At 40.1% G+C, this 1153433-nt stretch overlaps 2 protein-coding genes and 1 pseudogene across 4 annotated transcripts in view; all 3 read left to right on the plus strand.

Annotated features, from left to right (window-relative positions):
- Positions 1-25628: 25628 nt before the first annotated feature.
- On the plus strand, positions 25629-513130 carry LOC114668740 (MICOS complex subunit mic25-a-like). Of its 2 annotated transcripts, XM_028824653.2 has the most exons (9): positions 25629-25882; positions 27573-27675; positions 28120-28189; positions 31856-32000; positions 120715-120735; positions 139688-139771; positions 243696-243766; positions 341187-341322; positions 512840-513130. In XM_028824653.2, the coding sequence occupies exons 1-9, from the start codon at positions 25796-25798 to the stop codon at positions 512861-512863; spliced, it is 741 nt and encodes a 246-aa protein (XP_028680486.1). In that variant the 5' UTR covers positions 25629-25795; the 3' UTR covers positions 512864-513130. The 2 variants fall into 2 exon arrangements, with proteins under 2 accessions (XP_028680486.1, XP_028680487.1); XM_028824654.2 differs by lacking the exon at positions 120715-120735 and having other exon boundaries at positions 25630-25882.
- Positions 465720-466131, plus strand: LOC114668741 (protein mago nashi homolog; annotated as a pseudogene).
- A 476083-nt stretch (positions 513131-989213) lies between the features above and the next one.
- LOC114668853 (plexin-A1-like) overlaps positions 989214-1153433 on the plus strand; it is a 727343-nt gene continuing 563123 nt past the window's right edge. For both annotated transcript variants that reach the window (XM_051921286.1, XM_051921287.1), the window contains exons 1-3: positions 989214-989640; positions 1081908-1083272; positions 1144321-1144503. In XM_051921286.1, the coding sequence (XP_051777246.1) occupies positions 1082100-1083272; positions 1144321-1144503 (1356 nt within the window). In that variant the 5' untranslated portion in view covers positions 989214-989640; positions 1081908-1082099. The remainder of the gene's footprint in view (positions 989641-1081907; positions 1083273-1144320; positions 1144504-1153433) is intronic.

The following is a 1153433-nucleotide window of genomic DNA, read 5'->3' on the forward strand; positions in this document are numbered from 1 at the left end:
TGGTGGTTCCCTACAGGGTTGGGCTGCATTTCCATAAACACAGTTGATGCTTTGATTAAAACTGATGGACCCCATGCTACTGAGCAGAACAGGCAGGTTTTATCCATCATGCAGTACCATCAGAGAGGTGTCTGATCTGTCCCAACTTCATTGTGCAGCATAATAATGATCCCAAAGATGCGAACAAAATCACAAAAAAGATCTGCAGCAACCAGAGGGTCAAGGAATCCAGAAGCAGATGGTATGGCTCCCACTGAGCTCTGATCTCAACATCAGCAAGCCAGTCTGGGATCACAAGTAAGACCACCAAAGACTTCATTGGAACTGTAGCAAGTTCAACAAGAGGCTTAGAACAACCAGCCATTGAGGAACCTTCAGAGGCTCCAGGTAAATGGACCTAAGAGAATTGCTGCTGTTTTTAAGGCAATGAGCTGTGGCACCATTTGTTGATTTCATGTATGGGTTTTTTTCTGTTCTTTGCACTTTCCAGGAAGTTTAATAATTAATAAAAATGATTCACTTTACAGCATTTTTGTCAAGTGTCTAAGAGTTCTGCATTGTTCTGTATAGATATATACACGCACACATTTATATTTATTTATATACAGTACTGTGCAAAAGTTTTAGGCAGGTGTGAAAAAATGCTGTAAACAAAGAATGCTTTCAAAAATGGAAGTGTTAATCATTTATTTTCATCAATCAACAAAATGCAGTGAATGAACAAAAGAGAAATCTAAATCAAATCAATATTTGGTGTGACCACCCTTTGCCTTCAAAACAGCATCAATTCTTCTAGGTACACTTGCACACAGTTTTTGAAGGAACTCGGCTGGTAGGTTGTTCCAAACATCTTGGAGAACTAACCACAGATCTTCTGTGGATGTAGGCTTCCTCACATCCTTCTGTCTCTTCATGTAATCCCAGACACACTCGATGATGTTGAGATCAGGGCTCTGTGGGGGCCATACCATCACTTCCAGGACTTCTTGTTCTTCTTTACGCTGAAGATAGTTCTTAATGACTTTGGCTGTATGTTTGGGGTCATTGTCCTGCTACAGAATAAATTTGGGGCCAATCATACGCCTCCCTGATGGTGTTGCATGATGGAGAAGTATCTGCCTGTATTTTTCAGCATTGAGAACTCCATTAATCCTGACCAAATCTTCAATTCCATTTGCAGAAATGCAGCCCCAAACGTTCAAGGAACCTCCACTATGCTTCACTGTTGCCTGCAGACACTCATTATTGTACCGCTTTCCAGCCCTTCAACGAACAAACTGCTTTCTGCTACAGCCAAATATTTCAAATTTTGACTCATGAATCCAGAGCACCTGCTGCCATGTTTCTGCACCCCAGTTCCTATGTTTTCGTGCATACTTGAGTCGCTTGGCCTTGTTTCCACGTCGGAGGTATGGCTTTTTGGCTGCAACTCTTCCATGAAGACCACTTCTGGCCAGACTTCTCCGGACAGTAGATGGGTGTTCCTGGGTCCCACTGGTTTCTGCCAGTTCTGAGCTGATGGCATTGCAGGACATCTTCCGATTTCGCGGGGTAATAAGCTTGATGTGTCTTTCATCTGCTGCACTAAGTTTCCTTGGCCGACCACTGTGTCTACTATCCTCAACATTGCCCGTTTCTTTGTGTTTCTTCAAAAGAGCTTGAGCAGCACATCTTGAAACCCCAGTCTGCTTTGAAATCTTTGTCTGGGAGAGACCTTGCTGATGCAGTAGAACTACCTTGTGTCTTGTTGCTGTGCTCAATCTTGCCATGACATGAAACTGTCTTCCACAACCTCACCTTGGTAGCAGTTTGGCTGTTCCTTACCCAGTTTTAAGTCTCCTACACAGCTGTTTCCGTTTCAGTTAATGACTGTGTTTCAACCTACATGTGACATTGATGATCATTAGCTCCTGTTTGGTAGAATTGGTTGATCATACACCCAACTATAATCCTACAAAATCCCTGACTTTGTGCAAGTGTACCTATAAGAATTGATGCTGGTTTGAAGGCAAAAGGTAGTAACACCAAATATTGATTTGATTTAGATTTTTCTTTTGTTCGCTTACTTTGCATTTTGTAAATTGATAACAATAAACAATCATTATTTATATTTCTGAAAGCATTCTTTGTTTACAGCATTTTTTCACACCTGCCTAAAACTTTTGCACAGTACTGTATATATCGTGGCAGACAACCAGGGACCTTGCCCCACCGGGACGCCTGGAGAGTGGAAGGACCGGGAGAGAGGCAATACCTTCCCCGAGAGACGAGATGGCAGTCCCCCTGGCTTGCATCGGGGCCATGGGACTGGAGCTTGGAAGCTAGATCCTGTTGGAGACTGCGGCCACTGCCAGGGGACACTTGGACAATCCCGGAGCCTTGGAAGAGCGTCAGGGAGCACCTGGAGCACAACCGGGTGCATTATAAATGGGGCTTCCACACTCCATTCGAGGAGCCGGAGTCGAGTGGCAGAGGATGGAGCTTGCATTGTGGCTGATTAGTGCATTGTGTGCTGTGTAGAAGGGAAAAAATAAGCGTGTGTGTTATGGGACATTCTGAGTCAATGTCGGTCTGTCTGTGTTGAGGCTGATCCTTCCACAATATATATATATTAATATATATATATATTTATATATATAGTAAGAAGGGAAACACAAAAAGAAAAGGGTGTATGTTGTGAAGCAGAATTATCAATACAGTATGACACCAAAGTAATCTCAAAAGGCCGAGTCCCAAGCAGAGCTAAAACAAAGGTGAGGTGGTTGGTTGGATTTTTATAAATGGTGGACATGAAGAGGCGGGTCCATGAGGGAGCTGGCGGAAGTGAGGTAAGTGGGAGAGTGTGGTCTGGAATGGAATGTGGAAGTTAATCATGGTTTAACTGGGTTTCCCTTCTGATGATCTGCAGAAGAGGGAGAAAAGACATTAGTGCACTTTATCAATCCCCAACTTGGCATCTTACTCTTAGTTAAGCCCTTTGACTGCCTCCTATGTGCACGTGTATGACTGCCTGTATACATATATATATATATATATATATATATATATATATATATATATATATATATATATATATATATATATATACATGCATGCATATATGTTAAATAGTACCTGCCAAATAATACAAGGAGCACACAACACGTTTCGCCCTAATTGAGGCACATCAGGTGTATGCCGGCTGGCCGACCAACCACATGCGTTACGTGGTAGGTAACCTTACCTATGTATATATATGCACAATAAACATAGGAGATCAAATCTTTGCACTTACGTATCCATCTCCTGATGGTGTTTCAGTGAGGGCAGGTGGTGAGATTTGTAATATGTTGTCAATGCAAAGAAAATGAAATGCAACACCAGTTCAGTTGTGTATGTTTATTCTATAAACATCTGAAAGTGGTCAATTTATAAGCAATGCCCTGCAGAGCCATATATTTTCGATTACCACTGAGTTGCTTATTTGCTTTTGTTCATGTAAAGTAAGACACTCCTGAGTGCTCAAAAAATCTTCATCCATCTTTGCAAAACGATCTAAAGCTGCCCCACAATTCTAGCCTAATTTACAAATGATTGAAAATTTTCCAGCTATTCACGCTTGACGCTAGGAATGGTGCCTGCAGCTTGTGTATTTTCTTCTCTTTTCAAGCTTGATGCTTATTGCTTTATAATTGCTTTCTGTAATTAACGTTTCGTGATTTTTACAAGATAATGGGTGAGCAGCTTCAAACGTTTTGGAAATTTGCTATGCATTTTTTTTTTACATAAGACTAATATAAATAAAATTTGTTTATTTTCTAGGTTTTCTGTGCCATTGCTGATGAAATGACAGGTTCATGAGTTTAAGACATAAAATAACATGAGAGTCCCAATAAATAAATCCTTTGAAATGAGGTTAAAATACTGGCTGGAAGCAGACCCTTCTTTAAAAACATGGTGCCTTGTTTAGCTGGCAGCTCCCCTGCGTCTCCCTTCTGGGTCCTGCAACAGGGGAGTCACCCTACCTGCAGCTGACCTTCTCCTTCTGGTCTGGTAGCCTTTCGATCCCTGGCTCCGTACGGCTCTTGCCAGGCTCCGACTCCCACGGCCTTCCAAGGCCTTCTGCTGTAAGCCGTCCTCGATTGTGGTCACTCCGGTTCCTCTGCAAAACTCAGCAGGAGTAACCCAATCCATCTGCCCCCGAGTTCTGGCTAAGCACCCTGAGAGGGCTCGCTTCCCAGCTGCTCTCCTTATTACAGTGAGCCTGCTCTTGCTCGCTTGTTCATTCACTCGCTCCTGCACTGGTTTCTTCGCCTCCTACCTTCTTCTCTCTTAACTTCCATCTTTCTTTCTTTCTTTTCTCCCCTTTCTGCACTTGTGCTTCTCCTATTTATCATGGGGACATGGCACAGGTGCGGCGATCAGCAGCTCCCGGCTTCAGTTATGGACATGGGCATTCCCACACCAGTGCACTTCAGTTCAGAAATGCCCAAACCTGTATCGCACCCAGGAACCACTCCGGCCACACTACCACACCTCCACTTTAAGCTGCGAGTGCGTCATTTATTTAAAAACTAGCCTTTCCTTCTGAGCCGTGGACCCTCTATATCACATCACCACATAGCCCCCTATTAGGTTACCACAGGCCCAATGAAACTTACTTTTTCACACATCCTGAGGTGGAAGTTGTTTTACTGACTTTAATTATAACATGCTTAGCTTCAAAATTAACATGTTGCCTAGAGTACATCTTTTGTTCTTAGTTGTTTTTTTCTCAGCCCCCAGGAATTGTTTCTGTCCTATCCTGCCCTGCAACCGCCCTTTAACCCCTACCCCACTGCCACCACTGTCAAAAACTTCTGCCATTGCCATGATAAAGAGAGCTTTGTGAGGTTTGTGAGACTTACCAGGAATGTTTACTAGATTCATATGCTTGAAGATTAACACACACACATACTCATCGTGATCCTAACCAGAAAAAGTCTCAAGTGGTACCAGTTGCCAGTCACTCCACAATACTCTGCAAAGGATTCTCTGCATTGGGACTCATCATCACCAGCAATAACAAACATGTGGGTGTCATCGCGATGCACGTAAAAGCACAACTCTTGTTTATATGCCACTTTCCAACCAAACAATTTCTTACTTTTACTGCAGTTGTTCTAATTATTGAGGAACCACCTCGGTAGCCTTGACAAACCCTGTGGGCAAGAAAGAATACAGCAATCCTCCCCACACTTGGTGCCCTTATATTAATTTAGTCACTCTCGATAGAAGACACAGTACAGAAAATATAAAAACATTGTGATATTTATTAAAGTCTAACACAGGGGTCTCCAACACGTCGCTCGTGAGCTACTGGTAGCTCGCCACCCCTTTCCAAGTAGCCTGCCAAAGGGTTAGTGAATCCTACATAAATTTGAAAACTTGATTAGTCAAATTAGGGGTGGGCGATCTTTCCAAAAAATCATATCACGATCCTTTTAACATAAAATCACGATCCACAATCTGAATTCCAATCTATCTTTTCAATGTGGCATACACTTAAGAGAATATCCAGACTCAAACTCATCAAGACCTAAGTCACACTTTATTTTAAATATCAAGCAAAGTTGAATTCAGTTGTTTGTCGTTCGCTAGCTAAGCGGAGTTAAGGAAGACGCCCCGAAGCTGGTGAGTGAGTGAGGATTGCCCCTTCCCTTCGGCCTGCTGCGTGTTTCTGGGATTCGCGCAAATAAATCGGTACCACAAGCAAACTATGACACATAGCGAAATGAGAAAAGTCGCAAAATCAACCGGAATGTTCAAGCAAATTACTGAAAAAAACCCGATCTAAATCCGTGAAGTAGTTCTCTCATGAAAAGTGGACAGACATACAGACAGACAGTCGTTGGATTTTATATATTATATATTAGTAAACCTTCAATATAATGTGCAGTTAAAAGTCTCAACAGCATTCTCAGTATTTCTGGAGCTTAGTAGAACCTGATAACTATAAGAGACTTCACCAAGCAGCTCTGAAAATGTCTGCTTTGTTTGGGTCTCCATACCTCTATGAGTCTGACATGAATGCCATGAAATCAAAGTTCAGAACAAGACTGACAGACGGACATTTAAATGACTCCATCAGAGCGAACCTAAGTGGCTCCACTCCTCCATACACCTGCCTCTCTTGTTGACTCCATGCAGTGCCTTTCATCTGACTAACTAAACAACACATCACACATCCAACTGGACCTGTGAATAAAGTGACACAGTGACATGGAACAAAATGACAAATGAATAGGTCAGATCTTTTGTCACAAGAACGACACAAAAGACATTGTGAAGGTTTGGGGCAGCCACCCGTATATTTCCTGGCTGCAAAAATGCTTATCACGAACAGACATGTTCACACAACGGAGTCCAAAACAGAACTGATATACTGAAGGCAAGATGGCAGTTTTATAGACCAGTAAGGGAAGTGATGTCATCAGGTCTGGAACTGGAAGTGACATTGCTGGCTGCCCCAGAAACAGGCAGGATTTCCCGAGAATGATCAGCAAGGGATTGAAGGAGAGAATTAGTACACTTCGCCACCACCTGGCCCGGCGTGGAATTACATTCATTCAAGCCCTTTAGTTGTCTCCTAAACACGCGTGTGTGACACTGTGTATTTGGAATTGAATTGTTTTGTTTTGACAGCATTCATGTTTTAATTCAACAGTGTGAGATACTCTAGAAAATGCATACAGACATACAAAATTCACTTGCAGGTGAACTAAATATTTTTTGTGATGTTTTAATGCAAAATGTGAGTTGTGGATACCAACGTTTTGTAAATGTTCAGGCAAAACAAGCTTGCTCAATTTGTTTGGGTTGAAATAAGCTATGAGAATAAACATTAGAAAACGTGAGTAGCTCTCTGCCATTTTCATTTTGTAAAAGTAGCTCTCAGGGGAAAAAAAGGTTGGAGACCCCTGGTCTAACAATACCAAATAGAAGAAAATAATAGAAAGTAAAATAGATAGCAAAGTCTGGATATAAACAGTCTTAGAAAAGCTTACTGACAATCAGAAATGTCAAGGAGTGGATGTTGTCCTGGGCGGTTTATGATTTAGCGATCAGTGTTATTCATAGATTACGTCCAGATGAAATGGTCACACGTGTCCTGATCTCTGACGTCACTTCCTCCATCACTATCCTTCTGTCACCTCTGAAGAGACGTATTTATGTGAAAATGCACACGTAGGATTCCCAGACACGTGACGTTATACTCTGTAGATGCCACATTGGCTGGACAGGCATCCTAGCCAGGAGAGGGAGCAGACCTGGAAGAAAGGACAGGAAAGGGTGGAAGGACAGCCCTTTTAAAAGAAAAGATATTGCAAGGTTTTTTTTTAATTGTAGTCAGCAGGGCATGCTGGGAAATGTAGTCCGGCAGGGCAGCCCTGCTGGGGTCACTGGGTACCGCAAGAGGGTGTTGCAGGGAGACAAGCTCCTTACTCTGATGGACTTCCATGTGACCTGGAAGTACTTCGATCGGGCAATCACCCTGGCACCGGAAGTACTCCCGGGTCTGTAGTAAAAGGGGTCGCACTCCCTTATCCAGGCAAGTCGGAGCTGGGAGGTAGAGAAGCAACACTCGACTGGAGGAGGGCAGTGCAGTGGTGAGAGAAATTAGAGTAAGGAGAGAAAAAACCTGTGTTTTGTGCTTTTTTGTAACTTATAAAGGAGTGTGGTGTAATAAGTGTAATAAACCAACCTTTATTTGAACCCAGGACTGTGCTTGTGTGTAAGTGTTGGGGTTTGGGCTTGCTGATGGTTTCCTTCACAACACATTTAATTGTCTATCTTGTCCTTATGATGAACGACTCTCCTCTTAAAAGTGTAATCCGTTTTTTACCACTCACAGTATAATCACACGTATTTGTGAGTAAGGTCCTTACTGCAGAATGTGGGATGGCGCAGGGATGGACATCAGAGGGTTGCATTTGCGGCCATGTGGCTGCAGAGAAAAAAAATTCAGAGAGGCCTGTCGTGCATGCGCAACACGTGAGACTGAGCAACAACAGGTCTGTGATGCCCTAAGATGTCCGTGTGCCATGTGACACCTAGTCCAGGTCCCTCCTGGCCAGCAGGGAGCTTGACCTTCTCTATCAATCTGCACACTTCTGACAGTTAAAGTAGTTTTTCAGAAACAAATATTCATTAGTTCATTAAAGCTATCGACATAATAGATGATAGACATTACATTCAGAGGTTTTTATCTGAGCCACAGGAGATCCAACAAGTGCTGCAGCTTGCCTTGCAGGCTAAATGGTCAATTAATTGTGAAGTAATTGGAGTGTGTAATACTTTCACAATGGGTGGTCTACATTTACACCTATTAAAAAAAAAGCTAGCAACAACAAAGGCCATTAATATTTGTTAAACAGCTGTCAAGCATCTCTGCTTTTGGGAAACCAAGCAATAATTGAAACTTAAATTATTCAAAGCTCTTGGGTACTGTCAACCTTTGAATGCACGTGATTGTGCTGTTTTGGGGCTCACATTGTTTGATTTGCATATCCAAAGACCTTTTGCCTGGGCTTGTACAACGATGAAAACAACTACATCGATAAAGGTGGCGGGCAGAATTATCAGCCAAGCACAGCAATGGGTGTGTGAGCAAAACCACACATGAGTTTCAGATGCTGCACACTGAATGTAAATTGGTTGACAGTGTTTGTGTGTGTGCGTGTGTGTGCGTGTGTATATGCACCCAGACCCCTGCCTTGTATTGAATGCTACTGAGATAGATAGATAGATAGATAGATAGATAGATAGATAGATAGATAGATAGATAGATAGATAGATAGATAGATAGATAGATAGATAGATAGATAGATAGATAGATAGATAGATGTAAAAGGGAATCCATATTACTAACCGAGAATAGACCGGATATGGACGCAGGTACACGGCGATGGGACCATGAGACGTACTGCGCAGGCGCGCGTTCCATAAACCGCAAGCAAAGTCTTATCCACCGCGAACGAAGGAGTCATGGCCCAAGAACGAAAGAGCTCAACTAACGTGAATGAGAAATGAAGCAACAATGTGCCAATAGCTACCACTAACGACACAACCACACAGAAAAGAAGATTCTGCGCTGCACCCCATAGTGAAACGTGAGAGGCTACGGAGGCTCCACAGGTCCACAAAGATAGTACAAAAGGCGCAGGCGTCACCGCCATATTGTGTGTGGCACTACTGCGGAGTGAAGGCGCAGGCATCACCGCCATATTGTGTGTGGCACTACTGCAGAGTGAAGTTAGGATTAATGTGCTGCTTGGGATTGTACAAACCGCTGAACGCTTTACACCAAATTCAAACACAATACAGCTCAATGATACAAACACGAGCCCACCTAGATAAGATCAATGAACGCAGACGCCTACAACGCGCATCTGAAACTGTGGAAGGAAAGCAGGCACGGGTTCAAAACGAATGACCTCGACTGACGGATATACAAACACGAGCCCGCCTGGTATATAATAGATAGATAGATAGATAGATAGATAGATAGATAGATAGATAGATAGATAGATAGATAGATAGATAGATAGATAGATAGATAGATAGATAGATAGATAGATAGATAGATAGATAGATAGATAGATAGATGTAAAAGGGAATATATAATAGATAGATGGATAGATTTTTATTTGTCCCCAGGGAGAAATTTGGCTTTTTACAAAAGCTCTTTAAATAAATAAATAAGCACACACACTATAGTCTGACCATACAGTATACCAGAATGACTAGAAAGCAGGAATATTGATAAAGAAAGAAAATGTCTGGCTTGGCCCTCACAATCCCAGTGAAGCGTCATGCAGGCGTCTTGCCATTGGTATAAAGGAGCCCCCATTGTGTTTTTGACAGACTTTTAGTGAATGGTTCGTTGGCTAAAAGTCCTCAGTGTCAGTGTGTCACAGAGAGAGGATGTGCAGTATTGTTCATAATGGCACTCAGTTTTGTTTTATTTCACTCATTTGCCGCAACTTTCTGGGGGTCCAGAGTGCATTCTATAACTGAGTTTACCCTTGTAATTAGCTAGTTGACTCAGTGGGCCTCTCTTAAAGTGATATTACCAGTCCAGCACACCACAGCCTAGAAAATTGCACTGGCCATCACAGAGTTGTAAAAAATATGGAGGATGTTTCTTCCCGCATTACAGGAATGCAGTCTCCTAAGGAAAAAGAATCTGCTTTGCCCTTTCTTCTATAGCTCCTGTGTGTTCTGTGACCAATCCAGCCTGCCATTAATGTGGACCCCCAGGTAGAGGAGTGGACCACCTCTACATCCACTCCTTGACTACTGTAGTGAGTGGACATAGAGGCTCTTTGGTGTGGTGAAAGTCAATTAGCAGCTTCTTTGTTTTGCTGATGTTAAAGTGCAGATGATTCACTTTGCATCAAGAAGCAAAATTGTCCACCTGACTCCTATACTCTGTCTTATCCCATCAATCAATACACCCCCCCCCCCCCGTCTCCAGTCCCTGCTGCCTCAACTCAGTTAAGTCGGCTCAACTTTCGTCTTCACTACAGCAGCATTTTTAACACTGGTAAACAGAGACTAATGTCTGTGTTTTAAATGAAAAGCTAGTAGTGTGGGTGTAGCCTCAAGTCTTGTGCCTCCAAGTGGTCATTGGCACTCACGTGCGTCTAATGGAGCTGCTGCAACTCGAAAGAAAATAAAAGAATCAGCTCTTTACTGTGACATTGTCTTTGGGCTCTTCGATGAGTAGATCATTGGTTGTTCTAAAATATCTTATTTAGTTTGAGTTTACTGGGTTTGACTTTTGCCTTGTTTATTGGTTATATAGTTACTCCCTATGGATTTTTATTGGTAATTATTGTAGTTAGAATTTTCTAATTGAGCTGTTTCAGAATTTTTACCATTCCTTTACTTAGTAGATTTTAATTTTTTATTTAATTTTAAGTCAAGTTTAATAAGGGTTCTCTTTCTTTTAATTGTATTTTTTTAAGTGTATGTATTTTTTAATTACATTTTTTTCTTTTATCTTGTTTAATTATTCCTTATTATCCTTTTTTATTTAACGTTTCTTAAATAAATCTATTGTAGAATGAATGGAAGAGGCTGATTGAGTCCAAAATAAATTGGGGTGCCAACTGTCCAACCCTGTTTAACACAATGAGCACATTAAATAAACCACCAGGCGCTTGATGGCTCTCAAACACAAACCATCATAAGCAATCACCTCAAGTCTTGCCCTAGAGCAGCATTGAATTACACAAAAGGGTCAGGATTTTGGGGAGCTGCAGCCTCTCAGGTGCTCAGGTCCAAAATGTGACGTCACTTTCCAAGGGATCTCTGCTTTAATATGGTCTGGACTGGTAGGGGTGAGGCTTCTCTGACTTAGTTGTCCTCACTGGCTGTCTTCTTGGAACTGTGAGGGAAATGAAGACTGGACCATTTGTGACAGTGCCCTCTCTCGTCCCGGGGTGGTACTTGGAAGGCAATTCTCTGTCATGCATGTGTGATAGGATCAATGAAGTATGATTGGTAATTCAATTCTAGGATAGTGTTTTTATGCTTTTGTCTGCCCTTTAAGCTAAAACGCTAAACCTATCTGGACTCGTTCTCGGGCTTAGAGTTAGTGCTGCCAGCCACCCCGACCATGACCAAAACAAAACCATAATAATAATAATTAATTACATTTATAATGCTTTTCATATTAGTCAAAGTGGTTTACATAGACCATGGGGAGCCACTTCAACCTCCACCAATGTGCAGCATCCACCTGGATGATGTGATGGCAGCCTTTTTTGGACTAGTATGCTTACCACACACTAACTTTTAGGTGGTAAAACGGAGAGAGAAATAGTTAACCAGTTAAAGACAGGGGATGATTAGGGGGGACTAGAAAGGATCAGGGTATCTTTACTCTGTTCAAAAGATCACAAAGAATCAGGGCCTCAGTTTTGCATCTCATATGAAAGACACCCAGTTTTTCAAAACAATTTAAAATGGTATCTGGTATAAAACATGCTATTAAAAAGGACATAAATTAAAGAGTCCAGGTACCAAAAGAAATGGAAGTTAAATCAATGACACTGTTTTAGGTACCAGTCGTTTATGCTCCATTTATGAACTTCAGGAAAGAAATCTCTGTCCACTTGGCCAGTCATTCAACAACTAATCCTGAACACCATATCTTGTTGCCTTCATTTTTACATCCACTTTTCCCTTCTGTGAATTACAAGGAACAAGAATGGGCACAAAACTGGGACTAAGGACAAAACTAGCCCAATGCTGGGATTTCCTATTATTTTTACTGTTTATTCTTAGTGCTTTCGAATGGAGTGCCTTCATACCGTGTTGAGACAGATGTCATCATCTTTATGTAGATACCAATCCCCCTAAAGATCATCATATAGTTCATCTTATCTTCATTGTGGTCTCAATGGATGGAGTTTCTGCACTAACACCTGGACTCTGTTCTCTCACTGTTTCTTTGCTATCATGGATTGTTAATAGCTATTGAGGCTTGAACACATTAGCTCCTTTCTTATTGATTGTTTTTGCTATCAGAAGCACCAGAGACCCTCAGAAACACCTGATGGTTTGAAAAATGGCTCATTGACTTTGACAGGAGCCAGTGACAGACAGAGATGATGAATCTCTTCGCGCTTCCAAACAAATTCACATTGCAATGAGATGTCACTTGACAGAAGGTCGTTCAGGATCAGTGGATTTGGAAGACAAAAACCCATCTGGATCGATATGTGATGGATAGCTTGCCACCATATTTCTGGAACAGTTTGTTATACTGACTTGAAACTAGAAAACATTAGGCTCACCTTCAGGAAATTGAGTGTACTGCTTTCTTCTACAGTTTTTGTCTGGTTGGCTTTGACCTTGGAGATTTTCTTAATGTGCTAATGTGTTTTCTTTAAAGGTAACTGAATGACCTGTCTTCACTTTTGCACTGTTGAAATGGAATACAGACATGAATGTTGGCGATTGACATTTGGTCTGAAGCCTGCGTAAGGTCAGAGTTTACAGAGATTCTGTCAAATAGTCACATTACTGTATATTGTGATGGTCCTCATTGTTGCATTGTCGATGGACCACCTTAAGCAAATAAGCATTGTGATAGTGTCCGCTCTGGAAATTGAATCGTAGACAGGGTAAGCTACCGTTATGGATTATTGGCTGGCAGACTTCATTTCTCCATCACACAGGGCCACCTTAACAGCATCATAGGCCCCCGAGCAAAGTAATGCACTGGGTTCCCTTTTTGATAGCAAAACAGAAACATGCATAGGCATCAGAAACATCATGGGCCCCTATGCTGCTGTGGCAACCATTGTGCCCATACATTAAGATGGCCCTGTCATGTCCTGAATAAGATGTAGCAGAAAATAACTGGATTAATTCTACAATGGTATACAATGATTGGAAGGTGGCATTGCTACATCTTGCACCCTAGCACAATTCCTAGTATTTTGTTTTGAATTTGCTAGTTTATATTGTGCAGACCAAGGACATGCTGGTGCCCTGTGATGGGCTGATATTGATGTGCCCTGTGATGGATTGGTAAGAAACAAACCTTCTCTCCAGTTTTGTGTTTTTACCTTGAATAAATTACAGGCTCCAGCTAGCAGTGGAAAAATATTTTTCTATTACAGTACTTATCATTGAACCCTTTTAATTCAGTGCAAGGTCACAGGCTATCCTGCTAATATCACGACAACAACAACAGCAATTTATAGTCATATGAAAAAGTCTGGGAGCCCCTCTTAGTTCTATGGATTTTTGTTTATCATTGGCTGAGCTTTCAAAGTAGCAAATTCCCTTTAATATATGACATGCCTTATGGAAACAGTAGTATTTCAGCAGTGACATTAAGTTTATTGGATTAACAGAACATATGCAATATGCATCATAACAAAATTAGACAGGTGCATAACTTTGGGCACCCCAACAGAGATATTACATCAATACTTAGTTGAGCCTCCTTTTGCAAATATAACAGTCTTTAGATGTCTCCTATAGCCTTTGATGAGTGTCTGGATTCTGGATGGAGGTATTGTTGACCATTCTTAGATACAAAATCTCTCCAGTTCAGTTCAATTTGATGGCTGCTGAGCATGGACAGCCTGCTTCAAATCATCCCATAGATTTTCAATGATATTCAAGTCAGTGGACTGTGACGGCCATTCCAGTACATTGTACTTTTCCCTGTGCATGAATGCCTTTGTAGATTTCAAACTGTGTTTTGGGTCATTGTCTTGTTGGAATATCCAACCCCTGCGTAACGTCAACTTTGTGACTGATGCTTGAACATTATCCTGAAGATTTTGTTGATATTGGGTTGAATTAATCTGACCCTCAACTTTAACAAGGGCCCCAGTCCCTGAACTAGCCACACAGCCCCATAGCATGATGGAACCTCCACCAAATTTGACAATAGGTAGCAGGTGTTTTTCTTGGAATGCGGTGTTCTTCTTCTGCCACGCTAAGCGCTTTTTGTTCTGACCAAATAACTCAATTTTGGTCTCATCAGTCCAAAGCACTTTGTTCCAAAATGAATCTGGTTTGTCTAAATGAGCATTTGCATACAACAAGCGACTCTGTTTGTGGTATGAGTGCAGAAAGGGCTTCTTTCTCATCACCCTGCCGTACAGATGTTCTTTGTGCAAATTGCACTGAATTGTAGAACGATGTACAGATACACCATCTGTAGCAAGATGTTCTTGCAGGTCTTTGGAGGTGATCTATGGGTTGTCTGTAACCATTCTCACAATCTTGCGCATATGCCGCTCCTGTATTTTTCTTGGCCTGCCAGACCTGCTGGGTTTAACAGCAACTGTACCTGTGGCCTTCCATTTCCTGATTACATTCCTTACAGTTGAAACCTCTGAGATAGCTTTTTGTAGCCTTCCCCTAAACCATGATACTGAAGAATCTTTGTTTTCAGATCTTTTGAGAGTTGCTTTGAGGATCCCATGCTGTCACTCTTCAGAGGAGAGTCAAAGGGAAGCACAACTTGTAATTGACCACCTTAAATACCTTTATATCTCATGATTGGACACACCTGTCTATGAAGTTCAAGGCTTAATGAGCTAATCTAACCAATTTGGTGTTGCAAGTAATCAGGATTGAGCAGTTACATGCATTCAAATCAGCAAAATTACAAGGGGACCCACATTTTTGCACAGCCAGTTTTTCGCATTTGATTTAATTTCATATAACTAAATACTGCTTCACTAAAAATCTTTGTTCGGAAAACACCCCAGTACTCAGATGTTCCTAGGAAATGAAAGACATACCACTGTTATCTTTTTTGTTGAAAGCAGAGTCAATTAGTATGCAGGCTGAGAGGGGTTCCCAAACTTTTTCATATGGCTGTATTTCTTATATAACCCAAAATCCCACAAGGAGTGCCTCAATGGGCTTTAACAGACCCTGTTTTGGCACTCCTTAAGAAATCAAGAATAATAAAAAAACACTTGTAGGGAGAACAAATGCAAGAAATAATATGAGGCTCAAGACAGCAGGGAACCCTGGAAAAAGCAACAGTCCATCACAGAGAAGACTCACAATTCAAAGCACCAATGAGCCTAACATGACTGTTGTGTCTGCTATGAAAAAACACACGAGACCAGTTGCTTCTCCAAACTCCAAACTTTTACTACTACCGTTTTCTTACAGTACGCATCCTCCAACTGTCACAGGAGCAAATCAACAACCAATCCTCTCTGTGTATTTTAATGACCCTCCCAACATCACAATAACTGCCTTAGGTATGAGGCAGAGTACAGTGGGAAGAGGATCTCTCACTCAACATTTCAGAAACGGAGTGCACTGAATTCACTCGAGCTCCATATGTGCAAAGCATTCAATTATTCATCTTAAAATCTTTTATCAAGCACATCTGTATCGTTTAAAATTGTCTAAAATGTTTCCAGGGCAAGATCCAACCTGTGAACATTGCAATCGAGCTCTAGCCTCACTGGGTCACATGTTTTGGGCCTGCACCAAATTAACATCTTTCTGGACCAAAATCTTTAAATGCCTTTCAGACAGCCTTGGTGTCACAATCCCTCCTAATCCACTAACAGCTGTGTTTGGTGGACTCACAGAGGGGTTTGAAGTGGAGAAGGACAAACAAACTGTGATTGCCTTTAATTCACTATTGGTACGTAAATTTATCTTGCTAAACTGGAAGAATCCTAGCCCACCTCTTTTAAGTCAGTGGGTAATTGATGTTATATACTATTTGAAATTGGAAAAAATCAAATTCTCACTTAGAAGATCTGTACAAAACGTTTTAAAAACCTTGCAGGCTCTAATCAATACCATTTTAGAATAAGAACTTAAATTGAGGAAGAGGATTTTCTCCCCCTTTTTTTTATTCACAGAGTTTTTCTCTGCCTGTTGGCCTTCCTCTCTTTCTCATGGGTGATGTTTGATTTGAACTTAGTTTTGTCAAGCTTGACTTTCTTGTATGGGATGTTACTTAGTTTTAATAAATTCAATAAAATGTTAAAAAAAGGGTATGGGGCAAAACAACTAGAGAGCACTATATGGATATGTGTAAACTCCACATGGAGAGACTGCAGGCATTGTGCTCAAACCCAAGACAGTGGATTTGGGATTCTCCATCACTAGCCACTATACTACCCAAGGTGATTCAGTCTATTTACTGGGGTCTTCTCTTCAAACTGCACCAAAGTCAGACCTTATCATGTTATTCTTATTTAACATGGAGAGGATGCTTAATGGATAGATTTTCAAAAATTAAGTTTATTTTAAACTGAGCATGGTGCAGTAGTTAGTGTCTCATAGTGCAATAAATGACGTTTTAGTGCCCACACCTCTGTCTTTTTGCATTATCTTCATTCTCCCTGTTTAAGTATTATGTTTTCTCATGGTTTTTCATTTTGCCATCACATTCCCAAAGATAAAACAGGTTTGGTGAAATAGCAACCGACTGTACAGTGGAACCTCAGGTCACGACCGTAATTCGTTCCAAAACTCTGGTCGTAACCCGATTTGGTCGTGACCCAAATTAATTTCCCCCATAGGATTGTATGTAAATACAATTAATCCGTTCCAGACCGTACGAACTGTATGTAAATATATATTTTTTAAGATTTTTAAGCACAAATATAGTTAATTACACCATAGAATGCACAGCGTAATAGCAAACTAATGTAAAAACATTGAATAACACTGAGAAAACCTTGAACAACAGAGAAAACTAACATTGCAAGAGTTTGTGCTATAGTGCTACGAACCGCTCACTAAAAACACTTTTTTAATGAGTTTTAAGCACAGGGAAAAAATGAACATTTGAAAAATCCGTAATTTAATAAACAACCAAGAAATGTAACATTGCAACAAAACACACTACGAACTGATCGCTATAAACAGAAGTGAAATGGAGGTTGAAATCCAATAGAAAAAAGTCCTCATTAAATACAATGAGGTTAAAACAATGCTCGAATTAGTCTCTTTAAAAACAAGCCCGGTGCATTCTTTAACTGCCTTCTCGGCCTTATGCGGCCAGCCATCTCTCTCATGTGCGTGTGTGTGTGTGTCATGCGCGTGTGTGTGTCTCTCTTGTGTGTGTGTGTGTCTCTCTCGTGCATGTGTGTCTCTCGTGCGTTTCTGTGTGTGTGTCTCTCTCTCTCTCTCTTGCGTGTGTGTGTCTCTCTCATGTGTGTGTGCGCGTGTGTGTGTCTTTCTCTCTCGCACATGCTCTCTCTCTCACGCTCACTGCACAGGGAATGCACAGGGAGAGACTGAACACATACGGAAATCATCGGCGCGCACAAACCGAAAGGGAAACTGGCTTGTTTGTATACCGAGTGTGTGGTCGTGAACAGATACAAAAGTTTGGTGAACTTTTTGGTCGTAACCTGATTTGTATTATAGAAGAAAAAAATTTTTTACATTAGGCATAAATAGCATATTAGCATAAATAGCCATAAAAGTAATTAAAAGCTTCTGAAACATTAGATTAAGCATAAATTAGAATGTTAAGCAAATAAGATAGATCAAGCAAATGGTTAACTAAAAAATCAGTCATATTGCATTTTCTAGTAAAAAAGGAAAGTTACCAGTATTAAGAGAACAAGAATAGAAAAGGACAAGAATGACGCACAGAAACTACCCGAGGACAGAAGAAGGGGAGACCAGGACACCTGTGTTCGAAAGTCAGAAAGCTGAGAAACGATATCAGTAAAAAATAGGCCCTGGTAGGCACGTAAGAAGCCAGCTGGAACAGTGAGTCAGCAGAAACAGCAAAAGGAAGATGATGTAATGTATGGAAAGTAATATTAGTGTACAAGTAAACCCCGCGATTCGCTAGCGAATCGGAAATCCTAGAATGGCAATCAGTTTCTGTTCCGTCCGATATGTGGATGAATGACATATCATGGAGGGCGGGTGCGTCTGGGGAAATGTCATTTAATCCAATAGGCACATCTGTACTAAAGCGGTTTCGTTTTGTGGAGACGTGAGTCTGTTGCCTTCGCTGACACCGACCGCTTGAACAGGTTGTGTTGTTTGGGGGCCACCTACTGACTCTGGGAGGCCGCTGCGTCTGACTGTGGGGCGAGCGCCACAGCGCAATATGCACCTCGGTGGGAAGCCGCTGCGTGAAGACATATCATGGAGGGTATATGCGGTGGTGTGGGCGGTCGCGTCTGGGCGGCCTTACAACCTGGTGTGCAAGCTTTACCTCAGGTGTAGCTCACAGGTCGTAGTCTCGTTTCTGTGTTTTCTTTGGTTTGAGCCGCGACTCCTTTCGCAAGCGCGTTGTAGGCGCGCGCGTTGTCACAGCATGGACCTTTGGTTTGAGCCGTGACTCCTTTCGCAAGCGCGTTGTAGGCGCGTGCGTTGTCACAGTCGGCTTGAGCCGTGACTCCTTTCGCAAGTGCGCTGTAGGCGCGCGCGTTGCCACAGCATGGACCTTTGGGGTTTCCGTACATCCGGTGAGCCCTGAGCCCTGCGCCCATCTGGTTTGCGCCCATCCGGTTTACAACCTTCGGTTAGTAATATGGATTCCTGTATTAGCATAAATAAATATAGACAAAATATATAAGCATTAACCTTAGTGTAGATATTACTGCAAGTCAGGCCTACCAAGCAAATAATTAAATAAAGGCACATGCCATATTTCTTTTTAAATTAAAGCTTGGCTTTGACCACCAAATAGGCTAGGAAGGGAAAATGACAAGAAGAAGTCCATATATGGGAGAAAGGCCTTGGCCAATGAAAGAAATAAGCAAAAACAGAAACTAAAGATGAATAATAGACAGTAGAAATACCGAGGGGCCAGCTGCAGGAAAGTCAGGAGATAATAATGGTTCCCATGAGAACTCAAGGTATCGGCCGGACAGGAGTAGAGGGGAGTCAGAGAAAAAGAGCAAATGAGCTAATCTGAATAAGGTCGGAGTTATAAGAAATGACTATATAAGTTTTGAGTCTGGAACTGTTCAGGGCTCAGCTCAGTTTGGCCGTATTGGGTTGAGTCCATGTTATTATTATGGTTATTTTATTGCAATAAAACTATAGACTCTGTCTGCCTATCCTGAGTCCTAATAGCCTTGATTTCAGGTAAAAAGCCTTCTGGTGATAATTTTTCGCCACGACATATTGTGTTCAGAGACGTTCATGAACCAAAGTTCCACTGTATATGAGTAAATATGAGTGAGGGTTATTTATTTGCCTTATACAACTTCTTGTATTAGGAATTTTTTTTTTACTTACTCCTTGGCGTTAGAGCACAGGGTCAACCATTGTACAGCACCTCGGACCAATTGCAGGTTAAGGGCCTTGCTCAGACCCTTTTGGCAGTAACGGTATTCAAACCAGCAACCTTCCAGATACCAGTGCAGATCCTTAGCCTCGGAGCCACCACTCCGCCTAAGTGGGCCCTGCAGTGAAGGGTTATCCCATCCTTATGGTCAGAACTGTCAGAACAGACTGCGTCTCCCTGTCAAATTGCGTTGGTGTTAGCAGGATCTTAAGGTGAAGGAATACATGATTAACGGCCTGGATGTGTGCAGTGACCTGGCCCAGTTTACGGAGACACCGCTAGGGAAGACTTTGGCTCCCATCTGGCTTTACGTAGATACCCCCATTTCAGTAATCCAATCTATTCAATTAAATAGCATAATATACCCTATTGAAATTAAACATTTAATAAAAGCTTCAGTTTTTGAAGATGTGCTCATTAGATTGTTAAAATGACCTCTATGCTTCTGAATTCTATCCTGATTATTACAATATACTAAATCTAGTATTTTAACATACAGGTACTGTGTTGAAAACAGCCTCTGACAATGCCTATAATGCCTGTTCTTCTTCTCCACAATTTTAAAATTATTCTAGTTAATATTTGGGAAACTGAAGTCCCCAGGGTAATAAGAGGTAAAACAAGTAAGCTGACTGATGTTTAAATAAAATTCATTTTTGTATTTCAATACATTCTTGTTTGTCATGGCAGGGTGTTGCATGTTGGTTGAATATGTGAATTTCCCCTTGGGATTAATAAAGTATCTATCTATCTATCTATCTATCTATCTATCTATCTATCTATCTATCTATCTATCTATCTATCTATCTATCTATCTATCTATCTATCTATCTATCTATCTATCTATCTATCTATCTATCTATCTATCTATCTATCTATCTATGCAAGTAAGGGTTTCACTGTACACTATTCCACAGCATAACACAACCAGTCCAGGAGTAATGTTGGCAGAGTACTACACCAGCCACCTTGTATTTATCTGTTCTCATCCTGTTAGATCTGAGTGCCGCATTTGACACCATTGATCATAATATTCTTAGAAATCGCCTTAGTCAATGGGTGGGCCTCTCTGGCAGCGTCTTAAATTGGTTTGAATCCTACCTGGCAGGGAGAAAATTCTTTGTTAGTTGTGGTAATTACAACTCAAAGACACATGATATCCTATATGGTGTTCCACAAGGCTCTATCCTGAGTCTGCTGCTCTTCTCAATCTACATGCTTCCATTAGGTCAGATTATCTCAGGGCACAACGTGAGCTACCACAGCTATGCTGATGACACACAGCTGTATTTATCAATTACACCTGATGACCCCGATTCTCTTGATTCACTAACACAATGTCTAACTTTTATCTCAGAATGGATGAATAGTAACTTTCTCAAGTTAAATAAAGAGAAAACTGAAATCTTAGTGATTGGCAATAATGGATACAATGAGGCTATTAGAAATAAACTGGATGCATTAGGATGAAAAGTCAAAACGGAGGTAAAAAGCTTAGGGGTAACTGTTGACTGTAATCTAAATTTTAAATCGCATATTAATCAGATCACTAGGACAGCATTTTTTCACTTAAGAAACATAGCAAAAGTTAGACCTCTTATATCATTGAAAGATGCTGAGAAATTAGTTCACGCGTTTGTTTTCAGTCAACTAGATTACTGTAACGCACTCCTCTCAGGACTACCCAGAAAAGACATAAATCGTTTGCAACTAGTACAGAATGCAGCTGCTAGAATCTTAACCAGGAAAAGAAAATCCGAGCACATCTGTTACCTGTGTCATTCAGAATTGACTTTAAAATTCTGCTTATGGTTTATAAAGCCTTAAATAATCTCGCCCTATCTTATATATCGGAATGTCTGGCGTCTTATATTCTAAATCGTAACCTCAGATCCTCAACTGAGTGTCTCCTTAGAATTCCAAGAGCAAAACTTAAAAGAAGTGGTGAGGCGGCCTTCTGCTGTTATGCACCTAAAATCTGGAATAGCCTGCCAGTAGGAATTCTCCAGGCTAATACAGTGGAGCACTTTAAAAAACTACTGAAAACACATTATTTTAACATGGCCTTCTCATAACTTCACTGTAATTTAAATCCTGATACTCTGTATATCCAATTCATTATAATAAGTATTCATGGTGGCTCTAAAATCTGTACTAACCCCTACTCTCTCTTCTGTTTCCTCTTTCGGTGTCCTTTTGGTGGTGGCGCTACTCAAAGCACCATGATGTTCCAACAATGATGGATGGATTGATTAAAAGCCAGAAGTCTGTATGACCATCAGCATCAAGTGACTCCGTGAGAACCCTAACTACAAAGAGGACTATTTCATTTATGTTAGGTAGAATGCCCAGAGGGGACTGGGCGGTCTCGTGGCCTGGAACCCCTACAGATTTTATTTTTTTCTCCAGCTTTCTGGAGTTTTTTTTTTGTTTTTTCTGTCCACCCTGGTCATCAGACCTTACTCCTTTCTATGTTAACTAATGTGGTCTTATTTTAATTTCTTATTTTGTCTTTTATTTTTCTTTTCTTCATTATATAAAGCACTTTGAGCTACTTTTGTATGAAAATGTGCTATATAAATAAATGTTGTTGTTGTTGTTGTATTTAAGACAGTCACAAGATCTATGCCTACAGCTGCCCTGCTTATTTTGCCTTGAACAGGGTCTCGTGGGGTGCTGGGGACCATCCTAGCTAGCATAGGGCAGAACACACCCTGGACAGGAAGACACCAGTCCATCACAGGGCGTACACACACATCGGCCAATTTAATGTCACCAATCCACCTAATCTGCATGTTTTTGGACTGTGGTAGGAATCCAGAGCACCTGGAAGTAACTGACACAGACATGGGGAGAACATGCAAACTCCATGCAGGAAAGACCAGGGACACAAACTCTGGTCTCCATACTGAGAGGCAGCAGTGCTCCCACTGTGCCGCCCCTGCATAACATGTATTCAACTAAAAAGAACTTAACTGATGCTATAGGCATACCTTTAATCTTGCATGTCTTGGGGATAAATTTAATTTGCCCAGTTTAGGGTCACAGGGAAGCAGGGATTATCCCAGTCACAATAGGTGTAAGGTAAGAAGCAGTCATGGTGGACATCATGCCAATCCTTTGCAGGGCTCCATTGCACAGCCAATCAGTAAAAAGTTTTCTGTGTACAATGTTTGGTTTTAATCCAGTTGTTAATTATTTTTTGAAACGGTGGTGCAGTGGCTAGCGCTCATACCTCATATCTTTGGGGGCTTGGGTTGGGAATGGAAAAAGGAGATGAATAATTATTTGCTTTACAGTACATGAAGGGGTGGCACGGTGGCGCAGTGGTAGCACTGCTGCCTCGCAGTAAGGAGACCTGGGTTCACTTCCCGGGTCCTCCCTGAGTGGAGTTTGCATGTTGTCTGCGTGGGTTTCCTCCCACAGTCCAAAGACATGCAGGTTAGGTGCATTGGTGATCCTAAATTGTCCCTAATGTATGCTTGGTGTGTGTGTGTGTCCTGCGATGGCCTGGCGCCCTGCCTAGGATTTGTTCCTGCCTTGCACCCTGTGCTGCCTGGGATTGCGTGACCCTGTATTAGGATTTAGCGGGTTGGATAATGACTGACTGACAGTACATGAAGGACTAAACATATTTTGTTAATTACTAACAAATACTTTGTGATATAACAGGTAATCACATGCAGCTAAACAAACTCTGATACCAGCCAATCCAAAAATGTACAGGGAGAATATCCAAACTCCATGCAGTCCCTGGAACTGTGAGGCAGGAATGAAAGCTCTATGATATCACTCTGCCAATGTTTAAACACCTGTACTAAACTTATTAAACTTTAACCTGATTAAAACGAAATGTAAACCAGTAGTATAACTATTTTTCAGTTCTTGTCACTTGATTGCACGCTTAATCTCTCGCTCAATAGCTGTCATTATGCATGACGATAATGGCAGCCAGCAGCAGGCTGTTCCTTTGCGAAATGATGCAATATGTTTTCAAAATAACGCAATAATTATCGTGAAAAACCACAATACTTTTGCAAAATAACTTTTCTTTTTTTTGTGGCGAGAATAAACTTATACACTTCAGATACTCGTTTTTATTCGGTACTGTTTATTAATCGTTTTCAGTTCTTCTGTTCTTAATGTCTCTTTTTAAATATTTATATTGGAATATCAAATAAATAAATAGAAAGAATTTTCTCAATCAAAATATAGTGTCTTCGTGTTGGTAATGACATCTGCACAGAGCAGTGCTCTTCAACGGTGCGCCATGACAGCGACCCCAGGTGTGCCGTGGAAATAATAGTGTAGCGCACTAGGGTGGTCGAGACCTGTCTGAGGATGACAGAACTACCTGGCATAAAAGCAGCTCCGCAATCACTATGTTAGAGCACTTCGGACTTGTATCCTGGCTGCTAGAGTCCATTCGCCTGGATGTGTTGTCGCCAGCAAGGCTAAATGGCCTGGTGGATAGTGGGCGTACGAGTTGCCTCTGAGGAAGAGGGGGGTGGGCAAAGGGACGAAGCAGCTGGGAAATGCCACCAAAGCGCTCACTAAGTGCCATGTCTGCAAACAGCGTGCTCGGATTTGCTTTTTTACAGGCTTCTATGTGGTCCCAGTACTTCGGTCATTTGAGCACGTGTATGAGATATGTTTTTAGTTAGTAAAATAGTGGTGTGCGTTGAGATGATTTTGGTTACAAAAAACTGTACCACCACAAAATAACAAAACGTTCGGAAACGCCGTGCTGGATTAAGTGATCAATAAATAGGAGAACACCAAAATGTTTGTTATTTTTTAGGAGAACCCAACACTTTGCAGCATATTTATGAGCCCGAAATTGAAGAAGAAGATCTGATATACGGTGAAAAAATGGAAGTGCCTTTTTCGCGACCTAAAATGTACTTGAAGTGTCCTAACTACGACTGGCCAGTATGTTTATTTGCAGCGCGACACCCGATCGTTGTTAGCAGCTCCGTCTCCACCTTCACACCCACCAGATCTGCCAGACTTCTAAAAAAAAAACAAATCTCATTCAGAAATCACACTAACCTCTTTAAAAGGGGCACTTCACAACCTATAATGAACTTGTTCTATCTCTATAATCGAATCAAACCGAAAGAGCGGGGTAATGCATTATCCTAATACTACCGAGTATTGTACAGTACTAGATGAGCCCTTATTAATATTCAGTAGAGGAAAGGTGTGTACCTTATGCAAAACAGAACGTTTTAAACTGCGGTGGGTTGGCACCCTGCCCAGGATTGGTTCCTGCCTTGTGCCCTGTGTTGGCTGGGATTGGCTCCGGCAGACCCCCGTGACCCTGTGTTCGGATTCAGCGGGTTGGAAAATGGATGGATGGATGGAACGTTTTAAAGAAGGAATTTACCACATTCAAACGTTAAAAATGACAAACAAGAATAGCAACCATCTCATCCTTCAGAAAACTTAAGAAAATAACCAACTGGCATGTAAAACCATGCTGTTCGTAGCAGTGGCTCAAAGACTCTCACGTAAAGGGAGCAGCTGTCAGAGGGGCTGCTTTGGCAGCACTGATTAAATAGACTCGGTGCACGCTTACTGATGCTTCATTTTCTCCTCTGTCTCTTTTCTTCAATTGATGTTATTGTTATCAAAAGAAATCTGGTATCTTTGCAATTAAGGTGTGCTTTTAAGGACTACTTAACAACCTGGGAAGTTTACAACTTTGATTTAAACCTTAAGCTGGATATACAGCAACTACAATCCCCAGCACGCTCTACGTTTCTTTTCTAGTAAATTGAATTGCGATTGGTCAGTCAGTTGCTACTCACCAATCACAGGAGGCGCTGCTTCGGTATACGTTTTGACGTTTGGCACGCTGAATACGAAACCTGTATTTCTATAGAAATCGTCAGCTTCTGAAGGAGTATAAACAATAGAGTATTTTCAAAAGAAATAAATAAATCAGTTTACGTATTTTATCAAGTCTGTTTATTTAGGTTTTCTGAAGCCATGGGAGGTAGCGAAAGTACAGTTAGAAAGGTGTCGTTTGCCATGGATGAAGAGGACAAAGTCAGGGTGCTGCCCGCCGGCGTTAAGGTAAGTGTGTGGGTTAAGTATAGCAGCCACCGAAGCGGAGTTGTGGAAAGATGCCCATCCAAGGGGCACCGAAGCAATCTACTGAAGGATCGCGAAACGGACCAGCCTCAGTTTTGCAGCCAACAGGCCGTAATGTTTTTCTCCCATTGCTCGAAACATATTTAAATAAAAGTCCCACAGTGCACTTACAAATGTCATTATAAGCGCATATACAGTCTCGCCTTGCGGATAACGCTATTTTCTGACTTTACCATAGGTGCATATTTGTACTCTAGCAGATCACCTCTAATTGTTTTGACTCTTTTGCTGGTGTATGCATGGATGCCCAGAAGAGAAGTAATCTTTTGCATAAATACCTTATAAAAGTCGCCAAACTTATTTTAAGCATGATAGAAAACAAAATAAAATATGATATGGCTTTTGTGCATTCCTCTTTTAGAATTCTGTGTTTCCCCAAAAGTAAGTAAAGTTCCATTTGCTGACAAGTCATCAGTCATTCTGACAAGGATAACAGAAGGACATCCGTCACTGACGTCGACCACGGTCATGCTTAGCAATTTGTCCATACTGTACTTGAGTTTGTCATAAATAACTTTCGTGGGCTCTAGGTTTCTCGTCTTCATGATTTTTCTTACGGGAAAGATCGGTCTCAGAAAGGGATCGTTGCTTTACTAAACACATATGAAGAAATAATTGATTTAGATTTAAAAGGTTTTCTCCTTCGGTGTGTCAGCAAGAGGGAATATACACATACTAAAAGCCAATTTGAACACCTTTGCTGCGGTTTTAGTTTTTGATCCACTGCATTTTGTTAAATATTAAAATTATGATGGACTGGTATGCATTGGTTAGTGTTGCTTCTTCACGAATACAAGAAGTGGGGCTCAAATGCCGGCCCTGTATCTGTGTGTACGGAGGCTGCATGTTCTTCTCGTTTCTGCTTGAGATTTCATCCCATTTCCTTTTACAACTCAGCAATGGGCATCATCTCTTATATAAGCTGTCCCTGAATGAGTGAGCATACTGTAAGTGCATTAATGAACGGACTATGTGATGGACTCATTCTCTATCAAGTGAGGGTCCCTGTATTGAGTTTAATACCAATGAGATATGCTCTTGCACCCTGTGAGCCTAAAATTGTTTTAAGCAGGTTTGATGAATGGAAATTAATATATGGCTCTTAGTGCTACTGGATCACAGCTTCAGGGACTTAGGTTCAGTTCCTTCCTTGTCCCAGTCTATGCATGGGTTTTCTTTGGATGCTTAGATTTGTTCCTGCACTCAAATAAATGCTTGGTTAGTTGGTGACTGTAAGATTATTATGACTATGCCCAGCGATAGTTTGGTGCCCTGCCCAGGGTACTGCCTGCTTTATATCCAATTCTGCCTGATAGGTTATGGCTACCTGAAACCCAGTTATGGACTAAATGTATTCAGAAAATGACAGAATTTTATGCAATCTGTTACATTTAACAATTGGATAAGTTTTGGCTACTTGAATCCCTGTTATGGACTGTTCAGAAAATGATGACATCTAATGCATTCTGTTCGTTTTTATCAATTGCGTTGGTTTTGGCTACCTGCAACCCCATTATGGAGGGCATGTGTTCAGAAAATGGTGGAATTTGATACAATCTTTTAATTACGATATTATGATATATTTAATTATTCTCCATATGTTTCATTGTAGTTGTCAGATGCTGTTATACAACGTGCAAAAGATCGGTCTCATTCTTTACCTGAGTCAAAGCCACCCCCTTCAAAAAGGAGTGAGGGGGGTCCAAGTGCAACAGGTATTATTTGCTATCTATCTATCTATCTATCTATCTATCTATCTATCTATCTATCTATCTATCTATCTATCTATCTATCTATCTATCTATCTATCTATCTATCTATCTATCTATCTATCTATCTATCTATCTCATATAGTGCCTTTCTTTCTTTCTTTCTTTCTTTCTTTCTTTCTTTCTTTCTTTCTTTCTTCAGAAAAAATCCAAGTCCAGGACTATAGCATGTCAGCTTTATGAATGCTATATGGATTGTTTAGTTTTATTCACTTAATGTGCATCAATCATTGACTTGTAAGCAGTGTTTACTATCTCTCTTAATTAATAAAAAAAATCTATGCAAGTAACCTTGTAACTCTCTGAATTATGAAAACATTAATTTATTAAAATATAGCAGTTTAAACTTAATTTTGTGAAAGTATCTAATTATCTTTAATATTTTTTAAGGTCCTCCTAAATCACAAGAAGGTCGCTCAGGCAAAACATACACAGAACGAGAAGAAGAGCTATACCGAAGGTACGATTCTAGTGTTTTGTTTCTGTTTTTGGCCACCTTTATGAATTGTCACATTAAGTACACAAACAAAATTGTCCTCTCTATTTAGTATTCATTTCTGTGCTGAAAGAATTGCACTGACATCTTCTGGCCAACCTTGAAAGTACAGGCATGTTAATATTCTTTACACTCTAAATCGGTGATTCCCAATGTGGAGCAATTTGAATTTTTAGGGGGGCAATTCGAGAATTTAGGTACGTTAAACAATTTATAAAATGAGAAAACAGAAATTCACTGTTAAAAATGATAGAAAAAAATAAACAAATGTTTTTTATTTTTATTTTTTACAGACACATTGATGTATTTATATAAACATAGAAGGGGTGGTGAAGAACCCTTTAATTTATGATTTTACAACCGGCTTGGGTTTTTCTACTTAGAAATCATTTTTACCATTAAAGTAATATGAATTGTAACAATGATTATAAAATTTTAAAATATAACAAAAATATAAAATGATCAAAATATTACAGAAAAAGCTGTCATTAAAGTTACTTTATATTTATGAATATCATGTTTCTTATTATATGTTTTCAAAACTGTATTTTCTGTATTTTCATATTACTTCATATTATATTATTTTTTTAACAATTTCTTAGTGATTTCTTTGTCAGTACTTCAACTATCCTTTCCCTCTTTTGTTTCCATGTTCTTTGGAAGCTTGTTTAGACCAAATTAATGACATAATGGGCTTTCTCCACATGAGTAGGAGTTCACTTTTTGAATAGGTAATAAAAAGAATAAGATATATGTTACAGTGGGGGACATCATGATTTTAGAGAGGCCTAGGTGGGGCATGGCCAAAAAAAAAGGTTGGGAACCACTGCTCTAAATGGTATTTTACATTTTATCTTTGAGCCACAAAATTATTATTTGAAATTATCCATTAATTCCACCATTGTGTTAGCCAATATTATGTATGTAGTGAAAAAATGTGGCAGCATTTAATCTGAATTATTAAATTTCAGTAAATATGTAGGTCATGTTAAGTAAGTTTACCTGCTTTAAATTACAAATTTTGTGTATCAAATGAGCAAGAAGGGTGATGAACTGATAAAGAACAACAGTAACAGTACAGAATAACAAGGAACACTTGCACATATGTAAAAAGCATGCAGGCTGTTTTGTTGAATTAAAGAAGTGCATTAGCATACCGAATACATTTAGACACATTTTAATAAATAATATCTGTTTGGTTAGTCGTGCTTAAAAATTATATGAATTTAAGTTGTGTGAATTATAGTTAATAGTTGACACCATGCCACAAAGTATTGCTTTTGTTATGGGGAAATTAACCACAGTAGCCCTCCACGTTACGCTGTTAGTTGATGTACAGTGCAGTTTCTTTGTTACAGTGATTACTGTAATAGAATTAATGAAACATGGATATGTTTCTGTCTTTTCAATAAATTGTTTTAGTAGTTTTCTGATTCACAAAGCCTCGGCACTTTACTTCAGCTCCATGTTGCAGTCTTCTATAGAGTTTCCTTCTCTTTTTTCTTGTAAAGGTTTCTCTTGTTGGTGGCCTGGTGTGATTTATTCCCTTCTCCGCAGGACATAACTTCTGTGCTTTGCGACTGAGGATTTGTTTAAATTGGTACCACTCCAGGGAGACATAGATGAAGCTTGCTTTCCTCATTGGCTGTATCTTAACAATATACAGTAACTGGGGATGAATTCAGAATATAGCAAAAATGATGTTAAAAATGATTTGGTCAAAGATTGAAAGCAAAACAAAGTGTGTTGTTTCAGAGGATGTATGAATGAGGTGATTGAGTGATCACTAGGGAATACAATCAGGGATCAAATGAAAGCCAGCAAATTGCAGCTTGGTCTCATACCTGGAAAGGGAGCAACAGATGTGATCTTCTCCATCGGCCAAATGCAGGAAAGAAGCCGCATTATGCATTTGTAGATCTACAGAAGACATTTAAGAAGGTGCCATAAACTTTGGTGAGGTGGATATTGAGAAAGTTAAGTGTGGATGATTGCTTAGTATGTCAATGTATGAAGAACCAGAGACGGTGGGATAGTGAAAGTTCAACGGCGAAGGTGGGGCTGCTCCAGGAGTCCATTCTGAGTCTACAAAGTTATAATTTTTACTTTGTGTAGTAGTGATGGAAGTGATAACCAGAGAAGTGTGTGAAGGACTACCGTGGGAACTCTTGTAAGCTGATAATCTTGTATTGATAGCAAAGAAGCAGATTTGAAGGTGAAATTATTGACATGGATAACTAGCTTGGAAGTAAAAGGCCTCAAGATAAATGCAGGAAGGACCAAGGTGATGGACGGAGACGTATGCAGGAGGTGTAGAAGAAGTGATTGTGTGACCGTGCAGCATGTGCAACAGAAGTGTTAGAGAAAACTCAATCCAATGCATGGTTGGTCAGAAGTTGGCTCAAGAAGCCCTATCCACCTCCTGTACCTCAGTGAGGAAGCAATGTATTATATTATTTTATATTAGAAAGAATTAAATTTTGCTTAATAAGATCTGTTCAGAACATTTTTAAAACATGTCAAGAACCTATTAATATAATCCTAAAATAAGCACACTGACTCTGATGAACTCTTTTTTAAAGCATACCTTGTCTTAATTATGAAGCATACTGTTGTATTTGCTATGCTAATCTTATATGCTAGATTCAATTGTGGTCTTAACAAAAAAGATGTGAGTGCATACAAGGAATAGTGGTGTGAAATGTAGTAAGCAGGCCGTGGGTACAGCATTTGTGTGTGAGAGGATTGTGGAATGCTGATGTAGCACATATAGATCTAGATATCAGCAATGGAGGTGTTTTGGAGAAATTTGTGATGCTCTGCTAGTTAGTGACATGCTGAGTGCAGATAGATGTACCGACATGGCAGTGATAACAAGGGGGAAAGGTGCATGGAAGAAATTCCGGGAGCTGTCCCCCATTCTGACTTCTGAAGAGGTATCTCTGGCATGAAAGATGAAATATTTATGAAAGTTGTGTAAGGAGTAGAGTGAGCTATGGTCGATGAAGGTAGAACAAGAAGCAAAAAGGAAAAGACTGAGAGAATCACAGAATGAGTTGATTGTTGAGTTAAGAGTCAGACTTGGTGTGGAGGCAGTAGATGCTATGCTGAGGAGAAAGGAACTAAGGTATGTGGAACGAAAGACGAAGGATGATTGGGTGAAGTGCTCCATGATGGAAGTGGTGGGGACAAGGAGCAAAGAGGAGGTTAAAAAATATATGGTTGAAAATGTTATCAAATGTTATGAAAAAAAAAATTGATCTCATCCCAGAGGATGTTCAAGACTAGTGAGTATGGAAGAAACAGATTTGAAGGGCAATTAGCTAATCTGCTGTACAGCACGGTAGATGAAGATGAGTGATTATTTCAAGATGAAACTTTCAGAATCTGGTAGGGGAAGTATTGGTTGGATGAGCTGTTCTGAAAAAAATTTTATCTTCTTTGTTACCACAGTAATATTTTAAATCAGTCTCATTTTACTATCCGGGCTGTGAGGTAAGTTTAAATAATGTAAAATTCAAGCTCTGCTTGCAGCATCTAAAGATATTGTGCAGGATGCTCTGTATATTGTATACACATGCTCTGTATAATTATACTTTTGTGTTTGACTAAAATGTATTATTTGCATAGGTATGAAAGAGAACAAGCACTGGTACAAGAGGAGCTGGCCAGAATTGCTCAAAGAGAGAGAGCAGCTGCCCGGGAGAACCTGAACTTTGCCATTTTACAAGAAAGAGCTTCCACTGTCGAAGAGATTCAAAAGGCCAAAGTGCTTGTAAGTGCTGTAATACAGCAAATATATATATTTTTTTCTTCTAATGTGAATCTCTAGGCATTACAAATATCTATACAAATCTGTTTCGATACAGCAGTATTTTGTAAACTGTGTATTAAGAGTTCTGTTTCAATCATTTGGAGCAAAGAAACTCCAGGCAATGTTATAAGACATTTGGGTTTTTGACATTCTTGAACACAGTCTTTCTCCTTTTTGGACTGGTTACGTATCACTGTCTGATTGTTTATATTTTTTGTTGTTTTTTTTTTTGTGTAACCGCCCTTTTATAACCACCTTTGAATGGCTACAGCCATATTGTTTGCAGTTATTATGCCTCTTGGCATCTTGTGTCATTACTTATTACCCGTAAGGCCAGGTTTATACTTCACGTGATGCGACACATGCTCCAGCAGATGCTCCTGGTATGCAAACGTTTTCCTGTTTATACTTGCGCGCGTACTTTACTTAAATCTGGAGGAATCCACCAGGTGGCAGTGAGAGATATCCTCACGGTGAGAACAGGTTCGGCTTCACTGTGTTGTGAACTGCCTGGAACACCCATTAAATTCCGATGACACCTCACCGCAATATCTCTAAAAAGGATGTTTAATCATTCCATCAATCCAGCAAGCATTGGGCATGAGGCAGAAACAATCCCTACACGGTGAATATCCCTACATCACAAGGTGAATACAAGCACTCACATACACTAGCGTCATTTTATTGTCACCAAATCTGCATATCTTTAGAAAGAATCCGGAGCACACTGTGGAAACCCAGCAGAAAAACATGCAAACTCCAGGCGGGGAATACCAGCGATGTGACTCCCTGCAAGACAGCAGTGCTACCTCTCCGCCACCTTGTCACCCCCATGTGTGTAATTATTAACAGAAATCGTTAATTTTGTTTAAATAATGAATAATCTGTACAATGTAACATACACACTTTACTGAATTTCATCATGAAAGTGATATCAACTATAAATCTAAGGATTCTAAATGTTCAGAGAGTTGGAATATCATACATTTAATGTGTTCTGTGTGGCGATCTATTGCTGTTTGCCACTGCTGTCAGGTCAGGAGGAAGCCCCAGAAAAAAAGACGGCGTAAAAGATGGTATGTGAGACTTTTAAAATGTATTGTGTCATTACGATCGGGAATATGCGACGTTTGAATATAAAAGTAACACGAATGCATCTGTATGTCGGCATTTGGCTTCACAACATCGAGCCATTCATCAAACATCAAAGCGCGCCCGTAGGATCTGCATAGCAGTTTTCTGTCACATGTAGATAGTAAACAAAGACTCTGACGTCACATTTCGACTTTTATCACACTGCACCCACTGACGTTTTGCAGGTACTGCAACTCGCACTCGCGTCGCATTAATTTCTGAGGACCTGCTCAGAGGACACGTCAAATGAACGCTGGGAACGCGTGGCAGCCATGATGTATGCGCTTGCGCGTTCTGAGCGTGAAGTATAAATGAGCCCTAAGGGATGGCAGTGAACAGCTAATAGCATTCAAGTGTTTGGATTTGCAAAGGAAAAAAAATGTGACATGTAGTGGTAGTTTGGGGTAATTTATACCAGCTAGTTTGATAATGTGTGTGATATTTTTTCTGACTGTGCTTCTGGTTTGGTGTTTTGGTTCTTTCAATATCTTTTAGTGGTGTGACCAAGTTTTGTGTCTGCTCCAATTTGCCTAACTTTTTGAATCTCCTAGTCATTAACCCTCCTTCTGCCACCATGTGGACTCCTTTCTTGTAGACATGTCCATAACAAATGCGACATAACAAATGTCGGTCCCACGCTGATGGTGATGTACAGTCTGCCTGCCTAACTTAATAGGTGGTCTGAACACAAGTCTTCGTTTGAGCATAGAAAGTTGGCATGAGATTAAAAGTGACCAATTGAAATTTAGTCATAGTCTGAACACTATGAATAGCTTTATCAATGATTTATTTTTTTCTACATAGATCACAGTTTATTCAGATCTTTGGCAACAGAAAACTTCATATTGCAGTTTAAATGTGATTTGTTTATGTGGTTATTTGTGTAAAATGAGTAGCGTCACAAAGCTGTCACTTCTGTTCAAGGTCTGCTTACATATATTATCTTAGTGTTACCTGACTGTGGGCAAATCGACCATATTAGTTTTTTAAATAAAGGCACCGTGAACTTCTCTGCAGCTTGATCATTGCTGCAATTTCATCCAAGCCTTTAAAGTTGAATCCATGTCTTTCTACTGTATTTTACCTTTCCTTATAAGTTATCTTTCTATTGACATTTTTTCCCTAGAGATCTGCACAGTCTTGTTTCTGTTTCCCTTCATTTTTTTTCATTTTGCTGCATGTTGATTATCAAATGTAAGTAACAATTTCGCTATCCTACTATACATTCCTATTTCACTATACATAAATGACCCCATAAACCTACAAAGGAGGCAGTGACAGCTAAAATATACTGACGGATTGCAATTACAAGTTGGAGATATGGCAACATACAATAAATACATGTTGTAATGGAACCAGGGGCGTCAGTGACCCCCAAACCCCCAATCATGAACACACAGTGAGTCCAGCGTTCTAATAATGGAAGATTTATTATACCGCTTTTTCCACAAACTTGCAAAAAGCACAAAGGCACAAGTCTTCTCTCTCCTCAATACCTTTTTCTCATTACCACCACACTGCCCTCCTCCAACCAAGTGTTGCTCCACGCACTCCCAGCTTCGACTTACCTAGAAAAGGGAGTGTGGTCCCTTTTATTATTGACCCAGGAGTACTTCCAGTGCCAGGGCGATTGCCCAATGCAAGCACTTCCAGGTCACGTAAAAGTCCATTATAACAGGGAGCTTGTCTCCCTGCAGCACCCTCTTGCAGCACCCAGTCACTCCAGCAGGGCTGCTCTGTCAGACTACATCTCCCAGCATACCATACTGGCTTCCCACTGGGCACTGATATCCAGGCCGCTGCCATCTAGTGTACTGGGGGAGTAAAAAAAAAAAACCCAGTGACATCTTCTCTTTTCAGTGGGCTGTCCGTCCATCCCTTTTGGTCCATTCTTCCTTCCAGGTCTGAATCCTTTCTCCTCCTCAGCCAGGATGCCTATCTGCTTGTTAGGAGCCTCCCATCTGGGTAAGGAACCATCCTCTCTTCTGGCCAGGTTGCCCATCCAGGCCATGTGGCATCTACAATGTTTAAAGTGCAGAAAAGTAATTCAAGTGGCTGAACCAGAGACAGAGTACAGTAATCCCTCGCTATATCGTGCTTCGCCTTTCGCGGCTTCACTCTATCGCAGATTTTATATGTAAGCATATTTAAATATATATCGCAGATTTTTTGCTGGTTCGCGGATTTCTGCGGACAATGGGTCTTTTAATTTCTGGTACATGCTTCCTCAGTTGGTTTGCCCAGTTGATTTCATACAAGGGACGCTATTGGCAGATGGCTGAGAAGCTACTCAACTTACTTTTCTCTCTCTCTCTCTTGCTCTGACATTCTCTGATCCTGACGTAGGGGGATTGAGCAGGGGGGCTGTTCGCACACCTAGATGATACGGACGCTTGTCTAAAAATGCTGAAAGATTATCTTCACGTTGCTCCATTCTGTGCAGCTGCTTCGTGAAGCGACATGCTGCACGGTGCTTTGCATACTTAAGAGCACGTATTGATTTTTGATTGTTTGTTTTTCTCTGTCACTCTCTCTCTCTCTATCTCTCTCTCTCTTTCTCTGCTCCTGACGGAGGGGGTGTGAGCTGCTGCCTTCAACTGCTTTGTGCCGCGGTGCTTCGCATACTTAAAAGCCAAACAGCCCTATTGATTTGTTTGCTTTTCTCTATCTCTGACGCGCACTCCTTTGAAGAGGAAGATATGTTTGCATTCTTTTAATTGTGAGCCGGAACTGTCATCTCTGTCTTGTCATGGAGCACAGTTTAAACTTTTGAAAAAGAGACAAATGCTTGTTTGCAGTGTTTGAATAACGTTCCTGTCTCTCTACAACCTCCTGTGTTTCTGCGCAAATCTGTGACCCAAGCATGACAATATAAAAATAACCATATAAACATATGGTTTCTACTTCGCGGATTTTCACCTTTCGCGGGGGTGTCTGGAACGCAATCCCCGCGATGGAGGAGGGATTACTGTACAACATTAGTTATGATGTTTGTAAACTGTGGCAGTGTTTACAGATGCTTATGGATTACAAAAAGAAGTGTGCAGCCACATCCTCTCTTCTATATGACCTTAATGCGCAGTGTCACAGAGCTGCCACTTCTGTTCATGGTCTGCTTACAAATCACATCTTAGTGTTACCTGACTGTGGGCAAATCTACCATATTAGTTTTCAAAATAAAGGCACCGTGAACTTCTCTGCAGCTTGATCATTTCTGCAATTTCATCCAAGCCTTTAAAGTTGAATCCATGTCTTTCTGCTGTATTTTACCTTTCCTTATACTGTAAGTTATCTTTCTATTGACATTTTTTCCCGAGAGATGTGAACAGTCTTGTTTCTGTTTTGCTTGATTTTTTTTTTTCGTTTTGTTACTTACAGAGACAACTCTCGTCTTGGCGCTGCCACTAAATAATATTTGTAAAACATTATTTCATTGTCATTTTTAATGTGATAATTATCTGGTCCACACTGTGGTACAGTGTTTTAAACAAGACATTCTTGTTTTTTAAAAATGCTTAATTATATGTAATTGTTAAAACTTCAAAATAGAACAGTACACAAAGCGCGAGTGCCATGGAGGACAGACAGTTTCCCCGGCTGGATGACAGCATGACCTCTTGCCAAGATGGAAGGTGCCAGGGGATGCTCAAGCAGAAACCGGAGGCCAGGAGCAGCACCATCCATCATACATTAGGTGGCAGTGGTACCGCTGGAGGCTTCCCAGCTTAGGCCCCGACAGATTTGCACTTCTGGACTCCTGTTCCCATGAATCACTGTGGGTGTCCAAGCTGGGACGCCCCCTAATGGACCACTGCCACCTAATGCATGGGGGATAGAACTGCTCCTGGCATTGGTCTTCTACTTGTCCATCCCCTGGCACCTTCTAGCTTGGCAAGAGGTCATGCCGTCGTCCATTGGAATGCCCGTCTGTGCTCCATGGCACTTGCAAAAGGACTGTGATTTCTTTCTGCTATAAATACTAGATGAAGTTTCATTATTCCAGATCACACTTGGTGTAGATGCAGCTGTTGCTTATTTTTTTACTTGTTTTGTTCAGTTGTTTTCCAAACAGATAAAACTAATATAGATGATATATTTAAAATTTTGGGACAACCTCTTTTTACTACTTAATTGTTAATAAAGAATCTATTAAATTTATGTGAACCCTAGGAGAGAATCTGCATAAAAAAACCTTTGCAGAAACAAATCTCTATTTCTTACTTTTTCAGTGCCTGACCACAGTAAAGTTGATTTTTGTTGAAATTCCATATATTGATATCAGCAGATATTCAATTACTGGTCTACCTTGGATAAGAAAACGCTGTTTTGCCTTCTTATATAAGACTCGAGGTGTTTATTACATTTTGCTGCACAGCTGGGAAGTGTTTTTCACTTTAAAACTGGGATCAGGTTGTTCTTTTTATGCCTGATGTGCTGATTATTCAGTCCACTGGTCTGTAATTCAGAAAACTGCAAAAAATCTGCTCATCAGTAACATTTGCGCTTTGGCAATTGCAAATGGATGTAGTGATATAAACTACGAGCCAGGATTTTGATGTTTATTTTACTTATAGCTAATCTACATAACATAAAACCAGCACCTGCTTAATCTAATTCTGAGTTGCGGGAGGCCAGAGCCTATCATGGGTTCAAGCCAGAAAACATACAATATAGCAGGAATGGGTGACAGTCCATGGCAAGACACACTCGAGCTCACACTTACATGGTAATTATTTGCAACTGTCAGGCCACCTGGCTAACGCATCTTTGGAATGTGTTTGCTAACGTGGCGCAGACACATGGAGAATGGGCAAACTCCACCTGCCGGACCACCACCAGGTTTGAGTTAGGAACCCAGCACACTAGATCCATAAGGCAGCAACACTAATCACTGTGTTGCCTTGCTGTCCAAACAGCCATGATGTAAAAGAATTGTGTACTTAGTAGCATTAGATAAAGAGACATTATCAATGCAAACAACTTGAAAAATCCTTTAGGGCATTTTGGTTGTGTGCCCAGTTACCGATGGTATGAAGTCTACAAAGACAAAATCCACAGTCAGACTGCTTTGTGAATGTAGCAAAACTTCCAAGAAGTTAAATATAAGATCTTAACATCTTTTGCAATGACAAAAATGTGTTATGGAATGTTTAAATTATCATTCCCAGTTATTATTATTATTATTTAAAATGTCAGTTATTGTAATCATTAACTAAAACTGAAAAGCCCTCTGATTGAATTATAATTATTTTAGTAGGGGGAATCACCTGAAACAATACTTAAGATTTAAATGTGTTATACTAAAAATATTTATTCATTCATATTTATTCATATTAGAATAAAGAATTCTGAGGGCTCATTTTATGTTCTAGTTTGACTTATGTGACACTGTGATTGTGCTGTTTTCCTAATGAAATATTTATTAGGGTTTCACAGAGCCTGAACTCTGTTTGGTACTCCGTTACAATAAAAGTGTTATGTTACTTAACTGTTGCATAAACAAACTGACAAATTCTGTGGCGATCAGCACCTCTCCTACTTTAGGTGCATTAACATATACCACCGACTATCCCGACATGTATGCCAACCCATGTGTGCCCTCCATTAAAACAGTAATGTTAGATAGATAGATAGATAGATAGATAGATAGATAGATAGATAGATACTTTATTAATCCCAAGGGGAAATTCACATTATTAAATTCACAGTAGCACCCCCTACTGGTTCCAACATGTGTCACTACTTGGGTTTCCTTTATCTTTGTATATAATACGCTACTGTGGCTGTCTGTTTGTCTGTCCAGGATTTTAAATTAGCTGTAGCTCACAAACTGTTTGACCTATTGACCTGAAATTTGGTACACATATACTATGTGACGTCTACTATTCTCTTTCGGGGTGATGATTGACCTCCAAGGTTATTCCTCTTTTTATTTTTATTTTATTCTATTGTAGAATCAACTCTCGGCAGCGGCCAGCAGGGCAGCCATGCGGCACATGCATACTGTCACCGTTCTCATTCCCTACCACCTTCGTCATCACTTCCCCTACCTCTTCATATCTTAAATCATTCTTGAGGCAGATTGAACATTTAAGTGCCAGGTTAAACGTAGTAAGTAATTGCAACACAAAAACTGACTTAATCAGTTTTAACGTGAAACGATGCCGACGGAAGAAGAGAAGAAGCTGGCCACTAGGGTGGAGAAAAGAAGAGCTGCTCAGGAAGCAGCAAGTGCATCAACATCTGAGCAAACGAATGGTAAACGTACAGAGAAAGAGGATGAAAACTATTAGGCAAGTGTATTCACTGCACGTCATTGTGCAGTACGCCGTTACTGGTATTTCATATTTCATTACCTTGTACGGTTTTCTTTATCTTACAATAAATTTAATTATTATTTGTAGAAAATATGTCTAATTACTTGGGTCATTTTTAAGAAATCTGTAATGGTTTACCCAGAAATTAATAGCTGATTACATTGGTAGATCTTATACTGTTAGAGCACAGTATATAGTAAATATGAATTTTCAGGAGAGGTTACATATTTCAAGATTATGCTAATCCATTTAAATAAATGGAAAATAAAGTACTAGGTGGATTTTCATTGTGATCTGTAGAAACTGGTATAAAAATCATAACCAGGTCTCATGGTGCTTTAGCATGTTTTCAAAATCTGGTCACTATGTGTTTCTTAACTGAATGAGTTTTACAATGAAGATTCGGAGAGGTTCAGAATTTCACAGCCTTCCTTAAGTCATAAGTTACTGGGCTTCCTAAATGACATTCTGCAACTAATATGGAATTGTATGCTCTCTTCTTTTGTAGAACTCAAATAGGCAGAAATCAAGAAAAACTTCTGTTAAATGTTTGGTATAAATTGGGTGTCAGAACATCATGCTTCCCTTCAGAATGTCCAGCAGGTATGCCTTAGTGTTGATTGGAATGTTTTAACTCTTACCAATGGAAAGAAAATTTATGCACAGCTTTCTAAGCATTAAAAATGGTTGTTTTCGCCAGCTGAAGTAGAAAATACAATCTTATCTCCGAAGACATCCCCTTGCACACAAAGACATGGTGTCTTACTGATTTATTACGCTTAGCAGTGGCCATGTCCTTTCTTATGCCACGTGACTCACTAGCATCCTTTCCAAACGCAAGTGGTTAAGTTATAATCTTGAGGGTTGAAAATTGTGTGCTTGTCTTTCATACGATTGGACAATCTGGACTTCCCCAGGTGACAGCTTGGTTTTTGTTGTTTTCTTGTGGAGCTGCCCCATTGACTTTACTTCAGCATCAGCTTCTGCGTTTCTTTCACTCTGCCTTGTCCTCCTGTTACAGATGAGAAAACAAGTCCTCTGCATATATAAATTAAATTGTGGAGGAAAAATAACAAAGTAAAAGAACATTTTGGTACTTAACACCTGCTAAGGAAGAATGGTTTTTGAAGTATTAACAAAATCAAAAAATGTTCATATTAATTCTCTTTTCAGGGAGGGAAGACAGAATTTTTAAGGTAAGATACTGTAGTTATTTAAGGTAAGGAGAACAGTAATTTCAAGGTAAGCTAGTTATCTTCATTAATCGTGGTGCCAGTGAGTGGAGAGTTGCATGTTGATTAGCACATGCAAGTAACAATTTCACTATCCTACCATACATTCCTATTTCAGTATACAGTACATTAATGACCCCATAAACCTACAAAGAAGGCAGTGACATCTACAATATACTGAAGGATTGCAATTACAGGTTGGAGATATAATAATAATAATAATAATTCTTTACATTTATATAGTGCTTTTCTCACTACTCAAAGCACTCTCCACACAGGGAGGACCCAGGAAGCCACAATCTCATTAGTGCAAAGCAGCGGTGCTACCACTGTACCACCTGCACCACATATGGGATGGCAGTGAACAGCTAATAGCATTCAAGTTTTGGATTTGTAAAGGAAAATAAATGTGACATGTAGTGGTAGTTTGGGGCAATTATACCAGTTAGTTTGATAATGTGTGTGATAATTTTCTGACTGTGCTTCTGGTTTGGTGTTTTGTTTCTTTCAATATCTTTTATTGGTGTGACCAAGTTTTCCGTCTTCTCCAATTTTCCTAACTTTTTGAATTTCCTAGTCATTAACCCTCCTTCCGCCACTATGTGGACTCCTTTCTTGTAGACATGTCCATAACAAATGCGACATAACAAATGTCGGTCCCACGCTGATGGGGAGCTACCTGTCTAACTTGATAGGTGCAGTGGTTTGAGCATAGGAATTTGGCATGAGGTTAAAAGTGACCAGTTGAAATTTAGTCATAGTCTGAACACTTTGAATAGCTTTATCAATGATTTATTTTTTTCTACGCAGATCACAGTTTATTAGCAAGAAAGCTTCATATTGCAGTTTAAATGCGATTTGTTTATGTGGTTATTTGTGTAAAATGAGTAGCGTCACAGAGTTGTCACTTCTGTTCAAGGTCTGCTCACAAATATTATCTTAGTGTTACCTGACTGTGGGTAAATCGACCATATTAGTTTTTTAAATAAAGGCACCGTGAACTTCTCTGCAGTTTGATCATTTCTGCAGTTTCATCCAAGCCTTTAAAGTTGAATCCATGTCTTTCTGCTGTATTTTACCTTTCCTTATAAGTTATCTTTCTATTGACATTTTTTCCCTAGAGATCTGCACAGTCTTATTTTTGTTTCCCTTAATTTTTTTTTTCGTTTTGTTGCATGTTGATTAGCAAATGTAAGTAACAATTTTGCTATCCTACTATACATTCCTATTTCACTATACATAAATGACCCCATAAACCTACAAAGAAGGCAGTGACAGCTAAAATATACTGAAGGATTGCAATTACAAGTTGGAGATATGGCAACATACAATAAATACATGTTGTAATGGAACCAGGGGCGTCAGTGAGCCCCAAACCCCCAATCATGAACACACAGTGAGTCCAGCGTTCTAATAATGGAAGATTTATTATACCGCTTTTTCCACAAACTTGCAAAAAGCACAAAGGCACAAGTCTTCTCTCTCCTCAATACCTTTTTCTCATTACCACCACACTGCCCTCCTCCAACCAAGTGTTGCTCCATGCACTCCCAGCTTCGACTTACCTAGAAAAGGGAGTGTGGTCCCTTTTATTATTGACCCAGGAGTACTTCCAGTGCCAGGGCGATTGCCCAATGCAAGCACTTCCAGGTCATGTAAAAGTCCATTATAACAGGGAGCTTGTCTCCCTGCAGCACCCTGTCACTCCAGCAGGGCTGTTCTGTCAGACTACATCTCCCAGCATGCCATACTGGCTTCCCACTGGGCACTGATATCCAGGCCGCTGCCATCTAGCGTACTGGGGGAGTAAAAAAAAAAAAAACCCAGCGACATCTTCTCTTTTCAGTGGGCTGTCCGTCCATCCCTTTTGGTCCATTCTTCCTTCCAGGTCTGAATCCTTTCTCCTCCTCGGCCAGGGTGCCTATCTGCCTGTTAGGAGCCTCCCATCTGGGTAAGGAACCATCCCCTCTTCTGGCCGGGATGCCCGTCCAGGCCATGTGGCATCTACAATGTTTAAAGTGCAGAAAAGTAATTCAAGTGGCTGAACCAGAGACAGAGTACAACATTAGTTATGATGTTTGTAAACTGTGGCAGTGTTTACAGATGCTTATGGATTACAAAAAGAAGTGTGCAGCCACATCCTCTCTTCCATATGACCTTAATGCTTTCTATGCTCAAATTGATTGCATTAAAAATCTATCTTCCATGAGACTGCCTGTACCATCAAGTAATTCATCATCTCTGTGAATGGCTTAAGGAGGACTTTTAATCAAGTCAGCATATCTAAGGCATTTGATATAAAAATGTTTTAGAAATCTGACATCTATGAAGTGATGTCCAGTTTATCATCTTTAATATCTCTGTAAGGGAATCCGCATTTACCATCTGTCTGTGGGAGATATGGGTATCTGGGTGGAAGTATGTGAACATCACGATAAACTCAAAGTAAATCTGGATGCCATGTGAGTACAATGGACATCCATCCATGCTTGTTAATGGATAACATTAATCAAACAAAGGTACAGTCAGTACATGTTGTATACCAATTTTCTACATACCTTTTAAGGTTTTCTAGCTTACTGTTCAACTGCTGTAAGAAGTTGGCACTATCTCTGTATTTATATTGTCAACAACTTATAGCTCTTCTAATCCAAAAAAAAAAACTGTGAATGACAGAATTTATATCTGCTGCTACAAACTAGTAATTATGTGGTGATTAAAACATTTTTAATGTACTGTATTTTTAACCCGCTCTAAATGCTGTTTGTTTGAATAAAAATAAAACAAATAGGATACGTAAGCTTTCTAATGCAAGATTAAACATTTAATTTATGAACATAAGTGCAATTTTTTTTTTTTTTGATAACATTGCTTTTCTGGACACCTCATCGTAAATTTCTCTTTGGATCCCCTGCCCTGCAAGGATGTTATCAGCTGTCCTGTATGTGAGTGGTAAATTGCACAGAAAATGCTTTCTCAGGATTTAGATACAGAAAGATGCTTTACACTAAGTTCCATTCTCTAACTGACTGGTAAGACATGCTGTCAGCATCTTATCTGGGCTCCGACATACACTGGACATTAATGGAAATTCATTGGAGAGGTGCGTGTATGGAATGTGCAGCCAGGCAACAAGCTGAGCCTCTGTAGTCGAGAGGTAATTGTGGCTGTTAACCCCAGGAAAGAAAGCTTTTATACAGTTATGTGCTTTTTTGTTTTATTTTAAGGAATGAACATTTCTTTATTTATTTATTCTATGATATAATGCATATCAAAAGAGCTATTACAGACTTTAACACAGTACCATACACTTACAAACATGCAACCCTTTTATATACATACCACACTGTTCAAGATGAATTTATATAGAACAACAGTAGAGGATCCATATTACTAACCGAGAATGGTAAACCGGATGGCATGGACGCAGGTACACGGCGATGGGACCATGAGACGTACTGTGCAGGCGCATACAGCGTGTGTCTCATAAACCGCACGCGAAGTCGTATCCACCGCGCACGAAGGAGTCACGGCCCAAAAACGAAAGAGCTCAACTGACGTGAATGAGAAATGAAGCAACAACGCGCCCATGGCTAACGACTAATGACACAGCCACACAAAAAAGAGGACTCTGCGCTGCAGCCCAGATTCAAATGGAAGAGACTACGGAGGCCCCACGAGTCCAGAAAGTACGGAAGGCGCAGGCATCACCGCCATATTGTGAGTGGCACTACTGCGGAGTGAAGGCACAGGCATAACCGCCATATTGTGAGTGGCACCACTGTGGAGTGAAGTTAGGAATAATGTGCTGCTTGGGATTGTACAGACCGCTGAACACTTTACACCGAATTCAAACACAATACAGCTCAACAAAACAAGCACGAGCCCACCTAGATAACATCAATGAACGCAGGCGCCTACAACGCGCGTCTGAAACTGCGGAAGCAAAGCAGGCACGGGTTCAAAAACGAACGAGCTCGACTAATGTATTTCAGGATAGCCAACGCCGGGGGTAGGTGAGCGAAGCGAGCAGGGGGCGGAGCCCCCCTTGTTAAGTATAAACTAGAACCCTGTATGCCTGTTTGACTTGAGCCTTTAAAACATCTTAATGAGAAATAAAAATTACTTTATTTAAACAAGTAACAGAAAAAAAATACAATGTTGAGTTCATATTACGTAGTTTTAGAAAGTATTCAGACCCCTTCACTTTCTGAACGCTTTATTGTGTTGTAGGTGTAATTTTAAATGGACAAACTTTCCATTTGTGTCCATTGTGGTGGAAATTTAACATCTTATTAAAGAAAGAAACATCCCCTAACAGGACAAATCAGTTATCAGGCAGAAGAAAAGCCGTTCATTGTATCTTTTAATTACTCCTCGGCAAAATGCCTTAGAGGGAGTATTCTTCAAAAGCAGTCTGTTACAGCCTGGTCAGAATGATCAGAGAAACAAAGAATAGAGGTTCATTTTATAAACTGTTGAATTTACATACAGTGTCAATCAATGCATACATTTTATCCTGGTTGGTTCATTGGTTTACACCCAAACGACTTATCTCTGTATGTCTCTCTGCTTTTCATTACAGAACTACTTAGCGGACTTAAATCGTTTTTTTTTTTCTATAATTTGCTTGAACATTCCGGTTGAATCTGCGACCTCTCTCACTGCGCTAAGTATCATAGTTTGCTTGCATTACCGATTTATTTGTACAAATCTGAGAGAGACTCAGCAGGCCCTCCTCACTCACGCTCCAACCTCGGGGCGTACCTTACCTCCGCTTAGCTAGTGAACGAGAGAACTACGTAACGGATTTAGATCGTGTTTTTTTCTATAATTTGCTTGAACATTCCGGTTGAATCTGCGACCTCTCTCACTGTGCTAAGTATCATAGTTTGCTTGCATTACCGATTTATTTGTACAAATCTGAGAGAGACTCAGCAGGCCCTCCTCACTCACACTCCAACCTTGGGGCGTACCTTACCTCCGCTTAGCTAGTGGACGAGAGAACTACTTAACGCATTTAGATCAGGTTTTTTTCTATAATTTGCTTGAACATTCTGGTTGATTTTTTGATTTCTCTCATTGCGCTAAGAATCATAGTTCGCTTGCAGGAGCGATATATTCACTCTAATTCCGAGACAGAGGCTACGGGCTGAGGGGAGGGGGAAACGTGACGTCAGGAGTGGGGAGTCGGTCTACTTTTGTGTTTTGGAGTGCAACTTGCCTCCACTTAGCTAGCGATACCTTTTTCTTTATTGATTTTTAAAGTTTGTCCTGTTTCACAATTATGTGCCGCAGGAACGACTAGCATAAAATGAAAGTGTATTATATTCTGCTTTTTCTTATTCATTTTGAGATGAACTACCACCCTTGAAATTTCTGTGAATATAACAATTGTCCATTCTGCTTGTTTACATGACATCTGCGGATTTCTTAGTCATCTCTTAGTCGTCTTTCAGTATGTTTTGTTGTTCACTTGACCCCTATCTGGCCTGCCCGTAAATGTTTCTGACATGTATTAACCCTTTATGCTGTTTCTTTAAGATGAAAGCTATGCTACCATAAAATTATTTTTCTACACCATGAATCTACAGTCAATAACCTATAATGACAAAGTGAAGACATATTTTCAGAAAGGGTTGCAAATTTATTGAAAAAAGAAAAATGTGATATCTCTCATTTATATATACTGTGGAATATGGCCGGCCAGTCATCCCGGCCAATACCCCCAAGCCGCCAGGTGGAGCCCTCCATGCAGTACAGAGGTGCCCCGAATGCCAGCAGGGAAGCATGGACAGTGGAGTTTTCCTTTACAGCCCTGCTGGATACCTTGAGGGCCAACAGAGGACGCTGCAGGGAGGCCCAGAGACTCGTATGTGCCCTATAACCCAAAAGTACATCCTAGTCACATTGATAGGAGGAATGACGTACTTCCGAGATGAAAAGAAGACTTTTTGATCTGCCACTGAAGTGCTAGGAAGTCACATGGACTCAGGGTTCAGAAGCACTTCTGGGTCACGGACTATAAAAGGACTGTGGGAGATCCCAGACGTCCAGTTGAGCTGGGTGGAAGGGTGGCAATGCGTCTGAGAGAGTGGAGGATGGAGGATTGTTTATTATTGATTATTGTTTATTGGAGTAGTGTGGAGTAGTGATGCTTTGTGCACAGTATTATTATAATAAGTTCAATATTTTGGACTTTTATCTGGTGTCTGGCGTTTGATCCGAGGGTTCAAGGGAGCGATAACGCCCCCTACCTCTTCATATCTTATATCATTCTTGAGGCAGATTGAAAACTTAAGTGCCAGCTTAAGTGAAATATTAAAGAAAACGTACTAAGTAATTGCAACACGAACATTGCCTTAATCAGTTTTAACACGAAAAGATGCCAACGAAAGAAGAGAAGAGGGTCGCTAGGATGAAGAAAAGAAGAGCTGCTCAGGAAGCAGCAAGCGCATCAACCTCTGAACAAACGAATGCTAAACGTACAGAGAAAGAGGATGAAAACTAGGAATGTTCAAGTCAAGTGTATAATGTGCAGCACACCGTTATTGGTTTAAAATATTCCATGTTTTAGCACAGAAAGAGGGCTTATTTATTGTTGTGTTCATGTAATTGTACTGCAGCTTGAGACACACTCTAGCTGCTTAAATCATCAATAAAAGGTTTAAAGGTAGTGTCTGCTTTCAGCAGTGTGTTTGCATCTTAGCTAAAGGTTAATTCCAGTGCCAATAACTGATCATTTAGAGTAGTTTTAGGCCATTAAACAGCAAGCTGCAGAATAAATATATACACAGATTTTGTATATTTACAACCAAAACTAACATACTTAAGTCAAAAAGAAGAAAAGGGTTGTGCAGGCTGCTTAATTATTTCTTTAACATTAGTAAAATAAACTAATGATTGCTGATGTGATGTTTTTTTTCTTTACAAAGATAACGTGCATGGCGTTTGTCTTTCATGATACTTTGGCTTCTTTTTTTGAGATATTGGTGTCTCTGGGCTAGGTGTCAGCACCACAGGATGTCACAGGCTGGTTCAAGCTTTCGGTTGTTTTGTTGTAAGAATTTTTGGAATGTAGCCGGAATCTGTCCTTGTATATTTTATCACTTCCCAACACCTAAGGTACCAGGATCCAGCAGAGATTTGTAGGTTTCCCTTGAATCAGTGTGATGTCCATCTAGTTTGTTGCAGCTCTTATTAGAGAGTTAATATAAAACCTCTGTTTGTCAGTGGCTTTCAAGTGCTAGTTGGTAAGTTTCTAAATTGACCATAACAGTACACTGCTTTCTGTTTATTTTTTTCCAGCATCTAACTGGATAGTGACCTGCCAACTGTCCTAAGGGATTAGAGTTCAGAAGTGCATATTATATAAGGAAACACATGTGATTTATAAGTCTTGTCAGGTCACAGCGTCTGCTCCTTCTCGCTGACTGTACTCCACAGTGCTTTTTCTCTTGCTGTGAACTGGTTGACACATTGACCTGTGTGGGTGGAATTTTGGAGGGACCTTAACATATGTTAAGTATCATTTATTGGTTTCATAATCACTGACAGGAGTGCTTGCTTTCAAATTTTTCAGTTAACTTTTTATTTTCCTTTGAACGGGGAAGAATGCAGAATATTTTCTCATCACCAAAACTGACTTATTGAAATGAAAGCTGAAAGTATCATTGCCGTCCCATTTGGGATTCTATATCACGCAGTCCCATTGTTGTTTTTCTATACCCTAGTGAATTATTGATTGATATGCCATACCCTCTTTCCTATTACAGGTTTGTGTGGAGACCTTCACAAAAACATCAGCCACAGGAAAGGAAACCAGTCAAGTGCAAGGCCTAGTCCCACTTATCTTATGCTCAGGCATATTACAGTAATATGCCATAGATATGTCAGGTTAATATAAATATGTTTTTGAGTTGAGAGTAAAATACATTATGTGAAAACCTTTGAACTGGATGCTGGTTTCTAAAGTAGAGAAACAGCAACACAATCCATCATACCTGCTGATCACTTAGTGAGCGATGTAAAAAAACTGGAAAAAATGTTTTATGAGTTTGTAGGTTTAGTGGTACAAAGTGGTAGTTTTTCTTTGAGGTGGTATGTTTTATTTTTTTTTTTTAACTTGTATTTATATTCTTTGAAGAAAATAACATTACATACAATCAAGTTGAACTTATATAACAAATGACTTGTATAGAAAAATAAATACATCACAAAGTTAAAAAAAGACACCAAGACAAAACCTAAAATAACAGAATTTAACTCCCACCTGAGAGAAAGAGAAGAGAGCCAAGAGCCCATTCCTGGCCGGCACGCCCCTGCACCATATATACCAGGGGGACAAAGGTGAGAAACCCAGTATCTCCCCCTGGCCACTAGATGGCAGCCTCTCTGGGTTGCAGCAGTGCCTCGGACTCCCCCAGGGCTTCATGGGGGTTGGAGTTCTGTGCAGCCCTGTTGGGTCCCGCAGGCGCTGCCAGGGGGTGCTGCAGCAGGAGCTGCTGGCCCCTTTTGGGCATTGGTCTCGCCACACCTGAAAGTGTAGCCGGGTGTCAGCAATCAAACACCTGGAGCACTTCCGGGTGCCCAATAAAGGGAGCCAGCGACCACCACTCAGGGGCCAGAATCGGGAGGAAGAGGACGAGGTTGCCAGGGAGGAGTGGTGGAGGAAGAGAAAGTGTTTTGTGTTATTAGTGTGCTGTGCTTTGGGACTGTGTTTTGTCTGTGGGTACGAGGAAGGCGTAGCCCACAGACGAAGAAAAATAATATTTGTTTTATTTTACCCGTGCATCCCGTGTGAATCTGTGTCGGGTCGGGCACAATTCTTACAACAGTTACAAAAAAAAAAAGGAAAAATGACTTTTTGCCCTCGATATAAATGCTTATTGTAAAATGTTATTAATTGAATCTTTCCATATTAAAAAAAGTTCTGAACAGATCCTCTAAATGAGAATTTATTTTTTTCCAATTTCAAGTAATATAGAACATCAGTTACCCACTGACTTATAAACGGTGGGCTGGAATTCTTCCACTTAAGCAAGATAAATATGAGCGCTAGTAGTGTGGCATCATCAGTTACAATCAATTTGTCCTTTTCCACTTTAAGCCCATCTGGGAGCCCACCAAACACAGCTGTTAGTGGTTTACGAGTTATTAAGTCTGTCTGGTAAGCAGTCAAAGAGTTTTATCCAAAATATTCTTAATTTGATGCACTTTTAAAACATGGGGCCCAGTGAGACTGGAGCTCGATTGCAATGTTCACAGGTTGGATTCTTCCTTGGATACATTTTGAGCAATTTTAAATGAGATAAATGTGATTGATGACACATTTTAAGTTGAACGACTGAATGCTTTGCGCATCAGGAGCTATAGAGTATTCTATATATGGCTGCCTTCCACTACTTTTCTGAGATGTTAACTGAGAGGTCCTTTCCTCACCATACCTTGGGATCTTTGAAAGCAAGAGACTTTGAGATGTTTATATTGTTAAGATGCTGTCTTCAAGTCTTCAAGACTGATCCGTATTAGGTAGGTTTCTTTTAGCAAAATTTCTGATTTGAAAGTAGTAGAAAAATTGTGTTGCTGAGAAGCTGAATTTGAAGCGTAATTGTTCATATCATGCAAAAACATTATCTATACACAGTTCAATTGGTGCTTTAATTCTGGACTTTTTCCAAAGATTAAAAACTTTTCTGAGGGGGTTGGAAAAGGTGATTATCATGTAGAGGAGCAACAGATAAAAACTTCTCTGCTTTAAAGTACATCCTACATTCGTTCCATATTCTGAGTGATTGACGGACAATTGGATTATTGGTATGTTGATGAACGATAGTATTTATTGGGGCACAAAGAAGGGCTATGTTTATAGTAAGATTTTATTTTCATTGCAGACCAGACTTGTGTATTTTAATCAGCTTTTCCTGGTCTTTATAGCTTGTATGTTTGCTGTCCAGTAATAAAAGTGAAGGTTAGGTAGTGCCATGCCACCTTCTGCTTTAGGTCTTTGTAGAGTTGCCTCGAATCCAGATAATTGAGGTTATAATTGAGTCTAATTTCTTAAAGAACAGTTTGTTAATGTATATAGGGATCCTCTGAAATAGAAAAAGAAGCTTAGGAAGGATGTTCATCTTGACAGTATTGATTCCCCCTGCTAATGTGAGATAGAGGGTCGACCATCTGTTCACATCTTGTCTGATACAGTGTGTTTTAAACGATAATGGTGAAAAGCAGACTCTAATATACCATTCACATAGCGGAGTAAATATGAATGTTTGGTGAAGGGTCTTAATATATTCAGGAATTCATTTCAAGTTCATCATCCTGTGTGCAGAGTCTCCCACGTACTAGTGAGAATAATAGTATTTTACCAACAACAGAAAATTAATACAATAGCATACATTAACTACTTCAAACAGTATATAAAGTGTGAAAAACATGCATTAGGTGTGCTAATGCTGTAGTCAATATGTGTGGAATTACAAATTCACAAAGCTATTACTTGTTGATGAAATTTAAAAAAATAAAGTGCGATTGTCAGACTTACGTTTAAATGTGTGCATGTTTTTTTTTTTCTTGTGATTGACAGTGATAATGCATTTTAATTAAAATTAACTGCACTGCTATCATTTTATTAATTTATGTTTTACCTTCCTGTGCTCCTGCTAAACTACTGTACATCATTCAACTTTAAAGTTCTTTAAAGTAGTTGCCATTCACATAATGTTTGATTTGAAGGAAACAACATGAAAAAGCTGTCAAGTTTGGGCTACAGAAAATGTTTCTCTCTGTCTCCTCTTCTTTTCCTGGAAAATTGAAACAAGCAGCACTACTTCCTCTGTCTTCTGTTCGTTATGACAGAAATGTTGGATGTAGGAGGTGATGATGCTTGCAGCACCCTTCTGTTTCAAACAACATTTTTGATCTTGCTATAAGCAAGCTGCTTTAAACAAGCTTTTGTTTTATTTTCTGTTGATTACGAGTGTCAAAATTGTTTTGACATGAACTTCTAGACGTTAAAACTATATAAAAATAGTTATCATTAAAAAAAAGTGTTCATAATTTATTAATGATCTACTTCACAAGATAGAATTAATTAACTAATTAATTAACTTTATTTGCTATTTACAATTTCTTGCATACAGTATTTATTTTTCTGCATACCCCAACTTACTCAGAGTTTTAGGGGGCCAAAGCGCAGGGTCAGCTATTTGTATAGCGTCCCAGGAGCAATTGCAGGTTAAGGCCCTTGCTCAGGGGCCCAACAGAAAAGCATTCATCCTTTCACAACTGGAATTCAAACAGGCAAACTTTGAGTTACCAGCCCAGGCCCATTAGCCACAGAGCTATAATAAACAAGATTAGTTGCAACAGATATTAGAAATATTAAAACGTGTGCTTCAGTTTAAATGTTTATAGTCTAATTATTTTCAATTGTAAGTGGAAAAAAAGCCAAAACTAAAATCATATTTATAATCAGTCATCCATAAATGCAATTGCATTGTTTATTCAATTCTTCAGCATTAAATATATATATTTGTAGGAAAATGTATATATTCAACAAGTTTAGGTTAGTAGTTGGTTGCCTTACTCACAACTGAAAAACACAGGTTTCCATCTGTTTTATAGTGCAGGTAGACTCATTAATCTGGCACCACTGTAACCTGAAGAGTGCCAGATTAGTGAAAGGATCACCTCTAAATGGTGTCTAAGCACCACGTCATACCTTGAAAATATAATGTAAAGTAGTTTAAGCCTGCGGTGGGTTGGCACCCTGCCCGGGATTGGTTCCTGCCTTGTGCCCTGTGTTGGCTGGGATTGGCTCCAGCAGACCCCCGTGACCCTGTGTTCGGATTCAGCGGGTTGGAAAATGGATGGATGGATAGTTTAAGCTGGATAATAAAAGAAATAGAAAAGCAAGTGAAATTTAAATGAAATAATGTGCCATACAAGCACAGGTAATTTAAGTATACCAGTAATGGCGTACTGCACAATAATGTGCAGTGAATACATTTAACGTATAGTTTTCATCCTTTTTCTCTGTACTTTTAGCATTCGTTTGCTCAGAGGTTGATGCGCTTGCTGCTTTCTGAGCAGCTCTTCTTTTCTCCACTCTAGCGGCCCGTTTCTTCTCTTCTTTCGTCAGCATCTTTTCGTGTTAAAACTGATTAAGTCAGTGTTTGTGTTGCAGTTGCTTAGTACGTTTTTCTTAATTTTTCACTTAAGCTGGCACTTAAGTCTTCAATCTGCCTCAAGAATGATATAAGATATGAAGAGGTAGGGGAAGTGACGGCGAAGGTGGTAGGGATGAGAACGGCGCCCGTACACATGCGCCTCATGGCCGCCCTGCTGGCCGCTGCTGAGAGTTGATTCAACAGTCAGTCAGTCATTTTCCAACCCACTATATCCTAACACAGGGTCACTGGGGTCTGCTGGAGCCAATCTCAGCCAGCAAGGCAGGAACAAACCCCAGGCAGGGGGCCAGCCCACCACAAGGCACACACACACACACACACCAAGCACACACTAGGGACAATTTAGGATCGCCAATGCACCTAACCTGCATGTCTTTGGATTGTGGGAGGAAACCGGAGCACCCAGAGAAAACCCACGCTGACACGGGGAGAACATGCAAACTCCACGCAGTTACTTAGTACGTTTTTTTTTAATTTTTCATTTAAGCTGGCACTTAAGTCTTCAATCTGCCTCAAGAATGATATAAGATATGAAGAGGTAGGGGAAGTGACGGCGAAGGTGGTAGGGATGAGAACAGCGCCCGTACGCATGTGCCGCACAGTCGCCCTGCTGCACGCAGCCGAGAGTAGATTCTACAATAAAATAAAATAAAAGTAAAAAGAGGAATAACCTTGGAGGTCAATCATTACCCCAAAAGTGGACAGTAGATGTCACATAGTATATGTGTATCAAATTTCAGGTCAATAGGTCTACAGGTGATTTAAAATCCTGGACAGAGAAATGAACAGCCAAAGTAGTGTATTATATAAGAAGCAAGGGTACAGGTAAACAATAGCTAACCAACTCAACCCACTTTTAAAACATCAAATAAATCAGTAAAAGCTGAATACTACCTGAAATAAAAAAGAAACATTTAAACAAAATTTTAATGAAGTAGCTAATGCGCTGTACAGACATACTGTAGGTAAGATTTTGGAAGGACTATCTTACTCAGGAGTCATGACAACTATCGAATTGGGTTTCCGGCTGCGTAAATCTGGTCACACAAACATAAAACCAGATTAACAAAGCAGCAGAGACTCGGGAGCCATATCAGTTATAGAAATGTGGTTTATGAACTGGGTAAAGCACCAGACCCATAATGACGGAAATCACTTTACAATCACCTGCTCGGAATGAGATGGTCAGCGGTGTGTATCAGTAAATTTAGGAAAACAAGAAGGTGTTAACTTGCCTGTGTTTACAAGAGCGTGTCAATGCATAACCTGATTCCCGGGCCACTGCTACCAAAACAGAGCGCACCCGGGAATCGATCAATGCCAGATTAGTGAAGGTCTACCTGTAGTAAAAGTAGTAGTAGTAATATTATCATGTGTACAGACCACAGTGAAATTGTCAGACCAACTGATTCATGATATTTGATAATTTTAATGTTATCTACTGTATGTTTTTTCTTCTTTTGCTTAAGTGAAAGTGTTAATCTGTTCAATTTTACAAGCTTAAAAATCAGAAGCAGTTCCTTCAAGTGTACATTTCAAGAGAAATATTTTGAAGAATGAGAAAAGTGGTATAAGAATCATGTTTTCATAATATATTATGGTCACATTAGAAGGTTCAGTCTTAAAGGGAATAGTTCTTTAATGGCACTTTATGGTTCTTTAATGGGTTATGTGGTTCTTTGTTGAAGCTTTTCTTGACAAAACACCATTTCATTCTGCAGGGGGAAGGATCTTTGCATATGAAGTTGGCTGTTTGTGCTTTGAAAAACTTCCCAACATGGGGCAAACAAAAACAAAAAATAAAAACAAAATCTTTTAATATATGGGAGGCTACCTAGCAAGACATTAACAGGCTAACAAAACCTGAAATTAACCTGTGTTATTGTATGAAGCCAAAGTCCTTTTAAAATCGGGAACCCACTGGTATTTCACACATCAGCATTTTCCCATCTAGTCATGGTCATTTACCTTATGGAGCCTGTTATGAATCTAAATAAATGAAGGTTCTTTCTGGAATCTTCATTTGGATGGGTCTTTAGGGAACCAAAAATGGTTTCCCTATGGCATTGCTCAAAGAACTTTTGGCACCTTTATTTTTAACAGTGTTTAACTAATGTAAAGTATGTCAAATCTGAAGGCATCTAGAGTCCCATATCTCCTAAAATGTATTTTTCTCTAAAAAAATACAGCACAATCATCAGAAATAAAGCCCTATTTTCCAGGAGAAGTCTATCTTTTACATAAAAAAGCAGATTTTATTATTTTTTTCTATTTTTGTGACCTCTTGAAAATGTAAACCTTTCAGTTTGATTTGGGTATTCGACTTAAAATTCAATACTTAATAAAGCTGCTAAAAGAAGAGGGCTGTGTACCAGTAACCTTAATAACCCTATAAACCCATTCTGAGTGCCACTCTCTTACGGTCCTGAGATGAACAGGTGCCGCACCAGGACATAATGCAGCCTGTGAGGATGGAGCCCACTGTGTCCCTATAAAAGTTGGGGACCACAGATGAAGACAGTCAGAGTACAATCCAAATGAATGCTTCCATTGTACCAACAACACTTTTTAAAAGCCCATGTTCTATGTTACCTTTTTACTTAGCTTTTACAGATTACTTAATTACCGTATATACTCACATATAAGCCGAGTTTTTCAGCACCCAAAATGTGCTGAAAAATGTCACTCTCGGCTTATATTCAAGTCAGGTCCCGCTGCCCCCGCCAACCCGACAGAAAGCTGGAGTGTACAGTACACACATGCGTGCGTGAGAGAGAGACACACGAACACATACACACACACACACACACATGCGTGAGACAGACACACATACGTGCACACGAGAGAGACACACACACACATGCGTGAGACAGACACACATACGTGCACACGAGAGAGATACACACACACACATGAGAGTGAGTGCGAGCGAGAGAGATACCATATTGTTTTTGTTGACCCTCCTCTCCACTTACAGAGCTAGTTTACTGTTTTTCTTTGAAATAAATACTCAAAAACATTTAACCTACTGATGCCTCAATTAATGTACGGTAATTTCATTGGAATTTATTTTGATTATTGAAACTTACGAGTAGCTGCTGCATTTCCCACCCTAGGCTTATACTCGAGTCAATAAGTTTTTCCAGTTTTTGTAGGTAAAATTAGGTACCTCAGCTTATATTCGGGTCGGCTTATACTCGAGTATATATGGTATGCATTTTTAATGGTTCATGTTATCATAAACATAACAGTAATAATTATAATTAATTTTTAAAAAAAAAAAAAAAAAAAATTATTATAAACATAACAGTCAGAGTTACTTGCAGCTTTCTCCTTGTTTTTGAGCTTGAGGAATATACAGCGTCATTCAAATGGAAAACTTAACATTTTGCTACATTTCATCTCATACTACACTAGCAAGTGTCTCGATGATTCCATATTTTTTAGCTCCTGGTGCCATAATTATGAATGAGAAATTCAGGTAATTCTGTTAAGTTCCCCTCTAAGCATCAGTGCCAAAATGGTGAGTGTGTGCTGTGTTAGCTTGCCCTCTATATCTCTGGATTATGCCCAAGAAACATACTGGCATAGTAAAGGCTCACGGCTTAATGATACGAATGGTCCACATATACAGATGGCCGGAGGCTGTTGTCCATTCGGCTGTTTTCTTACCTGGCAGATCTAAGCAGCGACTGTTTCCAAGCTGCTGAACCATAGAAGCTCATGCTGTGCCTGACTGTACTCTTTTTCATGAGAGTTTCGTGCATGACATGAAGATATCCTCCACTGATAATTGTTTTCTTTTTCTTACTCTCTGCCCACATGGAGCTTAAAGGACAGGGTAAGATCCATTTGACTACATGGTCTGTTTGTTCACCCTGTGCTTCTTTCTTTTTGTTTGAACAAATTAGGATTCTTGTGGGAAATGTGACATATTTTGAAAGAAATGTATTCTGTTGCAAGAGATTCATTTATTATGTTTTGGAGTGTGTAGTTTTATGAGAACACAGTGGTGATTTTGTTTATGGACAGATCTGACGAAGCTAAAATTCTTGGGTGAGCTGAGCTGAATACTTAGACCAGAGAAAGGTCTTTATTTACATGTATGTTTTGAGTAATGAGATTATAACCTTTACTACAGTATGTATTTGCCATGTAAATTATTCACTTACATATTAATTTAAACAAGGTGTTTCAACAAGGCAGTCTTCAAACTACATACAAATAAGATATATTTCATTGTAAATGTTGCTAAGGTTTAACCAAATACAAAAAACAAATAGTAATCATCTTTTGTGTTGTTTATGATGTTGCTTTGAAGCATTTTGATACTGTACTAGATGTGGACTATAAACCATTATTTTCCCCACTTGATGAAAATGATACATTATATTTTAAGTGTACTCTTGATTAAAAAAAGTACCCTTTTTTCCCTCTTTTTTTATTGAAACAGTCTTTGGCCCCGTCCACACTAGTATGTTTTCATTTAAAAACACAGGCATCTGTCTCCGATTTTTGCTTTCGTGCACACAACACCAGGTTTTTCAATCGCTGAAAGGGAATACTTTTGAAAAACGCTCTCTAGAACCAGAGACGTTTGAAAATATCCATGCGGTGTTTCAGTGTGGACACAAATCCATTGTGATCTGGTTGGTTCATGCTTGTGGCTGTTCCCTGACTGAATCCTGCTCATTACAATACAGTATATCATTCCAGGACTGGTCACCATTTTCTGACATAGCAGGCATTTAAGAGCAGCATTCCATGGAGTCTGCTGTTTTGCATTCCTGTAGGCATCTAAATTGCATTATGTGTGGCTCTTAAAAATCACAGTTGTGAAGTAACAATGAGACAAGCACAAAAGTACCTTACTCAGCCTGTCCTCCTGAGCCAAGTCAGTCATAGTAGGTAGTGGAATGAATTGAAGCTCACCTGGAGTAGAACGAACGAACGAACGAACGAACGAACGAACGAACGAACGAACGAACGAACGAACGAACGAACGAACGAACGAACGAACGAACGAACGAACGAACGAACGAACGAACGAACGAACGAACGAACGCACGCACGCACGCACGCACGCACGCACGCACGCACGCACGCACGCACGCACGAACAAGGTAGTGCATTAAATTTTATTATATTGTGATAAAGTAGTCTGTTCAAAAGGAGTATAAAAGGCTTATTTGAACCTGGGACTGTGTTTAGCATAATTATTGAGATGCCCCTACGGGTCACAGCACATGATATGTAAGTTATTGAAATTTTAAAGAGTTATTCTAAATTTGCAATGACCACTCTCACATTTTTAGCATCTTTGCATTTTTTTAGGAAGTTTCCCTGTGAAACAAGTCTGAGATCTGAAAAGTAAGCAGCCCAATGTCAGGATACCATACAGGCAGATTTATAATACATGTAATTGGTGTATTTTTGGTTCCTTACTGGGTTTAGTCTTAGCACAAGTCCTGGCTGAGCCACAACCAAGCAAGTAATTCAATCACTGGAGCTGAAGAACTTCTTTAGTTTGGCTGATTAGGCTGCCTGCATATCTGGTCTAAGGGGGTGTGTTTTGTCTTGGTAGAGAAATACAATATATTACTCTCGTTTCTCCTTTTGTAATATTAATATGTAGTCTTGGTCAGAATGCCTCAAATCTCACAGACTTTCACCTGTTTATAAGGTATTGTACCATATAACATCTCCCCACCTTCCCTTCTACATTTATAGCTTCAAGCAATTAGGTGTAGTAAATGATAAGCAGGGGTTAAGTTACACTTTAAATAATGTATTATTGATAATATTAATAAATAATAACAATAAGAAAACTACATTTGAATATTGGCAACCATACAACCTGATAAATGCTGATGTGTAGTTTCAGGCGGCACACAGACATGTAGTTACTTAAAATGTCTCTCGTTAAGTCCTCATTTTTGGTCAGCTTTCTTCAGAACTGACCACATACCTTTCTCAATATGGCTGCCGAGTTGTGCTCCTCATGGCAATGGTGTGTGAGATGCTCCATCAGTTGGTAAGAAAGAGAGAGGGAGGGGTAAAGTAATCAAATTTATAGATTCTCTGTCCAAACCCTACAGCCAATAGGGCGTCATGGTACTTAAAGGCTTCTGATACAAGACAATTCCAAACAGCCATACTTCGTGACCAATGGGGCACAGAATATCTTCACACCTGCCTCCAAAACCATTTGTTAAGGTGAAGCTTGCCAGCTAGATAGTTGGCGTCCATGCGGGGGTTGACTGAGTGAGTCCAGCAGGGAATCACTTAGCCAAACTTGTTTGAGGCATCTCCCTCCACAAAAACCTGTCGTAAAAGTGCAAAGAGACTCAGTCCTAAAAGGAGGTAGGGGTACTTAACCATCCAACCATTGCTGTTCTTATCAATGACAGACATTAGTGTTATAAGTTACAAATAAAGACATGCAAAATATTTGTCAACTTATATGCAAAATTTCTAACCACAACAGGGTGCCGCAAGTTTAAGGCCAGGATTCAGTAGGCAAAGGTGAGCTGATACAGAAAATCCACATCTCTTTTACGGTATATTTATTCAGCACATATACATATTTCACTCAGCATGTACCCATTGTAATTATTTTAATAGGTCTGAATTTGCTATGTAAATTATTTGCTTACATGTTAATTTAAACAAGGTGTTTCAACAAGGCAGTTCTCAAACAAAAAATGTACCCAGTGTAAGAATTTTATTAGGTCTGAATTGCAACTGTTCCCAATTTATTTATCTTAAGTGTGACACAGAAAGCATTTTTTATAAACTGTTAGTCAGTATTGAGAAAGGGTCACTCCAATTACCAGAACCCACTCAGCAGTACAGGCAGTGGCAAAGCCTTACTGATCCTCCCTGTACATGATAAAATACAAATACAAGTACAGTTGTGGTCATTTTGTCTATATAATGAAACTCCATTCTCTACATCACTTACTTGAAAGAAAAAAAAAATCCACCGACTAATATTTCCAATAAATTGTGCACATCACTTAGGCCCCCCAATTGCACTAAATGATTATGGAAACTGCTTGAAAGAAAAATGTACTGGGCTTTGTAATCCAAAAGTTGAAATTACATCTTTATTTTTGAACAGAGAGTGAAACAGTATAAAATTCATAAGACAGGAAACTTACAGTGATAAAGTTGTGATTTGGTAATGAGCAGTTGGTTTTTTTTTTGCTTAGAATTTCATTTGAAGTAAAGCATTGAGGTGGCACACTGCTTAAACACTGCTGTCTCACACCTTCAGGGATGCAAGTTCAGTTCCCATCTTAGATGGCAGCCTATATGATGTCTGCACACAATACGCTTATCCGTTTGGTTTTCTCCTGGTACTTGGGTTGTCTCCAACATCATCATTCCATGTACATGTTTGGTTAATTGACATCTGTAAACTGAACTCTAATGGCTCACTTTGAATTGTCTTTGTTCATATGTGTTTTGAAGTTATGGAATGTTAGACAGTAAGAAGAGTTCAATAAAAGTGCAATAAAAGGCACTGCAAGGTGTAGAAGTAGTGGCTATTGCTAGTTGCGTGAAAGTTGTAGGAAGTATGCTTCGGGCCAGGAGCCGTGTCTCTACCAGATGTGGGTCCAAAATGAATGTCCCTTTCCAGTTGTCCTTTTGGCTTTAAAGTACACTCCCAAAAGGGGTGGGGCCTGGCTGGGCTGCTGTGGAAGTGATGTCATTTGCCTTCTGGCTGGCATCCCTCTGAACTGTGGAGGAGAAGGAAGACTGAGTTGATGACAGTGTTCCAACTCTACCCAGGGACGCATTGCTTACCTTATAAGCCTTGAGGATATCTCCTGCTCGCCTGTGCTTGACAGTGTGCTCAGTGATATTTTTGGCATTTTGCTTGAGGTTGGTTCATGCTCTGTGCTCATTAATGTTACCGTAGGTCCTGTATTCTTTTTTCCTTATTTATGATCACTTTTTTGAAAAAATTTTAAAACAATGAATATACTGAAATAAACCTATCACAACTTGTCCAGAAAAGTGCACACCTTCACCATCTCATTCATCCCACGCATCCCATATAAACCACCTAGTGTTCCAGAAAGAGAACAATTTACAGATCCAAACCAAAAAACGTTGTATATTCCCTTGAGCCACATGTTGTAAATAAGTGAGTTTAAAAAAAAAAAATGGATTTCACTCAAAAATCATTTAAAAGCACATAGCGTGTGATTAAATTGCTGTGAATGAAACGGATCAGTCTGTAAACGGTGTAAATTAATTTTATTATGTTCATTTACGATTGTTTTTCACCTGATTCTTGCATTGCCCCAGCATCCCCATCTCCACAACTAACCAAACAACAGTAATATATCCCAAGAAAGAAGCTTCTTCTGCTGTGTTTAATATTTTCTTGCACTGCCTGGCTTTTGGATTTGTCTGTTGTAAGTATCTGAACTATTATTATTATTCCTTTCTTTTCCTCTCTGTTCTTTCATCTGCCATTTTTCTGACATTGCTTTCTTATCTATCAGTTCTCCTTCACATCCTATGAATAGTTTTACGGAGATTAATTTCAAAGCCTAAGACTGACGACTAAAGGGATTTTTTTTAATAATGCTCTATGACGAGTGCGTGGAATAGGTGATAAAGTGTCATTTGCATAAGATTTTTTCCTATTAATTAAACTCTGTAAGGTTAAGCTTGCCAGAAAGGGCTTTAAGGCAATCTCATGCAAACATTTTACCTAATATTTTACTGAAAACAAAAGGGTAAAGTTTCTAAGTCTGACTTATTCCAATTAAACAGCAAATGTGCAAAATCTGTTTATAATAAAAATGTTGTTATTTGTTTTAAGTGTGAAATGTGTGTTTCCTTGATAACGTAAACTGAACTGCTTATGGAATTTTAACATGACCAGAAGACATCCAGACACTGGTTATTATGAGTGATCGGTTTTAATACTCATAAGTGCATAGTAAAATTAAAATATATTTGTAATAATTTTACTTACAGAATGACTGATTTAGCCACTGAATAGGTAGTAGCAGTAGTAGAAGAAGTAAAAGTCATGTTTCATAGTCCATAGCAATTCTTACATCTCATGTTTAGCTTTACTAGACTGAAATGAACAATATTTCCATAATGGCCTCCCATCGAGGACTACTGCAGTCCATAGTAGATTGTATAAGATTGTTCTGACATTACACACTTCTTTTTGCAAGAAATTTGCACTTATTCAGCATGTTTACTGTACTGCAACATCTTCATATCCCGATTGCAGATGAAAGACAGAGAAGCAAAGAGGACTAAAACCTGGATGAACAGTAAAGTTGAAATTCACTTTGAGCATATTAAACCTCCACACTCTAGGCTTTCGGTGTAGTATACTTGACTGCAGTGGTTCAAGTTATTATGGTATATGCCATCCAAATTATGAAGCAATTTGTGAATTAAATTGCTTATGGATAACTTAGAGGGATATTGGTTTCACAGAATATTTCAAAACAAGGTACACAAAGACTCTCAAAAAAGGCAGGTGCACTCTGAGTTCACATCTACTGTATATTCAATTCAGTTTATTTTTATATAGCTCCCTTCAGTGAGTGTAGACTCAGACCACTGGAACAAGTTAACAGGTAAAATACAATTAGAAAATTTGCAAATTAGTAATTAAGTAATTCACACAAAAATATGCAGATCATATTTAACATACAGTAAAACAAAGCAATTTCCAACTGAATGATGAGAGTGAATCCTAATAACATGTGGCCAATAAGATTATCACTCTACAAAGTGCTTTGAAGACAATGGGGAAGGAGGAAATTAACTAAATTTGAGTGCAATGGTGTTTTGATTGTCCATGAGGGCTAGGGAAGCATCTACCAACTATGCTGGACCAACTATCATGGCCAAAAATGTGATCTGAGCTGTAACCCTAACCCTAACCTTAACCATAACCCTCAAACAACAAAAGACGCAGATGGAACGATAAACACAATACAACAAATGGCCACAAACTAGCAATAAAGAAAATATACTGTATATATATATATATATATATATATATACAGTGATCCCTCGCTATTATCACGCTTCGACTTTCATGGCTTCACTCTATCGCGGTTTTTTTCTCATACACGCTTACGTCACTGCGCATGCGCTTTCTGAGAACTTTTATCTAAGCCCCACGATGGCTCCTAAACGTGCTGCTTTTTCTAAGCCTTCTGACAATGAAACTAAGCGCCAGAGGAAGATGCTTACCATCCAGGAGAAGGTGAAACTCTTGGATATGATCAAAGATGGCAATACCCTACAAAAGCCTCCTCACGCATATGAAAAGACAGCACCAGCAACTGCCTATCAAGATGTTCTTCAGCCGCGCACCCAGACACCCACTGCCTACTCCTAGTACACCTTCAGCAGAAGAAGACAGCGACGCACCTGCTGAAGATACTGCACCACCTGAAGACTCTCCTACTGAGCTCGTGCCTTCATAGGTTAGTGGTTGTGTGTAAGAACTGTGTGTGTGTGTAATTAAATGTACAGTAATATAATAATAATATGATATTTGTAACATCTAATATGTCTTGTTTTCTCTTATTTTGTCTAATATATTGGGTAATACGAGTGTAATGGTGACTAAAGGGTGTTATTTCAAGTGTAGAGGGCTCTAATAATGTTAATAAATGTATTTAGAAGGTCGTAAACAGGTTTTCTATATTCTAACTGCGAAAATATTCGATTTATAAATAAAGAATCCTACTTCGCGAAAATTCATTTATCGCGGTAGAGTCTGGAACGGATTAACCGTGATAAATGAGGGTTCAGTATATATATTTATATATATATATATATATATATATATATATATATATATATATATATATATATATATATATATATATACAGTATAGCAAAAAAAAAGCTACTTCATAATGGATTCACAGTTCAAGTCAACAAAATTATTTTATAAATTTGAAATTCTCATTGCTACTTGAGACCAGCATCAGATTTAGCCTTTGAAATAGTCTATGCTTTGAGTTTCAAAACTGAACACATTTCAAAATATTGATTGTATGATCTTTAAAACATTTGAGAACATCTCTCCTTGTTTATTATTTATGTTTAACCTTAAATATTTTCAAACATTTTAGTCTGAGTTCTTATACTATAGTACTATAGTAATTGTAATAACTGCTATAGTCCACTGGGTGAGGACAGTTTTGGTCCGGTGTTTTGGAAATCCACTGTTATAATGCGGACTTTATGATACCAGTATTTAATGTGCAGTACATCTCTAGAATTGAAGATGAGCCAAATCACAGGACTTCTGAACAGATGGCACGGCCCTTCTAGCCAGGCGCTCTATTATCACACTAAATTGTCATATTATCGTTCACTGCGTTTACTGTAGAGCATGGCATTAAATCATTGTATTCACTTAACCAATTGTATATTTCTTTGGATTTGTCAAAGGGAAGGTCTCCTGGTCCATCTTTACTGTGGGTAACTCAAGGATTGTGAGACAGCTAACAGTTCCATAATATTGTTCCATCTTTACAGACTGATGAAATGTTGTTCTGAATGAGTTTTTGTCTTGGTGATATCCTGAGGCAGGTCATTGTTCTGGAGAATTTAAAAAATTTTTTTTTTTTTGATTTACAGTCTGATTTCTGTATGTGATTTTGTTATTTTGGTTAGTCTGTGCACTTATCATCACATCATTAACAAATTTTGGATGTAATTTTGGCTGTATAGATATGGGTCAATAGAAAGGCTAGTCTGGGGCAGAGGCAGCAGCTTTGAGGATTTCTTGTGTTTTTTTTAATGAATAACAGGGAGGTTTTAGTGACGATCTTTATCGATGTTCACATCACCTGTTATGTCTTACACAATTTTATAATTTTGGGAATTCATAACACAAAATTGAAGATTTTACTTGCTGAGTTGGCTGAGTAAACAATAAAAAGAGATGTGGAATTTGATCCTGAATGTAATTAGAGATTCACATGTAAATATATATGGTTCTTCATTCTAGTACATTTCTAATTCTCAGAAGTGACCAATTTTCAAATATGATTTTTGAATTTCTTTTTCTTTTTGTCGAAGTCTCTGTGTGACATAGCTAAACAAAGACAGATGGAACATTGATGTGTAATATAGTTTACTGCCATTAAAAGAATTCATACGTGGATTAATTTAACACAATTAATCCAATTTTAAGGTCACAGAGTGTGAAGCTTATCCCAGCAGCATCAGGTTCATAACACAAGCCAAACCTCAATGTAGTGCCAATCCATCACAGGATAAGAAATAAACCTATTTGACGGTACAGCTGCTACCTAACATGTTCAAAAAGAACTGTAAATTATTATATCTATAATGACAACTAAAAATAAATACATTTAATTGGCAACCAGAATAGAATCTCTTGCTTTCATGTCATCAACCTTATTTATATCAATGATTATATTATGATCTTTGTATAAATATGATGCTAATAATTCTATTACTGTTCATCTGCACACAACTGTTGTTTGAGTGGGCTGCCCGTGTAAACACAATAAAAACAATTGGATTTATAGTACGTTGATTGAAAGTGTTAACTACAAAGAAAAAAATCAAATATAAAAAATATTGGAATTATGTTTGTTTTTTTTTTTTAATTCATATAATCAGCTGTGGTTTGCTTGTTACTAAAATCAAACATCTCCTTCTCCATGAGGTCATACTGATCTATCACCTGCCAAACCTAATTGTACATATACTGTTTTTTTTATTTAGAGTGACTTTAACACTTTTCTTAAATCTTTATCTTTTTATCTTTTTTGATGCTTGAACTAGTTAATATCACTCATGCATTATCCTGTGGTGCTTTATCATTTTCTAGGTTTATGATGCCTGTGATGTTTGTATGTGAATTATATTATGATCATCTGATCAATTAATCCATTGCAAATGGAAACTGCAGATATTTATTCATAAACTTGACGAAGAGGTTTAAAATAAGGAATGGTGCTGATCAGTGAAATTCGCCAAATCATTTTTCAATATGCTGTGCTCGACTGTGACCTAGTTTGCCAAATATTTTCCTAGAAACTTACCCTGCAGCCATCTTAGGTGAACTTTTTTTTTTCCCAGCACCCCATGATGCTTTGCAAAGTCAACATGACATCACAGAGCTGTAGCAGTCTTGCACAGAACTCTCACGCATGCATGCTGTAGGACTGTTGTGATCTACTGATGTCACACCCCAATCAGTACTCCAGCCTGATTTCCACCCCACATGCCTTTAAAAACAACAACAAAAAAAACTTGTACTGTTTTCATTTGAGGGGTACATTACCCTGACCACTCTCTCTCTGCTAGTCCTTCCAGGGCCATCCATGATACTTTATATTTATTTTTTGATTCTTCTTAGCAAAATTATTTGTCTCCTCAAAATGTCTTGTTGATATTTCCTTAAGTCCAATCCAAAACTCTTCCACATTATTAGAGTTAGGAGACTGAGATGGCTAAAACAGAACAATGATTTTGTGTTTACGTAACTACTAATTTACCCTATACTCGCATACAAATCGGGTCTTTGAAACCCGAAAAATCGATCATAAAATCAGACCCCGACACATATGGCCATTCAAAAATACGACACTTAATTTTTTTTTTTTTTTTTACATCTTCTTGCCTCCTCCAATCTCTCATCAGTTTCTCAGACACATCAAATTTTGTTGCAGCAGCACAGTTTCCAATTTCTTTTGCCACTTCAACAGCTTTTAATTTAAAACCAGCTTCGTATTTTCTTCTGATCGAATGCTTCATCGTAGATAACGGATGCTCTTACGATAAAGGTGTATGAGGGTGTGAGATACAAAAAACACAAAACAGTGCAATCATCAGTTTAGAATAGTTTGGGTATTACCGTGTGGTCACGTAGGCACAATACATAGGAAACAAAGGCATTGTGCTCCACGGTTACTCTCTCAGGTGGGCATTAGCATATCATAATCTCTTGGATCAAAAGAGTGAGTTTTCTGCATTCAACTTATGTGACCGACATTATAAAATGTTGGAAATTATATGGTAAGATCAAGCCCCGACTTATCTGCGGAGAACGTAAACGCGAGTATATATGGTATATATTTTAAACTATATTTAATGTCACAATCATAGTGTAACATCCTCTTTTATCACAAATTAATTAGCTGAAGAGGACAGAAATCTCTCCTTGTTTTAACGAGCAAACTAGAGAGAGAATGTAAAGCATCTTAAATATAAGTGCCACCTTTTCAACATGAGCTTTAGAAATGGACTTATTGTGTGTCATCCAACTAAATTTTATAGTTCTAAGTGTATTAATGAAGATCACTTATCACTTTCATTTTTGCCACGTTCACAGAGAGGCCTTGTCTTTCTGCTGTGCTGTGAATGCCAAATTGATACACCAAACATTGAAAGTTTGTTTATTTCTTTCCCCAAGTTAGGTTGAATAAAAAAAAAATAGTACATTACTGGGAATGTCTTATAGGAGATACAAAAATTGAGTCTGCTTAGAAAAGTATTTCGCTAACAGATTGATGTTATGGTACAGTTTCGTTACATAGAAATAGCTCTGTATATATAAAATCCAATGTCTGTCTGTCTGTCTGTCTGTCTGCCTGCCTGCCTGCCTGCCTGCCTGCCTGCCTGCTTTTCACGAGAGAACTACTTAATGGATGTAGATCAGGTTTTTTTCTATTATTTGCTTGAACATTCCGGTTGATTTTGCAACTTCTCTCATCGCGTTAGGTATCAAAGTTCACTTGAAGGTGAGATTTATTTATGCTAATCTGAGACAGAGGCTGCGGGCCTAGGGTAGGGGGAATCGTGACGTCAGGAGTGGGGAGCTGGGCAGGGCCCTCCTCACTCACGCGCGCCAGCCTCCGTTCGAGTTTCTCTACATCTCGCGACATGTTGGAGTGTACCTTGCCTCCACTTAGCTAGCAATACCTGTTTGTTTATTGCTTTTTAAAGTTTGTCCTGTTTCACTACTATGCCGGCAGAGCCGTGGGGGACAGCTAGTACTGTATATGCCATACAGGAAACAGGTGCGTTCAGTTGAAATTGTATTATTTTGTGTTAGCCTAACCTACAGAGGCTACTGACTTTGACTTTGAGCAATATTATTATATCTTCATGTGAACTACATAAAAGCTTGCTACATTCCAACATTTGCAAGCCTCCTTTATAAATTTCTGGTGTCAAGCCTTTCACCCTTGTGTGCCAGCTGCCCTGTTTCTTACTTCTTTCCTTGTTAATTGTCATTATTAGGATACCATTAAGGAAACAAACATCACCAACAAAAGTGAATTATAAAATGGGCTAATAATTTAAAAGTATGGAACAAATATGAATATTAAATTTTTTCTCACGAATGTAAACCTCACAATGCTGCTTTTTTTGTAAATGCCGAGTAAGAGAAGGAAAACCAGACCAGCTAATTAAAAAAAGAAATACATTAGAAATGAAAGAAGTTGCTGATTGTGGAAATGGTTGGAACAAAACCCTGCAGACATAGGGGGTCTCTCAGGACAGAACTTGGATGCCACGGGTGTAAGGTCAGGTGAAGAAAAGAAATCAAATCTTCAATGTACTCAAATTCTAGAGAAAATATTCCTGTAGGGTCGCATGCTTCATAGGAAAAGAGCAAGCCAATGTTAACTGACCACCCAACCCTTTTTTGAGCTATATTGCAGAATATTTGAATTTCAAATATAATATTTTCACTTCAATAATATTTTATAACCTTTGGGAAGTAGTGGAGTGTGGAATTGATGCTGTAAACATCACGTGTTGAAGTATCTGAAGGCGCCCAAGGCATTTGATAAGCAGCGTATTTTTGTATATTTAGGTTTCGTTTTTTTATACATAATGAGGCCTGGATTCTGTCACGTTTATGATGACCTACTGTCCAGTATCCCTAATCTAATAAACATGATTATGGCTGTCTACAATATCAGCAGCATTTTACCCATAGTCAGAGATTTAAAGTCATAAGTAAATGCTTTTCACAGATAAAACTGAATACAAATCTTACAAAACTGTCTGAATTGCAAGTCTGCTTGAAACATTTGACTAAGTCTGTTTATCATCTGGCACAATTTCAAGAAAAATATTACAACAGCAGAGCCACTCACCCCAATCCCGAGTGTTCACACTTTATCTAGCAACTACTGTCTTTACGGTTGTAAATATTGAATGAGAATATAAATTAAACAAAAACTCATTATTGTCATGTTTTGCTTACAGTGCCAAATTATGTGTGTGTGTGTGTAATTTTTCTTTAATCATTTTTTTTTTAATATCTTGGTACGAATATGAATTGGTGTGTAGAAGCATGTCTTGTGGTGTGGCAGCTGGTAGGTTTTAACTACCTGATACAAAAAGATATCAAATTATATAAGCTTTTATTTAGGGGAAAATCCTTGCTGTATACACCATACATTAAGTACATACAAATAACCAGTTAGTTATGGGAGTCCCCGCTATCGGTCTAAACATGTGAAATAGTCTTCTAATGATGTCTGTCTGGTTAAATGGTCCATACTCTGAAAAGAAAAAGAAACTTTACATCTGTACTCTTCAGCCTGTCTTTATAAGTGACTCAAGGACTGTCAACTTTCTTTCCTTTCATACAACATGGCTGCCATTTATTTCCACCATTGAGATATCACTTTGTATTTCTACTCCGGATAGTGAAATGATTTTATCAAAAATGTGTTGTCTGATTTGTCTGAAATGGTATTTATTTATTTATTGATTGATTTTGTTTATTTTGTTTTCCTTCATGTCTTGTGTAAGTGATTAGGGAATTGATGCGACTGTTGTTTTGGTGCTTTTTCTAAACTTTTGGCTTTTAGGATTAAGTTAATGTGTTTGAAGAATTACTTTGATTCAAAGCTAAAATGCATGCTTGTATGTCAGTACCTTCAAAAATATGAATTTCATAATGCAGAAAAACAACTTCCTTTAATGTGTTTTACCATAATAAGTAATTATATAATGACTGTGCAGCCCAGTATACCAAACACTGTATTGAAATGCCTTAATGTTTGTATAGTTTACAAAAATATGCCAGCCTGACTATATCAAAACTTGCTTTATACATCCTTTGTGAGCTCGTATTGGAAGAATGGGGGCTCATTGATGAATACGTTCACATTGTTTTACATTTACATGCATTTTTTATGGGATTTTGAGAGAAGAGTAAGAGAAGGAAAACCAGACCAGCCAATTAAAAAAAGAAATAAATTAGAAATAAAAGGAGTTCCCGATTGTGGAACTGGCTGGAACAAAACCCTGTAGCCATAGGGGGCTCTCAGGACTGAACTTGGATGCCATGGGTGTAAGGTCGGGTGAAGAAAAGAAATCAAATCTTCAATGTACTCAAATTCCAGATAAAATATTCCTGTAGGGTCGCATGCTTCATAGAAAAAGAGTAAGCCAATGTTAACTGACCACCCAACCCTTTTCTGTGCTGTATTGCAGGATATTTGAATTTCAACTTCCTTTAATGTGTTTTACCATAATAAGTAATTATATAATGACCGTGCAGCCCAGTATATCAAACACTGTATTGAAATGCCTTTATTTTTGTATAGTTTACAAAAATATGCCAGCCTGACTATATCAAAACTTGTTTTATACATCCTCTGTGAGCTTGTATTGGAAGAAGGGGGGCTCATTGATGAATACGTTCACATTGTTTTACATTTACATGCATTTTTAGGTGATTTTATTTTGATGCTGGAAAGACAGACAGGTTTTGTGCCCCTCTGCAGCTTTAGGGTGTTTGAATCAAAGCGGTTTGGTATTTGTGATTTTGTTTAAGAGGGAATATGAATAAGAAAACTGCTTATTGAGGTTTAAAGATGTCAGTTTTCAGGTTTTACTGTTATTTATAAAGAAAACATTAATCAGATTAGCAGTGTGTTATGTCACACACTGAGATTTAATGATCCCATGAGGAACACTCAATGTCATTAACATTTTTAGAACTCTGGCGTATGCACTATGACAAATGCTATAATGTCTTCTCATTTTAAAAGTCCATATTTTCAAGAGAGGGTGTGCGATTTATAGACTGCTGTAGAGTTTTGTGAAGCAAGTACAAAATTTAATTTGTATGACTTTTGTTGCCATTTTCCTTGGATGAAAAATTATAAAATACTACGATGGAATTATTTAATAGACCAAAAGGGATTTAAATTGGCAGTGTTTTTATAATGCACAACATCACAGATACTTTAAGTAGAGAATATAAATGAAAAATTACTGCTGTGTTGTTCCCATGTACAGTATTTATAGTGTTGGGCTTAGTTTTGTTGAGATTTGTACCACTGAGTTTGTGGGTACCAGCCCGTGTCACATTTATCATTTTGAACAGAGAATGAAAAGCAAGAAGGTCTCTCCTGCCAACAATGATCTACGAAAGGCAGAAAAACATTCTTCCAACAAGTATTTATTATCCATGCATTTTTAATATGATCACACAAAGTTATTCCTTTATACCTGTGCTTGTGTGATCCCTGATTGAATGGATACGTGGATTTGTGGTACAGGAAGTTATATAAAATATCAAGAATTCCATTATTTGTGACAAATCATAATTTGTGTCAAGGGCTAACCCCATAGGAATAAATGCTTACAACTTTAGAGGTCAGAAAAGTGGCTCGGCATCTCTTGAATAAACGGTGGAAGAAGCCGAGAATACAGAACATAACCAAAATATAAATAGTTACACAGCAGACTTCATTCTGGGCACTAAATATATAAAAATATACATTTTTGGTTGTAGTTTAATCACGCAAGTGGTATGCTGCATATTATGTATGTCTTCATGTTCTATATATTTTATATACAGTATATGTATATATTTTTATATATATTTTTAATTAGAAATTTTTTTGAGAAAAACTTTTAGTATAAAATAAAAAAAATTGATGAGTTTTATCATCTAACCAGTAACGGCGGACTGCACGATAACATGCAGTGAATACACTTGACTTATAGTTTTCATCCTCTTTCTCTGTACGTTTACCATTTGTTTGCTCAGAAGTTGATGCGCTTGCTGCTTCCTGAGCAGCTCTTCTTTTCTCTGCCCTAGTGGCCCGCTTCTTCTCTTCTTTCGTCGGCATCTTTTTTGTGTTAAAACTAATTAAGTCAGTGTTTGTGTTGCAATTACTTAGTATTTTTCTTTAATTTTTAACTTAAGCTGGCACTTAAGTCTTCAATCTGCCTCAAGAATGATTTAAGATATGAAGAGGTAGGGGAAGTAACAGCAAAGGTGGTAGGGAATGAGAATGGTGCCCGCACGCATGCACCGCATAGCCGTCCTGCTGGCCGCTGCCAAGAGTTGAATCTACAATAAAATAAAAAGAGGAATAACCTTGGAGCTTAATCATCACCCCGAAAGCGGACAGTAGAGGTCATGTAGTATATGTGTACCAAATTTCAGGTCAATAGGTTAAACGGTTTCTGAGCTACAGGTGATTTAAAATCCTGGACAGACAAACGAACAGCCACGGTAGCGTATTATAGAAGAAGATGGGAATGTTTTGCTGAGGTGTATTTGCCGAAGTTGATTGGTTTGATGTCATCATTAAGGTTTTGTCTACGTTTTACAGCTGGGTACCCTTCCTGACACTCACTCTGTCTATTTATCTGAGAAACTATAGAAAGATAAATCTGATGTCATACAAAATGAAAATTTAGGAAAGGGTTATATAGGGAGGGCTAAGGGAAGAGACCACCTTGCTGTTTGGTTCTATGAAACAACTGGTTTAGTTTTTGTGTTGATACAGCTCATAGAGAAGCATGGAGACTAACAGGAAGGTCTGGCTATGGTGTTTATTGATATGGAGAAGGCTCATGATGGAGTGCCATGTCAAGAGGTCTGGAGGGACATGAGAGAGAAAGAAGTAGCAAAAAAGAATGTGAGAATTGTCCAAGATATGTATGAGGGAGTGAGGACTCGGGTTAAAAGTAGCGTTGGAGTAACAGACAAGTTCCCAATTTGAGTAGGTCTACACCAGGGATCTTCTTTATGTCCTTATCTATTTAATCTGGTCATAGTTTGTTGACTTGTGAGATAGAAGACCCGTTCTCTTGGTTCAGGCTTTTTGCTGATGACATTGTGTTGTGTAGCGCCAGAAAAGAGAAAATGAAAAAGAAGGTGGAAGAATGGAGAAGGGCTTTGGAAGATAGAGGACTGAAGATAAATAGGAAGAAGAAGATAGAATATATGAGGTTTAATGATGATAAGGATTCAGACATTAACCTGCAGGGAGAGCTTTTGAAAAGAGAGGGTACATTTAATTATCTAGAATGAATGGTAGCCCAAAATGGAAAATTAGATGCAGAGATAACCCATAAAGTGCAGTGTGGATTGAACAATTGGAAGAAAGTATCAGGAGTTTTGTGTGATCGAAGAATTAAGGTGAATGTTAAAGGTAAGGTCTTTAAGACAGTGGTAAGACCAGCAGAGATGTATGGAGCCGAGACATAATAATAATAATAATAATTCTTTATTTATTTGTCACATACATAGTTATACAGGACAACACGCAGTGAAATGCATCTTTTTGCATACCCCTTGGGGTCAGAGCGCAGGGTCAGCCATTCTACAGCACCCCTGGAGCAATTGAAGGTTACGGGCCTTGCTCAAGGGCCCAGCAGAGTAGCATCTCTTTTGGCAGTGGAACCGGCAATCTTCGGGATGCCAGCGCAGACCCTTAGGCTCAGAGCCACCACTCCACCCCCATGGACAGTAAAGGGAGAACAGCAGGGGAAGAAGTTAGATGTGGCAGAAATGAAAATGCTGAGATGAATGTGCGAAGTACCAAGAAAGAGATGACAAAGAAATGAGGCAATCAGAGGTACGCTAAATGTGAGAGAGACATCTAAGAAAGTACAGGAAAGTACGGTGGAGTGGCATAGGCATGTAGTAAGGAAAGACGATGAATAGGTGAGCAAAAGTGCGATGGAAATGGAAGTACAGTAGAAGAGAAAGCAAAGGTGGCCAAAGTGCAGGTGAACAGATAAAGTAAAAGTTGATTTGAAGGAAAAAAATTTGACTGAGGAGGAGATGCAGGACTGAACTAAAAGGCTGATTAAGCACATCGACCTCACATAGAAGTGGGAAAAGATGAAGAGGAAGAAAAAAATGTAAATTTAGATTTATTAATTAAAATTCTGTTCAGGTACTATATATCCTATGTATATTGTGCCTTATCTATCTATCTATCTATCTATCTATCTATCTATCTATCTATCTATCTATCTATCTATCTATCTATCTATCTATCTATCTATCTATCTATCTAATCTATCTATCTGTCCTTCTGCTGGTCACCACTAGATGGTAGTATAGTCCTCTGCATTTTCTTTAGATTTCCAGATGGAAAATGTTTCTGGATTTCAGAGTGTTGGGAAATCGTGCTTCTTACCAAGCTTTAAGTAATGTCTGATTTTACTTTATTTTTGGCAATAATCTTAAGAGTACAAAATGCAAATAATGCTTGGAATAAGCTATGCTTGAAACACATGCTAAGAATAAATATCATTTGATCAATTTCTTTCATCTTAGGAAATGTTTCTCTAAAATTTAACATGAAACACTAAGTGAAAAGAAAAACATATTGTTGTTACATCTAATTCATATATGTTTTGCTTAGTTTCATCATAGTGTGTTAATGAAGCTTTCACTTGCAGAAGAAATTTAGGAAATTTATATATTTGCATAGTTTCATGAATATCTTGTTCTAATGCTTTATGCTTTCATATTACATAATTTTTCATTTTGCAGTTTCAGTGGTGCTAGCTGACTGCTCAGACTGTATTGCTTAGCCATATTCATTATTTTGACCCATTCTTGTTTTATTTCATAACAGAATATTATATTTAGTATGATCTTTTGGTTATGCTGTTATTGGTCGTATACTATAGTTGCTTTTATATTTTCTATCTTAATGTAAAATAATATTCTTATATCTGTAACACCCCCAAAACACCCATGTGTCCCGATATGCGTAATATGTATACAATTCGTACACATTATGCGCTATATAAATGTAATGAATTATTATTATTATTTTTATGCAAATGTAGTGTGGTTACAAAGCTGCTTACTCTAATTCATCCATCCATTATCCAACCCACTATATCCTAACTACAGGGTCACGGGGGGGTCTGCTGGAGCCAATCCCAGCAAACACTGGGTGCAAGGCAGGAAACAAATCCCAGGCACCCCGTGACCCTGTGTTAGGATATAGCAGGTTGGAGAATAACTGACTGACCTTATGAGGTATAAGGTGTCAACAGAAAATAAAACCCTAAAAACTTATTACACAGTTTGTAGTTTTAAGCAGTTTGCATTAATAAAAGATACAAACTGAGGTATCTCCTTGGAGGTTGCCACTAGCCACATTTTCCAAGTATCAGCAGGTTTCGCACAGCGGAAGCTGGCACTATTAATATTCTTTGTCCTTTTACATTGGCCCCTGCAATTTGCTTCATTCTGCACAGACATTGTTGCTCTTCATTTTCTCTCAGCCATGCTACCTTGTTGATATGTTTTCTTATGCGGTTTGCCATAGGAAAGACATGAACCCCTATTACTTTGCAGGGGTTGCTAGCAGCCCTACGTTGTTCCTTCATCAGCCCCAAGACCAACATCAAGGTTGCAGCCCCAGTGGTTCATGATGCAAAAACAACCTCTTAGCATTTTATACATATATAATTTATGCAGACTTAAAGGTCCATTTAAAGCGGGTCATTTGGGCATATATCAGATTGACTGTATGTTGGTCACAAATTGTACAGGTCATTGCAACTGAGGATTTGTGGGTCTGGTGTGGGTCACTGGTACACATACTACCAGTATGGAGTAGCACAAACCATTGTTCAAGTCTGGACAGAGGCATGCCTGGTCTGTGTAAGGGATGGCGAATGAGCTGAATGCATAAGTGTGGAGCAGCGCCAGATCAAAACAAGCCGTAAGGGGTCCTCCAAGAGTCAGAAAACCTATGAGACCCTGCAAAGTAATAATAATGAAAGATTAATTACTATTTACAGTGAGTTTTTATCTTCTTGATGCAAGAAAATAATGAGAACCATCTACACATATTAGAAACAAAAAAGACGTGCATGCTTTGTGAAGCACAGCTTCAGAAAAATGCCACGTAAAATAGACAATCTTTGCATCGAAGATGGAACTCAGTGAGCACAATGATTTTTTAATTTTTTTTTATTTATTGCTAGTTTTTGGCCATTTATAGGTTGCAGTTTTGGCCTGTAGTGGCTTTTGGTAACTTCTAGAACATTGTTATCGCATTGCTTTCCTATGGCCCTTGGCTGTAAATATAAATGGCCTCAAATTGGTCAGTTGTAAATCTGTATAGATAGATAGATAGATAGATAGATAGATAGATAGATAGATAGATAGATAGATAGATAGATAGATAGATAGATAGATAGATAGATAGATAGATAGATAGATAGATAGATAGATAGATAGATAGATAGATGGTTTTCTTACATCACAGCCAATTTCAGATAAAAAGGTGCACATCCACCTGCTTCGACACTTGAGGGTATTCATTTTCATTGATTGTTATTTCAGCTAAATCAAAGACACCGTCTGTAATTATAGATGTACAGGGCAACAGTTTTAGGCCTATGTGGGAGCATTTCTGATTTCAGGATGTACTGTATCATTAGAGTTAGAACTTGAACTTTACTGCCAGGTAATATAGTTGCAAGGAATTTTCCTGGTGTTCCATTCATGCATATAACAAGGTTAATATAATTAACGTAATATGCAATACTTGACACCACCAAAGCAGTATATACAGTAGAAGTGAAAAATATATTGCACAAAACCCAAATAATATAAAACAACTATACACACCTGCCCAGTAATATATCAAGCAAACATTTATAAAATAAGCATTAAATAAATGTAATTTAGATGGGATGGAGGAGTTTAGAAATCAGTTAAAGAAAGAAATGAATCAGAGACTGTGCTTAACCAGAGTGACTGAAATAGCTGTCAAAAAGCTGTCTATACAGTCATATGAAAAAATTTGGGAACCCCTCTTAGCCTGCATAATAATTTACTTTCAACACAAAAGATAACAGTGGTATGTCTTTCATTTCCTAGGAACATCTGAGTACTGGGGTGTTTTCTGAAGAAAGATTTTTAGTGAAGCAGTATTCAGTTGTATGAAATTAAATCAAATGTGAAAAACTGGCTGTGCAAAAATTTGGGTCCCCTTGTAATTTTGCTGATTTGAATGCATGTGACTGCTCAATGCTGATTACCTGTGTGAAGGACAGCCAGGTCTCATGCCCGGCAGGGACGCCCCTGCTGCATCTGTTCCGGGGGAGCCACCATGGGCAGTTCAGTACCTCCCCCGGGACGCTTGGTGGCAGCCTCCTTGGTGGACGATGATTCCCCAACCTGGCACAAGGCTCCATGGGAGATGGAGTCCTCCACAGCCTGGTTGGGGGCTTGGATGGCCGCCAGGGGGTGCTGCATGGACTTTCCAGCCCAGCTGGTCGACTCGTCAGCCCCACCCGGAAGGTCAATTAGGGCCAGGTAATCAAGCACCTGGAATGCTTCTGGGTGGGGTATAAAAAACGCCAGCCACCACCACTCGAGAGAGCCAGAGTTGGGAGGAAGGAGGACGAAGTTTGTGGTGGAGTGGTGGGAGAGAAGAAGTGTGGTTTGTTGTGCTATATATTGAAGTGCTTTTGGGACTGTGTTGGGCCTGTGGGACACGGGGAAGGCGTGCCCCACGGCTGAAGAGAAATAAAGTGCATTTTATTTAAGTACGTGCCTCTGCCTGAGTCTGTGCCGGGTTGGGCGCTATATAGCACCTTTTACACCTGCAACACCAAATTGGTTGGATGAGCTTGTTAAGCCTTGAACTTCACAGACAGGTGTGTCAAACCATGGGAAAAGGTATTTAAGGTGGTCAATTGCAAGTTGTGCTTCCCTTTGACTCTCCTCTGAAGAGTGACAGCATGGGATCCTCAAAGCAACTCTCAAAAGATCTGAAAACAAAGATTGTTCAGTCTCATGGTTTAGGGGAAGGCTACAAAAAGCCATCTCAGAGGTTTAAACTGTCAGTTTCAACTGTAAGGAATGTAATCAGGAAATGGAAGGCCACAGGCACAGTTGCTGTTAAACCCAGCAGGTCTGGCAGGCCAAGAAAAATACAGGAGAGGAATATGAGCAGGATTGTGAGAATGGTTACAGACTACCCACAGATCACCTCCAAAGACCTGCAAGAACATCTTGCTGCAGATGGTGTATCTGTACATCGTTCTACAATTCACAAAGAACATCTGTACGGCAGGGTGATGAGAAAGAAGCCCTTTCTGCACTCACACCACAAACAGAGTCACTTGTTGTATGCAAATGCTCATTTAGACAAGCCAGATTAATTTTGGAACAAAGTGCTTTGGACTGATGAGACAAAAATTGAGTTATTTGGTCAGAACAAAAAGCGCTTTGCGGAAGAAGAACACCGCCTTCCAAGAAAAATACTTGCTACCTACTGTCAAATTTGGTGGAGGTTCTATCATGCTGTGGGAGTATGTGGCTAGTTCAGGGACTGGGATTGCATGAATTCAACCCAATATCAACAAATTCTTCAGGATAATGTTCAAGCATCAGTCACAAAGTTGAAGTTACGCAGGGGTTGGATATTCCAACAAGACAATGACCCAAAACACAGTTTGAAATCTACAAAGGCATTCATGCAGAGAGAGAAGTACAATGTTCTGGAATGGCTGTCACAGTCCCCTGACTTGAATATCATCGAAAATCTATGGGATGATTTGAAGCAGGCTGTCCATGCTCAGCAGCCATCAAATTTAACTGAACTGGAGAGATTTTGTATGGAAGAATGGTCAAAAATACCTCCATCCAGAATCCAGACACTCATCAAAGGCTATAGGAGGCGTCTAAAGACTGTTATATTTGCAAAAGGATGCTCAACTAAGTATTGATGTCATATCTCTGTTGGGGTGTCCAGATTTATGCACCTGTCTAATTTTGTTATGATGCATATTGCATATTTTCTGTTAATCCAATAAACTTTATGTCACTGCTGAAATACTACTGTTTCCATAAGGCATATCATATATTAAAAGGAAGTCGCTACTTTAAAAGCTCAGCCAATGATAAACAAAAATCAAAAGAAAACTTTTTCATATGACTGTATGTCTAGTAGTTCTTGCTTTTACTGACTAATAATTCTCAATCACTGAAGGAAGTTCAGGTGAATGTAAGTCTATTCAGTACATATCCTGACATGTTTCCTGACCCTTGAGGTAGACAGGAACCAAATGGAGTCCAGTTTCAGGCCTACAATGTTTCTACTGTCTGGACAACATGCTGCAGGTTATGTTTCGAGTCACATCCTTAATCTGTTCCTCACTGGCCTTCAACATGGCATTCGGTGCATGCGAACCTGTGCCCATCACCAAAGCAGGTGCCCACTCACCATGCTGCTTCTTTTCAAAGCCATCCATGCTCAGCACACACATTAGGTGGTCTTAACATTATACCATGACCCAACCAAACAATATCACTATTGAAATGAAACAAAATGAATACAATTCAGTTGAAAGATTAGCAGCAAAAGTAAAAAAAATGTATTTAGAAGATTATTTTATGGATACTTTCTTTAAAGGTATGGATGATGATGAAGATATGTCCCTTCAAGCCAGGGTGTATAGCTGCTTCAGAATTTTCTTCTGTCTGCAGAAGTCTTGTATTTTGTCAATTAAAGTGGATGGTGATCTTCTCTCCTTGATGTTTCTTTTCTTTTCTGCATCCCAAACTTAAAAGCCTCACTCCACACGGACTTGACAAAGATTACGCAGATGATTTATAATCTTAAAACCGTTATCATGTTTATATGTTCATTTCCCGGGCTAATTGACAAGGTTGTTTCACATTCCAAAAATATGTCTAGCAATCTGTTTTTAAGACCTTTCTAAAAGAATGTTATGAAAGATGCATAGTTCAAGCTGATAAAGATACAGAGTTAAAATACCTAGCAGTCTGCAACACAATCAGTTAGAGGATGCAAACAGTCCTGACTGCTGGCTGGTTAGTCAGTGTTAGTTTCATGGATTTCTGTCTAAGAGGTCAAATTTGCAGATCATATTTGGATTTGTGTTAAGTGCTTGCAGTCCAAGTTCCTTTTTTCTTTGTTGTTTAATTCTTAATTCATTATTGTGAGTTTGAACATTTATTAAAGAAATTTTTATTGTGGTTTGTTTCCATTACTATACATACACTTATGTTGCTTACATAAAAGCATTAGTGTTGCATGTTATACTGATAATAAAAAGTGCAGCACTACCAGATTTTAAAAAATCACACTATACCAGCATTATGCAACATTCAGTAATCTTAACTACATGAAAATGTGACTAAAATTGCTTTACGTTGCCTTTATTGAAAAGTAAGTGCTGTGTCTTTAAGAAAGGCAACAGATGGCATGGAATAGGCAAATTGATTTCTTTGCATTTGGTGATGCATCTTTGTGACTACCACAAAACTAAATTACATAAAAATTAATTGTTCTTTAGTGGCATTTTATGGTTCCTTATAGGGTTGTGTGGTTTTTCATAGAACCATTGCTTGACAAGGCACTGTTTCATTGTGGGAAGGATCCTTTGCATATGAAGCTGGTTCTTTCTGCTTTGAAAATTCTTCTTCTTCTTCTTCTTCTTCTTCTTCTTCTTCTTCTTCTTCTTCTTCTTCTTCTTCTTCTTCTTCTTCTTCTTCTTCTTCTTCTTCTTCTTCTTCTTCTTCTTCTTCTTCTTCTTCTTCTTCTTCTTCTTCTTCTTCCACCTGCTCCCTTTAGGGGTCGCCACAGCGTATCATCTTCTTCCATATCTTCCTGTCCTCATCATCTTGTTCTGTTACACCCATCACCTGCATGTCCTCTCTCACCACATCCATAAACCTTCAGTTAGGCCTTCCTCTTTTCCTCTTCCCTGGCAGCTCTATCCTTAGCATCCTTCTCCCAATATACCCAGCATCTCTCCTCTGCACATTTCCAAACCAATGCAATCTCTTCTCTCTGACTTTGTCTCCCAAGCATCCAACTTGAACTGACCCTCTAATGTCCTCATTTCTAATCCTGTCCATCCTCTTCACACCGAATGCAAATCTTAACATCTTTAACTCTGCCATTGAAAAACTTTCTAATTTATAGAACAAAACAGAAATCTTTAATATTTGGTAAGCTACAAAGCAGGACACTAAAATATTAAGAAAACCTGAACTTACCTGGAGTTAGTGTATGCAGCAAGAGTCCCTTTAAAATCATGAGCCACTGGTATTTCACAAATCTTTTACCATTTATTCATTGTTATTTACTGTAAGGAGCCTGTTACAGATCTAAATAAATAAAGCTGATTTCTGGAACCTTCATGTGGATGGGCCTTTTGTGAAGCAAAAATGGTTCCCCTATGGCACTGCTGTGAAGAACTACTGTTGGCACCTTTATTTTTAAGAATGTAGCTAAGCTTTGTTACATTTTTGTCAATTCAGTTCACAAAAACAGAGATGGATGTGGTTGATAACACTAGTCGTCCCCAACTTGTTGATAAACAGGGCAGTCAAAGGCAAATGATAAAAGTGAATCTGAAGTTTGCCAACAGTGTTACAAGACTTGTCTTGCCAAAGGAGGTGACCATGTAACCCTTACTCATTCCAAATTCTTACAAGAGTTCATAACTCAACAAGGTCTAAAATGTTAAAATAAGAAAAGATACGGTTAATGTATTTCGATGGGTTAACAACAGCAACATTTTCACACTGCGTGAGTTCACAAAGAATGCTTTCTGGAAGCTTCTTTGATACACAGACACAAACAATCATTGTGATTCTGTAAAATGCATTCCAAAACACCATACTAAATAGTGTCCATCTCCAATTTAGTCTATACATTGAATACACCTTTTTCATTAATGTGTATTTCACTAATAATATTTGTCATTCCAGATTAATGTTTAAGTTGACCGGAAAGATTTTCCAACTGTATTTTGCTTATTGTTTCGAAACATTTCTGTTGAAATATTTCAGACACTAAAAATATTTAATAGGATTAGTCTGTTTCATAAATAATTTTTTGGATTTTTCTTTGTGCTTTATTTTGTGAAAAATTCCAACTTATCAGTTATTTGGTTTGGTATTGGTATTGATGTGTGAAAGCTGGTATTAGCAGTAAAGTCAACATTTTGTTTCAGTCCAGCAGTAACAAGGATTGTGCATTTTTCTTTTCCTTTTGAAACTCAGAGTTGAGATAATGGACACCTTCCTTTTGGGAGCATTTACATTTTAGCATATGCTGTATTTACTCAGACCAAAAAATCATCATTGCAATTTCAGTAACCCTAACCCTAGCTGTTCTAATGTTCTCTTATCATGTGCATCAAAACAATACTCAAGGTTTTTTACCCTCCTACCAATAATTAATATTTATTTTGGCAGTGCACTGCATATGTTTTATTTCAATGGACATTCTTCAATTTGTTTTATTAAATGTGGTGATGTAGTCAAAAAATTGCTGTCGAGTTAAGTTCAGATTGTGATTCTTCGATGTTCAAAAAATGTTGATTTTATCATGGTGTCTCTGTGTGTATGTGGGAATTAGTTTTAATGTCTTTAAAGTATGCTTTTCATCTAAAAATTGTGTTGTGTAGAGTTCCTGGACGACTACATCCCAGAAAAAAGGACATTTTAGAACAAGCGGTTTCTGAGATATCCGCCCTAACACTGAGACCTACATACTGCGATAACTCCTGATCAGTCGCATCATCTTTGTCTTGTTACAAGCTCCAGGCCTGTTGTGTTGGGTCTACTTATTCCAACACTTTCAAGAAAGCTTTGACCTATGTCCAAGAGAAATCTGCTGTAGAAGTTGTTGAATTCAATCAGGAGTTTTGTAGTCTGCACCATTTGGTCATGGGACCAGGTCTATTAATTTGCAGATTTTTTGCATGAGTATTTTTTGAGATACACAATTTGCTTAATTATACTTTATATGTCTGCATGCATATGTCAGAGTCTTGTATTTTAAATATTTTTTGCATCTCACCTATATAACCAATATAAACCTTTGCCTCTTTTGGAGTATTTTTTACCCCAGGGAATTGATTGGTTTAATTTATTATTGAATAATGCTTCTGGTTTTGATTTTGATTTGGACTGTTTTATCACCACCATTTTAATGGCGCTATTGTTGAGTCCTGTTGCCAGGACTATCCTATAGTGGGTATGTTCTCAGAGATCATAGTCATGCCGGTCATGATGTGACGGGATAAATGGTCATGTAACGGTATAGTTCCTCATCCAACTACGTAGATTCCAAACCCATCAAATCTTTCGAAGAAATAATCTTTGTTTTTTTTCTCTTGTTTTTAAACTCTCTGCAGTCCTTCTGACTTTGATTTCATTTCTCTCAATTCTTGGTCTTAGTTACTGATAGTTGTTCTCCTGGTTCTGACCCTCACTCTGTTTTTTTTTGACTGTGTTGTTTTCTTCCATTTGCCCTCTGAAATCTCGTGCCTGCTGGGCATAGCCGACATACACACTCCAAGAAATATATACACGAACACAGTAGACAGATTGTTTGCTCTACCAGAGCATATGCTTAATAATGAAGAGAAAGAAATGATCAGAGAGACATACACACACCCGCACACTTAGATCTGTAAAGGTCAAAGTGTATAGAGGCATTAAGACACCCTGTACCAATGTGATGGTCTAGGCAGCTTGTGTTTAGTTTCAAATTAAATATTATTGAAGTTGTTCATTTGATTCACTGATCTCCACTTTGCTGACGATGCTGTGATCTTCACGGAGTCAATGAAGGCTCTGATCGGGGCTCTCGAGAGACTGAGTGAGGAGTCTGAGTGTCTGGGCTTGCAAGTGTCCTGATAAAAGATCCAGGCCTTTAATGACCTCTTAGGCACAGCCATCAGCAGTGTGTCTGTTTGCAGAGAGAGTGTCGACCTTGTTGAGAGGTTTACTTACCTTGGCAGTGACATTCATGTCTCTGGTGACTCTTCCTATGAAGTCAATAGATGGATTGGGAGAGCATGGGGGTCATGAGGTTGCTGGAAAGGGGTGTGTGGCGCTCCCGATATCTATGCAAAAGGATGAAGGTCTAAGTCTTTAAAGTCCTGGAGCTTCCTGTTTTGTTATATGGTTATGAGACATAGACGCTATCCTGTGACCTGAGATGAAGACTGGACTCCTTTGGTACTGTGTCTCTTTGGAGAATCCTTGGGTACCACTGGTTTGACTTTGTGTTGAATGAGCAGTTGTTCATGGATTCCCGAATGAGGCACATTACCTGCATTGTGAGGGAGCGTCAGTTATGGCACTACGGCCATGTGACGCGTTTCTCTGAGGGTGATCCAGCTCGTAAGATCCCCATTGTTGGAGTGACTGGACCAACCCAGGGGGTCGCCCACGTAATACCTGGCTGCAGCAGATAGAGGGTCATTTCTGGAGGGTGGGACTGGACCGCATGTCTGCCTGGGGGGTTGACAACCAGGATTCTGAGCTGTTTCATCGTGTGGTGGGTGCAGCAACGCTCTGTACCAGTGCATGCTCCCCAACCTGACCTGATCAGTTCATTTGAATCAAGTACCTGTTCATTTTAATTTACATTCATGTGTGTACATGAGAAATATTATATAAGCTAATGCCCTTGATCGTATATTATTGTACTGAACAATAGGTTTTACTGTATTATAAAATATTTCATTGAGTGATTTCCTGCAGTATTACTACAGTGAAATTTACATGGAGATATATGGACTATTCCAAGCTGATTTTTTAGATATGTGTGTCAAATTTCTGAAATAAAAAAGGATATTCTGTATATGCCAAAACGTTTTTTTGACATTCAAAATTGCTTAGTAAAGTATAATACTAATACAACATTTCTTAAGTTTTATGAAACTTATTATTTTGTGTTATATAAACCACTATGCTGCACCACAATGCCATAACACTTTAATCCAATTCATTTTTATAAAGTATGTTAACACTTAAAAGCACTGTGTGCTGTTTTTTGTTTGATATTTACCATATTTACTTTTATAGAACACCCCCTTGAAAAGCTATAATTTTCTCCCGTTCCATTCCCTCAAATGAGATATCTTATTGGATCCTCTTCTCATCACTGATAGAAATACTGTATTATGCCTTTAACGTGCCAGTATCGGCAAACCACCTATTTGTTTTCCACACTGAGGGTGCTTCTTCCTAGGAGAAGCAGTTCATTTGTCCACTGACAAATAAATTCTTACGTATCTCTCTGACTTTACAATTAACCTCGTGCGTTTTTCTGTTTCTGGTAAAATATACAACTGGTGACAGATAATAGTTATTAGCCTATTACCATGTGTGATGCGATAAAAGAGCATCGGGTGCGTTTGAGTGATTTGTTTACCTCTGTTTCCTCCAAGCCTTTGGCTTATAACGCTACATTTTTAAACTGCATATTTTGTGTATCTTTAATTACTTTAAATTATTTTTATCAGTATGCTGCTGCTGGAGTATATGAATTTCCCCTTGGGATTAATAAAGTATCTATCTATCTATCTATCTATCTATCTATCTATCTATCTATCTATCTATCTATCTATCTATCTATCTATCTATCTATCTATCTATCTATCTATCTATCTATCTATCTATCTATCTATCTATCTATCTATCTATCTATCTATCTATCTATCTATCTATCTATCTATTGATTAAAAGTATTGTGCTTGATGGTCTATGTTAGTGCTTTTATCATTGGAGTAATGTGAGGAGTGCTATATGAACATCATACTGTTGCACTGTTTGCAGAATTAAGTCCCAGATTTTGTAGTTAGTATCCTGTAGTACTAGGGTGTTGTACCGTGTTAGCCATTATGGATGAAATGAAAAGTCAAGCAAAATGACACCTTTTATTGGCTAACTAATAAGATTACAATCTGAAAGCTTTTGAGGCAATTCAGGCCTCTTCTTCTTGACTGAGCTTGACTATACATATACTATACTGTATATATTCTACTATTCCACCTAATTTAGTGTATTTTGAAAATTTCACTAGTTTGTTAGTTATTGATATCATTTACAGTAATCCCTCCTCCATCGCGGGGGTTGCGTTCCAGAGCCACCTGCGAAATAAGAAAATCCGCGAAATAGAAACTATATGTTTATATGGTTATTTTTATATATTTTAAGCCCTTATAAACTCTCCCACACTATTATAAACATTTCACGCACAATTATACAGCATAAACCCTTTGTATTCTCTTAGATATTAGGTAAGATTCGTTGAAATTATGTATGTAAACACAGTTTACATACAGTAAAACCTAAATATTATTTTAAAGATATCGAGCATCTCCGATATCACATACGTTACAGCCATTACGACAGACAGGCCACCAGCAATAAATACGTACAATGCAAGAAAAATTGTATACAGTAAAATGTGTGTACAGCGACACTAAACTATGTACATGTAATAAGTACTGTACATAAATAATTAATTATGGTTACTCACCAACAATGACACGACGACTTGTCCGATAACGATGAGTTTAATTTTACTGCACAACAAAGGATAGCGTTACAGCTCTTCTAAAGGAGCCTCTTCAGGCGACTGTGTAGCACCGCCGTTGTTCTTCTTCCAGCACTCTTCAATCCAAATCCCTAAAGCAGATTTCATCCAGACTACTGCCTTATCACGTCCACTTGCAACTCGTTTTGCGCCCTGGTTAAAGGACACTGCGGCCGTAGATCTTATATGCTTTTCCTCCTTTTTAAATAAAAAGAATCGTGGACTCGTTGATGCTGTAATTGTGTCCTGCAGCAGTGTAGCTGTTTCCTTCCTTCAACATATCCAAAACTTTTACCTTTTCTGCAATCCTGAAGCAGTAGCAGTAACGTGCGTTAATGCTGAATGAGTGAGATTAGACTTCCTGGTTAATTCAGCACTCCGTCGCTGAGCCAATCAGCAGCACACAACTTAACCACATGCTCTGATTGGGTAGCTTCTCAGCCATCCGCCAATAGCGTCCCTTGTTTGAATTCAAATGCGTCCCTTGTTTGAATTCAAATGGGCAAATCAACTGAGGAAGCACACGTACTGTAGACCGCAGACATCCGCGAAGCAGTGAAAAATCCGCGATATATATTCACATATGCTTACATTTAAAATCCGCGATGGAGTGAAGCCGCGAAAGACGAAGCGTGATATAGCGAGGGATCACTGTATATAAATAAAAATAGCAGTGAACGCAAAAAGAATCGTTGAGGGACCCCAATTTTTAACATTACCTAATTTGAAAATGTTCCTTGTACCTCAACTCTTTTTTTTGTTGTTTTTAAGCCAATATTATCTGCATACTTTTTGTTAACTTTTGTTTTTCTTAGTCTGATAAGTTAGAACAATGGGCTAACCACACTGACTAGGTGATGCCACTCTCCTTTTCCTCTTCCCTTGAAATTTTTTTTTTCACATTAGTGAAGAGGAACATTTCTGGATTCAACTTGTCTGTAATGTTTTAAAACACATTAACGACATGTGATGATACGTACATTATCAATTTTTCTGCTGGCGTTGGCAATCACCACATTTCAGACCGCAGAAAGCATAATGCAATCATTGTTAACAAAATTAACACGGTCTCTTCCAAAACACACTAACAAACCTGTTATTTGAAGTAAAAAAGGAAAATTCTTTGTTTATGCAGGGTTGTTGTGATGCCCCTGCTTGCTCTATGGGTAAGTTACCAATGTCTGACAAAATGTACTTTTCTTGCCTTTTTTGTAAATGTATTGAATTAAATATTTCATTACCAGTAATGGTGCACTGCACGATAACGTGCAGCAAATACACTCGACTTGAGCGTTCATAGTTTTCATCCTCTTTTTCTGTACGTTTAGCATTCATTTGCTCGGCGGTTGATGCGCTTGCTGCTTCCTGAGCTGCTCTTCTTTTCTCCACCCTAGTGGCCCACTTCTTCTCTTTTGTCGGCATCTTTTCGCGTTAAAACTGATTAAGTCAGTGTTTGTGTTGCAATTACTTAGTATGTTTTCTTTAATTTTTCACTTATGCTGGCATTTAAGTCTTCAACCTGCCTCAAGAATGATTTAAGATAAAAAAGAGGTAGGGGAAGTGACGGCGAAAGTGGTAAGGATGAGAACGGCGCCCGTACACCATGCACCGCATGGCTGCCCTGCTGGCGGCTGCCGAGAGTTGATTCTACAAATAAAATAAAAAGTGGAATAACATTGGAGGTCAATCATTACGCTGAAAGCGGATAGTAGACGTCACATAGTATATGTGTACCACATTTCAGTTCAATAGTTCAAACGGTTTGCAAGCTACAGGTGATTTAAAATCCTGGACAGACAAACGAACAGCCACAGTAGTGGATTATATATAAAGATATTTGAATCTCTAACATAATGTAAAAGCCAACTTTATATGAGGCTAGTGTGAAGGCAGAAGCTACATGTATGTAAAAAAAATAATTTCCGTGTTACACCCGACTTATAATCAACTTCACCTTGCATTTTCTTCTCAGTGAGAGTAATCTGCATATCACTGTTTTTATTTTTGTTGTAGTTTTCCATTTGTAGCCCTGCTCTCTCCTGGATACAGTGTCCTGAGTTGGAATCCTCTGCCTAGTCGTCGTTTGTGTTGAATTACTACATTCTTCACATGGCTGGGTAGGCCGTCCTCTGTCAGTCTGGGTAGTTTTTCATCCGACATGCCCAGAGTTGTGCAGGTCATGTTAACTAACAGTTCCAAAATGGTCGTTTGTGAGTGTAAGAGGGTCCTGTAATGGACTGGTACTCCTTCCAGGGTTGTTTCCTGCCTTGAATTCAGTGCTGCTGGGATGCCTCTGAATTGGATTAAGTGGGCTTGAGATTGTTATGTTACGTTGCCCATTTGTGGAAAATATGATGCTGAGTAAAATGTTATCACATCACAATTTCTCCATTTGTGTAATGTTCTTATTGTTATTGTGATCGTAATTGTTCTAATTATTAACGTAATCTGCATTAAAACTGAGCAAACTCAAATAAAAATGGGTAAATTGTTACACACTGAACACTCTATTTTGATTTAATCTTTTCCAACATAATTTGTTTTTCAGCCTCATGACTAAAGGCCACATTTTCTATTTACCGTTTGTCTTTTCGGGGGGAAGAATAACCATGTGGAGTAAAAGAAACAGATATATTTATTGGTCACATTTTGCTGTGCAATTAATGAACAGTGATATAGATAGCGATTCGCATCTGTTTCTGAAATAATTATCTGTATAGGTTCCAGTGTCCAGGCTTCCCCATGCGCTGTTAGCTAGCAGGCACCGAGGCAGTTTAGTAAATTTGGTTTGTTAGAGGAATGCTGCAACACAGATAACTGTCTTTTATCAGTAATTGTAATCACAGCCTTGACACCTTTTTTGCATGTAAAGCTGTTAAGCCCTTTGCCTTGCCGTCACAATGGCTTGACTCCTAGTAACTGCTGACATGACAACCACAGATGTTTGAGATTTAATCCTGTGCCGATGAACATACACACTTTTAATTCAAACTCTCCAACACCTGATACGGTTTATAGCTTTTTCTATGGAATGAAATCTCGAAAAAAGGTTGAGGGTTGTTCTTTTTATCTTGTATGTCATCATTCCTTTCAATAAGATAAAATTTGCTCTTATAGGTTTTTCTTATAGTGTAACAATAAACTAAAATGAATTGGATTCTTATTTTGAGAGAGATGACTGTTTTTCATAATAACTTAAAACTCAATAGGAGAGCATCCAAATATTATAAATGCAGCAATCCTTTAGAAGGGGTAGAAAATAGCTTGGGGGCAACAGAAGTAGTGGTGAAATGAAATACTATGTGCTGTGAGGAATAGTACCACAGTTTACCAAAACACAAAGTAAATTTAACAAAGATGACTTCAGAACACAGAGTAATATTTTCCTTTTGTTCTTTGCTGAAAATGTAGAGCTCATTTGAACTGGTTAACCATAAGAAAAATATAAAGTTGAGGCTTTTGTTTGATGATATTTGACATTCTGTTACTTTGCTTTCTGCCCCAGAATATGTTCTGTACAGCTAATTAAGGTTTTCATTTCATGGTTTCACTTTGAAGAGTGAAAGGTCGGCCCTTAGAGCTAAATTTGATCTTTATATGAAAAATACATCTTCTTTGCATTGGCTTATTAAATGGGGTGGCATAATAAAGTAAGTGTAAGTGTCACTGCCTCAAAACTCCAGTGTCATGGGTTTAAGTGCAAGCCTGGACACGGCCTGTGTAGAACAGACAGACAACATCACAGCAGTCATCAAGAAGGCTCAGCAGCGGTTACACTTCCTGAGGGTCCTCAGAAAGCACAACCTGGACTCCAAACTGCTACTGACCTTCTACTGCTCGTCCATCGAGAGCCTGCTGACGTACTGTATCACAGTATGGTACGGCAGCTGCACCATGGCAGACAGGGACAGGCTTCAGCGAGTAGTAATGGCAGCACAGAAGATCATCAGCTGCCCTCTCCCCTCCTTGATGGACATTTACATCTCCCGCTGCCTCAGCAGAGCAAAAAACATCATTAAGGACCGCTCCCACCCTGGCTCTGATCTGTTTGACCTGCTGCCCTTAGAGAGGCGCTACAGGTGCATCACAACAAGGACAAACAGACTCAAGAACAGTTTTATCCCAAAAGCCATAACCATTCTAAACTCACACATGCACTGACTACACAGTCTAACCCCCCGACCCCTGGACTTCCTTCTATCCATCAACTGTGCAATATCCAATATCTAAATGGTACTGGTAATAACTGCAATATCTGTATACTGTACAATATCATTACTCTCAGGGTCCAACATCCACTACTCACTGCACATGATCATCATTATTGTGCAATATTTAAATTATGTGCAATAACCCAATAGGGCAATAGTTATTTATTCTTTCCAGTATTTAAATAATGTGCAATAACTCGATTTAGTTATTATTCTTTCCATTTGTATATAGCGTCGCAGAACTTTTTTTTGCAACTTTTTGCACCATTTGTTTATTTGTTTATTTACTTGTTGTGTTCTACATATATGTCTGCACTGAAGTAGCTGCTTTTAATCTCATTGTACATGTGTATAGTGACAATAAAAGGTATTCTATTCTATTCTATTCTCTCTGTGTCTGCATCGGTTTTGCTTTCTGACTTTGCTCCCACATCCCAAACGTGTTTATCGTGATTGTTAGATGAATATGACAGTGTAAACTGGAACGACAGGTAGTTGGTGTGTTCGTGAATGTGACCAGTGATATACACGTGACTGTTCCATGTTAGCAAGACGTTAGCGAGACAACAATGCTAATCCTACGATTGCTGTTACTGATACTAAGTTCACCTTGTCCAGGTTGATTTCTGCTTTATGACTGATGCTGTCGGGATGATCTCTAGTACCACATGACCTTGAACTGGATCTTCTGTTGGTCAGAAAGACTATTTTGAGCTGTTAAAACTTTGTTTTTATGGAATTTTTCACATCATGGTCAATTAAAACATTTTCAAACTCTAAATACAAATTACCGCTAGTGGAATGACTATGAGTTTCATCATACCATTTAATAATAATAATAATAATAATTTTTTGCATTTATATAGCGCTTTTCTCACTACTCAAAGCGCTCAGCAATTGCAGGTTAAGGGCCTTGCTTAAGGGCCCAACAGAGCAGAGTCCCTAATGGCATTGACGGGATTCGAACCGGCAACCTTCCGATTGCCAGTGCAGATCTCTAGCCTCAGAGCCACCACTCCGCATTTACCCTTCTACTGTAGATTATATTGTAATTTTCTGTCCATTAATCTCCTTTGTAACTCTTTATTCAGGCAGCAGCCAACCCTTGATGGTACATCTGTGCTCCCTGGACTTTAACAAACTCGACTTCATACATCCCCACAATTGGGGAAAAAAAAAATAGAGAAACCGTTCAACTTGAAGGGCTTGTCTTTGGCTTGAAGGTGGAAACTCTTGTCCTTGGAGGAGAGCAAAGCAAATCATACAGAAGGCACCTCAGGCAAGAACTGAACACAGTCAGGTGACGATGCTCCCCAACTCTCCTCCATGATATCAAGTGCATTCTCTGCTGCTGTTAATCCTGTCCGTGGTCACAGCAGATGGGAGCCTAACAAAAGTAGACACAATGCAGGTATCGTAAACTGTGAGTTCCAAAAGCACATAATACTTCCAAAAATTGCCCTCTAGAAACTAGAAACAAAAGGGGCCTTGAAAAATCTTTATAAAATGAAACATTTATTTTTAACAAAAAAGAAGCGCCTTAGAGCATAAAAGGAATTGACTGAGAAGACAAGGCAATCCACAGCTAACGCAGTCCCAATAGAGAATCCCAAGGTGAAGTCAAAAACAGAGCACAAATTCAAAAATCCAATAAATCACAATAAGCACAAAGCACGGTAAACCACAAGTTCACACTCCACTCCCTAGCCCTTTTGAAAAGGAACTGCCAGGAACAATGGAGGGCCATTCATAGGGTGGAGGCCGGTGCCTGGCGCTGATTGGCAGTTGGGTAAACCACCTCTAAAACACATGTTGTACAATACAGGCTATATACTGTATAAACATACACAAAACTAGAAATTAACAATGAATATTATATAAGAAAATTAAAGAATCAAAAATGAGCAAAAGGGAAATTAAACATGAATTTCAATCACAGCCAGAGGAGGAACCCAGGCTGAGATATGACAGCAGGAACCAGCTTCAAAGGTGTCAGTCTTTTGGTGGACCTTACTCACACTCACACTCAGGCTCACAACAGGTCAATTTCAAATAAATATACAATTTATATTATTATATGTAATAATATTATCAAATAAACAGTATAGGGCTATGAGACATTCAACCTAAATTTAAGTAGTGCAACATTCAAATTTGAGAAAGGAGTAGTAGCTATGGGGTGATCATCTCACATCTTCTCAGTCAGGAGAATGCATGAGTTTCATGAGAACTGTATAAACTTTATAAGTCTTAATATGCAGGAACCGGTACTTCAGACTTAGTGAACTTATGTTGTACTAGCTGTCCCCCATGTAGTAGTGAAACAGGAGAAACTTTAAAAATCAATTTAAAAAATGTAATTTGTATAGAGAAGAATTTATATTGATAGCTTTCTTATCCCAGGGCCTCTTCATATACAATATTTTTGGTTTTGCTATCAGGGGTGAGAATGTAGCTGTGATCTCTTTGTCAAAAGTTGGGAGATGTTAGGTACGCTCCAATGTCAAACATTGGCACTGTATCTGATCGTGTTGAGCTCTGATGGGAGAGAACCCCCGCGTAGGGAGAAGAGCACATGGCTGTGATATCTCTGGTAATCAGCAGCTACCCTGTAAAACACACATAGCTCTGATCTGTCTCTCAAAAACGTGAAACGTTACTCCTTAACAATCTCTAGATGGTAAACAAATAGGTATCGCTAGCTAAGCAGAGGCAAGGTGTGCTCCGACATGTACACCGAATCGAACGGAGGCAGGCACATGAGTGAGTTGGGCCGTGCCCGGCTCCCCATTCCTGACGTCACACTTCCCCCTCCCCTCGCCCACAATCTGTCTTTTGGATTCTCGCTAATAAATCACTGCCGGAACCGAACTATGATGCGTAGCGCGATGAGAGAAGTTGCAAAATCAACCGGAATGTTCAAGCAATAGAATAGAATAGAATAAAACCCAATCTAAATCCTTTAAGTAGCTCTTTCGTGAAAGCAGACAGACAGACAGAGAGACAAACTTTTCATTTTTATATATTTTTATATATATATATATATATATATATATATATATATATATATAAATATATATATGTATATATGTATATATATATGTATATATATATATATATATATAAATATATATATGTATATATGTATATATATATATATATATATATATATATATATATATATATATATGTATATATGTATATATATATATATATATATATAAAATGAACAGCACTCCCCACCCCAACATGGTATATATATATATATATATATACAGTATATATATATATATATATATATATATATATATATATATATATATATATATATATATATATATATATACCATGTTGGGGTGGGGAGTGCTGTTCATTTCATATTATTCATGTTTAAAATGTTACTTTTGCAATTTATGTTTTGTCATAACCACATACTCTGGGTTTTTCTTTGTGTTCATTTCAATTTACATCATTGACATCCTACAGGGACAGAAGGAGAGGATTAAGGAATACTTCACTGAAAGTGATGCTTTATTTTATCTGTTACTTACCCCATGTTGTTTGTAGGAATGGCTGACAAAACTTTTGAAACTTTTCATGGAGAACAGAAATTACAAATTGTATGATAAAACTGGCTTCAATGGGAGCCAACATTGAAAAACAGAAAACTGTATTGAAACATCCATGAAGAAATCTTAAGTTACTTGTGTCCTATAATCCATACATCGGTTATCCAGTCATTTACTCATAAAACGTGTACCTTTTGCTAAAATATCATTAAATAAATAGTTCTGGAAAAGTGAGAGTAGTGCATGAAAATGAAGTCGAGCTTTTGAAAATGACTGGAATACAGTGATCCCTCGCTATATCGCGATTCGCCTTTCGTGGCTTCACTCCATCGCGGATTTTATATGTAAGCATATTTAAATATATATCGCGGATTTTTCGCTGCTTCGCGGGTTTCTGAGGACAATGGGTCTTTTAATTTCTGGTACATGCTTCCTCAGTTGGTTTGCCCAGTTGATTTCATACAAGGGACGCTATTGGCAGATGGCTGAGAAGCTACCCAACTAACTTTCTCTCTCTCTCTCTCTCTTGCGCTGACGTAGGGGGGTGTGAGCAGGGGGGCTGTTCGCACACCTAGACGATAGGGACGGTGCTACCTTCTGTGTGCAGCTGCTTCCTGAAGGACATGCTGCACGGTGCTTCGCATACTTAAAAGCTCGAAGGGCACGTATTGATTTTTGCTTGAAAAACAAACTCTCTCTCTCTCCCTTTGTCTGCTCCTGACGGAGGGGGTGTGAGCTGCCGCCTTCAACAGCTTTGTGCCGCGGTGCTTCGCATACTTAAAAGCCAAACAGCCCTATTGATTTGTTTGCTTTTGTCTCTCTCTATCTCTCTCTGTGACATGATCTGCTCCTGACACGCACTCCTTTGAAAAGGAAGATATGTTTGCATTCTTTTAATTGTGAGACGGAACTGTGATCTCTGTCTTGTCATGGAGCACAGTTTAAACTTTTGAAAAAGAGACAAATGTTTGTTTGCAGTGTTTGAATAACGTTCCTGTCTCTCTACAACCTCCTGTGTTTCTGCGCAAATCTGTGACCCAAGCATGACAATATAAAAATAACCATATAAACATATGGTTTCTACTTCGCAGATTTTCTTATTTCGCGGGTGGCTCTGGAACGCAACCCCCGCGATGGAGGAGGGATTACTGTAGATGCATCATAGTTCAAAATCCCCAATGGAAAGAGAAAAATTGTGTGAAACAGAATCAGAAAAAAAATAAAAATGCAAAATAGTGACTGTAATTCAGAGCAAACAACAAGCTCCAAAAAACACAAGGAATACAACATCAGAGATTAGATGCAACATTTGCTATTACCGATAAATCTTATGATTTACAGTAGTTCTAGGATCCATAGTCAGCTGCTTTACTGTTTATGTAAGTCTGGTTCTGTAATCTTCCCTGTATTTCTCTGTATTGTTCATCTCACCAGTCTTCCATTTGCTTTTCAGCATTTATTCTAATATATTTGTCATTTCTTGATATGTCTTCCTTTATTCCTTTGGTGTTTCCATTTCTTTCGGTGTTTCATTTCTGGCGGCTTTTATTTGTTTTTCTTTGCTTCCATAAATGTTTTCTTTCTGGTCATATCCTAAAACCTTTTAACTGAAGATGTCCTTTGATTAATGGAACTGTAATATATTGAATAGTATTCATTGCTAATTCAGTATTTCTGAGGGGGTAGTTGCAAGAAAGTGTATGGCTTCTGATGAATAAGGTAGGTCAGAGGATATAATTTTTTTCTTTGCGCTTTATAAAAGGGATTTGTTTGTGGTCCTTATTATTTGCCTAATCTTATATAGAACTAACCATTTTAAATGATCCTGTTTCTTGTTCTGTGTGTACCTTCAGCACCTTTCCTCTCTATTTGTGAATATCTCTTCACTGGCACTCACTCTCTCAAGCGCGTTCCTGTAAAGCGTATTTTTTAAATTCTTGTTATTACCGAAGCACATTTCTCATCTCTTATTTGGTTTTATACTTTCAGTCTCTGACGGCGACTGTCAGCGTGTGTCTTACTCATTTACCGACATCTCTTTACCAGTTCTCCCTCTCTCAAGTGTCTTCCTGTAAAGCCTGCTTCCCAGATGCTGCCATTAATTTTGAGGTGTCTTTCTCACCTTCTGTCCAGTTTTATACTTGTATCCCCTCGAAATTGTCACTCTCAGCGTGCCTCGTTGGCTTTTCTCTTTCTCGCGTGTCTCACACTCGCACTTCCTCTTTTGATCACATCACCAAAGCCAAACTGACCAATCACAATGTAGCCAAACTGACCAATCATATTTACAGTATCAGAGAGTCTGGTCACACAGACCTTAGTGTTTTATTATATAGTAGATTAAGCCTCATTAATAATAATTAATAAGAAACACATTAAAGGGGAATCTTAACGATTTATTTGTAATGACAAAAATGGTTACACCTAGTTAAAAGAAATATTCACACATTTTGTTGTATTTTTGTAAGTACAATTTATGTATAAATAGCCAAGCTGTAAGCTGTTTTTTCACAGGAGTGCCCTCATAGAAGTACAAATTAGCTATGAGAAATTTCTTGTAAGAAAGTCTAAACACATAATATTTTTCAAGATGCAGAATTTGGCACCCTGCAGCATACATTTTAGTTTTCCAGGAATATTAATGACGTCTGCTGTAAAGTAAGTCAAATAAATATGAATATGGTTTAATTTTAAACCTGTACTTGTGGCCATTCAGCCATCCTGACATTGATATTCCTTAAGTATGTTATTCGTATTTTAACTGCCTGCAGTCTTACTGTATGTAAACAATTGGTGCACTTTGTGCTTGTGTACATGTTGAAGCATCTACATTGATTAGTTTACTATTCCTTATTAAAAGGATGATGTATTCATTTTAAAAAGCTGCTTATTTTGTAAAACTAGATGCATGCATAAGACAATCTTTTACTGTATCAATTATAAGGAGAACCTCTGTTAGGAAAGAGCAATGTGTTTGAATGTGCCATGCATTATAACTCCCATTATAAACCTGCCACTGTGCACAACGTCTGTACACATGATTAACTTTCCTTTTTAAATTGTAATTATGCCACCCAGCACAAATTGCAAACATTTAATTTACAATTTGCCGCGTGAATAAGTAAATAATTAGCCTTTTCTGTGAGGGGGGAAAAAAGAAAAGTCTCCAATCCTGTACCTGACAAATAGCAGTAAAGTGTTAACTTCAATCCAGGTGTAGCGGACTGTAAGGCTGTCATTTCCTCCCCTAAGACAAGGATTTACCCCCTAGGGGACTCATTTGCATTGCTTACTTAAATAACTTTCATTAACATAATTGATTTTAGAGATGACTTGTTTTTCCTAACATTACCACAAACCTTGGTCCTTAAGAAAAGGAGCAAAAGTCAGAATGCTTTTTTTGTAAGTGTTGCATATAGTACTTTATATTTTATGTCTACTGTAATGTTTGCTCATTTTTAGTGTCATTTGTTTGCATCTTTTTTATCTTAATCGCCGTGTCTAAGTTTCAATGATGCTTTTATGGTGTCATGTACTTCAGACTTTTTATCCCTGATTAGTATTACGCATGTGTAAGTGTAAGTAGTGAGAAATTAATGGTCACTTTGTGCTGTCTTTAAGATTAAATGAAGCGGTTGAACTGTCGGTAAGACACGAACATAACGGTATAAGAAAAGACAACTCAGCCTTGATGTAAGATTTTAGGAGGAGAATCTCAAATGTCAAGCACGTGGATAAAGTGTGGGATTGCTGAATATACCAAAGGTTGCTGATTCAATATGGCCCATTAATTCGTTGTCCTGAACAAGTCCATTGATATGCTTATACTCCAACTGTAGAAAAAAGAGAAAACATTTGTCTGTGAAACAAATTAATAGTACACAGCAAGAATATGTCTGATTAGCTACCTACAGTGATGTCCAAAGTTCTATATTTATTTTTTGGCAATGTAAATGTGAATAAAAGTGTGAGTTGCTTTATGCACCTTTTAAGAGGATTACTGTTTAATATTGTGGGGACCATGTCATATACTTTTTGTACTCCTTTTGCTATTGTATTATATTTTGTCCCCCTCTTTCTTTGTTTTTATTCTTCAATGGTTATAATTTTATCAAAATGAAAGATCATTAACGTCTGTAAAATGAGATGTATGGTAGACTGTTTATTTTTCCTGACATATTTTTTGCTTGAGAGTTTAATTCTGTTTCAATATAGGCACTGTGTCATTCAAGTTCATGTAAATAGATGCACTGCATAATTGCCTACACTGGTGAATACAAGCAAAACTCTTACATGCAATATATGCAATAAATAAATCAAATGAATAAATAAATAACATGCAAGGAAAGAATTGAGTGCATTTTGTTTATCTATATATACTGTATAAAAGCCAAATACCACTGACTCACTCATCACGAAATCTCCTGAACCATGAGGACTTGGGACTTGAAATTTGGAATGGAGATTACCTTTGGCCCATAGGTGCTCGCTAAGAAATTGTTTTAAAAATTTCGTAGTCCAAGTGTGTTCTGTCTGTATGTCCATCCGCTTTTCACGAGAGAACTGCTTAACAGATTTAGATTGGGTTTTATTCTATTCTATTCTATTGCTTGAACATTCCGGTCGATTTTGCGACTTCTCATTTCGCTAAGTACCATAGTTCGCTTGCGGAAGCGATGTTTCATTCCCCGAAGAATTTCTTAAGAGTCTTACTCCCACTGGCATGCCTCCGCATAAACTCAAAATTAAAATAGGTTCAGTCGTCATGCTTCTCAGAAACCGTCCATGGCAAGCAAGACACACACAAGACAGAGCCACGCCCGCCAACTCACAAGGCCCTGCCCACCAACAATAATTCACTAAGCAGCCGTGCGTGCCGATGATTTCCGCATGTGTTCAGTTTCTCCCTGTGCAGCGAGCGGGCAAGCGAGAGAGAGAGAGAGAGAGAGAGAGAGAGAGAGAGAGAGCGTGCGCGTGCGGGACACACACACACACACACAGGCGCGAGGGACACACACACACACACACACACACGCGCGCGCGAGAGAGACACACACACACAGGCGTGCGCGCGAGAGAGACACACACACACAGGCGTGCGCGCGAGAGAGACACACACACACAGGCGCGCGCGAGAGAGACACACACACACACACATACACGCACGAGAGAGACACACAGAGGCGCACGAGAGAGAGACACACACACAGAGGCGCACGAGAGAGAGACACACACACAGGTGCACGAGAGAGAGACACACACACAGGTGCACGAGAGAGAGAGAGAGAGAGACACACACACACACAGGCACGTGCGTGCGCGCGAGAGAGACACACACACACACACACACAGATGCGCACGAGAGAGACACACACAGAGGTGCACGAGAGAGAGAGACACACACACAGGTGCACGAGAGAGAGAGAGAGAGAGAGAGAGAGAGAGAGAGAGACACACACACACACACACACACACACACAAGAGACACACACACACACACACACACACAGATGCGCACGAGAGAGACACACACACACAGAGGCGCACGAGAGAGAGACACACACACACAGGTGCACGAGAGAGAGAGAGACACACACACACACACACAGGCACGCACGCGCGAGAGAGACACACACACACACAGGTGCGCGCGCGAGAGAGAGAGACAGACACACACACGAGAGAGAGACACACACACACACACACGCACACACACGAGAGAGAGACACACACACACACACACACAGATACGCACGAGAGAGACACACACAGAGGTGCACGAGAGAGAGAGACACACACACAGGTGCACGAGAGAGAGAGAGAGAGAGAGACACACACACAGATGCGCACGAGAGAGACACACACACACAGAGGCGCACGAGAGAGAGACACACACACACACAGGTGCACGAGAGAGAGAGAGAGACAGACAGACACACACAAACACAGGCACGAACGAGAGAGACTCACACACAGGTGCACGAGAGAGAGAGAGAGACACACACACACACACACACACACACACGCGTGAGAGAGACACACACACAGGTGCGCACGCGAGAGAGCGAGACAGACACACACACACACAGCGCTCAAGAGAGAGGGGGCTGGACGCATAAGACAGAGAAGGCACTTAAAGAATGCACCGGGCTTGATTTTGTTTTCACTTCTGTTTACAGCGATCGGTTCGTAGCGTGCATTGTTGCAATGTTACTTTTCTTGGTGGTTTATTACATTACGGATGTTTCAAATGTTCATTTTTTTCCCCGTGCTTAAAACTCATTAAAAAAGTGTTTCTCAACTGTGACTCTGGAACAACTCAGTACGCGAGCTATATTAAGCGTCAACAACGAAGACTTGCTACACCTTAATGATCAAGTACTGAAACTTATCCCTACCGATGAAGTAACTTTCACCAGTGTTGCCTCCATCGTCACAGATGATCCCGGATATCAAGTTTCATTCACCAAAGAATTTCTTAACAGTCTTACTCCCACTGGCATGCCTCCGCATAAACTCAAAATTAAAATTGGTTCAGTCGTCATGCTTCTCAGAAACTTCATGCCAGCAAGAAGTCTCTGTGATGGCACTAGACGGACTGTTACCAGCATTCACCGCAATGTACTGGAGTGTAAAACTATCGCAGCTCCTACCTCACAAACTGTCCTTATTCCCCGGATATCCCTGACCCCATCAGATTCAAATTTGCCTTTTACTTTTACACGCAGACAATTTCCTGTTAGATTGGCCTTTGCAATGACAATTAATAAGGCACAGGGACAAACTTTCAAAAAGATATGCCTGTATCTGCCAAACCCAGTTTTCAGTCATGGACAATTGTAAGTTGCTCTATCCAGAGTTTCATCTTTTCATTCACTCACAGTCGTATCCTCAAACCCACCCCATTTGGACAACTGTATTGTTCAGGAAGTGTTCACCCATCAATAAATAATTATGCGGCGTATGCTACGCTGCGGGTTGGCTAGTATTATCTATTTCCTATCAGGTCAGAAAACATCACTATAGATGACCAGCTTTTCCTTTCATTGCAGTTAGCATATGTGGTCGTTGCCATTTCTGAAACATTTTTGCTTTGAATTTCTAGAAGAAAGACTAAAATGTCCAGACACATCAGAATGTTAGCTATGTATATGATAATAAATGGATAAGTGTCTGGGTGTCACTCTAGTTGCTACAGCTCTGTCATTCCAAAAGATAGCGCATCAAAAACATTCATAGTAATAAAGTCATTCCAGTAGATGGCGCATCACAAACATTTGTAGTAATAAAGTCATTCCAGTAGAATCCCATACTAAATTACATATAACAGAGACAATTGCGTGGCATAGTGCCATGCAAACGTTACTGCTGAGGCCTACATTGATTACTTGGATTTCAACCCATCTTAGACGGGTAGCACAGCTAGCATTAGATATATCTGTGTTGCAGTTTTTAATATTTGTGTGAATGGAAAACACAGCACTGCCTCACAGCTCCAGGAAACTGGGGTTCAGTTCTCAATCTGGACCTTGTCTGCATGTAGTTTGCGCTTTCCCTCTAACTTTGTAGTGGTTTTCATCTTGATCTCCAGTTTCCTCACACACCTCCAATAAGTGTAGGTTAGCTTAACTGCCATCTCTAAACTGAGCCAGTATGAGCAGTCATGAGTGTGTTAAGTGAGTGTGTCCTGCAGGAAACTGGCATTCATTCCACGGATGTCTTCCACCTCTTGTAACCAGGATGCAGTTTCCCTCGGGTTTGTAAAAATGAATAACCAAATAATTATTTATCTACTAATTGTCCTTGTTACAGTTTGCTGACATATTCCTTAACATCCTGACTTAAACAACCATGTTCATCATTTCTTTTTAAACACTTATTAATGGCAGCTGTCTGGTTCATCTCCAAATGCTGTCATTTCTTAACAATTTGGATTTAGTTGGAGAACCAAGAAGAGGTTATGCACTTAGATGCAATCCACTCTAAAAACTCTTGCAATTGCATTCCTGTTCTTAAAGCAAACACTCGAACCAGAAACTTGTACGATAGATGCAGACAAATGCTGAATTGCGTCGTTGGTTTCAACTCAATAACTCAATTTAATATTTGCCCTGAAGCTGTCACGCAGTATATAGCAGTACATGCCTCAGACTGCCCTGCCAAGTTCCTTAAGACAGACAGTTAAAGGTAAAGAAAAAAAAATGTACTGTAGGTAATATGGCTATTGGAAGCACATTGTATTTAGCAGAGTTGGTTCTTTAGTATTGGACAGAATTGAAATAAAGTACTGAAGTAACTTTTATTATAAAATATGAATAAATAAAATAATTTTAAACATCAAGAATACATAGAGAAACTAGGAACATGCAGAAATACTATATGGTAAGTAGAAATTAATAAATAGACATTGAAAACCAAAAGGAAAAAGTATTCCTGATGTTAATACAATTTTATTGGAGAATTTAATATAGAAACATTTTATAGTTTTTTGTCACTGAATATGTTAATTGTTACTTGAATCCTGGAATTTGTAATTAGTATGAGTTTAAATATATAAACACATAAATAAAATCTATAAACTTAAATGAATCTAGTTTCATGTAATTGCTTTACATTTCTCTAGTATAAATTACAGCTTGGAATTAAGTATATTTCCTGTTTTATTGTAGTTTGTATTACTTTTTCAATTGTTTTTCAACTTCCTATGTAATTTTTTTTAAGTTTCTGTATTATTTAGTATTCTTGTACTGCCTTTAAATGTGTTGGCATTCCATGTATTTTATGGGTGTAATCCACAAGAGGCGGGGTCACTGTGACATCACACCCCAAGGACCGCCCTCCACCTATAAAATTCTGGTGGATAAGACGGCTTCACCCAGATTTTCATTGGTACTTGTTTGCAGTTCATTGCCAGTAATTCTTTTGTTTTCTCCTGTTACTGTTTTTACTTTTTTTTTGGATTTCTGCTTTGGATTGTGGATGGAGTCTTCTTTGTCATTGGATTGCCTTTTAGGCAAATACTTTTTTGCTCTTTTGAATATTTTCTTGTATTTTTCTATTTTTGTTAATTCATTCTTCATTTTTATAAATTGCTTTTTGGTAACAATCCAGAGGTTTGCAGTTACCGTTTCCCTTGCAGGGCATTTTTATATCTTTTAGGACTTTTATCGTATTATTGAACTTTTTAAGCCAGCATCTCTTTTGGGGACTTGCTTAGGAACAAGCCAGCAGGTAGCAGTTGGAGGCTGGCAGACTTGGGGTGAACCTCTTCTGGGAAGGCTGGTGAAAGTTCTGACCTGATTTTGTGGCTCTTTTTGGAGGCCTTGTGCCTCTTTTTTGCTATATTTACAGTATGTTTCCATTTCACAGTATTCTTCTTATTTAATCAAATGGGACAATTTTAGACAATGTTGCTTACAGCTTTCTACTTCTTTACAGTAAAATGTTAGGTAACACTAGGTTTTCTGTTAATCCATCTGTCTAATGTTTTTCGGGGGGTGGTGATTGATGACCAGCTCCTTCACTCACCTCTCTTGCTTGCACAGATTCACTCTGTTTAACATCAATCATATCAGGTATTACCAGCTGGAATATGAGGCACAACTTCTGGTTCAGGCATTGGTCTTGTCATGTCTGGACTGCTGAAGCTCTTTATTGGCAGGAGTTACCTGCATGTGATACCAAGACACTTCAGATGATTCAAAATGCAGTGGTATGTCTTCCTGTAGCAGCATTAATGGTCATAGCTGGTCATCAGTCACCATCCCAAAAAAGATGAGATAGACGGATTAATAGACAACCTAGCGTTACCTAACATCTCATTGTAAAGAGTTAGAAAGCTATAACTAACATTGTCTTAAATTGTCCCATTTGATTAAGTAAGAAGATTGCTGTTCAAATGCTTGATGCTTGCCTACAAAGTAGACAGTGGATCAGCACCTACAGTATGTGTATGGAGGCACTTAAGAGGTCCTGTGCTTCTTCTCGCCCACTCAGATCTGCTAATCAATGGGGTCTGGTGATACCACCTCTACATGACATCAAAGCTTTTCATTGGTAACTCCTACAGTACCTGGTGGAATGAGCTGCCAACCTACTTCTCAACTCTCTCAGTGTTTAAGAAGCGTTTGAAGTCCCTCTTGTTCTGTGAATATTTTTCTTTTTGATAGTGGCTTTATGCTAGGTTTTTAGTAGCTAAGAAAAGAGTATGCAGTCTTTCATTGTTCTGTTTTGTCTAGTGCTCTTCACTTGTAATGTTCAGTTTTGTGAACTTGTCCTATAACACCTGTTTCACAAAACACTTCCCAGGTTGACGTTACTTAATTATGTTTGACCCCTTTTGTAAGTTGCTTTTGATTAAAACATCTGCTAAGTGAATAAATGTAAATGTAATGTAAAATATTCTTAATCCAGGCAATGATCATGGGAGCCTAAAACCTATTGTGACATCACTGGGTGCAATGCTGGAAAGAACTCTGTAAAGGATGGTTTGATTGTTTGTGATTAATATATTTATTCTGTGCTTCTTCTTAAGTTAATAGGGGTCTTTTGTAAATAATTTAAGTGGGCATCATTAAACTTTACTGATATTGATAGCTATTTATCTTTACATATGCTTCTCCAAAACATTGTACTATGTTACTTTCAATAGACTGCTAATACATCTGGACACACTCTGGTTTGTCTTATTCCTACTCCCATATTCTACAGTAGATTTGGTTTTCACAGTAGAATATGGCAGTTGCGCTTGTAACAAAGGTTTTAGCATAGCTGAAGCAAAAAAAGGTAAACTGACCACAGAAACTTCTTATAGTAAGCAAGCTGTGAATTTAACGTGAATACTTTTAAATATTACTTTTGTTTTATCACTCCCTAATGAAACCTAGCCTTGCTAATTAATACGTGAGCACTGAGCAATTGTTGTATATCCAGTTTTTCCCATTTCAGCTTTGTAAAACGGCATTTTCTTTCATTTTTATAAGCCACTAGCTTGTCTTTCTTTTTCATTTGGAGAATGTTCTATTTTTACACACAAATTTTCAGTTGTGCCACATTTCTTGACTTTTTTGGGAGGTTTTGTAATGCATTAAAATTTTTCCCATAACCCACTTCTGCCTGATTTGATACTTTCTTGATAATTAATTGTGGGGCTTCTACAATGACTTGATTATTGTCCCTCAATGTGTGTGAAACATCTTATATGTCCACAGGTGAACTTTGTTCATCTAATTATGTGAGATTCTTGATTGAATTCCATTTAGTACATAGTAATTAATTAATTCTTCTATACATGTGGTGATAATGAACATGTAAACCTGCAAATTTACTCATACATCACTTCTTATATCTAAAAAGACCTAATTAATCATAAACTTTTAGTAGATCTAAACCAATCACCAAACATTTGAGACCAATCTTTCCATCCATTCACGGATAATTTTCATCCAATTCAGGACCATGGATTAATATTAATTGATCCCATCACAGGACACTCTATGCGTGCATCCACAGTGTCCTATACAGAGACATTTCAGACTTACAGGGTTGGATAATGGATAGATAGATAGATAGATAGATAGATAGATAGATAGATAGATAGATAGATAGATAGATAGATAGATAGATAGATAGATAGATAGATAGATAGATAGATAGATAGATAGATACTTTAGTAATCCCAAGGGGAAATTAACATACTCCAGCAGCAGCATACTGATACAAAAACAATATTAAATTAAAGAGTAATTAAAATGCAGGTAAAAACAGACAATAACTTTGAATAATGTTAACGTTTACCCCACCGGGTGGAATTGAAGAGTCGCATAGTTTGGGGGAGGAACGATCTCCTAAGTCTGTCAGTGGAGCAGGACAGTGACAGCAGTCTGTCACTGAAGCTGCTCTTCTGTCTGGAGATGATACTGTTTAGTGGATGCAGTGGATTCTCCATAATTGATAGGAACCTGCTGAGCTCCCGTTGCTCTGCCACGGATGTCAAACTGTCCAGCTCCATGCCAACAATAGAGCCTGCCTTCCTCACCAGTTTCTCCAGGCGTGAGGCATCCTTCTTCTTAATGCTGCCTCCCCAGCACACCACCACGTAGAAGAGGGCGCTCGCCGCAACCGTCTGATAGAACATCTGCAGCATCTCATTGCAGATATTGTGGGACACCAGTCTTCAAAGGAAGTACAGCCGGCTCTGTCCTGTCTTGCACAGAGAATCAATATTGGCAGTCCAGTCCAATTTATCATCCAGCTGCACTCCCAGGTATTTATAGGTCTGTACCCTCTGCACACAGTCACCTCTGATGATCACGGGGTTCTGGAGGGGCCTGGGTCTCCTAAAATCCACCACCAGTTCCTTGGTTTTACTGGTGTTCAGGTGTAAGTGGTTTTAGTCACACCATTTAACAAAGTCCTTGATGAGGTTTCTATACTCCTCCTCCTGCCCACTCCTAATGCAGCCCACGATAACAGTGTCGTCAGTGAACTTTTGCATGTGGCAGGTTGTTTTGGAAGTCTGATGTATATAGGCTGAACAGGACCGGAGAAAGTACAGTCCCCTGCGGCGCTCCTGTGTTGCTGACCACAATGTCAGACCTGCAATTCCGGAGACGCACATACTGAGGTCTGTTTGTAAGATAGTCCACGATCCATGCCACCAGGTATGAATCTACTCCCATCTCTGTCAGCTTGTCAGCTAGAACAATCTAGATGAGAACAGGCCATTCAGCCCAACAAAGTTTGCCAGTCCTATCCACTTATTTCTTCTAAAAAAACATCAAGTCGAGTTTTGAAAGTCCCTAAAGTCCTATTGTCAACCACACTACTTGGTAGCTTATTCCAAGTATCTATCGTTCTTTGTGTAAAGAAAACTTCCTAATGTTTGTGCGAAATTTACCCTTAACAAGTTTCCAACTGTGTCCCCGTGTTCTTGATGAACTCATTTTAAAATAACAGTCTCTATCCACTGGACTAATTCCCTTAATAATTTTAAACACTTCAATCATGTCACCACTTAATCTTCTTTTATTTAAACTGTAAAGGCTCAGCTCTTTTAATCTTTCTTCATAATTCAACCCCTGTAGCCCTGGAATCAGCCTAGTCGCTCTTCTCTGGACCTTTTCTAGTGCTGCTATGTCCTTTCTGTAGCCTGGAGACCAAAACTGCACACAGAACTCAAGATGAGGCCTCACCAGTGTGTTATACAGCTTGAGCAGAATCTCTTGTGTCTTGTACTCCACACATCGTGCTATATAACCTAACATTCTGTTTGCCTTCTTAATGTCTTCTGAACACTGTCGGGAAGTCGATAGCTTAGAGTCCACTATGACTCCTAAGTCCTTTTCATAAGGCGTACTCTCGATTTTCCGACCTCCCATTGTTTATTAAAACCTAACATTTTTACTTCCTATGTGTAATACTTTACATTTACTGACATTAAATTTCATCTGCCACAAATCTGCTCATGCCTGTATGCTATCCAAGTCCTTCTGTAATGATATAACGGATTCCAAATTATCTGCTAATCCACCTATCTTGGTATCATCTGCAAACTTAACCAGCTTGTTACTTATATTCCTATCTAAATAATTTATATATTTTAAAAATAGCCGCGGCCCTAGCACTGACCCCTGCTGGTCACCACTCTCAACATCGGCCAGTTCTGATGAGGTTCCTGACACCATCACCCTCTGCTTCCTGTGTCTGAGCCAATTCTGCACCATCTAAAAACATCACCCTGAACTCCCAACCTCTCATGTGGCACCTTATCAAATGCTTTCTGAAAGTCCAGATAAATAATATCATATGCTCCACTTTGATCGTATCCTTTTGTTGCCTCCTCATAGAATTCCAGCATGTTAGTAAAACACGATCTCCCTCTTCTGAACCCATGCTGACTGTTCAGAATAACTCCTGTCCTTGCCAGTGTTGCTCAATCTTATCCTTAATAATTCCTTCCATTAATTTTCCTGTGATGCATGTTAAGCTTACTGGCCTATAGTTGCTTAGATCTGCCCTGTCACCCTTTTCATATATTGGGATGATATGTGCCTTTTTCCCGTCCTTTGGAATCTGTCCAGAGCGCAGTGACTTCCTAAAAATATGTGTCAAGGGTTTATATATGTACCCACAAGCCTCCTTAAGAACTCGAAGGTAAACATCATCTGGTCCTGGTGATTTGTTTGATTTCATCTTATTTATTCTGAGCAGCACTTCTCCCTCTACAATTTCCAAATCCCTCGGTACCTCCTTAGTAGTTGTGTTTACCGCAGGGAGGTTATTCACTTGCTCACTTGCTGACCTAGCATACAGATCTTTGAAATACAAGAGGAAACCCAGACTGCCAAAGGAAAAAAAAACACGTAAATGTGAAAGCTCCACATACAGTAGATGTTGGCCAGGCAGGATTTTGAACCCAGAGAATGGGAGCTGTGAGGCTGTAGTGCTAACAACCACTGACGGAATGTGAAGTGCTGCTGGTAATTCTGCATAAATGATTCCTCATGCGTGACATTTTCTTGAAAATACTGTTAATGAATAAAATTGACAAAATGTTTGTGCATTCTAGGATGTATTAAGTGCTTGGAGCATTGATTTATGCAGATTGCTAGCCTAAGGGAACATAATTAGTGTAGATTTCTTCAATAGACACATAGATGTATTGACATTATAAAGAAACAATAAGATATTTAAGAAGTCTTAGATATATTTTTGCAATGCTGTAAAACACCCTTCTGTTACGTTGATGATTAATTGTGCTAAAGTGTTTAATTATAATGATTACCACTTTCAATATTTTTATCATACAATAAAGAATTTAGCATTAGGTAGCACTTCTAACTCTAAGAAGAGATCTTGTTCTCCACTTTACCTATTATTAACCTTGCATTGGTTATAGAAAATGATATTTCAGATTTAAGAAATCTTTCCTTTTCCTTTTAAACAGTAGTTAATAATGCCTATTGTAATATGATATACATGTCACACCAAGTGCTTTAGTTTCCAAAATATTTTCAATTGAGCTGCTCCGATTCACATATTTTATCATCCTCCATTCTGTAAATTTATACATTTTTTGCTGTTATAGCCAAGTTGAAATGAGCAATTAAGATCTGCATGTATTTGGCACCTTTGACATCTTTAAAAAGGTGTTTGATGATTAAGTTTAAACAATTTCACTAATTCATAATTAAGAAAATTAATGTGAATAACTGACCTTGACAACAGATCATCCTTTTAGAAATTATAATAATCTGTGTGCTTTCACATTTCTTTTATTAAATTCCAGCAGTATTCCACTTGGTTATTATTGTCCTATTCATAACAAAAAATAACAATTTTATCTTGCCATGCAGTCAACATTAATATACAAGTTATCTGCTGGCACTGCTTAAGGGTCTATTTTGTACAGCTGGACTCGACCATACATAACTACTTAGACAGTAAGCCACAACAGTAAATTAAATTGTTGTTGCTCGTCTTCTGCATTTAAGTAAAACAAGCATTTATTTTATGCATTTGTTGGTTTTAATATATGTGCTCTAGACATTTTAATGTTACACAGTTTAACTATGTTAACATCAGTGCTTTGGTTTGTTGTACCATAATATTTATCAGTGGTATTCATTGTACTTGCCCTTTTTATACATTAAACATTTTCGGTCCACTCTTAAAATCATTTCGTTTATGATGAAAGTATCCCTTCAGTATTCCTTATGCTTTTTATTAAATCTGGAAAACAAAACAACATGCAGCATTTTGAAAGAGGTTTCATTTCCTACATCTTCCTCATAAAGGTATAGTTGCTATTGGCAATCCTTCATTTTGCACCTATCCACGTAATCCAATTTAGCATCATAGGGCCGATCCATGCAGTATCAGGGGCAAGGCAGAAATGATTGCACATACACACATATGAGGCTAATTGAATAACACAGTGTTTTTAAAACCCTAACCCTCAGAAAACAATGAACTAGAGCAGTGTTGTGTTAAGGAGTGGGTCAAAATACCCAATGTATGATTCGGGTAAAGTCATAGAGAAAAATCATTTATTTAAGTTATTTCTGGTAATCTTGATCAATGAAATCAGCCAAAGCATTTTTCACAGCGAATATATCAGCTCACTGGTGACATCATACACTGAATATTTTACTGGAAATTTGCCGTGTGGCCAACTTTTTTTCCTAACACCCATAATGTTTTGCGAGGCCAGTGTGATATCACAGAGCTATAGCAGCCAATGTTGGATGGGATAGCCCCGCCTCTGAGTATATAACACTGATCCAAGGAATGGGGCAGAGTGGTAACTCTGAGGCTAGGCAATCGGTTTGAATCCTTTAAATGCCAGAAGTGACTCTACTCCGTTGGGCCCCTGCAATTGCTCTGTTCTGGATATGACGTTAATCTGCATCCAGCCCTGCAGGGAAAACTTGGACGTTGGTGGCAGGATTGACACTCTAGGCACCGTAAAAAACCTCACACTGTTCAGTGTGGTGTTGAGGTGTCACCTGTTAGATAGCTGCACTCGGATCTCAATCAAAGTGGTTTGTCGTGTGGCAGGTGTGGCAACGTGCTGTGATCAACGCATGCTCCCAACCTCCTCCTCCTCCTGCTCCTTCTAGGATTGGGTTAAAAATTAGTGAAAAATTTATGAGTGTATTTAAACACAAAATGCACATGCAGAAGAAAGCTGAAAATGTGGTGTTGTGTTCGTATCGTAAAGGTAAGGTCTTTTGGACTTAAATGTGACTTGTATGTTAGTAATGCATGAGCCTACTCCTTTAATAGTATTACCCAGAGTGCTGTGCAGATAATGCAAACAGAAAGGAGTTAAGAATCCATGAATGAACAAAAGCGTCAGGGGGATAAAAGAAACAAATTCTACTTAGTTTGAAAGAGGTACCTGCTCTTGAATCTGTGGGGTTCAAACCTTAACAAAATCATGTTAAGAAAATGTTACTGTTCTGTTAAGTAATTCTATTAATTTTATTTCAAGGGGGCACGGTGGCAAAGTGGTTAGCATTGCTGCCACATAACTTGGGTTACATTTTAGGCCTCAACATTTAATCCAACATAGTTGTCAGATGTTTCCCAAGCTATCAGGGATATGTAAAAGACCATTTCCCTGTTATGATCCACTCCTAACTAGTTCATTTTCTCCTTCTCAATTGACCTCAGTGCATTTTGTTGAGTTTGGCAAAGTTCCTTAGCTGTTCTGCAACTTCACATTTACATTAACATATCTGGCTGATACCTTTATCCAAGACAACTTACAACATTTGAGATACAACTGGTTAAATTTCCTTTGTTGTTCCAACTGGAGCACAAGCAGGTGAAGTGAGTTGCTTCTGGTCACACCACGTCAGTAGTGGAATTTGAATCTACAATTGCAGGGTTCAAAGTTCAAAGATTTAAGTGCTTCTTTGGGCTAAGGAAGCGAATTTAGTGGGGTTCACTCATCACTAAGTGCTAGTAAAAGGTGATTCTACAAGCTACTGAATCATGAGGTATACTTACTGTTATATACTTTTTCACTTTGGCTGTGTTTTTTTTTTTTATTGAACTAGCGGGCTCTGCCCCCTGCTCGCTTCGCTCGCCTACCCCCGGGTTTGGTTAACCGGATATACAATTTAAAGAGATTGTTATTTTCATTTCATTCATTTTCATTCATGTTTTATTTTTTGATATTTGCCAGTAATAAAGCTGTAGTGAATGAGTTATCCCCCTCCCCCGGGCTGCTAGTGCTGTGCTGCATGATCTGCATGTCGCGCTGTGCATCGTTCATTTAAAAGCCTGTAGAGCAGCTGTCCTTTTGCCTCACTTTTTTATATCGTGAGACGTTAAAGTGTCTCCGAGAAATTGTTTGTAAGTAGGGCGTGATGTGCAAGTTGTCTCCTGGGACTTCAAAGTATCTACCATGCAAGTAGTCTCATGGGACTTCAAAGTGTCTTCCAAGAAGATCCAAGAAGACCTCCTGTGCATGTATACCATGCCATCTTTATGACGTTCTACTATGTCATCTACTCTTTGTCCTTTATTTCCGGTCCTGGGCATGGTTAAATGTCTTTCTTGCGGGACATATAACGCTACTTGTGTTGTGAGGAGGGGGTGGGGGGGGGGGGGTGCTGAACGCACGCAAAAGAGATGCAGTCGGATCAGCTGTTGTCTTTCTGCTGCTGCTGCTGGTGAGCTGTGTGTTCTGCTTGTCGTGCTGCACATCAATCATTTAAAAGCCTGTACAGCAGCTGTCTCTCCCGCTCACGTTGTGAAGGGGGGCTGAACATACACTAAAGAGATGTGGTCGATTCATCTGCTGGCGAGCTGCGTGTTCTGCTTATCGCGCTGCACGTCAATCATTTAAAAGCTTGTATGGTTACTGTCCTTTTGTCTCACTTCTTTGTCTCGTGGGACATTAAAGTGTCTCATAGAAATTGTTTGTAAGTAGGGCGTGATGTGCAAGGACACAAAGTGTCTTCTATGCAAGTAATCTAGATAGATAGATAGATAGATAGATAGATAGATAGATAGATAGATAGATAGATAGATAGATAGATAGATAGATAGATAGATAGATAGATAGATAGATAGATAGATAGATACTTTATTAATCCCAAGGGGAAATTCACATACTCCAGCAGCAGCATACTGATAAAGAAAATCTCGCGGGACTTCAAAGTGTCTTCTGAGAAGATCCGAGAGGACCTCCTGTGCATGTGTACCATGCCAACATTTTTTAATTCTTTACGAAGTTCTACTTTGTCATCTACTCTTTGTCCTTTATTTCTGGTCCTGGGCAGGGTTAAATGTCTTTCTCGCGGGACATATAACGCTACTCGCATTGTGGGGGGTTTGGGGGGGCTGAACACACACTAAGGAGATGCGGTCGGATCATTTGCTGGCTTGCTGCTACTGAGCTGCGTGTTCTGCTTGTTGCGCTGCGCGTCGATCATTTAAAAGCCTGTACAGCAGCTGTCCTTTTGTCTCACTGCCTTGTCTTGCGTGACGTCAAAGTGTCATCTGAGAAGATCACGTCCTGTCTCCCTCCCAAGATATTTTTTTATACTAGAGAGATAATGAAAATTGAAAATCTCTTGCTTGTCACTCAAAACTCACATTTAATTTTGTTTGAGGACTGAGAGAAGACTAGATGAGTGTTGGTTCTGTCCTCTTGACCCGTAGCATTGAAAGAGGGTGTACTTTTTCATATCATATTATCGTGAATTTACAGTACCACATATTCTCTCTAAGCTCAGTTCTGTCATAGTCTATCTGTAGTAACTGTAGAATATGCGGTAATCCGGCATGTTGTCCTTTACATTTGTATCAAAGTCTTTAAGAGCAGTGGCTTTACCACACTAAAGGAAAAAAAAACACATTCTAGTCACTCTTAAATCACCCTTGCTTTCTTTTATTGAGTTTGGGTGAGAATAATGACTATATATTTTTTTTTTATATAAAATTAATATATTGCCTCTAAATGTCACAACAGTATAATACCTAGCAGAGAAAGAGAATGAGAAAGACTTAGTAACGGTCTATCAAAATGATTACTAAAGTTAATTTAATAAAAAGAATTATAGGCAGCCTCAACAGCCTCTCTAACTAGGAAGAGTTGTTCTAAAATACGGAGCCTTTGGCCTAGATTTAAATTTTGAAGCTAATGAATCCTCTTTTAATATTGGCAAGTAGATCATTCTAGAATTTGAGGGCCCTTTAGCAAAAGACTGTCCTTTCTACACAAATCTAATTTATCCTTGGAATTTTAAGTAGGCTTCCATCTTCAGTTTCAGTGTACAGTTTGGAAGATAAGTGTTAATAAAGTCTGGAAGGTGGAGGAAGACGTAAGCCATTTAGCACTTTGCTTCTGTAAAGAAAAATTTAGAAGAGTCTGGAAACTTAACTGGAAATGTATGTAGTGAACCAAGACCTGGTGTTATTTGGTTGCAGTACATTGTTTTGGATTACAGAAGTGTAAGCAAATGGTTTTAGTAATCAACAGAGCATTACAATAAGTATTTTTCATACAAATGAATGAACTAGTTTTTCACAAAAATTATGAAAATATGGGAATTTTGCAAAATTCTATTTCCATTCAATTTTATTACCATCCTATTTTATATCAGGGTCATAATTATGTTAAAACATGCAGGTTACTGCAGTAAAATGTGTTTAATCAGTGCTTCAATGGATTTCACATTGCATTATTTGTAGTGCAAAAAAATACAAACTGCAAATATGAATTATGAGAGGTTAAGACTAATACAACACTTAAGAAACGGGCTGTTTTTCTGGAAAGTTTGTTTTGCCTTCCCGAGGTTGTGCTTCAACTGACATTCTGGTGTTCATCAGTTAAAAATCATTTATTTTGTTTCCAGGTGCAGGTGCTTCTGTTCATTAATAATAATAATGGGCACTCTGGCTTGAATTAGGTCTTCTGCCTAAATCAAGTCATCTGATTTGATCATTTAATTCATTGGAATAATTATTTTATAAAGAGCAAACTGTACATCACAAAAGCTGTCTGGCAGCTGTGTTTCAAATTCATTGTGCGGCATTTAATTACTGGGATTGGAAATCCGTTCTGTCTGTGATTATATGGCAAATTTGAACACCATTACGAGAGTGTAGCATCTCATCTTTACAGAGCCATCTGGTCACACTACTTAACTTCACTCTGTTGGTTGCGCTAGGAGTTATTTTTGTCAAAAGTCTACAGTAGATGATCACAATATGCAACATTAGTTCCAGCTAAAAAATGATTTGAGATGAATGGTGTTTTTGCTTTTAATTTCCAAATTCAGGCTATTTGAAAGAGTTGTACTGCATGTGTTCATTAGTCCAAAGTTTTCTTTATTTTTGTTTGAACTGCATGGTTCGATAAAATATTTGGAAGGAAACTGATAAGAAATGAGGGAAGGACTGACAAATTATTTGGATGATGTACTTGAAAATGAAAAAATATTCGCTATAAGAATGACCTGACATGGCAGAATGATAACAAGCCATCCAATTAAACACAATTTATTAATGGCTAGGACTGGTTTCTAGGTAAGCAACTGAGTTAGAACAGAAACTTGCCGCCCCACCAGGACCAACTTATTCCTGCTCTAATGCAGTGTTTACATCTTGAAATTAATGTTCAGTTTATACTAGGAAATTTAGCTTAAAAGTCAGAACTGTTGATATTTTTTACACACAATACAACCATTTTAATAGGAAAATATTTACAATGTCAGTATTAGTGCACAATCGTTTAAAGATTATATTATAAGCAACACAAAATTACTAAGCTGTGACTAAAAACTAACTCCACGTACGCAGGTGGGCCTTGCAGCTTGGTGTGTTTCTGCATTACATCTTTTGCTGTCTGGCAGGTTGAAGTTAGCTATTAGTGAAGAACAAAGGTTTATACGCATGATGACCAGGTTTCATTTTAAGAGTTCATTTCTTTTTTGTAATCTTTCTCATGCTTTGTTTCAGAGGCTGATAATTAATTATTGATCTGTGCAATTGCCTTATTCAGTGTCTTCGCCTGACTTAATTTTTCTTATTACGAAAAACAAAAATCAGTTTGATTGTAATTCACGGTTATATATGTAGCAGCTGAAAAATGTAAAAGTGCTTTTTTTTGCGCAGTATACAAGTTGAAAACAAACAACATACATTTTAACAATTTAAGTAATTTACTTGGTTTGGTTTCTTTATGTGATTTTTATAGAATATTTATGGAAGCGAAGGTCTGTGATACGGTTTGCATATTTGTAGCTAGAAATCCACAAAGAGAGAAAATGAATCACGTAACTTGAAATAGTTTTTTACTCCTAAGCTTTCGACTCCTACCAGGAATCATCATCAGAGGAACATGATTAGACATACAGGAATGCAAAGCAATATACAGCAAATAAGGAGGGAAGGGGAGGCATATGTGGTGGGGTTCACAGGGAGTTGGTCATATATATAGTGTATGTATGAATGTGTGTGTACTGTATATACTGTACATATACATGTGTGGAGAGAATGATGAGGCAGGGCAAAAGCCAAATGCTTTGGGTGCCAACTGGCAAAACCCTGTTTAATTCTAAGAAAAAATAAGGAAATTAATGAAAAATATGTGCTCTGCTCAGAGTAATTCCCTTTAATTAGAACTCATTCCAGTCACACTTTCTCTACTTATCACTTATCTCTAAGTGTTTGCTTTCATGGTCAGGCCCAAAATGAGACACTACCTTCTTGGAGTGGCTTCCCCAAGGGATGGTTTCTCAAGGCTGTTAGGGATAAAGGAGACAAGACTGTTAGCAAGCTTGCTTCCTGTCTTTTCCTGGGGTGGTACCACATACTGTACCTTAGGTGAGCCTGGTGTGCATGCCTGACAACATTTATATACTGTGTATATATTGTAGGGAACAACAGACATGGGCTGGCATCCCAAATGGGATGGGGCATGATTCATTACCTGGCTGGGAGGCCAATATAATTAAGGAGGGGAGAAATGGTTGGAACAGGGGTAGAAATTGTATTTGGAGCACTGGCTTCCCTGATGCGCTAAATGCAGCACAACCAGACCAGGACTCCTACAGGGATATCCACAAGGCATGATGGGAGTTGTAGTCCCTTGGGGCAGCCAGGTTGGGTTCTGTGGGGCCGGCCAGAGGGAGCTGTTGTGAGTAGTAATCCCTGCTGTACAAGATTTCCCATCGACCCGGAAGCACATCCATCGGGCTGTGCCCTGGCACAGGAAGTACTCCCAGGTCCAAGGTAAAAGGAGCCGCTCTACCATATCTAGGTAGTAGGAGCCAGGAGAGGAGAGAGGCAACATTTGCCTGGGAGGAGTGGAGGAGAAGGAAGAGATGGAGAAGAAGAAGAATAATTCATAATTGTGGTAGCTTATATGGATGAAGAAGCCTTTTGTAAGGTAACTGTGAATAATGAAACTTATGTTTTCGATGAGGACTTGCATCTGTGCCATTGTGTTTGTGGATTTCTGGCGTCCCCTCTGGTTGACTATATATATATACTAGGGGGCTTTGCCCCCCTGCTCGCTTCACTCGCCAACCCCCGTGTTTGGTTTTCCAGGTACACACTTTTAAGATTTTTTTTTTCTTTGAATTGTTGCTATTTCATTAGTTTCACTTTTATTTCAGAACTTATGTAAAAACAATATTTGGAATCTTTCGAGTCCAAATATGCTGAATCTTTTAAATGAGGTCAGTGAGACATGTGTTTAATGACTTACTCAGGTTAGAGTTAATGAAAACTGGAATTCAAAAGACTCAAAAAAAAAACGTAGGCGCGGAACATATGCAGAGCAAGATACAGAATATGAAAGCAGAAAAAAACTAAAGTGTCAAAAAAAAAGTAAACATCGCATTAGTGCAAAAAAAGAGAAATTATTACTCAGAGAAATAACGAAAAGGCGAATATAGATTGAATATATGGACACAGGTGATATGTCAGAAGTATGTAAATATTGTAAGGCTTTGAAGTTTCAGTCAGAGAATTTCAAAAACGGGGTTTACCTCACATGCATTTATTGGTTACTTTGCAAAAAAAATTATTAACTGATGATGTCGATCGCTTTGTCTATGCTGAAATTCCAAACACAGAAACCTATCCTGAATTATCTCTGCTCTGCATGTGTTTGGCCCTTTTGTTTTTTAACCTCTTTATGACGTTTTACTGTGTTTTCTACTCTTTGTCTTTTATTTCTGATCTCGCTTTGTCCTGTTTTTTTTCCAATGACACCTGGTCCGTGGTGATTATTTTCCCTTTTTCGAGTATTAATTTCTGTTTGTTTGTGCTACTGCGATCTTTACTTTCTTTTTTTATACTTTCTAATTTTCCTACTTTCATATTCTTTAACTTTCTCCACATTTGTATCGCGCATACATTTTTTTTTTTTGGAGCCTTTCGAATTTCACTACTTTCATAATCTGCTCTGCATGTGTATAGCGCCAACGTTTGTGAACGTCTTTATGAAGTTCTACTTTGTCTTTTACTCTGTCTTTTAATTCTGAGCCCGATTGGACGTGCTTTGTTTCAATTCCATTTGTTACGGGCTGATAAGTACTTGCCTTATTTTCTGAATTTGCACCTAGATTATTTTTTCTCTTTTGCTCTTTTTTCTCTCTTTCTCCGCGCTGCTTTCTTCTTCTTTTAGTCGACGTTTTATTTATAACGTATTGTCCTTATATGTTTTATATGCGCTGAGACCCTGGATCTGTGTGTGCTCAAATCCTTCACAAGACTGAATGTTTTGCTGCCCTGTTGTCTTATTTGATAGATTGTAAGTAGGGTGTGTCTTGCAAGAATCTCATGTTCTACATTGTTAACATGAAGATCACGTATTGTCTCCTAGTCATTCCCTCCCACAGGATTTTTTTTATAATATATATATATATATATATATATATATATATATATATATATATATATATATATATTGTGGAAGGAGCCCCCGGCACAGGCAGGCAGACATGTTTTAAGCACCACCATATGTTTATTTACACTACTAATATTTACAAGTGTGCACCATAACCCCGAAATCTCCAACAATCCAGGCCAACAGTCCAATGCCTCACTTTCTTCAGGCCGCCTCCTTGCCTCTCCAAGACCTTGTCTTTCTCCTCACCCGACTCCAGCTATCGAGTGGAGGGAGGCGGCCCCTTTTATAACCACCCGTATGTGCTCCAGGTGCCTCCCGACAATCTTCTGCCGGCACACCCCAGTGTGGCGGAAGTGCCGGCTGCGTACCCGGAAGCACTCCTGCTGTCCCTGGTCTTCTTCCCCCCAGCACTTCCGGGTGTGGCGAAAGTGCTGAGGGCCAGGGCTCCAAAGGCATCGGGGCGCTCCCTGGCGGTGAACACGGGCCCCTATAGGGTTGAGCTTCAAAGCTCTGTACACGTGGTCCCCAAAGCCACCAGGGCGGTCGCCCCCTCGTGGTCTGGAGGAGGCATGAGCCCTTCTCCGGTCCTCTTGGGCATCCCGGCTGGGTACCACCCCCAACCGCGTGCCACAATATATATACAGTGTGTATATATATATATATATATGTATATATATGTATATATGGGGTGGAAAAAGTAGGTTTATAGTTGTTCATATGGAAAAGATGTTTAGGTTGTGAGTGCTACACTCAACCACACTTTAATAATAAGAAGATACAGATATAAATAAGAAGAAGACAAATAATACAAATAAATAATACAATCATTAATAAATAATAATACAAGAATAAACTCTATGTTTTGTGTACTCTCATATATAAATATATATCATGGATGTTTGGGTTCCCCTTTTAATTCTTAGGTAAATTATACACAACAGAAAGAACGCTTAATGGTGTTAGTTTAAATTAAACAAAAAGAAGTCTTTGTGACATTCTGTCTATATGTATATGGTAATGGATAGCACAAATGGGCTGTCATCCCTGCCATGGTTAAGCAGTGACATTTACCCTGCAGCATCCCTGGGCTTTAGTATCCATTCATATGCCCACAGGGTATGATGGGAACTGGAGTCCCAGAGTACAGCCCTGTAGGGTTCCATGGGCACTGCCACGGGGTGCTGGAGGGTTTTACAATACCAAGTTTGTTGGACTTTTGCCTGACCTGGAAATGCTTCCATCAGACTATGTCCTAGCACCGGAAGTCCTCCCGGGTTTGAGATACAATGAGCCACTTTACCTCACCTCAGTGAGTCAGAGTTGGAAGGCAGTGAGTGACACTCATCAGAATGACAGAAGGAGGAAGAGAATCACAAATTATACTTGTGTGATTTGGCTGGTGATTATAGTTTCAAATAAAAACCTTTAATTTGATCCTGGAATTGTGTTATTGTGTTGGGTGACATTATGTCTGTAGTTTGGTCCCATTACGGTTTATATATATATATACTGTATATATAATACACACACACACACGTCATAGATCAAAAGTTGTATTGTGACTTGTCTGTCTCTTTATTATTCTGATTTGCCAAAAGCCCAACCTTATTAAAGTGCATACTCTTATTTAATTAAAGTTTTTTGGTCCTGAGGGGTTTTGCTATAATGAATTAGCTTGTGTATATTTTACTACAGTTAATTATTTTATTTTGCAGCCTTCAGTGATTGGTTAGTTAAATTATACAATTATGTGGAAGACTTTGATGTAATTGTTTGATAAACCAAAGAAAGGAGCTGTTGTCTTAATAATGAATAAAATCATCTTCTTTGCATATGTTTTTCTCCTGCATTGCAAACTTTGTTCTTTACTGTAGCTCACATTCAGCCAGGTCCAATTATTTTTTCTTTATACAGTACTGATATTCTTTTTCCTCTTTTTATCATTCCTAGCCTGCTGATTTGGATGCTTGGGTAAGCCTTGTACATTTGTTGTTAATCTTACTTTCTTTTCATTTAAATGTCATGTTTTCATTGTGCATTAAAATCGCTATGTGAACATGTATATAGCATTTTCATCACAACGTTTTAAGGGTATTCAACTAGAAAATTGCATATCATCTGTGTGCCGGTTGAAGTTAGTCCTTTTGTCATCTTAGGTGGTTTTAAATGAAGGCCACATCACAATGCTTTTAGCTGAAACTGATGATATTTGTCAGTATTCTTCTTCATAACGGTCTTGAGCGTTTATCAGGCCTTGCTTGCCCTTTGCTCATGACCTTAATTACTTCTGGAATAAAGAGGACTGTTAGGGGCTGTAGTGTTTTCAATGTTAGGCATAAATTCAGACAACAATAGACCCTGCCTACACATTTCAGAATGTGTTTGAGAAGCATTTGCAGGCCTTGAAAATGTCCCATATTTCATTGTTACTATGTTGTATTTCTAATATTTCTCATCGTGTTATCCTCAATTTCTGCACCCCTTTGTACTAACTCTACTATAATTACAATTTGGTATCAATTAAGTTTCTCTTGGAGACTGGGTTCAATGTTAGTGTTGAGGATGTGCACTCTCTCCATGTCTATGATTTGTTTTGCCCTTGTAGATTATCTATAATTAGACGCTGGTCTTCCTTTTCTCTGCCTCCTCCTGTGTTTTTGTGGCGGTAGATTTTACAACCTGCAGTATTTTACCCAGAATGAGGAATTCTGCACAATCCATTGACATAAAGATAATTCTGGTGAACATCAAGGACATTTAATTGTTAACGCTCACAGTGATGAACATAATTTACTAAAGAAGCACACACATTGGGATTTACTTGGCAACAGTTTAATAATGTATGAGTATAATGATTAAAAGACGCTCATGTCGTAGTACTGATTCAGCCATTTTGCACATACGGTAGCATAACACACTAGGGTAATATATTTATTTATCTTTTATTATTCTTAACAGATAAAAGCTATGCTAAAAAGCAAAGAAAAAGAATGGCACAGTGGCATAGTCATCAGTGTTGTTTTATCACACCTTGGGCACCGATTTAATTCCCAAGATGAGTATTTACATCTTTGTGTTAGTTTTCTCTTTGGGGCTCCAGTTCTCTCTCATAGTCTAAGGATTTATTGAAATTGAAATGAAGTTGATTTGCGGCTCATATTTGGCCTTGAGAAAAAGCATTGGCTAAAGATGAATGTCTCCCTGCAAAGGATTATGGGGTAAGCCAGGGAGACCAGCAGTGCTGAGCAGTATGTTTGCTGAAGAGTTTTCCAGGTCACACAACTGAGGAAAGCCGTAGCCACTTGCAAAGATCTTTCTAAAAGTTTTCTTTAATTTAAGTTAGTACAGGTTAAGAAGTTATTTCTATAAAGTTATACAGGTGAAATTCAGTATAAATATGGAACTGCAACCATTAAGCCCCAACAGCCCACCATCAATCCATTTAACACAAATAAAATCAAGGCATTTTAAACGTTAACATTTAACATTATACAAAGTTATTGTCTGTTTTTCACCTGCATTATTATCATTCTTTAATTTAATATTATTTATTGTATCATTATGCTGCTGCTGGAGAATGTGAATTTCCCATTGGGATTAATAAAGTATCTATCTATCTATCTATCTATCTATCTATCTATCTATCTATCTATCTATCTATCTATCTATCTATCTATCTATCTATCTATCTATCTATCTATCTATCTATCTATCTATCTATCTATCTATCTATCTATCTATCTATCTATCTATCTATCTATCTATCAGATGCTAGGGTCACGGTGTTGAGTTCATGCATCTCTGAGGAGGAGGATACATACTTGTATGAAATCCATTAGTCCTGGTCTTGATTGACATAAGCCATTTACAAGATGAAACGAGAGTGAACAGAGGATGGGCAGGGTGTGACAGGTCAAAAAAAGATCTCGATAGCTTTATATTTTAGTCAGCAACAGTAGAGTGAAGCCGTATTGGGAAAAGGTAGCAATCAGTGATTATAGAAGTGTTGCTGATGTTATCAGAGGGAGCGATTGCCATACTAAACTATAATGAAGAAGGCCAAAACACTTCCAGCAACTGACTCACATATGATATACCATTTCACTCATCTGGATGTCTAGTTATGCAATATATCAAGCTTTTTGGGGTTCCCCCGTTTTTTATTTTTCTTGGACGTTTGTTTTTGGACCATATTTTGTACCCTTTTGATAAAGAGTAAACCAAAAGCAAAAATGATCAGTTGGGCTTGAAGTTTTTGCATGCCACATCAACCGATCCCAGGGGTTGGTTCACCCCCTAATGGGACATGAGAGGTTTAAGTTAGTCCTTTTGGCAAAATTTTGAAAAAAATGGGTACCGTATATACTCACGTATAAGTCGGGTCTTGAAACCCGAAAAATCGATCACAAAATCAGACCCCGACTTATATACCCGTTCAAAAATGCAACACTTAAATTTTTAATTTTTTTTTTTTTTTACATCTTCTTGCCTCCTCCAATCTCGCATCAGTTTCTCAGATGCATAGAATTTTGTTGCAGCAGCACAGTTATCAATTTCTTTCACTACTTCAGCGACGTTTAATTTAAAACCAGCTTCATATTTTCTTTTGATCGTAGATAAAGGATGCTCTTATAATAAAGGTGTATGAGGGTGTGAGATACAATAAACACAAATCAGTGCAAATGTTGCTTCGAAATAGTTAGGGTATTACCGTGTGGTCACTTAGGCACAATACATAGGAAACAAAGGCGGCGTGCTCCGTGGTTTCTCTCTCAGGTGGGCGTTAGCATATCATAATCTCTTGCACCAATAGCGTGAGTTTTCCACATTCGACTTATATGACTGACATTATAAAATGGCAAAAATTATACGATAAAATCAAGTCCCGACTTATCCGCGGGAGAACTTATCCGCGAGTATATACGGTATTTGGAATATGAGCTTCTTTTTGTGCTATTTTGAGGTTGCTGGTCACGAAATATGATAATATTTTTCATATTTGATTCTTCACTGGTGGTCCCAGCCCTTTAAAGAGACACGCTCAGAGGATTACAAATGACATATTTTAAACATAAGCATGTGGGGTATCGTTTAACACAATTTCAAGGGTCATGATTACAAATATGATGTTATTTTTGAATTTTTTCTAGTACATAAAAGAATATTGAAACTGAAGTACACATTTTAATTTTTCAAATATCTCATGCAACTATTTTTTTTTATTATGTTCTTGTACCTCATGAAATACATTTGTTATGAACACCCCAAATTATGGTGGCTTACCTTAATTCAGACTTTTTTTGTAATATTTCAGAATTATTCAGAAAGAGCTAATAGCAGAGTTAATGTAGGTTTTGTCAGTATGGACTATAAGAGGAGCTCATGCTTTGTCCCTGAACCGAAATGACAGCCAAAAAAGATTTAAAGTGAGAAAATAAAAGGATTTTATAACCCAAACATTCAAAACAGTGCCCCATAAACACATAAGGCCTTACAAATAAGAAAGAATCAATGCCTTCTGGCCATTCTATTTACCCTCAAGCCTACATTCCTATCCTAGATATGTATCATTGTCTTCCTCCCAACTCCAAGGCCCCCTCTATACTGAATGCAGGAGCCTTTTATATCTGTGCTAGGAAACCCATGCAGGTGAGTCATCACTATGGTTTCCAGGTTATATGACCAGGGCTCAAAAGTCTTCATGTTTCCCTGAAGAGCATCTCTTACTGGCACTAGGTGACCCCGCAGACTTCTTTCTCCAGCAGGGTCACTTGCACCCTGGGATTGTGTTCTTTTGATACAGAACAGACTCGAGCCTTATGCACATCCCTTTAGTAACCAAAGCAGAAATAATCAGACGAGAGACATATGGTGCAAAAATAGATATATGCTTAATTGCTTTAAAACTGTATTTATACGTACATATCCAGGCCAAAGAGAAACCAATGGGACAGTACAGTCATCGTCCAGTTCTTCATTGGGGAATGCTGACGACTATACGTATCCAATCCGGCAGAGTGGTGCAGACATTTGGACGGCTTCTGCTTTCTTGATTGATCCTTGCCATTGTAAATACTCACATGTTTGCATATTCATTGAGTTTTTTGAGGAAACTTGCCAGGTATGGTTTTGTTAAGTATGGAATGAGTTCTTCCCAGACCCATGGTCTCTGCCTGAAAGTAATGGGTCAGGCCTACTTTAATCAACCAAAATCCATGCCTGAAAGAACTATCAAATGGAATTCGCTCACAGAGAGAACTATACATAACAGACAGGGGCCCCTGGCTAATATCACCAATTTGGGCAACTAGCCTGCCTGAGTCGTCTTCTACTTGCTTATGTCTGTCTCCTTGTCAATTTCTCTTGCACGGTTTCAGCTGTAGTTTTTCCATTATTTAATAACATAATGTGTTTGGAGTAAACTTCACAGATGCCTGTGGCACACTTCAAACCTTGGCTACAACTTCTCACACCACAGAATGTAATTGGGGAGTCGATGCTCCTGTGATTTTTAACTCCCAGTGTGCTCTAGAGGCCGGGGGACATTAACAAGGGTAACAGATTGGTCGTTCCTCATCCTACTTTCACAACAGATGCTGAAATTGTCTAATCACCAGTTTATCGTTATTAATCTTAACTTAAGTTTTAACTTTAACTTACAGTTAGAGTTTGTGATATATTCAGATGTCTACGCAAACATAACATAAATAAGAATAATAACTTTATCCTTTGGTTGTTTAGTCTGTGTTTCAGGCCTTGACCAAGTAAAACTGGCTTTGGATTCATGGCTCCACACTTCAGACATTCTCATAGTTGGAGGCTATGGTATGTAATATTTGAGATATCAGACAGACAAGTCTCTGTTCTGTTTATAAGGTACATAACACCTGCGTTCCCCATTTCTCATATAGCAGCTGCGTTATATGGAATGCACTTCCCACTGAGCACTCATTGGTTGTTGGCTATCATTCACATGGAACCTGCAACTACAACTGAAGACAAGATTTTGTTTAGGCAAGTTGCAGACTAGTTGGACTGAGGGGGATGTTAGACCCCCAGTCACGAAAGCACACTGCGACTGCCCTCAACTCACGAAGGTTATAAATGACATATGCGACTGAAGATTGCTGGAAATTTCTGGTAATGTGACAAGGCCTTTAGAAGAAGACACTTCTCCCACTATACTTTTTCCTAACCTGACACACCTACTTTATCGAGTCTTAAATGTCGGTGAATTAAAACTGACGCCATCTAGTAGCTTATACAATTCAATTATTTTTCGTTATTTTCTAACATATATGTTCATATAAGCAGCTTAATTCTGGTCTCCCTAAAACCCTTCCAATTTGTTTCTGAAAAAGAAAAATGTCTAAGGATAACGCTGTCTCTCTGACTGTAAAAGATCTGCTTGAACACCTTGAAAGGTGAGACACCTGTGTTAGATGGCTATTTATGGATTACAGCTCTGGCTTCAACAAAGTTTTTCCCCAGTGTGCTGGTCCTGAAACTTAGAGATATGGGTTGTTTAAAAAAAAATCTATCTGCATTTGGATACACTTAATGGACAGATCACAGGTGGCACAGATAGATAACAAACTCTCAGTCAAGCAGATTTTAAACAGCAGATCCCCTCTGTGGCTGCTTGCACACTGTATGGTCCTCACGTTTTACACATAACTGTACAGCTAATAGAATAACAACCACAGCATCACATTTGCTGATGACACAACAGTGACCGGGATGATCCATCACAATAATAAGACTGTATATAGGAATGAAGTGGTGGATTTGTTGAAATGAGGTTGTAATAACAATTTGTTCCTAAACATTACTAAGACAAAACCATTCCTAATGAACTTCAGAAGACACAAAAAGATGTACATTTTTGGGTATAAAAGTAGCCACCGTCAGACCTGTCAGCAGGTTCAAATTCTGAGGATTACAGATATTGAATGAATGGAAGTGAACCCACATCATCAAGGTTAAGGGTAGTGCCACTGTCTAAGATGCCTGGCATATGCTAAGAGAGACTGTCAATATGCAGCATCATTAGATTGCCTTAATTTAATCGTAGTTTATTTAAAAAACAGCCAGCTCATGACAGCACCTCTGTGTGTAGTATGTATAAAACTGATTCATACAGAATATGGGAAAGGCTTCTTTCCTAGCACATCTTATAAATAAATACAATGTAATTATTTGCAATGAAGTAAGTGGGCAGGAAGCATATCTTTGATAAGCTTTGCAATAAAAACCAGTGGGTTAATTAGCAAACCTCCTTTTATCACCTGCTTTTATTGGAGAGCTCTACATTATTAGTCGGCAGAGTCTCAGCTAAATCCTTTGAGGTCTGGACGGAACTGGATCTGTCCTTTACTTTACATCCTGGAAGACTGTCACGATGTGATGCCAGTCCTCCCCAATCCCCCCCAAATACTGCTTATTGTCTTGAGTCTCAACCTTCATTCTTAAGGCGGCTCAATGGGTGGGCATATGTAAACTTATCAACTCAAGATGGAATGAGGAGGGATGGGGTTGGTTTGGAAAGAGAGGTGGGAGTGACGGTCGGGCATTGTGAGGATGATGGATTATTGTGTTTCTGACATATCGCTTCATTTATGGACCACTTTGTTATGTTACTTGATAAATTCTCAATAAATAGTTCATCACATAGAAACAAAGAAGACAAACCATGCATAATAAATAGTATTCATTTATAGACTGTGGTAGGAGGAAAGCAAAAATATCTGTACAGATTCGTTTACAAGCTCAGTTTGATCCAGCAGCTCATGATTTTGTCTCAGAGGGAGAACCTGATGAGCCATGTTTTTTATCTCGGTTAATTATGGTATCTTTATCAAATACATAAAACTGTAACTTACAAATGCCAAGTAGAAAAAGAAATGGTGCGTAAGTCACGCAAAGATCTGAAGCAAAAGGTCACAATGTAGATAAACACAGTCTCTTCAGTACAAGAAATGATCTTTGATACTTTTAATAGAGGTAGATTAAATTGTGCAACATTCACTAGATGCTTGTAAATTAGTTACTCAGAATTACTGCTATGTTTTATGTTGTTTAATATTTTTCTAGTAGCAGTATATATATATATATATATATATATATATTATGAAAGAATGAGTCTCAACACACTCAGCCACCCGTATATTGTTCCTGGCTGCAAAAGACTTAGATTGAACACAACGATGTTGCTAGTTTGAGTTCCCAGAATGAACTGAATTAGTTTGGCAAGATGGAGATTTTATAGTCTCTAAACCGGAAGTGACGCCCGTCTGGGCACCGGAACCGGAAGTGACGTCAGTCTGGGCGCCGGAGCCGGAAGTGACATCAGTCTGGGTGCCGGAGCTGGACATGATGTCAGATCAGGCAGGTTTTCACGTATCTGGTCTGCAGAAATAACAGAAATAGGTTTAGAGCACCCCGCCACCCCCTGGCCCGGCGGGTAATCACCTCCACTTTGTCAACTCAGCTCACTCCTAGTCGCACGTGTGTGACAATATATATATATATATATATATATATATATATATATATATATATATATATATATATATATATATACTGTATATACAAGAGTGGCATTTGGGTGTGGCATGTGGGGTGACAGCCCCAGGCGTCACACATAAGGGGGCCTCTCTTTTGAGGTCCACGTGTCCCGTTCGAGCAGATTTGTCAAGTTATATTCTCCAGTTATATTTTGATAAAGTCCGTGTGTTATCTTGCAAAAATTTAGCTGAATACTGTAATGAGAAAATCCAGTGTATGTTAACATTATTTTTATTACATTTTCACGCAAGTTTATACAGTCCACACATACCAGTAACAGCGTTTGACATAACTGGCCCCGCGTGGGGTTGGTCAGATCCTAGGCCCCGCACACCCCTAAGGCCACCTCTGTGTGTGTATATTGTCACACACACATGTTTAGGAGACAACAAAAGGGCTTGAGTACATGTAATTCCACGCTGGAACAGGGGGTGGTGAGGTGCACTAATTCTCCCTCTCGATCTTTTACAGACCATTCTAGGGAAATCCCGCTTGGCTCAGGGGCAGCCAACGACATCATTTCCGGTTCCAGTCCTGATGACATCACTTCCTCCACTGGCCTTTTTATCATCCTGCCAACTACACCACTGTAAGAAGAACGACCATAAGACATTGCAAAGGTTTGGGGCAGCCACCTGTATAATTTTTCCCGGCTGCAAAATTGTTGACAAAGCACAGACATGCACAACAGAGTCCAAAACAGAACTCCCTAACTGGGAGCAAGATGGCGGATTTAATGACCAGTGGAGGAAGTGATGTCATCAGGACCAGAACCGGAAGTGACGTCTTTGGCTGCCCCTGAGCCGGGCGGGATTTCCCTAGAATGGTCTGTAAAAGATCGAGAGGGAGAATTAGTGCGCCTCGCCACCCCCTCGTCCGGCGTGGAATTACATGTACTTAAGCTCTTTAGTTGTCTCCTAAACACGCATGTGTGACAATATATATCTAAAAAATTTTATACTATCTCTCTGTTGGAAATGATTCTGCACTTATTAGCAACCTTTCTTCAGTAAAAATCCTGTTTTAAAATTCAAATACCTAAAACTCAGCTTACAGGGAGGTCTCAACCCCTCTGCTTTATGGTAGAAATTTCTTACTTTCTTTAATCATAGTGTGATTTTCTTTGTTCCAGATTAGATGAGGGTCCCTGAAGGATCACACCTGGGCCACTATTCTTTTTAATTTATAATAATGTCCTTGATAAAAATTTAACTGGCTTTTTAAGTTGGCTGATCTCACTAAAATATATGGATTGACAGATAATTTGTGGTCTTTAAAATCATTACAAGTGGACCTGGACAGTATTCAAACTTGGACAGATGTATTACAGAGAAGGCTTGCTAGAAATACATGTTTTACACATAAGGAAGTATGAATATTGTATATGATCACACAATCAAGAGATCGAAGCTTGAAAGAACATTGTATAAGAAGAGCTCATTGAGGACTCATTATTCCCTTCAACCAGGTGGTGTACAGACGTAATTATGTAACATAAGAGAATGTTGCACCGCATGTAAAGGAAAACGCTGTTATTCATTAGCAGTACAATGCATTTGTGAGTACTCATGTGGAATATTATGTGGTTTTGGACAACCACACTCATTTCTTGGCTGTGGATATGAGGTATGAGATCTTTAAAAACGTGAACATAATGTTTTTGCAAATGGAGATTAATAGGTGACATGATAGGAGTGGTAGAATTATAAAAGAACTTAGCAGGAGAAATGCGAACTGCTACTGGTAACTGAGTAATTCAATCAGAACACAAGGGCACCGGTAGAAACCAGTAACGGTAACTTTTCTGTAGTAAATTTTGAAAGTATTTATTGTTCTTGTTGAAGAATACATCTTAAAGTAACAGATGAGATTCATTGTACTGATTCCCTTTGTAATGTTCTAAAGTTCTATAATGCTGATGACATAGCCGTAGTCGGCCTGATCTGGATAAAACAAACAGTCTGTCATATTGATGTCAGGACAACAGTCTTCTTTCGAATGTCAGCAAGACAAAAGAGTTGATTGTAGACTTTAGGAGAAAACAGCAGTGCTACTACCACACTGTCAGTATTAAGATGGAGAGGTTGGGCTGTTTCAGATACCTCTGTGTCTGCATCACAGAGGCTTAGTCCAGGCATTTTGACACTTTAGTAAAGACAGCACAACAATGTCTTTACCACCTCAAACACCTCAGGGATTTTTGGCTGCCCTCCAAGATTATTATTTTTTATTCAACTGATGCCTTTATCCAAATGAACTTACAGAGTAAGTTAAATGCATGAAAGAATGAAGGTAGCAGCATCAAAAGCAACAGAGATAAAAAATCAAGTACTAGGGAATTAGAACAATTGCATAATTATACCTGAAGCTAGAATACTACAAAAATCAGTATCCTAAACTCTTTGTCATTTTAGTAGCAGCAACCACGTAGGAGAGAAACTAAGCAGTTCCAAAATCTATTATATATATTTCTCTTCTGGTTCGTCCTGCTTCCACTTCAAAACTGGTCCCGCCCACATGCAGCTGACACGGCATTTCTCGATTCCTATTCGTCCTCTTCCATGTCATGCACAATACTGGCCTGCTGAGCGTAATACATCCAACAAGTACTCAAGGTGCTGCCACAACGGTAAAGTAGCTTTAATACTTTTGCGGGAGCCACCTGTGTCTTTACAACAGCTTCTTACACAGCAAACATCAGAAGCTAAAAAATTATCGTGAACACATTCGAGAATACAACCCTTCTCTAGCGTTTGCTTCCATGGGTGCACAGATAACTCCTGTAAACAGATTTCCACGCTCAATTTGAATTGCGATCCTATGGTTTACCCACTTATATTCCCTTATGGAGACATTGGCTGGCACAAAGATTTACATGTTCCCGATAAAAGAACAGCCAAGCGAATAAGGCTTACTCAATGCCAATTTTATGCATACAGATTAGCAATGAGGAATACATTTAGTATTTTGCACTCCAGCAGCAAACTATTCCAACAGTCCGTCGTAGATGCGTATGTTAAAACAGAGGCGCGCGTCTCAACTATCTCAGATTACATCAACAAGATCTGCGCTTGGAACAATACAAAGGACTTTCAGACGCACTGCAAGCAAACGCTGAAAATAACGTACGTGTAGGCAAAATTATCATATTACCATCCACATTTCCAGGAAGTCCAAGATACATGCAACAAAACTATCAGGATGCCATGGCCATAGTATGTAAATTTGGAAAGCCTGATTTATTTGTCACTTTCACATGTAATCCTGCTTGGCCGGGAAATTCTACATGCACACTGCGTCTTCAAGAAGTATTTATTTCTCTTGATTTCTGAATTTCTTTCTCACCGTCTTCCGTTCCTATTCTTACACTATTCTATAATGGCACCCAATTTACTTGTGTTTTAATTAAATACTAGCCGACGTCCTCCAAATCTGGAGAATAAGGAGCAATACCTCAAACTTCAGCTTCTCCAGACAAGTCTTGACATTCTTATAGCAGTGTGTGGGTGGGTGTATTCTTGCAGCAAAAGGACTCCTTGAGACAGCAGTCCTCACCGCTTGGATCAAATAGCATTGGTGAACTTGACTAGTGACTGTAGTACCCTTTGGCATGTAGTATTTGACTGTAACTCGGGTGCATGAGTGGTGGCGAGGACAAGACAAAACCTTTTATTCTACTGGAATCCAGGCACTGCCAGGCAGGTGGCGCAAGTGCATTGAGAAATGATATTATCAGTTTTGTTAAGGTTTGTTCCACTTTCTAATAAATCCTATTTTTTAACTTTAGCTTGACTCCCCCTCGTATAATACATGTTGATTTTTTATTGATATTATTTGAGTTTTTTTTTGTTGTTGTCTTTTATATATCCTTCTTGTATTAATGCACAGTCTTGGGGCTTAGCAACTAAGCATTTCACTACATATTGTACTGTTTGTATAATTGTATGTGACAAATAAAATTTGATTTGAGTTGATTAAATAATTTAACATTCTATTAGCCCCGTTAATGACTTCTGTATACTGCCTAGATTCAGACAGTGACAGTCTCCACTTTGGCTCCCAGATCGTTCTCATACATTCTACTTTCAAGCATTACATTCTTTACACTTTTACTTCCCACTTGTAATACTTTGTATCTATTTACATTTAATTTCATCTGCCACGAGTTTGCCCAAGTCTGAATTCTGGCCGTGTCCATCTGTAATGCTTCAGCTAACATAGGGATGTCTGCTATTCCACCTAATTTAGTATCATCTGCACAGTATACCATCTTGTTATGTGTTTTTATCAATATCATTTACGCATATTAGAAGGAGAAGCAACACTGGCCCTTGAGAGACACCACTTTTAACATCACTAAAACCGTCACCAATTGTTTGTGATGTTTAAGCCAAGCACGCACCCACCTACCCACTGTGACTTGAACTTCTAATTTGATTTAAATTTCATCATTAGCCTCTCGTGTGGAATTTTACCAATAGCTATACGCACCTTTCTGTTCACGTGTTATTTTGCTTCCTCATAGTGCATCACTTCACTGTAAACATTTTTAAATCATATACTTTTTACTCCTCGTATCTATCATAGCTAACAGCTATCTTAAAGAAGGAAAATCATGGCCAACAAATTAATTGAAACAATTGAAATAAATATTGCAAGAGTTTAGATTAATGGGTACTACAAACTGTCAGAAATCTACTGCACTTCTTCCTTAATTTAATTGAAGAAATTAAAAGGCACATTGTCGGATATTGGGCGGCACGGTGGCGTAGTGGGTAGCGCTGCTGCCTCGCAGTTGGGAGATCTGGAGACCTGGGTCCGATTCCCGGGTCCTCCCTGCGTGGAGTTTGCATGTTCTCCCCGTGTCTGCGTGGGTTTCCTCCGGGCGCTCCGGTTTCCTCCCACCTTCCAAAGACATGCAGGTTAGGTGGATTGGCGATTCTAAATTGGCCCTAGTGTGTGGTTGGTGTGTGGGTGTGTTTGTGTGTGTCCTGCGGTGGGTTGGCACCCTGCCTGGGATTGTTTCCTGCCTTGTGCCCTGTGTTGGCTGGGATTGGCTCCGGCAGACCCCCGTGACCCTGTGTTCGGATTCAGCGGGTTGGAAAATGGATGGATGGATTGTCGGATATTTGTGTTTGTACCAACCAAAAGAAAAAATGACACGTCTAAAAGAAAAGCAGTAAAAGCATATAAAGTAGTTGATGAATCAGAGAAATTTAGTTTAATTAATTAGAATGTATAAATGAATACAAAGTTTATTAATTTAATTCCATTTGAATTTAGACAGTTGGCATTTGTGACAAATGAGTGGTGCATTTTTGGACCCTGCATGCAAGTTTAGTCAACTTATTTTTTTTAGTTTTACAGAGACTTTTACATGACTTGAAAGTTTAAATATGAGTCACCCATTTTCCGGGGACCACAAATTTATTTGACTCAAGAAGCAGACATATGACAAATAATGTAACGCCTTGCTGTCTCATCTCATATTCCAGTAGCTCAGTTGTCATGAAGGCTTGCAGTTTTATCACATTTGGTTTTTTTTCATAAATGTCATTTTTCTTCTTTGTGAAAATTGTACATGTACAGTATGCACATATTTTGTTAATGTAGCATTTGTGTTCATAAAACTTTCTTTACATTATTATACAGTACACTACATGAATGCGACCTGGGAACTGAAACTGCTTGGTCCCAGTCAAACTTGACTGCACATTTCTTGCTGTATTAGTTGTTGGTGGGAAAAAGGTGGTTCATAAAGTGGAGGGGTATACGTTTATAAGAGAGTATAATTGATTGGGATAGCTTTTGAACCCAGTTTCTTGGATCTGTGAGGCATTAGCATTACTCACTGTACCACCAGGTTGTTACGGTTAACTTATAATTGAACATAATATGATTAAAAGGTGCTTGAAATTCACTGGAAGAAGTATATGGTGTATCCTTTTCCTCTCAGATGACATTTCCAAAATATGCAGGATAAAAATATCTGTGAGAAAGTTTCTGCGACAGGAGAATTCCTGTAGTGAGCAGGACATGGCTGCCCACCAAGTGACATTATGTGTAATTGACAAAGGCATATTAGAAATTGTTTGTAGTGCTGGAGCAGAAAAGTAAACGTCATTTAAATTAGGTTGCCTAATTTGCTCTTTACGTTGTTATAAAGACTTTAGTACAGTACACCCCCAAAATTCATGGGGGTTACGTTCCTAGAGCACCCACGAATTGTGAAAAACCGCAAATTTTGGATGTGGTTAAAAAAAAATGCCTATTTTTATAGTTTAAACCCTAAATATGCCCCCAAAACACTTTAATTTAATTCAATTTCAAACTCAGCTTAATACATTACCAAAAATAAAGAATGTAAAGGTAAACCCGTATACTGTACAGTACTGTACTGCTATGTCTCTCGCAGTGCTAGAATGTAAAATACTAATGTTACCGCTATATGTACTGTAATTCATGCAATTTCATTGCCAGAAGCCTTAGAAGGTGCAGGGTATTTCAACGGCATCTTGGGGCTTTAAGCCTTAAACTGCCACATACTTGGGAGTTAATGCATCCCTGGACGCCAAATACTTTTTTGCTGCACTTTAAGTAAACGTCACAATTCACAAAGAAAAAGTGAAATTTTAATGGAACACATTTTTTTTCATGCAAAGAGTATCACAATTACTGCAATACTAATCATTTTACACACACTGCTAATGAACTGTAAAAACTATTTAAAAAACTATTGGAACAATATGTACAAGGTGCAACTGACACCATTGATAAAATTCAGTAAATCACCGAACCAACTGCGCTTGAACTGGCAGCACGCAAGCACACAGAGGTAAACGCTGACGCTGGCAGGCTAGTCTAGTGCAGCGGCTCAATCCCAGGGACAGTGAGGCTACAGAATGTCATGCTTGGGTCACAGAATTGCACAGAAATACAGGAGATGGTAGAGACAGGAACTTTATTCAAACACTTCAAACAAATATGTCTCTTTCAGAAGGAAAAACAAGCTCAGTATGCAGTTCTCGATTAAAGAATAGACAAACATCATAGGGGAGCACAACAGGAGCAGAGGATGTCTGGGGGAGTAGAGAGAAACAATGCAATTGGCCAAAAAGGACAGGTGCTGTTCAGGCTTTTAAGTATGCGTAGTGTTGCGCGAGAACCATATCATGTGACAGAGCAGCTGCAAGTAAGCCCAGCAAGTAAGGGAGCAATGTGAAGGTAGTCTATCAGCATTTTTTAGAAGGTTTTATTTGAGGAGCGCCCGTGTCTTCTAGGGGTGTGTTCAGCCCCCTGCTCACAAGGGGCTGGCAGTGGTCATGAGCTGGCTGCTCAATGAATGTACAACACTGACTGATCAGCTCCTGCGTGCTTGCAAATGGCACTGGGAAACGACTATAGCCGGTTGTGGCAGTTTAAGGGTTAAGAGGAACAAAATGGAAAACACAAGAACACTCAGCTGGAGATGCATCACAGTCAATCAGCAGCAAGGAGAAATGAATAATGCCGTAGTGGTCCGGTGCCGCTAAGATTCACACCGTCGAGAAGACGGCGATTTATTTATTTTTTATGGTGGAGATTCCAGGGACGCACCCAGCCTTGACCCGACCCGCACACACTCATAAACAGAGACAAAAACAAAGCAAACCGGTAATCAAACAGCAAATAAAGAATGTAATAAAAACAAATGAAATAAATGAAAACAACGATACCACCCCTGTTCACCTTACGGCGATTACATATTAAATACACCAAAGAACAAACAAAACACACACAGTAAATCATGAAAACGTTCATGAAAATTGGCAGTGGATGAAATGTAATAATGAAAATAGATAGTCCAGAGATCCGCATGTTGAATGGGAATGTAAAGATAGTCCTACCGCTAGTTCCTGTAATGGTGAAGACGGGTGCACGGGTTCAGGAGCGATCTTTTCTTTGTAGAATTGCCATGAATCCACTTACAGCCCTCATGTACACAGGCAGACGGCAGACAATCCTGATGCACAAAACGATCCAGGACAAAATGAATAAGTACAGGTAACCCAACAGAAGGCAGACAGAGAGGAACTTGTAACACAAATTACAAAAACTTTTTATTTGCTTTTGGTCACCGGCCCCATTTTTAAAAGCCATGCTGACATCCTTTGACCCCAACAGCCCCAGCACCCTCAGCAGAAGACCAATCAGAGCCACTGCAGGGACTGCTGGGAGTTGTGGTTTCAAATTCTATTGGCTACTTTCACCATCCCAAGCCGCGTTTTCCTCTACAGTTGCTTCCTGTTCTCTCTACAGTGCAGTACTGCCACGATAAAAGCCATAAAAATTGCAGAGGATATTTGCAGTTTCCGTTAACAATTATTAGATAGGTTCTAAGGAAAAATCCGACTTCGCAGGGGTCTACTGTACTCTTAATCATCAGACGTGTGGGATGATTGACTAGATTGTGGCAGTAATAAGAAAATAAATTCTCTTCTGTGCTGGAGCAGTTCTAGCTGATAGCTGTATTTACATGTTACTTTGCAGGTTTAGTGTTTTGTAACGGGACATCACAGTGTCTTTGCAAAGTATTGAGACCCCTTCACTTTCTACACTTTTTTATTATGTTTCAGCCTTATGTTAAAATTGGTTAAATTATTTTTTGACTTCATCAAATTGCTCTCAGTACCCCAGAATGACAAAGTGGAAACAGGATTTTAAGAAATTTTTCAATTTTATTAAAAATATAAAACTTAAATATCACTTTGAAACAAGTATGCAGGCCCTTTACTTTGACTCTTGAAATCTGGTTCAGGTGCATCCCTTCATTGAGCTGTTTCTATGCCTTGTTTGGAGTCCACCTGTGGTCAATTCAATGGATTAAAAATGATTAGGAATGACTCACACCTGTCTATAGAAGGTCCCTCAGTTGACAATGAGTGTCAGGGTAAAAACCAAGCCATGAGGTCAAAGTAATTCAGAGAGAGTTCAGAGACAGGATCGTATCAGGACACAGATCAGGAGAAGGCTACAAAAATGGTTCCTCAGGACACAGTGGTCTCCATAATTCTTAAATGGAATAAGATTGGAACAACCATAAGCCCTTCCTCAAGCTGGCTACCTGGCCAAACTGAGGAATAGCGGGAGAAGAGCCTTGATAAGTAAGGAGACCAAGATCTCAATGAGCTCCAGAGAACCTGTGTGGATTGGGAGAAAGTTCCAGAGTTCCAGAAGGGTATCCAACATTGCAATACTCCGTTATTCTGGACGTTATAGCAGAGTGGCCAGACAACATATTAAAGCCCTCTTGTAGTTTGCAAAATAGTACCTAAAGGATTCTCAGACTATGAGAAGCAAGATTCTCTTGCCTGATGATACAAAGATTGAACCGTTTGGCCTTAATACTAACCGTCACGTCTTGGGGAAACAAGGCACTGCTCATCACTTATGCAATATAATTACACCTATGAAGCATGGTGGTGGGAGCATAATGCTGTGGGGATATTTTTCAGCGTTAGGGACTGGTAGATTAGTCAGGATCGAGGGAAAAGTTGAATTAAGCAAAGTACAGAGATATTAATGGAAACCTACTCTAGAACGCTCTGGATCTTAGACTGGGCTCAAAGTTTACCTTTCAGCAAGATAATGACCCTAAGAAGAAAGCAAGGAGTGGCTTAGGGTCAACTCTGGGAATGTTTTTGAGTGGCCCACCCAGAGCCTGGCCTTGAATCCAATTGAACATCTCTGGAGAGTCCTGAAGGTAGTTGACTCCCGAAGGAGTTTGATCTGCAGAAAAGAATGGCAGAAAATCCCTAAATTGAAGTTTGTCATGTCGTACACAACACGACTGACTCCAGGCTGCAATGGCTGCCAAAGGGGCTTCATCTACATACTGAGTAAAATGTCTGAATACTCATGTCAGAGTGATATTTCGGTATTTAATTTTTTAATAAATTTGCAAAAATTTCTAAAATCTTATCATTTTAAAATTCCTTATAGATTTCTGATGAGGTGAAAATGAATTGAGGTCTGCAACGTAACAGATTGTGACAAGTGAAGGAGTCTGAATACCTTTTGAAAGCTCTGTATTTTCTTTGATTCTTATTTATTCCTGAAAGTTACAGATTCTGAAAATATCGACAGCCTTTTATACTCTACTAGCTGTGTAAGCCTCTGCTGTAAAAAGCCCGATGTCCTAGAAACTATTGAAATGGTCACAAAATAATCGAAATGTAGAGATGTCAGGTAATTGAAAGGAACTACTCTGGGCATCTCTCTCCTAGGAGGATTCGTTTTGCCAATGTGCTCGACTCGCTTGTGCATTAGTGATGGGAGGAAAAGTAAAAGGGATACCGTTTTGCCGATGTTAGCAGCTAAGCGACTTTCTCTTTCTTCGGAGGTTTTGTTTTGCTGACGTGCTCGCCTCACTTGTGGTGTTAGCGGCTAAGCGAGTTTTCTGTTTCTTTGGAGGCGGAGCCCTCACCCTGACTCCACCTCTCACTTCCAAGCCAGACAGACACACACACTTCATCGCGCAGATATTTATATATAAAATAATTAGAACTGCTGTATAACATAACAAGTCATGAAGAACTTTTGGGCAATGTCCCAGATTGTGGATGTAGTTTTTGAAAATAGTTTCCAAAACAGACCAGTTAAGATGAAGATGCAGGTGCAGATCCCATTGTTCCTGGTGCTTTTAATTCACATTAAAGTTACTGGTTCATCTGCATTACATTGGCACAGTTTTACAGGTTATTGTATTTACTATGCAGTATATAAATAAATATTCATAGAAGAGAATTATTTATTAATACAAGATAAATGTGGTTTCTGAGGACGAATGTGCTCCTTCATTTCTACTCATTGTGCATTTTGTAATGAGTTGGCGGTGTAATTTTTTGTGGTTCTGAAACTGCCATCTGATAACTCTTCCTAATTTAATCAGATTTCTAAGTAGATTGTAGAATAATATGATGCAGTACGCGAGTTTAGCTTTCATCCTTTTGATTACAAGAAACATTTCCTAGTATATGTTATTGGAATGGCAAGTCTTGTATTTTATTTGCATAGTAAAATATGTTATACTCAAACATCTGTTGGTGTGTCTGTTGTGTGAATATTTCATGTCATTGTTTTCTTTATGTTGATTTGCAAGGAAAAATTTTCCTTAAGTGGTGATAAAACTAAAAAAGTATTTTTAGGCAGATCTGTCAGGTAGCAGTATATGTCCTTGCTTTGAATTATTACAAAGTCTCGTTCACAGCGTGATGGAAATCTGGCAGCATTTGTTTGAAATGGATTTTCCAACAATATGTACTGTAATTCTGCTTCTTGGTCTCTTTACTGAGTCTTTTATATTATTTTTTCACAGGCTAAACAGTTGGAAAAGAAAGAAGCTGAGCTGAAACGGCTGGATACTTTTTATAAGGAACAGCTGGCACACCTTGAGAGGAAGGTATGGGATTTTTCAATTGAAATCTACTGTATTCAGATACATACGGAGTTATAATCCTTAGTCTGGATGCAAGCTATTACTGGATAGACGCCATTCCTCACTTTAAACTGCTACTAATCTCTAATTCAAAAGCCAGTGCATGCTTTAGCTTAAGTGAGGCAGATACCTTCTGCAATTCAGAAGTCTAATGCAAGATTTCATTCCAGTTATCAGGCACAGTTTTCTTTTATTCTATTAAAATGCACACCATTAGAATTTTGCTTGAGACCTGAGTTTTCAGCAATGTCTGTTTTTTTTACATACAAGTGCATAAAACAATAATTCTAAAATTGCACATTAAATTTTAAAAAGCAATTTGATAGGCATGCCTGGTCTTCACCAAGTATTTTTATTTATTTGCTTCTTCTTTTGTTTTAATGGTTCATAACTTTTTGCTTATTCTTTTGGTTTGTGTCCAGGTAAGGCACTTGAGGAAAACAAAAGCATGTCATTATCACTGGCAGGGTATAAATCCCATATCAAGTCCAAGTGAACTGTTTTATATGGATTTATATTTAATTTTTGAATTTTAAGACTTGATCTATTAGGACAGATTCCTTTTTTGAATTCTTCTGTATTAAATCTGGTCATTTGACATATATTTCGGGTTTTTTTGAGTCACTGAGTTTGATTCTGACATCCATTTATGGTGATTCTCATTTTGTCTATCATTTTGTCTATCATCTTGGTTTTCACGCTTCCTGCTGTGCCGAAGCTGCTGCCATTAGGGTACCCAGAGGTCGTGGCACAACACGACAGGTTAAAAGATCCACTTGGAATTCACTTCCTCATCTGAGTTGAGGATTCAAAACCCTTTTCTAATTGCTCTTTCAAGTTCTTTTGCTAACAAATTTTTGGTTAATGACTTAGATAAATTTAGATTATTAGATTAGATAAAGTTTATTAATCCCATGGGGAAATTTAGATGCATACAGCAACAGAAACATAAAAACAAAAACAATGATATAGACTTGCAGGGCAAATAATACAGCCAATCAAGCAATCTATAAGTAAATAATTAAATAAAAATAAACTTAACAACTACATTGGGTGCAAGCATTGAATTTTCTGATAGCAGTGGGCAGAAAAGACCCCCAGGGCTGGTGGAATAATCCCGTTAGGCTTCTTTGCTCTTATTTGTTTTGGTTTTGGTACTTGTACTTTTTGATCTACCGATATTTTTCAGCTTTTGGATATACTGCTGGCTCACAATTACATTTTGCAGTTATGTTAATGTAAAATAAATTTTGCTAACAAATTGACAAAGTATTAATTATAGAAAGAATGATTATTGGAACTTGTTAATATTAATTTTCCAGAAATTTCAATCCCTAACTAAATTAAATCACAGTTTTTAGTGACTAGAAAAGAAAATTTGTATGTACAGCAGAGATTCTTAAACTTTTTAAGCTGGGAATTCAAATGTAAGAAAATCGGTACCATACTGGGACCCGAGAACAGGATTATTACCATAATGTAAGTACAGCCATACGTAGAAAAATAAAAATCACAATATAATAAAAAATAGTAAAAGCTTTTGTTTCCATTCTGAGATATTTCTCTCATGAATAATAATAAATAAGAAAAGAGTATAACAAACATCTATATATATAAAACGGCAAAACACTTGGAGTCCATGCCTGGGTGTAATGTCGTTCAGCACCCACAAGCGGGCTGCAATGTCTAATGAACAAAAGCAGCAGGACTCACAAAGAAAGAACGACGTCTATTGAACAGAGGTTCCTAAATGCACGATGTGACTGAAACTGATGGATTTACCGTTAGACCAATGTGCCCAATTGAATAAACGGGTATTTCTCAATATTATAATCTACAGTATAACAAAACACTAAGATCTGGGTGCCCGGTCCTTATGTGCAATCCGACTAATCACTTCAGTCTTAGTGTGATTGGTCAGTTTGGCTTTGGTGATGTGATTGAAAGAGGAAGTGCAAGTTGGAGATGCACAGGGAAGAGTAAAGGATGTACAAGGCATGCTGAGAGTGTCACCATCAAAGACAGGAAGTGTAAAACCGGACTGGAGGTGAGAAAGACCCCTTGAAAATAATAACAAAGTCTGAGAAGCAGGCTTTACAGGAACACGCTTGAGAAACAGGACGCCGGTGAAGAGTTTCACACACACGCAAATACAGCAGAAAGGGGCTGAAGGTACACATAGGGCAGGCAAGAGATAGCAAATATTTTTTAATTATCCTATTATCTGTCTTGGACAGGTAACGTGGCCAGATGTTAATAAAACAATAATTATGAAGGTTGCGCCAAAGAGCTGTACAAAGAAGCATTAAAATAAACACAATGCAAACAATCATGCAGAAGCAGATTAATAAAACAACCAATTATAACATCCACCATAATCCCATTATGCATAGTGAAAGGCAGAAGAAAACAAGTAGGTCTTATCATTCCAAACAGTGTAAAGTGTACTGCAAGCGTAACTGCTCAGTGTAAGCTTTAGTAGAGCTGGGAGAATTTAATAATAATAATAATTATTATTATTATTATCTGAAGATATAATAATATTTGAAAGGACTGTCTCAATGGTCACTTAATTTAGTCACTTGACTCATTGCTCCAGATAAGTTATAAAGCAGTAAAAAAATAATTAATTGATGTAGTTTATCTACCTTGTCTTAAACAACATTATTTAAAAAAGAAACAATAACCTCTTCCAAATGAACTCCACCGTTAACAGTATGTTCTGCTAAATGAATTCATAAATTGTTCAGCAAATCCCAGTTTTCATTTAACAATTAAATAAACTTAAAAAAAGTTGATTCACATAGCTAAACTAAAAATGTATGGGCTTATTTGTATTTTGTGGGTGATGGGATAAATCTTAATAATGAATTTGGTATACGGCTTAGTTCCAAAATATTTAAACAAACACATTGTGCCAAAAGCTCTACTCTCAGCTTTCTGTTCTCGGGTGACAGGAACCCGACGTGGTCTTCTGCTGCTGTACCCCATCTGCCTTAAGGTCCGTCGTGTTTTGTATTCTGAGATGGTTTTGTACCGTGTGGCTGTCGGAGTTACTGTAGCCTTTCTGTCTGCTCCATCCAGTCTGGCTATTCTCCTCTGACCTCTCCCATCAACGACGTGATTCCCTCCCTCCACAGAACTGTTACTTGTTTTTCATTTTTTTGCACCATTCTGAGTAAACTATAGAGACTTTTGAGTGAAAATCGCAGGAGACCAGCAGTTACAGAAACACTCAAACCAGCCCAACTGACATCAACAACCATTCATGAACTGAAGCTCCTGATCTGCATTTGTATGGTTTCATGCATTGTACTGCTGCCACATGATTGGCTGATTAGAACAATAGAACATTCTAGACAAGAACAGGCCATTCAGCCCAACAAAGCTCGCCAGTCCTATCCACTTATTTCTTCCAAAAAACATGAAGTCAAATTTTGAAAGTCCCCAAAGTCTTACTGTCTACCACACTACTTGGCAGCCTATTCCAAGCGTCTGTCGTTCTTTGTGTAAAGAAAAACTTCCTAATGTTTGTGTGAAATTTACCCTTAACAAGTTTTCAACTGTGTCCCCATGTTCTTGATGAACTCATTTTAAAATAACAGTCCTGATCCACTGGACTAATTCCCCTCATAATTTTAAACACTTCAATCCTGTCACCTCTTAATCTTCTTTTATTTAAACTGTAAAGGCTCAGCTCTTTTAGTCTTTCCTCATAATTCAACCCCTGTAGCCCTGGAATCAGCCTAGTCGCTCTTCTCTGGACCTTTTCTAGTGCTGCTATGTCCTTTTACTGCACACAGTACTCCAGATGAGGCCTCACCAGTGCATTACAAATGTTGAGCAGAACCTCCTTGGACTTGTACTCCACACATCTGGGTGCTATATCACCTAACATTCTGTTTGCCTTCTTAATGGCTTCTGAACACTGTCAGGAAGTCGATAGCTTAGAGTCAACTATGACTACTAAATCTTTCTCATAAGGTGTCCTCTCGATCTTCCGACCGCCCATTATGTATTTTCACAAGAACGACCATGAGACATAAAGAAGGTTTGGGGCAGCCACCCATTTAATCGATTATGGCTGCAAAATTGATCTAATATGGTAGACATGTTCATTCAACCGAGTCCAAAACAGAACTCACTTCTTCAGGCAGTATGGCAGCTTTTAAAGGCCAGCTAAGGAAGTGACGTCATCAGCCCCGGAACCGGAAGGGACGTCATTGGCTGCCCCAGAGTCGGACAGGATTTCCGTAGAATGGTCTGCAACAGATCGAGAGGGAAAATTAGTACACTCCGCCACCCCCTGGCCTGGCATGGAATTACCTGTATTTAAGCCCTTTGACTGTCTCCTAAACACACGTGTGTGACAGTATTCAAACCTAACATTAGATAATTACATGGATAAGCAGGTGTATGTGTGTTCTTAACAGCTTGTATTTGTAATATACTGTATGTTAAAAATGTTTTGGAGCAGCTACAGCTTAAGAGTCCTCAAAATGTACTGGTCATTTTAATTAATACTAACCAATGCAGTTATTTAAAAGAGACATTCACATTTTGATTTTTTCTTTTAAATATTGTTAATAATAGCACTTACACTATTTTCCCATATAGAAGAAAATTATTTCTAAATTCTCAATCCAGCAGTTGATTTTTTTTTTTTTCTGACCAACAGCAGACTATTTTGTTTTGTCACTCAGCATTTGTTTTTATGCTCATTTGAAATGTTAGAGTCATTGGCTATTAGAGCTTTTTGAAAGAAGCAGTCGTTATTCATCTGTGAAAATGAAAGTAATCCATACTGACCCTGAGAAGCAGTCTTTGATAATAAAACTGTATATATCACTGAGCATTTGCTGAATGCGCTCAGACCCGCTTTAATAAAAGGCAAGGAGCCTTGAAACAGCGCTGACTACTGGAAAGTTTTTTTTTACACTTTTTCACATCTTTATAATAATATGGGACTGGACAAACCGCCATTGCAAATCTTTTTCATGCTCTTAAGAACCTGTTTTTCTAAGGGTTTGTTTTATCATGTCCTTGACATTTTCAGCACATAAAAGTTGTAATATATGGTGCTAAATCAGCCTCTACAGAGACTCTTGGAGGAAATTGAATTTGTTTCTTTAAAAGCACATGCATTAGGAAAAAAAAAATCCAACCTCAAAGGTCACTGTTAAGGATTAGTTTAGTAATTTGTTTATTATTAGTGTTGAATTCAGCAGTACAAAGAAATGATGAATCAGAAACAACTTTCTCTAAAGATTCAGTGTTTAGCATATTAATAACTGCATACAAAAGACAAGACATTCATCAGAGTCAGAGGCCAGGAGGCTGATTTATATGGCAACGGCCATCTGCGTGGCGCTAGTGTTACTCTTGCTTTAATAAGGCTCTTTTTGCAAAGCAGACCTCTTTCTGCTTATCTGATATGGCCAGCTTGGGCATATTTTTAAGATGTAATAAAAGAAAATTGCTTGCCACATGTCTGGCTACATTTCAAACCTGACTTTCATCCAGAAGGAGTTAACCTTTAGTCTAAGATGTGTGTTTTCTATCATTACCTCACAAATGGTGGAGTATTAATGGATGGTACAAGGTTCGTGTGTCATTTTACATTGTTTATAGGTGACACTAAGTCATTCAGTAATTGGGGTGGCTCCTGACGTTCTTCTGAGTATGTTATGATGCAGTTTATGTGACTCACGTTTACTCTAGATATTTATCAGTTTCTACATGTTGCCATATTTGCATTTGCACGTATTTGCTTAGTAGATGCTGTTATCCAAAACAACTTACAAAAGAGATCAACATAGTCGAGTAAACATCAATCTGGGACTGTTTGAAGACAAGTGTTACGGGATGAGGTTACAAAATTGAAGCGCTCAGAACAAAATGCAAGCGAGTTACACTTTACTTGGTTACAAAAACCTAACTAGGCCATTATCAGATTGACAGATATTCACCAAATAAGAAAATCGCTTCTTAAACACACTGAGGGAGCCAGCATTTCAAACAGAGGTGGGCAGCTTGTCCCACTAGCTTGGAGCTACACATGATAACAGTCTGAGCAGACATCACTAGATGCTGTTCAATCATAGACCTGTTTGGTTGAGAAGGGGTATAGGAGCTCACAAGCGCCTCCATATGTACACATGTGCTAGCCCATCGACTGTTCTGTAGGACTAATACCTTGTCTCACATGTGTGCTTAGGAGACTTCAAGGCTCATGTGAATGTAATTACACTTCCAACCAGGGTTGGCATTGTTGTCTGTCTGTCTATCTATCTATCTATCTATCTATCTATCTATCTATCTATCTATCTATCTATCTATCTATCTATCTATCTATCTATCTATCTATCTATCTATCTATCTATCTATCTATCTATCTATCTATCTATCTATCTATCTATCTATCTATCTATCTATCTATCTATCTATCTATCTATCTATCTATCTATCTATCTATCCCTTCCTCCCACTGCAGAAGCGGTGATTGACAGTTCCATCCCTAATGATGTCACTTCCAATTCCCGATCACCTGTTCTCCAGTTTGAAAAATGGTTCCACTGCCATCGAGCCAGTCAAAGATTAACTCACATCTACAAGGACCAAAAACGTATTTTACATATTTTATTGTCACTATTTCAATTTGCCACCTATAGGGGGATCACTGCCCCAAGTGTTTATCTGTTTCTGTTCTCGTTATTAGGAGACAAATCTGAAATGGCTGGGGCACTTCCGTGATCAAGCGATATGTCTTTGTAGATGGGAGTCCAAGATCAAATGTGGGTGTAGGAGGGTGTTGTATGGAATCCAGTCAGGAAGAGACGGGTCCAGAAGGGCATATGGCGGAAGTGATGTCAGAGGTGGAATGGGTGTCAGACTTCCATCATGCAGAGAGAGAAGAAGAAAAGCCATTAGGCAACAGCACCAACCCCTGGTCTGGAGAAGAATTACCATCATTGGGCCCCTTCATTTGTCCCCGAAACACACAAGTGTGACAGCGCTATCTTTATATATAATATGCTACCGTGGCTGTTCATTTGTCTGTCCAGGATGTTAAACCACCTGTAGCCCGTAAACCGTTTGAACTATTGACCTGAAATTTGGTACACATATACTACGTGACCTCTACTGTCTGCTTTTGGGGTGATGATTTTTATTCCTCTTTTAATTTTTATTTTATTTTATTGTAGAATCAACTCTCGGCAGCGGCCAGCAAGGTGGCCGTGCGGCGCATGCGTACGGGCGCCATTTTCATCCCTACCACCTTTGCCGTCACTTTCCCTACCTCTTCATGTCTTAAATCATTCTTGAGGCAGACTGAAGACTTAAGTGGCAGCTTAAGTGAAAAATTAAAGAAAATGTACTAAGTAATTGCGACACAAACACTGACTTAATCAGTTTTAATGCGAAAAGATGCCGACGAAAGAAGAGAAGAAGCAGGCCACTGGAGTGGAGAAAAGAAGAGCTGCTCACGAAGAAGCAAGTGCGTCAACCTCTGAGCAAACGAATGGTAAACATACAGAGTCGAGTAAACATCAATCTGGGACTGTTTGAAGACAAGTGTTACGGGATGAGGTTACAAAATCGAAGCGCTCAGAACAAAATGCAAGCGAGTTACACTTTACTTGGTTACAAAAACCTAACTAGGCCATTATCAGATTGACAGATATTCACCAAATAAGAAAATCGCTTCTTAAACACACTGAGGGAGCCAGCATTTCAAACAGAGGTGGGCAGCTTGTCCCACTAGCTTGGAACTACACATGAAAAGAGTCTGAGCAGGCATCACTAGATGCTGTTCAATCATAGACCTGTTTGGTTGAGAAGGAGTATAGGAGCTCACAAGCGCCTCCATATGTACACATGTGCTAGCCCATCGACTGTTCTGTAGGATTATTACCTTGTGTCACATGTGTGCTTAGGAGACTTCAAGGCTCATGTGAGGGTTGGCATTCTTATCTATCTATCTATCTATCTATCTATCTATCTATCTATCTATCTATCTATCTATCTATCTATCTATCTATCTATCTATCTATCTATCTATCTATCTATCTATCTATCTATCTATCTATCTATCTATCTATCTATCTATCTATCTATCTATCTATCTATCTATCTATCTATCTATCTATCTATCTATCTATCTATCTATCTATCTATCTATCTATCTATCTATCTATCCCTTCCTCCCACTGCAGAAGCGGTGATTGACAGTTCCATCCCTAATGATGTCACTTCCAATTCCCGATCACCTGTTCTCCAGTTTGAAAAATGGTTCCACTGCCATCGAGCCAGTCAAAGATTAACTCACATCTACAAGGACCAAAAACGTATTTTACGTATTTTATTGTCACTATTTCAATTTGCCACCTATAGGGGGATCACTGCCCCAAGTGTTTATCTGTTTCTGTTCTCGTTATTAGGAGACAAATCTGAAATGGCTGGGGCACTTCCGTGATCAAGCGATATGTCTTTGTAGATGGGAGTCCAAGATCAAATGTGGGTGTAGGAGGGTGTTGTATGGAATCCAGTCAGGAAGAGACGGGTCCAGAAGGGCATATGACGGAAGTAATGTCAGAGGTGGAATGGGTGTCAGACTTCCATCATGCAGAGAGAGAAGAAGAAAAGCCATTAGGAAACAGCACCAACCCCTGGTCTGGAGAAGAATTACCATCATTGGGCCCCTTCATTTGTCCCCGAAACACACAAGCGTGACAGCGCTATCTTTATATATAATATGCTACCGTGGCTGTCCATTTGTCTGTCCAGGATGTTAAACCACCTGTAGCCCGTAAACCGTTTGAACTATTGACCTGAAATTTGGTACACATATACTACGTGACCTCTACTGTCTGCATTTGGGGTGATGATTTTTATTCCTCTTTTAATTTTTATTTTATTTTATTGTAGAATCGACTCTCGGCAGCGGCCAGCAAGGTGGCCGTGCGGCGCATGCGTACAGGCGCCATTTTCATCCCTACCACCTTTGCCATCACTTTCCCTACCTCTTCATGTCTTAAATCATTCTTGAGGCAGACTGAAGACTTAAGTGGCAGCTTAAGTGAAAAATTTAAGAAAATGTACTAAGTAATTGCGACACAAACACTGACTTAATCAGTTTTAACGCGAAAAGATGCCGACGAAAGAAGAGAAGAAGCGGGCCACTGGAGTGGAGAAAAGAAGAGCTGCTCACGAAGAAGCAAGTGCGTCAACCTCTGAGCAAACGAATGGTAAACATACAGAGAAAGAAATACTCAAGTCAAGTGTATCCACAGCATGTTATCGTGCAGCGCGCCATTACTGGTATAACTATAATGTGCATCCAGTTACAGGTATGTATGTAGTAACTCTGGCCTATCAATTTCTAAACCTTATCATATTCTGATTTGTTTAAATGCATTTCCGGCAGGCCTAGCCTAATAAATTACAATTATAAGAATTAAATTCAACTTCAATGCTAAAATCCTTTATTTTATGTAATTGATTTATTTATTTCTCCAAACTGTTGATGGTCCTTGTCCCACCTTTTGATGCTGATTGGTCATTTGATTACTTTTAGTTTTCGCACGATTAAAGCATTGTCTTGAATCGGTACACACGGATCTGCCACTAAGTGAAATGCAATATGTCAGATTTGCTTTTAGTTATGACACACGTGAGCTATAGACTTGAATTAAAATGCAATATGCTTTTGCATTGCATTTTATACTGACAGGAAACTTGCACGCCTTAGGTGAAAAGCAATTGATCATTTGATTGATATGTTTTTAATTATAAAAATGATAAAACCGTGCCAAAATTAAATGTCCCACTTGCATATGTATTGCATTGCAATGTAGCTTACATATTAAATTGCATTTAATTTTGATACAAATAGTCTTCCATAGACATCAGGGTAGCTGCATGTTTAAAAAAAAAATAGTTGAATTCCCTTTTCTAGAGAATGGCATTCAAGAGTTGACATGATCCGTTAAAGTTAGTAGAGAAACGAGTGTTTTTTCCATCCTTTTATGAACTATTCTTGCATTGAGATAAACTTTAAAGTAGAGGCATATAAGAATTGAGTACACGGCATTTTTTGTTATATTATCTTAGCATTCTCTCTTCATTTATCTAATGTGTGAGGTCTGAGCCCTTCAAAGCATGATATCTCCTGAATAGTGTGCTTGTGATTTGGAAGAGCAGATCTTCTACATCGGACCCCTCTTACATTCTAAAGCCCCTTACCATATCACGGTAAGTGAGGCCTGCACACATTGCATTAAATTTCAGCGTTTTGCATGCTCATTTTATAAATGATGCCCCAATATCCTAGAGGTTTACTGCTGCCCATAAACATAAAAAGTTATAAGCAATTAATTTTAAGCAGTTGTATGCTTCGGTGTAAACAATAGACTGAAAGGTCAGCGTGTGAGTGATGGATTACGACCTTGATTAAAGAGTTTGTGGTAGTGTAAATCCTTACTGCTATAGCTTACTTAATATTTTTAGTAGGCTGTCATCAAAGTGAAGAAGGAGCAATTAATTAATTTATCAGCAGGAAAATAAGGCCAGCATACTTTTGCTCACAAAACCTCAAATACTTGTTCCTGGGAACAGCAAGCACAGACTCTGATTCCGATTTGAATAAGTCCAAGAATTATTCAGTTCCTAAAAAATCTTTTCTAAAATCCCATTAAGTAGTGGTTATGTGAGATATGTATAAAAGAAACCTATGGCTTTGTTTTGATCTTAATTTTTGATTTTTTTAGACATGCAGTCATAAAAGCAACCCCGCAGCCCTAAAATGGAATATGTGGGCTAAAAATTGGATGTTTGGAGCCTAACGAGAATACTTATTGAGATGACTGAAACTCATAGTTTGAAATCAAATGTGTTACTAAATAAATGCTAACTTTATCATGCATATCAAAAGCCTCGATACAGTTCTTTGTAACTTTGCTGGTGGTTTAAATAATGCTACCTGAAACAAGGTATATTTTTGGTGTCCCCTCACCTTATCTGAGGCTAGGGATCTGTGCCGGCAATCGGAAGGTTGCTGGTTCGAATCCCGTAAATGCCAGAAGTGATTCCACTCTGTTGGGCCCTTGAGCAAGACCTTTAACTTGCAATTGCTCCATCCTGGGTATGATGTTAACCAACTTACAGAGAAAACTCGGGGTTGGTGGCAGTATTGTCACTCCAGCCATCTAAAAAACCAAAAAAAATCCTCACACTGTTCAATCCCATTCAAACTAGTGTGGTGCTGAGGTGTGACCCATTGCACGGCAGCATTCGGGTCCTAATTTGGGATCCTGAAGTGGTTTGTCGTGTGGTGGGTCGGCAATGCGCAGTATCAGTGCAGCCTCCCAACCTCCTACTCCTCACCTGATGTATACTTACTAGGAATGATACAGTACAATTAATCCACATGCAATACGTACTGTGATACAGACTTCATAATACAAAATTCCCATCATACAACACATCCTTGTAGCATCAGACAAATATAATAATTTGATGTTATAAATTATTTTTGGAAAAAATAATCTCTATAAACCAATAAAAACACAAAATATGATATACCAGTAATGGCACACTGTACAATAAAGTGCAGTGAATACACTTGACTTGAGCATTCATTGTTTTCATCCTCTTTCTCTGTGCATTTAGCATTCGTTTGACGCACTTGCTGCTTCCTGAGCAGCTCTTCTTTTCTCCACCCTAGTGGCCCGCTTCTTCTCTTCTGTTGTCGGCATCTTTTCACATTAAAACTGATTAAGTCAGTGTACTTAGTACATTTTTCTTAATTTTTCACTTAAGCTGGCACTTAAGTCTTCAGTCTGCCACAAGGTAGGGGAAGTGACGGCGATGGTGATAGGGATGAGAATGATGCCTATACATATGTACCACACAGCCGCCCTGCTGGTCGCTGCCAAGAGTTGATTCTACAATAAAATAAAATAAAAATAAAAAGAGGAATAACCTTGGCGGTCAATCATCACCCCGAAAGCGTATTGTAGACATCACGTAATATATGTACCAAATTTCAGGTCAAACGGTTTGCGAGCTACAGGTGATTTAAAATCCTGGACAGACAAACGAACAGCTACTGTAGCGTATCTTTATATATAATCTTCATTTGGATCTTGATCTTTGTTTGTCCGCGAATTCACTGCCTTGTGTGGTGTTCCTGCTGTGTTCAGTAGAGGGCAGTAGTGATGGAGGAGGAGAGGAAGTGAGGGGGAGGATCGTTGGATGAGGTTGGAGTGTGGTGATTAAAGAGGATTGAACTAAAGGAGACTACGTGCTGTTTGTACTGGCTGAATACACAACACCTTGGTTGTTACTTTTAGTTTACAAAAACTGTCGATACCACTCTTTGTGTTTAGATCTGGCGTCGACACCGTGCTTTGTGTTTAGATCTGGCGTCGACACCTGCTTCGTTGTCGAGACTGTGGTTTTTTGTGTTTCTATCGACCGTCATTGGCAGCACTTCGTCCAAATCGAATGTTCACCCACTTCTTGGAGTCGGCATTCAGAGTATATAAGTCAGACACACTTCTGTGATTTTCCATCAGTCGGCGTTTGGAGTTCAAGAAAGAAGCATAGCTTCTTCCTTACTCTTTGGATTGCCACAAAGCAACCTGCGAGATTGGAGAAAGGTTGAGAAGAGATCGTGACAGGAAATGACAGCGTCGTGAAAACGAGACGGACTGTGAACGGAAATGCTCCTCCACCACCACATAATTACTATTTGGACAGTGATTCCGATCAGGCCGTTCCTGTCGAATCAATGTCCAAGGGTTTTGTTTTTTAATTTTGTTTCCCTTATAAAAAATCATAATGCTGTGCAATGAAGGGCCCAGTTCACGACTGGCAGCCGTGTTTAAACAGGGAGCCCTTCACAGACAACTTTAACACGCGCAACGTAGTTGGGCGCACATGGCTAGTTATATATAAAGATTAAAATCAATAGAAATTTATGAACTCTTACTGCTTCTGTTTGTCTGCCCAAAAAATATACAGTAGTTATTCAGTTTAGCGAATGCAAAGTTGAATGTGATGTAAAACTCGGATGTTTCACTCATTCTGTAAGCTTCCCCTACTTGGCCCTTTTTAAGTAAACTCACACAATGCAAATTTAAGAGGCTTTTAGCGGACAGTGTACATATGAATGACAGTTTAATAAAATTTCAGAAACTAACAAAATTTTTTATATTAATGACGTAATATATACTGTATTTACTATATGATATATTAATGATAGGAAATCAAATGCCAATATCATGTGTGGATATGTGTTCTCGAAATATGCAGGTACCGTTTTGATGGTCAGATGCTCATTATGCAAACTGCGTTATATGAAGTTTGGAACTTTTAATATTAAAATATTTCTCACAGTTTTTTCAGGTAATGTATAAATATGGAATCGGGTATTTAAATATAAGGCTTATAATGTTAAATAAATAATACTGCTCTTACCAAAGAGCTGCCTGAGGTGATCACCTTGTTGTGTCACCCCATGAGTCGGCCATGTTTACCAAAAGGAATTTGTTTAAGCACACTGAAATATAAGCTAAAGTAATATTACGTGACTTCTAGTGACAAGGTGTGCCAAGCTTGCCAACTGAGGTTGCTGATCTCGTTGCCGGACTGTGACAGGATTTACATGACTGATAATCGTTGGGTATGTCAAATTTAGCAACCATTGTGCTCACCCATTTTTCTGACCACCAATGGCTTGCTGCCTAAAGGAGCTGGTGCTTTATGAAGGCTTAACAGGTACATCAAATTTAGTTGTAGTCTCAACTCTTTTTTCTTATTTTTCATTCTGTTGTGGTACATAAAACATAAGTAATCAGACAGGCGAGCTCCTTTTCTGTTTTTGAGACCTAAAAGATCCGCGTTTCTTATTCCTGTTGATGCATTATACAGTGTGTTCTTCTAGATGAGCGTTTTCATTGGTTGTCAGCTCTCATGCACACAGAGCCCACCTTACGACTAAAGACAAAATGAAACCAAAAACAAATCTCAAATGCCTGCACCATACAGTTTTTAAAATACCTGCACAGCTAACCTTCAGGAGAAAAAGAATAATAAAGTAAATGAAGATTCAACATTTTTAGAAGAATATGGTAGAAAATGTAAGATGATACATTATGATGGGTATTGCTCAATCCTAATGTAAAATGTTTACTTTAGAAAAAAATTGCCTTTAGGGAACTTGTTTTAAGTATAATCTGGTAAAAACCCTGAATCATTGAACTAAATGTCATGGTATTCACACCATGGTTGCTAAATGCTTTTTATCTAGAGAATTCACTCCACTTCTTCACTGCATGGCTTCTCCTGGCTGGCAGGAAGTCTGCCTTGCTGCACTTAAAACTAAATACCATATTTTTGAAAAATACTGAAATAATTATCTGCCAATTGATGCAGAGCAATTAGATAATTTTGTATTCCAATATCAAGGAAAAAACAGTGTCATCAAAAAAGATGGCCAGGATTTCAGTACTTATTATGACAGTAGGTTTGAGTTATTATAATGGTAATTTTCATATTTGACTTACTTTATGTCAAATTCTCTGTGTTTTTATCCTTGCTTTTCTTGAGAAAGGAAAGTGTCACAGTAATTCTTAATTAACATTATTAGTTGCTGGCTCATACTTATTAAAATTTCAACATCGATTAGTAAGTCCTCCCTGCCCTTATCCTTTCATAAGTGGAAAATCACACTCAAACAAGTAAAGCTCAGCATGCTAAAAATGGTAACAAAATGACGAGATATCCCCTGAACAAAGTTTAAGGTGCACCATCTCCTTCAGACCCCTCCACGGTCCTCAATTCCAGTTAGCATATCACTCTTTGCATGTCTCTGAAATTCAACAACAACATTTATTTCTATAGTACATTTTCATACAAACCAGCAAGCCCCTGATTTCTCGAAAGAATCACAAATCCAAGAATGGCAATCACTTTCAGTTCCCGCTGATACTTGGAGGGATGAAATATCATGGAGGGTGGGTGCGTCCTGGGACAGTTCATTTAATTACATAAACATATGTGTAGTAAAGCGGTTTCTTTTTGGAGCTGTGACTCAGTTGTAGGCGCCTTCGTTTATTGTTTTCAGCCATGCAGTCGCGCGTTTGTTTTTCTATACCTCAGGTTTAGTGCACAGGTTGTAGGTGTCATCTAATTAAATAAACATATTTGTACTACAGCGGCCTCTTTGTGTGGTCACCCTCGTACATTCATTTTATTCATATGGGCTCGTTTACAGGTCGTAGCCATACGGGCTTGTGTTTGTATTTAGTTGAGCGCTTTCATTGTGGATTCCGAACTGTAATACTTTAATGTGATTCAAATATGCGCTGAATCGTTTCAGTCTTGTTTTCTTTGTGGCTGTGTCGTTAGCTATGGGCTCGGATTTGTACAGCCTAAGCAAACGGCCGAGTCTAGTACATCTAGTCTAGCGGGTCATCGTGCGTGTGCCAATTAACCGTTATGTAAAATCTATATAGGTCTTGAAAGCGATCACACTGTTAGGCGGGCGATTCGTGACATCCAGTTTACAACGTTCTCGTTTCTGTGTTTTCTGTGGCTGTGTCGGTAGCTATGGGCGGGCTCGTTGCAGTGCGGCAGTGTGCGTGCGTCTCGATGCGCCCTGCGCCCATCTGGTTTACAACCTTCGGTTAGTAATATGGATGATGTAGCTCAAAGTGCCTTACATAATGAAGAAAGAGAAAAAAGACAAACTAAATAAGAAAATAGAATTCTGGAACACTAATTAACATAGAATAAAAGTAAGGTTCTATGGCCAGGGAGGACAGAAAAAACAAAAAAAACTGCTAGCTGGAGAAAAAAATAAAATCTGCAGGGGTTCCGAGGCCACAAGACCACCCAGACCCCTCTAGGCATCCTACCTAACATAAATGACCTCAATCAGTCCTCAGGGTATTCAGGGTTCTTATGGAAGAACTTGATGATGATGGTCATGTGGACCCTGGCCTTTAATCCATCAATGTAGGGATAGCATGGTGCTTTGATTGTGTGGTGGTGGCGCAGAACACCACCACAGAAAACCGGAAAAAGAACAGCAGAAAAAGTAGGGGTTAGTACGGATTGCGGAGACACCAGGAATGATAATGATAATTAAATGCATATACAGAATATCAGGATTAAACTAAAATGAAGCTATGAGAAAGCCAAGTTAAAATAATGAGTTTTCAGCCATTTTTTAAAGTGCTCTACCACATTAGCCTGGCAAATTTCTATCAGTCAGCTATTCCAGATTTTAGGTGCATAACAGCAGAAGGCCTCCTCACCACTTCTTTTAAGTTTAGCTCTTGGAATTATAAACAAACACTCATGTGAAGATCTAAGGATACGATATGGAGTGTAGGGTGAAAGACATTCCGATATATAAGATGGAGCGAGATTATTTAAGGCTTTGTAAACCATTAGCAGTATTTTAAAGTCAATTCTAAATGGCTCAGGTAACCAATGTAGTGACATCAAAACTGGAGAGATGTTCTCGGATTTTCTTTTCCTTGTTAAGATTCTAGCAGCTGCATTCTGCATTCAGCATATTTCACGACACACAGCCTGAAGTTGAGATAGGACATTACATTTTCAAAATGTTTTCTGTTTCTACAGAGCTATAAAATTTTGAAATCTCTGCTATCTTTTTCAACGAATGTGTAGATGAGCAATTTCTCAAAGCTATAAGAAGGAATGTCATACTTGTTAAAGTACTGTGTGCACGTATTAACATTGAATGATTCAAGGCAAAAATGCCACATTCTGAAAGCTGTGTAAAGGCCATGGCTCCTTTTTTAATGTGTGGGTGGCTCTTGAAGTATAAAAAAGAAAGATAAAGCAAGGGCATCATACCACAAACATAACTGACCTCATCCTCAGGCTAGAGCACTTCAGGTTCTTAGTGTTGTGATTACTTACATTAAATAGCCAAGGTAATGTGAACTCTTCAAAAATAGCCAGGGAAGCAGGCCAGTCCAGAGGAGATGCACCAAAAGGCAGCCCATCTTCTGCTTGTGCCACTGGTTTTCACCTTGTGATGGATGGCTGGAACCCTTGCCCGGCCAGAACGCCTCCACACTAGTTGGACCCAGGGAGCCAACCTATCCAGAATGTTACCTCCCCCGGAGTACTAGATCACAGCCCCACTGGGTTGCAGTGGTGCCTCGTACTCCCGCAGGACGTCATGGGAGTTGGGATCTGGGGGTGCTGCTAGGGGGTGCTGTAATGGCTACTGAGCCCTGGCGAACAGCTCCTCCACCACACCCAGAAGTGCTGGTGGAAGTAGGGCAACAAGCACCTGGAGCACTTCCAGGTGCCTTATAAAAGGGGCCAGAAGACACCATTCCAGGAGCCAGAGTCAGGAGGAGGGAGATGAAGCTTGCCGGGAGGAGTGGAGGAGAAAAGGAAAAAAAGGAAAGAGTATTGTGTCATGCTTGGGATTGTGTTGAGCTTTTGGGAACAGGGAAGGCATTGCCCACAAGGTAAAAAAGAAAATAAAAACTCACGTTTGCTTGAGCTTGTGTCCTACTCCTGTCTGTGTCAGGGTTGGGCTTTACAGCCTACACTGGGCTAAAATGTGCCAACTCTCATAGTTTAAAAATATACTCACTAGTGGCCGAAAATACACTCAAAATACCCCACTTGGGAGGGGATCACCGTCAACCCCTGGCTTGTACAGAGCAAGGTAACAAAAAATCTGTATAAAAGAAGGATTTATTTGAAGAGAAGGAAAAAAATAAACAACAAAAATTGTTAACTAGAGCAAAAACAAAAAGGCACTTGCCTAAAAGGCAATCCAAAAGCAAAAGAGACTCATAACAACGTACACTAGAATGATCCAGTAAACAGAGGAAAGAAAATAAGTTGAGAAATTTCAAGAAAACACAAATACTTTCAAGGCCCACCAAAATCCACCAGTGCTGATTCAAATGAGCCACTGAGGGGCTTCTTTTTCCATCCTGCACTTATTGGCTAGTGGCAGTCCCTTAATGGTGATGGAAGGGTGGCCCACCTCTTGGGCATTCACCCACAAAATACAAAGAATATCAGAGAGCATAATTACACATAGAAACTAAATTAACGGAAAATACACAATTAGACAAAAAATGTAAATAAATTACAATAATAACAGAATCTGTAGGATCACAAATGAACAAAAAAAGACATAAAAAAAGTAGTGTAAACATAAGCCAAAGGAGGAACCCTTGCTTAAACATAACACTTAATTCCTGTACTGCTGGCTGCAGTGGCTCTTTCTTCATTTTCTGCTCCTTTCTTTGCCTCATTTTACGCTATGCTTCTTTAAATTTAATTAAACGTGTTCCTTGCCAGTGAGCATCCTCTCCATGTTTGACCCTAGAGTCATTGAATAGATAGAAAGGACTTTTTAAATTTCTCATTCAGAATCATTTTATTAGTGATCTGGATTGCTTGTATGTATCAAAGGTTCGACCTGTGGCCCTGGCCCCATCTTTCTCTTCACTATTGTCCGTGTGAGTTGTCATCAATAGCAATAATCACAAAACCACGGTATACCTAATAAATGAATGCTGTTTGTGGTGGTTTTTTATAACATTGGTGCAGCCCATATTGTTAACTGGTTTCTGGAGCACCAGCATATACAGTAATTGGATTATCACCATACACTTTCACACATTATCATCAAGCAAAATAACTGATGGAAAAAAGGTTAAAGGTTATTTCCATGCTGAAAAGAAATATTAAAACACACCATTTCAGCTGCATAGCTTTCATCAGGTGTGCAATTGAAAAGGAAAGAAAAAAATAACATATAAGAGAGGAAGGAGGGAACAAACCTGGAGCAGATGAAAGGAGAAACAGCGAGAGTAGATGAGAAAAACCCACCATTTGAGAAGATGAAGGGAGAGGTTAAAAAGTTAGTCAGTCGTTAATGGAGAAATATGTGATCCCAGGCTCAGAATGAGCTTAGTGTCTGATTTTCTTTGAAACATGTCTTTGAAGCTCTGTGAAAGAACACACACACACCGAAATCAGTGTGGCTATGATCAAGGGATGTGAAATGTTCTACGATAGGCTTTGTAAGGTCTTAGATATTAAAGGCTTGATTATGCTACCTGAGATGGACTGCTATTGGTCTCCTTTTTACACCTATGTAGATGCCTGGACAATTCCTACAACAGATGCAGTAAATAAGATTTTTAGTTTGGCAAGCGGCCAGTTGTTAAATAGGGGACATACCCGATGGTCCAAATACAAAGGTTTTGTTGGTGACATATTTACAAGTGAAACAGCAGCTCCTTTTACAGCTCCAAGCGCCTGGTGGGGAATATCACTCTCCTCTGTGAAGTGAGCTGCAGGATAGGTGGTCGACAGAGAGAGTTCAAGGGAGGGAAAGGAGAAATGAGTCCTGTGGAAGGATCAGCCTGCAAAACTGCGAAGTGACCTGGGGGAAAGAGATAAGGTTTAAAGATGATCAGGATTCAGAAGTTAGCCTGCAGGTAGGATACATTTAAATATCTAGGATCAGTTGTAGCTCACGATGGAAAATTAGAGATAACTCGTAGAGTGCAGTGTGGATGGAACATTTCGAAGAAGGCATTAGGAGTGTTGTGTGATCGAAGAATTAAGGCAAAAGTTAAAGGTCAGAATTTTAAGACAGTGGTAAGACCAGCAATGATGTGTGGAGCTAAGACATGGACAGTAAAGGGAACACAGGAGAAGAAGTCAGATGTGTCAGAAATGAGAATGTTAAGATGGATATGTGGAGTTACACAAAAGGACAGAATAAGAAATGAGACAATCAGAGAGGCACAACAATAGTGGGAGAAATGTCTAGGAAAGTACAGGTTGAAGTGGTATGGACATGTGATGAGGAGAGACAATGAATATATGGACAAAAGAGTGATGGAAATGGAAGGACAGGGGAAAAGAAAGTGAGGGAGGCCAAAGCAAAGTTGGAAGGATAAAGTAGAAGAAAATGTGGAGGAAAAGGATTTGACTGTGGAGGTTCAGGCTGTCTGGAGAAGATTGATCAAGCACATCAACCCCACATAGAATTGAGAAAAGAAGAGGAAGAAGAAGACAACCTGGGAGACAGAGAGAGAGTTAGGGTGGAATGGGAGGACCAATGGGATGCAGGTTTCATTACTGGAGTTTGTCTTGAAGTGGATAGTACAGTATGATGTCTACTCCAGGCTTGATTGAGGGTCCACTCCACAATATGAGAAAGGTATCTTATGTCAATGAAGAAACTCTTCTTTCTGAGTGCTATATTACCAAAGTCCACCTCATCACTGCAGAGTCTAAGAACCTATGAAAAAAAGCAGAGTGTTTTTAGCATGCCAGGGATGGAAGGAGCTATAGAGAAGATAACTCTATGAGTCAGTTGGCTTGTAATAGACAGAGGTTTTAAGTTCTGGAAAACTGATAGAGAGGCTGGTATCTAAAAATGGAAGAGCTTTGATAGAAATGTTGACAGTAAACCTGAGAGATGGCTGGAAACTAGTAAAATCATTAATGAATTCCTGTAATTTGTAAACAAAGGCTATATAGAATTATGTACAATTCTAAAAACATGACCCATTTACAAGTAAGTCTTTAAGAATTTCTCTTTTCGTTCATCCATTCCTTCAACCTGCTTATCTAGTACAGGGTCACAGGGCAGCTGGAGCCTATCCCAGAAATCATAGGTCGCCAGTCCATGGCAGTGCCAACACACACTCACACCCACATACACAAGGGCCAATTTAGCAAAGCCAAAAATTTTGCTAAAAAATCTTTAAAAAGCATGAGGAAGTAGTGATAAATTATAGATTAATTTAATACATCCCAACAATAGTTGTTATGCAAACTGCATAAATAGATTAACTATGCAGGCATTTTTGCTTATATTTATTTCTTTAGTTCACATTTTTCATGCCCAAACTATTTGCTGTTTTTTTGTTTTAAAAAACCTAGTGTTTCTCTTGAGCACATATTTTCTTTAAAACACAGAAAGCACAGTGTGAGCTGAGAATGATTAATGATTTTATTCTCTGTGGAAGGGGAAGAGTAATGGGAGAATAACACCTTAATGATATACTTGTAAGGGCTTATGAGGAGGGAGTGCAGTTTAGCCCATCGATGCGTCTTCATTTCTTGACTCTTAACTCTTATCACCTTAGGAGGCTTATTGCAATGATTCTGGAGTTAGGGGCAAATTGTTCTGCTCTTCCTCTGTTTTCACTTCTGTTGAACAATTTCTGTTAAGAAGATTATAGCAAGGGATCTTCAGTGTTCTTAAATGCTAAAGGTAAACTATCTATTCACGCAGGCCATAGTACTTGTTTATTTTTTTTAATCTGTTGCTCTTTATATCACATTTTTTTAATAAAATGCTTTAAAGGCCTGTATAATATTTTGTTTATAACTCAATGATGAAAAATAATTTAATTAATTTTTAAATTTTTGTCTAAATATTATTTTTTCCTTCCTTCTTTCTAATTATATTTTGTTATTATACTTATACTTAGCACCAAGGTTGAATCATGAAAAGTTCTGGGATCCCCTGAAAGACTGAAAATGAAAATTGGGTTGCGGTCGCGGGGTCCCTTGAAATACATTTTAAAAACATGATATGAAGTTATAATTCACTCAATATACCTTTCAGAATTAGTGTGAAATCATTGCTGCAGTTGTCAGACAGCACTTCTCAAACATAGTGGAAGGCAGCTGTCTGCTAGCACTTCACAAAGTACTTGAGTGTCAGTAGCCCGACTGTCAGGGAGAGAAGACAGTGGGCTGCCAGCTTCTTAGACTGACCGAGCCCAAATGCTTGAGTGTCAGTAGCCCGTCCAGCCATGAATGCAGTGCGTCATTTGACAAACCTCAAGAGGATTGGAGAAAGGGATGGAGACTGTGAGAGAAAAAGTATAAGTAGGAGTGTTAGAAATGTAATTTTTATTTGTGTTGTAAATGTGCTTTAATTTTCTTTCTTTCATTTAGGTTTGTTGGTGAAAAACAATTTTGTATAATAAGTGCAGCTTTTAAAGTTGTAACTTTTTTTACTTTAACTTTTGATCTTTGTAGTAATAGCTTGTCTAACATCAGTGTAGCTGCTGAAATATATGAGGTGTCATCAGGCACGGGTAAGACGCGTGTCAAAAGAATTCTCAGAGTCCAAGAGTTCGTTTTAAAGGTATTTAGTGAAAAGCAAAAGCAAATAATCCACACAAGAATGAAAGAAAAAATAGTTACGTAAAATAAAAGGCAAAAAGGGGAAAAATGTATCTTCTTTAAACTTAGCTTTTCTTGAAAGACTTTAGTTATTTCTATGCTTAAAGGTTCTTAATTTCTTCTTCTGTACGCCTTGGCATACGGTGCAGTACTTAAGTAAATAAGTTTTCTTTACTTGTTATTTCTCACATTTATACTAATAAAAGGCAAAGCCCTCACTCACTCACTCACTCACTCACTCACTCACTCACTCACTCACTCACTCACTCACTCACTCACTCACTCACTCACTCACTCACTCACTCACTCACTCACTCATCACTAATTCTCCAACTTCCCGTGTAGGTGGAAGGCTGAAATTTGGCAGGCTCATTCCTTACAGCTTACTTACAAAAGTTAGGCAGGTTTCATTTCGAAATTGTACACGTAATGGTCATAACTGGAACCTCTTTTTTGTCCATATACTGTAATGGAGTGCAGCTCGATGGCCGTGGGAGGCGGAGTCGCGTATTGCGTCATCATGCCTCCTATGTAATCATGTGAACTGAAAACAAGGAACAGCCACAAAGAGCGCTGAAGAAAACATTCATTACACAATTGAGAAGGCAGTGAAACAATAAGAAGCGAGTGAGTGACGCATATGTAAACCGTAAGTTTAAATTAAGTTTATAGAAACGCTCCCCCTGCCATTTGCAATACCATATTCGCGAGATACAAGTTTAATGAGAAGACACGAGGTATAAACGAGACTTTGGATCACTTTGAAACAGAGTTAAAATTGCTGTAGCGAGAAACTTTTAAGTGCCGGGTCTTAGCTAACATTAAATAAAGCAGTGGACATCACACAAGAGAGCGGCTCACGTGAAGTGACTGAACACAGCACGAGTGATCACTTCGATGAATCAAACCTGTTCAAAAAACACATTACACTATTGATAAGGTACGAAAAGAATATGAAGCGACTGACGCATTCAGGCATAAATTAAGTTCATAGACCTACAAAAAATTGCCATTTTTCTCCTGTACAACTATACGCTGCATTCTCAACAGTAAGCTTCCACGGCTTGGTCATATTCCAACCGAAGTGCTCAACTGACAACGTGGTATACAAAGACAACTATAACAATCGTAATAAACGAACAATGAAACAACGGAGAACCCGTGCATTAAATAAAAAGGCTGCTTCCTTGGCAAAGCAAGGAAAAAGGATGGCCTTATATGGCGTTCGTTTATAAAACAGCGGAGAAGCTGTGTAAAGACTGCTTCACAAAAAAACAGCAGAGCGCCTTATATGAGCAGGCAGTCAGCTAAAGAAGGGAATCAATAAATAACTATAATCATAATAAACAAACAAAAAATAGCGGAGAATCCGCGGATTACATAAAGGAAATGGGTACCTGAACAGAAAAGTGAGTCTCAAATACCTACACAATAACTATAACAATCGTAATAAACGAACAATAAAACAATACAGAACCGCTAAGCAAGGAGAAACGACGGCCTTATATGGCGTTCGTTTATAAAACAGCGGACAGGCTATGTAAAGGCAGCTTCACAAAAAAACAGATCCTTAACAAATTGTTATTGGTATATTTTCCCTCAATTTAAAAAGGTTTTCTTTTCTTCTTTAATTAAAATTTAAAAGCAATACTTCACGGAATTTGGCTATATGCAGTGAGTATGTACGCCTGATAAGCCCAGAATTAGGGCGAAACACGTGTTGCGTACTCTTTACATTATTTGACAGTAAACTATTTTCAACCATTCTATGATCTGCTTCTCACAACTGAGGGCACCGTGGCGGATGTTAGCTGACTTGCTGGCCAACCACAAGCGTTACCTGGGTGGTAACCACCCATACAATCAGATTGTGATTCAGACTACGAATACCGTGAATGTAATTACCCCGATCTACATGCTGTCAAATAAACGAACCACACGCTGTGGCGCAATGTTAGGGGCTTCACCTCTAGCGCTGACGTCCAAGGTTCAATTCCCGTAAGGGAGTGCAGTGAGTATGTACGCCTGATGAGCCCAGAATTAGGGCGAAACACGTGTCGCGTACTCTTTGCATTATTTGACAGTAAACTATTTTCAACCATTCTATGATCTGCTTCTCACAACCACAAGCTTGCCTGGTAGGTAACCACCCATACAATCAGATTGTGATTCAGACTACGAATACCGTGAATATATATATATATATATATATATATATATATATATATATATATATATATATATATATATATATATATATATATATATGTAGATATGTATATATATATATATATATATATGTGAATGTATGTATGTATATATGTATGTCTATATTTATATATATATATATATATATATATATATATATATATATATATGTGCATATGTATATATATGTGTATATATATGTACATATGTATATATTTATGTTTATATTTATATGTACATATGTATATATATATATATATGTAGATATATAAATTTGTATATGTATATATATATGTATATGTGGATGTGTATATGTATGTATATATATGTATATGTAGATATGTATATATATGTATATATGTATATGTATATATATGTTTACATAACCTCTTTAACACACTACTTCTCCGCTGCGAAGCACGGGTATTTTACTAGTCTAAGAAATATTCATGAATCTTATAGAACAAGGAAAATGGCTCTTACAATCAGAAAGAGGAAATGTTAGCGGTGGCAACAGAACAAGGGCTACTGTAAATTAGCCAAAACTAAACTTTTCATCATAAAAAGTACAGTCTAGCAACATGATAAGGTCAGAGTTTTAAATGATAAATTGATCATTTTCTGGCCTTTCCACATACAGTATGTAAAAGCGAGGCCCTCAAAACCACTGGTCATCTGGTATGATCTGTTGAATATTACATTGGAAAGAGAGGAGCCACGGGTGACAGGAGCCTTGGTCCTGACAAGCTTTAAAAAGTCATCGGCTTAAAGGAATATTCCACCCAAAAGTGATATTTGTTTCTATGTTACTTACCCCATGTAGTTTGTGGTGGCGGCTGAGAAAAAAATTTTAGTCTCATGTTTTAGTGGAGGAAAGACATACAGTAATGAAGATTCAAATTGAGTTGGGACCCAGTGATTACCAACTCCGAACAACACAGTGGCAAACAAGGTGGAAAATGTCCATGGAAAAAGGAGCAGTAGTTCTGATGTAACTCAGTTTGCATAATCCACATGTCCGTTATCCATTTGTATTCTAGGAATGTGCAAAATACACGTGTTTTCTTCTAAAATACTATTGATATTTATTTCCAGAAAACTCACTGTTAACAATGAACAGGAAAGGCACATTCTCCACAGTACAGGTCATGTGGATCTTCAGTTCAAATGCATATTATTTTTGGAATGTGCCTTTCATTTTTATTTTTTATAGTGAGTTTTCTGTAAATAAGTATTAATAGCTTTTTATCAAAAAAATTGATACATTTTTCATTTTCTGAAAATACAAATAGATAATGAGACACAAGTTACATAAGAATTTTAGTTTTCTTTTTCTATGGATGTTTTTCATATTGTTTACCATTGTCCACAATTGGTCACTGCTGGGTTCAGTTCAATTTGAATATTTGTTATGTTCGTTCTTCACTAATGCTGGGCATAGACTGTGCAGTTTTGGCATAATTTTTAAGCCTGATTTGCAGTCACAAACTGATTTTCTGAGTTGGACAGAATATTAGCTTCATCGGCCATCATTTCACATGCAGTGTGGGAGGAGTTGCGATGCCCAGTTATGCATTAAAATTGGGCTGTTGTACGATTAGAAGAATTTCTGTAATGTCAGAAATTTCAGTCGGCTGTCTTGTAGTGTCGGAAGACTCACAGCCCAATCTTGTGATGTCACTGTAAAATTTCATTGTGCATTGATCGCGGTATATTGTGCATTGGGTACTGCCATCTTCATGTTCATTTTCACAGTTTTGTTTTCAAAAATCTAATACCACATATTAAAGCACATACAAGTAAATAGCCAATGACTAAAGCATCTTAGGAAACGTTTACTGTAAGAACCTGTTAAATTACACAGACTACATTCCTCAAATTCTTACTGTAAAATAGATAGACTGTAATGTCCGTGCCTCAACCATTTCCATGTCCAGCTACACCTTTTTATTTTCTTTGTAGTTACAGACCATAGTACAGCAAGAGTGAGGAATGCATCTCTTTTCTTTGCTGACATTTTGAGAAGCCTGTGGCCATCATGTCCTTTTAATTGGGTCAAACTGTCTGTCAGGGCCATGTACACATGTAGTCTGAGCACCCACATCGTGGCATGTGAATCAGCCTGTACGTGTTCATACAGTTTGAACACACATATATACAGCTGGCGACTCTGTCTTGCAGTGTGAGTAGCTGCTTGCCAATAAATCAAAAAAATCGCTCTGCATAAAATGTAACATTAAACATTTTTCTTGGCCACCACTACAAACTGCAACATTAAGTAACATTAAAAAATATTATTTTTGCTTGGCGTATTCCTTTAATACTAGAATTACCAAAGCCTACAAAAAAGCTTGTATTCCTGGCCCACCTTAAATCCATTCGCACCTCTGTATTCCAAATGACGATATATTATTTACCCTCCACAACTCCTGGCAATTCACTCCAACATAAACATTGAGCACTGAGAGCCTTCTTTGTGAATTGAGCCACGGCGGTGAATGGAGGGATGGGATAGCAGGCTGCTTGCTGCTTGTGTTGATCGACACATTTACAACACAAAAGACGCTGATGGAGAGGTGCGAACGGATTTAAGGTGGGCCAGGATTGTGAGATTTTTTTTCTTAGGCTTTGGTAATTCTAGTGTTAAAGTATTGAATTGAAGAGAAAGAGAACTGAGAAGAAGGATAAGAATGGTGGACCAAGAAACCCCATAAAGTTAAACCCAGCAACAAAACCTTAGGAAACTCAAAGCTACCCATATTGAGTGTGTTGACCAGCATCATCTATGACAGCTCTTGAAATTTTCCAGGTTGTATTAGTTGATTTCCCCACCCATTTACTTTTATTTGATATTGCTTTTTGGCACATTAATGAATGAATACAAGTTTTTTGCCTGCTCCTCTTGCTTACCTTGTTGCTTTCTGTTGCCACCTGAAGGGGAGAAGTGAAATCCAGTATCAGTCAGTTCTGGTTGTAGATCAGATCCATAGTCACAGCAGCAAGTACATTGTGACTTCCAGGCTGTCTATTTTCTTCCAGGTCAGGTGAGTGCAAGGATAAGAGAACAGCAGTTGGAGTGTAGAACATATGTGTGGGTCTCTATGACAAAGAATATGGGCATGGGAATAAAAGTATCTGTGTTTTTAGGATAGGGTAACTCCAACACCCTACCACGAGGAAATAAAGAGCCTCGCCCATCCATTAGAGCTTGCCTTGGTCTCAGTACCTGCTGAAGAGTGTGGTGGTGGATAGCAGAATGTGATAGAGCGATACCTTGATGTTACCAGTGTTCATGTTCATGTTGTCACTTCAGTATCCTTTAAATAAAATGCATGTGCCTTCCATGCTCTTAACTGACTACAGTTACAGTGAGGGTTCTGTGACATAGTGGAGACTTGGTTCAAAGCATACAGTTATCTTAATCCTTATGGTCTTGTTCAAGAATCACGTCTGGCCCTGCAAGACTACCATTTCAGTTGCAGCGTAAAGCTTGCTGTGTGACCCACAGTGAGTTACTTGGTTGTTGTGACCCATCTGTTTCAAAATGCAGTATATATAAAATAAATGATCTGTAGCTGTTTAACTGTAAAATGCTTTCTGTTGGTGTTCACTGTAGGGAGGTTCTTTTTTAATTTTTTTTTTAGAATCTGAGGCTACCCGTATTTGCCATACACAAGCTCCATACAGTGAGCAGACTACAAGCTTAGAACCTGGCCTTTTTAATTGTGAATAACTCTCCTTCTTAATCTTTGGTCTCCAGATCTTTTACACTGACCTTTCTTATTCAGAAACACCAGGTTGTGTGTGTTAATAATCAGATGTATGTATGTGTTCCTTCAGGGCATGGGATTTTTACAGTTCTTTCTTGTGAAATACGCTAACATTTTGCCAAAAAATTCTTCACCAGTTTTTTTTTAACACTGCCCATACACCTACTCCATTCAGGATACACATTTGCTGAATATTTCTAGTAGTAACAACTGTGCGCTACATAATTGTGGTAAAACACAGCTTGTAACAAAATTAAACTATGAGAAAGCCCTTTTGCTGCAGATCTCGTCTTACTGTTAGTTTCTTAAGCAGTGATTGACCCCTTCTGTGTAAAAAATGCTTGGCTCACCATGTTCAGTGAAATGGTGTGGAAACACTAAAGTAACAATTGGTAAATTAAGTTAGGCACATTCTCTGAGATTTATGTTCTTCCACTATTCTCTTTTCGAAGCCTGGCCCTGACGGTTCCAGCTCCTTTCCCAGTCCTGCAGCCTTATCTTGTGCTCACAGCACTCGTGGTATTTAACATTTTAAGTAAACGTTTTACATGCTACACTAAATGGTGCTGTGTATTGCTGCCATGGTTGAGGGAAGAAGGTTATTGGAAATGTATATATATCTATATTTATATTATATTCTTCCGAGGTGACCTGAATTGTTATGAGTGCTATAGAGGTTTTAATGAATCTGATTTTATTTTAAAAGTCCCTCTCTTTATATGAAAGGGTCTTTTTTTTTAGATTGTGCACGTCAAAAAGTGACTCAGTTTTATACTGTATATCTGATTACAAGGACCAAACAAAAAAATAGGGCAAAGTGTATGGAAAATCCTAATTTGGTTGATACTTTAAATAGAGGCCCTTGACAATATTGTTAACATACCTGAAACTTCTTTTTACAACATCTGTATAACTTGGAGTTGAAAATTAAGTAATAGATTTTTTCCTTTCTGTATTTACCCTGTCTTGTCTCCATGTTTTGTAGCCTGAGATGTTCCTGTCTATTTTGGAGAGCCTCTCAATATTTTACATCAAATGCATTTCAGATTTAGAACTACACTATATAGGGCGGCACGGTGGTGCAGTGGGTAGCGCTGCTGCCTCGCAGTTGGGAGACCTGGGGACCTGGGTTCGCTTCCCGGGTCCTCCCTGCGTGGAGTTTGCATGTTCTCCCCGTGTCTGCGTGGGTTTCCTCCGGGCGTTCCGGTTTCCTCCCACAGTCCAAAGACATGCAGGTTAGGTGGATTGGCGATTCTAAATTGGCCCTGGTGTGTGGGTGTGTTTGTGTGTGTCCTGCGGTGGGTTGGCACCCTGCCCGGGATTGGTTCCTGCCTTGTGCCCTGTGTTGGCTGGGATTGGCTCCAGCAGACCCCCGTGACCCTGTATTTGGATTCAGCGGGTTGGAAAATGGATGGATGGAACTACACTATATATAGAGGTGTGTATTTGAAATTATTCATTTCAATTGACTTTCCTTTATTGTTCTTCTTATTTGCAAGCTTGGAATGCTCGTCACTTTTATAAATATTGTGAGCCTTTTGAACTCTTTTGAGACCCTCCCCAACGGTGCTGCACACCAAAACGCAATTGACGCTTCAGTCAAAGGTTGTTTGTCTGTTGCTGAGGCAACTGCTGGTTTGCAGCTCCACTGAGGTAAGTACAAGTTTGCAGCCTCCCCGCGTAATATGTCTGTTGCCCGATGGGTAATGCAGGGAACATTATAACCCAGCCACTGACCTGGCCTCGTCCCTTCTAGTTTGCTGTGTCTGTGTATTGAAGTGGTAGCTCCGGTTTGAATGCATAGCCTGTTGTTCTTTATTTGATTGGAGTAAAGTTGGTTTGCTTGAAGCCTTTGGACTCAGAGTCTTCACTCAGGTGCAGGACAGTGACTCATGCGTCACAGTATATCGCTGAAAGGCAGTTTTTACCACAAAATAACATTGAAGGAAGAAAACACACAAAGTGCTATACAAGGATTACATGTATACAGAAACACCCATGTATAATTAAAGTGATGTCGTGGTACAAAGAATAGACAAAGTCCAAAGAAAAGTTGATGGGCCTACCCAGTCACCCCGTAAATCAACAAAGTTAAAAATAAACAGGTGCTCGATGGCACAAGCACAAAATAAAGATATAAATCACAGCCAGTGATGCCTGTTCGATAAGGGCCTGAGACGCCACATTCTGGGAACAGCCACCTTTATATGGTTTGGACCGAAAGGGGCGGGGCATCTCAGAGGCAGGAAGGCGGGATCATTTGCCCTTTTTTGTAAATAAATCCTTAATTTATAAATATTCTTTGTTTGCCTTGTTAATACAAGCTGAATGTTGATGGTTATCCTTCCTTTTTTGCTTTATTGTGGGTCTATTATATTGGTTTTGCCACCTCTCCATTTTTGAGCTGAAGCAAGGAGGTAACCCCAAGCCTTGTTTATACTTACCGTGTGAAGCTTGAAACGCAAAGTGCGTGCTATCAGCGACCAGAACGTCTCATTGATCAGCATGTCGATATTCTCCTAGGCAGTAGATGGCAGTTTTTGGCCAGTGTTGAATACCTAACAGTTTCACAGCAGAGGATATGAATTGTTTATATGATTGTTCAGTGAAAGATATCAGTGGTAAGAAGTGCATATCAGGTAGTGAGAAATGCCCGTTATTACTGATTTTTAGAGAAAAAAATACGAAGGTGGAGTATAAGACCAATGAACCAGAAGCAGCAAAGGGAGAAGCAAGGATGATATTCATGTGTGTGGGTGGTACACATAAAGAGTGATGCACTTCAAATATTTTTGCATATCTTCCTTGTACTTTGATGACCTGTTGCATCATATTCAGCCACATCTACCACCAGCCTTTCCTCGAAATGTATCATCTTGGATATATGATGACATGCCGGCATCACTGCACAGTAAGGAAAATGTTTGTGTGAGGTGTACAGTAACAACCCAGTGTGCAAGCTGTGGTGTTTTCACATCTGACCATCACAATCAGTGTGGATGTGTCAAGCATAAACCAGGTTTTAGGGGCTTTGCTGAGCTCAAGGTTGCCTCTACTGGGCAGACTAGGTAGTGCTTCTGGTCTGCTTCCTAGCTTGTTTTGGAGATCTCACCCAATTTTGGAGGAAATTCCCATATCATGACACAAGCCAATGGTAACTTATGCCGTACAATGCCAAGTAATATGAAAAACATCCATGGGGTGAGTGAAAAAAATTAATGTTACTTTTGTCACATAATGCACATGTCAGTTACCTGGTCATTTGCACAAAACATCTGCATTTTTTGCAAAAATATTGTTAAATATTTCCAGAAAAATCAGTGCACATCACAAATGTCACAATGAAATGTTTTTTTTTTCAACTGAGGACAGGACTTTTGACCAATGAATAAAGGGGACATTAAAAATTGCTCATCACTACAAAACACACAGGTTAAGTCACATATAAAAATGCATCATATTCCTTTTAGACATCATGCCATTTAATGAGACTTCAGACAACCTTAGAAGAAGTGTTGTAGTGCTCATTAGTCTAATATGATGTTTCTTAAACTTTTTTTCTTTCTTGCAATCCAATCTTGACCTTCTTTGTGTCTTCAAGACCCAGTCCATGGAATTATCAGATTTTCCTCCTTGGAGAATTGCCGCCTATAGTCATCCCCTGTCCTCCTATGGGGAATTGATACCGACCGTCATAGCAGAGCAATATTAATTGCTTAACATGCTGCAGCAACCCATCATGAAACACTTCCCATAGTTAAAGAAACTATGGTCTAGAACAGGGGTGGGCAATGTCGTTCCTGGAGAGCCAACCCACCTTCTTAATGAGAAGTCAGTTATTGCGGATGAAGTACTTCTTGCTTAAGTGACATTTTGATTCTTCATTTTAGTGGTCTTGCTCATTAAGGGTCCTCAACCTTAATTGCTTGTGTCAATCTTAAACAGCTACGTTCGCTGTTTTAATGGATCCTTATTGCCAATAAGATGTAAAAGGAGCCAGCAGTTCTCCATTTAGCTTGTTTCCATTTACATATGTGTGTGTTCATCATGCACTGTTTGATGTAATAAAATACTTAATAGAAAAATGTGACCGAATTGAAAATGATCAGTTTTAGGCTTCAAATCATTTGGATGATACCCTTGGAAAGGAAAAAACTCTACGATATAAAAACCTAACATTGCAGACAAACAAGCCATAAAATGAAATAAGGTCTGAGATTGACAAGGATTGGTTTCTGATTAAGCAATAGGGTTGGAAAGAAAACCTGTAGCCACTGCGGCTCTCCAGGACCGACATTGCCCACCCCTGGTCTAGAAGAACATAATACTATAGCAAGCTGTTTTGGAATCCATCTAGCTCTGTAAAGTGGATGACTTGTGTTCTGTTTGGTGTATTGAATTTACCCCGATTTTTGACACCTCTGCCCAATCGACCTGGAAGGGGGTCTCTCTCTGAACTGCCTTTCCCAGGATTTCTTCCTTTTTCTTCCCTACAAGGTTTTTGTAGGAGATTTTTCTTGTCTTCTTAGAGAGTCAAGGCTGAGGGGGTGGGAGCTGTCAAAAGACAGGGCCAGTTAAAGCCGATTGAGGCATTCCTTGCGTGATTTTGAGCCATACAAGAAATACATTGTTGTTGTTATTGTAAAGAAATATAAAATCATTTTAAGATGTCTTATAAACATATCCCCAGAGCCACAAGAAAACTCATAAAGGATGTTCAAAAAAATCCTGTGATCTTCACAACACTCTTACTGACTTCCATGTTCATACTTTGATAATACAAAGTTCAGACTTCAAAACAGTTTAAACTGAGGCAAAACATAAAGAAAAAAAACACATTTGGAGCAGATGAAGCAGTTTTGTTAAGAAGATTGTGCAAAAATTATTCAAAGCATGAGAGGCTCATTAGTAACTGTAGGAAGCATTGGGATGCTGTCAGAGACGCTTGAGTAAGTGCCAATGCTTTATTGAATGAAAAGGTTCACTTTTTCACATTGCATATCAGTTACTTTAAGAAGCTCTATTTAACAAGCAATGAAACAACCCGTTTCTTTGGGTTGTCTTCATCAGATATTGGATTTCACATAAAAGAGTTTTCTTGTTTTAGTCAATATTTTTGTAAGCTGTGGAAAGTGAATCATCCACATGCAATACTTTCAAGCAACTGTAAGACAGATTATATTTCTTTTTTATTTTTTTAATATTGTAATAATATGAATGAATAGTAATGCATACAATTATAAGTTAAAGTTATTGTGATAAGCAGGCACAAGATAGCAAAGCGAGATGTGGAGGCTTCAAAATACACATAAAGCTGACCAGAACCTCTTTATAGAGCCTCAGAAACAAACTTCACCCCAGGCAGCCAGACCCCAAGCTTAACAGGCAGGCGTTCTATATTATATAGGCTCAAATCGGGGCACTGGCTTTAAAAGATCCCAAAAACACAAAAGTGCTCTTCAAGGCATTTGAAACCTTGAAACATGTTGGCTGGAACGACAGAAACAAAGCTATGCTGTTTAAATTCAAAGAATTTATTACATTCAACAAAATGTGAACAAAATATGCCAAAACAAGGCACACTAAAGAGGCAACTCAAGGCTAACAAATCCAGAAATGAGAAACCAGAGTCTAAGCAAACACCCACACTGAACCAGTAAATCCCAGAATGGTACATAAACAAGAAAAGCACTCCATAACAGTCACAATGAACCTTTGAAGGAGGGACCTTAAATCGGTTATACCTTCTAAGCTTTGACTACATGATGAATCACGTACTTGTGGTCATCTGTGGAAGTTTGCCAGGAAATACAGGAGTCCTGAAAGCACAGCTTCAAAATACTTTCAAAAATTGCTCACTTTTGGGGGTGAAAACACCATCAAAACCCCTAATTAGAAACCCAAAGGTCCAAGGCAAATCTTTATAAAATAAAAAGTTTATTTTCAAAAGGCTCTGAAATGCACAAAGCTCCGTTGAGCACAAGGATTTACATGAACAGACAGGGTGATCCACGGCAAATGAAGACCCAATACAGTAGCCAGAAATTGTGATTGTAAAATGGAGCAGAGGTTCAAAAATATCAATAAACACAGTCCCAACATGAAATCCAGAGACGAGGTCAAAAACAGAGCAAGAGTTCAAAAATCCAGAAAATCACAATTAGTAGCAAAAGCACAGAAACACAAGAAAACCCTCCACTCCCAGTGCGTTCAGTGAACTGCCAGGAACTATGGGAGGCCCTCCCTTAAATAGGATGGCGGGCCATTCTTAGCAGTGATGAGCAGGTGGCCCCGCCTCTTGTGGGACTATCCACAAATCGAAAAGGACATAACTAAGCGACTTCCCCTTTTCCAACGTGCAACCAGAAAAAACATACATCATAAATAAAAATAAACATTAATAGAAATAACTGATAGAAAACTTGACAAAATAGACCCAAGACATGATTTTGAACCCCAGCCAGGGGAAAAAGCTTCGTTAAACATGACAAAGTTAGTGAGAGGTGAATTTAAGACTGAAGCCAGGAAGCACTTCTTTACTCAAAGAATTGTGGGAATCTGCAGCAAACTACCGAGCCATGCAGAACGTGTTCCTTTTCACAAGTTATACTTAAAGTAGATAGATAGATAGATAGATAGATAGATAGATAGATAGATAGATAGATAGATAGATAGATAGATAGATAGATAGATAGATAGATAGATAGATAGATAGATAGATAGATAGATACTTTATTAATCCCAAGGGGAAATTCACACACTCCAGCAGCACCTTACTGATACAAAAAACAATATTAAATTAAAGATTGATAATAATGCCGGTAGGAGGAGGAACGATCTCCTCAGTCTGTCAGTGGAGCAGGACAGTGACAGCAGTCTGTCGCTGAAGCTGCTCCTCTGTCTGGAGATGATCCTGTTTAGTGGATGCAGTGGATTCTCCATAATTGATAGGAGCCTGCTGAGCGCCCGTCGCTCTGACACAGATGTCAAACTGTCCAGCTCCGTGCCAACAATAGAGCCTGCCTTCCTCACCAGTTTGTCCAGGCGTGAGGCGTCTTTCTTCTTAATACTGCCTCCCCAGCACACCACCACGTAGAAGAGGGCGCTCGCCACAACTGTCTGATAGAACTTCTGCAGCATCTTATTGCAGATGTTGAAGGACGCCAGCCTTCTAAGGAAGTATAACCGGCTCTGTCCTTTCTTACACAGAGCATCAGTATTGGCAGTCCAGTCTAATTTATTATCCAGCTGCACTCCCAGGTATTTATAGGTCTGCACCATCTGCACACAGTCACCTCTGATGATCACGGGGTCCATGAGGGGTCTGGGCCTCCTAAAATCCACCACCAGCTCCTTGGTTTTGCTGGTGTTCAGGTGTAGGTGGTTTGAGTCACATCATTTAACAAAGTCATTGATTAGGTTCCTATACTCCTCCTCCTGCCTACTCCTGATGCAGCCCACAATAGCAGTGTCATCAGCAAACTTTTGCACGTGGCAGGACTCCGAGTTGTATTGGAAGTCCGATGTATATAGGCTGAACAGGACCGGAGAAAGTACAGTCCCCTGCGGCGCTCCTGTGTTGCTGACCACAATGTCAGACGTGCAGTATGTCTAGTCCCTGTCGTCATTGGGGTTGATAACAAGCCTTTATTCTGAAGTTCTTCAGTCCCCACTGGGAGATTTTAGATGCACACTCTGAAGGAGTGCACACTGTTTTGTGGTCCTTCTTTCCAAATTTTTTTTGCAGTATTTTGTGCCGTCTGACAGTGTGTACTGTAGGTTCTCTGGAAATATCAAGCAGTGGTATTTTCTTGTTAGAATGAATATATCTTCTAGAGCATATTTATCAAATACTTCTGTTGTTTTTACATCTTTTTCTGTACCTCTTTGTTATTTTGTAACGTGAAAATGGGCATTGCGACATCTGAGTCAAAATACATTAAAGGCTGTCTTCTGCTCTAATGTCTGAGCTCCAAGGCTCCTTTTCAAAGTTAAATTGAGTTTAATCCTATAGTTCAGGACTGTGCCTTTGCCAAGCAGTGGCATCAATTGTTGTTGGCATAGATCTTTAAATGCAGGTGTTTATCTTTTCTATTGGACTGTAGCCAGTTTCTTGGTTCTACTTACTGCCAGCACTAGTCCTTCAAGGTTTTTAAAGAAGAATTTTTGGTTATTTTCCTTGCTGACAAGTTTGAAAGACATGGTGGCTGAGTTGTCTTGATTAGGATTAAAACATACAGGTGCCACTTTAGGTTGATAAATAGTGTTTTGATCCGGTTGGTGGGGGAAGATTCGATCTTATTTACTAGATTTTGTACTTCTTTTAGTGTAGACATGTTAAGATGCCCATGGTACAATTTCTCCAAAAATAAATATGTACATAGAAACAAAATAATCTTTTAAACTTTCTAATGGAGTTTTGTCTGCCTGTATTGATAATGGAGTTCAGTTTACTATAAGCTGTAGCCTTCAGCTGAAAAGAAGGTCTGCTTTGCCTTGCCAAAGAAAAGAGAAAAGGACAGTGCCAACTTGCTCTTACAACCGTTTTGTTGATTTTGACCTAAAATCATTTTCTTTCTTTTTCTTTTTGACCTAAAACCTTTTTCTTGATTTTTGGCCTTGCCAGTGACTAATGGAATAGCAAAATAATTTATTGCCTGACTCTAAAATGTTCTACATTTAATATGCAGTAAGACATTACGTGAAATAACATTCTTTATTGGCTAACTGAGTGGATTATAATATGTAAGGTTTCAAGGCAGCTCAGGACCCGTCTTCAAGCAAAGTGTAATACAGAATCTGGAGCTGCCCTGTGTTGATATACACTTTAGGAAAGAAGCACAATTCCAAAACCCTTATGTGAGTCAGGTAGGTACTGTAAATTATTTTATTACTCCATTAGGCACGGGTAAGATCAAAATCAAGAAAATGGTTTTAGGACCAAGCTGGCATTGCCCTTTACTGGCTAACACAGTACATCCCTCTACTACTACGTTTATTATGGATTTTGGATTTTCTGCACTTCTTAAACACTTCTTGAACAACTGACCAACAGGGCACCACTCTGCTTTCTGCCTGTACGACAGGAATTGACTTGGCATTGTGGTGATGTGTGATTAATGTGCCTTTAAGGTGCAGTCAGATAATTTGAGCAGCGATTCCTTTACTTCCTTGAAGAACACTTTTAATTTTAGTCAATGCCTATATGGCACCTTTTAAGGGTGCACTGCCTTCAATCCCAGAAACTCAAATACACTACATGTAAGTGCTCTCAGACACGTTATGACATACTGGCACTCAAATATAATTTGTATACATTCTGATTAGTAAAAGTAAAAAGATATTTGAAAATAGCTTACTGTGACAGTGCAATCAACAGCCGTTGGGTTCGTTGATGTACAAGAACCATTACCAAGCAAATGTCAGAACAGCTGAATTAATATTCTGATAGGAGGCTGCTGTTGAAGTCTGGTGATGGATTTTAGATTTGTGGAGGCTGACCTTTGATGTTCAGCTGATTGTTAGAATCTGGATTACAAATTGGGAATGCTGCCAGCATGTGTGATATTACAAGTAAATTACAGGGCGTTCATTCTAATTACCTAATCATTTTTGCTGCTAGTGCTGAATGGACATTTTTAGCTTTTTACTCAGGTAACTAGAGAGAAGTATTTTTGAGATGCACATGTTCAATGTATCGTTGACCATTAAGACTATAGTAAGTACACTGAATATTCTCTGATATATCAGCATGTGGCAGTAGTCAGCTCATCGCTGTGTGGTGATAGTTACTCAACATCTGTTTCTTCTGCTTAAGCCTTGCTTCTTTTCTATTTTTGAGCAGGTACAAGTGGTTCTTTAAATAACTTTAACATCCTGATATAAACTGAAGCCATGCCAGCTTGATAAAATGTTCATCATTTTAAGTTTGAAGAACAAGATGTTACATCTTATTGAAATTAAAAATTGGCATGGGAATAGAGTTTGTATGAGGTTTTGGAAAAAAATGGCCAAGACTATGAATCTTGCCACGCCTCAGAGCAGTGCTGGCCCTCTCCTGTGATGTTTGCTGGCTCGCCTGCCTTGTAACAGATAGATACGAGGGGTACTCACTTATAAACAGGAATTTTCATGCTCTGTTCTTATAAATAGTGCAAGGTAGACCTGACTCCTTGGACAAACACGTGCATATATGAACTTGTCGTTAGTTGTGCTAGCTGCTCTTTCCCCCCTTCTTGTCCGTTGTAATCAACATGTCAGAGCAGGAGGTACACAGTAGTGTTGCACAGCACATTATTATTCAATTTTTGACAAAGACTTCAAAAAACAGTTTGGGGATGAGTGTCTGGCTCTCTCAATTTAGAGTGTATGATTGGGGCAAGTCATTCAGAGAGGGACTATCATCTCTTCGGTCCACTTTAGGAGGGAAGAAATTCAAGCTGAATGAGGAGGTTATTAACGCTGTGCAAGAATGGGCCAACATGCAGTCAAAAGTCTTCTATTCTTCTGGGATTAAGAAGCTTCCTGAGCACTGGAACAAGTGGATTGCAGTGGCAGGAGATTATATAGAAAAATAGTATGTAAGTTGCTTCATTGTATTTAATACATAAAGCATCTTAATACATAATTCGCCAGTCTCCTCACTCACGTCCGTCCAAAGCCGAATGCGCAGTCACCTTCTGCGCATGTCCGAAGCCGAATACGCAGTCACCTTCTGCGCAGCAGGCCGAAAAACCTTACGAGACCGACATCGCGGCAGGCGGCGGATTTACGGCTGCGAAAATTCAAAGAGAAAGGCGACTTCGACCGACATCCAACCCCAACATCGTGGCAGGCGGCGTATTTACAGCCACAAAAATTCAAAGAGAAAGGCGACTTTGATTAAAGCTCTAGAGGCCTGAAAGGTGATTTCGACTACAGCTCGAGGCCTAATTATGCATTCATTCAATACACCTATATCAGGTTTGTGGTGCTTATGCTTATTACTATTCCACTTGTGCCCGTTTCATCTTACGTTGTCGAAACGGGCTCTTTGTCTAGTAGCTCATAAATTCCTGTTTGTATTTGAATGCCCCTCTTAGAAAGAAAGAAAGAAAGAAAGAAAGAAAGAAAGAAAGAAAGAAAGAAAGAAAGAAAGAAAGAAAGAAAGAAAGAAAGAAAGAAAGAAAGAAAGAAAGAAAGAAAGAAAGAAAGAAAGAAAGAAAGAAAGAAAGAAAGAAAATGAACACACAAACTAATTGACTAACTTTATTTGTCCCCAGGGTTACAATTAGGCTTTTTACAGAAGCTCTTCAAATACATAAATTGCTCTAATTAAACATTTTCACCTAACTGTCAACCATATCAACTGCACTTTAGAATAAAGGAAATCCACCTGAAGCTAAGCCTGTTTGGGCCCAGCCAGCTAGGAGATGCTTGGGGTTCTGCTCTAAAAGTTATTGCTTAGGCCATCGGTGGGTGCTTACCTAGTGGTCTATGTGTGGATCCCAATGCCCCACTGCAGTGACAGGGACCCTCTGCTATAAAATTTGGTGGCATTGTTTGGATGAGACATGAAACAGAGGTTCTAACACTCTGGTCATATGAGATTCCTGGTCATCATTTGAAAAGATTAAGATTAGATGTACAGGCTAAACTGCTTACAATTCTGTCATTCTGCCCCCCTAATCATCCCCTGTCCCTAATTGCCTAACTATCCCTCTCTCCTGTTCACCACCTAATAATTCATGTGTGGTGAACATACTGATACAAGAATAGCTGGCATTGTATTATCCAGGTGGATAATACACATCGGTGGTGGGTGAAGTAGTTCCCCACTATCTATGTCAAGTGCTTTAAGTAGGTTAGGAAAATGCTATATAAATATAATTAATTAATGAATGAGGTCATAGCTTTCTCTTTGCTGTCCTGGATCCCTTACCTGTTGCCCTTCTGGGTGTGAGCGCTGAAGCCGAAATCAACAACGGGAGTCTAAAACCAATTTTAATAAAAACAATTTCTTTATTAATAAAAACAATTTCTTTATTCTTTTATTCTTGGTGAGAAACAAAACTGTGAGACTGCCCTGGTGGAGAATGCAGGCAGACTGGAAAAAGAAAAAACTGTTCACCCTTTTATCACCTAGCTTGTTCATTAGCCAAAGAGAGAACAGAAAAAAACATAACAGTTCATTTTGAGGTCATACATGAATTAGGGTTACATCTGAATTTATGACAGGAGTACAAGAAAACAAAGCAGTACCAGGTGCCTACATTATCTAAAGACTGTAACCTTCTCAGTACCCACACAAACCCATTTTAAGCAGTTTTCTTAAAGTTCATTGCATGAGTTATAAAGAGATTACATTCTTATAATTTTAATATCTTCATTAGATTATATTTGTTTGATTAGATTAATAATCCTTATTTATTAATTCATAGATGACAATTTTCTCTTATATTTTTAAGCAAGAGTGAAGAAAACGATCACATTGATTCATAATATCACAGGGTGTTCTGTTAATATCAAGAGGTTAGCATTTTCACATAGAAAAATTAAATCAGTTTCATATTCTGTGCATAAACATAATTCCTTTCCTACCTAAATGCAGATCAAATCATATAGAAGTATAAAATCATATAGTTCTCTGCAGCATGATTAATACAAAATACAGTCATTGGTATTTGTAAATTAAATACTTATAATCATCAGCGGTGTCCTGCTTCCTGCCCTGCGCCCTGTATTGGCTGGGATGGGCTCCAGCAGACCCCCGCAACCCTAGAGTTAGGATATAGCAGGTTGGATAATGGATGGATAGATGGATACTTATAAACATTACAGTTAATAATGCTTTCTCATGGGGCACCCAACATGAATGCTGGGGATACCATTATGCACTCTTTCAGTGATATGAATAGCAGTAGAGTGTTGTACCGTGTTAGCTATAGATTGAAACAGGAGAATGTAGGGTGAAATGACACCTTTTATTGGCTAACTAAATAGATTACAAATGCAAGATTTCGAGGCAGCTAAGGCCCCTTCATAAGGCAAGATGTACACCTTAGCTGCCTCGAAAGCTTGCATTTGTAATCTATTTAGTTAGCCAATAAAAGGTGTCATTTCACCCTACTTTCTCCTGTACTGATATGAATAATAAGTCTTCTGCCTACTAGAAGTCTCTCTTTCTTTCTTTATCTCATTCTGCCTTTCCAGTGTTATGAGGTGTTCATTTTAAAAATGTATTTCTCTTAGAATATGTACATTTTTCTAAGCAAACGTATACATAGGAATAAGGGTTTCTGTATTTCTGTAATATTTCTGTGCATTTACTTTTACATTATAATGTTTCCAGTTCATGGTGCCACAGTACTGTTTCGTTTTCCATTGCCATGTTACACTGTAACTCCCCTTACCAGCACACTGCTCCCAGTTGCTGTGGAACGTGGTTTCAGATGGCGCCTTGTCTTAGGTCTCCCCTTAAATATCAGCATAACGATTCATTTGTGTCTGTGATTTGGATAAAAAAAAAATTAAAAAAACAGCTAAAACAAACGTTTCTAGTTTCTGAACTTTCGATTTTCTCTTTAATGCTGTTTTCTGATTAGTGATAAGGCCTTGGTGCAGTAAGTTTTTTCTTCTCAGCTTTTACTTCTTTCTGTTTTGACCACATTATAATAATAATATCCTGGTGGCTTTATGTGGAATTTTTAGATACCCTGTACCCATTTAGTGATACTTTCGCCAGTAAGGCATTTTTAACATAAGTTTACTTTAACGACGGCTTTAGCTCGATTGTACCAGGAATCACTTTCTCAAGAATTTGTATTGAAAAGTCATTATTGTTTCTAACAATGTTTATCATAAATGATTTCTTTTATTGAGCACCTTCAAAAAGTAAGAAGGGGTTTCTTCTGGCCTTAAAACATTTTAGTAATTCTATGACCAGATAACCAGATTTCACATAAGATATTATGCTTGAGGAAAGATCTGGAAAGTCCCAAAAATGTTGGAGTGCTAGCCCGGTCTTTCCTTTAAATACTATATTTTTCGTACAACAAAGAAACAAGCAAGCATTGACGAGAAAGCGAAATAAAACAAGAGAAAGCAAAACAAAACATGATGCAAAGCTGCCATTGAAAAGAGGTCAACGCTGCTCAATAAACAGAATGCGTCTGATGTGACAGAGCTCCTTCCTGCGTTCAGCTCTGGTCCAAGTGAGATTCCATCTTCTGGAGGTGGTCGGCTTTTATAGGACTCTGACCGGAATGGGTGGAGTCTGTTCTCCTCGTGAGGTATCTTCTCAGGGCTGTGGAGGTGAAAAGAGATGATACTGTTAGCAATAGTGCCTCCTCCTGTTCTAGAGTGGAAGTATATAACTCTCATGAGCCTGGAAGGTAATCCTGCAACGTGCATGCATGACCTTATATACAGTTAAAGTAGATATTTTCCTTCAAAAAGGAAATTTAAGATTTTTACAGGAAAATGAGAAATCAAAGCAACGTTGAATTAAAGTGTGTGCATATTTACGTTGACAAAATTGAGTACTTCATACTGTATGCTGTAAAATCTTCTGTATAATGCGCACAGTTTTCACTCATTTTACTTCGTTAAAAATTGGGGTGCACATTATGCACAAGACATCATTTTAAAGCTATAGTTTCTCACATAAATCAACATAAAACATTTGTTGCTCTGTGCAGTGCGTTGTCGCTGCATGTCTCTGGCTGCACCAGCACCGGCAGTGGCAGCGCTGGGGGGGGGGGGTGAAAAGGGGGACTATTTTCTGAAATGCATACTACACAATAATTTCACACATAAATCAACATTAAACGTTTTTTGCTGGTTCTATGGCCACTGTTGTTGCATGTTCGCCATCTCTGGCTACAGTACCTATACGGGAGCGGCATTGGTGGATAGACAGCGTCGTTGGCGGTCTCAATGCGACACAATCTGGTTTGTACCTCTTGTCATTGCAAGTGGCAGTCCTCCCAGGCGAACATTGCCATAGGTGCATCAGCTACATGAACGTGTTCAGCACCGCAGTCAGCTGATGCCAGTACCTCACTTTCATTTTCGATCTCCAGATCACTTGCACCAAAATCAGAGTCCGAAACGTCAGAGTCCAACTCAAAATAATAGAATATATGCAAAGTATTGTTCACTGAGTATTTTGCTTTGTGCATTCACTTTGCACTCTTGCCAGATGTCGATGTCATTTTTGCCATTGTTTGCTCTTCACTGTTCATGCACACACGGGGATTAAACATCACAAGTCAATGAGTCCAGCATTCCTCCAAGCAAAGAGAGTCTACCTATACCTTAATGGCGAGTTTTTTTTTGACGCTTACAGCTGATTATCGCCCTCACTCTTCCTGTCAACAAATGTCTACATCTGCCCTAAAATCTTGAAAAGTTAAGGCTGCACATTACATATGTTTTTTTTGTTTTTTTTTACCTTAAAATTTTGAGCTGAATCAGAATGCGCATTACACACAAGTGCACATTATATGGGAGATTTTATGGTGGATTTGTTAAAATGAATGCCGTTATTAACTGTTACTGTTTTAGAGTGTTTTAAAGCTTTACTTAACAAGTAATATATCTAAGAGCACATAAATAACTGTTCCATAACACAAACAACTATTTATTACAGCACACCATAACTATTTTTTCCTGTGTGCCTTTGCCTCCTTGCTCTTTTGTCACAGTGCTTTTATTGTCCCAAAATTTATTACAATGCTGTATTTAACTGAGTTTTTTAGAACTGTTCTTTTGTACTTAGCATGCTGATTTTCCTTCTGGGCCAACTTGCTCTTTTTTGTTATATGAAAGTGAAGAAATACAGTGCTTTTAGAAAGTATTCAGACCCCTTTATTTTTTTCCATTTTGTTATGTTGCAGCCTTATGCTAAAATCATTCATTTTTTTCCCCTCATCAAAAGAATGATGACAAAGCGATTTTAGATATTTTTGCAAATTTATTAAAAATAAAAAAACAGAGTCCTGCAGTGGGCTGCCGCTGTGCCCGGGATTTGTTCCTGCCTTGCGCCCTGTGTTGTCTGGGATTGGCTCCAACAGACCCCCATGACCCTGTGTTATATAGCAGGTTATAAAATGACTGACTGACTGACTAAAAAAACAGAAATATCACATTGACATGAGTATTCAGACATTGTGCTATTGCATTTGAAATTTTTCTCAGGTGCATCCATTCCTTTGATCATCGCTGAGATATTTCTAGACCTTGTTTGGAGTCTACCTGTGGGTCAATTCAGTTAATTGCACATGATTAGCAAAGGCACACCCAGCAACAAAAACAGTGTATTTCTTGTATAGCAAAAAATGACACGAGGAATGCCTCAGTGGGCTTTAACAGGCCCTGTTTCTTGACAGCGCCCCCATTCTTGACTCTCTAAGAAGACATGAAAAAACTCCCTAAAACAACTTTGTAAAAAAAAAAAAAATTAAGAAATCTTGAGAAAGGCAATTCGGAGAGAGACCCCACCCCGGTAGGTTGGGCGTGCAGTGGGTGTTAAAAAATGGGGTAACTACAACACACAAAACAGAATACAAGCATTCCTTTTCACAGAGTTAGATGGCCAATCGATTATTGCCACCTCAGAATTACAATACTGCTGCACACACTGCTTTGTTCTTGCACAGCCCACCTCACCAAATGCAGGCGCAGAACGCCACGGGAAATCTCTAGGCGAAATGCAAGAACAGATGATGCCATTCACTAAACACAGAACATTCACAATATAAGGATACAGATTTGTTAAAACACCTGTCTACAGATGGTCTAACACTTGGAAATGTGTATCAGAGTAAAAACCAAGCGATGAGGTCAAAGGAATTACCTTCAGAGCTTAGAGACAGAATCTGGGAAAGCCTACAGAAAATGTCTGAAGTGTTAAAGGTCTGCAAAGAGTACAGTGGCTTCCATAATTCTTAAATGGAATACGTTTGTAACATCCATGACCCCCCTTAGGGCTGGTTGCCTGGCCAAACTGAATAATCAGGGGAGGAGAAGAGCCTTGCTAACTCCAGAAACCCTGTGTGGAGATAGGAGAAACTCCCAGAAGGACATCCATCACTGCATCACTCCACTAAATCTTGGCTTTATGGCAGAGTGGCCAGTCATGGAAGTAAACTTGGAGTTTATAAAAATGCACCTAAAGGACCCTCAGACTATAAGAAACAAGATTTTCAGGCCTAAGATTGAACTGTTTGTCCTCCATTCTAAGTGACATGTCTGGAGGAAACCAGGCCTCGCTCATCACCTGTGCAATACAATTCCAACAGTGAAGCATGGTGGTGGCTGTGGGTTTGGTGTTTAGTGGCTGGGACTGAGAGACTAGTCAGCGTCAAGAGAAAGCTGAATGGTGTAAAGTGTACAGATATCCTTAATGAATACCTACTCTAGAGCTCTGTGGACCTCAGATTGGGCCAAAGGTTCACCTTTCAACAGGACAGTGACCCTAAGCACAAAGCAAAGACAGCACAGCAGTGGCTTAGGGACAACATTGGGAATATGGCCCAGTCAGAGCCTGTACTTGGACAATCCAATGTCCCGGGAGAGACCTGAAAACACAGATGGTCTCAATCTAACCTGATGGCGTATGACAGGATCTGCAGAGCAGAATAGCAGAAAATCCCTAAATCTGGCTTTGTGAAGCTTGTTGCATCAGACCCAAGAAGTCTCCAGGCTTCAATCTCTGCCAAAGGTCCCTGAACAAAGTACTGAATAAATTGGTTTGAATGCTTGTGTCTCTATCCAGCAGGGGGCACTAGCTCCCTTGTTGGAATAAGTTCTTTTGTAATTGCAGCATGTTACATAACCCAAAACTACATAGATATAATATAAAAAGGCGATACCCCTCCCTTAGTGATACGGCGGTAAGAAATCACATAGGAGAAATAAGCTTTCTTTAATGACGGTTTATGTGGCCTAACAGATGAGGAAGGTAGTTTGTATAAAGTCTGCCATTTTTGTTGCTGCACTGAAAGGATTTTCAGGATCGGATGCTGGTATCTCCCATCCGTATGTCGGCTTCAAAGGTGTGCCGGGCAATGTTCCAAGGTTTTATACTCTTTCTCCATGTGCAGACCCCTACTTAGGTAAATCATGCCATTCCAAACAAGGAAAAGAAGATCCGATGTCATGCTGACTCTGACACACAGAAATAGTACAATGTCCATTTCGCATTTGTCCCTTTCTTGTCTTCTAATGCTCGCCTAGAAGTTCTAAATTATGAGCCCCTGTGTGCTAAATCCGGCCTTGTGTTAGCTGTACATGTGAGTGGATTTATAAAATATTTTTTGTACAGAGCACAGTGGCATATTAAACTTATGTACTTATTACAGTGTCAACATGATATTCAATTTTTTTTAATTTCAAGAAATATGCAAAAACGTACAAAATCTTGTTTTTACTTATCATTCTGGGGTATTAAGCACTTTTGATGAGGGGAAAAAATGAATTTACATGATTCGGCATAAAGTTGCAACATAACAAAATGTAAAATGTTGAATAGTTTGAATACTTTCTGAAGGCACTGTAAGATGTAACATGTAATTTCATTGCAACCTGAAATTAAATGCTTTAACATTACATGTTAATAGATTTCAGAGAACATTTATTCAAATTTTTTTTTTAATAAAAATGTATTTTTTTGCAATAAATGATGATATCATTAGTGAGCATTCCAGTGAAGAGAAGATGATGTGCAGAACAAAAAGATACATGTTCTCTTTGCTATCATGGTGTGTTGATGGAAATGATTTGCAGAGTTTGCATATAAAGAGTTGTAGCCCATTTTAAAAAAAGGTAAGTAGAACCAACAATAATCAGCATTTATAAGTAGAAATAAATCAAGATATGTGAAACACTGATTCAAAATCACCAAGACATAATCGGATCTGCGGCGTGTCATGCTGAAATTAGTATATGATTGCCTGGTATATGGCTAGAAATCTTAAGGGCAGTCATGGAGGTAATGAGGCACATCACAGTGCGTTGCCTGCTAAGGTGCTTGAGTAAGCAATAGCTACTTTTTTAGATTTTTTTTTTTAAATTTGATGGTTCTCCTATTTTAGATTTTCTATTCATTCTTCAGTGATGCAAACATGAAACTCACTCATTTTAAATTTGTTGTTAAAAATGAATATCTCTCTATTCTAAAAAAAACAATCTTGGGACAAGACAAGACTTTTTTTCCTGCGACGAGACGTGATCTTTTGAAGAAAGACAGAGAGACACTTTCACGTCCCGTAAGACGGTCAAGTCACGCCCTACTTACAACCATTTTCAAACAAGACCACGGTCATCTAACCTCTCAGTTGTTGGAATGCTTCTGGCAGACACACTTCCTGTGCTCTCAGCTCTTAAAAATGTTATACGTTCTAGATGACACGTCAGTGACTAAGCAAAGAAGAAAGAGCTGTGCTATGAAAAGAGACCCAAAGTGTTGGAGAGAAAAGAATGCAGAATAGAAAGCAAAAGCAAAGACAAAGACAAAAACAAAGACAAAGTAGAACGTTGTAAAGAATTCAATAACGTTGGTGTGATACACATGCAGAGCAGGTTAGAGATAGTGGAAGTAGAAAAATTCGAAAGTCTCAAAAAAATGATAGTAAAGATCGCATTAGCGCAAACAAACGGAAAGTATTACTCGGTGAAATAATGGAACAGCGATAAGAGATTGAATATTGTTCGAGGATGTCTGAGGGACAAGAGAGACAAGGCAGTGAGACAAAAGGACAGCTGCTGTACAGGCTTTTAAACATTCAAAGTACCACACGAGATGCAGATCACGCGGCACAGCAGCAGCAGCAGCAAGCCAGCAGCTGACTGAGCAAAGAGGAGGTAAAAAAACAACTGTATTTGTTTCCCATTGTATCACGGTTTAAGAGGGGTTTCGGAGGAGCGAACGCGTCTCCTTGGGGTACGTTCAGCCCCCCTCTTCACAACTGCACGTAGTGCTGGCAGTTGGCGAGCAAAGGGAGCAGGCCTAGTCTTTAAGGAAAAACAAAACAGATCTTTACCTTTTTTGACATTATTGAGTGTAAATTAAAAATGTATGAAGAATAAAGGAGATCTACATGTGTACCTGATTATATTTGCTTTTTAGAGTTGGTTTTCAGAAGTTGCAAAGCTAGCATGAAGCACAGCACTCACAATCCATGACCTGGCTGAATAATTTTCAACTGAAATATATAACTTTATTTTTTTGAAGATCCTTGATGTTTTGTTCCCAAAGAAAGGATCTAAATAATATGGATTAAAAGAGCTGAGGGAATTAGTTAATATTGCAGAGCATCTTTATGTTATAAATGCGGCTTGTTGATTCTTAATTCTTAAACTGGAACACTTCGAAAAATTAATTTACGTACTTTATCATTCAAATTGTTATAGTGTCACTCTTTCAAGGTGTGGTAAATAAAAGGGATGGCACAGTTGGCGGTGATGGTGTTTCACATAGCTAGTGATCTTTGTGGGATTCTTGGCTGAGTTTCTAGTCTGCATCTATCCATGTTCATGGTGGTTTGTCTTAAGAGGCCTGCGGATTGGGTGTTTGCCGACCGATGCAGTAAGTGTGAGTGCACAAGTCTGGAAAGACATAAATTTGTTCTGAAAATGACTGGACTGGTGAATAACATGGTATGGTATCTTTATCCTCTCAACAATACTGTGCACTAAACTGACAAATAAATTCACATGTCCTTTTTTAATGATCCAAATGACCAGGGGCCTCATGCATAACGCTGTGCGCAGAATTCACACTAAAAGACAGCTTACGGACAAAAGTGGAAATGTGCGTCTACACAGGGTAAGGCTGGCGTTAGAATGTGCGTGGCTTTACACCAAGTTTAGTTTTTGTACATCTCGAAGTGAGCGTGGAAACAGCCGTACGCAACATTTTTGTGCGTACGCACCGTTTATACAAGAGGCCCCAGGACACACATAATATTTACTGATAATTTATTTTTTTCATTTTTCATGGTAAAACAAATTGTGATCTGTTACCTGGCTGGCAAAGGGGCTTTTAGGGACAGATGTAATAAAAGACAAAGGCACAATAAGTGCCAACACTTTTAAAGAAAAGCCCACAGTGTTTATCGGAAACCCCCTCCAGATACCACTGTGTATAAATGGTTGCCATTGGCCATATATATGTGTGCCCAGACATAATTACTTTCTGAGAGAGAACATGAGGGAATAGGCAGAAGGCTATGAGAGCTCTGCCAAGACAATGGTTGCAAGAAGCGGCTTCTTAAATGGTGAGCAATGTCATTCCTGGATGGCCGCAGTGGTTTTTGTTCCAACCCCGTTTGCTTAGTAAATAACCAATCCTTGTTAATCACAGGTTATATTTAATTTCATGGCTTGTTAGCGTTTAGAACTCTGCCATCTCAGGTCATTTTTATATCGCGTATTTTCTTTCTTTTCCAAGGATATCGTCTAAATCAAGGGTCCCCAGCTCCGGTCCTGGAGAACCACAGTGGCTGCAGTTTTTCATTTTAACCCTTTTCTTAATTAGTGACCTGTTTTTGCTGCTAATTAACTTCTTTTGAATTCATTTTAATTGACTTGTTTTTTAAGGTTTGTTCCCCTGAATTTCTTCATTGTTTCTCTGAATTGCTTCATTTCTTTCCTTAAATGGCACCCAAACAGAAATAAAAATTGAAGTGAGTGAGCCAACAGAGTCAGGGCCTCAAACTCCAACCAGTCCCTTAATTAGGTGCCGATTCTTGTTGTTAATTAAACCCATTCTTTAATTCCGTGGTGTGTTGTCGCCCTCATTGCGCAATAGCGTACATTTCTGAATTGTTAATTTTCCCTTTTTTAAGAGCTCTGTTAAAATGTTTTGTGGACCTGAGCAGATCAGCATTGCCGAGACCTTCATCTTTCTTTATTTTCAGATATAGTATGATGGACACGGTTTGCTGATCATGTTTTGGAAAAAGAAACAATTAAGGGGTTTAAGTCTTCAAAAGCAAGTCAAATAAAATTAATTCAAAAGAAGTTAATTAGCAGCAAAAACAGGTCACTAATCAAGAAAAGAATTAGAATGAAAACCTGCAGCCACTGTGGCCCTCCAGGACCGGAGTTTGAGAACCCTGATCTAAATGATTTGAAGCTTTAAGTGGATGATTAATTTTAATTCATTCTCTTTTATCTCTTCTGTTTCCTTTATAATATTAAACCAAATAGTTCATGATGAATACCCACAGATATAAATGGAAACAAGCTAGATGGAGAACTGCTGGTTCCTTTGCCACTTCCATCTTATTGTTGATTAGGAACATTAAAACAGTGAATGCAACTGTTTAAGACTAAAATAGGAAATTAAGGGTGGGAAATCTGAAGGAGCAAGACAACTAAAATGAAGCATATAAATTTTACTAGAACAGTAAATGCTTCAATAGCGATAACTGACTACTCATTAAGAAATTGGAGTAAAACAAAAACCTGCAGCCACTGTGGTCTGCGATGACTGATGCTGCTCAACCCTGTTTAATGGCTACATAAGAGATTGGTTGGAGTGAAAACTGTGGACCAGGGGTCTCCAACTCCAGTCCTGGAGAGTTACTGTGGCTGCAAGTTTTAATTCTAACTCTTTTCTTAATTAGTGACCAGTTTTTGCTGCTAATTAACTATTTCCCTCTATTTTAATTGACTTTTCTTGAGGTTTTGACCGCTGAATTGATTATTTTTTGCTTAAACAGCACCTAAACATAAATTTGATGTGAAGTGAGCCAACAGATGACCAACTAAGTTGGCGCCTCAAACTCCAACCAACTTCACTTCATTCAGTTTCTTAATTTGAAGCCATTTCTCGTTGCTAATTAAACCCGTCATTTAATTCCATGGCGCTCATTCTGCCATGGCAGACATTTTCAAAACTGTTGATTTTCTTTTTTAAGAGTGCTGTCAAAATGTTTTGTGGACCTGAGTAGATCAACATTACTGAGGCCTTCACCTTTCTTTACTTTCAGTTATTGTGTGATGGACGCAGGTTGTTGTTTATGTGTTGGTTCATTTTGTGTCTTAATATTGTTTGGTTGCTAATTAAGGAAAAAAAATAATTAAGGGGCCTGAGTCTTAAGTAGTGTATCAATTAAAATTAAGGCCAAGAGTTAATTAGCAGCAAAATCTGATCACTAATTAAGAAAAGGGTTAGAATGAAAAACCTGCAGCCACAGTATAGCTCTCCAGGACTGGAGTTGGAGACCCTGCATGTGGACTGTTTGAGACCACTGAGTTAGCTGGTCACCTGTTGGCTCTCCTTGTAGCTCAGGGGTGGGCAAAGTCATTCGTGGAGGGCCGCAGTGGCTGCAGGTTTTTGTTCTAACCCAATTGCTTTATAAGAAGCACGTATTGCTAAAGTAACACTTTCTTTACTTGTCTCACTTGCTAAGATTTTGAACCGTTATTGATTATTTTAGTCCTAAACAGTTGTATTCTCTGTTTTTAATTGCTCCTTATTAGTAATAACATGCAAATTGCAAAAGAAAGCAGCTTTTCTCCATTTAGCTTGTTACTATTTACACCTGTGTTTATTTATCATGCACTGTTGGGTTTAATTAAATACTTGGAAGGAAAGTGAAGAGAAAAAAGTGAAGGACTGAGAATTACTCCTCCATTTTAGGCTTCAAATCATTTAGAAAGGGAAAAAAAATCTAGGATATGAGAATGACCTGACATGGCAGAGTTAAAGCACTAACAAGACATGAAATTAAATTATTGGCAAGCATTGCTTCCTAATTAAGCAACTGGGTTAGAACAAAACTCTGCAGTCATTGCGGTCCAGGACTGACTTTGCCCACCCCTGTTGTAGCTCTTTATTATTTGACTGCTGGTTAATGACAAACACAATTAAGCAAATCTATGTATATAAAATTCTTTTCGCGTTTGAAACGGAAATTACGTATGAGCGCTTGAAACGGAAATTACGTATGACCACAGAGGAACAGGAAAAACATTCTTAATAAACCTGATTCTTGGCGAGAGAGCGAATGGTGACATAGCTCTGGCTGTAGCGTCATCGGGAATCGCTTTTACATTAATAGATGGAGGCCATACAGCACATTCAGCATTGCAATTACCATTAAACCTCGCTCACGACGAAAATCCAATTTGCAACATACACAAGGGCTCTGGAAAGGCAAAAGTCTTGCAACATTCAAAGATAATAGTTTGGGATGAGTGCACCATGGCACATAAAAGAGCTTATGAAGCCTTGAACCGAACAATGCAAGATCTCAGAGATCCTACCAAAATAATGGGAGGCACTGATGTTTTACTCGCAGGAGATTTTCATCAAACATTACCAGTTATTCCACGAGGCACACCAACAGATGAACTCAACGCGTGTTTAAAATCCATCGTTCTCCCACGGTCAGTTATATGTCGCGTGTTCTCGGGTAGGTACACCAAAAAATGTATACATTTATGCACGTAATGGGCAAACAAAAAATGTAGTATATATCCGAAAGCACTGCAGTAGTACTCAATGTATCTTTACTTCTTAAATGTTAATGTATTACTGTTTAATAATTTATACCCTTCTTATATGTTGTTCAAATTCTTTTATCAAAATACCAGTAACGGCGCACTGCACGATAACGTGCAGTGAATAAACTTGACTTGAGCATTCATAGTTTTCATCCTCTTTCTCTGTACGTTTAGCATTCGTTTGCTCAGAGGTTGATGTGTTTGCTGCTTCCTGAGCAGCTCTTCTTTACTCCACTCTAGCAGCCCACTGCTTCTGTTTCGTTGGCATCTTTTCTCGTTAAAACTGATTAAGTTAGTTTTTGTATTGCAATTACTTAGTATGTTTTCTTTAACCTTTCACTTAATCTGGCACTTAAGTCTTCAATCTGCCTCAAGAATGATTAGCAAAGGTGGTAGGGAATAAGAATGTCGCCCGTACGCATCCGCCACACGGCCGCCCTGCTGTGCGCTGCCGAGAGTTGATTCTACAGTACAATAAAATAAAATAAAAATAAAAAGAGTAATAAAATCATCACCCTGAAAGCGGATAGTAGACGTCACATAGTATATGTTGTGGGACATGGCCGGCCTTTTATCCCGGCCAATACCCCCAGGCCGCACGGTGGAGCCCTGCCTGCAACATAGAGGTGCCCAGAGTTCCAGCAGGGCATCATGGACAGTGGAGTTTTTCATCACAGCCCTGCTGGATACCATGGGAACCTCCAGGGGACGCTGCAGGAAGGCCCAGAGACTGTTATGTGCCCTATAACCCGGAAGTACGTCGTAGTCATAGCGACGGGAATAATGACGTGCTTCTGGGGTGAAGAAGAAGAGTTTTTATCTGACCCGGAAGTGTTCCAGGTCACGTGGACAGAGAGGGCGAAACACTTCCGGGTCAAGGACTATAAAAGGACTATGGGAAATCCCAGACGTCGAGCTGAGCTGGGTGGAAGGGTGGCAACACGTCTGGGAGTGTGGAGGATTGTATTGTAGTGATTATTATTGATTTATGAGTATTGTGGAGTGGAGGGTGCTTTGTGCACGTTATTGTCTAAATAAAAACAATATTTGGACTTTTACCTGGTGTCTGGAGTCAAGTCAGAGGGTTCAAGAGGACGACAGCGCCCTGTATCTGTCACAATGTGTACCAAATTTCAAGTCAATAGGTGAAACGGTTTGCGAGCTACAGGTGATTTAAAATCCTGGACAGACAAACGAACAGCCACGGTAGCATATTATAGAAGAAGATTTTACTGTTTAATAATTTATATTTATATGCAATGTGCTTCTTATATATTACTTCATATTCTCATATGATAATGATGTTAATAGTGTTGTTTATATTGATTTCTATGTTATTGTAAGTGCTCTTTATTTGTTGAAAAATAAAATTGGCAATTAACAAACTTATTTCATAAATACTACATTTTATTTTTTTCCCTTGCACTCAGTGAGCGAAGCCACTGGGTAATCAGCTAGTAAATCATAATTAAGGCATAAGTGTTCTGTTAAATTAGCAATGTTAACTGGTCAGTAATTAGGAAAGTGGCTGTGATGAAAACCCACAGCCACTGTGGACCTCCAGGATAGGATTTGGTCCACCCTGGTATAGACAGAACCTTGACGTATATTATGGAGGGCAAACAGTTGTTTTTATTTTTAGACTATCTGTTCACATTTACAGATTAAAATTTGTTAAAAAAAATCTATCTATCTATCTATCTATCTATCTATCTATCTATCTATCTATCTATCTATCTATCTATCTATCTATCTATCTATCTATCTTGTTTGTTAAGTGTTGATCAGATTTGTATAGCTAATGAGTTAAAAGTTCAAGCTTTTGTTGTTATAGCCTCGGTATGCAGAAATGAATCAAAGTAATGTCATTTCTTGAAGGTGATGCATCTGCCTGTTGAACACACTTATTATCCATTCTTTATGTTACAACATATCCATTATTAAAAACTTCAATTTTATTCTGTCAAAGGGACAATGTATAATAGGTTTCTTATTGATGAAAGAAAGAAAAAGAAAAAAAAAATCCAATTAAAACCAGCTTTTTCCATGTCAGCGAGTTGTTTATACAAATTCATTCAAGCATAGCAAGTAAGGGGAAAGCAAGTTCGGTCTGCTGGTTTATCCGGTCGTTCTGATCCTCCCTGGTATCAGGTTAGACAGCTGATTCAGCTTTCGTTAGTCCCTTGATATTTCTCAGCCAATGAATTCCAACCAGGCAGGGCCAACAAAATAAGAAAGATTTACATTCACCATTAGTTGTCTTTAATTCCCTTGAAGAAAGAAAAAGAGATTTCTAATCGTGTGCTCATTTTGCTTTTTTATTGTTGTAATTATTAAACTAATCAGTCATATAATCATTTTTATTATTTTTCAGCAAAGAAAAAACTTTTTTATGCTGGTACATACATTTAAATTTAACAACATGTACCATATTTGGCAAAATATATAAAGGAGTGAAAGTATCAACTTACATCTTGGCCTTTCATCTATTGACTTGCTTAGGATATGTGTGATTGGTAAACCATTTATAGTGTTTGGCTTTTCATTAAATGGAAAAAAAATTAATGTTCTGTCAGTTTTGATGCAAACTTCACTCAATATGTATTAATAGTTCGTGGATATTTGGCCAAAGAAGTAAGAGATGCATAGTGGGATGGCCCATGAATTCTTGCGCATCTGTGTGATCCATAGCTCAAAGTAAAGTTACGCAGTGTGGAGGGAACTCATGGGAGTGCAGTTTCCCCTAACCAAACCTTAAATATGGGTATGTCCAGGAAGGGGGCATTAGCTCTTTCTGAATAGAGTTGTTTTAAAGAACACTAGAAAACACACAGACCTTCTGTTGTCCCATAATCAAGGCTCCAGCAACAGTAGTTTGCAACTACCGGCAGATTGTGCATAATGAATGTCAAGGCTGCCCTTCTTCTTCTCTCCCTATCATATAATTGGCTTCTGTAATTTGCTTCATGCTCAGTAGATGTCACTGCTCTTCTTTTTCTCTCTGCCATGTCACCCTTCTCGTTCGGACCGTAAGAAAGACGTGAACCTCGATAACATTTTCACTTCACCAGCACATATCACATCATAAGCTTTTGATTACGACTAAGATCAAGGCTCCAGCACTAGTAGTTCGCAAGTACCAGCAGGTTATGCATAGGGAATACCGGGGCTGTCACTGTTCATTTCCCTATCATGTAGTTGGTTTCTGCAGTTTACTTCATGAGCAGCAAATGTTGCTGCTCTTCTTTTTCTCTCTACTGTGCATCCTTCTGTGGCTATTTGTTACCAGCTCTTTTATCGGCAGTTACCTTTTGATGGGGTGTGACACACCGCTTGTTTCAAGTGCATATTTTACAGTTCATACTTTCACGAATAGAGCTGCCAGTTCTTCCAAGCTTACATCATCTCCTACACTTTTGTCGTAATGCTGAACAACAGAGAGTACACACTGCATCATTGACAATGCATCGTTCATGTTCATCGTTGATACCGTTGTATGCCAATGTATAACCTGAAGCTACAGAAAGGTTTTTCCCTAGCATCAAATTATGCTTATTTTTTATGTTTATTTTTAAGACATGCAATGTGCTCAAGAATTACTTCTTTCCTGTTTTGTGTGTTGTATTTAACTCATTTTTTGATACCCATTGCACGTCGAACCTACCTGGAATGAGGGCGGGTCTCTTTCTAAATTGCACTCCCCGAAATTTCTTGCATTTTTTTTCCAAGTTATTATTTTTGGTGGGGGGAGGGAGTTCTTGTCTTCTTATAGGGTCAAGGCTGGGGGGCTGTCAAAAAACAAGACTTGTTAAAGTCCATTGAGAAATTCTTTGTGTGACTTTGGGTTATACAATTGCTGTTGTTGCTTTCTGCACACATGACACACATTTGTATGTCTGATAGGGTTTTTTAGGAGACTTTTTGACTGTAGATGGTTCATCGTAAGCAGAAGCTTTCTGTCTCTTAAACCAGGTTAATGAGAGCACCTCTGATCTTTGCAGTTCAAAATCACCATGAGCATTGCCTTCATGAGGCATTGGATTGGTTTAGAAATGTGACAATCAGTGAGCCTTCCAATTGTTCCCACCCAGCCTTAAGTACATTCCCTAGTGGTTGTCTCCAGACATACAGTACTGTGCAAAAGTTTTAGGCAGGTGTGAAAAAATGCTGTAAACAAAGAATGCTTTCAGAAATATAAATAATGATTGTTTATTGTTATCAATTTACAAAATGCAAAGTGAGTGAACAAAAGAAAAATCTAAATCAAATCAATATTTGGTGTTACTACCTTTTACCTTCAAACCAGCATCAATTCTTATTGATACACTTGCACAAAGTCAGGGATTTTGCAGGATTCTAGTCAGGTGTCTGATCAACCAATTCTACCAAACAGGTGCTAATGATCATCAGTGTCACACGTAGGTTGAAACACAGTCATTAACTGAAACAGAAACAGCTGTGTAGGAGGCTTAAAACTGGATGAGGAACAGCCAAACTCTGCTACCAAGGTGAGGTTGTGGAAGACAGTTTCATGTCATGGCAAGATTGAGCACAGCAACAAGACACAAGGTAGTTATACTGCATCAGCAAGGTCTCTCCCAGACAAAGATTTCGAAGCAGACTGGGGTTTCAAGATGTGCCGTTCAAGCTCTTTTGAAGAAGCACAAAGAAACGGGCAACGTTGAGGATCGTAGACACAGTGGTCGGCTATGGAAACTTAGTGCAGCAGATGAAAGACACATCAAGCTTAATACCCTTCGAAATCGGAAGATGTCCAGCAGTGCCATCAGCTCAGAACTGGCAGAAACCAGTGGGACCCAGGTACACCCATCTACTGTCCGGAGAAGTCTGGCCAGAAGTGGTCTTCATGGAAGAGTTGCAGCCAAAAAGCCATACCTCCAACGTGGAAACAAGGCCAAGCGACACAAGTATGCACAAAAACATAGGAACTGGGGTGCAGAAAAATGGCAGCAGGTGCTCTGGACTGATGAGTCAAAATTTGAAATATTTGGCTGTAGCAGAAGGCAGTTTGTTCATCGAAGGGCTGGAGAGCGGTACAATAATGAGTGTCTGCAGGCAACAGTGAAGCATGATGGAGGTTCCTTGAACGTTTGGGGCTGCATTTCTGCAATGGAGTTGGAGATTTTGTCAGGATTAATGGTGTTCTCAATGTTGAGAAATACAGGCAGATACTTATCCATCATGCAATACCATCAGGGAGGCATATGATTGGCCCCAAATTTATTCTGCAGCAGGACAACAACCCCAAATATACAGCCAAAGTCATTAAGAACTATCTTCAGCGTAAAGAAGAACAAGAAGTCCTGGAAGTGATGGTATGGCACCCACAGAGCCCTGATCTCAACATCATCGAGTGTGTCTGGGATTACATGAAGAGACAGAAGGATATGAGGAAGCCTACAACCACAGAAGATCTGTGGTTAGTTCTCCAAGATGTTTGGAACAACCTACCAGCCGAGTTCCTTCAAAAACTGTGTGCAAGTATACCTGGAAGAATTGATGCTGTTTTGAAGGCAAAGGGTGGTCACACCAAATATTGATTTGATTTAGATTTCTCTTTTATTCATTCACTGCATTTTGTTGATTGATGAAAATAAATGATTAACACTTCCATTTTTGAAAGCATTCTTTGTTTACAGCATTTTTTCACACCTGCCTAAAACTTTTGCACAGTACTGTATCTGTTCTGTGTTTAGCTGTAGTATGACTAATATATATATATACTGTATATATATATATATATATATAGTCACACATGTGCAAGTAGGAGGCAGCTAAAGGGATTAAGTAATGGTAATACCACATCTGACTGTCTTTCTCAGTTCCCTGCAGACCTTTCCCGACATATCCTGCCAGGTTCTGGCCCCTTTGACGATGTCACTTTCCAGTCCAGATGATGTCACTTCTGGTCCAGAAGATGTCACTTCTGATTCCGGACCCTTCGATGATGTCACATCCAGTTCCGGCCCCTTTTGATGACGACACTTCCTATATGGGCCTTTATAGCCGCCATCTTACCAGCAATGAATCAGTTCTGTTTTGGACTCAGTCTTGTGAACAACTCTGTTCTTTTCAAAATCCTTTTGCAGCCAGGGTTATTATACGGGTGGCTGCTCCAAACCTTTTCACGATGTCTGGACTGTATTTCTATCACAATATATATATATTTATACAGGTGTGTGCCAAGCAATGTCCAATCAATTCAGTTTGCCACAGGTGGACTCCAATCAACTTCTAGACACATTTAAAGGAGGATTAAAGTGTGCAGGATGTACCTGACCACAATTTGGAGTGCCACAGCAAAGCGTCTGAAAACTTATTGTCAAAGGAGAGACAAGTGAGCGACAAAAAGAGTTGGGGCAGCCAACTGTATATTGTTTCCTGGCTGCAAATGAGTTACGTTTTTTGCACAATTGAGTGCAGATTTGAGTCCAGAACAGAACTGTCTTGATGAGGCAAAGATGGTGGTTTTAAAGGAGAGGACAGGAAGTGACATCCTCAGAACCGGGAGGAATTTCCCATAATCGGTCTGCAGTGGAAAGAGAGAAAGGGTCAGTACACTCTGCCACCTCCTGGTTTGGCGTGGAATTACCCTCATTCAGGCCCTTTAACTGCCTCCCATGTGCACGTGTGTGACACATTATATATTCTTTTTTATAAATGAAAGATTATAGTTTTTGATTTTTAATACATTTGTAAACTTTTCTAAAAATATGTTTACACTTTGTCATTGTGGGTTATTGAGTGTAGTTTGATGGGCAAAAATGGCAAATGTGTCCACTTAAAATTAACTCTACAACACAATAAAGTGTGCAAAAAGTGAAGGGGTCTAAATACTTTTTGAATCAACTGTATTTGGATACACATATCTACTAAAATACACATACATGTATAGGGTTTTCTGTAGGGTTTTAAAATGCACTGCTTCTCTATTTTATTCATTTTTGTTCTTCCTCTAGATACCAGTGATATGTTGTCACACACGTGCGAGTAGGAGACAGCTTAAGGGCCTAGGTAATAGTAATTCTATGCCAGACCAGGGGGCGGCGAGGTGCACTAACTGTCTTTCTCAATCCCCTGCAGACCATTCTCGGGGAATCCTGTATGGTTCCCACACCTTCGACGACGTCACTTCCTGCCCTGGCCTTTAAAGCCGCCATCTTTCCTCTACATCATCAGTTCTGTTTTGGACTCAGTGTTGTGAACATCTCACAAATATTTCAAAACTTTTTTGCAGCCAAGGTATATTATACGGGTGGCTGCCCCAAACCTTTATTTATGATGTCTTTGTGTCTTTCTTATGACAACGTGTAGATTTTCATGTGATGACAGTTTCTTTTTTCTTCTTTTCATATCTCATTTTTCATAGACGGCGTTGAACGTTCAATCAGTGGTTTTGCACTATTTGTTATCTGTTAAGCTGTCTGTTATCTTCCCTGAGGGATGCAGATAGAAAGGCTGCTTCTCAGTTTAAGTGAGAATATTCCCTTTAACAGAAAAAAGGCTCAATTTTCTTGTTTGCCCATCTTACTTCTTTTTTTTTATAGTAGCTTTAAATAGCAAAGGAGAAACAGTGACCCAAATATTTAAGAACCAAAACCCCTGGCAATTCCCTAATGGGTCCATTTAGACAGCCCCTCATTCAAGTGATACTGTATAGTTGTCCTTGAACTGTTCATTTTAACTGCATTGCAGTACCCAGTGACATTGAATTTTTGCAAGCCAGGAAATTAATTGGACATGAGTAAAAGCTCTGAGTAGCAAACTTGCCCCAACACTTTAATGCATCTCTAATACTGCTGTAATTATAACAGAAATGTGCATTAATCTGTAAAATATATTTTAATTTCAATAAAATGTGTATGAAAAAAGGGAGTAAAAATCAATTCCGGACTCCTTATACATTATCATTTCACTTTGTAATATGACTATGCTGCGGTGGGTTGGCACCCTGCCCGGGATTGTTTCCTGCCTTGTGCCCTGTGTTGGCTGGGATTGGCTCCAGCAGACCCCCGTGACCCTGTGTTTGGATTCAGCGGGTTAGAAAATGGATGGATGGAATATGACTATGCAATCATTTTTATGCACAGAAATCTATTTGTGTATTTTTGCCATCTTATAGATCACCTTATATAATGCAAAACTACTTAAGTAATGATATTTGGGCCAAGAACTCTTAATATTTCAAAAGGTGAATCAAATAAAAATGTTGTTTAGGATGTGTATATTTAGGTAAGTAACATTTTTCTATTGCAAGTTAAATACATTTCAACGGAGAGAAACTTTTGATTACTTTAAACAAGGTGTATGTTTACTGTTGTAACTTTAGTCTGATTGTAATAAAGTCTGATTTAGCTCTGTGGCAGGCCCAGCGGCTGTCACAATCAGCAGTGTGAAGGATGCTGAATTTGGGGAGAATTGATGGAGTTATGCTGTGTAAAACAATATATCAAAGTTTGTGTTATTTAAAATCAAAGCGGCATTAAGGAAATAAAATGGAAATGATTAGCTTGCCCCTTGCCATGCAGTTTGGTTGGTCACAGCTTGAAGCTGCGTTCGGCAAAGAGGAGTATGATTACAGTGCACATTATGATTTGTTCTGTGCTTTTTTTTTTTCTGTTCATTTGAAAAATTTTACTTACCTCACAGTGTCTCACCTCCTACACTAACATATCAGCTTATCATGCTGCGTCGGGGGAGTTTGGTGTTTTTCAAGGCATTGAAAGAATTTCTCTTTCTGATGGGTTTAGCAGGTTGTTACTGAACTCTGACTCTTGCAAGGTAAGCTTTACTTATGAACTGTTTTGTTTGTGAAAAAACATAAATTCAGGCCCCTTTAAAGTCTTAAGGATTTATGGAGGCCATGTTTTCACAATTCTGATATAACTTTATGACTTTATCATAAGCTCGGTTCATCCTCTTTATTTGCCTTGTGATATATTGCCTTTTTGCAGGTAAAGCAGCTCCCACTGCATGTCTTATTACTGTATGGGTTGCAAAAACATCACATAAAGCCCGGATAAACTAATGCCTTTCTTTCTATTTTACTGATTAGTGTATTTAGATTGTACACTTTATTACATTTGTGTTCTTCTTTAGTTTACTGCTTCAGTTTAGTTCTGTCTAGACTGAATTCAGTTCATGCATTTACTCGTTAGATTTGCTTTTGTGCAGATGGATTTGTGTACATTAATTTGTCTCTTCTCTTTTTAACTGGTTTTGTGGACTAAAAGCTCATTAACTCTTTTTCTTTATCACTGTTTCTGTCCGATATCATCAAGTGCACTATAGCTATCCATGACTTAGTTTAGTTCAGGGGTTCCTCCAGTGTACCACATGAATAAGTGAGGACCCCTCTATGCAAGCCACAGTATTTACCTACTTCAGCTTTTCCTACAGTCTTGTCAAAGGTGCTTGTTTTTGGACTTAATACTTGCTGCTACTGCTTGTACATTGTATGTGTGTTTTTTTATCCCCTAATATAAAATAAATAGGCCTTTTCAAAAACAAGCCTGTATGTGTTTATTTACACTAGAATGCCTGAAGCCTACGAAAAAACTTGTAATCCCGGGCCACCTTAAACTCCTTCACACCTCTCCATCTGCATCTTTTGTGTTGTAAATGCGTTGACCAGCACAAGCTGCAAGCGGCCTACTGTCCCATCCCCGCCACTGACGGAGCTCAACTCTACCAGCTCAAGCCAAGGCTCCTTATCTGCATGTGAGGTGAGGTTTCTGGAGTTGTATAGGGTAAATAATACAGTAGATTGTTATTTGGAATATATGCATTTCATGTGTGTTCCATGTCTACAAAGATCTGGGTAAGTGTAGGATGAAAGGAAATGCAAGAAATGCTGAACACATACCTAAAGCAGAAACTTTTTCCATGTTATAATAATAATAATGACATGAAGTGTATAATGTGTGAAGACTTTAATCCAAATAACAAATAAACACATGCACTTTTCTTCAAGAATATAACCAAAGGAAAAAAAAGCAGTCGATTTACATGTGGCTGTCAATGAGTTTAAAAACTCAAACTCAAATGTCGAATGGCAGGGAATTTACACGTATTCTTGAATGGTGTAGAGATAAGAAATGTTGCCTTATATCCCGTTCGAGACTGGGCACTCCGTGTTTTCACTAGTGAGCTGCTCTTATTATATTATTTCTACAATAAAATAAAAACATACGTTTGATTTGAGTCTGTAATACCCAGTGTAAATTTTGGCTATTTGTAAAAGTTAGCGCTTGTTTTTTTATTATTCAGTTTTATTCTCTTAGTGACGTTCACGTGGTGCAATGAACTTGCCTCTCTCTCTTTGAGTTGATGGCATTTATCTCCATTCTTTTCACAAGGGCAGTGCTGTGGCTGATACTTGCTCAGAACTGTTTGTTGTAGTGGCAATCAAAGATATGATGTCCTGTGACCGCTATCAGACTCGACAAAGGCAGGACCGTAGCAACAGACAGTTTCTTCACAGCAATTTTGCCGAATAATAGACGGCTGTAACACAATTGCAACTCTGCTTGGCACCATAAAGTAAAATGGGACTTCCACCTGCAGCTAAAGTCACTTCAGTACGTGAGCAATTCGTGCTTAGATCTGACAGTGCCATGCTGACAGTGTATGTGCCCAAATCTTTACACTGGCTGTTACAAACTGAAATCAAAGGCTTCTTCTTTTTCATCGTCAGCACGGCGCTGATAATATAAATTGAGTAGACATTTTTTAGGGATAAATAATAACCTCTGTAGGGAGTTTCAAGCATGATAATATACAAACTATTGCTTTGAACAAGAGCAGAATGTCCCCCTCATTGTTTTGAGTGCAACGATATATGTATATTACTGCAGAGATAGATGAGAGTGCCACTAGCGTATCTGAAGCTTATTTCACCAATTTACACATGAACTTGATGTTAGCACATTCGAACTGCGACATTGCACCGCATGACTATGCACATGTCTAACTCAAACGGTAATTAAAGCAATACTGCACACCGAAACCAATCCAGACCTGTTGTAACTGGTCTACAGACATGTTTTGCTCCTCTCCACAGCAATGTGTGTGTAATCTGATCTCTCACTGTCCCGCTATATCACACTTCCCCCCCATAGGGTTCCCATCGCACAACCATTTATTTCCGGTGAAACCAGCATAATGTTGGTATTGTACTGTTTTAAAAATCAAGTATTTTGGTACTTCTTTAGTACTGGTATACCATGCAACTCTAGTCTTGACCCTCCAGGTCTACTTCTGCTGACTTCTGGTCCTTCCCCGAGCAAAAGGCAAAACTCAGTTTGTGGCATCTAGAGTTTCTTATTCCAGCCCGTGGTTATTCTCTGTGTTACTAACCCAGAAACCACAAGTGGTAGAGTGAAATGTGACAATAGTTAGAGTCTCAGTGGGTGACACAAAAAGTACAAATATGGAAATGGTCTAAATAAAAATAGTTTAAAAATCACTGCCTTCAAACAGGAGCACAATTTCAGCAGACAACATCCTACATCCCATTGCTATAGCAATGTCTGTCTGTCTGCAAGAAACAATTCGGGCCCTTGTGGACTGATTTTGATTAAAATTGGCACACTTATTCTTCAAGGAAATGAGTCTTGAAAATTCAATTTCCATTGATACGCCTCAAACAGATCTCACTGTACGTTTTGAATTTTCAAAATCTCCCATTGAAAAGCATTGGTGAATCTTCATACTCCTCTGTCTTAAAACAGAGAAGCACTGTGTGCAACTTCAAGTATGAATTAGGTTACTCTTTCAATTTTACCTTGATAGTGGTTACACCAGCTTGCATATTTTGTATATTTTCATCTTTTATTCATCAGACAGCCACTCGGATGCTCAATACAAATGATATCAGATGCCGGGTAGGGCACGCACACGTAAGCAGCAAATACAGCAGCACCTTCTCCTACTGCTTTAGGTAAATTAACCAAAAAAGTCACTTCTCTGGAAAATGAATAGAAGAGGAAAGTAACTATGTAAGCTTATATAAAACTGAATTAGCTGAACTAATACAGTACTTCCTGCAGATTATTTTTGTGAAGGAGTGATGTTGTCAACTATTTAATTACACGTAGAACGTAGACGTTGATTGTGACACAAACAGCAGTGACATGCCAGGGTTAAATATTGCACATACTGAATGATTACTTAGCAGTTAAACACACAACAAACTGAGCTGGGGGTTAAGGTTTATCTGGACCCAAATATCCATTTTTGCTTCCATGTATTTTCAGACTGGAATTAAATCTTCAAGGCAACATTCATCTTTGGTATTTCTGTAATAAATCAGTTCCTTTCCAAGTTCTTAGTTATTTCTATAATCTTAACAAATTACTAGGCTTTACCAAATATTAATAGCTAGATGCAGATCTTATTTTTTTTTTTGATAATTATTATTACCAATCTATCTTTATGTATAATATGCTACAGTGGCTGTTCATTTGTCTGTCCAGGATTTAAAATCACCTGTAGCTCGCAAACCCTTTGATCTATTGACCTGAAATTTGGTATACATATACTAAGTGACATCTACTATCTGCTTTCAGGGTGGTGATTGACCTCCAAGGTTATTCCTCTTTTTATTTTTATTTTATTTTATTGTAGAATCAACTCTCGGCAGCGGCTAGCATGTCGGCCGTGTGGCGCATGCATACAGGCGCTGTTCTCATCCCTACCACCTTCGCCATAACTTCCCCTACCTCTTCATATCTTAAATCATTCTTGAGGCAGATTGAAGACTTAAGTGCCAGCTTAAGTGGAAAATTAAAGAAAATGTACAAAGTAATTACAACACAAACACTGACTTACTCAGTTTTAATGCAAAAAGATGCTGACGAAAGAAGAGAAGAAGCGGGCTGCTAGGGTGGAGAAGAGAAGAGCTGCTCAGGAAGCAGCAAGCGTATCAACCTCTGAGCAAACTAATACTAAACGTACAGAGAAAGAGGATGAGAACATTCCTAGCATTCCTAGCTCAAGTCAAGTGTATTCCGTGAAGTGTGCCATTACTGGTTGAGTATATTTTCAAAAATGTTATGTTTAAGAAAATTGAACACTAGTTAGTCACAGACCCTCCACCACTAATACACATCAGTCAATGCCATTTTTACATAATTTGACTTGAAATCTGCTGTCTATTAAAGCTATTGAGCCACCACAAGCCTATTAAGGCTACATTTTTAACTACACAACATTATAAAGTGCTGTTAAAAAGCACATATTTATTATAGTCTACAAACAAATTTAATTACATTCTATTTTCACTGTTATTTTTAAGTATGACTTATTATCATAAAAATACTTCATAAACAAAAGCATGAGAACTGACCTTTGGATGAGGTAACTAAAAAGATGTGAAATACTCTAAATTTCATATCGCCAAACGCAATTGAATATTTTGCCATGCGGGCACCAGCTTATTTTTTTAACTGATTTTTCAAATTAATCATTGCAGGCATTGGAGTGCATAGCAGCTTACCAGGCAGAGAAGGCATTGTTGAGACTAGAAATAGACCCTATGCACAAGACGGCGCTGTTCAAAGGCCTCCCTTCAGACACTGACATACAACTTTAGTTTTTGTTTGCTCTCAACTTATTCATTTTTGCATGCTTCCCATTAACACTGCACTGTAAAACTGTTACTTTTTCTGTCAGTGCTTTACCAGCAGTCTTTATTGGCGTGATAGGCCAAGTCTGTTCAGATTGTGTTACTGTCATGTACGGGTTTGTGTTAGCTGCTAGCACATACTGCTGGTGCCATCTGTTTAATGAACAAGTAACCCCATTTCCCCCAAGAACGAGTGTTGTTACTTGAACAGCTAACTGTATTGGAGCGCAAGCCCAGTGTATTACCTGAGTAAATGCTTGTGAAATGTCAGAGCCATGATCCTGGTGTCCATGATGTGGTTGTGTGAGTGGCCCAGTTTTCTTGACTACCAGTTACTTCCAAATGTGCACTTACTGAATTTCTTGTTTCAGGCTGCCACACAATTTGAAAGAAAAAGAAATAGAATTTTCCAGTTCAAGTGTGATCTGTAATGAGGGATTATACAGTCAGACTACTAACAAGGTATTTTGAATGTGAAGTAATTTGTAATTGAAAACTCTTTTCAACTGGACTGTGGATAAAACTAAGATTATCTGCACAAGCTGTTTGGAAAGTGCAGTTAATTTTGAAATTTCTTGTTGTGCCAAACACGCAAATAAAGTTTGTGAGGGTAAAAGACTCTAAAAATGATTGTATATCAGTCTGTATGTTTGTAAATGGCAGCTAAATAGTTTTGTGTGTGATGTCGGGACATTTCATTTACTCTTTTACCTCTATGGATTCCTAAGTGATAATTTTAGTTTTGATTGATCTTCCAAATTATAATGGAAAATAATGACACTGGCTATTTATTTTGCTCAAGATGCATTTTCAGCAACTCTTAGTGGTAGCCACTGGGACAATGTGGAAGTGTTCCATCAGCCTGGAGCAAATGTCACAATTTCAGAAATACAAAGCAATTGACCTTCGAGTGGGATTGCTGACTGACCCTCCCTAGGAAGTTCTTGTTAATGTTGTGGGAGCTTTGGGTGAGTGAGCCCAGGAACAATCCAACCATGCCATCTTTAGAAACTGTGATGGCATCCAATCTCTTGTTTTTCTAATGACTGCTACCATTCAGGCCCTTCTTTTGAATGTTACAATAGAAGTGGGATCCTGTGTGATTGATCCTGAAAATATGACAATAATAGACCATATAGATGGATTTCACTTACTTTGGTCCTTGTTTTAAAAATTTAAATCCAGATGTTGAAGCAAGTGCCTTCTGAGCCATATGTTTTTTGAATCGAAAATTCTAAGGATGAATGTGAAATGGTGTGTTCCTTAGTCAAGGTCCTGGAACTCATTGTTAATTTCCTGAAGTCTGACAAAAAAGAAGTACTTGCAACCATTGCTAAGACAACTTAAGGTGAAGAAAACTTTGCTGTTATAATGGAGTTGTTCCAATGTTAGCAAAACTAATTGAAGCAACTGATGTTAAGCTGTGTTGATACTCATCTGAGACCATGGCAGATGGCTGCATGGATGGGGGAGCAATCAAATGTCCTTTGGAGAGACAGGGGCTGTGGCACCTCTAGTTCACTACTTAAAATCAAATGACGCTATGGTCTACCAGGCAACTTCTGTGGTCCTGTTTCAACTTTTAAAAAGATGTAAACAATTGCATAACCATGCATGAAAAATGGAGCCGTTAAGCTGCTCCTCGGTCTAGTTGGGTATACAGATGAAGTGTCGCAGGAAGCCACAGCTGGCTGAGTGGCCAACATTTGCAAATTTTCTCTTCCCAATGAGAAGGCCAAGTACTATGGTTAAAGCATCCGGCATTTCAGCTACACTTGCTTCACCTTCCAAATAGACAATATCCATCTTGTTGTCAGCAATTAATAATTTCTCTCTATTATAAAAGAAAATCTTGAGATGAGACAAGACTATTGCCAAGAGATTTCTTAAAGTCCCACCCTCCTCTCAACCATTTCAGGCTAACTGCCCACGCCCATGGTCCCCTCACCTCTCAGTTGTGTGAATGCTTTTTGTAAGACACAGTTCCTGCGCTGTCAGCTCTTATATATTTTTACGTTTTCCTCACTTTAAGTTCCCAATAAAAGAAGACTTATTATGTCCAAATCTTATTGAAGAATGTCATCCCAAGGAGTCATCAACAGAAGAAATGAGTATACGGGCAATCCTAGCACAGAGAAACGATGAATTCGAATGAAAATTGTGAATCGGTTACATGGCAAATTGGTTAAATGCGTTTCAATAGACTCTGCTGAAATAGTTGGTGGTGATGGTGCAGAAGCTGAAAACATCAACTTACAATATCCCGTAGAATATCTACAACTGTTAACACCATCCAGTCTTCCACCGGCAGAATTACTGTTGAAAGAAGGATGTATCGTAATGTTATTGTGTAATTTATGTATGAGTGATGGGCTATGCAATAGGACAAGATTAGTTGTATTCAAAATAGGTTGAACAATTATGACAAGAAAGGTAATGTAGTACATCTTCCGCGAATAACACCAAAGGAGATCTTGATATGCCATTTGTATTAAAATGTTTACAGTTTCCCGTTAGAACAGCTTTTGCTTTGACAATTAACAAATCACAGGGACAAACATTCAAAAAAGTCGGTTTATGTATTAGAGAGAAAGAAACGATATTCACTCATAGGCAGTTATACCTTGCGTTGTCAGAATGTAACTCCAAACACAGAATTAAAATTCAATGCGATATTGATGAAAAGTTCATTCCAAATATAGTTTTTACTGAAGTTGTACAGTAAACGTGTAAGTTTAAAAAGTATCTGAGTGTTAATTTCAAAGCCAAACAGAACAAAAACGTATAATGCAACAAATACCTCTAACGCAACATGAAACGTAATTTTCTTTTAATTTATTACATTTTACTATTTTTTACTATGGTTACTCACTGTAATGTAAAATAATTAGGTCTATTATGCATATGTAACAATTCCCATGAAAACAACATCCATCCATCCATCCATCCATCCATTATCCAACCCGCTATATCCTAACTACAGGGTCACGGGAGTCTGCTGGAGCCAATCCCAGCCAACACAGGGCGCAAGGCAGGAAACAAACCCCGGGCATGGCACCAGCCCACCACAGGGCACGCACACACATACACCAAGCACACACTAGGGACAATTTAGAATCGCCAATGCACCAAACCTGTATGTCTTTGGACTGTGGGAGGAAACCGGAGTACCCGGAGGAAACCCACGCAGACACGGGGAGAACATGCAAACTCCACGCAGGGAGGACCCGGGAAGTGAACCCGGTCTGTTTAAATTGTACATCCGCTTCCCCATATGTGAGCGGCAGAGCCACAAAGTGGCTAGCACATATCGCCCCCTAGGGGTTGGTGAGCGAAGCGAACAGGGGGCAAAGCCCCCTGGTACTTAAAAACATTAAAGCTTTTGGTAAAAACCTGAAATATGCAGATAAAATAAAAATAGCTTGTTCCAGTTAGAATGATGTTTATTTATGTAATTTTTATGTTACTATAATTTTAAGATAAATAAATGACAGTGGTTGCAAACTTAGTTCTTTAGGGACTGCAGAAATGCTGTTTAATTCAAAGTCGGTTCTTACTGCTAATGCAATGCGTCATTTTAATTGTATAACTTGTACACAATTCTGTGTTTCATTGTACATCATTGTACATCATCAAAAAATGTCTAGCTGTTTATATGTTATTTCAAATAAAACCCTCAATATATAAACTGAAATGGATTCTCCCATTTTCTAGTATTGTATTTAAACAGATGCTTTGTGATGATCACACAGAACCAAGTTTCTTCCACTGCTGGCTGTCTTGTTATTTGAAGTTCATTCTTGTAACATCAAGGGGAAAAAAAAGAAGCAATCAAGACTTTTAAGTAAGCAAATTAAATGAAAAAAGTGTAGTGATTAAATAAATACCCGCACACTAAATGGTTTGACTACAATCAGATCCTTTGTGAAGCTCACAGAGAAGTAAAACCTGCACTATTAGTAATTTCTGAGATTGTGGACAAAAAGCTGAGGCAAGTCATCTCTAAATGAGCGAAGTGTTCCTTTGGCAACAACAATTGGCCAGCAATTAAGAAATTGGTTGGAACAAAAACCTGCTGCCACTGCATCTCTGCAGGAAGTGAGTCAGAGATTGCAGGCTTAGGTAAATCTTGTTTACAGACCCTTTACATTTGCTATTTTTCTTTAGTGAAAAAAATACAGTTCCAACAATGTTATTCTATTTGAACTACAGTTATTTCTTTTAACTGTCACCTAAAATTCTTTTTTTTTTTGCTTCTTTTAGTTGAAATCATAGCTGAAAAATAACTGCAATGCTGAGATTTGTGAGCTTATGTTTTGAACACATACACATGTACATTACTGCAGTATAATGTAATGAGGAGATAAGCAAAATGACACCTTGTATTGGCCAACTGAACAGTGTCACAAGAATGGACAGGAGACATAAAAAGGTTTGGGGCAGCCTCCCATATATTATGCCCTGGCTGCAAAAGGGTTTGATTTTGTGGAGTTGTGTCTGGTTCAAAGTCCAAAACAGAACTCATACCATGTGGCAAAGATGGTGGCTTTAAAGGTCCGGATAAGAAGTGACGTCATACAGGAAGGCAGACCCAGAACTGACATCATGACGGCGACAGAACTGGAAGAGATGTCGTCTGGACAAGAAGTAACGTCATCATCGGAGGGTGGAAACGGAAGTGACACCATCACAGGCGATGGAACCGGAAGTTGCATCATCTGGGCAGGAAGTGACGTCATCACGAGTGCAGGAACCCTGTGGAATTTCCCGTGAATGGTCTGCAGAGGATTGAGAGAAAAAGTCAGTGCACAGACATGGAATTGTCACTATTCGAGCCCTTTAGCTGCCTCCCATGCGCACGTGTGTGACAACAGATTATAATACCCAAGCTTTCGAGGCAACTCAGGCCACTTCTTCAGGCAGTTTGTAACTATTGCAGTGTAATGTATAAGACTTGCTAAAAGTTGAAGATATTTTTCCAGGCAATGTGAAGACTGAGAAATGGAAAGGCCTTTAATTGTTAGAGGAGGTGCACGGTTAGGTTACAGCAGGTAGTGGCTGATAATGAAAGAATGTGTTACATGGTGGAAGAGAGCTAAATCCATACATAGCATTAGTCAGTAGAACATACAGATTACTCACTGAATGAGCTACACTGGTAGGGAAGACCCTAATCCAAGCATTGTGGGTATAAAAGGCTCGTCAGAGAGCATCAAATCCAGAAGCCCCGTCAGCACGTTGTAATGTCAACTCTATGCCAAGAAGAATGCCTCCACACTCCACTGACTAATGGAAATATAATCGTCAAGGACCTCATCAAAGATATGTAAGACAATAGTACTATGCCAACGGCTGAATGTACAAAATATGATTATACTGCAATGTATGAGGGGGGAATCAAAAATAACGATTTTTTTTTTTAAATCGTATATTTCTCAGAACATTTTCAAAATGTAATCACCCTCAAAATACTCTCCCTGAGACGCAATACACTTTTTCCATTGTTCAAAACTGTTCTAAAACCTTTACAAAGTGATAGTCTTCAGTGCCTCGTCGTTTGCTTCTTGATCTCCTCTACATCCTGAAAATGGATTCTTAGAAATAAGAAAAAATCGCAGGGTGCAAGGTCTGGGGAGTAGGCGGGTGGGAAACCTTTGTCATCCCTTTTTTCATGAGAAACTGCCGCACACTCAAAGCTGTGTAGGCAAGAGCGAAGTGATGCAGAAGCCACTCGCCTGATCGCCACAATTCAGGTTGTTTTCTCCACACAGCATCCATCACACAATCGCTTGAGCACTTCAAGGTGAAACCCCTTACCTGGCTCAAAGCTTCTTCTTTGAAAGCCTCTCGAAGCATTGTGACAGTTTCTGCTGCTGTTTTCCTCAAAAGGAAACAGAACTCGATGCAAACACATTATTCTTTCAAGTCTACCATCACAAAATCAACGAAGATGGTAACAGCGGCTCAGGAAAAAAATGACGCTGACCTTACAGACCTTTCCCCAAGGATGCCGCTTGGCCAGATGATGCAGAAGGCAGTCTAGTACACACACCTAGCGGAAAATATCGGAAATAACGCCCCTCCAGCCTCCAGAAAAAAACTATTGTTATTTTTGGGCCCCCTCTCATATATTAGGAGTGAAAGCTGAATTTTAAAAGCAAGTTAAATAAATCCTTTCTTCTGTACCATATTTCTTTTTTCCACCCTGGTTCCTGAAAGAATTGTGTAAAGGTCCAATATGATATGCAGTTCGTAAAAAAACACATTTGTATGGAGCATGTGCCCCCAGTTGGATACAAAAACACTTAGCTTTGGGTTTATTTGAATGAATTTACAAAATGCAGTTCGATACAGCAAAGTTTTTACTTACTTCACGCAGTTTAAATGTTGGTTTCTAAGTTTGGAAAGAGATTTCTATTATCTAAAGCCTGAAGAAACAACAAACCAACAGAATGCATAAATGGGATGCAGTAAAGTTGAATGGAATGACCAGGAGTGGAGTTGTTAAAACAGGCAGACTGAAAGAGAGAGAAGAAACACAATTGAAAGCAAAAGCAGTAAGTCAGAAGCTATAAACTCAAAAAAGGAAATAAAGGAGGCTTTTATTTCATACTAGCTTTTTAGTCCAGTGCTGTAAAATGCCTGGGTCCTGGAAATTATTGAAATTGTCAGGAAAAAAAACTGAAATGTAGACATGTCAAGTAATTGAAAGGAACAACTCTGGGCACCTCTCTCCTCGGAGGATTCGTTTTGCATACGTTCTCACATTGCTTGTGCATTAGCGGCGGTAGGAAAAGTTAAAAGGATACCGTTTTTCCGACATTAGCGGCTAAGCGACTTTGTCTTTCTTCTGAGGTTTCGTTTTGTTGACATGCTCGCCTCGCTTGTGCATTAGCGGCGGGAGGAAAAGTAAAAGGGATACCGTTTTTCCGATGTTAGCGACTAAGCAACTTTGTCTTTCTTCTGAGGTTTTGTTTTGCTGACGTGCTGCCCCCACTTGTGTATTAGCGGCTGAGCCAGTTTTTTGTTTCCTCAGAGGCGGAGCTCTTACCCCGACTCCACCTCTCACTTCCGGGCCGGACAGACACACACACTTCCACACGTAGACGTTTATATATAAGAATCTGTCAAACTTGGATAACTATGATTCCATCGCACCAATCTTTATACCATTGCAGAGATGACATGGTACATGCGATATATGGGGCCGCTCTCTTTGGTAACCACTGTCACGAAGCAGCTATCGTGGGGTGAAATGGCGGCAACCAGAAGTAAACCAAACTAACAACGAATCATTTGAAATTGATAGTCATTGTCCAACCCGCTATATCCTAACACAGAGTCACGGGGTTCTGCTGGAGCCAATCCCAGCCAACACAGGGCAGGAAACAAACCCCAGGCAGGGCGCCATCCCACCGCAGGGCACACACATACACCAAGCACACACTAGGGACAATTTAGAATTGCCAATGCACCTAACCTGCATGTCGGATGAAACCCATGCTGACACGGGGAGAACATGCAAACTCCACGCAGAAGCGAACCCAGGTCTCCTTACTGCGAGGCAACAGCGCTACCACTGTGCCACTGTGCTGCCCATAGTAAACCATCACAAGCAAAAAAATTATGAAACGAAGAGAAGAATCTTGACAATTGGGTCCGTTCTTCTTATACTGAGACGGAAAAATGGATTGTAGAGTTGTTGAAGAAAGCTTCTGATTCCAGATTTAGTATATGCTAAATTTCTAACTATATTTTTTGTAGGAGGCATCACTCTTCTGTAATGGTTGATGGGTAATTATTAACTTATAGTACTGTAAATTGCATTGCTCATTCTTTTCACATTTAGGATATAGTGAATATGCTAGCGAATGAAAAAGTGTGTTAAAAGGTGTGTATTGGGCAACAGAACATTATTAGCAGATCCTTTAACTCCCGTAAGTTATGAGGTGGAGCTGCCGTGGATCAGACTTGTTACTCCAACAAACCCCATAAATGCTCATTTGGATTATTTGAGAAATTTAGAACCAGGGCAAGACCTTGAACTTTTCATCATGTTCCTCAAACGATTCCCAAACAATTTGTACAGTGCGACAGGATGCATTATACTGCTGAAAGATGAAAAATGCAACTACCACTGGGGAACGCCATTGCTAACATTGGGTGTATATGGTCAGCAATAACGTTTAGGTAGGTGGTATGAGTCAAATTAACATGCATATGAATGGCTTGTCTTCATTCCACACTGTATCCTAGTGCCATCTCCTTCTGACGTGAACGATGCTAACATATCTTGCAGCCCACATGATGCAACAGAAAATAGCATACATTAGAACAATCTAGACGAGAACAGACCATTCAGCCCAACAAAGCTCACCAGTCCTGTCCACTTAATTTGTCTAAAAAAACATCAAGTTGAGTTTTGAATATACCGAAAGTCTTCATGTCCTACCATGCTACTTGGTAGCTTATTCCAAGTGTCTTTGGTTCTCTGTGTAAAGAAAAACTTGTACAGTATTTTCCAAGTGTGTCCCTATGTTCTTGATGAACTCATTTTAAAACAACAGTCTCGATCCACTCCACTAAATCCCGTCATAATTTTGAAAACTTCTATCATGTCACCTCTTGCTTAAACTGAAAAGGCTCATCTCTTTTAATCTTTCTTCATAATTCATCCCCTGCATCCCTGGAGTCAACCTAGTCGCTCTTCTCTGGACCTTTTCTAGCACTGATATGTCCTTTTTGTAGCCTGGAGATGAAAACTGCACTCAGGACTCCAGATGAGGCCTCACCAGTGTGTTATAAAGCTTGAGCAGAACCTCCTTTGACCTGAATTTCACACATCGCGCTATATAACCTAACATTCTATTTGCCTTCTTAATGGCTTCTGAACACTGTTGGAAAGTTGATAGTGTTGAGTCTACTACGACTCTAAACTCCTTCACATAAGGTGTACTCTCGATTTTCAGACCTCCCATTGTGTATTCAATTCATTTGGAGCAGGTGACTTTCTTCCATTGATTCAAGGTCCTATTCCAATACTTATGTAGGCACTACCCTATCGGCAATTTGTTTTTTTTTTTCTTTTCTGGACCACAGTTGGTAGGTACATACCACAAATGACCATGAGCACCCAAAAAGCTTTGGAGTTTTGGAAATGCTCTGACTCATTAGTCTGGACATAATGATTCGGCTCTTCTCTAAGTCAGTCAGATCTTTACACCTGCCCATATCTTCTGCATTCAACATGCCAATTGCAAGTAACTAATGTCAGCGTACCATATATTATATCCCTGATTTTAAGATGGTAGTTGACATCATTTACTTCATATGGCCGTGCTCATAATGTTTTTGCTCATCAGTGTATAGTTGCACTAGCAAAAGCCAGATATAGATGAGCACCTAATCAGTGCTCTGTTTTGCATCTCTTCTGAAGAGCAGCCTTTTTTATGAATGCAAGTCTTGTACACCAAGATATGAGTTTTTCTCAGTGTGCAGGCAGATCATTTTGTAGGCTAAGCTCAACTTTCCTGATTCAGTGCCATTTAAGGTAGTCATATTTAATACAGGTCCAGCACGCTGTAAACATGCCCAAGTCCACAAGCACTGACGTAATTTTACAGTCTACTGATGCTCCAAATTCATATGAGCTAAGAACCAATTTCTTCCCCCTAACATGTTTTCTGTACCACTAAACTCACTGGGTTCACAAAGTAAAGAAATACTGCAGCACAAAAATGAATTGTTTCTAGTAAAGATTTGCATCAAGAAATAATACAACATGAACAAACTCTTGAGGTCAGGATATTATTGTTGCATTTTTTCCCAGACTGCAGCAGCGGTTTGCATCAGTGGAAATTAATAATTATTCACTGGCACCACTGATCAGAGTAATTGACAGATTCAGGGAGTGCTGTAAAAGTTAGTGTACTGACACTGTGTGTTCACAGTGCGGCATCCAGTGCGATACAGCTTGTTTTGAAATCCTTTTAGTTATTAGTGATTCATCCTGACATATCACACAAAAAAAAATTAGAATGTTGTTCAACAGGAAGCATCTAACAGGCTTCATCATATTTTAAAGTGAGAAGCTTTGCAGTAAAACAGGTGCACTCATAGGGATGGCACACATGCAGACTTTTTGTTTTCAACTACACTACGAAGGCAAACAAAATGACACCTTTTTATTGGCTCACTAAAAAGATTACAATATGCAAGCTTTCGAGGCAACTCAACTCTAATCTTTTTAGTTAGCCAATAAAAGGTGTCATTTTGCTTGACGTCTCACTACATTCATAATGGCTAGCACGGTACAACACCCTAGTACAACTACAGTACTTAACTCAACTCTTTCAACTCCTGAATTGTTCACAGATGCCTCTTTCAGTGTGTTTTCTCATCGGGGATTATTTACATCCCTCTGTCAGTCAGCCTTTTTGTGAATCTACCAAAGTCCAACCACTATGAGTTCATCTCACCATCAGTGGATGCATGAAATAAATCACTTTCGGACTGGCCAATTTCTATTGCACTTTCCACTTTTCACTCATTCACACCAACAGCTAACCCATACCAGATGTAATACAAGGCAGGGTGGGATGTGCTTCCTGAATGGGATGCCTGCAAGACCCTTATAATGGGTGGAAAAGGGGAGACCATTTATCAGGCTATGGACTCCCTTGCACTCTAGTTGGCATTATCCCTTTGTTGGATCACCTGTGTATATACCTGCAGGGTAACCTGGGAATTGTAGTCTCATTGGGAAGCTCTGTGAGGTGACATGGGTGAGACATGAGGTGACACGGCCGCTTTCGGGGAGATGATTGACCTCCAAGGTTTTCCTCTTTTTATTTTTATTTTATTGTAGAATCAACTCTTGGCAGCGGCCAGCAGGACTCCTGCAAGCAAACTATGATTCTTAGCTTGATGAGAGAAGTCGCAAAATTAACCGGAATGTTAAATCCGTTAAGTACCGCATATACTCGAGTATAAGCCGACCTGAATATAAGCCGAAGTACCTAATTTTACCTACAAAAACTGGAAAAACTTATTGACTCGAGTAAAAGCCTAGGGTGGGAAATGCAGCAGCTACTGGTAAGTTTCAATAATCAAAATACATACCAATAAAATTACCATACATTAATTTAAATCTTTAAAAATAAGCCGGGTGCATTCTTTAACTGCCTTCTCTGCCTTATGCAGCCAGCCCTCTCTCTCTTGCTCTCTCTCTTAATCAGCGCGCGTGTGTGTGTGTGTCTCTGTCTCTCGCGCGCGGCGCGCATGTGTGTGTCTCTCTCTTGCTTGCGTGCGTGTGTGTGTGTGTGTGTGTGTCTGTCTGTCTGTCTCTCTCACTCTATCGCGCTCTCTTGATCGCAGCGGGACCTGACTCGAATATAAGCCGAGGGTGGGTGCTGAAAAACTCAGCTTATATTCGAGTATATACGGTAGTTCTCTCGTGAAAAGTGAACAGACATATAGACAGACAGACAGATGTAGGATCTATACTAATAAAAGGCAAAGCCCTCACTGACTCACTCACTCACTCACTCACTCACTCACTCACTCACTCACTCACTCACTCATCACTAATTCTCCAACTTCCCGTGTAGGTGGAAGGCTGAAATTTGGCAGGCTCATTCCTTACAGCTTACTTACAAAAGTTAGGCAGGTTTCATTTTGAAATTCTATGCGTAATGGTCATAACTGGAACCTCTTTTTTGTCCATATACTGTAATAGACTGCAGCTCGATGGCCGTGGGAGGCGGAGTTGCGTATCGCGTCATCACGCCTCCCACGTAATCACGTGAACTGACTATGAATGCAGTACGTAGAAAACAAGGAAGATCCCCAAAGAGCGCTGAAGAAAACATTCATTACACAATTAAGAAGGCAGCAAAACAATAAGAAGCGAGCGAGTGACGCATACAAGCATATTCATAAGTGCAGCTACTGCGGAAACAAAGCACGGTGTAAACTGTAAGTTTAAATTAAGTTTATAGAAACGCTCCCCCTGCCGTTTGCAATACCATATTCGCGACATACAAGTTTAATGAGAAGACACGAGGTAGAGAAGGGAATCAATAAATAACTATAATCGTAATAAACGAACAAAAAATAGCGGAGAATCCGCGGACTACATAAAGGAAATGGGTACCTGAACAGAAAAGTGAGTCTCAAATAGCTACACAATAACTATAACAATCGTAATAAACGAACAATAAAACAATAAAGAACCGCTAAGCAAGGAGAAAGGACGGCCTTATATGGCGTTCATTTATAAAACAGCGGAGAGGCCGTGTAAAGGCAGCTTCACAAAAAAACAGATCCTTAACAAATTGTTATTGGTATATTTTCCCTCAATTTAAAAAGGTAGATATGTATATATATATATATATATATATATATATTATATATATATATATATGTGTATATATATGTCGATATGTGTATATATATATATATATATATGTAGATATGTAAATATGTATATGTATATATGTGTGTCTGTATGTGTATATATATATATATATATATATATATGTGTGTATGTATGTATGTCTGTATATATATATGCATGTGTATGTATGTATGTGTATATGTATATATGTATATGTGTGTGTGTATGTATGTGTGTATATGTATGTGTATGTATATGTGGATGTGTATATGTATATATGTACAGTATGTGTATATATATATATATATATATATATATATATATATATATATATGTATATGTGGATATGTATATATATGTATATATGTATATGTATATATATGTTTACATAACCTCTTTAACACACTACTTCTCCGCTGCAAAGCGCGGGTATTTTGCTAGTTTTATATATATAGAGATGATTGCTTTTCAAATGTGGTCAACATTGGTACAGGATGAGGGTAGGCTGATTAAGTCATAATCTTTCAAACTTGTAGCTTGCAGTTATTTTAATGGATAACAGCAATTCATTTCTGAAAACTGAGATACAACGTTACCTAATATCATGTTGCAGTGGATGCCTTTACAAAGTGAACATTATGCTTTTGTGTCATTGTAGCGTGCAGCCACCTTTTGATACACCTAGTACTTTCCCTGCAGAAAATTGTTTTGTTTTATTTTCTTAACTTAATACAATTGTTTGTGTCCAGAGTGCTAGCATATATTCTGAAACCACATGAAGGCCCTGATGCCCCAAACCTCTGTCACCACTAAGGCTATCGCAAAGTGACGATCACCTTATGTAAGCTTAGTTCCTTGATGCTCTATAAAATTGCTGAAATCACAGAAACATGTGAAGTACCATCTGTTCAGCACACCGTTAAATCAGATCAACTACGGATAAACAAGTGATCTGTAATTTACTTGTCAGTGAACATCCTGCAAGGAGTGGCATCTTGCTACGAAGCTACACTTAAAACATATCGAGTAGGTCCCCAGACTTTTTGATCACACCTGCCACAGTTATCGCTTGTTTATGTAATAAAAGTCTTGCAGCTTCGCTCAGCAGTTTCACAGGAGGACACTTGTCAGCTAGGTGCAGAGCAGTTATTTTTGTACATGAAACGGAATAAACAGAGATTGACTGATGTCTGACTGAGCAGGTAATGCAGCACAGAGAGAAACTCAGAATGAGGAAACAAAGCCTGCCGTTTCAGTTAGTATTGACAGTCTACTGATGATTTACATATATTGACAACAGTTTGAAATGAGTGTGACATGCTTTTCATCTCATTCCTCTAATGATGTTTCTGTCATTTTCAGCTATGACCTAAAATCAGTATAATTTTTGGCTGAAACAGAAGGTTTTCGGTAATCCACACAGCGAAGTAGAAACCTAATTGGATATTAATTTTCAATCAGTTTTTCTACTAAATGAAAAAGGAAAACATGAAGATATTCTGCATTACACATCTTTTTTTTTTCTTGGTTGTTATTTTATCAAAAAAGTGTTACTTTTTCACAAAAGGTATAATATCACCTCTTTGATTCTTTTGTAATTGGTGGAGAAGAGAGGCCCCTAAACAATACCTTAGTCTGGTAACCTTGTGTCACATGAACACCCACCATTGACAGTGTTATGAATTGGAGTTTCCTCCAAAGCAAAGTAAGACGAGACCTCCAAAACAAGCTAGGGAGCAGATAAGAAACTTAACTGGTCTGCCCAGCAGAGGTTTACTGACTTCAGAAAGGCTTCTATGGCACCTGCTGGTTTTAGCTGGAGCAGGCCCAGAAACGAGCAGCTGGCAAAACAACTACTAAAATCTCAAAATCTACAATGAGAGCCTCTTAAGGAGAAAGGTTACTGTCAACCTTCGGCAAGTATAAATAGGGCAAGCAAAGTATCTTCATAAAAATCAGATTAATTAACAAACAATTTCAAAAATACTAAGAACAGCTCAACAGTGACACAAAACTCTAAAGTAAACAAAATCCTAAAACAAAATCAAATAATTGCAATCCTTTAAACAGATCCACAAAAATTCAAAAAAGCCTGCTAAAACCAAGACAGAAAACAGAATACTTACAAACTCCCTAACCAACAGTGATGGTTCCCACTCTCAGGCCTTGACACTTAGGCTTGAAGGAGGGCCTAGAATGGATGACATCAGGGTGGGCTTACTTCTTGGGGCTCCACCACAAAGAACATCAAGCATCAGTACATTAATTATACCTAACATAATTATAATAAGTAACTGACATAAACAACAAAGACATAAGAAGTCATTTTACATGGTGAACAAAAACAAACAAACATATAATTCATGACAGACAGGCTGCAGTCTTCTGGGACTTCGGCTTACAGTCACATTTACCTTTGCTTTAGCTTAATCCAGTTTTCTACCATTGAGATGACTATGCAAAAGTGTCCTTCTGCAGCCCCACTGGACCTGAATAAGGTGGGAAAGTGGCCCCTAAACCCTTGGCAATTGCTAATGTCAGGTTGTTTCATTGATATAATTAATAGACTTTATTTATATTAAACTTTCTCTGTCTCCCTCTATATCTATATCGATATTACAGTATATATAAAATCCAACGTCTGTGTCTTTCTGTATGTCTGTCCGCTTTTCATGAGAGAACTACTTAACAGATTTACATCAGGTTTTTTTCTATAATTTCTTCGAACATTCTGGTTCATTTTGCGACTTCTCTCATTGTGCTAAGTATCATAGTTTGCTTGCGGTACCGATTTATTTGCACTAATCTTAGAGAGATGCAGCAGGATGGAGCCCTCCTCACTCACGCACCATCCTCCGTTCGAGTTGTTCTACCTCTCACCACGTGTTGGAGCCCACCTTGCCTCCACTTAGCTAGTGATACCTGTTTGTTCAGCAGACATTATCATCTACAGATTGTTAAGGAGTAACGTTTGATGTTTTTGAGAGAGACATCAGAGCTATGTGTGTTTTAGAGGGTAGCTGCTGATTGCCAGAGATATCATGGCCATGTGCTTTTCTCCCCACGCGGGGGACGCTCTCCTGTCAGAGCTGAAAATGATCAGATACAATGCCAACGTTTGACGTTCAAGCGCACCTACCTTCTGCTTGGCCAGAATTACATTTTTTTGCTTTAAATTTATTTTTATAGTTTGTCCTGTTTCACTACTAGGTGGGTGGAGCTGCAGGGGACAGCTAGTGTGTGTGTATATATATATATCCCATCCATTTTAAGGTTCTATGTGTTGTGCATTCTGGGATTCTTTTCTGCTCACCAAAGCAGTACAGAATAGTATCTGAGTTACTGTAGTCTTTTCTGTTAGCATGAACCAGTCTGGCCATTCTCCTCTAACCTCTGCCATCAACAATGCATTTCCGTCCACAGAACTGCCTCCTGCTAGAGGTTTTTTTTTTACTCCATTCTAATTAAATTATAAAGACTATTGTACATGAAAGTCCCAGAAGATCAGCAGTTACAGAGATACACACACCAGCCCACCTGGCACCAACAATCATGCCATGGTCGTAATTACTGAGATGACATTTTTTCCCCATTCTGGTGTTTGATGTGACTATTTACTGAACCTCCTGACCCATATCTGCAGGATTTTATGCATTGTGCTGCTTCCACTGGATTGGCGGATAAGATAATTGCACAGATGAGAAGGTGTATGGCTGTTCCTGTTAATGTGCTCTGTATAAATACTGTATGTGTGTGTGTGTGTATATATAATAAAAACAATACAACCTGAACCATTCAAATCAATGTCCCCAGAGCAAACATCGTATCAGGTGGCCCACCTTGACCACTTGCAAACCTCCTGTAAAGTGCATACTATGGTCAGACAGTGTTTTTGTCTTTTGCCAGCTAAGTTGTTCCTGTAAAGTGAATGTCATCATTTGCTCAACCATTTTCTGTGTAATGCTTGTGTCCAGTGGTGTACATTTTGTAGGTGACAAGCTTAACCAAACCTTTCCAAGCATATCAAACGCAGTCTCTCTCTGTCAACGCTGTCGCCTCTCTCGTGTCTCCAAGACGCTGTGTCATCAAGTGCTCTCAAGTCCTTCTTTTTTATGCAGTGCATGATGGGGTAATTCTGTTGGGAAGTGACTGGTAAACAGGATGACACAGTGAATCACGGAGCTTCAGCTAAACTCCGACTTCTGATAACTTGTCAATGATATTGTTACTTACACATGGTGAGACCACTTGGAACATTACCAAGTAGCTAAATGCAATGACATGTTAACTGAAAGGTCCCAGTTGCTTATTTCACGTCAGCTTACAAACACACACACACACAGGTTATTGAATTTGAGCACAAATCTTGTATAAATCTAATAGCTATTTTAGAATTTGCTTTTACACCTGCAGGTCTCCCATCATCCCTCAGATTATTCTTTAATTTCTCATATGCCTGTTGACTAAACATTCCTGCTTATAAATGTGCTTGCCCATTCATAATTGGGTGATTCTTTAAACATTTACCTTGTTTTTGTGTTGTCTCAAAATGACTCCAGACAATTGCAAAAGCTTGGGGCAGCCACCTGTACATTATGTCCAGGCTGCAAAAAGGTTGAAATAAAACAAAGTTGTTCACAAGACTGAGTCCAAAACAGAACTGAATATGTGGAGGTAAGATGGCGGTTTTAAAGGCTGGTGGAGGAAATGATCCGGAAGTGACGTCGTCATAAGCAGCAAGACTGGAAGTGACATCATCAGAAGCACCAGAACCGGAAGTGACTTCATCATAGGCGCCGGTAGCTGGCGGGATTTCCCGGGAATGTTCTGGAAGAAACTGAGAGAGACAGTCAGCACACTCCGCCACCCCGTGGTTTGATGTAGCATTACAGTTACTCAAGCCCTTCAGCTGCCACCTATTCACACGTGTGTGACGGTGTGCATTCTTTTAAATAATGACGACATGAGGTTTGCCAATAAGTCCAATGGTTTAATATGAAGTCGTATTTTCCCTCTTTGAAATCTCTCCTTCAGCAATGAATGTCAACAGCTTAAGACAGTCTGCTTCTTTAAAGATTAGTTCAGCACACTCTGTAAAGGTGTGTGATTTAATTCATTGCCAGATTTCATTTTTTTCATTTTTTCTTTGGTGCATCTGGTAAGTGAAATGGCACGTTTTAATGCACGCTCTTTTTACACTCAATTAATGAAATCACACGAGGATTCATCTGCAACGACATGGAAAAATAAGGATCCTTTGTTTTTTCTGATTAGGATGCCAGATTTTTTGACAGCAGCCTGTGCATGAAAACAATATGTAAATCATTCAAAGCAAGCTATTTAATTGAAAGAGTGGGCAATTCCAAAGTATCAAAAGAGAGAAAATAATATAAGGAGTAATTTTGTAGGGACAATACTACTTCTCCTTTCTTCAATTCAATGCACTGAGTTTATAAGCAGATGTTGCATTTTTCCTGTCGCTGGTATAGTAAAGTACTTTGAGGCAGCTGAGCATACGTAACAGATAATAATCCCCCACAAATCCTAGCAGTTTGCTTGACATACCATTCACAAATCCACAGGCTTGCTGTCAAACTGGCAATTCTGAGAATATCTGTACCTTGACAATAGCTTGAAGTGGTATTAACTGAACAGAGAAAACCATTAGAATCCTTTGTAGCCTTAAACAGATACAGAAAAATATGCATTAAATCCTTTTTTTATTTTAAGCTGCTTGGAAAGAATACACAAATTATGTGTTTCTATAGCTTTGTTAAACGGAATATACCATATGTTAGAAACGTAGCCTTATTGTACTTTGTGTCATCTTGAGTAGTGTACTGTATACTTTGGTTAAGGCCCATTTGTTTGTGACTTTTTTAGCTATTTGTCCGGGTTCAGTTTCCAGGTGACATTCATTTTCACATTTTTCTCATATTCCTACAGTTTTTTCATAGTCCGCCGTCTAGCACATGATGTCCATCGATACTAAATTGGCCCAATGACTGCAAGTGTGGATGTGTGTGTGACGGAATTTGAAATCGGGTATGGAAAGGGGGCTTCAACAGCACCTCCTTTTAGAGGATGCAACTCCCATTTATGACTGGTCATGCTATGAAGATTCATATTAAGTGATTTTGAACTGCTGTGAATTACAACACCATATTGGCATCACAGCCAAAATCAGAGTACCCTCATCACCTACTAAAAATATTTTGTGTTATGTAATTTTTTAACAAATCATTTTTTCCCTCTCCATCTATCCTTTATCACACCCACACGAGGGTTTAATGAGGACCAGAGTCTGCAATGTTAGCAACTGGTGCAAAGCACAGTTCAACTTTAGAGGCAAAGTACACCTTACTAGAAGGGTCTTGGAGTCTTCAAGGACGTGTCACTATCTACATCAGGCAGAAGCTCTCAAGAAGGCTAATAGGATGTTAGGTTATACCGTGTGATGTGTGGAGTACAAGCCACTGTATAAGTCACTGGTGAGACCTCATTTGGAGTACTGCATGCAGTTTGGTGTCCATATTACAAACAAAAAGACATAGAAATGCTAGAGGAAGTTCAGAGGAGAGCAACTAGGCTGATTCTGGAACTAAGAAGTATGAGCTGTGATAAGAGATTGAGGGGATTGAACATTTTTAGTTTAAGAAAAGAGAGATGAAGAGGTGACATGACTGAAGTGTTTAAAATTATGAATGAATTTAGGAAAGTGGATCCCAGCTGTTACTTTAAAAGAAATTCTGCAACAAGAACACCAGGACACAGTTGGAAACTTATTAAGTGTCAGGTCTTAGGAAAGATTCCCCCCATTTGGGGTTCAAATTAATGTTTTATGTCTCTTATGTTAGTTTTTTATGCTTTGGTTTGTGTTGATTATGTGCATCACTCGTTATCTTTGGTTTTGTCTATGTATATGTTTCATGTGTTTTGCGGGTGGGGCCACCTGCCAATCACTACCAGGAACTGAGGGTCTTCCACAGATCCTGGCAGTTTGTTGTGAATGTGCTCTGGAATCGGGGAGTTATTTGTGTTTTGCTGTGCCTTTTTATATCTTTTGGAATTTTGACCATTTTTGCTGTTTCTATGACCAATCTTTTTGAATTGTGCATTAGGACTTTATTAGACTTGGAATGCTTTTGTTACAGTCAATTCCATTTCGCCTTTGTGCTCCATGGAGCTTTATTGATATGGGAATACCTTTTGTGAAGAATAAATCTTTTCAAAATAATCTTTTCTTGCCCTTATTACTAGCTGGGGGTTGACAGAGAAATCCCCCCTCTAGTGGGCATTATTGGAAGTGTTTTGAACTATGTGCTTTGGAACTCTTTAGTGGTTGTGACCCCTAGTCCATGACATTAACGGTAGTTTTCACACAAATGTTAGAAATGTTTTCTTCACACACAAAACCATAGAAGTATTGAATAATGTAGCATGTAGTGTGGTGGTGAGTAGGGCTTTGGAGACCTTCAAATCTCAACCTGATGTGGAGAATCTCGGTAAATTGGATGCTCAAACTTGTTGGGCTTAATGGCCTGTTCCCATCACAGTTGTTCTAATATTTATAACTACCGAGTCCTTGACAGCGCTCTCATTATACAGCCAGCGAAGGAAGTGAGCAGAATTCCAATAAGAATCTGGCTCTTCCCAATCTCCATCTGACCTGAACATGTCCGGCTTGTACTTTGTAATGAGATCATAAAGCTCAGACATTGTTTTACTGAAGACAAAGTCTTGGGGTTTAAAACCAGCTTTCTTTGTAAGATTGGTAGGAAGGATGAACTGTCTTGTAAAAAGAATGATACCCCCATAGTGCAGGCTCCTTTTTTCCACAGTATCTTCTAATTTACTAAGTAAGTCTATTTTGTCTAACAAGGTGCAAAACAATGGTTACCCCAAAATCCTGCCCGACTACACCAATTGTTTTGTCTTGGTAGAGTAATATATATTGCTCTACTTTCCCCTATTGTATTATTAATATGTAGCCTTAGAATGCCTAATCTCACAGACTTACCACTGTTTATAAGGTATTATTGTATATAACTTATCCCCACCTTCCCTTCTATATCTATAACCTCAGGCAATTAGATGTAGTAAAAAGACAAGCAGAAGTTAAGTTACACATAAAATAATGTTTTACTGATAATATTCATAAATAATAACAAAATGCAAAGTATATTTGAATATTGGCAACCATACAACCTGATTAAATGGTGATATGTAGTTCAGGCGGCACACAGTCTTGTAGTTACTTAAATGTCTCTAGTTAAGGCATCATTGGTGCTCAGCTTTCAGCCACATGTTTGTTCAAAATGGCTGCTGAGCTGTGCTCTTCATTGTGTGGTCTTCATCATCAGGTTAGCAAGAGAGATGCTTATTTCAGATGTTGGTTAGTAAGAGAGAGAGTATGACGTTAAACAAGTAAATATATAGATTTTCTGTCCAACCCCTACAGCCAATAGGGCGTTGTAGTACTTAAAGGCCTCTGAGACAAGCCAATTCCAAACAGCCATACCTCAGACCAATGGGAGAATAAAACATCTTAACACCTGCCCCCAAACCATATGTTAAAGTACACCTTAGCCTATTTGCGGGGGTTAGAAATGACTTTAGCAAAGAAACACTGCCAACTGGTTTAAAACACATCCCCCAAATCCTGTCGTAAAATTCAAACAGACCTATTCCTAAGGGGGGGGTAAACACTAAATTACATTGATTTGTCTAAATTACAAATACAGATATACAGTACAAAATATTCATCGTTATATGTAAAATCTCACATCACAACAAAGTCCTAGTGTGGTTCTACATTAGCTGCATTCCAGTTCCATAATGTGAGTGAGCCCTACTTAGTCAGTCATTCATGGTTCTTGGTAATAAGGACAACATATGTGACTCCAGTGTCCTGGAAAAGGTCCCCCCACTGCTCTAGGTTGAAGGACTCCATTTAGAATGTGGTGCCGAATTTTGCATAGCTGAACATAAGAAATTTGACAAACAAGAGGGCACAATTGAGTCCATCAGACTTGTTTGTTTGCCTAATAGCTAAACTGTCCTGATATCTCATCAAGGTATGTCTTTAAGGTTGTCAAGGATTCTGCTTCAACCACATGACTCGGCAGTTTGTTCCACATTTCCACAACTGTTTGCATAAAGAAATGCTTCATGGCTTCACTCCTGAATTCACTTTCCCTTTATTTCCACTGATGTCCTTGAGTAAGCAATTCACCATCCATTCTTCTGGATCTACTTTATCAATGCCTTAGAGGATTATGAAGACCTCATCTTCTCAAGACTTAATAGGTTTAATTCTCTGAACCTGTTGGAGAAGATCATGTCCTCAAGTCCTGGATCCACCTGGTTGCTTTGGTCTGCCCAGCTTCAAATGCTGTTGTGTCTTTCTTGTAGTGTGGTGACCAAAACTGCATGTAATACTCCAGATGCAGCCTCACTAGTGCATTATATTCTCTGAGCATAACATTCCTCATTTTATATTCAACAGTTTCTATGATATAACTTAGCATTTTATTTGGCTTCTTTAAACTTGTGGCCTTTACTTAAATGATGATGTCTATTGAATAGTTCTTTTTTCATGATGTTCTCTTAAGATGAATCTTTTCACTCATGCCAGTTCCGCCAGAACCACTCACTGCTACAACCAGGCATCGCAAACATGCCTTCTGTAATATAACAACATTTTATTTGGCTTTTTTTTAACTCTGAGGGCTAAACATTTTTTGCAAAAAACAGCTTTTTTAAAAGTGCACAAAGCAATGGCTTCACACAGAAACCAACATAAAATGTCTGTTGCTGTGTGCTGTGGCCACCAATTCAAGACAAATGCTGCCAGGCTATCTTCGGCGTTGAGAGTGGCAGCAGCAGTCGTGGTCACAGTTTATCACAATCTACTTTGTAACTCTTGTCGTTGTAAGTGGTGCTCCTCCTAGGTGAACTTTGCCATAGATGCGTGAGCTACACAAACCTGCTCAGCACCACAATCCACTAGGGACTGATCAGCTGATGCTGGCACCTCACGTTCGTTTTGATCACTTGTATCAAAATCTGAGTCCGACAAGTCAGAGTACCATTCAGCAATAATATGCAAAACATTATCCATGGAGTATTTATCTCTATGCATTTATTTCGACCTCTCACCAGATGTCGATGCCATTTTTGCCGTTGTTTGCTCCTCGCTACTCACGTGAGCTCATGGAATTTCAGCCAAACTAATGAAGCTTAACTTTCCTTCTGTCAAAGAGAGTCCTACTAGAACATAACGGAGGGTTTTGTCACTGTTTACAGCTGATTGCTACCATCAACCCTTCCTTTTGACAAAAGACAACATCCAACCTGAAAGAGTTAAACTTGTGGGCTTTATTTAAATGATGATGTTCTTTTTCATGACGTTTTTATAAGATGAATCTTTTCGCTTATGCCCATGCCAGTTCCACCAGAACCTCTCACTGTTACAATCAGGCATCACAAGCACCCAAAGTGGACAAAAATGGTGAATCTGACTAGATTGTACCAAGAAGGCAGCAACCGCTGGTCCAGACTCCACCAGTAATGAGCTTATAGGAGCAGCGAATGAGTTGGGAAGCAGCAATCGCAATAAGAAAGAGAACCACTCATAACGCCAGCATGGTGTATTTTTTTTTCCTCGTGAGCACTCTGAGACACATACAACTTCTGCAAGAGTTTGTTTCACGCCACTACAGTACAAATTCTCACAGATTTCACTGGGCCTCCAAATACAGTGGACCCTTGACTTACGAACTCAATTCGTTCGCGAGGGCTGGTTGTAACTCAAGTTGGTTGTAAGTCAAGACTATTTTTCCCATAAGAAATAATGGAAATACGCATAATGCGTTCCGAACCTCCCACAGCAACACTTACTTAACCTTTTCATAATAAAAAAGGGTTGTATAATGTGCATAATTTACCAAAACACCAATAATTTTTCTAACGTACTAACCAAAAAGTTATAAAAAGTGCCTAGCCTACCAGAAATAACAATTTCATACTGTACTCACCATTTAATTTGACATCTTTGGGCTGCAGGAAGGGAGGAGGAGGAGGAGAATGAAATGGAAGGTGGTTATTGTTTGGAAGGAGCCTCCTTATACAAATCTTTTCTTTGTAAAATTGTTGAGATGGTGGATTTCGACATGCTGTACATATTAGCGAGATTGGTCACACAAACACTACTCTAATATTTCCGCACACTTTCCTTCTTCGTTTCGATTATGATCGCTTTCTTTACCTTCGTTACCTTCTCTTCCTTCCTTAGCAATTATCGAAATAAATTATATAAATCACTGCACTGACCGAAATTACGTCCACAAACACATGTATCTGGGCTCCGACTGATGCTTACAAACGCTCTCGGCTGTTTGTTTACAATCGCGCAAGCAGATACACGTGACCGCATTCAGGTCTTAACCTAAGATGTTGGTCATAAATCAAAACAAAAATTTTGGTTGTAAATCAAGTTGTTCTCATGTCAGGCCGGTCGTATATCAAGGGTCGACTGTACTTGCACTTTTACTCTTGCATTTTATTCTAATGTTAAAAAAAAATTGTTGCCAAAATAACAAAGAGAATAATGTAGGCCTATCCATTAAAATCACATTTACTGAAGCTAGCTGCGGACCATGAAAGTTGGGAAGTTACAGCCTCCTACTTGCACGTCTAGCATCCACTGTATGGTGACATTTGCCCTTTCAAGCGAGTCTTCATTTTGTCTCTACTCCATACACACTTCATTTCATTTCAGCCATATCCTAAACTGAGTTACTGATCTGGTTACGTTCATCACTTGAGTTTACTTTTTTAATTTCTTCTGATAATTCCTTCCTACATTTTAGATGCTGACAGCTTTTTTTTTTTAAAGTCTCTAGGTAGGCCACTAAATAAATCTGAAAACCAGATGACACTAATATAATGAAATGAAATGTTGCTAAATACAAAACGAACACAAAAGGAGAGAGATGCACTAGAAGCTTCAAAGGCACTAAGATGTTTTTACAGCACTGTGGGAAAAAAAAGGGCATTGATCAGACAGCCGTTAGCGAGTTCTTTTGACTTGTCAGCTTTATGCAATTCAGCAGCAGTAAATACATTATTAATACATATGACACAGGAGACGGGCTTTGCAGACCCAGGAACTCTCTTCGGATGTGGTATGGATAATAAACAACTTCTACTTTTATAATTATTTTATTGTTCTGATAAAACACCTAACTTCTTTGCTCCCTAAAAATATGCAATGTAATGATTAGTTATAACATATTCATCTTGATTAGATTAAAAAACTTATAAAGTACAGTTTGCCTTCAGTTGAGTAGTCAGTATTTACAGTACATTATATTTTATTTCTTCCACTAGAGCACTTTACAGGAGCATTACAAGACATTCATCCATTTAATGAACCCTCATTTTTCGTTATGTTGTCAGAAAGCTGGCCCTTATTCTGGCAACAATAGTCGCTAAGCAGGTATGCCCGTCCATTGTAGGAACATTTTACAGAATTGTTATATTACATCCAGGGCTGACCAACATACCAACTCATGCAATCTTTTTTTTTTGTTGTTTCTATTGTTTTGAATTATTATTTTACAGGCAGCATGCTGGCACAGTAGTAGTTCTGCTGGAATTCGTGTCCCTGGTGATCACTGTGTGGAGTTTTGGATAAAGGTTAAAGATCACAATACATACTACCAATCTTGCCAGTCCCCACATGTTGTTGTATGCTGTTTCTTTTGTACTCCAGTACATGCAGAGGATAGAATATTACAGAGCAGTAAGTTCAGCACTATATGCAAGTTCAGCACTATATGCTATTCATCAGATTCAAATGTTAACTGTTCACACACACGCAAGGATCGTCTTTCCTACATTTACAACGTGTGTACCTGTTACAATGTACACGCTTCTCTCTATGCTGTGGTTCCTATTACACACCTGAAAGAGACAATATATGTGAAAACATCATCGCACTAATGCAATATTATTTGAAAACGAACAGCGTCAGATCGGGTGTGGATTTTTGTTGGCGCTATTACTGAAAGAAAAAAAAGATCAACGTGTGCGTTGATTCTGCAGCACTGAATAAGCTCACGCGCTCTAACATCCCCCCCCCTTCCCCCCCACCCCCGATCTGACTCTAAGAAACAGCGCAAGTACGGATGCAAACCAAATGTAATCAAGAGTCCCCGGTTCGATCCCCACTCACTCCTATATTTGCTGTTTTCAGTAGTAAGCTGCTCTTTTTGTTAATATTATACAGTACACACATACACTTGGTCTGTATTTGCGCTGTTACTTAGAGTCAGATCGGGTGGGGGGGGGGGGAATGTTAGAGCGCGTGAGCTTATTCAGTGCAGCAAAATCAACGCACATGTTGATATTTTTTTTCTTTCAGTACATGTGCCTTCCCAGTTTATTTATATATCTAGTGACTTTTCTGCCTGTCTGTCTCTCTATTACGCAGTGCTCTGTCTGTCTGTGTGTTATGGACTTAAACATAACAGTTATAAGGACAGTTGTTCATGTTAATTGCAGTCTCAATTGTTAAAAAATATTTTAAAAGGAGCATCCCACATGAAAATATAACAATCTCATTAACTGACAGTGCATACCAATTTATAAATTTTATGTCCATTTGAGGTTAAAAAGAAAAAAAAAAGAACACTTTCTCCTCAACAGGGAATCGAACTCAGGTCTCTGAGGGACAGTAAGCCTGCAGCACTCTGAGACAGCAAATCTTACTGCTACACCACAGAAGCTGTTGTATTGTTCCTGAACCTTTTGTGAAAGTGTTTATTTGATGTTTGGACTTCATGCTGCTTCACACATTCAGTTTATGCCTACATTTTGTAACATTTATTACTAAAATATGAAAAAGTTTCTGTTTTAACAATATGTTTACACAGATTACTGTAGAAACGGAATACACATGAAATGCGTGTGTTCCAAATAACGATCTATTATTTCCACTCTAAAACTCCACTTCACTCCCAGATAATCAATCAAGGCATGAGCAGGGAGATGCTCCTGCACGTTCTAAGTCAGTGGGGGGATAGAATAGCTGGCTGCTTGCAGCTTGTTTTTATCGGCACATTTAGAGGACAAAGGACGCTGGCAGAGAGGTGCGAATGGTTTTAAGGTGGGCCGGATCTACAAGTTTTTTTTATAGACTCTGGTAATTCTAGTGTTAACAGTGATAGAGAGGTGGCCCCGCCTGTTGGGGAACCACCCACAAAACACAAGGAACAAGACAGAACATACTCTCATACATAGAAGATAAATAGTACTCACAACTGACAAAAAAATACAGTATTATACAAATAATAACCGTAAATAACATTGTGGTATAGCGGGTCCACGGTGTCCAAAGAATGGCCAGTTTTAAATAAATCCAGATAGCAACGTCAGTCTCCGTGGGCATGATTGCACAACCTCGGGGAGTTAATGAGGTAATTAGGGTGATTCGCACCATTGTTCTCAATTGCTTCATCAGCTTCCTGTGGTGTGTGATTAAGGTGCTGCGCCCACAGAGCCGTATAAGTACGGGGGATGGAGGATCAAAGTTCGAGAAAGAGAATTGAGGTTAGACTACTGAAGAAAAAGTCTCAGGACGATGATCTGGCCACCTGGAAGGGAAAGGCAGCACAAGCTGGGGCCCATGAAGGAGCGTCTGCTATGGTGCTCTAGGGGCTAGCTCACCCCATTGAATAATATTGTCTAGTGGGGCGAGCAGGAAGGATGACCTCCCTATGGATGTGAGGAATGACTGCGGGTGCATGAAGGAAGACGGGAGGAGAGCCGACCTTGGACGGTTTGGCTGCATGGTTTGGTGGCAGCCAAGACGGGGGTCGGAGGAATGAAGTTCGTGGCTGCTGAGTCTCTGCCGGCTATGCGAGTGATGGGTGAGCCTGGGAGATGAAGAAGGTGGTGGGCTGAGATCGTGAGGAGTTAGTGACTGTATTTTAACCTCTGATTTTAATGGATTTATTTATTGTGGTTTTTATCCCTCACTTTTCACTTGGTTTTTATGGCTTTATTTATGGACACTTGGAACACTGCACTGTGGACACTTTTTGTTTGGATTTAGTTTTTAAAAGCACATTGGCACTTTTCCACCATCCCCTTGCTCTTTGTGAGATTTGTCCCCATTTGTCAGCTCATCTCGGTCATAACTATTAATGGTGTTGGGTTCTAGAGGCTCTCATACTGTATGTGAAGAAAAAGTCTGGAAGGGACCTGCACCGTCACAAACATCATAAACAATAATATTAACCATGAGAAAAAAAAAATTTAAGGATAAGTAAAACGTAACAGCCAGTCACCCTAACCTGCATCTGTTTGAGATCAGAATGAACAACAGCTCGGCCACAAGGAGAACATGCATCCTTTGCATTAACACTCTTAAATGTACTTATGTGTGTTGTTTAAAAGTTACGTCATGCATTCCTTCACCAATTACTTTACACAATGGGAATTCGAAAGTGTTTTATAATTAGATAGTTTAGTGTCCACAGATTAAAAAGTAATTATAACCCGCATGTGGACACACCTCTCATTACATTTCATTAAATCCTTCCTAGCATTGTTTAACACCTTATACACTTAAATTCTGCAAGTTGTCACTGTCATTAAAGTATGGATTGGATTATTTTAAGCTCTTATATATGCAATGGATCTGTGCCAGTGATAGCCTTGACTTCAGAGAGAGAGGAGTCTGTGTAACCTGGCAGACGACAGCTGCAGGATTAAGAGTGGCAATCTGGTTAATACTCTTTAGCACCTGCCTGAATCTTTTGATTTCATTTCAAAATGGTAGCAGGTATTTTTCCCGATTTCATTGGGTTTTAAAGAAGATGTGCATATTTTCTCTACTCATCTCAAGTGTTGAAGCTGAAGCATTCCTTAGGCATAAGCTCCTTATGTTTGTAGACAATTTTGGCAAGTTCATCCTAACCGCATTCAGTTCCAAGTGTGTGCACTGTTTTGTTTGCTCTGGAGAATTATTTGAGCAAAATGAAGTCTTTCAGGTGATTTATTTGTGGAACCACCACTTATAATGTGTAGTCATTTCAATTATGGAGTATAATGTACAGTACGTTTTCATCACATAATTAAGGCATATTGGAGCATGTGAAGTGGGATGATCATGTAATGCAAGCTAATATTGGCTTTAAATAATGGAATTGTAGTTTCAAACATTGAATCTCACAATGTCCAACCAATTAGTTCCAGTACTGACTCTAGCGATTAGCCATTTCGGCCCTGGATTTTCTGTTTTTATGGGAAAAATTATTTTGTGAGATAGTCTACCTTTGGGGTGTCTAGAAAGCTCAAAAATGAAAAAACAAAAAATATCACTGTTATTATACAGTAGCTGCCAAATACTTCAATTCTCGTGAGGAAATAAAATTGTGTAGCAGTAGGTGGCACTACCGCTCCCTTGAACCCTCAGGTACCACGCCAAACACCAGGTAAAAGTACAATTCTTATTTATTTTATAATAATTACGTGCACTAAGCACCCTCCACTCCACACTACTCATACAGTAATCAATCACCAATATTCAATCCTCCTCTCCCAGACACTTAGCCACCCTTCCTCCCAGCTCAGCTCAGTGTTCTGGTCTCTCACAGTCCTTTACACAGTCCTTCTCATAGTCCGTGACCCGGAAGTGTTTCTCTCTCTCTGTCCATGTGACCGTGAACACTTCCGGGTCAGATAAAAGCTCCTTTTCTTCAACCCGGAAGCACGTCGTTTCTACTGTTCATGTGACCAGGAGACATACTTCCAGGTTATAGGGCACGTAGCACTCCCCAAGCTTCCCTACAGCGGCTCCTGGTGGTCCCCATGGTATCCAGCAGGGCTGTTTATAAAAACTACAAGGTCCATAAGGCCCTGCTGGAATTCGGGGAACCTCCATGCTGCTGGGAGGGCTCCATCTGGCGACTTCGGCTTGGAGGTGTGGGCCGGAGTAAATGGCCGGCCATCCATCACAATTGAAAGTGGTGCTCACAGTCTGGAAGCGTCCATTTTCACTTCCGTGTTTCGTGGACTGTATGCCAGTCTCTCCAGTCTGTGCTAATAGTAGCACACCTGGTTCCAATGTCTGCAAACGTATCTGTCCTTTACAAAAACAGCTGCATATATATGTACTAGTAATAGGATGTCAGGGCCGAAAGGGTTAGTAGGAACTTTAGGTGTATTTTAGTTTTATCAATGGGTGATTGTGACATACCTGTATAACTCATCCTTTGTGCATATCTGAGATGCTTCATCAAGCAGAAGGTCAACTCACCCATGCAGTTTCCCAGACCACCACTAAATTATCCCGAAGTACTCCAGTTGTGAATATGAATTTTAAATTTAACAATTGGACGCAGGTCTACAATTTAAATGCTTGTTCGTGTCACATTCCATTTCTGTCCAAAAGTGCCTTTTCAGGAGGTGATTCATTTAAAAATATCTTACTAAAAACACATGTGTTTGGAACTTTCTCATCATATAATTGGGTGACTTGACAGGTGGATTATGGGGCAGGAATAATGAGAAATTTTTTGATGAATGTTATAATGGTTACCATTGACGTCTATTCTGTCGGAAACTTTGTTTTCTCTATTTTGCATGAAAACATGAGATTCAAGTTTTTCTTGGCCATTTCTACAAAGTACATGGGCTAAATAACATATAAAAAACATTATTTTGGGATGGAGTATTCCTTTAATATTCCTGTTTTGGCTCACCCTTCATAGAAAAAATTCCAGAAGCTCATTAAAATTGAATTTTAATTGCATTAATTTGCAAAAGTATTATACTATTTTGCTAAAATATTGCCTGCTGCAGTCGGTGTCATCAGGCATGCGCATGCTGCACCACTCATCTAGTGTCAGTTACAGAAGGGGGGGGGGGGCATGCATAGCATGTGATCAACTGGCAAGAACTGAACAGACATTATCAGGGTACATATTTAATCCTGCATGTGCTGAGGTGTATATTTAATCCGTCCAGTTTAGGGTTGCAGGGAGCCAGAGATTATCGCAGCAGCACTGGGTGTAATGCAAAAAGGAAACATGGTGGATAGTATACCGGTCTTTTGCTGGGCACAGTCGCACAACCAATGAGAAAAGAGTATGCTGGATGCAATCCACTAACAGAAACCTATAAATAAAATATCTGTATCTCGTGAAAAGCAGACAGCCATAGAGACAGGTAGACGTTGGATTCGCTCGCCAATCCCCGTGTTTGGTTTTCCGGATACACACTTTTACGATTTTTTTTTTCTTTGAATTGTTGCTATTTCATTAGTTTCACTTTTATTTCAGAACTTCTGTAAAAACAATATTTGTAATCTTGCAAGTCCCAATATCCTGAATCTTTTTAATGAGGTCAGGATAGGTTTCTCTGTTTGGAATTTCAGCACAGACAAAACGATCTACATCATCAGCAGTTAATAATTTTTTTTTACAAAGTAAAAAAGTAAGTAGAGTTCTGCATTGGACTCCTGTCTGTAAAGTCGTGCTATTTTCCTGTCACAGTTCCAAAAGTACATGGGGTTACCAAGGTGATACTTCAGCTTTTGTCTAGGTTTTTGTACAAGGGCTAGGCAGAACGTTTTTGACTCCTGGGGTACATGTAGCTAATGAAATAAGCAGACAGATAAATATATATACATGAACAAAGTAACCAATAAACGCATGTGCGGTAAACTCTGTTTTTGAAATTCTCAAAATTCTTTATTTGTCACATGCATAGTTATACAGGACAACACGCAGTGAAATGCATCCTGATCCGCTTATCAAAAACTGTGCAAAGTTAGAAGAATATCAGTTAGATTAACAAAAAGTCATAGATTGAAAGATAACTGTATAGTAGAACATAATAAATAAGTAAAATTATGTGAATAAAGTAGAATTAAGTGTTAAGGTGCAATAGTGTAGTAATTATTGTGCAAAACCAAAGTTAGACTGGTGCATAGTTAAATGAGGCAGTTTGTTTGTTTGCGCTACTGCGATCTTTACTTTCTTTTTTTATATTTTCTAATTTTCCTACTTTCATATCCTTTAACTTTCTCCACATGTGTATAGCACCATTTTTTTTTGAGCCTTTCTAATTTCCTTGGTTTCATAGTCTCTAACCTGCTCTGCATGTGTTTAGCGCCAACGTTTGTAAACGTCATTATGAAGTTCTACTTCTTTTACTTTTACTGTACTTCTTATATCCAAAGTGTTATATCTACCAGGATCAATTCATAGAAGCTGATGCTTCCAACACTGAATAATTAAATCCAAGGAATGCAGCATTTTGTCCTCTGCAAAGATCATTAGACCGGTGGTATCCTTTGTCAAGGAGCTTCATCAGGGCAGAATCAAGGAAGAGGTGACTAATTGTTATGGATGTGCTTAACCTTTTGTGTGAAGCCAATAATTTCTGTCCCTGGTTTAAAATTATATTCAGATATGCTATTGACTTTTGTATTATAGGTTCATTATATTCTCCTGTTTGAGCCTTATTTAAAAAAGTAATATGCAATGCTATACTTTACATTTTCATTAATAAGTCCCTTACATATTGTGATATTTCAAAGAAATAAACATTCTTCTTTGTCACATTCATAAAAGCTTTTCCTCTTCTCCTCTGAATATAGATTCCTATAAACTGCTGTAATTGACAGGATCCACATTTTTAATTCACCCACTTATGCAAAGGTTCCCTCATTTTTACTTGAAGTGTTCCAGGCATTCTTAACATCATTAAAAATATTCGCCACCATAACAGAATTGCCATTGTTGCAATTTATTCATAAAGTAGATTAATGGTGAAAATACTCTGAGGTATGCTATGTAAAATTTTGATAAAAATAAATATAAAGGCATGATAGAAAATCATTTATATTTGTCCCCCTTAGTAGGCCAAAAATTGTCCATAATGCTGCTGGAAATTATTCTCGCAATTCACCCTCTTTGCTAAATCGGCTCATGCAGAAAGAAATCAGATAGTGTGAAATATGAAAATTGCTCGTTAAGCACTTGGGAACACGATGGGATTTTCGAAAGTTCGCCTGTGATCCCATCAGTACCTACTTAGTCACTTAAATTAATTTTTGCAAAAAAAATATATATTAATTAATGAAAACTCTTACTCCCCTAGTTATTGGAATGAAATGGTGATTACTGAACTAAATCAAGGCACTTAAAAAAAAGTCTTTGAAAAGAAATATCTGCCTTAATTTAGGAATAGCAAGATAGAGGTTTAATTCCCTGTATTATTTTTATTATTGCAAATTAAGTTGGCACAGTGGAGCTGACTTAACTAAGCACAGAATGAAGCTTCGATCTCACAGGCTGCATCACAAATTCAGGCATTCAAAACTTAGCATTGAATGTCAATAAGAAAGCAATGAGTGGTGTCCATCATGTGTTTTTTTAATACATATACTGTATATCTGTATATATATATATATATGTGTATATATATATAAATATGTGCCATATTTATGAATCCTTGTTGCAAGTATGCCTTCAACCACTCCTGTTCAGTTGCTTCCAGTTTCTGGTTTTCTCAGGACTCAGAGCTTTGTTGGGTCATCAGATTCATTTTCCCCTTCTTCAGATTTGCATAACAAGATAGGTCTGCATAATGAGATATCATGCAGCTTACTACTACTGTTATGCAAATCTTATTTTGACGAGCAGTCATAGTTAATCAGTGTACTATTTCCTATTTCACCGCAGGCACTGTGTTTTCCTCAGTGCAGGAGGTAGAACTAAGATACACGTGGCTGGCTTAGGCTAAAGCTAGGTGGCTCAGCACACAACTGAATTAGTTACAATCACTGCATGGCAGAGATTATAATTATCTTGAGCAAAAATATTACCTAATTTTGATGTACTTAAAATATGCAAGCAGTATCTGTACACCAATTACTTTCAGCAATTTAATAAATATGCCTGGAGAATATTATGAAGCCTGCATGAAAATTGAACCCACACATTACCTCGGGCTGAGTGTCATTTATTGGAACACTTTGTTCATTTAGGATTGCGTTGGTGTTTGAAGACATGGTAAAGATTCAGGGCTCAGAAGAGTAAATGCTCAATGTCTGAGTATTTAGATTTGCTTTGTGAAACTTTTTTTATGTCACATGCACTCATTTCTGGAAAGCACTGAGTTTAAAGGACTTAGAGCAAGGCAAAGATGAAATTGCCAACCACCTGCACTTTCAATTTAAAAACTATTCAGTTCTTCTCTGATGCAAGAAATACTGGACTTTTTAAGGAGACCATCTACTTAGATGATCTTTTTTTTGTTTTTCTTGCTGCCCTGAATCTGTTCTTTCCACCCCTTTGGTTGGGATGGTGGAGCTTGGCTTTTTTAGCCAGTGATGTAAAATTAAACACCTGTGCCCAATGATGCAGTATTATCTTTATCATAAAAATGATAATGAAAAGGTGTGTTAGACTGCTGGTTAAAACAACTTTCCCACATTCTGTGTTCCTTTAAACACATTCCCCCATAGATGCTGACTGATGGTCTCATTTTTTTTAGGAATTCTCCCTTAAGCTTCTGCGTGAAGGTAGAGAACTTATCTGACTATGAGGTTGTGATCCTCAAAATAAAGCATGTACTTCTGTGGCTCATGTGTCACCATTTCACAAAGCAAGCCATTTTCTGCAATAAGCAACGGTATTGTCTGCTTGTACCTGCTCTTTTGGGGTCCTGAGTTGCTGTTCTGCATATTTTGAACAAGACATCAGACCATTTTTTTCCTTTTGAGAAGCACTGGATGAATATGGATACTGGCAACACACAAGGGACCAGGACCAAAGCAGGTGACATTAAACGTCTTTGCCACATGTGACATGTGCAGTTTATTGGTTACATTGCATAATGACACCCTTTATACCTACTTAAGTCTTTAAGTTTTACACCATTAGGTGGGGTAAAGGACCTCTCTAATTTTGGTCCCGCCTGATTGCTCATGTCAGTAACTTTTTACAGACCTTACATTCACATCTTATTAAAGATCATGAAGCCTTTTACCATTCATAAAAAATCCGTAAATATAACCCCAAAGTTAAGCCTATTCCCAAGGGGAGCACCATTTCAGTAAAATTGCATCATTTGAGCGATTTGGATGGGACTAAAATTAGAGAGGTTGTTGTGTGTGCTAAATAACGGTGCAATGGAGTATCTCTGAGTACTGAAGGTGCACTGATATGCTCAACTTTTATTGAAAAGCGAGGGTTTTTGCTGTTTCAGGTGCAAAAGGACATATTGTTGTTATAAAACAAGGTTGCTAATATGGTCTGAGCAGACAGTATGAACCAATATGCATAAGTTAACTGCTATTACTCAGAAGACAAGAACGGGGAAATGTTGGTATGGAGCACTGGTGCGTACTGCCACACTTAAAATTACTAACATTACCCCACCTCCTGGTGTAAGCCTAATCCTGTTTGAATAGGACTTCAAAATTACTGAGTTCCTCTGGTAATCTTTACTTCACTTCACCTCCAGGTCTACAACAAATCTTGTCTGAATAGGACTTGAGTTACTCTGTTTACTGGTATGCCGGTATGATGCACCAGATTAATTTCTTCCTGTCCATTCACTGTAGGAGCTTCAGGATCTCAGCAGGTTTATCAGGTCCTTCCTGGCAGCACAGATTCACTTCTCCTGTTGCTAAATTCTGGTCAGCCATGACCTAAAGATTAATATCATCCAAAAGCTCTGTGCCAGACCTGCAAATGCCAAATGGACTTTGGCAGTGTCATCACAATAAGTATCCTCAAGGACACATCGTCATATTTCTTTACACCTTGTTAGATATGTCACTAGATATGTCACAGTTCAGTAGCTTGGTAGTAACAGAAATAGTGTTTCTACCAGGAACATGTGTTTTCCATTATGTTCGCTGAAACTAGCGGACTTTTATATTGCTGTGGATATTCACATAAACGCCATTTTCCCAAGAATGTTTCATTATTCCAATTGTTCATACAGTAGCAATTAATCAGTACAATAAGAATATTTCTTTCTTCACCCTAACTCTCCATCTTAGATCATTTTGCTAAAATATTAATAGCTGCTTCCTAGAAAAATGAACATACAACATAAACAGGAGAAGCATTCCCATAATTCTGTGAAGAAGATCTGCCTCTCCCCCTCATTTGTTGGTCAAGAGTCCTGTCTTCCATTCAAAAGAACAGTATTATGGGAATGCCTTTGTTGTTTATATTTTATACTGAAAGAAGTATTAATAATATTTTAGCTAAAACGCCTGCATTTTGCATGGTTGGAGCATACTACTGGATAATGGAGATGTGGATTTTGTTACACGAATAACATTTTTTTTTTTTCTTTTTTCTTGGACTTTCCACATCGTTTGAATTGTACAGTGATAGTCACTATTTGGGTCTGTTAAATCATAAACTTTTTTCTCTCGTTCTGTATAAAAACTGCATGGGGGTAAGTAATGTATAAAAATAATATTATTTAACATTTTGAAAAACAAGCTTCAGTTCCAGAATACAAACTGAAATACACATCGAGAAGTCAAGGAAATAACAGTATGTGCTCTAATGAGGCGTCAGGTTTGAATTATACACTGACTCACATAGTTGGCTTTGCTTTTTATACCATGTATTCAAGACTAGCATTTATTAAAATAAACTCAAAACGCAATCTGCAGTAAGATGAGACAATCACAAACATCCTGTCTAACTTTTGTCTTAACCGAAGCAGCTCACGTTCAGTTAATTATTTAAATGAATTTCATTCTGTACGTTAGCAAAGTCTTAAATCGTATTAACTGTAATAATGGCAGGTACTGTTGTGCCATTTAATGGCAGTCTGCCAGGCACAAAATGTTTTCTATTTTTTAATAATTTTGCAGTCTAATTGTCCACAGGTCAGTCTTTTGTTTAAAGTCATATCACACATTCACTGCAGATGGAGTAACAAAGCAATTGTAACCAAGGATAAGCTCAGTCCAGCCCTTCCAAATGTCACAATTCACCTCCAGACTCTACGTTTCAAGAGCAAGGATTGCAACTTTCATATGAATATTTTATCATTAATATTTGTTTGAGGCATTGCTGACTTATATAAATATGTTAATTATTAGCTTTGCATTTATGTATATCACAATTCTTTTCGTTAATAAGAAAACTTCAAAAAATGTTGGGAGATATTTGTCTTAAAGTTGAGACTTACAAATATGGATATACATTATTACGCAATAGAGCTGTAAGCCAGTGCCATATTTTAATAGTATTGGTACAGCAGATTCAGAAGGTACTCAAGTTACAAGATGCCTTTATTGTCTCTGTACAATAAAATGAAATATCATTTGGTCCAAGCCTATAGATATAAGAGTAGATAATAAACTAAGTAAACATTAAACTATGAGGAGCACAGTTACTATTAATGGTTCCAAATATACAACAGAATAAAAGTAAAGGTAAACATGTAAGCATAAATAGATAAATAATAAATGTCACAGTGAAGATTACAGTCAGTGTAATGATCATGATTTCCACATCATTTGCTATTGTTGCCCAGCAAACCGCACTCAATACCCACAGTGCCAAAATGAAAACATGTTTTCAGAAAGGTGTATAAATGTATTAAAAATACAAAAGTGAAACTTCTCATTTATGTAATTATTTACACCCTTTGTGATGGGTCTAAATACTTTGTGAGTCCACTGTAATTTATTGTTAATATAGTTAATATCCCCCAAAAAATTATGTAGTAAAACATACAGTGCTCTAGTAGCAGTAGTGTTAAAATTGGTAATCAGTAGGCTGAACATTTGTAGATAAAGCAATATAAAGCCATTATAAAACACTTTTTGTTTCATTTGCTTGGAGCTTAATCTCACCTCCATTCTGAAGTTCTAGATCTGTAAATTGTCGTGGATTTTCATGTTTATCAATATTGAAGTATTTACTGAACTGTATGTATCTGCAGTTTTGTTTAGATTGATGTCATGACTGGGAAATTTGTACAGATAACTATTTTGTAATGAATCCACTTGTGATGCTTTTAAGGAGCTCCAATCACCAAAGTAATAGATCTTTTTATTATTCCTTTTAGAACGTGGAGTATTACAAACTAACATCTGAACAGTTCCATGAAGCCGCCAATGAAGCAGAAGCCCATATAAAGTAAGTTGTTTGATAGTCAAGAAAGTCTTTGACATTTAATCCTCAACTTTAAATTAGTGAATGGTGCAACAAGTGAAGTTTTAATATATAAACTGCTCAAAAAATGAAAGGAACATGGGAAAAAAAATCTTGCTGGATATCTCTACTGATCTGGACTGGGTAATGTGTTAGGAATGAAAGGATGACACATCGTTTGATGGAAATGAAAATGATCAACCTACAGAGGGCTGAATTGAAAGACACCTTGAAAATCAAAGTAAAAAAAATAATGCGGTAGGTGAGTCCATTTTGCAGAAATTTAATTGCAGCAACTCCAAATTGTACTCAGTAAATTGTATGGCCCCCATGTGCTTGTATGCATGTCTGACAACGTCGGGAGTGGGGGGACATGCTCCTAATGAGATGACAGATGGTGTCCTGGGTGATCTCTTCTCAGGGCATCACTGAGCTCTTGGAAAGTTTGAGGTGCAACCTGGCGGCATCGGATGGACTGAAACATAATGTCCCAGAGGTGACACCACCAAACGATTTTCCAGGTAGCATAACATTCTCAATGGCTTCTCTAGACCCTTTCACATCGGTCACATGTGCTCAGGGTGAACCTGCTCTCATCTGTAGAAAGCACAGAGCGCCAGTGGTGGACCTGCCAATACTGGTATTTTATGGCAAATGCCAATCAAGCTCCACGGTACTGGGCAGTGAGCACAGAGCCCACTAGAGGATGTCGGGCCCTCAAGCCACCCTCATGAAGTCTGCTTCTGATTGTTTGGTCAGAGACATTCACACCAGTGACCTGCTGGAGGTCATTTTGTAGGCTCTGGCAGTGCTCATACTGTTCCTCCTTGCCCAAAGGAGAATATACAGGTCAGTCCTGCTGATAGGTTAAGGACCTTCTACTGCCCTGTCCAGCTCTCCTAGAGTAACTGCCTGTCTCTTGGAATCTCCTCCATGCCCTTGAGACAGTGCTGGGAGACACAGCAGACCTTCTAGCAATGGCACGTATTGATGTACCATCCTGGAGAAGTTGGACTACCTGTGCTACCTTTGTAGGTTCCAGGTATCGCCTCATGCTACCAGTTGTGATACTGACAGTAGCCAAATGCAAAACGAGTGAAGAAACAGATGAGGAGGGAAAAATGTCAGTGGCTCCACCTGTTAAACCATTCATTCCTGTTTTGGGGGTTGTCTCATTGTTGCCCTTCTAGTGCACCTGTTGTTAATTCCATTACTGATTAACTGATTAACAACCCCCTCTGCTACTGAACTGACCAGATCAATAGCCCAGAAGTTTCACTGACTTGATGCTATTCTCGGATTAAAAAGTGTTCCTTTAATTTTTTTGAGCAGTATATATATATATATATATATATATATATATATATATATAGACAAAAGCAAATCTAATATATTGTAAACTCTTATCACCTTTTTAGATTATTATCACCTAGCAAAACTGACTGTGTTATTTTTCGGATACGTTTTTGAGTGTGTTCCTATAATATGATTGCCATGTCTGTCTGTCCGACACACTTAGTCTTCAATAGAATTTGTCACGCCAACTCCATTTTCATTGAGATATCTTGAATTGAGAGTGCTCTACAAAGTTTTCAAATTTCAAAATCTCCCAATGAAAAGTATTGTTGAATTTGTAAACTCGTCTGTTTTAAAACAGAGAAACGTTTAGAGCAACTTCAGTTGCGGAGTTGTTTACGGTTTCATATTTACCTTGAGAGAGGTTACTTCAACTTGAATATTTTGTACAATTTTCTCTTTCACTCTTCCGAAAGCCAGAGGTTGAAATATAAGAAGAAAATGAAAGCCACAGGGTGTACAATAAAGACTACACTGTGCTATGAAATTTCTAAAGACACTGTGCTGCAGACAGCCAGATTGGAGCAGGATTACAGCTTGCTGTTGTGCTGAAAGAGTCCGTAAAATGTGCAATAAAGCTGAGGTTAAGGTTCATCCACGCTAAAGAACATGCTTTTGTGTGTCTGTTTATCTTGAAACTGAAACAAAATCTTTAAGTTAAGTGTCCACATTCGTATTCCCTTTATACAATACATTGGGTCCTTTCCAAGTTCTTAGTTATTTAAATCATTTTAATAAATTATTCTCTTTAACTAATGTTAATAGCTGCATAGGAAGCCCAGTGCAGTTGCATGTTTCCTTGCATAGGTTAATTTTTATTGTGATCTTATCCTATTACTGTTTATTTATTTGGATCAATTTATTTTTTTGGTAATTTTACTTTATTGTTGATACAAGTTGGCATATATTGGGTAACTTAGCAGTATTGTTACTAATACTGGGAAAGAGGGAATTGTATTTTCTTCACTAAATACTTGCTGGGGTTGTTATTTGACTTTTAATCTTTCTATGACCACTTTTGTTATTTTAAATAAAGCCTTTGATATTTTAAATAAAAAAAACTTTGCATTAAATAATGATTTAATGTTTGTCTGACACTACAGTGTATCGACAAAGTTCCAGATCTTCTCTTCATCATGCACCAAAGCAGACAACAATTTTACCTTGAGATTTCAACAGATATTAACCCCTTTTTGAATATATGTTATGTTTAAGATATCTAAATTACATTTAGTCATAGATCCTCTACAAATAACAACAGCACATCAATCAATACCATTTGTACATCACTTGGAATCTGCTGTTTTTTACTACTATTGAGCCACCACAAACCTAGTTGGGCTACGTTTTTTAACTACATGGCATTGTAAAGTACTGTTAAAAAGAATGTACAATGTTTAATATAGTCTACTAGTACATGGGATTACACTAATCGCCATCACCACAGTGAAAGTTTAAGATTGTACACGCACACTCACATCCAAGGCTATAGAGCACACTGCAGGGCCAATTGGTCCAGCACCTCAGCCAGACTCAGACTTGTAGCATCCAGCACAAAGACAATTTCACCTTCTACAAGAAGCAATACTTTTCCTTATAATTAATTGAGATAAGATAGAAAATTGAAAAAAGAGAAGACAAATGTGTTACAAACATTTTAATTATATGTTAAATATTAAGTTTATTACTTATTTTGCACAACATCTTGTTCTTAAAGTACCTGAATGTTACACCATGCGTATATTTTCTAACTTGTTAAATATTTCAGTTTGCAATATTTGAGGTCACTCAGTGAATTTCATTGGTTTAAGCATTTCAGCTGGTATTTCAGAACTTTTAGAACAGAAAAATAAAATATGGTGGAACCTCGGTTTGCGAGCATAATTTGTTCCGGAAACGTGCTTGTAATCCAAAGCACTCGTATATCAAAGCAAATTTCCTGATAAGAAATAATGGAAACTCATTTGTGGGTTGTGAAACGAATTATCTATTTACATAAAAATGATTAATACAAAATCTTCACTCTAACTAACGGAATCACTGCTATCGGTTGGCTCACTGGAATCTTTTTCTTTTTTTGCGACTTTAACAATGAAACCTATTCAATGACAGTTGCTTTTGCCTGAAGAGTCACTACACTTGGACACAAAATAAAAAAAAATGCTCTGTAAGGTTTCTAAACTCTTTTGGGATCCCCCCCCAATGGGACAACATGTGAGCATCCCGAAGCAAGCAACCGCAGGCTCCCAGCGCTGTAGCAGTTCACCATAAAAGAGAATCAGAAAAGATCGCGGTGAAGCTATAAGCGCCTGCCTTCAATGGGTGATGCAAGGAACATTATAAATGCAAGAGTGCAGTATTACTTAGCCACTAACCTGGTCACGACCCTGCCTGACTGCTGTGTCTGTGTATAGGAGAGAGGTAGATCCCGCTACAATAAATAACCGTGCTGTTCCTGTTTCACACTGAATAAAGCTGGTTTTACTAAAGTACTGAGACTCAGCCTCGTGTTTTGGTGTGCATGACAGGGACTTGCACGTTACAGCACATACACACATGCTCACCATGCTATAGTAAACAGTATACGCTCATACGGATGTTGACTATATGAGTAGGGCACGCCGACTGAGAACGAGCATGGGAGACGATTACCCACAATCCCCATGTGACGCTCGGCAGACAAAACGTACACGTACTACTCGTATTGCAAGATCTCGCTCGTTTATCAAGTTAAAATTTATTAAAAATTTTACCTCGTCTTTCAAAACACTCGCAAACCAAGTTACACGCAATCCAAGGTTTCACTGTATACAGTATAAATGCCTAAAACAGGGAAAATCCTTAATCCAAAGTGTAAGGTTTTCCATTATAGATTTTACATTTGTGAATGCAATGATGAGTTTTACAATATATTTATTGCTGCTAGCATCACCTTCAGGCATTAGTAGTCTGGTCCAAACAAAAAAAAATAAAGCTTTAAGCAAATTCATAAGTCACTCAACACTTTACACATTTTTATATAATAGTTATGTCTATTTATTTATTACATTGCGTTATTATACAATTACGTATTACAGTAGTTAATAGATACATTTAAATGATTTAAATAAAATATTAGTAAAATTGGCAACAAATTTCATTAAACTGCTTGAGCAAAAAATAATGTGTGGATTTCAATTGTGTTTGTTAGCAGCGACCGCAAATGCACTCAGAGATGTGCTTAGTATTGTGTGTCTGATTATGCAATTATATTTAATTATGTCCATTGCTCAGCACTAGAGAACAATAGTATAATAATTCAATTGACGTAATTATGCTCCATCATTTATATGGGCTCCAGAATTAACTCACCAGTTTTTCTTCAGAGCTTTTGGAACTTGACAGCTTCATATATGGTTATGATTACTGTTGTTTTATTGCATTTGTATTTCTGTTTTGCACATTATTAAAGTGTAATTTCAGCATTCTTTACCAATGCTTATACAGATTTAGCTAATTATGCTTCATACTCTTCTAACTTCAAAATGATTTTGCCGTTTTAGCAGTTCGGTGTAATTAGGGTTGACCATACCTTAAGATATGAAAAAGTTTGAAAGATTACAGAAAGTTATGCAGATTACAATTCTGGCTGAACCTGGAATTTATAAGTTTGTGTTACCTTTGAGCTAAGAAAAAAAACTATTGGTTTACTTTCCATTGATGTTAATTTAATGTGAAAATGCAGCTCTGTCTCTCTCTGGTAACCCTGTTAAGCAGAACACCTTGGGGTTCTGAGACATAGCTTGAGGGGTGTTTAGAAGGTAATGTTCCAATTTTAACTTTTTGCTCATAATACAAATCTTGACTTGTGCACAGTTGCTAAAAATCCTTCAAATGAATGTGACACTTGAAAACACAGCCCTTCACAAAATATGGGATTCTCTGCATGTATAAAGTAATGCAATTATAGAGAAAGCAGCCTGGGGCACACTTCATACTGAGTTATACTAACTATAGTGCACATAAAAAAAAAAGAAAATTGTTGGTTATTGCTTAAACATACCTTAACATAGTTATTACTCATTTCTTCTTTTTTGTAACGGTCTAAACAAAAAAGACAATGCCAGCCAATAGAATACTAATTAAGGGCACAGGCAGCGCCAGAGTTTTTTAAGAGATGTAGCAATCATACTTTGATTTCAAAGTTAAACATTTGCTATATGTAAACTAAATAAAACACATTTTTCCTACAAAATGTGTGAAAGGACATATTTTAATTGTGCCTGTGGAAGCCAAATAAATATTATATCTGGTGGCTTTTGTTTTGGTGATGGGGTAATGTGGTGGATTTGGAATTTCTAAGCTCCCCCAAGGTGCCACACCCGTGTGCAGAACCCGATTTCATACTTCGTAGTTCAGGATGCCAGTTGAAGTGTTATAGGAAGAGAATTACAAAGAACAACTGGTGGGACAAAGATTACACTCTCTTTTTTCCTGACCTTTACAATTACACAGTGTTCTACACAGAAATTTCACCAAGCAGCAGGGGTCTCCTTACTGGGTGGCTGGGGTCACCTCGAAAACTTTCACTGTTTTGGCCACATTACCATCTAGATTTAGATTGTGTTTTTTTCTATAATTTGCTTGAACATTCCGGTTGATTCTGCGACCTCTCTCATCATGCTAAGTACAGTATCATAGTTTGCTTACGGTAACTATTTATTTTTGCGAATCTGAGAGACAGGCTGTGGCTGAGGTGAGGGGCCCTCCTCACTCACATGCCAGCCTCGGGGTGTACCTTATCTCAGCTTAGCTAGCGAACGACAGAACTACTAAACGGATTTAGATCAGGTTTTTTTCTATAATTTGCTTGAACATTCTGGTTGATTTTGCGACTTCTCTCATTTTGATATGTATTAATGTTTGCTTGCAGTACTGATTTATTTGCGCGAATCCGAGAGACACGCAGCGGGTCGAGGGGAGGGGGGCCTGGCCCTTCTCACTCATGCGCCAGCCTCGGGGTGTACTTTACCTCTGCTTAGCTAGCGAACGAGAGAACTACTTAATGGATTGAGATCAGGTTCTTTTCTATAATTTGCTTGAACATTCTGGTTGATTTTGTGACTTCTCTCATTACGTTAAGAATCATAGTTTGCTTCCAGGAGCGATATATTCACGCTAATCCGAGACAGAGGCTGCGGACTAAGAGGAGCGGGAAGCGTGACATCAGGAGTGGGGAGCCGGGTAGGGCCCTCCTTATTGTCCTCTTTCACTACTATGCGGGCGGAGCTGTAGGGAACGGCTAATTTTCATTATATTTTGGTGTTTATGATTACATTTTTTTTTGTGTGTATGTGTTAATTCAGATTCTTTCATGTGCTTATATGGTAATCATTACTATTTTACATAGTACTATTCCGGAAAATGAAAAAAAAAAACCAGAATATGTAAATTCTCCCAATTTTTTTAACAACGTTGATTTTTGTGGAAGGATTTTGAGGTCACCCTATCATAGATTCCTTTATACTCATTCCCAGCTTCTTTGTTACTCAGACCCACACATATGTTCTCCACCCCAACTCTTGTTCTCGTATCCATGCATTAATGCAATACTGGAGCTATGGATGTGTGCTGCATCTGAAACTGACTCCTGTTGTGCTTCACTTCCCAAGAGGACATCTGCTGTTTTTTTATTTATACCCTAAGTGGCAGGATAGAACAAATACTAAATACAAGCCAGGTGGAGTTGGCAATACAGTTTTATTCGGTCATTCTAGTCTTTAATATTCTTAAATAACCTTAATGTGCCAAAAAGAGAAGAAAAACCAAATGGATGTGGCAAATGACCAGCACAACTTTGATGTTTCAGGAGCTGTCATAGACGATGTTGGCCGACACACCCAATGTGTGTGGCATTCAGTCTGTTGAGGTTACATTGCTGCGTCTCACAGCATGGGTCTTCTTGGTGGCTGTGTTCTTCTTACTTTACCTGGTTGCTGATTTTTCTTCATCTTGCTGACTTTTGAATGCTTGTCAGGGCCAAGGTGAACACCCATGACCCCTCTCTGTCATAAGTCTTTCGTTAGACACTATCAGTACATTTTTATGAAGTGTGCATGTCCTAAGAAAACCAGTGGTTTATGGGTTTGTTTTTTTCACACAAGTGGAAAGTCCAGAAAATGACCAGTACAGGTTAGCCTTTCTTAAAACTATACTTTCGCAACATTTAAAGTTTTGACCTTTCTGTAAATCCAGCTTGTCTGCCTTCTCTGACTTCAAAAATCCGCTCTCTGTGAGAGTCCCTCTGTCTCTGTCTACTAACATTCTCTTTTTTCTGTGTTTAAAGCTTGCTGCTGTTTTAGAAATCTAAAGTTAAAGTGAAAAACAAAATAAAAGAACTTACAGTTTTAACATCATACTAGCTGTGCTACCAGTCCAAGACAGGTTGAAATCTAAATAACCAACGTAGACCTCAACAGTAATGTAATGTATATGTCTGTTATATGGTATTGGGTGTGAGATTTATAGAAGCAGAGTTAATATCTGTGATGCACCATCTATTGGAATGACAAATGCAATGCATTTTATTACTAAAAACGTTTGTGATGTGCCATCTGATGGAATAGCAGAGATATAGCAACTGAATGGACACACAGACAGACACACAGACACTTACCCTTTTATTAAGGTGGAAAATGTTGTCTGTAATGCTTTTAATGCTTTAAAGTACAAGAAAAATATAATAAAATCACTTTGCCCTACAAACATCCATCCATCCATTATCCAACCCATTATATCCTAACTACAGGGTCACAGGGGTTTGCTGGAGCCAATCACAGAGCGCATAGCAGGAACAAATCCCGGGCAGGGCGCCAGCCCATCGCAGGACATGCACACACACACACACACACACCAAGCACCCACTAGGGACAATTTAGGATCACCAATGCACCTAACCTGCATGTCTGTGGACTGTGGGAGTAAACCGGAGCACCCGGAGGAAACCCACACAGACACGTGGATGACATGCAAACTCCATGCAGGGAGGACCTGGGAAGCGAACCTGGGTCTCCTTACTGCGAGGCAGCAGCGCTACCACCCTCCCCTGCAAACATTGGTAGTAAATTACATTGATAAATAAGTCAAAACATAATAAATTACAATGAATAAACACAAAAAAGAAGTTTCAATTAAAAAAAAAATATTTCTTTAAATAAGTAAAGCTGAAAGAATCATTTAAAGATGATTTTAGACAGGGCTCGTTACTACTGAATAAGGAGGGGAGGCATGGAGGCACGTTTTCAATTCATGTGAAAGAGCTTTCTGTTGATGGATCACTTTCATTTTTATTTATCAGACTTTTAGCAAAAACAGCATGCTTTTTGAATTTTGTGAGCATACAACTGGATGACTTAACACCGTATGGATTATGCGACACGAGTAACGTGAGATTTAGGTTCATGTTCTGTTGAAAACATTCCTTTCTCATTCTGCAAAAACACATGAGGTTAAAATTTTGTTTTTTTCGTGGCCATCACTGCAAATGACATGGGGTAAGTAATATATTTAATACTTGTATGCAGAGCCAGCCCGATGCATAAGCAAACTAAGTGACTGCTTAGGGTCCTTGAGGCCACCAGAGGGCCCCAAAGAGCGCTTGAAATGTCCCATACGAGAATTTTTTTTTTTTAAATTATTATTATTATTGGAATTACAAGGTTCTAACTTGCAAAACATGAAAAGATAAAGCATTACATTTCAAGGAACACAAACCGTTTATTCATAAATTGTTACCAAACGCAAACTGTTGTTGTAGCAGTGTCTGCATGTATTAGATATCCGTAGTTATGGATTGGGTTATCATTTTTATGCAGATGATACTCAGCTCTACTTCAATGTTAAAAGTGGAACTTCATCAGAGCTTTCTCAGCTCACAACCTGCCTTAGTGAAATTAAAACCTGGATGGAGCAGAACTCTTTAAAATTAAATTGCAATAAAACTGAACTCCTGCAAATTGGGACTAAAATGCAACTTAATAAAATGAGCTCCTTCCCAGTCCATCTTGGCAGTGATCTCATCAGACCTGCCTCTACTGTAAAAAATCTTGGTGTCATTTTTGACTCCTCCCTCACTTATTCCGCCCACATAAATCACATTAAGAAACTTTCTTACTTTCACCTCCGTAACATATCCCGTGTTCGCTCCTTCCTCTCCTTCGCTAATGCTGAGAAACTTGTCCATGCTTTTATCACATCCCGCATCGATTATTGTAATTCCCTACTGGCAGGTGCCCCTTCTAATCTTATATCACAGCTCCAGCTTATTCAAAACTCAGCTGCAAGAGTCCTTACTCGAACCAGCAGCAGCGAGCACATCACACCCATCCTGCTCCGCCTTCACTGGCTCCCTGTGTCCTACAGAATCGAATATAAAATCCTACTAATAACCTACAAAACTTTAAATAACCTCGCGCCAAACTACATCAGTGACCTTCTCCATCACTATGTGCCTGCCCGCCCACTAAGGTCCTCTGATTCTGGTAATCTTGTTGTGCCCCACACTAATCTACACTCCATGGGTGACAGGGCCTTCAGCTGTATAGCGCCCAGACTCTGGAATGACCTACCAAAATTAATCAGGTCAGCTGACTCCATGAATTCTTTTAAAAAACAACTCAAAACTCATCTGTTCAGGAAGGCTTTTAGCTCTACTTGACTTTATTACCTTTCTCTCAGTTTACTTCTCTGTCAAGATGCTCATGTAACCTGTATGTGTGTGTGCTAGACCATCAATTATGTTGTCTGTTTTTTTTTCAGAATTTACTGTCTTAATCTTCTTTGTTTATTTATCTGGTTTGTACAATGCTATATACTGTATATTCTGCCGTTCTTTATTTATTCTGTAAGTGCCTTGAGCATGGGAAAGGCGCTATATAAATAAAATGTATTATTATTATTATTATTATTATTATTAGATGCTTCCTACAGTTTAACTGGTCTGATTGTCTGATAGGACATACTTTTCTGTTGTCTATACGTTGTCACCAGCCTGAAGAAAACGAATACTTATTTTACCATTCTCATGACAGTACCTTCCCAAGTCCAAATAAGAACGACATCCTTCGTTTTCTTCTTTGAGGTGGAAAAAATATTCCAATGCATCAGGTCATCTTTCATGGCGACCCTGCCGTGTCATTTTCAACAAATTGTCAGTTTTGACAAAAAACAAGTTCAATGAGCAATCTAACTACAACACAGGTAGGCTACTTCTCAGGTCTCCCGCTTTGCCAGGATTACAGGGCACCCATCATGTTACTAAAACGAGAAAATAGTTTGGAGGGCACAGATAAATGCTATTCCCTTATTTCTGTATGATGCAATTTACCTAGAATATACAGGAAAAGAGCTGCATTTTAAAGTTAAAATATATGTAATTCTGTCGGACATAAAGTGTGATGTATAAATCTTGACCTGTTGTATTCTGACATGGATCCGTGTTGCTCAAATTTAATGTACGAGATTTATCCGAAATCTCATTAATTATACTACGTGTTACGGCCCCGCAGTGAAGGAGTGTGGGCACATGACAAAGAAATGGGAGAAATGACAGATAGAACTTTACAATCTTAAGGAAACATATTAATATTTTGCGATATAATATGTCTACAGTAATCACAAAAAAACACAATGTTATGTTAAGCTAGTGCCACGAATCATGTACATGAATGGGCATTGTAAAGAACATTATCAGTCAGACTAACAGTAATAGGTTACAGTGTTCTCGCATCGAAAAGCTGCAAAAAAAGTTATGTCACAGAAGAAGGACATATCCTTCTGGACCAGAGAAAAGAAAGTAGAAGAAAACAGAAGATGAGAGAAAACAGTGAGATAAAGGTAAGTTACATGACAAATTTCAGCATTTCACCATAATCATATTAGCGTTATTCAGTTCAGTCAAGGAATGTTCGGCTAACATTAGCTAGTTGGGGGGTGAGGGGGAGCCATTCGTGACAAAGATGTAAATGCATGTGTGTCATCGTAAAATCAATATATGCCATAGACCCATTTTCTAAAAACAAAAACGTAAGTTTATATATATTATTTTACAAAAGATGCGTCGGTTTAGAACGGCATTGACTATGTCAACTAACCGTTGTAGCCCTGCTATTCGGGGTATAACGATACGAGACACGATGCTTGGTTTGGTTCACATTGTGATCGAGTGAATATAAATAAGCTTTAACGAAGTGTAATATTTTTTTAAATATTCCAGCTTCAAAAATAATACATTCATAGAGAAACTATTCAGCATAAAATCAAGATATATTTGGATAGCTCGCCGGATAGCCTGCACTATCCCTGTGACTTTTGCGTCTGCAGAGTGGGGCTTTTCTAAGCTCAAATTAATCAAAACTTACTTGAGATATTCCATGGCACAAGAAAGACTGAGTGGGCTTGCACTGATTAGCATCAACAACAAAGTTGGCCGTCAGATCTCTTTATAATGAGGTCATAAATGACTTTGCCTCCAGAAAAGGCAGGAAAGAGAGATTCTAAGGTGAAAATGTAATATTGGGGTAGTGTGAAGGACAGCCGGGTCCCATGCCTGGCAAAGACGCCCCTGCTGCATCTGTTCCGGGGGACACTTCAATACCTCCCCCGGGACGCTTGGTGGCAGCCTCCCTGGTGGACGATGATTCCCCAACCTGGTGCATGGCTCCATGGGAGATGGAGTCCTCCACAGCCTGGTTGGGGGCTCGGATGGCCGATAGGGGGAGCTGCATGGAGTCTGAAGCCCGGCTGGTCGAATCTTCAGCCCCACCCAGAAATGCAATTAGGACCAGGTGATCAAACACCTGGAACACTTCCAGGTAGGGTGTAAAAAGGGCCAGCCACCACCACTCAGGGAGCCAGGGTCGGGAGGAGGAGGAGGACTACGCTTGTGGAGGAGTGGTGGGAGAGGAGAAAGAATTGTGGGAGTGTGGAGAAGAGTGCTTGTGGGACTGTGTATTGCCTGTGGGTCACGGGGAAGACGTGCGCCCACGGGTGAAGAAGAAAATAAAAAGTGCTTGTTTTATGCGTGCCTCTGTGTCTTTCTGTGCTGGGTCAGGCGCCTATATAGCGCCTTTTCTACAGTAGATTGTAAGAGGAAGAAATAAGGATATCTGAAAAAAAAGTGCCTTAAATTTTACTTTTGGAATTTCTTTGCACGTCTGTACATATTTTTCATAATCAATCAGCTTTATATTTTGTTCTTGAACAGTTATTGTAATGTTGTTAGAGGTTCATCTTTTCATTTTATGTCATTATTTAAGTGTTTATTTAATTTAATTGATGTTTTTGTTTTGGGTTGCGATTTTTATTTTTCAAATATGTTCTTTTATTTCATTTGAAGTTGATAGTTGTTGTGCACTTTTACATTTTGAAATTTTTTTAACAAAAAGCAATTGAAGTGTTTAAGATGTTTACAGTAAATGCATGGCCTACTGGTTAGTTTGGTTACTTTTCAACACACCACATTCAGTGTACAACTTATCACTGTACTGTACTCCAAGTACTATATCTCTTTGATTAGGGATTTTCATCCCAGCCCTCAGGCCCCTCCATTTGCTCTTTTCTAACTCCCCTCTACAGCAGAGCCAAGCAATCAGTAACACTGGACAGCTGGTTCAGGTGTGCTGAGAGTTAGGAGAAAACAAAAAGTTGAACTGTCTTGGGGAGCCTGAGGACTGGGTTAGGAAAGCGTCACTCTGAATATTAAAGTGCACATTAACACAAGACTACTTTGGTGAGTTTAATACCTTTTAAGATTAAAAACCACAGAAGGGTGAAAACATGTATAATGTAAACAACAGCAACAACTAATAAAAGTGATAATGGGTGTGTTAAATTTATAGTAAGTGTGCGATTGATCAGGCATTGACGTTAGTACTCTTGGCAGTGCCAAGGCGGTAGGGGGCCCTCAGATCTTGTTCTGCTTAGGGCGCCATAAAGGCTTGGGCCGGCCCTGCTCGTATGTATAAAGATTAGTATTCACTATTTAGATATACTGTATCAGTGCGAAATGAGTATGCAGCTATTCACTTAGCAGATACTGTATTCAAGAAGCATAAACTTTCCAACAAAGAACCAGACTTTTTAAGAACTAGATATCAAAAACTCTGCACTGCTCTGATTTGGATCCCTGGGGCATCCATGGCTGGTGTTATAACATTCTTTGTGTCTTCCAAGGTAGCAGCCCTGCAACTATGAGTAAAATCTTTTATACCATAGCATACAGTCTCTGCCTATGAGCCAAGGATAGTGAGTGCTGTGGAACAAACACCTGGAGCTTTCAGAGATGTAAGAGCTATTTTGACATCCTCATATTTCATATGATTTCCTGTCTCAAACATCTAATGGATGGACTGAAAAAAATCATTAATGGACTGGAAAAAAATAAAATACCCTTAAGAAGTAAAAATAGGTGCTCAGGTGCAAAAAATCCCATTGCAATTCTGGGGCAGATGATCTTCTATTACTCTCACTTATTAGATCTCTTCATCTCTGCCTATTTTAAATATTCAATAACTCTTCTGCCTGCATTTATTACTCTTGACATTCTTTCCCAGATTAATATTGTTATTGTATCTCTGAATCTTCATTCTGTTGCCCTCAACGCACTGTCTGTCTCTTCTTCTGGTTCACTTGTCGCTCAAAGGCATACGGTGACTCTGTGGACCGGATAAATGCCAAGGTGTGTGTGTGTGTGTGCTTTAATTATACGAATATTCCCTCATCACTTCATAATTATTCTCCTGAGATGATTTCTTTTTATGTGTTTGGGATTTTGAAACTGAAGTACTTCTCTTTGACAGCATTTAACAGTCATATTGCAAGGAGGTACATATACTGTGTATGTACAGTGTTACGTCTATATATAATGTATGTGTGTATATTGTATATTTATGTTTGTGTGGTACAGCTATTGAAATACAATGTTTTATAAAACAAGTAAAATTGTAGTGAAAGTAAATTGAATCAGCCCTTTTTGTTAATGTGCTTGGGCTTTATTATCAGTATACAGTATGTTTGTAAATATAATGGGGTCATCATCCCAGTCCCTTGACTGCTTATTACTGCCATTGTCTGAATGGCAGCTACTGTCATAATGGTGACTTATGCTCTCTAAAACCTTCTATAATTGGGCTTAATGAAATCAATTTCAGAGGGTTCTGCACACCATCAGTGTTTCATTAATAAATTCACCAAACCTCAAGGGTGTTCAACAAAAAAACAGTGTCCCAAAGCCAAGCTTCACCCCACCCTACCTTCTTGTTATCATGAATTGGAGTCTAAACAAAGGCAGATCGGATGTGAGACCTCCAATAATAAATCAAGAAGCATGGCAGGAAATAAGTAACCAGCACAGAAGATGCTCGCCTAAACTCAGCCAGGCTTCAAATACTACCTGTTAGCATCAGCAGGAACAGGCCCCAAAAGGGAATGCTGGCAAAATATCATGGAATGACTACAATTCTAACAACCCTCCCCCCCCCAAAGAAGATAGAAGGTAACCGTCAACCATTAACTCGTGAATGAAAGGGGGAGTTAAAGGATCTTTATACAGTAAATAATGAAATATCACAAAGGCTCAGAAAGAAGTAAAAGGAGTTGCCTAAAAAGGCAACAAACAAGTCCAAATACACGATCCATAAGCATAATCCAATAACAGGGAAAAAAGTCCAAAAGAGAAATTCAATATTTACTAAACTTCCGCAATAAAAAAAGAAATGATCTCCAGCACCAGAGCCTTCTCACCTGACTTAATTAGCCAGAGGCTGGGCCCAGGAATGGTGACATTAAGGTGGCCCCGCCTCCTGGGGCACCACCCACAAAGAACATAAGTAAACTAAGAGATGGTACACAATTAACCATTAATAAACAAAATCAACAGAAATTACATAAAAAATGTGACCACAGAATGGCAGCCACACTGAAAATTTCCAGAAAAATATTCAGTAAACCAGGTCATTAGCAAGCACATCATATTCACTGTGGAAAACGCTTTGGTCAATTTCACCCATCAACGGTGGTGTTTAACTCAGCAAAATATTTTATTCCCTCCTGTATTTTGTCTCAGTGTTTCTTCTCTGCTGCTTCCTTTCATCCTCCCTTTCTTGGTAGAAAGCTTTTCTTGGCCCGACTCAGATCACCTCTCAGAGATCAAATGCCTTCAAAGTAACTGTTTTGAGTTGCAGTTTTCTTTAGGGTCTCGGCTCCTGCTCCTCTAATTTGCCTTTACCTGTAATAAGAGTAATCATTTCAGATCATTTCACTTTTTAGTCCATTTATCATGATGAGGGTCCGTGTGGTAATGTGCCGACCAGGTTAGCCTATTTATAGCAATTTTATCCAGCTCCAATTGAAGGAGATTCTCCTTCAGGCATTTTCTTTGTCTACATTTGGGTGTTCTTCCAGCGGGCACCCCAGAGGAAATGTTAAATATTCCTTTAATAGTTTTCCCAACGTGTTGCATATTGCTTTTGTTTAGCTGTTCATCCAAGAGACTGGGGGTACGGACTGGAGTCTGTCCCAGCAAGCAACGAGTATAAGGTGGTAGCACCAGTAAAGGGTGCCAGTCTATTGCAGGCTTTGGAGAAGAAAGCACTTAAATCTATAAACAGTGTTACAAAAATATTATCAAAGCCATGACGTTTATGGTCACAGTGGAAAATCATACTGCTTACCACTTGTAATCTTCTACACTTGTAGTGCATAGCTGAAGCTCATTTATCACGGGCTTCAGGAAATGATTTTCTCTATTATGTTTAGTATATATTTTACCGTAAATAAATACATATAGATAGCCTTTGGCCTCACCGTCCCTAAGCTGATTGAATAATGGATGGATCCATCCATCATCCATTCTGCTTATTTCAATTCAGGGCAGTGAATCCAAGAGCCTGTCTGTATATATTTATGTATTTATACATTGCAAAAAAAAAAAGTTGAAAATTTGTGTGTATAGGTACAGTATGTAAACTACTAATTAACAGTTATCCATTGCAGATTTATTGTTTTTGTTAAATACTATGTTATATATTATAGTTTTCCTTTTTCCTTTTGCTGTTGTAAAAAGGAACAGACTCGACACACGTAAAAAGGTTTGGGGCAGTCACCCATATAATATTCCTGGCTGCAAATGGTTTTTTTTAAATAGCACAGAGCTTTTCACAATACTGAGTCCAAAACAGAACTGATGAGAGTTGGAAAAGATGGCGGCTTTAAGGGATCAGACTGGAAGTGATGTCCTTCTGATGTCAGCCTGTGCGCCGGAAGTGACGTTCTTCTGGGTGCTGGAACCGGAAGTGACGTTCTTCTGGACGCTGGAACCGGAAGTGACGTTCTTCTGGGTGCCAGAACCGGCATTATCAGCACTGAATCGGATAGGTTTTCCTGTGGCTGGTCTGTAGAGATAACAGGAGAAGGTTTAGTGCACCCTGCCACCCCCTGGCATGGTGTGGAATTACCTTTGCTTGGTCCATACAACGTCCCCCTACTCGCATGCGTGTGACACTGTATATATGGTCATCATTAACTTGTTGAATTATTTTGTCTTCTGAAATGTGTACCTCTGTAATGCGATAGGCTGATGTCCTGTCTGAGGTTTCTACCTTGCAGTCAATGCTACCAGAAATGGCTCCGGTTCCTCAGTCCTAAACAGGATTTCAGTGCTTTTAAAATTGGTGTGTGGATATTCAATTAAAAAAAAAAGTAATAAAATTAGCTGCAGAAGCTACAATATTATTGTTTAAATGTCTGAAAATATGTTGTATTCTTTTTTTATTCGGTTTGATTAAGCACAGAATCTAACAGCATTTATAGAGAGTCAGGACAATATTGGCATTTCCAGAGCTTTATATATTCTAGTTAAGTTGAAGACATCATTTTCACACTTTATGAATGATAATTCAAAAGAAACTGGTGACCATAATAATAACATGTAGCTGAGACATGCTGTACAAGTACCCATTTGTATATTAAAGATATATCAAGTAATCAGCTTATCTATAATAATCACGTTTTCTGTACAGAGTTAACCATAACTATGCTAAGGTGTTTTTATAAGATATAGAAACTGGAGTTCGCTGTCACCCTGTTAATACTGAACACCAGATACAGAGGATAATCTAAAGCTTTAACTGAGGATCAGACATCTGAGCAGCATGCTGGTAGATACATGCAATTTTTCTCCCATGTGCCAATAACAGTATCAAGTGTTGGATTTAAAAGCCTTTGTAGTAACTATTATACAATTTTGGCCATGAGATAATATTATGAATGAAATGAGTAAGGGAGGGTTATGTTTGGACTTTCTACGGTGAGTAGGTGAGGGCGTCTAAAATTTGAGTAATCCAGTCCATGAAGGCTGCGTTTCTTGTGTGGTGTCAGTCCTTGTCTGTAATCGTGAATATCTACAGCTGATCTAATGCTCTTCCACTGAGGTGTCTTAGCAGTGCTGCACCCTTTACTACAAGTCCCTTTTATATGATTTTAGCGTATTATTGTAAAACACCCATTAGAATTAAATAAATTAGCTACTTTTTAAGTACTTTTTAAATACTCATACAGTATATAAATCTTCCTTGCCCACTATACAGGAGAAAGGTAGAGTGGAGCAGAGCATAAATAAAAGACAGCATGGGAAAGGCATATGAGCTGATTCAATAATCACAATAAAGAGGGCTAGCTGAAATTAAAATTAATGAAGAACTGCCATATGCTGAAAAAGATGAGCTCTTCCACTTAATGTATCTTTAATTTTCTCGATTTTAAATAGTAGATAATGTTGTTTTCCAGTCACATTAGTAAAAGCAAGTTTGAATTTTTCCAGCTATGAGGAAGTGGTGTAATGCAATGTACTTTATAGCAACTGAGTGATCCTTAAGCACTGGTCCTTCATCTGGTTTATACTCCAAGAAGGCCTTTTAATGCATGAAGAGTGTGGACCACCAAGGTGGGCACCGTTGTCCCAACCTGACACCGACACTTACAGAGCTACAACTTCAAAGTACACAGGAATTTTATTTTTCCTTTTCTCTTGTGGGAAACGCCTTCCCCATTTCCCACAAGTGTAGCACAGTCTCAAAAGCACACAGCACAACACAATTCTCTTCCTTTTCTTTCTCTTTTCTCCTCCACTCCTCCTGACTCTGGCTCTCTGAGTAGTGTCTGCTGGCTCCTATTATATGGCCCTCGGAAGTTCTCCAGGTGCTCTTTGATGAGTGTGGTGGAACACCCCCTAGCAGCACCCACAGATCCCTACAAGGCTGTATCCAACTCCAACTCCTATGGAGCCCTGTGGGAGTCCGAGGCACCGCTGCAACCCAGGGGGGCTGTAACCTAGCACGCCAGGGGAGGTAATGCTCTGACCATGCTTCCTCCCTTGGCCCTTCTAGCGTGAAGGTGTCCCGGCGGGAAAAGGGCCCTGGCTGCACTCCAGAAGAGTTCTAGTGGACCTGAGGTGAGGTAAGGGTATCCGATATGAGCACAACTAAAACACTTGGTAGTGCTAGGTAGGACATTCTCAATCCATGGGAATGAATGCACCATAAACAACTTTATATTGAATTAGCTCAAGTTGCACACAAGTTAAGAAAAACTGTGTTCTGTTAAACTGACAAATTAAATGCGTTATCTGAGATTCTAATTGTAAAGTTCAACTCCCATGTGCCGTTTTGGATTATCAAGTAGTATGTCATTGCAGATGGGCTGATGTGAGTTCCAATATAGTGGCACAGTTGAATTATCATTTCTTGTTCAACCAAACTGTCTGCTCAGTTACTTATATTGTTCAATAGTTATTTGTTCTGCTGGATGCATATTGCATAATTATATCTAATATTTATTTATTTTTGATTTTTTGCATATTTATTCATATTTATTGCTTTTTGTTTTATTGCTTTGTTTAGTAATTTGTGACTGCTTGTGTCATTATAAAGTGTACCGTATTTTCACTGCATTTTGTTGCACCAGTGGGACTACCCAAAAATATTCTTCATTGTACTATAGGATATAATAGCAATAAACTCAATTGAATTGGATTATAGAAGCACTGGGACAGTTATTTCATTCATCAGAATTACTAGTATGAAGTAGTACTGCATAAATCAAGTCAAAAGGGAAATTAGGAAAGTTTGCAGTTACGTATAAAAGCCTCTGGCTTGTATGTTTTAGTAGAAATGTTTTGGTGATAAGTTATTTAAAGGATGCAGGGCTGATAATATAAGACTCCCTAAAGATCTTGAAGCTCACCTCGATCCGAGTCCCATAGATGGACTTTCACTGCCTAGTAGTGAGAAGTCAAGCAAAATGACACCTTTTATTGACTAACTGAACTGATTACAACGTGCGAGCCTTCAAAGCAACTGAGGCCCCTTCTTCATAAAGATTACAACCTGCCTGAAGAAGGGGCCTCATTTGCCTCAAAGGCTTCAGTTAGCCAGTAAAAGGTGTAATTTTGCTTGGCTTCTCATTGCATCCGTAATGGCTAACACAGTACAACACCCTACTACTACTGCCCAGTAGTCTGCTTCTTCTTCTTCTTTCGGCTATTCCTGTTAGGTCTTGCCACAGCGGATCATCTTCTTCCATATCGTGATATCTTCTGCATCTTGTTCTGTTACACCCATCACCTGCATGTTCTCTCTCATCACATCCATAAACCTTCGCTTAGGCCTTCCTCTTTTCCTCTCCCCTAGCAGCTCTATCCTTAGAGCATCCTTCTCCCAATATCCTCAGCCCAGTAGTAAAGCTGAAAATTAAAAAAAAAAACACCTCCCTGTTTTTAGCTTTTATGATAGTAGTTATAACCAATGCTTTTAGAAAAATCTTTGTTAATAAAGAGAATAATACAGTACAGAATATATAGAAATTAAGGTAAAATATTTATTGGAATGATATTAAAGGATAAGTTTGGTATTTTTCAAGTGTGATATTTCTTCACAATCATTGTATGTATTAATTTGCCACATGAAACTGTGTTCAAAACTGAAGCGTATTTTATAAACTCTAAAAAATAACTAGCCTGCACTTGCATTTTATAATGGAGCTAATGGGTACCGGGGTTGCAGTGTAAAAAACAGCCTGGACGTCCACTTTGAAGTAGCCAAGGTTTCTGTTTAATGAAACGTATCTTCTGTTGGCTTATGACAACAAACGTAATAATACATTTCATCACAAATTCTTAGTACAGTTTTCTCGAGGTAGAGATATGTTTCTTGCCTACTTGTCTACCTGTAGTATGCGTTGTGAGTGAAGTTATGACAACCCCACATATCCCAGCACCCCTGCACCCCCTTTAGCCAAGCTTATTATCCGATTTTTGCTTCTGCTGTTCTGTTTCTTCAGCAATTATGTTCTGCCATGGCTTGTAACAACGGGCAGATGCACAGTCCTATCATCTGATTGCTTTTTTCCTAAACAGTACTTTTCCTAAATTGCTTTTCACCTGTTACATTCTGTGTTGTTATTTTGCATAGCTTACTGAGTGAGATTCACACCAAGTAACAGCATTGTGAGGAACAGTGCAAGCAAGAGTTTCATTGTACTTTATACGCATAACAATAAATTTAAATTTATTAATTTCAAAGAGAAATACACGGCGACAACTTACCTCCATGTTGGCCCAGGCACTGTGAGGCAGGAATGACAGCTCCGCACTACCACTGTGCCAATGCTAAAAGATCTGTACTAAACTCACTAAACCTCAAACTGATTAAAACTACATGTATGGCTATAACATCTGTTTAGTTCTTACCACTTGATTAGAATGCATCTGTCGTTAGACCACCAAAGCTTGTACTGTACATTATCATTCCAGCAGGCAATATCTTTGCAAAATAATAAATAAATAAGCTTATATAGTGAAAGAATTAAAGCAATCGTGTGACTTTTCATGGTGATTATTGTTCAGATGTTCACAGAATAGTGACACCTGGACATCTTAACATTCAGTGTTAAAAACGGCGTCAAGTGATGACTTCCCGAAGGGAATGCACACCCCTTGACTTTGAAAGATGTGCACCGAAGTCTCCTTTTAAAATGGCTCTATCTCACAACATTGGTTGCCCTTTTTCCTTCTTAAAACAATATCGATATGCTGTTTTGCAATATGTATGCAATCACAAGATGCTCCTTGACACTCAGTAACATTGTTGGCTTAGAAAACGGACATATTCAGTTAGCTTTAATGCTTTGTTAACGCTAGGACACCAGTACCCATTAGCTCTATTATAAAATGCAAGAGCAGGCTAGTTATTTTTTAAAATGTATAAAATATGCTTCCACTTAGAGTGCTAAGTTAATATAAACCATGATTGTGAAGAAATATCAAACTTATACTTTAAATCTCTTTGGTAATGTGAGGTGAAGCTGAAATTACTTAGAATGTTCTTGCCCCACATATTACAGCACCTTATTCCAATTAAGTCTGCCATTTGTGTAAACTGCCCAGGCCATAGAAAGTTGCGCATCAGTAAACTCATCATCCGTAGAGTGGCCTATCACTTGAGCTTCTCCCAGGATGTGGTTGGCTGCTTTTTTCTTTAACCTTTCCCGTGATCTGTCTGTTTCAGCATTGTTTGCATTTCCTTTCTGTACTTCTTACTCCCAAAGTTTACTTTTGTTCTCTGCCATTGTCTTTGCTATTCGCTAATCGGATTCAGTCGCCTCTGCACATTGTAAGCACCAGATGATGCCTAACGATGTATGGACCTAATTGGAATGTTGGCTGACATTTTAATTGGCCAACTGACATTTCAATTACTTGATTACACACATACAGTAAGACTGTGCAAAAGTCTAACCAAGAAATCATTTTTAAAGTTAATTATATGAACAGTAAGCGTTGATTTGCTCATAGCAACACTGAATAAAATTTTCCCAAACATGCAGCATGATAAATCAAAATATGCACTTTTGTGTAGTTGTCATGACATAGATTTTGACCAGATCCTCTTCACCATTGGCTGACATCTTTGTGAACTAAAAAATGTAATATTGGACTTGTCTTTCCATAAAACGTTCTTTCACTATTCAATGCTGTATTCTCTTTTGCACACTGCAGTCTGTTCTGTTTGTTGTGTTTCTTCAGTAATGGTGTCTTAACTGCAGCACACCCTACATGGTCATTTCTGTCTTATGACACTTAACTGTTCCACCTGACCCAGAAGTGTTCCCTTGGGGAAATGTGATGGCACAAGAAATGCTCCTGGGTCCAGTATAAAAGAAGCTGCTTCATCTCACCCAGTTGAGCCAGAGTTGGGAGCGGAGTAGGGCAACACTCACCTGGAATGAAGGTAGAAAGAGAGCAGAGTTTATTATTTGTACTCTTTGTAGTGGATAGTGTGCCAGAGTCTGAGGGAAAGAATGTGTTTTTGGTAAAGAAAAACAGTTTATTTGAACCCAGGACTTGGGTCTGTGTAGTTGTGTTCTTGGGTTGGGACCTCTGATGCCCCCTAGTGTCCACAAGAGTTCATGAATTTATCTGCTAAATTTCATCACTCACACACCAGTTTCGGATACTCTTGACCGGATTAATATGAATAATGTGCTGTTGGAGGAATTTAAAAATACATGCAGTAGAAGGAGTGCTTCAAGTCTGTGTTGTTCTAGCTGTGAATACATTTTTGGCAAAAATAATTTATTTTTGTTAGTTTTTATCACATTAATGTTAAAGCATTTATTTTAAATATATGAAGTATTTTTGTAGGTGAATAAATACTTGTTGATTGATAGCTAACTTCAAAAATTATATATATATACACATATATATAGTTAGGTCCATAAATATTTGGACAGAGACAACTTTTTTCTAATTTTGGTTCTGTACTTTACCACAATGAATTTTAAATGAAACAACTCAGATGCAGTTGAAGTGCAGACTTTCAGCTTTAATTCAGTGGGGTGAACAAAACGATTGCATAAAATGTGAGGCAACTAAAGCATTTTTTAACACAATCCCTTCATTTCAGGGGTTCAAAAGTAATTGTAATAACTGTATATATATACACACACACTAGAGGGCTGTGCCCCCTAATTGCTTAGCTTGCCCACCCCACAACCCCCACCCCTGGGGGCACACTTCACACTAGCCGTCTCTGCCACTCGCGTTGTGAATGGGGGTGGGGTGGGGCTGAACGTACACTAAAGATGGATCAGCTGCTAGCTGCTACTGAGCTGCGTGATCTGCATGTCGCACTGTGTGTTGATCATTTAAAAGCCTGTACAGCAGCTGTCCTTTTGTCTCACTTCCTTGTCTCGTGAGATGTTAAAGTGTCGTCGAGAAATTGTTTGTAAGTAGGGCGTGATGTGCAAGAAGTCTTGCGGGACTTCAAAGTGTCTCTCCGAGATGATCACGTCTCAACCCAAGATTTATATATATATATATATATATATATATATATATATATATATATATATATATAAAATATACTAGCTGTTCCTCGCAGCTGCACCCACATAGCGTGGGTAGAAAAGCACTTGGCCATGATATCTCTGGCAATCAGCAGCTACCCTCTAAAACACACGGAGCTCTGATCTCTCTCAAAAACATCAAACGTTACTCTTTAACAATCTGTAGATAATAATGTCTGTTGAACAAACAGGTATCATTAGCTAAGCGGAGACAAGGTATACACCAACATGTTGCCAAAGGTAGACTGACTCCAACAAAGGCTGCTGCATGAGTTAGGAGGGTCTCTCTCACGGATTCACACAAATAAATCGGCACCGCAAATGAACTATGCTACTTAGCACGATGAGAGAAGTTGCAAAAGCGACCGGAATGTTCAAGCAAATTATAGAAAAAAAAATGATCTAAATCCATTAAGTACTTCTCTCGTGAAAAGCGGATGGACAGACAGACAGGCAGGCAGATATTGGATTTTATATCTATAGATATACACATACATATACATAGTAATACTATGAAAACAAAATGAGAGGGTGAATGGTTTAATACCATACAGTAAAAGAAGAAAAGAAAAAATACAAATAAACAAAGGGAATTGTGGACATTGCCCTTCAGCAGCTGCCTCTTCCTAAGCTTTATTGTCATCTCTTTACTGTCATCTTATTTGGTTTGCAATTGAATGGCAACTTCCATCACCTTTGCTCTTTAAATTTCCTGTGGGGTGAAAGAGCTGGGAGCCTCTGGGCTTCGCCATGTTGGCTGCATGTGAAAAGAAAGATGCAGGTAGTGATTGTGTTCCTTACCTCTAAATTGCTGTACCCCGTGACCCTGTAGTTAGGATATAGCGGGTTGGATAATGGATGGATGGATGGATGCCTCTGATACATTGTTACATTATATATTTAATTATATTTCATTGTAAAATGATACAAAGAACACAGATAAAGAGTTTGAATACCACATTGATGACCCTGTATAATTTCAAAGGTTTGAGAAAAATAAACACTCAATTAATTGCAGAGATATCTTTGCAATCATGAGTCGAAAACAGAGCTAAAACAGGTAACTGGTTTTCTGGGTTATGAAAACTGACGGCAGAACGGGACTTTTTGAAGGAGATGGATACCAGAGATGACGTCAGTAAAGCAAGGGCCATCAATCACCCAGTCGTCTGCAGAGGCAGAAAGAGTTAAAGGATCAGAAAGCAGTGTCAGCCCCTGGCTTAGTGGGTAACTACATTAACCAGAGCCCCTACGCCTCCAATGTGTACACCTGTGACAATATAGACACACATATAGTACATACTTACATATATACTGAGACCACCAAGGGGGCACAGTAGCATCCAAAACCCCTTCGACACAACTACACAACGCTGGGTTCAAACACAAGATCCAAATTCTCTTCTGGAAATACACAATAATGACAATAGATCTTTACCCTCCTTCCATACCACCCTGAAGCCTCGTTCACACTCGTACCAGTCCTGAGGGTACTTCTGGTGCCACAGCATTGCACAATGGAAGCACTTCCAGGTTAGGCAGAAGTCTATTAAAGAGGTCGTAACGATTCTTTGTAGCTCCTTCTGGTGGCACCCAACAACCCCAACAGGGCTGTCCCATGAGACTACAATTCCCAGCCTGCCCTGTAGATATTCCTATGGGTGTCACACCAGTGGGATGCTGCTACAGTGTGTATGTGAGAAGAATATAACTTTGGGCAGCATAGATACCTCTTGTCCTTCCATTGTGGCTTCCCTTTCTCACTGGAAACCACCCTCCATCCCAGCCAGGACGCCCGCCTGTCCCACACGGCACACACAACACATACGTGGACACACTGTGTATAGTGCTTTACATGTTTGCCTGGGTGTTTTTTTCCATGTATGGGTAGACTATTGCCAACTGGATTGGCTCATCAAGATATTTATCCTATGCTAGATTTCTTGGCCAATGAAACTTAATTTTTTATTTTTTTACCAGTATTAGCATCCTGCTGGATTAAATGCTTTGATCTTCTCTGCTTCCACCACGTCTAAGCATTTCCCGTGTATGTGTAACATAGAGTATGTATTCTGTGAGTCTGAAGCTTAGCTCGTAGTTTGGTGGTCATTTAAGAATTCTGTACTGTGTAACGGCTTGAAAAGTACAATAATAAAAATAAATTGTGTACTGCTGTGCTGTGCAGATTATAAGAATATTTTACTCTGCAGTATCCCCTAATAACAAAAGAGAGAGTTATCATGGAGGTACAGTACAGAAGAATAATTTAAATAGTGGCATTCATGAAAATTGATTATTTTTATTATCTGTTTTATTAAGAATGCACTCAGAATGAAATCCTGACAGTGGTGATTCTCTCCAAGACTAGAGTACCCTACAGATGATCCTGCACTGCCATTATTAATATCTTTTTGTGCTGTTGTATACAGTACGATGTGATTTTTCTAATACCCAGTATGCTTTGAGAGTAAAGGGTAAACTTGTTAATGGCCAAAATGAAGTATGAGAGCATCCAGAACTCTCCATGTACTTGTACATTGCTGTTTATATAATGTAATTCTGTTATTTTTCTTGATTTGCATTTTATCATTTCACATGAACAACATTTTGCATTCCAGCTGCAATGATGCAGGAGGTCCTTTTTGGTAGCACAAATAAAAAAAAATGAAACTCACCTAAAATAAATACATCTGATTTCTACTGTGCCTTTCAAATATGTGAAACGTGGCTGCAAGTCACAATGTCAGGTGTGGCCTGCAGAGGGCTTCTTCTGCTGCCCAAACCTGACATAGACAGATGCAGGACACAAGTTCGGCACACACATTTTATTGGTTTATTTATTTTTTTCACGTGGGAAATGCCTTCCCCCTTCTCGAACCGGCACAGCACAATTAAAGCACAGTACAAAACTCAGCACATAATACAATTCTCTTCTTTCTTTTCCTTTCACTTCTCTCTTTCTTCGCCCCTACTCCTCCTCCAACAAGCTCTGTCCACCTCCTTCCGACTCTGGCTCTCGGAGTAGTGGTGGCCGGCTCCTTTTATAGGGCACCCAGATGTGCTCCAGATGCTTGAGGACCTTCTTCCGACAGTACTTCCGGGTGTGACGCAAGTTCTGCAACCAAGGGCTCCCCGATTCTCCAGGTGACCCATGAGTTTCCATAGGATGCTGCCCTCTAGTGTTCCGGAGGAGGTAATGTCCTGGATAAGCTTTCTCCTCCAGGCCTTCCAGTATAGGTTAAATAGTAACAGTTTGTTTCTTTGAAGAATGCATTTGTATTTCTCTCTGTAAGAGTCAGACCGAACAGCATTTGAAATTTTTCCAGAAAAGTAATTCTAATATTTGTAAGATTATAGAGTGAAGCAAAAGAAAAGAGTATCACATATTGTTCTTGTAATACACAGTGTGACAGCCCTAAAATGTTCCTACTCTTACACTGTTAAAACATGAATATGGCTTTTTATTGACCTTTTCTAATAAATATACATTTACCTACTTAAGACATTAGTGTAAGAAACACTGTAAAATATGTGTATTGTGGTATACCATCCACCTTTATAGGGAAGAGGGCAGGACCTTGTGGTGATTGTCAGGTGACCTCACCTCCTTTGGTAACTCTTAACATACATAGACCAAATAAAAAATAATGAATGGTCCAAATAATAAACACAGGCAATATTAACATAAACAAAATAATCAAAAATGAACAAAGAAGACATAAAACAAAGATTTGAATTCTATCCAGGGAAGGATCCCTGGGCTATAATATAGTACCACAAAAGAAGAGGACAAAAGACTTTAAACTCAAAACCTCAAAATTCAAAAAGAGAAAAAACATGAAACATCTGCCCCCCAAAAAATGATACTTAATTTTAAGAGTTTACTAAAAAAAAATTCAAAAGACAAATACAAGATCAAAAAGAGGCAGAAAGGTGTCACATATTTTTCTTGTAATACCCAGTGTGACAGCCATAAAATGTTCCTACTCTTACACTATTAAAACATGAATATGGCTTTTTATTGACCTATTGTAATAAATATACATTAACCTACTTAAGACATTAGTGTAAGAAACACTGTCAAATATGAGTATTGTGGTTTTTCAAACTGGAGAGAGATCATTTCATGCACACAGTTGCCTATCTGTGCAGAACTGACCTTGCCCTATTGAACGCACTCTCAGTTTTAAATAATTCTAAATCACACAAGCAGCCTAGTAGTACAGTCTGTATTACCAGCTGAAGTGTGCTGCTATTTCTTAAATTAGCTTTTTGCTGCCTACATGACAATTCCAACAGCAGAGCAAATTACAGCATATATTTTTAAAGCCTTTGTAGTAACATTTGCCAAATCAGGTATTTTTTTTTTTATTAAATTGATTCTGTTAGATTTAGTCCTTTTTTTATCCGTGCAGCATCTGTTTCAATGTTAAACAGTTCATAAGAACTAGATAAAGTTATTTTTAATTTAGTTACAACCACTTAGAGGTCTGGGATAACGTACAGGATTTAGGAAAGACAACCGCGTAATCTCACTGTGAAATAGCATCACATTGTGAACTCTATTAATAAATAAAGATTCCCAGAAGGCTGGAGTCCAAATGCTTACCATGCTCCATCATCTCCCTGAACCCTCCTTTCGCTCTCATTATCCAAAATTATTTTTAACAATAACATCATTTTCTATTAGGGATTAGAGGCACTTAACGGTTTTCTGGCCTCTATAACAGTAAGGAATGGTTGGTGGACTTATACAGATGTGACTTGCTTGTGTACCTTCTTTAGTGCTTTTTAGTTAAGAGTTGTTTAACCCACTACCCTTTTCAGCCTAATTAGCAGAAATTAAAGATGAAAGGCTTTAATTTATAGCCTGGATGTGAGAAGTTATGAAATATGATGATAAAGGGTTTCAAGCATTTCAGCAGCAGTCTTTGCATTTGATTGAGTCTGAAGTGGTCCCTGTGGTGTCTTAAATATAATTCTGTCCTGTAGTTCTCATTTTTTTCAGTAAGTAAGATGAGAGCCACTGCAAAGCTTTTGCAGCATGCGTGTATATGAGGTCTCTTTGCAATTAACAATGAATTCACACCCATTTTATATTGTAAGCCTAAATTAAAAATGTGTGCTTTTGTCACACTTCCACATAAATTGCAGTTTCTAGATTGAGGTGATTATTTTTAACATACAAATTGTAATGAAAAAGTAAAATGTTTTAATTTGAATAGTACGCTCTCCCTTTCCTATTACACTCGAAATTGATTTTCTCCTATTCCTTTGTGAGATTACTCAGAATTCACCTGTGGTGGTCGCTGTAGTCAGTTGACAGGATATCACTGTAAATATGCCTGTCTGTATCAGGGTCCAGAGAGGCAGAGGGTGGCATAGCGGAAACTGCATTGAATTCAGTTGTATTGATGTAAGGTTTTCAGAACATCATCAAGTTGTAACCTAAGGTCCTGATACAATGCTTCTAGTGTACTGTTTCTTACAGTATACAGTGCATCCGGAAAGTATTCACGGCGCATCACTTTTTCCACATTTTGTTATGTTACAGCCTTATTCCAAAATGGATTAAATTCATTTTTTTCCTCAGAATTCTACACACAACACCCCATAATAACAACGTGAAAACAGTTTACTTGAGGTTTTTGCAAATTTATTAAAAATAAAAAAATTGAGAAAGCACATGTACAGAAGTAGTCACAGCCTTTGCCGTGAAGCTCAAAATTGAGCTCAGGTGCATCCTGTTTCCCCTGATCATCCTTGAGATGTTTCTGCAGCTTAATTGGAGTCCACCTGTGGTAAATTCAGTTGGTTGGACATGATTTGGAAAGGCACACACCTGTCTATAGAAGGTCCCACAGTTGACAGTTCATGTCAGAGCACAAACCAAGCATGAAGTCAAAGGAATTGTCTGTAGACCTCCGAGACAGGATTGTCTCGAGGCACATATCTGGGGAAGGTTACAGAAAAATTTCTGCTGCTTTGAAGGTCCCAATGAGCACAGTGGCCTCCATTATCCGTAAGTGGAAGAAGTTCGAAACCACCAGGACTCTTCCTAGAGCTGGCCGGCCATCTAAACTGAGCGATCGGGGGAGAAGGGCCTCAGTCAGGGAGGTGACCAAGAACCTGATGGTCACTCTGTCAGAGCTCCAGAGGTCCTCTGTGGAGATAGAAGAACCTTCCAGAAGGACAACCGTCTCTGCAGCAATCCACCAATCAGGCCTGTATGGTAGAGTGGCCAGATGGAAGCCACTCCTTAGTAAAAAGCACATGGCAGTCCGCCTGGAGTTTGCCAAAAGGCACCTGAAGGACTCTCAGACCATGAGAAAGAACATTCTCTGGTCTGATGAGACAAAGATTGAACTCTTTGGTGTGAATGCCAGGCGTCACGTTTGGAGGAAACCTGGCACCATCCCTACAGTGAAGCATGGTGGTGAGGCATCGTGCTGTGGGGATGTTTTTCAGCGGCAGGGACTGGGAGACTAGTCAGGATAAAGGGAAAGATGACTGCAGCAATGTACAGAGACATCCTGGATGAAAACCTGCTCCAGAGCGCTCTTGACCTCAGACTGGGGCGACGGTTCATCTTTCAGCAGGACAACGACCCTAAGCACACAGCCAAGATATCAAAGGAGTGGCTTCAGGACAACTCTGTGAGTGTCCTTGAGCGGCCCAGCCAGAGCCCAGACTTGAATCCAATTGAACATCTCTGGAGAGATCTTGCTGTGCACCAACGCTTCCCATCCAACCTGATGGAGCTTGAGAGGTGCTGCAAAGAGGAATAGGCGAAACTGGCCAAGGATAGGTGTGCCAAGCTTGTGGCATCATATTCAACAAGACTTGAGGCTGTAATTGCTGCCAAAGGTGCATCGACAAAGTACTGAGCAAAGGCTGTGAATACTTATGTACATGGGATTTCTCAGTTTTTTTATTTTTAATAAATTTGCAAAAACCTCAAGTAAACTTTTTTCACGTTGTCATTATGGGGTGTTGTGTGCAGAATTCTGAGGAAAAAAATGAATTTAATCCATTTTGGAATAAGGCTGTAACATAACAAAATGTGGAAAAAGTGATGCTCTGTGAATACTTTCTGGATGCACTGTAATAGGACAAGCATAGACACATAGAAATAATACAAAAAATTGATAAAAAAAAAAACACAGAATGCAAATAAACGCAAAAGTAACAATATGAACATAGACAAACGAATCAAAAATGAAGAAAAAAGACCTTGAACAGGAACACCCTGGCTGAACTGTAACACTACTTTATCACTAAACGCTTCTGGATAAATTGCCCACCTTGGCCTAGTCATTTTACCCCCCTAATCATCTCCTGTTTCTAATTGGCTAACATCTCTCTTACGCCTTCACCTCCTAATAGCAAACGTGTGGTGAGCGTATTGGCGCATAATGACTGCTGTTGGTTGAGGTCACTCTCCACTCACCATGTAAAGTGCTTTGAATAGCGAGAAAAGCCGTCTATAAATGTAAAGAATTATTATTATTATTAATACTAAAAATGTTGAAGACCTGGATTAGGTCCCCATATAATCTCCTCCACCATTTTGGGGGAAAATAACGGTTCGGCTAAAAACAGGCTGCTCAAAAAAATGTTGCATATACAGGTGTTCAAAATTTGAGAAAATCTATTTTATTTTCATTATCTTCTATTGTGTGGTGTACAGCCTGTGCATCTGCTGTACTGCGTTTTCATGTCTTCATGCCAGCTGCTTCTTTTTCTTAATTCTAACCTGCCTACCACCTCTTTTCATTGTAGCACATTTTTGCTGTACTAAAGTAAAGTAAAATAAAGTAAAGTGAACATTCAGGAAAAAATGGAAATGTTAGTGCAGGTAGGTCAGAACTCCTGCTGAAGTCAAACTTTTAAGAGTACCCAAAATTGAATTGATTCCCTGTTGCTCAGTAGAGCACAGAAGAGATTTTAGTAGCAAAAGTCTGAACTTTTCTTGCGCTTTACTGTGTTCACTGAGCAGAAACAATTAAGATGAGTTTTGCCCCATTCTGTTATGATTATTATTTTTTTGCATATAAAATACATTTTTTTCTAGTGTTTGTTTTTAGTGATTTCTGATAGTTTTTAAGGTCAGAGAACACATTTGTGTTATTAGTTTCTTGTTTTTCACTTTAGGGAAAAGGTTAAAATTAATTATAATTAATTTTTAATCACAAGGTAATGTTTTTTTTGAAAGTGGCCAGTGTGGTTCTCTTTAGTCTGTTGCTGCTATGCGATGAGCCGTTGTTAAGATTGTGGCCCTGATCGCCTCTTGTTGTTACGTCATTAACACTTTATAATCTTCCAATGGCTTGAGAGTGGTGTTCATATAGATGGATATTTCCCAAAAGAATAAAACAAACGTTTTAAATGCAAATTCTTAGCTGTTCTGGTTAATGGCTTTCCGCTTAGCTCCTTCAACTAAGAGCCTAGCTTTTTGTCCTGGGTTTTGATGCACATTTTTTTGTCTTTCCAGGTTTGATCTCTACTTGTTTACTGATTTCATTTCATCTCATGATCCTTCCCCTTGACTTTTGGCCTGCCAGCTACCAGAACACATGCAATACATGTTTCATCAAGTTGTTCTTTGCATTGACATTTATCAAACTGCATGGATCCCCACATACCAAATGAGAGCCATCAGAAGGTGCTTTTCAAAGATGGCATAAGTAGAAATCTAAGCAATAATGCATGTGTGCTGTAATTCTACTCCACCTCACAACTTACATATATTGCTTCCCAATCTGTGTTGCCTGTGCGGGGTGTCAAGATATGGACCCCTCGTGTGTTTATTAATAAAAAGAATAATAATTTAAGGGACACTTTAGCTAATTATAACTAGAATATTATAGTCCTGCCATTGCACATACTGTGTATAACACTGATCCCTGTGCTCTCAATCATCTCACCACCACACCTCAGGGCTTATTATGCTGGCTGAATGGCATGCGGTGCACTGATTAGTCAAAACTATAACACTCTCCCTCCCCAGGTCAGAAAACAGATCAGATCCTGTGAAAAAATAACATAATATTTGTTAATATTTACAAGGAGTTTCCATCTCAACAAAATGCAAAGCATCTGTACAGATAGACTGGAAACAAAAAAGACGTTCCAGCTTTGTGCATCCTCAGCTTCAAATAATGTAATGATTCAGTCCCATGCCACCATTTCCTGGCATGGCCAATATGTGTGCCAAAAACAAGAACTTGTTGAGCCCAATGGTGTGTGTATATATATGTATATATATATATATATATATATAAAATATATAAAAACAAAGAAAAGTTTTATTTTTTTTGCCAGTGGACCACGTCTTCCCCGTGTCCCGCAGGCACAACACAGTCCCAAAAACACAAACACAAATAAACTCTTTTCTTCTTTTTTCCTCCTTCACTCCTCCTGACAAGCTTCGGCTCCCCCCTCCTGACTCTGGCTCTCTGAATAGAAATAGGTGACCTCTTTTATAGTTCACCTGGATGTTTTCCAGGTGCTTTCCTGATGATCTTCTGGCAGCACTTCCTGGTGTGGCGGAAGTGCTGCTTTCCAGGGCTCCATAATTATCTGGGCGCCCTCTGGCGGTGACCACGGGCCTCAACAGGGATGAGCTTCCAAGCTCTGTTCCCGTGGCCCCCACGCAGACCAGGGCAGCTGACCTCTTTTGGCGTGGAGGAGGTATTGTCCATCTCCCGGTCCTTCCAGGCGTCCCCAGTCGTCTGCCACAATAAATATATATACAATGGAACCTCGGGTCACGACCGTAATTCATTCCAAAACTCTGGTCACAACCCGATTTGGTCGTGACCCGAAGTAATTTCCCCCATAGGATTGTATGTAAATACAATTAATCCATTCCGGACCGTAGGAGCTGCATGTAAATATATATATGCGCGCTCTCTCTCTCTCTCTCTCGCTCGCTTGCTGCACAGGGAATGCACAGGGAGAGATTGAACACGTGCAGAAATTATCGGCACATACGAACTGGAAGGGAAACTGGCTTGTTCGTCACCCAGGTGCGTGGTCATGAACAGATGCAAACGTTTGGCAAACTTTTTGGTCGTAACCTGATTTGTACGTGGTCCGAGACGTTCGTGACCCGAGGTTTCACTGTGTGTGTGTATATATATATATATATATATATATATATATATACTAGACATTAAACCCGTTACAATAAAGGGCACTAGAACAGTAGTCCATAAACATTAGTAGGAACAGTCTATATTAAATGGCAAGGGACCTTTTACCTCATTAAATTTTTTCTCTGACAGAAATACTGGTTTTGCTGTCCATAATATGCGTTTAATTTTCTGTCACAACAGTGAGCAATCAGCAGATTCTCCCCAGCAACTGATGTAATGTGCGCGAAAATAAATCTACTTTTACTTTACACTTTACCGGGCCAAGCTTCGTAATCGCAAATCTGACATCCTCGGAGTGAACACTTGCACAACAATGGGGAAGCTGGTCTCCGCATCTCAGTATTTTTCGTGTTTTCTGTTTTAGGTCTTTCCTCATTTACCAAAATCCGATTGGATCTGCCGCGCGATATTTTATAGGTCCTGCCCTCTCTATCTTGTGTGACGCGTCAGGCGGCCTTTGAAGCATCTGCTTTGAAGCATTGCACCGTGCCCCGTGCATGCGCACTTCACCGGAAGACACAGACACACTGTCTTCCTGTCCTAGCTCCAAACGGTTCAGAATGCATCTCATAACTGAGCCTGCCTTTTTAATTAGCATGTTGATTCGGTGGGCCTTTCATGAAGTGATGTTACCAACCCAGCACAACACAGTGTAGAAAACAGCACTGGCCATCACAGAGCTATGGAAGACATGAAGGATGTCACTTTCCATATTAAAGGAATGCAGTCTCCTAAGGAAGAAGAGCCTGCTCTGCCCTTTCTTCTATAGTTCCTGTGCATTCCATGAGTAGTCCAACCTGTCATTAATGTGGACCCCCAAGTACTCATAGGAGTAGACTACCTCCACAATCACTCCCTGAATCGTGACCAGACATAGAGGCTCTTTGGTGCTGTGAAAGTCAATAAGCAGTTCCTTGGTTTTGCTGATGTTAAGCTGCAGACAATTCTCTTTGCACCAAGAAACGAAGTTCTACCCCGACTCTTCTGCTATATCTCACCCCCCTTATCAATACACACCCCATAAGCGACAGATGAAATATTAGATGGCAAAGGTAGGTTTTCATTGGCACCTTCAATAGTATCGTTGACAGTGCCTCTCACAAGGAGCTACAAAGATCAATGAACCTTCTACTGTGGCAATGCCTGTAAACCGAATTATTTTAATGCTGAAATTGTGTATTATAACTTACGATATTCCAAAAAACATATCATATTTTAACTGTTGTTTTAGTTAAATCTTCAAACATCAATTTTAAAGAATTATGCTAAATATAAAATAGTCAAAATGATCATAATTCCATGCTTAAAGTTATTGTGATGTTTTGCCAAAACAATTTGCTTTGACACTGAAATAACGACTCTAAGCTTCTGCACGTAACCTTTTGACTTCTGCTCTGTTCTGAAGATGCCAGAGTTTGTACTTTGATTATAGGATTACAGACAACAAAGCAATGACTTAATAACACTAAAGTAAAAAGCATTTTAATTTTGCTTAACTTGAAACTGGCAGAATTCACAGTATTTTATTGAAATGTATTTGTATACAGCATGTAATTTCAAAATATAATGATATGTTAAGAGCTGCCCTGAAATAGATTAAGTAGGTTCAATAATGGATGGATGGATGTTAAGAGCTCTAGGAATGTAGCCAGAATTAGTAGAAAGTCTTTTCTTTGCAATTAACATTTTTTTTCCAATTATAACTGAATTGTTGTGGTTAATTCCCAAGGTTATCTGTATGGCAGCAATTATAAAGCATCACATTCAGTTTTTGGAAGAATTTTTTCTTAATGGAGTGTGAGTTTTGAATAATTGCCTTCATGCATAGCTGTAACCAGCACAGCATTTTCTTGCTTTTGGTGCTTTTGACCCTTTAGAAACCTTTAACTTTGCAACCTATTAGTTTAAATTGCTGTTACCAGGCAGCACTGACATATACAGTAGTTTCCCTCGAACAAGGCAATAATTAACAGTTTTTGCAGCTGTAATATTTTTTTTCTATTCTCTCTCTCATTTTTTGAAAAAAACATTTTGAAATCCTTCATAAAAAGCAGCTACTGTATACTGACTTGGAGAAATTAGCAATCAAAATGTGGAAGTACTTTTTATTTCTGTATATGCAATGAATTCAGTATTCAGACCCCTTTGCTTTTTTCAAATTGTGTTATGTTACAGTTTTTTAAACTCATATAAATGCATTTTCTCTGAACATCAAGCTGGAGTATTCAGAAGATGAGCATCAAGAGGACATGCAACTTCTTAATAATTGTATCTTAGCCAGCAATTGCATTCGTATTTCTGGAGTTTTGCGGCAGAAGTTCCAAACACTATGCCAAAATACTTCCCTCACATATTGTCGTTATTTATTTATTTATTTATTTATTTATTTATTTATTTATTTTCTATAAAGAACAAAATAACATTTTATTGAATTATAGTGTTGTTTGTGTACTTGCTTAGCCTCAATTGTCTGGCATGCTAATGCAGTCTCTGAAGCAGTGGTAATGTTTTAGATGTGCCATCTGCTGGAATGTACGTAAGCTTATTCCCCCCACTCAATAACAAAAAAAATTACATTATTTTGCAAAATTATTCCCTTATTTCACTATATAAAAGCGGTCGGGATTGTCCTTCCGTCCCGTGATTCGCAGTCGCCTTCTGCGCACGTCCGAAGTCGAATGCGCAGTCACCTTCTGCGCAGCTGCCCGAAAAACCTTACGAGACCGACATCTCGGCAGGCGGCGAATTTACGGCCACGAAAATTCAAAGAGAAAGGCGACTTCAATTAAAGCTCTAGAGGCCTGAAAGGCGATTTCGACTACAGCTCGAGGCCTAATTACGCATTCATTCAATACACCTATATCAGGTTTGTGGTGCTTATACTTATTACTATTGCACTCGTGCCCGTTTCATCTTACGTTGTCGAAACGGGCTCTTTGTCTAGTATTGCAATAATTATTGCATTATTTTGCAAAAGTATTGCAATATTTCACAAAGACACTGTGTGCTGCTGTTGTTAACTTTGAGGGAGAGATTGAGCAGGCATGTAGCAATCAAGTGACATGAACTGAGCAGATGTTATAAATATACTTTTAGTTTTAATCCGGATGAAGTTTAGGAAGTTTAGTACAGCTGCTTTTACACACAGTGGTAGTGCAGAGCTGTCATTCCTGCCTCACAGCACCAGGGTTTACATGTCTCTCCATGCGCTTGTGGACTGATTAGTACTAGTTAATGTGCTAAGCCGTGTCATAATTTACACTGAATGCTGGAAATGTGTCAGTAATAATTCTGAATGAACAGTATATGTTTAGCCTGTCATGTGCTGTGAAGTAAATAATATCTACCACCCAAACCTGCAAAGGTTTGTAGTATGAACACTAGACACTGTGTTTCTAGATCACACTATTTCAAAATGTCTATTTGCGAATAACTTGTTTGACTGGAACAGAGGAGTAGAGTTGCCATGAATGCTGGGGTGTCAGTCATGTGACCCCGTTTAATAATGAAGTAAACATAAACAGTGCCCAATTACGCAAACACAAAAAAATGGACAGCTAAGAAGCCCCAATAAAGTAATATCTCTCAGGGTGGTGAACCGCAGGGTCTTCTTATAAGCTCTGTCCAAGTCAGGTTGCAGATCTGAAGTCAGATGCTATCCTCTGGGGCCAGCTCTGAAAACTGTGGCTGGATTAAGTTGCCCTAACTGGGTTGGGTGGGTTCTCAGGGCTGCTGGCAGAAAAGGAGAGACTGTTAGCGTGAGCGCACCTATTGTCTGGGAGAGATATTGCTTGGCAGAGCCAGGAAGGCTCTTCTGAATGGCTGTGTGTTTGTTCTCTGCAAAAGACCAGTGTATCATCCACCACATTTGCTTCTTACCTTACACTCAGTGTTGCTCGGATGATCACAGGCTCCCTGTGACCCTAAACAGGACATATTAAATATACCTCTCAGCACATGCAGGATTTAATGTATACCTATAACTTTTGTTCTGTTCTTGTCACATGATTGCACACCACACATGAGCTCAACCATTGTCTTCACTAACTAACTAGACAGCTGGAGCATGTGCATGCACAATGTGATTGCCAACCTCAGAAGGTAGCATCTTTGAGAAATAATGCAATACATTTTTTTGTAAAATAACACAATAGTTTTGCGAAATAGCACAGGTAATTTAAATGCCTGCAAGAAGTCAATATAAAGTTAAAAAAAAAAAACGTTGATAGCCCTTATTCATAGTCACTCAGTCAGTCATTTTCTAACCCTCTTGGTCCTGAACAGGGTTGTGGGGGTCTGCTATTCCAGCTAGTATAGCGAACAAGACAGGAACAAAATATAGACAGCGCGCCACATCACAGGATAAACACACACACACACTCTCCTCAATCACACACTAGGGCCAATTGAGGATCGCCAATTCACCAAACCTGTGACAGGAAACCTGAGCACCTGGAAGAAGCCCACACAGACACGTGGTGAACATGCAAACTCCATGCAGGGAGGATAAAGAATGCGAACCCTGGACTCCTTACTGTGAGATAGCAGCACAACCACTGAACCACTGTGCCGACCCCTAATTGATAGTATATCAATACATCTCTGTATATATAAAATCCAACGTCTGTCTGCCTGTCTGTCTGCCTGTCTGTCTGTCTGTCTGTCTGCCTGTCTGTCTGTCTGTCCACTTCATGAGAGAACTACTTAATTGATTTAGATTGGGTTTTTTTCTGTAATTTCCTTGAAGATTCCAGTTGATTTTGCAACTTCTCTCATTGGAGTAAGTATCATAGCTCACTTGCGGTACCGATTTATTTGCTCGAATCCGAGAGAGTGCCTGTGGGCCGAGGGCAGGGGGGTTGGGCCCTCCACACTCATGTGCCAGCCTCCATTCGAGTCACTCTACCTCTTGCCATGTGTTGGAGCGTACCTTGCCTCTGCCTATCTAGAGATACCTGTTTGTTCAACAAACATTATCATCTACAGATTGTTAAATGGAGTAACATTTGACGTTTTTGAGAGAGAGATCACAGCGACATGTGTTTTAGAAGGTAACTGCTCATTGCCAGCGATATCACGGCCACGTGCTTTTCTCCCCATGCGGGGGATGCTCTCCTGTCAAGCTGAACACGATCACATACAGTGCTAACGTTTGACGTTGGAGCGTACAAATAGAGGCACTGTCGACCCCTTGAACCCTCAGACCAGACGTCAGACACCAGGTAAAAGTCCAAAGATGAATATTTATTATAATAATAAAGTGCTCAAAGCACCACCACTCCACTATACTCAATAACAAATCAGTAACCAAATAACAATAACCAATCCTCCACTCCACTCTCCCAGACGTTTAGCCACCCTGCTTCCCAACTCAACTCATCATCTGGGATTACCCATAGTCTTTTTATATTCCCTGACCTGGAAGTGTTTCCAATCCCATAGTCCATGTGATCTCCTATCACTTCCAGGTCAGATAAAAATCCTCTTTTTCATCCCGGAAGCACGTCATTTCCCTTGTCACTTTGCCTATGATGTACTTCCAGATTATAGGGCATGTAGAATTCCCTGAGCCTCCCTACAGCATTTCCTGGAGGTCCCCATGGTATCCAGCAGGGCTGGTTGTAAAAACTACAAGGTCCATGAGGCCCTGCTGGAATTCGGGGAACCTCTATGCCGCAGGGAGAGCTCCATCTGGCGACCTGGGGGTGTTGGCCGGGATGACAGGCCGGCCATCCCTCACAATATATATACTAGCCATCCCCCACGGCTTCACCCGTGTATTAGTGAAACAGGACAGAGAGGAGGGCCCAACTCAGCCCTCTACTCCTGACGTCACTCTTGGCCCGCAGCCTCTGTCTCAGATTAGCGCAAATATATATCGGTCCTGCAAGAGAACTATGATTCTTAGCGCAATGAGAGAAGTCACAAAATCAACCAGAATGTTCAAGCAAATTATAGAGAAAAAAAGATCCAAATCCATTAAGTAGTTCTTTTGTTCGCTAACTAAGCGGAGTTAAGGTTACGCCCCGAGGCAGATGCATGAGTGAGGAGGCCACCCCCCACAGCCCAATGAGTCTCTCTCGGATTCGCGCTAATAAATCGTTACTGCAAGCGAACTATGATACTTAGCACAATGAGAAAGTCGCAAAATCCACGGAATGAATTATAGAAAACAAAACAGATTTAAATCCGTTAAGCAGTCCTCTCGCGAAAAGCGGACAGACATACAAATGGGTCTAAAAAACTATAAGAAATTTCGCGCTTGGACCACAAAATATTTAAAACCGTTTCTTGTTGTTAATCTACCCTATTAGTGCACAGTCCTATAATGGATAAGGCTGATTTGGAAAATACAACCTATTCATTGTATATGAAGTTTATTCAAAAGAAATTTATGACATTTAGCTGAACAAATCACTTGGATTGAGGGTCTGCACAATAATGAATGAATAACTTGACCATTTTATTGATTTGGGAGGATCACAAGAAGATCTGGTTATAAAATCAGTGGCTGCGTAATGATACAATACACAAAACAATAAATAGATAATTTCATTAGTGATACTAAATATATTTAATTAATGTATGGTATTACATTCATTTTATGTGGTCCACTTAAACACCCAAAGTAAACAGTGTTACCTTTAAAGTATGTCTTGTAAAAGAAAAGAGAGCACACCACATGAAGTTTGGTGGTTACTGTGTGTAGCTCCATGTATTTGTCTTGGCAGTGCAAACAGAAAAATGATTGAAACGAGGGTAGAGGCCATTGTGGTCTTGGAATAACGAAGCTTCAGTCATTTTTGAGGTACTGTATGTATCTTGTCACAGTCACTCACTGGTTCATAAGTTGCAGGGTTTTGCTTTCTTATATAGTCATCAAGGCAAAAAGAGTGTGCCGTCCACCGTGGCACTGGAAGTGACGTCATGCATCCTCTCGGGAGTCGTCCTCCTTTCCGTGGGTAAAAAAGGAAGAAGTGATTACTGGCTGCATGTTTCATTTCCCCAAGGGCATTGTGTCTACCTGCTTTTAGCGTTGAAGGTGCTCCTGTAGTGCTTCTATATGACAGGCACACAAGAGCTCTAACAAATGATTTAAACAAAAAATAGCTCTCTCCATGCACAATTTTCATGGCATGAACTTCAAAAAGCATTATGTACTGCATGAAAAACGGTGATGGATTTTTATTATTAATATAATTTCATAGAAGCAGCGGCAGCCGAAACTTTTACAACAAATGTCTGTTACTAAATTTTCATTGTGTGGGAAACGCCATGCTGTGTGACTTGTTCAGAGGCTTTGGGGTTTAGGTCAAGTGCCTGAGTTACCACACCACAATACCTGCTAGTGTGTACTGCAGCTGTAATAGCGTCAACTGACAGTGTAGTAATGTAATTTAGACATTGTAATATACTGCCATCCATCCAACCATTTCTTAACTTGTTTAACCGTTTTATGATTGTACGTGGATGACAAATTGGCAAACGTGTGGTATTTTAGGCTGGTTTGATTTAAGTACTGGTACATATTCCAGTAGGTACCACAGTGAGGTCACAGTCCTTGTTTCAGGACTAGTCACATTATTCAGTCATGAGAAAATTTTTACAACTGGCTCTTGAATGTTGAAGATTAAAGAGATTAGCTGCACTGCACTGCATTATCCTGAAAAACAAAGACAAAAGAAAGTAATCTTTATAGAGCCATTGATATAGACGGGGGATGAGGTCAATTATTATAAATTGGATTCATATTTAAATTATCTTTTAAATTCAAATTATAATTAATTCTTTTTACATTTACATTTATGTGTTAGATTAAGCCATGCTTGGATTACAAAGGTTAATCTTTGAAAAGAAATCAAAACCAACATTGTTTGATGTATTTTTTCCCAGGTGTCTGGGATATGACGGCAATGTCTGCTGTCATTTGTTCTTTCTTTAATGTGCTTTTCCTCTTCTTAAGTTTTACTTTTTGTACAGTGTATGAAGATGGTACTGACTGAGGGAGCCGCTTTCATCCTTCAACACTTTCAACTTTTCACCCCTTGAGTTCTTTTTCTCTAATAAATATATTCAAAAACTGATATTAGCCTGTAGGGCGAGTAGTTTGAATTTTCTTCCTGAAGTTAAATCCAGCCAGTCAATTCATGGTGAGCTTGTAAACTCTGCAAAAAATACTTTTTCTTATTTTAAAATCCTTATTTATTTATTTTCTGTTATGGGATTGTAAGATGCTGAAGCCTATTCTGATAGCAACATGCATACTCCCACAACATCTCTCCAGTTAGCTGAACATGCATTGTACAGTATAATTAAATGATGATTTTGTTAAAATAATAGATGTTTAAAAGAAAGACAGGTGAAATAACAAATATGAAATAATAATCATTCAGTGGCCAGCATTTTTGCCCCTCTAAACAGCATATCTTATGACACAAACTCACAGACCCAGGTCCTGGGTACAAATAAGAATTTATTAAAAAAACAAAATACCCCCATCAAACATCTCTCTTCTTTTCTCCTCCAAGGTGATTGTTATTCTACTCATTTCTCATGTCTCAATTCCAGCTCGCCAATTCTGTAGCTACCACATTGCACCCAGGAAGCACTTCCGGATCAGGGTATCCTCCTGCATGCACTCCCATGATGACTCCCAAGAAACCCCACTGGGCCGTCAATCAAGATTAGATCTCCAATGCAGCCCTGAGGGTGTGCAAATGTGAGATCCACCAGAGGGATGCTGCCACCTATTGTGTTGGAGGACCACACGTCAATGGGAGGCAGTCTCCTTCCACTCTTCCATTATAAAGCCTTCCCGACTGAGTAAGGAGCCATCCATCCCAGACAGGTTGCCAGCAGACCTGTGTCCTCTATGACTATATGCGTAGTCGTGTTCTGGACTCACAAACAAACAAAACTAATAAACAGTTTTCTTCCAAACTCTTTATTTTTGAATTTGTAGAAAGAGTGTTGGAGTCTTTCAATAGCAGGTAAAAAAAATAAAATAAAACTTAATTAATCTTCAACAAAACTCTTCAGCCAAAATTTGGATGCATTTCTGCTTTTCCAGCGTGTTGGTGTACCATATGTGTTATTGAAATGCATTTATTCAGCAGCAGTAATCCTAATTCATAATTCGCCTGCCTCCTCACTCACTCACTCACTCACTCACTCACTCACTCACGTCCGTCCGAAGCCGAATGCGCAGTCGCCTTCTGCACAGCTGCCCGAAAAACCTTACGAGACTGACATCCAACCCCAACATTACGGCAGGCGGCAGATTTACGGCCGCAAAAATTCAAAGAGAAAGGCGACTTCGATTAAAGCTCTAGAAGCCTGAAAGGCGATTTCGACTATGGCTCGAGGCCTAATTACACATTCTGATTCAATTACGCATTCATTCAATAAACCTATATCAGGTTTGTGGTGCTTATACTTATTACTATTCCATATTGTACTGGAACATTCATCATTCAATATTATACTATAGGCCTGGAAAATTCATCAACTAACAGTACAAGCCTGTACAGTAATGAGTAAAGAGGACTACAATCATTACAAAACAACTTGTTCGTTACTTATCATTTGTTCTTCATACACTGCTGACACAAACTCGTGCCCGTTTCATCTTATGTTGTCAAAACGGGATCTTTGTCTAGTTAATAATAATAATAATAATAATACATTTTATTTATTTGAAGGCGCCTTTCTAAATACTCGAGGACACTGAACAATAGATAAAACAAACATTATAAACAAAATTAAAATTACAAAAATTTAATACCAGACAGAGCAATTGCAGTCAAAGAAAAAAGTAGTCTTAAACAAATGAGTTTTAAGTTTAGATTTGAAAAGTGAGAATGATTTCAATATTTCTAAGCTCAGATGGTAGTGAGTTCCAGAGTTGGGGAGCAGAGCAACTGAATTCTCTGCTCCCCATGGTGGTAAGACGGACGAAGGGGACAGTCAAGTGGATGGAGGAAGAGGATCTAAGGGTACGGGATGGAATGGCAACATGGAGGAGGTCAGACAGACATGGAGGGGCAAAGTTGTGGAGAGCCTTAAAAGTTAACAGAAGAATTTTGAATTGAATGTGCCAGACAGGAGTGATATGGTGAATAGAGGGGGTTCTAGTAATGATGCGGGCAGCTGAATTCAGGACCAGTTGAAGCTTATAAAGAGAAAGACCAAAGAAAATGGAATTGCAATAATCCAGACGAGAAGTGACAAGGCTATGAACAACAATAGCAGTGGTGTGGGGAGTGAGGGAGGGGCGAATACGATTAATGTTACGCAAGTGGAAATATGCAGACCGGGAGATGTTATTGATATGGGACTGAAAGGATTAGGTACTGTCAAGGATGACACCCAGACTCTTAACCTGTAGAGAAGAGGAGACAGAGGAATTGTCAATAACAAATGAAAAATGATCAGTTTTGGATAATGTTGATTTTGTACCAATGAGGAGAACCTCAGTTTTATCAAAAGCAGGAGACAGAGCTGGAGGTAGCATAGTTAAAGATGCTAAGATTTGCACTGGGCATAGCGGGGATGGATAGGAATAGAAATGAGTACATTAGAGGGTCAGCTCAAGTTGGACAGTTGGGAGACAAAGTCAGAGAGGCGAGATTGCGCTGGTTTGGACATGTGCAGAGGAGAGATGCTGGGTATATTGGGAAAAGGATGTTAAGGATAGAACTGCCAGGTGAGGGGGAAGGTTTATGGATGAGAGAGGACATGCAGGTGATGGGTGTAACAGAACAAGATGCAGAGGACAGAAAGATATGGAAGAAGATGATCTGCTGTGGCAACCCCTAACGGGAGCAGCAGAAAGAAGAAGAAAAAGAATCAATAAGCGAGGAGGATGGAAAGTAAAAAGTAGGTTTGCTAGTGATGTAGAGCTGGGTGTCATCAGCATAACAGTGGAAGCTAATTTTATATTTACGAAAGATATTGCCAAGGGGAAGGAGGTAAATAATGAAAAGGAGAGGCCCCAGGACAGAGCCCTGTGGCACACCTGAAGTAACAGCAGTGGGTTGGGATGTGAAATTTTTAAGCTGAACAAACTGAGTGCAGCCTGAGAGATAGGATCTAAACCAATCTAGTGGTGTGTGGGTAATGCCAATCGAAGATAATCTATTAAGAAGAGTAGTGTGACAAATAGTATTAAATGACAGTTGAATAAGTTAGTTCTTGAGACATTGTACTACTAAAGGTCATATCACATCAGACGGCTTTTCCATCGATTTTCAGTTGTCAGCTTCATTTACATAATCTTAGCAAGTCGGAGGCAGTCAGTGGTGTGCTACTGCGAAGGCCAGTCACGTAATGTGACATGCCCAGCGACTCACTACCACTAGTCCACAACTTGCTCTGTCAAAAGATTTTGTCTTGAGTCGAAGGGGCGGACTCTGCATGACGGCTGATAACCAATGAATGCTCAGCTGGAAGCACAATGCGTATAGTGCAGCAATGAGGAATAAGGAATCCGTGTGCTTCAAACCTCACGAACAGAAAAGAAGCTCCTGTATCTGATATATCTAATTTTTTACATGCCATGGCAGAATGCCTTACCTGTCAACACATCGTAGAGAGTCAGCTCTGTTGGGCAGCACATTATCGGCAGTCACTAACAAAGGGCGAGCACAACTGTGCTGGAACGTCATCACACGGTCACTAAATGTGACATGCCCAGTGGTTTGTCAGTCATGTAAACTGACATGGTCCGGCGACAAGATCTGCAATGGAAGTCTGAACATCTAACAGACCCCACGTCTAGAAGTCATGTAACGTGACATTGGGCTTAAGTGATGTCAATCTATATGTTTGTAATGCGACTTTTAGGCATTTGTCATTTCGTACAACAGCAATTTATAGCATTTAAACATTTAATATAATTTTTAGCATCTTTCAGTATGTGCCTTGCAGTCAGTGATTTTTTTTTTATTAGAATTAAAACAATTTTCAGCAATCTGAAATATAAGTAGTTGTTAATTAAGTGAACAAGTCCTCATTTCAGAAGTCAGATCATCCTTCATATTTTTCTCAATGAAAGGAACTCCGAGACTGAAGACGCATTACAAAAAGCAGTACATTTTTCATACGCTATTGCAGGCATATCAGTTCCTGAGTTAAGTCGTTTTGCACACACTTAACAACACAGATTTATATTTTATTTTTTAAATTATAGCTCATCCTCCTTACCCAATAAATAGTACTTTATTCTATATCATCATTACTAAATGACATATATATATTTATAGTCGCTGCATAGTATGCAGTTTATAATTAGTCATGTTTCAGTGTTGCTAACATGAAGGTACAGCTTTAGCACCAGAAAGCAATTCATTCCCTGAAAATGAAAAGAAATCAGACTTATCTTGGGAAAGGATCATTTCTGTAATTTATATATTTTACAACTTTTTTTTTTTTAATGTAGAATATATCACAGATGAACTGGCACCTCTGTGGTGATTGTATTGTATGATTTTATTTTTTTATCCTACTAAAGATACATGTGTGTCTTATTGCTTGCAATGCAGGATACCACTGAGCTGTCTGGGATGTTGTGGCCTGAGGTGCATTTATACCTTTGAGAAATCACTTTTAATACATCTCCTTTCAAAATGTATAGCTTAAGATGATCAAGTGTCTATAAAAAAAAAAATCTTTTCAGAAACAAAGGATAGACTTGCATAGTTAAGCGCTGACCTTTTTTTCTTTGTTTTTTTCATTGTAGATTTTCTTGTATGCCTATTCGATGTTAACCTACTGCACGTTTGATGCTGTACATTGAAAAAGCCCAGCATTCTAAAAAAATCTCTTTTAGTTTGTCGATTTGAAGTTACTTGTCATATGGTATTTCATAACCGTTGAGGTTATTCCTTGTATTTTTAAATTGATCTGTTCCCAGCTGACAATAAGAGTACCTTAGGTGAGTGTTTTCAGTAGTATAGTTTGCTTCTAACGATATGTTTGTTCCCCTTGACAGTTTCAGCCTGGCTTTTTTTTTTTAAATGAAGAAAAGCCAATCTGTCTGAGAAGCTCATTTGTTTAGCAGCTACTAGCTGTGCTGTTCTAATATATCTTACAGGCAATTCTTATGCCCTGTTAGAGCAGCGGTTTTGACTAATTTACTGTGTAGTTAGTTCCTGGAGCCAGGCTTGAACATGTGTCTTCTTTTACCCATCTTACTGTTTAAAGAAAATGTACAGACCTGCAAAACCAAGGCCCACTGGCTGCCTTATCCATTGGGTCCTCTTGAATTGGAAATTAAAGAATAAAGGAAAAAATGTACAGTACTGCATAATGTTAATGCACCACTTTAGAAACTGGACTCCTTGGGCCGACCCTTTTTAATATCTATATGCTACCCCTGGGTCACATCATCCACAGGCATGGAGTTTCATTCCATTGCTATGCTGATGATACGCAGCTCTTTGTGAGACTGGATTCGACTTCTTTTACACCTCTATCAACTCTTTACTCCTGCTTGGAAGTCCAAGAACTTTCTAAAGCTGAACAGCACCAAAACTGAAGCTTTTAATTGGTATACCCCCCATCAACTTCGTTCCCCCTGGAAATTATATTTCCTTTTCTGGTCATACCATTACTTTCTCCCCTTCTGTTACTAATTTGGGTGTCAAATTAGACTCCCATTTGTCATTTGATACACATGTCCATCACTTCTGTAAAATTGCATTCCTTCATCTTCGAAACATAGCCAAACTCCATCCCTGCCTTTCCCTTTGTGATGCTGAAAAGCCTTTTCATGCCTTTGTCTCCACCAGGCTGGACTATTATAATGTACTCCTCATCAGGATCCCCAGCAAGAGCCTTCAAAAGTTCCAACAAAACCAAAATAGTGCTGCAAGGATCCTAATGAGGGTGCGGAAATATGAACATATTTCACCAATCCTTCGGTCACTTCATTGACTCCCTATTCACCTCTGTATTGAATACAAACTTTCTTTGCTCACTCACCAGTGTATCCATGGAAATGCTCCACAATACCTTAAGGAACTTCTTATATTACAATCCACTACAAGACACCTTCATCTTGCAAATACCTATCACCTTCGCCCCCCTGTGACCAAACTTCATACAATGGGTGACTGAGCCTTTGCAGTCTCTGCTCCACGGCTCTGGAATGCCCTACCAGAGAACCTGAGAACACAGCAGATTGTGGGCTGTTTTAAAAAACAGTTAAATACTTTTCTATTTAGGAAAGCATATTAACAAAATTGCCTCTAATTATTGTTTTATCTTTGTTTTTATCTTGTTGTGTCTTTGTTTACATTTTTATGTAGCACTTTGAGGTTTACTATAAATGTAAAGTGCCTTATAAATAAAATGAATTATTTTATTATTATTGTACCACTGGTCAGGAAACCCTCTAGAAAAATAATCAAAGACTACACTCCCTTGGGCAACCATCTCTACAGTTATTACTATCAAGGAAGCATTACTAAACACAAGATCTACTAGACATAGAAAGAGTTTCTGTCCTACTGCAGTCACTCTGGTTTAAACGCAGTCTCTGTTTCATCTCCATCTTTTGCTGATTTCTTAAATCCTCCGTCCTCTAGATTAGGCTAATTTCTGAGGATTTACTTGATATATTACTGGGCAGGAGTGCAGGTCAGTACTGCTATATATATCAGTTTTGCGCAATAGATTTTTAACTACTACTGTAGACTGTTGTGATGGTGTCATGTATTGTATTGTGTTGTTTAACTGTATTTACTTTGTTATGTGTATGGATGTAACACCAAGAGAAATGGCTGGCAATACAAAATGTTCAAGTTCAAGAAACATATTGGGAAGACAGTTTTACCTCCTCTTTATTTCAAAGCCAAAAGGAATTATTATTCCATAAATGATTTCCAGTATTCTGCACACTATAGGAATAAGTGCTGAGAATCACGTTGTAAAAGTAGAAGAAATTACTGTGTCATGGTGTCCTGCCACAGTCCTGCCTCCAGAAATGCCCTCTTAGTGCTAATTAATGTTGACCACCCCTTCCTGTACCTTTAGCATTTTGCCTTGCCCCTCTCACATTGCTTACCCTGACACTGCTTTTCTCTGTTTGCTTCTTTCTTTCTTTTTCACAATCTAGATGTTTATTTTTTTGCTGTTTCAGCTTTGCTCCGGCCTAACATTATTTCACTTTGACTCATCTATTCTTAAGTTTTAACTTTCTATCTACTTGCTTACAAACCTTTTGCTTCTTCTCAGCTCATGGCTACTGACCCCCTGCTGTTTTTGACTTTAGCTGCTAATGAAGTGACTCTGAAAATCACCAAATCAGTTCCATTTGTACAGTTTACATCATCTTCTCTTGCATGTTCAAGCAGCATCACTTTCTACGGCCTCTCATAGAGCTCTTGTTCCAGGAAGAACATCCATAAGGAAATGTGGATGGGTGACACATGCTGGAGATTTGTACATGTGACAGTAGCGTGGCACCAATGACCCATGAACACTTACGTCTGTACTCCAAATTGTTTTAAATACACCTATAGTGGGCTCTGATTAAATAAGCAAATCTACTGTACTGAATGAAAATACCTTTGGGACTGTAACTTTTTTTTACTATGTTAGTTATGCTGTCATGCTATATTATTTAATTTTCTATCAAGATTACTATTTCTTATGGAATATATTCTATCTATCTATCTATCTATCTATCTATCTATCTATCTATCTATCTATCTATCTATCTATCTATCTATCTATCTATCTATCTATCTATCTATCTATCTAGTATATAGTGCCTTTCACATTTCTATCATATAGTGCCTTTCATCTATCTATCTATCTATCTATCTATCTATCTATCTATCTATCTATCTATCTATCTATCTGTCTGTCTGTCTGTCTGTCTGTCTGTCTGTCTGTCTGTCTGTCTGTCTGTCTGTCTGTCTGTCTGCCTGCCTGCCTGCCTGCCTGCCTGCCTGCCTGCCTGTCTGTCTGTCACTACAAGACAGGTGACTTAATTATTTTACTGTTAATACTAGGGCATAAACTATATATATATATTAAAAAAAATTGCAGTTTACTAAGCATGAAGTATAAATGAATGAAATGCAGACCTGCATATTTAGAAGAGTTTTCTTCATTAGCAGATATGACTATGTGAGCAGTGAGGATCTTAATCCATTAGAAACTTTCCATTGTAGGACTGACTTCATTCCCGGAGAGGTCACATTGGATGTGATGCTGTATGTATTGGTAGCAATAATCTTGAATGTCAAGATAAAGTGAATCTGCTCCCACTTTACAGATAATTGATTACTTTCGTCTTTGTATGTGCATTCACTTAGTGTTTTTCTGTTTATTGCTATCATGCTGCTTGACAGACTGCTGGCTAATGAAATCTTTGATGCGCATATGTCTGATAGGTATGTTAATGATAAAGTGCTCTGTTACTGATTTATTTTGTGCACTTTAGTTGTTTGGGAAATTGTCCATCTCACAAAATAATAGTTCTTTCATATATTGTTTTAAATATATACAGGGCCTGTTCTGTAAATTTAAATACAGCATTAGACATGTTTGAAATTTTTCCTATTTTAAAATGCATACTACAAATAAGGAGTTACCTGATTCCATGCATTAATAAAAGCACATCTTCCTTTGAAACAGTTGAAAGTGAGTCATGCACAGTAGCGCTAAGTAGCTTAGTCAATTTGGATTTACCCATGCATGTTAGGATAATACATCAGGACTGTAGGAAGAACGCTGTAAGGATGAAGGTGCAGAGAGTTGCAAAGCCATAATAAGGAACTTAGGAGTTCATCAGTCCACTGTGTTACAAATGGCCTTTCAATGAAGATTGTTTACCTTGCTGTGGACATAATAAACGTTATCTCACAGGGTACTAACAAAGGAAAAAAAAATGTTTGAATTGTTCAAATGCTCTTCAGGACAACGTCTAAGAATCACCAGACTTTCCTAGATCGACAACACCAAAAAGGCCGGAATGGTAGTAGCATTCAAGGGAGTGTTGCCAGGGGAAGGAGGTTGGGAGCATGCACTGATTTACGTCCTGGGTGTTGCCAGGATTAAATCAAAATGAGCTTTGCTGCTAACAATATGTTTTGGTAAAGGTCATGAAAATGAAATTGTGCTTTTCTGAAATTTTTTTCTGTATTTTTGGCCACACAAAACATGCCATGCCTACAGCTAGATAGTGTGGACGATAGAGACCGCTATGACCCGATACACACAGATGCAGGAGGCACCAGTCCAAGCACATGTGATTTATTTTTCTATTTACACAGTTCCAGCAAGCACAAACACACTTTCTTTACTTTTCTTTTGCTTTTCTTCTCTTTAATTTTTCTTTCTTCTTTTCTTTTCCTTCCTTCTCCATTCCTCCTCGGCAAGCTTCATCCACCTCCTCCCGACTCTGGCTCTCTGAATGGAGTGAGGCGGCCCCTTTTATGTTATATGCGGATGTTCTCCAGGTGTTCTTTGATGACCTTCCTGCAGCACTTCCTGGTGTGGCCGAAGTGCTGGATGGGCACCTGGAAGCACTCCGGGTGTATCTGGTTCCTGTTCTGGCAGCACTTCCTGGTGCGGCCGAAGTGCTGCAGTCCATGGCTCCGGAATCATCCGGGCGTCCCCCTGGTGGTAGCCATGGGCCCCAACAGGGTTGAGCTTCTAAGCTCCAATCTTGTGGGACCGGTGCAAACCAGGGGGCTGACCTCTTGTGTCCCGAGGGAGGTACTGTCTCTCTCCTGGACCTTCTATCCTCCAGGTGTTAACAGGACTCCTGCCCAGCCATCTGCCACAATAGGTTTAGGCCCACTGTTAAGCATGATGATTATGATGACAGTATCATGTTTTGAGTTTGCTTTTCTGCTCATCAACCTATAGAAGTGGCGTTATATAAGACACTTTTCTCAATATTAAGCAGAGATTTTTTTAATATGTATTTAGTCAAACAATTGTGTGAACAATAAAAATGAGGGGGTCAAAGGACTTTTTAGATGGCAGTGGAAAATAAGATGACCCTTTTGTGTCTTACCTTAAGAAGACTCTTTGTTTTCCTTTCCTGGCAATCTGCATGTTGTTTCCACATTCCCACTGATTTTGTCTCCAGGAAATTAGGTTGAAATTCAGCCCATGTTTCATTTGCGAGAATTTTGTACTTTTTCTCAGTGTCTGGGTGTTTTTTTTTTCTCCAGGTACTCCAGTTTTCCTCCCATATTAAAAAGATACGAGTTTTACTTTGATTGGCAACTATAGATAATGTCTTTAGTTAGTTATTACAGTACATGCATACATGACTGTGACCTTGATTAGGCTTTTGCTTTTTCCATGGTGTGTGTTTGCCTCACACAGAGTTCTGCTACGATAGCAGCTCCCCAAGATCCACAAAAGAACTTTAATTATATATTAAATATATTAAATTATATATATTTATATATATTCTAAGTTTGCTTATTCAATAGAGTTGTTAAAAACTAAATAAACTTTCACTGATGAACTGAAGTGGGCATGACATGTTTTAGCTCTTGTCAAAAAGGCCTCTACTTCCTCAGACATCTGAGTGTAGCTCGCATTTCACCATCTTTTCTCATGGACTTCTACAGGTGCACAGTGGAATACATCCTCACTGACTGCAACTCTTCCTGGTACAGCATTTGCTCCAAACACGACAGTAAAGCACTGAAGGTTAAAGTTTATAAAGTTTAGCAGAGTGGTAGCGCTGAGCTGTCATTCCTGCCTCATAATTTCAGAATATGCATGTTCTCCCTGTGCATGTTTGGACTGATTGGTATCAGTGAGTGTGTTTAACTGCAGATGATTACCTGTTTAAAACTGAATACTACACATGTGTCAGTAGTACTTCTGAATTATCGGAACGTTTATTCCTTCATGTGCTGTAAATAACATCCATCTCCAACCTGAAGGTATGAACATCACCCAATCATACAGGTTAGAAAAATCTATAGCAAATAATTGGATTAAAATTAAACAGATGATTTATTTATTGGTTTCTCTTACTGGATTTCACATAGCACAATCTCCTTTGATTGGTGGTGAGAATGAGCCCTGTATAGGATCAGCATACCGTCCATCACATTTGCTCCTTGCCTTACACTCAATAATGCGATAATCATTGGTGCCCTGTGACACTAAACTGGACAGATTAAATTTACCCTGAGCACATATAGGATTAAATGTACAAAATGTGCCTCATTACGTGAATGCAAGCTATGCACGTACAGTATTTAACCTCTCACTCATTAGCTGTTACTAGGTGACCAGAGTATGTGCGTACATAATGAGACTGACCAAAGTGGCAATAACTTTGAGAAATGACACAACATTTTTGCAAAAGAATGAAATAATTATGCAGTGGGCTGGCACCCTGCCCAGGGTTTGTTTCCTGCCTTGCGCCCTGTGTTGGATGGGATTGGCTCCAGCAGACCCCCGTGACCCTGTAGTTAGGATGTAGCGGGTTGGATAATGGATGGATGGATGGATGAAATAATTATTACAAAATGACACAATTCGTTAGCAAGATAATGCAATAATTATTGTGAATATAACACAGTTCTTTTGCAAAATAATGCAATAATTGCTATAAAAGAGCAATACTTTTGCAAAATAACACAGTAATTATCATGACTATAGCACAGTTCTTTTCAAAAGATCACAAAAATTATTACAAAAAAGCACAATACTTTAGCAAAATGATGCAATAATTATTCTGAAATAGTAAAATTATTTTGCAAAAAAATGCAATAATTATCGTGAAATAATATAATTGTTTTGCAAATAATATAACAATTATTGTGAAAAAAACAAATACTTTTGCAAAAATAACATAATTATTGTGAATATAACACAGTTCTTTTGCAAAATAATGCATTAATTATTATGGAAAAACAATACTTTTGTGAGAAAACGCAATACTGTAATTATTGTGACAATAACACAGTTCTTTTGCAAAACAACGGAATAATTATTGTGAAAGAAAATGCAATCATTTTGTCAAATAACGCAATCATTTTTTTTGAGAGATGGGAGTAAGATTTCACAGTATTCTGCATTTGGAAAAGAGCAGTGGTGTGAGATTAATATTTGAAAGAAATTTAGAAATCTTTGTGCTTTTGCTGTAGTTTTAAGTTCCTAACTCACTTTGTCATTCGTCTATGAGTTCATCTTTGTCTTGTGGTGTTTTCTTTCTTAATTGTATGCTAATAATGACAATTAATGGTGATTGAAGCAGACGCCGGGGTCTTCATAGCTCTCTGCCCAGTTTCCGTGTGTCAAATTCATTATGTTCCACCTAATAAAATTTGAAAGTTCATTTGATTTTTCCTAATAATTTTCCGTTTACATTGTAATTCTTAGGCCACATCAGAATTTGCAGGTTTGACTGACCTTTGGAAAACTAGTCTAAAACAAAACAAAATTGAAGGGTTTGTTCATCATGCAGTTTTCATTTCTATTTGCCTTTTCATGTAACAATGATATCTTTGTTATATCATATACTTTAGTTTATTGCCAATATACAGTATTTGAATTTTATTAAAATGTATCATTTGCTTTTTCCAGTTTAGAAGTTAATACACTGAAATATCTCACTCGCTGTAAGGTGAAAATTGCTATAATGTCCTTTTAATAATTTTGATAAACAAAATGTAAAATATGGATCTCCTACTTAAAGGAGGAGAATCCCAATTCAGGAGAATAGTTCATTTAATTCTGATGGTTATTTAAATGTAGCTGTAACATAATATACCTTAAGTATTAGACTTATAGGCAACGGCTCTTTGTTTGCAGGGTATGCTGTATAAAGTAAATAAATCAAAAATCAATATGAATCGATTTTGAGACTGAAGGTCTTTCATGCAGGTAACCATTGTACCCCGCAGCACGATACAGTCATACACTGACGGGAGTTCACATGACATGCTTGCTTACTGCATGAAATGACCAGTAGGCTGGTGAGAAGAAAGTCTGAGCCATTTGAGATTTGATCTGATTCACGTTAAAAGATGCAGTTCTTATTAAAGTGACAATTAACAAGGAGAGATCTCTCTGACTGAAAATAAAGTCTAGAAGGGAAAGTGAATATGAAATGTGAGAGCAAAATTCACTGGGAAGCCGAAAAGAATTAAGACTCCTGAGACAAAAAACATTAAAAAGAAAAAAAAAGATTTAAAACAATAAGAGGTCAATCATCGTGGCAAAGGGAGGCTTAGGAAGCAGGTGTGTGAGTGGTTTTGCCAGCAGGTTGCTGTACTGAACAACAACCCAACTTCATCTTAGGGTTAGAAACGGCCCCGGGTGGTTACTAAATCAAGACTGATGTTACCAACTAAAATGTTGCCAGAACCATGGAGAGCAGTGGAGGTTATACTTTTCAACAGGCTACACTAATCAAAGGCACTCTTTTTAAAGATTGACAATTTAGCATTGTTTTTGCCATAAATGCTGACAATTGGAAGTAAAATTTGAGACAGCTGCTTTTTCATCTTCGCTATGCTGGCTCTTTCTCGGTGGGTGAAGTGGCTGCAGTGATTAAAAAGCTCTGTAGTGCGAAGGCTTCTGGGTGGACGAGTTCAACCATAAATGGTAAAAGCACTGGATTTTTGCTAAGATGTTTGTCTCGCACACCTCTTAGTGGTTGTGTCGAAGGCAGCAGACAGGAGTGGTGGTCCCTCTTATGAAAAAGGGAGACAATGGGGTCATTCCCTTTTCCACAGCAATTCACTTTTCTACCTTCTATTGAAAGCGTATGCTAGGGTCCTTGAATGGAGAGTCCATCCAATAGCTGAACCTCAGATTCTGGAGGAATAATGCAGTGTCCTTCCTGGGCCGTGGACCAATAGGCCCAACTCATTATTGCTTGCCAAGGGAATTTGCCAGTACTGTTTTGAGGTCCTTATTGGATTTTAATGTTTTTTTTGTACCAAATTGTAACCCTCCATGACCTTGTAACCTATACTGTTTGAATGAAGAGTATTGGATTCTGGGTTCACCATGTCTACTATTCAGTACCTGTACTGTTGGAGTGGATGGCACGGTGGCGCAGTGGTAGCGCTGCTGCCTCGCAGTAAGGAGACCTGGGTTTGCTTCCCGGGTCCTCCATACGTGGAGTTTGCATGTTCTGTGTGGGTTTCCTCTGGGTGCTCCTGTTTCCTCCCACAGTCCAAATGAAGCATTTGATTTAACGGGAAGCCTCTGTTCCCTTCACCACCTATGGTCACAAGCTCTGGGTAATGACACTAAGAACAGGACAACAAGTATAAAGAGGATAAAAGGAGGATCCTACACGCGGGGCTCAGTCTCCGTGATAGGGTGAGGTGCTCACAACCACAGGAAACTTAGAGTAAGTCAAGTGCCTATCCAGTTGGAGATGTTTGGGTATGTATTTGAAATGCCCCTTCAGTGCTTCACATGGAAGGAGGACAAGGCATGGCCCACTGGAAGAACTTGCAGGAGACATTGGTGAGATTATACCTCTCAGCAGGCCTAGTGGTTTCTAATAGTTTCCTGGGAGCTTTTGGTGGAAGTTACTGAGGATAAGGTGGCCTGTTAGCCCAGTTCAGCGTGTTGCTACTGTGGCATTCATCAGGATAAGCTGAGTGAAGATGATGATAGTATTAGCAACTACCTCTATATTTTGACCATACCCCTTATATCTTTTCATTTGGCAACACTGAGCACATGTCAAGAACCAACTCTGGATACAGAGTTCATCGAAGGGCAGTCTCACACACATATCCACACACAATTTAGCATGAACAGTAGTGGTAGTATTGTGAAATACACAGCATACAGTGACATTTTTATTTGCATGTTTGACAAACGTGCAACATGTCACCGCTATATGCTACCCTGACAAACAAGACTGTATTAAAGGACAAAACTCCATTTTGTATGAGAGAAAACCCAAATCAGCATACCTGATGTATTCCTTACCCCTCTTTCTGTATCACTTGTTCAGGTGTACTCTTAATTTCTGAACCCTTATAGAGTATTTTGGAAATACAAGTCAAATCAGAAACTTAACACTGCCAAAGTGTTCCAGTCCGGTGGAGTCCCTGCTCTCTTAATCACACACACACACACACACACAGCTTTGGCATGACACAGAAAATCCAAGCAATCATTGAAAGGATGGACAGGCTCTGAACAGACTACGCCTAAGCAAAGATTGCAACTTAGGATTCTGAACCATTGTGACACCATGCTGCTTATGCTGTGCCTCAGGAATACTTTATTTAAAAAAAAATGTGTGTATGATGTTAAGCTTGCGTTTTAAAGTACTAAACATTAAAAGGTGTTTTTAGATCAAAAGAATTAATTTCACAGAGGTCACCACATCGTCAAGAGAGAAATAATGCTGTCATTACTGACAAGCAAATCAATTGAACCAGTGACCCAAAGGTGACAGGCTTCATATCCTATTACTGATCTTCACAGCTGTCAAATCTGGTCAGTACTTAGAATCAAAGTGCAGAATTATGTTGGGGAGGTTAAAAGAAATCCTTAATCGTTTTAACATTTCAAAAATATCTGTCCATTTGAGACAGGAAGAAGCAAGTATTTTAGCAGAAGTTGTAATAATTTAATTAGAGTCCTGAATTGTAAATAGTGAGCATCTAGTTGTGCACCTCTGATGCTCATAGGACTTTGATTTAGTGATTTGCTGCTGGATTGTCTTCTCTTTTCATTTATGTGGAATTTGAGAAGGGAAACAAGGTTTAGTGGAAGTTGGAAACATTTGTCAACACCACATTTCTGCACAATTGTTATTCCATACTGAGAGTAATAAACTGCTTTCACTTGTAAGATGTCAATTTTCATAGGAGACTACATTCTACAGATTCTCCTGTATCTATAAAACATATCTTTATATTGGTGTGTGAGCTTGCTGGTCTAAAAGTGTCAAAACTGTGTTTTGTAAAGCTATGATGCTTATATATTTATTGAAGCAGCAGCTCCGCTAACCGCATTATCCTTTGTGCTCATATTGATTCCACCTTGATTTGCCTTGTAAGAAAGAAAACTGAATACAGAAAGCCGTAGAATATGTTAATATCTGTCAGTGAAGTTAAAGTATTTATTCAAGAAGTTATCTTAGCTGATCAGTACTATATACCTGTAGATCTTGTTAGAATAATGTGGAAAAAATTAAATATACAAAGAATAAAGGTGTGTTTATGAATTGCGTCAAAACACAAGGCTGGCCACTGACTTAGTTCATTATAAACAGTGAATAGTTTTGAAAAGTGAAGTCTTATTGAGCTGCTTTCAATACTGTCGTGATAAACCATTTGAAAGGGACTCTCGCTCAGGTGTAGAATATAATTAACAAGAAAGGGGAGCCATACATTGTTCTTGGGTGAATTCAGAGGGTCATGGAAACTGTGGCATTATCTTCACTACATTCAAACTATAACTGCCTCATCTGTGATCTTCTGCTCAAGGGAAAAAAAAAATACTTCATTAAAAAAACGGCTTAATCCCAACTCAAATGGTTATGCCGACTACAATGTGCTGCTTTTGAATCCAGTCAAAGTACCGACTGGAACTTGAACCTTGATAAACCTACCATACAGCACATGTCACTCAAGTTACAATTTCTTTCTCTGTCTTGTTTTATGAAGGGAATTTCAAAGACAGTATAATACAATTGATTCAGTATTACTCAATCACTCTGCCATTAGTCTTGTAGTTTATTTATTACTAGCAAAACACCCACGCTTCACAGCGGCGAAGTACTGCCTTAAAATTGTTATTAAGAAGAAAAGTAAACATTTTTAAACTGAGGGAAAATATACAAATAATTATTTGTTAAGGATCTCTTTATATACCACGTTGTCAGTTCGGCCCTCCGGTTGTAATATGACCAAGCTGTGCGCTGAGCTTACTCTTGAGCATGCAACGCACAGTTGGCCATGTGAAAAGCAATCTTGCCTCAAATCAATGCCAACCTTTTGTAGGGTCTGTCCCTGAGACTTATTAATTGTCATTGCGAAGCAGAGCCTTACTGGAAATTGGAGGTGTTTGAATTGAAATGGGAGATCAGAGGGTATAACGGGGACGCGAGGAATAAAAACTCTCTCCCCTGAGCCACTGCCAGTAAAAATAGTTGCCTCAATTAGGCTCTTTTGCAGACACGTGACCTGAAGTCTCATGCCATTACAAAGTTTCGGTGGCTGTACGCAAATCCACGATCGTTTTTTTTTGAGCCAAACCTGTTGTTTTCGTATGAGCCGCTTTTTATTATTAGGATCGTACCTAGAAACAGAAGCTTTATTAACTTGTGGATTTGCTTGCGAATATTTAGCGGCAGCGTCTCTATTAACTTGTGGATTTGGCTGTGAGTATTTAGCGACAGCGTGTCTATTAACTTGTGGATTTTTCTGCGAGTATTTGGCGGCAGCGTTGTTGTTGTTTCCGCCTAGCTGCATCCGAAAATGTACCACGACGTCTGACACGCCTCCTTTTTACTGTTTTCTCACAGCTTGGATTGCTGCTGTCATAATCGGTTTGAGTTTCATGGTTTGTTTCAATTACGTTAGTATTTGCAGGACTTGTTGTGTTGAAGTGACATTCGGCATCTGTCAAGCGTTGTAAGCATACAACCGGTTTCATCGATAACTTCGCATCCAGCTTTTGAGAGTTTAAACATTCATAAACAGCAAAGTGTCCACTATTCAAATCGTCACCTGTGAATCTAAGATTTTTAAGAGTCATTGGCAGTTCTCCAAATGTGTAAAATAGGCAGGCAGCCAACTACATGGGAGGCGTGGGGATGGGGGACGCAATATAGGCAGGCAGCCAACTACGTGGGAGGCCGGGGGACGCAGAACACAGGACGCAACCCCGCCTCACACGGAGACCGAGCTGCAGGCTATGGATGTCTATATGTACGTAAGTAGGATTCAGTTATGACTTTCACGCGTAGAATTTCGAAATGAAACCTGCTTAACTTTTGTAAGTACGCTGTAAGGAATGAGCCTGCCAAATTTCAGCCTTCTACCTACACGGGAAGTTGGAGAATTAGTGATGAGTGAGTCAGTGAGTGAGGGCTTTGCCTTTTATTAGTATAGATTTACTCATTTAATACTCACATACTAGGGTGTTATACTGTATTAGCCATTATAGCTGTAGTGAGACGTCAAGCAAAAAGTTTACATCTCGCCTGAAGAAGGGGCCTGAGTTGCCTCAAAAGCTTGCAAAGTGTAATCTTTCTAGTTAGCCAATTAAAGGAGTCATTTTGCTTAACTTCTCAATAATCACATACAGAATTCTTAGCATGTACAGTGGACTCAGAAAATTTTGAGACTCTTTCACTCTTTCCATATTTTGTTATGTTGCAGCCTTGGGCTAAAATCATTTAAATTCATTTTCCACCACAACAGGCAGCACGCAATACCACAGAATGACAATCTGAAAACAGGATTTTAGGAATTTTTAAAAATGTATTAAAAATAAAAAACTGAAATATCACATTGACCCAAGTAGTCCAACTCTTTACTTTGTACTTAGTTGAAGCTGATGGATGTTGTGGTGGATGTTATAATTAGTTGTTGTATTAATCTGCTTTTGCATGATTGTTTGTATTGTGTTTATTTTAATGTTTCATTGTACAGCACTTTGGCTCAGCCTCTGCTGTTTTAAATGTGCTTTTATAAATAAATAATCTAATCTAATCTAATCTGAAGCTGCTCTGGCAGCGATTCCAGCCTGGAGACCTCATGGGTATGACAAAACAAGTGTTGCATACCTGGATTTGGGGATTTTCTACCATTCTTCTTTGCAGATCTTGTTAAGCTCTGTCAGGTTTGATTGGTTGAGACCATTGGTTAACTGCTACTTTCAGGTCTCTCCAGAGATGTTTGATTGAGTTCAAACATCTGAGCCTCTGGCTGGGCTATTCAAGGACATTCCCAGAGTTGTCCATTAATCCCTTCCTCTCCTCCTATGATGTCTTTGCTTTGTGCCTAGGTTCATTTTCATGATGGAAGGTGTCATTCTGCCCAGTCTGAAGTCCTGCATGCTCTGGAGCACATTTTCAAAAAGGATATTTCTGTACACTGTTCTGTTCAGCTTTCCCTCAATTCTGACTAGTCCAAGTCAAGTTGGAGAGCATGCACTGCTACAGTGCGTTGCCGCACCCACTACACAGCAAAACAACTTGGGATTCCGGTTTGGGACCTGAGTGCTGCCGTGCAGTGGGCGACGTCTTAGCACCACACCAGTTCTGATCCCCAACAGACACGACCCTGTTGGCTCTCCAACGGTTTCGACTCTTCTGGAGATGGGGCTCCTGAGGGCTTTCCCCCATCCCCTTCATGATGCGAGCAGCCTTCCTTTGGGCGGCTGTAGCAGAGCTACTCCCGCGGGGAGCAAAAAGGAATCCTTTCTGTAGTCTCGGAGCTTTGTGAAGTTTTTTTTTACGGCCAATCCTGCCACCAACCCCCATGATTTCCCTGCAAGTTGGAGGACTGCTTGCAGGGCCGGATGCAGTTTAACGTCATACCCAGGACTCTGACTAGTCCCCGTTACTGATAAACAAACCAGTACCATAATTCTGCCAGCACCATGCTTCATCCTTGCAATGGTATTGTGCATGGTGATGAGCGGTGCCTGATTTCCTCCAAACATGATGCTTATCTTGGTTTCTTCAGGCCAAGCAAACTCCAAGTGTCTGGACACTCTTTATAAAGCCAAGATCAGTGGAGTGTTTCAGTGAGAGTTGCCTTCTGGAAGTCTCTCCCTTCTCCACACAGGTTCATTGGAACTCAGCCAGAGTGACCATTGGGTTCTTGTCCACCTCCCTTACCCTTCTGGCCCTGTTTGTGCAGTCTGGCTGGGTGGCCTACTCTAGTACGAGTTGTGGTTTTGTTCTGGACTTCCTCCATTTAAGAATTAGGGAGCCCACTATTCTCATGCGAGCATTCAATGCTACAGGATATTTTTTTGTATCTTTCCCCAGATCTGTCCCTCAACACAATTTTGTCTTTAAGGTCTGTTGGCAGTTCCTTCAATGTCATGGCTTGGTTTTTGCTCAGCTGTGGATATCTTATACAGACAGGTGTGTGCCTTCCCTAATCCTGCCCAATCAGTTAACTTAAGTGGACCCCAAACAAGGCATAGAAAATATTAACAATGGTCAATTGAATCCATTTTTCACCTGAGCCTGGTTTCAAGTATCATAGCAAAGAGTCCGAATACTTGAGTCAATGTGATATTTCAGTGATTTATTTTCAATAAATTTCTAAAAGCTTCCAAAATCCTGTTTTCGCTTTATCGTTCTGGAGTATCAAGTGATGCTCGATAAAGGAAAGAATAAATGAAAAAAATTTTAGCTCAAGGCTGCAAAATAGCAAATGTGTAAAAATCAGGAGTGGTATCCCCTAGACTTTCTCGTATACTCAGATATGGGGAGGAGCAAACCGCAAGACAATGATTATATTGTTATATTATGTACGTTAAAGAACCATCAACAACAAATCAAATCAAACTAATAATGTATTGAAAAATTATTATAAAAGTAAAGTTGAATAAATTGGACTCTGCAGCTGCATGAATAAAAAAGTACCACTTCCGGTTAGTGGAAATAGCTCAAAAAGTTGATAGAAATCTACGTTTTGTACCTAATACTTGTATGTAAAATTTAGTTGACCAACGTGAAAGCATACTCAAGTTACCATGTTTACACACACATACACACAGATAGACACACAGACATACTGTAATTCCAAAAATTGTATTTTCAGACTCAGGGAGGTCTAAAATATCAAGATTCATCAAAATCTCGAAGTCAAATTTTTGGATGATTACCATACTTTTCCTATACTTCATATATGAGAAAGTAAAAAGTGAAGAAGTCTGAATATTTTCTGTGTCCACTGCATTGCCTGTTAATTATAGCAGTCTCTGTCTCTGCTTGAGAAATATAAGAGGAATGTAAAGTGTGAGGCTTCTCGATTGAGCATCTTATACCGCAGTTCAAGAAGAAGATGGTGTACAGTAGTAGAATACCAGGGTACTGTCGTGATCTGGGGAGTCCCGGAAGCACAATGTGGTATAGCGAGTCCACAACTCAGATGAAAAGGCCAGTTTTTAAATAAATAATCGCCGCACTCGCAGCTTATAGAGGGGAAGTGGTAGTGTGGCCGGAGTGGTTCTCAGACACTACATGATGCGGGAGTTTCCTCACTTAAGTGCACAGGTAGGGAATCGTCCGTATCTATAATTGATGCCAAGAGCTGATAATCTCCACACCTGTGCCACATCTCCATAATAAATAGGATAAGCGCGAGTGTGAAGGGGGAGAATGTTGATTGAAAGAACTCAGGTTGGAGGTGACAGAAGAAGATGCTGGAAGTGAAGAAGTCAGTGCATGCGTGTGTGCTTGAGAGAGCAAACGAGAGGGCAGGCTCGCTGATCAGAGAAGGCAACTGGGAAGTGAGCCCTAACGGGGTGTTTGGCCGACACCCAGGGGACAGCACGAAGCGGTTGCTCCTGCTGAGCACTTTGGAGGAGCAGGAGTGACTGGAAGGTGGTTGGATCGCTGCATAAGGTAGCGGGAGTCAGGAGACTTGGGAGGTGGAAGCCCCAGCGTGAGCGCACTGGTCACTGGGGAACCCAAATCAGTCTGGAGAGCCCTATGGAGCCATGGACCTCAAGGCTACAGACTAGAACAAGAAGGTCAGCTGCAGGTAGTGTGACTCCCCTAGTGCATGGCCCAGATGGGAGAAGCTGGGGAGCTACCAGTAGAAGGCAGCACCGGGTTTTGTTTTTTAAAGGAGCGCTTCCAACCATTGTTTTAACCTCGTTTTTAAATGATTTATTTATTGGATTTTAACCTCCACATTTCACCCTGTTTTTAATGGATTATTTATTTAATGGAATTTTAGAGCATTGCACTTTATTTGAACACTTTGTTTTGGTTTTGTTTTTTGATAAAAGCAATTCTGCACTTTGCACCTTCCCCTTGCTTTGTTGTGATGTCTTCATTGTCCGGCTCATCCGGTGACATTACTGACGGTGTTGGGTTCGAGGGCTCCCAAAAGTGAAGTGGAAGCGTGAAGCAGAACCCACATCATCACACACAGGTACAAAATACTTCCAAGGCTGCTCACTAAAGGGGGAAAACATAGTCAAAATACCCCAACTAGAAACCCAAAGGGCAGAGACGAATCTTGATAAAAATAAAAGGTTTATTTTCACAAAATGGCTGTGCAAGCACAATGCTCCGAAAAGCATAAAGGTCCCAAAACAGAATCCCAAGGCAGTGATTGAAACAGAGGAGAGGTTCAAAAATGTCAAATAACACAGTCCCATATGAAATCCAGAGGCGAGATCTAAAACAAAGCACAGGTTCAAAAATCTGGGGAATCACAAAACAGTAGCAGCAAAAGGCACAAAAACACTCCACTCCAAGCACAATCAATGAACTGCCAGAAACTATGGGAGTCCCTCCCATAAATAGAGTGGAGGGCCATTCCTGGTGGTGATTGGCAGGTGGCCCCGCCCCTTGGGGAGCCACCCACAAAACACAAGGGTCATAAACTAGGCCACACCAATTTACCAACACACACATAGAAAACTATACATTGTTAACAAAAGAAACATTGATACAAATAAACGATACAAACTTAAACACATCAGACAAGAAACACAACTGTGAGCAACAGCCAGGGGGAAAATGCTGGCTGAAACATGACAGGACCCATGCAGATCCACAAATCTGCAGGCATTCTGTACATGTATTGACCTTCGTGTCCCCTGCTGGCTAACTCTTTGCAGACTTTAGGATGGTTTGTGCCACTGCAAATAATATTCTTAGAAGTAGTTGCAAGTGGTGACTGGTTGTTTAGTTTTTGCATATCCCAGTGACTTTTATAGTGTCAGCTCTTTGGTTTATGAAAACTGGCAGCATGCTCTGTTTATACAGCAGTATTGATCGGTACATCATCAAAATATAAGCTGCCTGTGGTCAAATATATAAGCAAAAAAGGTCAAACAATGTAAGCACAGTGGAAAAGTGAGAAATAAATGAGCTAGTTACAGTACATGGCATAAAAAAAGAAAATCCTAATAAAGAAACAAGCATGTACAGAGTGCAAATGAAGACTAGTGTTTATTTTTTGTTTATGTTTGACATGGCATTATGGAGAATATGCTAATTAAATCAGTACAAGATGACTTCCACTAGCAGCCATCTGAAAATTCTATTTGTTTTATTAATAAACATGTGCTATCTCACTAAGGGAACAACATGGAATGCTAGCATGTAAATTAATCCTAAATAATTAAAAATATAAGTACACTCTTCACTATCTGCTCAGCAGTAGCTAAGGGTTTATGTTTTGTGATTACGTTTTTTTTTTTTTTTTTCAAATTGCAAAGTGTTTCTGATGTGGTTTTTGGAGTACAAAAAGTAGCTCAACAAAGTATAGTCATAGCTTTTAAAAATTTGTGAACTCAAAGTCTTCTCTTTTGAAGAATTCTGAAATATTAAATGTGTACTGGATATCCATATTTCATTTCATACCATGTAGTGAAGCTTGATTTAGTGCACTGATGCACATTTCCGCAGTGCTTTTAACTATCCATCCATCCATCCATTTTCCAACTTGCTGAATCCGAACACAGGGTCACGGGGGTCCGCTGGAGCCAATCCCATCCAACACAGGGCACAAGGCAGGAACCAATCCCAGGCAGGGTGCCAACCCACCTCAGGACACACACAAACACACCCACACACCAAGCACACACTAGGGCCAATTTAGAATCACCAATCCACCTAACCTGCATGTCTTCGGACTGTGGGAGGAAACCGGAGTACCCGGAGGAAACCCACGCAGACACGGGGAGAACATGCAAACTCCACGCAGGGAGGACCCGGGAAGCGAACCCAGGTCCCCAGATCACCCAACTGCGAGGCAGCAGCGCTACCCACTGCGCCATGCTTTTAACTAGAGTTTTAGAAATCAAAGGCAGAGGACAAAAAGTATCAACTTAATTTTTTTGTGTGTATTCATTAAAGTGGAATGAAGGTCAGTAGGAACAATACGGCATACATGTATGTGAATGAGAGGGAGGTCAGAGGAATGGTGAGGATGAAGGGAGTAGAGTTGGTGAAGGTGGAGGAGTTTAAATACTTAGGATCAACAGTACGGAGTAACGGGGAGTGTGGAAGAGAGGTGAAAAACAGGAGTGCAGGCAGGGTGGAGTGGGTGGAGAAGAGTGTCAGGAGTAATTTCTGACAGGTGGGTACCAGCAAGAGTGATAGGAAAGGTCTACAGGATGGTAGTGAGACCAGCTATGTTATCTGAGTTGGAGACGGTGGCACTGACCAGAAAACAAGAGACAGAGCTGGAAGTGGCAGAGTTGATGAGGACGGACAGGATTAGGAATGAGGACATTAGAGGGTCAACTCAGATTGGACGGTTTGGAGATAAAGTCAGAGAGGCGAGATTGCATTGGTTTGGACATGTGCAGAGGAGAGATGCTGGGTATGTTGGGAAAAGGATGTTAAGGATAGAGCTACCAGGTCAAGCAAAGAGAGGAAGGCCTGCGAGAAGGTTTATGGATGTGGGGGTAGAGGACATGCAGGTGGTAGGGGTGACAGACCAAGTGGCAGAGGAGAGGAAGATATGGAAAAAGATGATCCACTGTGGCGACCCTTAATGGGAGCAGCTGAAAGAAGAAGAAGAAATAAAATGGAATAATGATAAATCATTGTATGGTGAACAGCCTTTTCATATTGTATACATTTTTTTATCAGCACTGAAGTAGAATTGTTTCCTGCTTTACATTTGAAGTGTTCTCAAGGATAACGCACAACTCACAATGGTCTTGAGCCTCCCTGCTCCCCTTCCGTGGCCCTCTTCTACTCCAGGGCGGTTGCACCCTCGTGGCCCGGAGGACAAATATGCCACAACCCAGTCCTTCCAGGCGTCCCGGCCGGGTCTGAGCCCCAGCCATGTACGACACCATATATACTCAGTGTTCATCTTATTTAAGAGTTTATCATTTAGGTTTAGTAGACAAAATATCATATACTATATAAATCTGACAAACAGATGCTGAGTCAGAGATAATATTTTAGGTAAATAAGCACAGAAAGGCATCCTAGCAGTTGTTTCCTGAAAATATGTCAGTGTTTTTATAAAAGAGTTCACATTCAGCTTGCTTTAAAGATGCACAGTGGTAAGTTTTGTGGAAGGTAATTTTCTGCTTGAGCCTCCATTATTAAAAGCCTCTGCTATCAGTTCCCTTTTCTCTCTGATGAATGTAGAGTTTATTTTAAATTAAAGGAGAGTTTCTTATCTAACAGGAGAAAGAATTTGGGTATTGTATCTTTTTCTGAGTGTAATTAAATGGAAAAAGCTTGTTCAGTTGTTAAAAATTAAAATCTGATACCATGTTGTTCATTTACAATAATATACAATTCTTTCTTTTCAAAATAGCCCCCACTGTTGCTTTAGAAGGATCTCTTTGCTGTAGGAAAATATTAAACAGTGAATTATTTGCCATTCCTTGTACTTTTGCTAAAGTAAAAATTGTAATATGGTACAACTGAGAAGGAGCTACTAGCATAATAATGATTAAAAATATAATTTGTGGCTTAACTTACAATTCAATTAAATGAGACATTGAATATTATTGAAGGTGATGTGTATTGCATGGTAAGGTTGTAGGGAGGGTATGGAGCTGCTTTTTGTAATTAAATTTTACAGGAGTAAAAAAACACATTTGAACACATTTGGCCTTTATATCTGAAGCCGAGTGTCTTCAAATACGTTTTGCAGTCGTTGGCTTTAAGATAATTACTTTTGTGATTTTTTTTTTTTTTTTGTGGTTCATAGTTTTTTTCTCGCATTCTTCCGTCATAAAGGTGAGTAACAGATTTACTTTATGTCAAAAAGTGAAGAAAATTGCATGATATGGATATGAGATAACATGTACTGAAGGACATCAGTGGAAATGAAGGTGAAGTACATTTAAGGCTGAAGTCAGGATGCACGTCTTTATGCTAAGAGTTGTGGGACTCTGGAACAGACTACCAAGACTTAGAATTGAAGCAGAAACCTTGACAACTTTTAAAAAGAATCTGGATGAGGTACTGGGACAGCTTAGCTACGAGCTAAACAAACAGGCTTGATGGATTGAATGGTCGCCTCTTCTTTGTCAAAGTTCTTCCGTTCTGAATCATAAACTTAGCTATGACAGAAAGCCACTAATGTACAGAGGAGAGGTTGGTAGCAAGCATTGATACAGCATGTTGCCGCACCTACCACACAACAAACCACCTCAGAATCCCAAATTAAAATCCAAGTGTAGCTGTGCAATGGGTGACACACCTCAGCACCACACTAGTTCAAATGGAATGGAACAGTGTGAGGTTTTTTACGGTGCCTGGAGTGCCAATTCTACCATCAAACCCCAAATTTTCCCTGCAAGTTGGAGGACCTGCTTGCAGGGTTGGATGAAGATTAACGTCATACCCAAGATGGAGCAATAGCAGGTTAAGGGCCTTGTTCAAGGGCCCACATTTATGGGATCTGAACTGGCAACCTTCCATTTGTCAGCGCAGATCCCTAGGCAACTCAGCCCACTAATGTACAGTATACATATTATTTTTTGTAGAGGTCAGGGGTGTCCAACTCCGGTCCTGGTTTGCTACAGTGGCTGCAAATTTTCATTCTAACCCTTTCCCTAATCTGTGAGCAGTTTTCACTGCTAATTAAATCCTTTTCCCTTCATTTTAATAGCCCTGTTTTTATATGAAAATGTGCTATATAAATAAAGATTGTTTTTAGTTGTTGTTACGATTTGGCACAGGCACACTAAGGTGGGATCTCCTTGTGCTCTGGGTGACCTCCCAGTTCTCCCAAAACAGAGTTGTCCCTGCTTCTATGTTTGATCTCAATCGGCCAATCAGAAAGCTCACCAAACAAGCTAGTATGTACAGTAAGTGAAGAAGTAAAGCACACTACCTCGTATAGCACAGTTCACTCAACTCAAGTCCTTTCCATTTTCCGTTATAAGTGACTTCAGCTGGCAGTTTTCTGACTTACAGTGAAGTGGAGCTGCGTTTGTCAAGGGTTCCCAAATATTTCAAAATGAAACCTTGGATCTTAGTACATAAGGTGAAGACATTTCGGTCTAACAGGTCTTGCTTCTGTCTAGCTGTCCAACTACAATCTCAATAGCCCTGTTTTTAAGGATTCAGTCCTCTGAATTGATTTGTTTCTTCATTAAATAGCAGCCAAACAGGAATGAGATGTGAAACGAGCCAACAGATGACCAGCTAAATTGGAACGCCAAACTCCAGATAATTTTGCTCCAACCAGTTTCTTAATGAGAAGACAATTCATGCGGTTAATTAAAGCTGTTATTGAATATCGTGACTTGTTGCTGCTCATATTCTGCCACAGCAGACTGTTGATTTTCTGTTTTTTCTAAGACCACCGATAAGACGTTTTGGTGGCCTGAGCAGACCAACATGACCGAGACCTTCACCTTTCTTTATTTTCAGGTTAGCTGGTCATGTGGCGGCTTGTTTTGTGTCTCATTATTGTTTGGCTGCTCATTAAGGAAAAAGAAACAACTAAGGGTTCTGAGTCACGTCAATTTAAACTAAGGCAAAACAAGTTAATCATCAGCAAAAATGGCTCATCAATTAAGAAGATGGTTAGAATGAAAACCTACAGCCACTGTGGCCCACCAGGACTGGAGTTGTACACTCCTGGTATAGGTGTTATTGTGACCTGATAGGGTTAGTGTATTTGACTCTGGTAAAGACTCTCACAAGCTTTACAGTCTCCAATTTGGATAAAACAGACAGGTTTATGAGACCTCAATGATAAATGCAGCTTCTGTAAGCTTATCTTCAAGAGCTTTGCTCCTCAGACTGGTTCTGTGTTATATCATCCATGAGACATGAGTGAAGGCACAGTGATGTGAAGTGCAAAAGACTGCAGGCATTGAAAGAACTTATAAATATCACCCGACGGTTAACCTGTTTAATATAATCAGAAAATCTTCAGCAGCATTTAATAGATGGATCATAAAAAGCTTTAATTCTGTGAGCAAAAATTAAAAGTAAATAGATCATGCCCTCTGTAGGAGAGGAAAATTCACTTCAGAGATTGAATTGTTTTTTCTTCTTGTCAGGCAGTTTCCAGTATACTGTATATTTACATAGTACTGCTATTAATAAATTGTGCCTTTTTTTTCGATTACACTTTGAAAAAGTGGTGTGAATGCCAGAGGTGCCCCCATAACGATAGAAAAAAGGTCAGAAACCCTCCTCCTCCATTCTCCAAGCTGCTGCACAATTTTTTAAAGCAATGAACATTATTTGTTAATCAGTTTAAGAAGAGTTCATTGGTTTGAAACAATTCCTGGAAAGAGGTGCTGCAATAGTGAAGGTTAACTTGCAAGTGTAGGTGACCATAGGTGACCCCATTTTCCCTTTCTGACTATTTGTTATGTAGACCTGAACAGAATACCCAAATTCCCATTTGTAGCACTAGTATGTTTACTGTTACCAGTCTCGTCTCTGTCAGGATTAACTGCTATTGTAGTTCAGTACTTACTTCTTCCTTTTGCTTCTGTAACCTCAGGCAATTCGCTAGGTCACAAGAACAGGCACAAGAAAAAAAAGTTTAACATTTATTCATGAGTACAATGAGTGTGACAAAATAATACAATCTGGATAATAGGCTACCAGGTGGCTCTTTGTCTTAGTATATTGATTGGTCTGTGGTCCAGTGTGTTCTGGTATTGCCCTTGGATGGAATGGCTGTCTTCATATGGCAGCAGCAAAAGAGAGAGATACAGAGAGGGACACTGACGGCCTCTGACGGCCTCAATTGGATCCATTTCTAATGGTCCTTAACATGCCTCTTGCACCAGTAGTTGCCAATTACTCAGCTCAGGCGCTACCCAGAATTTGCAAGTACCTGTGACAGTATAAAAGATCTGCATTGTGAATGAAGCACAATTCTAATTTGTGAATTCTTCCTCTTTCGCTGCTCCCATTAGGGGTTGCCACAGCGGATCATCTTTTTCCATAGCTTCCTGTCCTCTGCCCCTTGTTCTGTTACACCCATCACCTGCATGTCCTCTCTCACCACATCCATAAACCTTCTCTTAGGCCTTCCTCTTCTCCTCTTCCCTGGCAGTTCTATCCTTAACATCCTTTTCCCAATATACCCAGCATCTCTCCTCTGCACATGTCCAAACCAACGCAATCTCGCCTCTCTGACTTTGTCTCCCAACCTGAGCTGACCCTCTAATGTCCTCATTTCTAATCCTATCCATCCTTGTCACACCCAAAGCAAATCTTAGTATCTTTAACTCTGCCACCTCCAGCTCTGTCTCCTGCTTTCTGGTCAGTGTCACCGTCTCCAGCCCATATAACATAGCTGGTCTCACTACCGTCCTGTAGACCTTCCCTTTCACTCTTGCTGATATCCGTCTGTCACAAATCATTCCTGACACTCTTCCCCATCCATTCCACCCTGCCTGCTCTCTCTTTTTCACCTCTCTTCCACAATCCCCATTACTCTGTACTGTTGATCCCAAGTATTTAAACTCATCCACCATCGCCAACTCTACTCCCTGCATCCTCACCATTCCACTGACCTCCCTCTCATTCACACCCATGTATTCTGTCTTGTTCCTACTGACCTTCATTCCTCTCCTCTCTAGAGCATATCTCCACCTCTCCAGGGTCTCCTCAACCTGCTCCCTACTATCGCTACAGATCACAATGTCATCAGCAAACATCATAGTCCACAGGGGCTCCTGTCTAATCTTTTCTGTCAACCTGTCCATCGTCATTGCAAATAAGAAAGGGCTCACAGCCGATCCCCGATGTAATCTAACCTCCACCTTGAATGCATCTGTAACTCCGACCGAAGTCCTCACCATGGTCACACTTCCCTCGTACATAATCTGTACAACTCTTACGTACTTCTCTGCCACTCCCCTCTTCCTCATACAATACCACAACTTTGTGAATAATTTAAGGATAAAGGCTTTTAGAGTGTTCCTGTCTAAATTCTGGTTTCAAAATCTGTATGTCTTACAAGTTTGATTTGCTTTCTCACTTTAGCTTTGGTTGCAATTGGTTTCCCTGCAGTTTGTTGTAGGTATTCTGTTTATCCTTACTTCCTGGCATTTCTCCCCTTTTCTCTGTGCACCTTGAGGTATCATAACAGCATGCAGCGGTCTTTGCTGAGAAATGGACTGGCTTATGTATTATTAAAATTAAAATTAACATATAAACAGTTTTACAAATAAAGAAAACCTACAAAATATTTATATGCTAGAAATTTCCAGTGTTTTGCTCTCCATTACAACATCCTAGTACAACCAAGAATAAGACATGCATACAGTTTGATTGCCAATGCTCACTCAAAAATGAATGTGCATTTGCCGTAGGTACATTGATCAAATGGATTTTTTCAACCCTGTTTGGCCTATGAACTTTCTCTTTAAATAAGAGAATGTACCAATGAACCCAGGCCCGGTCTTAGGTGTTATGGGGCCCTATGCGAAAGGGGGGTCCAGGGGCCCCCTGAGGGGGGCAGAGCCCCCCTGGAAGCTCTGTGAAATGCGTGAAAATTAGACCAAGGAGTCGATCTGGGGCCCCCCAGACACCAGGGCCCTAGGGGGTCGCCTACTTCGCCTATGCCTAAGGCCGGGCCTGATTGGGACAAATAATGCTGTAGTATATTAAAGTATATATGACAATTGCTCACTTGGACAATTTGTTTTGGGGGCCCCAAGAAGGCGGGGGCCCTAAGCTATAGCTTGTGTAGCTTATACGTAAATCCTGCACTGAATGAACCCCAGCTTGAGATAGCCAGCCCCTCCTGCCATGGCTACAGCTGTTTGCTCATTTCCTATCTGCTACTGAACTCTTATAATTAGTAAACCTCTGGCCATGTCAGGGGAAAGAATGTGTCATATAAATGCGTAGATGCCTCTAGAATTCCCGTTGACTATAGAAGTGGTGTTTATTTGTGTAGGCCTGGTGTATAATTGCTGCTTTATTGCTTGTTCTGTCTAACCAGTCTTGGAAAAAATGTTTACGAACAAATACGTTAAAACTAGGGAACAGCTGAAGTGCGCCAAATAAGATGGAGTGTGTCCTCAGAAAATAGATATTAAAAAGTCACTGCAATGTTGAAACAGCTTGCTATATTTCAAGTAAATAGATAAACGTTTTTACCTTTTAAATGATGCAATCTTGTTAAATGATTTAGTTGAGTATTTCCTATGCTCAGCTGTACTCTGGTGTACTCTGTGCTGTGCCTCTCTGATAATGGCAATTCCACAAAAGAGGCATTTGTCTGGGTTTTGGTTTTAAATAGGGTGACCAGATTGTCCAAGTTCCAAACTACAACACTTGTATATAGGCCACCCAGACTGCCATGGTTCCAAAATGACACACAACTCATTAATCCAGCCAGTGTGCCAAGTGCAAATAAAATTGTAGACAGGTGGGGATTTTCCCATGAAGTATGGTGTGCCTTGTAAAAAATACACATGAAATCAAAGTCGGATTGGTGTTGGTTTGTCCCCTTCTCATTTTGGCCACCTAAAGATGGGAAACTTTGTTCAATTCTAGTCAGGATGCCATGTATAAAAATGGGATGTCTGATCAGCCAAACAGGGACACATACCCTGAAACTGGGACTGTGTCAGTCAAACATGGGTGTCTGGTCTCTTGAGTTTTAGAAGACCTTTTCACCCAGAAGAGTTTCCTTACTGCAAGGTCTGTTGTTTTTGTATTGCCTGTTAAACAGTATCTTTGGGTTTCACTCCAACACGAAAAATATGTTGGGAAAAATAAAAATCATTTTTCACTGTGGTCTTTTTTGGTTTCAAAATTGATGGGCTCCAAATCTAAAGAACACAAATTTATTCTAATGTTTTCAGTACTAGGGTGTTGTTCCATGTCAACCATTATGGATGTAGTGAGAAGTCAAGCAAAATGGCACGTTTTATTGGGCTAACTAAAAAGATTACAATATGCAAGCTTAAGAGAGAAACTCTGCCTTAAGAAAGGGCCTGAGTTGCCTCGAAAGCTTGCATATTGTTATCTTTTTAGTTAGCCCAATAAAAGGTGTCATTTTGCTTGAGTTTTGTAATGTTTTCCAAATACAGAATGTACATACATGTAAATACATTAAAATAAGAAAAATCAGAATTTTCACAAATGTCCAATGGACCAATAGGTCTTGGTAACATTGCAAAAAGCATCCTCTTCACAAAGGCAATTTTTCAAAAATAGAGGGTTTCGGCAGATGTCATATTAAATTGATCATAAAATCCATCACATTGTTATTTACAGAAAGGTCATTATAAGTACAAGAAAATGTCATCAGAAATACAAGACATAAATATTTATTTAAATATAAAATAAAAAGTGGGACTGCAGATAGGACAAGAGAAATACTTTTAAAGGCGAATGTCACAAAGTGATTTCTTTGGAAGCAGTTTTGATGTATGAAAGAAATGGCTGTGTGTTTTGGCAGTGACAATTTATTATGTGAGAAAAGTGCTGCCCATCTTAAAATTGGTACTTCAGACCTAAACGCTGATTTGATTTATCTGAAAATGTTGCTGTGTGTATTGTCTTGGGTGTTCATGATGATACACATTTTCAGTAAAGTCATTCTAAGAAATCAGACATACCTTTTGTTTTCAGTGATGGTTCTTGAAGAAAACTTCAAATTATCTAGCTGCATTTTGATTAAATTAATAAGCATTTGGGATATGGTGCTTGGAAAAGAAATGTTAAATGCATTCAGTCTGACGTGTTAGCTGTAAAAATAATTGCCATTCTTGTCCATATAGTCTTTGGGTATGATTTGGGTCTTGTCCTGGGGTGTTGTGTTTTGCTTCTTTAGTACAGTGGAACCTCGGTTCACGAACGTCTCGGTACACGTACAAATCGGTTTACGACCAAAAAGTTCGCCAAACTTTTGCCTCGGTTCACGACCACACACTCGGTATACGAACAAGCCAGGTTCCCTTTCGGTTTGTACATGTTCAGTCTCTCCCTGTGCATTTCCTGTGCACAAGAGAGAGAGCGAAAGAGCGTGACACACACACACACACACACACACACACACACACAGGCAGTACGAGAGAGAGACAAACGCACACACACACAGGCAGCGAGAGAGAGAGCCGCGCGCACACAAAGGAGCGCGCGAGAGAGACACACAGGCGCTCCAGGCTTGCAAAAGAGAGACACACGCACACACACACACAGGAAGCACCAGAGAGAGAGAGAGAGGGAGAGAGACGCACACACACACACACAGGCAGTGCGAGAGAGAGAGCCGCGAACACACACAGGAGCGCGCTACAGAGACACACAGGCGCTCCAGGCTTGCAAAAGAGAGACACACGCACACACACACACAGGAAGCACCAGAGAGAGAGAGAGAGGGAGAGAGACGCACACACACACACACAGGCAGTGCGAGAGAGAGAGCCGCGAACACACACAGGAGCGCGCTACAGAGACACACAGGCGCTCCAGGCTCGCAAAAGAGAGACACACGCTCACACACACACAGGCGCGAGTGAGCGAGAGAGGGAGGGACGCATAAGGTAGAGACGGCTTGATTTTGTTTTCAGTTCTGCTTACAGTGATTGGTTTGTAGCCTGCATTGTTGCAATGTTACTTTTCTTGGTGGTTTATTAAATTACGGATTTTTCAAATGTTAATTTTTTCCCCTGTGCTTAAAACTCATTAAAAAAAAGTGTTTTTTGCGAGTGGTTCCTAGCACTATAGCGCAAACTCTTGCAGTGTTAGTTTTCTCTGTTGTTTAAGGTTTTCTCAGTGTTATTCAATGTTTTTACATTTAGTTTACTATTGCGCTGTGCATTCTATGGTTTAATTAACTATATTTGTGCTTAAAAATTAAAAAAAATATATATTTACATACAATTTGTATGGTCTGGAACGGATTAATTGTATTTACATACAATCTTATGGGGGAAATTGCTTCGGTTCATGACCAAATCGGTTTATGACCAGAGTTTTGGAACGAATTATGGCCGTGAACCGAGGTTCCACTGTATTTTGTTCCTTTTTTATAGGTTTATAGGGTCATTATTTTCACCTATCGAGACTGTAGTGAAATATTTTTGCATCTGAGATCAACATGCAACATGTTAACACTCGCTGGCAGAATGATTATATTTGTTACCTGCAAAATCTCAAAACGTATTTGTTAATTTTTCTATTTGAATTCTATTACTGTATATTATAATGCATTTATTACATACATCAAGTTTAAGGTTGCTGTGACCAGAATTCATTCCATTTAAATAACCTCCTCTGATGCCATGACATATCCATTGTGAACTGAGTCCTGCTTTAGTGCAGTTGTCATAGGTTAAAGGAACACTCCACCCAAAATGTTATATTTTTTTATATGTCACTTAACTCACATAGTATGTAGCCGAGAAAACGTTTTAAACTTTTGTTTTCATGCAGAGCGGAGAGAAAAAGTTTTTGATATAATAGAACCCAATGGTGACGATGCTGTCCACAAACAGTATAAAAAACGGTCACACGTCACTCGTGTCGCATAATGCACATGTTATTTATCCAGTTGTATGATCAAAATGCATTTTTTGTTAAAATATTGTTAGCTGCATCCTTCCAGAAAAATTAGCACACATCACAAAAAGGAAACATGTTCCCTTAATACTGTGCTTTTGAACTACAGACAGGACTCTTGACCAATGAATGAAGAGGGGAGGCGGACGTAAATATTTAACACTAGCAAAATACCCGCGCTTCGCAGCGGAGAAGTAATGTGTTAAAGAGGTTATGAAAAAAAAAAGGAAACATTTTATAAATAACGTAACATGATTGTCAATGTAATTGTGTTGTCATTGTTATTAGTGTTGCTGTCTTTTATATATATAATATGCACACACACACACATAAACATATATATACATAAACATATATATATACATATCTACATATACACATATCTACATATACATACGTATATACACATCCACATAAACATATATATACATATACAAATTTACATATCTACATATATATATATATATAGACATAGATATATACATACATACATTCACATATATATATATATATATATATATATATATATATATACTATATATATATATATATATATATATACTATATATATACATATCTACTTATTGGCTCCTGTATTTAGGATATGGCAGGTTGGATAATGGATGGATGGACATTTGTATGCATAGCCCTATTTGCCCATTTTCGTTTTTTTTCTTTCTTCAGTAATATTTCAGCAAACCCGGAGCTTGTCAGTTCAAATCCTGGTACTGACACCACTGTGTGACCCTGAGGAAGTCACTTCACCTGCCTGTGCTGCAAAAAACAAAAGTAATGTAACAAATTGTATTTCAGATGTTGTAAGTTGGTGGAATAAAGGCATAAGTCAAATAGATAAATATGTATTATACACATAGGAACTATTCATTTATTTTCAGTTAAGTCATCTGCAGCAAACTTTTATAAATGAGGGTTTCTCCTTTTTAGACGTTTTCTCTTGGAGAGCTTTTTTTCATTTCATTGAAAATGAAAGCAGCAGCTGCCAAAATATGTAGCTTTCTTATTAATTTTTCAACATTGTGTAAAATAAATGTATAAAGTAACATAAAAGGTTTAAATACTGGTTATTCTTTTACACTAAAATATTACTACACAGATACAAAAAAAGTAAAATGGATATGTTCTTTTTCTTTAAGGAGATTAAATATTACTGAAGAAAGAAAAAAAAAATTAAACAGCCAAATGGGGCTATGCATATGAACTTAAAAGGTTTAAATAAAACAGAAATATATATTTTATTTTTACTTGGTTAAGTTGTGGAGGGTGTATCCTGTAGCAAAGCCCTAACTGTTTTCGTGAAAGCCCGTTTCAGTCAATAAGTCTTATGTGTGTGTTTATGTATGTGTGTATATATATGTAGATATGTTTATATGTAGATATGTATATATATGTATATGTATATAAATGTTTATGTGTGTGTGTATATTATATATATAATATATATATATATATAAAAGACAGCAACACTTATAACAATGACAACACAATTAAATTGACAATCATGTTACGTTATTTTTAAAATGTTTCCTTTTTTTTTCATAACCTCTTTAACACACTACTTCTCTGCTGCGAAGCGCGGGTATTTTGCTAGTATATATATATATATATATATATATACACATACATATACACACATACATGCAGTTTCAATAACATAGAAATCAATATAAATATTAACATCATTATCATATGAGAATATGAAGTAATATATAAGAAGCACATTTCATATAAATATAAATTATTAAACAGTAAAATCTTCTTCTGTAATTTGCTACCGTGGCAATTTGTGTGTCTGTCCAGGATTTTAAATCACCTGTAGCTCGCAAAACCGTTTCACCTATTGACTTGAAATCTGGTACACATATAGTACGTCACGTCTACTATCCGCTTTATGGGTGATGATTGTATTACTCTTTTTATGTTTATTTTATTTTATTGTAGAATCACTCCTATCTGCGCACACCAGGGCGGCCGTGGGCGGATGCGTATGGTGTATTCACTCCATGTTATCGTGCATTGCGCTGTCACTGGTATTTTGATAAAAGAATTTGAACAACATATAAGAAGCGTATAAATTATTAAACAGTAAAACATTAACATTTAAGAAGTAAAGTTAGATTAAGTACTACTGCAGTGCCCTCGGGTATACCTCATTTTTTGTTTGTCCATTACATGCTTAAATGTATACATTTTTTGGTGTACCTACCCGAGAACACGTGACATATAACCGAGCGTGGGAGAAGCATGGATTTTAAACACGCGTTGAGTTCATCTGCTGGTCTCCCTCGTGGAATAACTGGTAATGTTTGAATAAAATCTACAGCGAGTAAAACGACATTACCTCCTATTTTTTTTTTTACGATCTCTGAGATGTTGCTTTTTTCGGTTCAAGGCTTCATAAGCTCTTTTATGTTGTATGGTGTACTTATCCCAAACCATCATCTTTGAATGTTGCAAGACTTTCGGCTTGTATGTAGATCGGGGTAATTACATTCATTCCATTCCTAGTCTGAATCACAATCTGATTGTATGGGTGGTTACCTGGCACTGTAGGGTTGCCACCCGTCCTTTAAAATACGGAATCGTGCCGCATTTCAGAATGAAATTGCGCGTCCCGTTTTGAATCAATACTGGACGGGATTTCTCCCGTATTTTTTTTATCATTTTTTTTTAAAGCAGCGTCTCATGCAAATCATCCCACACGCATTTTATGAAGATGCCTCCTTTCCTACTTTTGATTGGGTAATACTTGATGTCATCGTTAGTTTGATTGGTCTTTTTAACTGTCCAGTGAGGAGGGCGTGTGTTTTAAGTAGAGTCTGGAAAGTGTTGGCACTGAGATGTGGCGTCAGCGCCAGAGTTGAAGCCCCTAATGTTGCGGTCAGCAAGTTGGCTAACATCCGCCATGTGCCGTCTTTCAGTTGCGAGAAGCAGATCATAGAATGGTTGAAACTGTTGCCCCTAACGTTGCGCCACGGCGTGTGGTTCGTTTATACCTCGCGAATATGTTATTGCAATCCGCAGCAGGAGCGTTTCTATAAACTTAATTTAAACTTACGTTTTACACCGTGCTTTGTTTCCCTTATGAACATGCTTGAATGCTTCACTCGCTCCCTTCTCAATTGTTTAATTAATTTTTTGCTCTTCGCTGTTTGCGGCTCTTCCGTCATTTCCCCCTACTTCGTTGTTTTATCTCGCGAATATGTTATTGCAATCCTTAACGGGAGCGTTTCATTAAACTGATTGAAAATAGTTTTGCATTTACCTTTTTAGTAAAAGGCGAGCTTTTAGGCCTGAGAAATCACCCCGTAAATGCACACGTTTAATTGCACATGTGTTAATATGTATGCTTACACAGTATTAAAAGACAGTCAAAAATTAACGTCATTTACCTTCGTTCCTGCGTTTGACTCGTGCTGTAAATCTCTTCCTTGTTTTTAGTTCACGTGATTACGTAGGAGGCGTGATGACGCGATACGTGACTCCGCCTCCTCCATTACAGTGTATAGACAAAAAATATGTTCCAGTTATGACCATTACGCGTAGAATTTCGAAATGAAACCTGCCTAACTTTTGTAAGTAAGCTGTAAGGAATGAGCCTGCCAAATTTCAGCCTTCCACCTACACGGGAAGTTGGAGAATTAGTGATGAGTGAGTCAGTCAGTCAGTGAGTGAGTGAGTGAGTGAGTCAGTCAGTGAGGGCTTTGCCTTTTATTATTATAGATTTTGAGCATTCAACTAGATAACTGACATGTGGACATAAGTAATGTGAGTTTTTCTTGTCTTTTTCAAGGACTTTTTTTTACATTGTTGCCACTGTATAGAATTGGACATGATTGGCTTGTATTATATCATTAACTCTTTGCTGTCCATTCCACATAAAAACAGATTAAACATTTTTCTGAGTCATCAAAATAAACCACATGTGGTAAATAGTGTACTAAAAAATCATTCATTTTTGGATGGCATATTCCTTTAAACAGCAGAAGTGAGTCAATGAGCTTTACAGGAGTTCTTTCACACCTAAGATAATATACATTTAAGAGGCCGCACTGTGATTATTTTATAATTGTTAATCATGTAGTTCTTTTCTCACTGTTTTTTCACATTAATTATTTTATGTATTTTGTAATGTATGTTAACTTTTAAATTGTGGGCCAGGACCCCAGATTAGATAACAGGTGCTGCCCATTAGGCCTTATGGTAATACCTGAGGCCTATAGTTGGCACCAGTTACCACTGCTTAAGGGCAGTGGCATTAGTTAACTCTAGGTGTGTCTTCTTCTCTGGATTTCATGTGGCGGGCTGACCTTCAGATATGTCTTTTTAGATTTTTAATTTTTTTATTTTGTCTTTTGAATTTTGATTTACATATTAGGATTTCTTATAATAGTGGTAATATTTTGCCATTTTGTGTTCTTTGCACTTTTTTTGACTTTATATTTTTTAATTTTCCTTTTTTTCTTCCCTTTCAGCTATTTTACTGTATGTATTTCAGGTTTTGTATTTTAGCCAATTAGACTTTGTTTTTTTTCCCTTTTGACAACTTCCCTTTGCATGTTATGTCAGTAAAATTACAAGGTTTGAGAAATAATCGGTAGAATAGATGAATAAACAGAAAAATAGCAAAAACCGGGGAATCAAAAACAAAAGAAGAGCTGAAACAAGAATTGTGGTCAAAACGTCAGAACCAGGAATGATGGGACTGTAAAACTTTCAGAAGGAGTGATTTAGAAAAGAGTTTTGTATCCGCAATTCATTCAAGGGTGACTCTTTATCCCATTGTGTCATGCTTGAAGGTCACAACCTCCGAGGACACACACCCGGCAACAGCAACAAGAATTTATTCCTTGTATTGCCCAAAATCACAGAAGGAATGTCTCAATGGGCTTTAACAGGCCCTATTTTGTGATAGCCTTGAATACCTATGAAAACGAGCAAAGACTTCCAAAAAAAACTTTAGGGGGCAAAAAAGGAATAAATCTTGACAGCAACGTGTGAGGTGATCCTAATAATGGGAACTGAACACAGTGGTGATTACGAAAAATATATAAAAGAGAAGAATGAAACGATCAAAAAAATATAAGCGATTGGAATTTCCAGACATTCATGTCAAATTCATATTCCAGATCCTTAAAAGCCTCTAAAATGAACGTTTGATCTCAGAAATCTATGAGGAAAAAGTGTGAAAATGAAAACAGAAACCAAAACCCCATCATTGCCTTTGTAGTAATATTAGGATTCTGGCTCTGCTATTACCAGGGTTTCTGCTTGATTGGTAGCTTGATAAGGAAAGCTTTTTGTAGTTTGGAAATTGTAACATTTAAATAAATGGAATGTAGAGCAAAACCTGTTCAACATCTGGTAGTCATTTGTAAAATATTTGTTTTTGATAGTCAGAAGTATCTGTGCCTGATAACACATTTAGTTACTTCCTACAGTATTACAGCTGGCAAGGCATTTAAACTACTATAACATTTATGTGAATTATGACTGTATTTTAGTGGGAGAGAATAAGACTTAAAGTCTGGAGTAATTTCATACTTAAAGTAATGCCTTCTATCTTCCCGTATAAGTAGAAGAAATACATTTAGATTGCAGAGAGTGAGGTTTATCTTGTTTTCATTTGATATATGCTGCCATGTCTGGGTCTGTGTCATGCTGTTATCCAAATAGACTTGAGAACAGAGCATGCTGATGAAGCAGTGGGTTTTCCATGTACCTTTAACAATAGGAGGGGGAGGAGGATTTCAACTAAGGGTTAGTATAACGGGCTTTGTTTCTGTGTCTGTTTCTAAGATTTAAATTAAAGTCAGTGTTGATGCTTCTCCATGAATAAAATGCATATCTCCAAAGTAAATACCTCTAGTGACTAATCTATAGGGTGCAAATCTTCAAAACTGAACAATCAATTGAAAACCCATCAGCATAAAGCATCTCATCTCTATAATGCGAAAGGGAAAATTTGTAAGTTTCTGAACTGAAGATAAATTAAGGTGAGGCACTAACAATATATGCATTTTAATTCAGCCGTTAGAGTTGAACGTGATTAGTTAGGACAGCACAATCAATATTTAATTGTATAAGAAACTGTATCAAGTTGCTGAAAGAAACCCGGAAGCTGTATAGGCAGTATCGTCATCCAGGGAAGAGAAGCCTAAGTTAATGAAAGACGGCTTCTTATGCAAGTATACTTCTGGGAAATGTAATCTCCTAACCTGATTCATTATTTATTTCTTCAGTTCTAGGTCTCAGATTGTTTTAAATGTACATAATGCTTAATTAAATAATATTGTACTGTATAGAATAAATTATAAAGCTAAATAAACATCATGACATTCTTTAACAAGCTCTTGTGGAATGCTATCCCAGATGCCACGTACGCCATAGCGGTTGCAGTTTTACACCGTGTGCCTTCCTAGTCACAAAATGTTGTCACCAGGGAATACAAAGCCAACCTGCTTTAATAATACCAAGCATGAACACATCCTTCTTCTAGATTCTAATCAGATGATAATTCAAAATACAGAAATGTTAACATATCTCCGCAGGCATGCTGAACCCTCCAAGATCTTTAAATCCTTTAAGCCGGGTTAATTGGTTTAAAGAAAAATAAAAAAAATAAAACTCATTTGTCCTCTGATTTTATTTTTGCAGCTGTTTAATTCAGTTTGATGACTGCTCCTGGTGTGCTGCAAATGTGTGAGAAAAGAGTAGCATGGTGGCACTTCGGTATAGCTCTGCCACCTCAAGACACGTAAGCGCTGGCACGATTCTTGTGTGCTCTTCCCAAACTCTTGGAAGAGTTTGCCTTTTGTATGTCTGTGTAAATTTCCTGCCATTGTTCATTGGAAAGGCAGGCAAAGTGGAGACGGACAAAGAAAACATGTTATCAACGACAAGGATGCAGGATCAGTCCTCACTTGTGACTCACGGTGCATCCCTGAGCACATTATTTCAGTTGCCCACACTCCAGCAGTAAGAATGGAGAAATAGCTTATTCTAAACATGCATATTTTTAACGTGCCATAGAATTCTGTCCTTATTTAAAAGACTCTGTATCTTTATACATAATACGCTACAGTGGCTGTTCGTTTGTCTGCCCAGGATTTTAAATCACCTGTAGCTCACAAACCATTTGATCTATTGACCTGAAATTTGGAACACATATACTATGTGACGCCTACAGTCCACTTTCAGGGTGATGGTTGATCTCCAAGGTTATTCCTCTTTTTATTTTATTTTATTGTAGAATCAACTCTCAGCAGCAGCCACCAGGGCGGCTGTGCGGAGCATGAGTATGGGCACTGTTCTCATCCCTACCACCTTCACCGTCACTTCCCCTACCTCTTCATATCTGAAATCATTCTTGAGGCAGATTGAAGACTTAAGTGCCAGCTTAAATGAAAAATTAAAGAAAACATACTAAGTAATTGCAACACAAACACTGACTTAATCAGTTTTAATGCAAAAAGATGCCAACAACAGAAGAGAAGAAGCGGGCTGCTAGGGTGGAAAAAAGAACAGCTGCTCAGGAAGCAGCAAGCGCATCAACATCTGAGCCAACGAATGCTAAGCGTACAGAGAAAGAGGGTGAAAACTAGGAATACTCAAGTCAAGTGTATTCACGGTACGCTATCGTTATAGCAGTGCACCTCTACTGGTAACATATATTTGTTTGATGATACGTTGATTTGTGAGTCTGAATCCGTTCCGAGTGAACTTATAGAATAAGTCTGACATTTTTCAAGTTAAAGTTAATTTTCCACATAATATTGCATTTTAAAGTGAAGCATTTTTATAAACATTAAAAAACAACTAGCCTTCGCTTTTGTTTTTTAAAAAAGCTAATGGGTACCTGAATCCCAATATGAAAGTAAGTCCACTTTGATTAGATTAGAAGATTAAAGGATGGACAATTAAAAGTAAACAGTGCCAACTCATAAGATTAGAATAGAGCATTCTAATCTTACATTAGTTATACTCACATAAGTAAGTAAGTGCACGCATTCCTTGGAAAAGTAGCAGCACTTCTTCACAAAAATATGAGCCGCTAAAACTGAGAAGCAGTGTGGTGATGTAATATGCCCGTCTGTATCATATAGATATACTGTATATGTGATGTAGAGCATAGAGTAGACTCTGTGTCTAAATAGATAAGGCATTGAACATGAAACTTCAGGGTTCCTTGTTGAGTCCCCACAGCTAACCACAGTAAGACCCTGAGCAAGTCTCCTAGCCTGTGACTACTGTTATTACATTAGTAATATACTTCACACTTGTGATTTGTAAAGTCAATGCTCCATTACGCATCTTCTAGCACTGTGTATATTTTAGACTCGCCGACTGCATTCTGTCGCAAATCTTGTCGTCGAACTCTGTCAATTTAAACCTTTGAAATTTGCTGGGCATGTCACATTGCACAACTGTGTGCCGGCTTCCCAGCACAGTTGTACTCGCTCCTTTTTTTCTGGCAACCAGCATGCTGCCTGACAGAGCCGAAGCTATACAAAGGGTCAGCAAGTACGAGTTCAGCCACAACCTTGGCCCTTTTTTTTCAGTTTTTATTAAACACGAGACATCAGACAGACTAGCCTCTCTTCTGTTTGTAAGGCTTTGTTATTTATACTTTGTTTGCTGTAATTTCAGGTGAGCATTCATTGATTATCACCTCTCATGCCCACAGAACCCACCCTTGCAACTTTTGACAAATATCAAACCTATTTCATTTTGTCGAGATGAGTTGCTGAGTAATTGAATGAGTCACTGGGTATGTCAGACTAGACTACTGTCCTTCACAGGTGCCCACTGCCAACTGAGTATGTAAATAAAGACTACAACTGAAGATCCCTGAAAATGTCATCTGACTTCACATGGCCTGTAATAAGCATAAGTTTAATATGTCACTTTTGTCTGTGCAAATATATCTTATAAATCTGCCTTTTTCTACCAGAATTAAGCACAGGGGTTCATCATATCGAACTGCTAGGCAATCAGTATCACATAAGACAGATTGGAACAAATGGAAAGTGTACAGATGCTGTGTACTATTTCAATATGTTTAAGTCAGCAAGGAACTGTTTCCTTGTTTTAGCACTGTTGCCTTGTTTGGAAGTGCATGCTCACCTAAAGGAGGCCCTGCACGTGAAGAAAGAGTATAAAGCCTTGGAATATTGCCTGCCACATCTTTGAAGCCAACGGATGGATGGGAGATATCATCATCTAATTCCGAAAATGCCTTCCACTGCACCAACAAACATTGACAGACTCAACACCTCAGGCCCTAACTCCCGAGCTGGGTTTTGTCGTTGGCTTCCGTCATCTGTTATGCAGCGTAAGCTGACAGTAAACAAACTAAGTTATTTCTCTTGTGTGGTTTCTTACCGCCGTATCACTAGGGAGGGGTATCATCTTTTATTTTATATCTATATAGATTTGGGTTGCGTAACATGCTGCAATCAAAAAAGAACTAGCGCTCCCTGCTGGACACATGGCCTTAACTTGCTTTGCATTTAATCTCCCATCAGATATGTAAAGATAAATACAGCTTGCATATGCATGTGTGTGGTTAATTTTGATTCAGCTGAAACCTTGGCAGTCTTAATTTTCTTTGTAATATGCCTGGTAGGGTTTTTTCAGTATTAGTTTCTTGCCGAAATTCCTTACCTAGGTTTGCTGTGTTACCTTAAAAGATATACAATCCATGCTGTTTTGAGATTAATCTAGGACATTCTGCTGGACTGTATCATCCTATTTAGCATTGACTCCAGGAGCCCATCTTGACTTTTTTTTTTCATTAATATGCCTGTTTTCAGATGACTGAAGGGATTCCTTGAAAATCGCCATATGGATGCCCACACAGTCTCTGTGATGCCAAGAGTATATGCAGCTTGTGCTAAATAGAAATACAACAAAGAGAGGCATTTTGTTCTGCTAACCTGACTGTTATTGAGCGTGCATGTATTCATTATTATATTTTCCATATATTCTGTTCAAATCATGTTTGCGGCAATACGTTCATTCAGTAATAAAAACTGACTGTAGCCTATAATAATCTAAATAATAGGACTGGTGACTTGTGACAGCAAATGAGTGGCTTGTTGCTATGGTTTCTATCAAATTTATCTCTGACCACAGACTTTTTAGAGCAGGAACATCCTTCTTTCAAACATGAATGACCTTTCAGGTCTCTTGACATTTAAGGTTACAGTTCAGATAAAAAAAATAAAAAATATAGATATAAACCATGTAAAGCATTCTTTACAAAAGTATGCTTCTTTAAAGTTGTTTTCTACTATTTATAGATTTTAAAAAGTGTTAAAGTAACAGTAAAGAAAAATAAACCCATTGCAAGGTGTATATTACAAGACATATTGTATATTGTGTTCAAGGCAAGTTAATATTAAATCAAATTTAATATACTTGTACACTGTTTGATTTATGTATTTGTACTTAGCTGCAATTTTAGCGTATGAAAAATAAAATATCATCTCCATTTTAAAATCTTTAAAGAAAGATTTCATCTTTATGGTATTCATCCTTAAGAGTGTTCAACGTGAGAAAGGCACGTTTTCTAATTCTAATTCATCTTGTCCCACTTCTATGTGCAGTTGATGTGCTTGATCAACTTTCTCCATACAGTTTTGTCCTGCAGCACCTCCTCCTTAGTAAAAGCCCTTTTCCATCAGATATTCTTTTACATTATCCATCCAGCTCTGCACTGGCCTCCCATGTTTTCTCTTCCCCTGTACTTCCATTCCCATCACTCTTTTTCCCATGTTTTCTTTGTCTCTCCTCATCACATACCCATACCCCTTTAACCTTCTTTCCTGTTTTTCTTGGACATCTCTCCCATGTTTGTCTCATTTCTTATTCTGCTCTTTTTTTGTAACTCCACACATCCATCTCAACATTCTCATTATTATCCCATCTAACTTCTCCTGTGCTCCCTTCAGACAGAGGAGCAGCATCAGCGACAGACTGCTGGCACTTTCCTGCTCCACTGACAGACTGAGGAGATCGTTCCTCCCCCACACTATGCGACTCTTCAGTTCCACCCGGGGGTGTAAAGATTAACATTATTCAAAGTTATTGACTGTATACCTGCATTGTTATCACTATTTAATATTTTCTTTATCAATATGCTGCTGCTGGAGTATGTGAATTTCCCCTTGGGATTAATAAAGTATCTATCTATCTATCTATCTATCTATCTATCTATCTATCTATCTATCTATCTATCTATCTATCTATCTATCTATCTATCTATCTATCTATCTATCTATCTATCTATCTATCTATCTATCTATCTATCTATCTATCTATCTATCTATCTATCTATCTATCTATCTATCTATCTATCTATCTGTCTGTCTGTCTTTACTGCTTATGTCTCAGTTCCATTCATCACTGCTGGTCTTACCGCAGTCTTCTAAACCTTTCCTTTAACCTTCACCTTAATTCTTTGATCACAGAATACTCCTGATACCTTCTTCCAATTGTTCCAGCCACACTGCACTCTAAGATCTAAGGATTGAGAGAATGTTGGGAGCCACGACTAGAGTTGTGCCTGTGTTGGCCGGGGCTCTAAGTGCCATCAAGAACAGGTTCCAAAAGAGAGTTGCAGGAGCTTCCAGAACGTCATATATCCCAAGAAGTTCAGAAGGTTGCACTGATGGGAACTACTCACATTTTTCATATAGTTCTGGGTTGATCCTTAGGTTAGGTTAGGCTTAGGGTAAAATAGGGTTAGGTTGTTCCTGGTTGGGACAAAGATACCACAGCAGCTGCTGGCATATTGCTGTGATAAATAAATATTAATAAAATAATCCTCTCTACTCCAACACCTTGGCTACAATATATCCCACTATTAGGAGTTACTTTATCTAATGACAATGTGCGTTGAGAATGGCCATTTGGACTCACTGTTAGGTTCACTTCAAGTGAAGTCAGGGAATATCTTATATGTGTTTGTAGTTCCCATGTTGCAGTGACCAGGCACTTACTGACAGTCCTTCACTTTTCCTTCACTGTTTTGTTACATGCAGTGGTCTCCAGTAAACCTTTTGAGGTCTATATTGTACACTTCAAAAAAGAGACATTGTCCTCTAGTTAATACCCTTCTCTCAAGCCAAACACTGAGCAATACAAGACATCTTGTTCTGGCCTGAAAATCCCTAGTAATATTGTCATCTTTAACGAATAATCACTCTAATATATATATATATATATATATATATATATATATATATGGTAAAATATTAAGTAGCAATAAATGTTCATAATGTTATACAGAAACCCACACTAAGCTATAAGTGATTCTTCTCATGGACTTTAACTCACTACAGCTTAGCTAAAAACAAAATGTTATGTAGTCTTGGTTTGAAATTCTTAATGCTAGTAGCAAAAATAAGTCAAATCAAATTGTAACATAGAGAAGTAAAATAATAAGGTCTCTTCAGCCATATCTGACTGACATAAGTGTTTAATTAGTTTTGTAGAGAGCAAAGCATTTTGTCTTAGACAGAACTCACCCACCACATTCACAATTCCAGTTGTTTCCATCAGGTTAGAGATGTCACTAGCATAACATAAATGATCTCAGTCAGTCCTCATGGTTTTCAGAGTTCACATGGAAGAACTGGATGATGACGGTCATGTGGACCTCTGGCCTTCAGTCTATCAATGTAAGGACATCACGGTACTTTGATCAGGTGGCGGTGGTGGCGCAGATCGCCACCACAGAAAACCAGAAAAAGAACAGCAGAGAAAGTAGGGGTTAGTATGGATTTCGGAGCCACCATGAATGATAATGAAACCCATGTTAAAATAATGAGTTTTTAGAAGTGTTTTTAAATTGTTCTGCAGTATTAGCCTGGCTAATTTCTATCGATAAACTATTCCAGGTTTTAGGTACATAACAGCAGAAGTCTGCCTCACCACTTCTTTTTAAGTTTAGCTGTTGGAATTCTAAGCAATTACTCATTTGAAGATCTAAGGTTACGATTTGGAGTCTAAGGTGTAAGACATTCTGAGATATCGGATGGAGCGAGATGATTTAAGACTTTGTAAACCATAAGCAGGATTTTAAAGTCAATTCTAAATGGCACAGGTAACCAATGTAGTGACATCAGAACTGGAGAGATGTGCTCGGATTTTCTAGAATCCTATGTGGTCTTTGTAATTCCAGAACACTTTTTTTGTACTGTTAATGAGCTCCTCAAACTTGCAAATACTTTCCCTCTGATTGCCTACTCTCACCTCTATCAGGAATTTATGTTCTTTTTTAATAACAAGATTCAGTAGATGTGATTTATTCAGAGTTTCAAAAGTTCCAACTGCTCAGACAGAACTGTTTTTCATCTTCTACCGTGACCAGTAACTGTTTATCTAGTTTTACAGTGTTGGATGATCTTGTTGTCCATAAGCTTACAATAACTACCTACTGCCTGTCTTCTGGATCCTGTACCTTTTTTTGATTAAGGCTACTCTACCTTTTCTTCTCTCTTGTATTACCAGTATCATTAGCACATCCTGGTCCCTTTCTGCCATAAGATGGCTGTTGTTACACCTGTCCTTAAAAAACCTAGACTTGACCCTGGGGACTTTAAAAACTATAGTCCTATTTCTAATCTCCTGTTTCTTAGTAAAATCTTAGCATGTGCTGATAAGGGTCACTTGAAAGACCATCTGTCTCAAATAATCTGTTTAAAGAATTGCAGTCTGGGTTTAGGACCAATCACAGTATAGAGACTGCACAGGTCAGGGTGACTGATGATGTACTGGTTGCAGTGAATTATGGTCTGGTAGCATGTATGATCTTTTTAGACCTCACTTTTGATATTATACATTATGATATTCCTTTGTCTAATTAAACATTACTGAAGTGTTCTTGGTTGGATTAAATCACACCTTTACAGACCAACAGCAATTTGTTGCTGTCGGTAAATTTAGGTCTGACTCATCTTATGCGTCTCATGGTGTCCTTCAGGGATCAGACCTTGACTCTTTGCTTTTTATTATGTATTTCCTTCCTCTTGGTGTCATTACTGGATGGCAGGGTTTACAGTTTCACTGTTATGCTGATGACACTCAGGTCTATCTACTGTACATACAGGACTCACTCAAACATTTTATTAGTCACCTGTTTGGCTAATTTGAAACACTGGCTGAATGAAAATTGTTTTAGATTAAATAGGCCATAATTATTTTATACCCAGGTACTATGAGGAAAATGGACAATGTTTAATTAAAAATCCAAGGTTTATATCTTTATCTGCCCGAGTTAAAAATCTTGGCATCATTCTTCACTCCACATTCTCTTTTGAATCACATGTGAATATTATCACTAAGGTAGCCTTTAAGGCTGCATCCTTCTCTTTCAGATGTTGTCACTGAGATCTGTATTCATGCTTTTGTCACCTCATTATTTGATTATTGCAATGCAGATGTTTTTTGGTGTCTCTGCTAAACTGACTACAGTATGTGCAAAATTCATCCGCAAAGGTCATGACAACATTTTAAACCTTTACTCCTACGCATCGAAAATTACATTGGTTACCCGTCCTTTTTCGTGTTCAATATAAACGTCTCCTGTTAGTTTTTAAGGCCCTTTATGATCTAGCCCCACCTTGTCTGTTATACTCCATTATACTCACTTTGTTCTGCTGACTCTGTGTTGTTAACCATTCCACAGTGGAGATTCTAACTATTGATGACAAAGTAAAGCGGGCCCATGGTTGTGGAATGTCCTGCCTCTGGAGCTTCATACTTGTACTACACTTTCTGTGTTTAAATATTGTCACGCTTGGGTCACACAGTTGCACAGATTCATTCAGGGTTTTCAAGAAACATGAACTTTATTCGTAAACAGCATAATAAAGCATAAAGAATAAAGCAGAGGATGTCTGAGAGAGAAGAGAGACAAGCCAATGAGACAAAAAAGGACAGCTGCTGTACAGGCTTTTAAATATTGGAAGCGCTGCACGAGATGCAGATCATGTGGCACACAGCAGCAGCAGCAAGCCAGCAGTTAATCGGGCAAAGAGGAGGTAAAAAACTGTATTTGTTTCTCATTGTATCAGTGTTTAAGACGGGGTTTCGGAGGAGCGGCCGTGTCTTCTAGGGGAGCGTTCAGCCCCAATCTTCACAGTATAAACTTAATACTTCTCTTTTTAACATTGCATTGTGTTAGTTCTGGATTGTTTAATGTTTAATTTTTTTTATTCCTTTTCTATATTCTCTTTATTCACAGTGTGCTTGGGTATCCTGGAAGGCACTTTTAAATAAAATTAATTACTATAACTGTCTATGATGTAGCATATGTTTTTTGATCCATAACCCACCCTACCAAACCAATGATTATGACAAGCCGTCGTCCAAAAGTAAAATGAAAAAATAATATCAAAGGAAATAATAAGTTAGTGGCACTCTGACAGTTGCATTGAGTCTGTATGTTCATAGGTCTATATGGCTTGAAAATGTGGCACCGTAAGGGATGACCTAGTTCATCGAAATGGCGAATCAATTGCTGGTTCAATTTCTCCTTCTTCCCAACTGCCATTAATCTGATAAAAATGTGTAACTTGAATAGATATCATTTTTGTCAATTATTAGATAAATCTTAATGTTGGTTTAATTCTCACATGTATTATCTGATACCAGTAGCGGTGCCCTGCACGATAACGTGCAGTGAATACACTTGACTTGAGCATTCTTAGTTACTCTTCAGACTCTTTCTCTGTATGTTTAGCATTCGTTTGCTCAGATGCGCTTGTTGCTTCCTGAGCAGCTCTTCTTTTCTCCACCCTAGCGGCCCGCTTCTTCTCTTCTTTCGTCGGCATCTTTTCGCGTTAAATCTGATTAAGCCATTGTTTGTGTTGCAATTACTTAGTACATTTTCTTTAATTTTTCACTTAAGCTGGCACTTAAGTGTTCAAACTGCATTAAGAATGATTTAAGATATGGAGAGGTAGGGGAAGTGACGGCGAAGGTGGTAGGGATAAGAACAGCGCCTGTATGCATGAGCCGCCCTGCTGGCCGTTGCTGTGAGTTGATTCTAAAATGAAATAAAATAAAAATAAATAGAGGAATAACCTTGGAGGTCAATCATCACCCAGAAAGCAGATAGATAGATAGATAGATAGATAGATAGATAGATAGATAGATAGATAGATAGATAGATAGATAGATAGATAGATAGATAGATAGATAGATAGATAGATAGATAGATAGATAGATAGATAGATAGATAGATAGATACATACATACATACATACATACATACATACATACATACATACATACTTTATTAATCCCAAGGGGAAATTCACATACTCCAGCAGCAGCATACTGATGCAAAAAACAATATTAAATCAAAGATTGATAACAATGCAGGTATAACAGACAATAACTTTGAATAATGTTAACATTTACCCCCCCAGGTGGTCGCATAATGTGGGGGAGGAATGATCTCCTCAGTCTGTCAGTGGAGCAGCAGTCTGTTGCTGAAGCTGCTCCTCTGTCTGGAGATGATACTGTTCAGTGGATGCAGTGGATTCTCCATGATTGATAGGAGCCTGCTCAGCGCCCGTTGCTCCGCCACAGATGTCAGACTGTCCAGCTCCATGCCAACAATAGAGCCTGCTTTCCTTACCAATTTGTCCAGGCATGAGGCGTCCTTCTTCTTAATGCTGCCTCCCCAGCACACCACGGCTTAGAAGAGGTGGATATTATATATATATACTGTATATATATATATATATATATATATATATATATATATATATATATATATATATAATAAATCAGGAGGATAGTAGATTTCACGTAGTATATGTGTACCAAATTTCAGGTCAAATGGTCAACAGGTGATTTAAAATCCTGGACAGACAAATGAACAGCCCCGGTAGCATATTATATAAGAAGATTATGTCATAATATTAAGTTCACTGCTCTAGTTTATTTCTATTAATGTATATTTGATAATTGAGTTGGTTTTTTTTGCTGTGTTTTAATGTGATGTCTGACAAACCACATTTCTCTCTCGGGGCAGTAAATATGAATTGAGCTGAAATGTGTTGTCTGGAGTATAGATCCCCTCCGTTGGCCTACATCACACCGTAGAACGCATAATTGACATCAGTGTTCTGAAATGTTCACTAATGGTCTTTGAAAATCAGTAATGCATTTCAAAGATCAAGGACCTGACTTGACTTTTTGTCAGAAATATTAACAATATTCCATTAATAAGAAACCCGCAGCAGTCTAGTGGGTTGCATTAGCCTCTTGCCTTAGTGAGGGTAAATTCTCATGTGCTTTCTGTCTCATGGGAGGTTGGCCTCAAAATTATTGAAGTGCCTCCCCATAGCACAAATGAACAAATCAATCCCATAATGCCGGTGCCACTACCAAAGGGTCACAAAGGGTTAAACGTTTGATTAATCTTATTGGAAAGCCCTAGATTGGTTGTGACTAAGATGAATGTCTAATTTACAAGGGGTATCTATATTGTTTGTAATGAGAAAACTGTCTATATATTCATCTTACTTCTGCATGTCCCATCTCAGGCCTTTCTCAATTCTTTTTTAGTCTCCTGTGTATCTGTTGACCTCTTCATAATATAAATACAGTACCAGAGGATTGTAAAGTAGCCTAGTCCTAAACCAAACTAATATTATCAAATTGATGTCGGTGGCAATGCTGTTAAGATAAGTTGATGAAATTCTGTTTATTAAATAAAAGGTGTTTGTGCTTGTTGGTGGGAGTCTGCGGGAGTAAATATAGAATTACGAAATCTGGCATGGATTTAATATAGTGAGCTCTTGCTGATTCCCCCAGGGACTGAGGAACACAAGCGCATGTGATAATTTAGCAGAAAGTTGTACAAAGACATTCTTAAAATGTCAGCAACACAATGTACATCCCTGTATTTAATTTGCTTTAATCAAACTTGATTGCACGTATAAATATATAGTTTAAAAAGGAAGATGAAAGTATAACTTCACTTACTGATTTTACACATTAAGAGATGTAATAATTTATGATATAGTATAAATCTGTAACATCATATGTATTAATTTACCCCTCTTTAGTTATAGTGTAATTGCTTTAAATGTAGATTGAGGAAAATCCCAGAATAGCTTGGCATTTGCTGATTGCAACTGAGGTCTGAATGCTTCTTGTATTAAATGCTTAGCAACATTTTATTTTCTTGTGTAGATCCTGGCAGACCCCAAAATGCACATGAATAAATTGATACACGAGGAATTGACTGCATCAGTCTCCATCTGATCAGACGACTTGTGAAATTCCCTAAAGTGCGATTATAGCAAAATACCTTTTCAACAGAGATGAATGGCAAAATGTAAGAGAGATGGCGTGATAATTATCACAGCTATTTAATGATGCTACACCATTTCCAAGTTAACCTGAAACTAAATAATTGTTTTCTAAAGTAGAATTTTCTCATTGTTGGATTTTATGATAACCTACACAATATTATGACCTGTCAGTATATGACAAAAACCCACTATGTTACCTTAATGACACTTTGTACCTGCTGCACTTCCTGCAAAGATGTATTGGATTTATATATATATACATGTACACATACATTGTGTGAACACGTTTTTTAGACCTTCCTTCTCTTCCCATGCAATTTGTAGCTCAGCGAGTGACAGCATCATATAGGCAGTCAGCGTCATTTAAAGCATGTAGGCATTTATGAAAAATGGGTGCATTTCAAAGGAGAAATGAATAAGATTAAAGGAAAAATTCAGTATTTTTCATGTCAAACTTATTTCTTCGCAATTATGGTATACAGTATATTACTTACTACATGAAATTGCATAATAAAGTGAAGCATGTTTTATGCATTTTTTGTAATAAACAGCCTGCCCTTGCATTTTATAATGGAGCTCACAGGTACTCCCTAAAACTTATTGAATACATCCTCTTTGAAGTTGCAAAAGTTTCAATTTAAGAAAATGTGCCTTCTGCAATTTTAAGATAGATAGACATTTTTTTAAAAAGCAACCTTTATTGAGATAATTATGAAAATAGTGTTTAACATCACACAACAGGCAAAAAAACCTATACTACAGAAAGCATAAAAATAATATTTTTCATTGTACCAAATGAAGAAACATTTCAAAGATGTCCTAAATCACTCTAATTAAGCATAATTCGGGGAAGGAAAAAAAATCTATATAACATCAAGTGTAACTCATATTCTTCACATTCACATACTGTAGCACATTATTTATACACCAGACATACATAAACCTTTTCATATTCTTTATAGATTTATAAAAATTAAAATCCACTAAGATTCTACTTTCGCATAGCCTTTTGAAAAACCTAACCTTATCCTGGAGCCCAGACCCAGTGATCTAATTTTTGTGAATTTTCCATCTACATTCACATTGTTCACATTGTTCCCCATTCTTTTTGTTAACTTCCACCCAAACAAGAAGCCCACCCGTTATATTCAATGCCCAATCTTACAATTAGATTTTTGATCAGAATGAAAAGAGGCTGAGGCCTATCTATCTATCTATCTATCTATCTATCTATCTATCTATCTATCTATCTATCTATCTATCTATCTATCTATCTATCTATCTATCTATCTAGATAGAGATAGATAGATAGATAGATAGATAGATAGATAGATAGATAGATAGATAGATAGATAGATAGATAGATAGATAGATAGATAGATAGATAGATAGATAGATAGATAGATAGATAGATAGATAGATAGGTGAAAGGCACTATATGATAGATAGATAGACTGCAGTGGGCTGGTGCCCTGCCCGGGGTTTATTTCCTGCCTTGCGCCCTGTGTTGGCTGGGATTGGCTCCAGCAGAACCCCGTGACCCTGTAGTTAGGATATAGTGGGTTGGATAATGGATAAAGGCACTATATACTAGATAGATAGATAGATAGATAGATAGATAGATAGATAGATAGATAGATAGATAGATAGATAGATAGATAGATAGATAGACAGGCGAAAGGCACCATATGATAGATAGATAGATAGATAGATAGATAGATAGATAGATAGATAGATAGATAGATAGATAGATAGATAGATAGATAGATAGATAGATAGATAGATAGATAGATAGGCGAAAGGCACTATATGATAGATAGATAGATAGATAGATAGATAGATAGATAGATAGATAGATAGATAGATAGATAGATAGATAGATAGATAGATAGATAGATAGATAGATAGATAGATAGATAGATAGATAGATAGATAGATAGATAGATTATACTTTCTTATCCCCAATAGCATTCTTTAGTGTTGTTTGCTGACAATGAATGGATTACACTTAAATTAGAAGTAGAAAGAAAAAATGATACAATTGTACTCTTTATTCATCTGAAGTATATTTAGTTAAAAGTATGCCTCTGCCTTTCTTCTTTTCTATTTTTATTTGCCTCAAAAGCATGAATGAGTTTTTAAAAATCATGCACTGGCAGTAATGAAGCTTAGGAATCATTTGACAACTGGTATTTTAAACAGTATTGTCTGAAAAATCTGAAGCTTGCATCCACATCTTTTACTATTTATTGTACATTCAACATTTATTTAATTAGACGTTTGGAATCTTGAGCAGTCACTGTAGTTGGAACTCATTTCCAGCAATCAGAAGTCAAACATTTCATGAATTGCATGTGTGGCCTGCTGTAAACTTTAAAGACATCTGAACAGGTGGGATTTTAACATTAGATTTTCTTTTTTCTTTCACACAGAAAGAGAAGAACTGAACCTTTGTGTTCAGACTTGCAGTCGGGGATCTTAAAGTGTTACAGAGACAATCAGCAGCAAACACTAAACTGTTCTGATTTAGCAAAGGAGTACATGCAGTGCATCAACGCGGCTAAAAAGGTAAGACCATCATGAATGTTACATTTGTGGGTATAAATTGGACCAGGTTCTTTGCAAGCGGTGTGTTTACTGATGTTCTGAATATGATATTTAGTGTGGCATACATATACCATTATTTGAAATAACAAGAAGGAGTGTTGTATTGTACAAATAAAGGCTTATACTGTATGGTCAAAATAATAAGAATTGTTAATAATTAGGCATATTTAAAGTAACAGTTTCTGAACCTGAGGAAGCAAAGTCATTAGCTATTACTAGTTATTAAAAGCATTTAATGCAAAATATGAAAGAAATCTTTTGAAAAGCACCTTCAGATGCTCCTGTTTTATAGCAGGAGGGCTCCCCAAAGTCTCTACATGAAAACTGAAACTAAGCTGAAAAACTCTGATCATTGTCTGGGCAACGATGGCAGAGATGTTCTTAGGTTTGACAGCACAATTCAAGTCGTGTACTATGCCTATACTGTTTCTTTTTTTTCCTTCTTTTTATTATTGCTGCTGTATATTCTGCACTTGGAAAAAGTCAAGTCATATATTCAATGATGTGTTGTGACCCATTTATTAATTGACCAGCTGTGCTACCCATCTATGATGGGTTGAAATCTACGTATTCAATGTAGACCTGAGCGTTCACATTTGCAGTGCACCATGAGATGCCTATGTCTCTGTTATATGCCATTTGGTATATGATTCATAATAGTAGTGTTATTGTTTGTGATGTGCCATCGGTTGGAATGACTAATGCAGTGCATTTTATTACATGTGATGCGCCACCTTTTGGAATTACAGAGACATAGCAACTGGATGGACACTTTTATTAAAATGGATGTCAAACATTTGTACAATGACTTGTTTCAGTGAAAACTGCATGTATTCTGTGCCTCTGATCGGGGATAATATGTAAGTCACATTAATTGTTCAGTTTCTTAAGCACAAACTCTACATTCATTACATTCCATTTCCATACACTTTAGTAAGCGTCTGCTATCAACTAGTTTTTCACTACCAAAAATAGCAATATATAATTACAATTTATTTTAAAAGTCTGATATCTAATAAACGAGACGTGCTTTTTGATTTAAAACATGAGAGACCGTATGGCAGGGAAAATTTAAGGAAGCCATGATTTATATAAGCCCGAGTCATTAGCATAAAGTTGGAATTCAGGTCTGCTTTAACATTGATCATTTGTTTTCATTTTTCATTCTTTTTTAACTTAGGAGAGGAAGTATGCATTTCTGCCTAGAAGAGAACAGGGAATTTAATGATGGACTGTTAAATAAAATACTAGAAAGAATGTTTTCACTTCCCTGCTACTTCAAGAGATACTCGTTCATTTGATGATATTCCATAGTGGCTCAGACTCTTATGAAGAAAAACAAAAGTTTTTGATAATTTCAGGGTAATGTGCTGGCCTTTGTATAGCATTCACTTTCATGCTGAGAAGTCAGTAATGTCGGCGGCTAAAGAATGCAAAAGTTCCCTTAAGATCACTATCCTAGGGTTGAATTGAAGACTTTCTTTGTTTCAGGCATAAAGATACTGTACATCGATACGTGACATTATTACCATTTATAATATTTCTAACATTTTTTGCATGTTAATAAATTTGTGTGTGTGTATATCCTTTAGATGCTGATACAGGTGTCAGTGCTGTATGTGAGTTAAATAGCTGAACAGATGATACTACATTAGAGCAGTCGGATCTGCGGCTTCCACACTGAAGTCTTTTCTTTGATCTGCTATCCATAGCTAGAAGTCATAAATAGTTAATCTGCAACTGATAACATTAGCCAGAATGATTTTGAGTTCTTGTTCTATTTACTCATTTTATTTGTCTTATTTTCAACTCTTGAATATTTCAGAACAGTCCATTTTATTTTCCCAAACATACCATAGTTGAGTGACTTTAGTGCAAAATACTAAACAAGACTGCGGTGGGTTGGCACCCTGCCCGGGATTGGTCCCTGCCTTGTGCCCTGTGTTGGCTGGGATTGGCTCCAGCAGACCCCCGTGACCCTGTGTTCGGATTCAGCGGGTTGGAAAATGGATGGATGGATACTAAACAAGATCAGACCCAAGGGTGTAGTTGGAGAAACTTTCACTACTCAGAAGAAAAACTTTTCTTTTACCCTTCCATGTATCAGCGAACTGTCTGTATACCTGCATTGTTATCGGCATTGTTATCACTCTTTAATTTAATATTGTTTTTTATCAGTATGCTGCTGCTGGAGTATGTGAATTTCCCCTTGGGATAGTGCCTTTCATCTATCTATCTATCTATCTATCTATCTATCTATCTATCTATCTATCTATCTATCTATCTATCTATCTATCTATCTATCTATCTATCTATCTATCTATCTATCTATCTATCTATCTATCTATCTATCTATCTATCTATCTATCTATCTATCTATCTATCTATCTATCTATCTATCTATCTATCTATCTATCTATCTATCTATCTAGATAAGGTAGACCTTGTATGCCTATTGTCCTCAGAGAATACCAGCATCATTCTGAATTAGTAGCAGACTGAAGGACATACGTCATGATTGCCCAGGATTGATCAAAGGGCAAGAGGCCTGAACACGAGTGGGGTGTTGATCCCTACATGATGACATCCCATTGCTACAAGAGGTGCATCAGGGAAGCTCAAAGCCGACATAAATTCAGAGCCTAACAGAAGACTAATGTCTCTCTTATTCCATTCTTTTCAAATAGAGACCACGCTAAATCAGAAACTGACCATCTCATAACATGACTAAGATCAAAGAGCCACCTGGCCATGTAGACACATTGGAGGCCTTGACTCCTAGAAAGAGGAATTACTGTCCATCCGGGTTGTATTGCTATGATTAGTCACACTCATCTGGCTTTGCTTCTGTTTTAGGCACATTAGAAACCTTAAGTTAAAAAACATTAATCTATAATGTATGAATTCAGATACCGGCTTGTAGTCACTTGCTTGTTTTGGTGCTCTATCTTGTCACCTGATAGTTACAGACGTAAGAAATCAGAATCAGAATATCTTTATTGTCATTGTAACAAATACAACGAAATTAGGTGCAGTCCCTGCGGTGTCAAAATATAAATAAAATATGATTAAAAAAAGGATAAGAAGAAATAAGGTAGAACACAAACATTCAACATAAGACCTTAATTGCACATGATTACTATTGCACAAGATGTCATCTATTGCACTGCTGCATTGGAGGGAGCCTGTACTGTAAGTGGAGCTACAGATTGCAGCGGCATCTTTGTGACAGACTGATGTATATAAATATATGAGGGCTACAGTGGGGATTTTGGATACTAAGTTTAGGTCAATGAAATAAAGAGCCCCAGGAAATAGCGTCACCCCAGGATACTTCCATTATTGAACAACTGGAAAGTTTGACTCGGTAGAAATAGGAACATTTTTATTTAAAGATTGTGTTTTGCATACATTGACGTCCAACAAGGATATCTGTTTCTTTTGCTCTGGAGAGCATCAAAAAAAAGAAAATGGTGTCCCAGTTAATACTTGAACACCCATTAGTGTTCAGTCAGACCACAGGTAACAACAAGATGGTAGCTATTTACAGTGGGTGCTCAGAAAAACAAAGAGTCTTAACAGTTGTACGACACATGTAGTAGTGTTGATGGCTGAATGGGTCATTACACTGCCGCATCGTAATGTGGCTTTACCAGTGTGATTGGTTTGTTTCTGTCATTTACTCTTTTAAGAGTTACATTCAGATCTCAAGCATTCTGAAGGAAATACTGAAATCATATTTTTACACTATAGGCAGTTGTTTTTGTTTATTATGATTTTGTTTGGATTTTCTATCTTTCTGATTAGATACAAGTATAATAAACTGATATTTGGTACTTTGGCAATTGCAGTTGCTCACTTACCTCAGCCACATGCATAACTGCTAAGCAATATTCAAGATGTGAATTTATTTCATGTACAGCAAATGAACCATGATGATGATCTGTTTAAAAATGAGAGAATGCATTGAGTATTTTCCCTGGGGCATCTTTGTAAACCTTTGTTTTTGTAACTTCAGCAGGCACATGCTTCTCTGAATCTGCTATACACTTGTACAGTATATCTCCAAACGGTTCATGCTTTTCAGATTATCAGTTTATTAAAATTGTGAAACAAGGTGAGCCTTCAATGAGCCCCTTTTTTAGAATTCTGTAACAACTATTAACTTCATTGCATTTCAGTAGAGTAGTTTTGATGAAGGGGTCAAAAGGAGCATTTATAAGGGTTTGCAAAAATGAAATTGGACAAGTAGCTCCACTACTGAGAAGCTTAGAGTTCTGTACACATTTAAACATATGGTGTCTATAGAAAGCATTTATACTTTGGAAGTTCTCACATTTTATTATTATTAGATTTAATTTGTGATTCAGTGTTGTAAAGCAGTACAGTGCACAAACTTCCAAGGTAATAAATACTTATAGGCAGTGTATATATAAATATGCAGTATATGTACTATACAAAAAACAATAGACTAATGAATATAATATCAATTATGATCTTAATGGTTCAAGTGTAGTTGGTATATAACGTGGTACTCTATAATAATAAAGAGCACTTTTATCTTTAGCACTGTAGTCTCGCTGCTCCAGGGTCATCAGGTCACATTTTGGACATCTTTTTTTTTTTTGTGTGGGTTTTCTCCATGTGATTACCCATACAGTATCTCATAGAAGTGGCGATTAGGTTGAGTGGTGACTCGAAACTGACATGCTATGAGTGATTGTGTTCATGAGTGAAATGAGAAATGGCCCCCATTCCAAGGTTAGTTGACAGTGCAGATCATAGGCTCTGGTCCCTCATGATCTAGTACTGGAATAAGCACTTTGGAAAATGAATCAATTAGTGCCATTGAACTTTAAAGGATCTATCAGACTGGCACAGTTTAAGCAGTGAGGACAGCTGTAAATTTGGTCAAAGAATTAAAACCTTCTTGTATTATTGTGAAGTTTGTGAGACTTACCAGGAACATTTATTCAGTTCATCTACTCCGGCCCTTGAAGATCAACACACACGCACACGCATATATACACAGAGACCCTATCCAGACAAAGTCTGGGGTGGTGTCAGTTTCCAGTCGCCCAGCAAAATTCCACATAGAATTCTTTCCACGCACATACATATAGAGATCCTAGGCAGACAAAGTCTGGGGTGATGCCAATTGCCAGTCACTGCAATGTTCTGCAAAGGATTCTTTACATAGGAACTCACTATCACCAGCACTAACAAACATGCAGATGTCATTGCAACACACATAAAAGAGCAACTCTTTTGTTTATATGCTACTTACTAACCAAACTATGTCTCATTTTTACAGCAATTGTTCTAATTATTGAGGGGTGAACTCAGTAGCCTTGTGAACCCTGTGAACAAGAAAGAGGCAATTGTACCCACACTTGATGCCTTCTTATTATCTCAATCACTCCAGATAAAAGAAAGTATAGAAAATATAAAAGAAATGTGGTATTTATTAATGTACTAGCAAAATACCCACGCTTTGCAGCGGAGAAGTAGTGTGTTAAAGAGGTTATGTAAACATATATATACATATACATATATACATATCTACATATACACATATCTACATATACATATATATACATATATACATATATACATATATACATATATATATATTGTAACAGATGAAGCGCTTGTCCACCTCTCGAACCCTCAGGTACCACTCTGATGACCAGGTGAAAGTATAATAATAATTCTTTTTATTATACAATAGTAGTGCACCAAGCACTCTCCTCCACACACTCATAAACACAATTCTCTCTATAAACCACAATCCTCCACTCCCAGACACTTAGCCCACCTTCCTCCCAGCTCAGCTCAAATGTCTGGGCTTACCCAGAGTCCTTTTATAGCTCCTGACCCGGAAGTGGTTCTAAGCACAACCCACAAGTCCATTTCCTTCCGGATCAGGGCAAACAGTCCTCTTCTTTATCCCGGAAGCACGTCACTTCCTCCAGTCACGTGACTGATACGCACTCCCGGGTTATAGGGCATGCCAGAGCCCACTAGCCCCCCTACAGCGACTCCTGGCGGCCCCCAAGGTATCCAGCAGGGCTGTGTCACAACACTACAAAGTCCATGAGGCCCTGCTGGAACTCGGGGCACAAATATGCTGTCCGGAGGGCTCCTCCTAGCGGCCTGGGGGTGGCGACCGGAGTCCATAGCCGGTCGTCTGTCACAATATATATATATATATATATATATATATATATATATATATATACACATATACACATCCACATATATACATATATATATACACATATCAACATATATATACACATACATATACACCCATACATACACACACACATATACATATATACATATACACATACATACATAGTGCGTTGTAACACGGGCTGTGATTGTTACATGGGAGGGAGACGACAAATCACAGCTTCCCGCTTTCTAATCGGGCCTGTGATTGGTGCTTTGACTGATGCCCAGATTCCACAGTGTCTCCCCTTAGGAGAGGCGTTAGGCAAGTGCAATTGAATAGCGGTGCTGCAAGTTTAGCTTTACACCTGTTTTTAAGGCTTATTGACTGAAAGGGGCTTTCATGAAAAAAGTTAGGGCTTTGCTACAGGATACACCCTCCACAAGTTAAGGAAGTAAAAATAAAGGTATATATTTCTGTTTTATTTAAACCTTTTAAGTTTGTATGCGTGCGGCATGGTGGCGCAGTGAAAGGTGCCAGTTAGGAGACCCGGGTTCGCTTCCCTGCGTGGAGTTTGCATGTTCTCCCCGTGTCTGTCTGGGTTTCCTCCGGGTCCTCCGGTTTCCTTCCACAGTCCAAAGACATGCAGGTTAGGTGGATTGGTGATTCTAAATTGGCCCTAGTGTGTGCTTGGTGTGTGGGTGTGTTTGTGTGTGTCCTGCGGTGGGTTGGCACCCTGCCCGGGATTGGTTCCCCGCCTCGTGCCCTGTGTTGGCTGGGATTGGCTCCAGCAGACCCCCGTGACCCTGTGTTTGGATTCAGTGGGTTGGAAAATGGATGGATGGATTTCTGTTTTATTTAAACCTTTTAAGTTTGTATGCGGGCGGCATGGTAGCGCAGTGAAAGGTGCCAGTTAGGAGACCCGGGTTCGCTTCCCTGCGTGGAGTTTGAATGTTCTCCCCGTGTCTGTCTGGGTTTCCTCCGGGTACTCCGGTTTCCTTCCACAGTCCAAAGACATGCAGGTTAGGTGCATTGGCGATTCTAAATTGTCCCGTGTGTGTGGATGTGTGCGCCCTGCGGTGGGCTGGCACCTTGCCCGGGGTTTGTTTCCTGCCTTGTGCCCTGTGTTGGCAGGGATTGGCTCCTGTATTTAGGATATAGCGAGTTGGATAATGGATGGATGGACATTTGTATGCATAGCCCCATTTGCCCGTTTTCATTTTTTTTCTTTCTTCAGTAATATTTCAGCAAACCCGGAGCTTGTCAGTTCAAATCCTGGTACTGACACCACTGTGTGACCCTGAGGAAGTCACTTCACCTGCCTGTGCTGCAAAAAACAAAAGTAATGTAACAAATTGTACCTCAGATGTTGCAAGTTGCTGGAATAAAGGCATAAGTAAAATAGATAAATATGTATTATACACATAGGAACTATTCATTTATTTTCAGTTAAGTCATCTGCAGCAAACCTTTATAAATGAGGGTTTCTCCTTTTTAGATAGTGCAAACTGTTTCTTCTTCATTGAGGTTTTCTCTTGGAGAGCTTTTTTCATTTCATTGAAAATTAAAGCAGCAGCTGCCAAAATATGTAGCTTTCTTATTAATTTTTCAACATTATGTAAAATAACTTTATAAAGTAACATAAAAGGTTTAAATACTGGTTATCCTTTTACACTAAAATATTACTTAAGAGATACAAAAAAAGTAAAATGCATATGTTGTTTTTCTTTAAGGAGATTAAATATTACTGAAGAAAGAAAAAAAAAAAAAACTAAACAGCTGAATGGGGCTATGCATACGAACTTTAAATGCATATGAGGCTATGCATACAAGGTTTAAATAAAACAGAAATATATACCTTTATTTTTACTTCCTTAACTTGTGGAGGGTGTATCCTGTAGCAAACCCCTAACTTTTTTCGTGAAAGCCCGTTTCAGTCAATAAGTCTTAAAAAACAGGTGTAAAGATATTGACAATAAGCTACGCAAACCCACTAAGACATGGAATTGTTTAAATCAAGGAGCTGCGCTACCTTCTTCCAGATCGGCCCCAAGGCGTTCATATTTTTCCAAAGCAGTTCTGGTCTACATCGGCATCTGTAGCTGAGTCGAAAAACACCATCCCATACTATTAGTTAACGATTAACACATTTCTATATGTATTGTAAGCATACAATACAACTGATAATATGTTGCGCTTATTTATCTGGTGTACCGACATTTTTGCGCGTTTAACGGCTGAAATCCAACGTGGTTTGTGCCCTTCAGAATGAAAACAGTTTGCATTTACCTTTTTAATAAAAGGCGAGCTTTTAAGCATGAGAAATCACCCCGTAAATGCACACGTTTAATTGCACATGTGTTAATATGTATGCTTACACAGTATTAAAAGACACTCAACAATTAACGTCATTTACCTTCATTCCCACGTTTGAGTCGTGCTGTAAATTCTTACTGTGAAATATAATTGACAAATAATTTGGTGAACGAACTTGTGAAGAAGGTGGAGCTGGAGTATTACTTCACTTCATTAACGAAAATGCCGTGATGTGCGGAAGGGCGGGTGGAGTGTGGGGGTTGACGGAGAATGTTTTCTTCAGCGCTCTTTGAGGCTCCTCCTTGTTTTCAGTTCACGTGATTACGTAGGAGGCGTGATGACGTGATACACAACTCCGCCTCCTCCATTATAGTCTATGGACAAAAAAGAGGCTCCAGTTATGACCATTACGCGTAGAATTTCAAAATGAAATCTGCCTAACTTTTGTAAGTAAGCTGTAAGGAATGAGCCTGCCAAATTTCAGCCTTCCACCTACACGGGAAGTTGGAGAATTAGTGATGAGTGAGTGAGTGAGTGAGTGAGTGAGTGAGTGAGTGAGTGAGTGAGTGAGTGAGTGAGTGAGTGAGTGAGTGAGTGAGTGAGTGAGTGAGTGAGTGAGTGAGTGAGGGCTTTGCCTTTTATTAGTATAGATAACAATACCAAAATTAAGAAAATATAACAGAAAATAAAACAGATAGCAAAGTCTTGATATAAACAGTCTTAGAAAACCTTACTGAAGGTCAGAAATGATTTTCTTGCATGGTTTCACATCTCTTGATCTATAATGTCATATCTTACATTGCATTTCTATTGTTTTTTTCTGTTTTGGCCCATTGGACGAGCCATATTTATGTTCAAATTTTACACATGGGGTTTCAGGACATGTGACATTGCACATATTTGATTGGCTATCTTGTCATGATGTTGAATGATCCTGAACAAAGCGTCACAAGTCACAGGGACGGGAGCCCAGAAGCACTACCGGACTGATTAAAAAGTTAAGTACTCCATCTGACCCGGAAGTTCTGGCAGGTCACGTGGAAGGGAGAACATAAGCACTTCCAGGTCGGGCACTGTATAAAGGACTGCTGTGACCCAGCAGGCGAGCCAGAGTTGGGAGGAGATGGACAACGTTTGCTGGGAGGTGCGAACGAGGAGAAAGAGAGAGAAAGAATTGTGGTTTGTGCTTATTTACTTGCATGTAAACCTGTGGCTGAGGTGCTTGGAGGGCACTATACAATTAGAAAAAGAATTAAAAATACTTCTTAGTGCCTTTACCTTGTGTCCTACGTGTCTGTCTGTTGGGTTTAAGGGGCAACAGTGACCTGTAACGTCCACATTAGATGTCGCCGTGGGGAAACCGGAAGTGAAGTCATCACAATGAGCCAGATGAGGCGTCATCAGTGTGGGACCGGATGTGACGTCATCTTCTGGAGTCGGATGCGGAAATTATGTTTGATGGCCATTTTGAGAACCCGGGAATGGTGGAGGTAATTGAATGGGATTGTTATTTTTCTTCTTTGGGTTTGGTGTAAGAGAGAGAGAGAGAGAGACGTTACTACCTGAAATCAACCCTTCATCTCACGATGGATCACTCACCTTAGGGCTTGTTGACTGCCTCCTAAGTGCAGGTGTGTGACAATGGAGAATTCCTTTAAAGTCCCTTTACTAGAGGCAGCTGTACTTCCATCTTTTTATTTATCGACATAACAATATATGATAACAAACATTTTTAAAGTGTCAGTGTCTTTGTTTCCAAGTACAATTACATGATGATATGGCTATAAACAATTTCTTTTTGGTGGTACACTTTTCCTGTCCTTGTTTCTGTCTTTGTACTTTATTGTCTAATGATTTTCTTGCTGAATTTAGACAATTGCTAGCATAACAACACACATATTTTCACGTTATTCCTATTAAAATGGATTTCATCTTAATAAAGCGTCAAAGCTCTTGTTGTAAACAGTCATTGCCTTAACAATCCAACAGGCAATGTGATAATAAAGAGGTAAGCAAATACAGTGTTACAGCCCACCACCTTTTTAAATGAAATGTTTACTAAATTAATCCAGTTTGAGTCTCTGCTGCATTTTGCATTTCATTAAACACTGTCTATGACTTCACTTTCCAGTTTCTTCACCGTTTTTCTTTCTATGTATTGTGTTTCTTCTGGTGGGATTAATTAAGTAAGCAGAATGTCGGCTATATCTTCTTTTTCTTTTTTTTAATTCTGGGTGCACTGTCAGTTCTGGTCCAGTGATTTATATTCTGCTAGCTGACTGGAGTCCTAGGAGAGTTGTGAAAATGTGGTTATATGCCCTCCACAACCACACTATTACTGACATATTCTTGGGGAAAAAGTAACTAATGGTGTTGCCTGTGCTGGTGGAAAAAGCATCGAGCTTCATAGGACAGCCGTTTGTCTTTTTTCATTTCTGCAGCTCACTGCGTGTGTTTCATATACAGTAGTCACATCTGATCAGGCTTTAAGTGTGAAAACAGCAGGGAAACAGAATAAGCAACACATAATGACAACACACTCTCTATAAGTTAAAAAAATAGGAAAACTATTGAGTTGTTTTCTTTTTTTTCTTGGTTTTGTTAAAAAAAAAAAGTTAGAAATTTAATTGGTTAGGGTCCAGAGCATCCCATAGCCCCAGATTATTATCTTGGCTAGATTGACCTTCAGCCTATCAAACTGTCCTCTGTCTGGTCTATTTCTGTCAATTCTGATTACAGTTCTCTCATCTGGTTTGGAATTTTATTCCTGTCTTTCTACCCCCTATTATTAGAGTCCACAGTGCTGTCCATCAGGGCACAGTTTGTCAAATTACTGAGTGCATTAGCTTCGATCTGCTTCAGTGGCCGCACAATGAAATTCTACCAGTCCCAGTCTAACAAGCCCATCTGAAAATTTTCAGGTTTATTAAATTGTAAAAATAGCATGCAGCTTAGTCTGACAGTGTAGGTGGAGCTGCAGAGCTCTGTGCACTACTCAGTCTCCGAGGTGAGCTAAGCCTGTCCGCATATCGATCCATACGGAATGGTAATTTAAAATTGTGTTACTAGCAAGATGCATGCTTAAAAGAGAGAAATGTCTTTTACTGTAACTTCCCTTCTGCGCTTACACCCTTAAAATTAGCAGCAAAACTGTCTTTGAGGACACACGTGTATGTATAGCCATACGATTGCTCATGTTCAGTCTAAAACAATTTAGGAAACGTCTAAGAGATTTTTTCTTTACGAGGTCTGCCACTACTGCAGCAGGGAGCTGTCTTTCACCAGATAATGCATGTTACTCGTAATGGAGATCTCTTTTACATTTACTGTAGCCTTAGCTATCACTTTCTTTAATTTGAGTTTTGTTTTTATTTAAACTAATGCTCAGAATATTACATAATTACAGTTTTGGTTTCACGTTGATTTGAACTAATTTTGCAGAATGTTCATAAAGGGTATGCTAGATACTGCAAGTGATCACATTTTTCGTTGGACTTGGTGTTTCATTATGCCATGCTTTGTAGATTCATATTTGTAATTAAAGCTAACATTTATTTTTCTTTCAGAGTTTAAACTGCTTAGGTGGTGCAACCCCAGTAGCACCAATCAGAGAGCAAAGCAGCCGTCCATTGCAGGACATGCTCATTCGGCACTTTAGACAGGACAAGTTTAGAATCCACACTGCAAAAAATGAAACCTAAGCAAGTGAAAAGTACTTATACCATCACATTAAATCTTATTTTTCCTTATTGTAAGATATATTAAATTTATATTTATGATTATTTAGCTGACTTTAAGAAATCATGTCAAGTAAATTTTGCTTACCCCATTGGCAGGTTTGTTTGATAAATAAAAGCAAAATAACTCCCATATGAATTTTTTTTTGGTCTAGTTTTTGCATTTTGTGCAGTATACAGTCAACCTAACCCAGTAGCGTAGCGTGGGTGTCAGCCGCCCAGAGCAGAGGAAAATTCCGCCGCCCCCTTATTTAGGTATGGTTCAAATTTTTACAAGATATTATTATTTATTGTGAAATTTTGCCGCCCCCTAAAAGTGCCGCCCGGGTTGGGCCGCCCCTGCCGCCCCCACTACGCAACGCCACTGACCTAACCAATATTTACTTGGGGATATGGGAGGAAAACTGAAGCACCTGGAGGGAAACCCAAGCAAACACTATGAGAATGTGCAAACTCGGGCCAGACAAAGTGAAGGTGTGGGATTTGAACCTACTGTAGGATGCTTGAACCATTAGGCAGCAGTGCTACCTCATGTGGAAAATGTCATCAGTCAGTCATTTTCTAACCCGCTTAGTCCTGAACAGGACTGCAAGGGGTGCTGCTGCCTCTCCCAACTAGAATAGGGCACAAGGCAGGAATAAACACTGGACAGGGCAAACACACACACACACATGCAAAAACATGCAAACGCCACACTAGGAGTGAACCCTGGTCTCTTTACTGCAAGTCAGCAGCACTAACACTGCGCCACTGTGCCGCCATATTTGAAAAATGTGCAGTACATTTTATTATACCAGTAACAGCGTAATGCACGATAACGTGCAGTGAATACACTTGACTTACAGTTTTCATCCTCTTTCTCCGTATCGTTTGCCATTCGTTTGCTCAGAGGTTGACGCACTTGCTGCTTCCTGAGCAGCTCTTCTTTTCTCCACCCTAGCGGGCCGCTTCTTCTCTTCTTCCTTCAGCATCTTTTCGCATTAAAACTGATTAAGTCAGTGTTTGTGTTGCAATTACTTAGTACGTTTTCCTTAATTTTTCACTTAAGCCTTCAATCTGCCTCAAGAATGATTTAAGATATGAAGAGGTAGGGGAAGTGACGGCGAAGGTGGTAGGGATGAGAACTGCGCCCGGAATTAACTGCACGGCTGCACTGCTGCCCGCTGCCGAGAGTTGATTCTACTATAAAATAAAAAGAGTATAAAAACCATCACTCTGAAAAGCGGACAGTAGAAGTCATGTAGTATATGTGTACCAAATTTCAGGTTTCAAACGGTTTGCGAGCTACGGGTGATTTAAAATCCTGGATAGACAAACGGACAGCCAAGGTAGCGTATTATATAAGAAGATAGCATAACCTCATTTATTGCTTTCCAGTTCAGTTTGAAAGGAAATTTCGACTGTAGACCTGCTTTTTCTTAGACGCGGCTGAATGGAACCTGACCATGGCCAAGCAGGATTTAGTTGACAATGGGACTGCTGTCTGTCATAGATGAAGAGTAATTGATTGTTTAGCAAAGCTGATCGAGGGAGACCTTGTAAGATTTATGCTGGCAGCTGCTATGGAGATGATCTAAATTTCAGCCGATATTGCCTAGTGCAACTGCCCTCTGTATCAAGGACAAGAGTTTCAAGGAGAAAATAGGGTGAAATGACACCTTTTATTGGCTAACTAAATAGATTACAAATGCAAGCTTTCGAGGCAGCTAAGGTGTACACCTTCCCTTATGAAGGGGCCTTAGCTGCCTCGAAAGCTTGCATTGGCCGGAGTGGTGGCTCTGAGGCTAGGGATCTGCACTGGCAATCGGAAGGTTGCCGGTTCGAATCCCGTAAATGCCAAAAAGGGACTCTGCTCTGTTGGGCCCTTGAGCAAGGCCCTTAACCTGCAATTGCTGAGCACTTTGAGTAGTGAGAAAAGCGCTATATAAATGCAAATAATTATTATTATTATTTAGTTAGCCAATAAAAGGTGTCATTTCACCCTATTTTCTCCTGTATCAGTCTATGGCTAACACGGTACAACACTCTACTGCTATGGATATACCAGACACCACAATTGTACCGGATTCACATGGAACTGAAAACCCGATGGAAGAAACTAGCCCACTTGGACATCGATATCTTCTTCTTGACCAAATGCAAAAAAGAAAACCTCATTCCTAAAGGCCTCTTGATACAAAATCCAACCATACACACTTATGACAGCCGATTTGCAGAACAGCTATGCATCAGAAGCTCAGAGAGGCTACAAAACCATCTAATACAAATTTTCTACAGTCTCAAAAAGAATATCCAAGAAGAGGTCTACAACTTCATTCTTGAGGAAACACCTGACAAGATATGGTTAAAGAGTTGCAATTATATTACAAGAGACTCCAGAGACTTCTGATCAAAAACAAAAAGAAGGTTACTCCTTGCCTGATGAAGGGGCCTTAGCTGCCTCAAAAGCTTGCATTTGTAATCTATTTAGTTAGCCAATAAAAGGTGTCATTTCACCCTATTTTCTCCTGTATCAGTCTATGGCTAACACGGTACAACACTCTACTGCCAAGAGTTTCAAGGGTAAGAGATATTCAAAGTGTTAAGGAAAACGCTCAAAGCGCTCAAGACCATGAAAGCTCTGGTTTCTTGCCTGAACCCTTTGTAATAACACAGATGAGCTGCTCTGTAGTCTGCGGTAATGTGTCTGTTTCACTATTAAAACTCAACAGGTTTAAAATTAAATCTCATTAGAAATTTGTTGCCACTTTTATTTCTGTGATGAAACACAACTGCTGCATGTAAATTCTGACCGACTGACAACCTTCATTATAATCTTAGTGGAGGAAAAGAGGATTGTGCTTGTTTGGAGGCCTTGAAAAATGCGTCCTTTTTTTAAATTATAAATAACAGATGCATTTTTTTCATTGTTATAGACTGCAAGCAGATGAACCTCAGGCTCAGTCATACCTCTGGCCATTAACAACCTTGTCAGGGGAAAAGGATTGTTTTGTTTTTGTCAGACTGATTAAAGCAAAATCGATAAGCTATTTCTACACATTTAAATATTGCAAACAGTATATTATATAGAGTATTAGGGATCAGTTTTTATAACTACGGTGGGCTGACAGAAATGACACCAGATTGTAAAAATTCTATGGCTCAGTTGAATCACTATATCCAGCTGGGGGCACATGCTTCCTGGAAATGCGTTCTTTTAAAATTTTTGTTCTACTTGGGACAGTAACCACAGTGGAAATGTTCAGACAAGGAAATTATGATACAAAGGAAAAGATATATTTAAATGATGCATTTACTCCTGTGAACAAACAACTAAGGAAGTATATAGGACGGCAAAATTGTTTCAGTGGGGTCTTCAACAACTGGATGCCCATTTTTTGGAAGAGTTTGTGGCATGGTCCTAAGCAAAAAGCGAGAGAGAGAGCAGGAGATGTCTTCCATCTGTTCTGTGGGAAAGGTTTCAATGAGTGCGTTTACATGCGCACATAACAAGGTGAGGTAACCCAGTATTTTGTCTTGGTAGAGTATTACTCTACTTTCCTCTTTTGTATTATTAATATTTGTCAGAGTGCCTCAAATCTCCCAGACTTACCACTGTTTATTAGGTATTGTACTATATAACGTCTCCCCACCTTCCCTTCTACATTTATAACCTCAGGCAATTAGGTGTAGTAAAAGACAAGCAGGAGTTAAGTTACAATTTAAACAATGTATTATTGATAATATTCATAAGTAATAACAATATGCAAAGTGCATTTGAATATTGGCAACCATACAACCTGATAGATGGTAATGTGTAGTTTCAGGCGGCACACAGACTTGTTATTTACTTTAAATGTCTCTAGTGAAGTCCTCATTTTCTAGCTTTATTCAGAACAGGCCGCATGCCTGTCTCAATATGGCTGCCAAGCTGTGCTCTTCATTGTGTTGTCCTTTTCAGTTCATGGTGTGCCAGAGAGATGCTCCTTCATCAGTTGGTAAGAGAGAGAGTTGGAGGGGTAAAGTAATCAAATTTATAGATTCTCTGTCCACACCCTACAGCCAATAGGGTGTCATGGTACTTAAAGGTTTCTGAAACAAGACAATTCCAAACAGCCATACTTCGCGACCAATGTGGCACAAAATACCTTCACACCTGCCCCCAAAACAATTTGTTAAGGTAAGGCTTGCCAGCTAGATAGTTGGCCACCATGCAGAGGTTGACTGATAGAGTCCTACAGAGTCCTCCCAACCCTGTTGTAAAATTCACTATCCTGACTTAGTCTAGGGGGGTGTGAGGTTAAAAATGAATGCTTCTCACTAATGAGATACTCATATTACATTGCTTTGGCTAAGTTACAAATAAAGACATACAAAATATTTATCAACTTGTATGCAAACTTTCACACCACAATACCCAGCTAAAGCAGAAAACCATTTTTTCCATAAATCCCACATTTATGTGTGCGAGTCCACTTAAGGAATTATACCTTGACAAAACACTCCAATGTCAGTGAATTGTGCAAAACAAAAAGAGTTTAATTTAATCAACAGCCACCATGAATCTGAAAACATGCATAAAACCTGTGTCTCCCGAAACTGTGTTGCTGAGCTTAGCACTGTACATTCAACTCATCAACATAAATTGAATATTTAAACCTGGAGAAGGAATAATGTGACCAGCCAAGCATTTGCCCCCAGAAGTTTGTCTTTGTTGGTGCTTACAGCATTTTCAATTCATGGGTGCTTGGTGTGTGTGTGTGCGTCAAGCAAAGACCAATGGGACAGAGTTGATAAAAGTGTTCGCTAGCAATGAATGGAGAGAAAATGTCAGGATGTCAAGAAGAGCATTTGTAAAATTGTACAGTAAGATGAGTGATGTGATGAGCCCAGATCCAATCACCTGCACAGACTATGAAATCCTTAACTGTAACCCAGTGAAGGGTTTCCATGGCCTCATAAATGTGTTACTCATGGAATGTTAACTGAGTTTCTCTGAGATAATTAACCCAGTTTCTCTAACGGGAATAAGGGTACACATGGAACTTCTTAAACTGGGTTTCTGTTGAAGCACATGGAAACACACTCAATGACTGGCAGAGCTGTATGATATTTTATAACTTTACTTGGTGATATTACGTCATCTTCTATTAAGACATTGCCTAGTATTAACTATTAACAGACCATTTCTTATTATATCTCTAATTATTAGCTCTTACTATTGACAAGAAATATACTAATTAGTTCTGTTTCTTTTATTCATCTTGTTGACCTTCCATTAAGCCCAGTTAACCTTTTTTCAATTTCTTGCTGACCATCTGCCCTTTAAGCCTCCATTTACAATGGTCATTCTACATTTTAGTGGTTACTGGCTAAAATGTATTCTTGTATGCGTATATTGACTGAACCTGTTTTCTTTAAAACAATTAAAACAGTGACGTTTCTTGAAGGAAAATGACCCCGTTTGTAGCCTAGAAAGTTTGCATGTGTTAAACTGTAGTATATTCGTAAAATATAATTTTTATTGAAAAACATAAAAACAGGCTTACAGATTCCATCCATCCATCCATCCATTTTCCAACCCGCTGAATCCGAACACAGGGTCACGGGGGTCTGCTGGAGCCAATCCCAGACAACACAGGGTACAAGGCAGGAACCAATCCCGGGCAGGGTGCCAACCCACCGCAGGACACACACACACACACATCAAGCACACACTAGGGCCAATTTAGAATCGCCAATCCACCTAACCTACATGTCTTTGGACTGTGGGAGGAAACCGGAGCATCCGGAGGAAACCCACACAGACACGGGGAGAACATGCAAACTCCACGCAGGGAGGACCCAGGAAGTGAACCCGGGCCTCCTAACTGCGAGGCAGCAGCACTACCACTGCGCCACCGTGCCGCCCTTACAGATTCCAATTAAACACTAATTATAAGTTATTTTATATCTCTGACTACAATCACGGAAAATGTTTTTCCTTGTTAGAACTGCTGGATAACTAAGTCTTTTAACTTTGTAAATGCATTAACGTGTTCCCATCTGGTTTTCACAAAAACAGTAAAATGTTAACATCTTGCTTTTTTCTAATCTCACCTACTGATGTTTCACTTCAGGGGTAAACATTACAGTACATCACACTTGGATTTGCCTTTATTTTCTGCTTCCGTAACCATGACAGTGGATCTGAAGGTGTTCAAAGCATGGCATAGCTGGGTCTTAGGCCATGTCTCAATGGAGCCTGCGTGCGGAGTTTGTTTGCTCGGACTCACGGTTTAAAGATTGGATCTCTTTCCACACATTCTTCATCACTGAACTAATTGTGTCTGGAGATTAACTGTAGAATCATGCCAGAAGATCGCTGGCCTGCAGTATATTAGTACAACACTTAGAAGAACGTTAGACAGTTCCTAATCTGTTTTCACCTGGATTGCAAGCCCTCCATTTAATCACGAAAGATGTTGTTTTTCAGTCGAGAGTCTTAAAATTTATTTCCTGCATTAAACCGCCCTGAATCCTCCAAGTAAGTCTAAGTAAAAGACCGTCTTTAACAGCATGTCATAATAAACACTAGGGAGCTGACATTTCCTGGGATAAATGCCCAAAACTATCAAAGCTTCACTTCGCGTGGGTGACTCTGAATCTCAGCACTGTCATTGATTAAAGTCTTACTTCTTGTAGTATTAGAGATTTCCCATACCCCTGTCTCCAGCCCATGGTGGTGATATTAAATGGTGTAATTTGGGCTGGCCAGCTTTGTGGCTGATATTGGGAGAATAACTGTCATCATAATGCCCTTGTGTTGAGGGGGTTACGTGGAGATTTTTTTCCTTCTGTTCTTACCCTTTTTAAAATTGCTCATTAGAAAGAAAAATGACAACCTTGGAGAGTTAGCAATTTTGCTGCTACAACTGCTTGTACACGTTCAGCCAAACAGAGCTCATCGAGTCATATATTTAAAAGAACAAAAAGGAATGACTGATCAGTTTCTCTAGAGGAAAATAAAATGGCAGAATTTTTTTTTAAATTAAATACACTTAACTTGGCTATATTTTATAATGGCTTTTGAAAGTATTTTATCGAAAGACCTTTTCATTGGAAAAAAAAATCAATTTTATGTCCCCATGTCCATTAGTTTATTTTAACCAAAGCTGGCTGCCTAATAGTGTCATGTGCCAGCCCCATGTTTTGATTGGAAGAACTTACTTAAGGGGAAATGTGATTAGCCAATCACAATGATTTAGATCGTTACAAACAGTCAACTAAGAAAAACTATTTATTGTATATGTTTAAAGCCTTGCTCTTCAGTACGTGGGAGTGCTACATATTTATTTATTCATACAAATATAACATGAGAGTGTAGAAATAGAGACTGAAACCTTTCACTTTGCCTATTGTGATTTTCAATGCACTTACTGTACATGATTTGTCGATTAATGCAAATCAGTGTCATTATGCAATTCCAGATTACTGTATTCTCCAAAAATTAAATCATGAAGAAAACTAAAAAAAATAGGGCATTAACTTTCCAGACAACAACAAAAACAAAATACTTAAGCGGAATTTGAATGAGTGATGTTTCACGATTCAGATTGTGCGTAATTCCTGCCACATTAGGAAAGCTGGAAATGGGTGCACTTGCTTTTAAACTAGTAGAAAACGTCCTTCCAATAAAACTGTTAACTGAGTAGCAAATTGTTATTTATAGACATTACCTGTGCACACAAAGAAAAGCATGAATGTTGAAAAATCCGTAGGACGCTCTGGGCCGCATCATCAGTGATGTATCCTGGGGTCATTGGGTGTTTTATGTCTTACAACATCAGACATTCTCGCCTAGGTGACCCAGCCAGAATGATCATTCACCAACTTGCACCTCATTAACTGTCATCCATGGATCAACCCCCTTTATCCAGAGCCATCTGGAAGCTCTTTCTGGTGCTTTCATGATAGATTTAATGGCTTGTCTCTTTCCGACCCCTGTGATGCCAAGCAGAGTGAATGCTCTACAAAATGAGCAACCAGCAAGGCCTGAGCAACCCACTTTCACAGGCGAGCAGCAAGCTCACTGTCCTTGTTACCAGCTATGTTTCTGGTATTTTGCACACTTCCTCTCATACACCTCCTCCATGGTACAATACAATCAAAAGAAGACAGATGATGAGGGGAAAGCAATTACAGTCATTTCATCTGAGATATTTTAGTCAAAAAGAGTGCAGACAATTTAAGTTTTACAATATTTAATTAGATATTTGATGTGTAGAGCAACAACGTTCTTCATTTAGATTGTATTTTGGAATTACATGCCCATTCAGAACACCTGCCTTTTCTCATGATACCTCAAAGTGAGGATCAATCTCAGCTCCTTCAACTCTTACCTGACAATCCTCTTTTTTACGACTCTAGAGTTTTAGTGTGTCTCAAAGAAGACGCATGCAGAAGAAGTTTTAGTGATTATGATAAAGAGCTCCATGCTGAACACAAATATAATTTCAGATTGACTGTAATTACATAGGAGTTTGGAGAAACATGAAATCAACCTTTATTGAATTTAGCCTGTTTAATTGCTGAATGATGTGACAAAATGTTTTGTTAATTATTTTCTCATGTCCTCAGCATCTGATGCTTCTTGTTTTAGTGTCCAATGATAGTTAGCCAGCACTGAAGGATTCCACCTAGCCTGATTCTGCTTTTCCATCTTTTCAATGTCTTAGTGAAACATTTCACCATGTTCAGCATTCAACTGCACCAAGATTAGCAGGGAAGAAGTCCAAGTGTGAATCTAGAAAATTAATCTTTAGCGACATGTTGTACTTTATGGTTTGGTAGACTTAAAGCATGTTATCAACCAGATGGATGTAGTCTGGTGCTCTGTAATTGCCCAGCAATATTCTTAAAAAAGACTCTTGAACAACTTCCATGTGATTTCCTCTGCCCCACTTAAAAGCTCTTCGAACTCTTTGACATTGATGATGTGTCTGATTTGTGGACCAACAAAGCTGCCTTCTTTAATCTTGGCATCAGTCATTTGTGGAAACATCAGTCTCAAACATCGTTCCTTCCTTGTTCATCGCTTTAACAAAATTTTTTTCAGTCCAAGTTTTATTTGCAGAGGAGTCAAAAATCTCTTTGTTGGGTCAACAAGTGCTTTATGTACCATGCTTTTCTGCCTTACAACAGCAATAACAAGAATATTTATTTCTATAGCACATTTTCATACAAATGATGTAGCTCAAAGTGCTTTGCTTGATGAAGAAATAGAAAAAAGACAAAATATAAAAAATAAAATTAGGTAATACTAATTAACATAAAATAAAAGTAAGGTCTGATGGCCAGCGAGGACAGAAAAAAACAAAAAAAAAAAACTCCAGACAGGCTGGAGAAAAAAACAAAATCAGCAGGGGTTCCAGGCCACGAGACCACCCAACTCCCTCTATCTATCTATCTATCTATCTATCTATCTATCTATCTATCTATCTATCTATCTATCTATCTATCTATCTATCTATCTATCTATCTATCTATCTATCTATCTATCTATCTATCTATCTATCTATCTATCTATCTATCTATCTATCTATCTAAATGACCTCAATCAGTCCTCATAGTTTTCGGGATTCACATGGAAGAACTTGATGATGACAGTCACGTGGACCTCTGGCCTTCAATCCATCAATGTAGGAACTGCATGGTGCTTTGATTGGGTGATGGTGGTGCAGATCGCTACCACAGAAAACTGGAATATGAACAGCAGAGAAAGTAGGGGTTAGTACGGATTATGGAGCCACCATGAATGATAATGATAATTAAATGCATATACAGAATATCAGGATTAAACTAAAATGAAGCTATGAGAAAGCCATGTTAAAATAATGAGTTTTTAGAATTTTTTTTAAATGTTCCATTGTATTATCCTGGCGAATTTCTATTGGTATTTATTTTCCTATATATATATATATATATATATATATTGTCACAAGAATGAGTCTGAGACATCATAAAGGGATGGGGCAGCCACCCGTATATTATTTTCTCGGCAGCAGAACTCGTTTTTTATGGTAGCACAATGTGCCTACAACAGAGTCCAAAACAGAATTGCCTATACTGAGGCAAGATGGCAGTTTTAAAGGCCTGGAAGGGAAATTATGTCATCTGTGCAGGAACTGGAAGTGGCGTCCTCGTGCCCGTAAGTGACATCATCATTGCCAAAAATGGAAGTGTTAATCATTTATTTTCATCAATCAACAAAATGCAGTGAACAAACAAAAGAGAAATCTAAATCAAATCAATATTTGGTGTGACCACCCTTTGCCTTCAAAACAGCATCAATTCTTCTAGGTACACGTGCACACAGTTTTTGAAGGAACTAGGCTGGTAGGTTGTTCCAAACATCTTGGAGAACTAACCACAGATCTTCTGTGGATGTAGGCTTCCTCACATCCTTCTGTCTCTTCATGTAATCCCAGACACACTCGATGATGTTGAGATCAGGGCTCTGTGGGTGCCATACCATCACTTCCAGGACTTCTTCCTCTTCTTTTCGCTGAAGATAGTTCTTAATGACTTTGGCTGTATGTTTGGGGTCGTTGTCCTGCTGCAGAATAAATTTGGGGCCAATCAAACGCCTCCCTGATGGTATTGCATGATGGATAAGTATCTGCCTGTATTTCTCAGCATTGAGAACACCATTAATCCTGACCAAATCTCCAACTCCATTTGCAGAAATGGAGCCCCAAACATTAAAAGAACCTCCACCATGCTTCACTGTTGCCTGCAGACACTCATTATTGTACCGCTCTCCAGCCCTTCGATGAACAAACTGCCTTCTGCTATAGCCAAATATTTCAAATTTTGACTCATCAGTCCAGAACACCTGCTGCCATTTTTCTGCGCCCCAGTTCCTATGTTTTCGTGCATACTTGAGTCGCTTGGCCTTGTTTCCACGTTGGAGGTATGGCTTTTTGGCTGAAACTCTTTCACAAATACATGAGACAAATTTTCTCAAATTGAAACCTTTGCTACTTCAAAGAGGACATATTCAGTAAGTTTTGTAGTGTACCCATGAGCTATTTATATGTATTTATATAAAATCCCAAAAATAGGCAGTTAAAATTAAATGATACATTAAATGATACACGATAAGAAAATTTAAAGGTGATTTTTATAGTCAGCAGGCCAAAGTCCAGAAGTTACACCCACAAGTGTTCAGGAAGCACAATCATCCTTTTTCAGGTGTAATCAATTCATTAGTCCTTTTTCTCTTTTTTGTTTCTCTTGTTTCCAAATTTGTTCATGTAGCAATAAGCATAAGTTAGGAATCAACATAAACCAATGGCAAAGAATGAGAAGCAGGCAGAGTAATGGAGCACTGGTGAAGAGAGGTTCAGACACATTCAGATACAGAGGTGAAGTGTTAAAGATACACGGAGGGCAAGAGATAGCAAATATTTTTTAATTATTCTACTTTCTGTCTTCCACTGGTTGTATGCCTAGTATTAAATAAAATGGACATGATACCAGACTTTGCTACACCAAGCACTTACCTATGCTAATAAAACTAGAATAAGTAAATAGAAAATATGAGCATAAATTAGTGCAACTCCAGGCCTATCTGTCACAAGAATCAACACCCGGTAACCTGATGTCATTGTTCTCTCTAGTAAACAAGTATTGTAGTTGTGATCATCAGTGTCCAGCAGTTTTTAGTGATGAAAATATTCATTAAGAATGATACTTTCATTGACGGAATGGCTAATGGGTTGGTGAAGGGACAAAAATATTGTAAGTGTTGTATCACATGGTGGTGGTCAATCTGCATCCTCATCCTCCTCCTTGACAGGGCAGATGCAAGTATCTGAGTTGAGGAGCTCACTTCCTGTTACTGGGTGAGCACCTGAAATCTGTGAGGACTCTGCAGTAAAAATGCCATTAACTTCAGATTAAATGGAGTCTTTAGAGCTGGCGTACACATTTAGTGGGGTTACTACCAGGTTGCTTTCTGTATGAAGTGTACCGGTCACTGCATGCTGGGAGGACACACAGAGGCAGGCCCAGGACACACGGCTGGGACTTCACATTTTCCCTTAGCTGGTCTTGGATCATTACAGCAGACAGGTAATTCTGGCCTCATTTCTTACTGGTGAGAATGGAATGAGTTAACAAGTAACACAATTATTGTGAAATGAACATTATTTATTATGTATTCTGTTGTTACTTTTTTTTTTGTTAATTTATCATGAATATATGTATAGCTTATTTGAAGTTTGCTATCACTTATCTTACATATACCTAATTTACATTCAATGATAATTTATTTGAGCCTACTTGCATTTGTGAAGTCTTTTTTTAATGGAAAACAATGGCTAATTAAACTTTAATAATTTACCACTAATATGTAAATATTAAAATATTATGCAAACTCAATGGCAGAGCACGCCATCTTACTAAGGTCTCTCTCATCATGTCGACTGCTTGAGGAAGTTTGTCCCCTTCTTAGGCTGCCCACTCCTCACTGTGTGATGCTGCCATTGTCAGTTGAAGCCCATTTGAAACCCTAGGCAAAGTTCAACGCTAGCATCCACCCCAAAAAAAATAAATGTACTAACAATAGATGCAACAAACACAGACACCTTCATTTAATACAATAGAGCTAAACATGAGCAATGTGCACGCAAGGTAACTTTAAATAATGATAATACCACCATAACATTGTCTAAACCCATCTAATCCCGAGCAGGGTCATGGAATGCTGTAACCTGTCCCAGCAAACATATAACATGTAACCTGCATGTCTTTGAACTGTGAATGGAAAACAGAGCACCTGGAGGAAATCCACACAGATGCAGAGAGAACATGCAAACTACATGCAGGGAGGACCCAGGACACAAACCAAGGTGTCTTTAATGCGAGGCAGCAGCGCTACCACTGTGCCACCTGATAAAATTAATAAGAAGAAATATCATGTGACCAGTAGGGGGCATATCAGTGCCCTCTAAACTCTGAACACAACCTCACTGACGGATTCTCTGGTTCAAATACACAAGTACTTCTAATAGGCTTCTCCTTTTATAGCATAACATAGCAAAACAAACTCTTTCTCTTCTTTCTCCTCAATGCCTCCCAGGCGAGTGTTCTCCAGCTTCTCTACCAACTCCAAATTTGCCTGGATAAGATCGAGCAGCTTCTTTTATTAATGAGCCCAGGAGCACTTTGGGCACTAGGGCATAGCCCACTGGAAGCTTTACCGGGTCAAACAGAAATCTCTGAAAGCAGGGATTGTGAATTCCAGCAGCATCCTCCTGCCAAGTCCCCCACGGAACCCTACAGGTCTGCCCTATGGGACTACAAGTCTCAGCATGCCTCACTGGTGTCCGTGTGAGAATTCAAACCAAGGGATGCTGCCATCTAGCATATCGGAGGAGGACTACCCTGGTCCTTCCACTGCACTGGCCTCCTGGCTGGATAGTGGTCCCTGTTTAATCGAGGCTGGGATGCCAGCCCATGTGTGCCATTCATTGCAATCATAAGCAGGTGCTCTGAGGTAAATGCACAACTACTAGTATATGAATGTAAGAATCTATATATTTAATACACTAAGTCAAGCAAGCAAGACACACGCAAGACATGGCAAGCAAGATGCACACAAGACAGAGCCACGCCCGCCAACTCACAGAGCCCCGCACACCAACAATTCACTAAGCAGCCGGCCATGGCACACACGACAGAGCCCTGCCCACCAACTCTAACACTCCTCCCACATCCATTACCTTCACATTGTTTTCCTTTTATTTCTGATCCCGTTCAACAACTATATGGCGACATCGACTTCTCAACTGTGACTCCGGAACAACTCAGTACACGAGCTACAGTAATCCCTCGCTATATCGCGCTTCGCCTTTCGCGGCTTCACTCCATCGCGGATTTTGTATGTAAGCATATTTAAATATATATCGCTGATTTTTTGCTGGTTCGCGGATTTCTGCGGACAATGGGTCTTTTAATTTCTGGTACATGCTTCCTCAGTTGGTTTGCCCAGTTGATTTCATACAAGGGACGCTATTGGCAGATGGCTGAGAAGCTACCCGACTTACTTTTCTGTCTCTCTTGCGCTGACTTTCTCTGATCCTGACGTAGGGGGATTGACCAGGGGGGCTGTTCGCACACCTAGACAATAAGGACGCTCGTCTAAAAATGCTGAAAGATTATCTTCACGTTGCTATCTTTTGTGCAGCTGCTTCCTGAAACGACATGCTGCACAGTGCTTCGCATACTTAAAAGCGCGAAGGGCACGTATGGATTTTTGATTGAAAAACAAACTCTGTCTCTCTCTATCTCTCTCTCTCTCTCTCTCTGCTCCTGACGGAGGGGGTGTGAGCTGCCGCCTTCAACAGCTTTGTGCCGCGGTGCTTCACATACTTAAAAGCAAACAGCCCTATTGATTTGTTTGCTTTCCTCTGTCTTTCTGACAGACTATGCTCCTGACGCGCACTCCTTTGAAGAGGAAAATATGTTTGCATTCTTTTAATTGTGAGACAGAACTGTCATCTCTGTCTTGTCATGGAGCACAGTTTAAACTTTTGAAAAAGAGACAAATGTTTGTTTGCAGTGTTTGAATAACGTTCCTGTCTCTCTACAACCTCCTGTGTTTCTGTGCAAATCTGTGACCCAAGCATGACAATATAAAAATAACCATATAAACATATGGTTTCTACTTCGCGGATTTTCTTATTTCGCGGGTGGCTCTTGAACGCAACCCCCGCGATGGAGGAGGGATTACTGTATATTAAGCGTCACCAACGAAGACTCTCTACACCGTAATGAACAAGTACTGAAACTTATCCCTACCGACGAAGTAACTTTCACCAGCGTTGCCTCCATCATCACAGACGATCCCGGAGATCAAGTTTCATTCCCCAAAGAATTTCTTAACAGTCTTACTCCCACTGGCATGCCTCCGTATAAACTCAAAATTAAAACTGGTTCAGTCGTCATGCTTCTCAGAAACCTCATGCCAGCAAGAAGTCTCTGTGATGGCACTAGATGGACTGTTACCAGCATTCACCGTAATGTACTGGAGTGTAAAACTATCGCAGCTCCTACCTCACAAACTGTCCTTATTCCCCGGATATCCCTGACCCCATCAGATTCACATTTACCTTTTACTTTTACACGCAGACAATTTCCTGTTAGATTGGCCTTTGCAATGACAATTAATAAGGCACAGGGACAAACTTTCAAAACGCTATGCCTGTATCTGCCAAACCCAGTTTTCAGTCACGGACAATTGTATGTTGCTCTCTCCAACTTTTCATTCACTCACAGTCGTATCCTCAAACCCACCCCATTTGGACAACTGTGTTGTTCAGGAAGTGTTCACCCATCAATACATAATTATGCGGTGCTACACCGCGGGTTGGCTAGTAAATTAAAGAACACAATTATCACTGCAACTATATACATTATACATTATATCACCTGAACATACCATAATAATTGCAGAGCATTCACAACTGACATTTAACAAAATTGTCCCGGACACCCGAGGAAGATGTGTTTGTTGATATTGTAAAAGTGCTATAAAGTACACCTAAGTAGTTGCCTTTTTACTTTAATATTACTGATCCATGTAACTGATTGCAGCCATTAAATGATCAGGGATACGGTCATGGGAGCCTACCTAAGTAGTAGGATTAGTTAGATACAATAAGTACCATGACATTAGACTAACTTCAGAGTGAATCTGCTATCTTTTCCTTCAAAAGTTTCTGATCACTACAAAACTTGGTGATGTCGATGATGTCTAAATAGCACTGTTGTGAACAAAAAAAAAAAACATTGTGAAAGAAATAGCCGGACACACAACAAAGGTTTGGGGCAGCCGCGCGTATAGTTTCCCTGGCTGCAAAAGGCTTAAATTTGCGTACAATGAGTACAGGTTAGAGTCCAAAACAGAAATGACTAAGTATGGAGGATGAGGGGTTTTTATAGGTGGTTCACAGGAAGTGACGTCCTTGAGGCCGGGACAGGAAGTGACGTCCTCGGGTCCGGGACAGGAAGGGACGTCCTCGGGGCCGGGACAGGAGGGTTTTCTCGTGATTGGCCTGCACAGAGAAAAGAGAGAGGCTTAGTGCACCCCACCGCCCCCTGGCCTGGCATGGAATCTGCGTTTCCTGGTCCCTTTCATTGACTCCCAAGCGCTCGTGTGTGACAACACACAGGTAACTAAGTACAAGCAGATAGTTAATAGCCTGCATACTAACTTTGCAAATCCTCAGTGAGCTTTTTTGTCTTACATCTCTACTAATAGTGATAGTGACACTGCTAGTGAATGCTGCAATAACACAAACATAATTCACGCAGTGGCAGAATGTCTGTACCTCTGTGTTTAGTTCACTTCTCCTTTTCTTCTTTTTGCAGTATTGCACCCCTGATGGCTTTTTCCTTTTCATTTTGAAACACTCTTTGACAAGTCCTCATGCTCTTCTCATTACTTCACTTGCAATGTATTTTTGGTAAGGAGGGGTGGGTGGGTCACACCAAGCTAACCTAGCAGCGGCCCTGACACTTTTCCCTTACCTTCACATTGTGTAGTTAATCTGTGCCAGAACTGCAAAAGGCTCACACTCTTAAGTGTGCAAGGAGCATGATAATTTCGAGACAATGCTAAAATGATGGCTGCCAAGTTCACCTAAGGGATTTGGCCAGCAGTGGGCATTGCCATCATTTCTGATCAGTTGGTCAACAGTGAAATGCAGCCTGAATACCAAAAGAGGAGACAGTTTAAAGGGTTGGGCAGCACTGGGCAAGAAGCTGGTCCACTGCAGTGGCATCTTTGAGTTTGTCAGAGGAAAACCAACTCACAGGACACAGGAAGAATGTGCGGAGTTCACACAGACAGTATCTAGGCATGGATTTGAAAGCAAGGAGGTGGGAAAGATGCTTCACCTCACAATACCAATATGTGGAGCAAACAGATGTTAAAACTTTAAAAATATGAAACAGTTCCTTTAAGTAATGGAGGATAAACAAGTATAAAATTAAGGGATGAGTAATAGAAGGTTTACTTCATCAGTAAGTACTAGAGGAAATAATTTGTACTGATTTCACAATAATGCCTCCAAATGCTGCAAAAAAAACGCTGTTAATGACATTTCCAAATTATACAGCTGGCTGTGTACTGTACTGTACTGTGATGTACATATTTTTAAGAGAAACTTAATATCTTGTCTTTACCCCAGCTTTTAAGTGGCAGTGCTTTTTATGTTCTGCTTTGACTGCAGTGATAAGAGAGTATATGGCAGGCAACATCCTTGGATAGTCTCTCAAGGTTTGAGGTGACCTGATTAGGTAAAGAAAAAATTTAACTGCTGCAGGCAACATCATATTTGACATAGATGCAGGTGAAAATTCTGGATGAGACATTTTTATTTTTTTAGCAAGCTGTGAATGGAGCACGGTGGTTAATGCTGTGCTTCCCAGCTCTTGAGTCCTAGGTTCAAATCAGAGCCCACGCACCGTCGCTGTGAAGGTTTGCAGTGTCTACTTACCTGTGTGGGATTTCGAGACAGTACTCTTTCATATTCAAAAGACATGCAGTGAAGTGTAATTACCACTTGTAAGGCCTCCCATTTTGGGTGGCTATGTGAGTGAACAGAAGTCCTGTCCAGGTTTGGTTCACATTGTGCACCCATGAGATGAGCGATGGCTGTCTGTGATGCTGAACTGTGTGAATGGGTTAGAAAATGAATGAATGGATCAGGTTGAGAACTTGATATGAAGAAAGATTTTTCTGTTTCTCTCTTTGTTTTACCCTCAGTCTAAGTAAATTAAATCTTTAAAGTTCTTTAGGTGTAGATGAGAGTACTCCTGTACAGGTTCGAAATTCTTACTACATGGTTTAATCAAGAATGTGTGGTATAGTAAGCTAAGGTGTTGTATTGCCACTTTATTTCTCTTCAGTGATACAGTGTGTGAGTCATTTAGCCAACCAAGCGGATGTAGTGTACATGCAAAGTCCTTGGGAGTGGCCTTCATCATGAGCTGACACCATATGTAGTCAAATACCTGCTGTTACTGAAGCTTGTTTTCAATTGAAGCCTATTCAACGGTTACCTGAGTGGTGGAGTGATGGCTCGGAGGCTAGGGATCTGCACTGGCAATCGGAAGGTTGCTGGCTCGAATCCCGTAAGTGCCAAAAGAGGCTCTGCTCTGTTGGGCCCTTGAGCAAGGCCCTTAACTTGCAAATGCTGAGCACTTTGAGTAGTGAGAAAAGCGCTATATAAATACAAAGAATTATTATTATTATTACCTCCATTTGTCAATTATCAAAGCTCCCCTGTTCCATTAGCTCAAAGGAGTCCAGCCTGGATGCATTGTGGCACGTTTTAGTTGTTTTAAATCTCTTAATAGCTCTTGGAGTCTCTTAGGGTAGATGATGTCAATAGGGGGTTTAACATTCGGTGGAAGAAAATTATGAATACAGACGAACCCCTCATTGTAATGCCCCGATTTAAGCAATAAAACACAGACAGGAGAAAGCGTCAATCATTATTCTTTATCTAAATCTCGCAAGAGGCAAAAACTTGTCATGTTAGTGATTTTGCAAAGAAAAAAGTGTCCTCTGTGCTATACTTATACAATCCATTGATTAGGCCACTACTCAAAAAAGGAATTCATTAAATAATCAGAAAACTTTTAACATGTGTGAACACCAGGGGTCGCTGTTGCCCTATTAAACCCAACAGACAGATACCGCAGACACAGAGTAAGAGCACAAAGAAGATCTTTTACTTATTTTTTTCTTCTTCAAAGTGTCCTTTAAGCACTACAGCCACCATACACAAATAAATAAACAAATCAGTGCAATTCTCCTTCACTCCTCCCAGCAAGCTCTGTCCTACTACCTCCCAACTCCGGCTCGCTTTCTGGGTCTCCACCAGTCCTTTTTATAGTCCTTGACCCGGAAGTGCTTTTGTCCTTCCAGCCATGTGACTCATCTGCACTTCCGGGTCAGATGGAGAATTATATTTTTCTTCAGAAAGGATGTACTTCTGTATTTCCGTCCCCGTGACTTGGGAGTACCTCCAGGCTATACGGAAAATAAAGATTCTCGGGTTTCCCTGCAGCATCTCCTGGCGGCACCCACGGTTCCCAGCAGGGCTGTGTAGCCCAACTCCAAATCCCACGTTGTCCTGCTGAATTTGTAGTTGGGTCCTTTTTATAGTCCTTGACCCGGAAGTGCTTTTGTCCTTCCGGCCATGTGACTCATCTGCACTTCCGGGTCAGATGGAGAATTATATTTTTCTTCAGCAGGGATGTACTTCTGTATTTCCATCCCTGTGACTTGGGAGTACCTCCAGGCTATATGGGAAAATAAAGGTTCTCGGGTCTCCCTGCAGCATCTCCTGGCGGCACTCACGGTCCCCAGCAGGGCTGTGAAGCCCAACTCCAAATCCCACGTTGCCCTGCGGGAATCTAGGGTACCGCTATGCTGCAGGGACATCTCCATCTGTCGTCCGGGGGGAAGTAGTGTCCCTCAGAAGCTGCTCTCCCCCATCTTTCTCCTCTTTGGGCAACCCGGCCGGGTGCCACACATGATTGGTTACACCTAGTTGCTAACAGGACAGGACAAAGTCAATGCCTTAAATGACCACAATTTGATTGATAGTCCTGTTAGCTCAGGATGTACGTGACATTTTAAATGTATTATTTTTATTCTTATTTTAGGAGACATGTGAGTTCTGTCCAGATTCATCCTGTTTTTAAAAGAAAGAGGAAGAAGATCTAATTTTTTTTATGATTCAGCTGGGTTGAAAACAGGAAACTTAATACTAAGTGGAAATGTAGAAAAAAATATTATGCCATAAAATGTAATATTTTCTCTTAAGGGGCTATATAAATAACAAGAAATGCATTTATTATAGTGAATAATAAAATAACAGCATCAGCTTTTAAGCATAAGCTCAGAAGGATATGAGACTCAGACACATGCTAAGTGCACATTGGACCAGGATTCAACTTCAGCTCTTACAATTTCTTTCAGTAACATATAATATCTACTTTATTTGCTGCTGCATGCCAGTGTACACTGTTTGATCCATTCGTTACTACTTTGTGCTCCAGTATTTTTAGGTGCATTCATATGTAATGTGCGAAACACCTATTGTGAAAGTCCATGTCCATCTGTCAGTTCGCATGAAACAACTCGGCCCCCCATAGATCAAATTTTGATACAATGAGGGGCATTTATTCTTCAACGAAATTTGTCAGGACAGTACAGTGTTTGTTCAGATATCTCAAACAGATCGCGCTGTACTAAATTTAAAAATTGGTACATTTCACTTTGAAAACCATTGCCGAATTTGCAGACTCTACCATCTTAAAACAGAGAAACGTTCTGTGCAACTTAAACTAGGAATCTGTTTACTCTTTCAATTCTACTTTGAGAGTGGTTTGCTTGAACTCGTGTATATTTTGTCGATTTTCCCCTTTCACGCATCTAACAGCCGCTCGGATGCCCAATGCAAGTGAGTCAAACACTGGGCAGAGGGAGCGCAACACAAACAACTCACATTGCAGTGCCTTCTCCCACTACTTTAGGATAGTTAACCATTAGAGCACCAAAAATGTCACTTCTCTGGAAATAAATGGAAGGGGAAAGAAATTACGAGGAACATTCCACACTTTTTGTTAACTCTGTTTATTAAGAATTTCAACAATAAATGACATCACTTTCCTACACAGTCACCTTCATTTACGATGCAATTTTCCCAGTCACATGACACTCTCAGACACGACCAATTACTACTCTTCCCGCCTTCACCGCTTCCAACGGAAATATAAAAGTGCGGAAACTTTTCGAATGTCCCTCGTATTTAGGAATACAGTGATCCCTCGCTATATCACGCTTCGCCTTTCGCGGCTTCACTCTATCGCGGATTTTATATGTAAGCATATTTAAATATATATCGCGGATTTTTTGCTGGTTCGCGGATTTCTGAGGACAATGGGTCTTTTAATTTCTGGTACATGCTTCCTCAGTTGGTTTGCCCAGTTGATTTCATACAAGGGACGCTCTTGGCAGATGGCTGAGAAGATACCCAACTTACTTTTGTTTCTCTCTCTCTCTTGCGCTGACTTTCTCTGATCCTGACGTAGGGGGTGTGAGCAGGGGGGCTATTCGCACACCTAGACGATACGGACGCTCGTCTAAAAATGCTGAAAGATTATCTTCACGTTGCTACCTTCTGTGTGCAGCTGCTTCGTGAAGCGACATGCTGCACAGTGCTTCGCATACTTAAAAGCTCAAAAGGCACGTATTGATTTTTGCATGTTTGTTTTCTCTGTCCCTCTCTCTCTCTCTCTCTCTCTCTCTCTCTCTCTCTCTCTCCCTGCTCCTGACGGACGGGGTGTGAGCTGCCGCCTTCAACAGCTTTGTACCAGCGGTGCTTCGCATACTTAAAAGCCAAACTGCCCTATTGATTTGTTTGCTTTCCTCTCTCTTTCTGACTCTGTCTCTGATCCTGACACGCACTCCTTTGAAGAGGAAGATATGTTTGCATTCTTTTAATTGTGAGACAGCACTGTCATCTCTGTCTTGTCATGGAGCACAGTTTAAACTTTTGAAAAAGAGACAAATGTTTGTTTGCAGTGTTTGAATAACGTTCCTGTCTCTCTACAACCTCCTGTGTTTCTGCGCAAATCTGTGACCCAAGCATGACAATATAAAAATAACCATATAAACATATGGTTTCTACTTCGCGGATTTTCTTATTTCGAGGGTGGCTCTGGAACGCAACCCCCGCGATGGAGGAGGGATTACTGTATATGATGCTGTAGTATTAACTGCAGATTATTATTGTAAAGTATTGACATTATCGAGCTGCAGCTGAACAGTGTTTGAACTAATTAATAACACGACAAAGCTGCAGCTGGCCAAATTGATATAAACAGAGGATGGGTTTGAAAATGGACAGTGGGGTCCAGAGGTGGGGGGCTACAGTGGCTTATCTTTCAGTCCAAGATGTACATGAACAATTGCAGCATGTACTATTTGTATTCCCGTTATACAATATATCAGTTCTTTTCCAAGTTCTTACTTATTTAAGTAATTTTAATGAATTACTGTGTTTTAACTAATATTAATAGCTAGTTCAGTTCATTTTCTCCTTTCATAGGTTAATATTGATAATGAGTTTATGCTAGTATTGGTCATTTTGTTTTGATATCTGTTTTTCAATTGCTAATTATTGGATATTACTCTATTGGGTATACTTTCGAAAATGTTACGTTTAAGAAAATTGAACAACAGTTAGTCACCACTAACACACATCAATCAATGCTATTTTCACGTCACTTGAATTGAGCTGTTGAGCCACCACAAGTCTTATTTGTGCTCCGTTTTTAATTCCATTGTCAAGTGCTGTTATGAAGCATGTATTAAATTGAGTTTACTGACACATGGAATTGCATTCTATTATTGCTATTACTTTTGAATATGACTCGTTGTTACAAAGCTATTTAATAAACCAAAATGCATTACCAGACTCTTGGATGAAGTACTTAACAATGTGAAATGCTCCAACTTTCATATCAGTTAACTTAGTCGCTGAATTTTACGTCATGCCTACAGTGGCCATGTCCTTTTGTTTTCTGTGACACACTAGGCAGTTTTCTGAAGGTGCTTACATAGTACTGTACTTTTGCGAAAAGTATACCTCTTCACAACAGTTAAACTTGATTTTGACATTTTTGTTTTTGTTTGAAGTAAGCAAAATACAGAAAGAATAAACTCATCTATGTATTGATTTCTGTGCTCAGATTTTAACAAATGCTTTCTATTTATCACATTTTATTTCTTTGTTGAACAAAGCTTTAAAATGTTCGGTCGCTACTGTAAATAGATTAAAGTTGTCTACAGAATTTGTCATTTTTTTGGTCCGTCTTGTTTTCTTTTTTAGAAATCGCTTCAAAAATGTTGATGTAACCGCTATTGTTAGTTTCATTGAAGAAATTTCCTTTTCAGATATATGTGTACTGCTACTGTGGATTAAGTGACAGTCACATTTATTAGCCCACCTCAAAAAATGTTGTTCAGCTTTCTATTTTGCAAGTTTGCTTCTTGCCTTATTAACAGTCTTTTTTACGAAAATGTAATGGCTACTTGACATCGCCACATGCTGACTTCCCCGAGCTGTTTGTGTGTTTCATCCCCCTCGGTTTTCAGCTCCTTCCGTGCTTGAGATTCCGCCGATGGCTTTTGATGAGGTCTTTAGACAACATTGCAGCGCAGTGCTTGGCATTTCGGAGTTTCTCAGTTTTCCTCTTCAGTGCACTGGCAGAGGACAACCTGGGTAATTTTTGGGGAATCTCTCTAAAAACTTTGCTCGTACCTCTGCTGCTCTTTTGCAAAAAGAACTCTTTTAGGATGGGACTAAATCCTACATATTCAAGTCTCAAGTACGCTTCAAGTGCTGGCCTTCAAGTTTCCAGTCGTCTTAAGTTATAATGATTACATTCAAGCAGGTCAAGTTGAGTCGCCTAATTTAATCAAGTAAGTGAAGTCGAGATACAGTTGAGGGGACTTGAGTTAAAATAGCGCTTACACTTCCACCACTATCTATAGTTAATCTAATTATGATAATGTCAGAGGTAGACTAACAAATAAGCTGAGAATAGACTTTCTCTAAGAAAACTATTTTTAATAAGAAGTAACAGTGACTGGTCTACTTTAAAATGATTGACATTAGTATTATCAGTTTTCCACAGTTTCCTTGTAAGTGCACTGTGTCTAAAGCTCACTGTGTAATAAATTTTGAAAGGCTATGCCACTTGAGAGTAATGCAGCTACTCTGATTTTAAAGGAACTTCTTTCATATTTATAAATTAACAAAATATTGTAAGAACCCCCTCATCTTTTACAATGCAAATTTGCAAAATTACATTTGATGGAATTTTATCACTTATTTGTTATCAATGACAATGTCGGTCAAAGCCCATTTGGAGCCCTAGACAGGAAGGGTGGACTGCACCCCTCGGGGTCCATAGCGGGCAGTCAGTATTAGACATGGAACGACCAGGGAGGGGGTCCTCCTCAATGCTAAGAGCAAAAGCCCCTTCATTTACATCGATGCCGCCCCTCTGTGTACATACCCAGGAATGTATGGAGTGCACACCCCTTAACTTTCATAAAAGGTGTCACATGGGTGATGATGTGCAAATAGTATTACTGCTAGACTTTGACAACACCTCAGGGGGAGCATACACCACTTAACTTTCATAAACGGCGCCCCAAACGACTGTAATCAACATTTTGAATTTTTTGGATTGGGCACCCTGTGCCATCCCTAGAAAGATGCCCATTTCTAAATCCACCACTGGCCGCATTATCACCCCTCCATGACTAAACACCTACTTAACAAGGTAACTGCCAGTATTCTCATTGTCACGTTGAATGATGAGGGAGAGTCGGTTCAGTTACAGCCCATAATAGTAGAGTCCCACTGAACCAGAACTCCACAACCTTTATCCTTTTTTCTCTTTTTTTAAAGCTTGGGTCCTGTTCTTCATGTAAAGCAGAAGTAGGATGCACTTTGATCTGCTCAACCCACTCTGCTTGTTCGTCCATCAACTCTGCTGAACAAAAGTATATAGAAATATCGAAGGTAGTTATAAAAGAATAAAGATGTTCGTTAAAACTGAAACAGTTCCTTGCATACATCTAGCAGCAAGCAACTATGGAATGGCATGCCAGCTGTACAGTTTGCTGTATACCTTGGGCAGTGTTTAGCTTGTGTAATTGTTGTTTGCAATAAGCAATATTTTCTCATCTCTCTATATATATAAAATCCAACATCTGTCTGTCTGTCCGTCTGCTCTTCACGAGAGAACTACTTAACGAATTTAGATCTGTTTTTTTTCCTATAATTTGCTTGAACATTCCGGTTGATTTTGCGATGTCTCTCATCACGCTAAGTATGATAGTTTGCTTGCAGTACCGATTTATTTGCACGAATCCAAGAGAGACACAGCGAGCAGATGGGAGAGGAGTGGGGCCCTCCTCACTCACGTGCCAGCCTTGGGGCATATCTTACCTCCGCTTCGGCTAGCAAACAAGAAAACTACTTAACGGATTTAGATCGGGTTTTTTCTAGAATTTGCTTGAACATTCCTGTTGAATTTGCGATGTCTCTCATCACGCTAAGTATGATAGTTCGCTTGCGGTACCGATTTATTTGCACGAATCCAAGAGAGACACAGCGAGCAGATGGGAGAGGAGTGGGGCCCTCCTCACTCACGCGCCAGCCTCGGGGCGTATCTTACCTCCACTTCGCTAGCAAACAAGAAAACTGCTTAACGGATTTAGATCGGGTTTTTTTCTAGAATTTGCTTGAACATTCCGGTTGATTTTGCGATCTCTCTCATCACGCTAAGTATGATAGTTCGCTTGTGGTACCAATTTATTTGCACAAATCCAAGAGAGACACAGCGAGTAGATGGGAGAGGAGTGGGGCCCTCCTCACTCACGCACCAGCCGCGGGGCGTATCTTACCTCCGCTTCGCTAGCAAACGAGAAAACTACTTAATGGATTTAGATCTGTTTTTTTCTAGAATTTGCTTGAACATTCCGGTTGATTTTGCGATCTCTCTCATCACGCTAAGTATGATAGTTCGCTTACGGTACCAATTTATTTGCACGTATCCAAGAGAGACACGGCGAGCAGATGGGAGAGGAGTGGGGCCCTCCTCACTCACGCGCCAGCCGCAGGGCGTATCTTACCTCCGCTTCGCTAGCAAATGAGAAAACTACTTAACGGATTTAGATCTGTTTTTTTTCTAGAATTTGCTTGAACATTCTGGTTGATTTTGCGACTTCTCTCATCGCGCTAAGAATCATAGTTCGCTTGCAGGAGCGATATATTCATGCTAATCTGAGACACAGGTTGCGGGCCCAGGGGAGGGGGAAGTGTGACGTCAGGAGTGGGGAGTCCGTCTACCTCTGTGTTTTGGAGCGTAACTTACCTCTACTTAGCTAGCGATACCTTTTTGTTTATTGATTTTTAAAGTTTGTCCTGCTTCACTACTATACGGGCAGAGCCATGGGGAACGGCTAGTCACTTTTAAAACAAATCAAAGTTGCCACGTTACAATGAAACAGCTTGAGGGTCGCGAGTGTAAGTTCTTCACAATGGCTTGCAGCCAATAAGCAAAAGAGTTAAAGCGATCTTAACTCTGATATCACTTATCTGCAAGTCAACAATAAGCAAGTCTATGTAAAGTCAAGTCTATTTTTTAAATATTGTAAAGCAAATCACAAGCCACTACAATTTACTCTTCATTCCAGGTCGCGTCAACTCAAATGGCTCGAGTTGTCCACCTCGGCTACACCAGGCATCAGCTATTATTTAGAAACACCTTCTTACATTCTTCTCTTCAAATGAGTTCATGAATAGGGTCCCACCTGATTCCATCCCTCCAAGTATAAAAGAAGCTCTTCTGAGGGTGGATATTTGATTTGTTCCAATGAGAAGGGATCACTTGGTGTTCTCACAGTAGTCATTTGGATTTCCTGGGTTTGTCTCGCCTGACCAAACTCCTCCTCCTGTGGTAATTCAGCATTGGGCTGATAGGCCTGTTTGCAGCCATAATGGTACTTTGAGTTCCCTTATAATGTTCCTCAAGAAGTTTGCATTCTGCTGCACTGTGTGAAGAGTTTCAATGGAGTCATTGGTGTTTTTTTTCTAGTTGTTCAATCACAAAAGTGTTTTTTTTTTTTCCAAAAAAGGAACTGCTGCAGTTGCTGTGTTTGCTTGAATAGTAGCATAATTACTTTATTTGGTTAATTTTTTTATAGAGCAGTCCAAAAGTATATAGTTCATAAAATTATATCAGTTTTTGTTTTATATAAATTACCTCTGTGTAGTTTGTGTTCCAAGAAATGTAACTGCACTCATTCAATTTATTTATTCAGTTAATGGTGTGATATAGAACTGAAAGGAAATTTCATTAGTTTAGGATATTTTACGTCTGCATTAAGGTTTTTATGTTGTGTCTTACAGCTAAAAAGGTAAATGTATTGAAACGTTTTATGTAACAAGTTATATACTGAATTATTCTGTTGAGTAATTATAGACCCAGTAATACTCTAATTAATGTTTAATCTCCTAATGCTGTAACTGCAAGTTAGACTGCAGTTTGAATTTGTTTCTGTACAATTACAATCAATCATTCTATTTATTAATAGACAGAGTAGGAACGCTATGTACCCTTATGATACAGTTTAAGTGTATTATTGTAATTTTAATTTGCAATTCACATAAGCAAATGACTTCCAGACAAACACATAAAAGTATTTTATAAACTGTTATGCTGAAGGTCTGAAGCAGTCTTTGAGTGTTTCATTGACGTCGCTTTATCTCTTTTAGCCACAGGAATAAACGTCTACACCACTGACAGTCCAGCTGCTGCCGGTTTTCAGCTTACCTTTCCTACTTCACAGAGGATATATTGCTGTTAACTTTGTGTCAGAAAATGGAATTAGATCATAAATACAGTAAAATGCAGTACTTCAACTTATCACTGTCATTTCTTGCCAAATCTCTTGCTGAAGTTGAAAAAATGGACAAGTAAGTGGGAGTTTAAAGTTGCTATGGAATGGCTAGCAACTGCCCATTTTCAGAAACAAATGCACATATTTTTGATGTTTTTGAAATAAATGAGTAAAAGCAAACATTTTGCCAAGTATGAGCATTGAATAAGCATGATATATGTGGGCATTTTTAAAAAAAATAGGCATATTTGATTGGTATTTTTTAAAATGTAATTACAGACACTAAGTCAGATTCTCAGTTTTGTACATGCAGGTGTTTATGTTAACTAATTTTACAATTTGAATTGAGTAGATCTTAAATTTCTGGACAGGCATCTTATGAAATGCCAAGCTGCATACTTTATTTCCATCCATCCATTTTCCAACCCGCTGAATCCGAACACAGGGCCACGGGGGTCCGCTGGAGCCAATTCCAGCCAACACAGGGCACAAGGCAGGAAACAATCCCGGGCAGGGCGCCAACCCACCGCAGGACACACACAAACACACCCACAGCACACACTAGGGCCAATTTAGAATCGCCAATCCACCTAACCTGCATGTCTTTGGAATGTGGGAGGAAACCGGAGCGCCCGGAGGAAACCCACGCAGACACGGGGAGAACATGCAAACTCCACGCAGGGAGGACCCGGGAATCGAACCCAGGTCCCCAGATCTCCCAACTGCGAGGCAGCAGCGCTACCCACTGCGCCACCGTGCCGCCCCGCATACTTTATTTGAAAATTTTAAAATATAAAGAAAAAAAAGGTAAATGTGTTTTGTGCACCGGCCATTCATCAAACGATTTAAGTAGCTTACTTTATTTTTGGGTCACGAGGAGCCTGATCTACCTTTGGCAACACTGGTCACAACAGAGGATGGGATGCCAAGCCATTGCAGGACACAACTATGTAAACATCTCCAGTCATTAATAAATGAAGGAAGAAAAACGAGAATTCTATAAAAGATCCTCACTGACATGGAGAAAATAAGTGAACTTCACACAGACTCAGACTCAATTGACATGAGGCAACAACACAATGTAGCTTGACACTGCCTTAAACTCAAGAATAAAATATCTATCTGTCTGTCTCAGACCCCCACACCCCAGACACAACTCCTCTTAAACAAATCCCAAGTTCAAATAGACTTTTGATTCAGTGAAATGCCTTATACAAGGCTTCTTTCCCACCACAATCACCACAACTATTCTTTTTCTCCTCTTCCCAACTCAAACTCACCAGGGTGAGGTCACAGTGTCTCCTTTTCATGATCCGGTAGAACTTCCTGTGTCACATACTTTCAGGTCAAGTGTAACCTCATTAGGACAGGGGAGCCTTCTGTTGGCATCACCCTCTGGTAGCACCTACGGATCTATCTATCTATCTATCTATCTATCTATCTATCTATCTATCTATCTATCTATCTATCTATCTATCTATCTATCTATCTATCTATCTATCTATTGTGACAGATAGAGGCACTGTCGACCCCTTGAACCCTCAGACCAGACGTCAGACACCAGATAAAAGTCCAAGTACTTATTTTATTCAGACAATACAGTGCACAAAGCACCCTCCACTCCACAATACTTAATAAACAATCAACAAACTATAATCACAATAATCCTCCACTCCCAGACGCTTAGCCACCCTGCCTCCCAACTCAGCTCAGCTCAGCGTCTGGGATTTCCCATCGTCCTTTTATATTCCCTGACCTGGAAGTGGTTCCAACCCTACAGTCCATGTGATTCCTTTTCACTTCCGGGTCAGATAAAAAGTCCTTTTCTTCATCCCGGAAGCACGTCATTTCCCTTGTTGCCTTGCCTACGACGTACTTCCAGGTTATCGGGCACAAACAGCTCTCTGGGCCTCCCTGCAGCATCATCTGTTGGCCCCTGTGGTATCCAGCAGGGCTGTAAAGGAAAACTCCATCGTCCATGATTCCCTGCTGGTATTCGGGGCACTTCCATACCGCAGGGAGAGCTCCATCTGGCAGCCTGGGGGTGTTGGCCAGGATGACAGGCCGGCCACATCCCACACTATCTATCTATCTATCTATCTATCTATCTATCTATCTATCTATCTATCTATCTATCTATCTATCTATCTATCTATCTATCTATCTATCTATCTATCTATCTATCTATCTATCTATCTTACAGCCCGGCATTTGAATATGTTACAGTAGGGCATAATTTATTTATTTTTGGTAAACAGTAGTATGAACGTTATAAAAACGCATCTCTGTTTTAGGTTTTTGTTTAAATGTCCTGTGTCAGGAGTTTGTCATGTTCAGGGTTGTTTCTTGTACCTGATAATGTCATGACTTACTCCAGCCCCCATAACTCTGACTTAGATCAAGTGGGTGGGAAAATGCTTTTGTTATTTTAAGCATTTTTTCTTTTGGCTACTAATTTTTAAACTTCATTGGAATGGTATTTTAGATCCAGTAATTCATTAACTGATATCTCCCAGTCCTCCTTGCCATATCACTCTAGCTTTGTCAAGTCAGGTTGGGAATGTTGATAACAGATCCTTTGTGGCCTTTCCACAGATTTGTATTGAAATTAATGTCACTGACTGGGCATTCAAAGGTTTCTGTTTTCTTCATTTTAAGATGGAGCTCTTCAATTGTGGTTTGGATCATTGTCCTCTAGTAACAAAAGTTTTCTCCTCCAGGTTTTTCTGTCTGGCACAGCGTTTACAGATTTCTGTCATATACGTTTTTCTTCATACTTTGACTCATTAGCCTTTTTATCAATCCTAAAAAGTTTGCCAGTCCCGTTAACACTAACACACTTTATGATCGAGTTTTAGTGACATTTGATTGTTACCTCAGATGCTACTTAGTGTTCAGGTCCAAAAAGTTCCACTTTTCATCAGACAACAAGACTTTAGGATGTTCTATGTGTTTATTTTGCAAATACTGTGTAGTGTTTAGTGTGTGTGTTTATATAATGCATATAAATTAGCCGGAATAGCTTATTTTCTCATTATATAATAATGGTTGTTCTTGTAGCTCAAGGGTATTATTTGAATGTGTGACTGTGATTGTAAAGATACAGAGTTTATTTCAGTACACAGCATTTAGTTAAGAATGCAACAAACTAGAGTTTGTTTGAGAAAAGATTTCGAGTCCTGAGCTCAAGGATTTGTAATCAGTCTTAGTTTATGGAGGCTTTGTTTAGAAAAACATTGCAGGGTTCCTAATTGCTGGCTGTTTAATCAGTGTTAGTTTCATGATATTTCATCTGAGTCATTGGTTCGGTTTTGAATTGCAAAGTTCTTAGTTCAGCATTGTGAGTTTAAACATTTATTACAATTTTTATTTGGCTTATATCTATGATCATACAATTCATTAAATCTGTTCGGGATTTCTGTATAAGATGCAAAAGGTATTGTTTGTTGAATGATTAGCTACATACAGAAGTACAATATATATAGGCATTTATGTTTAACCAGAGTAGCTTATTTTCTCATTATATACAAATCGAGAGTCGTCTCCACTAGACTTTCTCATATACTCAGATATGGGGATGGATATTTGAGGGGTAAACCCCAAGACAATGATTATATTTTTATATTATGTGTATTAAAGAACCATAAACTGCAAATCAAATCAAATTTATCAAAATATATTGAACAATTATTATAAAAGTAAAGCTGAATAAATTGGACTCTGCAGCCACATGAACAAAAAAGTACCACTTCCGGATAGCAGAAATAACTCAAAAGTTGACAGAAATCTATGTTTTGTACCTAATACTTGTATGCAAAATTTGGTCGACCAAAGTGAAAGCGTACTCAGGTTTTTGTGTTCACACACTGTAAAAGGCGCTATATACTGTAGGTGCTTGACCCGACAGAGACTCACACCGGAGACACGTATAAAAACCACAGAAAGTTTTGTTCTTCTTCACCTGTGGGGCACGTCTTCCCCAAAATATCCACAGGCACAACACAGTCCCAAAACACCACCACAAACACTCTTCTTTATTTGCACCTTCACTCCTCCTCCAAGCGTAGTCCTTCTCCTCCCGACTCTGGCAATTGAGTGGTGGTTGCTGGGCCCTTTTATAGTCCACCCAGAAGTGCTCCAGGTGGTTGACTGTCGAGTTCCGGCTGCACTTCCAGGTGTGGCGAATACGCTGCCCATACAAGCTCAGGAGTCCCAGCTGCAGCACCCCCCTGGCGGCGCCTGTGGTACCCAACAGGGCTGCACCCAACTCCAATTCCCATGGAGCCCTGCGGGAAACCGATGGCACCGCTCCAACCCAGGGTGGTGGCCATCTAGTGTCCAGGGGGAGGTATTGCACAGTCTATGGCTGCTCCCCCTGAATATACAGCAAAGGGACGTCCCAGCCAGGCATGGACCCCGGCCGTCCACCACAACACACACGCACGCACGCACACACACACACACATAATTTCAAAAATGGTATTTTCGGACTCAGGGAGGTCTAAAACGTCGAGATTCATCAAAACCTCTAAATCGAATTTTTGGACGATTACAATACTTTCCCTACACTTCGTATACTTCATATAGCTCAAGAATATTACCCAAATGTGTAACTGTTACTGTAAAGTTCAACATTGTGAGCCTGAACGTTTAATAAAGTCCTCATTTGGTTTATATCTGTATCACACAATGGATTAATCTATTCAGGATTTGCATATAAGATGCAAAAGTTTTTGTCTGTTGCAAGTTTAGCTAAATACAGAAGCTTCTAACTGGTTAGCTAGCAAAGAAAGCCGTATTGGACATTTGACTGCTAAATGGTTCAATGCGCAGTGACACACGAAAAAAAAAAAGGAGAAAGGCAAAGAGCAGAACAGTGAGGATGATGTGAGTTCTATAGTAAGCCTTCTATAAATCTGAACTGGCGAAGCCTGGCAAATGAAAAACTTTGTTTGCTAAAAAGTAAATTATGTGTATATTAGTGCATTTCTATTGAGTGAGGTTCTTGTGTTAGTGTAACTGAGCCCACTACCAGCATGCTGTCACAGCAGGTAAACTACAAAACCCAGTGCAGCAGAGGTTAGACACTGCTCAATTCTGCTTAAATTTTAGTGAATCATGGTTATGTATGAGGATTTCAGTCTTCTCTTGTCATTACTATGCATGTTACAGCACTTTAGTGCCGCCCACAGAGGCACAGTTGATTGATTTAATTTAAAAGCTTAGTATTATGCCTGTTTTTGGGTGAGTTCTCTGACTTTCCTAGTCTTCCTTTTACAATTATTTTTGAATATGAAGTGATTATATTTGCATTCACTGTTTCTTTATTTTTATGGAAATTTGACCTGACAAATTGCAAGCTAGTGATTTACCTCTTACTACCGTAGTCAAGCTATTGATTATTTTCTAAAATGCATAGCAATCAATTGACAGTCAGTCATATGATTTGTTTTAGTGCACACTTATATTTGTAGATTGAGAGATGAGTGAATGTACTTACAGTTAAGTTCAGTCCATTTATTGTTGACATCAGACTCCACCTGTTTATGATTTTCATGTGTAAAACATCAAGATATGTCCAAGGCTTGTAGGGTATCCAGTTTTAAAATGTAAGGGTTGTGTCTTTGCTTTTTGCAGATTGTGCTATCCTCCTTGTCTCAACAGACTGACAGCCCAGTCATGCATTGGAGTAGCCCAAAGAAGACTTAGATAGATAGATAGATAGATAGATAGATAGATAGATAGATAGATAGATAGATAGATAGATAGATAGATAGATAGATAGATAGATAGATAGATAGATAGATAGATAGATAGATAGATAGATAGATAGATAGATAGATAGATATTCATTTTAGTAGATAGTAAAGAACAATATTAAATTAAAGAGTGATAACAATGCAGGTATACAGACAGACAATAACTTTATATAATTTTAACGTTTACCCCCCCTGGTGGAATTGAAGAGTCACATAGTGTGGGGGAGGAACGATCTCCTCAGTCTGTCAGTGGAGCAGGACAGTGACAGCAGTCTGTCGCTGAAGTTGCTCCTCTGTCTGGAGATGATCCTGTTCAGTGGATGCAGTGGATTCTCCATGATTGACAGGAGCCTGCTCAGTGCCCGTCGCTCTGCCACGGATGTCAAACTGTTCAGCTCCGTGCCTACAATAGAGCCTGCCTTCCTCACCAGTTTGTCCAGGTGTGAGGCGTCCCTCTTCTTTATGCTGCTTCCCCAGCGCACCACTGCGTAGAAGAGGGCACTCGCCACAACTGTCTGATAGAACATCTGCAGCATCCTATTGCAGATGTTGAAGGACGCCAGCCTTCTAAGGAAGTATAGTCGGCTCTGTCCTTTCTTACACAGAGCATCAGTATTGGCAGTCCAGTCCAATTTATCATCCAGCCGCACTCCCAGGTATTTATAGGTCTGCACCCTCTGCACACGGTCACCTCTGATGATCACGGGGTATATGAGGGACCTGGTCCTCCTAAAATCCACCACCAGCTCCTTGGTTTTGCTGGTGTTCAGTTGTAGGTGGTTTGAGTCACACCACTTAACAAAGTCTTTGATTATGTTCCTATACTCCTCTTCCTGCCCATTCCTGATGCAGCCCACGATAGCAGCGAACTTTTGCACGTGGCAGGACTCCGAGTTGTATTGGAAGTCTGATGTATATAGGCTGAACAGGACCGGAGAAAGTACAGTCCCCTGCGGCACTCCTGTGTTGCTGACCACAATGTCAGACTTGCAGTTCCTGAGACGCACATACTGAGGTCTGTGTGTAAGATAGTCCACGATCCATGCCACCAGGTTTGAATCTACTCCCATCTCTGTCAGCTTGTCCCTAAGGACCAGAGGTTGGATGGTGTTGAAGGCGCTAGAGAAGTCTAGAAACATAATTCTTACAGCACCTCTGCCTCTGTCCAAGTGGGAGAGGGATCAGTGTAGCATGTAGATGATGGCATCCTCCGCTCCCACCTTCTCCTGGTATGCAAACTGCAGAGGGTCGAGGGCGTGGCGGACCTGTGGCCTTAGGTGGTGAAGCAGCAGCCGCTCCATGGTCTTCATCACATGTGACGTCAGAGCGACAGGCCGGAAGTCGTTCAGCTCACTAGGACGTGATATCTTTGGGACTGGGGTGATGCAAGATGTTTTCCAAAGCCTCGGGACTCTCCCCTGTTCCAGGCTCAGTTTAGTGTAGTACTAGTACTAGATAGATAGATAGATAGATAGATAGATAGATAGATAGATAGATAGATAGATAGATAGATAGATAGATAGATAGATAGATAGATAGATAGATAGATAGATAGATAGATAGATAGATATTCATTTTAATATAGTAGGCAGGATTACATGGATGGATGGATGGATGGATGTTCTGTAACCCTGTGGTGGCCATTGTGATTTTCTACATTGTGTCACATTATTTCAAGTGAGGCCAATTGAATCAACAAGCTGCTTAAGAAAGCAGGCTCAGTTATGGGATGCACTTTCAACACCATGGAGGACAGAATGAAGACAAAACTGATGTCCGTTATGCACAATGCTGCACAGCCTCTCTCTGACAGACTTGCTCTGAGTACTTTTAGCTAACAAATTATTCAGTGAAAGTCTGTCAAGAAGCATCACAGGGGCTTCTTCATGCCGGCAGTGATGTGTCTGCATAATGCCTCACTGGGACTGCTCTCTTATCCTTAGAAAAGTATCTGTATGAAGATTTTAAAGTGTCGGAATATGTAATTTCTCTTAATTTACCTTTGTAGATGGAATAGATACATTTCTCATAGCTGTATGCAGGCAAAATATTTGATCGCTCATCTGGCTTGGAAGCAGAGACAGCATGACAGCCGCAATACGCTTACTGCTGGGATGGTGGATCCAGTCTACACCCATTACTAACTGTTACTGTGTTTAACTTCTTCTATTATAAAACGTCTCCTCTTTAGTCATTTAGTGTTCTACATCCTCTTAACCTTTACATACTATGTGAGCAGATGCATTTCTTGTGTAGTATTCCTGTTAAGCGTCATTTGATTTCTTGCCCATGATGTAGTGAGTCACCTGTACTCACAAAGGGGAATCCTATCAGGTAATCTGTGTCTTAGTTACTGTACATACAGGTACCACTTTGTTTTCAGCTGTTGAAGTCAGTAGGATATTTGTTGACCACTGGAAATTTTCAATACATATGCAACCATTTTCTGAGGCACTAGTTCTTTTGTAAGTGTTCCACACCAACAAATTCAGGGCTGTCAGTACAACTTCTTGTCAATTGTTACCCATGGCAACATTACTGGATGATCCTCTGAGCGTTGTCTTAACATTTGCATTTTATGCTTTTATAACTTGAATTGATTTTGGATTACACTGTTGATCTTCTTCTTTAAATATACCTTAATGCGGTCAGCAGGGCATGTCAAAGTAGCCATCAAATTAGCTATTGAACAAAGAAGGAAGCATTACTTGGAATAACAGATTTGTAGTCTATAAATAATTTTTGATTTAAAAATGTGTTCACTCTACGAATTTGCATTTCATATCCTAATTAAAAGTATCTCAAAAATGTATAAAGTTATAAATTAAACAGGAGTAAGCCATTATCAAAATATAAATGGCTTTTACTTTATAATGTTCTCAAGTCATGTACAAAAAAATAAAAGCTGTATACTGAAATTACTTTTAAAGCAAATTCTTTTTATTTCAAATTTTGTATAAAATATAAGTACTTAATAAATAGTGTTCTTGTCATGATTTCACTCAAAACATTAACTTCAGTGTGCATATTCTTATGTTGAAATGATTTAACAGAACTGAATTCAAGCAGCTTGCTGCTACTGTTTTCATACCAGCTGCTAAAAACCTGGAAGGAAACTAAAACTCAGCACATACCTGTAAAGAAGAGGAGAAAGTACTTGAATAAGCAAGCGTCAAACGGCAGCGGAAAACATTTAAGGACTGATTACTTTAGGACCTCATTAGCTGATCGTTTACTATAATTATTACATTAAAATAACTGTTTGCAGTCATTCTGCCCATCTTAAGTTTGCCAGTGAACATCCGGGCCTGTATGTGTGCTTTCTTGAGCAGGGGGACCTTCTGCACCATTACAGTGTAGTGTGTTAGCAATGGTGTTCTTGGTGACTGTGGTCCCACCTGCCTTCAGATCATTAACAAGCTCCTCCTGTGTAGTTCTGGGCTGATACCTCACCTTTCTCATGACCATCCTCACCCCATGAGGCATGGAGCTCTAGACCGAGGGCGATTGATGGTCATTTTATATTTCTTCCATTTCTGAATAGCCGCACCAACAGTTGTCACCTTCTCACCAAGCTTCTTGCTGATCGTCTTGTAGCCCACTCCAGTTTTGTGCAGGTCTTGTCCCTGACATCATTTGACAGCTCTTTGGTCTTGCCCATGGTGGTGGAGAAGTTGGAATGGAAGAAATTGATTCTGTGGACAGGTGTGCTTTATACACATAATGAGTTGAGATCAGGAGTATCTGTAATTGATTGACTGATTGAGTGATTGTAATCGCCAATCTGTGGGAGCCAGAATTCTGGCTGAGTTGTAGGGGATCAATAACTTACTTTTCTCAATGATATGCAAATCAATTTATAACTTTTATGTAATGTGTTTTTTCTGGTTGATATTCTGTCTCTCTCCATTAAAATGAAACTACCATAAAAATTAGAGACTGTTCATGTCTTTGTAAGTGAGCAAACTTACAAATTCAGCAGGGGATCAAATACGTATTTTCCCCACTGTATTGATGTACCACATTTTCATAGAGCACAGCTCAAAGTGCTTTTCAAGTTGATAAAGAGAAAGTTACAAAACAAGAAAAACAATTAATATTAGGTAGTATTAAAGAATAAGTAACAAAATAAGGAAAGGTCAGATGGCCAGGAGGACAGAAAAATCCAGATGGGTGGAGAAAAAAACAAAATCTGCAGGGGTTCCAAGGCCAGAAGACCACACAGCCCCCACTGGGCATTCTACCTAACATAAATGTTCCTAAATCAAATAGTTTTCATGCATCACATGATAGAATTTGATGAAGTTGGTCTTGTGGACATCCAAGACACCCACCTTCACTGGGTGTGACTGGGGTCACCTGTCAGTGTGAATATGACCCGAAGCATAACCAAACAATGCTGGAGTGCATTTGGGACAAGTTTCTGACTGTCCTTGAGTTGTCCAGACAAAGCCCAGACTTAAACTCCTTAGAACAGCTTCAATATATAGAGACCTGATGATGGCAAGTTTACACACGGTTCCCATCCAAATCCAACAGAGCTTGGGAGGATCTGCCAGGAAGACCGTAAATAAACTACCCTAATCCAGGTGTGCCAATCTTGTAAAGACTTTCTCAAAAAGATTTAAAGCTGAAATTGCTGTCAAAGTGGCTTCCACAAAGTACAGAATTAACAGTCTGAATATTTTAATGAACGAGAGATTTCAGTTTTTGATTTTTAATTAATTTGCAAATCTTTCTGACAAACATGCTTTCACTTTGTCATTATGTGTTATTGAGTGTAGGTTGACAAGCAGAAATAGCAAATTTAATCATTTCAAATTAAATCTAAAACACAATAAAGTGTGCATGAAGTGCAGGGGTCTGAATACTTTCTAAATCCACCTTATTCCATTTGCTTAATTGGGTTTGCAGGACTGAAATTGTTGCGTTGGCCTTATAGATAAAGCACCAGGAACTCCATTTCTGAACACAGGCATCACTTTAAACACACACACACACACACACACAAAAGGCCCTTATGTTTACTGTTATCATGTTCTAAAGTAAAGAAGAGTATTCTTAAACTGTATGTCTGTTTACTTGCCTATATTTTTATATTCCCCTGCCATGGCCCCCTGTGTATTATGAAGCATGTCATTCTCTGCAGGATTACTTATTTGTTGTTTTCTTCTGCACTGTTTCCACACTGCTGATCATGCTGTCGTTTTTACTCTCAGTAAAGCTTGTTCCATCTTTTAGATGACCTATTTTTGTGACCAACTCCTATATAAAGTTTACTTTAAGGGAAATAGTTGTCTTTACATGGTCAGAATCAAATGATTACTCCCAAAACAGCAGAAGTGTACTTTGTAGGTTTACACTGCTTCCATATTTCATATAAAGGCAAAATACTGTATGTCTCGAAATATGTCATGGTTGTATTCTTTTTGCGGATGTGATCTTTAACGTCTGCCTTAATGCTTAAGTCTAATAGCATCCTCCATGGTGAGGGCTGAGGTTAACAATATAATGCTAGTAATACTTGTTTTAGATCATTTTGTGTGGTAGATCTATAGCCATATGTATAAAACTTGTGTACGCACAAGAAGAGGCTCAAAATGTATGTCCACAACTTTCTATGTAAACGTCAAGATTTTTTAAAGAAAACCTGAAGGAGAACTTACAAATATTTACAGCATTTCTGACTGATCTGTACGTGAGATTTCAGAGGAAGTGGAAAATGACGCAAACCTTGAACAAGAAGGGGAGATGCAGCCAAACCAGCGAAATGACAACTGTCATGCACCGGTATGTAATTCTACTGCAGGCCGAAAGGAGGCGCTACCGCTACCTGTGTCGTCATCCTTTGCCCCCACAATGCCAAGAAACCGCCCCAGTGAGGGCAGTTGACTCCGCCCCTTCTTGTCCCAGGACCATAAAAGTCCAGCCGTCTGGAAGGAGGTGTCACTTCTTGACTGGAGGACAGAAGAGTTGGAGCTCCTTCAAGCCCAGAGCAAAGAATTTAAAGAAGCCTTGCTAGGCAGTAATTTTGTTTTTCAGAACACCAGAGAGTAGCATTTTGCCTTGTATTCATGTCATTGTGCGTTGTTTCATTTATAGTTTTCAAGTAAATGGGGAAAGCCAAGTTGGCACCCCAACATTCATCTCATCTTTCGATCCGTCATTCTCTCGGACGACCATACAACTCATGCATATTATAATTTATATCATTGAGCCGCTATTCTAGTGTGGTTTGACCTGACAAACATATTAAAGCTCAAAAGTTATGAATGTGTGATGTACAGACTCTATTTTAGTTACCTTTTAAGAGGGCCAATGCTGTGTATTTGCACTGAAGAAGTTTTTTTTCATTTTTTTCCTCAGTTGGTATAACCTACCTGTTGTCACTTCTCAGGATTAGAAACCAAAGCACAGTAAAAACACGTATGTGCTTTACTCCCTGCGTTTGGAATGTCATAAATATCATGCCCTATAGCCTATTCATAGCCTAATGGTTTGACACAGTGTGTCTTGTTTGGTGCTGCTTGAAAACTAAGAGAATGGCCATATATGAAGGGAATGAGCTTTTAGGGATCAACAGGATTTTTTTTTTGTCCATGAAGATGGCTCACTTATGAGCCGATTTAGGCTCCCAATAGCATTAAACATGGCAATCAGAATCTGGTCAAATCTTGGTGCATAAATGGCAAGGCCGAAATCCATTTCTGAATGTACATGATCTGTAAATGTTTGGACGTCAAACACTAACTTAAAAGCCGCCATGCTTCGTTAATAGATATGATGAGATGGACTCGGGAATGCTTCAGCCAACACCATTCGCAATTTGAGACTTTATTGTCCAAGGCAAAAGCCATACATCAACACTGTCCAGAAGCACCACTGACTTCTCAGGCCTCAGAGTCTCATCTGAGATAGAAAGTCGCACAGTGGAGTCATGTTTTGTGGTCAACATTTAAAATAGTTTTTGGAAAAAACTGCTGCTGTGTTCTTTAGGCCAAAGAGAAGAACAACCATCCATGCTGTTATTAGCATCAAGTCCAAACGCCGGCATCTGTCGTGATATGGGGGTGTGTCCAAGACCATGGTGTGGGTAACTTGCATGTCTTTGAGGGTACAGCTTTTCCCGGATAAATATGTACAAATTTCAGAGCAACTTATGCTGCCGTCCAGGTGCCATCTTTTCCAGGGATGTCTCTGCATATTCCAGCATGACAACACCAAGCTAAATTCTACCTGGATTACCAGTGCATGGCTACATAAGCAGGGAGTGAGGATACATACTACACTAGCCTGCCTGAGGATCTCTCCATTTGAGAACGTGTGGCGCATTATGAAGCGCAAAATTCAATAACGATGGCCCCGTACAATTTCACAGCTGAAGATCTGCGTCATGGAGGAAAATTCCACATCCTAAACTTAACCAACTTGTACCTTCATTGCCCAAACACTTAATAAGTTTGACTGAAAGAAATGGTGATGTCACACAGTGAGAAACTCTCGACTGTCCCTTTTTTGGAGCATTCAAGCTAAAATAGAATGTGTTATTGTAGTATTTTCAATATATTTACTTTTTATTAGCATTTTCCATGCTGTCCCACCTGTTTTGAAATTGGAGTGGTATATAATAGGCACCAGCAGGGCCATTTCTGACCTGTTTGGTGCCCCAGGCAAGAAAATCTGTAACAACCACCTAAGCACCATTTCGCACCACCATACCCAGATATTCACACACACACAATATACTGCTAACACAGGTTAATCACTTATTTAATTAAAAATAAAAAATGTAAATAGAATAATAAAATAGCAATAATATAACAATAGAACTCTTTTGCATTTAAATTGTGTATGTACCAAAACATACATAACTTATATAGAACATTAAAATATCAAAATAGAACCACTTTGCATGTAAATAACTTATTTATCAGACTCTACAAACTTAATATAGAAAAGAAAATACAACAAATAAATTATATTAGAAGCCTATCCCTGGTGAATGGAGGGTCTTAACATTGCAAATAAAAGTCTTTTTAAAACTGGACATGCCTTGACTTTCTTGCAGCAAAATCATTGCTAACATCATCATATGACATATTCCTAGTGGCCACAGTACTCCTGCCCCCAAGACCTTCTCTCCTCAGGCTCACTCTCTCACCTTAGTACCCCATGAACCGAAGAACAAGCCAAGCAGGAGGCGGCGATGATAGGAGGAAACTGCCTGAACTCAGTCACAAAGTGGAGTCTGGACTGCACCCGGCTTGGCCATCACTCACTCTGCAGTGCTGCACTTGAAGGGGAGGAGGAGGGGACTGGGACCTAGCAGTGTGTCTGTCTGACAGGCTGCGTGTCACCTGGGAAGACCAGGGGGTGAGTTCTGACTCCTGGTCCTGGCAGCGGCCAACTGTCGAAACTGAAGCGGCTCAGCCTCACTGCCACGCGTGCAGCGCACAGGTAGCAAGGAGAGCACACATCGCATGAGTGGCCTGGCACTCTGCCTGCACTAGTGCATGTGACAGCCCACCGATAGTGCTATGCATAGTGCAGGCACTGCTGAGGTGCACAACATAAACATTTCTTTGTGTTCCGGTCTGATCCAGACAAATTTATCTAAGCAAAATAAAGATAGGAAGCCCCACAGAGGGCTGCAATAAGGCAGTGTGACCACTAGAGGGCACCCTAGGCCATCACCTGGACAGCCTATGCCCAAGAAATGGCCCTGGGCACCAGAACTTGTTCTGTGTGTACTTATAAAAAGCACATAACAAAACACTGTCTGAATGTCTTTTGAGAAACTTGGGGATTGCTAAAGTTAAGTAATTTTGATTCATTCCTTGAGTATGTTTAATTTTTTTATATATATATATTTTTCTAAAGTTGTTTTAGGGTCTGTGGCTTTTTTCTCGTAATTACCACTGGTTGTGAAAGAATGAACACACCTTTTGAAAAGTTGTCTCACTATTTAACAGTGCGTGACAATTATATTCATCCACTCATTTAAACTGCAAGAAACACAAGGTATATATAAAAAAAATCAACCTTCAAGACCTTTTTGTCTTGAAGCTTTCAGAAATAATTGGAGTTTTATCATGAAGAAAAAAGTGTGATCGAATTCCTAAGGGCCCTGGCATTTTCTGCTATGCGGAGTGTGCCTAACTAGACTCCTTCAACTTGTACCAGCGCTGACGGTAGCTGTTGACCAGACAAAGTCAGCGAAGTGTCACAACTCCAAATGGTTATGCTTTTGGAGAGCCTAGAAGGCAAAAACAAAAACTATGGATGTGTGGTACAGCTACAGTAGAGATTGTTTTAAATTTTAACTTTTTACTATTATTCATTTCAAAACTCTTCACAGAGTTTAACCATTCATCAAGCACACAAATTAGGCAGAACACATAGTTTGATTATCATTAAATTTGACAACAGACGTCCATTAACATTATAATTGAGATATTGTCATTTGGCAGCAGGGAGGCAAAAAAGAAAAACTCAATTTGACAGAATGCTTGGAGAAAATAAACCTCTGCTGCAAGGCTGAATGAAGATCGGCGGACACCAGGTTGTTTAATGCAGGTTTTTTCACTTTTTGATTTTCGGCCTAAGGCTTGATTGGTTTGGGGTCCCCCTTGATTATTTTGGTGTTGTGGATACTACCTGTATTTTACTGCTTTGAGTCGGGGTGTCTTGTTGAAAAGGCTTCCCCACCCTTCCCATCATGGGACCTGCATGAGTGAGTGAGTGTGTGTTTGTAGGTGTGTGTACCCTCTCACAATCCACTGCTGGTTCCTGATGGACACCTCATAATGCCAGAATAACAATGAACTATGTGATTGGGTGGGCTCTTGACTTCCTTCCAGTGTTAGTGCCCTCTGCCTTCCCACAACCCTCATTTGGACTCCATGGGCTTTGGAAATGGATGGAGAAAGGAAATAAAGCATTACTTTAGATAGATAGATAGATAGATAGATAGATAGATAGATAGATAGATAGATAGATAGATAGATAGATAGATAGATAGATAGATAGATAGATAGATAGATAGATAGATAGATAGATAGATAGATAGATAGATAGATAGATACTTTATTAATTCCAAGGGGAAATTCACATACTCCAGCAGCAGCATACTGATAAAGAGCAATATTAAATTAAAGAGTGATAACAATGCAGGTATACAGACAGACAATAACTTTGAATAATGTTAACGTTTACCCCCCTAAGGGGTGGTATTGAAGAGTTGCATAGTGTGGGGGAGGAACGATCTCCTCAGTCTGTCAGTGGAGCAGGACGGTGACAGCAGTCTGTCACTGAAGCTGCTCCTCTGTCTGGAGATGATACTGTTTAGTGGATACAGTGGATTCTCCATGATTGACAGGAGTCTGCTCAGCGCCCGTCACTCTGCCACAGATGTCAAACTGTCCAGCTCCAAGCCTACAATAGAGCCTGCCTTCCTCACCAGTTTGTTTAGGCGTGAGGCATCCCTCTTCTTTATGCTGCCTCCCCAGCACACCACCGCGTAGAAGAGGGCACTCGCCACAACCATCTGATAGAACATCTGTAGCATCTTATTGCAGATGTTGAAGGACAACAGCCTTCTAAGGAAGTATAGTCGGCCCTGTCCTCTCTTGCACAGAGCATCAGTATTGGCAGTCCAGTCCAATTTATCATCCAGCTGCACTCCCAGGTATTTATAGGTCTGCACTTATTTATTTATATTTATATTATATATATATATATATATATATATATATATATATATATTAAAAATTATTATATATAAAATTAAATATATTATATATATTTATATATATATATATATATATATATATATATATATATATATATATATATATATACTTATTTATAGGTTTACACACCCAACTGCACTTTTGCTACACCCACTTTAGCAATGAAATGGTAATCGCACTCATTTTTCCTTCAACCAAGTTATGTTCAGGAATTATCACACACAGGATTTAAGCAGGCACGTCACACTAGCTGTTTTCAGTCAATGTTCTTGCTTCTGATGCCTCTCAAACTTCTTTTTCTCTGGTACTACCAACCTCGTGATTTTGCTTTGCCCTTGTGGAAATTGTTGTTTGCAGAAATGTGTGTATCAGCCTAATTTGCCTGAAGATGTCTTGAATTCAGCTGCACATTTTTACTAAAATGGATCCACCTACACTGCTTGCAGATTTCAACTCCTTGTGCCAGGAAAAGTCCACTGACTCACTGTCAATCTGAGGCCAAGCTGATGGTTAAGTGTGGGCAGGTAAGAGGAGGTGACGATCTGGCATGTGGCAGCATTGGCGTACGGCGGTATGGCATGGAGAATTATGAATCCTAAATTGTAACCAGGAAATCTGTGTATCTACATTTCTGTATATTAACACAAAATTCTTAAGATATTTTTGTTGAGGAGTGAGTGAAATGTCTTTTTCATTTATTATTTTATTTATTAGTTCATTTTTATCTTAACTAGCTTAAAATTAAAATGAGCCTTTGTATATTTTAGAACAGGGGCCCATGTGATTTTTACCATAATGAAATACTGGCTTACTTCTGAATATTCATAATTTCAAAGATAGTGATGTGTGATTTTATAGTCTATGGAAGAGAGTGACAGAAATAGACACTTTTATAAAAAAAAAATTAAAAATGAAACCAAAGATTAAAAGATAATTAAATCTAATACTGCAGGCTAACTAGACAGCTACATGTACAGAGTTTGTTGATGCATGTATTCACGGTAGGCATTATTTAAATTCACTTAGGATATGTTGTAGTTTCTTTAATTCACAAATTATTCAATCAGTCAACAATACAGAACGGAATATTTCAAGACCTTCTGTTTTATGAGATTGTAAAATTAAATGGCACTATTCGTTCTCTTGCAGCACCAAATGTTTCATTGTGGGGAAGGCTTTTGGGGACACCTGTCCTTAAAACATAAATCCCCTTTGATTGAAAGCGCAGATCATTTTCCTGTAGACTACAGTTATATGCTACACCTCTGTGGCTACTCCTGCTTGTTTAGTCTTAAATTTACCAACCTTTAGAGATCTACAGTTCACAGTTCCACCCAGGACTGAAATTCACTACCTTCAGACTTCACCCAGGTATGACTGTCACGTTTACATGCGCCTCAAAAACCCGTTAATTCACAGAAACCTGGTTTCTAAACTATCCTGTAAACCCTTATTTCGGTTAGACAAATCAGATTATTGTCCTCTGAGAAATCTGGTTAACACTGGTAGATTTCACCACGAATAACCTGTCATACATGTGCATCAGTAGACCATCCTCCAGGCTGTTCTGAGGTATGAACTACCACCCCGGATCGAAAGGGGGCGCTGGTGCCAACCTTAACCTCTTCTATTTTCTCCACAGTGCGGAGAAGATGCGCAGAAGGGCAATTGACTCTGTCCCTTCCGGTCCCACCGCAGTTATGAGGGTACACTGCAGGACGGAGTGACTTAAGCAGACTTTGTTAGCTGAGACAGGTTCCTGAAACAAGAAAACCCTGATTTTCATTTGTTTTGGTACCATCAAGTGTATTTTTCACTTGATTAAATGGGGATGACCAGTTACGTGGCTCAACATTTCAGCTTGTGGACCTGCAATTCCTTTCATTGACCACACTTGATTATGTGGCCATGTAAACCCTTAACCCAGTTACTGTTTTCAGGATTTTATAGGGTGCGCATGTCCACTCCATTCTACTGCCTGTACATATATTTGCTTCACACATGCTGTCAGCAGCCATGGATAGAAGCGTCCATAAAATACATGTATGGAGTCAATATTCCTTCTCCTGGCTAAAATAATTTGTCTCAATAGTTCAAAAATCATTAAATTTGTGTTGATGACTGTGGTGGGCTGGTGCCCTGCTGGGGATTGTTTCCTGACTTGTGCCCTGTGTTTGCTGGGATTGGCTCCAGCAGACCCCCGTGACCCTGTAATTAGGATATAGAGGGTTGGATGATGGATGGATGTTGATGAGCAGAATGTACTGTGCTAAACTCAATAACATAGTCTTAAGAACAGTACGGCAAAACACATTAAAAGTAACACACATTTTGTAGTCCGATTACTTTTTAAATTAACAAGTAACCTAACACAGTGCTTATCTTACTGAAGTAAAATTTATTATTATTATTATTATAAGTAGAAATACCTGCATTGTTGTTATTCCAGCAGCACTGGGTGTCACTGACACTGTGTGACCATAAGCCACTGGACTGGCCTGTGTGCTCCAATTGGAAAAGCAAAAGAATTGTAACTAATCTTCTTATACAAAACGCTACCATGGCTGTCCGTTGGTCTGTCCAGGATTTTAAATCACCTGTAGCTCGCAAACCATTTGACAAATTGACCTGGAATTTGGTACACATATACAATGTGACCTCTACTGTCCGCTTTTGGGGTGATAATTGACCTCCAAGGTTATTCCACTTTTTATTTTTATTTTATTTTATTATAGAATCAACTCTCGGCAGCGGCCAGCTGTGCAGTGCATACGTACAGGCTCCATTCTCATCCCTACCACCTTCACCTTCACTTCCTCTACCTCTTCATTGAGGCAGATTGAACAGTTATGTGCCATCTTAAGTGAAAAATTAAGGAAAACGTACTAAGTAATTGCAACAAAACACTGACTTAATCAGTTTTAACACAAAAACGTGACAAAAGAAGAGAAGAAGTGGGCTGCTAGAGTGAAGAAAAGAAGAGCTGCTCACGAAGCAACAAGCACATTCAACCTCTGAGCAAACGAATGCTAAATGTACAGAGAAAGAGGATGAAAATTATAAGTCAAGTGTATTCACTGCATGTTATCGTGCCAGTCCATCGTTACTGGTTGTATCATAAATGTTGTAAGTCACCTTGGATAAAGACGTCAGCCAATAAATAAATGTAAATGTAAGGCAAGACCCACATGAGTCCTTTACCAGGCTCAATCACCGAACCAAGAAGAAAAGAGTGTGCTGCATGCAATCCGATAGCAGAAACCTATCAATAAAGCGTCAGTTTGACTAAATCTACTCTCTATATATAAAATCATAAGCCTAAAAGTGCAATGATTTTATGTGACTTTTTATGTCACGTTTTTTGTCATGCTTTAAATCAGGCTTATTTTAAAACCTACATATATATGTTTATATCATTCTTTTCAGAATTTATCAAACTTTAATGTGATGTTAGAGTTTCAGATTCTTATTCCATTTTTAAATTATAAACTAAAAAATATCCAAAACTCACATCCCACGAGACAAGACTTTGTGCCAAAAGATTTAACAACACCTGGGGCCAGAAATAAAGGACAAAGAGTAGATGACAAAGACAGCTGCTGTACAGGCTTTTAAATGTTTGAAGTGCCACGCGAGATGCAGATCACATGGCACAGCAGCAGCAGCAGCAGCTGATCGAGCAAAGAGGAGGTAAAAAAAAAACTCTATTTGTTTCCCATTGTATCACCATTTAAGAGGAGGTTTTGGGGGAGCGACCACATCTCCTTGGGGTGCGTTCAGCCCCCCTTTTTACAATGCGAGCAGCAGAGACGTGAAGTGGGTGGCACGTTGCGTAGGCCAGGGGGGTTGGCGAGCGAAGCAAGCAGGGTGGAACCCCCTAGTATACTTATAAAACACACAGAAATGATCACAGGCGTCATGCTTATTTTTGAATGCAAGGTTAGCCAATGATGATGTTTCACTTTTTTGCATTTTTTAATGATGTCGGAAAGTTTCAACAAAGCAGAACTCCAGAAGATTACTTGTGTATGTAAACATGGATTTTTAAGAAACCAGGTAACTGCCTTAATACAGTTACGTGTGTGTATGTAAACACACTGACTGAGGGGCTTGTCAGTGAAAATATACATTCCTAAAAACACTTAAAAAATGTTTTACACTTTCACTTTGGATATATGCTAACTGTCAAAAAGCTGCTTCCTTCTTTTAAGCACACAGTTCAAACCCATCTTTTAAAGAGATTATACAGACAAATCTCACAAATTGCTAGATGTTATAAATACACAGCAACAAAGTGAATCAATAGCAAAAGAGCAAGAACAAAAATCAATGTCAGAACACATACTGTATGTCTTTAGTGCGGTTTATTTCTCATCATTCCTGAACATTTTTAGTCTCCAATTGCACCTTCTTAAAATGTAATGTCACGGAGTGTGGAGCCTGTCCCGCCAATATGAACTGCAGGGCCCAATCCCACCCATGCCCACACTGATATGGGCCCAATTTAGAGTCACCAGTTAACCTAACAGACATGTGTGTGGGAGGAATGCCAGCAAATCTCACATAGACACAGGCAAATTGTGCAACTGGACTTGGGATTTGAACCCAAGATGCTGGATCTGTGCAACCGTGTTGCCTGTGAATCAAGCTGTATTTTAGAAATCCATTTTCACAGCGTTCACCATCATAAAGCCTCTTAACTCTTTCAGGGCTGATGTCAACTTTTGTCAAAAGGAGGAGTTGATGATGGTAATCAACTGTAAACTGTGACAAAACCAACTGTTATGTTTTAGTTGGACTCTCATTGTCTGAAGGAACATTAGGTTCATTGGTTTGACCGAGATTTCTTGCGCTCGCATGAGTAGCAAGCGCAAACAACAGCAAAAATGGGACTGACATTTGGTGAGAGATCAAAGCGAATGTGTAAAGCAAAATACTCCGCAGACGACATTCTGCCTATTATTTCTGAACTGGACTATGACTTGCTGGACTCTGATTTTTATACAAGTGACTGAAAACGAATGTGAGGTTCCAGCTTCAGCTGATTGGTCCCCAGCTTATCGTGGTACTGACAATGTTCACCAGGTAGAACTGCCACTTAACAATGATAAGAGGTAGAAACCACATTGCAATGCACTGCGACTGTGATCATTGCTGCTGCTGCCCCAGCCACACGAAGACAGCCTGGCAGCAAACCTGCTTCACATTCTTGGCAAACTGGCAGCCACAGCATGCAGCAACAGATGTTTTATGTTGATTTCTGTGTAAAACCATTGCTTTTCACAAACTGCTTTTTGGAAAAAATATTCAGCCGTCAAAGAGTTAAAAGGAAATAAAAATGCCCAAATTACGAGTCAAACTGACCCTCAGATGCAAGCATGAGGCTAATGAACGACAACTTTGCTCCCAGGTTGACTGCCACATGTGTTGTTTCAACTTCAGACAAAGCTCCCCCCCCCCCCCCCCCTTTATTTTTTCTCTATTTACAATTCTTCTTGCTGTTTATTCAGCCCATTAATATCTGATAACAGGTACTGATGAGATGCTGTCATTCACAAGGTGAGTCACTATCCAATTTTGTTAAAGACTGTTACAGAGCAGTGTGTGTATAGAAAAGCCCAGATATGCAATACTCCTATTGTATTGAAACAATTCCTGCTTTTATTAGTTCTGCTAATAATAAAAGAATAAATGAAAATTGCTTTGACAGATATTTGTATGAATGTCTTTCATCTTTGTACACAGTAACACTGAAAATTAAATTCTGTTGTTAAAGTGTGTGTACAGTATATAAATGGGAAAAATGGCAACTTAGAGTCTGAGCTCTGTATAGTATATTTGTTTTTATTATTTTTATTTCTCTTCACCTGAAGAAATGCTTGGAACATAAGACATGATAACACAGCAGAAGTTAGCAATATATAAACCCAAATCATTTAATCCTTGCTTTCCTTTGCAGGCAAAGCTACCCCTGCTTTTCCCTTCCTTACCATATGGAGCACAATGGCCTCTGCTTGCTCTGTTAATCCCAAAAAAATGCAATTTGCTCACATAACTTCCTTCATGTCATCCACTTAACAAAGCCAAAAATGTTAAGGTTAATCCAAGTGGTGCAATATCTTCCAGAGGTACTGCCAGCAACCTTTCCCCAGGTGCTCAGTAACCCCTTCTAGTGATGCAGTCACATTCAGGAGGACGTGAGATCTGGGAAGAGCCATATTCCAGACTTTTTGTTTGTTTCCTTTACATACAATAATTGTTATCACCGCTGATGTTAGCCGTGCGGGTTACTGTTAAGGGCCCAGGTAAGATCTGAATACTGTGGATGAGCCTTAGCTTGAGAGTTTTAGAGAGAGACGTAAGTGTCATGCGTCAGAGTGAGCTCCACCAAGAAGGGTGTGCAAATACAGTGGCCTTTAACAGAGGTCTGGTAGATTCTCAAACTCACCTGATCCAGGTTATGGTCACTGTGGGTCAGAGTCTACTCTAGCAACACTGGGAGCATGACAGTGACCAACACCGAACATGGCACCTAATGTTGTGCACTCTTACACTCAAATGAGCCCAGTTTGAAACTTCTAAGTAACCTCACATGTGTGTCTTCAGAATGTTTGAGGAAAATCTATTCACACACAAGCAGAACATGCAAACTCCACACAGACAACAACTGGCCACAGGTGTTAACCAGCAGCACTTTGGAAATAAAAAAAATATTTTAGTTAGATAAAAGGTTAAGCAGTTGTAGTATTTGGTACATGGCAGGTCTCAAGGAGAAGCATATTCCAGTGACTGCACTCTCTTAACTGGTCCTTACAGGAAGACCTTGTAAAAGAGACATACGCAACAATCTACACCCACTGAGCAAATTATTAGGAGCACATGTACACCTGCCTGTCCATGCCATTATCTAATCAGCCAATCATGTGGCAGCAGCACAGTGCATAAAATCATGGGTCAAGAGCTTCAGTTGATGTTCACATCAAACACCAGATGTCACGTCTCAACCAGGGTTCCTGGCCATGATTCTAAATTAATGTGTTATGTTGTTTTTGTTCATTTTTAATTCTTTGATTTATGTTGGTTGTGTGCATCATTCTTTATTTTTGGTTTTGTCTATGTATATAAGCTGCAGCTGTGATGTTCCATGTGTTTTGTAGTTGGTCCTCCAAGAGGCGGGGCCACCTGTCAATCACTGCCAGGTGAAATTAAAGGACCACTTTTTGAACAGAGTATAGCATCGAGTCAATGAAACTTCTGGGCTATTGATCTGGTCAGTTAAGTAGCAGAGGGAATTGTTAATCAGTTTCAGCTGCTTTGGTGTTAATAAAATTAACAAGAGGTGCACTAGAGGGGCAACAATGAGACGACCCCCAAAACAGGAATGCTTTAACACAGGGGTCACCAAGTGCGGTCCTGGAGGACCACTGTGGTTGCAGGTTTTCATTCTCACCTTTTTTTTTATGAGTGCCCTGTTTGTACTGATAATTAACTTCTTGTATATTCATTGTAATTGAATTGCTTTTTTAAGATTTGCTCCCCTGAATTGCTTCATTTCTTTCCTTAAATGGCACCCAAACAGAAATCAAATGTGAAGTTGAGTGAGCCAACAAAAGACCAACTAAGTGAAAGCGTCAAACTCCAACCAGCTTATTAATGAGGTGCCAGTTCTTGTCGTTAATTAAACCCATTCTTTAATTTCGTGGCTTGTTGCTGCTCTCGTGGTGCATTAGCAGACATTTCTGAAATTGCTGATCTTCTCTTTTCTAAGAGCGCTGGTAAAATGTTTCCTTCATCTTTTTTTATTTTCAGATATTGTACTTTGGACACCAGTTGTTTTGGCTCATTTTGTATCTCATTATTGTTTGGCTGCTAATTAACAAAAAAAGAAACAATTAAGGGGTCTGAGTCTTCAAGAACAATTCAGTTAAAATTAGTTCAAAAGAAGTTAGTTAGCAGTAAAAACAGGTCACTCATTAAGTAAAGGGTTATAATGAAAACCTGCAGCCACGGTGGTCCTCCAGGACTGGAGTTGGTGACCCCTGCTTTAACAGGTGGAGGCCACTGACATTTTCCCCTCCTCATCTGTTTTTTCATTAGTGTGGCATTTGGCTATGGTCAGTGTCACTACTGGTAGCAATTAGGCCATACCTGGACACTACACAGCTCGCACAGGTAGTCCAACTTCTCCAGGATGGCACATCAATATGTGCCATTGCCAGAAGGTTTGCTGTGTCGTCCAGTACAGTCTCAAGGGCATGGAGGAGATTCCAGGAGACAAGCAGTTACTCTAGGAGAGCTGGACAGGGCCATAGAAGGTCCTTAAATCATCGGCAGGAACCACCGGTATCTGCTCCTTTGGGCAAGGAGGAACAGGATGAGCATGGCCAGAGCCTACAAAATGACCTCCAGCAGGAAGGCCACTGGTGTGAATGTATCTGACCAAACAAACAAAACAGACTTGATGAGGGTGGCCTGAGGGCTTGACGTCCTCTAGTGGGCCCTGTGCTGTCATTTTCCATAAAATACCAGAATTGGAAGGTCCACCACTGGCACCCTGTGCTTTTCACAGATAAGAGCAGGTTCACCCTGAGCACATGTGACAGATGTGAAAGGGTCTGGAGAAGCTGTGGAGAATGTTATGCTGCCTGTAACATCGTTCAGCATGACCAGCCTGGTGGTGGGTCAGTGATGGTCTGTGTAGGCATATCCACGGAGGGACACACAGACCACTACAGGCTAGACAATGGCACCTTGTCTTCCATTAGGTATTGAGATGAAGTCCTTGGCCCCATTGTCAGACCCTATGCTGGTGCAGTGGATCCTGGGTTCCTCCTGGTGCACGACAATGACCGACCTCATGTGGCGAGAGTATGCAGGCAGTTCCTGAAGGATGAAGGAATTGATACCATTGATTGGCTCCCACGCTCACCTGACCTAAATCCAATAGAACACCTCTGGGACATTATGTTTCGGTCCATCCGACGCCTCAGCTCAGTGATGCCCTGGTCCTGATCTGGGAGGAGATCCACCAGAACACCATCCGTCGTCTCATTAGGAGCATGCCCCCATCCCCCACCCCCCCCGACATTGTCAGGCATGCATACAAGCACGTAAGGGCCATACAAACTACTGAGTACAACTTTGAGTTCTATCCATCCATTTTCCAACCCACTGAATCAGAACACAGGGTCACGGGGGTCTGCAGGGAGCAAAGCAGGAACCAATCCCAGGCAGGGCGCCAACCCACCGCAGGACACACACACACACACCAAGCACACACTAGAGACAATTTAGAATCGCCAATCCACCTATCCTGCATAACTTTGGACTGTGGGAGGAAACCGGAGCACCCGGAGGAAACCCACGCAAACATGGGGAGAACATGCAAACTCCACGCAGGGAGGACCCGGGAAGCGAACCCAGGTCTCCTTAATGCAAGGCAGCAGTGCTACCACTGCGCCACCACAACTTTGAGTTGCTGCAATGAAATTTCGGCAAAATGGACTAGCCTGCTGCATCATTTTCTCACTTTGATTTTCGCGGTGTCTTTGAATTCAGCCCTCTGTAGGTTGATAATTTTCATTTCCATCAAACGATGTGTCATCCTTTTATTCCTAACACATTACCCAGTCCATATCAGTAGAGATAGCTAGCAGGATTTTTTTTCCCATTGAGATCTGATGTGTTTTCAGAGTGTTCCTTTAATTTTTTTGAGCAGTTTATTTATTTGTGTAGACAGGCAAAAGGGTAGATATTAAGGAGTTGTTAAGTCATTAGTAGCAGGAGCTGCAAATCCAGATTTGGGCTGTGTTACATTTTGCACTCTCACTTAATAATATCCAAAACATATAAAGTTTGCATCGAACAAGGAAATCATTATGTGCATTACCCAGCTATGAAAAACAGAGAGCTGAGTTTGAATCAAGCTGTTCTCTTTGATTCGTAGTAAGCGAAGTGTGTGGTTTGGATTGGAGAAATCGCCAAAACTTAAAGATATGCTAGCATCTTTGGGGAAAATCTGTTCTAAAATATTTCCCCAGATTAGTCCGATCAGGCATTGAATGAGAAGGTAGCCACAGATTTTGCTGTGGTTAGTGAGGCATTTTTATAGATCGAGATCTAATTGTTAAAAAAACATTGGGATACAATATGCAGTCCTTATTAAGCTTCTGAATGTGTTACTGTATATCTTAAAACAACCTACATTAGATATGGCAGCAGTCACTATTTATATTATTTCTGGCTTTACTGTGAGCATATTTTAAAGTGAGCTTTAATTTCAAGGTGAAGGTAAGTCATTTGGGAACCTCTCCAGTGTAACATGGATTTCTTGTGGCAAATAATTAAGCTATCGGGGCTGACAGCAGTGTGTGTTATTTACTCCAATGTAAAGATCCATTGAAACTTTGTTTCTACCTCAGAATGTGGATTAATGTCAGCTTTTGACAGGTACAATTATCTTTAGTCCTGGCGTGTCAGATTCATAACTGACACTTCAGGTGTTCAGCCAGACACTTCACATTTAATACAGCACATTTTGGTTTTAATGCAGACATATTATTTTTCGGTATATAAATCCAGGAGTGGGTTCGGGGAGGGCACATTGACATTGTTTTCAAAGCATTTCCCAGACAGACAAGGTGATTGTCCAACAAAAAAGTGAATTCTTGTTTGATTCCTTTCGGTAGACAAAACGGCAGCTGCAGGAAATAATGACAGAAGATTAGAGAAAATTGACGTTTTTTTCTTCTTTTATCTATTCAGCTCCCTATTTTCACGATATGGCAGTTCTTTCCATTGTTACATTCACAATTGTGCCTGAAAAAAGTTTTGGACATTGTAGGTATTCAATAACAATTTTGAATTTTATAGACTTCAGACTGGTGCTGTATTTCTTGGATTTGGAACCATTATGGGTAAAAATATATAGAGAGAGTTTTATTTATTTAATTTTTTTTTTTTTTTTTGCCTTGTAAGATAGTTTAATCTTTTCGTAGTGTTCCGATGGGCAGTCTGGTTTTATGTGTTTGATGATGAAGAACAAAATGCAGGTTGTGTCCCTCTGAACAAGTCATGTCACTTGTCTGGGCTCCAATTGTAGGAATGCCTAAACATTTCTATTAAGCTGTAAGTATAAAGTTCTTTGTGATGGTATTCAATGTCAATAAGGCTGTATAGAAATGAAATTTGTGGATGTGTTAATTATATTGTTTTTCTCTGTTTTCCTGCCTTTGCTTTTCTAGTTTTCAAATATTCCATCCATTAAATTAACCATTTGGTCTTCAATTGTGCTAGCACTCTTCGCCTTCTGGTTTTGTTACTTTCTGCAAAAACCCTTTGAATGATATCACTCAGCACTTTACACACCTGTTAAGAGTTATATTACAGTTGTAACAGAAAAAAATCCTTATGAATACATGTGGTCCATATTTATTGTAACTCATACCAGTATGTTTTTAAGATTATAATAGTAAGGAAGATATTGTAGTTCCCGAACAGAACATCCAATGGATTCTTGCTCTTTACATTGCTCTTACATGTAGTTCATGATCCTTAAAAGGACTGCTCTCTGTTTCCGCACTAAATGGAATTAATTTACGGCATTGCAGGCTTGCCATTTTTACAAACTACCCTGCAGCTGGCTCTGTCCTTTACACGATGGATTTATGTTGGTGACTCATCCCCAGGATCATACAACCTCTTAGCACCATTACATAGAACTCCCTTCAAAGTTGCTCTCCCAGGTGACCACATCCATCTCCTGTTAACAGCAGGGTGGTCTTCGTTTCCACAATGGTTTGGCACCTGGTGACAAAGAAACAACAGTGGGAGTTATTGAGCACGTCGTTGTTAGGTTGCACAACAGGGATATTGAGTGCTGTGCTGTCATGCATTGCAGAAGAGGTATTTAACACTGCACTTCTGTTTAGTGATCCGTCCATTATATTTGTGTGTTGCTGCAGATGTATCGCTTAGCTGTCTTCCTTTACTGAACTGACCCTGCAAACAGTGTTACAGGTCTGGATCTCAGCATCAAAACTCTCCAGCAACTTCTCAGAAGAGCCCAAATTCCATTTTAGGTTTCTGCGACACTCAGCGATATGTTCAGTCAGACTTTGGATCTTCTCTCATCCCACTTCTAACACCAATGTAACACCAGCACCGAGTGCCAAACTAATTCTTTGTTCTTTACATGATTCCTTTAACTCTTTGAGGGCTGAATATTTTTTTCCAAAAAACAATGATTCCACTCAGAAATCAACATAAAACGTCTGTTGCTGCATGCTGCGGCTGCCAGTTTGCCAAGAATGTGCAGCAGCTTTGCTGCCAGGCTGTCTTCGCAAGGCTGGGACAGCAGCAGCGGTCACGGTCACAGTGCATTACAATCTGGTTTCTACCTCTTATCATTGTTAAGTGGTAGTCCTCCCTGGTGAACATTGTCAGTAGCACGACTAGCTGGGGACCGATCAGCTGAAGCTGGAACCTCACATTCGTTTTCAATCATTTGTATCAAAAACTGAGTCCGACAAGTCATAGTCCAGTTCAGAAATAATAGGCAAAATGTCGTCCATGGAGTATTTTGCTTTATGCATTCGCTTTGATCTCTTACCAGATGTCAGTGCCATTTTTGCCGTTGTGTGCGCCTTGCTACTCACGAGAGCGCAGGGAATCTGGTGAAACCAATGAATCTAACTTTCCTTCTAGCAACGAGAGTCCAACTAAAATGTAACGGTTGGTTTTGTCACCGTTTACAGTTGATTACCATCGTCAACTCCTCCTTTTGACAAAAGTCGACATCAGCCCTGAAAGAGTTAAGTAGCTCATCTCCCTTAATAACAGGATAAGTGTCTGTATATCTTTCTGTGTGTCCGTTCGGTTGCTGTGTTATTTTATTTTAATTCTTACTTTGTCTTTTATTTTTCTTTTCTTCATTATGTAAAGCACTTTGAGCTACATTTTTTGTATGAAAATGTGCTATATAAATAAATGTTGTTGTTGTTGTCGTGCCATTCCAAAAGGTGGTGCATCAGAAACATGAACACTGCTTTCATAAATCCGATACCAAATGGCATAAAAAAAAGAGACATATGCATTCCCTGGTGTACTGCAAACATTAGGTCTGAGGTCTACATTAATTACTTACCAGTAAACCCCTATTCTCTAAAGAATCGCAAATGCAAGAATGGCAATCAGTTTCTATTCCCTCCGATCTGTGGAGGAATGAAAAATGATGAAGGGTGGGAGCGTCCTGGAAACGTTTTCATTTAATTAAATAAACATATTTGTACTAAAGCGGTTTCTTTGTTGGGCGCCTTCGTTCATTGTTTTTATCCATACGGGCTCGTTTACAGGTTGTAGCCATACGGGCTCGTGTTTGTATTACCAATCGTTGAGCTCCTTCCATTTGGAGCCGTGACTCCTTTGCCTCTGCTGTGTCAGAAGCGCGTTGTGGGCGCCTTCGTTCATTGTGTTTATCCATACGGGCTCGTTTTGTATTTCCGTTAGTTAAGCTGTTTCATTGTGGAGCCGTGACGTCTTTGCTTCTGGTGTGTCTGAAGCACGTTGTAGGAGCCTCCGTATATTGTTTTTATCCATGCGGTCTCGTCTTTGTTGTTCTGTAGCTGTGTCGTTAGGTAGAAGTCGTTTACTGTTAGGAATCATAATCCAACTTACATTTAATACTGAATTACCATCATGTGATTCAAATATGCCACACTGACTGCTGGCACAGTTATTTTTCATTTGCTAATTATTGGGTACTACTCTATTGGGTATACTTTTAAAAATGTTATGTTTAAGAAAATAAAACAACAGTTACAAGGCCCTCCACCACTAACACACAACAGTCGATGCCATTTTCACGTCACTTGAATTGCAGTCTGCTGTGTATGCGAGCTATTGAGCCACCACAAGCCTATTTGTTCTCCATTTTTAACTCCTTTAAAAGTGCTGTGAAAAGGCACATATTTAATGTAGTCTACTAACACATTTAATTGCATTCTGTTGTCGCTATTATTTTTGAATATGACTAATTGTTACAAAAATATTTAATAAACAAAGATGTGATAACTGACTCCTGGATGAAGTAAATAAAAATGTGAAATGCTCCAACTTTTATATCAGTTAACTTAGCTGCTGAGCGCATCTGAATGCTACACCAAGCATACATTGTGTAAATTGTTTAAATCTAAAACCATATTTGTAAATTGTCAAAAGTGTGTCAACAAAAGCCAGAGTTGATATTTGTGGGAAACTTTATTTCCAAGGTAAGAGAAATCAGCCAATTCATCTTTTCTGTGAACAAAGCAATAGAGTTAGGAGGTCTCACACACACTCCAAGTATCAGATGAGCTCCATATAAGACATTCTGATGTTACCCTGAGTAAAACCATCAAAGCAGTCATATCATGACATAAAAAGAGAGGCACTCTAAACAAAGGCCAAGAAAGGAAATGACTAAACAACCGTCAACCAGACATGATTGTGCGCCATTTTATTCAGTCCATGTTCTATATTAGTAAACTAGCTGTGTAAGCCTGTGCTGTAAAAAGCCTGGGCTCCTGGAAACTATTGAAATCGTCAGAAAAAAAATTGAAATGCAGAGTCGGTGGCTTCGTTTTGTGGACGTGCTCACCCCCCTAAGCGAGTTTTTCTCTCTCATTTGTTTTTCACCACCGGTTTCACTTTGACGATGGAGTCGCTTTCTTTCAACTTCATGCTGTAGCCTCGTCCTTCTTTCTTCTTCCGACTTGTTAACTTGGGGCCGCCTTGCCGGCTCTTTGAGCTTCATGCTGTAGTAGCCTCACAGTTCCGCGCCGGACAGACAGACACACACGCACACACTTCCACAAGTAGACGTTTATATATAAGATAAAACTGAATCCAAACAGCAGTGTGCTCAGGTGGCTCTAACCAGGCAGCTGAATGTGGTGCTCATCAGGTTGAAACCAGGCTTTATGTCTCTCTCAAGAACAGTATAAGATGTGAGAGTGTGCTTGTTTTGGATCCTGTCTGATGATTTTTGGTTATAATATTTTCTGCTTCTCATTTACAATATTTTTTTTGTCTGTGATGAAAAATAGTCATACAATAAATACATCATGTCCTGACTAAAATGGCTGACATTTAAGTTTTCTTATCCGCACTGCATTTCTCCAGGATCTTCTCTCCATTATGGGGTTTGTCAACTTAGATGCTCTTGATGAAGTTCAGATGAACAAATTCCATGCAGTTCCTGAACTGCTTAACACAACATTTACCAGTAAAATTAGATGTCAGGTATACGTGACTAGTAGAGACCTGAATGAAAATTTTAATAAAAAAGAAAATTAAGATTTTAATAAAAAAAGAAAATTAGATTTTAGAATTTAGGAAGAGGAAGAAACAATATAAGAGGAGAGCTGAGAAGAACAAAATGTGCCAGTCATGCTAGCAGCACAGTGCAAAGCTGCAAAAAGAACAAAACATAGATGGAAAAAGACAGCAGGAATAGGTGGCGTCTCCGTTGTGCGCAGTGCCTTTTAGGCAAAAGATATTTGGCAAATCTACAGACACAACAAACGTGTTGTTAAGGAAATGGTTTCATTAGAAATGGCTGATGTGCAGCTTCAGAACAGGCTGGATTTGTGGTCTGTGATTTCTTGGAGACAGCCAGGGGTTTTGTTCTTCTCTGCCGGTATTGTGGTGTATACTTCAAAATTAACAAATCAGGTCTACGGGTGGGGGCTACTTGAAATTTTTCATGCGTTTATTTAATTTTTCTTGGTGTTGTATTCAAGGTCAGACACAAGAATTTGAATGCAAAGCCTTCTGATATTCTGTTTTAGGATTTGCATTAGGATTTTTGCCATGTGTTCATTTATGAACTGTTTTGTTGAACATTTTTTCCTTCCTGTTATCAATTAGAGAGTGAACATATAAAATTCCTTACACTGCAATTCAGGATTTGAATCCCTTGCTAACTAATATTTAATGTTGAACAGTCAGAGCACTGGAAAGGAGCCATCGTCTGAATGTTGCAAGAGCTGGCAGATTTGCTTGTTTATCTGTACTTGTATACTTTTATTTTATTAAAATGATATGTATGAATACAAGCATTCTCCAGACTCCTTTTCAAATAGCAAAATGGAACTTGTTTACTCATAACAACAAATCAAGCCAGAAAATCATTGCATTTATTTGTGTAGACATCTTTGGGTTTATTTGACACACTGAAGAAAGTCAAAATAGAGTGTGAGCAGGTTGTTTTTGTTCGTTGAATTTCTCCAGTGTAATAATCTATTAACTTCAGTATACAATGTCAAAAATATTGCAGAGACTTTGGATTCAAATTTAATATGAATAAACGTGTGCTTTTCCCAGTGAAGTTTCTAGCACATCTTACTAGATTGGACATCTGTTCATTCATAATATCAAAACAGTTTAAATGTCTGGGGATAACCATCACAACTAAATATAAGGATCCTTTCCAATGCAATTTTGGAAATACTATAGATAAAATCAAACGAGATGTTAACAGATGGTCTACTCTCCATCTCACCTTAGCAGGGAGAATTAATACCATCAAAATTAACATCCTCCCCAAGCTGCTGCAGTATATCTATTCTACAGTATCCCTATATACATAAACAAATCATTCTTTAAGAAATTAAATTATAACATCATTCATCTGGAATTTGAAGAGGCCACACATGTCCAAAAGGCAACTCAACCAAAATCTAAAGCAGAAGGTGGCATGGCACTACTTAACTTTCAGTTTTACTACCGGGCAGCATATACATTATACCCACAACAAAAATCTTGGAAATCAGCAGAAACTCATGAATTCACATGCAATAGAAAACAAATCCTATTTGAATGCTCCAGTCAATACTGGCTATTGTAAATTTACCAGCAGTCCATTCACCAATTACATAAAATATAAACCAATGCAGGACGCATGTCAAGGCAGAGAGCTCTTATCTGTTGCTCGTATTTATGACCATCACCTTTTTCCACCTTCACAGACCTGCTCGGTGTTTAGCCTATGGAAAATGTTAAGGATTAAGACACTTAGAGATCTTTATATGGACAACATATTTGCATCATATGAACAATTATACTCCAAATAACTTTCCATCTACAGAATTCTTCCTATGTTCAAATTAGAAATTTTATTAAAAGAAGCCTACCCACATCTTGCACCACATCGCGTTAATCATGTTGGAAATACTGGTTAATCTGGATGAAAACTCAGCCAGCATTTCAATAATATATATGAATATTTCAAAGATCGTAGGGAACACTCTAGTTGGTAAAACTTTAGGTACTGCAAAAATGCGTCTATTACTCATATACTCTTATTTAACAAGACCGGAACAAAGGCCTCTTTTGAATTTAATGAAACTTACAAAGCATCAGTAAAGTGGTTGTTCATCTGTGCAATCTGACCTACTAATAAAAGTGAGACATTTTTTCTTTAATATTCCATGCTCTAATTTACTGTATGGCCTGAGAATCCTTCGTATTCAGAATTAATTTTACCAGCATATCAAATGCCACACTGCACAGAGATGAAAAAACACTTTACTGATGCTTTGTGAATGTCATTAACACCTAAAGAAGCCTTTGTTTAGGTCTTGTTACATAGCGTAAATCAGTCAGTCAGTCAGTCATTGTCCAACCTGCTATATCCTAACACAGGGTCACAGGGGTCTGCTGGAGCCAATCCCAGCCAACACAGGGCGCAAGGCAGGAACAAATCCCGGGCATGACATCAGCCCACCGCAGGACACACACACACACACACACCAGGCACACACTAGGGACAATTTAGGATCACCAATGTACCTGATCTGCATGTCTTTGGACTGTGGGAGGAAACCTACACGGACACAGAGAGAACATGCAAACTCCACGCAGGGAGGACCCGGGAAGTGAAATCAGGTCTCCTTACTGTGAGGCAGCAGTGCTACCACTGCGCCACCACGCCGCCCATGTAAATGAGTAATAGATGCATTTTTGCAATACCTAAACTAAAGTATTACCCTTTAGTTTTATATGTGTATGCACTCCATAATTTAACTAATGGTCTTTTCATCAATCTCATTTATCTTGTTTAAAATTGTCCAAAATGGGTAAGACCCAATCTGCAAGTATTGCCATCTAACTCCAGCTTCACTTGGCTATATGTTTTGAGAAGACGCTAGCTTAACATCATTTTGGACAAAAATCTTTACATACTACTCAAATGGCCCTGGTGTCACCCATCCATTCATCCATTTTCCAACCCGCTGAATCCGAACACAGGGTCACGGGGGGGTCTGCTGGAGCCAATCCCAGCCAACACAGGGCACAAGGCAGGAACCAATCCCGGGCAGGGTGCCAACCCACCGCAGCCTGGTGTCACATTCACTCTTTATCCATTAATTGCAATATTTGGTGCAGATGCGTCATTAGACTTTGCAGAGATTGGTGTCTTAGCCCCTTGTGTGATTTTTGCATATAGTCTTACTTGGATTAAAAACTGAAGTGTGAATTTCTACTTGGCCTTTCCTGCTCTGCTCAGAGTCTCAATCAAACACGATAGATGAAAAGACCAGGGGCTTAATGATATCATTCTTGTACATTCCCGAATTAAGATCAAAAGGCTTGGTGCAATTGGTCAGGGGATAAAACAGCTAAAGGTTCTGATGTAACAAACAACGCTACTGATTTTGTCTGCTCCAGGTTTGGCTTTAAAATACTTAGGGATAAGTCGATTGTAATGGCCTACACCACACTACTTGCACACATGGTTATCCTACACAACTGGAAGAATCCCAACCCACCATCTATAACTCAGTGGGTAAGCGAAATTCTATATTACCTTAAATTAGAAAAAAAAATGTGATTCTCTCTTAGAAGATATGTTTTAAAAGCATGGCAAGAATTCATTAATATTATTTAAAAATAAACATGCTGGGCTTGTGATTGACTGCCTTATGCTATTAATTGTTCTCTCATTTTTAAAAGGTTAGATGAGGTTTCGTTTTTTGTTTTTTTCGCTTGTACCTCTCTTCTTTTTCTCTTTTTTCTTGGGTGAAGGTTGAATCTTGTTTTGATTATTTTTTTTCTTTTGTATGTACTTGTTATTTAGCCTTTGTTTTCCGTCTAATCATTTTGAAGTAAATGGAAGTATCTATCATGCTATTATTAAATGTGTGATTTGAGTAGCAAGCCATTTTAATGTTCTGGTTTCAGTGCATGAAATTTAAAATACCAGACTGAAACTTATTCTTACTATGCAGCCTATTATCCCTAGATGTTGAGAAGGATTTAATTTTTTTTTCTCCTAAAGTTAAAGAAAAAAATTCAGAATTATTCAGGTCATCAGATCAATTATTTTACATCAGAGTATCTTCTCTGCCAAGCTTCTGATGGAGCAGGCTTTCCTGATAAGTTTGTTCAGCCATTGCACTTCTGTAGAGCTCAGGTTGCTTCTCCAGGAGAACACCACACTGGCTGCTATTGACTGGTAGAACATTTCCAGCACTTTAGCAAGTCCAGTCTGCTCTGGTCCCTTCTTGTCTAGCACCAGTGTGTTGTCAGACCAGTCCAGTTTGTTCTTCATGTGAACCTCCAGGTGCTTTTAGTTCTGCACCACTTCCACATCTTCTCATGTGGATGGATTGGTGACTGGTCTCAGAGGCTTTAGGAATGCCAAAACCCCACCACCATCTCTTTTTGTCTTGCTGATGTGGAATTGTAGGTGGTTCTTACTGCACAATTAGACAAAGTCCTCCACGACTTTCCTGTCCTCTGACTCGTCTCTATTATTAAGACAGACTGTGATGGAGGAGTCATCTGAAAATTTCTGTAGATGGCAAGCGCTGGTATTGTACTGGAAGTTTGTTATGTTGAGGGTAAACAGGAAAGGAGACAGGGCAGTTCACTGAGGAGCTCCAGTATTACACACCACCATTTCTGAGACACAGGCCCTCAGCCTCACAAACTGCTGTCTGTTGGTCAGGTAGTCCATTGATTTGTGGGATTGTGGCAGAATCACATTTCAACGCCTTGACCATACTCAAGATACTACAAAGAAGCCTAACTGATCATTTTTGATAGAAAGACTACAATAAAATGTAACTATCACAAGAGCTTTAAGTTGACTAGTAAGTCAAACTTTAAGGCGACCAGTGAGAAGACTAGTGAGCTTTAAGGTGGCCATTTTTATTTTGCTCTAACTGACAGACCCATCTTGAACTATGACTTCATTATCAGTTAGAGTTTAAAGTTTGAGAATTCAATTAATGTCCAGATGCATACTGTATCATCAAATTTGCACTTTAATTAATACGCTCATACTGTATGAGAGATCCCCTGGCCTGCTTGTGTGAAGTTGGCATGTTACTCATCGTGTCTGCATGGTTTTTCTTACTCCCGTTTTCCTCCCTCAGAATATTTTATCTGTGAGATTAAAATGAAACAATATTGTCTTTAAATGGCATTTATTTTTTGATTAGAAAATGCAGTTTATTTCTTCATTTTTTCCTTCTTATTATTGAATTGAAATTGTTGGTAACTTTCATTATTACATTTCCCAGATAAACACTGTGTTTGAAGCTCATGTTACTTTTTATAGCTGACAGAAAAGTGCACATATTGTACTAAATATTGTGCTAAAGCATACTAAATTTCTGATTGCAAATTATTGTTTAATATAATTTTCAAATGTACTGCATTAGCGTTGAAATTTCTCCTTTCTTGGTATAAATCTACAGGAACATTTTCCTGGCAAGCTTTAAACATTGCAATTACTTAAAACTTTAATTTCTCTCCTCATATGAGCTTTTAAAAAAAAATTTAAAAGGCTTGCTGGAACTGAGATGCAGACCTTTCTTTGCATGTCTTAATGCATTTCATTCATTCCTAAGCCTTTCATTGCCATTTAAGAATGGTTTTTAATTATGTTATATAATATTAAAAGGTAACAACACCCAGGGCTTCTCAAGTCCAAGGAGGTGCAGCAATAAATGGATATATTATCATTAATTCAGGTGTGTGACATTTAAAATATCAAACTGAAAGTTGTTCTTACTATGTTGTCGAATATCCCTGGATGTTGAGAAGGATTAAAAGTTTGTTTTGTTTTTTGCATTTTTTTAACATAAAATATTAAGATTTGCATTGGGTGTGACAAAGATAGATAGATAGATAGATAGATAGATAGATAGATAGATAGATAGATAGATAGATAGATAGATAGATAGATAGATAGATAGATAGATAGATAGATAGATACTTTATTAATCCCAAGGGGAAATTTACATACTCCAGCAGCAGCATACTGATAAAGAAAATATTAAATTAAAGAGTGATAACAATGCAGGTATACAGACAGTCAATAACTTTGAATAATGTTAATGTTTACCCCCCCCCCCCCGGGTGGTATTGAAGAGTTGCATAGTGTGGGGGAGGAACGATCTCCTCAGTCTGTCAGTGGAGCAGGATGGTGACAGTAGTCTGTTGCTGAAGCTGCTCCTCTGTCTGGAGATGATACTATTTAGTGGATGCAGTGGATTCTCCATAATTGATAGGAGCCTGCTGAGCACCCGTCGCTCAGCCACAAATGTCAAACAGTCTAGCTCTATGCCAACAATAGAGCCTGCCTTCCTCACCAGTTTGTCCAGGCGTGAGGCGTCTTTCTTCTTAATGCTGCCTCCCCAGCACACCACCGCGTAGAAGAGGGTGCTCGCCACAACCGTCTGATAGAACATCTGCAGCATCTTATTCCAGATGTTGAAGGAGCCTGCTCAGCGCCCGTCGTTCTGCCACAGATGTCAAACTGTCCAGCTCCATGCCTACAATAGAGCCTGCCTGATTAGAAATGAGGACATTAGAGGGTCAGCTCAGGTTGGACGGTTGGGAGACAAAGTCAGAGAGGCGAGATTGCATTGGTTTGGACATGTGCAGAGGAGACATGCTGGGTATATTAGGAGAAGGATGTTAAGGATAGAGCTGCCAGGTAAGAGGAAAAGAGGAAGGCCTAAGAGAAGGTTTATGGATGTGGTGAGAGAGGACATGCAGGTGATGTGTGTGACAGAACAAGAGGCAGAGGACAGAAATATATGGAAGAAGATGATCCACTGTGGTGACCCCTAACAGGAGCAGCCAAAAGAAGAAGTAGAAGAAAGAAAATAATTCAAAATTGTTCAGGTCAGCAGAACAGTCGAAGGTGTTCTACACATATGAGAGCGGTCTCTCTTAAGGTTCTTATTGGCATAGCCAACAGCATACCGTATGCTCAAAATTTCATTCAAGCCTAGTTTACTCTTATCAAAGTCCTTACTGTAACTTTCTTTCTCTTCATTCATTAGAATCTTTTTTTCTAAATCTAATACATATTTCTCCAACAAAATTGGTTGTCTTAATCTCCAAAGGAGAAATCCACCCAAAAATGATATTTTGTTATTGGTTACTTACCCAGTGTAGTTTGTGGTGATAGCCGGGAAAACATTTTAATCTGACATTTTAATGCAGAACTGTAACACTGTATTTGCTTATTGCTTTATTATCACATTGCCTTTTGGATTGTTAAGGTAGTGTTTACCTACAACAAGAGCTTTGACGCTTCATCAAGATAAAATCCATTTTAATAGCACTAGTATGAAAATACATTTGTTGTTATGCTGGCACTTTCTAAATTCAGCAATAAAAATGTTATTATAAAGGAAACAAGGACAGGAAAAAGTGTACCACCAACAAAAAGAAATAGTTTCTAACCATCTTGTCATGTAATTGTACTTGGAAACAGAAACACTGACACTTTAAAAATGTTCTTTGATCTTACCATGCATTCAATATTCCACTCAAAAGATATTACCACATAATTATATCTGATAAACTGATCAGCATGCCTAATAGACAGACAGACAGACAGACAGACAGACAGACAGACAGACAGACAGACAGACAGACAGACAGACAGACAGATAGACAGATAGATAGATAGATAGATAGATAGATAGATAGATAGATAGATAGATACTTTATTAATCCCAATGGGAAATTCACATACTTCAGCAGCAGCATACTGATACAAAAAACAAAATTAAATTAAAGATTGATAATAATGCAGGTAAAAACAGACAATAACTCTATAATGTTAATGTATACCCCCCCCCCCCCCCCCCCCGGGTGGAATTGAAGAGTCGCATAGTTTGGGGGAGGAACGATCTCCTCAGTCTGTCAGTGGAGCAGGACAGTGACAGCAGTCTGTCGCTGAAGCTGCTCCTCTGTCTGCAGATGATACTGTTTAGTGGATGCAGTGGATTCTCCATAATTGATAGGAGCCTGCTGAGCACCCGTCGCTCTGCCACAGATGTCAAACTGTCCAGCTCCATGCCAACAATAGAGCCTGCCTTCCTCACCAGTTTGTCCAGGCGTGAGGCGTCTTTCTTCTTAATGCTGCCTCCCCAGCACACCACCGCGTAGAAGAGGTCACTCAACACAACCGTCTGATAGAACATCTGCAGCATCTTATTGCAGATGTTGAAGGACGCCAGCCGTCTAAGGAAGTTTAATCGGCTCTGTCCTTTCTTACACAGAGCATCAGTATTGGCAGTCCAGTCTAATTTATCATCCAGCTGCACTCCCAGGTATTTATAGGTCTGCACCATCTGCACACAGTCACCTCTGATGATCACGGGGTCCATGAAGGGTCTGGGCCTCCTAAAATCCACCATCAGCTCCTTGGTTTGGCTGGTGTTCAGGTGTAGGTGGTTTGAGTCACACCATTTAAAAAAGTCATTGATTAGGTCCCTATACTCCTCCTCCTGCCCACTGCCCACGATAGCAGTGTTGTCAGCGAACTTTTGCACGTGGCAGGACTCCGAGTTGTATTGGAAGTCCGATGTATATAAGCTGAACAGGACCGGAGAAAGTACAGTCCCCTGTGGCGCTTCTGTGTTGCTGACCACAATGTCAGACGTGCAGTTCCCAAGACGCACATACTGAGGTCTATCTTTAAGATAGTCCACGATCCATGCCACCAGGTATGAATCTACTCGCATCTCTGTCAGCTTGTCCCTAAGGAGCAGAGGTTGGATTGTGTTGAAGGCGCTAGAGAAGTCTAGAAACATAATTCTTACAGCACCACTGCCTCTGTCCAAGTTGGAGAGTGATTGGTGTAGCATATAGATGATGGCATCCTCCGCTCCCACCTTCTCCTGATATGCAAACTGCAGAGGGTCGAGGGCATGTTGAACCTGTGGCCTCAGGTGGTGAAGCAGAAGCCTCTCCATGGTCTTCATCACATGTGATGTCAGAGCGACAGGCCGGAAGTCATTCAGCTCACTAGCACGTGATACCTTTGGGACTGGGGTGATGCGAGATGTTTTCCAAAGCCTCGGGACTCTCCCCTGTTCCAGGCTCAGGTTGAAGATGCGCTGTAGAGGACCCCCCAGGAATTTAAAGGAATGCTCCAACCAAAAACTTATATATTTTTTTAATGTTACTTAACCTGTGTAGTTTGTATTAGTGTAGTTTTAATCTCATATTTTCCAGCAAAATGGAGATAACAAAGTTTCTAATATAATAAACATTGTGGCAGACGACCAGGGATCTTGCCCCACTGGGATGCCTGCAAGAGGGTTGGACCACGGGAGGGGCACTGTTTTTTCCTGGGTGCAAGAGGACAGCCCCCCTGGATTCCATCAGGGCCACGGAAATGGAGCTGAGGCGCTCAACCCTTTGGGGACTCGTGGCCACCACCAGGGGGTGCCTGGATGGTCCTAGAGCGAAGGAGGACAGCAGTTCCACCACACTAGGAAGTGCTACTGGAAGACCATTACCGAGCACCTGGAGCACATTCAGGGCATGATAAAAGGGGCTGCCTCACTTCCCTCAAGGAGCCGGAGTCGGGTGGAAGAGGACGGAGCTTGCGAGAGAGGAGTGGAGGAGGCTGGAGGTATAAGGACTGAGTTTAGTGTGGTGGTTGGCATTGTAGTTGTGTTGTGGGTTGTGTCGCAAAATAAAGCATGTGGTGTAGACATCTGGTGTCGTGTCTGTCTGTGGCCAGGCTATCTTTTACAACATCTATAGTGACCAATGCTGGACAACAGCAAATGATATCAAAACCGTTTCTCACGTCACATAACCCAAATGTGAAGTCGTCCAGTTGTATGCTCACATGTATTTTTACTAAATATTATTAAATAAATCACTTCCAGAAAATGCTGTCGTGAACAATAATGGAACACACTCAGCCGTGAATGAGCATTTAAACTGTCTCTCACTGTTACATTTATGTCCATAGCGGTAAGGCACAAGTGGAGTACCACAGGATTATTTAGCGGCAGTCTGTGAAACTGAACGAGTGAATTGACTGTCTGCTTGTTGAAGCATCTTCTGTTCATGCAAGTCTGAGATGGATTCTCTTCCTGGTAATGTCTTCACTCACTTTTCTTTAACGTTCAGTCTTTAGTTTTACTTGTCTCTAACTGCACACTTTTTGTTGATATCAAACAAAGTGCAACATTGGCCAATTAATGATCTGCTACTGGGCTGGACTCCTGATGAATGAATAAGGCGGTGAGGAAGATCTTTCATTCATAAGAGTGTTTTCCAGAAGTGGTTAGGTTAACAATATGAATAGTGAAAATGCATGCGTTTGGGATGTTGTGAGCATACGACTGGATGGCTTGTCATGTGGATAATGCAACACACATAACGTGAGATGTTTTTCATGGACTTTTTGATAGTGTTTGTTGTTGTCCAGCATTGTTCACCATTGATGCCTGTTATATCAGAAACTTTGTTATCTTCATTTTGCATCAAAACATTATTTTTTTACTTGGCCATAACTGCAAACTGCAAGTACTACAAGTATTTCTTCAAGAGTAGTGATTTAAACATTTCCTTATGTGTGAGTGTGTGTGTGTATTTGTGAAATTAAACTTTTTCTATGATCTTTACATTCCATCCCATTTGATTTCTTCGAAAAGGCAACTAATATTTTATGTTTGTGCATTTTGTAATTTTTAAAAGTTTGTTACCAGTGAACTTGTTACGTCATTCTGAACTCGCATTCAGTGAAGAGTACTATACAAAACTAAATTGACCTTACTTGAATATTCCCAGAATCCCACTTATTACCCTTTTTATGTTTCTCTGTATAGTGTTTTCAACATTATCTGAACATTTATGCATATTTTCTTTTATTCTATGACGTGAATTATCAATGTTAAGAACACAAACATCATTACTGTGTGCAGAGAATAGTCGCAGTAATCCCGGGAAGTCTTATAAGTTTTAGTAGAGTTTTGGAAAGTCAGGAAAAATGTACTGTGTGTAATCTGGGACACCAATTTCTTCTATCCACCTTTTAATAAGTTATTTTTTATAAGACATCTTCCACATAAGGCAACTGCCCATCATTAATTTTATAATGAATATCAACATGGGTGGCGCAGTGGGTAGCGCTGCTGACTCGCAGTTGGGAGACCTGGGGATCTGGGTTCGCTTCCCGGGTCCTCCCTGCGTGGAGTTTGCATGTTCTCCCTGTGTCTGCGTGGGTTTCCTCCAGGCGCTCCAGTTTCCTCCCACAGTCCAAAGACATGCATGTTAGGTGCAGGTTAGGTGGATTGGCGATTCTAAATTGGCCCTAGCGTGTGCTTGGTGTGTGGGTGTGTTTGTGTGTGTCCTGCGGTGGGTTGACACCCTGCCCGGGATTGGTTCCTGCCTTGTGCCCTGGGATTGGCTCCAGCAGACCCCCGTGACCCTGTGTTCGGATTCAGCGGGTTGGAAAATGGATGGATGGATGGATAGTCGACTCCTCTTTTGTATAAGACAAAGTGACTTGGTTTAAAATATACTGTGCCTGCATTTCTGAGGTTTTGCCTGAATAAAATGACTACCAATTTTAAGACAATTTCTGTGCCTTATGTAAAAGCAGTTCATTTTAAAGCACTTTTTCTTGACAGCCCTGTTGGACCTCTTCATTTTCTTGGTGTTCACCTATATTTCTCTACTTCATTAATGCTTTTCATTTTTAGAAAGGCTTTCAACCTTTTTGTTGCTTGAATTTCTTAAACAAGCATAATTTTCTAATGCAGCTGCCTCCCACCAGCTATTCCAGAAACAAAAGTAAAGAAAATTGTAATACTTAAGATTAGTATACTTGTGTACAACATAAAATACATTGAAGAAATAAATCGGGTGTCTAAAAACATCACTATACAAACTTTGTATTACAGCTTTAAAAAGACTGGAACCTGTCATTTTGCAACAGATGCTGAAATGCTTCTCTTCAAAAAGAGAATAAAATACGCTGTTGCATTTAACGCAAATGGTATTGGGAGTGCTTTGGAAATCTGCGTTGATAATAGTTTTTATTCATTGAAACAGTGCAGTAAAGCAGCAATTTTGTCAAGTGTTAGAAACATCGACTATGTCTGCATTTATTATTTTTCTACTTGGTAACATGTTTATCCACCATTATAGCTATAGGACTTGAGTTTAAAAAATTACGGTACCAGATTTAATTCGCCCAGTCCTGAAATGAAAAAAGAAATGAATGGTTGGATTTGAAAATTAAAAATCTTAATATAATTAAGAATTTGATGTATTATCTAATCTTTTATTGCTTCTATTATAACTATGCACACAAATACAATGAATCTCTGATCAAATAGTATTGATCAGCAGCCATGATGAGCCTGCATATAGGCATGAAGTGGAAGGCTTGACAAAGGAGGGTCCACATTGGCAATGAATGTCACAAAGACAAAAGAATTCATTAAGGACTTGACTTAAATAATAATTTCGTTGTTCTGTGCACACTTGCCAATATCGTTGAACCTGACCGCTGCACAGAGAGAACCACATCCTCGTCAACATTAGACTGCTTTGTTTTCATCAAAATACCGAAATCTCAAGACCTCAATTGGACCCAACATGGAATCCATACGGAAAATGAAAAGAGAGCACCTTCAATTTCTAAGCTGTTATCATTTTTGCCTTCTGAAGTCCTCAATGTTTTTTTTGTCTTTTTGATATTCAGTGCCAAGTAGTTGTCACAAACCAATTTGTTCGTTCTGCAACATTTCTGATTATTATTCAGCTAATTGAGATGAGCACATTCACTGTGGTCTGATCACCAGTTGCTTTTATAAAACTTGTCATATTGTAAGTTATATGTGGTTTCTGTACTTTGAGGCATCAGTGGGGCTGAATCCTGGTGACTTTCTTTACGTGTGCTCTGCTGTTTAATAATCCCATATTAAATTACTGTTAAAACATTATCCCTTTGTTTTGACGGATGAATCACGTGTTAACTGTATCTATAGTTAAAATATTTCCTCAATTCTCTAATCTCTAGACCCAGATGGTTCCTTAGAAAGAGTTCTAGGCAAGCAGAGAATAGAGTCAAACGTTTATTCACACAATATACAATAACATTTTCTAAACTAAGATTCTTAATTTGCCTAAAGCAGAAGCAAAGCAAAATGAGTGAGCAAACTCATAACATTACACCCTGGATGGGTAGCAGCTCTTCTTGATGGAAGTCTAGAGACCCATGCGCCTAGAGATTGAGGTGGCTCTTCAAATCTTTTTTTGTGCTTCTGAGCTGATTGATCCTTTGATCTGGGATGGTTTGTAGATGAAATCGATAGATAGAGAGACACACCGCTGCTGGCGAACCCTCTGTTTATGCCAGTCCTTACTGTACCTCTTGGATTAACGAGGGACTGTAATTTACAGGGAAACTCCGTTCTCATGGGCTTGCCCTTGAACCAGTTCTTGCTAAACACCATCTATGTTCTGTAAGTTTTTACCTATGGCCATGGGCTAGGTTAACAAAATGTGTTTTTTATCTTTGTAGACCCCAATCTGTGGTTAATGTCTCTGTTTTACTGACCTGAACTTCATCTTTTAATGGTTTCTGGCTGTTTTTGCAGTAAGCAGAACAAGCAGGCAGGATCTTATTAACTAAAAAGTTCCAGTCAAAAGTTTTCTTCTTAAGTGTAACGTTTTTCCTACTACGTGCTTTATCACTTGAAGAATGGCCCTAAAATGGCCTTACAATATGAAAACAGAAACAACAAACACATTTTCAAAGTCCAAAAGTCCATCTTCATTACAGGCATCTCTTCAGTTTGGACTTCATTCACTGCTATAAGATATTTTCAGTGGTTATGAGCTGTGGCACCTGACCATGGACCTTGCCCCACCAGAGAGTGCCTGAAGAGCAGAAGGACCGGGTGAGAGGCAATACCTTCCCTGGGACATGAGAAGGCAGCCCCCCTGGTTTACATCGGTGCCACGGGACTGGAGCTTGGAATCTCAATCCTGTTGGGGACCGTGGCCACTGCCAGGGGGCGCTTGGACAATCCCGGAGCCTTGGACTGCAGCACTTCCGCCACACCAGGAAGTGCTGCCAGAAGAGAACCCAGATGCATCAGAAGTGCTTCCGGGTCCCCATGCAGCACTTCCGTCACACCAGGAAGTGCTGCAGGAAGAGCATCCGGGTGCATTATAAAAGGGGCCGCCTCACTCCATTCGAGGAGCCAGAGTCGGGAGGCAGGGAACAGCTTGCAAGAGAGGAGTGGATGCGGCATTAAAGAAAGAAAGAAAGAGAAAGAAAGAAAGAAAGAAAAGGACTGAGCATTGTGGATTTGTGCATTGTCTTGTGCTGAGGATTGAGAAAAGTAATTAACGTATGTGTTTTTGGGACTTCTGAGTCTGCGTGTCTGTCTTTGTTGAGGCTGATCTTCCACAGAGCAAACAAATGCCAATTAGCACACAGTACCAATGTGCTGTTAATAAACTGCATGTCAAGTAAGCCTTGAACTTTAACTAATAACTTCTGTAGAAATGCACATCTTTGACAATCTGGGCAACACTCTAATCCAAGCCAGAGTGAAGAATCTTTAATAAAATAAATACAGTAAAATTTTGCTTTCTTCCCACCTACCAAAGACATGCGTGTTACACTAATTGGCTTTAAATTGGTCCTGTACAGTATAAGTGAGTGTGTCTGTTAGTGTTCCCTAATAACGAGTTGGATTAAGGAGGTGCCATGACGAATGGATGCAGTATACAGAGCCTATAAATCGTATTCATTCCCATAGAAGTTTTCACATTTTATCACATCACAGTGGATTTAATTTGGCTTTTCTGATGTTGGTCAGCAGAAAAAGAATCTATAATGTCAAGATGAAAATAGACCTCTACAAAATGGTCTAAACTAATTACAATATGAAACACAAAATAAACACATATGTATTCACGCCCTTTAATTTGACACACCTACATCATCACCGGTACAGCCATTTGCTTTTCTACATCACAGAATTAGTTCAATGGAGATCAGCTGTCTCTAGTTGAGGAGTTTCAAATGATTGTAGTATAAATCAGCATTTCTCAACCTTTGGCACTGCAGGTGGGCTGTGGCCGAGCCCTGACAAAACCCCCAAACCCTGACCCTCCCACCCACCACTCCGACAATTGCACTCGATTCACAGTTGCAGCATCACAGGTGGATCATGTCTGATCCTGGACAAAAACCCATCCACCGGTCCGATGTTTGCTCTCAATTGACAGTGGCACCATCGCACTCAGTTCACTGAGGGGGATCAGCATACTCTAAATTCACGGTTTGGGAGGTCGAGTGTTGGAGTCGGTGGGTGGGATCACCCACCATCCCGGTGGGTCATTGAACACGCTGGCATGTGCATGAAAAACTGGGTCTGACATCACAAAGGTCGGCAAACAATGGTATAGATGCATCTTATATGGAAGTCCAACTTTTGATGAGTCAATTGTGGCCCAACCTACACAATGAAGACAAATGAACACCCCAAGCAACAAGTTGGGTTGGATGCAACAAAATATCAGCATCACTGAAGTAATGTTAAGTCTAGTTAACTCAATTATTAAGATTTAGAAAGAATATGGTACAAAAACTGCGTGACCATATAGGAAGATGACTAGTGAGGGAGGCCACCAAGAGACCTACGAGAACTTTGCAGGAGTTACAAGCAACGTTCCCTCTAAGCTGAGCGCGTGAGCGATCGCTCACATGAATTCAGAGCGTCGCTCATACTTCCCGCACGATCGCTCATTCCGACGGCGTCGCTCGTACTTATCGCACGATCGCTCACTCCGACCGTCGGAGTTGGTGCTCATAAATTTTTGGCTTAAACGAAATGTCGCTCATAAACAATGTTTTTTGCTCACTATATGCTACTCCTTAGAGGGAACATTGGTTACAAGCTGAGATTGGGGAGACAACTGTTGCTCAAGTGCTTCACCAATTGCAGTTTTATAGGAGAGTGGCAAAGAGAAAACCACCATTTAAAAAAATTACAAATGACATCTCGGCTAGAATTCGCCAGAAGGCTTGTGGGAGACCTTGACGTCAGCTTTAAGTAGGTTCTATTGTCTGATAAGACAAAAATTGACCTGTTTTGCCATCAGACTAAACACCATGCTTAGAGCCATAAGACAAACACTGCACATTATCAAAAACACACCATCTGCGCCAAGAAGCATCAGGCTGTGGGGATGCTTCTCTGCAGCAGGCCCTGAAAGGCTTGTGAGGGTAGATGGGAAAACAAATGCAGTGAAATACAGGGAGATCCTGGAGGAAAACCAGAAAATGTCTCACCTTTGGAGATTTACTTTTCAGAAAGAAAAAAAAACCCTAAGAATAAAGCCAAAGCAACACAGTAATGGCTTCAAAACAACAATGTTAATGTTTTGGAGTAGCTAAGTGAGAGTCCAGATCTCAATCCAACTGAGAATTTGTAACTGGACTAGAAAAAGGCTGTTCACTCACGATTAACATGCAGCCTGACGGAGCTTGTGTCCTGATGGGCAAAGCTGATCGAGAGAGAGACCTGTGCACGCAGACTCAGGGCCGTCATGGCTGACAAAGGTGCATCTACTACATAGTGGCTTGAACAAATCATATACTTATGTGATCAATTATTTAGTGTTTTATATTTGTAATTAATTTAGACCACTTTGCAAAGATGTGTTTTCACTTTGACATTAAAGAATAGTTTTCTGTTAATCAGTGTCAATCAAGCCAAATTAAATCCAATATGATTCAATATTGTATAATAATAAATATGTAAAAACTTCCAAGAGGGTGAATACCTTTAATAGGCAACATGCAAGGCAAATCTAAGGCAAGCATTGCGTACTATACCTTTGAATTATGTAACTTTTCCAAGTATTTACTTGTAATTTATTGTTTCTTGGCCAATCTGAAATGCATTGAGATCATACTACACTATATCTCCACATGCAAACTGAGCGGTGATCTTTATTTTAAGACTCTTTATGTAACATTATTTGCAATTTGTGGTTCCAGGTTTATTGAACAGTCGGTGTCTCCTGTATCCTTGGCAGCGTTCTTGTTTTGAGATTATGATCCTATGATTTATTTTCCTAGTTTAAAGGAGAAGTCTTTTTCTCTACCTCAGTTCCCCACGATAGAACTAATCAAAGTAATAAACGAAAATGGGGATTTGTTTTAAACGTTTTAAGAAATATTTCAGGGTCTGTGCTGAAAGAATTGTAAGCACTGAGTATGTCCATTAATAAAAACACAAAATTAATGTTAGTAAGTGTTCTTACTTATCAGATGACACAGAATGTTTTACAATTAGCTTTTGAAGAATTTCCTTAAGTAGTAACAAATCTCCTTTAGTGGTGTATTCCATTATTTATTATTTACACATCCTACTCATTTTGAAGAGTCCAGAGAATAACAGAAAGAGAACAAAAATAGATACTTTAGTTACATATACGTATATTCCTCCTACCTGATTCAACACACGGTAGAGCAGCTTTGAGTGCAATTTCGGCTGCAACGCTGTTTTCGTGATTCTCTCAGTCTCTACTGGATGTACAGAATGGATTGTGGAATTGTTTCCAAACTGTTACATTTATTTTTAAATTAGACAAAAACTGAAAGACAGGCATTTCCACAAGTTTCAGTTTTTTGCACAGAATACTAAGCTGGGGGCGGCACGGTGGCGCAGTGGTAATGCTGCTGCCTCGCAGTTAGGAGACCCGGGTTCTCTTCCCGGGTCCTCCCTGCGTGGAGTTTGCATGTTCTCCCCGTGTCTGTGTGGGTTTCCACCGGGCGCTCCGGTTTCCTCCCACAGTCCAAAGACATGCAGGTCAGGTGGATTGGCGATTCTAAATTGGCCCTAGTGGGTGCTTGGTGTTTGTGTGTGTCCTGCGGAGGGTTGGTACCCTGCCCGGGATTGGCTCCTGCCTTGTGCCCTGTGTTGGCTGGGATTGGCTCCAGCAGACCCCCGTGACCCTGTGTTCGGATTCAGCGGGTTGGAAAATGGATGGATGGATACTAAGCTGGTCTTTGGCTTTCGGATATTTTTGGAATTTTGTGTTTGATTTCTTTTAAAGTTTGACTCTCCATTAAAATCATAAAAGTTTTGGACACTGATGGAGATTTAGCTCAGATTTTACCTGTTTCTAGCACCATCTCTCTTCCTGGACCAAGATGTTGCCTCCAACACTCTAATCGGTTTTAAATAAATGACATACTGTGCTGAGTTTGACTTACTGTACTGTATGTGTCATACCCTGCTTTAAGGCCATTTCTTGTTTTATAAGACCATAAAACCTTTTTCTACATACAGTACAGTGCTTTGAACTCAAAGCAAGATTTAGTAATTTTTTTTTCTTTTCTTTTCTATGTGCCCAGGCAGAGGGCACTCACAAACAGACTTTGGCCCCAATAAAATAAAGGCCAAACTAGATCAAAAGAATAATTATAAATGGCCCTACTGTATAATAAAACACTAAGGTTTGTGTGTTCAGTCCCTCAGAGAAGTCTGATTAGTCAGTTTGGCTTGTGGCGAGCGGCTGGGGGTGGTACCCAGCCGGGACGCCCGGAAGGACCGGAAGAGGGATTACGCCTCCTCCGGACCACGAGGGGGCAGCCGCCCTGGTTGGTATGAGGACCACGGGAACAGAGCATGGAAGCTCAACCCTATAGGGGCCCGTGGTCTCCGCCAGGGGGCGCAGAGATGCCTAAAGAGCCCTGGACGTCAGCACTTCTGCCACACCCAGAGGTGCTGGTGGAAGGAATACCAGGGACACCCGGAGTATTTCCGGGTGCTCAGCCGGCACTTCCGCCACACCAGGATTTCATCGGGAGGCACCTGGAGCACGTCCGGGTGAGCATTAAAGGGAACGCCTCCATTCAATAGCTGGAGTTGGGTGGAAGAGGACAGAGCTCAGAGGAGAGGAGTGGAGGCAGTCAGAGAGAGAGAGAGGCATTATTGGAAAGGCCTGGACTGAGGGTGATTGGTGCAGGGGCACTGGGTTATACGTTCACTGTAAATAATAGAAAATATGAATAAACGTGTGCTTGGGTTTGAACAATCGGTGTCTGCCTGTCTGTGTCCGGGCTGCTTTCCTCAGGCTTAGGAAGTGACTGGTCAGTTTGGTTTTGGTGACATGACGAAAGAGGAAATGCAAGTGTGAGATGCACAAGCTGAGGGAATCGCCTTCAAAGACAGGAAGTATAAAAGCGAACAAGAAGCGAGAAAGTTGGCTTGAAAATAATGACAAGTCTGAGAAGCAGGATTTATAGGAACACGCTCTAGAAAAGGGAATGCCAGTGAAGAGAGGGTCAGACCAATGCAGATACAGAAAAGAAGCGCTAAGGTACATGTAAGGCAAGAGACTGAAAATGTTTAAAAATTACTCTATGACCTGGCTTCAACAGGTACCATGGTTAATCTGTTATAAATGGTAGGCTATTAGGTAGGTTACCTAAAACATTTAGCTGCATAGCTGAACCTCCACCCGTTTACTTCTTCTGCACTTTGTCCATGCTCTGTGGCCTCTCTTCCTCCCACCCGTTGCACTGTTGCTACTACTAGACCTCTCAGTTCCATGTACCACTGGTCAGAAGAACCTTTTAAGTCCCCTCATGGAACCACTTCTGAAGAAAATCCACCTACCGGGGTCAAGAAAGGTCTAAGGAATTCTTGGGGTCATCCTATCAATCCTTGACCCCAGCCTTTTACTGAAGGACCAGACAATTGCTAAGACAACTGATGATGATAATAGAGAGAAGGGACATAAATTAAAGATAATAAGCTTCATTGCTGCCACATAACCACATGGAGGATTTAATGCATTTTTCCCTTTGTACTCCAATATCCTGAATTTACATTGGTGGCCCAGGAGTTGCTTACTCTGAAGCTCAGTGCTCAAATTCCAGGACATATTTTCCCCAGTTGATGGTGATCTCTGGCCATAATAACACCTCTAATGTGTGTGCCACAGTCTGATTCTTGTCCTGCACAATGACAGCCTTATTTCACTCACAGTCCCCACCAGACCTTCTTTTAAAGTCGGCTAGATCTTTGGGGCACTTAAGGTCTTATCAGCATGTAGACAGTTTATTCCATCTCTGCCATAGAAGTCTCTCATTGTCATCTTTCTATCCTCTTTCACTACTGTAACCGACATTTATAAACTACTTTACTGCTCAGCATGGTCTTTCGTTATCACCTAGGGATAGTTAATGCCCTTGAAATACTTTTATACTAACCCCCTTTAAAGCGTGCAATTGAGCACATCCTGGAGTTGTTTTCAAATCTGCATCAGAACATATTTAGTGGTGTCATATATTTCAATCCTTAAACATGCATACTGTCCAGGGAGTGATCAAAAATTCTTGAGTCTGACCTATTTAGAGAAACACCAGTTAAACCAAAGCAGTCCTATTTTAAATATACACCTCATGAAAAATGACACAATTGCCATAATGTTCATAAAGCTTTCCTAGATAGATAGATAGATAGATAGATAGATAGATAGATAGATAGATAGATAGATAGATAGATAGATAGATAGATAGATAGATAGATAGATAGATAGATAGATAGATAGATATTTTATTAATCCCAATGGGAAATTCACATTCACATTCTATGCAACACATATGCAAATTATGTCTTGCTTATGCTTTCAGTTGTTCTTTTATAAGTAGTATTTGTTCCAAATCTATGATTTACAGACGTTTTATAATATGACAATCAAACATAAGTATTTTTTTAAGATTTTTTTAAGATTTAAAAAATGTGTTCAATGAAAAAAATGATTGATCCCATAACAATGTGGTTTAGGAAAAATGGTCAAATTATCACCAGAAAACATGGATATTTGTCTCCATTTTTACATTTAGCCCAAACTACTCCACTGTTTTTAACACTTGAAAGAAAACATACAAAAATGCTCTCCAGTGCCGTATACTTCTGAAAACATAGCCTTGGCATTATAATGTGGAAGGGTGAAAATGCAGACTCTAATTGCACTCTGATTTGTTTGTGGCTATTACGCGGCCCTTCCCTGATTGGATCCAGATCATTGCAATGTCTCATTCCCTTATTTTCTCCACTGAAGAAAACAATTTTCCAGAATAGCAGACATACAGGCGTTACTTTTCATGTTGTTTGATGAGTTGCTTTAATGTATCTAAATTGCGTTTTGTACACTTTGACTGCTGCATACATGTACAAAAGGAAAATGATTTATTGGTGGGTGCAGTTTTGTGTTAAATCCCATGGCCAACTGTGTTACCACCCCTTCAAGGATTTTTCCACCAATGCACACATGCTCAGTATGGGCAAACATCTACGTCATATGCGTTTTCAGTCTTCTTAGTGTGGACAGAGATACCGAATGAAAATTGTTTAAGTAAAAAACTTATGGATTTAGCCTAAACTGGTCTGAAATAACTCCAAACAATACTGTAAGAGGGTTTGCAATGATTGTAAATACTACTGTATACTATCGGATAGATAAGGAAAAAAAATCTTTTCCCTAAAATGCTTTATTCTGGACTGTTCCAAAACATATTCGTGTGCAAGGCTAGAGCTACTTAACATTATTCTCAGTTAAGGTCCAATGCCTAATATATTTTAGACAGTTTAAACTTAAAGATATGTGTCCGATGTATGTTTTTCAGAAAAATAACAGCATGTTTTGCACAAATTGAGGAAGAATGTCTATTAAGAGATTACCTGTTGGATCAAAGTTTCCACTTTTTGTGCCTTCTTGTTAATGCTGGAATTAACTGCTTGTCCAATACAGTCTCTTTTTAATCAAACCTGATCCCTGGAAGTTAGATGTGTCTCTTGAAGAAATATTGCATCAGGTCTCTTGAAACTGAGATGTGAGAGCACTTTTTTCTCTTAGGCTCATGATTGACACCTTTAACATTCCAACTAACTAACTTTAAAAAACAAATATATTGCAGTTATTGTTTCCTAGGGTTATTTCTCTTCATATATGGGAGCAAAAAACACACCCCAAGACTAGCTCTGAAAGATAGGATGTGTGTGACATCTGTTTGCACCCACAATTTTGTAGAGCAGCCTCTGAAGTCCATGTATTGTTTGCTGTGTCACACTACATGAAGCAGAAAGAGGATAGTTTACAGGTTACCGCACCGCTTTTCTCTGATTTACTCAAATCATTGTAATATTATACAATAATATTTGACATTTACATTTATTTATTTGGCCAACTCTTATTTCCAAAGCAACATACAACATTCACGCTACAATTGGTTAAAGTTCTTTTGTTATTCCAGTTGGTGCACAGGCAGATGAAGTGGGTCACACAGTGTCAGTGGTGGGATTTGAACCCACAACCTCAGGGTTTTCTTTTTGGCTGTAGCTGGGACTTTCAAGTGTTTTAGTGTTGGTGAACCACCGTCCTTCTATTTTTAAAACTGTTGTCTGTATTCCAGGTCTTACTTATGTATCCAAATTTTACCCAGAGTTACATAACTAATTTTTTCCAGGTCTGTCTTCATTATTTTCATGAAACATTGGGTGCAGTGATGTGTCATTTCAGAAGTCAACATTATGGGCACCCAAAGTACATAGACCTTGCTCAACTAATTCAACTAACCTGTAAATAAATTGAATGCCATCTGTTGTCTCAAGCATCATTACTATTTGATTCTTTATTGTCATTAATTTCTTATGCTGTCAGTGGCAATTTTGGTTAATCCTTGTGTCATCTTCAAGAGACATCATACTGGGACAGAATTCTGAAATCAGTTCTTTTTACTTATATATAAAGGTGACTGGTCCTGGCAAAAGATTGACTCAGTGAGAATGATTCTCAAAAGGAGTATTATTCTCTAGAGATACAAATTCAGTGATAGAATGATTCTTGAGTTTGCGGTTATCAAAATCTATATTAACTTGGTTCTGAAGCCAGAAATGTATACTATAAATGACAAATGCTAGGTGCTTGTCTTTCACATATTTTAGTAAACAGGAGATAATCTTTAGCTGCTTAAATCAGCACCAAAGATGACTACTACTTTCAGGTTCCGGCTCAACATGTTTGTAAAACTCCACTCTTAAATCAGATTTGAATGTTTTAACGTTTTTAATGTTTGCTGCTTGGATAATTGAATAACTAGAGCTTTTCACTCTAACCAGTCTAACAATTTATCCCACATTAATTTTGTTATTTAATCATAGTTTGCAGTAATCTATTTTTCTCATTTGATGTTTCTTTTATTGGCTCTCCATCCTAGCATTTTTTAGATTCAAATCAAGAAAAGAGTATAAGCCATTAGCTTTTCAGATAAGTCACACTCTCATTGTCACTTACATCTTATAATGTTCATTTTAGACTCCCTGCAGATAAAAGACCAAAATAACAACAAAATATGAATGGGTATGAATGCTGCAAATTTTGCACAGAGTTGCAGATTCATTCTGAATTGATGGAATTGGTGCAGAAAAATGAAAAGAGAAAATTAGACTGAAGAAGGCATTGTGCAGTTACAGGTGGCTTCACGTTAAGATATAAAGTGCAATTGAAACTTGCAATGTCTGTGGTCCTTAATGAACTGAAATGAGTTGCTGTGCATTATTTGTTGCTGTCCCTTATTGTTCTCACACCTCTGAACAATAATTAGTTCAGTCATTATTCGTAGTTTCAGCTACTTTAGACTTTTAAACACTTCAATAGGCTGAGGACTAAAATATGCACAAAAATCAAAATACGAACAAGAGAAATTAGCTGCATTAAGAATTACACAAATGCGAGTGTTTTCGGAAACTTTGATTTGCTATATTCTTTTGCAGTTGTTTCACTTTGCTGTCTATTACTAATATTTAGTATAACTGATAACTGGATTATGTAATGTCATTTAAAGTGTTAATTCATAATGTAAATTCTGAAAAGTTTTATCAATGTTGTTACTAATAAGTATTTGTGTTAAGTGCTCTGGCCATCTGTGACAGGAAGGGGGAGAACTGACTAGAGTAGGACATGTAGGAGGCATTGTTTTAGTTGGCATGAGCTTATCACTACAGAAAGAAAGCCTGGACTATAAGGCAGGTTTGACAAGGCAGTTTACGACTTATTAGATAGATAGATAGATAGATAGATAGATACTTTATTAATCCCAATGGGAAATTCACACCTGTATATACTTTCTTTCTTTTTTGTGTAAAACTTCATTTGTTCATTCCTTGGGAGAAAATGCTGACAAAAATAGTAGGCTAGGTTTGGTGGGAAGGAGGGCTGAGCAGGAGGGCATGAACTAAGTCCACAGCTGGACCGGGCCTGAGATGAGCCATTCGAAATTGCAAACCCACTAGTCCAAGTGGTGTGTCAAGAACTGGATAAATAAGGCATTTAAAGGCATGCTGCTCTCTCTCTCTGCGCCATTCTCCATCCTGAAGAGAGGTCTCTCCAGTGTTCCCTCCATGGAGGATTTCAGGCCATTTCTCTCTCCATTTTCAGATCAAGCCAATCTAGAGCCCAATCAATATAATAAGACAGAGAGCAACTTGGTAGCTTATTATCATGTATTATTTTATCAAGATTCTTTGTTCTCTGCTATTTTGGGTATATTATGCTCAAATTATAGTACAGTATATGAATTATAAAATTATAGTATATGAATATTATCATTTTATTAAAATTATAAGTGAATTCTAAGTAAAATTATAGTATATGAGTAAATGTGTAACTGTCAGGTACTCCATCTAATTGCCTGGAGCCTACCACAAAAAAACAGTTTTCTAGATTTCCTTATTGCTTAGTAAAGAAAATCATTAGGTGACTTCTCAGAGTTCTTCAATTTTATTAACTTATTTAGAAGACATTTGTTTTGGCCTTCAAAGCTTCATCGTCACCTATCCTTTCCCTGGGAAAGCCTGTTTGACATCATGCTATCACATATTAAAAGAGACATGCTCCACTGGTTTTACTAGTCTCTGTGTTTTTGTTGTGTACGTATATTTGTCTGCCTGCTCTATTATGCTGTCATCTTTCAGCATTTTCAACTTCATCCCTTGATACTGTGCATTACCTCAAGAGGATCATTGCTTTGATGTTCTATGGTTTGATTCTGTATGTTGCATGTGTTTCTTATGAGATATATTATCACCATTTGCTCTTCCACCTGGCCATGTACAGTATTATCTGGGGCTACAATTATTATAAGTGCATCATCATCATCTGCATAATTCAAAGGAGTTGTTTGTGTGCTGCTTTCATTATTCAGTGACAAGGCACATTTTCTCTTTCTTATTTGTCACATTGTGTTCCATATGCGCACCATAAGATGCTGCACTCCCAGCACTCCTTGATGCTTTTAGTTTAGCTGAGAATTACCCTCTGCAGGATGCATTACTCTCAAAGCTCACCCATACTGCATGCACAAATTGTGCCTGCTGGAATATACCAGGATTGATTCTGCCAGAAGCCTGTCCTCTTTGTGCATACCACACAAATCACCCCTTATCACACTTTGCTCACCTCTCTCAGCACCTCTCTAACCACCCAATCATATATGAGCAGCTTGTCATAGTTGCACATTGCACTCATGTCGACGTTCCCAGAGACCTTTTTATATACACTACTGAGCCAAAACATTATGACCACCTTCCTGACATGCTGTTGCTCTTCCAGATGCTACCAAAACAGCTCTGACCAACTGAGGCATGGACTCTTCAAGACCTCTGAAGGTGTCCTGTAGCATCTGCCACCAGGATGCTAGCAGGGGATCCTCTAGCTCATGTAATTTGCGAAGTTGGACTTCTTGTTCTAACATATATGACAGTCATTGGCCTCATCAAGGACAGTGACGAGTCTGTATACAGACGAGAGGTCGAACAGCTGGCCCTCTGCTGCGGTCAAAACAACCTGGAGCTGAACAAGCTTAAAACTGTGGAGATGACAGTGGACTTCAGGAGGAGCCCCCAGTGCTGCCCCCTCTCACACTACTCAACAGCATTGTGTCTGCTGTGGAAAACTTTAGGTTTCTGGGATCCACAATTTCCCATTACCTAAAGTGGGAACTAAACATAAACACAATTGTTAAAAAGGCCCAGCAGAGGTTGTACTTCCTGCGCCAGCTCAGGAAGTTCAAGCTGCCTCAGGAGCTGCTCATCCAATTTTACTCTGCAGTAATCCAGTCTGTTCTCTGTTCATCTATCACAGTCTGGTTTGGCTCAGCCACAAAACAGGACAGGAACAGACTTCAACGGACAGTCAGGATTGCAGAAAAAATTATTGGTGTTGATCTGCCCTCCATTCAAGACTTATACAGATCTCGAGTCAGGAAACGGGCAGAAAACATCATTGCAGATCCATCACACCCTGGTTACAACCTTTTTCAACTTCTTCCCTCTGGTAGGCGCTACAGAGCACTGTACGCCAAAACTACCAGACATGTGAACAGTTTCTTTCCTCAGGCCATCACTCTCATGAACACTTAAGTCAATCTCACAGCATCAGGGACAATACTAGGTAAAACCGGTGTCCAATTCCTTGTATGTGTACATATACTTGGCCAATAAAGCTGATTCTGATTCTGATTCTGATATTCCAAGGATTCTCAGTTAGATTGAGATCTTGGAAATTTGAAGGCCAGGGCAACACCTTGAACTTTTCATCATGTTACCTGAAACATTCTCAAATGATTTGTGCAGTTTGGCATAATCTGCTGAAAGATGCCATCGGAGAATACCTTTGCCATGAAGGGGTGTGCTTGGTCTGCATCAATGTTTAGGTAGGTGGTATGCATCATATTAATGTCTACGTGAATGCCTGGACCCAACAGAACAGAAGAGCCTTTTTCCCACAGTGCATACTGGTGTCCTCTCTTCTGAAGTTAAACGATGTACACATTCCTGGCTGTCCACATGATGCAAAAAAAAACATACAGGAACCATTGGACCAGACATCCTTCTTTCAATGATCTAAGTTCCATTATAGCCACTTTCTACAGTGAACAGGGGTTAGCATGGGCACTCTGACATGCCCACAGCCATGCAGTCCCATACAGAGCAGAGTTCAATATACTGTGTGTTGTGCAACATTACCCCCATAACAGTTATTAAAATTATCTGCAATTTTTGTCAAAGTTGCCCTTCTGTTAGTTCATATCAGACAGTATAGCCTTTGTTAACCTCATGTCAATGAGCCTTGGCCGCCCAACACCCTGTGAACAGTTCATGGTTTTTCCCAACTCAGACTACAATCAGTAGGTACTCACCATGGCAGACCACATGCACCCAACAAGTCTTGCCATTTCAATAATGCCCTGACTCAGCCATAGTTATGTGGCCCTTATGAGAGCAGTATGAATGATAAACTATTGATGACACTTGTTTCATTAGATCTTCTAGGATGGTGCATCATAACAAGGGCAGCCGGTGTGATGTAGTGGTTAAGGTTTGGACTTCAGATCTTGAGGTTGTGGGTTCAAATCCCGCTACTTACACTGTGTAACCCTGTGAAAGTCACTCGACCTGCCTGTGCACCAATTGGAAAACCAAAAGAAATATAACCAATTGTATCATAAATGTTGTAAGTCACCTTGGATAAAGGTGTCAGCCAAATAAGTAAATGTAACAATAATGAGTAACTATGTCACATTTGTCTACTGTAGGGTGGGATGAGTGATCTTTTGCTTTGCAAGACTACAGATTTATTTTCCAAGAATCCCACTGGCTGGAGCTTTTGCTTTCCTCACTGACCAACTAATGCTACACCATCTTGTCAAATCCCACTCTGATGTTTGCCATTATAACTATTGGAGAATTAACCGCCTATAGTCAACAGTAATTTATGTTTAATTCTGCTAAGGACTCTCCTGTTTTTGTTTATTTTTTCATTCCTGTTTGTTTATTATTTTTATAGTTCGAATTTTTCTTTTACTTTTTGTAAAGCACTTGAAAGCTACACGTTTTGCATGAAAATATGCTGTATAAATCACTGCTGTTGTTGTTTGTTGCATATCATTCTGATAACACCTCAGTCATCAACAACGTCTGTCAGTCTTTGAGCGCCTACGCTATCATTGTGTTTTACTTACACAATGCAAAGCATCTCCTCGTGTTTCTATTTGGTTACACTGTACATGCTTGGCAGGCAGCCAATGCCAATCTCTAGGCAGGAAGTGTGGCCTAGTAGAAAGGGTATTAGAGGGAGGCGCACAGACACACTTTGAGCAACCTTTAACACTCCCGCTATCCAGGTGCCCTACCTTTAAAGCACTTTTGGATGTTACACACCCAAGAAAGATGGCACAGGCAGTGGTAAGTCTTAGTGTTTGATTAGTTTTACCAGGGACTGTTCCTAGCTGGATACGTATTCTGTAGGTGTACAAGCTGGGTGATGCCTCGCCTCTTCTGGATGCCACAGCACCTGAAGATTGTTGTTGATTATATTATAAAGATGACCTAAAATTATTCAAAGGTTTAATAAAATGTTTGTTAATTGTAACTGATAATTTGCTGAAAGAACATATGTTTATAATAGCCAATCACAAACTCCTATTGACAACAGATTGTGATAACAGTGTAGACTGATCATACGCTGGACGTTAAAAATGACCACTAGCCAGAAAGGCATTATATGTTATTTTACAAATTGTTGTATCCATTCATGAACGTGTAATGTCTAATACCCTTTCAGAAAGTATTCTGTTCAGGACTATGCAAGAAAATGTCTGAAAGTGCGAATCGTGTCATCCTAGGATAATTCCATGATTCCATGAAGATTGTCCGTATTTTTTTTTCCCATCACTATTGGCCAGCAGGTCAGTCATTTTACTAATCTTAATTTTCACTAATGTGCCATGTTTTTCCAAATATAATATCTCACTAGTAGTCAACTCAGAACGGCTAATTTCTCGTTTTTCCCTCTTCTCATTTCGCTTGTTTTCTCCTCTTCTCAGTTATTTTTTTAAACTTCCACCATGCAGCCAGAAATTTTTATTTTATTCAGATTCCTTGTTTTCCTTGTGCCTATCTTGCCTGCCATGAAAACCATTTTACACTGAAAAAAATTCTGAGCCTAAGATTATTAGCTGCAGCTGCAGCCGGGCTCATCTACTTGTGACTCTCTTGTTCCTGTACTTGATCTTTGACCTTCAGTATACTCTTCTCTGCATGTTATTATTTCTGCCCCAAGACATTATTCTCAGCTGTTAGGTTTGTTCTAAGAAACCTTTTTTTTCTTTGTTCTATTAAAAATATGTTTCAGAATCTTTTCCAGTGATTTCTAACCAAAAAGGCTTTATTTTTTTTATTTTTTTCATAAAGTGTTGACCCATCCTTCTCCCTAATGGCTTCTTCCCTGCAGTCAAGTTAGAATATCTCTTCTAAAAGAAAGCTGAATTGATCACGCTGTATTTACTTGTAACTAGCCTTTGTCCATCCAGTTCCAAACTGGTGTAATCATGAGGACTAAATCTAACAGAGGATTCATTGAACTGCAGAATACCAACAAATTGTTCTTTCCCAATCTTAATTTTTATTCTGCCATTTTGTCATCATGGTGCCACAGTGGTTAGCCCTTCTATTTTATAAATCCAGCTTTCTGGGTTAACTCTCGAAACGTCCGGTTTTCCATTCCCAAATATGTGCATTATCTTAAAAGGCTCTTCTAAACTGGTCTTGTGTGAGTATACAGGAGTGAGTGAGTGGGACCTTGTATGTCTTACTCTTCAAAGTGTTCATTCAGTACTATAATATCTTTGCTTTTTTTAATGGCATTGAGTAAATGCAAATAAGCAAACAATACCAGGTTACTGATTACATATGTTAAGTAAATCATGAATGTCAGCTGATAGTTTCTGCACTTGTTTGCATTTGACAGTGAGCTGGCACCCTCTTCAGGGTGGTTTTCAGCCTGGCACACAATGTTACTGGGTAATCCTGTGGCCCTGAGTTGGATTAAGCAGATTAGAGAATGGTATTTTGGACCATATTTCCAGTCTAATTGCCTCATTTCTCTTTCTCTTATTTTGGTGTACTTTGGTAATTTTGTGGGGATGTGTGTTAGGGGCCCATGTAAGCACAGATTTTGGGGAGGGGTTTAGGGGTGTAGGTGTGCACTGCAGTGAAGCTAACTGGCTCTGGGGTGCTGATAAAGAGATTGGCTGATTGCGCATTCACATGCAGATGTGATCGGTTCAGCCGGTTTTCTCATTAGTGTTCTCTTGGTCGTAACTGAGGCACCTACACCCACAATAGTTTAAAGGAGCTTGGGAAAGAGCATGAAGGAGCATTTGAGAGGAAAGGAAATAAAATGAACACCAGGAAGTGAAATCAAAAGAGGAAAAAAAAAGCAAAAGAGAAACATCAGGATTGTTGTAAAGGGGGTGCTGCAGAGAGGAGAAATGAGGGTCAGGGAAGATGCCCCAAATGAAGCAGTGATGCTTGGGCATTACGGTCGCACCTACTTAATGCTGCAGAGGAGCAAAGGTGACTGACCACTACAAGAGGTCTCACAGAAGCTGAGGGATGGCGGTGGGAGAAGGGAGCAAGACTCGATCAAAGCACCATCGTGTCTATTCAAAGAAGTGAGGCTTTCATACGAGATAAACAGGAAGCAGTCTTTATTCTACTGTCTAATTGCAATTACTGCGGCATTTTGTCTTCTGAAATCAGCTTAGATTTTAGTTAGTGCCATGAACTTCCTTAATCAAACAGTTAGCAAGTTATCTACGATAATACTAAGATATTCATGGTGTATGTATTATGAAATGTTACCCCTTTGTTGTGTGTAAAATCACTGTGTATCATTATTTAACTGTCAGTACAAATTTTTCATCCATGGGTTACATTTTTTATGTTTAATGTTTACAGGTTTAATGATGATCAGGATTCAGAAGTTAGCCTGCAGGGAAAGCTTTCAGAAAAGAATGGATAAGTTTAAATATCTAAAATAGGTGATAGCACAAGATGTGCAGTGTGGAGGGAACAATTGGAAGAAGGTATCAGGAGTATTGTGTGATTAAAGAATTAAGGTGAAGGTTAAAGGTCAGGTTTAGAAGACAGTGGTAAAACCAGCAATGATGTATGGAGCTGAGACAAGGACGGCAAAGGGAGTGCATAGAAAAAGATGTGGCAGAAATGAGAATGTTGTGATGGGTGTGTGGAGCTACAAAAAAGGACAGAATAAGAAATGGGACAATCAGTGGTACAAAAAAAATGGGAGAGATAACTAAGAAAGTACAGGAAAGTTGGTTGAAGTGGTATGGACTTGTGATGAGGAGAGACAATGAATATGTGGGCAAAAGAGGGATGAGAATGGAAGTACAGGGGAAGTGAAAACAAAAGAGGCCAAAGTGGAGGTGGATGGATAAAGTAAAAGAAGACCCTGAAGGAAAAAGTCTTTACTGGTGAGGAAGTGCAGGACGGAACAGTTTGGAGAAGGTTGATCAAGCACATCAACCCCCACAGACAAGTGGGAAAAGATGAAGAGGAAGAAGACTGTCTGAAATAATCTAAAACAATCTCTCACATGTTTATGATTGAAATTTGTCATTGTTAACCTTCTGGGAGTAGTTCCTAGAGGGTTAGGACCTCCAATAGAGAATCAAATAACAAAAATATTATCATATTCATGATCATCAACCTTGAAATAACATAAAACACCACTCTGCATGCCTTTATTACCAATAGAAATACAGGGAAAGAGAAAATGAGGGAGGCCAAAATGGAAGTACAGTGGTGTGAAAAACTATTTGCCCCCTTCCTGATTTCTTATTCTTTTGCATGTTTGTCACACAAAATGTTTCTGATCATCAAACACATTTAACCATTAGTCAAATATAACACAAGTAAACACAAAATGCAGTTTTTAAATGATGGTTTTTATTATTTAGGGAGAAAAAAAATCCAAACCTACATGGCCCTGTGTGAAAAAGTAATTGCCCCCTTGTTAAAAAATAACCTAACTGTGGTGTATCACACCTGAGTTCAATTTCCGTAGCCACCCCCAGGCCTGATTACTGCCACACCTGTTTCAATCAAGAAATCACTTAAATGGGAGCTGCCTGACACAGAGAAGTAGACCAAAAGCACCTCAAAAGCTAGACATCATGCCAAGATCCAAAGAAATTCAGGAACAAATGAGAACAGAAGTAATTGAGATCTATCAGTCTGGTAAAGGTTATAAAGCCATTTCTAAAGCTTTGGGACTCCAGCGAACCACAGTGAGAGCCATTATCCACAAATGGCAAAAACATGGAACAGTGGTGAACCTTCCCAGGAGTGGCCGGCTGACCAAAATTACCCCAAGAGCGCAGAGACGACTCATCCGAGAGGTCACAAAAGACCCCAGGACAACGTCTAAAGAACTGCAGGCCTCACTTGCCTGAATTAAGGTCAGTGTTCACGACTCCACCATAAGAAAGAGACTGGGCAAAAACGGCCTGCATGGCAGATTTCCAAGACGCAAACCACTGTTAAGCAAAAAGAACATTAGGGCTCGTCTCAATTTTGCTAAGAAACATCTCAATGATTGCCAAGACTTTTGGGAAAATACCTTGTGGACTGATGAGTCAAAAGTTGAACTTTTTGGAAGGCAAATGTCCCGTTACATCTGGCGTAAAAGGAACACAGCATTTCAGAAAAAGAACATCATACCAACAGTAAAATATGGTGGTGGTAGTGTGATGGTCTGGGGTTGTTTTGCTGCTTCAGGACCTGGAAGGCTTGCTGTGATAGATGGAACCATGAATTCTACTGTCTACCAAAAAATCCTGAAGGAGAATGTCCGGCCATCTGTTCGTCAACTCAAGCTGAAGCGATCTTGGGTACTGCAACAGGACAATGACCCAAAACACACCAGCAAATCCACCTCTCAATGGCTGAAGAAAAACAAAATGAAGACTTTGGAGTGGCCTAGTCAAAGTCCTGACCTGAATCCAATTGAGATGCTATGGCATGACCTTAAAAAGGTGGTTCATGCTAGAAAACCTCAAATAAAGCTGAATTATAACAATTTTGCAAAGATGAGTGGGCCAAAATTCCTCCAGAGCGCTGTAAAAGACTCATTGCAAGTTATCGCAAACGCTTGATTGCAGTTATTGCTGCTAAGGGTGGCCCAACCAGTTATTAGGTTCAGGGGGCAATTACTTTTTCACACAGGGCCATGTAGGTTTGGATTTTTTTTTCTCCCTAAATAATAAAAACCACCATTTACAAACTGCATTTTGTGTTTACTTGTGTTATATTTGACTAATGGTTAAATGTGTTTGATGATCAGAAACATTTTGTGTGACAAACATGCAAAAGAATAAGAAATCAGAAAGGGGGCAAATAGTTTTTCACACCACTGTAGGTGGATAAAGTAAAAGAAAATCTGAAGGAAAAGAATTTGACTGGCGAGAAGGTGCAGGACTGAACTATTTGGAGAAGGTTGATCAGGCACAGCAACCCCACATAGAAGTGGGAAAAGATGAAGAAGAATAATAAGAAGTAGATGTGCTACATTTTTGTTTTTATTACACTTGCTGCTATCTTGACACTGCTATCGTGGGCTGCATCAGGAGTGGGCAGGAGGAGGAGTACATGAACCTAATCAAGGACTTTGTTAAATAGTGTGACTCAAACCACCTACAACTTAACACCAGCAAAACCAAAGAGCTGGTGGTGGATTTTAGGAGGCCCAGGCCCCTCACAGACCCTGTGATCATCAGAGGTGACTTTGTGCAGAGGGTACAGACCTATAAATACCTGGGAGTGCAACTGGATGATAAATTGGACTGGACTGCCAATACTATGCTCTGTGTAAGAAAGGACAGAGCCGCTATACTTCCTTAGAAGGCTGGTTTCTTTCAACATCTGCAATAAGGTGCTGCAGATGTTCTATCAGATGGTTGTGGCAAGCACCCTCTTCTACGCGGTGGTGTGCTGGGAGAGGCAGCATAAAGAAGAAGGACGCCTCACGCCTGGGACAAACTGGTGAGGAAGGCAGGCTCTATTGTAGGCACGTAGCTGGACAGTTTGGACATCCGTGGCAGAGCGACAAGCACTGAGCAGGCTCCTGTCAATCATGGAGAATCCACTGCATCCACTGAACAGTATCATCTCCAGACAGAAGAGCAGCTTCAGCGACAGACTGCTGTCACTGTCCCTGCTCCACTGACAGACTGAGAGAGATCGTTCCTCCCCCACACTATTCGACTCTTCAATTCCACGGGTTGTAAACGTTAACATTATACAAATGTTATTGTCTGTTATACCTGCCTCGCACTCCCACCTTGCATTTTTTAACTTGCACTGCATTTTTATTACTCTTTAATTAATATTGTTTTATCAGTATGCTGCTGCTGGAGTATGTGAATTTCCCCTTGGGGACTATCTATCTATTGTGACGCCCCTGCTGTGTATGTTCCGGGGGAGCTGCCATGGACAGCTTAATACCTCCCCTGGGGCGCTTGGTGGCAGCCTCCCTGGGTGACGCTTATTCCCCAACCTCCCGCAGGGCTCCATGGGAGATGGAGTCCTCCACAGCTTGGTTGGGGCTCGGGGTGGCTGCTAGGGGGGGCTGTCTCCTTCCAACAGCCCGGCTGGACGAATCTACAGCCTCATCCGGAAGTGCAATTAGGACCAGGTGGTCTAGCACCTGGAATGCATCCGGGTGGGTTGTAAAAAGGGCCAGCCACCACCACTCGAGAGCCAGAGTCGGAGGAGGAGGACTAAGCCTGAGGAGGAGTGGTGGTGCCAGAAGAAGGGTTGTTGTGATTACTTTGAGTGTTTTGGGACTGTGTTGGGCCTGTGGGACACGGGGAAGGCGTGCACCACGGCTGAAGAGAAATAAAAGTCTATTTGATTAAGTATGTGTCTCTGCGTCAGTCTGTGCTTGGTCGGGCTCTATATAGCGCCTTTCACACTCATCTATCTATCTATCTATCTATCTATCTATCTATCTATCTATCTATCTATCTATCTATCTATCTATCTATCTATCTATCTATCTATCTATCTATCTATCTATCTATCTATCTATCTATCTATCTTCTCTTGTCAAAATTCACATACAACAAATTTAAAATGAAAATTTGTCTTCCTTACTTTGCATTCCTTTTTCATTTTAACCTTAGAATTAAACCTGTGTTGGGGGTGTATAAAAAATGTATGTATTTGACTAGAGAGTATAAGAAATCATGAATCCAATTACCAAATTTTTCATCTGTTTTGCTGTTGCATAGAGCTGTCATAAAAGCAGTAAATCCACAGCCCAATGAGTAAGGTGAGAAATACAGGATATCATAGTGGGGCATCCTGGACCCTCTAGTTAAGCATTTTGACCCTTGTAAGCCTAAAATTTAAATTGGGGAGGGGGGGATCTTGGAAAAATAATATTAAAACATGGTCTTAGAAATTATCCAGTGCTAGCTTTGCAGAAAATATTGTAACAACTGGAAGCTCTTCACAGGCGGCACTAGATGCTTGAGAGGTAGCAGCCCTTCCACCAGGGAAAGAAATCGCATCATTTGACAAACCTTGGGGGAATTCCAGAAAAACCACTGAGACTTTTAGAGGAATAGCATAGACATTAGCCTAACATAGCCATTAGTGCTTGCTTTGGCTTCAGAGACTCTGAAGAGCGTGAGAGTGGATAGCAAAAAGAAATGGAGATTGCTGAAACTGAGACCCCAAGATTGTTCCTCTTGCTATACCCTGAAAATGGCATGCTTCTGCCTTTTGTGTTGTTAACCAACTAGAGCTGTAGCGATGATCAACGGCAGGGTAGTGAATTGGATTATGTCACAAAATTCTTTAATCTCCAAGATGAAATTGTCAATTTAGCATTGCATACACCGTGTCCAAATGTGTGTCTGTCGTATGAAAGGTGGATGTGTCTGCATGATGCTGGTCAGGTGACGTGACTTTTGTTTGCAGATTTTGCATCAGTCTATGATACAATTCTTTATTAACTTAAGATATACTGAACATATACTAAGTGATAGCATTCTCCATATCTGATTTATTGTATCCTCTTTAATAAAACCCCTGAGTGCGTCCATGTGTTTGTGTGTGTGTGTCTTCTGGTGAAGTGCGCATGCATGGGGCACTCTTTAATAAAGGACATCATTGCTGGGGAGAGTGCTGATTGGGTAGTTACGGCCAAGGCGGAAGTATAGGGAAGGGCAGAATGAGTGGCAGAGTCACCGGCCTCTAGCAGATGCTTCAAACACAAGACAGAGAGGGCAGGACCTATAAAATATCGCACAGCCGATCCAATTGGATTTCGGTAAATGAGGTAAGCAACATCTCCTGGAAGAACGGTCAGCTCAGCAAGTAAACATCAACAAAAGAAAGGCTGAATGACAAAGAAAAATACGAGCAAATAGATCGATTTAAGAAAAAGAAAATGAGTGTCAGAAAAACGCTAAAAGAGAAAGACTCAGAAGAGCAAATAGATCTATAGAAGAACAGGAAAACACATCAATCAGCAGCCACAGAGGAGAAGATAAATGTAATATTAATTATACTTACTGTATTGTCATATACGTTTCTATTTTATTTTTATTATTATTTTACATTTAATATAGACTGTACCTACTGATGTTTATGCACTACTGTTCTAACGCCCCTTATTGTAACGGGCTTAATGTCTAGTATTTTATAATACTACAGAATGATTTCATTGCATAGCCAATAACTGGAGCACTGATGGGACTCCGAGATTACTACAGGGTATTTTGTACAGTTCCCATGAGATCACTTCAGCCAGGCACTTTTTAATTGAACAATTTTTTTTTTTTTAAACCTTACCTTAAATTGGGGGCAAGATTTTGTGACGCACAAACATGATCTATATCTATATGGCTTGCAGGGATCAACATTTGATATTACTTAATGAAATGCCCTGAGTTTGGAAACAAGTCGCTTAGGATGCTAGCTTAAGCCTAGATCAGGTACGGCTGTTTGTGCTGTCCGAGAATAACTCAGCCACATTAATAAAATACACTTCAAAAGCAATTAAGATTTGACATTGCTCTCTGCGGCGGAGGAGTAATTATTGGACTGTTGATGCAGGGTATCTCTGCTAGAATGACTCTCATATCACCCATAATTGATTTTCTGTGGCAAAAACATACAGTGAGCATAACTGGTGTGAATATGTTGATCTGTCCTTGATAACGGCCTCAGTGTTAGGTGTCTTGACCTTTTTCTTCTCATTTAGGCCAAGTCTGAACTCTGAAGTTTGTTTTGAATAAGAAATGGAATGACTGCAGTGATCTACTGTACAGTATGTGTCAGTTTTAGCAAATATACAAATATATCATCAAATTGTCCTCGTTGCATGCACAGCTTGGACAACCATACATTTGTGCTAGTGGTTAGTCTTACTTCATCCCAGTTTTCCAGAGGACTGAATTCAAACTCCAAGCTGTCTGCTATCTGTGTGCTGTCTGCATGCTCTCCCTTTGTCTGTTGTTTTTTTTGCTACCAGTAATCCAGTTTTGTTTTCACATCTTGGAAGTCATTTATGTTTGATTAATTGGTGACTACAGTGAATTAGTGAGTGAGTGTTGCCTGTGATGAACAGGCACCACACCCAGAGCTTGTTCCCATCCTGTGCCTGATGGTACTAGAAATGGCTGAGGACCACTGTGGCCCAAAATTGGATTATTCAGCTTTAGATGGATGAATGTGTGCTTAACCACATGCTACTGACTGTGTGAACCTTATGAACCTCTGTTTGTGCTGATTATCTGAAGATTTTTGGAACACAGAGTGTCTACAGAGACCCCTGGCAAGTGCCTGCTGAAATGTAACTTAGTGCTTGACAACCTCATGATAGCCAAGTAGAGACTCTTATTTATGAAGCATTTGTATAAGTGTTATTATTGCAGTTACGTTCTTGATTACTTTGTAAAGTAAATGAAAGGTTCTCTATGTCAGGGGTTCTGAAAGTCGGTCCTGGGGGCCCACTGTGGCGTCAGGTTTTTGTTCCAAACAGATTCATAGTCAGTGACAACTGCTAACACTGATCTCAATTAATTAGCTGGTATTTTTTTCTCTTCTCTTATTCTACTTTAAGAAAGCACAGCAGCATGGTTTTTACATTTATAAGACATTTAGAAATATTTTTGCTTTTGCTCTAGATTTAAATGCTTAACTCTCTTTTGTTGCTTTCATTATATTTTACCCTTTCTCTGGGCAGTTTGCTCCCTTCATTGTATCTTATTAAAGACAATTAAAAATGAGCAGAGCAGAGCAGACACCCAATAGGCAAACAACACTGAATAATCAAAGGCTGCAACTACTTTAGCGTCAGACCCACTAATTAGAAAACAATAGATTAATTAAACAATTAGAACACCTGGAAAAATAGAATGAACATCAAGATGAACATATTGTTAAACAGAAAAAAAAAATGTTATTCCCATATAGCTGCTTAGTACATTTAAATATATATACATTTTTTTTTACCAAACTTAGTTTCCTAATTTCTGTATTATTTCCAAAACACAGAATCTGGGCAATAACAGTTCACTTACAGTAATTAGCCCAGGATTCCAATTAGAAACAGAAGCTGGTTGGAAATAAAACCTGCAGCCACAGGAGGTCCCCAGGACCGACGGTTGAGAACCCCTGCTGTATATTATGAAACAAAAGGTGCCTGAGGATTATTGCAAGATGAAAATGAAAAGATCAGGAGATGATAACGTGAGACAAAAATCAGAGTCGGGGAGGCAAGGTCAAAGTCTCGAGCACCAAAAGAAAAGGAAAACACAACACGAGGGGAAAGCAAGAATTAAAGCCAAGGAAAAAAACAGGAGCTCAGAAATAACCAGAAGTAAAACCTGACGCTAAGTCCAGCTTGGCATAGAAACTAAATGTCATTAATGAAGATTTGGACTTTGAGACATGAATCTACCAACGGATAAAGTCAAGAGGAAATGCTGTCATATTTAAAATGTTACCTGTCGTGGCGTGAGAGATCGACAGTCGTAATCACATGATGTATCCCAATCTGTCGAGGTAACAAACAAGTGGCAGGCGGGCAGACAGTGTGGTGTACTGGTTAAAGCGTTGGACTTCCAACCCTGAGGTTTTGGGTTCAAATGACACTTTGTGGTCCTGAGCAAGTCACTTCACCTGCTTGTGCTCCTATTGGAAAACCACTGATTGTGTCTCAAGTGTGCTAAGTCAGAAGTTAAGCATGTTTCGGGCTTGGCCAGTACTTGGATGGGACACCATCTAGAAAAAGCTTGGATTGTTGCTGGAAGAGGTGTTGGCAAGACCACCTGGGGGAGCTTACTCAATGGTGTGTTTGTGGATCCCAAGTTCCCAGTGCAGTGACGGGGACGCTGTGCTGTATAAACTGGTGCTGTCCTTCAGATGAGACATAAAACCGAGGTTCTGACTCTCTGTGATAAAACATCCCTGGGTATCCTTCGTAAAGAGTAGGGTGTACCGCAGTGTCCAGGCTACATTGTCCTCCTTGGTCTGGTCATTCTGGTCCCCTAATCATTCTATCTCTCTCTCTCTCACAAGTTCACCACCTAATAGCTAATGTGTGATGAGCGAACTGCCACAAAATGGCTGCCGTCGTATCATCCAGGTGGATGCTGTAGATGGGTCAAGTCAAGTCTTGAAGTGGCTCCTCATTCACTATGTAAAGTGCTTTGAGTAGTGAGAAAAGAGCTAAATAAATGTAAAGAATTATTATTATTATTCATTACTAAAGGCATAAGCCAAATAACAAGTCACAATAGTAATGGGAAAAACAGGACGGGAACAAATAAACTTTGTTAAAGTAATTTGAAAGTATTAATACATCCTTAAAACAGAATTTGAATAATAATAAAAAAAAAACGGCAAATACATAAAAATTCACATATAAAATGTGTTAACTGTTAAATTAGAGACACATTAATTTGTCATTTTTTTTTTAAATATCAGCAAACAGCCAGCTATTTGTCATTATTAATTTTTGTTTTATTATATTATTGGCAAGCAGCCAGTTGGATGACATGTACTGTGTAATAACCCCTCCATGCAGATTTCTTTACTTTTTTTACCATTATTCTAAATCTTTGAACATACAAATTGCTACTTAATTCACATTTACATTTTTTAATTATTTTTTAAAATTATAGAAATATTTAGTTGTGTATGTATTAGTCTGTTATCTCTCTAGTATTACTTCACTAAATAGCAAATAGTTTCCTGAGTTTGTATGTTTCAATGGCTGAATAAAACTAAGAAAAAAAACCCTGATACGGTTCACTTTTTTTCAGTGCCTTATCTGTGTTGTTTGGGTCAACATGGCGGTGTGCCCAGTATCAGTTATCAATGCTTGCCAATACTGTGATCAGAGGCTAAGGTGTCTTCCATGCTCAGTATGCATGTGTTTCTTGTAGTTGTGTAGAGTTCTCTCCACAGGATGTAGACAGTTGAATTGAGATCCATGAATTTCCCCGATGTGACTCTTTGCCAGTGAGGTTCACACACTATACGGCCAAATGTACGTGGGCGAAAATGACTGAGTTCAGGTGTTTCAGCCACACCCATTTTTAACAGGTGCGTAAAATCGGCTCACGGCCATGCCATCTCCATTGACAGACTTTGGCAGTAGGATGAGTCACACTGAAGAGTTCAGTGAGTTTGAATGTGGCACTGTTATAGGATGCCATCTTTGCCACAAGTCAGTATCTGAAATTTCAGCTAGATGTACCCCTCTCAACTGTTGGTGCTCTTATTGTGAACTGAAAGTGTTGAGGAGCAACGACAACTCAGCCATGAAGTGGTAGACCACTCAAACTCACAGAGTAGGGCTGTTGAATGTTGATGCATATAAAAATTGCTCACAACAGAGTTCCAGACTCGCTCTGGAAGCAACGTCAGCACATGAACTTTGTGTCGGGAGCTTCATGAAATGGACTTCCACAGCTGAGCAGGTGCACACAAGCTGTACTGGTGTAAAGCACACTGTCAATGGACTCTGGAGCAGTCAAAACATGTTCTGTTGACTGATGAATCACTCTTCACTATCTGGCAGTCTGATGGACACATCTGGGTTTAGCGACGACCAAAGGAATGCTACCTTCGGACTGCATAGTGCCTACTGTAAAGTTTGGTGGAGGAGTGAGAGTGGTCTGGAGCTGTTTTTCAGGGTTTGGGCTAGGTCCCTTAGTTCCAGTGAAGGGTACTGTTAATTCAACAGCACACAAAGACTTTTTAGACAATTGTGTGCAACCAACTTAATGGCATAAGTTTGGGTAAGGTCCTTTTCTGTTTCAGTATGGCTATGCCCCTCTGCACAAAGGTCAGGGGCCTAAACAGAGGAACTTGAATGGCCTGCACAGAACACTGACATCCTCAATACACACTAAAAAATAAATGATGCCTTCTTCAGAATGATGCCACAGTGGAACCATTTTTGGTTCTCAAAAGACCCCTCCTCATGAAGGGTCCAGAAAGAACCTTTATTTATTTGGATCAATGACATACTCTATACAGCAAATAACCATGACTAGATGGTAACAGGTTTATGAAATACGAATAACTCATGATTTGAAAAGGACTCTCCCTGCATACAATACTACAGGCTAAGTCCACATCTTCTTAAATCTGTTAGTGTCCTGTAAGGCAGTATGTGAAATTTCAGCTCTGCCATATCTGCCCTGCTCAACCGTTAGTGCTCTTATTGTGAAGTGAAAGTGTTGAGGGAGCAATGACACCTCAGCCGTGAAGTGGTAGACCATGCAAACTTCACTCACCATACATTCAAAAATTTCATTGTTTTCCTACTTGTACATCTTAGGAAGTTTTTGAAAGTGCAACCAACATGATATGCAAAGAACCCATCCCAGAATGAAATCGTGATTTGTCAAGCAATAGTTCTATGAGGAACCACACAACCCAGTAAAGAATCATAAAATGTCATTAAGGAAACCCGTATTTTTAAGAGAGTATACTGAACACATTTTGGGAAGTCGATTATGATCCAGGTCTTCTCATCTGACATCAGTTCCTGACCTCACACATGCTCCTTTGGTTGAATGGGAACAAGTTCCTAAAGACACACTCTAAAACAGGGGTCCCCAACTCCAGTCCTGGAGAACCACAGTAGCTGCAGGTTTTCATTCTAACCCTTTTCTTAATTGGTGACCTGTTTTTGCTGCTAATTAACTCCTTTTCCTTTCCTTTTAATTGACTTGTTTTTTAATATTTGTTCCCCTGAATTTCTTTATCGTTACTCTGAATTACTTCATTTCTTTCCTTAAAACGGCACCCAAGCAGAAATGAAATGTGAAGTGAGTGAGCCAACAGAAGACCAACAAAGTCAGGGCCTCAAACTCCAACCAATTTCACTCCAAACAGTTGCTTAATTAGGCACAGAGTCTTCTTGTTAATTAAACCCGTTCTTTAATTCCGTGACGTGTTGCTGCTCTCTTTGTGCAATAGCAGACATTTCCGAAATTGTTGATTCTCTCTTTTCTAAGAGCTCTGTTACAATGTTTTGTGGACCTGAGCAGATCAACATTCCTAAGACCTTCATCTTTCTTTATTTTCAGATATTGTATTATGGACACAGTTTGCTGGTCATGTTTTGTCTCATTTTGTATCTTATTAATTGAGGAAAAAGAAACAATTAAGGGGTATGAGTCTCCAAGAGTAAGTCAGTTAAAATGAATTCATCCATCCATCCATCCATCCATCCATTCATTATCCAACAGAAGTTAATTAGCAGCAAAAACAGGTCACTAATTAAGAAAAGGGTTAAAATGAAAACCTGTAGCCACTGTGGTCCTCCAGGACCTGAGTTGGGGATCCCTGCTCTAAAATCTTGTGGCAAGCCTTCCCAGTAGAATGGAGGCTGCTATAGCCACAAAGAGAGGCCAACTTCATATTAGTCCCCATGATCTTGGAATGAGATGTCCAACAAGCTTGTGTGCTGTAGATGTAATGGTCAGGTGTCCATAAACGTTTGGCCATATGGTGTAGCTGCCCAGTGTTCATCTCATATTCTCTCTCCGTTGACCTCCAGTTGGAATTAGGCAGGTTTGGAAAATGAACGAATAGTTCAGTACCCTGTATAAAATTTGTTATTCATGTTAAACGTGCAATTTATTCTCCTATAAGCTTTATCTGTTGTCATCTGTTCACTCTGTGCAACTGTAATTTAGTATCTCTGATTCTTATTGTTTTATCTTTCTGATTGCTTGTGATAGATGCAATAATTATAAAAATGTGTCTCCACTAACAGCTGCAGTATGTTGTCTTTTCAAATAGATTTAGCAGCTTTTCATTTGCTTTTAAAGAGGAAGAGATGCAATCAAGCTGTAATGAAGCATTCTTATAACCGATTACAGTTTAATAATGGATACATTATTTTATATTGATTATAACAACTGGTACCCATATTTCAGATTATGTTACAGTGATCTGAATGTCTTTTCCATTTTACAGTTAAAAATCCGCTTAATTGCTTTGCAGTCAAACCCAATCAAGTAAAGCAACTATCAATACTAAGATGCTGTTTTGCTAAATATAATATAGTGTGAATACGACCGGGGTGTGCTCACTTGCTTTACATCTGTATGTTTATTTTTTTAATAGATGACAGTCATGCCGTTCAATGAGATGATAAAGGATAACTTTCAGTTTTTTGTTTTTTTTGGAAATTCACATTCTATAAATAATTAGTTTACTTTAGAAATCAATCTGCCATATCAAGCTGTTGTCCTTGCTGCTCAACAAGTCATTTTCTTGGAATGTCTTCTTTTTGGAGTCGAAGCCACTAAATCCCTGATGTTTTTTCAAGTCATTTTCTGTAGCTGTAGGTGTGTATGCACTCCCCTTCACTTCAAAAACCTACAATGAATGTATCAGAATTAAACTACATATGCCTTGTTGTGTCCACTATTATCTTTTCTCACAGATGAAAATAAGATTTCATTTTTGCTCCTGTTACTGGTGTTGCTATCGGCCCAAACTGTTTGATCCTCCAGCTGTTTTCCACTTTTTTGCTTAGGTGACTTAATATTTCATCTGCCATATAATGCACACTTTAGAAATATGCTTACATCAGTGTTTTCCTTCATTTTGAAACTAACTACATCATATGCGAAAGCAAACTTTTGCCCATACAAAATAAAGCTAAAAATTAAATTTATAACAGTATTATGCAAAAATTCTGCATGGTGAGCCAGTTTGGGAGTTGTTATTTACAGTTATTAATCTATTTATTTATTTTACTCCCAAGTTACCAACATTGTTGCCAGTACCCGATATCTGTAGTAACCATAGCAACAGATAACTGATAGCAAGGAGACTCGAAGCAGCAGTTAACACAGACCCCCATTTTCAGATGAATTATTATGTCCCATTGAGGGATTCAGTGAAGCAAAGTACCTGTCAGCAGCACTTGAAGCATTAATGCCCTTGCACATCTTTAATTTCTTAATCCACCACATGCTTCATCTCCCTACACAGATAAAGAAAACATATTTATGCCAAAGTGTTTTTTTTTTGCTAGATTAAATCTAGTAAGTGTTACTGTCAGCAAGTAAGTCAGTTCAATTTTATTCTTCTAATAAAGCACACTTATATGCCCAGAATGCTGCACATACATTACAAATATAGCAAAATAATACAAAGAAATAGTTTTTAAAAAGTTTTTAAAATCATCACAAGGTCTTCAGGTACAGGTTTCGCTCTGTTAGGTCAGCTGCACTCAAATAGGCCGCAGTGCAATCGAACGAGTACAGTTAAAGCAGAATATAAGAAGAGTCTAATAATGAATTAATCATTAATGATGACACCTCCAGTCCAATTTACACCGAAGATGCTGTGATTTGACAAAAATGGTAATAAACTAAGCCAGTTCTACAGTTTTACAAAAGTAATATCAAGAACCTACTCAGCACCTTTAACAAACATTGACGATAGAATGTAGACATACACATGGAGCGGTGACAGTGACATCAAAACTCACACCATCAGAAACACAATGATTTATTTATTTTACGGTGGGGACACACCCACCCTTGACCTGGCATGCACACACTCACTCACAGAGACACAGTTATTGGCCCAGTGAATTGATAAATAAAAATGAAATATATTAATCAAATGAAGAAAAAAGAACATGCAATATAACAAAAACACATATGCAAAAAGGCCCTCCCCAGATCCCTGAAGGCGATAATAAATCCAAAGACAACATAACAAACAGTAAACACCTAACAATAAACACTAATGACAATTTCCAAAACACAGTCCAAAATAGCAGAGGTAGTTGACAATAGCTGGGAGAGTGAAAAAATCCTGTGAACAGTTCACTGTAAGCAATGTAAAATTTTGTCCTACCAGTTTCCTGATACGATGTGGGATGAGGTGATTGGGAGCGCTCCCTCTGATGAAGACTCCCATGAACAGGCAGGCACAAAACAGACCATGCATCCAGACAGGAACGGTAATCCAAGGTAATCAACGGGTAATCCCAATGGGTGAACAGCATATGAGCAGTCAGAGCGTTTTGCCGGTTCCCCTTTTAAAGATCCCACAGGCTCAGTCTTCTTCCCAGCAGCCCCTTCCGCCCTCCAAAAAACTGTCCAATAGCATTGTACCCCCGGGGCCACCTGGATATGTAGTACCCTTTAATGTAGCGCTGCTACACACATATACTCAGAAACCAAATATAGGAGTCCCACTATAGCATCTACCTCCTTGTGGTGTGTGATGGATATCTGGCCAAGTAACAAAAAGATTCAGTTCACTAGGTACAATACAAACACTTTACTGTAGACACCAAACAGAGAAAGAAAAAGAAATCTTACAATAGTGAGTAGTTCTACAATGCTGTAATCCCGCAGACAAACGTCCATATTCATTTGACCTTGGCCTCAGCTTGACTGAAGTCAGAGTCCTGCGCTGCATGTGTTTGAACTACCCATAAGCCATTGCAGACATGCTGTATTGTCTCAGCTTCCATGTGTTTTTAAATTGCCTTTACTTTTTGATGTTCTCCCATATATTCAAATATATCTTTAACCGATTATGAATCACTTATGTCCAAGTGCCATATCATATTTTTTTTATGCCACTTTAATAGATGGTATTAAAACACATGCTTACAGTCCTTTTGTTCTTTTTGTTTTTGAGCTGTTTCAGTCTTACCTACATTCACATATTTTTAGCTTTATTCTTTAAACTGTAAAATTTCTTTTTGCCATGTATATTCCATTAAAATTATTAAAAGAGAGAGATGGCAGCTGAAACGTAGTTCACTATCATATTATGTGTTTGTCTTCATTTTCAAGGCTTTTCAGTTATTAAAAATGGCACTATTTAATGAGATACACATTTGGAGAGCCAAATTTCATTTTTTTATTGTATAATATTTACTTTTAGTGCTGGGTCCTCTAGTTATGAGCAGAGTTTTTATTGCTAGCATATCTGCTTTATAAAGCCCACTTGTAATTATGTTCTGCTAAATGAGATATACCATAGATGACTTGATTGTATTTCTAGCATAATATAGCACACACTGTTCATGTTGTCATTCAAAGTAGATGCATTTGCATTAAACAGTTAAAATGGTTGATGTTGTGCTTACAGTATCTGTTATTTATCAACTCTTTTTGCATTCATCTATAAATGTCCATCTCATAGCTGAAGTTACATCTTTGGTCAGTTGTACTAGATGTTCACCCATTCGTATGAGACATTGTTGTAGTACACTAGCCTTCTGCTTTGTTTTTCATACTGACACACATAATTAAATTTTGCATATTTTTGATTCTTCTCAAGAAAACGTGCTCTTGTTGACCAACAGGAATTCCATTTTATTGTACTTTTATTTATCTACGGTTTTTAGGTGAGCAAATTACTATCAGGAGACTATTATTGTAGCTGCAGTGACATGAGGCTTAGAACTAGAAGTAGCTAATGAAGTGATATGTCATAACCATACTGTGGTTTATGGTTGACCTATTATAAGAAGAAGAATAGTATAAAGAGGACCCTGACATGAAGTAAGCCTTCTAATCTTAGATACAAAACACTGTTCACTCACCCATGACACTTCTTTTGATAGATTAAAAGCTGCTTGTACTTTATCTAATCTTCTTGTGACAAGTCTTCATTACACAGCAAGAATTCAGGATCATTTTCTTATTCTGCCATATGCTTCACTGAAAGTAAAATTTCAGAAAGCACTTGGTTAAGATCCTAGCAGTAACATGTCAGCCCCATTTTGCTCATGCTGGTTTTCATTTTTCACTTTGTATGTCACTTCTCAGTTATTAGGTCAACTTCACCTTATTAGACTGGGCAGCAATCTGGGTTTAACTTTTATGGGAAACCATTGAGCTGTCCGTTGCCTGAACTTGCTCATTTAGATGGGGCTTATGGGATTATTTGTTCATACAGCACAAGTCTGGAAACAAGTCTGTCTGGAGGAGGCATCGGTTTTTCACAGGGCACAGGGAATTTCAAGTCTCCAGCTAAAATTAACTTGTTTGGAATTCGTAAGAAAAACCCAGGGATCCAGGGAAAAAATCCCGTGTAGAACATCCAAGCTGCAAATGGCCAGTCACTATGCTGGGATCTGAACCCAGTCTTCTGGAGATATTAGTGAATAGCTAGCCACAGTGCATGTTACTTTAAGAAAATGGAGAAATTGCATTCTCGATAAGTGATTTCTTCATCTTACTAGTTGTATGCTGTAACTTGTTAGGCTAATGTTACATAATTAGGATGGGGCTTAGAATGGAGAAATAATAAACTGTGTTGTGTTTTTCAGTCATTGAATAGCATCAGGATTATAAGTAGAATATATATTTGAAATTATAAATCCAAATGGTATCTAACATGACGTTATTGTAATTTAGGGTCGAGAGAGCCTGGGACCTATCCCAGCAGAACACGAGAAGAAGCAGCCCTGACCAGTCCATCACAGATCCCTCACACACACACACACACACACTATTACAGGGGTCAACCACACAGACATCAACCAGGTTTGGGTTGAGGAGACCCTGTGTAGGGTCTTTAAAATGTCTGCAAGTGCATCTGTACAGCGAAATCCTAATCCAAGCACTTTTTCATCAGAGGAATCCACAAATATACACTGATCTTTCTGTGTTTAGACAATATACCGTATATCTGACCATTGTAAAACACTTTGAAAGTAATAATAATTTTTCATTAATATAAATCTTTTTTTTTTTTTTACTTTGTTTGAAGAAAATAACATTGCATATAATCAAGTCAAATGTATACAACCAATGACTTCATAGTCATACTAGAAAAACAAATCGGCAAGCAACAGAATTCAACCCTAACCTGAGTAAGTATATGAATAAATTTAATAATATAAAGCTTAAATTATTAATTATTGCTTAAGATAAACCTGTGTTTTAATCATTTTATTATAAACTAGCCGTCCACCGCGGCTCCGCCCGCTTAGTAGTTGAACAGGTCAGTGAGGAAGGCCCCGCCCAGCTCCCCACTCCTGACGTCACGCTTCCCCTGCCCCTCGGCCCACAGCCTCTGTCTCAGATTAGTGCAAAATCAACCAGAATGTTCAAAGCAAATTATAGAAGAAAATCTGATCTGAATCCGTTAAGTAGTTCCCTCATTCGCTAGCTAAGCAGACGTAAGGTACGCCCCGAGACTGGTGCGTGAGTGAGGAGGGTCCTGCCCCCCTCACCTTGGCTCACTGCATGTCTCAGATTCGCGTAAATAAATCGATACTGCAATAGTGTGATGAAAGAAGTCGCAAAATAAACTGGAGTGTTCAAGCAAACTATAGAAAAAAACCCGATCTAAATCTGTTAAGTAGTTATCTCGTGAACAATAGACAGACAGACGTTGGATTTTATATATAGAGAGAGCACTTACAGGGTTTTCCACCCAAAAATATTTTCCTTGTAAAAAAGTTTCTTTGTTAATTAATTTGTAGTGATGGCCGAGAAAAATGTTTATTCACATGTTTTCATGCAAACATACAGTATTCTGATAGAATAAGTCCCTATGGTGACAAATGCTGCACAATAGTAAAGAGTATCAAAAGGCCCATGAAATGGACTCGTGTTACTCGTGTCACATAATCCACATGCTGTTTTATGCTCACAAGGTCTTGTCACAAATGTGCATCAGAAGACCTCCCCACAGGCTCAGTTGAGATTTGTAATTACCTGCTAAGATGAGAGATGACACTGCTGCTAACATTGTCATCTCCTTCTTTCTCCACAGCACTGAGAAGCCCTCCAAGTGAGGCCATTTGACCCCGCCCCTTCCAGTCCAGCTGCCATAAAACCCCAGGCCTCCTGGAAGGAGGTGTCATTACTGGCTCGAGTGACCTGCCTGACGGAGCTCCACTAGCAGCAGCTAAAGCCATCCAGTAATTTATTTGCCTGATTTTTCCCACATATGGGACATAGGCTGAAGAGAATCTTTTCTACTCTGTTTTAGCTTTGTCCTTGGACAATAAAAGGGCCGACCCGTTTGATGTCCCAGAATTTCTTCTTTTTTCAGAACTCTCATTCCCATACTTGACACAGTCTCAAACACATGCATTTTTACTAAACAATTGTTAAGTAAATCACTTCCGGAGAACCCTCTTGTGAGCTAAAATAGAAGATGCCCCGATGCAAATGAACATCACTGTGCTTTATGTGATATCAACAGTGCAAAGTTCACAGAAAGACGTTTAGAACTAACGATTAAAAGTTAAAGAAAGGAAAGTGAAAACATTATAAGGATGAGTCCAGTAACACCTCATTTATTGTTTATCCAAGTATCTGTTATTTATTTAATCATTACATTTATTTAATGTTTATTGTTTATTAAATAAATAATGTTTATTTTAGTATTTATTTATTAAGAATTTATTATTTATGTAACACCTTATTTATTGGCCATCATTGAGCTTTATGTGATATCAATAGTGCAAAGTTAATAAAGAGACGTTTACAACTAAAGGTTAAAGGTTAAAATAAATTGAAAACATTATCAGGATGAGAATGTGCCTTGTGCAGGTGCGTTCAAAAAGCAGTTCACCTGGGCATTTTCAGAGATCACTTAGGTAGATCCATTTTCTACACTGTGATGTGTTGGGCTGGTAACATCACCTCAAGAACCGAATCAACCAACCAATTAAAAGGGAAGGCTTAGTTATGGGACACACACTGGAGCCCCTGGAGGTCATAGGGAAGGAGACAACTAAAACAAAACTGAGTGCCATTATGAACAATGCTGCACATCCTCTCTCTGACACACCAACACTGAGGACTTTCAGCCTACAAATTATTCAGCAGAAGTGTGTCAAGAAATGAGACTGGGGACCCTTCATAGCAGCAATGACACGCCTGCATAATGCCTCACTGAGACTGGGACATTCAAGTCACAAGTCTTTCTTTTTCATTATCTTGGTTTTCAGCCATTCTTGGTGTGTGTTGAGACCATAGTGTGGGTGTATATCTATTTATTCATCTACCTCTTTATTGATTTAAAGAGCTTATGTAAAAATCCAAATTTCCCCCTGGGGACAAATAAAGTTCTATCTATCTATCTATCTATCTATCTATCTATCTATCTATCTATCTATCTATCTATCTGTCTATCTATCTATCTATCTATCTATCTATCTATCTATCTATCTGTCTGTCTGTCTGTCTGTCTGTCTGTCTGTCTGTCTGTCTGTCTGTCTGTCTGTCTGTCTGTCTGTCTGTCTGTCTGTCTGTCTGTCTGTCTGTCTGTCTAAATAATCGTGAAGTACTCCTTCTTTGGATACGAATATACAGGTAAATGTCACAGTGTCGGGCAGGACTACAATTCAAGTGCTCGTTCACGTCTGTGCATTCCATTTTTGTTCATGAGAGCATTTTCTGCAAGTGGTTTATTTAACAATAGTAAATATACATGTGTTTGTGACGTTGTGACTCGGCCCCTTGACGTGTGGATTATGAGACACCCTAACTTGAGATTTTTTCATTGGCCATTTTGATATCATTTGCTGTTGCCCAGCATTGGCTGCCATAGACCCCCTGTCATATCAGAAATTTTATTATCTTTGTTCTGCATAAAAACAGGACATTGAAACTTTCTCGGTAATTACTACAAACTACATGTGGTTGGTAACATATCAAGAAAATATTAATTTTGGGTGGAGTTTTCTTTTAAAGTAAATAATTCATAAGTTTAAAAGAATTCAGATATCTTTTTACTTTTAAAGTAAGTGAAGACTGTTGTAAGAGCCATTTTCCTAGTTCTATAAGATTCATGAATATTTTATTAGATGACAATGCATAATCTATGGGAGGTTCCTATAACCCCCATAAATAGAATTGTATTGGTATATTCTTGTCATTTCTAACAGCTTGGAGTAAACATTATTCTTCAGTTAGTTAGTGACAGCCTCGCCATGAGTAAGGTGTGGAAGGCATAAGGTTTTAAACCGTTAAAAACCGTATGCCTCTATACCTTACACGTGGCAAGGCTGTCACTAACTGAAGAATAACTGAGTCTGTCCTTTAAGTCCCCTACCCCCAGCCCCCCCAGAAGGACATGTGTGGAGCTGCTGGTGATAATACAGAATCAAAGTGCTGTGCTCGGACATCGGCCTGAATATGTGAAGCTTATCTTACACTGTGGTGACATCATTGAACAATACAGAGGCGTAACTTCAGAGGTGTAGTGTCTGAAATCTAATCAGGGGTTTGGCTGATTTTCTCACATACAGGCTGTTTGTTAACAGTGATACATTGAATGACTTCCCTTATTGTTATATGTAGTTTGTAATTTTCTGTGTTAATGTGACCAACAGCTTCAAAATATATTAAAATCTTATATTCTGAGAATGAAGTAAAAGCCATTTGGCAGGTGTTCAGTGGATGGTGTGAAAAACTGATAGCTAGCAATGTTCTCTTTCATATTAAGAAAAAAATGTCACTAAGTCCACATTAGCTCAGTTTAGTCTTAAAAGAGCAAAAATATAAGACAGCATTGGTTTTCTCAACATTGGAAGGCTGCCTCATCTGTTATGACGAGCTGCCCAACTGGCAATGGAATTCCCGTGCAGGTTGAAGTCCAAAACAGAATTGATTTCGGTTTGACAAGATGGCGGATTTAAAGACCATGACAGGAAGTGATGTCATTGAGGCCGGAACCGGAAATCGATGTTCTCTGGGGGGTGAGGGGATTGGGGTGATGTGGGCCGGAAGTGACATCATCCATGACACCAGGACCGGAAATGACGTCATCAAAAACGTCGGCACCTAATGGGATTTCCCGAGGATAGTCTGCAGAGGATGGAGAGAGAGAGTTAGTGCAGCTCGCCACCCCCTGGTCTGGCGTGGTATTACTATTATTTAAGCCCTCTAGCTGCTTTTCATGTTCACGTGTGTGACACCAGTAAAATGCCTTATTACCCTAGGGAACAAATTCCCCACCCTGCCACACATTCAAGCTCCAAAATGTAAATTTTGCATAAATTCAAGGTATGAACATTTCAAACTTTCTCATTTTTATACAAGATCAAGCTACACTATTGTTAATAGATTAAAAGTATGTAATTAGAAACACACTTGTACATAACAAAAATCAAAAGGCACACACACAAGGGCAGCACAATGGCACAGTGGTAACTGCCTCACAGTAAAAAGACCAGGGTTCGGTCTAGCTGAGGTGCTCGTTGCTCATTTTGATCCTCTCATGGTTCATTTTGGTGCGTTGTAGTATCAATTTGGTATGTCACCAGTTCAATTAGATACGTTTATGTATTATTTTGCGACACGTTCATCTCCAGAAAATGTCCAAAAATTATTACTTACGTTATTGTGTTGGGCAGAAAGGAAAATTTGGGCACAGGTTTTTGGAATTTCAGTTCCGGCCTGATGGTAAAATGAGATATGCCAACAACAGCAATTATAAGAACAATTTAATGATTAGGAATGAGGCCTACATCCATAAAATTGTAATGGAAGAAGTCAAGAGGATAATTGAGGACATTGAGCTTTGTGGCCCCCACCTGACAGAGTCGGATGTCAGGAGTCGGAGATAGTAATCGGAGATGAGGATATTTCGTTCACGACTTCCACGATTGGGTCTATGATTGATGTATACCAGTCCAAAGATCCTGAAGGTCTCAGAGTGTTTTTTGAGATTTGAAATGTCTAGTGTTCAGTCTAATTGGCTTGCACTTCAAGATTAAACCAATTTAAGAACAACTTTACAGTAGCTGTGAGAAGTTCTTTTTTTATAGCTTTCTGTTTAGAATTTGTATTTTGTACATTATTTTTGTGGGGAAAATGTTTTTTTTATTTAAAAAAAAAGACGAGAGTACACATCCCGAATCTTCCCTTTGTGGAGTTTGCTTGTTCTTCCCGTGTCTGTGTGAGTTTCCTTGGGATTCTCCAGCTTCCTCCCACAGTCCAAAGGCATGCAGGTTAGGTGAACTGGTGTGTGTTTGTGTGTGTGTGTGTTTCTCCTGTGATGGGCTACTGCCCAGTCCTGGGTTTGTTTTTGCCTTGCACACAATGCTAATGTAATGAAGCTTAAGTGGCCTTCCAATAACAGGCATCCGGTGTTATTTATTTTTGATTGTAAGGGACAAATCCCATTAGTGTTGTGTTAAGATGAATTTTAATAGGAAAGAGAGCCATTGCAAAGCTGGAGGTAGTTAACATCATCTAAACCCCTGTTATGTAAATGGTATATTCCCAACAGGAAAAGGGGCACACACACCTGTGTGAGCGCTCAGTTCTTTAATGGCCGCTGGGAGGTGAGGGTATTTTTTTTCTTTTGGCTTCTTACAGTGTTTCAATTGTTAATCATAAAGTACCGTTTCAATATCTAAATGTAAATATATTTTCTATTACAGGACATGCAGTTGATTAGGCCCTGTAAACATTTTGTATTACAGGTATCTGTTATGTTTCTTCTTCTTCTTCTTGTTCTTTTGGCTGCTCCCGTTAGGGGTTGTCACAGCGGATCATCTTCTTCCATATCTTTCTGCCCTCTGCCTCTTGTTCTGTTACACCCATCATCTGCATGTCCTCTCTCACTACATCCATAAACCTTCTCTTAGGCCTTCCTCGTTTCCTCTTCCCTGGCAGCTCTATCCTTAGCACCCTTCTCCCAATATACCCACCATCTCTCCTCTGCACATGTGCAAACCAACGCAATCTCACCTCTCTGACTTTGTCTCCCAACCGTCCAACTTGAGCTGACCCTCTAATGTCCTCATTTCTAATCCTGTCCATCCTTATCACACCCAATACAAATCTTAGCATCTTTAACTCTGCCACCTCCAGCTCTGTCTCCTGCGTTCTGGTCAGTGCCATCATCTCCAACCCATATAACATAGCTGGTCTCACTACCGTCCTGTAGATCTTCCCTTTCATTCTTGCTGATACAATAAAAGAGTTTTGTAATGGCCACTGTGAGGGCATACAGGTGATGAGACCCTACAAACATTTTGTATTACAGTGAAATAAAAAATTACAGATATGTTTGAAGAACCCCTTTTTGTGGCCTCTGTCTGCACATAAACCATAACACAGAGGCCAACCTGACATGGAGGTTAAACTAGTAACCCCCAGTTACCCCCAAGACCCTGGTCTGGATTAAGCAAGTTAGAAAATGACATGAGACACAGACAAATTATCCATTACATCGCGTTAAAACTCCCAAGTACCGTATTTTTGGGCAGATGAAGAAATACCACCTTTAGTTTTACATACAAACAATTCAGTATTTAACAATGTAAGACAAAAAATGGTGGTACTTCAGAACATTTCATTACCTGGAGGTGGTACACCAAGACAAAAGGTTGAGAACCCCTGGTATGGACAACGACAGAATAATAAAGTTATTCTTTGCTTAAATATTTTTCAGATAGCCTCCTGAGTTGAAGGGGAAAAAGTAATAACTAGACATGATGGATATAACACAGCACATCTCATTAGCCCTATGGCACTCTAGTTAACCTCTCAACAGTACCTTTAACGTATCTAAAGGGTAGCAGAACATCTAGTGAAATCAAACCATCTACCTTAAATTTGACAGCTAATGTGTGACGGTATAACTTCAGTGCTGTTCCCATTTTAAAAAAAAAAAAAACTTTCTAAGTGCTTTTTATATCAAACTAGCTGCATAGTTTTGCTTCATTGCTTCTTGAGAACAATACTTTCCTTTATCCCAGTGATAAATTAAGTGGAACCTTTTTAATGGGAACAGAGGTGTGTGTGATTACTAAGTGTCTTTGACAGGGGAATTTGAGATTGGAATGTGAGCTGGCTCAATAGTTTGATAATTAAAGCGACCCTCTGGAGTATTTAGAGTGCCACCTTAGGGGCCAAAGATGTTTGTGAGTTACCATTTTTGTCATCTTGAAAGAAAGTCACAAAAAGAGACAAGATGCATTTTGTCCTTTTCAATCAGTAATTGCAGCTGGATCAAGTTTATTAAGGAATCCCTGCCATCTCATCAAGTGTCCAGGAGTGAATAGTTTGAATGAATTTTATTTAAAAGAAAGCAAATTTTACTATGTGGTGGGATTACCGTAATGTTCAGTATGTGTGTATATACTGTATATATATATTGTAAGATGCAGCCCGGACACAGACAGACAGACATCATATTTTCACCCAACACACGTTTATTTACACTATTTACAGTTCAATTATGCACAAACCCAGTGCCTCCAGCACCAATCCCCCAAAGTCCAGGCCTCTCTTCTCAGTGCCTGCTTCCTTCAGGCCGCCTCCACTCAGACTTCGTCCACTCCTCACCCGACTCCAATCTTCTTCTGAAGGGAGGCGGCCCCTTTAAATAAGCACCCGGATGTGCTCCAGGTGCTTCCCGACACTCCTCCGCTGACACTCCCCTGTGTGGCGGAAGTGCCGGCTGTATCCCCAGAAGCACTCCAGGTGTCCCTGTTCCTCTTCCCCCCAGCACTTCCTGGTGTGGCGGAAGTGCTGAGGTCCAGGGCTCTCTAGGCACTGGGGCGCCCCCTGGCGGTGACCACGGGCTCCTACAGGGTTGAGCTTCCCAGTTCTGTACCCGTGGCCCCCAAAGCAACCAGGGCAGTCGCCCCCTCGTGGTCTGGAGGAGGTACAAGCCCTCCTCCGGTCCTCCTGGGCGTCCCGGCTGGGTACCACCCCCATCCGGGTACCACTATGTATATATATATTTTGTATAAAAAAACTGAGAAATCCCATGTACATAAGTATTCACAGCCTTTGCTCAATACTTTGTCAATGCACCTTTGGCAGCAATTACAGCCTCAAGTCTTTTTGAATATGATGCCACAAGCTTGGCACACCTATCCTTGGCCAGTTTCGCCCATTCCTCTTTGCAGCACCTCTCAAGCTCAATCAGGTTGGATGGGAAGCGTCGGTGCACAGCCATTTTAAGATCTCTCCAGAGATGTTCAATCGAATTCAAGTCTGGGCTCTGGCTGGGCCACTCAAGGACATTCACAGAGTTGTCCTGAAGCCACTCCTTTGATATCTTGGCTGTGTGCTTAGGGTCGTTGTCCTGCTGAAAGATGAACCGTCACCCCAGTCTCAGGTCAATAGCGCTCTGGAGCAGGTTTTCATCCAGGATGTCTCTGTACATTGCTGCAGTCATCTTTCCCTTTATCCTGACTAGTCTCCCAGTTCCTGCCGCTGAAAAACATCCCCACAGCATGATGCTGCCACCACCATGCTTCACTGTAGGGATGGTATTGGCCTGGTGATGAGCGGTGCCTGGTTTCCTCCAAACGTGACGCCTGGCATTCACACCAAAGAGTTCAATCTTTGTCTCATCAAACCAGAGAATTTTCTTTCTCATGGTCTGAGAGTCCTTCAGGTGCCTTTTGGCAAACTCCAGGCGGGCTGCCATGTGCCTTTTACTAAGGAGTGGCTTCCACCTGGCCACTCTACCATACAGGCCTGATTGGTGGATTGCTGCAGAGACGGTTGTCCTTCTGGAAGTTTCTCCTCTCTCCACAGAGGACCTCTGTAGCTCTGACAGAGTGACCATTGGGTTCTTGGTCACCTCCCTGACTAAGGCCCTTCTCCCCCGATCGCTCAGTTTAGATGGCCGGCCAGCTCTAGGAAGAGTCCTGGTGGTTTCAAACTTCTTCCACTTACGGATAATGGAGGCCACTGTGCTCATTGGGACATTCAAAGCAGCAGAAATTTTTCTGTAACCTTCCCCAGATATGTGCCTCGAGACAATCCTGTCTTGGAGGTCTACAGACAATTCCTTTGACTTCATGCTTGGTTTGTGCTCTGACATGAACTGTCAACTGTGGGACCTTATATAGACAGGTGTGTGCCTTTCCAAATCATGTCCAATCAACTGAATTTACCACAGGTGGACTCCAATTAAGCTGCAGAAACATCTCAAGGATGATCAGGGGAAACAGGATGCGCCTGAGCTCAATTTTGAGCTTCATGGCAAAGGCTGTGAATACTTATGTACATGTGCTTTCTCAATTTTTTTATTTTTAATAAATCTGCAAAAAACTCAAGTAAACGTTTTTCACATTGTCATTATGGGGTGTTTTGTGTAGAATTCTGAGGAAAAAAATGAATTTAATCCATTTTGGAATAAGGCTGTAACATAACAAAATGTGGAAAAAGTGATGCACTGTGAATACTTTCCGGATGCACTCTATCTATCTATCTATCTATCTATCTATCTATCTATCTATCTATCTATCTATCTATCTATCTATCTATCTATCTATCTATCTATCTATCTATCTATCTATCTATCTATCTATCTATCTATCTATCTATTCTGTAATATGACTTTAAAGCGGCCCGTGTTTTGTCATCCCTACCTCCCGAGTACTCTGCAGCTGCTGGCTTTCTTTTAAACCAGATCATTTATTAGAGTTGTGCTACTGAAATTCATTGCAGTCCCAGTTGATTCCCTGGCCTAGTTATGCTCACAGACTGAAGAGAACTCAAAATTCAGTTTCTTAGACAAGTAGCCTGTTCAGTTTTTTTGTAGTATTTGCTTTGCTATACAATTTTGAAACTTTTAGTTTGTGTGACCACTTTTTTTTCTTTTTCTGTTTTGCGGGTGTTTTCTAACCTGAACAAAATAGCTTCTATTTAATAATTTGAAACTGCTGTTCACAGGCTAATTTCCAGTTTTAACAAAGAAAAATATTTTTGTCTTGTTTTTATTATAGCTAATAAAAAATGCAATTTATGCCTGTTTCAGGATTCTTTCTCATTATACAAATATATATGGGTGTGCAAATAATATTCCAAGCATTTATACCTTTACTTTGATTTTTTTTCTCCCTTACTTTATAAGTAGAACAATATAACATTGTTGTAAGTGAAATGCAACTTTAGTTTTTGGAAGAACAAACACTTTAGTTCTGTTTGGAGGTAGAAATGACTCAGGGGTCCTCCAGTTGAAAATTCTTACAACTGATTGGCAATAAAGAGAAGACATAAGCGTCAGTAGCAAACTGTGTACTGGGGTGCTGTTACATCATTTTTATAAGCACTGAAGATATTCAATGTGCATACACACACGCACACACACACGTACACACACACACACGTGTGTATTGCAGATTGGCGTACTTGACTGCAGGTGTTTCACTGTTTTGCCATCATGAGCAGCTGGGAAACAAGCAAAAGGAAACATATAAAAAATACACCACTTAAAGTAGCTATTCTCAAGGTAAAACTGAAACAATAGTGTAATTAGTACTTGAAGTCACACTGAAGTTGACTGTTTTAAGATAGACGAGTTTACAAATTCACCAGTACTTTTTTTTATGGGCGATTTTGAAGTTTAAAAAATATGTACAGTGCACTGTATTCAAGACATCTCAATAAAAATGTAACTGTCCCAACAAATTCCCTTGAAGAATCGATGGCACGTTTTAACACATTTGGAAGTCACGTTGTTAAATGTGAACAGACAAGCAGATACAGACAGACAGAAATGGCTATCACAGCAGGTGCTAATGTCGAATCGGTACTAAAATTTGAACACCAGTATCAATACCGGTTTTTGGACCTCAGTACTCATACTGGAATGATAACTCCAGAACCTCTCCATCTTACACCATACTACACAACACTTCCCTCTGGATAGCCATGAAGTCCTGATCACATCAAAGCAATAAGGGGGGAATGGTCTGATCGTGTCATAGCATGTAAAAACGGATGATCTTCCATAACTGCAATAGCAAGTGCTGAGGCTTGATTCAGAAGAAAGCTGACATGTACGTCCAGTATGGAAAATCCCATTTTTTGGTATTTTTCCAGTACCGGTATACCACACAACCCGAGGTACAAATGCACCTAAAACCCGTTAAATTATCTACCAAGTATCACACATATTAGGAAAATACAACTTGCTTAATTCAGCTAAGAGTCCAATTAAAAAGAGAAGCTGAGTGGAGCAAAAACCTGCAGTCACAGGGGGGTCCCTAGGACGGAGTTTGAGAACCACTGGCACTATCAGGTATTTACATAACTCAACTTAAATCTTCTTTTAACAACTTTGATGAAAGTCAAAAAGAAAGTTAAAAAAAACAGTGTCAACTTTAAAGATATCATACTGTGCTTTTACCAACACTGCGGTGGGCTGGCGCCCTGCCCAGGATTTGTTTCCTGCCTTGCGCCCTGTGTTGGCTGGGATTGGCTCCAGCAGACCCCCGTGACCCTGTAGTTAGGATATAGCGGGTTGTATAATGGATGGATGGATGGATGCTTTTACCAACAACATGATCTGACTCATAACAGGCCCATTACAGTCAAAACATGGATGCTGTAGCACACCTCCCCCTGACAAGTCCCAAATCCCACTGCGTTTACCACTCCAGCCATCCAAAAATAAAATGAAAAGCCTGCAGTTAAACATGCAAGTTCAAAGTGTGTTTTATTGGCGAACACAGTAAACAAAGACTTCTTATTTTATTTTATTTTCTTTTAAGTTTTCTTCAGCTGTCCAGGACTGGCTAAATTGTGAGCTGTGCTTTAGGCCTGGCTTGCAAACACATTCCGAGTTACAAACCCTGTGTGTTTAGCAGCGATTAGCACATTCCTGCTGTTATCTTTGCTTCACTTCATATTAAATCACAACTCACTCAGTTGACATGTGTCCTGGGGATGGTGGGCTCAGATTAGCTGAGGGTCTTTGTGTTGACTGGTAAGTGTTCCAGTTGAGGGCTAAAGTTAACAAAATTGTCTTCTTCTTTCAGCTGCTCCCGTTAGGGGTCGCCATAGCGGATCATCTTCTTCCATATCTTTCTGTCCTCTGCCTCTTGTTCTGTCACACCCATCACCTACGTGTCCTCTCTCACCACATCCATAAACCTTCGCTTAGGCCTTCCTCTTCCCTGGCAGCTCTATCCTTAGCATCCTTCTCCCAATATACCCAGAATCTCTCCTCTGCACATGTCCAAACTAACACAATCTCGCCTCTCTGACTTTATCTTCCAACCGTCCAACCTGAGCTGACCCTCTAATGTCCTCATTTCTATTTCTGTTTCAATTTCTTAACAAAATTGTAAAGTTGCAATTATTACTCTTTGCTGTCAGTAAAATAAATGGATTAGAAAAATAACAATATAATGTTTCAAAGATGCTGTCTTCATTAGTACACTTTTGTGTCATAATCTACTCATGAGCTTGACGAGCCCTCTTGAATAAATAAATATTTTTGTTACTGTCTTCAGCATTCAGGCTGCTATGTGATGCAGCTATAGATAGCTATTAAAAGTAAAACCAGCAGGTGGCAACGTGAGTCGTAGATAAATCAAAGCGTTTCATTCCGGCATTACATCTGTAAAAGTGTAGGCTCAAAAATATTGTTCTCATTAGTCGTGTTTTAAAAGCACTGCTAAACTTACAGTACATCTGACTTCAAATTGTATGGCTATCCCTCATTCTGCACTCTACCTAAGCAAACATGGCCACTCTTTATATCTCCTTAATAATGTAAGGAAATTGTCGCACCAGCACACTTAAGAAACCCTCAGTAGCATGTCTGCATGTTTATATCTCAGGGTGGGGAAGCTAAGATTATTAACAAGTGTAAAAGAAGCCCGGACACAGACAGACACTGAAACAGCCAGATATCCAAATGCACACTATATTTGTTTTAGTTCTTCACTACACACTCCCTTACACCTCACACTATCGCTCACAGTCTTTTCTTTCCTTCTTCTCTGCCCCTCTCACTCCTCCACTCACAAGCTCCGTCCTCTTCCACCGGACTCCGGCTCCCTGAATGGAGTGAGGCGGCCCCTTTTACAGTGCACCCGGAAGTGCTCCAGGTGCTTCCCGATGAACCTCCGGCACCACTTCCGGGTATGGCGGAAGTGCTGCTCTTGAATCCAACTCCTCTTCAGGCAGCACTTCCGGGTGTGGTGGAAGTGCTGCAGAACTTATTTCCCGAGCTGCCCAGGCACCCCCTGGCGGGGGCCACGAAATTCCAACAGGTTTGAGCTTCAGAACCCCAAGCCCGTGGCCCCGATGCTACCCAGGGGGGCTGCCATGTCATGTCCTGGGGTTATAAATTGCCCTTCCCCTGGTCCCCTATTCCTTCAGGTCTCCTGGTAGGACATCACACAAGATAGACATTAACATGGACCGGGGATGTGAATGATGGTCCAACCCTCATGTGTCTCATGAAATGAACAGTGTTATTCTTAAAATCTGTCACACTTTCCTTTTTCTGTTATCCCTTTACAAAAAAAAAAAAAAACAGGTGTAAATTCAGTTGTAACTGGGTCTAAGAAAACATTCTGTGTGATACTATCAAAACGCTCCAACAAGAGACCAATAATACAATACAATACAATACAATTTCAATTAATTAAATTTAAATTAATTAATTCAATTAATTATCCATCCATCCATCCATTGTCTCCCGCTTATCCGAGGTCGGGTCGCGGGGGCAGCAGCTTGAGCAGAGATGCCCAGACTTCCCTCTCCCCGGCCACTTCTTCTAGCTCTTCCGGGAGAATCCCAAGGCGTTCCCAGGCCAGTCGAGAGACATAGTCCCTCCAGCGTGTCCTGGGTCTTCCCCGGGGCCTCCTCCCGGTTGGACGTGCCCGGAACACCTCGCCAGGGAGGCGTCCAGGAGGCATCCTGATCAGATGCCCGAGCCACTTCATCTGACTCCTCTCGATGCGGAGGAGCAGCGGCTCTACTCTGAGCCCCTCCCGGATGACTGAGCTTCTCACCCTATCTTTAAGGGAAAGCCCAGACACCCTGCGGAGGAAACTCATTTCAGCCGCTTGTATTCGCGATCTCGTTCTTTCGGTCACTACCCATAGCTCATGACCATAGGTGAGGGTAGGAACATAGATCGACTGGTAAATTGAGAGCTTCGCCTTGCGGCTCAGCTCCTTTTTCACCACGACAGACCGATGCAATGCCCGCATTACTGCGGATGCCGCACCGATCCGCCTGTCGATCTCACGCTCCATTCTTCCCTCACTCGTGAACAAGACCCCGAGATACTTGAACTCCTCCACTTGGGGCAGGATCTCGCTACCAACTCTGAGAGGGCACTCCACCCTTTTCCGGCTGAGGACCATGGTCTCGGATTTGGAGGTGCTGATTCTCATCCCAGCCGCTTCACACTCGGCTGCGAACCGATCCAGAGAGAGCTGAAGATCACGGCCTGATGAAGCAAACAGGACAACATCATCTGCAAAAAGCAGTGACCCAATCCTGAGCCCACCAAACCGGACCCCCTCAACACCCTGGCTGCGCCTAGAAATTCTGTCCATAAAAGTTATGAACAGAATCGGTGACAAAGGGCAGCCCTGGCGGAGTCCAACTCTCACTGGAAACGGGTTCGACTTACTGCCGGCAATGCGGACCAAGCTCTGGCACCGATCGTACAGGGACTGAATAGCCCTTATCAGGGGGGCCGGTACCCCATACTCTCGGAGTACCCCCCACAGGATTCCCCGAGGGACACGGTCGAATGCCTTTTCTAAGTCCACAAAACACATGTAGACTGGTTGGGCAAACTCCCATGCACCCTCCAGGACCCTGCTAAGGGTATAGAGCTGGTCCACTGTTCCGCGACCAGGACGAAAACCACACTGTTCCTCCTGAATCCGAGGCTCGACTATCCGACGGACCCTCCTCTCCAGGACCCCTGAATAGACTTTTCCAGGGAGGCTGAGGAGTGTGATCCCTCTGTAGTTGGAACACACTCTCCGATCCCCCTTCTTAAAGAGGGGGACCACCACCCCGGTCTGCCAATCCAGAGGCACTGTCCCTGATGTCCATGCGATGTTGCAGAGGCGTGTCAGCCAAGACAGTCCTACAACATCCAGAGCCTTGAGGAACTCCGGGCGTATCTCATCCACCCCCGGGGCCCTGCCACCAAGGAGTTTTTTGACCACCTCGGTGACCTCAGTCCCAGAGATGGGGGAGCCCACCTCTGAGTCCCCAGGCTCTGCTTCCTCATTGGAAGGCATGTTAATGGGATTGAGGAGGTCTTCGAAGTATTCCCCCCACCGACCCACAACGTCCCGAGTCGAGGTCAGCAGCGCACCATCCCCACCATATACAGTGTTGACACTGCACTGCTTCCCCTTCCTGAGACGCCGGATGGTGGACCAGAATCTCCTCGAAGCCGTCCGAAAGTCATTCTCCATGGCCTCCCCAAACTCCTCCCACGCCTGAGTTTTTGCCTCAGCAACCACCAAAGCCGCATTCCGCTTGGCCTGCCGGTACCTATTAGCTGCCTCCGGGGTCCCACAGGACAAAAGGGTCCTGTAGGACTCCTTCTTCAGCTTGACGGCATCCTTCACCGCCGGTGTCCACCAGCGGGTTCGGGGATTGCCGCCACGACAGGCACCGACCACCTTACGGCCACAGCTCCGGTCAGCTGCCTCAACAATAGAGGCACGGAACATGGCCCATTCGGACTCAATGTCCCCCACCTCCCTCGGGATGTGGTCGAAGTTCTGCCGGAGGTGGGAGTTGAAGCTACTTCTGACAGGGGGCTCTGCCAGACGTTCCCAGCAGACCCTCACAACACGTTTGGGCCTACCACGCCTGACCGGCATCCTCCCCCACCATCGAAGCCAACTCACCACCAGGTGGTGATCAGTTGACAGCTCCGCCCCTCTCTTCACCCGAGTGTCCAAGACATGTGGCCGCAAGTCCGACGACACGACCACAAAGTCGATCATCGAACTGAGGCCTAGGGTGTCCTGGTGCCAAGTGCACATATGAACACCCCTATGCTTGAACATGGTGTTCGTTATGGACAATCCGTGACGAGCACAGAAGTCCAATAACAAAACACCGCTCGGGTTCAGATCAGGGGGGCCATTCCGCCCAATCACGCCCTTCCAGGTCTCACTGTCATTGCCCACGTGAGCATTGAAGTCTCCCAGCAGAACGAGGGAGTCCCCAGAAGGTATGCCCTCTAGCAACCCCTCCAGGGACTCCAAAAAGGGTGGGTACTCCGAACTGCTGTTCGGTGCATACGCACAAACAACAGTTAGGACCCGTCCCCCCACCCGAAGGCGAAGGGAGGCTACCCTCTCGTCCACCGGGGTAAACCCCAATGTACAGGCTCCAAGATGGGGGGCAATAAGTATACCCACACCTGCTCGGCGCCTCTCACCGGGGGCAACTCCAGAGTGGTAGAGAGTCCAGCCCCTCTCAAGGAGATTGGTTCCAGAGTCCAAGCTGTGCGTCGAGGTGAGTCCGACTATATCTAGCCGGCACCCCCCCAACTTCGCGCACTAGCTCAGGCTCCTTCCCCTTCAGAGAGGTGACATTCCACGTCCCAAGAGCCAGTTTCTGTAGCCGAGGATCGGACCGCCAAGGTCCCCGCCTTCGGCCACCACCCAACTCACACTGCACCCGACCTCCTTGGCCCCTCCCATAGGTGGTGAGCCCATGGGAAGGGGGACCCACGTTGCCTCTTCGGGCTGTGCCCGGCCGAGCCCCATGGGTGCAGGCCCGGCCACCAGGCGCTCGCCATCGAGCCCCACCTCCAGGCCTGGCTCCAGAGTGGGGCCCCGGTGACCCGCGTCCGGGCAAGGGAAAACGCCGTCCAAAATGGTTGTTCTTCATAGGAGGTTTGTTTAACCGCTCTTTGTCTCATCCCTCACCTAGGACCAGTTTGCCTTGGGTGGCCCTACCAGGGGCATAAAGCCCCGGACAACAGAGCTCCTAGGATCATTGGGACACGCAAACCCCTCCACCACGATAAGGTGACGGTTAAAGGAGAGGTTCAATTAATTAATTAATTCAAATTAATTGTGAATTTCCCCTTGGGATTAATAAAGTATCTATCTATTGTGGTGGATTGCCGGCTTCTTTCTCCGGCCCTCACCCCCAGGCCGCCAGGAGGAGCTCTCCCAGCAGCGTGGACATGCCCCGAGTTCCAGCAGGGCCTCATGGACTATGTAGTTTTTATACACAGCCCTGCTGGATACCTTGGGGGCCACCAGGCGTCGCTGTAGGGTGGCTCGTAGGCTCGCATGTGCCCTATAACCCGGGAGTACGTCACGGTCATGTGACAGGAAGAAACGACGTGCTCCCGGGTTGAAGAAAAGGACTGTTTACCTTGACCCGGAAGGGAAAAGGAACTGTGGACTGTTGAACGGGAACATCTCCGGGTCAGGGTGTATAAAAGGACTCTGGGAAGCCCAGTACACTGAGCTGAGCTGGGAGGTAGGGTGGCAAAGTGTCTGGGCGAGGAGGATTGTATTGGTTATTGAATAGTTTATTGTGTTTATGAGTGTGGTGTGGAGAGTGCTTTGTGCACGGTATTTTTATAAAATAAAGAATATTTATACTTTCACCTGGTCATCAGAGTGGTACCTGAGGGTTCAAGAGGTGGACAAAGCCTCTATCTATCTATCTATCTATCTATCTATCTATCTATCTATCTATCTATCTATCTATCTATCTATCTATCTATCTATCTATCTATCTATCTATCTATCTATCTATCTATCTATCTATCTATCTATCTATCTATCTATCTATCTATCTATCTATCTGTCTATCTGTCTATCTAATTTACTTTTGTATAGCCCAGAATCACACAAGGAATGCTGGGATGGGTTTTAACAAGCCCTGTTTTTTGACAAAAATGCCTTGACTCTCTAAGAAGACAAGAAAAAAAAAACATTGTAGGGTAAACATGGAAGAAATCTTGGGAAAGACAATTCAGAGAGAGTCCCCTTTCCATGTAGGATGGGTGTGCAGTGGGTGTCAGAAAAGATCAAACCCATAATGTTACACCACAAAAAGTGATGAGCGCAGTGGCGTGTCCTCTCAATGTCAGCACATTTCAGATACGATTCAGTTATGAAGACTTACTAACTTTGATAGACTGTAAGAAGTAAATGTTTATCAGTCATTCCAAAATGACTGACTTCATCTGACTTCAAAATGTATGGCTATCCCTCATTCTGCACTTTACCTAAGCAAACATGGCCACTCCTTATATCTCCTTAATAATGTAAGGAAATTGTCGCACCAGAAAATCTCAGTAGCATGTCTGCATGTTTACATCTCAGGGTGAGGAAGCTAAGATTATTAATAAGATAGACATTAACGTGGACCGGGAATGTGAATGATGGTCCATGTCTCATGAACAGTGTTAACCTTGAAATCTGTGACAATTTTCTTTTTCTGTTATCCCTTTACAAAACAAAAAAAAAGGTGTAAATTCAATTGTGACTGGGTCTAACAAAATATTCTGTTTGATATTATCAAAACGCTCCAACAAGAGACCAATAATACAATGCATCCATCCATCCATCTATCCATTTTCCAACCCGCTGAATCCGAACACAGGGTCACGGGGTGATACAATACAATACAATACAATTTACATTTGTATAGCCCAGAATCACACAAGGAATACTGGGATGGGTTTTTCTGTTGACGCCCCAAGCCTTGACTCTCTAAGAAGACAAGACAAAAATCCCTAAAAAAAAACCTTGTAGGGTGAAAATGGAAGAAATCTTGGGAAAGACAATTCAGAGAGAGACCCCTTTCCAGGTAGGATGGGTGTGCAGTGGGTGTCAAAAAAGATCAAACCTATAATGTTACACCATGAAAGTGACGAGCACAGTGACGTGTCCTCTCATTTCGGATACGGTTCAGTTATGGAGACTTACTAACTTTGACAGACTGTATGTAGTAAATGTTAATCAGTCATTCCAAAATGTATGGCTATCCCTCATTCTGCACTTCACCCTCCTTACATCTCCTTAATAATGTAAGGAAATTGTTTCACCAGCACACTTAAGAAACCTTTCAGTAGCATGTCTGCATGTTTATATCTCAGTGTGAGGAAGCTAAGATTATTAACAAGATAGACATTTTAAAAAGCTAGACATTAACATGGACAGGGGATGCGAATGATGGTCCATCCCACATGAACACCGTTAAATAATGTATAGAAATTGTCGCACCAGCACACTTAAGAAACCTTTTAGTAGCATGTCTGCATGTTTATATCTCAGGGTGAGAAAACTAAGATCATTAACAAGATAGACATTAACATGGACTGGGGATGTGAATGATGTACCGTCCCTCATGAGCAGGGTTAATCTTGAAATCTGTGACACTACTCTTTTTCTGTTATCCCTTCCCAAATCAGACACCTACAGTATCTGCTAGTTGTAGTGTGCTGCTCCTGTTCTATCAGTCACAATCAGTGTATGTCTACAGTACGGTGCAGACGTGTTCTTCTAGATGCTTGTCTTTCCTGCACTACAGCAGCATTCGTCTTCTCCTGTCAGATGTCTGCAGCACACATTAGTTTTAAGATGGCACAGGTATGCAGTGCTTCTTGCTGTTGCCCTCACACCTTCAGCAGAACAGGTTTGAATGCCGTTCTAATCATGGTGGGGTTTTACGTCCTCTCTATGTGATTATTGTGGTTTTTTTTTCTCTGAGCACTTGTTTTCTACTTACATTTCCAAGACCTCTAAGGTGTTTTCTCTTCTAGTCTTTTTGAAGTGTTTTTTTTTTTTCAAACTCTGGTGCGATTTACCTGAATGTATAAGGTGAGATCAAGCACAGGTAAAATGCGTGCCGAAGAAATCTCTCAGTCCAAAAGTTTGTTTTAAAAATATTTAGTAAAAGTTAAAAGCAAATAATCCACACAAGAATAAAGAAAAAAGTAGTGTGGACGGTAGAGGCACTGTTGCCCCGTTGAACCCACCAGACAGACGTCCAGGACACACGTTAAAAGCACCAAGAAGAATTCTTTATTAATATTCTTTAATAACAGTGCCCAAAGCACCACACACTCCACAATTCTTAAATCAATAATCAATAATACAAATCAATAACAATACAATCCCACTCCCAGCAGCTCCGTTCCTCTAACACCCAACTCCGGCTCCAACTGCTGGGCTTCCCACAATCCTTTTAAAGTCCATGACCCGGAAGTATTCCTTCTCTGGGTCAAACGCCTTCAAGTATCCTGGAAGTACTGTGGGTTTCCGTCCTCGTGACTCCGAAGTACTTCCGGGTTAGCGTCACGGTAATATTCCCCGGGTTCTTGGTGAGCTCCCATGGCACCCAACAGGGCTGAAGAAATGGACTCCATGTCCCATACTGCCCTGCAGGAATCCGAGGAACCATTTCCATCCAGGGGAGCTGCCATCTAGCGTCCCGGGGGATGTAGTGCCCTGAAAAGGCTGGTTTCTTCAGTTGAGGGACGTCCCGGCCGGACTGAAACGCCGGCCATCCATCACAGTAGTTACACACGTAGAATAAAAAGGCAAAAAATGGAAAAATATATCTTCTCTAAACTTGGCATTTCCTGAGAAACTTTAGTTATTGCTGTACTTAAAAGTTCTTTACTTCTTCTTCTATACTTAAAGATTCTTAACTTCTTCTATACTTAAAGATTCTTAACTTCTTATATACGTAAAGATTCTTAACTTCTTATATACTTAAAGATTCTTAGCTTCTTCTTCTGTACGCTTTAAACGTACGGCACAGCACTTAAATAAGCACTATTTTCTTAGAGTTACTTCACACACTCAAAAGATCCATAGGCCTGTAGGCACAGGCACGGTATAAAACCTTGTGCCCTCTACACCTTACACATGGCAAGGCTGGTCACTAACTGAGAATAATGTTTAGTCAGAGCTGTTAGAAATGGCAAGAATATACCAATTCAATTCTACTTATGGGGGTTATAGGAACCTCCCATAGATTATGCATTGTCATCTAGTAAAACATTTATGTAACTAGGAAATGGCTCTTACATCCAGTTTGTTTAGGTAGATGTGAACTTGCCAGCTGCACTTTGGTGTAGATCAAAACAACTGTACCCAAGACCCTTTGGAAACAGTGGGCTCTTTGTGGTACCAAGTGAACTTTGGAGTGACTCAAGTAAGATGTAAATGTAGTCTGACATGGGGCTGATCTAACTACAGGAAATATTGTGCATTATGGGTGAAATTGTGCATGCTCTGGTTGTCACGGTAAGCATCTGCTGTCAGTAATCAGGGAATCTCATTCACAATACAATAAGTCGAGGGTTAACATGGAAAATTTAAAGAAATTAAAAAGTCAAAATAAATACACAAATAAGGGTGGCACAGTGGTACCACTGCTGCCTAGCAGGAAGGGGACCAGGGTTCATGTCCCGGGTTCTCCCCGTGTCTAAGTGGGATTCCTCCTGGTTCTCCGGTTTTCTCCTACTCTCCAAAGACATACAAGTTAGGTAAACTGGCCCTAGTGTGTGTTTGGTATGTGATTGTGTATGTGTTCACCTAGTTCCGGGTTTTTTCCTGCCTTGCCCCCTATTCTAGCTTGGATAGGCTCCAGCCCACTCCACAACCATAGTCTGGATTAACCAGTTTAGAAAATTACCTGACATGACACACATAAGTACAAAAGTTAGACAATTCGCATCAACCAACTCACACAATTACCAGTTAATCAGAGCGAGCCTGGCACCTATTCAGGCTCAGAGCCCTGATTGGACAACAAATGGGGAAGAAAAAGTGTAAATTCAATTGTGAGAGGGTTTAACAAAATATTCTGTAAGAGATTATTGACATGCTCCAAGAAGAGACCAACAATCAACCCCCTAACCTGACACCATGAAAATGATGCATGGAGTGGGGTGTCCTCTCAATGTGAGCGCTTTCTGGATATGATGCAGATAGAGAAACATCCTAACTTTGGCATACTGTATGTAGTAAATGTTAATCAGTCATAGCAAAATAAACATTATTAAGACAGTTATAAGAGTTTAAACATTAGACCTGATTTGAGATAAAATTTACATATTTGGCTGATGCCTTTATCCAGGATGAATTACAACATTTATCATACAATTGGTTACATTTCTTTTGGTTTTCAATGGGACTACATGCAGGTTAAGTGACTTGCTCAGGTCACATAGTGTCATTAGTGGGATGTGAACTCAAGACCACAGTGTGTTGAAGTCCAAAGCCTTAACCACAACATCGCACTCCCTGCCTAATTGAGGTTATGTTCTTCTGGTGGCTACTGGAGAGTAAATATGCAACCTCATACTGTGACAGGAAACTCACCTGATACGTCTACAGTCATAAAACTGAAGCTCACCAGCATATGGCTCGCCAGTTTCACTCACCTGTTTCATGTGTGTCCTATTTTACCAGGCGTAGTAATACATCATTTTCAAGTAGCCTTCCAGTTATCTGATAACAGGCTTTTTTTCTTATAGAGCAGCTGTGGTTGGTAAATAAATCAGATCACTATAGAAAATGAGGCACAACACAACCATAGTCGATCTTCCATGGTATTTCTACCTATGAAAAGCAATGCTTCTGTCCAGTGAAAGAAGTCCATGACTCGCCCCTGGGATGTTTATTGATATGTTTAGCTCAGTTGAAAATGCTCTCATTAGTTGTGTTCAAAGGCACTGCTAAACTTTCACCTGACTTCAGAATGTATAGATATCCCTCATTCTGTGCGTTACCTAAGCAAACATGGCCATTCTTTTTGGTACTGCTCTAAAATCATCTTTAGTAGGGAAACTCATAACATAGGCATTTTGGAACTTATACCATCAGGGAGGACAAGATGAACTGCTAATCCATCTGTAGTCATTATAACTATACCAGTTACTTACCATCCATCCATCCATCCATCCATCCATCCATCCATCTATCTATCTATCTATCTATCTATCTATCTATCTATCTATCTATCTATCTATCTATCTATCTATCTATCTATCTATCTATCTATCTATCTATCTATCTATCTATCTATCTATCTATCTATCTATCTATCTATCTATCTATCTATCTATCTATCTATCTATCTATCTATCTATCTATCTATCTATCTATCTATCTATCTATCTATCTATCTATCTATCTATCTGTTGAAATTTTTCAGTGTAGAACCCATCCAAACTAACTGGAAATTAAAACAAAGTTACAAGTCATGCCCTGATTTAGAACAAAGCAAGTGGACTAGGAGTGTGAAGACTCCCTTAGATTAGGCCGAGCTGGCATCTCAGAATTAACCCGGTGTGAATGTGAGTGTGAACTTGATGGTGTTCAGCAACTGACCGACCCTCCACCTAGAAGACATTGAAGACATGTGCCTGTTGTTGGAGGGGCCAGCTCGGGATGCAGTACTCATCAACTATGAAAAACCCTAGTGTGTCACATTTTTCAAGTTTTTGGCAAATTGAGAAAATGATGTCACCCCTATAATCTATACTAAAAAAAGGCAAAGCCCTCACTGACTCACTCACTCACTCACTGACTGACTGACTCACTCATCACTAATTCTCCAACTTCCCGTGTAGGTGGAAGGCTGAAATTTGGCAGGCTCATTCCTTACAGCTTACTTACAAAAGTTTGGCAGGTTTCATTTCAAAATTCTACATGTAATGGTCATAACTGGAACCTCTTTTTTGTCCATATACTGTAATAGACTGCACCCCTACCTTATAACATCAGGAAAGACCTAGAACTCCAAAAACTAAAAAAAAAACCTAAATTTTCAAAACAAATGGCAGTTAGTAGGTTTTTCCCTTGCATGTGAGAGTACAGGAAATGACTGAGTGGATGGATATTTTTATGTACTTTTGGGCACGGATGAGACCAGGAAATATGAATCAATCATCTCAGCTAAGCACTACCAGTCTATTCAAATCAGGACTTCCAGTCACAGGGTCTTTCCCAATACATTTTATTTTATTTATTAGTTAATTGCACTTTGTATGAGATGTGAAGTCTACATCCTTGTATGTGTTACACCTGTTGTTTTATTTGCTTCTCTATAAGGGTCCTGATTTTATAATGTACAGCCAAACCTCACAAATTCAATACATGGAACATAAGAAAATGAAGGAAAGGAAAGCAAAAATCAAAATCAGTGCTGCAACACGCATTTTCTTTCCTTTTCAAAGAGGCTCCTCAGACTTGCAATCTTATCTGAGTCACTGAAATATGCAGTAGCAAAGGAAAGAAACAGGTGCATGCCTGAAAACCAGGCCTCCAAAGTCTTCTTCAATCAAATCCACAGCTGCTTTGCCTTATACTGTCGCTCTGTCTCATACGTGTTGGTTTGCAGTGGCGGAGTGAGAAAGAGTGAGAAGCACACTTCATGGACCTTCATTTGGTTCCTCTATGCCTGGCATGGAGTAGTGCAAGGAAAAGGGAAATGTATGCCAGCTGTACTCTGGTTCTTTCACTTGATAGCAAGAGTGAGACACACACCTGCTGTACTCTCGCTCTCAAACTTGCCGCCTTAACAGTGGCACGATTTCTTCCCGTACCCCCCTGCTGTATCCCACCCATCACAGCAGGTTCTATCAGTCGTCTTACTCACTGCTTGTACCTTCTCATTTGCAGATCTCGCCTGACTAGCTGTGATTTTTGTGAAAAACCTACTGTTTTGAAATTAAAATTGGGGCTGCGTCTGTTTCTTCAGTGGCTTCATGTACTGTATGAAGTATTAGTCACTAACAAAATAATATAACTGGGCATGATATATTTAAAACTGTTAATGTAAATTTATATTTGAAACTATTGATGCTACAGTGGCTTAAGGAAGTATTTGGACACCAGCAGGGGATGCTGACTCCCCCTAGGATGTCTCCTTTCTTGATGCAAAATAGACTAGAGTCAATACACATCCCTTTTGTAACCATGGTGGAAATAATCAGATGAAAAAATATGGTATAAAAACATATATGTATGTTCTGATATTCTAAAATGTAATTTCCACCCCAAAGAATACAATGCATATGTCATTTATACATACATATCCAGGCCGGAGAGAAGCCAATGAAACGTACACTCAGTCTTCAGTGGGGGATGATGACAGCTAAACAAATCGGTCCAGCAAGGTGAAGAGCAGCATTTGATGAACTTCTTGCTTCGTGATAAACACTCCCATATTTACATATTTGCCAGGTATGGGCAACTTCCAACAGAGCCGTCCATGTTATATTCGGACAATGGCCAAATAACACCTTCCCCTGTGCTTCTACAGACAGTAGCTGATGGTCATTCTGGCCATATATGATTTAGCAAACGTCAGCATTTTAAAATGGCCTGCCCGAGTTGTCTTTTCACATATTTCTGTCCATTTTCCTAGCCAGTCTCTCCGTGTTAGCTGGTGTGTGGCTTTAACTAATAAAGGAATAATCTTTTATAAAACGAATGTGTTTGTAATAAACCTCACAGATCACAGCGACACATTTAAAATCTTTGCCTACACCCCTTCACTCATTCATATTTTATTATGTTGCAGCCTTATGCTAAAACCATTTAAATTCATTTTATCCTTCAGCAAATAACACTCGATACCCCAGAATGACAAATCAAAAACAGGACTTTAAGAATTTCTGCAAATTTAATAAAATAAGAAAAAAACTTATGGCACTTGAAATTTGGCTCAGCTTCATCCCATTCTGTTGATCATCGTTGAGATCTTTCTGCAGCTTGTCTGGAGCCCACCTGTGCAAGGATTAGGAAAAGCACAGAGCTGTCTAAAGAAGGTCCCACAGTTGAACAAAACCCAAACCAAGATATCAAACGAATTGTCAGCAGACCTTACAGACAGTGTTGTGTCGAGGCACAGACCTGGGGAAGACTACAAAAAACTTTCCGCAGCATTGAAGGTTCTCAAGAGCACAGTTGCTTTCATAATTCTTAAAAGGAAGAAGTCTGGAACAACCACGACTCTCCCCAGAGATCGCTGAGCAATCAGGGGAGAAAGGGCCTTGGTAAAAGAGGTGAGCAAGAAGCTGGTGGTCACTCTGGCCGGGCTCCAGAGAGCCTTTGTGGAGACGGGAGAAACTTTCAGAAGGACAACCACCACTGCAACACTCCACCAATCTGGGCTTTATGGCAGAGTGGCCAGACGACACATGAAAGCCCATTTGGAATTTGTAAAAGTTATCTAAAGGACTCTCAGACTGTGTGGAACGAGATTCTGTAGTTTGATGAAACTAAGAATAAACTGTTTGGCCTCCGTTCTACACGTTACACCTGTAGGAAACTAGGTGCCGCTCATCAGCTGCTTATGGTGGTGGTAGCATCAGGGACAGGGAGATTAGTCAGGGTGGAGGGAAAGCTGAACAGAGCAAAGTACAGTACAGAGATATCCTTAATGAAAACCAGATCCAGAGTACTCTGCACGTCAGAGTGGGCTTTTCAAGCAGGAAGCAAAAAACATTCTGAAAGGATTTCTAATCTGTGGGAAAAAAATATTCTGTCCCAATTGGAAAAATCAGCGGCAGGCATGCCAAGAATAAAAAAAAAAAGTTAAAAAGCTATTTTACTAAATATAAAAACTGATCAGGCCACATTGGCAGCCTCTTAAGTAACTTTCCTCAAAGAGCAATGCAGTCCCCCGCACCTTGTGCTCTTAAACAGTATGCCTGCCAGACCTTAATCTTAAAAAGGAGAAGATGGCCCCATTTGTCTTGTCTCGCTTCTGACACTCCAAGGCTGTTTCTTTAACTCCACAGAGTTAGGCAGTTACTTGGTGGAATACTCAGTGTCCTAACGATATTCTTTTTTTTTTTTGCTTATAAATGTTATAATCTTGGATTTTGGATTATGGCAAATCAATTTCTATGCCTAATTTTCTTATTTTATGTAATGTTGATGATATTAGTATGTTACCCATAATTTTGCATTGTTTTCATGCCACCATTCTGTGTCACTGCTTGGATAACTCGGCACTGCCATTCTGTGAGTATTTACATGGCTACGGTCATATTGTTTATGGTCGTGTAAGTCAGAATGTTCTGGAAACTGCCTGGCTGTTTAACTTGGACATCCTGACATTATTTATTATATACCTACAGCTGGTGCAAAATGCCGCTGCTCAGTTTTTAACTGGCACAAGCAAGCATGAGCACGTTACCCCGATTTTGGCTTCCCTTCACTGGCTTCCAGTTCGTTTTCGAATCCATTTTAAGATCCTTGTATTTGTTTTTAAATCCTTTAATGGTTGTGCCCCATTTAATCTGTCGGAACTGTTGCACCCTTATGTACCGTCTCACTCTCTCAGGTCAGCAGACCAGATGCTTTTACGTGTTCCTAAGGCACGATGCAAACTCCGAGGTGATCGGGCTTTTTCAGCTGCAGCTCCAAAACTCTGGAACGATTTGCCATTGCATGTTAGGCAGGCTCCTTCACTTGTTGTCTTTAAATCTTATTTAAAAACACACTTTTACTCCCTGGCCTTTAACTCAGTATGATATGTTGGCTATTATTATGAATCTCTTCAGCTCTTATGTGTTTGTGTTTCTGTTTCTTTTACCCTTTGGTTATTGTGTGTCTGATATGTTGGGTTTTTATTGTACAACACTTTGGTCAGCCTTGAGGTCGTTTTTAAAGTGCTTTATAAATAAATAAATAAATAAAATAAATGCAGTAAATAAATAAATATTTGTACCAGGGCGGCACGGTGGTGCAGTGGTAGTGCTGCTGCCTCACAGTTAGGAGACCCGGGTTCACTTCCCAGGTCCTCCCTGCGTGGAGTTTGCATGTTCTCCCCATGTCTGTGTGGGTTTCCTCCGGGCGCTCCGGTTTCCTCCCACAGTCCAAAGACATGCAGGTTAGGTGGATTGGCGATTCTAAATTGGCCCTAGTGTGTGCTTGATGTGTGGGTGTGTTTGTGTGTGTCCTGCGGTGTTGGTTCCTGCCTTGTGCCCCATGTTGGCTGGGATTGGCTCCAGCAGACCACCGTGACCCTGTGTTCGGATTCAGCGGGTTGGAAAATGCATAGATATTTGTATCAGCCCATTTGATAGATAGATAGATAGATAGATAGATAGATAGATAGATAGATAGATAGATAGATAGATAGATAGATAGATAGATAGATAGATAGATAGATAGATAGATAACTTTATTAATCCCAAGGGGAAATTCACATAATCCAGCAGCAGCATACTGATAAAGAACAATATTAAATTAAAGAGTGATAACAATGCAGGTATACAGAGAGACAATAACTTTGAATAATGTTAACGTTTACCCCCCCGAGTGGAACTGAAGAGTCGCATAGTGTGGGGGAGAAATGATCTCCTCAGTCTGTCAGTGGAGCAGGATGGTGACAGCAGTCTGTCGCTGAAGCTGCTCCTCTGTCTGGAGATGACACTGTTCAGTGGATGCAGTGAATTCTCCATGATTGACAGGAGCCTGCTCAGCGCCCGTCGCTCCACCACGGATGTCAAACTGTCCAGCTCCATGCCTACAATACAGCCTGCCTTCCTCACCAGTTTGTCCAGGCGTGAGGCGTCTCTCTTCTTTATGCTGCTTCCCCAGCACACCACCGCGTACAAGAGGGCGCTCGCCACAACCGTCTGATAGAACATCTGTAGCATCTTATTGCAGATGTTGAAGGACACCGGCCTTCTAAGGAAGTGTAACCGGCTCTGTCCTTTCTTACACAGAGCATCAGTATTTGAATTAGAAAATGAAATCATATGGAACATTTAACTTTATTTTTTGTTCTCTGATAACAGTTTCTATATAAGAAGTCTTATTGAATCAGACATCTACTCAAGACTTTTATTTATTTTCTTTTTGGAACCTTGGAATGATACTTAATGGCAGAGAGGTGTTACCAGAGTGTACCATTTATCTGTGTGCTCATTGGTGTAACTGCAAGGCTGCCTAGCTGTTAAATGTAACTGAGCCTCCATGACAGAAGGACTGTATAAGAAGTCTTATTCCTTTGAATCAGATATCTACTCAAGACTTTTATTGATTTTCTTTTTGTGTCTTTAGAATGGTACTTAATGGTAGAGGGGTGTTACTAGAATGTGCCATTTATCTGTGTGCTCATTGGTGTAACTGCAAGGCTGCCTAGCGGTTAACTGTAACTGAGCCTACATGACAGACGGAGCTGTTCTCATAGGACTAACCAGTGATGCTATAGAGAACCCTGCTGTTTACATGGAGCATCTTCACTGGCCAGCTTGTGAAAAGGATGTCCATTTCTGGAATTAATTTGTAACAATGACTCAAGACTCTTTTAAGGTTTCCGACTCTCTGTGGTTATAAAAGATCGCTGGGCAAATGGGATAAACTGGTCAAATCTAGGTGTGCAAAACTTGTGGAAACTTACCCAAGAAAAATACTGTACATAAGCTATAATTGCTGCTAAAGTGGCTGGTACAAAGTACTGAATTAAGAGTCCAAATATATAGCTTTTGATCTTTAATAAATTTGCTTTCTGTAAACATGTTTTCACTAGGTCATTACGGATTACTGAGTGTAAATTAACAGGCAAAAATGTTTTCATTTAAAATTAATTCAACAACACAATGGGCAGAAAGTGTAGGAATCTAAACCGTATCATGAACGGGTATAAAGCAGTGCAGACATTGATAGAAAGGTTAAGCATTTCTCTCAACATCTTGCCAAGAGTGACTGCCTTTAACTCTGTGTACGTGTCACCATCTTGACGTCACCACGAACAGGTGCTGAATGGCAATATTCACATTTGAAGGGTGTCATTCAAATATCAGCATGGCCAGATGGATATCTGGACATGGGAGGTAAAGCGGCTCCATCCAAATTAGGATGTCAGAGACAGACCATTCAGTTTATCTGCTGCCAGATCTGTCTGCTAAGCCATTGCTCACAGCTGACTGGATTTAGTTTGAGGCATGTTAAAGAGGTTGCTCTTGCAGTAAATTACTTTTTCAGGGTTTTATTTTTACTTCAGCTACATTCTTAAAGCCTACTTTGGCGTGGCAGAAAAAAAAAAATAGTAAATGCTTGGGTCATCCTTTTCTACCAACACAAAACACGTTTAGCTACTTGTACAAATTATAATGAACTATGAAATTGTAAAATCATTTTTTTTCATTACTCAAAAAATGAACTATTGGGGATATTCGCTTTATGTACCTAAATGAAGTTACTTTAACTTAAAATAATGATGTTTTCTTGTATTACTTACCCGTTTCTAGTTACATTAACTGAAATCTATTAGCTGTCACACTAACACAATTTATGTTAAAACAACACCATCAGATTATCTTATTTCAACAGAAACATAACCTGTCTCAGGGACTGTTGTCAGTAATGTCAATGTCAGTGTATTTATAGAGCACATTTAAAACAACATCTTTAAAGCTGTAGCCAAAGTGCTTTACATTAAAATAGAAATAAATAAAATAAGGGGTGGCACGGTGGCGCAGTGGTAGCGCTGCTGCCTCGCAGTGAGGAGACCTGGGTTCGCTTCCCGGGTCCATGTTCTCCCTGTGTCTGCATGGGTTTCCTCCGGGTGCTACGGTTTCCTCCCACAGTCCAAAGACATGCAGTTTAGGTGCATTGGCGATCCTAAATTCTCCCTATTGTGTGCTTGGTGTGTGTGGCCTGCCCGGGGTTTGTTTCCTGCCTTGCACCCTGTGTTGGCTGGGGTTGGCTCCAGCAGACCCCCGTGACCCTGTAGTTAGGATTTAGTGGGTTGGATAATGGATGGATGGATGGATAAATAAAATAAAGTACAATAAAATGAAATACAGCCAGCGGTGTGTTAAAGAAAAGAAAGATGACGACTAAGAATAAGGCATTACTCACTAATTTTATGGTGATCTTACTCCGAATTAATACTTTTGTAATCCTCTAAACATGGTTTTACACCTTTCCCTATGCACAGTTAAATTAAGTTGATTTCATTTTAAATTTGTCAAGTTTTATGTTCGTGACTATCCTATATTTGCATAAAAATCTGCCCCATTGGTTGACAACACATTGCGAGGGGTCCTCACACCTTTGTATACTTAGGAAGAAAGTTGAAGACTTAGTACGTTGATTTCCTTCCAAATGCGGTGGGTTTTATTGAGAGGTGGAAGCCAATTTATTAGACTTTTTAAAAAATATGTCACCCACACTACATCAGAAAAGCATTTTATACTTTGTTTCCAAAACAGCAATTTAATTAATGTTAAGACTGCATGAAAAAATGCAATCAACCAAATATAACTTGATTACCTTATGTGGTAATAACTGAATGACTACACACTTAATAAATTTAACAGTGCTGATATAGTTTGAATATTTATTACACAAGATGTAATTCATTAGAATTGCTATCTACAGCTAAGTAAAGACAAAATGCCGTGATGTATCTTTTATGCAAGGCCATTTAGTTCATGCATTAAATCCAGTAAAATAAAGCAATGTTGAGGTTGTGTTAGTTAGTTTAGTTTAGTTTCTTAAACATAAGGAAATGTATTTAATCGAACTTGACCTCATTGTGTTAATTAAATGTAACTCATTTAAGGAGAAAATACTAAATACTTTTATTTATAATTTATACAACTCAATTGTTGACATAACATGGTTAATTAAAGAAATTTTTAGAAATTAAAGAAATTAAAGTATACTCCATCCATAATCTACTTCTCCTTTCCCCATTTTTAATTTATATATAATAATTAGTGTTAGTAAATCAATGGCGAATTAAACTTTATTTTTCACCTGAACCGGCCCTCTCCTCACCAGTGAACGGCAGTCTTCACCTAATAGATGTTTTGAGTGGGGTCGTCATTCATAATGGCAGTGTCGTCATGTTGGAGGGGAGGAGGCTCACCTGCATGTTTCTCTGTTTTTCATTGATGCTACAGAGAAGGGTACCAGTTATTTCAGTGCGAGCGAGAGTACAGGTGGGCTACATATGCAGTGATGTGCAACCACATTGTGGGGTAGGCTCAGGAGGACCATGGAAGATAGAGATACATTTCAGGAGTTTCTCCACAGATTTTTTTGTTTCCTTTTCTTTCTTCTGTTTGTCTCACCCAGTCTGATAACTACATTTCATTTTGTCATTGTAAGGCCATGCTGTTAGCCTTTTGGTTTCAACGTTCGGTTCATGTGAATGCTTCCTGAGTTTTTTTGAATTTCTTGCACCTTAACCTACAATTGCTTCATGATGTTAATTCTGGGTAATCTGTATCCAGCCCTGTAAGTGGGTCCTCTAGCTTACAGGGAAAACATGGGTGTTGGTGGCAGGATTGGCACACCAGCCACCATAAACCCTAACCCTACCGTTCCATTGCTGGTGCTGAGTCCCAATTCTGGTGGTTTGGCGTGTGGTGGGTGCAGCAAAGCACTATCAGCGCCTGCTCCCAACCTTGTGACTATTCTAACTGGCCATCTGCTACAAGGAGTCTAGGGAGGGTGGAGCAGTCCATTTTTCCCCACAAACAAAGGGGAAGGTATATTCAAACACGTGTTAAAACATGCACTTTCATTTAATTTTGTATCAATAAATCCAGAAAACATAAGTAGTAATCACCAGTTGATGTGTAACTTTCATTGACAGTTTTGACGTTTTAGTCTAGGGCCCTAAGTTCAATGTTTCAGACATGGTATCCCCCTGGCTGGGGTCTAAAGTCTTGTATCATGTCTGTTTTGTTCATTTAAATGCCATTGACTTAAGTTAATGTTGCTTTGTTGATTACAGTACATACGTTAATCTTTGTTTTTGATCTTGCCTTAGTTATGTCCCATGTGTTTTGTGGGTGGACCCCAAGAGGCGGGGCCACCTGTCCTCTGCCCTATAAATCCAGAGGGTCTTCCACAGTATCTGGTGGGCCATTTTGAATGTGCCTGCAAATGGTGAGATTTCTTTGTGCTTTGTTTGTGATTTTATGCATCATCTGACTTTCTGCTCTGCTCTTTTTGGTCACATTTCTGGATTTCTGTATTGGGACCTTATTTGCCTGAATTACATTTTGTTTTAAGCAACTCCATTTTACCTTTTGTGCTTGACAGAGCTTCATTCTTGATAGAAGCATTTTTGCAGAAATGTTGTCTTCATATCCCCCTGGAGTTTGGTGGTTTACCCCCCTCTAGTGAGCATTTTTGGAAGCGTTTTTGGAACTTACTGGGATTAATATGCTTTGGGACTCCTAGCTCATGACACAAAGTGGCTTCTTACATCAATTACATATTATAAGTGCAATTCAGAAAGCAGTGAAAGAAATCCTAAAACCCTGGTCTGAAATGAGAAAAAAAAACCTTGTAGCTGCAAAGTTTCTTTCACCTGAAATCAGTGAAAATGATCATTAATGCGTTTTAGTTAGAACAACAAGGGGGCTCTGCCCCCTGCTCGTTTCGCTCGCCTACCCCCGGCGTTGGGTATCCTGAAATACATTAGTCGAGCTCGTTCGTTTTGGAGCCGTGCCTGCTTTGCCCGCGGCATTTCAGACGCGCGTTGTAGGCGCCTGCGTTCATTGATTTTATCCAGGCGGGCTCGTGTTTGTATATCCGTCAGTCGAGGTCGTTCGTTTTGAACCTGTGCCTGCTTTGCTTCCGCAGTTTCAGACGCGAGTTGTAGGCGCCTGCGTTCATTGATCTTATCCAGGTGGGCTCGTGTTTGTATCGTTGAGCTGTATTGTGTTTGAATTTGGTGTAAAGCGTTCAGCGGTTTGTACAATCCCAAGCAGCACATTATTCCTAACTTCACTCCGCAGTAGTGCCACTCACAATATGGCGGTGACGCCTACGCCTTCACTCCGCAGTAGTGCCACTCACATTATGGCGGTGACGCCTGCGCCTTCCGTAGTATCTTTGTGGACCTGTGGGGCCTCCGTAGCCTCTCACGTTTGACTCTGGGGTGCAGCGCAGAATCCTCTTTTTTGTGTGGTTGTGTCATTAGTCGTTAGCTATGGGCGCGTTTTTGCTTCATTTCTCATTCACGTTAGTTGAGCTCTTTCGTTCTTGGGCTGTGACTCCTTCGTTCGCAGTGGATACGACTTCGCTTGCGGTTTATGGAACGCATGCCTGCGCAGTACATCTCATGGTCCCATCGCCGTGTCCCTGCGTCCATATCCGGTGTATTCTCGGTTAGTAATATGGATTTATCCAGGCGGGCTCATGTTTGTATATCCGTCAGTCGAGGTCGTTCGTTTTGAACCCATGCCTGCTTTGCTTCCGCAGTTTCAGACACGGGTTGTAGGCGCCTGCGTTCATTGATCTTATCCAGGTGGGCTCGTGTTTGTATCGTTGAGCTGTATTGTGTTTGAATTTGGTGTAAAGCGTTCAGCGGTTTGTACAATCCCAAGCAGCACATTATTCCTAACTTCACTCCGCAGTAGTGCCACACACAATATGGCTGTGACGCCTGCGCCTTCACTCTGCAGTAGTGCCACTCACATTATGGCGGTGACGCCTGCGCCTTCCATAGTATCTTTGTGGACCTGTGGGGCCTCCATAGCCTCTCACGTTTGACTCTGGGGTGCAGCGCAGAATCCTCTTTTATGTGTGGTTGTGTCGTTAGTGGTAGCTATGGGCGCGTTGTTGCTTCATTTCTCATTCATGTTAGTTGAGCTCTTTCATTCTTGGTCCGTGAGTCCTTCATTCGCGGTGGATACGACTTCGCTTGCGCGTTTATGAGACGCGGCCTGCGCAGTACGTCTCATGGTCCCATCGCTGTGTCCATATCCGGTGTATTCTCGGTTAGTAATATGGATAGAATAACGCGCTAAATGAGTTTTGTCAAATCTAATGACACAAAACCTTGAACGCCATTCCAGCATTCCTAAAAGCATCATTACATGAAGGTAAAATGTAATTTGTACAAGTGTAAAAGACGTGATTTGGTGACATTTGAAACCACCCAACATGAATCTTATTGTTCTGAGTTAATAATTAAAGCTTATTTATTCAGCCTTAAATTAAAAGCAATGCACCTGGCTTAATTAGCAGTACAAAGAATATACTGTAGGTAAGAAAGAAATGCTCCTTACTAGATAAATATTGATGTTTTAAACTTAATGTGTGCTTCCAACAATCTGCTACTGTTGTTTTATTTATGCTGATAGATAATTATTATTTTCCGGTTAAGTAGTGCTTTTAAACAGTTTGTCCTTTTATATTTTTTTTATCTATGCTGTACTTTATATGACTTAATTTTTGTTCACCTTGTCAAAACAATTCACACACTTCTGGCTTGCTAGGCTGAAGTTCACTTGATATCACCGCAGTACTCCATAATGACTGAAGGCACTCTGTGGGTGACCGGACATGGCACCATGTCGCAGGCTTCCTGGGTTCCATGTTCAGTTCTGAGTTACACATTTACATGTTTAAAACTTGAATGTTTAGACTACATGTCTTCGATTTTTGTCCCACTGTCCACAGGTACAGTATGAACACCGCCTGGGTTACATTGACAAGCCCATAAATCGCCTTCATAATGAATGAAAGAAATGGCAGCTGTCTTGTACACTGAACAAGCACTTCATAAGAGTCACAGTTTAAGGTGCTGTCACTATGGATGTCTTGGCTGCACACGACAAGCTGAGCTTTTTGTCACAGTATAGTTGAGTTACTGAAACTCTGCTTGAAGCGTATAAAAAGGCAGTTGTTGTCAGGCTTACAAACACAGCAGAGTTCAGAATGTGAATCTTAAACCTGCTGGAAACTGCGCGGCAGTTATGGCTGAGCATGCTGCTGTCATCACCAATGATGTCTTAAATGGTTGTAAATATTTGAAATGAAGGGATTGTGTTAAAAAAAAATGCTTTAGTTGCCTCACATTTTTATGCAATCGTTTTGTTCACCCCACTGAATTAAAGCTGAAAGTCTGCACTTCAACTGCATCGGAGTTGTTTCATTTAAAATTCATTGTGGTAATGTACAGAACCAAAATTAGAAAAAAGTTGTCTCTGTCCAAATATTTATGGACCTAACTCTATCTATCTATCTATCTATCTATCTATCTATCTATCTATCTATCTATCTATCTATCTATCTATCTATCTATCTATCTATTGTAAGTTAATGGTGGCTAGGTGGCACTATTGTCCACCTTTTTCCCCAACAGATAGACGCTCCGAACACAAGTTTAAAAGCACTAAGAAGTATTTTTTAATTTTCTTCTGCTTCTAAAGCACCACAACCACAATAAACACACAATGAATAATCACAATAAATTTCCTCCTCTCCTCCCAGCAGCTCTGTCACACTCCCTCCCAACTCCTGGGTCTCCACCAGTCTTTTATATGGTCCTTGACCCAGGAGTGCTTCTCCTCTTCTGTTCATGTGACTTGTCAGCACTTCCGGGTCAGATGGAGAATTACATTTTTCTTCAGCCCGGAAGTACTTCTGTTCTTCCGTCCCTGTGCCTTGGAAGTACTTCCGGGCTATATGGGAAACGAAAATCCCCACGTCTCCCTGTAGCGTCACACGGTGACACCCACGGTACCCAGAAGGGTTGTGAAGCCAAACTCCATCTCCCATGATGCCCTGTGGGACTGATTTCACTGGACTCTAAAGGATATTCACTGACTTTGAATATCTTCTTGTTTCCATCCCCTGACTTGTGTTTTTCAGTCGACTTTTCATAGAGTTTCTTGGAGTATCCTGTTGTCTTCACCGTGTAGGTTAGGCCACCATAATGACTCAGTACAAGTTGGACCTTCCAGATAAGGGGCATTTAGACGACAGCCATCTGAATCGCCAGACAGGTGATCTCCACTGAACTAATTCTGAGATTTCTCAAACCACCTGGCTACCCCAGTGATGATCTAGAGGTATCATTTTAAAAGGAGTGACTCCTTATGTGATTGGTTATTTTGTGTTTTACATTTGTAATTCATTTTAGACCACTTTCCAGAGATCTGTTTTCCCTTTGACATTAAAGACTCTTTTTATGTTGATCAATGTCAAAAAAGCCAAATTAAATCCACTGTAATTCAGTGTTGTATAAAATGAAAATGTATAAACTTGCAAGGGCTGAATACTTTTTCTAGGCACTGTTCATCTCGTATACCAAATCAGTATATTCCATCTATTCTGTAATAAATTATGCAAAATCATGTGTTGCAAAACTTTCTTGCTAACCTTTTTGGTTTGTAGCATAGCATTATTTTTATTTTTCAATCTACTATTCAAGTTTATTTATTAGTTTTAATTACAATAGAACATCTTGTGACATGTGAGTCCCTGTCTTGCACCCCAAAACACGAGGCTGAGTCTCAGTACTTTAGCAAAACCAACTTTATTCAGTTTGAAACAGGAACAGCATGGTTATTTATTGTAGTGGGATATACTACTCTCCTATACACAGTCACAGCAATCAGGCAGAGTCGTGGCCAGGTAATCCTGTTCCCTGCATTTATAATGTTCCTTGCATCACCCATCGACAACAAGCACTTATAGCGCGACTGTCCCAATTAGCTGCGAGCCACTGTAACGTTGGCGGCTGATAAACTGTCTTCCACAGACGTAGCGATTGCTCTTCGGGACGCTCTTCAGCATGTCGTCCCATTGGGGGGAGTCCCAAAAGAGTTTAAAAACTTTACAATCTATTTAAGCTAAAGTTATTGAAATTAAACAATGAACAGACTACACTTACACATTTGAATGTCATTCGAGCTCAGTTTTTGACTGAGTCAGTAAGATCATTGAAAAATAATTGTCTTCTGACAAAACGCCTTATGACGTACTGAGTGTATCAAATATTCAGATTCAGGGAAATACCTAAAGTCTTCTTGAGCTAGATAAATATTTTTATTAGATACATATCCTTATATAACAGCAGGTTCCTATCACATTTGCTCACACAACAGCTTGAATTTATTTAGAGTATAAACTCAACAAGATGTCAGATAGGCTGACGTATTAGGACTTTAACCTTTTCTCTACTTACTGAAAATTAGGTAATGGTAGGTCTGTACACCATATGGCTTGTTCCATCTTATCTCACAGATGTTTGAATGGATTGAGATCTGGTGACCGATGAGGCAACTACATTAAGCCGTTCCAAGAATTGTGCGTGCTGATTGCTTGAAGCCTTACCCTCTTGACACAACTATCCATAATCGGCGCACTGCTGCATGATCAACAACAACAATCATTTATTTCTTGTATTGCCTAAAATCACAGAAAGGAATGCCTCAATTGGCTTTACAGGCCTTGTTTTTTGACAGCACCTCCCCAGCCTTGACATCCTAAGAAGACAAGAACCAAAAACAAAAACACTTCTGACAAAAGAAATGGAAGAAATTTTAGGAAAAGCGATTCAAAGGGAGACCAGCTTCTAGATAGGTTGGGCATGCAATGGGTCTCAAAAATGGGGTCAATACAACACCCAAAACAGAATACAAGTCACTGTCACCTCAAAAATGCAATACAGTGGTAAAAACTACTTTGTTCTTGTGTAGCACTCCTCACCAAATCCAGGCGCATTGCACTGCCATGACTCTCAAGGCAAAATACAAGAATAAATACAGAACTTTTGACCATATAGTGATGGCATTCTGATGTACCTCTGTTAATACTGTTGAGGTTTAAATCAAGGATCAATATGCCTTCTTATTGGTTTTAGAACTATTGACTATTAAAAGGAGTTGCTTGACATCTTTTTAAGTGGCTTAGACAGGCACTATTATTTTACAGGCCACTGCTTTTGTTTTTAATGTGGCCTGTTTGCTTTTTTACTTTCCTTGTTTTCTATGAACCAGGGATGCTGTGTTTTTTAGGGAACTGAGTAGACAAGCTTTTGTTTTGGGACATGGCAGCTTTGTTGGGCCTTCTGGCTGACTAAAGATCAAACATGTTTCTGCAAATACTCAAGGCTCTTAAACTTAAAGAAAACTACCATATTTTTTGCACCATAAGACGCACCTGACCATTAGACGCACCTAGGTTTAGAGGAGGAAAACAAGAAAAAAAATATTCTGAACCAAATGGTGCACTAATATGTTTAATAAAATATAGCAGAATAATATTTCAACCATGTAAATTCAACAGCGGAATTAAGAAACATCATCACTGTCATTAACAAATAAGGAGAGACTTTAAGGTTCAAGCACTCTTCTAGTTTTATGGAAACCCCAAGAAGTCCTCATTGCTAGTGTCAGAATTTATTAAGCTCAGTTGCTCACAATCACTTTGCAGGAGCACATACCTATCATCACGCGGCAGCCACCAGGGAACAAAGTACGTTTGAACCAATGCTCCCTGAAGTTATATCGCCAGTCTAGTCCCATCTATATTTGTAATGCCACAAAGCCCTTCATGTCGTGTTTTGTTGTGGGTTTCCAGTTTGAAAAACAAGAATGCGGTGCAAGCACAGCCCTCGATTCAAAAAATTGCTCTGCATACCTGTTTGTCTCGTCTGACAGTAGCTGAAAGGCAGCTTCAGGAAAGAACAGCCTGAAGTAGTCCAGCGGCTGGTAATCTGACGAGTCCAACAGCAAGCCATACTGTCTTGTGAAGTCCGGTAGCCAGTTTGGCTCCCACGGATCAATGTCTAGGTATTCCTCCCACGTGAACCTTGCCGTAGGTGCATTCAGGTGGCAGCCGATCAGCTGGCGCGGCATCGGCTGGTGTCCGATCAGCTTATGCCGGCTTCTCACTCTCTTGTTCGATCTCCTGATCACTCTCAACAAAATCAGATTCTGAAAAATCAGAGTCCGACTCAGTGATAATGCGCAAAACATCGTCTGCTGAGTATTTTGTTTTCTGCACTTGCTTCACTCCTTCGTGAGATGTAGATGCCATCTTGCCTTTGCTTATATTTGTTTACATTTCGCAACTCACGCACACGCAAGGATTAGATGCCAAGTCAATGAGTCTAACATTCCTCCAAGCACAGAGGGAATGCCTGTAACGTAACAGTGAGTTTTGTCACCCTCTACCCCTGGATGTTGACTTTTGTCAGGTAATACACATCATGGTCTGTGACGCAATATTCGCTCCATAAGACGCACAGACATTTCCAACCTTCTTTTGGGGAAAAAAAAGTCCGTCTTATGGTGCGAAAAATACGGTAAGTAAACTTGCATGCTAGCACATAAACACTTTAAACATATAAACATTTTTGAAATGGCATTCGATTTTATATTTTAAGGCTTATGAATATTCTAGATGATCAAGTTGAAAGCAAGCTGCATTGTGTTAGATAAGATTGAGCTATACAGGAGTTTAAGAGTTGATTATCATTATTATCATTATTATTATCATTATTACAAAGTTATTGTCTGTTTTTCACCTGCATTATTATCATTCTTTAATTTAATATTATTTATTGTATCAGTATGCTGCTGCTGGAGAATGTGAATTTCCCATTGGGATTAATAAAGTATCTGTCTGTCTGTCTGTCTGTCTGTCTGTCTGTCTGTCTGTCTGTCTGTCTGTCTGTCTGTCTATCTATCTATCTATCTATCTATCTATCTATCTATCTATCTATCTATCTATCTATCTATCTATCTATCTATCTATCTATCTATCTATCTATCTATCTATCTATCTATCTATCTATCTATCTATCTATCAAAACAGCCGTCTGCATTTAGCTCTAGCAGTTTAGCTCTTAGCTCTTACCAGCACAGCTGCCAATGATTTTAGTCTTACTGGATGATGGTACAACAAGCAATTATTAATTGAATAGTTCAGTTTCTCATATGTTGATCACCCTGGTTCCAACTTAATGATGAGGACTGGTCAATTAAAAGGCATCCAATTTTTATTAGCTCAAGATGTAAAACATGATCAGATGATGGTCATCTCCAGGCCAGGAGGCAAGCACGACCTTCGAGTCCTTATGATTGTTATGAAAAGATTGATGATTATTACGGCAAAGGAGTTTATGAGGCGGGGTAACTGTTATGAAAACAGGTATAGCGTGAGATCATTATTACGAAGATAGCATGTAAAGTGAATAACGAGAAATATGTACGAAATGGGGATGTTTTGTGATCAGAACTGAAATAAAAACAAACCGCGGCCAAACCACTGGGCTCACTTCATGAACTGAGACAGCTTTATGTGCTCTGCAGTTGTTTCCTATGCTGTGCAATAAAGTCTAAATTCTGACTGCCTTTCTGAACACTCTGCTCATTTTTTTTTTTTTTTGCTGAAGATTTCTAAACAACAATACCACCATGGAATTCAGGCATTATCTGGTTGATAATAACCTGTTGCACTGTACAAGTCTCATTTGTTCCATTTAATTAATGGACCCCTTTGGCCTGACGTTTGACGTGTGATTGCTGTTTATTGATGCACTAGTGACAACATTTGTAAACCCACACAAAAAACCCACAAAGCATTCTGTTTGTGATTCACTCATGTTGGGCCATCTGCTGCCCACTACCACACCCCTCTAAGCCACTTGTATCATTAGTCTTGGCCATTCTACCCTTCTATCCACGTACCTGCTTTAAATAGCATGGTCTGTTCACATGGCGCCGGCCCTGAATGAGCAGGTGGTTATGTGGGAAGTGCAAGTTTACCTCATAAGTTGGCCTCTTGGTATTTTGCTAAAGGTTTTGTAGCTCTCCCAATGATCTCTTTCACTGATTTCTTCAACATTTAGGCACACAATTAAAAAAATAACATTAGGATGAGTTCTGTAATACAGTTAGCAACTAAAGGTTTCTTATTTGGCATTACTGCCCATGCTACCCTCAATCTCTTCAGATAACCCTCAAAAGATAGTCTTGTTCAAGTTTTAGACATGCATTTTATTCCTTATCTTTAGGTAGTGAGTTTATTATTTCCATAATTTGGTATGCAGGAATTTGCAGTGTCTTTAGCACTTGGATTGCATTTGAGTCACCCGAAGTGTACTTGTTGGTTTTGCAGATAAAATTCCATTGCATGGGTTTGTTTCCACTACCCTAGGCTTTGCTTTTCAATTTTTCTTGTTTTTTTTTTTCAAATGTATGGAAAATATTTCATTATGTGAAATCATCTGTTTTAAAAAATATGTAAGTTGCTATAGACAAGTGAAAAATCCTTCCCCAAGTTACTTGTGTTACAAAGCCATTCAAAGCCTCACTTGCTTTGTGTTTATTTTGTTTGCCTCTCTTGTCATTTCTTAATGGAGTTAAGCGGCTCAGAAAAATAAAAATAAAAAAAAAATAAAAAAACAAATTCAAGAACTGGCTAGCAGTGGCCAGATTCATTGAAGCAGTTGCACATTGCAATTTTGCTTTAGCTGGTCCTGATAGAACAGAAACTCTGATGGGTCAGAAGAAATTTCATCTAGCACACCCCATTAATCATGATGGATTGTTTTTGAACCTGGTAAAATTTGTGTAGGGAGTGCAGTGCTGCCCTAAGCCCCAGTGCTTGAGGGATCGATTCCTTTCCCTGAGTGTCTTTTCCTTCCTTTCTTCAGTCTCATTGCAGCACATTAATCTGCCACTGCTAAAGCACACCAGTTTTACAGCTGAGACGCAGGGTCAGATAACTTAGAAAATGAAGCGAGAGGGTCTTCTCTCTCTTTTTTGTAGGTGTTATCTCAATCAGGAGGCTTTTCTGTTTTTCCTGCCTAGCAAACCATTTCCAAGTCTAGACTTCCGGACATCATAATTGTTATGGTTAAGCCATGGTTCCTCCCCGCGTTATGTTTCATTTTCTTTTTTCTGTCTTCTTAATTGCTATTAATTTTTTCCATTTTTTTATAATATTGTTCTGTTCATTCACTTGTTTATATATTATTTATTGCTTTTATTCGGTTTGATTATTGTTTAATATCTATGTGTATCTTGCTCTTCTCCTATGTACCGTGTATTTTGTGGGTGGTTCCCCAAGAGGCAGGGTCACTTGAACATCTCTGCTGAAGGACCGCCTCCAACCCTATAAAGGCTTCTGGGAAATGCAGTCCCTCACAGTTATTTGAATGTGCTCTGTGCTTAAAGCTAGTAAAAATAAGTATATAGACAAATTAATAAATGAGTAAAGATAAATGGAGTAAAAGAGAGGAGAGAACCTGCTTCCTCAATTTAAAGGCTTATTCTAAAATGTTATTAATCAGATCCTGCCAGGTTTTGAAAAAGTTTTGTACAGATCCGAATTTGATTTTTTCCAATTTCAAATAGTATATAACATCAGTTACCCACTGACTTAGAATAGGTGAGTTAGGATTCTTCCAGTTGAGCAAAATAAGTCTATGTGCCAATAGTGTAGTAAAGACCATTACTGTTTGTTTGTCCTTCTCAATTGTAAGTCCCTCTGTGAGCCCACCAAACACAGCTGTTACTGGATTTGGAGGAATTGTGACTGTCTGAAAGGCATTTAAAGATTTTGGTCCAAAATTATGTTAATTTGGTGCAGGCTCAAAACATGTGGCCCATTGAGGCTAGAGCTCGATTGCAGCATTCGCAGGTTGAATCTTGCCCTGGAAACATTTTGGACAATGACAGAGATGCATGTTTTCTTTGTGTTTTGATCTCTGGTTTTTTGACTTATGTTGCCCTTAGGATTATTCTTGTGGATTTCGTTTATGGACTTGTCTACTTTAGGCCTTAGGCAACTCCTTTTGCATCCTTTTTTGTTGTTTTGGAATACTTTGCTATTTTTCGACATTCTACCTGTTATACACTTCTTTGGGAATGTGACAGGAAAGCCAGGGTACCCAGAGTAAAACCCATGCAAACACAGGGACAACATGCAGACTCTACCCAGACATCAGAACATAGGAAATATGACAAAAGAGAGGAGACCATTCAGTCCATTAAGCTCGTTTGTTTAGCTAATAACTAAGATGCCCCAACATCTCATCCAGATACCTCTAAAAGTATGTCAAGGTTTCTGCTTTATCTACTTGTAGTTTGTTCCAGATTCCCACAACTCTTTGCTTAAAGAAGTGCTACCAGCCTTCAGTCGTAAATGCACTTCCTCTTAATTTTCCATTGGTGTCATCGAGTATGTGATTCCCCTTAAACTGAAAGATTTCTGTTGCATCTACTTTGTCAACTCCTTTGAGTATTTTGAAGACCTGGATTAGGTCCCCACACAGTCTCCTCTGCTTGTGGTAAAACAAATTTAATTCTCTGAGTCTGTCAGACTATGACATGTCCTTAAGTCCTGGAATGCTCCTGGTTGGTTGTTCACCTCTGCACAGCTTCAAGTGTTGCTATGTCTTTTTTGTAGCGTGGCAACCAGAATTGCACACAATACTCCATATGTAGTTTCACTAGTATGTTATAAAGTCTGAGTATTCCATCTCTTGATTTTTGATTTTTGATTTCCACTAAATAATGTCATCTCCAGACAGAAGAGCAGCTTCAGTGACAGACTGCTGTCACTGTCCTGCTCCACAGACAGATTGAGGAGATCATTCCTCCCCCAAACTATTCGACTCTTTAATTCCACCAGGGGGGGTAAACGTTAATATTTAACATTATACATAGTTATTGTCTGTTTTTTTTTTTTTTTTCACCTGTATTATTATCATTCTTTAATTTAATATTATTTATTGTATCAGTATGCTGCTGCTGAAGAATATGAATTTCCCATTGGGATTAATAAAGTATCTATCTATCTATCTATCTATCTATCTATCTATCTATCTATCTATCTATCTATCTATCTATCTATCTATCTATCTATCTATCTATCTATCTATTTATTTATCTATCTATTCATTAGTGTTTATGATATAATCTAACATTTGTTGCCTTTTTAACTGCTTTTTGTGCATTGCTTAGACTATAAAAATCTGTCAATATCAAATCCTAAATCCTTCACAGAGGTTGCTTCCTGTAGGACAGTGTCCACCATCTTGTGTTCATAATTGATGTTGAATTTGCCCACATGTAGCCCATTGCACTTATTTTTGTTTAACAATAAACTGCATTTTCCAAGTGTTTGCCAAGTCTTTCTGAATTGTTTTTTGCTGCTTCCTTGGTGTCTGCCATTGCTCTCATCTTTTTGCTATCATCTGCGCATTTTACAAGTTTACTATCTATACCAGAATCAACATCATTAATATAAATCAGAAACATTAAGGGGTCAAGGATGGACCCCTGAGGGACCTCACTGATGACCTGACTCCATGTGGATCATTCTCCTCTTACCTTTTGTCTACTGCCGGTTAACCAACTTCAGTTACAGTTTTGTAGGTTACCCATGATGCCTATGGCTTCTAGTTTCAAAATTAATCTTTGGTGTGAGACTGAATAAGAGGCATTTTGAAAGTCTTAAGTAAATTATGCCATATACTTTGTTTCTATCAACTACTGCAGTGACTTGTTTAAAAAAATCTAAAAGATTCAATATTAGAACGTAGTGAACACAGGTACTAAACATTAAATAAACAGCATGACTACTCAAATAATATGTGCAGTCAAAAAATGAAACCCCTGGGTACGTTGCTATTACTCTGATATTTCTCAAAGTTCAAATGCTTTATGCACCCACTTTTAGTACAAGTGGCTGAAATTTCTTTGGTGTCACATTAGGAAGTATAATTTTTATAGAATCATTAGGAATGGATTTCATTGCTGTAATTAGCACCACCACTCACAGACATGTTTACTTTAAGTTGACTTTACTCAAAATGAATGAATATGTTTTTAAGCTTTAAAAAAGATTTTTGGGAAAATCTATCATTGCACACTTACTTTAAGTTCAAACAACAATGAGCATGTGTGTAGGCTTCATGTTGTTTCTAGAACAATAAACATAATTGGTTGGATGTGATAAGAGCATTTATGCTTTGTGATAAACCCAAGGGCCTCAGTGAGCCCCAAACCCCAACACGAACACAGTTGTACAGTCCCAGGTTCAAATAATCATAGGTTTTTATTTTAAATACCTCCAAATGTGACACAAGCACAAGCAAATACAGGTCTTCCTCTCACAATATCTCTCTTTTCTCCCTACCACACTACCTTCTCCACTCAAGTGTTGCTCCTCTATCTCCCAGCTCCAACTCGCTTGAATAAGGGAGTGCTATCCCTTTAATTATAGACCAGGGAGCACTTCCGGTGCCAGGGCAATTGCCCAATGAAAGCACTTCTGGGTTGCATGGAAGTCCATAATAGGAAGCTTGTCTCCCTACAGCACCCTCTCGTGGCACCCAGTGACCCCAGCAGGGCTGCTCTACCAGACTACATATCCCGGCATGCCCGGCTGGCTTCTTACTGTGCACTGACCTCCAGGGCTGCTGCCATCTAGTGTGTTGGGGGAATAAAAAACCTACAGCAACTTCTTCTCTTTTTAATGGGCTATCTGTACACTCTTTCCAGTCCTTCCTTCCAGGTCTGCTCCCTCTCCTGGCTGGGATGCCCGTCCTGAATCGCCAATCCTGTCACAGTGCCACACACCAAAGTTGTCAGATCCGGTTATATTTAATTTTATTTGACATTTTCCATTGGAAGAAAAAGAGATTTGAACAAAAGTGCTGTTTTTTGGGAAATTTAACAGAATGTTCTTGTGGTTTGGGGTTATTTAATTTGCATTAAAGGAAGCACCTTTTTTCTAAAATAACCTCCATCCCCAAGATGTAGCTCAAAGTGCGTTACAAGATGTCAAAGGAATCATTACAAGAAAACTAATTTAAAAAATTTAATTAGTTAAGAATAATAATAAATAAATAACATACAAAAATAAATGATACATACTTGCATAATACAGATATATAATTAATCCTTATATATAGAAACAGCTTTTAAGTCCATAAGATACAATACAATAAAATACAATTTATTTTTATATAGCCCAAAATCACACAAGGAGTGCCACAGTAGTCTTTAACTCTTTGAGGCCTGAATATTTTTTCCAAAAAACAGTTTCTGAAAAGCAATTGTTTCACACAGAAATCAACATAAAACGTCTGTTGCTGCATGCTGTGGCTGCCAGTTTGCCAAGAATATGCGTCAGGCTTGCTGCCAGGCTGTCTTTGTGTGGCTGAATCAAAGTCACAGTGCATTGCAATCTGGTTTCTACCTGTTATCATTGTTAAGTGTCAGTATAACAATTAGCTGGGAACCAATCAGTTGAAGCTGGAACCTCGCATTCGTTTTCAATTACTTGTGTCAAAATCTGAGTCCAACAATTCTAGTTCGGAGATAACAGGCAAAACATCTTCCACGGAGTGTTTTGCTTTATGCATTCACTTTGATCTCTCGTCAAATGTCAGTGCCATTTTTTTGCCGTTGTTTGCGCCTTGCTACTCACACGGGCACAGGAAATCTCGGTTGAACCAATGAATCTAACTTTCCTTCTAGCAACGAGTATCCAACTAAAACAGAGCAGTTGGTTTTATCAAAGCTTACAGTCGATTACCATCGTCAACTCCTCCTTTTGACAAAAGTCGACATCAGCCCTGAAAGAGTTAATAGGCCCTGTATTTTGACAGCCCCCCAGCCTTGACTCTCTAATAAGATAAGGAAAAACTCTTGTAGGGAAAGAATGGAAGAAACCTCGGGAAAGGCAGTTCAAAGGGAGACCCCTTTCTAGGTAGCTTGGGCGTGCAGTGGGTGTCAAAAAGAAGGGGGTCAATACAATACAATACACAGAATAGAATACAAGTAACCCTCAATACAATATAATAGTACCATAGAAATATTACAAATCTAGAGCAGAATTCAACAGTAGATGATATCACATAATATGATTTGGATTTGTTCAGAGTCCTGGAGACCTCGCCCATCAAGCTGCCTCCCCCTATTAGCCATTCCACTGCTGAGTCAGTGCTGAGCCAGCCAATCTGATGAAGGACCCCTCTACTCAATGATTCCTGCGATCCTCCATCAGAAATGACGTTAATTTAGGCAGGCAAAACAACTTGGCAGGTGGCCCGTGGCACCAAGTGCACATTTGAGTACCGAGAAGAGGAACAGAATAGGTGAGGGTTAGTTACAAATTAGAACTATCATGTTACTTATGTTTTAGTGCTAATGACTAACAACAGAGATGCAGTCTGTACAGTTAATCAGCAGCTCTAGTCAGGGTATGCTAAACTGAAGTAGTGAGTCTTCAGCCGGGATTTGAAAGCTGAGGCCGAAGTAGCAGGCAGACCATTGCACAGTTTAGGGACCCTGTAACTAAAAGCTCGACCTCCCACTGTTATTTTATTAATCCTTGGAATCATAAGCAGACCAGCATCTTGAGATCTTAATGTATGTTCTGGTTTGTAAGTTATGATAAGTTCAGACAAGTAAGTCGGTCCTCAGCCATTTAAGGCTTTACATGTTAAAAGGAGGATTTTGAAATCTGCCCTAAACTTAACTGGTAGCCAGTGTAAGGATTTAAGAACTGGAGTTATGTGTTCGTATTTTCTGGTTCTTGTAATAATTCTTGCAGCAGCTTTTTGGATTAACTGGAGGATGTATAAAGAACAGTTTGAACATCCAGTGAACACCGCATTGCAGTAGTTAATCCTACTAGAAATAAATGCATGAATTAATTTCTCATAATCCTGGTTATTTAGAAAACACCTTAATTTCTCAACATTTTTAAGATGGAAGAAAATGATTTAGACAACTTTGTAATGTGAGCTTTAAAAGACTTGATAGACACGATAGAGACAAAGATAACTCCTAGATTGTGGGCTAATTCAGTAAAATTAATGGTTATTTCAACCGAGTTAAATGACAAAATATTGTTGCAATCAGCGTCATTCCCCCCAATAATTAACATCTGTTTTATCAGTGTTTAAAGACAAGTAGTTCTCATCCATCCACTCCTTTAATTCACTAACACAACTAATTAAAGAAAACATCAGAGAAAATTTATTTGGTCTTAAAGAAAGGTATAACTGAGTTTCATCTGCATACAAGTGAAAATTAACATTATGTTTTCTTATGATAGATCCCAATGGAAGCATGTAAAGTGAAAACAGTAAAGGTCCCAGTAGTGAGCCCTGCGGGACACCATATCTCACTTCTGTGTATAATGATGGAGTACTGTCAGCACCAAATCAAACATAATTAAGTAGTGATCGGAAATAACTTCATTTAATGGAGTAATATTTAAATTATGAATTTCAAATTTATAAGTTATGATTAAATCTAATGTGTGGTTATGATTATGAGTTGGACCTTTGACAATCTGACAAAATCTTACTGAATTGAAAATATTTGCTAAAAGTGTCAGTTTCCACATCAATGTGTACATTAAAATCCCCCTTCAATATTACATGATCATAATTTATAGCCAAATCAGATACTGTAAAAGGTTGCCAAATTCAGTCATGAACAATGAATATGGCCCTGATGGTCTATAGACTATCACTATAATTGTGTTGGAATCTGTTTAAATAATTTAAAATGAATGCCTCAAGGATGTGAAGTCGTCTAAATTTTTAGAAATGATTTACATTTTCTTACAATGAATTATTCCAAGGCCTCCTCCTCAACCAGGATGACTAGATTTATGAAGGGATGTGTATCCATTTGGGCGGCACGGTGGCACAGTGGTAGCGTTGCTGCCTCGCAGTTAGGAGACCTGGGTCTGCTTCCCGGGTCCTCCCTGCGTGGAGTTTGCATGTTCTCCCCGTGTCTGTGTGGGTTTCCTCCCACAGTCCAAAGACATGCAGGGTAGGTGCATTGGCGGTCCTAAATTGTCCCTAGTGTGTGCTTGGTGTGTGTGTGTGTGCCCTGCGGTGAGCTGGCGCACTGCCCAGGGATTTGTTCCTGCCTTGTGCCCTGTGTTGCACAGACTCCGTGACCCTGTGTTAGGATATAGCAGGTTGGATAATGGATGGATGGATGTGTATCCATCTGGTGACACCTCAGCTAAGGGAACAGTGTCAGATTTACTAAGCCAGGTTTCAGTGAGAAGACACAGATTAGATTTTGTACTTAATATAATATCATTTACCAAAACAGCTTTACTTCCAAGAGAGTGAATGTTCAATAAGCAGCATTTAAAACTTCATACTTCTTTCTGAACTGGTGATATATTTTTTGTTTTAATGTGAACTAAGTTTCTATTACAGGTGCCCCTGGTGGAGGTTCTGGTTTTATCTCTTGGTTTAATTATACACCTTATTTTTTGTTTATCAAGTAATTTGAGTCTGGTGAGAAAATAAAAAACACCAGATAAACTGGAGGAGAAAAATAAAACATCTGCAAGGGTTCAAATGTCAAAAGAGCACCCAGCCCCCAAGGCATTTTACCTAACATAAGTGTTCTTAAGTTGTTCCTTATTGATTTTTAGGCCTCAGTTCAGAGGATTTGATGCAGTGGGTCTCATGGGAAGTTATGGTATCAGCTTTTATTCAAACCGTACAGGCAGCTGTACAGGACTTTGACCAGGTGGTGGTTGTGCAAAATGCCACTGCAGAAGAACCAGAGAAAAGTAATGGCACAAAATCATTTTCGATGCTTTAAGTCTCCAATTGTCATGTGAAAAGACAATTTCCCCTTGAGGATTAATGCAGTATACCAATAGTACTAGGGTGTTGTACCGTGTTAGCCATTATGAATGTAGAGAAAAGCCAAGCAAAATGACACCTTTTATTGGCTAACTAGAAAGATTACAATATGCAAGCTTTCGAGGCAACTCAGGCCCCTTCTTCATCTTGCCTGAAGAAGGGGCCTGAGTTGCCTCGAAAGCTTGCATATTGTAATCTTTCTAGTTAGCCAATAAAAGGTGTCATTTTGCTTGGCTTTTCTCTACAGTATACCAAAAAATACTTACTGAATTCAATTACTAATAGCCGATTTAGATTCATTTGTGCTAACAAAACCCTGTAGGTATAAAAGGTCCATAAAAAACATGACTACATCTTGTAATAAAATTAATAAGAACATCATAACACTTCTTTGGCTTCCCACAGCCAGTTCTGGAAAAGCAGTATGGATGAATGAATGCTAATAATGAAGGATCTCCTCTAAAGGCAAACAACACTTCTAAGATTTTTGTATAAATTCGCTTTTATATCACTTGACAAAGCAACACACGTTGCTGATGATTTTCCCCTTCCTCTGCAGTGAAACAAAATATTTATATATTCTGATTACTGTTTAAGAAGATATCAATTTCTCCAGTTGCTTCTGTAGAAATATATGTATTTTTGAGTTAGACAGGGTCTTGTTCTGTCCCTGCTGATTAACTAACTGTCCATTAACCTGTTATCCACAAGGATTTTGATGGCTTCTTATCTGCCATCTTCATAGCTGCCATCCTTGAGTTATTCACAAGACATCACACACAGCAGGGTCGAGTGTATCTCAGCTCTGTGTATTCAGTCACTAAAAGTGTACCAAAAGTACAAACAAGACCATGAAATGCTTGTCAGCCTCCCCTCTAAAAACAACAGAGCATTCCTCAGTTGAACGGACACAATCATGGGCTCCCCTGTGCGTTGCCCTGGCCCGTCTGTGTCAGGAGCTAACATCTGAATTGTGCTCCCTGTGGAGTCCACTGACTGGCCAAGACAGAGGGTTTGGCAAATCCTGATTTGTCTTAATTCACTGATCATGTCTCGGTGACTCTCGGAGATGGCAGTGGTCTCCAGAGAAGAAGAGAATAAGCAATGGAAGGTGACAAGATGAGGCCTGCATTTCATGATCATGATTCTGTTGTTAACTGAATGTAAGGTGACATTGTAAATTCGGAGATTTCGATGGTTTAATAAGCTCCATATGATTCAGCTTTTATTTCTTTTTGCTTAAATGTTGGCGGGCAGCATACTAGTATTGCCAGTCGAATGACTAACACTTTTCCCCATTTCTCTTTTTCAGAAGCTGTTGGTGAATCACGGATAAAAATGGCCGCACACCAGAACTTCAGGAAGGGGTCCAGTTTTGTTGGTGCAGGTTTAATTGGTTTGGAAGAGCCTCTACAAGAGAATAAAGTACAACACTGTCAGCATTTCAGAGCTGGCATCTTTCATTTTCTCTCTTTATTACTCTTTCTTACTTTAATTTCACTCTGGTCTGTACCTTCATTCTTCTGACATTAATGTAACCACTGAGTAAGAATATAAAAAAATACCAAATGATACTTAAAGAAAAGCCGATCTTTTTATTATTGCTTTAGTGCAATGAGTAGAGTTTATGAAATGAGTGTGGAACATGACTTGACGTTGAAGTGAACAAAAACTTTTCTTTTAATAGTGAGTCCTCAGATTCAATCTGGCCTAACCTGGTAGAAACCCTTAGTGCAAGCCCTTTGACCACACTTTGTTATTTCATTTGAGCTTCTGCTTTGTAATAAAATGAGCTTATGAGTCAGGTGCAGAGCTACAAGCACCTGGGCGTTCATATAAACAGTAAGCAGGACTGGTCTGATGACACACCAGCACTGGACAACAAGGCCCAGAGGAGACAGGACTTCCTAAGGAGACTCAGGTCTTTCGATGAGTGCAGCAAGCTGATGGAAATACAGTGGTGCCTTAGTTTGTGAGCATAATTCGGTTCCAGATTCGTGCTTGTAATCCAAAGCACTCGTATATCAAAGCAAATTTCCTCGTAAGAAATAATGGAAACTCAGATGATTCGTTCCACAACCCAAAATATTCATATAAAAATTAAGATTAATACAAAATATAAAGCAAAAATACATAAAACAAATTAACCTGCATTTTACCTTTGAAAAGAATCGTGGCTGGTATAATGGAGATGACAGAGAGGAGAGGAGGAGGAAGAGGGTTATTGTGTGGGACGACTTTCACTCTAACTAACGGAATCACTGCTATCTGTTGGATCACTGGAATCTTTTTCTTTTTTTGCGACTTATAACAAGTGTGAAAAAGCACACGATAACACAGGTAAAGGGTTGGGGAACCATCCCCATATACTATAGATTCAGGAATTGGTCTGGTACGTTTGTTACAGACATGTGTAAAAACATAGAAACAAGACAGTCTTTAGGTGGAAAGATGGCGTATTTATGAAGGAGGGGATGGCAAAAAGGATGTCGGGAACAGTAGGGAATCCTGGGAAGGTTGTGATGTCATTGGGAAGGGACGAGACGTGACTAAGGAATGCGGAAGTGGCACGTCCGTCCGGGCGAGCAACTGGCGATACTATTACGGTGTCGAACTCTTTTGTGGCTCGTCCTTCCTGTGAGAGAACAGTGAGATGGGTTAGTACACTGGCTTTCTCCTCCGTCTTGCGGGTTCACGCGGCGCATCGGGTCCTTTGGTTGTCCCCTAATCGCACGTGTGTGACACAAGGAACCTATCCAATGACAGTTGCTTTTGCCTCCTTTTGAGGATTTTGCGGAAATGTGACATTGCATTGTCGTTAAACAGATTCATCGCTCGTACACAAAATACAAAAATGCTTTACGCACACACACATGGTCATAATGCTACAGTAAACAGTATACACTCGTATGGATGTTGATGTTGACTATATGAGTGAGGCATGCCAACTGAGACCGAGCATGAGAGACAATTACCCACAATCCTGCAGTGAGAGAGAGAGAAGAACCATCAGCTCAGATGTGATCATGTGACGCTCGGCAGACAAAGCGTATATTTACTACTCGTACTGCAAGACCACCCCCGTTTAACAAGTTAAAATTTATTACAAATTTTTGCTCTTCTTGCAAAACACTCGCAATCCAAGGTTTTTCTGTATTCTATCAGTCCATAGTAGTCAGTGTGGAGTTCTAAGCTGCAGTCTCCTGGGGAAGCAACTTGAGCTCAAATGAAGCACAATGCCTGAACAAACTTAGAAGGAAAATCTGCTCCATCCCATGGTGAACACTGGATGTTCTGTAAACTGTTGCGGAAAAGAGGATGACGGAAAAATTGGATGCTGCCATGATAAATCCCCTTCTTCCCCTCTAGGAGGTTCTCTCATCATTCCACCATGATGTGCTAAGATGCGCCTCTGGGGGTCTTTTCTGCCCACTGCTATCAAGTAACTCAATGCTTCCTCCCGAAGATCCTAACTAAATGGTGGTACTCTTTAAGTTCATTTTGAAATTTCCAAACAATGTACATTATTTATTTATTGAACATTAGAACAATTTATATGAGAACAGGCCATTCAGTCCAACAAAGCTCACCAGTTCTTTTTAAAGAACACCAAATCAAGTTTTGAAAGTACCTAAAGTCCTACTGTCTACCACACTACTTGGTAGCTTATTCCAAGTGTCTGTTGTTCTTTGTGAACAAAAAAGTTCCTAATGTTTGTGCGAAATTTACCCTTAACAAGTTTCCAACTGTGTCCCTGTGTTCTTGATGAGCTCATTTTAAAATAACAGTCTCGATCCACTGGACTAATTCCCTTCATAATTTTAAACACTTCAGTTATGTCTCCTCTTAATCTTCTTTTTCTTAAACTGTAAAGGCTCAGCTCTTTTAACCTTTCCTCATAACTCATTACCTGTAGCCCTAGAATCAGCCTAGTTGCTCTTCTCTGGACCTTTTCTACTGCTGCTATGTCCTTTTTTTAGCCTGGAGACCAAAACTGCACTCAGGACTCCAGATGAGGCCTCACCAGTGCTTTATGAAGCTTGAGCGGAACCTCTTATGACTTGGACTCCACACATCAAGGCGCTATATAACCTGGCATTCTGTTAGCCCTCTTAATGGATTCTGAACACTGTCTGGCAGTTGACAGTGTTGAGTCCATTATGACTCCTAAATCCTTCACAGGTGTAATTTTGATTTTCAGACCTCCTATTAGTAGTACTAGGGTGTTGTACCGTGTTAGCCATTATGAATGTAGAGAAAAGCCAAGCAAAATGACACCTTTTATTGGCTAACTAAAAAGATTACAATATGCAAGCTTTCGAGGCAACTCAGGCCCCTTCTTCAGGCAGGATTACATCTTGCCTGAAGAAGGGGCCTGAGTTGCCTCGAAAGCTTGCATATTGTAATCTTTTTAGTTAGACCTCCTATTATGAATTCAAACCTAACATTTTTTACTTTCTGATGTAATTCTTTACATTTACTGAAATTAAATTTCATCTGCCACAAATCTTCCCAGTTTGGTATGATGTCCAAGTACCTTTGTAACGATTCAGCAGATTCTCAATTATCTGCCAATCCACCTACAGTAAGTAGCTTGGTATCATCTGCAAACTTAACCAGCTTGTTATTTATATTCCTATCCAAATCATTTATACTTATACTAGCTGGGTAAGCAGTCCCAGAAACTATTGAAATCGTCAGAAAAAAAATAAAATGTCGAGATGTCAAGTAATTGAAAGTTTCTTTGGAGGTTTCGTTTTGCTGATGTCCTCGCCTCGCTTGTGTATTAGCCACTAAGCGAGTGACTCTTTCTTCTGAGGTTTCGTTTTGCCAATGTGCTTGCCTCACCTGTGTATCCTCGGAGGTGAAGCCCTTACCCTCACTTCACCTCTCACTTCCGGGCTGGACAGACAGACACACACACTTCCACGGGTAGACGTTTATATATAAGATAAAAACAGCAGCGGCCCTAGCGCTGACTCCTGCAGGACACCACGCTTAACATCAGCCAGTTCTGATTTGGTCCCTAAAACCATCACCGTGTGTTTCCCGTGTCTGAGCCAAATCTGCACCCATCTACAAACATCACCCTGAACTCCCACCTCTTTTAGTTTGATGCCCAACCTCTCATGTGGCACCTTATCAAATGTTTTCTGAAAGTCTAGATAAATTGATTGATTGATTGTATTATTTGTCCTATTAGTCTGTATCCTTGTTTCTTTACGTTTGCTGCTGTATGCATCTAAATTTATCCCTGGGATTAATCTAATGTAATCCAATCATTGCCATTTCCACAGAAAATATTTATAAAAAATGTATCCCGTATAAAAGAATCTTTTTCAGTCTTATTTAAAAACAGTGAATCTATGTCACATGCATCTATTTCAACTTAATGTGTGACTTTTCAGATTTATATTTTAGTTTTTAAACTTAATCAGACCACTTTTCCAAATTATGTACCAAAACATCTTGCAGTCAAGCCTATCCGACCCACAACAGAGGGTGAGTGCAAACTACTCTCCCTGCCTTATGACAGTTTCGTGACAATAAAATAAACAGATAAGTATTAAAGTCTATCCATCCATTTCTGAAACCACACAATTCAATAAAAAGTGGTAGGAGATCAGAACTGTTACTAAAACCATCATGGCAATTCATCCCAGGGTACACTCACACACACTGCTAACCAAACAGACACTTGTCTTTGTCGTGGGGTGTTAGCAAAACCAGACACAAGAGAACACGCAAACTCCACAGAGATAGTGGACAAGGTGGGATTTGAACAGCAGTGCTAACCACTTTGCCATCCAGCTAACCTCTAATAATGAATTTTGAAATTTAAAATAAAGCATTCCTTTTATCAGATGGTGTAACCGTGATCGACCTTTTAAGTTTTAGTGGATTTGTGGTTTAGTTATGCTCGATAGCCGAGACTAAACTGACTGTCTGAAGAGTGATAATTACTGTATATAACAGAGTGAGTCTGCAAGGTGGACACAGCTAACCCTCCCAGAGCCCTTTGATTTCTTTTTTCCTGATAGTTAGATTCTTTAAAATATGTCCTGTTTTGGGCATTCAATTCCATTCTCAGCACAAATAACGTGTAGCATTTTCTGTAATTTGCTACATTAATCAAGACTGGCATACAAGTTCTCGCTTTACAACACAAATGATTAAACACTCTAATTATTCATAATGCATTTTTTAGATGCAAAGCAAGTTTCCCTCCGTCCTCTTCTCTCATTGAAAATGTGCAGCTTTTTTTTTTTTTTTTTTTTTATAGTCATCAACTGAGGGTATATCTGTTGGAATGCTGAATATATTAATTAACTATCTGCTTGTTAAAAGCAATCATTGTCCTGAGAAATTAATAAATGAAGATTTAGAAAATGAAAACACTGCAGTTAGTTACCTAATTCTTGATTATTAGAGTGGCTAGGGCACTCTTTATTTTTATTTTCATAATTTTGCCACTTTACCGGCTGTCATTCATACTGATTTTACTCCACTGTTTCTTGGGTGCCGTACGGTGTGGAATGGCACGTACTTAAATAGCTTGTTAAGCAGTTGTGTTTAGTGAAGACTAAGTGATATCATGTCATTAAACAGGCTCTGAAAGAACATGTCTGACCAGAAATACTTGCTGATCACGGTGCTGGAGAGTGATAATGTGTTGCTGTTATGAAACTTTACTCTCACTGTGGTGATGTCCACCCTCTTGTGCCATCCTCCTCAGCCTGGTAACTCCGTAGGAAATAAGAAGGTGGCAGTCTCCACTACATGGTGTCCCGTGTTTACTGTATTACTTTAATCAGTCTAGATATAAAGAAAGCATAGAGATGTAAAAAACAAAGTGGTATTTATTAAAACAGAATAATACTAGAATAATAGAAGAAAAAATAATTAAAAATTAAAAGATAGCAAAGTCTGGATATTTATATTCCTAAAAAGCGTACTGAAAATTAGCAGCAACGTCAAAAGAGGATATTGACCCTGGCTGCTTTCAGATGTAACAGTTGGGCTGATGAATGACTTGTGTTTTCCAATGTCCAGTTGAAATGGTGTCACTTCATTTGACATCTCTCTGTCTCAGACGTCGCTCCCTGGTCTCTCGGATTCACCATTATTTATGTTAAAAATTCACATGGGCTTCCTGGACCTGGGGCCTCATGTATAAACGGTGCGTACGCACAGAAATGTTGCATACGAACCTTTCCACGCTCAAATCGCGATGTATAAAACCTAAACTTGGCGTAAAGCCACGCACATTTCCACGGTAACTCATACCTTGGCGTACGCAATTTCTCCGCTCGGTTTTGCAGACTGGCGGCACCCAGCGTCAAAACAGTGCTACTGTTCCTGTGTGATCACCCTTTCTTTCTTAGCTCCACATTCCTGACGCGGCTTTATAAATACACTGAAACTAACTGCATATTGTTTATTAGTGTAATGCATCTGATTGTAATTAACCTGTAGCAATATAATGGTCTAGGGAATAGCCATAGTATTCCAAATACCATAACTGCTTTAGCGTTGTAACTCTCACTGCATCTTCTTCTTCTTTCAGCTGCTCCCGTTAGGTGTTGCCACAGCAGATCATCTTTTTCCATATTACTCTCACTGCACCACTCGGAGTATTTATATCACTGTATCTGAGTGGGAAATCACAGCAGCAGCTGATTGGAAAGAGAAATATCGGTATACAGCATAAAGCAGACGCTGCCGGAGCCAAGGCAAAACGCTTCAGAGACTTCCCTGTACGGACTTCGCAGTTTAGAAAAAGTTTCATCCCAAGAACTATAAACGCACTAAATCAGTCCATCAAGTGCTCCTTGTAGAACTGTTTGAACTTATAAGTACAATTACCTCACTGTAAACTTGCACTACAGTTATAATATTGCACAACCTGCGCCACTTTATGAAGCGTGTATTTACATATGATGATATCATTTTTAAGATGAAATGCAGCAAAATATGTTGATTATATTATACAGCTAAAATTTTAACTTCATTTAAATAATCTGTATTGTTAATAATTAAACGTGTGAGGACACGGTGCCGCAGCGCTAGCTAGTTCAGGGATTGTTCCTGCATTGCGTTGTATTCTTGCTGGTGCTGACGCGACACTGGAAAGATAGACGGATAGAATAATTAAACATGTACTACGAAGATATTTCAGTGTTCCTTAAAAGTTTTGAAGAATCGGCGTTCTAAGCTTACAGATGGCTTAACGTCTATTACAGAGCTGATTGTGTGGCGATTGGGTATTTGGAGAAAGAAAAGTACGTTTGAAAGAGACAGTACTTCTGTAATAAATTATTTAATCGAAGGTCGCACATGGTGCAGCAAGACTCTTGCGTGAGATATGAACAATCACTGCGCCACCGTGTCCCCATGTTTAATAACATGCTTTCATTCCTATCATCATGAAAATGATATCACGTATACATCTCAGTATTTTAATTATTCAGAGAGCTGTAATATCACGAATGTAATGGATTCTGTGTCCTGTCGGAGAAAGAGAAAGAACGGAAGCACGTAGTGATTCACACACATAGAGCACATAGAAGATCAAATACAGAACAAAGCATTTAACGTGCTACTTGAGAAACTAGTAAAATAAACGATTTTAAGATGAAGTTTGTGATGTTCTACTTTAATGGCAAAATAAACTACGTGATTAAAGTGGAAATTTCGAGATTAAAGTTGACATTTCGTGCTTTTTTCCCACTGTGTGCCTATTTGTTTTGTCTGTACCCTAATGAGCTTTCATATGACACTCAGACGGTGGGCTACGAGTCGCCTTTTCACGGCGACTTTGATATGTGATTTCTTTTTTATTTTGGGCACTGTGCGACTTTGTGAACTTGGATCTTTCGGGTTTCTCTGACACTCTGTCACTCGATCAACTTTCTTTTGTTGATTATACCACTGTTTAAACCAACAAATAGTACGTTTTTTCTTTGCCTCCACTTGGTATTCGCTGAAATTCTTATATTTTCCCCCGTGCTTTTCCCATTGTCTTTTCATAGAAGGCTATTTATATAGATTTGCATATTCAAAGAGGCGTAATTCTGGGAGGAGTTGGGGCGGGACAGAAGGCGCGTGCACGTACGTTACTTTTCACGCTGATCGGGATTTATGTAGTGGAAGAACGTGAAAGTTTGCGTGCGTACAAATTCCTGCATCTGGATTTTTCTGTGCGTACGCACATTCCCGCTTTTGTGCTTACGCCATGTTATAGTGTGAGTTCTACGCACGGCGTTATACATGAGGCCCCTGGTGATGTTACACACAGAGGACTGGTTAGCTATCCTGGTTTTGGATGGCTCTGTCTAAACACTTTGATCCTCAAACTATTTCTGGGCAATTTCTTGCTCTCTACAGGTTTTTTACTATTAAGTTGCAAATTGTTCGATCATTTTAAACTAAGAGGACCATGAATTATTTAGATAACAATAAAGAAAGAATGTCCAGATGTAGTTAGATGAACAAGAAAAAAAGAATTCACAAATATATTTGAACCGGTAACGGCGCACTGCACGATAATGTGCAGTGAATACACTTGACTTGAGCATTCATAGTTTTCATCCTCTTTCTCTGTACGTTTACCGTTCGTTTGCTCAGAGGTTGATGTGCTTGCTACTTCCTGAGCAGCTCTTCTTTTCTCCACGCTAGCGGCCCACTTCTTCTCTTCTTTTGTTGGCATCTTTTTGCGTTCAATTGATTAAGTCAGTATTTGTTTTGTAATTACTTAGTACATTTTCTTTAATTTTTCACTTAAGCTGGCACTTAAGTCTTCAACCTGCCTCAATAAAGATTTAAGATATGAAGAGGTAGGGGAAGTGACGATAAAAGTGGTAGGGATGAGAACGGCGCGCCTGTACGTATGCACCGCATGGCCACCCTGCTGACCTCTGCCGAGAGTTGATTCTACAATAAAATAAAATAAAAATAAAAAGAGGGATAACCTTGGAGGTCAATCATCACCCCGAAAGCAGACAGTAGACATCACGTAGTATATGTGAACCAAATTTCAGGTCAATAGTTCAAACAGTTTGCGAGCTACAGGTGATTTAAAATCCTGGACAGATAAACGAACAGCCAGGGTAGCGTATTATATATAAAGAAATTATGAATTGCCTTTAAATGTCCATTATCGTTCATTGCAGTACATTTAAAGAAAAGCTTGTAATTGATACAGATTGTAGCTTGTTTATCTATTGTGACGTGTGAGTCCCTGTCTTGCACCCCAGCACTCCAACCTTTTTTTCAGCATGAAACAGGAACAGCATGGTTATTTATTGTTTGTTTTAGCCGAATCTACCGCTCTCCTATACACAGACACAGCAATCAGGCAGAATCGTGGCCAGGTAATCCTGTTCCCTGCATTTATAATGTTCCTTGCATCAACCATCGACAACAAGCACTTATAGTGCAACTGCGATCGACTCGGATCTGCTTTAGCTGCGAGCCACTGTAGCTTTGGGAGTCTGCGGTTGCCACAGCAACTGATAAACTGTCTTCCACAGATGTGGCAATTGCGCTTTGGGACGCTCTTCGACGTGTCGTCCCATTGGGGGGAGTCCCAAAAGAGTTTAGAAACCTTATATATATATATATATATATATATATATATATATATATATATATATATATATATATACATATATATATATATATATATATATATATATATATATATATATATATTGTGAATGATGCCCGGAAACATACAGAGACTGATTCAGAATGTCCCAAAACACACACATTTATATTTACAGTTCTTCCTGCACACAGTAAATTGCACCAAACAGCCCAAACTCACAGTCCTTTCTTTTCCTTCTCTTTTTCTTTTCCACCTCCACTCCTCTCCCGCAAGCTCTGTCCTTTGCCACCCGACTCCGGCTCCTTGAATGGAGTGAGGCGGCCCCTTTTATAATGCACCCGGATGTGCTCCAGGTGCTCCCTGACGCTCTTCCTGCAGCACGTCCTGGTGTGGCAGAAGTGCTGCAGTCCAAGGCTCCGGGATTGTCCAAGTGCCGTCTGGCAGTGGCCACGGTCCTCAACAGGATTGAGATTCCAAGCTCCAGTCCTGTGGCCCTGATTCAAACCAGGGGAGCTGCCCTCTTGTATCCCGGGGGAGGTATTGCCTTTCTACCAGTCCTTCTGCTCTCCAGGTATCCCAGTGGGTCAAGGTCCCCGGTCGTCTATCACAATATGCTGGACTGCTGGACCATTTATTACCAGGATGCTGCAACATAGGTCTATGGAGGACCACCAAATCAACAAGGACAGGATCAGTTATAGGACTGTGACGATGTGGGTTCAGCTCCATGCTCCCATCTTCTATTAGGGAGCCCTTGAACTCAACACCGTCGGTAATGTCACCGATGAGCTAGACATTGAGGCAATAACACAGCAAGGGGATGATGTATAAATGTGCAAAGTGCTTTTATTAAAATAAATCAAAACAACAACAAAGTGTTCAAACAAAGTGCAGCAGTGCATAGTCCACAGTTCAATAAATAATCCTTAAAAGAAATGTGGAGGTTTAAAAATACAAAAACAAAACACAATCCTTTAAAACTGAGGTTAAAACGTTGTGCAGGAAGTAGTCTCTTAAAACAGTTACACAAATGAAAAGCCCGGTGCTTCTTTTCCATTAGCGTCTCACCTGCTTCTCCCATGCGGGCCCTGCAACAGGCGAGACGCTGTCTCTGCAGCTGACCTTCTCAAAGTGCTTCTGCTACCACTACTACTGTCAGTCGCCTTTCCTATACTTAGCTCCGGTCAGCTCCCCCTGACAGTGACTTGGGATTCCACAACGACCAAGGCTGTCACGTTGGGAACACCACGTCCCAAGTCCTGAGTCCCGCTGCCTTCTGCGGCCTTAAGCAGAGTGTCACTTGTCTCCTGGTCACTCCCGTCCTTCATACTAAACTCTACGGTGTGACCACCTCTACTACTTACCCGGGTGTTGGCCAAACATCCAGGCTGCCTGCTCAGCTGCCGCGAGCCTGCTCTCTCTCGCTTTCCTTCACCAGCCTTCTCTCACTCGCTCCCTTCCTGCTTCCTTCTGCAACCTCCGTTTCCTTCTCTTTTCTCTTTTACTTTTTTCCTTGTTCTCTTTTCTCTTTTTAACCGTCTCGGGCTTCCATATATATAATGGATGTGGCAGCTATGGCTATCAACTGTTCTCGGGATAAATTACGCTGCGGAGGTGAGAAACGCCTGCAGCTCGAATTCTCCCGGAAACCGCTTCAGCCACACTACCACGCTCCTCGCTACGCCGCAAGCGTGGTGATTATTTATTTAAATAAAACTGGCCTTTGCTAAGAGAGCTGTGGACCCGCTTTACCACAAGGACACAATCTGAACCCCCTAGAGGTCATAGGGAAGGAGAGAACTAAAACCATTGTGCCATTATGAACAATGCTGCACATCCTCTCTCTGACACACTACCACTGAAGACTTTCACACAACTAATTATTCAGCAGAAGTGTGTCAAGAAACACGACAGGGGGTTTCTTTAAGCCAACAGCAATATATCTGCATAACACCTCATTGGGACTGGGACAGCCTTGCTTTACAGTAATTCCAGTGTGTGGAATTTATTTTTTTATTTATTTAAAGAGCTTCTGGAAAAAGCCAAAATTCCCCCCTGGGGACAAAAAAAGATCTATCTATCTATCTATCTATCTATCTATCTATCTATCTGTCTATCTATCTATCTATCTATCTATCTATCTATCTATCTATCTATCTATCTATCTATCTATCTATCTATCTATCTATCTATCTGTCTGTCTGTCTGTCTGTCTGTCTGTCTGTCTGTCTGTCTGTCTGTCAACAGTAACTCTATCAGAAATATAAAGAAGGCATTAATCACTTTATTTTGACCAAAAAATTATTTAAAAGTCTCCATTTGAATGCTCCTTGCAGCGAATCTAGCTGTTTCAAACCATCAGCAATGTTATAATGTTTTCGTAATGACATAACTATGGATTATCTAGCACTATTTTCCGCAAGCTGTTGCCACCAAAAAAGGCAATTTAATGGCTGTCCACAAGATGGCAGCACTGTAGTAGGCAACTGAGATGCAGTATACTGGCTATACTTTGAGACACGATTTCTCTCATCTGTCACGTTTTGACAGCCCCAGTAAGATGTGCCTTCACTCATACCTGGTGTTCAAAGTATTAATATAGTGTCTGTAGTTCCAAAATTGTGATTTTTATCCCTGCAGGACAGCTTCTTAGAATTATGACTCATGCACATTTTATCAGCCATGACTGTAGCACCGCGCCAGCACTCACTGGTGCCAACCCAATGGATCTTCACTCGTTACATCATTATTTTAGGTAAGGATGACTCGCTGCTGCCACACTAGTTGGAAAATGTGCAGCTATGGCTGGCTTGCTATTTTTTGTAGGCTGGCACTGAAGTTGTTCATTTGAAAGACAGAATGCCAACTCACTACGTTGGCGACTCATCTGTGATGCCATTCCCAGGTTGTTGCAATTTGTCCGCACCGATTACTTTACTTTTGTTATTCCTTTATGGGTCTTTCACAATTGTAACCATCCATCCACTCATTCATTTTCTTAGCTGGCTTATCAAGGGCAGGGTCACATCAAGGGTAGGCAAGCATCGGGTGCAAGGCAGGGTGCCAGTCCATTTTAAAATAAAGGTGCCATGCAGTTATTTTAAGAAAGTAATTTAACATTAAATGCATTTGGTAGGGTGGCACGGTGGCACAGTGGTAGCGCTGCTGCCTCGCAGTTAGGAGACCTGGGTTCGCTTCCCGGGTCCTCCCTGCGTGGAGTTTGCATGTTCTCCCCGTGTCTGCGTGGGTTTCCTCCCACAGTCCGAAGACATGCAGGTTAGGTGGATTGGCGATTCTACATTGGCCCTAGTGTGTGCTTGGTGTGTGGGTGTGTTTGTGTGTGTCCTGCGGTTGGTTGGCACCCTGCCTGGGGTTGGTTCCTACCTTGTGCCCTGTGTTGGCTGGGATTGGCTCCGGCAGACCCCCATGACCCTGTGTTCGGATTCAGCGGGTTGGAAAATGAATGGATGGATGTATTTGGTATAAACCTAAGAAGCGTAGCCATATACTGTAGTTTAGTTTATTGCACATAGTGTTTATTAACGGTAAGAAAATCTTGACCAAGCTGTTGTTAAAAGCGAGAGAATTCCCTTCGGAGTTGTCACTCATGAGTCATGCAGTAATTGGTACATGTACTGTATAAAGTTGGGATTTGGCCAATTATGAAAAGTAGAAAGTTCCATGCCAATTAAAGTAAAGCATATAGAAGTCAATATAATGATCTTTATTGGCATGCAGGATTGTGACAAAAGATCAGTCAGCCTGCAGTAACTGTTTTCGTGGGCTCGCTTGTGTTCTGGAGACAAGTTTATAGTAAACAATCAATTAAACAATCGGATCTGGTAAAAATTAAAAGCTACCTTATGTAAATGATAAGGAGGAAATCTGCGTGCATTCTGCTCTGTGTTTTCTAATTTAGTGTTCTGCAACATCATAAAGACAGCGTGCTATTGTCTAACATTTTAAAAGAGGACCCTAACATTATGCACCACTAATTTGTTTTATAGTGACTACCAAAGGGTGCCCCTGATTCATGCCTTGTGCTCAGTGTCACTGGGATGTGCTTCAGGGCTTCACAACACCTCACTGGTTTAAGTGGGCTTACAGATGGTGAATGGACCATCTCAAAGACACTTTACGTTATTTTTTTTTGTACACTCTATTAATCCCACAGGGGAAATTGACTATTTGCATGACCTTTGGAGGTCACAGCACAGGATCAGTCATTGTACAGCACCCCTGGAACAATTTTCATGATAAGGGCCTTCCTCAAGAGCCCAGCAGAGTAGGATCCTTCTTGCGCTAACAAGATTTGAGGCAAGCTTCCAGATACCAATGCCTGTCCTTTGCCTGACAATACATCTGTTTGCAGTGCCCCTTCCTGATTTAATCAGCTTTTGTAAATATTTGATGCTGAATGTTTTCAGGGTCCAAACCAAAATCTAATATTAGTAATAGTGAGCAAAGAGCACTTTTTATTTTAACTTATTTATCTAATGAACAAAAGTTACCCAATACCAATTGAACTGAAAATGAATTGTCCCTCTAGTGAAGTCAGCCCAGGTGAGGAAACAATTAGAGTCAGCTAACTGAACACAGCCGAAGCTCACTTAGACCTCCTTCACACTCACAAGTACGCAGAGACACCTACTTGCTCTATGTGTTTTTTGGGCACTGATGCCTGTTTTCATGCCCTAGTGCCATAGGTGTCTCAGATAGCTCGCTCGTGAAAAACCAGGTCAGTGGGTAGTTTTAAATGTTCCCCACATCAACCAACAGGCGACAAACATGTTACTCGGTGAGTCGGCAGACTTGTAGTTGAGGTGGCAGTGGACAGACATTTCCTGCCTGTTTCAGCGCACAGCACAGTTGGAGGCTTCTTGAGTCTCAAAAATCTCACATTATAATATATATATATATATATATATAATATATATATATATATTGTGATGGACGGCCGGCAGCTCAACCCAGCCGGGATGCCCCATGAATGGAACGATGGGGGACGCACCTACTTGCTGACACTGCTTCACCCGAAACGCAAAATGGCAGCTCCCCTGCAGTGTGGCGGTGCCACGGATTCCCGCAGGGCATCCTGAGACTTGGAGTTCGGTTTCTCAGCCCTGTTGGGTGCTGTGAGTGCCGCCAGGGGGAGCTGTCAAAGGTCCTGGGGACTCATGCTTTCCTTTTAGCCCGGAAGTATGAGGTTGTCATGAGGACGGAAGCCCCGAAGTACTTCCGGGCTGAAGAAAATGTCAAGGACTATTTAAAGCACTGTTGAGAACTCAGCAAGTGAGCTGGAGTTGGGTGGTAGAAGACAGAGCTTGCTGGGAGGTGTGGAGGAGAGATTTGGGAATTTAAATATTAGTGTGTTTATTTGTTTATTGTGGTGGAGGTGCTTTGGGCACAATTTACTTAAAGAAAAGAAATTAAAAAGCTTCTTGGTGTTTTAATAATGTGTTGTCAGTGTTTGTGTGTCGGGTTAAGTGCTGGTATAGCATCATCTAGTGTTACAATATGTATATAGAGTTATGTACAGTACTGTGCAAAAGTTTTAGGCAGGTGTGAAGAAATGCTGTAAACAAAGAATGCTTTCAAAAACGGAAGTGTTAATCATTTATTTTCATCAATCAACAAAATACAGTGAATGAACAAAAGAGAAATCTAAATCAAATCAATATTTGGTGTGACCACCCTTTGCCTTCAAAACAGCATCAATTCTTCTAGGTACACTTGCACACAGTTTTTGAAGGAACTCGGCTGGTAGGTTGTTCCAAACATCTTGGAGAACTAACCACAGATCTTCTGTGGATGTAGGCTTCCTCACATCCTTCTGTCTCTTCATGTAATCCCAGACACACTCGATGATGTTGAGATCAGGGCTCTGTGGGGGCCATACCATCATTTCCAGGACTTCTTGTTCTTCTTTACACTGAAGATAGTGCTTAATGACTTTGGCTGTATGTTTGGGGTCATTGTCCTGCTGCAGAATAAATTTGGGGCCAATCATACGCCTCCCTGATGGTATTGCATGATGGATAAGTATCTGCCTGTATTTCTCAGCATTGAGAACACCATTAATCCTGACCAAATCTCCAACTCCATTTGCAGAAATGCAGCCCCAAACCTTCAAGGAACCTCCACCATGCTTCACTGTTGCCTGCAGACACTCATTATTGTACCGCTCTCCAGCCCTTCAACGAACAAACTGCCTTCTGCTACAGCCAAATATTTCAAATTTTAACTCATCAGTCCAGAGCACCTGCTGCCATTTTTCTGCACCCCAGTTTCTATGTTTTTGTGCATACTTGAGTCGCTTGGCCTTGTTTCCACGTCAGAGTTATGGCTTTTTGGCTGCAACTCTTCCATGAAGACCACTTCTGGCCAGACTTCTCTGGACAGTAGATGGGTGTACCTGGGTCCCGCTGGTTTCTGCCAGTTCTGAGCTAATGGCACTGCTGGACATCTTCCTATTTCGAAGGGTAATAAGCTTGATGTGTCTTTCATCTGCTGCATTAAGTTTCCTTGGCCAACCACTGCGTCTACGATCCTCAATGTTGCCCTTTTCTTTGTGCTTCTTCAAAAGATCTTGAACAGCACATCTTGAAACCCCAGTCTGCTTTGAAATCTTTGTCTGGGAGAGACCTTGCTGATGCAGTATAACTACCTTGTGTCTTGTTGCTGTGCTCAATCTTGCCATGACATGAAACTGTCTTCCACAACCTCACCTTGGTAGCAGAGTTTGGCTGTTCCTCACCCAGTTTTAAGCCTCCTACACAGCTGTTTCTGTTTCAGTTAATGACTGTGTTTCAACCTATGTGTGACATTGATGATCATAAGCAAATGTCTGGTATAATTGGTTGATCGGACACCTGACTATAATCCTACAAAATCCACGACTTTGTGCAAGTGTACCTATAAGAATTGATGCTGGTTTGAAGGCAAAAGGTGGTAACACCAAATATTGATTTGATTGAGATTTTCCTTTTGTTCGCTCACTTTGCATTTTGTAAATTGATAACAATAAACAATCATTATTTATATTTCTGAAAGCATTCTTTGTTTACAGCATTTGTTTCACACCTGCCTAAAACTTTTGCACAGTACTGTATATAGGAGTTTCCAGAACATTCTAGTAGTAAGTAGGAGTTTCCCATTTTGTCCTTTTTGATGAAAGTCTCAGCAGAAACAAAGGAAAAAATAGTGCAGAGCCACCATTACCAGATATTCCTTAACGTCTTCAGCTGATGCATGAATCTGAACAGCTGAAGTTGGAGGAACTGGTATCAGAAAGGATTGTTATCCTGGTACGACTCAGCAGGTAAAGATGTCTCCTTCTTGTTGGTGATCAGGTCTATGATGATGGTGTAAGGAGTACAGAAGAGGGCTTAGCACATCACCCTGTGGAGTGTCTATATTGAGGGTCAGGATGGAGGATGTGATGCTGTTAATCCACACCTGCCAAGGTCTGTTGGTTGGGAAGTCCAAATCTGCAAACTGCAGAGAGTGACACTAAGTCCTGAATTATAGAGTTTGGTGGTCAGCTTTGCTGGTAGAAGAGCATTAAATGCTGAGCTGTAATCTACCAGGATGACTGGCAAGCAGCCTGTATTATCTTGATGTGTCAGTATGCTATGAAATGCAAGGGATTTGGCATCCTCTGTGGACTGTTTGTGACGACATGCAAACTGGAGACGATCCAGACTATGCATGCTTGCAGGTAAGTGCTCTCCATCAGACTGACTCAGTCTGGGGAATTGAACCACCAGCCCTGCGGTTTACACTTCAACGCATTAAGCATAAGGCCACACTGCCTGATTATCTCTGATTTGAAGTAAGGTTCTGATTAGATTGCGCACTCGCTTTTAACATTGTGATGACATTTAACACTAAAGCTACAGGAAAGGCATACATATACATGGCAGAATCTGTGCAACAGGTGATCCGACTTGTCTGTCTCTCTTATTTCTCGACATACGTATTTAATGTGCCTCCGGGGACGCATTCAAAGGTGATTTTCATTTCAACAGCTGTCGGCCAGAGGAAGACCTAATGAGAACGCAGCACTTATAATAACGTCATACATTACATCTAAATATAAAATGAAGCTCAACTGAATTTTTATATTTAGTTGAGTCAACACATCTGTAATATGGCTTTGTATCCACCCGTTCAGAGCTGGCTGGTGAAGTTTTTCTTAGATCCTGACTTTAGTATTCTCAAAGTGTCTAGAGAAAGGTTTCTTTAAACAGAGCACGCTCTTTAGGGGGATATAATTAATGTGCCGTTCTTTCCTCCAGAGTCATCATTTTGAATCACTACCGGATTTTAAAAGAGAAAGAGAAGTCAGTAAAATTATAATGGAACCCAACCCCCCCAACGCACACACTTTGTAAATTGCTATTCCTCTTATTTATTGAGTGCAAGGATTTCAACTGCCTGTCACCTTGATGGGCAGACCGCAGTCCTACTATTAAACGGACTCATTTTAGTTGGTATTTGACTGATTTGACTTATCAGGTGCCTTGACATCGCCTGTTGATGAGCGTAGTGATAGATCACTTGTCAATTAGACTCTTCCTTTCCTTTCCACACTCGTATACTGTGGCCAGTGCACTGCATTGAATCTGAATGAATTTCTCAGCACAGTGTTTCATTGCATGCACAAGTCCAGATATGTCAAGGTTTGCAAAAATACTTTGGCAAGAGGCTTAATTTCCGAGAAGTGAATGTCACACCACATATAAATGGCAAATTACCATATTATTAAATAGTGCACGGCTAATATTTCTGATGTGATTGGTATTTTTACTAAGAGTTTCATCATATTTCAGTCTTCCATAGATATGCTTCAAAGTCATATTACTGTTCAAATCAGCTTTTGTGTAGCTCTAATGTGCATGTCAACCTTGCTAGCCTTGGCATCATCAGGAGATGAGCTAAAGCTGCCCTCATGGGTACCCAAAAGAGTAATAAAAAGTATGTTGCTTAAAAGAACTATGCAAAGGTCAAAACTGAAATAATGAGACTTGTTATGTTATGCTAGTGAACTAGTAGGAAATAATTTTGAATTAAGTGGGAGGTAAGGTGTAGTCGAGATCAATATAAAGGTTAAAACTGGAAAGGCAGCTGTGCTGTTATCAAAACTAAAATGAGAAACGAAATTGAGATCACAAACTTTAGGCATGAGGCAGAAACCAAAAAGGACTTGAGAACAAGAACATTTTCAAAAGCAAAAAAAGGTTTGGAATCCGCAAACCCGAATAAGGAAACTGATTCCAAGAATGGCCTTTGACACCTGTTATGTTGTTAGCTAAAAGGTCACGACCTGTGAGGACACACCTCCAATAACACAGGAGATGCTATACTCCACCCAAAAATGTTACATACCCCATGTAGTTTGTAGTAATGGCTAAGAAGATTTTACATCTCTTGTTTTCATGTAGAATGAGAGATGAAACTTTATGTACAACAGCAAACAACGTGAAAAATGAAAGGTCTCATGTTACTCATATTGTAAAATCCACGTGTCCCAGTTGTTGCTAAAATATCATTAATAGTTACTTCTAGAAAACTACATGATACCATTTTATAATAATAAATAATACGTTTTATTTATGTAGCACCTTTCATACACTCAAGGACACTTTATAATTCAATAAACACATTTACAAGACAATAGAAATTACATACAAGAAAATGAATAATACTCATTGAAGAGATGTGCTTTTAACAGGATTTTGAAATGAGTAACAGATTTTTCCTCGCGAAGGCTGAGAGGAAGAGCATTGCAAATTTTAGGGGCTATCACACTGAAAGCTCTGCCACCCATAGTTACTAACCTGTATTTAGGTACAATGAGTAAGTTAGTGTCCGATGATCTTAATGCACGAGGAGGAGTGTAAGGAAGCAGCAGCTCAGACAGATAATGAGGGCTTTAAACGTGAGAAGAATAATTTTCTATTTGACTCTTGAAGAAACTGGTAACCAATGCAAATCATAGCGGACAGGAGTGATGTGAGCAGATTTTTTAGTGTGTGTAAGTAGATGAGTAGTAGAATTCTGAACATACCGTAATCTATTGATATATTTAGTTGGGATGCCATAAAACAATGCATTGCAATAGTCCAGACAGGTAGTGATGAAAGCACGAATGAATGTGTCAGTATCCTTCACACTGAGGAAAGACTGCAGATGAGCAATGTTGCGAAGATGAAAAAAAGCTGTCTGTATTATTGAACTAATATGTGGTTAAAAAGTAAAAAGCTGATCAAAGATGACACCCAAATTATGGACTGATGCTGAAGGTTCAACCAGGATCCCATCGATGTCAATTTTTATCCCATGATGGGTAGAGAGGACAGATTTCTGTCTTATCAGGATTAAGTAGTAAAAAAATATCTGTCATCCAATGATTGATTTGCCGAATGCAGTCAGTCAGTGCAACAAGTGAAGATGTTGCAATTGCATCAACATTTACATAAAGTTGTGTGTCATCGGCTTAGCAATGGAAGCTTAGACCATATCGACGAATAATCTCACCTAATGGGAGCATATAGATGTTGAAGAGGATTGGACCAAGAACTGACCCTTGAGGGATACCTTGTGTGAGTGAAGTAGTGGCAGATTTGTGTTCCTTAAAGAAGACGTAATACTGGCGATCATTGAGGTATGATGTGAACCAAGAAAGAGCAGCACTAGAGATACCAATAGCTGAAAGTTTGGGACAGTAAAATGTCACTGTTAATTCTATCTGCGCTTAAGTCAAGAAGAACTAGAATCTGTGGTTATACTGTAAGTAAGTCATTGGCTACCTTAAGTAAAGCAGTTTCAGTGCTATGTAGGGCTCTGAATCCAGATTGAAAAGGCCAACACAGGTGCGAAAACTACAGCTGATAAAATGAGAAATGGGAGTAGAAAGTTGGTCAGTGCAAGCCTTAATCAGTAGAGTAGGAGCGGGATCTAGGTGGCAGGTAGATTGATTTAATTTAGATATTACTTCAGCAATATACGTTGGTGTAGTGGGGTTAAATTTAGATAAATAAACTGTAAATTTAGAAATAGAATCGGTCAACAGAGATGAGGAATGGTTAGTAGAGAAACCTTGATATATGGTCATAATTTTTTATAAGCATGCTTAATTCTGAGTAGGGCCGCTGGGAGCTGGAGTCTAACCCAGGAAGCATAGGGCCCACAGTCTCAACATGACATAATGAACAATCTCATTGAATTTTTTCTTGGTCACCAGTGAAAATGACATGGGGTAAGTAACACATTAAAAAAATATATTTTTGGTTAGTATATTCCTTTGATGGCGGGAAGAGAAAAATAGCCATGAGCATGAGTAATTCAAAATGGCACAAATGCAAACAAAAGTAAGCACTGAATCAAAAAGCTAAGATTCAAATCAAACTCTAGGGCACAACAAGCCACCACTTTGAGCGGTCGATCTGTAAAATAGTCCAGAAAAATTGTGCAAAAAATTAAATAAATGATTCAGTCATAACCCTTGAATTTGCAAAATGTGATCTAATTGTCATTTTAATTTGTCTAAATGGTTTATAGGACTATAAAATAAATAATATATTGTATTGGTCGATATTTGATCCAGTAATACAATAATCACATGTATATTTTATTTCAAGACATCTTAGTTACGTTAGTTATTTTTTGTACTATCCCACAATGCCTTCTTGTTTTTTCTGTGGCCACCGCCATTTTGGGACTTTATTGTTGACAGTTGCCATGTGGTTGATAAGTACACTGACTTGCAAGTGCACAGCCAAAAGAAAATGAAAATAGGTCAGGAGAGTCGAAGGGCAAAGATCAAAACCGGGAGACGAGCAGATCTTTCATCAAAGCCAGCCATTCATACACAGCTGGAAATTCAGAGTCATAAAACAACACCAGGGAATTGAAAAACCAGGAAGGACTAAATTTTAATCTCTTAATGCAGCACAACAAGGTCTGTCAATCAAGCTTGGATACCCCAGGAATACCCGAGGTGGTCTTTTATATTGTTACCAAAATGACGATACAGACGAGTGCACCCTGGAGAATTCTGGAAAGGATGTCCATGGGGACATTACAACAACAACAACAACATTTATTTCTATAGCACATTTTCATACAAATGATGTAGCTCAAAGTGCTTTACAGGATGAAGAAAGAGAAAAAAGACAAAAATAAATTAAAAAATAGAATTAGGGAACACTAATTAATATAGAATAAAAGTAAGGTCCGGTGGCCAGGGAGGACAGAAAAAACAAAAAAAATACTCCAAACGGCTGGAGAAAAAAATAAAATATGCAGGGGTTCAGAGGCCACGAGACATTAGAAACAATTACCTCACAGAAAACAAAATGACATGGCGATAAAATGTGATCAAATAGTGAACTTTTTCAGAATGAGTTTCAAGCTAAATTAAAGACCAATTTTGAATCCTTTGAGTCTCAAAACTTTATTATCCTTAAATGGATTGTTAGGAAAAGGTGTTTATACAAAACAAAAGTTGGAGATCATAACATTAGGAATGAGGCTGGGGTCATTGATGACGTGACATCATAGATCAAGGGCTATAAAAGTCAACCTGTTGAACCTCCAAGTTTGTCCGAGTTTGTGGATTTAACTTAAAATTCTCACATTACTATTGTTTATTAAAGTCCTCTTTAATAATAGGCATTCCTTTTTGGTTCTGACTGTGATTTTTGTCTTACATCTGGGCTCTAGTTTACATGGTTTATGATCCTCTTGCTCCATTTCTTGACATGGCTATTGTTTCACATTCTGGGTCTTGTTTATTAGATTCTTTGACTACTTGGCTTGTTTCTTTTCACCTCATCCTGTCTCCCGATTCCAATTCCTTATCCTGTGCGGTTCAGCACATTAATCAAGACCAGAGGTTTCCAAGTACTTTTTGATCCTAGATGAACAAATAAAAAAAAAAATCTGCTTATTTTCATGCCACCTAATTTAATGATCAGAAGCCAATGAACAAGATGTTCTGATTTCTACATTAAGTCCAAAAACACTCAAATAGTGTTTGTTTTAACAAATGTACCAAGAATTTCTTTCTTTTCCTTGCAGGAGCAGATTTTTTTTCTTGAGTTTGTCAGTTTAGTTTTTCTCTCTCAAAATATTCATTCATAATTAAGGCCATATGATAAAGAGAATACAGAATGAAATTACTGGCAGCATTTTGGGCATAATGTTGTTTGCATCAATGGTTAACAGGATGAACAATACATCAGCTTTAACATCTACTGTATATTGGCACATAACAGCTTAGAAAAAACACATCGGACAAGGGCAGAATTTACATTTGTGTGGCAGATGTTTTACATGATGTCACTATTTGAAAAATGACTAATGACTATTGCTGGCAGCTATAAACAAAGTGAAAAAGGCACATCCTCAAGTGAAAAGCTTTAATCTTCTTCTATAATACGCTACCGTGGCTGTCTGTTTGTCTGCCAGGATTTTAAATCACCTGTAGCTCGCAAACCGTTTGACCTATTAAACTGAAATTTAATACACGTATACTACGTAATCTCTACTGTCCGCTTTTGGGGTAATGATTTTTATTACTCTTTTTATTTTTATTTTATTTTATTGTAGAATCAACTCTCGGCAGCGACACGACGCATGTGTACGGGCACCATTTCTCATTCCCCACCACCTTTGCCATCACTTCCCCTACCTCTTCATCTGCTCTCTATATATAAAATCCTAAGCCTAAAAGTGCAACAGTTTTATGTGACGTTTTTATGTCACGCTTTAAATCGGGCTTATTTTAAAACCTGCATATATATGTTTGGTAACATTCTTTCAGAATTTATCAAACTTTAATGAGATATTGTTAGATTTACAGATTCTTGTTCCGTTTTTAAATTATAAACTAAAAAATATCAAGAACGCATGTCCCGTGAGACAGGACTCTGTGCCAAAAAATTTAACCACGCCCGGGGCTGGAAATAAAAGACAAAGAGTAGGAAAGCTGCTGTACAGGCCTTTAAATGTTCGAAGTGCTCTGTGAGATGCAGATGATGCGGCACGACAGCAAGCCAGCAGCTGATCGAGCAAAGAGGAGGTAAAAAAAAACTGTATCTGTTTCCTATTGTATCACCGTTTAAGAGGGGGTTTCGGAGAAGTGACCATGTCTCCTTAGGGTGAGTTCAGCCCCCTTCTTCATAACACGACCGGCAGAGACGTGAAGTGGCTGGCGCATAGCGCAGGCTGGGGGGATTGGCAAGCGAATCGAGCAGGGGGAACCCCTTAGTATCTTAAATCATTCTTGAGGCAGATTGAAGACGTAAGTGCCAGCTTAAGTGAAAAATTCAGAAAAACATACTAAGTAATTGCAACACAAAAACTGAGTTAATCATGATTTTCTGAAAGACACTTTCACGTCCCGCAAGATGAATCTTTGTGCCAAGAGATTTAGCCACGCCCGGGGCAGGAAATAAAACAAAGAGTAGATGACAAAGTAGAATGTCATAAAGAATTCAAAAATGTTGGTGCAGTACACATGCAGAGCAGGTTACATAATGAAAGTCTCAAAAAAATGATAGTAACGATCGCATTAGCACAAACAAACGGGTATTGTTACTCGGTGAAATAATGCAACAGCAAAAAGAGATTGAAAATATTGTTCAGATTTAAACTTTAAGTCGGAGACTTGTAGATCGTCTAATTCGTGTTGCCATCAGGGAAGAAAATAATAATGTTTCTTCCCAATGAAGAGGCGTATCCGCGAGAATTAAAAGATTTGTTGTTTGGTGAAAGTGAAGTTTCAAGCACACGCACGGTTCAATCATTTCTCATTTGTGTGAATGCTATTGTCAGACACATTTCTTGTAGAGAGAAAGAAACGATATTCACTCACGTGCAGTTATGTATTGCGTTGTCACGATGTAATTCCAAACACTGAATCAAAGTTCAATGCAATATTGATGAACAGGTAAAAGTGAAAAGAGATCGAATATATGGATATAGGTGATTTGACGGAAGTGCGCCACGCGAGATGCTGATCACACGGCACAGCAGCAGCAGCAGCTGCTGATCGAGCAAAGAGGAGGTAAAAAAAAAACTCTTTGTTTCCCATTGTATCATCATTTAAGAGGGAGTTTCGGAGGAGCGACCGCATCTCCTTGGGATGCGTTCAGCACCCCTCTTCACAATGTGAGCTGCAGAGACATGAAGTGGCTGGTGCGTAGCGCAGTGCAGGGTGGAGGATAGAGGGTGGGTGAGTGAAGCGAGCAGGGGGCAAAGCCCCCTAGTTTAACAAGAAACAAAATTGTTAATTCAGTTTCAATCATGAAATAAGACTCCCTGTGTATCAGAAGCTTTTTTTTTTTCTCCATTTCTCTTTTCTCAGTTATCACTTCAAACTACAATGGGTAAGTGACATATAATAAAAATGTTGTTTTTTTGGCGGAGAATTCCTTTAAGTACAGTTAATATCAGAAACTTTACAACTTCTTCATGAGTTGTCTTCTCACAGGTAAATCTGACTTTTACTTGATTTACTTTCCAGAAGCGTATGTCTAAACGTTTATTCACGTATGGCTGTTGGGTTCCCTTAAATAACACTGGAGTTGAATCCAGGTCATTGGACAGCAGTGCTAAGCACCATGTCAGCCTAGTCGAGGTCTCCTTGTGATGCCCGGGTTGCCTACAGCTGGCATTGTTCCTTGGTACTTGGGACATCGATAGTCATGAAACCGCGATGGATTGGCCAATGAGGACACATGCAAAGTGCTTCTTCAACAACGAAACCAAGGCAGTGTCCAAACTGAAGTGCTGTACAGGTTCTTGTATTAATAAATAATGTTCAAAAAAACAAGTATTCAAAATCTTTAAAATAAATAATCCGTAACTAGGTTAAAATAAGAAAGTTACAATCAGGTACTCCTTGTGTCCTGTGAACCTCAACTCTCTTCTTTATCCTCTCAGCCTCACCACACCCATAAGGTGTGCTAAGGTGGGAGTTGAGACACCCACACGCGGGGTAAAATCTTTAAACTGGCTCATGTCCTCGCCGTTACCCATCGCCATTGCGAGCCCTGCTCCTTTCTCCCACTGATATTCTTCGGGCCTTCAGCAGGAGACCACTTAGAGCAGTTTGCCACTACCGCTCCTTGAGCTTAGCTGGTGCAACCCTGCCTAGTGAACACCCGCCGCTCTCCAACTCCCAACCGCCATGCCTCCTGCCCTGCTCATCCACCCGATCTCTCTTCTTGTGCCTCCTATACTCAAGTAACCAGCCCCACCAACCTAATCAGGCTCCCTTTGTAAACACCTTGTGGGAGCAGCACCCTGATTACAATCCGAGGAGTGCCGCTGTCGAACGACTGATCAAATCAAGCAATCCGTTCATCTCCACACCAAACATCCTGCAGTGGCGTAGCTCCTCATTTGTGCCCACACCCACCGAACCTGAGTTGTGCTGTTCCGCACACTGCCATAAACCCCTCAATGTGCATGACCACACTCCTAATCCTAAAGTATCATCTTATACTTTAAAGGGATGGCTTCTCTAAGTATGCAAGTACAGTTTAATCGTCAGTGTGTATGTTGTGTAATGGTAAAGAGTAGTTAAACAAAATGGCCGCTCACGACATTCACTCATAGTGGATAGCCCGGCCTAACAGCTGTACCCTGGTCCTCCACAGTGAGATGCTTGGAAGTTGCTTAACCTGTGCAGTCTGTGGTCAGACGTATCATTTATGAAGCTAGAAACGTTGCTATTGTGTACTGTTTTGATATGAAAGATGCTCCATTATTCATTCAGTCGAGCCTTTATTTTGAACCCTGCCATCTTGTGGAAATGGTGGTATGCTAATTTAAACTCCAGATTGATAATAAATCTGAGTCTCGTGATGAACCTTAACAGAAAAATAAGAGTCTTGGATGTGCTGGCATCGACAGTGGAATAAATTGAAGGATCTTTAAGTGTTTCAGACTACAATCAATCAAGGCAAAGGCAGCTCTGATCATTAATGTCTCTTACAAATGGTAACATGAAAGGTAATCGTTAAAAAAAAATCTCTTGTAGACCGGGAGTTACTTTGTTTTCTTGTTTGACTAAATCTTCCCCTTTGAAGGCCGCTATTGTAACAGCATCTATGGCTGCATTTTTCATTTCTGCTATTTCTCTATGGCCGTAGTTTGGAAGTTACAGTATGTTAAGCTGAAATGTGAAGAATGGGACTAGAAGGTTCTCATTGGTTTTTTTTTTGGTATATATTTATTTATTTGCTTTTAATATACATTTTTTGCTTTGTCCTAAAAGAACCCTTTTAATTTCTCAAGACTGCCTCAGAATTATTCTGCCATTTTGACATTTTAAAGATAAACCTTTTGCAAATAATGCTGTCATTTTTGCACTGTTCCCTCTGTTATTAAAGGTGTCCCGTGTAGCACAGAGGATTGTAATTTCATAACAGCAAGGAAGTCAGAAAATTACTGGATGTGTGTATGAATATGCCTCTGTTCCAAATGTATATTGTGTTGACATTTACTTTGAAAAAATATCACTGATTTTCCATTTAAAGAAGACGATGACAAATGAAGTAGAAGAGTGCAGCGGGTTAAAGAGGGCAGGCTGAAACAACGCAAAAGGAGATTTTTAAGGCAACCGGCTGGCCTGATGTCCTGTCCTGCTGCCCAGGAGATTTCAGGCAGGATTTAGTGAGAACAGACAAGGATGTCCTCCCACCGGCGCCTACTGCCGATTGAGCAGATGTTGTGTAGGCTACTATATGAGGGGTCTTAGCTTTCAAGCTTGTAGAATATGGGTTGCCAGCATTTACAATGGCTAACAATGGAATGGGATGCATATACTGTATGTTGTGCAATCCTCTGGTGTTAGTGGGGGTCAATCACAGTTTGAAAGGAACAAATAGGAACTGTGCACTATATATATATTTTTTTAATTTAAAGAGATTGGCCCGAGCAAAACTTGGCTACCTAAAATATTGTACTTTGTTAATGATTTCATTCTTGCTTAAGAATTAACTGAATATTTTTGTTAACTGAAGTAGAAACTATAAAAAAAGCTTTGCAGTATTGCAAGGTGTGACCACTAGGGGGTGCCATCAAGCCCCAAAAGCCCAGACACAACTCCAAATACGCAAGACCCCGAGTTCAAAACCAGTATTTATTGAATGGTGTACCTTTAACAGGCTTCTTTTCACACAACACAATTTTTTTTCTCTTTCTCTTTTCCACTCCTCCCAGGTAAGTGCTGTCCGTCTCCTCCGACTCCCAACTCCGACTCCTTGAGTAAAATGGATGGCTTCCTTTTAAGCCCCAACCCAGAAGCACTTGCCAAATGCTTGTCTCTGAAAAGCACTTCTGGGTTAGGCAGAACCTGAGCCTTTCACTTCTTGACAGGTCCCACTAGCGGCCCCCATGGAACCCAACAGGGCAGTCTTATGTGACCATAACTCCAATGCTGCCCTGTGGGCATCCATACCAAGGTTGGCCATAGAGGATGCTGCCACCCAGTGTATTGGGGGAAAGGTCTGCATGTGAGAGACAGCCTCCTATTTCCCTTATATTCAATTCAATTAGATAAACCTTATCATTCCCATGGGGATATTCAGATGTATACAGCAACAGAAACATTAAAAAACAAGGATACAGTCCTACAGAACAAATAATACAGGCAATTTATCAGTAATCGACAAGTAAATTATAATAATTAAATAATACTTATCCCAGTCGGTTGCCCCACCCATTTTGCCTTTGGCATCCCAGCTGGGCATGTGCTGTTGCTCTTTCTTTCTGTACCATTCGTTATGATGGCATCCCAGCAAGGTAAGGGAGTCCATCCCAGCTGGGACAACTGATTTGTCCATCACAAAGGCTCCAGTTTAAGAAATGTTGATCGGCAATGCATGTTTTTGATGAATAAGAGATAAGAACCTGTTTAAATTAAAAGTATGAGGCAGAACTGCCACCTAAAATGCCCGTATGATTTCATAAGCTGTTTCTAGGTTCTGCAAGCATGTTGCCCTGTTTTCTCCTTCTTCTGATGGCAGAGATTTTCAAAACACAATTTTAGTTTTACGAACTTCTAATAATGGCATAGTTGCCTTACAAACATGACCATACCTAATTAAAGCTACATAAGGTCAGATAAGTAAGCAGTTGGGGGGGCGGTGGGGGTCAAATGTCAAATACAAATTGCTTTGAGTTACTCCCTAGACTTCAAGCAACAAGACAAGTAATAATTCTTTGCATTTATATAGCGCATTCTCACTACTCAAAGCGCTCAGCAAATTGCAGGCTAAGGGCCTTGCTCAAGGGCCCAACAGAGCAGAGTCGCTATTGGCATTTACGGGACTCGAACCAGCAACCTTCCGATTGGCAGTGCAGATCTCTAGCCTCAGAGCCACCACTCTGCGCACACATATTGAACGGTTTGTTGATATGCGTCTACATGCAGAACTTTATGACAAACCAGGTTGTTTGGTGTGGATTGCCCCACTCTGTCAGTTCAAGGTTCAAGATTATGTACAAGAACAGACAACAAAAAAGAGATTACATTAGATTATTTATTTATAAAAGCACATTTCAAACAACACAGGTTGTGCCGAAGTGCTGTACAAAGAAACATTACAATAAACACAATTCAAACAATCATGCAGAAGCAGATCAATAAAACAGCTAATTATAACATCCACCACAATCGAATTATGAAGGCGGGAGAAAACAAGTAGGTCTTAAGTCGACTTTTAAAAGCCTCGATAGAGGATGAATACCTGATGTGGAAAGGCATGTGTTTTGTCTTGTTAGAGTAATATATATTGCTCTACTTTCCCCTATTGTATTATTAATATGTAGCCTTAGAATGCCTAATCTCACAGACTTACCACTGTTTATAAGGTATTATTGTATATAACTTATCCCCACCTTCCCTTCTATATCTATTACCTTAGGCAATTAGATGTAGTAAAAAGACAAGCAGAAGTTAAGTTACACATAAAATAATGTATTATTGATAATATTCAGTAATAATGACAAAATGCAAAGTATATTTGAATATTGGCAACCATACAACCTGATTAAATGATGATATGTAGTTCAGGCGGCACACAGTCTTCTAGTTACTTAAATGTCTCTAGTTAAGGCATCATTGGTGCTCAGCTTTCAGCCACATGTCTGTTCAAAATGGCTGCTGAGCTGTGCTCTTCATCACAGGATAGCAAAAGAGATGCTTCTTTCAGATGTTGGTTAGTAAGAGAGAGATACTTCTACGTCATCACAGGTTAGCAAGAGAGATGCTTCTTCATCATATGTTGGTTGGCAAGAGAGAGATACTGAGGTTAAACACATACATTTATAGATGTTCTGTCCAACCCCGAGAGCCAATAGGACATCATGGTACTTAAAGGCCTCTGAGACAAGCCAATTCCAAACAGCCATACCTCAGACCAATGGGGGAAATAGAACATCTTAACACCTGCCCCCAAACCATATGTTAAAGTACACCGTAGCCCATTTGCGGGGGTAGAAATGACTTTAGCAAAGAAACACTTGCCAAACTGGTTTAAAACACACATCTCCCAAATCCTGTCGTAAAATTTAAACAGACCCATTCATAATGGGGGGGGGGGGGGGGGGGGGGAACACTAAATTACATTGCTTTGCCCAAATTACAAATAAAAGATATACAAAACATTTATCAAATTATATGTAAAATCTCACATCACAATAGCATGTCATTCCAAAGCCTAGGAGCAATAACTGAGAAAGCTCAGAGTCCCCTCCACTTCAGCCAAGATCTTGGAACTACAAGGAGCAGTCGTCCAGAAGACCTCGATGTTCTTGGTGCCACATAGGAGGTCACAGATGTTTTTTAGAGCGAGGCCATGCAAGGCTTTAAAAACGAACAAGAGATTTTAAAATCAACGCGACACCTCACCAGTAGCCAGTGCAGAGAGGAGAAAATGGGGGAGATATGATCCTTTTTTCTAGACCCAATTAAAAATCTAGCTGCACTGTTCTGAAAGCAGCCGAGGGTGCGACAAAGCAGATTTGAGCAGTCCCACGAGATGTAATAAAGGCATGAATGAGTTTCCAAGAAGAATAACAACTAGAATAAAAAGAATTAACAACAGAGAATCACCAAAAATATTGCATAGTTGTTAACAGACTAGCACTGTATTATTAGACTGATCACTGTTTAATTGTCTAATGGCTTGTGGGATGAAACTCGTATGAAATCTGTCAGTTCTGTACCATTCAGTACCACTTGCTAGAGGACAGCAGTGCAAACACTCCATTGATGGGGTGAGTATAGTCTCCAATAAAGTTGGTGGCCTTGCACAGGCAGCATTTTCGGTAGAATTCTTGTATGAAGGGCTGAGATGTCTCTCATCTGCTCTCACCACTCTCTGGGGGTAAATCAGGTCTGAGGCAGTACTGTACATTCCCCATACCAGACAGAGATGCAGTTGGTCAATGCGTTTTCCGTGCTGCCTCTGTAGAAAGAGCTGAGGGTGGGAGGAAGGAGGCAAACTGTTCTCATGTGCTGCTGGAAGTACAGTCACTTCTTAATTAGGGAAGAGGTGTGTTATGAGTCCTGGAGAGAAGATTTGTTATCTTCACTCCTGGGAACTTTATGCTCTGGAATGTCTCCACAGTGGAGTTGGTGAAAGAGAGGGGAAAGTGAGTGGCATGGTTCTTACTGAGGTGACAGTGACCTCTTTTGTTTAACCTCCTTAGTGTTAGACCCAAGCTCTAAAAACAGTGCTAAAAGCGCTGGCCCTGAGAGTCACTTGGGCAGCGGTATAGACGCGTCTCACGTAAGACCCGAGGATTACTCGGGCTGTAAAAGTGCCATCAGTGTTAGACCCGAGCATCACTCGGACTGTAAAAACAGTGCTAAAAGTATTAGTCGTGAGTGTCACTTGGGCAATGGTGTAGTCGTGTCTCGTGTAAGGTTTACTCAGGCTGTAAAAGTGCCATCAGCGTTACTCGGGTAACAGTACAGGCATGTCTCATGTAAGTGTCAGTGCCTGAGCATTAACTGGGCAACGGTAACATAGCCTCATAATGGCATCTCGCATGATACGCCTCTCATCAGCAGTGATGATGAGGTGAGTCCGTCTTCAGGCAGCGAAATTGAAATGGACAGTGAAACTGAGAGTGCTTCTGGGAAGTGATGCTCACATCATTTGCACATGTGCAGCGTGCTGTTCATATTACCCTATATACTCACATATAAGTCGGGTCTTGAAACCTGAAAAATTGATCATAAAATCAGACCCCGACTTATACAACCATTCAAAAATGCGACACTTAAATTTAGTTTCTCGGACACATCGAGTTTTGTTACAGCATCGCAGTTACCAATTTCTTTCGCTACTTCAACGACTTTTAATTCAAAACCAGCTTCATATTTTCTTCTGATCAAACTCTCCATTGTAGATAAGGGATGCTCTTACGATTAAGGTGTATGAGGGTGTGAGATACAAAAAACACAAAACAGTGCAAGCATCGCTTCGGAATAGTTTGGGTATCACCGTGTGGTCACTTAGGCACAATACATAGAAAAAAAAGGCCGTGTGCTCCATGGTTACTCTCTCAGGTGGGCGTTAGCATGTCATAATCTCTTGAATCAATAGCGTGAGTTTTCCGCATTCAACTTATATGACTGACATTATAAAATACAGGAAATTATACAGTAAAATCAAGCCCCGACTTATCCACGGGAGAACTTAAACGTGAGTATATACAGTATTATTATCATTATTATAGTATTTTCTACACCTCTAACTTTATACTTTTAGTGTTTTGTGCATTTTACAGTAGAAAGATGAGATTTAATAAAAATGTCATTTTTAAAGCCAAAAAAATGCAACACTTTTTGCGTGCTCTTTTGAGAAAAAAATGAAACGCTAAGGAGGTTAATTGATTTTCAGGGTCAGGTTATTGTTCTTACACAAGTCCAGGAGTTGTTTGTCCTTCTTTTTGTAAGCCATCTATTTGCTTCTGTTTATGGCACTAGTTATTTGAATAATGCTTGCATGTTTGCTCTGTTGTACTACAGGGGCTGGAAACTGAGTTCTCAGCTAGGTTGGTCAGGGGTGAGGGTGGACATCTCTGAGAGGAAGGCTACAGTGACAGTCATGGCTGAGTGAAGTCAGAAGGAAATATTGACAGAAGGTAGTGGACTGTAGTTGTGGGTACATGAGTGTGGTTACCGTGAACTGTATGTCCCCAAGGCTGGGTATGTATAAGAATAGGCAAACAAAATTAGCGACAAAGACATTAAACATTATGCCTAAGTGCTGTAATTAAAAGAATCTGCACCCTTGAAAAAGAGGTTTATTTTTTGAAAAGAGGTGACTCCAAAATACTTTCAATGGTAAAACATGGATGACACAGATATTTATTAGTGCCAAAATGGAAAAAAATCTGAGGTGACATTGGCAGAAACTGCTCAATCCAGAGTGAGAAGGCTATTGAACAGACATTTTGAGCGTGTAGAGGATGTTACATGATGACTGGACCCAAAGTGGCTTTTGAGTTTCTGTGTGTCTACAGTGAGCAGACTAAGTGAATCACTCAGAATCTGACATTGAATGAGAGTGGAGCTTTCAGCTGACAACTGTTTTCTCAGATAGTTCATGAAGTTCTGGTTCAGGCTGTGATGGTCTGGGTCAGCTCTATGCTTCCTGTTGCGTCAAGAGTCATGAACTCAGATGAGTCAGGCAAATGAAGACACACACACAGCAAGGCGTACGTGCAAAAGTGTTCTGTGCTTTTATTAAAATCAGGTGTCCAATAGTGCAGTGCAACACGCATTAAATAAATAGTCAATTAAGAAATAATTGATAAAAGCAGTGTTAGTGGAGTTCAAAATCCATCAAATAAATATATTCCATAAAAACGAGGTTAAAATTCACAGGCAGGAATCTGTCCTTTAAAAAACTCACAAGCCTTGGTGCAATCTTCTAAGACCAACATCCTGCCGACAAGCACAGCCAGTCCTCAAAACCAGGCTGCCGTCAGATGCCCCCGGCAGGGCGCCACGCTGATCCTCGCCTTGCACCGCTCCTTCTATCTCTCATTGCCTCTCCTCAGTCTGCTATTACCATCGGGTCACACCAGCTACTCCAAAAAAAATGTTCTGCTGGTGTGGCCTTCTTCAACCCCCATTGAGCGTCAGCTCTACACTCATCCTCGAGGTCTCTACTCCTGGCTACCTGCCTTCTCTCCTCCGCAACCCTGGCGTCTCCCTATCCTGCTTTCCCCTCTCTCATCCATCTATTTTAACCTCTCTAACTCTTTTTCTTTCTGATCTTTCTTTCCGTCCATCCCTTTGTCAGCCATGCAGGTTCCTCTTATATTGTCCAAGGATGGACTGATCCGTTCACTTTCGCATGTGACTGTGCAATCAGCCCCAGAGCAATGCCTGCACGCTCTCAGGATGTTGATTATTCATTTAAAATGTGTCCTATCGCACAGACCACTTCTCACACGGGCTAACACGTGAGCCACTGGACCATACTTCCTTAGCTCCGACCGTCGGTATCATTGTTTGTTTGGTGCAGACGTAGTTTGGTTTCTGATTATGAATACATTTATGGAGGAGCAAACTGGAGGTGAGCTACTTTAATTGGTATCTGATATTTTAACCACTAGGCCACATCTACAGGGTGCAGTTTGTGTAGGCTTTACTCTGGCAGCAGTACTGTACATAACACTCCATGTCTTGAAGTATTTTTTTTTTCTTTTTGGATGATATCCACTGCCAAATAATAAAAAAGCCCATTATTGAGACCTGTGCTGCGGTGTAAGGCGTCCTGACAGCTGTCACGTCCCGGAGCCCTTTCATGCCGCGCTCGCCTCACTTTTGGCTATTGGTAATTTGCAGCGTGGAATGAGGGACAAAGTGCGCATCAGTCAATCGAGCGCCTGTAAGTGGATCAGTCAGACAATTCCACTTTAGCTACAGAGCGTGTCATTATTTCTCATCTGTGTTGTCACTTATTTTTTTCGTTGCTGTTATTTTATTATTACACTTAGAGTCATTGACTGGGCAGACACCTGCACACATAATGGAGCTGATTTTCTCTTTTTTTTTAAATAGAGTTATTTTTAGGTAATATTTGATGTGATAGGGGAACAAGACACCTGAGCATTATCTGTGCATCCTGGCTCACCTTAATATCTTTTTTTGTCATTCAGGATTATTATAATAAGTTAACTCAACTATGACACTGTAGACTAATGAAAAAAAAACTTGAAGTAGTGTAAAAAAAAATCCACCAATCCATGTGCTAAATCCACCACAACAGAAGCCAAAGCCAGGGTGTGCCATGTCCTCAGACAGGTTACATTAGGGGTGAATGCAGAGTGGGCCACCTTGCTGACCGGTCAGTCTACATCCCAATCCTTAACTCTGGGTTCAGATAAAAGAATATGATTGTGTGCACAAATTGCAGAAACAAAGTTCTCCAGCAGAGGTTTTGGGCTCGTGAGAAGGTGTGAAGCTCAGCCATGCAAGAGGACCATTCAGGTCAGGGCAATGAAATAAGATACTTTGGAAGATAAATGAATGATGAGAAGTGAATAGCTGAGTGAGTCATCATGTAACCTCAGGTCCAAGCCTCGGCCAAGTGCGATTTGTCTCTTTCTCTGTCTCAGCTGATATGGGTTCCCACCTGCGTTGCAGTTTCACTGAGCAGAACATAGCGTTTGCATTTAAGTGCCCTTATGTGGTCTGGTATGATATGCGATCTATGCCTGTCCCCTAACGTGTGCCCATTGTTTTTAAGATACCCACTGATAAAGAATAAATGAATAAGAGAATAGTAAAGAAAAGACAGCTGAACAGGGCTGAGTAGACATTTCTGTTTACTAAGAGGGACTCATTGGCACTCTCTGTGGATTCACCAAGTTCCTCAGAAAGTTCTTCTCACTCGTGTCTTCTAATATTAATTCCAGGATGCCACTATCTAGATTGACAGTGAAATGCAGAATATGATAGATAGATAGATAGATAGATAGATAGATAGATAGATAGATAGATAGATAGATAGATAGATAGATAGATAGATAGATAGATAGATAGATAGATGTAAAAAGCACTATATGATAGAGAGAGGGATACAATAATGTGCAATAGTCTAGGGCTTCATCCATCCATCCATCCATTTTCCAACCCGCTGAATCCGAACACAGGGTCACGGGGGTCTGCTGGAGCCAATCCCAGCCAACACAGGGCACAAGGCAGGAAACAATCCAGGGCAGGGTGCCAACCCACCGCAGGACACACACAAACACACCCACACACCAAGCACACACTAGGGCCAATTTAGAATCACCAATCCACCTAACCTGCATGTCTTTGGACTGTGGGAGGAAACCCACGCAGACACGGGGAGAACATGCAAACTCCACGCAGGGAGGACCCGGGAAGCGAACCCAGGTCCCCAGAAGGGCTTCATCCACACTACTATTTTCATTTAAAAACTGAATTTTTAAGTGAAAATTACCTCAGTCCACACTAGCATTTTGACATCCTTTATGCAACATTATACAAAATATGAAGGTACTATAGCTGCGGGAGTGTAAGGCAGGATCGAGCACGGGTGAAATGCGTGCCGAAAGAAATCTCTCAGTCCAAAAGTTCGTTTTAAAAGATTTAGTGAAAATTCAAAGCAACTAGTCCACACAAGAATAAAGAAAAAAAGTTGTTACATACGTAGAATAAAAAGCAAAAAAATAGAAAAAATATATCTTCTCTAAACTTAGCTTTTCTTGTCACACTTTAGTTGTTTCTATACTTAAAGTTGCTTTATTTCTTCTTCAGTACGCTCTAAAGGTAGGGCACTGCACCTTCAATAGAGCACATTGTTTTTCATGCTACTGGTCACGTAAGGCGCTATTTAAAACCGCGTGCCCTCCACGCCTTACACAGGGCAAGGCAGGTCACTAACTGAGTATAATGTTTAGTCAGAGGGGTTAGAAATAGTTTGAATATACCAATTCAATTCAACTTATGGGGGTTGTAAGAACCTCCTATAGATTATGCACTACTATATAGGCAAACATTTAATATAACTTAAATAACTAGCAAATGGCTCTTACAGGTACATTGAGCATACAATTAAAATATTGAAAAACATTCTTAATAAGACAAGGCTTGGGGTTATTATGAGCATTTTCATAATAAATTAAATTACTGAGGGAAGATTATTATTTAATTTGAGCATCTTTTGGGGCCACAATGGCCCTTCATGTAGAACTGTCCCAGGTTGAGACTCAAATTAAATATGTGCTAAAGAACTCCACCTAACTGGCTCTTTCTAGGTGGGCCTCAGACTATCAGACTGCAAGGACTATCTAGTATTAATTTTATGAGAAAAGTACTCTTTTCTATTTAAAAAAATAATGTCACAATATGTATATACATATACTTTTCAATTCACAAGCTCTAGCAGCCACAATTAGGTTTCGTGCCCAGATTGGTTATTTGGCTCAGTGTTTCGGTAGGTGGGAGCTTGTGCTTACGTGCAAAGTTGTTAATGCATAGCATTGATAACTTCACAGCAGTGAGCTTTATTTTTCAGAAATGACAGTATGGATATTAGAAAGTGCATTAAATCACTCCCGCAGGTTTAATTACAGACGAGATTGGAAATGACTCTGCCTCTCAATCTGATATCATAGTGAAGAACCACACATTGAAGGTGATAGAATGCATCTAACAAGTCTTAGGAAGAGGACTTGTGCTGGTATTAGCTGCACAGGAGGTGCCATACAGAGACAGATTAAGTCACAAGTGCCACAAGTTTGCCGTGGCACAAGTTAGGCTGAATACTTACTGAGGGAGCTCCACACGCGGTCAACTGAAGTGATCACGTTGTGTCTGTCTGCCCACAGTGTGTGCGTCCTGCTCAAAGTACCATTGTGAGGCTCTGTTCTGGTGTTGAGTGTGTAATTACGATAGAAGATATTATTTAATTAATATAATATTTGATTAAAATATACAGTTAATGTTCGGACCCCTTCACTTTTTTCACATTTTATTATTTTGTAGTCTTATGTTAAAATCATTTCATTTAATTTTTTCTCTTATCAAGCAACACTCAACACCCTGGAATGACAACATGTATACATTACTGTAGGAATTTTTGAAAGTTTCTTAAAATAAAAAATAACTGAAATTTCCAATTGCCAGTGCTGCACTTCGAGACTCAGCCTGGAGCCTTCATCGGTTTATTTGACCAACTTCACACGCCTGGATTTGGGGATTTTCTGCCATTCGCTTCTACAGATCTTCTCAAGCTCTGTCAAGTTGGAAAGAGACCATCATTGTACGGCTATTTTTAGGTCTCTCCAGAGATGTTTGACTGGGTTCAAGTCCGCGACCTGACTGGGCCACTCAAGGACATTCACAGAGTTGACCCTATGCCACTCCTTTGTTGTTTTTGCTTTGAGTTTAGAGTCATTGTCCTGTTGGAAGGTGAACCTTCATGCCCAGTCTATTGTCCAGAGCACTCAGGAGAAGGTTTTCATTAAGAATATCCCTTTACTTTGCTCAGTTCAGCTTTCTCTCAACCCTGACTAGTCTCCCAGTTTCTGCTGCTGAACAACTACCCCACAGCATGATGCTGCTACCACCATGCTTGACCATTGGAATGGCATAGTGCAGGTGATGAGTTGTGCCTAGTTTCCACCAGAAACGTTACTTAGAATTAAGGCCGAACAGTTCATCCTTGTTTCTCACAGTCTGAGTGTCCTTTAAGTGCTTTTGTTTGCAACACTTTCATGTGTTGACTGTCCACTCTACCATAAAGCCCAGATTTGTGGAGTGTTGCAGTGGCAGTTTCCCTTCTGGACGTTTCTTGCATCTCCACTCAGGTTCTCTGGAGCTCAGCCAGACTGACCATCAAGTTCTTGGTCACCTTTCTTACCAAGGTATTTCTCCCCTAATTGTTCAGTTTGATGGAGTTGCTTTTTCTAGGAAGAGTTGTGGCCATTACAAACATCTTCCATTTAAGAATTATGGAGGCCATTGTGCTGTTCCTTCAATGCTGCTGGATATTTTTTTGTAGCCTTCCCCATATCTGTTCCTCAACACAGTCCTGTCTGTAACCTCTGTAGGCAATTCCATGCACCTCATGGCTTGGTTTTTCCTCAACTGTGGGACTTTGCTTAGAAAGGTGTGATGCTTTCCTAATCAAGTGTAATCGATTTAATTGACCACAGGTAGACTCCATACAAGGTGTAGAAACATCTCAGTGACAATCAATAGAATGGGATGCATCTAAGGCAAATTTCAAGTGTCAAGACAAAAGATCTAAATACTTGATATTCCAACTTTTTATTGTTAATGCATTTGCAAAAATGTCTAAAATCCTGCTTTCACTTTGTCATTTCAGGGTATTGAGTGTTGTTTGATGAGCAAAAAAAAAACTTTCTGAAAGCACTGTGGTTTTTATATTATGACTAGCCATGTGCGCACAACTACGTTGTGCATGTTAAAGTTGTCTGTGAAGGGCTCCCTGTTTAAACGCGGCTGCCAGTCGTGAACTGGGCCCTTCGTCGCACAGCATTATGATTTTTTATAAGGGAAACAAAATTACAAAAGAAAACCCTTGGACATTGACTCGATAGGAACGGCCTACTCGGAATCACTGTCTGAATAGTAATTATGTGGTGGTGGAGGAGCATTTCTGCTTCTCTCCGTTTACAGTCCGTCTCGTTTTCATGACGCTGTCGTTTCCTCTCACGATCTCTTCTCAACCTTTCTCCAATCTTGCAGGTTGCTTTGTGGCAATCCAAAGAGTAAGGCAATATACATGGAGCAATGGTTATAAAAGGGGGACATATAGGTATCCAGGCTCTTTAAAGCATAAATAGGGATCACTTCACTGACATGTGAGCAAGCCACGGTACAACTGTGAGATGTGCAGCACTCGCCGGCTACAACGTAACAATAATAATTTCCGGAACGTGCTGTTACGTTGTCATTCATTTTACCCACTGTCTTTCTTTCATTCATATGTTACGTAGGCACGTACCTTTTATCTTCGGCAATCTCATTCTCTAACCAGGCCTCAGGAGCTAACCAGCGTAACACTGTCCACCACCCCTTTCGTTATTCCGGCACATTGTTGACATCCGTGAGTAACAACCATCCATCCATCCATCCATCCATCCTCTTCCGCTTATCTGAGGTCGGGTCGCGGGGGCAACAGCTTGAGCAGAGATGCCCAGACTTCCCTCTCCCCTGCCACTTCTTCTAGCTCTTCCGGGGGAATCCCAAGGTGTTCCCAGGCCAGCCGGGAGACATAGTCCCTCCAGCGTGTCCTGGGTCTTCCCCGGGGCCTCCTCCCAGTTGGACATGCCCGGAACACCTCACCGGGGAGGCGTCCAGGAGGCATCCTGATCAGATGCCTCGTTCTTTCAGTCACTACCCATAGCTCATGACCATAGGTGAGGGTAGGAACATAGATTGACTGGTAAATTGAGAGCTTTGCCTTATGGCTCAAGTGAGTAACAACAACGTACTAAACTGGAAGGTGGTCTATGCATGCGTGGAATTCACGGACAAACAAAGATCAAGATCCAAATGAAGATTATATATAAAGATTAGTTAATTTTAAGCACAACAATTTGTTTAGTTTGAATGTCTGTGTTTTGAGGTGTGACTGGAGTACTACAGTCTTCAGTACTATAAGCCTGGAGGAGATTCTTAATGCAATGCCTATTTTTTAGCTGTCTCTCTACTGCCATCTAGTGCTTCTTCTTCTAATTCATTCGCGGACAAACAAAGATCAAGATCCAAATGAAGATTATATATAGAGATGATAGAATCCCCTCTTGTGTTCAAAGTCTTAATGTGTTTATTCGCTGCTTGTATTTTTTGCAGTTCTTTAGTTAATTAATAGTAATAATTTTAAACTGGAAATTCACACTGACAAGTGCCCACCTTAAGCATTTCAGTTAGGTGGCAGTTCTGAACTGGCTGGTGGAGATCTTGGGCACCATCATGACTTGCAGTCCTACTCATATAGGGTCTCCCCAGCCTCTCTGGTCTGTGATAGTCCTGCTCATATGTTTTGAAAGGAAAGCTGGCCTCCATTTTTATCTAGCGTGTCTTGCTACCCTTCATGGACAAGTTGATGTCTGCTGGATAAATGTGAGGTACTTGTTAAATATTTAATTACAATTTTCAAAATATGAAGGGCATATACTGATCTCTGAAAAGACATATGGGACACATTCCCTCGGCAAATCCAACGAGACATTAGACCCATGTTTATAAAACTCTTAAGAGAATTGCGTTCCCCTGCCGACTTATATGGTTCTACTTGTTCCTACATTGTCTCACCATTCTACATTCAAGACAGGTCTGGGAACACCTCTACACCTCGGAGGGTAAGCTTGTACTGTATTTGGGTGTTATGTCCTGTGTCTATGAGCAGGAGAGATCAGAGATAATGTTGTTACATGATTTGGCCAGGTTGTGAGGTCATCTCAATTTCACTTCTCCCAGCACGTTAATGTAGACGGGGAACAGAATGAACTCCATCTTTCTATCAGGGGTTTATGAAGATGGGAGGATGGACATTTAGATATACTGGAGGAGGATATGAAGGACGGTCTTGCATGTTATGTTGGCTGTCATTTATCAGCCCTGCATTTAAATAGCCGCTTTAATTCTGCGTGTACAAAGTCTGCTCAGTTTTACACTTCGACCTCGCTTTATTGTGCTTTATGGAATATCTCCTGTGGTGTATCACAACATGTTTTTTTAATGGAGAAAATCACATTGAATAAGGCAAACTTAATTGGATGCAAGCATGCAGGGGTTGTCATGACGACGAGCGCCTGAATGATGTAAAGGACAGCTTAAAGGTATCAGGTTAGAAAATTGCATTTTTACCTCTCGGTGTACAGTATCTGCATTGATCTCATGTCACTGTAAATTGCTGTGGTAACAGCTGCTCGGGGCGTTGTCACACACTTTACATGTTTCTTCAGAAAAATCCAAATTCATTAAACACCCACTGAAATATCAATGAATTACAGAAGAATTAGGAAAATTTTAATCACCGTTTTCAATATTTGAACTTTCTGTGGGGGTTTCTCCCTGCGTCCCACATCCCCACCGTTGGAGTTCTCATAGATTTATTCCAGCATTAATGGCCTCCGCTACGGCGTTAGGCTCAAAGGGCTTTTTTTTTTGTACAGAATTATTTATATGCATTTGTCTGAGATGTTGTCCCATTTTACTGTGCACTGAAAGCAATCTAATGAGTATTTCAATTCCCCAAACTTAAAGCACATTTGCTGACATCCCGATGACATTATTTGGGTGTTAAAGCATTTTGTCGCAGAGCTTTGAGTGTAAAGAGAAAATTCTGTTTTGAAATGAAATGCAAACCTCATTCAGCCCCTTGGAGTCTCTCTATACGTTAATTTGAAGTTTTCAACTATTAATAAAAGTACTGTTCTGTTTGTTGTCACATTATTTCCCAGTTTACATCCCTGTAAAGGAGCAGCACAATGGCGCAGCGCTAGCACTTGCAGTAAGGCTGATGTCCTGGATCCTCCTTGTGTGAAGTTCTCCTCATGACTTTGTGAGGCTCCAGTTTCCTCCCACTGTCCAAAGATGTCCAAAGAAGTGCAGGTTAGGTGAAGTGGCCACAGTGTTTGTTTGGTGTGTGTTGACCTGTGATGGACTGGCATACTGTCCAGGGTTTGTTCCTGCTTTGTGCCCGATGCTATCTGGGACAGGCTTCAGCACTCCTCATGACCCCTGGTCTAGATTATGCAAGTTAGAAAATGACATGACATTCCTGCACATTAAATGCATTTTGCACACTGCCAAGAATCTTCATTGTTTGCATGTACCAATGCTGAGAGCAGCCTTCACTCATGTACCACCATGTCAGCTCCTTCAGTTCCCAGGTGGCATGGATAGCACAGTGGTAATTGTAGAGGTCTGATGGCTGATTCCCTGATGGTCTGACTGCTCTGTAAAGTTTTCATGATGATGTCTGTGTCATCTCCAAAAAATTGAAAACTTGGGTAACTCAAGGCTTTGAATCTTGTTGCTCCAACAGTCCCTAACAGCATAGATTACCCTAGCAACAGACAGCAATTTGTGAGGCTGAAGGACTGTGTATCAGAAATGGTGGTGTGTAATATTGGAGCACCTGAGGGGACTGTCCTATCTCCCTTCCTGTTCACCTTCTACACAACAGACTTCCTGAACAATACCAGGGCTTGCCATCCACAGAAATTTTCTGATGACTCGTCTATCATAGGCTGCATTAATAATGGAGACAAGTCAGACGACAGGAAAGTAGTGGAGAACTTTGTCTTGTAGTGCAGGGACAACAACCTGCAACTCAACATCAACAAGACAAAAGAGCTGGTGGTGGACTTCTAACATGCCAAGGATCCTCTGGGACCAGTCTCCATTCAGGGTTATAATATGGAAATGGTGCAGAACTTCAAGTGCCTGGGGGTTCACAAGAACAAGAAACTGGACTGGTCTGACAACACAGTGGTGCTTTACAAGAAGTGCCAGAGCAGATTGGCCTTGATGTGTGTAGCAAACTGCAGGAAAAGTTCTACCAGTCCATAGTAGCCAGTGTGCAGGTCCTGGAGAAGTAACCTGAGCTCAAAAGAAGAACAATGCCTGAAAAAAACTTATCAGGAAACCTTGCTCCATCACAGGGAGAACCCTGGACATACTAGAAGCATTGTGGAAAAGAGGATGGCGGCAAAACTGAATGCCATTATGACAAAATCCCCTCCATCCTTTCTAGGAGGCGCTCTCTTGGAGCTCCTTTAGCCACAAGCTTATTCCACCACTGTGTGCTAAGAATGCACTTCTGGGAGTCTTTTCTACCCTCTGCTATCAGGTAATTCAATGCTTTCGCCAGATGTACTTATTTATTTGTATATTTACTCATCAATTGATTGATTGATTGGCTGTCTTCTCTGTCCTGTGAGTCTGCATCCTTGTTTTTATGTTTCTGCTGGCGTATGCATTTGAATTTCCCTATGGGATTAATAATGATTTATCTAATCTAGTGACGCTAAGTAAAGGGGTCTGCATAGGAGTGTACCTGTTATGATTTACATGCGCAAGAATGACAAAAAGGTGTGAGGCCTCCTATGTCACAGAATGAAAAGGATCTTAGTCAATCAATGGACCCACACCACCCATTAAAGAACCGCCATTTTTAAGAGCAATCTGCTTCTCACCCCTACACTGGAACTTTCTGTACTGTTCTTTCACTCCCCAATGGCCCCTTCATTACAATCTTGTTGCTCTTGATTTTTTTGGGGTCAGCTTGATTATTGCCTTACTCTTGGAAACTGTATGGATACATAACCCCTGCCATACTGTGCAATTTTTAATTAGCAGGGAGAGCTTATTAGTGACCGAAATTCTAGCATCATTCATAAATTTCATCAATACGGTTCAATTTTCCTGTTTCTGTTCTCAATTGGATTTCTGCAGCTGACCACGTGCAAAAAAAGTCGCTGCTTTAAAGAGCTCTTGTAAAGCGGAAATGTGTAGGAATGTTCTCCGCCGCACAGCAGCTTGGAAATGACTTCAATTAAACTGTGACTTATTTTGACAGTAGACGTTCTACATCATGCCTCATTTTAAATTTAACGTTTCAGTGACTTAATTTAGTTTGATTAAATTTGTGTTAATTCAGTCTGAATGGGACTGAAGCCTAATTAAATAAAACCAAGTATCTCTTCACTCAAGATGCGCTGGATTTCTGGGATTGAAATAAGACTTCATCACCCTAATGCTTCAGCTAAGAAAACACATTCCAGATTAATTGCACTGACATTTGCAGGAAAGGGAGAATCAGAAACTTTAAGAAAGTGTTACGTTTGGTGTTCAGCACAGGCCGCGTCCTGGCAGCTCGAGAGACGAACGCCTCCTGCTCTGCCTTACTCTAAGCTCTGTCCGAAGTGATGGACCCTCAGACTTGGGGTTAAAACACATTACTCCAGAAGCAGTCAATGATGTTACACTTGAGCCGTCTTTTTTTATCCATATTTTAATTAATCCACAGGTTAGACAACATTTAATTTTTCTGCGCTATGTCTTGTGATTGGCTGCCTGTTCCCAGCAGCAGGCACCTGAATTACAGTATTAATAGTGTGTGAAATTGATTTTTACCAAATTGTTTTAACATAACAATTAAGAACAGCTTGTAGGACACTTCACAGCAGTTTTGAAGAATTGCACCGCATGTGAATTTCCATTTAACACTTTGTTGTATTTTACATTTATCTTTTGCCCGGATTTATTACTTTACTGCAAATGGTCCAGCGTTGACGCCAATTCCTATCCTTTACCTTGTGGCTACTGAGCCCACTGGGCAGAGTTGTCCTTTAGCCAGGATGTCTTCCCTAGATTATGTTTTAGCCAGGATTCCTTCCCTACCTTATGTTTTTTAATTTTAATTACAGTAGTGTTGTTACTATCAGTTCTGTTCCTTTATTATTTAGTAGCTACTTTTAATCTGTTATTGTTTGTTTAAACTTAAAGATATTTATCTACTGTCTCTTTAAATGTTTTTTTGCTCCTTGTGCTTTGTGTGTGGAACTCCAAGAGGTGGAACCATTCCTAGGAACCACCCCCTCCAGCCCACAAAAAGCATGCTGGGAAGTCCAGTGTGGTTCACGGAGTGAGTTCTTTGGAGATTTGTGAGCCTTGTTTTGCTAACTGACAGGTTAAGAATGTCTAACCTACGGACAGCTCGTACTTAAGAACGGACTGCCATAAAGCTTAATATATTAAAGTTTTGAGCTAAATACGATGCTTCATAATAACGAATGCACACACTCTAGTAGTCTGTGATGCTCATGAAAACACTGCATGGCTTCAGTGGTTCGTCGGCTCGAGGAAAGCAGTCGCATCACATTGCCGTTAACACTGTCTTGAGTGTGTAACTTTGCATTTCACTTAATTATTTACCCTTGTAAGCATGCCACCAAAGTGTACATCCTAAGCAAGAGTTGGTGATGCATCAAAGAGAAAGAAAATAGTCATGATTGAAAATAAAGTGGAAATAATGAAGCAATCGGAAAGAGGTGAAATTCCATTGGTCACTGGAAAAGCAGTAGGCCACAGTCGGTCAACAATTTTGCCACGTGCAAAAGTTTGCTGACGACAATGCTATCGTGGGCTGCATCAGGAGTGGGCAGGAGGAGGAGTACATGAACCTAATCAAGGATTTTGTTAAATGGTGTGACTCAAACCACCTACAACTGAACACCAGCAAAACCAAGGAGCTGGTGGTGGATTTTAGGCGGCCAAGGCCCCTCATGGACTCAGTGATCATCAAAGGTGACTGTGTGCAGAGGGTGCAGACCTATAAATACCTGGGAGTGCAGCTGGATGATAAATTAGACTGGACTGCCAATACTGATGCTCTGTGTAAGAAAGGACAGAGCTAGCTATACTTCCTTAGAAGGCTGGCATCCTTCAACATCTGTATTAAGATGCTGCAGATGTTCTACCAGACGGTTGTGGCGAGCGCCCTCTTCTACGCGGTGGTGTGCTGGGGAGGCAGCATAAAGAAGAAGGACGCCTCACGCCTGGAGAAACTGGTGAGGTAGGCAGGCTCTATTGTTGGCATGGAGCTGGACAGTTTGACATCCGTGGCAGAGCGACGGGCACTGAGCAGGCTCCTATCAATTATGGAAAATCCACTGCATCCACTAAACAGTATCATCTCCAGACAGAGGAGCAGCTTCAGCCACAGACTGCTGTCACCGTCCTGCTCCACTGACAGACTGAGGAGATCGTTCCTCCCTCACACTATGCGACTCTTCAGTTCCACTGGGGGAGGTAAACGTTAACATTTAACATTATACAAAGTTACTGTCTGTCTGTATACCTGAATTGTTATCACTCTTTAATTTAATATTTTCTTTATCAGTATGCTGCTGCTGGAGTATGTGAATTTCCCCTTGGGATTAATAAAGTATCTATCTATCTATCTATCTATCTATCTATCTATCTATCTATCTATCTATCTATCTATCTATCTATCTATCTATCTATCTATCTATCTAATTTTAAAGGATAAAGATTCTCTTTCTTCAGTACGGTACTGTATGTAGTTACTTTTATTATTATTAATATTATTACTACTATGATTATTATTATGAACTATATTGTTATGTTTAAGATGTCAGAGTGTATTTGGAAGTGCTTCTTAAGTGTTTTATATGCATAGTAAGGTAAAATATACTGTATACTACTGTATATATAAGGCAAACATTTGTCTACCTGACGCTAAATAAGAACCATAAGTGCATCTTCAGACTTACCTTAAAAGTTGACTTAAAGAGAGACTTAGGAAGAGAACCGAGGACTTTCTGTATTAGATTTACTATTTTTGCTGACTTTTTGGATTATTCACTTTAGGATTGCCTTTCAGCAGCTCCTTTATGTTGTGAACTGGAGACACAGACATGGTAAAAAGGTGCTTTAGACTTCTGAAATAACCATAAAACAGGCTAGGACTTTCATTAGTACCAAAATGGGACCCTGCCTTTGAAAGTTAAAAGAAAAAATTATGAAAGTCCTAGAGTACACAAAACTGTTTTACTAGTAAAGTCATGAACTGTCCCACAAAGAATCTTTATAAAGTAAAATACAGTCTTGTGAAAAAGTAAGCACATCCCACGAAATTGGTGACTTTTTAACATATTTGAACAGGCAAGCATTAAATCTTCATGCGAACAGTGATTACAGATAAAGGTGATATACTTGAACAAATAACACCTAACATTGGCGTGGTGTATTTATAATCTAAATGAACAAAAATGGTCACATAGAAAAAACAAGTACACACCTACTGTACCTTTGTACACTACTTCAAATCTATAAAAATTAGAATCAGGTGTACCAGATTAGGTGACTTTGATTAGATCCTCCTAAGGGACTATGAAGGTGGAACTTGTTTTATTTAAGCCGTGGATATCGAGGGTCTGGTGCTCTCTTTGCTATTGACGTGTGTGCTGTCATCATGCCGGGGTCACAAGAACTCTGTAAGGCCTTCAGAACAAAGGTTGAGGATGCCTATGAGTCTGGCAAGGAATTTAAAAACATTACCAAATTATCTGAAATCAATTATTCCACTGTAAAGAAGATTATCTGCAGTCGTGGCCAAACGTTTTGAGAACGACACAAATATTAATTTTCACAAAGTTAGCTGCCTCAGTTTTTATGATGGCAATTTGCATCTACTCCAGAATGTGTTGAGGAGTGATCAGATGAATTGCAATTAATTGCAAAGTCCCTCTTTCCCATAAAAATGAACTTAATCCCAAAAAACCCATTTCTACTACTGTTGTAGGCTTTAGGGTGGCCATGAAAGTCCAGCAAGCACCAGGACTGTCTCCTAAAGTTGATTCAGCTGCGGTATCGGGGCACCACCAGGAATGGCAGCAGGCAGGTGTGAGTGCATCAGCAGGTACAGTGAGGGAGGCGAGGACTTTTGGAGGATGGCCTGGTGTCAAGAAGGGCAGCAATGAAGCCAAGAAAAACATCAGGGACAGACTGATATTCTGCAAAAGGTACAGAGATTGGACTGCTGAGGACTGCTGGGGTCAAGTCATTTTCTCTGATGAATCCCCTTTCCGATTGTTTGGGTCATCCAGAAAAAGAAAAGGTGAGCGGCGCTACCATCAGTCCTGTGTCACGCCAACAGTAAAACATCCTCAGACCATTCATGTGTGGGGTTGCTGCTCACTTCACAATTTTGCCTAAGAACACAGCCATGGATAAAGAATGGTACCAAAACATCCTCTGAGAGCAGCTTCTCCCAACCATCCAAGAACAGTTTGGTGACCAACAATGAACAATCCAGCATGATGGAGCACCGGGCCATAAGGCAAAAGTGAGAACTAGGTGGCAATGGAACGAAACATCGAAATTTGGGGGTCCATGGCCAGAAAATTCCCCAGACCTTAATCCCATTGAGAACTTGTGGTCAATCCTCAAGAGGTGGGTGGACAAATAAAAAAAACACAAATTCTGACAAACTTCAAGCATTGATGATCAAGAATGGGCTGCCATCAGTCAGGATTTGGCCCAGAAGTTGATGGACAGACAGCATGCCAGGGCGAATTGCAGAGGTCTTGAAAAAGAAGGAAGGGCTAATACTGCAAATACTGGCTCTTTGCATAAACTTAATGTAATTGTCAATAAAAGACTTTGAAACTTATGAAATGCTTGTAATTATACATCAGTATACCAGAGAAACATCTGACAAAAGATCTAAAAACACTGAAGCAGCAAACTTTGTGAAAACCAATACTTGTGTCATTCTCAAAAATTTTGACCACGACTGTAAAAGTGGCGTAATTTTCCAACAACTGCTAATTTGTGGAGGGCCTACCAAATTCATCCCAATAGCTGACTGTCTGAAACAAAAAAGAAGTCTCCAGGAGCCTCTAAATTTCAGGGTGGGATCTGCAGGTAACTCTTGCAACGGTTGGTGTCAAACTTGCCTACAATCTGACCTGCATGAAAGGTGTGCACTTCCTCGCTTGTGGGTATACCTCGAAACCTTAGTGTGTATTTTGTTTAGTGATTGCTAAAAAACGACATGAGCCAGTGTCACATTACACAACTTCTAATTGTTGGGTATGTTGGACTTGCTGGCCGCAGTTGCTAATCTTGTTGCCAGAATATGTCAATATACACGAGTGAAAATCGCTGGATATGTCACATTTAACAACTGACTGCTGACCTTCCAGCACAGTCGAGCTCGACGCATTTGTAACTGCAAATAAAGTGCTGCCTGATAGCACTGGTGCTATACAAAGGGTTAACAGGTATGGCGAGTTCAGCCACAATCTCTGCCCTTTTTTTCTTTTTTCCATCCTGTCGTGGTATGGAAAACACAAGATATCAGCCAAACAAGCTTCACTTCTATTCGTTAGTTCCAAAACAACCACGTCGGAGTGAGTCGCAGGCTAGTTGGACTAAGTCACTGGGTATACGTCACATCACATCACGTGACTGAACTCTGACTCTCTAAGATTGTGTAAATGAAGGCTACAGCTGAAGATCCCTGGAAACGTCCTCTAATGTGACATGGCCTTTAGTGTTCTGGTTATTTTGATCACAACTGATTTAGCACTGACGTTGTTTTGAACATTTTGAATTTCACATAATGCCATTTGTTTTTTTGGATACTTCCTTTTTGAGTGTCTTTTGCCTGACATGTCTGTACATTTATAAGGGGTGAGGCCTGGAAGTCATGTCACATTACATTCTGAGGAACTTCTAGTCCAAGTTTGCTGATAATTATTCAAAAATGTTTGTGTGTGCTGTGCTAGAAGATGCTTTGATGTTTGTTTTGCTTGGTATTGTGATCATTTTTGTGTATTGTTGGTCTTCCTGGCTCAGACTCCTGCTAGTCTTTGGTTTACAATTACATCTCCTGGTTTGGCCTCTCCTGTCTGCATGCCAGCCAGATTTCGTCTATTGGCAGAATACTCTGCTGGACTGTGACATAAGTGTTACTAATTCCTTCATGCTTTCAGCGGTATTCTTAAGGCCAAGTCACATTATCTGGCTTTTCCAGTGAGTTTCAGATGCAGACTTAGAGAGAGTGATCGGCACTCATGTAGTGTGACATTCTCATGACTCAGTCTGACCAATTTGTGACTCACTCCAACAAAATCAAACAGGTTTGAAGTCATAGGGTGGGCTTTGTGTGCATGAGAGATGAGAACCAATGAGAGCTTAGTCAGAAGTACAATGTATATGTTATGGCCAAAACCCAAAATCGGCCAAAGCGGGAAGTGTCTGGCCAAATTGGGAATTTGTAAATTGACTGGCCAATGTCCGATCTTTTCCTAGATTTTGGGATTTGGCCAGCCAGTTTGCGAAATGGCGTGGGGCAATTGGCCAAAGTTGGAAGAAAAAAGGCACGAGCAGTGATTTGTTGCGCACTTAGTAGTGCAATTGCATCAAGTGTAGCCTTGGTGGGAAGACACGACGGTTCGAAGTGATTTTTTCTTCTGTGCCTACGGATTCCAGTGTGAGCAGTTTCTCGTGCAGAATGGAAAACTCACTTCTGAATCTGCATCTGAAAGTTTCTAAGCATCTTCGCACCTTCAGCGGACAGTCTTAACATTAGCACATTCGATTTTGGCAAGAGAGTTCTCGCCACTTCACGAAATGGCCGGCCAAAGTAGCATATATATTGGTCATTTCTAGTAATTCGGACTTTGGCCATACCTCACGGAAAAAAATGCGAAACAGCCGAACTTCGGGTTTTGGCCGTAACATATATAACACAGAAACGAGGAATAAGGAACGCCAGTGTTTTGGGCCTGATAGACACAAGAGAGACTCATCGGTCGGATGTCAGGTTTTTTACATAAGACAACAAAATATAAAAAAACCAGCAGAGATTGCAGCTAAACCTGCTATACCAGAAAATCATTTACACGGGCACCAGCTCCATCAGGCAGCATGGTATTTGATGTCAGTAAAAGGGACGAGCCCGCAGTACTTTAAAAATGTGAAACTGTGCTGGAAAGTTGCTGTGCAGTCGTCTCATTTGACATACATCGCCATTTTAAGTCACCTAATCTGGGGATCAGTCACTGCAATCATCAAATTTGACATCCCCTCCAACCAGAAGTTGTGTAATGTAACATCAGCTTTATCCATTGACCTTATTTGGGTTCACCCAGCACTTGACCTCACGTCAACATCACATGTGTTAGCACAGAACCCACTGACCTTGCAGTTTTGTTCATTCTGCTTAATAATTTCTTATGTATGTCCATAGTCATTTCCTCAGCTTTATCTACAGAGACAGATACAGATTGGCTCATTCCACCTCTCCTAGGATGAATCTGGTAGGTTTCCACCTGGATATTCATGATGAGAAAAATTAAAGAGGGTATACCTGGTAAATACAGCAGAAATAAATCAATCAAAAGATGACTAATACCTCTGAAGCCCTTGTTAAAATGTTTGGGCGTTTATCATCTGAGGAAGTGCTCTTCATGCTTTTAATGCTAATTTGCTAATTGTATTTGTGGCTTCCTGAGCTTTTTCCTGGAGCAATACAAAATCTATTTCTATTTCACCCATGTTACCTTAAACAGCAGTTGACTCCTCTTATAAGCATATTTGCATGTTGTTTACATATACAGATGGTAATTACTGGGTGCCAGAAATGTAAAAGAGAGAGATGAAAAGACATGGCGTATTCATTCATTCCCTCATTTCCTTAAACCGTGTCGGCTGACTTTTTCCCTTTCAGTAAGGTTGACTCAACAGCAGCTTCTGCTCCTTGTATGTATGTTTTGGTGTACAGTTTCAACCAAAAATGGTGTGATGCTCTTATCCATTGTGAAAGTGTTGAAAGTGCTGTCATCCCTGTCTTAGGTCTGGTGCAATTTGGAACAGAATTTCTCCAAGGACCTCTCTGTATTTGGCTTCATTCTTGATTGTCTCATTTCTGATCTGTTTCCCTGTCCCCTGCTGCTGAGAAGAACCCCTGTAGCATGATGCTGCTACCACCATATTTCACCCTAAAGATGGAATTAGGGAGGTGAGGAACAGTACATGGTCTTCACCAGATATAGTACTTGAAGTTCTACCCAATGAGTTCACTGTTTTGTCTCATCAGACTAGAGAATCTTTATCATCATAGTCCTTTAAATGCATTTTACTTCTTATCTAGCCACTCTACCATAAAAGCCTGGTAGATGAAGTGCTGCTTTGATGGTCATCCTTCCAATAGGTTCTCAGAGGACTTATAAAGCTCTGTTAGAGTGACCATGTGATCTTGGTCACCTCCCTGACCAAGGCCCTCCTTGCCCGATTACTAAATTTGGCCAGAATGTCAATTCTTGACGGAGTTCTGGTGGTTCTAATCTTCTTCCATTTTACAATTATTGAAGCCACTGGGTTCCTGGGAACACTTTCAGCTTCCCTTGTCCTGATCTATGCTTCACCAGAATTTTATTGTAAAGATCTACAGTGAGTTCTTTGGACTTTATGACTGGTTTTTTGTGACCTGATGTGCAGCAGCATCAATCTCAAGTCAAGGAACAATCCTCAATAGGGTCCTAGTCACTACAAGACACACTGATAATATTTAATTTAAGATATCTGTGTTTGCCAATCTTCATCCATGATGCGATCCACAAAGACAGTATGGGATTTCCAGTGTAACAGCTTGGATCTGTGAGTTGGTCACACTAAAAATGGTGACACTGAGACACCTGCTATTATTATTGTTATGATCATTGGCATTTTTGATAGGAAATGTGATAGCCATACAGGAATTTTCCTTTATTGAAGCCACTGGGTTCCTGGGAACACTTAGAGCTTTCAAAATGGTTTTATACCCTTGCCCTGATCTATGCTTCACCAGAATTTTATTGCAAACATCTACAGTGAGTTCTTTGGACTTTATGACTGTTTTTTTTGACCTGATGTGCAGCAGCATCAGTCTCAAGTCAAGGAACAATCCTCAATGGGGTCCTAGTCACCACAAGACACACTGATAATATTTAATTTAAGATATCTATGTTTGCCAATCTTCATCCATGATGCGATCCACAAAGTCAGTATGGGATTTCCAATGTAAAAGTTTGGATCTGTGAGTTGGTCACACTAAAAATGGTGACACTGAGACACCTGCTATTATTATTGTTATGATCATTGGCATTTTTGGTAGGAAATGTGATAGACTCATCTAGCACAAACATCAACTTACCTACCTGATAATAGCTGTCCCTCCTTTGTTAATGGTCAGGAAAACATGCAGGTTCATGCATCTTTCAGGTCACACAAAATAAATCAGACAATGGAATGCTGGTGCCTCTCCTGTCTCAGATCATTGTGCTACCCTCTGACTTCATCATCATCTGACAAAACAGAGCAACTGAGATTTAAATGCAAAGTCAGAGCCTCATGACCAATCACTGCTCCAGAAAATCTATTGGCTATGAACTGTCTGAACTGAAACAGCCTCACAAATCATAAGCAAGACGACTGTGTGTGTGTGCGTGTGCGTGTAGGTGTGTGTATTATTAATTTGTTTCTTCATTTTGTGTGAACTGTTTTTTTCTGCAGAATGTTGCAAACATCACATAATCACAACTACACTTACACTCTGGCAACTTAAACTCACTGATTAACCAAACTTGCACGTCCAGAGAACCTGAAGTAAATAACCCACACAGACAGAAAGCGACTTGAACAGCATTTGATCGCAGCCTCCTGGACCTGGGAGTTAGCAGCACTAACTGCTCCATCAGTGTGTAGCCCTCACAGCTTAGTCAATCTTTTCCAAAACTCTTAACTCCAATTACAAAGCCGTAGGGCACCAGAACATAAGCTGGCAGCATTTGATGCCTGAGATGTGCCATCATCTAATTGAAGGGCACACTCATTTAAAACATTCACACTCACTCTTACTGGGTCAGTTTAGACTTAACTACCAAATCGAGGTGCACATCCTTGGAATGAAACATTGGAAACCTGGAGAAAAACTCTTAATGGCACAAGAACAAGGAAACTCCACACAGATGGTCAGGATGTATACTGTGCATAGATTTTTTACTAAACCTTCTCATCAAGGTACTGAGCTTATTATAATAATGTTGAGTTCAAGACTGAAGCCAGCACTGGATGGGTCACCAGTCTATCACACTGACACTACTTAAGGTCAACAACTAACCTAATCTACTCATTGAAAAGCTGGACAGCAAACCCCATGGGTACGAGCAGAATGTGCAAACTCCCCAGTGACAGTGAGACAGTTGATCTGAACCTCGATAAGGTGTGAAACAACTTTACAAGTTTACATCTTAAAGTACAAACCTAATTATAAAGTCAAGTATGGTATTTCTGATGCTTTCGGTGCAGACCCCCTTAGTCTTTCTTCTGTCCTCTCTATTTGGTGTATAAGTCCTCTGCAAGTTCTGGCTGAACCTTGGACCTCCAACCACTTGTTTTCCATTATAGAATTGACTCCAACTGGTGCAATCACACTTGGCAATATGGTGGCAGGAGACATGTCAGGTTAAAATTAATTTATCTTTGCAACACAGTTTCTAAGCGTATCTTCATGCTGCTTTGTCTTTTCGCTATGTAACTGAGAAATTGGTAAGTGTGTATGTTATAAAATAAGGAAAGAAAAAGAATAAAGAGAATTGTGTGGAGCTCACTCTCTCCATGACTGCCTCTTGTTGCCACTTATACTCGATATGCGGCTGATTAATAGCCACTTTTTAGCAGTTCATATATGAGAATATCACAGTGCTCGAACGTTGTTGTGTTTATGGCTGCTATTTGTTATAAGAATGTAAGAAATATGTTTAGAGGTGTAAACGGTGAGACCCTTCTATTGTAAAAATACCTTCTAGGGACATTGAGAATTGATGTCATTTCTAACAAGGCGGCACAAGAGACCCACTGCATGTTCCACACCACTGCGGAGAGCTTTCAAATTCTTTTTTTTTTGGTTGTTACAGGATTTATTTTCTAGTGCCAGAATCACTGAACTAATAACCACCCACCGCCCCCGTCGTGCCAATGTCTCTTTCACACTATTACTGTACTGCATATTGGAAAATATAAATTGCTTAATTGCATCAAATTATTCAAAATGAATCATCAAAACTCATTCTGGAAGACAACACGACAATGGAAAACCCCAGTATTTCTCTAAGAGTATTATACGCATGTTAGACCGATGGTTTTTGCACTTCTCTTTCATGTTTCTGTTTTTAATAATCCACTGTGTGCATTTTTATAATTAGGCATTCAAAATCGAATTAACACAAATATATAAAAAACTCCTTGGTAGCAGGGCCCCAGGGGTGGATGAGATACGCCCGGAGTTCCTCAAGGCTCTGGATGTTGTAGGGCTGTCTTGGTTGACATGTCTCTGCAACATCACATGGACATCAGGGACAGTGCCTCTGGATTGGCAGACCGGGGTGGTGGTCCCCCTCTTTAAGAAGGGGGACCGGAGGGTGTGTTCCAACTACAGAGGGTCACACTCCTCAGCCTCCCTGGAAAAGTCTATTCGAGGGTTCTGGAGAGGAGGGTCCGTCGGATAGTCGAGCCTCGGATTCAAGAGGAACAGTGTGGTTTTCGTCCTGGTCACGGAGCACTGGACCAGCTCTACACCCTTAGCAGAGTCCTGGAGGGCGCATGGGAGTTCGCCCAACCAGTCTACATGTGTTTTGTGGACTTGGAAAAGGCGTTCGACCGTGTCCCTCGGGGAATCCTGTGGGGGGTGCTCCAGGAGTATGGGGTACCTGGTAAGGGCTGTTCGGTCCCTGCACAACTGGTGTCAGAGCTTGGTCCGCATTGCCGGCAGTAAGTCGAACCCGTTTTCAGTGAGAGTTGGACTCCGCCAGGGCTGCCCTTTGTCACCGATTCTGTTCATAACTTTTATGGACAGAATTTCTAGGTGCAGTCAGGGTGTTGAGGGGGTCCGGTTTGGTGTACTCAGGATTGGGTCACTGCTTTTTGCAGATGATGTTGTCCTGTTTGCTTCATCAGGCCGTGATCTTCAGCTCTCTCTGGATCGGTTCACAGCTGAGTGTGAAGCGGCTGGGATGGGAATCAGCACCTCCAAATCCGAGACCATGGTCCTCAGCCATTAAAGGGTGGAGTGCCCTCTCAGGGTTGGGAGCGAGATCCTGCCTCAAGTGGAGGAGTTCAAGTATCTCGGGGTCTTGTTCACGAGTGAGGGAAGAATGGAGCGTGAGATCGATAGGCGGATCTGTGCGGCATCCACAGTGATGTGGGCTCTGCATCGGTCTGTCGTGGTGAAAAAGGAGCTGAGCCGTAAGGCAAAGCTCTCAATTTACCAGTCGATCTATGTTCCTACCCTCACCTATGGTCATGAGCTATGGGTAGTGACCGAAAGAACGAGATTGCGAATACAAGTGGCTGAAATGAGTTTCCTCCGCAGGGTGTCTGGGCTTTCCCTTAAAGATAGGGTGAGAAGCTCAGTCATCCGGGAGGGGCTCAGAGTAGAGCCGCTGCTCCTCCGCATCGAGAGGAGTCAGATGAGGTGGCTCGGGCATCTGATCAGGATGCCTCCTGGACGCCTCCCTGGTGAGGTGTTCCAGGCACGTCCAACCGGGAGGAGACCTCGGGGAAGACCCAGGACACGCTGGAGGGACTATGTCTCCCAGCTGGCCTGGGAACGCCTTGGGATTCTCCCGGAAGAGCTAGAAGAAGTGGCTGGGGAGAGGGAAGTCTGGGCATCTCTGCTCAAGCTGCTGCCCCCGTGACCCGACCTCGGATAAGCGGAAGAGGATGGATGAATGGATGGATATATATCGTGACACTATAGGGCGCTGTCGCTCCACTAACCCGATAGACAAATGTCCAGGACACCAGATAAAATCACTAAAAAGGTATTTTAATTCCTTTTCTTTCTTATCAGTAGTGCCTTTAAGCATCCCAACCTGTTATCACAAAAAAAGAAATGTCACAGAGCAGAATCAATGCAATTAGAACCTGACCATGAAATGAGCCACCACAGAGCTCGTGAGGTGGGCCTGCAGATAGACTGCACTTACATGCAAGCATTTAGGATTTGCTTCTCCACTGCTAATAAATCCACTGTACTGACTTTGTGGCCACTGGTAAGTGTCCTTAAGAATCCTAAATCAGCTGATGTTTTTGGGTAAAGTGAAGCAGATGGTATACACCCCACAAATGTGAGGTGTAAGGCTGAGCTAGATTTGTGAATGTGCAGGCAGGGGAGGAGGTGAGGTGAAGCTGCATGAAAGGAACTGAGGAACATCACAGCAGGAGCAGCTGCACTGGGAAATGACCAAGGATGTAGGTGAAACGTTAGGCCATGGAATAAACAAAGCCTGCTGTCCACTACCTACCACCCCCAAGTTATTACACATTATAAAGTGGTATCCTAATCTGCAAAATAACAAGCAGGGGAAGTGACTTAATCTGAATCACACAGTGAAGCAGATGCTAGAATTGAAACCAAAAGCTATGTTGTTTAAAGTCCAGTTACTTCACAACATCACATCACACCACACTGTTTACCTATTTTAAATTTATTCAATGGATTACTTCTGGGGCACCTTTCATTTTCACAACCTTTACTACCCCTAGTGAGGTCCTCCTTCCTACAATATTTCAGTTTTCCTTCTCACAACCACTCTCAGTTCCCACTCCCCATTACAACCACACTGGGCCCCACTACATTTGGTGTGACACCCTCCTCCCTGTCTTCTCCGAGTCCTGGACTGCCCATAATTCCCACAGGTGCCAGGAGGCTAGGTCATTTGGTACTGTAGACCAGGAGTTCTCAAAGTTGGTCCTGGGAGCCCACTTTGACTTAAGGTTTTTGCTTCAACAGATTCGTAACTGATAACACTGATCTCAATTAATAAGCAGGTATTTTTTAATCTTCTCTTATTCTACATTAAGAAAGCACATAGGCATGACTTTTACATCTATAAGACATTTAGAAATATTTCCATTTTTGCTATAGATTTAAATGCTTATCTCACTTTTGTTGCTTTCATTATATTTGCCCTTTCTCTGTGCAGGTTTCCCCTTTCATTGTATCTTAATAATGACAATTAAAAATGAGCAGCGCAGACACCCTGGCAAACAACACTGAATCATGAAAGGCTGCAACTACTTTAGCGTCAGACCCACTAATTAGAAAACAATGGATTAATTCAACAATTAGAACACCCACAAAAATAGAATGAAAGTCAAGATGAAAATTTTGTTAAAAAGAAAAAAAATACATTATTCCCCTATAACTACTTACCTAACTTAGTTTTCTAATTTCTATATTGTTCCCAAAACACAGAATCAGGGAAATAACAGTTCACTTAATTAACCCAGGAGTCCAATTAAAAACTGAAGCTGGTTGGAACAAACACCTGCAGCCACAGGGGGTCCCCAGGACTGACTTTGAGAACCCCTGCTGTAGACTATATGTCTAAATGTGATTATACCTACGTATATGGCAGTATATATACATATGGTACATGCAGTACATGTATTCTCCAAATTGTATAATGGGGTCATCTAGCAGCTCTGGATGCAAGGCTTCCCTGGATATCTTGCCATTTCATACACGGCAGTGTAAAATAATGTAAATCTTGGCTTGGTACACCTCCAACAGGCTGTCACATCAAGAGATGGAGGCCTCTCAGTGGTATTCCCTGACTAGACTGACTATGAGAGTCAATTGATAAAATGGATGGAAAGCCATATCTGTAATGCGCGAACATATCCAGTGTTTCCATTCTGCTTCTGTGTGATGCAGATGAGAGGCTCCAGATGCTCACAGTGCAGAAATCAGATCTCAGACTGAAGAAAATTGTTACCTTTCCTCCGGGAAATGAAGACTCTTATTCTTAGAGATTTTATCAAATTTTCTATCAGATTAGACGACAAAAATCCATCCATCAGCCCTGGACCCAGCGTGCCTATATAAACACCAACAATGGGCCTCCTTATGACATTACACTTAAGGATAAAGAAATTCAACATTCCTTAATCTGTTTAAAGGGGAATAAGAGAGACCTGCGAAAGGCAAGGAGCTTTAACCCTCTCGCTCAGTCGGAGTGGAGCTTAATCCTGCAGAATGGCCATGAGGATTACTCGGCTGCACGCTCTTATCTTTACTTCTCTTGCTCTTTGTCCTTGCCTCAGCATTATTGTTCCTTAATGTTTGTGCAGATTGTCAGCGCTGGTCATATCTTAATAAAATGCTATTATAGGTCTTAAAGCCTCTGCCTGCAGGACATCCATTGCATCAATTATTGTTGTGCCTCTATAGAAAGGGGGAGGTTAGTTTGAGGATGTGGATCTTTGATTGTTTAGGTGAGTTCTTCTCAGAATTAAGAGTTGGAGTTGGGTGCAGTGGTAACATAAAGAGACTGGGGTACATGCTCTGGTTGTCCCCTGTGTGAAGTCTACATGGGTTTCTTTTGGGATTTCTCCCACTGTCCAAAGACACTCAGGGTAGGTAAACTGGCATTGCTAAATCAGCCCTGTGATGTGTGGGATCTCCCTGTCTAGATGTTCCTGCCTTGTGCGATTTGATTGTTGGGATAGGCTCCAGCTGCCCTTGTGATAACAGTCAGCCTGAGAAAACCTTAAAACATAGAACAGTGCACTAAGTAAGCCATAGCAGACTTGGCTGAACTGATGATGGCAGCAAAAAGCCTTAACACATCCAATTACAATATCAGAAGAGGTTCCATTGAGTGGACATCAGGGTTAAAACAGGCAGTCTCGTTCACTTTGGTTCTGTTGTTTATTAACATAATTACAGGTCTCATCAAAAAGGGAAAATAATGTGTTTAGAGAAACAGAGCCAATCAGATCTTCCACCAGCAGAAGGACGTCTATCCGTGTAATTGGGAGATGGCAGTGTGTTGCAGAGCAGTGGGATGGTCTGGCAAGGTGACACACTTTATTTAATATCTTTACTTTCACAATACAGTTTTTTAGAATTCAGAGTTGTGTTCACGTAATCTCTTAAGCAATTTATGGAATTAGTGCAGGGTTGCATCAGCATGTATCTGCAAAGGAAAATGAGTTAGACAATGTGTGCATAGAATAACATTCAGGTGCGTTTGCAACTAAGTTAAATGATAAGAAATTTGGGGCATTTCACATTTTTTATTTACTTCATCCAGGAGTCAGTTATTGCATTTTGTCTATTAAATAGTTTAGTAATAATGAGTCATATTCAAAACCAGTAATGGCGTACTGCACGATAACGTGCAGTGAATACACTTGACTTATAGTTTTCATCCTCTTTCTCTGTATGTTTAGCATTCATACTTTCAGAGGTTGATGTGTTTGCTGCTTCCTGAGCAGCTCTTCTTATCTCCACCCTAGCGGCCCGCTTGTTCTCTTGTGCATCTTTTCGCGTTAAAACTGATTAAGTTGTAGGCATGGAGCTGGACAGTTTGACATCCGTGGCAGAGCGACGGGTGCTCAGCAGGCTCCTATCAATTATGGAGAATCCACTGCATCCACTAAACAGTGTCATCTCCAGACAGAGGAGCAGCTTCAGCGACAGACTGCTGTCACTGTCCTGCTCCACTGACAGACTGAGGAGATCGTTCCTCACCACACTATGTGACTCTTCAATTCCACCCGGGGGGGTAAACGTTAACATTACTCAAAGTTATTGTCTGTCTGTATACCTGCATTGTTATCACTCTTTAATTTAATATTGTTCTTTATCAGTATGCTGCTGCTGGAGTATGTGAATTTCCCCTTGGGATTAATAAAGTATCTATCTATCTATCTATCTATCTATCTATCTATCTATCTATCTATCTATCTATCTATCTATCTATCTATCTATCTATCTATCTATCTATCTAAGTCAGTTTTTGTGTGGCAATTACTTAGTACATTTTCTTTAATTTTTCACGAGGAAGTGACGGCGAAGGTGGTACGGATGAGAACGGCGCCCATACGCATGCGCTGCATGGCCGCCCTACTGCACGCTGCCGAGAGTTGACTCTACAATAGAATAAAATAAGAATAAAAACAGGAATAGAAATCATCACCCCGAAAGCGGACAGTAGAGGTCACATAGTGCATGTGTACCTATTTTCAGGTCAATAGGTCAAACGGTTTGTGAGCCACAGGTGATTTAAAATCCTGGATAGTCAAATGGACAGCCACGGTAGCATATATTATATAAGAAGATTAATAGCAATAATAGAATGCAATTCTCTGTGTTAGTAAACAACATTTAAAACATCACTTGACAATAGAGTTAAAAATGGAACACAAAGAGGCTTGTGGTGGCTCAATAGCTTTCATTCACAGCAGATTCCAATTCAAGTAAAGTGAAAAAGGCATTGATTGATGTGTGTTAGGGGTGGAGGGTCTGTGACTAGCAGCTGTTCAGTTTTCCTAAACATAACATTTGTGAAAGTATAGTATCCATCATTAGCAATTGAAAAATATATATATTAAAAGAAAATGACCAATGCTAGAACAAAATCAGCACCAATTTTACCATACTGTACGAAAGAAGAAAAGGATCTGAAATAAGTTCCCCATTTAGCTATTAATATTAGATAAAACACAATAATGTGTTAAAATTATATAAATAAGTAAGAACTTGGAAAGGAATTGATTTATTGTGTAACAGGAATATAAATGGTACCCAATGGGCCTGCTGCTATTGTATGTGTATATCAAGGACTGAAAGAGCAGGGTAGGGCACCAGAGATCAGGGGCTTAAGCCACTGAAGTCTCCCACCTCCGGACCCCACTGTCCATTTTTAAACCCATCCTTTCCCATATTGCTAATTAGTTCAAACACCATTTAGCTGGATAATGTTGGCTCTTTACAATAATAATCAATAGAAAACGTTGTTCAATCAAGTCAGCCTTATAAACCTACACAAATTCCTTCCCCTTCCATTTAGTTCCAAAGAAGTGACTATTTTTTTGTACTCTATTTGTTAACCACACTGTTCCATTCCCTCTGAACTAGTGTGGTGCTGAGGTTTCACCCGTTGCATGGCTGCACTCGGGTCCTAATCTGGGATCCTGAGTTGATTTGTCATGTGGTGGGTACGGCAATGTGCTGTATCAACGACTCCTCACCTCTCCTTTCTCCTATTAGTTAACAAACCCAAAGTAGCAGGAGAAGGTGTTGCGATGTGAGCTGTTTCCGCACGCTCGCTCTGCTCGCCGTTTGACTCACTTGAATTGGGCATCCGAGCAGCTGTCAGAAAGGTCAAAGAGGAAAATCTACAAAATATGCAAGTTCAAGCAACCCCTCTCAAGATAAACTTGAAACAGTAAACTAATTCCTAGTTGAAGTCACATGGAACATTTCTCCATTTTAAGGGAAATTTAAAAAGTTTGTGCAGTGTGATCTGTTCAAGATATCACAACAAAAACTGAATGTTCTTGAAAAATTTGTTTAAAGAAAAAGTGTGCCACATCTCAACAAAACTGGTCAACTTTGGGGGGGTTGTTTCATGCAGGCAGACAGAGGGCCACAATAGATGATTCACAATAGATGTTTCACGCATAATCAACAAATGCACCTAAAAAGGGTTAAAGGTTATTTCTATTCTGAAAAGGAAACGTTAAAGACACAACGTTTTGACTGAACAGCCTTCATCGGCTGTGCAACTAAATAGGAAAAAGAAGGTAAAATATATAGGAGAGGAAGACGGGAAGAAAGCCAGGGCAGATGAATGGAGAATAGGTGAGAAAAAGCCACCATTAGAGAAGATGAAGGGAAGGATTAAAAGCTAGTCATTAAGACCTGAAAAAATATGTGATCCCAAGCTAAGAATGAGCTTAGCTTCTTCCAATTTTCTTTGCAAAGTGTCTTTGATGCTCTGTGAAGGAACACAGAGGGATTAGTATGGCTGTGATCAAGGGATGTGAAGTGATCTGCAACAGGCTTTGTAACACCTTGACAGCTCAAAAGTGATCTCTAAAATGATCAGCTAGTTGTCTCCCTTTTCACCTATGTAGATGGCTGGACCCTTTCTACAAGAAATGGTCAGTAAGTAAGATTTTCAGACTGTCAAGAGTCCTGTTGATTAATATTAAATTTACCAGAAGGACCAGATACAAGGCTTTTCTGGCCTCTAAAATAATTTATGTTAGGTTATGTGATTCTAATCAGCATATTTTGGTGCTTTATCTTCTTTTATAATATGCTACCGTGGGTGTCTGTTTGTCTGTCCAGGATTTTAAATCACCTGTAGCTCGCAAACCGTTTGATCTATTGACCTGAAATTTGGTACACATACACTACGTGACCTTTGCTGTCCACTTTCGGGGCGAAGATTTTTATTGCTCTTTTTATTTTTATATTATTTTATTGTAGAATCAACTCTCGGCAGCGTGCAGCAGGGTGGCCGTGCGGCGTTATGCGTATGGGCGTCGTTCTCATCCCTACCACCTTCGCCATCACTTCCCCTACCTCTTCATATCTTAAATCGTTCTTGAGGCAGATTGAAGATTTAAGTGCCATCTTAAGTGAGAAATTAAGAAAAACGTACTAAGTAATTGCAACACAAACACTGACTTAATCAGTTTTAACGCGAAAAGATGCTGATGGAAGAAGAGAAGAAGCGGGCCACTAGTGTGGAGAAAGCAAGAGCTGCTCACAAAGCAGCAAGCGCATCAACTTCTGGGCAAACGAATGCTAAACATACAGAGAAAAAGTAGGAAAACTATAAGTCAGGAGTTTTTATTGCACGTTATCATTCAGTCCGCCATTACTGGTCTCTTATAATTTGATAGACATGTCGCTGAGATGCCCACCTGATATTCTGGGGTGTTACAGAATGTAATAATAATAATAATTTTTTACATTTATATAGCGCTTTTCTCACTACTCAAAGCGCTTAGCAATTGCAGGTTAAGGGCCTTGCTTAAGGGCCCAACAGAGCAGAGTCCATATTGGCATTTACGGGATTCGAACCGGCAACCTTCCGATTGCCAGTGCAGCTCCCTAGCCTCAGAGCCACCACTCCGATAATAATATGTGTATTTATGTTTGCAGTTGCATGTCACGTTTGTGCATACACGTATGAGTATACCTCTGTGGATTTAAGTGCTGTTCTGTCTGTTATCACATTTATTTCATTTGCCCATGTAAGATTATTTCTGGGGCAATATTTGCTCATAAGTGCCTGTTTATGTACTGTATGTATATAGTTATGTCACATTTCTGTGTGTGGAGGCGCGTGTGTATGTGTTGGGTGTATTTGTATGTTTATGGTTACAAGTTTTTATAATTGTTTTTCATGCATACATACTGTATGTCTGCATGTCTGTCTCCTTTACAGGTGTAAATGTGATGTGTGAGTATGCATGTAAAGGTATGTGCTACTATCAATTAATATCAGTGTTTGTTGTTGTCAGGGACAGCACCACCATTAAGGTGAATTAGGCATTTGCCTGGGGGCACATATCATAAGGTGGTGGGGGGAACCCAGCCGTACGGATTAGCTACACAACAGTCGGTTGGCGCACTAAAAAGCTTGGCCTAGGGTGCAAAATAACCTATATAGCGGCACTGATTGTGGTATGCGACATTTCTATGTAGTCATGTGTGCACATCCTCTTATCCTGAGCCAGCATTTGCTCTCCACCAAGCCCCTTGTCTTGTGAAGGTTGCTGGATATGCGGAGGTGCCAAGCTACAATGGCAAATGCCTGCCGCTCTTAATGAGTCTTTAAAGAGCTTTGTACAGCATCCTTTTGGCATTGTGAGTGAATGACGCTATATAAAAAATGACTGCTTGAAGCGGAGACCCTCATTATTTGTCAGCAACAAAATCAACACGGTGGGCAAGCGCACGTCATTAGCCGGAGGGCATCTACTATTAATCAGAACTCCAAAATCCACTTGCAGGAAATAAAATACAATACGATAAAAAAGATCTCCACACTTTATCAGGAAACCGCAGTGACTGAGAAACTTGTGTCAAGTTAACGGAACCCACTTGAAAAGGCTTTGGTCTTTCTGAAGTCAGGCTTTTAAGAAATTATAGAAATATGCAAATAAGTTCGAAGACCCCTGCGCCGCATTCCGAGCGCGGCTGCAGGCAACGAAGAATTAAAACAACTTTTTTATTTGCACGTCTGCTTGCGTTTTCATTTAAGGCTCACCGGCATTGAAATTAGCCCGCTGTTCTCTCTTCCAGTTTTTCTGACGCATTTTTTTAAACTAAATGTAATTAATTCTTGCCAGACTTTCTATTGTTAGCTGTCGCCGTGTTGTAATCTTCACACAAACATTCCTTCACCTTAAAATAATAATAAAAAAAAAATCCAATCTAAAGTCTTGGAAGTTAAAAAAAAAAAAAAGTCCCATTTTGTAGACGAGCCAATGTCGTCCGATTTTACACTGGTTTAACACGCGCGCTGAATGAGACGCGGTCAAAGCCGAAGACAAGAGGAGCGGAGCAGAGAGGAGAGAAGAGGAGAGGAGCGGCGCGCGCTCCTCACTTTCTAATTAAACAGCCCGAGCCCGCTTCCTTTCATTTGGAGCCAAGTGTTGCATAGCAACCTGGAGCCGTCGAGTCCGCACAGCAATCTGCAGCTACTGTAGAACGTTATCAGGCATCTTATTAGAAACTCTTGTCGAATCAATGCATTTCTCTTAGTTTCTGTGTCTTGAATACAAAAACAATAATTATGAATATTGTAAATAAATCACAACTCTAAGCCGGCTTCTTCACAGCTGTTCAGCACAGTGGCCAGTAAATGTGTCGCTGCTTTGCATTCCAAGGGACCCCCGGCCTGTCACACATGTTTTGTGACGTGCCGATGACACCTGTCTTATCTACATTCCCGAGCAGACTCCCACCGCCTTTATGAGGCTGCTCAAGAGGATCCACTGACATGCAAACACATCCCCAAGCTCACCGAAGTCGTGCACGGCTTCCTGACGCGGTTAGATTTACAGGCAGGTCTAAGTTAAATGGGCAGGGAAAATAATGGGGAATGGAAGAAATAATAATACTACTACCACCACTAATAATAATAATAATAATAATAGCTGTTGTTGATAATAATGAGGAATTTATTTGTAGCACATTTCATTCCTTAACTTCTGCTCAGTGTGCTTTAAACAAAAATGACAACACCAATTAGCTTAGATATACAGTACATAAAGACGACAACAGATATTAGTAAGATGCCTCTGAAATAATAATAATAATAATAATAATAATAATAATAATGAAGATTAATTTATTTATATAGTACATTTCATACATTGAATGAACCTCAGTGTGCTTAACATTGAAACACAACACTGGTTACCTTAAAATAAATATAAAGATGGCAACAGATACTAATAACATGTTACTGACATAATAATTACTATTAGAACAATAATAATGAATTTATTTCATTATTATTCATTTCATACCTTAGTGTGCTTAACATAAATACAATATTGGTTTAGCTTAAAATATAAAGATGACAACAGATACTAATAACATGTTACTGAAATAATAATAATAATAACAATAATAATAATAATTAATGAAGATGAATTTATTTATAAAGCACATTTCATACATTGAATACACCTTAGTGTGCTTAACATAAAATACAATATTGGTTTAGCTTAAAATAAATATAAAGATGACAACAGATACTAATAACACGATACTGACATAATAATTACTATTAGAACAATAATAATGAATTTATTTCATTATTATTCATTTCATACCTTAGTGTGCTTAACATAAATACAATATTGGTTTAGCTTAAAATATAAAGATGACAACAGATACTAATAACATGTTACTGAAATAATAATAATAATAATAACAATAATAATAATAATTAATGAAGATGAATTTATTTATAAAGCACATTTCATACATTGAATACACCTTAGTGTGCTTAACATAAAATACAATATTGGTTTAGCTTAAAATAAATATAAAGATGACAACAGATACTAATAACACGATACTGACATAATAATTACTATTAGAACAATAATAATGAATTTATTTCATTATTATTCATTTCATACCTTAGTGTGCTTAACATAAATATAATATTGGTTTAGCTTAAAATATAAAGATGACAACAGATACTAATAACATGTTACTGAAATAATAATAATAATAATAATAATAATTAATGAAGATGAATTTATTTATAAAGCACATTTCATACATTGAATACACCTTAGTGTGCTTAACATAAAATACAATATTGGTTTAGCTTAAAATAAATATAAAGATGACAACAGATACTAATAACACGATACTGACATAATAATTACTATTAGAACAATAATAATGAATTTATTTCATTATTATTCATTTCATACCTTAGTGTGCTTAACATAAATATAATATTGGTTTAGCTTAAAATATAAAGATGACAACAGATACTAATAACATGTTACTGAAATAATAATAATAATAATAATTAATGAAGATGAATTTATTTATAAAGCACATTTCATACATTGAATACACCTTAGTGTGCTTAACATAAAATACAATATTGGTTTAGCTTAAAATAAATATAAAGATGACAACAGATACTAATAACACGATACTGACATAATAATTACTATTAGAACAATAATAATGAATTTATTTCATTATTATTCATTTCATACCTTAGTGTGCTTAACATAAATATAATATTGGTTTAGCTTAATATAAAGATGACAACAGATACTAATAACATGTTACTGAAATAATAATAAAAATAATAATTACTATTAAGACATAATAATTACTATTAGAGCAATAATAATGAATTTATTTAATTATTATTCATTTCATACATTGAATGCTACTCAGTGTACTGTACATAAAAATTACAGAACCAAGTAGATTAAAACAAATATAACAATCATAACAGATACTAGTGATTATCTATTGTAATAATAATAATAATAATAATAGTAATGAAGATGAATTTATTTATAAAGCACATTTCATACACTGAATGCATCTTAGTGTGCTTAAAATAAAATACAATATTGGTTTAGCTTAAAATAAATATAAAGATGACAACAGATATTAATAACATGTCACTGACATAATAATTACTATTAGAACAATAATAATTTATTTCATTATTATTCATTTCATATATTGAATGCAACTCAGTGTACTGTACATAAAAATTATACCAAGTAAATTAAACAAATATAAAAATCATAACAGATACTAGTGAGATTCTATTGTAATAATAATAATAATAATAATAACAATAATAATAATAATAATACATTTATTTATATAACACCTTGAATGAACTATCAATGTTTTACATTAGAACTGCAATAGCTATTAGCTTAAAATAATTATAAAATGAAATGAATGGCTAGTTACAGGTTTGTGTTAATATTGTCGCGTATTTAGAGACCCATGTGCTAATCAACATACAACACGTCGACACTCTCTGGCTCCAGAATTTGTGAGTATAACTATTATTTCTTTAACGTCCCATTCTTTCTTATCTGAAAAATCTCAGAACACAGTTTTAATTCTACAAATAAATCCAGTGAAATGCTACTGAAATAATAATAATAATAATAATACGGCATATTTCATACAGTTAATGCTGCTCATGGTGCTTCATGCAAAAACTATCATAGGACATATACAAAGATGAAAATAGATACTAGTGGAATAATAACAATAAGATAATGCATAGACAAATAAGCTGTCCAGAGTAACTGAAAAGCTGACATGGCTCTTACTTATTTATCCTGACACTGATGATGTGAGAGAGCCATTAGTTTAGTTTTTCTCACAATAGCTGTTACCAGATATCAACAGAGGAGTGAAAACAAAACTCCAGGAAGCCAAAACCTGGAGAAAATTAACCTTTGGATCCCCAATGGTCTTATAGTTGAAGAATACCACATTTTGTTAATCTTGGTCAAATGGCTATCAAGCCCCTCTTGGACATTTTACATTTATATTATCAAAAAATGTCATAATAAAAGGATATTCAGAATTAATCGGTCAATATTTTTTAGAGCCTATCAAAGGGAATGCTTCCCTCCTTTATTGCAGTGAGCAACCAATTTAATGAGAAACAGTAGGATTAGAGGAGGGCTTACAGATTGTGTTTCAAGCAGTGACCAGCAGGGGTTAACCAAAGCCAGTGCTAGAGGGTCGATGCCATTTCTGCCAGTTTGGGTGTGCACCCAGGCACTAGAATTGATGTAACAACACCCCTTTGCATTGTTAAAGAAATCTATAGTCTACACGGATTAAACGTATATAAACATGTGGAAAACGTGTCAGCCATACAAAGACAGCAGAAAAGTGAACCAGGGTCCAATGCTACGTTTTCAGCTAACCTGGCTCCCAAATACCAAATATAAAATGATATTCTAAAATGTGCTTAAATCTAATTCAGAGTCATGGGTGTCTTGGGCTATCCCAACTGCATCCTTCACAAGGCAGAAAACAAGCCATGGACCGTGTGCTATTCTACTGGATGTCCCACACACGCACAGCCACACTTACATTCACACAGAGGCCAATATGGAATCAACTTAACCTTCATGTCTTTAGGGATATGAGACGAAAACTGGAGTACCTGGAGGAAAACCCACACTGACACTGAGAGAACATGAACAATCCATGTGAGCATGAGACATGGGGACCATGAGCATTCAGCACTACTCACTGCTCTTCCTTGCCACGTTCAATCAATTTAATCCTCCATAATGTCTTTAGTAGGCATAATTTTCAGAAGATGTGCAGAAATATCTGAGAATACCCAACTGTCATGACAGAGTCAAGTCTTTTTGAAACATTGACTCCATAAAGCAAGTTTTGAAATAAACAGAACAGACGTAAACCAGGAGAGAATCCAAACTGGGCAGCCCTGTGTGCCTTCACATCTACTGCCTCCTTCTATCTGACAAAAAAAGAAAATCTTGAGATGAGACAAAACTATTGCCAAGAGATTTCTTCAAGTCCCGCCCTCCTCTCAACCTGTTAACGGCCCACGCTCACAGTCCTCTCACCTCTCATTCGTGTGAATCCTTTTATCAGACACAGTTCCTGCGCTCTCAGCTCTTATACATTTTTGCGTTTTCCTCACTTTAGTTCCCAATAAAAGAAGACTTATTATGATGCCCAAATCTTATTGAAGAATTTCATCCCAAAGGGTTATCAACAGAAGTAATGAGTACACAGGCAATCCTAGCGCCGAGAAACGATGAAGTCAAATGGATTAGCGTGAAAATTGTTGATCGGTTACACAGCAAATTGGTTAAATGCGTATCAATAGACTATGCTGAAACAGTTGGTGGTGATTGTGTGGAAGATGAAAACATCAACTTACAATATCCCGTAGAATATCTACAACTGTTAATACCGTCCGGTTTTCCACCGGCTGAATTACTGTTGAAAGAAGGATGTATCATAATGTTATTGCGTAATTTATGTTTGAGTGATGGGCTATGCAATAGGACAAGATTAGTTGTATTCAAAATCGGTCGAAAAATTCTGACATGTAAAATTTTAACAGGCGACAAGAAAGGTAATGTAGTACATCTTCCGCGGATAACATTAGACACCAAAGGAGATGTTGATATGCCATTCGTATTAAAACGTTTACAGTTTCCCGTTAGAATAGCTTTTGTTATGACAATTAACAAATCACAGGGACAATCATTCGAAAAAGTCGGTTTATTTATTAGAGAGAAAGAAACGATATTCACTCACGGGCAGTTATACATTGCATTGTCACGATGTAAGTCCAAACAGGGAATTAAAATTCAAAGCGATATTGATGAAAAGTTAATTCCAAATATTGTTTTCGCTGAAGTTTTACAGTAAACGTATAAGTTTAAAAAGTATTTGCGTGTTAATTTCATAGCCAAACAGAATGAAAACGTATAATTTTCATTCAATTTAGTACGTTACTATTTTTTACTATGGTTAATTACTCGCTGTAATGTAAAATAATTAGTTTTATTCTATGCATATGTAACAATTCCCATGAAAATATCAATCGGTTAAAATTGTACATCTGCTTCCCCATACGTGAGCAGCAGAACCACAAAGTGGCTAGCGTGTAGTGCTCGCCTGGGGGTTGGCGAGCGAAGCGAGCAGGGGGCACAGCCCCCTAAACATCTACATTGTATGTCTGTTTGTTCACCAATCACAATGCTGCATGTGCATTGTCATTGGCCCAAATTAAAATATAGGCTACATGGTATATCAGGGAGAGGGGTGGTAAGGTGGAGGGGGGGGTCAAAAAACAAGTGCAGGTGCAGGGATTACAATGTACCTATGATCTTAGATGAGGTCCCTCTTTGGCTGGTAGAAACGTTTGTGTCCGCTGATAGCAATACTCTCCAATCAGCCCCAGCACATCCCTCCTGCATAATGGGAGAACATTGTCATCTGGGGTTACAAACCTGTGAAGCAGCCAAAGTAGGGGTTTCATTAAAGACCACAGGTACTGCATTTTCTTCTCATCTATATTGATTTCAGTTTCATTGTCTTTCTGCATTATAGCTTTCTTCAAAGAGTACAATCATTTGTCTCATCGTGGGTTGTTTTTAGCCATGTTGAAATTCCAAAAGATGGTTTTCCTGATTTATTTATCCCTGTGCGACAGCAGATGCTTCAACTATCATTATTTAAAACAGTGATAGCTTAGCAGCCCAAACCTTCAATTTAACAACTTTTTAAAAATGTTTTCTACATTGAATTAGCATACTCCCTTCTGTGAATAGAATGCATGGATAGATGGATGGATTAATGAATGGATTGATCGATGGAGTAAATCTATCAGCAATACAATATGATATGCACGGCGCCGCCGTGAGTGGCAGCCTTTTCAGCAGCTCCGTGTATGACTGTATATGTATGTGTATTTTTCTACTTTTATTTTTCTTTTTTTATTTATTGATCACTCCTATTACTTTATTTTATGTGGATTCGTTCCCTGGACACACTTACTTTTACAACGTGGGCATGGATTTTTACACGCCGAGACTCGCCTATTCAAGTACTCAACTTCGAGCGCTGAGAACAAATGCCAGTGCCGGTGTGGTTGCATATTTACCTGACGAGGTAAGAAGGCGGTATCGTGGCAGCAGAGCCGGCACTAAGCTAAAAATGAAGCGGCTTGCGAGAAAGTGGCGTTTCAAGCCTTCGGTGCCTTATGTGATTCTGGGGAATGTAAACTCAATCTCAAATAAGATTGACGAACTGACTGCGCTGGTGAAAAATGTCAGGACCTACAGAGAATGCAGTTTGTTGTGTTTTTGCGAAACCTGGCTAAATAACACCATCCCAAATGCCAACGTGGAGCTACCCAGGTTTAGCACAGTTAGAGCGGACAGAGATGCAAGTACCTGTGGGAAGCACAAAGGAGGAGGACTTGCTCTCTATGTTAATACACGGTGGTGTAACTCTGGACATGTTAATGTCAAAATCTCCACTTGCTGCAGGGATATCGAACTGTTGGCCGTAAGTTTACGTCCCTACTACTTGCCCAGAGAGTTTGGACATGTCATTGTTGTCATCGTGTACATACCTCCTCGGGCGAACGAGGAGTCAGCGAGTGACATCATCCATTCCGCTGTTGCTAAGTTACAAACGCAGCACCCTGAGGCGCTTGTGCTAATCGCCGGAGACTTTAACCATGTGACGCTGGACAAAACATTACCTGCATTCTCCCAGTATGTGGACTGTAACACCCGGGGAAATAAGACTATTGATTTACTTTATGCAAACGTTAAAGACGCATACAGCGCCACCCTGCTGCCTGCGCTTGGGAAAGCAGATCATAACCTGGTTCTGCTTCAGCCTCACTATAAACCAAAAGTGAGAGTCCTACCTGTAACCACACGCTCATTCAGGAAGTGGACCCCGGAGGCTGAGAATACTCTGAGAGAACTTTTTGGAACTACAGACTGGGATATCCTGCAGGGATCTCATAATGAGAACATTGAGGAAGTTGTTGACTGTACTACTGACTACATCAACTTCTGTATGGACATTGTAGTTCCAGTAAGAACTGTACGCTGCTATGCTAACAACAAGCCATGGATCACAAGTGACATCAAGGGCCTTTTGAACCAGAAGAAAAGGGCTTTTAAAGATGGTGATCAGCATGAGCTCAAGCGCGTGCAGAAGGAACTCAGAGTCCAGCTCAGGGCGGCGAAGGAGCAGTATAGGAGAAAGCTGGAGCAGAAGTTGCAGAATAACAGCATGAAGGAAGTGTGGGATGGGATGAAGATCATCACTGGCTGCAGCTCGAAGCGAGGTACCACCATCGAGAGAGACGTGAAGAGAGCAAACCAAATGAACAACTTCTTTAACAGGTTTGACCACCCTAACCCACTCTCACTCTCACCTCGGAGTATTGCACCCTCCACACATCCTTCTGCTGATACCAGCATTGGAAAGACATCCCCACCCATAATTACAACAGCGCAAGTGAGCAGAGAGCTGAGGAGACTTCGTGCCAGCAAAGCAGCGGGTCCAGATGGAGTATCGCCACGACTGCTGAAGGTCTGTGCATCGGAGCTGGGAGGCCCTCTACAGCGCATCTTCAACCTGAGCCTGGAACAGGGGAGAGTCCCGAGGCTTTGGAAAACATCTCGTATCACCCCAGTCCCAAAGATATCATGTCCGAGTGAGCTGAATGACTTTCGGCCTGTTGCTCTGACATCACATGTGATGAAGACCATGGAGAGGCTGCTGCTTCACCACCTTAGGCCACAGGTTCAACACGTACTTGATCCTCTGCAGTTTGCATATCAGGAGAAGGTGGGAGCAGAGGATGCCATCATCTATATGCTACACCGATCCCTCTCTCACTTGGACAGAGGCAGTGGTGCTGTAAGAATTATGTTTCTAGACTTCTCTAGCGCCTTCAACACAATCCAACCTCTGCTCCTTAGGGATAAGCTGACAGAGATGGGATTAGATTCATACCTAGTGGCATGGATCGTGGACTATCTTAAAGACAGACCTCAGTATGTGCGTCTTGGGAACTGCACGTCTGACATTGTGGTCAGCAACACAGGAGCGCCACAGGGGACTGTACTTTCTCCGGTCCTGTTCAGCCTATATACATCGGACTTCCAATACAACTCGGAGTCCTGCCATGTGCAAAAGTTCGCTGATGACACTGCTATCGTGGGCTGCATCAGGAATGGGCTGGAGGAGGAGTATAGGGGCCTAATCAATGACTTTGTTAAATGGTGCGACTCAAATCACCTACACCTGAACACCAGCAAAACCAAAGAGCTGGTGGTGGATTTTAGGAGGCCCAGACCCCTCATAGACCCAGTGATCATCAAAGGTGACTGTGTGCAGATGGTGCAGACCTATAAATATCTGGGACTGCCAATACTGATGCGCTGTGCAAGAAAGGACAGAGCCGGTTATACTACCTTAGAAGGCTGGCGTCCTTCAACATCTGCAATAAGATGCTGCAGATGTTCTATCAGACAGTTGTGGCGAACGCCCTCTTCTATGCAGTGGTGTGCTGGGGAGGCAGCATTAAGAGGAAAGACACCTCACGCCTGGACAAACTGGTGAGGAAGGCAAGCTCTATTGTTGGCATGGAGCTGGACAGTTTAACATCTGTGGCAGAGCGAAGGGCGCTCAGCAGGCTCCTATCAATTATGGAGAATCCACTGCATCCACTAAATAGTATCATCTCCAGACAGAAGAGCAGCTTCAGCGACAGACTGCTGTCACTGTCCTGCTCCACTGACAGATTGAGGAGATCGTTTCTCCCCCAAACTATGCGACTCTTTAATTCCACCCGGGGGGGTAAACGTTAACATTCAACATTGTACAAAGTTATTGTCTGTTTTTCACCTGCATTATTATCATTCTTTAATTTAATATTATTTATTGTATCAGTATGCTGCTGCTGAAGAATGTGAATTTCCCATTGGGATTAATAAAGTATCTATCTATCTATCTACAAGGCAGTCTTGAGGTGTCCACAATTCTCAAACAAGAAGCTAAAATACTTACAATTACAATTTTATACAAACAACAACAACAAAAAACAAAAACAGAAAAAGGTTACACAACAAAAGGCAAATAAAAACGACAATACAAGTAAAGGAATAAACAGCAAATCTGCTGCCCCTCTGGGCCTACCAGACTGCATACTCCTTGGCTTGCTAGTGGGGTGGTACCTGATCCTGCACCACTCTTACCGCACTGCTGCTCTTTCCTTGTTTTGCCAGTCAAGCTCTTGCCAACACCTGTCTTCCTGAGCTTTTTTCACACTCATGTGTTTTTTCTTCTGTGAGGTGTCGTCGACAGGTAAACTTTGTTCCGTTCATCCAAAACAATGTCAGTATCACGGCTCTCAAACTGATGAAACACCGAGAAGGAAATGGATCCAAGCCATCAAAAGAGATGAAGGACCAAGTTTTGTTGCATGCAATGGCAGCAGCAAGCGTGTAGCCGGCATTTCAAATCTAATGAGTACATAAAGTTTAAGTGCCTTAAGACTAATGCTGTGCCGAGTCTTTAACAAGGATAACTTTGGAGCCCTGCTGACACGGGTATCGGCTTTGGAAAGGGCAAGTGCTCGTCTCTTACTTAATGTATGGGAGTCTGTGTTAATGGAAAACAGCACAATAGACCCCTTCGCAGTGGAACACCATTATTCAACAGCATCTGCTCTTGGTCCGTATACACAACTTAACGTAACTACAAAGTGATTAAATTAATTTTTTTTTCTGACCAATGGTATATATTCTTGTATTTCACGGCAAGAATTTAATAACATTTCTAACATATAAAGATCAATGTGGGTGTGAGTATTTGTTCTTTATATAATTCTACACCCCTCAATCTCAACAAAATTTTGCACACATATCCTACTTTGTCAAGAAGAGGCAACTTTGGGACCCAAAATTTTGACCCGGGGGGCAGCTTTGTATTCCTTCTTACTGCAGTGAGTTTTAAAGGCAGTGCTTTTTACTGGATTTTTGTCCCCTGAAATAAATGAAACATTCACACCACAAGGTAAGTACCCCCTGCCTGCTTCACCAACACGTCTTCCTGCAGAAATCCAAGCTTTTCCTAGATGGTCTCCCATCCAAATACTGGCCGGGCCTGAACATGCTTAGCTTCATTTGGATGGCGTGTTCTTGAATTGGGAACAGTCTTACCAGAAAAGAAAAAGGGTAGCAAAGTCTGAAACGTAGGTGGAAGGCAACAGGGAGACTGCTTCAGTGGTACTTGGAGGGGAGAAAGTGGGGAAGCCCCCATGCTAGGCAGAAACGAGTTAAGACCTTCTTAGGAAAGTCTAGTGGGCTGTAAGATTCTGTTTTTTTCATTTCCCTGGGTTTACCCATCACTTGTGTGTGGGTTTTTTCTAAAATTAGTTGGCATTATTTCAAGTGTAGGGGAACCCTAGGGTATTATTTTGAGGTTAAAAAGATGTAGTAACTTAAAAATCAACTGACCACAATGATCAGGCAGTTGCTGGGTAGCACAGTAGGGCTACTTTGCACATGGATACCTTCCACATGGTAGTTCACGCTTATAGAGATTAGCTAGCTGATAGAGACAAACGGTACTGGGATGCAGGCTGGTCAATCATCTTTAATCTAACAAACGATAAATACACATGAAAAGATGTCTAGGAGCTTATGTGCAAGTTTCCAACAATGTAGCTTGCAGTGGATTTGTAATGGTGTGTAAGGTACATTCTCAGGAACAGTTCGGGCACCCTTATCTCCTACGGAGGCCAATACTATTGAATATGTGATCCCATGTCGCAGAATCTGATTTCTCTACTTGGGAGCACCATCTTACAGATGACATGAAACTTATGTTCTTAGTTACCCAGTGTAGCAGTAGAGGTATTTATTGTCCTCTTGAACCCTCAGGTACCACGCCAGACACCAGGTAAAAGTACAACTATTATTCTTTTTATTATAAATATGTGCACTAAGCACCCTCCACTCCACACTACTCATACAATAATCACTATCACTACAAATACCAATCCTCCTCTCCCAGACACTTCACAACCCTACCTCCCAGCTCAGCTCAGTGTCTGGGCTTTCCCAGAGTCCTTTTATACCCCCTGACCTGAAGTTGTTCCTGCCCATCAGTCCACAAGTCCTTATTACTTCCAGGTCAGGGTAAAAGTCCTTTTCTTCAACCTGGAAGTACGTCATTTCTCCTTTTCACGTGACCAGGACGTACTTCCAGGTTATAGGGCACATAAGAGTCCATGAGCCTCCCTACAGCGACTCCTGGTGGTCCCCAAGGTATCCAGCAGGGCTGTGCATAAAAACTTCAAAGTCCATGAGGCCCTGCTGGAATTCGGGGCATGTCCATGCTGTGAGGTGAGGTGAGGGCCGGAATATGTAGCTGGACATCCATCACACCAGTGATTAGATGGGTTTGTTGTCAATGCTGTAGAGACCACAGTTCATTATGTAAAGTAGCAAAGGCATTACGTGGATGCAAACAAGCTCATAACTTATTTTTGTCTTTCCCGTAATCTCAGAGAACAATAAAGATTAGTGCCTTAATTTTCAAATTAAGCTGAAGTCAGCCAGGGCTTTCCCAGTACTTTACATCACCTTCTCATCACTTGTTGGGATGCTTTTGCTTATGTAATGGCTTTGTAAGGTTGATTAAAAAGGAAGTTAGCAAGCAGGAAAAGATAACAAATGCATACTGTATTTATATACAGCCATATGAAAAAGTTTTGGAACCCCTCTCAGCCTGCATAATAATTGACTCACCTGTCAACAAAAAAGATAACAGTGGTATGTCTTTCATTTCCTAGGAACATCTGAGTACTGGGGTGTTTTCCGAACAAAGATTTTTAGTGAAGCAGTATTTAGTTGTATGAAATTAAATCAAATGTGAAAAGCTGGCTGTGCAAAAATGTGGGTCCCCTTGTAATTTTGCTGATTTGAATGCATATAACTGCTCAATGCTGATTACTTACAACACCAAATTGGTTAGATTAGCTCATTAAGCCTTGAACTTCATAGACAGGTGTGTCCAATCATGAGATATAAAGGTATTTAAGGTGGTCAATTGCAAGTTGTGCTTCCCTTTGACTCTCCTCTGAAGAGTGACAGCATGGGATCCTCAAAGCAACTCTCAAAAGATCAGAAAACAAAGATTGTTCAGTCTCATGGTTTAGGGGAAGGCTACAAAAAGCTATCTCAGAGGTTTAAACTGTCAGTTTCAACTGTAAGGAAAGTAATCAGGAAATGGAAGGCCACAGGCACAGATGCTGTTAAACCCAGCAGGTCTGGCAGGCCAAGAAAAATACAGGAGTGGCATATGTGCAGGATTATGAGAATGGTTACAGACAACCCACTGATCACCTCCAAAGACCTGCAAGAACATCTGGCTGCAGATGGTATATCTGTACATCGTTCTACAATTCAGCACAATTTGCACAAAGAACATCTATATGGCAGGGTGATGAGAAAGAAGCCCTTTCTGCACTCACGCCACAAACAGAGTCGCTTTTTGTATGCAAATGCTCATTTAGACAAGCCAAATTCATTTTGGAACAAAGTGCTTTGGACTGATGAGACAAAAATTGAGTTATTTGGTCATAACAAAAAGCGCTTTGCATGGCAGAAGAAGAACACCACATTCCTAGAAAAACACCTGCTACCTACTGTCAAATGTGGTGGAAGTTCCATCATGCTCTGGGGCTATGTGGCTAGTTCAGGGACTGGGGCCCTTGTTAAATTCGAGGGTCAGATGAATTCAACCCAATATCAATCAATTCTTCAGGATACTGTTCAAGCATCAGTCACAAAGTTGAAGTTACGCAGAGGTTGGATATTCCAACAAGACAATGACCTAAAACACAGTTTGAAATCTATAAAGGCATTCATGCAGAGAGAGAAGTACAATGTTCTAGAATGGCCGTCACAGTCTCCTGACTTGAATATCATCGAAAATCTATGGGATGATTTGAAGTAGGCTGTCCATGCTCGGCATCCATCAAATTGAACTGAACTGGAGAGATTTTGTGTGGAAGAATTGTCAAAAATACCTCCATCTAGAATCCAGACACTCATCATAGGCTATAGGAGGTGTCTAGATGCTGTTAGATTTGCAAAAGGAGGCTCAACTAAGTATTGATGTCATATCTCTGTTGGGGTGCCCAAATTTATGCACCTGTCTAATTTTGTTATGATGCATATTGCATATTTTCTGTTAATCCAATAAACTTAATGTCACTGCTGAAATACTACTGTTTCCATAAGGCATGTCATATATTAAAAGGAAGTTGCTACTTTGAAAGCTCAGCCAATGATAAACAAAAATCCAAAGAATTAAGAGGGGTTCCCAAACTTTTTCATATGACTGTATATATATACTAACTGTGTACGCCCATGCTGTAAAAAGCCAGGGGTCCTAGAAACTATTGAAATCGTCAGAAAAAAAAATGAAATGTAGAGATGTCAGGTAATTGAAAGGGACTACTCTTGGCATCTCTCTCCGATGAGGTTTCGTTTTGCCGACGTGTTCACCTCACTTGTGCATTAGCGGTAAGTGACTTTGACTTTCTTCAGACGTTTCGTTTTGCTGACATGCTCGCCTCGCTTGTGTATTAGCAGCTAAGCGAGTGACTCTTTCTTCAGAGATTTTGTTTTGCTGACGTGCTGGCCCAGCTTGTGTATCCTAGGAGGTGGTATTAATCCACAAAGGGAGAAAATGAATCATATATCTTAAAATAGTTTTTTATTCCTAAGCTTTTGGCTTTTGACAACCTACCAGGTGTCATCATCAGAGGAAACTGAAACTAGCACATGAAGGCTCAAACAGAAGGACACCAAATTAATAAAAAAAGCTGCCAGGGGGAGCTGCAGAGCAATTCAATGGATGTCCACCACACCTGGGAGTGATTCCAGGCAATCCTGATGAACCACCTGAAGCACGCCCAGGTGCTGAATAAAAGGAGTTGCCTCACTCCACACGGGGAGCCGGAGTCAGCAGGAGGTGAATGAAGCTTGCTGGGAGAGGGGTGGAGGCGGCAATGAAAGAGAGATGGAAGAATAGGACCTAATATTGTGTGCTTTGTGCTTGATGTACTGTATTGAGATGGGGAGGAAAGGAAAAGCACTCCCCTGAGAAAAAAATGTGTGCTGCTTTGGACTTGTGCCTCTGTGCTTGTCTGTATCCAGGTTTGGGGAGTTGTATGCCCACCAGTATTCCACAATAATATACATACACACAGTTGTTTTAGAAAGTACTCAGATTCCTTCTCTTTATTCACATTTTGCTATGTTGCAGCCTTGCGCTAAAATCTTTTTAATTCATTTTTTTCCTCACATCAAGCAACACTCAACACCCCAGAATGGCAAAGGAAAAATATGACTTCATAAATCTTTGCAAATTTATTAAATTTAAATAATTAAAATGTCACATTGACAAAAGTATTCACATCCTTTGCTATGCCACTTGAAATGTGGCTAAGGTGCATGCCATTCTAAAGATCATCATTGAGATGTTTGTATACCTTGTCTGCGGTTAACTTGTGGTCAGTTGAATTGACTGGACATGATTAGGAGAGGCACACATCTTTCTATGGAAGGTCTCAAAGCTGACAATGTGTATCAGAGCGAAAACCAAGCCATGAGGTTTAAGGGAATTCTGCGGAGCTTAGAGACAGAATTGTATCGAGGAGCAGATTTGGGGGAAAGCTGCAAAAAAAAAAACATGGCAGCCTTGAAGGTTCCCACGAGCCCAGTGGCCTCCACAATTCTTAATTAGAATAAGTCTGGAACAACCACAACTGTTTCAAGTACTGGCTGTCCAGCCAAACTAAGTAATCGGGGGAGAAGTGCCATGGTATGAGAAGTGACCCAGAGCCTGACAGTCACCCTGACAAAGGTCCAAAGAACCTGTTTGCAGATGACAGGAACTTCCAAAAGAACAACCATCACTCCACCAATCTCCACTTTTTTTTCCACCAATCAGTAAAAAGATACAAGGAAGCTCATTTAGAGTTTGCAAAAATGCACCTAAAGGTCTGATGAAACCAAGGTTAGTGTTATATCTGGAAGGCCCCAGACGCTGCTCATCACCTGCACAATACAATTCCAGTGGTGACACATGATGGTGGCAGTGTCATGTGGTGGAAGTTGTTTTTCAGCAGCAGGGAATGGGAGACTAGTGAGGGTTGAGAAAAAGCAGAATGAAGAAAAATACAAAGATATCTGTAATGAAAACCTACTCCAGAGTGCTCTGGACCTCTGACTGGACCAAAGGCTCACCTTCCAACAGGACAACGATCCTAAGCACAAAGCAAAGGGAACGTCATTGAATTGCCCAGCCAGAGCTTGGACTTGAACCCAGTCAAAACGTCTCTGGAGAGACCACAAAATAGCTGCCCACCAACCTTGTCCATTCAACCTGACAAAGCTTGAGCGGATTTTCAGAGAAGAATGGCAGAAAAATCCCCAAATCCAGGATTGTGAAGCTTGTCATGTCAGACACAAGAAGAGTCCGGGCTGGAATCGCTGCCCAAAGGTGCTTCAATAAAATGCTGAGACTAAAAGGTCTGAATGGTTGTGTCAATTGGATATTTCAGTTTATTTTTAATACATTTTCAAAAATTTGTAAAATCCTGTTTTTGCTTTGTCATTCTGGGGCATCGAGTGTTGCTTGATGTGGGGAGAAAAGGAATTTAAATGACTTTAGCAGAAGGCTGCAGCATAACAAAATGTGAAAACAGTGAAGTGATCTGAATTCTATGTGAAGGTATTGCAGATAGAATGAAATCAGCAGCACACGGGTGCTAGGTGCACACACACCAGCGGAGGTGGCTTGATATCCAATAAAAAGGTCCTTCCCTGTTGCCGGCAATTCAATCAGCTTTATACAGTAGGATGTGCTGCATACAAATGCTGGAGGAAAGTGCAACTCATCTGTAGCATTGCCGCTGCCGGCTTCTTCAGTCGTCTCCCCTCACCCCCCAGGCTACCTGAGAGTGGCGAGTGTGACGCGTTTAAGACACAATGCGGGAAGCACTTTTCATCTTTTCCCCCACTGTCATTAATCAAAGAGTTTGCAACACGGCAAACAATTTCATTTTTACTTCCTTCCAGTGCTGCTTTATCACAAAGGACTCATCAGCGAACCTTTTAATCCTCCAAGCGCAGGAGAGCTGCAGAATGCGAGATTTCGTCTCCGCCGTGTAGCCTATCACAATAAGCAGGGAATAAAATGAGGGGTCCCGTTGGACCATCCATGTGAAATCCATACTTGGGAAGTAAACAGGCACGCTGCACCTAATCATACAAAACAGCCAAACCAGACGGTGTGAGGCATCTCACGCCAAATTGGGGGATTACATCGAATCCTACCGGCTGCCTGTAGCTACGCCTGCTGGAGGGCTTCATGGCCACTGTCCAAGAAGTGCTAGCCAGTGAAGGAAGCCAAATTGGTCTTCTTTGGCTTGTGCTTAAGTGGACACCGAAGTATTTCTAATAAATACCTGATGTGCAGCTCAGCCTTGTCCTGCTTTGAGTGGGTCATGTGCCCCCCTGGTAAAGTGGTGGAGCATGGAGATGGGTTGCAGGAGGATTCACCTTTACTCTTTGGCTTTCATTTCACTCTGTTGCTAGACAGAACAAAACCAAATGACACATGGCTGTCCGTGTTGCAGTCTGCCTGCTGATAATGAATCAGTTAGAACGAGACGTCTAAGAAATGACTTAAAGGGATAATGTGCTCAGATAATTAGGTTGTTTACTCTCAGGTTTTTGAAGACTAAATGTAGTTGGACTACTCGCCTTATAGTATGTGTGATGTTTCTCCTTTCCTATAAGCTTTCTTACACTTGCCCATAAAAAAAAAAAAATGAGTGAACAATTATGACCCTTTTAGCTGTCCATGGGAGTAACAGATTTGCAAAGGAAGAATTTATGGGGTGTCCCAATTTACTTTAAGTTCAAAACAAACACATAATTTTTGTAAAAAGGAAAGAAAATAGTTGCCATGTAAAGTAAAGTGGCTGCAGTTAATCAGGCTCTCTAGTCTGCACTGGTGAGTTTGTGGAGCTCCTTAGCTCTAGTCGATTCTGTTTTTATATGGGAGTGAGGGCGGGCCAGCTTGCTTTCCAACCCGCTTAATCTGAACACAGGGTCACGGGGGTCTGCTGGAGCCAATCCCAGCCAACACAGGGCACAAGGCAGGAACCAATCCCGGGCAGGGTGCCAACCCACCGCAGGACACACACAAACACACCCACACACCAAGCACACACTAGGGCCAATTTAGAATCGCCAATCACCTAACCTGCATGTCTTTGGACTGTGGGAGGAAACCGGAGCACCCGGAGGAAACCCACGCAGACACGGGGAGAACATGCAAACTCCATGCAGGGAGGACCCGGGAAGCGAACCCAGGTCTCCTAACTGTGAGGCAGCAGCGCTACCACTGCGCCACCGTGCCGCCCCAGAAAAAAAAAATGAAATGTAGAAATGTCAGGTAATTGAAAGGAACTACTTTGGGCATCTCTCTCCTAGGAAGTTTAGTTTTGCCGATGTGCTCGCGCATCGCTTGTGTATTAACGGCTAAGCAACTGTCTTTCTTCAGAGGTTTCGTTTTACTGACGTGCTCGCCTCACGTGTGTAATATGCAGCGGGAGGAAAAGTAAAAGGGATATTGTTTTGCTGATGTGCTTGCCTTGCTTCTGTATTAGCCGCTTTCTTCTGAGGTTTTTGTTTTGCCGACGTGCTGGCCTCGCCTGTGCATTAGTGGTGGAAGGAGAAATAAAAGGGATACCATTTTGAGGATGTGCTTGCCTCGCTTCTAGTATTATTGGCTAAGCGAGTGTCTCTTTCTTCGGAGGTTTCGTTTTTGCTGACATGCTGGCCTCACTTGTGTATTAACAGCAGGAGGAAAAAAAAAAGGGATACCATTTTGCTGATGTGCTTGCCTCGCTTCTGTATTAGCCGCTAAGCGAGTCACTCTTTCTTCTGAAGTTTCGTTTTCCTGACGTGCTCACCTTGCTTGTGCATTAGCGGTGGTAGGAGAAGTAAAAGGGTTACCAATATTGACGATGTGCTTGCCTCGCTTCTGTATTAGCCGCTAAGCGAGTGACTCTTTCTTCTGAGGTTTCGTTTTCCTGATGTGCTCACCTTGCTTGTGCATTAGCGGTGGTAGGAGAAGTAAAAGGGATACCAATATTGATGATGTGCTTGCCTCGCTTCTGTATTAGTGGCTAAGCGAGTGACTCATTTTTCTGAGGTTTTGTTTTACCGACGTGCTCGCCTCGCTTGTGTATCCTCGAAGGTGAAGCCCTTACTCCAACTCCACCTCTCACTTCCAGGACAGACAGACACACACACTTCCACGTGTAGATGCTTATATATAAGATACGTGTAAAAACGCTACACTGACACACCAATGGGTTTATATGGAAGTTGTAAGTAAGTCTGCTTTTTGTATTTCTTTCACAGTATAGGTACCTACTGGTATAGGTTGTGCCATGCATGCACATCTGAGGATCACCCTCCAAGATCTCCCCAGTTATGTGATACCACCCCGGGCTGAGTGGGGGCACTGCTGCTAACTGTCTTGTCTTTTTCTTCCTTCACAGCATTGAGAAACTGCCCAATGAGGGTGACTGACTCCACCCCTTCTGGTCCCTGACCTATAAAAATGTGAAAGCCCAGAAGGGGGCATCACTTGTAGTGGTTTAATGAAGCTCACTGATTCAAAGGAGTGTATTGAAGCTTTACAACCCCAAGACTGATGACATCTGAAGCTTCAAACGTTACTTAAGCACCAATGGCACTCTGACTACTTTGAAGCTTTGCGCTGTCCCACAGGCTATGAAAGGGGAAGGGAAACTACCACTCGTATCTTATACAAGGAAGATTTGAAATTAAATGAGGAGTCCAGAAGAGTGGAACCTGTTATCTGAGACTAAAGTAAATACTACACTATACTGTTCTTCTCTGCTGGAACTTATAATGTGCCATTAATATTCTAGACTACTGCAGGCACAAAACTCTCTTATGTGCGCCCAGTTCCACAAGTACATTCCCTAAACCCTGTTATGATTCTCTTTATTCCCCAAGTACTAATTGAAAAAATATGAATTTTTCACATTACCTCACAGCAAAACATGATAAAGTTGTCATAATTATCAATCAGCAGTGGCTTATAATGTATGGTAGTATCTCGCCAGTGCTCACTGGCTTTGAGCGGCAATACTTTTTTTTTGTTGTTTACATCGCTATAGTAACAGCACTGTCAAAGTGCATCAGCCTGGGCATGAGTTGCCAGGCCTATTAGATGGCATTCCATCATACAAATGTGCAGTTTAGTGCCAGCTGCAGGGGAGCTGATAAAAATGGTAAGCTTGCCAATGTCTTAAAATGGTTTTTAGTATCCTGCCTAAAAGAGCCATGTGAAAAGGGAGAAGCCACTGGCACTTGGCATAGGTGAACATTGGTACAATATTCATCACAGCAGCAAATTACATCAGGACTAATGATAATATAATTATCATAAGATCAAAATGAACACACTGAGTGCTCTTGGTGTTTCAGTGCACCTGTCCGATTGTAACCATGTGATCAACGAGGGTGAGGAGTACTTGAAGACAAAAGAACACTCCAGGCAACTTTATGGAAGAGTGACTGAAAAGTACAAGTGAGGGAGACAAGAAAATATCCAAAGTCACTGAATATCCCTCAGCGTCCATTTAACTCAATCATTAAGAAATGGAAAGAATATGGCAGAGCTGTAAACCTGCCTGGAGCAGGCTGTGCCACAAGAACTGAGTGATTGTGTAAGAAGAAGACGACTGAGGGAAACCACCAACAAGCATATGAGGACTGCAAAGATGTTACAAACTCCATGGGTTTAAATAAAAGAGACTGAACAGGTGACTTTTTTTCCCTTGTGCTTCACTAGTCATAGCTTTATGGAAGAGCGTCAAAGAGAAAGCTACTGTTTTAAAAAAAAAATAAAAACACCCCCTGACATCTTGGCAGAAAGCAAATGGGAGACTCTGAAGTTGACTGGAAGAAGATTCTTTGATCTGATGAGACCAAATTGAAGCTTTTTTCCAACACACTAAATGCCACTTTTAAATACTTCACTATCCTAAACACACCATTCCCACCATGAAGCATGGTGGTGGAAGCATCATGATGTGTGGATGCTTCCCTGCAGCAGGTCCTGTAAGGCTTGTGATGGTTAAATGAATGCAGCACAATACAGTGACATCATGTAGGAGATCCTGGTACATTTTATAAGAAATTTTATTCTGACATCACCACAGGTGATGGTGAGTTTTTATTTCTGTTTTGATTACCATTGTCCATATTCGTGTAAATAATTTGCATGTGTAATAAGACAAACAATCAGGCAGCAGATGCTGTATTAATTACTGTTTATTTAGTTCTAGACAATAGTACAAAAGCTGACCCCAATGCTGAGGACATGGCTCCAGGCAATGATGGTCCTGCTTCTGTGCCGAGCACATGTTCGGGCGCTGGCTGCTCACACACCCCTGCCTCGGAAACCACTGGGCAATCATCTGGCCGTGTGCTGACTTATGCAGTTCTGGAATCCCAAAATGCATTGGTGGATGTGGTGAGAGATGTAGCTAATGAACTACGAAATATAAAGGCAGTATTGTGTGATATTGATCAAAAATTAAATGAATTTGTGAATAAATAATTGATGCATCTGGTTACCTGTTTTTACATTCTGTTAATTACATTCATTCGACATTGTAATGCTGTCCGATGTGGCTGATCATTTGGTGGTCCAGGGTCAGGTTCATCATACCGCATCTCTTCAAGTATGGGCAAGCTATGAATGACTGCCATATTATGTAGAATGCTACATGCTTGCATGATGTGACACACTTTCTGTGAGCTATAGAGCAGCACTCCACCAGTCTTATCCAGGCAGCGCCAATGGCCCTTAAGCTGCCCTATAGTACGTTCTACCACCACCCGAGCCCGAGAGTGGAGGTCAGTATAACGTCACTGTTGTTCAGTCAGTGGGTTGGCGAGAGGGGTGACAAGCCACGTCTCCAACGGGTACCCACTGTCACCTAAGTAATCGTGATATATGGTTACATCGTACAGATAACGTACAACTGTGATTAAAAGGTAATAAATGTCTTATCTTATCGAGAAGCCAGCCATCACGCACCGCACCATTTTTAGTATGTTTCCCACACTACAATTTCTCAGGCTGAATGAATCATAAGTTGAGCAAGGCCATCTCGCAACAACATTATTTAGGCGCATTTTCGCATCACTGATGATTTGCACATTAATAGAGTGAAATTGCTTTCTATTTACATTAACAAATTCATTCTGTAAAGTCGCCTTTATAGCAATGTGTGTGCAGTCTACCGCTCCGATTACATTGGGAAAACCGGACATTGCTGCAAATTGTGCTTTGATGTTTGCCTTTCAACCAGAGTGTACGGAAATCTTATATATTTGCTTGACATGCGGCTAATACCATCCCATACAGCTGGCATGGCACGACTCAGTGAAGACTAAGAAATACTGGATCAGTCAGCCAGTTCACGCTGAAAAGCTCCTGTGGCTAAAAATCCGAGAGAGGACAGAACTTACAAAGGAGCAGGTAGAGCACAATTCCTCAAAGTCTGCCTTTGTAAAACTGGTGCCAGTTCAGCACACAGCTCCAAGAGGATCGCTCTTGGAAATCTAAACTGACTTAGAAGCCAGTCATCATCATGTGCCAAGAAATCAGTATGATCTCTGAATATGCGTTCTCTTCTAATCCTTCCATTTGCGATGTCCTCTAACAACGCTAAAGCAGCCATGGCAGTGGAATAGTTTGGCCATTCTGTGCACAATTATATTGTTACAGACTGATTACACTCAGGTGCCATAAATTTATAAACAATATGTGGTTAATTTCAGTATATTTGATAAAGCCAGTGTTGTGGATGTAAAAAAGAAAGGGAAACCACCCGGGAACAGCAGCACTGGTTTGACGCTGGGTGCTGGCAGTTTGCAAAACCAAGCGTAGAACTTGCGTACACTAGGGTTGGAGCTACCGTGAAAATGTGAGTGGCTTTACGGCAAGTTTAGGTTTCATACATTGCGATTTGAGTGTGGAAACAGGAGTACGCAACATTTTTGTGCATACGCACCATTTATACATGAGGCCCCAGGAGTGGTTGAATCAAGGTCTAGACCTCAATCCAACTGACAATTTATGGGTGGATTGGAAAAAGCTTGTTCACGCCATGCAACCTGACAGAGTTTGAACAGCTTTACAAAGAAGAATGGAGAAAAAATGGCAGAGTACAGATGTGCAAAGCAGATAGAGAGAGAATTGAGCACACAGACTGAAGGCTGGCATGGCTACCAAACGTGCATCTACTGAATACATAAGTAATCAACTATTTAGTGTATTATTTTTGTGACTAGTAACGGCATTGTGACGATGTGGGTTCTGCTCCATGCTCCCCCATCTGGCTTCTGGGAGCTCTTGAACCTGACACCGTCTGTAATGTAACTGGAAGCGCTGATCAGTGAGAACATCACGAAACAAGGGGACGGTGCAAAAATGTGCAAAGTGCTTTTGGTTTTTAAATAAATAATCCATTAAAAGCAAGTGAACTGTGGAGGTTAAAATCCCATAAATAAATCCATACAAATGAGGTTAAAAACAATGGCTGGAAGCAGTCTTTTAAAACAAAGCCCGGTGCCTTCTTCTACTGGCGACTCCCCTGCTTCTCCCATCCAGGCTATGCACCAGGGGAGTCACCCTACATGCAGCTGACCTTCTTCACTTGGCTGGTCTGGTGGCCTCCCGAGCCCTGGCCTCGTTCAGCCATCCACCATACTGAGACTTGCCTTTCCCCAATGGCCAGGATGCTCACGCTGGGGTTCCATTCCAAATCTCCGACTCCCACTGCCTTCGCTGCTGTGAGCCAACCTTCTCCATACAAGTGCTCAGCAGGAGCAACCACTACCGTCAGCCCCTGGGTGTCGGCCAAACACCCCCCTAGGGCTTGCCTCACCCAGCTGCCTGCAAACATCCGCGAATCATTGCTCTCTCACACACACTGGCTCCCTTGCTTCCAGCTGCCTTCTTCCTTAACCTCCGTTCCTTTTATCTTTCTCTTCCCTCCTCCACATTCGCGCTCCTATTATATATACCGGGGACATGGATCAGATGTGGCGATTAGCAGCTCCTGACATCAATTACGGATGCGGACGAATCCTCACCTGTGCACTTAAGCGAGGACCACCCGGAATCACAAAGCGCCAGAGAACCGCTCCGGCCACACTACCATGCCCCCTCTTTAAGCCGTGAGTGTGGCGATTATCTATGTAAAATAACTGGCTTTTTCAATCTGAGCTGTGGACTCACTATACCACAGGCATACTGCATGATAACATGCAGTGAAAACACTTGACTTGACCATACTCCACACCCGTACGCATCTGCTGCATGACTGCCCTGCTGTGCGCTGCCGAGAGTTGATTCTACAATAAAATAAAATAAAAATAAAAAGAGTAATAATTCCAAAACTCTTTGCTTTTAATATAAAGCTATAGTGCAGAGTTTCAGCGTAGTATATGTATAGCAAATTTCAGGTTACAGGTTATTTCATTTTTGACCTTGACCTTCCTGAGTTGACCTTTGACCTTGGATGTCAATCATCACCCCGAAAGCAGATAGTAGAGGTCACGTAGTATATGTGTACCAAATTTCAGGTCAATAGGTCAAACGGTTTGGGAGCTACAGGTGATTTAAAATCCTGGACAGACAAACGGACAGCTACAGTAGCGTATTATATATAAAGATTAGTTTAGGACCACTTTGCAGAGATTTGTTTTCCTTTTGACATTATTTTTTTTTTCTTGATCAGTGACTAAACACCAAATTAAATGTACTGTAGTTCACTGCTGTGTAATAATAAAATGTGAAAACTGTCACAGGTTTGGGAATACTTTATTGGCACAATGCATTATGTTACATTATTTCACATGTCGGCGTTATTGCAAGGATCGTTGATAACCGAGTGCTCAATCGGACTCAGTTCTGCTCACAGATGGTGGGCCCTTTAGTCTTACATTTATTATTCATATTGAGTGTAACGATACTGTCGTTCCTGTGACTGGACTGTTAAAGCTGTAGCCGGCACAACTTTTACTTAATGATAAAGAATAAAGAGTGGTATGGTGGCACAGCAGGCACTATTGCTACCTAAAAGATTGTCAGCTCCTTGACTGGGGTGTCTTCTTTTAGAGCCTGCATGTTCATGCAAGTTTCCAAACGTAGCCCAAAGGCACACTGCAGACATGTCTGAGAATTTGCCATAATGAGGGAGGGAGTGAGTTAGTTGGTAGAGCATTGAGCCTGTGTTAGGATAACCTGCAGCTGTCGACGGTCCAGAAAATGAAAAGTGGACCCTGAAAATTAGAAAATGGATAACAAAGAAAGAGGATTTCAACTGGCTTCATCACATTTTGATGCATACTCCTATGGACATGCAAATATCAATAAAGGCATACTCAAAGAAAATTGAATTATCACTGTACTTTATTTAAAATAAAATCAAAGAAAATACATTTGGTTCTAATTCAGAATATAATGTAGTTATCGGTGCCTGAATCAACGAAAGCCCTGAATATTGCTGTGCATTGCATATTGTGCATCAATTCCCAGCACATTCTCTGTGACCCCGGGGTCAACATGAATATGTCTTCTCCGTGTCACCAGGTTATATTTATATTATAGATGTTCTAACAATCCAGTAAGTCATTATTAACTCTCCCTGTGATAATGTCAGCCCTGGATGCTAGGAATAGTTATAAAAATGGGCAATCTGAAAGGCAATTAAACTTTATTTTGTTAGCAGAATATTTTTGCCACAATTTTTAAAATTAAAAAACTTTTAACATTTTATTATTTAGTACCCTACTTGCTTTCATGAGAGAAGCATCTCTTGCTATGAGGGAATTGCAAAATTCATCAATACAACCTTGCCCTTTCCAACTCACAAAAATATTTAATCTCTAATATTGTGGCATACTGGTTAGTACTAATGACCCCAAAGACTGAATCCATCTACAAGCTCACTTGCTGTCTGTGTGGAAGTTCTCTCCATTTCTGTTTTTTTCTTCTGGTTCAAAGACATGTGTCTTTGATGAATAATTGATGACTCTAAAGGGATACTAATATGAGTGAGTGTGTCCTGTGATAGACTGACCCCCCTGTACAGAGCTGGGTCCCATCTTGTAGTTGGTACTGTCAAGATGATCATTGGCATCATCCAGACTTGTAAAATCACATGTATGGATGGATGAAGCTCTAACTTATCTGAGCAATCCTATCACAAGGAGTGAGACAATGTAAGTGCCACCCAAATCAGATATGGACTACTGGAGGGTTCCTCTGACCTCTGTGCCACAGGAGTCAGTAAGAACATACTTAAGAAAATTGAGAAACAAGAGGAGATCATTCAGTCCATCAAGATGTGTGTTTACCTATTAGGTAAGCTGTCCCAATATCTCATTCAAATTCTTCTTAAAAGGTTCTCAAGGTTTCTATATGAAATGATATATAGTGTGTAGTATTCTGTATGATTACTGGAGCCAGACCTGGTTGTTCCAGCATCTCAGAAATTTGTTTTAACTTCATTTTTAATGTTGACTAAGTTGATGAATATTCCATTAACTATTTTTGTGTACCATCTTGTATTGCACAGGGTCACAATGTGTGACTCTGCCATCACAACTGTATAAAGGTCAGTGTTGTGAACCTCCATGTTGTCTAAGTTTGTAGATATTTCTAAGATGTTTCTGTGAGTGTGAATTCAGAAGGCTTCTGGCTTTAGTTCATTTTTAATGACAACTTAGCCTTTATGAATTGGTACACATTACACTGACTTTCTGGTTTATGATCTTAGTTTGTATTTTACTACAGTTTTTCATCTTCTGACCCTTCTAACCAGTGGTACGTTTGGTTTCAGCCAGTTTTTTCATCCATGGCAGAACAGTAGGAAATCACTTTTTCAAATGTTTGCTGGCTTCATACTATCGACCAAATATTTGGACGCACAGAGGTTAGCGCTACTGTGTTCGAGTTGTGCAGTGTGTGTAGTTTACATGTTTTTTTCCCCATTTTTCTCAGTACAGCATTTGAAATTGTCAAAGTGGTGCAAAGCCGGAATCCTAATCAGCCTTCCCAGAAAGGGCGAAAGGGCAAATGGGTGTTGGCTTCAAAAGTTCAAAAATATATGTGCAAAGTCCCAAAATAATCAAATTGCCCTCAAAAGGGAAGGAATTAAAATAAACCCCTGGCTTGTAGTGAGATGGGCGACACATTATATTATATATATATATATATATATATATATATATATATATATATATATATATATATCTTTATTTATAATCTTCATTTGGATCTTGATCTTTGTTTGTCTGCGAATTCACTGCTTTGTATGGTGTTCCTGCTGTGTTCAGTAGAGGGCAGTAGTGATGGAGGAGGAGAGGAAGTGACGGGAAGGATCGTTGGATGAGGTTGGAGTTTGGTGAATAAAGAGGATTGAACTAAAGGAGACTACGTGCTGTTTGTACTGGCTGAATACACAACACCTTGGTTGTTACTTTTGTTTACAAACACTGTCGATACCACTCTTTGTGTTTAGATCTGGCATCGACACCACTCTTTGTGTTTAGATCTGGCGTCGACACCTGCTTCGTTGTCGAGAGTGTGGTTTTTTTGTGTTTCTATCGACCGTCGTTGGCAGCACTTCATCTAAATTGAATGTTCACACACTTCTTGGAGTCGGCAGTCAGGGTATATAAGTCGAACACACTTCTGTGATTTTCCATCAGTCAGCGTTTGGAGTTCAAGAAAGAAGCATTGGTTCTTCCTTACTCTTCGGATTGCCACAAAGCAACCTGCGAGATTGGAGAAAGGTTGAGAAGAGATCGTGAGAGGAAACGACAGCGTCATGAAAACGAGACGGACTGTGAACGAAGAGAAGCAGAAATGCTCCTCCACCACCACATAATTACTATTCGGACAGTGATTCCGAGTAGGCCGTTCCTATCGAATCAATGTCCAAGGGTTTTGTTTTGTAATTTTGTTTCCCTTATAAAAAATCATAATGCTGTGCGACGAAGGGCCCAGTTCACGAACTGGCAGCAGTGTTTAAACAGGGAGCCCTTCACAGACAACTTCAACACGCGCAACATAGTTGGGCGCACATGGCTAGTATGTATATATATATATATATATATATATATATATATATATATATATATATAGAATGGTTCAAATAGTTTTACTGTCAAATAATGCAAAGAGTACTCTTTGCATTATATGACAGTAAAACAATTTCAACCATTCTATGATCTGCTTCTCGCAACTGAAATAGAAGGCACCGTGGTGAATGTTAGCCGATTTGCTGACCAACCACAAGCATTACCTGGTAGGTAACCACCCATACAATCAGATTGTGATTCAGACTATGAATGCCATGAATATTATATATATATATATTGTATGCACTAGTGGGTTCCCCTCTGCTCGCTTTGCTTGACAACCCCCCCAGCCTGCGCTACGCACCAACCAATTCGTGTCTTTGCCACTCGCGTTCTGAAGAGGGGGGCTAAACGCACCTCAAGGAGAAGCAGTCGATCTTCCAAAACCCCCTCTTAAACGGTACTATAATGGGAAACAAATACAGGTTTTTTTTTTACCTCCTCTTTGCTCGATCAGCTGCTGGCTTGCTGCTGCTGCCATGCCGTGTGATCTGCATCTCACGTGGCACTTCGAACATTCATTTAAAAGCCTGTGAAGCAGAAGTCCTACACTTTGTCTTTTATTTCCGGCATGGTTGAATCTTTTGGCACAAAGTCCCATCTCGCGAGATGTGAGTTCTTGATATGTTTTAGTTTATAATTTAAAAATGGAATAAGAATCTGAAAATCTAACAACATCACATTAAAGTTCAATAAACTCTGAAAAGAATGATACCAAACATATACTGTATATGTGGGTTTTAAAATAAGCCCGATCTAAAGTGTGACAATAAACGTGACATAAAAACGTGACATAAAATCGTTGCAGTTTTAGGGTTAGGATTTTATATATTATATATATATATATATATATATATACATATATATGTATATGAAGTTGAATTTGGAAAAAATCAGAAAGTAAAACAAAAAGCTCAAAAGGAGCAAAAAAGTAGCAAAAAGTCCAAAAACAAACAAGACATAATACAAAATCCTAAATTAAAATCTTTAGACAGAAGAAACAAGGGAAAAAAAGTCGGGAACAATAATTACAAAAACACCAATACGTCACTAAAGCACATTCAACGAATTGCAGAGGACTCCCCTTACAAGACTTTCTTTTAACGGGTTGGTGGGGGGGGGGGGGGGGGGGGGGGTCTTTAGCAATGATGTATTGGTGGGCTCTACTTCTAGGGGGTCGCCCAATAAAATACAAAATACAAAAAAATTGACACAGAATGCATAATCAGGCATAAAAACAACAACAATATTAACATAAACTGTAGTAATTACAGAATAAAGAATGACCGAAAAGACATTAAAATTAATTTAAACATATGCCAGTGACCACAAGCCTGGCTCAAGCATAACATTCATGTTTTTGCAGTGTAGCTCAAAGCCATTTGGTTGTAAACTTTACCTGTCGCCATGTCAGTTTAGACAGTCCACAACCAATGTATTCTCCCTATAAGCGCCATTGCTAATGTTTCAGTCACGTCATATGACATCAGCAGGTCAGTATCATCCAAGATTCTGGGTATTAAACAAAAACAATCTGCAGGGTTTCTCATTTTTGGGCTATGGTGCTTGACGTTTGTCGATTTTTCTGGTTTTCACCTCAGCCCATTCTTTTCCCTACAGTTCTCTCTTATTTCTTTGTCCTTTTTATATGTTTTTTTATTTCTGTCACTTCCAGCTCTGGCAATGCAGTGTGTAGTAGTAACTTCTGCCTTTTACCACTGAATCAAATATGTTCAGCATGTGGAATGGAGAAGTGTTGGTTTTGTATTATTTACAAGTCTGATAACCTTTGCTTCAGATAAAAAGACATAACAAAGTGTAGCAGTAATCCTGATACTTCAGTGAAGAGTCGGATCAGCAGGGCTATTTTAAGTAATTCTAGGTCTTGTGATTGGAAGGATTGCAAGTCGTATATCACAGAAAAACGGGAACCATTTTATAATTAGAAAAGAATGCAGAAGTTAGACATATTTGCCCTTTTAACATCATGTAGACTCTTAAAATTACAAACACGCAGCAAGCATTTCTACAAACTTAGGCACATGAGATATTTAAAAAGAAAGACATGGAGTGCAGTTCAGGAGCCTTCAGGGAAAACTCTTTTTAAATTTTCTTTTTTTTACAATAAACCCAAGTCATTTCCTCCTAAATTGCTGCTCTCCGGTCCATCTGTGACTTCATGAATCTGCTGCTCATTTGAAATCCTCACCAATTTGAAACTGATGCATTAAATCGATGCAAATGCAGTCGGCCGTCTTTGAAGTGCTCAGTGTTTCTGTTTTCCTTTTTAGCCCAAGATGCGTTTGCTGACAGATAAAAAAAAATGTTAGTGATGAAAAATTGATTGGATTGACCATGGGGGTGTTTATTCTCCATAATGATGAGGATGATTTGTTTATTTAGCTGGCAATTTATTAAAATTGTAGCCCCCAGCAGCAGTCATGCCTCTTGGTAAGTTAAGACATCTAATCTCTCGCAGTTTTTTTATATTTTTGCAGAGATCCCAGGAGACATCTGACAAGCAATTTGAAATTGCACCTCAATCATCTTTAGTATAATTAATGAATCATATTAATAATAAGAAAAGGAATGTGTTAGAATTATTCAGGTTTAAGTGACTTGGAGATAGAGTTAAAGTGTCATGTGAACGGTTTGCGTCATGCAGTTTCTTCTTTATATATCTCAGAAGGAAATTTATTTTTTATTTTTTTAGTAAGTGTAATACTTACTACATACTTGATTATATCTTGCCTGATGAAGGGGCCTGAGTTTCCTCGAAAGCTTGCATATTGTAATCTTTTTAGTTAGCTAAAAAGGTGTCATTTTGCTTGACTTTTCACTAGTAAGTGTAAGCAACTTTTTAAATTATTTATTTCAAATGCAATGTTTCTTGGTGATCACCAGGGGGAAGTATTCACTAGAAACTTTTCATTGTGTTGCTCTGTGCCTTCAGATCACATGATGGCTCAAAAGAATGTATACCTCACTTGTGCCCAACTGTGCCATGTCATGTCACACACCCATTTGGGGGTCTTGTAAGTCTGTGTCTTAGATTTTATACTCTTTTTATGTTTTAGCTACTGTAAAACATATTTGGCCTTTAAATTGGGTTAATGGTTATTCAGAGTTTCAGATGTGGTGGTGTGGTACAACATTGGTTAACACTGCTTCCTCACAGCTTTGGGGACCTGGGTTCAAATCACTGCCCATATCTGTGTGGCGTTTGCTCCCTACATTTTCACAGGTTTTGCTTTGGGTATTGCCCAGTTGTTCACATTAGGGTTTTGGATACTAGTGTGAGTGTGAGTGATGGTGTGTGTGTGTGAGTTTGCCTTACGATGGACTGGCGCCCCATCTTGGAGTACACTTAATACTGCTGGAAAAGGCCCTGGCTCCTATAACCTTGAATTGGGAAAACTGGTTATACACAACAGACGGAGGTTCACTACATTACCAAGCCAGGTGGGATGTAGAATCCATTGAATCATTACAGAGGGACTTGGAGAGCTTACAGGTTTGGACTAATAATAATAATAATTAATAATAATAATTTTTTGCATTTATATAGCGCTTTTCTCACTACTCAAAACGCTTAGCAATTGCAGGTTAAGGGCCTTGCTTAAGGGCCCAACAGAGCAGAGTCCATATTGGCATTTACGGGATTCGAACCGGCAACCTTCCGATTGCCAGTGCAGCTCCCTAGCCTCAGAGCCACCACTCCGACTTAAGCGACTAAGTGATTTAATCCCGAATGTTTTCCAGACATTAAAAACTGCGTACATTTGAGAGGGTGGAAAAAGGTGGTTATTGCAGAGATGCCACAGATAAAAACTTCTCTATCTTGAAGTACTTCCTACATTGGTTCCACATTTTGAGTGAATGAAGCACAATTGGGTTGTTAGTATATTGGCGATAACTTGTATTTACTGGGGCACAAAGCAAGGAATATAAAGAAATACTGCAGGATTTTATTTCTATTGCAGACCAGGCCTGTGTGTGTTCATCCATTTGTGTCCATGTTCAGGTTTTTATAGCCTGTATATTTGCCACCCAGTGATAAAATTAAAAGTTAGGCAGAGCCAAGCCACCTTCTGCCTTAGGTCTTTGTAGGGTTGCCATTTGGATGTATGAATGTTTTGAATTCCAAATAAATGAGGTTATGATTGAATCTAACTTCTTAAAAAATGATTTATTGATGTACATTGGAATGCTTTGAAATAGAAAAAGAAACTTAGGAAGGATATTCATCTTGACAGTTGTTACACATGTGCGAGTAGAAGGACGTTGTATGGACCAAGTGAAGATAATTCCACTACAGGTCAGGGGGTGGTGGGGTGCACTAAACCTTCTCCCGTTATCTCTGCAGACCAGCTGCAGGAAAACCTGTCTGACTCAGTGTTGATGATGTCACTTCTGGTTCCGGCACCCAGAAGAACATCATTTCCAGTTCCCCCACGTCAATTCAGGTTCCTACACACCACTTCCGGTTTGATCCGTTAAAGCCGCCATCTTTGCAAACTTTCAGCAGTTCAATTCTGGACTCCAACAGAGAAACATCTCTTGTTCAAAAATCAACCCATTGCAGCCAGGGATAATATACGGATGGCTGCCCCAAACCTTTTCAAGTGTGTCGAGTCTGATCATTTTCACACAGTGTTAATTCTCCTTGCTAAAGTGAGATGAAGGGTAGACCATCTATGCAAGTCTTGCTTAAATTTTTGTAACTACATTTAATGAGGCAGATCACCATCATCAAATCATATCTTAAACCAACAGAAATAATATAAAGACATGGGAAGCAGTCAGTCAGTCAGTCATTATCCAGCCCAGGGTCAAGGGGGTCTGCTGGAGCTAGAAGCAATGAATTCAAATTAACAAAAACAATAACATACACACTGCGGTGGGTTGGCGCTCTATCCGGGGATTTGTTTGCTGCCTTGCGCCCAGTGTTGGCTGGGATTGGCTCCAGTAGACCTCCGTGACCCTGTAGTTAGGATATAGTGTGTTGGATAATAGAATGGAATGGAATAACATACACATAACTTCACCCAGATACATGACATGGTGTTATTGGTCTCTTGTTTGTACTTCAGGAAACCATTATGTTTTTATTTACCACATCGCCATTTTGTTATTCATTGCCATGATGCCATTACAATACAATACAATACAGTTTATTTTTGTATAGCCCAAAATCACACAGGAAGTGCCGCAATGGGCTTTAACAGGCCCTGCCTCTTGACAGCCGCCCAGCCTTGACTCTCTAAGAAGACAAGGAAAAACTCCCAAAAAAAACCCTAGTAGGGAAAAAATGGAAGAAACCTCGGGAAAGGCAGTTCAAGAAGAGACCCCTTTCCAGGTAGGTTGGGCGTGATGTGGGTGTCAAAAAAAATGAGTGGTCAATACAATACAATACAATACAATACACAGAACAGAACAAATCCTCAATAAAAAATAAAAAATTTTTTAGAAGTACGGAGCAGAATTTAACAGTAGATGATATCACATAATAAGATTTGGATAATTTTAGACTCCTGGAGACCTCATCCATTAAGCTGCCTCGCCCATTTGGCCATTCCACGGCTGAAACAGTGTTGGGCCAGCCAATCCGATGAAAGGACCCGTCTTTCTCATAATTCCTGCGATCCTCCATCAGGGATGACTTTACCTTAGGCAGGCAAAACAACTTGGTATTAGTCATTGTTAGGAGGACAATTTCAATTGTGGCTCAAACATTTATGTGATATTTTATAAGCCAGTTCTCTTAATGTAATCAGAACAATTTACTGCACTCATATTACAATAACGGCACCTAGCGAGAATGAAGTGGATTTTGTTAACCATGAGCAGTGACATTCCATTAATGCACAAGTCATCTGTGAGACCAAGATGAGACTGACAAAAGTCATGGCTCAATGGCCTGGGTCAAGCCATGATTCATTTATTATGAGGTAAAGTAGCTTTGATAGACTTGACGGTGGTGTATGTGGTGGCTGGTATATTGGTAAGGTAACTGGCCGAACCCTCAGTTTTTCACATGACCTGTACTATTCATTGTAACATCAATCATGTTATTCCATGTGCCAGTGGCTACCTGCTCAGTCGCTGGTGCCGTAGGCCTTTCCCTGATCTCCAGAACACAGAGGAGAGGTGCTATTATGCCGCATATGATTTTGCACTCTCAGCTGCGGAACACAACCAGATATTCTTCAATGCAGGGGGCGGTGTCTCGATGTATCAGGTGGGAGGAGGCTCTACCAGCCAATGATCTACCAGGCTCTGCAGCTTTGTAATTGCATATGTATGAGGTTGATTAACATGCTCTGTATATGAATATTTCAGGGACGAGTTCATGTCGTGTTCACAGGTGACTGTGATTTATAAATGGTAAACTGCAAAGAAATGTGCATAGGCCAATTTTTTTCTTATGTTCGTATTTAACGTTTTTTTTTTTAGTTTTGCTCTCTGCATTTTTTCACACTTCATTCCACACAAGGTTTTAAAAATGAGACCCCAGGATGTAAATGCAAGAGTGGAAGGTTGTAGTTCCCTGCAGGACAGTGGCTGAAGCAGACCCCAGTCCATGTTATTGAAGTACAGTATCCAAAAGAAAAAAAACCCTTGACATTACTAAATATTTGAATAATGCATATCACACAAGGCTAACATAACCCACATATTGAAGATAACCAAGTGATTGTATTGAAGCAGAATGCTGTAAGGTCGTTGAGTTGGAGATCAAGCCATGACCTAATCTCATCTCCTCTCACAATGTGTCAAACACATTTCTTTTTGTCACTCTAGAATGACCTGTAAGTTTATTGACCTTAAAGATCACATTACCATATGTTAAACATAATCCAATCAATTCATTTCCAACAGAGAATTAAGATGCATTAAGTCATAATTATGACTGAATTCAAGCTGAATGCTAGCCAAGACAATACCAATGGTAAGGAATCACATTTCAGGGGTGATGTGCTTTGTTTACTGTAAAGGTATACCATATTTTCTCATGTCAAATTAATTCAGTTGCTTTGTTGGCTCAATTCTGACTAGCGGCTATCTTTTGTGTTATCCCAAAGCCTGTCAATTCAGCATTCTGGGGCACGTCCAGAGCAGACCTCTGTCATCTTAAATTACAGCTTTTTATTACCGTATTCATATTTTTCTCTAACTAATCCCTATAATTTGTGTGAAGGGCATCTCAAAATCATTTTTTCATACTGATACAGAATAAACCACAAATAAACAGTTTGTGACAACATTTAGAGTGCCGACTAGGGTGGAACGAGGCTGCAGTAGTTAGTGCTGTCACCTCACCAGGGCTAGATGTGTGGCTTGATTAATAATTGAGTTGGCTTCTCATGTTCTCCCCGTGTTCACCCTTTCTTTTCAGGACCCTGACTTACTGCTGTATCCCAAAGTTGTGCAAGATAGGTTTACAGTAATCCCTCCTCCATCACGGGGGTTGCGTTCCAGAGCCACCCGCGAAATAAGAAAATCCGCGAAGTAGAAACCATATGTTTATATGGTTATTTTTATATTGTCATGCTTGGGTCACAGATTTGCGCAGAAACACAGGAGGTTGTAGAGAGACAGGAACGTTATTCAAACACTGCAAACAAACATTTGTCTCTTTTTCAAAAGTTTAAACTGTGCTCCATGACAAGACAGAGATGACAGTTCTGTCTCACAATTAAAAGAATGCAAACATATCTTCCTCTTCAAAGGAGTCAGGAACAGAGACTGTCATAAAGGCAGAGGAAAATCAATAGGGCTGTTTGGCTCTTAAGTATGCGAAGCACCGCGGCACAAAGCTGTTGAAGGCGGCAGCTCACACCCCCTCCTTCAAGAGCACAGAAAGAGAGAGAGAGAGAGAGAGAGAGAGAGACAGAGAAAAACACAAGCAAGCAAAAATCAATACGTGCCCTTCGAGCTTTTAAGTATGCGAAACACCGTGCAGCATGTCGTTTCAGGAAGCAGCTGCACAAAAGATAGCAACGTGAAGATAATCTTTCAGCATTTTTAGATGAGCGTCCGTATCGTCTAGGTGTGCGAACAGCCCCCCTGCTCAATCCCCCTACGTCAGGATCATAGAAAGCGCAAGAGAGAGAAAGAGAAAAGTAAGTTGGGTAGCTTCTCAGCCATCTGCCAATAGCGTTCCTTGAATGAAATCAACTGGGCAAACCAACTGAGGAAGCATGTACCAGAAATTAAAAGACCCATTGTCCGCAGAAACCCGCGAAGCAGCGAAAAATCCGCAATATATATTTAAATATGCTTACATATAAAATCCGCGATGGAGTGAAGCCGCGAAAGGCGAAGCGCGATATAGCGAGGGATTACTGTATTGCTTACTGATTATGGAGGTGTGAGTGTGTGAACAATGAGTGCCATTAGTAATGGACAATATTTCCCATTGATGACTGAAATCCTCCAACCAAAAATTTAGACCTGAGAGTGTGTCTTTAGGCTTTGCACCCTAGTTACCCAAACTTTCTCTTGCACGATTTGGCACAAAAACTAATCAGCACATCGTTATCTCATAACAGGCTTATGTTTTGAGTTTGGTATTTCTCCATCCGGCCATTTTAGTTTTAGATTGTCCTCAAGAAGCTGTGACACACACCCATCATCGAGATATCGATATTTTCGGTATCAGGGGACCGTAAAATGTCGAAGTCCATCTAAAACTGGAGATCAAATTTTTTGACTCCTCCCTCATAGACAATATGTTATGGTGGGGTGGGTCACAAGGCAAAAAAACAAATTAAAAGTATTGTCGGACAGACGGATGAAGGGTAACAACACCAAAATTAGACCTTTAAAAAGCTCTCCAAAGAAGCTTAAGCTTGCCTTTAAAAGCACAGATGGAGAAAACATTTCCTACAAAGGACAGCTGGGGAAGGCTTGTCCTTACGAGGATTTTACAAAAGACAACCTGAAAATGAAGAGCTACGCAAAAATGAAAACAAAAAATGGCAAAACCAAAAACGTGAAGAAAAAGTCTGTGAAACAAAACAACAAATAAATGCAAAGCAAAAACATGTTATTTAGAAAAAACCAATACTAACATAACACATTTACAGTGCTGCCATGTTTTACTGGGGTGTGGCGTTGATGTCGCATGAACGGCAGTCGCCGCAGTATTTGTGAAAGAAAATGGTGGCGCCTGACAAAAGGGAAAACAAAATAGTCTTCTCATTTTCGTTCCTTTCTCTTCCATTTTTCAGCTTGAACCTGCTGAATTTTTAACTCTTGTTAAAACAGCCTTACTCTCTGTCCAATGTCATGTTGACAGGCCATATCAGGATTGTACGATTTAGTTTCATTTTTTGTTCATTTTCTTTTTCTCTTTCTTATAGGAGTTTTGTGCTAATTTATGTACCACACTGTAGAAAGCCCAGACGGGTAGAGAGAAGGGATGTAAATAAAACGTAGCAAAGGACAAAACTGGGAGATCAAGAACTCTTAAATGAAAGTACAAAGATGGGAATCAAAAATCAAGCTAAAAATCTTAGGGCAATGGTCAAAATCAGAAAAATATCATTAAGAAAGAATTAAAGAAGGAAAAGTTAGTACTCAAAAGGCAGTTTTAAGTCCGCAAAAATCAAATGGAGAAGTTCTGTGACAGCTGACCCTTTAACCCGTTGCATGATTAATGTTGGAGTTTTGACCTCCATGACTCCGCCCATAACAACCGCCAAAGCTACCTAGCAACAAGTGGACAAAAATGACAACTCCTGTTATAAACAAAAATGGCTTCAAAGACATTTTAAAATAAATATAAACTAGAATAGCACAATTAATTAAAGTTCTGATACAAGAATTAAAATTCTGGGTTAAGAAAACTCCAGTAGACAACTTTTAAATAAGCAAAAACCCCCAACGGAAAAATATAAAAAAAAATTCATAAACAGACAAATCACATTAGGTTTTGACTTTGCTAGCATTTAAATAGAACTGACAGTACTTTCTATTATTTGTTTGTAATTATTCTTATTAAAAATAATTTGTGTTGTTTCCAACGCCATTTTGTTTTTACAGTGGCACTTATATTTTTTGAGGATTTCTTGATCTGTTGCTTTCAAAGCATATTCTCAGTGAATGACGTCACTTGCACGATGGGAATAAAAGGTCACCACTGATATCCCATGTCTATCCAAGTTTGTGCCTATGCAACAACACACAAAAACTTACAAGATTCATATTTTCTTTGTGTTCTGGTTTTGATCTTTTTCAGTGCATCTTTTTAATTACAACTTCTTTTCAACATATTGGGCTCTGACATCTTTGTTACTTCATGGCATTGGTCTTGGCTTTGTTTCTCTAATACATCTCTTCTCTTGATCCCCTCAGCTTACCACTGCTATATTCCATCACAGCAGTACAATCAGTACACGTTCATGTGGTGTGAGTTCACAAAAGTATCCAATCAGTCAATAGTCTAGTGTGAAACTAATAACAATAACCTTTCGATATATAATAATTTTTCAGCTTCTGTACCATTTTCAGCCCTGTGGTCAGCCAAAAGTATAGTATGTGACCTAATCTTTCTTATGGAATATTTTAAAAAATCTGTTACAGAGTAAGTAATTAAAATACCCAACAGGGAATTTTAAAAGAATTTGAGATGCACTGCAACTCAGGAACTTCTTGGCTTATTCATATTAACCACCTCAGTTTTAATTTTGTGGCCATGAACAAATGATTCTTTTCTGAAACACGTTGGCCCTTCCTGAAGATAATCAATTTTGTTTGTCTGATATTCATACTATGTTGTGTTGGGGAAACCTAACTATCTGAACCACTCCGTTGTTACTACAAATTTTAATGGCCCTCTATATTATTTGATATTTTTTTTCTTTATCGGGATCTCTGGTGCAGAAAAACAAGAAATCACCATTTTAATCCTTTATTTTGTACTCAGCTTTTTGCTTGTTTGCCTTAAGCAGCAAATCCAGGACCTTCTCATTTGTGTGGTTTAGATACGTTGCCACTGCAAAGATGCAAAAGTTCAAATAAACATGAACTTATTGTGTATAAGACTTTTAACACTTTAACACATAGTATAAAATAATGCGCATTACTGATGCTAGAATGCTTATAGTTCACCTCACCTGCAGCCCACAAAGAGCAATTCAAAGCACAGGCAGAAAGTACAAAAACACAAAAGGCAAACAAAAACACCAAACGCCCAAATGGCAGAAACTTAGCTAGATGACAGGCTTTTGAAGGGTGTATGGCACAATGCTGGGGTGAAAACTCTTGTCAAGCTGTCCCTTCTGTTTACCTGGCCCTTACCATCATGTGACTTCTTTGCAATTAGAGTTGCTAAAGAATAAATGGCCAGGGAAAAACCCAATGTATTATATTGGGACATTTGTTTCATTTCTTCCTTCTTCCCATTGATACTTTTAATGTTCAGGCACTCTAAATTGGGTTTTTGAGGTTGTTGATTACATTTGTTTAATTAGTTTTTTCAAGTTTATTTCATTCATTTTATTTCTACCACTGTCGCCGCCATTTTGTGAATCTATGGTGGGTGCCATTTTATGTTTGTGTTGTTATGGTTGCTCCTGCATTTCTTAATGGTGTGACCTCTGATCATTTTCCCCGCAGAGTTCAAAGTCACTCAGGAAAGTCAGTTCCTTTCCCAAGTTGATGGATTCCAAAACCGTTTACCTTTTTATTTCTGGTATTAATTTTTGCCTGTATTTTTTAATTTTGTTTTTGCCCTTGCATTTTGGTTTTGGTTGATAAATAGTTTACTTTTTTAAAAATTTCATTAAAAGAACATTCCATGCAGTTAGTCAAGCTTAGCAAAACTAAATTCAACCCTCATCCAAGTAAAACAGAGGAAGACCAACAGCCAGAGTAAAACTTTCAGATTAGAAAAGAGGGGAGAAAATCCTTTTCCCTAATATAAATGCTTATTATAAAATGTTGTTGATTAGATCTTGCCAGGTTATAAAAAAGTTTTATACAGATCCTTTAAATGCAAATTTGATGTTTTCTAATTTCTTATAGTATTTAACATCAGTTTTGCACCGACTTAAAAGAGGTGGGCTAGGATTCTTCCAGTTCAGCAAGATAAGTCTAAGTGCTAAAAGTAAAGGGAAGGAAATTACAGCTTCTTTGTCCTTCTCCACTTTAAGCCCCTCTGTGAGCCCACCAAACACAGCTGTTAGTGGATTAGGAGGAATTGTGATGCCAAGGCTGTCTGATAGGCACTTAAATATTTCAGGCCAAAATGATGTTAATTTGGTGCAGACCCAAAACATGTGGCCCAGTGAGGCTAAAGCTTGATTGCAATGTTTCAGGTTCAATCTTGTCCTGGAAGCATTTTGGACAATTTTAAATAAGATAGATGTGCTCAATTAAAGATATTAATGTCTGTGAATTAATTTTGTGCATGGCTGCCTTCCACTCCTTTTCTGAAATGTTAAGTAAGAGATCCTTTTCCCACTGTACTCTGGGATCTTTGAAAGAAAGGGACTTTAAAATGTTTTTATATATTATAGAAATGCTGTCTTCAAGACTGCTGAATAATTATTCAGGAAGAGAAACAGATGGGAGATGAGGAAAATTGGGCAGATTCCTTTTAGCAAAGTTTCTAATTTGAAAGTAGTGGAAAAATTGTGTTGATGGATGTTGAAGTTGAAGTGTAATTGTTTGTAGGGTGCGAAGACATTATCTCTATACAATTCTCTAAATGATTTAATCCCATATGTTTTCCAAACATTAAAAACCGTGTAAGTTTAAGAAGGTGGAAAAATGTGGTTATTGCGTAGAGGTGCAACAACAGATAAAAGTATCTCTGTCTTGAAGTGCTTCCTACATTGGTTCCATATTCTGAGTGAATGAAGGACAATCAGGTTATTTTTTATATTGACGATAACTTGCATTTACTGGTGTACAAATCAAGGAATATAAAGTACTGCAGGATTTTATTTCGATTAAATAATAAGATCTCTGGGGTGTTAGACTTTATGGGTGAAAATATTACATTAAATGGGCTTTGAAGATTGGAAGGTAAGTGTCTGCCTTTCATAAATAAGGTTTGGTCTTGTGATATTACCGAGGGCAGCACTTTCTCAATCCTTATCGCTATAACTTTTGAGAGTATTTTAACATCGTTTTTCAGAAGTGAGATTGGCCTGTGCAATGCATATTGTAAGGAAAGATGGCAGTTAATGCTTGGCAAAAAGTTTGAGGTAGAATTTTATTGTCTTTAGCGTCTATAAATGTTGCTAATAATAGGGGTGCTAACTTAATTGAAATTTTTTTATATAAAATTCAGAATGGTAGCCATCAGGGCCTGCTGCTTTCCCAATCTGAAGTGAGTTTATAGTGTCTAGTAATTCTGAGAGTCTTAGAGGCATATCCGGTTCCTCTGCTCTGAGAATACATAGCTGTAGTATCTGTAATGCATTAGATTGTGTCTTGTCTTCTTTAAACTGAGTAGAATATAGGGACTTATATAATGCATACATTTAGAGAGTACTATTTTTTATGGTCAATGATTTTATCTCCGTCTGTTTTGGTAATTGCTGTACGAACTTCCTGCTTGTGGATTTGTTGAGCTAAGATCTTATTAGACTTGTTCATTGTAATGGTGCTGTGATTTAAAAATGAGTTGTTCCACTTCTTTTGTTTTCAAGATGTTGAATTCTGATTGCAAAGCTTGTCTTCTCCTGTAAAGTGCAGGATGTGTTCTTGATCTATTCTGGTAATTTCACTGATTAACTCAGATGCCTTCTTGGTTTCCAATTTATTTTTGTGGGAGATATTTGAAATAATCTGTCCTGTTAAAAATGCCTTCAGAGTTTCCCAGAGTATTCCTGCAGAGACCTCTGAGAATGCATTTGTCACAAAAAATAAACCATTTGGTTTTTGTTTGGGTATAAATTCTGTACAGTTCTCGTCAACTAATAACAGGGGGTTAAGACACCAACTGCAAGATGAGTATGTGGGGCATAGTGAGTTGAGCACCATGATCAAAGGGGCGTGGTTGGCGATAACAGTAGTGTCATACTAGCAAAATTTGATCGTGGGCGAAAAAAATGTATTTACTGTACAAAATACAATCAATTCCTGAGTAAAAGTGATGTACTGATGAGAAGAAGGAATATGTTGTTAAGTTTGAATTTAGAAATATCCATGGGTCTTATGATTGATTACAAACTGTAATTGTTTTTGCAGTGTTAGATGTTATTACCACTGTAGCAGAAGACCTATCCAGGTCTGAATTTAAAACAAAATTCAAATCTTCAGCCATAAAAATTTTCAGAGTGTTCACATTAGAAATGGATGCAAATATGTTTTGGATGAGGTCTCTATTATCCACATTGGGTGTGTAGATATTTATCAAAATTACTCTACAATTAAATAAATTGCCCATCCACATCACATATCGCCTTTCAGGATCAGATACTACATCTGATACTACAAATGAAATTGTTCTACGTATTAAGATTCTCACACCTGTAGTTTTCTTTGTATAGCTGGAGTGGAATATTTGGCCAGTCCAGTCTCTTTGTAACCAAAACTGGTCCTTGTTTATTAAGTGAGTCTCCTGTAAAAATGCTATATTGGTGTTCAGACCTGTTAGATGAGAGAATACATTCTTTCTCTTTCGTCATCGAGACCTTTGATATTCCAGCTCATAATATTCACTGTTTAATATTAGAGACATTGCTTCTCAACTTTTGTTGACATTTTATAGTCTTAAATTAAGGTAGTACATTATTGCATGATATAACTTTAACCTTAAATTCCAATTTTGCCAGGAGTTATGGCTATGAAGCCTATTGTTGTGTTGGCACTTACAATTGTGGGGTAAAAAGGACCGATTAGAAATAGCTTGCTCTCTTTCTCTCCCACCCAGACACCCCCCCCAACCCAACCCCATTTTGTATCCCCGAGTGAGTCTGGACCACACTTCACAAAGTCCCAGTCATCTGACATGCCTAGACACTGAGCACGTCCAAAACAAAACAAAACAAACTCCCCAGCAGCGGTGTAGAAAGATTAAAGTAGAGAATCTATTGGTAATACAGTCCAAATGCTATAAACCTAGAATATAAGCTTAAACAGTCCAGAATGAATACGCCCAGGGAATGATGTTAAATAGTATCCATGGAGAAGCAGATAACGTATGATTGTACAATCCTAATACAATAAACCAAAGGTATGATGTTATAAAGTTCCCTTAAAAAAAAAAAGACTAGCTACTTTATGGTAACCAAAATGACCATATATTCCGTGGAAGAGAGTGTAATATTATAATTATAATTATAATTGCAATTAAAACATAAAAGTAGCCAAGAAAGAAACAGAATGTATAATTATGGCACAAGTCTCATTGTGAGCGGTCCAAATTGCAGGTAGAATCTTCTTTGTCTTGCTAGAACATGATGTGACTCACGATCATATTTCAAAGAGTGTCAGGATCAGTTTTCTTAACTCTTTTTCTGCTTCATCCAGAGAACTAAAAATGTAGAACTTGCCTTGAATATCCACTCGCGATTTAGCAGGATTCAAGAGACTGAATCTGATTTTGGCTTTGCATAAGAACTGTTTAATGCTTTAAAATGTGGCACATTTAGCAGCTGTTGAAGATGAGAAATCAAGGAAAATACAAATGCAGTTATTTTCAAATATAATCTCTTTCTTCAATATAAGAAGTGACATCAAATTTACTTTAGGCTGTAGTTTGTCGAAACAAAAAATAATGCTTAGCAAGTAGCAAGCCTAGTTGGTGTCGGGGGATAGCCAACAGCGCAGATAGTAAGGCCATGCTTAGTTCCAATGAACCTCCCGGTATCGATGAATTCCCCTGGCCGGACTCACTTGCAGTTTCACTCAAACTCTTGCTCGAGTCGAGCATTAGGTTCCAGGAAATCCGAAATTTTACATGAATGGTTTTAGGTCAGTTTCTGGCAAGCCACACCTTGAACTTGAACTTGAGGTTTACGCTGTAGGCTTTTATGGAGCTTTATCTGTCTTTTCCATTTCTTTCTGAACCTTTTTTTCTGCTACTCATTCTTGTTTATACTTGCATATACTGTAATTAAATCCTCTCTGGCTGAGTAAATACAGGATACCTTGAGATGATAGTAAAAAAAGGTAAAATAAAACTATTGCTAACGGAGATCTGTCTCAGACATCTATTTCCCAAAAACAGAACAGACCAAGTACACAAATGGATATTTACTTTGATCCAGTTAGCAACATACAAGAGCACATTCCTACGTACAAGGCATGCAATACAATACAAATTAGCAACATATTTATATACATAAAAGAACAGAATTCTAGAATAATTACTTACTTGATCAAAATTGAATTTGGTCTGTTTAAAAGTTTTATCACCAATGGGATAAAACTTTCTAATTCTATTAGTTTTAAATTTTGATCACAACTGTCACTTTCCACAAGGTGAAAACTGGAAACAGTTATTTAAACAGTGTGTTATTGCGGAGCCACACTAGTTAGAAGAAGACAAGCATTGAAACCAGGAAATGAAATTGGGTCAAAGACAAAATTAAATTTCTTACTGGGAGGACAGATATGTCAAAAATGACTAGGCCAAAACACAAAACAAACTCTCAGTCATAAGGACTAGACAGAAAATATGTTACCAGAAAAATAGAATAAAAACACACAATACAAATCAAAGATTGTTTCTTTGTTTATCCAAACACGGTTAATAAGATGAGTGTCCTGCCAGTGTGTAATGTATCATGCCGATGACAAACACATGTCATGCCACATGAAGGCAATCCCCTGGCATCTAGAAAAAAAGCAACCAAAACAATGTGGCATTCTTCAAACAACGAACAGTGGCATACACATGGCTACTGTATAATTAATGTATAATCACAACACAAGTGTGTCAGGTCCTTTCAAATCTTACTCGTTTTCCTTTTCGCTTTTTTATTATAATTGCAGTTGTCGACAAGTTGGACGAGTTTTCCTAAATTTATTTTTATTTGTCACATAAAGTCCACCAAACCAGGCCAAGAATGAAAAAAGCCAGTACTGTACACTGTTAATATGACATGTATAGTAGTTCCTTAGGATGCTATTTGAAATGTAAATTTTTCTTAACCTTCTTAATAAATTGCTACATTGTTGGTATTTTTTTTTTGGAAGTGTATTGCATATTTTGTTTAAAGTTAAAGCCACAATACTGTATTATCCAATTGTGTTCTCAAGCACTTAAAGCTACACTCTCTGAACTTATTCTCCATTGAGGTCCACATGTTGTACTGGTTCAGTATTTTCCCTAAAATCAATGAACCACTCTTTTTTTTTCCTTACATATATTTGGAGGTTCTGCTCCTTGCACCACCTCTGTGTCCTCTTGGGGTCTTCTTCCAAATGCTCCACCTTGTTAGAGGTGTCAATCAATGCTGACTCATCTTGACACTTGACAGCTAAACACCTGCTGTTAGATCTTCTCAACCTATTAGTACAGCTAGAGAAGAGTACAGTGTGATCACTGTGCCTTGTGGAGCTCCTGCCAATGTATAATGGACTGTAGAAATATAATTATCAGCCTTGGCAAACTGCACCCTATTAAGGAGAAAGTCCACAATCCATAGAGTGAGATGGGGTCCACCTATACTCCTTTAATTTACTATAAGGGATATGAGGCTTCATGCATTTTAAAGCTGAAGTAAAGTCAGTAAACACTATTCTCACAAAGGAGTGGGGTTTCTCCAAATACATATTGTGACTGTTGCTGCAGGGGGACGCAGCGGCCCTCCACAAACCCCCTCTTAAACAGTTTTTCAAAGGGAAACAAACTTACTCTTACAGCTCCTCTTTGCCGGATTAGCTGCCTGCTTGCCACATGACGTGCTCCTCATGCGGGGCTGCGAACATTTAAAAGACCAAGCCACGACCATCCTGAGGTCTCTCACTCTCCTAGACTTCCTCTGCTGCCAGCCCGCTGGACCCCCATGATTAAGAAGACTTTGGGTTCTTTTGAGCAGGAGTCGGGGTCGGTGCATCAAGTTTGACAGCTATTTCTTGTGAGGCCGGATCACCTCTGTAAGAGACTTGTGTTTGTATTTGGCCAAACAGCAATAAAGTTTCTACTCCTTGAATTCTCCTGTGCAACTTTGTGACCCAAGCTTGACTGTATAACTGGTATAAAGAATAGTCATTACTGTATCTTCCATTGAACAGTTCTTTCTGTATGCAAACTGCAATGGATCCCAAAAGAACCAACCTGTAAAGTAAAGTGAACAAGAAGCAACTGCTCTAGCCATTTTGTCTTGAGTAACGTAAGGACCACTGGATGATAATCATTTATTTTGACTCGACAGTTATTTTACAGAATTGGTGATTTTTGACAGACTGATATCAGCAAGAGTGAAAGGGGAGGTCTACAGGACGGTAGTGAGACAGCTATGTTAAATGGATTGGAGACGGTGGCACTGACCAGAATGCAGGAGACAGAGCTGGAGGTGGCAGAGTTAAAGATGCTAAGATTTGCATTGGGTGTGATGAGGATGGATAGGATTAGAAATGAGGACATTAGAGGGTCAGCTCAAGTTGGACGGTTGGGAGACAAAGTCAGATAGGCGAGATTGCGTTGGTTTGGACATGTGCAGAGGAGAGATGCTGAGTAGTGTAGCTGTAGTGAGAGAGGACATGCAGGTGATGGGTGTGACAGAACAAGATGCAGAGGACAGGAAGATATGGAACAAGATGATCCGCTGTGGCGACCCCTAACGGGAGCAGCTGAAAGAAGAACAAGGACAAATTTCAGACCTCTAGCAAAGCTTCAGCACTTTGTGTTCTTTAAAGGAGCTATTGAAAAACTGACTTCCAGTTTTCAACCTTGTTGTATCCTTGACTACGTCTTTTCTCCTGGTCACTTCATAAACTATTCTTGCTAGTATTCCTGTGCAGTGCACAAAGAACAGATAGGGCTGAAGCTCAAGTGTAATAAATTACTTTTGAACTATTAAATTTGTCATTTTAATATGGGATTGATCTTCAGTTAGTGCATGTAAATAACCATTCAGGCTTTAAATTGTGTAAATGAGAGGGGTCAGAAGTTGAGCTGGTGGCCGCTCCTCTTTCTTTTGCTATTGAATTTTCTGTCTAGAAGCTGCAACACAGGGTCGCCATGGTGTTTTGCTCTTCTCCCTCTTGAAAATTAGCATCCCAAATGCAGTTTAAATGATCATGCTTTTCTGGTAATCAGGGAATGAGACAAATCTTTTTTGTTGTGGGTTGTGAGGAGGCATTTTCAGTATGGTTGTAGTCTGTTTGTTTCTGAAAACTCACCCCTAGATAATATTATTTATGCTTATACAAGGCTTTTAACCATCCAGTGTAAAAGAATCCAGGTTGTTTGACTTGTGTGGATAAACTTAGCAATGTCTACAGTTCCAAAAGTTTGGCCTGACCATTTTATTTGACTGCATCCTTTTCACTTTCTGTTTGAGAGCTAATCAAAGGACACATTGATGCAGATTTACTGAAATATGGAAAACAGCACTGAGTGCTTGCCATCTTCAGTTACATATTTAGGGTCCAGTCACGTTTCATAAGAAAAGAAATGTGGTCTTCAGGGAATGCAGGACATTATTCTGTAAGGTACATTTTTATCTCTTTTTGCATTTTGAAAGATGATGTAAGCTAATGTAATGCCGTAGTCCCAGAAGGGGCCCTGTGCTTTTGAACCAAATGTGTGTAAATCTGTTAGTTTAACAATCTGAAAGGTCTCTTGAGAGGATAAAACACTAACTTTTTGTCCCTGGCTTCATTTCAGTATCTGACCTCAGCTTTAGCCAGGATCGTCCTTCATTTCTTTGATAAATTCATGTTGCAAATTCCAGCACGCTGTGAGCAAGAACAACATAATCTCCAGAATGCTATGTTGAAGTCAAAAGATTATCTCCGCTTAAAACCATTTAAACATTTAAAGCTTTAGCACTCAAAGCTGATGTGACTGTTAGACATCTTTTGTTCAAGAATTGACAACAGCTGTAAATTTGTTCTGCTCATTCCTTCTTCAGCATTGTGACCTAACACTGTTTCAGTGAGCCATAGTCTGCACTGCTCCGTGGAAAGCATCACCTCGGGCATTGAAAAATGATCTGTGAGTGGGCAGCGTGCATATGCATATTCCGCAGGCCCTTAGTTTGTTGGACACTTGTGGAATTTTTGTATGCAGTGATGGAATGCTCAATGTTATACTTCAGTGGTTTTTAGTCCCAGACCTGGTGGACCCCAATGCCTACATATTTTTGTTTCAACCAGATTCGCAATCAGTGAGTCATATTACTACTGAATTCATATGAATGTTATATTCATGAGAGATTTAGAAATACATGAATTTCAAAATCCTCCTATTAACATATAAAATCTTACATGGCCAAGGCCCTGCTTACTTATCTGAGCTTATCTTTACTTATAAGCGGACATTAAGATCTCAAGATGCTGAACTGCTTACGATTCCAAGGAATAATAAAATAACAGTGGGAGGTTGAGCTTTTAGTTACAGATCCCTGAAGTTGTGGAATGGTCTGCCTGCTACTATAAGAAGTGCCCCTTCAGTCTCAATTTTTAAATCCAGGTGGAAGACTCACAATTTCAATTTAGCATACCCTGACTAGAGCTGCTGCATCTCTGTTGTTAGTCATCAGTACTAAAATATAAATGATACGATATTCATAAACTGTTACCTTTCGTCAGATTTACCAGCTCAGCACTCACTCATCTGTAGTATGGTCAGTAGGATGGAGGCGACCAGTTGGCCAAGGTCTCCAGGACTCTGTAGAAAAGGAGTCAGACAAGGCAGGCACAGTCAATCTGACCGTGGTTCTGCAATTAACTGATGGTCAGGTATTGTTGTTTTTCATTTATGTTAATTACTATCTACTTTGTTTTTGATGTATTTGAATAAATCTGTATCATTATATGTGACAGTTCTATATTTAGTAAGTGGTATAATCTATACTTGCATTTTGTCTTGAGAATTGTTGCAGTATCCTGCACCTGCATTTGGTGAGGAGTCCCGGGTAAGAACAAAATATTTTGTACTATTATGTTGTGCTTCTAAGGTGGCCATGATAGATTGGCCATCTAGCTCTGTAAAGACGATTAGTTGGGTTCTGTTTTCTCCGTTGTATTGTATTGTATTCTATTCTATTGTACACTCAACCTAGCTGGAAGGGCATCTCTCTCTGAATGGCTTTTCTCAAGAGTTCTTCTGGTTTTTTTTCCCCAGAATTTTTTTTGGGAGTTTTATTTTCTTGTCTTCTGAAATAGTCAAGGCCTGAGGGTTGTCAAAAACAGGGCCTGTTAAAGCCCTTTCAGGCATTCCTTGTGTGATTTTGGGTTACACAAGAAATAAATGGTTGCTGTTTTTGTTGTAGTACTTGTATTTTTGCCATAGTTTTAAGCTGTTTACTCTCTTTTCTTGTTTTCCTAATAATGTTCGTTTTCCCATGCAACCTGCTCCCTTAACTGTATCCTAATAATGACAACTGTTGAGCAGAGTAGAGACCCAGGCAAATGACTCTGAAGGCTGAAAAGCACAAGCTACTTCTGTGTCATACTCACTAGCTTGATCATTAGGAAATAACAGCTTAAATAACCAGAGGGCTTGAAAAATGAAGATGATGAAAATCCTAAAGCCAAGGTAGAAAAACAATAAATCACCTTCATGTGACACAAGGTGCAGAATTTCTGCAACAGGGCCTCTTGAAAGCTCTACACATAAATCTTCTTTCCATACTAGGTTCCTTGGGTGTGTCGTAGAATGCAGCCATTGCAATCAGGTTTATGTCCACAAGGCGTCAAGCCAAAGATCCTGATGTCATTCATTTGTTTCATCATTTATGATACTTAACTCAATGCTCAAATTTAGTGCTAGAATTAAACTACTTGCATGAAAATGCCTTCTTGTACAACCTTTGGAAAAACAGTTTTGTTATTCTTATTTGGTCATGCATTCTATGTCAATTTATTCTTCTACAGCACACTTTTCATCTCACAGGCACAGAGGACTGTGCATATTTAAAGAGAATTGTAGTTAAAATTAATAACAAAACACTATGTTAAATTCCACAGCATTTAAAGGCTTATGACAGGACACATTTTGTATCTTTCAAGTCTCACATTTAATTCAAACCCAAGATAGGGTTGAGAAAATGTGCATAAACATCAGTTCCTGACAAAGCAGAAAACTCGACAGTAGATTTTCACACCAGAAAGCATTCTGTCAGACAGCCAGCATTCAGTATAAATCAGCAATATCATCTACCAGTGTCGGGGATCTGCAGCAGCTACAGAAGCTTCCAACAAAACCCAAGTGTCGGGAAAGAGATAAGCCTGGTTAGACAAGTCTTCCTCACGAGTTCACCATGAGTTCACCTAAAGTGGCTATCCCACAACATGAGGGAACACCTCTTAAAGGTTTTATTTGTCATGACAGAATGGAGATCCAGAAATTCGTGACTCTCAGCAACTTTGCTTTCAGTCACAATATTTAACGGAGCTAAATTTTCTATAGGCTTTGTTCTATACAAAGAAAGGGAACTGCACAGTACCGTTACCTTTGTACATTTGTAAAGGCTCTTGTCATCTGATATAATTAGTCTTATTGCTAATCACTAACTCCCCAGGTGAAGCAGGCAAAATGTTTGCTGTTTCCGTCTCTCTCTCTCTCTACTATATATACTGTATATATATATATATATATATATATATATATATAATATATATATATATATATATATATATATATATATATAGTGAGCTGGGGGGCTGATCGCACCCCTACAGGTTAAAAAAAAGATGCTGAAAGACTACCTTCACATTGCTGCCTTGCTTGTTTGCTGCGGCTGATCTATTGCACGATTCGCGTGGTACTTCGCAGACTTAAAAGTCCAAACAGCGCCTGTCACTTTTTGGATTGATTGTTTGCCTTTCTCTCTCTCTGTCCTTCCCTGCTCCTGACGTGCACTCCTTTGAAGAGAAAGATGTGTTTGCATTCTTTTAATTGTGAGACAGAACTGTCATCTCCGTCTTGTGAAGGAGCACGTTTAAACTTTTGAAAAAGAGACATGTTTGTTTGCAGTGTTTGAATAAAGTTCCTGTCTCTGCAACCTCCTGTGTTTCTGTGCAAATCTGTGACCCAAGCGTGACAAGAGATATATATATATATATATATATATATATATATATATATATATAATATATTGCCACACACCAAAAGAAGAGAATTCCATGCCAAGCCAGGGGGTGGCAGGGTGCATTCAGCCCTCTTATTTTGTCCCCGCAGACTAGACACGGGAAATCCCACCTGAATATGAAGACGTCACTTACGCCTCGGCTCTGAGGATATCACTTCCTGTCCCAGCCCCGAGGATGACATCACCTCCTGTCCCAGTCCCGAGGACGACATCACTTCCGTAAACCTCCCTAAAACAACCCATTCCCTTCCTCTGTTGATCAGTTCTGTTTTGGACTCCGTTCTGTACATTGTTGTGTGGAATATTTTGCCATATTTTGCAGCCAAGGTCAAGTACATGGGTGGCTACCCCAAACCTTTGTTTTGTGTCAAGGCTCTTTATTTCACTATATATATATATATATATTTATAGTGACATGTCAGTCCCTGTCTTGCACCCCACACACGAGGCTGAGTCTCAGTACTTTAGTAAAACCAGCTTTATTCAACTTGAAACAGGAACAGCACGGTCATTTATTGCAGCAGGATCTACCACTCTCCCATACGCAGACATAGCAAACGGGCAGGGTCAGGTCCAGGTCAGTGGCCAAGTTATACTGTTCCCTGCATTTATAATGTTCCTTACATCATCCATCAGCAACAGGCGCTTATAGCGCGACTGTGATCGGCTCGTATTTGTTTCCGTGGCACTATGCTGCTGCGCTGTCAACCTGCAGTTGCCTCAATGACAGACAAGCATCCCTCCACAGATGTGGCAGTAGTGCTTCAGCATATTGTCCCATTGGCGGGGATTCAGATATATATAATATATATATTGTGGAGTTTGGGTCACAAAGTTGCACAGGAGACTGGAATAGGGAACAGGTTTCCAAGGAACAAGGCCTTATTCAGAAGAGGTTTGTAACAACAGAAAAGCACACAGGTTGTATCTGTCAAACATGGTGGCCCAGCTCCCGTCTCCAGGTCAAAATAACAAGCGGGTTCAACGGCTCAGAAGCAGTGAATGGAGCAGACACAGTCTGAGGGAGAGAGGACAGGAAAGTGAGCCATTAGGTTGGCCGGGGCTTGGTCTTTTAAATGTTCTAAACCCTCATGCGAGAAGCATGTTGCATGGTAAGCCTGCAGCTGATTCTGCAAAGAGGACAGATAAGAGTGTGTTTGTTTCTCATTGAAATACTGTTTCAGAGGGAGTTTCTGAAGGGCAGCTGTGTTTCTTTGCAATAGGCTTACTGTTTAACAGAGAGACAGCTCGCAGTTAAGAGTGTAAGAACGTGCTGCTGGCGACGCTGTGTGGAAGCAAAAGTGGAGCAGGAGAACAACTGAACTGCACATAAGCGATGATCGCCACTGTTAAGAGCAACTGCTATGGGCATCTAACCCAGTGGCGACACCGGTCACTAGTAGTAGTAAAACAGGACAGTGAGGAGGACCCTGCCTGGCTCCCCTCTCTTGACATCATGCTTCCTCCTCCCCTCAGCCCGCAGCCTCTGTCTCGGATTAGCGTAGATATATCGCTCCTGCAGGCAAACTATGATTCTTAACGCGATGAGAGAAATCGCAAAATCAACCGCAATGTTCAAGCAAATTATAGAAAAAAAACCCGATCTAAATCCATTAAGTAGTTCTGTCGTTCGTATGCTAAGCGGAGGTAAGGTACTCCCCGAGGCTGGCACGTGAGTGAGGAGGGCCCCGCCCTGCTCCCCACTCCTGATGTCACGCTTTCCCTTCCCCACGGCCCGCAGCATCTCTCTCGGATTTGCGCAAATTAATCGGTTACGCAAGTGAACTATGATGCTTAGCGCGATGAGAGAATAAACCTGAGTGTTTAAACAAATTATACAAAAAAACCCAATCGAAATCCATTAAGTAGTTCTCTTGTGAAAAGCAGACAGACAGACAGATGTTGGATTTTATATATATAGAGATATATATATTTTGTGAAGGGCTGTGCTCTCATAGCCTAACTCTCAGCACTTTCATGCCCATCATCCATAACAGGCAAGGATTTCTTTCTTGACGATGTCATAGTATGTGGCTAAAAGCTTGTCAAGATAATAGAAAGCTTTTTGTGTCACTCTGAATAGAAACAGGGTGAGGATGTGTGCTCACTCGTTCGATGGCAAGTTGTGTGCACTGTAAGCTGAAACACCAACAAGTACGCTTAAATATTGACATGTTTACAAAGCATTATGAGTACCTGAGAGGGCCTGGGTGCTCTTTCCTCTGCTGTTCTTCATGCCTCTGCATCTGCAAAATTGGTCTGCTGAGTGGCAACTTGTAGTTGTAGTTCTCCCATTTGCTGAAAAAAAGCTTGTAGGTCTCACTGGTCCATCATTTCCAGGTAAAATTTTGCCAACTATGCCGATATAAATAAAGGAGAGGAAAACAAAAAAAAGGATTGGAATCTATGTTTATTTAATGTTCAGAATCTTCAAATAAAGTTTTAAATAAAAATATAAAAATTTCAAAACTCACTAGTGTCACCCAAATCTTGCAAGGTCAGACCTCCACGGAAGCAGGTCCAAGAGTGAACTCTAACTTAAGATGGCTTGCAGATTTATATAGGAATAACTCTCGAAGAGGTGGACTGTGGCATTCCCATTAGTTTTTCCCCATATTTCACTTTGTCGCAGTCTCTAAGATATTCCACAAGTGTTTGATTGTTTAATAATGTATACTGTCATGGGCATGAGCATAGGGGACAGCTGAAGAGCTCTAGTAGTGGTAACACCTCATCGCTACAGCAGTTGGCACTGTGTACTTATGACTCTTCTCTCCCTCCCTCTGTAGGATGTAAGATTGACGGCTTTTCCACAACTGATGTCACTTCCTGTGTCTGTTCTTCCTGGACTCGCCTCTTCCTGTCAGAAGTCCTCAAAACCAGACAATCCACCATCTTAGAACAGTCACAACAGGAATCGCGTCTGAAAAGATGTTCACACTTGTGGATCGTGTTTCTTTTATTTTCCTTTTTTTAGTCAGTAAGTTTTGTCTCTTCTCCAACATTATATATACAGTATGTAAAATTTATAGGCACAAGAAAAACTGTGAAGGAAAGTGCAATAACCTAACTGTTATCAATATGTTTTTGTTATATTTTTGGGCTACAATTTTTTTTCCTCAGGTGCCACCATTTTAAGTATTTTTTCTCACATTTTCATGAAGATGATGTTTTTGCTGCTAGTGGTGCCCTGTTGAAATTATGTGACAAAAGGAAGTTTTGTTTTCTGACATCATTTAAGATGGTGGCACACTGTTCCTGAGGTCCAAGTCTGTGAATATAAAACACATTTTTTTATATATGCTTAAGAGTAATTAGGGCTAACAATACATAGTACAATTATGACTTTTTTTGCTTACTTCTGATTTTGATTTTTGAAACTCAGTTTGGCCTTGTTATTTTGGTACTTTTGATCTTGCTGTTTAATCCCCTGCCAATTTCAGACCTCGCTTTTTCTTTTCATCTCCCAACCCAGCTAAAATATTAGTCTTCAGGCTAGCCTGTTTCCATCAAAAGCATAACATTCACAGTACGCTTTTCTGTCTTTTAAAGGGAGGACCAGAAGCATCAAAATGGAGATACTCCAGAAGAATGATTTTTTTTAAAACTCACAATTATTAGATTGTCCAAAATATGTATATAAATTTCTTTTGTCTAGTTGCTAAAATATCTTTTGCCTTTTTTTCTCTTTCTGGTATCAGGTGATGGTGGTCTGTGTCCCTGCCACTTGGCCAAAGTACTCCAAAGCCTTTTTTGATGCTGGAAAGGTTAGGAGGACCCTACCACCATAACAAAACTAGAAAGGCTCAAGCAGTTAGTATGACTTGTGTACAAAACATTCCACTGTCCAAGTGTCTTCATTTAAACATTTTAGTAAAATTAAAAACAAACAGTTCATGCCTTCATGAAAAATCCCCTCCATCCCCTCGGGGAGACGCTGTCTTGGAACACTTTTAGCTACTGGCTCATTCTACCATAGTGTACTAAGGTCATTTTCTGCCAGCTTGTATCAGGCAATTCAAAGCTTCCCCCCAATGCACTTGTTAAGTTTTATTTATTCATTTATGTATGCATGTGTGTATTTATTTATTTATCAATTGATTGGTTGTATTATCTTTGAGTCTGTATTCTTGTTTTTTAATGCTTCTTCTGTTGTGTACATTTGAATTTCCCCATGGGGATTAATAAAGTTAATCTAATCTAAGGTTCTGCGGTGGGCTGATGCCCTGCCCGGGGTTTGTTTCCTACCTTGCGCCCTGTGTTGGCTGGGATTGGCTCCAGCAGACCCCCGTGACCCTGTGTTAGGATATAGCAGGTTGGGTAATGGATGGATAGATAATGACTGACTGACTGACTGTTATTACATACAGTATGAACTGTGTTTTGACATACACATACATACATACTGTCACAAAACTGTGTGCCTGCATTCCTATCTTTCTAACAGTTCATTCATCTATCTATCTAGTTATCTAGTTAAAATCTGAGCTCATTCTATTGTCTAATTACGGGAATATAGCAGAACATGATCTTATGGAGCTAATGGGGGTAATAAAGAATCTTCCATTATCTATATAGCCATGTGAAACTTACATTCTATATAAATTAAGCAAAAACTTATGTGAATTTATTCTAACATTAACTTTCTAGGTTTGGCTTTTACAATGGTGCTATTTTGCAGTTTGGATGCTTTGGACACTTCTCCAGTTATTATTAAATGTCCCAAAATCGGTTTTAAATATATATATTGATTGTGTTTATAATAAATAAAATGATATGTAATTTGGAAGGGGACCACTTAAATTTTACTAGCCGCCCACCTTTTGAGTATTGCTGCTATAGAGCTTCATTTTTTTCTAGCATCCTTGACAGCTTACTCCTGACAGAGACTTACCAACCTAGGGAGTGTTCAATTGTACCTCTTTTGTAACTTAAATTTTTCTTTTTTTTTATCTAAACCACTTTGATTTATATTTATATATGAAAACATGATATGTAAACAAATGCCGCTATTGGTACTTCTAGTCTTTAAGGCTTAAGAAGTGGAAGTAAGTCCTTGCAACAGCATGGAGATTTAGTAGCTTTTCTTTTGTGTTTAGTTGTAAGGTTTTCAGGTTTGTCACTATAATCAAAATGCTTCTCTCCACCACTTTAAGTATTAAACTGATCAGTAGTACAACAACAACAACATTTATTTATATGGCACATTTTCATACAAAAAGTAGCTCAAAGTGCTTTACATAATGAAGAAAAGAAAAATAAAAGACAAAATACAAAATTAAAATAAGACAACATTAGTTAACATAGAAAAGGAGTAAGGTCCGATGGCCAGGGTGGACAGAAAAAACAAAAAAAAACTCCAGAAAGCTGGAGAAAAAAATAAAATCTGTAGGGGTTCCAGGCCACGAGACCGCCCAGTCCCCTCTGGGCATTCTACCTAACATAAATGAAATAGTCCTCTTTGTAGTTAGGGTTCTCCTTCTCCTTCTGGTGCCTGCTAATGTTTGATAAATGTATAGTACGATATACTGGCCAGATGCATGAAAAACTGTTTAAGTTTAAAAATCTAATGATTGTAAATTTTTCAATATCAAATGACACTAAAACTTTATTAACAATATGACTTAATAGTGTTTTATCTGCTGTGATAAATTTCTAAGCTGCACTACACTGTTTAAGTCTGTCATAAATCTGTAATGTAAAATAAGAGTTCAGTAGAGATGTAAGAAAATAAGAAATTTGACAGACGAGAGAAGACCATTCAGTCCATCATTTGTTCAGCTAATAACTAAGCTGTCCCGATCTCTCATCCAGATCCTTCTTAAACTTCGTCAAGGTTTCTGCTTCAAGTACATGTCTTGGTAGTTTGTTCCAGACTTCCACAACTCTTTGAGTAAAGACGTGCTTCCTGGCACTTCTAGATAAGGGGGCCATTAAAATATCCATCCATCCATCCATTTTCCAACCCGCTGAATCCAAACACAGGGTCACGGGGGTCCGCTGGAGCCAATCCCAGCCAACACAGGGCACAAGGCAGGGAACCAATCCCGGGCAGGGTGCCAACCCACCGTAGGACACACACAAACACACCCGCACACCAAACACACACTAGGGCCAATTTAGATTGCCAATCCACCTAACCTGCATGTCTTTGGACTGTGGGAGGAAACCGGAGCGCCCGGAGGAAACCCACGCAGACACAGGGAGAACATGCAAACTCCACGCAGGGTGGACCCGGGAAGCGAACCCGGGTCTCCTAACTGCGAGGCAGCAGCGCTACCACTGCGCCACCGTGCCGCCCATCATTAAAATATTGTTTGTTTTATTTCTTAAGAACATGTTCTGAATCCAATTTCCTTAAAACATTTTTAATAACGGAGAATTTTATGCAACAAGAGGGAATGTATGAACCCATATGAAACATTTTTAGCATGGGCATTATGCAGATATTTTGTATAGCTAGAACTAAGTCTAAGAGACCAGTCATTGGTTTTTGTAACCAAAAGTTGGAGAAAAACCAGACAGGTCAATGTGCAGTTTGACGCATATGCTGAATCTTATTTACAATTACACAAATCCATGAAATCACTGCTACTAATGGTAGCATCATGCATTAGGTAAAAGAGACAAATATCTGCTTCCACATTATCTCCATTGCATAACTACAAGATTTCCCTTCCTGGGCACATCCACTTGTCCATTTTTTTGCTGAAGTAGCTGGCATCTATGCAGTATTCTTACAGAATGACGCTGTTTGCATTTCTTGTGCCTTTCCTCTCAATATATACTGTATATCCACTTAGTTAAGGTTTTTTAAAAAACCAAGGATTCTGAATTTGACTTTAGTTTGCACCTTGAAAGTATTAGTAAAAGTTTAATTAATGTACTGTCTTTTCTGTGATGCCATTTTGTCTATTGTGGGTGCCACTATTTTGTGGAGTGGTTGTTGCCACGTGGCTGGGTAATTGACCCAGAAGTGTGACATCATGGGGTTGCGGTATAAACGTCTTTTATGGAGAAATAACAAAAAGTTATATGTGTGTATTTATTTAGTGTTCCTGGTAAACCAACCACTGTTCTGTGTATTACCGACTACAATTTAAGGTTTTGACTTTTGGCTTGACAGCAGTGTATATTTGTCTTCTCGGTTACAAATCTTTGCTTGTCTTTTGGATCGTGTCTTTTCTTCTGTCCTGTTATTTAAAAGATTTTCTGCCACCCCTTCCATGGCAGAATAGACCCCACCAATAAGAAGTGTCCATTCCTTAAAAGACATAAAAGACACTCCTCATTATGTTGTCGTACAAGTGTGGTTATACTTTGGAGTGTTGCACATTTTTCACGGCATGGCCTTCAACAGCTTAATGATTTGATGATGCAACTTGTCTTCAAAGTGCTTAAGCAAAGAGGGTTGAAAATCTCAAAAGATGATTGTGAGATTGAATGCTGTGAAGTAAATCATCTGTCAAAATGTCACAATTACACATTCTGAGCTAGACAGAGCACTTTGACAGTCATTTCTTGTGGCATTTCTTGTAAGTAAATCTCATCATGTAATGTATCAAAATCCAAGCATAGGTTGGCATCAAATTGGTTGCTACGAAAACAGATTTGGTTTGGGTCTGGTTTTTGCAAGAGTTCCACCCCTTCATTGACACTGAGATTTTCTTTGTGTAGATTTCATATACAGCAATACTGCTGTTTCCAAGAAAATGGCCCTTGCTAAGGTAGCACAAGTAAATGAAGCAAACAGGAAGCAGTTCACGAAAGCCTAATGACCATCTCTGTAGAATATATGCATCTGTTTCTGCACCACTTTTATTTCTTTGGGTACTCAGGTCTGCCTCCTTGATCTCAAATGCACACACATTAATAATTCCTTTCATAATTTTTAAAACTTGAATCAAAACTTCTCCATTTTCTTAATCTGAAAAGGTTTTATCCTTTAATCCTTCCTCACTAGGCCTCCTTGAAAAGAGAAAGTAACTTTCACTGGAGATTTAAGGTTTAATCCAATTGAAGGATGCTTTCTATTTGCAGTGTGGCCATCCTTTGACGTCATTGATGCAATAAATCACAGTCACATGACCTGCCAATCACGACACATAAATAATAAACAAAATGAAATAAAATACATAAAAATAATAACTGGCCTGCTTTAGTGGCTCTTTTTGCAGGTCTCACACACCTTTTTACCATGTCTGTGACTCCATTACACTACATACCTGGCCAGTTTAAATTTGAAAGTTAGTCTAACTTGCACGTCTTGGAGATGGAGGAGGAAACATGGGAGTACCAGGAAGAATAATTAGCAAGTCAACCCTCATTATTTTATGTTGTAAATCATATGTAATTGAATTTCAAAAGCATTTGTTGCTGTCAAATGTTATCAGACATATAGACACACCTCAAAGACTTTAGAAGTATAGGCCCCATTACAGAGAAAACAAGATCAGATGAGCAAATTTAAATCAACACAAGAAATACAAATGAATAAATATTTCAAAAAGTAAATATATTAGTAAAAAAATAAACTTCAGCACTGACACACATCAGGAGGAATTGTCCTGGAAAAACTTTCCTCCGTCTTTAAAGAAGCCAGTCACAGAGTCCAGATGAGAGTTATACACACATGTCTCAGTTCTTGGAGTGAGCAATCAAATAACAATTTATTTGATTTTATTCTTTTTTTAATTACCACCAATTCATCTAATACATCATGTTATGTGACTCTTAATGTGTAGAACTTTTATCACCTCCTCCAATCAACTAACACCACCAGTAATTTCTGACTCATGTCGATTCTCCCATTATTATGAACATCGCTTCGTTATGAGGGGTGTTTAGCGGACTGTCCTATTGATCTTAGCACCACGTCATTGGAGGGGTGTATGGACTTAACCATCAGTTTATCCCCACATTCTGGAGGGGTGTTTGTTACTCATTTACCACATTCTAATCTTGGGAAAAATATGTTTTTAGCTCCTAAGTAGAGACTTCATGTCCTATGTTTTAAGCTGCATTTAGTTAACCCTGGAGTTACACTCAATCGTTTTCCTTGTGTTTAATAATTGATTCTGTCATGGCTTCATATATATATACTTGTAATGAATAGTAAAATATTATTATATATTAACTAACAATTCCATTGAAGTTGGAAACTTTTGTCATCAAGTATCAAAAAAGAATATCACAAATGCTGGAAATGCTATTCTAATTAAAATGTAATTTTTTAAAATAACAAATGTTAACAAACCTGAAGGCTCAGGGAAGATAAACTTAATTTGGTCCTCTATAATGAGGTGGCCGCCCACCCATTTCCTCAGACAGCTGTCACCACATTACACAGGGCATAAAACAGACCTGTGTTGACGGGCTTAATCACCAGAAACAGGGCATAGTTATGAAGTGCAGTCAATGTCAAATTATTTGTTTTCAATTTGCATCACAGGCCTTAACTTGAATTAAATTTATTTGCAGCAGGTGACATAGTGATCTAGTACTTAGTATTTGCATGTCTACACACCTCCTCACTGGGTCCTATTATCCTGTCCAATTTGTTTTTTGTATCACTGCCATGCTGATAATACACAACTCTACCAATTGTTTCCTCCAGTGGTCTACACAGCATCAGCTAGCATCTCTGCATGTTTCGCCTGGATGAAAGAATGCCATCTAAAGCCCGACCTGGCAAAAATGGGCATTGTTGTTATCCCAGCCTTTCTGTCTATTCAGCACCCCACCTTTGTCCAGCTTGGCTCATTATCGCTAACACTCACCAAGTCTGGATGAGGTGGTGATCGATGACCAGCAGTCCTTCAAGAACAATGCTACTATGGTCTCTCAGTCTTGCAAATTCACTCTATACTGTATAACATCCGCAACATCGGACTGTATCTGACAGAGTAGGCAGCACAACCTCTGGTCCAGGCTTTGGTCTTGTCACATCTGGACTACTACAACTCTCTGCTGACAGGAATACCAGCATATGTCACCAAGATGACAGAAAATGCAGCAGCATGCCCGGTGTTCAACCAGCTGAGGCGGGCACATTTCACTTTTCATTTCAGATTACTACATTGGCTCCCTGAAGCAGCACATATTAGGTTCAAATCCCACATTCCCAATATTCTGTCTTCATCACTTAATTGTTAATAATGTTCTTTTATGTTACTGATTTCATGGTTTTTTTATACTCTTGAGATGTAATTCTGCCTTTGATTGGTGGTATGTCCATAGTTTGACATTTCAGGTAACGCATCCCAAGAAGTATTATTTCAATTTGAAATACAGTATATTTGATTGTCCAAGTTGTACTGTGACATGGGGTTTGTTACAGGAGTTGACTCTTTAATCTGTAGTAATATTAAAAATCACAACAGAGTGGTAGAAGAGTATTCGTGTAAAGTGGTTTGCAGTTTCGCACCACAACTGGCAATTAACCAGATGCTTGGTTCTGTACAGTCCAGTCTCTTACCTCCTAGGCTATTTTGCATATTGTAATAAACAACATATGACAGGTGTTTAAAAAATTCACCTATCAAGCTCTTTGCCTCTGTTATAAACCATGCAAACTGACTCCCCAAGTATCCAAGCCCACCATGTCAGATAAATGGTTTATCACATCTCATATTCCTTGGCCTCTGTCTAGTCTAGGAGAGAACTTTCTGATACATCTCATGCACTGCTATAATTCAACTATAATTGGTTATCACAATTTTTTTTGCATTTCAATGTATGGGCTGTCATCTACCAAAGGTGCAAAACAGCCAACTCAGAGTATGTGGACATCAGTGCCTACAGTGCAAAGCCATCAGGCACTTTTACACAAGTCATTTTTCAATTCAGCTCACCTTCTGGGAGCAGCAGAATTCCTACCTGTAATAATCATTACTTCTTCTCATTTCCAACTGACATTCTCTAAGTACACATTATTATTACGGGTGATTCACATTTCAGTTCTTGCATATATAATATCATCTTTAACACTTTTGAGGAAAGGCGCTCTATCAAAATGAGCTAGACTGAATGAATCATCCACTCTTCTGTACTTAAAAGCTGGAATAATGGCCTGCTTTCTTCTTACATGACATGCTAGATTTGCAGGCACTTGCTAATTTGGCCTCAGTAGTTTAGTGTGAGTCTTTTATATTTTATACATTTCTTATCGTTGCAAGGTATCATACCTAAAACCATGGGTTACTGGGGCTTGGAAGTCACATCGATAAAGGATGTGCATAAATAGATGACCTCCTAAGCTTTTAGCAGATTGTAAAAATGAGTTTGTGCTGTAAGGTGGGTAAACACCGTAATGCAAAGCCGCAGTCTCTGTCAAAATACTCTCAAGTTAAAGAAGTCGTGAGACTTAACAGTCAAAGCTTAGCATTCAATAGAGGCTTCCTTGTAACTGCTGGACAGGAATAAAATGTAGAAGTTCTTTTTTTTCACTTTTAGTTATCTTCCCTTGCAATAGGGGAAAGTGTAGTTAAGCAGCATAGGATGGTGGTCTGTAGGATGACGTTGGAGATCAAGAAGAGGAAGAGAGTGAGGGCCGAGCCAAGGATCAAATGGTGGAAGTTGAAAAAGGAAGACTGCAAGGTTGAGTTTAGGGAGGAGGTGAGACAGGCACTGGGTGGCAGTGAAGAATTACCAGACATTTGGGAAACTACAGCAGATGTAGTAAGGGTGACAGCAGGAAGGGTGCTTGGAGTGACATCTGGAAAGAGGATGGAGGAAAAGGAAACCTGGTGGTGGAATGAGAAAATACAGGAGGGTATACAGAGGAAGAGGATGAAGAAAAACTGGGATAGTCGGAGAGATGCAGAATGTACACAAGAGTACAAGGAGATAAGGTGCAAGGTGAAGAGAGAGGTGGCGAAAGCTAAAGAAAAGGCGTATGATGAGTTGTATGAGAGGTTGGACACTAAGGAGGGAGAAAAGGACCTGTACCGATTGGCTAGACAGGAGGACCGAGCTGGGAAAGATGTGCAGCAGGTTAGGGTGATAAAGGTTAAAGATGGAAACGTACTCAAAAGCGAGGAGAGTGTGTTGAGCAGATGGAAAGAGTACTTTGAGAGGCTGATGAATGAAGAGAACGAGAGAGAGAAGAGGTTGGATGACGTGGAGGTAGTGAATCAGGAAGTGCAACAGATTAGCAAGGAGAAAGTAAGGACAGCTATGAAGAGGATGAAAAATGGAAAGGCCATTGGTCTAGATGACATACCTGTGGAAGCATGGCGGTGTTTAGAAGAGATGTCAGTGGAGTTTTTAACCAGATTGTTTAATGGAATCTTGGAAGTGAGAAGATGCCTGAGGACCGGAGAAGAAGTGTACTGGTGCTGATATTTAAGAATAAAGGGGATGTGCAGGACTGTAGTAACTACAGGGGGATAAAATTGATGAGCCACAGCATGAAGTTATGGGAAAGAGTAGTGGAAGCTCGGTTAAGAAGTGAGGTGATGGTTAGTGAGCAACAGTATGGTTTCATGCCAAGAAAGAGCACCACACAAGAGATGTTGGCTCTGAGGATGTTGATGGAGAAGTTTAGAGAAGGCCAGAAGGAGTTGCATTGCGTCTTTGTGGACCTGGAGAAAGCATATGACAGGGTGCCTCAAGAGGAGCTATGGTATTGTATGAGGAAGTCTGGAGTGGCAGAGAAGTACGTAATAGTTGTACAGAATATGAACGAGGGAAGTGCAACAGTGGTGAGGTCTGCGATAGGAGTGACAGATGCATTCAAGGTGGAGGTTGGATTACATCAGGGATTGGCTCTGAGCCCTTTCTTATTTGCAATGGTGATGGACAGGTTGATAGATGAGATTAGACAGGAGACCCCGTGGACTATGATGTTTGCTGATGACATTGTGATCTGTAGCGATAGTAGGGAGCAGGTTGAGGAGACCCTGGAGAGGAGGAGATATGCTCTAGAGAGGAGAGGAGTGAAAGTCAGTAGGAACAAGACAGAATACATGTGTGTAAATGAGAGGGAGGTTAGTGGAATGGTGAGGATGCAGAGAGTAGATTTGGCGAAGGTGGATGAGTTTAAATACTTGGGATCAACAGTACAGAGTAATGGGGATTGTGGAAGAGAGGTGAAAAAGAGAGTGCAGGCAGGGTGGAATGGGTGGAGAAGAGTGTCAGGAATAATTTGTGACAGACATATATCAGTAAGAGTGAAAGGAAAGGTCTACAGGACAGTAGTGAGACCAGCTATGTTATGTGGGTTGGAGACGGTGGCACTGACCAGAAAGCAGGAAACCGAACTGGAGGTAGCAGAGTTAAAGATGCTGAGATTTGCACTGGGTGTGACGAGGATGGACAGGATTAGAAATGAGGACATTAGAGGGTCTGCTCAGGTTGGACGGTTGGGAGACAAAGTCAGATAGGCGAGATTGCGTTGGTTTGGACATGTGCAGAGGAGAGATGCTGGGTATATTGGGAGAAGGATGTTAAGGATAGAGCTGCCAGGTAAGAGGAACAGAGGAAGGCCTAAGCAAAGGTTTATATAGATGTGGTGAGAGAGGACATGCAGGTGATGGGTGTAACAGAGCAAGATGCAGATCACAGAAAGATATGGAAAAAAAACGATCCACTGTGGCAACGGGAGCAGCCAAAAGAAGAAGAAGTTATCTTCCCTTGCAATATGAAATCTGTTTTTGATTTTCTAATTATAGTGGGTCAATGATTAGTACTGCTGACCCACAGCTCCGGGGAGTCAGGTTCAAAGTTGCTATTTTCCCTTCACATTCATGTCCGTTTTTTTTAGCCTACCAACAGTTTGAACTCATCTCTGGAACACAAACTGGTGACTGGTGTCTCCAAATGTCCACACTCACTGTTTGTTTTTACTCTTGTTTGCCTTGCAATGGATATGCCATTTAGCACTATTGTTATGGTAATCCATAATTATTTTTGGGGTTCCATTTAACTGTTTTAAGTAAAGCATACATCTATTTAGGGTTTTTTGGTACCAAAGGATTGTTAAAAAACATTTATTTCTTCATACAAGGCTTTTTGAAAAAGTACAAAAACGTATTGGATTATGCATTGACCTGCAGGATTAACCATCAATAGAACATTAGAACAATCTATATGACCACAGCCCATTCAGTCCAACAAAGCTCACCAGTCCTGTCCACTTAATTCTTTTAAAATAACATCAAGTCGAGTTTTAAAAGTCACTAAAATCCTACTGTCTAACACCCAACTTGGTAACGTATTCCATGTGTCTATGGTTCTCTGTGCAAAGAAAAACTTCCTAATGTTTGTGTGAAGTAACACTAGCATAACATTAACAAAAACAGGGAGATGGAAGTGGACTTCAGGAAGAGCAAGGCCTACATGACTCCATATTCAACCAAGGGGATAGAAGTTGAGGTAGTTAGGGTATTTCAGTGCCTATGGCTGCACCTGGATAAGAGGGTGTCCCTGTTCTAGAGCACTATCCTGGACTCTCTGGAGCACTGAGGTGGAAGTTGGCCAAGTGTCTGGATATCATGAATATTATCTCACACACAATAGAGAACACCGTGGGCAACATCAACACAAGGCCTCATCAACACTACCGTGATTGCCATGTGTGCAGAATTCAGTGAAATTCTTATTTGCATGTGCTAATCAACACACAACACCACACCACTGCCTGGTACCTTGATTCATGAGTATAATCTACCTTACCAAAATTGTTTGTCTTCCTTACAGTAAACAACTACCTCGTCTTTAAATCGCTGCTATTATACCATATACTCTAGCTAGAAAATTAATTTATTTCATCTTAATCTTCAGGGTGGCCCATATTTATGTATATGATTGAAAAGACATTATTGTCAGGAAACTACCAATGTTATTATCTAGTAACATAATGGAACATGAGCACCTTAACACATTAACACCTTAAATGTTTTTTCATCCCCTGTTCTCCATGGCGTGGTCCACCAATGCGCCATCCAGATCGATACACCCCTGATGACGAAGAGCAACGTTGTCACAGGCAGCTTGGCACATCTATACTGGTATCCTCTGAAATTCTTCTGTGCTAGTTGCATGTAGCTCAGCCACATTGTGGATGCGATGTTGATACACCTTGTCTTTTAGGTAACCCCACAGAAAAAAGTCTGGTGGGGTCAAATCAGGAAACCAAGCCATCCATTCCACAGGCCCATGTCAGCCAATCCAGTGTTGTGGGAATGTTTCGTTCAACCACTGTTGCACTGGTACGGCGTAGTGTGGCAGTATGCCATCTTGCTGCCACCAAAGATCATCAATGTCCGGTCATCGGTACTCCCATTCTCAGGCTACATAGTGATTCCATTTTCGATACTTTTCGCATAGTAGTTTAAATACTACAGCCTGTGAAATGTCATATAAATAAATATGGGACAACCTTGAATATAAATAAAATCGTAATATCCTCTGTATTTTTGTTGACTAACGACCACATTTTACCCCTCGGCTTGCATCTTGTCTGTTTGTTTGTCTGTTTGCTGATCACGTAAAAATGGCTAAACTGATTTACATGATATTTTGTTTGGAATGATTCCATTAGTTCAACTTCGGATCCAAGCTAAATGGCTTTTAAAAAATTTTATCGGAAAGGGTGGATTTAATAGGGAGAGGGCAAGAAATGTACCACTCCAACAAAACAGCTGAGATGAAGTTATTGAAATTTTGCATGCATGTTATTGTTGATACAAGTTCAAATCTTCACTTCAAAGCCTTTCAAAAATTCCAACAAGAAATGGGTTGTAATTGGGCGTAAAACCAAAACCACTTTTCCACAACAAAATAGTTTTGTTGATGGTAATATATTGAGCATATTGTGGCACATTCCATGTCAGTGATGCAATAGAAACCAAGACGACAGAGCTATGGGGGACCAACACAAAAATCAGGTATCACTCAAAAACCACTCTGTCTACTTTCATGAATTTTGTATTTACATTGTTGTTCATGAAATTTAAAATAAAAGATTCAGGGAGTTTTAAGAATTTCACTGGGAAGTCATAATGGGGGGCCAGAACCAAGAAAACCACACATTACTCCAAATTAGCTCAGTGGATAGCCATGACATTTTTCCTGTTTATTATAGATGACCCAACTTAACATATAGAGTTTATAGAGTTTTAAACATTTCATCATGAATGGAAGCTGAATAGACAGAACAACACAAAAACTGGTAGTTTTGCCCAGCTTACATGTTGTATTAATGATTTCTTTTTTCAACAAGTCATCCAGAATATTAATGAGTGATTAAACTTCTATTTGTGAAACTTCAGTAAGCCAGGAAATACAAAGATGTAGCATTCGTGATTCCAATCTAGCAAAGACTTATGGTAATTATGATATCCAGTCATAAACAGAAAGAAACAAATTCTCGAGTCAGAGACATTGATAGAGAAGTAGTAGATGACAGATGGGGCACTTACATTTCAGCCAGCAATGACCAATGGGTCCACATTTACTAAACAAATAAATGTTTGCTTTCTTACCTTAACCCATTATACAGTTTTACCCAGGCAATACCCTGCACCTTGGCTAGCTAAAGATAAATAGGTTATTATTTATTATATTTGATTGATATGAGTGTAGTTATTGCATATATCTCTGACTGCTGTAGGGGTTTCTGTAACACTGCAATTTCTATTTAGAGTCAATGCACATCTATCTATCTATCTATCTATCTATCTATCTATCTATCTATCTATCTATCTATCTATCTATCTATCTATCTATCTATCTATCTATCTATCTATCCAACAATAACCTTGATTTATATAGCAAATTTTCATATAAACACTGTAGCTCAAAGTGCTTTACAAGATGAAATAAAAAGGAAATTAATATAAAACATAAATAAGATTAGGCAATAATATTATATGCTATGTGACAAAGAAAAGGGTAATGTTAGAGGGCCAGGAGGATAGAAAAAAAAAAACTCCAGTTAGCCTAGAGGAAAATACAAAATCTGCAGGGGTTCCAAGGCCTTAAAAGCTTCTTTTATCTAACACCCGGGAGTACTTATGGTGCCAGGGCATAGCCTGTAGGAAACTCTTCTGGGTCAACTGTAAGGCCAGAAAAGTAGGGATTATGAATCCCAGCAGCTCCCCCTGGTGGCCCCCCTGGAATCCAACAGTGTTGCCCCATGGGACTACAAATCTCAGCATGCCCTGCAGGTGTCTGTATGGGAATCCCAATGTAGGGATGCTGCCATCTGATGTATTGGAGGAGAAAATATTCAGCCGTGCTCCTGTCCCCTGGTCCTTCTAATGCAGAATCCTTTTTCAATCCCGGTCAGGAAGCCAGTCCACGTGTGCCATCAATTACTCACTCTATCTATCTATCTATCTATCTATCTATCTATCTATCTATCTATCTATCTATCTATCTATCTATCTATCTATCTATCTATCTATCTATCTGTTACAAATTGTCTTTGCATAGTAAACATCATCCCAAAGTGCTTTAGAAATGCAGAGTAGTGTAATGATTTTCATATTTGTCTAAACAGACACTTAATAGACCTTAGAAAGTGAGCCAATAGTGTAGTTTGAGCTTATGTCCTGCTGGTATAAAGTCCCGCACCCTAACAGATTGAGGCACACAGCTTGCCACTGTTGTCTCTGCAAATTCTTATATGATGGCTAACTTTGAATTTCAAGATTCTGCATTTGAGTTGTCACTTTGCCTTTCTTCTCATCAAATACTACCTAAGCTACTGTGTTTTCCACTAAAAAGCAAGGCAGACCAATAGGCAGTTATTTTTTCCTTCAATAGATGTCACTCTTGCACCCCTCCTGGCTCTTGAAGCTTCTCTAGTCTGGCTGGGCTGAGTTAATTTGCAGGAGTAACTGTATGCCTTTGAAATAATCCATTTAAAGAAAAGTCCTATCTTTGAAATTTTCATATATGCACATGACATAAGCTATATTTATATTTTTAATAATTTTCACAGATTTCTTTACGGTCATTTTTTGACAATGAGTGAATAAGGGGAGGTAAAGAATTCTCAGAAGACTTCTGTATTTGGAGCTCTCCGTTCGTTTTTGTGTCCATTTTTACCGGTCTAGCAGTGTTTTATGTTCCCCTGGTGAATTGTTCACTAGCCTGTAAATGCTGTTATGACATGCAAGGCTTTGCTTTATCTTGAATTGCACTTTGAATGGCCATATGAAAGAGGAAGGTGAGATATAAAATAAACACCAATGGGTTAATGTTTTTTATGTAGCACTGTCATTTTTAATGCTGTGACATAATGGTTAGTGTAGCTGCCTCCCTTTTTTTTAGTTCCTGGGATTCAGTTCATTTCTTGGTACTGTCTACGAGGAGTAGCCACATTCACCTCAGGTCCTATCTATTGTTTTTTTTTTTTTTTTTTAATTGTGCTTGTTCTGGATTTTCTTCCACATGTGAGGACTTACAGGTTAATTTAATCAGCGGCTCTAAATCAGAGTGTGTGACTCTCTGAAGGTTTTCCAGGCATAGCAAGTTCAAACTAAATCTTCATTTTCTTTCTCCTTTTTTCCATTCTTTTATGGTATGTAAAACATGAGACATCAGACATTTGATCCTCTGTTCTGTTTATGAAGTCCAAAGCACCCACATTCTTTATTCCTGTTATCTGCATTCTATGCATTGAACTTCTGGCCGGGCACTCAGTAGTTCCCAGCTCTCACACACGTAGAGCCTGGCCTTACAGCGTAACACAAAATCAAAGCTGATTCATTTTGGGGTGCGCCCTTCCTCACACGTCACAAATGTGTGTGCGTTTGGGTAATTCTAAATTGAATCAATGAGGATTTTAAATGTGTATTTATCACCTGGCTCCATGATGATTGCTTTGTGTCCCACACCGAATACTGCGGTTTAACCCTGAATTAGACAAGGATTAGATTAGGTTAGATGTGGGCAGAGTGGTGGCTGTGAGGCTAGGGATCTGCACTGGCAATCGCAAGGTTGCTGGTTTGAATCCCGTAAATGCCAAAAAGGACTCTGCTCTGTTGGGCCCTTTGAGCAAGGCCCTTAACCTGCCATTGCTCCGTCCTGGGTATGACGTTAATAGGCCCCCCAACCTGCAGGGAAAAACGTGGGGGTTGGTGGCAGAATTGGCACTCCAGCCACCATAAAAAAACCTCCCACTGGTCCATTCCATCTGAACTAATGTGGTGCTGAGGTGTCACCCGTTGCATGGCTGCACACGGGTCCTAATCTGGATCCTGAGTTGGTTTGTCGTGTGGTGGGTGAAGCAATGCGCTGTATCAGTGCCTGCTCCTAACCTCTCCCTCTCTCTCTCTAGATTATACAGGTTTCAGAAAAATAGTGAAGCAGTCGCTTCATATTGTGGCATAATGTACTTCATACAGCACATCTGTAAAGTAAAGTATGGAGCTTTACCTGTAGTTCAGTTGTATTCCCTGGTGGGGACTGAGCTGTCAGCCTTTGCATTACAACACCATAGAAGTAGGCAACACAACTTTTTAAATGGAATTATACTCTAAGACCTTAGACTTCTTTTGTTTGTGCCTCACATTTCATGCTAACATTTTAGTTCAGGCCCTGCAAAAATGTGTCTGTTACTCATGTACTCTTATGTAACAAGACCTTAAAGGCTTCTTTTGGTCCTCATGGTCCTCCTTCCACGATGGTGAAGTTTCTTGTTAATATAAAGGATTCACAGGTCGTATACTACACCAGTAACTGCGCACTGCACTATAAGGTGCAGTGAATCCACTTGACTTGAGCATTCCTAGTTTTGATCCTCTTTCTCTGTACGTTTAGCATTTGTTTGCTCAGAGGTTGATGCGCTTGCTGCTTCCTGAGCAGCTCTTCTTTTCTCGCTTCTTCTCTCCTTTCGTCGGCATCTTTTTGCGTTGAAACTGATTAAGTCAGTGTTTGTGTTGCAATTACTTAGTATGTTTTTCTTAATTTTTCACTTAAGACTTCAATCTGCCTCAAGAATGATTTAAGATATGAAGAGGTAGGGGCAGTGACCACGAAGGTGGTAGGGATGAGAATGGCCTCCGTACACATGCGCCACACAGCTGCCCTGCTGGCCAATGCTGAGAGTTGATTCTATAATAAAATCAAAATAAAAACAGGAATAACCTTGGAGGTCAATAATCACCTGAAAGCAGATAGTAGACATCACGTAGCATATGTGTACCCAAATTTCAGGTCAATAGGTTAAACGGTTTGCGAGCTACAGGTGATTTAAAATTCTGGACAGACGTATGGACAGCCATAGTAGCGTATTATATAAGAAAATATGTAATATCAAGGGAAATGTGTTTCGGTTAAGACACCCCATACCACTTCAAAGGGAAGTTTTGTCAGTAGGCCACTTTGCAGAGATGAATAAACACTTCACTGAAGCTTTGTATGAGTTATGAAGACCATAAGCCGTGTGTTGTTAAGGTCTTGTCATGTAATAGTTAATGAGAAACAGATACATTTATGCAGTGCCTAAACTAAAGTGTTACCCGTTTCATAAGTTCTTCTCACTACCCAGTTTTATACAAGTATTGTTCCATGAAAGACTTCCTCCAAACCATTCCTCCCACTAAAACCTTCATGTCACTAGGAAACTGGGACAAGATCCTGTGAGCACTACGAACACTGAGGACCAGAAAACACAGCCGTCCCAAAACCTTTTAATGGTTACTTCAGATAAGGAGTTGCAATGGAGAAATGCCCTGCACTGTACGATCTCTACCTTGTGTGCAGCTGGACTTGTGCGAAGAAGGCAGAAGTGATCTGCAAAAGGTCTCATCTTATACTTACAATTGTTTTGTCATTTGTGATACTGTCCTGTGGGCCAGAGAGGAAATTAAGAGTCTCCCAGTGCCTGCAAATGGCTGTGCTTCATTAAAAAAGATTTTCACAGCGAGGAATATTAAGGCACCGGCGTTAGACGCGGGCGGTACCAGATTAAAATAGTCAGAGTGCTTGACTTGAAATGGGCTATTAAGACCAGCGAACTGTGGAAACTATCAAGAAATACGCCGGCTGTGTTAATCAAAGCAACTGTTCTGCTGAATTACATTTGCTTCTCATTGTGCTGGCGGGCCGGGTTTTGGGGGAGATGGGATCAGAAACGTAAGCGGATTCACGATCCTCGACAGATCAGGCTTCTCCCTGTCAGCAGACCTGTTATGAGGTGTCGGGGAAAGCGGCATTAAATAATTACACTCCCAGCAGCTTTTCTTTGGCTTCATTCCCGCTGTCCAGTATTCTCAAATTGAAAATGCAAAACTTTTCTTTCTTAGTCCAATAAAAAAAAAATTTAAAAATGGAGTGGTGGTAATGGTGGTGAATCGTAACAAAAGCAAGTTCTGTCCTAGTGCTGGTGGACTGGGCGGTCTTTTTGTTGTGGCTGACCGTTGTTATGTCTTCCAGACATGTGGAGATAAGAGGAAATCCGACACTTTACTAGGGAAGACGTGTGAACTGAACAATTCAGCCACCGTGTGAGATCTTCAAGACCAAGAAGCTAACTTTTTGACTGCAAAACTCCATTTTATAAGAAAAGTTCTCATCTCATAAAGCCTATTTATTCCCTATTTATTTAACTTAAAATCTGATCATCCCCTCATTTTATAATTGAGATTAAAAAATCCTGAGAAAATTTATGAAGGGTATGTTCTCCAAATTTCAAAGAAGTTGGCAGGTTTTGAAACTAAGCTCTTCAGTTGCACTCACTATTGGAAGACTAAACTCTTTTCAGCAGACAGGACATGTGCCAGCACCAATTGCCGAAGTTGGATGTTTGAGCCCTGATTTCATGGCTTCCTTGTAGCCAGTTGCTTCTTTGCTTTAGCTCCGGACATTTGTGTAACTTCTGTGGAATATCTTCATTTGCACAAAGCTGCTGCACTCGCTGACAGGCCGCCTCCTCTCATTCCATAACCCACACACCCCCTGCCCGCCCCCACTGCCTAGATTTGGAAGGTTGCCCACTTGCTGTTTTGTAAAGAAGTCCCCTGTCAGAAGTTGAATGAGAGGCTGAAGAAGTGCAGCAGGGGTCAGAGGCCTGGCTTAGGACACAGAGCTCATGCTCTGGGCCTTTTTTGTTTCTGTTGGTTTTTGTTTTTTTTCTCCTCATGTTGAGGGCTTTGTGTTTCCCTGTTGACCTTAGTGGCAGCAGGCGGAGAGCTCAAGCAGCATGTGAGAGGTTTAGAAGCAGGGCTGTGGGGCTAAAGTAACACTTGTGGGACAAATTATTGTGCATGCCTGACCAATAGAGGGCAGCCTGTTGCAGTACACTTTATTGCCAAAAGTTGCATTTACACACACATGAACTTTAATGACATCCCATTCTTAATACTGTGGCAGACGGCTGGGAGTGGCACCCAGCCGGGACGCCCAGGAAGACAGGAGGAGGGCTCATGCCTCCTCCAGACCACGAGAGGGCGACCGCCCTGGTTCCTTTAGGGGCCACGGGTGCAGGGCTCGGAAGCCCAACCCTGTAGGGGCCCGTGGTCTCCGCCAGGGGGCGCCCCTATGCCTGAAGGACACGGAACCCCAACACTTCCGCCACACCAGGAAATGCTGGGGGGAAGTAGATTGGGAACACCCGGAGGGCTTTCGGGAACACAGCCGGCACTTCCGCCACACAGGGGAGTGTCTAGGGAGTGTCGGGGATCACCTGGAGCCCATCCGGGCACTTATAAAAGGGGCCGCCTCCCTGCAAAGGAGGACTGGAGTCGGGTGAGGAGTGGACAAGGTTTGTGTGCAGGAGAGTGGAGGTGGCTGAAGAGCAGGCAGAGAGACTGAGAGAGGCCTGGACTTTGGTGCTTGAGGCACTGGGTTGTGCACTTTATTGGACTGTGATTATGTACAATAAACGTGTAGTGGACTTGAGAATGGTGCCCGTCTGTCTGTGTCCGGGCAGCTTATCAGAATACATAGGCTTTAATATGGAGTTAGCCCACCCTTTGCAGCTCTAACAGCTTCAGTTCTTCTGCGAAGACATTCCACAAGGTGTAGGAGTGTGTTTATGGGAAATCCTGACCATTCTTCCAGGAGAGCATTTGTGAGGTCAGGCACTGATGTTGGACGAGAAGGCCTGGCTCACTGACAGTCTCCGCTCAAATTCATCCCAAAGATGTTCTATCAGGTCGAGGTCAAGACTCTGTGCAGGCCAGTCAAGTTCCTCCACACCAAACTCACTCATCCATTTCTTTATAGACCTTGCTTTGTGCACTGTTGCGCAGTCATGTTAGAACAGGAAGAGGCCATCCCCAAACTGTTCTCACAAAGTTGGGAGCATGAAAGTGTCCAAAATGGCTTTTTATGCTGAATCATTAAGAGTTCCTTTCATTGGAACTAAGGGGCCAAGCCCAACCCCTGAAAAACAAGCCCCATAATCTCCCCACCACCAAACTATACACTTGGCACAATGCAAGTACCGTTCTCCTGGCAACCGCCAAACCCAGTCTCGTCCATCGGATTGTGTGATTCGTCACTCTAGTGGACATGTCTCCACTGCTCTAGAGCCCAGTAGCGGTGTGTTTTACACCACTGCATCCGATGCTTTGCATTGTACTTGGTGATGTAAGGCTTGGATGCAGCTGCTCGGCCATGGAAACCCATTCCATGAAGCTCTCTCTCTACGCACTGTTCTTGAGCTTTTGGAGGTCTGTAGCTATTGACTCTGCAGAAAGTTGGCGACTTCTGCACACCTCAGCATGTGCTTTGATATTTTACATGGCCTACCACTTAATGTCTGAGTTGCTGTTGTTCCTAATTGCTTCCTCTTTGTTATAATATCACTAACAGCTAACCGTGGAATATTTAGTAGCGAGGAAATTTCACGATGAACTTATTGTGCCATAAGGTGGCATCCTATCATGATGCCACGCTTGAATTCACTGAGGCAGTCTGCATGCCTAGGAGCTTGACTTGATACAGCTGTGGCCATGGAAGTGATTGGAACACCGGAATTCAATGATTTGGAGGGGGGGTCCCAATACTTTTGGCAATATAGTGTATGTGTGAGGGGGTGAGAGAGAGAGAGAAAGAGGGTGTGTGTGTGCGTGTGTGTAAAATTTATCAGGAGGGCACACAAACAAGTAAGATGGCATAACATTCATTTGTATTCAGAAGCTTGGTTAGCTGATTTGAAAGTTGGAGCATTTTTAAATTCTCTCTTCGCTTCATCAAAGAGTTTGTTATCACACTTTTGTTTATTACCTGTTTTTGAAAAAATAACTCGTGTTCAAAAATAATAGCGATAATAGAATGTACTTAAATGTTTTAGTAATGTGCATAAAATATGTTTTTGAAACCATTATCATGTGGCTGAAGTTGCTTTTATAGATAGCAGATTCAAACTCAAGTAATATAAAGATCCATGTGCTATTGATACCTGCGGAAGTTTTGTCGCTAATTGTAGTTCAAATTTCCAATAAATGATAAGCAATAACTTTTTCAAAGTGGCCGATGGAGATTTCAAATCTCCAAAACTTCAAAATAAAATTGTTGACTAAATCTCAGCATGATAGATTGCAGGTCATTGTAGCTGTTTGCTGATAAATAACGGTGTCCGAGAAATGCTGAATCATTAAAATCTTAGGTAAAGCAGTCGTGAGATTGCTCTTAGTGTAACAGAAATACTGCGTACATGTTTAGTCACTGTGGGATAAAATGTCAAAGAGACATCTTTCATACATTACTACATAAGTTAAGTTTCTTTTATTTTTTTAAATTTTACACACAAGTATATCATGTCATTTACACACTTCCCGTTTCAAGGAGCAGGAGAAGTGAGTTGTTGTGACTGAGGTTCATACAAAACTCCACACGGACTTACTGCTGCATTCTGATACAGTTGGAGATGGCACTTACATGATATGGTGATGAATAAATAAAGAATAGCATTACTATCGTATTGAACAAATAAAGAATTCTGTATCATTCTCAGTGAAATACATGCACATCTAATATCACACACTCAGTAATCGAACCCATCCTTCATTTGAACATTTGGCCTCCTGTGTCCTGCACTGAGGTGTATTTGCTACCACGCACATGACTGCAGGTGCTTCACTGTTTTGTCATCAGGAACAGTTGTGCAAGTAAAAGAAAAAAATATAAGTAATGTAGAAGTTGAGGTAACTGCTATCAAGTGTAACATAGGCGCTATATAGGCGCAAACCTGACACAGACTGACAACGGAGGCAGGTATAAAAGTAAATAAACTTTTATTTTTCTTCATCTATGGGGCATGTCTTCCCCGTGTACCACAGGCAGTACACAGTCCCAAAAGCACCAACCAAAGAAAACACACACTACTCTTCGCACCACCACTCCTCCCGGCAAGCGTTGTCCTCCTCCTCCCGACTCTAGCTCTCGGAGTGGTGGCTGCTGGCCCCTTTTATAGTTTACCTGGAAGTGCTTCATGTGCTTGAAAACCTGCCTCCGATTGCACCTCTGGATGTGGCTGAACTACGGCCCAGACGGGCCCACGAACACCTGCAGTGCCTCCAAGTGGCCACCTCGGATCCCAACAGGGCAGAGGAGAACTCCATCTCCCATGGAGCCCTGTGGGTATCTGAGGCACCACAGTCACCCAGGGTGGCTGCCACCTAGTGGTCCAGGGGAGATACTGTGCAGCACATGCTTGCTCCCCTGGCACATACACAGAAGGGGCATCACACAAGATAAAATTGAAACAGTAATTAATTCACTTTTGAAGTCACACAGAATGTTTTTTTTCATTTTAAAGTAGACAAGTTTTGCAAATTCACCAATCCCTTTCAATACCATATTCTGAAATTCTAAAAACTGTGTACCACACACAGTGTGTTCAAGATATCTCAACAAAAATTGAAACGTCCTGACAAATCTTCTTCAAGAATAAATGTGCCAAGTTTTAACAAATCAGGTCCAAGCAGACAAATGGTCAGATTGACAGACAGATATGGCTACCACAGTAGGTGCTTTTTACATTGTATGAGAATGCACCTAAAAATGACTAGCTTATTATATAAATAACTGTTGAAAATGGAGGGAGTATTTTACTAAATTCAAAAGGATGTAAAAAATTAAATCAAAGAACCCGCAGCCCCTCTCAGAGTTGTTGTTAACAATCAACCCCGCCATGTAGCCCACTCACTTACCCACTGGTGAAATACCATGAAGCACTCCTCCTCTAACTCCATCTGCCATGGAGCCCTGCGGGTATCTGAGGCACCACAGTCACCAAGGGGGGCTGCCACCAAGTGGTCCGGGGGAGGTACTGTGCAGCCCATGCTTGCTCCCCTGGCACATACACACTCTTGTCCTCCTTTGTCTCAGTTCTTGTTCCTTCCCACCATTTGAGTCTTTATCTTAATGTACTTTTTTTATCCTAATGTACTTCAAGACTCAATAAGTCTGGCCACAAGACAACTTTGAACTCTGTCACTTGGTCTCTTCCAATTAAGTGCCACAGTCATTTTTGGCATTATGGCTACAGAGGCACCAGGCTAGGACTTGCTTTAGCTGCCTTTGGCGTTCCTACATGTCTGGACCTTCAGTCTACTTAGAAAGTTGCCAGGGATCAAAGCCTGCCCTCTCTTAGCTCAATCACCTCTTTTTCTTTCATATTTTCAGGTACTTCACAGCTCAGTTGAATCCCACTTAGGTTACATTTTTAAATGAAAACATCTTGGTCCACACTAGCGTTTCACATAGTTTACAAAAGTATCTCAGTCCACACTAAAGCGACCCAAAATCCATACGTCGTAGATGTTCAACTATACTGGGCATGCATGCACTGGCAGAAAAATCCTCAAGGAGATGGTAACACTACCGGCCACTGGATTTCTCACAAAACTGTAGCGATCTATAAATGTTTTCTCTTTTGCACATTTATACAGAATTCAAACTGTACAAAATGCAATTTAGATGTATACAGGTGTCACAAAAATGAGACATACACAGATAAAGGTTTGGGGCAGCCACCCGTATAATCTGGTATCCTGGCTGCAAAGTCATTTTTTGTCAATAAAGAGCACTGATGTGCATACAACTGAGTCCAAAACAAGACTGACAAATAGGGGAAAGGGGAAGGCTTTTAAAGGGGAAGACAGGGAGTGAGGTCATAAGGATTGAGCCCATGTTCTATAGCCATTGGTTTCTGCCCGGACATGACATCACAGGGGCCAGAGCCAGTAAGGTCTCTTTCCATTGGCTCGGTCCTGGAAGTGACGTCAAGAGAGGCAGATGGAATCTCCCAGGAATGGTCGACAGGGAAGAGAGAAAAAGAGTCAGTGCACTCTGCCACCTCCGGGCCTGTCTCAGAACTGCAATCACTCAAGCCCTTTAGCTGCCTCCCATGCGCACGTGTGTGACACAGGTAAGCAACACAAGAAATGCCAAGGATAGCAACTCCTCTATGTCCACTATGTTGGAATATGGTTTTCTTCCTTGAAGGGTGACCAGTCATGGAATGAGACACTGTAATGAACAGGATCTAATCAGGGAAGGTCAATGTAACAAATCAGAGCACCATTAGAGGCTTTGTTTTCAAAAGTCTATGTTTCTACCCATCCACATTGCAAAAACAAGCCAGTGTATTCAGAAGTATGCGACTCTGGGGAGCGTTCTCAAGTCTCAGTATACAGGTGTTAAAAACACCAGGGTAGTGTAGATGGAAGGTGAAAATAAAGACTAATGTCTGCGTTTTTTTAAATAAATTTTAGTAACGTGGACATAGCCTTAGGGTGTATGGAGTTTGCATTGTCTCTATGATTTATTCCACATCCCAACCAATTCTGGTTAGCTGAATTGCTGGCTTTAAATTGGCTCACCATGGATGTTTGTGAGAGTGTGCCCTGTTATGAACTGTGATGGTAGCCTGCATAGCACTGGCTACTTCTTTGTGCCCACTACTGCCCACTACTTCTATTCTGCCCCAGATTTGATAATGAATGGCTGCAGGGTTAAATTTTAGGAGTTGGGAATGCATTTTCAACTAATGTTGCATGTTCTGATTAGTCTGTATTTAAATTACAGGAACACACCCAAATATTCACTATTGACAAATTGCATAATAAAGCAGCCACCCTTGCTGTTTCAGTGCATATGACAGCAGATGAAGACAGTCGAATCAACTGGACACCTAGAGACATGGCAGGTTTTATGTTTGATGCATAAATGGAGGTGTAGGTAAAGGGACCCCCAGTGCTGACATCATGCATATTTTTCTACTTCTTTGTACCTCTCAAAGAAACAAGGCCTAAAGGAGTCCACATGAAGATGTAAAAACACTTCACACTATGTGTGTGTCCATAGTAAAACTGAATTTGAATTTGATACGATAGCCAATATTTGGGTGGCATGGTGGCAGAGTGGGTTCCACTGCTGCCTCCAAGCATTTGCACAGTGGTTTGATACCTGACTGTGTATAGTTTCCAACCTCTTTAAATATTCCTCTTCATACTTCAGCATCCACTCACCATCCATATTCATGCTGTAATAGTGAGTGAGAGTCTGAGTGGGTATGAATGACCTACAAAAGATTGGCATCCAATGTACAGATGGCTCTAGCTTTAACTCCATTCATTGTTTCACCTTCAAGACCACAACTGGATAAAATGGCTCAAATGGTTTAAAATGGAACTAGAGGGTAGGTGACTCGTGTTACTTTGAGGATGGTTTACCCATGTCGTAACTGAAGGCTACATAACACCAAATTGTTTGAACTCCTTGTGGTGCCACTCTGCCATCTTATCACAAATGTTTGTAGGAACTATCTTCCTTTGTGTTTCTTTTGCTTGTTTGCTGTGTCTGCTCTGATTAAAATAAAAAACAAACGTAAAGTTGAAGGTCTTCTAATAGACATTGATGGCTGTGACTCCCTGCACCAAATCTGTAGTTTAGTTAAAGAAAGCTTAGTACAGCAAAGTGTTTCACGAGTCTCCCTCACATCATGCTTGGCTCCACGCACAGGCTTTTCAAGAGGGCAAGACAGAGGAAGTTCACTTATCGCTGTATGACTGTGCGGTTTGCCAATGGAAGTCCCCTTTTTTTAGCCTTTCACCTCATATTAGTTAGCCGCCTATGGTGGCAGTGTGGCGGCATTCATCACTTAGCTGGGTAATACTCTCGGATTGCCTTTCTTTGAGCCAGGTGGGAAGCAGGCCGTGCCAAATCCTGTTAAAGAACGCAAAGCTCCTCTCTAACATCTGCTGTTAGGCTCTTAGGATATTAGTGCTGACTGGTGGCATAAGTGCAGAAATAAAACAAGAACCGACACTCGACACAATCTGCACTTCCACTCCTGAGCTGACCTTATTGTGTGTGTGTACGTCGAGCTGCAAAGAAAACAAAGGCCGGTAAAGGGAAATAAGGAAATCCCAGCTCTTTGTGTGCCTGTAATGCGGGCCGCTGTGTATGATTAGGTACAATTGTGTTATATAAGCCTGTGCAACACACAGTAGACATACTTTAAAAATGGAACCAAAAATGGTCAACCAGGGTAACAGTTCTGAGACTATAAAATGACACCTTAAGTAAATAAAGGCGTGGTGTCTTTGGTTCAGGATTTCAGCAAAGCTGACATTATTTGCTTTTATACTGAACATTCATTTTACCCACAAAGTCAGAAGAATGACATTAAAGCTATAATGGTGAGAATAACCAATGATCTTTCACATAGTAGTTATGTTCACTAAGCTGTTATCCAAAGTGACTTGTGTGGACTATGGCTGGCAGCTTATCCCGGCCAATACCCCCAAGCCGCCAGGTGGAGCCCTCCCTGCAACATGGAGATGCCCCGGGTTCCAGCAGGGCATCATGGACCTTGGAGTTTCCCTTCCCAACCCTTTTGGATACCATGGGGGACCACCAGGGGACGCTGCAGGGAGGCCCAGGGACTTCTATTTGCCTTATAACCCGGAACTACTTCCCAGTCGAGGGTACAGAAGCAATGACGTACTTCCGGGTTGAAGAAAAGGAGTTTTCACCTGACCCGGAAGTGTTAAGAGTCACATGGACTGAGGGACAGAAACAGTTCCGGGTCAAGAAGTATAAAGGGACTATGGGTAACCCCAGCAGATCGAGCCGGACTTGGGAGGGAGTGCGACAGAGCTGCTGGGAGGAGTGGAGGATTGATTGTTTATTGAATATTGTTATTGTTTATTAGAGTAGTGTGGAGTAGTGGTGCTTTGTGCACAGTATTATTATAATAAATTCAAAATATTGGACTTGTATCAGGTGTCTGATGTGTCGTCTGAGGGTTCAAGGGGACGAGAGCGCCCTTATTAGCCACACTTGCCAAAATCCACCACATAAAGGCGAAGAGCTCCCCAAATACCACATGTCAGACCAGGACTTCACGGAGCACGAAGTGATGATTCCTCTCACGTGCCATTGTGAGCTGACGAATGTGCGAACATCCTGCATTATAAACAATTTGAAGCTGGCATGTATGCAGTCAACATGTGCAGTAAATTATATTCATGGTTGTCTAGTCGGTCACATCTAGTTGATGAATTAATTTTTATTAATTTTGCAGATTCAGGATAAATATACACAATCACATCAGACTTGAATTGGAAAAAAAGTTAAAGGTTATTTCCACACTGAGATGGAATACAGGTTAAAGACATAACATTTTAGCTATATAGCCTTCATCAGGTGTGCAAGTAAAAAAGGAAAAAGCAGGTAAGATATAAAAAAGTGAAGGAGGGAAGGAACAACACCAGTGTGGATGACAGGAGAAAGGGTGAGAGTAGGTGAGAAAAAACAGCCGTTAGAGGAAGAGATTAAAAAATTAGTTGGTCATTACAACCTGGAGAAATGCTGTATGTCATTCCAGCCTGAAAATGAGCTTATCTTCTTTGTTTTTGGTTAAAAAGTGTCTTTGAAGCTCTGTGAAAGAACACAAACACAGAAGTCAATGTAGCAATGATACAAACTGATCTGCAATAGGCATTAGAAACTGAGATGGTCTGCATGTCCTCTCCTTGTTTCACCTATGTAGATGGCTGGACACTTCCTACAAAAAAAAGGCATAAGTAAGATTTTTAGACTGGCAAGAGGTTCATTGTTTAATATTGGATTTACCAGTGGGGCCAGATACGAGGGTATTGTTGGTGATGGTGACCGGAAAGAAGCGCACAGGAAAAAAGCGCACAGGATATTTCTGCACAGAAAAAACCTAACAGTCATATAAGCACATGGGAAATAACTGCACACGGGAAAAACCGCACATGGATAAATGCACACATGGAAAAATGTGCGAATGGCAAAGGTGTATATGCAAAGAAGAAAAAAATTTTATATTATACATCGCAATAAACAAAATTGTATAATTGTTCATTAAACGTATTTATAACCTTGTATGTTTTCATTTGTGCTAATTGGGGTAGAGGGCTGTTGGATGGTCCATAAAATAAAATAGTCATTAATCCTTTTATTACTGTCATTGTTGTGCCTAAATTACCATTTCTAGGAAATTATTATTCTTTACAATAGTTTTCAGAATTTATATTATACCTTCTTAATCCACAGATAGGAAATTAGGGTTTTACAGTTTTGATTACAGCAAGTAAGTAAAGGTCGTCCTATAAAAAGGCCACACAGTTAGAGTTTTCTTTAATTTTCCCTAACTTTCGAGCAAGGCAAGTTGACATTTTTTTTTTGAATTAGCGAGATGGAGTTTTCGGCCAGCTCTGTAGGAAAATATAATGAAACTGAGGACAAATTGTCCTACTTGAGGAGAATAGCTAATTTACAATAATACTGTTAATTAGGGTGTATTAATCATTTGTATTTTATTATAATAAAAAATGTCTAGCAGTATAGGTGGTGTATATTTTATATTTGTAATAGTTGTATGTCGCCGCTGTGTGCTGTTTTACGCGTGCGCACTTTACCGTATGCATATTCTTCCATGTGTGGTTTTTTCCATGCGCGCATTTTACCGTGTGCGGTTGTTTCCCATGCGCTTATATTACTGTGCGCTTTTTTCTGTGCGGATATTTCCTGTGTGCTTCCTTCCGAGATTCGTTGGTGACGTATTTGTAAGTGATGCAGTGGCTCTTGTTGTGCCTTGAAGTGCCTCATGAGAAATGTGTCTCTGCTGTATGAAGTGAGCTGTGGACGAGAAGATTGCTCTGGTAAGGTGGTCCATGAATGATGAACAAGGCCAGGTTATGAAGAAAGGATACTGTAAATGGATTAGTCTGGAAAAATTGGGAAAGTTTGTTTGATGACCTGTGGGAGAGACAGAGTGATAGGGTAGAATAGGAATACCAGGTGGATGAGTTTCATTATTGCAGCTATGATGTCTACTCCTAGCTTGATTGAAGGCCCTGTTTACAAAATGAGAGAGGTCACCTCTATCAATGAAGAAACTCCTCCTTCTGAGTACTTCATTGCAGAAGTCAACCACACCACTGCAGTGGTGGTGAAGTCCAAGGAACTATGACAGGGTAGATAATTTTTAGTATGCCAGTGATGGAAAGAGCTGTAGATAAGGTAACTCTGGGAGTCAGCTGGCTTGTAACAGGCCAATGATTTAAGTCATAGAAAGCAGACAGAAAAACAGATATCTAAAAGTTATTGAGTTGTGATGGAAACATCGACTCTAAACCCAACAAATGGACATAACTGAGAGCAATCATTAATGAATTCCTGCATCTGGCTTCTGGAGGCAGTGCCAACTCAATAGCTGATATACAGTATCTTTCATACAGGTCCGGTACATAGACTATGTAGGAAGAATAGAAATTCTCTTCCAACCATGCAGTGAAGATGTTAGCACATCCAGGTCCAACTCCAGTACTAATTGCAATTACATTAACCTCATGAAAAAAGTTATCAAAAGAGAAAGCACTGAAGGTAAGAACTGGTTCTGCCAGTCTGATGAGAGTGTTTGGGGTGGGGAATCCTGGACTGGATGTCTTTTGAATGCTTATCTGAGGGCAATAAGACCTTCATAACAGGTCTTATTCAAAGCAGACCATTTCAGGAAGCACAATCGAGCAGTTAAAACCAAAGACCTTACAAAGTCTATTGTAGAACACTTCACATCCCTTCATCATAGCTACTCTGATCTCTTTGTGTTCTTTCACATGACTTCAAAGACCCTTTTCAATTAAACTTAGAAGAATCAAAGCTCATTCTCAGCCTTGTGTCATACATTTCTCTAGGTCTTCATGACCGAATAACTTATTAATCTCTCTCTTCGTCTTCTCTAATAGCACCTTTTTCTCACCTTCTCTCACCTTTTCTCCCAGATTAAAAAGTTAAAAAGAAGTTAAAATGAGCCCCCCACCACACCCAGGCGAGCAGGAGTCTGGAAAGGAGAAGGGCAATGCCTGCCTAGGAGGGGTAGAGGTTAAAGAAAAGCAAGGAAAAAGAAAGAAAGAAAAATATCAGTGCTTGTGAACTGTGGAAGAAACCTGTGACAAGGTATTTGTGAAATAAAAAAAAGTTTATTTGAACCCGGGATTGTCCTTGGTCTAGTTGTGTCTGAGGGCTCAGTGATGAACTCAGCAGGCTACAATGTCCATGTGCTGTCTGACAATTAGAGGGACCTTTGTTACATTTCAGGGCAATTCAACATTTACAAGTCGACAAATACAGCAATAAATGCAAAGAAATGTTATGTATGGTGGCAGCGCCCTTCTGACTCACATGTTCAGTGTCTTGCGCTCAAGTAATGGGCCTGGTTTCTCTCAATGTGTAGTTTTCTTAGTCACCAAATAGTCCGTGTGGATTTTTTTCACACACCTCAAAGGCATGCATATTAGATTAAATGGTGATTCTATATCGACTCAGGATGTGTGTGTGAGTGGACCCTGCCCAATGAGGAACCAACCCTTCATCCACAGCTGCCTCCTGCCTTGCACCTAATGCTGCCAGGGTAGACTCCAGTCCCCTATACCCTTTATTTTGATTAAGCGGGATTGGCAATGTCCTCTCAACATGACCAATGTCTGACAGATACTTATTTCTACATACTAGAGGTACTGCCAGGCAGAGCCGGGCCTAGAGGTATTTTCACCTGAGGCAGGAGGATAAATTTGCACCCCTATGTATATAGTTTTTTATTACTAATAAGTATTAAATTAAAATAAATAAATAAATGATTTTGAGAACAAGATTATTAATTATTAAAGAAAAAAATCACAGAATGCAGTAATAGTACAATAGTAAAAGGAACATAAAATTGCACTTATTAAAAATAAAATCACACTAACCTTAACAAAAGAAAAACAAAATAAGTATTACAAATGAAATTAATTAGAACACATTTTTCAGTAATTTAATTTAATAATAGAGGCAAAATAATATCAATAATACTTTAGACAAAACAAACTTTAATATAATTACAATGAATAAATGTGGTAACGCTGCTGCCTCGCAGTAAGGAGACCTGGGTTTGCTTCCCAAGTCCTCCCTGCGTGGAGTTTGCATGTTCTCCCCGCGTCTGCGTGAGTTTCCTCCCATAGTCCAAAGACATGCAGGTTAGGTGCATTGTCGATCCTAAATTGTCCCTAGTGTGTGCTTGGTGTGTGTGCCCTGCGGTGGGCAGGCGCCCTATCTAGGGATTTGTTCCTGCCTTGTGCCCTGTGTTGGCTGGGATTGGCTCCAGCAAACCCCCGTGACCCTGTGTTAGGATATAGCAGGTTAGATAATGACTGACTAATAATGAATAAATAATTTAATAAATGTCCAATATAAAATGTTTTTTTAAAGTTTAACTTTTCTTGCTTTTAGTCAAGCAAATTCATCAATTATGTTATCAAAATTAATTTGTTTTGGCAATTCCTGTTCAATTGATAAAATTGCCATATTTGAACCATTTTTCCTGAGCAAGTCCATCCATCCATTCATTTTCCAACCCGCTGAATCCAAACACAGGGTCACGGGGGTCTGCTGGAGCCAATCCCAGCCAACACAGGGCACAAGGCAGGAACCAATCCCGGGCAGGGTGCCAACCCACTGTAGTCCTGAGCAAGTGATGATCTTAAATATGTTTTGATAATTTTTAGTTTACTAAAGCTTCTTTCATCAGAAGCTACAGTAACAGCTAGTGTTAGGAATATTCTCAATGCAACTTCTAAATTTGGATAGGACTGAACTAAACTATATTCATGAATCATTTTTAAAAGATCTAAACTTGTAGCTGCTTTAAGGTCTGGAATTAACATCATTGCCTGATTTTTGAAACTTATTATTTCAGATAAGAATTCTACAGAATATTGTTTGGATATTTAATGGATAAATCACAAGCTGCTTTTCTTAAATTTTCTGTATCTATCTACTTTAATTTTTCACCTGTTAAAAATTCAAAAATCAGACGAAATCCCATATAATTTTTCATATCTCCGTCTAAGTTGCGATATTAAAATATCTATTACTCCTTTCATTACTACTATAAATAAATATTTACCATTATAAGGAACTGATTGCCGAGATTGATCATCTAATTTAATGATTTTTCTTTGATTGTTTTCACAATTCCATTTCTGAAGCCAGAAAACGAGTGTATCAAGTGAGAGCGTCCAATGCAAACTGTCAGTTTACTTAAGGTATTTGACGAATATTGCAACATACATTTGGCTTTTTTTTTCTTTTGCAATTTATTAATTTTCATTTTTCATCAATTTGGCACCCATTCCCATTGTTCACCAGAGGCAAGTGCCTCATTTGCCTCACCCTTGTCCCGGCCCTGCTGCCAGGAAACCCATAAGTATGCCGGATTTGGAGAAGTAATCCATCCATAATAATATATTTTTTTAAAAGGTCTTCATATTTAATATGTTATAAAGCATACAGAGCACAAATTTTTCTTCCTCTACTCATAGTCAGTACAGGTTAATTTATGAATAAAAAACAAAAGGAAATGCCAAGTCAGAAAACATAAAAACGTGTAGGCATCAGACAATTAGGTCAGATAAACATTCCAATTAGTTTTGAGGTTATGTTCAAGCATGTTTTAATGAAAGTGTGACATTTAAACAAATGACAGCTCCAGGGTGCGTCTGCTCGGTGACATGTAGGCAATGACATCTGCATTTGCAGCACATGAAGAACATGAAATCATCTTGTGACAAATCAATGCACCTACCTACAGGAGCACGAGCAATTGGAACCAAAACTTCAAACTTTATTGAACTTAATGACAAATCTTCTTTCTTAATACTATGCAACTGTACAAGAGAGTGCATAAGGGACATCTACAGACTGGATAAACTATATAATGAATTCAAGAAGAAAAAGATGACAACTTGGATCACAGAATAAAAATGTTATGGCAGTATTAAAAGACAGCAGATTACACAGACCAGGAAATGAAAACTACTTGAAAGGGACAGACAAAATATTGTCGTTGTACGGGATAGATGATGGAAAGAGTAGGGCCCAGCTCTAAATCTGCCTAAAGCAAGCCATCCACAAAAACAGAAGAAGATTAGTGAAGGAGACCGCCAAGAGACCTAAAAGAAGAAAGCTACAGGGACTCAGACTGGAGAGACTTTGCAGACAACAACTGTTGGGCGTGTGCTTCACCACTCGCGGGTTTATGGGAGAGTGTCAAAGAGAAAAAAACACACATCTCGAATCTTAAGTGTAAGCCAGGAACTTCCTCCCTAACCCCTTCACCTGGCTTGGGTTTACATTCGTTTTTTTATGACTTTCCCATTTAATTGTTATTGTTTATGTTATTATTGTTGATTCTCTTTGTTCTTTATATAATTACGTATTTTGTGTCACGTTTGTTAATTGTTTGGTTTCTATTTGTGGATTGATTTTTCTACCATGTCCCTTGTGTCTTGTGTGTTGTGCCTTAGGAGGCGAGGCCACTTGTCAGTCTCCATTGAGAGTTTGCTGCCAGCCCAATAAAGGCTTATAGGAATTGCAGTTCCTCTTCAGTACATTTGAGTGCATTTGGTGCTTGGTGTGTGTCATGATTAGGTTTCGAGTGAATTCATTTGATATTTTCTATGTATTGCACACCAATTTTTAGGTTCTTCCTATCACCATTTTAAACGTTGTTCATGCCAGGGATGTGACTTCTAGGGTCGTGACCCAAGGATTATCAGCACGATGGGATGTAATTTCGACTGTGGGTTCCTTCTTTATCCAATCTGCATACATAAACCTCTTTAAGAAAAAACTCAAAAGAAACGTTTTTGTTATGCTTCTCACATGTGCCGTGTGGTTTGTCCTCTTGGTCTCTTGTTATCTATGTTAATTTTTATTTGTTTTGGTTTCATTGTTTTACGCACTTCTCCCAGTTTAGCTCAATAAATAAATTACCCGTCCGTTTCTTGTCAGGACAGTTAACAAGTAACCCATTGATTTTTAAATACCTCTCTGAAAACATGTTTTCACTTTGTCATTATGGGTTATTGAATGTAGACTGATGTGCAAAAAATTGGAAAATTATCTGTCTAAAATTTAATCAATAATTTTAACAGTAAAGAGTGCAGAAATTGAAAAGGTCTGAATACTTTCTGTTAATCACGGGCATTATGCTCAAACTATACAATGCACTAGTGAGACTACATTTGGGGTTCTGTGTGCAGTTCTGATCACCACACTACAAAGAAAACATAGCAGCACTTTAAGGTGTGCAGAAGAGAGCAACCAAGGGCATCCCAGGACTTAAGAACCTGTCCTACTTAGAAAGTCTTAGGGATTTGAATCTCTTTAACTTTGAGCAGAGGAGGTTACATGGGGGCCTAATTCAATTCTTCATGATTCACAAAGGCTTGATAAAGTAGGTAGAGCAGATTTCTTTACACTAATTAGAGTACTTAAGGACTCCAGGTATTTAAGGCCTAGTCCACATGTACCCAGGTATTTTTTTAAAAACGGGAGTTTTCCTCCTCTGTTTTTTTTATAAAAAGTCCCATCCGCACATGCACAGTTTTAAGAAAAAATCTCCATCCACTTCATTATGCAAAACTCTGCTGTCAAGAACACGAAACATAGATAACAAAGGGGATATCATTTAGATTATTGCCCACCATGTTCAGTGTGGAATTTGCAAAAATACGGGTGCCATGAACACTACCCGGCCATTTCACTACAGCATCAATAAATGAACACTTGTAATCACAGGTGGCTTGTATGTTAGGAGAAAACCTTCCCTTTCTGCTCAAATAATCCATGGAATTTGTGGATGGCTGCTTTATTTCCACATGAGTCCCAGTGAAACCCTGCTACAAGTCCCTCCACTTTGGACTCAGTGATAGGTAATTGTACATACACAGTGGACTGTAATTCCTTCATACACTTAGTGTCTTAGTATTTTAGAAACCACCTGTCTTGACAACCCGTCTTGTGTAATCTCCCCTCATCTGCTAAATAGTAGAATGTGCAGGCAACTTTTTTGACAAGACTGACAGGTGATCTCATTACAGTTGTCTTTCCTTCGATATGCGGGTGAAGCAGCTTACTCAACGACAATAGCGATGTCCTTAACAAAAGAAAATTCTCTCACCATTCTTCAGCAACAATCATTTCATTCTCAAAGCTGTCCCACCAACTAGAGGAATAAACGGGTCTCATTTAAAACCGGCGATGTTGGCAGCTGGGTCTTTGTCATCTAAGGGTTCGATTCTGAGGCCTCTTTTGCTCAATATAGTAATAACGTAATTGTACGTTTAAATTTAAACATGTTAAAAGTCCTGTTAACAAGGTTAACACCAGCACTACTTTAGCTACGCCCGCCATTTCACAAAATTGCTTCATGTAAAGAAAACAAAAAATGGTGCACACTCTGACGTCAAGCAAAGACGATACAGGCACACACTCTGACGTTACAATCCAAAAACTCTGATTTCCCATTCTACGCATAAACAGGGAAGTCGGAGTTTCTAAACATCTTCACCCTGGCAGGTGTTTTTCAAAAGGTCTATTTTTAGGGACCTACAATGCAGTTTATGTGTGGACAAAAAACCAAAACGCATTCAAAAAGCTACGTTTTAACAAATAACCAGGTACGTGTGGACAAGGACGAAGACTGAAGCCGGGAAGCACATCTTGATGACTTCAAAACTTAGTAGAAGTTTCTTTCCATTTTTAATGAGCAAAGCTGATTGGAGTGGAGAAGAAGCCAAAAAAAAAGCAGGCAGTGCCCAGTGTGCCCTACTTATTGTCTTAGAGGTGTCCTCTATGGTCCTAAGATGATCAGAAGTTGGGCAGGAGCTTTATTTTAATAAACAAGAAATATGCAATAGCAAAGAGCGGGGGCAGTAAATTCGACACACGTGGATTCACTATTTTTCATCTCAATACTCATTACATATTATATCATTTATATAAGTGAAACAAATTAAACGTTTGCCCTCCTCTGAAAAAGTAAATTTCAATAAAAATAATGCATTGCCCTTAATATTTTTTAAATCTGTAATATTAGACTTTAGAAACAAAATCACATTCTTGAGCTTCTTTTTTAATTAGTACTGCAACCGTAACAATAAATTATATTCTGTAATCTTTCTCCTCTCCATCCATTCAGCACTATACTTGAAAGCATTTAAGGAAAAATCAACAGCGTGTCATATGGCCGACTTTCTTGCCATATGCTCATGTTCTGAATAATTATTATGGTGATAATTGTTCTCATTATTTACATGAAATATTAAATTTTAATAACCATTGCTGTTTTTTAAGAACCATTGCTGTCTTTTATTTATTTTTTCATTTTTGCCTTCTTCATGAAACGTTTTATTTCAGGGTTTTATCTAGTTAATTCTTTTTTTACTTCACACACAATACTTCCAGTCTTCCTGAATTGTCTCTTCACTGTTAAGGCATCTTTTATTACTATCCAGCGGAGATGTGCCCATTATATACCTTTTGGTCCGGTATGGATCTGGTGGGCTCAGCATGGTCGCTGTGTTTGTTTGTTTTGTTTTTTTTCTTCAACCCATGCTTTGTATAGAAATGTGAATTAGACACACTGAGTGAGTGGCAGAAAAATAAAAGTGGTCAAAGTGGTCTTAAGGTCAAGTCAGCAACAGCTGCTTTTAAAGCAAAATAATCATGACTCACATTTAGAAGTGTTCAAAGATACGGGGGACAGTTCTGCACAGCCCACTCTTGTGCTCAGACAGCACTTATGGTCTTTGTCCTTATTGAGGCAGCAATGAGCTCCACCTCAAAATGGTATTTTTTTTATACCGTATATACTCACGGATAAGTCTGGACTTGATTTTATCGTATAATTTCTGGTATTTTATAATGTCGGTTGTATAAGTCGAATGTGGAAAACTCACGCTATTGATCCAAGAGATTGTGTTATGCTGAGAGAGTAACCACAGAGCACACTGCCTTTTATTTCTATGTGGGTGCAGCAATGCGTTGTATCAGCGTGTGCTCCTCACCTCTCTCTCGCTATACTGTGCCTACATGACCACACGGTAATACCCGAACTATTCTGAAGCAACGTTTGCACTGTTTTGTGTTTTTTCGTATCTCACACCCCTCATAAACTTTTAATTTAAGATCATCCCTTATCTATGATGGATCGTTTGATCAGAAGAAAATATAAAGCTGGTTTTAAATGAAACGTCATTGAAGTAGCGAAAGAAATTGGTGACTGCACTGCTGCAACAAAATACAATGCGTCTGAGAAGCTGATGTGAGATTGGAGGAGACAAGAAGATGTAAAAAAAAAATGTGTCGCATTTTTGAACTGGCATATAAGTCGGGGTCTGATTTTATGATCGATTTTTCGGGTTTCCAGACCCAACTTATACGTGAGTATATACGGTATGTTACTTACCCTAGTAGTTTGTAGTGGAAGTTAAGAAACATTTTTAATCCTCTTTTCATGGTGAAAGGACTTAACAAAGTTTCTGATAGAATAGGACCCAATGCCATGAAAAAATCTCGTTACCTGTGTTGCATAATCCACATGTCAAGTCATCCATTCATATGCTCACAACATTCAAAACACCTGCATTTTTGCTAAAATGTTATTAAATAAATAACAAAGAAAACAAACAGAAAAACCCTTCACACGGGATCACGCTTTGGAATTGAAGACCCACCTCTCCCTCTCATTTATTGGTCAAGAGTCCTGTCTTCAGTTCAAAAGCCTGATCCCATTGTCATTGTGTGATTCATCCTGTGGTCTGCAGGTGGAAGAATGGTGGCTGTTAGTGACCGCGTTTCCCCCGGAGTCAATGTCAATGTGTTTAACTCAGTAGCATCACGTGGATATGTGTGAGATGCATATAAAAAAATATATCATTTTTTTGGTGGCGTATTCTTTAATAATTCAAATAATTTCAATAACAAAAAAAATGAAAGGAGATCAATATTAGGAATAGGAATGCATCATTCCCAAGACATTAGGCTGCCTCTTCATTTTTACCCACTGCTGATAAAGACAGCTCTAAATTTGAAAAAGCTACCAAATAGTTTGTGGTTTTTTTTTTTTTTTTCCTCGTAAGGACTTCTTTCACATCTTGTAAAACACGTTGAGTTGCATCATTTGTGAAAAAATATTCAGTAGAAATGATGTTGTTGTTGTGTATGCTCCTTCCACTTTGCATTAAAAAAACCAGCAGGAGCGAGTATATATGGTTACACGCATGTGCATAGGGGACAGCTTCATGGCTCTGGTGATTGTAATTCCCCGCCACTCCAGGGGATGGCGCTGTGTGCCATTGCCATTTCTCTTTCTCCCTCTGCAGACTGGAAGAGTAACAGTTATATCACCAGTGACGCCACTTCCAGTGTCTGTCCACCTGGACCCGCCTCTTCCTGCTGGAAGGACCTAAAGCAAGAAGATCCACCATCTTGAATCAGTTGACTTGAGAACTTGCATCGGAAAAGATGTCTCTGCATTTATTGCATGTTTGTTTTGTTTTTTAAACTTTAATTATACAGGGTCATCACGGCGGTGCCCCAACTCTTTGTTGTGCTCTGTCTGTTTTTTAATTGTTTGCTGGCCACACAGCAGTTAGAGCTGCTGTCAGACAGTCCCAGAGTCTTGTGTTTGAGTTGTGTGATGTGTTTATTCTGCATATTCTTTACATATTTTTGTGGCTTGTCCTTTTTTGATTATAAACTTGATGTGTTTCCAATTTAGACAGTTCATAGCTAATAGATTTTCATGAGCAGTGGGGTAGTTGTGAGGTTCTCACTTTACTTAGCGTTTAAATCGCTGTGGTTGTATTTTGTCAGATGATGGCATATCGCAATGGTATGATGCTCATTTATAGATACCAGGCGCCAGCATCCTATTGTCTGTGATGTAAAAGGTTTGTAAACTTCTAATATTTTGCTAGTTGATAGCAAAAGAGGGACAGACATTTTTATTTAGGCAAGATCATTTTTGTGCTATGTTATAATTGATATGTCATGAAGTTCTGCACACATCTACAAACATTCTGGTATGTCCCCACCAGACTTTTCATACCAAAAATGTCACTGACCATGATGACAAGGCCATGGGTGACAATATCAGTTACTAAATCCAGTACGCTAATTACTTGGGTATTGGAAATCATTTTCAAAAACGAAATGAAATGTTGTGTTACTTATTCACTCAGGGCCCCTTTTAAAGTAATTTTACGTCTGAAGATCTGATAACATTCGCTGTGTAAAATATGAAATATTACAAGAAAACAGACAGGACAAATATTTTTTCACAGCATTATATATATGCATACATGTGTAATATTTAAATATATCTTTTGACAGTTCATTTATCAATATTACAACAGAACATGAATCAAGCAAGGCATTGCATACATTTAACTGTATTACAGGCACCAGACTGAAGTCAGCAGAACTTTACATCAAAGATACAAGATTGGAGACAGTTAAGTGTCAGGAGAAACTGTTACAAGAATGTTATGTTTGTAATCTGGTGCAGAACAGGCTTGAATTAGAATGTAGAGACTGAAAGAGAAAGCACACCACCAGGCTGAATAAACATTCAACAGGAAGAAGGCACTGTAATAGCGCACAGGAGAGCATTTCAAAATCTGACAGGTCTATGCAGGGTAAACAGAGCCATTCTGAATTAAGGGCTTTGTAAGTGACCAGCAAAATTTCCACATCCATCTAAAACCAAGCCATGCTAAAAAAACTACATTTCCCACCTTGGGATAAATATCTATCTATCGATCTAAAATGTTTTGAAGTACAGAAGACGCCCAAAATTCACGGGGTTATGTTCCTAGAGCACCCACGAATTGTGAAAAACTGCAAATTTTGGACGTGGTCAAAAAATGCCTATAAATGCCTATTCTTATAGTTTAAACCCTAAGTATGCCCCCAAAACACTTAAATCTCACTTCAAACTCAGCTTAATACATTACTCTAAAAAAAAGAATGTAAAGGTAAACCGGTATACTGTACAGTACTGTACTGCTATTTCTCCCGGAGTGCTAGAATGTAAAATACCGATGTTACCGCTATATGTACTGTAATACATGCAAGTGTGTTTTCTTTGGTATGTGCTGTCGTTTTCTTTGGTATAAGTAGGGTAAATATATAATAATTTAATTTATTAAAAATACAGTAAAATGTAGGGGTACTCACCAATAATGAATGATATTGATTGAAGATGATGATGATGATGAATTAGCTGTGCAGTACGATGAAGGTATGTAATGAAGATAATGACTGCACAGCAAAGCAGAGGATTTACAGCTCCTCGGGTGGCTACTGCGGCATAACTTTTTAGTTCCCGGAGAAAATCCAATAGTTCCACCTTCTCCTGGAGTATTTTAAACTTCTTCTGACTCTTAGGTTCATTGCCAGAAGCCTTAGAAGGTGCAGGGTGTTTGGACAGCATCTTAGGGCTTTAAGAAGATCAAAACGAAAAACACTCAGCGAAACACTCGAGATAGCTACACGCGGTAAACTGTTATGATGCGTGAATGCTGGGCTGCATCTGCCGGAGATGCGTCACAGGGCAGCAGCCAATCAGTAGCAAGGAGAAATGCATAACGCTCTTGGATTGGCTACTTTCCCCATCCCAAGCCGAGTTTTCCTCTACGGTTTCTTTGAGTTCTCTCTACAGTACAGTATTGCCACGACAATAGCCATAAAAAATTGTAGAGGATATTTTTTTTTAACAATTATTAGTTAGGTTCTAAGGAAAAACATGCAAACGACTGAGGCCGCGAACTCTGAACCACGACTTTGTAGGGGTCTACTGTATTCACTAATTATTTTACTAAATCTGCTTCCTCTAACACACAGTTGCAGAATGCTACAGCATATCCCCAATAAATCAGGCCCATGGTGTAAACTGCAAATAGATAGGGTGCCAATCCATTGCAGGGTACACTAATACTCATTTTCTCCTGCTAGGCAAGGTTTGAGTTATCAATCAGCCTCACATGTCCACCTTTGAGATGTGGAAGGCAACTCAAGTACTAAGAAAAAGTCCATGTGATCAAAGAGAGGATGTGCAAACTCCACTTAGAAAGTGTGAAGGCTAGGGCTTGAACCCAAGATTCTAAAGCTCACAGTGAAAACCATTCTACCACTCTACTGCCTTTTTTAGAAATAACTCCAACTGCATTTCTTGCCAGAGCATTAAATGGGAAAACCATGCTTCTACATCCCAAGATGTGTTAGATGTATTACAGATTTTCTGCTCACCACAATTGTACAGAGTGATTATCTGAGTTTCTGTATGTTTTCTGTCAGCTCAAACCAGTCTGGTCATTCTCCTCCCAGTTCACCTCCCTCATCAACAAGGCTTTCCTTCCTGCGGAACTGCCACTCACTGGGTGTTTTTTGGTTTTTGTACCATTCTGAGTAATCTCTACAGTCTGCTGTGCTTGAAAATCCCAGGAGTTTAGCACTTATAGAAATACAAAATCCGGTCTGTCTGGTACCAACAATCATGCCATGGTTGAAATGACTGAGGTCATTTTTGCCCTATTCTGGTGGTTGATGTGAACTTTAATTGAAGCTTCTTACCTGCACCGGCTTGATGATATGCATTGCGCTGCTGTCCCATGATTGGCTGATTAGATATTTCCATAGATAAGCAGGTGTGCAGGTGTTCCTAATACTTTACTCTGTGAATGTATGTTGTGGTACCCGGATGGGGGTGGTACCCAGCCGGGACGCCCGAGAAGACGGGAGAATGGCTTGTGCCTCCTCCAGACCTCAAGGGGGCAACCACCCTGGGGGCCGCGGGTACAGACCTGGGAAGCTCAACCCTGTAGGGGCCTGTGGTCACCGCCAGGGGGACACCAATACCTGGAGGACCCTGGACCTCAGCACTTCCGCCACACCAGGAAGTGCTGGGGGGAAAGAGGAACAGGGACACCCGGAGTGCTTCCGGGGAGACAGCCGGCACTTCCGCCACACTGGGGCGTGTTGGTGGGAGATTGCCGGGTACACACCTGGAGCACATCCGGGTGCTTATTTAAAGGGGCCGCCTCTCTTCAGAGATGGACTTGAGTCGGTGGAAGAGTGGACGAGGTTTCTTGAGGAGAGAAGGAGGCGGTCTGAAGACAGAGAGAGAGAAGGCATTGTTGATTGGCCTGGACTGAGGGGTATTGGGGTCTGTGAGTGATTGATTATAATATGGAAGCCCCAAATAAACGTGTGTGGGGTAATACTAACGTATCTGCCTGTCTGTGTCCGGGTCAAGTTCCACAATGTATAACATTTTGCAAGCATATTAAAAGTCCTGTATGGATAAAATTACAACATATTCTCTTTCTGGATGGACCGTGTCTGACACATAGTGTGCAAAATGGATTTCTACTGGATGGTTACCAACCTCCTGTACTGAATAGATAGATAGATAGATAGATAGATAGATAGATAGATAGATAGATAGATAGATAGATAGATAGATAGATAGATAGATAGATAGATAGATAGATAGATAGATAGATACTTTATTAATCCCAAGGGGAAATTCACATAATACAATAACATAATCATATTACAATAACACAATAATGGAGACAACTTCAGATGAACGCTATGAGAAAAAGCCACTCAGGTCATGGTGTGTATTATGAAGATCTTTAATGTGATCACGTCACTGTAGCCTAAGAAGAAAATCTGGAAGTCCAAATGTTTCAAAGTTTTAAGAAAACATTTTTACATTTCAAAGTACATCCTATTTCCCTAGTTGCTTTTGCTCTGGTACAATGAAGTTTCCATTACCTTGCAGTTCAGATTTTCAATTCTCTGAAAGCTTTCAATATTATAAATGCTTATTCACTGTTAAAAGCATTTTACTGCAGGTGAGACACTGGCAACAAGTCTATGATTTTGGACCTTTTCTTGTGTATGACGTGTTCTTCTGAAGACTGTCAAAGTTAAATATACACTGTATGCATCATACAGAAAAACCAAATGAGATGTGCAAAAAGAAAAAGGAAAAAGTCAGTGGGAAATGTTAATAGAGTTAAAATAGAGGATTCAAAAGTCTTAAATATGTGATTAATGTCATGAAATCTGTGTTATGTTATAGTGAGCAATTCAGCTAGGACATCTCTTTCAGCCATGCATTAATTTATTTAAGAATTGCCTCTTGTCACAGTGAAGCTAAAATGCAAGCAACGCCATTGCTAATATGAGGTGTGCTTGAAGGAGGTGTGATTGGTGGTCACAGCAAGGGACTGGTAAGACACAGACAGCTTTGCCCAAGGACTCAGCTTTTGCTCTAAAAGAAGTCATAATGGAGATTTTGGATGCCAGAACAGCTCACTCTGCCACTTACTTGAAGAAACTGGAAAGGAAATTCCAATGCACAACATCTTCAACAAAGAACAATGGTTTCTTTTGATAGCCCAGTCTCTTATTACATGGAGCTGAGATGATGATGAAAACCTATTTCACTTGAAAAAAATGCCTAAGTAAAGAAATGAAGACTATATAAAAGAGTAACTTAATATGCATCAAATTTAAACACACAAGTACTGCCTTTGGTGGGTGCGACTTGGCTTGCTTGATTACAGTTTTCATGGGATGGTTGCCACGCTGTCATATTGAAATATACAGTAAAGCCTTGATTATCCGTCACACGAATAACCGTCAGTCTCCATTAACCGTCAGGACAAAACACTGTGCACACTAGCGTCTATCTATTACTACTGCTGCATGATACGCTGTCAGCTCTGCACATTGGAACAACTCTCTCTTGTGCTATCACGTAGTGTTCTTCCACAGCATTACATGTCATGCCACATGTTGATATCACAGTGTCCGTTACATACCCTCAGCTTTAATAGTGTTTCGTAGCTTTTCTCTTTTGTTATTAAACTATTATACGTTGTTATGGCAGATAAACATGTAACAATCTGCAGCAGGCTGGCGCCCTGCCCAGGGGTTTGTTTTCTGCCTTGCGCCCTGTGTTGCCTGGGATTGGCTCCAGCAGACCCCTGTGACCCTGTAGTGAGGATAAAGTGGGTTGGAAAATGGCTGACTGACTGACTGACTGACATGTAACAATCGTCCGATATGGGATGCGATTACTACTCTTTACCAACTAAGAGGGAAGTGGACGATGTTTGAAGGACATAGATTAACCGTACAAACTGCATCTCTGTTGTTAGTCATTAGCACTAAAACATAAGTAACATGATAGTTATAATTTGTTACTAATCCTCACCTATTCTGTTTTTCTTCTCAGTACTCAAATGTGGCACTTGGTGCCACAGCCCACATGCCAAATTGTTTTGCCTGCCTAAGGTAAAATTATCCCTGATGGAGGATTGCAGGAATCATGGGGTAGAGGGGTCCTTTCATCGGATTGGCTGGCCCAGCGCAGACTCAGCTTGGAATGGCCAATAGAGAGAGGCAGCTTGATAGCCGAGGTCTCCAGGACTCTAAACATATTATCATATTATGTGATATCATCTACTGTTAAATTCTGCTCCGTACTTGTAAAATTTTTATTTTTATACTGTATTGAGGATTTATTATGTTCTATGTATTGTACTGTATTGTATTGACCCCCTTCTTTTTGACACCCACTGCATGCCCAGCCTACCTGGAAAGGGTCTCTCTTTGAACTGCCTTTTCCAAGGTTTCTTCCATTTTTACCCTACAAGGGTTTTTTGGGAGTTTTTCCTTGTCTTCTTAGAGAGTCAAGGCTGGGGGGCTGTCAAGAGGCAGGGCCTGTTAAAGCCCATTGCGGAACTTCATGTGTGATTTTGGGCTGTACAAAAATAAATTATATTGTATATAATCTATACTAATAAAAGGCAAAGCCCTCACTGACTGACTCACTGACTGACTGACTGACTCACTCATCACTAATTCTCCAACTTCCCGTGTAGGTAGAAGGCTGAAATTTGGCAGGCTCATTCCTTACAGCTTACTTACAAAAGTTAGGCAGGTTTCATTTCGAAATTCTACGCGTAATGGTCATAACTGGAACCTGTTTTTTGTCCATATACTCTAATGGAGGAGGCGGAGTCACGTATCGCGTCATCACGTATTACGCCTCCTATGTAATCACGTGATGTGAAAACAAGGAAGAGATTTACAGCACAAGTCAAACGCGGGAACGAAGGTAAATGACATTAATTGTTGAGTGTCTTTTAATACTGTGTAATTGTTGAGTGTCTTTTAATACTTTGTAAGCATACATATTAACAGATGTGCAATTAAACGTGTGCATTTACGGGGTAATTTCTCAGGCTTAAAGCTCGAAGTGATCACTCGAGTGAAGGCAGCTTCACAAAAAAAACAGATCCTTAACAAACTGCTATTGGTATATTTTCCCTCAATTTTAAAAGGTTTTCTTTTCTTCTTAATAAAAATTTAAAAGCAGAACTTCGCCGGTGCGAACCGCGGGGATTTGAGCGACTGACGCATACAGACATATTCATGAGTGCAGGTACTTCGGAAAGAAAGCACCGTGTAAACCTAAAGTTTAAATTAAGTTCATAGACCTACAAAAGGTTGCCATTGATTTCAGGCAAGATTGCTTTTCTCCTGTACAACTATACGTTGCATTCTCAAGAGTGTGCTTGCATGGCTTGGTCATATTACAACCGGAGTGCTGAACTGACAATGTGATATACAAACAGAACAATCGTAAAAACAGGATTAAATAAAAAGGCTGCTTCCGTTGGCAAAGCAACGAAAAAGGAAGACCTTATATGACGTTCGTTTATAAAACAGCGGAGAGGCTGTGTGAAGTCAGCTTCACAAAAAAACAGATCCTTAACAAATTGTTATTGGTAGATTTTCACTCAATTTAAAAAGGTTTTCTTCTTAATAAAAATTGTAAAAGCAGTACTTCGCCGCTGCAAAGCACGGGGATGTATATATATAGATAGATAGATAGATAGATAGATAGACATATATATGTATATATATAGATAGAGATATAGATAGATAGATATATATATATATAGATAGATAGAGATATATATATATAGATATATGTGTATGTATGTAGATATGTATATATGTGTATATATATGTAGATATGTAAATATGTATATGTATATCTATGTGTCTGTATGTGTATATATATATATATATATATATATATATATATATATATATATATGTGTGTGTGTGTATGTATGTATGTGTGTATATGTATGTGTATATATATGTTGATATATGTATATATATGTGGATGTGTATATGTATATATATATATATATATATGTATATATGTAGATATGTATATATAAGTATATATGTTTATGTATATATATGTTTACATAACCTCTTTAACACACTACTTCTCCGCTGCAAAGCCCTGGTATTTTGCTAGTCTATATATATAATTCACTAAACCGCCAGCGAGCAAGACACCCATGGAGCACGCAGGACGCAGCCACACCCACCAACTCTAAGACCATTGGATACGACGACAACTCGCAGAGCCACGCCCACCAACTCGGACACAGCAACTCACAAAACACGGCGTCATTCGCGTTTGTCTCTGCTACAGTCCACATGTACCTCTGAGCCACGTTGACTTTTCATTATTCTTTTCGGTTACGACGCACGACCTCATCCACCATCGCAAACTGTTTTACACGCCATGGCCTTAGAGTTGGTGGGCGGGTCTCTGTGAGTTGGTCTTGCGAGCAGGCACATGACCAGGCGGTGTGTATGCTTCGAGAACGAGGGTGGATACGGCAGGACCATCTAAGAAGAGGCATGTTTGTCGCGGATGTGAATCGCTGTATGCAGCGTGTAAAACAGTTTGTTTGTCGCTGATAATTTGCCTTTTACTTTTACACGAAGACAATTTCCTGTTAGATTGGCCTTTGCAATGACAATTAATAAAGATGCTCTCAAGGCATTCACAGTGCCTGCTCATGTGCCCGGACGCAACAACTCACCACACACAAATTTTGCTTAATTTGACTCAACACGAGAAACCTCAACCGGCCCGGACATGGAGAGGATTGACAGATTGATAGCTCTTTCTCGATTCTGTGCATGGTGTTGCACGGCTGTTCTTAGTTGGTGGAGCGATTTGTCTGGTTAATTCTGAAAACGAATGAGACTCCCTACTGCTAAATAGTTACGTGATCACCAAGCAGTCAGCGTCCAACTTCTTAGAGGGACAAGTGGCTTTCAGCCACGTGAGATTGAGTATTAACAGGTCTGTGATGCCCTTGGATGTTCCGGTACTGCACGCGCGCTACACTGAATGGATCAACATGTGTCTACCCGGCGCCAACAGGCGTGGGTAAGCCATTGAACCCCATTTGTGATGGGGACCGGGGCTTGCAATTGTTCCCCATGAACGAGGAATTCCCAGTAAGTGCGGGTCATACGCTCGCACTGATTATGTCCCTGCCCTTTGTACACACACCCCTTCGCTACTACCATGGTCGGGTTACTTGGTGGATTATATATAGAAAAGCAGCCGGAACCGCAAAGAACAATGAAAAGACAACATGGCTCAGAGGTGCATGTGGACTGTAGCAGAGACAAAAGCGACTCAGGTGAGGAGTTGGGGGCGGGCACATGAGCAGGCAGTGCGTACTGAACGATGATTGTATGTTGGTTCGCAGCGTGCATTGTTACAATGTTACTTTTCTTCGTGGTTTATTAAATTACGGATATTTCAAATGTTCATTTTTTTCCCTGTGCTTAAAAATCATTTAAAAAGCGGCGTGATTATGCGGCATATGCTATGCCGCAGGTTGGCTAGTATCATTAAAATATTCATTCCTCTGTCCCCTTTTCACACTGCCACTCACTAGATATTTTTTGCTTTTCATACAAATTCTGAGTAAACTCTAGAGATTGTTGTGCGAGAAAATCCCGGAAGATCAACAATTACAAAAATACTCAAACCAACCTGTGTGGCACTAACAATCATGCCACCGTCGAAATTACAGAAGTCTTTCCCCCATTCTGTTATTTGATTATATTTGAATATTAAATGATGTTCCTCATTTGTATCTGCGTGATTTTCTGCACCACACTGCTGCCATGTGATTGGCTGATTAGAGACTTGCATAGATAAGCAGGTGTACAGGTATTCCTAATCATTTGCTCAGTGAGTGTTAAGTTTGGGTGTGCATGAGTGTATCCTGCCAAGAACTGCTCCCCATTCATTATGAGGATAGCCTCTGGCTCCCCCCAGCCATTAGATTAAATGGCTTAAGTAAATGGATGGATTGATGGTAACAATCAAAAACACCTTAAAGAAAGTGGACCCTATTTATGGTAACCTTGCCCTTTGCTCGTGAGTTTCAACGAGGCATGTAAGCTAATAGCATGAAGGGGGTTGTTCAGCGCCCTTTAGTGAGATGTCAGTGCAATTCTGGCCAATGAGATCAGTGCATTCACGCATGCAGTCTCAATACCCTCATGGTGCTCAGATGTTCATATGTTAGAGATAATTGGGCATGATCTCAAGATTGAATAGCAATGCTCAGGTCTTTGCCTGACATCAATTTATGGCAGCTTACAACAAAAGCATTCTGTCAGCTCTCTTTCATCTGATCCAGCTTCATTTCGAAAATTCCAATTATATACATGCCAGCCAAATTTCCAAAGTGACCACCGGCCATTGTAGCAGCATGACAGACAGTTCCGTTCCAGCCTCCATCATCATTTTGACTCAAGAAAAATGCACATGGACAACGGAATAGGCAGAATTCTCTACAGACCCCTAATAGAGAACCCCCCCCCCCCCCCCCCAGGAGTTTTCCCTGACCTACTAATGGGCCATGACTGACAAGCTGCAAATGGAAGGGATGGGCTTTTGTGTCCTCTCAAGGTAATTTCCATTACAATTGTGGCTAGACGGTGCTGAGAGTTACCTCTAATGGAAAGAAATGCATTAGGCGTGAGCGACTTGAAAAACCTTTTCATAACTCTTCAGAAATGTTTGCTTTTGAACACATTGTTAATTGTAGCAGGATGGTGCCCATTGAGTGAGTTTTGCTATATGGGTGAATCTGCATTGGTATTTTTAAAATATGGCTGGTTGCTTTTTCTCATTACTACTGCTTGTTGCATGTGCTGTGTTTATTTATTTATGTGACAAAAAAATATTGCCTATTAAAATGAGCATACGTTTTTGTTAGATGAAGAATGACATTGAATGTTGACTAGCATACCTTCATTAGAGCCTTTTTCAGAATGCCCACTGAAATTCACCCATCATAATGTCTGGATGCTGCTGCTTGCGTGAATTTAAGGTTAAATATAGACTTGGTTTAGATGAAATGTATTATATCACGAAAAACGTTTTTTTTTTTTTGCTGATTTAAATTTTTGAACAGTATGTAGACAATGTGCTCACATATGGACTGCTGCACATGTTATGTTTTTTGGTGATTTAAGGTGGCGTGCATGCATACAGGCAGAGCAATGGATCTTCATTTTTTTGGGACTAGATGTAGTTGTGTCAGACATACTACACTGAAGCCACCACAATGAAGAACCCCACTGGCTTTATTTTGTTTATTAGTTACTTTCTTTTGTCTTTTTGTTTTATTACACGTGTGATGACAGTTGAGACATTTCAGTCCCATGTTGGTCATTATTGACTTCCCCTTCTCTTTCATTTATTTCTCTTGCTTTGAACCAATACCAGAACCAAGACAGGAACATGCCAAGCACACAGGCCTTGGTGGAGACTGCATACAGGATCGAGGAGAACATCCACTCTGCATAAGGGAAATACAAAAATAAGACACCGTGAAGACCTTCATGTTAGTGGGTCTTGGACTATATGAGTCCTCTTGTGAAAGACCACCTGGACACGCTGCACTTTGCCTATCTGACAAAGATTGAAGTGTAAGATGCAATAATCTATCTGCTCCACAAGGCTGGTGGTACTGTATGGATTAGTCTTTTTGATTATTCCAGTGCCTTGAACAACAACAACATTTATTTCTAGAGCACATTTTCATACAAATAGTGTAGCTCAAAATGCTTTACAAGAGGAAAAAAGAAAAATATAAAAATAAGATTAGGCAGTATTAAGTAACAAAGAATACAGTAAGGTGCGAAGGCCAGGAAGACAGAAAAAACAAACAAAAAAAAAACACTCCAGAGGGTTGGAGAAAAACAACAAAAAAAAAAATCTGCAGGGGTTCCAAGGCCACAAGACCACTCAGCCCCCACTAGGCATTCTGCCTGACATCAATGATCTCAATTAGTCCTCATGGTTTTAAGGCTTCATGTAGAAGAATTAAACGATGATGGTCATGTGGACCTCTGGCTTTCAATCCATCAACATAGGGACTGCACGGTGCTTTGATTGGGTGGTGGTGGAGCAGACCGCCATCATAGAAAACCGGAAAAAGAACAGCAGAGAAACAGGGGTTAGTATGGATTGCAGAGCCATGAAAAAAAAAATGATAATTAAATACATACCCAGGGGGTCCTCGGGTTACAACGTCTCGACATACGTTTCGAGTTTACAACACTCACTCCCATAAAAATTGAGACGTGAGAAGGAATTTGTTTTACACTCATTTTATCTGTTACTACAGTACAGCGTACAGTACAGTATATTATGTCATTTTCCTTTTTCTGTGGCTTAGTTGTGTTTTTATGTTCTAGATTATGATTTTGCAAATGTGTTAGGATGGGTAAGTGACTTAGGCTAGGGTGTGTTTCGACTTACACCAAAATTCGGGTTACATCACTGTTGTAGGAACGGAACTGTGTCGTAACCCGAGGACCCCCTGTACAGTATATCAGAGTAACAGTAAAATGAAGCTATACGAAAGTTATATTAAAATAATGCATTTTTTGCAGTTTTTTAAAGTGCTCCACTGTATTAGCCTGACGAATTTCTATCAGTAGGCTATTCCAGATTTCCATCCAACCATCTCCGTTAAGGTTAATGTGCCTACGGTGTCTTGGATAATGGACTATTTGTCAGGTAGATGCCAGTTTTTGCTGCCCGAGGACGCCCTATACTGTGGTTTATGTTAATCTGAGCCTTTTCAGTTTAAGCAAAAGAAGATTGAAAGGTGACCTGATTAAGTGTTTAAAATGATGAAGGGAATTAGTCCAGTGGATCGAGATTATTACTTTAAAATGAGTTCATCAAGAACACAGGGACACAGTTGGAGACTTTGTTAAGGGTAAATTTTCTTTACACAGAGAATCATACTGTAGACACACGGAATAAGTGACCAAGTAGTGTGGTGGACAGTAGGATTTTAAGGACTTTCAAAACTCGACTTGTAATTTTAGAAGAATTAAGTGGACAGGACTGGCAAGCTTTGTTGGGCTGAACGACCTATTCTCATCTACATTGTTCTTATATTTTAATGTTATGCTTTTAAGAATGCTGTCAGCCCTAGGAAAACTTTTTCATTTTGCTGGATTTGTGAATGGCTTGCTGAAGCTAACTCTGATAGTTAAGGATTGTTTCAGCGGTTTATATTTATTTGCTTCTGCACAGTAGCACGTAAAACAAGCAAATTAAAAAGAAGTAGCACAGGCTATAGACGTTCTTTTATGTTCGTGTTTTATTATTAAGCTGACTTATAATTGCATAGCATCTTAATTACTACAAATATAACTTGTTAAAAATGGTAACAATATGTTCAGTTCTGGCCACCAAAAGCTGATGCCTGGTTGCCAAGACTGGCAATCTCTTTTAAACGTTAGGGTTGAGCCCTGTTTGGTGACTGCTCCTACACTTTATTTCACCCTGGGCAGCACCAGGTACCTTTAGTAGTAAAAATATAAAACCATTATAAAGTAAAGGTGAGTGCCTATAGCATTTCACCAAAAGGCATTTGACTTTTGGAACAGATTTGGACAGGTGTGCTGTACTAGGCAGTGCTTACATATCCTGTGTTTCAGGTGGGCAGATAAACTTAATTTAATTTCTGAGAAACGGAAATTGCAACATAAACATAAGAAATTTGACAAACGAGAGGAGACCATTCAGTCCATCAAGCCTGTTTGTTTAGCTAGTAGCTAAGCTGTCCCAGTATTTCATTGAAATTTTTCTTAAAGGCTGTCAAGGTTTCCACTTCAACTCCATGTCTCGGTAGTTTGTTTCAGAGTCCCACAACTCTTAGCATAAAGAAGTGCTTCCTGACTTCAATTTTAAACGCACTTCCCCTTAATTTCCATTGATGTCCTCGAGTACGTGATTGAGGCAAACTAGGCCTCAAAGGCCTCATCAGTTTCAGGTTGGACGCAGCACATATAGTGGCAGGAAAATGTATGTGAACTCTTGGAATTTCCTGGTTTTCTGCTTTAATTGCTTATAAAATATCATCTGATCCTCATGTAAGTCACAAACATAGACAGACACGATATGCTTAAGCTAATATCACACAAACAATTACAATCTTTACATGTCTTTACTGAACACACCCAGCAAACATTCATAGTGTACATTCTAAAAAGTAAATGAACCCTTAGATTTAGCTAGTCAAACCTCCTTTGGCTGCAATACCTCAAATGAGCACTTCCAGTAGCTGCAGATCAGACATACACAACATTCTGGAGGAATTGTGGTCCACTGTTTCAGCTCAGCCATATTCTTAGGATGCCTGGTATGAATGGTTCTGTTGAGGTCATTCCAGAGCATCTCTATTGAGTTAAGGTCTGGGCTCTGACTGGGTGACTCCAAAAGGCAGTTTTTGCTTTTCTGAAGCCATTCTGCAGAAGCTTTACTTTGCTTTTAGGGTCATTGTCCTTCTAGATCACCCAACTTCTGCTGAGCTTCAGCTGGCAGGCAGCTACCTTGGCATTATCCTGCAGAGTATACTTGATATACTTGGGAATTCATTTTCTCCTCAGTGATAGCAAGCAAGCTGTCCAGGCCTCAAAGTCATCAAAGTAGCTTTAAATAATATTGCGCCATTCTCCACACATCACCGATGGGATGTTTTCATGTTCTTCCTGAACAACTGAACCTCCATTTCATTGGCCCACCATTTTCCCAATGGTTTTGTGGTGTTAAGATGGTGTTTAGCAAACATCAGACATGAAGTGATGTTTTTTTGGAGAGCAGTGGACACCATGCCTGTTCAATATTTTGTGTATGGAAAGCTCAAGAAGAGAGATGTTAACCCATTCCAATGATTCTTTGAAGCCTTTAGCTGTTACTCTAGAGTTCGATTTATTCTCATTGAATGTTCTGCATTATGTCTTTTCAAGTCATCTTGGTGGGGCCTCCTACTCCTAAGGAGAGCAGCCACAACAGTACATCATCTCCATTTATAAACAGTTGGTCTAACTGTGGACTGACGAATATCTAAGGTCTATGAAATGACTTATAAACTTTTTCCAGCTTTATGCAATTCAACAATTCTTTATGTTAAATCTTTTTTATGAGGCATCCTTCACATAGCTAGATACTTCTTGTGAATAGTAAACTCAAAATGATTGCATTTTTTTCATAGATTCAAGTGGCTAGAAGCCACACCTCCACATCTCATTTCATGGATTTGATAGGTTTTCTAATTCCTGACTCCAATTAGCTTTTGTTGACGTCATCAGCCTAGGCGTTCACAGATATTTTCCAACCTACACTGTGATGTATTCAATATGTACAAAAATAATACTATAATGTTCACATTCTTAATTAAGATTGATTGTCTTTGTTCATTATGGTAACTTACATGTAGATCAGATCATATTTTAAGACCAATTTATAAATAACTATGTTTCTTTCTAAAAGGTCCACATGCTTTTTCTTTCCACTTATCCAGCAGCCCTACCCCATGCACTTCAGGAGAGATCATCCACCTAAAGCTAAGCATGTTCAGTCCTGACCAGTGCTTGGATGGGAGAACATCTAGGAAAAGCATGGGTTGCTGCTTGAAGAGATGTAGGTGAGATCAGCATTAGAGTGACAGGGACACTGTTCTGTAAACATGGGGCTGTCCTTCAGATGAGACGTAAAACTGAGGTCCTGACTCTCTGTGGTCATAAAGCATACCTTTGGCATCCTTTGTAAAGAGTAGGGTGTTTTCTGAAGTCCTGTCTAAATTGTTCGGCACAGCTTGGTGATTCTGGCCCCATAACTGGCTAATGACCTCTCTCAGCCTTTCATCACCTAATAACTAATATGTGGTAAGCGCACTGATGCAAAATTCCTGCCTTCGCATCATCCCAGAGGATGCTGCACATTAGTGGTAATTGAAGTGGCTTCTCCCTCTCTTTGTAAAGCACTTTGAGTGTCTTGAAAAGTACTTTATAAATGTAACTAGCCATGTGCGCCCAACTACGTTGCGCGTGTTAAAGTTGTCTGTGAAGGGCTCCCTGTTTAAACGCGGCTGCCAGTCGTGAACTGGGCCCTTCGTCACACAGCATTATGCTTTTTTATAAGAGAAACAATATTAGAAAACAAAACCCTTGGACATTGATTCGATAGGAACGGCCCACTCGGAATCACTGTCCGAATAGTAATTATGTGGTGGTGGAGGAGCATTTCTGCTTCTCTCCGTTCACAGTCCGTCTCGCTTTCACGACGCTGTCGTTTCCTCTCACGATCTCTTCTCAACCTTTCTCCAATCTCGCAGGTTGCTTTGTGGCAATCCAAAGAGTAAGGAAGAACCAATGCTTCTTTCTTGAACTCCAAACGCTGACTGATGGAAAATCACAGAAGTGTGTCCGACTTATATACTCTGACTGCCGACTCCAAGAAGTGGGTGAACTTTCGATTTGGACGAAGTGCTGCCAACGACGGTCGATAGAAACACAAAAAACCACAGTCTCGACAACGATGCAGGTGTCGACGCCAGATCTAAACACAAAGCACGGTGTCGACGCCAGATCTAAACACAAAGAGGGTGTCGACGCCATATCTAAACACAAAGAGTGCTATCGACAGTGTTTGTAAACAAAAGTACCAACCAAGGTGTTGCGTATTCAGCCAGTACAAACAGCACGTAGTCTCCTTTAGTTCAATCCTCTTTAATCACCACACTCCAACCTCATCCAACGATCCTCCCCCTCACTTCCTCTCCTCCTCCATCACTACTGCCCTCTACTGAACACAGCAGGAACACCACACAAGGCAGTGAATTCACGGACAAACAAAGATCAAGATCCAAATGAAGATTATATATAAAGATGTCATCTTCTTCTTCTTCAGTGTACCCCAGTGAAACAGTTCTATATCTTGAAGTGAGATTCCTGCATTTCATCTGCCTACAGTTAAAGTACTGGGTTTTGATGTAGCCCACTTGCCATTCTAAATAAATATGGATGATGAAGACAAGACATCTAACCAGTAAGAAGGGGGTGAAGGGGATTATAGGATTTAAAAAGTAAAACTGAAAAATGTAATTCGCAACTGCTCGATGGGAGTGAAAAGGGAAGGGACTATAAGTTCATGATAGGATTAAGGTCTTGACATCCGCAAAGACCTGACAAATATAGAAGATAACACATCAATGTCAAGGTATTTAAAATGGTCAGTAATAGAGATGGCAGTGGGGAAAGAAACAGGCCAAAGAGAGGGATTGTGTGGTCACAGGAAATATTTCAGCCAGTTAATTTTATTGCCTGACATGATTTCAAGGGATTTGAAGAGATCTAAAACATGAAGAAGATCATTAAGACTATTTCCCAGATACAGAAGGTTGTCATCGGTATAGAGAGAGAGATTATGTAGAGACGCATTATGAATCAATATGGAGGTATGTAACTCTGACGCTCGCAAAGCCAGCAGCTCAAGTGATGCGAACAGAGGAAAGAGCACAGCAGAGACTGGAGAGCTGACAGGCCTACCTTGATCCCTTCTTAATGGGAAAGATTTCAGATAAATTTGAATTAGTCAGCTACACTACAGAGTGAGTGGAGGAAAAGGCTTTTGATCCTGCTTACAAACTCTGCTACAGAAACCCACCCTGTCCAGAACCTTCCAAAGAAAAGGTCAGTTCAAAATGATCACAATTCTTTTTGGCATCAAGCAAGAGAAACACTTCAGGGTGGGATAAAGAAGAGGTTGCTTCTCTAATGTTTAGGACTCTACAGGTATTACCTGAGGCTGGGTAACAAGGTGGAATCTGTCTTTTGTATTTTTTTTTTGTTTTAGTTATGAACTTCCCTAAAATCAATTGTTCTTGTAAATAGTAGCATACCGATCGTATGTTGTAGTGTGGGCAGTAATTAATGTTACACCTCGCAGATCACAGGCACTGGGTTTCTCTGCTGCCACCAGAAGCACAGTGGATGCTGCAAGGGTAAGTGGTGTTATTTTCATTTTTATTTTATTTTATTTGTTATGTACATTATTTTGAGACTCTCGAGTATGTATTAAGTCATGTGTATTTTTCCCAAGCTCTCATATGTAGTTTTTGTATGTTTACTTTTGAAAAATAAGAAACGGTTACTCTTGTAACGTGGTGAACAGCGTTTCAATGTAACTCGGAATGGTGAACAATATGACCATGTATTAATTTTTATTTTAAATCTTATTTTATTAATACGAGGGGGGACCCAAAAATAACCGGAATTTTGTTGTTGTTAGGTTGGTACTTGTAGTACGTGGTTGGGCCGCTAGGGCGATCTAGTTACACTCCTCACAAGTCAGTCTGCCAAGTGCCATCAGTCTGGAAGGTTGTGCTTGTGTTCAGTGAATTTTTTTGTAAAAGTAGGTTGCGCAACAGTGTGAGAAGGAAACGCACTGATTTGTGGGAGTCGGGCGATTGGTTCTTTCATCATGACAACGCTCCATCTCACACTGCTCTCAGCATTCACCAATTTTTGGCAAGAAACGGTATGACAACCCTGAACCACCCATCCTACTCACCGGATTTAGCTCCATGTGATTTCTTTTTGTTCCCTCGGATGAAAAAAGACTTGAAAGGAAGGCATTTTGCTGACGTCGAAGAGGTAAAACAAGAAATGACCAGAGCATTAATGGGCATTACTTCAGATGAATTAAAAAAATGTTTCGAACAATGGAACAAACAGTTAGATAAGTGTATTTCCGCCAATGGAGAGTACTTTGAAGGAGACTAATTGTAGTTTGTGCAGAAAATTAAATTAAACACATTTTAAAAATATTTCCGGTTATTTTTGGGTCCCCCCTCGTAGACATGTTTATAATAATTTGTAATCGATTTGATTTATTATTTAATAGGCATAGGGGAGAAACTGTTTGTGTTATGCCCTGCTCATTTTTCTTTTTGTTTCTGGAAAGGTATGCTACTCTATTTTTCATTACGAATATTTAAGATTATAGAGTTAGAATATTTTCTATTGTGTAAGGCTGAGTGTATTGTAAATAGTTTTCTCTGGAAAAACTGAATAATATAATGTAAAAAATGTTATATGTAATAAGTTAATTATGTGATTAAAGAAAAAAAGAGAAGCACAGTGGATGCTGCAGGGGCTTAGGGGAGAAGCTGTTTGTGTGATGCCCTGTTCTCTTATCTTTTTGTTTCTGGAAAGAACAAAAATAAACTTCTGTTTCACTTCAACATGTCCCTGAGTTGATTTCCCTTGTCACAACGTGGAATAGGACAGATTCCTGTCTGTTACAGTTGCACAGAATTAAATAAATCCATCTTCATCTGGAGGACCATCTTGTGGATAACCAGCTGAAGACAGCAACCTAAAGTTTTGGTCACGTACTTTACATGTTAGTTTATATGGAAAAGAGATCTAAACATCTGACCAAAAGTCGGGGCTTTAACAAGAATATCGTAATCCCTGAACTGACTTTTGAAAGACTAGAGGAAAATACCTCCAAAGTGCCGACCAGGGACCTTCTACTTTTTCATTGTGCTATGATTTGCACTTTTCATTCATTTTTTTGATGCCTTTTTCAGAGGTGTTTCCTGAAAACATTTGCACATAGTTAACTGTGTTTTTTAAATTAAGAATTCAGGATAAAACCTTAGTTTGTGCACAGAAGGAGTTATTTAAAAGCTGATTTATTTTACCATCTTTTCTGTGACAACATTTTATTTATCGCGTGCTCTGCTATTTTGTGGAGCGGATGTTGCAGTGTTGCTAGAGGAAACGACCTGATGGTTCAAAGCTGTGATATCAAAGGATTGTGGACAATTAACTACTTATTTGACTTTGTGAAAAAAAAAACAAAGAATTTTGGGTGTGTTTATTTTGTGAGCACTCTCCTCATTAACAAAATTTTGTGCTACAACGTTTTAACTCTGATTTAAGGTTTCTTTTTGGTTTCGATGATCATCTTGCTGGTTTCCTGGCTGCGATTCTCCTCTGTCCCTCTGTCTTCTCTTCCAATTATTTTCTAAAACATTTGCTGCTTTTCTCGTTCATGCAGTACTCATGGAGTTTAGTACGTCCTTCGATTCTTCCATTGCAATAGGAACATCCAAATACTAAGCTTTCTCTACACAAATGGTCCTCTGCAGTAAATTTGAAAGCAGGTTCAGTGTAAAATTGGCTGATGACTCACTTATTGTAAGCTTAATGGTTGAGGATGACACCAGTCCTGGTCTGGCGGTAGATGATTTAGTTAACTGGTGGTGTTACTACACCTTAGCATTACAAAAACTGACTTCAGAAGAAACATTATTCACCCACAAGAAACAATCTCCAAATCCTGGGCAGTGGAGATTGGTATAAATATCTGGAGACATTCATAAACTCAAAACTGACTTAAACAGGAAAGCATAGAGGCCATCTGCAAACAGGGACAGCAACCAATCTACTATTTAAGAAAGCTGAATATTTTAGTCTGAGTCCTACCAATTTGTCATTTTTTTATTAATCTTGTATTGAGTCCGTTCTGTTGGTCTGGTTTGGAAATCTTAATGTCAGCAGCAAAAACAGAATAAATCAAACAGTAAAATGGAGCAAACAAAATAACAAGATCTTAACAGTCTGATCTAACAGCCCTGTTTAATAAGCAAGTATTACTGAAAGCTGAGTGTGTTCTGTCAGACAGGACTCACCCACTCCATTCACAATTCCAGTTACTGCCTACAGGCCACAGGTTCTAGGTTCCAAAGATAGCCTTTCATTCTAACTCCTTATTATCAAGTTCAATTTTAATAAACATCCATGGGTTTAAATCATAGGATGAACTGTCAGCATTTTGTTTCGATCATTTGTCAAGTCCATATATGGTTGACGTGATGTTTCACCATACAGTAAGTATTCACTGTGCAACAGTAGATGGCGCTATACCAGCACTTAACCCGGCACAGACAGACAAAAGAGGCACTCTGATCAAAGCACATGCTTTTATTTTACATTTCACACAGCGCAATGCACCATAAACAACTCACAAGTCTCAGTCCTTTTTATTTCAGACAGAGAGCCAAAATCTTTCTGGACTTGGTCTTCTAAACTTAATAAATTGTCTTCTATTTCAGTTAATCTGAAACTTTTAGTATGTTAAGAAGAGAACATTTAATTCAAAATGATGTAAATTTTAAATGCATGCTTCTTATCTACAGTGCAGGGGGCATGTCATCTCCAGATGCACACCTGTCATCATCTGTTCAGACACAGACAGCCCTCTTCTGTACTTCTGGTTCCCCAAAGACTGTGTGGTCAGACACAGCTTCAAGACTATCATAAATTTCAATTTGTTGATGACACCATCATCATACTGTAGGTCTGGTCATCAACCATGAGACAACTTACAGAGAAGAATCTCAACCTCAATGCCAGCAAAACAAAGGAGTTTGTTACAGAGTTCAGAAAGTGGAAGGCAGACCACACTATCATCTATATTAGAGATGATGCTATTGAGAAGGTTAGCAGCTTTAAAGTTCCTGAATTAAAATGACATACATTAAAGTGGGCATCACACATTTCAGCTACTGTAAAGAAAGCTCATCGATGTCGCCACTGTCACACACGTGCGAGTAGGGGGATGTTGTGTGGACCAAGTAAAGGTAATTCCACGCCAGGCCAGGGGAGGGCGGGGTGCACTAAACCTTCTCCTGTTGTCTCTGCAGACCAGCCATGGGAAATCTTATCTGAATCAAGGACGTTACTTCCAGTTCCGGCGCCTAGAAGAACGTCACTTCCAGTTCCGGCGCCTAGAAGAACGTCACTTCCAGTTCCGGAGTCTAGAAGAATGTCACTTCCAGTTCCGGCGCCCAGGCTGATGCCAGAAAAACATCACTTCCGGTCACCCTACATCACTTCTGGTTACCCTACATCACTTCCTGTCTGACCACTTAAAACCGCCATCTTCTCCAACCTTCATCAGTTCTCTCTTGGACTCTGTACTGTCAACAACTCTGTTGAAAAACAAAAGAAAATCCTTTGCAGCTAGGAATATTATACGGGAGGCTGCCCCAAACCTTTTTTTACGTGTGTCGAGTCTGTTCCTTTTACACCACTTACTCATATGTCTGAGGAAAGCTCAGAAAGTTAAGATTTGTGAGTCTGCTCCCACTATCTTTTGCAGGTCCAGAGTAGAATCCAACCTCACTGGATGGGTTTATCACATTCTGGTAAGGCACCAGCTCAGATGAAGAATATTATTGGCACCCAGCTGCCTACTGTTCAGAAATATAAACAAAATCCATTGAGTTAGAAAGGTGAACAGGATCATTAAAGACTTCAGCCATCCTGAACAGTCACTTCTCTTGTGAAGAGTGCAGGGTGTAAGACAAGAAGCAGATGCAAAAAAGGTATGGGGCACATCCCTGACCCCATAAAATGAAAATAAATTAAAAAATCGGGAATGGTTTCCCCCAGACTTTCTCGTATACTCAGATATGGAGATGGAATTTGAGGAGTAAACCGCAAGACAATGATTATATTTTTATATTATATACATTAAGGAACCATCAACAACAAATCAAATTAATAATATATTGAACAATTATTACAAAAGTAAAGTTGAATAAATCGGGCTCTGGAGCTGCATGAATAAAAGGTAAAGTACCACTTCCGGTTAACGGAAATAGCCCAAAAGTTGATAGAAATCTACGTATTGCACCTAATACTTGTTTACAAAATTTGGTTGACCAAAGCGTACTCAGGTTATCGTGTTTCCATACACAAACACACAAAGACAGACGGACAGACATTGTAAGAGCCAATCTTAGAAAGTTAAAGTTTTGAGTTAAACTCATATTAATGTTTGCTTTATTTGAATAGAATATAATATCTTCTATAGTCATAGACAATGGTATAGTCTTTTCCCCCTATAAGTTAGCAAGATATAGAATCTTCTTACTATAACTGAGAAACTGTGAGTTAATAAGCTCTTGTTGTGTTTAGAACAGGTCCCAGTAAACAGGGACTTGAAAGATCCATTTTTAAGTTAGAAATGGGATAAGCATACAGTTTTCTGACCGTTTTGAAATGGTTCAGAAATTATAAGTGACTAGTAACGATTTAAGATGTAACAAGATTAAGCTTAGAACTACATTTTTTCTTATTATAATTTTTTCTTTTTTTTTGCTATTTTTAATTTTCTTTTTTGTGTGAACTGTTTTACTTTCAAACTTAACTAAACTTTTAAAAACAAAGATATTTTGTCTGTGGAATCATTTCTGCGCATCAGGCTTTTGTTGAATCCCATTTTTTAAGTTGGAGCTGCTGAACTTTGGAAACTTTGGGAGAACGCAGCTACAGACATAATTCCAGAAATGGTATTTTTGGACTCAGGGAGGTCTAAAACATCGAGATTCATCAAAATCTCAACATTGAATCTTTGGACGATTACAATACTTTCCCTATACTTCGTGAACAAGAAAGCAAAAAGGAATGATCGCTTACAAAGATATTGATAATGTCTTTTCAGGCAGGAGTCCAATGCAGAACTGACTCTAAGATGGCTGAACTGCTCGTCATAGGGCAGGAAGGGGTGGATCTAGGGAGGCGGGCAATAGAAGTGACGTCACTGATCGAGTAGCCATCAATATTCAGTTTTGTATAGGAAGAAAGAGAGAAGACATTAGCAGACAGCGCAGACCCCTAATTTGGAGGGTAACTATCATTACCAGAGCTGCCTCCCAAACACCTGCACATGACATGGCCTATTGGCACTCACTCGGGGACAGTATTCGGTAACTGAATACTGTAAGATAAAAATCATATGTGAATATATAGCCAGTATTTATCTCCAAAAATGTCTAATGTTACCAATAACTAATCCCACAACTAATTATTATTTAGTAAGAGCATGCTGTAATGTTATATTCACACATGCAGACTCTTCATTATTGTTCAACACTGTTACGTATAAGCAACACAAATGTGGCAAAAAGGGTTCCAAAAAGACCCCAAAGCAGGCCACGAAGGGACATGTCCCTAATTCTGGATAAGCAGAAGAAAATGATTTTCTATGCAACTTTTACTGCAGGGAAAAATGTAGAAATATTTGTTATTTTCATGACAAAATGCAATTCGGGTCCAGAAATTCCTTTGAAATCAATGGTAATGACTACATTCCTTTACACCGCTGCATAATAAACCACAGTCTACTTTGCTGCCATAATATATGAATACCAGGAGTTATTTATGGCTTAATGTACTGTCGTTCATTTTTATTTTTGTACCCGCTTATTTAATTCAGGGTCACAGGGACTAAGTATTGTTATTATATAAAATTACTGAAGTGTCTTAATTTAGTCTTACAAATGCCTTGCTCATTACAATTGAAGTGCTACCTAGATTAGAATATTGCCTGCATTTTATACCTTTAATTTCTTATTTTCATAAAAAAAAATGTTTATGAATTTAAATGAATTAAAATATTTTTGGTGTTTTAGATTAGATTAGATTACATTAAATTAGATACACTTTATTAATTCCATGGAGAAATTCAAATTCATACAGAAGTAGAAACATAATAAATAAGGATACAGGATCACAGGACAGATAATATAGCCAATAAATCAATCGTCTATCAATCAATAAAAAAATAAACAAAAATAAACTTAACAAGTGCCCAGGGTGGAAGCATTGAATTGCATGATGGCAGTGGGTCTAAAAGGCCCCCAGAGTCACTTCTTAACACACTGTGGTGGAATGAGCCTGTGGCTAAAAGTGCACCAAGAGAGCGCCTCCTGGAGGGGATGGAGAGGATTTTTCATGATGGCATGAAGGAACTCAACAGCTTCAGTATGTCCAGGGTTCATCAAGTGATGGAGCAGGCTTGCCTAATAAGTTTGTTCAGACATTGTGCTTCTTTTCAGCTCAGGTTGCTTCCCCAGGAGACCGCAGCATAGAACACCACACTGGCTACTATGGACTGGTAGAACATCTCCATCATCTTGCTGCACACATCAAAAGGCCTGAGTCTCCACAGGAAGTCTGGTCTGCTCTGACCCTTCTTGTCCAATGCCGCTGTGTTGTCAGACCAGTCCAGTTTGTTGTTCATATGAACCCCCAGGTACTTGTAGTTCTGCACCACTTCCACGTCCTCCCCCTGAATGGTGACTGGTCCTGGAGAGTCTTTGGCACGTCATAAGTCCACCATCAGCTCTTTTGACTTGCTGATGTTGACTTGTAGATTGTTGTCTCTGCACCACAAGGCAAAGTCTCCCATGACTTTCCTGTACTCCTACTCATCTTCATTATTAATGCAGCCTATGATGGAGGAGTTATCTGAAAACTTATGTAGATGGAAAGCACTGGTTTTATGCTGTGTGAACCACCATACAGCATACAGCTACCAAAACACCTGACACAACAGACACAGAGCCCAAGTCCAACATACAACACACTCTTATTAAGAGTGGGAAACGTTTCTCCCTCCTTTCCCACCACTCCAGCACATTACCAACAAGCACCAAATACACAGTCCCTTTCTTCTTTTTGTCTCTTCTCTTCCACCTCCAGTATTCCCTCAAGCTTCCTACTCCACCTCCCGACTCTTGGTCCCCGAGTGGAGTGAGACGCCCCTTTTGTAGAGCACCCAGAGGTGCTCCAGGTGTTCCACAATCTCCTTCTGGCCGCGCTTTTGGGTGTGGCGGCAGCCTTGTAGAGCAGCGGTTCCCAAACTGTGGTACGTGGAGCCTTTTCAGGTGGTACGCATCGCGGTCCCTGAAATTTAATTTATCTGTGCAAAACCCTTTATGACAAGCCTGTTGTAAGCAAAAACCAATGAAACTGTTTAAATACAGTAATACGTGGATTCCCAAATTTAGTGTGGTGTGAAATTTTGTCATCTGAATAAATAAAACCTATTATTCGAATCAGTATGTAGTTCATTTAACGCTACCATAATTCCATTTCGTGGAAGTCAACTTCTACTTCTTCACTGTTTGAGCTTTTGGTCACTAGATGAAAGCGCAACGCCAACACTATTTAGTCGTCGGTAACTCGGCCTCACAGAAACCGCTCGCGTTTGTTGTTATACGTGCACTGCCGCCATATCGCATCGTAGTCACTAGATCTAAGCACAAAGCCGATACCATTTCGTCTTCGGTAACTGCGTCACATACAAGCCAAAGGCAGGATTTAGTTTCAGGGCGGAATTTATCAATTTATGTACATGCACAAATTTTTTCATTAATTTTATGCATAATTTCTTCCGATTCTTTAACTTTTATTCAGATTTCGGGGTGGTTGTAGTCAGTGTCGTGAATTTGCTGTATATTTCCTAATTAAGAATTAATCATTCATTGCAGTACTTGCTTTTTAATTTTTTTGTTAAAAATTCGGGTGGTACTTGACGTCCAAAAGTTTGGGAATCCCTGTTGTAGAGGAGGGCTCAGCCATTCCCCTTTGCACCCCCTGGTGGTGACCATGGGCCCCAGCAGTGTTGAGCTTTCATGCTCCAAACCTGTGGCATCATCACAAGCCAAGGGGGCTGATCTCTGTCATCCCAGGAGAGGTATTGCTCCATGCAAGCTCCTTCCCCCAGTCCTTCCATTACGAAAGAATCTCAACCGGAAGTCTGTTGTGTAGAAGATGAACAGGAAGGGAGACAGGACAGTTCCCTGAGGTGCTCCAGTAATGCACACCACCATTTCTGACACATAGACATCTAACAATCAAAAACCTGAGCCTAAAATGTCAATTGGTTAAATAAGTTTTTGTTAAATCCTCACAAATTCTTCTAACTTCTGTCACGCACATGTGATGATGGAGTATTTTGTGGGGGTCCAATCAACAAAACGGAACAGGGACAGGTTATGCTGAAGCGCTTGTACAACAAGAAAAAAAATACAAATAATAAATACAGTACTTAGTTACATATTAATTCTGATACATGTGATTAATCAACAGCACTGTATCTAGGGCCCATTTCATTACCTTAAGAAATTTCCCAGGCGAAGCCAGGTAACATAAATATGATATTAACAAAAATTACATAATAACAAAAACACATAGAAAACAATAATTCAAAAACAGAAATAACCAACAAACAAACAAAAGCAAAAGCTATAACATAACGCTTTCTCTCTCAGGGCCTTCTACTTCTTTGACAACCATTTGCCAACAAAATATAAGAAGATGATATTATGAGATGAGATTATTATTTTTTTTTTTTTGTAGAAAGCTATAATTAAGAGTATGGTCTGCATTTTTTTAGTATTCATATCCAGTATGCTAGCTCTGATTACAGCTCATTCAAAAAGCAGGAAGCTTGTGCTTTGCAGCAAAACTGCAGTACAAACTTGTCATCTTGTTCCTGACTCACAAACACATTTTTTTTTTCATAAATTATGCAGACTGACCAAATCTTGTGAATGCATTTGGATGTCACTGATTTGCCATCATTTCTTCAGTCCAAACTGTTTGTGCGACATTGCATTCGTACCTCAACTTAGCTTCATGCTCATCATGAGGCGCTGAAGAATTAAAAGTAGAGAAGACGCACGGTATATACACATCCGAATGCCCTCAGCAGCCGCCTTTATTTCAGCAGTTTGAAATTACTGATAGCAGCCAGGGAGTCCTGTTTGTGCCTGTTCTCCACTTTGCCTCTGCAAAGAAATAGATCTCCAGGTGGAAGGGGATAAAGGGCACAAATTCTTATCTTTCTTGGCAGGGTTTTCAAAAGCAGCTCACTCATTGTAGGAGAATTCCAAAGGAATTTCACACTAGATGAGGATCTCTTGCACATTTTTCGAATACCTGAGCGCTTGTTTTCAATAGACATTTCTTACTGGTTAAATTCTCTGGGATTTTATTTAGGAATGCCTGAGCGTAATGGCACTGTAGTTTAGTGGCCCATGCTTTTACTTGATTTTTTATTTAACCTCTTATTTAACAATCATTTTAGTAAACATAGAAGAACATCGTCATTATCAAATGTGTCAGCTCATGCATTGAATGAACACTCCGAGTAAAACTGAACCAAAGGCGAGCCCACTACAAGACTCACCCACAATATGTGCACAGCCGCTGTCACTCACACCAGTCCAGAAATGCCAATAAATTTAATATGCATGTCTCATATTCCACTAGGAAACCTACAGAGACAAAGTGTCAGTTTCATACAGATAAGGATCGCTTCATAAAGCCACGGCAGTTGAGCTGTAAGACCATGTTAACTACTGCATCTCTGTATCCATTAGCCCTTCAGGAATGGTTAGCTCAGAGCACAAAAATCAAAATGCACTCACCGAGCAACTTATTTGTAACACCCATACACTTGCTTATTCATGCAATTATCTAATCAGCCAATCACAATGTCATGCATGGGTGTCTGAAGATTACCTTCTGGACTCTGCTATGGTATACAATACCACCCTGGGCTGGGACAAGAGGAGATATGGTCCCTACCTGTGTCATCTCCTTTTGTTTCTGTACTGCTGAGAAACCGACCCCATGATGACTACTGAACTCCTCCCACAGAGTCCCAAAGGCCCCGCCACTTAAGACTGGGATGCTATAAAGCCAAGACATTCTCAGAGGAGGGAGTCTCACTTCAAGGAGAAGTCATTGCATGTCAGAACTCCCCATGACTGACCCACTCAGATGAGCCCTTTATTCCCCAGAGCCTAGCTGGCTAAGGAGGCATATAAGATGCCTGCTTTCTGTTGCACCACCGAATGCCTGTTTTTGTTCTGTTTTCTGGACAATAGCATTAAATGAGGTAGCCTGGTTAGCACCTCAACTGTCCTTTGGGACTTTAGTCTGATGGCAGAGGTCAGAGGAGAATGGCCAGACTGGTTCAAGCTGACAGAAAGGTTATGGTGAGCAGAAAAAAATCTCAAAATGCACAACACGTCAATCCTTGAGGCAGATGAGGTACAACAGCAGAAGACCACACTGAGTTCTACTACTATTCGAAAACAGAAAGCTGAAGCTGTAGTTGGCAGTGGGTCACTAAAATGGGACATTGGTCTGGTGAATCTGGTTTTAGGTCAGAATTTGTCGCCAACAGCACAAATCCATGCACACAGCTTGCCTTGTATCAACAGTCCAGAATGTGGTGTGGGAAATGTTTTCTTGGCACAGTTTGGGTCTGTTCATAAAAATCAATCCTCACTTGAATGTTGTGGCTTTTGTTGTTGACCATGGCCACAATGCATCCATCTTCTAATGGCTACTTCCTGGATGATGATGATGATGCACCATGTCACAAAGCAAAAGTCGTCTCAAACTGGTTTCATGAACATGACAGTAAGTTCAGTGATCTTCAGTGGCCTTCCCAGTCACTGGAACTGAATCCAAAAGAACACCTTTGGGATGTGGTAGAATGGGAGATTCACAGCATGAATGGGCATCTGACAAATCTACAGAAATTGAGTGGTGCAGTCACGTCAGCGTGGACCAGAATCTCAGTGGAGTGTTTCCAACATCTTGAGGAATCCATGCTATGACGAACTGAAGCAGTTTTGAAAGTAAAAGGAGACCCTACCCAGAAAGAGTACTGTGTTTATGATAACTTGCTCAGTGAGTGTTTATTGTCACACTATTGGCACATGACACTTTACTGTCTATCCCTCGGTGAGCCCAGGGATCTCCAGACACTTCAGAGTTTCTCTACTTTTTTTTTTTTGGGGAGGACCAGAAGTAACATAGGGAGGCCACAACAGAAAGGCCAGGGAGATTGCATGGCCCAAAAAATTCATTATAAGAAAGTGGACTACAAGCCTGGACAAAATGGAGCTAGACACAAAAGGGTTTCTATTCACTTTCAGCTCTGAGAGGGAAAAGAACTTTGCATGGATGCTGAGGAGGGTTTATTATTCAAAGAGAGTCTCTTCCCCTGTTAAACTAGGGATTAAATGAAGAAGAAGAACAAAGAAGGGCTGTGGATTAGCTTGGATTTCCTTTCTTAAACTTACACTTGTTTCTTAGAAAGAAGAATAAACCCTGGTGTTAAATGGAGGATAAATAGCCTGCAATGGTAATTGTCCTAAAGAGTAACTTTTTTGGACCTGCTATTTGTCCAGTTTGCTCAATAATATAAAATAATGGCTCCTATTCGTGATAGAGATGAACATTGGTAGAGCATCATATGCGGTCACATATATATGTCTGTCTGTGTGTGTGTGTGTATATATATATATATATATATATATATATATATATATATATATATATATATATATATATATACTGAGGGCACTGTGGCGGATGTTAGCAGATTGCTGGCCAACCACAAGCGTTACCTGGTAGGTAACCACCCATACAATCAGATTGTGACATAGACTACGAATGCCATGAATGTAATTACCCCGATCTACATGCTGTCAAATAAACGAACCACACGCCGTGGCGCAACGTTAGGGACATCGGCTCTGGCGCTGACATCTGAGGTTCGATTCCCAAGAGGGAGTGCAGTGGAGTGTGTACACCTGATGAGCCCAGAATGAGGGCGAAACACGTGTCGTGTACTCTTTGCATTTATTTGACAGTAAACTATTTCAACCATATATATATATATATATATATATATATATATATATATATATATATATATATACTGTATATATATTGTCACAATAACCAGACATTAGAGACATGAAAAGGTTTGGGGCAGCCACCCGTATAATTTGGTTTCCTGGCTGCAAAGTTGTGTTCAATAGAAATAGCACTGATGTGCACAAAACCGAGTCCAAAACAGAACTGAGGGAACAGGGAAAAGGTGGAGACTTTTAAAGGGGAAGACAGGAAGTGAAGTCAAAGGGGTCAGGCTCATGAAGGTCTTCTGTCATTGGTGTGAGCCCAGACGTGACATCATAGGGGCCGGAGCCAGGAAGGTCTCCTTCCATTGGCTCAGTCCTGGAAGTGACGTCAAGAGGACCAGGTGGGATTTCCCGTAAATGGTCTGCAAGCAAGGGAGAAAAAGAGTCCTTGCACTCTGCCACATCCCAGTATGTCTCGGAACTGCCCTTACTCAAGCCCTTTAGCTGCCTCCTATATATATATATATATATATATATACTGAAATAAATAGCGGGACACAGTGAAGGTTTAGGGCAGCCACCAATATAGTTTTCCTGCGTGCAAAAGGCTTAAGCTTTGCATAAACAATGTGTACAGGTTATAGTCCAAAACAGAACTGATCAAGTATGGTGGATGGCAGGTTTTTAAGGTGGTTCAAGGGAAGTGACATCATTGGGGTGGAACCAGAAGTGAAGTCCTTGGGGCCGGGACAGGACATGATGTTGTCGGACTGTAATCGGATGCAGGCAGAATTTCTTGTGTCTGGTCTGCGGAGAGAAAAGAGAGAGATTTACTACAACCCACTGCCCCCTGGCCTGGCGTGAAATTACCATTTTCTGATCCCTTTGGTTGATATGTGTGACAATATATATACAAATATATATATATATATATATATATTCATTCACGGCATTCGTAGTCTGTGTCACAATCTGATTGTATGGGTGGTTACCTACCAGGTAACGCTTGTGGTTGGCCAGCAATCTGCTACGGTGCCCTCAGTTTGTGAGGAGCAGATCATAGAATGGTTGAAATAGTTTACTGTCAAATAAATGCAAAGAGTACGCGACACGTGTTTCGCCCTCATTCTGGGCTCATCAGGTGTACACACTCTACTGCACTCCCTCTCAGGAATCAAACCTCGGACGTCAGCACTAGAGGCGAAGCCCCTAACGTTGCGCCACGGCGTGTGGTTCGTTTATTTGACAGCATGTAGATCAGGGTAATTACATTCACGGCATTCGTAGTCTGAATCATATATATATGTATAAGAAGTTGAATTTGGAAAAAATCAGAAAGTAAAACAAAAAGCTCAAAGGAGCAAAAAAGTAGCAAAAAGTCCAAAAACAAACAAGACATAATACAAAATCCTAAATTTAAATCTTTAGACAGAAGAAACAAGGGGAAAAAAACGGGAACAATAATTACAAAAACACCAATACGTCACTAAAGCACATTCAATGAATTGCACCGGAAGCACTCCAGGCGTCCCTGGAAGGATCTTCCTCCATCTTTCCGGGTGTGGCGGAAGTAAATGTTTCCTGGGTTCCATGAGGCTTGAGGCGCCCCCTGGCGGTGGCCACTGGTCCCAATGGGTTGGTACCTCCTTGCTCCTTTACTGTGGTCCTATCCTGATCCAGGGTGGTTGCCCCCTCATGGCCCAGAGGACATAAATGCCACCTGCCGGTCCTTCCAGGCATCCCGGCTGGGTAAGAACCCCAGCCTTCTGTGAAAATATATATATATATATATATATATATATATATATATATATATATATATATATATTGTGAGCAGGGGGGCTGAGCGCACCCCTATTAGACACGGACGCTTCTCAAAAAACCCCTCTTAAAAACACTGATAGACTACCTTCACATTGCTCCCTTACTTGCTGGGCTCACTTAAGGCTGCTCTGTCACGTGATATGCTTCTCGCGTGATGCTACGCATACTTAAAAGCCTGAACTGCACCTGTCGGTTTGTTAGCTGATTGCTTTGTTTCTCTCTCCTCCCCCAGACATACTCTGCTCCTGTTGGGGGTTCCACTCCCTTTGTGTACCCCTATGATGATTGTCTATTCTTTAATCGAGAACTAACTGTATACTGAGCTTGTTTTACTTCTGAAAGAGACTTGTTTGTTTGAAGTGTTTGAATAAAGTTCCTGTCTCTACAATGTCCTGTGTTTCTGTGTAATTTTGTGACCCAAGCGTGACAATATATAAAGACAGACAGACATATCTAGTGATAGAGTTATACAAGTTATACACATTATAGAAGCAGAATTGTGCTGCAGGGTGCTCTGCTAAAAGGAAATTATTTAAGAGAAGTTAATTTAGTGCTGGGACAGGAGCAGTTGATCCTATGCTGCCAGGATGCAGTAGCTGGGATATTAAGTTGGAGCAAAGCTTGTAAGGGGGCAGTGATCTCCAGGCTGATAGGGAACAGTAGGTGGGCTCCATTACTTATCATACATGAGTAGACCTATACCGCAGCATCCTAGCAATAAATGGTCCAGCAGTCAATATGTTAAACATTAATTGAGGCTTAGAAAGTCAGGAGAACCATGGGGCTACAAGCCAGAGGAATGCCTAAGCCCACAGCAGTAGGATTTCTACTCAGCTTTTCTACCACTAGCAATTGCTCTTGGGGTTAACTCAGCAGTGATGAAAATCTCAGTTATAAAGTCACCCATCTCATAAAAGATCTGGTGAGCTTATAGACTGGAGTAGAATCAAAGGCAAGGGATGAAATATTGGCAGCATGAAGATGGTGTGATTTGACTTCTATTTTAATTACAGTATATTACTGATAAAGCATATACTTAGGAACATTTTGATATTTTTTCTCCTCAGAGGAGATAAGCTAAGAACTAAGGACGTATACATGAAAGTTGTAAACATTCAAGGACCAAAAATGAGTTTGATCTAGCCCAAGGGCTATAGTGAAGATTTGATCTGGCAGAAGATTCAAGGACATGACTCAACCTAAACAGGACTGATCAAAGCACATGACAGGGGATTCGGCACTACACTTTAACATCCCATGGGTCAAGAGGTGCATCAAGAAAGCACAAGACTGGCATCACTTCAGAGTAATAGAGAACCCCAAGAGTGTCTCTATCATTCCATCCTTCCAGACATCATGCCAGATCAGAGACCCATAAACTTACTAAGACAAAGAGCCACCTGATTATTTTGGCCTACTGGATGCCTAGGCTCCTAGCAAGACAAGCTGCTATCCAGCCAGGTTGTATCTGGATATGATCGGTCACAATCATTACTTTAAGTAAATTAGGAATCGTAAGTCAATGGTAATCCATCTCTATATATATAAAAATCCAATGTCTGTCTGTCTGTCTGTCCACTTTTCATGAGAGAACTACTTAATGAATATAGATTAGGTTTTTTTGTATAATTTGCTTGAACATTCCGGTTGATTTTGCGACTTCTCTCATCATGCTAAGAATCATAGCTCGCTTGCAGGAGCGATATATTCGTGCTAATCCGAGACAGAGGCTGCGGGCTGAGGGGAGGGGGGAAGCATGATGTCAGCAGTAGGGAGCCGGGTAGGACCCTCCTCACTGTCCTGTTTCACTTCTAAGCAGGCTGAGCCACGAGGGATGACTAGTATTTTATTAATGAAAGTGTAGAACTTCTCTCCTGCCTGTTTTGGTTTAAGTGTAATCATATGAGGGTTATACCTGGGGATTTGAGACCCTCTGTTGATGTCAATGTAAGAATGAGTGTGATAGTGAGAATTGAATCACACTAAGACTCTTTAACTATGAAACAGGCAGGAAGAATGAAAGATCAGTGAAAGAGAGAAAGTGATATTTGGACAGAAATAGGAAGGAAGAGACACTTTATATATTTGCAAAAGTAAACCAGTCACTCACCATTGCAATGAAAGTCTCCCATATGTAAAGGACAGGCCAGGGGGATGTTAGGCTTTACTGTCTTGTGTTCTTCCCTTTATATTTATGCACTAACCTTTGGTACTGCCCACCATTTCTAATAAGACATCTCTTTTTCATACTTTGGCCTTCATGTTGTGCATTTGGGTTTTGGGACAGCTCAGAAGAGACTCCTAGAGTTCACATCTCTTGTAAAGGTCACTTGTAGTCAAGTCCAGGAACCAGTTCTGGGGATAGTGATGGATGGGGTACTAAGCTAGAACTCCCACTACTCATTTACTTTGTCTAGGCACCTTAGAGTCCTTCAAGTGTTCTCTATTGGTCCATTTTCATTCTTTTCTGTCCAAGTCAGGAAAACAGATGAGTACTAACCACCGTGCCAGTCCTCCCAGACCTTACACTTGAATGTGAACCTGGTTTGAACTTTGTTAGCTAATGAGCGTATAGTGTCACCAGACCTATTGTGGCCATCTGCCATCCCTTCCTCTTGACAGAGGCTTGAGTACCCACAGCATCTGCTGGGTCACTTGCCCTGCTGGAGACATACTTTCACGTGGCGCCTCTTCCAATGCCTTATAGAGCCTACCTTTCCCTTGTGGTCACTGACTTCACCCACTGGATTACCTCTCCTGTTGCCAGCGTCGCACATTCTATCTTACTGTCACTTCTCTGGAGGTCTTCTGTAGGACTTTACCCTCTTCTTTGCTTTGCTTCTGGCAACCACTTAACAGCCTGGCACCCACCACAAACATATCATAAAAGTACATGCATCACACTTTATATACATAAATTCACATATGAAATGTATAAAATAAAGGCGACCCTATATGACCTAATTACTGAATTCCTTTAATTTCACCCTGATATCGATAATAATAGTGGTGCCTGCATGTCTTGCATGTAAAATTAAGCCCAGTCGTTAGGGACCAGTGGAATGTCATAAGACATCAAACCCACTGGCTAAACAGGAACCAAGTTTTTAAAAGAGGAAAACTGAAGTAAAACAGCAGGATGAACTTCAAAGAAAATAGTTAGAGGCTCCAACAACACTTAAACATCTGTGCCTGTAATTCCAATTGTAATGGCAATAAAGCATCAAAGCAGATAAGGCACAGAAGCTAGTATTAATTAAGTTTATGACTAGACTATTTGAAAAATATAGTGTAGACCTTTCTTAAAGCTCTATTTACTGTGGATTTACATGGAAAATATAAATAAGTATTTGTGTTAAACTTCCATCCCTTGATCCTTTGCACTTATTATCCAGTTCAAGGTCACTGCAGGTATAAATGCAACATGCATAAGGCTGTGATCAGTCCTTGGTGGGATTAGAAATCCATTGTTTGTCTCACTCAAACTCAAAGAGGTTGTTTTCTAATGCTATGTGGTCCTTTTTTGACTTTACACTTGTTTTTTATTGCACTGATTGAACTGTATATCTGAATATGTAGCGATTCCTTGTTTGCTCTGTAAAGAAGCTTGTAATGGTGTAAATTAGTAATGGTGCTGTGGAAAATTAAGATAAGCTGATTGGCACGTTGGCACAATAATAAAGAGACTGGGGTTTGTATCCTGGGTTCTCCGTTTGTGGAGTTTGCATGTTCTTCTCCTGTGTGTGAGTTTCCTCCTACTGTACAGTCCAAAGGCATGTACTGTAGATTAGATGAATTGGTGACACTGAAGTGGCCAGTGATGGATGTTTGTGTGTGCGTGAGTGTGTGTGTGTGTGTGTGCGTGTTTTCATCGTATCACATGTTGGCACCCTGTCCAAGGATTGGTCCTGCTTTGCTGATGTTTGCTGGGACAGGTTTCAGCTTCCCCTGCCCTAGATATGCGGATTTAGAAGATGGATGGATGATTGGTTAATTAAGTTAGTTATAGTCATATGTGTAGCGTACAGTGAAACTCTTACTTATACAGTAAGTGGACAAAAGTATGTCCTGTGGCCCTTTATGGGATGCTCCAGCTCCCTACACCCAACACAGAGAACACAAGGCACAAGTCCAGCACAGCACACAGGTTTATGTAGTGGGAAATGCTTCCCAAATCGTTTCCCACAGCACAGTAACAGTTTTAAGTGCAATAAGCTCAAACATTAAGCACACAGCACTTTTTTTTTACTTCTTTCTCTGACTTCTCTCTCTCTTTTCTCCAGTCCTCCATCTGCAGGTATTGGCTCCTGGAATGAAGGCAGCTGGATTCTTTCATGCTGCACCCAGAAATACTTCCAGTGGCCCATTAGCATGGTCCAGAAGCACTTCTGAGTGAGGCGTAAACCCAACAAAGTAAGGCTTGACAAATCCCCTGGCAGCACCGAGGGAACCCCAAAAGGGTGTGCCAAACTCCAACTCCCATTAAGCCCTGTACCAACCCTGTGGGAGGTAATGCCCTGTGCATGTTCTTTCCCCCAGTCCTTCCATTACAGAGGTGTCCTGACTGGGTAAGGGCCCTGGCTATCTGCCACAGTCCACAATTTATTGAGTTTATGTGTTTCAGCCCACCCATTGTTAATAGGTGAATAAAGCCAAGCATATAGCCATGCCCATTGTTAAACATTAACTGTAGAAAGGGTTGTACGGAAGAGCTTGGAGACTTTAAATGTGGCTCTGTCATCAATGCCACCTTTTCCACCAGTCAATACATGAAAATTCTGCTCTGCTAGAGCTGCCCTGCTGAACTGTAAGTGCCATTATTGTGAAGTGAGAGCATCGAGGAACAACAACAGCTGAGAAGATCATGCAAACTGAATAGCGTCACTCACAACAGAGTTCCAAACCGCCTCTGGATGCAACCTCAGCACAACAACTGTGTATCTGGAGATTCATGAAATGGGTTTCCATGGCTGAACAGCAGCACACAAGCTTAACATCACTATGTGAAATGCCAAGTGTCGTCTGGAGTGACATAATGCATGCCACCATTGGACTCTGGATCATTGAAAATGTGTACTCTGGAGAAATCAATTAAACTTCACTATCTGGCAGTCTGGTGGACCAGTTGGACTTTACAGATACCAGGAGAATGCTACCTTCTGTGCTGCATAGTGCATAGTCTAAAGTTTGGTGGAGGAAGGATAATGGTCTGGGGCTATTAATTAGAGTTTGGGCTCGGCCCCTTGGGTGAGGTGAAGGTTCCTGTTAATACTACGGCATAGAAAGATATTTTATACAATTCCGTGCTTCCAGCTTTGAGATAACACTTTTCTGTTCCAGTATGACTGTGCCACTGTGTACAAGGCCTGCAAAGAGCCTTGACCTCGACCATAATTGAACACCATTGAGATAAATTGGAGTACCAAATATGGGCAAGGTCTTCTTATCCAGCATCGGTACCTGACCTCACAAATGCTCTTTTGGCTGAATGGCCACAAATTCCCACAGATACAAAATCTTGTGGAAAGCCTTTCTAGAAGAGTGGATGCTGTCATAGCTGCAAATGCTAGGGAACTCCATATTAATGGCGATGGTTTTGGAATGGGATATCCAACAAGCTTACAGAGGTGTGATGTTCAGGAGTTCAGAAACTTTTAGCCATAGAGTGTATATGCTAATCAACATACTACACCTTGCCACTCTTTGGTGCCATGTTTAGTGAGTCTCAAAGCCTTACCTTGAATGTTTACACTTCAAAAATGGAAGAATACAACTTATAACCCTATCTACCATTAGAAGACTTCTATTCCTTCATGCAACAGTTTAATTGGCTAGTAACTAAACAAGTAACTAAGTCAGTCCAGCACCTCTGTATTCAATTTAAATGCTTTGGCATGTCAGAGTGTATTCCATTTTCACTCATAAGAGAGTTTTGTAGACATGGTTTATTTAACAACGATCCACACTACCTGTTGAAGAGAGGTAATTGAACAATCTCTATATATAATCTTCATTTGGATCTTGATCTTTGTTTGTCAGCGAATTAATTAGAAGAAGAAGCACTAGATGGCAGTAGAGAGACAGCTAAAACATAGGCATTGCATTAAGAATCTCCTCCAGGCTTATAGTACTGAAGACTGTAGTACTGCAGTCACACCTCAAAACACAGACATTCAAACTAAACAAATTGTTGTGCTTTAAATTAACTAATCTTTATATATAATCTTCATTTGGATCTTGATCTTTGTTTGTCCGCGAATTCATGTTCCCCTGACACTGCCTTGGTTGTTACTTTTCTTTACAAACACTGTCGATACCACTCTTTGTGTTTAGATCTGGCATTGACACCGTGCTTTGTGTTTAGATCTGGCGTCGACACCTGCATCGTTGTCGAGACTGTGGTTTTTTCTGTTTCTATCGACCGTCGTTGGCAGCACTTTGTCCAAATCGAATGTTCACCCGCTTCTTGGAGTCGGCAGTCAGAGTATATAAGTCGGACACACTTCTGTGATTTTCCATCAGTCGGCGTTTGGAGTTCAAGAAAGAAGCATTGGTTCTTCCTTACTCTTTGGATTGCCACAAAGCAACCTGCGAGATTGGAGAAAGGTTGAGAAGAGATCGTGAGAGGAAACGACAGCATCGTGAAAACGAGACGGACTGTGAACAGAGAGAAGCAGAAATCCTCCTCCACCACCACATAATTACGATTTGGACAGTGATTCCGAGTAGGCCGTTCCTATCGAATCAATGTCCAAGGGTTTTGTTTTGTAATTTTGTTTCCCTTATAAAAAATCATAATGCTGTGCAATGAAGGGCCCAGTTCATGACAGGGAGCCCTTCACAGACAACTTTAACACGCGCAACGTGGTTGTGCGCACATGGCTAGTTTAGAAATATTTGCTATCTCTCACTTTCAGAGCCTTTCATCTGTTTTCACATGTGTGTGGACGCTTCTTCACTGGTGCTTCATGTCTCAAGAACATTCCAATAAGGTCTGCTTCTCAGACACTGCCATTATTTTTGGGGCAGCTTCATTGGATCCTGTCCACTTTTATACTTGACATCTTTGAAGGTGACTCTCCGCATGCACTGCCGTGCCGTTTCTCCTCTTCATGTGTCTCACACTCATACTTCCCTGTCATCGGATCTCCAAAGCCAAACTGACCAATCAGATTGCTCAGAGAGACTGGATATACAGACTTTAGTGTTTAATTATATAGTAGACTAGGGGGCTTCTCCCCCTGCTCGCTTTGCTCGCCAACCCCCGTGTTTGGTTTTCTAGATACATACTTTTAAGATTTTTTTTTCTTTGAATTGTTGCTATTTCATTAGTTTCACTTTTATTTCAGAACTTCTTTAAAAACAATATTTAGAATCTTTAGAGTCCCAACATGCTGAATCTTTTAAATGAGGTCCGTAAGACGTGTTTAATGACTTTGTACCATAATTCAGGATAGGTTTCTCTGTTTGGAATTTCAGCACAGACAAAACGATCGACATCATCAGCAGTTAATAATTTTTTTTGCAAAGTAACCAATAAATGCACAAGTGGAAAACCCCGTTTTTGAAATTCTCTGACTTAAACTTCAAAGCCTTACAATATTTACTGCTACTTCTAACCTGCTCTGCATGTGTACAGCACCAATGTTTTTGAACATCTTTATGAAGTTCTACTTTGTCTTTTAATTCTGAGCCCAATTGGATGTGCTTTTTTTTCAGTTCCACTTGTTCCGGGCTGATTATTACTTTCCTTATTTTCTGAATTTGCACCTCAATTATTCTTTTTCTTTTTTGCATTTTTTTCTCTCTAACACTTTTGAGTCTCTTTTCTCCACGCTGCTCTTTCATCTTCGCTTAGTCGTTAATGTTTCATCTATAACGTATTGTCCTTATTCGCTTTACATGCGCTGAGAGCCCTGGATCTGTGTGTGCTCAAAGCCTTTGCACGACTGAGTGTTTTGCTGCCCATGGTCTTATTTGATATTGGTTGTAAGTAGGGCGTGTCTTGCAAGAATCTCATGTTCTACGTCCCCGCGAGACGGTCCTGGGTCAATCTCTTGGCACAAAGTCTCATGTTTAAGGTCCCCGCGAGACACTCCGTGTCCAATCTCTTTCGTCTCGCGGGTCTTTTAAATGTCTTCCATGATCTTCACATGAAGATACGTCTCGTCTCCCTAGTCTTTCTCTCCCAGGATTTTTTTTTTATAATAGAGAGATATTTTAGTAATAATACATGTGTTTGGTGTGTTGTGAGCATATGAGTGGACAACTTGACATGTGGATTATGCAACATGAGTAACATGAGATATTTTCATGGATGTTTTTGATTTTATATGTTGTTGTCCAATGTTGGTCACCATGATGTCTGTTGTATCAGACACTTTTATGTAAGTCACCATTCTGCATCAAAAGATAGATAGATAGATAGATAGATAGATAGATAGATAGATAGATAGATAGATAGATAGATAGATAGATAGATAGATAGATAGATAGATAGATAAAATCACAAAAGGAATGCCTCAAAGGGCTTTAACAGGTCCTGTTTTTTGACAGCCCCTCAACTTTGACTCTCTAAGAAGACAAGAAGAAAAATAACCTTGTAGGGCAATTTAGAGATAGACTCCCTTCCAGGCAGGTTGGGTGTGTACTGGGTATCAAAAATGGGGTAAATACAACACACAAAACAGAACACAAGTAATCCTCTTCATAGATCTTGATGGTCAATCTGTTCTGGCCACCTCAGAAATACAATGCAATTCTAGGTTTTCTAGAACAAATCAAATATCTCCATGAACTACCCTCTATGGACATTAAGCTGTTTGCCAATATGATGGTGGAGATCAACTCCATTGACAAATAAGGCTATTTGGTTATGCTATTAATACTCAACACTAAAACAAACAAACAAAAAATGACCTGTCCCATAGTTCTATGTCACAGGTGATTTGGTGTCCACTAGTCTGCTCAGGGGCCTCAAAGCTGCAGTGGTCTGGCATTTATCTGTGTGGAGTGTACACTTTCTCTGAGTATTTGTATGGTTTCTTCCTTCAATCCAAAGATTAAGTTAAAGAGTGACCTTGCCATGGTCCAGTGTTAGTGTGGATATGCCCTGCTGCATTACTAAATCCCTGCATTACTCTTCTCCCAATACACCCAGTCTTTGTTCTTGCCTTTCACACCTTCTGCATGTGTGATGCCCCCCATTCCTCTCACCAGACATGCTAAAACTGAACGATGCAGCTCAGTGCTCACCCCAAGTTACTGAATGAGCAACCACAACCATTGAAACAGCTCTAAATCTCCTGATGTTCAGGCACACTTCTCTACATGGTATGCTAGGACCGCTTAGACTATCTGCTGTATCTGTTGCCTCCATGCCAGCTGTTACTCTCAAATGTGCTCTTCAAAATGGACACAAAGGCATAGATTGGAGCAGTTTAAGGGTAAAATTCACACTTTACAAAGGTTTATAGATGTATAGAATAAATGCCCATGTGGTGTAGAGAATAGTTTAATTTGGGGACCTGAAAAGTTCAGCTTTGCAAAAGGAAGGTGAACAGAAATTGGCAAACTATGTATGGCTAAACGGCCTGTTCCCATCAAATATCAATTATTAGATGTTTGATAAATAAGATCAACTGTACACAATACTTTAAATCTGAGGATCAAATGTGCAGGTAATTATTGCTTAATAAGAAATACAAATTAAATTAAAGAAAAAGTTGTAATTACATGCCCTTAATTGTAAGACACTGCTTAACCTATGAATAATTCACCATGATTAATATTAATGTAGGGCAGAATGCAAGGATTCATGTTTACATGGTGTGAGTCAGATATGAATTCAGCAGCTGCCCTTTTAATGTATAAATGCTTAAGAATTATAAACACAGGCACAGCTATCTAGCTTTTGCATGTATTTATATATAAATTAGCCTTGTATTACATTTTTAATTTCCTTGAAACAATATACAACTGTAATTCTGGCAACCTTGGCCTTTAGATGAATTCATTTATAAATTAATTCTGTGAATTTGAATAACATGGTAATGTCTGTATATTTAGAAATGCAGGTATCTAAAGAAGGTGAGTGATATTTTACATTTAATAACAAACAGTGTGCTTTAGAAAGTAAGTGGTTCTGGGCTTATAATGGGATGTGTCCTTGAAAATGCACAAGGGGGCCTTCTGAAAGTTGAAGCGACTTACAGGAAGAAATTTGTTCTCTTCTGTGTTTAAATGCATACGTAACACGTGAAAGAGTAAAAGTGTTTGACCCCCTGTTCAGTGCTGGAAGATTGTTAAACCTCAAAGGATTACAGCTCTTCTATTAGTACTAGGGTGTTGTACCGTGTTATCCATTATGAATGTAGAGAAAAGCCAAGCAAAATGACACCTTTTATTGGCTAAGTAAAAAGATTACAATATGCAAGCTTTCGAGGCAACTCAGGCCCCTTCTTCTTGCCTGAAAAAGGGGCCTGAGTTGCCTCGAAAGCTTGCATACTGTAATCTTTTTAGTTAGCCAATAAAAGGTCTCATTTTGCTTGGCTTTTCTCTACACCTCTTTTATTAGCAAGTGAGTGCCTGTTTTATATGTCCATCTAAAGTGAAATGGAAAGTTTGTAACAGATAATATGACCAAAAGGTTTTGAGCCTAATCCTGAAAGAGGGTATTCTACCTCCATCTTGTAAGTGGTCTAAGACTACCTCCTGTGTGCTAAAATGCTAGCGTTTAGAAAGTGCCCATCTCTTGTCTCAGAACAAAGTCAGTACAGATGCTGAAAACTGCGTAATCAATAATGTCGATGAATTTCTTCTACTAGAGAAGACTACTCCTTCAAATACTTATTTTGACTTCAAAAGTAAAAGGACCAGTGCGCTTCTGGGCTACAGTAGGACACCCATCGAAAATAACTTGATGTCTGTGGCGTCTTTGACATCAGTTACTAAAGAGAAAGTTGAAACTGTGGAAAATATCATGTTTGGGGATCCCTCAGCCTTAATATTCAGCCAAAAAGAGGAACTCAACAGTGGATTATTGAGTTTGTAATAGGATAACAGCAACGCTATTTATTTATTTATATAGAACTTTTTCATGCAAACAATGTAGGAAAAAGTGGTTTACAAAATGAATTAAAAGGAATTTAATATAAAACATTAAAAAACAAGATTAGGCAATAATATTATACAGTATGTTACAAAGAAAAAGATAACGTCGAATGGCCAGGAGGACAGAAAAAACAAAACTCCAGTTATGCTGGAGAAATAAAACAAAATCTGCAGGGGTTCCAAGGCCAGACCACCCAGCCCACACTAGGCATTCTATCTAACATAGATGGTCTGCATCAGTCCTTAGGGCTTTCAGGCTTCACATGGAAGAATTTGATGATGATGGTCATGTGGACATCTGGGACACCCGCCGTTCAATACATAAACACAGAGGTGTTTAATAAGGTGGAACCGGACCATTCTCTAGACCACTAAGGGATGTTGCAACAATTGCTCAGAAACAAGTCTCGATATAATAATAAGGGTTTTTTTTTTTTGCATTTAAATATCTTACAATAGGCTTTTGTAATTCTCACACCAAATATTTTCCTTCACCTTCCGCTCCTCCAGGAAAGTTATATCCTCTTCCACCTGACTCTGACTTGCCTGGCTAAATCAGGAAGCTTCTTTTACGCTGGAGAAATAAAACAAAATCTGCAAGGGTTCCAAGGCCAAAAGACCACCCAGCCCCCAGTGGGCATTCTACCTAACCTAATGGTCTGAATCAGTCCTTTGGGTTTTCAGGCTTCACATGGAAGAAAATGATGATTAGTTTAATAAATATTGTGCTTATCTGGTTACTGTATTATTTTTCCTGATATTTATGGGATTTTGCTCTTTGGAATATTTTTTGGGACATTTTGGTATATTCTGGGACTTTCAATACATTTTGAAAAGCCAGTTCACAAATTTGGGCCTGCTTAGGTCGAAGCCTGGATATAGTAGCTGGGCACTGGTTACCTAGTAGTGAGGCTACATTTATACAGGTCAGTAAAAACCCTGGCATGCTGGGTGTGTATTTTAGAGGCTTCCCATCCCCTTTCACTGTATTTAGAGCAGGGGTCGCCAAGTCCAGTCCTGAAGGACCACCGTGGATGCAGTTTTTCATTCTAACCCTTTTTTTAATGGGTGCCCTGTTTGTGCTGCTAAATAACTTCTTGTGAATTCATCTTAATTGATTTGCATTTTTAAGATTTGTTCCCCTGAATTACTTCATCACTTCTCTGAATTGCTTCATATCTTTCCTTAAATGGCACCCAAACAGAAATGAAATGTGAAGTGAGGGAGCCAACAGAAGACCAACTAAGTGAGGGCCTCAAACTGCAACCACATTTTATTCCAACCAGCTGCTTAATGAGGTGCCAAATTCTTGTTGTTAATTAAAACCATTCTTTAATTTTGTGGTTTGATGCTGCTCTCATGGTGCAGTAGCAGACATTTCCGAAATTTTTGATTTTTCTTTTTCTAAGAAAAAAATGTTTTGGGGACCTGAGAAGATCGACATTCCTGAAACCTTCATCTTTCTTTATTTTCAGATATTGTACTTTGGACACCAGTTGTTTTGGCTCATTTTGTATCTCATTATTGTTTGGCTGCTAATTAAGGAAAAAGAAACAATTAAGAGGTCTGAGTCTTCAAGAGCAAGTCAATTAAAATTAGCTCAAAACAAGTTAGTTAGCAACAAAAAAGGTTACTCATTAAGAAAAGGGTTAGAATGAAAACCTGAAGCCTCGGTGGTCCTCCAGGACCGGAGTTGGTGACCCCTGATCTGGAGCACTATTTGACAACATTATGATTCTATTGTTTTAATACACACTAACGTTTGCATGAATTTGTTTTCATTTGGTGGCTAGAACTTGAAGATATATGACATCAGATATGTGCTTGATTATAAAATGGCAGCAAGAATAGTCAGTATCCAAGTTTTGTGGATATTCTAAAAAAAAACGTTTTGTGCAAGTCACCAGGAATTATTGTGTTTTAACAAATGTATTAGATTTTAGTGAAATGATCTTTTGACCTTCTGGATTGGACCATTTGTAATGGTAAACCATTTGTAAACTAAATAACAATATACGAGGATGAATCAAATAAAAACCTTAAATATTTTTTTTTCATAGATATTTTTTTGTATTCTTTCTACATAATCTCCATGGCTTTCAATACAAGTCCTCCAGAACTTACAAAGGGCATTGCTCAGCCACTTATACACCACCTGCTTCTCTCATCATCTGCCTTGAAAGTCTTTCCTCCCATTACCTCTTGGTGTGTTCCAGATGTGGTAATCACTGAGTGTGAAGTTTAACGAGTATGGCAGATGTTGAAGACACTCAATGGTTGCAACTGTTGCAGGGGCAGTATGGAGCTGAGCATTGTCATGTTGCAGCAAGACACATCTACTCTGAAGTCCATGTCGTTTGGATTTGATTGAGGATCAAAGATGGTTTCTGAGTAGGTCAGAATACATGGCACTTGTGTCTGTGTTTCTTCTGGGTATGTAGTGATTCAAAATGGTGCCACGTTCATCCCAAAAGAAAGTCTATATCACCTTCCCTGCAGATGGCTTTGCGTGGAACTTCTTCTGTTTTGCTGAGGATGGATGGCACCATTCCATGCTCATGCTTTTTCTAGCAAGCCTTCACCTTCTGCTTCAAAATGTCGTAGAAGTTGTTGATAGGCATCAACACATCATTGTTCTTTTATCTATAGAGCCAGCTGCCATGGCACTCACTTTGCAGACACTTTACAGAAGTGGAGCACGTAATGGATGATGTGGTGTGCTGAATCATGACTGATGTCCAGAAGTGCATTTATTTTATTCACCGTCACCCAATCATTTTCCATCACAATGTGTTCAATCAACTTGGTGTGTCTGACCTGGTCGAGGAGAGCCTGTCACAGAACTCATTCCATTTCAGAACTTCCTTCTTCAGTTGTACACTTGCTGGAGTGACAGACATGCATTGTCATGCTCAACTTTCATTCATCGATGAATTTGGACAGGTTTCACCCCTTCACTGTTCAGGAAACAGATCAGAAAATGCTACTCCTCTTTGGAGCATGTTTTCAGTTGGGATGACATTTTTATACTACTGCTATGACATCATGTAGCTTATGTGCACTGTGCTTCCACCTGTGGACACTTCTAAAGTCATCGCTAATGATGATGCCAACTTACATGACAACAGCACGGTGTTTAGAATTTCTACTGTAATTTGAAGGTTTTCATTTGACTCGCCTTAAGCAGGGACCTACAGACATGGACTGAACAAACATTCTTGTGTAAATCCAAACCCACACCCAACAGGACTAACTAAATTCTGCTAAGTCTGGTTGATTTTTGCCTTAATGTATATTATTTCTAACCATCCCACCATTCCATATCACATAGTCATTGCTACCAGAAGCCATTCCCAGAAGTAGTGGTAAAAATTAGCAATGGTCCAACAGTGTCCCATTTCAGGGGACACTCACAAATACCAGACCAGTTCAGAACTACCAAGAAACAAATGGGATATGAAGGAAAACCAGAATAGCCAGGGAAACTGCTGAGGAATGGAGATCATGTGCACACACCCAGACATTGACAGGAACAAGAATTGAACACAAGTCCCAGGAGCTTTTAGGCTGCTGTGATAAACACCAAACCACCAGGCTGCTAATTTTTTATCCAGCGCTGTTTAAGCAAGAACTCTCTGATTGTACGTTCAGTCAAAATTGAACACATTTGTGTTCTGCTTGCAGCAATTTAGAAAAGCTAAAAGGGAGCAACCAACTGCTTTTGCTTTGAAGAAGCCTAATAAATGTGGCTTTTGTTTGGCTCACAGCTGCCGGCTGCATGAAAGTCACAACTGCTGGACAGTCTGCTGGCTTGTGATCTGGGACTGTGTTAGTGCAGTGCAAACACTCTGCCGTGTTGGCTTGTAATATTTCAACTGCTAGCCAGCTGACCAAGTGTTTAAAATTCATAGAGGTTTCACTGTGTACACTTCCACAAATGTGCCTTTGCTCCGTGTTTGTCATATGCAGTTGTTGTTGAAACAAATGTCCACATCTGCTCTGCTGTGTCTTTATAAAGATACCTTTTATGTTTATTCACACACAGATGTAGACAAGCATTTACAGGCTTCCACTTCATTATTCACACATACAATAATGCAGTTTAATCCACTGAATCAAAATGATATGGTGCAATTCCAGTGGGCACACACCGAGCCAAGCAGCAGCTACTCATCCACCCCCAAATGCTCCAGCTACCTTATTAGATCCTTTAACAATTAAATTTCTCTTCATTTGAGAATATTTTCATTTATTTCAAATGCCTCTCCCTTCTCGGAAAGACATTTTCTTTCAATGCTGCGTCTGTAAGGCTTACTGCATTGTGCAGGACCCTCTCACCCCTCTCATGCCAGATCTGTCAGGTTGTCTGATAGCTTTTCCTCAACATAATGTAGCCCTCTCCCTGATCTTGCACCCTACCTGACTTGCAGACCAGCAGAAGACTGAGAAAATCTTCACAGACAAGGGAAGTGGTTAAATAAAATAAAATAATTTATTCTATATCATAATTTGTCCAACCAGTGTCTGAAGTGGAAACACGTAACTGCCGGTATTCTCATTTTAAGCCTGATTTCTTAATAGAGCAGAGATCCTAGCATCCTGATTTACAACCATTAGAGTGAAGAGTGGAGTCTCTCTGGGAATTTTGTGTGTCTGGGTTTACTAACGGATTGGTGAGTGGGGTTCCCCCGAGAGTTTTGCTTGTCCAAATTTACTGACATTAGATTGGAGAACGGGGTCCTCCTGGGAGTTTCCCTCTTCCAGATTTGCTTATGTTAGATTGGAAACCGAGGTCCCCCTGAGAGATTCACTTGTCCAGATTTACTAACATTATATTGGAGACCAGGGTCTCCCTGGGAGTTTGGCTTGTCCAGATTTACTAACATTAGATTGGAGACTGGGGTCTCCCTGGGAGTTTCCCTCATCCAGATTTACTAACATTAGATTGAAGGCCGAGGTTCCCCTGGAAGATTTACTAACATTAGATTGGAGATGCGGGTTTCCTTGGGAGTTTCTATCATCCTGATTTACTTACATTAGATTGGAGACCAGGGTCTCCCCGGGAGTTTCGTTTGTCCAGATTTACTAACATTAGATTGGAGACTGGGGTCTTCCTGGGAGTTTCCCTCATCTAGATTTGCTAATGTTAAACTGGAGACAAGGTACCCCTGGAACATTCACTCATCCAGATTTATTAACATTAGTTTGGAGACCAGGGTCTCCCTGGGAGTTTCACTCATTCAGATTTACTAACATTAGATTGAAGACTGAGGTCCCCCTGGGAGTTTCCCTCATCTAGATTTGCTAACATTAGATTGGAGACGAGGTCCCCCTGGGAGTTTCACTTGTCCAGATTTAGTAACATTAGATTGGAGACCGGGGTCTCCCTGGGAGTTTCCCTCATCCAGATTTACTAACATTAGATTGAAGACCGGGTTCTCCCTGGGAGTTTCGCTCATCCAGATTTACTAACATTATATTGGAGACCGGGGTCTCCCTGGGAGTTTCATTTGTCCAGATTTACTAACATTAGATTGGAGACTGGGGTCTTCCTGGGAGTTTCCCTCATCCAGATTTGCTAATGTTAAATTGGAGACGAGGTCCCCCTGGGACATTCACTCATCCAGATTTATTAACATTAGTTTGGAGGCCGAGGTCCCCCTGGGAGTTTCGCTTGTCCAGATTTAGTAACATTAGATTGGAGACCGGGGTCTCCCTGGGAGTTTCCCTCATCCAGATTTGCTAACATTAGATTGAAGACCGGGGTCTCCCTGGGAGTTTCGCTCATCCAGATTTACTAACATTAGATTGGAGACCGGGGTCTCCCTGGGAGTATCGTTTGTCCAGATTTACTAACATTAAATTGGAGACTGGGGTGTTCCTGGGAGTTTCCCTCATCCAGATTTGCTAACATTAGAGACAAGACCGAGGTCCCCCTGGGAGATTCACTCGTCTAGATTAACTAACATTATATTGAAGACCAGAGTCTCCCTTAGAGGTTCACTCGTCCAGATTTACTAACATTATATTGGAGACGAGGTCCCCCTGGGAGTTTCGCTTGTCCAGATTTAGTAACATTAAATTGGAGACCGAGGTCCCCCGGGAGATTCACTCGTTCAGATTTACTAACATTATATTGGAGACCGGGGTCTTCATGGGAGTTTTGCTCGTCCTGATTTACTAACATTATATTGGAGACCGAGGTCCCTCTGGGAGTTTCGTCCATTCAGGTTTACTAACATTAGATTGGAGACCAGAGTCATGTCATGTCATTTTATCAACCCTTTAATGCAGACCTGTGTCAAGTTGGCTGGAGCCTATCCCAATTAGCATATGGTGCAAGGCAGGAACAAACCCTGGACAGAGTACCACAGAGTAAACAACCACATATGCTCTCCCACAGCAGATGCAAACCAGGGCCCAATGTATGAAATGAAAGAACACAACACTAAATGTAAGTTATGGCTTCAATTCACACGTCAGAAGAGTATTGGGCATCCATTTTCTCTTCAGACTTCCCACAGATTTGCAGGCTTGTTTGACTGGAAACTCTATACTGACGCAGTGTAATGGTGTCTCAAAATCCAATGGAGTCCTATCCAGGACAGTGTTACCATGATAGACTCTGCCTTCTAATTACCATGTGAATCAGGTTCAAAAAGATGGTTGAATGGATTGGAAGATCGAGTACCTAGTGGAAACACAGCCATGTGCTCCCAGATTTTTATCAAAGCCAAAGTCAAAGTAAACTGTATTGTCATCTCAATCATATGCAGGTATACAGAAGGACAAATGACAAAACTAAGGGCTAACAGTGTACACAGAGTGCACACAGAGTGCAGATAAGACAAGGCAGTGTGGACAAGCAGGCCAAACCACACAGCATACAGTTTAAACAGTCAATATGGCAAGACAATTAACTGTCCCAATTACTCAGAGATCCGTTAAATGCACGCTCCATAGATCAATGTGGTGACTGATCTTTTGACATGATAGATAAAGTGACTTGGGCATAAACTGGAGGGGGAGATTGTAGTCTAGGACAGTGTTCCCAACTAGTGGTACAGGTCCATAGAATATTTTTCCTGAGCTATAAAAAACAGTGAATTGTCAGGACATGTTTTTATAGCCAATGTCAACACTTTTCAGATAACATTTTAGAAATTATATCATGTTCTGTCCTATGCATTAGGTTTGCATGTAACCTAACAAGGATATTTAGATCTTCTATCTAACTGAAAAGGTTATAATAGCCATTCTGTAGAATCCAAAGCTCTAAATCTGGATGCTTCAAACTCCACGTAGTGGACAAACCCTACCCCCAGCTGTACAATCTAAACTTGGTAAATCTGGATGTTCAAAACCTCTAACACTTCCCCAAACCCACCAAACCCGATCTTTTAAGTAATCCCTGGAAGTAATTCCGGTGTCCCAAAGGCTTGGCCCTGGAGCATTTCTGGGTAAGGCAGAAGCCTCACAAAGTAGGGCTCGCTAGTTCCTACAGCACCCCTTGGCGGCACCCACGGGACCTAGCAGAGCCGAATCAAAGAACTCCAGTTCCCATAGTGCCCTGTGGCAGTGACACAACACAGGTGGGGTACCATCTAGCAGTCTAGGGGGAGACTGTCTCCCCCTGTCCTTTCATATTGAGGGCATTCCGGCCAGGCAAGGGTCACGGCAGTCCCTAATAACTCTTATCAGTACTCTTGTCTCCTGCCAGTTAACCAACTTGAGGTCCAGTTTTGTACTTATTTCTAATGACTACAGCTTCTTGTTTCAGGTGCTTTGGTGGGCGACTTTAACAAAGGCCTTTTGAAAATGTAAGTACATTATATTACCATGCTTTGCTTTTGTCAGCTCTTGCAGGAGCCTGTTTGCGCAAGGAGACCAGGGTGCATGTCATGTTCATATGCTCCCTTTGTGGAATTTGCATACTCTTTTTGTGTCAACGTGGGTTTCCTTCCACTGTCCAAAGACATGGAGGTTAGGTGAACTGGCATTGCCAAGTTAGCCTTTGTGGCTGTGTGTCTTTGGTGTGTATGTGTGTGTGTGTTCGTCCTGTGCTGGAATGGCTCCCTGTCTGGGGTTTGGTCCTGCCTTGTGCCCTATGGCTAGCTGGGACAGAAACACTCCCACAACTCTAGTCTGGATTAAGCGGATTAGAAAATGACATGACATGACACTTCACCACCCAGATGTAAAAGGGGGCATATATTATGTTCATTTATGTCCAAGAATCAAAGGTGGATGAGCAAAATTGGTTTATATGGGTGAGCTGAAGGAGAGTTTTAGGTACTCATGACATAAAACTGCACTGAAAGTCCAAGAGCAGTGTGATGGCCTAGTGGCTAAGGCATCGGAGTTTAAACCACAAGGGTGTCACTTTAATGTGACTCTAACATGCCACTTAACATGCCTAGGCTCTAATTGTACATAATGTATGGAACGAAATATACAACTGTCTAGTACTTTGAAGATCCTTTGAAAACGAGACAGTGAAATATGTTTCTCAGTTCACATGTTCACAAACAGACAGCTAAAGATTTTGCTAAGTGCAGAGAAGTGATTGAGCCACTCACAGGCTTCCACTAATACACAATAATTGCCCCTGCGTTTTTATTACATATCAGCCGTCAAAGTCATCTGCAGATTCTGCCAATATTGGGAAGGCTTTTCATGCAACATATGCAATGCAGTACACATGTGGCTTGGCAGCGGCTGTCATAAGGTTGGCATTGTCACTATACAATATGATGCAGATCACTTCGAGACTTGTCAGCTTTAATAAGACTCTTCCTTAATCATGTTTCACTCTTCCTTATATCCTCCTGTATGATTTTTCTTCTTCCTGTTCCAAGCTGCCAATCCGAATACAACCAATAATAACCTGGCGTGTCCACATCCTGGCGTGGGTGGGCTCTGCCTCCCTTTGCATTCTATTTATTTTCATAAAGATTAAGGGAACGTCAGTCAATCTGTGATGATAAGACGATTAGCAATCCATACACTGTAGTCTGTCCCTTTGATTAGAGCACACGTGATCGTCCACCACGCTTGGACAAGCTAGCTGTAATCTGAGAAGGTCATCCTTATACAAAACATGAAAAACCGAATAGGAATCTAGCTAAAAAAAAGGGGGAAAAAAGAGAAAAATCCTGGCAAAGCCATATGTAACATTTGAAGGCAGGCTGCTCATTGTGTATTTTCTTAGCCCCCTCTCCCTTGTCTTCGCTTTGACAGATAAGCTCAAAAGCTCAACAGCATTTCAATACTTTATCTCAAGTGCAGCCAAACATCGCCCCCAGGGAGAGTCCCTGTGAGAGAAGTCCTGTAGTTGAGCACCGCTCTGATGCTTAATGCCAACAGGGTTGTGTGTGTGATATCTAAGCTGGCCGACTTTGAGTAGATAATTGATAATTGATTTAATGCTTATGTAGCATTAGAAGGCGAGACGCGCATAATTAAGACAGTTTGTCTGGATCACTGTCCCTGTTTGTAGTCGCAAATAAGCATACGAGAATGTCATTCCTTCAAAGCCTTTTTAGGAACACACTGGACTGGCATGCAGAGCGGGCAGCGTCGCCTTTTCATTGCACACATATAAAGCTTACAGGCTCGACCTTTACACCCACAGAGACATTTTAAACAGACAGTGGGTGCTTTTTGTTTAAACTGAGGTTCATTCTACTTACTTCTGCAAGTCCATAAGCTTTAATGCACACAGATTCTGGAGCAGGGGTCTCCAACTCCAGTCCTGGAGGACAGCAGGTTTTCATTTTTTTAACACTAAAAATTGAGTCCTGCTCTGTTCTAAAGGGCGGTTTATACTTCACGCTCGGAACGCATACGCGCATGCGTCATGGCTGCCACGCGTTCCCAGCATTTATTTGAGCACGTACTCAGAAATTAACGTGACGCGTGCGCGAGTTACAGTACCAGCTAAAAGTCGGGGGGCGCAGTGTGATCAAGTCGGAACGTGACGTCAGAGTCTCTGTTTAATATCTACATGTGACAGAAAGCCACTTTGTGGATCCAACATTTTAAAAATCTCACATACCATCTTTTATGGACGCAGTGAAAAGATCTATTTTGTGATTAAAATGGAAATTTCAGCTTTAATCTCTAAACGTCCACTGTAATCTCGTCATTTATATTATCATTAAAGTAGATCATCGTAAACGTCATCTTAAAACCGACCCAGTTGTTAATCGCTGCATGCTTCTGTGGCTTCCTCCTGAACTGACAGCAGCGGCAAGCAGAATCCTGGGATTGATACTTGATGTCACTTTCATGAAAAAAATGCATTAAAGTATGTATGTTACATTTACAGTTAAGTCGTTAACTCCATTTAAATAATAAATACTGTTAATAATTACACATGTCGGGGCGGCACAGTGGTGGAGCGGTAGCACTGCTGTCTCGAAGGGAGTCACGTCCCTGGTATTCCCTGCCTGGAGTTTGCATGTTTTCCTGCTGGGTTTCCACAGTGGGCTCCAGTTCCCTTCCAAAGACATGAAGATTTTGGGATTTGGTGGTGCTAAAATGGCACTAGTGTATGTGAGTGCTTGTATTCAACTTGCAATGAGCTGATGCCCTGTCCAGAGATTGTTTCTGCCTCGCGCCTGATGCTGGCTGGAATTGGACGCATCCCTGGATTGATGGATTTAATCATTAAATATCCTTTTTAGAGATATTGTGGCAAGGTGTCCTCGGAATTTAATGGATGTTTCAGGCAACTCACAACACAGTGAAGCCAAACGTTTTCTCACCGTGATGATATCTCGTACTGCCACCTGGTGGAATCTTCCAGATTTACGTAAAGTACATGTGCACGTACAAACAGTATGATGCTTGCATAGCAGTAGGTTCTGTTGGAGCACGTGTCGCATGGCGTGAAGTGTAATCCCGGCCTAAGTGACTCCATAGTGGCATTCAGACACACTTTGGTGAAGGCATCCACGTGTTTCTGGGTAAAACAAGTCCGTCATCCCAGCGGTGGTCTGGCATTATGAAGGAGGGAGTGAGACACACATAGAGAACTGGCCCAAGGTTAGTTTACAGCAGGGGTCTCCTGGAGCGCTACTATGGATGTACATTTTCATTCTAACCCTTTCCTTAATTAGTGACCATTATTTTGCCGCTAATTACCTTTTTTGAATTAATTTTAATTGACTTGTTATTTGAGGCTCAGATCCCTGAATTATTTCATTGTCTCTTAATTGGCAGGCTAATAATAATGAGATTCAAAATGAACCAACACATGACCAACTAACCAGTGTCCATCACAGAATATCTGAAAATGAAGAAAGGTGAAGGTGCCAGAAATGTCAATCTGCTCATCTCCACAGAACATTTTGATGGTGTTCTTAATAATAATAATAATTAAAAAGAGCACTTTACACAGCAAGTGGGGAGCCACTTCAACCACTACTAATGTGCAGTGTCCACCTGGATGATGCGATGGCAGCCATTTTGCTGCAGTATGCTCATAACATATTAGCTGGTAAAGGGGTGAGAAAAATAGCTAATTAGAGACAGCGTTTGATTAAGGGGCCAGAATTATCAGGCCATGGTGGGCAATTTTGTCAGGACATCGGGAAACATTCTACTTTTTACGAAGGATGCCCAGGGATCTTTTATGACCACAGAGGGACAGGACCTCGATTTTATGTCTCATCCGAAGGACAGTGCCTTTTTTACAGTACAGCATGCCCATTACTGCGCTGAGGTATTGGGACCCTCATTCAGACAACAGGTTAAGCGCCCGCCTGCTGTCTTCACCAACACCTCTTCCAGCAGCAACCCAAGCTTTTCCTGGCGTTACAAGTACTGGCCGGGCCTGAACCTGCTTAGCTTCAAGTGGATGGCCTGTTCTGAAGTGCAGGTGGTATGGCTGCTGATATGCTGCTCTTAGGAAAAAGAGAATCAACCATCTTGGAAATGTCTGCTTGTGCAGAATGAGAGCACCAACAAGCCTTAGAATTAAATAATGAGTTTAATGAACAACAAGAATGGGCTTCTAATTAAGAAGGTGGTTGGAGTGAAATTTAGTGGTGCATTTTAGACCCCCAACATAACTGGTCATCTGTTGGCCCCCTTCACATCTCATTGCTGTTTGGGAGCTGTTTAAGGTAAAAATGAAGCAATTCAGAGGACTAAAACTTTAAAAAACATGTCAATTAAAATGAAAGGAAAAGAAGTTAGATAGCAGCAAAAAGTGGTCACTGAGTAACAAGATGGTGAGGAAGAAAACCGGCAGCCACTTCAGCTCTCCAGGACCAAATTTGGAGACCCCTGTCCTAAAGAGTCAGAGTCATACGGGGTGAGCCTCTTAAACAACGTCCTCTTCTTTGTGCCCTGCTCTTTGGCCGTTGTCCCTTTCTGACAAAGTCTTGAGCAGCTGCTAAGCTTCTCACATGCGTTTAACCCATTAGACAACCTCTTGTCGGCCAAGAATTAAATCAACAGCTTTATGTCTTTGAGAGAAATGACCACAGACCTTCAGTGCCAGCACAATATATTCTAACTTAATTTGAATTTGTTGCAACTCATGGATAAATAAATTAGTTTTTCTTTTATCCTTTACACTATAGTTTCCCTTGGGTCTGGCCATTATGCTGTTAAATATAAATGATCAAATAAATTATGAAAGCCTTGGTTAATAATAGGCTGGTATCTCACGCGGGGTCTTGCTGCCTTTGTGTGAAGGGCGGCTGGGTAGCCTCTGGTTTCCCACGGCTATTGAAACTGGAGGAAGGCCGTGTTCAATTAATTTCCTCTTTGCTGTAAACTCAAAAACATCTATCAGACATAAGGTTGAAGAGATTGATGTGACAAAACTTGAAGTCTGCTATGTGTAATATGGCATGTGGCTCGGTTTGTGATCAAAGGCTTAAAGCAGGCGTTGTGGTCTACCGAATTGAAGGTCAGTAGTTGTGGGTTCAGATTTCACAGCAGGCCTCCAATGCCCGCCTGACCATTAAATGAAAAAGAAAAGAGTGCCATTCTGCACGGCATGCGCTGTGCTGACGTACATTAGAGAAGGGTTTGGGATTACAAAATGGAGAACACTGACACAAACATTTTTCTTCTGTAATGATTTGGGAATAATTATCACCCAGGGTGCTGCCTGAAATACTTAGCACAGAGTTTTAATGAGACGGCCACACTGTTAGATTTCAGCCGAGGATGTTTCTCTGGCTCACATGTGTTCTTTCTTTTATTTAAAATTTTGTTACCTTTAAATTGTGGACACCAGGGGACTCTCCAGCTCCTCAAACACCCCACATAACCAGCCATGGACACCAGTTAAAAGACATAAAGAGTTTTTTATGGTGGGAAACTCTTTAAATCAAGCATTTCCCACCACAGCCACAAGTACAAATATACACAAGCACAATAGCACAACTCTTTCTTTCTCTGTTCACTGATCACTGCCTCCTCCACTCTTCTTGCAAGCTTTGCCCTCCTTCCTCCCGAATCTGGCTCCATAATGCAAGGTGTAGACAGTTCCTTTTATTCTAACTGCCCTGGAAATGCTCCTGATACACGTGGTCTATAAGAACTTCCAAGTGAGGTGGAAACCCCATGATGTAGGAACTCCACAATCCTGCAGCTCCTCCTGGCAACCCCCACAGGACCCAACAAGGCTGTCCCCTGGGACTACAATACCCGACATGCCCTGTGGGCACCCACGTGGGGATTCGAGCCTGGGCTGACTGCCATCTAGCATCCTGGGGGAGACAAAGCCCTCTGTAAGTTGTCTCTCCCTGTCCTTCCATCCTAAGGGCATCCCGGCCGGGTAAGGATGCCAGCCGTCCCTCACGACATGTAATTTTGTATATTGCATTCTTGATTTGATTGTGTTTAATAATTATTTTGTAATTTTGTATTATACTAATACAGTATATGCCTTACTTTTCTTTGTTCTGTACCCTGTTCCCTTTGTGTTCTGGGGATTCAGAAAGTATTCAGACCCCTTTGCTTTCTGCATACTTTACTGTGTTGTAGATTTCATTTTAATTGGATACATTTGACATTTTTGTCCATCAATGTATTCTCAGTAACCCATAATGACAAAGTGAAAGCATGCTTTAGAAAGTTTTTCAGATTTATTAAAAATCAAAGATTGAAATCTGTCATTCGTAAGAGTATTCCGACCCTTAATTCAGTACTTTGAAGTAGCCCCTTTGGAAACAGTTACAGGCTTAAAGTCTTCTTGGTAAGTCTCTACAAACTTCACACACTTGGATTTGGCCAGTTGATGCCATTCTTCTATGCAGATCTTTTCAAGCTCCATTAATTGAATGGGAAGCCTCTGTTAACTGCCATCTTCAGGTCTCTCCACAGATGTTGTGACGTTTAAGTTCAGGCTTTGCCTGGGCCACTTAGGGACAGCCAGAGACTTGTCCTAAAGCTACTGGAGAGTTGTCTTTGATGTATGGTTAGGGTCATTGTCATCCGTGTCAACATCTGATGACCAATTGACATTGTCATCACTACTGCTTGGTTCAACTAATGGTTTGGTTTCAGTTTGTTCTAAAATGGACAGCTTCTTGTTTTCATGGCAGTGTGTTTTTGTTGAAGGTTCTACTTCCCTCATGAATATTTATGAGATTCCTTAGTATTACCATAAAGTGGCAAAATGTCTAGAAATATTCATGTTTTAGCAGCATGATGTTATTTTATTCACTTAGATGGCAGCATAATACTGTCATGAGAGATTTTCAAGTTTAAAACACTGTAAAGTGGATCATTACATGTCACCCCGTGTCTGACTTAGGAATAACTGTTTAACCCAAAATAGTTAAACAAATTAAATGTCTTTGGCATACATCTTTATCTAAACAGGAACTTCTCATACGTACATTCTTAGTGAGAACAAAATAAAAAGTATTAATAGTTAATACCTCATTATCCTTTAGTAATGTCGTTGGTACAAATGGTACAGAATGTCTTACACAGCCAGGCACAGTTAGAAGTACCTAATAAATTCATAGACAAACAAATGCCCATTCACATAATGGAATAAAGGTTACATGAAAAACATGAAGTAACAATTAATAAAGACATGAAATAAAAGTGCTGGCCTCATATGCCCTTACTAACAGGTATTGCCCTTTTCTGGCAGATGAGGTGCCAAAGCTCCTCAACACAACACAAACACCCCCCTCTTACTTCCTGTTTCTTTATATCACTCTTTCTGACCCAAGTTAGTCCAGAAGTTCGCTTTAAACCCCTAACCTCTTCTGAAGGTGACTACCGGGCCAGAGACTAGACTTCTATTGGACCAGGAACACCAAGTCAAAGCTCCACTTCTTGGTGCCTGCTTTCTTGGCAACCCTAAGGAGCATCTCCATAATAATTAGCTGGGCCACATGCAACCCACACTGCTGACTCCAACTGGGCAGAGTCTCGCTATACACCACTACAGTCTGTACAGAGTTGCCACTTTCTCTTCATATTCACTCCCATGCTCACTCGTTTCCTCCCACACACTAAAGAATTCATGTAAGGGCAACGGTCAGTTGTAAATGGGCCCAATGTGGACTGCAATGCATTTGATGGCTCATCCAGGCATGGTTAATATATTCCAGCCAATGCCCTTACCACAAGTTCAGAAGGTAGATGGATGGAGTACAGGTGGGGAAATTCTCTCTCAGGGTCAGAGTCAGAGGCATGACTAGAAATATGTACTTCAGTGGTTTTCAACCTTTTTGACCAGCTGAATTCTGGGAAACCGCAGACCAGTGGTTGGGAAACCGTGGTGTAGATTAAAGTTCATGCCCACTTAGCCGTAGTGCCTACATAAACTAAAAAAAAAAATAATGTTAAATTTATGGTAAGGTATTGGCAGCTGTGGTTGCCAGAACTTTACCATAAAAAAGAAGGTGACAATATTTTTAGGTCTACGGCATAACTTTATAGTAAATAACTGTTTTTTCTTTACAACACATTCCAACAGAAGTGAACATTTAACCATAACCTGAAATCCGTGCACTGTAATAAATATGCCAATCAATAAACCAGTAGCAAACACCAGTATGCAGTAACGTAAGAACAACCAACAGCAAACATGTATTATTTAATTACATACATTGAAAAGAATTCAATGTTTGAAGAAGCTATGTTACATTGTCTGGTGGAGAAGTAAAGTTTGCTTTTGTGGTGTATGGTGTCCTACAGGTGTGCTGGTTTATCGAATACAACCCACCATCAATCAGCTTCCATAACCTCAAAGAACTTTCAGCACGCAGGGAAAAATAAGTCTGTTAACTCTAAGTTTTTTTTCCCTACTGTTCAGAGGTATGCGGTTCACCAGGAACAATATGGTAAAAGGGGGCGTTTCCTTATGCAAATATCGTAACATCGGTGTTACCGAAACAGCGCTTTACCGTTTTACATTTTACAGTTGTTTACCTTCGCTATTTAACAGTTTTACACAGTAAAATTAACAGCGATATTTTCAGTATATCCGTAATGTATCAGTGAACGAAATGTAGCATATTTTGAAGGTAGAAAAATATTGATTTTACAGAACATGGCTGTAAAAAATAATGAAATGTATTCTTTAAGATATGCAAGTCATTTTCAGTAGAACATAAGGTAACTTTCCTTCTTTTCAGAAAAGGTATTTTACTTTCACCATTTACAGTATTTTTACCGTTAAATTTACTGACATTTTTTGCAGTATAGATTCATTAAAAATGGTCTTACTGACAGTGATAACGTCTTTCTCTGCCCACTGAATGAGTCATCACGTACGGCCTGGAATCCTCATGGATTGCTGTCCTCTGTTGTCACTGCGTATGTCACCATTAGACCAGATTTAATCTTTAGGTCAACACTTAAGTAGTCCCTGGATACTCTTTTGCTAAGCCTGGGCCTGACCTTCATAAGGTGTGATGACCATTTGACTGATAAAAATTCTGGTGGTCACTCTTCAGGTTCTTAACTTACAAAGGGTGTTCGTTTCCAAAGCTTCTGAAAAACCGTACCCTACAACCTAGAAATGACTTTTCCAGGTACTTTTATTCCACTTAATGATGTTATAGTTGTTCTACACGTCTTACAGTTGACATGCTGTCAGACATGGTCATTTTACATGCCCTTGGCCAATAGTAAATTCTTCTTTCCCTGCAGCCAATGGAGTATTTCTCTGCTACTTATTAAGTTTTTCAATAGAATGATGGCTTGACAAAGCTACAAGAGCTTAGTCTCCTAAATAATGTCACAGGCTACATGGATTGTTTGAATTCCCATGATGATTGGCATCAGCCATTGCTCACTATACTAAATGATCCTTTTATGGACTGAGCTTCTGTAAATTAGTGATCATTTTTCACTGCCTTTGGCTCTGTAAACTTGCCAACTAGGCTTTTATGAAGCTTTGTTTGCACACTCTCTACATGTGCTGCTCCCATAGGCTGGTTACCTTGGATCTGACTGTAATGTCTGCTTTCAGGCAGTTAAAGAGACACAATTGCAGTCTGATATACACTGCGCCTGTCAGAGCTGCCCATAAAGAGCAGCGGAGAATGAAAAATGCAAGAGAAGGTCATTTTTTTTAGGGCCTGCCTGCCAATGCTTGTTTAACATTGTTTGCAATGTGGCCATGGTGTCCTCGCGATAGGCCATAGTCCAAGGAATAGAGGTGTCATTAGCATGAAATGAGCACAAAATTTAGTCAAAACCACATTGTGCAAGCAATTTGATTTAAGCAGTCCCATTGCGGAGATAAGAGCGAAAGCATAGCAGGAAAGTTTAGTGCCTGGAAGTCCTGGATGTACAGTAGATGCTGCTTTGACTTTGCTGTGCCTGGCCTGTTAGTAAGGTGGGTTTCTTCTATGGATTTGTCATGGATTGTAGCTGGCTCCGTAGACCTTTTTCATAATCACTGTGTCACAGAGATAATAACAGTTCACAGAGTTGAACTGTTTATAGCTCAAGAAAACACTTTATGGATGGGGAAGGGTGCCATTACCTGTAGAAATGGGAACAGTGCATTTCTTATATGCTCCCTTTAAGCGACTCCATAGTGACATTCAGACACACTTGGGTGAAATTTCATCTGCAGCATGTGTGAGACATCCAGCACTTCTGGGTAAAACAGGACTGTTGTCTAAGCAGTGGTCTGGCACTGTGGAGGAGGGAGTGAAGAACAGTGGTTGGCACACATCGAGAAAGGGCCCCAGGTTAGTTTAGTGCAGGAGACTCCTGGAGCGCAATTGTGGATGCAGGCTTTCATTTTAACCCTTCTCTAATTAGTGACCAGTTTTAGGTGCTAATTAACTTCTTTTGTCTTTCACTTAATTGACTTGCTATTTAGGACTCGGACCCCATAATTATTTGTTTTTTTCCCTAATTAGCAGCCAAACAGTTTTGAGATTCAAAACGAGCCAAGGCTTTTCAGAAACTTGTGCACACCACACAATATCTGAAAATGAAGAAAGGTGAAGACCTCAGTAATGTGGATCTGCTCAGATCCCCAAACATTTTGACAGTGTTCTTAGAAAAAAGAAAATCAACAGTTTTGAAAATGTCCGCTGTGGCAGAATGAGAGCACCAGCAAGCCATGGAATTAAATAGCGGGTCTAATTAACAACAAGAATCGACTTCTAATTAAGAAACTGGTTGAAGTTTGATGCCCTGACTTAGCTGGTCGTCTCATGGCTTATTTCACATCTCATTGCTGTTTGGGTGGCATTTAAAGAAAAAATGAAGCAATTCGGGGGACTAAATGTTAAAAAAACAAGTCAATTAAAATGAAGGGAAAAAAAGTTAGTTAGCAGTAAAACGTGGTTAGCAGCATTTAACCCATTAACCCCCCAGTGAAGTGAGTGCTTGTTGGCCCAGAATTAAATCAACAGTTTTATGTCTCTGAGAGAAGTGGCCAGACCTTCATTGCTAGCATGATATATTCTAAAGCGTAATTTGAATTTGTTGCAACTTGGGGATATATAAATTAGTTGTTCTTTTTTCCTTCCACTATATTTTCCCTTTGGTCTGGCCATTATGCTGTTAAATATAAATTATGAAAGTTTTGGATAATAATAGTCTGGCCTTGCCTGCCTTGGAGGTGGTTAGAATGAAAACCTCCAGAACCGGAGTTGGAGACGCCTGTTCTGCAGAGTCCTAGTCTTATGGGGTGAGCCGCTTATGCCCTCTTCTTTGTGCCCTCCTCTTTCCAAGGAACTCTTGAAGGGAAAAGAAGTTAAATTAGAAGTGTAAACTGGTCACTAATTAAGAAAATGGTTAGAGTGAAAACGTGTGACCACAGTAGCACTCCAGGACTGGAGCTGGAGACCCCTTGTTTAGAGAGTCACTAGGAGGTGGAGAACAGAACCTCACATTCATGCCCACCCGGTGGATATAGAGAACTAGCTATAGTGGTTTCTTATAGGAATGAGACATGTTGTGCCGCCAACATAACAACGTACATTTCCATTGGAAAGCTGTAGAGAGAAGTTGTGGGAGTTAATGGAGAAAACCTCAAGTTTGTGCTGACACTAGGAGTCACCTCTTGGCCATTTGGCTGCTGAACATTTGGTTGCAGTGCAGAGGATCATACGTCGGAACAGACCACCGAGCTAATAGAAGTAGATGAGGTGATCATTAAGAGGAAGGCGGAAAAATGTTTTCTTATTTGATCTTTTGTTTGTTTCTGCTCCTTTGATCTTTATCTTTGAGGAATAACTTCCTGAGCTATAAAATAATATTCACCGGAGAAAGAAAACCATTTTTCTTTTTGTTATTTTACTTACTGCATGGCTCCTGGAAGGTGCAGTTATAAATATTATAAACTAGCCAACCCGCGGCGTAGCATATGCCGCATAATTATGTATTGATGGGTGAACACTTCCTGAAAGACACAGTTGTCCAAATGGGGTGGGTTTGAGGATACGACTGTAAGTGAATGAATGGATGGAACACTGGAGAGAGCAACATACGCACCTCTGAGCCATGTTCGGGCCGGGTGAGGTATCCCGTGGTGAGTCAAATTAAGCCAAAGGCTCCACACCTGGTGGTGCCCTTTCGTCAATTCCTTTAAGTTTCAGCTTTGCAACCATACTCCCCCCGGAACCCAAAGACTTTGGTTACCCGTTTGGCTGCCCGGCGGGTCATGGGAATAACGCTGCCGGATCGCCAGTCGGCATCGTTTATGGTCGGAACTTCAACGATATGTGATCTTCTTCGAACCTCCGACTTACGTTCTTGATTAATGAAAACATTCTTGGCAAATGCTTTCGCTCTCGCGTGAATTGTTGTCGTGCGTGTGCCATGGTCGGCTGTTTAGTGAATTGTTGGTGGGCGGGGCTCGGTCTTGCGTGCGTCTTGCTTGCCATGGACTTGACATGGACATGTGTTTTTCTTTTTTGGGTGTCATTGCTGAATTGACTGTGTATGGAATAAATGTATGACACTGCTTTTTCATAAATGTTTCTATTGGTACTTGCTGCAATAAAAGACAGCCATAGTTTTTGCTCCTTAATCATTGTCTGGGTCTCTCAGTCACTGCTGGTTTCCAGTCGATCATAAACTACAAGAAGATGCCCAGGGTTGATTCAAAGGCAAGGGGCATCACATATTGTGTACTGGAGGAGATGAAAAGAGAAAATAACCAGACGATCAGTCCCAGGTTTTCTTTATTGATTTTATATTATCTTATTACAGTACAGTCTTAATAGTGCTGTTCATAAGTGACGAACCAAAGAGCCAAGTCTGAATTTGCATACAGTTTCGTGAAACTGACCGTCAATTAGGTTTTGCTGGAAATGTCACAACATGAAACTCACTAAAAAGGGGGTTTCAAGGTTTTCGTGGGGTGTGTAGAAGACATGGCATTTTTTTTTCCCCTTCCGTCAGTTTGTCACCGATGATGAGGTCACCAAATGCCGCCATCTAGTCCTGTCTGCCGTTAAATCAACTGCTTGCCGCAGACTAATGTGCTGTGATTCAAGGTCTTCAATGATGTTATCAATCCAGCGTTTTTGTTCTCATCCTCTAGATCTTCTTCCTGTTATGTGGCAATGCATGACTCTTTGTGGTAGTCGTCTTCCGTCCATTCTGTTGATATGTCCAAACCACAGGAGTCGTCGCTTGCAAATTCGTTCACTTAGTGTTTCTTCCTGCTGTAGTCTGTTTCTTATGTCTTTGTTTCTTATTCGGTGCATTCTAGTTACTTTAAGAAGCCTCTGTGGCCAACTCATTTCTGCTTCTTTTATTCTTCTTTCATCTTCCTTCCTTAGGCACCAGCATTCTGAACCATACAACAAAACTGGAATAAGCAATGTTGCATTCACTGTTACCTTTGTACTGATTGCTTCTTGGATTTCCATAATTTGATCTGCAGAGGCTAGTCCGATTCTTTTCTTGATATCCAATGTACAACTTCCTTCTTGGGATATCAGGCCTCCCAGGTAGACAAATTCTTTCAGATCTTCTCCTCCAAGCTGTATTTTCAGTTGTTGTGCACTTGACTTACTTATGGTCATTGTTTTTGATTTTGACTTGTTGATGAGTAGCCCATATCTCCTGGTAGTGGTGTCAATTTTGTCAGTGGGCAATTGTAACTGTTTATCTGTCTCAGCAATGAGATCGAAAACATAGCATACTGCTTGATAAACATGTTCACACTCCTATATTTACCTTTGTTTTTTTCCATAGCTGCAGGTCATCATTTGCACACTTGTAAAATCAATCACTATGAGGAAAGACACTGGTTCCCATTACCCAGTAGCTACCCTGTCCTGTTTCCTGATTCCTGCAGATGAGGGCTTGCATGCCACATATGCCATGGAGGTTCACTTCTGTCATTTGCTTCCCCGGTACATCTGTAGGATTGTGATCGACAAAATATTGATGCATAGAGGCTGCAGGCAACAATCTAATGCCGAAGTCACCAACACATCAATTGGCAACACGGGGAAGTTGGAGGACATCCATTTGTGATAATTAATAATCTAATCTAAATTTTTACCTAACCATTTTTTAATTGTTCTGAGAACCAGTCTTTTGTTAAGTTCATTTTTATTTATTTATTTTTGAATTGATTGACTGATTGATTGCTTTTATTATCTGTCCTGTGAGTCTGCATCTTTCTTTTTGATGTTTCTGCTGCTGTATGCGTCTGAGTTTCCCCACGGGATTAATAAAGTTTATCTAATCTAATCTACCCACATTGTTTGGTTTCCATTCCTCCAAAGGGTACACATTACTCTGGTTAAAAAATACTGCCCTGTACTTACACCTATTACTCTTCAGTTGCCATTTAGGAGCAAGACCTCCTCCCCATGCTGTCTGCGTTAAAGAAGCAACAAAGTCTCACTCCTCCCAGCTAAGATTCCCATTTTGGTCTTCTTCCAGTCTGGCTATTTAAAAGGACAGTATTACCCCCCCGAACCCCACCCCCCCTACCTGGGACTACTATAAATTGCCACTTTGGGTGACCTCAGAAGCCGACACCTGGTCCAGCTTCCTAGCAAAGGGCCAGTTTTCTTTAAATCAAGGGCTTATCGTAAGCCTCCTCCATGGCTCCCACAACTTTGAGTGTTAGACGTGAAATGAAATTAGTAGATATGCCACTGTTTCCAACCTTGTGCTGACCCTCATTAGCTTTTGGCCTGAAAAAGGGTTGTGATGGTGGGGAGGTTTTGGGGGTACCCAGCTGGGCCCATGATGCCTTTCCTCACACCAATTATGGCTACAGCAGCCTGACCTCTGTAATCGCTTCCAGGCAAATTAGGTCAGTGACCTCAGCCCCCAAGGGATCCCTGGAGGACCAACAGCGGCGTTTCACCATGAACTCATTTCATACATCAAGAGTTAAATAGAAATGCTGAATGGGGTCACAAGCTCTGCTTTGCCCACAACTGTGGCTAAAGAGTGGGCGCAAAGAACCTGGCAAGCTTCCCACCTTGCAGACGCAGCCGGTACACAGATGCAGACACACTTGTACAAATGTGTCGTGCTTTTCTGGTGACTTGGATCAATAAAGACAACATGACTGACAGCCAGCATGTGCGGCATTGAGGCTTTCAGACAGCGCATGGAGGACCGGCAGTGATTAGTCTTACAAAGCCACTCGCTGCTTTCTGCAATAGCTTTTTGATTTTTTTTTTCTTCTTTTTTTATTCCCATCTTCCCTCTCCCGCGATACTAAATCTCCAATGTATACTTTTAATAAAGCAAACCTGTGCAGCTACTGCCCTTCAGCAACAGCAGTTAATTGTATGCTGCAAAATCAAGGGTGGTTAAAAAAATTAATAAGAAACAAAGCCAGGGAAAAAAAATAATAATGCTTCTGGCATTTACATGTGCAAATGAGCTGACTGTTGAAATAACTAACTTTCTCTCCCTGTTTTCTGTTGATGCCAATTACAGCATTGCTCAGTGCGCCGCTCATTAGAGCTCAGGCCCCTTGCCATCCCATTCACAAAGCGGCACACATCTGAGTGCGGCATTAAACTGATAAATAATTTAAAGGCAGGTCTGTAGCTTTAAAAGGGATCAACTGCTTGGTTATTTCTCGGGACTGGAAGGTGATATTGCTGAATGTTCAAGTGCTTTTTTTATTACAAGTTCACACACAATCAATTAAAAAAAAACTCTGGAGGCAATGAGGAGGTGGAGAGTTGGGATTTGAGGCAAAACATTAATGAACGTCGTTAGCCTTGTACAATAAAGCAGCCCGGAGGAACACAATGCCGAGGTTAACAATTGAGAGTTGGAAATACTCCAGCTTCTGGGGAAATCACTAGTTTCATTCCAACTAGTTTCTAAATCAGACATTAATCATTGAAACTTTGTATTTATTAAGCTACTAGCTGTCCCCCGTGGCTCCACCCACGTAATAGTGAAACAAGACAAAATTTAAAAATCAATAAAAAACATTTTTTTAAATGTATTTTGTATTGAGGATAATTTGTATTGATACCTTTCTAATCCGAGGGCCTTTTGATATACAATATTTTTGGTTTGGCTATCGGGGCAAGGACATATAGGTTTCTTGGGGAACTAACCTGGGAGAAAAGGACGTGAAGCTGACCATGTGAGAAGCCTGGTGAGCTAAGATCAACCCCTGACAATGTGAATGTCTGTCGCTGGGCCTTGTTAATTGACATTACATAGTAAAGCTTCACCGGGAACTCTAATCTCTTGAATTGAAAGTGCATGTCCATCGCGATTAGAGGAATGCGAAGGATTAAAACCCTCTCACCAGTGCCACATCCTGTGATGATTATCGCATCTATGATTTTGTTCTGAAGCTGACAGACCTGGAGACAGGTACCATTGCAAAGTTTCGGTGAGCTAAGGTTTCTCAAAAGGATAATCGGTGGTCCTACTTCCAATGTTTTGGGGTGGCATGCCAGGAGAATCAATGGAATTTAAAAATTCTGTAGGATAATGAACTGAATCGCTGTCTCCTAAAACGGTCTTTATTGATTCATATGTCCGAGACAGCGTGTCAAATAATTTGAGCACCAATTGATTAATTTTATCAACAGCGTCATTTCATGGAGCAAGGATAGAATGTTTCCCAAATTAAGAAAGAGGACGATCTACAATCAAAGACATGTCCGGGTATACTGCAGTAATAAGTTTGTTCAAATCTTGAACTGAGATGCACAAATTGTCATTGTTTATTGCAATAGTGCTGTCTCTAGTCTGTAAGGAACCGTTCCCCACTTCCAGTAGTAGCTGTGAAAATGTTGTGCTTCTGTTCCCGAAAAAAAAGGTACACATATTGAGGGGCAGTGATAGCTTGGCGACTTCACTCCAGATAGATGAGCACTTAAGGCACACATCCACCTCATTGGCGTGAGTTCCTCTTGAGGTGATGAGCAAAGTCTGATGGAAATCTCCTTCGAAGAGAACTGTAATACTAAAACACATGTAGCTGTGATCTCTCTCTCTCTCTCAAAGATGTCAAACGTTACTCATTAACAATCTTTAGATGATAATGTCTGCTGAACAAACAGGTATCGCCAGCTAAGCGGAGGCAAGGTACTCTCAACCACGTGGCAAGAAGTAGACCAACTCAAACAGATGCTGGCACGTGAGTGAGGAGGGCCCGGCTCCCCACTCCTGAGGTCCCACTTCCCCCTCCCCTCGGCTCGCAGTGTCTCTTTCAGATTCGTGCAAATAAATTGATGCCGCAAGCGAACTATGACACAGCGCGATGAGAGAAGTCACAAAATCAACCGGAGTGTTCAAGCAAATTATAGAAAAAAAATCGATCTAATTCCGTTAAGTAGTGCTCTTATGAAAATCGGACAAATGTATAGATAGATAGACAGATGTTGGATTTTATATACTGTATATATATATATATATATATATATATATATATATATATATACTAGCCATGTGCACACAACTACGTTGCGCGTGTTAAAGTTGTCTGTGAAGGGCTCCCTGTTTAAACGCGGCTGCCAGTCGTGAACTGGGCCCTTCGTCGCACAGCATTATGATTTTTTATAAGGGAAACAAAATTACAAAACAAAACCCTTGGACATTGATTCGATAGGAACAGTCTACTCGGAATCACTGTCCAAATCGTAATTATGTGGTGGTGGAGGAGCATTTCTACTTCTCTCCGTTCACAGTCCGTCTCGTTTTCACGACGCTGTCGTTTTCTCTCACGATCTCTTCTCAACCTTTCTCCAATCTCGCAGGTTGCTTTGTGGCAATCCAAAGAGTAAGGAAGAACCAATGCTTCTTTCTTGAACTCCAAACACCGACTGATGGAAAATCACAGAAGTGTGTCCGACTTATATACTCTGACTGCTGACTCCAAGAAGCAGGTGAACATTCGATTTGGACGAAGTGCTGCCAACGACGGTCGATAGAAACAGAAAAAACCACAGTCTCGACAACAAAGCAGGTGTCGATGCCAGATCTAAACACAAAGAGTGGTATCGACAGTGTTTGTAATGAAAAGTAACAACCAAGGCAGTGTCAGGGGAACAAACAAAGATCAAGATCCAAATGAAGATTATATATAAAGATTAGCTAATTTAAAGCACAACAATTTGTTTAGTTTGAATGTCTGTGTTTTGAGGTGTGACTGGAGTACTACAGTCTTCAGTAGTATAAGCCTGGAGGAGACTCTTAATGCAATGCCTATGTTTTAGCTGTCTCTCTACTGCCATCTAGTGCTTCTTCTTGTAATTCATTCGCGGACAAACAAAGATCAAGATCCAAATGAAGATTATATATATATATATATATATATATATATATATATATATATATATATATATATATATATACAGTATATATATATATATATAGATGTGGCCTTGGTGGGGCACTCAGCTGACCAAGAACTCATACCTCGACCCCTCCATTCCATATATTTCCTTTTAAAAATTCATCTTAGGGGAATTGTTTAAGTCCCAAGTTCATTTTGCCAGCTCCTTGGCCTTTGTTCGAAGGTTAAACTTTCTTCACGCACATAATACCACCAGCCTGGTCCAGGCCCAGTTCTCAGCCGCTCTACCCCTTGTAATGTGTAAAGATGAACTAACTAGGGTACTTCTAGTCTTTGATTTTACATGTCTTTGGATCCCAGCACAACCACCTGGTCATCTTGTACTTCATGACTAAGATCAGTGGTGTAAAGGAACGAGACACAGATGAGGTTAAAAGTAGAAAATAAATTCAGTGATGTGTCACTTCCAGGCAAAAGTAATTAACAAAAAAACGATTAACAAATAGGAATAGGTTTAGCCCATTGGTCTTGATTGACAACTGTTTAATATCAGAGACTTTTGCAGTCAGGGTGGCCCCAACTTTTGGGATTCATTTCACAGAATACAAGAAATATATTCAAACAAGTTACCATATGCAAAACTATCTCAATACCTAAATACTAAATAATCCATCCATTATCCAACCCGCTATATCCTAACTACAGGGTCACGGGGGTCTGCTGGAGAGAATCCCAGCCAACACAGGGCACAAGGCAGGAAACAAACCCCAGGCAGGGCGCCAGCCCACCGCAGGGCACACACACCCACACACCAAGCACATACGCTAGTGACAATTTAGGATCGCCAATGCACCTAACCTTGTCTTTGGACTGTGGGAGGAAACCGGAGCACCCGGAGGAAACCCATGTGGACACAGGGAGAACATGCAAACTCCACGCAGGGAGGACCCGGGAAGTGAACCCGGGTCTCCTAACTGCGAGGCAGCAGCACTACCACAGTGCCACCGTGCCACCCAATAGTAAATAAACATAACATTAAAAGAATAGATAAGAAAAAAAAAACAAAATGCAAAAAATAACTGAAAACAACAACAGTCAGTCATTGTCCAACCCGTTATATCCTAACACAGGGTCACTGGGGTCTACTGGAGCCAATCCCAGCCAACACAGGAAACAAACCCCAGGCAGGGCACTAGCCCACCACAGGGCACACACACACCAGGGACAATTTAGGATCGCCAATGCACCTAAACTGCATGTCTTTGGACTGTCTGAGGAAACCAGAGCACCCACGGGGAGAACATGCAAACTCCACGCAGGGAGGACCCGGGAAGCAAATCCAGGTCTCCTTACTTCAAGACAGCAGCACTACCACTGTGCCACCATGCCACAAAAACAACAACAGTTAAAAAAAAATGAAAACAAGTGTTGGCTGAAACATAAGAGGTCCTCCCTCAGAGCAGATAGACTGATTGATGCTGTCCAGCTGAAGCAGTATATAAAATGGCTGACCAAAAATACTAAGTATTGCTCCATTGTGCTAAAATGAAAAAATATTTTAAAAAGCACCTCTTGATAGCATCCACAATGAAAGGCACTGTAGAAGTTCACTTTACTGTGCATGCCATATATTTTTCATCTTTTATTGTAAGAGAGTAGGTCTTAAAACCTGGCATTTGCCAGTATATTTCATAGGCACTATTTAAGGCCAACTGGTTAACTGAGGTGACTGCTCACTTTCAATGCATCACCCTGTCATATACTATAACAAGAAGAGCCTTAAGAATCACCTTAAACTTTGAACGTGTGAAAGGCACTATATTGAATTGTCACAAACTGTGCGATTGGTCTCACTGCACATGCAACACTTTTCTGATCTTCCTGTAATGGGTTTGGCCTTATAAAGAGCTTTTTATAAGTTCCCCCCTATGAAATGTGCTTTATAGTACAGGTCGATTGATTGATATTGTCCAGTAAAACTGACTGAGGGCGTAATGCTTCCTCTATTTTGTAATGTAATAGAAATGGACGGCTGGATGAAAACAGATAAATAAAGTGCTTTTTGAAAGTCTGTATTGTAAAAGGCGCTGCAGTGAATTAAATACACCGGTCAGTTGGTGCAATCTAGGTAATGCATGTAGTATATATTTTTTTTATTTTACACTGTATGGAGAAACCAGTCCCAAGCCTGGATAAATGGGGAGAGTCTGCATCAGGAAAGGCATCTGACTGTTAAAATCACGTGGAAATCTATACATGATTAGTACTTGAGACCTTCTGGAGAATCACCTTATGAACATAAGTAGATACTGGGAAAGGCACTATGTGAATTGACTGGAGTTAACTAGTTGAGTTTATGGGAAATAAAATAATCTCACTGAGCAAACTATTAAGAGTACCTGTACGCCTGTTTATCTGTGCAATCATCTAATCAGCCAATCACGTGGCTGCAGTGCAATGCATAAAATCATACAGATACGGCTCAGGTACTTCAATTCATGTACACATCAAACACCAGAATGGAGGAAAAAAAAAATGTGATTTCGACTGGGGCATGAATGTTGGTGCCAGACAGTCTGGTTTAAGTATTTTTGTTAATGCTTATCTCCTGGAATTTTCAAACACAGATGTCTCTAGAGTTCACTCGGCATCTCCTTCCATCTATCCATTATGACATTCCAAACCAGGAAAGTGGGCATCCACTTGTGTTTTTTCATTCAACATCTCAACTATGAGTCCCTAATGTCAGTTTATTGTCTAATACTGTATATCCCCTGATCCTGACTTGTCCTGTTGTTACAAGGTAGTCAATGTCATTCACTTCATATGAGAGGGGTCATAATGTTTTGGTCTGTGCAGCACTTCAGTGAGGTGGCATGGGCAGGAGGCATCTTATCCCTCCTTTTTGTAAGTAATATTTTTATCTAAGTGAAGGCTATTCACAGATTCTAGGGTGCCAAAGCTGTAGAATGATCTGCCTGCTTATATAGAAGATGTCCCTTCAGTCTCAGCTTTTAACTGCAACCTGAAGACTCACTACATTAGTCTTGAACGGGATTTGTTAAACTAGGGGTTACAACCCAAAATCAGTCTTAGGTTGCCACCACTGGGATGCGAGTCTCTGTTGTATGGGAGTGGGTCATAGATGGTTTGTGAATAGGGTCATGGTGAGCTGAGCAAGCAATCAACATTACTCTGACAATTGTCCTCAGCCCCTTCCCCCCCCCAAGGGGGAACACCCCCGTTTTGACGATCTTCCACGATTACCACCTCCCCTCTTCTGACAAGGAATGAGTCTCGAAGAAACTAAGAAGGGCAAGAATGGGTAGTGGCAAAAAAAGATTTAAGAAACACTCTACTAGCACACCCTGACTAGAGCTGCTGATTAGTTGAACATATCACATCTCTGTTTGGCAGTCATTTATACAAAAGTTTAAGTATTAAAATGATCATAAACTGCATGCTTCTAACCTTCCTCTGTTCAGTTTCTCTTCTGGATAACTTGAGGTGACACTTAGTGCCACTGCTCTCCTGCTCATGGAAAAGTCATCTGAGATACTGGGAGCCTTGGAATCATTAGATGGAAAGATTCTGTCATCAGATTTGATGGACCAGGAGGTGGTGGGTGGCTAGTTGGCAAGGGTCTCCACGACTCTGACTGTCTTTGACTTTGTGTTATAGCTGATTGTTGACTATAAAAGTTTTCATTTCTCCAGCGATGATGCTGGCTGGAGTTTTTGGTTTCCTCTCCCCCACTGTCAGCTGCTCATAGTCCAACAATTAATTAATACACAGATATTGTTGGTTTCCATTTATGTTAAACAGTGTCAAACTACTCTGTTTAACAAATCTGATTCCTTATTTGTACTAATTCTGTATTTAGTAAATTGTACAGTTTATACTTTAATTAATTGTAATAGTAACTTAATTTCAATTGTACCATCTATCCCTAGTGCACCTCTCACAGTAAATTATGCTGCACTTTAATACATTGAGGAGTCTTCTGTACATATCTTGCCAGTCTTGTTAGTAAGGTCAATGCAGCAGAAAATGACAGCACAGCAAGACTTGGGAAAGTCACATAGTGCATTTGCAAGACTTCAGCCCATCTGGAGGCCCAAACAGTACAACCTGACAACAAACTTTACAACAGCAATGTCAAATCTGTTCTTTTATATGGCTCTGAATGCTGGTGTGTTGTAAAGAATGACATGAATAAGATCAACACCTTCCACAATGGATGTCTCTGGAAGATCTGTCCTATCTTCTGACCCGAGAAGATCTCTAATGGAGACCTTTACAAGAAAACTAAGAGCCAGAGTGTGGTGTTGGAGATCAAGCGCTGGCGCTTAAGCTGGCTTAGCCACATCCTCAGAATGGACCAGAACTGTATACTTAAGATTGATCTGCGATGGACACCATCTGTGAAGCACAAACAAGGCCAGCCTAAAACAACCTGGCAGCAAACTGTTATAAATGAGCTGAAGGAGATGAACCTAACAGCAGAGCTGCGAGGCCTTTAAAAGCATCCTAGGCCCCGGGTCAAAGTAGTGCGCTGGGGCCCTTGTTTTGATAGCAAAACAGAAACATATATAGGTATCAGAAACATTGTGCTCCTGGACCCCCTGGCAGTGCCATTTGTGCCCATATGTTAAGATGGCACTGTGGACTAGATGGAGGAAAATCATCTGGCCTTATGCACCTTACAGCAATAAGAAGAGTAATCTAATCTAATCTAAAGTTTATACTTTCCCTAAGAACTTATAGCACTCATCGCCTGCACTCAGTGAAGAGAGCCATATAAAAATTAGCTAAATTGAACTGCATTGTCAGATGAATGAGAGCGTCACACTCTGAAGTCGATCTTCCTGAGATTTGCAGTGCAGCCGGGTTCTAATCCAGGACTGCAGATCTGAGCAATGCTAAGGATCCTTTATTAATAACCTGTTAAAATCGAGCATTGACCGATCAGAACTAAAATGTTTGCTACATGGAGATGAACTACGGAGGAGCATCAGCTGGCGGACCCTCTTCTCCAAATATATGCTGCTGCACGTAACAGGTTGCATTGTTCAGTCATCAGCGTCCCTGGCAGGCATTTGGCACTCTATCGGCGATTCTCATCTGAATAACAAATCACTTTTTCTACCTGCCAGACGGCTGATCTAAACAGGACCTGGCAACTATTCACGGATGCTCTTCTGCGCAAACCTTTCCAAATTACTGATGCTTTATGATGATGATGAGCTCTCCAACGATAAGGGACCACACCCCTTGTTGGAAGAGAGGCTGAGGAATACACGGATCCGAAGGAACGACTTGAAAATGCTCTGCACATCCCGGCGCCGTGACAGCTCACCACTCTGACAGCTCGTCAAACGGAAAAAGAAAATAACGACTTCAATGGGGGCTCGTGAAATGAAGCATCCACTAACCTGATGCGTGCAGTTCAGAGAGAGTGTCCGTGCCGATACGGCACCGCATGTAATGAAGGAGCAGGGCTCAGGGCCACTGCAAGGTCACAACAAAATTCCATGTGCTACTTGCCTCTCGGGGCTCGGGGTTCAAAGAGGTTTGCTTTGACTACTCTTATCATGTTTTTATTCTGAGGTCAGGGGCTTCAGTAAATAATGTGGATTCGCCAAAAAAAAAAAAGACTGAAGGGTGCAGTGAGCCATCGCTTACAGTTATTTGCAGTCTGGCCAATGTTCTCATATCACTTCTGGATAGTTCTGATGAATTAATTACCAACTTTCAACAATGTAATAAATCAATCAATCATAATCAAACATTCAATAAATCTGTTAAGTGATCAGTCAAGTGATTAATCAATTTTAATTTTATGATATACCATTAAGTACATCACAAAACAATCAACAATGTGTGTCCATCAGTCCCTTCAGTACTGATTTCTTTAATTTCCATGTGATGGGTGGCACATTTGTCGGGATGAGTTCTAATCCCTTACCAGGCCTGAGAGGTCATGGCACTGAGTGGGCACAAGGAAGGGCAAGATATTTCCTGATCTAGCAAGAAGACTGATAAAGCATGCCAACTTGCAGGTGGACACATTGGCTTTCCAGTAGAATTGGACTGAAAACTCTTACCTGGCTGGTAGGCCAGTAGAATGGAAGGACAGGGAGACACAACCTGGCAGGGCTACATACTCCCCTGACACGCTAGATGACAGCTTCCCTGGGCAACACTACCTGGGTGGACACCCACAAAGCATGCTGAAGACTCCAGTCCAATAGGGCACCATTGTTGGGGTCTCTGTGCTTACATGAATCCTACTTTGTGGAAGTTCCATTTGACAAGAAAAGGTATGCTTTGCCACCTAAATTACTCCCGGATCTAAGATAAAAGGAGCCACTCTACCTCATCCAGGCGAGTTGGACAGAGGACAAAGAATGTCTGGGAAGAATGGAGGTGAAGACGGAGAGAGCAAGAAACCATCCATCCATCAGTCCATCAATTCTCTTCCGCTTATCCGAGGTCAGGTCGCGGGGGCAGCAGCTTGAGCAGAGATGCCCAGACTTCCCTCTCCCCGGCCACTTCTTCTAGCTCTTCTGGGAGAATCCCAAGGCGTTACCAGGCCAGCCGAGAGACATAGTCCCTCCAGTGTGTCCTGGGTCTTCCCCGGGGCCTCCTCCCAGTTAGACGTGCCCGGAACACCTCACCAGGGAGGCATCCAGGAGGCATCCTGATCAGATGCCCGAGCCACCTCATCTGACTCCTCTCGATGCGGAGGAGCAGCGGCTCTACTCTGAGCCCCTCCCGGATGACTGAGCTTCTCACTCTATCTTTAAGGGAAAGCCCAGACACCCTGCGGAGGAAACTCATTTCACCCGCTTGTATTCGCGATCTCGTTCTTTCAGTCACTACCCATAGCTCATGACCATAGGTGAGGGTAGGAACATAGATCGACTGGTAAATTGAGAGCTTCGCCTTACGGCTCAGCTCCTTTTTCACCACGACAGACCGATGCAGAGCCCGCATTACTGCAGATGCCGCACCGATCCGCCTGTCGATCTCACGCTCCATTCTTCCCTCACTCGTGAACAAGACCCCGAGATACTTGAACTCCTCCACTTGGGACAGGATCTCGCTACCAACCCTGAGAGGGCACTCCACCCTATTCCGGCTGAGGACCATGGTCTCGGATTTGGAGGTGCTGATTCCCATCCTAAGAAACCAGAATTGTGTTTTGCCACTTTTACAAAGGAGTGTTTTGTAAGGTATTTTGTATAATAAAACGCGTATCTGAACCCAGGATTTGCATCTGTGAGGTGGTATCTGAGGTTTGGTGCTCTGCAACATCCCTAGTGGTCGCACCATCAAACTGATTGCCTCACTTGATCAACCAATGCTTCAGGAGCCGAAATAAGAAAAACAAAGCTTTTCTTTGTTGTACAGTACTTCTGAAGTGCTATAGAATGAGAATCATAATGGAAATGCACTATATAAAGTTAAAAGTTTGGTATATTAAGTCAGTATTTACATGTCACTGTACTCACACACACTGCTCAAATTATTAGGAACACTATACTTATACTGAGTATGGCTTTCGTCTGCTCTCCAAAGAGCCTCTGTTCTTCATAGCATGGTTTGCACAACATGTTGGAAACATTCCTTTGAGATTCTGATCCATGCTGACATGATTGCATCAAGCAATTCCTGCAGGTTTGTCATCCCCATCTATTGGATTCAGATCCAGTGACTGGGAAGGCTATGGAAGAACATTGAACTCATTGTCATGTTGATGAAACCAGTTTGAGATGACTTTGGCTTTGGATGTGGTGCATTAACATGCTGGAAGTACCCCTTAGATGATGGGAAAATTGTGGTCATGAAGAGATGCACATGGACAGCAACAATACTCAAATAGGCAGTGGTATTCGAGGAATGATTGATAGGCATTAATGGGCGCAAAATATGTCAAGAAATCATTCCCACACCTCCACCACCAGCCTTGACTGTTGACACAAGGCAGGTTGAGTGCATGGATTCTGACCCTACCACCTGTGTGCTTCAGCAGAAACTGAGATTCCTCAGACCAGGCTACACTTTCAGAGTCTTTGACTGTCCAGATTTGGTGAACCTGTGCACACTGCAGCCTGCGCTTTCGAAACTTGGCTAACAGAGGTGGAACGTGACATGGTCTTCTGTTGTTGCAGCCCATCCACATCAAATTTCCTCAAGTTATGCATTCGGAGATGCATTCATATAATGGACTTAGCCCTTAAATGATGGGTAAATTATGGTCATGAAGGGGACGCACATGGACAGTAACAATACTCAAATAGGCTGTGATATTCAATGAATGATTGATAGGCATTAATGGGCCCAAAGTATGTCAAGAAATCATTCCCACACCTCCACCGCCAGCCTCAAATGTTGACACAAGGCAGGTTGAGTGCATGGATTCTGACCCTACCACCTGTGTGCTTCAGCAGAAACTGAGATTCCTCAGACCAGGCTACACTTTCAGAGTCTTTGACTGTCCAGATTTGGTGAACCTGTGCACACTGCAGCCTGCGCTTTCGAAACTTGGCTAACAGAGGTGGAACGTGACATGGTCTTCTGTTGTTGCAGCCCATCCACATCAAATTTCCTCAAGTTATGCATTCGGAGATGCATTCATATAATGGACTTAGCCCTTAAATGATGGGTAAATTATGGTCATGAAGGGGACGCACATGGACAGTAACAATACTCAAATAGGCTGTGATATTCAATGAATGATTGATAGGCATTAATGGGCCCAAAGTATGTCAAGAAATCATTCCCACACCTCCACCGCCAGCCTCAAATGTTGACACAAGGCAGGTTGAGTGCATGGATTCTGACCCTACCACCTGTGTGCTTCAGCAGAAACTGAGATTCCTCAGACCAGGCTACACTTTCAGAGTCTTTGACTGTCCAGATTTGGTGAACCTGTGCACACTGCAGCCTGAGCTTTCGAAACTTGGCTAACAGAGGTGGAATGTGACATGGTCTTCTGTTGTTGCAACCCATCCACATCAAATTTCCTCAAGTTGTGCATTATGAGATGCTTTTCTGCTCAACACATTTGTACAGAGTGGCTCGCTGAGTGATGGTAGCCTTTCTGTCACCTCGACCCAGGCTGGCCATCCTCCTCCAGCCTCTCTAATCAACAATGATTTTCCCTCTGCAGAACTGCTGCTCACTTGATGTCTGTTTTTCACACCATTCTGAGTGAACTCTAGAGACTGCAGTGTGTGAAAATCCCATGAGATCGGCCCATCATGGCACCAACAATCATGCCAAGGTCATGCCACCATTCTGGTGTTTGATGTGAGCATTAACTGGAGATCCTGAGCCACAACTGCATGAATTTATGCCATTCACTGGTGCCACGTGATTGGCTCATTGCATGGATAAGCAGGTGTACAGGTGGTCCTAATAATTTGCTTACTCCGTCCCACTTTGTTTAGAACCTTCATTGTATGGAATTACAGAGTCTGCTTGCACTTCTCCCCGATCTTAGAGAGACACAAACGGAGATAAGAAGTCTGTAAAGTTGTAGGCACGTGTGTTACTTGTTCTTCACTTTACATAAAGCATATGGAGTGGCACTTTTTTGACTTATTCATTGTTTTAAATTCTTATGCTCCCCTGAAATTTTGTTCTGTTCAGCTAAAGTGCTTTCTCAGTTTCTCCCTGACTGCTGTGATGAAAAGCCCATCTTGGACAGCAACAGACCTGGCATGAAGCCTCCACTAATTCAACAACTGCTTTTGTATTCCTAGTATAATATTTGATTTCAGTGTGTGTCGCTTCAGGAAGAGAGATCAGTCCTAAACAATAAGACCCTCAAGGATTGATGATGCCACCCTCTTTGCAATGAGTAAAATGATTCCCAGGGTGCTGGTGGAGTTGGCAGCATGTGCACAGACATTTTTGTATGGCTCTCTCAGACTTGACTTGTCAGATTTCATTTTGCCGAAAGTATTTTTAAAGGTCACCCATTTGAGCATCTCTGCATTTTTGTAGAGCTGCATAGCCTGAGGACATCTTAAGGGAGCCGGCAGACTGCAGTCTGGCACTGTCACACAAGGCTCCATCAGTCACACTGAGGCCAGCCATATTCAGGATGCTCTCCAAATTAAAAACAAAAACGAACACCAAAGACTAAGGTGGTCAGACAGAAACAGTGGATCACTGAAAAAATAAATAAGTAAAAGAAAGGATTCGGAACCAGAAGCCCAGATAATGTCCAGAGCCATATTTAACACTGCAGAAAGAGAATCACTGTTAAACACTCACCCAAAATTGGTGGTCCCTATTGACATTTTGAAAATGTATCCTACAATATATGAAAATGTATAAGAGTAACAAGAGAGAAATGTAACTTTATGTTAAGTGTGTGTCTGTTTCACAAAAATAGCCCAGAAAGAATTGCAGAAATAGCCCAAAAACAACAACTTGTCTGCACAAGTTTTTCTCCTGCTGAAATGTTTCAAAAAGCCCAGTTTGCATAGAAAGCAACCCTAATGATCTTGACTGGTTTAATACTGAATTTTCCAAAGATAAAATGTAAATGCTAGCAACTTTGTAAGTTTCTTAGTAAAACTTTTACAGAGAGTATTGTATTGGGATTGTGTGGCCATGCACCAGGTCTCAGTGCGCTGTGTGTGTAATTCTTGCAGCATACAAAATTTCCCAGTATGATTGATGGTACGATTAATTTCATATCAGCCCATCAATTTGCTCTACCTGCTAAGTCAACATCAGGGTTATGTGGGGTCAACAGAGGTACACTGGGAGCAAGGCAGCAACCAACCCTCGACAGAGTGGCAATCCATTAGACTGACACATCGATATTCACTCAGTCATACCGGACAAGCAACCTAACACCTGTTACTGTGGGATATGGGAGGAATACTGTAAGAATACTGAGAGAAAACTCGCCACAGACATGAGAGAGAAAGATATGACACATACTATGATAGATAGATAGATAGATAGATAGATAGATAGATAGATAGATAGATAGATAGATAGATAGATAGATAGATAGATAGATAGATAGATAGAGTGGGGAGCCACTTGAACCAACACATGTGCAGCATTCACCTGGATGATGCAACAGCAGCCATTTTGTGCCAATATGCTCATCACACATTACCTCTTTGGTGATGAAGGGGTGAGAGACAGTTAGCCAATCAAAGACAGGGGATGATTAGGGGGCCAGCATAACCAGTCTGTGGTTCACAATTTAGGCAGGACATCAGGATATACCCTACTCTTTACGAAGGATGCCCTGGGATCTTTAATGACCACAGAGAGTCAGGACCTCACATCTGAAGGACAGAGACATTTTACAGTACAGTGTCCCTGTCACTACACTGGGGCATTGGGATCCATATTCAGACCACAGAATAAGCAGCCCCTTTTGTCTTCACCAACACCTCTTCCAGCAGCAATCCAAGCTTTTCCTGGTTGGGCTCCATTTAAGTACGGGCCTAAACCTGCTTAGCTTCAGGTGGATGACCTGATCAGCAGTGCATCTGGTATGGATGCTATATTATTATGAATTATTATTATTATTATTATGACAAACAACAAAAAAAAACACCAAAATGCCTTAAAGAAAGCAAAACTTCAGACTTGGCTCAAGATAAAGACAGCAGTCACCATCACAGAGAGACATTATGCAGGCGAATTGCCATCAGTATCAAGGAGCTCCAGCAGGATTTCTTGACACACTTCTGCTGAATAATTTGTTGACTAAACTTACAAAACGTTAGTGTGTCAGCAAGAGGATGTGCAGCATTGTTCATAATGGCCATCATTTTTGTCTTTATTCTCTCCACCACTATTACTTCCAGCAGGCTGAGAGTGCACCCCTTAGCTGAGCCTGCCTTTGTAATCAACTTGTTGATTTGGTGGAAATCTCTTAAAGTGATGTTACCAGCCTACCCTACCACAGGCCACTGGCCATCACAGAGTTGTAGAACATAAGAAATTTTACAAACGAGAGGAGACCATTCAGTCTGCCCAGCTTGTTTCTTAAGATAAGCTGTCCCAATGTCTCATCCAGGTACTTCTTGAAGGTCATCAAGGTTTCTGTTTAACTACATGTCTCGGTTCTGGATTCCTTCAACTCTTTACAAAAGGAAGTGCTTCCCGGCTTCCATCTTAAATGCACTTCCCAATACATATGAAGGATGTCACTATCCACATTGAAGGAATTCCAGTCTGCTAATAAAAAAGTGTGTTTTGCCATTCCTTATTTAATTCCTTTGTGTTACATGAGTACTCCAAGCTTTTCACTAATTTGGACCTCAAGTACTTGTAGCAATGCACCACCTCCTGCACATCCACTCCTTGAATTGTGCCCAGGCGCAGAGGCTCTTTGGTGCAGTGAATATCAATACCCAGTTCCTTGGTTTTTCTGATGTTGAGTGGAGATGAAGTTCTCCTCTGGACTCATACACTCTTTCTTATCCATCGTATTAATACATCTCATCAGTGCAAAATCATCGGATATTTTCTGTAAGTGACATGACCTGGTGTTATAGTCTGAGGTGTGCAGGATCAACAGAAAAGGAGAGGGGGCTGATCCTTGTGGTGCTCGAGTGTTACTCACATAGTCCTTGATTCATACAGACTACAGTCTCCCTGACAGATAGTCCATTATGCAGGACACCATCCACCTGACTTTACCTCTTAACAGGCATGGCTGGATTGTATTGATGGCACTGAAGAAATCAAAACCCATAATCCTCCAAGTACTGCCAGGTGAGAATAAGCCTTGTGGAGTGAATAGGTAAACCCACCCTTCAGGAACTGCCCACCATTGTGCTGACCCTAATTTACATGTTTGTCATCAAACTCTTCAGGTAACTGGATTTTCAAAGAACAGTGTGCGTTAGCCGTATACATTTTACATTAATAATAGGAGACAGCACAGTGTGTTAGAGCTTAGCACTTCTTCTTCTTCACAGCCAGGCTGTGGAGTCTGCACGTTCTCCCTGTGTCTGTGCAAGTGTCCATCCCACATCCTTGAGATTGAAATGGCTACTCTTAATTAACCTACTATGAATGAGAGGAAGCATGAAGAGTGTGTGAATGATGGACTGGCTCCCTGTGTAGGGTTGGTCCCTGCTTTGTATCCAGGGATAGCCCATGATAGTCTCAGGAACACACTGGAATAAACAGGTTCAGAAAAAGAACACAATCATTCTCGTTTAAGTGGAAGAATATCACCAACATAACAATTACATTATAGTGTAAACAATCATTTTTTTTTTAATTTATGACTAAACTTTAAGTTGCTGCACTATAAGAAGAGTGCTTTAACAGCAGATCTCATCACTAAGACTTAAACAAGTTGCACATAGTTTAAAGAAAGGCAATATGGATTACTGTATTATAATGCAGAGACCACCTAGTCTTCTTTTCACTGATCTCTTTCACTGATACCAGAGAAAGCACCCGGTATGGTGTCTCCTCAACTCAAGTGTCAGACAAGCACTAAGCAGCTCACATTGATCATTTTCTAACAGGCTATATGACGAACTAAGATTGCAGCTTTAGTTTTAAAGTATTACTAGGGGGCTTTGTCCCCTGCTCACTTTGCCAACCAAACCCACCCAACGTGCTACGCGCCAGCCATCTCACATCTCTGCCGCTCGTGTTGTGAAGCGGCACCCCAAGGAGACGTGGTCGCTCCTCTGAAACCCCCTCTTAAACGGTGATACAATGGGAAACAAATACATTTTTTTTTTTACCTCCTCTTTGCTCGATCAGCTGCTGGCTTGCTGCTGCTGCCATGCCGCGTGATGTAGAGGCGCACTTTTGTCATATCAACTATGTCCATATATTCGATCTCTTTTCGCTTTTACCTTTATGTCAATATCTCATTGAATTTTGATTCCATGTTTGGAATTACATCGTGACAACGCAACGTATAACTGCCCTTGAGTGAATACTGTTTGTTTCTCTCAACAACAAATGTGTCTGACAATAGTGTTCACACAAATGAGAAATGATTTCTCTCACGGGATTTCACTTTCACCAAACAACAAATCTTTTAATTCTCACGGATACGCCTCTTCATTGGGAAGAAACACTACTTTTTTTCCCTGATGGCAACACGAATTAGACGATCTACAAGTCTCCGACTTAAAGTTTAAATCCGAACAATATATCTGATCTCTTTTCGCTGTTCCATTATTTAAGTTTGTTTGCGCTAATGCGATCTTTACTATCATTTTTTTGAGACTTTCGAATTTGTGTACTTCCTTTATCTCTAACCTGCTCTGCATGTGTACTGTGCCAACATTTTTGAATTCTTTACGACGTTCTACTTTGTCATCTACTCTTTGTTTTATTTCTGGCCCTGGGTGTGGTTAAATCTCTTGGCAAGTAAAGATTCGGTTTAATCGGTTCAGTGTTTAATTTGTGGATATTTTGTTAAATTCTTGGTTCATTACATTTGAAAATGCAAACATCTGTATTGGTTTGTGCTACTTCACTTTACATTCCTTGCTTGAACTATCCATCATTACAGCCACTGCAGTTTTGGAGGTTAACCAAATCATACGCAGCTTACTGTATGGCTGAAAAACAAGACGTCTTGATTACCAAAACAGAAAGCATGTCAAGTGTAATAGCTTGCGGTACATAAATGTCCACACGCTCAGTGTTGAGTTTGATGCTGGATTTTAAACTGAAACTGAAAATTTAGAAATTAGGATTATTGTTAAAAAGGCAATATTGTAAACCTCTTGTATGTGTAGTTCTCTTTAAGAAAGTAGAAGTGCAAATTGAATTTATTAGTCTTTGTGATTGGTCTCTACTGAGTTGTAATGTGGCCAATGAAAGCATTCCATTGTGCACCTTGTAGGTGGCGTCTGAGGAGAAGAGTCTGGCACCCCATGCAATGGCAATCTTACACACTTTCAGACTATGGGCACTGCAGCCATGTTGTCCTGGCTGCTCATTCACCTCTCAGATAAGTTACGTGGTAAACTTTTCTTTCTCTACCCACATGTTTTCCCTGCTGGCAAACTTCTAAAATCTCTGGGCTTGCACTTTGGAATTGGGCCGCTTCAATTGAAACTGTGCTTGGAAATAACATAGCAGCTTCAGACATGTGCCTTGGTACAGTGGCGGTTCAAGCGTGGAGAAGCCCTGTGACTTGTAGGCCTCCAAATCACTGGGGCAACTCACAAGGAGACACTGAATGCCAGTGCGACTTTCCCACACCACAGCATTCTCCCTCGTTAGAACACCAAAAATCACAGGTAAGTAGCTTTTACCTCACCTACAACTATTTAAACAAACATGATGAGATATAAATCTACTCTATATTTAATTATGAAATCCTGCCATGATTTTATGTGACATTTTTATGTGACGTTTTTTGTCACTTTTAAATCGGGTTTATTTTAAAACCTACATATATATGTTTGGTATCATTCTTTTCAGAATCTATCGAATTTGAATGTGATGTTGTTAGATTTTCAGATTCTTATTCCATTTTAAAATTATAAACTAAAAATTATCAGGAACGCAAGAGATTTAACCAGGCCTGGGGCTGGAAATAAAAGATAAAGAGTAGGAGTACAGCTGCTGTATAGGCTTTTAAATGTTCAGAGCTCTGCGCGAGATGCAAATCACGTGGCATGGTGACAGCAGCAGCAAGCCAGCAGCTGATCGAGCAAAGAGGAGGTAAAAACAAAAACTGCATTTGTTTCCCATTGTATCACCATTTAAGAGGGGTTTTGGAGGAGCAACCGCGTCTCCTTGGGGTGCGTTCAGCCGGCCCTCTTCACAACAGAGACGCGAAGTGGCTGGTGCATAGTGCAGGCCCTGGGGGATTGGTGACCGAAGCGAGCAGGGGGGAACCCCCTAGTATCTAAATAAAATTCTACTTTTAAATTGACAGAGGACTCAGCTTATCACAAACAGCAGAAGCTCCATTTGTTAAATGTGAAAGTGTGTGTAAGTATATGTGAAGTAAGTGTACTTAAAACATATTCATATTCAGGTACAGTTTCTAAAATACGAAGGATTTAAGGTACTTTGAACAGACGCCATTTTGGAGATTCAAGCGTGTTGTTTTGTGTTTAAATTATTTTCAGTGTTTTTAAACCTTTAATTTTTCATTATGTATACATATATATTAAGACTTATTTACTTATTGAAGTAGATTATACTGTATATTTTATATTTACTGATTGTTTTACATTCTAGCAATTGAGTCTGTATTGATGTTATCCTGAGTGTAGTGTGCCTTCTAGTGGATTAATAATGAAACTGCCTGCTAATAACAACTATTAAAACTGACATAAAATTGTAACTTTTGTAAAGAATTAATAAATAAATTTTGGACAATAACATCCTAAATGTAATGAATTATTATTATTATTGTTATCCATCTCTAACGGACGACTGTAGTGTTTGTATTTTATTCCTAAACTAAGTTTATTATTTAAGACAATTCTATTATTTATATCCTCATACAGAGAGGCTGGTCACAAACTCAGGTCCTCTGAATCAGAAAGCAGCAGTTTGCCCAGTAGAGCTAAAGCGAGTGCCGCTTGTGTGAGTAAGTGGGCTTCTGAATTATAACTGCACCTGTCAGAGTGTCATATTATACTGAGGTAGTTTCTCTATCAGCCGCGTTACGCTTTAGATTTGAGAATTATGATATTTTTTTTAATTTTCACAATGGAATCATCACTCTGTATGCAAAGTAGCATTCACAATTCATGTGTAAGCATTTAAATATACAAAATAAAACAAATGTGGCCATAAAAAGGTAACTTAATGCTATTCAGGATAGCAGGGCACCAGAAATTATCCCAGCAGCCATTAGGTACAAAGCTTGAAACAAAACTAGACAGGGCACAACTCCATCGCAGGCCTCATTCTCACACATATCTTAGCTCGCACCGGAAAGGAGAATTGCCATTTAATCAAACATGCATATCTTTCGGAACGTGGTAAAAGAAAATGGGAGCACCAGGAGAAAAGCCCTACAGACATGGTGAGAATACAGACAACAAGCAGGCACGCGAGTCACATCCAGGATAGTGGATCCTTGATACAGGTCCTCTAAACAATCCTCCACAGTGCTACCCAAAACAGAACAAGTATAACACAGGAAAACTCAAAAATATTAAATATGTTAACTTACAGGGCTGGAATTGTGTCTTGGGATTGCAGATATCCCTCACAAATTCAGTAAACACTACAAATTCTAATTTTTAATGTCCCACACATAATTATTTGGTAAGAAATCTCTTGCTTGTTTCATAAATATTCAACGTCTTTTTAAAATAACTTTTATTTTTTATTAGCAAGTAAAGATTGGCAAGTAAAGTAAGTAAAAGATTATTCCCACTACTCCAAAAAAAATGTTGATTGCATTTTTTCACAAAGGTATTCTTTCGTTTCACAAAAATATTGCCTGCTGCCTCCAGTGACATCGCGCACGCATGTGCTTGGCTTGTCTAGTGACAGCTATTAAGCACACTTGCACGGTAACTTGTAGACAAGTGACAAGAACTAAACAAAAGTTATACCGTGGATTTGGGTTATGCCAGGAAGACTGGGATAACTTTCCCAAATCCAGGGGTGTAAAGCTTGTAAAGACTTACCTAAGAAAACTCAAAGCTGCAATTGTTGTCAAACGGGTTTCTACAAAGTACTTAATTAAGGGTCTCATTTCTTATATGAATAAGAGATTTCAATTTTTGATCTATATTAATAAAAGGCAAAGCCCTCACTGACTCACTCACTCACTGACTGACTGACTGACTGACTGACTGACTCACTCACTCACTCACTCACTCACTCACTCACTCACTCACTCACTCACTCATCACTAATTCTCCAACTTCCCGTGTAGGTAGAAGGCTGAAATTTGACAGGCTCATTCCTTACAGCTTACTTACAAAAGTTAGGCAGGTTTCATTTCGAAATTCTACGCGTAATGGTCATAACTGGAACCTGTTTTTTGTCCATATACTCTAAAGGAGGAGGCGGAGTCACGTATCGCGTCATCACGTATTACGCCTCCTACGTAATCACGTGAACTGAAAACAAGGAAGAGATTTACAGCACGAGTCAAACGCGGGAACGAAGGTAAATGACGTTAATTGTTGAGTGTCTTTTAATACTGTGTAATTGTTGAGAGTCTTTTAATACTGTGTAAGCATACATATTAACACATGTGCAATTAAACGTGTGCATTTACGGGGTGATTTCTCAGGCTTAAAAGCTCGCCTTTTATTAAAAAGGTAAATGCAAACTCTTTTCATTCTGAAGGGCACAAACCACGTTAGATTTCAGCCGTTAAACGCGCAAAAATGTCGGTACACCAGATAAATAAGTGCAACATATTATCAGTTGTATTGTATGCTTACAATACATATAGAAATGTGTTAATCGTTAACTAATATTATGGGATGGTGTTTTTCGACTCGCACCTTGATTTAAACGATTGCATGTCTTGGTGGGTTTGCGTAGCTTATTGTCAATATCTTTACACCTCTTTTTAAGACTTAATTTAAAAAGGTTTTCTTTTCTTCTTAATTAAAATTTAAAAGCAATACTTCACCGCTGCGAAGCCCCTCTAGCGCTGACGTCCGAGGTTCGATTACCGTAAGCGAGTGCAGTGAGTGTGTACGCCTGATGAGCCAAGAATAAGGAGGAAAGACGTGTCGCGTACTCTTTGCATTATTTGACAGTAAACTTTTTTCAACCATTCTATGATCTGCTTCTCACAAATGAAGGCACCGTGGCTGATGTTACCTGACTTGCTGGCCAACTATAAGCGTTACCTGGTAGGTAACCACCCACTCACTTCACTCCCTTACGTCAGCACTAGAGGCGAAGCCCCTAAAATTGCTCCACGGCGTGTGGTTCGTTTATTTGACAGCATGTAGATCGGGGTAATTACATTCACGGCATTCGTAGTCTGATTCACAATCTGATTGTATGGGTGGTTACCTACCAGGTAACGCTTATGGTTAGCCAGCAAGTCAGCTCGAAGTGATCACTCGAGTGAAGGCAGCTTCACAAAAAAACAGATCCTTAACAAACTGTTATTGGTATATTTTCCCTCAATTTTAAAAGGTTTTCTTTTCTTCTTAATAAAAATTTAAAAGCAGTACTTCACCGATGCGAAGCGCGGGGATTTGAGCGACTGACGCATACAGACATATTCATGAGTGCAGGTATTTTGGAAAGAAAGCACCGTGTAAACCTAAAGTTTAAATTAAGTTCATAGACCTACAAAAGGTTGCCATTGATTCCAGGCAAGATTGCTTTTCTCCTGTACAACTATACGTTGCATTCTCAAGAGTGTGCTTGCACGGCTTGGTCATATTACAACCGGAGTGCTGAACTGACAACGTGGTATGCAAACAGAACTATAACAATCGTAATAAACGAAAAAAAAAACAGCGGACAACCCGTGGATTAAATAAAAAGGCTGCTTCCGTTGGCGAAGCAACGAAAAAGGAAGACCTTATATGGCGTTCGTTTATAAAACAGCGGAGTGATGAGTGAGTCAGTCAGTCAGTCAGTCAGTGAGTGAATCAGTGAGGGCTTTGCCTTTTATTAGTATAGATCCCAGTACATTCTGGCGTGCAAACAGACCCTCGCCTCCTCACACACACATTAATAAATGAATTTACATTGACCAAAGTACAAAGAGGTGAACTCAGCGACAAGCCTTGTGATTCAGAAATAAAGGCAGGTGACTTTTCCCTGCAATTGATAATTTCTAAATTAAAGTGAATTTTTAATTAAATGCTGGTCTGTGTAAGATATAATAAAGGATCTTACAGTATGTGTTATTACTGCATTCATTAAAGTATGCTGTCACTTACAGTCATGAAATGAAAACAGTCTTCTTCTCTGCTTCCCACCGCAGTCACTCTCATGAAACAGTGGTGGGAACGTATGGGGGGGCAGGCTAGACAGAAGTTAAGCCCATGATGCGAAATGCTTCTGTCCATCTTCATTTAAGAAAAATTGCCTGCAAAAGAGTGTGGAAACAGGAGCTATGAAATGAAAGTGTTCTGAATTTGATAGCACTGTCAAAATAAAGACACGGCACTTTCGTAATGCATACTTACTGTATTCATGACTATTGTCTTTTTTCCTGAGAATTGGACACTGCAGGATAATACACACCAGGGACTTTAGGGAAGAAACACTGTTTTAGTTCTTTATCCACAAAAAAGCAATCATAGTCACTATCCATTATTCAGTGCTGGTGCTGGTTTTCACCTTTTAGAGGCAGTCCTCTGTGCTTCCCTTAAAAAATGGCAGCGATCAGAAGCAGGCCATTCATCAGCATTTAAGTCATGTCACCAGAATAAACAGCAATGAGGCATTCACTTCTACCTTTTTACACATCTCTGACTCCACTGAGACACGCAGTCCATTGCTTTCAGTGAGATCCCCCTGTGGCCCCCGATCCATCAAGTGAGTATCAGTTAAGTCAGACACCCCTCAGAGTCTTCATTTTCCTCTTCTAATATCCATGTTAAACATTGATTAGTGCCTCAAGAATATCCGACTTTGGATTTTAATAGCTCTGTCTCCTGTGAATGTTGGTTTTCATTCCTGTCTGTAACTAGAGTCTTAGCTTCAGTGAACCAGGTGTCATTCTCTTGTATAGTTTAGTTTATTTCTCTTATTTTAGTTTAGTTTGTTTATTTTACATTTTTAAGGTTTGTAGTATGGTATTCCCAGAAACTGTTAAGAAATATTTAATTAACTTTTTTTTATTATTATTATTCAAAGCCTCTTGCCAATCGCAAATGCCATAAACAAACTGATTCAGAAATTCCACAGTTGGAGAACAGGGGAAGTAACCTGAGTCATAAGAAAAATAAAAAAATGTTACAAAAGAAAGGAACCCATCAGATCCATCAAGCATATTTAGTTAACTAATATTTAAGATGTGCTAAAATATCATTTGAATTATCAGCATCTTCACCTACAAGGGCAAGAAAAGTATGTAACCTTTGGAAATAACTGCATTATGGAATGTCAAGGGTCTCAATCATGAATTAAAGAGAAAGCAATGACTCTCGCACTTAACAAGCCTAAATGCCAAGATAGTGTTTTTACAGGAGACTCACTTATTAAGAAAGGAGCAGTTTCAGTTGCAAAGAGACTGATCTGGCCAAATGTTTCACTTTATCTATACGAAGGAAATAACTGCATTCATGTATAAATTTATCTTAAAATATATTTATCAAGCATCTCAGAGCTGGGAAATGGTCCTAACTGGCCCAAAATCTCAAATTGATGCAAATCTGGTTCTTCATTTAGGAGTTGGAGTAAAAGCATTTGGTCAATTTTCCTAATTTAGGAAACTACTAACTTCATGGGGATTTAGAAGAATCTGTAAGCTGTCCTAACACACTAGAAGCCACCATAATATGGCATTCAGACAGAGATCGGCATGCACATGGCAGGAAAGGCTGAATGTTTAGGAAACGTTAGACAAGAATGAACTTGTGAAAGGATATCAATTTGATTGAGTTGAAATAAGGTTCATAACAAATCTTGTAATTCATGTGATCACTGCATTTTCACCGAGAAGCCATGTGTAACCAGTAGAGGGAGCCACTGAGCCCCAAACGCAAGACACAGTAATGCCCAACACAATATTAAGTTTAAATATTACCCAAAACACCCTTCCAAAGATCCAATAAACAAATTTTCCCTCCTTCTGTTCTCTCGTTGAGTGTTTCCTGGTGCCTTCCAACTCTGATTCATTCATTTTAAGCAGGACCTGGGAATTCTTTCGGTGCCATGCTGTGTGTTCCTGGAAGCACTTCCAGGGCATATAGAAAGTAGGAAGGTCCTCCCTGGATAGCACCCTCTGTCAGCACCCAGGGACCCTATCAGGGTTGTACTTCTGGACTCCAACTCTCAAGTACTCCTGCAGGTGTCCCGACTGGGCTACCACCTGAGGACCACTGCCATCTGGGGCATGGTGAATGGAACTGCTCCCAACTCGCAGCTTCTGCTTCTCCATCCATTTTATTATACTGGCTGGGCACAAAGTTATTTTCTCATCTTGCCTGCCAATTTGTCTGTTCTTCTGCTCTGGCCTCCATCCAGATAAGAAACTATCCTCCTTCCCAGCTGGGATGCCTGTTCTCCTCCTACACGTGTAATGTTTGCCGGAATGAAAGTGTTGCTAATGTCACATATAAAATCCAGTCTTTGCAATAGTGATGATATCAGTATCTCACTACGAGCCATTTCTCGAATGTTGCACCAAACTTTGAATATCCTTACAATATTATGCAGATTAATACATTTTCACACCACTGCAAGTGAGATAATGATACAGCAAACTGCATTAAGGCAAACCACTGATTTTTTTGGAGTTGCTGTTGTGACTGAGAGCCCACATATAAAGATCATTCCCCAAGTGTGGATGACTACATATATGTGGATCACAGTATCGACATGCAGGTGGTCATGGATGAAAATTGCACTCTGTTAGTCAGGATATTGCTGTGAATATTACTGGGACAGGATGGGTGGTTGTCAACGAAATGTCACACAGGTACACCGAGCTCTGCATTCCATGAACCCCTGGGATATTTGCATTGGACTTTACGAGCCTGGGAAGGTTCAAGAAGGCAGGCACAGACTCAAGGGCATTGGATGAACAGAGAGAGGCACTGGAATAGTGAACACAGCTCATAGCCGTGGCTAGTTTCAGTTTAACTGTTACTTTATGAGGTGCTTCCCATGGCCATAACAGCAGGAAGGTGAATCTTCTAAAAGTATAGATGAGAATCATTCATTGTTAAGTAAACATGCCCATTATTGTGCTTTACTCTCATTCAGTGTGTGTGTCTCAGTCTTTCTTGTTACCGAATGAGTAACTCTGGCGCACATGCGTGACACTTGGTTGTCATCTTTTTTTTTTCCTTTTCATTATCTTCTGATAATCTATTGTTAATATAAATTACAAAAAGTGGTGGTCCTAATTTTTGAGGTGATCAATAATGGTTTTTACTTATGTGGTGCATTCTCCTCTTACCTGTACTCTTTGTTTTTTGACCCACTGAATGCATAAAAATGAAGCTATGTCTTTAATACTGATGACTGCTAGCATGAGGATTAATCTTCTTTGCAGAATTGCATTAAATGTTTTTGAAAGTCAGAATAAGCTACATTTTTACTACATCATGTAAGAGTATATACAGTACTATGATAATCAAGTTACTTGTCCAGTGCAGTATAACAAAGTTCTGAGCTTTTGTTTCAATTACGGCATAGCAATGTCTGCCCAGGCAAAGTCTCCACCAGTTCTGACCGTTTCCATTTCTTATTCCAATACACAGTCACACTTGTTCTTAATTGACTCACCACAGTGATGATAAACGGACAAATGTCCTTTATCAGCAGCACTTCTTCTTAAGCCAATGAGCCTTAGCCAGAGCAATCAAAAAAGAAATGACATTCTTAAGAAATGTTGATCTTTACCTCCCTGCTCAGCTTTGTGATTCATTTTTTTCCCTTAATGAAATATGTCTGCCTTTAAGTGTCTAACCTCCACCTGTACGGCCCATTTTTCTCACTGGAGTTATTGTTGATTCATTATTCCAAAAAATGAAAATAAAAAAAAAATAAAAAGCATATTTTGTGGGACGTCTTTTTTAATTTCAGAATCACACCAAAATCAAGCCATAATGATGTAATTCCTCAAACACTAAAAATACTTTTCCCTTTACAGCAGCTCAAGAAACACTCCATTTCTTAGAGCAAAATGAATTCAAAGAAACAATCTTCAAGTTATTATTCAGCCTTGAGAAGTGTTAAGGCGGGTTTAAAGTATAAGGAGCCAAAAGACGAGACATAGTTGAAATAACCAGGCTAAAGTTCATTAATGTGAGATCAAAGCTAGAAGTTGTTGAAGCCAAAACACTAACCAGATGATTGTCGACAATTCAGGGCAAGGATCAAAAACAATGAGTATTAAATTGAGGAGCACTTGGCAAAGGTTATTTTGTAAATGATATCCGCATTCTTGGATAACCAAGAAGTGCACAGCACTGACCTTTAGAATAGATAGATAGATAGATAGATAGATAGATAGATAGATAGATAGATAGATAGATAGATAGATAGATAGATAGATAGATAGATCTGAAAGGCACTATATGATAGATAGATAGATAGATAGATAGATAGATAGATAGATAGATAGATAGATAGATAGATAGATAGATAGATAGATAGATAGATAGATAGGTCTTTATTGTCATTGTCACTTTTACAAAGGAACAATGAAATTGAAGGTGCAGTCGACTCAGTGTGAAGCATAAGAGTTTATAAGACAAGAAGAGAGAAAATAATAACAAAATGTCGCAGTGATGACGCCACTGTTAAGATACACTTTCTTTTTCAATTTTTCTCTCCCAATTGCAGTTTCCTTTGGGGTTTTGTATGTTGCTGCATTCATTTTAGTAGTTCTGCAAATCATTTCTTATTCATTTCTGGAATGAAATACGGTGCCATCAGAATATATTCAGACCTTGTCACTCTTTTCACATTTTGTTATGTTACAACCTTATGCAAAAATTGTTTAAATGTAAATCGACATTCAGTACACCAGAATGACAAAGTACAAACAGGATTTTAGGAATTTTTGCAAATTTATTACAAATAAAAAACTGAAATATCACATTGACACAATTATGCGGACGCTTTGCTATGACATTTGAAATTAGGCTCAGGCGCATCCCATTCTATTGACTGTTGTTGAGATTTTATACAGTTTGCTTGAAGTCCACCTGTGGTCAATTCAGTCGATTGGGCAGGATTAGGAGAGGCAAATACCTGTTTTGTAGAAGGTCCCACAGCTAACAATACGTATCAGAGTAAAAAAGCAAACCATAATAACTTAAGGATTTGCCCTTAGATAGAGGATTATGTCAAGGCACAGATCTGGGGAAGGCTACAAAAAATTTCTGCGGCATTAAAGTTACCAAGAACATAGTGGACTCCATAATTCTTAAATGGAAGAAGTTTGGAGCAACCATGACTCCTCCTTGAAGTGGCCACCCGGAGAAAATGAGTAATCGTGGGAGAAGAATAGAGGTAACTGAGGTGACCTAGAGCCCCATGATCATGCTGGCTGGGCTCTAAAACCTCTGTGGAGTTGGGAGAAACTTCTGGAAGTAAATTCACCCCTGCAGTTCTTCACTAATGTTGGCTTTATGGTAGATTGGCCAGACAACACATGAAAGCTGTAATAAGGTGCTATTTAGCGCCCGACGCAGAGGCACGTGTAAAAACACAGGCTTTTTATTTTTCTCTTCAGCTGTGGGGCACGCCTTCCCCGTGTCCCACAGGCCCAACACAGTCCCAAAGCACTTATATACAATACAAACAACTTTTTCTCTCCACCTTGGCACCACCACTCCTTCCAGGCAACCTCGTCCTCTTCCTCCTGATTCTGGCTCCTGACTGGTGGATGCTGGCTCTTTTTATAGCCCACCCGGAAGTGCTCCAGGTGCTTGATTACCTGTTGCAAATTGCACCTCCAGGCCGGGACTGTATAGGTGTCCAGGTGGGCTCCGGGATCCATGCAGAACCCCCTGGCGGCCATCCCAGATCCCCTCAGGGTTGTGGAGAACTCCATCTCCCATGAAGCCCTGCGGGAAACTGAGGCACCATTGTCAGCCAGGGAGGCTGCCACCAAGCGTCCCGGGGAGGTAGTGAGACGCCCATGGTTGCTCCCCCGGAACATATGTGGAAGGGGAGCCCCAGCCGGGCATGGGACCCGGCCGCCCGCCATAAAGCCCACTTTGAGTTTGCTAAAGGACTCTCAGACCACGAGAGTGTGGTGACGCGAAGACGGAACTGTTTGGCCTCAGTTCAAACCATTTTGTCTGGAGGTAACCAGGCACCACTCATTATCTGTGCAACACCATTCCACCTGTAAAGCATGGTGGTGGCAGCATCATGCTGTGGAGTTATTTTCAGAGGCAGGGACTGGCAGACGAGTCAGGGTGGAAGGAAAACTGAATGGAGCAAACGTAAAAAGATGTTCTCTCTGAAGTTTCTTGAGTGGCCAAGCCAGAGTCAGGACTTCTCTGAAAAGACTTGAAAATAACTAACTGTCCACCGGTGGCCTCCATCCAACCTGATAGGGACTGGGAAGATCTGCAAAGAAGAATGGCAGAAAATTCTCAATTCCAGGTATGCAAAGTTTCTCCTGTCATACCCAAGAAGACTCCAGGTGGGAATCGCTGCCAAAGACACTTCAGTTAAGAATCCAATGAAAGAGTTTGACTACTTGTGTCAATGTCGTATTTCAGTTTTTTATTTTTAATAAATTTGTGGAGATTTCTAAAATCCTGTTTTCACTTTGTCAGTCTGGAGTATTGAGTATTACTTGATGCGGAAAAAATGAATTGGAATAATTTTAACAGGAGACTGCAACATAACAAAATGTGAAGAAAGTGAGGGAGTCTGAATACCTTCTGAAGGTATTTTTTTTCCGACTAATTGATGCCATACTTATTTTTTATTATGGGTGTGGGAGGGCTGTTTATCGGTTGCACAATGTGTGACATGTGACTTCGTGAGTGCCAGGCCATGCAGAATTACAGCTTAATGTTGTGTGTGCCATTCTATTAGATCCTCCAGTTGCTTTATGGCCTTCGGGTGCTTTTTATAATGAAGCTGCAGCCATCTGAGGGAAATAAAAGAAAAGTTTCTGTGATCCAACTATTGTGACAAATAGCCCTTCATGTAGGATTATGTTTATCTTGAACTGTTATTTTGAATTTTGATGTTTTTTAACTCATAGGTGCTGTCCCCATAGCTCAGTTTTGTTTTCCAGATGCAGCAGTTTTGTGTTCGTTTTAATAACCTCAGTCATATTGTTTCCTGTAATTTAGTATTGAATTTAAAACAGTAGCAGAGGATGAAGGTTGGAATCTGACCACACCAGTTCTAAGTTTTACAAAGTATGACATCTTCAGACTGGGATATTAAATAAAATTTTGGGGAGGTACTTCAGTTGACTCTTTAATTATGGAATATATGCTACAAAGAGGAAAAAATAAAATAATAATTTAATATCTGCCAACTAAACCTCATTGTAATTCAATTTTATATAGTCCTCATTTAGTTTAAAGGATCTTAGAATAACAGTAAAAGAAAGACTGCAGTTATCTTCGACTAGAGGCTGAACATTTAAGGAGTCAATGCCCAGAATTTATCGGAAAACACAAACACAAGTTTGCTAATGAGGTCAGACTTGTGAGTGGAACAATCAGGCCTCAATTAGGCTTTAATTGCCTACTCAACAGCCAATCAAGAAATTAAATCTGAAGTATTCCACTGCCGTAGAAAAGTGTGTCATTTACCTATCTGTGATTAAATATAATTTAGAAGTTTTAAGTAATGGGAAAAAGTTTAATGTTAAAGTTTGTTAATGGTTGCTCGAGTATGGTTGAAAGAGTATGTTGGCTGGATTAGAAAAGCACTTTACTTGAACGCTGGAGCTCTTCAAATTTTAAGTCACCTTCATAGGCATCAGATCTTCTATACATTCTAAGTTTTTCTCTGGTTAAATTCACAAAATTGACTGATAATTTCATCTGAAAAAGATGCAACCAGAACTGCAGAACTGTGTCTTCTTCATCATCATCATCATCATCTTTTCCCACTCCTATGTGGGGTTGATGTTTTATAGATTTTGGAGTATACAGTAAATGTCTAATGTGCAGTCCCTAACATGTTTGAGGTGTTCCCCAATCCACACTGCCTTCCTGATATCAACATTTCAAAAACATATTTAACAGCCCAATGGCATCAATCCTGTGTTCACATTAAGAATATACATTTAGTAGGACCCTGGCAAGCTGGTTTCTTTATTATTCAAACAAAGTGCACTTTGCAAATATGTATTAATTACAGAGTGGAAATTAAAAATGATGTTTAACATACCTTTATAGTACAATGGATTCAGAAAGTTGTCAGACCCTTTTCTCTTACTGTACACTTTATTCTGTTGTAGATTTAATTTTAATCTATTAATCTGCACTGAATAACTGATAATGACAAAGAAAACATTTTCAGAAAGGTTCGCAAATATATTAAAAATTAAAAACTGAAACCTCTCATTTATATAAAATGCACAAAGATGCCATTTAAATGAGAGGATAACCACAAACCTCTGGCTTGGGAAGACAAAAGCATATGGAGAATCTTCGAAGATAAAGAACTGTTTATAATGAACAGAAGGAGAACAAACATGCCAGTGAAAGGCAAAAATAACACAAAGGCCTAAAAGGTATCAAAAAGTTAACAAATACAAATTGAAATTATAGGGACAAAATTCAATGAACTGAAGCAAAAACCTCTAAGCTGAAGCTTACATAAGACTTGATCTCTACTCCTCAACACTGAATGAACCTAAATCCTTGGGGCGGTCCCTCAGCAGTGACATAATAGTGGCCCCGCCTCTTGGGGGTTCCACCCACAGAACACAAGGGGAACAAAATACATCATACACAAATACTAAAAAAAGATGTAAACAAACTAATATTAACAAAAATGACATAATAAAAAAACACATAAAAAATAATGATTAAAAAACAACAGAAAATACAAGAGAAAGGAACAGAAACATAAATCTGGGAATAAGCCGTGGCTGAAACATAACAAACCCGCCAGATGCACTTTCCCAATATCCCGTTCTTACCTCAAGAGGAATGATTTGTATCACATAGGTAATTAATATTGAAAAAGAGAAACCTGAGGCTAAGGATAACTTCCTAATGCTGCCTCTTCTGGGTAATTGTTTCAGAGATGGCTCATTGATTTTTTGATTGTGGGGCACACAATGTTATGATTCTACGTGTTTAAAACATTTTCTTAATTTCATTTTTTTTAAATTCATGTAACTTTGTGCCTTCATCATATTTTGAATTTATTTTCTAATTATTAATATTTATTTCAGTTATTTATTAATTATGTTCTTGTTGTTCTTATGTTCATTTTGAGTTGCCATCCACACAACGTGGTGTCAGTTCCTACAGAACTGACAGAGCAAATCAAAAAATTTAAGTCATCGACGTGACACTCTAAAAAGCGAAATATCAAATGCGTCATTATCTGAGTGTGCAGATATCTTCAAATACAATCTTTTGTGCATGTGTGCATTTCAAGAACTTCAGATATCCCAGTTCCCATTTTTCTTACTACGATTCTTTGACTAGCATTTTAGTTGTGATGAATAACAGGACAGATCTCCAGCTTCTGCTTTGGTGAAATGACAGCAAAGCACATTTGAAATGGGGCAATTTTGAAGTATGAACCAAAACAGTCTCACCGGTGAGTCCCGATAGCTCTGGGAGGTGGATGATAGAAAGTCCTAAATCCCTTACTGCCATATGTAACTGGCTGAACAGCAATGATCTGTGGTTCCCTTCGATGAAAGAATAGCAGCGTTTGATACGATGGCTTTTATGATATGATGACATTCTATGTTGCCCCACTACAACGTTTTCTTAAATTGAAGCCTTTGCTACTTCACAGTGGATGTATTCGATACGTTTTAAAGCTTTCATTTTTACATTTGGACCACAGTGTAGCGGAGAAATGGTTATTATTGTCGAATACATTTCCTGAACTCTTTATTGGTCAACATTTATCTTTAAATAACATGGATTTCTAGCCTCTATAGAATCACTACAGTCACAGCATGGAGGAGTGATTTCATTTTGGAGAAGCACAGGGCAATGTCGATTACTTAAAAAAAAACCATTGTGAGATACTTTCGTAAACCATACACGACTTACTCCTAATAAGTACAACTAGCCAACCCGCGATGTACCATACGCCGCATAATTATTTATTGATGGGTGAACACTTCCTGAACGACACATTTGTCCAAATGGGGTGGGTTTGAGGATTCGACTGTGAGTGAATGAAAAGATGGAACTCTGGAGAGAGCAACATATAATTGTCTGAGACTGAAAACTGGGTTTGGCAGATACAGGCATATCGTTTTGAAGGTTTGTCCCTGTGCCTTATCAATTGTCATTGCAAAAGCCAATCTAACAGGAAATTGTGTGTGTGTAAACGTAAAAGGCAAATTTGAATCTGATGGGGTCAGGGATTCTCTCTCTCTCGCACCTGTGTGTGTCTCTCTCTCTCGCGCGCCTGTGTGTGTGTGTGTGTTTCCCTGTCGCGCGCCTGTGTGTGTGTCTGTGTGTGTCTCTCTCTCGCGCGCCTGTGTGTGTGTGTCTCTCTCTCGCGCGCCTGTGTGTGTGTGTCTCTCTCTCGCGCGCCTGTGTGTGTGTGTCTCTGTCTCTCTCTCACGTGCGCCTGTGTGTGTGTGTGTGTGTCTCTCTCTCGTGTGTGTGTGTGTGTGTGTGTGTGTGCCGCGCTCTAGCTCTCTCTCTGGCTCTGGCTTGCTCGCTCGCTGCACAGGGAGAGACTGAACACGTGCGGAAATCATCGGCGCGCACGGCCACTTAGTGAATTATTGTTGGTGGGTGGGGTTCTGTGAGTTGGCAGGCATGGCGCTGTCTTGCTTGCCATGGATGGTTTCTGAGAAGCATGATGACTGAACCTATTTTAATTTTGAGTTTATGCGGAGGCATGCCAGTGGGAGTAAGGCTGTTAAGAAATTCTTCAGGGAATGAAACTTGATCTGTGGAATCATCTGTGACGATGGAGGCAATGCTGGTGAAAGTTACTTCGTCGTTAGGGATAAGTTTCAGTACTTGTTCATTATGGTGTAGCGAGTCTTCGTTGGTGACGCTTAATTTAGCTCGTGTACTGAGTTGTTCCGGAGTCACAGTTGAGAAGTCGATGTCGCCATATAGTTGTTGAACGGAATCAGAAATAAAAGGAAAACAATGTGAAGGTAATGGACGTGGAGGAGTGTTAGAGTTGGTGGGCGGGGCTCTGTCATATGTGCCATGGTTGGCTGCTTAGTGAATTGTTGGTGGACGGGACTCTTTGAGTTGGCACGCGTGGCTCTGTCTTGCATGCGTCTTGCTTGCCGTGTCTTGCATGCGTCTTGCTTGCCATGGACTTTGTGAATTATATATATAGATGGTGAGCTGCTGCCTTATGCAACCCAGCAGTGGTAACCCTTGTGGTCTATAGCATCCTATCGAGGTCCTCAGTTTCCTTCACAATTGTGGGGGATGTTTTGTGTCACCCACCACACACACACCCCCAATGTCACCCAGACGCAAATGGGCAGATCAGAAGAGTCCAACAGGAACTGGAGAAATGGCTACAGTGTTGTTCATTTGAGTTTCATTCTGAGCGGAGAAAGTTCATAGCAGATGAAAAACGAAAGGAAGCTTTGGTTGCCTTTAAGGTACCTAGTCCAATCTTTCCAATTCCCCCATCATTTCATGCATAACAGTTATATTTTCACAGGTGCTTACTGATAGATCCTTTAGAAATCCAGAGGGCTGTAAGGTCTTTTGTAAATATGTTTAGCTTTTAAATTAAAATGTTCTTTCCAAATTGATCACAGTGAGAGTGCTTTGAAAGTATTTTGGCTAAGTAATAAGCATATGGAGGGGGCAATTGTTATACTTGAGTGGATGCATGCGTATAGCTTTCAGTTTATTGATTCTTGTCTAGAAAACTTTTAGGCTGTTTGTTTAAGCACCTCAACAAATAGCGGTGGCAACACATGTCTTTAAACTTAAAACAAAGAAAGAAATCCTTCATTTGCTTTGAACTTCACAACTGGCAGCTAATTGAAGTGGGAAAAAAGAGGCTCTGGTAACAGCATCTACAAAAAAATATCGTCAGATGAATTAGAAGATAAATTGGCAAGTCATGATCTTGGCAATTGATTAGACAGAGCTATTGATTTAGCTATTAAAATTACAAGAAAGAAAATTACAGAATGAGGGGAAAAGCTATATCAACTTCAGTTAATGACTGGCATATCATGAGAAGATAATGATTGTGAATCTATGTGACTGGGATGTGCTTCTCTAGCTGATGAAGAACATCAATGATTTACCAGGCAAAGTTAATGTGTTGTGGTTTAACTTGCCATTTCAAAAGTAGCCTTTCAGCATTGAAGGTAATGTCAGGAGTACATTGACCAGAAATGTACACAGAGTAGCCCCTTAGGGTCAGCTTTTCCGCAGGAGTGTGGCTGGTAGTGCAAACTTGTGTTGGTGTGCAAATCAAGACGATCTGACTTCAGTAGACACAGCTCATAGATATGACAAATGACTAAAACAAAGTGGCATACTAGCAAGTCTGTTAATCAGAAGATAATCATAAAACAAGAATAAATGGGCATACACAGTAATGGCAAAATAAACAACCAAAACTTTGTAAAAGGCACAAAAAAAAGGCACAATGTTAAAGCATGAGGCAGGTCAGAAACAAATGCCACAGGAAGAAATAAAGATATTAAAATGTGAAACAAACGGGTCATCCAAAACTCAACATCATCTCCGAAACATAGACGGAGCTCAAGACTCTCATGAAGTTCCTGTGCTCAGGGCTCTCTTCTGTTTCTTTTGCCAGTCCCATCATGTGACTGCTGCCTGATTAATGTTCAGCAGCAGCAGTCTGTGATAGGAGGTTGTGGACATTATGATGGCACGATGATATCCTTTACTGGTCAACCTTTATCTGTTGTGATGGAAAACCTGGGTGACAGCCAGCCCAAACCCCGACACAAACACACAAGCACAGTCCTGGGTGCAAATAAAGGATAGTTTTTATTATAAATACCTCCAAAATTGTTACACAAGCACAAAAACACTGATTTCTCTCTCTCTCTCCAATAATTCTCTCACCACTGCACTGTCCTCCTCCAGTCAAGTGTTGCCTCTCTACCTCCCAGCTCCGACTCGCTGGGATAAGGGAGTGCAGTCCTTTTTATTACAGACCTGGGAGTACTTCTGGTGCCAGTGCGATTGCCTGATTGAAGTACTTCTGCGTCACATGGAAGTCCATCGTCACAGTAGGAAGCCTGTTTCCCTGCAATGCCCTCTTGCGGCAAACCTGTGACTCCGAGACTGCTGCCATCTAGCGTGCTGGGGGAATAAAAACTCCCCAGTGATATCTCTTTTTTTTACAGGGGCTGTCCGTCCATCTCTTCCTTCCGGGTCTGCTTCCTGTTTCCTTCCCTGCCTGAATGCCCGTCCAGCCCATGTGACATCTACACTGTAAATAACATGGATTTCTAGCCTCTATATAAATTTTTAATATAATTTATTTTTGTATTGCTCTCTTCACTAAAGTGCAGATGCAGAGTGCCGTGAGAAATTCTGAGTTAAAATACAAGTACAGATTATGCTAATTCCTAAATACAGAACTGGTGACACATTTAAATGTACATTTGTTAAAACACACAAAGAACAAGGTAGAAGCTGATTAAACATAAATGGGAACCAACAATAGATGTACCTTAATTGATGAACTATGGCCAGTTGACAATGGTGGAGATTAAAATTGTAAAAGAGAAAGTCACAAATGAAGTCACAGACCCAAAGACCTCGACCAACTGGCCTACTGTGACCTCCTGGGTTTTCTAACTGGTTGTCCAATCTGACGAGAGAATCTAATGGCTAATGTTGTCCATCCTCTTCTATAGCACCTTGAACCGCAGCCTCATTCCACTAGCAGACACGTGTAGGGCTCTTTTTGTCCACAGCCATCAGATTTTATAATAACTCCTCATATCATTCCTATCTTCACCCTAGTCGGATATAACACACACATTCACATAAGGACATTCTGGTTTAAATGGACTGTGAACATGGCATCTTGTGTATATAATTCTGGGTCTTGAACTCACGTCACAGTTTGCAATTATTTTGTATTGTTGTACACTATGAATTTATGTTATTTGTTGCTGCTGGAGCAAGTAAATTTCCCCTCAGAGATCGATAAAGTTCTACCCATCTATCTCTTAAATCTAGACTTGCTGTCATTTAAAATATTGTTTTTATGTGGTATAAGTAATCTTCTGTTTTTTGTTACTATCTGTTCCCTTACGTTATATAAGTAAGGATTTATTGATCTATAATTACTGGGATACATTTTGTCTTCCTTCTTCTGCACACTTGTTTGCAACCTTGTGGTTTCCCGTTCATCACCCAAATAACAGCTAGACCACATTGTTGGCAAGAAATCAAATTTTTATCATAAAGCCGAAAATAATATAAAGTCAGCCATGTGTCCTGTGTTAATGCATTGCTCTCTCCTCCATTATTTATATTTTCAGGTCAGTGCTCAAGTTAGTATCTTGCGTTCTAAACCTGACTTTGACTCCTCCATCTGGTTCTTCAGAATGAAGACATTAATTAAACAAAACACAAAGAGTCACAAATCATTACATTTAATGATGGCACGTTTTGAAACCAGCTTAAATCAGTTAGGAGTCACCGAGGCCACAGCCTATCATGGTGGTACTGGGCACAAAGCAGGAAGCAAGTCCTGGACAGAGTGCCAATTGATTTCAGGGCCAACTTAAGGGCCTACTTAAGCTCTCACTCACACAGGGCCAATTTGGAATCATGCATGAGTCTAATATACACATCTTTGAGGACATGGAAGGAAAAGTGGGGGTATCAAGAGGAAAACCATAAACGTGCAAACTCAAAACTGGCAATGACCAACCTTAAGCTCACTACAGCCTCAATGCTGCCTACTGTGCCCTCTCACAACATAACATTCTGAAATTTAGTTTATCCTTCATATGGGAGCAACCAACCAGTCCTCTCTAGCCCCATTCACAAACACACACACCTGCACTGGGTCCATTTAAAATCTCTAGTTAGTTAAGTTTTCTTTAATGTGGGAAGAACATTGGAGTACCCTGAGCAAAATCCATACAGATATGGTTAAAAAGTGCCAACTCCACAGAGAGAGGGACGGAACATTGAATTCAAACCCAGGACACTGGATCCATGTGGCAGCAGTGCTAACCACTGTACCACAATGCTCTCATCATAGCTGTCTTCAGCATCGTGATTTTCAGAATGTATTTGATAAGACCCCACATGAGGGGATGTGCATCAGACTTAAAGAAGTGGGAATGCATGGCGTAGTGAGTAGATGGATGCAAAAATTGGCCGAAAAATAGGAAGCAAAGGGTTATGGTGTGAGGAACCTTTTAAGATTCATTGTTAAGATAGGTGTGGGTTAGGGATCATTGATACGACCACTACTATTTTTTATATATATAAATGATTTGTATAGGAATATAAACAACAAGCTGGTTACGTGTGCAGATGATACCAAGCTAGATAGATTGGCAGATAATCCAGAATCAGTCGAATCATTACAGAGGGACTCGGACAGGCTTAGGGATATTTGCATCAGATGAAATTTAATATAAGTAAAAACAGAGTATAACATATAAAAAGTAGAAATATTAGATTTCAATACACAATGAGTTGTTTGAAACTTGAAAGTACCCCTTATGAGAAGATCCTATTAGCCATAGTGGACTCTTCACAATCCACGTCCAGGCTGAGAACAGCAGTGAACAAGATGTCTAATAGGTGTTCTGTCTCCTCAAAACACAGTGAAATGATTTTTAATTAAAGGAGTTGGAAATTGAAGCGAGGTCTGGAATAATTCCTGGATTGATACCAGATAAACAAACTGATCATTCAACAACTAAAAACTTAACAAGAAAAAATCAAAAATCATTACCCAGAAAAGAAGTCAAAGAACCATTAGGAGAATTACTGATGATACAAAGATAGGTGGATTAGCAGATAATTTGGAATCCGTTATATCATTACAGAAGGACTTGGATAACATACAGGCTTGGGCGGATTTGTGGCAGATGAAATTTAGTCAGTAATTGTAAAGTATTACACATAAGAAGTAAACATGTTAGGTTTGAATACACAATGGGCGGTCAGAAAATTGAGAATACACCTTATGAGAAGGATTTAGGAGTCATAGTGGACTCTAAACTATCAAGTTCCTGACAGTGTTCAGAAGCTGTTAAGAGGGCAAACAGAATGTTAGGTTATATAGCACGATGTGTGGAGTACAAGTCCAAGGAGGTTCTGCTCAACCTTTATAACACACTGGTGAGGCCTCATCTTGAGTTCTGTGTGCAGTTTTCGTCTCCAGGCTACAAAAAGGACATAGCAGCACTAGAAAAGGTCCAGAGAAGAGCGACTGGGATGATTCAGGGCTACAGGGGATGAGTTATGAGGAAAGATTAAAAGAGCGGAGCCTTTACAGTTTAAGCTAAAGAAGATTAAGAGGTGACATGATTGAAGTGTTTAAAATTATTAAGGGAATTAGTACAGTGGATCAAGACTGTTATTTTAAAATGAATTCATCAAAAACACGGGGACACAGTTGGAAACTTGTTAACGGTAAATTTCACACAAACATTAGGAAGTTTTTCTTTACACAAAGAACGATAGACACTTGGAATATGCTGCCAAGTAGTGTGGTAGACAGTAAGACGTTGGGGACTTTCAATAACTCGACTTGATGTTTTTTTGGAAGAAATAAGTAGATAGGACTGGAGAGCTTTGTTGGGCTGAATGGCCTTTTCTCGTCTAGAGTGTTCTAATGTGTTAATTTACATAGAATATCAAATCAGTTCAAACCCGGAAATGTAAGAAATGCATGTGATGATCTCATGTCTGGTAGCTCTGATGACATCACATGTTGCACATTGACAGGGTTACCTACACAACAGCCAAAAGAAGTCAGAAAATGGTGGTGCCTGTTAGAATCCAAAATGGCTTCATGGGAAGATGACAAAAAGTGTTGTTTCTTGGGAATAATGATAAAATAAATACCAAAATCAAATTCCTTGAGTTCAAAAACACCACAGAAAATTAATAAAATCCACCAGTCATAACAATAGGATGTTGTGTTATATAGCACAATGTGACGACACTCAAAGGTGTTTATGCTCCAGCTTTATAAAGTACTAGTGAGGCCTCATCTGGATTACTGTGTGCACTTTTGATCACCAGGCTACCAAAAAAACAGAAGTGCTAGAGAAAATCTAAAGAAGAGCAACTAGGCTGATTCCAGGGTTGAGAGGAATGAGTTATGAGGAGAGATTAAAAGAACTGAAACTTTTCATCTTAAGCAGAAACTAAGAGGTGACATGATTGAAGTGTTTAAAATTATGAAAGGAATTAGTCCAGTGGATCGAGCATGTTACTTGAAATGAGTTCAACCAAAACACGGAGACACAGCTGGAAACTTGTTAAGGGTAAATGTTGCACAAATGTTAGAAAGTTTTATTATTCACACAGAGAACCATAGACTCATGCAATAAGTTACCAAGAAGTGTGGCATAGAGTAGAACTGTACGGACCTTCAAAACTCAACTTGATGTTATTTTAGAGAAATTAGGTGGTTAGTGTAGCGGTGCTACCGGGGAATGAAAACTTCATCCCCTAGCAGTCCCAACAGTGGCTCTGATTGGATACCTGCCAAGGGCGCAGGGGTTGCTGGGGACAAGAAGGCCAACGTGAGTTTTAAAAGGAGGCTAGTTATACAGAGAGGAGAGGCTGTGTTGTGTCTGGTGTTACCAGTCTGTTTTGTCTTCCATTTCTTGCCTTTGGATTATTGTTCTTGTCCTGGATTATCTCCTGTTTGTGTGTATGGACCGTCTGGTGTCTGCCTGCTGCGCGACGGCTGAATTGGGTTGTTTGTCGACCTCCGGTGAAGGACCTCTCCTGATCCCATCACCCTTCATCATCAGGACATACTGGTAGAACTGCTCTTAACATTTACTTACAGCGATCTGATCTCTGGATTACTTAATCTCCATCATTTCACTACATTGGTTGCCGTTTCCTATGGACTTTGTTATGGACTTCATTGTGTACTGTTTTTGTTAGTCGTTTGTTGTTTGAGTTCATGCTTATTAATATATTTGCCAGAAAGGGAACTGGGGTGGGATCATTTTAGTTTGTGTTACATTTCATTTATTGTTGTTTAATACATTCGTCAATTAGTGTTTTATTGCCATTTGCTTTTTTGTCTCTCTGAGGGTATGTGCGTGAGTCGGGCCAAGGCTGAGTGCGTTCCTGGGGTCCCCACCAAAAAAATAAATAAATCACCATCAACAGGTGGTGTGAATCCTAGCTGGGTCTTTTTCAGAGTACTACAGTAGGCGTGTTGAGCTTTGTTGGGGTGAATTTCCTGCCGTTTGTCAAAGTTATTGTAATACTCTAATTTTAAGTGAAATTGAAAGCACTACGCATAGCAGTGCCCAGTGATGGACATAGTCTTTGTCTAGGTAGATGCCCAATTTTTACACACCATTTAACAGCTTTAGAGAATAGAGTGAGATCTTTTGACGTTTCTAACCATTTCATCATCAAAATTAGAGCGGCTTTATTTACAGTACTCATTTACTTGTGCGTAAGCATTCACTTATCGTGGAGATGGGAGGTCTCCTGTCAGCTTCTCACTGTCAAAATGTGCATAGCACTTAGACATCATCAGATGAATCTACTGCCTTACAAAACATGATTATTTTATTTATAGTTCTTCTAGGAACACACTTGAAGACCAATGATTAGAGTAAATATATTATTTTTCCCATTTATTATGGAATTGGTGTGAAGAATAATAGCACATAAAAGAGGTGCATTACTGACTCTACTTCTACATAGGGGGGCTTCTTTGAAAATGCTTCAGATCTACTGAAGCACACACTGTAGGTTTCTGTTCACTTTCTGATAAATGTAAACCAATTTCTTCAGTAATCTCCTGGATCATCCGAGATGATATCTCAGGAGGGCATGTTTTATGTGCTGCATGTGGAAATATGGCTAGGCCTTCTGGAGTGTTTGTAGGGTAAAGTGACTTTTTTAGGATCACACAGGGTGCCACTAGGAATGAACAGATTTCCATTGTTTTTAATGCACAGGGAGGTCCCACTGCTGAAGCATTTTTTCCTTCATACAGTAGCATAGTGTCTTAAGCCCATGCCTCACTCTTATTCTGTCTTCAATTCACTCTTAAATTTAGATATAGCAGACTCATCATTTACTCAGATTAAAGCAATTTGACATACTGTATGATGGTCTGTAAATGATGCTCCCTGATGCATATGAATGGGTTTGAGCTGAATGGAGAGGCACAAATGTAGGTGTGGGAGACAGAAATGCATGAAGATGCTTAGCGTTGCAGTGAGAGCCGACCAAATCAGAGACAGCAGTGCTCAAATGAGGCTTTGACAATGTCAGGACTGCGACAGCACCATCTTATCTCAGTGAAATGAGCCTCAGCCCTGCACCCCCGTCGTACTGTGTCACTCTCATCTCTTCACATGTCCTTCCTGGTTTACTGTGATGGATGAGCATTTTTACAGCTAATGTTTTCTTTATTACTATCTGATTTTTTTTACATTATGATAAATACAGAGTTTATTTTGGCACGGTTGATGTAATCAAGCCAGGGTTTAAAAACCCAACTAGTCATTTTTTATTTTATTCTGAAGGAAAATTCAGTTCACAATCCTAGTATTTATGTGAGCACTCTGGGATGGATAAAGTCAGGGTTTACCATGCAAAGCTCTTTATGTGATGCTACATTATAAATTGTTGGTAATGTGTTGGGTCAATGGTCACATTTAAGTCTACAGCCTTGTGACTTCAAGTTGTCACACAAGACAAGAGTGTGATAGATAGATAGATAGATAGATAGATAGATAGATAGATAGATAGATAGATAGATAGATAGATAGATAGATAGATAGATAGATAGATAGATAGATCTGAAAGGCACTATATGATAGATAGATAGATAGATAGATAGATAGATAGATAGATAGATAGATAGATAGATAGATAGATAGATAGATAGATAGATAGATAGATCTTTATTGTCATTGTCACTTTTACAAAGGAACAATGAAATTGAAGGTGCAGTCGACTCAGTGTGAAGCATAAGAGTTTAAAAGACAAGAAGAGAGAAAATAATAACAAAATGTCGCAGTGATGACGCCACTGTTAAGATACACTTTCTTTTTCAATTTTTCTCTCCCAATTGCAGTTTCCTTTGGGATTTTGTATGTTGCTTCATTCATTTTAGTAGTTCTGCAAATCATTTCTTATTCATTTCTGGAATGAAATACGGTTGGCACCCTGCCCAGGATTGTTTCCTGCCTTGTGCCCTGTGTTGGCTGGGATTGGCTCCAGTAGACCCCCGTGACCCTGTGTTCGGATTCAGCGGGTTAGAAAATGGATGGATGGATGGATAGATAGATAGAAAATTAAAAAGACAGAAAACTTCTGACTTGGCAGTCCCAGTCCCAGTGCATCATCATGCAGGCACATTGCTTTTGGTATACAGGACCTCCACCCCCCTGCCCCCGTCTCATTTTTTTGACACACTTCAGCTGAATAATCCTTTGGCTGAAAGTCCTCAGTGTTTGTGTGTAAGAGAGAGGATGTGCAGCATTGTTCATAATGCTACTAAGTTTTGTTTTAATTCTATCTTTTGCTACCACCTCCTGGGGGTCCAGAGCGTGTCCCATAACTGAGCTTGCCCTTTCATTTAGCTTATTTATTTGTTGGGCTTCTCTTGAAGTGAAGTTACCAGCCCAGAACACCACAGCATAGAATATCTCACTGGCCTTCACAGAGCTGTAGAAGATGTGAAGGATGTCACTTCCCACATTAAAGGAACGCAGTCTCCTGAGGAAAAACAGCCTGCTCTGTCCTTTCTTCTATAGTTCCTCCATGTTCTGAGACTAGTTCAACCTGTCATTAATAGGGAGCCCCAAATACTTGTAGGAATGGACCACCTCTGCATCCACTCCCTGAATAGTGACCAGACATGGAGGCTCTTTGGTGCAGTGAAAGTCAATAAAAGCAGTTCCTTGATTTTGCTGATGTTAAGGTTCAGACATTTCTCTTTGCACCAGAAAACAAAGACTCCTCTCCTCTGTCTCACCCCCTTTAACAATACACCCCATAAGTGCAGATGTTCTGCTATACGTCCTACTATACAGTTATGTCCATAAATATTTGGACAAAGACAACTTTTTTCTAATTTTGGTTCTGTACATTACCACAATGAATTTTAAATGAAACAACTCAGATACAGTTGAAGTGCAGACTTTCAGCTTTAAATCAGTGGGGTGAACAAAACGATTGCATAAAAATGTGAGGCAACTAAAGCATTTTTTGAACACAATCCCTTCATTTCAGGGGCTCAAAAGTAATTGGACAATTGACTCAAAGGCTATTTCATGGGCAGGTGTGGACAAGTCCGTCGTTATGTCATTATCAATTAAGCAGATAAAAGGCCTGGAGTTGATTTGAGGTGTGGTGCTTGCATGTGGAAGATTTTGCTGTGCACAGACAGCATGCGGTCAAAGGAGCTCTCCATGAAGGTGAAAGAAGCCATCCTTAAGCTGTGAAAGCAGAAAAAACCCATCCAAGAAATTGCTACAATATTACGAGTGGCAAAATCTACAGTTTGGTACATCCTGAGAAAGAAAGCAAGCACTGGAGAACTCAGCAACGCAAAAAGACCTGGACATCCACGGAAGACAACAATGGTGGATGATCGCAGAATCATTTCCATGGTGAAGAGAAACCCCTTCACAACAGCCAAACAAGTGAACAACACTCTCCAGGGGGTAGGCGTATCAATATCAAAGTCTACCATAAAGAGAAGACTGCATGAAAGTAAATACAGAGGGTGCACTGCAAGGTGCTAGCCACTCATAAGCCTCAAGAATAGAAAGTCTAGATTGGACTTTGCTAAAGAACATCTAAAAAAGCCAGCACAGTTCTGGAAAAACATTCTTTGGACAGATGAAACCAAGATCAACCTCTGCCAGAATGATGGCAAGAAAAAAGTATGGAGAAGGCGTGGAACAGCTCATTATCCAAAGCATACCACATCATCTGTAAAACACGGTGGAGGCAGTGTGATGGCTTGGGCGTGCATGGCTGCCAGTGGCACTGGGACACTAGTGTTTATTGATGATGTGACACAGGACAGAAGCAGCCGAATGAATTCTGAGGTGTTCAGAGACATACTGTCTGCTCAAATCCAGCTAAATAAAGTCAAATTGATTGAGCGGCGTTTCATGATACAGATGGACAATAACCCAAAACATACTGCCAAAGCAACCCAAGAGTTTATTAAAGCAAAGAAGTGGAAAATTCTTGAATGGCCAAGTCAGTCACCTGATCTTAACCCAATTGAGCATGCATTTCACTTGTTGAAGACTAAACTTCAGACAGAAAGGCCCACAAACAAACGGCAACTGAAAGCCGCTGCAGTAAAGGCCTGGCAGAGCATTAAAAAGGAGGAAACCCAGCATCTGGTGATGTCCATGAGTTCAAGACTTCAGGCTGTCATTGCCAGCAAAGGGTTTTCAACCAAGTATTAGAAATGAACATTTTATTTCCAGTTATTTAATTTGTCCAATTACTTTTGAGCCCCTGATACGAAGGGATTGTGTTCACAAAATGCTTTAGTTGCCTCACATTTTTATGCAATCGTTTTGTTCACCCCACTGAATTAAAGCTGAAAGTCTGCACTTCAACTGCATCTGAGTTGTTTCATTTAAAATTCATTGTGGTAATGTACAGAACCAAAATTAGAAAAAAGTTGTCTCTGTCCAAATATTTATGGACCTAGGGCGGAGTGGTGGCTCTGAGGCTAGAGATCTGCACTGGCAATCGGAAGGTTGCCGGTTCGAATCCCGTAAATGCCAATAGGGACTCTGCTCTGTTGGGCCCTTAAGCAAGGCCCTTAACCTGCAATTGCTGAGCGCTTTGAGTAGTGAGAAAAGCGCTATATAAATGCAAAAAAAAAATTATTATTAACTGTATGTTTCTGCTATATGGTCCTTAACCAGCTCACTTGTGTTTCCCTCAAGGCAGAAGATTTGTGGGATGAACAGTGATGGGACTTATATTTGAAGGAACAGATGTCAGCTGTCTTTGTGGACCCCTGCTCTCAGTGAGGAGGCCCCAGTGTCAAAAGATAAACAGAATACTGAAAAGCACAAAAATGGACGGTTGGTCCTCTCAAGTTCCTGATTGAGCTGATTTTTTATTAAACAGGGTGCAGCCAAACACCCAAAAAAGCGGATGGTGTTTTTGATGATCTCCAACAATGAAGCACAACAACACTCTGCTTAGCTCTGAGTTGGTGTCACCTTTAGTGGGGCATTTGCTTGTTCCCTTCCTTTCTACTTTATGACAGACATTTTCTCCTTCTTCTCAAAAGTTTATAACTTTGTTGCATTTGGCCGAGGTGTCGAGAGTGAGCGGGTGTGAGTGTGCTTCATGAGAGTGACTGTTCAGGGTGCGGCCCACCTGCACCTGTCACCGCCAACAGAATGAGGTAAGGCAATATCACTTTCACCCAATGATGTGTCGTGTATCGTATTAAAAGAGTTAACTGCACTGCAATGAGGAAGCAATGCCCTTCCATGTTTCACTTTACTGAAATTAATTCCTGACAGCTCTGTGCACTTGCCATGCTCCTCTGTTCTGGCTGGAGACATCCTGCAGGGCACGTTCAAAGTGGTCCTAAAGCAAAGAGTCAGAAGTTAAAAATTTCTTAATTGGTTTGAAGAAAAAAAAATGAAACTAAACTAGACATGTTCATATTGGATAGGAAATGAATAGCCTAAGGGGAACAAACTTTATTATAACTTGTTATATTGTTACTTACATTAACTTGTTTTTATAAAAGACAAGTTTCTTTTTTAATTTCAGCACACTCCCATAAGACACATGTCTGAAAAATTTGTCATCAGCAATTCTGACGAGAACAGGCCATTTTGCTAACAAAGCCTACCAATCCTATTTGCCTAATTTTTCCAAACTAACACCAAGTCGAGTTTTGAAGGTCCATAAAGTCCTTCTCTCTACCACACTACTATGTGAAGAATTCATTCTAATGTTTTCTAAGATGTTTACCCTGAACACATTTCCATCTGTGTCCCTCTGTTCTTGTTGAAGAACTTCATTTAAAGCAACAACAAGGACTAATGCTTTTCATAAGTTTCAAAATCCTTAACCTCTTAATGCCTATTGGTTCAAACTGAAAAGGTTGAACTCCTTCGATCTTTCCTCATAGCTCGCACATCTCAGTCCTGGATCCTGTCATAACTGGTGTTTTTGTTTAATGCTGTTCCTGAACTGTTTTGGACAAAGTATACAGTATGTTTTTAATCCAAGAAAATCGATTCCAGCATTTGTATGTTTTTACTGTATGACGTGTTCTGAGACGTTAAGCAAAATGACACCTTTTATTGGCTAAATAGAAAGATCACAATATGCAAGCTTTCAAGGCAACACAGGTCCCTTCCTCATGCAAGATGTAAGGGCCTGAGTTGCCTCAAAAGCTTGCATATTGTGATCTTTTTAGTTAGCCAATAAAAGGTGTCATTTTGCTTAACTTCTCACTACACCCATAATGGCTAACACGGTACAACACCCTAGTATGAAGTGTTCTGAAAGAATTGTAAAAATGCTGCGCTATTCTGCGACACCATATTGTTTCTATTATGGGCGCTGCCATTTTTCGATGTTTGATTTGCTGTTTACTATAATGATGTTACCCAGAATTACTTGGGGCTTCGCTTCATATGATCTCATTGGTGAATTTTACACAGGGTCCCTGCTGCATCATCTAAGATTAGAATAACTTTATATAATAGTTAACTAATCTTTGGGGTATTTTTGATATAAAAGACTTCTACCGTTGACATTTAGACTTCGATTCTTGCATAGTGGATTAAATTGACAAAAGATAAGACAAAAGAAAGGTGAAAGAAGACATCCGATGCAATCTCCAGCATGTCATTTAATGCCTGCTGATCATTGTGAAAAAAAGCCAAATTTCTAAATTATCTTTATATATAATATGCTACCGTTGCCATCCGTTTGTCTGTCCAGGATTTTAAATCACTTGTAGCTTGCAAACCATTTGAATTATTGACCTGAAATTTAGTACAGTTATACTATGTGACGTCTACTATCCACTTTTGGGGTGATGATTGACATCCAAAGTTATTCCTCTTTTTATTTTTATTTTATTTTATTGAAGAATCAACTCTCGGCAGCGGGCAACAGGGTGGCCGTATGGGCTCTGGTCTCATCCCTACCACCTTTGCCGTCACTTCCCCTACCTCTTCATATCTTAAATCATTCTTGAGGCAGATTGAAGACTTAAGTGCCAGCTTAAGTGAAAAATGAAAGAAAACGTACTAAGTAATTGCAACACAAACTCTGACGTAATCAGTTTTAATGTGAAAAGATGCAGACGAAAGAAGAGAAGAAGCGGGCGGCTAGATTGGAGAAAAGAAGAGCTGCTCAGGAATCAGCAAGTGCATCAACCTCTGAGCAAATGAATGGTAAACGTACAGAGAAAGAGGATGAAGAGTAACTATGAATGCTCAAGTCGAGTGGATTCGTGCAGTGTGCCATTACTGGTATAAAGATAAAATATTAAAATGTCCTAGGAGTCTTTCCTTAATATATAGGCACTGTATGTATGAGCAATTGGGCCCAATGGTGGGGTGACCATCCCATTCATGGTTGGTTTCTGCCTTGCATGGAAAACACTAGAATAAGAGGATTAAGCAATTTTGGAAATCCAAGTATTTGTACAAAAATGTAATTTATATATTTCTGGAAATATTGTCATCTAAAGAAATACTAATCTCTATTTTTCATTTAGTGATTAAGAATCTAAGCATATACCACTGGCCCATATCACATTTTTTACACATGCTTAAAGCCTCGTGAAGTGTATTTGACTTTTCAATGTTTATTCATATTAATTCATAGTAAAGAATTTATTTTTATTCATATTAAGGAATAATTCATCCACTTTGTTGATTGGAACTACAGCGCCACTGGTGGTTGGGATTGGTACTGAGCACCATCTGAGCTGCAATTCTCTGCCAAAGCTCTTTGATAAGAACTTTATTAAAAATATTTCTGCTGTAATTGGGATCCACAAAATCCTCCAGGGAAATGAGACTATGCAAAATACTGTACCCGGTCGAACGTATGTGGCCGGAAGTTCAAGTCCAGACTATACTGTACCTTGGAAAATTAATTCATCCGTCCATCTTTAGTCCAGTAATGCGTCAAGTCTCCAGCTGTATCAGGCTCAGGACCCAACCCTTGATGGAGTAGCAGTCATGTGGATGACAAGATTCCCAAACCCACTTAATTCAATCCCTGGCAGCACCTGGCAGAAGAACAGAAGCATCCCTGGGACAGAATGCCAGTCTGTTCATGGCCTACTCAGATGATGAGCTTCTCAAATACATTTCTAAAATTCCAAAGCCTTCACTTGCTGCTGTACTAGATGTGACTTGAGACACGGTGATGGTGGTCTTAACAATCCTTAGAATGACTGACTCCATCCCCTACCTCCTCTGTTTTTTTCTAGTCAGTTCCCAACAATGGGTGGATGGGTAACTCACATAATGGTGAACAAAGCACAGGTAACTCTGAATGGGAATTGTGAAGGACAGAAGGTCAAATCCAAGCAAGGGCATAACTAAGATAATTCTGTATTTTTTTTAATAAAGCAAATGAGCAAAGCTGTAAAGGTTTTTGGTGCCTATACTTTATAAATACTGTTAGAAAGTGAAGTCCTTTTCAGTTTACGTTTTAAAGTGGTAAAGCATTCCGAAATAGAAATAATCTTTTTTTCCCTGCTGCATTCCTTCAAAGAGTGACAACAAGGCGCCCATGCGTGAACAAGATCCGTGGCGCATGACCAGAACGATGCAGGCTGAATCATTGCCTTGCTGACTTTTCTGAGATTCTTTCATGGTCAGGTGCTCAAAGCGCTCTTAGTCTTAGTCCATCAGCGCGCATTTCTTCTCTTTTGATAGGTGCCATCATTTGCATCTTACCTTGTGGTGTTCATTTAAGAGCCGCTGATGTTCATGTTTATGCAACAATGCCGAAAGAGAGTTTGATTAATAAATGATCTTCCTGGGCCCTGGGCACGCTTCAGGCAGAGTAAGACACCCTGTATCTTGCCAGTCAGCTGGGTCTTCATCACTCTGCCCTATGCAGAAGGCAGTGAAGGGATGACACGTGACACATCGCTGACTGGCCACTTTCTGGTGGTAAATATCGTGATCTTGTCATCTCGAATCACCGGTGGAGCAGAACTGCCTCAGGCGTGCGGAGTGAGTGGCGTCCCCCAGAGGGCATGGCAGAGTGACTGTGAAGCCATACACTTTTAACTACTGTGGTATAATGTATTCCCGGGACGGATTTCAAATCTGTGGCCAATCTGCTTTTGGGTTCAATGGCCTGGAAAAAATATAGGGAGAAATGATGCGACTAAGAATGAGCAGCACCTTGTGGATTCTGGGACATCAGGCTGAGATATTTACTGGCCTCCCTCATGCCCATTAATTATTTCTGCCACACCTTCTGAATCAAATGTTTTTGGTGTTCAGCTGATGCCCACTTCTTAATCTGTCAGTCCATTTAAGTGGCTTTTGCTTCTGCTTGGCAGCATTCTTAAAATGTTCCTTTGGATTGTATTCCTGGTATTTCACTTGTGACCTGAATTTCACTTGTGCCCTTGGCTTGGCTTTGCCTTTAGGGCTTGTTTGGTTCTCCATAGCTTCTTGTCATGCTTGCTTATGATGCCAGTTTATGCTTGGCCTTTGTGTATTTTGTTTTGTTGCATACTGACCTTACATCTTTGTCCATCAAAAGTTTATCATGATAGTTGTGACTTCTCACATGCCCTGAAAATTCTGTTTTGTCCACAAAACACCAAACAATTGTTAATTACGAGCAGAGAAGAAGCTGGAGATAGGACATGCATGGGCTTAGTCAATTCACACTCTGAACACTGTGAGCTATGGTTACTGGACTGGACTGAGTATTGTAGTGCCATCAAGTCGTTGGGTACCTGTGGTGACAGCTGAGAAGTGTGGATTAGATTCCAGCCAATGACACCATCACACTTTCTCTGAAATTGGATGCAGTAGACATATGCTCATGTATATGGTGGCTGCTGGTGTGCAGGCAATGTGACCTACTAGGCTAAAGCATTGCGTTGTACACCACAAAGCTGTCAATTCAGTTCACATCTTTGACATTTTTGGGGAGTTCTTTAACTCGCTGAGGCCTCATTTTCAGAACCATGTACTCAGTCGTTTGTTTCTGAGTTTAGAATGAACCTTCTCAAAAGAAAGCACCATATAAAAACTAAATTAATAAGGCAGCAATTTTTGCAGATCGGTGCATCTTGTTAACATTTGTCTCCCCATTGGAGAGTGTAGCCCAGGGCAAAGCTGGACTTTGGAGTAGGACATCAGCATGTTATGGGTTAGAAAAGATGGTTCCAGTTCTGGGTGAATTGAAGGAGAAAATCATAGTAAAGAAGTAGCTATTAATCAGCAAGAAGTGTGCACAAGATGGGAGGACATCTAGAGCAGTCATTACCATAGGATTAACTTATGGACCCAGGGAGTCTATGATGTCCTTCCATGTCATTTGTAAAAGAGTACACAAAAGATCCACCCCGCAGAGGCGGCCTTAGGGGTGTGCAGGGCCGGTTACGTCAAACGCTGTTACCAGTATGTGTGGACTGTAAAAACTTGAGTGCGAATTTAATAAAAATAATGTTAACATACACCGGATTTTCTTATTATGGTATTCAGCTAAATTTTTGCAAGATAACATGCAGACTTTATCAAAATATAACTGGAAGAATATAACTTAACACATCTGTTCAAATGGGACACGCAGACCCCAAAAGCGGGACCCCTTAGATGTGGGGCCTGGGGCAGTCGCGCCACTTGCCACCTTCAAACGCTGCTCTTGCCACCCCGTATACTTGAAATAAGGTGTGTTAAAGTTGGTCTTTACAGACATGAGCTCAAAACACAACTGAGGAAAAACCAAAATGGCTGCCATGTATATTCAGTAGACAGGAAGTGATGTAATGGGAGAATGGTATTCTGGGAACCAGAAATGGCATCAGAATGGACTGGAAGAGGAAGTGATGTTGGCTGTCTTCTGAGGAATGGCTTTTAGGCTGAGGGTTCATCGACTGGTCTGCAGGAAAAGAGGAGAAAGAGTTTAGAGGGCAGTGCCAACTCCACGTCTGGCGGGAACATAAAATTATTTGAGCCCATAAACTCTCTCAAGTGCATGTGTGTGATACTTTCAAACCTATTATTATGGGGAAACCAGATACACAAGATTGTCGCTTAGGTTCTAGTAGGGGAACTTTGGAGCACATGCTAAGACGTTGACCCAAGACATTAAGTGAGAGTCATTACTGCCAAGGACACACACAAGAAGCAATCAGCATGGGGGTTAGTGTCAGTAAGACATCAAGGCTGTTGTTTTTGTCAAGAATGGAGAGCGGCCAAGGCAGACAATGAACTACTGTTGCACTGATCTGTTGCATACAGCAGAGGGCTGAGTGATGGCAGTCGACTTGAAGAGGAAACTGAAGATGCCACCTCACATCATTCAAACTACACTGAGACCCAGTTTAGCCCTCATTTCTGAGGCCACTAAACAACTCATCCTGGTTATGCTTACTGTTCTTTGGGAGGAGAGGAGAGAGGATGTCTAGGAGGTAGCAAAATAGCAGAAGCTGGATGACAGCTACCAAAGGCATGGTTGGTGTACAAGGTGTTTGCCAGTAGAGGTGGTAGGAAAATCCCTGAATAGGACCTATGGAATGCTTGGCAATACTGGGGAAATCAGAATATGAGCAATTAAGAACAACATGGAGGCTGCAGGAAGAGCGTCCAGCTGGCTTTGGCCGAAGAGAGGAGAAAAATGGGGTGCAGCTTGCCAATTGGATGCAGGCTGAGGCTTAATCAACTGTGATTGGCTTACTTGGAGGAGAGCATATGAGAGTTCAGAAAGCCCCAAAACACCAAATGACCCCAGGAGCTATCACTGGTGATGTGTCGCAGTTAGTGCATCAAGAGATATAATAATCTGTTACACATTATTGGAGAGTGCTATCATCAAGGAATATTTCCATGTACATGTCTTGCATTAATAATTTAGTTTAGGATAATTTGAATTTAATTTAATTTTAAGTGCATAATGTCACCACTTTGTAGCTTCAACATTTTATTGCTTGGTTGCCAGAACTTGCTTAAAGGGGCTGATTGTCAAGAGATGTGCCACATCCTGATGCTCTGCTTCATACCCCTGCACGGCCCTCAGTACAGTGTCTGAGATTACGGAATTTGAACCTTGAACAATCTCAGTTAAGCGCTTGTAGTGTTCAAAGTTTTCAGGTGGATGACTCATAGCATTCCATTTCTTTGCTCAGTTTACAGTCTTAGTGTTTTGGCTCTTTCATTAATGGCTTTCCACATGTCTCATTTTGATTTCACTCATGATTTTGCTCTCTGATTTTAGACAACAGCAAATCAGAGTTTTAGATATTCATGCTGAACAGTTTTTTTTCTAAATACACACACACACACACATCTCCTGGTTCATTTTAACACAATCGTCCTGGTTGCTCACTAAGTGTCTCATGAGCAGATAATTCAGAGAACTTGTCCGGAACTAAAGAACTGGTGGACCCAATCTACTGCAGTTCATCTGAGCCACTTTGGATACTCGCAACTGGCATGACAGCAATACTTTCTCTCTTTACTAGAACGTTTTTGTGTGTCAGTGCTAATGCCCCTTATCATTTGGTTTAACATATTACCTGAACAAAGGTTATCACTTCAACCCCATACCTTCAGGGCTAGGTGGCACGGCGGTGTAGTGGTTAGTGCAGCAGCTTCATGTTTGCAGTGTCCTGGGTTTGAATCCTGTTCCTTGTTGTTTTCCATTTGGAGTTTCATTTTCTCCCAATGTCCATTTGAAATTTCTTTTGGCTACTCTGAGTTACTCTCACATCTACAAAGTTAGGTTAATTAGTAATTCCAAGTTGTCTCCTTGTGTGTGTGTGTGTGTGTGCAAGTGGGCCCTGCAATGGACTGGCACCCTATCTGAAGCTATTTCTTGCCTTGAATTTGCTTCTGCTCATATAGGCCTTTACCCCCAAAGACTCCAAATTGGATTAGGGTTAGGGTTAGGGTTAGAATGTGAGAATGTTATCAGGGTCAGTTTTGTTCTTGGGTTCTGTCTATGTGTTTTGCGTACTCTTTCCGTTTTCATGTATTTACTCTGAGTGTGCTTGTTTCTTCTTCCATTCCCATCATTAGGTTCATTCCAGCCTTACATATAGTTTCTGAATTGATTTATTTCAGTTGTCTTGAGGAGTTGGAGATTATCCTGGCAGGCAGAAAATTACCTTGGATGGGATGCCAGCTTCCCACAGTGTACAGTCACACACATTTACACAAGCTGCCCCAATTTAGAATCACCAATCAACCTAATGTACACATCTCTGGGATTTAAAGTAAAACTTCAGTACCTTTAAGAGATGCACAAGGAGCACATGCAGTCTTCATACAGACAGTGACCAGGCTTGTATGCCATCTCTCAGTAGCTCTGGAATAAGGGTATCTACATTTGAGTGTCCCACAAGGAACTGATGTCCCATATTAAGTTCATTCCTGCTTTCCAAATATGCTAACAAGAAAAGGTTGGAAAATTAAGGTATGGATGTGTGGAATTACCTCACAAACAGCAACCTTAATGTCTGCGAAAGGTGGTTGGAATACTGCCGTTTTAACTGTACAATGTGCTTTAAAAATGCAAAACATGGCTGATGTAAGGAGCTGAGTTTTCCCAATTTGCTTCAATTCATTTGCTCAGAGCAGCTCATGTTAATCCCTTCACCTAATAGCAATTTTCGGCAATCATTTCTTGTTCTTTATCTAATGTGACAGCTGGAACAGCTTGGTATTTTCAAAATTTAAATGATGCAGTGGTTAGCACTATTGTCTGATCACCCATAAGTCCTGGTTTCATATCCCTCCCTGCCCGTGTGCTTTCTGTATGACATTTGTATGTTGCCGCTGTGTTTTTGTTTTTTTTGTTTTCCCTGATGATTTTGCTCTTACATCCAAAAGGTGTCCAGGTTGGGTTAAATGACGGCTGCGATATTGCCCACTGTGAGATTTTGTGAAGGTGTGATTAATGGCCCCATGTGACGAATTGGCATGCAGGAGTTGTACTGCCATTTAAATAATGGATGGCTATGTGTGTGAGCTCAGTTTAACAGAAGTCTTGCTTGCTTTGTTGATGACAGATTAGGTTAAAGAAGAACTGTATACAGTGGATTCAAAATGGATGCAGACCACTTCATTTTCTGCACACATTATGTTGTAGATTTAATTTTACAGGATTAAATTTGCCATTTTTGTCCACCCATCTACACTCAATAATGACAAAGTGAAAACATGTTTGCATCAACCCTCGCAAACATATGCAGTTTTTAATATCTGGAAAAAATGTGGGATTAAATTGCTCAGAGATCTTTATATAGACAACATCTTTACATCCAACGAACAATTACATTCCAAATTTACCTTTCCAGCAACACATTTCTTTCACAATCTTCAAATTAGGAACTTTGTTAAACAGAACCTGCCTGATTTTCGTCATCTTGCACCCTCGTACATGCTGGAAAAAAATATTGCTCAATTTCAAGGACTTAGACAGCATCTCTGCAATATATAAAATTATTTTACAGTCCCTACCTTTCAAAGACCCAAGAGGACATTGGGAAAAAGATCTCTTAATCAATATATCAGAAAGGGAGTGGAAAGTAGCAATGCAGAGACTTCACTCGAGCTCCATATCCGCAAAGCATACAATTATTCAAATCAAAATTATATATCGAGCACATCTGTCTCGCTTAAAATTGTCCAAAATGTTTCCAGGGCAAGATCCAACCTGCGAACGCTGCAATCAAGTCCCAGCCTCACCGGGTCACATGTTTTGGGCCTGCATCAAATTAACATCATTTTGGACCAAAGTGCCTCTCAGACAGCCTTGGGGTCACAATCCCTCCTAACCCATTAACAGTTGTGTTTGGTGTTCTTCCAGATGGGTTTAAAGTGGAGAAGGACAAACAAACTGATTGCATTAACTACACTTTTGGCACGCAGACGTATTTTGCTAAACTGGAAGAATCCTAACTCTCCTCTTTTAAGTCAGTGGGTAACCGATGTTTTATACTATTTGAAATTGGAAAAAATCAAATATTCAGTTAGAGGATCTGTACAGAATTTTTTCAAAACCTGGCAGGATATAATCAATAAAATTTTAGATGTGTCCAGAACATGACTGGAGTCCACCTTTGACAAACTGAATTGATGGACACCATGTAGAAAAGCACACACCTCTGTATATTCACACTGTATATCTGGATGAAAGCAAGCGATGAAATGAACAGATCCCTCTGTAGATTTCTGCAATCAAATTGTGGTGAGGCACAGATCAGAGAAAAGGTGATAAAAGCATCTCTAAGGCCTTGAGTGTTCTCTGGAGCACAGTGGCCTCAATAATTGTAAAATGGAAGAAGTCTGGAACCACCAGGACTCTTCCTAGATTGGCTTTGGTCAGGGAGGTGACTAAGAACCCACTGCCTAAAGGAGCTTCATAACTTCTCTGTTGAGTCAGGAGAATGACCATCTCAGCAATCAGGGGTTTATAGTAGAGTGGCTTCATGCAGTAAAAGGCATATGACAGTTTAAAGGATTCTGAGAGCATGGGGATAAAGATTCTCTGGTTTGATCAGACAAAAGTTGAACTCTTTGTCCAGAACTCCAAGCATTATGTCTGGCAAAGACCAGGCACTGCTCATCACCTGCCTAGTACCATCTCTAATAGTGAAGCATGGTGGTGGCAGCACCATGGTATAGGGGTTATTCTCAGCAGCAGCGACAAACAGACTGGTCAGAATTGGGGGAAGTATGAATGCAGTCAAATACAGACAAGACTTTAAACAAAACCTGCTCCAGAGTGGATGCAGCCTCACACTGAGGCAATGATTCAGCTTTCAGTAGGACGATGGCCCAAAGCATACAGTCAATGTAATGCTGGAGAGGCTTTAAAACAACTAACTGTCATTGTGTGGAATGGCCAAAGCCACGACTTAAACCTCATAGAACAAGTTTGGAGAGACCTGAAGATGGCACTTTACAGATCCTCCCCATCCAATCTAATGGAGCTAAACTGCTCAAATCCAGATGTGCAAAGCTTATAGAGACGTCGAGACCTACCTAAGAAGATTCAAAGTTGTGATTGCAGCCAAAGGGGCTTCTACAAAATACTGAATTAAGACTCTGAATAATTACATGAATGAGAGGTTTTCATTTTTAATAGTTAGGAATCTTGTAAACCTTTTTGAAAGTACGTTTTCACTTTGTCATTGTAGGTTATTGAGTGTGGCTAACAATGGCAAATTTATCCATTTAAAATTAAATCTACAGCACGATAAAGTGAGCAGAAAGTGAAGGGGTCTGAGAACTTTCTGAATCCACTGTAATTCTGTAGGAAACATGCTGGGCTTGTGCCCAACACAATGCACAGCATCAAATGGGGCTCTCTATTCGTACCGCTCTCTTTGTCCTTTTCCCGATTGTTTTTGAAACATGTCTTACTCTAATTTTCCTGATTGAACTGTGTTCTGTTATAATGTCTTGTTTTCCAAATTCCAGTTTTCTCACTTGATCATGGAGATGTGCTGTACAGACAAGATTCAGGGGCAGAATCAGCTACCTGAATACCGACTGGCTGCACCCATCAAGTTACCCTGGTATTACCTCACAGATCACCACCTTCCTTCTTGGCACTTCGCTTGACAAAGGGATTAACTGGATGTTGTTTCACTTCTGAGATCATCAGCTGACAGCAGGAAATGCGCCCTGGTGGCAGGTTGTCAGTTCAGGACAAGGTGAGTTTATTGAAGTACTTGAATTTCTAGTCTTCTCAAAACACCGTAATTATAAACCCTTTATTTTAAGGAAGGGCGACACTGATCTTCTTTTTTTTTTTTTGGAATGCAGACATAGAAGTTCTTATGACCTCTGATCATTTGAAATAACATCCACCATGAGAGCATAAAAAGGAACCTACTAAACAACACAAATATTCAAATATCAGATATCAACTACTTTGTACTTTACCCACTGCAGGCAGGTCCAGAAATGGCTGACTGCACTTTTATGAATTAATTGGTGGCACTGAAGATATCAGATAAGATACATTTCTGATCCAAAGGCTTTGATGAGTGGGAACGATTGGGATGGGATTGTTCATATTGGTCTTGGTGCATTCAGTTTACTAATAGGATTATTCCTGGAGATTCTTCAACATTCAAAACATTGATGGGTTGATGCTAACACTACCTGCACTGGTGTCAACCTTGACGTCATCTTTTTAGCATTTCCTCTGTTGCATTTGCGTTGGTTGTGCTGGACAAGGAGAAGAAGGGGAAGAAAGTCTGTTGTTTGAAGTCAAGTGCTTAACGTGCGCTGGTTGGCAAGAAGACACTGATGATGCGTTAGTCTTCTCACTTGAAATATGTAAGATTTCCTAGCCAGACAGGCACAATCCATGGGGCATTTGTATAATTTGTGTGTATTTGTCATCATTGTATATTTTTTCACTGGCAATCTTATATTTCTGTAAGCATCCAATCTGGTCACTGTGTAATGATGCTTTACGGCATTGCAGCGTTACTAACTTAATCTTACTTAAGCAGCTGGCTTCACAACCAGATTAGTACTTTGAATAACGTTCAGTACCATATTATACTTAACATTCAGTACTCACCGAGTCAGTGAATCAAAACAATTAATAACAAGATAAAAAAAGGTCAAAGGTGTTGTCACACACGTGCGATTGGGAGGCAGCTAAAGGGCCTGAATAATGGTAGTTCAACACCAGACCATGGGGTGGTGAGGTGCACTGACTTTCTCTCTCAGTCCTCTGCAGACCATCCATGTGAAATCCCATACAGGTTCTGGCGCCAATGATGATGTCACTTCCGGCTCTGGCGCCAACGTCGATGACACTTCCAGTCCAGATAACATCACTTCCGGTTCCAGTCCCGATGACATCACTTCCTTTAAAGCCGCCATCTTTACAGCCTTAAATCAGTTCTGTTTTGGATTATGAGCTATGAACAACTCACAACAAATTACCCATTTGCACCCAGGGCATAATATACGGGTGGCTGCCCCAACTCTTTTTAATGTCTCTGGTTCATTCATATGACAGTGTATAGATTGTAACAATGTGGATATAAACAACATGCATAATAATAAAAATAAAAAGAACTACCTCCTGCAAATTATGTAAATAATCCTTACATGCAAAACATTCATGAGACACTAACACGTTCACACAAAGAAAGGTCATTGAAAGAATTAGTTATAATGACACTTAATGACAGTGCAAATCCTCACAGAGTGATGAATGAACTGATGCCACAGTCCTGAAGCAAAGAAACCGGAACGACTGGAGTCCAAACAAAATATCTTCCAGGAATGGAATGGAGAAAAATGAACTTTTTGTTGAACTTGTAATCTGGCGGAGTTAATAATGTCGGTCATCAGAAACTGAAGCAGTTGTTTGCTGAAATTAAAGAGGATGAAAGGTCTTCTGCTCTTTCTCTGAAGCCCTAAATTTGTAAAGGACCTATGGAAACTCTTTTAGGGCTAATTGTTTTTTTTTCCCTTTTCTCCCAGGGCTGAATATTTTTCCACAAAACTCAGTTTTCTAAAAAGCCCAAAAAGCAATCATTTCACACATAAATCAACATTAAATACTTATTTATGACAAATGTCACTCTGTTTTATGTTCTATGACCCTCTACAGCATGTAAATTCACATGCTTATTACGTACTTATTACATACCTGTTTGTCTCATCACTCATAATCTGAAAAAAAGAACAGCTGCCTGTCTACCGTTGCATCAAAATCGGACTCTGATAAGTCAGCAATAATGCACATAAAATAAATAAATAATGCAAACAGAGTATTTTTCTTTGTGCATTCACTTTGTTCTCTCGCATACTCTAGATACCATTCTAGACATTATGTACTCTACGTTGCTCACACACATGCGGGGATTCAATGTCAAGTCAACGAGTCTAACAGTCCTCCTAGCAAAGAGAGCCTACCTATAACGTCACAGTGAGCTTTGTCAACGTTTACAGCTGATTATCGCCCTCTGACTGTGCCCCATTCTCCCTGTTATATCTATAGGCATTAATATTGTACTAATAAAAAGGAAGAAGACGGAGACAGGTTCAAAGTCAGGTCATTTTACTAAGATTGTTTCAAAGTATACGTTACACCACCTTATTATTATTATCTACTTCCTAACAGCTCCCCAATACCCATAATTCCTTATTACTACGGAATCCCCAAAAGTCCAGACTTACAATATACTACACTCCCTAAAAGATTTAACTGAAAGTCCCACCTTTGAGAGGCAGTGTTGCAGTACTGCAGACACAAATGATGTATTTTTATACGTTACTTACCCCTTGCAGTTTGTAGTGATGGCTGAGAAAGACTTCGGATCTCATGTTTTTATAAAAAAAAAGAGATAAAAAGTTTCTGAAAGAATGGGCATCTATGGTGACCACAACAGCAAACAATGTCAAACATCTTTGAAATAATGTCATGTCATATAATCCATGTGTCAAGTCATCCATAGGCATCTGCTCATAACATCTCAAACTAAAATATTGTTAAACTACCAGAAAATGCTTTCAAATATGACCAAATGTGACCGAACGTTCAAATTGAAAATCCACCTTCCCTTCATTCATTGGTCATGAGTCCTGCCCAGTAACAGCCTAATTGTTAGCTAAGGTTGTGCTTCATATGATATCAACAGTGCAAAGTTCACTAGGAGATGTATACAATTAAAGACTAAAAATTCAAGAAAAATTAGTATATAACATTATTAGAAGAGAATATGCATCATACTTGTGCATATCTGAGATGCTTCAATAGGCAGAAGGTCAATCCACCCAAGCAGTTTCATGGATTGCTGCTGAATAATCCTGAGGTACTCAGTTCTGGATATGAATATAAATGTAACAACGAGAGGGAGGTGGGTCAGCAATTCAAACGCTCGTAAGCGCACTCCGTGTTTATTTACACAAGCATTTTTTATTTAACCATATTTTAGTAAAAATGTTGAGGATGTTGTGAGCATATGACCGGACGACTTGACACATGCATTATGCGATACAAGTAACCTGAGATTTTTTCATGGGCGGTTTTGATATTCTTTGTTGTGTTGCCCAGCACTGTTCACCATAGATGGCTATGTCAAAGGTGTCTAAAATACTAATTGTAGTTAATCTGAGCTTTTACCAAATCCTGATACTATTCATTAGGTTGTATTTCCCTAATCTGATACCCATGTTGTGTTGCGTCATCAGTGTGAGCCTCTCCCAGTGTTCTTTGTGTGTAACTGTGAGAGGAGGTAAGCACGCTGTACTCTCTGTGTAGCAGAACTCATTCAAATATTTTAAATTGGTTGAGTTAAATTTTTTGAATGTGACTCTAATTATAATACGATCCTCTCAAGAATGTACAGTTGTTGTTTTGAAGTGTTTTGAATGATTTTATATAAACTTTAGTCATGAGTTAATGTGAGCATCCAGAGGCGTTTCTACATGTTGTATCGACAGAGCTTAAGCGTTCATAGTTTGTGTTTTCTGCCTTAACATTTCAAGTATGTTACTTTTTTTTATATTTGTATACTGAACGGTGTATGAATATGTATGCTATTGTAAATTAGCATCGCACGCCAGTGTTCGTTGTGTGTAACTGCGACGGGAGGAATTGTATCGACGAAGCCTGAGCAATTATATATTTTTACTCTCTGTCTTAACATTTCAGCCTGTTAATAATAAACGTTAACAGACAAAAGAGTTTATTGTTTTTGCCTTACTCCTTCATGGTGGTTTGTATGACACGGCACATCACAAGTTACAACGCAGAAATACCGTTTCACATGAGGTAATGTGAGCCTTTCTACATGTTGTATCGACAGAGCTTATGCGTTCATAGTTTGTGTTTTCTGCCTTAACATTTCAAGTATGTTACTTTTTTTTGTATTTGTATACTGAACGGTGTATGAATATGTATGCTGTTGTAAATTAGCATCGCACGCCAGTGTTCGTTGTGTGTAACTGCGACAGGAGGAATTGTATCGACGAAGAATGAGCAATTATTTATTTTTACTCTCTGTCTTAACATTTCAGCCTGTTAATAATAAACGTTAACAGACAAAAGAGTTTATTGTTTTTGCCTTACTCCTTCATGATGGTTTGTATGACACGGCACATCACAAGTTACAACGCAGAAACTTCGGATGTTGACCAGATTCAAAGCCAGAGCGCAGCATCACAGCACATACAGTGATAGATAGATAGATAGATAGATAGATAGATAGATAGATAGATAGATAGATAGATAGATAGATAGATAGATAGATAGATAGATAGATAGATAGATAGATAGATACTTTATTAATCCCAGGGGGAAATTCACATATTCCAGCAACCTATTTTATCCATTCTATGCATGAAAACATCAGACATTTTTCGTCAATCATTACTACAAACTACACTATACAAAAACTTATAATTTTTGGCCGGATGAGTTCCTTCACATTGGTTTGAAGATGTTAAGCTAAAATAGTTATGTCTGATTATATATGAATTTCCATTTTAGTTGCCTTTTGTGATTAAACTTCTTTAAAATTTCAGCAAATATCTTGTTTGCTCTGCCCTGCCTTCAACCCTAAAAGTGAGATGAGTTTGGTCAGAAAAGGATTGGATCAATGGAACTTCACTTAAGAGTTTGTCAGTATTAGAATATTGAGAGTGCATATGATTATTTTCTATGTATCTGAAAATTAATATCATGGCTGTAGCTAGAGTGTCAATAAATGATGGACACCATGGTGGTGAATGCCATGTCCTCATCTGAGCTAATGGACGTATGACAAGAATGTTCACTTTACCTAGCATAGAGATTTCCTTTCTTTTCCTGCTATCATTTGAACCTGACACTCTTCTGGTGTCCTCTCATTCCATTAACCTGGACCAGAGGAGACCTAATCCAGGTCTTAAAAATCCTTAAAGGCATCGATAAAGTAGATCCAGCAACATTGTTTCAGCTTAAGGGTGAATCACACAATTTGAGGATGCCAATGGAAATTAACGGGAAGTGCATTTAGGCCTGAAGCCAGGAAGCTCTTCTTTATGCAAAGAGATTTGGGACTTTGGAACAAACTACCAAGACATGGATCTGAAGCAGAAACCCTGACAATCTGTAAGAAGAATCTGGATGAGATGTTGGGACGGCTTGGCTATTAGCTAAGCAAACAGGCTTGATGGACTGAATGGTCTCCTCTCGTTTGTCAAATTTCTTATGTTCTTACTAGTTTAATAACAGGCAACACTTCACAAGTCATCAGCTGCCTGCCTGGTATAACACTCCATAACACTCTGGCGATGAACTCGTTACACTATCTTTGTCGCACTGCACCAAAAAAGCTGCAAACATATAATAATAAACCTCACTGGAAAGGCACCGTACATAAATATGAAAAGTGCAGTGCACCACTGCTTGTATATGTCTAATTTGATTTCCTTTTTTCATCTGAACGACTTTTTTTGCTTTGCATAACAAAAAAAATGTTTTCTGGTACAGTATCTGCCAGTGTAAATGACCCAGACGAAAGGTACCTTATCACTTCAGGGCCAAGCCGCTTTATCAGCCTCCTCTAGGACTGTTTGCATAGCTGCATTTAAAAACAATACTCTAGTGTCCATCTACTCACTCAGAAGAAAATTCAATACAGCAAATATTTTCAAGTCCTTTTGGAGGAAGTAAAACAGCCAAAAATCCCACAGGAAATGGAAATGATTCAGGAGATGAAAGCTGTTGAAAATATATCTTATTGAATATAACAGGATGAAAGCTTGTCCTTGTGTATCACAGGGCAGAAAGTGCTGCGTTAATTGGAGAGATGTCTGTGTTAAAATAACGCGCTCGCTCTCCTGCTCTTTCCTGCTCTCTGCTTGGCCAGAGGATTACAACAAATGTTGTGCCTACTAACAAATTGGCAGACTCGTAACAGTTGTGATTGTACGGACTTTCTCTGGATACATTCATCAAGTTTCTCTTTAAGGTCACCTTTTTGAATTGTAAAATGATTTACCTGACTTGCTCTAAGCTAACAATGTTGCTAGAGGCTCCTCCAGGCAGATTTTCTGACAGTTCTCTCCACTGTCAATCACATGATACTGCATGAAGGCAGAGGTTTGGAAGCAGGATATTAACTTTGAACAAATAAGGCTCACGACAGAAGGATCTCAAACAATTAACAAGTAATTAAGCCCAAACCAGAAACAATGATTAAGGGAATGGTCACGCAATTACTGTTTTTTCACAGTTGCTTATGCACTACTGGTGAACAAATCTCAAAACAAAATTCCTGGAACAACGCGCCAGCTCTGCACAACTGAACACTTATTCTTCTTGTTTCAACTCAATTTGCATTTCAGGTTGACTAATGTTGCATAACACTTGACACATCCCTCTTTGTATAAGCATAATAGTCATTGTAAGAACACTTGGGCCATTACGGTTAATACGTGAGTCAACTGGTAACACTCAAAGTGACAAAGAGCTACAACAGTCATCATCTGAACAGATAAAGGTCATCAAATTATATTCACTTAGTTCTCCAATTTATAATGGTTACAGAAGTGTACAGAAAACAATAGAGTGACAAAAGGAAATGTAGAGCAGATGCACTGACTACACAGGGCGGCAGCAGTTTTGAAATGATTATGAAATCAGGAGAACAGGAAAAGCGTAAACTAGCCAAGATCAGCTACCGGGAGATTAAAAATCTATAAAATAAGAAACTCCAAAATTGTAGTCGGGGGCACTGACAAGGAGAATATGCACACTCCACATAGACAATGGCCAAAACAGACAAGTAGTAAACCAAAACCTCCAAGCAAATACAACACTCAAAGCACTAGAATATCACAGTTTTTTCGATTGCTTACAGACTGTTTCCATATTCTGGCACACATTTTCCAAAATCCAAAGCACAGCTATCCTTTTGTCTGTCACTAAATATTCTTAGTGTAAATGACAAAAAAAACAGAGATTGTGTGTTTTGTACTTTCTGATCTTACTTGAGCTCCTGCAGTTAATCTTAGCCCTTTGACAACCTACTACAACCTACTATGATTTGACAGTAAACTATGCAACATTCCATGATCTGCTTCTTGCAACTGAAGATGTTTGCCGAATGGTAGACCAACCATATGCGTTACCTGGTAGGTAACCACCCACACAATTCAGGTCGGGACTCAGACTACAAATGCAATGAATATATTGTTGCAGGTGGTTGGGGGGGGCGACCCGGCTGGGACGCCCAGCAAGATCGGAAGAGGGATTACGCCATCCTCAGACCATATGGGGGCGACCGCCCTGGTTGCTATGGGGACCACGGGTACAGAACTTTGAAGCTCAGCTCTGTGGGGGCCCATGGTCACAGCCAGGGGGTGCCCCAGTACCTTGGGGGCCCTGGACCTCATCACTTCCGCCACACCCAGAAGTGCTGGGGGGAAGAGGAGCAGGGACACCCAGAGTGCTTCCGGGGATGCAGCTGGCACTGGGGCGTGTCAGTGGAAGATTTCCGGGAATCACCTGGAGCACATCCGGGTGATTATAAAAAGGGGCCACCTCCCTTCATTCAGTGCTTGAGTCGGGTGGAAGAAGGACGAAGCTGGAAGGCGAGGAGTGGAGGCGGCCTGAAGAGACAAGGCAAAGAGTGTGAGGCCTGGACTTTGGGGGAGTTTGGGGTTATATGGCATTTAACTTGTAAATAGTAATCTGCAAATAAATGTGTGGTGGTGATTTACAACATGTCCGCCTGTCTGTGTCCGGGGATCGTTCCACAATATATATATATACAGTATATACACATATATATACATTGGTGTAGGGCAGCACGGTGGCGCAGTGGTGGCATTGCTGCCTCACAGTAAGGGCTCATTTATACTTCACGCTCAGAACGTGTACGCGCCTGCATCATGGCTGCCACACGTTCCCAGCGTTCATTTGATGCGTCTTCTGAGCAGGTCCTCAGAAATTAACGCAACACGTGCGCAAGTTGAAGTACCAGCAAAAAGTTGGGGGGAACAGTGTGCTAAAAGTTGGAATCTGACGTCAGAGTCTCTGGTTACTATCTACATATGACAGAAAGCCGGTATGCGGATCCTACGGGATCGGTGTGCGCACTTCGGTGTTTGATGAATGGCTCGATGTGGTGAAGCAAAATGCTGACATACAGATGCATTTGTGGTGCTTTTATATTCAAGCGTTGCATATTCCCGATCGTAATGACACGATACATTTTAAAAGTCTCACATACCGTCTTCTGTGCCGTCTTCTTTTCTAGTGCATCCTCCGGTACTGACAGCAGTGGCAAACAGCAATAGATCGCCACACAGAACACATTAAATGTATGATATTCCAACTCTCTGCACATTTAGAATTCTTAGATTTATACTTGATATCACTTTCATGATGAAATGTATTGAAGTATGTATGTTACATTTTACAGATAAATCGGTAATTTTGTTTAAATAATGAATACTGTTAATAATGATACACATGGGGGTGACACGGTGGCGGAGCGTTAGTGCTGCTGTCTTGCAGGGAGTCATGTCGCTGATATTCCCTGCCTGGAGTTTGCATGTTTTCCTGCTGGGTTTCCTCAGTGTGCTCCGGTTTCCTTCCAAAGACATGCAGATTTGGTTACACTCAAATGACGCTAGTGTATGTGTGTGCTTGTATTCACCTTGCGATGAGCTGATGCCTCGTCCAGGGATTGTTTCAGCCTCGTGCCCAATACTAGCTGAAATGGACAAATCCCTGGACTGATGGATTTAATCATTAAATATCCTTTTCAGAGATATTGTGGTAAAGTGTTATTGGAGTTTAATTGGTGTTCCAGGCAATTCATAACACAGAAAAGCCGAACCTGTTCTCCCCGTGATAATATCTCGCACTGCCACCTGGTGAATTCCTCCAGATTTACGTAAAGTACGCGCGCAAGTATAAACAGTACAAGCTTGCGTCACATTGCGTGAAGTATAACCCCAGCCTAAGGAGACCTGGGTTTACTTCCCGGGTTCTCCTTGCATGGAGTTTGCATGTTCTCCCTGTGTCTGCGTGAGTTTTCTCCGGGTGCTCCGGTTTCCTCCCACAGTCCAAAGACATGTAGGTTAGGTGCATTTGCGATCCTAAATTGTCCCTAGTGTGTGCTTGGTGTGTGTGTGTGTGTGACCTGCAGTGGGCTGGCGCCCTGCCCCGAGATTTGTTCCTGCCTTGTGCCCTGTGCTGGCTGGAACTGGCTCCAGCAGACCCCCGTGACCCTGTGTTAGGATATAGAGGGTTGGATAACGACTGACTGACTGACTGACATTGGTGTAATTGGTGCATTTATGGAAGCTGTACAGCACTTTGGTCAACTTCTGTTATTTTAAATATGTTCTATAAATAATATTGATTTGACTTGACTAAATACTACACATTTACTTTTTCTCTTAACATCTCAAGTACATGTATTTTTACTAAAATAGAGTGGAATAAACTACCAGAAAATGCTTTCATAAATTAAATGAGAACACACTCAAATGTGACCGATCATTCAAATTTAAAACACACCTTCCGTTCATTCATTGGTCACAAGTCCAACCCAGTAACTGTCGATTCATTAGCTAACATTGTGCTTCATTTGATATCAACACTGCAGTTTACCCTCACTACAAACTCCATATATAATTTGCCCAAACTACTTAACATAGTTTTAAGTTCTGTGATGAAATAAATAGGCAAAAACCCAGAAAAAGATTTGGGGAAGCTTCCCCGTATACTGTCCAGCATGCAGAGTACTAAAAGAGGACTGAAACTGGAAAAACCATTCGACAATTCATGAAAGACAATTGGTGCTAAATAAATAATGACGACAGGAAGGAAGTTGAGGGCAGACAGGAAGCGACATCATCTTGGCTGGCCGGAAGTAATGTCATCAGAGGTGAGTTGGAAGTGGCGTTTTTATGAGGAGCCAGAAGAGATGGTATCAAGTGGGACTGGGGCAGAAAAAAATGGTTAATCCTCTGTTGTTCTGTTAAAAGAGGGAGAAAGGCATTAGCACTCGTTTAAATCCCTTATCTTTTATTATTTCACACTCACTTGGACCCATTGGCTGCCCCCTAAGCGCATGTGTGTGACAGTTTATAAATACCAATCTCATAATAATTTCGCATGCCTTTTATTTTGAAACACTTCTTCTTCCTCCTTTTCATCTATCACCACTTCAATGTGGGGCTGATGTGCTTGATCAACCTTCTCCTCAGCAGTCAAGCCCTTTTCCTTCAGATCTTCTTTTGCTTGATCCATCCACCTCCACTGCAGCTTTCCTCGCTCTTTCTTCTCCTGTACTTCCATTCCCATCACTCTTTTACCCACAGATTCATTGTCTGTCCTCATCACATGTCCATACCACTTCAACCTACATTCAAGTACTTTCTTAGGGTAGCTCTTCCACTTTTGTTGTACCTCTGATTGTCTCATGTCTCATTCTGTCTTCTGTTGTAGCGCCACACATACACTTCAACATTCTCATTTCTGCTACATCTAACTTCTTCACCCAAGCGTCCTTCATGGCTCACATCTCAGCTCCACTGCTGGTCTTACAACTATCTTAAAAACCATAGTTTTAACCTTTGTCTCAATTCTTCGATCACACAATACTCTACAAATGTCTCAGATCTAATTCTCCTAAAACATTGGTGTTTGCTACTTGACTAATTTCCCCTTGATGTGGAGGTTTCTAGACTATAAGATCCATACAATTCAAATCCTCCTTCCTTGTGAGATGTGAGGTGCTTAAGTAGCGTATATCTCAAAGCTACAGTACTTAGATGGAAGCAGAGGATACCTCTGGGACATGGTTCACTACACAGTGGTCTCCTTAGACTAGATGTTTCCTCTCGTCACGTTATACTCTGTGGATACTCTTGCATTGCCATGTCAAGATGGACAACTGTAGGAAAAACGCCATCCATATTGGTTATTCTTATTTTTTCCTTCCCTTAGCTTTTATCCAGAATTCAAGCACAGTTATGTTCTGATATTGTTTTATTTCTGTTAAGCGTAGAATGCTGCACAGGGTTTTAAAAGGCAAACATTGTTTTAAATATATTTGCTTTAGTTTCCTTTGTGCCATTTGAATGTCCTCCTCTATCATTTCTTCTAGCTGACCTATTTCTAATTTGCTTATTTAATTAGGTGCTTGACTTACTTAATATTGACATATTGTCATATCATCTCTTCACTTGATTGGTATACTGTAATTTATTGATTGAGCTAAAATAATTTGCCTTTCACATCTAGAACTTGTGTTTATCATTGGTAAACATGATGTTCCCTTAGGGCCTGCTACATGCATTATCCATTCTTAATCACATTTGTACACATTAGGTAGCTAAATTTATTTATCTGTGAGACGATCTTTGCCTAGGATACAGCTGCAATTTTTTTTTTTTGGCTTAATGTGATGGATGTTTTGATCTGACAAGGATATTTAATTAAATAAATGTACAGTTCTCCAACCAAGAAAGCCAATTTTAATGTACTACAACCATAAGGTGGCTAGTGGGCCAAACTTGAGTGTAAAGGTGACTGGCTGCTGCCCTTGAGCAGTTGCTTTTGTGAAGATGAAATATTAATAATGTGGGGTTGTTGGAATATGATCTTCAGTTGCGATAAGTAGGAGGTCTCAGATCTATCTCCACCTTGACCTGACTTACATTATAATACACATGTCTGGATTTGTAATGTTGTGTTCCTAAGAATTACTTATGAAAGCTTTGAAATCACTTCAGTTTTACTTTCTAGTGTCTCCTTATATACTCATTTTGATGTCTAGTTATGCAAGATGTTGAGCTTTTCCAGGTTCCCTCCCTATTTTTTGGCTCTCAAAACCCAAAAAAGAAACATTTTAGGCCATATTTTGAACAGAAAATTACACCATTATGATAAAGAATTTACCAATAGGTGTCTTGAGCAAAAATAATCAGAATGATTTGAAGTTGTTCAAGTGACATCAAATGACCTCATAGAGGTTCACTCCATAATGGGTGAAAGTTGCTCCCTTTCACAAAACTTCAAAGAAATGGGGATTAGTAATAAAGGCATATGGAGTGTCGTTTTATGCTTTTCCAAGGTTGCTAATCATGAATAACATAATATTTTTGATATCGGTGCTTCTAATCCTCTAGAAGCTATTCCCAGAAGGTTTAAAATGACAAGTTTCAAACATAAGCACATGGGGGATTATTTTAGACTACCGTATATATTCGCGTATAAGTCAGTCTTGAAACCTGAAAAATTAATCATAAAATCAGACCCGACTTGTGTTGCATGTTCAAAAATGCAACACTTAATTTTTTTTTTCATCTTCTTGTTTCCTCCAATCTCGCACCAGTTTCTCAGACACATCGAATTTTGTTGCAATAGCGCAGTTACCAATTTCTTTCGCCATTTCAACGACTTTTAATTTAAAACCAGCTTCATATTTTCTTCTGATCAAACGCTCCATCGCAGATAAGGGATGCTCTTACGATAAAGGTGTATGAGGGTGTGAGATACAAAAAGCACAAAACTATTCTGAAAAAAAACAAAACAAAAAAAACCAAAGTCTCTTCTGAATAGTTTGGGTGTTACCATGTGGTCAGGTAGGCACAATACATAAAAAAAAAAAGGCCGTGTGCTAAATGGTTACTCTCTCAGGTGAGCTTTAGCATATCATAATTTCTTGGACCAATAGCGTGAGTTTTCCGCATTCGACGTACTGTATATGACCAACATTATAAAATACCAGAAATTATACAGTAAAATCAAGCCCCGACTAGTCTGTGGGAGATGTTATCGGCGAGTATATCTTCATCTTCATCTTTTCACACTTCTATGTGGGGTTAATCATTGTAGCAGTAGAAGCTTTTATCGACCTCTCGAACCCTTAGGTACCATGCCAAACACCAGGTAAAAGTCCAAGACTTATTTATTTTATAATAATTACGTGCACAAAGCACCCTCCACTCCACACTACACATATAATAATCAATAATTACTACAAATACCAATCTTCCTCTCCCAGACACTTCACCACCCTTCCTCCCAGCTTAGCTCAGTGTCTGGACTTTCCCAGAGTCCTTTTATACCCCCTGACCCGGAGGTGTTCCTATCCAACAATCCAGAAGTCCTTATTACTTCTGGGTCAGGGTAAAAGTCCTTTTCTTCAACCTGGAAGTACGTAATTTCTCCTGTTCATGTGACCAGAACGTACTTCCAGGTTATAGGGCACATAAGAGTCTGACAGCCCCCTTACAGCGACTCCCGGTGGCCCCCATGGTATCCAGCAGGGCCGTGCATACAAACTACAAGGTCCATGAGGCCCTGCTGGAATTCGGGGAACCTCCATGATGTTGGGAGAGCTCCACCTGGCGGCCTGGAGGGGTGGGCCGGAATATTTAGCCGGCCATCCATCACATCAGCCTTCTCCATACAACACGCCAGTCAAGGCCATTTCCTTCAGATCTTCTTTTAGTTTATCCATCCACCTCTGCTTTGGCTTTCTGTCCTTCCATTCCCATCCCTCTTTTGTCCACACATTCACAGTCTCTCCTCATCACAAGTCCATACCACTTCAATCTACTTTTCTGTACTTTCTTAGATATCTTTCCCAGTTTTGTTTTACCTTTCATTATCTTATTTCTTATTCTGTCCTTTTTTGTAACTAAACACATCCATCTCAACATTCTCATTTCTGCCACATCTAACTTCTTCTCCTGCTCTCCTTACTGCCCATATCTCACCTCCTTTCTCGTTGCTGGTCTTATCACTGTCTTAAAAATCTTATGTAAGTCAGTGATTATGAATTTGAAGTTATTTTGGATTTTTCCATTGTCACACACATGTGCATGGGAGGCAGCTAAAGGGCTTGAGTAAGGACAATTCCGAGTCATACCGGGATGTGTCAGAGTGCACTGACTCTTCTTCTCCCTTTCCAGCAGACCATTCACGGGAAATTTCACCTGGCCCTCTTTATGTCACTTCCGGGACAGAGCCTATGGAAGGAGACCTTGCCGGCTCCCTCCGGCCCCTGTGATCTCACTTCCTGTCTTCCCCTTTAAAAGCCTCCATCTTTTCCCTATTCCCTCAGTTCTGTTTTGGACTCGGTTTTGTGCACAACAGGTGCTATCATTAATCTTAATTTGCAGCCAGGAAACCAAATACACAAGTGGCTGCCCCAAACCTTGCTATGGCTCTTTGTGGCTTTTCTGACACCATGTTTACTAGAGATCTAACACTCTATAGACCTCTATCAGAGGGTGAAAATTGACAATATCCTGTTACAATTGAGAATATTTAGACTTTAAACATTTAAATTAAAGCGCACATTTTAATATTTGAAATATTCTACACAACTTTTCTTGTTTATTATGTTCTTCTACCTCATGAAGTAAATTATAACATTTCTTATGAACATCCCGAATTAGGGCAGTTCAAATTCTTCAAAAGAGAGTAAAAAGGTAAGAAATATAGAGAAATAGAAAAGCATGTAAGACTTAATAGAACAAATTTTAAATATAATACATGTAACCCCCTTGCACCACCCTTCCTTTATCGGTATGTGAGGCCCTGAGCCCTTTATAATAGTGTCGCCACCTCGATTGTTGGTAAGTACACTATTGCCCACCTTCAGCCTTATAATACAAAATCAAAATCACTGTTAGTCAAATATATATAAAAAAAACTCTCTTTACTAAATTGAAACGTGAACAGTTTTTCTAACTTGATAAGTTACAAATATATACACTATACATAAAACACAAACAATAACTTATTTATAACTATACATATATAATGGGTCCGAAACTATTGGTGAGCTCACCTGGACTTATTTCCACAGTCAATGAATATTACTGACTCCGTTGGGGGCCCCAATCGTAGCTCGGGAGTGTAGTGACCAAACAAACAAAAACAGAAACTGGCCCCTTCACTTGAAAGTTTACTCAAGCCACTTTAAAACAAATAAACAAAAAAAAACACCAACCTTGTTTTATATCTTCCTCCTTATACTCGGGTGCCTCCTTTGTGCCTCCCGTCTCCCTCTTTCTCAAACACCCTCTTTACTTGCTGATCGCCATTTCTGCACTTGTGTCCTGCATGCCGTCTTTCCCTTTATCCACCAACTCTTCTTTTTGTTTTAACCGTTTGCAACATTTACTTCTGTGACGATGCAGGTTCGGCTCCATGCTCCCCTCTTCTTTTAGGGAGCCCTTGAACCCAACACCGTCGGTAATGTCACCGATGAGCTAGACAGTGAGGCAATAAACAATTGAGCAAGGGGATGATGTATAAGTGCAAAGTGCTTTTATTAAAAGACAAATCAAAACAGTGTTTATAATAAAGTGCTGTGCAGTTCAATGTCTTCTTTAAATAAATAAATAATCCAATAAAATGAAACGTGGAGGTTAAAATCAAATAGAAAAAACTCTTCTAAAAACCACGAGGTAAAATAGTCCAGGAAGTAATGTTAAAACCACAAGCCCGGTGTCTTCTGCTTCCATGGCGGCTCCCCCGCTACACCCATCTGGTCTGCTCTACAGGAGAGTCGCCTACCTGCAGGATCAGCTGCCCTTCAAACAGGTCCGGTAGCCCTCCGTTCCTTGGCTTCATCGGGCTCCCAACCGGACCAAGACTTGGGATATTTCCCAGCGGCCAAGGCGCTCACGCTGGGGCTACACCTGCCCAAAGCCTCCTCGACTCCCGCTCCTAGTAACGGCCAAGTCGATACTTCTACTGGTCACTCCAGCTACTTTTGTCGCTCAGCTGGAGCGACCGCTTCCTTCAGCCCCACTGAGTGTCGGCCAAACACTTCTCTCGTAGACTCTCCTCCCAGTTGCCTGCTTTCTCTAATGCGAGCCTGCTCTTGCTCGCTCACTCTCCTTCCTCACACCAGCTTTCTCCACCTGCTTCCTGTCTTCTACAACCTCAGTTTCTTTCCTTTTTTTACTTCTTCCTTCTACTTCTTTTCTTTCTTTTTACTTCTCTCCAACCGACTCACGCTTCTCTTTATATGCGGAGAGGACATAGCAGCTGCAGCCCATTAGCCACAGGAACGATCACAGATGTGGGCAGTCTCTCACCTTTGCACTTAGGTAAATAACGCCCACACCGCAGATCACCCTGCGGCTTGCTATAGCCACCACGCTATAGCGCGGCGATTATTTATTTAAATAAAAACGGCCTTTGGTGGGAGAGCTGTGGACCCATAACACCACAAGTTCCTCTTTCTTTCTCTCCATCTTGTTTCGGCATTTTGCCTCAACAGCGCCTCTCTTTTCTCTTTTGCTCTGTTCGTCTTGTTTCGGCGTTTTGCCTCAACAGCGCCTCTCTTCTTTTTCTTTCCGTCTTGTTTCGGCATGCTGCCTCAACAGTGACTCTTTCTCGTTCTTTCTGTTCGTCTTGTTTCGGCGTGCTGCCTCAACTGCGACTCTCTTTCTCGTTCTGTCTGTCTTGTTTCGACGTGCTGCCTGAATCTCTCTCTCTTCTGGTTTCACCGTTTTACCTGAAACTCTCTTTCTTCTCTTTCTTTCTCACCACTCCCGTCTTCTCCTTTTCGTATCTCGACTCTACGAACTATGTTAAATTTCTTGTTTAACTATCTTACAGCGGCGGTCTCCCCCCGGCCAATCCGAGGACACCTACATATATACTCAACCTTACCCAACCCCCACAACTTGTATCCCAATTCTTTCAATAAACTTTATTAACACCAACATCGCATTTGGGTTTTCCCTTTTTTTTTCTTTTAAACCTAGCCCGGGTTACATACAGCTACGTTACAAACTTACATTTGAAACTATAAACTAACAATATATAATGTAGAAGGTGTAACATACAGTGGCAAAATATTGTCATTTATTAAACTAATGCAGTATGATCAAATAAGACCAGTGTGTAGGTAATGCTCAAAAGATGTTATGGGGCATGTCATGGTTGAGAAACCTTATGTCTTAAGGACAGAAGCTTCTCCTGAGCCCTGAGCCTCTCTGTTTTGGCCATAAGACTGCAGAACCTTTTTCCTGATTTCAGCAAGCAGAACGGTCCATTATCGGGGTGGAAGAAATCTTTGATGACTTTGGTTGCTCTGGCTCTACAGCACTTGGTGTAAATAGTCTACAGGAAGGGGAGAGCAGATCTTATGGTGCACTTCACTTCTTACACTAACCTTTCTAGGGCTTTACAGTCTTGGACAGAGCAGCTGCCTAAACCAGGATGTAATGGTCAGTGTTAAGATACTTCCCACAGCACCTATGTAGAAAGTTTTTAGGCATTGCTGAGGAGACCCTAAATTTCCCCATTTACCTCAGACGATACAGACACTGCTGTGCCTTTCTGACCTGACCTTGGATATGCTGAGTCGATGTCAGGACCTCAGAGATGTGAACTCCAAAGTAACTGGAACTGCTCAACCTTTTAACTGTAGCACCACGGATATTGACTGGTGTGAAGGAGTGCCGCTGCTTCTTACTGAAATCCACATCTATCTCCTTAGTTCTTCTGAGAATCAGTTAACGTCTATTGCTAAATTTACCCAGAGAATAAATAAAGATCTATCTATCTGTAGCTGCGTTCATCCAAAATTACCAAAGTCCTGCAGCTCCAGCTTGTAAATTGGATTCAGCAAAAGCCTGACATGTTGAAATGATTCCACAGGCAAAATGTCTTTGTTTTTAAAAGTTTTACTTAAAATTCAAAGTAAAACAGTTCACACAAAAAAGAGAAAATTGAAATGGCAAAAAATTAGAAAAGTTCTTGTTTAAGAGAAGTTTTGTTCAAAACCTAAATCTTGTTACGTTTCTAATCATAACAAAATCTGAACCATTTCTACATGGTCAGAAAACTGTATGCCTATCCCATTTCTATGCTGAAAATGGGTCTTTCAAGTCCCTGTGTACTGGGACCTGTTCAACAACAACTGACTCAATTAACAGACCGTATCTTAGTTATAGCAAGCAAGTTCTATCTCATACTGACTTACAGGGGGAAAGACTATACCATTGTCTATGACTATGGAAGAAATTAATATTCTATTCAAATTGAGCAAACACTAATATGAGTTTAACTCAAAGTTTTAACTTTCTAAGATTGGCTCTTACACTATCTATCTATGGTTATGGTGCAATAAACCCTATCAGAATTGGCTGAAGTTAAGAGTGGTGTCTCACAGGGCCACTGCTATTTTTAATATATGTAAATAATTTGGATAGGGATACAAGTAACATGCTGGTTATTTTTGCAGATGATACCAAGCTAGGTGGACTGGCAGATAATCTATAGTTCATTGAATCATTACAGAGGGACTTGGACAGCATAAAGGCTTAGGCAGATTGGTGGATGATATTTAATGTAAGTAAATGTACAGTATTACATGTAGGAAGTAAAAATGGTAGGACTGAATTAAAAATGGGAGGTCTGAAAAATTGAACTACACCTTATGAGAAGGATTTTGGAGTCATAGTGGAATCTGCACAATCAACTGCTAGACAGTGTTCAGAAGCCATTAAGAAGGCTAACAGAATGTGAGGTTATATAACGCCCTGAGGTGTGGAATCAAAGTCCAAGGAGGTTCTGCTCAGGCTTTATAACACACTGGTGAGGCCTCATCTGGAGTACTGGGTGCAGATTGGGTCTCCAGGCTACAAAAAGGACATAGCAGCACTAGAAAAGGTCAGGAGAAGAGCGACTCGGCTGATTCCAGGGCTACAGGGGATGAGTTATGAGGAAAGATTAAAAGAGCTGAGCCTTTACAGTTTAAGCAAAAGAAAATTAAGAGGAGACCTGACTGAAGTGTTAAGGGAATGAGTTCAGTGGATCAAGGTTGTTACTCTAAAATGAACTGGAAACTTGCTAAGGATGCAAGGATTGCTTTACACAAAGAACCACAGACACTTGAAATTAGCTGTGTGGTAGACAGTAGGACTTTAGGGACTTTTAAAACTCGACTTGGTGTTATTTTGGAAGAATTATGTGAATTGGATTGGTGGGCTTTGTTGGGCTGAATGGCCTGGTTTTCATGTAGAATGTGGATATTTGTATGCAATTCTCCCACATGACACTAGAGGGCAAGAAACCTAGCAGTTTATTCTATGATGAAAGGGAGAAGGTCTGGGAGTGAATACCAAAGCAGGTAACACCTCCTGGCCACTAGAAGGACCATGCTTTCAGATCCCACATGTGCACTTTCGGTAACTCTTTATGGTGGCAGTAAGTTAGATAGATAGATAGATAGATAGATAGATAGATAGATAGATAGATAGATAGATAGATAGATAGATAGATAGATAGATAGATAGATAGATAGATAGCCCAGTGTGAAAGAATCTATCTATCTATCTATCTATCTATCTATCTATCTATCTATCTATCTGCTAGGCAGCCCATTTTTAAAGAGCTCCACCTCTCTCTGGCATCAGATAATGGTTGAGAAGCACACCTTTGGCTGTTTACAACTAGTACTGTATTAAGTCAGCCTTATAGGCACTCTTTGGGCTCATTTCACATTATATAGCATCATTTTGTATTCTGCTGACTGTAGAAGTAGGCACACTGACCACATCATACAAATATGTTTATACTAATTTTGCATTTTTTGCCACAATGATCTGTGCTATAGGGAAGACAATATAAATTGAGAGTAAATCTGAGAGTAAAAGCCCACTCTGTGTGTTTTTTATATCTTTGTAAATTCCTCAAGTCTCATCTGGGGTCTCGTGTTTTTTATAACCTTGTTACTGCTAAGCCCATTTGAATAGACAGAGGTTCAGAGTGAAAAGACGGCACAGCTCTGCCTTTCATTCTGCAGAATTGAATGTAAATAGATCATTATAATAGGATTCTGGGGCTTTGTGTGTGTATTTTACCTCATCTCATCTGAAGGACACGACACAAGGATATTAAGCCATTGATTTCAGCTTTATAAGTTGAACCAAGAAATCTACAGCTTCAAGGCCTACACTGATACACACAGCTTTTTAAAAAGAGAGAGGTGCTCGTGATGAAAGGTGAACATCTCAAGTGCTATAAAATCTTTATATTCAAATTGCTCATTAACAATTAGACGTGTTCTAACAGTAAGGCGACTTGGATTAAATTAGGTGTTGGAGCAGTAAGGCAGCAATGAGAGGGCAATTAAAAAAGGAGCCCCTTGTAAGCGTTTTTCTGCCTTTCACTCATTTTCGGTTTTTATTCTTTGAGCCATCACATTGTTTTCTGACTTCTGAAATGCAACATTATCTGTCGCTTTTACTACATTGTACTAGTGTCTACCCTGGACATCCTATTTATGACTTTAACCAGTGCCAGTCTGCTTGGCATATTATAGGCTGGCACCACACAATACATTCTTATTAGGACTGCAGCCAATATATGAAATTGGACTTTATATGCTTGTGGCTTATTAATTCAATCTTAAAAGAAAAGAAACAAATAACAAAGGCCTGCTTATCATGATTGTTCGAGTAATGACCCTTTTGTAATAATATTCAGCCTCAGTGCCAGCGCTATCTTATCACAGTGTCTACAAAGGGAGGGAGCGGAGGCTTCTGCCTGATGGTGTGGTTTACATAGTTAAACAGACAAAGGCACTGATTAACAGGTAGAAATTACAAATGCACCAACTACTTCACGCTAAGCCAGAGAGCAGCTCAATTTATGTGTGCTTTCATATTATAGAAGTCCATAATAATAGTAAAATGCTTTGTAATAGTATGTGCTTTGACATGTAAGTGGATAATGACAATTGTCAGGCTTAATACATTGGAAACACTGTTTTCTCTTCCATGGATAATTCTTACAAACTCAAGGTAAATGACTGAGGTAAACGCATTCGTCTAGGGTGGGCATACATTATGTAATTTTGGCCCAAATTGCCATCTTCACAATGGTTTTTTAAATTGGCACAGAATCGTGGGAAAGTTATTGAAGCTCATAATGTCCCTACTTGTAAGGTGTTGCCAATCCAAATGTCTTCTGAGTTCTCAATTGTTTTTCGACATATTAAAAAAATGTAAGCGCTGTCAGTTTGAGTGCATCTTTGTAACAATGAGCAGCACACAAAAATGGTGAAATGGTGTGAGGCCTTCCCTAGCCTACTCAGAAACAGGACTCAGCTCAGGCAGCCTGACCCCAACCTCTGCTGGCCTGCTTCGACCTACACAGGCCTAAAAGTGGTTTTGTGGCTTCGGTCTGAGCTAGGCCCAAAGTTAAGAAACTGGCACTAAAGTCTCAAAATAAAGTCTCAAAATATCAAAACTTCCTCACGAGTGGAACAAACCGGGAAAAACTCCAGCTTGTAAAGACAAACCATAATGATGGCACTTTTTAGGTTGAGAGTTTAATAAACAATAGAAGGCAGTCCAAAGGTGAACAAATCCCAAAACAGAATCCAAGAGCCAGAGCAAAATTAATCATAAAACTAGTAAACCCAACAAGGAAAACAACACTTACAAGCAACTCCTCCACTTCATATCACACTGCCTGAGATCCACTTTTCCTCAACTTAAACAGCCAGAGTGGGTCTTAGGGGTCGTGACCTCTGGTTAACCTCACTTCTATGGGGATACTACCCACTAAACACAAGTAAAGAATAAACATTTAAAGGGACAGTACCTAACTGCAGAATAACAAATGAAACCTATAGTTATCATAAAACTACATGGAATATAAAACTTCAACTTTAACAAAAGCAACAATAAGAAATAAAATATCATTTAAACTCAATGTGATACATGCCACTTTTTGAAAGGTTCAATATTTTTATTAGCAATTTTAATAAAGGAAGCAAATCAACAAAACTAAGGCTTCAGGGGATACCTAAAATCCACCCAAAAATCAGAAATATTTTATCAACAGAGACATACTAGGGTAATGCTATGTTTGAAAAAACACCAAAAAATCCCATTTTTTTATTTGGCTTTTTCATAGCTGCATTTTAGCCCTATGTTTAATATAGTATAGATGCATAGAAATATCATATACTTCTTGGATCTGTGGTCATTATTAACCTCCAGCTATTCTCTGTTTTCTCTTCCATTTTTTGTGCCGCCACCATCTTATAGCGGGGCCACATAGGTATTGTTGTTGATTGTGTTTGCACCCAGTCGCATCTTGTCTCAGCATCCCGTTTAATCTAATGTTAGTTTGTTTAAATGTTGTCCCCGTAAGAAGTAATGGGGAAGAGTGCTGCGGGAAGGCAGCGACCCCCTGGACACATCAGGACCGGGATTTTACCAATTACATCCGGCTCATCATTATTTAAATCATCAGGAGGGAAAGAAGAAGAAAAAGGAGAGAGACGGAGATTTCATTACCAACAACAGATCATCATTTTCTGCCATTATTCACATCGCGCCTTGTTCCCAGTTTGCTTCTCATTCCGCCGGATTCACGACAACTCAATCATCACCAGAAACCCCGGGGTTGAACTTTATTATCTGCCTACTCACTGAGGAAGCACGGTGAGGTTGTTCTATTTTTTTCGGGAGATTCAAACACGTCTACTTTTGATTAGTCATTCATATCCTGGACAGTGATTTAACCGGACTCAATTTATGCCATTGACATTCAGATTATTCAGTATTATTTATGTTTTGTGTTTGTTATACATTGCAGGGGCAAGGGAGGTTTTGTTATTGTATATGTGGTGTTTTCACTTTGCTGCTTTGGTGGAGGTATATACTGTATATATATTCATTGCATTCGTAGTCTGTGTCACAATCTGATTGTATGGGTGGTTACCTACCAGGTAACGCTTGTGGTTGGTCAGCAAGTCAGCTAACATCAGCCACGGTGACCTCATTTCAGTTGCGAGAAGCAGATCATAGAATGGTTGAAATAGTTTACTGTCAAATAATGCAAAGAGTACGTGACACGTGTTTCGCCCTAATTCTGGGCTCATCAGGCGTACACACTCACTGCACCCCCTTCTCGGGGAATTGAACCACGGATGTACAGCGCCAGAGGCGAAGCCTCTAACGTTGCACTACGGCGTGTGGTTCATTCATTTGACAGCATGTAGATCGGGGTAATTACATTCATTGCATTCGTAGTCTGTGTCACAATCTGATTGTATGGGTGGTTACCTACCAGGTAACGCTTGTGGTTGGTCAGCAAGTCAGCTAACATCCGCCACGGTGCCCTCATTTCAGTTGCGAGAAGCAGATCATAGAATGGATGAAATAGTTTACTGTCAAATAATGCAAAGAGTTCGCTATATATAAATAGATATATTTTACGTTTTGCATTTGTATTATTGTTTTTGTCAATGTGCTTCATTTAATATATTTCTACGCTTTTTTACATATCTGCCTTTGTTTACTAGTCTTTAAACCGTCAACTGGGGAAGAGGGAAAATATTAATTGTCAGAGGTGCGGCTTGGTATAGGTAAGTTTCTCAGTAATTCATTCAGGCCACAGGTCCTGGTAGTGTGGCTGCCGGCTGGGTAAGGAGTCGGCCGTTACAATCTGATCAATATTCTGTGCAGCCGCCTGTGATGTTGCTGTGAATCTTGATGCTTCAACTGGCAACAAGACCCACCACATCAAATGTTCTAACGTGAAGTTTAAAAATAATAAGAAATTGCTAAAGCACCTTTTTCTTGAGTAGAACGCCCAGCGGTGGCTGGGTGATCTTGACCTTGAAACCCCTGCACTTTTTTTTTCTCCAGCATCTCACCAGCTGGAGTTTTTGTTTTGCATGACATAGGGGCCCCTGACCGTTAGGCATGACATTTCAGAAAATATGTAATTATTGGGCAGTATTGGTAGTTTATTGTTTCTTTTTCTTCTTTTGCATTTCACATTTCTCTATAAAGATCCTAATCTGTATCACATGAGTGAAAAGAAGTGTTGCCCTATAGCAGCCACATACACAAGTGTTGCTTTAGATGGCTCTGTTAAAACCATCAGTATAACACATAGCTTACGATGATGGTGACAGTATAATTATAATCTTTTTATGCAACCCACATACATGATAAAGATATAAATCAAACTAAGATGTCTTAAATAAATTGTACTCACAAAATGCACTCTATTCAAAGTATAATGATTATCTTTAAACATTTACCCATGCATCCTGTTTACTGGTCCTTGTCAATGTATGCAGATGTCGCAATATCGCCTTTTTAATCAGTGCATGATGTCATTCTAACGAGAAACTATGTAGTACTTTGTTTAGGCTGCCAAGAGTGAAGAGTGTAATCAGTCATTGGATGTTGATGAACAAGTGAGGATGATATCTAATGCCGTTTTAACGCAAGTTTTACTATAAGCCTTTTCAAGGGATGCTTAAACTTTAAATAAAATCATTCTTTAGCACTGCATGCAAAGCTTAGAGTAGCAGTCATGTCACCCTATTGATTGTTCAGTTTTATGACCTGTATCTCATTTGCTATGCCAGTTTGGTGATTATTACTACTATTGAGGGATTATTGTCTATGTTAGCCTATAATATTTATCACAACCTATCTTTATGATGGGTCAAGTGTTTTAGAAAGTGCCTGCAGAATGGGGTGTAAACATTTTTAGCACATCCCCTTAAAACAGCTTATTGCCCCCTTGCTGATAGTAATTGTAGCTGTAAAAATAGAAATACAGCAAATTATCACATCCTTCTTCACCGTGCGAAATTCATCAAACTTATGTCTCAGCCAATGGCCACACAATCTTATCTCATAAAAGCATCCAACAGCTTGAGAGCCCAATATACTGTATAACATAGTGGATGACTGAGTCTGATAAGTATTCAGTAGAAATGGGCACAGAAACTCTTGATGTTGTAACGCCTAAGAAATCATATCATGTATGTCCACCCTTAATCAGGCTTGATAGTAACATATGCTCACTCCTCCCAGGCAATGGTACCTTCAGGCAAGGATTCCAAGGCAAAGAACCTCTTTTGTGTGCACAGTTTTCTCTCACATTTTTAAAGATGTGATCAATTTTCATTTATAATTCAACTGTTATGCCCCTGTCTGACCAATCTGGGGCCATCGAGTCAGTTTTTTTTTTTTTTTATAGTAGGCCACATCCTATTGTCTAAATGACTGAAGGGGCACATACAGTAAGTGCTTTGTAGGACTAACTTCTCTAAACTGTTTCCTTTTTGTCTCAAAGCTGAGATTCTTTTTAGTTTTGGAAATTCTTCATTACCTTGTGACTAGTTGCTTAATAATGTATTCTTCAGCACTTTGGCCCATATTGTCACATGCAGTTGGTGACGTGGTGAGTTGTTAGCAATGAATACTTCTTTTTAATGATTTTTTTTCTCTTTCAACAATTGAAAGTAAATTAACAAAAAGGTGCAGATTGGTGCACCCTGACTGCTGAATGTAGTTGGGATCATTTTAAATTCTTCTGCATAACCATTTCTTGTAGTCAGCAATGACAGAAAAACATCACGTCTTTTTCATAGAATGTTTAACAACTGATTGTTGCCTTCATCAGACATTAGGGGTTTTAAGTTGTATTGGTCAAACTTTATAGATCTGCCATTGAAGGCATAAGTGGCTAAAGCTTTGGAAATTAAACCACAAGGTCACAAATTCAATTCCTATCTCTCATCCACTGTATGACCCTGAGCAAATCATCAGACCCGCCTGTGCTCCACTTTAAAAAAATATTAACAATAAAACTATATATCTTTATCTTATAAGTCACGTAGAGAAAAGCCAAGCAAGGTGGAAGTGCCAGTCAGATATATAAAAATCACCCATCAATTACACAGTAAAACTGCAAATGTTAAATGAACACAAAGTGGTTGGTTATATGGCCCTACTCTTCAAAGGGCAAAACTATATAAAACTTAAAATGTTACTTTAACACTGCTGACTTTATTGTGTACCAAAACCATTTAACCATTTAATCCAAACAAGTGTTACTGAGTCCACAGCCAGTCCCTAGAAGGAACCAATCCTGAATGGTGCTGGGGTACACCTCAGAGCCCACTCACAAAGAGAGGTCTTAACTAACCTAACATGCACATCTCTAGGATATAAGAGAAAACCAGAATAACTTAAGAACAAAGCATACAATAATAATAGTAATAATCCCAGACAAAGGTACAGAATATGAAAGCAGTGAAAGTCGAAAGTATTGTAGCGTCCCAGCCAGGTTGAGGGCTTTTTGGTTTTAAGTGACTGTTAGGTCCGATTGAGGGAAGGCGGAGTACAGCACGGAGGACTGATAGCGGGGTATTGATTTCATGCGGTAAGGGGGAGCGTTGGAGAGGGTGCTAGAAAGTTATGTTCGGGGTTAGGAAGTCAGCGATTGTTCAAGTAAAACTTTTGTGACACTTTATCATGTCAGGCACTACAGTATCAAAGAAAAGATAGAAACGATTGCATTACCGCAAACAAAAGGTGATTAATCATCAGAACCAGGTGTAATTGAAAAAATACCAGGACAAATTGAGGTCTGAAAAAAAGAGTAGACAACAAAGTCTTTTCGCATTCGCATCATTCAATGGACAAAACGTGGATTTACACAATAATGGACCATATGCTATGAGAATCTGTGGTCCCACAACAGTTAAAGGAACGACAAGTTAAATTTCACAGAGTACACATTCGGTCGAGTGTATATTGATGATCTCGGAGAAGCAATGTGAATTTTAACAGGCAAAAAGAAAGGTGATGTATATATTCCACGAATAACATTACACACCAAAGGAGATTGTGATATGCCATTCGTAGTAAAATGTTTACAGTTTACCGTGAGAATAGCTTTTGCTATGACAATCAATAAATCACATGGACAAACAGAAAAACTCGGATTATTTATTACAGAAACAGAAACAATATTCACTCACGGGCAGTTATACGTTGCGTTGTCACAATGTGTCTCCAAAAAATATTGTTTTTAATGAAGCTTAAAGTAAAAGTGAAAATAATGAAATTGAAACAATTCCAAAAAAAAAATGTAAAATTCTATATCCAATTAACCAAACACAGGGGTTGGCGAGCGAAGAGAGCAGGGGGCGAAGTCCCCTAGTAATAGTAATAATCCACCTTACTAAAATGACACATTAACACTGTGTGTTGGATGGCCGGACGCCCAGAGAGGAGAAAGATGGGGGAAAGCAGCTACGGAGGGACACTGCCTCCCCCAAGATGCCAGACATCTGACAATGTCCCTGCAGCATAGTGGTACCCCAGGGCACCATGGGATTTGGAGTTTGGCTTCTCAGCCCTGCTGGATGCAGTGGGTGCCACCAGGAGACGCTGCAGGGGGACTTGGAGACTTGTATCTTTTCCATAGCTGGAAGTACTATCGAGTCACAGGGACAGAAGTTCCGAAGTACTTCTGGACTGACAGAAAACTCAAGTTCTGACCCGGAAGTGCGAGCCAGTCACATGGGCGGAAGTACAGAAGCACTTCCGGGTCAAGGACTATATAAGGGACTGTTGGAGACCCAGCAAGCAAGCTGGAGTTGGGAGGTAGAGGACAGAACTTGCTGGGAGGAGTGAAGGAGAGATTTGTGTATTGGTTATACAGTATTTATAATAATTGTATTGCCTGTTTATGGTGGCGGAGGTGCTTCAGGGCACTATAATAAGAAGAAAAAATATTAAATATCTTCTTGGTGATTTTACTCTGTGTGCAGTGTGTCTGTCTTTTGGGTTGAAAGAGGCAACAGCAACCTCTAGCATCTTACAACTGTTATTATGAATCCCATAAAAAATGGCATATAACACGAACAAACACTTTGCATAATGGCACATCACAAACGTTTGATTTTCAGTAATGCATTTTATCACTGCCAATGATTGTGATGCACCATCTGATGGAATGACAAATGCAATGCATTGCAAAATACATTACAATAGACAGTCCACTGCAGATGTCAATGCTATGCTCTGTGTTAATTACTTAGATTTTTAGTATTATAAATGATTCAATTTCCCATAAGTATTTGGTTTGGCAATACTTCAGCTCAATCAAAACATATGCAATAAACAATTGCTCACAATGCACAAGAATCTTGTATGTTTAAAACTGCTATTAACTGCCAAAGTAGAGAAAGGCAAAAAAACAAAGACCTAATTCATACAAGCAAACATATCTTTCAGTTATTATCAACAGGAAATTACAGGCCCATCTATCAAGTGAAGTTGCACTGGTTTATCAAAGTTTTGATACGCCCCTCCATAGTTCCATGACCCCACCATGCAAGTACGGGTCTAATTATCCTTGTCGTAACTACAGCTGTGTATTATCTGTTTAATGAGTAATATGCAGAAGAGTGCGGCCCATCCATTCCTCTCTTATTATATCGTTCTTGGGTTTGTCTTGAGCCAGAATCTAATCTGCTTACCCTGGACATTATATGATTGTTCTGTTTCTGATGTTGATGTGTTTGTAATTTAATTGAAAGGACACACCAAATTTAAAGACAATTGTGTTGCATCTGTCTGACATTTGCTAGATGTTTTTTAATTCACTGAGGGATAACTCTGTGCTGATGGTGGCATTTATAATGTAACTTCCACTCTGTCACCAATGCAGCAATCATGCCTTAATATTATTACTGAGGATATGGCTGTATTAATTATGAAATGTCTTTGTGAAATACTACATTTCATATCTAAATACATATTCTATTTTTTCCTTTAATTATTACTTTCTGCTCTGTTTTATAGTTTTGTTCTTCAGCTCTGATTGCTCTGTACAGTGCATTGTGTTATCTTATCTATTATCTTGCTCAGTTTCATATTTTTATACTATTGTGTTTGCAGATGTCTTTTGGCTCCTATCATGTCAAATCTGTCAAAGAACCCACTGATATTTTCCAGGGGTGCATTTCTTGCACCTTCAATGTGTGTATTTTTTTCAAATATTGTATTGTTCCCTATTACAAAATTGAAAAATTTAGTGCTTTGAAGTGACTTCTGATGGAAGATGAGGTTAACAGCCGTCAGACTATTTTTACATAGTTGTGCTGGACAAATACAAGGAAGGAATTAAATGTGACACCACCACTAGATTTTATTCTGTCACCATAGATTTGAGAAAAAGGAAAACCTGGAGGACCACTGACATCATTTCCTTGCCGTCTGAAACCCCGTCCCTTCTGGTTTGGGCTGTACATATTTGTTAGTTTGGAAGTCGACATTCACTCAAAGACCAGCTATTTCCTGTAGGGGGTGATAGCTCCCTTTTTGGAATGAGTTCTTTTGTAATTGCGGCATTTTAAGTAATCCGAAACTATATAGATATAATATTAAAAGGCAATATCTCTCCCATAGTGATATGGCAGTAAGAGAAAGTGCCTCAGCTTTCTTTAATGACGATTTACGCGGCATTACAGACGGAGGAAGCCAAATGACAATACTTTATCAAGGTGGGATCTCGATTAGGGAATCCATTCCCGGACGGGTTTATCCATTCCTGGGAATTCAGGAATCCCGCATGTCATTCCCGGGAATCCCGGGCTCCCGGGGATGACACAGTGCACGGGCATCTCACATGTGAACGGTTTTAGAGTGACCGACACTTATTTTTAATAAAACTACTGCAATATGTTGACACCAATAAAAGACTAACCTTATCTACAAGCAGTTCATGCTGTCATATAAGTACATGTATCTAGTTAGTTGCAGTAATAAGAGCGTAGAAAGCACAACGTGTCCAGCGTGCGGTCGTCCAGGCGAGAGCGCACCTTCGTGCAGAAGTATGCCAGCCGCTGAGAAAGCACTCTCTGCCTCCACTGAATTAGGCGGCACAGTCATCAGATACTGATACACTTGTACTAAACAACACCCGCGCTTGCCGTTGCTCTGAAACACCGGCATTTCAGCTTTAACTGATGCATCCAGTTTCTTGTCATCATTCTGTAATGGCAAGTTTCTTGGCACAGATAAGGCGGATGCAACAGACTGACACATTGCAATTTCAAGTTGCTGTGCAAACCTGTCAATGAACTCTGCCCCGTCCCGGCATTCGTGAGCTGCAGAGTGCAGACTCCTCTCAGTCCACTGTGCTCAATCTTAGTAGGAGCCAGGAGACTGACTGCTGTTGGTCTTGTTGTTGACTGAATTAATCAGCAACACACTACACCATGGGCCAAAAAAACGTGCCACTTAATTATTTTCAACTATAACTCTGCTATTTCTTGATCGATTTTTACACTTTTACACGCTATATATGCGAGCTTGGCCATTCCCGTTCACCTGGGAATTCCAGCAGTTTCATTCCTGGGAATGCGGGACTGAAAAATCTCCGGAAATCCCGGGCTCCTGATTCCCTAATCTCGATGTATACAGTCTGCCATTTTCCGTCACTGCGCTGGAAGGGTTTTCAGGACGGATGACATAATCGTCCATCAGTCCGTTGGCTTCGAAGACTTAGCTGCTGTCCAAGTCTTTTATACTGTTTTCTCCACGTGCAGGCCCTTACTTAGGTTCGAAACAAGGCAAGGAGAGGATTCAATTCCATCTCTAACATACAGAAATAGTACAATGCCCATTTCTTTAGTTGTACCTTTCTTTCTTCAAATGCTTGCCTAGCAGTTCTAAATGCTGAGAGCCCCTGTGTGTTAACTTTGGCCTGGCCTGTACATGTGAGTGGATTTTTAAAATAATTTTTGTACAGAGCACAGTGACATTCAACTTATCATTCTGATTACACCAGCTAAGGAGGAACACGGAGCTCCAGGTATCTGAATCATTTTTTTTTTCTATTCATTAATGACATAGTGATGTGCCGATTGCATCTTTTCTTTGTCCTCTCTGGAGACTGCGATTACATGGGGCTGCCATTAGGACCCCAACCCTCACTTCCCTGTCTTTGTTTTTCATTCACATGCTCTTTACAAAATAAAAATCGATTGATTGATTGATTGGCCGCACAGATCCAGTATCCCACACCTTTTAGTGTAGAACGTGTTCGTCCCCTTATGGGACCCAAGCAAAGGATATTTCCTGCCCTACACTCCACCCTTTGATTTCTTTTCAGTTCTTGGCTGGGTTTTTTTGGGAGTGGAATTGTAGATTTGTTGTCTATAGTTTACATGTGTTGCTGATCCATTTTTGGTTTTCATTGAATGTTTTAATTAGTATGACTTGGTTTGTAATTTCTACAACATTTTATCTCAATAAAAATTTGATAAAAAAAATTAACTTTTCACATTGTATTGCAGGAAAAGGTCAATTCGAACTGCTGAAAATGAATCATGGCATTTATCCTTTTGCATATTCTGCTGTTTCTACATCACATTCAGGCGCTGAAGAAATACTAAGACTGAACCTACTTATATGTATATTAAATAAAATCCATATTTTGTTTCTTTAAATGTTGTACTGTTCATTCTTGGCCATCAGTACCGCATAACATTTGTGTTTCAATTGCCATTTTTAACATTCCCAGTGACGAGGGTTAAATATGCCAAACAGGAATCAAATTTATAAAGCAAAAATAAAACCTTAATAGTAAAAATCTTTGAGGCACTGAAATGCTTGTCATCTTGTGTCAGTCGGCAGCGACAGAGCAGGAGCGAGAAAAGTTGGCTTTGCAAAATGCAGCCAGAGAGCTGTGTAAACAAAACACTTGTCCAAATGAGATAGGACACAATGCAGCCATTTTCTATTAGGCTCACTTCTGCATGCAGATTGGAGATAACCCGCTCCCTAAAGTCACTGATGTTTTCACAAAGTAAAGGCCATTTATTAACAGTGAGGGAAAAGAGAATCATTTGGAAGAATATTGCTTTTACATGGAGGGGAGTTCATCTGACTTTACGCTCAAGTCTGTCTAATGCAGCACTTTCATAGCCTCTCTAAAAGTGTAACAATAACAGCTGAGTAAAGAAAGTGCTTCTTGAACACACAGTCACACGGAGTGAGGAGAAAAAAAATGGTCTACCTTACAATATCTGTACAGCGGCAAGCATTACTTGGTTTTCTGTATTAACTGGTCATAAAATGTGATCTGATCTTCATCTAAGTCACAGATATAGGCAAACACAGAGTGCTTAAGCTGATATACCACAAACAATTAGCATCTTTCATGTTTGTATGGAACACACCCATCAAATGTTCACAGTTGGCTGTGGAAAAGTAAGAGAACCCTTGGATTTAATAACTGGTCAAACATTCTTTGGTAGCAGTAACCTCTAACAAACACTTGAGGTAGCTGCAGATCAGACCTGCACAATGTTCTGGAGGAATTTAGGACCATTCTTCATCGCAGAACTGCTTTAGCTCAGAGAAATTCTTAGGATGTCTTTTGCGAACAGCTTTCCTGAGGTCAGTTCACAACGTCTCCATTGGTGTTAAGATCTCGGCTCTGACAGTAAAACATTTATTTTGATATTTAGGGTCATTGGCCTGGCTGCATAACTCACCTTCTACTCAGATTCAGCTGGTGGGCAGCCATCCTACATTACCTCAGTAGGATTCCTTGATAATCAGGGGAATTTATTTCACACCCAATGAGGGTAAGGTCTTTAGGCCCCAAGTCAGCAAAGCAGGACCAAGCCATGATGCTCCCTCTAGCATACTTCATGGTTGGGATGATGTTTTCATGTTGGTATGATGTGATCTTTTCACACCTTACAACAAATTTTGTCAGTGTTAAATTAACTCTTTAAGTGTTAAATTTAACACTGTCTTACTTGGTCCTGCCCTACGAAGTGTTAAAAGTACAGTATGTATTGTGTTATTTTTAATCCACTTTGTGTCAGAGTCTAACACTACGCTAAGCCAACTGGTGTAAAAAAAATATAACATTGACACTATCCAACTCCCTGAATGTTAAATAAAAATGACTGTGACACAACTTTAACTTCCTGAAGTGTACACAATACAAATGTACTCTGAGATTCAAATCTCCTCTTACTCAGTGGGCCGTTATTTATTATTCTACATGGTACAGTTAAACTTTAGCTTTAAAGTTTACATAGGGTTGCCAGACGTCCCTTATATATGGGACATGTCCCATATTTGATCATTTTGTCACCTGTCCCGTACTGACCCTTCAGGGACACCCAAATGTCTATTTATTTTCAAATTTCATAATAAAAATATATTTTTACTACCTACTTATGGTACTTAATGGTAACTTTATAAGTAATTATACTTTCTTTTCTCAAATTCTCTAGATGAAAATAACCCAAATATAGCGAGGAAACGAGTGTTTGCTGCCTGTTTGCAACTTTTTCAGTTGCTATGGTTGGCAGAGGACAGCAACAATCTTACCGTTTTGCTCTCCGACCATGCTGCTGTGCAGTTCTGTATCAGCATTGCAACATACAGTGACTGTCAACAAAGTGTGTTGTTACTTTTTTTCTAACTGCCTGTATTAATTAATAATAAAATTTCTCTGTTGTCTGTATTAAATAAATATTTTCAAATGATTTCACTTTTACAGAATTTTTTTAGCTTCAAATGATTTTACTTTTGTTTTCCTCATAACCCATTAAAATCCTTGCTTTATGTTTTTAACTTATGTCTCTACTTTTATATAATATATTGGTCTGGGTGTGTAGGGAGCATGTATAAATTTATATATATAGTAAAATAGAGAGAGATTTTAAGAGTGTCCCGTATTTCTAATTCTCTAATCTGGCAACCCTAAGGTTAGCCTCTCTGTGATGTGTCATGTACTACACTACAGTGTTAAGTTGACAGTTTCTTTATTCTGTATTGTTATGCATTATCCAACTGAGTATTTACATATAATTCACATACATTATGGAGTAATAGATATTGCTTAGCTGGGTGTTAACTTTACATAAAGTACTCTGGAGGTGTGTGATGCTGCTAAAAGCTTACTATTAGTTATGATTAAAAATATATATAAATATATCTTGTTAAACCTGCGGTGGGTTGGCACCCTGCCCAGGATTGTTTCCTGCCTTGTGCCCTGTGTTGGCTGGGATTGGCTCCAGCAGACCCCCGTGACCCTGTGTTCGGATTCAGCGGGTTGGAAAATGGATGGATGGATGGATATCTTGTTAAAGTTGTTAGTTCAAACCAAACATTCAAGCAGGACAAATACAGATTTCTCATTTTAATATTTCCAACAGTATATAATGCCTTGAAAATCATACAGACAATGTGAAAAAACACAAAAAGTCTGCAGTAACATTAGTTGTCAAATGTTGTGTCTTTGTTTATCTGTTGGATCTCTTTCCCTGCTGCAAACAAATTTCCCTCTGGGATAATAAAGTCTACCTAAACCTAAACCTAAATCTAAAGAAATGGCAGTCACCCGCTCAAAACCTGTTATACCTAAATCGGCGGAGATTAACATTAAACTTGACTCTACAATTTCACTCGAGTTTTTAACATCTTAATTTTAATCTTTTGGGTATTAATTTTGCACAGCCAGTGTTAAAAAAATTAACGCTGTAATTTTAACACTGCCATTTTGATTATGTAGTATTGCATATACTTCTGGAATAATTCAACCTTAGTTTCATCAGTTTCATCAATTTTTTTATGATTTTTTTTTTCTTTTCTTTTTTACCCTTTTGGTTTGTCTTATATGATGGGTTTTATTGTACAGCACTTTGGTCAGCCCTGATGTTGTTTTTAAAGTTTCTAAAGTGCTTTATAAATAAATAAATCTCTCTATTATAATAAAAAAAATTTTGGGAAGAGAGACGAGATGTGATTTTCTCAGAGAGACACTTTCACATACTGTGAGACGAGACTTTGTGCCAAGAGATTTAACCATGCCTGGGGCCGGATATAAAAGACAAAGAGTAGATGACAAAGTAGAACGTCGTAAAGAATTAAAAAATGTTGGCACGATACGCATGCAGAGCAGGTTAGAGATGATGGAAGTATGAAAATTCGAAAGTCTCAAAATAATGATAGTAAAGATTGCATTCGCGCTTACAAATGGAAATTATTATTCGGTGAAATAATGGAACAGTGAAAAGAGATTGAATATATTGTTCGGATTTAAACTTTAAATCAGAGACTAGATAGTCTAATCCGTGTTGCCATCAGGGAAAAGTAGTGTTTCTTCCCAATGAAGAAGTGTATCCGTGAGAATTAAAAGATTTGTTGTTTGGTGAAAGTGAAATCCTGTGAGAGAAAATTTCAAGCCCCGCAAGACAAGACTTTATGCAAAGAGATTTGGAAAAGTCCTGCCCACATCTAAAACATTTACAACCACGCACACGGTTCAATCATTTCTCATTTGCGTGAATGCTATTGTCAGACACACTTCATGTAGAGAGAAAGAAACAATATTCACTCAAGGGCAGTTATACGTTGCGTTGTCACGATGTAATTCCATAATCAAAATTCTCTGCAATATTGACGAAAAGGTAAAAGCGAAAAGAGAATATATGGACATAGGTGCTATGACAGAAGTATGCAGATATTGTTCGGATTTAAACTTTAAGTCAGAGACTTGTAGATCATTTAGGGTTTCTTCCCAAAGAAGAGTTTTAGTTGTTTGATGAAAGTGAAATCCACATACGCGAGCTACAAAGACACGAAGTTGCTGGCGCATAGCACAGGCATGGGGGTTGGCGAGCAAAACAAGCATTAAATAAATAAATAAATAAATAAATAAGAGATTGTGCATTATAGATACAGTACAGTATAGAGGTTGTGAGGGATGGCCGGCCAAATATTCCGGTCCACACCTCCAGGCTGCCAGATGGAGCCCTCCCAGCAGCATGGAAGGTTCCCAAATTCCAACAGGGCATTATGGACATTGTAGTTTTTATAAACAACCCTGGTGGATACCGTGGGGACCACCAGGGCTTACAGAGTGCTACGTGCCCTATAACCCGGAAGTGCGTCATGATCACATGACCGGAAGGAACGACTTGCTTCCGGGTTGAAGAAAAGGACTTTTAATCTGACTCGGAAGTGATGAGGACTTATGGATTGTTGGGCTGGAACCACTTCCGGGTCAGGAGATATAAAAGGACTGTGGGAAAGTCCAGACGCTGAGCTGTGCTGAGTGGAAGGGTGGCAACGTGTCTGGGAGAGGAGGATTGGTTATTGTATTGATTATTGATTTATATGAGTAGTGTGGAGTGGAGGGCGCTTTGTGCACATTATTATTATAAAATAAATAATAATTGGAATTTTACCTGGTGTTTGGAGTGGTACCTGAGGGTTCAAGGGAGCACTAGCGCCCCCTACTGCAACAAGGTGTTCAAAGCTGCTAAGTGGTGCTGTAGCTGAAATATGTCAGATGTTTCTTAAACAAGTTGTGCAGTCATTACTGTTAAAATAAGTCACTTTCCTTTTATCAATTACTGTATATGCCAGTTTACCATGGGGTGCATGAAACAAGAAGACAAATCCAAGTACTGTACGTAAACAGACAAGTAGAAAAGCAATTAGAACATGCAGCCAACTTGTGAAAACAGCAAGATAAATAACCTGGAAGCAGCCCTTTAATGCCTCATTTGAGGCCTGATGTTTCACACAGTTCATGAACGGAGCTTAACAAGATATCTGCATAACTTTCTATCAATAGACTGATTTATTACCCTCTTTCCTGAAGCAAGCCTAAATACAGTGACAGAGAAATGTCCAGCACATTCAGTATCTAGTTTACTTTTAGATTATCACCAAAGACTTCACACCACTGAATCAAACATGTTTTCCTGCCATTAATTTGTTATGTAGACTGAAATATAAGGGGTGTCTGATGGGAAGTCATTCTCCCTGGGAAGAAAGTGTCGCAGCACAATGCCATTTTGAAAGTCTCAATGTAGTTTCCCTGAAGGTGACTACACTTCTCCCACTTGTGTCCCAACATCCAGATTCCCTCGGAAATAAAAATGAAACTCTCTTGCAAGTCGTTCCATTGCACCACCTCGACAATGACAGCATCATCTGTGTGAAAATGGCGACCATGCAGGTGTTTCTGCATCTCACTAAGGAGAAAGAAGTCAGACAGTGCCAAATGTGGTGAATAAGAAGGGTGGGACAATGGGGAAGTTGTCTTTTCGTGTGATTTCTGAAGGTCAGGGTCAGCCATTCTTGCAATGTTTTCATTGTCATGTGAACTCTGTGTGGAGGAGCATTGGTAAAGTGGCGTCAGTAAGGTCACCATGGACAGGCAAGGGAAACAGTGGCTGGGTTGAAAGTTGGCAGGAATTAGAAGTAATGTCTGATCTATTTATGTAAAACAAAATTCATGTAGCTAACACTACTCCTTCATAGGTAGGCTCCCTTTGCATCAGATAGTCCTCATATATCCAGGTGAATGACCATGCATGGCCAAACCACCACCACCTTGGAAGGTTTTTCTACCTCAGGGTGCCATGCAAGTCAACAAAGTCCTAATCCAGACCTCTGATAGGTGTTCTTTAGTGACAAGCTCTTTCTGGACTATCAAACGAAACTACCGATTGAATGGTCTCCCTGCTTTGCTAATTAACCTGTACTTTTTCTACATAAAGATACCACATCACAGAAAATAAGCTCAACAAGGTAATTATTTAATCTTCAGTCTTCAGGATGAGTGGGCAACATGATTTATTGAAAGCACCTGATTCTGGGTTGGGGTGACTTCTGTATGAAGTCGGCATATTCTCTCTATGATTGTGAAGGTCGTACATGCCAAAGGTTACTCTGTTGGGTTAGCTGGCATCTCTGAATTGCCCTGGCAGGAGTGAGTGTTGGTTGTTGCAGGCCCCTGTTCAGTTAGACCTTAAATTACCACAAGTGAATCAGTTTCTCCTTGTGACTCTGGATTGGATTAAGAGGTTCCCATAATGTTATGTTATGGTAGGTTAGGTCAGGTTAGGTTAGTTTTTGTTATGTTATGACTGAGAGTATTTATGTATGTTACAATAGGCGAGCATCCGATTCGGGTTTTTTCTTTGTCATTTCTGACAGTTTTTACTGTGGGCAAGTAGGTTTAGAAATGGATATTTTTAACAGCTGTCTTAGATGTGACATGTTCACTCCGACTACATTTTCTATAATACTCCTCCATGAGCAGAAGGTCAGCCCACATTTAAGGTTTTATGAAACATGCTGTTCTGGGAGAAGGAGGCTGTTTGGATGGTGGTTTTATCATGCCTGTAAACTTATTTTATAAAGCACATCTCAAGAAGTTCCAAAGGGGCATCAAAAACTAATTATCCCCAAACCTCTAAAAAGTACCAAGAAGGAAGGACAGGCAATAGTGGAAAGATGGCGAGAGTTGAGACTTGACTCACTGAACGCCTTACGTTCTTCATCCCAGCAGAGAGAGAAGTATAATGAATGGAGTGAGCGAACATGAGTGCCAGGAGCAGTTCATTCCCCCTCAAGGTAGGTGGCAGCGTTCCTCCAGGCTGAACCCAGTGTTTGGGATGTCATTTGCATACAATTGGATGACTTGACATGTGGAGTATGCAGCACAAATGACGTTCGTTTTGATTTTTTGTCATTGACATTTCTGATATTGGTTGCTGATGTGCAATGTTTGGTACCAAGTATTATATCAGAAACTTTATCTCCATTAGGAGTGAAATCATGAGATTAAAAAAATATTTCTCGGCCAACACTACAAACCAAACTACATGGGGTAGTTAATGTAAAAAAATTCATATCATTTTTGGGTGTAGTATTCCTTTAATCAACTTACAGCTTAAGATAAAGTTGTGCAATGAGTTTTCTTAGGTGACTTTGCAGTGGACAGCATCTGATATCTTCGAACCTTTAGGCAGTCTCCTCTCTGCTCCACTCATAGGATATCAATAGTAACAGCTCAGCTTCCTTCCTGTGCATTCCCAGTTTGTGTGAGAAATCAGGCAGGCCTGACACCTTCATATGTGTCTGACGTTATGCAATGAATACTTGAGATTGTCCTGGATATGCACCTGGGGGGTCACCTTCAAGGCCTGATAGAGATATGCAATATCACCCTGAGCCGAGATGACACACAGTGAGCATATTTGACCCCGCCCAGAGAAGACCTCACTCACCCCTTCTGGTTGGGAACATGCCCCGAAAAAGGAGTCTAATTTCAGATCCAATTCTAGTAGAGGACGGAGCTCCTGCGTGACCTAAACTGTTTTAGGTTGTGTTGGAAGCTGAAATGGACTATTTTCTGTTGTGCCCTTGATCTTTTTTTTTTGCTTCTATTAAAAGGGGTTGTGCGGTTGGCACCCCAACTGTTGCCTGTGGACTTTTTTTAATCTTTAGGCGATTACAAGATGTTTTCAGAATTCCAGTAAGGTGATCTCACTGAAAAGTCAAGCCTTCCTTGTCTCTGTCAAAGTTAAACGTTTCCAGGCAGGTGTTTATTTTCGGGTTTGTGTAGGAAACAAGGCGGCACTGTCTGATGAGCCTGCATGGTGAGCATTAGGCCCGTTTATCAAAACATGATTGAAAACACTGATACCATTGACTGAGGACGGATCTGCACATCTAATGGGGCTTGTATTCCCTTTCATGTTTTCACTGGCTGAGTTATTCTGATGATAAACCTTAAACTGGCACAGAGATAAGAAAGTAAAGTAGCTTCTCACATCTCTTTGTTCAAGGGCCACACGGTCAAGTGTGATGTTCAACTCAGCAATGACATGCTTATCTCTCTTCAAGAGTTTGAGATCTGAAAAGTGAAAGACTTCCTCGGCCTTACAAATGCCAAGGAAATGTGAATCAATCATTAGTCCACAATGAAGATCAACACATCACATTAAAAATGCACATACAGTTCTAAAAAGTAAGAATGAAGGATTAAAGGATTTACTTAAAAATATCAATTTAGGGTGTAAAAATAAGAAAATTGTTCTTATTGACCCGTTCTGATAAAAAAGACACATATGTCAGGATGCTATTCATAGACTTTAGCTCTGCCTTCAACACAATCATCCCTCAAAAGCTAGTTGTAAAACTGAGCAGGTTGGGCCTGAACACCACCCTCTGCAATTGGATCCTGGACTTCTTGACAGAGAGGCCCCAGTCAGTTTGGATGGGCTGCAACACTTCCAGCATCATCACACTGAGCAGGGCTGCGTTCTTAGTCCACTGCTGTTCACCCTGCTGCCTCACGACTGCACAGCCACGCACAACACCAACCACATCATCAAGTTTGCTGATGATATGCTTGGACTGATAAGCAGGGATGATGAAACAGCATACAGAGATGAGGTGGAACGGCTGTCTGCATGATGTGAAGACAACAATCTATCTCTCAGTGTTGACAAGATAAAAGAGATAATCGTGGACTTCAGAAAATCACGTCCTGCCCACATCCCACTCAGCATCAACAGTTTAGATTTGGAGACTGTTAAGAGTACCAAGTTCCTTGGTGTGCACATAACTGAGGAACTTACATGGGCACATAACACATCATCACTAATCAAGAAAGCCCAGCAGAGACTACACTTCCCGAGGTGGCTGAAGCAAGCAAGCAAGTCTTCCCCCTTCCATCCTCACCATGTTCTACAGAAGCACCATTGAGAGTGTTCTGACAAGCTGCATCACTGTCTGGTATGGCAACTGCAACATGTCCGACCGCAAGCACCTGCAAAGGATTGTGAAGACAGCAGAGAACATTATTGGGGTGCCTCTCCCTTCACTACAGGACACATTTTACAAACGCAGTGTTCGCAAGGCCTGCAGCATTGTGCAGGACCCCTTACACCCCTCACCTGGACTTTTCACACTTCTGCCATCCAAGAGAAGATACTGCAGCATCAAAGCCAGATCTGCCAGGTTGCAGGAGAGTTTTTACCACCAATCTGTTAGACTCCTTAACACCAGGCTGCCGCCTGAGATCTTCCACATGGCCTCAACCACTGCTAAAAACAGAACTTTTATACATGCGAGCCACTGTCCTGCAAAGACGATTGTGCAGGTAGAGAAGAACTGAAAATCTCCTACTGACCTTTAAGTATTTTGACTCTTGATATCCTTCTGCTGTGAAACATTCTGACCTGTTATTGTTTACACATGTCTTAAACAACTATTATCATACACTGATAATTTCTGCATTATCTATATCTATTATTTATTATTTATTTATTTATTATATTACATATCTAATTACTATATTTATGTTTCTTGATTGCAAATACCATACATTGCATCAATCTTTATATTGCTAACTATACGTCAATATTGCTGCTACTTCTTTGTCTTGTCTTGTTTGTGTTTTAATTTTTAAATTTTAATTTTAATTCTATTTTTAATTTATTATTTGCACGTCATGTTATTACACTGTGGACCCTGAGCTTTGCAGTTTTGTCTATCTGTATACTTGTATATGGTTGAGATGACAATAAAGTTCACTTTGACTTTGATAAGCCCTCAACTGCAACATGGTTGCAACTTTTTTGCATCTGCTCACTATGTGAGCGGGGTTTATAGCTGTAATGCTAATAACTGACAACTTCATGTGGTGGGCAATGGATGAGTGAAAATAACGATAAATCGACGAGTACATCGGGGAAACCAATTCCCAGACACGACTAGGCTAGAGTCACTAAATCAGGCCAATGCAGTAGCAACCACCGCGGGTCTTTCCCAGCAGAACATTTCAACTATAAGAGTGAACAGTTTGAAGAGTTATGCTGAGAGGAAGAGGAGACAATGGGTGGCTCTCTCCAAAGAGGAAAAGCTACGCGAGGGAAATATCGGGTGCATGCTTCGTCCTGTATATGAATTTAATCTACATCCAGCCATGCATGTAGGCCCTCCAACCTGCAGGGAAAAACCTGGGGGTTGGTGGCAGAATTGGCACTCCAGCCACCATAAAAAACCTCCCACTGTTCCATTCCATCTGAACTAGTGTGGTGCTGAGGTGTCACCCTTTGCATGGTTGCACTCGGGTCCTAATCTGGGATCCTGAGGTGGTTTGTCGTGTGGTGGGTGCGGCAATGCGCTATATCAACACCTGCTCCTAACCTCATCCTCGTCCTCCTCCTCCTATCATTATAGCAGACCAAATCAAATAAAAGGTATATGTTGAGTACTTAGATTTCAACCTGTCTTAAATGGGTAGCACAGCTAGTGTATATACAGTATACTTCAAAAGTAAAAACTGAATTGTTCTTAAGTAAGTTTTTTTTTTAATTTCCATAAGTTGTCATTTGTAGAGTCTTTTCTTTAAATGGTTTAAGGTTGTCACACAATATTTTGTATTATCACTGCTATACTGTGGCCGGACACAGCAAAATGGAAGTGCCCATGAAAACAACCATGCAAAACAACAGCACCCCTAGAAAAACAAGTCACAGATAATAATAATAAATAATAATAATAAAAATAAAAATACAAAGAATTAAAATAAAAATACAGTATATAACATTTCTATAACAAAACCAAAAATGCACTAACTTTCCTAACATTGCATTTCTTAAAACATTTTGGTTTTGCCTCTCTTCTCTGCTATAGTGGTGCCTCGATTTTAATAAACTTTCAATTCATTCTTGTGAAATAAAATCAACACTTGAGGAATCTGAAATTCTTGAAGAATCTCAGGAGATGAATGTTTACTGTTTAGTGTTAAGAGGTGTCCAATGGTGTAGTTTTGGCATCACGTAAGGATCTCCTGCCAAAGTGTCCTGGGCACAGCCGGAGGGTAGGAGACCCAAGGAGAGATGCTGGATACACCAAAGGGATTGTGTTTGTTTTGGCTAGCCTGGGACTAAAGACTATTGTTAAGGTTAAGAGAATCGGTCAACCCACTCTGCCTGTTATCACCGTGACCCACACCAGGACAAGCGGCCGGATGGCAAAACCAAAAAAGGTAAGAATGTGTGCTTTGTATTGCTATCCATGAGAATGAGCACTCACTTTTTTTCTGGCTGAGTTATCTCACATCTGATACTGCTTATCTCCTATCCCAGTTCAAGTTCCTCTCGCTTGTTGTCAGAGATTCTTGGGGAGCTTTTCATTCCTGAGTACCTGTTTTATTTTATTTTATTTATTTATTTATTTTTAGTTTAGTGGCTATGGCTTCAGGAAAGTCTGATCATCTGCTACATGCTCACAGACAGGCTTGCTTTCTATCTCTGCACAGTTTGATATGTTAATAACTAGTTTGGCGGAGAAAAATATTAAAAATAGCTCTTAAAATGACAGTAATCAACCTTGCAAGTAAAAGAAGAAGTCAAAAAGTGAAAATGACACCTAAAATCCTAGAAACATTAACTGCGTGATTAGCATGAAACATGTAGAAGCACCCACCATATTTACATTTTTAAATACGGCTTGATGGCATTAAAGGTGACATGATATTCCAGATGCACATTTTATCTTGTAAAAATATATATGTGGGTTTCATGTTTTTGCGGTGCCTAAGAAAAGAAATACTGTAAACTAGTTAGAAGCAAAATGGCTTTTCATTGAGAAAAAAGCAGAAGACTGTTACAACAGTCCATTCTTCTGGTTTTATAACTAAATATATAATAATAACATAAATGCAATCAATTTTGGTTACAAACACAATTAGTGTAAAAAAGCAACAACCATTTAACACTTCTTGCAATGTCAAGTTATTCATTTCATCTGCATCAACTCACCCTACGTACAGTATATATATATATATATATATATATATATATATATATATATATATACAGGGTAGGATTCAAAAGTAATGAGCCTCATTTTGTTCTGACGCGAACGTACCTCGCCGCGCACCCCACTTGCCAGCGATGGCGACGGTGGGTGTTGGCTTCACAATGCAACGGAGCTCCTACCGCTCCAAGCTTTCGGAGCGGTAGGATCGGCCTTGACGGGAACCCCTGTGCGGTAGTGCGTTACACGGCGGAATGGAAAGTTCGTTAGAGCAATGGTACGCGTTTAAGATGAAGACCATGCTCATTGCCTTCTTCGGAGTGAAGGGGATCATTCACTACGAGTTTGTCCCGCAAAGACAGACCGTGAATGCTGCTTACTACTTGGAAGTCCTGAAAAGGCTAAAAAGAAGCGTTGCGCGCAAGCGAAGGGACATCAAGGACAGCTGGAAGCTTCACCACGATAACGCGCCCAGCCACACCGCCTTCATCGTGAGCGCCTACCTGGCCCGGGTGAATGTTCCGGTGGTCCCCCAGCCTCCCTACAGTCCGGACGTGTCGCCTTCTGACTTCTTCTTGTTTCCGTGCTTAAAATCAGCGCTGAAAGGAAAACGCTTCGACTCGATCGAGGACATCCAAGCAAATGTCAAGTCAGCCCTTGCAGCCATCCCGGAACAGGCCTATGTGGACGCCTTCGAGTCATGGAAAAGTCGCCTACAAAAGTGTATTGATGCAGGAGGTGCCTATTTTGAAGACTATTAATTAGTTGTACCGATTTGCTCAATAAATTTGTCTTTTTGAACAAAGGCTCATTACTTTTGAATCCTACCCTGTATATATACATACAGTACATATATATATATATATATATATATATATATATATATATATATATATATATATATATATATATGTACAGTGTAACGAATGAGTATCAAAGGGTTGCCTCCTGGGATTGTCGAAAGTAGGGACTACCACCCCAGGATACAACGGGGCATAATCACTAACTCTCCTGTCTCTTTTTCTAGGAATATGCCCAATGAGGGCAATTGACCCCGTCCCTTCCTGTCCATAACCTATAAAAGCAGGGCGCTCCCAGAAGGAGGTGTCTCATTTAGGAGATGAGCAACTCACAAGTTGGACCTCCAACCCTGAAGCCTGACCACTCTTTAAAACATACCTTCCTTAGCTGAAATCTGATTATAATTTAAGTATATTATGCCACCATAGTGCACCCGTTATTTTACTTTTCCTGTTCTATTAGTAAACAGGTTGACTTGGTTGGTAACCCAACATTTCATTTGGACTCATGCATTACTATATTAAACTTTCTGTTATGTACAGTATGTATATATTGTAGGTGCTATAAAGGAAGAACAAGCATCCTGACTGAGATAAAGGAAAGATTCTTGCTTGGCCAGGATGCCACAATAGATGCATAGGGCTAACAGGCATATTGGGACCAGTTCATTCCTCCAAATGATAGGTGGCAGTGTTCCTCAAGCCTGAACCTAATTAAGACACCCACAAGGTAGCATGGGGGTTAGAATCTGGAAACACAGCCCCATGGGGCTATTTGGATATCACCAGGGGTGATGCCAGGGGGAAACTTCCCTGGTTTCTGCATGACCCAGAAATACGTCGGACAACCTGGGCATGACACCAGAAGCAGCTTCCAGGTTGGATTTAAAAGCAAGCCTCCTGCCTCATTTAACAGAGTCAGACTCAGGATGTAGTGGGCAACACTCTACAGAGGTGGACGGAGACAATTTATATTTGTGTATTGTGGCTGGTAATTGTATAAAGAAAGTGTTGGAAGCAAATAAGAACCTTCTATTTGAACCTGGAATTGAGTTGGGCATTACTGTGTCTGGCACCACTTGTGGTTATAATATATGAATGACTTTTCTTGAAGCAATTGGGTTGGAACAAAAACCTGAGGCCTTGGCAGCCCTCCAGGACTGGCTTTACTCAGCTTGATTTAAAGGATCTGAGTGTTAAAAGCAAATAAATTAAATGAAGTTAGTTAGTAGCAAAAACTACTGACTAATTAAGAAAATGGTTAGAAAGAAGATATATAGATATATATAGTAAAGTTTCTAGACTGTTTTGGGACTATCCAAAACGGGACGACACGCCGAAGAGCACCCTGAAGTGCGATCGCCACGTCTGTGGAAGACAGTTTATTAGTTGGTGGGGCAACCGTGGGCTCTTGCTGTCAATGGGTGATGCAAGGAACATTATAAATGCAGGGAACAGGATTACTTGGCCACCAACCTGGCCACGACTCTGCCTGATTGCTGTGTCTGTGTATAGGAGAGTGGTATATCCCGCTATAATAAATAACCGTGATGTTCCTGTTTCAAGCTGAATAAAGCTGGTTTTGCTACAGTACTGAGACTCAGCCTCGTGTTTTGGAGTGCAAGACAGGGAATCACAGGTCACAATATACAGTATATATACTGTATATACATGTGGAGTTGCTCAGAGTGTTCTTTTGTCTTCATTGTGGAGGTTAGGCCACAAAAACTGATTCAGCACAAGCTGGACCTTCCAGATAAGGTGCATTTATACTACAATCAGTTGAAGCCCCTCAGCTACAGACAGGTGATCTCCATTGAACTAGCTCTGTGACTTCTAAAACCAATCGGCTACACCAGTGATGATTTAGGGGTGTCATATTAAACGATTGAATACTTATGCAATCAGTTATATTGTGTTTATATTTGTAATAATTTAAGACCACTTGCAAAGATTTGTTTTCACTTTGACTAGACTAGAGTTTTTTTTTAACATGCTGTGATTCAATGTTATATAAGAATAAAATGTGAAAATATCCAAGGGATATTTGCAATGTAGATAGATAGGTATATATGGGAAGGGCACTATATACTAGATAGATAGATAGATAGATAGATAGATAGATAGATAGATAGATAGATAGATAGATAGATAGATAGATAGATAGATAGATAGATAGATAGATAGATATGAAAGGCACTATACTGAGTATTTATAGTGTGTAATCCACTGTGTTAAATGGAAGTGTTTTATAAAAATAAACAGAGGAGAATTAACAGACCACAATAATTTTCAATTGTAGCCAATTGTAGCCCCCTACACTTTCTTGGTAATGTACAGAAAAGATGTCCAGCTTTTGGGCGTCAGTCGCTCTCACACAACTGTTTTTAAGGATGGTCTCTCTCATTGGAGGTGATGACTGATTCTTTCCTTCGTATTAAACTGGTTGGTACAAATTCTGCTTCCTTATACTGTAGCTGAAAGACGCATGGTGGTGGTGATGATGGTGTTGGTAGTGGAGTTGGATCTCGACTCCATGAAAGTACAGATGAATGCATAGTATTGGGACTCCTGTTTTTCCTGATAGTCCATCCCTTGTTTAATGTCCCTTCACTTTATAGCTATAGTTTTCCGGCCATGGACAACACATTTCTAATTAATACACTGTCTCCCTCCTCTGTCATCTAAGCCCAGCTGTGTCTATAAGTCTTTGTGTTTATATATTTTTAACGAGTAGAGCCTAAAGGTTGGATAAACCTAGCATTACCCGGGTAAAGCTTGCATTATCCAGCAGACCTGGATAAAGCTGGAATAACATAGGAGTTTTTAAGTTTACTCAGGTAATCTTTTTGGTAATGCCAGTTTTACCCGGGTCATGATAAGTGTATTCAGAACTTTTGGAAATTGCAAGCTTTACCTGGGTAATGGTAAGTTTATCTAATTTCTGGCTTTATTGTGAGGGACCACCTGCTCCCTGTCCTGTCCCTCAGTTTCTTCAGTGATAGTACTCATTTAGCCACCTGGTCATAGATAGTGCAACGGTGTTATCGTATACTAGAAATGCAGCAAAAAGTATGCAGTATATACGAGGGTCGCTTTTATAATTTTGCTGAAAACGGTGAAGGCAGGAGGAGGAGCAATTGGTTGTGTCTGAGAGTGTCATGTGACTAGTTCTGTCTGGCAAGCCGGCTGCCCTTGCATTTTAGTATAAGAGTTGCCACCCTGTTGTGAAGATGGCTGCAAAACTTATAAATTGCACCAAAGAGGAACAGCGTTCTGTCATACACTTTTTGTGGGCAGAAGGGGTGCTGGGAGCACAAATTCATCTCCAGTGTGTGCTCAGTATGGGGATAAAGTTCTCTCTCATAGAGTTGTCTATGAGTGGATTGAAATGTTCAAAAGTGGCCGTACTAGTATGATGGATGCAGAGCGCTCTGGATGTCCAGCTACAGCCACGTCCACAAGGAAAGAAGAAATTTTTTGCCGATGGCATTGAAAAGTTGGTACAACGCTGGGAAAATGGTTTTGCAAAGGAAAGTGACTATGTAGAAAAGTGATGGTAATTTGTATTTGAAATTCTTAATAAATAGAGATAAAAGAAGTGTGTAAACTTCTTAAACGCCCCTCGTATATATAAGAATTAGTGTGGCCTCAGAGTAGAAGATGAGAAGTAGTTATGAAACGCCCTATGCCCACTCCCAGCAAGGAGTAGGAGGACACATTTGAGAATGAATGACGCCACAGGCCCGCCTAAATCCTGGTGAAGTCAGGAGTAGCTACTTAAATTAGAAAAATGAATAAACTGCTTTTACTCTGACTAAGAGTTGGACCAAACTAGCATCACTCTGAGAACTATAAGCCAGTCAGGAGCCTTTTCCTACTCTACTCTGTGACACTTGGCAACTACAGGCACTGAACTTGTTTTCTGTTACAGATTCAATTATTCATTTTGTTTTCATCCTCACCATGCACATTGGACTGAAATATTCTCAAATCCAAGTAATAAAAGTGAGATTATCTTTAATATTTGGCTGAAGCCTTTATCCAAGATGACCTGAGATACAACTGGATACATTTTCTTTGTTTGTCAAATTGCAGCACAGGCAGGTAAGGTGTCCTGCTTGTGGTCGCCCAGTATTAGTAGTGGGATTTGAACCCTCAACCTTAGGGTTTGGTTTGAAGTTCAAAGCCTTAACCATTATGCCGCATTTGTCTGCCTACTTTAAAATCATAAATATCTGTATGGTGCTAGCTTTACCTCACACAGTCACCTTTACAGTTGATTTCACACTTTTACATTGTGGCTTACCTGCCAAGGTCCTGAGCCACCTGGAGCTAAGGCTGTCATCCACATTTGATCCCTCCTTGAGAAGATGTTATCACTTCATTTTCACTACAGTTTCTGGACCAGTGTAAAAAGAAATCACCATCCAGCAATAAAGAATAAGGGGTCATAGAAACTCACACTTATTATAATGTCTATTATTTTATGTGAAATATAAGAAAGAAGCCATTGTATACATCTTAAGGTATATATAGAGAAAACACTCTAGAAATCAATGACTTTATTATGGGAGTAATACTCATGAGCCACACTTATTGAATAATTACTTTTAAAAACTGACAACACAGAAATATTTTTGCAACAGTGTGTCAAGTGCATGGATTTTCAATTAACATTCCTTTTTAGTAATTTTTTCCTAAGTGTAAAAAAACCTGTGCTAATGAATAAAAATTAATTTGACTTCTGCATTTCACAAATGCCATGCTTCATGGCCATGAATTTTAGAAAATATGCCTTGCCGCTATTCAGCACTGAGAACAAAAAAAAAAAAAAAATGAACGGCCTAAAAAAGACGCTGAAAGAAGCTTCAGAAAACAAGTCAAATTCAAGACGAGCATTCGGTTCTGCACCATCGCCCTTTCAGTAAGTTTAAAAAAAAATAGTACCACTAGTATCTGACAGAATCAAAACCATGAAATAGTAGAACATTAGAAATGCTTTCTGAGCTTCTTCTTCACATATTGTTCTTTTATGAACAGATTTTCTAATGAATGCTAGTGATCAATGTATTCTACAGTAAACATAATAAATGTGCATACTGGCTTCTTTCACAGCTTTAATTCCATTTTCTTCATTATGTTACGAACATAATAAAATCTTCTGACCTTGGTGTTTGTATAACCTGTCTGTGTTCATATAACACTGAAAGCTCCTTATTATAGAGATGCATTTGCAAACTCGATTCATGAAGAAAAATCAAGCCTTTCTAATGGCATTCAAGAATAGAGACGAAGTGACAAGACTGAAAGAGATTTGCCTTAAAAAAATGATGTTGTTTTTACTTTAAATCTCTCATAAAAGTACAATTTCAATTCTGCTGATAATGGTTTCACTTGTAAATGTAGTGGAGTTCATGCATGATGTGGTACTATCACATGATTTCATGTGACTTGCATGTTTTTTGTAATGACTAGGGGGCTCCGCCCCCTGCTCGCTTCGCTCGCCAACCCCTGGTGTTGGGAATGACAAAGAGCGTGATGTATGAATCAGATATAGAATAGTGTGACGGTGTAGATGATGCAAATAGAAAGCAAACAATATGTTGTGATCAGAGTCAAGTTTGTCAGAGCTTAGAAAGAGTTGTGTCTCTCCAGGAAGTAATGGAATGACTTGGGTATTTATGTATTCCACATTAATATTTTTTGGACATAATATAGTGCGTTGTGTTAAAAGGGGCATTTGGTCTAATGAGATTGCTGTTCCAAATCTCCCTGTAACTAAGTCGTTGCAGATAAAGGCTTGAGGAATTGTAATAATATGTGGCTGAAGTCCATCTGTATTGGTGAGTGTACCATCTCTCAGTTGTAATAAGCAATTGTTATGATCTGGGGCCTCATGTATAAACGGTGCGTACGCACAGAAATGTTGCGTACGAACCTATCCACGCTCAAATCGCGATGTATAAAACCTAAACTTGGCGTAAAGCCACGCACATTTCCACGGTAACTCATTCCTTGGCGTACGCAATTTATCTGCCCGGTTTTGCAGACTGGCGGCACCCAGTGTCAAAGCAGTGCTACTGTTCCTGTGTGGTTACCCTTTCTTAGATCCACATCCACGGCGGTGGCTTTATCATCTATCTATCTATCTATCTATCTATCTATCTATCTATCTATCTATCTATCTATCTATCTATCTATCTATCTATCTATCTATCTATCTATCTATCTATCTATCTATCTATCTATCTATCAAATACACTGAAATTAACCGCATATCGTTCATAAATTTAATGCATCTGATTGTAATTAACCTGTAACAATATAATGGTCCACAGAATGGTCAAACTACTGTTCCTGTGTGCTCATCCTTTCTTTCTTAGCTCCACATTCCTGACGCGGCTTTATAAATACACTGAAAATAACTGCATATTGTTTATTAGTGTAATGCATCTGATTGTAATTAACCTGTAACAATATAATGGTCCACAGAATGGTCAAACTACTGTTCCTGTGTGCTCATCCTTTCTTTCTTAGCTCCACATTCCTGACGCGGCTTTATAAATACACTGAAATTAACTGCACATTGTTTATTAGTGTAATGCATCTGATTGTAATTAACCTGCTGCAATATAATGGGCCAGGGAATAGCCATAGTATTCCAAATACCAGAACTGCTTTAGCGTTGTTACGCTCACTGCATCTTGTTCTTCTTTTTGCTGTTCCCGTTAAGGGTTGCCACTGCGGATCATCTTTTTCCATATTACTCTCACTGCACCACTTGGAGTATTTATATCACTGTATCTGAGTGTGAATCACAGCAGCAGATGATCGGAAAGAGAATTATCGGTATACAGTTTCAAGTACACACTACCTCAACCACGGCAAAAAGCGTCAAACCCTTTCCTGTACGGACCTCGCGTTTCAGAAACAGTTTCATCCCAAGAACTATAAACGCACTCAATCACCTCACTGTAAACTTGCACTACAGTTATAATATTGCACAACCTGCGCTACTTTATAAAGCACGTATGATGACAATATCATTTTTAAGATGAAATGCAGCAAAATATGTTGCTTATAGTATACAGATAAAACTTTAACTTCATTTAAATAATCTGCATTGTTAATAATTAAACATGTGAGGACACGGTGCCGCAGCGTATAGCTAGTTAAAGGATAGCTCCTGCCTTGCGCTGTATTCTTGCTGGTGCTGACGCGACACTGGAAGGATTGACGAATAGAATAATTAAACATGTACTACGAAGATATTTCAATGTTCCTTAAAAGTTTTGAAGAATCGGCGTTCTAAGCTTACAAATGGCTTAACGTCTATTACAGAGCTGATTGTGTGGCGATTGGAGAAAGAAAAGTATGGACAGGAATTGGAGGTTAGTACGTTTGAAAGAGACAGTACTTCTGTAATAAATTATTTCATCGAAGGTCACACATGGTGCAGCAAGCCTCTTGCGTGAGATATGAACAATCACTGCGCCACCGTGTTCCCATGTTTAATAACATGCTTTCATTCCTATCATCATGAAAATGATATCACGTATACATCTCAGTATTTTAATTATTCAGAGAGCTGTAATATGTCGAATGTAATGCATTCTGTGTCCTGTCGGAGAAAGAGAAAGAACGGAAGCACGTAGTGATTCACACACATAGAGCACATAGAAGATCAAACACAGAAAAAAGCATTTAACATGCTACTTGAGAAACTAGTAAAATAAACGATTTTAAGATGAAGTTTATGGTGTTCTACTTTAATGGCAAAATAAACTACGTGATTAAAGTGGAAATTTCGAGATTAAAGTTGACATTTCGTGCTTTTTTCCCACTGTGTGCCTATGTTTTTTGTCTGTACCCTAATACGCTTTCATATGACACTCAGACGGTGGGCTACGACTCGCCTTTTCACGGCGACTTTGATATGTGATTTCTTTTTTATTTCAGGCACTGTGCGACTTTGTGAATTTGATCTTTCGAGTTTTTCCGACACTCTGTCACTCGATCAACTTTCTTTTGTTGATTATATCACTGTTTAAACCAACTCCACTTTGCCTCCACTTGGTATTCGCTGAAATTCTTATATTTTCCCCTGTGCTTTTCCCATTGTCTTTTCACAGAAGGCTATTTATATTGATTTGCATATTCAAAGAGGCGTAATTCTGGGAGGAGTTGGGGCGGGACAGAAGGCGCGTGCACGTGCGTTACTTTTCACGCAAATCGGGATTTATGTAGTGGAAGAACGTGAAAGTATGCGTGCGCACAGATTCCTGCATCTGGATTTTTCTGTGCGTACGCACAATCCCGCTTTTGTGCTTACGCCATGTTATAGTGTGAGTTCTACGCACGGCGTTATACATGAGGCCCCTGGTTCTGGACATCGTATCTTTTTTACTAACTGTATCTTTTGAAAGCAATGCCAATTGTCTGTGTATTTTAAGGTGCACTGAACAATAGCTGAGTGCATGGCATCTGGAAGAATAGCTAATCACTGTCTAAAATCTCCTCCTCATAAAAGTACCTTTCCTCCAAATCGAATATTATTATTCATAAACGTTTGTAGAAGTTTATGAATGGCGTTGAGTAAGTGACTTCATGCCATTGAACATTCATCAATAAACAACATTTTTTCAAGACGGATGTCACGTGCAGTGCCACCGTTAATGTTCATAGTGGATACCGATTTGTAGGATCTAATGTAGTTGATAAAGATTTCACTTTCAGGTACATCGTCAGTTATAAGCTTCTGTAGATATTCAGTATATGAATGTAAAGAAGGCAGTCTAATTTGACCCTTTTGACAACAACGTCTAAATGTATAACTTGTATTGCCAGTTGTTTCTTTAGGGAAGTGAACTGAATGACAATGATTGCAAATGACATTCATTAATCCGAATGAATTTTCCCGGTGTATGTTTTGCTTGTGCCGTTTGAGAGGCGCGTTGTTGCATGTGTAGTATTTGGGACGTGTTGTTTTGGAGCTGTAATCGATTTGCCTGTGCTGTGTGAGAAGCCCGTTGTAGCCTTCGCTGCCATTAACGTATGTCTGAGACGGGAGGTGTTTCGTTTTGAATCCGTGCCTGTTGCGATGCAGCACTTTGATTGATAGTTTGCGTCATGTGGATCTAGGATGTAGATTTGTGCATATTTGCGTTGTTGATTTGTTTCAGGGTGCACTGTTCCAATGCGATGCAGTATTTGTGCACATATGCGAAAGCAGTATGGGCCATTGCTTTTTGGTGGCCTGATATTTACTCCGGTATATGCAAAAGCAAATGAACTATTGTAGGATCTAATGCAGTTCATAAAGTTTTTACTTTTAGGTACATCGTTAGTTAGAAGCTTTAGTTGAGCTTTGCGTTTTTGGAGTCGAGACATTTTTTCTTTTAGAAATATGGATAAGTAATAAGGAGTATTGCACTCACTGTTAATATGGAGCCTTTTCTGCGGTTGAACGGTTAATAGTGCCTTATTGTAATGAGATCCACCTATGCTGCATAGCCATCTATTATATTGTTTCTTTCGTGTTCGTGTGTTTGTTCCTGTTATCCTTTCCTTTTCGTTTTGTACCCGTGACCGTGTATTCATGACTTGTTTCTTTCTCAGCATGCGAAATATGGATAAGTAATAAGGAGGATCGCAGTCACTGTTAATATGTTTCCTTTTCTGCAGTTGAACGGTTAATAGTGCTTTATTGTAAGGAGATCCACCAATGCTGACACCTATGCTGTCTAGTGTGAAGGTGTTGACGTTCACTTTAGAATATGTGGCTTTGGGTGTCACTTCTTATAGATGTGTGTGTGTGTGTTGGGTTGAGGATTGTTGTCGCGCGAGCGTCTTCTTTCTTTTTGTGTTCCTGTGTCTTGTTGAATCCCCCTCTTTGTGTGTGTCCCATCCCTTGCTTGTAGGGTCTGTGGGGTGGTTTTGTGTTCTTTTTTTTGTGTTCCATGGGCTTGTTGAATCCCCCTCTTGGTGTGTGTCCCGTCCGGTGCCTGTAGGGTTGCCTTGCTGTTGTGCGCGAGCCTCTTTTTTTTTTTTTTTTTTTTTTTTTGGGTCTAGTTTCGTGTGCAATGTGTTTCGTGCTTTGCCTGCGTTTGACTACTTTTTTATGTGCCTTTTCCTTTTTTCGGTGCTCGTTGTGCCTCATTTCTCCATTTTTCCTGTGCTCACTCCTTTTTTCTGCCTCTCGCGGCCCCTCATCTGCCTCTCTCGCCCTCTTTTGTCCGCCTTTCTCGGCTCCTCAGCCGACTCTCGCGGACTCTTTTTGCGCCTGCGCAGTACGTCTTTTTGCAGCTACGGCCCATTGCCGGATGTGCCTGCGTCCATCATCCGGTTTAGCATTCTCGGTTAGTAATATAGATAGATAGATAGATAGATAGATAGATAGATAGATAGATAGATAGATAGATAGATAGATAGATAGATAGATAGATAGATAGATAGATAGATAGATAGATAGATAGATAGATAGATGCTACTTTATTTGTCCCCAGGATGAAATTTAAAATTACAGAAGATCAAGAAAAACATAAACCTTGCAACAAACCACAACCCCCAAACACACATTGGACCCTCTGGCTTAGATAATAAGTGAGGTTCTGCTATCTGATAATTGGTTTGTAGTTAGGTTTGCCCAGACCTCCTCAGTTGTGCCACAGTTTGACATTTAAAGTCATTAACATTTGGTCAGAGTAGGTCCCGCTTTTTGAATCCAGAAGTGGAACATAATGATAAAAGTGTGTTCCTTCCAAACTTCCCCTGATTGAAGTTATCAGCATTCATGGATCAGAATGATTCATCATTAGAGTGTTGGTAAAAGAGTGAATCGTTTCCACAGATGATTTAATAAACATTAAGGATGATGTAACTTATGTAACATAGATAGATAGATAGATAGATAGATAGATAGATAGATAGATAGATAGATAGATAGATAGATAGATAGATAGATAGATAGATAGATAGATAGATAGATAGATAGATAGATAGATAGATAGATAGATAGATAGATAGATAGATAGATTAGGAGTAAATACAACTCACAAAACAGTAATACAAGTAATCTTCTTCACAGATTTCGATGGCAAATCTGTCATGGCAACCTCAGAAATACAACAGATTTCTGGGTTTTCTAGAACTAATCAAATTTCTCTATGAACTACCCAAATGGACATTAAGCTGTTTGCCAATATGATGGTGGAGATCAACTCCACTGACAAATAAGGCTATTTCATTATAATATTAATACTAAGCCCTAAAACAAACAAACAAAAAATGACCTGTCAAATGATTTGGTGTCCAGTAGCCGGCTCAGGGGTCTCAAAGCTCCAGCGACCTGGTTTTATATCCCAGCCTGGGACTTATCTGTGTGGGGTTTATTTGATTGGTTTCTTCCCCCAATCCAAAGAGTAGCATAAATAGTGACAGTGCAATGTTAGCGGGGGTATACTCAGTTGGAAGGATCCAACTCAAATCCCCAGCATTACTCTTCTCCCAATACGCTCAATGTTTGGACTTTCTTTTCAAACCTTCTAAAAGTCTCCCTTGGACTTCTGCATGTCCGCTGCCCCTTATTCCTCTCATCAGACAACCTAAAACTGCATGATGCAGGTCAGCACTCACTCCAAGTTGTTGAATGAGTGACCACAACCATTCAAGCAGCTGCAAATCTCTTGATTTTCAGGCACACCGCTTAGACTATCTGCTGTCCGCTGTGCTATCTGCAGCTGAACTGACACAGTGAACTGTCACACAGCTCTGTTTTGGTTGGAGCTCTAGTTTTTCAATATTACTTGTGAGCTTTGTACTTTTTCATTTCTCATGTTATATTATGGTTTGCTTGGTAAGTCACTTTAGATGAAGGTGTTTATTAAATAATAATAATAATCATAATAATGGGAGTAATTGTGCACTCTGAAGGACTTGTATCTGGTCTGGGACTGATCCTTACCTTGTGGTGAGTTGCTAGGACTGACTTTTGATTTTCTAATCACTCATGTTATATCATAGTTTGCTTTTTAAGTGAATTTTAATAAAGATGTGTATTGATTATTATTAGTAGTAGTAGCAGAAGCCGAGATATTTATCTTATAATAATAATACTCTTTGCTGTATACTACCTAAGACACTCAGGGGTCGACAATTTCTTTTAATCCTGTACACCTCAGACAACAAATATTATATGAGGTCATGTCACTTGCACAACATCTCACCCACTTACAGATGTTTGCACTCCCTTTAATATGACATCCCTAAATCGTCACCTGATGCAGCCAGTGTATAAATAAGGGAAATGAGACAACGTGTAGCAGTCAGGATGGAGAACTTTGTGTCTTGAGGCAGGATTGTCTGCAACTTATCATGAGCAAAACCAAGGAACTGGTTATTGACTTTCACCAAACCAAAGAGCTCCTAAGCTTGGTCACTCTTCAGGGAGTGAATGTGGAGGTGGTACCTTGCTACAAGGACTTGGAGTCCACATCAATGATAGGCTGGATAGGTCTTGTAACACCAAGGAGCTATATTAGAAAGGGCAGAGAAAGCTCTTTTTCTTTGGAGACTACATTCTTTTAATGTGAGTAATGACATACTTTACATGTTCTACAACTCTATGATGGCCAGTGTGATTTTTCAATGCTGTGGTGTGCTGGGCCAGTAATATCACATCAACAGAGGTCCACCGAATCAACAAGCTGATTAAGAAAGCAGGTTCATCAGTCCTGGGGACTCAGACGGCATCTCCATAATATATAAAAACATTTTACAGTCCCTCCTTTCAAAGATCCCAGAGTACAGTGGGAAAGGATCTCTCACTCAACATCTCAGAAACAGAGTGGATGGCCGCCGTGCACAGAATTCATTCGAGCTCCGTATGTGCAAAACATTCAATTATTCAACTTAAAAGCGCATCTCTCTTGTTTAAAATTGTCCAAAATGTTTCCAGGGCAAGATCCAAACTGCAAACATTTCAATCGAGCTCCAGCTTCATTGGGCCACATGTTCTGGGCCTGCACCAAATTAACATCATTCTGGACCAAAATCTTTAAATGCCTCTCAGACAGCCTTGGGGTCACAATCTCTCCTAATCCATTAACAGCCGTGTTTGGTGGGCTCACAGAGGGGCAAACAAGCTGTAATGGCCTTTACTACACTATTGGCAAGTAGACTTATCTTGCTCAACTGGAAGAATCCCAACTCACCTCTTTTAAGTTATTGGGTAACTGATGTTATATACTATTTGAAATTGGAAAAAATCAAATCACTTAGAGGATCTGTGCAGAACTTTTTCAAAACCTGGCAGGATCTAATCAATAACATTTTAGAATAAGCATTTAAATTGAGGAAGCAGGTTCTCTCCACTCTTAGTGTACTTATTAATTTATCTATTTACTTATTTTTACTAGTGACAGAAGGAAGGAAGGAAGGAAGAAAGGAAGGAAGGAAGGAAGGAAGGAAGGAAGGAAGGAAGGAAGGAAGGAAGGAAGGAAGGAAGGAAGGAAGGCAGGCTCTATTGTAGGCATGGAGCTGGACAGTTTGACATCTGTGGCAGAGCGACGGGCGCTGAGCAGGCTCCTGTCAATCATGGAGAATCAACTGCATCCACTAAACAGTGTCATCTCCAGACAGAGGAGCAGCTTCAGCGACAGACTACTGTCAATGTCCTGCTCCACGGACAGACTGAGGAGATCGTTCCTCCCCCACACTATGTGACTCTTCAATTCCACCCAGGGGGGTAAACGCTAACACTATACAAAGTTATTGTCTGTTATACCTGCATTGCACTCTCCACCTTGCATTTTTTTTTTAATTGCACTGCGTTTTTATTGCTCTTTAACTAATATTGTTTTTATCAGTACGCTGTTGCTGGAACATGTGAATTTCCCCTTGGGGATTAATAAAGTATCTATCTATCTATCTATCTATCTATCTATCTATCTATCTATCTATCTATCTATCTATCTATCTATCTATCTATCTATCTATCTATCTATCTATCTATCTATCTATCTATCTAGTTTAAAGTTTTACTCTGCTGGCCTAGCTCTTTTTCTCATAGGTGAGGATTGATTTATTTCAGACCTAGTTTTGTTACTTGGCTTGGTTGTATGGAATGTTATTTGATTTTAATAAAATCAACAAAATGCTAATATATATATATATATATTGTAACAAGGCGCTATATAGGCGCCTGACCTGACACAGATAGACATAGAGACACGTATGAAACAACACAAGACTTTTATTTTCTTCACCCGTGGGCGCACGTCTTCCCCGTGACCCACAGGCAGTACACAGTCCAAAAGCACTCTTCCACACAATACAACAATCCTTTCTCCTTCTACCACCACTCCTCCTCAAGCGTAGTCCTCCTCCTCCCGACCCTGGCTCCTTGAGTGGTGGTGGCTGGCCCGTTTTATAGCCCACCCGGAAGCGTTCCCGGTGATTGACCACCAGGTCCTAATTGCACTTCCGGGTGGGGCTGAAGATTCGTCCAGCCAGGCTGTTGAAACCAGACAGCCCCCCCCTGCAGCCACCCCGTGCCCCAGCCAGGTTGTGGAGGACTCCATCTCCCATGGAGCCCTGCAGGAGGTTGGGGAATCACCGTCGGCCAGGGAGGCTGCCACTAAGTGTCCCCCGGGGAGGTACTGAGCTGCTCATGGCTGCTCCCCTGGAACATAAGCAGCAGGGGTGTCCGGGCCGGGCATGGGACCCGGCCGTTCGCCACAATATATATAAAAGGCAGGTTATGGGATCTCCTGGAAGTAGTGGCGGATGAGAGACTGAAGACAAAAGTGAATGCCATTATGAATGATTTCTGAACATACACTCTCTGACACACTGACACTGAGGAATTTTAGCCATTGAAATATTCAGCAGAAATTTGTTAAGAAACACATCTGGGGATTCTTTATAATGTTTTACTGTGACTGCTATTTTGATCTTTAGCCAAGTCAGAAGTTTTTCCTTCTTTTTTATAATTCTTATAAGTGTTTGAGGAGGTTGATGATGTTATTTGTTGTATAATTTCTTGAGCTTTTGTAAAAAGATAAATTCCCCATGGGGAAAAATTAAGTCTCCAGCATATCACACGACTTCTATGCAGAGAGTATGCCAGGCAGAATGAAGCCAAACTCCACAGGCAGGCTTCAGCCTACATAAGCCTAAAAAGGTGGTTTGCCTTCAAATGTTTGAAATACATTTTAAAAGACCCAAATTATTTAAAACATATCAGAGAGAGAGACACTGTAAATACCTCTAACTAGAGGCAAATACTAATATAAAATTTTTATACGTAAAGAAGCATTTATTTTTGTCATAGATAAAAGAACAAAGAGAAGTAAAAAAGGAGTCACACACGTGCACCTTGGGTAACAGCTTAAAGGTGCTTGGTGGTGGTAATTCCTCACCAGTCCATAGGGTGGCACTATATTCTAATGCCTCTTCTCTTCCTCCAACAACAGACTAGATGATAGACAACCTCACCATCTCTGACATCACGTCCGGTGTCTTTCCACATGGACCCGCCTCTTCCTGCCTGGCCTGTATTTAAACGGAAGTGTCGCCATCTTAATGTCTAATCTCAGACTCACATCTACAGAGACATTTGGTTTTTTGTTGAAAAGTATCTAGTATTTTGCCTTTACAATATACGGGGTGGCAGTGTTACCCCAAACCTTTATCCTTGTCTTTGTCCTCTTTTATAAAGGTTTGCCTAGAAAGTCAAGGCAACCCAGAGCACACAAGCCCGAAAAATAATTAAGAATCGAACAACAAAAAACAGAAGCAGGAAACAAATACTCACAGTAACCGCACTGTTTGAATCACTTAGGAATCCACTCTTCTGCCTCACAATATAAAGGCTGAGGGCGGTCCTTCAGCTGGGAAGTCTGGGTGGCTCCGTCTTCTAGAGGATTTCTCTCACAAAACACAATGAATGCAGCAGAACATATTACATAGTACATAATAACAGAAAAAAAGTAATAAATAAACAGAGCAACAGTAATAAAAGATGCATAAATACAATAAACACCTGAAAAAAATAATATTTTAAGTTAAACAAGGAAGACACAGAAAAGGAAAATAAACATAAGCTAAGGAACACACCCTGACCAAAACATGACACAAAAAGCTGCGCCTCTGAATTCATATACTGTAAAATCAAACCTGTTTGTTGAGTCAGACCAGTCATAGGAGTCAGAGGGATGCCAAACTACACAACTGCGTACCAAGTTACTAAGATTATACAAATGATGTCTGTGACTGAAACATTGCCTGGATATCATAGCATGTGTTGGTGCCTTAAAGTACTGTCTGTCTGTTTTAAAATAATAATAATGTGGTTGCCTCTGGCTATCCATGCAACTGTAACAGAAAGAGCGAGTGTGGAAAAAGGAAGGACAGACAAGTCAAATTAGTCCTTATTCTCTTTCTATGATGAAAGTGATGATGATGATGATGATAATGGAGAAGATCTCTCATTTGCAGTTAAAGTTCAGAAAGAACTATAAATACAAAGCAGACCCAAATTATAAGCGAGTTCCTAAGCCTTTCAGAGCCCCACCAGGACTGAATATGACCCCCAAGTCTGATCTCTTTGTGTTTGTGGAGATGCAACCTGTTGTGTTCGAAGGACCTTGTTAGATTATCTGATGTCTTCCCTTGAACATAATTAATGTGACAAATGATCCTTCCTGCAGCTCTCGGCCCTCTAAAAGCTAAACACAAACACACACACCCATGCACTCCAAGGCTCTTTATCTTGGCAGCAATTCAGGGACTGGTGCCAAAAATCTGCAGTATGATGTGGTTAACAGCTCTCAGACAGACGAGTCCTGCAGCGTCAGTTCATTTGCGAGTATGATTCACACAGCCGCTCTGTTGCTTCGTTCTGCTTTGCCGCTGCCTCCTCTTCCTTGTTTTTGATTTTTTTTTTTTCTAATTCTCTCACAAGACTAAAATGAAAAGATAATAATTATAATAATAATCATGAAAAAAAAGAGCGAGGTTACGCTTTTCTGCACAATGACAAAATGAGCAAGTTGCTTTCATGGAGCATTAAGGGCGACATCACAAGCGTAAATTGCTTCCTTAGTTTTGTGCTTGGCATGTTGTGACCCACCTACCACAGCTCACAAATGACTCGCACCACCTGTGCCAGTCTTCACATCTATAATTTTCCAATGCGCCATGCTTCTATAGGCAGCCGGTTTGCTCCTTGCTTTGAATGCCATTATTGCATTACAGTGTATTGCATTCAGACGCACGTTGTGATGGCACAACTAGGAGCTGGGCGTCTGGAGTGCTTGTCTGCTATGCAGCTCCTTTTCATACAGTATATGAGCTGCTTTATGCAACACAAATTGAGTTGAAGACCGGAAACACTTTTTAAAAATTATACACAGTAAGCATAATGTTTTGGACAACTAAGAAAACTGTTATCATTAGGATTATTCTTAAACGATGTAACTGTAATTTTATATTAGCACCTTTATATAGAGAGAAGTATCCCAAGATGCTGTGCTTCACAAAGTATTCAGACCCCACCATTTTTTTTAAATTTTGCTGTCGTTAAAAACATTTCCGTTCATTTTCCCTCACATGAAGCAACACTCAATACCTCAAAATGACAAAGTGGAAACCAAATTTTAGGAATATTTGATCATTTATTAAAATTAAAAAAAAGAACTACCACATTGATACAAGTATTCAGATCCTTTGCTATGACACTTGAAATGTAGCTCTGATGCATCCCATTCTATTGATCATCACTGAGATGTTTCTACAATTTGTTTGGAGTCCACCTATGGACTTTTCCAATTGATTGCACATGATTAGGAAAGACACACATCCGACTATAGAAGGACCTACAGTTGAGCAAAAAACAAGCCATGAGGTCAAAGGAATTGCAGGTGGAGCTTAAGGACAGGATTGTGTTGAGTCACAGATCTGGGGAAGGCCACAAAAAAATTCCTGCAGCATTGAAAGTTCCCAATAGCACAGTGCCATCCATAAATCTTAAATGGACGAAGACTGGAACAACCACAATTCTACATATAGCTGGCCACCTGAACTGAGCAATCAGGTGGAGAAGTAACAAGGGAAGAGTGGTGACAAAGAACCCAATAGGCAATCTGGCTGGGCTCCAGAGAACCAGTGTGGAGATGGAAGAAAATTCCAGGAGGACACTTATCACAGCAACACTCCACCAATCTGGGCTTTATGACAGAGTGGCCAGACTGAAGGCTCTCCTCAGTAAAAGATACATGGAAGCCCATAAGGAGTTTGCAAAGAAGGCACCTAAAGGACTATCAGACTATAAGAAACAAGATTCTCTGGTCTGATGAAACCAAGAATGAACTGTTTGGCCTCAGTTCCAAGCATCATTTCTGGAAGTTACCAGGCACCATTCATTACCTGCTTAATACCATTTCAATGGTGAAGCATAGTGGTGGGAGCATCATGCTGTGCTGCTGTTTATCAGAGGCAGGGACTGGGAGACTAGACAGGGTCAAGGAAAAGCTGGGCATCCCAGCGTACAGAGATATCCTTAATAAAAACCTTCTCCAGAGGGCTCTGGACCTCAGGCTGGGCCAAATGTTCACCTTCCAACGGGATGATGACTTTACGCAGAGAACAGAGACAACGACAAGCTTCGCACACCTGGATTTGGAGATTTCCTGTCATTCTTCTCTACAGATACTCTCAAGTTCTATCAGTTTGGAAGGAGACCGTTGGTAGACAGAGATATTCCATTGAGTTCATGTCCAAGCTCTGGCTGGGCCAGTCAAGAATATTCACAGAGTTGTCCCTAAGCCACTCTTGTGTTGTCTTTGCTTTGAGCTTAGGGTCATCGTCCTATTGGAAGGTGAATGTTCCACTCATTTGAAGGTCCAGTGCGATCTGCAGCAGGATTTCATTAAGGATATCTCCCTACATTGCTCTGTTCAGCTATGGCATTTATCTGTCACAGGGAACATTCAGTTACACAATCGCTTTCACACTTACAGGTCCAATTTAGAGTCACCATTCAACCCAGCATGTATGTCTTTGGAATGTAGAAGAACTCTGGAGTGTCCAGAAAAACTGACAAAATCAAAAGGGGAAAATGGCAACTTCACACAGACCAGAATTTTGAATGGAGGTCCATGGATCTTTGAGGGGCAGGCATGCTAACCACTGTGCCACTAGTCAATGAATAAATCACCGCGTTGGATCTGTGCAAATACGTGCAGTAAAGCCGTACTGTGCACACCCATCAGAGTCTGAGTCCATCCGCTTTATAATTTATACGAATATTCATCTAGCCATGTTTATTATTTAGCATTTTTACTTCATCTAGTAAACATTTTGATTTTGTTTGTGGCGTGTGATGAAAATAAAACGAAAGCTGCGGGAATGCTTTCTAGGGCACAAGCATTAAAGAAATCAAATTTTCCAAAACGTGCATGTCCTTCTCAAACTGCAATCGAGTGTAGCTATAGGAAGCTATTTGAAATTTAAATGTCTTTGCTGTCTGCAGCTTCTCTGTGTAATCATTCACCACAAATCAGAAATGCCTCTATGAGCCTTGCTGGGAATATTGCATCAGTTTCAGTTTTTCAATTTATTTTCAGTTTGCATTGAAGTCTCAGTTAACGTGCCTAGTTACGGCAGGACCCATCACTGACACACTCTGTCAGCCGACAGGAAGGCGATTCTCCCAATGAGCCTTTTCCGTTGCTGTGCTCTGGGTGCTCTGCTGCCTTTGATGAAGTGCTGAGTGTTTTCCATTTTCTCAAGCATACAGCAGCGGTTCTGATGACATGCATTTGTGTGGCATATGGACTGGAGCCCATTAAGACTCTTCACTTTTACACTCTCTTATGATTATTATGGTAAACATTTGGGTGATACTTTTGTGCAAGGTGACTTGCAAAGGTAAAGCAGATTACAACTGCTAACAGACTGTTTTCTACAGTTGGAACGCACCCAGGTGACAAGTGACTTGCTCAGGATCAGGCAGTATTGCGTAAGTCATAATTGAACTGACAGATTTGCAGCTCTAAGGTCAAGGACCTTACCAACAGTGTGTCTCGCTACAAGTGTCTTTCTATCACGCACATGAATGCTTTGTCTTTTTTAAACGATTTCTGTTTTATGCAAACAGACACCATGTGTGAGTGCCAGACTGTGCCTTCTGGGTGTGGTTAGAAAAACACATTATAAAGCACAGCCATGTTGTGAACACTGTGTGACCCTAACCAGGTCATTCCAGTTTACAGTACTCCAACTGCGACATAAAAATAGAAATATCTGCTGTAACAGAAGTACATTCCTCCAAACCCGCTAAAATGCAAAGACGTCTTATTGTAAAAAACTGGGTAAGCGCAAAATTCCAAAAATTCTTTTGGGTCCTCCTTGGCCATAACTGATCAGGTGGGGTGGTTTCCCCACTTTCCCAACTCAATAATAATAATTAATAATTAATAATTAATTAATAATTAATCAATGACTTTGTTAAATGGTCCGACTCAAACCACCTACACCTGAACACCAGCAAAACCAAGGAGCTGGTGGTGGATTTTAGGAGGCCCAGACCCCTCATAGACCCAGTGATCATCAAAGGTGACTGTGTGCAGATGGTGCAGACCTATAAATATCTGGGAGTGCAGCTGGATGATAAATTAGACTGGACTGCCAATACTGATGCGCTGTGCAAGAAAGGACAAAGCCGGTTATACTTCCTTAGAAGGCTGGCTTCCTTCAACATCTGCAATAAGATGCTGCAGATGTTCTATCAAACAGTTGTGGCGAGCGCCCTCTTCTACGCAGTGGTGTGCTGGGGAGGCAGCATTAAGAGGAAAGACGCCTCACGCCTGGACAAACTGGTGAGGAAGGCAGGCTCTATTGTTGGCATGGAGCTGGACAGTTTAACATCTGTGGCAGAGCGAAGGGCGCTCAGCAGGCTCCTATCAATTATGGAGAATCCACTGCATCCACTAAATAATGTCATCTCCAGACAGAAGAGCAGCTTCAGCGACAGACTGCTGTCACTGTCCTGCTCCACAGACAGATTGAGGAGATCGTTCCTCCCCCAAACTATGCGACTCTTTAATTCCACCAGGGGGGGTAAACGTTAATATTTAACATTATACATAGTTATTGTCTGTTTTTTTCACCTGTATTATTATCATTCTTTAATTTAATATTATTTATTGTATCAGTATGCTGCTGCTGAAGAATGTGAATTTCCCATCGGGATTAATAAAGTATCTATCTATCTATCTATCTATCTATCTATCTATCTATCTATCTATCTATCTATCTATCTATCTATCTATCTATCTATCTATCTATCTATCTATCTATCTATCTATCTATCTATCATAGTTACCACAAATGGTTGTGCTTTGTCACCTCTCTGGCTTAGTACCACTGAGCTAACCTGAAACATCATGGCTCAATCAGTAAAATGCTGGGCGCCAGTGTCCCCTCTAGGCTGAGTGAATGAGTGATCGCTTGTACATTTTAGGAGAGTCGTTCACAGATATTACATGATCACTCACAAAATTTCAAACCAAATCTTTATATATAAAAGTCAATGTATGTGTGTGTGTGTGTATGTATGTATGTTCCAGCATCACTTCCGAACAGCTGGAGCGATTTTCATGAAACTTGCTACACATGTTTCTCATTGGTTAACTAAAAATACTGTAGGGTGAAATCAACCCTAACCCACTCCCTTCTGGGTAAGGTGGGGGGTGATCTTGTGGTCTTATATGCATGTTATCATCCAGGTTGACACTTGGAACAACCACCAGAGGGCGAACTGGAGGTGACTGCCAGCATTCTTTATGTTTGAGCTCCACCACCGCACACCCCTGTTGCTTTTGAAATTAGAGTTGGCGGAGTTGGCATCCCAACTATTCTTGGGACTTATTCTGTCATTTACTCTCTCTCTCTATAAAATCCTAAGCCTAAAAGTTCAACGATTTTATGTGACATTTTTATGTCATGTTTTTTGTCACACTTTAAATCAGGCTTATTTTAAAACCTTCATATATATGTTTGGTATCATTCTTTTCAGAATGTATCGAACTTTAATGTGATGTTCTTAGATTTTCAGATTCTTATTCTGTTTTTAAATTCTAAACTAAAATATCAAGAAAGTTGTGGTTTTTAATATCAAGATCGAGCAAACTTTCTTTCATAGGAACAAACTATTAAAAAAAATTATTCATAACACTAATGTTTGTATCTAGGTGACTTAGTTTGCTGAAGGTCGAAGGTTACGATGACCCACTTTAGCATACCACTTTAGTTTTCACGTGATTTTTCCTGTTATTTAAATGAGTCATTTTTTTTTAAAGTTTTTTTTGTCTATAAGAATGTCAATTAAAACAAATGAATCGTTTATTTATTCTCTTATAAATACTCATGGAGCATAGTGGCCCTCAGTTTAAAGGGAATACTCCAGTCAGTAAGAGAGTAAATATTTTATTCTCATTTCATGATTTTTACTCCATTAAATAATAATTAATTTTTCTTTTATATATTTATAGAATTTCGTGATTTTGATTCCAATAAATAATTATTTTTCTTTTGTACATTTACAGATTTTACTAAAATTCTGGCCGCAACTGGGGGTTGGGCGCCAAGGGGGGGGTTGGGTGCTGAAGGCACCAGGGAGTCTTGCCCTCCTAGTATATACATATACTAGCAAAATACCCGCGCTTCGCAGCGGAGAAGTAGTGTGTTAAAGAGGTTATGTAAACATATATATACATATATACATATATATACATATCTACATATACACATATCTACATATACATATATATACATATATACATATATATATATACATATACACATCCACATATATATACATATATATATATATATATACACATATCAACATATATATACACATACATATACACACATACATACACACACACATATACATATATACATATACACATACATATATATATATCGATGGCCATCGAGCTGCAGTCTATTACAGTATATGGACAAAAAAGAGGTTCCAGTTATGACCGTTACGCGTAGAATTTCAAAATGAAACCTGCCTAACTTTTGTAAGTAAGCTGTAAGGAATGAGCCTGCCAAATTTCAGTCTTCCATCTACACGGGAAGTTGGACAATTAGTGATGAGTGAGTGAGTGAGTGAGTGAGTGAGTGAGTGAGTGAGTGAGTGAGTGAGTGAGTGAGGGCTTTGCCTTTTATTAGTATAGACATATATATATAGTCACACATGAGCGCATAGGGAGCAGCTTAAGGACCTGACATGCACCACGACTAGTCGTGCCAGGTGACATTAGAGGGGTACTAACCTCTCTTTCTTTGTTTTCTCAGAAAAAAACGAAGCACTGCTGCCGTGACTTTACCCGGACGCCTAAAATGACCAGCCACTTCTGGGTTCCTTTCTACTCTCTGGTCCCCTCCTGATGACGTCATTATCCCATCCACCACCCAGTATCTTCCCAGCATCCCATTGCTTCACTTCCGTTCCCACCTCATAAATTGTCCGCCTGCCAACCCTCATTTGTCTGATGTATGGTATCACAACCTGTCTGACCCATTTTTTTGCCTGACAGTATACAGGGATGGAACCCCCAAACCTTTATCATTGTTTGTCTGCTCTTTACTATATACTGTATATATATTGTGATAATTGCCCAGACACCACCAGTCAGAGACCACATCTTTATACAAATACTTGTTTATTTTCTTCCACACAACAACACTCACAGTCCCGCACAACTCCACAATGCTTCTAGCCCCAGTCTCCCTTCTCCTGGGCCTTCTCTCTCCTTGTCCCTGGGCCACCTGTCCTCTCTCTCCAGGAGCTTCGTCCTGCTCCTGCTCCCGACTCCAGCTCATTGATTGGAGGGAGGCAGCCCCTCTTATCCTCACCCGGATGACCTCCAGCTGCTCTCCATGATGTCACGTCCTGGTGTGGCGGAAGCGTCAGGAGAGCACCCGGAAGCACTCCGGGTGACCCTGGAAGGATCGTCCTCCGTATGTGTGGCAGAAGTAAATAAGTCCCAGGCTCCATGAGGCTCGGGGCACCCCCTGGCGGTGACCAGAGACCCCAACGGTCTTGAGCATTCCCTGCTCTCCTTCCGTGGGCCTCTTCTACTCCAGGGCGGTTGCCCCCTCGTGGCCCGGAGGACAAATATGCCACAACCTAGTCCTTCCAGGCGTCCCAGCCAGGTCTGACCCCCAGCCATGTATGACAATATATATATATACGAGGGGGGACCCAAAAATAACCGGAATTTTGTTGTTGTTAGGTTATTTATTTATTTCCGGTTATTTTTGGGTCCCCCCTCGTATATATCTTATATATAAAACAGACTGTAACAATCGTGCAGTCTTGTATGTATATTATCATCCAGCTGATGCTTGGAACATTTCTGGTGTGCTCCATAAAAGCAACCGACAGTTTTATCATGAAAAATCACTTTATTTTCCTCCCGGGCAATGATGGGTATTTTAGCGAGTTAAACTATAAAAATGAATTAAACTAAATCTATTACTGATCTGATTTAAACAAGTTTCAAACAAAATAGAGCTGTGCTGTTGTCACTTCCCGTATTGTTTCTTTGTCACATTAACCAGCTCTAAGCACAAAGCTGAAGAGAGTTCAAGTTGTACATCAAAGAAGGGTGTTTGGGGTTTAAGGCGGAATGTATTGAGGAAAAATTTGGACAAAAATAAATAAATAAATATGCAAAAAAAAAAACTACTGTGAAATGTGACAATAAACAAAGAAAATGCATAAAATGTGAGTGTAAATAAATAAATATGTCCCAGAATATGTTGTTTGTTGCTTATTTATTTATTTATTATTTATTTATATATTTATTTAATTTTGTCAGTAATATTCCTCCAAATGTAACATGCAATGCGGCTTGAATTTAAAATTGTCACTTTCACTCGTCAAAGCCTGACAGGGCGGACTCTAGTGAGTGCTGCGTTTTAATTGGTGAAGCTGGAAAAAAATTTCCATTTAGACTTAAGCAGAGAAATAGACTTGCCATCAAATACAGCACTCTGTTAAAGAAAGACTATAATTATTTTCAAAAGAAACATTATAACCAAGTACCCAGAGTTAAAGATATTGATTAAGGAAAACTTAGAAATTGGAACTGTAAAGACATTTTCTGGATATGGTTTATGGAACAGAGTGACTTGCAGAGTCCTACAAATAGTTGGTGTGAAATCTGAAATAAAAAGGCACAAAAATAAACAGCCACTTGCGGGCATTATAACACAAAACATTCGCTTGGTTCTGCTGTGAGTTTGGGTCACAAAGTGTGATGCTACCTTCTGGGGACGGGCTTTTATATGCTTTGGACTGGAAGGGGTGGGACTTGTGGGAGTGACAACTCTTCTCTGAGCTGCAGAGGGACGACACAAGGCAGTTAGTGACAGTGCCCCCACTCTTCTCGGGGTGGTACTACATAATCTGATCAGGACCAGCAAAGTGATCCACAGATTCACATGAATGACAGGTTACATGTACTAAACAACAGTAACACTTTAAGGAGTTATTTTCACTTTTGAAATTTAGTGCACAATCTAGGCCTCGGGTGCTGAGTGTGAGAGAAGATTTAGTCCAATGAAAATTATAAAAACAAAATCCAGAAACCACTTAGATGCCAAATGTTTGGAATACTAGATAAGAATTGAACTCTTTTTCAATTCTGGACAGACTGTTAATGTTGATAGGGATCATATCTTGTGGAAGTTCTTAAGGAGACAAGCGAGTACAGATATAAACCCTTGACGCATATTTTTAGGAAGTCACTGCACACTGGAAAGATTCTGAAGGACTGGAAAATGGCAAATATCATCCCATTATATAAAAAGGATGACAGGGCAGATCCAAACAACTATGGGCCAGTAAGCTTAACATGAATTACAGGAAAATGAATGAAAGGAATTATTAAGGATAACATTGAGCAACACTGGCAAGTACAGAAGTTATTCTGAACAATCAGCATGGGTTCAGAAGAGGGAGGTGGTGTTTTACTAACAAGCTGGAATTCTATGAGGGGGCAACTAAAGGATACGATCAAAGTGAAGCTGATGATGTTATTTATCTTGTCTTTCAGAAAGCATTTGATAAGGTGCCACATGAAAGGTTGGGCATCAAACTAAAAGAAGTGGGAGTTCAGGGTGATGTTTTTAGATGGTGCAGAATTGGCTCAGACACAGGAAGCAGAGGGTGATGATGTGAGGAACCTCATCAGAACTGGCCGATGTTAAGAGTGGTGTTCCACAGAGGTCAGTGCTAGGAACGCTGTTATTTTTAATATATATAGGAATATAAGTAACAAGCTTGTTAAGTTTGCAGATGATACCAAGATAGGTGGATTAGCAGATAATTTGAAATCCATTATATCATTACAGAAGGACTTGGACAGCATACAGGCTTGGGCAGATTTGTGGCAGATGAAATTTAATGTCAGTAAATGTGAAGTATTAGACATAGGAAGTAAAAATGTTAGGTTTGAATACACAATGGGCGGTCGGAAAATCGAGAGTCCACCTTATGAGAAGGATGTAGGAGTCATAGTGGACTCTAGGCTATCAACTTCCCGACAGAGTTCAGAAGACATTAAGAAGGCTAACAGAATGTCAGGTTATATAGCGCCCTGAGGTGTGGAGTACAAGTCCAAGGAGGTTCTGCTCAAGCTGTATAACACACAGGTGAGGCCTCATCTGGAGTACTGGGTGCAGTTTTAGTCTCCAGGCTACAAAAAGGACATAGCAGCGCTAGAAAAGGTCCAGAGAAGAGCGATGAGGCTGATTCCAGGGCTACAGGGGTTGAATTATGAGGAAAGACTAAAAGAGCTGAGCCTTTACAGTTTAAATAAAAGAAGATTAAGAGGTGACATGATTGAAGTGTTTAAAATTATGAAGGGAATTAGTGCAGTGGATCGAGACTGTTATTTTAAAATGAGTTCATCAAGAACACGGGGACACAGTTGGAAACTTGTTAAGGGGAAATTTCACACAAACATCAGGAAGTTTTCTTTACACCAAGAATGACAGACACTTGGAATAAGCTACCAAGTAGTGTGGTAGACAGTAAGACTTTGGGGACTTTCAAAACTCGACTTGATGTTTTTTTTGGAAGAAATACGTGGATAGGACTGGCGAGCTTTGTTGGGCTGAATGGCCTGTTCTCATCTAGAGTGTTCTAATGTTCTAAAGACAAAAAATGTCTGAAGAATGCTGTTAGTATTTTCAGTGAACAAGTCATATCAGTTCAGTTATTTTATTGATACTTAACATTAAACATACAATACATTAAATAATCACGTGTGATGTTTTTGTGTGACATATACAGAAATGCATTGCAAATACTGGTGCTCAAAAGTTGCTGATTTTTAGAATGAAGCTCCACAGCAGCCTTTATAAACACATACAATGGAGCAAAATCAGTGGCAGATTTTGTTAAATGGCACTCTGCAGTAATAGCATCATGCCCCATGTATTAACGTACTGGCCTTTATTTTTCCTTCTGTTGTGATTGATTTCTTTATTCAGTTTCTCTCGCTCCTCCTTGTAATGTTTGAGTTAATTCAAATATCGCTTAAGGGTTTTCAATAAAGTCATATCATTTTTGACATTCAAAGTCTTCCAGAGAGAGTTACTTCTTTTCACCATTTTGTTTTTTATCTGCATTATTGTTATGTAACTGTACCATTACAGTTTATTTTTAATCAATTGGCAAAACTTCCTAAAATTTCATTTTCCACGTTGTCATTCTGGTGTATTGAGTTTTGCTTGATGAGGAAAAAATTAATTTAATCAGTTTTGGCATAAGAGTGCCATGGCAGTGCTGTATACTAAATGCAGGTTCAGTGGCCATGGACAACTTGGTTGGTACCTCGTGATGTGTTCGTTCTTACGGCATAATTTAAATCTAAACCTGTAGTGTGACCCAGCAAGGAAGAATTCTTTCTTGTCTTACTTTTTTAAAGTAGTTTGATACATTTCTATGTACTGGTAGCGTGAAGGACGTGTTTCTCTCAGACCTGTGAGACAGGCTACACAGCAGCGCATTCAGCTTTCAGCACGATGTCAGTTGGTAGCATTAAATATTTCAAACTGGACTGTTTGTCCACTTCTGAATCAAGATTTATCTTATAACCTGTATAAAACAGAATTTTTTTAAGAATAGTTTCGGAAAACAACTCAACCTTTCTTTCTCAGTTTATGGAATTGTTGAAAGAAAACCAGGAAATGCTTAACAATTGGTGAATTCATTTAGGAAGATGTATTTGAAAAACATAATGTTATATAAGAGAAGGTAAATAAACTGTACCGATTCATTATTTTTTGCCTTTTTAATTTCTTATTTGGCACCATGAATCACATGACCAAGTTAGGTGAACATTGCTACTACCCTTTCCCAAATCATCATATTCTCACAGCACACATGTTAGAAAGAAGAATTTATTTCTCTTTACTAAACTCGATCAACTGAGTAGGATTCCCCCGGAAGTTGCTGGATATCATGGCCAGCCTGTACACTGGTACTGGGAGTGCTGTGCAAAGTGGAGGCAGAACCTCTGCGTTTTTCCCAAGTTGATTCTGGGGTTCATCGGGGTTGTGTTCTTGCTCCTACTCTGTTCAATGCTTGTATGGACTGGGTGTTGAGCAGAGTTGTGGGGTCCAGCAGCTGTGGGGCATCAGTTGGTGAAGAAAGATTCACGGATCTTGACTTTGCCGACCATGGTATGATCTTCTTGGAGTCAATGGAGGCTCTGATCAGGGCTTTCAAGAGACTGAGTGAGGAGTCTGAGTGCCTGGGGTTGCGAGTGTCCTGATAAAAACTAAGATCCAGGTCTTTAATGACCTCTTGGTAGGAGCCATCAGCAGTGTGTCTGTTTGCGGAGAGAGTGTCAACCTCGTCGAGAAGTTTACTTACCTTGGCAGTGACATTCATGTCTCTGGTGACTCTTCCTATGAAGTCAGTAGACAAATTGGGAGTACATGGGGGGACATGAGGTCACTGGAAAGGTGTGTGTGGTGCTCCTGATATCTATGCAAAAGGACGAAGGTCCAAGTCTTTAGAGTCCTGGTGCTTCCTGTCTTGCTATATGATTGCGAGACATGGACTCTATCCAGTGACCTGTGACGAAGACTGGACTCCTTTGGTGCTGTGTCTCTTTGGAGAATCCTTGGGTACCGTTGGTTTGATTTTGTGTCGAACAATCAGTTGCTCACGGAGTTCCGAATGAGGCACATTACCTGCATTGTGAGGGAGTGTCAGTTACAGCACCACAGACATGTGGTGCGATTCTCCGAGGGTGATCCAGCTCACAGGATTTTCATTGTTGAGGACCCGAGTGGCTGGACCAGGCCAAGGAGACACCCACATAACACCTGGCTACGGCAGGTAGAAGGTCTTTTCTGGAGGGTGGGACTGGACAGCCTGGGGCTTGTCCACCAGGATCCTGAGCTGTTTCATTGTGTAGTGGGTGCACTGTACCAGTGCATGCTCCCTAACCTGACCTGACGTGACCTTTACTAAAACTTACACTGACGGTGAAATATATTCTGTAATTTGAATAATTATTGTTTCATTACCAATATGTTTGCTGTCCCTTTTAGTAACATTCACATGAGAAAATACTTAAATGGAAACAAAGGCATTTATAGTTCTTATAATATGCTGTTGTTGTTTGTCTAAGTATGGCTCTGCTGTCATTATGATAATAATCCTCTTCTTGGGTCCCAGTATGGTACTGATTTTCTTATCTGTGTGTTCACTTTTAAATGTTTCAGTACCCCTGGTCTAGAGGTTTTCCACATGGACCCGCATCTTTTCACAGCACGTCATTTCCTGGACAGGCTAGGCCTTTTCCAGCAGTTATTAACACAAGTAAAGAATCAGGCATGGAAATGCTGCCAGACCCGCTCTAGATATTATTTCAAATACATTTAAAAAAATGATTCTATATTTATTGAATTTACATATTTAATGTTTGTGTCCATTTTTTCCTTTATATATATTTATTGAAGGGTAAATTTTAAGAGAAAGATTGGTTCCCAGCAGTTGATTCAATCTCTAAGAAATTATTTTAAATTATTTAATTATTTAAACACAGATCTCCATTCAAGGAACAAAAGAAAAAAGGAATATGATGAGCTGCACCAAGTGGCAAAATCTTGTGACCCCTTCCTTGAAAAGACGCTTGTGATTAAGTTAGGAAGCCCCGTGTCTGCTGTTATCATTGTTTTAAGCCATTTAGAAATTCCTGAAATCAATCCATTTTTCAAATCAAATCCCATTTACAAGGAGCCCTTCTGAATTGCATTGCAAAACTGTTTTCATAAAAAAAAAATATTGCCGGAGCTAAATGGTCTGAAATTGAAAAGAGCTGCGTAACATATCATTTGACAGCACTGAACAGTTAGGAAATGAGTGTCGATAAATCCCTGAGGAGAATGTAGCTGCTATAAAAGGGCTGAGGACATTGCAGGGCTGGGTGCAGCCAGGGATGTGCAGTTCATGTACTTGTGCCCATTGCCTACTGGACAGCATCTCCAAATTTCCTGGCTGCCACCTACGATATTATATTTGAATTTGCTTAATAATGATAATGAAAAACCAAAGTCTTAGCTACTACAGCTACTTATAGCTACTTACATCCTTGGTTACTAAGCCATAAAGCCAGTCTAACTGCTGTCTCAAAACCCCAGAGTCCTGTGTTCAGAGTCATACAGAATATAATCAACTGTTTGTGGACACTTCACCATCACACTTATATGAGCTTGCTGGATATCCCATTCCAAATCTATGGTCATTAATATAGAGTTGGCAATCCCCTTGCTGCTATAACAGCCTCCACTTTTCTGGGAAGGCTTTCCACAAGATTTTCAGAGCATGTTCGTGGGAATTTATTCATTCAGACAAAAGAGCATTTGTGAGGTCAAGTACTGATGTTGAATGAGAAGGTTAGGCTCACAATTGGTGTTCCAATTTAGGTATGCAGTTGGCTTGAGGTCAGGGCTCTGTGCAGGCCACTCAATTTCCTCCACGTCAAACTTGTCAAACCATGTCTTCATAGACCTGGCTTTATTCACAGGAAACAGAAAAAAACCCTTCCCCAAACTATTGCCACAAAGGTGTGAGATTGTCTAAAGGGTCTTTGTCTGCTGTAACATTAACAGTACCTTTCACTGGAACCAAGGGCCAGGCCCAAAGCCTAAAAAACAGCTCCAGACCATTGTGTCTCTTCCACCCAACTTTACAGTAGGCATTATGCAGTCTGGTTGTAACTCATAGGGATGACAAATCAAAAAAGAGATCTCCTTAATATCTTTTTGGTTTCTCCTTGACAACATTGAGATCAGAAGGAAATAAAAAATACATGCGTCTCCTGAGAAAAAAAAAATACCCCAGTATTCTCACAAGGGTCTCCTCTTGAGTTTCAGCAGAGATCTCAGCTAAGTCAAACAAGGGGCACAGATTTTCCAAATAGTATCTTGACATTTTATTATGCAATTTGAAAGTATTTGCATTGTGTGCTCAGTAAAATATGGTGAAATTCATGGACAGTTGTTTGTGCTAATAAAGCACCTTTCTACGATTACAAAATTGTAGTCCTTGCTTCTGAATAATATATTTAGTTGGTCTAATTTATATTGCTGATAAGACAGGTAATATGACATAATGGTTAAGACATTGCATTTCAAGCCCTGAGGTTATGCATTTAAATCCCACTACTGACACCATTTAGCTATAAGCAAGTCACTTTACCTGCTTGTGCTGCAATTGGAAAAACAAAAGTAATGTAACCAATCATATCTCAGATGTTGTAAATCCCCTTGGATAAAGGCATCAGTCTAATAATATGTACACAGTTTGAAGTCTTGAAAGAGATGACAACATTACAAAGAGATTTCACAAAATAAAACATGATTTTCAAACCAAATTCTCAATTTTGACTCCTTTACCCTGAGTTGGAGTCTATTGGTGCCTCTGAAGGTAGGGACTTGCGCCAGCAGACAGATGCCAGAAGTGACACCACTCCATTGAGGCCTTGAGCGAGGCCCTTACCCTGCTGTTGCTCCGTCCTGGGTATGACGTTAACCTGCATCCAGCCCTGCAACTAGGTCCTCCAACTTACAGAGAAAACCCAGGGGTTGATGGCAGGATTGGCACTTCTGACACCGTAAAAAAAAAAACCTCACACTGTTCCATTCCATTTGAACGATTGTGGTGCTGAGGTGTCACTTGCTACACGACTGCACTCGGGTCCTAATTTGGGATCCTGATGTGGTTCTTTGTGTGGTGGGTGCAGCAACGAGATGTATCAGTACATGCTACCAACGTCTCTCTCTCTCTTGCCTAAGTTGTATCTCATGTCACTTTTTTGTCTAAAGCTATTTCTCATAAGGAATATGCAATTCAGTATTCCCTGTAATCCAATTCACGATGGGAAAAAGAAATGAATGGACACAGGCATCAATTTCCTTGACATTTCCATTTAAAGAGGTAACCACGGCGGTTTAATTACAGTGTACAACAATTTTTTTGAAAAGTCTTGCTTCCTGAAAAGTTTTTGCTGATTGTGATAGGTACCTACTGGGTATGCAAAAATATAGTTTCGCTTTTACTGTATCACGCAGGAACTCTGAGAAATAGACATTTATATGTTTACTGACAATAACGTATTTAGTCACGGTTATGTTTCGCATAAGCTATTAAATTCAACAGAATTAAAAGTGTTTTGCTCCTGATTTTCTTTCGCATTCAATGTCTGGTGCCGTCTGCAAGCATTGACGGATTCCAGTTGCCCTGGTATTGTTTCTCCATCGTAGCAATGTCCTAGTGAAACCTTTCACCGTGTTCGTCACTGACAGAACCGAGATTTGCGGGGAAGAAGTCCAAGTGTGAGTGGAGGAAATGAATCTTGAGTGACATGTTGCACTTCATTGTCTTGTATGCTTTGAGAAGTTTGTCTACCAGCTGAATGTAGTTTGGGGCTCTGTAATTGCCCAGAAAACTGTCAATAACGTCTTTGAAGGCTTTCCTGGCAATGTTTCTGGCCCAACTGAAAGATCTTCAAACATCTTGTCACTCATAACATGTCTGATCTGGGGGCCAACAAAAATGCCCTCTTTGATCTTGGCGTCAGTTATTCTTTTGAACATCTGTCTTAAATAACGAAAACCTTCGCCTTCCCTGTTCAGTGCTTTCACGAAATTCTTCATGAGTCCCAGTTTTATGTGAAGAGAAGGCAAAAATATCTATGCCAGGTCGACAAGTGATTCATGTGCCACATTTTTATATCCTGGAACTAACTTTTTACGGAGTGGCCAGTTCTGTTGAGAATAGTGTGACTCTTTGGCACGGCTGTCCCATTCACAGATGAAACAACAGTACTTTGTATAGCTGAGCTGCTGTCCTAGTAACAGAGCAACGACTTTAAGATCTCCACAGATATTCCAGTTGTACCTGCTATACTGGACGTGCTTCAGTAACAGTTCCATATTCTCATACGTTTCTTTCATGTGTGCTGCATAGCCAACAGGTACTGCCATTGTGTAGCAGAACAGCTTTCAGGCTTAACATTGACGAATCAATGAAGAGACGCCACTCTTCCGGGTTGTGATCACAACCCAAGGCCAAGAACAATCCTTCAATGTCACAAAAGAAACAGAGACTGTCGACTTGTGCGAAAAATTTGGTTATATCATGATGTCAGCCTCGAAAAACAGAAATTTTCGTACCTGGGGACAGTAAACACCATTCCTGCAGTCTCAAACCCAGCAGCTCAACTTTTGCTTTTGACAGACCCAAATCTCTGACCAAATAGTTCAATCTGGACTGTGTAATCACATGTGGATCGCCTGATGTGCACGGTTCAAAATTCGGGTCAATGTCACTGTCAGTACCCTGCATTGCAGTTTCTTCATCTGGTTCGTCTAAGGTCCAATCCTCTGGTGGTTTCAGAATTGGAAGACTGTCGTCATGTGGCACGGGTCTCATTGCTGAAGGCAGATTAGGATATTCAATTGACTTCTTGTTTTTGGCAGAGAAACCAGACACATTAGTCAAACAGAAGTAACAGTCCGTCACATGGTCTTTCTGTTCTTGCCATATCATCAGAACAGCAAACAGCATCGTCTTTCGAGTGCCTCTGAGCCAGGCTCTCAGACTGACAGCACATGTCGCACAGCAAATGTGAGGCGCCCATTCCTTGTCTTGATCACCAGTTTTGCAGGCGAAATACAGATGATAAGCTTTCTTCACAAGAGCAGTCATCCAACGTCTCTGAGGTGCAAGTGTATATTCGCCACAGATATATAGCAGACGAGACATATTGCCCGACACCAAAACGTCTATAGCATCAAGCTTACTTACTGTTATATTGCTACAGATACTATACTTTACTATACTGATACTATACATACACACTGACTATCTATATGAACCAAATGAGCAGGATCGGTGTATGCAAGTCACCTTTATAGCATGCTGAGACAGCGTCAAGCTCGTTCAGACCTGCCCAGGATGTCAACTTCCACAGAACAGCTTCCAACCCGGCCTGATTCCATGCCTGGACATGGCCAGGCTGCACAAACCGTTGTTGATAAGTCACTTACGGGAGCGAAAATGTTTGGATACAAATAGAAGAAAAAATCATGACAAAACTGAAACGGCACGTAATGGGTAAGTTTTGATGTGATATTCGTGATCAGCACCCAAAAATTTATAAGAAACAACCAACAGTGTTCAAGAAGCAAAACCTTTGTTGTGCACTGTTATGAGAGTTTATCGCAAAGATTGTTATGCAGAAAAAATATTAAACTTTTGCTGCAACCACCCTTCATCACATAAATGGAGCTGCGTTAAGACTCTGTTCAAAAGGATTAACACCCCTTGTAACTCAATGGGCACTAAAAAAGAATGAAAGACATTAATGGCTACCCCAAGACATTTATTAAACAACTAGCTGTGTAAGCCAGTGCTGTTAAAAGGTCGGGCTCCTAGAAGCTATTGAAATCGTCAGAAACAAAATTGAAATGCAGAGTCGGCGATTTCGTTTTACGGAGGAGCTCGCTCCCCCTTGTCTATCAGCGGGTAAGTGAGTTTGTCTCCGACTTATTAACTTGGGGCCACCTTGCCGGCTCGTTGAGCTTCATTGCTGTAGCCTGGCACTTCCGGGCTGGACAGACAGACACACACACTTCCACGCATATACGTTTATTTATAAGATGCCTATATAGGAGACGCCACAGATCTCAGCAAACAGTCAACTCCAACTCGGCCCACCACCACATGTACCACATTCTCCATTATCATTTGGCATGTCTGAAAGTACGGCACGCGTCCTGTCCAGATCTGGGTTCAAACCGGCAAACACTTTACAGACTGTCCTTTTCAATGTCAAAAGCAAAACGTCGACCACAGAGACAAGAAATGCAGTTTACAGCATTCCACGCAGTACATGCTCAGTGGTATACGCAGGACAAACATCTAAAAGACTCGCAACACGTATACAGGAACATCTCCTTGCCGTCAGAAGGAAAGACCCTCTGTCTCTGATATACAAACAGGCAAGTTCCGCTGGACACATGTTTAATGCGGACACTATGAAAGTAAAATTCAGGGCCAATACTAAGAGTGCCAGAGAGCTGGCTGAATCGTGGCTCTCTAATGAAAACACCATTAACAGACACTTGAACTCAGCATATGCAGGCTTAAAAAGAAGAATGTCTAAATAATAAAAAAGACTTTATGACAAACACCTTCTGAACCCCCACCCTAACAATCTCCCCGTCATCCTCAAATCTTCACCTGCTATATATTGCCTTTGATTCCTGTAAGGCTAATCATTTTCCTCTGATGATGACACCTGGCAGGTTGTCGAAAGTTTAGGAATAAAAAACAATTTAAAATATGTGACTCATTTTCTCCCTTTGTGGATCTCTATCTACATATACATATATATATATATATATATATTTACATACATATATATATATATATATTTACATACATATATATTATATATTGCAAAGGCCAGCCCTGACACAGACAGATGCAGGACGCGGGTTTAAAGCACACAAGCATTTTATTTTCTTTTTCTTCACTTGTGGGCAACACCTTCCTCGTTCCCACAGGCACAACACTCTTAAGCACAAACACACCTTAAACAAATTATTTTTCCTTTTCCTTCACTTTCTCCTCCACTCTCCCTCTGGCAAGCTTTGTCCTCCTCCTCCCGACTCTGGCTCCCAGAGTAACAACTGCTGGCTCCTTTTATAATGCCCCCGGAAGTGCTCCAAGTGCTCATTGACCTACTTCTGGCAGCACATCTGGGTGTGGCGGAAGATACGCCCAAGAGGGCTCAGCAGCTGTTGCAGCACCCCCTGGCAGCACCCCCGGATCCCGACAGAGCTGTAACCAACTCCAACTACCATGAAGTCCTGTGGGAGTCTGAGGCACCGCTGCAACCCAGGGGGGCTGCCATCTAGTGGTCCGGGGAAGGTAACATTCTGGAAAGCTTGGCTCCCACGGTTCTCCCAGTGTGGAGGCATCCCGGCTGGGCAAGGGTCCCGGCCATCCTTCCAATATATATTTATATATAGAGCCAATCCCAGCCAACACAGGGCGCAAGGCAGGAAACAAACCCCGGGCAGGGCGCCAGCCCACCGCAGGGCGCATACATACACACACACACCAAGCACACACTAGGTACAATTTAGGATCGCCAATGCACCTAACCTGCATGTCTTTGGACTGTGGGAGGAAACCGGAGGAAACCCACGCAGACATGGGGAGAACATGCAAACTACACGCAGGGATGTGCCAGGAGGCGAACCCAGGTCTCCTAACTGCACCACCGTGCCACCCCATATATATATATATATATATATATATATTCATTGCATTCATAGTCTGAGTCTCGACGACCTGAATACCTGAATTGTGTGGGTGGTTACCTACCAGGTAACGCTTGTGGTTGGTCTGCCATTTGGCAAACATCCGCCATGGTGTCCCACACAATTCAGGTCATCGAGACTCAAGACTACGAATGCAATGAATGTAATTACTCCGGACCTACAGGCTGTCAAATTAACAACCCACACACCGTGGCGCTGCATAAAGGGGCTTCGTTTCTGACGCTGACGTCTGAGGTTCGATTCCCCGAGAGGGGAGCAGTACAGTGCGGATGCCTGATGAGCCCAAATGAGGGCGAAACACGTGTCGCATACTCTTTGCTTTATTTGACAGTAAACTATACAATATATATATATATATATTTACACACACACAGTATTTATACACACACATATACATACATACATACATATATTTACATACTGTGGTGGGCTGTCTCCCTGCCTGTGGTTTGTTCCTGCCTTGCGCCCTGTGTTGGCTGGGATTGGCTCCAACAGACCCCCATGACCCTGTGTTAGGATATAGCTGGTTGGAAAATGACTGACTGACTTACTGACTAAATTACTTTTGTGCCCACTGCAGCAGTGCTGATTCTGCTCTGTGGACTGTGAGTTCTCATCCTCAGTTTAACATACAGAATAGTATGTGTATATTTGTAAGAATTTAGCATATGCGCAGAATAAAATGCTGGAAATGTAATGAATTCGTTTGACAAAGTTCCCAAAAATCCCACCTTTGAATAGGCTGGACTGAGAACTCTGTCGGTGTCCTCTATCCAGCAGGGGGTTAAGTGTCGGTGGTCCATCTCTGCAAGTGCAATTCAATTCAGTCTGTAAGAATAGAAAATATCCAGATGTCAGTACTTAGTTAACATGAATCTTTGCAGCCTGGTGGGAATGCAATGTAAATGTAAGGTCGTGCCGGGATGAGCACCTGAACTGTGATTTGAACTCTCCACAATTTGTCCTTCTTGTGTTCCTCTGCGACAAATCTGACCTTTGCATTAAATTACAGTCTGACAGCTTCCAACTTAGAAAAACCTCATGGCTATCATACTGCTCATGCCTGCTTTGGGGACTCGGCAAATTGAAATTCACTTAGTACGCCATTATCATCTAGATCTCAGGGCTTCAGGTACTTCTGCCCTTTGACAATTTTCAGTTTTATTTTTTATTTCTTTAAATTCATTCTGCATCAGATTACTTGCCTCCATAGCGAATGGTGCTGTTCCTAAAGAGCTGAGCGAGTACAGCAGGTTGAAATTGGATGAGACCACCTCAGTGCCCACATAGGTGTAGATGCCACAACAGTGTGAATAACGATCCGTTTATTAATGACACCTTGTCCATCTTTAAACAAACAATATCATAATAATGAATACAATACTGCATCTTTATTCTTAGTATTTTAGAGATAATAAACAACAATGTATAAGCCTACTTATTAATGTTCATGATAAGAAAATCCTTTTAAAATGTAGTTTCTCAGACTAATCGATGTATATAAAAGCCAAATACCACTGACCCATTCATCACGAAATCTCCCGAACCATGAGGACTTGAGACTTGAAATTTGGAATGGGGGTTACCCTTGGCCCATAGGTGCTCGCTAAGAAACAGTTTTAAAAATTTCGTGGTCCAAGCGCGTTCTGTATGTATGTATGTCTGTCATGAGAGAATTACTTAACAGATTTAGATCAGGTTGCTTTCTATCATTTGCTTGAACTTTCCGGTTGATTTTGCAACTTCTCTCATCACGCTAAGTACCATAGTTTGCTTGCGGTACTGATGTATTTATGCAAATCCAAGAGAGTGGCTGTGGGCCGAAAGCAGGTGGGTGCGGCCTTCCTCATTCACTCGCCAGCCTCTGTTCAAGTTAGTCTACGTTTCGCCACGTGTTGGAGTGCACTTTGCCTCCGCTTAGCTAGCGATTCCTGTTTGTTCAGCAGACATTATCATCTTCAGATTGTTAAGGAGTAACGTTTGACGCTTTTGAGAGACTGAGATCAGAGCTCCATGTGTTTTAGAGGGTAGCTGCTGATTGCCAGAGATATCACAGCCATGTGCTTTTCTCCCCACGCGGGGAATGCTCTCCCGTTAGAGCTGAACGTGATCACATACAGTGCCAACGTCTATTGATTTTTAAAGTTTGTCCTGTTTCATTACTATGTGGGTACAGCTAGTCTGTCTATAAAAGCAAAACTGATAGGGGGCAACCTTTCTGGGGTGTTATTGTACATGTGTAGAACCTTACAAGTGTTGGAAATTGACTTACAAATCTGTAGGTTTCATTGTTATTTATAGCCATAAAAATACAGTAATACCTCAGGTAACAAATTAGATAAGATAAAATGAAGTCAGCATACAATGTAATGTGGTGCACGCAAAAATGGAAGTACCAATCTGCTAGTTTTCAAACTCAGGTGGTCCACCAGACTGCACTTGGGGTAACATTAACAAAAAATAAATACATTCCAATTTTGAAAAATTGCTTTTAAATAGCTTCATGTAGTTTTCTGGAAGGCATTGGTGAGGCCATCAGGGGATGCTTACCTGAATGCCCCAGTGCATTGACGGGGACACTGCTGTAAAAAAAAAAAAAAAACATGGTGCCATCCCTCCGATGACACTTAAAACCAAAGTGCCACCTGTCATAAAAGATCCCTGGGCATCCTTTTAAAAGTGTAGAGCGTTTCCTGATGTATAGGCTAAATGGTCCACCACGGCCTGGTCATTCTGGCTCCCTAATCATCTCCTGTCCCTAATTCTCTCTTTCTCTCTCATTCCTTCACCACCTAATAGCTAATGTGTAGAGCAGGGGTCTCCAACCTTTTTTCCCCTGAGAGCTACTTTTACAAAATGAAAATGGCCGAGAGCTCCTAATGTTTTCTAACGTTTATTCTCATAGCTCATTTCAACTCAAACAAACTGAATAAGCTTGCTTTGCCTGAACATTTACAAAAAGTCGGTGTCCACAACTCATTTTGCATTAAAACATCACAAAAAATATTTAGTTCAAGTGCATTTTGTATGTCTGTATGCATTTTCTAGTGTATCTCACACTATTGAGTTAAAACCTGAATGCTGTCAAAACAAAACAATGCAATTCCAAACACACAGATCTGACTTATTCATTTGTCATTTTGTTCCATGTCACTGTGTCACTTTATTCACAGGTCCAGTTGGATGTGTGATGTGTTGTTTAGTTAGTCAGATGACTGGCATTGCATGGAGTCAACAAGAGAGGCAGGTGTATGGAGGAGTGGAGCCACTCAGGTTCGCTCTGATGGAGTCATTTAAATGTCCGTCTGTCAGTCTTGTTCTGAACTTTGATTTTATGACATTCATGTCAGACTCACAGAGGTATGGAGACCCAAACAAAGCAGACATTTTCAGAGCTGCTTATAGTTATCAGGCTACTAAGCTCTAGAAATGCTGAGAATGCTGTCGAGACTTTAGCTGCACACTAATATTTACTAATATATAATATATAAAATCCACTGTCTATCTGTCTGTATGTCTGTCCGCTTTTCACGAGAGAACTATTTCACGAATTTAGATCGGGTTTTTTTCTATAATTTGCTTCAACATTCCTGTTGATTTTGCGACTTCTCTCATTTCGCTATGTATCATAGTTTTCTTGTGGTACCGATTTTTTTGTGCAAATCCAAGAAACATTCAGCGGGCCAAACGGAACGGCCTTCCTCACTCACTCACCAGCTTCGGGGCGTGTTCCTTAACTCCACTTAACTAGCGAACGACAAAACAACTGAATTCAACTTTGTTTGATATTTAAAATAAAGTGTTACTTAGGTCTTGAAATTCTTATTTTGTCTTTTATTTTTCTTTTCTTCATTATGTAAAGCACTTTGAGCTACTTTTTGTATGAAAATGTGCTATATAAATAAATGTTGTTGTTGTTGTTGATGAGTTCGAGTCCGGACATTCTCTTACGTGTATGCCACATTGAAAAGATAGATTGCAGTTCAGATTGTGGATTGTGATATGATTTTTTGGAAAGATCGCGCACCCCTAATTTGACTAATCAAGTTTTCAAATTTATTTAGGATTCATTAACCCTTTGGCGAGCTACTTGGAAAGGGGTGGCCAGCTACCAGTAGCTCGCAGCAACGTGTTGGAAACCCCTGGTGTAGAGAGTGTAATGGCAGAAGAATCAGTCAGGTGACTGCTGCATATTGGTGTTGGTTGACGTGGCTCCCCACTTCTAAATACAACACTTTGAGTAGAGTGAAAAATTCCTATATAAATGTAACGTCTTCTTCATCTTAAATAAACATAGCTGAAAATGTTCTAAAATTGTCGCACGAAAGTACTCCTGTATCAGAGTAGTTATAGACTACTACTGCCGCTCTCGGCCAGAGGGTTACATAGCAGCCAAACCCAAGTCTCCATGCTATGCTGCATTTCATTTCCACCGCTCCATCTCACAATAAGTCTCCACTCCTGTCTCACTCACCCAACCTCGTTCTCCTATTCTGTGCCCAGTGCCCTTGCCAGTTCTTGCTTGTAGCCTCATGAAGTCTGAGGTCACAGCTCTGCCTCGCTTCCCACATCTTTGACCTGATCCACACCATGATGTGCCCAGCACTTTCTAAACACTATTATTGTCTGCCCGCACAAGACACTTATGTACTTATTAGCTTTCTTTTTGTGGCTTGCATGAAAACAGTGTCATTCTACTTGACAGAATTACCCAAATGACCATTGGATGAGCAAATCAATCAACAAGACTCTAGTCTGTAAGAGGAAAAGGGATTTAAGATTATAACACTCCAGCTGCCATAGTTTGAGTTGTTCTCATTTACCATTGGGGTAGAGAATAAAGCTAGTGCAGCTGGTAACAGCCAATAAAAAATGGACATAATTACTACCATTAAAATGTTCTAATTGTCTCTATGGTATTTATAGTAAAGGGAAAAATGAAGTTTAAAATGTGAATTATGTGATTTTAGATAGATGGTGAAATGTGATTTTTTTTAAATCATTGTATTCATTGTGCCTGTATTTATCAAGTGTCTCAAAGCAGGAAAACGGTTCTAACTGACTCAAAAATCTCTCGCCCTGCTCTTAGGAGTGACATCATTTTATCAAATTCCTAATTTAAGAAACTACTCCAAACTTCACCAGGACTTAGGAGAGCTTGTGAACTATCCTAACTCACTAGGAGCTGCCAGGAGATGGCGCTCAAGCAGAGGTCGGCACACACATCCTGCGAAAGGAGGAATGTTTTGGAAATGCTGGACAACAATGAACTCGTAATAAGATATCGATCTGACAGAGATGGAATAATATTCATAAGAAATCTTGAATGTAACAAGATCACTCCATATCCGCAACGTCAGTAACGTTACGTTATTTTGGCCACAGAGAAAATGTGGCTTTGCAATAGTGATGATTTGGGCATTATACAACCAACCATTTCTTGACTTTTGCACCAAATCTTGAACGCTTTTACAATGTGTGACATAATATGCAGATGTATTAATTTCCCGATGACGAAGTAATGATAAGCAATGCCAAATTTATACAAACCGGCACACACATAATAATCTTTACCCCAAGTGTGGATGTGCATGTCATATCATTTTCTAACACTCTTAATCCAAATGATGGTCATAAGTAGGGGAATACGGGGAGTGGAGAGGTTGTGTTTTGACTGGAGCCTATCCCAACTAGCACTGGGCACAAGGCAGGAACAAACCCTGGGCAGGGTGCCAGTCCATCACACTGAAGGCAATCACAGTATCAGCGCGCAGGTGCTTATGGGTGCAAACTGTATTTGTAGTAACCAGCATATTACCCTGAAGATAAGCAGGGGCTGGATAGGTGATTGAGAGGTAAATGTCATAAAGGTACGCTGAGCTCTGGTTTTCTGCAAACCACATGGATTTTTCATGTTACACTTTACAAGCCTGGGAGGGTTCAAGAAGGCAGGTGGAAAGTCCTGGGGCATTGGATAAATAGAGTCTTGCAGAGGATAAGGGGGATCCCTGAGATAGAAAGACCTGTTACCTGACTCTTGGAAATGACTGGGAGCACTGGAAGAGTCAACGCCACTTCAGAAACAGCTTCAGCACAGCCATGGCTAGTTTCAGTTACTGCTGCTTTATGAGGCGTTTCCCATGACCGTAACAGTAAAGGTGATTCTTCTGAAAATACGAGTGTGGATCATTCATTGTTAAAAATAAACGTGCCTGTTATTGGGCTTTACTCTCATTTAGTGTGAGTGTCTTGGCCATTCCAACTTGGTGTTCATTGCGAAGTGGCAACAATTACGTGCAGCTTAGCACAATATCCTACCTTATTAAGTTTTCCTTCTTCTTCTTCTACTTTTGTGTATTATTATTATTACTAGCTGTGTAAGCCCATGCTGTAAAAAGCAAGGGGTCCCAGAAACTATTGAAATCGTCAGAACAAAAATCTGAAATGTAGAGATGTCAGGTAATTGAAAGGAAGTATTCTGGGCATCTCTCTCCTAGGAAGATTAATTTTGCCGACGTGCTCACCTCGCTTATGCATTAACGACGGGAGAAAAAGTAAAAGAGATACCGTTTTACTGATGTTATCGGCTAAGCGACTTTGTCTTTCTTCAGAGGTTTCGTTTTGCTGATGTGCGCGCCCCATTTGTGTTATTAGCAGCTAAGCAAGTTTTCTGTTTCCTTACCCCGACTCCACCTCTCACTTCCGGGCCAGACAGACACACACACTTCCATGCATAGATGTTTATATATAAAATTATTATTATTATTACTAGGGGGCTCTGCCCCCTGCTCGCTTCACTCGCCAACCCTGGGGTTTGGTTATCCGGATATACAATTTAAATGGATTGTTATTTTCATTTCATTCATTTTTTATTTCTTGATATTTGCCAGTTATAAAGCTGTAGTGACTGAGTTATTTCCCACCCCCTATGCTATTGCCATGCGTGATCTGCATGTTGCGCTGCATGTTGATTATTTAAAAGCCCGTACAGCAGCTGTCCTTTTTATCTCACTTCTTTGTCTCGCAGGATGTTAAAGTGTCTCCGAGAATTTGTTTGTAAGTAGGGCGCGTCGTGCAAGTAGTCTTCTGGGACTTCAAAGTGTCTTCCAAGAAGATCACGTCTCGTCTCCCTTGTCTCCCTCTCAAGATTTTTTTTTATAATAGAGAGATTATTATTATTATTCAATGTTTGTTTCCTCTCGCATGATGTTTTTGCGATTTTACCTGGTAAATCCAGACTACAACAAGAAGCCAAAGTGATTTACCCTAACACCTTTCTAAGGATGTGTGCAGTGCCCATAAGGGCGATCTTTTGCACTTCACTAGGTAATGGATAGACTGGGAGCATCTTCAAGTTTTCATCATGATCTTTTTTTAATGTACCTAAAGCTCCAATTATAACTGGCACAGTTCTCCTTTTACAGTTCCACATCCTGCTAATCTCGATGTCCAAATCCTTGTATTTACTGATCTTCTCAGTTTCTTTTAACATGATGTTCAAGTTGTCTAGGACGGCTATATTGATCAACAGGCAGGTTCCATCCATCCATCCATTGTCTTCCGCTTATCCGAGGTCAGGTCGCGGGGGCAGCAGCTTGAGCAGAGATGCCCAGACTTCCCTCTCCCCGGCCACTTCTTCTAGCTCTTCCAGGAGAATCCCAAGGCGTTCCCAGGCCAGTCGAGAGACATAGTCCCTCCAACGTGGCCTCCTCCCGGTTAGACGTGCCCGGAACACCTCACCAGGGAGGCGTCCAGGAGGCATCCTGATCAGATGCCCGAGCCACCTCATCTGACTCCTCTCGATGCGGAGGAGCAGCGGCTCTACTCTGAGCCCCTCCCGGATGACTGAGCTTCTCACCCTATCTTTAAGGGAAAGCCCAGACACCCTGCGGAGGAAACTCATTTCAGCCGCTTGTATTCGCGATCTCGTTCTTTCGGTCACTACCCATAGCTCATGACCATAGGTGAGGGTAGGAGCATAGATCGACTGGTAAATTGAGAGCTTCGCCTTGCGGCTCAGCTCCTTTTTCACCACGACAGACCGATGCAGAGCCCGCATCACTGTGGACACCACACCGATCCACCTGTCGATCTCACGCTCCATTCTTCCCTCACTCGTGAACAAGACCCCGAGATACTTGAACTCCTCCACTTGGGGCAGGATCTCGCTACCAACCCTCTTTCTTATTATGCAGCACAATATCAGGACAATTCGCTAGGATTGTTCTATCTGTTGTTATTGGAACATCTATATATATATTGGAATATATTGGAACATAATTATTATTAATATCATCATCTTTGCAGAAAAGCCTTAGCGTTAGTATCATAAAACTACAAAATGTCATCATGGTGCCAATTCACGGTTCGTGCTGCTGTAAACCTTTGACGTCCTTCATTCTCAATTTTGGCCTTCCTTTGCTGGAAGTTGGTAAAAGAGATTTTGTAACTACATCTCTTGACCTACTCTGAGGTAGGAGAAACTCTTATGCTACTCAAACAGAATGGACATGACAGACTGCTTTCTATTCATTGGCTGTGTTAAGTTTTATGTTCAAATTCAAGCAAGTAAACCATTGCACATTGAATGTGCTCTTCACAGCCATATTATATACTTCAGCTGCCAAAAACGTCCTTGAATTTCTCGAGAATTTTTTAATTTTCTGTCAGATATAAGTCCAAGAGAGATGCACCAAAAAACTCGCAATTCACTGCCTCTTCCATGTCACCCAGAGTTGATTTTTTTCATCTTTGCCATAATTTGAAGGCTTTAGCCATAGCACTCAAACAACACCAGAACTGTGTGAGCCAATGCTGTTCATCAAGTGTTGATTGTTCTTTTAATTTTCTTTAAGGGAATGTCTGCTGGACTTTTTGTTATTTTTTCTGATGATGTAGTTGTTATGACATATGTTAATAATATATTTTTTACTTACTTAATGGAAAAAATTTTCAAAAATTGAAAGTTAACACGCAATTGAATTCTGGTGAAGTGGTGAAAAGAGGCACTCAGCATTGGAATTCATTTCACTTCTTTAAGCTTTGTGTTTTTTTTCTACTGATCATTTTAATGCTCTAACTCTAAACATAAAGGATATAATCTATTCTATACATTCAAATATCTTTTAAAAATGTACTTTAAAATATACTTTCATGTTAAAAGAGACTTGAATATTAGTACAACTTAAAGTAAGTGAGCCAGGACTTTTGAAAGAGGATGTAGGTACAGAATTTTGTGACATTTCAGAGCCTCACAGCCTGAGGTTTTTATGCATTATACTGATAATTTCAATTTTTAGTCATATATTAAATTTTTTACACATTCCATGCCAAAAAAAAAACCAGAAAAATAGTAAATAGTGCAATAATAAAGTAAAAACATGCCACTACTTCTAAAGTATCCATTAAACATAATGACTACTTTGTTGGACCAACATCTAAACCAGCCAGTAACCTTTTGGATGAGTCTCATTTATTTTTGAATATCACGGCAGAACTATAGTTCTTCTTGCAAAATTACTTTAACTGTGCCAAGTTACAATAGCTTGGAAACGGTGATGCACAGAAATTTTCTAGTCTTGCTGCAGATTTTCAAAAGATTTAAAATCAGGATTCTTGATTGGACCACTCAAGGACATCCATTTTCTTCATTTTATCCACTTCAATGGTGCTTTTTTAAAATTGACCCGACTCATTTCTGAGCATGGACCGGCATATAAAGGAAGTCACTGACAGCTTCCTGTCTGCTGGCTTTTTGAACATTGTTACTGAAAAATAAAATAAAGAATCCTTTATATAATTAAATCCCCATATGAATATGGCTAGGAATAAAAATCTTCAAAACACTCAGTATATTAAATACCTACAACCCCAATTCCAAAAAATGTGGGACTCTATGGAAATTGCTAACAAAAAAAGGAATTATCTCTAAATTTACTTTGACTTTTTTCAAACAGAACAGTATAAAGTCAAGGTATTTTCATATATTACCTGATGAACTGTATTGTTTTTGAAGATATACATATGGAATGTATTCAGCTCAGCGTATTGAAAGTATTCTGGAATCTTCTTCTTTTGGCTGCTCCCATTATCTTCCTGTCCTCGTCATCTTGTTCTGTTACACCCATCAACTGCATGTCCTCTCTCACCACATTGATAAACCTCCTCTTAGACCTTTCTCTTTTCCTCTTTCCTGGCAGCTCTATCATTAACATCCTTCTCCCAATATACTCATCATCTGTCCTCTGCACATGTCCAAACCAACGCAATCTTGGCTCTCTGACTTTGTCTCCCAACTGTCAAACTTGAGCTGACCCTCTAACGTACTCGTTCCTAATCCTGTCCATCCTTGTCACACCCAATGCAAATCTAAATATCTTTAACTCTGCCACCTTCAGCTCTGTCTTCTGTTTTTTGGTCAGTGCCACCGTCTCCAACCGATATAACATAGCTGGTCTCACTACCATCCTGCAGACCTTCCCTTTCACTCTTGCTGATACCTGTCTGTCACAAATTACTCCTGACACTCTTCTCCACCCATTCCACGCTGCCTAAACTTTCTTTTTCATCTCTCTTCCACAATCCCCGTTACTCTGTATTGTTGATCCCAAGAATTTAAACTTATCCATCTTCACCAGCTCTATTCCCTGCATCCTCACCATTCCACTGACCTCCCTCTCATTCACACATATGTATTCTGTCTTGTTCCTACTGACCTTCATTCCTCTCCTCTCTAGAGCATATCTCCACCTCTCCAGGGTCTCCTCAACCTGCTCCCTACTATCGCTACAGATCACAATGTCATCAGCAAACATCATAGTCCACGGGGACTCCTGTTTAATCTCGTCTGTCAACCTGTCCATCACCATTGTAAATAAAAAAGGGCTAAGAGACAATCCCAGATGTAATCCCACCACTACCTTAATCCATCACTCCTACCACAGTCCTCACCACTGTCACACTTCCCTCATACATGATGAAGATCATCACTGGCTGCAGCTCGAAGCGGGGTACCACCATCGAGAGAGACGTGAAGAGAGCAAACTTCTTTAACAGGTTTGACCACCCTAACCCACTCTCACTCTCACCTCGGAGTACTGCACCCTCCACAAATCCTTCTGCTGATACCAGCATAGGAGAGACATCCCCACCCATAATTACAACAGCGCAAGTGAGCAGAGAGCTGAGGAGACTTCGTGCCAGCAAAGCAGCGGGTCCAGATGGAGTATCGCCACGACTGCTGAAGGTCTGTGCATTGGAGCTGGGGGGTCCTCTACAGCACATCTTCAACCTGAGCCTGGAACAGGGGAGAGTCCCGAGGCTTTGGAAAACATCTTGCATCACCCCAGTCCCAAAGGTATCACGTCCTAGTGAGCTGAATGACTTCCGGCCTGTTGCTCTGACATCACATGTGATGAAGACCATGGAGAGGCTGCTGCTTCACCACCTTAGGCCACAGGTTCAACACGCCCTTGACCCTCTGCAGTTTACATATCAGGAGAAGGTGGGATCGGAGGATGCCATCATCTATATGCTACATCAATCCCTCTCCCACTTAGACAGAGGCAGTGGTGCTGTAAGAATTATGTTTCTAGACTTCTCTAGCGCCTTCAACACAATCCAACCTCTGCTCCTTAGGGACAAGCTGACAGAGATGGGAGTAGATTCATACCTAGTGGCATCTTAAAGATAGACCTCAGTATGTGCGTCTTGGGAACTGCACGTCTGACATTGTGGTCAGCAACACAGGAGCGCCACAAGGGACTGTACTTTCTCCGATCCTGTTCAGCCTATATACATCGGACTTCCAATACAACTCGGAGTCCTGCCACGTGCAAAAGTTCGCTGATGACAATGCTATCGTGGGCTGCATCAGGAGTGGGCAGGAGGAGGAGTATAGGGACCTAATCAATGAGTTTGTTAAATGGTGCGGCTCAAACCACCTACACCTGAACACCAGCAAAACCAAGGAGCTGGTGGTGGATTTTAGGAGGCCCAGACCCCTCATGGACCTTGTGATCATCAGAGGTGACCGTGTGCTAATGGTGCAGACCTATAAATACCTGGGAGTGGAGCTGGATGATAAATTAGACTGGACTGCCAATACTGATGCTCTGTGTAAAAAAGGACAGAGCCGGTTATACTTCCTTAGAAGGCTGGCGTCCTTCAACATCTGCAATAAGATGCTGCAGATGTTCTATCAGACGGTTGTGGCGAGCGCCCTCTTCTACGCGGTGATGTGCTGGGGAGGCAGCATAAAGAAGAAAGACGCCTCACGCCTGGACAAACTGGTGAGGAAGGCAGGCTCTATTGTTGGCATGGAGCTAGACTATCTATCTATCTATCTATCTATCTATCTATCTATCTATCTATCTATCTATCTATCTATCTATCTATCTATCTATCTATCTATCTATCTATCTATCTATCTATCTATCTATCTATCTATCTATCTATCTATCTATCTGCATATCCAGTACAACTCTTACGTACTTCTCTGCCACTCCTGACTTCCTCATACAATACTACAACTCCTCAGAGGCACCCTGTCATATACTTTCTCCAGGTCCACAAAGACAATGGAATACATTTGGAATACATTTCAAAAATGTTGGAATGGGGTACTTTGTGACTAATAATGATGGGACAAGTTGAATTAACAAGATGATGTGAAATAGAAAAGGCAATCGTGTTCTAATATATAAAGAGCCTCCAACAAAAGCCTAGGCCTTCAAGAACAAAAATGGGTCACAAGGCTCGTCAATTTCCCAACAAATGCAATAGTGCAAATTCCAACACTTTGAAAACAGCATTCCCCAAATACAAATTGGTAGGAGTTTGGCATTTCAGCCTCCAGAGTGAATGATCTAATTAAATGATTCAAGGAATTTAACCTAATCTCGGTGTGTAAAGGGCAAGGCTGAAAATAACATGAGACTGAATGTGATCTCTGCTCCCTCAGATCTTCCCATCTTAAAAACTGTCAAGCATTATGAATATCGTGACATGGGCTCAGGTATACTTTGATAAACCTTTGTCAGTCGACACTATTTGCTGCTGCATCCACAGATGCAAATTCAGGTTTTACTATTCCAAAAAAGCAGAAGCCATACATTAACACTGTCCAGAAGTTCCACAGACTTCTCTGGGCTCAGTCTCATCTATGATGGAAAGAAACACAGTCAGATTGTGTTTTGTGATCCAACAAGTCAACGTGTCAAATACTTTTTGGAGAAAACCGCCACTGTGTTTTTCAGGCTAAAGAAGAAAAGGACCATCCAAGCTTTTATTAACATCAGGTCCAAAGCCTGGCATCTGCCATGGTATGGGGGTTGTGTCAGTGACCATCGCATGGGCAACATGCACATCTGTGAGGGCACCAATATGTACAAATTTTGGAACAACAAATGTTGCTATCCTGTTGCCATCTTTTTCTGGGATGTCCCTGAACTTTTCTGCAGGACACGGCATCCACATTCTACCCAGATTAGAAGTGCATGGATGTGTAAGTGGAGAGTGTGTGTCCAAGATTGGTCTTCAGTCCAGACCTAGGTGGTACATCATGAAATGCAAAATATGGCAACGATTGTGTACAACTGTGCAGCTGAACATCTGCATAATAGATGAATGGGGAGAAATTCTGCTTGCTAAACTTAACCAGCTTTTGTCTTCAGTGCCCAAACACTTATTGTTATTAAAAGAAATGTTGATGTTACTAAGTAGGAAACACCCGACTGTCCCAAATTTTCTGGAGCATGTTGCAGTCTTAAGATTTGACATAACTGTACCTTCTTATATAATAAGCTACCATGGCTGTTCGTTTGTGTGTCCAGGATTTTAAATCACCTGTCGCTCGCAAACTGTTTGAACTATTGACCTGAAATGTGGTACACATACACTACGTGATGTCTACTATACGCTTTTGGGGTGTTGATTGACCTCCAAGGTTATTCCTCGTTTTATTTTTATTTTATTGTAGAATCAACTCTCAGGAAGCGGCCAGCAGGGCGGCCGTGCAGTGCATGTGTATGGGTGCCATTCTCATCCCTACCACCTTCACCATCACTTCCTCTACCTCTTCATATCTTAAATCATTCTTGAGGCAGATTGAAGACTTAAGTGCCAGCTTAAGAGGAAAATTAAGGAAAACGTATTAAGTAATTGCAACACAAACACTGAATTAATCAGTTTTAACGCGAAAAGATGCCAACGAAAGAAGAGAAGAAGCGGGCCGCTAGGGTGGAGAAAACAAGAGCTGCTCAGGAAGCAGCAAGTGCATCAACTTCTGAGCAAACGAATGGTAAACATACAGAGAAAGAGTCTGAAAACTATAAGTCAAGTGTATTCACTGCACATTATTGTACAGCGCGCCATTCCTGTTTATTAATAAAACAATGAAATTTAAAAGGTATAACATTAAATAATGTGTTGATGTAGTGTTTCCAATATAGTACAGGGTGAACAAAAAGTACTGTATAAATCAGTCCTTTGTTTTTTATTAGCATTTTCCATACTGTCCCAACCTTTCTGCAGTTGTAGTTGTAAGAGACAGCTTTACAATACTCACTCAAATCTCCCAGTCACACAATCCATGAGCTTCAATCTGTCTGCTCGTTTTCTCTTCACCAGGTGTTATCGATAATAAAGAAAAAGAGTAAAGCTTTTTGTACTGTTCCATTCATATCAAAGTGTCCAGACAATCCTTCCATAAATAATGATCAGTTAGAGCCACGGAGTGCTGACTGATTCAACCTAAGTGCATCCCTTGCATGAAGCTTGGACTTCTCACTCATTGATTCATCACTGCTCTATATAGCTCTCGATATGTTGGCATAGATATGTGTAACGTTACACACTCTTCTCCACAATCAGCACAAGCAGGTGAGCAGAACCATTTCAAAATAAATAATATACTGTACATGGTTGGGTGTCAGGAATTATACTAGTTTATGTCAATAGAAGATGTATTCTAGACAGATCTGCTATATGGCCAGGTTTCTACTTCACCTCCAAAATGTGTGAATACTGTGAATACTTTCCGGATGCACTGTACACATACAAATGAATAAAATACAAACACAAGGAGAAAAAACATGAATCAGGAAAGGAATTATAACACTATATGGGACAAGTAATGTAAAAAAATATATACTTTATGGCTCAAATATTTCATTTTCCCACCAGACAAACAAATGACTATCTGTTATTTAATATTTTCATTCAGATTACAAAAATTGATTGTGAATAAATCACAATCAGAGGAAATTGGTCTAGTTTAATCTGACATTCAAGATTATTCACAAAGAACTGAACATCCATCCATCCATCCATTATCCAACCCGCTATATCCTAACTAAAGGGTCACAGGGGTCTGCTGGAGCCAATCCCAGCCAACACAGGACGCAAGGAAGGAAACAAACCCCGGGCAGGGCGCCAACCCATCGTAGAGAACTGAACATTCTTATTATATACACTTATTTTACTCCAAAAGATTTACTAAATGGCATGTGGCAGTAATAATTATGCACTAGCAATATAGAGCACCATGTCATCAGCATAAATTGATACTTTTTGTTGAGTGCTTCTCATAGGATATTGTTAATCTCAGAGGCAATTAGCCAAGGATTCTAAAGCAACTGTAAAAAGCTTTGGTGATAAAGGACAGCCCTGTATAGTTTTGTGTTCAAGAATAAAAAAGTCTGAATTTATTTTGTTTAAACACACAGACACGGCTGCAGTATTACAATTTGGTCTATCTAGATATGTTTGACATAACTTCAATTTGCAAAGCATAATTAATGAATATCCTAATTCAACTTTATCAAAAGCTATTTTAGACCCAGAGAATGTAACACCTCAGATACTGAATTAGTGTACAGTATGTGACACCACACAATCATCAGGATGGTTTTGTACTCTTCCCCATATTTGTTGTTTGCTATAGTTAGATCTCTTACTCACATTTTATGTTTACTTTGATGTTTTTATTTCAGTCATATTGTCAGACTTCGCAGAAAGCGAGACTGGATTTACCCTCAAAGTTAAGCAGCTAATCCAAACACACTAGTAGAGGTCATCTACCAATTGTGAGACTTATATAAGTTACATTTTTGTATCTCAGTAAATTAAGCCTTACAGTTACAAAATGGAAGAAATAAAGTTTTTAATACAATAACTTCTGTTTTTCACTTTATATAAACATCAAGTTTTTGGTATTGTTTGGTCTCACATGGTGTACAAAGCTTTGTCGATCACTGAGGTAAACAAGCACAGTTGGATGAATTTCAGGGTCAAAATGTGAAGAAGGTTTTTGGGGCAGAATACTTTTACAAGGCATAGCTCCTGGTGGAAAGTGCCCATAGACATATGCATTGGGTGTTGTGCCAGCTGTTGCGGGCTATCTTTTTAAGGGGCTCGCCATGTGAAATTTACCAGGCAAGGCGTAAATTAAACCTCCACTTTTCACTGAGGTAGGCAGGATTCATTCCGACTCAAATTCTTTAATGAGATATTTTGTCCTTAGGCAAGTCCTTTGTGTTTGATTTTTTTAAAGATTTCAGATTCTGTTCTCTCCAGCAATATCTCTGAGAAGCCTGTGTTAAATTCCTTTGTCCATGGATGACAAGGAGTGTCTCCTTAATTTGTGTTTAGCTGGTTGAAATCTATTAAGTTCAATATTGTTTTTGTTTTTTAACACATAGATTATGTTGTGGTGGTGGCATGCAGCTGAGTGTTAGAATTTCTACCTTACAATTCTGGAAACTCAGGTCTGGTCAAAGGTGTGGTACTTTGTGTGAGAAGTTTACATGTTTTACTTGCGTTTAATGTAGATTTTTCCCCCAGCTGTTGCCCCCGAATTGGCTCCTTTTGTGTGACTTTGGGTATGTGGACGTCAAAATTCTTTCTACAATGGATTTGTAACCTTACAAGACTATTCAGGTCAGGTCAGGTTGGGGAGCATGCACTGGTACAGTGCGTTGCCACACCCACATTACGACAAAACAACTCAGGTTGGCAACCCTCAGGCAGACTCGCGGTACAGTCCCACCCTCCGGAAATGACCTTCTATCTGCCACCCTCAGGTGTTACATGGGCGTCCCCTTGGCCTGGTCCAGCCAGTCAGGTCCTCAAGAATAAGGATCCTGCGAGCCAGATCACCCTCACATGGTTGTAGTGCCGTAACTGATGCTCCCTCACAATACAGGTAATGTGCCTCATTCGGGACTCAATGAGCAACTGCTCATTCAACACAAAGTCAAACCAGTGGTAACCAGAGACACAGTGCCGAAAGAGTCCAGTCTTTGTCTCAGGTCACTGGATAGTGTCCATGTCTCATAACCAAAAAGCAAAACAAGTAGCACCAGGACTCAAAAGACCTGGACCTTTATCCTTTTGCATAGATATCAGGAGCGGCACACACCCTGTTCCAGCGACCTCATGACCCCCCCATGCTCTCCCAATCCGTCTACTGACTTCACAGGGAGACTCACAAGAGACATGAATGTTGCTGCCGAGGTAAGTAAACTTCTCGACAAGGTCTTTACTCTCTCCGCAGACAAACACACTGCTGGATCTTGGTTTTTATCCTGGACACTCGCAAGCCCAGACACTCAGACTCCTCGCTCAGTCTCTCGAGAGCCCTGATCAGGGACTCTGCGAACATCACAGCATCATCGGCAAAGTCAAGATCAGTGAATCTCTCTTCACCAACAGATGCCCCACAGCCATTGGACCCTACAATAATAATAATAATACAGGAACTGAGTCCAGTACTCCTGCTCTAGGGAGAGGAACCGAAAAACATCTGGCTAGGTGCGGCAGATTTCCACAAGAATCTTTATATATTTAGAATTTACTGAAACAACCAATCAAAAAGAACAAACATAGCAAAAAAGTAAAGAAAAAACTTATTTGCCTAAAAGGCAATTGGAGGTAAAGAAGTCTCAAAGCGAAGGCCAAACACAGCAATCCAATAACAGAACCTAAAAAATGCACAAAACGAGAAGAATAAAAAACACAATGCTCACAATGATCAATGTCGACAACACTCAGTAATCCGCCACTGAAACCTTCTCTCCTGTTTCAGTATAAAGTTTGAGGGACATTCCATCAGTAGTGACGTCAAAACACATCACATTAATATTAAGCAATATACATATAAATATGCATACATTGTGGGTAAGTGAATAAATGCAGGATGAGTTCCAAAAGTGTTGAGGTGCCAGTGGGGTCCTTTCAATTCTTCAAAAGAATCACAACAAAAATTGACGCTCGTTGGGCACAAAACAGAAATAATAGCAATGCAGCCTTCTCATTTTGCAAACTCGTAGCTCTTGGAGAGCGGTCAGTCATGGAGAACTTTGTTCTTTAACAGATTTTGGCCCAAATGAGACACCAGCATCATGAGACATCAAACTTTTATAGCCACTTCAGCTCATTGCTGTAGAGGAAAGACAAGACGAGACTGTTAGAAACAGCACCACCTCTTGCCCCAGCATGGTATTGCATACCCATGACAAGCTGAGATGGTAGCTCATCTGACACATATGTGTGACAATATATATTAATAAACATAATAATATTAACATGAAAACATAAAAATACTTAAAAAGCATTGACACAAAGAAAAGTAAACGTGTAAGTCACTGGCTCTAACACAACACAGAGGAGGAAATGACGACTGTTGGAAAGGTCAACAACTGACCTGATAGTGATTGACTGTAATGAGAAGGTGAGGGGTCACTCATGATCTCATTCCATGAAGCACAATGAGAACTTGGGTAATGACCCAAACCCCTCAAGGGATCCTGCTGGAAGGCCATATGTAGATTTACTTGTCCAGCAAGGAGACAGAAAAAGCAGAATTTCGACATACAGTAATAATCCACAGATTGAGGAGAAATTCAATGAGTGACATCATTTTAAATCATGCTTTACACGCTTAGTGCTGCTAATTACGGATGGTGCAATATTTCAAAGACGAGTGAGCTGATAATCAAGAGTTATACTTCGAGGCTAGTGGGAGTACTTTGTCATGTCAACACAACCTAGCACCAGGAGCACTCCCATGAGAATGCTGCCGTATGTGTGCTCAAGTCCCCTGGCGTATCCAGCACTGCAGAGACAGCTTGGCCATTCTTCAGGGGATTGTCTGCTCTCTGAAAAGGTATGGTTATCATTAAGAACTGAATATAACATAAAAAGGACCCTATAGTATTATATTCCAAATAATAAACTGTACAAAACAAAATTCTAAAACTGCAAATGTTGAAGCCAAAACCATTGAATGATGCAAATAAACTTTATTTTGCATAGTTCCTTTCCACAAAGAATGCAACTTCCCAGGCATATTATAGATATTTTTCCAAAATTTGAGAACCTGTAGTTTAAATGACTCATTGAGAGGTACACAGTACATGAGTGGCAGCATTCTTTTTTTATTGAGTAGCTTTGTTTATTTTGAGTCCAACGTCTTAACCAGTTGACTACTCTAGTGGACTTCAAAGGTGACAAAGCGAACTCAGAAACATTTTCTAGTTTTCGATGCTTTGCCTTTGTTACATTTGGAGGAAGACAAAAAATGCTTTTAGATCACATGTTGGTTACCAACTGTTAAACATGGCAGAAGAACAGTAAATGTATGGACAGCAACCATCAGGTCTGATAATTGTTCTTAATGGTTGTGGACCAGCCAAGGAATAGGACCATGTGGACCCTATGTGAATATGTTCATATATTTCAGGTTGCTATTGCTCCCATCAAGTCAAGTCAAGTTGGGGAGAATGTACCAGTACAGTGCGTTGCCGCACCCACCACACAACGAAACAGCTCGGGATCCCGGTTGCCAACCCCCCAGGCAGACACGCGGTCCAGTCTCACCTTCCGGAAATGACCCTCTATCTGCCGCAGCCAGGTGTTATGTGGGCGACCCCTTGGCCTGGTCCAGCCATTCGGGTCCCCAACAATGAGGATCTTACGAGCTGGATCACCCTCGGGGAAAAGCGCCACATGGCCGTTGTGTCGTCACTGACGCTCCCTCACAATGCAGGTAATGTGCCTCATTTGGGACTCCACGAGCAACACAAAGTCAAACCAGTGGTACCCAAAGATTTTCCAGAAAGACACAGTACCAAAAGAGTCCAGTCTTTGTCTCAGGTCACAGGATAGCATCCATGTCTCGCAACCATATAGCAAGACAGGAAGCACCAGGACTCTAAAGACTTGGACCTTCGTCCTTTTGCATAGATATCGGGAGCACCACACACCCCTTTCCAGCGACCTCATGAACCCCTATGCTCTCCCAATCCATCTACTGACTTCATAGAAAGAGTTACCAGAGACGTGAATGTCAACGCTGAGGTAATAAACTTCTCTATGAGGTCGACACTCTCTCTGCAGACTGACACATGGCTGATGGCTGTGCCCAAGAGGTCATTAAAGGCCTGGATGTTGGTTTTTATCCAGGACACACATTGCCCCCTTACACACAGCTAATTTAATTTGAGGGATTTCATGAACACCCAGATTAATTTAAATGTCTTCCATGGCCTCCTTCATCCTTCAAAGAACTGGGGGACTTTTCCTATTGAAGGGTGGTTTTGAAACAGTGCTGAGAAGTTGTATCAGCCTGGATGTATGTCACCAACATGAGCTGGCATTCCATTATGTAAAGAGCAATGGACATAGCGAGAGTACATTGCGCTACATTGGTATCAGAACTGGAACAAGGAGAAGTCCAATAGTCCGACTTTGGAAACCCAAAATGGATTTGCTGGGCTCATTTGAGGAGCTACTGGAGATTCCCAAGGCTAAGATCTGGAATGCTAATTGTAGCATCACCATTAGAAGGAAGACAGCAGACAGAGCTCTTTTCTCCAGCTCCACCACCACTTTTCAATTTGCTAAGGTCCATTGGCCTGGGCACGCAGTCACCGGTGAAGCTTTGGATTCATTAAGCTGGAGAAAAGTGTGGCAGATGAAGTTGCTACTGACCCAGGTGAGCAGTGTGAAACTGGGCTGGTGATAAGCCTGCACAAGGATAGCATGAAGATAGAGGCCTTACAGAGCAGTTGTTGAGGGAGCATCCCAAAGCTGAGATTTGGACCCTTGAATGCCATTTGCTGTGTCAGTTCAATGAAGGAAGACAGTGAACAGACTGGTACATCTGTAGCTCCACAAAAGGAGGTTCACCTGAATAGACAGATCATTGCTGCTTGGCATGACAGAGTAGCACTTAACATTCCTGCTGCAGCGTCTGACAAAGAAGTCCTAGACCCCTGCTGTCTGATGACACCAGGTAGCGAATCTCTTAAAGATAATTCCATTTATTTTAAGACTTCATCTTCGCATTGCATATGAACACAGTGGAAACAGAGGCCACCTTGCTGTATTGAAGAGTTTGTGAACCGTTGTAAGGCATTAGAAGTGGTTGTTGGGGCCAATGGGAGAGCTATGTAATAGCGCTGACAAGCTGCATCAGCCTGGGGATGAGTCACCACCACTTTGAGGTGGCATTCTACCATATAAGTGAGCAGCTTCAGAGCCAGCAGCAGGGGAGCCTAAACAATATGGTAAGCAAGAAAACAGTGACGTAAAGAGTGAGAGTCCATTGGCACTTAATGACATTACTACAGTATAACATCCCAATACACACATTTCAGGACTTTCATAACCATTGGTGTCATTAGGGGTGGTTCCCAGGGCTTTAGCCCCCAATCTGAGGTGTTCAATACCTGATTAATGATACCCCCCCCCCACTTCACCATGCCCAACACATTTAGGTTTTTAGCACCTGATGTTCACAAGCCCAGTAGTTGTTCCTCCCATTTCAGTGTTTTGATAATACTTGTCAACTGTGTGAAAACTCCAAAGGGGACCCCAGAGACCTGCCCTGATTGTCGACCCCATGAAAACTCCAATGGTACACTCGCACCACTTTTCCATTCTCTTCATTGGAGAATGAGGGCTAAGCCTTTAATACGTAAAGTTGGCGAACCCCACCCCTGTTCACAACAGTATTCCAAGAAGAACTGAAGCTGTTCTGAAGGAAATCAGGAGCCCTACTCTCTATTTGGTCCTTGCCCCTCATTCTAGCATATTGTCTTGTCTGAGAAGGCTTAAGAAACACGCAAGATAATGCTGAAGGTGCCATTTCAAACCCAACCAAAGACTCACTGTGTGCCCCTCTCTTTTGTTGGAGATATAAGGTGAATAATATCCAGCAGTAAACTGCAAATCACTCGGCTAAGAAGAAAATCAACCAGTGCCTGCTTCCTATCACCTTCTCATGCCAAGAAGAAATGACCAATTAATATATTCATGTACGATTAAATAGTCTAATGCATATATAAATCAATTCTATTATAAAAATAATAAATAAATGTATGAATGAATAGAGAGTGGCAGAGTGGCTCTGATGATCCAAGTTTGATTCCCAGCTATCTTTCTTTATCTGCATTGATTTTTATTCTGATTTTCTACTACCTTCCAAACATGTATATCTTTGTACCATTAAATTGACCTGGTCAGACTGAATATGAATGTGGGTGCCGGTGCTTTGCTTTTGACTGGTGTTGCATCCAGTGTCTAATTTTGCCCGTAATGGACAAAGAGGACTCAGAAAATGGGTAGATGATCAAATAAATACATTATTTATTTACATTACCAGCAAAACCAAGGAGCTGGTGGTGGATTTTAGGAGGCCCAGGCCCCTCATGGACCCCGTGATCATCAGAGGTGACTGTGTGCAGAGGGTGCAGACCTATAAATACCTGGGAGTGCAGCTGGATGATAAATTGGACTGGACTGACAATACTGATGCTCTGTGTAAGAAAGGACAGAGCCGGATATACTTCCTTAGATGGCTGGCATCCTTCAACATCTGCAATAAGATGCTGCAGATGTTCTATCAGACGTTTGTGGCAAGCACCCTCTTCTACGCGGTGGTGTGCTGGGGAAACAGCATAAAGAAGAGGGACGCCTCACGCCTGGACAAACTGGTGAGGAAGGCAGGCTCTATTGTAGGCACAGAGCTGGACAGTTTGACATCTGTGGTGGAGCAATGGGAGCTGAGCAGGCTCCTGTCAATCATGGAGAATCCACTGCATCCACTGAACAGTATCATCTCCAGACAGAGGAGCAGCTTCAGCGACAGACTGCTGTCAATGTCCTGCTCCACTGACAGACTTAGATGATCGTTCCTCCCCCACACTATACGACTCTTCAATTCTACCCGGGGGGGTAAACGTTAAAATTATTCAAAGTTACTGTCTGTCTGTATACCTTCATTGGTATCACTCTTTAATTTAATATTGTTCTTTATCAGCATGCTGCTGCTGGAGTATGTGAATTTCCCCTTGGGATTAATGAAGTATCTATCTATCTATCTATCTATCTATCTATCTATCTATCTATCTATCTATCTATCTATCTATCTATCTATTACGAGCTGATGTGACCAAGGAGGCACACTATCATTGTGATTTAGAATAACAGAAACAGGCAAAAATATCTATAAATGTTGTGATTGTTGAAGTAGTATGTAGTTATCTTTATATATAATACGCTACCATGGCTGTCCATTTATCTGTCCAGGATTTTAAATCACCTGTAGCTTGCAAACCATTTGACCAATTGACCTGAAGTTTGGTACACATATCGTGACATCTACTATCCGCTTTCGGGGTGATGATTGACCTCTAAGGTTATTCCTCTTTTTATTTTTATTTTATTTTATTGTAGAATTAACTCTCTGCAGCAGGGTGGCCATGCGGTGCATGTGTACGGGCGCCGTTCTCATCCCTACCACCTTCGCCATCACTTCCCCTACCTCTTCATATCTTAAATCATTCTTGACGCAGATTGAAGACTTGAATGCCAGCTTAAGTGAAAAATTAAGGAAAATGTACTAAGTAATAGCAACACAAACACTGACTTAATCAGTTTTAATGTGAAAATATGCCGATGAAAGAAGAGAAGAAGCAGACCGCTAGGTTGGAGAAAAGTAGAGCTGCTCAGGAAGCAGCAAGCACATCAACCTCTGAGCAAACAAATGCTAAATGTACAGAGAAAGAGGATGAAAACTAGGAATGCGCAAGTCAAGTGTATTCACTATACGTTATCATGCAGTATGCCGTTACTGGTAAACAAATAATGGCTAAATACAAAGAAAACATGAAGGAAAAATGAGTAAGAGAACTGAAGTAAAGCCATGCTGCTCTTCTAGGCCTGGAAACTTGCTGTGATCTCTGCTGGATTGTCCACACAAAACTCTCTGTTCTTCACCTCCTGTATGTCTCTTTATCTCTCTGTCCCTCACCTGGCCTAATTTCATACATTTTTAAATCTTTGTCCTATTCCAAATCAACTAGTATAGTTTCTGCACATCATGTTGGGCACTGAATCCCATTACTACTGTCTGACTCGTCACAGCACCAAGGCTGCTCTCATACTCCGGATGCCCCTCTGCACTGCATCTCCTAAAACTCACTGCTGACTAGAACAATCTTGACCAAAAAAAGGAGTCACTTTGACCCCTCGTATCCCATTAGGAGATGAACCCCTGGGATTCATCGATGTGGCATGTACAACTTCAAGTAATTATGATCATTTTTCCTGATGATATCTATTGCTTTACTCTTTTATCATAATGGTGTAATGTCCTGGGCAAAATATGATCCAAACATGGCCAACAAATGAGGACTTTTCAGGTATTTTTTGGGAGCATACGCTGCCAAAAATAGGAGGAATCCCAAACAGCTTGACGTCTTATATAACTGAACATCAATACAAGTCGAATGGTATCTCTTGTATGGGGGTTTTCTTGTATCAGTGAGTCAGATGGTGCCAGACAAAAAAGCTGTAATGTGATTTTAAAGAGTTCAGAAGTAATTCTTATAAACATAAAAGTATCTCCAGATTTTCCAAAAGTGATGCAGACTAAATCACTATGTGCTGAAATGAGGATTTATCACAAATATTATGTGTTGCATGCATTCCTGCTTGTAGTAAATCTAACTCTTAGCACAATTACATTCTACTGTATGTAATTGTTTATTTACACTTGAGTTCTAGAAAAAAATATGCAGAAGACAGTTAAATTAACCCAGTTTTGTGGAAGATTTATTCCTCTTTAAGCTTCTAATCTTCATACTGCTTGTTTATGGCAATGTTAGGTCCATTTAATTTAACTATAGGTCCCTGCTCTGCCCTTGGGTTAACCAGCTTTTTTATTAATGTTGTATATACTATAGAAATTAATGAAGTCACCTTTTATTCACATCGCTAAGTGCAATTTCAGGTTGGATGAGCACTCCACTCCCTCATCCTATAATAATGTTCAGATCACCATGCTTCTGGATTTGCCTTTCTCTGTGTGTCCTGAGTGGGGGAGCAAAATCAATGTGCCTTGTAGTTTCTTCTGCTGCAGTGTCATTGTTTGAGAAAATAAACCTTCTCTTGAAATCTGCTAAAGGAAAACGACACCTGCTTATCCTCATGTAGGAAAGAACACAAGTGATCTCTCAAGGATTAAATACGAGAGACCACTACAGATGCTCTCGACGTCGCAAGTACTCTCTATCCCATTATGGGCGCTGGTTATTAAATTAGTTACAGTTATAACACACATTCCGCTTAATAGGCAAGACTGCATGTGCATTTTTATATTACAAAATTCTGCATTTCTAACAGCGGCTTGGGTCACAGACAGCTTAGACTTTCAGGAGGGGGCCTCCCACTCTCACTAAGTTTTGAGGCCCTCACTCTATCAAACATCTCTGCTGATGTCTGGCCCAGTGTTTAGTCCTCACAATTATGTGCAGTCTGAAAATATCATCTCTTGACTGAAATGTTCCTGATTGACATTCATGATTTGTGTGTCTGATCCTAATAATTCTTCAGTATTTACAGTAAATGTATTGTTTAGAAAGCCTTTTGTAAAACTGCTTTCATTTTCAGCATATACAGTAATCCCTCCTCCATCGCGGGGGTTGCGTTCCAGAGCCACCCGCGAAATAAGAAAATCCGCAAAGTAGAAACCATATGTTTATATTGTTATTTTTATATTGTCATGCTTGGGTCACAGATTTGCGCAGAAACACAGGAGGTTGTAGAGAGACAGGAATGTTATTCAAACACTGCAAACAAACATTTGTCTCTTTTTCAAAAGTTTAAACTGTGCTCCATGACAAGACAGAGATGACAGTTCAGTCTCACAATTAAAAGAATGCAAACATATCTTCCTCTTCAAAGGAGCAAACAAATCAATAGGGCTGTTTGCTTTTAAGTATGCGAAGCACCGCGGCACAAAGCTGTTGAAGGCGGCAGCTCACACCCCCTCCGTCAGGAGCAGGGAGAGAGAGAGAGAGAGAGACAGAGAAAAATCAATACGTGCCCTTTGAGCTTTTAAGTATGCGAAGCACTTTGCAGCATGTCGCTTCACGAAGCAGCTGCACACAGAAGGTAGCAACGTGAAGATAATCTTTCAGCATTTTTAGACGAGCGTCCGTATCGTCTAGGTGTGCGAACAGCCCCCCTGCTCACACCCCCTACGTCAGGATCAGAGAAAGTCAGTGCAAGAGAAAGAGAGAAAAGTAAGTTGGGTAGCTTCTCAGCCATCTGCCAATAGCGTCCCTTGTATGAAATCAACTGGGCAAACCAACTGAGGAAGCATGTACCAAAAATTAAAAGACCCATTGTCCGCAGAAATCCGCGAACCAGCAAAAAATCCGTGATATATATTTAAATATGCTTACATATAAAATCCGCGATGGAGTGAAGCCGCGAAAGGCGAAGCGCGATATAGCGAGGGATCACTGTACTGTATATTGTTACACACATGCGCTTAGGAGGCAGTGAACAAGCCCTAAGGTGAGTGATCTATCACGAGATGAAGTGTTGATTTCGGGTGCTAACACCTCTCTCTCTCTCTTTCACCAGACCCGAAGAAGAAAAATAATGATCTCATTCACTTACCTCCACCATTTACAGGTTCTCAAAATGGCTGTTCCACCTCATTTCCGCTTCTGACTCCAGAAGACGATGTCACTTCCGGTCCCATACTGATGACGTCACTTACAGCTCCTTCATGATGACATCACTTCCAAACCAAATGCTTTGGTTTTTGATCCAGTTCTCAATTACTTTTCATCAAGTCCGCTGGATATTATACGGGACAATTCAAATATATATATTGTCACACACGTGTGATTTGGAGGCAGTCTAAAAGCCTAAAGGTGAGTGAAATATCGCGAGATGAAGGGTTGTCACGTGGTACTTACCGGAATCTCTTCTCTCCACAGAACACAAAACTAATTTCCAAACTTTCTGAATTTCAAAATGGCCGCCATGACATCACTTCCGGTCAGATGAACTGACATCACTTCCGACGCTTTCTCAAAGACATCACTTCCGGTTTTCATCAAACGACGTTGTTTCCGCTTCCTGTTGCAACGTCACTTCCTGCCAACCATTTCCTGTTCCCACAATTCAATACTGTATATAAACGCCATTTTGTCAGATAAAGATTGTCAAATGTTATCGTTTTGGTTTGCTTTTGATCATTTATTTTGCTACTTTGTCAGCAGGACAATATACGGGGACGGTCCCCAACACTTTGTTTTGTGAACGTCTTATTCTTTAATTGAAGACTTTCCACAATATATATATATATATATATATATATATATATATATATATATATATATATATATATATATATAGTCACATATACACCATTAGGAAACAGTTTACAGGCTCTAATAAATGTGATTATTCACCAGACCAGGGGTTGGCACTGTCAGATAACATTTTCTCTCTTTAAACCCTACAGACCATCAGATGGGAGTCCCACCTGACAGCCTCACTTCCCGTCCCGGCTCTGTTGACCTCACTTCCTCCTTTGACCCTATATAAACACCATTTTGTTCTCTGTTATTCAGTTCTGTAATGAACTTGGTCTGAAAACACATTATTTTGCTTCAGTTTTTTGTTGACTTTCAAGTATATGGTGTGGCTAGCCAAAACTTTTTTTTGTTGTTCTTTTTGATTTTTTCACAATATATATAAAACTGGCATGATGGCTAAAAACATAGGCTATAGCCTTCTGTTGTTTCAAATGTGCTGCTCATTTGAGCGGGTCTTGAAATTTTGTAAAGCTCCATCATCTGGTTTGGTTTGGCACAAAGTGAGACGCCTCCTTCCTGGGATGCCCAGCTTTGTAAGCATTTAGCTTGGTAGAATAGGAGTCAGGTGCCCTCACTGGTCATCTTCTCTGAGCTGTGGAGCACCCCCTCTCATTTTGGAGTGGTACTACTTACCTCAGCTGAGTTCAGAAGGTGACTATATATATGTATATATCCATCCATTATCCAACCCGCTATATCCTAACTACAGGGTCAAAGGGGTCTGCTGGAGCCAATCCCAGCCAACACAGGGCGCAAGGCAGGAAACAAACCCCGGGCAGGGTGCCAGCCCACCGCAGGGTGCGCATACACACACACCAAGCACACACTAGGGACAATTTAGAATTGCCAATGCACCTAACCTGCATGTCTCCTAACCTGTTTGGACTGTGGGAGGGAACCGGAGTACCCGGAGGAAACCCATGCAGACAGAGGGAGAACATGCAAACTCCACTCAGGGAGGACCTGGGAAGCGAGGCAGCAGTGCTACCCACTGCGCCACCTTTCCGCCTTATATGTACATACATATATATATATATATATATATATATATATATATATATATATATATATATATATACACATATATACACACACAGGGTGGTGGAGGGAAACAAGAAATTTTGGAACTAGGTGTTGGTGACCCTGGGGCAGCGGCAGTTTGTTTCGGACCAATGCGACCTCGTTTAGAAGCCCTTGCCATTAGTTATAATGGACCAGTGGAGTGATGCGCAATGATCATTCGCTGTGAAAGCCTTTTATAAGAATGGTGATGGTGTGACTGCTGCACAAAGGGAATTTTGATGTCATTACCAGTTAGGACGTCACGATTGTGTCCCATCTGCTCATGCAATTACGACATGGGTGCGTAATTTAGAAGAAACGGGTTCAGCCTTAAAAAAGAAGTCCCCAGGTGGAGCCACTTCACATACTGCCCAACAATCGATGGCAGCTATTCGACGATTGTTTGGAAGGTGCGTCATTTCACACAACGGCGACATTCCATGGCCTTCGAAAAACTCTTCGAAATTTCTGAGGGGACATCTTAAAAGCCAAGTGTACCGCACATGTCCTGCAACCATTGCTGAGCTAAAAAGGAGCATTGCAGAGGAAATCGCTGGCATTCCTCTTGACATGTTATGTTGAGCAATGCAGAATTTCCACAACAGGCTGTTAGAATATGTATGGAGAAATGGACAACACCTTCATGATGTTTTCGTCAAAACCTAAAACGAATATTGAATGAATATTGATCACCATTATTAATTGCATATCCTGTACAATACATTTCATCATTAAATGTATTTTGTAATGTGTTTATTCGTGCATTGAACCTCAACTGAAATTTCCTGTTTCCCTGAGCCACCCTGTATATATATATATTTTTTATCTGTAAAGTAGAGCTAAAGAGTCAATGCTTCTGCTTGACAGGAGCAAATGAAAACAGATTTCCAGTGTGCAATCAGGTTATATACTGTCCAGACTGTCCAGGTTATACACTGTCCAGACTGGAATGAGCACGGTTTGACATGTGTGGGGATGGAAACGAAATCTGGTGTCTTCCTGTCGTTTCTCTTCCATTCTAAATAAGGCAATGAATGCATGGTTAGTTGCTGTGCTACACCCTCAGCCTTACTCCCATGTTTCCTTTATCCAGCTCTCATGCGAAACTCACAAGGCTTACACGATCAGCAATACATACTGTATATACACTGTGACCGGCAGTAGGATACCAGAGAAAAGCAGCAAGAATTATTGGGGTACCAACCCAGTAGCCCTGTTTAGTTATTCCAAAATATTAATTAATGAAAGATGCTGACCACAAAATCATCCCACACCGAGTTCTCTAGTGCTGTCTATAGTTCTCAGATCTCAACTCACAAGAGTTTGTTTGCTATCGACTCCTGTCAGAAATGAGTCACCACCCTCTGGGGCTGTCCCTTTTGTATGGTGCCCCTACTGGAATGGGCGAGGCCTGCTCTAGGCATCATGGTTAGGGTTGCTCTCACTGGACGTCTTCTTGGAGCTGTGGGGGAAAGAGAAGATACTGTTAGCTCCAGTGCCCATCTTCTCCTGGAGTGGTATTACTTACCTCATTAGAGCCTTGTAGATGATCCCCAGTCACATATGCTGTGCACATTATTACATAAATAAAACTGGAAAATAGTCTTTTTCCAAAGCAGACTAAAGAAAAAAACTATTAATTGACAAGTTGACTCCATCTTTGTTGAATCTGAATCCTTAAATTTCAAAGATGTCTTCTTCAAAGCTAGTTTCATGCAAGGGGGCAGGGGTTCTACCTTCCACATGGATTTGAAAGACAAAGGCAGCCTGGGAAAAACGTCTTGTATTTGAACAACAAGTATTTATAAAGACTTTTGTTATATACTCTCTACAACTTCCAGGAGCCATCACCTTGCAACCAGAGTGTGCAACCTAAACTCAAAAAATAGACATTTGTGGCAATTTCGATACAGAAGAGAAAAAAGAACTATAATGTAATGGTCACAACTACAAACAATAAGCACATATACAAAATATGGCAGAATCACAACTCTCACAAACTAAAGGGTCCTTACTCGATCACCCAGGACCATATACTGCCTTCATTGACAAGGATGTCTCTTAACTTTCCCCAATCCCTCCATGGACACAGTTTCTCAATACAAAGAGAATTAGACAGTTTTGTCACCTGCTGGGATGTCCTAGGGGGCCTTTACATGTGTTCAAGTACTGTGATGTTCTACATTTTGTGATCATTGCCCTTACACGGAAGTGTTTCTGTATTCTTCATCCATTCAACCTTTATATGGATGTGTTGTCAGTGCCATCAGGTCACAGGGACCTTTCACAATCTAGCACAAGCGGAGAGCTAACTCTTGGTGAGATGCCATTCAATCACAGGGTATGCAGGTAAACAGGACAAGTTTCCAGGTAAGGTTGCTATACTCGCTAATCACGGTGTCGGAGAGTGTTGATTAACATATGCATTTAAGAAGTTCCCTGTACTGTGTACACAAGGCAATAATGACCGTATACTCATGGAGAGGATTCTACTCACTCACAATGAAGCAGTTCAGATTCTCCAAACATATACACCTTTGTGAATTTGAAGGGATAGAAATGACCTTGACTGGGAATCAAAGCATTTAAGTGTGGAACTGTAAGGTAGTAACCATTGTTGGCTCCAGATGTTCTTATTAAAACAATTCTGTTGGCTCCAAAGGTTGGATCTGACCACTTTGCCAGTAAATATTTTTTTTTACATGGTGCTGTTCACCATTCTCACTACGACAAAGGGCTTTACAAAGCACACAAGATTACAGTTCAAAGCAATACAAAGTAAGGGCAGTGGTCTTGTCTGCCATATTATTTCCATTGTCACAAAAGCAAACCACAGACATCAAAAGGTTTGGGGCAGCCACCCGTATATTGTGCCTTGGCTGCAAAATGGGTGGAATTGATTGAAATGTTCACAGGTTTGAGTTCAAAACAGAACTGACTTTAGTTTGGTAAAATGGCGGATGTAAAGGTCATGACCATGACTGGAAGTGACGTCATCCGGAGCATCGGAACTGGAAGTGGTGTCTTCAGGACCAGAAGTGGCATCATCAATGGCGCTGGTACCGGAAAGTGACGTCATCAATAGCGCCGCCACTTAGCGGGATTTTCCGAGGATAGTCTGCAGTGGACGGAGAGAGAAAGTTAGTACAGCTCGTCACCCCCTGGTCTGGCGTGGTACTACTTTTATTTAAGCCCTCTAGCTGCCTCCCTTGCACACGTGTGTGACACCATGAATGCAGATGGCTGCCCTGACTGGGATATGGCTGTGAAATGCTAAAGGCTGGTTGGATGTTCTTCTAATTTGCAGATTCCATGCATACATTGGTCTTATGGTTGTTCTTAGGTATCTTCTGCATTTTCTACCATTATTGAAAACCAGCATATGGTAATAACATGCTTAATTACATGTAATGCCTACATTAGTAATATTGATTCAAAATGTTTTTAATATGGCAGGTAGATGGATTTATAAATACAGGGCACATCAACTATGAAAGCAAATGCCACTAATCACAAAATCCAGTAATTCCTTATAGACAGCAGGAGCAGCAAACTGCAAAACATGTTTAGAAGTCTATTGTTAGAAACGCTCTCAGCAGACTCCTAAGCAACGGGAAGGCTTACACAGTGTGAAACGGGGTGAATAAAGAAGATTTAACTTGAGCTAAAATGTAGTCCAAGGAGCTGAATGCTCTTCAGTCAGCAAGATCTTGAGAGCTGAAAAGCCTCAGAAATAAGAATCGCTGGTGCCCATCAGAGTATTGCACTCCAGGTATTGACATAAAAGTTCTTTTTTTTTTTTTTAAAGTTCAACAACGCAAAAGAAATGTAAGGAAAAAAAAGAAATGACATCTCCGATGTACCATATCCAAATACCACAGCCACTTGGTTAGATGACAATGACAGTAAGGCGTAGGCAGAGTGTACATTGTAGGAGCTGCTATGCTAAACTGATTAAAACATCACTTGTGCTGTTTTTTAGTTAAATAAAAATATATGAGATGATCAGGAAATACAAATAAGCTTTTATTAGATGGGTGGTGCATTGGTTACCACAGCTGAATCACAGATCCTACATTACTTGACTTGAATTCTGGCCTGGATGTTGCCCTTGTGGATTTTGTATTCTCCTGCTCAATGCCATTTCTGCATTTAATACTTTCATCATCTGGACATTATTTGAATTCACTAATTTATTTTTACATCCTTTTCCTTGGCATTTGAGGTGTTTAAGAGGTCAAGGAATTATAATGGGTTGGTTCAAATTTCTGTAGGTTGTTTTTGAAGACATTACTTTTGAACGCCATCTTCCCAAAGCATCACTTCATTTTTTTATAGTTGGCACAACCATTGTTTGCTCTTTTAATACAGGGTTGCCAGTCTCTGCCTATGTAAGACGTCTGGAAGTGTGCAATATGTGATGTAATTACTATAACGGTATAAAGTTTAGTCTTGCACACTCCTTTACTTTATGTGGTTGTGATTATTTCAAAACGTAAAACTCTAACATCATCGTTGTTAAAGATCTCGCTGGCTATAAATTGTTTTCTGTTCTGCGTCAGGGTTAGCCTTTGTGAAATATACTAATTTTTGACTCTCTTGCTATGTCTCTCGATTGACGATGTTGTCTCATGTACCAAGTATTGTTAATTTGAATCTCATTCTTCCTGTTTTGAACTTGCCTTGTTATTACTATTACCTCATTCCATCCTAACCAAAACTGCTGCTGCCCTGTGTACGCATTACAAAACACAGATTTTGTGCATAATAAGTAAAAAGCTTTCTGCGGCAGTTTAATTGACTACTAAAATGTTTCCAACAACCCTCAACTTTGTGTTTTTAAATTTATTTTTTCCAATAATCCATCATATTTTCAATGTACTTTCTCGTTTCTTATCTAGGAAAATACAGCATTTTGCTGCACGTGAAATTGTCTTTGTGTTGGACGCTACTATCCACTGAAGGAGTTTGCTAGCTCTACTGGCCTTGCAGTGTTCGATTTTGGCCCTTGTGTGTGCATGTGCAACCTCTGCTTTCCAGTTTCCTGAGGTGGCTTGAAGGTTAGAGCTAATTACTTTCAGCATAAAAATGAGTGTTGTCTTTTTTTTTGTTTGTAGTTCTGCTCCAAAGTTTCCTAGTCAAGATTGTGCTGCATAAGCCAGTACCGTTTTCTGTCGTAAAGGTACCACAGAGATTTTAAAAAGCAGATCCATTTCAGGATTGCATCCGTTATGACTTTTGCACACAGAAAACTGAAAATGGGGATGAGAGTCTCAACAAAAACATACAAAAAGAAACACTTGCCTTGTTTTCAGGTCTGGTCCCAGTGGATTGGCCTCACCCCAGCAGTCCCACCCGAATTGCAAGTCCAGTTTCAGGCTTGCACAGACCTACGTTTAAATGTATTTAAGCAATTACCAGCAATTTAATTTTTACCTCAAGGAATTAGTTAATGGAGCAATAGGAGACATACTTTAGGTTTACTGTGAAAGAAAACTTAGTTTCATCATCCATCTTTTCTGTATGATGTTGGTGTACATTGTCAGCGAGTATCAGACTATATGATTGGGCCAGTAGGTACCAATGGAGTATTTGGAAAGGTTTAAAAGGTCAACACCAATCAATAATTATGAATGATGAACTTGTTGGCGTGAATTAAGAAGAACCACATAAGATGACTTAGCTTTCTTATACTTACAAAATTTCATTAAGCTTGACTAAACTGTTTTGGACGAAATTTCTGAAACACCATATATTTATTTAAAGCTGGACCTAAGGCAGCCAACATGCAACATTTCATGATAATCTTGTTTGTGTGATTGGTGCACAAACAACCAGACAAGATGTGATCTGGTGGTTGAAATGAGGCCCTAAGTGTGCAAAACGGATAAATAGCAGCAACGGAAGTAGAAATATTCAAAGACAGACAGACAAGAGGGTATTGTGATTTTATTGATTTATATATTTGTGTTATTTTTTGATTTTTTTAAATTAAAGTTTTCAGCAGATAGTGTGTCATACATTGTAACACATTACTGACTGACCGTTACCCAAGTCTAATATGGACCTCTTTGGAAAGACAACTGATTTACTAGAAAGGCAACTTCTGTTGAATGGAAAGCCATGCACTTCATTTATACACTGTTAAAAAAATAACATTAAATTTACGGGAAAATACTGGCAGCTGGGTTGCCAGTATTTTACCGTAAAAAAGAAGGTGACAATATTTTTAGGTATATGGTACACTTTAAAAAAAAAAGTTACATTTACGGTAAAGTACTGGCAGCTGGGTTGACAATATTGTTAGGTCTACGGTATAACTTTGTAGTAAAAATATGTTTTTTCTTTGCAACACATTCCAACAGAAGGAAATGTTTAACCATACCCAGAAATTCATGTAGTGTAATAAATATACCAATCAATAAACCATTAGAAAGTACTGTCAGGTTCACCAGGAACAGTATTGTAAAAGGGGGCATGTCCTTATGCAAATATTGTAACTTCGGTTTTACTGAAACAGCGCTTTACCGCTGTACATTTTACGGTTGTTTACCTTCACTATTTAACAGTTTTACACTGTAAAATTAACAGATTTTTTCAGTGTAATTGTAATACATCAGGTAAACTGTATTTAGCATATTTTGAAGGTAGAAAAATATCGATTTTACAGAACTTGGCTGTAAAAAATAATGAAATGTTTTGTTTAAGATATACAGGTAATTTTCAGTAGAACACGAGGTAACTTTCTTTTTTTTCAGAAAAGGTCTTTTACTTTCACCATTTACGGTATTTTTACTGAAATTTTTTACAGTGTAAGATTTTTCAAATATGTGCTTAATGAATTGCATCTCATTCTGTGCACATCACAGCAATCAAAGCTTTCAATGCTAATTCGCACAAGCACTGTTATCACTCATTAAAACACTAATAACAAGCATCCTAAACATTCCAGAAGACGCAGTAGGGACCAACTGACTCATTCCTATGGGCTTTATTAACACTGATAACGTCCATTCAAAAGGCTGATAGCAAACCAATCATGTACATCAATGTAAGAATAGATTGGATATTGAGCAGTTAACATTGCTCTCAACTACACTTTAGACACCCCAGTCGCTTATGTCAGGATTCTAGTTTAGCATTCAGTACCTTCATACCAGAGCTAATTCCTCAGGATGTAACTAGACTGTGCTACGTACCTCTGGATCTCAGACTTTCATTCATGACCAGGTGTACAGGAACACCTCAGAAATGTGATTTGTGTCCTCTACTTTTTTCTCACTACACCAATAAGCACCATACCTCCAGTGACATCTCTCTAAAACTGCTAAAGTTTGCTGCTGGCTTGCTGTGATTGGCCTGAATACAGATGGGGCCTGGCAGATAGAAGTGGATTAGCTGGCAAGCTGGTGTGTCCTCAATAATCTGGACCTGAATATTCCCCAAATGGTAGAAAGGGTTGTGGTTATTAGGATGCAAATGGTGCCAATCTCAAAAGGGTGAACTCCTTTAAAAATATTGGGGCCACTATTAGACTCTGAGAATTTCTCCTATCACAAAAACTCAGGACCAGCTTTAAAGACATACCCTATCAGTATCAGTGCTTGTCCAGTTTTATACAGCGGTCAGTGAAAGCATCCACACTTCCTCCAAAACCATCTGGTTTGACAGCATGTCTGCTCATTCAAAAGATAAACTGCAGCTTGCTGTTTGAATGACAGATAGTAGGCACGAAATTGAACTATTTGGGAAATGCTGTATATCTATCTCAGGTCCAGAAGCATATACAAAATATATTTAAAAGATCACATTTACTTGAGATAACCATCAATTTCAATTATTACTGTCACAAAATGATTATTGGTCACTCAGGGCAAGAACCACTCAACATGGAAATGGCTTGGTATTTCTGCAATCACTTTTGATTAACCTCCGTTTCCCCAGATCTCCAAACACCTCTCTCCATCCTAATGATGATGGTATAAGACATACTTTTAGGTTATCGGTGAAATTTTACATGTTGCCATATTGTTTAATGTATTTCTAGCCATGCTACCTGTCGAAAGACAAGAAATAAAACAATTTAAAAATCTCTTGCCCTACATGCTCTTTCAGCTACTTTCCTCAGTATTCACATGTATGAACGTCGCTTCACTGGTGTGCCCTCTATCAAGTGTGTTCCTGTAAAGCTCGTTTCTCAGACTCTGTCATTATTTGCAAGGTGGCTTTCTCACATCTTGTCCACTTTTGTACTTGTAGTCTTTGAAGGTGACTCTTCGCATGCCTTACCAGACATTTCTTCTCCTTGTGAGTCTCACACTTGCAGTTCCTCTTTCATCATGTCACCAAAGCCAAACTGGCCAAATCACACCAAAGCCAAATTACTCAGAGGGACTGGACACAAAGACTTTAGTGTTTTATTATATCGTAGATTGTATTTTTGTGCATTATAGTATTATTTGCCCTGGTTGTATATAATGTGATGATATCATAAATGCTATACTGACAGTTGTGTTTTGCTGTTTTTTTTCCTTGTGTGAATGTAATCCAGAGGTAAATTCCTATCAACAATATTGCCTGACAATCTATATATACAGTGGAACCTCTAGATACGAGTTTAATTCGTTCCAGCACTGAGCTTGTATAGCGAATTTCTCGTATCTAGAACAAACTTCCCCATTGAAAAAAATGGAAATCCAGTTAATCCGTTCCGCACCCCAAATATATTAACATAAAAATCAATTTTCCTAACAAATAACACTGATAAATTATATATACTGTAGTCTACCTTTAATAAATAACACTGGTAAATAATATAACTGATTATTAAAAGAATCAAAACAGGTGTCTAAAGTGCAGTAGAGCATTCAATAAATCTTTAAATAAATAATCCTTAAAACAGTTGTGAAGTGGAGGTTTAAAATACACAAGATGACAATCCCCGGTGTTTCTTCTCTGTTAGCGTCTCACCTGCGGGCTCTGCAACAGGCGAGACACTCTTAATGCAGCTGACCTTCTCTACACCGTCCTGCTTCAGCTGTTTGGCTCGTCTGTTCAGCTACACGCGAGCCTGCACTCACTCGCTCTCCCGCACCGACTTCCTGCCTGCTCGCGCTTGCTTGCTCGCGCGCACCTGCGCGCGCGCGCTCTCTCTCTCTCTCTCTCTTTCTTCTTCTCCCCCTTAACCGGCTCGCGCTTCTCTATATATGCGGGGAGGACATGGCAGCTGCAGCCCATCAGCCACAGGAACAATCAGGGATGTGAGCAGTTTCCCACCTGTGCACTTAAGTGAGAAACGCAGACACCGCAGATCGCGGCTCGCAACTGCTACCACGCCCCCTTGCTAAGCCGCGAGCTATACCCACAGCCTGGCTCGTGGCTCGTTACGCGAGCCAATGCTCGCATTTAGATCTGAATTTTTCGCTCATACTTTCCTCGTATTTTGAATTTCTCGTATACGGAGGTGATCGTATCTCGAGGTTCCACTGTATATAAAATTCTTTTCGTGTTTGAAACGGAAATTACGTACGACCATGTGATATGGAAATTACGTATGACCACAGAACATATTGTAATACAGGAACTAATCACTAATCAGTTTGTGGACGCCATTTTTATATTGTCTTTATGAATTGTTATTATTTGTGTGTGCCCCGCGTCGCCCTCTCCCACTCCTCCTGTCTGGACTACAGCGCTGAGCCATCCACCGCCAGGCGTGTTCTGACAGAGAAGTTTTATTTATACGTCCGCGTGACTGTCACTGAAACTGCCAGATTGTAACTTTTTTTTTAGTTGGCAGTACCTGATAGTAGAAGAGATGAGGAAAACAGCTTTGTGTCTTTCTACTTTTTAACTGCGCCGAGCTGTAAACAATGTGAAGACGAGACCGCCTTCATCTGCGAGGGGTCGTGAGAACAAAGTGGACACCAGTAGGTGCGGAATGTCGGGCTGCTCTGGCGAGTCGAGAGCTTCGCAGTTTCGGGCAGCATCCTCTCTTCTTGCACTGTTTGTGACACTTCAAGTCCCCCGTCGGCTCCTGAGAGAGTGGAAACTTTTGTGAATGAGTGTAATCAGCACCATCAAAGCAGGACTCGGTTTGTAAATTTCCCCGCACAACTACTTACTGTCCCTTAAGGTACGTTCGGGTCACTAAAACCCCACAACATTTAAGGTTGGTTTTGTGATTAATTATTTTAACAAGTAAGTCACAGGCATGTAGTGCAAGGTTGTCGGGCAAAAATTTGGACGATCACATAGAAAATGTAATTTCTATACCACAGTGGTCATGTGGCGCCTTTCACAAGGGATCTACTACTTACCTGTTGTGTTATAGCGCCTTTAAAATGTAGTTTACCCGAAACCACTCCAGTAGTGCTCAATGTATCTTTACTTCTTAAATGTTAATGTTTTACTGTTTAATAACTTATAGATTACATTTTATTTTTTTCCCTTGCACTCAGTGAGCGAAGCCACTGGGTAATCAACTAGTATTATAATATAATAATATCTGGCAAAACAATATTTCCATTTTTCAAAATGGAAGTTGATGATTAAATGATATATTCTCAATGGTAACATACAGTGTACAGGGAATATGCTGTAGGCCTGGTCCCAGCATTTAACACTGAGAAGCGTTATGCACTATCCATTTCAATCTAGAATAAGGGACTACTGATATCAGACCTCCGTACATCTAAAAGTGAGCATGTTCACAAAAGTGCTGATATAACCCACGAGGACCACCATTTGACAAGCAAACTTAAAAACAGGAGAAAATAACAGACATCTTTATTGACTTTGGTGCACAAAGCAATTGTCTTAATTTTCAAATGGTTTCAGAATTTAATCGTGAACTACAAACAATATAAGTAAAACAGGAGGTTGTCGATGCTCAGATGGTCATTTTGAGAGAATCAAAAACATGCAGCTTTACACTCCCAAGATATCATTTTCTAATTCATAAAGCAATTGTTGAATATCTCTGGTGAAAGAAGCACAGTCTCATTATAGACTGATTTTTTTTCTCCCCATTACTTCCAACTTATTATGAAAATGAGTATACAGCTATCTTATAAATGCACTATTTACACTTCACCAGAATATTGTTTTACATGCATTATCAAGTTCTGAACCAAAAGGTTTTGGAAAGTTAAAATAGCATATTATTTTCAAACCCACTGATTTCTTTTCAGGGTCAAAAGGGAGACGGAGCTCATCCTATCAGCCTCATAGGATTATTCTGTTTATGCTAGAAAGAGGGAAGATTGCTTTAATTTATTTATTTAGAGCAACCAGAATATGAAACATAAATGAGAGCTGAGCCTAATTCAAACTCCTAAAAATTCAATGTCTCTTTAATCAAAACACAAATGGAAACCTCAAAGTCAAGGTCAAAATAACTGCTGCAAAATTTCTAAATAAGCTAAATTATCTAAAGATATCTAAGGAGTTTTATGCTAATAAAGTGATTTGCTTGTTTTGCTGGTAGGTTTAAAACAAAAAGTTTAAATGGAGGAAGCTTTTTGGTAAATTTTCTTTTCCTTTTCTCATGCTTACATACCACATATCTCAGTTTGAATGAGAAGTGCATGCCTCCGATATAGGTGTTGGAGCAGTCATTTCTCACAGTTTCCTGGCACTAAAAATCTGTGAATATATAAAAGAATGAATCTTAGATAGGCTAGATGTAAATATATTTTAAATAGTTTATTTAATTCCATATTGTCATGATCAGTTGGAATAATAAAATAAAATATTAATAAGTAAGCTGCTCAGTCACATAGTTTTAGTCGGTGAAAGGGAGCCTGAAAATATTGTAGAATAGCACGTGGCAGTTTAACCCTACTAAACCCTAAAACTACAAAATGTTAGCTATCAGCAGAAGTATTTTCAGGCATCAAGTGCTTGCTTCACCTCAGGTAATAGACAGTGCGTTTACATTCACACACATGAGGTTAAGGTGAATAATCCAGTTCCAGCAGAAACCTGGTCTCTTAATAATAAGGATTTGCATGGCTAAGTGATCTTCTGGAGATCTCTTTTGTCAAATGCTGCAACGTTATTAAATTGTGCATTTAAAAAAAAAAAAGTTAATCATAATCGGCGACCATGAATCAGAAAATAAGCACAATGCCTTCTTGTGTTTTATAAGCATGTTTAGGTTTCTTTTCTGCTTGACTGTGAGCCTGAGCCCAGCAAGGGACGCAATACATGTTCTTCTTGCGTTACACCCAGTGGTGCTGGAATGAGCATACCGCAGGTATTTTTACTTTAATGAGTTAAGTATTGTGTTAGGTTCCTCATTACTTTAAAACCTAAGCTGACTACTTAACAGACATCCTACTTAATGTATTACCCTACAGCTCTTAAGATTGTGTTGCTGAGCTTAGCACTGTACATTCCGCTCATCCACATAAATTTTTGAAATATTGAGACTTGATTATTTCAGCCAGGAAAAGGAATAAAGCAATTGCCCAAACATTTGGCGCTAGAAATTTATTTTGTGGACGCTTCTACCTGCAAATGTGAAGCAAACACATGCACAGGCTTACAGAATGCACTGATCATGTGCAGACTACAAATCCTTAAAAGTAACCTAGTTAAGGGTTTACATGGCCAAATACTCAGAATTATTTATGGAGATCTCTACCTCTGTTAATCAGGATTCCCAGAAGGTAATAAGCCCATTTCTCTAATTAGAATAAGGGTTTACATGGCATTTTCCAAATCAAGTTTCTGTAAATAATCGGGTTATCGAAGGTCATGTAAACACTTCAAAAATCAGTATTGACATGTGGTAATCTGCTATTACTAAATGCTAAATGAACATTAGTACCATGGATGAAACCACATTAACCAGTTTAGAACACATTTGTTGAAACAATGCATTTATTCCAATGTCCTCCACAAGTAGGCAAAGTAGAACTTATAGGTGGTATTTGTGGCTTTGTGAAGTTGCCTTTTTTCTTGCATATTCCTGCTAGTGTTGAATTGGTACTAAAACTTGGCTTCATTATGAATACCAGCTTTTAGGCCTCAGTCCCACTACAGGAGCAAAAAACAGATCACCACCACACTTCGCATCCAAACGTAACGTTTACTTCTGGTACTATATCGTTTCAAAAATTGAGTTTTTCAGTAATTTTTCAGTACTTGTACTGCAGAAACCTAATCCACACAACTCATTGGGTTGCTGTGTTAGACTCAAAAAAATCAAAATAAATCCATTTTCCCAAATCTATACATTTCTGATTGATAGTGTTCTGACTTTTTTATGAGGAAACAACAGGAGAAGAAACAAGATTAGAGACTAAAAAAGTAGTTGAGGTCAAAACCAGAGATCAAAGAGAAAAACAACAAAACCAAAAACATCCAAAATCAAAGTCAAGGTACAAATCAAAAACCTAATCCCAAATTTTCACAAAAGAAAGCACATAACTCACAAATAAATGCAATATCAGATGAACTGGAGTAGCAAAAGGTGATATTTATATAGTTACACTGATGATGACATCATCACACTGTCCCAGTGCCTTGTAGGATTTTCTACCATGGCAACAAGTGCCATGAAACACTCAAAATGGCAGCACCCATTGGTAAAATAAAATGGCGTCAAAATGAACACGAACACACTGAACTGCCAATTACAAGTTGGGAGAATTTTCTGTTCCATGTGCCAATAACTAGTTAACTTGAATTTTACCAAAAAAAATTATCTTTTTATGAGTTTTGCTAAAAAACAAAATGCATTTAATTAGTATATTAAAATAATACCCTGATTTTACATTAACATTTGGAACAAATTTACCTATTGACACTGTGGCAGTCAACATGTTAAAAAATTATAAACTTTTAAATAAGGTCTCCAAATGAAACACATGTCAGAAACAGACTCTGGGTCAAACCTCAGAAAAGATGTATATTTCAATTGTAAAGCTCTAAAAAATTAAATATATACCAAAGAATTACAACACACAGCACCAACAGTTACTGTTCTATAAGAGCCGGGCCAATCATGGATGCAAAACATTTTTTAGAGAATTGAAAATTTAAGACAATCTGTGGCTATGATTTGGCAGAATATGGAGTAGAGTAGTGTAGAGAGGAGGCTGACAAAAACAAATGTCGATGCTTGATCCAGCTGGAAAAAAAGTAGATAAGGTTAAGCAAAAGTTAGAAACACAAAAGATCAAACAAACAAAACACCAGGGAGAGAAAGAACTTAGACGGAGACTGAACAATCAGGTGCTGAGCTACATGTAGCACTCGCCTAAATGTTCACGCTAATGAGTGAAGGTGGCTCACAGGGGAGCAGAACTGCAGCTGTTACCAAGCAGCCAGAGACACCTTCGGCAGCACAGGGAGTGTGGCCTAGAGAGTGCGAGAGAAGAAGAGAGCAGGCACCGCACAAGGCGAGCAAAGAACTTCATTTGCAATTTGGAATGTGATACTCTCACTGGCATGCTGGATAGTGGCTGACACCTTTCAGATAAACTAGGACACCTGCAGTATTTCATGGTTTTGGAAATGTATTGTTGGTGATGTTTCTGGTTTGTGCAAAGAACATTTTGATTTTTTTCTGAACATCTAAGTAAACCTCTAAGTAAACATATGGATGAGGTTACTGCTCCATTGATTATATTTGTGTTTGGTACTAGAGCCTTTCAAATTTCATCTATTCTATTAGAGGGAAATACAGTTCCAAAATATATGTATTGATAAACTCAGTTCAACTTCCATCCATCCATTCATCTACTGTCAAACCCATTTAATCCAGTTCAGTGTTGTGAGCGCTGGCTCATATACCAGTAGTATATGGCATTGAGCAGGTACCAACCACAGCCTACATGCCAGTCCATAACACACCCTAAACTCACTGACGCTGGGCTCATTTAGAGTGGTGAAATAACATAATAAGCAAGTCTTGGAGATGTTTGTGCAAAACCAGAATCCGTTCAGAAAAGTCTACACAAAACATCCCGACAAATTTCGATGCTTCAAACCATCAGTCCAAACCACTTCATTACCATGCTGCCACCAAGTAAAACTGAAAGAATAATCTACTGGTCCATTCCCTACTGCCATCTTAAAAATGTATTCTAAATCTTCTAAGGCAAGTATTTCACCTAAGAATACTGGTGTGGAAACCAAAAATCATAAGACTTTTATGAATGTTGGTTAAAAGGAGTTCTGCTCTTACCTTGTCCATTGTAAATTAATCAACTCACAGGCACAGATAACTGTGTTTAACAATTAAGATATACAATATTTCTGTCCAAGATTTGCTTCATCATGCTGGCTCTTTAAAATGATCACACATATACAATAACAAAAGTGCAAGATCTTATTGCTACTGTGTAGGGAAAAACTCTGTTAATCAAACTTCTTAATAATTTCAGCCAGTTTGTTGTGACACACACATAATGAAAGAGGTGTGTGAAACCTCCACAAGATCCATAAAGCAGCCCAGGACCTTCACTGGCCAGCCCAAAAGAAGCTCACCACAAGCCAGCCAGTCCTTACAACTACTACCTGCAGCCCTCGGTCTAGACGGGCCTAAAATGTGAAACTGACTTGAAAAGTTCAAAAAACAAAGACTCTGCCAAACCTTGAAGTTGAATTATATAGATAAATAATTTACATAACAAGAACAGGCAAGATATTAATGTCACTGTTATTAAAAATATGTTCTGGCCTTCTTAAATTTTATTTACATTTTTTCATTTGGCAATGGTATTTTTCTGTAAGAAGCACCATAGAGCTGAGGTTTTGTGATTTTCCTCTATCTTTAAAGACACACTTATTTTAGATTCCATCATATTGTCGAGAGGTTTACTTACCTTGGCAGTGAAATTCATGTCTTTGATGACTCTTCCTATGAAGTCAGTAGACGGACTGGGAGAGCGTGGGGGCTCATGAGGTCATTGGAATAGGGTGTGTGGAGCTCCCAATACCTGCAAAAGGATGAAAGTCTAAGTGTTCAGAGTCGTGATGTTTCCTGTCTTGCTATATGCTTGCGAGACCTGGACACTATCCAGTGACCTGAGATGAAGACTGGACTCCTTTGGTACTGTGTCCCTTCAGATAATCCTTGGGTACTGCTGGTTTGACTTTGTGTCGAATGAGTGGTTGCTCATGGAGTCCCGAATGAGGCACATTACCTACATTGTGAGGGATAATGTCAGTTACGGCACTATACGGCTATGTGGCGCGTTTCCCCAAGGGTGATCTGGCTTGCTGGGTCCTTATTGTTGAAGACAAGTGGCTGGACCAGGCCAAGGGGATACCCACGTAACAACCTGGCTGCGGCAGATAGAGGGTCATTTTCAGAGGGTGGGAGTGGACTGCATGTCTGCCTGGGAGGTTGCCAACCAGGATCCCGAGGTGTTTTGTTGTGTGGTGGGTACAGCAACACACTCTACCAGTGCATGCTCCCCGACCTGACCTGATATACCTTACCTACCACATACTTTAGTTTTTGATGCACGCCACTATTTTGTGAATCTGTTGCTGAGGATGTGTTTTCGTTTAATACGATGTGTGACATCATTAGTACATCCTGTTATATACCTGGACATCCATCCATCCATCCATCCATTGTCTCCCGCTTATCCGAGGTCGGGTCGCGGGGGCAGCAGCTTGAGCAGAGATGCCCAGACTTCCCTCTCCCCGGCCACTTCTTCTAGCTCTTCCGGGAGAATCCCAAGGCGTTCCCAGGCCAGTCGAGAGACATAGTCCCTCCGACGTGTCCTGGGTCTTCCCCGGGGCCTCCTCCCGGTTAGACGTGCCCGGAACACCTCACCAGGGAGGCGTCCAGGAGGCATCCTGATCAGATGCCCGAGCCACCTCATCTGACTCCTCTCGATGCGGAGGAGCAGCGGCTCTACTCTGAGCCCCTCCCGGATGACTGAGCTTCTCACCCTATCTTTAAGGGAAAGCCCAGACACCCTGCGGAGGAAACTCATTTCAGCCGCTTGTATTCGCGATCTCGTTCTTTCGGTCACTACCCATAGCTCATGACCATAGGTGAGGGTAGGAACATAGATCGACTGGTAAATTGAGAGCTTCGCCTTGCGGCTCAGCTCCTTTTTCACCACGACAGACCTGGACAATATGTACAAATTTCAATATCTGTATTGGGATAATAAAATGCACCATTTCAACATGTTACCTTATTCTATTCTGATGTCTGTTTTTGACTCTCTTGCAAGTCCTTTTGTACTTCAAGTTGGTGTACAATTTTATTATTTTTGATCTCCCTGTCTTCCTGGTCACAACGCTCATTTTGAGCTTTCAACTGGTTTCATTTCATGAGTTTGGCTCTTCCATAACTTCCATAACAGACAAACAACAGCAAAAAAAATTTGCCTGAAAGACAATCCAAGGTAAGCCAGTCCCAATACACTATCCAGTATTCAAGACCCAGAAAACAGTGCTGTAAGTCACAAAAAAAAACTGTAAATATAAAGAAAAAAACAATACTTTAAAACTCTGGCACAAACTCAATGCTCCATGGCTGGGTCTTCTGTTTCAGGCAGACTTATAAAGCCAAATGGAGAACCCGGCAGCAGTGACTGCAACGTGGAACCACCTCTACCTAAAGAATACAAAGAGCATAAGAACATTTAAAGAAACATTAAATCAAAGACGAAAATGACATAAATATTCTACCAATTAATCAAAATTAATAAAAACAACAATAAAATAGACATTACACATAACTACAGGCTTTTACATAGCAATGATATGATCCTACCACACAAAAATTACAAAATAGATGCAGACCTCCAAAAAAACACACAAAAGGCCCTTAATTCTGATCTGGGAATGGCCTGACCGTAGGCATCCTAACCTTTACCTAAATATCAGGCTGTGGCCTGCAGTGGCCAAGAAATGTGGCTAAGGCTCTTAAAGCTTAAAAAATGACCACCACAAAAGTTCAACAAACAAAACAAAATCAGATTTACTTTAGTAATTAAGAATTTTTTAATGGAACAAGAAATGCAAAAAAGGCAAAAATGCAAGGCAAACAAATCCAGTGCTCATAAAATCAGAATCAAGATAGGAGGGTTCAATACCATGAATAGAAAAACAGAAGCAATAATCACAAAAATGATTCATAGGTCAATAATCCAATGCTGGAGACTGCTGCTCCTTCTTCAGCTTCAGCTTAAGCATTGCTAAGGCCAGTACCCTGGCAGCCCAATAAGCTGGCCCCGCCTCCTTAGGTTCTACATACAAAAGGCAGGGCAGATAACAAAAAACTTTATACTGAACATAAACGATGACAGCAGTATTAATTAACAATTAATTAGTAATTAAAAAGTATGATAAATACAACAACAAAACAAAGCCTAAAAGAGAATTATCATTGTAGTGGCAGCATGGGGTGCTCAGAGTTTTGTAGTCAAAGATGGTGATTTATTTATTTTATTTGGGGATACCATGGGTACAACCAGCCTGGATTCGGAGCATATACACTTATATGCAGACACATAAACACACAGTTCTTAAAGTAAATTAAAAAAATAAATCAATGATTGGAAAACAATTAATGTAAATAATAACATGTAACGTATAAACCCACCGGAACAAAATCCTGATGGTAATTACTATTTACAGGTAATAATGGTAATAATTATTTACAGAAAATCCCTCCCAGTACCCCACAAAACAATCTTCACTAAATGATTAACGCTGTAAAAACACAGTCCAAAATACAGTTTTAACCAACGAGTGCAGGTTGAAGACCTCAGAATGTCCAACCGTGATACTGAATGTCCAATGATGATTTGCAATGGATAGAGCATGCTCAATAGCTGAAGACTCCCAGTCCTTGCAACTTCCAACCACATGAAACCACACAAACAGACCAGGCACAGGACACAGAAAACAAATTCATGAAAAGCTGTAATCCTTTAGGGTGGTGGTAATCGTAATCCAAATGAACAGATGAACAGCTGCAGCTGTGAAAGTGATATAATAACAAACAGAAAAGACAGTCACTGCCCTCCTTGACTTCTTGCAGGTTCCTTTTTAAATCGAGAGACTCATCTTCCTTCTCCCAGCAGTCCCAGTGTGAAAAGCAGAAGCAGCCAAGTGGCGCACTGATCTCAAGACTTCTCTGAATTGAAGTCCTATCTTGTAGTTCTGCTACAACATAATATGAAAAATGATATTTGAATAACAAAAACATTACAGAATCTTGAGCCCAAACCTATATACAAACTTGACAAGTGTTGTCGTCATATTGAATATGTATTTTAAAATATTCTTATTTGTCATGGAGCTGGAGAATGTTGATGTGTGCTTTGACATGTGTCACAATAAGACACAGGAAACATCAGAGGTTTGGGGCAGCCACCTGTATAATATTCCTGGCTGCAAAATGCGTATTTTTTCCAAGAGTTGTGCATGGTACAAAGTCCAAAACAGACTTTGGAAAAATGGTGGCTTTAAAGGTCGTGGCCAGAAGGGATGTCATCTGGCCCAGAACCGGAAGTGGCGTCATCAATGGCGTTGGCACCTAGTGGGACTTCCCAAGAATAGTCTGCAGAGGACGGAGAGAGAGAGAGTTAGTGCAGCTCGCCACCCCCTGGTCTGTCATGGTACTACTCTTATTTAAGCCCTCTAGCTGCCTCCCATGTGCACGTGTGTGACACATGCCAGTAAATTTCAATGTGCTCTGTACATGTAACACTTCTACTAGTACCACTACTACTCCGCTATTACTACATGTTTCCTCAATCTGTGTTTATTACTTTTTTTCTAAAGCACATTTGGACCACCTACAGTTTTTGATAATAGACACTTGCTCTATCTCTCTCTTTATCAATTTCTTTGAGAACAATGTCCAATTTTTTGGGGGGTAAGTACAATTATTATTGGATTAAGAAATATGTTGGCTTGAAGAGCTTTCCTGTGTAGGTCTTAGTTTCTAGTCTCCATACTTGTCCTGCAGACTTTGCATTTCTATGATCCTCAAGGCCAGATGGACACGTCCGGAGCCTTATCTTATTAAAGAGTACCATCACACCACAGCTTATTGTAAGTTGTTTGATTTTCTATTCTTGTCTCAGCTGTAGGTGATGCTTCTTCTTATCCACTGCTTGCAAACAGATATTTTAGTGTTTTACCTTAGTGTTGCTTAACTATTGCTACCATCTGTTTAATATTTTAATCTGTCAAATCACATGTGATTTATGTCTATCCTATTGCAAAAACATCTACATGACAAGCAACTGATATGTCTAAATTTGAGAATAATTTGGTGTGCTCTGCTTAAAGCCATGCATGACCCAAGATAACTTTAATGACATGATGCAGCATTCTTACTTAGTTCGCCTCAGCTCTGCACACATTCATGGGATATTTGTACTGTCTAGTTTTCCTAAAAAATTCAAGTGTTGGGGGAAGTTAAACACGGTCGTTATCATAAATGCTCTGCTCTCCTTTATGGAGCCAAATATGATAAGTATTTCATTATTTATATTTGGCAACAAAACACCAGCAGAAAATCTGGAAGCAGATTTTCATAGAAATCAAAACATACACTAGCCACTGCCTTCTCTTGTGATTAACCACATTGAAATGTTTAGAAGATATAAACCCTTGCCTTCTGAAATGAATACACTTGAACGTATTTTATGTAATTTATCAAACAGATATAGAAGGCCATTAGAGAGCTATCCTTTGTATACTATTGCTGACTTCCCCTTGAGATTACATGATTTTCTTACAGCATTAGGCCCGATGTCAAGAGGCAAGCTGTCCCAAGAGGTTAAAGTTTCATCATTCATCATGGACTGTCTTTATGTCATGCTGCCTGAGTAAACACGGGCAGCTGCTTGAACTGTAAAATGCAAGTCAGACACATATGAAAAGTCAAATAACAATACCCGATCAACTATACGTGACAAATTATAAATTAAACAGGCAGTGGTCAAAGTGATCCAGCAAACTTTCTAAAACTAAAATACAATTGTTCATTTGATTGAAATATTTTTAGGGAATTTTAAAAGCCTTTCTTTTAGATGGACAGATACAGCAACTTTAGAAAGATTTCAGACCCCTTCACCCTTTTCACGTTTTATTATTTTGCAGGCTTGTGAAAATCATTTAATTTTTACCTCATTAAAAATAATGACAAAGCAAAAACAGGATTTTAGGAATTTATTCAAATTTATTAAAAATAAAAACTGAAATAGAACATTGACTCAAGTATTTAGACCCTCGCATCCTATTCAATTGATCTTTATTGAGATGTTTCTACAGCTTGTTTGGAGTCCAGCTGGGGTCAATATCAATTGATTGGACATGACTAGGAAACGCACTCACTTGCCTATAGAAGGACTCACAGTTGAGCAAAAACTAGGCCAAGAGGTTAAAGGAATTGGCTCCAGAACTTAAAGACAGGATTGTGTCAAAGCAGAGATGTGAGGAAGAACACAACAGCTTCTAGGATTCCTAAAATTGATAAGTTTGGAACAAGTGTGACTCTCTGTTTAGATGGCTGTCTGGACAAACTGAGCAATCATGGGAAGGGAGAAGAACCTTGGTAAAAGAGGTGACCAAGAACCTGATGGTAACTCTGGCTGAGCTCCAGAGAAGCTATGTGGAGATGGGAGAAACTTCTAGAAAGACAACCATCAGTTCTGATGAAATCAAGATTGAACTGTTTGGGCTCAGTTCTAAGCATTGCATCCAGAGGAAACCAGGTCCCAGTCTTCACCACCGCAATACCATTCCAATGGTGAAGCATGGTAGTGGCAGTATCCTGCTGTGGGGTTGGTTTTCAGCGTCAGGAACTTGGGGACTGAAAAGAGCAAAGTACAATGTTTAATGAAAACTTGCTCCAGAGTGCATTGGACAATCAAATGAGCAGAAGATTCACCTTCCCATAGGACAATGACTAATCATAAAGCAACGACAACACAGAAGTAGCTTAGGGTCAAGTTTGTGAATGTTTTGAGTGGCCTAGCCAGGGCCTGGCACAAGAACCCAATTGAACATCTCTGGAAATCCCTGAAAAAGGCGGTCTACCAATGGCCTCTATCCAACTTGATAGAGCTTGAGTGGATCTGTAGAGAAGAAGGGCAGAAAATTCCTAAATTCAGCACTGCAAAGATTGTCGTGTCATACTAACAAGATTCCAAGCTGGAATTGCTGCCAAAAGGGCTTCAACTAAGTACTGATCAAAAGGTCTGAAAACTTGTGTCAATATGAGATTTCTATTTTTTGTATTATTTTTAATAAATCTGCAAATTGAGCCTTCAAACCCCAAGGCTGCATATTCACACACACCTGAGCAAAGTTATGTGGAGAACAATGCAGGGTTCAAAGGCCAGGAAACAGGCTAGGAGAGCCAAGCACAAGGAAAATTTCACATACTCCAAAAGTACCAGGGTGTTGTACCGTGTTAGCCGTTATGAATGTAAAGAGAAGTCAAGCAAAATGACACCTTTTATTGGCTAACTAAAAAGATTACAATATGCAAGGTTAAGAGTACACTCAGGCCCCTTCATATATTGCCTGATGAAGTATTCTTTCTGTTAGCCAATAAAAGGTATCATTTTGCTTCACTTCTCACTACATACTCCAAAACAAATTTTGTTTCTAAACAAAAAATTGTGTTTAACATATCATGGAAATGGAAATTTGGAAAAATTTGATTATGACTTGTAAGTTGTGTATTGTACCCAAGAGAGAATTGGGGGGCCCTAATGCTGCAGCTGACATTTTTACTTTCATTTTGATTTTTTGGGGAATATAATATTTCTCTGTAAAGAACATTGTTCTTGAAAAGGCCAGTTTCTAATTGTTATGAGTTACACAACATTAAATGTGTATTATTTGGTTAATACATTTTTCTTTGTTGGTTTGGGGGTTTTGAATGTCAGGGATTATTTCTGTACGTGTGTTATTCTTAGTTAACCTCTGTGAAAAAAAAAATTTTTTTATGTTACTACAATGTCATTTTATTTTGTAATTTTGGTTGTCCAGTTGTCAGGACACAACTCCATGTCGTTGAGGGACATGGTCCCAGTTGTCACATCGTGTGACACCACCAAAACAACACTTTATAAACTAGTCCCATGAGTCCTTTAGCATCCGAGGTTACGGATATTTAAAAAGACAGTCTGCCAGTGATCTTTGAAAAACTAGCAGTTGCATTTTGTTTAGCGTTCTGGTTTTAACAAGTTTATTTTAAACTAGCCAGGTAAGCCTATGCTGTAAAAAGTCTGGGGTCCTAGAAACTATTAAAATCGTCAGAAAAAACACTGACATGTAGGGATGTCATGTGATTGAAAGGAACTACTCTGGGCATCTCTCTCCTAGGAGGATTCATTTTGCCGACGTGCTTGCATCACTTGTGTATTAGTGGCGGGAGGAAAAGTAAAAGAGATACCATTTTGCCGATGTTAGTGGATAAGCAACTTTGTCTTTCTTCTGAGGTTTCATGTTGCTGACGTGCTGGCCTTGCATGTGTATAAGTGGCGGGAGCAAAAGTAAAAGGGATACCATTTTGTTGATGTTAGCGGTTAAGTGACTTTGTCTTTCTTCTGAGGTTTCGTGTTGCTGACGTGCTCACCTCGCTTGTGTTATTAGCAGCTAAGCGAGTTTTCTGTTTCCTAGGAGGCGGAGCCCTTATCCCGACTCCACCTCTCATTTCCAGGCCGGAAAGACACACACACACTTCCACCCATAGATGTTTATATATAAGATTCCTGGTTAATGACTTTGCTTTGATTTTCAACTGGCGTTTCATTCTTATTTGCTCATGTCTCTGCACCGGTAATACACTTACACCGTATACAGTAAAAAAAACTGGAATCGGTACATATTCTGAAAGGTGCATCTTTTTAGAAACAAAGTAGAAACCAGCACCAATAACAGAAATGTACAAACTAATGAAAATGTTATTAAGAAGCAGGTTCTGACAGAGTACGTAACGTAATTGACCCTACTCAAATGCATTTTTCTTACTATAGACAGCTATAACATGATAATAATATGAAGGTAGTTGAGGTTCTGAAAAAGAAGCCACGGCATTTGATTTTGCCAGTGCCATTTAAATCATTCTGTATTATGTTTAACAAGATGTAGAACAACAACAAATATTTAATATATGGAGTTTTACTACCTAATTGAAGAAATTTCTGAATGGGGAGCACCAATCAACATTGCACTTGGATTAATAGTCCACTTAAGTGTACCATAATCGATGTGACTGCCATTAGTTGCCTGGAGTGTGATGTCCTGAACGTTTCAATTTATGGCTGAATTAGACTGTTTTACTAGAATTGAATTTATTATCTTTGAACTTATATATTTTGTGGTAGCTCCAGAATCACTAAATGCTCCCTCATAAATTTCTTCTTTTATCACTGTTTAATTGCTTCTTTATTGGCAAGAAGTTTCAGGCATTCTGAGGTCTTAATGTTTCACTCGTTGGTCGGACCTCATCAGTTAACAAGTTCTGCTGAAAATGAAATACCCAGATTCACCAAAAATGCAGACAGAGACTATCTGTAAATTACAGTGGTCTGCACCAAAGTCCTCACACGTAAAAAAAGAATCCACATACTTTATAGATTTAGGTGAGCTAAATCCATTTCTGAAATTGGAATTTCTCTACCACAGATTGGTTTCTGTGAGTTATTGGATCAGTGAAAATTTTTAAAAATACGCTCTGTTTGTGTTATGACATAAGTCATTTTTTTAATCTGAAGGATATTTTGAATTGAAAATGGCACCTTTCCTTGTTCTTAACATTAATTGAGGTGGAAACAACCAAAAATCAAGTATTTGCAACATAGTTTTGCTTTCAATATGTAGCTTTTTCTCTTCTACTTCCTTCGAAAAAAACGGTTATTTATATTTGGATGGTTAGAAAGACGCCTCTTTCATTGTTCAGAAGAGAGAAATTTGTTGTTTAAATGGTCTTTACACAAATATGCAAGGTCAGGTGGATCCATAAATTGTCTTGACCATTTAACAGGTACAGTAAGTAAACTTCAAATCCAATCTGTGCAAAGTTGGAAAAAGAGCTTGAGAGGCGTTTGGAAATTTGCAACACAATTTTCTCGGGAGTACAAAAGTGGAAAACTCTATGAGGGTCTTCTTCTCCCTTTCTACCTAGCACTTGGGTGCAACAAGTCTAAAAAAAAAACATTTCATACACTCTCATATGGATTTTTTTCCCCAAGAACACTGGAGTGGTCTCTTTTGATGTCCCACCGGAACATTGCTCAAATGGAGAGACATTATAGCGGAAAGTCCAGTGAGTCTATGCTAGCAGACATCTGTGGGGCATTCCACCGTGAAACACTTTCAGAGGTTTATAAGGGGAAAAAACAACCAAGTGATTCCATTTTGTAATTAATATTTATAATAAATTATATCCTTTCTCTAAAATAGTGTTTTTTTTTTCATTTTAAACCTTCATCTCTTACAAACCATATGTGATAAAGAAATTCTGTTATTTGGAGTCCACACCCCCAAAGCTATAAAGAATACCTCCAATTTTTGACCAGGCTTTTTTGCAGAACTTATCTGTGCATTTTTTTTCAGTTGAATTGGAACCTTCCCAAAACCTTTTCTTAAGAAATTTCATGTGAACTGCATTTTCAAATCATCTCTTCATTTCTTTCAACGCTAATCTAAATCTTCTTTTAAAGGCCAAATGAATCATCTTCATGAAGGAACTACACTACCCACAACAAAACTTGCCATTGAATCCTTTAGATTGTTCAAGAAGCTGTCATAGGGAACAACTAATGCGGCCTTATCATTCCAACTGCAGTCTGCTGATGACATTTTATGGAGACCACGACCAAGTCACTTCACCTGCCTGTGCTCCAATTGAAAAATCGAAAGAAACTTAGCCGATTGTTTTTCTCAAATGTTGTAAATCACCGTGAATAAAAGGTGTCAGACAAACAATAAGTAATAGTAATAATAATAATAATAGTAAGTCTGTGATTGACCTACTCACCTTTGTATTGGTAGCCTCAGACTGATTTTCAACAGCATCAAGGATAGACTTACTGTAAATTAGTTCACAATTATGCCAATAAAAAAACAATACTGGGATTTTCTCTAAAATCTTCTTTAAATTTTAATTTTAAATTTGGAATTTCAGTAACCGGACCGGCACAGTTTTACACCCCATCACCTCTTCAGTGGTCACATCCTGGCACACAGACTGGTTGAGTCATATTTATCTCGGGAAGCGTTTCTGCCATGCTATTTTTGTAGTCAGCCTCTGATTTATTTTTATGACCACTCAATGACTGTCCTCTTGGGAACGACAGAAAGTGTGACCCAGTCTTGTGACACATGCCAGCTAATGGAACACACAACATGGGTGTGTGCTGGTGTGACCCTTTGGTAGGTGGCTTTCCAAAAACTGCATCCCTGCAGGCTTATTTTCATAGTGTTTCACAACAGTGGTAAAATATTCTTTGGTAGCGAAGCATCTACATGTATTCCCTCTCAATTTTTTTCCCCTTGTGTTTTCTGTCGATGCCAAATTCTAAAATATCTTTTTTCAAATAGAAGCTTACAGTTTGCCGAAGCAGTTCTTGAAGTGTTTGGTTATAAGTATTGACTAACTAGCCGTGTAAGCCCGTGCTGTAAAAAGCCCGGGTCGTGAAACTATTTCTCTCCTAGGAGGATTTGTTTTGCCGACGCGTTCGCTTCGCTTGTGCATTAGTGGGGAGAGGAAAAGTAAAAGGGATACCGTTTTACCGATGTTAGCGTCTAAGCGACTTTGTCTTTCTTCTGATGTTTCGATTTGCTGATGTGCTCACCTCACTTGGGTTATTAGCAGCTAAGCAAGTTTTCCGTTTACTTACCTCGACTCCACCTCTCACTTCTGGGCCGGACAGACACACACACTTCCACGCGTAGACGTTTATACAGTCATATGAAAACGTTTGGGAACCCCTCTCAGCCTACATAATAATTGACTCTGCTTTCAACACAAAAGATAACAGTGGTATGTCTTTCATTCCTTAGAACATCTGAGTACTGGGGTGTTTTCCGAACAAAGATTTTTAGTGAAGCAGTATTTAGTTGTATGAAATTAAATCAAATGTGAAAAACTGGCTGTGCAAAAATGTGGGTTCCCTTGTAATTTTGCTGATTTGAATGCATGTAACTGCTCTGTCCTGATTACCTGCAACACCAAATTGGTTGGATTAGCTCATTAAGCCTTGAACTTCATAGACAGGTGTGTCCAATCATGAGATATAAAGGTATTTAAGTTGGTCAATTGCAAGTTGTGCTTCCCTTTGACTCTCCTCTGAAGAGTGACAGCATGGGATCCTCAAAGCAACTCTCAAAAGATCTGAAAACAAAGATTGTTCAGTCTCATGGTTTAGGGGAAGGCTACAAAAAGCCATCTCAGAGGTTTAAAACTGTCTGTTTCAACTGTAAGGAATGTAATCAGGAAATGGAAGGCCACAGATACAGTTGCTGTTAAACCCAGCAGGTCTGGCAGGCCATGAAAAATACAGGAGCAGCATATACGCAGGATTGTGAGAATGGTTAGAGACAACCCACAGATCATCTCCAAAGACCTGCAAGAACATCTTGCTACAGATGGTGTATCTGTACATCGTTTTACAATTCAGCGCAATTTGCACAAAGAACATTTGTACGGCACACTGACAAATGGGACTTTCAGACAAAAATTTATTCAGCAGAAGTGTGTCAAGAAACACAATGGGGGCTCCTTTATACCAACAGCAATATGCCAGCGTAATGCTTCACTAGGACTGGGACTGTCAAGACAGATGTTTTGTTTTCTTTTTAAATGTTCTTCCTTTTTAATCATTCTGGTGTGTGTTCAGGTCAAAGTGTGCATTTATATATGTATTTATTTATTTAAAAGAGATTCTGTAAAAGGCCAGTTTCCACCTGGGGACAAATTAAGATCTATCTATCTATCTATCTATCTATCTATCTATCTATCTATCTATCTATCTATCTATCTATCTATCTATCCAAGCATGGTGGATGTTTGGTTGTTATATTCTGACCCATTTTAATTTTCCATCTGTAATAAGTACATAAGTTTAATATGTCACTGTGCTTTGAACAAAAACTATTTTATAAACCCAGTCACATGTACAGCTAAAGGCTGGATTTAGCACACAGGGGCTCAGCATTTAGATCTGCTAGGCAAGCATTAGAAGACAAGAAAGGGACAACTACAAAAATGGGCATTGTACTATTTCTGTGTGACAGAGTCAGCATGCTATTGGATCTTCTTTCCTTGTTTGGAATGGCATGATTTACCTAAGTAGGGGTCTATACATGGAGAAAGTGTATAAAACCTTGGAACATTGCCCGGCACACCTTTGAAGCCGACGGACGGATGGGAGATAACGTCATCTGATTCTGAAAATCCTTCCAGCGCAGCGACAAAAATGGCAGACTGTATACATCGAGATCCCACTTCGATAATAGTCTTGCTATGGCTTCCTCGTCTGTTATTCCACGTAAATCGTCATTAAAGAAAGCTGAGTTATTTTCTCTTGTGCCTTTTAATATTATATCTATATAGTGTCGGGCTACTTAAGACGCCGCAATTAAAAAAGAACTTACTCCATCTGACTTTTAATTAATCAGAATTGGTTCAAGTTTCATTTTTACAAATTTTTTGCACTCCAAAGCACAACCCCTTTTAACATTCTTTAACTAAATAGGCATTTATACTTACGTTGGATTATTCTCCCAGTTACCATTTTATTATTTTTATTATTATAATCAATTATGACCAGAGATAGATTAATTTTCTCTTCACAATCTTGCAATTAGTGGAATTCATCCCAGACTGTGATCCAGGCCTTCCTATTAACACTTCACCATTACTCTCACACCTATTTTTTACACTTTCATGTAATTTAGAAGTCAATGTCCACACCTATCGTTTTTTCATTTTTTCTTCATTTCCCTTTTCATGCCTCTCACAATGGTTCTTCTCCCCTATTTATTACACTTCTATCCATTTTTATAAATAGTTTAATGTGTCTTCTTCCCTTTCTCCTTTTTCCCGTGTTTTGCATTTCAATGCTGTTGATAGTTTGATTAAATCAGCAGTTGACATTGACCTTTTTCTATTTCCCCATTATGCTCTCTTTCCTTTACCATACAGTCTAGAATTCCATCTCCGAATCAGTAGAACGTCACTGTTAATTGAACAGTTATCTTATTTAATCAATGTATTTCTTGCCTAACATAATAATTCTTTGACTATATTAAGTATATGAATCAAAAAGGAACAAAACAAGATTTAGGGCTCCTGGTTAAGGGCTTCAATACTAATATGAATGAGAGAATTCAGTTTTTGATTTTTAATAAATTTGTTAATATTTCTGAAAAAGTGTATTCACTTTCTCATTATGGTGTAGATTCATGGGCAAAAATGGCAAATGTGTCTATTTAAAATTAAATGTATGACACAATAAAGTGTGCAGAAGTAAAGGGGTCTGAGTACTTCCTGAATCCACTGTATGCACTGAGTTCAGTGAAATTCTTACTTGCGTGTCCGACAAACGTCCAGCACGTTGCCCCTGCCTGGCGCCATGATAAACACTGCTGCTGTCTGTTATCTTTGAGCTTCTGTTTTCTTTAACTATGAATTTCTTCTGCCCTTCCAGAGAGCACAATAAAGCAAACACAGGAAGTAGCGGTGTAGAAAGACAGAAGTACAAGAAGTATCAGTTTCCTCCATAAGGCAGAAGTTGCTAATGCTTAAAAAGCATCCCAGCTGGTACATCCATTTAAGGTGTCCAGAGAGCATTAAAAGACAGACTGATGATTTGATGGAACCCTATATGTATATCTTGTTTTGGAGTCTACTTTCACACTATCTATATTTTTTGTTGGTGTTTGATTCTCCAGATTTCACAATCCTTTTTGTTATTTTTCAGTATTTTCCTTTTCTTACTTCCTGACTTTTTGTTTCCTTTGTTAAAAAGTGGAGGGGGGTCACGGAGAAGAATTGCCCAACCCAGATTAGTTAGGAGGACAAAGTTACAAAGAAGGGTGTCTTTTTAAAATGATAAAGTGCAAACAAAGAGGAAATGACCAACAGAAGTGACAAACTAATACCAACCCTGCACCCAACCCTAACCGGGTTTATGTGAGTCATATTTCTATTTCCCTTCATTGTGTTCAAACTAAAGTGCTCTATGTCTTATCTCCTGTGCCTATTTCCAACGGACTCTAGAGTCTCCCATGTGGCTTCTGGCAAACTTGAGACAAAATGTCCGATGTGTTTTGTTTCTTTGCCACTCTCCCATAAAGCTGAGACTGCTAAACCACCTAGGCAACAGTTGTTCTTTGCACAGTCTCTCCAGTCTTGATCACTGCAGCTTGGAACTCCTTCCAAGTTCTCATAGGTCTCTTGATGGTCCCCCTCACTAGTCTTCTTCAAGCGCTGTTTTTGAGGACGGACTCCCGTAGCACATTTACAGCTTTGCCATAATCTTTCTATTTCTTAATGACTGATTTCATTGGAGACACCAAGGGTGTTTCAGTGACTTGGATCTTTTCTTGTCTCTATACGCTGATTTGTGCTTTTCAATCCCCTTCTTATGGAGTTGCCTGGCGTGTTCTGTTGTGTAGGTTTGACCTTCCTGATAAGGAGCATTAAGACTACAATAAACTGAAACTCCGAACGGATGATCTCCATTGAACGAATTCTATGACTTCTAAAACCAATTGGCTGCATTAGTGATGATTGTGGTGGCATATTAAAGGGGAGAATACTTACATGAACAATTTTATATTTTCTATTTGTTATTAATTTAAACCAGTTTGCAGAGAGCTGTTTTCACTTTCACTTTTTTATGTTGATCAGTGTCAAAAACACCAAATTAATTCCTCTGTGATTCAATGTTATATGACAATACAATGGTGGCTCTGAGGCTAAGGATCTGGGCTGGTATCCAGAAGGTTGCTGGTTTGAATCCCCGTCACTGCCAAAAGAGATCCTATTCTGCCCTGCCCTTAACCTGTAATTGCTCCAGGGGCGCTGTACAAAGGCTGACCCTACGCTCTGACCCCAAGGGGTATGCAAAAACTAACAAATTCCTAATACAAGAAATTGTATAAGGCGAAATAAAGAACAATTTGAAAACGTCCAAGGTGGTAAATATTTTTATAGGCAGTCCAGAAATAAAGTGGAGACAGAGAGCAAGAGAAACACCAATGTGTGCACCTTTTATTTGTGTTTTCTGTTGAGCTTGTGGTGGACATTGTTACTTGTATTGCTCCTTGTCCTACTTGTCCTCCTCTTCTTCTTCTTCTACGTATCCTTTTCCAATGCACCCTCCTCTCAGTAAGCTTTGGCAATCAGTATGGCACATTGTACTCCATTGTGTTCTCAACAGTGCGACCAGGATAACACGCATACAGTACATTGATGCAAAGCTTGTCAGCCATGAAATTCTCCTTCCTCTCCAAGTGCCTTTTTTCTTTTCTTTTTCAGTCTGGCCCAAATTGCAACATTTGTTATTTGTCACTTAATATTTGGCCAAAGTAGTTAATTTACCTTTCATTTATGGACTTAATGACTACTTCCTCCTGCATTTGTCATTTTCTGTAGTACTGTATTGTTGGTGACATGGAAGATTCATGACATTCTCCAATAACACCAACACTCCAGTGCACGCAGTGGCCCTTGTGCCTCCTTTGTGAGTGTTTGTGTGTGTGCTCCATACAATATATGACTCTACATTACATAAAATGCCACTACTAATGATAATTTTGCAAGATAATTCAAAGTATATTGAGCTTTTTTTTATACACATCTTTATTTTTTTGTGTGGACCCAGTCCTTGTTCAAGGTATGCCCTAAATATGAACAAATCACCTTTGTAGTATTAAGTGGGTGGTGTACATTGATAGCAGATAATTATTATTTTTTGCTTATTACCATCACTTTACTATTTGCTTTGTCGAATGTCACACCAATTGTTATCAGTCAGTCATTGTCAAACCCGCTATATCCTAACACAGGGTCACGGGGGTCTGCTGGAGCCAATCCCAGCCAACACAGGGCGCAAGGCAGGAACAAACCCTGGGCAGGGCACCAGCCCATCACAGTCATACCAATTGTTTCTGCATTTTCTATGCACTTGTTCGAGTATGCTGTTAGCTTGCTGTTGCTGTTAGATAAAGTAATCCCCTTAGCAATATATATGTAGGTAATATATATTTATATATGTACACACACATATATATATATTACTGAGTTGGCCATTAATGGGTAAACCTTCATTGTTGTTTTCCGAAGCCTGTCTGAACAGTTCTTCAGAATGTCATTTATATACTGCTAGAGGCAAAACACATCCTTGTCTGACCCCTTTAAAAATCTAAAGCTCTTCAAAAAGCTGATCCTTTATTAGAATAACTGCTGTTTGATTTTGATATAAATATGTAATGGTTCATACATCTTTACCACCTATAGCCATAGATGTTAAGAGCTGGAACAGTTGAAAGTGACACCGGCACAATAATAATAACAATAATACATTTTATTATTACCACGCTTATATTACCTTCGCCTGTTTGTTGTCTGGTACAAAACTTGTAATCGATATTTAACCCACTTCCTATTGTCCAAATGACTTGAAATTTTGCACACTTACTCACTTCCTATGACCATACACGAATCAATAATCAGTTTTACTAATTGATCAATTAATCCGTGTTAATGAAGAAATGAAATTTTCATATGAAGAATAGTTCAAAATTTCACCAATAGATGGCGCTAGTAACGGATAGAAATATCATCCAATAGAAACAAACCCAAGACTAAAAAGTTGAAAATAATATATATATAAAAAAAAACTTTTTAAAAACCACGCTTATATTAAGTTAAAATGTGTACTAAAAAGTAAAAAATAAGTCTCTCATACATCACTCGTAAAATAAAAGCGTGGGCGCTTTTCAGCAATCAACATTCAATAAACAAAAGCACCCACGCTTTTATTTTACGAGTGATGTATGAGAGACTTATTTTTTACTTTTTAGTACACATTTTAACTTAATATAAGCGTGGTTTTTAAAAAGTTTTTTTTTTATATATATATATATTATTTTCAACTTTTTAGTCTTGGGTTTGTTTCTATTGGATGATATTTCTATCCGTTACTAGCGCCATCTATTGGTGAAATCTTGAACTATTCTTCATATGAAAATTTCATTTCTTCATTAACACGGATTAATTGATCAATTAGTAAAACTGATTATTGATTCGTGTATGGTCATCGGAAGTGAGTAAGTGTGCAAAATTTCAAGTCATTTTTTAAAAGTATTTTTTATATGTATATTTTATTTAAATAACACACTGGTATAACAGGTGCATTGCAAATCAAGATAAATTAAACAATACATGAAAACAATAATACAGTATATTTAAATATAACATTTACATTTTTAACAGAATAAAGCAGAAATAAATATTACTTATTTTAAGTTATTGAAAGCACACATTTCCTTTTAGGAGATCATAACATGAATAGTTTGGGATTTTATTGGCACAGAGTATGAGATGTTCAATCATGTAACACCTGCTTGAGTTACTAATTAATTAAAATATTTTTTGATTTGAAATTTCTTCCTCATCCTGGGTTGGTTCCTGCCTTGTCTGAAGAGACAGAACACAATTAGCGTATTATAAATGAAAACAAAAGAGATAACAAAAATATGAAAAATAATAGTTCAAAACAAATACATATTTGTTATTACAGTAATTAAAATGTACAGTAGAGTGTGAAAGGCTTGACATTAACACCAAAGTCCACCAGTCAAGCCAGACATCCAAAGAGTGCAACACAGACACAACTAGCAGCTCGCCAAGGATCCCTTCATCATTTAAAAATAAAAGAAATTTACATTTGTTTTATTTTCTCTTTGCCCATTAATTTTAGCAGATAGTGTTCATAATAATAGATTGATAGACAATAATTATAATAGATAGATATCATTTATGTTGCCATTTTTAGTAGTAGCCTTTTCCCTTCACTGTATGTTTCCGAGTTTGTGGAACTGCCAATGCTATTGGAATTTCATGAGCAGAGCCCACCCACCAGGGCTAATAAGCCTACTGGGCAGTGCTAGAGCCCCAGTAGTAAATGTACTGCCACATGTGAATGGGTATCCAACAGCCACTTCACAATTTATCATTTACAGTTTTTCAGTTACTGGGGTACAACGTACTACATGATCAATTTGTCAGATATGACATGGAGCAAAGAAAGCCTAATTCTTTAGAACTGAGTAGTCTTACTAAAAATTCCATGCCAGTGATAATCCATATCATGAATGCAGATTTGCTAAGAATAAAAGCTGCTTGCTGGAAATGCATTGCATTTTTTCAGTACTGTTATTGCACAAATCTATCACAAGGCAATAATGAAATAAATCTGTTTGCAAATGTAGAAAACCCGGTGGGATTAGTTTTGGCAGTAGTTTGGATTCTGTTGGTTTGAAACCAAAAAGAGAAAGAGAAAAAGAAATGATACAGCTAGGCAAGCAAAATAAGCCTTTTCAGGGAGCTCTGAAACTTCATCTACCCAGGAGGTGAAAGAGAGAACAGAAACTGCAAAGAGGCACTGGAACAAGAAAAAGGAAGACAAAAAAAAAAGAAACTTATGGAATAACTGTGTGTTGCATGAAGCAGAGCTCTATGAGTACCCTGGGTGTATCTGCTGCCTTTGAAATACTCAGGTTCTTCCTAACACTCCTGCAGCTCTTCTCCTCATCTATCTGACTTGTTTGCTGTATTTACTCAGAGACATGTTCACTTCAGCAGGCCCTTTTTCAGTGATGATGACTTGAATCTTTACATACCGTATATACTCGCGGATAAGTCGGGACTTGATTTTACGGTATAATTTCCTGTATTTTATAATGTTGGTCGTATAAGTCGAATGCGGAAAACTCACGCTGTTGGTACAAGGGATTATGATATGCTAACACCCACCTGAGAGAGTAACCACGGAGCACACGGCCTTCTTTTATATGAGGGTGCGGCAATGCGTTGTATCAGCGTGTGCTCCTAACTTCTCATCTCACTCTATTGTGCCTAAGTGACCACACGGTAATACCCAAACTATTCTGAAGCAACGTTTGCACTGATTTGTGTTTTTGTATCTCACACCCTCTTACACCTTTATTGTAAGAGCATCCCTTATCTACGATGGGGCATTCAATCAGAAGAAAATATGAAGTCAGTTTTAAATTAAACGTCGTTGAAGTAGCAAAAGAAATTGGTAACTGCACTGCTGCAACAAAATTCGATGCGTCTGAGGCAAGAAGATGTAAAAAAAAATTAAGTGTCACATTTTTTAATGGGTGTATAAGTCAGGGTCTGATTTTTTTTCATCGATTTTTTGGGTTTCAAGACCCAACTTATACGTGAGTATATACAGTATATACCAAACATATTGAGGTGATTCTATTGTCTCCAGTCAGGAGATAATCTTATATTAACTCTGGGACTGGCACCTGATCTGCTGTAACGTATGACAGGATAAAACAAATCTAAAGATGAATGCACAGAGCTAGTGGTTCTTTAGATTGTGAAATTAGTATGCAAAGCGTTGCAAAACTTCGTCTGTTAATTCTACTGTTTTGAAAGATGATTTTACGTTGCACAAAAATTCTACATTTCAATTGACTGAGACCCCAGGCCATGCAGATGATAGATATACACAGAAAGAACCTGAAGGTCATTGTTTCTGGTTGCTTCTCTAAAGCAACTCTTGAATAACATCAGAACTTATTAGTGTTGATTGGCGAGACTCACTAAAGCAATTTTCACAGCGAATGTGCTGGGTTTGCCGACAAATATTTTTCTGGTAATTTGCCTTACAGCTGACTTAGACAAACATGTTTTATTCAGTGGCCCATGAAACTGTGTGATGCCAGCATAATATCACAGACCAAATACCAAAGAATGGGACCAAAACATCCTCCGAGAGCAACTTCTTCCAACCATCGAAGAATAGTTTGGTGACCAGCAATGCCTTTTCCAGCATGATGGAGCACAGGGCCATAAGGCAAAAGTGATAACTAAGTGGCTCAGGGAACAAAACATCGAAATTTTGGGTCCATGGGTAGGAAACTCTCCGTTGAGAACTTGGGGTCTATCCTCAAGAGGTGGGTGGACAAACAAAAACCCACAAATTCTGACAAACTCCAAGCATTGATTATGCAAACATGGGCTGTCATCAGTCAGAATTTGGCCCAGAAGTTGATTGACAGCGTGCTGGAGTGAATTGCAGAGATCTTGAAAAAGAAAGAAGGGCCAACACTGCAAATATTGACTCTGCACATAAACTTAATGTAATTGTCACTAAAAGCCTTTGAAACTTCTGAAATGATTGTAATTCTACTACAGTATACCATAGAAACAACTAACAAAATGATCTAAAATAACTGAGGAAGCAAACTTTGCGAAAACCAATACTTGGGTCATTCTCAAAACTTTTAGCCATGACTGTAGATGCCAAGCAGAGAACTTTCATTCATGCATACTGTAAGGTCACTACTCGATCTACTTTGCACATGTGTGATGTCACAACCCACTCGGTGTCCCAGCCTTAAAGGAGCCTTCTATTCCTTCCCGAGTCAGAAAACATATGAGACCCTGTGAAATAATAATAATATTAACAAAATATTTATTACTGTTTACAAGGCGTTCCTATCTCCTTGACAGAAGGAGAACAGTGCAAAGCATCTGCACAGATAGATTGGAAACAAAAAAGGTGTTGCAGCCACCCCCTGAGCCACAACTTTACACAACGGTCTCACACTGCAGCCAGGGTGTATGCGGAAGACTTTGAGCACAGCGATATATATTGTCACACATGTGCGTATGGGGGACAGTTCACAGGTTCAAGTAGTGTTATTCATCAGCCAAACCGAGGGTTGACACTCTCACCTGATCCTCTGTCCTCGTGTTCCTCTGCAGTTAACTCAAAGACTCTGCCTCTCAATGATATCACCACTGGTCCACCCACTGCTGACGTCACTTCCGGCAACCTCTGATGATGTCATTTCCAGTATCCAGAATCCATCTTACTGCTTCATCAGTTCCTGTTCTGGCCGCCCTGACTCCACCTCTTCCTTTTTTCCACCATATTTTAAACCAGTATACAACCTGTTGGTCAATTCAGTTTTGAACTTTGCTTATTTTAACTGTGTTCCTTTAACTTTTGCTGATTTTTAAGTATATGGGGTGGCCATCCCCCAACTGTTTTCTGTCTCCTGCCTAATTTTTTATCACTATCTATATATTAGTCACACACATGTGCTTGGGAGGCAGTCAAAGGGTTCAAATCGGGGTATTGAGACACAAGAGCAGGGGTTGGCGTTGAGTATTAATGTCTCTTCTGCTCTTTCTATTGACCTTCCAAAGAAAAGACAAACTAAACACATCACTTCCACTCATTCCTGACCTCACTTCCGGCCCTCCTTGATGACATCACTACCAGCACCCAGAGATGACCTCATGCCACTTCCTTTTCCTGCAAACACGCCCTTCCTGTCTTCCTGCTATAAAAGCCTGTCATTGTCCCTTTCAGTCAGTCCCAATTTGGAAGTCCATAGTCTCAATTAACTACTCGTTGTGGAAGAGGTGGATCCTCAACTCTTTGTCACTTGTCCTGTATTTTTTTATTATATATATGTTAGGGGCGTCGCCTCTGGCGCTGACGTCCGAGGTTCGATTCCCGAGAGGGAGTGCAGTGGAGTGTGTACGCCTGATGAGCCCAGAATGAGGGCGAAACACGTGTCGCGTACTCTTTGCATTTATTTGACAGTAAACTATTTCAACCATTCTATGATCTGCTCCTCACAAACTGAGGGCACCGTGGCGGATGTTAGCAGATTGCTGGCCAACCACAAGCGTTACCTGGTAGGTAACCACCCATACAATCAGATTGTGACACAGACTACGAATGCCGTGAATATATATATATATATATATATATACTAGCCAACCCGCGGCGTACCATACGCTGCATAATCAGGCCGCTTTTTTAATGATTTTTAAGCACAGGGAGAAAATTAACATTTGAAAAATCGGAAATGTAATAAATCACCAAGAAAAGTAACATTTCATGTGCCCACCCCCAACTTGTCACCTGAGTCATTTTCCTCTTTGCACAGTCCATATGCACGTGTGAGTCACGTAGACTCTTCATTGTTGTTTGCGGTTTTGGCTGCTTTTCTATATATAATCCACCAAGTCATCCGACCATGGTAGTGCCGAGGGGGGGCGTACAAAGGGCAGGGACATAATCAGTGCGAGCGTATGAGCCGCTAGCCATGTTTTTCAAAGTTTGGCCCTGTGCCTTATTAATTGTCATCGCAAAGGCAAGTCTAACAGGAAATTGTGTTCGTCTTAAAGTAAAAGGCAAATTATCCACGACAAACTGTTTTACACGCTGCATACCAACTCGCGGCGTAGTATACGCCGCATAATCACGCTGCTTTTTTAATGTTTTTTAAGCAGAGGGAAAAAAATGAACATTTGCAAAATCCATAACGCTGCTTTCAGTAAGTACAATGCACACGCGTTTAATTTGTCAGCCACTTTTTGCCAGCAGTCTTTTCTGGTTTAGGCTGCTTTTACAGTGTTACCGCTTGTGTATATTAAATCTTGAAATCCTTCGAGTAACTAATTAACTAAAACCCACCCACCCAGCTTGTGTGAAAAAAATGCGCCCGTTCTTTCATCATTTTGTTGCAGCCTATCAAAGACTTGCTGATCATGTTTTGTAGACTCAATATATATTGGCTTTTCACTCAGCGCGAGGGCGCGCATTCATCTCGGATTATTACATCCTGCTAGACTAATCTGCTACACAGCTGCGTTTGAAAAACCGACTTATCCCGGATGAGTTTCACCGGCATTAATGATTAGGAATCTGGTTGGAACAAAACCCTGCAGCCACAGGGGTTCACCAGGACCGAGTTTGGCAAACAGTGCTGAACAGAGACGAAACCGACTCAGGTGAGGAGTGGGGGCGGGCAAAGTAGTTGCAGCTATTGATTATTCAGTGTTGTTTGCCTGGGTGTCTGATCTGCGTTGACTGACATGGCTGTTTTCTGCGTATCCCATGGTTGTCTTCCGGCAGTGTGAATGCCTCGAGAGACAGGGCGTCCTTGTGTGGTGAGTTGTTGCAGTTTGTGACCACGTCGCCAACATTATCCCAATGTTGGCAAACAAAGCCAACAGCCATGTTGCGAAGTTTGAGAGCAACAGTTTCGTCAATGACATTTTTACATCCAGCTAGTCTGTTAGACTAATGTGCTACACGTCTGCGTTTGAAAAACCGACTTATCCCGGATGAGTTTCACCGGCATTAATGATTAGGAATCTGGTTGGAACAAAACCCTGCATCCACAGGGGTTCACCAGGACCGAGTTTGGGAAACACTGCTGAACACAGACGAAACCGACTCAGGTGAGGAGTTGGGGTGGGCAAAGTGTAGCACTCACAGTGTAGCGAGGGGCGTGGAAGTGTGGCTGAAACGGTTTCCGGGTAGACTCGTGCTGCGGGCATTTCTCCCCTGTGCAGTGTGTTAGCGAGTGAGGAGACAAAGAGAAAGCCGGTACGTTAGAGTGAGCGAGAGCAGGCTCGAAGGCAATGTGTTCCTGTGGTGTAGCGGGTCCATAGCTCCCCTTCAAAAGGCCATTTTTAATCAGGCGACTGACAGTAGTGGAGTCAGGCACAGAGAAGGTCAGCTGCAGAGAGAGCGTCTCGACTGTTGCAGGGCCTGAAGCAGGTGAGACGCTAATGAAAAAGAGGCACAGGGCTTATTGGTTTTTAAAGACTGCTTCCTTCATTGTGTTTTAACTTCAGTTTTAAAGGATTGCGCAACTCTCTCTTGCGCTGCCTGTGTGTGCCTCTGTCTCTCTGTGGCGCTGCCTCTGTGTGTGTACGCGGCTCTCTCTCTCGCGCTGCCTCTGTGTGTGTACGTGGCTCTCTCGTGCTGCCTGTGTGTGCCTCTGTCTCTCTGGCGCTGCCTGTGTGTGCGCGGCTCTCTCTCTTGCACTGCCTGTGTGTGCCTCTGTCTCTCTCTGGCGCTGCCTCTGTGTGAACCAAGGTTCCACTGAGGTTGACTAATGAAAAGTCAACGTGGCTCAGAGCTGCAAATGAACTGTGGCACAGACAAACAGAAATGACGGCATGTTTTCCGAGTTGGTGGGCGTGGCTCTGTGATTTTTTTCGTCGTATCCAATGGTCTAAGAGTTGGTGGCCGTGGCTCCTTCCTGCGTGCGCCATTGGCGTCTTACTTTTAGGTTTAGTGAATCCATGCCCCTTCCGGCATGCTTTCCATGGGTGGCTACTTGTCTCCCGGCTTAGTGAATTATATATATATATATATATATATATATATATATATATATTTTTTTTTTTTTTTTTTTTGCTTATTGGTAGCATGTAGCCATTTGTTTTATTTTGTTTGTCATTGCATCCCATCTACATCTTTTGTTGTTTAATGCATGGTGGCGAAGTGGTTAGTACTTTTGTCTTACAGCTCTGGTCACATTTTTGGTCAAAATTACTGGTGCAGTGTAGCTGGCAAACCCTTGTTTCCCTAGTGCCCAGGGACACTTGAAAGACCATTGCACCATTATAAGCCCCTCAGACTTACAGTAGTTCAGTTTCTCCTTCTCAACTGACTTCAATACATTTACCAAACACCTCCATGATTTCGCTGAACTCACAGAAAAGTGACCTCCTTGGGGTTTGCTAATCACTACTTTTAATAAGGAAGGAATTTAGGTTGGGCTACAAAGTAAGTTAGAATGACATTTATTTTTAATTATTGTCTCCTTACACACTTTTCCATGTACATACTGTCCATATACTGTATATTGTCAGCTTTGGCACACATAGTGTCAGCTAAACATAGAAAATTACGTCAAAAGGCAATGGCACCTGGTTGAATGGCAAGGGTGCAGAGTCTGTAATGGATCCAGTAATGGAAAAAAACTCCATATTTTGATTAATTCGTTATTAGAAAATATCATTTTGCAAAATATGAACAGTCATCAGGTAATCACACAACTGCTAATATAAGAATAAGAGGTGTCAGATAATTTTAATAAACCATAGTCCATAGAGTAGATAATTATTGAATGTAAAATTCAGACTGTCTAGTACATGTCTCACCATACATAAAGCTGCTATTTTAACAGTAAGATATTGCAGGCTAGTATTGTATGAAATATGAAATTCAAAAAATCATCTTTTGTAGAAAAAGTTTATATTTTCCATTCCTAATTGTGGTTCTTTGGACTACAAATGTGCACAATAAACAAAAAAAAAAACTTTATTTCTGTAGGGCAAAGTTCACTATAGCAATTTTGCACATTATCAGAAGGTTTTTACAATTTTGCAATACTAATAACTGTGCAAAGTGACATTCAGACTGAGAGATTTATTTTAGAGTTATCATATCGGCAGGCTGACATTCGAACAGTTGTGATGAGAACAGGCTGACATTTAGCCCAACAAAGCTCACCACTCCTACCCACCTAATATCTCCGAAATAACATCAAGTCGAGATTCGAACGTCCCTGAAGTTCTGCTCTCTGCCACACTAACTGGTAGCTTATTCTTTATCTATGATCCGTGCACTTCCAGGGTGCCCAAGATTGGATTCCCAAAAGACAAAACTTTAGTGCCATTGCTTATTGTTAGTTTTCTGGTTACGACTATTTCTAAAATTTTTTCAGGTTATGTGTGCCTTTTTGGCATTCGACTTCTCCTCTCTGTTTCTTGATTATGAGTCTGGCTACACATCCTGAGCTTTACTTACTTAATTATTGCCTTCCCAATTGCAACACTTGTTTGAATTTTGTCATGTCTTGTCTCTCCATTTTATGATTCTGTTATCCATTAAAGTTACTTTCTCCCTGTGCTAGCAGTGCACTGGCAAAACCAGTAATGGTCACAGAATGATTTATAACACTGTATTTTTAAATTTTTTATTCATTGACGCAACATAGTCTTGATTTTCTGGCTTTCAGGGGTTACACAGGGTTAATTCACATACTAATTTTCTGTGTTCAGAAAATGGCGTATTTTTGTAATGCAGCCTGCCGTTTGACTAAATAAATTGTATTCAGACCTAAAGCTAAAATTCCATATTTATAGGCTCAGATATGAATGCTAATAAATAAAAAGCAGCTTGAATCATAGCAATATTTCATAACTACTGTTCATATATATCATATGGACATTGACATAATACCCCGAAAATCACATTTAAACAAAAAATATCACTCATACACCACTGATTCTGATTAAATAGCTGCATATGATTAAAAAGTGTTCATTTTCATGATCCACTGTAGAGGTTTATTTAAAGTAGTCGTGTGTGTTGTGGAATGGCAACACAGACATAAGAAAAAGGGTGAAGGGCCTCCAAAAAGACCCACAAACTCTCCCAGAACCCTCACTATCCTGCCAAAACATAGACTTCACCCAAGGCAGCCTGACCCCAAACTCAACAGGCAATCTTCGGCCCACATTGCCGAAAATGGAAGACTGCCCTTTAAAGATCAAAAATGTTCTTTAAATGTTCCAAATAGAAGAAAATACTTAAAAATGTCCTTCAAGGAAGAGGAAGACCATAAACAACTGGTTAAATATATACAGGCAAACAAAGAATCTTTATAAATTATTTATTTAGATAATCAAGAAATGAAGAATAAATAAGGAAAAGACAAAAATAAGGTACAGGAGATTTCAAAAGGTGTCAAAAAATGTAAAACAGGCAGTAAGAAGTTTAAATCATAATCCAATAATCAGAAGATAAGAACAATTAACCAAATATCAGGAAAATCCAAAAGAGCAATACTCACTAGAAATTCTGTCCACAACAATCCACGAACCTCAGACTTCAAGGAATGCACCTTAAAAGCACAAGCACACAACACAAAACTACTAAATAACATTTAAATTAAAAAAAATGAACAAAATTTACATAATAACCAAAAACACACAAAAAATTAAATATTTAAATTAATCTAAATTTAAAAATATACATTATAAGCCAGGAAACAAATGCTAGATGCCACATAACCGTTTGGACCTGGATCAGACTGAAACAATAGCATTTCATTTATATCTGACTGTACAGACCCCTTAATTTTTTTCACATTTTCTGATTTTTGGACCTTTGTTCTAAAATCATTTTAAATTCATTTATTCACCACATCAAGCAACACTCAATACACCAGAAAGACAAAGTGAAAACAAGATTTCAGGAATTTTTACAAATGTTCTTAAAAGTTAAAGACTGAAATCTCACATTGACCCGAATATCTGGACTCTTTATGCAGTAGTTAGTTGAAGCCCATCTGGCAGCAATTATAGCCTGGAGTCTTCTTAGGTCTGGCATGACAAGCTTGGGGGATTTTCTGCATTTATTCCCTGCAGATCCTCTCAAACACTGTCAGACTGGATGGAGACCATTGGTGGACAGCTATTTTCAGGTCTCTCCAGAACCTCTCCAGGGTTCAGGTCTTGACTCTGGTTGGGCCACTCAAGGACATTCCCAGATTTGTCCCTAAGTCACTGCTGTGTTGTTTTTGCTTTGTGCTTTGGGACACTGTACTGCTGTAAAGAGAATGGTCATCCTAGTCTGAGGACTAGAGAACTGTGGAGCCAGATTTCATTGAGAACATCTCTGTTCAGCTTTTTCCTGTCTAGTCTCGCAGTCTCAGCCCTTATATAACAACCCTACAGCATGATGCTCCCCAAACCATACTTCACTGCTGGAATGGGATTGGTGTTACACAGCTAATAAGTGGTGCCTGGCGTCCTGAAGACATGACGTTAATCTTGTTTTCACCGGACCAGAGAATATTGCCTCTCGCAGTCTAGGAGTCCTTTAGATCCCTTTTAGAAATAATAACAATGATAATTCTTTACATTTATGTCTCCAAGTGTGCTCTCTTGTGTGTTTTTATTGAAAAGAGGCTTATGTCTGGCCAATCTGTCATAAAGCCCAGTAATGTTTGTTATCCTGGAAGTTTCTACCATCTTCACACAGATTTTTTTGGGAATCAGCCTGTTTGGCTCACTATACTGTCAATGGTATGTGAAGCGTAGCCTGTCCATTGATGGTAGCGGGATCCTACTGGGTGGTGTTGACAAGTAATGTCTTTCTCTTGGTGACACTGATCTCCAACCACATGGTCCTGGCAAAACACTGCAGCGCGTGACTGTCTGCATTCTGGGATGTTCGTAATAGTGTGACAGCAGGCTGATATCATCTGCAAAGTCTATGTCTTCCAGCTTCTGGGTGTGGGTCCACTGTATTCCCCTTGGTATGTCCATTGTTGTATTCATTACCCAGTCGATTACAAGCAAGAAGATGATTGGCATCAGCAGACGTAACCTGCTTTTCCATTTTAGAATAATGGGAACTTAAAGCCTTTCCCAGCAGCAAACTATACAAAGCCAGACCCAACACTGGATAGAATACCAAAACATTGCAAAACACACTCACACATATTGTACAAACTAATGTGTATTGCCTCAGAGTAGTGAATGTCTTTAGAATGGTGGTCCCTAGAAGATAAAAAGATAAGCCTGTAAACATGGGGAAACATGCAAACTCCATTAAGAAGTAGTTCTGCTACAAATACTATAATCATATAACACATACAGAAGATATCTGAATGGCTTGCTGTATAATTTATTATAGTGCAGACTACATCGTGAGGAAGGTATAATTTATACCAAAAGTCTGCTGTACTGTCTCAAAAGTCCTGCCTCTTGAATAACATTTTATGGTTCTTTACTAGGTTGTGCGGTTCCTCATAGAACTACTGTGTGACAAACCATCAGTTCATTCTGGGAAGGGTTCTTTGCACATGAACTTGTTTTTTGTGCTTTGAAAAACTTTCTAATATAAAATCTTTAATGTATGGTTGTACGGAAGACGGGAGAGGACGTGCAATATCGTTATTTTCTTAAATTGTCTCCTCGAGATAACAGACTAATTTTATTGAGATCTACAGAAAACAAACTTTATTTTCTCGAGATAACAGAATAATTTTATCGAGATGTCAAGTAAAAACAAAAATTTCTTGTCTTGAGATAACAGAATCATTTTATCGTGATCTCGAGAAAATGAAACTTAACCTTTGCTCCTGGCATCAGGCTCACTTAGATTGCGACACCTATACAGCTGAAGCCTTGCTAACCGTCTTCTTAAATGACGGACACTAACATTATTATTTTTTAAGTAAGGCATAAACATATTTCAGCCTGTGTCAGCCCTTGATTGAACAAAAATGTGATGCGCTGATCAGTACAGTTCTGCTCTTCTGACATTTCAAACAGGACGTGGCTTCACTAAGCTAAACGTTAAACGTTAGATACAATCTTTATATATAATACGCTACCGTGGCTGTTCATTTGTCTGTCCAGGATTTTAAATCACCTGTAGCTCGCATACCGTTTCACCTATTGACCTGAAATTTGGTACACATATACTATGTGATGTCTACTACCCGCTTTCAGGGTGATGATTTTTATTATTTTTACTTTTATTTTATTTTATTGTAGAATCAACTCTTGGCAGCGCACAGCAAGGTGACCATGCGGCGCATGCATACGGGCATGATTCTCATTCCCTACCACCTTCGTGGTCACTTCCCATACCTCTTTATATCTTAAATCATTCCTGAGGCAGAATGAACACTTAAGTGCCAGCTTAAGTGAAAAATTAAGAAAAAGTACTAAGTAATTGCAGCACAAACACTGACGTAATCAGTTTTAACGCGAAAAGATGCTGACGAAAGAAGAGAAAAAGTGGGCCGCTAGGGTGGAGAAACGAAGAGCTGCTCAGGAAGCAGCAAGCGCATCAACTTCTGAGCAAACAAATGCTAAATGTACAGAGAAAGAGGATGAAAACTATGATTGCTCAAGTCAAGTGTATTCACTGCATGTTATGCAGTATGCCGTTACTGGTTATTTCGTAATTTCGAGAAAACAAGACCTTTTGTTTTATGGAGATTTCGATAAAATTATTCCGTTATCTTGAGGAAACAATTTTAAAAAATAACAATATTGCAAGTCTTTTCTAGGCTTCCGTATGGTTGACTGCAGGACACTAACAAATTGCGAAAAATGGAGATAGCCTCTGTTAATGTCTGTAACAAGAGTCCTTTTTAAATCATGACCCATTGAGATTTCACAAATCTGTTACCATGTAGTCATGGTTATTTACTGTATGGAGTCTGTTACAGATCTAAATAAATAAATTCTTTCTGAAACTTTCATGTGGATGGGTAAGTTGGGAACCAAAAATGGTTCTCCTATGGCATCATTCTGTAGAGCCGCTCTGGCACATTTATTTTCAAGAGTGTAGGTGTAAATTATTGTTATGTAGCCGAGGAAGTATGCGCAAAAAGGCTTAAGTGAAGCATGTTTGTTGAAGAGTAAACTCCTGCAGACATAAACCTCAGATGATCACTTGAACTAATCTTCAGGTCAGCTGGCTGTGGGACTTGTGCTTTGCTGTCCATGCCAAAGTCAGAACCCGACTCCACATGACAGAGAAGGAACAGCATATGTCAGGTTGGCCATACGCACTAAATGAAACCCTGTGACAGTGATATCATGACCCAGATTTTTCAGCACAACAGATAAAGAAAGCCATTCATCATAGAGGATGAGGTTCAGTTAAAGAGAATACAAGTTAAGAGCCTTGTGTGAAATCAGAACTCTCATTCAAAATACTTGAAGAATTGCTGGAAGAAGGCAAAGCACTCCTTTGGCTTCTTTAGGCTTTCTTTTTTGCTGTGTGTTCACCTAATGACTAAGGAGCAACCTACTAAGATGCTACCTGACAAACAAAAGCCCAAAATGACGTCACATTAGTGGGACAAGAGAATCTCTCCTGGATAAAGTTCAGCAAGGGAGAGTGTAACAGAGTTAAGCAAAATTAGGCAGTTACAAATTGAGTGCCTACATTCAAAAAGCCTGAACAGTCTCCCAGTTCAACAGGAACTCTCCTTTAGCTTGACTTGCTAAGAAGCTTGCTTCATGCGAAGGACAGGACCTGATTCCACATTCCAGAAGAAGAACAAGTTGGGATTAGAGTCCCAGTCATATGAAACTACATGTGCAACTTTGAACCTTTAGCTACCAGCATACACCATGTGGTGAAGGTGGTCGATCACATCCTTGTGGGCAGACGCTGGAAGCTCTTGCAAAACTGCAGGGTCTACAGAAGGGCCCAGTTTGTGAATTCTGACCATAGACTTCTTGTTGCTACTCTGAAGATCCAGCTTAGGTGCTGTAGGCTACCACCTACTTTACTTACCTCGGCAGCGACATTCATGTCTCTGGTGAGTCCTCCTGTGAAGTCAGCAGACGAATTGGGGGTGCATGAGGGGGTCATGAGGTTGCTGGAAAGGGGTGTGGGGTGCTCCCGATATCTTTGCAAAAGGACGAAGGTCAAAGTCTTTAGAGTCCTGGTGCTTCCTGTCTTGCTATATTGTTGTGAGACATGGACGCTGTCCAGTGACATGAGATGAAGACTGGACTCCTTTGGTACTGTGTCTCTTTGGAGAATCCTTGGGTACCACTGGTTTGACTTTGTGTCCAATGAGTGGTTGATCATGGAGTCCTGAATGAGGCACATTACCTACATTGTGAGGGATAACGTCAGTTACCGCACTACGGCTATGTGGCGCATTTCTCCAAGGGTGATCTGGCTTGCTGGGTCCTTCTTGTTGAAGACCCGAGTGGCTGGATCAGGCCAAGGGGATGCCCACATAACACCTGGCTTCAGCAGATTGATGCTCATTTCCACCAGGATCTCAAGCTGTTTCGTCATGTGGTGGGTGCGGCAACGTGCTGTACCAGTGAATGCTCCCTGATCTGACCTGACCTGACCTGATGCACCACACCAGCAGATCAGTTCAATCTGGAGGGTCCTGGAAGGATCATCTAATTGGTGGATTAAAATTGCCTCAAAACAAAATGAATCATGCTGTTTTGTGTCTTCTAGCTGTCATTCCTAAACCTGTAGCTCCAGTCCTAAATTAGGTTACAGCTGGTGACCAATCATCAAGCAAGAGCATAACATTCCTTAATAGCTATGTTCAGTATTCATTCTCTGCATAACTTCAAATCAGTCATTGAAAACTCTTGATATGTGAAGTGTATTGTGAATGAGTCTGGAGATTAACACTTGTGAAAGGGTGTGGTCCAACCCTGCTCCTCACATGGTAAAATCTTATCGATGCCAGTGTGAACTGGATGAACTCAAGGAATTTATTTTTCTGCACAAACAGGGTAATTAGGTGGAATGCAAATGCAACACTGAAACATGTATGGTAGCAGCTATTTATGGCCCGGTTCTACAGGTGTTCATTCATTCATTCATTTTCCACCGCTTATCCGAGACCAGGTTACGGGGGTAACAATCTTGGCAGTGAAGCCCCTATGTCCCTTTCCCCAGCCACACTTGCCAGCTCATACTGTGGGATCCCAGGGCATTCCCAGGCCAGTTAGGTGATATAATCCTCCCATTGGGTCTTTCCCATCTGGTTTGTGATGCACCATCTACTGGAATGATAAATCCAATGTATATGTCATCTTCTATATGCCATTTTGTTTGGGATTCGTAAAAGCAGTGTTAATGTTTGTGATGCTCCATCTGTCGGAATGACATAGAGATAGCAAATGGTTGGGCACAAAGTTACACAGACATATACAGACACTAGCCCTTCTATTAAGGTTGTTAGTGTATGGAAAATTTGAGTTTTTATTTCTTAAACAGTTTGAAAAGAAGTGCTCAATGCAGAGTTAAAACCTGTTGAAATCCGCTGGCAAACAAGCAGTTGACTTGACAGTGAACTCCCAACTGCATGCAATACTGCTGCTATTTCAGTAACTTGTTTCAGGAATCTGTTTTGCTGTCAGAAGCGACTATTGGAAGTGTAAAATATGAAAAAGTAAATGAATCAATAATTGACGTCACACAGAATATTTCAACAGCTCATCAATGCTTTGTAAATGGGGGTTTGTGAAACTTCAAATATTTGTGCAGCATGCTCTATTCAAGATATCACAACTGAAACTGACCTATCGTGACAAATGTCCTTGAAGAATAAATATACCAAATTTCAAAAATATTGGTACATTGAAAAAAAGTTTTTCCATGCAGATAGACAGACAGACTTAGATAGATAGATAGATAGATAGATAGATAGATAGATAGATAGATAGATAGATAGATAGATAGATAGATAGATAGATAGATAGATAGATGCTTTATTAAACCCAAGGGAAATTCACATACTCCAGCAGCAGCATACTGATAAAGAAAATATTAAATTAAAGAGTGATAACAATGCAGGTATACAGACAGACAATAACTTTGAATAATGTTAACATTTACCTCTCCGGGTGGAATTGAAGAGTCGCACAGTTTGGGGGAGGAACAATCTGCTCAGTCTGTCAGTAGAGCAGGAAAGTGACAGCAGTCTGTCGCTGAAGCTGCTCCTCTGTCTGGAGATGACACTGTTCAGTGGATGCAGTGGATTCTCCATGATTGACAGGAGCCTGCTCAGCGCCCGTCGGTCTGCCACAGATGTCAAACTGTCCAGCTCCGTGCCTACAATAGAGCCTGCTTTCCTCACCAGTTTGTCCAGGCGTGAGGCATCCCTCTTCTTTATGCTCCCTACAAATAACATAATAATGCAAACATCTTTGGGAGGGTTAGGGTTAGAGTTAAGGTTAGGGTTTGAAGTCCATGGAATTAAGAGAGAGAAATCCATACAAATGTAAGGAAAATGCAAACTCCACACAGGTAGTGATAGAGTCCCGAATTTGAACCCAGGACACTCAAGCTGTGAGGCGGCAGTGCTAAGCACTGTGGCACCCTGTCACTCAATGGCCATTACATTTTGTTAAAAAATGAATACACATTTTGTATTTTATAACCCACATTTAAAAAAAAAAACAACTCAAATTTGTCATTTGTAATATTTGACCGATTGCCAAGGAGAAAATAAAACAACAACCGCCAATATCCCTTACAGGAAGGAGCCCAGTGTGTTGTTTTAAACACTCTCCCACTGAGACGGCTAAGTATTAGTAAACCAAATGTTTAAGATCTCTTTATTGCATTCTGGGGGTCTCTTAAAACTTCATAACCGATGTATTATTTCCTTTGGGGATTACAAGGTCATTTATTTTCATTTTCCTGAGCTTCCACTAAAACACCAGGAGGGGGTAAGTTTCTTCCACAGGCAAAGATGACTTCCTGGGAATCTGCAGTTATTTTATTACTACATGTCAGCAGAGTTCATTTATTAAATAAAATGAGCCAACACTTTGAAACACAGAGTGAGATTGAGTGCTCCTCACTCATGGAACGCTACCTCCTCGTTCAAATGGCTCAGTCAATGCAGGCAATAAATAAATATATTAATCAATTAATTAAAAAGAAACCCTTTTATTAGTGTGTATACACAACACACACATGGGGTCATAATGTAGTACAGCGAATAATTAACCTCCACAGGCCCTGCCCGAGTTTCACTAACTTCTCTTCCATTTCTAGTCTGTGCAGGCCATGGAGAGGCCTTTTTTCTGTGACATTTTGTAGTTGTCTCCACCTCATCCCCATGGTCTCTTCTCGCTCTCTCTCTGGCTATTGCTCATCACTGCTCTCACACTACAAAACGTCGTGCTAATAATTTCAACTAAGCTTGACAATTTCAAGATATTTGCAGCAGTTCAAAGACTGGGTCAGAACGAGTCTCTGAACTGCTTTAACGAGTGTCAGTGGTGGGTATGAGTACCGATTCGCTGCCGATCTTGAAATTTTGTTGCACAACTCAGGCATCTTTTCCTGTGAGAGGAAAATCGGGGCCATTGTGTAGCGCAAGCCTGTCTTAGTGTCACTAAAGGTACCTTTTAATGGAAGATTTGGTAGTGTGGGATGAACGAAAAGTGTATATGCTGTGGTCCAGGTGAGCAAAGATCAAAAAGCGGACTGGGTCAAAAAAGAATGGGAGAGGATATTATCAAAAAATATAGCACTGTATGTCCAAATAATCCAGTTATATCATTGCTGGGAGTCAGAGTCTTTCCCAATAAGCGCAAAAGTAACTGTAAACAGAAAGCAGGAGCTCACAAGCATGATAACAAAAGAGACTGAGCGTTGACTCACTATCAGGCAGCCTGCTTAAATAGCCAGGACGACTTGCTGTTGCTTGGTAACTGCAAGTGGGAGGTGTGGCCAGAGGCAGCCAGCACTGGAAGAAGTGGTCAAGGAGTAGGTCTGATAATACTTTAGCCAGCTACTGCTCTTCATTCAGAACTCATTGTTGACCAGGCCCCAGCTTACAGCACTACAAATGTATGAATGGATCTTTGTGGAGTATGTAGTTCTTTTGGTGCTTGTTTTGATTTGAAATTTCTTCCCTGGGCCAAAGGTATATTTGTTGGACTGTGTGGCTGAGCTTCTTTGTACCCCATGATGGATGGACAAGAGTCTATTAAGTTAATGCATAGATGTTCCGTGATCCTGGATTGTACAACTTGTCCTGAAAACGAACAAGCATTCCAATATACACCTTTTATATATATTGGGATGCATCATCAGTGATGGTCCTGGGGTCCTCAGGTCGTTTTGAGTCTTTCAACATGATACACCCTAGCCCAAGGGACCCAGCTTAGGCTGATCACATTTCGGCTTGCATCCCAGCTTTCTTGATCCATAGTCACCTAGTGGCTGTCTTCATGTCTTCTGTCACAGCTCTTATATCCCTCCTCTTTGCAGCCCCCAGTATCCCTAATTGAGATAACACCCGGCAAAGCGACAGCTCTGAAACACCCCAAACATCCCATTTTCATCAGTTCACAAAAGCTCCTGGTAGTTTGCTTTCTTTCTTTTGTTTGCCTCTTCCATGCGCTGTTCCAAAGGCACTATGAGTTTGATTGTGATCAACTGTCTGATAGCCTCTGAAAATTTGGTCATGTCTGACTGGAGTGTTGTTTTTGTGATGTGGCCTGGAAATTTGAACTGCTTACCCAGATCTACTCTGATCTGCCAATCCAGAGGTTGTGGTGGGGAAACCAGCTCAGGATTTTGGCTGAGCATGGAATTTCTCTCCTGCCTTGACAAAGGAGAACATCTTCTTTGGTGGACAGTGGTGTCTGCTGGTGTTAATTGCAGTGATTACACTGTCAGTGACTGCACCTCAACACCTTGTGATGGCGCCAACAGTAAAGGCTTTCTCTATGTGCCGTTAACATCAACATGTTGTTACTAGAAGATATATATCCATATATCCATCCATCTGCCCAATCCAGTTCAGGGCCTTGGTGAAACAGAGCATTAAGTGGAGGGCAGGAACCAACCCTGGGCAGTGGACCAGTCCATTATGGTGCTCTCTAACTCACAAACCCACACTCACTCATGCAGACCAACAATTAACCTAACAGAAAAATGTTTTGGTTTGCAGGCCATTTAAAAAATGTCATCCAACAAGCCCACAAGAATTTATTATTCAGTAAATTTACTAGTACAGCATACAGGCATTTTTTGTCTTTCATTTCATATTTCATCTTACAAACCTTTATCACATCTAAAATAACTTCAGTCATGTCTCTGCGTTAAGGTCTCACAACTTCAAATGCTTGATTTGAATTTTTATTTTCTCGTTTCCATAGCAATTTTCTTTTCTACTTTTCCGACAACGAAACCCAGTGGAAAAGGAGAAGCTACTTAAGCTATCAGTATGATAAATATTTTACACCAGTAGCTACAGCTCATCTTCAGTGTGAATGTAATTTTTTTTTAACAGTTTGTAATTTGGACTGCATAAGTGAAGAAATTTCAGCCTGCAGCTTTTGGAAAACTGACCATGGTGCAGACTGATGAAACACATTGTGCTTTTGCCTCAAAAACTTTGTTTGGTGCAAAAAATAAATGCTGCATCATTTTTAAACCTAATAGGAAGTGAAAATACGCAGCCACAAAATTGAATTACTTTGATTTGTTTCTGCTTAAGAAGAATACACATCCTGCTGACTTCAGCACACCATATTGGATTTGAACCTTTATATAAAACCCCAGTGTAAACTTCATTAAACATGCTTCAAATGCTGTTTCACTTATTACTTTGGGGCAGAGGATAAGATTAGGAACAGGATATTAATAATTAAATAATTAAATCAAGAAATCACTTGTTACAGTAAAGAAAAATGATAGATAGATAGATAGATAGATAGATAGATAGATAGATAGATAGATAGATAGATAGATAGATAGATAGATAGATAGGAAAGGCACTATATGTGGTAGATCAATAGACAAGTAGATAAGAAAAGGAATATATATGATTGGTCAATAGAGATTGGTATGAAAAACACTATTTGTGAAAACCTACTAACAGATAAGAATGGCACTCTATATGACCATTCACAATAGTTAAGAGGTAGATATGAAAGGCATTAAATTGGATAGATATTTTAATAATAATTTTTATTAGATCAAATTTGAAGAATATTGTTTGATGGAGCTAAGCCACTGCTATGAAAAGATTATTTTGATAATATTAACTCATTTTTTGACCAAATATTCATAATCCATTTTTCACATTAGAATTAAACTTCTGTGTCTTGTTTAGATTTTGTAATTTTATTTTGAACCATTTCTGCCACTGTATTGGTTGTTGCAGATGCCGCTCTTTTGACGTTTCAGGAACTTTGAGGTTGGGGGACAAGATTACGAAGCTCGTGTTCTGAAAATAAAATTTGTGCTTGTTCAAATTCACAGATAAATGCAGGTATTCCTTAGTTCTATAATACTTATTCTTTTTATATACCTTTGGCTACGAACCTTGAATATTTGAATATGTTGTCATTGATTTTTGTCTAATGTCTTCGTTTTTTCACCTGTGCTATCAATCTCCCATTTTTTGACTTTTTCACTATATGCTAACCACGTCTTTTCTTCTGATCAGTCTCATAAAAATCACTCGGCTCATGAAAAATAGAAGAGCTACATGCCCCCCAATCACCACCCAACCTTGTGACTTCAGGGCCCCCAATGGCAATGCTTTTTGTGACAGATAGATAGATAGATAGATTAAAGGCACTATATGACAGATAGATAGATAGATAGATAGATAGATAGATAGATAGATAGATAGATAGATAGATAGATAGATAGATAGATAGATAGATAGATAGATAGATAGATGCTTTATTAAACCCAAGGGAAATTCACATACTCCAGCAGCAGCATACTGATAAAGAAAATATTAAATTAAAGAGTGATAACAATGCAGGTATACAGACAGACAATAACTTTGAATAATGTTAACATTTACCTCTCCGGGTAGAATTGAAGAGTCGCACAGTTTGGGGGAGGAACAATCTGCTCAGTCTGTCAGTAGAGCAGGAAAGTGACAGCAGTCTATCGCTGAAGCTGCTCCTCTGTCTGGAGATGACACTGTTTTGTGGATGTAGTGGATTCTCCATGATTGACAGGAGCCTGCTGAGCGCCCGTCGGTCTGCCACAGATGTCAAACTGTCCAGCTCCGTGCCTACAATAGAGCCTGCTTTCCTCACCAGTTTGTCCAGGCGTGAGGCATCCTTCTTCTTTATGCTCCCTACAAATAACATAATAATGCAAACATCTTTGGGAGGGTTAGGGTTAGGGTTAGGGTTTGAAGTCCATGGAATTAAGAGAGAGAAATCCATACAAATGTAAGGAAAATGCAAACTCCACACAGGTAGTGATAGAGTCCCGAATTTCTATCTATCTATTATATAGTGTCTTTAATCTATCTATCTATCTATCTATCTATCTATCTATCTATCTATCTATCTATCTATCTATCTATCTATCTATCTATCTATATAATAGATAGATAGATAGATAGATCACATTGGGCTACACAAATTTAGAAATATAAGACAATGAAAGAAAAATGCAAAACACTTGGCCATATATCCTTCCATATACACAGACATATTAACAAAGATTTATCCATCAATTCTTTTAAAGGTTATCACTTTTTCTGGTTCAAGGTTCCCTACAATGAAAACTATGCCAGCCCAAGATGGCATCAGGGCCATTTTTAAAGTACAATGTGCAGCATTGGTCACCCTGTTACTAAAAAGACATCAGTGCTTGAATGTGCCATGACAAATATAGCCAAATACTACTTTTAAAATGTTTAGTGGCTTTTGCTGTGATGACTTGCTTTGAGAATTTTTGGTATTACTATTTGTGACGTCGGCCCTTGAAGTTCATTCTGTTCATGTGCATTTCCATTTGGAGTTCATGAAGAAACATGGGGTCATTGTTTGCTGCTCAATTGGCATAAAAAGCAATTAAAGCTTTTGACGAAAAGGAATTAAGCGCTATGGGGTTACAGGTGCCATCTGCATGGGTGACTCTGTGTGAGTCATTTAACCTCCCTTTGCTCAAATTGCTTATACATCTCTGACACCTTTGTGCATAAAGTGCCTCATGGTGGTGCCGTGTTAATTACAGAGCACAGGCCTGATCAGACTGTTACTGGTTTCCATGCTGGAATTCCAGTTACATTTGCCCTACGCAAACACCACACACACACAATTTTTGTGCAGAATAACTCCATGATCCCGTGGCACTTTTGTGTTTTTCCCCACTTAACAGACAGCACTGTGCTATGTTTGCTAGGACTCACTACAAAGGTTTCCAATGTCTGCTGCCTTTCTTCATTATAACTGAGATAAGATAAGCAGGTGATTTTGTGGCACTTAGTATGGAATGGGTTTCTAATAATTTGTTGGAGTAAACCCCATCTGCTCAAAACCTACAGAGAACGCAAGTTCAAAAAAAGCAAAGAAAACAGGAACCCACCGTATCAAACAATACTTTACCACCCATGGCAGTAACATTAAGGCATTATACTTCTTATCGGCATGGAGGTGACATTGCTGATTGAATAAGTGAAGCGTACGGTGGGTGGAAATGTCAACTCTGTGATGATAAGGAATACAATGCTTAAAAAGTTATTATCCTCCACAGACTTTTAGATTTTATTATCTGTATTATTGTAACATGGCATTTAGACTGGCCCCATTAGCCTCGCCCCTGAGGGGCAAATGTTTGAGTCTATTTAATATTGTGGCAGAGAATATGCCTGTTTATTTTCTTCTCTTTTTCAAGATAAAGTGGATCACATTTCTCAAAAATCCTCATTCACGTTGTCTTTGGCACAGTAATGTGTTTAAGCATTGGAATGTCTGTTATTTTAACATTCGGTGCCTATGAAAAGTATTCCCCATCTTGGAAGTTTTCACATTTCAGAGTTATTCAAAATTGAATCACAGTGGATTTAATTTGGCTTTTTTAACACGGATCAGCAGAAAAAGACTCTTCAGTGTCAGAGGGAAAACAGATCTGCAAAATGGTCTAAGTGAATTACAAATATAAAGCACCAAATAATTGTTTGTGTACGTATTCACCCCCTTCAAATCAGTATTTAGTAGATTCACCTTTGGAAGCCATGACAGCCTTGAGTCTCCATTTGTCAACTTTGTAAATCTGGATTCTGCCATTTTTCTTCATTCTTCTTTGCAAAACTCCTCAAGCTCTGTCATGTTCATGGGGATCATGTCTTATCAAGATCTGGACTCTTATCTGGTCACTCCACCACATTCACTTTGTTGTTTCTGTGTAGCGTTGTCTTGCTGGAGAGTTCAAGGTGCACGTTTTTACAGACAAGCATCAGGTTTTCCCTTCAGGACTTCCCTGAAGTTTTCTGCCTTTGTTTTACCCTCACAGACTGTTTTTCCTGGGCCTGCTGCAGAGAAGCATCCTTATGGCCTGATGATTCCACCACCATGACTCACGGTGAAGAAGGTGTGTTTTTAATGATGTTGCAGTGACGCCAAAAATGGCATTTAGTCAGATGATCAAAACGTTTGGTCTCATCTGACCATTGAACCTTCTTCCACCTGATTTCAGAGTCTCCCAGGTGCCTTATGGCAAAGTCTAACCGAGATGTCATGTGTCCATTTTTGTAATAGTGGCTTTCTCTTTAACACTCTCCCATAAAAGCTGTGACTGGTGAAGCACCCTGGGTAACAGTTGTTGTCTGTGCAGTCTCTACAGTCTCATCCGCTGTAGATTGTGTGTCCTGCACAGTTCTCATTGGTCTTTTGGTGGCCTCCCTCACAGGTCTTCTTCTTACATTGTGAAGTAGGCAGATTTATAGCTGTACTGTACTCTTTCCATTTCTTAATGGCTGATTTCACTGGACACCAAGGGATTTTCAGTGATTTGGATATTTTCTTGTCTCCAACTCCTGACTAGTGCTTTTCAGTCACCATTTCATGGTATTGCTTGGTGTGTTCCTTTGTCTTCATTGTGTCTGTTAGACCACCACAAGTTGGACCATCCAGATAAGGTGCATTTATACTGTAATCAACTGAAACCCCAGATTGGTGATCTCCATTGAACTTATTCTGTGCCTTTTAAACTAGCAGCACTTAGGGGCAGCATAGTAAAGGGGGGGCTTAACAGTGGCGCAGGACAGGAGTTTGCTTCCCAGATCCTTCCTGCGTGGAGTCTGCATGTTCTCCCCGTGTCCTTCGGGTGCTCCGGTTTCCTCCCACAGTCCAAAGTCATGCTGGTTAAGTGCATTGGCGATCCTAAATTGTCCCTAGTGTGTGCTTGGTGTGTGGGTGTGTGGGTGTGTGTGTGTGCCCTGTGGTGGGCTGTGCCCTGCCCAGGGATTTGTTCCTACCTTGTGCCCTGTGCTGGCTGGGATTGGCTCCAGCAGACCCCCGTGACCCTGTGTTAGGATATAGCGGATTGGGGATAGATGGATGGTGTCGTACATAGCCCGGACACAGACAGACAGACATCATTTTGAAGTCCCAACACACGTTTATTTACCCTATATACAATGTCCAATTATGCACACAGTCCAAATATGCACAACCCAGTGCTACAGCACCAGTCACCCCAATAGTCCAGGCCAGTCCACAATACCTTCAGGCCGCCTCCTTCTCTCCTCTATCTCTCACTCTGAGACCTCGTCCTCTTCCACCCGACTCCAGCCCTGAATGAAAGGAGGCGGCCCCTTTTATAATCACCCGGATGTGCTCCAGGTGGTTCCCGGCAATCTCCCCCTGACACGCCCCTGTGTGGCGGAAGTGCCGGCTGCCTTTCCGGAAGCACTCCGTGTGCCTCTTTTCTTCTTCCCCCCAGCACTTCCTGGTGTGGCGGAAGTGCCGGGGTCCCAAGTCCTCCAGGCATAAGGACGCCCCTTGGCGGTCCGGAGGAGGCGTGAGCCCTCCTTCTGTCCTTCTGGGCGTCCCGGCTGGGTACCACCCCCAGCCACGTGCCACAATGGATGGATAGTAAAGGGAGTGAATATTTATGTAGTTGATTATTTTGTGTTTTACATTTCTAATTCATTTAAACCGCTCTGTTTTCATGTTGGAACTGAAAATTCTTTTTCTGTTGATCAGTTGTCAAAAAAGCCAAATTAAATCCACTGTGATTCAACGTTATATAACGATAAAATGTGAAAACACTTCCAAGGGGGTGAATACTTTTTAGACTGGCAGTGTGGCGCAGTGGTTAAGGCTTTGGACTTCAAACCCAGAGGTTGATGGTTCAGATCCCACCCCCCTGACACTGTGCGACCCTGAACAAGTCACTTCACCCGCCTGTGCTCCAATTGGAAAAACAAACGGAATGTAACCAATTGTATCTCAGATGTTGTAAATCGCTTAGGATAAAAGCATCTGCCAAATAAATAAATGTACTTTTTAATGGCGGGTGTAAATCACACAGAATAATCAACTTCATGTATGCTGCAGCAACTGTAACTGATCATTAAATCATAAACTTACATTATACTGTGCTGGTTATTTGCCGTATGGCTCCCAACCCAAGAGCTCTGGGATGCCCATGTATGCCCATTCATACATTCATACACACTAACACACTTAACACAGGCTGTCTGATTTAGAGTCTGCAGTCTAACCTAACATGAGATGCCTAAGTACCCGGAGGAACACTCCACACAGAACTTGGGAGAATGTGGTCTGGGTGAGGCCTAGTGGAGTTTGGACAAACTTTCTGCGTCTGGAAGGATTTTTTTTCAGAGTAAACTGGTTTTACTCCCACATCTCACAAATGTGTAGGTAGGGTTGATTGGTGAGAGTCGCTGTGGATGTGTATGAGAGTGTGCCCTGACATGGACTGGCATCTAATCCAATGCTGGCTGCCAACTTGTGATCAGTGCTGCTGGGATAAGAACGGACTCCCCACAACACTGTACTGGATAGGTGGCTTAGAAAAGGAATGGATGGGCAGGTGGATGATGGATGGAAACGGGTTCTCTCATAAAATATGTTCATAACATTTACTCACTTATCTATGGTGAGGCCTATAAAATGAGAGGCACTGATTTCTTAATCCATAAGCTTTGGTTCCTTTCCACATCTGTATAAATGTACTGAAGCCATGTCACACACTGAAGTAACGCACTATCAAAGTGCAAGCTTTTTCCTTTATTATCCTTTCCCACAGTGGCAGTGCTGTCGTCTCACAGTTCCAGGCCCCACAGTTCTGCTCACAGACCTCACTGTTGCCTGTGTGCAGTTTGCATATTTTCCCAAGCGTTGCTGGCTTCCTCCCACATCCCAACAAAATGTAGGTGTGGTTAGCTGACAACTCTAAATTATCCTGTTATGTGGGTCTGTGCATGAATATGCCCTTTAATAAACTGGCAATGCCTTCCAGCGTCACTTTAAGCTTGAAGCTGCTTGGATAGGCTGCGTAATATTGTATCAGAGAAGAGGGCTTGAAAGCGGAAGGATGCCTAGAAAAGCAATTGATATGTGAATAAAGGTCAAGACGCCACCTTGTTGCTTGTATGTCTTTTTTTTATTCATTTGTTTTAAGGTCGATAATGACTTGACGCTCAGCTAATTGAGACATAACCCCTCTGCTTTATTTCGTCAGATTTCCATGGCAGAGCGATCACTGTTGTCTCGCCCTCTTATGTTCGTTAACCTTACTGTTATGCCAGTGAGGTGGAATGTAGCACGCCACTTGAATGAGGTTATTCGGACCAGGAGATGCACGTATGTCCAGACTATAGCAAGGTTCAGTTTCAAACATTGTGACCAGTAGGGGGCATTGCAGCATCTCCAATTTTGTTTTTAGCAAACATTTCTAAAATCCTGCTTTCACCTTGTCATTCTGGGGTATTAAGTGTTGCTTGATGATGGAAAAAATAAAGAATTTTTAAAGATTTTAGCCCAAGACTGCAACATAACAAAACATGTAAAAAAAGTCCATTCTTTTTGAAGGCACTGCATCACTAAATGTGGGAGTGTGCGTTAATGAGGATTTGCCAATGGACGGATGTGTTCTCCAGGGTTGTTTCCTGTCTTGCTCTCCATGCTTAGAGTGAGTGGGTTTTGTAATGTTATGCTGCGTCCGCTCACATGCCTACGTCTAACTCTCTCCTGCACAGGCCACATACTCTGTTCTCCACCGAATCTGCAACTTATTAGCACAGAACTTGACACACATACACTTGGGGAAGTGTGCACATGCATGAGTGAGGTGGGTCAGTGGGACTTTGTTTCTTTTCGTTGTTTTGTTTTAGTTTTTTTTTTAGATTTTATTTTATTAAAATCAAAAAGCATTCCATACATGCAAGTCAATTTTAACAAAACTGGTTTGAAACAAATCGACCCCCACCCATGCGAAAGAGAGCTAGGTGAGCAGATTAGCACTTTAATAATAACACAAATATGCTCTGCCCCCTGCTCGCTTCGCTCTCCAACCCTCTATGCGCTAGTCATTTCCGAATCGAATCGTGCTGTGCTTTTGGATAAATACGAATATCAACTCTGTCTTTGCTATCTCCGTCTTTCAAACTATTATCGCTGCCAATTCGTCACATGTTGCTTTATTATATCTGCAAGCATGATCTTTCGGATTCATATAGAAATCCAAGAAAATTTCTTTGCCTGTGTTTTTCAGATAAATTTCGGGTAGAGTGCGATACTTTTGGACGTATGGATTTGTATCCATTATTGGCTGTAGAAATTTTAATACGTCCAATCATTTAACTCTTTTGATTCTGTGTTGCATTGCTTCTCCGTGATCATAAATATAAACTTGACCGAATTGTGGTTTCTTTGAAATTAAACTTGTAGTAGCTTTAATTGTTTTGGGACCACAGGTTCTCATAGCATTTTGAATCATTAAATCTATGTTTTGAGCATTGAGTGATACGAACACGAACAGATTATTGTAGATTCAGATATTTTGCCTGTAGTGTTTGTAGATTTCACTTTCACCAAATAACAAATCTTTTATTTCTCGTGGATACGCCTCTTCATTGGAAAGAAACACTACTTTTCCCTGATGGCAACATGAATTTGACGATCTACAAGTCTCCAACTTAAACTTTAAAGCCGAGCAATATCTTCATGCTTCTGTAATATCATCAATGTCCATATATTCACACTGCTGAGGTAGTGAAGAAGGCCCAAAAGAGACTCTACTGTACTTCCTGAGAGTTCTCAGGAAGAACAACATCCTTGAGAAACTGCTGGTGTCCTTTAACCGCTGCACAGTAGAGAGCATCCTGGCCTACTGTCTCTGTGCGTGGTTCTCCAGCTGCACAGTAGCACAGAGGAAAGAGCTCCACAGGGTCATTAAGGTCGCCCAGCGGATAGTCGGCTGTCCTCTCCCCTCACTAGAAGAACTACATAGTTTCTGATGTCTCAGGAACGTCAAGAAAATTCTTCAGGACCCATCACACCCAGGACATGCATTGTTTGAACGCCGGCCTTCAGGCAGACGTTTCAGATCCATAAAGACTAAGACAAATAGACTGAGAAACAGTTTCTATCCTTCAGTCATCACCATGCTGAATGCTGATAAGTGGTCAATCTGACCAAGTGCACCTTCATGTTTACAGTACAATACACTCTCATGTTTACAATACAGCCCTAACTCAACACTGGCTATGGGACAAGTGCAATACGACGTATGTATGAATGGATCATTTTAGTTTTAACTTGAGTAATTGTGTTTTGTTTTTTTTATTTTATTTTTGCATTGGAAAATTGCACCTACATTTTGTTGTACAATGTCTCATTGCTACAATGACAATAAAGATTTTGATTTTCATTGATTTGATATTCAATCTCTTTTCGCTGTTCCATTATTTTACTGAGTAATAATTTCTGTTGATATCGGTAATGCAATGTTTACTATCAGTTTTTTGAGACTTTTGAATTTTAGTACTTTCATAATCTCTAACCTGCTCTGCATGTGTATCGCGGCTATGTTTTTGAATTCTTTACGACGTTCTACTTTGTCTTCTACTCTTTGTCTTTTCTTCTTCTACTGTTTGTCTTTTGTTTCCGCCTCTGCTTGGACCTGTTAGGTTTTCAGTTCATCTCTTGGCACAAAGTCTCGTCTTGCGGGACTTAAAATTACTCTCTGAAAATGTCTCATGTCTCTGATAAAGTCTCATCCTGTCCCAAGATTTTTCTATAGAATAGAGAGAAATAAATAAATAAATAAAGACAGATAGAATAGAAAAAAGGGATCAGAATCCACTTCCTCAATTTAAATGCTTATTCTAAAATGTTAGTTATCAGATCCTGCCAGGTTTTGAAAATGTTTTGTATAGATCCTCAAAGTGAGAATTTGATTTTTTCTAATTTCAGATAGTATATAACATCAGTTACCTACTGGCTTGAAAGAGGTGAGTTAAGATTCTTCCAGTTGAGCAAGATAAGTCTACGTGCCAATAGTGTAGTAAAGGCCATTATAGTTTGTTTGTCCTTCTCCACTTTAAGCCCCTTTGGTATCCACCAAACACTGCTGTTAATGGGTTAGGAGGGATTGTGATGCCAATGTTAATTTGGTGCAGGCCCAAAACATGTGGCCCAATGAGGCCTGAACTTGATTGCAACGTTCGCAGGTTGGATCTTGTCCTGGAAACATTTTGGACAATTTTAAATGAGACAGATGCGATTGATATATAATTATAAGTTGAATAATTGTATGTTTTGTGCATATGGAGCTCGAGTGAATTCTGTGCATGACTGCCTTCCACTCCTTTTCGGAGATGTTGAGTGAGAGATCCTTTTCCCACTGTACTCTGGGATCTTTGAAAGGGAGGGACTTGAAAATGTTTTTATATATTATAGAGATGCTGTTTTGAGTTCTCAAGACTGATCAATATTTTTTCCAGAATAGAGGTAGGTGGGAATTGAAGGAAATTGGGCAGGTTTCGTTTTGCAAAGTTTCTAACTTGAAGGTAGTGAAAGAAATGTATTGCTGGAAAGTTAAATTTAGGAGTGTAATTGTTCGTAGAATGCAAAGACATTGTCTATGTACAGATCTCTAAGTGATTTAATCCTGAATGTTTTTCCAGACATTAAAAACTGCGTACATTTGAGAGGGTGGAAAAAGGTGGTACTCGTGCAGAGGTGCCACAGATAGAAGCTTCTTTTCGTTTTTATCTACCGTTTGTTCAGTTTAATCTAAGATACTACACAAACCTGCTCAAAAAGAGCAATACATCAAAATGTGTGTTTCTTCTTTCATACACCTGGAGAAGCACAAAGTTGATAAAACAGTACCTCATCCATCTGCGTTACCTCCAGAACTCGTACGCTGTAGCTGGCAGCACTTCACTCTGCATGTCCCCAGGCAGTTTGCATCTTGTCATGCTGTATGGTGTTTGGCTTTTCTATTTTTCATTTGTGCTTTATTTAATTGACATTACTAACATATTGAATTGAAGTTGTGGAATATAAAATATAAATTGAGTTAGTGAAGGGCTGTGTCAGCGTGCATCTATAAAAACTAAAAAAGCATAAAGGTTATTCCCTGAGGAAGGCTAACAAAGGCAAACTTTGTGTTGCTTTCTTTTTTTTTCCCAACGTCAGAATAAAATGCAAATGATTTTTAAGCACAGAAGATTTTGCACAGAATAATCAACTTCATGTATGCTGCAGCAACTGTGACTGATCATTAAATCATAAACTTACATTATACTGTGCTGGGTGTTTGCAGTATGGCTCCCAACCCAAGAGCTCTGGGATGCCCATGTATGCCCATTCATACATTCATACACACCAACACACTTAACACAGGCTGTCTGATTTAGGGTCTGCAGTCTAACCTAACATGAGATGCCTAAGTACCTGGAGGAACACTCCACACAGAACCTGGGAGAATGCGGTCTGGGTGAGGCCTAGTGGAGTTTGGGCGTACTCTCTGCATCTGCAAGGATTTTTTTTCAGAGTAAACTGGTTTTACTCCCACATCTCACAAATGTGTAGGTAGGGTTGATTGGTGAACGTCGCTGTGGATGTGTACGAGAGTGTGCCCTGACATGGACTGGCATCTCAGCCAGTGCTGGCTGCCAACTTGTGATCCATGCTGCTGGGATAAGAACGGGATCTTCGCAACACTGTACTGGATATGTGGCTTAGAAAAGGAATGGATGGGCAGGTGGATGATGGATGGAAGCAATGCAAATGATTTTTAAGCACAGAAGATTTTGCACAGAATAATTAACTTCATGTATGCTGCAGCAACTGTAACTGATCATTAACTCATAAACGTACATTATACTGTGTTGGGTGTTTGCAGTATGGCTCCCAACTCAAGAGCTCTGGAATGTCCATGTATGTCCATTCATGGCACAGAAGATTCTGCACACTCTTCCAAGTCCTGTGTGGAGTGTTCCTCCAGGTACCTGAGCGTCCTGTGTCAGGTTGATGGCAGACCCTAAATTGGACACGCTATGTAAGTGTATGGGTGTGTGCGAATGGGTAAATGGGATGTATAGTCATCAGCCACCATCATCGTTATTTTAACAAACAAATGAACGACGGCAATACCACAACAAGGAAGCTGAACAATGGCCTGCCACAGGTCTCATTTCTTACACCATTACTGTTTAACCTTTACATCCGTGACTTGCCCTCAACAACATCCCACAACTCTAACAGTTCTGGTGAGCTTTTCTCACTACTCAAAGTACTTTTTTCTCTTAGTGAGTGGGGAGCCACTTCAACCACCACTAATGTGTAGCATTCTTCTGTATGATGTGATGGCAGCCATATTTGCACAGTTTGCTCACCACACATGAGCTGTTAGGTGTTGAAGTGGTGAGAGAGATTGCCAATTAGAAACGGGGAATGATTAGGGAGCCAGAATGACTAGGCCATGGAGGGCAATTTAGCCTGGACATTGGGGTGCACCCTGGTCTTTACGAAGGATGCCCAGGGATCTTTTATGACTACAGAGAGTCAAGACCTGATCTGAAGGACGGAGAGATTTTTACAGCACTGTGTCCCCATCTCTGCTTTGGGGAATTGTGATCCACAACCGGACAACAGGGTGAGCATCTTCTGCTGGTCTCTCCAACACCTCTTCTAGCAGCAACCCAAGCTTTTCCTGGATGGTCTCCCATCCAGTTACTGACTGGGCTTGAACATGCTTAGCTTCAGGTGGATGACCTCTCCTGATGTGTATGTGGTATGGCTGCTGGTTAACACAGTAACTTTCATTATCTAGAGCAAATAATGATGCCTAACCTGGTATCTTTCAATGACTTACTGAAAAAAGTGTCTCCTTAAGCCAAACGTTACAAAGACTGAGGTTTCTTGTTTACACCTTAATAATCAATAGACAATTGAACATATTGTTTAAGAGAATGATGCTGAAACACAGTTTTAGCCCTGCTTATTTTGGACTCTTGGACACTTGATAGATCCCTAACATCCAAGACTTACATAAACAAGGAAATGGCAAAACTGAAAACTAGAAATAACCAGATTCAGAAATTGTCTTACACTTCTTTTGAACCATCTGCCAGTTGCCTTCTAATATCATCCTTGGCACTAGTGGATTTAGCAGTAGAGTATTGTGCCTCTGGATGGCATAACAGTCAACACACCAGGGACATCGACATACAACTGAACACACCCATGAGAACCATCATAAGCACCTTGTATTCAATACAATCTGGGTGGCTTCCTACCTCATCTTTGGCTTAAACAAAATAATGAGAATGTCAAGCAGCCTGTCCAAAAAGTTCAGTATTCCACCAAATTGGCTAAAGTCAAGAAAACCATTGATTAGCCTTTAGAACAACAAGCATTGGAGGAAGCCTGAGCTAATAACAACCAAATTAGCGTCATCTTTAACAACACGATGATAAGCAACCATCAGAAAGTGTTCCAGTTGCTGCATAAAGCATGGTGAGATCTCAACCGTCTTCAAGCAAAGCATGGATGGTCTAACGTCGCAAAGGTTAAATGGGGTCTTTTCAACAACCCTAGGTGTGTCTGTGAACATCACATATTGTTGGATTGCCCCTGTGTTATTGTGTCAGGGGGCAACGAGAATGAAACCATCAACCTGAAGGACAAACCCATCATCTGCCTTAATCGATTCCATTTGTGAAGATGTGGATCCAAATTTAAATCATTTTGTATTCAATTTTTATATTCGATTTATGTAAAATTCATACCACTAGAAGCACGGGGCATCACCCTAAGAACAGTATGCAAAATGCCTTCCATTACAGGAAAAGGCTAAAAGATCCCAATTTTAGCCCTGATCATGACGTACATAAACAAAGAATAAACTTGAACCAGAGCTACAACCCTGCCAAAACTATAACAGGGACAACTCAGCTATTAGCTAAACAAATGTGCTCGATGGACTTAGCGGCCTCCTCTTGTTTTTTGAAACGTCCTGTGTTCTTAATGTACGTCCTTTCTGTCCTTGGTCTTTGGATATTACTACCTCATTTACCTGCCACATTAAGAATCCCAAAAAAAGTAGAAAAGTTACCTTTTGATTTCTTTAAATATTTTAGCCAGCGGACTATTTTTCATTCTCTACTTATGTCTCCTAATCTCCTTGACCTAGTTAACTTTATATTTTCCATTTCAACTCCTCCAAATCCATCTTCTTTCCTCCAAAAGCTTCATTCTGGTGCCATCTGTTTTCTCCTTGATGTGGAACTGCTATTTTGCCAGCGTAAAACCAAAGCTTTATTCTGAAGGGGCAGCCAGTGTAAGAGAGGCATGCAAGTGCATCTGCCTGGGCTCTGCTTGGTGAGTTGGCAAGTTCTGTTCTTTGTAGCTGACATGCTGCATTGTATGCTTTCTCTTTTTGGAGGACACTCCATTTATGTGTATGACACTCTTTTGTATTGATTACTATCTACTAGCTGCGTGTGGCATTCAGGACAAAAAACAGCCCGACGACTACTTAGCAGTTTTACTATATTTATAAACTTGGAGAGGCGTCAGCTCACTCTTAAAAATTACCCAGGGCAGAGGATGTGGACCCACCCATGCTTGCTGCCCCACTGGCTCTCGTAAGTAGACACTGGTGATACCATATCTTAGCTGTATCACTGGCATATACAGTAAGTCCTATTAATCTTTGTCTCGAGAAAATCCCTCAAGATAGACAATGTTTTTAGTGAAAACCTCAAGCCTTGCCCTCCATTGCTGTGATGTTTCACTTGCACGTTGTTGAGCTGCGGCATTTGCTTCGTTTCGACGTTGTGTCTCTTCATCTGTGTCATTAGCATGGCGTTGTTGTTGTGCAGTGGCATTTACTGCACACAAGTCTTTCATAGTGAGAAGTGAGGTGCATGCAAGTGCTGAAAACATTTAAAAGTGCATGAATGTGCCGTCTAGCGGCTATGGCTGAGCGTGAGCAGAGCGGACTGCTCCATACACACACACCCACACACACACTCAGGTCTTTCATTTTTATAAGTCTAATATCAACTACAGTTAAGGTATCGACACCCCATCAAATGTTCTTTTATTTTTTAAAATATGCTGGACATATGAAGATTTGCTCTTCATTTAAACAGTACATTTAGAGAGAGAGGAGATGTAATTGAAAGAATAAACAACAAAAATTTGACTTTCCAATAATTTATTAATTGAAAAATAAACAAATATACCACTTTCTTCTCTGGAAAAATTAAGTCCACCCATGGCTCTGATAGCTGGTATTGCCCCCTCAAGTGGGAGTTTTCTATAATGGTCTAACATTCTTTGACATCAACTAGGGGAAGTTTTTCCCACTCATCCATGTAGAATTCCCTTTACTGTGCGAGATTGGAGGGGTGTCTTTCATGCACATATCTGTTTCAATTCCCCCCAACAGATCCAGGCTTTGACTTTGCCTTGCAGAACCTTCCAATTCATTCTTTTCTGCCATTTTTTGGTAGATTTACTGGTATGTTTAAGGTCATTATCATGTTTCGATGTCCGCTTTCGGCTGAGTTTCAATGTTCTGACAGAGGGTCTCACGTTATCTTCAAGCACTCTCTGGAACAATCAAGAATTCATAGTGGATTCTATGATAACCGCTGACCATAACATTTCCACCACCATACTTTATGGTTGGAATCAGGTTTCTTTGGGTCAAAGGTTGTCTTTGGTTTACGCCAAAACATGTCTTCTTGTACTGTGGCCAAAAAGCTATCTTTGCTACATCTGTCCAGAGAACATTATTCTAGAAGTCCTCATGTTTGCTTAGGTGTTGTGGCTTGAGGTTGGGGCCCTTGTCCGGCCTGGACGCCTTCACACTGGAAGTATCAGAGGAGGGAGAATATCCAGAGCATTACCTCCCCCAGAGCACTAAAGTGGCAGCCCGCCTGGGTTGCAGCGGTGCCTTGGACTCCCACAGGGCTCCAGGGGAGTTGGAGTGTGATACAGCCCTGTTGAGATCCATGGGCGCCACCAGGGGGTGCTGCAGCTTCTGCTGAGCCCTGGAGTGCAGCTCTTCACCCACACCCAGAAGTGCTGCTGGAAGAGGAACAACAAGCACCTGGAGCACTTCCGGGTGCTGTATAAAAGGGGCCAGCTGACAGTACTCAGAGAGCCAGAGTCGGGAGGTGGAGGACAAAGCTTGCTGGGAGAGGAGTGGAGGAGAAGAAAAGAAAGAAGAGAAAGAGAGAGACAAAAGGACAGTATTTAGTTTTCTTGCTTGTGTCGGGTAGGGTGGCTGGTAAGCCCCCTGGGCATTACAGTGTTCAAACTTTAGTCTTGCCCTGATGTTATTTCTGGACAGCAGATGTTTCCTTCTGGCACACCTCTTCCAAGTACAGTGGAACCTCGGGTTTTTGTTCCAAAAATTGGTCGTGACCCGAAGTAATTTCCCCCATAGGATTGTATGTAAATACAATTAATCCGTTCCGGACCATACGAGCTGTATGTAAATATATATACGCTCGCTCCCGCGCTCTCTCTCACTCACTCACTGCACAGGGAATGCACAGGGAGAGACTGAACATGTGCGGAATTCATCGGCACGTACAAACAGGAAGGGAAACTGACTTGTTCGTCACCCGAGTGTGTGGTCGTGAACAGATGCAAAAGTTTGGTGAACTTTTTGGCCGTAACCCGATTTGTATGTGGTCCAAGATGTTCGTGACCCGAGGTTCCACTGTGGATTGAATTTGTGCAGCCTCTTTTTAATGGTTAACTCATGCACTTTGACATCAATAGTGGCACAAGCTACCTGTAGGTCCTGTGATGATAACCTGGGGACTTCTATAAGCATCTTTCATTCTGCACTTCAGCTAAATTTATTAGGGTGGCCTGACCTGAACAAGCTGGCAGCTGTTTGAAATCACCTTCACTGGTTGATTTCCAATTGTTTTTTAAGAAGGTCTTTTTAAGTCTCTCCCCACATTCACAAGCACCCCAAAACACAAGGCTGAGTCTCAGTACTTTAGCAAAACCAGCTTTATTCAACTTGAAACAGGAACAGCACGGTCATTTATTGCAACAGGATATACGACTCTCCCATACGTAGACACAGCAAATGGACAGGGTTGGGTCCAGGTCAGTGGCCAAGCTATACTGTTCCCTGCATATATTATGTTCCTTGCATCACCCATTGGCATCAGGAACGTGTAGCGCAATCTTGATTGGCTCGTAGTTGTTTCCGTGGCGCTATGCTGCTGTGCTGCGAAACTTTGGTTGCCTTGGCAATGGAGAAGAAGTCTTCCATAGACGTGGCAGGCGCGTTTTGGCGTGCCGTCCCATTGGGAGGGTCCTAAAAGAATTCAGTAACCTCACAATCTATAAACATCTGTTTAAAGGTCTTGGAGAGTATGTTTTGATCTAGGCATGATGGTGGCAGCACACATTACATCAACAAAGGGCAAATCAAACTAAATGTCTGAGGTTTAAATACAATTCGTTCAGACAAGATCCTCTCTGATGAAGCTCTAGCCATTTGCACCTGATCTAATCTGACGTATTTGAGATTGTGATGAATATAGGGGTGCACTAGTGGAATTAGAATGTATGTTTATTTGAATTATATATTGGACTGCAAAATGTACATGTGACCTGATGTCTGTTAAATCATAGCACCTGTTAAAATGAAGATCAAATCTTAATCAATCCAAATATGTTGGAAAAGAAAAGGTTTTTTTATGGGGTGCACTTTTCACTTTTTCACACTACTGTACATCAATACCTTAAGAACTAAACTCTCTAAAGTTTCCATTTTGTTTTAACAACACATAGCTTGTTATAATTATTAAAAGGATGTTGGTTTTTAAAACAACTCACTTGTTATGTGCATCAGATGTTTCCCTTTTAGTCTAGGACCTTTGAGTTATGTCTGTTTAATTTTTAATGTATTTTTATACTATTATCTTTGGGTTAAGCTTTGAAATCTGTTACAAATTGTGGCCAGCACGCTTGGAGAAGGAGCAAAAGCATTTTGTGGCCTGTGGTCAGGAACATATACACTAGCATTATGGCCTGGACTGCACTCACAGACCAGCGGGAGCAATATCTGCATGTGATCAATAATCAGGAACAACAGCAACATTTTCATATCAAATATGTTACCGGGCTGCTGTAGCCTGTTCCCATACAGCTCACCTCATGTATTTTAGCAATGAAAGAGAGAGGTTGGGAGCCTGCACTGATACAGCACACTGCCGCACCCAACACACAACGAACCACCTCAGGATCCCAAATTAGGACCTAAGCAGCCATGCAACAGGTGACACCTCAGCACCACACTAAGTTTGAAAGGGGTGGAACAGTGCCAGTCCTGCCACCAACCTCTGAGTTGGGCTGGAGGCAGGTTAACATTATACCCAGAATGGGTATGAGGGCCTTGCTCAAGGGTCCAATGGAGTGGAATCACTCTGATTGCCACACCTCCTGATAGCTGGCACAGATCCCTAGCCTCAGAGCCACCACTCCACCTCAGCAACAAGGCGCGCATGATTTTATAGGAAGTTAAACTTGAACTTTCTCTGTGTGGCCGTCAGTCAGGAAAAGTGTTCCAAGAGTTGCTGTGACTTCATAGCTCAGTCCAGGGCAAGTGCTCTTTGCCTTTTCCATTAACTTGTTAAGTGTGGAGGACAAAATGCTAACTTTCACAAAGTGAAGAGAAAATGCTAGCAATGAAAGTCAGTTACATCCTCACTCCATACCATCCATGGGTCTACTGCAGGCACCACACTGTGCCATCTTGTCTATGACTGTGAAACATGAATATGGACAACATGGACCAGGCTATTTAGCCTGAACCACTGAGTGAGACCCCTAGGGTTAAAACAATTGCTAAAGTTAATTAAAAAGAAATAAAAGAGGATAATATGAAACAACCTTGGCAGCAACTGTGATAGGAGTGCACTAAGCTAAAATTATGGGCTTTCAGCCTTGAGATGATGGGTCATACTTAATATGTTCGTGCATTCGCGAACAGGAATATTCAAGGGTATTTGGAGGGCTGAACTTAGTGATGCTAGTTGTATATTTTTATTAATAGTGAATGTGATTCTAGGTAAAGTCCATATTTGACTAATAATAGTTGCTGATCATGGTGCCGGAGAGTGGTAGCTTGTGGCATGGTGGTTAGACATGCCAGTTAGAATTTCTAAATACATGACAATGAACTTGAAAGTAAATTTAAGAACAGACCAAAAATGTCATCTCTATGTTTATAAAATCCAACGTCTGTCTGTCCGCTTTTCAGAAGAGAATTACTTAACACATTTAGATTAGTTTTTTTTCTATAATTTGCTCCAACATTCCGGTTGATTTTGCAACTTCTCTCATTGCGCTATGTATCATAGTTTGCTTGCGGTACCAATGTATTTGCACGAATCTGAGAGAGACGTAGCGGGCCGAGGGGAGGGGGGCCAGGCCCTTTTAACTCACGTGCCAGCCTCAGGGTGCATCTTACATCCGCTTAGCTAGCGAACGAGAGAACTACTTAACGGATTTACATCGGGTTTTCTTCTAGAATTTTCTTGAACATTCCGGTTGATTTTGCAATTTCTCTCATTGTGCCAAGAATTATAGTTCCCTTGCAGAAGCGATATATTTGCGCTCATCTGAGACAGAAGCTGTGGGCCCAGGGGAGGGTGAAGCGTGATGTCAGGAATGGGGAGTCAGTCTACCTTTTTGTTTTGGAGTGTAAATAGTGATACCTTTATGTTTATTGATTTTTAAAGTTTGTCTTATTTCACTACTACGCAGGCGGAGCCGTGGGGAATGGGTAGTTGTAAATAAATTTAAGTGTGAACCTTTCACAAATTGTCTGCTGTTTCATGATCAGACTAGACACACTTAAAAAGATCTGAGGCAGCCACTTATATAATATCCCTGGCTGCAATGGGTTTTGAAAAACAAGACAGTAGTGTCTTAGAGGGAGTCCTAAGAAGAACTGCCAAATGGCTGTTAAGATGCCAAGTGATGTACAGGAACTGAAAGTGACCTTCTTCTGACATTGTAATCGGAAGTGACATTCTTCTAGGCACCAGAACTGGAAGTGACAGATCTTCTAGGTGCTGGAACCGGAAGTGTAGTCTTCAGGGATGAGTCAGACAAGTTTTCCCGTGTTTGGTCTGCAGAGATAACAGAAGAAGGTTTAGCGCACCTGGCATGGAATTACCCTCACTTGGTCCATACAGTTTCCTCCTACTAGCACGTGTGTGACACTGTATAAGTCCTAAATACCCTTATGTGTCCACATATGTAGAAAAGAACTCAAGTTTGTGTTCTTTTGATGGGGCAGGTTTTTCGAAATGTGCTGGGTTATAGGAAATAAATACCAGATCAGAACAGCACTTGAACAATTTGCTACGGAGGACAAATCTTTTTACATGAGTGTGTAAGAGAGCTTAATTAAAGTGAGTCTATTAACAAAGGAGTACTTATGGTGAAAAGCTGAAAAATGATTTGAAAAAGATGAGACCTTCTTTAGTCCAGCTGGCTAAGAGGGTTGTTTTACATTCTCTACACCCTGATCATGTCCCAGAGTTGGAGGGTGATGGTCATAAGACAGTTGTACTGACTGGCAAGAGACGGAATGTGAGATGACAATGACTGGGGGATACATGTAGTCAAACACAAGTCAATTCGGAACCATACGTCAAACTGATCATTCTTCAAAATTACAAACGCTAACCAAAATTGAAAACCAGAAACTAGAGCAAAAGGATTCTTAAACTGAGAAATCAAAAGCAAGCTGTTTTTTGAAAATCATGAATGTTAGGTTTTATCCGTATGTTCGGACACCACACAAATGCCTGGGCCTTTATACCGTCGCTCTCATGACATCATAATTGTTGCACGATCTGTTGAACGCTGGGTAGTATTACTAATTAGGAGGCAATAGATGCAAATGTTCTAAAATGGCAGCACCCATAGAAAAACAAATAGATAGATAGATAGATAGATAGATAGATAGATAGATAGATAGATAGATAGATAGATAGATAGATAGATAGATAGATAGATAGATAGATAGATAGATAGATAGATAGATAGATAGATAGATACTTTATTAATCCCAATGGGAAATTCACAATGTAGTGTTGCAGAAAAATTCAACCTTCAGTGTACTTCCAATGCAAAAAGTAACATTATGTTCAAAATCATTTGGTCCCACAACTCCTAGTTAGATATAGATTGCTGAAATTCATACAGGAATCCTCGCAATAAATGTATAAACACTACTTATTATAATAACAACATCAAATATAATATGCTTGCAATATGGCTGTAATTAAAGATAATGCTGGACTATATTGAGTATATTATTTTCAACTTGGGGATTGTCTGAAAAAACAATTTTCATTGCTTACCTCACTTTTGGCCTCCACAGAAAATTTGAAATATCATTTTCGATAATCTCTATTGCCACTCAAATTCATGGTCGTGGTTACTTACAAAAAAGTTTACAACTGTATTAAAAATGTCTTCTACAATAAAAGGAAATTTTCTCTCTTTACACCTCATTTTCTGTAACCACTTTTCCTGGTGAAAGTTGCAGAGGAAGCAGGCCAAACAGGTCAGCCCAGACTTCCCTGTTCTCAGCTGCAGATTCCCTCTCTTCCTGAGGAGTTTCTCAGCCCACGGGGTCTCCCCCCAGTGGGACATGCCTGGAGCACCTCTAGGGCAAGCAACCTGGGGAGCATTCTTACGACATGCCCAAACCTCCTCTTGATTCAGAGGCTATCCTGAATCGTTGAACTTCTCACCCTATCATGGAGCGTCAGCCTAGCTACCATGTGAAGAAACTTCATTTCTTCCGCATGTACTAACTACCTCATTCTTCAAGTCATTACCCACAGCCTCATAACCATAGGTGAGGACTGGAGTGTATATTGACCAGTAAACTGAGAGCTTTGTCTTTGGACCCAGCACTTCCTTCACCACCACATACTGGTACAGCACCTGCAGAACAGCTGCAACTGCTCCATTGACTACTTGTCAATCTCACCATCTCTTTTTCTATCAGTCGTGAACTAGATCTCGAGATACTTGAACTCCTCCAATTAGGGTAAGTGGTTCCCCTTCACCTGAAGAGAGTAATTAACTCTTTTGCTAGAGAGAACCATGACCTCACACAGTACATGGAGGTGCTGATCCTCATTCTAGCTGCTTCACACTGTGCAGCAAATCAATTGAGTGTGTGCCAAAGACCACTGACAGATGAGGCAAAGAGGATCACATCATCTGTATAAAGCAACGATGCCATCCCAAAGCCTCCCCACATGGACACAAACACATTATTGTCAGCAACTTGATAACCTGTCCATAAAAACTACAAACAGGAGAGGTGACAAGACACAACCTTGATGGAGTCTGAAACCCCCAGTGAAGAAATTTCACTTAATAACGTTATTTAGATACAGCAATCACATCATCCATATACAGTAGGTGATGAATAGCACGATGAAATGCCCCTGTTGTCCATATCCCTGCAGTATGTCCCACAACACATGCCAAGGGAGAGAGTCATATGTTTTTTTCCAAATCTATAAAACACATGTAGTCTGAGCTATCATATTCCCATGCACCCTCCAATAACTGCACCAGGATGAAGAGTTGTTCTATTGTTCCAAGAGCAGAATGGAATCCACATTGTTCCTCTTGTATGTTTGCCTCCAGTTTGATTCTTCTTTGCATGTATCCTACCTAGGAGACTGATGAGTGTGATCTCTCTGTTGTTTGGTCACCCATCTTAGATATGGAGACCAACACGCCAGTCTGCCATTCCAAGGGTGCTTTACCTACCTTGCATCCAACATTGAATATTCATGTTAGCTACGCTATCCCAACAATGTCCAGCGCTGTCAACATCTCCAGTCAATGCTTATCCACCCCACCAGCCTTACCACCAACTGGGTTCTCAGACCACTGTAGTGGGCAGAAGCACTACTGTAACAGCAAGGCCTTCTGGGCAGTTAAGGAATAAAAGCGAACCATGTGAGGAGGGTCAAAGCAGAAACTGTGGAGGGAATACAAAAATATGTACAGAAAAAAAAGAAAATGGAGTATAACTTAGCGAGAAGAACACATTAAAACAAAAGTTTGTTTTAAAAACGTGAGGAAAAAAAAATTAAAAAGTAAGGCTACCATACCTTGCCTTCCTAACTTGCAGTGCACCACCCATTTGGTTCATTATTTTAACTCACATATGCAATAGGCCATTTTGACACTTGTGTATTTTCTTCGTTGGCACCCTGCCCGGGATTGGTTCATGCCTAGTGCCCCGTGTTGGCTGGGATTGGCTCCAGCAGACCCCCGTGACCCTGTGTTCGGATTCAGCGGGTTGGAAAATGGATGGATGGATGGATGGATGGATGTATTTTCTTCAACGCAGGTGCCATCCAGTAAGCTGTGCTCTGATTACACAATAACAATGGTGTAGTTGAATAACAAGAACAGCCTGATCAGAGTAGATTGCTTTTACTGTCCATAAATTAGAAATTATGTTCCATTTGACAACACTGAACAACAAAAACACACTAATCAAGACAAGGTGGCTGTCTCTGACTCAGCATATCATACAAGAATACCTACAGGAAGCAAAAATTATTTTATACAAAGAGCAGCAAAAATATATTTCAGATAGCATCTCTGATATGTACATGAATCCTATGGTAAGCCTGGTTAACATTTAGCAGGATCTCAAAATGCACCTTAAGAGATCTGAAAGCACATCTGCTTCAAGATATTGTGACAGATGGCCAGGGCCATAACCCTGTTGGCATGCCGGCTGGATGGAAGGACAGAGGAAGAGACTATATTGGAGTCAATATCTTCATCCAAGACACTAGAGGACAGCCCCCCTGGGTTGCTACAGAGCCATGGATTCCCACAGGGCATGTTGGGAGTTGTAGTTTGGATCAGCCCTGTTGGGCTCCGTGGGTGCCGCCAGGGGGTGCTGCAGGTGCAGCTGAGTTAAGGATGAAAACACCCGAAAGTGCAGCCGGAAGAAAGGGGACAAGCATGTGGAGCACTTCTGGGTGAATTATAAAAGGAACCACCTTACTACCAGTCAAGGAGCCTGAGTCGGGAGGTAGAGGACAAGGGTTGTAAGGAGGAGTGGAGGCGACTGAGGAAGAGAGAGAAAGAGTCAGTGGGTAACTGATGTTATATACTATTTGAAATGGAAAAAATCAAATTCCCACTTAGAGGATCTTTTTCAAAACCTGGTAGGATCTAATCAATAACATTTTAGAATAAGAATTTATATTGAGGAAGTGGATTCTCTTCATTTATTAATTTATCGAGATACTTATTTTTACTAGCTTAAAGTTTTACTCTGCTGGCCTAGCTCTCTTTCTCATGGGTGGGGGTTGACTTGTTTCGAACCTATTTTTACATATTTGTTTGGAATGTTATTTGATTTTAATAAAATCAGTAAAATCCAAAAAAAAAAAAAGGAAAGAGAGAGAAAGAAGAAAGGACTGTGTGTTATTTGGTGCTTTCTACTGTGTTGTGTAGTGGGGAGAAAACCCAGTTCCCTACTTAAATAAAGGTGTGCTGTGTCGAACTCGTGTCTCGGCCTGTCTGTGTCGGGGTTGGGTAGCGGTACGCCCCCTGGTGGTTCACAATATCTTCAATGCTTTTTAAAATACCTGTTTTCTCGTTATCTTGAAATGATAACGCTGTTCATATATAGATGTCGTCAAGATGTCTCAAGAGCAGATCAGCATATGTAGAAATGACATCCTGTGCATTCTGAGATATCTCAACTACATTTCGAGGTATCTTAAAATAAATCTATACATATTTTGAAATGAAATTCAAGATATTTACAGAATGAGTTCCAGTAAAAGTGCTCATATCTCCAGTAGGCATTCTGTCATTTTAAGATATCTTGAAATGAATTTAAGATACCTTGAATTGTACAAGAAATTATTTTAAAATACCTCAAAATGCATTTCGGATATCTCAGAATAGACAGTTAGTTTAAGATACCACAATATGCATTCCATCTATCCATTCATTTTCTATACCCACTTATCCAAAAAAGGGTCACAGGACAGTTGGAGCCTACAACAGCAAGTGTTGGACACAAGCCCATGGACAGGAATGTCAAACTGCATAAAACCCTAAACTAAAATGGAACAAAACAGTAAGAGGTTCAGAAACAACAAGGGACCCAGCGATGAGCTGGCAGCCGCTTCTTATTACTACAGTCTGCAAGGAGCAAACAAACACAGCTATATCAAAGTTCCTACAGCTTTCCAAAAGACAATGGAGACAATGAGTCCATGATATAAAACCAGATGAAAGACCATCTTTAATTGCCTAGCGTAGCAGCACATGTCAGGCGTGCTTAGCCAGCGCTACTGAACTGCCCTCTATAATGATGGGAGTCATTGCCTGGAGGCAGAGATGCTTACACCCTCTTTTTATTGAACAACTTCAGCTCTCTGCTAACATAGAAAACTACATTTGAGAAGGTAAATGCTCTTACCTCGAGGCTTATGTGCACAAATGTACAGTATGATCATGGATGGGAGCTTCCTGAGACCTTGGCTACAGTGAAAATAAAACCAATGTTTGAGCCTTCCTACTTCTTCCCCGTGGTCCCCTTGCTATCCAGGGTGGTTGCCCCCTCATGGCCCAGGGACGTATATATCTCCTTCCAGGCATCCCAGCTGGGTCTGACCCCCAGGCTCCTGCCATACTGTCCCTCTGCCAGAGGAGAGCCGTCGGGTGCAGCTTCCTGTCCCACGAGGTTAGGTTTCCCACGAAGCGGGTCTGAATTGCACTCGTCCAGGGCCCGGTCCTGCAAAATACAAAGCAGAGCCGGGGCAGAGACATTGCCCTGACGCCACTGCCTGGCATCCTCCATTAAGCCAAAGGGCCAGCGCTCCCCCCTTCGGCCGGCACCCCAGCAGTCAAAACCTTGGCACCCGCTCCGCAGCCTTTGTGCCCCCATCTTCAGGTTGTCCAATGGGACCGCTCGCACTCCCATCTTCCCCGTTGACCTCGGGGCTGCCCTCTGCACCGTTATTGTATGTGAGCACATGGGCTCACATCTCTGTCTGTGGGAAGAGCCAGCTTTACTCCTCCGGTTCCTCCCTTTCCTCTGGGGTGCCCTGACGGTTTGAATCTCCCTATGGGAAAGGAAGAAACCCCTGGCTGTCTGCACCCCTGTGGAGTGAAGTGAGACTAACTCTGGCTTTGGGAGTATGGCATTAAGACCCGCGGCACTTATCAGCCGGCGGCTTGTCTCCACTCCCACTACGCGATCAGCTTTCCGCTTCGCATCCACGATCGGAGATGTGGCTACTCGGTCACTGGAACCACACAATACTGAGGCCCTTTCGCTCGCCTCTACATTTCCCTTTACGGAACAGGCATCACCTACCCACACCGCTGCGTTCCTCCGGCCGGAGATTCCAGCACCATGCCGCTCAGTCCACTGTCCCAGCGTCTTCCATGGTGCGATCGCCTTCCCCTCCAGCTCAACTATGCAGTCTCAAAGGTCGCGTATCACCTGGCAAAACGACTTGGCGAACCGAAGGGAAACCTCCAGATCGCGCCGAGCCATAAGCAAAAACGGAGCATCAGCCGGCGGAGGACTTACCTGTTGATCGGTCCTATGTGCTGGCTGTGCGCTGTGGAGCCTCCTTCTTCGCTCCGTTGGGTCCTCCCCCAGCTCGGGATGGACATTCGCCGGTCTCGTCTCTGACCAATCATCGACAGGAACATGACACACACCATCCAATCCCTCGCCTGCCTCGGGGAGGGACTTCCGGTTACCTGCCGTCATCTTCTTCCCTCTCCCGATGGGCTGGCGAGTCTCATGGCAGCTCGTCTGCCGTGGCTTCTTGAGATGCGGTGGATCCTCCTTCTCTCTCAGTGTCGCCGCCCCGGCTTCGCTGCACGGATCGGCACACCTGTGCCGGTGACGCGGATCCCGGCAGTCCCCTCCTGCAACACAAAGACAGGGCCCGGCACAACTGACCCCCTCGGGCCAACTGCCGTAGGGCTTGGGATTCACCTCCTGGATCTCGTCTCTTGGAGCACATTGCCTCCAAGTGGCCGTTTCCTTCGATGTGCCGCCCGGCTTCTCCATGGTGATGATGGACACTGGGGAGTCCGCGGCTCTCCTGTCTCACCTGACGTTCCTCACCCCCATCGGGTTGGAGACAGGGCTTCTGTGAACCGTCAGCGGTCCCTGGGTGAATCGCAGACCGTCCGCGGTGTGTGTGCAGGCCGCGCTATTGCGGTGCAGGTGTGTGGTGGTCTGAGGTGACTGCTCACAGAATTTTTTTCTGGGTCCCCGCCTTGGAACAGGTGGAGAGGACCATCTCGGATGCCACTGTGAGAGCTATCCCGAAAACCATCAGACTGACACCAGTATTTCTATAAAACACCCATTTGTTTACAGTTTTGCACACACACAATGCCCCACACCAATCACCCTTACTCGGGCCTTTCAGTGTCCGTGGGCTGCCTTTTTTCCCCCTCTGTCACTGGAGCTTCGTCCTCCTCCATGCTCCCAAATCTTGCTCCTTGACTGTAGGAAGGTAGGAATGTGGCCCCCTTTATAGTCACCCGGACATGCTCCAGGTGCTCACTGATGTTCATCCAGCGGCACTTCCTGATGTGGCAGAAGTGCATCATGAGCACCCGGAAGCACTCCGGGCATTGCTGGAAGGTCCTTCCTCCACCTTCCCAGGTGTGGCGGAAGTGTCAATCTCCTGTGCTTTATGAGGCTTGGGGCGCCACCTGGCGGTAGCCATGGGGCCCCACGGGTTTAAGCCTCCCTGCTACTTCCCCGTGGTCCCCTTGCTATCCAGGGTGGTTGCCCCCTCGTGGCCCAGGGGACGTATAGATCTACTTCCAGGCATCCCGGCTGAGTCTGCCCCCCAGCCTCCTGCCACAATAGATAGATAGATAGATAGATAGATAGATAGATAGATAGATAGATAGATAGATAGATAGATAGATAGATAGATAGATATGAAGGCACTATATATTATTGATCTATTGATAAATATGAAAGGCACAATAGGATTAATCTATTTATATATTGTAAAGGCACTGTTTAAGATAGATAGATAGATAGATAGATAGATATGAAGGCACTATATATGATTGATCTATTGATAAATATGAAAGACACTGTATTAGATAGATAGATAGATAGATAGATAGATAGATAGATAGATAGATAGATAGATAGATAGATAGATAGATACCTCAGTCCAACACAGATGCCGCACTCACACACAGGTCCACGTTTTCTTATAGTAGACTAAGGGTACTTTCGGGATTTTAGACGAAACAGGAGTACTGTACGCTTAGAAAAGCCCAGCACTGAGTGTAAAAGTTCAAACGACACACCGCCCGGCTGGGATCCAATGCCTGGACACCGGAGCTGTGAAGCAACAGTGCTACCCACAAAGCCACCACGCTTCACCTTATTAATTCAAAAGTTGTCAAATCGGTTAATGATACGTCTCCTCCCCGAATTAAGGATTTAGCCTCAGTGTGTCCCTGCATAATTCTCTCTTGCTTATCGAGAAATTTATAGTTCTGGAACGTATACCCGTATGCGCTCTCCAAAATCTTGCGAAACGTCTTTGAAATTGTATGTTGAAAATGAAAAATGTCCTCATCAGACTTGCCTACACTTCCCCTTCTGTCTCCTCTCCAAGCTCTTCACATGAAGGTCTATTCCACCCGGACTTCAAAGGCTGTCAGCGGACCAGTCAATGCGCTGCATTTCAGCTCTTGATGTCTTTTTTTTTTCTGAGGTTTCAACAATTCATTTCTATCCTTCTATTAACTTTTGCCTGTCGGGACCTCCACGATTTGGGTGGGAGGATGCGGATCTTTTTTTTCCCTAGTTACTGTTTGGTCCTCGAAATTAAACGAATGTGTGCCTTAGGTGCGAAAAAAGTGACCTAATGTTCTAGCGATATAATCAGAAACGAAGCTCTGTAAACGGCTAGATAAGCTGCAACGTGAATTAGTAGAAGTATCGCACATTTTGTATAGATCTCACGAATTATAGGTAGTTTGCTAATGGTTTATTCTTGGCATTTTGTCATGTGTACATCTCGATGAATAAACAAGTAAGGTAAATAAATGCCATCATCATATTTGGCACTCGGTACATTTAACAAAATAAATGCCAGCATCATATCTGGCACTTCGTATAGAAACTGCAGAGACGGCGTCGCCTGCTAGCTAAGGTGCTGCGCCGCAGACCACGAATACGTCATCCCAGTCCTCTCCAGTCACGCACGGTGTGAGACCAGGCATGGTGCAGGGGGGTTTATAGATCACTTTCGATGAAGGCTTCACTTTCGACGTACCCTTGAAGTGTTGTAAACTCTTCGGCCCCTTCACACATTGTTTAGAGTCCGTGTTGCTGCTGTTTTCTTGCAAGCAATAAGTGCCTTTACTGTATTGTATGCATAAATTTGTTTGCTATATTTTGGATTCTTCCTTAAACGTTGTTTAGTGACTGGTAATTAAGAGAAGGCGCTATACGAAAAAGAGTTTGATTTTAAGGTGGGGTCACTGAAACCACCTCATGATGTAGATCCTTGATCACCCAAAACTGAACGTATTGATTTCTAATAGTAAGCGTTCTGCGAATAATCTTGGTGGAAAAATATGGAAATATCCGAAAACACCAGGGATATCGATTGCATATTGTCATTGTGACACGCTTCTGACACACAAGAACTGACCGTGTGATAGGACCCCTTGGGAAAATGTCTGTCTATCTTAAGAAGAAACACGGCGAGAACAAGCAGACCCCAGACAGAAAGCACCGCGGGTAGCAACCGGTGTACATGGCTGAAGTGCGGCAAGGCGACAGAGAGGAGGTATGTTTGTGTTTCGGGGTCCGCAATCCATCACCAAAAACGATCAAGTAAATTCCGAGCGGCGGTGCACGGAGCCAATCCCGGCAGCATTGGGTTCAAGGCAGGAAATCAAGACGGTTCGCTTTATTTTTGGTTTTCTTCATTCGTCCGTCCATTTACTCCATATTTTCTTGTTATTTAGAAGAAAGAAGGCGTTTTTCGGAGGGCAGCGGGCACAGTACGCACAGGCTGGTCAGAATGGGACCCTTCTCCACACCCACACTCTCTTCATAACTTTTTGTTTTTTGAATTCGATGAGGCGAACACCTGTATCTTTCCGAGCGATGACTTAGCCGATTGGCATTGCCCATTTAAGAGATGTTCTATTAGGTACCCAAGGAGCCCATGCTCACGGATCGCAGTTTTAAGTTTGTAAAAACGCGGACACCCAAAAACCCCCGCCCCCCCATGAAACTCTCATTCCATCGAAATTGTGATGGCAAAACTGTAACACCTTTCATTTTTGGTACTGATGTATCTGTGGTTATTTGGAATCATTACGCGGTTATAATTTCGTAGCGTTTAATCCATTCTATTTTATTGCCTTATATTTACTTATTGCACAAGTAAACCGTGTTTTGAAATTAATTTTCCAATCTAAAGGTGTCATGTAAATAAAACATACCGAAAACGATCAAGCGACTGGCCCTTTGTTATCTCTATGCGATGTAATAACTCACCCAATTAGGTCTTATGATATACTGTATTCGTTTTAGTAATTTCCTGCATCTCGTACTCTTCAAAACCCAGAGGCACGCGGGTTTGCATTCATTTACTAGAGGTCTCCCTCTTCTGGATAGAAGAAATGCATGTCGGGGGGCTCATCCGTTCATACGAACGCAGTAGTACTTATTTTGGCGGAGTGGAGGCGTGTGTATTTTTGAATAAACTGGATTTGAAGTCTCTTAAAGCACAGTATTCCAGGGCTGCGGAAAAATGATGTTGCCCATTTAAGAATTTGAAGCCTTTCCCGCGAAGGCTTGGCTATTCATTTCAGGGGGGTGTGTTGTCGCCCCCTAGAGGTAGTATTGGCTTATCCACGGCTGACAAGGTTTTTTTTCCCTTCGTCTTCATATTCAGAACGAGGCTGGAAGGCTGTGCTGCATTCCGCTTCATTCATGTTAAGGAGCAGCAGATACGCTGTGGTTAGTAGCTCCTTCTCGGAAAGAATCAGCCACGAGTTTTGGAATGTAATTATGGCAAGGATACCAATCCCGGGATCGCTTGTATTCGGTGAGTAAGGAAAACATACATTTCCTTCTTCTTTAAAAATTTTCCTTTCTTTTTTTTTTTTTTTTTCTTTCTCGAATCGATACTTAAACGGTCTATTTGGATCGCGGAAATTTCGGTCTCCCCTTGCAGAGTGTAAAGCACGATCGGCTGTTTCTTTGCTTTTCTTTATTTACGCCGGTGTTTGCCACACTTTGGATCCAGGAGGGTGGGGGTCCTGCATTTCCTGCAGATCTGGCGAGGCACGCTTATTCGTTTTGGGAAGAGCTAGGCAGTCTGCAGTTGTTCTATATGTGTACGGATCTGCTTCTGTGTTTTTGAAGTTTGCCTAACACAATGTATGGTGTCCGATGAGGTCGATTTAGCCGGGGAGCGGGCGGATGCCTGTGTGGAAAATCCGAGTTTTGGAAAGAGGATGTTATGTTTATTTTTCCCATTTTTTCAACACCGATTGTCCGCTTAAAAGGAGAAAAGGCTTAAGTACCAAACATGATAGGATCTAAGAGCAGCATACCATTCGCACCGGCGTGATTTCTTCTCCCTTGTTAAAATAAAGAAAAAAATACACAAAGTGTTTGGCTTATAAGGAGGGAAGAATTTCAGCACACGGAAAACGTGTATTTGGTAACGTGGGGAGAAAACACCCGGCGAGTCGCTGTTGGAATTGGGATCGGCTCAGTTGTCTCCGCTTGGCATAGAGCTGTGCTGTTGTCCCTGCGCACAGGGGACACCGGGGAGGTCCGCGTTAGGATTACTGCCAACCACTTTGTCCGTCTTGTCTAATTAATTTAATCCACTGTGCACGAGACTACCCACCGTACACTGTCGTCCCGTCCAGGGATTGTTGTTATTGGGCTGGGATTATCAGAAGCAATGATGTGGGGAAAAATGATTTGGAAATGGATTGTGTGCAGAAATGAGCGCAAAGAGCCTTGTGCCAAATTACCGACACACACACGCACACGTGCCATAAGAGCTTTTTGGTGTCTCATAAAATGCAGATGGGCTGATAGCGCCGTCTCTCCCTTCTGCAAATGTTCCCAGAGTTGACTACACTGGGTGAATTGGCTCGTTAGAGATGAAACAATGCTGTAGGCGAATACGAATTCCTCGTCTCTTCTCTGTTTTGGGATTGGAGTTGGAAAACTACACCATATATTTTCTGTAGGGGGTGGTGGATGATGAGAGTAGCCAGCATGCAGACCTTCACTTTGGGACTTTTTTTTTTTTTCTTGGTGTGGGAAGGAGTGGGGGGGCTGTTTTTGGAGGGATTTCTTCTCTCCGGGGAGTCGTGTGTTTTTTAACTCTGGGCGGTCAGAGCGGAATCGAGTTCATTTAATTCCATTTGCAGTCCCTGCAAACGAGGAATGTGTTCTCGTATGGCTAGCGAATTGCTGGGGAGCGCGATCGTACTGGCGCAATTCCCTTCTCCGGTATCCTGCTTTTTTTTTTTTTTTTGCTAACATTGTAGCATAGCAGCGCGCTTCGCTTTGTAATGTAACCCGAGCTCGCAACGTGCACAAGACTAACCGGTTTCTGCGGGAAGGAGATCATCCACAGGGGCAGGGAATGGGCCAAGGATATGTGAAGCAATCGGGACTTAATGCGATGGAAACACATTCAACATGTGCTTTACATTTACGTTGGATTCCCGAGTCCCAAAAACATTATCGCCCAAATGTTATTCTTTCAAAACGGGTTAATAAGACGTGCTTTCGGGTGTTGAGAAGCTTCCCGAAGTCGCGGAGATTGCTGCAATTGTGTACAGCAGTTTCTGCGACTAGTTTGGTGTACTGCGGCGTAGACCTGATATACCTTGTGTTTTGTTAAAGGCACTATATGTAGAGTGAAGCATAGTCTAAAAGAATATTGAATCGGATTTTAACAGGCTTTGCGAAGGTGAACTACTACTAATAAATAAATAAATAAATAAATAAATAAATTAAAAGATTTATTGCATTGTCTTCGGCTTGCGTTGAAAACGCTATACAAATGTTGCTGTCAGGATGATCTTGATTTGCATGTTTTACCGCCTAGGGAATTGTCCCAGCTCCCGCTGCTGTCTTCAGGATCATCAACGAAACGGTTTTGTGCAGTTGTTCAGTTTAACCACTCGAGAGCACGTCTGTAGAATCGGAGTTCAGTTTGCAGAGAGTTATTAAGAGAAAACGCGCATTTCATTTGTTATGCTGATAGCTACATATTGTACTAGAGACTGTCAGAAACCGCGAGGATTTTCGAGCTAGCCAAGATCTTTAAGCAGACCGGCTGTTAGTAGAATCTTTCGCTTGCACGTGTCTTATGCCTAACATTCGGTGTTTTCTTATACATTTTTAAAGAAACGATGATTGGTAATCAGTTTAAAAAAAAAAAAATCTTTGTCAGTCACGTGATCAGAAAAGGCGCCATATAAATTAAAAAATTATCATTCCATGATTTGGTAAACATTGTCATGACCTTAAAGACTAATATATATATATATATATATATATATATATATATATATAATATTTTTTTTTATCTATTACTTTGATTGATGATCTTTCAGATGTAATTAAACGGTTAATTAATCCGAACATTTGAGAATTCGAGCAGACGTCGCTGCCCCCAGCTACGAGGTCGGAGTTCCACACCGTCTCGATTCAGCAAATCCTTTCTTTACGGCCTCCGGTTTTCTTCCACATCTTAAAACTCCAATACGTTAAGTGAATTCCTTTCATCCCTCTATTAATTTTCAAACCGGGCATATACCAAGTTCAAGGTTCCCAGAGAAATGAGCACTCGGTGTTAGCCCGATACGAAGGTGTCCAGCCTTGACTGTTGAGCGCAAATCTGCAATCATTGTCCCGTGTAAGTAATTTTTATGTAGGTTTGTTAATTTTTAAAACATGCTAGTAAAGACATCAGAAAATGAGGATGCGAGACCGGCCTCTTTTATAATAAGACGCTCAGCAATCTGAGTTAAGTTTTGAGTTTAGTGTGCACACAGAATCACAAAACAGAAATGGAGAACTGCGAGCGACTGTGTAGCCTCTTTCCGTCCCCTGAAATGCATTGCAAAAGCAAACCAGGAAAAAAACATAATTTTACCCCATTATGTTCACAGTCCATGGATGTCTCTTTAACATAATTTAACAATGTAGCGCTTCTGACTGAAGGAAACCTCATCTCACTTTCTGTTTCAAACTGCTATTGTAACAGAAGCGCTTTTTTCATTATTGTTTGATAGGATGCTGTGCTAATTTTTCAGCCAGTCCAGGTTTTAGCGTTTGGTCCTCACCTGTATTATGTTTTCTTTTTCATAATCGGAGGCTTGTTAACAATTGTAACCGATTCAGACCCAGACTCAGCATCTTTATGAAGAGTTTTGCAAATTTTACAGCAATGCTTTACAAATAGTCCCTTTATATTAATGGGTTTGTCTTTAATCCTTATTGAACTGCGTATTTTCAGATTTCTGTCAAGAACATTTTGATGGATTACCCAATAGTTTGCATATAACATGTTGGCAAAAGAATTGAACAGTAAATTATAGCTCTTGTTCAGATCGCGTCCGAACGACGAGCGATCACCGCAGAATTCGGCCTGCCTCGAGTTCGGGGAAAACTCAGAGAAACGCATCGAATTCAAAGGGGAAGAAGAAACTGAGCTAGTTTGGAATGAATTATAATGGTGCTATGGTATTTTAAGTGTTCATGAGGGCTAGAAAAACGACCGATTATTGTGGCCAAGAATGTGACCTGATTTGTGAGGCTGAAGTACTAATCACTGCGCCTCCCCACTTCCCTGAGATAACATTGTACTCGGAGGCCTTTATCTCACTCTGCCAGAGTCCTATCACCACGACTAACACCCACAGTGCTGTTGGATCACTACCCGATGTGCGATACATAATCCAGCAATGAACACACACTGTACAATGAATCTGTGCAGTATTATCATAATATCCTTATAATGGTCCACTATTGTACCCCTCAAAATACTGCTTTGAAACGCATGCGGGGTGTAAATCCGTCTGGAGTAATGACAGCACATCTTTGTGCATACACCGTAAATAGTTCACGCATGCGCAAAGATGGCCAGTCAGGTAGCGCAGACCGGCATGGCTTCAATAGGTCTGTGATATCGCGCTGGCCTGGCAAAGCGTCATGCATTGAATAAGGGGGAATGACATCTAGACAGGCACATTTTTGAACAAGATCACCGGCGAACCGAACAACTATGCTGCAAACAACACTTGAATGAATTTCACTGATCAACAGTAATGGTGTTTTTGGGTCTGTGTGGGCTTCTCACCGGATAATTCAGTTATCCTCCAAGGACGTGTGCCGTTAATCGAGAACTTTAGTGTTGCTTAGTGTACTGCTGTGTCCTGCGATGGACTAATGCCCTGTCCGGGATTGGTTCTTTTGGCCATGGCTGCCTGGTGGCTATGGAGTTAAGTAGGTTCAGCAAGAGGGGGAGGAATGGACTCGAGATTTGTATCTATAATGTATTTAAGAGTACAAAATGCACAAACTAACACAGCATTCAGTCAAATATGCATTTGTGGAAGCGGTCCCAATTTACTTAAAACGAAAGACTACTACTAAGTTAGAAGTACACTTTCAAACTTTCTTTGCATTATTTCTACACAGTTGCATTGTACTTACTTTTAAGAAAAACGTTTAACAGGGTTTATAATCCAAATGCACTGAAATTCTTAAAGAACATCCTGCAGTCCCACCCACATCTCTCCAAATTAAACAAACTTTCCGATAAAACAGACACCAACCTGATGTGCTTGCATATGCTGGGATGTAGAGAATAGTAAACAAGCCGACCAGACAAAGGATGGAGGAATTAGAAATGTAAAAACAGTGCTGTTACGCCTCAGGGACTTACAGTACCTCTGTGAAATTTTTAATGAGTTGTTTCGTTTTGTTTTAACAAATATATTTTCTTGTTCTACACAATTGAGGATGTTTGTCTTGCTGTAAAACTGGAATATAAAATTGCTTAGTGCTGCGCACGTGGATACAAGTTGCCTTTTTTTTTGATTATCGTTACAACAGTGTTCTGTCTCATTTATATCTGGTTTTAACTAGAAGCTACCAGTTTGATTTTGTTTATCCAAAAAAAAAATAAAATAAACCATCTGGAATATGTTAAAACTTGGAAAGTGAAATGGAACAAAGGTGCCGTGTATATACAATGGAGAACTTGTGACCAGAAATCACCCCCTGAAATCTGCAGCAGTAACCCAGTCCCACAGTAGAAGGAATGGGTTAGGTAAAATAGACTTTATTATTCCAGGGGACATTGTAGTGCAAAAATGTTACTGAATTAGAATGGTAAGTCGTCTTCACTTAATGTGTAACATGGGCCTCCTCTTAATTGTGGACAGTAGGACACGTCCAGTTCTTCATGTCCATAGAAATATGGACGCCATTGGACTAAACTATGTGAATTTCCCCTTGGGGTTAATAAAGTATCTATCTATCTATCTATCTATCTATCTATCTATCTATCTATCTATCTATCTATCTATCTAATCCTGCCTACTTTACTAATATCCATCCATCCATCCATCCATCCATCCATCCATCCATCCATCCCTCCCTCCCTGTAAAGAACGTGGGCGTTCACTGCCATAGTCTGCTATCTGTTCTGAAGTGTGATGTAGGTCCTATGCTTTTTACTTTTCATAATCCAATGTTTAGAATGAAATGATCGGAATAAGAAAAAGGGCAACCTAATGGATCCAGAAGTCTATTTGATTCCCACCTTGATCTCTGTCTGGACGGAGTGCATTTGTTTTTCATCCCGTCCATATGGGTCCTCTCTGGGCCCGTCCTATATTTGTACATATTAGCTTATTTAATGTTTGCCAGAATGTGAATGAGGGAGCCCTGTGAGGTGGGGCATCTGACTCAGGGTTGTTTTTTGACTCCTCCAGACCCTAAAATTTTAGAAAGTCATTAGGAGGAAATTTTGCCGTGCTGTCCACTTTTGAGGTGTACGTTTTTGTTTTTTTTGTAGCCTTTCGACCACAGCTGCCAGAATCACTTATGTTTCTGTTTGACCCCCCACTGTTAAAGAGCGCATACAGAAAATAGATGGGGCAGATTTACGTCTATGTTACCGTTGCTCAGAGCCGCCATATGACATCTGTTGTCGCTTGTTTCTGTACGTCTACGGTTTTTGGTGCTTTCACATAATATTTCTTGCAGTATTCATGTTTGGATTTATTCCCTTGTCTGTTTAGTCCTGCAGTAGATGGGCTTGTAAATGATTTCATATTTAGAGCCAGTGTAAAACTGGCATTTTGAGACTGGTGGCTGTAATTCCCACTCTGTCCCCATGTCTGTATTTTTTCCCAGAGTCTGTAGGCCTGTCGAGTATGGGAATGGGTGGAAAACGGCTTGTCTTGTAGTAGTCCCGACTCTTGCTGCATCGTATCTTTTGTCACTCGAGTCGAGTTACGTGCCGGGGGAATAAAGTGACAGCAGCTACCAAGAAAAATGAAGAGAGACACTTAAGTCAGCAGGCATCCATATGTGTCATATGATGGAGACCGGATAAGCAGTGTAATGCGTTGAGCCTAATGCCGCTCGGTTGTCTGAGGGGTGCTTTAAAGCTGAAGTCTGCGCCCGGTCCTAATGAAATGCAGTGCTTGTTTCTCGGTTTGGTGCACAGACCACGCTCTTCAAACATGGCCCCCATCCATTAGGCATATCAGGGGAGTAGAACACAGTAAGCAAGCTCACATTCTCGGAGAAAAGCATTTTTTTCTGTCGTTGTGTCTTTACATTTTCCAGTGGCAAGGAAGTGGAAATTAATCTTGTGTGGCAGATGGCCGGGACCCCTGCCCGGTTGGGACGCCCCTTTGACACTGGATCCGGGGGAGCAGTCATGGGATGCACACTACGTCCCCCGGAACACTTGTTGGCAGGCCCCCCCTTGGTTGCATCGGGGCCAATATTTTGGAACACCGAAGCTCATTCCTGTTGGGTTCCGTGGCCACCGCCAGGGGGAGCTGCACGACCTAACGAGCCCGTCTGGGTGGGAACGCAGGTCAACGAGCACCTGCAGCACTTCCAGGTGGGCTGTCAAAGGGGCCAACAGTCACCACTCCGGGCGCCAGAGTCGGGAGGAGGAGGAGGACAAAGCTACCTGGGAGGAGTGAAGGAAGAGGAGTGATTTTTTGAGTGTTTTATGGTGATGTTTTGCATATTCTTTTGTGTGTTTTTGGGACTGTGTTAGGGCTGAGAGACATGGGGAAGACATGGCCCCCAGCTGAAGAACATAAATCTTTCTTTTTCATTTTTACGTGCCTCCGTTGTCAGTCTGTGTCGGGTCGACGCCTATATAGCGCCCTTTGCCACACTTGTTTATAACCACACTAGATCACAAATTCAGACCTTTAAAAGTAGCAAATCCTCTCTTTGATGTTGTGTTTTAGGCATACGGGACCCATTCTCAAATCTGCTTAATTCCTTTTCGATGTCACATAGAACTGAGGGCTGTCCTGGAAGAGCTGGACACACAGCATGAAGCCACTCCGGATGAGCTGCCCGCCTGTCCCCAGGCCAAACTGACTGATGCACAGACCCACACTTTCATGGGGGACCAATATGGAATTTCCAATTCACCTACTTTGGACTTTACATTTGCAATTCTTTAATGAGGTCAGGGAAAATCTTTGATGTTAAAAGACACTGTGCAACAAAAATGGGTTTGAGGTTGCTGGTAACTTTTCGGAGTGTAACTAAGTTGTGACTGGAACATTTCACTCTATAAAGCATAGTGGGCCTCTCCCGGTCTTAATTTTACTTTTTGCGTACCTTATTTGCCTCTCTATTTTTATATAGCGCACTTACCATTGACAAGATCAAGTGTCTTTAAGAATTTGTAAATGACGTAAGCAAGAAGTGCCAAACAGCGCTCCATAGAAATGAAAATGGCAAGGAGTAGGTGCTTTATGAACATCTTTGTATTATTCATTTTTCAATGTTTTAGCCTCTTTAAAATGAACAATAAGTAAATGGATATGTATATACAGTATATTCACTTCATTAAGCACTTATAATCTCCACACACGATACAATAATTGCAAATATAATGTGAAAAGGAAGTTCAGCACAAACACAAAACATAATATCGACACATAAACAGTGAAACATCAATTTTGTAGTATTTACAAAAAAGTCCAAATTATTACAGTTTGTGGTCATCCGGATTTTAAAAAGAATAAATCTGGACCTAAGCAGCAGCAGCAGTCTCTGAAAACGGGTCCATCATCTATGAGAACATGGCTACTGCAAGCAGACTACACCTACATGGATATCAAGAAGTGAAGGAAAATAAAAGACTTCACAATGGGAGAATGTGTATAGGCGGGTCCACAGCTCCCGTTCAAAAGGCCCGTTTTTAAATAAATGATCACCGCGCTCACCGGCCTAGTGAGGGGGCATGGTGTTTGTGTGGCTGCAGCAGTTCTCAGGGCGATCTGCGGTGGTGGGTGTTTCTCACCTAAGTGCACAGGTGAGAGACTTGCCCGTATCCGGTGATTGTTCCTGGGGCTGTTAATTTGCCGCAGCTGCTATGCCCTCTCGATTTATAGAAGTGCGAGTTGGCTACAGGAAAAAGAAAGAGAAAGAAGGAATGGAGGTTGCAGGAGAAAGCAGGACGCAGGGAAGAAAGAGAGAGCCAGTGGCAGGCTCACATGAAGCTGTACGAGAAGCCTGGGTGTTAGGCTGACACCCTGGGAGTAGTAGTAGTGGTCGCTCCCGCTGAGTGACCAGTGAAGGACAACTGGCCGCGTAAGGCCGGGAAGGCAGCGGGAGTCGGGAGGCTTGGTGGTGAAGTCCTTGATGTTGAGCGTCCTGGTCAATCAAGGAAAACCAAGTCTCGGTCTAGGATGAGTGCGCGACTGAAACCAGCGATCGGGAGGCCTCCAAACCGATCCAGCAGAGTGGAAGGTCAGCTGCAGAGAGAGCGTCTCGCCTGCTGCGTGGCCCAGACGGGTGAGACGCCAGGTAAAAGAAGCACCGGGTTCTGAATTGTATTTTAAAGGACTGCTTCCTGCGTTGTTTTAATCTCGTTTTTAAAGGATTGTTTTTTCTATTGTTTTTAACCTCCACTTTTCACTTCTGGTTTCATTGGATTGTTTATTTAATGACTGTTTTTGAAGGCACTGCACTTATTTATTTAAACACTGTTTTTGTTCTGTTGGATTTTAAATAAAAGCACTTTGCACTTTTGCACCATCCCCTTGCTACGTTGTGCCTCACTGCTAAGCTCATCGGTAACATTACCGACGGTGTAGGGTTCAAGGGCTCCCGGACAGATGATGGGAGCATGGAGTCGAACCCGCATCGTCACAGAGAATCAAAGCAATTACGTATTATACTCACGTGTAAGTCGGGTCTTGAAACCCGAAAAATCGATCATAAAGTCAGACCCCGACTTATACGCCCGTTCAAAAATGCGACACTAAATTTTTTTTCTTGCTTCCTCCAATCTCACACCAGTTTCTCAGACACATCGAATTTTGTTTGCAGCCGCGCAGTTGCCAATTTCTTTTGCCACTTCAACGACTTTTAATTTTAAACCAGCTTCATATTTTCTTCTGATCAAACGCTCCGTCATAGATGAGGGATGCTCTTACGGTAAAGGTGTATGAGGGTGTGAGATACAAAAAAACACAAAACAGTGCAAACGTCGCTTTGGAATAGTTTGGGTATTACTGTGTGGTCACATAGGCACAATACATAGAATAAAAAGGTCGTGTGTTAGCATATCATAATCTCTTGGACTAACAGCATGAGTTTTCCGCATTTGACTTATACGACGACATTATAAAACACCGGAAATTATACGGTAAAATCAAGCCCCAACTTAATTGCGAGTATATACAGTACTTCAGTTAATGCACAATATGCAACAACCTCAGCAGCAACATTAACAGTAAGATGTTATCCCAAACCAAGTATCTTCAGCCTTGATTTGAAGGCTGATTTGTCTTCTCTGTTATCGGTAGACCCTGCCTCAAAGATGCACTTCATTTTTCCTCAAGAAGACCTGCTTCTTGAGATCACAGTGTACATCCTGGACTGATGGCACTAGAGAGATCTGGAAGATAAGGGGAGCTAAACCGTTTATGGAGTGTTGTAAAATACTTGCCCCAGAATACCAGAATGAAGCCCCTAGCCTCCAAAATCTATACCCTGGCTGTAACGAGGCTTAGTGTTCCGAATGGTTTTTCCTTTAACTTTCAGAAGGCTTCTGCATGCACAGACACTACAACATAGGGCTGTGCGGTATACTGGTACTGGAAAAGTAGCAAAAAGTTCAAATTCTCAAATAGCAGAGTACCAACATTTTGGGAGATTTTCAGGAAGTAAATGCCGGCTTGCCACCTAAGTCCTCCTACGAGTTCCCTCGGGCAGTTGTCCGTTTTGTAGACTTCATGAAATGAAACTACAGGCTTCAACATGATTGAGACTTCATGTAACCCACCCGATATTGCTTCGATGCAATTGGGACTTCATGGCTATCAAGAAGGAAGTGGTGTGTAGTGCAGTGCGATGCTAAAGGGATGTGTGTAATTATGTAGTGCGACTTGGAGGCAGATGTGAGCCCTTCAGATTTGAAATTATCCGTTATTTGCTTTGGAACCATTTCGGTTCCCATACTGAGGTCTGAAAGCTGGTATTGATATCAAAGTCAAAATATTAGTACTAATCCAATCCTAGTACAACAGCAAACAAAACAATGCCAATAAAACTGAGAGAGAGAGAGAGAGAAACACAAAGGTAGAAATTGAAAATCTACAATGTTATGACCCACTGTCTCAAAATGGCCACAGAGGTGGAAGGCATTCAAAAGTAGCCAGGGAATCGGGACTGAATCCCACCAGCCTGCGTAGTGGAGGTGCACCCAAAGGAGGCCTTGCTTCCACTGGCTTGGGCCTACACCCGCCGATGTTCTAATTTACTTGAGTTATTCCTTTAGATGTGCAGTCAGAAAGTGGAGGCTGTGTAGCCTCCTCCGTAGCTCTTCCGGAGTGCTGTCACTGTCGATTCAGGTGTTTTGAGTACTGAAATCTGCATCTTGTGCTTCTTTGTTATCAACTCTCCTAACAGCAGTCCTACTCACCTCTTTTTAAATGGTGAGTGACACTCCACTTACTTGAAGTACATATTTTGTAATTCATATTTTCACAATCGTCGTAACTGAACTAGAGTGAGCACACACAGCACCTACGACAACATACGAGGTGTGATCAAAAAGTATGGTGAATGTTGATGCAGAGCACCATCCGAGAGCAACGCAAAACAATTCAATGCAGGTTCTGACATGTCCATCCTAGAGCCGAGTTTGTCGCAAGTTTCAACTTGTTTGATATTGTCAGTCGTTTCTGAGCTACTGTTGAGTTCAAGTGTGTTTTTCAAGTTTGTCATTCATAATGGATATCGAGCAACGAATTAACATGAAATTTTGTTTCAAACTGCAAAAAGCTCAGGAAACCCATCAGATGTTAAAATTGGTTTATGGTGACACTTCACCGACAATTAAGAATGTTTGCAAGTGGTTTGATCGATTTCGTAATGGATCTGACTCGGTTGAAGATGAGAAAAGATCAGGACGTTCTTCAATATCAGTAACCGTGGAAAATGTTGAAGCGGTTTCGTTCTTCATCATGACAACGCTCCTTGTTACACATCCCTTCTAGTACGACAATTTCTATCGAATAAAAACATTACGCTGTCTCTGCAGCCATCTTATTCGCTGGATCTGGCACCATGTGAATTTTGGCTGTTCCCTAAATTGAAAATGACCATGAAAGGCAAACGATTTCAATTCATTGAGGACATCCAGGCAGCTACGACATACCCAACTAAAGACGCTCTCGAAAGAAGACTTCCAGAACTGCTTCGCAAAGTGGCAGGAGTGTTGGGATAAGTGCATTCGAAGTGGAGGAGAGTATTTTGAGGGTGACTAGTAGTTAATAAACGTTTCTTTTTTAAAATATTCACCATATTTTTTCATCACACCTCGTATCATTCACTACTACCACTAATCCATTGATGTCTTCGAACGCCAGTGTATAGTTTGATTTTAGAAAGGTTTTTCCTTTGCACCGCACACTGTAACAGCTCTTAGAACACGCAATACACATTTATATGTTCAACAGAGGTTTTTTAGGAGGCCTTTCAGCTGTAGACATGTTACAGTAATCAAAAGCTTACTATCTATTGGAGTACAGTAATCCCTCGCTACTTCGTGGTTCACTTTTCGCGGATTCACAACTTCGCGGATTTTATATGTAAGCATATCTAAATACATAACGCAGATTTTTCACTGCTTCGCGGGTTTCTGCGGACAATGGGTCTTTTTACTTGCTTCCTCAGTTGGTTTGCCCAGTTGATTTCATACAAGAGATGCTATTGGCGGATGGCTGAGAAGCTACCCAATCAGAGCACGCAGTTAAGTTCCTGTGTGCTGCTGATTGGCTCAGCGACGGAGTGTTGCATTAACCAGGAAGTCTCATCTCACGCATTCATCATTAACGTGCTAATGCTTCAGGGGCCGTGTCCAAGCACCAACAGAAGATGCAAATGAGTGCAGAAAAGGTAAAAGTTTTGGATATGTTGAAGGAAGGGAACAGCTACACCGCTGCAGGACATCGATTCTTTTTATTTAAAAAGAAGGAAAAGCATATAAGATCTATGGCCGCAGTGTCCTTTAACCAGGGTGCAAAACGAGTTGCAAGTGGACGTGATAAGGCAGTAGTCTGGATGGAATCTGCTTTAGGAATCTTTGCAACAAGGTTGACGACGTCATGACCGCCTACAATCTGCTATGTGTACTTCGCTATACAGTTAGTGTAAACTTATCTACCAATTTCATATTGCTTAGCAGTTGTCCCTGTTTTTAATAGAGTAAATGGTGGGTTGTAAACAATACAGGGAGGGTTTAAAAACGTCCAAATACACGTTAAATAATTAAATAAATATAGTGTCCCTACTTCGCGGAAATTCAGTTATCGCGGTCAGCCTTGGAACCTATCTCCCGCGATAAGTGAGGGATTACTGTAGTTCAAAATTGGCGCCTCTACTTTCAGTGCCACCTTTATGAGGTGCCATGTTTGTTTAGAAATGGGAGCCTTAATGAGCTGTCTAACAATTACCTTCCACTTTTACGCACAATTCACTCATAGGTGTCTTGACAAATATGTAGTATACATCTGTCTCTGTTTAGACAAGTATCCAAGGGAAATGATGATGATCTATCATAATCGATGCTGCAGTTACATGCCGTCTCCTTTGTAGTGCCATTCCAAGGAATGGGGGCATCATTTACTATAGACACTGTGACTACAATACTAAGTGCCACCACAGAACAAAAATAAGAAAGACGGTGGTACAGCCTTGAGAACCGCCAGTCACAAAAACTGACATCAGTACTGAAAAGTAATGTGAAGAGCCATGGCAGCAGCTTGAACACAAGTGTGCTGTGCTGAGAACGGGCATTTGGCCTTAATTTAAATGCTGAGACCGACGGGACTTATGTCATCTTGGTTTAGGGGGGATTGGCCCATGGCTAAATGTTTTATTTATCCTGGGAATTTTTTGTGCTTTGTCATTCTCACTGGCTCATCAGAAATTTAGTACATTTTAAAAGAACCTTTGAGAAAACAGTGGTCTGACTCAGACAGAGGAGAAATAAAACAGAACCGCAGTCTGAACAAGAAGCCAAATCTGTGGTAAGATTCATTCGAAAAGCAAAATGAAAATCGTGCTCAACAAGTAGTCAATTATGGAAAGGATGCATTTCTAGGCATTAGCTATTTTCTGCTTGCCTAATTAGCTAGAATAGCATTCGGCATCCCAGCAGCACCCAGGTTGCTCCCCTAGTTAAAAGTAATCAGTTTAACCTTTTATAGCACCTTTTTATAGCAAGCAGCCATATCAGTGCATTTATTTCCATCCATTTAAAAAATAATCCAATTATAGGGTTGCAGGAGTGCCAAAGCAGAACGCAGGAGCAAACCCAGGAATGGATGCCAGTCCTTTCATTCACTCTCACACACGCACTGACATATGAACCCACATGTCTTTAGAATATTAAAGAAAAATGGGGGTGTCTGGAAGTGAAGGAACGCAAATACAGGAAAACTTATAAAGTCAACTCCGAGTGAGCAGGACAGATTTCACTTCTGGTGTTCAGGAGCTTTGAGGCTTATTGAGTGGCGGTGTGCTCAGGGTCCTGCCATCATCCAGCTGTGGAAGTTGAACCCTCCCCTTCTCCTTGTTTCAAATCTTAGGGTGTCTTGATCCTTATTTATTTGTGTATTTCTCAATTATGTGCGAATTATGGCAGACAGTGTGGCATAGTGGTCAAGGCACTGAACCGTAAACCAATAAGCTGTCCCTGACCCCATGCATGACCTACGGTACTTAACCTGAAAAGCCTCCAGTTGATTTAAGGTATTCTAGCGGGCTTTGCCCCCTGCTTGCTTCGCTCGCCAACCCCCCGGCCTGCGCTATGCGCCAACCACTTAGCATCTCTACCGTTCGCGTATGTGGATTTGACCTTCACCAAACAACAAAATCTTTTAATTCTTGCGGATACGCCTCTTCATTGGGAAGAAACACTACTTTTCCCCGATGGCAACATGAATTAGAAAATCTACAAGTCTACAACTTAAAGTTTAAAGCCAAACATACTTCTGTCATATCACCTATGTCCATATATTCAATCTCTTTTCGCTGTTCCGTTATTTCACAGAGTAATAATTTCTGTTTACACTAATGCGATCTTTACTATCAGTTTTTGGAGACTTTCGAATTTTAGTACTTCCATTATCTCTAACCTGCTCTGCATGTGTATTCCGCCAACATTTTTGAACCTCTTTACGACGTTCTACTTTGTCTTCTACTCTTTGTCTTTTATTTCCGACCCTGCTTGGAGCTGAGAGCACAGGAACTTTGTCTGACAATAGCATTCACACAAATGAGAAGTGATTGGACTGTGGGCGTGGATGTAAATGTTTGAGAGGAGGGCAGGACTTGTCAAAAATCTCTTGGCAAAAAGTCTTGTCGTCTGCGGGATCTGAAATTATCTCTCGCGGGATTTGAAATTATCTCCGAGAAAGTCTCATCCCAGGATTTCCTTTTATAATAGAGAGATAACAATTGTGTTAATTATTTGTACACTATAAATATCTTAGGCGGCACAGTGGCGCAGTGGGTAGCTCTGCTGCCTAGCAGTTGAGAGACCTGGGGACCTGGGTTCGCTTCCCGGGTCCTCCCTGCGTGGAGTTTGCATGTTCTCCCCGTGTCTGCGTGGGTTTCCTCCCACAGTCCAAAGACATGCAGGTTAGGTGGATTGGCGATTCTAAATTGGCCCTAGTGTGTGCTTGGTGTGTGGGTGTGTTTGTGTGTGTGTCCTGCGGTGGGTTGGCACCCTGCCCTGGATTGGTTCCTGCCTTGTGCCCTGTGTTGGCTGGGATTGGCTCCAGCAGACCCCCGTGACCCTGTGTTCGGATTCAGCGGGTTGGAAACTGGATGGATGGATGGATAAATATCTTATGACAAGGTGCTACATAAAGTAAAGGTTATTTGTTTTTGGCATTGGTGTCTGCTTTCTTCCATTCGCTGTTGCTTCTTGACGAGTTTGAGCCACCTTACATCAGTGACAGTTCCCTTTTGCCCGTTTCGAAGGTTGTGGTTCTTCAGTTTCACTTTTGTGATAAAGTTAACCCGACTTTTTCAGAGATATAAGACAGCCCTGCTGTAATAGACTGGAAAAATATGATGGCAGAGCAGTGCTGTGTTTATTTGTTTGTAAAGGACTCTGCTTGAAGCCCTCCAGTTTGGGTGAAATCTGCAGCTGCCTGATGGGCCGGATTGTCAATCCAGCAGCGCGGCCTGCTTCTAACTGCTTCAGGTCAAAGGTGCACAACACCTTCCTTAACTTGGAAGGCTCTGAAAGTGAACGATTCCTGTAATGTTTTTTTTTTTGTTTTTCCTAAGGTGGCGAGAAGGAGAAAGGCTGACTCTTAATGTAAAGAGCCCCCAACCCCCCTCAGGCTGTCAGCTTAATTTGGTCTTCAAATGCAGTTGTGGCAGGCCAGCTGTTGTTGGAGAAAACCATGTAGACAGGGCGCTGGGGCGTTTATCACTTAATACTAATAAGCGTGCAGGAGAAATCGAGTTTCAGTGTCAGATGACTTTGAGTTTACAGTAAAACTCGAGCCCCTTGGTGCGCACATGCATTGGCGCACATCTCTACTGTAGGGACGTCCCGTTGCCTCGTATTAGTCAAGCTTCTTAAACGACAGACTTCCCTCCACACGTTTAGGTCCCAAATCACGTACAACTTCTGTTATCCTTGCAGTGTCTTGAAAAGCACATTTACTTTAACGCACCACCATGGCCACCATACCGTCTGGCTTAGTGACTTAAGGCACTACACTGTAAATCAGTGTTGTATGACGCACCCAACTGCCATACTTGAGTAAAACTAGAACTGCCTTTCTGGAAAGTGACTCAAATAAAAGGAGAAAACTACTCGAGTAAAAGTTTTAAAGTGTATGATATTAAGTGCAAGTTACTGTCGGATCCGTCCATGTTATATAATCAAAAAAAAATTCTTACAGATTTTCAAGCTGAACAGGCTTCCTTCTTTCTGCGTGTGATTTGTATTACAATCACTAAAGTACGAGCCAAGTAACAGAAGCTTGAAGTCGTGACATTCAGCATGAACTGAACACCTTAATGATCGTATCCTAATTCAGTGCACGCATACAGGGGGGGCATACAGGCTTCTCTCCCTTTTAAGAAGGAGCTAATCTGTCCCTGGAAGCCCCTTCACAAAATTAATTTTCTTAACATGAACACCTAATTACAATTTATTTAAATAGGAAAACAGTTTAAGTGTTCCTTGGCCCTAATAAAAATGACCCTGTTTTTGTTTAAAGTAACACCGAATGGCTTGAAAATGAAAATGATTAGTGTAATAATAACGCTGGTCATCAGTACAAGCACTAATGAGTCATTGACCGTCAATAAATTATCTATTGCCTATATAATAAAACACTACTGTTTGTGTGTGTGTGTGTGTGTGGTCCCTCTGAGCAATCTGATTGGTCAGCTTGGCTTTGGTGTGATTGGTCAGTGTCATTTTGGTTGCTCAGTCAAACTTATTCCAGACTGGAACTGTTGGGCAGGAGTGGTTGGCACACATGAGGATACCAAGGAGTAGGAGGAACGCTGAGAGTCACCGTCACACATTATAAGTATCCACAAGAATATGAATGATGTTTTAATACTGGGTAATGAGGGCTCGTCTACCTTTGGTGGTAATTGACAAGCAGGAGGTGAGCAACACAAGCTTCGAAATGACAGAGTAGAGGAAGCACCCGCCAAGACTGGCTGAGACACACGAGGACACCAAAGAAAGGTGTAGGTGCAGCTAATTGAGACCAACGTTACAACAACATTAAACCCCTTCCCATTGCCATGATGACATTGGGATTGCGGGTCACCAACATCCAGTATCGCCCCTTTTGTAGGCTGCTGTAAAGACAGTGTATGAACTCTGCATTGACTCTGTTAATGACTGAGATGCGTCTCACTAACACCCTACATGACGCTGTTCTGTGGGCTGCATTTGTACTTGAAATGACTGCATAGACGATCAGGTAATACTTCTGAAAATTGTCCCAAGTTCTTCACGTATGTGGGTTTTCGTAAAACAGTTGTTCCTAAAACGTGGCAGCATCTGCTAAGTGAGCAAATAACCGATGTGTCTCCAACATCCAGCCCCCCCCCCCCCAAACTATGTGGAGTCTCCTTCCTATGAGGGTGGTGTAGACTGGGGTTGCACAAGACCGACATCCAACCCCACTCCGTTCAGAGGCTGCTGTGAGGACAAAATCTGACCTTGTGTCGTCACTGAGAAGGACCGAGAGTGGTATTGCACATCACCAACGTCCAGCATTGCCCTGTTTCACAGGCTGCGCAGATTTGTACTTGAAATGACTGCGTAGGTGATCAGGTATTAGTGCCAGTGGCACACTTTTGAAAATCGTCTCAAATTCTTCATGTACGTGACCTGTCCTAAAGCAGTGGTTCTATATTTTGGATCACTGACGGAGAAAAGCTTTGAGCGTGTTTGCATAACCCATATGGTTTAATATTGGCTTTATATCTGGTGTAATATTGCAGTAACTAATGTGCCTAGCAAAATATATCAGGGTAAAAGTAGCCATTTGCGTTTGAAACTGTAGCGAAGTGAAAGTAAAGACGTATTTCTGCTTCGTTTCTGTACCTTCCACACTGCTGTCAACCAATTCATTTGCCTCCACTAACTTACTGTAGAACTGAAGCTACTTAACTTGCCATGACTCCAACTGTAGAAATGTGAAAACAAATGTACTGTGACTACAAAGTACCTGCCAAAGAAAGGCACTATATAAAAATGAAGTTTTTGTTGTTTGTAGTTATTAAGTGACATGTCATTTTTTTCTGTAATTGACTGTTTAGTGGTAACATACAGCCTGTCACACTATTTATCCAGCCATTTCCTAACTCGCTTTTTTAGCTGCGGGTACCAAGGCCAATCTTGGCAGCACTGGGCGTAAGGAAGGAACCAGCCCAGGATAGGGTGCCAATGCATCACAGACACACTCCTTTGCTTACCTACACATTGCATTGTGGAAAGACAATATACATTTTTTAAAAAGCTCGCAAAGACCTGAGAAGAACATGCAAACTCCACACAGATGGACTCGAAAGATTTGGCTCTTAGGAATTTTCAGCTGTGATCCTCCATAATTCTGATTTGACTTGTGGTGACTGAGAGCTGGAAACCAATCCTGGATGGGGTGCCAGTCCGTCACGGGGCACACACACACAGTGCTGTTTGCTCACTCACATGTGGCCAGTTTCGAGTCGGCGTGTAGCCTAGTCTGGGGGTGTTTGGAGGAAAAAGGCACAAGGAGAACACGCAAATCCACATCTCTAGTTCTTTGAGGTGGAAGGTCCTGTGTGCCAATCTGCTGCCATTTCCAAAACCTTTCCTAAAAATGATCCCTTTTTCTTTAGAGTGCCCCTTGTGGAGAGTTCCATCCTAAAGTGTGTCTGTTTTTCAATATAAAATACAGGATGGGTAGTTTTACAGTCTTGGCAGTCTGGGTTACTCTTGGAATTATGAAAAAGAAATTAGACTTTTGGGAGTCTGTACATTGTGGATACCATGTGGTCTGCTTAGGGTCACACAACAAGTCAGTGATAGGATTTGATGGGATTTCTTCCATCCCTGCGCTGCCCCTAACACTGGTGCTCATCGACACCCCGGCCTATTTGCAATACATGAATGGTGGGTGTCTTTTTACTTTGGGGAGGTGGTCTTCTCCTCGGTTCAGTTTGGGGTTCAATGTGTATAATTAGACTTCTGATATCTGGATTACAATCCTGTAAGTTATTTATAGTGTCCATTTTCAGCCATTGGAAGGGGCTTCATCAGCTTAATTAAAGAAGCTGACAACAAGCTATTGTTTGACAACTTGCTCTTCTTGCCTATGTGTGTGCTAATTCAGTTGAGTGTAACTTGATTTGGATGAAAATTATCTGTTAAATAATCAATTTAAGTCTAATGAAGTGTGCATCTCCTGTTAAATTTATTTATATGACAGCCTTCACCGCCCCCATATGTGCACCCATCCATTTTCAATACCAGCTTTCTGCAGAGCATGATGCAACAAGCAAACACCCCTACTCCTACCATCCGCCTATAACAAAGGCACTATACCTAGAAATCATAATCCAGTTCAGGGTCACGGACTTAGGAAATCCTTTATTTACTTTATTTCTCCTAAATCAGTGCTCAGTCCATGGCTGTTAAAATGATGTGAGGAGGGATCAAACAAAGGACATATTGAATTCACCGGCACGTCTGCTATAATCCACTTAGGCTGAAATGAAGTTTGGTTTTGGCAGGATTCGCAGGGAGATTTTCGGAATTGCAAACAAACCTGTTTAGCTGTCCTGGGGGCTTTAGCCTGGGGTCCCTTTGGTTTGGTTTTTATGTCGAGAATTTGTCCCTGCCCTCATTTTTAGAATGTTACAGCAACTGCCTATTACAACATCATTTCAGGTCTGTTGAGATTTAGGAATTCATGAAATTCAGCGGCTGTAGCCTTGTTTTTATATCATGGTGTTCACATTCCTAAATAGCTAATTTGATAGGGGGGTCTTTGATAAAGCACCAAAGGTGAACTGGCACAAATAAAGTCAAATACGGTCATGCAGTACACGTAAAAGACATGGCGGGACAAGACGACTGTGTGTGTCGGGCTGTTTATAGCATAGGCACATAACATTCTCAAGTGCACTTAAACCAGTTTGGCCAGTACTTGAATGGGAGACCAACAATGAAAAGCTTGGGTTGCTGCTGGAAGGGGTGTTGGCAAGGAGAGCAGGGGGCGCTTTACCCTGATGGTCTGGTTATGGATCCCAATGTAGTGACATGGACACTGTCCTGTCCTCTAACAATGACTCCATTCTTCAAATGAGAGATATAAGATCGGGGTTCTGACTCTCTGTGGTCATAAAAGATTCCTGGGCATCCTTCGTAAAGAATAGGGTATATTCCGATGTCCGGGCTAAATTGCCCACCATGGCCTAGTCATTCTGGCCCCCTAATCATTCCCTGTCTCTAAATACCTTACTATCTCTCACCCCTTCACTACCTAATGGCTAATGTGGGATGAGTGTACTGGCACAAAATGGCTGCCGTCACATCATCCATGTGGATGCTACACATTAGTGGTGGTTGCAGTGGCTCCCCACTCACTATGTAAAGCACTTTTAGTAATGAGAAAAGCGCTATTTAAATGTAAACAATTATCATTATAATTTTGGGTCTGCAGTTATAGATAGAACTTCATATTCTGGCAGAACTGGGCTCAGGGCAGGAACCATCTAGGTTCGGTTTTTGATTTTTATTGCATTTGCAAACCTTTCTTATAACCTCTTTGCACTTTGGCATGTTGGGATATTGAGTGCAGATTGTTGGGTAAAAATCCATTTAAATTGAAATCTGCATCACAATAAATATGCCTAAAGCGAATTGGAGCGCTGCTGCCTTGCAGTAAGGAGACCAGGATTCACATCTTGGGTCCTTCCTGCGTGCAGTTTGCATGTTCTCCCTGTGCCTGTCTGGTATTCCTTCTATAGTCCAAAGAAATGCAGGTTAGGTGGATTGGTGATGCTAAATCTTCCCCCGTGTGTGTGTGTGTGTGTGTGTGGCATGTGTATTTTTTCTGCAGTGGACTGGTACCATGTCCAGGAGATTGTTCCTGTCTTCAGCCCCATGCTTACCACAACTCTTCTCAGGATTAAGCTGGCTTAAAGATGGTATAGTATGGTATGTTATGATAGCAAGTGAAGTGGTCTGAATAGTTTCTGATCCCACTGTAAATAATAATAATAATATATAAATGTCTGCGGTGGGCTGGCACCCTGCCCAGGGGTTTGTTTCCTGCCTTACACCCTGTGTTGGCTGGGATTGGCTCCAGCAGACCCCTGTGACCATGTAGTTAGAATATAGCGGGTTGGATAATGGATGGATGGATTTATAAATGTGTGTGTATGCATGTATGGATATTTGTGGATATTGTAATGTAAGGACTGGTATCATAACCAGGATTGATGATGTTTCCTTACTTGGCTGGGCGGCCATCATAATTTATCTACAGCCTGGATGGATGGGCACCCCAGCTGGAAGGATCTGTGTCCTCTTTCCTGTTTGGTTAGCCAGGATAATGGAAGTATTATGGGGGGCTGTCTCTCAGGAAAATACGTTTGCCCAAGTACACTGATTGTCAGCCTCCCTCTGGCAGTGTGACCATTGGGACACCCGCTGGACTGCATGAGAGATTTAGCCTGTTGGGGTCCATCTGTGCCATTGGAGGGAGCTGTGAGAGGGGAAAGTGACCTGTTCTAAAACTCATTCTGACCTGGAAGTGCTATTGAGCTATGCCTCTGATGTGCTGAGACTACTCCAAGAGGTGTATTCGGGAGCAGAGTTGAACAGCACTAGCCCAGAATTGGGACGGAGGTAGAGAGAATTTTATTATTTCTGATAATTGTTGTGCCAGAAGCCTGTGGAAAGGTATTTTTTGTTAAATACAGAATCATTTATTTGAACCCAGGACTTGCATCTGTATAATTTTTTAATTATCTGAGGTTGGGGATTGCAACAACTCCTACTGGCAACAATATATATGTTGTGGTGGATTGCCGGCATTTTATTCCGGCCCTCACCCCCAGGCCTCCAGGAGGAGCTCTCCGGACAGCATAAACGTGCCCCGAGTTCCAGCAGGGCCTCATGGACTTTGTAGTTTCTACACACAACCCTGCTGGATACCTTGGGGGCCACCAGGCATCGCTGTAGGAGGGCTCGTGGGCTCTTATGTGCCCTATAACTCGGGAGTACGTCATGGTCACGTGACGGGAAGAAACGACGTGCTCCCGGGTTGAAGAAAAGGACTGTTTACCCTGACCCGGAAGGAATAAGGAACTATGGACTGTTGGACAGGAACACCTCCGGGTCAGGGTGTATAAAAGGACTCTGGTAAGCCCAGTACATTGAGCTGAGCTGGGAGGTAGGGTGGCGAAGTGTCTGGGCGAGGAGGAAGGAGTTTTGTGAGTAGTTTATTGTGATTTATGAGTAGTGTGGAAAGGAGGGTGCTTGGTGCACTATTTTACAAGAAAATAAAGAAGTCTTGTACTTTCACCTGGTGTCTGGAGTGGTACCTGAGGGTTCAAGAGGTGGAGCAATACCTCCACTGTTACAATGTGCACACACACTCATATACACATACGTGTTTATTGATATACTGTATATACTTGCGGATAAGTGTAAACATGACTAAATAAAGAAACCTAACCTAACCTAACCTAAGTTATTCCGCGGATAAGTCGGGACTTGGTTTTACTGTATGATTTCTGGTATTTTATAATGTCGGTCGTATAAGTCAAATGCAGAAAACTCACGCTATTGGTCCAAGAGATTATGATATGGTAATGTCCACCTTGAGAGAGTAGCCACGGAGCACACGGCCTTTTTTTTCTATGTGGGTGCGGCAACACGGTGATACCCAAACTACTCCGAAGTGACGTTTTCACTGTTTCATGTTTTTCGTATCTCCTACACCTTTATCGTAAGAGCATCCCTTATCTATGATGGAGCGTTCGATCAGAAGAAAATATGAAGCTGGTTTTAAATTAAACGTTGTTGAAGTAGCGAAAGAAATTGGTAACTGCGCTGCTGCAACAAAATTCGATGCGCCTGAGAAACTGATGTGAGATTGGAGGAGGCAAGAAGATGTAAAAAAAAAAAAAAAATTAAGTGTTGCATTTTTGAGCGGGTGTGTAAGGCGGGGTCTGATTTTATGATCGATTTTTTTTCGGGTTTCAAGAACCGACTTATACGTGCACATATGCCGTATATTATGACTGTAGGCATTACAAATAATAGGTGTGCATGTACATAAAAATAAACCAACAGACTACTGAAATGTGTATGTTAAATGAATACCACATGTCAGAACACACTTCAAAGGTTATCATACCTACTACGCTGTTGGGTGTTGTCAGACTTACTTCAATGTAATCGAACACTCTGACATTTTATATATTATTACTGAATAGGGCTACTGACATGAAGTTAAAGCCATCTTTCTCAGTTTCATCTTCCTTTATCCATCAGTGCCAAGTGAAGCCTCAGACTGATGCCAGGTGTCAAGCATTCCCTTGCCGTACTGCTGCAAAAGGGAGACTTCAACAGCATGGCATAGCATGGATTACTCCCTGGCTACTTTGATGACTCATTGTTACTCTCTGAATTGGTCGGGATTGTTAGTCATCACACTCTGAATGAAGACTCCAGTAAGGGTGTGTGCATTTAAGATGTTGGCACTTCTGTTTATGTAGGTGTGTCTGTTACTCCATTACATATATGATAGTGTCAGGCTACAGAACAGTGATCTCTGTTAAAATGTTACTTTTACTCAAGGTGTTCCTTCTGTAGAGAGAAAAATTTGTAATACATTTTTAACATCTTGGCATTCTCACGTGTCAGACTTGTCGACCTGTTGTGAAAGGCATACAACTTTGAGTATGGACTTGGTTAAAACAAAAATACACACCTCAATAAAAAATGTAAAAGGTCTTGTAAACTTTTTTTTTTGCTTCTGTAAACAGCATTCTGTGTACATTATTATATCTTAAGATTCTTGAGGAGCTACAAAACTGACAGTGAGTTTAGGTCATGCATTCAGGGTGCAGTTTCCCGGATGGATGGTATTTGCCATGGAAAATGCTTTCTGCATGCAAATGTGGTTATTTAGCATAAAGTATCGCCGTTTTCACAGTGAGACGGCATATGTAAGCCTCGCCCTTTCCCTTTTCAAATTACATATTAGCATGAAGCAACATCCCTTTCAGGCTAGCCGAGTGAACTCTCCTGACGATGTCGATGTGACAGAGATGGAAAGAATGACATGGAGAGAGAGGTTTAAACCCAACAGAATGCTTTTTGTTTTTTTGATAAAACCTTATTTGTCCCCAGGAGGGAATTTGGCTTTTACAGAAGCTCAATAAATAAATAATATCATTTATATTATGACAAACAACAAACCCCTCTTAAATATACCCCAGAATGACTAAAAAGAAAGAAAATGTCTGATGTGACAGTTGCAGACACGATGAGACATCATGTAGGTGTGTTGTTGTTGGTATGAAGGAGCCGAGTGGCGTCTTTTGCGGAATGCTTCGTTGGTTGAAAGTCCTCAAGGCTGATGTGTCAGACGAGGACGTGCATCATTGTTCATAATGGCACTCCATTTTGTCTTCCTTCTCTCCTCCACCTCTACCTCCAGGGGGTCCAGAGTGTGACCCGTAGCTGAGCCTGCTCTTTTGAATTCACTTGTTGTTTCAGGTGGGCCTCTCTTGAAGTAATGTTACCAGCTCATCTCACCACAGTGTAGAAAATCATACTGGCCATCACGGATTTATTGAAGATGTGAAGGATGTCACTACCCACACTAAAGGAACATGGTCTCCTAAGGAAAATGAGTGGGTTGTGCCCTTCCTTCTATAGGTCTCTCTGTTACAAGACCAGTCCAGTCTGTCATTGATGTGAACCCCCAAGTAGAGTGGAGTCCTTGAAGAGTAACAAGACGGGGATGCTCTTTTGGTGCATTGAAAGTTAATAACTAGTTCCTTGGTTTTGCTAATGTTAAGTTGTAGAGAATTCATTCTTTATCAAGAAACAAAGTTCTCCACCTGACTCCTCTACTCTCTCTCATCCCCTTTTCAAAGCACCCCACAAGTGCAGAATAATTCTGTAAGTGACCTGACTTGGTTTTGTATTTGTAGCCTGAGGTGTACAGAGTGAAGAGAATATGAGACAGGACCATTTCTTGTGGTCTTCTAGTGTTGCTGACATATAAATTAAAGACACAGTCCTGGAGCCTCACAAACTGCGGTTGATAGTCTACTCTCCAGGACTCCATAGGCTCATCAACCTGCATATCTCTGAGTTTACTCCTTAACAGAGATGGTGGGATGGTATTGAAGGCACTGGAGAAATCAAAAAACTGAATCCTGTCCGGGTGGGACTAAGCCTTGTGGAGCAGATAGATGATTGCATCTTTCACTCCAATCTTCGTCCATCAGGCAAACTGCAGTTGGTCCAGGTGGTTTACCACAAGAGAACTCCAATAGTCCAGCACCAGCCTCCCTAAGGTCTTCATGATGGGAGACATAACTACCACTGGCCTGCTATTTTTAGGTTAAGAGATGCCTGCCACCTTTGGAACAGGAACAATGCAGGGTATTTCCACATCAGCAGCACTTTCACATCCTTAATGACAGACTGAACAGGTGGCAGAGGACACCACAAAGTTTGCCAGCACAGTCCTTAAGAACTCGAGGACTGACTCACTCCCTCTGGACCCCGCAGCTTTTCCCGTGTGTAGCCTTCTCAGTTGTCTCCTCATTTGGTTATGAGTTATGGACACCCTATACTGATGATCAGAGGTGGTCTCATCCTTGGCCTTTCCAGTTGAAGTTGTAGGAGTTGTTGATATAGTAGGGATGGTTTGGGTAGACTGGGCATTGGAAGAAGGTTGGCAGTGGGAGAAAAATCTATTAAAAATCGGTTCAAGGTGTTCGCATTGTCCACATTCCCTTTTAACCATCTGAGCCCCGGTGTTTTTAAAGAGTACCTACAATCCGGTCTGGCACAGCTGTCTCATTCTGGTGCCCCTTTTAATAACTGCCATAAGCTGGGATGTTGTAGGTTCAGGTGGGCCCTATTATTGCAGCTCTGCTTGAATGGGCTGGATGTTAGTTGGTGAAGAGTCGCACAGCTGGTTTTATTATCTTATGGTTTTTAGGAGAATTACAGCCAACTCTCCATTAAATCCTAGCATATGGGCATATAAACCAACTTGCTTTCAATCAAACCAGATTTCCACGTTTTGTACCAATGGTAGTAAATTGTGCTCACAAATATCCAGGACTCACCCCACTAGTCAGGTTTCTCTGGGCTGTGACAGGAAGGCTACTTGCTGGTAAAATGTTAGTGAGTAGATAAGGAAAAGTTTTGTCGTGGGATGTTTGCTGGTGACATTTGCCCCCTCCACTGAAGTGCTGCAAACAGGCGCGTGCACACACATATCCGGACTCTGTGGCGCTCTCCTCGAAACCCAGCTTTCCTGCCACCTGTTTGGTAAGCTACTTTTTACTCACATCTCTTTAGAAATCATTCTTTTTTTATTTTAAAACATTGTAAAGCTGCATTGTATGGAAGTGACACTAAAGGTTGCATGCCTTTCGGGAAACATCTGGGGAAAACAAATCTCCATTGGAGAATGAAAATGTTAACCATAATGATAAATCTGTCTGTTGAAGAATTGTATCTGCAGGAGGGGGTGTGCTTAAATATTCATTGTGCCGCACGTTCACATTGTGCCAGCAGCTTGAGAGCAAAAGCTTGCAAGTCTAATAAGGGGTTGTGCCCAGGCCTGCCAAACGTGCCAAGGTTCAAGTAGCCTAAAGCTCCTTAAATTTGTGCAGAATTGAACTACTGGGTGTGATTTTAGTGAAAAAGGAAAACAAAAAACATCCTCAGTCCACATACAAGACAAGGGGTGTAGTGTAGTGTAGTGTAGGGTAGGGTAGGGTTAGGTTCCTTCTCTGATCACATCCCATCTATCTTAACAGATAATTTAGCCACTAAAAGCAGACACATTTAGACAAATGTGGCTTTTTTCATTGAAGTGGGCCACATATGTAAGTCGTTTTAATCCTATTTTTATTGTAGAAAACTGAAACACATAATAACCTACATGAGTCCTTCATTACTGCAGTAAGGTTTCAAAATTAACCTTGGTGGCCATCAAATCACCTAGTCAGGCAAGATGTACGCCAGGAAAGGCAATAATGGAAGTGACAGGATTAGATTTGGGCAAAGGGTGCTAAGGAATAATGAGGACTGTGATTGAGGCAGGGCAAATATGGATGGCATGTATCCTTTGATCAACCTGTCCCGAATGAAACTACGTCTTTCTTCTGATTGTGCACAATGCAAGGGGAAGTGAGGCGTTTTCATGAAAATGGAAAAGTTGTACGATAAAGATAACATCAAACAATTCTAATTTTCTAAGGATGATCATCCTGTAGGTAAGAGCAGAGTCAGTGGTGACCGGAAAAATACTGAGGTGCCCTGAAGTAGAAGATAACGGCCACCATGTTTCGTTGATCTGAATGGAATTGCTCTCGGATCTTCCTGCTGTTTTGTCCACTCATGGAGGTGAATTCTACAGTGATGTAGCTTTCAAAGCTGGAAATCTTGTGTAAGTTTTTAAAGACACAAGTTTAGTGCTCACAAAAAAAATCTGCCAGACCAACCCTTTCCAGGTTTATAAAGCAATGGTCATTTGACTGAAGTCCATACTTTCTCCAATATCAATGGCGATAGGCCTGCATAATGCCTCACTGTGGCTGCTCCCTTATCTTTAGCAAAGTTAGAAGTTTTTCTTCTTTTTTTGGAATTCTTGTGTATCTCTGAGTGGGATTGTTAAAATATTTCTTGAGCTTCTGTAAAAATCTCTCTACTTTAAGAGGAAACAAGGAAACGTATAAATGGTTGAGACACCACAGGTACACCCTGTGTAATGGCAGATGTTATGCCAACAAAAGAACAATGCCAGTAACAGGTTTGAGGTGGCGTCTTGTTCAGATGCGAGTCCAATATGACTGGCTACTTCAGGTGGTGCTTCAGGTTAAGTAGATCTTGAGGCCTAAGAATCAAGAATTCTGGAGGATGAGAGGAAGGGATGTCAGTGGTCCTCCAGCCTGCAATCTTCGGAACTGAGGGAGAAATGTGAGTGACAGCACCAGTCTGTGGTTCAGGGTCGAATAACGGTTAACGTAAAGGCCCTGAAGATGCCCCCTATGCACGCATGTATGATGCTGTTAACTATAAATCTGTTAACTATCATCTGAATTCTACCAAAGAAGGAAACTTGTGAATGGGCAACGGCAGCAGTACAGATATAATGAAAACGGATAGATCAGGAGATCCATCTGTCTTGGTAAAGTTGAGCATTTTAAAGAACAGATGAGCAAATCCTTTTTGTACTTTCACATTGTGGTTTGCCTCTAGTTTTTAGGGTGCTGTCGCTTGTGAATGTGTAACCACAACACCTCAACTCCGTTTTTCTCCTTGCTGTTCTGGGCACAAGTGAATTGTGTCCACTCCTGTTCATTGGTGCTTTTTGAAGTGAATTAAAATCACATCCTTCCTTTACATCACATTACATTGTTAGGCTTTTTTTTAATATGAAGCAGTATAAATCTGTTCATGAGGTATTTACACAGTTCTAACATGGTGAGAAAAATGCTTCCTTACCCTACATTTCCTTTTTTTATGTCTGTTGGATCAAGAATGTTAATTGATTCCCAGAGACTACATCGACAATACTATATAGTTGTTTAAAAATGCAGACATTAATCTGTTTTTTTCTCTTTCTTCCACACGTCTCCACTGTTTTTATCCTTAAGTAAACAGAGACTTTTGAAAAAGCTCTCCAGAGCCGTATATTTCTGAAAACATTGCAGTGTACACAGGTGAAAGCAAAGATTTTTGAAAATGCAGACTCTCTTTGTGCTCTGATTGGTTCAGGCTTATCATGTGGCTTTTCATGATTGGATCCTGCTCATTACAACGTCTCATTTCCTGATTGGTCACCCTTCGTGGAACAAAAACATAGCGGACATATAGGAGCTGCTTTCCATGACACTCGTTGTGTTGTTTACCTGTACGCATCTTTGTACAAGGGAAATAATTTACCAGTCGATACAGTTCTGTGACTGGTAGAATAGCCATACCTTCAAGGAGGACACTTTCTGTTCCTGTTTCCTGTGGCAGGTGATCATCTATGTCATATATGTTTTCAGTCATTTTAGTGTGAACTTAGATACTTTTTTGTAAATGATCTGTAAACACTAGTGAGGATGGAGATTGTTTTTTGTTTAAAAATCGCAGTTTTCAATAAAAACATAGCAGTGTGAATGTAGACTAAGTGACTGGGACGGCACATTATTTTGTTCGCTAGCAGTGATGGAACACCAAACTAAGTCCTGTGTGGCTAGTGTAAAATTGAGACCAACGTAACAGGAGTCTGTTTTTGTTATGTAATATGTGCTGGAGCCGTGTTGTAGCCGGGTTCACTCACTGAATTGCTGCTGCCCTCAATAGACTGGCATGTCACGTTGCAAGAATTGAATTGAATTAATTTAATTCTTACACTAACCGCTGTACCCAATGTTGCCTGCATATATAAAAAAAAAAAGGGATAAAAAATGTCTTTTTGGAAATTCCACATGGCTAAACATAATCCATGATGAGACAAAAAGTACATAGTTGTAGACAAAAGCTGTAATCCTGTAAGACAATCTTTATGTATAATACGCTACTGTGGGTGTTCGTTTGTCTGTCCAGGATTTTAAATCACCTGTAGCTCGCAAACTGTTTGACCTACTGACCTGATATGTTGTACACATATACTACGTGACCTCTACTATCCACTGTTGGGGTGATGATTGACCTCCAAAGTTATTCCTTATTTTATTTTTATTTTATTGTAGAATCAACTTTCGGCAGCAGGTGGCTGTGCGGTGCATGAGTATGAGCGCCGTTCTCATTCCTACCACCTTCTCCATCACTTCTCCTACCTCTTCATATCTTAAATCATTCGTGAGGCAGATTGAAGACATAAGTGCCAGCTTAAGTGGAAAAAAAAAAACAAAACATACTAAGTAATTACATCACAAACACTGACTTAATTAGTTTTCATGCGAAAAGATGCCGACAAAAGAAGAGAAGAAGTGGGCCGCTAGGCTGGAGAAAAGAAGAGCTGCTCAGGGAGCAGCAAGCGCAGCAACCTCTGAGCAAACAAATTCTAAACATACAGAGAAAGAGGATGAAGACTATGGATGCTCAAGTCAAGTGTATTAACTGCACGTTATCGTGCAGTGTGCCGTTACTGGTGTCAGAATAATTAAGAAGAAAACCCTGTACTACCTTATACTTTGGTAGCTGCACAATATTGTGAGTGCTGATGAAGTTATCCTCGTCCCAGTGCACTTGTGCTGCATGATGGGAGTTGTAGTCCCAGTGGCAGCACTGTTTATTTGAGTTTCCCCTCTCCCATTATAACCCCTCTTCGTGAATGCGATATATTACCTATATTTTAAGTGAGGCCAATGGCAAAGCACATGCAAAAATTAGTGAAAATCGGTTCAGTCATTTTCGCATGATTAGCAAACAGACATTGAAACAGAAATGGTTTGCGACTTTATTTATACAGATAGTGCTTTTCATTAAATGCAAGGTCAGAGAGCTGTGACAAATTCACAGGTAAAATACAATTACAAACCTTACATAATGGGTACACATTGCACAAAAAACAGATTTGTTTAAACAGATAATAAAGCAAAACAATTTGAAATTACTTAACATAAATGGAACCTTACAGTAGCTGTCCAGTAATTCATAAAGATGAAGTCAGCAGCATCTCTGGAGAGAGTAAAACGTGCTCACAGTCCTTGGCTAACTGGCATTGTTCAGTATAAATGCCAGTTAGCCAAGTCTTAGGCATTGTACAGTATAAATTTTTGCTGGGCTGTCTAATAAGATGACCGTATCTTTCCATCCAGTGATTCCAGTAATCCCAGTAGTTCAGATGTCTTTTCTTGGGCAAGAAGACAGCTTGGCAGTGGAGCAGTGGGCACCAAGTGCCACAGCAGGATGCTGAGAAGTAAACCAGAATAGAGGAAGATTAGTAACAGCTTAAGTAGCCACCACTGGCCACCAGGTTCTTCATGTTTGCCCTCAAAATGAGCAAATCTGTGGTTGATGTGGCCCAGCAGCTGAGATGGGGAGTTTTAAATTGCAGATTGCTGGGATGCCATCGTCTGTGGAATGGCCATTTTAAAATTTTGTTTAAGCATGATTTTTGCTTAGATCTAGCAATCGAGTACACTGGCACAGGGTGCTTTATTCAGTTTGGAAGGATTGACACTTGGATTAAAATTTATTTCACTCCCCAGTAGGCTGTAGTCTATATAGCGAGACGTTTCAGCTTTATTTACTAAAAGGACTTTAAATAATTCACCGTGCATGTCTGTGCCTGTAAGGAAGACAAATAGGAAGAGCACTTGCAGAAGGATTTGGGGGAGTAGCGGTGTTTGGTGGCACGAGAAATAACATTTTTGCACGGATGCAAATAAATCAGCTATTTTGTTAATGGGAGATCAAGCGGCTTGTCTCTGCAGAGGAAACCTCATTTAAATAAGGTCGCAGACTCGCCTGGCAAGACGTGCTTGAAATTGCCAGAGGTGCCGATGGGGTTGGGATCAGTACCAGTGCTGCTTTTTTTCGTTGTTTGATGTTTGGATTGACTGGCAGTTTTTATATTTTTTTATTTTTAATTTATAAATGGGCTTCAACAACCTTTCCTCCATTTACATGACAAAGCTCCAGGCGGTACATGTGTGTGTATTATGGATGCCCAGCACTAGCAGGACGAACTGGCTTTTTTCTGAGTTTGGTGGAGCTGCTGAGGTCTGTGGCAGACATGTAGGATGGAGGAGTGTATTGGTCAGTTGGCTAAAATGAGAGCTCCTGGAGGAGATGGACCACCTGGCCTCCTTGGAGGATACCCTCTGGTGCCAACACCCATGCCAGATTAATTTCCAAATTGCAGTCCATGGGTGTGAGGTTGTCCCAATTAAGGGTTTCTCATTCAGCTTTCAATGCAGATGACCCACCAGCCACTTACTTGTAAGGGTGAGGATGTTGGACGTGTTCCTGGTGGTGAGTGTCATGCTGGCAGAAAACTTTCCTTTGGCATTCATGTCTGCTGACAAACACAGTCTTTGCTTCCTTTCTTTCTTGCTTTTTTTTTCTTCACAATAAAGGAATCCTATCCATTCCTTTCCGTGAATTTCTTTTTTAATTTACTTTTCCCCGTCAACAGTAAGAGAGTAGCCAAGAAAATGCCTGGTGGATGATGGGAGGGGATTGCTGCCATCTTTTTTTAATCATTAAATGCCACCCAAATTGGATGGTGCACAGGTGCATTTAATCGGTGGCATATTGTACTGCTTTCATGAACATGGCAGTAAGGGTGTCTGAAATTTTGTTTCTATCTAATACTGTTATTCAGTTCCGCAATCACTGAATTGCCCAGTGGATTCTCCTTTACATGTGCTGCAGCAGAAAGTGGCGTTTCCAAAGTTGTTCATTTTTGATTGAAAGAGAGAGAATAAATAAGCAGATATTCGTCACTTGAAGAGATTTTAAATAATAATGTCTGGTCATTATTGAAGATATGCTTAAAAAAATCTCTGCTATTCCTAACCGCTCCATCACTAAAGTCCTGGAATGATCTCTGTAGATGGTGTAAGATGTTATCCTCTTATTAACAGTGCACCACAGCCACCAATAAACAATTGAATGATCAACACAATACAATTCTCTTTCTCCTCCACACCTCCCAGCAAGCTTTGTCCACCTCCACTCGCCTGCTGGGTTTTCAGCAGTCCTTTTATATAGTTCCTGATCTGAAAGTGCTTCTGTTCTTCCTCCCACGTGACTTGACAGCACTTCTGGGTCCGCTGGAGAATTCAAGTTCTTTTAATCAGCCCGGAAGTACTTTGGGGCTTCCGTCTTCCTGATCCACTAGTACTTCCGAGCTATAGGGAAAGCAGGGCTCCCCAGGTCCTTCGACAGCTCCCCCTTATGGCACCCAACAGGGCTGAGAATGCAAACTCCAAGTCCCGGGATGCACTGCGGCAATCTGGGACACTGCTACACTCCAGGGAAGCGGCCATCTAGCGTTTTTGGGGGAGGTAGTGTCGACAAGTAGCCGTCTTCCCCCATCTTTCTATTCCAGGGGCATCCCGGCCAGGTTGAACTGCTGGCTGTCTCCCACAATGGTGAACGTGGTGAAGTGGAGGGTTGCAAGATAAAGTATTCAGATTGGTTTGTTTTCTGCTGACAAGAAGAAAGGAATCGGAAATGAATGGCAAAATGCGTACGACTTCAGTGTCAGGATTGTCTGCTGTGTTCAGGCCATTCAACCTTTAACAATTTTCTATGTATGCAGCCTTTCACTATCATTAACATAACAAAACTGGCAAACCTTTGTTATTTAGTAATATGCACAGCAGATGTAGACCGTAAACATGGAAAGATTGAACTTGAGAAGCAAATAGTGGCAACAGAATTAGAATTAGAATTAGACAAATCTACCATTTGAAGATTACCATTTAATTCTCGGGGGCCTACATTCTATAGTCATGTGACCCAATGGCTAAAGCCAATGTCTCCTTACATGACATCTCTGATCGTAGGAAATGTCAGCCTTAAAGGTGGCACTTGCTGATCTTGTCACCAGACCATGTCAGTTTACACGACTGAAAATTGTAGGGCATGTCAAATCGAGTGACTTTTCAATGCAGTCATGCTTTGCCATACAACACGCACGTCAGAACAGGTCATCCACCTGAAACTAAGCATGTTCAGGCCCAGCCAGTACTTGGATGGGAGACCATCTAGGAAAAGCTTAGTTTGCTGCTGGAAGAGGTGTTGGTGAGGCCAACAAGGGACGCTCACCCTGTGGTCTGTGTGTGGATCCTAATACCCCATTTAAGTTATGGTGACACGATGCTGTAAATATGATGCCATCTTCCACAAGAGATGTAAAACCGAGGTCCTGACTTTCTGTGGTCATAAAGGATCCGTGGGCATCCTTCTTAAAGAGTAGGTTGTTTCTGGTTGTCCGGAATAAATGGTCTAGTCATTCTGCCCCCTTCCCCTAATCACCCTCTGTCTCTAATCTTGCCGCTTAACCACCGAATAGCTAATGTCAGGTGAGCATACTGGAGCAAAATGGCTGCCGTGGCATCATTCAAGAGGATGCTGCACATTGGCGGTGGTTGAAGTGGCTCCCTGCTCTCAACGTAAAACGTTTCAAGTACTGAGAAAAGCGCTGTATACCTGTAAATATAAAGAATTATTGTTATTACTTTTATGATGGCCGATGATGTGTTTCCTGAAGGAGCCTGCCCTGCATGAATGGTTAACAAGTGCGGCGAGTTAAGCCAAAATATCAGCCCCCTTTTTTTCTCTCCATTCTGTCATGGTACGTAAAACACAAGCTCTCAGACGGACGAGCTTCTCTTCTGTGTGTGAAGTCCAAGACACCCGTGTTGCTTAATTCCTCATTGCTGCTTTATATGCATTGTTCTTCCAGATGAGCATTCATTGCTTGTCAGTCCTCATGAACACAGAGACCGCCTGTATGCCTAAAGACCAAATCAAACCTGCTTGATTTTATCGGGGTGAGTCACAGGACATTACGTGACTTGTTCACAGGAGAACGCCACCTCCTCCTTCTGACTTGCTAAGATTATTTAAATTAAAGCTGCAACTGAAAATGGTCTAATCTGACATGGCTTTAAGGCCTTGACATTTACTCCATTGACAGGTCCTGCCTCTAGGCCACTGAGTGACCCTGAATGAATTGTTTAAAGAACTATACACCATGTATATGCGCAATCCGTCGTCGTGTATCCAGATGTTAAGCGGTATCGTATTCTGGACTTGTTAACAACTGTTAATAAAATGTGTTTTATTGCAGCATGTATATGTGTGTATATGTATACTGTATATATGTGTGTGTATATGGTACTGGTTTTGTTTTTGTTTTTAAATCCAGCATTTCCTTCTTTTATCAACCCCCCCCCCCTTCCCTAAAGTCTGATGCCCTTCCCCCATGAAGGCAAGTGAACGTTTGGAGAAAGTGCTCTGGGAATAATTAGACCCAAACAATGAGGCCTTTTCTGCTTGGGTGAGCCTTGCGGGGGGGGATTTGTGCTAAAGTTTTTCAGATCTGTGCCACTTTAACATGGTGTAGCTAAGTCATGTACAATGTAGGTGAAGATACGCCAGGTTTTTATAGATGCACAAGCAATGGAAATACATGCACAAAAAAAGGACTTTTCAATAGGTGGGCTCGGTGTCTTCCATGCTGCAGGAAAAAGTTTGCCTCTCTGTAAAAAGTCACGCTTTGCGCCTTTATTTTCTTATCAATCCTTTAGTCTCTTCTTTATTGCTCCTAAAACATAAGAGTCCCTCATTTATAATCCTTTGCCTGTCGGCCACTTTTTTCCTTTTTCTTTTATTAGCTGCAATTCAGTCCAGAATGAGGAGGCATCGTAAATCCGGCCTTTAAAGGAGTGCAGTCTCATCAGCTTTATCAAATTAGGTGTGTTCAGTCTGAGCAAACAACCGGCTTCAGCACATAAACTTCGCCTGCTCCTTAATGTGAAGACAGTACAGATGAACGTGCCAGTGGTAAATTAAGAACCCGGTTTTCATATACACTTTATGTACACTTTTAAAGGTTGCTTTAACGCTTGACGGTTTTTCTGTGTAAATTATACAGTGAGATAGTTAGGACAGATGTGACCCGGACTGCAAGTCACTACACTCTACGACCCTAAGCAAACTGCATGACTCGTTGGTATTCCTGCTGTAGAGCTGTGGGATTTGTATATTGTCTACATATAAAGGAAATGGCCTCTTAATGCTGGATGTTTTGGGGTTTCTCTCTGTTATTGTAGGTTCATTTTGAAAGGTCTTTTTTGAAATAGACCAGCTGATTGTGTGCTAAAGAGATGTTCGTGAAAATACCTTGAATGGTTTGACAAGCCCCCGTTTAAAGTCCATCAGTGACAAAGTAAAATGTACTTAGTATGTGGTAGCCGGTGTCTGATTGTGGACCGCTGTGAAAATGCGAAAAGACGTGACGTGTGCTTTGGGATCCTGGAATTTATATATAAACATTACAAAGGCTGTAATGTTTATATATAAATTCCTGAAACCTGATTTCCTTTTTATTCATGTAATTATTAGTTCAGTTTTTGGCCATAAGTTCTGCATTCCACATCATTTATTTGAATTAAATGTGTTATTGGTGGAATTTGAGAAGTATAAGGAATGGCTGGAGGTCCCCATAAGAAGAAGTTTTTGAGAACCAAACCTGTGATGTTTTAGGCAAGATATAACTTAAAGCTGTCACAACATTTTTAACAATATAATATAATAATGTAGTACTAGGGTGTTGTACCATGTTAGCCATTATGAATGTAGTGAGAAGTCAAGCAAAATGTGACCATTACATCGTGCCTGAAGAAGGGGCCTGAGTTGCCTCGAAAGCTTGCATATCGTGCTCTTTTTAGTTAGCCAATAAAAGGTGGCATTTTGTTTGACTTCTCACTATATATAATATTGTAACACTTGAGTCACTGTCCTGCACCCGAAAAATGAGGCTCAGTCTTAGGCTTCAGAACGACCAGCTTTATTAATCAACAGCAAGCTTATTTCTTGAAGCGGGAGCTACCACTCCATGACACACAAACACAGCAAACAAACAGTGACTTCATTAATCATTCTGCCTAGGTTCCCTCCTTCAGTTCAGGTACTGATAATCTTCCTCCTCAGGTTGGTCCTGCAGATCTGCAACTGGTATCGGATCTTCCTGGAGGAAAAAGGACAAAGAGAAAGTGGGCCAGGTCATTGGCAGAATTAAAGTACCCCATGGGTCGATGATGGATGCATTGCGCGGCCTGTCTGCGTGCACATCACAATATACTAGCTGTGTAAGCCCGTGCTGCAAAAAGCCCAGGGTCTTAGAAACTATTGAAATTGTCAGAAAAACAATTGAAATGTAGAGATGTGAGGTAATTGAAAGGAACTACTCTGGGCATCTCTCTCCTAGGAAGATTAGTTTTGCCGATGTGTTCGCCTTGCATGTGTTATTAGCGGCTAAGCGAGTTTCTGTTTTCTCGGAGGTGGAGCCCTTACCCCGACTCCGCCTCTCACTTTCGGGCCAGACAGACAGAGACACATACTTCCACGCATAGACTTTTATATATAAGATTTTATATATATATATATATATATATATATATATATATATATATATATATATATATATAATATAAAATTCTTTTCGCGTTTGAAATGGAAATTATGTATGAGCGTTTGAAATGGAAATTACGTATGACCACAGAGGAACAGGAAAAACATTCTTAATAAACCTGATTCTTACCGAGAGAACGAATGGTGACATAGCTCTGGCAGTAGCGTCATCGGGAATTCTACATTATTAAATGGAGGCCGTACAGCACATTCAGCATTGCAATTACTATTAAACCTCACAACGAAAATCCAATTTGCAACATACGCAGGGGCTCTGGAAAGGCAAAAGTCTTGCAACATTTTAAACTTAATAGTTTGGGATGAGTGCACCATGGCACATAAAAGAGCTTATGAAGACTTGAACCGAACAATGCAAGATCTCGGAGATCCTAGCAAAATAATGGGAGGTAATGTCGTTTTACTCGCAGAAGATGTTCGTCAAACATTACCAGTTATTCCACGATGGACACCAGCAGATGAACTCAACGCGTATTTAAAATCCATGCTTCTCCCACGGTCAGTTATATGTCGCGTGTTCTCGGGTAGGTACACCAAAAAAGTTATACATTTATGTACGTAATGGGCAAACAAAAAATGTAGTATATCCGAAAGCACTGCAGTAGTACTTAATGTATCTTTACTTCTTAAATGTTAATGTTTTACTGTTTAATAATTTATATTCTTCTCATCCCAACCTCTTTGATTTTGTCATTGGTCATAGACAAAATGGTCTCGCATGTATGCAAAAGCTGAAAACCAGTGAGTGTTTAGGTGGAGGTATAATATATAATCCAGGGATGAAGAATAAGTTAAACTGGTGTTTTTGGATCTCACAAACAGAAGAGAGGCTCTAATGTGTTATGTTTTACGTTCCATGATAGACCTAAATAAAGGAAAGTCCTCACGTTGTCATGTCATTTGTCATGCCCTGTAATTTCTAGTTGTGTATTCTGTCATCTTAAGGCGACAAAGTCATCAAGTTTGACATTCCCTCCAACTAGAAATCCTATCGGCTTAAGTTTTTTGCAAAAGCCCAGCACATTATTGATACATTTTGCTATATCAGTGTCTGTTGTAATGAGTTATAGTGTTTTAACAAGCAAAGACACACTTAATTCCCATCTATCTGCCTGTAAAAATATTTTCTTGGGTGTCTTTTTCTTTGGCACACGGGTATTTTGTATTTATTTATTATTATTTTTCAATTGGAAATGTTCTTGCCATTCTCCATCTTCTAAGCTTTCCGTAACCCCTCCATTCTTCATGTATTTTTCTTTTTGGCTGATGGTATGTACTGTGATGAGTAAAATCTGTGAGGAGATGTAATGCTGCTCGTGGGTCTGACTCTCATGTAAATGAAGACATCGACATGCAGGCGTTGCAGCTGTTGTGAAGTTCTTTAAAGCACTGAGGGATTTGCCTTCTCCATGTGCAGAAAGAGGCTGACCGGTAGGAGTTGGATACCTGGATTAGTGCACTGATGTGCGGCTCAGATTCGGTTTTTTATGCATATCCGATTTACTCATTTGCATTTTCTTAAACTTTAAAACTGTGACAGCTGTTAATCAGCTTGATTAAAGATTGTGATTGGGGGGGGGGGGGGTAGTGGGATACTGAATATGGCCGCTCTTAGAAAGAAATGAGATAAGTACAGTTAAACTTTCAAAGAAAACACTCGGAGCAGCCTAGCTGGGGCTTGCTTTCTGCTCTGTTGATGAATGATTTTGATTAGACTAGTTAGTGCTGGGATCGCTTTGCAACAGCTGTGCTGACCCAGGGCACTGAGCAATTTGATGGGAGATCTCCTCGAGCGGCACATTTTTTTTCTTTTTCTTTTTCCTTCCCTCTCTTGAGCAGGGTGGGGTATTTGGATTCAGTTCTTTGTCCCTGATCACGAGGCTGTCATTCCCTGATGGAATGCCTTTAACTTGCTCTGATGTGCCTCTTTTGAAAACTTCATTTATGGTCGCTGTGGAATCTTGAAATGCAGCTTGGAAAAGAGATTTCTATGTGTTTTTTTTTTTTTACCACCTTTATAGGATGCCTTTCATGACACAACTAGTTTTGATGACAGACCTGTACTGTACAGCTGCTGCAGGCTTGAGGCGCTGTTTTGTTTCACTTTGGTTCCGGGGAACGGGTGCCATACTGAAGAAGACTGCCTCGCGATAACAATACGATACTCTGCTTCATTGATTCTGATCTATAGTGCTAACTAATGTATACAAATATATTTATTTGTGCATCCCACAGTTTTCAAACTCTGGAAGGCCTGGCACTCTGTCCTGAGTTCGTCATGGCCTTAAATTCCATAGTGCCAGTATTGGCTCTGGCTCCTCACAGCTCTGAGTTGGATTATCCAGGATAGACAGTGCTATAATGGATGGTTGTGGAGAAATGATGCCTGTACTGGGCAGCCATTGAGAAAATTACCCATTTGCATCTGGCCAATTTTAAGAATTGCATGCGTTGACTTATTTAAAGTTGCTGTTCCCAGTTTTAAGATTTTAGTCGCCAGTGTAATGGGTGGTGGTGGTGGTGAGTAGGTTTGGCCAGCGAGATAGCTTTTTAGTGTTTCGTTGTTCTAAATTGCAATCAGATTTCATAAAAACGTTAAAAGATGTAACATACAGCATCATAAAAACTTTTTTCAAGGGACAGTTTTGATAATATGGTTGATCGAACCATCGGTTCTTCATTCTGTGCTTAAAATCTTTATTCAGTTCACATTCATTTAAAACGAGCGCATATCCTAGCTCCACTTCCCATGTGGTGGCAGTCAGTTGATCTCATATTTACTCACACTGGCCGTTTTAAAAAAAAAAAAAAATAAAAAAAAATTGAATATGTATTTGGAACAGTCAAAGTCATTCTTGTTGCCTTTTGTTATTTCAGCGTTTATTGTTGTGTGTTGTAGTGTTTTTTCACAATCAAAGACAATGAAGCCTAAGCGACAATCTGTTTTAAGTCCCATGGGCCATCAAAGATCAAATTTGAGCAGTAAAATTTTCCTATGGGTACTTTACTTTAGTGTAACTAGCTTTACTTCTCTTGGATCACTGAAGATATTTTCACAGTACTGGATATTTAGTGTTTACAGTGATCCCTCGCTATATCGCGCTTCGCTTTTCGCGGCTTCACTCCATCGCGGATTTTATATGTAAGCATATTTAAATATATATCGCAGATTTTTCTGCTGGTTCGCGGATTTCTGAGGACAATGGGGTCTTTTAATTTCTTGGTACATGCTTCCTCAGTTGGTTTGCCCAGTGATTCCATACAAGGGACGCTATTGGCAGATGGCTGAGAAAGCTACCCAACTTACTTTTTCTCTTTCTCTCTCTTGCGCTTTCTCTGATCCTGACGTAGAGGGGTGTGAGCAGGGGGGCTGTTCACACACCTAGACGATACGGATGCTCGTCTAAAAATGCTGAAACGATTATCTTCACGTTGCCTACCTTCTGTGCAGCTGCTTAGTGAAGCGACATGCTGCACGGTGCTTCGCATACTTAAAAGCTCGAAGGGCACGTATTGTTTTTTGCATGTTTGTTTTTCTCTGTCTCTCTCTCTCTCTCTCACTCTCTCTCTCTCTCTCTCTCTCTCTCTCTCTCTCTCTCTCTCTCTCTCTCTCCCTGCTCCTGACGGAGGGGGTGTGAGCTGCCGCCTTCAACAGCTTTGTGCCGCGGTGCTTCGCATACTTAAAAAGCCAAACAGCCCTATTGATTTGTTTTCTCTATCTATGTGACATTCTGTGCTCCTGACACGCACTCCTTTGAAGAGGAAGATATGTTTGCATTCTTTTAATTGTGAGACAGAACTGTCATGGAGCACAGTTTAAACTTTTGAAAAAGATGTTTGTTTGCAGTGTTTGAATAACGTTCCTGTCTCTCTACAACCTCCTGTGTTTCTGCGCAAATCTGTGACCCAAGCATGACAATATAAAAATAACCATATAAACATATGGTTTCTACTTCGCAGATTTTCTTATTTCGCGGGTGGCTCTGGAACGCAACCCCCGCGATGGAGGAGGGATTACTGTACTAATATTCTCCAATGTTGTCACACCTTGCTGTTCTCCATCTTCTAAGGTCTCCATTCATGGTATACGTGAGTAAGACTGGTCAGTGAGATACCTTTGTAGTGTTTTAAATAGCAGACAGATGGATTTAATAAAAACTTGAAACCATGCAACGTTCAGCATCCTGTAGGGGGGTAGATTTGATAATATGGTTGGTCGATCCATCCATCCTTCATTCTGTGCTTAATCTTTGTATTCAGTTCATGTTCATGGGAAGCGAGTGCCTATCCTAGCTGCACTTCTCACATGGTAACAACCCTGGATGGGGCGTCACAAGCAAAGACAAACTTAATTTTATTGTAACTAACTTTAAAAGATTTCTTGGGTGACTAGAGAGTTTTTACAGTACTGGGTATTTAGTATTTATTTATTTTATTATTTTACAATTGAAGGTATTTCCCCGATGTTGTCACACCTTGATATTCTCCATCTTCTAAGGTCTCCACAACCCCTCCATTCATGGTGTACGTGAGTAAGACTGGTCAGTGAGATACCTTTGTAGTGTTTCTTGGTTTTAAATAGCAGACAGGTGGATTTAATAAAAACTTGAAACAATGTAATATACAGCATCCTGTAGTGGGGCAGATTTGATAATATGGTTGGTTGATCCATCCATCCTTCATTCTGTGCTTAATCTTTGTATTCAGTTCATCCATCCATCCATTATCCAACCCGCTATATCCTAACTACAGGGTCATGCCAATCCCAGCCAACATAGGGCGCAGAGCAGGAAACAAACCCTGGGCAGGGCGCCAGCCCACCGCAGGTGTTCAGTTCATGTTCATGGGAAACCAGTGCCTATCCTAGCTGCACTTCTCACATGGTAACAACCCTGGATGGGGCATCAGTCGAACTGAAGGACCTTACTCATACTTACACTGGCCATCTCACGAGGTGTGAATATGTTTTTAGAATACGCAAGTCATTATTGTTGTTGTCGCAAGTTGTTATTTCTGCGTTTATTGTTACGTGTTATAGTGCGGTGACATTTTCAGTAAAGTGTGTGCTCAGACTGTTTAGTGTTTCTGTCAATTTGTTCAAATGGCAGGCCACAAGTATAGAGATACAGTTCTGTTAAAGCCAGATGAAAAATGTTGACAGCGGCACAGAAAAATACAATCACAATGATTGTAGCCAAATTTTTGGTTTTAAATCCTCCAGCTTTGTTGTGGGGCTGTAAGCCCTTTAACATCAAACAAGTTGCTGTCCTTTCAGAAAAGAGCTAGTGGCTGCTTTGCTTCTTCATACTAGCAATTGGGTTGATTCCCGCGCCATTCACAGAAGCAGAAAGCCTGCATTCAGAGGCCATGTCATCTTGATTTTTTTGCTTTCAGTAGGTGTATAAAATGTTCGTTTCCTCCTCCTCAAATTCAGCCAGAAAAAAAGAAACAAAGGCAAATCCAATTTGTAACCCACAAGCCACCAATCTTTCTCCAGTAAAGAGCCAGCCATGAAGACGCGCAGTTCTTTGCTTGTGTCCATTTTCTGCCTGTTACTCTTCAGGTCTGACTTGGCACCTCCTGATTTGGAGCAGTGTGTTCTGATGACTGTCCATTTGTAGCTTCATTCCTGAAGCGAGCACAATGAGCTGCTGGTCTTTGATGACCTTTGGGTGCTTTGCTGGGTAGGTGGGTGTCTCTGTAGAGGTTAATGTAAGCTGAACCCTCTGTTACACACTGAATTCATTGAGCAGATGTGTGCTGTTGTTATGCAAAGTGGTCCATGGGTACAGCATTTTTGTGCGTGTTCGCTAGCCATTCTCGATGGTAACGTTCAGTCTCTCGCGACTCCTTTCGACTCTGTCTGACATTGTGGAGTGTTGCTGTGGAGAGTGTGGAGACTCTTCTGTTTAGTCAGTTTAGTAACATAGAAGATGCAGAAAATATTAACAAAAAAAAGAGACATTGTGTGATAGTAAGTACTCTGGGGGCACCAGGAATGTTCTTTCTGTGCCTGTGGTTTTTATTTTCAGCCTTTTTGGTTTCTTCTTGTATCTGACATACATGTATATCTTCAGGTAATCTACTTGTGTGTCTGGGCTCTGGCTTCCATCTTGTGCCCTGTTTGGCCAGTATAGGCTTGAGCTGCCCATCAACCTTACGATGGAGGATTGGGGTGGGGGAGTGTGGAATGTGGGAACTGCTACAGGAGAACCTAATGAAAATAAGGCTGGGCTGAAATGCCATCCATCCAGTCATTTTCATAGCTCACTTAGCCAGTTGGTGTTCACGATCTTCTGATGCTTATATAGCCAGAAAGGGTATAAGGTTGGAGCCAACAGAACTTTATCAAAATACCGAGTAGTTGATTATTAAAGGTGTGTTCCGGCGATTTACCCAATCCACTTTTTCGATCCCCCTCACTCACAGTGAGGTACAGTAGGTAATTATGAGTCCCACTTTACAAGTTTGATCGTTTTCTTTATTTTTATACAGAAAGTCTTAGACAGTCCCATAGGCCCTGTTGCAGAGGTTGACAAACTTTGCCTTGGGCCTGTAAGTAGAGGCTGTCTCTATTTATTCCAGCTGTTGGGACAACTCTAAGCTCAATGTCAGATTAAAAAAGTACATTGAACAATTCAGATCTTCGCGTTAAATTATCGTCTTATTGATCCCTGCTGTGTTTGTTCTCTTCACTATGATTCCCCCTACTTCATTTTACAAAGTGGCAAATTTCTCTATAGCAGACACTAGAATGAATGGTAACATATGACTCTTTACCTGAAGCTTAGTGCCAATAAGCGAACAAAATCTTAAGTTCTCATAAAAGACTGAAAAGCATGCGGCTGAAGCACAACTTTTTAGGTGGAAATGGGCATGACTCCAGTTAGCGCTCCTTCCTCATCCTCCTCGACCTCCACTCAGCTTTTGATAGTAAAGCTCATTATGGAATGATTGACTTGTTTTGGAGTCCATGGTGTTATGTGTCGCTGGTTTGTTTCTTACCTTATTGATAGGACAGAGAACTACCTTTCAGAAAGCTCAGTAGTTAGCCATGGAGTACCAGAGGGTTCAGTATTGGGGCCACTCCACTTTATTACATACCTTCTTACCCTTGGTAACATTTTTAATCATTATAATATTCATTTTCATTGTTAAGATGATAATACACAGCTCTACATGTGTACTAAGCCTACTTCCGTCCTCCCCACCAGTACAGTAATCCCTTCTCCATCGTGGGGGTTGCGTTCCAGAACCCCCTGCGAAAGGTGAAAATCCGCGAAGTAGAAACGATATGTTCATATGGTTCTTTTAATATATTTTAAGCCCTTATAAACTCTCCCACACTATTATAAACATTTCCCGCACAATTATACAGCACAAACCCTTTGTATTCTCTTAGATATTAGGTAAGATTCGTTGAAATTATGTATGTAAACACAGTTTATATACAGTAAAACCTAAATATTATTTTAAAGTTATCGAGCGTCTCCGATATCACATATGTTACAGCCATTACGACAGACAGGCCACCAGCAATAAATACGTACAATGCAAGAAAAATTGTGTACATTAAAATGTGTGTACAGTGACACTAAACTATGTACATGTAATAAGTACTGTATGTAGATAATTAATTATGGTTACTCACCAACAATGACATGACGACTTGTCCAATAACGATGTTTAATTTTACTACACAACAAAGGATAGCATTACAGCTCTTCTAAAGGAGCCTCTTCAGGCGACTGTTCTTCTTCCAGCACTCTTCAATCCAAATCCCTAAAGCAGATTCCATCCAGACTACTGCCTTATCACGTCCACTTGCAACTCGTTTTGCGCCCTGGTTAAAGGACACTGCGGCCGTAGATCTTATATGCTTTTCCTCCTTTTTAAATAAAAAGAATCGTGGACTCATTGATTCCATAATGGTGTCCTGCAGTGGTGTAGCTGTTCCCTTCCTTCAACATATCCAAAACTTTTACCTTTTCTGCAATCATTTGCATCTTCTGTTGGCGCTTGGACACGGCCCCTGAAGCAGTAGCAGGAGCACGTTAATGCTGAATGAGTGAGATGAGACTTCCTGGTTAATGCAGCACTCCGTCGCTGAGCCAATCAGCAGCACACAGGAACTTAACTGTGTGCTCTGATTAGGTAGCTTCTCAGCCATCCGCCAATAGCATCTCTTGTATGAAATCAACTGGGCAAACCAACTGAGGAAGCAAGTACCAGAAGTAAAAAGACCCATTGTCCGCAGAAACCCACAAAGCAGCAAAAAATCCGCGTTATATATTTAGATATGCTTACATATAAAATCCGCGATAGAGTGAAGCCGCGAAAGACGAAGCGCGATATAGCGAGGGATTACTGTATTCTTACTGCATGTCTTGATGACATTAATACATGAATAACAAACAACTCTGTCAAACTGAATAGCAGTAAAACTGAGCTACTTCTTATTGGGTCGAAATCGGCGTTGGCAGCTTTAGTCTTTGTATTGCTCAATACACTAAACCCATTTCTGCGTGGGCCAAGAGCTTTGGTGTTATTTTGGATAACACTCTTTCTTTTACTGCTCAAATAAATGATGTTTCCAGGGTTGCCTTTTTTCCATTTCTGAAATATCTCCAGACAATGTCCTGTTTTGACAAAACGCAACAAAGAATTTGCATTCCAGTATTTCTCAAACGTTATCATCTTGCAACCTAGTTATATCTTTTTACATTTATCGATGATCCACAAGTGGATTGGCTCTCCCTCCTGATGAATTGAACTTGAATGTAAGGCTGGTTTACAGCTAGGCAAAATGAGCATGAGAGAGGGTGGGGGGCATGTGCTGATTGCCCCACCCACCCCACAACAACCCACCTGGATTGGGACCCGAGTGCAGTGGGTGACACCTCAGCACCACACTGAAACATTGTGAGGTTTTTATTTATTTATTTTAAAATGGCTGGATTGCCAGTCCTGCCACCAACCCCCAAGTTTTCCCTATAAATTGGAGGACCTGCTCGCAGATTAACGTCTCACCCAGGACGAAGCAAATGCAGGTTAAGGGCCTTGCTGAAGGGCCCAACGAAGTAGAGTCAGTTCTGGCGTTTACGGATTCAAACCAGCAACCTTTTGATTGCCGGCGCAGATCCGTAGCCTCAGAGTCACCACTCCACACCACAAAGTGAGGATGAATGTAAAAAATAGAAAGGGGGAAGGGGGGGATAGGACATCCCCCTTGCTGAAGAGAGTGCTTTATTATGTATGTAAGTGCAGAGAAGATCCCCACCTTTGTGAAATAAGTGTGAATGTAAGACCAGGGGCTAAATTGATGAAACGTCACAGATTCAAATGGTGATTAATACTGCGTAGTGCTGTTGATTATTTAGGTGACCCGACCCGAACCACTCGCGTACCCAGCGATATCAACTTGTGACCCTCCCGGCGGGATCCAGTGGTTGAGAAACCCTGTTCTAGTAAGTGTCTTGGTAACATCTCACATTGGTTATTGCAATGCAGTTTTGGCTGGCATTCCTAATAAATTTCATCGACTTCAACTCATACTGAATTGGCTCACTGACTTTGAATTGTCCTTTTGGAAGCTATGATATTATTTTAATAGGTTTGATTTATTTATTTTTTTCGTAATGTGTTGAGTTCTTCTGTAGGTAGGTCAGAGTAGCTGTTCACTGTCAGAATGTTTGCACTGCTTACCTCATCTGTTGTTCTGAAACTGTGAATCACTGCAGTGGACTGGCACCCTGTCCACAGTTTGTTCCTGTTCCTGTAATGTGTAACCAATGCCACCGGAATAAGCTGTGGTCCCTGCAACCTGAGACAGATTGAGTGAGAATGATCATGAAAGTTTCGATGGATAGCAATGGGCTTGGCCTTCATCTTTTGCCGACTTTTTAAGAATCGAGTACTACCCCACATTAAGTGTGTGTTAAACTGGCTTCAGAAGTTTTTAGAGGAGAAGAGAAAGTGTTAACCTGGCATCCTTGAACAAGTATCGAGTCTCATTAATTGAAATGAGAGCTGGAGATGGGACCTGCTGGTCCTGAACTCTGGACAGGGTCAGTGTTGCCTTTGTCTAAGGAAAGGTCAAGACTTCCAATTAGAGTGAATCCCCCTTAATGGCCTCTGTGACATCTTCATATGTCACTTCTTTGAAGAACTGGAGCTTGAAAGTGTTTTGTTTTTATAATTGGTTCATATTTGGCTGCTTGGTGGTGAGTTGAGGAGCAGTTTTTGAGGAGTTGCATAGCTGCCATCTGACTGTCATCTGCTTTGCATGTCATTTGGCCACAGTCTCTTTCACTTCATTTTCTAGTCCTTTCTGGTAGTGCTTGTTAGTAAAAGTATTATACTAATGTTCAATGACTAAAATGCAGTGGCATAATAGTTGTTCTGCGGTGGGTTGGCGCCCTGCCCGGGATTGGTTCCCTGCCTTGCGCCCTGTGTTGGCTGGTTTTGGCACCAGCAGACCCCTGTGACCCTGTGTTCGGATTCAGACTGTTGGGAAATGGATGGATAATAGTTGTTCTTATTGTTGCTGTTAGTATTTTTCAGGTTATGGGGTGGTCTTGGTGTAGTTACTTTGTAAATGTACTATATTTATTTTTTTATCCAAGATGACTTACAGCAGTTAAGATACAAATGGTGACATTTCTTTTGTTTTTCTAATTGGAGCACAGACAGGTCACACATTGTCAGTAGTAGGATTTGAATCCATAACTTCACAGTCTGATGCCCAAAACCTTAATGACTACGCCAGACTAAATGGCCAATTTATTTAACTGAACACTTTTATCCAAAGTGTTGGTCAAGTGCAATTTAGATCCATCTCTCCATTATAAAATCCATGTAATCCAGTGTAGGGTCATAAGGATGTAAAGCCTATTCCAACAGCATTAGGGTTAAGGCTGGAACCAACCTTGGACAGGGTACCAGTATGTTGCAGGACCCACTCACATTGGACCAGTTTACATTTGACAGTTTCCATAATTTGCACTTTTCTGGGATATAGGAAGAAAACTAGAGCATTAAGAAAATAACCACGTGATGTGAGCATTAGGAGAAAATGTAGACTGTAAACAGGCACTTCTAACTGAAGAACAATAAGGCAGGAAAAGAATGACATGCCAGCTCATCTTTGATAGCTGGCTTTGACTTGACTGGCACTGGGGGAGAAGAGGGATGTGATGGCACACTCCTGTGTCATCCTGAGGTAGGAGCACACAGCTTGTGATCACGGCAATAGGATTGTTTTTGGGAGGACAAACTCATTACTTCAGGGTAAGCAGGTAAAACTGAAATGAGCAGGCTCAGTACACCTGCACGTTGGCTTCCATTTCATAAAATTAAAGCCCTAAACAGCAGGTGGTACAACTATAAACTGAGCTGAGCCTCACTCCTTTTTCTTTGTGGACCTTCCAACTATCTTTCAGTAACAGGCGAGGACATTTTAAAGAAATTATGCCTGAAAGCAAATGGGTTTGCTAGTAGCTTGTTGGGAGTAAGGGACATATTGGATACTGGCCTGTGAAACAACAGGCCTGGACTCCCCAAGCCACATTGTCTACTTGAGCACTTCATTTCTAACCTAATTAAATACATTGTGTAGTTAAGGCCCTGGAGCAGGGGGAAGGCCAAACGATAATATGAAGGGAGAAGTCGTAGCCAGATCATTGCAGGAATCTAGATGGAGGAGTGGGCTCGGACGTATGGTATTTGACCCCGGAGTTTTCACAAAGCAATGTGAAATCTGCTTGAACAGTGGGAGGCAGGACATAATGCCCAGAAATGGATTCTGAAATATCAAGTAGTAAACTGCCTGCAATTCTCTGCATTAAAATAGGAGGTGAAAAGAATAATATGGTATGTCATTGGTACAGCACATCCATCCATTTTTCAGGCTGCTTAACTGTAGATGTGGTGCCAAGCTAATACAGACCACACCAACCTATAGTGGACCAATTCAGAATTGCTACTGAGGCGAACTGGTGCAGCTCTTTGAAACTATTTTCCCACAACCGGGATAGCATGATTATAATATAAAAAATGAATAAATGATCTGCAGCACGAGTGACCAATACAACGTCCTTAGCAGCAACACAACAAATATGAAGCACAGCAACAAAAACGTAAATAAAATTGTTGTTGTAAACAAATAAATCAGCTGTTTACACAAATACTGCTCACCCTTTCACACTGACGGATTACAATACAAAACACTCTGCTAATAATACACAAATAACATTTTTCAAATAGTTAGCCAAGAGTAAGATGAAGGTCCTTTAAATGTCTATTGGTAGAATTTCTGATCTGTTTGTTTGTTTATTTATTTATTTACTTACTTATTTATGTATGTTTTGATGTCTGTTACAAGGGTTACGGTTTGCGATACCTCAATACTGGGAAGCATCTATCTTTATCTTACACCACCTCTTCACACAGGCATATGTTAGGCCCTCTCCCATGTTCTCCATTAAAAGGTAAAAGGATCCTCTATGTTGCCAGGTCCTCTCACCTCTTGTGAAAATGAACTCTGGGTCCACCTGACTCCTGTAGGCAGCGTAGTTTCCCCCCATAGTATCCACATCTTTCTCTCTGGTGCTGTACTTTGCCTTTCCTCCTCCTCCTCCTCCCCCTTGCTACTGCAGCTTCACCTTTTCAGGTATGGTCAGCCCCTCCCCTTTTATGTGTTATTGGTCAGCCCCTCCCCTTTTATGTGTTATTGGTCAGCTCCTCCCCTTTTAGCTGTTATTGATCTGCCCCTCCCCTTTTAGCTGTTATTGGCCCTCTGAGTCAGGTGCTCTTTTTCAGGTAATCCCTACATTTTTACTTTCTCGTATAGGGAAAGTATTGTAATCGTCCAACAACTCCATTTCAAGATTTTGATGAATCTCGACGTTTTAGACCTCCCTGAGTCCAAAAATACAATTTTTGGAATGATATCTGTGTGTGTGTCTGTGTGTGTGTGTAAACAATAACCAGAGTACACTTTCAATTAGGTCAACCAAATTTTGCATACAAGTAATTGGTACAAAACGTAGATTTCTATCAACTTTTGGGCTATTTCCGCTAATCGGAAGTGGTACTTTTCATTCATGCAGCTACAGATTCCGATTTATTCAACTTTACTTTTATAATAATTGTTCAATATATTATTAATTTGATATGATTTGTTGTTGATGGTTCTTTAATATACATAATATAAAAATATAATCATTGTCTTGCAGTTTACTCCTCAAATATCCTTCCCCATATCAGAGTATATACGAGAACGTCGAGAGGAGACCACTCCCAATTCTTCAGTACCTATTCAGATTCTTTACTGTTTCCAGTAATGATGAAAAGGTACAACCAGCCAATGAATCTAAGCCCACATGACAACTGTTACAGACTTATACTTTTTTGGGATGTTTGAGGGAGTCCATAGGACCCTGTGAGAACTACGTGGACCTGGAGTCGTTGTGCAGACTTCCCCATGGGCAGTGAGCAGGCTGGGATTTGAACCCTGTGCCCTGAAATTCTGATGTAACTGTAGGTCATCTAAGGCTATTGTAAAGGGAGACTGTGCCCTTGCTGGTGGCTGCTCCAAGGATTTGGACTGTATGCCGAGTGTCCTGAAGACCTCTCTATAATCTCCTTCTCCAATCCAATAGTATGGTTTAGGCCTTTTGGTTTTGGGTTATTTTCATAATAAGGTTGCAGGTTCAGACTCATTTTGTGGCCTTTAGTGACTCTGCTGGACCTGTTAAGCACCTGGAGATGTTCTTTCAATGAAAGCTGCTATTTAATATATAAGTTATTGTGTTTGAATAGGATAGTTGTTATCCAGTTTTTTCTTTGTGAATATACTGAGGACATTCTAAACCCCCTTTAAACTGCAGACTCATTTCATGTGCCTGAATGGTTCTGAGGGAGATGGCCTCTGATTTTTTTTTGGAAACCTTTTAATTACCTTTTTAAGCTGCAGCAGGCCCTTTCTTTTTATACATCAGACAATATACACTGATTAAGAAGATGATGCGGTTGGTTCCTAATGTATTTTTTTTAATTAAGTACAACGTCTTAATAGCAGAATGGCGCTTTTTATGAGAGTGAATTCTATTAGATGTGATGTGACTGCAAAGCTACAAAAAGTCGTGTAATTACCCTTGTGTGTCTCAGCTGCAAGAACCAGAGGGGTCAACTCCCAGAGCTTCTCAGTCAGCAGCGCCAGCCATAATTTGCAAGTAAGATATGATTGGTGCCTGGAATAGAGGGGTATTATCCAGGAAAAGATTTAATCCTGTATCGCCTGCGTAATTTTGAAGAGAGGCAAACGATTATTTTCCCTAAAGGGGGTTGGGGTGCTGAGATAGTTAAGCAGGTGGGAGGACCATTGAGGTGCTGGGGAAGTCGATGCCAACTTCAGTGAAGTGAAGTCTCGTAGTTCTCATGGTGTCAGTGGTCAGTGAAGCTGGTGGTAGTGGGTGGAGCTGGCCAATGAGTTTTTAACTTTTAGCGTTTTATTGTCCTTAATGGGAGACACATGATTTAATGAAAACCTTACGAGAAATACCACACAATATTACAAGGGGGTAGTTTGTCAGTATGGCCACTTGGACCATCCAACCTGCATTTTTTTTTTTCCACTGCTTTTATTTGCTTTGGGTTCTTGGGGAAACTGCCGCCTATCTGGACACAACCCTGAAAAGTGTGCCAGCTCGTCTGAAGGGTCTGCACTTGAGAGTTGTCACTTAACACATACATCTTTAGGATGTGGAAGAGAAGACCTACACAGATGCAGGGAGAACAAACACACTCCAGATAGACAGATAGATACTTTATTAATCCCAAGGGGAAATTCACATACTCCAGCAGCAGTATACTGATAAAGAACAATATTAAATTAAAGAGTGAGAACAATGCAGGTATACAGACAGACAATAACTTTGTATAATGTTAACGTTTACCCCCCGAGTGGAACTGAAGAGTCGCATAGTGTTGGGGAGGAACGATCTCCTCAGTCTGTCAGTGGAGCAGGACAGTGACAGCAGTCTGTCTCTGAAGCTGCTCCTCTGTCTGGAGATGATACTATTCAGTGGATGCAGTGGATTCTCCATAATTGACAGGAGCCTGCTCAGTGCCTGTCGCTCCACCACAGATGTCAAACTGTCCAGCTCCGTGCCTACAATAGAGCCTGCCTTCCTCACCAGTTTGTCCAGGCGTGAGGCGTGAGATGGGTCATAAGAGCCATTTTTGTCAAGATTTGTTTATTTAATGAATTGAAGTAAATGTAGCCCATATTATTAATCAGAATCCCTGTTATTGGCCAAGTATGCTGGCATACAAGGACTTTGACAAGAGTAGTTACATGACAATTGATCAGTGCACAATTGAGATGGAGACGATACAAAGAATGTAAACATATACACTGTAAGAGGGGTCCAGCATTCCTGCCCAGCTGTGACGCCTCTCAAATGGAAGGACAAGGGGAGTTGGCAGTGCCCTTTGGTTGTCACAGCTGCACGGATTCCTACAGGGCATGCTTGGAGTTGGAGTTCGCTACAGCCCTGTTGGGTTCCATAGGGACAGACAGTGGTGGTGACATTCCATTATGTGATGGTAGATGTTTTAGTAACTAGTCTTCTGCTGACAATTTTGGCACCAAGATCTATTGGATAGCACTGAAGTGTATCCATTTCTGAGCTTTAGGATGTTCAGATATGCCCACCTTAAGCTTCATAAGCTGTGTTTTTAGATATGTAAAAAGAGCTGATGGTGGTGCTTTAAATCCCATTATGTGAAGGTAGATGCTTTGGCAACTAGTTCTCTACTGACAGTCTTGGCACCCAGATCTATTGGATAGTGCTCAAGTGTATCCATTTCCAAGGTTTAGGATGTTCAGATATGCCCACCTTAAGTTTCATAAGCTGTGTTCTTAGATCTGTGACAAGAGCTGACCATGATGGTGAAATTCCATTATGTGATAGTAGATGTTTTGGTAACTAGCTGACAATCTTCACACCAAGATCTGTTGGATAGTGTTCCTGTCTTTCCATTTCTGAGCTTTAGCATGTTAAGATGTACCACCCTTAAGTTTCACAAGCTATGTTTTTAGATATGTAATAAGAGCCGACAGTACTGGTGAAGTCTCATTATGTGATGGTTGCTCGTGTGTTGCTACTGAACGAGTGAGAGGAATTTTCAAGGTAGCAAGCTGCCCGCTGGTGTCAAGTGTCTCTGCCACATTTGCATCCCTGTCTAGTATGGTGGCATGAGGTTCTGGAATGAGCCCTGTAAAGTGGAGAAAGGGGGAAGACGAACACAGAGTGTGGCTACAAACCCAAAGCTCTGTGCTCAACAGCTTCCTTTCTGCCTGACACTGACAGCCTTGGTGCAGAAGACCATAGAAACCAAAGTCTTAGTAAACCTTTTTATGTCCTCCAAGGGAATTCGACTGAAATTTACCACGGAGAAGACTGGTTTTTCCCTGCCCTGCAATAGTTTCCACTTCCATACAGAGTTTAAGATGCATTTTTATGTTTTTTTTCTATAATCTGGGAATTGGCTTCTCATTTGACATTTAAATTAGGCATTGAATTGATGTTATTGGGAAAATGAAGGAAGACATTTTTTGTTGTGGGTGTTCTAAAGGGGGAGGGGTGGTGGTTGGCCTCAATAGCAAAGCCTGTGTCTGTGCGACTCTACATCTGGCATCTAGCTTGGCAATTGCTCTTCCCTGGTCAGTGGATTAGAGGCGTCCCTGGTTGGGAATTATGTTCTTATCCAGATGTGGTTTGGGGAGGAGAGCCTGAGGTTACAAGGCAAACCAATCCTGGCTTCTCAGCGCTATGTCTGTGTCGTGTATGTGTGTGCACACATGTGTGGATTCTGTTCTCTAAGGTTGTTACCTCCTGGGCTCCATAGGTGTAGGACTGACATATTGAAGTCTCTCCATATTTAGCTAAATGGCCTCTAAAAACAAAAAATTGTGAAGTGACACAAGAACTTTATTCTTTGTAAACAACTTTTCCCTCCATCTCTGGGAATTAATCCTTCTGGTCAGAGCTGCATTGTTGAAATTCTTAACTGCCTAAATTGATATCAATGTCTGGCCTTTGTGGAGTTTCAGAAACGGTCCGCACTTATTTTAGTTTCTCTTGGGTGCTGTGTGCTTCCTATTCCTTGCAGTGTACGCACATTGTAGAGAGTATTTTTTGTTTTGTAAAGCACTTAACATGAAAAACAGTATATAATAACTCCTTTTTTCCTCTTCTAAAACTTGCTTGACTTCAGGAGGATCTGGTCTGCTTCACTACTATGTAATAATAAGGTCTTTGCTTTCTGTTTTATTTAATTTGTATCCATTAAAGGGAGCCTACTTGAATGGGTTTATAGATTGTGAAAAGATCAGACTCGACACACTTAAAAAAGGTCTGGGGCAGCCACCCGTATGTTATCCCCTGGCTGCAATGGGTGAATTTTGTACAAGAAGTGTCTTGTTTGAAGTCCAGATGCGAACTGATGAGGGTTTGTAAAGATGGTGGTTTTAAGTAGTCAGACCAGAAGTGACGTAGGGGGAGCCTGGAAGTGACCGTCTTCTGGTGTCAGTCGAGGCGCCAGAACCGGAAGTGACGTCTTCAATGCTAAGTCAGAGTTTTCCTGCGGCGGGTCTGTAGAGATAATAGAAGAAGATTTAGTGCACCCCAACACCCCCTGGCCTGGCATGGAATTACCTTCACTTGGTCCTCCTATCTTTATTGTCTTTTTGCCCCGGACCTTGGATTGGCACAACAAAGTTCCGTTATAATCGCCCTGCCGATTCCCTGTGCAGCGGTCTGAATGTATGAATGCAGCCAACACCTTGTGCCCTTAATGTGTCTGAAAAGGCACCATACACAAAGTAATTTTTCTTATTTAAATCTGAAATATTTGAAATCACCTTCATCAGTTCAACTCATTTCTTTTCTTTACTCTTTTATTTGTTTCGCTTCTAGGACAGACTTTGCCATTCTCAGGTAAACTAATGCAAAATAGAGGCAGACTTATGTGAAATAAACGGGTTTGCTACACTTTTTTCGCTGATATTTTTTTTTCTAGCTGTGTCTTCTGTATAGAAAATTTTATGCTAAATGATTTTATTACTTCCTTTTCTAATAAAATCGATTCGGCTTTTCTCTAATATGTCCCTTAATGGCCGTGATATGTTCTGTGATTTGGACGTGATGCGAACACCATATTATATATTGCATTAGCAAAGCTATATGAGATATTGTAGTGTACCTGTGTTGACTAAATGGCCAAAATACTCTACACACATACAGTACTGCGTTTGAGCCGCGATGCACTTCACGGTAATATTTCTGAAAGGCTATTAAACGTAAAGATGACCTGTGCAGAATGTGTAATCTTCAAACATGCTATATACAGTTTTGACAATTCTCTTTATACAGCTTAAGAATGGTTTAAGCACAAGTGTTTAAAATCTGAACGCCACTTCCACTCTCCTCATCCCCTTTCTTCACTCATTTTTCCTCTCTTTGCGGATTCTGTGCCCTTGCGTTCCCTCCCAGAGTGTTAAGCAATAAGCTGCTGTCAGTGCCTTCAAATTGGCTCCTGCATAAATATTGCAAAGTGAAGCCATGTGCTTCATTTTATTGGTAGGTGTCTTTCTTATTTATTTTTGTTATTACGTACTTTTATTTGAAAAGTAATGTTGAGAGCATTTTTCAACTGGCTAGTGTCTCTTGCCCGCCTTATTTTCATTAGGGAAGGCAGTAAATTGTGTTTGCATAAATATGCAAATCCAATTTAAATAACTGTAACTGGAAAGGTCAGAGGAATACCGAGCAGATATTAAAAACAGTCCACGACTCTGGCGAGCAAATAGCATTTTGAGATTGATTAGGAAATATTTCCATTATGGCCCTTAAAGTGAATGCAAATGAACTGGCTGATCGCTTCAGACGGCTTCGGCACATTCCACATCTGACTCCCATTTTCTCTCTCTCCCACCCTGCATTTGCACTTCAGGGAGCTGTCAGTACGAATGTCCACTGCGTTCCTCTGAACTAATTTCCCTTTCCAGTTTTTCTGATTACTTGAAAGGGTAGACAAAGATGAACTTCAGAAATCCCTAGGCTCGTCTGTCGTGTGGAGAAGTTCAGACGTAGGATGTGGTGAAGGATACATGGGGTCTGGATATGGGGAGTCTGTTCAGACCTATCACAACTAATCAGAAGTGTTATGGAATGGAGAATCAGAGAAAGAGTGAAGAGTAACGCTTCTAAAACTGTGGTCGGACCAGCATTGTTGCATGGGACAGAAACCTGGACAGTTAAGGTGTGTGCGAGGAAACTGAATGCTACAGAAATGCTGAGATGGATGTGTGGAGTAGCATGATATGATCAGGAATGAGAGAAGGGCAGGTACAGTTAAATTTGGGGAAATGTCAAAGAAAATACGTGAAAGAAGATTAAAGTGGTATAGACAAGTCATGCGGAGAAAGATGAACAATAAATTAGGATAGGGTGAGTAACCTGGCTAGGGCAGAACCTGATTTCTTTAAAAATCCACGTTTACATGCTCTAGTAATCTTCTGGAAATCTCCTTTGGCAAAACGATCCAACTTCATAAGAGTTGAGCGTTCTAATCGGCCACCGTGAATCAAACAACAAGCGTGAAGCCTGTGATACTTTTGTTGTGTTTTATAAATCTGTTTAGTTCTTCATGTGCAATTAATGAAGTAAATAACATTCTTCCCTTTTTACATCCTTGACCTGAGCCACCAAAGATTTGACATATGGATACTGGGCAGTGCATCACCCGAACACACTGCTTCAACATATCTATAACAAATAGCTGGATTAAAACTAAACTGATGTTTTATTAATAGGTTTCTGTTACTGGATTGCATGTAACACACGTTTCTGTTTGGCTGTTCGACTGAGCCCTGCAAAAGATTGGCATACCAATACATGTGCTTCTTGCCTTACACCCAGTGATGCTGGAATAATAATAATAAAGGTATTTTTTAACCTCAATAAAATAAGAACTGCATTAAATTACTTGTTACTTTAAAAAGTAATTGGACAATAATCCATTTTATGTTTTACATGTTACCCTACTGCTCTTGAGATTGTGCTTCTGAGCTTAGCCGTGTAGGTTCAACTCATCACCATAGATTTCATCCATCCATCCATTTTCCAACCCGCTGAATCCGACAACAGGGTTACGGGGGTCTGCTGGAGCCAATCCCAGCCAACACAGGGCACAAGGCAGGAACCAATCCCAGGCAGGGTGCCAACCCACTGCAGACCATAGATTTATCGATTTCTGAAATACTGACACAAATTATTTCATCCAGGAGAAGGAATAATGTGATCACCTAAGCATTTGCCTCAGGGAATTTATCTTGTGGACGCTTCTACCCCTGGCTGCTAAATGCTTGTGCAAAGCTAACACATGAGCAGTGTGAACAGAGAACATCAGACATAATACTTCACTATCACTCGGTTAAGGGTTTATATGGCCAAGTAATCGGGTTACTCGTGGAGAAATTTCTGTCTCTTAACCTGATTTCTCAGAGTTCTGTAACTGAAATAAGGGTTGGCCTGGCGTTTTACAAACCAGGTTTCTGTGAATGGAGCCTGGAAAAGCAAAGTATTTGAACTAGTTGCGTCCCTAGTAAAAGAGGACAAGGGCAACATGAAGTGCTGGTTAGTGCTGCTGCCTTATCACTTCAAAGCCATTTGGTGGTCTCCTCAGAACTGATGATCCACCTAGAGATGACCTGTGTCTAAATAATCGAGTTACTCGTGGAGAAATATACATCTCTTAAGCTCAATTCTTGGAGATCTGTAACTGAAATAAGGGTCGGCCTGGCATTTTAGAAACCAGGTTTCTTTGAATGGAGACTGGAAAAGCAAAGTATTTGAACTAGTTGCATTTAGATTTTCTGCAGATTTAGAATCCCTAGTAAAAGAGGACAAGGGCAACATGAAGTGCTGGTTAGAGTACTCCAAAGCCATTTGGTGGTCTTCTCAGAACCGATGATCCACCTAGAGATGACCTGTGTCTAAATAATCGGGTTAAATGTGGAGAACCTGCTTTCTTGGAGATCTGTAACTGACATAAGGATTGGCATCGCATTTTAGAAACCAGCTTTCTGTGATTAACTGGGTTGTGAAAGCACATGTAAACACACTGAATGCAGGGAGAAGAATTATGAATATGGAGGTGGCAGGATGGAGAAGAGGACAACCACAGAGAAAGTGGATGTTCTGTGTGAAGGGGGGCCTAATGGGAAAAGGGGGTATCCGGTAAGGATGTGTGCAACAGATGAGAGTAGAGGAGACGGGTCCAAAATAGTGACCCTGCATGAAAGTGCAAAAAGCTTTAGAAGAAGTTCAGACTGTTCACACTGAGCCTTAGTAACAATATTTTACTACTGTTTTTCTTTAATCCACTCTTGGGTGTCATCCATTGGATCTGAAGGCCATACGAACAGGAAGAAACCCTTTTTGTTTTGTTCCCAACATATCTATTTTATTTCTCCGTATGACTAAGCACTGTACCTTTTTATTATTGTTTTCTTTTTTAATTTTGTGTTTGCACTTCCGTTCAGAGAAGCCTCTGCCAGTTAAGGCAAGAAATATCTGCGGTTTCCACAATAACTGGAAAGAAGAAAGGCAGATCTTGTGGCAGGAATGCTTCAACCACAAGATCTTGTTTGATCTTCGCCCACCGGTGCGGCACAAGGAGAGCTGTCTCTTGGCTAAAATTAGAAAAGGTCACTGTGTGTGTCTTACACTTTAAGGAGAATAAAGCCAACAGGGGACCATTCCTACCTGGGAAGTGGCTGTAATGACCCATTTCAAAGAATTACAGAGTCCTTGTGTGAAAAAAGAACGGTTAATAGATGCATACCCTGGTTACACCAGTTACTATACTTTTTTTATAACTCGAGCAATGGCAGGTTCTTACTCAGTGTCCTGCCTCCTTAATTGGCAGTCAAGCTTCAGCCTTGTAGTTTAGCGTCCAATGTCCCAAATTGATTATGTCCTGTAAATAATGAATAAAGTAGACAATCATTATTTAATATAGTGCCTTGAGAGACGAGTACCATCTCGAAACAATTTTCTGCAAGGCATGTTTATGTGATTTCAGATTAGGCAGGCAAAGGCAGTTAGTTGCTCAGTGAGTGCTCAGTGAGGCAACAATGGGACCCTAACCCCTCAACCTGGAGGATTCGTGTCTAATGCCTTTGTCACTAGGAAATGCTGCCTGCCAATTTATGCACATAATACATAAGTGCAGTCGTTATTCATACAATCCCAGGGGGCATTGACTGCAGTGCGGCCCTACGGCCTGTGAGGGATGATGGGTTTTACTGACATGTTAATAAATGTGGTGCTTGCCGTGGGAGCTTACATAACCTAGAAGATACGTGAAAGTTTGCTGTTGTGGGGTCAAAGCCTTACCTGGCTCATGCTGCGACCACAAGCTGTTCATTTGCACGTGTTTGCAGTCTTTTAGGTTGTCTTTCCCCTTTAGAGTCTCAACTCGTATGAAGAATGGCTCTGGGGTGTGTTTGCCACAAAGGTTGCGGTACGAGTTCTGGTTGCTTGTTGCCAAGTTACCTTTATGAGTGTAACTTGTGAAGGATTATGTGCCATCTAGGGCTGCCGACCCTCCTATTCAGCTTAACTGTCCTTGAGGCGGGCGGATGCTTTTGTTCTCATTGTTCCTTTCTGCATAGCCTTGCCACGTTTTTCTCTGTAGTTTTTATGAAATGGGTTCCACACACTCGGTGTTTTAATGTCTTTATTTTGTCTGCCATCTTTCATAGAGAACATGAACACAACATATAGAATGACTGCTATAGATCTGGACTGACAGGTGAAGCGACTTACACAATGAGGCAGCGATGGAATTTCGGCCTTTGCTTAAGGGGCATGCAGTCCACATCCTCCACCAACTAAGCCCATGTTTCGTACTCTTTCTTGTCCACCGTTGTCATCTATCTCATCTGCTGCCATGTGTTGCTTTAATTACCCTTCTTGCTATCTCTGTGGCTGTGCAATTCTTTCTTGTCCTTTTCTGGCCAGCGGGTATTGTGCTTGATAAGTTTAGCACATTTATTTCATGATGGCACTTGCTGTGAAAGAGACTTTTCAGTGGTCACAATGAGCAGGCCTTGCGCACACCATAACAGGCGGCCACACATGCCCCGGGGATTTGTTCTGGCCTGACAATTCTCTTTACCGCATGCTCCATTAGAAAAGGCCAGCCCTGCGCTTTTGGTAGCCTCATGGGGTGAGCATTTTTTTTCTCTGCACTTGACTAGTCTCATTTCATGCAAGGGATAACTGATCAGCTTCTGCTTCCCGGAAGTGAGCTTGCTTGCCCGGAGTACTATGGGACAGTCATTAGAACGGATTATAAATTTTTTTAATCACAGCCTTGTGAGGCTTGATTACTGCCATTAACGATGTGTATTTAAATTAAATTGTAGAGTGCAATAAAGTGACGCCTTTTGTGCCTTGAGTAAACTGGGTCCATTGTGCACAAAGTAAAAGTGGCATCTGCAACCCTGGTCAAGGCCCATAGCCAGACAGTAGGACTGCTCTTCATTGTAGGGTGGCTGACAGCGTCGGTTAAAGCTGATGTCACATTATGCGACTTTTTGTCGCTGGGTATATCAGATTTGCTAATTGCGGCCGCTGATTTCTTCACTGCAGCATGTCAGATTACACGCCTGAAAATCACAGCCCATGTCACATTTCCCATCCGAAAGCCGGTCATTCATCAAAGTCGTGCTCGCCCCTTTTTCTGATTGCCAGTTGTATTCAGCCTGATGGAGTTGTTGCTGTATGAAGAGCTAAGAACTGCGCCGAGTTCAGCCCTTTAATTCCAATTACCTTTCTGTTATGGTGTGTAGATAGATAGATAGATAGATAGATAGATAGATAGATAGATAGATAGATACTTTATTGTGTAAGGCACAAGGTATCAGAGAGATGAGCTTCTCTTCTATTTGTGAGGTACAAAACATTCGCTGCTGCTTTCTGTACTTTGCACTTCAGGATGAACATGCATTGGACGTCAGCTCTGATGCACACAAAGCCCACCCCTCTGACTAAAGACCAAATCACACCTGTCTGATCTTATCGTTGTGAGTCACTGGGTATGTGACATTAGGCGATCAGCTTCACAGGAGCACACTGCCCACTACATCAGACTCGCTCAGATTACATAAAGTCACATAATGTGAAAATTTATGGAATCTCTGCAGTTGGCATCGCCCACACAGTAAGTTGCCCAGTATAGACCTTTAGTGGGGGGTGAGCTGATCTAAAGTGATGAAAATGTGGACTGGGCGGCCAACTGTTCTTCTTCTGTGTTCTTAACAACTTGGTCTGGGACCTGCTAAAGTCTCCTATTTCATATGTTTGCGTTTTTAATTTGGTTCCTGCCATGCGAAGCATATAGTCATGTGAAACAAATCCATACAGTCCTTAAAATGTTAACATATGTGGACATATCAAGGCGTGATCTTCATTTAAGCAGTGTCTTTAGGGAAAGGTGATGTCATCGAAAATTTGACATTACAATAATTCATTCAACCAAAAATGAACAATATGCTATCCCCATATGTGGACAAAATGAAGTACCTGGTATTGCTCACTTTGGCCAAAACAGCTTCAAGTAGGAGTTTCCTGTAATGGTCTACCAGTCTCTGACTTCTACTGGGAGAGCATTTTTTCATGCTCCTGCATGTAGACATCTTTCAGCAGTGGGATCTTTGAGAGGTGTCTTGTGTACACAAGACCCCACTAGCATCTCGATGGGATTCAGATCCAAGCTTTCACTTGGTCATTCCAGAACTCTCCATTTCATTCTTTGATGGATTTATTGGTATGTGTAGGGTCATTGTCCTGTTGTAATCTTCTGACAGATGGTCTCGCAATGTCTTCAAATACCCTCTGGTACAATGAAGAATTCATAGTAGATGTTATGTTGGTGAGCTGCCCAAGCCCTGATGCAGCAAAGCAGCCCCTAACCCTAACATTTTCTCGACAGTGCTTGACTGTTGGTATGATGCTCTTCAGGTCAAATACTGTTTGGCTTTTGCCTCACATGTCTTCTGCTAATTTAGTTAAATAACTCTTCCTTTGCCTCGTTTGCTCAGAGCACGTTGTCCCAGATGCCCTGCTGTTTGCCTAGGTGTTGATGGGCAAGCTTTAGTCTTGCCCTGGTGTTTTTCCTGGGCAGCAAAGGTTTCCTCCTTGACCTTCCTTGTCATTTGAATGATGGTAGACTCATGCATTTTGACAGTGGCAAGGACTACCTGTAGGTCTTGTGGTGAAATTCAGTTTTTTTTTTTCTTTAGAGACTTCTTACAGCAACTTGTTTTTTGCTTTCAGACTCACTTTGCTAGATTGGCCTGGCCCGTACAAGTTGGCATTTCTCTGAAAATTTCTCCACTTGTAAATGATCTTTCAAACATCTGAATGGCTGATTTCCAATTGTTTGGAGATTTTGTAAATCCCTTCCCAGACTCCTAGGTGTCTATAACCTTTTTTTGGAAAGGCCTCAAAGAGATCTTTTGAGAACACACACTTCAACAATAAAAAGCCAACTAGATGTTTGAGACTTAAAGAAGATGATCTCCTCTAAGATCCTATCAAAACTTGCCTTGATGTTATCAGGGAGTTTTGTTGGGCCATTCTTGCTCAAATTATTCTAATAAAGGAAGTGAGTGATGCTTCCCAGTGTCCACATTTTCAAAAGAATAGAAATACAGATGCTACAAAATAACTTTATACTGGCGATACAGTGAGACTGTCAAATGACACATTCATTGTTATAGAAAGTTAAAAAAAAAAAAGATTTTTTCAGAGACATTTATTTTCTGATCCCATTCGTTCCCGTTATGAAGAGCTAGAACCTATTTAACCAAGAAGCCTTAAGTCAGGAGCCAATCCTGGATGGGATCAACTCCTCCTCTCAGGTCATTCTTGTACTCGACTAGGTGTCCCCAATTAATTGAACCCACTTGACTTTGAGATGTGGGGATAAACCAGAGCACGACAAGTATGGGGTGTATTGCTATCCTTCACACACAAGAATCTCAAGGCTGCGAGGCAGCAGTGGTGACCACTCCACCATCACACTACCCTCCCTGGCTAAAAAGAACAGACTTGTATTTATTTATTTAATGTGAGCTGCCGTCGGGCTGCATTTCTTCTTCCATACAGTGCCGCTTTAGCACAGCCTCCAATTTGCATTAACTTCACTAGGCTCGCCGTCGCAATTTATTCTGAAGTGCTATCACTTACCCTGGAAAGTTATTCAATACCTGCGCACGAGTGGCTTCTCGAGAGCCAAGTTGCTATAGTGACGGGTGTCCAGATGTCCTGCACTTGTTCATTATTAATGAAACGGTTCTGATTTTTATTTATATTGGACTGTGTGGGCCCGGTGGGATACGGGGCAGCAAGCCGTAGTGTGACCCAGGCTGACTGGCACTGCCTAGCCCTCTGAGCAGTATTTGAGGTCTAACCAATGAAGCTGCAGAGCTGGCTGGTGTTTTTTTATTTAATGGCACATACGTCTGCATCTCGAGCTTGTTAGTCTGTTAACATGGCTTTAAATGAACACACAATACCGCAACTTTATATTCTATTTAGCCACATTCGTTTAATCAGTGATTCAGTCTACAGTGACTTACATATCAAAGCTTTTGTTCTTTTGTGTGACGCAAGCATTGGTAATTTAAGAAACTTGCTGGTACATCTGGAAGAAGCTCAAGTAAAGCAGAATTTCCACTTGCGTCTGTAGAGAATAGTAGCAGCATGAAGTAAAATTAAATTTTATAAAAATTGATGATAAATAGAACCATGCAGAATGCATGATTATAGATGAAAACATACAGTAATGTAAAAAAAGAAAATTTACAATAGCATAAACAATCCCATCTTTTTAGGAGAGGCATTTCAAAGTTCTCTGGGCGGAGTGGTGGCTCTGAGGCTAAGGATCTGCACTGGCAAATGGAAGGTTGCCAGTTCGAATCCCGTAAACTCCAAAAGTGACTCTACTTCATTGGGCCTTTGATCAAGGCCCCTAACCTGCAATTGCTCCGTCCAAGGTATGACGTTAATCTGCATCCAGCCCTGCATGTAGGCCCTCCAACCTGCAGGGGAAAAAACTGGGGGTTGGTGGCAGAATTGCCACTCCAGCCACCATAAAAACAACTTGCACTGTTCCATTCCATCTCAACTAGTGCAGTGCTGAGGTTTCACCCATTGCATGGCTGCACTCGGGTCCTAATCTGGGATCCTGAGGTGGTTTTGTCATGTGGTGGGTAAGGCAATGTGCTGTATCAGCGCCTGCTCCTAACCTGTCCCTCTCTCTCTCTCTTTCTCTTCGTTTCAAAGTTCTCTGCTAAGATCAACCAGGTTGCCTCAGATCAGTAACAGTGTTGTATGAGTGATGGTTAAATAAAAATATTTGGAAAAAGTGACTCCAGTTGCCCACGAGCAAACTACTCCAGTAGAACTTTTAAAGTATCTGATATTAATGATATTATTGGCACACATATCGTGGGGCCAATTGAACCAGCCCACCTAAACTGCATGTCATTGGACTATGGAGAGGCAATCCACACAGATACAGAGAAACATGCAAACTCCCCACTTGGCCCACCTGAGACTTGAACCCCAGTTTCCTTTAGACATGAATCAATACTAAAATTCTGACTTTACTAGCTTTTGCATCTCAGTACTGGTACAAAAAACGTTATTGAAGTAAATAATGAATACCCTTCCCAGCTCCCAGCTGCTTCATCCCCTTGGTCCCCACACACAAAACCCATTCGGTTCCACCGCGCTCTGCTCACACGGAGTCAATCCAACTGCCACACCATCCCCTGGAGTTCCACTGGAGTCCACCTGAGGCTCACGATTTTTTCTTTTTTAATCGAGCTTTCCCCCTTTTGAAACATAGTTTGATGATATACACATATTATAATGAGGATCAAGTTTTTCTCTTTGGAGTTTCAACACCACTGATATACACATATGATAGCGTGTCTCCAACATCTAGCCCTGACTGCTTGGCAGGCTACCGTGGTGTAATTCTGCGATAAAACACTTGCCGTAGTCAGCAGGATTTGCACTGTCGACAGCTGAAGGTTGTGGAGTGAGAGAGATCTCAGCTGACATTACCTGGAAGTGCTCCACTTGTAGTGTTTAGAGGCAGTCCCTGAATCCACGGGTGTAGGAGAACTCCTATTGCTGAAAGGGAAGAAAAAGAAACTGCCTCTGAGAGCCTTTTTAATCACACATCGGGGGGTTTGTTGGGACCACCGGCAGTTACCCCAATACAAATGTCCAAACTGGGACAGATTTGTAGTGCGAGATTCCATGTCAAATCACCCATGAAGCCTAGTTCCCAGAGACACCCGTCTGATGGCTTATCCTACTGTTCAGCTTTGTGAGCTTTATTTGAATAATGTGATGAAGCCTGGCATCTCTCTTTCTCCTTGGTGGGCAGACTTTTTAGCTGAAGCAAATCCTACCAACCAGCAGAAGCTGCTGCCGCCAGCTTTGTCTAGGAATTCGAGGTAGGAAAACGATTAGATGGCTGAAATTGGCTGGCCAGCAGCTGGAGGTCTTTGATGTCTGGATACCATTGCAGATGTGCTGACTCCATCATCAGCCGCAGTTTTAACTGGGTAGGCAAAATGCTGATAGTGGGCTTCCTCCAGTCGCCACTCATTACACATTTATTCACTTTCAGCTCTCTGAGGTGTGTGTTTATTTCATATATTTTTGAATGCTTTAGGCGGTCACTTACTTACAAGAAACTGCCACTGCCTGAGGGTTTGCCTAGCTCTGGGGTCATGGATGAGAATTGGAAGAAGAAGGGGGGCACCTACATACCTTCCGAAGATAACTGGCCATACCTGAATTGACCACTAATTTAATTGTACCTCTTTGTTTTGTATGATATTTGACTGTTGGTATGTGAAGGGTGTGTGTGAGTGTGGTGGGTTCCCATAATTTAATTTGATTAGCGTTATGTTGGTTAATTAAGTGGTATCCCTAGGCAATAATACTGTACTTACTGCCTACGTTGAAGTTATTTTCAAACTAGAGTTTAATTAACCAGAACAATAAGGAGAAAAGACAGATTGTGTGGCAGAAGTTATTATATTTTTTTTAGAATTTGCTTTTTTTCCCTTTCATAGTGATGTAATTTTGCAAAATTGCTTATTAAACTAAAGACCACCCCCCCCCCCCCCAAAAAAAAAAAAACACTAAAGTGTAATGAGCTGACAGTTTTAAGCAGATTTTTTGGAATTTGAAAACTTAAGCAAAAATCTCATAAAACAGGTACTGGTGTCAGGCTCCTGTAAGCTCTTAATTGCAGTAATAAAACAGACTCTGGCTTTTAATTTGGTTTTAAATCTGCATGAGAGATAAAGCTGCCTCCTTGCACTCTCACTTGCGTTTTTTTCCTGTTTAATTAATACATTTTTTGTGTTTTGTGAGTTAGAGAAGCTCCCGTTTCTTGCTTTATAATTTTCGAGGTGGACTTTTTTTCAACCCCTAAATATTACTAAATTGAAAGCCCGGTGGCACAGTGTCTGTCACTGCTGGCTGCTGGCATTGAGGATCTCGCCGTGAATCCTAGCCTGGTCATTCTCTCTAAAGGCTTTGCCACTTCATGAGGTGTGTATTCTATATAAACACACAATTTATTTCCACTAGAATTAAGGAGAAGGTAATAGAATTTACTGTTGTCTACTGTGAGTTATTCAGTGACTCATAACTTAATGACATGGTTTTGAAAGGTTTTGTTTTTTAAATTAGACTTTCTCCAGCAAAGGAAACAAATGTTAAAGGTTACACAATGCTGAGAAAGTTGAAAGCGCAATGTTTTGTCTGTATAGCCTTCATCAGGTTTGCCACTGAAAGAGGAAAAGCAGGCAACCTTTATAGGAGGGGAATGAGGGACCAAAGTCGAAGAGGTTGAGAAAAAGCCACCATTAGAAAATATGAAGGGAGAAATTAATGGGTTGGTTGGTCATTAAGACCCTGAGATCTGTGTGATCCCAAGCTGATTATAGGCTTAAGCTTCTGATATTCTTTGAAAAGTGTCTTTGAAGGCCTGTGAAAGAACACTATGATCAAGGTACGTGAAGTGATCTACTACAGGATCTTTGGTTTTAACTGCTCCCTGAAACGTTCTGCTAGTCGTCGTCTTCCTGTTTCACCTGTGTCGATGGCTGGACACCTCCTACAAGAAACGCAAGGGGCAGTGGCGTAGCTAGGGGTGGGCGGAGGGGGCGGTCCGCCCCAGGAGGCACATTTTTGGGGGCGGCATTATTGGCCAAAAGGCTCACATGTAAGCAGCAGGGTTCGGAAAAATATCACTCATGAATGAATTCTCTGATTTTCATCCACAAATGCTTCAAAAATCATTTTCAGACGGTCTTTCTGTGATGGAATCAGACACAGCAGTTGAAATTTATGAGGCAATAACAAAAATAAACAAACATTAGATGATAGATAGATGGATACTTTATTAATCCCAAGGAGAAATTCACAAATTCATTACACTGATAATAATTTCTAGTAAGATAAACAACTAATTCCATCCATCCATCCATTTTCTAACCCGCTCACAATGTATAATTTCATTTCGTTAACAATCCGAATGTGTTCTTGCTCATCCCCACCTATCGCTTGTACACTCCACTGGTTTTGGTTTTCGCAGCGTAATTATATTAAACTAATAATCAGAACATGGCTTATCAGTGCGTCTGTACTATATTCTTGTCTAGTTGATGCTAATAAATAATTATATGTGAAAAAAATATTGCTGTTTCTCTATATATAAATACATCTATGCAAAATGTATCTTAATTTTTCTCCATACGTCATTTTAATTTTCTATTTAAATAGATTAACATATTCAGATACGTTGGAGGGCAGCAAATTGAAGCCCCGCCCCAAGTGTCACGAACTCGAGCTACGCCACTGGCAAGGGGCCCATTGTATTGTTGGTGACAGATCTGCAAGTGAGGAATGTCGCTGTCCCCTGAGCTGTGGGAGAGACATTTTGTATAGGTTAGGTGGTTGGTGAAAGGAGATCATTACTTAGCCAAATACCAAGTAATAATAATAATACTAACACTTTTATTCAAGGTAACATAACATTTGTAATGCAATTGGTTCCATGTCTTTTGTTTTTCAAACTGGAGCAAATAATAATAATAATAATAATTCTTTGCATTTATTATAGCGCTTTTCTCACTACTCAAAGCGCTCAGCAATTGCAGGTTAAGGGCCTTGCTTAAGGGCCCAACAGAGCAGAGTCCCTATTGGCATTTACGGGATTCGGACAGGCAACCTTCCGAGTGCCAGTGCAGATCTCTAGCCTCCGAGCCACCACTCCACCTGTAAAGGTTAATGGTTACTGGTTAATTAAGTGGTATCCCTAGGCAATAATACTGTACTTACTGCCAACATTGAAGTGACTTGCTCATGGACACACGGTATAAACTGCAGGATTTAAGCCCTAGTTTACGGGTTCAAAGTCCAATGTCTTAACCACTATGCCAGATTAAGGGAGGGTTAGACAAAAGTGTTCTCCTGGAAAGGATTTGTTCATCCAGGCGATCTATCAAGAGCTACATGTACACGCAAGCCAATGAGACAATATGTGATGCACTTCAAGGACCCTGAAATCACATTACAAATGTTGCACTAAAATGTAAACTCTGAATCAAGTATCTAAACATATAATAGAATGCATTCATAATTGATCTGCCGGGTATACAATCTCACCTTGGTACTTAAAATCTATTATGCCTCCTATATCATGCAGACTAGAACAACCACTTACATTTACATTAACGTGTATTCATTTAACAGATGCTTTTATCCATAGCGACTTGTGAAAAAAGGTCAACATAACTGAGTAAACATCTGTCTGGGGACTATTTTGAGACAAGTGTTACAGAGCAAGGTTATGAAACTAACCATCATAGGTAGAGTAGAACAACACAAGACTAGTTTCTCTTATCTTAGCTTTTAAGAACTGTTCATCCAAACCAATATTCACAGAACAAAAGAGTCCTCAAACGCTGCTTAAACACACTGATGGAGCCAGCAGTGTGCATGAAGGTTGGGCAACTCATTCTGCCAGCTAGAACAGGGGTGGGCAAAGTCGTTCCTGGAGGGCTGCAGTGGCTGCGGGTTTTTATTCCAACCCAATTGCTTAATAAGAAGCACTTATTGCTCAAGTAACACTTCTGCTTCATTTTCGTTGTCTCGCTTGTTAAAATTTTTGAACCCTTATTGCCTATTTTAGTCTTAAACAGCTGTAGTCTTGCTTTTTAATTGCTCCTTATTAGCAATATGATGCACATGACAAAAGAAACCAGCAGTTCTCCATTTAGCTTGTTTCCATTTACACCTGTGTGTATTTATTGTGATTTAATTAAATACATTGAAGGATAGTGAAGAACTGAGAATTACTCATTCAGGAAAAAAAAAAATCTAGGATATGAGAATGACCTGACATGGCAGCGTTAAAGCACTAACAAGCCATGCAATTAAATTATTGGCAACAATTGTTTTCTAATTAAGCGATTGAGTTGGAACAAAAACCTGCAGCCACTGTGACCCTCCAGGACTGACTTTGCCCACCCTGAGCTAGAAGTTACTCGTGAAAAGAGTCTGGACTGAGATTTGATACCACACAGAGGTGAGATCTCCAGATGCCCTTCTTCAGCTGACCAGAGTGGTTGAGAAGGAGTACAGGAACTCACAAGTGTTTCCATATATATAGGTGTTGACCCATTGATTACAACATAGGCAGGCATCAAGGACTTGAGCTTAATATGTGCTGCTACAGGAAGCCAATGTAGCGATCTGAAAAGAGAAGTGACATGTGCCCACCTCGGTTGATTGAACGCCAGACGTGCCGCTTCATTTTGAATGATCTTCAGTGGCTTGGTGACACGTGCTGGTACTCCAGTCAGCATGGATTTGGAGTATTCCAGATTTGACAAGACCAAAGCCTGGACCAGGAGCTGTGCTGCATACTCCCATCAGATGTGATCTGATCTTGGGTATATTGTGTACTGTGAATCTGCAAGACTGAGAGACCGTAGTAACACGGTCCGTGAAGGGTCACCACCACAAGGTTATGTACCGACCTGGTGGATTTTAAAGTGGGAATTATTCTATAGCAGGATTTATTAATTTCGTTGTGTTACACAATGACAATAAAGTGCTTGAACTTACACAATTATTCTAGGCACCTTTAAGACAATCCCATCTTTTTCCTGAGCTTTCCTTATCCTAGGGTACTGGGGAATCAATGGGTTATGCCAACAGCAGCAGATTCAAAGCAGGATCCAGTATTAAAAGGGGTCTTAGAGGGGTCACAGGGCATACTGACACACTTTTGCCATGTTGGGTCAATTTGACTTTTTGAATTTATGAATAAAACTTATTTATTTATTTAATATTTCATTTATTTATTTAATAAAACTTAAATGCACATCTCTGATATGTCAGAATAAACTGGAATATCTATAGAAAAACATAGTTGGTCTTGACAAAGCATTCTCAAATAACCTTTCATTTTGGGGTCCTGAGCTCCAAGAATGAACTGAAAAGCTGAGGGTAAATTAAAATAATTCACCCGTCAAGCTACTTTGCCTTCCGCTGTCTTGTGGGCCACGGCTAACTTGCCTTTTTCTATTATCCCTGACGGTCTTGTGACCACTTTGTCTACACTGTCAGTGCCTGACAAACCCATTCAGGAGTGGTCTGGAAGTGGGAGTGGCCCCCTAATGGCCCATGACGATGAGAAGCGTAACCATGACAGAGGTGATTTGTTTTTTTGTCTTTCCTCATTCTGATTCTTACTGCATCCCTGGAGGGTCTTCTTGTCATTGACCTTGCTCGCATACTGCCTTCAAAGCGAATGCGGGTTGACGAGAAACGAAAAAGACGCTGTGCTATCGGGGTGCCACCGTGCCTGGTACCTGCCGTGACTTTGTCTATTGTTCTTGGTTTTTCCCTGAACACCTCATTACCTAACACCTCATAATTCTTGTCCCCTAAATTGCTGTTTCCTAAGCCAACGTAAGAATTAAAAAAAATAAAAAAATAAATAAAAAATTCATATCATCAATTATTTACTGCTTTGATGAGAACTGGAATAATTAAGTAGATGTTAGCTCATGCAGACTTGATAGCGAAAAAAGAGAGAAAAACATGTTAGACACACATAAAGCCCAGCAGGGTGCGTATCTGCCCGAAAGATGTGTATCTTTTTAATCATTTAACTTGAAGGCAAAAGGAGTTCAAAGACATGAGGAAAAGGGGATTTGGGTCCCTCACACTGGATTTGTTTGGCAAGGCCGGGTGAAATTCCTCTTGGCACTCCAGTGAGAGAAATGTGTTGTGCTCTGTTAACTGTAGTAGTGGCAGCATTTTTTTTTTTTTTTCCTTTTTAATTTTTATTACTATTTATTTTGGGCCTGAAAGTGATCTGTGCACCGAGGACATTTTTAAAGGGTGCTAAAGAGCTCTGCTCTATGGTCCCCATATCACTAGGTGATTAACTAATCCCCGAATAGCGTGTGCTGACTCATCTCTGGCTGATGTCCTAGTACTGGCACCTCTTGCGCCAAGGAATGCAGACAAGCCCAGCCCCCTGCTGTGTCAGACTTCCCCTTCTGGCCCCAATAACAGAATTCACACAAAAGGGCCAACCACGAGACGTCAAGTTTTTTTTTCTTTTTATTCTGAATTTTGGATTCACGAGTCTCGCACCGCAGGGTGTTCTGCCCTGGCACTTAATATCTTTAAATTCTTCAATGTCCTCAGATTTTTAACAAGACACATTTCACCCTCACTCTCTCTTAGTTTTTCAGCTGCCATGAAGGCGAGCACTCGGATATCACTCGGTGATTGGAGCCTTTTGCCTGGATACTGGTGGGATGTGGTAGGGTGGTGTGGGGTATTCCTTGTCTGCTGTGTTTTCTTCATCTCTTAACCCCATGGTTTATTTTCACTTTTTTTCTATTACGTTAGTCAACACGTTTTAGTTACTTATGTCATCATATCCCATCCATCCATTACCCAACCCGCTATATCCTAACTACAGGGTCACGGGGATCTGCTGGAGCCAATCCCAGCCAACACAGGGGGCAAGGCAAGAAACAAACCCCGGGCAGGGCACCAGCCCACCGCAGGTCATCATATCCCTTCTTATTGAATTTACTTCTTGGTGGAGCTTGATTTTGAAACCATTGACGTCTGATCCGAAATGGATGGACAGTGTGCCGGCATTGGAGCCATGGAGATTTGAATGATGACTATACAAATAGAACAGAAACATAATGTCTCAAAGCCTAATCTCATGGTGGGGTCACAGTAAAGCTTTTGGATGGGTAAGTACCCCTGCTATAGATCAACAATGGAACCCTCTTCTCATTCATTCATGTTCAATAAAAATCTCAAAATGGAAAATCTCTCCCTTCATTTGGTCATTTAGAAAGTACACAACTGAACATTAGAACATTTAAAAAATGTTTTGACGAGAACAGGCTATTCAGCCCAACAAAGCTTGCCAATCATTTCCGCTTGATTCTTCTAAAATACACGAAGTTGAGTTTTGAAGGTTTTTAACTCTTTGAGGGCTGAATTTTTTTTTCCTGTTTTCTGAAAGGCATAGCAATGGTTTCACATATAAATCAGCATAAAAGGTCTTTTGCCACATGCTGTGGCTCCTGTCGGCCCCCGTTTGGTGTCTCTGGCAGCAGCGGCACCGCGGTGGCAGCTCGACAACCAGCAGGAATACGGACAGCAGTAGCAATCGCAGGGTGACGCAATCTGGTTTGTACCTCCTGTAATCGTAAGAGGCAGTCCTCCCAGGTGAACGTTGCCGTAGGTGCATTAGCTACACGGACATGTTCAGCACCACGATCAGCTGACGCTGGCCCCTCACTTTCGTTTTCGATCTCCAGATCACTTACATCAAAATCCGACAACTCAGAGTCCGACTCAACGACACGATACACTAAATGTGCATTTTGTTTTGCGCATTCGCGTTGGGCTTTCGCCAGATGTCAATGCCATTTGAGGGATTGTTTGCTCTTCTCTACTCATGCATGCGCAGGAAATCTCGGTCAAATCAACAAAACTAACTTTAAAGAGAATCGAACTAAAACAGAACGGCGAGTTTTGTCACAGTTTACAGGTGATTACCGTCCTCTACCCATGAATTTCAACAAAAGTCGACATCCGCCCTGAAAGAGTTAAAGTCCTGCTGTTTACCAGGGCTGTCTTAAGAACATTATAGGCCCCCGGGCAAAGCAGTGCACTGGGGCCCTACCTACACAATCACTCAGCAAGTCACAACATACATACACCATATTGTCAAACATATAGGGACACCTGCCTTTACACACACACGACCTTTACTGACATCCCATTCTTAATACATAGGCTTTAATATGGAGTTGTCTCACCCTTTGCAGCTCTAACAGCTTCAACTCTTCTGAGAAGACGTTCCACAAGGTTTAGGAGTGTGTTTATGGGAATTCTGGACCATTCTTCATAGAGAGCATTTGTGAGGTCAGGCACTGATGTTGGAAGAGAAGTCCTGGCTCGCTCGCAGTCTCTGCTCTAATTCATCCCAAAGGTGTTCTGTTAGGTTGAGGTCAGGGCTCTGTGCAGGCCAGTCAAGTTCCTCCACACCAAACTCGCTCATCCATTTCTTTATAGACATTGCTTTGTGCACTGGTATGTAGTCATGTCTCCATCCCCAAACTGTTCCCATGAAGTTGGGAGAATGAAATTGTCCAAAGTGATTTGTATGCTGAAGCATTAAGTGTTCCTTTCACAGGAACTAAGGGGCCAAGCCCAACCCCTGAAAAACAAGCCCCCACCATAATCCCCCCTCCACCAAACTTTTCACTTGGCACAATGTAGTCAGGCAAGTACCATTCTCCTGGCTACCACCAAACCCAGATTCGTCCATCGGAATGTGTGATTTGTCACTCCAGAGGACACGTCTGCACTGCTCTAGAGTCCAGTGGCAGGCGGTGGGCTTTACACCATTGTATCCAACGCTTTGTATTGCACTTAGTGATGTAAGGCTTGGATGCAGCTGCTCGGCCATGGAAACCCAATCCATGAAGCTCTCTACGCACTGTTCTTGCGCTTTTGGAGGTCTGTAGCTATTGACTCTGCAGAAAGTTGGTGACTTCAGCACACCTCAGCATGCGCTGTCCCCGCTCTGTGATTTTACGTGGCCTACCACTTCATGGCTGAGTTGCTGTTGTTCCCAATTGCTTCCACTTTCTTATAATACCACTAACAGCTGACCGTGGAATATTTAGTAGTGAGGAAATTTCAAGAATGGACTTATTGTGGCATAAGGTAGCATCCTGTCATGGTACCAGGCTTGAATTCACTGAGCTCCTGAGAGCGACCCATTCTTTCACAAATGTTTGTTGAAGCCGTCTACATGCCGAGGTGTTTGATGTTATACTCATGTGGCCATGGAAGTGATTGGAACACCTGAATTCAATGATTTGGAGGGCTGTCCCAATACTTTTGGCAATAGAGTGTAGATTAGCATGGGGCCCCTATGCTCATGGAGCCCCTGGCCAACTGCCCAGTGTGCCGATGCGTTAAGATGGCCTTGCTGTCTACCACACTACTTGGTTGTTTATTCTCTGTGTCTATAATTCTCTCTGGGTGAAGAAAAACCTCCTAATATTTGCACCCTTAATAAGTTGCCTACTGTGTCAATATGTTCTTCTTTGAAGTCATTTTAAACTAACCATTTCAATCCACTGAACTAATTCCTTTCATTATTTTAAACACTTCAATCATGTCACCTCTTAATCTTTATTTGCTTAAAATGAAAAAGTTCAATCCTTTGATCATTCCTCATAACTCATCCCATGCACTACTGGAATCGGCCTAGTCACTCTTCTTTGGACTTTCTCAAGCGCTTCTATGTCTATTTTTATTGCCTGGAGACAAAAACTGCATGTAGTACTCTGGTATCTGGGTAAGAAATGTCAACCAAAAGGCAACCACAAAATGTTCCAGCATGTTTTAAGGGGATCACACTGTGGAAAAGGCTTAATTGCTGGTGTAAGCTGCTGAGATGAGGTTGTAAATGTTTACACCGTTGTTGGGATGGTTCAGGCATCAAGTGATATTTTTGTCACCCTGCTGATCTTGGCTTGTTATATGATTCCAGATTGGACTTTACTCCGTGTGAGGTTTTCATATTTGCTTTCTCTGGCTTAGTATGGATTTTCACTGTGTACTCTGGTATCTTCCCATTAATTGATTGAGTCTTTCAGAATCAGTGCCCACCTTTTATAGCCTTGTGAGCATCAGCAGCTCTCTTTATGAATTCCCTGTAAATTGCTTGATTGGGGCAACATTTACTTCCACCAGATTTGTGCAACAATGAGCAGACTTGGTTGAGAAGCTAAATAAACTCGCAACTGAGTGTCGGCCATTGACTTGATGTCTCGGACTCTAGTTACTCTCACAGCAGAGCTGGTTATCCACGTGGCATTCTCTGGCATTTTCTCTGCTGTTCTCTCCACCCTTATTTCAATTTAATATAAATGGAAACTAATAAGTTTGAGTGATCTACTGTTACTGTGTATGTTACTGGCCATTGTAACATAAGACATGGCACCGTCCGTATGTTGGGGCACCTTTCAGGAAACCCTTGTGAAGCCCAGGGCACATACAGCTGCCCTAACCCTGACACCGAAAGGCAGGACATGACTTTTCCACACGGCACACTGTTTACTTATTCACAACACCGTCCAGCACCAGCCCATGGCAAAGTCCTTTTGCCACCAGTCCTTCCACCTCCACTCCTCCTCCAGAACTTACTCTTCCTCCTCCCGACGGTTCTATTCAATAAAGGCGCGCACAAAAAAGGCGAGCTTCAAAAGGGCGACCTCAATTGGGCGCGGCGAATAAAGGCGCGCGTAAATAAAGGCGAGCTTCAAAAGGGCGACCTCAATTGGGCGCAGCGAATAAAGGCAAACGCAACAAAATTATTACAGAAAATGTATTAGATAAAGGCAATGATTGAATGTATAAAAAGGCGAAAGCAAGAATATTAAAACATTCGCTCAATTGCTTGTTCCAATCAGCATACACATAAATGGTATGATCTTTTAACATAATAATAATTCATTTTATTTAAACAAGGCACCTTTCTAAGCATTCAAGGACACCAAATAAACAATAAATTAAAAAAAGCACATTATAAACAAAACTTAAAACATCAAAAAATATAAAAATTAAAACCAAACAAAGCCACTGTAATCGTAAAGAAAAAGCCATTTTAAACAGATACGTTTTTAAGTTTACATTTGAAAGCTGAAAATGATTCAATATTTCAAAGCTCAGTAGGTAGTGAGTTCCAGAGCTTGGGAGCAGAACGGCTGAATACTGTGCTCCCCATGGTGGTTAGACGGGCGAGAGGGACGGTCAGATGGATGGAGGAAGACGGGAGGGAATGGCAACATGAAAAAGGTCAGACAAATATGGAGGGGCGAGATTATGAATGGCCTTAAATGTTAACAGCAGAATTTTAAAATCAATTCGAAACTTAAGCAGGAACCAATGAAGCTGCTGCAAGACAAGACAAGTAATAGATGGGGTTTCAGTAATGATGGGAGCAGCAGAATTCTGGACTAGCTGACTTATGTAGAGATTTATTAGAGAGACCAAAGAGGAGTGAAAGGCAATAGTCCAGACGAGAAGGAACAAGAATGGCAACGGTATGGGAAGTGAGGGAGGGGTGGATACGATTAGTGTTAAGTAGGTGGAAGTAAGCAGACCAGGTGATGTTATTAATGTGAGATTGGAAAGACAGAATACTGTCGAGGATGACACCCAGACTCTTGACCTGAGGTGAAGGGGAAGCAACAGAGTTATCAATAGCAAGTGAAATACAGAAGTTGAACATGCATACGAGGCCATACGTATCTTGTTTACATCTTTGAGAAAGAGAGGGTATTCCAGGAAATTTTTTAAGGGAAATTAAAACAGAAATAGCGGAAAATTATAAGAACTATTTAACTTTGCCATGTACTTCCCTGAATACATTTACAGGAGTCCCTCAGCTTCTGTGTATTGATGGAGATTCCGTAAGCAAGGAGAAGTTGTCTTGTTTGACTTGGGCTGATTCGTTTGAGGAAAGGTGGATTCAAAATAATAATTGTTGTGGAAATAAAAATTGGCAGTAGTGGTGGTATGGTGTATACTCGGTTTGTTTATTTTCTTGTTCAAAGATTATTGGCTTTGGATAATGATGATTCTGTACCAATGAGGAGAACCTCAGTTTTGTCAGTGTTTAATTGAAGAAAATTTGAAGAAAACCAGGATTTAATTTCAGCAATGCAGTCAATAAGCAAAGATGGTGGAAAAGAAGATGTGGGTTTACTAACAAGGTAGAGGTGGGTGTCATCAGCCTATATTGTAATGTTATGAATTTCCCCTTGGGGATTAATAAAGTATCTATCTATCTATCTACAGTAATCTCTCGCTATATCGCGCTTCGCCTTTCGTGGCTTCACTCCATCGCGGATTTTATATGTAAGCATATTTAAATATATATCGCGGATTTTTCGCTGCTTCGCGAGTTTCTGCGGACAATGGGTCTTTTAATTTCTGGTACATGCTTCCTCAGTTGGTTTGCCCAGTTGATTTCATACAAGGGACGCTATTGGCAGATGGCTGAGAAGCTACCCAGCTTACTTTTCTCTCTCTCTTGCGTTGACTTTCTCTGATCCTGACGTAGGGGGATTGAGCAGGGGGGCTGTTCGCACACCTAGACGATATGGACGCTCGTCTAAAAATGCTGAAAGATTATCTTCACGTTGCTATCTTTTGTGCAGCTGCTTCCTGAAACGACATGCTGCATGGTGCTTCGCATACTTAAAAGCTCGAAGGGCACGTATTGATTTTTGCTTGCTTGTTTTTCTCTGTCTCTCTGTCTCTCTCTATCTCTCTCTCTCTTACTGTGCTCTTGACGGAGGGGGTGTGAGCTGCCGCCTTCAACAGCTTTGTGCCACGGTGCTTCGCATACTTAAAAGCTAAACAGCCCTATTGATTTTCCTCAGGCCTTTATGACAGTCTCTGCTCCTGACTCCTTTGAAGAGGAAGATATGTTTGCATTCTTTTAATTGTGAGACAGAACTGTCATCTCTGTCTTGTCATGGAGCACAGTTTAAACTTTTGAAAAAGAGACAAATGTTTGTTTGCAGTGTTTGAATAACGTTCCTGTCGCTCTACAACCTCCTGTGTTTCTGCGCAAATCTGTGACCCAAGCATGACAATATAAAAATAACCATATAAACATATGGTTTCTACTTCGTGGATTTTCGTATTTCGCGGGTGGCTCTGGAACGCAACCCCCGCGATCGAGGAGGGATTACTCTATCTATCTATCTATCTATCTATCTATCTATCTATCTATCTATCTATCTATCTATCTATCTATCTATCTATCTATCTATCTATCTATCTATCTATCTATCTATCTATCTATCTATCTATCTATCTATCTATCTATCTATCTATCTATCTATCTATCTATCTATCATATAGTGCATTTCATTATCTATCCATCCATCCATAATTAAACAAATTAGGCCTTCAGCACACATCTATTTCTAAAGAGGAACTTCTTATGTATAAATTCTTATGCAAGTCAAAAGAAAAAAGTATTAATTGTCAAAATCTCATCATTCACTTTGTCATGTGCTGGGTACAAGTGGTCTAGAATTTCTTAGTTAAACATAACAGGCGCAGTCGAAAGCAGATTCACATACACATAATAAAACACTCCAGGATACGTTTTGTTTTTCTGCTACATCGGGCTCAAAAAATGATTCCTAAAATTGCCCCTGGTGATGAAGGACACTGATGAGTAGTCCTCCAGTCACCCAGCAACTAAAGTGTCATGTCTCTTGTTCAATAAAGATTGCAAATGTTGGATCAATATATTCACTTAAGATTTAGAAGAGTTTTCGTTTTTTCTTTCTGTCAATTCTGCAAATGTGATTTGATCTATGTAGGTGAAACGAATGGTGGCATGCAGATAGCTCTAGAGTTCATCAACTTTTCTTATGGTGTGTGCTTGAAGTTAGTGCTTTAAAAATGATTTGACAAGAAAGATAAATGAGTACTGTCATCTAGCTCATAATTTTTGCCTTCTTGTTGTCCTCCATGTCTTTTTTTCGCTGCAGCACTCCCCCCACCTCTCCTCTTGTAAAATGACATATACTGCAGCACAAGCCGGTCCAGATGTGACCTACTGTACATGCTGAGCACATGCGTTCACGCTACATTTTTAAGTTCAGTCAGTGTGGAATGTGTGAGGGTTTGTTGTTTTTTTTCTTTCCTTTCTTCTTTGTGGAGTGCCAGTGCTGTAATTGATATGCCATGTGCGCTATATTTCAAAGCGTTGCTTTATTATCCAAGTTCTTATCCAAGCAGACAGTTTTACTGATGGGGTTTTGGAGCCTGGGCCTTGACTTCAAGGAAGATTGGATCTTGGCAGAGCGGATCCCCGGTGTCTACAAGCCAAGCCATGTTGTTGCGGCTTCCGCAGGTGCCTGCCCAGTGCTCTGAACGAGGTTTTTATCCGGCACGCTCTTGCTGTCTCTTTCTCGAATGATTCCTGCGGAGCTCAAGAAATAAAGCATAGCTGAAAAAATATTTGCTGCCTTCTGCAAAACTGGAACAAATGCTTACCGTCAGCAAACTTGTGCTGGCGCTCGAGAGTCTTTAGAGGAATCTGAAGCAGCCGGTTTGAACTTTTTTTTTTCTGTTTTAGATCTGCTTCCAGTATGCAAATGATTTCCAGGTGTCTAGATACCCCAAAGTTTTATGTGCCAGTACCCTTTTTCCATTATTATTAAGCAAGCAGAATGGATGGGCATATTTTTGTTCCAATAAAGGAAGAGACCCAGACAAACGGTAAAGCCATCAAATGTAGTTAACGCTTCGTATTTGGTTAAAATGAATATGCGTTCACTCAACGACTGGGTTTTTCACCAGGAAATCACTAGAAGCTGTGGCTGAACTCCATCTGTGCTGGGTGAAAGGAAGGAACCAGCCCATTACAGGACACACTCCTCCAAACACCTGAACGTGTTCATTTTGGAGTAACAAATGACTTTAACATGAATGCCTTTGGGTTGTCGGAAACCAGGATACCCCAAGACATCCTTAAAGTGTGCTTCACACTACAGGACTAGACATGGCTTCCTGTCAGAGAACATTTCACATTTAATGGTGGCAGGCAGTTCCAGAATCTCATTGCCTTGGGGTACAGCTGAGAATCATGGAAAGTCATGGTCGCAGGATAGCTGTAATTGGGCCGTGCTCAGCCGTGAATTGCAATTGAAGTGAACAAAAAAGGGAAGTGAATGGAATGTGGAAAGCCGTGCTATGGTTTGTTGCTTGCTTGGCTGAAACAAACCCTAGGATACTGTTTGTCGGTGATTATCCAAGACACCCTGACCCAGATGAAGGTCACTAGCAATTTTCCAAGAGGGTTCAATGCTTGAGGGTATGGTGTAAAGATCATTTGATTTTCCACGGCAGTTTTTGGTTGCGAAGAAGCACAATAGGCAAGAAAAGTTTAAGAAGCACTGGATTACACAATTCTATCAGGACTATTCATTACCAATCTGATCTTGGTAGCAAGTCAGCATGGAGTACACAGAATAAGCTGTAATCTCTTGTTATTTTTATTTATTTATTTAATTTATGAGTTTAAATACTTGGGATCGACAGTACAGAGTCATGGGGATTGTGGAAGAGAGGTGAAAAAGAGAGTGCAGGCAGGGTGGGATGGGTGGAGAAGAGTGTCAGGAGTAATCTGTGACAGCAAGTGAAAGCTGGTCTCACTACCGTCCTGTAGACCTTCCCTATGTTATACGGGTTGGAGACGGTGGTACTGACCAGAAAGCAGGAGACAGAGCTGGAGGTGGCAGAGTTAAAGATGGTAAGATTTGCACTGGGTGTGACGAGGTTGGACAGGATCAGAAATGAGGACATTAGAGGGTCACCTCAAGTTGGACGGTTGGGAGACAAAGTCAGAGACGCGAGATTGCGTTGGTTTGGACATGTGCAGAGGAGGGATGCTGGTTATATTGGGAGAAGGATGTTAAGGATAGAGCTGCCAGGCAAGAGGAAAAGAGGAAGGCCTAAGAGATGTGGTAAGAGAGGACATGCAGGTGGTGGGAGTGGCAGAGCAAGATGTAGAGGACGTGAAGATATGGAAGAAGATGCGGAGCGACCCCTAACTGGAGCAGCTAAAAGAAGAAGATTTATTTAATTTTGTAATGTAACAACAAATGCAAAATGTTGAAAAGACATAAGTGCTGTTCATACCCTAACATACAACGCACATCTCTAACTCTAGAGGGGTGAGTCTAGTGTTGTATCAAAACCGGTACCATACCGGTAACAAATTGATACTGAAGCAAATACCGTATATACTCGCGGATAAGTCGGGACTTGATTTTACAGTATAATTTCTGGTATTTTATAATGTCGGTTGTATAAGTCGAATGCAGAAAACTCAAGCTATTGGTCCAAGAGATTATGATATGCTAATGCCCCCCTGAGAGAGTAGCCACGGAGCAGACTGCCTTTTTTTTTTTCTATGTGTGTGTGGCAATGCGCTGTATCAGCGTGTGCTCCTAACTCTCTCTCTCTATTGTGCCTACGTGACCACACGGTAATACCCGAACTATTCTAAAGCAACGTTTGCACTGATTTGTATTTTTTATATCTCACACCCTCATACACCTTTATCGTAAGAGCATCCCTTATCTACGATGGATCGTTCGATCAGAAGAAAATATGAAGCTGGTTTTAAATTAAAAGTCATTGAAGTGGCGAAAGAAACTGGTAACTGCGCTGCTGCAACAAAATTCGATGCATCTGAGAAACTGATGCGAGATTGGAGGAGGCAAGAAGATGCAACGGGCGTATAAGCCAGGGTCTGATTTTATGATCGATTTTTTTGACTTGCACGTGAGTATATACGGTAACGAATAACCAATATCCCCCCCCACCCAAATGGAACCTGACTACTTTGTCCAACCAGACCGTACACACGCGTGTCACCTGGTTATACTACACTCTGCTTTCCAACCAGAGGCAATCAGACTACTGAACTTTTCCCTCTCAGGTTTTCGAGAGCGCTGATATATGTATATCATAGCATGCAGCTGGGTTTTCATTTAGTTTGGAATCTGTAGCAAATATATAAATAAAACTTCAGAGAATGAGGAGGGGGCTTAGGGGACCTGTGGGTTTGTTAAAGTGTGAGGTGCCAGCATGCCACCATTAACTTCTGTGACCGAATTCAGCATGATGCTAGTATTGTACTGTTTTAGAAATTTGGAAGTTCAGTACCCATATACCATACAGCACTATGTGACACTTCTAAACTGATGTTACCCTGAAAGTAAATAATTGACCCGTTTTTTGGTTGTTGCTGTTTTATTTTTATTTATTTTTTTAATAAATGAGTGCATTTGGCAATATTTTTTCCTCCTCTTGTAAAGCTGTATAATATAAACCTGGGTCTCAAACCCAATACTTTCCTGAAAAATGTTTTTAAGCCAATAATTTTTATAATGATCCAGATTTTTCCATTATTTCATTTTAATAGAAATATTTTGTCCAAAATTATTTTAAAAATTCCTTAATATTATTATAATGTCAATTTGTAAAGTATCATTGAAAAAATTGCAGACGTTAAATCTAGGAACTAAGATAAATAATACAAATATGATGACAATGTGTGTGCTGTTGCTTAATTTCCATCTCCTATGGGAAAATTCCAATCTGCTACTCTACCGTGAAATAATAAAATCATAAACACTGCAACTACATAAGTAATCAACAAGTCATCTGAGCAATCAGCCGACCTACCTTGTTGAAGGATTTCCAGCACTTAGGGCTAATCAGGCTTGTGGGTGTGAGGTGTCACATTTGTGTTGAATGCCAATCAACAAAAGGCGGCGAGTCACCTCTGTCCCCAAGTTGTCTTTCCATTTCTTAAACGTCCTCCTCTACAACCTCGGTCTCTTTGTCAGAAGCAGGAACATCAACACTTGTGATAAAAGACGCTGTCACTGCAATAGCCGCCAGGCTGGAAAACAAACAAGTATGGTGCTGACTCCCATGATCCTCTGCTTTATATATTGCTAGAAATGGGACAGCTGCTCATGCACGGTGGCGTTGTTATACATACAGTATATGGTTCAATATTTTTTCTCTCTCTTTATAACTGTGAAGTTTTCATTTCCTAATCAAGTATTCATTAAGTGAGGCTTGGCTACAAATGATTTGTTTGTAAATAACTGGATTTTGTTCTCCTATTTTACTGGTCCAGATGTCACCCTAGAGATCAGTACTTTTTTGATATATTTCACTGTTTATCAGTTTGAATTATTACCATCTTTGAATATTAGTTGGTTGTGGGTAATGAAGGAATGCACGGTGAGTCAGGTTGGGATAACATTTGGTGTCCATATGATCCAAAAATCTCTTGACCAGAGTAATTGAAAAATATGAGCATCAGTCCGGTATCTTACATTCCTGCATTTTGTTTCCTTTTAGAATTCCACATTATTTCAGGCTTCTATAGCATTGTATTACTAATGCTTTAAATATATCCATTTATTGAACCTGGTGTATCCAGTCATAGGGTAGGAGGAAGATGCCAACTTTGCTTAAGCAAGCTTAGTGCTAGAACTCCTCCTTAGTTAAGAAGCCAGTCCACTGATGGCACTAGTGATGAACGAACCCTTCTGAATTCATTTCAAGTTCAGCGAAATCATGGAAAAATTTGAGATCTTCGCTGAACTCCTGAAAATGCACTGAAAGACAATGGGGAAGAAAAAGCTGAACTAGTTTTGAGTCGATTATTTAAGTGCTTTGATGGGTAGGGAAATGTCTACCAATTATGTTGGACTGATTATTGTGACCTGAGCTGTAAGGCCGAGATGATAAAACTATTAGAATTAAACATCAGAACAACAAAATTTCTTGTAGACGCTTATAGATGGGAAGCGTGAATCCACTAAGGTTTGCCCCTAATGGATTCGAGAGCAGGTACGCCCCTCTATTTAACCAAAAGTTATAGTGTTGTCTCCCTGCAACCCTTTCCTAGATATTGTAAGTGGGTCAGGAATGGATGCATACACCTTGCTTCCACCTTGTATTTGAGTTTCACATAAATTGGCCTCAGTGTTTTTAGGGTCTTAAATCTACCTTGTGATGCTAGGTTTGTCAAGTATGGCTCTTAAAATCTGTTTTGTTTTTGCTTTTCAGTAGACCTGTGCGTCATCTAATTTTAAAATTGTTACATTTCATTGACTCCTTTTGTACCCGACTAACTTATTCCTGTTTTTCTGTTAATCTTCCGTCCCATCACCCCTATAAGATTGTTTGTTGGAGACCTAAGATGAGACTAGAGTGTCCAGGAAATGTAGCATCACTGAGCCGATTTACTGTTTAATGAAAGCTGTAATTATATAGAACAGTCACTCATCAATTAGCGGTATTTGTTTTGCTTTGCCAAGGATGTGGGAGAACAATCTCATGGTGCTTATTATCCCAATATAATAGTTCTATGCTCTAACTCTGAATTTGATGCAGCTTTTCTGTATCTAAAGCCAGCTAAGTGCTTTTAAACACAGGCAAACACATTTGATATGTAAATACTGCACATTTGTATGGTAATGTATGAGTTTCCAGGAATGAAGCTGGATTTTTATTTATTTATTTATTTTTTTTGGTTTATGGGGTGTGGGGGTGGAGCAGGGTGTTGATTTTTATAAATAATAAAAAAATAAACAAGCCGCCCAGCTGCGACATATTTGAAGGGACGATTAAGCGGCGATCAGAAACATTCACGAGCAAATTAGACGGATTCGTCTGTGTTTATTTTGTCTGCCAGTGCGGCTTTTCAGAGGCGTGGGAAGGGAGGGGTCTTTGCAGCCTGTCACATAAACAAGTCTTATTCATCTCCAGCAGCCCAGGAATGTCTCAAACTACCTTTGGTTAGCCTCTGGCTTCCTCAGCTGAGCTCCTTCCCCAAGCAGAAATGACAGCCCTTGCATAACACAGAGAAGGGAGTGGCCATTAGGGGCTGCTGTAGAAGTACAAGGCAGAAGGTCGCCGTCAGAGGTGGTGGAGTGAATGTAGATGATGTTGCGCTTTATATATTGTCTTTGGCACACTTAACTTTGGCTTGGGATTCGGGCTGAACAATGCAGGCTGAGAGTCTTTTAGGTGAGATGTCTTCTTTGTGTCATGTAGTTCATATTCCACTCGCTCGGCTTCCATTTTGTAGCTCTTTTTTGGGTTCACCAGTGATGTTTTTTCTCCTTTGTGTTTCTGTGACCTCCCTTTTGTGCCTTCTAGTGAACTTCAGGGCTAAACTAAATGAGGGTTAATTCTGGGGTTTGAGAAGTAGGTGGCCAAGTGGCTGCAGTTATCATTATTAACAGTTATTACTATCTGGCCGATGTCTTTTTCCAAGACAGTTTACAACATTTCTTGTTCCAATTGGAACACAGGCAGGTGGTCCCACATGGACACACAGTGTTAGTAGTAGGAGTTGAACCCACAAACTCAGGGTTGAAGACTAAAGCCTTTACCACTATGCCACACTGCCTGTCATAGTCCAGCCTCTCCATTGGGGGACTCTGACCCCAGTGTCTTCTGTGTGACAGGTGGGGATACTCACCACTATATTAGTGAGGATCTGTTGTTGTTTCATGTAGGCTTACTGCTTAACTTGTGCTAGACAAACCTCTGTGTCCCATCTGAGTAGTGCAGGCATTTAGAGCAAAGTCACAATCGTGGCATCATATGTCTTTGAATGAAAGAAAAGCAAACAAACAAAATGAGATGGTTCTTCTTAACAAATGCGTGTTAAATCGGGCCATGTAGTCTCCTACCTTTAATAGGTTTTGATGTGGGCGCTTCTATGTAACTTTACAAGTAATGGAGTTGCTAGTCATCTCACCCCAATTCTAACTTGTCTCGAGACAGTACCCTGAGATTTAGCTTAAAGCGACTGAGCAGGTGGTAGACCATGAGCCTTCCCTTGACTTTGTTGCTGTTAAAGATGTACTATTTCCTTTTCAAAGAAGGTGTGGCATTACATTATTTGCTGGTAAGTAGATACACTACCAGTCAAAAGTTTTACAACACCTCAGGTTTTTTTGATGCTGTTATGCTCCTGTCACACAAGCTGCTGACCCTCAGAAAGTTGTCTTCTGATTGGGTTGTGTCTTTGGGTCTGCCTCTTCCTATCAGAGTTTCTTCCAGTTTCCAATTGCCTTTCGATTGTGTAGGACACCACTGTACTCACTGACACTTTGATTTTATTTTTTTCCCAATTTCTCTAAACGAAAGGCCTACACTTCTAATGTTCTGTCTCATTTCATTTCTTAATTGTCATTTTCTTGCCATGATTCCTGGAATATTATCCAAGTAGTTCTTTAGAGGGTGTAGTGACATAGTCTGTCCCAACTGTGCTTTAAGACAGACAGAGGGTTTTTAAGTAATCAACAGAAGTTGGGGACACCTGCACAAATTGTTTGCTTCAACTTGCAAGGCTTCATTTACTTTAATTGCTGCAGAACATCTTTAGGGCTGTAGTAGGTTGTAACTAGTAGGTTGTAACCTATTAGTTGTTCGGGTGTGGTAGCGCAGTCTGTCCCAACTCTGCTTTAAGACACACAGAGGGTTTTTAAGTAATCAACAGAAGTTGGGGACACCTGCACAAATGGTTTGTTTCAACTTGCAAGGCATCATTTACTTTAATTGCTGCAGAACTTCTGTAGGTTGTTACCTATTAGTTGCTCCCTGAAGAGGGCCCATTTGTAATTTTCTGAAATTTTTCTTTTTTTTCATTTTTTGCTAATTTAAACCTCTTGGCAGTTTATTGCTTATTTTTTCACTATTTTATGTCATTCATTGTATTCCAACTGATTAAATTTGAAGAAGAACTGAAAAAATGGAGGTGTTCTAAAACTTTTGACCGGTAGTGTACTTGGGTTTGCTCTTTTTTGGCTAAGGCCTCCACTGCTCATTTAGTAAACCTAATCAGCAAACACCATATGATTAGCCTTTTATAAGTAATACAGGAGTATATATTTTGAAGGTTTTATAATGTTACAGTACAAAGATATTGAACAGACTGACATATTATATACTGAAATCCCTAATTTCTTTTTCAGTGATTTGACATATACACTAGTTTAAAGTCCATGAAATAGTGCATAGCGAACCTCCGCTCTGGTGGGCTAAGCCCGCTCCCCTGCTGTGAAATGCTCTCACTGTGCTGTCAAGGCACACTGCCAACAGTCATCCGAGTGCCAGTGCCACTGTTATTTCTGGCAGCTGCTATCATTGTGCGCTGTCTGTCAGTCATTCATCACAATCCCACCCAGGTCTCTTCCGAGCAGAGTGCACTCGCCTCCTACATTTATCCCAATCTGACCATCGGCTCCTCCTGTGTTTTCATGACATAATGCCAAGAGATGCTCATCCACGCTTGACACCATGTCCCACATGTAGGTTTTGTCACACCCCCGATGCTGTAAAAGACACACTGCCCACAATCCACAGGTCAGCCTGTCTCGAGCAGCGTTGCCCAATGATCACTCATTGACAAATCAGTGCAAAAATTGTACTTGTGTAGGAGTGGGAGTTTGTTAAAAAGAAAATGCAGGTGCCCTTCAAGATCCTTCTCTTTTCTGCCTGCTGACTAAGACTGGGTGTGTGGTTGTTTTATTTTAATTTTCTTATTTTGTCTTTTATTTTTCTTTTCTTCATTATATAAAGATCTTTGAGCTACTTTTTGTATGAAAATGTGCTATATAAATAAATGTTGTTGTTGGTATGGAAAGGCAAATGGCATATGCCTGGGTTGGCTGCGTACAGTTATGCTGCATTCATGAGAGTGACAATAAATCAATGGCCATCATAATTTGGGGGATAAACTGTATTTTTTTTTTTTACCTGAGCCGGCCCCCACCTCACCAGTGAACAGCAGTCTCTGTCTAATAGCTGCTTTGGCCGGAGAGCGAGGTCGTCCTTCATAATGGCAGTGTTATTTTGGAGGTGAAGATGGGATGCGTTCCATGGGATAGACTTAAAATACCAGTTTAACTGTGGCAATCTTCAGGTGAACTCCCTGCAAAGTTTGTAGCTCAGTGGCTCAAATTTCTAGCTCATTTGTTGCAAATAATGCTACCTGAATTAGCTTAGTTGTGACATATTTGTTAATCTTTCACCTCATTTAGTGATAAAAAGGCCTAATTAGCATAAGCCGCACTAATTTGTGGTGTTCTTAAGAAATATAATGATTTACTTCGTGAGGTAGAAGTACATAATAAACAAGAATAATTGCATCAGATATTTGAAAGATTAAAATGTGTGCTTCAGTTGGAATGTTTAAAGTCTAAATATTTGTCATTTTCCACAATCTGGTTGAAGTCCATAGAGGGCTAGATGCCTAGTAGGTGACCATACTTCAAAAATCACATCAGATTTGTATTCATTGACCATGAAATAGTCTAAAATGATACCCCATATGCTTATGTTTGAAATTTGTCATTTTTAACCACCTGGGAGTGGGTCTTAGAGTGTAGGACCACCGGTAAAGAATCAAATATCAAAAATATCATATTTGTGATCAGCAACCTTGAAATAGAATAAAACAACACTCCAAATGCCTGTTACCAATCCCCCTTTTTTTTTTAAGGTTCAACTTTTCACCCATCATATCCCATTAGGGGGTGAACCCTGGGGTGGATTGATGTGGCATGCACAACATCAAGTCATTCTGATCATTTTTGTTGGTTTAATGTTTCTCATAAGGGTCTAATCTCCTGCACAAAATATGATCCAAAATGGTCTAGAAGGTCAAAAATAGGTTGATCCCCAAAAGGCTTGACATCTTGCATAACTAGACATAAAGACAAGTCGAACGGTACATCATATGTGGGAGGGAAGGGGGTTTGTCATACTGGAGAGGAAAAACAAACCAGCGCTTTTAAAGCGTTCACAAGTAATTCTTATGAACACAATACAACATAATAACTAGGTTGGCCAGAAATGGAATGTACAGTATGTTGTTAAAAGTATTATGCTTTGTCTTCTGAAAAGAGTACAGCCTATCTTTAAGTGCATTTTGTCCCGACCAAGTAACAGTTTAACCGCAACCTCACCAAATGTTGCAGTGAAATTCAAGTTGATGTAACATCAGACGCTAACTCTGAAAATCCCCATAGCAAGTGAATAAACACGTACTCTTCATTATAATGTGTTATGTAAAGCTACAAGACAGAGGGACCTTCTGAAAGGCACCATGTTCTTTAACATATGTGAACATATGGTAATCGAATTCTCATTTCAGCAGTATCTATGCAGTTGGGTGACCTACCCCAGTAAATATCGCACAACGGCTGAATAGTTGTGCAATTCCTTAAGGCGGAAATGTCCATACGCCCTCTAGCTTCAGTATCCTGTCTTGCTCTCTTTGCCAGAAATAAATTCATGTGCTTCTTCTAAAGTCCAATTAACACTTACCGCACCAAGCCTGTGCCCAGACTACTACCCAAAGCGCACACTGTCACCTCATATATACTTGTTCGATTGCCGCATTGACATTCTCGTAATCAGTAGGTGGCAGTGTTTGGTCAATGGTGCATACATAACACTTTCATAGTACAGGAAATTAATTGTTTACATAATTGTTCAGCAAAAGATGGCCACACTGCTAATGGAAGAAGAATTGTGCCTGTTATTATGCGCTTTAAGTGAAAAACAAAAGGAGAAGAATTATTTTCTTACGTACTGTTTCGTTTTATTTATTGCTATTTGCAGTTTCATTCCATGAATTTGTTATCTCCTGAGCATCTTTGTGGTCTGGGAGAGAGGAATTATAGAGATGTCAATACCACCACACTTCTGTTGCCAACCTCTTATTGAAATTCAGCTTTTCGAATGCGTGGGATCTGCTTTGCAACCTTGTGTAGTCCGAAAAAAAAAAAAACTCCACATGCAGCGCACTCAACATCATTTTTTTCACCCTCGTGACCAAAGCAGATGCGTCAAGTATAAACCTGACTTAACTCTTTTTTTCTGTCATTGACCGATAGGAATCTTTTTGACCTCATGGGTCACACTTTCTGATGGAATGAGGATCAGAATGTTGATAAAGGTTAAAAGTTACAACACTGTTCCTGGGGGCACTTACTTTCTTTTTTTGGTGCTTCCAAATGCTACTTTAAACCCTATTGCTTTCTTTTTCAAGCTAAAAACCGGGCAGAGGCAAACCTTTGAAATGTTCATATTTTATTCTGAGGTCTTATATGTGGCATATGATATTACATTCTCTTTTTGGTGGTGGCCAACAGGTCTTTAGTCTCACAGATGGGACAGAGTTTGGTTTTTATGTCCATTCCTGCGTTGAGGGGATTGGAGCCAATCCTAGTAGTGTGCACAAGATAGGAGTCAACCCTAGCATGGGTGTCATGCATAACATAAATATTAAAATTCTTAGAGCTGCTTCAGCCCAACTTTGCATAACTGGAGGCATCAAACCTAAAACAGAAACTAATCCTGGAAGGGGTGTCAGCCCTAAACCAGGTCCACTTGCGCACACACCTAATATCACATGGGGGGGCTAATTTAGAATTGACAATCCAGTAAACGACGACACATTATTGAGATGTGGGAGGAAAATTGAAGTATCTGGAGGAAAATCAAGGTCACCACAGGGAGCGCATGCAAACTCTACACAGATAGCAATGGGTGAGGAATTTGAACCTGGGACACTTGATTGAAGAGCAATAAGTACCATTCATGTATTACTCTTCCATGCAGTACTTACAAAGCATGCTATTTTTCTTAATCAACTATAAAATTAAAGCTTAATTGAGAATGTTTTCTCTTTTTGTAGCCGAATCGTGCACTACTGATGGTATCACAGAGCAGAGTTCAAGCTTGAAGAAGATGAAATTTACCAAACGTTTTTAAGTGTGTTTTGTCACACCTTTTGTATCCAGAGTGATAGGAGCAAAAAATGAGTTTTAAAAGCATGTAGGCCTTTGTTAATGTCTAAAAGTGGTGAGTGAGGAGGGTAATTAACTTCTGGGAATCTTTACAATGATTATGTACTTACTACTTGGACTCCAGTTCAGTGATGAATGGCTGATCAGCGGTATAAATTTTAGAGATCTTATTTGCTTGAGCACATTCATCGTCCTGTACATTTTTTTTTTTCATAACTATTCAATCTTGATTGTGTCCAAGTGAAATCTGCTTGATGCGAGAGCCATCTATTCTCCAAATTAAAAGCTGTTAAGAATTTCCCCTAAGGCCCGGCCGTTGGATTAGTTTTGTTTTTTGGCAGAACGTCCCCGGCTTTTAAACCGACAATGCATAATCAATATGAAATGTTCCATCATATTTCATAATGTGCTTTTTCCCTTGCAGGGATCTCTGTTTTGTTGCTGCAGATGCTCCTGATGATATAGATGACAGATCCAGACAAAGAGAAAAGGACGTTGGATCAATAGTCCCTCCCCTACCCTTGTTTCCCTTCCCTTCCATTCCTCACGCCTTTCCTCGTCAACTGGAACTCATCTGACAGTGGAAGGAGAAAGTGGTACACAAGGGGGAGCAAATATGAAACCACTTCCTTGCAAAAGGCTTTACTTGTCTTTCCTATGGAACTTGCTGTTTTTGGGAGTGACTGTCTCATCGATGGTGACTGGGAGCCCGAAACTGTTCAAAACGTTCTCGGTCAGTGACTGGGGTTTAACTCATTTGGTGATCCACAATAAAACTGGCGATGTGTATGTTGGTGCTGTGAACCGGATTTACAAACTCTCCAATAACCTTACTCTGTTAAGAACTCACATGACCGGCCCGGTAGATGACAATGAGAAATGTTACCCTCCACCCAGTGTGCAGTCATGTCCCCATGGCTTAGTAATTACCAACAATGTCAACAAATTGCTGCTTGTGGACTACACTCAGAATCGCCTGATTGCTTGTGGCAGCGCCTCTCAGGGTATCTGCCAGTTTTTAAGGCTTGATGACCTGTTCAAGCTTGGAGAGCCTCACCACCGAAAAGAACACTACCTCTCTAGTGTCAACGAATCGGGTACCATGTCTGGGGTCATCATTAAAGGCACCAATGAGATGAACAACAAACTGTTCATTGGGACGCCCATCGATGGCAAGTCGGAATACTTTCCTACCCTCTCTAGTCGAAAGTTGATGGTGAATGAGGAGAATGCTGATATGTTCAGCTTTGTCTATCAGGATGAGTTTGTTTCCTCCCAGCTAAAAATCCCCTCGGACACACTGTCCAAGTTCCCTGCTTTTGACATTTACTACATCTACAGTTTCAGCAGCGAGCAGTTTGTGTATTACCTTACCCTTCAACTGGATACCCAACTGACCTCCCCTGATGCCAGCGGGGAGCAGTTCTTCACGTCCAAAATTGTGCGTCTCTGTGTCGACGACCCCAAATTCTACTCCTATGTGGAGTTTCCAGTTGGATGCACCAAAGATGGAGTGGAGTACCGACTCATTCAGGATGCCTTCCTTACCAAGCCTGGCAAGCATTTGGCCAGGTCACTGGGGATATCGGAGAAAGAGGACATCTTATTCACGGTCTTCTCACAGGGTCAAAAGAACCGGGCTAAACCTCCTAAAGAGTCAGCAATGTGCCTATTTACTTTGAGGAAAATTAAGGAGAAAATTAAGGAGCGGATTCAGTCGTGTTACAAGGGAGATGGAAAGTTGTCCCTACCCTGGCTGCTGAACAAGGAGCTTGCCTGCATTAACTCGGTAAGTGCTGAGAGTATGCTGTTTATGTTGTGCTACTTCTTCGAGAGAAGTTTATTTTAACCTTTTGTATAAGCAATGTTCTGTTGATGCACTTGTATTAATTTATCTTGACAAAATAGAGTAGTTGTTGTATCTTAGCATCTTACATGTCCTTAGCTCTATTTGCTCAGTTTAAAGCTTGATTGACATGGAGAGATTCTGATTTGGTAGAAAGTGTCTTCAGTGTTTGAGAGTGACGATTTTGAAATGTTGATCACTTATCCCACAGGTTTATTTATTTATTTACTATTTGCTAGCACAAGCTTGAGAAATGTGAAGAATTACTTTGAGCCAATGGATACCTCTTTTGTGTTTCTCACATATGACAACTTTGCAATGTCAATAGCTTATACCAGTGGTTTCCAAAGTGTGCACGGCTTCTTCACAGGGGAAATATTACAACATTTTCATAATTTTATTTCCATTTTCAATGGAATGTGATAGGACGCGACATCTGGCGGACGTGGTACAACTCACTTAGTAATAACTGTTTGCGGAAGCCTCTACAAATGGTTACTAGATGGCGCTCTATAATAATTAAGTTTCTCGATTGTTTTAGTAGTTTGTACAACTTTTCTCAGTACTTTGTGTTTGTATATAAATAGCTGTCAGTTTTGCCCGGTCTTAGTGTTGAATTAGTTTTCGGAGATTGTATCAACTGTATATTGTTGTGATTAAGTCAAGTAAAGTTTTTGAAGTATTTCTTCTCGTATGTATTTTTAAAAATGGATCGGTTTTTACTAAACAGTAATAAGCGTTGTGAGAGTGAAAATAAAGAGAGCACACCGTCAACCAGTAGCAACGTCAGCCAGAGTGTGAAGAAGCGTAAATATCGAATATATGATGATAACAGTTATTTGGACTTTGGTTTTACATTGACAGATGTCAATGGTGAAGAGAGGCCGCAGTGTGTAATATGTATGAAAGTTTTGGCACCAGAGTGTATGCTACCAAGTAAGTTGAAATGTCATGTAAAAACCAATCGTCCCAGCATGGTTAGTAAATCTCGTGACTACTTTACCAGAAAGTTTAAAAGAGTTAAATCAACAAAAAGGTGGTTTTTATAAGCAGGCATCAATACCAAGCAATGTATTGCTATCATCTTACAAGGTGATCTTAAATACGTGTTTTATTTATTTTTGCTTAACCCTTTAATTAATAAAAAAAAATATTGGCTATTTCGCAAATTAGAATTTGACGGGATGCGCCTTGGGAAAACTTGGATTCAGCAAGGGTGCCGAGAATCGAAAAAGTTTGGGAACCACTGGCTTATACAATACATGTTATTTAATTTTTGGTTGTTTGCTAACAAACTTGAGTAATGTGGAGATTTATTTTGAGCTGATAGATGCGTCTTCTGTGTATCTTGAGTATGACGACTTTGCAATGTCGATAGCTAATGCGGTGAATTTATTTGTTTTTAGGTTGTTTGCTAGCAAGCTTGAGTAATGCAAAGAATTATTTTGAGATGATACAAGCCTCTTCCATGTTTTTTGAGCATGATGACTTTGTAATGTCGATAGCTTATACCATACATTTATTTTGTGTAGTTTGCTAGCAAGCTTGAGTAATATGGAGGACTATTTTGAGTGTCTTCCGTGTTTGTTGAGTATGACAAATTTGGAACATTGGTGGCTTATCAAGCAAAATTTTTTTTGTGTTTTGGTGGAACAAAGAAAGTGGCTATAATGAAAACCTGTAGCCACTGCGGCCCTGCAAGATTTGAATTTTGCACCCGTGTTTTACTTAATAAGTGTTATTCATTTTTTTGAAGCTGTACGTTGGATTCTATTTGATGATTGGCAATTAAAAGTTCTTAATTGATGAGTGAGCTACCCACAAACAGTTGTTTTAAAACTCTCAAAGTGTCGCCCATGTTATGGCACCTTAGGATTGTTAATAGCTTGTATCTTATTCTTTCGTCAATAGAACGAAGCTGACACTGGTTGAGTATTGCTACTTCTTTTTTCATTTTCTAAGGTAAATATTAACACTTTTTTAGTAACACAGATAACCACCACCTTGCCTTTCATGCACTTTGCTTTCCTCTTGTTACTTTATATTTTAACAGACAGATAAGCTTAGCAGGCTGTGTTTGGTCAGGTAAGATGGGAGCCGATTTGAAGACGCACAGCCAAGTATGATAATACACACCCTACTGGAATTCTCTTGCAGAATTACAAAGTTGATACTTAATTGATGTGGAAAATTTATGTTAACAACCAAGGGGGAGTGGGTGCGATGTGCTCCCAGTTGGTCTGGCATTAAAGTGGCGCTTGAAGAGATGGCTCCCAAGAAAACGGTGTTAAGATTGCCAGCTGTCGTCCAAGCTGCTCATTCAGATCAGAGTGGCTACACTTTTGTGTTGTTGCTGGCATTCAGACACAAAGACTCTGAGAAGATGAGTAGAGGATTTAAAAGTGGGCAGCCATCAAGGGTTGGTTTTTAGTCTCATAAAGTTTCCACCTCAGAGAGGTGATGGCTATTTGTAAACTTTTCGTGTGTGCAAGATTACAGGTGATTTGGATGTATGTCACAACTGTACTAGAACCACCTACTCCGTTTGTTAGTTTGAGTTGCCGGACATTAAATATTCTAGTGGTTTGTAATTTTTAGTTAGCTGGACTCTCCATGTCCTCAATTATATCAGTCAAGTTGTGCAAAATTTGCATGTTAAGGCTGGTTGAGCCCCTTTCACCTGCCATTCCAACGCAGTTTATAAATAGCTTCTTTTCTGCCACGTGGGCACCAAATCAAGTCGGTGTCTTATTGTACACTACATTTTAATAAAGCAAGTAGGCTGACTTATAACTTGCTGCACGCACTTCACGAGGAGAATTCATGCTGGGTGCCCTCCAGTAATAAAAACACATCAGAGGGCAATAGAAAAAAGCTCTTATTTGTATGTAAAAGTTAGCTAAAGTGTATACACTTGGGTGTTCTGTAGGCCACGTGATGCCATGTTCAAATGCCAACTTGGCTCTTTGCCCTCACCAGCTTAGACTGATGTGCCTCACCTCACCAGGCCAGTAGACTCCAGTAGGGTTCCATCCTCTCAGACCTCAAACCAGCACATTCGCACTAATCACTAGTAACGTTTGTGGTTCATTTACCCAGGCTGCTGTGCCGTGCCACAAGACTACTACTTCCTAATAGTGGATTTTTCTAGTAACTGGAAAGAGCATTGGAAATGCTAATCATTTAATACAATTTTGTGAGCATTCACTCATTAGAATGATATTAATTACAAAAACACTGCTTTCCAACACGCCTCCGAGGAGCACCGTAGGAAAAATGACATTGGAAACTGGACATGAGATACAAACGGCAATTTTTATACATTTCTGATGAGCAAATGGAGAGCATCTGCCTCTGAAACCTTAGATAATCTGATGTCATTTAATGGATCATTTCTACTCCGTTGGATCATATTCGGGGAAAATGTTTTATCTGCTGAGGCTGATTACAGCATCTCTGGCGATGAGGGAATGAGATGCAGGTGCCCCCATTTTAATGTATAAAGCTGGAAAATGTGTGCATTTTGAAAACCTTTGGCTGCCTCTTCTGTCAGAGTGGGAGGCATAACCTTTACAGATAATAATGGTAGTCACTTTTAAGGGGAATTTTTTCCTCCATATTTCTCAGCAGCAAGTATTAAACTGTCCTACCCAAACCTATTGCATGTATTGTGTTTCAGTAGCCTGCTTAGCCTTTTAAATGAGATTAGTGGAGAGCTTTAGTCGCCAGGTCAACATAATAGGAAACTGCACCGGGAAAAGGGCAAAATGGCAAGAATTAGAAAAATAAGCAAATCCCCGAGTCAAATACATAGCTGCTAATTGCTGCTTTTTTAACATTAGTATAGAAAAAAAAACTATTAATGGAAAATTAACATGTTTAGATTGATGAAACATTTTTCAGACTAACTAATGTGTACTTATATGTGAATATGTCTGTACTCTTCATATAGATGGACAGGCTTTTTACAGACGCTCAATAAATAAATACAAAAATAAATGCATAAATAAATAAACACACACATCAGAATGACTAAAAACAAAAAGAATTTAAAAGAAAGGAAAAAAAGAGTAAAAAATGAAAATGGAGCAAGAAATAATGACCAAATATCCACCCTGTTTGATAGACAGAACTCCTAAGGGGAATATTTGGATTTTTACAGAAGCTCAATATATAGATATATATTACTAATTATATATAATATACCTGTGGTGGGTTGGCACCCTGCCCAGGATTGGTTCCTGCCTTGTGCCCTGTGTTGGCTGGGATTGGCTCCAGCAGACCCCCGTGACCCTGTGTTCGGATTCAGTGGGTTGGAAAATGGATGGATGGATATATAATATAGTGTATATTCATTGCATTCGTAGTCTGAGTCCCGACCTGAATTGTGTGGGTGGTTACCTACCAGGTAACGCTTGTGGTTGGTCTGCCATTCGGCAAACATCCGCCACAGTGCCCTCTTTCAGTTGCAAGAAGCAGATCATGGAATGTTGCATAGTTTACTGTCAAATAATGCAAAGAGTACACGACACGTGCTTCACCCTAATTCTGGGCTCATCAGGCGTACACACTCTATTTCTCCCCTCTCGGGGAATTGAACCTCGGACGTCAATGTTAGAGGTGAAGCCTCTTACGTTGCGCTGTGGTGTGTGGTTCATTTATTTGACAGCATCCACAAGCGTTACCTGGTAGGTAACAACCCACACAATCAGGTTGTGATTCAGACTACAAATGCCATGAATGTAATTACCCCGATCTACATGCTGTCAAATAAACGAACCACATGCCGTGGCACAACGTAAGAGGCTTCGCCTCTAACGCTGACGTCCGAGGTTCGATTCCCCGAGAGGGGGTGCAGTGAGTGTGTACGCCTAGGGGCGCATACTCTTTGCATTATTTGACAGTAAAACTTTGCAACATTATATGATCTGCTTTTCGCAACTGAAACGTGGTGGATGTTTGCCGGCTTGCAGACAAACCACAAGCATTACCTGGTAGGTAACCACCCATACAATCAGATTGTGATTCAGACTATGAATGCCATGAATATAATATATACATATATATAAATATACTGTATGTATATATATATATATATATAATATATAAAAAATATGTTGACACACACACAGGTCTGAACATACACTAAAATAACTCAAAAGAAAAGAAAGACGTCTGACTTGGCGGTCCCAGTCCCAGTGTTTGGCGGTCCCAGTCCCAGTGTTGCAGTATACAGGCATATTGCAGTTGGTATAAAGGAGCCCCCTAAGGTTTCTTCACACACTTCTTTGATGGCTGAAAGTCCTCAGTGTTTCTGTGTCAGAGAGAGGATGTTTAGCATTGTTCACAATGGCACTCAGTTTTGTTTTAGTTCCAGCCTACCTCCAGGGGGTCCAGAGTGCGTCCCTTAACTGGGCCTTTATTGAAGTCCTGTTACTGGCCCAGAACCCCACAAGTTGAATGACATAATATTATTCAATTTTTTGTATTGTTTTTTAGTAGTATTTATTTTTCAGTTAATAGACAGAAACTATAAGTGAATAAATTTAGTATGTGCCAGTTGTCCAGTTGTAAGATAAAACAGGTAGTCCATGATGATCATGTCATTGTTTATAAACCCCCAAATTTGTTTTTACCTGGGGGAATCCCCCCCCCCCAACACACACACACACACTGCTCCCCTTCACCCCTCCCCCAACTGTGCCACACATGGATTTTTTTGTAAATTAAAATTTACAAAATGTCTAATATTTAGTCAGTATCAAACCACACCTTTCTTCATACGTTATTTTATTTTTTTGACGTTTGATACACTTTATTAATCCCCAAGGGGAAATTACCTTTTCACATGACCTTTGGGGGGGGTCAGAGTGTAGGGTCAGCCATTGTACATCACCCCTGGAACAATTTTCAGGTGAAGGGTCTTGCTCAAGGGCCCAATGGAGTAGGATCCTTTCTGGCAGTAACCAGCAACCTTCAGGATGCTTAGCCACAGAGCCCACCACTATGCCTGTAATATGTAACGACATGTAAAATGAAATCCAATCTACATAAATTTTACATAAAAATATATGTGTGTGTATATGTAAAACAACAAAAACATTAGATTTCATAAGAAAAATGAATTGGTACCCACATGTGTACAAACTGTCTAAAATGCCTTGTTAAACCCCCCAATACAATAGTTTTCGGATGGATAAAGAAATACCACCTTTAATTTTACCTAACAGAATTCCTTACTTAGCAATTTAGATCTGAAAACAATGGTACTTTAGGCATTTAAATTCTGTGGGTGGTATCCCAAAACAGAAAGTTGAGAACCCTTGATTTATATTATATAAAGTTTATTTTTATATTGTTATTATTTTACACTTAATGAACAGATATAGCGGGTTGGAAAATGACTGACTGACTGAACAGGTAGTATCCTACCAATCACAAAAGCCATCTGGGATTTTGCGGCCTGGCCGTATCCTTTCTAAATCTGTCTTTTGCTCTTTGCTCTTAACCTAGTGTTCAACAAGCTTTTAAATAATACTATTTTCCCCAAAGTGTTTATGGTGACTAGTAATGGTTTCCGACGTTTCCATACACTAGTAAACCTGCTGCACTGTTCACAGTTTAACTTGTGAAGAGCTGATATCCATCCATCCATCCATCCATTATCCAACCCGCTGAATCCGAACACAGGGTCACGGGGTCTGCTTGGAGCCAATCCCAGCCAACACAGGGCGCAAGGCGAAGAGTTGATGTGTATAGCAATTTCTTTTTGGAACAATCCTCATTGTGCCGATCCTTTGTTACCTCTGAATAAAAGTGTGGCGTAGAGTTTAAGGCCCTGGCTCCCAGGTCCTGCTGGTGGGGGGATGCCGGTGGGATGGTGGACTTTATTCTCTTTTTGATGTGGCACTTTTCTGATCCTGTTGTTCCCACATTTTCTCTCTTTAAAAATAATAATAATAAAAAAGTCACAAAAAACGATCCTACTAGTGACACTCTGTGACCAGGAACAAGTCACTTCACCAGCTTGTGTTTAAATTGGAAAAGTAAATGAAATGTAACCAATCGTATTTCAGATGTTGTACATCACCTTGGCCAAATAAGTAAATGTAATGCCAATGTAAAAGTCTAATGCAATAGTAAATCATGTGCTGCCCCTGCTGATATGGAGGGCAAAATAGTATTCAAATATGGAATAAGTGAGCAGAATTGAAAGGATCGGCCCATCTAAGGTTTTGATCATGACTTTCTAGCTTTCTTTCTTTTTTTTTGTGCTCACTATAATATTTTTTCTCCCCATTATGCATTGCAAATGCACCTTGCGTAATAAATACCCTCGGCGTTAGCTCATTTCCTTTGTACTACCCGCACTAGCAGTCACTGTGGTGCTTCATTCTGAATGCCCCTGTAAGCCCGGAGCTTCCATTTTTTTTTCTTCCCCCTTCCTCCTTGTCATGTGTTTGAAGGATGCTGCCTACCTTAATAATATCATATCTCCTCCTGCCAGTGCAGTCTTGTAATGTTACACGCCCCTATCTGTGCATCTCCCGCTAGGAAGAGACTTGTATTAGCTGAACGCGTTGTAGACAAATGGTTAATGCTTATCAGCTCCCGATTTAGCGTCCTGCATTTATTCACATAGTCCATCATTAGCAAGTCTCCGGGATTTGCCATGTAAGGATCACCAGCTCTATCCCCCGCCCCGCCGCCCTTTCCCTTCACTGTCCCCCTGTGCTAATTAATTTATATTATCTTGATGCTGCCTTTCTGCCTACATCCCAGGAGAAATCTTCTAGGCCGAGGCTCTGAATTGCATAAAGCGATAGATTGGTGGGAAGGCCTGCGACCTGCTGCCTCGGCAAAAGAAGATGAAGCTGGCCAGGTTGGTCTTTTTCTGGGTTCACAAGATGACACTACTTAGGCCTTCTGGCTCCCCCAGTAGTAATTGGGTATAAAAAATAAATTGTGGACACTTGTCAGAAATTTATTGAAACAGTTGCCCACCTTAGTTTACATATATGGCTTAGCTGTTTTGGGCACTGTGTTATAAAGGAATGTTTGCATTCAGTTTTTATTTTTAATACCATTTTTTGATATACAGTATGTCGTTTTGTTGAAAATGAGTAAATAAATAAATGCAATTGTTATGCATGGTGGCCCAGTGCCTCACAGATCCAGCACCCCTCACTCTTCTGTAACTGTTCATGCTGTGTACACTGATGTACCCCCTACCATCATGGTAGGACTTTCGAACTGGGTGCTGATAACAAGCCGGATGGTCCCACCCTACTTTAGCCCGGAGGACACGGCATCCATGATTTCCAAGTTTGATTCACGAGACCATAGGACAGTTTTCTGCTTTGTCTCAGTCTATCGTTAATGAGCTTGGACCCATGAGAAGGTGGCAGTGTTCCTGAATTATGTTTAAATATGGTTTCGTCTTTGCATGGCAGAGTTTTAATTTGCATTTACGGATGCAGTGATGAACTATTCTCAAAGACATTGGTTTTTGGTGGTGTTCCTGAGCCCACGCGGTGATTTCCACTACAGAATCGTGTCTGTTTTTAATGCAGCACAGCCTAAGGGCCCCAAGATCATGGGTTCTCCCCCTTGGGGATTAATAAAGTATCTATCTATCTATCTATCTATCTATCTATCTATCTATCTATCTATCTATCTATCTATCTATCTATCTATCTATCTATCTATCTATCTATCTATCTATCTATCTATCTATCTATCTATCTATCTATCTATCTATCTATCTATCTATCTATCTATCTATCTATCTATCTATCTATCTATCTATCGTGCCTTTCATATCTATCTATCCATCTATCCATCCATCCATCCATCCAGAGATTTTATGATATGTATTGTAGATGACTAAATCCCCAAATTCTTACCAATTTTACGTTGGAGAGTGTTATTCTCAAATTGCTACACTATTTGATGTGCAGTCTTTCACAGAATGGTGAACCCTTCCCCATCTTTATTTCTGCCTCTCTAGGGTCTGCTTTTTATACCCAGTCGTGGCACTGACCTGTTTCCAATGAACCTAATTATCTGTGAGATGTTCCACCAAGTGTTTTTTTTAGCATTGCACAACTTCTCCAGTCTTGCGTTGCCCCAAAGTTGCCCCAACTTTTTTGAAACAAGTTTTCACAGAGCTGCATTGTATTTGTAGACGTTTGTCTGATATTCCTTACCCACTGCATTGTGATCTACCTCAGAAATACTTTGGATTGGCAAAGGGGTGGCAAGAGCAGACAGTTGTCGAGTGTTTGATTCAAGGTGCCTTAGCCTGGGTTGTGTTCACTTCTCTACACGCTGGAGTCATTTTCATGTTTACTGCTCACGGCCATCTTTTAAAGTTCTGACTTCACCAGTTTGCCTCACTGAGAGGAAGGGGCTGCACTTAAACCTGCCATGGGCAATTAACTCAGTCCACTGCCAAAAAGGGAGGTGGTGTGCTGTGCGGGCAGCAGGCTTTTTGGAGCTCAGGAATTGAGTGCATGCCCTCGATCTGCTGAACTCATTCCTCAAGCTGCAAATCATTATTTGTCCGTGGGGTCCAGCATTTTCTCCATGGTAGACGGCAAAGTTTAAAGTGGAGGAGGGTGTAGGCAGTGGTTTAGTGAACTTTCTCTTTTGTCGCAATAATGGTACTAATCACATCCTCTCTGTGCGTGCTTTTGTTTATTTATTTTTTTTAAATGCACTATATTTTTTGCCTCCCATATTTAAATCTGACAGTACTGATGCATGTGAAAAGGCAAATTGCAGTATGGGGCTCCCCAAAAAGACCACATGTGTTATTTATGGCTAGTGCTCTGTTAGTGTGGTGTGATTGTAATTTGTGATATACTCTGTAAATGTGACCTTTGTATCATTTGTGTTAGGGTTAAGGGTAGGGTTAAGGTTCCTCTTGTGCTTGTGTGTGTGTGCGTGTGTTTTTATGTGTCTACGTGTTGTGGCCACTAGGCGGCGACGCCCAGCTCCAAACCCCAGATACAGTTATTCTGACTACAGTGCTGGGTTCAAATTACTTTATTTTACCAAAATGCTTTCACACAATAAACACAACTCTTTCTTTTCTTGTCACTTTGTTGTAATATGACCATTGCATTGTATTTGTAGACGTTTATCTGATATTCCTTACCCACTCCTTTCTGGCAAAGTATTGTACTTCCTCCACACCTGACTCCTACTCCTACTCCTGTCTGGGGTGCTCCCTTTTGAACATAACAGACTAGTAGATCTGGTGTCCAATCACTGCTTCCAGGAAGCACTTCCAGGTCAGGTGGAAGCCACCCAATGAGAGGGGACTCATCTCTCTACAGTCCAGGGCCGTCTTCACAGCATCATAGGTCCCCGGGCAAAGTAGTGTGTTGGGGCCCCTTTTGTTTGACAGCAAAACAGAAACATACACATGCATCAAAAACACAGTGGCCCCTATGCTCCTGGGACACCCGGCCAGTGCCCATTGTTCCCATACATTAAGACGGCCCTGCAATAGCCCCCTTCTGGCAGCACCTGTGGAACCCAACATGGCAGCCCTACAGAAGCACAACTTTCATGCCACCCTGTTAGAGTTAAGATGGGAGTTTGTCAGAAGGGATTATGCCCTCCAGTGTATGAGGGAGTGACATCAGCAAAGAAGGGTGGCTTCCCAGTGCCCTTTATACACCCTGACCTTTCAACTGAAAAAGGGAATGCTAACCATCCCGGTTGCCCACCTCCATGATTCCTTTCCCTTCTTTCTCTGTCTCTCATCGAAGTCATTTTCGCAACAGCAGTAGGAACTTTTCGTCTTCCAAACTGCACAGTTAACTTTTGTTATTTAAACTTGAGGAGCATCAAGGAATACTTATAGGGTTCCATTCTAGTGGTCTTGTATGCAGGAACTTTGTTTATGGAATGACTTTGTGGGCAATTCTTTCCAGGGGGCAAGAGCTGGATATTGAGCTTGAGCAGTGGTAGTAGCATATCCTGAGACATCAGGCAACCAATACTGCTCTCCGTAGCAGCCACGGTGAGTCCATATGTCATAATAATATGTTGCAAGAGAAGATATGGGTAGACTTGTATCCCCCAGCTGGGTAAAGTTCCATTATATATAATGGCCATTCCTAATGGACGAATGGGCATCATGTCTGGGATCAATGATTCTTTACCCAGCTGGGGCATCTTTATAATGGCTGGCCTAAAAGAAGAGAGGACATCCTTCACAGGATGGGAGACTGGGAGCTCACGTACACCACCAAAACGATGGGTGGCACTATCCCTCTGGTAGCTCTCCCTTGTACACACCTACAGGATGGCATGGGTGTTGTAGTCCATTGGAAAGCCCTGCTACGTTTCATGGGAACCACCAAGGGGGGATAATTCCTTACTTTAGGGAAATTCCATATGACTTGGAAGGGCTTACTGGGTGTGAGACTTTGACACTGGAAATACTCCTGGGGATAAAAGAGGCCACTCCACCTTACCCGGGAAATCAGAGTCAGGTATGGAGGAAGGACAAATCTCACCAGGAGAGGAAGAGAGGAGAAGACAACACTTGATTGTTCTTATTTGATCACGAAGCCTGTTTAAAGGTTTTGCATGAAATAAGTACGTTTATTTGAATTCGGACTGCATCTATGTAGTTGTGTCTGCAGGCCACAATATCATTTATGTAATATATGCCTGCTCAATCCAATACTATGGACATCGTTGAGTTTGATGCTCTTGGCAGTTTGTGTTGAGAACCTGGCAAAGGGAAGGAGCAAAAGTGAGTGGTATGGAGGGACTTGAATTCCTGATTTCACAAATTTACTCAGACTTTTGACAACTGCAGTCTTCATTCTTGACCAATAAATGATGGAGATCTTTACTTCAGATGCATAGTATTTTGGGAATTATGTTTATCTTCTTAACATTCAATGCAATAAGTCCTCAGGAAGTAACTGTTGTCACAAAAACCAGGGGCAGGAGTCATAAAAGGTTTGGTCCAACCACCCGTATAATATTCCCAGGCTGCAAAAAGGGTAAATTAATAGCACTTCGGAGTCCAAAACAGACCTGATCAGGTCAGTCGAATATGGCGGCTTTAAAGGCCAGAAAAGGAAGTGAAGTCATCAAAAGTGGAAGCAGAAGGGTCCTCTTCCATAGGCTCGGACCAGGATGTGATGTAATCAAAAGGGCCGGAACTGGAAGTCTCTTCATTCATTGGTTCTCCACCGGCAGTGACATCACCCAAGTGTCTGGGGCCGGAAGTGACGTCATTCTGCCCGGGACCGGAAGTGATGTCATTCTGTCCAGAAAAACGGAAGTGTCGTCACCGAGGTCAGACCCAGAAGTGCCATCATCGAGGTCGGACCGGAAGTGAGGTCATCAGGGCCAGGCGGGAATTCTTGTGAACGGTGTGCATGAAAGAGAGAAAAAGGTCAACTCACTGTGCCACCCCCTGGTCTGGCATGGAATTACGCTCATTTAGACCATTTAGCTGCCTCCCATGCGCACGTGTTACTCTGTTAATATTTCAACAAAAAGATGCACACATTTTGCACATTTTGAACATACGAATGTATAAAGGACATGCGGATTGTGAGACACGAGTTGGATGGATGTTCTTCATATCATTTGCCATTGTCCAGGACTGGTCATTACATTGATTTTGAATCTTCAATATGTAATGACATTTTTTTTCTTAGCCACTACTACAAATTACATGGGGTAATTTAACGTATAAAAGAAAAACAAAAATCATTTTGGGGGTGCAGTATTCCTTCAATCTGCAGATTTGTTCACTATGGTACTGAGGTTGTGTGTAACGGTGGATTTTGTGCATTGACATCTCAAGTTCTTTTAAAACAAATCTCTCTTTCTGGTGAAGCACCCACCTTTAAACTGAACATCCCAATCATAAAAATATCCTTATTTTGTTTTCTTCAGTTAACAGGCCCTCATTGTTATAATAACATCGTTAATTAAACCAAAGCAGTTGTTAACGTACACTTTGGAAGGAGCTAAATTGTTTTAGAAGTGGATGATTAACATTTTATTCAGTCATGTGAGACACATTGAAGCTATTACTGTTTTCCGGGTCGTTGGATGTCTGTAATCAAAGAAAGCTTAGGAAAGCAAGGTAAATGCTTCATTTTATTTCATTTATGGTTTTCCTGCTTCTTCTGCTGGTGCCTCGGCCATCTGACTTGCTTGTGCTTTTTATTTTTTCTCTCTCTTTTTTTTTTTGTGGACAAAACGTTCTCCAGAAAAGGGATCGAATAATACAGTACGACATGGGAGCAGTAAAGCGTGCTTCAAGTAAATCCAATAAGCAAGACTACTTTAAAAACAGGTTTTACTTGAAGCCTCAGGAAAGAGATGATTGATTTTTTTTTTTTTTTGTGGTCTTTCTCTAAGTGAAAGCATTTGTAATTTGTGCTTTCTGGACAATAAATGATCCTCAAGTCACTGAACCCCCCACCTTACCCCCACTAGGTTGGGGTCACTTGTTTTTCTCCCATGACATTTGCCCTCTCACTGTTTCCTGGTCATTGCTCCAAATCATTAGTTTTGTACACGAGGCAGGATGGAAAAAGGGCTCTGAAAAGCCAAACTACAGAGCATCTTTAAAGTCCACCCCCACCGTGACCACCCACAGCTCGGAATCCCTTCATTTCCTATTTTCCCTAGTGCGCTTGACTTAGCAAAATTGACAAGGAGGAGAGACTGCTGTCACGTGTAGGTGCGAGTCCAGCAGGAGGAGACTGACACTTTGGCTCTGCTTGGCCTGTGTACCCATTGCTTTAACAGTCAGAGTCTGGCATTTGGCTGTACCCCCAATCACTTGCTCTCCATCTTAAAAGTGACGTTTGTTTTTTCTCTCTAGTCAATTTAAAAAGCCGGTGGACACAATAAGATAGAGCTCAAAGTGCTTTACATCATAATGATAATAATACAGGTTATTTATATAGCGCCTTCCCCATGCTCAGGCTGTAGGGGAGCCACTTTAGCCAACTGGATGATACAATGACAGCCATTCTTGAGCCAGTATGCTCACCACATATTAGCTATTAGGTGGTAAAGGGGGGTGAGAGAGAGAGTTAGCCAATCAGAGACAAGGGATGATTAGGGGGCCAGAATGAACAAAGTGGGCATGGTGGGCAATTTAGCCAGGATATTGGGATACACCATGATTCCCCTGAGCCGTGGCCTCTTCCTGTTCTGGAGCATCGATCGTCATAACCAAGGAAAGACCGTCATGGCGAGTGAGGGCATTCATGTGAAATGGCAGTTTTAAGGTGCATTTATTTAAAGTTTCCAAATAAAGTCTTAAAGAAATATAATCCATAAACACAGTGCAGTGTAGGAAGGTTAAATCCAATAAGTAAAAGGCAATAAATCCGTTAAAAGCATGGATAAAAAATCACAGATGGACTCGGCTTCCTTCAGTTATGTTCCTAGTGCGCTGTCTTCCCCCCCATCTCACCCTTCAGATTGCAACACCCGTTCCAAGCACCTTCCATCAGTACCCGCAGGAATGCTCCGTGCCTGCATCTACCACCAAAGAATTGGGAAGGTCAATGACTTGGTTGCACGTGAAAATGCCTGCTGTCATCCATCTGTCTATCCATCGCCATATTGTTTGGTGATGGGAAAGAGTTAAGAGTTCACTCTCTTGTGTCGCAGCTTAGTATAAGGTACAGCTGTTGGCTGACAAAGGGTTAACACCTTCTGATCATCCGCTCCCCTCCCTGCCAATCACTGGAATGTTTAGCTTGCAAATCCCTAACAAGGCGGGTTTGATGTTAATGAACTAATTGTCAGTGTAATTATTTATTGATGCTGAGGAAGTGATCCAGGCCTGTGCAGTTGTTTATCAGTGAATGTGTACAGCTGTATTTGTTGTTTCCCATAGAGTTTGCTAAAACAGATTTGGAGCAGGCATGGAGGAGTGTGCGGGGGATTTGGGGTGTTAGTTTGGCGTCGCTGCTGTCAATTTGTTTCTGTTTTTTTTTTCTTTTTTTGTTTTTGTGGCACAGTGTGTGTAGACTTCATTCTAGAGGCCATTTCAGCTACTAAGCAGACACTTATTGCATTGTTTACCGTATTCACAGAAATTTTGCAAACAGGGCATGCTTTTTGTTTCGTATCTTTTTAACATTCTTTGGTGTGCTTGAAGGGCTGAAAGACCTTTCTGCTCTGGTAAATGCAAGTATCTGATAGCAACAGGAAAGCATAATATTTCTGCCCACCTTTTTCCTTCCTTACATTTTATCTACTTATATATAAATATAAATATTCTCAAGCTGTTTTGTATATTCAGACAGATTCTTCCTTCTCACGTTCACTGTGTCCAATGTATTGCTTTGGTTAAGTATAAATATTATGTCTAAAGGCTTGATAAGATTTCTCCTGTTTGGGGTACAAACTTTGAAGAGACCACCCGTGATGGTTACTACTTTTAAAATGCTTATCTTCTTGTGTTCTCTTGGTTGAACACAGTTTTGGAGTCAAGAGACTTAAGTCCACACATATCTATCTATTGATCGGTCGATCTGTGCATCTATCAGCAGATCAATTAATCATATATAAGGATATTCATATTTGTCTGTCCACCTGTCGATGTATTCTTCAGCAAATTTAATCTAGTCTCCTTCTTCTTTCAGCTACTCCCATTTAGAGTTCACCAGCAGATCCCCCATCTCCCCCTATCCCTGTCTTTCACATCGTTTTTCTGCCACACCGTCTTCATGTCCTCCCTTACCACATCCATAAACCTTCCCTTTGGCCTTCCTGTTTTCCTCTTGCTTGGCGGTTCCATCCTCAACATTTTTTCCCGATGTACTCCTCATCTCTCCTCTCCACAGGCCCACATCATCTCAATCTAGCCCCTCACACTTGGGCACCAAACTGTCGTACCTGTGTTGTCCCTCTAATGAACCTTTCCTCCTCTCTACACTCGTTACTCTGAGCTAAAATCGTAACATCATCTACTCGGCCACTTTCAGGTCTGCCTCCTGTCTTTTCGGCAGTGTCACCGTCTCCAAACCATACCACCTAGCTGGTCTCGCTACCATTTTATAGACCTTCCCTTTCACTCTTACAGATACTCAGATTTCATTTAAATTTAAATCAGGTATGTAAATATAATCTAATAATGCCGATCATGTATCAATTATCATTATCATTAATCTGTGTATTTGTCTGCTTGCTTCAGCTGTGTCTATTATAAAATAACGTAACGTCATATTGCATCTTAACCTTTATATCCTACTTACCAATCTTTTAATCATTTAGCCAATCCAACTCAGGGTGAACACACACACGCACTAGAGATGATTTAGCAATGCCAGTTCACCTAACTTGCCAACCTGCTTGGACCGGGAGAGGAGCAGTATCTCCCCTGGAACACAAGAGGGCAGCCACCCTGGTGGGTATCAAGGCCACGGGAACAGAACTTGGAAGCTCAACCCTATGGGGGTCCATGGCCACCGCCAAGAGGGTGCCTAGACATTTATTAAGCCCTCGACCGCAGTACTTCTGCTACACGAGGAAGTACTTCAGGAAGACCATCAACGAGCACCTGGAGCACATGCCAGGGACAATATAAAAGGGGCCGCCTCACTCTATTCGGAGAGCTGAAGTCGGAAGGCAGAGGACAGAGCTTGAGGGAGAGGAGTGGAGGTGGCAGGAGAAGAGAAAGAAAAGGGAGAGAAAGAAAGTAAAGGACTGAGTTATATTGTGGCTGTTGGTGCACTTTGTCAGATGCTGTGTAAAGTAAAGAAGAAAATTAAATGTGTATGTTTTGGATTTGTATGTCTTGTGTCTGTCTGGGTTGAAAGGGCTAACTCCACAATATATATACTGTATATATAATTTGAAAGATTTGAAGGAAATAAACATGCAGTTTAGTTGCAGAGATACCTTTGCAGGCACGAGTCCATAAAACAACTGAAGCGGGTAGCTAGTTTTTCCAGGTTATTAAGACAAGCGGAGGGTTGGGGAGGATGGAGACCGGAGACAATGTCACTGATAGAAGAGCCGTCGATCACCCTGACTGTAGAGAAAGAAAGAGAGAGGGGGTAAGTAAACAGTGCCCATCCTTGGCTCAGTGGGTAACTACATTCATTTTATTTCTCTGCAAAAGGGAAGCAGCACAACTGCCTGTGCAGGAATTTTCATAAAAACTATAAAGCTGAGGAAGGGCACAGAACTGAATGAAGAAACACTGAGGCCGGTCATTGTGAAAACATTCATTGTGCTTTAAGGTGAACTGATCAAGGATACTCCTCCATTCAGCGGTTACAGTAATTGAACTCCTGGTTGCATAGTAAACGTGTTGTGAGCAGCTTCTTTATAAAGTATAATTAATGACTTTAGTTATTATGATTGATTGTTTTTGTTATTTCCTCAACCTCCAGACCTGCATAGTAGATTAACTAGGAATTCTGAATAGGGCTGGTATGAGAGAACAGGAGTGTATTCGGTAGCAGACTCATGCCATCCTGAACTGTGTCCTGTCCACTGTGACCTTAAAACGCAGGTTTAGAAGATGAATGAATGGATTTTCCTTATTTAAACTGTTTGATTATACACTAAGAGACACAGGAACTAGATGTTAAAAGAAAATACTGAACAACTGATATATCTCTGAGCATTTTATGCTGAAATGTTAACTGGACATAACAGTTTTGTGACCCACCTTCAAGTATGCGTGAAAATGTATGTATGTATGTATATATGTATACTAGTAGGCTCCGCCCACTGCTCGCTTCACTCACCAAACCCGGGGGCGGGCACTGGGCCCACAGCTGAGCCCCTCCGTTAGAGAAAGCGATTGTATTTAAAGATATGGTACAAGTCCCCCTGGCACCTTTGGCACCCAACCCCCAGTTGCGGCCTGGTAGGCCACTCCACGACTTTCTTGATATTTTAGTTTATAATTTAAAAAACGGAATAAGAATCTGAAAATCTAACGACATCACATTAAAGTTCAATAAATTCTGAAAAGAATGATACAAACATATATATGTAGGTGTTAAAATAAGCCCGATGTAAAGTGTGACAAAATATGTCACATAAAATCGTTGCACTTTTAGGCTTAGGATTTTATATACAGTGATCCCTTGCTATATCGCGCTTCGCCTTTCGCGGCTTCACTCCATTGCGGATTTTATATGTAAGCATATTTAAATATATATCGCGGATTTTTTGCTGGTTCGCGGATTTCTGCAGACAATGGGTCTTTTAATTTCTGGTACATGCTTCCTCAGTTGGTTTGCCCAGTTGATTTCATACAAGGGACGCTATTAGCAGATGGCTGAGAAGCTACCCAGCCTACTTTTCTCTCTCTCTTGCGCTGACTTTCTCTGATCCTGACGTAGGGGGATTGAGCAGGGGGGCTGTTTGCACACCTAGACGATATCGTCTAAAAATGCTGAAAGATTATCTTCACGTTGCTATCTTTTGTGCAGCTGCTTCGTGAAGCGACATGCTGCACGGTGCTTCGCATACTTAAAAGCTCGAAGGGCACGTATTGATTTTTGTTTGAAAAACAAACTCTCTCTCTCTCTCTCTCTCTCTCTCTCTCTCTCTCTCTTTCTCTGCTCCTGACGGAGGGGGTGTGAGCTGCCGCCTTCAACAGCTTTGTGCCGCAGTGCTTCGCATACTTAAAATCCAAACAGCCCTATTGATTTGTTTGCTTTTCTCTATCTATGTGACATTCTCTGCTCCTGATGCGCACTCCTTTGAAGAGGAAGATATGTTTGCATTCTTTTAATTGTGAGACGAAACTGTCATCTCTGTCTTGTTATGGAGCACAGTTTAAACTTCTGAAAAAGAGACAAATGTTTGTTTGCAGTGTTTGAATAACGTTCCTGTCTCTCTACAACCTCCTGTGTTTCTGCGCAAATCTGTGACCCAAGGATGACAATATAAAAATAACCATATAAACATATGGTTTCTACTTCGCGGATTTTCTTATTTCGCGGGTGGCTCTGGAACGCAACCCCCGCGATGGAGGAGGGATTACTGTATACAGTATGTATGTATGTATGTATGTATGTACTGTATGTATGTATGCATGTAAATGTATGTATGTATATATATATATATATATATATATATATATATATATATATATATATATATATATATATATATACTGTATATGTATATGTATGTATATATAGAGTAGATGTATATGCACATACTGTATATATGTATATGTATGTATAATGTATGTATGTATGAATATGTATGTATGTATGTATGTATATGTATACTGTATATGTATGTATTTATAGAGATGTATATGCACATACTGTATATGTATATATGTATATGTATGTATGTATGTATATGTGTATATAATATGTAGTACATAGCATGCATACACAAAAATACTATATATAGATATAAGATGGAGATACCAAGGGGATAGACATACACGCATACATACACAGTTTGTGTATAAATATACATTTGTGACTGTGTGTAAATAATACATTTAGATATACGTCTGGATTTTACAAGTTTGGTCTGTTTTTGTGTGTGTGTTTTTCTTTCTTTTTTTTTTGTTCTCCTTCCTCCAGCCTCTAAATGGTTGTTTTGCAATGAAGATGAACAAACCCTTTCAGATAGCTGTCTGTGGCTGTAAGGAGCCTTTGACTTTGTCTTGGCCAGCCTTGTAGCGGTGCCACCACGTGAGCTGCATTAATCAACAAGTGCCCACTGCTGTCCTGATTGGCAGATTGCATCTACAAAACTGGTGGGATCTCCAGCTGACTGGCTCACAGGCCCTGATTTAAACCAGAAAGGCGGGTGTTGGCAGTAGAGCAACAGGGGTGATCAGTCACTGTCATTACTTCTGTCGAATCTGCTGGCGGAAAAAAGATTCATAATGAGCCATTTCCATTATTTCCTTTTGGTTGGAGGTAAGAAATTGCAGAGTTGTATAATAACCGCCCTCTATGCCTAATGAAGGATACTCTGTGGAAAAATCCCACCCTTGCAGCAGCAGGCTTGCCAAACTTGTCGTGGTTTACTTGAATATTACAACTTGGTATAATTAGAGCTATGTCACGTCTCCATCTGTGATAAATGCAGCTTTGCCATGACCTCTCGCCAGCAGATTTCCTGCTTGACGTAAACGGACCCAGCTTCACAGACGCTCGTTCATTCTCAACAAGAAAATCTCCTTCTTTTTGTTTTATTGGATATTTATTTTTTTTTAACGTTTCTATTTTGTATTTAATAAATAATGAATGGCTTACTGGGAGATCGACACCATCATCTACATGCATGAGGACCACCTCCTCGTCGAAGTGCCATTCTGAAGAGACGGGCTGGCGGCCTGCAGTGATGCCACATGTTACCTGGGCTCCTTTAGACCAGGGAGCCATGTGAGACTGGGAGCTGTAAAGGTCAAAGGCACAAAGCACATTTTTATTTGTATGCGACTGCAGTGGTGTAGCAAAGCAGATCCACCTTTCTAGGAGTCTGACATTAGCAGCTGGTGTATCTTGTAACAATGCCCATCAAACAGTTGTACTGCTATGTATAAGACAATGCTTTTTAAATTTATTTCCACTTAATCAATCCGTCTCCTAAAGATACATGTGCTAATAATATATCAGTACAAGAACACCAAATAGTGCGTACACACTGAAGCTGAAGTCAATATTGTTCATTTTAAGATATTCAGAAGACCACAAAAAGGAGTTCATATGAAAAAGTGGATGTTTGCCTGGTTGCAGTAATAGTCCCCTCCCAATCAAAGTGTAAACCCTTACAGTTTTATGAAGTGGTTAATATTTACTGAATAATAACAAATCTTTTTTGAAAACATCAGGATTTAAGTCCATGGATTGACTGATCAGTAAGCACTACACTGCAGTTCAAAACAGCTGTAGACTGGCAGTGCTGGCATATACTGTAGCTGGCATATACCGTCACTCTTATATTGCATGCATTGCATCTTTCCACATTCACTTTTTCTGTTTTTGACGGCTTCTAAAAGTGTTTATTTAATTTCTTCCTGGTTGGGGTCATTCAAAACCAAAGTAAAATTGCCATAGTGACAAAGAGTTTTAATTTTCAAGAAGTACAATAGATGAATGACCATTGGTAGAAGGCAAATTATCAAACAAAATGATTAAACAAAGCCTCTCTGCTCCACTCGGCCTGATTACACGATTAGTCCGTTCTTATCTAAATGATGGAGTCAGCTTCTCTTCTTACACACCTATGAAGCTCCAGTCCACACAATCTCATCCGTCTTCATTTTTGCTCTCTTTTGGTCTCTGGAATCCTCATCGTCTTGAGAGCAAACCAACTCCACTCCTGACTCTTACTCTACAGAGTGGCCCCACTGTTTGAGATATGTTTGGGGTCAGGAACACCGACTCAAAATGCTAATCCTACCAGGTCTGCTTGGCCTGTGGTGTCCCATAGTTTAAAGCATCCCTTCTATTTAAAGGAACAAACGCTCATAGTGGTTTTGTGTTTTTTGCTAATTTCAAGACAAAGTTATTAGTCTTATCCTGAGCTTACCCACAACTCTTTGGTGTTATGTAAGAATCTTTTTTTTTTTTTAATTCCTCTAATTTTGGTACTCTTGGTGAAGTCATCTTTAGATTGCTTTTTTATAAACGGTACATACCACCCCGGTGGCCACTTTCTGTCTACGCTGGTTTGGAGAGAATTCCAGCTGTCAGTGTGGTCTTGCTGGGTTATCCTAATTCTGTTCTCTGCCTATTGAAACCACGTACAAGTTTGGCAGCCAAAATTCTGACAACGATATCTGTTATTAAAAAAAAAAAAAGAATAATGGGCAGTGTGGCGGTGGCACAGAGGTTAGTATTGCTGCCTCATGAATCCAGTTTTCTGAATTCATACCCCATGTACAATGCTTGTGAAGGTGGAGTCTGCACATTCTCCACATGTCTACATGGGTTTCTCTTGTATGTTCCAGAAAATGTGAATTGGCATTTCACAAAGATTTGAATGAGCCCTGCAATGAAGTAATAAACTAGGACTCTGTACCCTGATTTGGTTCCTCCCTTGTGCCCAGTCCAGCTTTAATGGGACTTACCCCACTGTGACCCTGAAATAGATTATGCAGGTATGAGAATGCTATGTTATAATTTAAAATAAAAGTTTAATTCGCAGTTTTAAATAGGCTTTTGCACCATATAAGTAACTTTATCCTGATAAATAAATAAATATGGTTCAGTCCCTGCCTTTGAATCATGGTATGACCCTGAAGAAGATGGTTAAACTGTCTGTGCTCAGAATTGTTTAAAAAAAAAAAAAAATCTGTCTGTCCGTCCATACACAGAATGCATCTGTCTGTATCTACATATAGTATCTTATGTCTGTCCGTCTGTCTGTTCACACACAGCATGCACCTGTCTGTGTGTGTCTGTCTGTGCTTCTATCTGAATGTATATACAGTATCTGTATCTCTGTCTGTCTGTCTGTCCACGCACAGAATGCATCTGTCTGTATCTACATATAGTATCTGTATCTGTGTCCGTCTGTATCTACATATAGTATCTGTGTCTGTCTGTCTGTCTGTCCACAGACAGAAAGCTTCTATCTGTATGTATATACAGTATCTGTATCTCTGTCTGTCTGTCCACGCACAGAATGCATCTGTCTGTATCTACATATAGTATCTGTATCTGTGTCCGTCTGTATCTACATATAGTATCTGTGTCTGTCTGTCTGTCTGTCTGTCTGTCCACAGACAGAATGCTTCTATCTGTATGTATATACAGTATCTGTATCTGTCTGTCTGTCCACGCACAGAATGCGTCTGTCTATATCATTCTATATCTATGTACTGTATAGTGTCTGTGTCTGTCTGTCTGTCTGTCTGTCTGTCTGTCTGTCCACGCACATAATGCATCTGTCTGTATGTATATACAGTATCTGTCTGTCTGTCCACGCACAGAATGCGTCTGTCTGTATCATTCTATATCTATGTACTGTATAGTGTCTGTTTCTCTCTGTCTGTCTGTCTACCCACACACAATCGGTCAATAGCTACATATAGTATCTGCCTGTCTGTTCTCTCCACACATTATGAATGTCTACATCTACTGTACTGTATATGTGGTATCGGTGTCTGTCTGTCTGCCTACACACATCTCTCTCTATATCTATTCATATTATCTGTATCTATCTGTTGGTCTGCTATCTGTTCACATATTGCAGGTACTTAACATATAATGGCATATCGATCTACAGTATTCTTCTCCATATAGGCAGTGCCTGATCAGAGTTTTGAATCCAGCACTGTAACAGTGGATCCAAGTCAGCTTAATAATAAGTACCTGTATATAGTAGTTTTTTAATTTTTATCAGCCTGTTGAACTTCAGCACTTTCATTTATTTTGTTATTTTCATTTCCTTAACAGATCCAGTTAATATCTACATCATGAGCTCAACAGTAGGCATACTTTACCGACTGTCCATGTAGCCTTACACAGGTTTATAATTATTAAGCAGTATGGCTAAGTTACTGCACCGAGCTGGTTCTCGGCATACCAAATGTAGACACGTTGCCCCTATAGCCCCCCTTCCCGCTGCCCATCCACCAGTGTCTGTGAAGATTCAGGTCTCGTTGACTCCACAGCAGGCTTCCCGTTGTCGTGACAACCCTCTTCCTCCTCCTTGGGCAGTGATATGGAGTGATTTCATGGTTCACAGAATCCCTCGTGCTCCTGCCTGATGCTCCTTGTCTCTCTCTCAAATGCAGACATGGGGATTGAGTGAAAATGCCCACAGAATCCCAAAGTGCCCTGCAATTGAGTATATTGTGCACACTGCTTATTTTTTTTTGGAGTGCTTTGTTGTGGGTTTAGCAGTGGCCCGACCTTTGAACTTTGAGGGTCATGGCTAAATTGAACCTGCAAAGCAATTTTTTTTCCCACAGTTCTTTTAATAGGGTGAGTTTTTTTTTTTTTTGGTTCAAAAAGTAAACGCATAGAGGCAGAGCACAACTCCAGCAGGCTGCTTGCTATTCTGCATTTTCTAGGGTTATTTTATTTTTAGTTGAATGTGTCTCAATCAGCAGAAATAATTAGCTCTGTTAACTAATAGCGCTGATTGTCTGTCATGAAGGAAGAATGATATCAATTTATCCTCATTAAACCTGCAGCAACCAGCTGTAATTACTTCTTTTTTTTTTTAATTTTTCGTCCAAGTTTGCGAAAGATTGGTATATGGGTAGCAAAGTGCAGTGTTCGTCATGGAGCTGAAAGAGTTTAATGAATAGATTACATTATAATTTAATTTTAAAATGAAAATTCTGTGGCATTCATTATAGCCCTGTTTGTCACATTTTTTTCTGCTGTTTTTGACAGATTTTATTTCCACCATATAATGAGGGAAAGTTGTTGAAATGTGAAATAATGGAATATGGAATATGAATCTGGCTTTATGATTTTTTTTTTTTTAATAAAAACCTGTTTGATAAAAACGAGGATCATGAGATCTGGTAGTCTGTTTTAGCAGCATGGCACGCAAGGCAGGAACTGATCCTGTGCAAGACCCACTCAAGCACACACTTTTACATGGACATCTTTCGATGAGAGGGTATCATCAGTAAAAAAATCAGCCAGGGTCTTGCCCTTCTGCATTTCACGTCCTCACATGAAGATGCTGGCCACAAACCCAGAGCCTCTGAATCAGAGACCAGCAGCTTACCCATGTGAGCCAAAGGGGAGCTCCAGTGCAACCTGCCATTTCTAAACTGCAACTACAAAGGCATTCATATGACACAGTGGGCTCTCTCTGTCTTTTCAGCTGTGCTGCCCCTGCCTGGGCAATCCCAGAGGAGCCCTCATTTGTTACTGGAAAGAAGTCGCTCTGATCGCTTCCTTTCTCCATTTCACATCTTCACATGGAGAGGCTGGTTGTGAACTCTGTGCTTCTGAACCAGAAAGCAGATGAGCAGAAGGTCTCACCGGATCATGCTGCTGCCTTCAGGTTCAGAGACACCCTAGGTTCTTGATCAACGTCTCTGTGTGAGGATATGCAACAGACAGGGATGAGGGTCTCTTTGTGGTATCCCAAATCTATTACCAGCTTCACCACGTGAGAATAATTTAATTCATGCATTTATTTCTAGTAGGACTGACTGCTGCAATTCAGTGTTCACTGGATGTTTAAACTGTTCTTTATACAGCTTCCAGTTAATTCAAAATGCTGCTGCAATAATTATTACAAGAACAAGAAAATACGAACACATAACTCCAGTTCTTAAATCCTTACACTGGCTCCCGGTTAAATTTAAGGCTGATTTCAAAATCCACCTTTTAACATATAAAGCATTAAATGGCCAAGGACCGGCTTACTTGTCTGAACTTATCATGACTTACAAACCAGAGCGCATGTTAAGATCTCAAGATGCCGGTCTGCTTATGATTCCAAGGATTAATAAAATAACAGTGGGAGGTCGAGCTTTTAGTTACAGGGCCCCTAAACTGTGGAATGGTCTGCCTGCTACTATAAGAGATGCCCCTTCGGTCTCAGCTTTTAAATCCCGGCTGATGACTCACTACTTCAGTTTAGCACACCCTGACTAGAGCTGCTGATTAACTGTGCAGACTGCATCTCTGTTGTTAGTCATTAGCACTAAAACATAAGTAACATGATAGTTATAATTTGATACTAACCCTCACCTATTCTGTTTCTCTTCTCGATACTCAAATATGGCACTTGGTGCCACGGCCCACCTGCCAAGTTGTTTTGCCTGCCTAAGGTAAAGTCGTCATCTCTGATGGAGGATCACAGGAATCGTGGGGTAGAGGGGTCTTTCATCGGATTGGCTGGCCCAGTGTTGCCTCAACTGTGTAATGGCCAAATGGGGAAGGCAGCTTGATGGCTGAGGTCTCCAGGATTCTAAACAAATCCAAATCATATTATGTGATATCATCTACTGTTAAATTCTGCTCCGTACTTGTAAAATTATTTTTATACTGTATTGATGATTTGTTCTGTTCTGTGTATTGTATTGACCCCCTTCTTTTTGACACCCACTGCACGCCCAACCTACCTATAAAGGGGTCTCACTTTTTGAACTGCCTTTCCCAAGGTTTCTTCCAATTTTTCCGTACAAAGGTTTTTTTTTGGGGGGGGGGGAGTTTTTCCTTGTCTTCTTAGAGAGTCAGGGCTGGGGGGCTGTTAAGAGACAGAGCATGTTAAAGCCCATTGCAGCACTTCTTGTGTGATTTTGGGCTATACAAAAATAAATTGTATTGTATTGTATTATAATATGTGAAGTAGAGAGGGATGAGACCCTGGAAGTTTCTTACCAATAGCAGGCTACGTGAACAAAAACTTAAGCGAACAATGGGAAACTGCCAAAGCCCACTCAGATAGAAATTGGGCCAAAATATAGATTCCAGATTACTACGTCCATTAGGTAGAAGTGCTAAGCACTGTGCCATACTACTATTAAACTCACAAAGCTTAAGCTTCAGGTCTCATAATCCTGGAAAGGGCCCCAGAAGCGACTTTAATTTTCATCGCCCTCGTAACTCGAAAACTATGAGGAATTCTTATTCACGCAAGCATTTTTGACATGTGAGATAATCCAGGACAGCAATTTTAATCAAAATGTGAGATGTAGTGGCGGAATTTTAACTTAACGGTTCAAGCTTCAGGGCCCCACTGGTGCTGTATCATGTAATTGCTTTGTTACACTGTAATACACACAGACAGACTAAATGTTTTACAAACAAATTTTGGTAGGAATATTGGAAAGTGGAACTTTTATGATTTCATTACTGGATTTCATTAATCTTATACCATCACTGTTTAGTTTTAGTTTAGTTTTTATGCCCAAGAAGTATACAACATAATTTACTAAGACTTGACTCTGTTGTCCCGCACCAAAAATATAAATCTTAAACCAGATGGGTGTAGGTAGCTGAGGTAACCTACAAAGCTAGATCTCACGTTGGTTAACCGGCATAAGACAAAGGGTACATATAAGAGGAGATTGCTCCACATGGAGTGAGGTCAGCAGTGGAGTCCCTCAAGAGGTCTGTTCTTGGCCCTTTCTGATTTAGATTAATGACATTGATTCCGGCGTAATTAGTAAACTTGTGAAATTTGCCTAAAATAGATGAAAGGCAGACACTGTGGGAGCAGCAATAAAAAAAAAAAAAATTAAGAACAGACCTGGCCTTGCTTCAGTACTGGGCAAACACTTGGGAAATGAAGTTCAATATAGAAAAGTGCCAAGTGCTACACATTTCCAAAGAAACGTCAATTATAAATGCAAGATGGGAGACAAAGCTCTGCAGGAAGCAACCTCTGAAAATGATTTAGGAGTTTATGTTGACACAAAACACTCAAAAAGGCAAATAAATATATCGTAAAAACTGTTCAATATGAATCAAGGGATGTTACGTGTGGATCATGTAAGGCGCTAGTGAGACCACTTTTGGAGTACTGTGTGCAGTTCTGGTCAGCACGCTACAAGAAAGACATAGCAGCACTTGAAGCAGCGTAGAGCAGAGCAACCAAGTGCGTCCTTGAATGTAAGGACATGACAGACTCTGAGAATTAAACCTGTTTAGTCTCAAGCAGAGGAGACTGCTGCTTCTTCTTCTTCTTCTTCTTCTTCCTAGCGTTAGTCCCACACGATTGCAGGGTCCGCTTGTTTGCAACTTCTCCTCCATTTCCTGCAATCCAGGGCGTTCTCTGGGGCAACACCAGCAATTTTCATGTCCTCCTTGATCCGGTCCATCCAAAGTTTTTTCAGTCTCCCTTGCGGGCGTCTGCCTTGGGGTCTCTGGCGCAGTGCCGTTCTGGTCACTGAGTTCTCGTGGGTGACATGCCCATACAATCATAGCCTTGTCTCACGCATCTTTTCCATGATTGGTGCAACTCCCATCCTTTTCCAGACATCACTGTTCATGACATGACTGCATTGGTTTTAAAATCCTTAAAGGCCTTGATAAAGACGATCCAGCAGATTTCTGTTAGCTATGCAGTGAATCACATAGTCGAGGACATCAATGGAAATTAAGGGGAAGTACATTTAAGACTGAAGCCAGGAAACACTTCTTCATGCAAAGAACTGTGGGAATGTGGAACAAACCACCGAGGCATGGAGTTGAAGCAGAAACCTTGACAACCTTTAAGAAGGATCTGAATGAGGTACTGGGACAGCTCAGCTATTAGCTAAATAAATGAGCCAGATGGACTGAATGGTCTCCCCTCATTTATCAGATTTCTTACGTTCTTGTGTTTCTATGTAACATAGTTTTCAACCTAACAGAATAAAATATAGTGGCTGCAATTGACATTAAAATAAAAGTATGAATTACTAGGTAGCTCTACAGAAGCAAGGCAGTTCTTCCTGGCCATTTTTCCAAATTTACAGATGTCCTTCTACATTTAAATCAAGCACTGGACTGACAAATTGGTGCAGTGGCTTCTCCGTACGGATAATTTCTTGTCCATTTTTCATGGAGGTACAGTATTCTGTTAAATTGACTTTTGAAATCACTGAATCATCATGAGAAACAAATGCAGTGGTAGTGCCCCCAGTATTTTAAGGAAATCCCTCACAAAGAAAATTATTAGAAAGATGATTTTTGTATTGCATTCTTCCTCTAAGCTTACATGGATCAACAGCTTCAGTTCGCTGGATTATTTACAGCCCGTTTTCACTGAGCCTTTTTATTTTGGCTTCCTTCTTCTTACATTTTTCTTTTCCCAGGGTTTTAAGTGTCTTATCCCCTACTGTGATAAATCATTTGCTCTTGGTTCCCAGTTCCTGTTTGTAGGAAATGTGGAACTCTTGTAATTTCATTTCTGTTTTAGCTTTTCATTTTATTGATAACAATCCCCCCTCTGAATTTTCTTTTTTTTTTGTTTTAATTTATGTTATTTCCTGAATGTTTTCCACTATTATTGTTTCACCACACCATACCTCCTGAAATACTCCATTTAGACTTTTCATTCCTCAAACTGACATTTCACTTTGTGGTCCATCCCTGATTTCTGTTTTCTATTATTCATGTGTTCCTGGTATTTATATCATCCCTTGTGGTGGACGGCTGGGGATCCTGCCCAGCCGGGATGCCTGGAATGACCGGGAGAGGACCCATACCTCCCCTGGTCCACGAGAGGGCAGCTGCCCTGGTCTGTGTGGGGGTCACGGGACCAGAGCATAGAAGCTCAATGCTGTTGGGGTCCGTGGCCACCGTCAAGGAGCCTTGGAATACAGCACTGCCAGAGGAGGTGCCAGATATACCCTTCGTGCTTCCGGGTGCTCTTGCGGCACTTCATGGAGCACCTGGAGAACATCCAGGGCATGATAAAAGGTGCCTTCTCACTCCATTGGACAAGCTGGAGTCGGGAAGGAGAAGACGGAGCTTGTGAGGAGAGGAGTAGAGGCGGCAGAACTTGGAGAGTGAAGGAAAGGAGGGACTTGAGTTTGGCTGGAAGGACATTGTGAGGTGCTGTAAAGAAACAAAAGAAAATAAATAGTGTGTGTTTTGGACATTTGGTGTCTGTCTGTGTGTGGAGGCTGTCTTATCACACCCTCCACTTTCAGAATCATCCTTTAGGATTTGCATGGAGTCTCATCCTGCTCTGGTTGTATTGGTTGAAGGGGAGAAGCCAACCTCTAGACAGCTCTTATGTATAATCATCCCTTAAATCATTTTATACTTGAGGGTTGTTATTTTTATTTGACACACACAGGTTAGATGGCTTATTGCAGGGTCACCTAGCAAACCACATTTATATCTCAACACCTCACCTTGTGTTTTTTATGTTTGTTATGATATGCCACTTGATTATCTAAATTGTAATTGGCTGGGAATGTACATTCCCCAACACATTTTTTATCATATCTCTGTGTTGAACATTCAGGTGGATTACAGTGCCAACTCAGTGTGTCGCGAGCCAGTTACAGTCCAATTACTACTTGTTTTAAGATGGAAGTGGCGCGCCTCAAGTGCATTTTTTGCTGAGAGACAAAAGTTGTTGAATGAAACTGAAAGTCTCCCTTGACATTCACAAATGGTCAGATCTCTGTTTTTGTGTTAAAATTCTCCCAGTAGTCACACCCCCAGTAGTCCTCACTCTTCTCTCATGTCTGCAGGTGTTGTATGTAAAGGTATGGCAGTGAGAACTGCAATGAAAGCAAGAGCTGAAAAATTTTGTTTTCTGTTTCTCTTCCTTGACGTTGTAAGGTGATGAATTTGCAGACGTCCGGCGCTGAAACAGGACAGCAGCCTGCACGCTGTGATGGTTTAATATGTCTTTGGGGCAAATTTCCTTTTATTAATTTATTAATGTGAAGCACATTCAGGACAGAGATTTCTGTACACATTCATATCATATGGATATCTTCTAATATTAATTTGAGCAATCAAGCAAATTACAAGCCACAAATCAGAGTCATTTCAACTGCAATATGAACGTACAGAAGCTCTGAACCGCACAATGAACATAATTATGAGATAGCTCTTATCTCGTATGTGCGTGAAAATATCTTGTGCATACGTGAAAATATCTTGTACGTGCAGGATACTTTCACGAACGTACAAGATGTTTTCATGTGTGCACGGGATACTTTCACGTACATATTACATATTTTTATGTATGTATGAGATACTTTCATGTACGTACGAGATGTTTTCACATATGTATGAGATACTTTCACTTATGTATGAGATGAAGTTAGATTAAAATAATTGCAAAAGTGTGCTTCTGCATTCTGTTTGTATGTGAAAACATCTCGTACGTACGTGAGTATGTGAAAGAGTATGTGAAAAAATGTTGTGCGTACAGAATTCTTTCTCATTCGTATGAGATATTTTCATGTACGCACGGGATACTTTCATGTACATATGAGATATTTTCATGTATGTAAGAAATGTTTTCACATATGTACAAGATACTTTCACCTATGTACGAGATAAAGTTAGATTTAAAAAATTGCAAAAGTGCGTTTCGGCATTCTGTTCATATGTGAAAACATCTCATATGTACGTGAAAGTATCTCGTGTGAAAAAATCTTACACGTACGGGACTCTTTCACATTCCTACAAAATATTTTCATGTACTCACAGGATACTTTCACGTACATATGAGATATTTTCACATATGTTCGAGATACTTTAACATATGTACGAGTCAAAGTTAGATAAAAAAAAATTGCAAAAGTGTGTTTTGGGTATTCTGTTCGTACATGAAAGCACCTTGTACGTACTTGAAAGTATCTCATGTGTATGTGAAAATATCTTGTACGTTCGAGATGCTTTCACATATGCACGGGATGCTTCTACGTAAGTATGTGACAAAGCTGGATTAAAAAAATTGCAAAAGCGCGTATTCTGTTTGTACGTGACAATATCTCGTACGTACGTGAAAGTATCCGTATAAGTGACATGTTTTACATATGTATGGGATAGGGGTTATCCCATATTTTTTTTCATTGGGTGGTTCAGAGCTTCCATATAAATGTTTTTGAAACTTTTGTTTGATATTTTGTCAGACTGATAAGGTTATTTATTCATTTATTTTTTTGTTTAACCTATTTGTAACTTAAGTCAATACAATAAGTAAGTAAAGGCCATGTATGTACTGTATTTGATGGTGTGACACAAACCTCACAGGAGTGCTTATCCGTATAAGTGGAATGTCAGAGAGAAGGAAGCATCTTTGAGGTGGATGATGTACTTAACTGAATTTCAAATGAGTACGATTTTTATGAACTGTGTTTTTGTCTTTGTGAACCTCCTCTCTTTCTTCATCGTGTTTGTGTTTTTCTATTTCACCTGACTTAAGTAGCACAAACCTCACAAAGCAGATACCTCCTCAGTCAGGCTGTTCTGACAGGAGAATTGCTGCGAGTGCAGCCCACTGATTAAGTGTGTCGGGAGAAGGACATAGTAAACTTTACTGCAGTACAATTTCATGAAATATGAATTCATTCTGTGTCTGCACAGTTCATTGAAAGATTAAGGGCAAATCAGGGGAAACTGGAATAGACAATAAACTTTTTTGTTGGATCAAGTTGATTGATTTTGTGATGACCAGCTTCCATTTACCAAATAGAAGAATGGGGTTAGCAGGGCGTCTCAGTGGTCCGTTGTCAGTTGAATTTTAAAGTAAATTTTCATCAGGGTTTAGTCGAAACAACTTCCTTACAAATTGTTTTTTTAAGAAAAGTATCTGTAGATTATTAGCAGACTATCTGTACTGTATATTTAAAGTGTGTATGATCAAACAGCCTGACCTGTTAAAAGAAACTTCAGTAAAATCTTTGAGATTCGTTTTTGAACCTAATCTTCTTGACCAGTAATTTACTTGTTATAATATTCATAACACTTTTCTATTCAATTTCTGCAGCCAACATAATGTTTTCATGACTGCTATAGTGTATGCTATTGAGAAAACCCTTCAGGGTTCAAACGCGAGACTCTGGAGCTGTAATCCAACAGTGCTGCCATATCCTGTAAATGTGATTATGAATACATGTACACATACTATACATATAAATATATAGATGTCTGTGTGTGTGTGTGTGTGTGTGTGTATAGCAGGGTCCACAAACTCCAGTCCTGGAGGGCGGCAGTAGCTGCAGGTTTTCATTCCAACCCTTTTCTTAATTAGTGCACCCTACAATTTTATTTAGTCACATACAACCACGAAAATTGTGGTTAAAAAAAATATATTTTTGCTTTTTAGTGCATTTATAACTAAAGTAAATAAAATCGTTTTATTCTTTTATATATTTTATTTTTTACTTTTTAGTTTTTGCATATTTTGCAAATTATTTTTCTTTAATCATTTTTCATGAACAGGAAGCTTCTTTAAACATATCTTGTATATAAATGTCTACGTGTGGAAGTGTGTGTGTCTGTCTCTCTGGCCCGGAAGTGAGAGGTAGAGTCACGGTAAGGGCTCCACCTCCGAAGATACACAAGTGAGGCCAGCATGTCGGCAAAATGAAATCTCAGAAGAAAGAATCACTCACTTAGCGGTTAATACAGAAGCGAGGCAAGCACATCGGCAAAACGAAACCTCCGAAGAATGACAAAGTCACTTAGCCGCTAATACAGAAGCAAGGCAAGCACATCGGCAAAATGGTATTCCTTTTACGTTTCCTCCCGCCACTAATACACAAGCGATGTGAGCACGTTGGCAAAATGAAACCTCAGAAGAAAGAGACACTCACTTAGCCGCTGATGCACAAGTGATGCGAGCACGTCAGCAAAATGAAACATCCCAAGAATGACAAAGTCGTTTAGCCGCTAATGAACAGGCGATGCCCAGAGTAGTTCCTTTTAATTACCTGACATCTCTACATTTCAATTTTTTTTATGACAATTTCAATAGTTTCTATGACTCCATGCTTTTTACAGCACGGGCTTACACAGCTAGTTACATAATATATCTTATTTGCAGAATTATTTGAATACTAAAAAAAATTATATTTTGGTCTCTATTTTTCTGTTCAGGGTCTTATGGAATTAGCGCTCGGTCACTGTGGAAAAAAAATACTGACGACAGAACAGCAAACTTATGGCAACACTTCCTTACCGTGATCATCAAGGCTACTGCTCGGTACGCATATTTACGCACTCCACTGACTGGAAGAGCAAAAGAGGGGCAATCCGATGTGTCTTTCACATGTATGCTCCTATATCGCTCATTGTCATTGTTGTGTGTACGTTAATTGGAATTGCCTAACCATTAATTACGCCGAAATGTGTTACATAATTGCATCGGCTTTGATAGATTATTGTATTTTCATCAATACGGAACATGTATGCAAAATTTGAAGAAATTTGCTTCGCCAAAAGTGGGTTTAAAATCAGTTGCAACATTTGAGCCAGACAAACAAACAGACAGAGGAGTCAAGTTAAATAAAATCGTTTAAAAAAAATTCTACGATTTTAAGAATGACCTGTTGTTGCAGAGTTAAAACACGAACAAGGCATGATATTAATAATAAATTAGACCTGTTAATGCCAAGGATTGTTTCCAAATTAAGCAACAAAAACCTGTGTTCACTGTTGCCCTCCAGGACTGACGTTGATCGTAATTGCTGTACAACATATAGAGAGAGATCTCTAAATAATATTTACATTTGCTTATTCCTCCAGAGTGTAGGGTGGACTTCTATCCCACATACTATTTGTGTGGAGTGTGAACATCTTGCTTCTGGGTTATCTCACATCCTGCAGTTAAGCTCGGATGTGTGTGACCCTGCCTCATGATGGACTGGCATCATGTCAAAAGTTCAAGTAATTGTTAAATGCAGCATGCTGTAAGCAACCAGTGATCCCACTGAACCAAGCAGAATTGCATGGATGAAGCCCACCCAGAACAAGATTCCAGACCACACACTTGGACGTCCACCTGTCAACTTTAAAGCCTGTTTTTCAGCGCAGGAGAAAACCGAAGCATGGAAATAGAATTAGTAATGTAAAGACTTTCTGAACAACCTTTCACTTGGTGGTATTGTTCCCATTTGCAAAATTCTCATAATTCATAGTCAGGCAGCGCTTCATGGATTTAACAGCCAAAGCCAATTTCTCTGTTTTTTTGTTTATTGGGTGCTGCCGCCTATTCTGGAACTTTCAAGCATGAAGATAAAGAGCAAAATGTCTGGAAAAAGTTGGCCTGTGCTACCATAACAGTCAGTATGGCGTCTGTTGGGGTAAATCGAGGGAGCAGACCCTGGTAACCATTAGAAGTGTTTGATCTGAAGATCCAAATTAAAGGGATGCAGTTTTGATCTTTGGTTTCCTTCATTTTAATCCCACAGTCCATTGCATGCTCATATGTATACTTCAGGTAGTATGCTGTGTAGGGCTAAAAAGCAAAGCTGAATTACTTAAAACAAATATTAGAAATTTGACAGCTGCAAGCCATATTTGAGGTATCGTGATTCAGCTTGCAACAGCATCACTTTATAATTAGCACAGTATAACTTAATTGTACGGCTTGGAATAATACATAAATAAAATATATGGCCGATAATGTAGGCTCACATTTGCTTTAATTTTTGTATCTAATGGTGTCAATAGTGCTGTATAAAATAAAGATTTATTGGTTTATTGAAGGCTTAGTGGTGTATGCCTGAGAGAGTCCAATGCATATAAATGACCTGTTTTCTAAAATAAAAGGCATTATTGTACTGTATTGTAGATTATTCAATAAAGGTTTACTAATAGGGTTTGCTTTTCATGTCTTACACATTCACAATACAGTATAATTATTTAGATACATTTTTTTACAGTTGGAGTCCAGGCTGTCTTAAGTGACTTTGTGTGGGGTCACATAGTGGGTCAGAGGCAGGAATTAAGCAGACAGACACCAAACGCTTCTGCGTGATGCCATCGTTTAACTATGCTCACTGCACAAATTCTTCAGAGCACTATATTTACACGGAGTAGGGCCTCCTTTTGCTTTCGGAACAGTCTATATTTTATTTTTCATGTCACGGATTCCTCCAGTTGTTAGAAATGTTCCTTTGAGATTCTGGTCCATGTTGACATGATCGCCTCACGCAATGTTTGTAGATTTCTCGGCTGCACATTCATGCTGCGAATCTCCCATTCTACCACATCACAAAAGTCTTCTGTTGGATTCATGCAGATCAGGGACAGGGAAGGCCACGGAAGAACACTCAACTCATTGTCATGTTCATGAGATTAGTTTGCTTTGTGTCATGAAACATCGTCATGCTGGAAGTAGCCATTAGAAGATGGGTAAATTGTGGCCTTGAAAGAGATGCCAATGGACAGCAACAATACTCAAATAGGCCGTAGCAATCAAGTGAGGTTTGATTTGGTACTAATGGGACCAAATTGGGCCAAGAGAATATTCTAAACACTATTACACCACCACCAGCAGCCTGGACTGGTGACACAAAGGCAGGTTGGGTTCATGTATTTGTGCTGTTTGTGCCAAATTATGACCGATCCATATGCTCATGAGATCAGTTGGCTTTGTGACATTGACATGAAACATCATCATGCTGGAAGTAGCCATTAGAAGATGGGTAAATTGTGGCCATGAAGAGATGAACATGTACAGCAACAGTACTCAAATAGGCCATAGCATTCAAGTGAGGTTCGATTTAGTACTAATGGGACCAAATTGTGCCAAGAGAACATTCTAAACACTATTATATCACCACCAGCAGCAGCCTGGACACAAAGGCAGGTTGGGTTCAAATATTTGTGCTGTTTCTGCCAAATTCTGACTCTACCATATGCTCATGAGATCAGTTTGATTTGTGACATGGAATATCGTCATGCTGGAAGTAGCCATTAGAAGATGGGTAAATTGTGGCCATGAAATAGATGCCCATGGACAGCAACAGTACTCAAAGAGGCCGTGGCATTCAAATGAGGACTGATTGGTATTGACAGTCCCAAAGTGTTCCACTATTCCACCACTACTACCAGCAGCCAGGACAAGGCAGGCACGAAATCTCCCGAACCATGAGGACTTTGGACTTGAAATTTGGAATGTAGGTTACCCTTGGCCCATAGCTGCTCGCTAAAAAACGGTTTTAAAAATTTTGTGGTCCAAGCGCGAAATTTCTTATAGTTTTTTAGACCCGTTTGTCTGTCAGCTTGTCATGAGAGAATTATTTAACGCGTTTAGATCGGGTTTTTTTCTGTAATTTGCTTGAACAGTCCGGTTGATATTGCGACTTTCTCATCGCGTTAAGTATCATAGTTCACTTGTGGTACCGATTTATTAATGCAAATCCGAGAGAGACTCATCAGGCTGTGGGGAGGGGGTGCGGGGCCCTCCTCACTCATGCGTCTGCCTCGGGGCGTAACCTTAACTCCGCTTAGTAAGCGAATGAGAGAACTACTTAACGGATTTACATCTTTTTTTTTTTTTCTATAATTTGCTTGAACATTCCGGTTGATTTTGCGACTTCTCTCATTGCGCTAAGAATCACAGTTCACTTGCAGGAGCGATATATTCGTGCTAATCCGAGACAGGGGCTGCGGGCCCAGAGGTGGGTGAAGAGTGACGTCAGGGTAGAGAGCTGGGTGGGGCCCTCTTCACTGTCCTGTTTCACTAATACACGGGTGAAGCCGCGGGGATGGCTAGTATTTTATAAACGTAAAAATCATACTATTGCGCTTTTCTGAATGTACGATAAGGGAAGAGAAAAAAGACCAGCTAATTAAAAGGGATCAATTATTATCACTGATTGTGAATCTGGTTGGAACAAAAGCCTGCAGCCACAGAGGGGACTGAGTTTGAGGACCCCTGCTTTGTATAAAATGGCTCATTGCATATTTGTCAAATGCAAGTTCTAAGCATTTTTGTTCTTTCATGAACGGCCAGGTTGCTCAAGTCGTCCATCCTCCTGCTCTTAAAGGCATATCATAATGGCCTTTAATGAGCTTCTCTTCCTCCTCTTCCTCACCTTTAAAGATGTGTTTGTATTAGAGGGTGATGGGCTGCGATAGTCGAGTTGAAATATGCCAGCTGTCTGGTTGGTATTTGTGTAGCCATGTTAGAGACAGATGAGTCCATTCACACACATAAAAATGGCCCCTATTTTCCTTCCTCTAGTGTGACTGCTCAGAGTTGGTTATCCTATCATGCCTTTGTCAAGCAGAACAGCCACAGCTCTGGTGAAACACGAGCACAAATTCGATCAGATTGGGCTCTAACCGTTCATATCCCATTAGAGCAGTGATTGCGCTGTTGAAATTGACTTAAATCTAATATCAAAACACATATTAAAACCCATTACCGGATTTTATTTTTCTCTCAAAGAGACAAATGACCTCATGGAGGCGGCTGATGTATTTATGCAATCTTGTGATCTACACAAAGTGACTTTTACCTTGAAGGCTGAGTGTTTGAACAATAAAAAAAAGAGAATAAAATGGAAAGCAGGCTGAGAATGGTGGATGCCGTCTGAATTTTCTTAAGAGCATATGAAGCAGGTGGTACCGTCTCTTTTTGTAATGGATATGAGCAAATGAGGAGGGGCGGTTTTGTGTGGCGAGTGTGCATGAGATGTGTGTGTTAATAAAACTGTCATATTTCAAGCCAAAAAATGCAACTTTTTTACATTTTTTTTTTATTGAGAAAAAAATGTTACTCTAAGGAGGTTAAACCTAACACTGTTGTAATCCAGCCAGGGTTCCATCCCTCAGTGGGTTTCAGATGCTGCTGTTATGTCTATTTTGTTCATTGTTTTTATTAACATTTTTGATTATTTAGTTTCTTTATGTTTTAGCATTTATGCTTTATTATGTGTTTGTGTTTTGTCGGGGGTCACCCCAAGAGGCATGGCAGCCTGCCCACCCCCGTCAAGTGACTGCCCCCAGCCTTATAAAGGCAGAGGACAAGCCACAGTCCCTTGCGGTTCATTGTGAATCTGCCTGTTATTGTGACTTTCTCTTGTGATTATTGTTTTTGTGCTTACTTTTTGGTTTACTGGATATTTTGATCCTGTGCTTTAGCGTCTTTCATTCTGGATTGGGACTTTGTTCACTTTCGGGATTGCCTTTTGAAAAGTTTGCCTTCCGTACATTTTTGCTCCTCTGAGTTTATTTTTGTTGTACTGAGCTTTTCTTATATATAAACATCTACGCGTGAAAGTGTGTGTGTGTGTGTGTGTGTGTCTGTCTGGTCCGGAACTGAGAGGTGCAGTCGGGGTAAGGGCTCTGCCTCAGAGGAAACAGAAAACTCTCTTAACAGCTAATACACAAGCGGGATCAGCACATCAGCAAAACGAAACCTCCGAAGAAAGACAAAGTCGCTTAGCTGCTAATCCACAAGCGAGGCGAGCATGTTGGCAAAACAAAACCTCCAAAGAAAGACAAAGTCGCTTAGCTGCTAACAACAGCAAAACAGTATCCCATTTACTTTTTCTCCCACCGCTAATGGAAAAGTGATGCGAGCTCGTCGGTAAAACAAATCCTCCTAGGAGTGAGATGCCCAGAGTAGTTCCCTTCAATTACCTGACGTCTCTACATTTCAATTTTTTTTCTGACTATTTCAATAGTTTCTAGGACACTGGACTTTTTACAAAACGGGCTTACGCAGCTAGTGTTAAAATAAATCTTTCTATTTTTTAAGGATTTCTAACTGAGGTTTGATAGTAATTCCCCCTCTAGGGGGCATTTTGAGCATTATTTTGGAACTTAAATGTGAGAATTCGAGAGTTTATAACAAATGCATATGTTAGTATTACAACAAATTGGTTTGCATGGGTGCTTTCACACTGTTTTTAGTATTTATCATAATGTTGTTTTACTAGATGCAAAATGAGTTTGGCAATGAATACATAAGTTACAACGCATTCCTATTGTGGTTTATTGGAATTGCTTGAAATTGTAGAAAGAGAAAATAAAAGATTATGACATCCTCGATCATTAAAGAATACAGAATACACTACCATTAAGTGCTGTTCGTTTATTTGAACTTGTGACAAGGCCTTGAGATGACTCATTACACAACTCTTCCAGTAGTTTTTATTTGACGATTCACAGTCCCAACACACTTGTATGATATCCAGTTGTTTAGCTTGACATGCCCAACGACTCAGTCTGCAACTCACCTTGACAGATGCAAACAGGTTTCATTTTGTCTTACGTCATATACAGTAGATGGACTCTGTGTATGCAAGAGTTAAGAACAAAATGAGCGCTCACACAGAAGTACAATGCATATAATGCAACTATGAGGAATAAGGAATATAGATGTTTTGGACCTTGTTAACAGAAGAGACCAATCTATCTGATGTCTCTTGTTTTATGTACCATGAGAGAATGGAAAAGAGAAAAATAACAACAAATATTGTGAAAGAACTCTCATTATATCTGCCAAGCAATTGTGCTGCTCCGGCTCTGTCAGATGACACATTATTGGCCGTCCGAGAAGGACGCTAGCATGCCATACTCTGGAAATGTGAAGTTGTGCTGGAAAATCATCATAAAGTCATGGAATTTATCCTTTCTTGCATTTTCAAGTTGTGTAATCAAGACATCATCATAGGCAAATGGTGTAAAGCTGTGCCAGAAACTCCTCCCATAGTTGTCTAATTTGTTGTATAATATGACATGCTGTGGTGATCAGATTAGATATGGTAGATGTCAGGTTTGACATCCCTTCTGACTAGAAGTTGTGTAGTGTGATGCCGACTTAAATATTGTAGTGCAGTGGTTTTCAAAGTGTTTAGAACTGAGGGTTATTTTGCTAAAATCATGATTCAGCAGACCACCTAGAGGGGCCATTCCCCTGCCTAGATCTCCAAATGGGCTTTGACTATAGGAGTAAAGCCAGAGCATCAGGAGGAAAACTGATGCAAATACCAGGAGAACAAACTCCACATAGACAGCAGCTGGCACTATAGCCAACAGACACAGACTACATTCAGACCAGCAAAAATTGATTATTTTAGCATTTCTTGTCATGGCTAATGAGGTGGCACTCAAGAGATTATGAGCCAAAAAGTGTCAATAAGCACTTCTCTACTATACCAGCCTTCATGCCAAAGGGAATGTTAACTTGATGGGGGTCTGAGTAGCTTCCAATATGACCCTTTTGCTGCCTTTGTGATTATTTGAGTCTTGAGGCTGTGCTGTGGCTTCAGTCCATTTAAAGATATGATGTACCACAAAGGAATCTATACATTCTCTTGCAATTATTCTGTGTTTTATATTTGTAATTAATTTAGACCAATTTGCAGAAATCTGTTTTCCAGTCAACATTAAAATGTCTTTTTCTGTTGATCATTGACAAAAGAAATGTGCGACATTGAGTCCCACTGATATGCAGTTATGTACAATAATAAAATGTGAAACCTCCCAAGGAGGTGAATACAATTCTATGTATCTGTAGGCAGTGGTGGATTTAGGTTTGGGCAGCCTGGGCAGCCACATAGCATGGAATTTTGCTGTGGGTGTTGTATGTGGTGTCCACACCAAACAATATGAAATGAGCTGGTCAATCAATTAAGGGCACTGTTTATGAAAGGGAAGAGGTGTGCTCTGGGTAAAGTTTGTGATATGTACGCAGAGGGGGTCCATTTATGCAACTAACTGGGCACACGTTGTAAAGGCTGAGGGGAGAACCTCGCCCAGTCATCAAAGTCAAATACTACCTACTCGCTATAGACACCAAGGGGTGCCGTTCCCCTGCCTAGAGCTCCAAATGGGCTTCAACTGTAGGAGTTAAACCAGAGCATCAGGAGGAAAGCCAATGCAAACACAGGGAGAACAAACTCCACATAGACAGCAGCTGGCACAAGACTTGAATCCAGAATATGAATGACACAGGAGACGCATTATTAGGTGGTTAATTCAATTTATGACAAAGGAATGCACTTCTGGGTAGGTGTGTAAATACCAAAGTATCTTCTTGGCAAATCAGCTTTTAGAGCTAGTGGTTTCATAGCAGTGGAATTTGACAGGCTGAGGTGTGCAGAACACAAGGGAGGTTTGGGGGGAGTGTGTACATGTTTTATTTAATTGTATTTAACCTCGCAGGATGAGAGGTGCTTTGTCTATCGGAATATTTTTTTCAGACTGTTTGGCATTCAGGCTGGACGCTCACCTCCACTTTATTATTCTGAACAGGAGTGTTCTGAATGAGCCCTCTGAATAATCTGTTTACATGCCTGCGCAATTAATATTCCGCTATTATCCTGGCCTGCACGACTACCCAGTATCCAGTCTACTGCCCATTCGGGCGAATCCAAAGGATAAGCTCAATGTCTCAGGCTGATGCTATCCTTTGCTATCCGTTTTTCCCTCCTCATGGTCAGTTTGACTGGGTAAATCATTTGTTATATTTTTTCTAATTAATGTACTCGCTTTAAATGTGTATGTGTTTATTTATTTGTTTATTACCAAGACGGTAATGAAAGCACAAGAATAAAATAAGGAGGAGTCGGTGCATGTGGGAGCAGACTGCCACAGCAAAAATGCAGGAGACAGCATTGCACCTGTGAGGAGCAACTACTTTAAGGGTTTATTGTTTGCCTTGGCACTTGGGTTGTCATGACAACTGCAGTGTGCTGGCCAATGCCAACTGTCTGTTTAGTGAGTGGGTGGAGGTTTTCCTAGTGGGCTTACAACAAGGAGTGGTTTTGGGTCAGAGATTTGCGATAAGTCAGAGACGTCCTATAAATTGTCACACGTGCAGTCAATCGGCTCCTCGTATCCACATAAGCCCCACAAGTTAAGCGTCACGCTGGCAGCTGCTATTGCTGTTTATTTATGGGCCCGTGTGGCTGAAATCCTCATGTTTCCCCAGCAGGGCGCTTGCTCAGCACGATCCACGTCTGCTTTCTTAACTGCCACAAATCTTTCTTTTTTTTTTCTTCCATGAGTTCAGAAAATGGATATTTAGTAATTGTTTTTATTGAATTGTCTTGAACTCGACAATGCGAGCTTGGCAAAACTTGCAAGCCGCCCTGCCAAGTATCTGAGACACCCCTTTGTTTTGCATTTTCTGAAGACTTGCAGAATGAAAGCTAACACTTTTGTTATAAACTTGTTGTTTTTTTTTTTTTTAAAGAGCTCAACAGATTCTTGTGATGCTGAGTAGAGTTATTAGTGTGGCAAAATTAAAAGTGTGTGTGTGTATTGGCATGCAAAGTATAGGCATTGTGAGACCGGGATTAATAACAATACAGAAAGAACAGGGAGAAGGTGCACACTTGACACAGGTGGGCTTCAGGTATGCAGGGACCCTTGATGTCACGCAACATTTTTGTCAAGGTATACAATTTAAAATTAACAACACCAATGAATGTGAAAGGACGAGTATATGATCAGTCTTTATATAGTGCCACTCACAGTACATACCCCAGGGGTCTGCAAAGTGAAGACTGTAGTGCCTGAAAGTTTGTGTTCCAACCCAATTTCTTTTTTTGGATTTTATTGATTTTATTAAAATCAAATAACATTCCATACAAATAACTCAAGTTTTACAAAAGTAGGTTCGAAACAAATGAACCCCCACCCCTGAGAAAGAGAGCTAGGCCAGCAGAGTAAAACTTTAAACTAATAAAAATAAGTCAATAGATAAATTAGTAAATGAATATAGAAAAATGGAGTAAAAACAGGGGAGAGAATCTGCTTCCTGAATATAAATACTTCTTCTAAAATGTTGTTGATTAGATCCTGCTAGGTTTTGAAAAAGTTCTGCACAGATCCTCCAAGTGATTTGATTTTTTCCAGTTTCAAATAGTATATAACATCAGTTACCCACTGACTTAGAATAGGAGATTCTTCCAGTTGAGCAAAATAAGTCTATGTGCTAATAGTGAAGTAAAGGTCATTACAGTTTGTTTGTCCTTCTCCACTTTGAGCCCACCAAACACAGCTGTTAGTGGATTACGAGGGATTGTGACCCCAAGGCTGTCTGAAAGGCATTTAAAGATTTTGGTCCAGAATGATGTTAATTTGGTGCAGGCCCAAAACATGTGACCCTGTGAGGCTGGAACTCGATTGCAACTTGGTCAGCGGTAACTTGTTTAATGACAGTAGATTTAATCCTAGCCTTAAAGACTGAAGAACAGTCGTAGACTACTAAGCACTGTTGTAAGTCGCTCTGGATAAGAGCGTCTGCTAAATGTTGTAAATGTAAATGTAAATGCAATGTTCACAGGTTGGACCTTGCCCTGGAAACATTTTGGACAATTTACGCTCAATATATAATTTTGAGTTGAACACTTGTATGCTTTGTGCTTATAGAGCTCAAATGAATTCTGTGCATTGCTGCCTTCCACTCCTTTTCTGAGATGTGGAGTGAGAGGTCCTTTTCCCACTGTACTCTGGGATCTTTGAAAGGGAGAGACTGTAAAATGGTTTTATATATTACAGAAATGCTGTCTGAGTCCTTGAGACTGATCAGTATTTTTTCTGGCATAGAGGTAGGTGGGAGGTGAGGAAGATTGGGTGTTCCAACCCAATTTCTTAATTAGAATCCAATTCTTGGCGATAGCAGGTCTTTTTAATTTTAGTAGTGTTTTGTTTCTGGCATGTCAGGTCATTCTTATGGCGTAGATTTTTTTCCGAGGATACCCAAATGGTTTGTAACTTGAAGCGGGTGAGTAATTCACAGTCCTTCACATTTTTACCTTCAGTTTCCGTTCTTCCAAATAGTTTACTTAACCAGTTAGGTCACGAGGCATACACACAAGGGTGTAATGGAAACAAGTTAGCTGGAGAACTGCTGGTTCCTTTCTCATTTGCTGCTACTGCTGATTGGTAATAAATAGCAATTAAAACTGTTGATGCTGTTTATAACAGCCAAATCTCTTAAGTTAATATTTATGATAAATTTACCGTAGTTTTTGTGTAGTTTGAACTGACTTGAATATAATATAGTTTTACAATAGATAATGAAATATTCAGTTCCACCTCCTATAATTTAAAGTTAATGGAATGTTCTTAATGTTAGCTCTGTGTGACGATAGAATAGCCCTTAGACTGGAGTTAGACAGCTACAGAGAAACATGAAATGTTAGACAAAAAGGCATTAAGGAGACATCGTTTTCTGAACGATTTAGGTCAAACGTAGGTCCCAGTTATTTCATAACAGATAGAAACTGTAAGAAACGTATCCTTGACATTTAAGCCTCAAGTGGAATGCCATAGACAAGATGTTTCCCTTTTCCCCTTTTTTTGATATATTATCAACTCTTTACTTTATTTTGTGTGAACTGTTTGCTTTGAATTTCACTAAAATCTTTTAAACAAAACCAACTGGACCGATGAGATTTTTTTTTTTTTTGTACGTGTCGTATGATCTGCTGGAATGCCTCTCTGGTGGCTGTTTGGAAATCCTTGACTAACGCAGCTACACTGCTGTTCAAGACTAAAATAAGCAATTAAAGGTGGGGAATCTGAACAAATGAGACAACTAAAATAAAGCTTAAAATGTTACTTCAGCAACAGTTGACTTCTCATGAAGAAATTGGGTTGGAACAAAACCCTGCAGCCACTGAGGCCCTCCGGGATTGAATCTGCAGACCCCTGGTGTTTACTAACACAGGGTACTTTACTACATAGCATCAATCTGACAGCCTTATGAGCTGATTAAAACAAAATAAAATGTAGTACAAATAGGGAGAATTCAGTGTTTACTGACATCAAGAATAAAGAATATGCATTGTGGAAATGCCAGACTCGATTGAGATGAATGAAAGCTATAAACCAAACAAGAGCCCATCTTGGAGAGAAACTGAAAGCAATGGAAGTGGTCGTCATCCTTGATTTTAAGTAATGCAACCAATTTATTAGCCAATAAAAACTTCTCTCAGTGACATAGAGACACCCCATCCAGGGTGGCCTCCTGCCTTGTAGTGTTGGATGAATATCAAAACTTTGACTTTGGTGCCGATATCGACCTACACACATGGTATACTGGAGCAAATATCTAATAACTCCTGTTCCGTCCCACCTCTTTATATGCTGGGGGGTTTGTATCACCCCCTCGAAGCTCTCCGTTGGACTTGCAGTAATGCTGATGTGCGATGATACCCATGGTATCCGTAGTCAGTCATTTACTTCGAGAACCAACATTAGCATAATGCTGGTATAGTACCATTTAAAATATCTGGTATTGCGGTACTTCTTTAGCATGGGTGCACCACGCAGCAATACTATCTTGTGACTAATTTTGCTACGATAGTGTTCTAGCTTTAAGCAATATTAAAATAGAATAAGCATATTCAGAACTTGGATGGACAGATATTTTCTGACTGTATTATGAAATCTTGATTTTAGGTGGGCTTGTTGCACATCTCTGTTGCGCTGAAGGTTGACCGTGACTTTCTCTTTATTTAATAATCTGTTAAAGCTCCGGATGATCCCTTTATATATACTAAGGTACCAAAGGAGGCCATAAGCAGTTTTCAGGCCGAATTGAGATGGTATCAAATGCACAATGGTTTATAATTCTTAGATTCTTTGACGTGATCGGGACTTCATAGCTTTCAAGTGGGAAGCGGTGTGTCACGCATTTGTGCAGCACACCAGAGATGATGGGAGTTAAGACAAGGACAAGTTTGGATTTAGCCATTATTTGCTTTGGAACCATTTTGTTACCAGTAAGATGGTGTTGCATTTTTTTCCCCTCTATTATTTGCTCAGATTAGAACTCTAGTTAATTTCCGTAGAATTGTCCGGTAGATTCTACATCTTTTGAGGGTGTGAGGAGTTGTCTGATGTGGATGCATAAAAACAGCAGGGTCATTTCCCACATAACTGATCTCTCCTGGAAATGGGAGGAAGGAATCCACACAAAAGGAATGGAAATCAGGGCGCCCAGAATGCTGCGAGGCATCAGTGGTAACGTTCTCCCCTTGCCAATGCTAGCGACACATAGCTGTGGTTTATCTTTTTTCCATTTCCCCCCCAAAGAATAGCAAAGGCTTTGTTGAGGCAGCACACAGAACAGCAGCAGCCTTGATTTTATTTGTAAATGTAGTGGAAAGGCTGCTTGTTTTTGTTTTTCTTTCTGTAAGGAGCTTTGTGCGGATTAAGTTCTTTCATTCAATAGGAAACTTTCCAGTGGACCACCATCACCACCACCACCACTAAGGCTTGTGATCATTCACTTGTGTGGTATGTGCAAGTCAGCTGCTTTTCTCGATTCACAGTTTTTCAGCTCGGACTAAATCAAGCCATTGTTTTTCTAGTGCCTTATATAGCGAACACCAGCCCACGGTTATCCGCAGCCCCAGTATGGCTGTTTACTGTGACAGCTGGCAGCTGAATCGACTTGACGCAAAACGGGACTGGACAGTCTTGCTGCTAGTGGAGTACACTGGGGAGCATCGCTGGGCATCTACGGGACATTCATTTAGTCTCTAAAGTCACCTCAGTCCTGCCAGCACTGACCAAAAGGCAGGACTCCTCTCTTATCTGGTCCGTTGTAGCGGAAGAATGAAATATAATTTTCTCTATTGTAACAAGACTGCCACCTATATCAAGTTGCTCCTGACTTGACAAGTTATATAATTTCAAACGTCCAGCTCTAACAAAAACAGCGGCCGAGGGTTATCCTCCAGTGCGTCGGGCTGGCTTCTCCGACTGTGTCTCTCCATTCTTGTTGGGTAGTAAAAAGAAAATTAATTTCAGGAGAGACAGAATTTGTCAACACAGGAGCCGAGTGTGTAGCCTTCTGAGTGACACATAAAACCTCAAGTGGCTATTTCCTTTTGTGTAATGATCCTGAAAGGGTGTAATGTGCTGCTTTTGTCCCAATTAAATGTCATCCAAGCTGTTATATATAGCTGGAGTTGCCTTTTTTTTGTTCTTCTTTTTTTTTTTTTAAAAAAAGGGGGTTTGATTCACGCCGAGTTTCTTGGTTAGTGCTCTGCCAGTCAGTGGCACGTTGCCACTGCATTCTGAAAGGCTTTGTTTTCTTGAAGAAAAGCTTTCGGGAAGGTTAGGTGCCCAACGTGGTGCTTTGTATTCTATTCATCCAGCCGGAGCCTGTTTCTGCATCACTGATGCCAGGAGAAAATAATCCTTGATGGGGTTTAGCTGGGTGGTTGGGAGTGTTTGGGGGGTGCCTGTATCCATCCATTCGATGATCCATCAATTGTATGGATTTTTATTTAAGAACATACACACAGATACACTGGAGTATGGACCTGGCAAATCAAGTGCAAGGCAAGATCTATCTATCTATCTATCTATCTATCTATCTATCTATCTATCTATCTATCTATCTATCTATCTATCTATCTATCTATCTATCTATCTATCTATCTATCTATCTATCTATCTATCTATCTATCTATCTATCTATCTATCTATCTATCTATCTATCTATCTATTATACAGTGCCTCTATCTATCTATCTATCTATCTATCTATCTATCTATCTATCTGTCTGTCTGTCTGTCTGTCTGTCTGTCTGTCTGTCTGTCTGTCTGTCTGTCTGTGCCTTTCACATCTCTCTCTCTCTCTGTAATCCTGCCTACTATACTAAAATCTATCGATCTATTTTTAAATTGCTTATTCCAATTAGCAGTCATTACATCCCCGTAATAGTGTGTGCAACTCAAGAATTTGTCTTGTACAGGACATTAGTTCATCTCTTTGTCAGTCAATAGTTTTTTTTTTTTGGCCATCATATTCACGAGACTTTTAGGATACCGTGAGCGTCCTAAAGGTTTATTGTCCCAAGCATAAAAAGTGACATTTGAGCTGTATTTAGCAGTGGAAGTTAGTTTTTTTTTAAATTTTTTTAAATAATGACTGTTTTCCTTTTAAATCCCACCCTCCAAGATGCACACATACACACAAAGTCTTGTGAATGCTGTAAAGGCTGTTGTTAGAAAATGAAAGCAGTGGTCGTGAAATTTGCAAAGAGATGGTGGAGGAGTGTGGGGGAGTGAGATCATATTGGTCCATCATTTAACTAAAGGACTCCTTCTTAGACCAGTGAGTTACTGTATTTCACCGAGTAGAAGAGCACACTGGACACTGGGAAGATTTTTCCGGTTAGAGAAGAACTGACCCCCCAGAAGAGATCTGCCTTGCACATGGTATATAAAATAAGTGCTTAATCTCACCATCATTTCATCTCCTCGTGACACTACACAACTCACATTCACATCATTTCGCTTTCGTAACTAACCCCATAATGGGATAATGCCTGTATGTGTGTGTGTGTGTGTTTCGCCTTTTTTTTTTTGATGATAATAATAAGCACAATTCCCACAATCACATGCTCCATTCTCCTGTATTTCCAGACATGAGTTCTGCTGTTTTTCTATTCGACTTGTGTTGATGCTCACCACTGTGAACCATTTTCATATGTAGTTTTTACTCACATATTAGTGTATATTCAGTCATGCATGAGTACATACAGTACCAACTTTCATTTGGTAGTACCAATACTGTAAAAAGCTAGTACAGTTATGTGTTCAGAATTTTGGTATCAATTTGAGTACTGAAGTATCGGTTCTTGTGACAATCCCTAAAATGAACTTAACATAAACCTTCAGGAGGGCAACACACAGATGTCATTTAGGATGTGTCCTCTGCTGAAAATAAAACCTTCCTATTGCCATCTTTGCCGAGTCCAGTGGAGGTTAATAATAATAATAACTAATAATAATAATAATACATTTTATTTATATAGCACCTGTCCCATGCTCATGGTTCAACATTTGAATGCCTTAACATGTAGATGGATACAGTAAATGAAACTCGAATTGAATTTTAGTTCATCTTGTACAGCACTGTTTTTCACTTATGGGCCTGTTAGTGTTATTATTCTGGTATTTATGTCGGACTTCCCCCTCCAACAATTTCTTAAAATTAATTGTTTGGCTTTTTATTTATGTCATACAGCTAGTGCAGGGGATGCCGGTGGGTTTGTTTTAAGGGTCACATGTTCGGGTGAGTGCAGGAACAGATCTGGTGGCCTTGAGGTTTAAAGTCTTTAAAGCAATTACACCAAGCGTTATGTCGATAGTGCAGACCCTTTTTATGTTCTCATATACAAAGTATAGGGAAAGTATTGTAATCGTCCAAAGATTCAATGTCAAGATTTTGATGAATCTCGACGTTTTAGACCTCCCTGACTTTCTCGTATATGAAGTTTAGGGGAAATATTGGACTCTTCCAAAGATTTGATATCGAGATTTTGATGATTCTCGACATTTTAGACCTCCCTGAATCCGAAAATACCATTTTTTGAATTTTGTCTGTGTGTCTGTGTGTGTGTGTGTGTGTGTGTATGTAAACATGATCACTTGAGTACGCTTTCACTTTAGTCAACCAAATTTTGCATACAAGTATTCGGTACAAAATGTAGATTTCTATCAACTTTTGGGCTATTTCCGCTAACAGGAAGAGGTACTTTTTTATTCATGCAGTTGCCAAGTCTGATTTATTCAACTTTACTTTCATATTAATTGTACAATATATTATTAATTTGATTTGATTTGTTGATTTGATAGTCTAGGAAAGACCACTCCAGATTTTACTTTCTCTTTCTTTTGTGATGTGATAGTTTGGAAACAGTTTCTCGGGAAAAATAACAGTGTTGATATTTCAAATTTATTTTGTTATCTGTTTGACTGACTTGTAATAGATTTTTTTCCCCTTGAAGTGTCTTTAAAATGTGTTGAGTCTCCTCAGACTTGCTATTGCATCGGATGTCAACTTTTCTTTTACAAAAGAATTTTTGAAATTCATGACATAAAATGTAATAAATGATTTCCATGGTAGCCAAAGGTGAGATAAAGAAGCAGTCTAACAGCAGAAGAAGGCGTTTGCTCAGTTACTGTTACTTTGAAATGAGTTCAAGAAGAACACAGGGACACTTTCGGAAACATTTTGCACAAATGTTAAGTTTGTCCTCACACAGAGGACCATAGACACCTGGAATAAGCCACCAAGTACTGTAGGTGGTAGACAGTTGGATTTTAGGGACCTTCCCAACTGGACTTGATGCTATTTTAGAACAATTAAGTGAATAGGCCTGGTGAGCTTTGTTGGGCCGATTAGCCTGTTCTCGTCACCACTATTATAATACGTCATAAATTCTGATTTCAGTACTTGCTACAATTAAAACTGGAAACAGAACATTTGAAGTACAACAGCAGTTTAGGAGGAATATGTTGAGTCGATAATGTTTTGAGTATTTATAAGGACTGTTTATCAGTGGCTGGAGCGTGGCAGGTGGGTGTTGGAGTTTGGTGGGTTTCCATAGATTGCATTTATTTACTAAATTTACTTCTTGTATTTATTATAATTATTTACTTATTTATTTAGTACTAGCACAGCACACGTCACAGCACAGCTGTCTCAAAATCCCGTCTAAGGGCTACCTGACCTCCCACTGCTTCCTGAGGTGGATTTCTTTGGGAAACCTTCAAAGTTTGAAAAATGTTAACAGGTAGTTAGTGACTAAATACATTTGGTCAAAACGTTGTTTGGAGGCTCACTTGAGCATATAAATGCATAGCAAAATACCCGCGCTTCGCAGCGGAGAAGTAGTGTGTTAAAGAGGTTATGTAAACATATATATACATATACATATATACATATATATATATATATATATATATATATATATATATATATACACAAATCAACATATATATACACATACATATACACACATACATACACACACACATATACATATTGTAACAGATGAGGCTTTTGTCCACCTCTCGAACCCTCAGGTACCACTCTTCAGACCAGGTGAAAATATAACAACTATTTATTTTGTTATTATAATGTGCACAAAGCACCCTCCACTCCACACTCATATAAACACAATACACTATTCTCTCTTTAACTCTCCTCCTCGCCCAGACACGTCGCCACCCTACCTCCCAGCTCAGCTCGGTGTTCTGGGCTTCCCAGAGTCCTTTTATAGCCCCTGACCCGGAAGTGGCTCCAAGCCAAACCCACAAGTCCGTTTTCCTTCCGGGTCAGGGCAAACAGTCCTTTTCTTCATCCCGGGAGCACATCGCTTCTTCCAGTCACGTGACTGAGATGCACTCCCGGGTTATAGGGCATGCCAGAGCCCACTAGCCCCCCTACAGCGACTCCTGGCGTCCCCCAAGGTATCCAGCAGGGCACACTACAAAGTCCATGAGGCCCTGCTGGAACTCGGGGCACAAATATGCTGTCCGGAGGGCTCCTCCTAGCAGCCTGGTGGTGACGACCGGAATCCATAGCCGGTCGTCTGTCACAATATATACATATACACATACATACATACACATACATATATATATACACATACATATATACATACACACACATATATATATATATATATATATATATATATATATATATATATATATATATATATATACACATACAGACACATATATATAGATATACATATTTACATATCTACATATATATATATATATATATATATATATATATATATATAGACATACATATATACATACATACATTCACATATATATATATATATAGATACAGTACATATCTACATATATATATATATATATATATATATATATATATCCAAATCCCCGCGCTTCGCAACGCCGAAGTACTGCTTTTAAATTTTTATTAAGAAGAAAAGAAAACCTTTTTAAATTGAGGGAAAATATACCAATAACAATTTGTTAAGGATCTGTTTTTTTGTGAATCTGCCTTTACACAGCTTCTCCGCTGTTTTATAAACGAACGCCATATAAGGCCGTCCTTTCTCCTTGCTTAGCGGTTCTGTATTGTTTTATTGTTCGTTTATTACGATTGTTATAGTTATTGTGTAGCTATTTGAGACTCACTTTTCTGTTCAGGTACCCATTTCCTTTAAGTAGTCCACGGATTCTCCGCTATTTTTTGTTCGTTTATTACGATTATAGTTATTTATTGATTCCCTTCTTTAACTGACTGCCTGCTCATATAAGGCGCCTAAACGAACGCCATATAAGGTCATCCTTTTTCCTTGCTTTGCCAAGGAAGCAGCCTTTTTATTTAATCCACGGGTTCTCCGCTGTTTTATTGTTCGTTTATTACGATTGTTATAGTTCTCTTTGTATACCACATTGTTAGTTCAGCACTCCGGTTGTAATATGACCAAGCTGTGCAAGCTTACTGTTGAGAATGCAACGTATAGTTGTACAGGAGAAAAGCAATCTTGCCTCAAATCAATGGCAACCTTTTGTAGGTCTATGAACTTAATTTAAACTTTAGGTTTACACGGTGCTTTGTTTCCGAAGTACCTGCACTCATGAATATGTCTGTATGCGTCAGTCGCTTCATATTCTTTTCCTACATTATCAATTGTGTAATGTGTTTTATGAACAGGTTTGATTCATCTAAGTGATCACTCGTGCTGCGCTCAGTCAGTTCACGTGAGCCGCTCTCTTGTATGATGTTGCGATGTCCACGGCTTTATTTAATGTTAGCTAAGACCCGGCACTTAAAAGTTTCTCGCTACAGCAATTTTAACTCTGTTACAAAGTGATCCAAAGTCTCGTTTATACCTCGTGTCTTCTCATTAAACTTGTATGTCGCGAATATGGTATTGCAAACGGCAGCGGGAGCGTTTCTATAAATTTAATTTAAACTTACGGTTTACACCATGCTTTGTTTCCGCAGTAGCTGCACTTATGAATATGCTTGTATGCGTCACTCGCTCGCTTCTTATTGTTTCGCTGCCTTCTCAATTGTGTAATGAATGTTTTCTTCAGCGCTCTTTGGGGCTCTACCTTGTTTCCTACGTACTGCGTTCACAGTCAGTTCACGTGATTACGTGGGAGGCGTGATGACGCAATATGCAACTCCGCCTCCCACGGCCATCGAGCTGCAGTCTATTACAGTATATGGACAAAAAAGAGGTTCCAGTTATGACCATTACGCGTAGAATTTCGAAATGAAACCTGCCTAACTTTTGTAAGTAAGCTGTAAGGAATGAGCCTGCCAAATTTCAGCCTTCCAACTACACGGGAAGTTGGAGAATTAGTGATGAGTGAGTCAGTCAGTCAGTCAGTCAGTGAGTGAGTGAGTGAGTGAGTGAGTCAGTGAGGGCTTTGCCTTTTATTAGTATAGATTTAATAAAGTGGATCATTTTTTGTGTTGATTGGCTGGCGTGACCTGGTATGTCAAAAATGCTGTAACCTCTTTATTCACCCCTATAGTGCTCATCTCTGGGGTCTGAATGAAATGTTGCTCCCCTTCTTTTATGACCTGTCAACTCTGTGATGTATAGGCTGCAATCTCATCTTCCGTCCTCTAACTCGGGATTTCCTCAACTTGACAGGAGTGTAACTCATTGAAGTGTTAAATCCCTCATCAAGTACACTCGTTTTTATAAAAATGTTATGAAATCAGAATTTGGTCATGGACACTGTTTGTTGATGGCTCAGACCTTGTACTCTAATGGTATAATTGGCCCAGACACAGGAACCAGAGGGTGATGGTGTGAGGAACCTCATCAGAATTGGCTGATGTTAAGGGCGGTGACCAGCAGGGATTAGATGATTTAGATAGGAATAAGTAACAAGTTGATAAGTTTGCATTTGATACCAAGATAGGTGGATTAGCAGATAATTTGGAATCCGTTATATCATTACAGAAGGACTTAGATAGCATCCAGGCTTGGGCAGATCTGTGGCAGATGAAATTTAATGTTAGTAAATGTAAAGTATTACACATAGGGAGTAAAAATATTAGGTCTGAATACATAATGGGAGGTCTAAAAATCGAGAGAACACCTTTTGAGAAGGAGTTAGGAGTCGTATCAACTTCCAGACAGAGTTCAGAAACCATTAAGAAGACTAACAGAATGTCTGGTTATATAGTGCCCTTTGTCTAAGGAGGTTCTTCTCAAACTTTATAACACACTGGTGAGGCCTCATCTGGAGTACTGGGTGCAGTTTTGGTCTTCTGGCTACAAAAAGGACAGCAGCAATGGAACAGGTCCAGAGAAGAGTGACTGGGCTGAGTCCAGGGCTACAGGGGATGAATTATGAGAAAAGATTAAAAGAGCTGAGCCTTTACAGTTTAAGCAAAAGAAGATTAAGAGGTGACATGATTGAAGTGTTTAAAATTATGAAGGGAATTAGTCCAGTGGATCGAGACGGTGACTTGAAAATGAGTTCATCAAGAACACGGGGACACAGTTGGAAACTTAAGGCTAAATTGTCACACAAACATTAGGAAGTTTTTCTTTACACAGAGAACCACAGACACTAAGCTAGCAAGTAGTGTGGTAGACAGTAAGACGTTGGGGACTTTCATAACTCAACTTGATGTTTTTTTTTTTAGAAGAATGAAGTGGATAGGACTGGCGAGCTTTGTTGGGCTGAATGGCCTGTTCTCGTCTAGAGTGTTCTAATAATTATTAGATTAGATAAACTTTCTTGATCCCATGAGGATTGATCATCTTGTCCCTTATAGTGCCTTATAGTGCGCATCACATTTCAAGGATTTCTTTATCATTTATTTTGTAACTTGCCTGCAGTGGGTTTTCAGCGGGGTCTGAATCTCACAAGTTAAACTGTATGCTGTAGTGCCCATGTAATTTAGTTATTGTGCCACTCCTTGTGTGATTTTGGGGTTTGCAAAAATAAAATTGCACTGTATTAACTGCAGAATAGAGATTAAGCCAATGTTCATTGATGGAGGTCGTCATTCAGGTATGCTGAAAATGAGGTTGTTTTGCAAGGTGGCTTAAGTGAATTTTGACTTTGGTTGTTATAAACACATAATGGCGCCGTAACCTTAAATCACAAGGTTGCCAGTAAAATTCCAGCGTCTGGCTCATTGAGTAACCTTGAGCAAGTCGCTTATCTCACTTATGCTCCAGTGATTTAAAAAAAAAATGTATGGAAGCCATTATCCCGATCTTGAACGTCACCTCTGATAAAGGTGTCAGCCAAATATGCAATAGCAATAATCCTCGTAATTTCCATTGACTCACCTGACTTTTTGGCCCATTGCTTGAATCGCATTCCCTACTTTTTCTTTTACCTTCAAGTCCTTCAGACATCAAAGTGAGCCAGCTTCTTTCATGATGCGACCAAAATAATTTTCCTAGTTTGATCTGACCCAAAACTGACTTCTCTGTCTGCCTCGCAGCTCACAGTACGAGCGGCACTACAGTTCAAAAGCATAGATTTTTTTTTTTTTTTGCTCTCTCTTTTTCAATTGTCTGGTTTTCACAGCCATACGGTTTGTTGTGTCAGAGAATAGCCGCGTTTTTAACGATTCAAACAGTTGCAGGCAGTGCAGCATCTCTCGATTTGATTGTTCTGTTTGGGTTCGTCATGACTCGCTGTCTTTGCTAGATGAAGATGTCTCGTCATTTTGAGAATGCAGAATTCCTCCACCTAGACCTTTGAGGACGAGAGGATATCTTAACAGTCTGTTCTGCTTCGTGAGCCATCTTCACATGAAGCACATCCATCCATTCATTTCCTAAACTGCTTAGAAGTTCCTGCCCTGGCAACATCGGGATCCAGCCCTAAAAGTGGCGCCAGTTCATCACAGGCCACAATCTCTGAAACATATGCTGTGTTCCATTTGAAGTGGGAAATCGGAATTTCCTAAATGGAATTTTCCACTGGAAACACCCCCTTAAGTCGGATTTCCAGCTTGGAAACAGAGTGCAGTCTATCGCAGGACCCGCTTGCTGGACTGGCACTGCTAACTAATCTAACACATCAGAGGAAACTCCACACGGTCCCCCGGGAGAAGGTGCAGACTTCAAACAGACAGCAGCCAGGTTTGGGATTTAAATCCAGTCTCTTAAATACTTGAGGTGGCAGTGCTAACCTCTATGGCACCAGGCCTTCCCTATAAAGACATTCTTCTTCTTCTTTCGGCTGCTCCCATTAGGGGTTGCCACAGCAGATCATCTTCTTCCATATCTTTCTGTCCTCTGCATCTTGTTCTGTTACACCCATCACCTGCATGTTGTTTCTCACCACATCCATAAACCTTCTCTTAGGCCTTCCTCTTCTCCTCTTACCTGGGAGCTCTATCCTTAGCATCCTTCTCCCAATATACTCAGCATCTCTCCTCTGCACATGTCCAAACCAACGCAATCTCACCTCTCTGACTTTGTCTCCCAACCGTCCTACTTGAGCTGACCCTCTGATGTCCTCATTTCTAATCCTATCCATCCTTGTCACACCCAGTGCAAATCTTAGCATCTTCAACTCTGCCACCTCCAGCTCTGTCTCCTGCTTTCTGGTCAGTGCCACTGTCTCCAGCCCATATAACATAGCTGGTCTCACTACCATCCTGTAGACCTTCCCTTTCACTCTTGCTGATACCCGTCTGTCACAAATCACTCCTGACTTTCTTCTCCACCCATTCCACCCTGCCTGCACTCTCTTCTTCACCTCTCTTCCACAATCCCCATTACTCTGTACTGTTGATCCCAAGTATTTAAACTCATCCACCTTCGCCAACTCTACTCCCTGCATCCTCACCATTCCACTGACCTCCCTCTTATTCACACACATGTATTCTGTCTTGTTCCTACTGACCTTCATTCCTCTCCTCTCTAGAGCATATCTCCACCAAATCTTTTTCAGATCTGTATAATGGCACCAGGGCAGTCTAGCACACAGGTCTTTAAGGATGAGGGGGCAATCCACACAGACATGGCAACAACACTAAGCGTGGACACCGCACTAACCACTGAGCCACCCTGTTGCTCCTGTCTGTGATTAGGAGCTATTTTAAAAAAAGGCCCCTAATCACATACAGTAGTATGTGTGTACAGAGGTAAAGACCCCTGGGGTGGGGGTGGATTGCTGTGTGGTGTTATCAGGGTAATGAGATTTTAAAATGATGACCGTGTTAAATCTGAATGGTGGGAGGAGGCGAAAGAGGCGGAGGGATGTCTGCACGCAGGAACAGTTCCCGGGTGAAAGCCATGAGGAATCATGTCTCCCTGGCTGTAGGTTGGTGCGCTTGTGTGTCAGCCATCCCTGGCCGTTCCTGGCTTGTTCTATCACTTATGACACTTCTTTTGATGATTTGGGTTACGATGAAATGCAAATGATGAATTAAGCAGACCTGCAGCTCCACAGATAATGTGCTAATCCCTGGCTATAACGTGCCTCGCCACAGCTTTATTTCTTAAAATATTTACACAGGCTGAGCCTTGTGAAATGCAAGTCCCTGCATTTTTATTTCCCCTTCTCCTCAGCGGTGGCTTCTTCGTCATTTGAGTAGGGTTAAGGTCGCTTTATCCAGCTTCTGTTACAGGCTTTCTGCAACAATTAGCACAAAGATAAAAATACTCACAAAGGCTTGTGCGAGGAGGAGAAGAGTGAGAAGAATTTCAGTTACATTGTGGTTCGTATCGCTCATCGTGATAAGACTGGTGTCTGTTTCAGTGGCTGCAATGTCTTCAATACAGAATGCCATCCATTGTGTGCTGGCTTTTCAATTTGACCCAAAGTTGTAGTGCTGCCTTACTGTCACGGACAATTGTAGGAGAAAATGTTGGCTTCATTTTAAAGATGGCAATACTGCTAGACTTCCTTTTTTTCTTTAAATTCTACCGAAAACTTTTGAAGTATCCTGGTGAACCACGGACATCGGTAGTGATGGCAGAAGCTGGCAGACCATTTTAATGTTGGCAGTTTAATGTGACAAGGAGATCTTTGGGATGTGGGAGGAAACGTGGAGCAGCCAAAGAAAAGCTGACACGGACCGAGGGAGAACTTTGAAACTCCACATGAACAGCGGCCTGGCTGGGCTATGAACCCGGGACTGTGAGGCATCGTGCCACCATGCCAGCTGCTGTTCTTTTAATATCTGCCGATTATTCCAGATATTTTTTATTTTTATTATTATTATTTGACTAATGTGGCGAGACGGACTGGACAAGCAAAACAGCAGAGTAAGCATTGAAGATGTCTTCTTGTTTTTTAATTTTAAATTTGGTACCGAAGAGGCGTTTGCCACGTCCTGTTGTGTAAAAAAGCAGTACAGACGTGGCTCTCATCATCAGCTCCTACTTATTCAGGGAGTGCTGCACTTTTTGTTTGGTTGAATAACAAATGTAAACACACACCCCCCCCCCCCCGCCCCCTCACTAAAGTCCCACTTACATGAGACCCCATAAAGTTGTCTGAGACTACACAGAGGTTGGCCTGGAGGGTCTCTGGCAGGAGGAAGGAGCCCGGGAGACAGAAGGTGTGGAGAAAAAGTGGCGTTTAGGCTCAATGTGGCAGCCGCCATGGAGTTTTTTTTTCCTGTTTATTTGAACTTTTTAATTTCTCTTTCTCTTTCACTCTTCTATTTCTGTCTCTTGTGTATTTTATTTTTAATAAATGGACTCTATTGTGGTATGTTTTGGCCTTGTGTAGCATCTCTCTGCACCTTGATTGATGCTGCCGGGCACCTGCTTCTGTTACAACGGGCACTCTGTTAGGACCACCTAAATAGCTCTTACTTTTCATTCAAGTCGGTTTATTTTATACGTAGTGCCTGCCTCCCTTAGCAAACCCCTATAAGGGGGCACTCACTCTCCTTTCACACACACACACAGACACAGTATTTGTATCGCTGGAAGGGTGATGTACTCACACACTCCACCTCTGTCCTGTTGGTGCCACACACTCAATCACCCTGCACTATTCACAATACACACACCTACTGCTCTTTTGATATCACTCACACTCGGCTTGTACTGTCCAGGTTTACACACACACACACACGCACGCACGCACGCACACACACACACACACACACACACACACACACACACACTCTCTCTCTTTCCCCCCTATTGGTGACACACACACTCTCAGTCACTTGCTCATTCACTTAGCCTGGACTGCCCAGGTTACTTACACACACACAGACACATACACACACTCACACTCCCTCCTTCTCAACTTCTGTTGGTGCCACACACTTGCTCACTATTCACGTTACACACACACCTTGATCTGTCCAGGTTATACACACACACACACACCCTCTCTCTCTCTCATAGGTCTCATGCGCATGCACACACACACACACACACACACACAAACCCATGATCACTCACTTACTTAGCCTGTACTGCCCAGGTCACAACCCACACACACACTTTTTTACTCTCTCTCCCCCCCCCCCCCCACACCCCCCCCCCTTCCCTGTTAGTGTTAAACACACTCACACACACACAGCCTGTACTGTTCAGGGTTTCACATTCACACAAACACATGAGCACACGTGGTCTGCACTGTTGGTGTTATGTATATGTAAAAATTTAATACTAAATATAAGTTCTATTTAATGTTTCAAATAATTGCATTGAATGTGTTATGTGCCTGCACCCTGGTATTAAGGTGCACGTTACAGCCGGAACTTGTTTATATGCATAAAATGGTGGAAGTTTGGTAATTGCCGTATTTGTGTCTTTCTTTATTAACTTACTATTATACTGTTGGTGTCTCCTTGTCCCACACACTCGGTCTGTACTGTTGCTTTGTAACACTCACTTGCATAGTCACCCTCAAGTCCTGACGGTGTTTTACTTACACACACACACACACACGCACACACACACACACACACACACACACACACATCCTGTACTGTTCAGATTACACTCACACCCCTCTCCCCTCCCTACTCCATTGGTGTCACACACACACACACACATACACAGAGAGAGCCTGTACTGTTCAGGGTTTCACATTCACACACACATGAACACACTTGGTCTGCACTGTTGGAGTCTCCTCGTTCCACACACTCAGTTTGTAACACTCACTCGCACACTCACCCTCAAGTCCTGACAGTATCTTATACACACACACCCTGTACTGTACTGTTCACACACGCATGAATACACTTGGTCTGCACTGTTGGTGTCTCCTCGTCCCACACACTCGGTCTGTACTGTTGGTCTGTAACACACACTTGCACACTCACCCTCAAGTCCTGACAGTATCTTATACACACACACACACACACCCTGTACTGTACTGTTCACACACGCATGAACACACTTGGTCTGCACTGTTGGAGTCTCCTCGTCCCACACACTCGGTTTGTAACACTCACTCACACACTCACCCTCAAGTCCTGACAGTGTCTTATACACACACACCCTGTACTGTACTGTTCACACACGCATGAACACACTTGGTCTGCACTGTTGGTGTCTCCTCGTCCCACACACTCTGTCTGTACTGTTGGTTTGTAACACTCACTCACACACTCGCACCCAAGTCCTGACAGTCTCTTTCATACAAACACACTGGTCGTCTGTGATTCCTCGCTCACACCTTGCTGTTTCTTAGATGTTATCCTGGCCCCCTGAGGGTCTGATGGCTCCGCCCCCTCGTGTGGTGCCGTCCACTCAGCTCAGCCCCTCGACTCCGTCTCCACGTCGATTTGCTTGTTTTGTAAGCAGGTGTGGGATTGATAAATGGTGTTAATGAAGTGTAAACTTGTAGAGATGACTTTTGCCTGGATTTTATTTTATTTATTTATTTGTTTTTCTTTTGCAGCCTCTTCAGATTGACGACAATTTCTGTGGGCAAGATTTTAATCAGCCACTGGGCGGGATCAACACCATTGAAGGAATCCCCTTGTTTCTCGACAAAGATGATGGAATGACTTCTGTGGCTGCCTATGAATACCGAGGGAACACCGTTGCCTTTGCTGGGACACGGAATGGCAAAATGAAAAAGGTGAGCCGGTGCTTGATTGGCCGCCGTGTGCTGTTGTGCTTACACTTTTGTTGTTGCTCGCCTTTTGTAGCCATTTTTTGGGGAAATGGCTTGTTCAGTGTGGTTTGTTGTGGGACAAACAAGGATAATGGAAGCCATTCTTGTGTTGACAGTGGGGTGCTCGTCGATTTCTCTTCTTGCTGTGCACATCCAGCCGGAGATATTTGGATGTCAACTTGTGTTAACCCTTCGACACATGGGCCTTGCTTGTCGATGAGCCAGTCTCTCTGTCTCAGTTTGGTTTCTTTCTTAACTAAATTAAAAATTAGACAGTTACACTAAGAGAAGAAGGAATGTGAAATGTGACCCACAAAGACTTGACTAGTGTAATCCCGATTATACGATTCAGCCACCCCATGAGCAAAGGGAAGAGGAGGAAATAAAAGACGCCAAGTCCTCCTCCGCAGGTCTCGTCTAAGTTAAAAAAAAAATGTCAGCGTGAAGTGTCCAGGTAGTAAATCCCTTTGTGCAAAGAAGCTCTACCCTGTTACATGACCCCTGAGTGCTGAGTAGTTTAAGCACCTCTGTCTGGTTTCCGCTCCTTTCCAGGCTGGGTACATTTTTAGTTTTGTACTCTTAATTTGGCCTTTTAATTCAAGGATCAGCTCTGTAACATCACTGGCTTTCATAGCCCTCTGGGTGTGGCCGCTGCTCCCATCAAGGTCTCCCCATTGCACTAGATAACCACCAAATATGATGTGTACCGGTCAGCGGCTGCAGCTCTAAAATAAATAGCTTTTATTGTAGCCATTCGGTGATACATCAGGCATCTTCCTTGCTGATACTTTTGTGTGGTGAGATGGTTCTCAATGTGTGTCCTAAGCTGGGTATGTTAGACTGCACGACTGTAGATCATCATGTCAACTAACCCTGACTCGCTAAGGCTATGCAAATAATAAATTCTGAAAAAGTCATGTAAAATAACATGGCCTTTAGGTTGGATAAGTTATTGACCAGTTGGATTGATTTGCTGGGTATGTCAGACTACAGGACTCGCTAAGATCATAAAAATATTAATTGCTTGAAAATCATGTAATATGACATGGTCTTTAGTTGGGGTGAGTTACAGACTAGTTGGATTGAGTCACTAGATTTGATAGACTATGAGACTGAAATTTACAGGATTAAGTAACCCCGACTCACTAAGATTATGTAAATAATAATTTCTGAAAAACTTGTGTACAATGACATGGTCTTTAGTCAGTGTGAGTTAGTGTCTGTTTGGAAGGAGTCGCTAGTTGTGATAGACTACATGATTGGCAATCATGGGATCAACTAACCCTGACTAACTAAAATTATGTAAATAATTGTTTTGTCTTGGTAGAGTAATATATTGCTCTACTTTCCCCTTTTGTATTATTAATATGTAGCCTTTGTCAGAATGCCTATTCTCACAGACTTACCACTGTTTATAAGGTATTATAGTATATAACGTATCCCCACCTTCCCTTCTATATCTATAGGCAATTAGGTGTAGTAAAAAGACAAGCAGGAGTTAAGTTACACATAAAATAATGTATAATTGATAATATTCATAAATAATAACAATATGCAAAGTACATTTGAATATTGGCAACCATACAACCTGATTAAATGGTGATGTGTAGTTCAGGCGGCATGCAGACTTGTAGTTATTTAAAATGTCTCTAGTTAAGGCATCATTGGTGCTCAGCTTTTTTCAGAACAGGCCGTATGCCTGTCTCAATATGGCTGCCGAGCTGTGCTCTTCATTGTGTTGTCTTCATCATCAGAGGTTAGTAAGAGATGCTTCTTTCAGATGTTAGTAAGAGAGACAGAATGTGGTTGAACAAGCAGATTTATAGATTCTCTGTCCAACCCCTACAGCCAATAGGACATCATAGTACTTAAAGGCCTCTGAGACAAGCCAGTTCCAAACAAGCATACCTCAGACCAATGGGGAAATAGAACATCTTAATACCTGCCATCCCCCAAAACCATTTGTTGAGTTAAAGTTTGCCAGTTAGGCAACCTGGCTTCCTTGCAGGGCGGTTGAAAGACTCTAGCAGAGAAACACTCATGTCAAGCACCCCTTTCCCCCAACTTTGTCGTAAAATTCAAAGAGACTCAGTCGTAAAGTGGAGGCAAACATGAATGACTCTCATCAAAGTAGCACTAAATTACATTGCTTTGCCTAAATTACAAATAAAGACATACAAAATATTTATCAAGTTATATACAAAATCTCACATCACAACAATAAGAATTTCTGAAAAAGTCGTGTACAATGACATGGCCTTTAGCTGGGGCGAGTTACAGACTAATTGGATTGAGTCGCTGGATATGATAGACTACAAGACTGAAATTACGGGATCAACTAACCTCGACTCACTAAGATAGATAGATAGATAGATAGATAGATAGATAGATAGATAGATAGATAGATAGATAGATAGATAGATAGATAGATACTTTATTAATCCCAATGGATTACGTAAAAAATAATTTCTGAGAAAGTCATGTAAAATGACATGCTGTTTAGTTGGGGTGAGTTACAGACTAGTTGGATTGAGTCGCTGGGTATGGTAGATTACATGACTGGATAATCACAGGATCAACTAACCCGACTCACTAAAATAATTTAAATGATAATTGCTGGGACGTCGTGTAATATTACATGGCCTTTAGTCGGGACGAGTTCCAGACTAGTTGGATTGAGTCGCATGGTATGATAAACTACATGACTGAAAATTCCGGGATCAACTAACCCTGACTTGTTAAGATTATGTAAAGAATTTCTGAAAAAGTCGTGTAAAATGACATGGCCTTTAGTCGGTGTGAGTTACAGACTATTTGAATTGAGTCACATGGTGTGATAGACTACATGATTGGAAATCATGGGATCATCTAACCCTGACTTGCTAAAATTATGTAAATAATAATTTTTGAAAAAAGTCATGTAAAATGACATGGCCTTTAGCCGGGGGTGAGTTAGTATCTAGTTGGAATTGAGTCACTGGGTATGATGGACTACATAACTGGCAATTACGGGATGAACTAACCCCGACTCACTAAGATTATGTAAATAGTAATTGCTGGAAAAGTCATGTAATATGACATGGCCTTTGATTTGGTTTCACTAAGCTGACCTGACATGACTAAGTGTAATAAGTGCACACTTCAATGCAAGATGCAGTGGGGATACGCCATTGTCCTTGTAACACTAAAAAATGTACATGGGTCAGAGAAAGCATCGGTGGCTAAAGATATTTAGGATAATCATTTCTGCCTCCTTTCCCTCCTGGCAGTTTTTCTGCTGCCTTTGTCATTACTCCTAATTTAGTATTTTCATTTGGAGATCAGCTCTGTGGCAATGGTGTTTGCTGCCCTGCTATTGGCTGCCTTATTAGCTAATTAGGCTCATTAGGAAAAATTATGGTGCAATTAAACTCCCTGTGTCTTAGGACAGTGAACTACAGTGAAAATGAAAAAAATTATAGAGCGTCTGTGTTTGAAAATCTATGGTGGTCTGAAAACAAGACCTGGCCCATTAGTCTTTTATGACATTGCAGACAGGATATTCAGGCCATCCATCTAGTTAAACGGCATGTTCTGCTAAGAAGTAGAAATCGGATGGAATGAAAACCAGCAGCTAAAGTAGGTTCCAAGGTCTGTGATTACAAACCAGTGCTTGTGTTGTGTAAAGTAAAGAAAATGGTGATATAGCGGCTGGACTCGCTGTGCCTGGAAATCATGTGTACAGCACCAACTCTGTCACAGGCAGAACAGTATTGGCTGTCAGAAAAATGGGCGAGTTGGCAATACTTCGGAAGTATGAAATGGTATTCTCCCGCATATGTAAAAATCGTCTTGGATAAAGGAGCGTTGGAATCATCGGATGGAAAAATTCAGATTGGACGGCGGGCACAGACTCGACTATCGAAAACCCGGGTGGTGGTAGGCGGCCAGTTCCCGAGGTCTCCAGGACTGTGACTTTTATTTTTGGCTTCCTCTTTTACAGATGTCAACAGGCCATAGTTCATCAATTAATTAATGGACAGATATTGTTGTTTTTGATTTATGTTTAATCAGTTTGTACCTTGTTCTTTGTGTGTTTTAACAAATCTGCTTTTAAATGTGTACCAGTTCTGTATTTAGTAGTTCACATCATCTGTAGTTGTATTTTCACAGAACTCTGTGCCTGCACTCAGTGAAGAGCACCATACAAAACATAAGGGTTCTTCTTTCCTGAGGTTTCTTTCATTTTTTTTTCCCTACAAGGGTGTTTTTTGGGAGTTTTTCCTGGTCTTCTTAGAGAGTCAAGGCTGGTGGGCTGTCAGAAGGTAGGGCCTGTTAAAACCCAGTGCGGCACTGTTTGTGTGATTTTGGGCTACACAAAAATAAATTGTATTGTATAAGTTAGATTGGATTGTATTGCTGGAGAGTCGTCTAACTTGGCATCCTCTGTGACTCCTACTCATGTAATCTGACAAGACCAACCACTGCAGTCGTCAAGTTTCAGTATTAGAACGTTTTCGCTTGATACATTTGTTGAAGTGCAGAGTTTAAAGGGTTAAAATTGCATACATTTTCTTACCAATTAATTTTTAGAAACCATTTTTTATAAAACCGGGTGGTAGAGAGTGGGGTCCTTTATCAGACATGAATGGGTTGCCAGTCTATCACATGTCACGCTCACATGTGCACCCACTTGTGACTTCAACTAAAATGAATATTTTTGAAGTGTAGACTGAATCTTAGGGGTGCTCAAAAAAATCAAATTGGTTGCCGACTGGGTAGGTCCCTTAAATTGTGAAGCAGTAGTGCCAACCGGTGTGCCACACATTGGAAAAGCCAGATGAATTATTTAAATAAACAGTTGCCTGTAATGGGTAATGAAGAAATGTGTGTTACAACTTAAAAATACAAACACATGCAAAACTTGGTTATGCTAAATTGAATACCCATATTGTGTGTGCGCCATTCAGTTTTGAAATTGTCCTTTTAAGGGTCAACAGTCTGCCTGACCTCCACTTGAGGACTTTGTCGAGCACATTAAAGACATTCTGCAGTGTGGCTCGTCTGCGCTCAGCAGTAGCCGTGAATTCCTGAGGCTACTTGATCGTTGCTTGGTGGGCAGTTAAGAAGCGGGGCTTTAGAAATCCACTGTCGCGTGACATTCCAGTTAGCTGCATTGCAGACGACACACGATATGGATATATGAAGACAGAGTTGGAGACCGTGATGAGCAATGGGCATGCTGTTGTAACCACTAGCCTTTTCATTTCTTCCACTTCCTGAAATGTATCCAGAATAAATAAATAGAGTGCAAATTTACAAGGTAGCAGGCAGCCAGAGAGGGATTTGCATATGGGGCAAGGCGCTAAGAGCACATCTCAAGGCTCACTTTCCATATGACCAGAGCCAGTTGTTACTGTCAGTTTGCTTTTCGTACACTTTATACTGGAGTAAGTGCTTATTTTTAACATGCTTTTTTGGATCCTCCAAATGTAAAGGCCTGCCACAAATCATCAAATTCATCCTCATCAGCATTAGAAACTAAAACACGGGCACATGTTTTTTAATTCAAATGCATGGCTGCTGTCAGGCAATAAATGGCACCCTTTAGAATTAGTGCAACTCTGCAAATGGTTTGACGGACAAATGAGACACTTAGTCTGGACGTTTGTTATACCCCAAAGTTGGGCCCCTGCACCTTATGGTTGACCGCGCTGTAAGCATTTCTTTTCATCTGGAGGGCAATCACCAGCAGAAAGTCATCCTGAGCGCCTGTATCCGGACAGGAGTGATTTGGGGTCGACAGCAGGAAGCCAAGAATGCTGTCTCATTTGATATTCGATAGTTTTAGAGGAAAATGCTGCCGAGAGGTAATTTTAATATGCAATCTCTACCTCTCCGTTGCCGTCTCTCCCCCCTCTGCTCCCTCCCCTTCAACACCATATCAAGCCATCATCTACTGATTTTCGTTTTCAGAGGGAGCTTCTCTTCCTAGTATAGTACTGCTGCCATCAACTGTAAAGGGCAAGGATCCAAAGGACAAGTGTGTTTTCCCACCTGTCTTCCCTTATTGATCGTTACATGCCGTATGAATCTGATATGTGGATATGACTTTATTTATGGTTGATCGATGGTTTGTTTTTAGACTGAAAAGACTCTTGCGCTTAGGTAAATAACACCCTATCTAACCCTGTGTCATTGGCAGAAGTATTCCTAATAGGAAACTGTCCGCACCAAAACTCAGTGTAATCTGTTAAGCCTTTGCTGAACATGCAAATGTCAGGCTGACTAAATCATTCAATAGTCCGTCAACAGGTTTTACTCTATCAGGGAGCCTGTGGCCTTAATTCTGACTGGAGAAACAAAGTTTGAGAAGCAAGCAAGGGGGGATTAAAAAAAAAAAACATAAAGAATTTGAAAATAACAAAGGAAGGTTAACAGTGACATTCAGGAGATGATTAAAACCTAAATAAATCAATAAATGGTAATAATAGTCGGGGCTGGTACTAGACATATATCTCAGCCTTTCTACCTTCGGGCTATGGAGAGCTGTTCTGATCTATTGAGTTCGCGTCCCTGTTGTGAGTTCCTCGAATTTTGTCATCGGATAAAGGACACGCACACATTTGAGGAGTTTTCCGGCCATGCACCGCAGTCGTTTTACTCTTAAAACCCCCCAACCTCAGTTATATCAAGTGAAATGATTGAGCAAAGTCAAGAGAAAATGGAATGGAAACGTTAGCATTAAAGCTTATTATGGTACGCGAAGAAAAACAGAAAGTTTAAAGGTCACAGCTTTTCTAAATATCTTTCTGACCCAAGTGTGAAATTTGGTACACATATACTACAAGGGCAATCCCAAAAGTAAGGTCTCCTATTTTTTTAGAAATACAAACAACTGTTTATTTTCTATAAAGACTTATTTTTTTTTCTACATAATCGCCATTTCGGTCGATGCATTTTTGTAGACGCTGTGGTAGTTTTAGAATGCCCATGTCATACCAGCTCGCCACCATGTCCTTCAGGAAGTGTTGAACCTCATCTTTCACCTTTTCGTCGGAGCAGAATCGCCTTCCGGACAAATGTTCTTTCACCTTAGGGAACAGGTGGTAGTCACTAGGTGCCAAGTCCGGACTATAGGGTGGGTGGGTGATGAAGTACCAACCGCCGATCTTTACGCATGTTTTCCTCAACCTTCGCGACTGTCTCGTCGGAAATTGATGGTCTCCTGCGTGAACTTTGCACTTGGCGGTAGCGTTCAACGGGAGCTCCATTTTCAAGGGCTGCCAAGCCAAGACTGAGCATCCCAGTGAAGCCGCACATGCTTGTTTGGGAGTGGAGGAAGCACCAATCACAACAGTGTGGCCAACAGCCGTACGAACAGTTTCTCTACGTCCCCACCGCTTTGGAGACCTTAATTTTGGGAATACCCTCGTACGTGACGTCTACTATCCGCTTTCGGGGTGATGATTTTTTATTACTCTTTTTATGTTTATTTTATTTTATTGTAGAATCACATTTGGTGCCACAGATGCATACGGGTGCCATTCTCATCCTTACCACCTTCGCCGTCACTTCCCCTAACTCTTCATATCTTAAATCATTCTTGAGGCAGATTGAAGACTTAAGTGCCGGCTTAAGTGAAAAATTAAACAAAAACGTACTAAGTAATTGCAACACAAACACTGACTTACTGTATATACTCACATATAAGTGGGGAAAAATCGATCATAAAATCAGACCCCGATTTATACACCCGTTCAAAAATGAGACACTTGACATTTTTTTTTATATAACTTCTTGCTTTCTCCAATCACGCATCAGTTTCTCAGACCCATCGAATTTTGTTGCAGCAGTGCAGTTATCAATTTCTTTCGCTAATTTAAAACCAGCTTCATATTTTCTTCTGATCGAATCGTAGATAAGGTGTATGAGGGTGTAAGATACAAAAAACACACAAGAGTGCAAACGTCACTTCGGAATAGTTTGGTATTACCGTGTTGTCACATAGGCACAATAGAGAGAGAGAAGTTAGGAGCACACGGTGATACAACGCATTGCCGCACCCACATAGATTTAAAAGGCTGTGTGCTTCGTGGTTATTCTCTGAGGTGTGCATTAGCATATCGTAATATCTTGGACCAATAGTGTGAGTTTTCCGCATTTGACTTATATGACCGACATTATAAAATACCAGAAATTGTACTGTAAGAGCAAGTCCCGACTTATCCAGGAGTATATACGGTAATCAGTTTTAACGCAAAAAGATGCCGATGGAAGAAGAGAAGAAGCGGCCACTAGAGTGGAGAAAACAAGAGCTGCTCACAAAGAAGCAAGCGCATCAACCTCTGAGCAAACGAATGCTAAACATACAGAGAAAGAGGATGAAAACTATAAGTGAAGTGGATTCACTGCACATTATTGTGCAGTCCGCCGTTACTGGTATAGGATAAAATGGTTCCCAAACTTCCACTGGTCTTCTCTGCATATTGGCTGGTTACCACTTGGCCCTCATTTTCATTTATGTGATTTGGAGCCGAAAACAAAATTTTCTGAAAGTTATCAGTTTTTTTTTTTCTTATATTATTTTTTTTAAATATGGAGAAATGTTTTAGTGTATTTCTTTCCATTGAAGAGTCGCAGGAAACCAAAGACTATTCTAGTAGCATCAAGTGCAATATGCGGATCATTCAAGTCAAGTTTGTTGTCATGTGTTCACAGTGCAATGACATTTTCTCATAGCAATACAAATAAATAAAGAAACAAGCATTTGCAGCATGGTGGAGCTGTGGTAAGAAGATCTAAGTTTGGTTGGGTTTGGTTTCCTGGGTCCTCCCTTTGTGGAGTGTGCATGTTTTCCCTGTGTTCTCTGTGTGGGTTTCTTCCAGGTGTTATGGTTCCCTCCCACTGTCCAA

This window comes from Erpetoichthys calabaricus, chromosome 18 (assembly GCF_900747795.2).
Source record: "Erpetoichthys calabaricus chromosome 18, fErpCal1.3, whole genome shotgun sequence".
Lineage (NCBI taxonomy): Eukaryota > Metazoa > Chordata > Cladistia > Polypteriformes > Polypteridae > Erpetoichthys > Erpetoichthys calabaricus.

Bases quoted from the DNA above. Each gene is read 5' to 3' on its own strand.
- LOC114668740 (XM_028824653.2), top strand. From the start codon at position 25,796: ATGGGAGGTAGCGAAAGTACAGTTAGAAAGGTGTCGTTTGCCATGGAT. The intron at 28,190-31,855 runs GTACGATTCTAG...TTATTTGCATAG, and splicing joins GAAGAAGAGCTATACCGAAG to GTATGAAAGAGAACAAGCAC. The intron at 139,772-243,695 runs GTATGGGATTTT...TATTCCTTTTAG, and splicing joins TGGCACACCTTGAGAGGAAG to AACGTGGAGTATTACAAACT.